We start from the raw sequence: 1,087,558 nt of genomic DNA, 5'->3' as shown, positions 1-1,087,558 counted from the left end.
TTATCCACAGGAGTTGCCATTAATGTCTACGAAAGTGTTGCAAATAAATGATTTGGAAGGTTTTTATAACAGTATTGAATTATTTGGAAAGCGTACTAAATCGAATCCATGCTACCAGCCTGTTTTAATAAAGTATGTGCTCATTTTGCATTTGACAGTTCTACATAAGTAACCTCTGTTCTTGCTATACTCTTATCATGCATATATACTTATAAATATACACTGTGTAAAACTGGAAGTGTGCCCACTGGGGAGAGGATAGGCCATTACAATATTGCACCTAATAGTGTAATCCAGAGATTGCTCTGTGCTGCTTGATATACTAATATACAATTATTATAAGATCTTCTTTATAAATTCCCCATGCAATGCAAAAGCTGACATAGCATTGAAAAACCTTCCCCACTAAGAGAGCTCAGTCATCTGTCACAGGGCAGGGCAGTTTTTTTTTTTTGTTTTTTTTTTTTATGGATTTTTAATTTATATAGATTTCAATTTGCCCTTTTTGGGGGGCTGAAGTAAAGAAGAATTAGAAGAAAGAAGATTCGACGTCACACGCCACCGCGAGCTAGTTTGAATGCAGGGGCGGAGCCGAGCCACGAAGCGGAGAAGTCGCATGGGGCTGAAGCTCCCGCGAAAATAGCAAATCTTTGGCAACTACAGCCCACTAAATCACCCCCAACTTACCCCAAGTGACAGCAAGAGACGGCAGAACCGACATGGGGCGTAAAACAAAAAACGCGAAACCCGACCAGCCGAGACAGAGCCAAGACATTGGGGCCATGTGGAGACAGGCCCGAGAAGCAGCAGGGCCCAAAATGGCCGACCACGCTGACACATACTCTGACTACTCGGACGACTTCTACCAGGAGGATGACATGCCAATTACCACACGCCTTCCTAAACCGGGGACTGCACCTCCAGACCCGGACAACGCTCCGGTGACCACATCAGTGCTAAAAACCCTGCTGGCAGGCCTCCAGACCACGCTACAGGCGGACATGGCGGCCCTACGCACTGAGCTACAGGGCATAACTGGAAGGCTGGGAACCCTGGAAGACGCCTATGCGGCGAGAGATGCGCACATCACCGCAATGCAGGCGGAGATCACCAACCTACAGCGCAAAAACGAGGACTACGACCGACGGTTCGCCGCCGCAGAAGAAGAGCGCAGAGCTACTAATATAAAGGTACGGGGGCTGCCGGAAGATATACCGGCAGAGGAGCTGCCGCATTATGTCCGCAGACTCCTGTCGGAGATTCTCACGCCGAAACAGTCCAAAGCTATCCTCATCGAATCCATATTCAGGGTTCCGAAAGCGGCTAGAGCCCCGACCACCGCAACCCGTGACCTTATAGTCCGCTTCCAACAACGCAAAGACAAGGCCACACTCCAGGCAGCGCTTAAAAATAGAACCCAGGTCACATTCGAAGGACACTCCTTAACTTTCTTTGCTGACTTAACAGGCGGCACGCTAGCATGGCGGGGGTCGCTAAAACCCTTCACTGCCCTCCTCAGGCAAAGGGACATTAAGTACAGATGGCGCCTTGATCGATCGCTCCTGGTACTGAAGGGCGAGAACAAATATGTGGTCCACTCGCTTCAAAGTGCAAGAGACCTGCAACACGTCCTAGGAATACCCCAAGATGCCATACCTGGACCGGCACCCCATGAGAACCCAACCCAGCAACACAGATGGGACCCAGAGCGCACCAAAACATTTGTACCACGACGACCTAGACAGGTCCCCTCTGGGGAAATGGGCACTTGAGAAGGCCATGGGGACCCTCCAAATGTAGTCCACACTGACCGGGACTGTATGACACTCAGCCACGGCACCGTGGCAATATGATCTACTGCCTCACAGATGATCTGATTAATGTTTTATTATTGTTTTATTGTTGTTTCCAATATCGTTTTTATTGCTGTTCTCCAATTTACTAACGCGAGCGCACACACCGGCACCTCCCCTGCCCCAACACACGCTCAAACACGCCTGGAAATACATAGGGCTCCTTCTCCCCCCCCACCCCCCCCACCCCGGCCTTGGGTAGCCACGGAGGAGTGGGCGACGAAGCAGCGACCAGGTACAACATACCCAAACACTGCAGTCAGACACGCACCTAAATATTCCAGAATACACTCTACAATTTATAAGCTCACAACATATATTGCCCTACCGTATAGTCACATATGTCTTATGCTGCACACGCTAGCTATTACACACAATCTCTTAGCACCTGCTCTCCGCGACTAGGCACCTCTATGGGACATATACATTACGGTTCCAGACAGAGAGAGCACCTGCAGCAATGATTAGCCCACTACGTGGGATGTTTACATGCTTAATCCATGCTATTGCCTTATCACCACTTGTTATCGCTTTATAAAACCAAAAATGTGCAAATGTTTTTACCATGCCCTACTGCAATTATTGTATGATACTTTAGCGAAAGGACTGCCTTTGGGGCACCGCTCGCATACCTGTTACGCATATCTGCACAGAAAAATAAAGAATTTAAAAAAAAAAAAAAAAAAAAGAAGAAAGAAGATTCAATATGGTAAGTATAATATATTTTACAGGTATTAGTTTTACTGCTTCTCCTTACTAATATTAGGATGGGGGGGGGGAGAGGAGGGGATGTAAGGTTATTTATTTATATAAGGGGCATAAATAAGGGACTTACTACTTTATTTTACTCACACAGGGCCATTGAAGGGGCTGAAGGGTCCCGAGCGCGCAGCCCATTTATCTGACGCAAGAGTCGACATTCTGGAATATACCTGACCCGGACCGGTTAAAGACTCACCCAAAACTTACCAAGAACTTACCAAGTATCGACTAAATTCATCATCACCAAGTAACAGCAACAGAGGGGAACAGTGTGCAATCAATAACGAGGACAGTCATATTTGGGACTGGATGTTTTCCTTTTTTCAGCAGAACATACTGGTGAGATCGATCCATATGCAATAGTGTGTACACACTGGTGACTGTATATACATTTTTTCAAACTTTTTTTCACTTATTTTTCTCTCTTTTTTCATTTTTTCTCATTTTTTCAATTTTTTCATTTTTTTCATTTTTTTCTATTTTCTTTTATCTTTTGCCATTATTGTATATATTGTATATACTGTATATACTTACCTGTCCATATTGGTCTATATCCCAGCTTGAGAATTTTTCACACCATTACAACGTCTATTATAACTATATGAATTTAACTTTTGAATACCGATATGAATTCAAACTCTTGTAAGGATATTGTGTTTTTTTACATGACATTACATTGGTTGCCATAGGATACTTGTCATATATAGTATCCATCTTTTTTCATCTTTTTTGTGTATATATATGAAATTGTCTCATTATCTATGATTAAATACGTACTAATTTTTGCCTTATTTTGAGTGCAGTATCATTTTTTGTATTATATTATTTGAAGGCTAAGGGGCCACCTTGATATTTTGCACCAATACAGATATAAGAGTGCCTGTACATTGAGATTTTTTGTATATAGACGCCCTTTTGTACAGAGCACCACTATCTATATTCATTTTTGAATTACAAACAGATATTAGAAAATTATTTCTTCGTTAAGAGATTATATAATAATAAAGTGATAACTTTTTCTATGGCAACCTTTGCGTATACAGAAGGGGATATCAGTCGAATTACTTCCGCTTTAAAAGGAACTAGAGATTTTTTGACAACCGATAATGAGAGGAATATAGCCTTTAAACTTGAAAAGGAATTAAAAAAGAAAACAAGTTGGGAATTACATGTTAACACCTTGGGGGAATATCTTAGACAGAAACGCATTCCAAGAGGTTTAAGAGTACGATTACACCCGACTCTTGGGAAAGACAACCCTGACCATTGTGAGATCTGGTATAAGATACTAAATAAGTGTTCAGTTGATCTTATGGTGTTAACTATAGACACATTACAGAAGGAATTAGTTAAACTTATTAAGGAGATAGCAACTTTGGAAAGAGAATTGGAATTATCTACAACCCAGACAGAATTGGAGAAATTGAAAAAAGATATCGAAGATAAATTAGTCCAATACCAGAAAGACACAGAGGAATATAAGAAAAGGAAATTTCAGAGGGACACAAACGATTATCAGAAGGAACAAGTATATACTTGGTATCAACAAAATTACAGACAATATAGACCCAATAGGGGTAGGCCAAACACAAAATGGCAACGGGATTCAGATGCACCTTCCACATCCTCTTCTGCCTCCTCTTCCTTTGGGGCTGCTTTTTTAGAGACCACCACAGACCACCGAGACCAGTCAGGAGGGGGGGTTACCACAAGAGGTTCACAGGACAAAAGGAGAGGGAAACCCCCGGCCAACAGGAGGAGAAACTGATATACAATTTATCAGGTAGGCCACTGACCATACAGGAAGAACAGGTACTCAGTAAAGGTCTTTCCTTTGTCCCCACCCCCACACCACAATGGTATGAATATGATGTTGCCCTATATAAATTTTTAAGACAACTGAAACTAAAAGCCTATTTTTTTACTCCAGACACAGACAGGGGGCGCATGAACCCTACGACGACGACTATGGCGAATATTAGTATGACCTCTACATTCCATGGTAGTGTCCAGGGACAGGAGGAAACATCAGCAGTTACACAACATCTGGTACCCACTATGAGTGATCCTTCACTTCGACTTGATACAGGTTTGAAACCTAATAGCACATTCACACCATATACCTTTAACCAATCTATAGACATATTCTCTAATTTGGTGAAAAGGGATATCAAGAAATTGAGGAAAAAGAAACAGAGAAAAAGTAGTCATTACCAACCAAGACCCAATTTCACTAAGAAAGAATGGCAAATCCTGAACAACCTTAGAGAGGATAATTCAATTATCATTAAACCCGCCGACAAAGGCGGTGCGTTGGTGATAATGGATCGTGACTACTACGTCAAGGAAATTAGGTCACAACTGAATGATGTATCTAGTTACCAACTGATAGATGGGAACCCCGTACATAGGCTACAAACCATTTTACAGAGCTTAAACAAGGAAGCTCTTGACAAGGGCATCATCACAGAGGGAGAATATAAATACATGTACAAAAAATATCCAACTATTCCTGTATTTTATACTCTCCCTAAGATACACAAAAATCTACAGGCACCACCTGGCAGGCCCATAGTAAGTGGCACAGATTCCATTTTACAACCCCCAGCAGTAATTTTGGATAAGTTTCTGATTAAATATGTACCCAGACAGAGGTCGTATATTAAGGACACGAATGACTTTTTGAAAATCATCGAAACTATCAATATTGGACAATACACTGAGGTCTGGCTAGTAACCCTGGACGTACAATCACTATATACAGCCATAGACCACGTGGGGGGCCTTGAAGCAGTAGAGTGGACAATGGACCAGGACTTGACTACAACTATACACCCAGACACTAAGACATATGTTTTGAACCTACTGAGATTTGTCTTAACAGAGAATTATTTTCTCTTTGAAGATAAATATTACCAACAGGTCAAAGGAACTGCAATGGGTTCGAATGTAGCGCCCACCTATGCCAACATCTACATGAATAGATTAGAAGAGGTACACATATACACCGCCCCATTGTTTAAGAAGACCCTTGTGTGGAAGAGATTTATAGACGACATATTTATGTGTTGGGAGGGCACGAAAGCACAGTTGGACACATTTTTTGACCAGCTGAACTCCTTGGACTCCAACATTAAATTTACAATGACATGCGATAAAACAACTGTTCCCTTCCTAGACACTCAAGTATATTTGTCTGCAGGTAAACTATACACGAACATTTATACTAAACCAACAGACAGAAACAATCTCTTAGAGTACACAAGTTATCACCCGCAACATCTCAAGGATGGCCTCCCATACAGCCAACTTTTGAGGGTTAAACGAATAATCTCACAAGAAGATCAGGTCAATCTAGGGATGGAATTTATGTGTAATAAGTTTATACATAGAGGTTACCCACAGGGATTAGTTGAACAACATAAAAATAAAGTCTTAGAAATGGATAGAGACTTAGCACTTAATCCTACTGGCACTAGAAATGCGATAGATAGAATTCCTTTCATCTCGCCATTTACACCGTATAGCCATGATATTAAAAAAATTATCATGAAGCATTGGAACATATTTGAGGGTGATGTCAACTTACCAAACGAATTTAAAAATCCTCCTTTATTCTCCTATCAGAGAGCGCAGAATCTGAGAGACAAATTGGTACACTCTGATATAGGGACCAGTCGCAAGCATAAAAGATTTTTTTCAGAACCCAAGAGGGGCACACACCCATGTCTAAATTGCATACATTGCAACAGCATAATCAAGGGTGAATGCTTTGTTCACCCACGATCGGGTAAGTTATATAAGATACTTGATTACTACACATGCAACTCCGATTATGTGGTATACATTTTGAAGTGTCCATGTGGATTTCTCTATGTTGGAGAAACAATTAGACCAGTAAAAGAACGCATTGGAGAGCATAAGAGGGATATCAGAGCAGCTATTCAGAGAGGGACCGGTGAGAAACCTGTACCGAGGCATTTCTTGCAACAAGGACATAATGTCAACCAGTTACGTTTCCAAGTTATAGATGGTATTAAGCCCCTACGGAGAGGGGGAGATAGACAAAAAGCACTATTACGCAAGGAAACAAGATGGATTAGCATCTTGGAGACACTATACCCGGATGGTCTGAATGAGGACTATGACCTCAAACACTTTTTGTGAAGTTATCCACGGGGAGTGTATATCTTCAAGTACATTTGTTCCTGTCCACTAGACTAAATATTATATTTTTACTCTATCCTACAGTATGCACTGTGGTTTATACCTGGCACGCTGGTCTTGATTATCCCTTAAGAATCTCCATAACAGTTGACCAAGTTTGGTCCGCAACCCGTCAGAAAGCGGGGTCCAACATTAGAGAACCCATGGGCATTCTTCACACGCTACACTGCTGGTGAGTATGCCTTTTTGCCAAAATATATCTTTTCCTTTTTTTCCCTTTTTTTAGAATTTTTTTTTTACAAATGTATTTACTTATGTTAATCATTGACCTCTTTGATTATCTGTTGCAATATTACATCCTCTAAATATAAAAACACGTTTAGACATGGGTACAGGGTTGTTTCAATAGATTTAATCTTTTATAAGTGCCTTTGCTATTATATATAAATTCCTCTCATATTCAAAGAAATACCCCTCTATATATCCTGCAAAATATTTGCAGGTTTTGTCATGTATTCTTTCTGTGTTTTTTATAAATATATTAAGAGTATGTATTTGTGTCCATAGTCCCCTCAGTTTACACTTTTTTGTATATATTATTTTTTGTATATATTATATTTTGTTTAATATCTTGTTATTTCTGTACAATAACCAACACCATGATCCTGGTATCATATACTCTGTTTGGAGTAATCTACCTGTGGTAGACCGCAGTCAGCGGGAAGACGCATGCGCAGGCGAAAATTATACACGCATGCGCACACGGAGGGGAGCACGTAATGACGTCATGTGCGTCATTACGTCATTCGGACGCGACCCGCGCGAACAAGCGGGCGCGCCGAATAAGGGGCTTAAATAAGGGACTTACTACTTTATTTTACTCACACAGGGCCATTGAAGGGGCTGAAGGGTCCCGAGCGCGCAGCCCATTTATCTGACGCAAGAGTCGACATTCTGGAATATACCTGACCCGGACCGGTTAAAGACTCACCCAAAACTTACCAAGAACTTACCAAGTATCGACTAAATTCATCATCACCAAGTAACAGCAACAGAGGGGAACAGTGTGCAATCAATAACGAGGACAGTCATATTTGGGACTGGATGTTTTCCTTTTTTCAGCAGAACATACTGGTGAGATCGATCCATATGCAATAGTGTGTACACACTGGTGACTGTATATACATTTTTTCAAACTTTTTTTCACTTATTTTTCTCTCTTTTTTCATTTTTTCTCATTTTTTCAATTTTTTCATTTTTTTCACTTTTTTCTATTTTCTTTTATCTTTTGCCATTATTGTATATATTGTATATACTGTATATACTTACCTGTCCATATTGGTCTATATCCCAGATTGAGAATTTTTCACACCATTACAACGTCTATTATAACTATATGAATTTAACTTTTGAATACCGATATGAATTCAAACTCTTGTAAGGATATTGTGTTTTTTTACATGACATTACATTGGTTGCCATAGGATACTTGTCATATATAGTATCCATCTTTTTTCATCTTTTTTGTGTATATATATGAAATTGTCTCATTATCTATGATTAAATACGTACTAATTTTTGCCTTATTTTGAGTGCAGTATCATTTTTTGTATTATTTATGTTTAATGGCTAGGGGAAAGGGAACTCCTATCTAGCCAGAGTGAGAAGAGGGGGGCATTCAACTATTTGTGGGGGTGGACAATGACTTTTTAATTTTTAGTGTCCTCACTAGACTATGAATGTACTGAAATTACTATTATAGTAATGTTGGGGGATTATTGACCCATAGGGATTTTATTTTATTAAGACTTTGTCAGCTGCCACATAACACCCGTGCAACACAGATGATTTTAACTATTTGCCGCTGGCCAGTGGAGGCTCATCTATAGGGGCCCTTGGGTTAATGCTCCATGAGTTTTCTTTTTTCTTTAAGGGTGGTAAACCCAAAAAATATGGGGAAATATTAGTGTCTCTTTAATTCTGTAATAGGTTTCAGTTCTGCAGGGACTCCCTGTTTACTGTCAGATTGCTTTTTGCCATTTGGTACTGGGCTATTCGAACATGAGTAACCGCGACAGTGACTGTCCCCTCGCTATCAATCATCTATTATTCCCATCAGTCAATTCTTTTTTTAAATTGAATTACTAACCTGCCCTGAATATGTTTTATATTGCACACTTCATTTAGTCCGGAATTTGGGTATATTTCTGTTTGTAATTTGGGAATTCGGCCAAATTCTGCAAAGATTGCAGTTCTTCGGATGCTTTTATGACACCTATAAATAATTATCTAGTGATTCTACATGATACTAGAGCAGAGCCATTATATCATGGCTATAATGATGCTTGTCATTTTTAACTTACCACTGCAATTACAAAACTTTTACAGGATATTTATATCAGATTAAAGGGCTTGAACCATAAGTACACATAGTATATTATCTTAGGGATATTGCTTTGCCATTCTTGCCAGTCATCGTATAATTTAGTGTTGACTGTGAACCTTTATTTGGTTAACTGTAATAATTGGATATTGTCCGTAGGTTAATTATAAGAATGTCACACCGTGTGTTTCAATAGATTGTCTATGATTAAGCACTGCATGTGAATTTTATAAAGCGGCTACTTTGATCTCATTTGAAGATGTCTATGATTTTACATGTTATTTATGATCATACACATTTTTTTGTTTTATAAATTAAGATTTTTCTGCAATAAGACATAATATTTCGATAAATGGGCTTCTCAGAAACATATGAAAGGGATCTCGGTGAGTTATTGGACAAAGAGAGGGGGTTTTGATAGAAACATTAAATACAGAAAGTGAATCAACACAGTAAAGGAGGAGACTATATTTAAAAGAAGAAAAACTACCACAACAAGAGGACATAGTCTTAAATTAGAGGGGCAAAGGTTTAAAAATAATATCAGGAAGTATTACTTTACTGAGAGGGTAGTGGATGCATGGAATAGCCTTCCAGCTGAAGTGGTAGAGGTTAACACAGTAAAGGAGTTTAAGCAAGCGTGGGATAGGCATAAGGCTATCCTAGCTATAATATAAGGCCAGGGACTAATGAAAGTATTTAGAATATTGGGCTGACTAGATGGGCCGAATAGTTCTTATCTGCCGTCACATTCTATGTTTCTATGTTTCTAAGAGACATGGATGAAAATTTTTGTGACCTCCTACTGTTTACCCATATAAACCACTATACAACACAATGGTAATAAGTGTGGTTTAAAGCTGGTACTTAAAGTCAATCAGACCGGGTCATTCTTACCCAGGTGTCTCTCTATTGTGCTATAGGGTATGTGTTATCACTTTTTTGTTTCTTTTTTCCTTCTCTCCTATCTTTTTTTCACTTCCTTCTTTCTTTTCTCTCTTCTTGATGTTTTGACACCTTTTACATTTATTACTCTGTTAGTATTTTTATCTTGTCTTGTCGGTATGTCTCGAATGATTGTTTTTCTTTCCTTCGTTCTCCCCTTCTCATCCTACCCACCAAAATTATTGATGTGAAGTAATAGGTTAGAAATGTAAACCTCCCAAAGAGGGCCGGACATCTGAATTTTATCATGTATACTTATAGCAATTGCTCACAAAATATGGTATATATTTTATACATATATTCTTGGTGAACTGTTATTTCATGCATAAATATGTATTTATACATAAAAATTTATTTATTTTTTTCATAATTATATTACTTCTGGCATTCGTGTATAACTCATCTCTTTCTTAATACAAACTATGTAAAAAGCAGAATATATACAATATATATTTTAATATATTTTCTTAAGTTCACTTTCAGGATGTACATGCAGGAAGATGGTGATATATGAAGCCTTGAATTAGTGCTTTACTGGGTTTCTATTTTAGAAACTTTCATGTCTAATTCTAAAAGACAATTAAAAAGGATAATTCATGAAGACAAATATTCTAGGAGTATTTGAATATGCTCACTACCAAAATTCCAGATTCATCTTTAAAGTTTGCACCTTATGTGATCAGAGGAACAATGGGAGTTGTTCCCAGTGCAGTTGTGCTGATAGAGGCAAGTCAATTATCTGAGGTTTGTGCACCTTCTGTGGTCTCAATGTTACATAGGCTGAAAAGAGACATGCAACTGAACAAGGAATGGAGCAGTGCTAAACAAACTAAGAACACTAGGATGGGAGGCAGCACACCTGATAATAGTGGAATCCCTCCAACCCCCAAGAAAACTAGAACAAGTCAAACAACAATGATGCAGGTAGCGCCAAGAGAAATACTCCAAACACAATAGTATATAATAATAAGGACAATAAACGGCACACGGCACAGTCTCAAAGGTGGCAATAGATCTTCTAGCCCTGGTATTGGACTTTCTTGGTATCTTCGCTTAATAGCAGAATATGGAAAGAGAGCAAAAACAGAGGCAAACCAATAGTGTAATATGGTAGTACGTGATAGGACAAACGACACTGTGGCAAACCTAGCCACTTCTGGATTGTAGTTACTAAAGGTTGTCCGTAGGCTGAATATATGCTGTGTATGTTAAACTGTATATGTACCGTATTATGGCCGTTCGCATGCTGGCAGCCATACGCTACCAGCATACAAACCCCTTTCGTTTGACGAAACACGGTTATCCAGGCCGTTCGCCATACGAATGCGGGCTCCCCAGGTAGACCACCCACTCACCAGTCGTGTGGCACCAATTAACCGATTGCAACAATGTTGCAATCGGTAATTAAGGGCTCTCCTAGGTGGCCGTCGTTCGGCTACCGACCATGCGGCGGTCGGCCATCTTGGATCCTTTGTCTCTGCAGCGGTGTTCGGTCCTCGAGAGCCTGGAACTGAAAACGGCTACTCAATGATCCGAACACCGCTGGACTTCCAGAGCGTTCGGGAGTTCCGCGTTCGGCACATTCTGTTCCCATAGATGTTCGGTACTTTTAAACCGAACTCAATATTTTAATGTATTTTGTGCGGCGTTCGGTTAGTTTAGCTGGGATCGGAGCGGTATTCTCACTAAATGTGCCCGCCAACCCCAGCTATCTACCGAACGGTCATTCGTCTAAAAGCGAGTAAAATTGTATAAAATATGGATTTCTATATAAATTGTCGGTTTTGCTACACGAGGGGATAATCCACTTAATCGTCCATTTTGGTGGGAGTATCCCTCTCGTGCAGCAATGCCTGTTGGGATAATTACAATGCCTGATGGGAGAAATCCCCTGTAAAATCTGTAAGGAAACCCCTTGCATGGGGAACTGCATAAATATGGAAGTCTGTGAATAAAGCAAGTTAGTTGACTCCCAGACTGTGTTTCGTCCGGTTATTGGGAGGATTGGGGAACTTGTCTTACTTTTCAGCGCTGACTGTGGATGTACCTGTGTAACCAGCGGATATCGGGGATTTTACTATTGCCCTCCGCTACAGACACTTAGATAAGATGTCAACTCACATATGGTAGAGCTATAACCAGCTCTGTAAATTGTTGTTTGAAAAGAGACATGCGCCCATCAAGTTCAGCCTTTTCACATCTACTTTTGCTGTTTATCCAAAAGAAAACAAAAAAACACAGTTTGAAGCAATTTTACAAACTAGGAAAAAGTATCTTCTTGACCCCAGAATGGAAGTCAGATTTCTCATTGGATCAAGTAACTGTTAGCCCAACATATCAAGTATTTATCCAGTTGCTGTTTAAACATCTGTATAGACACTGGTAAAAACACCTCTTCAGACAGAGAATTCCACATCCTTATTGTTGCTAAAAAAAAAAATAAGAAGAGGGGAAAAAATGTAGAAGATGCAGATTAGTACCGTAGTATAAAAACTTTTTATTATTATGGAAATGATTTGTATTTTTATGATCTTCTTTGATTTTAGAATTGTTCCTTCAGATATAAGATTTTTTACAACAATGTTTTTTAAGTTAATTTACATAAAAGAAAGGCTTGATATTTACCCTTAAAATGGAAATATTCCCCTATTCTATTGATGATTTTAATCTATTTATGAGAAGATATCTTATATTTTTACAATTTAACCCTTAAGTATATAATTAGGAAAGTTTGTCATTTTTTTATATGAATGACTTTTCTTATGTTAATGGACTGTTTACATGCATACATTATTTATAAATTATTCCTATTGTAGTTGATAATATGTTGTCCAATTCACATATCATTATATTTTCTCTGTTAGTATCATTGTGTATAGACAAGTATGTAAACACAGACTACAAAAGATTCTGCACTTTCTCAAGTTTAAAGTTCGGACATGTAGCGGTTTACATTGTCAATAAAGTCACTTTGTGTTTCAGCTTGGTTGTCCGTGCATGCACAAAGGAGCCGCACCGCACGTCATGACGTATGTCGCCATGTCTGGCGTAATTCACGCTTGCGCAGTCACCTAACAAGACGCACAGACCGGCGGATTTAAAAGACGAAAGACCAGGAATGAAGATATAAGCTCCTGAGGAAGTCGGATCGACGAAACGCGTAGAGCCCTATTAAAAAAAGACCCTGATATTTGGTATAAGCGGCACTACCTCTTACTTGAATAACTTTGCACTTTACAAACTGTGTACTGTGGAATTTGTGCTGTGAAGGTAGTTGGTGTCAGCTGCTACCCAATAAAGCTCTTAACCTTTTTAGGTTGTTTGCGCACTCCACCCATCCACCTATATTTGTTTTGTTTTTTTATATGGTTTGTATTGACCATGAATATATTTGTATTATGCAGTCATATCCTCTCTGACAGACCATTTTTCTAAACTAAACTGATCTAAATCTCTTAACCTTTCTTCATAACTAAATGTTCCATATGTTTTAATAATTTTGTAGCGCACCTTAGCACTTTTCCTTGTGCCATGTAATCCTTCTTTAGAACAGGTGCCCATAATTGCACAGCATATTCAAAGTGTGGTCTTACCATTGATTTATAAAATTATATTTTCATCCAGAGAATGTCAAAACCCTACTGGCCTTTGCAACTGCTGATTGACATAGCACATGGTTGCTAGTTTGCTGGCTATAACAATTCCCAAAGCGTGTTGGTATCCCTAATTCTCTACCTTATGCATTCTTTACCCCAAAGTGCATCGCTTTACATTTATCTTCATTAAACTTTAGGCCATTTGAGTGCCCAGTCCCCAATCTATCTAAATCCCTCCAAAGTTAAGTAATATCCTGCTCACATTGTATTACTTAAAATAGTTTTGTGTCATCTACAAACAGTGAAACATGACTTTCAATGCTGTCTTTAAGATCATTTATAGATATGTTGAACAGAAGACGCCTCAGTATAGAAACCAATGATTTTAAAGCATTAGCTTACTGGCTGATAGCACTGCCAGCAGGCAAATCATTTGTCGTTTTTAAAGTCTGGGCGCAGAGTTGAATTCTTTGAGCCTGGGTTTGGTTTAGTTTTCAGCCTTCCAGGAGAGATTAGGCATTTGAAATTTGGCGCGTTTGAGGCTTGAATGACAAAATCCAGACGTTGATGAATTTCATCAACAATATCCAAATTTTAAATTCTGAATTGATCTATATGTAGCCAGATGGTTTTGCCCAATTTGGCCCATGGCCATTCAAATGTTAGTGGATAACCCTGATAGTTCTTTTTTTTTTTTTTTAAATGCTTTCAAATTGGTGAATTATATTATTAATGGTGGGGCACTGGTGGATTTCTACCATTTACATTGTTTTCAGAGTATCCCTTTCAGGGGCGGACTGACCGGTCGGGCACTTCGGACATGGTCCGAGGGCCCGGCCGGGAGGGGGGCCCGCCATCAGGGGGCCCGGCCGCCCCTTTAAATGCTGCAGCCGCCTGAGCGCTCAGGCGGCTGCAGCTTCTCACCTCCCCTCCCCGTAGCGTGGCCGAGCTGCTCTGCGTCCGCGGTGCCGGCCGGAGTTATAGGAAGGTGCACACACACTGAGTGTGCACCTTCCTGTCAGTCCGGCCGGGTACAGGAAACAGAAACTCCTGTTCCGCGCGGAACAGGAGTTTCTGTTTCCTGTACCCGGCCGGACTGACAGGAAGGTGCACACTCAGTGTGTGTGCACCTTCCTATCAATCCGGTCGGCACCGCGGACGCAGAGCCTCTCGGCCACGCTACGGGGAGGGGGTAAAAAGAGAGAGGGAGGGAGGGAGGGGGGGGAGTTAAAAGAGAGAGGGGGGGGAGTTAAAAGAGAGAGGGGGGGAGTTAAAAGAGAGAGGGGGGGAGTTAAAAGAGAGAGGGGGGGAGTTAAAAGAGAGAGGGAGGGGGGGTTAAAAGAGAGAGGGAGGGGGGGGGGTTAAAAGAGAGAGGGGGGGGTTAAAAGAGAGAGGGAGGGGGGGTTAAAAGAGAGAGGGAGGGGGGTAAAAAGAGAGAGGGAGGGGGTTAAAAGAGAGAGGGAGAGGGGTTAAAAGAGAGAGGGAGGGGGGTTAAAAGAGAGAGGGAGGGGGGGGTTAAAAGAGAGAGGGAGGGGGGTTAAAAGAGAGAGGGAGGGGGGGTTAAAAGAGAGAGGGAGGGGGGGTAAAAAGAGAGAGGGAGGGGTGTTAAAAGAGAGAGGGAGGGGGGGTTAAAAGAGAGAGGGAGGGGGGTAAAAAGAGAGAGGGAGGGGGGTAAAAAGAGAGAGGGAGGGGGGGTTAAAAGGGAGGGGGGGTTAAGAGAGGGGGGGTTGTTAAAAGAGATGGGTTAAAAGAGAGAGTGAGGGGGGTTTAAAAGAGGGAGGGGGGTTAAAAGAGGGAGGGGGGGTTAAAAGAGAGAGGAGGGGTTAAAAGAGAGAGGGAGGGGAGGTTAAAAGAGAGAGGGGAGGTTAAAAGAGAGAGGGGGGGTTAAAAGAGAGAGGGAGGGGGGGGTAAAAAGAGAGAGGGAGGGGGGTAAAAAGAGAGAGGGAGGGGGGTAAAAAGAGAGAGGGAGGGGGGTAAAAAGAGAGAGGGAGGGGGGTAAAAAGAGAGAGGGAGGGGGGTAAGAAGAGAGAGGGAGGGGGTAAGAAGAGAGGGGGGTAAGAAGAGGGAGGGGGGGTAAGAAGAGGGAGGGGGTAAGAAGAGAGAGAGGGGGTAAGAAGGGAGGGGGGAGTAAGAAGAGGGGGAGGGGGAGTAAAAGAGGAAGGGGGAGTAAGACGAGGGGGAGGGGAGAGTAAGAAGAGGGGGGAGGGAGTAAGAAGAGGGGAGATTAAGAAGAGAGGGGGGGAGTAAAGGGGGTAAGAAGAGGGGAGGGGGGAGTAAAAAGAGGAAGGGGGAGTAAGAAGAGGGGTGAGGGGGGTATGAAGAGGGGGGAGGGGGTAAGAAGAGGGAGGAGTAAGAAGAGGTGGGAGTAAGAAGAGGGGGAGGGGGAGTAAGAAGATGGGGAGAGTAAGAAGGGGGAGTAAGGAGAGGGGGAGGGGGGAGTAAGAAGAGGGGAGAGTAAGAATGGGGGTAAGAAGGGGGTAAGAAGAGGGGGAGGGGGGAGTAAGAGGAGGGCAATTGCCCCCTCCCCTGTCCGCAGGCACCGTGCGGGCAGCCGGCAGGGGAGGGAGGAAGAGAGGACCCGGGAGCTCAGCCTGCAGCTCCTCTGGGTCCTTCTTGCGCGAGCACAGATCGTTGCCGCGGTTACCACGGCAACGTTACGGCTCTTGCAAGAGTAAACTCTAGCCCTGGAGCTACGGGCTAGAGTTCACTCTCAACACTGTGACCACCAGGTATTCCTGGTGGTCGCAGTGGTGAGAGTGAACTTTAGCCCCATAAACACACTGCCCCCACACCATACACATTAACACACTGCCCCCCATACACACACACTGCCCCCACACACACCATACACACACACTGCCCCCACACACACCATACACATTTACACACATTGCCTCACACACACACACATACACTGCCCACCCATACACACACAGCCCCCCATACTAACATTGCCACACACATACACAGCCCCCTCGTACACACATTGCCCCACACACCCTACACATTCACACACTACACCCCCTCACACACACTGAACCTTTCACACAGACTGCACCCCTTACACATTGCACCACTGCTCCTATACCCTACTACAGCCTCATATCCCAGCAGACCCCAGGTAAGTTGTCAAACTGTTCTTAAACGGTTTGACTACTTACTCTGGGAGGGGGGCCCGGCCCTCCTGGCACCATAACGACTACACAGAGTAGTAGTGGTTATTGTGCATGGATTATTTCTTTAAATAATCTACGAGTGCCCCAGTAGCCAGCAAGCCAGCCAACCCACAGGCCAGCCAGCCCACAGGCTGGCCAGTAGACAGCCAGCCAGCCTACAGGCCACCAGTTAGGCTTAAAGCCAGCAACCCCACAGCCTGCCAACCGCAGCCAGCAAGCCACAGCCTGCCAGCCAGCAAGCCACAGCCTGCCAGCCGCAGCCAGCAAGCCCACAGCCTGCCAGCCGCAGCCAGCAAGCCCACAGCCTGCCGGCAGTAGCCAGTAAGCCCACAGCCTGCCAGCAAGCCCACAGCCTGCCAGCCGCAGCCAGTAAGCCCACAGCCTTCCAGCAAGCCCACAGCCTGCCAGCCGCAGCCAGCAAGCCCACAGCCTGCCGGCAGTAGCCAGCAAGCCCACAGCCTGCCAGCAAGCCCACAGCCTGCCAGCCGCAGCCAGTAAGCCCACAGCCTTCCAGCAAGCCCACAGACTGCCAGCCAGCAACAGTAATTAAGGTAAGAGGAGCCAACTTGGCCTAGGTATTAGCTATGTTGTGTTGCTATATTGTGAATAGGAACCAGAGTGTTGGAGAGACCCCCCTCCAGGCCCCATAAGACTCCATTGTAGTCTCTAATGGGACCTGGAGGAAATTCTTTCTAACACACTCTCTAAAGGACACTGAGATAGCCTCTGCTAGAATGCTCCCCCCCTCCATGGCCCATTAGCCCTCAATTGTAGTCTCTACTGGGGCCTGGAGGCGACTGTTTCCAGCAGGGACACTGAGATGGCCTCTGTTAGAAAGACCCCCTTCCAAGCCTGTTAGACTCCATTGTAGTCTCTAATAGGGCCTGGAGGGGATTCTTTCTAACACACTCTCTAAAGGACACTGAGATAGCCTCTGCTAGAAAGACCCCCCTCCATGGCCCATTAGCCCTCAATTGTAGTCTCTACTGGGGCCTTGAAGGGATTATTGCACTTTTGTTCCTTGTGTCTAAAGATTGTGTAGGGTGTGGCTGGAGGCGGTGCATGGAGGCGGGACATGGGTGGCGCTTGCTGCGGAGTATGGGTGGGGCCTGTAAGGGGGCCCTTGATTTATTTTGCCCGGGGGCCCTGAGGGTTCTCAGTCCGCCCCTGATCCCTTTTGACTTTTACATCTTTATGTACTGTTAAAAAAAAATCATGTTTATACCACACCATCATATGTTTGTGTGGTTAATAGTCTTTGAAACAGAAAAAGAAGAGAGGGAGTGTGACCCAGGACGATTCCCATTTCTTAGCTTCGTTTTTCTAAAGTATAAGTGTTGTTACACTTGATTATTTAAAGAAAGCTTTTAGACTGCTTTCAATCCCTTCTGGAATCTTTATTACATGGTTGCCGATATGCACAAAGCTTTTCTTAAAGGAATTGTTTATATCAATTTCTCTTTTTCAATACAATTTTTACAACATAAAAAAGCCTTTTTATGACTGTTAAGAGGAACTATATTTTTTTTATTTTGATGCTTTGTTTTATAGTATATTCAACTAATAACCATATATGAGTCATATTTTCAATAGACAAATAAATAGTATTTGTAAAGTTTGATGAGGTTCTCTAAATGTATTAATGAAATGAATGTTGCCTTGTTGTCTTGGAACAGAGCACGTACAGAGCAATCTCCAATCAATCTCTTTATATTGGCAAATAAGGACCTGTAATCAATCTACTTCTCTTCTTTCTTAGAGAAATAGGGTAACTGGAAGTTTCAAGGAGCCCTTGGTAAGACATTCAAAGAGTCCTATCTATAGTACAATACAGAGACTTTTATATTGTGCAATGCAAAGCTAACCTAGTTAAGATAAGCATTTTACTGATTTATCACCTTTAAAGCTCCTTTATGTTTAGGGCGTGGTCTGCGGTAGGAGCGAGCTGGACGCATCCATGTGAAGCTCCGCCGGAACCGCCGGACCAACAGCTGATAAAAGCAGCAAATCGAAATTAAATTGATAAATACCTGCGGGGGAACCTGAGATGAATAAAAGTGCCCCAAAAAAGCAGGTGAAAAAACAACCGAAACAGGGTGCAACGGTGTCGGATCTCTTCGCGGCCTCCCGCGCTATGAGAAACACCACCCAAGATGGCGGACGGGAGAGCACTGGAGGGCCTCGATTTCCCTCTAGCCTGGGATCTAGCGTTACACCTGGACCCCAAGAGACGGACGCCAAGCAGATACTGGCGACCTTGGCGGAGGTGAGATCTTACCTGGCAACGGAAATAGCCAGGAATACCGCTGAAGTCAAGGCGGAGATACATGCGTTGGGGACCAGAACGGCGGTCCTCGAACAATGAGTGGAGTCCACAGTGGAAGCCCATAACGCGGCCGCTGCACAAATTAACCTATTAGCGTCCAGGTTAGCGGCGGCTAAATCTGCGTTGGATGACCTGGGCAACCTCTAACGACGGAACAACATAAGGCTGCGGGGTCTGCTAGAACAGGAGGGGGAAGGCTCCCTGATCGAGGTGGTCCCCTCCATATTTAAACTACTCCTCCCAAACATACCAGAGAGCCACTGGCACATTGAGAGAGCACACCGGGCGCTACGGGCCTGACGGGCAAATGATAACAGGCCCAGAGATGTCATCATCAAGTTTAAATTTTTCCAAACGAAGGAAGCATTGATGCGGCACGGAGGTTTGGGCCCAATCATGTACAGAGGAACTGAACTAGCCTTGTATCAGGACCTAACCCCGGACACCCTGCGGCAGCGGCGGGAATGGCGACCTATAACGGAACTGCTTCAGCGACACTCCATTAAGTATGCGTGGGGCCATCCTGTCCGGCTAATGGCCTTTATGGAAGGGCGCTCTTGGATCCTGCAACCAGGCGGCAATCCTACACGAGCTAGGGGTGCAGGACACGGGAGAGCTAGCGGTTCCAGATGCTGTGACAGCGACGGTACACCCCCTTCCCCGAGATTGGTACACAGTGGACGAGTGAGTACAGCAGGGAGGTTTCTTCTATTTAGGGGCCAGTTCCTTGAGAGGGAAGCCACCATGCGGGCCGGCTGGGGGAGGACATGCTTCCGGATATTGGGAGTTTTTTTTTCCTCAGGGCACGTTTTTTTTATTTTATTATAGGGGTTCTTAAGCCCGCTCCGGCCGGGACTTCCTTGATCGGCCCGGGGTTTTTATTCGGGGGGGGGGGCTCCGTTTCTTATGGGGAGGGTTAGGGCTTGCGACTCCTCGAGAGGAGGTGTCAGGTATCCTATCTATTTTTGGAGCTCCATTGGGGGCACGTTCTTAATACCTGCACCCAGATTATGGCCGACGCACGGTATCAATACAGGCCCACAGGTGGATGCTTGGAATTCAATATAGGGTCTGGATTTGAGACTCACAAAATGGCCAGGGAGCGGCGGGCGGCGGGGGGATTGCGGTGTGCGGCGGGGAGGAATGCAGCGGGGAGATAAATTGTCTCTTTCAAAACGTTTGTTTGATTTGATGTATTATTTTTTTTTTTCCTATTTTTTTTCATGGTTTAGCAACCTCGGTGTATGCTGTGGTTAGCTGTTGCGTTACATGGTGGTGGGTTACTAAGGAGCACCAACGACTATCTGTAGTTATTGTAAGGGACACTTATGCCGCCTAGAAGAGCTATCGATTAGAGGGCTCCCCAAGCATGGTACAATGCGCGGGATCCGCGATTCGGGGGGAGGGGTGGTCATCTGAGTTTCTGCCGTTACATTTCCCGCCTCCGACTCAGGGGAACACCCCATGCTCTGCTGGTGTCGAAATGTTTACGGGGTCATAGATGGTGATATACCGGACGCACTATGGATTTACAGGTTAGGCTAACATAGGCATATATAAATCTGATGACATCTTTGTAACACCTATCATGGAACTATTGAGCTTCTTGGGGGATCGGGGAGGCGAAGGGAACTGTGGGACAGGCAAGTTGATGGGAGAGAGTGGAAGCCTGGGAAGGCGACAACGTTTGATAACCCTTGGCAGATTGTGGTAGGTTGACTCTACTAGGCAAATGTACTGGAAACTGGGGCTCAAGATAATTTATATTCGGATGCTGTCACAATAAAACTTGGGTTGGTCTGGGTCCCTGGTCCTGTGGAACCTCTAAGGAGTGCTGGAGGTACAGGGACTTACACCCCACATAGGCCTGGCTATCGGCAAGACCAGGCACAAGATGTACATAATCTGTTTTTCAATTTTTTTCTTCTTTTCTTCTACTTTATTTCTACCCCTTTTCCTCTCCCTACCTTCCCCTGGAGGGGGGCGTGGAGGCAGCGCCTTTAAGGAACAGCCGGAGAAAACAGAAGCCCACCTGGCGGATGAATGAGTACAGTCAAGGAGAGAGGGCAGGATGGCCGGTTAGAGTAAAATGTTAGGCGTCACGCGCACTAAGCAAGCTATATCGCGCTGGCAAAGAATACTCCTTCCACCCGCAAGAAAGGAAAAGTACGACTGCTTAGAGCGCAGGCTTAACAATACACCTTATCACAGCGACACCCACAGGGCAGGACCATGCCTGTGAAAATATTGTCATTAAATGTTAAAGGCCTTAATGCATCCAAAAAAAGGCGCCTCATGTTTAGGGACCTCAAAAGATTGAACCCCGATATAGCCTTCCTGCAGGAGACACACATACAGGCATTGGCGAAATATGCGCTTAGGGACCATGCGTACCGCACCACGTATGAATCTAGAGCTCTCAATAGGAGGAATGGGGTGGCTATTTTGATACACCGTAGGTGCCCACTCAATGTTTCTAGGGTACTCACAGACTCGGGAGGCCGTTTTGTACTCCTGTCAGGAACGCTGTACTCCCATAGTATACATATTCTCAACCTTTATGGCCCGAATGACCCATCTAGGGAGTTATGGGCAGAATTGACTCAGGAAATCAACAAATTATCACATGGTATGGTAATAGTGGGGGGGCGATTTTTAATGCCGCTCCATGCCCAGCGAGAGCTTCAATGTATGGACTGGGGGCAGTTCTAAGCAAAGTTGGGGAGGATGACGGAGAGCACCCTGTTGTGTACCTCAGCAGGAAATTGCTGCCCAGGGAAGTGAGTTAATTTGAAGTTTGAAAATAATGTTTTACCCTGGTGTGGATATTAAAAAAGCTGACTCCCTACTTTTACGGACAAGAATTCACTTTGATCACTGACCACAACCTGTTGGTGTGCCTTAACCGGGTCACAGAAGACAATGGACGATTGCTGCGGTGGAGTTTGGTGTTACAACCATACAGCTTCACCATCCACTACCGACCAGGTAAGTAGAACATGAATGCAGATGGGTTGTCAAGGAAAAACCGAGCTAAGTTCCAAGTCCGGACATCCCCAAGTTGACCTGAAAAGGGTCCAGCCGTGTTTGCTGGAGTATCCTACAAGGGGGGAGCAGTGTGACAGACAGCAGTTGCTTCCGGCAACCGAACAAAACCATGTAATATCCAGACCACCCATATGCTTGTTAACCTCCATCACCCCTGTTAACACTCCAATAATAGTTCACACCTCAGTGTTCTAAATGGTCGGCTGAGTGGACACTGTTCGTATGTACGAACACGGGGTGGCGGCCATCTTGTTCTTGCGAATGCAGGCAACAGTGTTTGGTCATCAAGTGCATGGAACTAAAATCGGACATTCAACCGGTCAAACACCGCTGAACTTCCATCCCCGCCTGCGTTTGTTCGAGTTGCCACTGGGAGGAGGTAGTGAAAGAGAAAACTGATACAGTAGCAATTTATCAAAACGAAGGTTATGTCTGTAGCTGGGCACTTATGCAGTGTTGGGGGTTTGAAGGATCAGCTTCGTCCATCGTTGCAAGTACATTGACTGCATCATAAGCAGAACAGCTTAAAGCCACTATTAAAAGTGACAGTAAATTTCAAGGGTATTTTTTAAAGATAATATTGGATATAATTATTGAGTCATCCATTCAGAGTTGGATAATGGAATGGCAGGAACACAGCAATAAAATATCTGCCAGAAGGTGATTCCATTGAAGTGTTAAATTGCTTATTTTAACTGGAAAAGCAGCTCGTGGAAGTCGTACAGTCGAGCTACCTAATCTACCTCAAATGACACTTCATCCAGCAGCTTTCCAGACTGTTTATAATTAATCACAGATATCTTCTTTCAAAAAACGTTCCATGTTTTGACAGCTGAAGTTATTTTCTATAACAGTTAGGTTAAATGCAGAATTAATTTACATATAATAAATCTGGAATTGTGGAATTACACATACTTTAAAAACTTTAATTTTGTTTGCTTTTTACATTTGTGTTAATGTTTTTATGGGTAAGACTTTTATGCTGTGATCTGTTTTTTTCTTTTTCAGATTTTGTTTTTGTAGATGGAGAAGGGAAAATGAACTTACATATACATGGGAGTGTTGAAAGGATAGTACCTGCCTTCAGTTTTCTGTCCTATAACTTTATTATTTTACAAGGCTTTAATACAGGATTGTAAATCCTTATGTTATGCTGTACAGACAATATATGTAATCATTAAAAACAAAATAGATTTTCATTAAAAGGGACACTATAGTCACCAAAGCAAAATTAGCTTAATTAAGCAGTTTTAGTGTAAAGATTATGCTTTTGATGTCTCACTACTGAGTTATCTGCCATTTAGTAATTAAATCACTTTGTTTATTAAGCCCTAGTCACACCTCCCTGCATGTAACGTACAAAGTCTTCCTAAACACTTCCTACAAAGAGTCATCTAATGTTTACACTCCCTTTATTGCAAATTCTGTATAATTTATCTCCAGTTCTTTTAATAGCTTGCTGCTAGACCCCACAGGAGCCTTCTGTGTGTAATTAAACTTTGATTTCCAGAGCAGGGTTTCTACAGCCCCCATTCCATGTTTCTTATACTGGCAAATATTCTTTATTCTTTTCTTTTTTTAACCAGTACAAATACGTTCCAGGCAACCGCTATAAATTGAATATTGCTGTATAGCAAATCACAGGTTTTTCTCTTCCATTTGCTAATCCATATAAATGTCTTAAACATGTTTACACTATCATACATTTTACTATATGTGTATTAAGTGTGCAAAACTGCTACACAGTTAAAATAATTAATAAAAGAATGCTACCACTACGTATATAACTAACATGAAAACATTGCAGAGAGTGGATATTCATCATCTGAATATAACTTAAAAGCGTGGCACTAGCAGAGTGCTGGAAAGTGCCGTAGGTATTACTCTGTATGTACTAGAGGAGGCGAGAAAAAAAAAAGAAAATATATTTTTTGTTGTCTTGATTTTTCCTATTCTTTAGAATATATTCCTCTTAGAGTATACCTTGCTACCTGATCCCAGTATAAAGTTATTTAAGAAAAATAATTAGTTTTGTTGTTTGTGAAGTTTCTTAAAGTCCTGCCAGGTTACTCAGAGTTGAATTCCCACTTGACTTTATAGAAGACTAACTTCTGCGGTCACAAATTGTATTTATTTTTCAATGTCAGAAACCTTTAAGAGTATCCCTACACCTAGAGTAATTAAACAAGCCATGTGTCTCCTTGTCTAACCTTACCAGAGCTCCTATCAGTCATTTTTAAACATACAAAATAAAGCCCTGTGTTCGAACTGTCACTACTCCTGGACGGCAGCAATGGCTATAGTTCACATCAGTAAAAATACGTACAATAAAATAATAGAGGAAAAAAGTTACCTGCGCACAAGTTTTTTTCTTTTTTTTTGTTCATTAAAATTTCATGTTATGTACCCCAAAAAAAAAAAATTCTGAAATTCAAATAGTATACAAATTTAAGGAAAGCGCAAAAGTAAACACTGGACTAAAATGACTGATAAAAACAAAAAGAAAAAAGTTACTTGTGCACTATCCCAAATCCCTTTGCTCATTAAATCGCTGGAGGTTTTTTATTATCATACCAATGGCCATTGAAGTGTAAGCTCACCTGCCACGTCAAGGCTATACCTCTTAGGTGAGTCCTACACTAACAATTAATTTTGCTTATTTCAGCTGAAAGGTAAAATCTCTAAAGATCTAAAGACAGAGAGGGGTATTATCCTTTAATGGCCATTGGAGTGATGCAGAAAACCCTCTAGTTATTAAAATGTGCATAGAGATCGAGAATAGTGTGTAAGTTACTTTTTTCTTTTTTTTTTTTGGTATCATTCATTTTAGTTCACTTTTAGAAATTACCATAAATTGATGCACTTTTTTTAATTTCAGAATGTATTTCATTTAATATTGCATCTTCCATTATTATGGATACATATCAACAGGAAACTTTTATTTAAAAAAAATATTTAAAAAAAAAAGAGGAAAAATTCTGAAAAGGGACACTATAGTAACCCAGACCACTTTATTTCAATGGGTGCAGTGGCCTTTCGTTTTTTCAAAACTGCAAAGTTTACATCGGAGAATTAAGTCCAGCTCTAGTGGCTGCCATACTGACAACCACAAGAGGAGCTTGTGCTACAATGACCGTGTAAAACCCAGCCATGTGATGCAGAAGCCTCCATTGGAAAGCATTGAATACAATGCTTTCCTACACGGAAGTATGATTGCTCTAATAGGAGCATTGGCTTGGACCATTGTAGATAAGGCGAAGCCTCCTCTGTGATGTCACAAGAGATGGAGAGCTCAGTAATGCTCTCTCGGAACTGCAAAAAGGTAAGTAGAAACTTTTAATTTTGTAATTTGTATGGAAAACTGGGTAGAATGGAGACCTTAATACCACTAGGGACGGTACAGCATTAGAATTAAAAGTTTAATGTGCTAAGTACAGAAAAGCATTAAAATGTTGTACATTTTTTTTTGTTTTTTAATTATTATGATTTTTTTTGCTAGGTTAACTTAATAATGCACTTTAAATATAGGGATATATATATATATATATATATATATATATATATATATATATATATATATGCTTTTGCACTAAACATAAAACTTTAATAGGTTGTTTTGCCCTAAAGTTGGTAAATTACCCCAACCTACGTTACAGCCATTTATCATTATGTGTCCTTTTAGACATGTCATCTATAAATCCTCGCGTATCAGTGTATATACAGGTATCCTTCTCTTCTGCACATATAGCTACAACAACTATGCCTCAACAATATGTTGACGTACATAAATGTATTAATTTTTTAGCCAATGTAAATTGTGTTATGAAAATGTGTTATGAAAATGTATATATATATTTTTTTTTACACGGACATTTAAGTCCGAGACTCTCATTGTATCAATCAATGAACTTTAATTACACTAATGTGAATGCAGAACGGCTGGAGGTACATTGACTTGTCTAACTGTTAAATCAAATCATATTACTACAGGGAAATTGAGCCGTGAGATCAATCGTGTGTTTTAAACAGGTCAATTTTTACAGGGGCATTTATTTACATTGAAATCGGAAATCATTTTCGGAGCACTGTTTGGATGCCTTAAACATAAAGTGAGATGTGATTCATTAAACAAGAAAGATCTAAGGAAGGCAAGGTATAACAAAAATAGCAAAACAACCCAGAGTCCACTCCAGATACTTTTAGAAAGAAACATCACAACAGTGCTCGTGCAAAATTAGATAAATTCTAAGAATGATAATGTGGCATTTAAAATACACCAAATACACCAAAGATATATAAGAACAAAAACACATAGAAAGGCATGTACTAACCAGCGACAACAGAAATAAGATAATTGTAAAAATAAATAACGTGTAAAAAAAGCTCAGTAATGTCTGCTTTAATGTATTTTTTTTAGTTGTGTGTTAATCTTCAGAAATAAAAAATAGTGAATAAATGCACTACTTTTAAAAATAGTGACGAAAAAGAAATGACATGTGTAAGAAATAACATGAAAAAAGAAGACACTACCAGTGGCGGCTGGGGAAGTTTTAAGATTGTGGGTAGCCAGACGCCTCCCCCAGAATTGTACTCCGCCTTATACAGTACAGAGATACTTAATACAATGTATTATACAAAGATGCATATACAATAAAACAAACTGAACACAACATAAAGATCTATAAAATACATAGAGTTATGTACAATACAGACATAAACGTACCACAAACAGAGCTGCAAAAAATAGCTGGGCACGCACATTACAAAGATCAAAAAAGAAAGGTGAAGCGCTACATACAATACTCAATTTAGTCCACACTTTTAGGAGTATTCCCTTCCCAAAAGGTCGTAGGGTAGATGAAAATTGATACCCAAATGTTCTGAAAAACAAATTAAATCTTCATAGTGCAACTCTGTGATTCAGTGTATAGATTGTAAACTTATATATAGAACCACTCACATTTAGTTGAGCTTATAGCCAAGCTCAGGAGTACACGCTTTCAGGTCCGTAAAGGCGACCTTTACCCTTCTTCAGTCCTTTTTTTCGGATGTGGCTAGAGCTCAAGCGAGAAAATATATAGTACAATATCGTCTATAATCAGTATTCAGTATAAAATGAATATAGGGATTATACTCACAAGTCGAGAGCCAACTTTTAGGCTCAATTGATGCACAATGTGTAGTTAAGGACTACACTCCTTTAAGAGCAGGAACCAGTAGCCCAGATGGTTTTAAAAAATATATTTATTATGTAGTATTAAGATCTAAAATTGTAATGGCCAATTACAATATATAAGAACCAATATACTTAAACAGGTAAATAACATAAAATAACTGTGTATACAAATACACTGGGCATAAAGGTGATGCTATTTTGCAATTTCCCAGGACGCGTTTCGCCAACACAATGTCGGCTTCCTCAGCTAGGTGCAAAAGTTTTCCAAGTGTTCCTCCTACTATCAGGAGTCCTGCTCTTATACCTTTGTGTTCAATCTTCAATCCGGCGTTCAGCTGTTTTCTGGCGCGCTCCTCTTCCCGCCTCTCCGACTGCCTCTGCATGCGTCTCAAGCCTCGTTCTCATTTCCGTTCACTTCCGCATGTGACGGCATGCGTCTCAAGCCTCGTTCTCATTTCCATTCACTTCCACATGTGACGGCATACCGGTGGAAAGTTGTTAGTGGTACTGTTAACCCTGTAGGTACCGAGAGCTGCACACTCTCTCTTCAGATGTCCTTAATACTTATACATGGCGTTCGTAACGAGAGAATGTATTTAAGTGAAATAGACATATATACACATATCGGAATCCTGATTACTATATAGGAAGCTATCATTATATAAGTCCTAATAGTGTAACATATACACAATATCTTCAAGATATATATTCTGAATCTAGTATTATAAAAATGCTCTAAAAACTTTAGATCATAGAAAATCTCCCCTTCTAAAAAAGGGGGGACACAAATGTTAAAACAGTCTTATAACTATTCTAGTAAGGTAAACATATCACTTATACCTATGCATATCAGAAAAAACGAGAATAGCAAAAAAAAAAAAAATAAACCAAGGGAGTCTTAACATAAGAATAAAGGGTAGAATGCATCAAGAAGGCATACAGATATCCTAAAAAATATATATATATATTCTCCAGCACAAAATCTAAAATCTAAAATAAATCCTTAAAAATAAATAAATTAATCTAAAAAATGACAAATTTCGAATTCTGAATTCAAGCCGTAGGGGATGAGGGTATTCAGTTCGAAGATCCACTTCATTTCTTCCTTGCTGAGTTTCTTATTAAAATCCCCCCCCCTCCAATCTTTCCCCACTCTATTTAACCCCAAAAAGTTACTACCTAACGGTGATTGGTTGTGATATTTCTTATAATGGAGAGGTACACTGTGGTTCTCTGCCCCCTTCATTATATTTCTACTATGCTCCTCTATCCTAATATGTAGTGGTCGACTGGTTTTGCCCACATAATTCAAGCCACAAGGGCATTGCATAACATAAATCACATTGTTCGTGTGACATGTGATAACTTCCCTGATCTCGTATTTCTGTTTTTTATTCTCAAATTGTGTGATTCTTCTTTTCTTATTACCAGTTCTTCTGCATGCCAAGCACTGGCCACAGCCAAAAAAACCCTTTTCCTGTTCCAAAAAGGTGTCTTTCTTTTTTCTTTCCTTAATAAAACTTGATGTCAGGATATTGCGAAAGTTCTTAACTCCTCTATGGATGAATTTGGGTTGAGGTGGTAGTATCTTCTCTAGTACTGGGTCCTGGCGAAGGATAGGCCAGAATCTTCTAACAATATTCCTAATTTTAAAATTGTCTGTACTGTAGTTACAAATGAAAGGTACCCCTTCCATATTCTGTTGGGTCCGATCTTTATACTTTAAAAGGTTATGCCGTTCTATCTCTTTCACCTGTACTCTTGCTTCTTCTAGTTTACAATCTTCATACCCTTTCTTTAAAAAGTCCTCTTTAATCCTTATTGACTGATTATTATAATTCTCCAAATCTGTACAATTTCGTCTGATACGCAAGAATTGCCCTTTAGGGGCATTCTCTAGCCACGGAGAAAAGTGGCAACTTGCTCTTTCTATAAAACTGTTGGCATCTACTGCCTTAAAAAAAATTTTTGTTTTAATTTTGCCATCTTCTATAAAGATGGTAAGGTCTAAAAAGGATATTTCCTTCTCACTCCAGCTGCTAGTTAGGCTAATCCCCCATGTGTTATTATTGAGAAATGCCAAAAAATCTTCCAAAAGCGGGACTCCTCCTCTCCAAATAAAGAAAATATCATCAATGTAACGGCCATAGGTGACCAAGCTCCCCCCCCAGCCATGCCCTTCATATATAAAATGTTGTTCCCAATATGACATGAAAAGATTGGCATAGCTGGGGGCGAACTTGGTCCCCATGGCCGTCCCATTAGTCTGCAGAAAAAAATCCCCCCCATACCAAAAATAGTTATTCTCTAGGATTAACTTAATCCCATCCATAATAAACTCTATTTGAGTTCCCAAAAAATCTGAAGTGTTCTGTAAAAAGTGCTCTACTGCTCTACATCCGTACTCATGGGGAATATTGCTGTATAGCGATGCCACATCGCATGTTACCAATAGGAAGTTTTCTTCCCATATACAGTTGTTTAATATATTTAATATCGCTATGGTATCCTTTATATATGATCTCGTTTTTTGTACCATAGGTTGGAGTTGTAGATCTATATAATGTGAAAGCCTACTAGATATGGCGTCTATTCCCGCCACTATGGGTCTCCCTGGGGGGTGTGTGACGCTCTTATGCACTTTCGGTAAAAAATAAAAGACTGGGACTTTTGGGTGTAAAATACAAAGATACCTATACAATACACATACAAAGATACCTATACAATACACATACAAAGATACCTATACAATACACAGAGCTAGGTAGGCTACAGAAATACCCATGCAACAGGAAGAGCCAAGTAAAATACAGAAGTAACACACATTGCTGGCACAAAAAGGAGATAACATAACTATCCTACACAGCCAGGATCACTGTGATGGATTGCACATAGTTGCAATATAGAGATCCCCACTCAGTACATGTCTATGTATAATGTTCCATCTCTCTCTGACTATGTTACTAGATCTCTCTTAGCTCTCCCTCTCATGATCTCATCTTCAGTAGTTCTCCTACTATAATAACGTTAGCTTTCTATTAAATATTGCTGTTGTTATGAAACATGTCAGATGCTCCATTAGCTCTCAGCACACAGTGTACACAGGGTTAAAGCAGCAGGATACTGATAGACTCCTTAATACGTTTTGCAGCTGGCAATTTAACTAATCTGCATTGGTAATATGGAGCCAAGAAGTAGCTGACATGGTTACAAGAAGCAACAATCATTACAGATTAAAACACATTGAAATCAAGATCAGTTTAGTCCTCAGAGTCACAGCCCTAGTCCTGCAGTTTGAAGCTTCACAACTTTTTAACTAGCCACAGCATGAGGGTCTCAGGTCTCAGCTGCAGAGTGTCTTAACAACTTAAATAAGACAATGGGTATGTGCAGAAGAAGCTATTAAAACTATTAGTGGCAGGCAGCACAGTGCACTGTGTCAGAAATATCCCCCTCTCCTTGTCACCCGTGGGCTTCCCTGACTTTATGTATTAATTATATATTTTGGTAAATTCCTTTGCTTAATCCTCCCCCAGGCAGTCACTAGGGCTATTGGTGAAAATAAAAATGGGGCCAGGTGCTGCAGCTGCTGTGCTCTCTCTGTGCTGCTTTCAAGATGGCTTCCAGATTCTCTCTCCTGTGGGCACTGTAACCTTACCTCCTGGTGCTATCAGCCAATGATGGGCCCCAGAACAGAGAAGCCAATAGCCTCCACTCATGGGCAGCTGGCTCTGCTGCCCAAATGACAACAATGGACATTCCTTAAATCCCTGCTTAGAGAACACTGGGCATGCTTAAAATCTGCTGAAAAAGGACAAATTTCAAACCAGACAGATTTCAAAGGACAGATTTGACATGCCAAGATTCTCTCAAGTAAGCTTCTGCGTGACAATGGGAGGTGGAGGGGGGGTATACAGGACTGAAACCTATAACAGAACTAAAAAAAAAAAAAAAAACCTTCCCTCCAGAAAAATAATCTTAGTGTTTCTGAACTACTGAAAATATTCCCCCCCCCCCCACATGTTGCTGAATCATAAAAGCAAACAAATAGCGCACCAAATGAAATGTTCATTTTGATGTGTGATTCGAAGTTCTACCCATGATACCAAAAAAAAAAAAAGAGATGAACGATGGTAATAAGATGATTGATGGCTAGGGGACAGCTACTAAATGTTGAATATATTCACAGATCTAGTGAGAAATGACAAAAAGAAGGGAAAAAAAGAGGAGGCCTATATAAATATAGATACTTTCTTACTGCTCCTCCTCTTTTTCACTCTGTGGCTTAATTTTCCTCACTTGATATGTGAACCAAGTGGTGGGAACATGCGCCGGTGCACTGCAAAATAAATACACAATCTATATATATATATATATACCGTATATTACTTACATATTTTGTAGCACACTGAATGGTCATTTTTGTTGCACCTTTTTTTTTCATCTGGTTTGTTTTCCTAAATCTATCAAAATTCACATGAGCTGAACTGCCATATGGCCGAAATTTGGCCTTCCTGAATTTTTTTTTATTAATGGACAAAGTGGTTTGCTCAAAACAAATGTACCCATGTTCCCATATACTCAAATCTAAAATATACTAGTTTGCATTAATAACAGGTTGATCAACGTTGTCATTTACTGGCATGTGTAGACTCTTTGTTTTACCTCATACAAAGAGGTTTCACATTTTCTAGATATAACTTTTTACTGAACAGTGATCTTGGTTTAGTTTCAATGCGTCATTTTTACTTATTACTGTAACTGTACAAGTACAGTCAAAGCATACCATAAACTTGCTCTTCTCCCTTGTATAGACATTTTTTCTTAATATAAATCTGTAAGTGGCTTCTCTTCTCAACATTATTTAGCTAATCCCTCGATGGTAGAATTAGATGCCACCTTTGAGACTTTTGGTTCCCTATTGACATAATTGGTGGTCCTTTGGAAAATAAATCTCCACAACTCATTTCACCACTAATGTCCTTACTCAGCTTATTATGTCGATTTTTGCTTTTTGTTTGACTCCTACTGTCCGTGGTCTAGCCCCCATCCAGGTTAATGAGACATTCATCCACTGCAGAACAGCGTTTGACTCTGGGCCCTCCACCTGTGTGTCCTTTATTGATGCTGACACTAACAATGCTGTGTGACATATGGTGCCTCCCAGTTTAATAGTTCTCATTTTATTGACCTCAGTTGGATAAATCATTGAGTTGTGCTGGTCAAATATTAAACCTATGAATCAGACGCTGCAGATGGAGCATTCATTATTGAAGTATCATTTTGCTAGATGGAACTCATATCGTGTGTGTGTTGTCCTGATGAAAGTGTTTTCTAATTTTCTAAGAAATGTTATATAAATGGATTATTTTGCAAATCTGGTCGTACTGAAGATATTTTGTTTGTATCTCTAAGTCATGTATTTATCCCATTGAACAGTTGTTTGAAAAAGAGTTCTAAATGCCTACTCTATCGGTGAATCCTTTGAAAAAAGTATGGAACTGCACTGACTCCCATCAGTCAGAGCTAGGGTGCTTTCTGTGACCGGAACCAAACACCAGATTCCCAGGATCAATGAAATAAAATAAAGGGGGTCCAGGCACTACTTGGTTCAATACAGGCACTTTATTGGAACCACAGCAACATCAGGTTCCATAGTGCCAAATAGTGCAAAATATTTTTCTTTTTAAGGCAAAATAGTACAAATTATAAATAAGCAAGATATCAAGGGAAGGTGCAACAAAATTCCAAGGTTTTTCAAGTCAATCCTTTGAAAAAAAAAGTATGGAACTGCTGTATTGGCTGTGGTTCCAATAAAGTGCCTGTATTGAACCAAGGAGTGCCTGGACACCCTTTATTTTATTGCTCTCTGGGTGAAATGCGTTAATTGAGCATAAAGTTTTCAAATAGACTTTCGCTTAGATGTCAAAGCTCTTGACAATTTGAGACAGATTAACAAGCAGAAACCAAATACAAAGATACATTTTTGTTTTTTTTGGGTTAGTAAACATATTTTATATACTAATTTGAAAAACTGTGCAATACATATATTATGATTATGACAAAATTCTCAAGATTAAACAAAAAATATATTAAAAAAAAATTAAAACACAAAAAAAAGATGTGAATATAAAATGTGACTATGATTCCCTTCTGGTTTGAATTAGCAAATATTCAGTACTTCAAATACGAGTACATTTTTATAAAAATGAGTTTGTATTGTTTTAGAGTTGTCTTTTCAGCGGGATTGTGTAACTTATACCATGAGTGCAATTTTTCCTCACCAGCTCAATATCATACTATGGTTCACCCATCCAGTGTAAGCTACCCTGTCTCCATAAAGGTCCCAAGAGTACAGGATCGCCCAAATATAGGATATAATGGAAAGGAGGACCATTATTGTGGTGTCATACTAAACCTAATACAGCCACGTATGTGTCTAATGCAATGTATTTTATTTTACAATGGAAACTGCCTTATATTTTCTGCCTCTGTTTGTGACATACTATTGTATATACCCCCTCCTCCCTCCTTTCTGTACTCTACCACCCTTGAAACATTTTTTCAATAAATTACAAATTGAAAAAAAAAAGATGAGTTAGTTCCAACCTGCAATGTCCCTTTAAGAACACGCTAATTATAAGGTTTTGAGAAACTGCAAAACAGATTCCAGCCAGTTACATTTTATATAGAATGTGTCAAATGTATCATAATTCTCAGTTATGTGTGTTATGTTTTGTACTTGCTTTTGTTATCTGTTTTTACTACATCCCATTATTTGCTACACTTAGTTCTACACATACTTATATGAACCTAGATTCAGTTTAGACTCTATACTAAACGGCTGGCCGAGAGTTGTAGGGGTTGGTGGCCACTTTGAATTATGGTCATATATGACCTTATATAGCAGCCAGCCAGGAGTGCCATATGCTGGTCTGTGGATCGGAAACATATATATCGTATTTATGTGGGTGATTGCCTGATAGTCCTAGGACTGGTAGTTCTTATATTTGTGTTCCATTAAGTGGTTATTATTGTCAGACCTTTCAAGATACGGAAGGGGGCGTGGTACACATCCATACACTACCTGTCGATCAAAGGAGCCCCATGGGATGCTGAACCAATCATATGAGCCCTTAATCACACCAATCGGCTCCGTCGAGGTAGCGGTCACATGACACCCCATCCGGCATGGAATGCCGAAAACCAGTGGCTATTTCGAGGTAATTCTGTAACACCTGAGGGGTTTCCTCCCCGACCGGCCAATTGGCCAATACTTGGGCGCATTGCATATTTAAGGGAGGTCAGTGACCACAAACTTTTGGTCCCTGACGAAGGTGCATGACATAGGCACCGAAACGCGCGTTGGGCGTTTTTTAGCATTAATTTTTTGTGTTTCTCACATGGGCACTGACTAAACACTCTGGGTGTGGAGCATGTTGATTATGCTCTGAATCACCATTTTTTGATTTATTTTTTTTCTCTTTCTCTACTATGTCTATCTAGCTAGCTGAAAAGGGAGAGAGGCTTTATAAAGTATTTGTCAGTACATTTAGTACTGACCTCTTATTCTATCCTACGCTTCTCCCTCCCTATATTGCTTTATTACCTGCTTGCATCACCTCTGTGATACAGTTCAATGATTTTTTGATTAGTTTTGTTTAAATTCAACTGTATCTGTACCTGAGAGCTGAGGACCTATACCATATCACTACGAATTGGGTCTAAAGCCCTAATTTGGAGCAGGCAATGGTTATATACACATGGCTGGGTAAGCACTAGGGGCAGGGATATGGATATATTTATTGATTAGTAACATTAAAGGATTTTTTATTTTTGTCCCTCTATCCCATAATAGTCCTCTGTCTTTTGACTATATCCCAGATCCATTAGACAGTAGAGATTGGTTGTATATACTTTATTTAATTTGATTTAGTTATCTATTTATTTCTTTTGTAGCACTGTCCTCCCTGGCTGGGGGGATCCAGTTTTCAGTATCTGTGTATATCTTTTATTTTATTTTTCCAAATTCTATACGTATATCCAGGCATGCCTAGGGTCTCATTACTTTCTCAAGTTTGAGTCCTTTAGCATTTGTTTCTGTCTGTTCTGCATTCATATAGTTTAGGGGTTAAGCCCCTGGAGACCCCTGGAGTCTCCCTGCGGTACAATAGGATAAGCGGGGCCAGACTGTGACTGTCCCATTTGGTTCAGTACTTGTGACTGTTCCATCTGGTTTAGCTACTTGGTCTGTTACCCGCTACCTATTTCTTTGTTCTGTCTTTTGTTTACATATTTGGTTTCAATACCAGAGTACCGCCAAGTGGTGTATGATGGCAAGTTTTTTGTTCGATAAATCCAAAAGGGATACATGGTGTAGGGATACCGATCAAGTATTCTCAGATCAAGAATTAAGCTATACTTCCACTATTGACGACATCCTTTCATCTTTCAGTAGATTAACAAATTTGTTTCAACAACAAATTAAAACAGGCTGGGAGATAGCATCCCTAGAGAACTATCTTAAAAAACAACTGATCCCTAGGGGTCTGAGGGTACAGAATATCCCAGCGTCACATATTGAGGAAGAAGAGTTCATTAAAGAGTGGGAGGAGGCAGCGGGTATTTGTTCAAATAGATTTATGGAAATCCTTTGTAAATTCGAATCAAAAAGGCTAGTTACCATTAACAAAGAGGTTGATGAACAAATTGATAAGATTGAAAAATTTAAGACGGAATCCAATTTTGAACTCTTAGAAACAAAACGTAAAAATAACCTTGATAAATACCAACAAAATATAAAGATCCGTAAACATTCCAAATTTCTAAGGGACAACCAGGATTTTAAAAATGGTAATGTGCACAGGAGAAATAAAAGAATGAGGAGAAGTTTCTCTGAACCTATCTCGACCTCAGAATACGAAACAAGTGGTTCCGATTCTGAGTCGAGCAAGGGAAGCACACAGGCAACCCACGAATATAACACCAGAAGCATCTTAAAAAGGGGGGTTACTTTTTTAGGGAACCCTTACATGGAGGACAACACGACCCCCCAAACACGGGGCCGAGGCAGACCTCCCCAAAGGTTCAGAAGAAAACGCTACTAACCAATACTCCCATAGCCAACCAGATTATTAACCTTTCCTCATATACGCCTACTAGTCCAGAATTACAACTCTTACAACGTGGCTTATCCTTCGTTCCAGTGTCCAAATTTGATAAATTCAACTGGACGAAGGATATACACCTCTTTGCGAGGAAACTGGCCCTACACAAATTTCATCGCCTTCGCGATGAAAAAAGAGCCAAAAATCTGGGCCATCAAGCCTCGGACATTGATCTGTTAAATACTCTGGTTGACTTGCTTACCTGTAATGAAACACATACCGATTTACAATCCCCACTGACCCAACTTAGGAAGAAAAGTCTGTTTACCCCACATCTAGCTGAGTTCAAGTATATGGACTTATTTGTTGAACTGACATGTGGGGAAATAGACAAAGTCAAGTTTAAAGAATTCCAAGTCCAACCCGCCAGTAACATTTCTCCACAGGAACAGAGTTCACTTAAACATCTGCAGACTTTGGACAAGGTGATCTTTAAACCGTCAGATAAAGGGGGTAATACGGTTATCTTGAACAAAATTGATTATGTGTCAATGGTACATGATCTTATTCAGGACAAAGACACATATGAAACACTCCCCTGCGATCCCACAAAAAAGTATCTTATGGAACTCAAAAATATTCTTGATACGGCCCTAGCATCAGAGCTAATTTATAAAGACGAATTTGATTTAATTTTGACTAAAAAAACCATAACAGCGACTTTTTATGCCCTCCCAAAAATACACAAACAAAAACCCAAACTAAGTGGGAGACCTATTGTCTCGGGGAGGGGTAATCTAACCCAGAACACAAGCCTATATGTAGACCAGATTCTACGTAAACTAGTCATTAAACTCCCATCTTATTTAAGGGATACTAAACATACCTTGAATACCATTGGGGGAATGACAATAACAGGGGATGCCATCCTATGTAGCCTCGATGTGGAGAACCTATACAGTTCTATACCACACGGAGTGGGCCTTAAACACATCCAGGCCTTCCTGGATGAACAACCAGGAGCTTCGTTACCTCATAATCGCCTGGTACATGATTTAATGCAATTCATCTTGACGCATAATTTTTTCATATTCCAGGGCAAATATTACCACCAGCTCAGAGGGACGGCTATGGGGACGGCATGTGCCCCCTCATATGCCAATCTCTACCTAGGGTGGTGGGAAAGAACTATGGTTTTCAACACCCAGATGCAGAAATATACCCAACACATCAAAGTTTGGAAGAGATACATTGATGACGTCCTGCTGATTTGGACGGACACCATTGACCTCTTCCATGACTTTGTGAGGACCTTGAACCTAAATGATATCAACTTGAAACTAACAAGTGAAGTAGGGGGCAAAAAAATCAATTTTCTGGATATCACTATTACAATGACAGAAGATGGTCATCTTATTTCTACGCTATTCAGAAAACCCACAGCTACCAATAACCTACTCAATTGGGAGAGCTATCATCCCCCACCTCTTAAAAGAGGTATACCAATTGGACAATACTTACGTTTTCGACGGAACTGCTCCAACTTGGAGGATTTCAAGCTTAAGGCCAAGACCCTTCGGAGTCAGTTCAAACAGAAAGGGTACCCGAATAAATGCATCAAGTATGCGTATAAACGGGCTCTACTGGTAGATCGAAACAATCTCCTTTCAGAGGACAGCAGTTGTAAAACATCTCAGGATGTGATTAGGTGCATTGGGAGCTATGATGCGGGTTGGAACCAAATCATAAAGATCCTGGAAAGATATTGGCCCCTCCTGCACCAAGATCCCCATATACATAAAGTAATCACTCCCCATGCTTCTGTTACTGCAAGAAGAGGACAAAACCTCAAAGATTTACTAGTCCCTAGCCACCTTAAAAGTACCCCTCAGAATCCCACCTGGCTAAAGTCCTCAGTGGTAGGCACCTACCAGTGTGGGAGGTGCAAGGCTTGTCACTTTATACGTCGTCCATCTAAAACCTTTACGGACTCTTCCAACTCTCAGGAGTTTAAGGTGAATACTTTTTTCAACTGTCAGACAAAAGGTGTTGTCTACCTTCTTACATGCTCCTGTAAAAAACTTTACGTAGGCAAAACTTCTCGGATGCTTAAATTAAGAATAAGAGAACATGTGAATTCAGTGAACCCAAGGAGACTGATAGACACACCAGTCTCCAAACACCTCAAACTACATCATAAGGGATCCTCAGATGGGATCAGGTTCTGTGGCTTGGAAAAGGTCACGTTGGGACCAAGGGGTGGAGATCTGGATAAAAAACTCTTACAAAGAGAGAGTTTCTGGATCTATAAACTCAAGACACTCTCACCCCTTGGTCTCAACGAGGGTTTCTCATACACCTCATTTATCGCAGACTAATACTCTTAGCCCCTTTTGTAAATAATGTAATTATGTAAATATTTAAGGTACGCCTCATACACACTTCACATTTCTGTATAGTTTCTTTTTGGATTTTTTTATTTTTATTATTATTTGATTTGATGCTGTTGACCCCCTCTATAGCCCATACCCTTATTTTACATCATAAACCCCAAGATACTGTATACTGTATGGCTTAATAACCTCTGCTTTCCTCTACCATCCTACCTTCCATCAAGATACTGTCCCTTTAAATACAGCGGAACCGCAGACACATACAAGAGAATGCACTATAGAGTATGTCATAATTGCTTCCCAGGTAAGATTGCTCCTCCAATATACTAGACGCCCAATTGGAGGTCCATCTACCCTGGGAAGCCCTTATATATATATGAGATACACTCCATCCATACCCCGGACTCGGGGAATGTCCACTTAGCCAATGCGGTTTATATGTATATATGTGACTAGAGCCTATCAGGGATCATTGTACCCCAGTGCTTCATCCACTACCACTTATATAGTGGGAGTCTCACTGATACATTCTACACATACTTATATGAACCTAGATTCAGTTTAGACTCTATACTAAACGGCTGGCCAAGAGTTGTAGGGGTTGGTGGCCACTTTGAATTATGGTCATATATGACCTTATATAGCAGCCAGCCAGGAGTGCCATATGCTGGTCTGTGGATCGGAAACATATATATCGTATTTATGTGGGTGATTGCCTGATAGTCCTAGGACTGGTAGTTCTTCTATTTGTGTTCCATTAAGTGGTTATTATTGTCAGACCTTTCAAGATACGGAAGGGGGCGTGGTACACATCCATACACTACCTGTCGATCAAAGGAGCCCCATGGGATGCTGAACCAATCATATGAGCCCTTAATCACACCAATCGGCTCCGTCGAGGTAGCGGTCACATGACACCCCATCCGGCATGGAATGCCGAAAACCAGTGGCTATTTCGAGGTAATTCTGTAACACCTGAGGGGTTTCCTCCCCGACCGGCCAATTGGCCAATACTTGGGCGCATTGCATATTTAAGGGAGGTCAGTGACCACAAACTTTTGGTCCCTGACGAAGGTGCATGACATAGGCACCGAAACGCGCGTTGGGCGTTTTTTAGCATTACTTTTTTTGTTTCTCACATGGGCACTGACTAAACACTCTGGGTGTGGAGCATGTTGATTATGCTCTGAATCACCATTTTTTGATTTATTTTTTTTCTCTTTCTCTACTATGTCTATCTAGCTAGCTGAAAAGGGAGAGAGGCTTTATAAAGTATTTGTCAGTACATTTAGTACTGACCTCTTATTCTATCCTACGCTTCTCCCTCCCTATATTGCTTTATTACCTGCTTGCATCACCTCTGTGATACAGTTCGATGATTTTTTGATTAGTTTTGTTTAAATTCAACTGTATCTGTACCTGAGAGCTGAGGACCTATACCATATCACTACGAATTGGGTCTAAAGCCCTAATTTGGAGCAGGCAATGGTTATATACACATGGCTGGGTAAGCACTAGGGGCAGGGATATGGATATATTTATTGATTAGTAACATTAAAGGATTTTTTATTTATTTATTTATTTTTTTTGTCAATCTTTCTTTTATTGAGGCAGGAGTTGAATGGGGTACAGAATCGAGAAGAGGGGATGCACAGTATTTGTACAGAGTGGGATCACTTTAACACAGTAGTACATCTCCTTCGAATGGCAGCCTAATTTTATATTTTATATTAAGCAAGCTTTCAAAAAGTTAATAACACGCATAAAGTAGCAGTTATGAAGGTAGTTTGAACTAAACGATTATATTAAACATGCTTTCCAGAGAATTAATAACACATATAATAATATTTGTCGCTAATCTATAGGTTTAAAGTACAAGTCATGAATCAAACTTAGGGAATATGCGACATTAGGCTATTGGTCAAGTAGAGTTTAAATGTTAGGCAGGCTAAACCATTGCCTCTTGGTCACCGAGAGGCGCATAGTATTGATACTAAAACATAAAAAGTACAGTGGAATCGCTAAGGCAAGCTTGTCATGTAGTATACAGCTATCTGGCAGGCAGCAGTCGTATATCAGTTAGGGCATGTTGACTGGCCTGTCAATCTAAGATAAGATCTGTCTAGTGGCATATGCTAGATCATAGTTAATCTATGTATTCAGGCCAGGAAATATGTCCAACGCATATGTGAGTGCATGTTTGTGGGTGCCATGCGAACTTCGAGTATATAAGGTTATAATATAAAGCAAGATTTGAAATAAAACAACATTCCATATATTAGCTATTCGCTCAGTGTGCTACCAGGCATGCATGTTTGCAAATTGTCATAGTCATAGGTATATTTACAGTTGAAGTACCTAGCGAGGCTACACATAGATCAATTGAGGGACTGAATTATATTCATTCGGTTACGCTGTTATTCATTTATGTATGTCAACTTAGTGTATGGATGAGCGTACTACGTTTGCAGGTACATGCAATAAGCTGTGTGCCTCAAGATTGTAACAAGAAATGAAATGCATAAGGCTAGCCTATATTTAAACCTTCACACGTGTTTAGCTGTATCTCACATAGCTGAGTAGTGATGTCAGGCTGAGGCATACTAGGTTATCGTGGAGAGACAGATTAATTACTGAACATATAAAGAGGCAAAACAAAAGTATAACATAGTCATGCATTGTGCAGGATGGGTCCCCTGAGAGGCATCGAACTGCCTAAAGGTATAACGTGGTCAAGTCCTCCTGTATCGGCAACCCGCATGTGCACTGCCGTGGGGTATGTACTCTGGTGTTTGAGGGCTGCAGGTTAAACGTGTGGGGGCCTGCGCATCCAGGGAGCATCTGACTTTATTACGGCAGTTTAACGACCGATGTTTAGGTCCAGGAACAGGTGCTAGGAGGTCTCTCCGGTGATCTGGTTGGAGCGTCTTGTCCCCCCGTTATCAGCTTAGCAGGGCAGCTGCCGCGGACGGTAGTTTGCTGGAGTTAGGAGTGAGAGTGATCTTTAGGTAGGTATCGTGTCAGTTCTCTGCTGCCCGGCATGTGCAGGGGGGGAGGTTCACGGCCTTGGGGTCGGTCAGCCAATACCTCTGCTGGGCATTGCTCGAGACAGCATCCGAGGGTATCGGTGAGTGGCACGGGTGTACGGGTGGTGTATAGCCTCTCCCCCGCTCCAGGCCTTAATAATGGTCGGCACTGTTGGGCCACAGACTCGGGAGCTCTGAAAGGCCGGGTCTTTTCCTTGGCGGACGCTACAGAGGGGCCCGATGTTTTTCCACCGCCTGCTGTGTGTGGCCCCCCGGCGGTGTGGCTTGTGCCCAAGAGGCGTGAGCCTCATGACCTTCGGCCTAGATGGGCCCTTGCCTTTGCGTGCAATTTTCGTTGCTGCGCCCGGGGAGGGGTTGGTCCGGCCCACTCTCCCGCTCTCCCTCACCTTCTTTCTGGAGGCAGGCGACGGTTGAGGCGTCCGCCGCTCCAGCATCTCCCAGAAGCGCTGGAATAATGCGTCTATCCGCTCATGTAGTGGCTGGTAGGGCGTCATTTTAGGCGCGTGTTCCTCCCCCTCCATCTTGCGGTCGGGGAGTATGCCTCTTTGGGTCGTCGGGATATATTGCGACTTGTGAGCCATTGCTGTGCGGACCGGGATAACCCCCGCCGGTCCATAGGGGGGGGAACGTGGGCTCTGCATAGTTTCCGTAGATTGTGATGGCGGTGGGGGAGCGGCCGTCTCCCCTGCGCCAGTCGTTTGTGTAGGCCGCAGGAGCCAGGATGGAGATTCCGTCCGGGTGTGCTTCATGAGTGATGTCCCCAGGTGAGTCCCCGTTTCATGTGTCTTGTTAGGGTCAGTTTTGTGACTTTTCTCCGTTGGAGTAGGCAATATTTTAGGCTTATTTAGTCGTTTGGTGCGGAGCCCCAGGGAGACACGACCATTCGGCTCTGCGGTCAGGCCCCGCCCCCGGATTTTTTATTTTAATTTTTGTCCCTCTATCCCATAATAGTCCTCTGTCTTTTGACTATATCCCAGATCCATTAGACAGTAGAGATTGGTTGTATATACTTTATTTAATTTGATTTAGTTATCTATTTATTTCTTTTGTAGCACTGTCCTCCCTGGCTGGGGGGATCCAGTTTTCAGTATCTGTGTATATCTTTTATTTTATTTTTCCAAATTCTATACGTATATCCAGGCATGCCTAGGGTCTCATTACTTTCTCAAGTTTGAGTCCTTTAGCATTTGTTTCTGTCTGTTCTGCATTCATATAGTTTAGGGGTTAAGCCCCTGGAGACCCCTGGAGTCTCCCTGCGGTACAATAGGATAAGCGGGGCCAGACTGTGACTGTCCCATTTGGTTCAGTACTTGTGACTGTTCCATCTGGTTTAGCTACTTGGTCTGTTACCCGCTACCTATTTCTTTGTTCTGTCTTTTGTTTACACTGAGTTCTCCCCTAGTTATTTCAAATTCTCCCTCTAGCAGCATAAAGAGAGCACTAGCAGATGATGTGATGATCTCTAGATGACAAATCTACCTTACTAGAAGGACATTTACTTAAAAATGTTTGTATATTTTTGCAAACCTGACATCAGTGGTGAAGCTGGCTTTCATTAAACCTGTACACGGCAAAACATTTTGGTTCTTCCCAACTGATTTTGTGCTGATTTTGAAAATGTCAAGGTTCAAAATTTTTTTGGTATGGTTTGGAAAAACTTAGTTTGATTAAAATATTGGAATCCCTAAAAAGTTGGAAAAACAGCACCTATAGTATCCCTATAATAATAATAATAATAATAATAATAATAATAATAATAATAATGAAAAAAATGAAAAAAACTCAAACTGTAAATTAGTGATTCAAAGTTGATTTTAAGTGGCAGTAGCTACTTCAGCAATCAGAATTAAATAAAACAGCCCCGCTATCACACTATTCGGCTTATTTGGAATTCAGATTTGAAAATTCTACCCAACACGCAATCATCCCAAATTCAGCCACATTTCAATTCTAGACAAAACCGAATCTCCAAGTCTAGAATCCATCAAATCGACAGACATGATGACAGCAGTGTATAAGAGAACAACGGGGCTTTGCCATAGGAGCAGGCTGTACAATCTGAATTACAAGTAAGCGATTCAAGCACACTCACTTGGTTGGATCAATAGAGAGAAACTGTGCTTGGCTTGTGGCTTGTCCTAGTTTTAAACATATTAACCAGAGCCAAGGGTCAGCACACTGAACATTGTTACAATGCAGACAAGGACTCTGAACAAAAAAATTACCTGGATGTTTTATAAATTGAGCTGACGCCTCTGTACCAAATTTAGACAAGTAGGTAGTATTGGAAAGAAACTTCATTGTGACCTTTCAGTCAAACATTGCCCATTGTTTTTGGGAAAAAGACATGAGAACAATAAAAAAATAACTTGGTGGACATTAGACACTATGGTGTTTGGGTACAAAAATAAAATACTGTTCAGAAAGCAGTATAAACCATTATTTTACTAAAACAAAAATACTTAAAACCATAAAGTAGGGTATAGTGAAATATTAATGTTGGAAGATGAGAAAACTAGATGGCTTGATACATTTCCAGGTTCGACCCAGGACTTTCTCTGCCCATCGGCTTTCTTTATGATCCTGGTCCACCAGCTTATTTTCTGGACCATTCCATCTCTGCCCTCACATGACATGGAAGATACATTAACTAAAGCAGACTATCTTGATTCCAGATGTCACCACTGGACCCCTTGTCAAATTGCCAGTTAACCTTTCCGTTATTAATTATTTATAGTCTAATTACTATGCAGAGATACACGTTCTGACCTTAATTCTCATTAGAGTTCCAGAGAAGACCTAGCAGTTATTTTCTTGAGCCGGTGTTCTCAGTTGTCAGGAACACAAGCACCAAATTTCAGATCCAAAAGATTACCCTCTCCTGTCACTTAAATATATAGGAAATGACTTGAATACCTTGTTTTAAAAAAAAGGTGCTGCAGTTTGTGTATATGCTCACATTTTGAAATGAATTCATTATCTTACTCTGCTGTCAGGAATGATGGCTAATGTATATGATGCGAGGCCAAGGTTACAGGCATTTTTGCTTGTTTCTGCTTTCAGATTCGCTGAGCCGATTATTTCCTTTCAATAGGCCCCCGTCTGAATTTTTGTGGAAGTAATAGCCAGTATTAAATCCAAATTCTTTGTTGCAGCATCGCTAAGTTACACAGAGCATCTGGTTCGTCATGTGAGCTTCTGCAAAGAACTCGAGCGTCAGGGGTATCTTCAGCTGATTCAACACTATTAGGATTGTAATGCTTGCTTGTCTTCTAATATTCTTTACTTCTGTTTTCCAAATGTTCCCATTTAACAAAGAACATTACTTTTTTTTGCTTAATGTTGTTTTGTTTTCACATTTTTAACTTTAACCCTTAGAAGATATACTATTCCTTCATATATAAGGTCAAAGGTCATCGTGAGGCAGTTACCATAGAAACCAACGAATATTTCTGCTATCTTCACCAACTTTTAGTATTTCTCCAGTGTTGCCTTGATAAATACAGCCCAAAATGTTAGACTCAATAAATTAGGAAATTCTCTAGTAGTAATGTGAAGACACTGTTGTGATTTATTGAGGATGCAATTATGTAACTTATCTACTGAGTGCTGGTGGAGAGTTATACAAAAAAAGCCCTCCTACCCCCACCTCACAAAATTATAAAGTATCACATTCACTATATAGCCAAAGAAAAATGATGTCTAAATTCCTATTCCTTATGTTACTTGCTCTTGCAAATGATGTGGAGTCTAACCCTGGTCCCCCAGTTAATTCTAGTCCTAATCTCCCCACTCAAAAAGGCCTCTCTTTTGTGCACTGCAACATCCGTAGCTTGCTCCCTAAACTGGATGCACTGCAAGCCTGGTGTTCATATTACAAACCAAAAATCATTGTGCTCTCAGAATCATGGTTAACGACTAAAATACCAGACTCCGCCATTGCAATACAGGGTTATTCGTGTTTTAGAAATGACAGAGCAAAGAGAGGAGGATGCATTGTTATTTATGTTGACAATTCCATAAAATGTACTCCTTTAAAAATCTATAACTCCCCTTCTACCTTTGATTTCCTTTCTGGCACTATTGAGATCCCTTTCACTAACATTATCACTGTTGCTGGAATCTACCGCCCACCTTACTCTCCGGTGCATTCCCTTTCTGACATAGCCCCTCTGCGTAAAGTGCGACTAAAAGGGACACGCCTGCCCTGGGTTACAGCTGACCTCATTCAAATGTACCAGTTTAGAGATTCATTGTGGTCAAAGTTCAAGGGTACTGGCTCCATGAACGATCACTGTACTTACAGACAATGGCGAAATGCATGCACAAAACAAACAAAAATGGCAAAGGCCCAATATTTCAGTGAAAATTTGAACAACCTATCAAACCCAAGAATCTTCTGGAAAATCATAAATAGCATACAAATAGCATACAAACCCCCACAATCCACTCCCAACCCTCCACTGTCAAAATGGACAAGCAAACACTGCAACACCCCCTAGATGTAGCAAATGCCTTTAATAATTATTCTGTTTGATGTGCTACCACCCTGGTTGCTAACATTTTCAGACCGCAAATAAAGATCAGGCTCTGCCAAATCTTCAAAATCCTCATATAGAGAAATTAAATTTTTAGACTCGTGCCTGTTAGTGTTGTTAATAAACATCTTAATAATTTAAAAATTAAAAACCAGTGTGGACCAGATCAAATCCCAGCAATGTTGCTGAAGCTCAGTGCGCCATCAATTGCTAAACCTGTCACTACCCTTATCAATGAATCCCTGGTGTCAGGATACATACCCAAACTTTGGAAGACTGCAAAAGTTGTAACTATCCATAAAAGTGGTGACAATACTTTGGTATTTAACTATCGCCCAATATCATTGCTCCCAGTATTGTCAAAAATCTTGGAAAAATGTGTCCACACGCAACTATGTGAATACTATCAACGATCAAACTATCTGACCCCTGATCAATTAGGCTTTCATCCAAATCACGCAAATTCGACTGCCATCTTAAAAGTTTACAATGACATCCACACTGGCATAGAACAAGGAGACTTAACTAGGCCTGTTTTCCTTGATTTTCCCAAGGCTTTAGACACAGTAGACCATGGCATTCTTTTGCAAAACTCAGGCATTGGTGATCGTCCGCTAACCTGGTTTCGATCGTATGTTTCAGACCAATTGCAATATGTGGCCATTTCTGATAGCGCTTCCCTCCCTCTTCCAGTCATGTGTGGTGTTCCCCAAGGCTCCATACTTGGCCCCCTTCTATTCACATTATTTATAAATGATTTGCCTAACGTCTGCAAATCCTCAACTGTACACATGTATGCAGGCAACACTGTTATCTACGCTAGTAAACCCAAGCTAACGCAGCTTGAGGCTGTGATCCAAAACCAATTCACAGAGGTCGAAAAGTGGATAGCAGATAACAAACTCTTCCTAAACACTGATAAAACTGTTACAATGATCTTTGGAACTGTACCTAAATTACGTAAACTACAAAATCAACAACTGTGTATCAGAACAAATTCAAATAGCACACTGACAGCAGTCTGTTCTTTTAAATATCTAGGTATGTTGCTAGACCCTAATCTATCCTTTGGCCTTAACATTGAAAAAAACCTCTTAAAAACTTTACCCCAAACTAGGTGCCCTGTACAGAAACAAATCCTGCCTAAGCCCTACAGTAAGGAAACAGCACCTGCACCGCAAACCCACCTTAATAAACTTAATATGTTATATAATTCATTCTGCCGCTTTGTACTAGAATGTAATTACTTTACCCACCACTGTGACATGTTAAAAGAGCTAAACTGGCTGTCACTGGAATCCTGATGCACTCTTCATCTTTTCCAGCATATTATATATATATATATGGTTTGTACATTGTATTTTTTGTATTATTGTAACAATGCAATGTTTTGTGGACCCAGGACATACTTGAAAACGAGAGAAATCTCAATGTATCCAGCCTGGTAAAATATTTTATAAATAAATAAATAATTTTGGGGGGCTAATGCTCTTTGAAAAACAAAGTGATTTTTCATGAGCTGAAAACCAAGAAAATCATTGCTCCAACTTGGTAATTCTGGCACAACCATAAAAACTCATCTGTCAACTCACTAACTCAATATTTTGTTAATTATTCCCATAATCCTATCTCGCATTTTCTGTTTCATATTTACTACTAATTTCAGGACACTTTACTAAGATTAACATATATAGGAGGTTTAGAGTAACGGAACACTCAGTATTAACTCCAGTGTTAACTCCGAGTGCTTCCTGTGTTCACAGACCAGTATACATCCCGGCTTCCCCCAGCCTGCAGGAACCACAGTGCTCTGCTCAGGGGATGGGGTTACAGTAAACCCCATTCCCTGAGCAGGTAATCGGCTGCAGAGGGAGCCCAGCAGCTGAATGGCTGCGCTGGGGGGTGGCTAAGGAGTCGCTCACCCAGCACAGCATCCCCAGACAGCAGCAGGGCAGCCCATCGGGAAACCACCCAGTGGGTGCCCCCCAGAGGCTGGCGCCCTAGGCGAATGCCTTATTCGCCTTAATGGTAGTGCCGGCCCTGGGTGAAGTCCCTGGATACCTTCGTACCTTACGGTATTAAACTTGTTTTATACTTCCTGTTAATCGCAATGGGTGCATCATCTGACATGCCTCATCACAGGTATGAATGTTTTGGCCTCCCTTCCCTATTATTAGGGTGACGGGCGTGAGTGGAAGCATTTATTACTAATGATAGGTGGGTAGGGCATTGGGGAATGAAAGAGAGGAAAGAGAGCGATATTCGACATGCCTCTATGTTGGGGTAAGATAGACAATAGCATATCTACAGCCTTGTTGTTTAATTTATGAGGATCTCCACCCACTGGGGCTGTGGGGGACAATAGGTCCTCCCCCCTGAATATTCATATTAGGGCTTCAACCTGCTGTGAATGGGTGGGGCTGGATGGAACAATAGGTTACACTCATTACATTATAATAGCTCTCAACTACTCACCACAGTTGGAGACGAGAGCACAAGTATGCGGCATACTGTATAACCCACGGTTATTTTTTTAAACAGCCTCCTTCTGCTGCCATGGGTGGGGCAAAGGTGGGTGACAGTGATCTGTCCACCCCCAAATACTTGTTTTACAGCAACCTACCTGATACCTAAGGGTAAGGGCACGGGGTGATTATGTCTACCCCAGTTATGATTGCCCAATCACTCGGTTATGGATGCACAGTTGCTAGTTTTATACTTTTAGTAGACATGCCTAGGCATAGGAAGATGTTAAAGCTCCTTTGTAGTAAGATAGGGATTATTTATTTACTTCTGGAATAAAACTGAATCATGACATGTCACACGTCATGTGTCCTTAAGGGGCTAATGTTTTAACTTTTAAAATGTGGTAGCTGGCTTGCAAGCTCTGGCCAGCCTCCGCATGGTTAAAAGGACACTATAGTCACCAGAACAACTACAGCTTATTGAATTTGTTCTGGTGAGTAGAATCATTATCTTCAGTCTTTTTGCTGTAAACACGGTCTTTTCAGAGAAAATGCAGTATTTACGTTACAGCCTAATGATAACTTCACTGGCCACTCCTCAGATGGCTGTTAGAGATCCTTCCTGGGTCATGGCTGCCTAAAATGCATCCAAACATTCAGTATCTCCTCCCTCAGCATGCAGACACTGAACTTTCCTCATAGAGATTCATTGATTCAATTCATCTCTATGAGGAGATACTGATTGGCCAAGACTGTGTTTGAATCATGCTGGCTCTGCCCCTGATCTGCCTCTTTGACAGTCTCAGACAATCCTATGGGGAAGCATTGTGATTGGATCAGGCTATCACTTCTGATGATGTCAGCACACTGCATGCTGTTTGCCTCAGAAAAACAAGCAGAGTTACAGCTTCAGGCTTGAATACAGTAAGATTTTGCAATATCTATGAAGGCATTTGGGGCCCAGGGGGGCTAGATGGTGGTTTTAACACTATAGGGTAAGGAATACATGTTTGTGCATTGCCGAGGGTTAATTGACTATTTGCCCACTGCTTAAAATGATCATTCGCTTGCATGAAAGCAAATTATGATAATTTAAGAATGTGCATCCTCTTTTCAGTTTAAAATTGGTGCTTTGTGAACTATCCAAATCCTATATATTTTTAAATATACAGATATGAAAGCACCACTTTTAACCTGAATGTCTCCAAGTCGATTGCTGCAGATTTTCTTGGGCCGATTGGATTCCAACTGTATTTGACTTTAGTAAATATGAGAAATTGCAATCAGAATTTGGTCATTTTTACCAGAATCTCGTCCATCCAGTGACATTTTGACATAACCTTGAATAATATTTTGAATAACCTTGAAAATCTTACGGTGCAACTCAAATACCCAAACTAAATATATTAAATATTGTACATCAAGGCTAAACAAATACTGTGTGTCAGCCATATAATTAAGCTAAGCAAATGCTGTGTATTTCTCTTGAGAACGGACCTTCTGTGGAAGTAATGATATATATAGATTTTTGGTTTTCATTTGCTAGAAGCTCGAGTCAAATGATGGATTTGGAATAATATACCCACAGACACAGGAAACAATTTGGTCCTATTTAATCTTCGCATCTGTCAGAAAAGAGTGATCAATTCCCCTGTCTTTTTCCATGACAATGCACATTGGTCTTCTGTGCAACATCGATAAACGAGGGAAGTCACTTGGCTTCTAAGTTGCCTTATTGCAGTGGTGTGAGCTGTAGACGTGTGTGGGGTTTGTGATGGAATATTCAAATTCCCCACCTAACAGGGGAAAGTCTGCAATTTTCAAGTTCAGAAATCTCATGTAAGATATAATTCACCTGATTTAAAAATATAAAACACTTGATTTTATAAGCACTATGTGGCTAAAACAAACTAAAAAGCAAATATCCTTTAAAAAAATCTAAAGATATAAAATGTTAAAAAAAAATACAGGTAAAATATTTTATATATAAATACATACATAAATAAATAATATATATATATATATATATATATATATATATATATATCTATACAGGGAGTGCAGAATTATTAGGCAAATGAGTATTTTGACCACATCATCATCTTTATGCATGTTGTCTTACTCCAAGCTGTATAGGCTCGAAAGCCTACTACCAATTAAGCATATTAGGTGATGTGCATCTCTGTAATGAGAAGGGGTGTGGTCTAATGACATCAACACCATATATCAGGTGTGCATAATTATTAGGCAACTTCCTTTCCTTTGGCAAAATGGGTCAAAAGAAGGACTTGACAGGCTCAGAAAAGTAAAAAATAGTGAGATATCTTGCAGAGGGATGCAGCACTCTTAAAATTGCAAAGCTTCTGAAGCGTGATCATCGAACAATCAAGCGTTTCATTCAAAATAGTCAACAGGGTCGCAAGAAGCGTGTGGAGAAACCAAGGCGCAAAATAACTGCCCATGAACTGAGAAAAGTCAAGCGTGCAGCTGCCAAGATGCCACTTGCCACCAGTTTGGCCATATTTCAGAGCTGCAACATCACTGGAGTGCCCAAAAGCACAAGGTGTGCAATACTCAGAGACATGGCCAAGGTAAGAAAGGCTGAAAGACGACCACCACTGAACAAGACACACAAGCTGAAACGTCAAGACTGGGCCAAGAAATATCTCAAGACTGATTTTTCTAAGGTTTTATGGACTGATGAAATGAGAGTGAGTCTTGATGGGCCAGATGGATGGATTGGTAAAGGGCAGAGTGCTCCAGTCCGACTCAGACGCCAGCAAGGTGGAGGTGGAGTACTGGTTTGGGCTGGTATCATCAAAGATGAGCTTGTGGGGCCTTTTCGGGGTTGAGGATGGAGTCAAGCTCAACTCCCAGTCCTACTGCCAGTTTCTGGAAGACACCTTCTTCAAGCAGTGGTACAGGAAGAAGTCTGCATCCTTCAAGAAAAACATGATTTTCATGCAGGGCAATGCTCCATCACACACGTCCAAGTACTCCACAGCATGGCTGGCAAGAAAGGGTATAAAAGAAGAAAATCTAATGACATGGCCTCCTTGTTCACCTGATCTGAACCCCATTGAGAACCTGTGGTCCATCATCAAATGTGAGATTTACAAGGAGGGAAAACAGTACACCTCTCTGAACAGTGTCTGGGAGGCTGTGGTTGCTGATGCACGCAATGTTGATTGTGAACAGATCAAAACACTGACAGAATCCATGGATGGCAGGCTTTTGAGTGTCCTTGCAAAGAAAGGTGGCTATATTGGTCACTGATTTGTTTTTGTTTTGTTTTTGAATGTCAGAAATGTATATTTGTGAATGTTGAGATGTTATATTGGTTTCACTGGTAAAAATAAATAATTGAAATGGGTATATATTTGTTTTTTGTTAAGTTGCCTAATAATTATTCACAGTAATAGTCACCTGCACACACAGATATCCCCCTAAAATAGCTATAACTAAAAACAAACTAAAAACTACTTCCAAAAATATTCAGCTTTGATATTAATGAGTTTTTTGGGTTCATTGAGAACATGGTTGTTGTTCAATAATAAAATTAATCCTCAAAAATACAACTTGCCTAATAATTCTGCACTCCCTGTATAGTGTGTATGTGTTTAAAGATAATAAAGGAATAATAAACACCACCAGTACTATGTTTGTATCCTGGGATAGTCTTCACAGTAAGGGCAGTGAGTGATACCAGACTTAATACCCAATAAAGTGTAATGGGCTGTAAAGCTCGGAACAACTCATGGGATGAAAAAAAATCAAAGGAACTATTGGATGCTATATTAAGATCCAGAGTAGGGAATATTATAAAAGTCAATGTTATCATACGTAGGCATTTTGCCTAATATAATTTAAAGGGGCAGTCTGTGCTCTATAAATACTACAGCACAGAATAAAGGTTATGGTACCTAGAGGACATTTAAAAAGTGTGTGATACCTTACTGTGAGATGGTGCAATACCTTACAGTGAGATGGTGTGATACCTTACAGCGAGATGGTGTTATACCTTAGTGTGAGATGGTGTGATACCTTACAGTGAGATGGTGTGATACCTTACAGTGAGATGGTGTAATACTGTGGTGGAATCTCTGTAAAAATAAATTTAGTAGGCCGAGATTGCCACGTGGTATGTGCACGTGCATATGCTGATGTGTCGGTCGGCTGGTTGCACGTGGCAACGATACAATCAGTAGTGTACGGAGCATGTGCAGGAATACAGGATATACGAGTATTCCCCTCCTCCATTGTGCTGGGCAAGCCATGTGGTCAAACAGGAATTTAGTCTCTATTCTGTTGATTGGGTAAGAGTACGTGTAGCTGGAACTGATTATAGGAGGAGCTATATGTCTATATAAGGTGCCTACACTGTACGATCAGGGCTCAGATTTGAGCTGTTTTTGGTGACATTAGTCCCTCTGAGTCCCGGTCGGTGAATCGAATAAAGATCTATTACTTCCTGAAGAAACCTGTGTCCATCTCTCTGTGCTTGGCTTCCGTCAGTTTCTCCGGTATCATTTGGTGCATTGGCCGGGAATCTCATCGTTCAACGGTAGCTGAGAGCAGAGGCGTGAGGCGTCTATCTTTGCCCACGCTCCCTACGGCTGCACCCCTGAACTTTTGCGTGGACCTCCCTTCGTCTCGGCGCCACTGGTCTGTTGTCCAGGAGATCATCGGCCTCTACGTAGTAGGTGCTGGGGTGCCCCCCGTCGATGAGTGTGAACTCAGGTTAAGGAACGAGGAGGTAAGACGACTAATGTTTAAGACGGTGGACCCACTAGGGGTATTGGATACCGATTGTGCGGTAGGCCCATAAGGGGTTTGTATTGTGTATGGAATTGGCCCCCTCAGTAGAGGGAAGGAGCGAAGGCGCACCGCTTGTAATTAAACGCCCTGTAGTCAGCCCATTTAATCTTGGTTTGGAGTCAGGCTGGGTCCTGTGTAAATAGCCCAAGCCGGACACTGGTGTCTTATCTAGACTAGCGTATCTAGGGTGTATATATTGTTCGCTAGGTCGGAGGGACCGGGAGACTAAGCGGAGTCTGTTGTATATTCTGTCCGCTAGATCTAAACCTATCTTGGCTAAGTGGGAAGGCGTGTAAATTTGGAACCCACTAGACTATTGATAGAGTAGATAGACTAAGAGGGCTCTGTTTAAATTCCACCCTCTAGTTCGCTATATGTGGTGCTTGGGCAGCGACGGCTAACCAAAACGGATGTAAATTGTTTTAGGTAGTCCCTCGAGGTACTGGCCAATAGATTAGTTGGGAAACTGTAAATGTGTTAAAAATTATTGTAGTAGAGTGTATATCTTGCTAGATAGCGTGAGCTCGGCCGTCTAGCGAGAGTGTGAATAGTGTGTAACTGTATCATAGCGCACGATACCATAACCATGTATTATAATTACTGATACTGTAAATAACCACTAATAACTGTCGTTTATGTTGTATGTTTAACATCATAACCACTACTAACTGAACTGTGACTTTAAAATTGTACTTTAACCAATGCTAACTGTACTATAACTACTGTTTGTAAAGACGATGTTACTAGGGTGTGTTATAGACGGGTAATTTAAATATTGAGAATTATAACGTGGGTGATTGTATAGTTTCGCCAAAAGGTACAGTACTAGTTATTTAGTGACTGGTGTAACAGCTGTGTGTGTACGGGAATTCCCTGTATGTTTTGTTGTGTGCGTTTGGCCTAGTAACCGTACCATGTGGTGCTGTTGCCAAGGGGAACGAGTGTGACTGTTGGAAGTGTGTTTGTTCCCTTAGAATGCATGTTAAAGAACTTTAAAAAGGGATACAATGTATATGATTTTGGAGTAAAGATGTCCCCAACACGCCTGACTACTTTATGTAGTAGGGAATGGCATGCCTTGGTGGCTGCATGGCCTCCACATGGTAGTCTTGATCCTAATCTGGTGCAGCGCGTACACGTGGCTGTATCGGGTAGACCTGAAATTTACGGCCAGTATATCGATTGTTGGAAGCGGGCCGTAAATGACTTGCCAAAATGGATCAGGGTATGCCACGAGGAGCAGTCTCGCCTCATGTTGGCCAGAACTCGATTGTCCATCAAGGCCGTGATTACGCCCATTCTGGACACGCCCCCTGAGTCAGAGATCCTATGTAGGGGGAACAGTCTCTATTCTGCTCTTTGTCAGTGTGTATCAGGGGCTTTGAGGACAGGTGTCAATCCATATCTGCCAAGTGACCCTGTGTAGGGGGAACAGTCCCTATTCTGCTCTGTGTTAGTGTGTATCAGGGGCTTTGAGGACAGGTGTCAATCCATACCTGCCAAGTGACCCTATGTAGGGGGAACAGTCCCTATTCTGCTCTGTGTGAGGAGGAGGAATGGGAAATGAGTAGCTCGGCATCCAACCTTGTGCAAATGGGGTCTTTCATGCTGTCGTGCCTGTTGAGGGACCCTCGTATAAAAAGGCTGAAGGAGAACGACCTGTGCTGGGTGTCCACGCTACTAGACCCCCGGTATAAGCAGACAGTGGCGGAAATGTTACTGAATTACAAGTCGGAAAGGATGCAGCATTTGAAAAATAAATTAAAAAGTATGCTTTACACAGCGTATAAGAGTGATGTCACAGCACAACGGGAATCTAACAGGGGAAGAGGTGAAAGTCATCCTCCTCCTCTCACGACCACGCCATATCTGCCAAGTGACCCTATGTAGGGGTAACAGTCTCTATTCTGCTCTGTGTCAGTGTGTATCATGGTCTCTGAGGACGGGGAACAGTCTCTATTCTGCTCTGTGTCAGTGTGTATCAGGGGCTTTGAGGACAGGTGTCAATCCATATCTGCCAAGGGACCCTATGTAGGGGGAACAGTCTCTATTCTGCTCTTTGTCAGTGTGTATCAGGGGCTTTGAGGACAGGTGTCAATCCATACCTGCCAAGTGACCCTATGTAGGGGGAACAGTCCCTATTCTGTTCTGTGTGAGGAGGAGGAACGGGAAATGAGTAGCTCGGCATCCAACCTTGTGCAAATGGGGTCTTTCATGCTGTCGTGCCTGTTGAGGGACCCTCGTATAAAAAGGCTGAAGGAAAACGACCTGTGCTGGGTGTCCACGCTACTAGACCCCCGGTATAAGCAGACAGTGGCGGAAATGTTACTGAGTTACAAGTCGGAAAGGATGCAGCATTTGCAAAATAAATTAAAAAGTATGCTTTACACAGCGTATAAGAGTGATGTCACAGCACAACGGGAATCTAACAGGGGAAGAGGTGAAAGTCATCCTCCTCCTCCCACGACCACACCATATCTGCCAAGTGACCCTATGTAGGGGTAACAGTCTCTATTCTGCTCTGTGTCAGTGTGTATCATGGTCTCTGAGGACGGGGAACAGTCTCTATTCTGCTCTGTGTCAGTGTGTATCAGGGGCTTTGAGGACAGGTGTCAATCCATATCTGCCAAGTGACCCTATGTAGGGGGAACAGTCTCTATACTGCTCTTTGTCAGTGTGTATCAGGGGCTTTGAGGATGGGGAACAGTCTCTATTCTGCTCTTTGTCAGTGTGTATCAGGGGCTTTGAGGACAGGTGTCAATCCATATCTGCCAAGTGACCCTATGTAGGGGGAACAGTTCCTCTTCTGCTCTGCGTCAGTGTGTATCAAGGATCATTAGGATAGGTGTCAATCCATATCTGCCAAGTGACCCTATGTAGGGGGAACAGTCCCTATTCTGCTCTGTGTCAGTGTGTATCAGGGTCCCTGAGGACAGGTGTCAATCCATATCTGCCAAGTGACCCTATGTAGGGGGAACAGTCCCTATTCTGCTCTGTGTCAGTGTGTATCAGGGTCTCTGAGGACAGGTGTCAATCCATATGTCAGGTGTCAATCCATATCCATTGCGATTTAGGAATGTTAGGTGATTTATGCCCTTTATGGATTAAAACCAGACTCTTTATCAACTGTGTAATTTTCCATGGGAGTTTTGCCATTGATCCCCCTCCGGCATGCCACAGTCAAGGTGTTAGTCCCCTTGAAACAACTTTTCCATCACTTTTGTGGCCAGAAACAGTCCCTGTGGGTTTTAAAATTCGCCTGCCCATTGAAGTCAATGGCGGTTCGCCCGGTTTCGCCAGTTCGCGAACGTTTGCGGAAGTTCGCATTCGCCATTCGCGAACCGAAAATTTCGTGTTCGCGACATCACTATTGAAGTTTAATTACATACAGGAGGCTCATGCAGGGTCTATTCAGCTATTAACAGTGCAGGAGATAAGAAATTCTAAATTAAACATTATTTGCAATAAAGGAAGTGTAAACATTAGATGACTACAGGAAATGCTTAGTAAGGCAATGTAAGTTACATGCAGGGAGGTGTGACTAGGGATGCATAAACAAAGTGGCACAATATTGAGCAGTGAAGCGGCAGAGGCCTGATCTATACATCAAAACAGCTTCATTAAGCTAAAGCTGTTTTGGTGACTATAGTGTCCATTTAATTGACAGGACCACTGAACTTAGGTCAATTCATTGAATTGAAGTGGCTTGGGTGACTTCCATGGTCCTCTAATGTTCTTCAACAAGTATTGTTGGAATTATTTATGTATTTTTATATATTCAGCAATATTACCTCAGTACAGATGTTGTTAATCCTTAGCTTTGTTATGGCTCAATGAAAAAGATAATGAGACATCTAACGTTGCTTTTGTGTACACATCCTCTATTGGTCATGATAAGATATACATTAAATCTGCACAGGGTGAGGCAGACTTAAACACTCAGTATGTTCCGTTCATTTTGAACTCCACTGTTCATACATACATTTTGAAGACATTTTATTATGTAAACAGCAGAGTCTTATAAGGTAGACACACAGTTTTATGTGTATTCTTCACGGAGTTGGCAGATTATGTCCTCAGCACCAAAACTAGTAAATGCAAGCTCATTATAACTAATGTAGAAAAGTTGCAATTTCACAGTGGGATAATTGGAAGGTTTTGGGCTATATAAAAGTAGCCATAGCATAATTACTGCTAATTATTCAGTTCCATTAACTGAGGAAATGACCTGCTAGCTCAAAGTAAGAAGGGGAGACTAAGTATTTTTTCAGATTTCTAAATACACAAATTTCTCTATATTTTTATTCTAAGTTTACTTACTAAAATGCATTTCTAAGTGGGACTCCAGAAACAAGCTATCAATCAGTTACTTTATCATGTGACTCATGCGTGACTTTTCTTATAAAACTCAACTTATAATTTTGATTTGTTTATATTGGTCCGTTAAGAGATTGTTTGTTTGTATTAACCTTAAAATAATGATCTATTCATCCTTGTGTCAAATGTGCTATAGATGGTTAGATAAATAGAACACTAAGAAACTGAGTAACACTTTTTAAATACACTGATCAGCCACAACATTAAAACTACCTGCCCAATATCGTGTAAGTCCCCCATGTGCTGCCAAGATATCTCTGATGTATTGAGACACAAGACCTCTGAATGTGTATCTGGCACCAATACATTAGCTACCGATCCTTTAAGACCTGCAAGTGGCACGGTCCCATGGTAATTATACAATCAATGTTAAACCTTTCACTTGTCAGTGGTTTTAATGTTGTGGCTGATCAGTGTATATCCTTTCACTTATGGAACATGCAATTTCTGTATTTTCTTAATCACACAATAATACATTTTCTTTTTTTTTTCAATTTGACCATTTTTATTTTACAAAAGTATGGGGTACAGAAGAAATAAGGATGGGAAAAGTAAAAACAGGGTTTACATGATTTACATCATAGTCAATAACGTCATATCATCAATGTAATGTTTAGTATTACTCATAGGTGGTAGGGTGGTGGTGGTTGGGGGGGGGAGGGGGAAGAGGGTTGGGGTTGCCATCAGTAACGTACCATTAGGTAAAGGTTATTCAACTGCTTTGAGCTGTGACACTTTGTCTGACCCTTGACTTGGTTCTTGTTGGTTGTTAGCCTCTGATTTACTGGGTTGTGACTAAGTCTTAGCTAGTCCTCTGCTTTTAACTAGTGGTTTAGGACTTTGTTCCTCCCCTTCATCTCCTCTATTCTTTGAGACTTTATGCGTGGATGAGTGCCGTCATTTGCTGTACCTTGTGTACATGTGTTTGTCCTGTATTCGTTGGGCGTCGGTAAAGTTTCATACTATTGTGGCACCTGTCGTGTGTGTACCTGTGTCCAATGGGGTATCAGGGAAGATGTGTGGGAGATTGGAGGGATGTCATCGGCTTTTGTTTACCTCCCAATATTCTTTCCACATCAAGTTGGCTTTTGCCATTGACTTGTTCAGGTCTCTTTGGTGTGCAAGCATCGTTTCATATTGCCAGTTAGTGTTGATTTGGTTGAGGAGGGTATGGAAGTTTGGTGTTGTAGGTGATTTCCATAACCTGGCTATCACCATCGCAGCTGATATTAATATATGGTAGATAACTGCCCATTGGGCCCTAGATATGTTTTCTGAAGGGATATATAAGAGGCACATCTCTACTGTGGGTTCTATTTTGGTGTTCGTGGTTTGTTGAATGAGATGCGCAACCTTGCGCCAGAAAGGTTGTAAGATATCACAGGTCCACCACGTGTGCAACATCATTCCCACCTTATCCTTGCACCTCCAGCATTGATTTGTGGAGGATTGTGGCCATATTTTGTGTATTCTGTCTGGCACCAGGTACCAGCGATATAGTATTTTTCTTTGGAGTTCTAAGTGGTTAGTGCATGATGTGATGCCTCTGTGTGATGAGTACGCTTTCGCCCAGCGTTCCTCACGTATTGTTTGGTTTAATTCTTTGTGCCAAGCCTATTTATATGTAAGTTTTACTTTAGTCTGTGAGTCAGAGCTTTATAACACAGTGATATCACCTTTTTGGGGGGCAGTGCGTTCGTTCAGATTTTCTCAAATGTAGAAAGCTTCTGGAGTGATTCAGTGTTTAGTGCTTGGGGTCGGGTGTGCGCCAGATATGACTTAAGCTGTGGGTACGGAAACAGCATTCGGTTCGGGAGATTGTACATGGTTTGCAATACCGGAAACTGCATGAGCTCCCTTCTGTCATATAGCTGTTCAATATATTTGATATCATGCTCCAACCACCTTTTTTGATCCAATGTGGGTATTATCCTAGACATTACTTCCATTGGGGTCGCTAGGGGTATTGGTTGGTAGGCCGTTATGCTGTTTTTCACTGAGTCCCATATTTCGAGTAATAAATGGGATGTGGGGAGCAAGTGGTGTGTTGGGGGTCTGCATTGTTTTGGGGTACAGAGGTATGAGTAGATTGTGGAGTCGTGAGCCCAGTGGGATTCTATCTGGAGCCATTGTGGTTGGTCGGGTTGTGGTTTCAGTTGTGAGATTGTATGGAGTATTGCTGCTTTGTAATAAGTTTGTATGTCGGGGAACCCTAGACCGCCTGTGATGACATCTCTCTGTATGACCTTTGTGGCTATTCTTACTTTTTTGTTTTGCCACACGAATCTGAGGAGTAAGTTTTGGGTCGTGAGAAAGAAGCTGTTAGGCAGTGGTATTTGTAAGGTTCTATACAGATATTGGAGTTTAGGGAGGAGTGTCATTTTAACCGCTGTTATGCGGCCCACCCAAGATATGTACTTCCCTTCCCAGGTGAGTTTTAGAGTGTCTTTAAAGTTTGATAGAATGCTTAGGTAGTTAAGTTTGAATAGGGCTGTCGGGTTTTTTGCGATTTTCAGGCCTAGGAAGTTTAGGAAGGCTGTGCACCAATCTAGGGAAAATTTCTCTTTTAGTATTTCCATTTGTTGTTTGTGTATATTAATCCCCATAGCCTGTGTTTTGGTTAAGTTGAGTTTATAATAGGAGTATTTCCCATATTGCTCTATGTGTTTCATGAGGTTAGGCAGTGAGATGTACGGCTCTGTTAGTGTAAGAAAGATGTCGTCCGCAAATAGGCTTAGTTTGTATTCTTTAGTGCCCAGCTTGACCCGTTTTATGGAGATTTCGTCCCTAATTTTGGCTGCTAGTGGCTCTAATGCTAAGACGTATAGCAGGGGTGACAGCAAGCAGCCCTGTCTCGTCCCATTTGAGATCTGAAAGGTGTCTGAGCAGAACCCAGCTGTCACTACTTTGGCTGTTGGATGGTTGTATAAGGCTCTGATCACATTAGTAAATTGCTGTGGGAATGGAAATTTGTGTAGTACAGCCTGCAGGAAGAACCAACTGAGACGATCGAAGGCCTTCTCAGCGTCTAGGGACACCAGGAGGCCTCCGGCTCCCCCCTCCTCACACTATGCACCAGGTCCAGTACCTTGCGTGTGTTATCTGATCCCTGCCTCCCAGCCACAAAGCCCACTTGATCTGTATGTATCAGGTGAGGTAGTATACTACTCAATCTTTGTGAGCAATGCCTTCGCCTCCTACTATGGAGGGCTATATACCCTAGAGAACGCAACCCACTTAAAACAAAGAGATGAAGACATACACTCATACCTAGAAACCACTCAACTACCGACACTATCACCCACCCAGATATCAGAACTAACGGCTCCCGTGACAACACAAGAGGTAACAGCCGCAATCAGGGCATTACCGAAAAACAAAGCACCAGGCCCTGACGACTTCACTAACCTATACTATCAAACATTCCAACACATCTTATCACCTTACCTCACGCAGCTATTTAACCGAGCCACGCAAACAGGTACACTCCCAGAGAAATTACTAATGGCACATATTATCACCCTCCCTAAGCCAGGCAAACTCACTGCCCCAACTTCCGACCAATATCGCTCCTCAACACCGATGCCAAATTGTACGCCACAGACAGCCACTAGAGGAGGACTTAACCCTGCTAGGCAATTAGTGCAGTTTATGAAAAACTGCACTAATTACACTTGCAGGGTTAAGGATAGTGGGAGTTGGCACCCAGACCACTCCAATGGGCAGAAGTGGTCTGGGTGCCTGGAGTGTCCCTTTAACATTTATACAAAAAAAAAGGAGTGTTTTCTTACTTTTGATCTCTCAGTTCTTTCGTAGATAAGTCCTCAATTTAGTATTCTTAATTAGGGCAATCCAAAGTAAGGATACCAAATTAGTGAGCTATCTATTAAACAGCTGAAATGGCATAATTAAGAAATAAGCTAATTTAATAACAATTACTTTGCTAATAGATAAGTCCCCAATTTGCTATGCTTCTTAAAATGAATGGATCCAAAATAATTTGTTTTGATTCAATACAAATTATTTTTCAGTTCATTTCCATTTTAAAAAGAATTTGTATATTTGGAAGCTTCTGAATTGTACATAATTTGGGCAAATTTGTATTTGAAATTAAACAAATTGCTGATGTCTACTAGTTGGGGTTACTGGCCCTTCTGAGTCCTAACACAATGTAAAGCTATTGAAGATGTTGGAATCTCTGTAACTCGCTCAGCCTTCTGTTATATGTATGTGATGTTTGCTCAGAGTTGCTGACCCTTTGCTGAGAGGCTGGATTGGTTGTTCAATAATCTCTTAAATAAACATCAGCATCGATAACCCCATGATGCATCCCATCTAATGAAATCTATGAATACTCTTTAAAGACCTACCCAGTCTTTGTCTCAGATGGGAATAAGATATCTCAGATGCCATTGGATGGCTTACTCTAAGTGATCAGTATCCACCAAACCAGCCACAGTCGGTGCAATGATCCAATCCTACAAACCTGCAACAACAACCGATGCACAACTCATCTGTAAGTTGATTAAAAGTCCTCTACTAATAATCTCTTTAAACAGAATAGAGAAAGCACTTCTCCTTTTGTTTCAGTGTGTCTAATTATTTAATCTCTGTTTGTATAATAACCAATCTTATGTATGCTTACATTGTAAAGCACCCTAGCTAAGAGTGCTGTATGATAACCGTAAAAAATGAATAAATAAAAGATCTTTAAAACACCTTAAAGATGCGTGCAGAATAGCAAGTGTAAAGACACTCGAAAGCTAAAGACAGTTGTTGCCATTAAAACTTTCAGGTAAAACTGATAAGTACAAAAAAAAGGAGATGGAGCAGCGCTAGATAACAAACGACAGAGCAGCAACCCAAAATAAAGGAAATTCTCTCCAAAACCCTAATACAATAGAACAAGAAAAAAAAGAAGGAAGGGTGTGCCAAGGATGAGTCAGATAGGGTATTATACAATAGAAACAGGTACAAATGCAAATAATAAAATACTTATAGAAAAACACAATCGACAATAAAACAGGTACCCAAAGGGAAGTTAGCAGCAGTCCCAAAATGTAAAAGTCTAGAAGACAAATGGGGGTTCTTCATGGTATCTTCCTTCTTGGGCTAGTTGGTCACCAGGGACACTCAAGATTCATAAAAAGGAAAAATAAAATAAAAACTCCAATACTGTAATAACTCCACAACAAATTAAAAGAGAGTGAAATAATTCCATTCTACTCACATATCCTAGAGCTTTATACAGCTCTGGTGTGCTGCGCATGCAGTGGTATTGATCCCCCACTTATTGGATATTTTGGAAGGTAGAGGTTGTTTTCACCAGATGAATACGGGACCAAAAACAGAAATAAAAAGGCAACAATAGTGCTTACTGTGTACATTAAAAGTACCAGGAGTAATACTAGGTAAAACGTACTCACATGTACCTGAGCAGGTAACACTGCTCAGTTAATACCCCACCTGGGATTCTTGGTGAGATCCTCACTGGAGAAATGAAAACAGGATGCCAGGTTTTAGAAAATTATGATAAAAATAAATAAAAAAGGTTTATGGCACAATGTAGAGTTTAAATAGCCAATATACCTTTATTATAAACCATTAAAACAAGCAAAAAGCAGGACTTTATCAACCATGTGAGGACATGTGAGTAGACTAGAATTATTTTACTCTCTTTTAAGATTTTTGTGGACTTATTACACTATTGGAGTTTTTCTTTATTTTTTCCTTTATGAATGTGTTCCTGGTGACCAACTAGCCCAAGAAGGAAGATACGATTAAGAACCCCCATTTGTCCTCTAGACTTACAATTTGGGACTGCTGCTAACTTCCCTTTGGGTACCTGTTTTATTGTGGTTTTTTTTTTACAAGTATTTTATTCTTTACATTTTTACCTGTTTCTATTGTATAATACCCCATATAACCGATAAATACAGTCAGGTCCATAAATATTGGGTCATCGACACAATTCTAATCTTTTTGGCTCTATACACCACCACAATGGATTTGAAATATGTGCTTTAACTGCAGACGTTCAGCTTTAATTTGAGGGTATTTACATCCAAATCAGGTGAACGGTGTAGGAATTACAACAGTTTGTATATGTGCCTCCCACTTTTCAAGGGACCGAAAGTAATGGGACAATTGGCTACTCAGCTGTTCCATGGCCAGGTGTGTGTTATTCCCTCATTATCCCATTTACAAGGAGCTAATAAAAGGTTAATTTCAAGTGTGCTATTTGCAATTGGAATCTGTTGCTGTCAACTCTCAATATGAGATCCAAAGAGCTGTCACTATCAGTGAAGCAAGCCATCATTAGGCTGAAAAAACAAAACAAACCCATCAGAGAGATAGCAAAAACATTAGGTGTGGCCAAATCAACTGTTTGGAACATCCTTAAAAAGAAAGAACGCACCGGTGAGCTCAGCAACCCCAAAAGACCCGGAAGACCATGGAAAACAACTGTGGTGGATGACCGAAGAATTCTTTCCCTGGTGAAGAAAACACCCTTCACAACAGTTGGCCAGACCAAGAACACTCTCCAGGAGTCAGGTGTATGTGTGTCAAAGTCAACAATCAAGAGAAGACTTCACCAGAGTGAATACAGAGGGTTCACCACAAGATGTAAACCATTGGTGAGCCTCAAAAACAGGAAGGCCAGATTAGAGTTTGCCAAACAACATCTAAAAAAGCCTTCACAGTTCTGGAACAACATCCTATGGACATATGAGACCAAGATCAGCTTGTACCAGAGTGATGGGAAGAGAAGAGTATGGAGAAGGAAAGGAACTGTTCATGATCCAAATCATACCACCTCATCAGTGAAGCATGGTGGTGGTAGTGTCATGGCGTGGGCAAGTGTAGCTGACAATGGAACTGGTTCTCTTGTGTTTATTGATGATGTGACTGCTGACAAAAGCAGCAGGATGAATTCTGAAGTGTTTCGGGCAATATTATCTGCTTATATTCAGCCAAATGCTTCAGAACTCATTGGACGGCGCTTCACAGTGCAGATGGACAATGACCCAAAGCATACTGCAAAAGCAACCAAATAGTTTTTAAGGGAAAGAAGTGAAATGTTATGCAATGGCCAAGTCAATCACCTGACCTGAATCCGATTGAGCATGCATTTCACTTGATGAAGACAAAACTGAAGGGAAAATGCCCCAAGAACAAGCAGGAACTGAGGACAATTGCAGTAGAGGCCTGGCAGAGCATCACCAGGGATGAAACCCAGCGTCTGGTGATGTCTATGCGTTCCAGACTTCAGGCTGTAATTGACTGCAAAGGATTTGCAACCATGTATTAAAAAGTGAAAGTTTGATTTATGACTGTTAATCTGTCCCATTACTTTTGGTCCCTTAAAAAGTGGGAGGCACATATACAAACTGTTGTAATTCCTACACCGTTCACCTGATTTGGATGTAAATACCCTCAAATTAAAGCTGAAAGTCTGCAGTTAAAGCACATCTTGTTTGTTTCATTTCAACCCCATTGTGTTGGTGTATAGAGCCAAAAAGATTAGAATTGTGTTGATGTCCCAATATTTATGGACCTGACTGTACGTGTGTTTTTAGGCTAATCCCACCACACTTCGCAATTCACAGTGTTGTGTTGCACTATAGGCTACAATTTTTACAACGTACTTGAAACCATGATATAAAATAATAGGCAGCTCCTATAATATGACATAAACAATTACATGTTTTTTGGCAGACTTCCATATCTTCCTATCTGATGGTATGTCCAACAGTCCATCATCTGTTTGACTACATGCCTTCATAATGATGAGATGCAGATGACAGTCCATCCGAAGACTGTAATGTTGATTGCCCATTGTGTGTTACGAAAAAACATAATAAACTTAGCAGAGCCTGAATGTGTTCACATAGTTGAAAGGAAGAGGGAGATGAATGTTTACCAGATCAAACAATAACGAGTCTGACATAATGGTGATGGGTCTTTCTTGCATATGCTGAAAAAGAGGCACAATAATACAATATATTTTAGGTCATAATCCGTTATACTAATTAAAAGTATAAATGTGAATTATGGGATATGATGACATTAAATAGATAAATCTAAGAGAAAAGAGCATGCCTTGGAAAATAAGGATTGTCCTCATATATCTTAGTCTCATTATTTTAGAAATATTTGATATAAGTGTGTGATTTCATATTAGATGTAATAAGGATAACATTTACTATTTAAGAAGTAGACTTTAATTTCAGAAATCCATATTTCACATTTATTATATAAGCATCCAACAATTCTGTAATAGTCCAATATATTATAAATAGCGATACAATGTAAAAAATAATTAGTGTCGAAAAATAACAAGCTGACATTAAATAATCAAACCTGTATACATTTTGAATTAATAATTATTATATATTCTAAGTTTAATTTGTATTCATGAAATCTATGTTTGCGTTACGTTGCGTTGCAGATTGCTAAATGACTAGTCATAGGATTACTGGTTGATTATGCAATTGTTTCATAATGGTCTGAACCCCTTTTTTAATCATCTACGAATGAAAAATTGGTCTAATGTTCAAAGTAATCTGTGTATTGAAATGCCTTAACTTGAATTAATAGTACATTTAAAAATTGTGCGAAAGACGCTCATTTAGATAACAATATATTCTTGCTCTATACGTGCAGGGCCGGTGCTTCCTATAGGCGACTTAGCTAGTCTCCGCCAGGAGCGCCGGCCCTCTTCATGCTGCAGCTGCCTGAGCGCTCTATAGAGCCTGGGGGCGCAAGGTATGAGGGATCAGCAGGAAGGAAGCGCGCAGTGCTCCCTCCTGCCAGTCCCTCAGTGTAGCGTGGCCAAGCTCCGATCCACGGTACAGGAACATCCATTTCCTGTACCCTGCCGGACTGACAGGAAGTGGCCCTCAGTGCACAGTACCCTTTTCTGTGGAGTGAATAGGTGTTTTTACTCACCTTTTCTCCCATGCCGTGCCATTCTCGCCGCAGCTGATTCTGGATGACTCCGTGGCTCAGATTATCAGTTTTGATGATCTCAGCCATTTCAAAGCATTGGGAGGCAATTGCGCATGCACGGCAAAACTCTGCACTGCGCGATGCACTCATTGAGATGTATTGAATCACGCAGAGCATGGAGACACTGAATACTAGTGTTGGACACTATGCAGCACAGACACAGGAAGACTCTAGTGGCTGTCTGAGTGACTGCTACTAGAGGTGTTACTAGGCAGCAATGTGAACACTGCCTTTTCTCTGAAGGCACTGATGACCTTTATAAGGTACTTTATAAGGCAATTAACTTATTTAAGGCTGAATTAATTTTTACGGCAGTATGCCGGGTTCCTGCACATGGAGTAATCTAAGCAAGGATTGTAGGCAGTGCTGTTTATACATGGTTCGTTGGCAGTGCAGAATCTGCGTTAAACTAATAACAGGTTTTGTAGACAATCATGCCTTATTGCTCAATAAATGACACTTGCAAAAAAGCAGCAGATCTGGATAGTCTGGTTGATGCGCAGATGAGAAACAGGTGCAGAAACAGGTGATTTAAACAGCCATGGGATGATCTGACTGGAGACCAGCAAAAAGTTAATGTATGTGCGCTGTCCAATTATCAAACTGCCAGCACTGGCAAAACCCCTGGCTGAGACAAAAAGCTACAAGATATCATCCAAGTAGGTGTAATACAACATCATTTCAATGTAACAATATATTACAGACAGTCACGTGTAAAATCCCAGCTGATAACATTGTCGCAATAACATGAAGCGTGCTGAGGAGAAACCGTCTCTTTTATTGATCATATTAGAATCCAATGTTTTGTATAAATTCTGTGTATTCATAGATTTTATAAGTAAACTGTTTGAAGAGACATACTTGAATGCAATTCATATATCTCCAGAATTCAATAAACTTGTTGGCGAAAAAATATAAAAGTCTTATCAACTATTTTTTTTCCCCAACAATAGTTTGCCAGTGATATCATTTTGAAGCCACCAGGAAGCTGAACCGCCAAAGGCAGATATTGTTTTGTTTAATTCTGTATAAAATGCAGTTGGAGCAGTAGAGCATTGCCTGAAAAGAACTCATTAGTACACACTAATGATCGTCGCAGAAAACGTCACCTGGGGATTCACATCTGGGTAGCACGCATCAATTTTATCCACAGAATGCATTCCACACTTTCTGGGCCGTATTGTAACAATTCTTTTCGCATTTAGTAATTCTCTGAAAACTAAAATTGTTTGCATTTATAAATTTAGACTTTTGTTGTGCCTAAAATTAACATAAGTATTATAAAATAAGTTTTAATCCAATTGCATTCATTTTTTACTGAGCTATTTACAGGTTTTTCGCAAATCCGATTTCTACTTCTAATGGAGAATGCCAACACGAATGTTTATTAAAAGAACTCTATAGGCACTCAGACTACTTTATCTTAACGAAGTGGTCTGGGGTTCATGTCACTCTTGTGAAAACCTTTCAAGTGAAAACATTTGCCGTGGTGCAGAAATGCCTCTAGTGGTTGTCTCACTGACACTCAAAATGAACCCAATAAAAGTCACCTATTTCAATCATATGATCTGATAAAGCGTTTTGACGTGTTTTTCCTGTGGGTAATCATTGGATTTGCTGAGATCATCAATATTAGGATAAAAGATAAATAAATGTACATTTTAACCCGTGCAGTGAAGGGCAGTCACCTAAACGGTGACCAGGATACTATAATGTATTGTTTATTCCTAAGGCTATAGTGTTCCTTTAGTACCTGTATAGCTGTTATAAACATGTGATTTGCAAATAAATGCTGCTTGTATTACCTTGGGTTCTCCTATAGAGAAGCTAACAAGTGGTGTTAGAGTGAATGACTAATCTCTAGTGGCACAGAAGTACAAAATGATTAAGCGAAAGAATTAGATTTGTGCACAGGAGAAAAGATCGAGTCAACCGAATAATAATTTGTACCAATAACTGAAACTTTTTAAGGGATGTCTGAAGCTCGTTCATGTGATGGTTCAATTCGGCCAAATATCATCCACAGAAATATATTTGGGGAAATATTTGGACAAACCAAAAGGGTTGGAAATGGGCCAAGCAGTGTACTTAATAAATAATGACAGTAAGTAGATAGAATTTCCTACCATTTGGTTCACAGATCACGAGAAAAATAAACCAATCAAGGGAAAAAGGAGGCAAAGAAAAAAATAAATCTATATTTATATATTAGTTATTTACAATATATAAATATCAATTTTTTTACTTCTCCTCGTTTTCCCCCTGCTATTGCTCACTTCACACTTGATCTAATAATAAAATAATTTACTAGCTGTTTTTTTCCTATCGATCATTTCTACTCGATATATATACATCGGACATATGGAATTCGGACATATGGACAGCTGATCGGCCCAAATTTATGCAAATTGCAATTTGGCCGAATGCACAAGTCTAAAAAGAATAGAAACTCTAACCAGATTTACTTTTATGATTTTTATCATCATCCTAATGGTCAGAACACTACAAAACAATTCATCAACTGGCCATGAAAATTATGAATTCTTTTGCCAATTAATTATGAATAAATGCAGAGATATTTATGTGGTTGTTGACTTTGGTGATGTATAAAACGTATGTAAATGTATTTGAAATTCCTAGATTTTACTAGTAGCATGACGTAAAGTCATGATTTTATTAATGACACGGAGGCGAGTATTATGCTTCTCTTTCTTTTATTTTCCCTCAGCAGCGAAGAGAGAAATGAGTGAAAAAGAGAAAAACATATCATTAACATATATACATATTCAACATATTCCACAGTGCTACATTGGGGAACCTCCCCCTTTTAGTATATAAGGTGTAGCACTCTCTTCCTCTTCCTCTTTCGTCGCGATCCGAAGACCCGTAAACCGAACTAGAACTCGAATTTGAACTTTAAACTCGGGAAGCTGAACATATCTTCCTGGAAATGCGGAGTCAACTGCGAAGCTCCTGTTAGTTCCATAAGTAATTGGAATCACGCTAAAATGAGAGAGGGGAGAAATATGGTAAAATCTCAACTTGCAACTGGGTGTAATATTTTCCACTTTATATATAGTAATCTTGCCTTCTGAAAAGGAATAAATGACATATTAACTAGACATAACATAAAGTGCGATGATCATGATCAATTAAAGTTAAAGTAAACTAAGCCAAACGACAGAGAGCGTAAAATCTATACAGCAAAAATAAATAGACTATGGGCCAGGAAGACCCGTCCTAAAGGAGTAAGTCGTGATATAGTCCAGAAAGGATAGGATGCAATAGAAAACCATATCACCACCTCCAACCCAGGGAGGGAGGGAGGGAATAATACTCGCCTCCGTGTCATTAATAAAATCATGACTTTACGTCATGCTACTAGTAAAATCTAGGAATTTTATTAAAGACACGGAGGCTCCTATTATGCTTGTTTAAAGCTGAGCAATGACTTTATCTGAAAAATGTTGTATCGGTCTAAAGTAAAAGTTCCTGAATGTGGATTCCGTAGACCAATCTGCAGCCTTCAGAATGTCTTCCAAGCGGCAACCGGCCGCCGAAGCTTTAGAGGCCATGGCGCCTCTAACAGAGTGAGATGAGAAAACAGAGACGTCTATTCCGGCCGTAGCTAGTATCCATTTAATCCATCGTGCCAGCGTCGGTGTGGATACCGGCAGATGGGGTTTTTTCAGGGAGATGAACAGAGGCCCGTCATTGGACGGGCGCAGTGTAGAGGTGCGAGATTCGTATTCTTTTAGGCACGCTATTGGGCATAAGTTAGGTAAACCCGGTATCCGTGGATAGCAGACCTGTTTGGTGGCCGACTTCGTTCTTCGTGAAATATCGAATGACACCCCCTCCGGGGTGAATGAACGTGCTCGCCAGTCCAAGGCTCTCACGTCTGATACCCGTTTGCAGGATAGAAGGCAAAGCAGCATCAGTAGTTTTGCTGACAATTGTTTAAGAGAAAGATCTACGTTAGTGGGCCAGCCATCCAGGGCCGTCTTTAATATGATTAGGACCCTGGGCAATGCATTTTCTTGGGCCCCCTGGGCCCTGCCCGTCCTATCCCTCCCCCCAATTACGCCCAATGTGCAATCACACTGACAGACATACTGGCACATACAGACATTAAAACATTCACAGATACACACTGACACACAAATATATACTGGCAGACATACTGACACACACACACAGACGTATTGACACACACACACACAGGCATACTGACACACACACAGGCATACTGACATACACATAGGCAGACGTACTGGCACATACACACAGACAGACAGTAAAACATTCACAGATACATACTGACACACACATACACTGACACACAAATATATACTGGCAGACATACTGACACACAGACATACATACATACACACACAGGCACATACACTGACAGATATACTGACACACACAGGCACATACACTGACAGATGTATTGACACACACACACACACACACACACACAGACATACATACACACACAGACACATACACTGACAGATATACTGACACACACAGACACATACACTGACAGACGTATTGACACACACACACACAGACATACACACACAGACACATACACTGACAGATATACTGACACACAGACACATACACTGACAGACGTATTGACACACACAGACATACATACACACACACAGACACATACACTGACAGATATACTGACACACAGACAAACACATACACTGACAGATATACTGACACACACAGACACATACACTGACACACACAGACACATACACTGACAGAAGTATTGACACGCAGGCATACTGACATACACACAGACAGACATACTGACACACACAAACATACTTACACACAAGCATACATTTAGCCACCCTCCAGGTTCTTACCTTTTCCTGGAGGGTGGTTTCCCTGGGGTCCAGTGGCAGGCTGAGGCAGATGGGAGTTTTCCTCTGGAACTCCCCTCCCTGCCATTCTCCACCCGCGCGGCTGTGTTCTCCGTCTGGGAGGAAGTGACGTCACTTCCTCCCAGCCGGTACAGGAAGGGGCCTGGTCGCACTGTTTAAGCGTCACAGCGCCAGACCGGGCCCCTGCTCACACATGCTCTCCGGGTGGCCCTTAGTGCATGAGCCATCCGGGGAGCCTCCTCAGCGTGCGGGCCGGTGCGGCACCGCCGGGTCCAAGGGGGGCTGCGCAAATCGCGGGGCCCACGGGGCAGCTGCTCTGGGCCCCCCAGGAGCAACTGGGCCCGGGGCAACTGCCCCGTTTGCCCCGCGTTAAAGACGGCCCTGCAGCCATCTATGAGTCTGAACACACAGGTGACGTCCCAGAAGGACCCGTATCTGGATGTGGGGGGACGTGAGAAACGAACTCCCTTGAGCAAACGACAAATCAGAGGATTCTGACCCAGTGGGAGGCCGTCCACCTGGTCGTGCCCGGCTGAGATGGCCGAGCGGAAAACATTGACCGTGCGGAAGGCTTTGCCTGATTCGAACAGGTGCGTAAGGAAATCTAGTACCGATTTCACAGGGGCTGATATCGGATCCAATGATCGTCCCAAGCACCAATTGGCCCACTGTCTCCATGCTGCAGCATAGGCTTGTCGTGTACCAGGTGCCCATGCGTTTGCCAGGAGCCGCACAGTCGTGTTCGAAACCTCCGTGATCTCCCAGGGTCCCCGGAAAGGAGCCACGCCATGAGGCGGAGAAGGCCCTGTTCCACCAGGGGGTGGTTCTCCCCATCTGGGTTGGTCAATAGCGATGGATGGTCCGGCAGTAGCCGTGGGTGGTCTATCGCCATCTCCAGCAGATGTGGGAACCAAGGTTGAGATCTCCAGCACGGGGTTATCAGTACCAATGAGCTCTTGAAGCGCCGGAGGTGCGCCAGGCAACGAGCTATCAGGTTGAACGGAGGGAAGGCGTAAGCCCTGCCCTCGGACCAATCTTGGAGGAAAGCGTCTGTCGCTACTGCCTCCGGGTCTGGTCTCCAGCTGCAGAACTTCGGTAGTTGTGTGTTGAGTCTGGATGCGAACAGATCCATGCTCAAAGGTCCCCACAGGGACGAGATTCTGCGGAATAATTTCGGTAGCAGTTTCCAATCTCCCGAGTCCCTCAGGTAGCGGGAGTTCCAGTCCGCGGTGTAGTTGTCTAGGCCCGGGATGTGTTCCGCGGTAACGGACACGCTGTTTTGTAAGCAGTAGTTCCAGAAGTCTCTGGCCAAAACCGCTAGGATGCGAGACCTGGTTCCCCCTAGATGGTTTATGTATCTTACGGCTGAGACATTGTCCAGCTTGAGGAGGATCGAGCATGAGATGCCTCTGGGAGACAGACTGCGAATGGCGAACGAGGCCGCCAGCAGTTCCAGAGAGTTTATGTGTAAGAAGGACTCCTCCGTGGACCACCTGCCTCCTGTGGATATATTGCCGCAGCGCGCGCCCCAGCCATGTAAGCTGGCGTCCGATTCGATCACCAGGTCTGGAGTGGACCCGAAGATCGCTCGGCCGTTCCAAGCTTCCATGTGGGTTAGCCACCAGTTCAGTTCCTCCCTCGACTCTGTGTCCAGGGAAATGTGAGATTCGTACGAGTGGCCACTTCTCAGGCAGGCCGCTTTCAGCCGTTGTAAGGCTCTGTAGTGTAGCGGGCCTGGGAAAATCGCCTGGATAGAGGCCGCTAACAGGCCGATTACCCGCGCCAGTTGGCGTAGGGATATGTCCGGCCTTTGCATCAGTTTCTTTATTTCCCTCTTGATGTTGGACATCTTCTCTGTTGGGAGGCAGAGAACCTGTAGTACGGAGTCGATACGGAATCCGAGGAATTCCATTTGTTGAGAGGGGATCAGAACCGACTTCTTCCAATTTACAAGGAAGCCTAGGTTCTGTATGAGGTGTAGGGCCCACCCTAAGTGTTCTAGTAAGAGGGATCGAGTCCCGGAGAGTATTAGGATGTCGTCCAGGTAAATGATAAGGCGGACTCCGTGTAACCTGAGGAAGGTCACCACTGGTTTTAGGACCTTCGTGAAACACCACGGGGCGGAGGACAGGCCGAAAGGTAGGCATGTGAAACGCCACTTCTTGCCTTCCCAGCAGAACTGGAGTAGGTTCCTGTGAATCGAGGCTACTGGGATCGTTAGGTAAGCATCTTGTAAATCTAATTTGACCATCCAGTCTCCGGGTAGGAGTAGGTCTCTGAGGCAGTGAATGCCCTCCATCTTGAAGTGCCTGTATTGTATGAAGGCATTTAGGGGCCGCAGGTTGATAACCGGGCGTACCCCGCCTCCCTTTTTGGGCACTAGAAAAAGGTTGCTTACGAAACCCGGTGTGTCTAGAGGGATCTCTTCTATGGCCTTCTTGGCCTGTAATTCCCTGATCTCCGTAGAGATGAGATCTAAGTGTGCAGATGGCATGTGAATCGCCCTTGGGGGAGAGGGCTGAATGGGGGGAGCGGTTAGTTCTAGTTGGTAACCCCTTATTGCCTGTAACACCCAACTGTCTGACGTGACAAGTGACCATGCCCGGGCGAACCGGGTCAGTCTGCCTCCTACCTGTATATGGGAAGAAAGGGGAAACATGGTACTCACCATAAGGGCGTTTTGCCGTGGGTGCTCCTCGACTGCCGCGGGTATGCCAAGCCCGTCCTCGCGAGGGGAAAAATGGGGTGAAGGACCGTTCCTGGGTCGGTCTCTGTTGGTTGAAGGAGCCTCTGCCCGGTCTTGAGAAACCCCGGGGGTTGCGGCCGGGTAGACGGCTCCTACCTCTACCGGCCCCGCCAAAAACCTTTGGGCTAAAAACCCTCTTAATGGAGGATTGGGCCTTGTCCAAGGCCGTGAATGTCTTTACGTAAGACCCTAGGTCCTTTACAAAGGATTCTCCAAATAGAAGGCCGTTTGCGGAGGCACCGGGCTCGTTAGAGGCCATGCTTGCGAGCTTGGGCTCAATCTTAAGCAGGATGGCTTTCCTGCGCTCTGTTGACATGGCCGTATTGGCGTTGCCTATCATGCAAATCAGGCGCTGGAGCCAGCCGAACGCCACCTCAAAGTCTACTGGAGCCCCAGTCGACTGAGCCGTCTCTAGCAGCTCATACAATTTGGTGACCGGGCCCAGGGTGTCAAGGAACTTATCCTGGCAGTTCCGCATGGAGTAGTCCAGGCCTTTTTTGGGTTTCCAACCCGACTTGCCCAGAAACTGCACAATCTGGGGGTCTACCTCAGGGGTCTTGGCTACCGCATCGGGTATGATCGGGCGTGGGCATTCTGCCCTCAGCTTGTTCCGGCCCTCCTGTGAGAGGGATTTCCGTACCCTAAGGGCCAGGTATCGGGCTATATGGGTCGCGGGCTCCCATTCCGCGGAGCGAGGGTGCCTGAGGTTGTCCGGGTCAAAGACCAGGGCATCTTTCTCGTCAGAGGTTAGCTCTGCATCATGGGCCCCTGAAGGGGTTTTGGCCTTGGTTTGCCTGGAAGGGAATTGTGACCCTGGTAGGTCATCGTCCCCTGAAACCTCGTCCCCGTAGGGATCTGAGAATTGGTTGTCTGACTCCTCGTCCCCATCCTCGTCCGAATCGGACAATAAATCATGGGCACGTGCCCGTTTCCATTCCCTGGCCGCCGTAGCCCGGCCAGTAGCTCTACTGCGCGGTTGTTGCGCGCCATCATCGACAGCCTGAGGCGTGTCATTCAAACCAGGCTGTACCTGGGTGTGGGGAGGGTCAGCGGTGTGTTTGCGCTTGGCAGGCGCCTTGCGCCCTGGGCTAATCTCATCAAGGGAGTTGGGAGAGGGCCCTGTGCCCGACTGGGTGGGAAGGGCCTGTCTAAGGGCCTGAGAGATAGATAGGGAGATACTAGATGACATAGCTCCCATGGCCGAGGAGATGGCCTTGTTAATAGAGGTGGACATAGTAGTGTCCAAGAGGGATTGGAATTCCTCAGAACCTATAAGGTTGGAGTCGGCCTGGGAATCAGATGCTGTGGTACCCTTAAGTGGGACAGGGTGGGGATTCAAATCACCACAGGCAGACTGCATGGTAACAAGCTAGCAGTTAATGTAAGGCTAAAGGACAGAGGTGCTGGATTGCTTAACCCACGCACAAAGGACAGAGCAGGAGAGAAAAAATACCCGGTAAGTGATAAATATTTTTATGAACTTTAAATGTACTCAATGTGTTTTAGGAATGTAGAAATATTATAAGTTATTATTCTAAGCATATCCAGACATTAAGGGGTCATACATAGGCATATATATTACAAACATACTGTAATTTATACACATATGGCTCTAGTCAAGAATGATGGATGGAGACTTGTGGACCCTGTTGATAATAACCTTTGACCTAGCCTTGAAAGCCTGAATTCCTTTGAAGACTCACATTTCTACAGGCAATTATTCATTACATCATGTATATAGAAGTCTTTGTGTGTGTAATTTACCAAAATAATATAACGTATGGCTTTAATCAGAGATTTGGGTTACCACCTTTCTTTCTCAGATAACCAATTATTTTAAAGAAGGCAAAACTTATGTCTTTGTGTATACGCCCTATGTAACTGAATTTAAACATATAAAAAACCTTTTGCAGATAGAATTTTTACCAATACTTTTACCATCAAGCTTGGATAAGATCTAGAAGTGAATATACATTGTTTATTGGTCCATATGATTTTAAAAACAGACTGTTGTTATTTTCCGGATGAAATGTATATTGGAATAAATATACGGTTTTAACTGCAAGATACTCTGATTCGATTTCTTCAGAAACTGGTGTGAAAAACAAAGATCTCACGGAATGCCAATTTCCTACATTTAATGGTGGAGAATGCGGGCAACAACACCAACAACAACAACAACTTTGATTTAAGTCTGAATTATTACTGACTTAATATTTAGGTGTTCTGCTACAAGCTACAAGAAGACAAGAAGATAAGAAAATCACTGAAGAAAAGCTGAAATTGTAACTTGAAGAAAAAGCTGTACTACCCGGCTTGAAACAGGAAGAAATACAAGTGATTGAAACAGCAGGAGGGCATCCCAAAGACTTTTTTAAACATCCCAGATCTGATGCGAAGACAGAGGTGAAGCAGGGGAGAAGACGTTCGAACGCGGCTAATGTGTATTTCCAGCGCTGGAGGAAAATAAATATATATATATATATATATATATATATATATGAAGATAAATAATTGAGATGGACAATTTGGATCCTTTTTATCCACACTTTATTAAGTAATTTGTGACGACTTGCAGATCGAAGATTGCATTTCGGAGGATTCTCAAGAAATAACTACATACTCCAGAAAGTATTTTTCTATCAGAAAGTGGCCATATCTGTGGAGCCGAAATACTTAATGGGTATGTGTCTGTTTTAAATCATATGTAAAAAGTGCTCTCACATATATATTGTTTTGTTAAACAAATAGTTTTAACTGTTTAAGTTAATTATGGAGTGGTTGCAAAAGATTGCTGCCAAGTCTAATAGTGATCTTTCTGTAAAAGGGGTTAATCCTGAAAATATTTGGGATGATTGTTTATTGAAATTGTTAGACGGATTAAGTGAGATTGAGCACAGCAATGTATTTAAGAAGGAAAGTCAAAAAGTTGCATTACTGGCAAAGAGCTTTTTGGAAACTAATGATGCAATGAATGAATGGTGTCAACTTAAAAAGACCAGTAATTGTTATGTGTGTAGTACAACAAAACAAAAAAGAGATGTTTTGTTAAAACAACTGAAAAATGTATGTGTTGTCACAAGGACTAGTTATTTCCCTAGCCCCCCCAGCAAAACTGTGAAATCTCCTCAAAAGCTGTTAACAGAAGGGAGATTGCCCCCAAGGCTTTCTTTTGATAGTGACTTAGACTCCACGTTAACTGAAGCAAAAACTCAAATAGAAGATTCTCGGCGATTGTTGAAAAAATTTAGTGAGGATGAAGTAAGTGAAGATATTACTATAATGAAAGAGATGCTTAGGAATCAGACTGATCTGTTAGATAGAACTCACAAAACCCTGTCTCACATGTCTAAAGAGTTAGACATAAATGTTACTAATTTTGACAAATTGCAGAGACAAATTACTAATCTGGGGAATGCTACAGATATTTTGTGGAAAGCTACAAATCAGAAAGATTTGGATTTTACTTTGAAAGAGGAAAGTGAAAATGAAATAGCTCAAAGGTTAAGTTGTGAAAACGGGCAGGCGAGAAGTGAAATAGAAAATAAATTGGGAAATGTACAAGGAAAGGGTCAGTTGGATATTCTCAAATTAGCTAAATTGATTAAGGATTTGCCTAAATATGAGGAGAAGAGAGGACCTTTTTACAATATGAGTGTTTTTGAAGGTGAAATGAATAAAAGACAATTTGATGATGTGGTAGCCACAAGAGGTCTTTTGATCTGGCTGCCAACCTCATTAAGTGAATGGGTTAAAGTTAAACTCATTGATATGTTGGAAGGGAAGTCAAGTGAAAAGCCCCGAGTTGAATTGGAAGAATTGTTTCCAAATAATACACAAAGATTGCTAATGGTGGTACAGTGTGCAACTGGTGTGGAGAATTTTCAATTTTCTACTCTTGATTCATTTAAAATGGAGAAAAATGATGATATACGTGTTTGTGCTAATTTGTGGAATAAGGCATGGAATTTAATTACTGATACAGAACCGTCTGCTATGTCTAAAGAACAACATAAGCAGAGTGTTACTGAATTTGTCTCTAGAATAGCAGGGTTGCCAAATGAGATAAAATTAAGAGCTTTTGATTCACCCACAGTTGATTTTGCTGCTACTGAAATAATGAAATCTTTGCAATTGTTGCAAAAGAAAAACACAGAAACAGCTAAGATTTTTGCTTTCACAGACACACTCTTCTCTAGGGATACTTCAGCAGGTCTGGCCCCTATTAACTATGTGTCTCGTGAAGAAGGTAGAGGAAGATATGAAAATGATAATAGGAATGGTAATTTTAGAGGGAGGTCTATGAGTAAACCACAAAATTACCAAGGTACTAGAAATTATTCGGCCCCATCCCATGATAGATACTATAGGGTTAATCAGAGTAATCCTATGGTATGCTATAAATGTAACCAAGAAGGTCATGTTAGGAGATATTGTCCTAAAAATGAAGAAAAATCTTACCCAGTGAAAGGTAGAGAAAATGGCATTGTGCCAGGCTATAAGAATCAACTGAGAGTGGCAGCTGTAGAACCCGAAAATACATCTTCAAAACCCCCTCATATAGCAAATCCATATGAAGAGTGTAGACGGATGTTAAATGCCATTGAAAAGAAGGTGGAAGCAGTTACAAGTCCAGAAGTGAATTCTGCTTACCACACCTATAAATAGGGATGTGTAACCCCTAGTTGTTCTCTGGTCTATCTTACTGATATTACTCTGGGTGAAGATGGACGGCCATATATTTATGGAACACTAGAGGGGAATATAACAGAGTTTTTAGTAGACACAGGAGCTGCAGTGTCTCTAACCAACAAAAGCTTGCCTTTAAAAATTGAAGCACCAACAATTTCCCTTCTAAGCTTTAATGGAGCTCAAGCACACGCAATTCTATCCATTGATAATGACATTGAATTTGAAGGAGGTAAAATAAATTGTGACTTATGGGTCGACCTCTCCTCCCACTGTACTATTATGGGAATGGATGTTATCAATGAAAAAAAGTTGTATGTGGATTTATTGAATTTGGTTTTGTGGCAAGCTCCAGGTGAGAGCAAATCAGGTGGAGTTGTTAAACCTAATGATTTAGGATGGTATAGTCATGTCATGGCTGTAAAACAGAGTGAAGTGCCACCTTCTATACAACAAGATGATGAGTTTGTAACCTATCTTAAAGAAAAATACCCCACAGTGTGGTCTAAGTCTAAACAAGATTGTGGGAGAATGAATTTACAAGTTGTCATTGAAGGTCCAGACCCCCCTGCAGTAAAACAATATAAAATTCCAAAAGAATCAGAAGAAGGTGTGAGTCAGGTGATAGAGGCATTGGTTTCTCAAGGAGTTCTGAGAGTGGGTAATTCCAAATGTAATTCCCCCATTTGGCCAATAATCAAGCCAGATGGCTCTTATCATTTAATTGTGGACATGCGAGTGGTGAATAAGTATACCCCACCAGCAGCCCATATAGTGGCCTCCTCACCAGATATCATGGCACAAGTAGACGGCAATGCTAAGTATTTTTCTGTCCTGGATATAGCCAATGGGTTTTTCTCAATACCAGTACACCCAGATAGTCAGTATCGTTTTGCTTTTACCTTTAAAAATCATCAATATCTGTTCCAGGTGCTGCCACAGGGCTTCCACTCCTCGCCAGCTTATTTTCATAAAGCATTGGCTCAAGTATTGGAACCCCTGGGGTATGGGAGCAAGATTTTGCAATATGTTGATGATTTATTGGTTCAAACAGTTACAAGGAAAGAGCATGAGAAGATACTGTGTGATATCTGTCAAGCACTGGCAGATAATGGGTTAAAACTGAACACATTTAAAGTGCAGATCTTGAAAGAAAGTGTTGCTTTCCTAGGAGTAAATATAGATCCAGAAGGTAAAACCCCACGAACAGCAAGGGTTAAAGCGTTACAGCAATTGCCAAGGCCAATGACAGTGTCTGACCTAAGGAAATTTTTAGGTTTGGTAAATTTTAGCAGAGAATTCATCTATGATATGGCAGGGATAGCAAAACCCTTGTACAATATGCTAAAAGATAGTGCCAATACAGATAAGCTACTCTGGACAGAGGAAGCTGAAAAGAGTTGGAATCTGTTAAAAGATGCTCTTACACAAGCGCCTGTGCTAGCTGCTCCCATTGAAACAGTACCATATATTGTTCAATGTTACGCAGGTGTCTCTTCATTAATAGCAGTTTTGATGCAAAGGCAACATGGCTCCTTACGAATACTGGGATATTTTTCTAAAATCATGTCTCCAGTGGAAAGGGGAATGTTTTCCTGTGTAAAACAGATCATGGCTGTATTTTGGGCTTTAGAAGCCACACAACACATTGTAGGATTTGGACAGATAATTTTACAAACCCCCCATACGCCTTTAAAACTGTTACAAAATTGTCCAGATTTAGGAGTACATAGCCAGAGAGTAGCTCATTGGATATTGAAGTTACAAGATAAACCACTCAGAGTAGAAAGCAGTAAAAGATATGTTATTCCTGAATTGATAGAAATACATGGAACGCCACATGATTGTCAGAAGGAATTGGAAATTGAATCCAAATCTCCTTTTGAGAAACAAGCTATACAAGGGGCTCCTTGTTTGTATGTGGATGGTACGAGATTTTATGCTGATGGATCACATCACACAGGTTATGCCATATATGACGATCAAACAAAAGAAATGCAAAGATTTAAATTGCCAGGCCATATGTCTGCTCAGAGAGCTGAGTTAGAGGCTGTAAGGAAAGCTCTTGAAATAACAGTATATGACCCAGTGAATATAATCAGTGACAGCAGCTATGTAGTTAAAGCTTTAACACTTCATCTCCCAATATGGAGAAAACGGGGGATGGTAGATTCTCAAGACAAAGCTTTAAAACATGCAGGTATTTTGACAGAACTGTTTGACTATGCAGAAAAAAAAGGTTTAACTTGTGCTATTTTGAAAGTTCAAGCACATCAAAACAGGAAAAATGGGGATGAAATGGCAGAAGGAAACAGACTTGTAGATCAGGGAGCAAAGGAAGCTGCTTTAATAGGAACGTTGCAATATTCAGAAAATATAATGATTGCAACTGTGAGTAAAAGACCAATAGCAGATCCCTTACAAGATCTGAAAGAAAATCAGAGTAAAGATGTAGCTTTCAGTAGAGAAACAATGGATTTAGATACTGAAACTGGCTTGTACGGGGTTAAACATGAGGAAACACAAACTTTTGTACCATTTGTACCGAGTGATTTATTGCAGGAGTTGATTGTATTCAATCATCGTACACTGGGGCATTTGGGTACAGAAAAACTGTTTAAGGTCCTGCAAAATAAATTTTATCATCCTAATTTGAAAAAATGGTGTATAAATATAGTGCAGGAATGTCTCATATGTGCTCAATTTAATCCCAGACCTAAAGGTCAGAAACCAAAATTGCAGAGAGTGCCTTTGGCAAAAGGACCATGGGACTCTATACAAATTGATTTTATTGGACCATTACCTATAGCTCCAGGAGGTCTAAAGTACGGATTGGTAATTGTTGATATATTCTCCAAATGGGTAGATTGTATAGCACTTACCAATTGTACGGCGTTATCAACAAGTAAAGCGCTGTGGAAATAGGTATTTTCTGTATGGGGTTTTCCCAGAATCATTGAATCTGACAATGGTCCACACTTCATTGGAGAAGTACTTAAAGAAACGTGTAGATTGTTGGGGATCCAACAAAGATTTCATGTCCCATATCATCCACAGTCGGCTGGCATAGTGGAAAGAATGAATAGGACATTGAAATCTAGATTGAAAAAAATGCTTGAGGATAAAGGGAGTAGTTGGGTAACACACTTACCAGGAGTTTTAATGTCTATTCGTGCAACTCCAAACTCTAAAACGCAAGTGTCACCTCATGAGTTAATGACAGGCAGAACCATGCCAATTACTTTCCCCAATGAACCTTTTGTTCCAAGTACTTTCAAAGTTGCTGCAGAACATGCTGAATGGTTGAAAGTATTACAAGAACAGCTGCAGTCAGTTTTGAAGTTTGCTGCTTTGAATATGGCCCCTTCTGGCAAACAATGGGTTAAAGATGTAACTCAGGGGAATTATGCAGATAAATTTAAACCAGGATACAAGGTGATGGTAAAATCATTTAGAACACCAGGTCCCTGGAAAGCAGGTTGGGAAGGTCCTTATGTTATTCTAAAGAAATTAGGACAAACTGTGTTACAGGTTCAAAGAGCAAAAGTTGGTAGGAAATGTAATAAAGCAATTCTTGTGCATATTGATCAATGTAAACTCACAAATGTATAAGAATAGTAAACTGCCATCTGTTTTTCATTACAGAACCAATAATGTTTGTTCATGGACAAAGACTGTTTAATTTTAAAAAGGACAAACTGTGTGGACTTTTAAAAGACACTATGGACAAAAAGACTGCTCTCATTGATGCGATTGGAGAAGACATTACTTCATGGACTAAATCAAACCGATTGGGGTTTCTTGTAAATGTAATACTGTTATTAATCATGATAATGTTAGGTACAATCAATGCCCAAGATACAGGTACTCCAGACTGTGAAAGCAGAGATACCTTTACTAAATGTACAGCATTTCCATATGATTGTAAAGTGAGATATTGTAAGACTCCTGATGTTGATTATTGTGGATGCATTAATGCAGACACATCTGAGGATGCAATATCTGGTATGCTCATGTTTCATGATAACCAGGAACCATGTATGACATATCTATCAGTTGACGGACGAATTGATTTAATCATTAATATTACCAAGGATCGGACATATATAAGGCAAAATAATACTGAGAGTAGGTGTGTGGTACCTACTGGTATAGACAACACCCTTACCCTTACTATGTTTAATGTGAGAAGTATTAATGATGATGGGTTAAATTGCTACATGTACTTAATAGATACACTTGTTAATCCTTACACAAACGCTAAAGTAAAAGTACTCGAACAAACACAAGACAGCTCATTTACTTATCAAAACCCAGCTAAATGTGCAGGCCAAATCACAATGTGGCCTTGGCATCCAAAATCTAGAAAACCTACATGGTTATGGACACCTATTTTTGTTATGAGACATACAATAAATAGGAATGGACACACTGTTTCGCTGTCATATGCATTCACGATCATGACATTTCATGATAATTGGGCTCCAGAACAAAGAATAACAGATGATTGTAATATTGTAGAACAGGAAGGGAAAGATCCCATTAGAATATACAAAGATGATGACCACAAAGTATTATTTGGAGCTTCATTTAGTATATACACATATTCATTGAACATGTCAGAATGGGACATTACACGTACATTCCCACAATGTCAGGAATATACAGTAGGAATACAGCAAGATTTCTATTATTGGTTAAAACAAGACACCACTTTCTCGAGACCAGTGAATACACGAAGAAAACGTGAGTGGTATAACACAGTATTAGGTGGTTTAGGTGTAGGAGCAAGTATGTTAAATGGAGTAAATATAGAATCGTTAGCAGCTAGAATGAGTACACTAGCAGCTGCAGGTAGCAAATCGCAGGATGCTTCATTGTTATTATCTAAGATACAGATGCAAACAGTTGTCAACAACTACAGAACAGATATTTCCATTATTAAGAATCTCATTAATAAGAAGTATAATATCAGTGTAGGAATGGAAAAGATTGCAACGGATACCTCTTTAGCTTTAGGCTGTATAGCTTTACAAATGGACATCAATACAAATGCAAAAATATTCTTGCAAGCTCTTTTTAACCATCAATGGCCTTATGAAGTCCCACTTGAAGTGCCTAAATTAAGTTTTTACTACAGAGCTTTTTGGCATACACAATGGTTAGGATGTCTGGAAGACACAATAGAAAATTGTGCTTTTGCTATTTTTCTCCCTACTAGAGGATTTAATTACAACAGATTTAAATATATTGATTTGGGTAAAATAGTGAATTCCAAATGGATAAAAATGGATAATAAGCAAAATGATAAAATCCTAGTGGGAGTAAAAACTGTAGAGTACATGCTTAATATAGAAAATTGTTTGCTAAATGATGGTGATTATGTCTGCCCTTATGGTGTTAATGTTCTAGAAGAGGTATCATGGTGCTGGGAAAATAATGACACATGTCAAATGAAATTAAATAAAATACCAATTCAGCCTGCATAGACATACAATAAAGGCATGGTATGTTGGCATCAAATAGAAGGAAAAACAGAAATACATGAGAAAAATTGTTCTGAGACAGTAAGCTTAGCACCGGGAAGTTACTGTACAAAGAGACCTGCTTTGTCAGTAACTACCAAGGATATAAGGGGTAAATATTATGATATAATACCGCCCATACTAAAAAGGACTGATTCTATTATGAGGTATGATCAACGAACTTTGTATAATGTAAGCATAGGTTACGGAGCTGATTTCTATAAGCAGTTAAAGAACAATGAAGAGTTAATACAAGTTATTGATAAAGCTGCGACTGGAGTACATAACACTTTAGTACAAATACATACAGTGCAAGGTATGATTAAAAGCATTAAACAAGACTATATTGAAGAAACCACATCCTGGTGGCAACGGTGGTTTGGGGGACAAAAGACAGGATTAGTTATGGGTATGACACACTTCATAACTCATCCTTTGGTAATATTGATAATTATCATTATGGTTTTATTCTTATTTAGTTGTTATATGTCTAAAAGAATTAATCATATGCGATCTCAACTGATGGATGTTGAATACAGATGTAAATTTCTGACCACAAAATTAAAGTCTTACAAGGAATTGGAGTAAATTATGATGCATTATATGTACATAAAGCATCAAAGGGGATCTTGATAAATATTTTTATGAACTTTAAATGTACTCAATGTGTTTTAGGAATGTAGAAATATTATAAGTTATTATTCTAAGCATATCCAGACATTAAGGGGTCATACATAGGCATATATATTACAAACATACTGTAATTTATACACATATGGCTCTAGTCAAGAATGATGGATGGAGACTTGTGGACCCTGTTGATAATAACCTTTGACCTAGCCTTGAAAGCCTGAATTCCTTTGAAGACTCACATTTCTACAGGCAATTATTCATTACATCATGTATATAGAAGTCTTTGTGTGTGTAATTTACCAAAATAATATAACGTATGGCTTTAATCAGAGATTTGGGTTACCACCTTTCTTTCTCAGATAACCAATTATTTTAAAGAAGGCAAAACTTATGTCTTTGTGTATACGCCCTATGTAACTGAATTTAAACATATAAAAAACCTTTTGCAGATAGAATTTTTACCAATACTTTTACCATCAAGCTTGGATAAGATCTAGAAGTGAATATACATTGTTTATTGGTCCATATGATTTTAAAAACAGACTGTTGTTATTTTCCGGATGAAATGTATATTGGAATAAATATACGGTTTTAACTGCAAGATACTCTGATTCGATTTCTTCAGAAACTGGTGTGAAAAACAAAGATCTCACGGAATGCCAATTTCCTACAGTAAGAGCAGGAGCGGGGTCAAGCAGCCTCCTCGGAGCAAAAACACGCCGAGTAATGAGGCTTAAAATGGCCGCCGGCACTATCGGCGACGGGAAACCAAGAAAATGGCCGCCGCGAGTGTCCGCGCATGCGCAGAACGCGCCCGCGGCGGAACCGAGAAGGTGTGAAAGACCGCCGTGGAGTAAGGAAGGCGGGATATAACGGTTGCCGAAAACGACAAGGGTGGGGTGGGGGGATAGTCAGGGGCACAGAGGAGCCCAGGGACCCGGGTGAAAAACGGGTCGGGTCAAAACCCGGTCAGGGTGAAGAGGGGCAAGAGCCCACCCCAAAGGAAAGAAAAAAAACAGTATAAGGAATGAATAAAACTTAGAACCAAACCCTGCAGATAAAACTGCAGGCAGAGTAGGTATAGATGACAGTATAATGATATAGTCAATAAATGTACTTAGCTGGTCTGAGGGAGCAGCGAAGAAAGAGGAAGAGGAAGAGAGTGCTACACCTTATATACTAAAAGGGGGAGGTTCCCCAATGTAGCACTGTGGAATATGTTGAATATGTATATATGTTAATGATATGTTTTTCTCTTTTTCACTCATTTCTCTCTTCGCTGCTGAGGGAAAATAAAAGAAAGAGAAGCATAATAGGAGCCTCCGTGTCTTTAATAAAATTCATTATTTTGCCAGAAAAACAAAGGCAGCATATTAGAATCCCTTGGAAAATGTTCTCCCATTTCGATTTGCGAACTCATGTCAGCAGATAAATATGCGACAGAGAGATTACTATCTATGTAACCTATTAATGCCACTGAATATTGTATCTAGGTAGATGCATGGAATGGATATTGATCCTGACAACGGCGTGCTGACACGTCGAAATGCACGTAGAGCTTTTTGTTATTTTCATCGAACTTCACTTGCTGGCACTAATATGCACTAGCTTAGTTGTTTCATTTTTTATTTTTATACTAGGAAGGGAGAGTGGTTCAGGTAGGCATTAGTGCCTAGGCCACAGTACCAAGGTAATACAGGGTCAGACTCCTGTGAGTTTTTGTTATGGTGTTTTTCTTGGGGCTTGGCTCCTCCACTTTACCCTAGTACTTTTTTATCTTTGGACATACCTGTTTTTTGTATACTTGCAGGGATAGTTCTCAGTTGAGGTTGAGACCTATTGAGTAACTTTGTTTTCTGGAACCTATTTATACTTAGCCAACCTAGCAGTATATTTCTGTCTCTCCCTTACCTTTTTAAGTAATCCGTTTATCCTTTGAATTATTAAAGGTGCCCTACCCCTTCCTATTTTCTGTTACTCTCCCCATTAGGACTTTCAGTCCTCCTCTGTTTAGATGCATGGAATAGCCTTCCAGCTGAAGTGGTAGAGGTTAACACAGTAAAGGAGTTTAAGCATGCGTGGGATAGGCATAAGGCTATCCTAACTATAAGATAAGGCCAGGGACTAATGAAAGTATTTAGAAAACTGGGCAGACTAGATGGGCCGAATGGTTCTGATCTGCCGTCACATTCTATGTTTCTATGTTTCTATTAACATGATCCTATCCATGGCTGCTATTAAAATGATCATGTTAAACAAAAACACAGCTAAATGCTGTAATTGTTTCAAAACAAAATTTAGGTTAATTTTTCATTGTTATTGCAAACTATATGCTCATAATAAAATTGGCATTTTTTTTAAATCTGAGATAGAAACTGGACAGAATCAATTCTATTATTTATTTTCAGAATTTGTTGTATTTGTTGAATTTTAATATTTGTTGCCAGAATTATTTATCATAGCCGATTCTTATTTAATAGAAAAACAATTCATGACATGAAAAATTAGAGTGGAGACTATGGGCCACTTTACTTTTTCACTTTATTCAGATGACAAGTTGTGACTGCTATAGTTTAATCTGAGTAACCAAAAAAAAGGGACAATTTTGAAAAAGCATTCTTCAAAATCAAGCCAGAAGAGATCTACTCCGGACAAATCAAGTCCTTTGCTATTTGGATATTTTCATTAATATCACTAAATGGAAAATGTCAAAAGTTTGTGTGGCCATCAGAGACTATCTATGAAACACTGGTCAAACATGTAGTCACATAACTGAGATTTTACATTTTTTCCTACTATGATGTGTTGAACAAAGTAACGTCTTTTGCTAAGCAAGACTAAGGATGACGATACGGCCGTGTAGATTAGCCTCACTCTCAAAATTAACAAATCCTTACAGTTCTGCAGTTACTGCGCAATAATAAAACTGATTAACAACCTCAGTTGTCCTCATCCATCTTAGAACACAAATACTGTAAATTGGCTTTTGCTTGCTGAAAGGATCAGCCTATGCTTATCTCATTAAGAACACAATGCTAATTAGCTTTGTTCCAATGATGATCTTGACATCTGACTAATGGCTTTTTCTACAGTCTACCTTTCCATTGCAGCTATGGTTGAAATGTATTTGTACCTAGTATAGTCATCATTCATTGGGAAAACATATGGACTCAAATAAGACTTTATTAAACATTATAATACATTTTCACGTGGGTTTAAAAAAAATGTTGCCACTGTATAACAGATGAAGAAAAGGACTGTTCATTATTAAACAATATAGTCGCGGTCAGGCCTACAAATATTGTAAGTCTGAAGTTCATTTCATAGAAAGTCCAAGTCCACAAGTCCAGAACTAAATACCACAGTAACGAGGTAGCAGAGGACTGAAAACATTTCTGTGCAGATTCCAGAGGAACCTCTACGTGTGAATATGGCTTTTGAAAGAACTACAGCAGGATTCGAATAAAGTCAGGGCTTAAATGTTACTGGTAAAAATATGCATTGTATTGGCCACACAACTAGAAACATAGAAACATAGAATGTGACGGCAGATAAGAACCATTCGGCCCATCTAGTCTGCCCAGTTTTCTAAATACTTTCATTAGTCCCTGGCATTATCTTATAGTTAGGATAGCCTTATGCCTATCCCACGCATGCTTAAACTCCTTTACTGTGTTAACCTCTACCACTTCAGCTGGAAGGCTATTCCATGCATCCACTACCCTCTCAGTAAAGTAATACTTCCTGATATTATTTTTAAACCTTTGTCCCTCTAATTTAAGACTATGTCCTCTGGTTGTGGTAGTTTTTCTTCTTTTAAATATAGTCTCCTCCTTTACTGTGTTGATTCCCTTTATGTATTTAAATGTTTCTATCATATCCCCCCTGTCTCGTCTTTCCTCCAAGCTATACATTACTCCCACCTCTACAGGCGCAGCCTCTGGATGCCCTATTTCCTGGTTTAGCAGGGTACTGTGCATGGAAAGACTGAAGAAGATCAGGAGCATGAATATTGAACTACAAGTTACCAGTTTTAAAATTGAGAATCATAAGAAAACAGCACTATTTAATAACTATGTTTTGCTCTATTTTATTATTTTCAATTTTATTTTACGGATGTTGCTAGGATATTTATTGACGATAGACACTCATGGGATAATTCATGAAACAATAATACCGCAACAAAGACTGTTGGAAATCTGGGAACCAGTAAAAGAAAAATGCCGTGCAATCTTAAAGAAACTGATAATGCTAGTTCCAAGAGGAAAACTTTGTGGTGGTAGGACACTTTCAGCATTCCCACACTAAGATATGTACCTGCAATACCATCCAGACTCTGCCATCGCTGGTGATCCAACCTGGAAGGTAGGGAAACGTCTCTACTCCCTGCTTTTCTGTTGCTAAAGAGTAGAGTGGCCAAATTAGCTGCTTTGACAGTAACTCTGGCAAAGACTCATGTGAAACATGCTCCCTCACATGGAAAAACAAAAACAAGGGGCTGAAGAGGGTTCAGTGCCCGGCTGCAGCTCCGTCACCCTAATGTTATGCCACCAACATGCATGTTGCATCAGCCACATCATTTATATGACAAGTGCAAAGAATTTAGGCTTTGATTTAATAGGTTTGTATAAGGTTTTGAAATGATTTGTATATTTTTGGCTAAACTTTGAAAATGGTTATTTTCAAAATATCAAGATATCAAAAATATATGATTTATATATAAAATATGTCAAAATATAAAATTATTTTTCAAAATCTTAACTTAAGTCGAAAATATATGCAAAAATAAGAAATAATTTGAAAAGCTTTTTCAAAAATATGAAATATGAAGGCCTTATTCAGATATAGCTGCAATGTCAGTGAGTGCAAAACCTATAGTTACATATGTGAAAGGTGAAAGAGTCACGGTCAAGCCAAACTAAGTAAAAATTCAGAAGATAAAAAATTATCCCTGGATTCCATTAGAAATATCCCTTTATCATGCCCTTGCGTTAGGCAGTATTTCTACTTTATTTGACAAAGACCCTAATAGGGCTAAAAGCTTACCTGGTATAACTTCGCAAAAAAGGAACATGTCCTCGGAGAAGGCAAGCACTGTTTGAGCTGCTATATTTTTTATTTCTTCAGAATTACAGAATGGGCAGAATATAGTAATCCTTACAATTACAGCAAAAGGATTTTATTACAAGCTAGAGGCTCATATTCGGAAGAAACGTCTGTTACTTATTGCCTTAGCAGCAAAGTTAGACAAAACTCGAAATAAGCTCTTTGAAAGAGAAAAAACAACACAAAAAACGCTGACGGAAACAAATTTGTACTAAAATAAAAATGCATATTTATACAAGTTCATATATATTATTTTATTGCCTAAGATTGGACTATACTTCTCTAAGTTTTTAATGGTTATTTTTGTCTTCTTAGATTTTTCATGGTGTTTTTTTTTTTCTTTTGTCTTTTTTTTTCTTACTAGGCCGGAGTAGCTAAACTAAAAGCATAGCTGACTTATATTATTATTACTATTATTATAATTCAGATATGTTGACTAGTGTTGTCGCGAACCCGAAATTTTCGGTTCGCGAACGGCGAACGCGAACTTCCGCAAATGTTCGCGAACCGGCGAACCGCGCAAACCGCCATTGACTTCAATGGGCAGGCGAATTTTAAAACCAACAGGGACTCTTTCTGGCCACAAAAGTGATGGAAAAGTTGTTTCAAGGGGACTAACACCTGGACTGTGGCATGCCAGAGGGGGATCCATGGCAAAACTCCCATGGAAAATTACACAGTTGATGCAGAGTCTGCTTTTAATCCATAAAGGGCAGAAATCACCTAACATTGACACCTGTCCTCAAAGCCCCTGATACACTGACACAGAGCAGAATAGAGACTGTTCCCCGTCCTCAGAGACCATAATACACACTGACACAGAGCAGAATAGAGACCGGGGGTCTAGTAGCGTGGACACCCAGCACAGGTCGTTCTCCTTCAGCCTTTTTATACGAGGGTCCCTCAACAGGCACGACAGCATGAAAGACCCCATTTGCACAAGGTTGGATGCCGAGCTACTCATTTCCCATTCCTCTTTCTCACACAGAGCAGAATAGGGACTGTTCCCCCTACATAGGGTCACTTGGCAGATATGGATTGACACCTGTCCTCAAAACCCCTGATACACACTGACACAGAGCAGAATAGAGACTGTTCCCCGTCAACAGAGACCATGATACACACTGACACAGAGCAGAATAGAGACTGTTACCCCTACATAGGGTCATTTGGCAGGTATGGATTGATTTGACACCTGTCCTCAAAACCCCTGATACACACTGACACAGAGCATAAAAGGGACTGTTCCCCCTACATAGGGTCACTTGGCAGATATGGATTGACACCTGTCCTCAAAACCCCTGATACACACTGACACAGAGCAGAATAGAGACTGTTCCCCGTCCTCAGAGACCATGATACACACTGACACAGAGCAGAATAGAGACCGGGGGTCTAGTAGCGTGGACACCCAGCACAGGTCGTTCTCCTTCAGCCTTTTTATACGAGGGTCCCTCAATAGGCAGGACAGCATGAAAGACCCCATTTGCACAAGGTTGGATGCCGAGCTACTCATTTCCCGTTCCTTCTCCTCACTGATGTCATTGAAGGTATGTTCTTCCCCCCAGCCACGTACAACACCACGGGTACCAGATAGGTGACAACGAGCACCCTGGGATGCCTGTTGTGTTTGGTCTTGCTCCTCCTCCTCCTCCTCAAAGCTACATTCCTCCTCTGACTCCTCTTCCTCACAATCCTCTTCCAGCGTTGCCGCAGGTCCAGCAAGCGATGCTAATAAGGCTGTTTCTGGTGGTGATGGTGACCACAACTCTTCCTCTTCACGCTCATCTACGGCCTGATCCAGCACTCTTCGCAGGGCACGCTCCAGGAAGAAAACAAATGGTATGATGTCGCTGATGGTGCTTTCGTTGCGACTGACTAGGTTTGTCACCTCCTCAAAAGGACGCATGAGCCTACAGGCATTGCGCATGAGCGTCCAGTAACGTGGCAAAAAAATTCCCAGCTCCCCAGAGGCTGTCCTAGCACCCCGGTCATACAAATATTCATTAACAGCTTTTTCTTGTTGGAGCAGGCGGTCGAACATTAGGAGTGTTGAATTCCAACGTGTAGGGCTGTCGCAAATCAAGCGCCTCACTGGCATGTTGTTTCGCCGCTGGATATCGGCAAAGTGAGCCATGGCCGTGTAGGAACGCCTGAAATGGCCACACACCTTCCTGGCCTGCTTCAGGACGTCCTGTAAGCCTGTGTACTTATGCACAAAGCGTTGTACGATCAGATTACACACATGTGCCATGCACGGCACATGTGTCAACTTGCCCAACTTCAATGCCGCTATCAAATTTTTTCTGTTGTCACACACCACTTTGCCGATATCCAGTTGCTGCAGAGTCAGCCACTTTTCCACCTGTGCGTTCAGGGCGGACTGGAGTGCTTGTCCGGTGTGACTCTCTGCTTTCAAGCAAGTCAAACCCAAGACACTGCCGTATCCGGGATGTGGAATAGCACCTGGGGAGCTGGGGGGTGCCGTTGATGTGGAGTGTCAGGGTACCTGTTGTCTCTACCTCTGTGGAGGTGAGACACTTGGACGTTCTTCCTCGCAAAAGGGTTGAATCACTCGTTCCTCGCGGTCCCCTCGGTCGTTTACACGCCGGCCGCGAGGGATCCACTTCCTTTTATGACGCGGCGTTCAGTAGCCGACGTCATGACGACAACCCAACCCGATCTGTCAATCAAGCCCCAAGCACGAATGAGGATTCGTCGGGGGCGTGATTACCTGTTTGGAACCAGGGTATAAAATAGGGCTTTCTACATTTGTTCATTGCCCTGTCGTGGTTCTAGCTTGTCTAGTCACTCAGTGCTCTTGTATTCTGTTAGTTTCTTTGGTTTTGACCCGGCTCGTCTGTTCTACCTTGTTTACCTCTATTACCCTTTGACTCGGCTTGTCTCTCGCTTACCTGCTCTCTCGTTCCCTCGACCTCGGCTTGTCTCTAGACCATTCTTTACTTACTACTTACGTTAGCCCGGCCATTCTAAGGTCCGGTATACGTACCCTGTACCTGTTTGTACTCTGCGTGTTGGATCCCTGTCCCGATCCTGACATTACGACAGGGCCAATGGATCCTGCAGGTACAAACACTCAGGTTGGTTCTTCCGATTCTAGATTTGATGCCATGGATCACAGAATGGACCAGATGGCTCTAGCGCTGCAAGCTTTATTATCTCGATCTAGTAATCCACCGGAAGAGATGCGAGCCACATCCATCTCCTCTGTAAGTTCAGGTCTAGAAGTAGCCACTGTAGGTGCTTCTTCCCGTATTACACCTCCTGTACGTTATGGTGGTTCTCCGGAGAAGTGCCGTGGTTTCTTAAACCAAATTGGTATTCATTTTGAATTACAACCTCGCTCCTACCCTACAGATAGGGCAAAGGTTGGATTCATTATCACACTCCTCATTGATAAGGCTCTGAGATGGGCCAATCCTCTGTGGGAGAATGTTAACCCGTTAGTCTATAATTATAATGCCTTTGTCGCTGCTTTTAGAAGAACTTTTGACCCTCCAGGTAGAAAGGTCAATGCAGCTAGATTACTATTGCGCCTTAGACAAGAGAACCAAACCCTTGTGGATCATGCACTAGAGTTCAGGTCTTTGGCGGCAGAAGTTAAGTGGAATGAACAGGCCTATATAGACGTATTTGTAAACGGATTATCTGATGTAATTCTAGACGAGGTGGCAACTAGAGAGCTTCCTGAAAATTTGGAGGATTTAATTTCTTTTTTTTCTCGTATTGACGAACGTTTAAGAGAGAGACAGAACACTCGAGATAATATTCGTAGACCTTCCTTTAAACTAGCTCCTTTATTTCAAAGTCCTCAAACCACTATCCCAGTTTTTTCTGAACCTATGCAGATAGGCAATACTCGCCTCTCAGAAGAAGAGAGACAGTACAGGAGAAAGGAGGGGTTGTGTATGTATTGTGGAGTAAGAGGGCACCTTCGCCTAAATTGTCCTAATCGTCCGGGAAACGCTCGCACCTAAGTTTCTCTAGAGGACAGGCCTTGGGTGTTTCTATTTTGTCCTCTATACACAATTATAAAGATCACAGGCTTCTGCTACCTGTTTCTTTAGCATGGGAGAAGGGAGTAATAAAGACTATGGCTTTGATAGACTCCGGAGCTGCTGAGAGCTTTATTGACCAAGTTTTTGTTTCTAAACACTCTATCCCATCTCAGCTAAGAGACACCCCCTTGGCCGTTGAGGCCATAGATGGTAGACCATTATCTGAACCTGTGATTTCTCATGAGACTATACCTGTTATTTTGACTGTTGGTATCTTACACGAGGAGGGTATATCCCTTATGCTTATCTCGTTCCCTTCTGTTCCTATAGTTCTGGGGTATCCATGGCTAAAGACACATAACCCTATTATTGATTGGGAGCTAGGGGAGATAACTTCATGGGGTCAGGGTTGCCAGGACAGGTGTTTACAGAAAGTCTCACCACTTTGCGTAGGGAATACACCGGTTAACTCCACCCAGTCTACAGACTTACAAATACCGTCTCGGTATATAGATTTAAAGGCAGTCTTTGACAAGAAGAATGCTGATACTTTACCTCCACACAGGTCCTTTGATTGCAAGATTAATCTCCTACCTGGTACTATGCCTCCGAGGGGCAATGTATATCCTTTATCCACTAAGGAGAACTTAGTCTTAGAGGAGTATATCCGTGAGAATCTAGACAAGGGATTCATTAGGAGATCTTCCTCGCCTGCTGGGGCCGGTTTTTTTTTTTGTGAATAAGAAGGATGGTACGTTAAGGCCTTGCATTGATTACCGAGGTTTGAATAAAATAACTATCAGAAATGCATACCCAATTCCTTTGATTACTGAGCTCTTTGATCGTTTAAAGGGTTCCAAGATTTTCACCAAGTTAGATCTCAGAGGGGCGTATAACTTGGTGAGAATTCAGCAGGGAGACGAGTGGAAAACAGCGTTCAATACTCGATATGGGCACTATGAGTACACGGTGATGCCTTTTGGGCTCTGTAATGCACCGGCAGTATTTCAGGATCTGATCAATGAAGTTCTTAGGGAATTTCAACAGGATTGTGTTATTGTATATTTGGATGATATACTAATACACTCTAGAGAAATTGAGACCCAACACAGACAAGTCAGAAGGGTATTGCGCAAACTCCTACAACATGGGTTGTACTGCAAATTGGAGAAATGTAGTTTTGACCAATCTCAGATAAACTTTCTTGGTTACGTGATTTCTGGGGAAGGCTTTAAAATGGATCCGGATAAACTCCAGTCTATTTTAGATTGGCCATTACCCAGGGGTCTCAAGGCCATTCAGAGGTTTATTGGATTCTCCAATTATTATAGGCGCTTCATTAAAGGATACTCTTCCATTATTGCTCCTATTACCAATATGACCAGACAGGGGGCCGACACTAAGACTTGGTCTACTGAAGCTCTCGTTGCCTTCAAGACACTTAAAGAACTTTTTGCTTCTGCACCAATTTTAGTTCACCCCGATACAACCTTACCTTTCCTACTCGAGGTAGACGCCTCAGAGACAGGTATAGGTGCCATCTTGTCTCAAAGGTTAGGCGTGGATAAACCATTACATCCATGTGTTTTTTTTTCCAAGAAACTATCTGGGACTGAAAGCAGATATGATATTGGTGACAGGGAACTACTAGCTGTTATCATGGCTTTAAAGGAGTGGAGACATTTATTGGAGGGGACCTTGCATCCTGTTACTATTCTGACGGATCACAAGAACTTGTCTTATATTGGGGAGGCCAAGCGCTTATCCGCCAGACAAGCTCGTTGGTCCTTGTTCCTCACCCATTTCAATTACGTGCTCACTTATAGACCTGGTTCTAAGAACTCTAAGGCCGATGCTTTGTCTCGCCAACATGAACCTTCTACTATATCTGAGACGGTTTTGTCTTCTATAGTTCCCAAGTGCAATATTATCGCCAACACTAGCCTCAGGATTCATTCTCCATTGCTTGCCGAGATTATGAAGCTACAACATCTGGCTCCTAGACAGAGTCCTGAGTCACGGTATTTTGTTCCTGCTGAACTCCAACTAGAACTGCTACAATGCTTTCACAATAGTAAGGTGGCTGGGCATCCTGGCATTCGTAAGACATGCTCCGTAATAGCCAAAGATTTCTGGTGGCCCTCCTTACGTAAAGATATTAGGGATTTCGTCGAAGCATGTGAGGTCTGTATGAAGACTAAACGACCTCAGGCGCTTCCATGTGGGCTTTTGCATCCCTTGGAAATTCCCGAGAAACCATGGACCTGTTTAGCTATGGACTTCATTGTCGATTTACCTGTTTCTAAAAAACAGACTGTGATTCTCACGGTGGTTGACAGGTTTACTAAGATGGCTCATTTCATGCCCTTACCTAAACTTCCATCTTCTCCTGAATTGGCTGAGATATTCGCTAAAGAGATATTTCGTTTACATGGGATACCTTCCGAAATTGTTTCTGATAGAGGTTCCCAATTTGTTTCCCGTTTTTGGAAGTCATTCTGCTCTCAAATGGGTATCAAATTGAATTTCTCTTCTGCCTATCATCCCCAGTCTAACGGAGCTGCTGAACGCACTAATCAAAAGATCGAACAATATTTGCGTTGTTTCGTCTCCGAACACCAGGACGATTGGGTTGGTCTGATTCCTTGGGCAGAGTTCGCACACAATAATCTTGTTTGTGATTCTACTCGTTCTAGTCCCTTTTTCATGAATTATGGCTTTCATCCCTCCATTCTTCCCTCGGTTTCTCCTTCCTAAGGAGTACCGTCGGTTGATGTTCATGTTGCCAATTTGAGGAAGTTGTGGGATCAGACTCGACAAATTCTTCTGCATAATTCCATGTTGTTCAAGAAACACGCTGATAAACATAGGAGGGCGGCTCCAGTCTTTGTTCCAGGGGACAGGGTATGGTTGAGTACCAAAAACATTCGCTTGAAGGTCCCTTCTATGAAATTCGCTCCTCGTTACATTGGACCTTACAAGGTCCTGACTCGAATTAACCCAGTTGCTTATCGTCTGGCTCTTCCATCTGCCTTACGCATTCCTAACTCCTTTCACGTTTCCTTGTTAAAACCCCTAATATGTAACAAGTTTTCCTCCACTGCATCCTCTCCTCGATCTGTTCAGGTTGAGGGACAAGAGGAGTATGAAATCAATTCCATCATCGATTCTCGTATCTCCCGGGGGAAGTTACAATATCTGGTTGATTGGAAGGGATGTGGTCCTGAGGAGAGGTCTTGGATACCTCAGGAGGATGTGCATGCGCCTCGCCTCCGCAGGGCTTTTCACTCCCGTTTTCCATCTCGTCCCGGTTCCTTCCGCCCGGTGGGCGTTTCTGAGGGGGGGGTACTGTCAGGGTACCTGTTGTCTCTACCTCTGTGGAGGTGAGACACTTGGCCGTTCTTCCTCGCAAAAGGGTTGAATCACTCGTTCCTCGCGGTCCCCTCGGTCATTTACACGCCGGCCGCGAGGGATCCACTTCCTTTTATGACGCGGCGTTCAGTAGCCGACGTCATGACGACAACCCAACCCGATCTGTCAATCAAGCCCCAAGCACGAATGAGGATTCGTCGGGGGCGTGATTACCTGTTTGGAACCAGGGTATAAAATAGGGCTTTCTACATTTGTTCATTGCCCTGTCGTGGTTCTAGCTTGTCTAGTCACTCAGTGCTCTTGTATTCTGTTAGTTTCTTTGGTTTTGACCCGGCTCGTCTGTTCTACCTTGTTTACCTCTATTACCCTTTGACTCGGCTTGTCTCTCGCTTACCTGCTCTCTCGTTCCCTCGACCTCGGCTTGTCTCTAGACCATTCTTTACTTACTACTTCCGTTAGCCCGGCCATTCTAAGGTCCGGTATACGTACCCTGTACCTGTTTGTACTCTGCGTGTTGGATCCCTGTCCCGATCCTGACATGGAGCAAGACGCAGCAGCACAAGAGGACTCAGCCGAGGAGGTTATGGAAGAGGATGGAGTAGGAGGAGTAGAGGAGGTGGCAGCAGGACTGCCTGCAAGTCGTGGCGGTGTCACCAACTCCTCTGCAATGCCACGCATTCCTTGCTTGTCAGCCGTCAGCAGGTTTACCCAATGCGCAGTGTAGGTGATATACCTGCCCTGACCATGCTTTGCAGACCAGGTATCAGTGGTCAGATGGACCCTTGCCCCAACACTGTGTGCCAGACATGCCATGACTTCCTTTTGCACAATCGAGTACAGGTTGGGGATTGCCTTTTGTGAAAAGAAATTCCGGCCGGGTACCTTCCACTGCGGTGTCCCAATAGCTACAAATTTTTTGAACGCCTCAGACTCAACCAGATTGTATGGTAAAAGCTGGCGGGCTAATAGTTCGGACAAGCCAGCTGTCAGACGCTGGGCAAGGGGGTGACTTGGTGACATTGGCTTCTTACACTCAAACATGTCCTTGACAGACACATGACTGTGGGCAGATGAGCGGGAACTGCTCAAGGCGGGAGACGGAGTGGCAGATGGTTGAGAGGGGGCAAGCAGGACAGCAGTGGTTGACGTGGCTGAAGATGCTGGACCAGGAGGAGGATGGCGGCTTAGAGTAGGCGTGCTGATTGTACTCATGTGTTGATCCCATAGGCGTTTGTGATGTGAGATCATGTGCCTACGCAAAGCAGTTGTACCTAGGTGGGTGTTGGACCTCCCACGACTCAGTTTCCTTTGGCACAGGTTGCAAATGGCATCGCTGTTGTCAGAGGCAGACACACAAAAAAAATGCCACACTGCTGAGCTCTGCAATGACGGCATTCTGGTGGTGGACACAGCATGCGTTGATTGGCGTGCTGTCAGGCTGACCCCGGGTGCCGATGCATGCTGTCTGACTGTGCCACTAGCTCCTTGCGACGACCCCCCCTGCTTCCAACTCGTCTCCTCCTCCTGTCTGTCTCCCCATCTGAACTTTCGTCCTGTTCTTCTTCTTGCCGAGCGGGCACCCACGTGACATCCATGGGCACATCGTCATCATCAACCGCTTCGCTTGTATCTGACAACTCAGAAAAGGAAGCAGCAGCGGGTACAACATCATCATCATCACACCGTACCTCCATGTGTTTAATGCTGCCTGCCTGAGACATATCCCTGTTATCTACATCCTCTAGCAATAATGGTTGCGCATCACTCATTTCTTCAAACGGGTGTGTGAATAACTCCTCTGACATACCAAGTAAAGCGGCTGTGGTGCTAGTTTTGGTGGTGGCGGCAGGTGGGTGAGTGGTATCTTGAGAGGTGCCTGAAGCTAAGCTGGAGGAGGATGGTGCGTCAAGGTTCCGAGCGGAGGCTGTACAAGATTGGGTGTCCTGTGTTAGCCAGTCAACTATGTCCTCAGAACTTTTCAAGTTCAGGGTACGTGGCTTCTGAAAACTGGGCATTATTCTAGGGCAAAAGGGAATCACAGCACCACGACCACGACGGCCCCTGCGGGGTGGCCTGCCTCTGCCTGTCATTTTTTGGGGGATTAGTGGTACTATGCGTGCAAGCTACTGTGAGACCAGATATGATTGGCAATGTGAACTGTAACAGTTCTGCAGAGCACACACTGTAGGCCTGACACACCCGCTTGAAGACAAGTAACTGCTATTCAATCTATAACAGTGAAAAACAAATTTTGGTTTTAAAAGCACGCTATAGAGACACCAGATATGATTGGCAATGTGCTCTTGAACAGTTCTGGAGAGCACACACTGTAGGCCTGACAGAGCCGCTTGAAGGACACTGACTGGCTGCTATTAGCTTACACTGGAAACCTTTTTTCTTTGTTAAAGCACGCTAAAGAGACACCAGATATGATTGGCAACTGTCAAAGTACGCTGGCACAGGTCTGCAGAGCAGACACTGAAGGAGGCCTGACACCCAGACGCTTGCAGACAACTAACTGCTCTTCTATTACAGTGAAAAAAAAATATTTATTTTAAATCTAAAGCTTAAGCTATTGTAAAAACAGATATGAGTGGTGGCACTGGGCAAGAGGGCACAGTATCCACTGTGAACTTCACACAGAAGCTGGCAGGCAGGCAGGCAACTGCTCTTCTATTACAGTGGAAACAAAATTTTGGTTTTAAAAGCACGCTATAGAGACACCAGATATGATTGGCAATGTGCACTTGAACAGTTCTGGAGAGCACACACTGTAGGCCTGACAGAGCCGCTTGAAGGACACTGACTGGCTGCTATTAGCTTACACTGGAAACCTTTTTTCTTTGTAAAAGCACGCTAAAGAGACACCAGATATGATTGGCAACTGTCAAAGTACGCTGGCACAGGTCTGCAGAGCAGACACTGAAGGAGGCCTGACACCCAGACGCTTGCAGACAACTAACTGCTCTTCTATTACAGTGAATTTTTTTTATTTATTTTAAATCTAAAGCTTAAGCTATTGTAAAAACAGATATGAGTGGTGGCACTGACTGTGCAAATGGGCAAGGCATCCAGCCTGACACAGAAGCTGGCAGGCAGGCAACTGCTCTTCTATTACAGTGAAAAAATATATTTTTTTTTAATCTAAAGCTTAAGCTATTGTAAAAACAGATATGAGTGGTGGCACTGGGCAAGTGGGCACATTATCCAATGTGAACCTCACACAGAAGCTGGCAGGAAGGCAACTGCTCTTCTATTAGAGTGAAAAAAAAATATTTTTTTTTAATCTAAAGCTTAAGCTATTGTAAAAACAGATATGAGTGGTGGCACTGGGCAAGTGGGCACAGTATCCAATGTGAACCTCACACAGAAGCTGGCAGGCAGGCAACTGCTCTTCTATTACAGTGAAAAAATATATATATTTTTTTAATCTAAAGCTTAAGCTATTGTAAAAACAGATATGAGTGGTGGCACTGGGCAAGTGGGCACAGTATCCAATGTGAACATCACACAGAAGCTGGCAGGCAGGCAACTGCTCTTCTATTACAGTGAAAAAAAATATTTTTTTTAATCTAAAGCTTAAGCTATTGTAAAAACCGATATGAGTGGTGGCACTGGGCAAGTGGGCACAGTATCCAATGTGAACCTCACACAGAAGCTGGAGGGCAGGCAGGCAACTGCTCTTCTATTACAGTGAAAAAAAATATATTTTTTTAATCTAAAGCTTAAGCTATTGTAAAAAACAGATATGAGTGGTGGCACTGGGCAAGTGGGCACAGTATCCAATGTGAACCTCACACAGAAGCTGGCAGGCAGGCAACTGCTCTTCTATTACAGTGAAAAAATATATATTTTTTTAATCTAAAGCTTAAGCTATTGTAAAAACAGATATGAGTGGTGGCACTGGGCAAGTGGGCACAGTATCCAATGTGAACCTCACACAGAAGCTGGCAGGCAGGCAACTGCTCTTCTATTACAGTGAAAAAAATATTTTTTTTAATCTAAAGCTTAAGCTATTGTAAAAACAGATATGAGTGGTGGCACTGGGCAAGTGGGCACAGTATCCAATGTGAACCTCACACAGAAGCTGGCAGGCAGGCAACTGCTCTTCTATTACAGTGAAAAAATATATATATTTTTTTAATCTAAAGCTTAAGCTATTGTAAAAACAGATATGAGTGGTGGCACTGGGCAAGTGGGCACAGTATCCAATGTGAACCTCACACAGAAGCTGGCAGGCAGGTAACTGCTCTTCTATTACAGTGAAAAAAAATATTTTTTTTAATCTAAAGCTTAAGCTATTGTAAAAACAGATATGAGTGGTGGCACTGGACAAGTGGGCACAGTATCCAATGTGAACCTCACACAGAAGCTGGCAGGCAGGCAACTGCTCTTCTATTACAGTGAAAAAAAATATATTTTTTTTAATCTAAAGCTTAAGCTATTGTTAAAACAGATATGAGTGGTGTCACTGGGCAAGTGGGCACAGTATCCAATGTGAACCTCACACAGAAGCTGGCAGGCAGGCAACTGCTCTTCTATTACAGTGAAAAAAATATTTTTTTTAATCTAAAGCTTAAGCTATTGTAAAAACAGATATGAGTGGTGGCACTGGGCAAGTGGGCACAGTATCCAATGTGAACCTCACACAGAAGCTGGCAGGCAGGCAACTGCTCTTCTATTACAGTGAAAAAAATATATTTTTTTTTAATCTAAAGCTTAAGCTATTGTAAAAACAGATATGAGTGGTGGCACTGGGCAAGTGGGCACAGTATCCAATGTGAACTTCACACAGAAGCTGGCAGGCAGGCAACTGCTCTTCTATTACAGTGAAAAAAAATATTTTTTTAAATCTAAAGCTTAAGCTATTGTAAAAACCGATATGAGTGGTGGCACTGGGCAAGGGGGCACAGTATCCAATGTGAACCTCACACAGAAGCTGGCAGGCAGGCAACTGCTCTTCTATTACAGTGAAAAAAAAATATATATTTTTTAATCGAAAGCTTAAGCTATTGTAAAAACAGATATGAGTGGTGGCACTGGACAAGTGGGCACAGTATCCAATGTGAACCTCACACAGAAGCTGGCAGGCAGGCAACTGCTCTTCTATTACAGTGAAAAAAATATATATTTTTTTTTAATCTAAAGCTAAGCTATTGTAAAAACAGATATGAGTGGTGGCACTGGGCAAGTGGGCACAGTATCCAATGTGAACCTCACACAGAAGCTGGCAGGCAGGCAACTGCTCTTCTATTACAGTGAAAAAAATATTTTTTTTAATCTAAAGCTTAAGCTATTGTAAAAACAGATATGAGTGGTGGCACTGGGCAAGTGGGCACAGTATCCAATGTGAACCTCACACAGAAGCTGGCAGGCAGGCAACTGCTCTTCTATTACAGTGAAAAAAAAATATTTTTTTTTAATATAAATCTTAAGCTATTGTAAAAACAGATATGAGTGGTGGCACTGGGCAAGTGGGCACAGTATCCAATGTGAACCTCACACGGAAGCTGGCAGGCAGGCAACTGCTCTTCTATTACAGTGAAAAAAATATTTCTTTTAAATCTAAAGCTTAAGCTGTTGTAAAAACAGATATGAGTGGTGGCACTGGGCAAGTGGGCACAGTATCCAATGTGAACCTCACACAGAAGCTGGCAGGCAGGCAACTGCTCTTCTATTACAGTGAAAAAAAACATATTTCTTTTAAATCTAAAGCTTAACCTATTGTAAAAACAGATATGAGTGGTGGCACTGGGCAAGTGGGCACAGTATCCAATGTGAACCTCACACAGAAGCTGGCAGGCAGGCAACTGCTCTTCTATTACAGTGAAAAAAAATATTTCTTTTAAATCTAAAGCTTAACCTATTGTAAAAACAGATATGAGTGGTGGCACTGGGCAAGTGGGCACGGTATCCAATGTGAACCTCACACAGAAGCTGGCAGGCAGGCAACTGCTCTTCTATTACAGTGAAAAAACATTATTTCTTTTAAATCTAAAACTTAACCTATTGTAAAAACAGATATGAGTGGTGGCACTGACTGTGCAAATAGGCAAGGCATCCAACCTGACACAGAAGCTGGCAGGCAGGCAACTGCTCTTCTATTACAGTGAAAACAAATTATTTCTTTTAAATCTAAAGCTTAACCTATTGTAAAAACAGATATGAGTGGTGGCACTGGGCAAGTGGGCACAGTATCCAATGTGAACCTCACACAGAAGCTGGCAGGCAGGCATCTGCTCTTCTATTACAGTGAAAAAAAATATATTTTTTTAAATCTAAAGCTTAAGCTATTGTAAAAACAGATATGAGTGGTGGCACTGGACAAGTGGGCACAGTATCCAATGTGAACCTCACACAGAAGCTGGCAGGCAGGCAACTGCTCTTCTATTACAGTGAAAAAAAATATATTTTTTTTAATCTAAAGCTTAAGCTATTGTAAAAACAGATATGAGTGGTGGCACTGGGCACAGTATCCAATGTGAACCTCACACAGAAGCTGGCAGGCAGGCAACTGCTCTTCTATTACAGTGAAAAAAATATTTTTTTTAATCTAAAGCTTAAGCTATTGTAAAAACAGATATGAGTGGTGGCACTGGGCAAGTGGGCACAGTATCCAATGTGAACCTCACACAGAAGCTGGCAGGCAGGCAACTGCTCTTCTATTACAGTGAAAAAAAATATATTTTTTTTTAATCTAAAGCTTAAGCTATTGTAAAAACAGATATGAGTGGTGGCACTGGGCAAGTGGGCACAGTATCCAATGTGAACTTCACACAGAAGCTGGCAGGCAGGCAACTGCTCTTCTATTACAGTGAAAAAAAATATTTTTTTAAATCTAAAGCTTAAGCTATTGTAAAAACCGATATGAGTGGTGGCACTGGGCAAGGGGGCACAGTATCCAATGTGAACCTCACACAGAAGCTGGCAGGCAGGCAACTGCTCTTCTATTACAGTGAAAAAAAATATATATTTTTTAATCGAAAGCTTAAGCTATTGTAAAAACAGATATGAGTGGTGGCACTGGACAAGTGGGCACAGTATCCAATGTGAACCTCACACAGAAGCTGGCAGGCAGGCAACTGCTCTTCTATTACAGTGAAAAAAATATATATTTTTTTTTAATCTAAAGCTAAGCTATTGTAAAAACAGATATGAGTGGTGGCACTGGGCAAGTGGGCACAGTATCCAATGTGAACCTCACACAGAAGCTGGCAGGCAGGCAACTGCTCTTCTATTACAGTGAAAAAAATATTTTTTTTAATCTAAAGCTTAAGCTATTGTAAAAACAGATATGAGTGGTGGCACTGGGCAAGTGGGCACAGTATCCAATGTGAACCTCACACAGAAGCTGGCAGGCAGGCAACTGCTCTTCTATTACAGTGAAAAAAAAATATTTTTTTTTAATATAAATCTTAAGCTATTGTAAAAACAGATATGAGTGGTGGCACTGGGCAAGTGGGCACAGTATCCAATGTGAACCTCACACGGAAGCTGGCAGGCAGGCAACTGCTCTTCTATTACAGTGAAAAAAATATTTCTTTTAAATCTAAAGCTTAAGCTGTTGTAAAAACAGATATGAGTGGTGGCACTGGGCAAGTGGGCACAGTATCCAATGTGAACCTCACACAGAAGCTGGCAGGCAGGCAACTGCTCTTCTATTACAGTGAAAAAAAACATATTTCTTTTAAATCTAAAGCTTAACCTATTGTAAAAACAGATATGAGTGGTGGCACTGGGCAAGTGGGCACAGTATCCAATGTGAACCTCACACAGAAGCTGGCAGGCAGGCAACTGCTCTTCTATTACAGTGAAAAAAAATATTTCTTTTAAATCTAAAGCTTAACCTATTGTAAAAACAGATATGAGTGGTGGCACTGGGCAAGTGGGCACGGTATCCAATGTGAACCTCACACAGAAGCTGGCAGGCAGGCAACTGCTCTTCTATTACAGTGAAAAAACATTATTTCTTTTAAATCTAAAACTTAACCTATTGTAAAAACAGATATGAGTGGTGGCACTGACTGTGCAAATAGGCAAGGCATCCAACCTGACACAGAAGCTGGCAGGCAGGCAACTGCTCTTCTATTACAGTGAAAACAAATTATTTCTTTTAAATCTAAAGCTTAACCTATTGTAAAAACAGATATGAGTGGTGGCACTGGGCAAGTGGGCACAGTATCCAATGTGAACCTCACACAGAAGCTGGCAGGCAGGCATCTGCTCTTCTATTACAGTGAAAAAAAATATATTTTTTTAAATCTAAAGCTTAAGCTATTGTAAAAACAGATATGAGTGGTGGCACTGGACAAGTGGGCACAGTATCCAATGTGAACCTCACACAGAAGCTGGCAGGCAGGCAACTGCTCTTCTATTACAGTGAAAAAAAATATATTTTTTTTAATCTAAAGCTTAAGCTATTGTAAAAACAGATATGAGTGGTGGCACTGGGCACAGTATCCAATGTGAACCTCACACAGAAGCTGGCAGGCAGGCAACTGCTCTTCTATTACAGTGAAAAAAATATTTTTTTTAATCTAAAGCTTAAGCTATTGTAAAAACAGATATGAGTGGTGGCACTGGGCAAGTGGGCACAGTATCCAATGTGAACCTCACACAGAAGCTGGCAGGCAGGCAACTGCTCTTCTATTGCAGTGAAAAAAAATATATTTTTTTTTAATCTAAAGCTTAAGCTATTGTAAAAACAGATATGAGTGGTGGCACTGGGCAAGTGGGCACAGTATCCAATGTGAACTTCACACAGAAGCTGGCAGGCAGGCAACTGCTCTTCTATTACAGTGAAAAAAAATATTTTTTTAAATCTAAAGCTTAAGCTATTGTAAAAACCGATATGAGTGGTGGCACTGGGCAAGGGGGCACAGTATCCAATGTGAACCTCACACAGAAGCTGGCAGGCAGGCAACTGCTCTTCTATTACAGTGAAAAAAAATATATATTTTTTAATCGAAAGCTTAAGCTATTGTAAAAACAGATATGAGTGGTGGCACTGGACAAGTGGGCACAGTATCCAATGTGAACCTCACACAGAAGCTGGCAGGCAGGCAACTGCTCTTCTATTACAGTGAAAAAAATATATATATTTTTTTAATCTAAAGCTAACCTATTGTAAAAACAGATATGAGTGGTGGCACTGGGCAAGTGGGCACAGTATCCAATGTGAACCTCACACAGAAGCTGGCAGGCAGGCAACTGCTCTTCTATAACAGTGAAAAAAAATATTTTTTTTAATCTAAAGCTTAAGCTATTGTAAAAACAGATATGAGTGGTGGCACTGGGCAAGTGGGCACAGTATCCAATGTGAACCTCACACAGAAGCTGGCAGGCAGGCAACTGCTCTTCTATTACAGTGAAAAAAATATTTTTTTTAATCTAAAGCTTAAGCTATTGTAAAAACAGATATGAGTGGTGGCACTGGGCAAGTGGGCACAGTATCCAATGTGAACCTCACACAGAAGCTGGCAGGCAGGCAACTGCTCTTCTATTACAGTGAAAAAAAATATATTTTTTTTTAATCTAAAGCTTAAGCTATTGTAAAAACAGATATGAGTGGTGGCACTGGGCAAGTGGGCACAGTATCCAATGTGAACTTCACACAGAAGCTGGCAGGCAGGCAACTGCTCTTCTATTACAGTGAAAAAAAATATTTTTTTAAATCTAAAGCTTAAGCTATTGTAAAAAACGATATGAGTGGTGGCACTGGGCAAGGGGGCACAGTATCCAATGTGAACCTCACACAGAAGCTGGCAGGCAGGCAACTGCTCTTCTATTACAGTGAAAAAAAATATATATTTTTTAATCGAAAGCTTAAGCTATTGTAAAAACAGATATGAGTGGTGGCACTGGACAAGTGGGCACAGTATCCAATGTGAACCTCACACAGAAGCTGGCAGGCAGGCAACTGCTCTTCTATTACAGTGAAAAAAAATATTTTTTTTAATCTAAAGCTTAAGCTATTGTAAAAACAGATATGAGTGGTGGCACTGGGCAAGTGGGCACAGTATCCAATGTGAACCTCACACAGAAGCTGGCAGGCAGGCAACTGCTCTTCTATTACAGTGAAAAAATATATATTTTTTTAATATAAATCTTAAGCTATTGTAAAAACAGATATGAGTGGTGGCACTGGGCAAGTGGGCACAGTATCCAATGTGAACCTCACACGGAAGCTGGCAGGCAGGCAACTGCTCTTCTATTACAGTGAAAAAAATATTTCTTTTAAATCTAAAGCTTAAGCTGTTGTAAAAACAGATATGAGTGGTGGCACTGGGCAAGTGGGCACAGTATCCAATGTGAACCTCACACAGAAGCTGGCAGGCAGGCAACTGCTCTTTTATTACAGTGAAAAAAAACATATTTCTTTTTAATCTAAAGCTTAAGCTATTGTAAAAACAGATATGAGTGGTGGCACTGGGCAAGTGGGCACAGTATCCAATGTGAACCTCACACAGAAGCTGGCAGGCAGGCAACTGCTCTTCTATTACAGTGAAAAAACATTATTTCTTTTAAATCTAAAGCTTAACCTATTGTAAAAACAGATATGAGTGGTGGCACTGACTGTGCAAATGGGCAAGGCATCCAACCTGACACAGAAGCTGGCAGGCAGGCAACTGCTCTTCTATTACAGTGAAAACAAATTATTTATTTAAAATCTAAAGCTTAACCAATTGTTAAAACAGATATGAGTGGTGGCACTGACTGTGCAAATGGGCAAGGCATCCAACCTGACACAGAAGCTGTCAGGCAGGCAACTGCTCTTCTATTTCAGTGAAAACAAATTATTTATTTTAAATCTAAAGCTTAACCAATTGTTAAAACAGATATGAGTGGTGGCACTGGGCAAGTGGGCACAGTATCCAATGTGAACCTCACACAGAAGCTGGCAGGCAGGCAACTGCTCTTCTATTACAGTGAAAAAAAATAATTTATTTTAAATGTAAAGCTTAACCTATTGTTAAAACAGATATGCGTGGTGGCACTGGGCAAGTAGGCACAGTATCCAATGTGAACCTCACACAGAAGCTGGCAGGCAGGCAACTGCTCTTCTATTACAGTGAAAAAAATATTTCTTTTAAATCTAAAGCTTAAGCTGTTGTAAAAACAGATATGAGTGGTGGCACTGGGCAAGTGGGCACAGTATCCAATGTGAACCTCACACAGAAGCTGGCAGGCAGGCAACTGCTCTTCTATTACAGTGAAAAAAAACATATTTCTTTTTAATCTAAAGCTTAAGCTATTGTAAAAACAGATATGAGTGGTGGCACTGGGCAAGTGGGCACAGTATCCAATGTGAACCTCACACAGAAGCTGGCAGGCAGGCAACTGCTCTTCTATTACAGTGAAAAAACATTATTTCTTTTAAATCTAAAGCTTAACCTATTGTAAAAACAGATATGAGTGGTGGCACTGACTGTGCAAATGGGCAAGGCATCCAACCTGACACAGAAGCTGGCAGGCAGGCAACTGCTCTTCTATTACAGTGAAAACAAATTATTTATTTAAAATCTAAAGCTTAACCAATTGTTAAAACAGATATGAGTGGTGGCACTGACTGTGCAAATGGGCAAGGCATCCAACCTGACACAGAAGCTGTCAGGCAGGCAACTGCTCTTCTATTTCAGTGAAAACAAATTATTTATTTTAAATCTAAAGCTTAACCAATTGTTAAAACAGATATGAGTGGTGGCACTGGGCAAGTGGGCACAGTATCCAATGTGAACCTCACACAGAAGCTGGCAGGCAGGCAACTGCTCTTCTATTACAGTGAAAAAAAATAATTTATTTTAAATGTAAAGCTTAACCTATTGTTAAAACAGATATGCGTGGTGGCACTGGGCAAGTAGGCACAGTATCCAATGTGAACCTCACACAGAAGCTGGCAGGCAGGCACCTGGAATTACATTACACAGGAAAAAAAAAAAACAGCCTGATGTTATAGCCCTAAAAAGGGCTTTTTGGGGTGCTGTCCTTACAGCAGAGATCAGATGAGTCCTTCAGGATTGTAGTGGACACTGAATACCCTAGCCTAGCTATCAATTTCCCTATCTAATCATCAGCAGCTAAACTTTCCCTCCTCTCACTAAGCATGCAGCTTCAGAATGAATCGAAAATGGATGCTGGGAGGGAGGTTGGAGGGTGTGGAAGGGAGGGAGTGCTGCTGATTGGCTGGAATGTGTCTGCTGACCGAGAGGCACAGGGTCAAAGTTTGCCCAATGATGACTAATAGGGGGCGGATCGAACTGCGCATGTGTCCGCCCGCCGTGGCGAACGCGAACACGCTACGTTCGCGGGGAACTGTTTGCCGGCGGACAGTTCGGCACATCACTGATGTTGACCTGACACTTGAGATTCGCTTTCAGAGCTTTTTACCAAAGTGAGAATTTAATGTGAATTTCAGCATTGGTACATAGTAGTAGTTGCTATTTAATGATAGGTTTCCATCATTGTTGCTCTTTTTTTTACCAACTGGGTATTAGTAACGTCTTCTCGCAAAGATCGAAACCACTCATAGATTAGCTGCTCAGTAATAAAGTACAGAAACATACACTGTGTAAATTGTTACCATAGCAACTGCACTTTGCTGGTAAAAAAAAAGCATGTGTACTAATGATTGGACTTCGTAGTAGATGCTTACAGTGTATACAAACAGTTAAGCTGTGATTTTGTGCAATCGTGGTTTTTTTTTTTTTTTCAATATAATATAAAGGAATTTAGCTGTTGTTACATTCTTTTTAACAGGACAACTATTAGACATACGTTTCTTTGAAGGCCGGTCGCTAAGTAGAGATTAACAACTCCCATAGAGAGTAATTGATACCGGAGAAACTGACGGAAGCCAAGCACAGAGAGATGGACACAGGTTTCTTCAGGAAGGAAGAGATTCTTTATTGGATCACCGATCGGGACTCAGAGGGACTAATGTCACCAAAATACAGCAAGTTCTGAGCCCCGGACAATAGTGCAGGCTCCTTATATAGGCACATGACTCCTCCCATATTAAGCTCCACCCGCACATTCTCTTGACCAATCAATACAAATAAGAATTAACTTCCTGCTTGACCGCATGGCCTGTCCAGCACAATGGAGGAGGGGAATACTATATCCTGTATTCTTGCACATGCTCCGTACACTACTGATCGTATCTTGCCTCGTGCAACCAACTGATCGATACGTCAGCATATGCACGTACACATGCCACGTGGTAATCTCGGCCTACTACATTTATTTTTACCGAGATTCAACCACATTCCCCCCTTTGATGCCTCTTGATATTTCACAATTACTTGAGGCATCACTTAACCTTGGTTTGCATACACCGCAAGTTACCTTGAACCAGACCAGACTTATCTTATGATGTGAATCTTCAACACTCATCTTCCTGCATTGGTTCTCCCTGATCTAGAGCCTTATATTTATAAATTGCCATTATCTGTGCAGCAGCCTTCCTCTCTGCTATATTTTCTATCAGGCTTTGCACAGACCTAACTACTAAGGGTATAAGACATGGCAGGAGTAGACACAACATTAAAATTAGTAGGACTCCACCTACCACTGCCTTAAGCCCTCCAAACCACTCATACCAGCTACCAAACCAACTACTTGGATTATACCCTTTCCATACCTGTGTAGGCACATGCGCTAGTTTAACCATATGGCTAGTAAGCTCGGCTATTGCTTGCCCTTCGTCATCTATTTGAAGACAGCAATTGCTCAGGTTAAACTTCCCACATACACCTCCCTCTACTGACAAAAGGTAATCCAAGGCTAATCTATTTTGGTATACTGCTGTCCTCATCCTAGTATTGTGCTTCGCTAGAAGATTGAGCGCTTGTGGTGTCTCGTTAGTAATGATCTCAACCACTGCCTGTAATCTTATAATACGGTTGAGCATGTAAATTGGGGTTCTATAACCAAAGGTACCATCCTCTGCCCACGTGGCTGGCCCATAGTAATCTATAATACGCTGGGGAGGCCATTCATTATCTTCCCAGGCGCCTATCTCTATGGGTCCCCTTTTCTTCCTATGATTCACATCATACACTTTAACACCTAAAGTCTCACCTGTTTCGATAGGTAACAAGAAGAAGGATGGTTTGAGCATACCCAACACACATGCCCCTTCCCAGTCCTGTGGCAACTCCGAATAGGCTTTCTTACCACAGATCCAGTACAAATTTGCTGGGGCTCTCTAGTTAGATGTGATGGATAAATCAAACCATACATCCTTTAAATTGGCGTATCTAGCAAACGGGTTAGATGGTTCTGAGACATTTGAAGCCGACCACCAAGTTGTATTCTTTGTATCATCATCATAAGCCCTAGACAAGTTATTTCTCCTACAGAAGTATTATACATCATTCCTTTCCTTGCTATGCAAACACAGAAGTATTATACATCATTCCTTTCCTTGCTATGCAAACATAACCTATGATGGAAGTCTTTAATCTCCACTCAGATTTACCTCTAACACTCATATGATAATCGGCTTGTGTAGATATTAATTGGTCAACTGCCTCAGAACCGGACATTACCTCCTTTGCTTCCCAAGGCCATTGGTCTCCCATGTTAGTACCTCCACACACATAGCAGTTGGTAACATTAAGACTACCGGAAATACTTTCAGCTAAATCAATAAACAGGTTTTTAGCATTATGGGGGATCTTATTATCTATGCTCAACTCTTCATAAAAGGAATGGTATACTTGATGAGTCTGGGAGGATACCGTATCAGTCTCTATCCCTATAAACAATACTGTCCCAGGATCTAAACCCGTCCCATATATTTGAAACCCAAATAAATTACCATATTTATCTAAGAACTTGTCGGGGTTATTTATAAGTATATGGACTGGATTGCATTCCATAGACTTACAATATGGACTGGTAGGCAACTTAGTCACAATCATGTCCTTGTCTACTGTCTGTCCCCAAGTTGCCCACCCCACACAAGACCAATATGAGCAAAAGTTATAATCTCTATTTGGGCATCTAGGGCTCACATACTTATTTTTACTACTGGGACAAATATATTTATCGTTAGACCCATACGTCCTCTCCCCACATACATTCCACGGCTTTCTACCACTTGATATCGCCTTACACGCATCAAATAGCAGAACACCCGAAGAATGTATGGATTCTAACACTGTTTTATTAATTAGGGTCCCCTGAGGATCTCCATTCCTGAGAGTCAACCAAATTGTACGGGGTTGATACTCTGGACTGAAGCACTTAGGTTCTCCTACTCCTAAATGGCACACACTATATTCTGTATTTAAGTATCTACATCTTGATACATCTCCTTTACACTTATATTGCGAATGCCAAATTAGGGTTTGGGAAATATGGTTACCTGTTCTTGTAGTCTTAATGCATGCCTCACAGCTAGGAGTGTCAGTACCTCTACCTTCCTGAATATAAAAATACACATATAAAAACATTATTAAGAATACATCTTTCGTCGTCATCCTCAGTCTTCGTCCGTGCGAAGGCACCTCAGCTTCCAGGATGTAAGGGCTGCAGGGAATGGAGTTCTGCTCGTCTTCACAGGGGTCTCTTCGAGACTTGTCCTGGCTTTTAATTCACTCGTTGGTGAGCGGACAGGCTTTATTATGGCCTTCTCACTCACTTACCAATCTCTGAAACAATAAAATTTGTAATCCACAAGGTTCCTCGTCACTCCGACTGAGTCGTGCGCTTTAACCGGATCTTGCAGGGATTCTCTGGATCTGATGTAGCTTGCCAAGAATCGACTGCTGCTGGTTTAACCCTGGAGTGATGTATCCACGGAGTCACTTCGGCTACTTTTATCGCTGTAGGGGTAGACAAAAGAACAACATAAGGACCTCTCCACTTGGGCCCTAACGGTACATTATTCCACTCTTTAATCCACACTTGGTCTCCTGGGTGGTAACTATGAACTGGGGGATAAATATTCACAGGTAATCTTGTCAGGGTACCTGTGGTCTCTACCTCTGAAAGAGGCAGAGACTTAGCTGTTCCTCCATCCAGACGGCCTGATGGCTCCCTTCCCCAAGGTCTATCCGGTCATGCAAGGCCGGCCGCGAGGGAGTGACTGCCTTTTACAGCATCTAGGCAGGAAGTTGTCATCAGGACACTCCTCCGGAACGACCTGTCACTCAATTGCTGCAGGACCAATCAGGACGCCTCGGAGGTGTGGTTACTGCTCTGAACAGGGTATTTAACAGAGCTTCTTTCATTAGCTCATTGCCCTGTCATGGTTCTAGTTTGTTCTAGTCACTCAGTGCTTGTGTATTCTATTATCCCTTTTGGTTTTGACCCGGCTTGTTTACCTTACTCTGCTTATCTCTGTTACCCTTGATTCGGCTTGTCTCTCGCTTACATATCTTCTGTTACCCTCGACCTCGGCTTGTCTTTGACCATTCTATACTGTACTACTTACGTTAGTCCGGCCATTCTAAGGTCCGGTATACGTATCTGGCTACTGTTTGTACTCTGCGTGTTGGATCCCTGTCCCGATCCTGACATTACGACAGGGCCAATGGATCCTGCAAGTACAAACAGTCAGCTGGCTTCTCCTGATCCTAGGTTTGAAGCCATGGATCACAGAATGGATCAGATGGCGCTTGCGCTACAGGCTCTATTATCTCGTGCCAATAACCCACCAGAGGAGATACGTAATACCCCTGTTTCTCCTGTCGGTTCAGGTCTAGAGGTAGCCACAGTGGGTGCTTCTTCTCGCATTACCCCCCCAGTACGCTATGGTGGGGCTCCTGAGAAGTGTTGTGGTTTCTTAAACCAAATTAGTATCCACTTTGAATTGCAACCTCGCTCTTATCCTACAGATAGGGCAAAGGTAGGATTTATTATCACCCTACTTATTGAGAAAGCTCTGAGATGGGCCAACCCATTATGGGAGAACGATAACCCATTAGTTTATAACTATAACGCCTTTGTAGCTGCTTTTAGAAGAACATTTGACCCTCCAGGTAGAAAGGTTAATGCAGCCAGATTACTGTTGCGTCTGAAACAGGAGAACCGAACACTGGTGGATTATGCACTAGAGTTCAGGTCTCTGGCGTCAGAGGTCAAGTGGAATGAGCAGGCGTATATGGATGTATTTTTGAATGGCTTATCTGAAGTAATTCTTGATGAGGTTGCTACCAGAGAACTCCCTGAGAATTTAGAGGATTTAATTTCGTTCATCTCTCGTATAGATGAACGTTTAAGAGAAAGACAGAACACTCGAGAGAGGAACCGGAGACCTTCTTTTAGGTTAGCCCCCGCTTTTCCAAGTCCTGACTCCACGGTATCTTTGCTTCCTGAACCTATGCAGATAGGGTATACCCGCCTCTCTGCGGAGGAAAGACAGTACAGGAGAAGAGAGGGTTTGTGTATGTATTGTGGAGCTAAGGGTCATTTACTCTCGAACTGTTCTAACCGCCCGGGAAACGCTCGCACCTAAGTCTCTCTAGAGGACAGGCCTTGGGTGTTTCTATTTTGTCCTCTACTCCTAATTATAAAGATCACAGGCTTCTGCTACCAGTTTCCTTAACTTGCGGGAGGGAAGTAGTAAGGGCTATGGCTTTGATAGATTCCGGTGCTGCTGAGAATTTTATCGACCAAGCCTTTGCTAGTAAAAACAATTTCCCATCCCAGCTAAGGGAGACACCCTTGGCCGTTGAGGCCATAGATGGTAGACCACTACTAGACCCTGTTATCTTTCGTGAGACCATACCCATTGATTTAAATGTTGGTATCCTACACGTGGAGAATTTATCTCTTCTGCTCATTTCGTCTCCTTCCGTTCCCATAGTTCTGGGGTACCCATGGTTGAGAGAACATAACCCTATTATCGATTGGGAGTTAGGGGAGATACTCTCGTGGGGCCAGGGCTGCCAGGATCGGTGTTTGTGCAAGGTTTCTCCATTAGCTAGTATTAACATACAGGAGAATCCTACTCAGTCCACAGAAAGACAAATACCAGACCTTTACCTAGACTTAAGGGCAGTGTTTGACAAGAAGAATGCCGATTCTTTGCCGCCACACAGGTCATTTGACTGTAAAATTAAGCTTCTACCCGGGACTATGCCTCCGAGGGGCCATGTATATCCTTTGTCTGTTCAGGAAAACTCGGTTCTAGAGGAGTATATTCAGGAGAATTTAGAAAAGGGATTCATCAGGAGGTCTTCTTCTCCGGCCGGGGCGGGGTTCTTTTTCATTAAGAAGAAGGATGGCACGCTGAGACCTTGTATCGATTACCGAGGCTTGAATAAAATAACTGTCAGAAATGCCTATCCTATCCCACTGATTACCGAGTTATTTGATCGTCTTAAGGGCTCCAAAATCTTCGCCAAGTTAGATCTCAGAGGGGCTTACAATTTTGTGAGAATCCAGCAAGGTCACGAGTGGATGACGGCATTCAATACCCGGTATGGCCATTACGAATACACTGTTATGCCATTTGGACTATGCAGTGCTCCTGCAGTATTTCAAGATTTGATTAATGAGGTACTTAGGGAGTTTCAGCATGATTGTGTTATTGTTTACCTGGACGACATACTAATACACTCTAAGGAGATTGAGACTCACCATAGACAGGTCAGAAAGGTGTTACACAAACTTCTGCAACATGGCCTATACTGCAAATTGGAGAAGTGCAGTTTTGATCAGTCTCAGGTAGACTTTCTAGGGTACGTGATCTCTGGGGAAGGTTTTAAAATGGATCCTGGTAAACTCCAATCTATTTTAGATTGGCCTTTGCCCAAAGGACTCAAGGCTATCCAAAGGTTTATTGGTTTTTCCAACTACTATAGGCGCTTCATTAAGGGTTACTCCTCTATCATTGCGCCTATTACCAATATGACCAAACAAGGGGCTGATACTAAGTTCTGGTCTGAGGAAGCTCTTGGTGCTTTTAAGACTCTCAAGGAACTTTTTGCCTCAGCTCCCATTCTAGTTCATCCTGATACGACTCTGCCTTTCTTGCTCGAGGTCGATGCTTCTGAGACAGGAGTTGGGGCTGTTCTGTCTCAAAGGTTAGGGGTGGATAAACCGTTACACCCTTGTGGTTTCTTCTCTAAAAAATTTTCTGGGCCTGAGAGCAGATATGACATCGGGGAGAGGGAACTGTTAGCGGTCATTAAGGCTTTAAAGGAGTGGAGACATTTACTGGAAGGGACACTACACCCTGTTACTATTCTTACGGATCATAAGAACTTGTCTTATATTGGGGAGGCTAAGCGCTTGTCCGCCAGGCAGGCTCGCTGGGCCTTGTTCCTCACTCACTTTAATTATGTACTTACGTATAGACCTGGTTCTAAGAACTCTAAAGCCGATGCTTTGTCTCGTCAATATGAACCATCCACTATAACTGAACCACTTCTGTCCTCCATAGTTCCTAAGGGGAATATCATCGCGAACACGAATCTCAGGATTCACTCTCCATTGCTTTCTGAGATCATGAATGTAGCGGAGAGCTGATTTCTCGCAGCTATTCTCCACTTAAGATCCAAGGGAGGCTCAGGAACAAGTCATTAGTAAATCCACAGCAGAGTTTCCAGCAGGTAAAAGGTACAGCAAAATCCCCACAGCACTCCCAATAACTGGACGACACACAGTTTCAGGAGTAGAACTGACAATCGTTTATTCCAAGGTTTCTTATAAAGCCTGCTCCCATGCAAGGGAGGGAACTACAGTAATTATGACAGTAACCAATGCAGTGCTTGTTACCTCCCACACATCTCCTCCCCTCAGAGTGAGTCATAATCCCCTTAACTTGTACAGTACTTTACCCCAAACTTGGATGTACCCCTAAACCATCACATATCCTTAATATTAGGGTACCGCTAGGTAGCCCTGATCTGGGTGAATATAATATCCAAAATTCACCCAGATCGGACCAGTGGTTCGGCAGTTACAGGAAGGTGAAGTTTGACCGACCGCACACGAGTTGGTATCCGAAAAGGGTTCCATGAGAATGGGCCCTGCGGTCGGTCTCCGTTCGGCAGTTAAAACAGACACTTCTAATTGCCATCCATACTTTAATTCACCTAGATAGCGATTCCCTCATTCGGTACTTTGTAACTACCGAATGGGGATTTGTTAGGTCTCTCCGTTCGGCAGTTACGGAGCACTGGAGGTCTCAGCGGTGTTTGGTTGTTTGAGTGTCCGATTTGAGTTCCAGACACTCGACGACAAAACACCGCTGAGATTTTCATGCGTAAGATGGCCGCCGCCACGTGTACGCATGCCGAATGGCGGCCACCCAGACATAATGTTAATGAGCCGGTTAACTTGCGGGTTGGAAAGAATGTGAACCTTAATTGCTGGCACACTTCTCTCCGGGGTGGTCTCTCCGTTCGGTAGTTTCCATAAGTATATAGTACGGATGGAAACTACCGAATAACATACAATTCACATATTAAATAGACGAATAGCAATTTCAACATAGGTAAAAATATAACGAATACAGTCACACAGGCATTTTGTAGGACAGGCTTACTGCGTTCCGCTACACTGCTCCCCCTTGCCCACAAGCCGGCATACACAGTCTGATCCCACACGGATCGGCTTGGGGATGACCGGGGTGCTCACGGATTATTTCTCCAGATCAGTTTGTCGTGACAACCCGTCGGCGTTTCCATTTTGCTTACCCGGGCGGTATTGAATGTTAAAGTCAAAGGGCTGCAGCGCCAAACTCCAGTGCAGCAGCCTGGCATTGTCCCCAGCCACCCGGTTCAGCCAGACCAACGGGTTGTGATCCGTGAGCAAAGAAAAAGCCTGTCCATACAAATAGGGTTGTAATTTCTTCAAGGCCCACACCACAGCCAGGCATTCCTTCTCGATGGCGGCGTAGCTTACTTCCCGGGGTAAAAGTTTGCGACTGATGTAAGCCACTGGATGTTCTCCGCCATCGGCCCCGACTTGGCTCAATACTGCCCCCAATCCAAACATAGAAGCGTCTGTGTGAACAAGAAAACGTTTAGTTGGATTGGGAGCGGCCAAGACAGGGGCATTAACAAGTGCATCTTTCAAGTGTTGGAATGCCTGCTCACACTCCGGGGTCCAGGTTACTTGGCGGGGAAGGTTTTTACGGGTCAGGTCAGTGAGGGGTTTGGCCAGGGCACTATAATTGGGCACAAACTTCCGGTAATACCCTGCTGTCCCTAGGAAGGCTAACACCTGGGTTTTAGTTTTCGGGGTAGGCCACTGTGATACCGCCTCTACTTTGGCTGGTTCCGGCTTTTGTTTACCGCAGCCTACTCTGTGGCCCAGGTACTGTACCTCGGCCATCCCAATGCTACATTTCGCTGGTTTTAGGGTCAAACCAGCCTCCCTGATCCTGTCTAGAACCGCTCCTATATGGGCCAAGTGTTCCTGCCAGGTATCGCTAAATATGGCAATATCATCGAGATATGCGCAGGTATAGTCTTGGAACCCATCTAGGAGGCGGTCCACCATCCGCTGGAAGGTAGCCGGCGCGTTTTTCATCCCAAACGGCATGACCTTAAATTGGTACAGGCCGAATGGGGTGACAAAGGCGGACTTAGGGATGGCGTCCGGGGCCAAGGGAATCTGCCAATACCCTTTACACAAATCAATAGTGGTCAGGTATTGACCCCTGGCCATCCGGTCCAGCAACTCATCTATCCTAGGCATCGGGTATGCGTCGGATACGGTCTTCTCATTCAATCTCCTGTAGTCCACGCAAAAGCAGGTCGTGCCATCCCGCTTTGGTACGAGGACTACTGGAGAGGCCCAGGGGCTATCTGAGGGCTCAATGACTCCTAACTGTATCATCTCTTCAATCTCTTTGCGCATATTCTCCCGTACCGCTTCAGGGATGCGGTACGGAGTCTGGCGCATGGGAAGTTGACCAGGGGTTTCTACTCGGTGGGTAGCCAGAGGGGTGTATCCAGGTACATTAGAAAAGGTCTCCTGCTTTTCTTGCAGTAGTTGTTGTACCTCTATACGCTCCTGTGGGCTCAACCGATCCCCCAGTACAACTGCTCCTAAATCCCCAGCCAGCTGTCCGTCTTCTAACAGATCGGGGAGGGGTAGGCTGTCGCCTTCTTCAGAGGTGGGGGCGCAGATAGCTGTCACCTCCTCTGATCGTTCTTGGTAAGGCTTCAGCATGTTCACATGGATCATGCGTCGCCCCCCATTCCCTGCGCAGTGGCCAATTATATAAGTGGTGTCACATCGTTGTTCTACCACTCTATAAGGGCCTTGCCAGGCGGCCTGGAGCTTATCATGTCGGACAGGTTTTAAATTTAAAACTTTCTGTCCGACCTGAAAACTGCGGTCCCTGGTGCCTCTATCATACCAGGTGCGCTGACGCGTCTGAGCTGCCTGTAGGTTTTCCTTTACCGTCTTTGTGAGTGCTTCCAGGCGATCTCGGAGGGCCAACACATATGGTACAATAGGGGTGCCGTCAGCGCTACGGTCTCCCTCCCAGTGTTCTCTAATCAAGTCCAGGGGCCCCCTTACTCTCCTCCCGAATAGCAGTTCAAAGGGGGAAAATCCCGTAGATTCCTGCGGCACCTCCCGGTAAGCAAACAGTAAGTGCGGCAGGAATTTTTCCCAGTCTCGGTGAGTCTCTGCGAAGGTTCGGAGCATCTGTTTTAAGGTGCCATTGAACCGTTCGCAGAGCCCATTAGTCTGGGGGTGGTACGGAGCACTAATTATGGGCTTAATTTTACAGAACTTCCAGAGCTGTTGGGTGACCTCTGCCGTGAACTGAGTGCCCTGATCCGAGATGATCTCCCTGGGTAACCCCATCCGGGAGAAAATCTGCATCAGCGCCTCAGCCACGGTCTCAGCATGTATATTAGTTAAGGCTACTGCCTCGGGGTAGCGAGTGGCGTAGTCCACTACGGTCAAAATGTACCGTTTGCCTGATGGGCTAGGCTTCCGGAAGGGGCCTACAATGTCTACTGCAACCCTATGAAAGGGTTCCTCAATTATGGGTAGGGGGTGCAGCTTCGCCTTACGCTTATCCCCCCTCTTTCCTACCCTCTGGCACGTATCGCAGGTATTACAATACCTGCGCACCTCCTGGCTAATCCCTGGCCAGAAGAAACTTTGGGTCAGCCGATATCTGGTACGGCTGACCCCCAAATGTCCGGATAGCGGAATATCGTGTGCTATCCGGAGTAATTCGGTTCGGTACCTCTGCGGTACCACCAGCTGTCTTGCAGTAATGGGGTCTGACCCAGCTATCTCTTTACTCGTTTCCCGGTATAATAACTGCCTGTCCCATACAAATCTTTCCCCCTCCGCCCCCGGTTGGATAGAGGTGACCTTGTCTCGGTATACTTGTAAGGTAGGGTCAGTGATCACCTCGGCTACAAACTCGTCAGGAGGGGCCCAAGGGATACAGTCTAGGGAAGGGGAGGAATCTCTTACCTGGACCTCCGGCAGTGCGTTGTTGTGTTGGGTGTGGGCCTGTTGCCTGGTGACTACTGGGTGTGCTTCCTCAGTAGTTTGTGGTTCAAATGCGGAGGTGAGTTTGCCCAGATCATTCCCTAGGACCACCTCAGCAGGTAATTGCGGCATTAGTCCCACTTCCACATTCCCAAACCCTGCACCCCAATGCAAGTGTACCCTGGCTGTGTCTATGTGTCTAGCCGATACACGGCTCCCCCTGCAACCCTGACAGCCACAGTCTTATTCAGTTTGGCTTTGTCCGAAACCAAATGACTTTGCACCAGGGTGATGGTGGCTCCCGAGCCTCTGAGCCCCTGCATAGGCTTCCCTTCCAGATACACGGTCTGCCTATGGTGCTGTCGATTATCCGCCTGTGCTTGTAAGGGGTTGGCCTCATGCAGCACTTCCCACTGTTCCACAGTCGTGACTGGAACGGCAGAGCTGTAGGGAAGTGGTACCTCGTCCTGGTAGTGATGCGCTGCTGCTCTCGGTGGTGGTGGTGGAGGCCCTGGTCGGATCCAGGTGGTGCGGTCTCTAGACTGCGGACAATCTCGTTGGAAATGTCCCCACTTCTGGCATCGGTGGCATTGCACAGAAGCAGGTGTGCGGTATCTCTGCTGCGCTGCTGCTGGTGCTGGTGGGGGGAGTTGTCTTGGTGGGGGTTGAGGGTTAGGAGAGAAGGAATTCCCCCCTAGTGGCCGCATGGCAAGTTTGGTACTCACTGCCTTGGTTTGTCTGCGAGCGTCCATAAAATCATCTGCCTTTTTGGCAGCCTCGGTGAGGGTGGTGGGGTTACGATCCCTCACCCATTCCTGTAGTTCTGAGGATATCCCCTCATAAAACTGCTCCAACAGCAGCATTTGTAACAAGTCCTCCATGGACCGCGCTTTACTCGACTGCATCCACCCAAGAGCTGCCCTTTCTAGTCGGCAAGCCCACTCTGCGTGCGAATCTTTGTCCGCCTTTTTCAATTCCCTGAAGCGCCTCCGGTATGCCTCTGGTGTTATTGCATACCGGGCCAGGATAATTTCTTTTACCCGGCTATAGTTCCTAATTTCAATATCAGGCACAGTGCGGTAAGCTTCAGCTGCCCTTTCTGACAGCCGTCCTGCTAATATGGGTACCCACTCTTCCCTTGGTATGTTATGCAGCGTACACAGTCTCTCAAAGTCTTGGAGGAAGGCATCTATATCCTCCTCTGCTTCCACATACGTTTTAAAAGCTTGATAGGGAATTTTAGGCTTACCCTCTTGTGTCACAGCTCCTGCTGCACTTCTTTCCGGTGTTTGTGGTCTCCTGTTTCTCATCACAAACTCCTGCACCTCTGTCATTGTTTTAGAGATGATCTCTGTTGGTGGGTTTTCCCCATAAAAGGCCAGTCTGAATTGTAAATGCCTTTGGAACTCCTCCTGTTCTGTTTCAGGTCTTTGTTCCGTGGCCTGGACCTCTTCTGCTCTGTACTCTGCCATTACTTCGGTGATAAGCGTTGCTTTGGATTTGCTGCTGGCAGAAACACCTTTCGCTTCCAGAAGGTCTTTCTCTTTAGCGTAGAAAGGTCAATCTCCATTAATCCTTGTTCCTCTGTGAGTCTGGATCCCACCGCTGCCACCAATGTAGCGGAGAGCTGATTTCTCGCAGCTATTCTCCACTTTAGATCCAAGGGAGGCTCAGGAACAAGTCATTAGTAAATCCACAGCAGAGTTTCCAGCAGGTAAAAGGTACAGCAAAATCCCCACAGCACTCCCAATAACTGGACGACACACAGTTTCAGGAGTAGAACTGACAATCGTTTATTCCAAGGTTTCTTATAAAGCCTGCTCCCATGCAAGGGAGGGAACTACAGTAATTATGACAGTAACCAATGCAGTGCTTGTTACCTCCCACACATCTCCTCCCCTCAGAGTGAGTCATAATCCCCTTAACTTGTACAGTACTTTACCCCAAACTTGGATGTACCCCTAAACCATCACATATCCTTAATATTAGGGTACCGCTAGGTAGCCCTGATCTGGGTGAATATAATATCCAAAATTCACCCAGATCGGACCAGTGGTTCGGCAGTTACAGGAAGGTGAAGTTTGACCGACCGCACACGAGTTGGTATCCGAAAAGGGTTCCATGAGAATGGGCCCTGCGGTCGGTCTCCGTTCGGCAGTTAAAACAGACACTTCTAATTGCCATCCATACTTTAATTCACCTAGATAGCGATTCCCTCATTCGGTACTTTGTAACTACCGAATGGGGATTCGTTGGGTCTCTCCGTTCGGCAGTTACGGAGCTCTGGAGGTCTCAGCGGTGTTTGGTTGTTTGAGTGTCCGATTTGAGTTCCAGACACTCGACGACAAAACACCGCTGAGATTTTCATGCGTAAGATGGCCGCTGCCACGTGTACGCATGCCGAATGGCGGCCACCCAGACATAATGTTAATGAGCCGGTTAACTTGCGGGTTGGAAAGAATGTGAACCTTAATTGCTGGCACACTTCTCTCCGGGGTGGTCTCTCCGTTCGGTAGTTTCCATAAGTATATAGTACGGATGGAAACTACCGAATAATATACAATTCACATATTAAATAGACGAATAGCAATTTCAACATAGGTAAAAATATAACGAATACAGTCACACAGGCATTTTGTAGGACAGGCTTACTGCGTTCCGCTACAATGAAGTTTCAGCATTTGGCACCCAAACAGACTCCTGGGGATCGACACTTCGTTCCCGCCGCTCTCCAACTGGAGGTGCTACGCTGTCTCCATAACAGCAAGGTGGCTGGGCATCCTGGCATCCGCAAGACTTATGCGCTGGTCTCTAAAGATTTTTGGTGGCCTGACTTACGCAAGGATATTAAAGAATTCATCAGGGCATGTGAAGTTTGTACCAAGACCAAGCTACCCCATTCGCTTCCATGCGGATTTCTGCACCCTTTAGAGGTTCCTGAAAAGCCTTGGTCCTGCCTGGCAATGGACTTCATTGTTGATTTGCCTATCTCTAAAAAGCAGACTGTCATCCTCACTGTGGTAGACAGATTTACTAAAATGGCTCACTTCATTCCCTTACCTAAACTCCCATCTTCGCCCGAATTAGCGGAGATATTCGCCAGGGAGATTTTCCGTTTGCATGGGATACCTTCCCAAATTGTCTCTGACAGAGGCTCCCAATTTGTTTCCCGTTTTTGGAAATCATTCTGCTCCCAACTAGGCATCAAATTGAATTTCTCCTCTGCCTATCATCCTCAGTCCAATGGAGCTGTTGAACGCACTAACCAAAAAGTTGAACAATATTTACGTTGTTTCGTTTCAGAACACCAGGACGATTGGGTCGGTTTGATTCCTTGGGCGGAGTTTGCACATAACAATCTCATTTGTGATTCTACGCATTCTAGCCCTTTTTTCTTGAATTATGGCTTTCATCCTTCCATCCTTCCTTCGGAGTCTTCTTCTCAAGGGATACCGTCGGTGGATGTTCATGTTGCCAATTTAAGAAAGTTGTGGGATCAAACTCGACAAATCCTTCTGCACAATTCTACGCTGGTTAAAAAATACGCTGACAAACGTAGAAGGGCAGCACCGGTGTTTGTTCCAGGCGATAGAGTATGGTTAAGTACTAGAAACATTCGGTTAAAAGTGCCGTCCATGAAGTTTGCTCCTCGATATATTGGACCTTACAGGGTACTGTCTCAAATTAACCCAGTTGCGTATCGTTTGGCGTTGCCTAATGCCTTACGCATTCCTAATTCATTTCATGTTTCCTTGCTAAAACCATTAATATGTAACAGGTTTTCCTCCACGATCGCCCCTCCCCGCTCAGTTAAGGTGGAGGGTCAGGAGGAGTATGAGGTCAATTCCATCGTTGATTCTCGAATCTCCCGGGGGAAACTGCAATATCTGGTCGATTGGAAGGGTTATGGTCCTGAGGAGAGAAGTTGGGTACCTCAGGAGGAGGTGCATGCTCCCCGTCTCCGCAGGGCGTTTCACTCTCGATTCCCTTCTCGCCCTGGTGTATTCCGCCCGGTGGGCGTATCTGAGAGGGGGGGTACTGTCAGGGTACCTGTGGTCTCTACCTCTGAAAGAGGCAGAGACTTAGCTGTTCCTCCATCCAGACGGCCTGATGGCTCCCTTCCCCAAGGTCTATCCGGTCATGCAAGGCCGGCCGCGAGGGAGTGACTGCCTTTTACAGCATCTAGGCAGGAAGTTGTCATCAGGACACTCCTCCGGAATGACCTGTCACTCAATTGCTGCAGGACCAATCAGGACGCCTCGGAGGCGTGGTTACTGCTCTGAACAGGGTATTTAACAGAGCTTCTTTCATTAGCTCATTGCCCTGTCGTGGTTCTAGTTTGTTCTAGTCACTCAGTGCTTGTGTATTCTATTATCCCTTTTGGTTTTGACCCGGCTTGTTTACCTTACTCTGCTTATCTCTGTTACCCTTGATTCGGCTTGTCTCTCGCTTACCTGTCTTCTGTTACCCTCGACCTCGGCTTGTCTTTGACCATTCTATACTGTACTACTTACGTTAGTCCGGCCATTCTAAGGTCCGGTATACGTATCTGGCTACTGTTTGTACTCTGCGTGTTGGATCCCTGTCCCGATCCTGACAAATCTATCTTGTACCCATTTCTGTACCTCCTCCATAGTCTTACCCAACTCTACAACCTGCTGCCGGGTAATTCCTTCTCCCAACTGACTCAAATCCCCCCTTAAGTTACCAAGTACGGGAGGTGGTCGCCCATACATGATTTCAAAAGGAGAGAGGCCCATCCTTCTGGTAGGTGTACTGCGGATTCGCAATAGAGCTATGGGCAAGAGAACGTTCCACTTAAGTTGGGTTTCCTGACACATTTTAGCCAACTGATTCTTAATAGTTCTATTCATTCTCTCTACCTTACCAGAACTCTGGGGTCTATATGCCGTATGAAGCCTCCACTTTATACCAAGCATATGAGTCAGTTGTTGTAGGCACTGATGAACAAAAGCTGGACCATTGTCCGATCCTATAGAGCAGGGTAGTCCATATCGGGGTATTATTTCTCGTAGCAGGAATCTCACAACTTCTCCTGCTTTCTCCGTACGATAGGACATGCTTCTACCCAGCCTGAATAGGTGCACACAACTACCAGTAGGTAGCGATGTCCACCAGATTTAGGCATTACTGTATAGTCAATTTGTAAATCGGACATGGGGAGTCCCCCCATAAACTGGACTCCTGGTGGCTTTACTGGTCCTTGCCTTGCATTATTCTTAGCACACGTTACACATCTTCGTACAATGGCCTGAGTCAAGTTGGACAATCTTGGTATGTAGAAATGTTGTCTGAGAGATTCTTCTGTACTGTCTCTCCCAGAATGTGTCCCGTTGTGATAGTTTTGGACAATTTCTACCGCTAGTGATGCTGGAATGACTATTCTTCCATCTTCTAACTGATACCATTTGTTCTCCAAATACTTTCCAGGTTCAGTCTTAAACCACTCCTCTTCTTGAGCTGTATAAACTGGAGTCCATTGAGACAGTGGAGTTGGTATAAGAGCAGCTATATGCCCCACATACTCTTGTCCCGATTCAGCGGCACGCTTAGCTGCACTATCTGCCATCCGATTTCCTTTGGTTACATCACCATCTCCTCTCAGATGCGCTCGACAATGTATAATACCGACTTCTTTCGGCTCCGACACTGCTTCCAATAGTTGTAGGATTTCAGCTGCGTACTTGATTTCTTTGCCTTCTGAATTCAATAGTCCTCTTTCTTTATACAAAGCTCCGTGGGCATGAGTGGTTAAAAACGCATACTTGGAGTCCGTGTAGATGTTCACTCTTAAACCTTCAGCCAATTGTAACGCTCGTGTCAGTGCTATCAATTCTGCCTTTTGTGCTGATGTTCCTTTTGCCAGTGGTCGAGCTTCTATCACCTTGTCTATTGTTGTTACTGCATATCCTGCATAGCGGATCCCTTCTTTCACATAACTACTGCCGTCGGTGTAATATTGAACATCGGGGTTCTGGATGGGAGAATCACGAAGATCTGGTCTACTTGAAAATACTTCATCCATTACTTCCAAACAATCATGTTGACTTTCAGTAGGTTGTGGCAAAAGGGTAGCTGGATTTAAGGTATTTACAGTCTCTAAATGCACTCTTGGGTTTTCACACAACATTGCTTGATACTTGGTCATACGGCTGTTACTAAACCAATGATTTCCTTTGTAATCCAGCAACGTCTGTACTGCATGTGGGACTCGTACATAAAGTTCTTGACCCAGAGTGAGTTTATCGGCTTCAGCTACTAGCAGGGCGGCTGCAGCTACGGCTCTTAGACAAGGTGGAAGTCCGCTGGCCACTGCATCCAGTTGTTTAGACATGTAGGCAACAGGTCTTTGCCATGATCCCAAGTACTGTGTCAATACTACCACAGCCATTCTTCTTTGCTCATGTACATACAGGTAGAATGGTCGTGTGTGATCAGGTAGACCTAATGCTGGGGCACTCATCAAAGCCTTCTTCACATCTTCAAATGCCGTTTGCTGTTCTTGAGTCCATAAGAAGGGGTCGTGCTCTGTACCTTTGATAGCTGCATACAGAGGTTTTGCCAGTATCGCGTAGCTGGGAATCCATATCCTACAGAAGCCTGCTGCCCCCAAGAATTCTCGCACTTGTCTTCTATTCTTGGGTGTCGGTATTTGGCACACAGCTTCTTTTCTCTCTGGCCCCATAATTCTTTGACCTTCAGAGATATGGAATCCCAGATATTTGACAGTTGGCAAACACAACTGAGCCTTCTTTCTAGACACCTTGTATCCTGCCTTCCAGAGAATGTGTAGTAGATCGTGCGTTGCTTGCTGACATATTTCCTTTGTAACTGCTGCTATCAACAAGTCATCTACATATTGTAACAATACACACTCTCCTGGGATGGACTCGAAATCCAATAAATCTTGACTTAGAGCTGAACCAAATAGGGTAGGTGAATTTTTAAACCCTTGGGGCAGTCTTGTCCAGGTCATTTGGCGTTTTGAGCCCGTCACAGCGTTTTCCCATTGGAAAGCGAAGATACATTGACTTTCTGCGGCAATTCGGAGGCAAAAGAAGGCATCTTTGAGGTCTAGGACTGTAAAGTAAGTAGCCCCGCCCGGAATTAAAGCAAGCAGGTTATATGGATTGGGCACAACTGGATGTATACTAACAACCGCATCATTGACTGCTCTCAAGTCCTGTACAGGTCGATACTCATCTGTACCGGGCTTTTGAACAGGCAGCAATGGGGTGTTCCAGGGGGAAGTACAGAATTTTAGGATACCATACCGTATGAACTTATCCAGATAAGATTGGATGTTCTTCTTAGCCTTCTGCGGGATGTGATATTGTCTTAGGCTCACTGGATAAACCCCAAGTTTTAGTTCGATTTTAATAGGTGGAATATTGCGGGCCAGTCCTGGTGGGTTGTTCTCTGCCCAAACTCCTGGTATGTTGAATAAGGATTCATCACTTCTAGGGTTTTGGCTAGTCAACGCTGTATAAAGTCGCCACTCTTCTTCCTTTGGTACGGATAATGTCATAATACCTGAAGGTCCATTAAACTTTAAGGATGTTGTTCCATTTGGTAGGAACGTAATCTGCGCTTGTAACTTAGATAGCATATCACGTCCCAGCAATTGGACTGGACATTCAGGCATATAAAGGAATTGATGTTTTTCTACGTGGCCTCCCAATGTACAGAGTCGACTTTTAAGAACCGGTTTTGCAGCACTTCTTCCAGTTGCTCCTATTACAGTAATAGTTCTTCCAGATGGAGGAGCAACTAGGTCAGTCACCACCGAATGTTCAGCACCAGTGTCGATCATGAACGCACTCCTTTTTCCCCCTATTGATACATCGACCATAGGCTCCGCTCGACCAAGGGGGATGGAGCCCGGTCGGTATCAATAGTCATCCATGACCGTGTCAGCCAATCCTACAAAGTCCCTACCTTCTCTATCGCGGGACCTTTGCACTGCTGGATAGTACCTATCTTCCCTTACACTTCCTCTGTTCCCATTACTTCCTCTATTACCATTGCTCCCTCCGGGGCCTCCTCTACCTCTCGCTCTGCCTCTAAAATTTCCGTAACCTGCCCTGGGTGGGTCTCTCTCGTACTGCTCTCTTTGCGGACACTCGTTTCTCCAATGCCCTTCTTCCTTGCAATACGCGCACTGATTCCTACTCAAAGGCTCCCTATTCCATCTACTATCGCCTCTATCTGGGCCCCGTCTATCTACGCCTGCGATCGCTACCGCTAGCATATAAGCCTTTTTACGCATCTTGCGCTCTTCCTCTTTCTTTGTCTCTGTTTCCCTGTTCATGTACACTTTATTCGCTACCTCCATTAGTTGGGTGATAGACACTCACTATTACCCAATTATCGGTTTTAAGAAAAGGACTTAAATTTGCCCCAACTAATCCTTTTAAACCCTTTGAAGCTTTTATTGATGTCAACAAATTCGTTAGGAAGGCTACCCTAAAACGATTTTTCAGTGAAAAGACTGCAAACATTCCTACCTCATGCCCTTCCCCCTCTCAAGACAATCATATCATCAACACACATTTTAAAGAAAAATCTAAATTTTATCCTGCTTTTATGAAATCAGCACCACTCACAGTATTTGAAAAAATGGTCACTAAAGATCTTGACAAAATACAAACAAATAAATTTAACACACACAATTTGACAAATGCAGAGAAAAAAGCACTTAAAGAATTACAAGACGACAATGATATTGTAATAAAGCCAGCAGACAAAGGAGGTGGCCTGGTTATTTTATCAAGCACTATGTATATAGAAGAAGCGCATAGACAACTTAATGACACTGCTGTCTATGAAAAACTCACATCAGACCCTACTACGACTATCAAAAATATTTTATGTGATTTTTTAAATAGAGGACAGGCTCAAGACATCATAACTAAGCATGAGTTCAATTTTTTAAACAAAAAATTTCCAATTATCTCAGTTATTTATTTTCTCCCCAAAATACATAAAAACATAAATAAACCCCCAGGGAGACCAATAGTATCGGGTATAGGTTCTGTCCTTTGCAATCTTTCTCAATACATAGATACTCTCCTTCAACCTGCTGTTAAACAAATGAAATCCTATTTGCAAGATTCTATGTCTCTTTTAAACTTTTTAAGTCATTTTAAATGGGACCCTAATTTTATTTTAGCCACTTGTGATGTGCAATCGTTATATACAATCATACCACACAATATAGGATGTCAAGCGATAAAAAACATTCTAACAAAAGAAAAAAGGATCTCTGAAATACAAATAGATTTTATACTAGATGGTATAAATATTATTTTAAAAAACAACTATTTTTGGTTCCTCGATTCGTTTTATCTCCAAAAAAGAGGGACAGCTATGGGTACCAGGTTTGCCCCTAGCTATGCCAATTTATTTATGGCAGACTGGGAGTCCACAGCTATATACGATGGAGACAAGCTAAGGGCAAACCTGGTCTCATATTTTAGATATATTGATGACCTTTTTTTTATTTGGAATGGATCCGAAGATAGTCTTATTTCTTTTATTCATGATCTTAACAAAAACGATAGAGGCATAATTTTATCTCATGAATTTAGCAAAGTACAAATTAACTTTTTAGATTTAAATATATTTGTTAAAAACGGGCAGATCCATACGAAAACTTTTTTCAAAAAAGTCTGTGTAAATACAGCAATTGATAGAAACAGCTGCCATTACAAACCCTGGCTTGACAGTGCTCCTAGAAGCCAATTTTTACGGCTACGTAGAAACTGTACTGAATTAGATGATTTTAATGAGCAAGCAAATATTTTAAAAGACAAATTTATCGAAAAAATTACTCAGAGACCGATTTATTAGAAAATATTAATATGATCAAACACAAAAACAGGAGTGAACTTTTAACATATAAAACAAAAAATACAAACGAATCTATATCCCTCCCTATAACTTTTAACTACAATAACAAAAGCAGTGAAGTTAAAAAAATCATTAAAAAACACTGGCATATTTTGAAACAAGACGACAAACTTAACAAAATTATTCCCGATAAACCAAATATAGTTTTTAGAGGAGCTCCTAATTTTAGATCGATTTTAACTACAAATTTTACCAAAACTATTGCACATAAAAATCCTGTATCTTTCTTTCCGCAAACTAAAGGGTTCTACAAATGTAAAACATGCATTGTATGCAAAACCACAGATTCCACATTTGCATCTAAGGTGACTCAATTTGTTTCTAATAGGACTAACACTGTGTATAATATCAAAGAGTTTATTACCTGTAATACCAAAAATGTAATTTATTTGCTCGAATGCCCATGTGGCTTCCAGTACGTTGGAATGACCACAAGGTGTCTAAAAATCAGGTTGAGCGAACATTGTAGAAACATTAAAAATGGATACTTAAATCATACAGTATCCAAACATTTTATCAACCATAACAAAGACCCTAAATTGTTAAAATGTATGGGTATAAAAAAATGCACTTTACCCTGGAGAGGGGGAGATATTAAAAATGTCCTAGGAAGAACAGAAATGGAGTGGGTCTATAAGTTACACACCCTCTCACCTCATGGTCTAAATGCAGACTTTGATCTGCATAATTTTTTATGAAAATGATTATACTGTTTTACTATTATTATTATTATCCCCACTATTTTTAATAACAGTTGGTCATATTATTATTATTTTTATCATTCATTTTATTAATATTATTATTATTTTTATTATTCTCACCATAAGTTTTATTATTTTCACCATAAGTTTTATAATCATGTTATTTATGTCTATATTCATGGTATTATGTGCTTTTCATAAACTCACTGACAATGTTTATATGTCCTCTTTAGTGAGGCAATAACTCTTTCTCCCCTTGCCTCACTATATTCCCACTCTGACGGCTATTTTCGCCGTCAAGTATTTTGATCCTCATGGGCAACCGTACTGTGCCCTTGTGGGAGCAGCTCGCTGTTAATACCCTAAGCGAGCTGCTTCCCGGTCTCCGCCCCCCCGTGCGTGCGCACACCTGACCGGCACTACTACAAGCCCCATGGGGCTTAGCTTCCCAGCAACGCCGGCGGGGTGAAGTTTCACGGGGAGGGGCTTATACCTCTCTCAGCCCGCGCACCGCGCCCACGTACTACATTTCCCTTCTCGTCCTGGTGTATTCCGCCCGGTGGGCGTATCTGAGAGGGGGGGTACTGTCAGGGTACCTGTGGTCTCTACCTCTGAAAGAGGCAGAGACTTAGCTGTTCCTCCATCCAGACGGCCTGATGGCTCCCTTCCCCAAGGTCTATCCGGTCATGCAAGGCCGGCCGCGAGGGAGTGACTGCCTTTTACAGCATCTAGGCAGGAAGTTGTCATCAGGACACTCCTCCGGAATGACCTGTCACTCAATTGCTGCAGGACCAATCAGGACGCCTCGGAGGCGTGGTTACTGCTCTGAACAGGGTATTTAACAGAGCTTCTTTCATTAGCTCATTGCCCTGTCGTGGTTCTAGTTTGTTCTAGTCACTCAGTGCTTGTGTATTCTATTATCCCTTTTGGTTTTGACCCGGCTTGTTTACCTTACTCTGCTTATCTCTGTTACCCTTGATTCGGCTTGTCTCTCGCTTACCTGTCTTCTGTTACCCTCGACCTCGGCTTGTCTTTGACCATTCTATACTGTACTACTTACGTTAGTCCGGCCATTCTAAGGTCCGGTATACGTATCTGGCTACTGTTTGTACTCTGCGTGTTGGATCCCTGTCCCGATCCTGACAAATCTATCTTGTACCCATTTCTGTACCTCCTCCATAGTCTTACCCAACTCTACAACCTGCTGCCGGGTAATTCCTTCTCCCAACTGACTCAAATCCCCCCTTAAGTTACCAAGTACGGGAGGTGGTCGCCCATACATGATTTCAAAAGGAGAGAGGCCCATCCTTCTGGTAGGTGTACTGCGGATTCGCAATAGAGCTATGGGCAAGAGAACGTTCCACTTAAGTTGGGTTTCCTGACACATTTTAGCCAACTGATTCTTAATAGTTCTATTCATTCTCTCTACCTTACCAGAACTCTGGGGTCTATATGCCGTATGAAGCCTCCACTTTATACCAAGCATATGAGTCAGTTGTTGTAGGCACTGATGAACAAAAGCTGGACCATTGTCCGATCCTATAGAGCAGGGTAGTCCATATCGGGGTATTATTTCTCGTAGCAGGAATCTCACAACTTCTCCTGCTTTCTCCGTACGATAGGACATGCTTCTACCCAGCCTGAATAGGTGCACACAACTACCAGTAGGTAGCGATGTCCACCAGATTTAGGCATTACTGTATAGTCAATTTGTAAATCGGACATGGGGAGTCCCCCCATAAACTGGACTCCTGGTGGCTTTACTGGTCCTTGCCTTGCATTATTCTTAGCACACGTTACACATCTTCGTACAATGGCCTGAGTCAAGTTGGACAATCTTGGTATGTAGAAATGTTGTCTGAGAGATTCTTCTGTACTGTCTCTCCCAGAATGTGTCCCGTTGTGATAGTTTTGGACAATTTCTACCGCTAGTGATGCTGGAATGACTATTCTTCCATCTTCTAACTGATACCATTTGTTCTCCAAATACTTTCCAGGTTCAGTCTTAAACCACTCCTCTTCTTGAGCTGTATAAACTGGAGTCCATTGAGACAGTGGAGTTGGTATAAGAGCAGCTATATGCCCCACATACTCTTGTCCCGATTCAGCGGCACGCTTAGCTGCACTATCTGCCATCTGATTTCCTTTGGTTACATCACCATCTCCTCTCAGATGCGCTCGACAATGTATAATACCGACTTCTTTCGGCTCTCACACTGCTTCCAATAGTTGTAGGATTTCAGCTGCGTACTTGATTTCTTTGCCTTCTGAATTCAATAGTCCTCTTTCTTTATACAAAGCTCCGTGGGCATGAGTGGTTAAAAACGCATACTTGGAGTCCGTGTAGATGTTCACTCTTAAACCTTCAGCCAATTGTAACGCTTGTGTCAGTGCTATCAATTCTGCCTTTTGTGCTGATGTTCCTTTTGCCAGTGGTCGAGCTTCTATCACCTTGTCTATTGTTGTTACTGCATATCCTGCATAGCGGATCCCTTCTTTCACATAACTACTGCCGTCCGTGTAATATTGAACATCGGGGTTCTGGATGGGAGAATCACGAAGATCTGGTCTACTTGAAAATACTTCATCCATTACTTCCAAACAATCATGTTGACTTTCAGTAGGTTGTGGCAAAAGGGTAGCTGGATTTAAGGTATTTACAGTCTCTAAATGCACTCTTGGGTTTTCACACAACATTGCTTGATACTTGGTCATACGGCTGTTACTAAACCAATGATTTCCTTTGTAATCCAGCAACGTCTGTACTGCATGTGGGACTCGTACATAAAGTTCTTGACCCAGAGTGAGTTTATCGGCTTCAGCTACTAGCAGGGCGGCTGCAGCTACGGCTCTTAGACAAGGTGGAAGTCCGCTGGCCACTGCATCCAGTTGTTTAGACATGTAGGCAACAGGTCTTTGCCATGATCCCAAGTACTGTGTCAATACTCCCACAGCCATTCTTCTTTTCTCATGTACATACAGGTAGAATGGTCGTGTGTGATCAGGTAGACCTAATGCTGGGGCACTCATCAAAGCCTTCTTCACATCTTCAAATGCCGTTTGCTGTTCTTGAGTCCATAAGAAGGGGTCGTGCTCTGTACCTTTGATAGCTGCATACAGAGGTTTTGCCAGTATCGCGTAGCTGGGAATCCATATCCTACAGAAGCCTGCTGCCCCCAAGAATTCTCGCACTTGTCTTCTATTCTTGGGTGTCGGTATTTGGCACACAGCTTCTTTTCTCTCTGGCCCCATAATTCTTTGACCTTCAGAGATATGGAATCCCAGATATTTGACAGTTGGCAAACACAACTGAGCCTTCTTTCTAGACACCTTGTATCCTGCCTTCCAGAGAATGTGTAGTAGATCGTGCGTTGCTTGCTGACATATTTCCTTTGTAACTGCTGCTATCAACAAGTCATCTACATATTGTAACAATACACACTCTCCTGGGATGGACTCGAAATCCAATAAATCTTGACTTAGAGCTGAACCAAATAGGGTAGGTGAATTTTTAAACCCTTGGGGCAGTCTTGTCCAGGTCATTTGGCGTTTTGAGCCCGTCACAGCGTTTTCCCATTGGAAAGCGAAGATACATTGACTTTCTGCGGCAATTCGGAGGCAAAAGAAGGCATCTTTGAGGTCTAGGACTGTAAAGTAAGTAGCCCCGCACGGAATTAAAGCAAGCAGGTTATATGGATTGGGCACAACTGGATGTATACTAACAACCGCATCATTGACTGCTCTCAAGTCCTGTACAGGTCGATACTCATCTGTACCGGGCTTTTGAACAGGCAGCAATGGGGTGTTCCAGGGGGAAGTACAGAATTTTAGGATACCATACCGTATGAACTTATCCAGATAAGATTGGATGTTCTTCTTAGCCTTCTGCGGGATGTGATATTGTCTTAGGCTCACTGGATAAACCCCAAGTTTTAGTTCGATTTTAATAGGTGGAATATTGCGGGCCAGTCCTGGTGGGTTGTTCTCTGCCCAAACTCCTGGTATGTTGAATAAGGATTCATCACTCCTAGGGTTTTGGCTAGTCAACGCTGTATAAAGTCGCCACTCTTCTTCCTTTGGTACGGATAATGTCATAATACCTGAAGGTCCATTAAACTTTAAGGATGTTGTTCCATTTGGTAGGAACGTAATCTGCGCTTGTAACTTATATAGCATATCACGTCCCAGCAATTGGACTGGACATTCAGGCATATAAAGGAATTGATGTTTTACTACGTGGCCTCCCAATGTACAGAATCGACTTTTAAGAACCGGTTTTGCAGCACTTCTTCCAGTTGCTCCTATTACAGTAATAGTTCTTCCAGATGGAGGAGCAACTAGGTCAGTCACCACCGAATGTTCAGCACCAGTGTCGATCATGAACGCACTCCTTTTTCCCCCTATTGATACATCGACCATAGGCTCCGCTCGACCAAGGGGGATAGAGCCCGGTCGGTATCAATAGTCCTCCATGACCGTGTCAGCCAATCCTACAAAGTCCCTACCTTCTCTATCGCGGGACCTTTGCGCTGCTGGATAGTACCTATCTTCCCTTACACTTCCTCTGTTCCCATTACTTCCTCTATTACCATTGCTCCCTCCGGGGCCTCCTCTACCTCTCGCTCTGCCTCTAAAATTTCCGTAACCTGCCCTGGGTGGGTCTCTCTCGTACTGCTCTCTTTGGGGACACTCGTTTCTCCAATGCCCTTCTTCCTTGCAATACGCGCACTGATTCCTACTCAAAGGCTCCCTATTCCATCTACTATCGCCTCTATCTGGGCCCCGTCTATCTACGCCTGCGATCGCTACCGCTAGCATATCAGCCTTTTTACGCATCTTGCGCTCTTCCTCTTTCTTTGTCTCTGTTTCCCTGTTCATGTACACTTTATTCGCTACCTCCATTAGTTGGGTGATAGACACTCACTATTACCCAATTATCGGTTTTAAGAAAAGGACTTAAATTTGCCCCAACTAATCCTTTTAAACCCTTTGAAGCTTTTATTGATGTCAACAAATTCGTTAGGAAGGCTACCCTAAAACGATTTTTCAGTGAAAAGACTGCAAACATTCCTACCTCATGCCCTTCCCCCTCTCAAGACAATCATATCATCAACACACATTTTAAAGAAAAATCTAAATTTTATCCTGCTTTTATGAAATCAGCACCACTCACAGTATTTGAAAAAAATGGTCACTAAAGATCTTGACAAAATACAAACAAATAAATTTAACACACACAATTTGACAAATGCAGAGAAAAAAGCACTTAAAGAATTACAAGACGACAATGATATTGTAATAAAGCCAGCAGACAAAGGAGGTGGCCTGGTTATTTTATCAAGCACTATGTATATAGAAGAAGCGCATAGACAACTTAATGACACTGCTGTCTATGAAAAACTCACATCAGACCCTACTACGACTATCAAAAATATTTTATGTGATTTTTTAAATAGAGGACAGGCTCAAGACATCATAACTAAGCATGAGTTCAATTTTTTAAACAAAAAATTTCCAATTATCCCAGTTATTTATTTTCTCCCCAAAATACATAAAAACATAAATAAACCCCCAGGGAGACCAATAGTATCGGGTATAGGTTCTGTCCTTTGCAATCTTTCTCAATACATAGATACTCTCTTTCAACCTGCTGTTAAACAAATGAAATCCTATTTGCAAGATTCTATGTCTCTTTTAAACTTTTTAAGTCATTTTAAATGGGACCCTAATTTTATTTTAGCCACTTGTGATGTGCAATCGTTATATACAATCATACCACACAATATAGGATGTCAAGCGATAAAAAACATTCTAACAAAAGAAAAAAGGATCTCTGAAATACAAATAGATTTTATACTAGATGGTATAAATATTATTTTAAAAAACAACTATTTTTGGTTCCTCGATTCGTTTTATCTCCAAAAAAGAGGGACCGCTATGGGTACCAGGTTTGCCCCTAGCTATGCCAATTTATTTATGGCAGACTGGGAGTCCACAGCTATATACGATGGAGACAAGCTAAGGGCAAACCTGGTCTCATATTTTAGATATATTGATGACCTTTTTTTTATTTGGAATGGATCCGAAGATAGTCTTATTTCTTTTATTCATGATCTTAACAAAAACGATAGAGGCATAATTTTATCTCATGAATTTAGCAAAGTACAAATTAACTTTTTAGATTTAAATATATTTGTTAAAAACGGGCAGATCCATACGAAAACTTTTTTCAAAAAAGTCTGTGTAAATACAGCAATTGATAGAAACAGCTGCCATTACAAACCCTGGCTTGACAGTGCTCCTAGAAGCCAATTTTTACGGCTACGTAGAAACTGTACTGAATTAGATGATTTTAATGAGCAAGCAAATATTTTAAAAGACAAATTTATCGAAAAAAATTACTCAGAGACCGATTTATTAGAAAATATTAATATGATCAAACACAAAAACAGGAGTGAACTTTTAACATATAAAACAAAAAATACAAACGAATCTATATCCCTCCCTATAACTTTTAACTACAATAACAAAAGCAGTGAAGTTAAAAAAATCATTAAAAAACACTGGCATATTTTGAAACAAGACGACAAACTTAACAAAATTATTCCCGATAAACCAAATATAGTTTTTAGAGGAGCTCCTAATTTTAGATCGATTTTAACTACAAATTTTACCAAAACTATTGCACATAAAAATCCTGTATCTTTCTTTCCGCAAACTAAAGGGTTCTACAAATGTAAAACATGCATTGTATGCAAAACCACAGATTCCACATTTGCATCTAAGGTGACTCAATTTGTTTCTAATAGGACTAACACTGTGTATAATATCAAAGAGTTTATTACCTGTAATACCAAAAATGTAATTTATTTGCTCGAATGCCCATGTGGCTTCCAGTACGTTGGAATGACCACAAGGTGTCTAAAAATCAGGTTGAGCGAACATTGTAGAAACATTAAAAATGGATACTTAAATCATACAGTATCCAAACATTTTATCAACCATAACAAAGACCCTAAATTGTTAAAATGTATGGGTATAAAAAAATGCACTTTACCCTGGAGAGGGGGAGATATTAAAAATGTCCTAGGAAGAACAGAAATGGAGTGGGTCTATAAGTTACACACCCTCTCACCTCATGGTCTAAATGCAGACTTTGATCTGCATAATTTTTTATGAAAATGATTATACTGTTTTACTATTATTATTATTATCCCCACTATTTTTAATAACAGTTGGTCATATTATTATTATTTTTATCATTCATTTTATTAATATTATTATTATTTTTATTATTCTCACCATAAGTTTTATTATTTTCACCATAAGTTTTATAATCATGTTATTTATGTCTATATTCATGGTATTATGTGCTCTTCATAAACTCACTGACAATGTTTATATGTCCTCTTTAGTGAGGCAATAACTCTTTCTCCCCTTGCCTCACTATATTCCCACTCTGACGGCTATTTTCGCCGTCAAGTATTTTGATCCTCATGGGCAACCGTACTGTGCCCTTGGGGGAGCAGCTCGCTGTTAATACCCTAAGCGAGCTGCTTCCCGGTCTCCGCCCCCCCGTGCGTGCGCACACCTGACCGGCACTACTACAAGCCCCATGGGGCTTAGCTTCCCAGCAACGCCGGCGGGGTGAAGTTTCACGGGGAGGGGCTTATACCTCTCTCAGCCCGCGCACCGCGCCCACGTACTACATTTCCCAGACACCCAAAGTCCGGTCATGTGACATAAGTTCAGCAATTTCATTATGTGTTATAAGTTTCGTTTTTTACATTATTGTGTTCCAATGTGTCTATAACATTAATAACCATTCATATGTACTTTTGGTTTCAACTTATTAAGTGTGTAACAGTGTTTTAATTCAAGTGTTTTTTTGATTGGTTAATCATTTTTTGGCGCCAATTTTAAACATTTACATTGTCCTATATATATTGTATCTTGCCAGGTATAATGCTATATTACCATTTTGATAAAGCCTGTTTAGGTGAAACGCGTCAATGGTTTTACATTGTGTATTTTAAAAATAAAAGTGATTTTGGTTACCCTTTTTATAGGACCAACTCCTACTTTATTTTATCTGATATACTATTTTATTATTCCTGGCATTTTTATATATATTTTTTATATATATTTCTTATATTTTATATATATTTTTTATCATTTATATTTCCTTTTTTATTTTATTTTATCTTATTATTTTTTACCTTTCACACTCGGATCCTGAGCCAAAGAAATCCTAGGTGGGGATTATTCCACCAGCGCCTTACTAATAGAGCAGTATTTCCTGCTCTATACTTGTAAGTATATTTTATTTATTGTTATTCTACATACTTTTCCTACTGAGAGCACTATTGTTGTTTTCCATACATTTCGGAGTACCAAGGTTGGATTGACAGACGATTCCTCCAGTCTATCCTGGTAGCGGGGATCATACCGCTGCAACGCCCATAAGTCTAGAGCTGGTCCAAAGCTCCTACAAATGTGAGTGTATTATCCTATTATTTTTTCATTTTATCCTTGGAGCCGCAATACTTCACTATTGGCAGTTTGTCGTGTCTCCTATTTTGTCTCCACATATACGGATTATCCTACTACCCGGACGGATCAACTCCTGAGGACTGTACAGATATCCCACCAAGTTATACCAGTGAGACTTTTTTTTTTTTTATTTTTTTTTTTCATTGTATTTTTTATCATCTACAAAGACTCTTTTTAAAGATATTTTTTCCACTTGTTTCTAGAGACTTACGCTTACCATTACTATCGGATTGTGACCATTTGGTCTGGTTTATACTGTATTATTACTCTGTAGCGCAGCCCTTCCCCCCCTCTTTTTATCTCCTGGGTGATAGACATACCTGCAAACCCTTCTAACTTCTGCAGCTTGCGCTTAATATCTCCGTAAGCTTGGCTGACAAAGGCGGAGTTTACCATTCGGGAATTATCAGCGTCTTCCGGATTAAAGGGGGTATACAAGCGGTATGCCTCCAATAATCGGTCATAAAAGACACTGGGCGCTTCATCACTTTTCTGAATCACCTCAACTGTCTTCGACATATTAATAGCTTTCTTCCCTCCGGCTTTCATGCCAGCAATTATAGCGTCTCTATAGGCTTTGAGTTGAACCATATCTGCGCCATTAACATTCCAATCGGGATCGGTATTAGGGTAATGTGTTGCGGCCCATGCTGCCGGATTGGCTTGATTTAAAGCACGGGCTCTATCCTCTAGCGCTTTAATGGCCGCTTGGTTAATCCTTGTCCTTTCCTCATTATTAAACAATGTCATTAATAACTGCTGGCAATCAACCCATGTCGGATTATGTGTCTGAACTATCGAGGTGAACAGATCATAGCTTGTGGTTTCTCAGTGTACGAGGAATTGTGGGTCTTCCAATTCAAGAGATTGGTAGTCGTGAACGGGACATATACGAAGACTGGGTCAGCATGTGCCATTTGACCTGCGGCATCGAGATAGGCTGACCCAGGATTCAGACGAAGAGGCATCTGATAATGTTTGAGTTGTTGGGTACCGGTCAGTTGTCTGGTTAGTATAGGGCTACGTGAAGGGGCGTCAGTTATGGGTTCTAGTCGGGGGGAAATAAGGCATGAGGATGTGGGAGCTTGATTTTGGGAAAAGCTAGTAAATAGAATACTCCCAGCCGAGCTAGAAGAAGCTTGACCGGAAGTTTGAAGTGGCGCCAAATCAGGATATTCAGATCTAACGGGGGTTGGTTCTGGTTCCGGAAGGGGAGGTTTAATACGAGGGGGGGTGGATTCTGTACTGGAGGAGGAAGCGGAAGTGGATGAGGGCAATGAGGGGAGGGGTATAGAACTTCCTGCACTCGCGTCACCTCTTCCTATAGGGAAGTAAGGGGGCGGCAAAGGGATCTCGGACTCAGGGGGCATGTCCAAAATGGGCCTAACCACAGTCCTAGTGGACAAACAAGTCCTGGCCACCATGAGGCGACATTGCTCCTCGTGGCATATCTGAATCCATTTTGGCGAGTCGTTTACGGCCTGTCTCCAACAATCAATATATGGAAACTGTCCGTAAAGTTCAGGCCTACCTGACACAGCCACGTGTACACGCTGTATCAGGGTTGGATCCAAACTACCACGTGGCGGCCATGCCGCAACCAAAATAGGCCACTCCCTAGTGCACAAAGTGACCAAATGTACAGGAGACATTTTAACCCCAAAATCACATGTTTTAAATCCCTTTTTAAAATGCTTTACCATACAACCTAAGGGATCCAAAATCGTTGACTCCGACGCGCCCATACTTATCAATGGAACGTCGTTGACAACGAATACTATGCACGCGTTCTATTCAACAGTCACACCCGTTTCCTCTGGCAACAGCACCACGTGGTACGGTTACCAAGTGAAACGTACACAATAACACAATAAACACTCAGGGAATTCCAGTACACACACACAGCTGTTACACCAGTCACTAAATAATCAATATTATGCCCTTTGGCGAAACTATACAGTCACCCACGCTATAATTCTCTATATATGAATTACCCGTCTATAACACACCCCAGTAACATCGTCTTTTACAAACAGCGGTTACAGTACGGTTAGCATAGGTCAAAGCACAATTTAAGGTCACAATACAATTATAAGTGGTTATGGTGTTAAACATGCAATAGACGACAATGATTAGTACTTATATACAGTGTCAGTAAATATACAGGGTTATGGTACCGTGCACTATGATACAGCAACACACTATTAACACTCTCGCTAGACGGCTGAGCTCGCGCTATCTAACAAGATATACACTTTACTAACAATCTTTAACACATTTACAATCCCAACTAAACTATTGGCCAGTACCTTGAATGGACTACCTAAAACTATGTACACCCGTTTTGGTTTGCCACACTGCCCAAGCACCACATATAGCAAACTAGAGGGCGGAATTTACAACAGAACCCTCTTAGTCTATTTACTCTATCAAAAATCTAGTGGGTTCCAAATTTACACGCCTTCCCACTTAGCCAAGATAGGTTGAGATCTAGAGAACCGAATTTACACAGACGCCGCTTAGTCTCCCGGTCCCTCCGACCTAGCGAACAAAATATACACCCTAGAACGCTAGTCTAGACAAGACACCGGTGTCCGGCTAGGGCTATTTACACAGGACCCCGCCTGACTCCAAACCAAATCAAACGGTCTTACTAAAGAGCGTTCGATTGAGCGGTGCGCCTTCGCTCCTTCCCTCCGACAGAGGGGGCAGATTCCATACACAGATTTAAACCCCTTTTGGGCCTACCGCACAATCGGTATACCCCTAGTGGGTCTGCCGTCTAAAACAGCAGTTGTCTTACCTCCTCATTCCTGAACCTGAGTTCACACTCATCGACGGGAAACCCCAGCACTTCTTACGTAGAGGCCGATGATCTCCTGGACAACAGACCAGTGGCGCAGAGACGAAGGGAGGTCCACGCAGAAGTTCAGGGGTGCAGCCGTAGAGAACGTGGGCAAAGATAGACCGTCTCACGCCTCTGCCTCTCAGCTACCGTTGAACGATGAGCTTCCCGGCCAATGCACCAAATGATACCGGAGAAACTGACGGAAGCCAAGCACAGAGAGATGGACACAGGTTTCTTCAGGAAGGAAGAGATTCTTTATTGGATCACCGATCGGGACTCAGAGGGACTAATGTCACCAAAATACAGCAAGTTCTGAGCCCCGGACAATAGTGCAGGCTCCTTATATAGGCACATAACTCCTCCCATATTAAGCTCCACCCGCACATTCTCTTGACCAATCAATACAAATAAGAATTAACTTCCTGCTTGACCGCATGGCCTGTCCAGCACAATGGAGGAGGGGAATACTATATCCTGTATTCTTGCACATGCTCCGTACACTACTGATCGTATCTTGCCTCGTGCAACCAACTGATCGATACGTCAGCATATGCACGTACACATGCCACGTGGTAATCTCGGCCTACTAAATTTATTTTTACCGAGATTCCACCACATAATTAATATTTTATTATATATGTAGCACCATCAGATTCCGTAGCTCTGTACAATGGGTAATGGGAGTCATTGGTAGCGGTTGGTAAATGTCTGGCGCAACTTCTGAAATTCTTCAGTAGTTAAACAGCTTCTGCGTACTATCAGCAGCAACAGGCAATTTATTAGAAACAATCTCACATAGGGCTATTTACTGAAGTGAGTAGTGATAGAATTCAATGTGAATTTAAAAATAAAAGGTCAAAATAGTCATGTCAGCTATTCAGTCAATGATACTTTCAGATCGTCTACTTTGGCCTTAGATGTGAAATCTACATTCAATTCACTTTGAATCTCTAACTAGTAATTAAACTTGTCTGTGTCACAGCTACAGGTACATTTGAGTAAACACTACTAAATTATTTGATACGTCAAAGAAAACTCTCAGAAATAATAACTGTATTTCCTGGCTAATCATGGCAGCATATACACATGGGTTAGCTCCTCCCCTTACAGCCGATAGGACAGGATTAAACAAATTCTTATATAAAAGGAGGATCCAGAGAAGAGACCCTCAGTCTTTTTCCTGTCCTTACAGCCTTTAGGAAGGGAGCTCTTTAGCTCCCTCTATAATTTTTAGGTATTCTACTTATTTTCTAGATCCTTTACTGTGGGCATATAAAGTGCACACATGTATAGACTTATTCCCACTTTCTCCTTCTTATTCTTCCCCTTTTATCCGAGTTTGAGATCTCCTGTTCAATCCTGGGCTGCCTGAGATTTGTAGGAGTCTTCCTTCTCATATCTGGGGTCCCTGGCTTTCCGTCCTCGGTTCTCCCAGGTCGGGAGCTCGGAGAGGACGCCCGCGCATGCGCAATGCGCTCGCTTCGCTTGGCACCAGAATGCAGTCTGGGTAAGGTCACGGAGGTCGCGACGGCCATCTTTACTGTGGGCAAAACCGAAAATTACAGGTAATTTGCAGAAGAACGCCAGAAACAGGTTAGTGAATAAGCAGATTCTATTTAAAAGTGCCCGGAACTCGAAGGAGGTTGTTGTGGAGTCAGTTATTAGACAACTTGCATTGAATTATCTAGGAGAAAATGTAAGACTATGGGATCTTTCTATTCTTTGCCACAGGTTTGTGTATTTCTGATAAATATTTATCCCTTTATTGTGACAGTTACTTGTATATTCTAAGAGAATTATTTTAAATTCTTTATTGTAGTTAGCCCATTATGAGCTCTACTAGTAGGATCCCTTTACCCTGTTCAGGAGAATCATGGTGAGTAGGATTCCATATATATTTTATATATATTGATACGTTAAAGGGGTATTAACTCTCCATTTACTAACAGTTCCATATATTACTTTTAGTAATGGAGAACAGTCTATCTCATCTCCCCCACGAAAGAGGAGACAGAAGTCAGACCCCTGTGCAGGATGTGATGGGAAGGCGTTGGAAGGCAAACAGCTGTGCTTAGACTGTTTGCAGAAAGTGGCCACTCCAGCAGCTTTAACACCCACTCAGTCACCAGATATCCTGACCTTGATCAGACAGGAGGTGGCTCAGGGCATCTCAGAGGCCATGGAGGCAAGTAAGCGGTCCGTGAAAAGACCAAGACAGAGACTGATATCCAAAGATTCATCTGGCTCAGAATACCAGGATTCAGTTGAAGAGTTTCAGGTTCTTGATCAGATTTATTCTAGTGAGAACGAGGAAGAGGTCTTGTCGGAATATCTAGATGCCAAGACAGTGGATACGCTCATCCTAAAGGTAAGAAAAACCCTTGAACTACCAGAGGATCTGCCTCAACCTAAAGTTTCTGCTAAACATTTTGCGGATCTTAAGAAGCAGAAGCCTTCCTTCCCTCTTCATAAAGCCATTAAGGAGGTGGTGACCGCTGAATGGGAAAAACCTGATAAAAAGGTTCCGTTTCAGGGCAGGCTATCCAGGCTTTACCCTTTGGAGGAGAAAACTTCAAAGAAATGGACAACACCTCCAAAAGTTGATGCGACCATTTCTAGAGTTGCTAGGAGAACTAGTCTACCACTGGATAGTTCAGCCTCCCTGCGGGAGCCAATGGATAAGAAATTGGATTCCGATCTTTCCAAGATAATTTATGTTCCATACCTTTTGAAGGCGAGCTTTTATTCGGAAAGACCCTAGAAGAATCCATTAAAAAAGCAGCTGAAGGGCGTAAGGTCTTTTTACCCCAAGAGAAAAGAACCAGGTGTCACGATACTGGGGAACCCAACACGCTAACACACACACAGACACACAGACAGAAAGTGTGCAGTACCGGTCCTTAGAGTGGCCGGGCTAAGCACACACAGAATAGTCAGGAGACAAGCCGAGTAAGGGGAACCAGAAAACAGAATAACGAGAAACAAGCCGAGGTCAAAGGGTAGGAGAAAATCACAAAGTCAGTATAACAAGCCAGAGAGTACGTAACCAGAAAGCACACGTTCAGAATCAATACTATAAAGCAAAGACCACAACAGGGCACAGATAGACAGGAAAGGTAAGTATTTAAATCCTAGCCTGAATCCTGATTGGCTAACCACCAATCAGTATTAACAAACACACGTGGGGGATATCTATACCCCCCACTGTGTTGGTTGCACTGTAGCTTTAACGCCGGGTCACGTGAGTGACCCCGGCGCTTAGATAATAGTGCCGGCTCCCAGGGTGCAGCGTTAGACATGCTGCCGCTGGGAGGAGGAGAGGAGGACGCGAGCGGCGTGTCAAGAGGAGAGGACGCCGCTCGCTTATCGGTAAGGGGAGAGGGGACCGAGGGTGAGTGCTGCGAGAGGATTGCAGCCTCCCCTCACCGCTGCCCGCGGAGCCCTGACACCAGGAAACCAGGCTCCTCTTGGTCAGATAAGCGACCTCAGAGGGATCACTTTTTTCGGGATACTCGTAGCTACTGACCAGGTAGAGAGTTTAACAGGAGTAGTAATTGGCGTGGGGGCCAATCATATGCTTCCCATTCCTCCCGAGGTATAATCCCTTCCTTTCGGGGAGGCAAGAACTTCTGAGGTCAGAGGTCGGTGCTCGACTTACCCTCTTCTGGAAGATTTGGGCACAGGACATACACGATGCCTGGGTCAGAGCTATAATTCAAAGAGGTTACAGATTGGAATTCCTCAGAAGACCCAGAGGCAACTTCTTCATTCCCACAGGTATGCCCAAAGACTAGGGCAGAAGCAGAGCTCTGGGAGATTATGTTCAGAACCTCATGTTCCAAAGGGTCATCATTCCAGTGCCAAAAGAGGAACGATTCCAGGGTCACTATTCACCTCTGTTCTTGGTCCAGAAAGACAAGGACAAGTGGTGGCCTATCCTGGACATGCGGAGGATCAACAGGAGACTTCTAATCAGATCCTTCAAAATGGAGTCCATAAGATCCATCTCCCCAGTTATCCGGAAGGCAGATTGGCTCATATCCATTGACCTACGGGACGCCTATTATCACATCCCGATAGCCAAGGAACATCATCGTTTTCTACGATTTTCTATAAGAGAGGACCACTTCCAATTCAGAGCACTTCCATTTGGCATGAGCACAGCACCCAGGACCTTTTCAAAGGTGTTGGTCGTGCTTATAGAGAGATTGAGGATTCAGGGAATCTCTCTGTTCCATTACCTGGACGACCTTCTGTTGGTAGCACCAAACGTCCAGATGGCGCTTCTACACAGAGAATTTGTGCTATCAGAACTTAATCGATTCGGCTGTTTGGTGAATCTACAAAAGAGCAGCCTTATTCCTTCTCAGAAGATTACGTTTCTGGGGGCGAACTTCGACACACTCCAGAACTCTATTTCCCTTTCACAAGAAAGGATACAGAGGATTTTGATCTTTGTGTACAAGATTCTGCACCTTCAGGTAATAACAGCAAGAACATACTCGCAACTTCTGGGCAATCTGACCTCTTCTATAGGACTAGTTAGGTGGGCCCAGCGGCATCTCAGAGTTCCTCAGAGGTCGTTCCTGAACCAGTTCAACCGGCGGGTTATAGATTGGTATCAACCCTTGAAGATCTCTTCTGTAGTGAAAATGGACCATGTCTGGTGGCTAAGAAGGGTGAATTTGGAAAGAGGTTTTCCTTTGATAGAGCCCGATTGGGTCCTATTAACAACAGATTCCAGCGCACATGGTTAGGGTGCCCACTGTCAGGACTAAATGACTCAAGGTTGATGGAACAGACAGGAGTCGGTTCTTCTGGGGAATGTTTTGGAATTACGGGCCATCCACAGAGCTCTCATACACTTCAGGGGGATCCTGAAGAACAAGTGGATACGAGTCCAGTCCGACAACCAGGCAGCTGTGGCCTATGTATCTCATCAAGGCGGTACTCGCAGCCAACTGTTGATGAAGGAACTACGGCCTATCATGAGTTGGTGCCAGAAAAATATTCAAGGTATTTCTGCAGTACACCTTCCGGGGATTCAGAATACCATGGCGGACTACCTAAGCCGCGTGACCATAGACAAGAATGAGTGGCATCTAAGCCCCGAAGTTTTTCAGGAGCTGTCTTTGATCTGGGGAACCCCAGAGATAGACCTCATGGCAAAGGCCCAGAATACCCAGGTCGAAGCCTACTATTGGAGACTGTTCGATCACAGAGCCAGGGGGCAGGATGCTCTATCCCTACCTTGGAGGTTCACTCTGGCCTATGCTGTCCCTCCTATGCCTCTCATATACCCAACTGTGAAGAAGATTCAGAAGGAGAAGGTAGAGGTCAAAGCCATCCTCCCATTCTGGCCCCGGCGGCCCTGGTTCCCTATGGCGAGACGGATGAGTCGGGAACCTCCGAGGGAACTCCCGTTCCAGGCGGATTTACTATCCCAGGGACCACTGCTACACCCAAACCCCCTAACCCTCAAGTCATGGGCTTGGAGATTGAGCGGGAAGCTCTGATGAATGCTGGTATGCCTGACACTGGCCTGGATAAAGGCCTTAGCTATAATACTCTAAAGCTCCAGGTATCCGCTCTATCCACTTTATCAGGTACCCGATGGGCACTGGAACCATTGGTCATCAGTTTCCTTAAAGTGGCAATTAAGATCCGGCCTCCTCTAAAGGTATTTCTGCCGGCATGGGACCTACCTCTGGTCTTGAAGGCCATGACTAGTGCTCCCTTTGAACCACTTGACCAAGCTCCTTTGATGGTACTCACTCAAAATATACTCTTATTGGTAGCAGTTACTTCCGCACGAAGGATATGTGAAATCCAGGCATTGTCCTGCGAAACACCTTACACAAGGATTCTTCAGGACAGCTTAGTTCTCAGACCAGTTCTCAGAATTTTTACCTAAAGTGATATCTAAGTTCCACTTGAACCAGGAAATTGTTCTACCATCCTTCTATCCTAATCCCTCTACTCCTGAAGAAGAAGTTTGGCATACTCTGGATGTGGTTCGAGCATTATCTATCTACCTAGAGAAGACCAGCCCCTTCCGTAGATCGCCCAGACTATTTGTATTACCTTTTGGCCACAGGCGGGGTGAAGCTGCCTCTACCTCTACATTGAGACAGTGGGTGGTATCGGCCATCTCATGTTCTTACAAATACTTATCACTACCGGTTCCTACTGGCGTTCAAGCTCATTCTACTCAGGCTATCGCTGCATTTTGGGCTTCTGTGGCAAATGCTTCTCCTGATGAGATTTGTAAGGCTGGCACTTGGTCTTCGGTGAACACTTTCATCCGCCATTATAAGCTGGATGTTAGAGCTACAGTGGACTCTCATTTTGGTCATCAAGTCCTTAATTCAGTCCGCTCCTCTCGACGCTCGTAATATGTATATTTATATTTATCGGCATTAATAAAATATTCTTTTTTGCATTCATTATGTCTCTTGTTTCCCTCCCTATGAGCTTGGGTAATCCCATGTGTATATGCTGCCATGATTAGCCAGGAAAGTGGAAAATGTATTCATACTTACCGTAATTTTCTTTTCCTGGCTATTATTCATGGCAGCATATACAACCCACCCTTATGGGTCTAATTCTTCTGTAAGTGCTTGTTACTGACTGAGGGTCTCTTCTCTGGATCCTCCTTTTATATAAGAATTTGTTTAATCCTGTCCTATTGGCTGTAAGGGGAGGAGCTAACCCATGTGTATATGCTGCCATGAATAATAGCCAGGAAAAGAAAATTACGGTAAGTATGAATACATTTTCCACTATGTCACAAGTGAACAAACTATATCGGAAAAGAACCATGCAGTGGAGGCTCATTCATGAGGGCAGCTGAGACAGTGCCCCACTTGTTTTTGTTGCAATTAAAAAAAAATGCAAAAATTAAACTACAGAACATTTTTTTTTTTTTCAAACATGTGTTTTGTACATCCTTTTAATTATTAGTACTGCATTTTCCTTCCCCCTTTATTATTCCCCTCAATTGCTGCTAGGGAGAGTAAATAAAAACAGAACTTTGCTTTGAATCCCACCTTCCCTCACACTCTCCTTCCTGACAGCTCTTCACTGCATTCTTATCTAGGCAGGAACTGAAAGCACTGTTCTCTAGCTAGGTAGGGCTTTCTCTGATACTCCGTATATAGAAATTCTGTCTTACCTTTAGCACTGCAGTTCTTGCTTACTACATTGTCCATGAGATTCAGCCAGCCATACGGCTAACTAAGTGTCTTGAAAAATATAATGTACTGGAGCGGTATTGGTACTGCATAAGCATAATAAAATAATTGTTTAATAAAATTGTAAAATATCTAAAAAAAATATATAAAACAAAAACAAATTGGCTTCTAGGTGTAAATAATTCTGTTAATATATTATTGTGAGAATATTGGTATTAGTACATTAAATGGATATTATAGTCACCAAACCAACTTTAGCTTAATGAAGCAGTTTTGGTATACCAACTATGCCCCTGTAGTCTCATATCTCAACTCCCTGCCACTTTGTTTATGCAACCCTTACCAGTGACTTACACAGTCTCCCTAAGCACTTGTGTAAAGAGATATTGAATGTTTAACTTTCTTTTATTGCACAGTCTGCTTAAAGCAACACTATAGTCACCTAAATTACTTTAGCTAAATTTCGCTGCTCAATTCACTGTCATTTAGGAGTTAAATCACTTTGTTTCTGTTTATGCAGCCCTAGCCACACCTCCCCTGGCTATGACTGACAGAGCCTGCATGAAAAAAAAAAACTGGTTTCACTTTCAAACAGATGTAATTTACCTTAAATAATTGTATCTCAATCTCTAAATTGAACTCTAAACGCATACAGGAGGCTCTTGCAGGGTCTAGCAAGCTATTAACATAGCAGGGGATAAGAAAATCTTAATTAAACAGAACTTGCAATAAAGAAAGCCTAAATAGGGCTCTCTTTACAGGAAGTGTTTATGGAAGGCTGTGCAAGTCACATGCAGGGAGGTGTGACTAGGGTTCATAAACAAAGGGATTTAACTTCGTAATGGCATAGGATTGAGCAGTGAGGCTGCAGGGGCATGTTCTATACACCAAAATTGCTTTATTAAGCAAAAGTTGTTCAGGTGACTATAGTGTCCCTTTAATTTAAAATGTCTTATCTCCTCTTTGGTGATAGCCTACTATCCAGAGGAGGTGTGACTAGGGCTGCAAACACAGAAACAAAAGTGATTTAACTCTTAAATGGCAGGTAATAAAGCAGTGATACTGCTGGGACGTGATCTATGCACCAAGAGAGCTTCCTTAAACTAAAGTTGTTTTTGTGCCTCTAGTATCCCTTTAAGTGGAGAAATTCCTACAGGTTAGGGGCAAAGATTACAAAGTGATCAAATTACAAGGGCAGAGCCTAGCGCCCCACCATCTGAAAATTCAGTTACCAATGGAACCGTGGAGCCAAAACCCCAAGCTGGCACTCAACAACAGAGATAGATGAACATTTCCTCAAATATTAATGTAGAAATTAGGTAAAACCTCCGTCACAAAGCATGGAGACACTGCGCAGCACTGCCCCAAGAAGCACCTCCAGTGGCCATCTGAAGAGTGGCCACTGGAGGTGTCCCTAGGGGGCTATGTAAGCACTGCTTTTTCTCTGAAAAGGCAGTGTTTACATGAACATGACTGCAGGGAATAATTATACTCACGAGAACAATTTCATTCAACTGCAGTTGTTCTAATGACTATATAGTGTCCCTATAACGGTCAAAGACACCCGGCCTTTTGTAAGGAGTACACTGTAAAAGCAACTTTAACTGCTTTGTACAGTTGAAAGGCAGAAAAAGCTTGTGTTAGGACTAAAAGGCTTATTCACTAAAGTGAGAATTTAAAGTAAATTTCAAATTTAAAGTCAAAATAGCCAAACTTGAAATCTGACCTTAAATTTCAGATGTACTTTGAATTCGCTTTGAATTCTAACTTTAGTAAATAAACCTGTAAGTTCAGAACAGAGAGCAGATTAATATGTTTTGCATTAAATGGCAAAAAAAAGAGTTAACTCTATGCCCTAGAACTGTGAAACGTTCCTGGCACTCCACAGGTTAACCGCTAAGCCTTAACAATGTAACTCTACTCTCCATACTGGATTTCAAACCAGCTGAGGAAGGCTCACGCATAGTTTCATAGACAAGATTTAAACTTAAGCTGAAACCAGCTATTGTTGTCCTCGTCCGGGTAAGCTCCTTCGGTGAGGAATTAAGTTTGCTGAACTGTTGAGGCTGTGAGAGATACCTTCAATGTAATTTAGGTTACACAGGGAATAAATAACCAGGACTGCTGAGCAGTGTTTAATGTCTGCATTTCAAATCACCGCGTGGCGTGTGCCGTGCAACAAACAGGAGCTGTTCTGTCCTGGAGAAATTCACTCTAAAGAGGATTATTCTCTCTCTTTGGTTTTTTAGTATGTAAAAACTGCAATTCCCAATCTCATCTTTTCAGGACGGTTCAGACAATTTAAATGTCAAAATATGAAGCATTGCAGATTTCCATTACAGATTCGTTGTAGGAATGCCAAAAGAATCTTAGCATCAAGTGTTATACTAAACATAAGACAGCTTAGGATTGTATTTTTATGTCTTTTTTTTTTTAAATTAAATCTTTTTTTTTTTTTACTTGTTACAACAATGATATTAGTTTGCTTTATGGCCATTTCTATTGCATGCTATTAAACTCACTGGTATTTGTAACCATCAAACACCTTAGTTCATTTGACTAGATTTCCTGCTGGTGTCCCTTGTCTAGATTTTAAGGTTTAAAGGGAAACTATCATAACGAGGTCTTTATTCAGGAAATAACAAGAAATAGGTATCAATTCAGACTTATAGATAGATGTGCATAAAAAAAATGCTTATCGTTCTAATGCTTATCAGCCCATATAATATAATTATATTATGGTACAAAAATACAAAATATACAAAAAGTAGGTATATTAATGAATATGTATATATGTAAAAAGTAAATAAATAAAATACAAGTATAGAAAAAATATATATTATAAAAAATGATACAAATCAAAGTCTGCATTGAGACCATATGGATGTAAAGTGTTAAGAAAATAGACCCATTCCATATCTTTTTCATTTATATATAGCACCAACTGCAGAGATATAGTGCAGAGACAAGATATAGTATAGACGAGCTACAAAATTGATAAAAGGAATAGAGCGTTTTAGTTACAAAGAAAGGTAAAAAAAAAATGTAAATCTCTTTAGTTAGGAAAAATGGTGCCTCAGAGGGGATATAATAACATTATACAAATATATCCGGGGCCAATACAAACCATTATCTGGAAATCTATTCATAATCAGGGCTATACATAGGACACGAGTTCACGCATTTAGGCTGGAAGAAAGGAGATTTCATCTAAGGCAAAGAAAAGGTTTTTTTTTACAGTAAGAGCAATAAGGAATTCTCTGCCTGAAGAGGTAGTTTTATCAGAGTCCATACAGATGTTTAAACTGCAATTGGATAAATACTTACAAAAACATAACATACAGGGATATAATTTCTAATTAGTGGGGTAATAGCTGCTTGATCCAAGGATACATCTGACTGCTATTTTGGGGTCAAGAAGGATTTTATTCCTAGTTTGTTGCAAAATTGGAAGCGCTTCAGACTGGGTTTCTGGCCTTCTTTTGGATCCACAGCAAAAACATATGTGAGGAAGGCTGAACTTGATGGATCTTTTCAGCTATGTAACTATGTAACATATTCCACAGTGCTGTACAATAGGCATACAAGAAATACAGTGGATTCTAACAAATCACAATTGACATATTGGAACAGGAGATGAAGAGCTTACTATCTAAAGGTTTACTGTCAAAAACATGACAATCCAGTTCAATCCACAACAGCCAGGCCACTCATTGCATTAGAGAAAAATCAAAACCTTTAAGGTTTAGGAGAGCTGTATGCCTGGAGTAACCGACTACCCTTAAAGTCTCAGTAGATACTACAGCTGGTAGTAGCTCCGGTAAATGTGAGTGAACTTCTATATCACAATGTTTTACACATTGCATATCTCAGTATCAGCGTGATACTCAATGTTCATTTAACACTAATACTATTTAATTTGTCTCCCACATTAAAATTAGTGTAGGACCAACGGATATTGGGGTACCGTGAAATAGTGGTGGGCTTAACAAGATATGGCCATATGGTGAAACTGAATCCCCATATTTAATTATGTTGTTCTGTTTCAAATATTCTGTTATCTTAATCCTTTGTTCACTTCTCTTTGTTTCAACAAAACAATATTTTTTAAATCATTCACAAAGAGTTGCCAATATTCATTTATATTTACTTTCCAACTAATTTTTCCGCTACTCTCAATAAAGATCGCTTTTCTGAGACACATAAGCTGCTTTCACGTTTTTTCTTTCTGTACGTGTTTTTTCTATTTATATATCTCATTTATCTCTTTTTGTGAATAAAATCAATCACAAAATTGTCAGTTAAACAAGGAGTGAAAAATAAAAAAAATATGAATAAATAGTGACTCATAGATTATTTTGTGTCATTTTTTACATGATGTGTTTCAGTGTTTTAAGCCGTATAAATATTTGTAAAGATTTATATGTGAACAAATATATACAACACATCAGACATGTCACCTCAGTCGTGGTAGAGAAGGGAAAACTGTTCAGTAGAACTACTTGGGTCTCTCTTGAAACAACTACAACAAACGATTAATGCATGACTGACTGTCACTGTACTTATATATTTTATGATAGAACATGAAATATCTTTATTTATGCAACAAGGTATATTAGATAAAAAAATAATACCGTGGCAGTATGGTTGTTTATTATTTGTGTCAATATTATTATGAGGAAGAGGCCAGTAAGGATAAAATAACCTCCCCATACAGTGACTGATTTTGAATTTCTCTACAACTGCTGTCAAACAAGGGTAATGTTCATGTCTGTAGAACAGTAATGGCTGACCATGGTACCACAGATGTTTATGAACTACATGTCCCATGATGCTTGGCATGCTTGAGTTACAAAAAAAAACAAAAACAAATAACTGACCTCAAACATGGTGATTTACTTAAGTGTCAATTGTCAGGCATTCAAAGTCAATTTAAAATTTTAAGCCAAATTAGTAGACTTGATAAAGCTATTTTTACCTGAAATGTGGACTTGGCATTGCATCATGGGAAAGGCTCATTAGTTAAAGGAATACAAAGATACAAATAAAATATGTATTCCTCACACAAAAGTGTCCCCTTGTCCCTGTGGCATTCCCTCCTTCCAATCAGTGAAAGAGTTATAAAAGAGTTAAAAAAAAAACAAAAACTTTCTGTCACTTACCTATAAAAAAATTTCAAAACCGTAAATGATTTTAAAAGTTTATCCAAAAACATGAATCACATCAACTCTGTATCATGTCACTTGATCAAGGCAGCCCTGGTCCATCATTTGTCACAAAGGTGTTGAACTGACAGTTTTTGAACAACATGGGTGAAAGTAATGCCTATGACCAAATATGCATGAAATGTGTTAGTACATATCTTAGCATTAATTAATCCACAGTCTTAAATTCAAAGTCATTGTCGAATCGATATCTGTCTTTGTTATTGATCTGTTATTGGCATTTAAAGTGTTCCTGTTCTAGCAACTAAAATTATAGAACTCGAAAACTCATCTATACATTGTGCGAATGCTAACAAAATGTTGGTTCAAATAAAGTGTTGCTATCTAGTATATTTAAAAAATTAGCAGTATATAAATATCAATATAATGCTGCTTTAACCCATAAGTGACCGCAGACGTACAGGATATGTCAGCCAAAAAACGGTTGTTAACCCTGTATGTCAAATGATAAATATACAAACACGATGAAAGAGAATCTAACACAGAGTCCGTGATGGTTTTGGGGTAATTAGGGTATAACCCAACATAGAAATCAATAAGAAGATTAGTACAGACTAGTAAGAAACAAGCCAATAGCACTCCTATTACCCTTATTAAAGTACTAGTCCAACATTGGAATGAGAAAACCTTAAAAATGTATAATTCATAACGTTATTAAATCCCTATAAGAATGATACAAAAACACACACAAAAATACAATGCCAGAAAAATGTGATAAAGTAAAAAAAATAGAAAATAAATAAAATTGAACAAGCAGATGGATCCTATATAGATAGTCAGAATGATCTCCCAACTTGAAAATTGACTAGAAAGCAGGTGAACGCAGGTGAACGCATGTTGCAAAAATGCCTACAAACTAAGTCTTATGAGCTGCTGGGGGGCTAGGAGGCGGACGAAGGAGGTTTTGAAATCTTATAAACCATCCCATAGCACTACCCAAATAGTAAACCTGTCATGTCGTACCATCTTGAATCAAATGTTTTACAAAGGAAACTTACTCAAATACTACAAATTCCAGACAAAGAGAAGGGCCAGAGATCTAGGCTATGATTGTCTAATTACTCTTGTGTCTCTACTAGAAGAAAACGATGAAACTACTACTCATGGACACACCGATTTGGAACCTATGAGCCGTTTCACCCCAAATATAGGCAGCTTCCGAAATATTGAGCTATTTCTCAAGGCAGTAAAATTTGAAATTGAGAACATTAAACTAACCAAACATGAAAACAAAGCTCTGTAGTCCCTCAAAAAAATACAACGGAAATATTATAAAACCTGCCAATAAGGGGGCAACATTGTTGTCATGAATTCAGCAAACTATGTTGAGATGGCTCATAAGATTCTTGAGGACAGAGATACATACCATATTTTAAAAACTGATCCCACTAATGGATTCTTAAATGAAAACAAACAAATTCTAGATATGGGCCGCAGCAGAGGGTTGCTATCTAAAGATGAATTTGAATTCATCTTAAATCGTAATCCAAGGATAGCAAGATTCTACTGCTTGCCCAAGATACATAGGGATCTACAAAATCCCCCCGGATGCCCCATAGAATCCGGAGTTGATAACCTTACGCAAAAGGGGAGTTTCTATATCGATAGAATCTTAAGACCGTATGTAGAACCCCTACCCTCTCATCCAAGACACTAAACAGACCCTGGTTCTTCGCTTTGATCTGAGTGTGCCCGACTGCACTTTGCAGTCTGGATGTGGAATCTCTGTATTCCTCAATGCCTCATGAAGGAGGTATCCAACATGTTCAATTCTACCTAAAAAAAAAGGGGGACAGACCACCAATCACAGTCGAGTGATCATTCATTTTGAAGCTCCTCAAGTTTATACTTTCACACAACTATTTCCTCTTCAACAGCAAATGTTACCACCAGGTACGGGGCAATGTGATGGGGACAGCTTGTGTCCCATCGGATGTCAACCTGCACCTAGGTTGGTGGGAAGAGGTGGTCATTAAGTCAGACAAATTTTCATCATACATTCCCATGATACACCTCTGGGTCAGATATATAGATGATATTCTGGTTGTGTGGAAGAGTACTCTCGAAGATTTTAATTTGTTTGTAACATTTCTCAATATCAACGATTTAAACTTGAGATTCACTTCTGAATTTGGAGGTTCAACTTTGGAGGTGGAGGTTTGGAGGTTCAACTTCAATAATAAGTCAAGGAACTATTCATACTACCCTTTTCAAAAAGCCCACAGCCTCCTATACTGGAATAGTTTTCATCCTAGGCCCCTGAGGCAGGGCATACCCACTGGCCAATACCTCAGGGTCTGTAGAAATTGCAGCACTATTGAGGACTTCAAAAATAAAGCTAGGGTCCTAAGGCAGCAATTTAAGGATAAGGGCTACCCCAACCAATGCCTCAAGAAAGCTTATAGGCTTATAGGAAAGCCATTGTGCAGGGGTGTGGGCCGGGGGGATGACAGTAGGTCCCCCCCTAATTATTTTTATGGCCCCCACCCATCGCACAGGGGTGGGGGCAGGGGGAGGACAGTAGGTCCCCCCCTCATTATTTTTATGGCCCCCACGCACCACGCAGGGGTGGGGGCGGGGGGAGGACAGTAGGTCTCCCCGCCAGTGTGTATCAGGGTCCCTGAGGAGAGGTGTCAATCCATATCTTCCAAGTGACCCTATGTAGGGGGAACAGTCCCTTTTCTGCTCTGTGTCAGTGTGTATCAGGGATCCTTAGAATAGGTGTCAATCCATATCTGCCAAGTGACCCTATGTAGGGGGAACAGTCCCTATTCTGCTCTGTGTCGGTGTGTATCAGGGTCTCTGAGGACAGGTGTCAATTCATATCTGCCAAGTGACCCTATGTAGGGGGAACAGTCCCTATTCTGCTCTGTATTAGTGTGTATCAGGGATCCTTAGGATAGGTGTCAATCCATATCTGCCAAGTGACCCTATGTAGGGGGAACAGTCCCTATTCTGCTCTGTGTCAATGTGTATCAGGGATCCTTAGGATAGGTGTCAATCCATATCTGCCAAGTGACCCTATGTAGGGGGAACAGCCCCTATTCTGCTCTGTGTCAGTGTGTATCAGGGATCCTTATGATAGGTGTCAATCCATATCTGCCAAGTGACCCTATGTAGGGGGAACAGCCCCTATTCTGCTCTGTGTCAGTGTGTATCAGGGATCCTTAGGATAGGTGTCAATCCATATCTGCCAAGTGACCCTATGTAGGGGGAACAGTCCCTATTCTGCTCTGTATCAGTGTGTATCAGGGATCCTTAAGATAGGTGTCAATCCATATCTGCCAAGTGACCCTATGTAGGGGGAACAGTCCCTATTCTGCTCTGTGTCAGTGTGTATCAGGAATCCTTAGGATAGGCGTCAATCCATATCTGCCAAGTGACCCTATGTAGGGGGAACAGTCCCTATTCTGCTCTGTGTCAGTGTGTATCAGGGATCCTTAGGATAGGTGTCAATCCATATCTGCCAAGTGACCCTATGTAGGGGGAACAGTCCCTATTCTGCTCTGTGTCAGTGTGTATCAGGGATCCTTAGGATAGGTGTCAATCCATATCTGCCAAGTGACCCTATGTAGGAGGAACAGTCCCTATTCTGCTCTGTGTCAGTGTGTATCAGGGTCTCTGAGGACAGGTGTCAATCCATATGTCAAGGTGTCAACATGTCATATGTCAGGTGTCCATATCCATTGTGTCATATGTCCAATCCATATCCATTGTGATTTAGGAATGTTAGGTGATTTATGCCCTTTATGGATTAAAACCAGACTCTGCATCAACTGTGTATTTTTCCATGGGAGTTTTGCCATGGATCCCCCTCTGGCATGCCACAGTCCAGGTGTTAGTCCACTTGAAACAACTTTTCCATCACTATTGTGGCCAGAAAGAGTCCCTGTGGGTTTTAAAATTTGCCTGCCCATTGAAGTCTATGGCGGTTCGCCGGTTCGTGAACATTTGCGGAAGTTCGCGTTCGCCGTTCGCGAACCGAAAATTTTGTGTTCGCGACATCACTAATATTGGGGTGTTCTTTGTCAGTAGCACATAACAGGAACTAAGAATCCATCCCTAAAGTACAATGTGAGAGAAAAATAACACAAGAAAAACGACTATCCAAAAGTTTGACAAAGGCTTGTGGTAGAATTAGTGCAAGGAAAGTGTTAAAATACTACCATGTGAAATACCCTAGGGTGTCTACTTTACAAAAATATATGGTTTGATGGGGGTAAATTACATTCACCACAGCGTGGACATTATGGATTCTTCTCATTTATCCTTGTTTTATTCATTATTTTTTTATTTCTATTTTAGTTTATTTCTATTTTCCTTTTTGTGGTCTCTCCTCCCTTTTGGCACATAGGGGTAAGTTATGGATTACCTAAATTGGTGGAGCTGTATATTATGCATGATTTATACTGTTTTGTATTTATTAATTTGTGTTAATGATTTGCACTTAAGTGAATTATTGTTTATTTTTTTGTGGTATTTTTGCTATATATGCACTAATGCTTGGTTTGTGGTGTTAGCTTGACAAAGACCTCTATGAGGGTTGAAACGTTGCTGCTCTTTTTGCTCCAATAAATTCTGCCTGCGGCATTCATGCCTGGAAAACTTCTTTTTTATATTTGACTTGTTGGGATTGCTGGTCCTGCTCCAGAGCACCGGTGGCTGCTAAAGGGATTGAGTGCGGTTCCTACAACTATCTTTAAAATACAATGTGTGTGAAAAATAACACAAAACAATTACTACCCAAAAGGTTGAGAAAGACTGGTGGTAGAATAAGTGCATGAAATGTGCTAAAATACCACCATTAGAAATACCCTAGGGTGTCTACTTTTCAAAAATATATGGTTTGATGGGGGTAAATTACATTGGCCGGCTTCAAAAATGTCCCAAATAGGACATGGGTACATGATGACCAGCTGTGAAAATTCCAAGTTGGAAAACTGTAATGCGCACCCTCCAAATAAGGTCTTTAGCCCCCAGAGAACCCGACACACCTATGCATGGGTGGTATCACTGTACTCAGGAGATGTTGCTGAACACATATTGGGGTGATCTTTGGCAGTAACCCTTAAAGTTCTCCGTACATATATTCTTAAATTGCTATGTGTGTCAAAAAAAATCACAAATTATTATTATTTTTTTTTATTTATTTGGCATAGATTGGTGGTAAAATGGTTGCATGGAAAGAGTCAAAATACCCCAAGTTTAATATCTTAGTTTGTCTTAAGGTATGAAAACCTTAAGGTATAAAAAATATATACATGTGAATGTTTTTTCAGGGATTCCTGACATATGTTAGTGTTACAATGTAATTTTGTGTTTATTTTGAAAAAAATGTGTTAATTTTGAAACCAAATGGTTTGGAAATAGCAAAGTGCTACTTGTACTTATTGCCCTATAACTTTCCAAAAAAAGCTAAGAACATGTTAACATTGTTTTTTTCTAAAGGACAAAATGTAGAAACTATTTAGCATGCATGTTTTTTGGCGTTAGTAGATGCTTAACAGATTTTGGGGATCAAAGTTTGAAAAAGTGTGGGTTTTTTTTAAAACAATTTCATCATATTTTATAATTTTTTTATAGTAAATTATATATGATATGATGAAAATAATGGCATTGTTAGAAAGAACATTTAATGGCGAGAAAAACGGTATATAATATGTGTGGGTACAGTAAATGAGCAAGAGGAAAATTACAGCTAAACACAAACACCGCAGAAATTTAAAAAGAGCTCTGGTCCCAAACGGTAAGAAAATTGAAAAGTGGTCTGGTCACTAAGAGGTTAATAAAAGTTGAAATGCTTTTTCCTCACTTTCAATTACTGCATGACATGACCTGTTTCCTGGTTTTCTTTTGGATACTTCAGTCTTACCAGATCTTCAACTTCAAGCAAATATAGCTGATGTTCTACAGTGCCACAATTGTAAAACATTCACATAAACACAAACAAGTGTAAAACCTTTCCTTTTATTTGAAGTCAAAGTAGTTTGATGAGGACTTTATGACATTTTCCAAGGGGTTACATCAACCTAAAAGATCATTATCTCTTTTAGTTGTCGAGGAAGTTTAAACAACATCAGAGGGCAATTTATCCAGCTCTGTTTTTTTTTTGTTTTGTTTTTTTACTTTAGATAAGATCAACACTGAATTTAGTTACTATGTTATTGTGAATTGCATTGCCTGCTGTGATAATGACCAACATTTTTATTGTATAACATGGAAAGGTAATTCATTCTGTAAATTTAGGAAACGTTTTCATATACCACGAAGCATATTGAGAACATTGGACAGATGTAGAGATAGATTTAAAAAATGCATAATTGCGAACACTAAATATAAGTTACATTTTGACTCCCCCTTGGTTCTGTAGGAAATGATATATATTTTTTGATAAAGGAGAATTAAACATTCACAGTGGATATTCTCAAATTTTAGCAGTTCTTTTGTTGCTCATAGAGTATGAACACACAAAAATGATAGCTTTAGAAATAAGTCAGTTGGTTAATCCACCACCTGCGGAACCTTTTCAAACCAAGTCTTTCAGAGCTGGTTAAATGAGTAAGACCGAGTTTGATAATGATATCATCTAGTCCTCAGGAATAAAGTAATTAAATCTCAATGTAATTCTTCCTAGTTAAATACTTTAAGGAACACTCTGGCCACCATAACAACGTAAGCTGAATTAAGTTGTTATGGTACCAGGAGGCCCCCGGGCACACTCTTACATTGAGACGTTAATCCGTTCTTGAACTGTTTAACCCCAAAGGTTGCCTCAAGCAATGATCACAAGCTCCTCCAGGTGTCATTCAGCTTCTGAATCTTAGTTACAGGTAGTGCGGAGTGCTACTGGGCAGGGGCGCTGCTGATTGGCTGGAGGTTAGCTGACACCATAGACCAATCAGTAGCTTCTCCATTTATAAAAAGGCTTACTCAGATCACCGCAAAAGTAAGGTGTTCAAATAATTCGCATATAATGAATAAGAGAATTGAGAGTCCCGCGCCATCCTTTAGGTGGCAGAAATGGGTTTGCACATGTAAGCCCACCAACTACATTACCACAATAATAGCACCTTGCTAAACATAGGTACTTGTTACATGGTCCCTTTTGTTTTTTAAAAGTATTGAGTATAACATTTAACGAATGTATTCTAATAATCTCATCACCATATTTCATGGCATAGGGGAAAGAGAAGAACAATTGTAAGATCATCTGGCATCAATCACACATATAGCCTCACCACACACTTCCCCATTAGAAGGAAGACTCCACTCTCCATCTCTTGCACGACTGGTGAAGGAGTGGGATTTGACAAGGGCATTTGTCTGTTTCTGCTGGTTTCTCAAAATCCCTGCTGAAATCTTGAATCCCATCACTTCTTGCACATTGGGTAAGATACGGACAGGGTACCTGCTTCTACTGTATATACTCGGAACCATTTTAATTGTTGAAATATTCACTAAAATGTGAACACTTATTTATTTGTAATACTTATATTTATAAATAATATAATGTTCACTATTTTAGTTTTGTGTATTCCCTCATTTCTCATTGTGTGAAATTGAATACAGTGAACCAAGCCAACAATAAGGGACACCTGGAGCCAGATTCTAAATGTCCTTATGATTGTATTAAGAAATATAACATCTGACCTTATGACAACATGCAGTTAATGATTTTACCTTCATCTATCATTGCAGTTCTACCAGGTATTATTGTTTACCAAGCTATGCATCGTTACACTATTTTATCTTCTGTGTTTTTCTCATTTCATTCTCCTACTTTACCTCCTTTCGGCTATGAAAATACATACGATCTTTAGAAAAAAATATGTGGACAATATTCAACCCCAAACTACACACTGTGTCAGATTTTACATTACAGATTTAGTGCCTATTTTTCCAACATTGTTGCTTGTCTTTTACTTGTATGAGTCAGGCTCCGTCACTTCTTTGAGTCTTTGTATATTTTGCAAAGATTCCCGATGGTGACTTTTTGGGGCCCCTGCAACCCATCAATCTGCTAATACCTCCCCCCCATCATTCAGTGAGAGACCTGGCAGCATACCTCTCACTGCCACTCTGCCAGGTCTCCTCTAGCTCTGCCTGCTCAGTGCTCCGGGAGGGGGGCAGGAAGTGACATCACCCGCTGCTTCCCTCTCACACGGAGCACTCACAGCATGGATGGAGGGTGAGAAGAGCAGCCTGGCCTGACAAGTGCTGCTTCAGGAGATGGAGGGAGAAAACATCAGATTTTACAGGTAAGCAGGCCCACACTGCCCCCCCCCCCCCATACACACACTGCCCCCCCCTACACACACTGCCCCCCCATACACACACTGCCCCCCCCATACACACACTGCCCCCCCATACACACACTGCCCCCCCATACACACACTGCCCCCCCATACACACACTGCCCCCCCATACACACATGCCCCCCCCCATACACACACTGCCCCCCCATACACACACTGCCCCCCCCCCATACACACACTGCCCCCCATACACACACTGCCCCCCCCCATACACACACTGCCCCCCCATACACACACTGCCCCCCCATACACACACTGCCCCCCCCATACACACACTGCCCCCCCATACACACACTGCCCCCCCATACACACACTGCCCCCCCATACACACACTGCCCCCCCCCATACACACACTGCCCCCCCATACACACACTGCCCCCATACACACACTGCCCCCCCATACACACACTGCCCCCCCATACACACACTGCCCCCCCATACACACACTGCCCCCCCCCATACACACACTGCCCCCCCCCATACACACACTGCCCCCCCCCCCATACACACACTCCCCCCCATACACACACGGCCCCCCCATACACATACACTGCCCACCCATATACACACACTGCCCACCCATATATACATATATACTGCCCACCCATGTGCATACACTGCCCACCCATATATACACACTGCCCACCCATATATACATATACACTGCCCACCCATATATATATATATATATATATATATATATATATATACACTGCCCATCCATATACACACACTGCCCCCCCATACACACACTGCCCCCCCATACACACACTGCCCCCCCATACACACACTGCCCCCCCATACACACCCTGCCCCCCCCATACACACACTGCCCCCCCCATACACACACTGCCCCCCCATACACACACTGCCCCCCATACACATACACTGCCCACCCATACACATACACTGCCCACCCATATACACACACTGCCCACCCATATACACACACTGCCCACCCATATATACATATACTGCCCACCCATGTGCATACACTGCCCACCCATATATACACACTGCCCACCCATATACATATACACTGCCCACCCATATATATATATTAGGGATCGACCGATTATCGGTTTTACCGATATAATCGGCCGATATTCGGTATTTTCGGCAATATCGGTATCGGCCAATAGGGATACCGATATTGCCGATAATACCTCCCAGGACCGCCAAGCTCATTACAAGCCCGGCGGTCCTGGGGGGGGGCGGGCAGCAAGCGTTTACTCACCTCCCAGCAGCTCCTCCAGCTCCCCAGTGTAAATCTCGCGAGACCCGCGGCCAGCTCTGACGGCCGCGGGTCTCGCGAGATTTACACTGGGGAGCTGGAGGAGCTGCTGGGAGGTGAGTAAACGCTTGCTGCCCCCCCTCCCACAGCTAAGCCAATGCCACTGGACCACCAGGGATTAACATATCCCCCCTCCCTGGCAAGGCAACAAGCAGGGAGGGGGACAACAAAAAACTAATAATAATACTGAAATATATATATAAAAAAAAAAATTAATATAAAAATAAAAAAAATAATTTAATAAAAAATGCCCCCTCACACATACACTCTTATTATACACATGCACTACACAAACACACTGTGTATATAATTCAGTGTGTTTGTATAGTGTGTGTATAATAATGTAGTGTGTGTGTATATATAATTCAGTGTGTTTGTATAGTGTGTGTGTATAATAATGCAGTGTGTGTTTGTATACTGTGTGTGTATAATGCACACTACACAAACACACTGCATTATAAACACACACACACGATACAAACGCACTGCATTAGATACACACACACACTATACAAACACACTGCATTATATACACGCACACACTATACAAACACACACTGCATTATACACACACACACACTATACAAACACGCTGCATTATATACACACACACACTATACAAACACGCGCTGCATTATATACACACACACACTATACAAACACACGCTGCATTATATACACACACACACACTATACAAACACACACTATACAAACACACACTGCATTATATACACACACACACTACAAACACACTGCATTATATACACACACATTATACAAACACACTGCATTATACACACACTATACAAACACTGCATTATATACACAGTGTGTTTGTGTAGTGTGTTTATATAATTCAGTGTCTTTGTGTAGTGTGTTTATATAATTCAGTGTGTGTTTGTGTAGTGTGTTTATATAATGCACACTACACACACACTCTGCATTATATACATACACTACACACACACACACTCTGCATTATATAAACACACTACATTCACTATACACACACACTACACAAATACACACACTCTGCATTCCTTATATACACACACTACACAAACACGCACACTTTGCATTTAGTATATACAGCATTCACTTTACGCACACACACTGCATTCACTTTACGCACACTACCTACACACTACACAAACACTCTGCTTTCATTATATACACACTAGACAAATACACAATACACACTGAATCCACTACACACACTACACAAATACACACTGTATCCACTACACAAACACACACTGCATCCACTACACACACACTACACAAACACTACATCCACTACACACACACTACACAAACATACACAGCTCCCCTGTCTAAACACACTGCATCGACTACACGTGGCATGTATATTTTGTGCATTTACCTTTAGAAATTGTTTTTATTTTCCAAAACTGGTAAATGTACAGAATATCGGCAAATTATATCGGCTATCGGCCTAAAAGTTCACAGAATATCGGTATCGGTATCGGCTCTAAAAAATCAATATCGGTCGATCCCTAATATATATATATATATATATATATATATATATATACACTGCCCACCTATATATACACTGCCCACCCATATATATATATATATATATATATATATATATATATATACACTGCCCACCTATATATACACTGCCCATCCATATACATACACTGCCCACACATATATATATATATATATATATATATATATATATATACACACACACACTGCCCAACCATATATACGCATACACTGCCCACGCATATATACACGCACACACTGTCCACCCATATATATACACACACACACTGCAGACACTGCCCACCCATTGATATACACACACTACATACACTGCCCACCAATATATACACACACACACACACACACTACATACACTGCCCACCGTTATATACACACCGACTGCATACGCTGCCCACACATATACACACACTGCATACACTACCCACCCATATATACACATACACTGCCCACCCATATATACACATACACTGCCCACCCATATACACACACACACACTGCCCAACCATATATACACACACACACTGCCCAACCATATATACACACACACACTGCATACACTGCCCACCTATATATACACCTTACACACACAGCCTGCCCACACATACACTGCCCCCACACACACCATACACATACATACATTGCCCTAACACACTGCCCTCCCCATGCACACACTGCCCCCACACCATACACATTCACACACTGCCCCCCATACACACATACACTGCCAAAACACACACACACCCTACACATTCACTCACTACACCCCCCCCCCCCACACACACACACACTGAACCTTTCACACACACACTGCACCACTCACACACAACACTGCTCCTATGCCCTACTACAGCCTCATGTCCCAGCAGACCCCAGGTAAGTTGTCAAACTGTTCTCAAACGGTTTGACTACTTACTTTAAAATTCTTTTTAACATTTACTTAGTCCTTAAAGGACCACTATAGGCACCCAGACCACTTCAGCTCAATGAAGTGGTCTGGGTGCCAGGTTCCTCTAGTTTTAACCCTGCAGCTGAAAACATAGCAGATTCAGAGAAACTACTATGTTTCACTAAGGGTTAATCCAGCTTCTAGTGGCGGTCTCACTGACAGTTCGTTAGAGGCGCTTCCGCGATTCTCACTGTGAAAATCACAGGCTGGACGTCCATAGGAAAGCATTTAGTAATGCTTTCCTATGGGCGGTTTGAATGCGTGCGCGGCTCTTGCCGCGAATGCGCATTCGAATCTGACGTCGGCAGAGGAAGGAGAATTCCCCAGAGCCGAGGGAGCCCGGCTCTACTCTAATATTATAGTGCTGCTTTAATATTTTGTCTTCGAAGGGCCCTGGACCTAATTTTGTCCGGGGGCCCAGAAGGCTGTCAGTCCACCCCTGCTTTGTAGCATGCCGTGAGGTGGATCGGGGGTGCAAGGAAAGGTAAGTTTTATTTATCTTGAGGTGTCCATCACGGCCACCACAATGTCAACACAGTGGGTCTCTATGGCTCTTGGAACTTCATCTTCAGTAGCCCACGTCATTGCAGCACTCTTGCGCATGTGCGAGAATACAGCACTGATGTCTGTGGAGGATCTTGCGAGATTGCAGTAGCCTCCAAAGACAATGCCTTTTTACTCACAGCCATCATTAGTAATGGCTGGGGGAAATCACAAAGCTTGATGGCAATAGTTATGGCTGTTATCACGTTTTGACAGACACACCTGACAAAAGGACCTTGTCCTTACTTTGTCTTTCTATATATTTTAACTGCATTGGAATTTCAGAGAAATTATTCGTATTTAATAAAGATTTTATCCTTATAAAATAAAAAAAATTTCTAATGGAGGGGGGCTCACAGGGAAGGGGGTGACAGAGTCTCTTTAACCCCTTAAGGACCAAACATCTGGAATAAAAGGGAATCATGACATGTCATACATGTCATGTGTGCTTACGGGGTTAAACTACAGCTATTCCCCTCACCCTTGTGTTATCTTTGGAGGCACATAGTTATAGATTTTAAAGTTTACCATCTACTGTTTAGTACATTCTCTGTTTTTAACCAAAAATTAATTATTTTCTAAGCAATCTTCCAACGAGGTAGCACAGTGTATATTGGATACCATCTACTGTTTAGTACCTTCTCTGTTTTTAACCAAAAATGAATTATTTTCTAAGCAATCTTCCAACGAGGTAGCAAAGTGTATATTGGATAGAAATGCTCACGCTGCTGTGTTAAAGTTAGATGAGAAGTGGTCAGCTATCTCTAAATTAAGAAGTCTCTCTTATTGATTTGAACATCAATCGTTTGTGACTTGCGGAAATCATTATAATCACTACTCTCAAGTGCCAGGATGTGATCCATAGCTGTTCCTTCGAGGTTTATCAATATCCTTCGTGTAATATAATGATTTTTTTAAATGAAAATGTTAATGAATTAAACTCGTATATCTGTAGTGTATATTTTAAAAAGGACTTCTGTGTTTTGCTGTTTATGCTGCATGTACAGGACACGTCTATATGTGTGCATGTATATACACACAGTACATGCTGTGTATAGTTTAAATATATCCTATTTTATCTAGGCATTTGTTCAATGTTTTATTGCAAAATATTTCTTAATGCATTGTCTAAAATGCATAGCCATACACTAAAGTGAGAATTCAAAGTGGATTTCAAATTCAAGACCAAAGTAGATGACTTGAAAGGATAACTAATTTCGAGAATTTATCCAGTTCGGTTATCGTGGTCTTAAATTTGAAATTCATGTTGAATTATCACTTTAGATCAGGTTTCCCCAAACTCCGGCCCTCCAGATGTTGCTGAACTACAACTCGCATGATTCTATGAATGAAATAAATAGGTTCAGAATCATGGGAGTTGTAGTTCAGCAACATATGGAGGGCCGGAGTTTGGGGAAGCCTGCTTAGTGTATAACCCTATAAGTGTGGATGAGACAACGTACATAACTAATACAAAATATGCTGATTAACCCCTTAAGGACAGAGCTTCAGAAGCTTGTCTTTCACTTAATGACACAAGCATTTTTTTGCATTTTTTGCTGTTTGCGTTCAACTGCAATTTGCATTTTACTAATTTATTGCACCGACGCATATTATATACCGTTTTTTAAAGGACAGAAAGGGCTTTAATTTGATGTAACATATATTTACATAAATGCTTATTTATTATTAAAAAAATACAGAAAAATGCAAAAAAAATGAAAAATCTTGATTTTTTTACAGTTTTTGCAATAATAATGTGTGCACAATTAGTGCAGGTTGCGGAAAGTAATTAAAAATAAATTCATTTAGTTGTTCTGATTTACAGAATATATAATGTGTCTGGGATTTAAAGTTTTTTTTGGTAGTTACAGGTCACAAAGCACAAGGAGTAAAATAAACTTTTAATGTGGAGCGATTTTAGAATTTGGTATGTTTGTCTTGTAAGCTTAATAACCATGAAAGAAAACAAAATTGCCACACAAAAGTATATATTTATATAAAGTATACACCACAGGCTTTTTACCTAAGGTTGTTTTGACACTTTCTACGTAGCCATTTTACCGCCAACCTCTGCTAAATATTGGAGTAAAATTGTGTTTTTTGGGGGTTTTCGCACACAAACTTATAACAAAGAACTTCTCATGTGTATTTTGTAAAGTTGGTGTGTGCTATTCCTGTACAAAGTTTTATTATGTGTTCAGTTACTTCTGCTGAGTACAACGGTACCCCCATTGTATGTCGTTGGCACTATTTTGTGAAGCTACAGTGCCATATAGGAGACCTGTCCTTTTCAGTATTCACAGTAGAATTTTGAGAGACGGATTTAATGAGCCTATGCTTCCATTTGGGGTATTATAACAGTTTGACTGTTCAAAAAAAAACCACAAAGGCCTACCATTTGTAAAAGTAGACACTCCAGGGTATGTCATAAGGTGCATATTGTGCCTTAACATGCCCCCAGTTTTTTACCATTACATGCCAAAGTATGTGGTAAAAAAAAATTTTGTGCATTTTTTACATACGGATTGCATTTTTGCTGGGTATTTTGTATATTTCATATGCGCCACTAAGTTCAAACCCCCCAAATTATGCTCAGCTAAGTCTTCTGAGTAAAAGGACACCCCCATTGTATGTCTATGCCACTATTTCGTGAAGCTACAGTGCCATACAGGAGACCTGTCCTTTTCAGTATTAACAGTAGAATTTTGAGAGACGGATTTAATGAGCCTATGCTTCCATTTGGGGTATTATAACAGTTTGACTGTTCAAAAAAAAACCACCAAGGCCTACCATTTGTAAAAGTAGACACTCCAGGGTATCTCATAAGGTGCATATTGTGCCTTAACATGCCCCCATTTTTTTACCATTACATGCCAAAGTATGTGGTAAAAAAAATTTTTGTGCATTTTTTACATACGGATTGCATTTTTGCTGGGTATTTTGTATATTTCATATGCGCCACTAAGTTCAAACCCCCCAAATTATGCTCAGCTAAGTCTTCTGAGTAAAAGGACACCCCCATTGTATGTCTATGCCACTATTTCGTGAAGCTACAGTGCCATACAGGAGACCTGTCCTTTTCAGTATTAACAGTAGAATTTTGAGAGACGGATTTAATGAGCCTATGCTTCCATTTGGGGTATTATAACAGTTTGACTGTTCAAAAAAACCCCACAAAGGCCTACCATTTGTAAAAGTAGACACTCCAGGGTATATCATAAGGTGCATATTGTGCCTTAGCATGCCCCCATTTTTTCACCAATATATGTCAAAGTATGTGGTAAAAAATTATTTGGGGCATTTTTTTACATACGGATTGCATTTTTGCTGGGCATTTTGTATATTTCATATGTGCCACTAAGTTCAAAACCTCCAAATTATGCTCAGCTAAGTCTTCTGAGTAAAAGGACACCCCCATTGTATGTCTATGCCACTATTTCGTGAAGCTACAGTGCCATACAGGAGACCTGTCCTTTTCAGTATTAACAGTAGAATTTTGAGAGACGGATTTAATGAGCCTATGCTTCCATTTGGGGCATTATAACAGTTTGACTGTTCAAAAAAACCCCACAAAGGCCTACCATTTGTAAAAGTAGACACTCCAGGGTATATCATAAGATGCATATTGTGCCTTAGCATGCCCCCATTTTTTCACCAATATATGTCAAAGTATGTGGTAAAAAATTATTTGGGGCATTTTTTTACATACGGATTGCATTTTTGCTGGGCGTTTTGTATATTTCATATGTGCCACTAAGTTCAAAACCTCCAAATTATGCTCAGCTAAGTCTTCTGAGTAAAAAGACATCCCCAATGAATGTCTTTGGCACTATTTTGTGAAGCTACAGGGCCATATTGGAGACCAAGCCATATCAGCTTTTACAGAACTTTGAATTTTGACGCTGGGCCTATGTGCAATTTCCAAGGATCTTCGCAGGTTTTAAATTCAAACTACCCCACAAAGGCCTACCATTTCTAAAAGTAGACACCCCAGGGTATTTCAAAAGGCATATTTTGAACCTTGGCGTGGGATAATTTTTCCGCTAGCTTGTACCAGGTGTAGTGGTAATAAGCGTTTTTTCTGCCTCTTTGACACACAAAGTGAGTTTGCACAGTATATTTTGCAAACCTTATGTGTACCACCACTCTATAATACTTTATATGTTGCTCAGCTATGTCGGCTGAGTACAAAAATACCCCCGTATGTACCTTTGCCAGGTATATGTGGACATCGGAGGGGCACATTTGGGACACAGCCATTCCATTTTTTCCAAACTTTTAATTTTTACGCTGTGCCCATGTCCCATTTTAGAGTATTTTACCAGGCTATATAATCCAAATACCCCATAAAGCCATACCATTTCTTAAAGAAGACATCCCAGGGTATTTCAAAAGGCATATTTTGAACCTTAGCGTGGGATCATTTTTCCGCTAGCTTGTACCAGGTGTAGTGGTAATGAGCGTTATTAAATGTATTTTTAAACTTTTTAAAACTTTTTTTACTTTTTAAAACTATTTTTTAAACTTTTGTTTTGCTTATTAATTTTTTTTAAGTTTCCTAAACTTTCATAAAACGTTTTTTTACAGATTTAACATTTTTCTAAGCTTTTTCTTTTACCGTTAACCCCTAACTAGCAGTAAGCAGCACTAACAGTAAATTCCCCATTTTCCCATAACTCCCACCAACCCCAGCTAGCAAAATATTTAATTATACAATATTTAAATTGGTTAATTAAATAAATTTAACCCCTGAGGGTTAAAAAATAAATAAAAGTTCATCGTCAGGGGTTAAAAAAAATTAGATCACAGTACAATACTGTGATCTGTATTTTGATCACTGTAGGCAGTGATAGACTGGCAGGGAAGGGGTTAATTTTTATTTGGACTGGGTAAAATGTTTATTTATTTTTAATTTTGAACTTAAACGTTATTAAAACTTTTTTTTACTTTTTTTTTAACTTTTTAAAGCTTATTTTAAAACTTTTTTTAACGTTAACCCCTAGTTAGCCTAACACTGAATCCCCCAATTCCCCACTAACTTCCACCCTCCCCAGCTAGCTAAATTTATAATTTTTAAATATTTAAATTAATTAATAAAATAAATTTAACCCCTGAGGGATAAAAAAAAAAAGAATTAACCCTCAGGGGTTAAAAAAAAAAAATCAGATCATATTAAAATGTAATCCCTGCCAATTGATCACTGTAGTCAGTGATCAATTGGCAGGGAAGCGGTTAATTTTTTATTAAAATGGGTAAAGGGGGGTGGGATTTTAATTTTACTTTTTTTTTTTACAGCAGGGGGCAGGATCATCACTGATCCGTCTCCCTGCACTTCACACTGAACCCGGAAGTGCAGGGAGGCGGAGGTAAGTATACAGAGCACATGTGCTCGCTCTGACATGCTGTCAGAGCGGGCACATGAGCTGGGACAGCCCGATCCGGTGCTTCCGGTCTGCCTCTAATGCAGAGGCAGACCGGAGCACCATTAACCCCGCGATTGCGGCGATCTGGGGTTAATTTTACCGCGTGACGGACGAGGTCCGTCACCCGTCATTAAGGGTATCCCCTGGATGACGGACCTCGTCCGTCACCCGTCCTGAAGGGATTAAATAAGATTTTTGTAAATAATAGTTTGCAACGTATTGTTTCGTTTTTTCGTATCACTAACATATTAAATAGCAACAAAAGGTATAAAGTAAATAATACATAATGATGTACTGTATATATATATATATATACACAAAATACAATGACTTTTTAGAATTGCACAATTCTTCTTTCAATACAGGTCAGCACTATTTATATATTCGCTCTGTTGTCATTCGATGTCGTTATGTGGGCAGACTTAGCTCTGTAAAACGTTGTAAAGTTGTACCATTTATAGATACTTGTTAGATGCTTTAGACTTTTAGGAAGACGCACACCGAATAAACTGTTGGTTGAATGTAACTTGTTTCAGCTATGCAGGTTTTTCTGTATTCCTATCGTAAAATAAAAAAAAATTAGTGTTTCTATTTCAATCTGCTCAGTTCCAGTACTCTCACACTATTGTACTTACCTCTTCTGTTAAAGCACTGTCGCAGGACTCCTTTAGGAACTAAACCTATCTGTTCTGTTATAGTATTTATATAATTCATAATATCAATACCTATGCTATTACACTATTCTAGTTTGACAATTAAAGAGACACTATTATCACCAAAGAAACTTTAGCTTAAAGGAACACTATAGTCACCTAAATTACTTATAATAATAAAGCAGTTTCAGTGTATTGATCATTCCCCTGATTTTCACTGCTCAATTCACTGTCATTTAGGAGTTAAATCACTTTGTTTCTGTTTATGCAGCCCTAGCCACACCTCCCCTGGCTATGATTGACAGAGCCTGCATAAAAAAAAAAAAACTGGTTTCACTTTCAAACAGATGTAATTTACCTTAAATAATTGTATCTCAATCTCTAAATTGAACCTTAATCACATACAGGAGGCTCTTGCAGGGTCTAGCAAGCTATTAACATAGCAGGGGATAAGAAAATCTTAATTAAACAGAACTTGCAATAAAGAAAGCCTAAATAGGGCTCTCTTTACAGGAAGTGTTTATGGAAGGCTGTGCAAGTCACATGCAGGGAGGGTGTGACTAGGGTTCATAAACAAAGGGATTTAACTCCTAAATGGCAGGGGATTGAGCAGTGAGGCTGCAGGGGCATGTTCTATACACCAAAACTGCTTCATTAAGCTAAAGTTGTTCAGGTGACTATAGTGTCCCTTTAACCCCTTAAGGACACATCACATGTGTGACATGTCATGATTCCCTTTTATTCCAGAAGTTTGGTCCTTAAGGGGTTAATGAAGCAGTTTTGTTGTATAGATCATGCCCATGCAGTCTCACTGCTCAATTCTCTGCCATTTAGGAGTTAAATCACTTTGTTTATACAGCCCTTGTCACACCTCCCTGCGTGTGACTTGCACAGCCTTCCTAAACAGTTCCTGTAAAGAGACATCTAATGTTTAAACTTTCTTTATTGCACAGTCTGTTTAAGTTAGAATTTCTTGTCTCATGCTCTTTTAATAGCATTATAGACACTGCTGGAGACCCTTGTGTGTGTTTAAATTTCAATTTACAGAGCAGAAGATAAAAACTTTTAAAGTAAGTTAACATCTAATTGAAAATGAAACACAGCCAGGGAAGGTGTGGCTTGAGCTGCACAGACACAAATAAAATATTTTAACTCTTAAATGGCACAGCATTGAGCAGTGGGACTGCAGGAGCACGATCTATACATCAAAATTTTGATGACTATGGTGTCTGTTTAACTGAATATACTGACCTAATATTATACTGACCTGTTCTGTCACTTTATCCCAGTCCAAGTCTTACTTGAATTGCAGTTATATTAATGATTCTTGTCATTGCTCACCACTTATATCTGAGACATGGAAGCAATAAGCTTGTACTCCAGAGACTTATAAATAGACGTATAGACTTTGCAATTGCTGTGTCTAAAATCTGATCCTACATATATATCCTAAATATTATCCAAAATTTCACTATGTGATAACTATAATCATCCACCAGGCAGTTTAAAATATGGTCAGCCCCAAATGAATATTTCCAAAGATTAGATTATAGTCTAAATAGCTGAGTTGAGAACATTGTTGAGCTGTTATTTAATCAATAACCTGAACCTCCCCTTGCTCACCTCTAAGACGTATATAGTCTGAGTTGCAAAAGTAGAAAACTCTCAATTCACTTAAGACATGGTGATTAGCTGAACCAAGGGGCAGCACAAGAGCTTTGATGGAGACTGCATTGGAAGTCGAAACGTTGCGTGTTCCACATGTTCTTATAAAGGTGCCTGAAGACATTGGAGTGCCTGGACCCTTTTTCTAATACTGGTATATAGTTTGAAGGAACAACAACGAGAATAAGCATCTGTGGTATGAAACACAGCGCAGTACATACAGTTACATTTTATCAACCATGAGATTTTTAATCAGTAAATGAAATGCACAGAAATAAAGTCAAGACACAGGTTGCAAGTGAGAATTTTTTAATTAATAACTTAATTAATTGGAAAACTGAGGCAAAGATGGGTGAGAAGATGGGTGAGAATGAGTTAATAGTGAATCATTGAATTGATGATACATTCTGTAAGCAAAACAGCCTCCCACACAACCTACCCCATCTAATACCTAATTTCCATCACACAGTGAAAGTCAGTAAGAAAATTAAAAATTCCGATAAATTCAAGGGAAATGATGGCTGTCAATCATGTTTTTTTTTTTTTTTTTTTTACAATAAATTTCTATATTTAAAAGAAAATATATAAGCATATAGTGCATAGTGATATTTAACCCTTTCAGCACCAGAGTAAGGGAGAGGGAGATAATGCACGTCCTTCCTTTCGGCCTTGAAAGGGTTAAAACCATGTATATGTATATTTACAAATTTTGAAGCACTTCTTCCAGAGTGCATCAGTACAGTGAAAACATCAAAACTTTTCTTTATCCAAACGTGTATAAAATTACATGTTTTTTTCAGAGTAAAAAAGAAAATTTCAATTGCTTAAATACAGGAAAAAAAACTATCTATAATAATGTAGGAAGTTAGAAATGATTTAAACCAGAGCAAAAAATCAACAAAAACGACAACACACAAAAACACTTTTTTTGAAGGGAAACACTGCTTTTTCCACTTTTGGTATATTTAACTTCAGGAAGATACAAAATATGTTTACGTTCTAGCAAAGTTCTTGGCTTTTACCAAGGGCTGCACAATGCCAATGGTTGCCAGACACAGTTAAAACAGTAGTACTTCTTTTTTTAGTTTTAGGCAGTTTTCCTTTTTTTTTTTATCTCTTTCGTAATGTTTGTCCGATAAGTTACCTAAACATAACAAGACATCTGTTAACCAAACAAATCTAAATACCCACCGAAACTAAGAATCAGAATTCAAAGAGAAAACTACACCTACAACCATGTACTTCGCAGTGTGTTCTGTACAAAATCCACAGTATAGATACGCTGGGTCAGATTTTATTTCGAGAAATATGGCTTAACAATGATAACTGAATACAGGTTCTCCAATTGTTTTCTAGTGGAAATACTCACGGAACTACCAGAGATATGCTTATCACTTACAATAGACTCTAGCACTTAGAGGCAAATCTTTCTCTGGTTTATCAACAGTTTGAGACAGTTTATATATACAATCTTGAGATTATTGAATAGGAAGGACAATTTTGTTCAATTTTTGAGTATATACCAATATGGTAAATCTGAACGGTATTGCTCTTAGGACATTTCGCTTGAAGAGGATCTTATGCTATGATGAGGGTTTGGCCATATTATCTTTAAGCTAAAGGGCAGGACACATGGCAAGGTAGAAGTTGTGCTAGGACAATGCATGGTGCACTGCATCACATAATGGCATGCTGGAGAAGGTGGATAGAAATTCAAAAGTTGGAGCCATAAGTGCTTATCAACAGAAAAATGAGATTGACAGACTCTGCAAAGACCATGCATAGTACATGTAAGTTTATATTATAGGACACATGTAGGCAAGGAGGATGGCAGGACCGTTGAACAGGTAAGTTGAAGGAGGACCTTAAAAATTATAGGATATAACAGGTTTTTTTCACTTATTTTCTGTTAAATTCCCTATTCTCAACTCAGTACTTTATCTAAAACAAATAATCAGATTTTTAGAAAGCAGTTCCATATTGCCCCTCGCACCCTTAATCAAGGCAGAATATTCTATACGTCATATCAAAATATCCTATAGATCATATTGAATACTGAATAGACTTTAAATCTTACTCAACCATGGCTTCCTCGGAGAAGCCACAATACCCCTCTGATTTACCAGAATTCCAAACATTAATTAGAGATAATTAGCTAATCTTGAAATGGCATGGGTGCTCTTAATTTTAGCTGGTTTTCCGACAGGGCCAAAGGCATATTAATTTGGACAAATGGAAAGAGAAGCTCTGCGTGGTCCAACGTTAGTCTGGTAACCAATGATTTACACGCTGGGGAGAAAATGACTGAAATGTTCGTACAATAAAATGGAAATTTTGTTCCACAGCTCTCTTTGGATACATTGTACTTAAGGGTGCAACATTATTTCTACCTTCTCAGCGGGCACAGAGACACAGTGTTTTTCACTAATAAAATGCTTTAGCATTTGCAATGTAAAAAAATGAATGAGCAAAACATGGAACTTCAAAAAATAAATAACATTCAGAAGAACAAAATGTGTATGTGAATATATGTGTATAAATTGTGTTTTAGGATATGTGCAGAATAATTCAAGAAGAACAGCTTGGGAATTTAACTGGTCACGCCACATGGTTTCGTGGGATTAAAGAGACGCATAGGTAAAAATAAAACTGACTTTTTATGGACATTGTGCAACACTTGTATGTCCTGCAAAGTAAATGGCATTTGTTTAAAAGCAAATCCTTCTCTTCTTAAGATAACAGAAAGCAAATGTGAACAGGTCACTGGTTGCAGGTATATTACATGCAAATAATATATCTGGTTAATTGGATAAAAACATTGGTTTAATGATTTGGCAGTTTTTAGAAACTGATTTTTAGTGCAGTGAATGTATTTTAAGACTGGATTTTCACTACATAATTTTTGTATGACAAGACCATAGTGAATATAAAGACATTATGCCAATACACACATTAATAATCTTAGGGAAGGTGTTTAACGTTTTGTCTGGCTCTGAACCAGTTAGAACCAAATATCTTTAAATAGTTGGAATGTTTATTTCCTAAACATTTGATTTATTTTAGATTTTTCTACGTGTTTGTTTATTGAAAGATGCGTACATATGATTTTAACATACGATCTGCAGAAACACAGCATAAAATATAAGTCATCAGCGCTAGAGAGGTGGCATATTAAATTCGTTTGGAATATGGCCATATCTTCAGATTAGCATTTTATTACACATTTTTATGAAACCGTTCAAACGCTATGTGGATTTCTCGCCATTTCGAGATTTTCTATGAGAATTTACACAGACTGGCCTCGTTCTAACGCAATATACAAATCAGAAAATAAAGAGTTACAAAAATATACTTCATTAAATGAAGCCCCCAGTCAGAAAAGTTTAGACCTTAGCATAGCACTCATTAAAAGAATATATATAAGAGCACATACATTGCAGTATTTCATTATTTGTTGTGGCAACTGATGTCCAGTTGCAGTACTCACAGGCTATTTGAGGCGTCATTGGTATATCCTTACACAAACATCCAGTGTATATTGAGATGACCAATTTATTTAAATATGATCAATCTAGCATTTTAAAATGGTGTGTGTAAATGGGGGCGGGGGGGATGGGGGGTCGCATGTTTAATTGTATTAACAACATCACCAAAGTAAAAATGTATGCAAAATACAACTTCAATATAAACAGACGTCACTTGGAAATATTGCTCATCATAATGAAAAAGCCTTTATTTAAAATATCTATATTGCTTAAGGCATTATCCCATCCACCAATCAGCATGCTTGTTTTAGGGGTTAAGATAATCTCCATCACAACCATACATGTCATTTTTGACATTAAATAATTGTGAGTGATCAAACTATCTCCAGGAAATAAAAAAAAAAAATATATTCTAAATGAAAGTTGTCTCATTTAGTTGAGAAATATTTGAAGATTTTTTTTTATCACAAAGAAAAAAAAAATATTTGCGATTTTTTTTCCAGTACCGTAACGAGTATTAAAACCAAAGTAAATAAGTTAAGAAATTACCAGGCCTTTTATTTTTTTACCTCTCATATAAGACTAAGGAGAACATTGAAACCCCAAATTAACTGCACGCTCTAAATTCATATGAACAGTCAACATTGTATGTAATTCCTTAACCTTTTTTTTTTTAAACAAACTATACTGCTGTTGATTTTACTTAATTACCAAAAAAGGGAAAATGCCTTAAACAATACCAATATTAAATTGTTTGTAGATTTAAGAAAAATATTTAAAAGCGATGAGATTCCTCTGCTTACTGAGAGTTTTAACTACTACTTAAATACCTTCTTTAAATACATTCGTCTACTAAATGAGGGGTAAAGGATACCATAAACCATTTTATTTATTTATAATTTTTTTGCAGTTATATAAGCCCTTTTTGATATCAAATGTCAGCAGAAAGTCACGGCCTGATTATTAGTCTTGTGCAAAAGTTTGTCTTGACTGGTTCATCTAAATCAAAATCCTTTTCACCCACTCCCGAACGAATTTATTAGTCTAGGTTTTACCTTCGGGCCTTATTCACAGAATAAGCAAATCCCAGACATATCAATTCATTCGAGTGTGGATTAAAAGCATTTTGATTTGGACAATCCGGCCAAAACAAATTTTTGCACAAGTCTAATGTTTTTTTTTGTTAATTATAGGAATCCCTTAATGCTTCCAAAACAGAATGGTTCTAGAGGGCACTTGAGATCACAAATAATATATATTTTTTTTAACAGTGACAACTTTAAACATATTTAACAGAATTGACAATGTTGAAGACTGAAGGGAAAAAGTTTGTGTAAGGGCTAAAAGGAAACTTCTTGCATGTAGTCATCTTCGCATGGGCAATGCATTTTGCTGCTCTATAAATCAGGCTCTTCATAATTACATCAGTATCATAATTTAATCTGTTGACACATATCTTTTAAATCTTGTGTACCTCGGTCAGTCACAGAAATGATGGGACATTATTTTTTTCTTCTTGCGCTATATACATTTCATTGAAAATAAATTTGCATTGTCCTTAAACATTTTTTTTTTACTTAATATAAACTTTTGTGATTTAATTCAATGGAAATTCACATAATACACAACACATTATGTACTGCAATTCTTTGTGTATTTATTACATGTAGCAAGCTGATAATTTTCTTAAATAATGACATATTATAATTTAAACGGCATAGCCAAAGAAGCAAAGCATCTTAAAAAGAAATATATGTGCTAATGTTCAATAACAATGACATCATATTGATAAATCGAAGGGAGATTTATCAATTCAAAGCAGGTGCTATTCTGGGTTCAAATAGCTATGGACAATCTGTTGGTTTCCATGGTGATCACTCTTTATCTACACTTTGCCTTCAAATTTCACCTATTTTTGCCTTAATTATTCTACCACTTCCACCACCTCGTGTTTATGTTAAGATAACACATTAACACCTTAGACTCACTATATAGCCAGGATATTGGCAGCATATGATCAACTGATTGGCTCATTCAACCAGGAAGTAGTTGAGAGATCACAACAAATCATTAGACCCCAAATAAAACCAGTAATAGAACCACTTCACACATTGCCAGTGTTTATTCAATAGCAATGAATAGTCTGTTCATATAGAAAAGCTGCATAGGCTGAAAAGCTGCACATTCACAGTAATGTAAAAACCAATGTATGCCCACTACCATTACATCAACAATACAAATCTATCGGTCAAGAGGGGAACATGACAAGGGCTTGTCATACATTTTACATACATGTATGCAGGGCCGGCGCGTCCATAAGGCGGCACAGGCGGCCTCTGGGCTCTGGGGGCGCAAGATTTCAGTGACCGGCAGGAGGGAAGCTCTCCCTCCTGCCGGGCCACCATCTCGGCCCCCGGTGCTGCGTGCGGCTGTGCTGTAATCAGACGCGGCGAGGGAGCTCTAACCTCTCTGCTCTGCTCCCTCGCGCGCTGTCTGCTGATACCGCGGGAGCCGGAATATGACGTCATATTCCGGCTCCCGCGGTATCAGCAGACAGGCAGCGCGCGAGGGAGCAGAGCAGAGAGGTTAGAGCTCCCTCGCCGCGTCTGATTACAGCACAGCCGCACGCAGCACCGGGGGCCCCACTGGACCCCAGGGAAGGATTCATCATCCACACCAGCTCTCCAGGTAGGGAGGCTGGGTGGAAAATATTTATTTATAAAATAAATAGTGAGTGTATGTGTGTGAGTGTATGTGTGTTAGTGTGTGTGAGTGTATGTGTGTGTGTGAGTGTATGTGTGTGAGTGTATGTGTCTGTGTGTGAGTGTATGTGTCTGTGAGTGACAGTGTGTGTCTGTGAGTGACAGTGTGTGTCTGAGTGACAGTGTGTGTCTGTGAGTGACAGTGTGTGTCTGTGAGTGACAGAGTGTGTGTCTGTGAGTGACAGAGTGTGCGTCTGTGAGTGACAGTGTGCGTCTGTGAGCGACAGAGTGTGTGCTTCTGTGAGTGACAGCGTGTGCGTCTGTGAGTGACAGCGTGTGCGTCTGTGAGTGACAGCGTGTGCGTCTGTGAGTGACAGTGTGTGTGCGTCTGTGAGTGACAGAGTGTGCGCGTCTTTGAGTGACAGAGTGTGTGCGTCTGTGAGTGACAGTGTGTGCGTCTGTGAGTGACAGAGTGTGTGTCTGTGAGTGACAGTATGTGTCTGTGAGTGACAGAGTGTGTGCGTCTGTGAGTGACAGCGTGTGTGTGAGTGCGTCTGTGTGTGTGCATGTGAGTGTATGAGTGTGTCTGTCAGTGTATGATGAGTGTGTTTGTCAGTGTTTGAGTGTGTGTCTGTCAAATCAGTGAGAGTATGTTTGTCATTGAGTCTGTGTGTGACTATCAGTGTGTCTGTCAATGATGTCAATCAGTGTGGGTCTGTCAGTGTCAATGAATGAGTGTGTGTCAGATCAATGAGTCTGTGTCTGTCAGTGACGTCTGTGTGTTTGTCATTGAGTGTGTGACTGTCAGTGTGTACAGAGTGTAGCGGAGCGCGGTACAGGAGCTTCTGTTTCCTGTACCTGGCCAGACTGACAGGAGGTGCTCACAGAGAGAGCACTCCCTGTCAGTTCGGCCGGGTACAGAAAACTGAAGCTCCTGTACCGCGCTCCACTCCGCTACACTCTGTACACACTGACACACCAGGAAGGGGAGTGTGACCACTAAAGGGGTGTGGGGTGCACCAAGAGACAGGGAGGGAATGGGAGAGAAACACCAAGAGACAGGGAAAAGAGGGGGTAGGGGAGAAGAACACTAAGGGACAGAGAAAGGGACCATTAATGGTCAGGGAGGGGAGAGGGGCTGGTTAAGAGGCACATAGGTGAAGATGTTTTTTTTTGGGGGGGGGGGGGGGCGGAAAAATGCATCTTCGCCTATGTACCTAAAAATCCAAGCACCGGCCCTGCATGTATGCAGTTCCTCTTTTATTTATTTTTAGTTCCACTTGTTTGCCCATTTAACTAGAAAGATAACATATTTACTATATGTTTCAGGGTTCTCGATATGTTGCACCCTTTACAATGTGATGTCTGCAATGTGCCAAATTAACTCGTATTACTCAGTTCCCTTACTTTCTGATTGAAATTAGTACTTTTCATTTATATGTTGATTATTTTGGCTCCAGTGAAGAGATAAACATGAGAACAAATATTCATAACCTAGAACAGGGAAAGGCAACCTTCGGCTCTGCAGATGTTTTGGACTACACCTCCCATGATGCTTTGCCAGCATTATGTGTGTAAGAGCATTATGGGGGATGTAGTCCACAACATCTGGAGAGCCGAAGGTTGCCTATCCCTGACCTAGAACATCATTCAAGCAGCCTTCAACATGGAAAGCCTTTATAAGGTGAGTGATTAACAAAGGGTATGTTTATTCTTATCAATGCATCCTGTAAGTTCCCTTCGGCAAAACCCCTACCAGATACATGACACTTATGTTTTCTGTTGATAATTTTCTTTAATTAGGTCCATTATAATTGTCAGCATCAGGCACAATGGGCTTTTTTTTTTTTTCTGGTCCTGACAGTGCACCAGTCCTGACAGTGCACCATTTACACAAAAAACGTTGGTGTTTATTTACTTAACTCTGAATTGTACTTAAATGAAAACTAAATTGCAGTGGTGGCTGGTAAAGTTTAAAGACGGTGGGGTGCTGCCCCCAACTAGTTTTGCTGTACCCAGGGTTACCAGGTTGACTAGGGTTACCAGATCCACCATGTTTTTAGGGAAATAGCAACCTTTCCTCATATTTATGAAAACACATGAAAGTATGCACAATGCATGTTCTGCAGGATTCTTCATTGCCTAATTACTTAATCTTATACACCTTCTTCTGAATTTTTATACTATAGGGCAACCCTTTTCATGTGGATACATGATAAGTGTCCCTAAAAACATGATGGATATGGTAACCCTACACATGAGACACCATGCCGTGTTCAAGTCCAGCTGGCTCTCCAGTCATCAAAAGGGAAAAATGGAACCTGGTGATATAATATTGACAGACGTATGGTTTTCTAACACACGCTTACCAGGAGTTCTTACAATGCCAATAGATTTGTTGGCAACAAAAACTAGCAGGACTCTGCCCCACCTGCGCCTATGCAGCACTATCCAAAGTGGAATTGTAACATTTAAGCAATAGTAGCTAACTAGAAATTAAACTCTCCATATCAGCTATAGTCACTCTATGGCTACTTTTGCTCACGTTTTGCAACTCGGCTTTCAAAAAGATAATTCTGTTAAAAGAGTATTAAAAGTAAAAAAAACAAACAAACAGAAAGGCACATTGCTTTACTACTGCGGAAAAAATTAAGAATGTATTCGGTCCCTCCAGTGCAATAATAAGTACCTTTTGCTTCCTATATGGAACCCAAAGAGAATTTGAAAAGCTTTTTGGTCTATGTTTGATATTCAAAATTCCAAGTGGTTTTAACAAAATGTGTGCTTATCCAGACATGGTGTTTCACTGCTCGGCCAATTTTTTCAAATAATGCTTTTAAGAAAATTTAATATGGCCTCTGATTATGCTTAATTAATTATTTACCATGCGTGTTTGCAAAGTACCTGCAGGGAAAGATTTATTTTTTTCTTTCCAAATTACGTTTAGATGTTTGTTTGTTATTGTGCATTTATTGAGGTTTCTTTTATTGCACTGGTGACTCTTACATTTATTTTGCAGAATTTCTAGACTGCATTAATTTTTTTACCAGAGTAAATGTTAAGTGTTTCCCAGTTAAACCATATTCAAAGTAATTATTCTATTATTTATTTGTAATTGCCTTTGTGAAATATTTATCCCTTCCAGATGCTGAAAAAAGAAATGCTCTAATTACTTTTAATATGAACGTCAATAAAGTGAGGTATTCAACAGCATCCATCTATTAGAATTTTTTAGGCAACATTACAATATGTAATGAAAAATGGAACATATAATCTGCATAGATTGTATCTACAACCAATATTTTTGAGATATAAAAAAAAGATAACTAATTTAATTGCATTTAACCTGCACAGCAATGTTATTATTAGCAGATTATATTGAAGTAGTATTTTATACAGCTCTGTATTCTGCATTTGTTTTAGAATATCTTTTGAGATAATTATACATAATATGTAGCAAATATCCTAAAGTAACAACATTTAAATTTGGAGCACAGGCAAATGTATCACACAATAGCACAATTTTAAAGGAATACTAAAAACATGTATTCCTAATGCCATTGTTTTGTAGTGACTATTTAGATACCTGGGCACCTCCTAAATGACAGAAAGAGAATTACTTAGCTTTCAGCCCTTGCCACACATTTCTCACCACAACTGCCCCATCTCCTTCACTGAGATCATCAACCATAATCATCTCAGCCAATCCATTGCTTCCTCAAAGAGAAGCATTGGGAGCCTATTACGCATGTACGGCAAATGGCCGTGCTGTCCAATCATCATCTTCTCGTAGAGAAGCACTGAATCACTGCATCTCTATGAGGAGCATCCAGTGTCTCCATACTGAGAATTAAAATTCTGTACGGAGGTCCTACAAAGATTGCACAATCTCACTTAGGAAGTCCCTCTGGTGCTTTTCAGAGTGGCAGCAACTAGAGGTGGACCTAGGCAGCAGTGAAAACACTGCCTTTTTTTTTCCAGAAAACGTAGGATTTACACTGTTGACCTTGCAGACACACTCTATATGCCCCTGAACTACTACATTAATCTGTAGTGGTTCTGAAGACTACAGTGTCCCTTTAAGTGTTACATAGAAAATTAGTCACTCTTTGGCTCCTTATGACATTTTAAATGCACTTTTCTAACACTAAAGCTGTATCCTTGCTTATTATTGTCTCAAATCTCCATCTCTGGCTGCCATATGTCATCCCCTTCCCACAGATATCATATGGGGAACTCTAGCAACCTCACTGGGCTATTTATACAGCATGATCATGCTTAAACAGCTCACAGTATTCAAGTCAGTCTCTTAAACATATAGAATCTGTTCTGTGAGTATGTACGCATAATCTCCTGCCAGTCTAGTGTGATGAGTGTGCTATTGCTGGATGTAGGACCTCGTGGGGCCTGTAGCTGAATATGTTGATGGGTCTAATGATAGAAGTTGAATTTATATTTCCATTGTGACAGTAGCAGCTACAGACCTTAGTAACCTACTACTGAATTCTCTATTTTCTGGGACTCATCACAGATCTGACTCTAAGGCTGAACACGCAACAGTTAGGACCGTATTAATAAATAAAAAAAGCAGTTCTGATACTTAATGAGTGGAGTGTCTCTGAAGTGGCAACAATCTAATTTGTAATGAATAACTGAAAAAGAAAACAACTAAACATTTACATTGTGCTTGTTGTGGGCCTATTCCAGAGCATAGGCCTGGAGCAGTTGCTCCAACAGCCCCTTTGACAATATGACCATAGAGCAGGCTCACTCTGCCCACCAGGTTGGATGACTAAACTTCCCTATATGATGTCAGTGGTGTGGGGTGGAACAGAAATTGTAGGTTTCAAGGACACCTTTGCAGTGCCAGAGCCACTACAACAAGCAGTGTTGGCTGTGGTGCTTGGATTGTCTTTTTAGCATAACTTTTCTTTCTTTAAATGATAATAAATAAAGCATCTGATAACACGTAACGTTTTACATAACGCCACAGCTAAGAAGAATGACCATTGAAGTAGAGGGAATTTGAAATCATTGGCACACAACCAGTGTTTTTATGTATTTCTTGGAACAATATTAGTTAGTGACATTCAAGCCCTTCTTCATTGCAGACACAATGTTTGTGTACAGGGATGATGAATTTTCCATTGAATTAGAAAGCAGAAATTAAAACTCATACAGAGCAAAACGGTGAATAGCCATGGGTTTTCTTTTTAAATCAGAGCCCTTGTCACCTCATTGATAGCCCTTAATGACATTTCATTTCTAATCTCAAACAAAAACAAATGCTGTGAATTTCACCTACTAAAATGTATTATTTCAATTACTTGTTAGATAAGAATAATTAATTGAGTTTTAAACGTATTTTGGTTTAAACTGTGAATGCCAGGGAGGTGAGCAGTGCACTAGATACACATTTATATGTCATTTTATCTATGTGCAATGGATTGCTTCCCATTTGGCGCTGAAAGGTTAAAGCCTTGTTACAGTGCATATTTTAGCTAATATAACAAAACACAAAGAAACAAAAAAAAAACATAACTGAGCCAGCAAATCAAGGCAGGCATCACAGCAGAAGGCAAAAGACCCTTTATTTTGCAGACAAAATGCAGTATGTCATCAATGTAACTTAAATAATAATTAAAAAAAAGATTAAAAAAAACAACAAATCTATGTCCTGTGATAGCACTCTTTCTATGTAACAAAAAAAATATAGGACTCAAAATTATTGATAAAAAATGTGCAGAGGAAACTAAAAGACGTTCTCCATGTAACTGCCATTTTACATCCACTGGAGTGACAACGATTCCACTGCAATTGCACTCCTTGGCGGAGTATGTTGGAATCTTCAAGTAATATGTTCTCATGCACCGTTATGTAGAAAATTGTTACAAATGTGGCAGAAAGAAAAAACAATCCTTCGAAGAGTTTGACATCCCGGAAGGTGATTTTTACATAGTTGAACAAAAGAAAAAAAAAAGTGGAGAGTCTTTGCACTGTCTGTAAATTCCTCTTTTAAATGTTTTGGCAATCCTTTTTTTTTTATTTAAATTATAAATGTTGGAATTTCAGTAGAAAAAGGTAGCATTGATTTGCATTTTTGTTTATTTGTTAGTATTTAAAACCTTTTTGTTATACCAGGGTGTATGATTTTGTGTAGGGATTGTTTCCTTTTAAATGACCCCGGGAGTCCAGCAGTGATTCTTGAGAACTGCTTATTTTAGCTGCCTGTCCTAGCTCAGTACCCTCTCGTGGAGGTAATGGTGCTGCCGCACTGGGCTGCCATGACTGTACTTCTCGTGCTGATGGATTTTCCATGGGTATGGGTTCCATAACTGTGGGTCGCTTCAGGGTTCGACTTTTCTGAGGTTCCAAGCAAGCCTGCCCTAAACCCAGGTCTCTGCTAGTTCCTGAAGCACCTCGATTTAATAAAAAGTCCATTCTAAGATATGGTGGCAAGTTCATCACATCACCTTGAGAAGAAAATTGGAAAGAACACACAAAATGATTAGGTTTTTTTTTTTTTAAAAAAGAACATAAACATTAATTCAAGCCCATTAAAAAAAATGTTAATTAGAATCTGTTACTTATAAATTTCATGTTATAACATTTTGGCCTGTGTTCATTCATTTATTACGAAAATTAGCAAAGTCTTTAACACTTTGGGTTTCAAACCGATATTCATGAACTACTAACTCCCTGTAAGACTATAGATTATATCATAAAACGGACGATATAAATTAGTTAACTTAGAGCAGTGATAGCCTGCTTGGACTAAGGTGTTGTAAATGGACAACACTTGGACTACATTACCCACTAGAGTCAGCCATCTAGAAATTATGGGTAGTGAATTCCAACTACAGTGGGGGCAAAGTTGGCCACTCCTGACCCCTAAAGGCAGTTCATATCCATATACAACCTCTTACAAATTATTTTTCACCTTAAAAGTTTCTTTGGGCAGTAGTTAGCGCTTGCTTCTTACTGTTGTTACCCATTATATTTAAGATTTTGTAACACTTATCTGTGAACTGTAAATTCAATTAAAGGGTTACTCCAGACATTGTGACCACTTAAGTGATCTGAAGTGGCTACGGTGCCTGAAGTCTGTATGTGCAACATTTGCATATTAAACACTGCACATAGAGAGATTAACCCGTCGCGGCCGCAGGTGTAACTCCTCCTTGGGCAGTATCACTGCAGAGCCATTATCCAGCCCATTAAGAGCGTTCCAGGTCACTAATGTGAATTCTGTTCGATTTTGACATCTGATGCTAGTACGCAAAGCATGTCCCCCTTTATGCCGCCAATGTCACCCAAACAGCCTGCTTTCCATGACATAAGATCCCCTCTGGTGATGAGGAGTGATGTCAGGAGTGGCATATTGGGCTACAGGGAGAACGTGAGCATAGCTCTGGAGCAGAAGGTAAGTTTTAGCTATTTGTTCTTTTCTTTTTTGTTTTATTTTGGGTGGTGGGTGCGTGGATCATATAGGAAGGGTATCTCTGACCATTTATTAAAATGCTGTTTTTTGGTCGGAGTAACCCTTTAACTGGAGTACAGAAGTTGTGTTTTTTTTTTCTTGTATACTTTCTATCCCATAACAAAATGACTTAAATGGCAGCTGTGTTAACATAAGGTAACAGTCTAGTCGGCATCCTTCAGCTATCTGGATGCGAGCAGTCACAAGGTATGCGGGTAGACATCTTATTGTGCCTAGCATTGATCTTCAAGTTTAGATTTGGAGAGACAATGCAAACCACAACTTTGATAATCATGCATTTCTTTTACATCTCTTATATACAACAAATTCTGTAGTGTTTTAAACAAGGTAACTGCAATCATATTAACAGAATATGATATGATCTTGATGAAAATGTGTAAGATCAAAGTCTTCAACTATTGTTATTTCAGTAAAGAACATGGCTCTATAGCTACAACGTAATCAGGATCAACATTAATAAACTACATTAATAAAAGTGTTAAAAAGACTTGGAAAGAGATTACTTATTCATAAAATTCCATTTAATAGAAAACCATATTACACTATGATACTTGCATATAAAATGGCGCGCACATATGATTAGACTGGGGAACAGCATAAATCGAGAGAACTTGTGACTTCAATAGAGGTTTACAACCAAATTAAAGTAATTCTGTTAGAATTATATATATATATATATATATATATATATATATAGATATATGTATACACTTCGAAAGTTTTTTGTTTCTTTACTTCTCTCGCAATTACTCTTAGATTTAAGAGACAACGGGGAGGAGTTAATGTGTTTCAAAACAAAAGCTACACATTGGCAACATGATGATATTTTTGGAATATAGCGCCAAAATCTGCAAGTTATTAAAAATTTTGCAGCTCACTAGTAAAAAAAAAAAATCTGCCAACTCAAATAATCAAAACCCTGGTATTATTGGATATAGACATTTGAGGAAATAGAAAAGTTGACGTGTATGGAGACAGATTATTTAGTTAATCTATGTGTCTTCATGCTATGTGAAATGTTGTCCAGTAGGTACGTAGGGGCTTTATGAAATAAGTTTAGAGAGGTACAGATTCCTACATAAGAAATAAGAGCCATTTCTTCTTATTCACATCTCGCTTGCCAGTAATGTCACCACCACTACGGATAAAACAAAAAGGAGCAGAAAATCTGTTATTTATACCATGTTCATACAAAAAAAAAAAAAAAATTACATTTTCTTACTTTTGCTACCTATTTTTTTCGATGTAATATTTGTCAGATGCTTTTTAAAGTATTCCATTAATATTTCATTGTAATATTAATATATTAAAATTTGAAGTCAAATTTTAGTAATATTCTGCAAATAATCCCAAAAAAGTAATTTTATCATTTAAATTTTTTATTTTTTTTATTTTTTATTGTGGTGTAAAAAATGTGAATGTTCTAGAACGGAAACGTATATACATAAATGAAAATGCTACAATGAAATCCACCTATACATGAGAAATATTGCTTTATTGTTAGTTGCTGTAAAAGAGACCTGATGGGCAAGAAACCCGGCAAAGTAGCCATACAACCAACACATGCTTTTTAATGGTTTCGATCCAAAACCTTTGCTGAAGATTCATGCGAAAATGTGTCAGTACGTCAGCCTAAATTATTTTACTAGACATCAAGAACAGTTCTGCTTTAAAACAACAGTGTACTTACTATAGGTCATTTTAAGGATATGGACATGTGTATCAATGTCTGTAATATGTAGGATACGACATTCCAAAATAAAAAGGAATTAAAAACTAAAGCAGTGCATCAGTAAGTTATTCAGAAGACAAATCCTTTCATGCGAATAGAATATGTTAAATGTATAGATATTGGCTTTGAACAATAAGGGTGTTACATTTAACAATGCTAGAATTAATACTGTCACAATGCAGCTGATTTTAAAAATAAAAAAATAAAATAATAATAATAATAATAATAATGTTACTAATTTGGGGCGCAAAGACTATAGAGTTTTTGTTTTAAGGTGTAGGAGACTTGCTACCAAAAAAAAAAAAACAAAGCAAAAGCACTTTGCAGTAATTTCCTTTGTCAACAATATAATAAATAAATATGTTATGGTTTATTGCAAATTTCTTTTGGTTGCAGGATCAAAAGACAGATAGACAGACAGACAGATAGATAGATTATAGATAAATAGATAGATTATATATAGACAGACAGATAGATAGATAGACGGAAGAATGGATGGACATAAAGCCAGATAATCTAATCATACTCCATCCATCATGTTTTGTTATAGCAGGATATTAACAATGGAATACCAGAGCAATCATTGTGATATAAATACATTTATAAAAATGTTCCATAATAAACTGAGCTTACGTTGTCTCATCCGGTTACCAATTAGTTAACGTACAGCGAGCGAAGTTGAGTGATTGTGCTTTTCAGACTGGTTTATTAAGTTTGTAGTATGGTTCATTGGCCTAGAGCTCTAATTACGTTTGTTTAGCATTGCAGACATCCTATTATCAGACGGAGTAAACCTTTCAACAGCCTAAATTCTGCAGAAGAGCAACTTTCAATAATTCATGAGTTAAAAACTAATTAGCAACAAAAAAAAGAAGACAAAGGAATGATCATGTTCTGCTACTCCACTGCCTTTATAACAAAGAACAGTAAAGGGGAACAGAACAAGAAAGAGCAGATAGCCTTGAGTTGTCAGCCAGCGACCAGCAGTGCCGTCTGTTTAGTTGTATGGGTTATTGAAACAAACATTGTATAAAATATGACGCCATTGACATAAGTGCGTGGAATGCTTATATAACATTTAAGAGTGAGAAAAAAAGAAAATAGCATAAAACTGACCAGGTACCACAATACTGCGAGACTTGGGTACATTATAATAAACGTATATCAACTACAATTATCACAAATTAAAAACTGTATATAGGTATAGAAAAACTGTACGTATATATATCCATACACACACCGGTTGGGGGTCATGACTAGGGTGTTTATCAATATATTAATTTGTTGCAAAGACCATGATTGGTCCTCCATTGTAAAGATTCCCAAAATAAGGGGCCAGGAAACGGACAGCTCTTGAAAAAGTCTGGTACACAGACAAAACGCGTTGAGCAGATGGATTTGCACACAGAGACTCTTGGACAAGCCTCAAGTAAAGGAGTTCTTCCCCTTAAGGAACATTTCAAGCAGTTTCTGTTTGGATCTATACTGATAGGGAGTCTTGCCATCACAGGACCTATAGAGACTTCAAGAGTGCATCTTCCTGGAGATAAGTGGCCCAACAAGGGGTAAGGCTTTTAGTGCACAAAAATATTTTGTGCCATTTTATACTGTGAGTGTCAGTTTGTGCTGTGTGGGTGCACATTATAACACTGATTGGTTTTGCGCCTAAGACACAGTATATCATATATACATTTTCTGCACGTATTATATATAGAGCCGAAAGAGGTGGTTGGGTCTTTTAGGCTGCACTAAGATACCATTTATTCAGGATTGCACTTCTTTTTTTATACAAAGCTCCCAAAATAGTCTTCATACTACCCCTCCCCACACCCCCCACCCTGTAGTTATGACTTTACCAGTATTTATGTAAGAGAAGAAAGTATAAATTCCTAAATATGATAGTGTGTATGGAATGATTAAGGAACAAGTGCTCTAGGTTAGACTGGGGGTTTTGAAGGAATGAAGGAATGACTATGTGTTTGATAAAGTGAAAAATAAGCCATAGGTTTCTCATTTTCTACCGGTTTATTATCTGAAACTGTTTCTTACTACTGTGGAATTCTAAAAAATAGATGCAGCAATAAATCTTAGTAAATCTTTGATAATAATAATTCTAATTATTATTTGCAGGATGAAACTTCAAGGCTCTTTTTTTGTGAAATTTATCACTAAATATGTGATTTTTATTCTTTTTGCTGATATTACAAAACAGATTATTTCAACATTTCAGCTGTGATTCCTTGTCTGCACATATTAGTGTGGTCGTCTCAGATTCTCATTTTTCACTGTATTCCGCCCTAGGAATCAATGTTTATTTGGCACACTAGGCCATGTTATTAAAGTGAAACAAAGACGGTTGATGAATAAAAAGATTGTTCTCTCTCTGCAAAGAAAAAAACGCCATGTTCTTTTTTTTTTGTTAGAATTGTCATTCTAGAATTGTTCTAAATGTACCCTGTATCTGTTGTATCCTATTAAAATGGTATTTCTGCTTATCCGCAGGTGTGTTCAAATAAATACATACACAGAATGGTGCATATACTTAACGTGTACAATGTGGCCTGTTATAGAACAGTAACGTGGGTCTGTCCTGGACACCACAAAATAAGTATAAATACCCAGAGGTCATGTAGATTGCATTAAGATGGCCTCAGCCTATCGCCCATTGTGAATAACAATATATACTTAGCACCAGCTGCCAAGACGAAACCTTCCTGATTTTTTTTTTGTATTATTATTTTTTTTTTTTTTAGACAGAAGTGTGTTATATTTGAGCATGCTAGGCTGAACGTGCGTATACCATGGCTAGTTGCACTGAGGGTATGAGTATATAGCAGTACATTGTTGTGAAAGATGGCTGTCATGTTTAGGGTGTAGCTCGCACGTTATCAACTGTGTATTTATATCAGCAGCTCCACCATTAGTTATAAATCAAGTGTGAGTCGCCCCATGAGATGAGACTAGTGACTAACATAATACATGAACGGTTAAGGTAAAGGCACGTAAGGAACTACGACAATAAACTCTTTAGGAGGTGAAATAATGACATGTTTAAACGCTTGCTACTTTACGATTAGTTCATGTGCAGAGAGCAGTTCATGTGATCAAAGGCATGGTGTGGAGGATCGGCTATAGTGGGACATGCTTGGCAGACTGCTGTTTACTGCTTGTGCTCATCCGATCCCTTCTGGGCGCCAGGTGCAGACCCTGGGAGTCCCTGATACCTGGAACAACAAAGGCAAGTCTCTGGCTGAGTGCCGGGTTCGCGGCTTGAGGTGGTGGAAGCTTGTTTTGTCGGGTGGTCGGATCTGTCCCGGTGGTGCTTCACGTCCGGTGCGGGATTGTGGTGGCTTAAGGTGGAGGCGAGTGCTTGACGTGGGGCAGGCTCTGAATTTCTGTTTGTGTCTCCGGTCCCATCTTTGACGCCTTTTGCGTTGGTGGATTTTAATGGGGACTGCTTCGCTTAGCTGTGGTGGAGCTTATTGGGGCTGTGGTGGAGCTTGTTGGGGCTTCCTGCTTGTTATTTGCTTCCAAAATTGATTAAAGAGTCTGTCCAGCTTAGACTCAATATCCTGCCATGCTTTGCTGTTACTAGGAGAACACGCGGCTGCCGCCATATTGGGAGAGTCGCAGATGAGTATGTCAGCCTGGGCGGCTGTGCTCTGTGCGTCCATCAGCTCCAGACAGCCTCTCAGGGGTGGACCGGGATAACCCCTACCGGTCCGAGGGGGGGGGGGGAAGGAAATCCTGCCGGGAAGTAGCTGCTCCTGGGCATCCCAGGATCGGGAGATCGTCCGCCTCTCCTGCCCGGTGAGCACCAGGCCACACTTGCCACGTGGAGGTAAGTAAGACTCTGTCGAGTTGCTGACCGCTATTAAGCATGTCAGGTAGGAGCAACATTGCTGGGTCATCCCCTTCTGGGGTGAAATTAGCTTGTTGATAGCTGTTTAAAGTGAGATATTGAGGGAGCTCACACGAAGTGCGTCTTTCCTCCATGACAACTAGGCCCCGCCCCCCGGAAGCTGCATTCTTAGTGAGAGGAGGGACAGTGTAGTTGCTGCTGATTTAATAGGGAAATTGATAGCTAGGCTAGTGTATTCAGTGTCCACTACAGTCCTGAAGGACTCATCTGATCTCTGCTGTAAGGACATCACCCCAAAAAGCCCTTTTTAGGGCTAGAACATCAGTCTGCTTTTTTTTTTTCCCTGTGTAATCTAATTGCAGTTGCCTGCCTGCCAGCATGTGTGTCAGGCTCACATCGTATACTGTGCCCACTTGCCCAGTGCCACCACTCATATCTGGTGTCACATTAGCTTGCATTTAAAAAAAACAAAAAACTTTTTTGACTGTAATATAATAGCAGTCAGTTTCCTTCACACGTGTGCGTTTCAGGGCCTGCCAGGGCACAGTGTCACACCAGTGCAACTCATATCTGTCGTAACAGTAGTGTACATAAAAAAAACAAAAAAACTAGAAATTTGACTGTGAAACAATAGCAGTGAGTTTCCTTCACACGTGTGCATTTCAGGGCCTGCCAGGGCACAGTGTCACACTAGTGCAACTCATATCTGGTGTAACAGTAGTGTACATTTAAAAAAAAAAAAAAAAATTTTGACTGTAATAGATTGAATAGCAGTTAGTTGTCTGCAAGCGTGTGTGTCAGGCCTACAGTGTCTACTCTGCCAACTTCTGCCAGTGCACAGTGCGACTCATATCTGTTGTCACAGTAGCTTGCACGCATAGTACCACTAATCGAAAAAAAAAATGACAGGCAGAGGCAGGCCACCCCGCAGGGGCCGTCATGGTCGTGGTGCTGTGATTCCCTTTGGCCCTAGAATAATGCCCAGTGTTCAGAGGCCACGTACCCTGAACTCGAAAAGTTCTGAGGACATAGTTGACTGGCTAGACACCCAATCTTCTACAGCTTCCGCTCGGAAACTTGACGCACCATCATGCTCCAGCTTAACTTCGGGCAACTCTCAAGTTACCACTCGCCCGCCTGCCGCCACCACCAACACTAGCACCACAGCCGCTTCACTTGATCTGTCAGAGGAGTTATTTACATATTAGTTGGAAGAAATGAGTGATGCGCAACCATTATTGCCAGAGGATGTAGATAACAGGGATATGTCTCAGTCAGGCAGCATTACACACATGGACGTACGGTGTGATGATGATGATGTTGTACCCACTGCTGCTTCCTTTGCTGAGTTGTCAGAACAAGTGAAGCGGTTGATGATGACGATGCGTCCGTGGATGTCACGTGGGTGCCCGCTAGAAGAGAAGAAGAACAGGGGGAAAGTTCAGATGGGGATACAGAGAGGAGGAGGAGACGAGTTGGAAGCAGGGGGAGGTCGTCGCAAGGAGCTAGTGGCACAGTCAGACAGCATGCATCGGCACCCGGGGTCAGCAGACAGCATGCCAATCAACGTTGCCACCACCAGAATGCCGTCATTGCAGAGCTCAGCAGTGTGGCATTTTTTTGGTGTGTCTGCCTCTGACAACAGTTTGCGGTGTTTGCGGTGCGTTAAACGGGGAGTTTGGTCTGTCACTGTGAAGCGGGCGTAACCCTTACACTACCTGATCGATACAACATCATACCTGATGTTTTAAAGCACGTTATTCCAAACAATTTAGGAATGTTAGGTGATTTATGCCCTTTATGGATTAAAACCAGACTCTGCATCAACTATGTAATTTTCCATGGGAGTTTTGCCCTCCGGCATGCCACAGTCCAGGTGTTAGTCCCCTTGAAACAACTTTTCCATCACTATTGTGGCCAGAAAGAGTCCCTGTGGGTTTTAAAATTCGCCTGCCCATTGAAGTCTATGGCGGTTCGCCCGTTCGCGAACATTTGCGGAAATTCGCGTTCGCCTTTCGCGAACGGAAAATTTTATGTTTGCGACATCTCTAGTACTCAATGATTGACAGACTCAAAACCCCTTAACTGACATTTATTTAAAAAGAGGAAAGCCTGTTAAACTAAAGTCCAAGTAATTATGCTCCTAATATAGGTTAAGTTACACTGAGTCAGCTTCCGTGAATTCATGCATAGAATCAGCACTGTCAGAGGACATGGGAAGTAAAGTGCTCTGGCAGCATTCTGAAGAGTTAGGAAATAGAGAATTAAATTATAATTTGGTTCCATTGTACAAAAAAAAAAATAAAGGATATTATTATATATTTAGCCATTATGGATACTGATGCTTTGCAGCAATTTTGCTTTGTTCCTGCAGTCAGATATCTTCAACCATAATATTGCGATACAAAGAACATATTATAGTTGTTGTTATAATGTTTTGTTAAGGAAACATCTGCTGTTTCTAAATTTGGTATCCAGTACCTTTGCGGTTGCTTATTTCTTAATGTTGATGTTAGCATGTTTAAAGTTTCTCTAAGTTTACATCATATAAAAGGTTTTATTCTAAACTCATTCTCCGTTAACCAGAACATGCTTTGGATAAGCCAGAGAGAGAGAGAGAAGCTACTTGGCTGTTTTAGAAGGACCATTTTCTCTAAAGCTGAAAAGATTAAACAGAAGTCTTTTTGTCATACGGTTTGATTTTGTAATTGCGTCTTTTATGACAGGTTGGTTGACATTACACTCCTTCTCGGTTATCATTTAGACCCAGAGCAAAATACCAGAAGAGGCCAGGATTAAGAAATGCAAATGCTATTCAACCTGTTTTACAATACACAGATACAAATACAAATATGTTTCCTCCTGTACTTTAAACTAAAAATAGGACTTCCAAAATTATTCAAACATGCAAACATTTATTCTATCACAATTATTCCAGAGTATTATCCTTTTGGGTACAAACACACATAATGTGCAGACATAGCCCCGCTTGGTATATAGGTCACTTGCCTATAAAACAACATTGATATCTTGATATCCCTCACCTTATGTCCATCCATTTGGATTTAGAAATCCATTCCATTCTAATACCTTAACGAAAGACATCGGTGGAACCTCGGAGTAAGACATTTGCACAGAATAATATACTGTGTAATTGAGAAAAATCTGGGAATAATCTTTTTCACCAATAGAAGCTTGACTTTTTGTTCTCTTTGCCCATACCTTCTGCTCGTCCTTGTCTCTGAAGCAGTTACTTTAATAGGAGAAACATTGCTTCTCTGCCATTGCTGCCCTGCTTCAAATAATGTTAATTAATTCAAAGGTATGACATCATCCAAATGAATTACAAGATGTGAAATCATGAAGTGTCTGGATAACAGCAATGTTTGAAACTTCATGATCAATGGTTTTATCATCAAGCTCGTAGAATAAAATGAATAAAACTAAAAAACCTTTATGTTTACACATAGACATTATCAATATCAATACATACATATAATAGGTATTTAACAACACTTCATCAAGTTCTAAAAATGGAAGAAAGATACATTTGATTTATGTACTTTCACAACACTAAGCAATCATTTTATATTAAGGAAGGGAGAAATTTGATAGAGGAACCGAGGAATAAATAATGTATTTTATGATTAGTTAGAGTCTTGGATCAATGTGTCAGTTGGGCATAGAAACTAGCAAGTAATAAAAAACAATGAATTGTTACAACTGACCAGCAGTTATTCCATATGGAGAACTTCCAGAATTGCTGGCCGGAAACTAAAATACCAACAGTTGTTTGTGTCGAGAGAGTAACTCAGATGTAATGGAGTGTGCATATCTACAGGAAACGCAATATGTTACATTGTAGCTGTTAAAGCAGATCTGTATTTTTTTCACTTAGTTCTATGGTTTTTTTTTTTTTTTATATATATATATATATATATTTTCAAGTTAATGTGTCAATGTTGGCGTTATTTTACCCTTACTGATTTTATGGGTCTATCATATTCTTATAATGAAAAAAAAAAAAAAACACATTTTCACAAACTTTCAATTAGAAGTAATAAAAAAAAAAAAATCGGGTCCTTACATTTGCCGATAATCTCTAAACTGTAAATCTTCGGCAGTGAACTCTTACTAAACCAGGAAGCGACACAGCCAATCAAAATGCTCACTGCTCAGCTCAACTGCCGAGCTTACCCTATGAGAAGTCCTTTACTGGCATAGCAAGGGGTTCTACACAGAAACTCAACTGTCCAGGTCTACTGGATACCTACGTTTTATCACCATGTACATAAGTATTTGTGAACCAAAAACAGGGCAGAAGAAAGAGGCATAAAAATGATTATTAATAATAATAAAAAAATTGTTAAACCCCCCCCCCCAAAAAAAAAAAAACACTAAGCGTGTGTATGGGTGCAAAGTATAGGAGCATCAAGTACTCTTCACGTTTGCTTTTCCTGCTTTGTAACTTTAGCCCTGGAAGTTAATCTTTACTAGGCCTTAGCTTCAAAAAGTAGGCATTAGGTAAAAGTTAACTATGAAACAAATGTGCAGATACAATAGGGTTACCTGCTACAGTTCAATATTTCTGTCATGCATAGTTCAATGGTTGAATTTCTTAAAATTAAAAATCAACAGACTAAATGCCAACTTGTAATTCAGTGAGATGAGAGAAATGATAAATAGTAAATTATTTGCCCTAATTATTTTTCCCATTAATGCACTATTATACAATTGTACTTTCCTTTCTATCCTTAAAACCACATGTATATTTTTTTCTTCTAAACTCTTTTATGTCTGAACTGAAACCCAGATCCCATTAGCAGACTCGTATGCACAAAAGCCTCACTATATGTCATTTTATTAGTATCCCCATTACATTGAATAATGTTGTAGAAAATCTTAGTCCTTAAAATTGGAGTAAATTGCAATTGACTGAGTATGGCGGGGGTGGGGGGGGTGGAGAACGAGAACTGAAATTGAAAAGGCATGTTTTTATTATAGCAACGATAGGTTTAATGGTACTTTAAATGCCACACTTCATAATCAATATTTCATAGCACATTGTAATTTTAATGAAGAATAATATCCAGTTAGTAAGAGATAAGGCACTCATCAAGAATGTCCATTAGTAAGTCCATGTGCACACACTTGGTCCTCTCTGAATACGTGTTCTAAAAAAATGATCAAGATGTCGAGTTGAAGTATAAGAACTGTCATCTCCGTAAGTTAATGATATGTGAACAGCTCAACAAAGATACTCTACAAAATCCCAAAAAGCAATACAGAATGAATTTCAATCTGCACTTCAACAACAAAACATGGGACGTTTTTGAATTAATAATAACAGAGTAATGACAATAAGGACTTAGTTTGGTGTTTGGTTTCCACCCTTAGATCATCTTCATATATTTTTAAATACAAGAGACAGTGATCCTTTTACTAACCAGTGAATTATGAAAACCGAACATGACCACTTGAGTACTAAAGTTACGCACCATCTCACCCAATACCAATGTTCCTGACCTTTAAAAAAAAAAAAAAAAAAAAAAAAGGTAGATTGCAATCATTCTCTATTTCAATGCTTGTTTAAAAATGTCCCAGTTGCCCTAAGACCCTGCTATGATCTTTGACAAACTTACTTAAAACTACTATGAAAAAACAATCCTGAAAAGAACTCCCAATCAAGTTGGACACAGTGGAACTTTAGTTAAAATATATATTTATACATAACCAGAATGCAAATATTTATCTCTCTATATTCTGGACCAATAACCTTGTCCAGTTCCGTGGCAAACATATATTAAACTTTCCCAAGAAGTTTATCTTGAATGTACTTGGTTCTTTCCAACCTCTTTTTGAGCTACAGAGTTGGGTCTCCACTGGAGCTACTGTAGACAATAAAATCAACTATCATTACTAGCAAACCAATCTAGCACTTTCACCCATGTGTGTTAAGTGCAAAAAGGCATGAAATGCTTAAGGCTCGAAGGTTGATACTCTATGTTCTATCTGCCAAGGCTCACTATACATTTCTAATGTTACTTTCATAAAGAATATATTTAGGAGTGCACCTGGACTTCTTTTTTCTTTTTTAGAGTATCTCTTCTTTTCTGGAATCAACATATAGAAACTTAACAATTGCTTTGCTCGTTGGTCTTGAATTAAATACCCGAGCAAAATATTCTGTTTCAGACATGCATAAAGAAAATGATTCAGTCTCCATATGCCAATGTTTACATATCAACATACATTCTGTTCGAATTAGGAGAGTCTCATTCATATCATTCATACGTTAAAGATTGTGATTACTCTAATTAGCTGACAGTGTTGGTAATACAATATTTTATCTCAGAGGTCACGGTGTATGAATACAAACTTCACTTGAAATTAAATAGACTTTAACCCCTTAAGGACACAACTTCAGAAATAAAAGGGAATCATGGCTGAATATTTCCGTCATGTGTCCTTAACCCCTTAAGGACACATGACGTGTGTGACATGTCATGATTCCCTTTTATTCCAGAAGTTTGGTCCTTAAGGGGTTAAGGGGTTAATCTAAAAAATGAGCTGAAATACACATCTGAGTTAATGTGCATGTCATTATAGGATTAGGACAAGAAAATACAGTACTTTTTTTTAACCTAGTTTTTCATGTTTTTGACTTGGTCTCATGTAGTCTACACCTAATGACATTCAAGCATACAGCCGGGATTTTTTTTTTTTTTTTTACAACACACTGTGAACTGTAAATCAAAGCGGTAGTGGGTACTTTTAAAAAAGGAGCATTCGTTTTTACTGAGCATTGAGAAGTTATGTTAGTGAGCCCCAATGCTTCTCTCCGTGATGCATCAGAATGGACATGAGTCAGTAGTGAGGACGTCATAGGATAATGATTGGAGCTTCAATGAGGAGACTCTCACAGCACTGGTATAATCGTAAATATGGTTAATTTTAACACTTTTTTTTGCAGACATCGAAGAGGTGCAGTAATCCATCCTGATAGATTTTCAGCATGTGGAAGTTCACTTAACCAGAGACTGGACTCTGATGCCATTTTAATGGTGCAATATGTACATTATTTTTTCAAAGATTATGTGTATTAAATTAGCTTCCTTACAGAGTATTTAACATATTCTAAAAGCACTGGAACAATGTGTTAACTTACTGCTCGTACCACAACTAGAGTCAAACATTATTTAAATAAATAAAGATATGTTCATAATCTGGCACAAAGGTTTCTGCAACTTTAAGAATCTTTAAATATTAAACAAAATAATTTGAATGAAGCAAGTACAACGTATAAACCTTAGCCAGGCATACGGAATGAGAACAAGCGTACTTATACTGAAAATATAGTGGAGCCTGCCAAGTGCTTTTGTAGGCAGAAATCTATTGTCTTTCTCTCTGGGTTCTGAATTTATGCCATTTTCATCACGTAGCAACATGTTCTTTTATGAAAAATACAAGAAAAGAAGGAATTGGCATTTTTGGATATTACATTTGTATAGTTAGGAAATGGTAAAATAATAGAAAATTGTATTTACGATTTTAAGCAAAAATGTTTTACAATGTTTGTGACCAGATCCGAATGTTTCTTTCGAAATGGTTCTCTTTTACAGATTTTAACTGTAAGAAGGCCAGGCGGTTGAGCAATAAATGTCCTGTTTATGTTACAGGCATCGATTCTAGCAATGGTTTTGTGAGAAGTACAACATTGGATGAAAATTAGGACAGAATTGAATATAGTGACAAAAAGTGAGTATTGTCGAAAAGGGGCATTCATGCCTGAAGATAGGCATAGCTTTTCCTCACATGGGCTGACACTGCAAACTTGCTCCTTTTACATACGCGATCAAAGTGGTAATTTTGACAAAAAGTCACCCTGTTTTTGTGAGACATGGGTCTTTTACGCAAGGACGCTTGCACAAGATTGTGGAGTGATTCTGTGGGAATTATTGCCCATTCATCCAGTAGAGCACTTGTGACATCAGGCATTGATGTTGGATGAGAAGGCCTGGCTCGCAATCTTCGCTTCAGTTCATTCCAAAGGTGTTCGATTGGGTTGAGTTCAGGACTCTGTGCAGGCCAGTGAAGTTCTTCCAAACCAAACTTATCCAACCATGTCTTTATGGAACTTGCTTTGTTCACTGGGGCACAGTCATGCTGGAATAGAAAAGAACCTTCCCCAAACAGTTCCAACAAAGTTAGAATTTACCTTTAAGATTTACCTTCACTGGAAGTAAGGGGCCTACCCCAACCCATGAAAAACAGTCCCATACCATTATCTCTTCTATACCACACTTTACAGTTGGGTAATGTGCTCCTGGCATCTGCCACACCCAGATTCCCCCATCAGATTGCCAAACAGAAAAGCATGATTCATCACTCCACAGAACATGTTTTCACTGCTCCAGAATCCAGTGTCGGCGTGCTTTACACCACTCGATCTGACTCTTAAATTACACTTAACTTATGCATTGTACTTTGTGGTGTAAGGCTTGCATGGAGCTGTTCAAGAATGGAAACCCATTACATGAACTCTTCAGCAATGCAATCAGCAGAGCCCTGGCAACCTTTATGCACCCTGCACCTTAGCACTCTGTGACCCGCTCTTTTACGCACCATGCGCCTTGCGTTTTTCATTCAGCTTCATTTATATGTTCTTCTGTTTTGCCTTCGAAATTCCTGTTAACAGCATTATACAAGGCTCTAATGGCCCAGGGAAGAAGATATTTAACCAAGTACTTTCCCGTCCCCTTAGCCACATGGGGTGGACACGGTCACCTTAGCTACATCATATCTTTGGCCATTATTAGGGAAGTGAGAACATTGATTTCACCAGTGGAAGTATGATTTTTGTGCCTTAGTATGTTGGAGGAGGACTGATTTAGCACACATATCTTTGTTTTGCTGGAACAGTTGCATTCATGTGAGACAAGCTATCGATATATATAGATCTAAACATTAAAGTAATTTTATTTTAAAGATTTCTAGTAAAAATAAGGTCAGGATTCAAAAACTAAAACACTAGCATACAATTTATACATAAACATACAGTATATAGCAGCGGTTCCAAACTGTGTGCCACGGCGCCCCCGGGGTATGATTATAGCACCGTGGGAAACATTACTGCTCAAAAGTGACCCTGTCGAGTGCCGCGGTCCTTTAAGACCACGACCAGGCCCCTGTAATGTCGGCTGCCTGGGAGGAAGTGACAGCCTGTCACTTCCTCCCAGCGTCCTGTAGGGAGAAAGCGCAGGAGGGAGAAGGGCAGCTGCAGCATTAGGGGAGAGGAGCATGAAGAGCTCCAGAACCCTTACTCCCACAGGAGCAGGACTCCAAGTCACCCTCCTGGCACATAAGGCAAGCTAACAGAAGGGTGGCTGGAGATATAAAAAGTGTGAGTGTGTGTATGTGGGTGAGTGTGTATGTGTGTGTGGTGTGTGTATGTGTGTGTTTGTGTGTGTATGTGTGTGAGTGTGTGTGTGTATGTGTGTGAGTGTGTGTATGTGTGTGAGTGTGTATGTGAGTTTGAGTGTATGAGTATGAGTGTGCGTACAAGTATGAGTGTGAGTGTATGTGTATGAGTGTTTGTATGTTTGTGAGTATAAGTATGTGTGTGAGTGTGTGTATGTGTACGGGTGTGTGTATGAGTTTGAGTGTGTGAGAGTGTGTGTGTGAGTGTGAGCATGAGTGTGTATGTGTATAAGTTTGAGTGTGTGTATGTGTGTGTGTGTGAGTGTGTGTATGTGTGTGTATGTGTGTGAGTGTGTGTGTGTCAGGGTGTACATCTTGGTGTACATCAGGGTGTGTATATATAACTACTGGTATACAGACTTGTAAATGCTATATATATATATATATATATATTTAATGTACGCAATTATTGCAGATCTTTGTAATTCCTTTAATTCTGGATATAACAGTATAATATGAAACTTTGCCTGTATGTCTTGAACCTCCTTGTTCCACAACAAGATATTTCATTAAATCAAATATATTGGTTTGTAACTTATCAACGATTAAGATTTATACCTGTGGTTAATTTGTCATCAGCATTTGTGAAACAAATGGACCTCCCGAAACAAACTATTGTGCTGTGAACTGATGGGATCAATAATATACATGTTAGACCTATTATTGATCTATTTATGCCAATATAGATGTGCAATAATTAGACCTTGACTTAGAAAGAAATCCATTGCATTATAATTGGAGAATTATTTATGTAAATGTATAATTAATTAGATGTGTTGTGTTAATATATTTCAAGAAAAAGGTGCATTAAACAATATATTTTTATTCCCAAAATGAGAATGTACTGCCTGTTATGGGTTGCCTGGCTGTGAAAGTCACTTAGGGACTTAAATTATAGACTCTCTGTATCACCTATAATTTTCATAGTATGCCTCTGGCTGATCAACACAGAAAATAACTGAATACAAGACAAAAATACAGCACAATGTATGCCTCTGGTCGCACACACAAACAAATTATCTTCTGCATCACCTGCTTATCTCAAGTTGGAATTTGAGGGTTCTTCTTGGTCATAGGAACTCAAAAAAACATGTTTCTACAACAATTCCAGATCCCAGCTTGGTATGCAAATTAGCACAGACAGGAATTGTGTTTGAGACTTCATACTGCATTTCTGTAGATGCCCTTAGCAATGGACCCTGTCTTAAACACAGGTTTTTTAAAGCCAAAGCAAAAGCATAGACTTGTAACTAAAAGGATCAGTGACCAGAAACCAGCCATGAATTGTAGTTTTGACCTTGTTGGTCTCAACAGCATGGCTCCGGTTCTGGTCTGGAAGTTGAAGTTTCTCTGAGAGTACCAAAAAGATTGTGGCGAGACCAAGCATTATTCAACTCCTCACAGTGCGAATAATTTAGCATTTATTTTTTTAATTTGCACTGTGCGGAGTTCCATAGTGTTTGACCTCACTACAATCTGTTTGGTACCCAGCTATATGATCTCATAGAGACGTCATCTTCTCTTGGGGCCAAGAAAACAAAAAAACAGATCCTGCCTCCCATGCTGCCAAGTGCCCGGTCACCGCATTTTAGACTGAAACATATTTTCTGATATTTGTCTATGACAGGGAAAATATGTTGAAACAGTAATAAATTAAAGAATTAAAATCTGAACAAATCTGGTCCAGAAACTATTTGAAATCAGGGGCAGGGGTAGCTGCTGTTAGAGACTTGATGGATATCATATCTCCGCCATATCCTTCTACAAATTTGCTTTCTGCCCTTAGTTTTTTTGTGTTCCAATTTTACTGGAAATTTAAGTACATGGGAAGAAAGCCTCCCTGTATGCTTGCATGTATTTATTCTCGGGGAAGAGGAACTGCAAGAAACCTGCATAAGGCACCAGCTTCACCCAACTCACTGTTCAGTGTATAATCTCGCATACTTTATTTAATACAAGTTACATTTACCCACTATCGTTTACTATATTTATAATTTCAACATAATCTCCACATAACCATCGTACTATTACGAATAATAACAGTAACAATTACAATGAATTATTTCCTTATATAGATATCGCTCAGTAAAAACGGTGCAAATCTAATTTGTTTGTTTGCTTTTATTACTTTATGATGGCTAAATGAAAACTTGCCAATCTGTGGGATTCCTTAATACTGATGAGGAAAATGACTGTAGGCATCTGGCGTATTTTAGAAAGCATAGCAGTTTGTAGCAAGCAGTATCCTTACTTGCCTCCTGTTCACACCAGACAGCAAACACCGTTACAGACGCTGCACCCACAGACGGATTCACTGAACCAACAAGCACAGAGAAGTTTCAGACAATGCATCTACCGTAACGTATGCTACAGGTACAATAAACAGCTAGAATGTTACATAATTATGCAATGAAAGGGATCAACGGGGCTAGACATCTAAAAATAATGGGATACTCTTCTTATATTTACTGTAAATGAGCTCTCCTTGTCTGCTCAAATGAGTTAACTATTTGATACCATGGCTTCTAATGGTACTATTCCAGATTAAAGAAATACTATAGTGTCAGGAATAAAACAAATGTTCTTAAAGCTATAGTGTTCCAATACCTATGTAGGTTCCCCCACAAAGTAACATTTACTTATTTTATATTCTGCTGCGCGCTGGTTTCAGTGCCAAACCTTCGCCTCCTTGGAAAAGATAATCAAGATTATTGGTCTCGGCCAATCCAATATTTCAACATAGTGAAACATTGAGATGCTTGTGTGCATGTGAAGTGGTTTAGGTACCTAAACAGTTCCTTTAAGCACTAACTGAACTTCATGGGAAAGGCTGCTGATAGACAGGGCAATGCAGTGTTAGCCTCATGGGAAACATCACTCGCTAGCACTGTAATGCTAATGTCCACTACATTACCCTGAACTCTCAGAGGAATTTTAAGGTGACCCCATAACCTACCAACTGCCATTAATATAGCTGGATAGTATATTTAACAGCAATTAATTATTGTATGTATATAATCTCATTTCGTTACTGCAGTTTAAAAACACAACAGTCATGAATATCACTGCTGAGCTGTGCTATACATTTACACACACAAACAATGATGCGTATAAGAATTCCTGAAAAGGACGCAGGATAAAAAATATTGAACTTCAGTTAAAAATAGGGACTGTTACTCACAAAGCAAGACACTTGGTTGGTATTCGTGTCCTTTAATGTAAATTTAAGCATCTATGCAATATATTCCTCGCGGAGTGAGGCTAAACGGCACTTTTTCATTAAATTACAGCACTCTGTTCTTTAAAAGAATCCTTGATGAAAAGGTACATGTTGCGGTGTGTGTATTCATGAAGGAAGGTAATAGGAATTCCTAGTAGACTCTGGGTCACTTCCTTTTCAAAATTCAAAGCATTTGAAAATAGGATTTTCTATAGTCTGCAATAATGAACTGCAATGAACTGTCTGAAGTGATTTATAAATCTCTTATCTGTGCTGAATACACCTAACCTACATTTTTATTTCCTTCTCAAATCATGTCCTATTTATTTTATCCTTCAGATAAATCCTGGATAGTGATATACTGAATGATAGTGATATACTGAATGCCCATGAAGACCAAACGTGATATATTTCTGTAAATAAGATTTATATGGGTGTATAACCCGTGTGTCTCATACAGCTGCATTTGGAGCTTAACGGTTAACTAAAGATACAATTTAGTTTATTCGCAATTTTTGGAGCATTGGCAACAACAATTTAAGAGATTTATCTCATTATTAATAAGACATATTATTTGTTTACACCCATAAAAATGTACAGACTGCATTAGGCATGTTGCTTACACATCCTTTAACACTTCAAAGTGGCTCTATTATTTTTGATTAAATTAAAGGGATTCTACAGTGTAAGGAATACAAAGTTGTTTTCCTTACACCAGGGATCGGCAACCTTTGAAACTACAGATGTTGCAGACTACATCTCCCATGATGTTTTGCCAGTCTTGTGGCTGTAGGAGCACTATGAGAGATGTTGTCCAAAACATCTGGAGTGCAAAATGTTGCTTATGCCTGCCTTCACTATAGAGCCGCCGCCTCCTCCAATGTCATCAGACGAGGGGCGGGATAATGCGCGGCGAGCGCTGCGTGCACATTAGACTCTTTTACTGAAGTTTAAGTCCTCATGCAGAGTTTTAGAACGTCCATCATTAGTTAGGCGACCAAAACCTGGTTAGTCACCAGGAAGTGCCTCTATTGGCCGTCTGATTGACAGTTACTAGAGGCAGTCTTAGTCATGCAATGTAATTATTGCAGTTTTTTTTTAAAAAACTGCAACAGTTTACATTGCTGGACTAAGTGGGACTGGGACAATGACGTCAATGAGATGAAGTGGCCTCGGTGACTTTAGTGTCCCTTTAATCCTTTCTGGCACTCTTTTTCACAATGCTTTTATTTTTAAAAAATTCACCTTTTTTAGTTAAATCTTTTAGTAAGACAAAAGAAAAACCTGGGAATACCTTTTCATTTTTTAGATCCAGTGCAAGGAAGAAAAGATAATACATGTAAATAAAGGTAAGTAGTAAAGAGGTTATTGTATAATCATTAAGATACAAGGGGCGTAAAGAAAATAAAACAAAAATAAAGTAAAACATGACAGCGCTGCTTTAAAACATTTCCGTTGCATGCACAACAGAAAACTTCTCTTTAAATAACCGTTTCTGATTGGCTGCTAACATCACGTCACATTTAGCCATGAGGGTTTTATAGCTTTTCATGTCCAAAATGTCTGTCTATACCAGGGGTAGGCAACCTTCAGCTCTACAGATGTTGTGGACTACATCTCCCTTGATGCTTTGCCAGCAATATGGCTGTAAAAGCATTATGGGAGATGTAGTCCAAAACATCTGTAGAGCCGAAGGTTGCCTACCCCTGGTCTATACTCTGAAAGACTCTCAGATCTTCAAGATGTAAATACCATAGCTTACATAGATGGATGTAGCATTGATGAGGTGGGATTCTTGTTTTAGGTTAATTTATGGATATAAATTTACTGTTACGACATCATTTTCAAATCGGTTCATTAATACAGTTTACAATAAATGTAAACCATTTGGACTTTCTTTACCTACACCACAGTAGAACCTCAAAATTTGCGGCCCTGAGATTGTGTCTGACTCACAAATATGATGAAAGTGGCAACATGACAGCAGTTGAAAAGCTACTGGTCAAGGTTGTCTTCAGACAAGGACATCTATTTTAAGCATCAACAATTTATCTCTCTGAGTACTGAAATACGTCAGATTTAGAATGATCGTTTAATTTGTATTTGCAGTTTATAATTAACTTGACAGTATTTGAATGTCTTCAAACTAACTGTTCAATTGCAAACAAATGGACAAGCTACATATTTGGTTTTCTATTTCATCTTTTCTTGCTGAAAAAGGTTTACTCAAGACCTTACAAATTAAATAACATACTTGCATTGTGAACATGATACTATCTACCTGATGCCTTTGTCAGTTTGACAACATCTGTTCTATGATGTTCTGCTAGGAGTCAGCTCTGTTCTTTGTGAAGGCAAGATGAAGGCTATCATTAAGGTTTGTGTCTAATAGAAGTATATTGTTATTTCTAGCAATAGAAAAATTCAAATAAGGCAGTAATACAATTAACCACAATAGAGATTAACAGGTGTATGCAGAGGTAACAATCAGATTTTATAATGTGAGTAAAAATCCCTAAACACGCATATACACAGAATTGCAACAATGCAAAAAAATCATCAACAAGAGAATATATTACATCTATTCAAAAAGAGAAGATAAGATAGCCCCCTCCAAGAGCCAGGTATTTTAACCTCAGTAACTTAAAGGAACCACCTACTTTGCTATGGAAATGGCCATCTTCTCAACCCCTACCGGGAGCATCATTGAGGAGGGTCCCATTTGTTTGCAATAACGCCAGAGTCTGAGTCTATAGGAGTCTGCATAATGCAGAATAAAAATTAGAGTGTACCCCAGAGTGAGTCAAAAGGAACAATATAACAGAGGATAGGGTTTCTTAAAACAGCGAAGAGAGGGGAGACAGCATCTCCATAGATCACTGGTAAATGAAAGTAATGAGAGAAGGTAGTTCGGAGATCCTCCTCCCACCTGAGAACACATGTTGGTACCAACAGATACTTATTCTCCACCAACTTACCAAAGGCCACTACTCCATACTAATTCTTCTTGACCTCTCTGTGGCCTTTGACACCGTTAATCATGTTCTCTTTCTTCAAACTCTTCAATCACTTGGTCTCTGTGACTCTGTCCTCTCGTGGTTTTCCTCTTATTTCTCCCAAGGCTCATTCAGTGTCTCCTTTTCTAATGATACCTCCTCCCCTCGTCCTGTCTCGGTTGGAGTCCCCCAAGGCTCTGTCCTTGGTTCCCTTCTATTTTCTCTTTATACTGCCTCTCTTGGCAAACTTATTACCTCTTTTGGATTCCACTACCACCTGTACGCTGATGACACCCAGTTATATCTCTCCTCCCCAGACCTCTACTGATCCTCCTCTTTCGCTCTCCCTTCAAGTTTGTGGTACCCACATCAGTCCATCCTTGCAAGCACGCTGACTTGGCGTCATACTTGATTCTGGCCTCACCTTTGAGCCTCACATCCAGAATGTTGCCAAATCCTGTAGATTCCATCTTAAAAACATAGCCTGCATCCACCCCTTTCTTACGCAAGCTGCTACCAAGGAGCTTGTCCATGCTCCAGTAATTTCCCGCATGGATTATTGTAACCCTCTCTTGATTGGTCTTCCCAAACACGGTACTGCCCCGCTACAGTCCATAATGAACGTTGCTGCCAGACTGATTTTCCTCTCTAGTCGGTTCTCACACCTCACCCCTCTGCCAGTCCTTACATTGGCTTCCTGTATGCTATTGGAGTCAATTCAAGGTACTAATTCACACCTATAAAGCACTGAACAACTCAAGACCCTCTTATATCTCTTCACAGATCCATAGGTAAGTCCCTTCTTGGTCTCTTCCCTCTGCCCGTGACCACCTCCTGTCCTTTGTGCGCACCCGTACAGCCAACTCACGCTTGCAGGACATCTCATGGGCGGCTCCCTTCCTATGGAATAGCCTGCCTACTGCCATCAGACTCTCCCCTTGTCTTGCATCTTTAAAGAAGTGCCTTAAAACCCATCTCTTTAGGAAAGCTTATGGCCTCCAATACTAACCTCTACCTCACATACCTGTCTCTTGCTCTCCCCTAAAGGGCAGCCCACCTCATTTGACTGCAAATTTCTGTCCTAATGTGTTTTACACTCCACCTGCTATAGAATGTAAGCTCGATTGAGCAGGGTCCTCTTCAACCTATTGTTCCCGTAAGCTTTATGTAATTGTCCTAATTATAGTTAAATCGACCTCTCATAAAATTGTAAAGCGCTATGGAATCTGTTGGCATTATATACATGGCAATAATAATAATAATAATAGATCAAGGAGATATCTGTGGTGCAGGGGATTCAAATGAGATCAGGGATCTCATAAGACATGGTTTCTCTAGAATGGAACTGACATAGTTTGTTAATTGTGTTTGGTTTGTATTATTGAGTGTATGAATGTGTGAGCTCTGTTGGGGAGAGCATCGCCTTGCTTTGGATACATGGTAATGCCCGCAGATCTGCCATGATGCTATCTGTCTTCAACACATACCAGGCCCCAACCCCAGCCTCCAATTCACCCACCACCGAGCAAATTAAAAAGGTATGTACTGCTACAAATGCATTTAGCTAAGTGCAATATTAAAAAAAAAAAAACAGGGATTCTTGGTAATGGCAATCTGGAGGTAATGGGAAAGGGACAGGCAAAAGACAGAAGGGGGCAAGGCTGGGGGGAGCGTGTATGGAATTTGGGCATCAGAGGAAACACCCACATGGTGGTGTAACAGAGGAACCTGACCACTGTCCAGTGGCTCAAATCATCTGGCTGTTTCAGTCCAAGACAGCACTACCTTCTGCTCATTCTTTAGGTTCGGATGTTGAGGGATGTTAAATTCTGGGACCTAATTGTGCTCCCTATCTTGGCAGTTAATTCAGGAGCGGTTGTGGGCCTGGCAACAAGTGAAGCAATCATGGGGACAATTTTGTACCTGAACCTTAGGGAGATCCAAAGACTGTGTAAACTCTGGAATATCTGAGGGCTATCGGATCATGCAGGATACTGAGCCTTGATGAGCAGAGAGGGTTGGCTGCCTGGAGCGCCAATTTGACAGGTCAGAGGGCACTCCTGGCCTACAGTAAAAATCTGGATAAGTACTGAAAGACTTGTATGCTCTGGCCATCCATAGTGACAATTCCCCTCCATCTGTCCACTTGCAGAATTCCCTCCTTGAGGGTGAAGCTTTTAAGGCGGCATATTATATCCAGTGGGTTGTGTAACTGGTTGCCATGGAGGCCTCAGGGCTCTGGATCAGACCAATGTGTTAGTCTCAGGGGCTGCCAAGAATATGGGAAAAGATGAATTGGAGGATTTTGGGGACATTTTCAATTACTCTCTGCTTTTGGTTCTCCCATACAGAGGTTCAGCCTGTGGCCTCTATTATCCAGATCGTCAACCTATGTGTTGAGATGGGCCAAAAATGTGCCATGGATGGCCATGATGTCTTTTGTCAAGGTTGGTGTAGTATGTAGCTCCTGGACCTTGGACTCTGCCTGAATAATTCGAGAATCAAGTGAGGAAAAGTCAGTGCATATCAGGGTGATCTCCTTGCTGAGATTTTCCGAGATGTCCACCATAGTAAGGAGTGTGGGCAAGATGGTTCGCCAGTATTGGTTCAAGTCCTGCCCGCCATCGGGGAAAGAGTAGATCTCAGGGAGAATTCTGTCAGGGTTAAAGTTGTAGAGTCCTGGCTAGAGATCATGTCCCTTTCTAACCAAGTACGCCCTGATGCAGTGGTCTATGCCGTTCCCCGAGGGTCTTAGTGTGCCAGGGGATCAGAATGTCACTATGTTCAGCCCATAGTAGGAAAACATTCTAATGGAAACACCAAAATATTCATCCTTTCATTCAGGAAAACACTAATAACCTGCATTTTTGGATGAGATGTAATGACTAACAATATCAGTAATGTCTAAGCGAAAATCAAATCAATTTGTTGTGAAGAATTTTTCCGTGTTCAGTCAGACATTGTCAGAAGACATGGAAGATGCCAGAAAATTAAAATTACAGCAGCAATTAAAATTCGGATGCTTTTCATATAATGTTAAAAATAAAATAGAGAATATGTTATAGATATTAAGGATGCTACAAGTCAAAAAATACAAGGTGCGTTAGCTTTCAGACAGGTCAGAAAATATGAACACATCACTTTGTCTTATAAAACCCTTTTTTTGGAAATCCTCCAGTAGAACAATGAAAATCTGTGGAAATAAATAAAAACCAAACATGCACAATGAGGGAGATTTATTAAAGTGTTCCTACACTTTTCCATCTAATTGCCAGTACATTTGTAAGTTGTGCCATTTCTCGTCCAACGCATTGGATTTTTTCCTAATATTTAACTTTTCAGAACACCCCCATTTTGTATAAAAAACATACTAGTTAACCTGTCATCAGATACTAGGCAACATTGTAAATTGAAAAACGTATAATGGTTTCCTATAAAAGGGATCCATGAGACTGTTGTGTATTAAGTACCCCTTCAAGCTGGGACATAACCCAATGAAATATTTAGGGACTACTCTTTCTCAAGAGAAGTGTGATCTTTGTCAATTTTTGGCAATGAGTGGAGCTTAAGGAAAGTTCCATTACAGATGTTAAGCTAATTTACCTACAATTCATCAGTCATCAGAATCCTACTGATGGGCAAACTGCAGACTTTATGGACAGAGAAGAACAAAATGGAGAAAAAAATAAAGGCAACTGGCAAATAGCGGAGTATAATCATTGAGATACAAAGGAAAGGAAAACTGAAAGAAAATAAATCATGACAGATCTTCATTAATGATGCTATGGATTCCAGGCAATACATGAGATTGTATTGTAGGCCATTCTACATTGTCCATGTCTCCTATAATCTGAACCTCAAAGGAATTACTGACCTATTGTTTCATAAGTTGATCTGAGTTTATAAAAGTTCATCAAGTCGTCCAAACATTTCAAACATAGTATTATAATTATGGACTAAGCTGCAGCAATCCTTTTTGAAGATTACTTAGTTACATAGGCTGAAAAGAGACATGAGTCCACCAAGTTCATCCTTTTGATGAGAAACAAACAAAAAATTGATTTTGGGCTCCCATATAAAACATAAAGACTCCCGTTCTTTCACAGGTTGAATAAATAATCAATAAAGGGAAATATATAGGGAATACAAATAGGAATATTTGTTTGTAGTTGTTATTTGTACATTGCAGCAGAATAGATTAAATCATTCACATTATGTTAGCTTGGCAGATCTCAAGCAAGAGATTCAAGCATCATAGATTTGTCCTTCTCTCAGTCTTGTTCTATTGCTACAGATATTTGTGTATATTGTACTATTATTTTACAGCAACTGGAGCAACATGCATTGTTTGTTTTTCTGTTTGTTTTTAATAGACACCATTCAAACCAATACCAACAACATCAGCATTAGTAATTCAGAAAGAAAAATTCTGCAAATTATAGCAATGAATGTGCATTTATTCCTAGCATAAAAAATGATAAAAAAAATATATGTCAGAAATGTTTGAATCCTGAAGTCATAATAAGATCATTTGAAAACGTATCTTCACCAAATCGTTTGTTTACTTAAGTCACAACCCAAAATGGATGCCTGTGGATACAGATGCTGAGAGGGTTCCTGGTATAAACTATTTTCAGGAGAAAAGATGTTCATTGTAGGTAGAAATAGACATATTCATGTTCTTACCTGGCCGATGTGCCTTTGGAGCCGCCATGTTTTGCACTTTTCCTCCATCGAGAGGTTTTGGGGGTGACGCAGTAAATCTGCAAATCCCCGACTCTGACGGAGTGCTGGAGGTCAAACTGTCTGTGTACTCATTAGTCCCTGCTGTAAGCTGTTCTGATGATGTGTCTGATATGAAACACTCTGTGATGGTGAATTTGGCATGCCTCAGCTGTTCCTCCATCTTGGCGTGCTCGTACGCTCTTGCCAGTTCTTCATACGTAGAGGAGGCACTTTCGGTGGAGACCATGCTGCTCCTTGCTCTGTCTAAGAAAAGAAAAAGGGAGATAAGTCACAGTCAGTACCTCCATAACAAATAACATTGGTGTGGCCAACTCTCCAGATCTCAAAGGACTGAGAAATAATATGTCACTATGATAGGAATTGCCAGTGGTCCCAATCACAATGCATTTAATAGCCTGGTTTTACAGAGATCTGAGCAGTTCCATATAAAGCACTGCTACATTCACTGAGTGGGCTCGGTCACGGAGGATGCATGTATGCACAGAATGTCCATGAGTCAGTCTTGGACATGAATGATCACCTAGTGCTAACTCTGTGACATCTGGGAAAAGGACTCGACTGAAACATTGCCTCGTCTGTACTTAATGCGTCCTTTGTCAAAAAAAAATGCCATGACATTAATAAAACGACATAATAAATTACAATATAGAGTTTCTCTAATCTTTTAATGATATTTTTCAATCTGCCTGAACAAAACTGTGACTGAGCAATGCAGCCGCTCCTTCCTCCCATATTTACGGGACAGAATGGTAACATACAGGCATATTTTGGCAGAATGCATCGAACACTTCTTTTAATGCACTTTTATCATGTGCATTTGTTTTCAGAGCTGCCTAGAGCTGTGATTAGGCACTTTCTGATGTGGTACTGAAAGGTTAAATAATCTGGGATGCAACCATAATGATGGTTGAGGATTGTTTTACAAGATGTGTATTTTGTATTTTGTTTTGTAGCGTAGGTTAGCACAGACTTGTTTTTAGCAGAGCCATGTACTCTGAGATTGGAAAAAGATTTTTAGATTAAACAGTTGGTGTTTTTTTTTGTTTTCTTCTTAGGAGTACCTTTGATGGATGCATTAAATTAAAAAACTCTAATTAATGGAACTGTGGGATAAACCACATATTTTATAAACTCCTGACCAACAGGGTGCTTATGTAACAATAAAAAAAAAAAATAAACACGGACCAGAAAGAGAGGCTACTGATTGGTGATGTCTCTCCTCAGTATAAATGGGTTCTGCCTAGCCTACATTGTTTAAGGATCTATAAAGCTATTTTTTATTTTTATTTTAATACTTTGCCTTATTTTTTCCTAAAAATATCTAATTGAAAGCACGGGTGTCAATTCCTGTCGATTTTGTGTTTTTAAGGGTCTTTGACCCACCAGATCAAACTATGCCGTTTTTATAACAGTTCTATTTTCCAGTTTTTGGTCATTAAATTTGCAGTGTCCCCTAAAAGGTTAATGTTTAACTTCAATGGACGCCACATAATAAATTGTATTACGAAGTCTATGCCGATACAAGTGTAATTCCATTTCAAATTTAGAACATCATCCCCACTTACTAAAATAATGTCATATAAATGCTATTTTTAGACTGCAGCGTTACTGAATATAAAATGCAGTGGACGAAGCAATTCAGATACATACATATAATCTCATATCTCCCAGTAATAGACTTTCTAATCTACTTTTGTTACAGAACTTGATAAATTAAGTTACCATAGGAACTGCATAAAAAGTGGATTTATGTGGTTTGGAATGAAAGATTGGCTTTTTTTCTTAAACAATCTCTCTGACTTTCTATCTGTAGATGAAGAGTCCTTTCTTTTAGATAGGATCATATAGCAGATACAACGTGCACGGTAAGGTCAGAGTGCCATATAATGCATGGGTAGCTTGAACTTCAAGGATCATTCAAATTCCGGCAGACAAAGGATTCCACTTAAACCATTTTAAATGAAGATGCTTTTATAAGAGACTATTCTAGAGTTCTCATCAATACAGTAGAGTAGTCTAGCATGTTTCCTTATTATATAAATCAGCCAGGGCTACTATCATACCTGACACACATACCTGACTATAAATGCATATTCACAGACAAACACACTGACACAGACAATTACACACACTAACTACCAGACAAGGAGCTTAAATGTGGGACTCTACCTTTCATTAGTTAACTGACAATGCATTTATCTGTGTTCAGACCCAATATGAATGTATATATATATATATATATAGATAGACATACCTGTATCCTGTGAAGGGCTCACACTGTAGCTATCGCTTTCCTTGTCTACAGACCCTGCAGCACGAGGAGTTGGAAGTCTCCAGTCTGTTGTTAATGTATGTGCAGATATGGTTGGATGAGGCCTATTTAGAGTCCACTGACTGGCATATCGATTTCGGGCTGCGGGTCCTGCCTTTGCGTTTTTTCTTGTGGTCGGATCTGTTTTGACGACAGCGAGGACAAAATGAACTTTCTAGATCAAAAATATTCATTTGACTCAAATGACCCAATATTAGAGTCAGTTAGAAAGACAGTTTTTTAATAGCCCAATAGGAGATCTACCTAGACTATAACATGCTGGTGTACCATGCATTTCCTCTCTTATCTTGCTATTCCCTGACAGCCCTCATAATTGTTTGCGGACAATCTAAGGATGAGGCATTATTAAGCTAACTATAGGATGCCCTATATGTAAAAACAATGGCCAACCTAAAAGAAAAACCTTCAGATAGTCCAAATCGTATTCACTACTAGACATCTGAAGGTCACACCATACAATCTTCACCACTGTGTTTTTTATCTCATCCTCTTTGAATTTATTTGTCACATAGATGATATATAAAGTCCACTTTTGAGGCAATGTTCTAATTATGGAGCATTGGTTCCTAGGATGATTGCTGCTCTTTTAGCTCGTTGACCCACAATTGCTGTTTATAATAAACCTCACTAAACCTTGTTATTAGTGACATCTATCTGGATCTGTAGAAATGATTGGCATTATTAAAGAATATTTACTCATTGTATTACTTTTCATTTTTAGATGGTTTGTAACTCTTTGCATTGCAAAAGAACTAGATCTCAGAAGGGTCAAAGCCTTAATGAGTATTCTGGGTGCCTTGCATCTATAACCTTAACCAACCTAAACGCTCTATAGCCAAGTACTTATCTCTTATTGATTTCTCCCCTTCTGTGAAATCATAAAACCTCAATTTATAATGTGTTAACAATCTTCCTATCTAGGAAATACACTCACTCTTCTAGAACATTTCATGTAGTTAGTAACAGGCTTAGCAAAAGAACACATTGGTTTTAGAAACAAATTCTGATTTACCGTCACAGAGATTTTTTCACCTGATATATTTATCCCAAAAGGCGTACCAACGTACTCCAGTATGCCTTTAATGCATCTTATTGAATTTGTTATCAACAAGCAGCATGTGGAATTGAGAAAGAGAATAAAATAACCGTTGCTAGATTTGATAGAACATTATTTTTGAGGTAAAATGTACCAAATCGTGACCAGGAAAAGAACCATTCATTGTTATGTAGTCACAGAGCCAAGTAACACTATAATGACTCTAAATTACACATTAAAAGAACGCTATAGTGTTAGGAATACAAAACTGTATTTAATCAATGTTTCCTGTGGGAATTTTGAAGACTCTTGACATCCTCAGGGAAAGTGTGAAGATGGCCAGCGTTGTTTCACAACGTTATATTCCATGTAAATCCAGAAAGCACCTTTAGAGGCAGTCTTAAGCTTGCAATGTAAACACTGTATTTTCTCTAAAACTGCAAGGTTAAGGGGGGCAGGGACACTGCACCCCGACCACTTCAATGAGATGAAGAGGACTTGGGACTTTAACATCCCAATCAACAACCTCAACTGCCCTAATGCCTTCCGTCTGCTCTCTGTAACCTCCTCCTCAGGCCTCACACAGTGGTCTACTTCAACAACTCTTGATCTCATCTTCACCAATCTCTGTACTACCTCAAATCTCTCCAATGCTCCATTTCCTTTATCTAACCACCATCCGCTGACCTTTGACATCAGCATACCCCATAGCTAAATTTCACCACCCTCAATGCTTCAATCTCGCAGAAACCTCCATTGCCTTGATCTCCAGCATCTCTCCACCAGACTCCAAACTCTATTTACCCATCTCACATCTCACTTGCTCTAACTCTGGAACCTCACTCTACAACTCCACTCTCTCCTCTCAACTAGACATCATGGCACCTCCTACATTTAAACAGAGCAAGTGTTCCCAATTACAACCCTGGCACACCAAGCTGACCTGATATCTCAAAAAATGTTCCAGAACTGCTGAATGCTGTTGGAGAAAGTCTTACTCTGCACCGGACTTCCTCCACTATAAATTTATGCTGCGCTCCTACACTCTGGCTCTTTCCTCTGCAAAAGTAAATTACTTCAACACCCTCATAAGCACACTGTCCCGCCAACCCAAATGCCTATTTTACACTTTTAATGCTCTCCTTTGCCCTGTTGCTCCCCCCTCCCCTACCACCCACCACCCTGTCTGCCTCAAACTTTGCAACTCACTTCACTGAGAAGATTTCTACAACCAGGGAAGATATGTCTATTTCTGCTGCCTTTGACACTGTTTATCATCAACAGCTTCTTCTCTGTAATATTGGTCTATGAGATAATGCTCTCTCCTGGTTTTCCTCCTACCTCTCCCAGTGCTTTTTCAATGTTTCTTTCTCTAGCACTGGCTTTTCTCCCCAACCCCTCTCAATAGCGTTCCCCAAGGTTCTGTCCTTGGTCCCCTATTGTTCTCAGTCTACACTGCCTCCCTTGGTAAACTCACCAGCTCCTTTGACTTCCATTATCATTTATATGCAGATGACGCAAATCTACGTGTCCTCTCCTGATCTCTCTCCGCCCATCTTGACTCGTGTCTCTGACTGCCTCTCCACGATTTCCAACTGGATGGCTACTCACTTCTTTAAACTCAACCTGTCCAAAACAGAACTTCTGGTCTTTCCTCCCTCAAGTGTTGTTACTCCAATGTCTGTCTCCCTCCAAGTCAATGGCGCCACCATCACCTCTACCTTGCAGGCTCGCTGCCTAGGTGTTCTCTTTGACTCAGACCTCTCCTTCACACCTCATGTACAGTCGAACGGCAAATCCTGTTGCTTCCATCTTAAAAACATAGCTCGCAACCGCCCCTAATTAACACCAGACGCAGCTAAGGTGCTGGTCCATGCCGTTTTTCTTTCTCGCCTTGACTACTGCAATCCCCTTCTCAGTGGTCTTACGTGTTCCCAGATTGCATCGCTGCAATCTATAATGAATGTGGCGGCGAGGCTCATTTTCCTGTCCACCCGCACCTCCCACGCCTCCCCTCTCTGTCAGTGCCTACATTTGCTTCCAGTTAAATATAGGGCTCTATTAAGATTCTGGAGCTTGCTTACAAATCCCTACATAATGCTGCTCCAACGTACCTATCCTCCCTAATACACAAGTATGTCCCGTCGAGGCCCCTACGCTCTGCCAAAGACCTACGTCTATCCTCTGTCCGTACTCCCACATCTGATGCTCGCCTCCAAGACTTCTTCAGGGCTGCACCTTTTCCTTGGAACTCCCTTCCCTTTTCGTTAGACTTTCACCCTGTCTCCACTCCTTCCAAAAATCTTTGAAAACACACTTCTTCAATAAAGCATATTATTTAAACTGTTAGCGAGTTTTCATTCCCTGTCTTCCCCCCAGGACTCCCCTCCTGCAACTGTCAAAAAGTTCTCAGTGAATTCTTTTCTAGCAACCTATTTCATTACGCCTAATTATACCCTTTGTGTCACTCTACCCCACTCCCTCTAGAATGAAAGCTCATTGAGCAGGGCCCTCCACCCCTCTGTTCCTGTGCATCAATTTGTCTGGTTACAATTACGTGTCTGTTAGTCCACCCATTGTACAACGCTACGAAATAATAGTAATAATAATAATGAAGTGATCTGGGTGCCTATAGTGTCCCTTTAACACAAAATATCCATTGTTTTAAGCAGAATCAGAGCTATGTTTGACAATGTTTTTTTTTTTTTTTACAAATGTGAAAATAATAGCAATTTTGTCTCATAACTAAGAATCATACAAGAAATGTTTTGTGTGCAAAGAGGAATACACTAAGGTGAAGATTTTTTTCACATCACGTTCTAGTTATAATTTTTTCACACTGCAAAATCTGTTAGCAGATTTACAGTGATATTAGTTATTTGCATCAAAACAATATGTCCTTTGGCTAAGAAACCTGTTAGCACAATGGTTACAGTGATGTACACAGACAGTATGTGGTTGGCAAGAGGCAAGTTGGATATCCTATCTTCCTTTACATCTTGGGAATAGATGAGATGTCCCAACCAATCCTGTTACTACCATGGTTTTCTACAGCAAAATATGGTTGGCTACCTAGGGATTTATGGGAAACATATAGCTGTGCATGTCTTGGTAGATAGTTCCTCTGTTTCTCTGCAATGCATTTAGTGACAATGTTCAGGAAAAGAAATATAATAAACAGATCTGTTTTTCTTTCTCCATGTATTTAATATTTTATGAAACAGCATCTTTAATCTATATATTTGACGTTGATTTCACTAGAACAATATATAGAAATCAATGTTTAATATCTGCCTGAAGCTGACCTTTTCCACCACAGAGTCTGGAGATAAAAGGTCCACTTTAAGTAAGAAAAATTATTTTTATAGGTAAAGCAAAGATGTGGCCATCAAATAACAAATCCATGCTTCAGTTAAGATATTTCTACAAAATAATGGTATCTATATAGGAAAATCCCTAACCCAGTCATGACGGAAACTACAGATATTCAGTTCCAAAGTATCTGTGAGGTCACCAAGACACCCCTGGCATATTGTTTGTAGTCTAAAGTAAGATGAGATGTAGAGTAGATACTTTCTAAAATCCCTTTGCACGGCTTAGCTGTAACCTCATCCCCTTTGTTTGGACCAAGCTCCAACCACATTTGGCTGACCCTTACTTTTAAATATTTTTCTTGCATGCTTGTCTACTTGCCACTTACAAAGCCTTTTCATTGACATTGTTTATACATTTTGTTAAGGTTGTAAAAAACAAGTCATCATTGAGGCTCTTGGAGCATTACTATATCCCTATCTTCTTGGGATAACCAACAAAGTTATTAACACACAGATGTTCTATATCGCAATATTTATATACATAATATCTAATTTTCTATGATGGATAATATTTGAGAGTTGGTATCACGTGCAGGAGCATTTATGTTATATATTTTTTAGTTTACATCAATGTATTTCTTTTATCACTTGGCACAAGGTTAAACATTTTGTTAGCTTCAAAAATAGGACTTCTGCACCATCAACATTTCTGTCCAGAATGGCTTCTAGGTTCAATACATTAATGTCACCATGCACTGTCTGATGTATGAGTATTTCTTTGGTGGGTTCTCTACAGTGCATCCTTTTCATCATTTATCAATCTTTCAGTGTTTTGCTTCCTATAGTATTCTCTGTCTTGATTTTGAGAAATCCCTTAAGTTTGAAAATGTCAGAGAGCTGCTATAGAGACGGGATATTTTTAGTCTGGCTAGACAGAGCTTCTTTAACAAAAGAAATATGTCTTTTAACCCCATAATACCGAAGCATAAACCCTTCCAAAGTCTTTAAAATTGTATTATGTTGTCTCACTCCCTGCTGTATCGTTTCTTGAAAAATCCGAGCAGGCATACCACTGCCTTATTATGGCCTGGAGGATGTGAGCGTGCCCGGAATCAAACATTGTCTACTTAAACAGTTGTGTGCTAAATTTCAAGCTGATGCCTCGGAGGAAAGGTTCACTTTTTTCTTTTTACAAATAATTTATTGTATTGCAGCCAATTTCTTCAGCTTGCTGACAAATCTCACGTTCTTGTTTTTGCTTATATATTTGGAACCTTACCTAAGTTATAGGATAGCAGTGACAAAATTAAAGATTGATGTTAGAGAAGATGGTGGCTTTATTGAGACAACTAAAAAAAATAAAAAATAAATAGGAACTCTAATTTGAAAACAGTGGTGTTATTTGTTTAGGCACCCCTAAAAAATTTTTTTAGAAACAACTTATATATTTTAAAAGTTGCAATGATTTCTTGGGCTCTGAATACATGCATGCCTGTTGAGGTCTTTGTGAGCTCCTCCAATTCATTGCTTCTTATAGAGTAGCAGTGGATGCGAGGTACAAATCCAAGGCCAAATGTCATGCTCCTCCAATCAAATGCTGCTATAAGATGTATGTAAGTATGAGAGCATCACGTGTACCGGATCAAGTTCCACTTGGTCTGGAGGAGGGAATGCTTCTAGTGGTTGTCAGGAAGACAGCCACAAGAGGTGGATTCAACACTGCAATGTCTTACATTGCAGGGCTAAAACAAAATGAACGCTGCACCAAAATAAGACATTTTAGGGACTGCTCAAGAAATGACACACATATAACATAGAAAATGCCCAATTGGTACAGGTTTTCCAAAGCAGATAGTGAGCCATTCCCTAGGAAATTCAAATCAATACATGAACCCAGGTCTGAGGATTCCACCGTGTCCCCAGGAAACAACTAGAGAATGATCTATTCATGTAGTGCAAACTGATCTATCAATACTTAAAATGTTACAGTTGCTCTTCATTAATTTACCTTATTTAGTGCGGTATATTAAGTAGACATGTTTAATTTGTTTCGGGACGAATATGAATTCGGACGAATTTCGGGCAATTCGGACATTTGGGTACTTCCAGACATACTGTCTGAATTGCCGAAGTGCCGAATTTCCGAGGTCCCGAAGTTCCGAAATTACCGAATTTCAGAAGTATCGAAGTGCCGAAGTTCCGAAGTGCCGAAGTGCCGAAGTTGCCGAAGTTCCGAAGTCATTGAAGCACAGTATTGCCTAAGTACTAATATACTTACCCAGTGGAAGAAGAAGAATGTTACACTGTATACAATTTTAAATAAAAAGTATACAAACATAGCCAGGATTCAGCTGTAACTATTTGCAACACTTACAACAATCAAGTAACACACATTCATATAAAATGTAAGTTACTTGGCCAGTCAGTGTAATGACAGGAATGAATATGTAGATAACTCCCTAATTCCCACGATATTAGGGAGCTATCTACTAAAAGGCTGAAAGACCTAAATTGGTCTTTTAGCCAAATTTACTAATACTAAGTAAAGATTACTTAGTATTAGTAAATTATGCCCCTACTCGCTATACCGTGAGTAGAGGCATGTCTATTAAGCCTGTGGCTGCTCACTGTAAAAAAAAACAAAAAAAACACGTAATCCCTCCCCCTCCTAACCTGTAGGGGGGACCTATTGCCCCGTCCCCCCGTCCCCCACCCCTGAACGGCGGGTGGGGGCCTTAAAGTAAAATAAGGGGGGGCTATTATCCTCTCCCCAGCCCCATCCATGAGCGGTGGGTGGGGGCCCTAAATTAAAGTAATGGGGGGAACTATTGTCCTCCCCCTGGCCCCCACCCCTGAGTGGTGGGTGGGGGCCCTAAACTAGAATGAGGGGGGACCTAATGTCCTCCCCCCTGGCCCCCACCCCTGAGTGGTGGGTGGGGCCCTAAATACTAATTAGGGGGGAAACCTAATGTCCTCCCCCCCAGCCCCCGCCCCTGAGCGGTGGGTGGGGGTCCTAAATACTAATTGGGGTGCCTTATATCCTCCACCCTGGCCCCCACCTCTGAGTGGTGGGTTGGGGCCCTAAATACTAATTGGGGGGAGACCTAATGTCCTCCCCCCTGGCCCCCACCCCTGAGCGGTGGATGGGGGCCCTAAATTAGAATGAGGGGAGAGGACCTAATGTCCTCCCCCCTGGCCCCCACCCTGAGTGGTGGGTGGGGGCCCTAAAATACTAATTAGGGGGGACCTAATGTCCTCCCCCCTGGCCCCCACCCCTGAGCGGCAGATGGGGGCCCCTAAATACAAATTAAGGGGGCCTAATATCCTCCCCCGTGGCCCCCACCCCTGGGTGGGGGCCCTAAATACTAATTGGGGGGACCTAATGTCCTCCCCCTGGGCCCCACCCCTGAGCGATGGGTGGGGCCCTAAAATACTTATTAGGGGGGGCCTAATGTCCTCCCCTGAGCGGTGGGTGGGGGCCCTAAATACTAATTGGGGGGACACCTAATGTCCTCCCCCCTGGCCCCCACCCCTGAGCAGTGGGTGGGGGCCCTAAATTAGAATGAGTGGGGAGGACCTAATGTCCTCCCCCCTGGTCCCCACCCCTGAGTTGTGGGTGGGGGCGCTAAAATACTAATATGGGGGGGGACCTAATGTCCTCCCCCTGGCCCCTACCCCTGAGCGGCGGGTGGGGGTCCTGAATAAAAAAAATAACCCCCCCCTCCCCCGGGTGACTAGGGGTCCCTAACCCCCTAGTCACCCCCCCTCCCCAAAAAACTTACCCTTACCTACCCCCTCACCCTAAAAATAATGAGGGGGGACCATTTAACTAAGTACCTGAAAAAAAAGAAAAAACTTACCATTTGATGTTTTCTTTCTTCTAAAATCTTCTTTTTTCAGTCCCAAAAAAGGGCAAATAAAAACCCATAATAACCGACGCATTTAAAAAAAATAATAATAATAATAATACATCTTCACCCGGCGAGGGCTCCGCACAGACTGGGCTCTGCAGGGCGGGGGAATGCTTATAAAGCCTTGCCCCACCCTGCAATTAGGCTCAGAGCACTCTGATTGGTGGGTTTAAGCCATCCAATCAGAGTGCTCTGACAGTTAAATTAAGAGACTGACAGTTTTTGTTTTTGTTTTTTTTAACAGTGAGCAGCCACTGGCTGCTCACTGTTTAATAGACATGCCCCTACCCGCGGTATAGCGAGTAGGGGCACAATTTACTAATACTAAGTAATTTTTACTTAGTATTAGTTAATTTGGCTGAAAGACCAATTCATGTCTTTCAGCCTTTTGGTAGATAACTCCCTAATACCGTGGGAATTAGGGAGTTATCTACCAAGCGGCTGCAAGAGAAGTTCCGAAATTCCGAAGTGCTGAAGTGCCAAAGTGCCGAAGTTCCGAAGTGTCGAAGTGCTGAATTGCCGAAGTGCCGAGGTCCCAAAGTTCTGAAATTACCGAAGTTCCGAAGTGTCGAAGTCGCCGAAGTTCCGAAGTGTCGAATTGCCGAAGCCACGAATTTCAGAATGCCGAACCGAACCGAACCATGTTCCTATGCACATGCCTAATATTAAGGGTTATTCATTAAGGTGTGAAATGTCAGGAATTCAAAGCAAATTTAACATTTTAGGCTACAATAGGACAGAAGTGCTGACCATCCTAATGTCCCTCCATTTTTATATTAACTTACTATTGATATGTCTACCCCCATTATTTCACTATTTTAAAGTCCTTGACCCTATGCCCAGAGGGAGGGTGAGGGGGGAGGCAATGCTGACAAGTTGCTAGTTTTTAATGTTCATTAGCTATGCCCTAACCTGGTTATTGTTAACCTATGTGGAGCCAAGGGTTATATTATTTACTAGGTGGCAGATCTATAAAGAGTAACGGTTGAACAAAATTTGGTATTCAACTAAATCAAAGGATGTGATTGGGTGACAGTATGTAACAAGTTGGAAGTATCGGAGTGAGACACGGTGAATTCATGTTACAGCCATGCCCTTAATAAGCTAGAAGTTGCTCTACAGGAGTAACACACAGAAAAGACCGCCTTCAAAGGTGTAGCTTTTAGGTACATTAACCCCTGCGCACGACCACTACCCAATAGGTCTGAATGAAAGAGATTGAGGGATTGAGAGATTGATCTTAATTTAAATAACATTTTTCAGGTTTAAACAACACAAAGAGATATATATGTCAAGATAATTCTGGAGTAACGTTCTAAGCATGATGCAATGCTCTTGGAAACCAATGAAATGTTCTTGCTGACTGCTGACTGCTCCACTTTCAGAATGTTTACTCAGAACTGTCATTCATACATTAATCCCACTGATCTATATATACTGTCCAAAGCGGATTTATACAGAACTGTTAAAAGTTGTTTCTCTCTGATGGCTTTGGTAGTATGATGACTGTTAAACATTCCTAGCTTTAAAAACAAAACTGTGTCTACATGTTTCACATAATTCCGAATAGGCAGGAAAACCAGTTGTACACATTGATGAATGGACCCAGCGTGACATAAAGTCTCTGAAAATAACAACTCTTAAAGACTAATGTGAGGGGTCTGTCCAGCTGGGCATTGATGAATGGTGATCAATGGCTTGCATTTAGAAAGATCCAATAAGGGATGTCAATGTATCATTTAACTTCATTAGTATTTAAGAGGAAGAAGAAAAATAAATTAAATTAATTAGAAAATACTACTTTGACTTAAAGTTGTGTGGCACAAGGATCAACATATTACATAGAATTTAATTTTCTTTTCTAACAGCTCTTGAAATATCGATAAGGTATTAGGTCAATGTTCCCATCACAGAAACATGGTGTTCTATTCCAAAAACTTTATTTAGGGTCCATGAGCAGAACAGAACAGTCCCTTTACTTTCATTGTTTAATGGGTACCATTCAGTACAGTACTTTCCTCTGTGACTCTGCAAATACTGCTGGTGCCAAAATGGTAATTTACTTATTTTACATAAATATGTTACTTGTTGTGAATAATTTAAAGATACACTTTACTAAAACCATTGATTTAAGTGAAAACACTAAGAGTAGCACAGAAGGACCCCATAACTGCTTATTTTTTAACAGTGTATCATTCTGTGACAGAAAAAAACTTCGGAAAATAAATATGACTTTATTGCAGTGATATCACTCACATATATTATATATACTGCCACTAAATTAGATTGTGTTAAATACAGAAAATCTATACACATAAGGTCATGAATTAAGTAATTTTAACCAATGTTTTATTACATATATTATATACAAATAAAAGCATATTGAACTTACTTGTTCCCGGACGAGCGTCTGAAACATCCACTAAGGGGCCTGTTGCCTGCGATACAGATTGGTAATGGACCGTGTGAGTAACGGTTAATGATTTCTGTTTTGATGACTCTCCAAAATCAGCATCCGTCAATAGCACCGTAGATCTGTCATCTAGCAGCAAAGGGAGATTTAATGTTGTGAAGATTTAGATGGTATTTACGCAGTGTGAAAGTTTAATGCTAACATAGCAGAAAATGGGACATGGAATGGTCAGATCATGGGAGAGAAACATTAAGAATGTACAAAGAACATTAAACTCAAAACCAATGCAGTTCCAGTCAAGGGTGCATGGAATATGCATTGGTCACATATTAGGTATAAGTAGGTGAAGTATAGTCTTAAATGGTAAGGTCCAACAATGATTTGCCTATAAGAGCTTGTTGACTCTGTCCAGCTATAGTTAATTTACTAAAATGTAAAATGACAAGTGGAGGCATATTCTAGGCAAAAATAAAATGGAAAAAAACTCTTAAAAAGAGTGCATTCAGATGGAGTTAATGCTTGTGGGCACATCTTCGGCTTTTATTTGCATATTAATTAGACAAAATACATTAATATCAATCCCAAGCTAACCCCGTGCGAGGCAACTTGAACCACCATTAAGTGGGCTTGTTATGTGTCAATCAGAACATATCGTAGAAACAAATACCAAAAAATAACTGAAAACCAGGATTACAGGAACAAGGCATATCTTCTATGGCTCAAAACACAATACAATACAGCCTCAAAACACAATAGATGTCATTTTCATTAAACACAGAGAACCAAGTTATACAAATTCAGTCTAAAATAGTCATACTGTGTCTATAGGTGAAATGGAGAATTTTTCAAATCAAGAGATTTCCAATTTTGCGATTCAGTTTTCAATTCAATACAATTTGGTGTTTAGTGGATAAACTCCAATAGTTTATAAATTATGGGACTGCAAATGTTATCCACATATCTTACTATGCTCAGCTAGCATACATATTCTTTAAGCATCATGATAAAATATCAAACAACTAAAGTAGCTAAATTAGCAATTGTTGGTTTACGGGATACGTGTCAGAGTATTCTCTGATCAATGGATAACACAGAGCGCGTTAAGCAAAGGGAGATTTCACATACAGCAGCCTGGGAAAGAAAAACCCCAAAATGACATGGGATATGAATTTACAACTTTATTTAAACAATATAAGTGAGATTGCTTATGCTAGAGACTGGAAACCTTCCTCTTAACCATTAGCTCTCAGATTTGACAACCAGGCTTCGCAAGGAATAAAAAAAAAGCTGCACACATATTGTTTAAATTTTTTGCCCAAACAAGGCAGCATTCAGAATGCACTAGAAAGCTGTTCTTTAAAGCCCCGCAGGTTATGAGACTGAAATTTTGCCAAACGAGACATATGAAATGCTTTGCAAAATCACAGAGATCCATTAACCTCATAGCTGCAGCATATATATTGAGGTGATTACATAAACAGGTTGAATGTGTAGCATAGTTCCATCGTTTATTAGAATGAAAGAAGACAAGTGGTTTGTTTATTCACTAAGCAATTATTTCTGGATGACTTAAAAAACACAAACCACAAAGGGAAACTCTCTGATGTGACTACACAAAAAAAAAAAAATCCAATTCAGGTGAGCTGGAGATTTTGTTTCCCAATTTCCCAATTTTTGGTCTAAATCATTCGAGCAATTATTCAGTCACTGTTTAGTAAAAAGACCTCGAAGTTTAACTTTTTCAAAGTACTTGTATTTGCCTATCATAAAAAAGGCGAATTCTCTAATTATATTTCAACAAAATTTCAAATTTTGTCTTTAAGTGTTTTTTTTTTTTTTTTAATAATTTTGACTTCAAAGTCATCAGATTTTTTTTTAATGATCAAAAAATGTATAATAATTGACATTTTTGCTGTGAACATATTTGCAAAAAAATAAAGCTGGATTTGCGCCTTCTCAGTTTTTGTGGTTACAAACATATATTTTATAGATGAATGGCGTTCTGTTACAGGAGAACATTAAGCACTGGGTAAGATAAGAGGAAAACTGAAGTTACATCAAATAAAGCTGCAGATTAAGTACATAGTTTGTGTGATCAGTGATTCTTTGGCTCAAGATTCCTGAACCGCGTACTTTTTTTTTTTATAATAAAAATTTAATAATTTTGCCCTGCGAGAGATCTTCAAAGTCTGTTTCCAAAACAAAAATTACCATGGCAACAGATCAACTTAATTATTACAAAATAATCTGCTTTTTGTGCCAAAAAGCGGATCCTGCCAAAATATCAGCTACAAGTAAAGGTATAAAAATGGCTTTGTGGCTCCAATACAATCAGAATGTCAGTTTAATAAATAAAGGATTGTTTTTGTATTTTTTTTTCCTTTTTTTATTCTTTTCAAAATAGGTATAAAACGGGAGTTGTTCTCCATCATAGCTCACATTTTGCTCACATCAAATATTTAAATACAACTATTATTACCAATTACAAAAGAAAAAACAAAGCTGAACCAACAACTAAAACTGCTTTTGAATAGGAAAAAAATCCATATATTTATTTAAAGAATTCTTAGTGCCTTTATTGGAGCTATCACAAGGGACCTGTCAACATTTCAACCCTCTCGACTTTTTGTCAAGCAGCTTTTTGACTTTCATTCAAATCGTTCTAGATTATTAAATGCCATGCTGTTAGCATCTGAGCAGGCGTAGCAAGGTCATGATGTGACTGATAGAAAGCCCGTTGTTTGCACAACCAATGCCCCTAAGGATATTTAATAATAATAATAAATGTCTAGAGCCCATTCATTTTAATAATAAAATATCTGTTCTAGATGAGTAGGCTAATACACTAAAGCAGTCTAACTAATAACTAAAAAGTTAAGTGAGGTGAATTGTTAAGGAAATTGCAATATCTAAGCCATGGTAGCGTACTGCTGAATGCAACTAGTTTGTGGGGCATATGGGGCAGCATTTTGGGGAAGGGGGCATTGCTGTAGGGCCATAGAGTCAGTGGGGGGTTTTCTGTGAGAGGATAGGGGCAGCATTGTGGGGGTAGAGGCTTTAGTGTGGAGGAATGGGGGCAGCATTGTTAAGCATAATAGGTTAGACAAAAATAAATGTATTTCCCCCTCCCTCTTGCTTACCTCGGCCCCAGAAAAAGGGATAAGATGATCCCTAGTGACCCAGTAGTCAGTGGGCAGAGTATTGTATCTGCTCTTCTGGTAGTTGCAGACCACATATAAGACTCACTCAGGCCAGTGGTTAGTAAGGAATCAGACCATTGCTGTGGTAATCCATGGCAATGCTTTGATCCACTATAGGGTGCGATTAACACAGTCTGCTGCACCTTCTAAAGGTGCAGATTGCAAGCTGCCTAGGCCATCAATTTGCCCAATAGGCAGCCAATAGGCTGGCATCAGAGACAGAATGTGGTGACCTTGCTATGCCTCTGTCTGAATGAAAAGAACTATAAATACTATCCAAATGTGACTTGACAACCATTATCTAGATCAGGGGTAGGCAACCTACGGCACTAGTGCCATGCACGGCACTCGAGGTGTCTTTCCACGGCACTCAAGGCTGCTAGAGCCAAACAGGCTCTGGCCTATCAGGATTCTCAGTGAAACTTCAGATATCTGCTAATACGAAGAGGTAGCGAAGGACAATACTCAATTTATGCATTGCAGAACGTATGGGAAGTGATCTCAGATCAGTTCCTCCAAGCACTTGTGCATGGGAATCCACACTGTAGTAGAGCAGCCTGCAGCTGCTGTTGCAACTCCTGTCCTTGACCTGTACCTGGCCAGCCTGGTCCCTACTGGAACCCAGGGAAGCCACCCACACTGCTAGATATACACAGACCTGCAGAGTAAGCCTCCCCTCATACAAATAATACGAACAGCCCACACACAAACATACGCACAATCACCACAAACGCAACGCCACTAACAATCCACATACATGCACACAATCCCACATTCAGCCTCTCACATGCAATACCCCAAACAGCCCCCACACATACACACACACACAACCAAACACGCAATGTGACATATCCATCCACACACAATTCCACGAGCAGCCCTCATACACAGCCCACATTCATAAGTATCATACACAATACCATAAACTACTAATGAACATATACAATATAATAGCCAGTGGCGTACTAAGGGGGGGGGGGTGGAGGGGACGGTCCGCCCTGGGTGCCACTGGGTGGGTGTGGGGGCTGTTTGAGCTGTGGCCGCACAGTGCCCCATGGTAGTTAGGGTGCCGGGCGGCCAGAACAGCTCACACATGCAAGGAGCAGCTGAACTGGCCACACAGAAGGAAAGTGGGGGCGGAGCTAAGCAGAATCGGGGGCAGAGTCAAATTGGCAGTGGGGCGGGGCTTAATAGGCCCTTACCCGCTGCTGTTACTGCTGCACATGGAGGTGCAGCAAGAAGGAATCCCTGCTTCTCCACCTAACAGATTTCAGGAGAACTCCAGTGAATCCACTCCTCCTCCAGCTCCTGTCTGTAAGTAATAGTGTGTGTGTGACTGTGTCTGTAAAACTGTCTTCCTGTAACTGTGTTTGTGTGTGTGTGTCTGCATGCCTGTAACTGTGTTTGTGTGTGCGTGTCTGCATGCCTGTAACTGTGTTTGTGTGTGTGTGTCTGCATGCCTGTAACTGTGTTTGTGTGTGCATGTCTGCATGCCTGTAACTGTGTTTGTGTGTGTGTGTGACTGCATGCCTGTAACTGTATGTGTGTGTGTTTGTCTGCCTGTAACTGTGTGTGTGTGTGTGTGTGTGTCAGTGTGTGTGTGTGCCTGCATGCCTGTAACTGTGTCTGTGTGTGTCTGCATTCCTGTAAATGTGTATGTGTGTGTCTGTCAGCATGCCTGTAACTGTGTAGGTGTGTGTGTGTGTGTGTTTGCATGCCTGTAACTGTGTATGTGTGTGTGTGTGTCTGCAGGCCTGTAAATGTGTTTGCGTGTGTGTGTCTGCATGCCTGTAACTGTGTATGTGTGTGTGACTGCATGCCTGTAACTGTGTATGTGTGTGTGTGACTGCATGCCTGTAACTGTGTTTGTGTGTGTGTGTCTGCATGCCTGTAACTGTATTTGTGTGTATGTGTCTGCATGTCTGTAACTGTGTTTGTGTGTGACTGCATGCCTGTAACTGTGTATGTGTGTGTGACTGCATGCCTGTAACTGTGTTTGTGTGTGTCTGCATGCCTGTAAATGTGTATGTGTGTGTCTGTCAGCATGCCTGTAACTGTGTAGGTGTGTGTGTGTGTGTGTCTGCATGCCTGTAACTGTGTTTGTGTGTGCGTGTCTGCATGCCTGTAACTGTGTTTGTGTGTGTGTGTGACTGCATGCCTGTAACTGTATGTGTGTGTGTTTGCCTGTAACTGTGTGTGTGTGTGTGTCAGTGTGTGTGTGTGCCTGCATGCCTGTAACTGTGTCTGTGTGTGTCTGCATGCCTGTAAATGTGTATGTGTGTGTCTGTCAGCATGCCTGTAACTGTGTATGTGTGTGTGTGTGTGTGTGTGTGTGTTTGCATGCCTGTAACTGTGTATGTGTGTGTGTGTGTGTCTGCAGGCCTGTAAATGTGTTTGCGTGTGTGTTTGCCTGTAACTGTGTGTGTGTGTGTGTCAGTGTGTGTGTGTGCCTGCATGCCTGTAACTGTGTCTGTGTGTGTCTGCATGCCTGTAAATGTGTATGTGTGTGTCTGTCAGCATGCCTGTAACTGTGTATGTGTGTGTGTGTGTGTGTGTGTGTGTTTGCATGCCTGTAACTGTGTATGTGTGTGTGACTGCATGCATGTAACTGTGTGTGTGTGACTGTCTGCCTGTAATTGTGTATGTGTGTGTGTGTGTGTGTGTGTGTGTGACTGCATGCCTGTAACTGTGTGTGTGTGACTGCATACCTGTAACTGTGTGTGTGTGTGTGTGTCTGTCTGCCTGTAACTGTGTATGTGTGTGTGTGTGTCTGTGTGTGTGACTGCATGCCTGTAACTGTGTGTGTGTGACTGCATGCCTATAACTGTGTTTGTGTGTGTGTGTGTCTGTGTGTGTGACTGCATGCCTGTAACTGTGTGTGTGTGACTGCATGCCTATAACTGTGTGTGTGTGACTGCATGCCTGTGTGTGTGTGTGTGACTGTCTGCCTGTAACTGTGTATGTGTGTGACTGTCTGCCTGTAACTGTATGTGTGTGTGTGTGTGTGTGACTGCATGCCTGTAACTGTGTGTGTGTGTGTGTGTCTGTCTGCCTGTAACGGTGTGTGTATGTGTCTGCCTGTGATTGTGTGATGTTGCCTGTAACGGTGTGTGTGACTGTAACTGTGTATGTGTGTGTGACTCTCTGCCTGTGACTGTGTGTGTGTGCCAAGCCCAGGATCCGCCCTGGGTGCCAAATACTCTAGGTACACCCCTGATAATAGCTCATATACGCACAAATTCAACGATACAAAGCAATTACAGTATAAATAACACAAGCAGAATACGGCAGCATACACACCTCAATTTAAAAAAATAGGAGCGGCACGCTACAGGACATCACAATCCTATATCGGCACAGTACTACTAAAAGGTTGCCTACCCCTGATCTAGATCAAGGACTTAGAGCTTAAACTAGCTCTCCATCCTAGATCTTATCAGTATCCTCTTCTGCATTTTGTCTCAGCAATGTCCACATTTTACGCATGGTCAACAGGTCTGACATAATGACCAAATGTCTGTCATATTTAAAAAAAAAAAATGAATTCATTCTGAGTGAAAACAATTGATATATTGTGTTGGTGGCTAAAAATATATTGCAGCATTTACCTCTGGTTGCAACCTTAATATGCTCTCAGATGCTGTAACCATTTGGCAAGTGCCTGCGTAGATTGGTCAAAAATCACCCATTGGGCTAATCATAGTATGAGCTGTGCCAAAACGGTTTTGGGTATAGCAAAATCTGGACAGCTTCTTTGGTTGAAAATAACTCACTTGTCCCTAGACACGTAATTAGCCAGTTTATACCCCATTCCTGACAATTCTTACAGGGAATCTTCTTACTCATCTCTACTCTAATATCTTCTGTCGAGTTTGAAAATATGAAAGTTTTCAGATGTCAGAAGCACATCGCTGTGGGACTGTTCCTTGTCAAGATTCAGAACATATTTTTAGAAAACACAACGTATACACAGAACTGTATTATTTTTTCAAGCTTAAAACCTTACATATTATAACAAATAAAAGTGTATTTTACTGGAGAAACAGTGCAAATGGCTGAATTGTGTCCAGCATAAAAAATATTGCAAAACAAGGTTACAGTTCATCAGTTTTAGTTTGATTAATTATGAGTCACATTTTAAGGCTTGAATATAATATATGTTTAGGTAATGTTTGCTCATACAAAAGCAAGGGTGTCCAGCCTTGACCCCAGCAGAGAATTCTGGAAAAATCTTATCCAACAGACTGAGGGCCATGGGAGAAAATAAATTTATGGACATTTAGATATGGAATCCCTACCTATTGTCTCCATTGTATCCCGTTCTTCAATAAGCAGCTGTGCCCGGGGTATATCTATGTGCATCCTTAGAGTTTGCTGCTTGTTCAATGTGTCTGACGTCCGGGTATTTTTACTAAAAAGACAAAACAATTAAATAAAAACCTAGACAAATACATCCTGCACATTACAATATATCCTTGTGTTAAGATTAATTTAAAAAAAAATTTAGGTTTGGAAACATCATCAAGAACCCACTACCGAATTCAAATTTAATTTTGACCTAAAAGAAGTCTCAACCATATTGAACATATTTTAGTAAAAAAAATATTTTTATACAAACATTTATTTTTTAAATTCTTAGAGATCTAAGGCTTTTAAATGTTTAAACTGGGTATGTGCAAAATGGTACGTATGTGCATCACTAATAAAGTCTTTGTAAAAAGAGAATCAACCTTTAGTTCTTAGAAGAAATACTTAATGGGAAACATTAATATGGTTCTTGAGAACAAGTAATTCATTAAAAAGGCAGTTTAATGTAAGGAGATAATTATTGCTCTGTACATCATTGTGCTAATTACTAGGATCCAAAACAATGGCTTTAGAATTCAGTATCTTTTGTTGGAGTTTATGACTATGCAGTATACGTTCAATAAAAGTTCAATGAGTTGCTCCAGAATTCAATAATGTCTATTATCCCCAGAAGAGTAGTTTTGGGATACTGTTGAGTGCTATTTCTAAATAGGTCCTACAGAATAAGAAGATTCCGCTAGAACCTTACAACCTTGTTTTATGTGCAGACAAAAGACTAATGAGACTAATTCAAACTATAGATGAATAAATGCCTAAAGATGGGTCACTATTTAAAAACAATTGTTCAAAATGATTTGCCTGTGTTTTCTTCCAACAAAGAACCGTATTTACACAATGCTTAATTAGAAATTAAATCCCACAAACAGGCCGTGTGTAAACTATGAGAATTTTTTAAAAGGCTTAGTATGCTGTAGAGAAGTTACATCCTGAGATCATTGTACGATCTTCAAATATTGAGACACTACCTGCCGGAGGGACTACAAGATCATCAATAATTAAATCAAAGACAAGAGAAGAACCTGACGTTATTCTGTTTATCACCTTTGTTTAAAAATGTTACATTAACAACTACTGTAATATAGTAATTATGAAACAACAGTGAATTATAACTTATTTATTTATTGTTTTATGTTTTCTGATGCTGTAAGTGAAAATGTGTATATGTGAAAATTTAAATAAATCAGTGGGAAGATTTTCTCAGTTTTTACTTACTATAGCTTTACTAAGGTTTAGATTGAGGATATCGGAGAGATGTCTTGGGTGTAACGGAGAGATGTCTTGGGTGTAACGGAATTAGTTTATTTATTGGCATAAAAACTGAAAACAATATAGTGCTGATTGCTTATTTACATATTCTGTATGGTATTTTGGGAGAGTTGTTGGAATATTATCTTTCAGAGCCTTCTATTTCCCCTCAACTGTCCTGGGACCTGGTGGGACAGTCACTTTTTTGGGGGTCTTTGTCTATTAGCCCATGGTTAGTTTTCTAGGATGCTGCATCTAGGTTAAGTGTCAGAACATAATTAGTTGGTCTCATGCTACGCAAACATTGCTGCCCAGACACAGCTGCCTCTTCAATAGTTCTCTGCAAATGGTCACCCCGAGGGAAGCAACAGAACCAAACAGTCAGCCTGGTGTGCATGCATGCAAGGATGGCACATGCCCTTATTGGTCAACAGAAACATTGAATCCATCACTGAAACTCCCATTCCACTCCCACTCCTTCCTGTCCTGTACACACTCAGTATTTTATCCATGGTCTTTATAATATTGTCAGGGTTATTTACTTAGTAAGAATTCAAAGTGGATTTTAAATTTAAAACCAGAGTACCTGAACTGAAAGCAACCATTTTTCCAGTTCAACTATGTCTGATTTAAGTTTGAAATTCACTTTGAATTCCCCTTGAATTCTCGTTTTAGTGAATAACTCTGTAAGTGTGTGGCCAGCACACTATTCCCTCTTTTTGCACCTTAGGCATTGACTTGTCTCTTTTAAAACTATTTTTAAATTAGCTGGATATTCTTTTAATCATTGGGAAAATCTCACTGTTGTATAAATGAATTATTCTTATAAATATTCTTATATAACCCATGCTCTTTTATATATATATATGCTGAAACTAATATATATATATATAATAACTTCCCTCTAATTGTGGTCAGGATCTGGATTTGAAGAATGATTTCCAAAATATGTCAATGCAACATGCATAATTGTTAAAGCTTTTAATTTTAATGGTCTCCAGATAAAACGCCCGCTAAAACAATAATTTGGTAAATGCCAAATGAAAAGAACGTATCGCCCACCTTTCTCCTTCACTGCAGGAGAAGTACCCTTGGGCACATGATGAGAAGGTCAATGATAATGAGCCTTCAAAACCATAATTTTATACAGCATTTGTTGCCTATATCCCAGGCTTTATGCTATACAAAAGATTAGATAGCTTGATATTTTGTTACTAATTTGCTGCTTGAATTCTTCAGATTTTTATTATAAAACAATTGCTTTTATTAACACAACACTGTGTGATAAGAGCCTGCAAATCAAAATATCATTACAATTGTGAGGAACTGAGCTGTGGGGGAAGGTGAACTAAGATCTGCAGAGAGATTAATTAAGACATGTAAAACGTGAATGATGTTATGTGTGTCAGGATCGGGACAGGGATCCAACACGCAGAGTACAAACAGTAGCCAGATACGTATACCGGACCTTAGAATGGCCGGACTAACGTAAGTAGTACAGTATAGAATGGTCAAAGACAAGCCGAGGTCGAGGGTAACAGAAGACAGGTAAGCGAGAGACAAGCCGAATCAAGGGTAACAGAGATAAGCAGAGTAAGGTAAACAAGCCGGGTCAAAACCAAAAGGGATAATAGAATACACAAGCACTGAGTGACTAGAACAAGCTAGAACCACGACAGGGCAATGAGCTAATGAAAGAAGCTCTGTTAAATACCCTGTTCAGAGCAGTAACCACGCCTCCAAGGCGTCCTGATTGGTCCTGCAGCAATTGAGTGACAGGTCGTTCCGGAGGAGTGTCCTGATGACAACTTCCTGCCTAGATGCTGTAAAAGGCAGTCACTCCCTCGCGGCCGGCCTTGCATGACCGGATAGACCGTGGGGAAGGGAGCCATCAGGCCGTCTGGATGGAGGAACAGCTAAGTCTCTACCTCTTTCGGAGGTAGAAACCACAGGTACCCTGACAGTACCCCCCCTCTCAGATACGCCCACCGGGCGGAATACACCAGGGCGAGAAGGGAATCTAGAGTGAAACGCCCTGCGGAGACGGGGAGCATGCACCTCCTCCTGAGGTACCCAACTTCTCTCCTCAGGACCATAACCCTTCCAATCGACCAGATATTGCAGTCTCCCCCGGAAGATTCGAGAATCAACGATGGAATTGACCTCATACTCCTCCTGACCCTCCACCTGAACTGAGCGGGGAGGGGCGATCGTGGAGGAGAACCTGTTACATATTAATGGTTTTAGCAAGGAAACATGAAATGAATTAGGAATGCGTAAGGCATTAGGCAACGCTAAACGATACGCAACTGGGTTAATTTGAGACAGTACCCTGTAAGGTCCAATATATCGAGGAGCAAACTTCATAGACGGCACTTTTAACCGAATGTTTCTAGTACTTAACCATACTCTATCGCCTGGAACAAACACCGGTGCTGCCCTTCTACGTTTGTCAGCGTGTCTTTTAACCAGCGTAGAATTGTGCAGAAGGATTTGTCGAGTTTGATCCCACAACTTTCTTAAATTGGCAACATGAACATCCACCGACGGTATCCCTTGAGAAGAAGACTCCGAAGGAAGGATGGAAGGATGAAAGCCATAATTCAAGAAAAAAGGGCTAGAATGCGTAGAATCACTAATGAGATTGTTATGTGCAAACTCCGCCCAAGGAATCAAACTGACCCAATCGTCCTGGTGTTCTGAAACGAAACAACGTAAATATTGCTCAACTTTTTGGTTAGTGCGTTCAGCAACTCCATTGGACTGAGGATGATAGGCAGAGGAGAAATTCAATTTGATGCCTAGTTGGGAGCAGAATGATCTCCAAAAACGGGAAACAAATTGGGAGCCTCTGTCAGAGACAATTTGGGAAGGTATCCCATGCAAACGGAAAATCTCCCTGGCGAATATCTCCGCTAATTCGGGCGAAGAGGGGAGTTTAGGTAAGGGAATGAAGTGAGCCATTTTAGTAAATCTGTCTACCACAGTGAGGATGACAGTCTGCTTTTTAGAAATAGGCAAATCAACAATGAAGTCCATTGCCAGGCAGGACCAAGGCTTTTCAGGAACCTCTAAAGGGTGCAGAAATCCGCATGGAAGCGAATGGGGTAGCTTGGTCTTGGTACAAACTTCACATGCCCAGATGAATTCTTTAATATCCTTGCGTAAGTCAGGCCACCAAAAATCTTTAGAGACCAGCGCATAAGTCTTGCGGATGCCAGGATGCCCAGCCACCTTGCTGTTATGGAGACAGCGTAGCACCTCCAGTTGGAGAGCGGCAGGAACGAAGTGTCGATCCCCAGGAGTCTGTTTGGGTGCCAAATGCTGAAACTTCATGATCTCAGAAAGCAATGGAGAGTGAATCCTGAGATTCGTGTTCGCGATGATATTCCCCTTAGGAACTATGGAGGACAGAAGTGGTTCAGTTATAGTGGATGGTTCATATTGACGAGACAAAGCATCGGCTTTAGAGTTCTTAGAACCAGGTCTATACGTAAGAACATAATTAAAGTGAGTGAGGAACAAAGCCCAGCGAGCCTGCCTGGCGGACAAGCGCTTAGCCTCCCCAATATAAGACAAGTTCTTATGATCCGTTAGAATAGTAACAGGGTGTAGTGTCCCTTCCAGTAAATGTCTCCACTCCTTTAAAGCCTTAATGACCGCTAACAGTTCCCTCTCCCCGATGTCATATCTGCTCTCAGGCCCAGAAAATTTTTTAGAGAAGAAACCACAAGGGTGTAACGGTTTATCCACCCCTAACCTTTGAGACAGAACAGCCCCAACTCCGGTCTCAGAAGCATCGACCTCGAGCAAGAAAGGCAGAGTCGTATCAGGATGAACTAGAATGGGAGCTGAGGCAAAAAGTTCCTTGAGAGTCTTAAAAGCAACAAGAGCTTCCTCAGACCAGAACTTAGTGTCAGCCCCTTGTTTGGTCATATTGGTAATAGGCGCAATGATAGAGGAGTAACCCTTAATGAAGCGCCTATAGTAGTTGTAAAAACCAATAAACCTTTGGATAGCCTTGAGTCCTTTGGGCAAAGGCCAGTCTAAAATAGATTGGAGTTTACCAGGATCCATTTTAAAACCTTCCCCAGAAATCACGTACCCAAGAAAGTCTACCTGAGACTGATCAAAACTGCACTTCTCCAATTTGCAGTATAGACCATGTTGCAGAAGTTTGTGTAACACCTTTCTGACCTGTCTATGGTGAGTCTCAATCTCCTTAGAGTGTATTAGTATGTCGTCCAGGTAAACAATAACACAATCATGCTGAAACTCCCTAAGTACCTCATTAATCAACTCTTGAAATACTGCAGGAGCATTGCATAGTCCAAATGGCATAACAGTGTATTCGTAATGGCCATACCGGGTATTGAATGCCGTCATCCACTCGTGACCTTGCTGGATTCTCACCAAATTGTAAGCCCCTCTGAGATCTAACTTGGTGAAGATTTTGGAGCCCTTAAGACGATCAAATAACTCGGTAATCAGTGGGATAGGATAGGCATTTCTGACAGTTATTTTATTCAAGCCTCGGTAATCGATACACGGTCTCAGCGTACCATCCTTCTTCTTAATGAAAAAGAACCCCGCCCCGGCCGGAGAAGAAGACCTCCTGATGAATCCCTTTTCTAAATTCTCCTGAATATACTCCTCTAGAACCGAGTTTTCCTGAACAGACAAAGGATATACATGGCCCCTCGGAGGCATAGTCCCGGGTAGAATCTTAATTTTACAGTCAAATGACCTGTGTGGCGGCAAAGAATCGGCATTCTTCTTGTCAAACACTGCCCTTAAGTCTAGGTAAAGGTCTGGTATTTGTCTTTCTGTGGCCTGAGTAGGGTTCTCCTGTATGTTAATATTAGCTAATGGAGAAACCTTGTACAAACACCGATCCTGGCAGCCCTGGCCCCACGAGAGTATCTCCCCTAATTCCCAATCGATAATAGGGTTATGTTCTTTCAACCATGGGTACCCCAGAACTATGGGAACGGAAGGAGACGAAATGAGCAGAAGAGATAAATTCTCCACGTGTAGGATACCAACATTTAACTCAATGGGTATGGTCTCACGAAAGATAACAGGGTCTAGTAGTGGTCTACCATCTATGGCCTCAACGGCCAAGGGTGTCTCCCTTAGCTGGGATGGGAAATTGTTTTTACTAGCAAAGGCTTGGTCGATAAAATTCTCAGCAGCACCAGAATCTATCAAAGCCATAGCCCTTACTACTTCCCCCCCGCAAGTTAAGGAAACTGGTAGCAGAAGCCTGTGATCTTTATAATTAGGAGTAGAGGACAAAATAGAAACACCCAAGGCCTGTCCTCTAGAGAGACTTAGGTGCGAGCGTTTCCCGGGCGGTTAGAACAGTTCGAGAGTAAATGACCCTTAACTTCACAATACATACACAAACTCTCTCTTCTCCTGTACTGTTTTTCCTCCTCAGAGAGGCGGGTATACCCTATCTGCATAGGTTCAGGAAGCAAAGATACCGTGGAGTCAGGACTTGGAAAAGCGGGAGCTAACCTAAAAGAAGGTCTCCGGTTCCTCTCTCGAGTGTTCTGTCTCTCTCTTAAACGTTCATCTATACGAGAGATGAACGAAATTAAATCCTCTAAATTCTCAGGGAGTTCTCTGGTAGCAACCTCATCAAGGATTACTTCAGATAAGCCATTCAAAAAGACATCCATATACGCCTGCTCATTCCACTTGACCTCTGACGCCAGAGACCTGAACTCTAGTGCATAATCCACCAGTGTTTGGTTCTCCTGTCTCAGACGCAACAGTAATCTGGCTGCATTAACCTTTCTACCTGGAGGGTCAAATGTTCTTCTAAAAGCAGCTACAAAGGCGTTATAGTTATAAACTAATGGGTTATCGTTCTCCCATAATGGGTTGGCCCATCTCAGAGCTTTCTCAATAAGTAGGGTGATAATAAATCCTACCTTTGCCCTATCTGTAGGATAAGAGCGAGGTTGCAATTCAAAGTGGATACTAATTTGGTTTAAGAAACCACGACACTTCTCAGGAGACCCACCATAGCGTACTGGGGGGGTAATGCGAGAAGAAGCACCCACTGTGGCTACCTCTAGACCTGAACCGACAGGAGAAACAGGGGTATTACGTATCTCCTCTGGTAGGTTATTGGCACGAGATAATAGAGCCTGTAGCGCAAGCGCCATCTGATCCATTCTGTGATCCATGGCTTCAAACCTAGGATCAGGAGAAGCCAGCTGACTGTTTGTACTTGCAGGATCCATTGGCCCTGTCGTAATGTCAGGATCGGGACAGGGATCCAACACGCAGAGTACAAACAGTAGCCAGATACGTATACCGGACCTTAGAATGGCCGGACTAACGTAAGTAGTACAGTATAGAATGGTCAAAGACAAGCCGAGGTCGAGGGTAACAGAAGACAGGTAAGCGAGAGACAAGCCGAATCAAGGGTAACAGAGATAAGCAGAGTAAGGTAAACAAGCCGGGTCAAAATACACAAGCACTGAGTGACTAGAACAAGCTAGAACCACGACAGGGCAATGAGCTAATGAAAGAAGCTCTGTTAAATACCCTGTTCAGAGCAGTAACCACGCCTCCAAGGCGTCCTGATTGGTCCTGCAGCAATTGAGTGACAGGTCGTTCCGGAGGAGTGTCCTGATGACAACTTCCTGCCTAGATGCTGTAAAAGGCAGTCACTCCCTCGCGGCCGGCCTTGCATGACCGGATAGACCGTGGGGAAGGGAGCCATCAGGCCGTCTGGATGGAGGAACAGCTAAGTCTCTACCTCTTTCGGAGGTAGAAACCACAGGTACCCTGACAATGTGGAGGTGAACTACGTCTAAAGGGGCTCCACCTATCGTGGAAATTTAAAAAGGAAATTATTATTCGAAGCTAAAACAACAACCTGGGAGACTTGTTTAACTTGGGGTTTGATTTAATATTGTTGGATAAGCTTTCTTCAGCAATATTTTTGTAAAAATCATATATAATTTTTTTAAATATTTAAAAAAAATATATATTAAAAAAATTATAATATTAAAAAGTTGGAAAAATATTAAATCTTTGGAAAGCTTACCATCAATATAGTTACATTGTTACATAGGCTAAAAAGAGACATGTGTCCATCAAGTTCAGCCTTCCTCACAGTTTTTTGCTGTTGTTCCAAAAGAAGGCAAAAAAGCCCAGTTTGAAGCCCTTTAATTTTGCAACAAGCTAGGGAAAAAAATCATTCTTGACCCCAGAATGACAGTCAGATGAATCCTTGATCAATGAGCTATTACCCTACTGTTGAAAAATGATATCATTGAATATTCTGTTTTTGCAAGTATGTATCTAGTTGCTGTTTAAACATCTGTACAGACTCTGATAAAACCACTTCTTCAGGCAGTGAATTCCACATCCTTATAGTTCCTACTGTAAAAACCTTTCCTTTGCCTTAGACTAAATCTTCTTTATTCCACTCTAAACACATGACCTTGTGTCCTATGTATAGACCTGTTTGTGAATATTAAATCAAGGTCTTGGACATTTTCTGCTTAGTTGCTTTTGGATATAATTTACTGTGGATAATTTTATAATTCTCAGTGTAATGAAAAGCTTTAATTGTGTGCATTCAGTGTTATTCACTAAAATGAGAATTGAAAGTGAGTTTCAAATTTAAGGCAAAAGTAGCCAAATTGAAAGCATATATAGCTTAGCGAATGTTTCCAGTACTGCTCTTTTAAAATTCAATTTGAAATTCACTTTACATTTTTAACTTTAGTAAATAATCCTGATAGTCCAAACATCCATTTACTACGTTACATATTTGTGTTTAATCACCAATAGTTAATTAATGTTGATACTCTAAAAACTACCCAAAAAATCAAGTGTAATGCAATGTGCAGGTAAATCATGACCAATTATAGAACAAACTTTGAAAAGTAGAAAAATTATCTGGATAAAAACTTTAGAACCTTTCTTCAAAATAACTCTTTTTAAAAAAATGATTCCCAAGGAAGTCAGTAACACACTAGGCTAACCCAGTATGGGTGATACAATAAACTTTATTTCAATCACTGAATAATTAATGACACGATTGATTAAAGCATTTACTCAGAGTGACACGAGGAAGAAATTATTTTGTATAAATCCTAAAAACTACAACCACCAGATTTTCTGATGTTAAAGGGCATGGAATTAAATTATACTCGTAGATCATCGTTATGTCAATAAAGTCAAAACAACATGATGGCTGGTTCTGTCTGTACAAGTCTCAGTCTCTCTTTCGGTACATGCTTGAGGGGAAAGTATAATCATTTTAACAAAGACATTCATTTAGATTTCATTGTGTCGAACAGCAGGAAAATATGTGTTGGGCACAATGTGTTTATTAAGAAAAAAACTAGGACAGAAGATAAAACCCAATATATTTTCCCCAGAGAGCTTCAGATTTGAGAATGTAAAATGAGAATATCTTACCTCATTAGCATTTCTGCTAAGCTTTTTGCATCTGAAATAAAAAAAGGGAAAACATAAACACTATAAGTAGAAAAAATAGTACAATTATTTTACAGATAAAATAAACAACTACAGTATAATTAGAGAAATAACTGGATATTCAACTGTCAAATACATTTTAAGGTATTTATAGTTCATAAAACATCACCTATGCACTAGGTTAGCTAAAAAGACCAATGGTGGATGTTTTGGAACATTGACCTACGTTCGCTGCTAGGATATAATCTCCATCATTATAGCTACAGTTCTGAGTAACGTGCAAAGTGAAAGGGGTATTCTAAGAATCATAACTACTGCATACTACGTTGTCTTCTTGATTTCTGTCAAATCATTTTGGATCAATTTACCAAGAAAATTAGAGTGTTTGATATTTAAAACTAAGCTTCCTATAATTTACTTCCACTTATCCCTGATCCAAACCCATCCCTATTTAAATGGCAATGATATGATCATCTAAACGCAGGCTTCCCCAAACTCAGGCCCTCCAGATGTTGTTAAACTACAACTTCCATGATTCTCAGCCTATCTATTTCATTCATACAATTATGCGAGTTGTAGTTCAGCAACATCTGGAGGGCCAGAGATTGGAGAAGCCTGATCTAAAGTATCCAAGAGGCTGCATGGAGGCCATGCATGTGGTGGGAGAGAACCCTGTTTTCTGTCCAATCACTCTAAAGTAGTTGGAAAGAAAGTTGGGAGATGGCAACTAAAGGCACTTGCACCTTAAACACTACAATAAGCTCTACAGGTCATGTTGCATTCAATGAACAATGAAGAATTAAATGCAGAATTAAACAATAAAGAATTAAATGCTCTCGCATTGAATTATTGGTCCACCAATGTGCTGGCTACTGGTTTCCATAAACCTTGTTTATTTTTCTTACTTCGACTACATTCTTTAGCCCAGGCAGTTCTGACAAAAATAATCTGAAGGCAAACATTAATAGCAAATAACATACAAGGAGACCAGACTGAACCCAGAGCAAATGTTCCAAAAGCACCACAGATCGATTGGTAGGATTAAACAGGGATTTCTCATAGTGAGAGTGCTTTTTAGTAGCTATGGTTCCATAACTTTTACTGCATTTTCAATAGAAGGAAGCAGAGGGGAATGTTTTTATATAAAGCACTCTGGTGATTAATCAAGAATAGCACTATTTATGTACACTGGTAGCTAATTGAATTAAGGTTATTTTTAACATGACATTGAAAGCAAAATGTATTTTAAGGACATTGTGACAAATTAATTGAAATCCAAAAGCACAGAACTATATCATTATTTGTATATTTTTTGCAACCAAGACAGAGAATATGAAAATTCTGAGAGAATAGAGAGACTCTGTAGCTTGCTCAGGTCTCAAAAATATGTTGCTCACTTATGCAATTACAAAGAGAACCTATGCCACTTGCATATCAGATAGATCCCATAAATTAAGGTATAAGCTCTCTTAGTAATGGCATAAGACCTCAGAACATGTCCAGTTTTATCTGGCACCAAGACATTAGCAGCAGATCCTTTAAATGCTACAGGTTGCAAGGTCAGGCCTCTATTGACCTTATTTGCTGTCCCAGCATTGGAATTTGGGGTATTTAGAGGCCCAAGCAACACCTTAAACTCTTTGTCATGTTCCACAAAGCATTCCTGAACAATCTATGCAGTGTGGCAGGTTGTATTATCCTGCTGAAAGAGACCACTGCCATCAGGGAACTAGTAAACAACACTGTTGGGTGACACTCTTACATTCATCACCTTTTACTTTCAGTTATTGTTAAAGGGTTACGCCAACTGTTAGAACAACTACAACTGTTATAACAACCATTGTAACAACTACAGGAGTACCCTGACCAAATATCCAGGTAATGGGCCAAGCCATATTGCAACGGTTTGTGTCCTCTTACCTGGGACCCAGCAACCTCATGTTCTGCTCTGAAGGCAGGTTTATAACAGAATCCTGAGGCAGATGCTGCCTGCTTATTTATTGGCTGAGAGCATCAGCTGACCACTCTCAGCCAATGAATATAATTCTGTGCACAGAGCTGCATAGAAATGATATTGGTCTTTGCCAGAACTCTGGTTCTAGACTGGCTAATGACACCCCAATGATGCTGACGCTGGTGGAGTTACACCTCTGGGTGAACAGTCAGAAGCACATACTTGGTCTCCCTGGTGTTTTGATATCCCTGTGAGCCCTCACAATTTTTTTTCATTTTTTATATATTTTATTTTAACTGAACACCCACAGGGCAATCTGACAATTTAATTAGTGTTTAGTTGTTCTTTCCACTATCTCAGAGGACGCCAAATGGAAATTTCTGTCGAAACCTGTGGACTATTCATTGCAAACTTGGGGATTATTTAATAGATTATTTAATAAGATGATAAATATACAAACACGATGAAAGAGAATCTAAGACGGAGTCTGTGATAGTTTTGGGGTAATTAGGGCATAACCCAACATAGAAATCAATAAGAAGATTAGTACAGACTAGTGAGAAACAAGCCAATAGCACTCCTATAACCCTTATTAAAGTACTAGTCCAACATTGGAATGAGAGAACCTTAAAAATGTATAATTCACAACTTTATTAAATCCCTATAAGGATGATTCGATGACACAAAAACACACACAAAAAAATGCCAGAAAAATGTGATAAAGTGAAAAAATAGAAAATAAATAAAATTGGCCAAGCAGTTGGATCCTATATAGATAGTCAGAGTGATCTCCCAGCTTGGAAATTGACTAGAAAGCAGGTGAACGTAACCTGATACCATGTTGCAAAAATGCCTACAAATTGAAAGCACCCAGCTAAGTCTTATAAGCGGCTGGGGGCTAGGAAAGCCTGGTATAGTATCTAATATATAACAATAAATGTACATAAAGAATAGCAGACTGATCCTAAGGCAGTGTAATGGATCATAGGCAGAAATTGTAGAGTAAAGAAGGCTCTGTATGGTGTTAACCAGTGACTCTGTCTTATTAATCAGCTTAACTTATCATTAAGAAACCATAGAAAGAAAAGAAAATTGGAATATATTGGGTAATCCAAAGCAGTAAACCCCAAGCTGAGAAACTATAACAACCGGGCAACCAACAATTGAATATAATAGTTTATTATCCCTTATGGTCAAGTGCTCAGAGCCAATATAATAATATATAGATGATAGACAAGTATGCAGACCTAAATTGGTCCGCTCAAAAGTAAAGGAACAAGTAGTCCCATACAGGATACACCTTGAAGATACAGAGATTAGCCAATAGAGAGATAGCTAAGATAGCTAAACAATCTGTAAATAACTGCTTCAGGATAACCCCTCATAGACTAGATATTGCCAGTGTGAAACAAGCTAAACACTGCTGCTTCAAGGCAGCGCATCATCGACCTAAAGTAGCCAATACTAACTCATCTATTACTGCCTAAAAATAAAAACTGCCTATTTGCCCAGGGAGATTGTTAAGATTTAATAAAGTTGTGAATTATACATTTTTAAGGTTCATTCCAATGTTGGACTAGTACTTGAATAAGGGTAATAGGATTGCTATTGGCCTTGTTCCTCACTAGTCTGTACTAATCTTTTTATTCAATAAATGTTTAGCCAAATTGGAAGAATAGCTGACTTAGAAATGTGTTTTTTAGTTTGGCTATTGATACCTTAAATTTGAAATTCACTTTGAATTTACATTGAATTCTCCCTTTAGTGAGAATTTCACTTAGAATTCTTCCTTTAGTGAATAACAGTGTTGCAGATTTTTATTCTAATTCAGATGTCCTGGTTCTGAAATGGACAATCTGTACTTTGAGTGCAAATAGGGACATTCTTGCAGGGCAACAGATATAAGTGTCCAAGGATCTGTCAAAATAGGTCATGCTGTGGCTCATATGGGAGATTGGGGATATGTTATGTAGCTGCCTCTTTGTAAAAATGCTTAGAATACATTCTTATGAAGGCTAAATTTATATACATGGTTGCTAGATGTTTTACCTAACTTAATGTTACTTGTATTATTGACTTCAGAAGGATGAGAGTCTAAGTTACCCTTGTTGGGAATTGAATGTGAGACTATGAATCACTTTGTTTTATTTTCTATCCACTGTACTTTCTCACTCAAACGTGGTATGTAAAGTTGTAATAAATTAGTTTGTAATAAATACATGCATCAATCTAGTAGAGTCAATTTTTTTCAATCTAACTCAGAAGAAAAAAATATATATTTATATTATATATAAATTGGAGCCAAACCCTGATTTTGTCAACATTATTTTGTTTGTCAATGACCTGCTGGTTTATATCCCCAACGTAACATTGTAAAGCGATACAGAATATGTTGGCACTTTATGAAAAATAATAACCTTAATAATAATATTAATATTACTTAAAATTAAAACACATATAATGAAAAATAGAGGTATCAATTATAGTTTTTTTTTTTTACATAAGAATTGTTTAAGAGCAAAAAGGAGAAAGAAAGCCCTTCGAGGTAAAATACTCATAGGGTTTAGTCATTGACTTCTTGCTCAGTATAACAGATCCTACTCTTTCTAGATTTTTGGCCCAGACTTTGTGTTTCTAACTAATGGTCAATGATATAAGACCTGTCTGGAAATAATTCAGAGGAAAAACGAGTGATTTTGCACAATGCAGCCATTAGCAGCGAAGAATAAAGGATTAAAGAGATGCTGGATAAGAGATAAAGTACAGTAGGTTCATTTTACCATCATGTAAATAATACATGTAGGAACCGAGCTCTAGAAAGGAACCTTTAAATGTATTTTCCTGCCATCAGTGCCCTTTGTGAGGTATACGGTGACACTTGTAGCTATACACAGCAAGTTGCATAATTAAAATCCTTCACACTTGGCACAATGCAGCGTGCTATTCAGTAATTTAAGTAACACTTAAGGAGTCATCCCCTAGCCCAGACGCTCATCCTGTATTATTGTAATTCCTAGCCAAAAAAACAAGAAGAAATCGGTCAGCTCTTTTCTTCCTTTTTCTTCTTTGAGCTAGTCAATATTTTCAATGTAAAAAACACTATTTCACAAAAAAAAAAATTGTTTTACATTTCATCGAACCAAATATTAAAGGGATTGATGTAGTCTTTGGGCACAGTACCTTTGGATTTTGTCAGTACATTTAAATGCAAACTTTGAGTTCCAAGGTCATTTTAGCCCTACCGTTCCAGCTATCAAAAAAATGTTTATCAAAAAACAAAACAAAAAAAAAAAAAAAAACTGAAGAACTGCACCTTGCATCATGACAACTAGCTGTAGTAATTATGGTGCCTATAAAAAGAAGAAAACAACACATTTAGCTTCACTAAGACAAATCTGAAAATGAGAGATATCTCAACAGACAATTCTTGGTAAAGTATTTTGCAAGTCACTAAAAGTTTACCTTTAGATACATATGTTATTTAATTCTGAGACGAGTGTCTCGAGTTCCCCATGTTTCAATATGAATCATGCAGTCTTCCCTGATCGTTGACAGACTCTCAGTGATACATGATAAATTTATACAGTGGATCCATCCTAACTAGATGTTGTGTACTGATTTCATTTCTCTGAGATAATGAGAGGACATTATCACTTGATCGGAGGATAGTCAGAAGCTGCAGCTGATTGACTAGAAATGATATTTGTCCTTCTTCTGTCTGTGTTAAAAGTTCAATAGAGTCCTTGTAATGCTCCATGCATTAGACCAGGCAGCAGGTATCCTGGTTAGGTATCATGTGTGCAGATGGTGAGGCATGTTCCATGAGGGCTTGGAACAAGTTTGGTGTTTGCATCCAGTGGTGGCTGGTGAAGTTTCAAGATGGTGGGGCGCCAGACTCCTCCCCCCGAATTTTACTTCCCCCTATACAGTACAGAGATACTCATGCAATGCAGAGAGCTGATTCCAATACAGATATGCTCATGCTCATACAATAAAACAAACTGGGTACAGCATTAAGATATCTATAAAATGCAAAGAGCTGAGCACAATACAGAGATAACCATGCCACAAACAGAGCTGAGAAGAATTAGAGATATAAAACAGGGTTGGGCACTATACAGAGATACCTATACAATACACAGAGCTGGATAGATTACCGAGATATCCATACAACAAGTTGAGCTGAGTAACATACAGAAATAATAATCAGAGCTGGGCACAGTAAGGAGATACCATAACTATTCCACATAGCCAGGATCACCCACTCGGTATATGCTCTATCTCTCTGTCTATTACTCACTATTAGCTCTAAGAACACAGTGTACACAGAGTGAAAGCAGCTGGATACTAGTGATGTCGTGAACATCAAATTTTCCATTCGCAAATGGCGAACGCGAACTTCCGCAGGAATGTTCAGGAACGGGCGAACCTGGCGAACCGCCATAGACTTCAATAGGCAGGCAAATTTTAAAACCCACAGGGACTCTTTCTGGCCACAATAGTGATGGAAAAGTTGTTTCAAGGGGAATAACACCTGGACTGTGGCTTGCCGGAGAGGGATCCATGGCAAAACTCCCATGGAAAATTACATAGTTGATGCAGAGTCTGGTTTTAATTCATAAAGGGCATAAATCACCTAACATTCCTAAATTGTTTGGAATAACGTGCTTTAAAACATCAGGTATGATGTTGTATCGATCAGGTAGTGTAAGGGTTATGCCCGCTTCACAGTGACAGACCAAACTCCCCGTTTAACGCACCGCAAACAACCGCAAACAGTCCATTTGCACAACCGCAAACTCCCCATTTGCACAAGGTTGGATACCAAGCTAGCCATGTCCCGTTCCTTGTCCTCACTGATGTCATTGAAGGTCTCTTCCGCCACCCAGCCACGTTTAACACCAAGGGTCCCTGAAAGGTGACAACAAGCCCCCTGTATTTTTTTTTTTTAAATGTACACTACTGTTACACCAGATATGAGTTGCACTGGTGTGACACTGTGCCCTGGCAGGCCCTGAAACGCACACAGGTGAAGGAAACTGACTGCTATTATTTCACAGTCAAATTTCTAGGTTTTTTTTAATGTACACTACTGTTACACCAGATATGAGTTGCACTGGTGTGACACTGTGCCCTGGCAGGCCCTGAAACGCACACGTGTGAAGGAAACTGACTGCTGTTATATTACAGTCAAAAAAGTTTTAGTTTTCTTAAATGCAAGCTATTGTGACACTAGATATGAGTGGTGGCACTGGGACCACCAGGGCCGGTGCAAGGATTTTTGCCGCCCTAGGCAAAAAAAAATTGCCGCCCCCCCATATGTCCAGCCCACCATGTGACATCACAATGCCCCGCCCATATGCTCTGCCATATGGGCCAACGCCAGTCTTCACAAAGTGTCTTATCTGAAAAGACAGTGTGTTTACATTAGAAAGCCTACAGGCACAGGCTATAGACACCAGAACCACTACATTATGCTGTAGTGCTTCTGGTGACTATAGTATCCATTTAATGTGAGGTAAATTAGAGATTAGTGCCACTAATAATATATTGGATTGCCTACTTACCACCAGATGAGGACAAGAGGCTGATGATGGGCTCAGTCTGGCTCCACAGGTCTGGTGTAGAAGAGGCTCTCTAGAGACTGTTTTTAACAGTGCTCACAACAATTAACGAACAGGAAGCAGCTCCATTTTTTAGGGCCCCTTACACAGCTCAAGGTCTGGGCCCCCAGGGGGCATACGCCTACAATGCCCACCCATAAATACACCTACATGGCCCATCCGTGAGTTGGGGATGTTTTATGTGTGCAATTTGTGTAAGGGATGTAGTGTGTTTATAGGGGATGTAGTGTGTTTTTGCTTGTAAGGAATGCATTGTATGTTTCTGTGTGTGTGTGTGTGTGTGTGTGTGTAAGGGGTGCAAGGTTTGTTTCTGTGTATGTAATTGAATGCAGTGTGTGTCTGTAAGGGGTGCATTAATTATGTAAGAGAACGTAAGGGATGAATTGTGTGTTTCGGGTGTGTCTGTGTGTGAGTAGGAATGCATTGTTTGTTTCAGTGTGTGGGGGGGGATGCATTGTGTATGTGTGTAGTGTAAAAGAGAGGGTTTGTGGGGTAGGATAGGGTCCTTATCCCCCCCTCCCTCCTATAGTGCTCCTTATCCCCCCCTCCCATAGTGCTCCTTATCCCCCCTCCCATAGTGCTCCTTATCCCCCTCCTCCCATAGTGCTCCTTATCCCCCCCCCTCCCCTAGTGGTCCTTATCCCAACCATCCCTCCCCTAGTGGTCCTTATACCCCCCCATCCCTCCCCTAGTGGTCCTTATACCCCCCCATCCCTCCCCTAGTGGTCCTTATAACCCCCTCCCCTAGTGGTCCTTATACCCCCCCCTAGTGGTCCTTATACCCCCCCTCCCCTAGTGGTCCTTATACCCCCCCCCTCCCCTAGTGGTCCTTATACCCCCCCTCCCTTAGTGGTCCTTATACCCCCCCCTCCCTTAGTGGTCCTTATACCCCCCCTCCCTTAGTGGTCCTTATACCCCGCCCCTTAGTGGTCCTTATACCCCCCCTCCCTTAGTGGTCCTTATACCCCCCTCCCTTAGTGGTCCTTATACCCTCCCCCCCTCCCTTAGTGGTCCTTATACACTCCCCCCCCCTCCCTTAGTGGTCCTTATACCCTCCCCCCCTCCCTTAGTGGTCCTTATACCCCCTCCCTCCCTTAGTGGTCCTTATACCCTCCCCCAGTGGTCCTTATACCCCCCTCCCCTAGTGGTCCTTATACCCCCCCTCCCTTAGTGGTCCTTATACCCCCCCCCCTCCCTTAGTGGTCCTTATACCCCCCTCCCTTAGTGGTCCTTATACCCCCCCTCCCTTAGTGGTCCTTATACCCTCCCCCCCTCCCTTAGTGGTCCTTATACCCCCCTCCCTTAGTGGTCCTTATACCCCCCCCACTTAGTGGTCCTTATACCCTCCCCCCCTCCCTTAGTGGTCCTTATACCCCCCCCTCCCTTAGTGGTCCTTATACCCCCCTCCCTTAGTGGTCCTTAACATCCCCCCCCTTAGTAGTCCTTAACACCCCCCCCCCTTAGTGGTCCTTACCCTCCCCTCCTGCCCATGTAGCGTGGCCGGGCGGCGCGGAACGCGGGACAGGAACCATTGTTTCCTGTACCCGGCCGCCGGCGGAATGAAAGGAAATGCTCACTGAGTGAGCACTTCCTGTCATTCCGCCGGCGGCCGGGTACAGGAAACAAAGGTTCCTGTCCCCGTTCCGCGCTGCCCGGCCACGCTACATGGAGACCGGCAGGAGGGAGCGCTCTGCGCTTCCCTCCTGCCGGTCACTCAAACCCGGCCGCCCTCACACAGCAGTGCTGCGCCGCCTGGGGCTTGCTAAAGCGCTCAGGCGGCGCAGCATGAGGAGGCGCACCGGGGACAGGGATCCGGCGCCCCCTAGTAAGTTGCGCCCTAGGCGGCTGCCTAGGTCGCCTTACAGGTGGCGCCGGCCCTGGGGACCACCTTAAAAATATTGGATATCGCTAAAAATCATGATCACTATATACTTTCTCTACAAATCTCTAAAACGAACCAAACTACTCATCCATCCACTATACCACTTTATCCCACCTAGAACTAGTGCCCAGTTAAAATACTTGACTCTTACTTCCCCACACTCAGTCATGCCACACACATTTCACCACGACTCTCACTGAATCCCTCTGACTACGGCTAAATTCATCTTCTACATCAGAATACTACTCCTAAGATTGGGTTGTATCCATGTCTCGGGTATTTCATTTAGAATAGGGGCAGCTTCGTTCTCCTTCAACACTGACACTCCAGTGCATATTATTAAAGGATTGGGCAGATGGAAATCCTCAGTCTACAACCGATATATTCCTCATCTCGAGAAAGAAATGAGGAAAGCTTTTAAAAGTTTGGCTTTGTAAATTTGATGCAATAAGTGTGTTTTTCTTTAATACCTTTTCACCCTCTTTGCATGAACCCGATTTACATATATTACTAATATGTTTCTGAACATATATATTATATTATTCACTCACTCACTCACTCTCTGGGCCGGCCTAAGACATCATGCTGCTTAGGTCCAACGATAAATGACTATGGGGGATAATGTATAATAAACAGAGGTTACTGGCTATGGGAGGGATGATGTATAATAAACACAGGTTACTGGCTATGGGAGGATAATGTATAATAAGCACAGGTTACTGACTATGGGGGGATAATGTATAATAAACACAGGTTACTGGCTGTGGGAGGATAATGTATAATAAACACAGGTTACTGGCTATGGGGGATAATGTATAATAAACACAGGTTACTGGCTATGGGGGGATAATGTATAATAAACACAGGTTACTGGCTATGGGAGGATAATGTATAATAAACACAGGTTACTGGCTATGGGGGGATAATGTATAATAAACACAGGTTACTGGCTATGGGGGGATAATGTATAATAAGCACAGGTTACTGGCTATAGGGAGGATAATGTATAATAAACACAGGTTACTGGCTATGGGGGGATAATGTATAATAAACACAGGTTACGGGCTATGGGAGGATAATGTAAAATAAACACAGGTTACTGGAAATGGGAGGATAATATATAATAAACACAGGTTACTGGCTATGGGGAGGATAATGTATAATAAACACAGGTTACTGACTATGGGGGATAATGTATAATAAACACGTTACTGGCTATGGGAGGGATAATGTATAATAAACACAGGTTACTGGCTATGGGAGGATAATGTATAATAAACACAGGTTACACTGGCTATGGGAGGATAATGTATAATAAGCACAGGTTACTGGCTATGGGGAGGATAATGTATAATAAGCACATGTTACTGGATATGGGGAGGATAATGTATAATAAACACAGGTTACTGTATATGGGGGGTAATGCATAATAAACACAGGTTACTGGCTATGGGAGGATAATGTATAATAAGCACAGGTTACTGGTTGTGGGGGGATAATGTATAATAAACACAGGTTACTGGCTATGGGGGGATAATGTATAATAAACACAGGTTACTGGCTATGGGGGGATAATGTATAATACACACAGGTTACTGGCTATGGGGAGGATGATGTATAATATACACAGGTTACTGGCTATGGGGAGGATAATGTATAATAAATACAGGTTACTGGCTATGGGGGGATAATGTATAATAAGCACAGGTTACTGGTTGTGGGGGGATAATGTATAATAAGCACAGGTTACTGGCTATGGGGAGGATGATGTATAATATAAACAGGTTACTGGCTATGGGGAGGATAATGTATAATAAATACAGGTTACTGTCTATGGGGAGGATAATGTATAATAAACACAGGTTACTGGCTATGGGAGGATGATGTATAATAAACACAGGTTACTGGCTATGGGGGGATAATGTATAATAAGCACAGGTTACTGGTTGTGGGGGGATAATGTATAATAAGCACAGGTTACTGGCTATAGGTGGGATAATGTATAATAAGCACAGGTTACTGGCTATGGGAGGATAACGTATAATACACACAGGTTACTGGCTATGGGAGGGATAATGTATAATAAACACAGGTTACTGACTATGGGGGGATAATGTATAATAAACACAGGTTACTGGCTATGGAGGGATAATGTATAATAAGCACAGGTTACTGGCTATGGGGAGGATAATGTATAATAAGCACATGTTACTGGATATGGGGAGGATAATGTATAATAAACACAGGTTAAGGGCTATGGGAGGGATAATGTATAATAAACACAGGTTACTGGTTGTGGGGGGATAATGTATAATAAACACAGGTTACTGGTTGTGGGGGATAATGTATAATAAACACAGGTTACTGGCTATGGGGAGGATAATGTATAATAAGCACATGTTACTGGATATGGGGAGGATAATGTATAATAAACACAGGTTAAGGGCTCAGGGAGGGATAATGTATAATAAACACAGGTTACTCGCTATGGGAGGATAATGTATAATAAGCACAGGTTACTGGCTATGGGGAGGATAATGTATAATAAACACAGGTTACTGGCTATGGGAGGATAATGTATAATAAACACAGGTTACTGGCTATGGGAGGATAATGTATAATAAGCACAGGTTACTGGCTATGGGGAGGATAATGTATAATAAACACAGGTTAAGGGCTATGGGAGGGATAATGTATAATTAACACAGGTTACTGGTTGTGGGGGGATAATGTATAATAAACACAGGTTACTGGCTATGGCAGGATAATGTATAATAAGCACATGTTACTGGATATGGGGAGGATAATGTATAATAAACACACAGGTTAAGGGCTATGGGAGGGATAATGTATAATAAACACAGGTTACTGGTTGTGGGGGGATAATGTATAATAAACACAGGTTACTGGTTGTGGGGGATAATGTATAATAAACACAGGTTACTGGCTTTGGGAGGATAATGTATAATAAACACAGGTTACTGGCTATGGGAGGATAATGTGTAATAAACACAGGTTACTGGCTATGGGGAGGATAATGTATAATAAACACAGGTTACTGGCTATGGGAGGATAATGTATAATAAACACAGGTTACTGGTTGTGGGGGGATAATGTATAATAAACACAGGTTACTGGCTATGGGGGGGATAATGTATAATAAACACAGGTTACTGGCTATGGGGGGATAATGTATAATACACACAGGTTACAAGCTATGGGGGGATAATGTATAATAAATACAGGTTACTGGCTATGGGGGGGATAATGTATAATAAGCACAGGTTACTGGTTGTGGGGGGATAATGTATAATAAGCACAGGTTACTGTCTATGGGGAGGATAATGTATAATAAACACAGGTTACTGGCGATGGGAGGATGATGTATAATAAACACAGGTTACTGGCTATGGGGGGATAATGTATAATAAACACAGGTTACTGGCTATGGGGGGATAATGTATAATAAGCACAGGTTACTGGTTGTGGGGGGATAATGTATAATAAGCACAGGTTACTGGCTATGGGTGGGATAATGTATAATAAGCACAGGTTACTGGCTATGGGAGGATAATGTATAATACACACAGGTTACTGGCTATGGGGGGATAATGTATAATAAGCACAGGTTACTGGTTGTGGGGGGATAATGTATAATAAGCACAGGTTACTGGCTATGGGAGGATAATGTATAATACACACAGGTTACTGGCTATGGGAGGGATAATGTATAATAAACACAGGTTACTGACTATGGGGGGATAATGTATAATAAACACAGGTTACTGGCTATGGAGGGATAATGTATAATAAACACAGGTTACTGGCTATGGGGAGGATAATGTATAATAAACACAGGTTACTGGCTATGGGAGGATAATGTATAATAAACACAGGTTACTGGTTGTGGGGGGATAATGTATAATAAACACAGGTTACTGGCTATGGGGGGATAATGTATAATAAACACAGGTTACTGGCTATGGGGGGATAATGTATAATACACACAGGTTACTGGCTATGGGGAGGATGATGTATAATATACACAGGTTACTGGCTATGGGGAGGATAATGTATAATAAGCACAGGTTACTGGTTGTGGGGGGATAATGTATAATAAACACAGGTTACTGGCTATGGGGGGATAATGTATAATAAACACAGGTTACTGGCTATGGGGGGATAATGTATAATACACACAGGTTACTGGCTATGGGGGGATAATGTATAATAAGCACAGGTTACTGGTTGTGGGGGGATAATGTATAATAAGCACAGGTTACTGGCTATGGGTGGGATAATGTATAATAAGCACAGGTTACTGGCTATGGGAGGATAATGTATAATACACACAGGTTACTGGCTATGGGGGGATAATGTATAATAAGCACAGGTTACTGGTTGTGGGGGGATAATGTATAATAAGCACAGGTTACTGGCTATGGGAGGATAATGTATAATACACACAGGTTACTGGCTATGGGAGGGATAATGTATAATAAACACAGGTTACTGACTATGGGGGGATAATGTATAATAAACACAGGTTACTGGCTATGGAGGGATAATGTATAATAAACACAGGTTACTGGCTATGGGGAGGATAATGTATAATAAACACAGGTTACTGGCTATGGGAGGATAATGTATAATAAACACAGGTTACTGGTTGTGGGGGGATAATGTATAATAAACACAGGTTACTGGCTATGGGGGGATAATGTATAATAAACACAGGTTACTGGCTATGGGGGGATAATGTATAATACACACAGGTTACTGGCTATGGGGAGGATGATGTATAATATACACAGGTTACTGGCTATGGGGAGGATAATGTATAATAAGCACAGGTTACTGGTTGTGGGGGGATAATGTATAATAAACACAGGTTACTGGCTATGGGGGGATAATGTATAATAAACACAGGTTACTGGCTATGGGGGGATAATGTATAATACACACAGGTTACTGGCTATGGGGAGGATGATGTATAATATACACAGGTTACTGGCTATGGGGAGGATAATGTATAATAAATACAGGTTACTGGCTATGGGGGGATAATGTATAATAAGCACAGGTTACTGGTTGTGGGGGGATAATGTATAATAAGCACAGGTTACTGGCTATGGAGAGGATGATGTATAATATAAACAGGTTACTGGCTATGGGGAGGATAATGTATAATAAATACAGGTTACTGTCTATGGGGAGGATAATGTATAATAAACACAGGTTACTGGCTATGGGAGGATAATGTATAATAAACACAGGTTACTTGCTATGGGAGGATAATGTATAATAAACACAGGTTACTGGTTGTGGGGGGATAATGTATAATAAACACAGGTTACTGGCTATGGGGGGATAATGTATAATAAACACAGGTTACTGGCTATGGGGGGATAATGTATAATACACACAGGTTACTGGCTATGGGGAGGATGATGTATAATATACACAGGTTACTGGCTATGGGGAGGATAATGTATAATAAGCACATGTTACTGGATATGGGGAGGATAATGTATAATAAACACACAGGTTAAGGGCTATGGGAGGGATAATGTATAATAAACACAGGTTACTGGTTGTGGGGGGATAATGTATAATAAACACAGGTTACTGGTTGTGGGGGATAATGTATAATAAACACAGGTTACTGGCTTTGGGAGGATAATGTATAATAAACACAGGTTACTGGCTATGGGAGGATAATGTGTAATAAACACAGGTTACTGGCTATGGGGAGGATAATGTATAATAAACACAGGTTACTGGCTATGGGAGGATAATGTATAATAAACACAGGTTACTGGTTGTGGGGGGATAATGTATAATAAACACAGGTTACTGGCTATGGGGGGGATAATGTATAATAAACACAGGTTACTGGCTATGGGGGGATAATGTATAATACACACAGGTTACAAGCTATGGGGGGATAATGTATAATAAATACAGGTTACTGGCTATGGGGGGGATAATGTATAATAAGCACAGGTTACTGGTTGTGGGGGGATAATGTATAATAAGCACAGGTTACTGTCTATGGGGAGGATAATGTATAATAAACACAGGTTACTGGCGATGGGAGGATGATGTATAATAAACACAGGTTACTGGCTATGGGGGGATAATGTATAATAAACACAGGTTACTGGCTATGGGGGGATAATGTATAATAAGCACAGGTTACTGGTTGTGGGGGGATAATGTATAATAAGCACAGGTTACTGGCTATGGGTGGGATAATGTATAATAAGCACAGGTTACTGGCTATGGGAGGATAATGTATAATACACACAGGTTACTGGCTATGGGGGGATAATGTATAATAAGCACAGGTTACTGGTTGTGGGGGGATAATGTATAATAAGCACAGGTTACTGGCTATGGGAGGATAATGTATAATACACACAGGTTACTGGCTATGGGAGGGATAATGTATAATAAACACAGGTTACTGACTATGGGGGGATAATGTATAATAAACACAGGTTACTGGCTATGGAGGGATAATGTATAATAAACACAGGTTACTGGCTATGGGGAGGATAATGTATAATAAACACAGGTTACTGGCTATGGGAGGATAATGTATAATAAACACAGGTTACTGGTTGTGGGGGGATAATGTATAATAAACACAGGTTACTGGCTATGGGGGGATAATGTATAATAAACACAGGTTACTGGCTATGGGGGGATAATGTATAATACACACAGGTTACTGGCTATGGGGAGGATGATGTATAATATACACAGGTTACTGGCTATGGGGAGGATAATGTATAATAAGCACAGGTTACTGGTTGTGGGGGGATAATGTATAATAAACACAGGTTACTGGCTATGGGGGGATAATGTATAATAAACACAGGTTACTGGCTATGGGGGGATAATGTATAATACACACAGGTTACTGGCTATGGGGGGATAATGTATAATAAGCACAGGTTACTGGTTGTGGGGGGATAATGTATAATAAGCACAGGTTACTGGCTATGGGTGGGATAATGTATAATAAGCACAGGTTACTGGCTATGGGAGGATAATGTATAATACACACAGGTTACTGGCTATGGGGGGATAATGTATAATAAGCACAGGTTACTGGTTGTGGGGGGATAATGTATAATAAGCACAGGTTACTGGCTATGGGAGGATAATGTATAATACACACAGGTTACTGGCTATGGGAGGGATAATGTATAATAAACACAGGTTACTGACTATGGGGGGATAATGTATAATAAACACAGGTTACTGGCTATGGAGGGATAATGTATAATAAACACAGGTTACTGGCTATGGGGAGGATAATGTATAATAAACACAGGTTACTGGCTATGGGAGGATAATGTATAATAAACACAGGTTACTGGTTGTGGGGGGATAATGTATAATAAACACAGGTTACTGGCTATGGGGGGATAATGTATAATAAACACAGGTTACTGGCTATGGGGGGATAATGTATAATACACACAGGTTACTGGCTATGGGGAGGATGATGTATAATATACACAGGTTACTGGCTATGGGGAGGATAATGTATAATAAGCACAGGTTACTGGTTGTGGGGGGATAATGTATAATAAACACAGGTTACTGGCTATGGGGGGATAATGTATAATAAACACAGGTTACTGGCTATGGGGGGATAATGTATAATACACACAGGTTACTGGCTATGGGGAGGATGATGTATAATATACACAGGTTACTGGCTATGGGGAGGATAATGTATAATAAATACAGGTTACTGGCTATGGGGGGATAATGTATAATAAGCACAGGTTACTGGTTGTGGGGGGATAATGTATAATAAGCACAGGTTACTGGCTATGGAGAGGATGATGTATAATATAAACAGGTTACTGGCTATGGGGAGGATAATGTATAATAAATACAGGTTACTGTCTATGGGGAGGATAATGTATAATAAACACAGGTTACTGGCTATGGGAGGATAATGTATAATAAACACAGGTTACTTGCTATGGGAGGATAATGTATAATAAACACAGGTTACTGGTTGTGGGGGGATAATGTATAATAAACACAGGTTACTGGCTATGGGGGGATAATGTATAATAAACACAGGTTACTGGCTATGGGGGGATAATGTATAATACACACAGGTTACTGGCTATGGGGAGGATGATGTATAATATACACAGGTTACTGGCTATGGGGAGGATAATGTATAATAAGCACATGTTACTGGATATGGGGAGGATAATGTATAATAAACACACAGGTTAAGGGCTATGGGAGGGATAATGTATAATAAACACAGGTTACTGGTTGTGGGGGGATAATGTATAATAAACACAGGTTACTGGTTGTGGGGGATAATGTATAATAAACACAGGTTACTGGCTTTGGGAGGATAATGTATAATAAACACAGGTTACTGGCTATGGGAGGATAATGTGTAATAAACACAGGTTACTGGCTATGGGGAGGATAATGTATAATAAACACAGGTTACTGGCTATGGGAGGATAATGTATAATAAACACAGGTTACTGGTTGTGGGGGGATAATGTATAATAAACACAGGTTACTGGCTATGGGGGGGATAATGTATAATAAACACAGGTTACTGGCTATGGGGGGATAATGTATAATACACACAGGTTACAAGCTATGGGGGGATAATGTATAATAAATACAGGTTACTGGCTATGGGGGGGATAATGTATAATAAGCACAGGTTACTGGTTGTGGGGGGATAATGTATAATAAGCACAGGTTACTGTCTATGGGGAGGATAATGTATAATAAACACAGGTTACTGGCGATGGGAGGATGATGTATAATAAACACAGGTTACTGGCTATGGGGGGATAATGTATAATAAACACAGGTTACTGGCTATGGGGGGATAATGTATAATAAGCACAGGTTACTGGTTGTGGGGGGATAATGTATAATAAGCACAGGTTACTGGCTATGGGTGGGATAATGTATAATAAGCACAGGTTACTGGCTATGGGAGGATAATGTATAATACACACAGGTTACTGGCTATGGGGGGATAATGTATAATAAGCACAGGTTACTGGTTGTGGGGGGATAATGTATAATAAGCACAGGTTACTGGCTATGGGAGGATAATGTATAATACACACAGGTTACTGGCTATGGGAGGGATAATGTATAATAAACACAGGTTACTGACTATGGGGGGATAATGTATAATAAACACAGGTTACTGGCTATGGAGGGATAATGTATAATAAACACAGGTTACTGGCTATGGGGAGGATAATGTATAATAAACACAGGTTACTGGCTATGGGAGGATAATGTATAATAAACACAGGTTACTGGTTGTGGGGGGATAATGTATAATAAACACAGGTTACTGGCTATGGGGGGATAATGTATAATAAACACAGGTTACTGGCTATGGGGGGATAATGTATAATACACACAGGTTACTGGCTATGGGGAGGATGATGTATAATATACACAGGTTACTGGCTATGGGGAGGATAATGTATAATAAGCACAGGTTACTGGTTGTGGGGGGATAATGTATAATAAACACAGGTTACTGGCTATGGGGGGATAATGTATAATAAACACAGGTTACTGGCTATGGGGGGATAATGTATAATACACACAGGTTACTGGCTATGGGGGGATAATGTATAATAAGCACAGGTTACTGGTTGTGGGGGGATAATGTATAATAAGCACAGGTTACTGGCTATGGGTGGGATAATGTATAATAAGCACAGGTTACTGGCTATGGGAGGATAATGTATAATACACACAGGTTACTGGCTATGGGGGGATAATGTATAATAAGCACAGGTTACTGGTTGTGGGGGGATAATGTATAATAAGCACAGGTTACTGGCTATGGGAGGATAATGTATAATACACACAGGTTACTGGCTATGGGAGGGATAATGTATAATAAACACAGGTTACTGACTATGGGGGGATAATGTATAATAAACACAGGTTACTGGCTATGGAGGGATAATGTATAATAAACACAGGTTACTGGCTATGGGGAGGATAATGTATAATAAACACAGGTTACTGGCTATGGGAGGATAATGTATAATAAACACAGGTTACTGGTTGTGGGGGGATAATGTATAATAAACACAGGTTACTGGCTATGGGGGGATAATGTATAATAAACACAGGTTACTGGCTATGGGGGGATAATGTATAATACACACAGGTTACTGGCTATGGGGAGGATGATGTATAATATACACAGGTTACTGGCTATGGGGAGGATAATGTATAATAAGCACAGGTTACTGGTTGTGGGGGGATAATGTATAATAAACACAGGTTACTGGCTATGGGGGGATAATGTATAATAAACACAGGTTACTGGCTATGGGGGGATAATGTATAATACACACAGGTTACTGGCTATGGGGAGGATGATGTATAATATACACAGGTTACTGGCTATGGGGAGGATAATGTATAATAAATACAGGTTACTGGCTATGGGGGGATAATGTATAATAAGCACAGGTTACTGGTTGTGGGGGGATAATGTATAATAAGCACAGGTTACTGGCTATGGGGAGGATGATGTATAATATAAACAGGTTACTGGCTATGGGGAGGATAATGTATAATAAATACAGGTTACTGTCTATGGGGAGGATAATGTATAATAAACACAGGTTACTGGCTATGGGAGGATAATGTATAATAAACACAGGTTACTTGCTATGGGAGGATAATGTATAATAAACACAGGTTACTGGTTGTGGGGGGATAATGTATAATAAACACAGGTTACTGGCTATGGGGGGATAATGTATAATAAACACAGGTTACTGGCTATGGGGGGATAATGTATAATACACACAGGTTACTGGCTATGGGGAGGATGATGTATAATATACACAGGTTACTGGCTATGGGGAGGATAATGTATAATAAGCACAGGTTACTGGTTGTGGGGGGATAATGTATAATAAACACAGGTTACTGGCTATGGGGGGATAATGTATAATAAACACAGGTTACTGGCTATGGGGGGATAATGTATAATACACACAGGTTACTGGCTATGGGGAGGATGATGTATAATATACACAGGTTACTGGCTATGGGGAGGATAATGTATAATAAATACAGGTTACTGGCTATGGGGGGATAATGTATAATAAGCACAGGTTACTGGTTGTGGGGGGATAATGTATAATAAGCACAGGTTACTGGCTATGGGGAGGATGATGTATAATATAAACAGGTTACTGGCTATGGGGAGGATAATGTATAATAAATACAGGTTATTGTCTATGGGGAGGATAATGTATAATAAACACAGGTTACTGGCTATGGGAGGATGATGTATAATAAACACAGGTTACTGGCTATGGGGGGATAATGTATAATAAGCACAGGTTACTGGTTGTGGGGGGATAATGTATAATAAGCACAGGTTACTGGCTATAGGTGGGATAATGTATAATAAGCACAGGTTACTGGCTATGGGAGGATAACGTATAATACACACAGGTTACTGGCTATGGGAGGGATAATGTATAATAAACACAGGTTACTGACTATGGGGGGATAATGTATAATAAACACAGGTTACTGGCTATGGAGGGATAATGTATAATAAGCACAGGTTACTGGCTATGGGGAGGATAATGTATAATAAGCACATGTTACTGGATATGGGGAGGATAATGTATAATAAACACAGGTTAAGGGCTATGGGAGGGATAATGTATAATAAACACAGGTTACTGGTTGTGGGGGGATAATGCATAATAAACACAGGTTACTGGTTGTGGGGGATAATGTATAATAAACACAGGTTACTGGCTATGGGGAGGATAATGTATAATAAGCACATGTTACTGGATATGGGGAGGATAATGTATAATAAACACAGGTTAAGGGCTATGGGAGGGATAATGTATAATAAACACAGGTTACTCGCTATGGGAGGATAATGTATAATAAGCACAGGTTACTGGCTATGGGGAGGATAATGTATAATAAACACAGGTTACTGGCTATGGGAGGATAATGTATAATAAACACAGGTTACTGGCTATGGGAGGATAATGTATAATAAGCACAGGTTACTGGCTATGGGGAAGATAATGTATAATAAACACAGGTTAAGGGCTATGGGAGGGATAATGTATAATTAACACAGGTTACTGGTTGTGGGGGGATAATGTATAATAAACACAGGTTACTGGCTATGGGAGGATAATGTATAATAAGCACATGTTACTGGATATGGGGAGGATAATGTATAATAAACACACAGGTTAAGGGCTATGGGAGGGATAATGTATAATAAACACAGGTTACTGGTTGTGGGGGATAATGTATAATAAACACAGGTTACTGGTTGTGGGGGATAATGTATAATAAACACAGGTTACTGGCTTTGGGAGGATAATGTATAATAAACACAGGTTACTGGCTATGGGAGGATAATGTGTAATAAACACAGGTTACTGGCTATGGGGAGGATAATGTATAATAAACACAGGTTACTGGCTATGGGAGGATAATGTATAATAACCACAGGTTACTGGTTGTGGGGGGATAATGTATAATAAACACAGGTTACTGGCTATGGGGGGATAATGTATAATAAACACAGGTTACTGGCTATGGGGGGATAATGTATAATACACACAGGTTACAAGCTATGGGGGGATAATGTATAATAAATACAGGTTACTGGCTATGGGGGGGATAATGTATAATAAGCACAGGTTACTGTCTATGGGGAGGATAATGGATAATAAACACAGGTTACTGGCGATGGGAGGATGATGTATAATAAACACAGGTTACTGGCTATGGGAGGATAATGTATAATAAACACAGGTTACTGGCTATGGGGGGATAATGTATAATAAGCACAGGTTACTGGTTGTGGGGGGATAATGTATAATAAGCACAGGTTACTGGCTATGGGTGGGATAATGTATAATAAGCACAGGTTACTGGCTATGGGAGGATAATGTATAATACACACAGGTTACTGGCTATGGGGGGATAATGTATAATAAGCACAGGTTACTGGTTGTGGGGGGATAATGTATAATAAGCACAGGTTACTGGCTATGGGTGGGATAATGTATAATAAGCACAGGTTACTGGCTATGGGAGGATAATGTATAATACACACAGGTTACTGGCTATGGGAGGGATTATGTATAATAAACACAGGTTACTGACTATGGGGGGATAATGTATAATAAACACAGGTTACTGGCTATGGAGGGATAATGTATAATAAACACAGGTTACTGGCTATGGGAAGGATAATGTATAATAAACACAGGTTACTGGCTATGGGAGGATAATGTATAATAAACACAGGTTACTGGTTGTGGGGGGATAATGTATAATAAACACAGGTTACTGGCTATGGGGGGATGATGTATAATAAACACAGGTTACTGGCTATGGGGGGATAATGTATAATACACACAGGTTACTGGCTATGGGGAGGATGATGTATAATATACACAGGTTACTGGCTATGGGGAGGATAATGTATAATAAGCACAGGTTACTGGTTGTGGGGGGATAATGTATAATAAACACAGGTTACTGGCTATGGGGGGATAATGTATAATAAACACAGGTTACTGGCTATGGGGGGATAATGTATAATACACACAGGTTACTGGCTATGGGGAGGATGATGTATAATATACACAGGTTACTGGCTATGGGGAGGATAATGTATAATAAATACAGGTTACTGGCTATGGGGGGATAATGTATAATAAGCACAGGTTACTGGTTGTGGGGGGATAATGTATAATAAGCACAGGTTACTGGCTATGGGGAGGATAATGTATAATAAATACAGGTTACTGTCTATGGGGAGGATAATGTATAATAAACACAGGTTACTGGCTATGGGAGGATGATGTATAATAAACACAGGTTACTGGCTATGGGGGGATAATGTATAATAAGCACAGGTTACTGGTTGTGGGGGGATAATGTATAATAAGCACAGGTTACTGGCTATGGGTGGGATAATGTATAATAAGCACAGGTTACTGGCTATGGGAGGATAACGTATAATACACACAGGTTGCTGGCTATGGGAGGGATAATGTATAATAAACACAGGTTACTGACTATGGGGGGATAATGTATAATAAACACAGGTTACTGGCTATGGAGGGATAATGTATAATAAACACAGGTTACTGGCTATGGGAGGATAATGCATAATAAACACAGGTTACTGGCTATGGGGGGATAATGTATAATAAACACTGGGTAATGTATAATAAACACTGGTTACTATGGGGGATAATGTATAATAAATACAGGTTACTGGTTGTGGGGGGATAATGTATAATAAACACAGGTTACTGGCTATTGGGGAGATAATGTATAATAAGCACAGGTTACTGGTTGTGGGGGGATAATGTATAATAAACACAGGTTACTGGCTATTGGGGAGATAATGTATAATAAGCACAGGTTACTGGCTATGGGGGGATAATGTATAATAAACACAGGTTACTGGCTATGGGAGGATAATGTATAATAAACACAGGGTACTGGCTATGGGGGATAATGTATAATAAACACAGGTTACTGGCTATGGAGGATAATGTATAATAAACACAAACACACAAAAAAATTATACAAAGAAAAAAAAATGAATGCAGCTTCAGAATTATTCTAAATTGTATGCTGTCTAGGAGGTGGGAGGGCCTGGGAGGGAGGGTCTGCTGCTGATTGGCTGGAATGTGTCTGCTGACTGTGAGGTACAGGGTCAAAGTTTACTCAATGATGACGAATAGGGGGCGGACCGAACATCGCATATGTTCGCCATCCGCGGCGAACGCGAACAAGTTATGTTCGCCAGGAACTATTCGCCAGCGAACCGTTCGGGACATCACTACTGGATACTGATAGATTCCTTTATTATCTTTGCAGCTGGCAATATAATTAATCTGCAGTGGTAATAAGCAGCCAATAAGTAGCTGACATGGTTAACAGAAGCAACAATCATTACAGATTCAAACAGATTGAAATCAGAATCAGATCAGTCCTCAGAGTCACAGCCCCAGTCCTGCAGTTTGAAACTTAACAACTTTTCAACACAGCATAAGTGTATCAGGTCTTAGCTGTAGAGTCACTGAACACTTTAAAGAAGATTGTGGGTAAGTGCAGTATGAGTTATTAAAACTATTTTGGCAGGCAGCATAGGGCTCTTTGTCAAAAATGTATCCCTCCCCATGTCACCCGTGAGGTCCCTGGCTTTATATATTTGTTTTACATTATTTATTTTGGAGCGCAGTGGTGGGTACATATTTAAGATATTACAAATGGCAGGTGACATAACATATATCAGCAGAGATATGCATAGATGATCAATATGTGCAGTGCTTTTTTTTAAAAAAAAAAAAAGAAACATAGATACAGGCTTAGTAAACAGGTCTGGTCAGACATAAGTGTACATGCCTTCAAAATTATAAACTTCCCAGATTAGTAAATGATAAACATAGTTATGTCGCTTACTCAACAGTAATATTTAGCATGCTAGAGAACATCAGGGTATCATGGACAAAAACATTAATGTGTAGGCAAAACTAGAGGATGCCACAGAGAGTAACAGGCTGAACTGACATGTCTAACCATAGGGCAACAGTTAAGCTTGCAATGTGATATATCAGGTTAAACATGTAGATAGAGACTAGATAATAGTGCTACGCAAGCTAGGGTTTCAAAATGATGTTGCCACTGGGCCTAGGCTTTCTGATAGGCTACTGCAATGTGAGACAGAAAAAGTAAGAAAAGCTAAAAATAAAAGAAAGAAAATCACGGCAGGTAGCAGAGTCCAGCATCAGCCGATGCTCACAGTCATGAATGCAGGATGGACAGCTAGTAAAGTGGCAAGGCAGGAGTGCGTTGTGAGACCCCTCCAGCCCCAGGCCGGTATGAAGGTCATCATCCCTGGTCCACGGACTCAGGTACCCATAGCTGAGTTCAAGTCCAGCCCTTTCTGGCACTGGCAGAAGCGCCTGGTGGTCCGTCACTGCAAGCTGCGCTGGGTCTTCTGTCTCCATTGTGGATGCGACGGGACTGTGTCCCTTGTGGCCTTCAGCCCAGGTAGGCTGGTGTCAGGAGGCTCATGTGCTTGAAGGTGCATTTTGCCCGCAGTGGGTCCGTTCACTCCTAGCTCTTCAATGTTCTCACTCTCTGTGTCCACGTTGTGTGCTGCTGCGAGGTGCGCTTCTTGTTTTGCCTATAATCTAGCAAACAGCTGATCAAGTCGCTCCAGTATGTGCTCAGATGCACATTGTGGGGTCCCATTGGGGAATGTTGGCTTGTGTCCATGAGGAGGTAGCACATCCGCCATCTTGGGGCAATGGGCTGTGAGGAGTACTTGTGCCGAGTGGGCTGCTTTATGTCTGCAGAGGTAGGTGTAACAGGTCAAGCCGTGGAGACCGGGATTTTGGTCCAAAGGGGGAGATTGAGGGAACAGCAGGATATAGAGTCTCAGCAGTCGGCTAAGGAGTGTGGAGAGCGGCAGCCTCTCCTTTGCTCCAACACGAGTAAGCCTCAGACCTTGAGTCAGGAGATTCCGTGTTGGGGAAGCTCGCAAGAGGGATCCCCTTAATCAGCAAAGTCCCCTGAACTTGTGGATAACATGCAACGTTCCAGGAAGCAGTTGGTCCGGGATTAATCTGTGTTTGTCGGTACCTGCTGTGCTCTTTCTATACTACTTCCAAGATGGCTTCTTGCTTCTCTCTCCTGTGGGCACTGTAATCCCACCTCCTTGTACGAGTCAATGATGGACCCTGAATAGAGAGCCAGATAGCATGCCTCCACTCATGGGCAGCTGACTCTGCTGTCCAAATTGCAACTAAATAAAAATTCCTGAAACGCCTTTTTAAATGAGACTTGGCAAATAAATGAGACTTGGCATGTGCAAAATTTTTGTACATGCCAAGATGCTCTCAAATAGGCTTCTTCAAGCAGCTGACAATGGGGGGTGAGGGGTCCAGGACTGAAACTTATTACAGAATGAAAGAGGCACTCATTTTTTTCCCAGATGTTTTTGGCTTACCACCGTACCCTCCAGAAAAAGAATCTTAGGATTTCGAAACTACCACAAATAATTTTTTTTCCCCACATAAAAACTGGTGGGGAACATAAACACCTGTGCCCCTATTGATGAGCCACCACTGTGTGCATCCTCCATGCAGAATAATACAAATTCTGAGGTATGGTGTGATTTAGCAACAGGACCTTTGTGACTGGTGGAGCAGCATCGAGGGTATAGCTCACAGATGGAAGCTCAGTCATCACTTGTAAAGAACAGCAACATCTTTATGAATCCTACTTATTCCTTCAATAACTTACACTTTTTCATCAAGAATTCTGCTTTAGAAACTTGTGTAAGATCAGCTCAAATATTAAGCACATTGACTGTCATCCAGGAAGTAGCACGTAACCATGTCGTGTTTTGTAAAACAAACACAGTGGGTCAATCACCAAAGTGAGAATTCAATGTGATCTCAAAGTGAATTTCACATTTTAGGTCAAAGTAGCCAAACTAGAAGCATGCAAGACTAAGAGAATGTTTTTTTGAAATAAAATTCTCTTAAATACTCACAATACTAATCCTGTAAAATCACTTAATGTGTAAGCCCAGGCCCAACAGACTATTGTCTCTCAAGTTTAACTTTATAGTTTGAGACTGTTAGTGTTCTACAACAGCACCTACAACAGCTACGTAACTTGTAAGTCCTTCCTGCAAAATGAAGAAATGGGCCCCCTTGTGTAGTTTGTTAGTTTTTATCAAAGGGACACTACACTGCCCAAACTCAAAAAAGACAACAGAAACACTGATTAGTAGATTTACCCCATAGAAAACATGCATGCATGTAATATGCATGTTTTCACTGGGGGTATATCTAAAAGCAGCTTGTAAAATCTGCAGATCTCTTGTCTGAAGCCTTTGCAAGCCCTCCTCTTCTAACCCCACCCAGACTTTCTGTGGCTGTCCAATCACAGACATCCTAATGCAGCTCACTGAGAAGTCGTTGCAAGGTAGGTGCTCTTGGCAGTTGCTGCTTTTTGAGTTTGGTTCTACTGAAGTATAGAAACTAGGAAATAACAAGACTGGTTGTCTGATTGACAGCCAAGGGTGTGTAGCAAGGTTAATTTATAAAAGTACCAATTTCTATTGAAAGCACACAATCTTCACACATAAAGCACTTCAACAAGCTAAAGTATTCTAGGGGTCTGGAGTGACCCTTTAAAGGAATGATTTTCCTTAAAATTGAAATAAGCAAGTGGTCAGCTTTAGAAGACTTGTTGCAAATCACCAGCAAGCTTACCTCTTAGCCGTTTCAATCTTTGCTCACGCCGTCGCCGTCTAACAATCAGGAGGAGTACAAAAAGCAGCAGGAGTCCAATTAAGATACAGGAGATAGTCACCAACATCTTTATCCCTCGGTTGGTAGACATCCCTTCCTCGTTGGTCACAGTGGATTTTAGTAATGGTGGGATTGTACCTGTAAACCGTAACATGTACAGACTCTTAAAACATGTCATTATGATATGGGATACAAACATACAAAATGGATTATGTTAATTAACATTGCATTACATTGGGTTAATGGGTCCCTACACAGAATCCCAGTGGTAAAGGGAGGCATTCAAATATCAGAGAAATAGACATTTCAGCTTGCTTGCATAAGACATACATTTAATTTATTGCTAGAGTGGTTCTGTTTAAAATGGATGTTAAGTGGAATTTTAAAGTTTTGACTGGTTGAATTTTGGTGAAGGCCCGAATGCAGGGATTTTGACGAAGTTAGAAAAGCAAGAAAAAAGTTACCATTTTGTTTGAGTTGAGAATGCAGTGGAATGGGATAAATTCCAGTTAATGTGAACCTGTAAACAATTTCTTCGTAATAATGTCATGGCTTCATTGGCAGTGCCATGACATTATTACCAGTGTTACTCCACTCCATTGATATATTCCTCTATAGAGCATGGTATCCTTACCAGAAGAACATCTAAGCAACTCCAATCTTCATAACACTGCTCACATCTACCTATCCTCACTATGCATTGAATACCTGGCTATGCAGAATAGGCTTGTTTTTGCCTATATTTTCACTGCGTTGTCAGACAATATCCGCAGCAAGCTGTCCATGAGAAGAATGGAGAAGAATGGGGATATGGTATGACATGCACCCATCTCTCTGTTAATTTAGAAGTTACCAAGTTTTGCCCAGGAGCCTCAAAATTCCCCTGCAACCCCTAGCAATTCCTTAGTTTTCATCATGAATACTGTGCACCATCAGTCTACCCCTTTAAATAGTCCATGAATGTAGAGGAGCAAAATAACTCCAGGTATCGAAATTGTTTACAATATACATTTACTGGGATTTTTGCCAGCACCATATATTAACATAGTTGACCTGAAGGTGAACTTGACATCTACATCATTTGTGGTTGACATGTTCTTTAAAGAGCAAATATAACATGGTTTCAGTGTGGAGAGCACAATATTTCACCTTTCATCTTTAATACAGATGACATTTCTTATTTTGCTGTATGTTATAACTTACCTGGAGTAAATTGTGTCACTTTTTCATTCTATACATGCCAAACTGACTTTAAATTTTAACTACACACCGTCACAAATGATATAAATATGGTGACAGTTCTGCATTATACTATACATCTGCTACTCTGCAGTGTAATCACGGAATAGCCGCTGGTTAGAAGAAAGGTGGAAAATGTTCCATCAGTGATGATAAATTGTACAATAAAGACATGTCTGCTTTAAATAGTGTTTCTATATACACAGCTGCTGGAACGCTGTGCAGCACGTTCGTAGATAAGTCTAGAATCCATTTATGTTTTAAGGGCTCGTTGTTTAGTGATAGAATCTAATATTTCATTGAAATATTGAAGTAAGTTAAGTGGAAGAAAGTTTTCTTTCCCTGAGTTAATGAACTATGCAGACTATTTTCGCACGTAAAAATATGTCATGTGAAAACACATACAGGGATATTCTCTAGACTAGAGTGAGAAGACAAGATGAATTCAAAGTGATTTTTAAAGTTTAGGTCAAAATAGTCAAGTTGAACACGTCCACTTAGCTGTGCTGTTCAGCTACTTTGGCCATACGTGTCAGGGTACCTGAAGTCTCTACCTCCGAGAGAGGTAGAGACTTAGACGTTCATCCGTCCGGACGCCATGTTTCCTCTGTTCCTCGCGGTCGACCCGGTCACACAAACGCCGGCCGCGAGGGAGTCTCTTCCTTTTGTAGCATGGTGCCCGGAGGCCGACGTCATCACGCCAATCCGGAACGACCTGTCACTCAGTCCGAGACAGACTAATCAGGTTTCGTCGGAGGCGTGTCTATCCTCTCTAGCCAGGGTATTTAAACATACTTCGCCCTGTTGCTCATTGCCCTGTCGTGGTTCTAGCCTGTCTAGTCACACAGTGCTCTGGTGTTTCTCAGTTATCCTTTTGGTTTCGACCCGGCTTGTTTCCTTACTCTGTTTACCTCCGTTATCCTTGACCCGGCTTGTTCCTCGCTTACCTGTCTTCTCGTTCCCTCGACCTCGGCTTGTCTCTGACCATTCTCTATACTCTCTGTACGTTAGCCCGGCCATTCTAAGGACCGGTATACGTACCCTGTACCTGTTTGTACTTTGCGTGTTGGATCCCTGTCCCGATCCTGACATTACGACAGGGCCAATGGATCCTGCAGGTACAAACAGTCAGGTTGGTTCCTCTGATTCCAGGTTTGACGCCATGGAACACAGAATGGACCAAATGGCCTTAGCACTACAGGCATTGTTGTCTCGTGCTAATAATCCTCCAGAGGAGACGCGTCCTACTCCTATTTCCTCTGTAGGTTCAGGCCTAGAGGTAGCTACTGTAGGTGCCTCTTCCAGTGTTACTCCACCTGTACGTTATGGTGGGTCACCTGAGAAGTGTCGTGGTTTTTTAAACCAGATCAGCATTCACTTTGAATTGCAACCTCGCTCCTATCCTACCGATAGGGCAAAGGTTGGGTTTATTATCACCTTACTCATTGAGAAAGCTCTGAGATGGGCTAACCCATTATGGGAGAACGATAACCCGTTGGTATACAATTATACTGCCTTTGTAGCTGCTTTTAGAAGAACTTTTGACCCCCCTGGTAGAAAGGTCAATGCAGCCAGATTACTGTTGCGCCTGAGACAGGAGAACCGAACATTAGTGGATTATGCACTAGAGTTCAGGTCTCTGGCGTCAGAAGTTAAGTGGAATGAACAGGCTTATATGGATGTATTCTTGAACGGGTTATCAGATGTTATCCTTGACGAAATTGCTACTAGGGAGCTACCAGAGAATTTAGAGGACTTAATTTCGTTCATTTCTCGTATTGATGAACGTATAAGAGAAAGACAGAACACTCGAGAGAGGAACCTAAGACCTGCCTTTAAATTAGCACCTGCATTTCTAAGTCCTGAGTCCAATACCTCACTAATTCCTGAACCTATGCAGATAGGCAATACTCATCTCTCAGAAGAGGAGAGACTGTACAGGAGAAGGGAGGGATTGTGTATGTATTGTGGAGTCAGAGGTCATTTACGCCTGAATTGTCCTGTTCGCTCGGGAAACGCCCGCACCTAAGTTTCTCTAGAGGACAGGCCTTGGGTGTTTCTATTTTGTCCTCTACGCATAATTACAAAAATCACAGGCTTTTACTACCAGTTTCTTTAACATGGAAGAAGGAAGTACTTAAGACTGTGGCATTGATAGATTCCGGCGCTGCTGAGAATTTTATCGATCAAGCCTTTGCCACTAAGCACACTATTCCTTCCCAGTTAAGAGAGACCCCCTTGGCCGTTGAGGCCATTGATGGTAGACCACTACTCGAGCCTGTTATTACTCGTGAGACTATATCCATGAGCCTGTTTGTTGGTATCTTACACGAGGAGAGTATATCTCTTATGCTTATTTCGTCCCCTTCCGTTCCCATAGTCCTGGGGTATCCATGGTTAAAGAGACATAACCCTACTATCGATTGGGAGTTAGGGGAGATACTCTCGTGGGGTCAGGGTTGTCAGGAGAGGTGTTTACAGAAGGTATCCCCTTTGGCTGTAATTTACACACCTGACACTACTACCCAGCCTAAAGAGAGACAGATACCTCCTTTGTACATGGACTTAAAGGCAGTATTCGATAAAAAGAACGCTGATACTCTACCTCCACACAGGTCCTTTGATTGTAAAATTAACCTATTACCTGGTACCATGCCTCCTAGGGGCAATGTATACCCTCTATCCACTAAAGAGAATGCTGTTTTAGAGGAGTATATTCAGGAGAATTTAGACAAGGGATTTATCAGGAGATCCTCATCTCCTGCCGGGGCTGGGTTCTTTTTTGTTAAGAAGAAGGATGGGTCACTCAGACCTTGTATCGATTATCGAGGGTTGAATAAAATAACCATCAGGAATGCCTATCCTATCCCCTTGATTACAGAACTCTTTGATCGGTTAAAGGGCTCTAAGATTTTCACCAAGTTGGACCTCAGAGGGGCGTACAACTTGGTGAGAATTCAGCAAGGCCATGAGTGGAAGACAGCGTTTAATACCCGCTATGGTCATTATGAGTATACGGTCATGCCTTTTGGTCTCTGTAACGCACCTGCAGTTTTCCAAGATTTGATTAACGAAGTTCTTAGGGAATTTCAACATGATTGTGTTATTGTCTACCTGGATGACATACTCATACACTCTAAAGAGATTGAGACCCACCATCGACAAGTCAGACAGGTATTACACAAACTTTTACAACATGGTTTGTACTGTAAACTTGAGAAATGCAGTTTTGACCAGACCCAGATAGACTTTCTTGGATACGTGATTTCTGGGGAGGGCTTTAAGATGGATCCTGACAAACTCCAGTCTATTTTAGATTGGCCATTGCCTCAGGGACTCAAAGCTATTCAGAGATTTATTGGCTTCTCTAATTATTATAGACGCTTCATTAAGGGCTACTCGTCTATTATTGCGCCCATCACCAATATGACCAAACAAGGGGCGGATACTAAGACATGGTCTACTGATGCTCTAGCTGCTTTCAAGAGTCTCAAAGAACTTTTTGCTTCTGCTCCAATACTAGTCCATCCGGATACGACCTTACCGTTCCTGCTCGAGGTCGATGCCTCTGAGACAGGAGTAGGGGCGGTTCTGTCACAAAGATTGGGGGTAGATAAACCATTGCACCCATGTGGTTTTTTTTCTAAGAAACTTTCGGGCCCTGAGAGCAGATATGACATCGGCGACAGAGAACTCTTAGCAGTCATTAAAGCCTTAAAGGAATGGAGACATTTATTAGAGGGAACCTTACACCCTATTACTATCCTGACGGACCACAAGAACTTGTCCTACATTGGGGAGGCTAAGCGCCTGTCCTCTAGGCAGGCTCGTTGGTCCTTATTCCTGACTCACTTCAACTATGTGCTGACTTATAGACCTGGTTCAAAAAATTCTAAAGCCGATGCCTTATCTCGCCAGTATGAACCTTCTACTGTACCTGAGCCGGTCCTTTCCTCTATAGTTCCGAAATGCAATATTGTTGCTAATACGAATCTCAGGATTCATTCTCCGTTACTGGCCGAGATCGTTAAGCTACAACATTTAGCACCTAGACAGACTCCTGTGGGTCGACATTTCGTTCCTCCTGCTCTTCAACTGGAACTGTTGCAGTGTTTCCATAACAGCAAGATGGCGGGACATCCTGGTATTCGCAAGACTTTTGCGTTGATCTCTAAGGATTTCTGGTGGCCTGCTTTACGTAGGGATACTAAAGATTTCATCGCTGCATGTGAGGTTTGTACTAAGACCAAACAACCTCATACGCTTCCTTGTGGATTCCTGCACCCCTTAGAAGTTCCAGAGAAGCCGTGGTCCTGCTTGGCCATGGACTTTATTGTCGATCTACCTATCTCTAAAAAACAGACTGTTATCCTCACCGTGGTTGACAGATTCACTAAGATGGCACACTTCATTCCTCTGCCTAAACTTCCATCTTCTCCCGAATTGGCCGAGATATTCGCTAGGGAGATTTTTCGCCTACATGGGATACCCTCTCAAATTGTGTCTGACAGAGGTTCCCAATTTATTTCCCGTTTTTGGAGGTCCTTCTGTTCGCAACTTGGTATCAAATTGAACTTTTCTTCTGCCTATCACCCTCAGTCTAATGGAGCTGCTGAACGTACCAACCAGAAAATTGAACAATATTTGCGATGTTTTGTTTCCGAACACCAGGATGATTGGGTCGGTTTGATTCCTTGGGCAGAGTTTGCACACAACAATCTCGTTTGCGATTCTACTCATTCAAGCCCCTTCTTCATGAATTATGGCTTTCACCCGTCTATTCTTCCTTCGGCTTCTCCTTCCCAGGGGGTGCCGTCGGTTGATGTTCATGTTGCTAATTTGAGGAAGTTGTGGGATCAAACTCGGCAAATCCTTACGCACAATTCTATGCTGGTTAAGAAACATGCTGATAAACGTCGAAGGGCGGCTCCGCTCTTTGTTCCGGGTGATAGGGTATGGTTGAGCACGAGGAACATCCGTTTAAAGGTGCCCTCCATGAGGTTCGCTCCCCGTTATATTGGACCTTACAGGGTGTTGTCTCGTATCAATCCAGTTGCGTATCGTCTAGCTCTTCCTGATACCTTACGCATCCCTAACTCGTTTCATGTGTCGTTGCTGAAACCTCTTATTTGTAACAGGTTCTCCTCCACAACAGCCCCTCCTTGTCCTGTTCAGGTGGAGGGTCAGGAGGAGTATGAGGTTAACTCTATTATTGATTCTCGTATCTCCCGGGGGAAAGTACAATATCTGGTCGATTGGAAGGGATACGGTCCTGAGGAGAGGAGTTGGGTACCTCAGGAGGATGTTCATGCTCCTCGTCTCCGCAGGGCGTATCACTCTCGCTTTCCATCTCGTCCCGGTTCTTTCCGCCCGGTGGGCGTATCTGAGGGGGGGGGTACTGTCAGGGTACCTGAAGTCTCTACCTCCGAGAGAGGTAGAGACTTAGACGTTCATCCGTCCGGACGCCATGTTTCCTCTGTTCCTCGCGGTCGACCCGGTCACACAAACGCCGGCCGCGAGGGAGTCTCTTCCTTTTGTAGCATGGTGCCCGGAGGCCGACGTCATCACGCCAATCCGGAACGACCTGTCACTCAGTCCGAGACAGACTAATCAGGTTTCGTCGGAGGCGTGTCTATCCTCTCTAGCCAGGGTATTTAAACATACTTCGCCCTGTTGCTCATTGCCCTGTCGTGGTTCTAGCCTGTCTAGTCACACAGTGCTCTGGTGTTTCTCAGTTATCCTTTTGGTTTCGACCCGGCTTGTTTCCTTACTCTGTTTACCTCCGTTATCCTTGACCCGGCTTGTTCCTCGCTTACCTGTCTTCTCGTTCCCTCGACCTCGGCTTGTCTCTGACCATTCTCTATACTCTCTGTACGTTAGCCCGGCCATTCTAAGGACCGGTATACGTACCCTGTACCTGTTTGTACTTTGCGTGTTGGATCCCTGTCCCGATCCTGACAATACGTTTGAAATGCACTTTAAAGGACCACTCTAGTGCCAGGAAAACATACTCGTTTTCCTGGCACTATAGTGCCCTGAGGGTGCCCCCACCCTCAGGGACCCACTCCCGCCCAGCTCTGGAAAGGGGAAAATGGGTAAAACTTACCTATTTCCAGCGCTGGGCGGGGAGCTCTCTGCCTCCGATCCTCCTCCGTTCCGCCCCGTCGGCTGAATGCGCACTCGCGGCAAGAGCTGCGCGCACATTCAGCCGGTCGCATAGGAAAGCATTTACAATGCTTTCCTATGGACACTTGCGTGCTCTCACTGTGATTTTCACAGTGAGAATCACGCAAGCGCCGCTAGCGGCTGTCAGTGAGACAGCCACTAGAGGATTAGGGGGAAGGCTTAACCCATTAATAAACATAGCAGTTTCTCTGAAACTGCTATGTTTATAAAAAAAATGGGTTAACCCTAGCTGGACCTGGCACCCAGACCACTTCATTAAGCTGAAGTGATCTGGGTGCCTAGAGTGGTCCTTTAAATTCTCACTTTAGTAATTAACCTTGCCAGCGCAACACATATAATATTTAGACTTTGAAAGTTAACAGAAATAACCAGCTTTATTTAAATGTTTCTGGCTGCTACCATTTAGAAGATAAAACAGTTTCATTAACGATACATTTTGCACTAAAGACAGTTGAGTGACATGAAGTCTGTTTTATTTTATAAGAATCTGATCAATAATTTCCTTTGAAGTACAAATACATTAACCTAAATAAACCTGATATTTGATAATGATAATATACTGTACAATAGATGTATCATATAAAGTGGAATATTGATGTAGAATTCATTTTAAAACTACCTTCTTTAGTTTAAAAGCGGTGGACTTTTTCAAGGAACGTTCACATTATGACCCAAGATAAAGAACTGGTGAGATTGAAAGTACCAAATAATCTTTAAGTATTAAAGACAACAAAATAAAATAAATAAATAAATAAAATGACCAATGTTATTTCTAATCTATAAACCGGGAGCCAGAAACATTTGTTAAGTATCACCCACCCCAAACTAACACATTTATATTATCTTACATGTTACAATGTATCCCACACCTATCATCCATCCATTTAGTTTATCTGATATTTCTGTGTATCCTCTTGTGAATGTTTGAGAGTCAGTTCTTTTATTGTTTTCTTCTTTGCTTGAAATTTAAAAGTAGAATAATTCCCTTTAGGCTTTTTGTAGTAAACACTGTCTTTTCACTACAGCCTAGGGATACCTCCACTGGCCACTCCTCAGATGACTACTAGAGGTGCTTCCTGGGGCAATGCTGCATTCTGTGCAGTACTAACATTCAGTGTCTCTCTGCATGGAGACATTCAACTTTCCCCATAAGATTCAATGCATCTCTATGAGGAGATGCTGTTTGGCCAGGGCTGTGTTTGGCTTGTGCTGGCTCTGCTACTAATCTGCCTCCTTGACAATATCAGCCAATCCAATGGTGTGTCGGCAGTTTAAATCTGCTTCTTTTATTTTTGCCAAATATATCTTATAATGTTCCGAATGAACTCTTTTAAAAATTAATAAGGGATATGTAATGGAATAGTGCGAATAAGGTACAGCATTTTTGGAAAAAATACTCATTTTAAAAGCACCTGTCCTACCTAGGCAAGATAGTTCAAATTTTCCCAATCTATAGATTTAATTTCTAAGCTCTTACCCCTCCTCTCTTACCCTTCTCTTTTTCTTTCCCTTGTAAACTACTGAATCATATAAGAAATAGGTCTTTTTTTTTCTTTTCACTTCAAATAGATTAATTGTTAACTATACATGTAATAACGATATAATGTAGCAATTGTATTGTAGTTACTATAAACTATTTTTGATTTGTCTTTACTCTTTTTGTATACGTGATGTATGTACCTCCATATACAATTTGTCATATATGTATTCATTCTAAAAGTATGGCATATATTGATGCAAAAATATAAAACCTTTAATAAAAAAAATTTGAAAAGAAAAACTGACTCTGCTGTTACTTGTTGTCCATTGATCACCGTGAATGAGGTTCTCTGATTGCCAGACACTTTTTCTGGCCCTCTATTAATTTTTCTTTCTAACCCTATTTAACCTCCTCACCTCCAAACATCATATTACTAGTAGATACTGATCACCATTACAATCGCCTTGATCGCTACTCATTCTTTTGGCATTTCTTAATGTTAGCATAACTGTATATTTACTGATCTAAGTAAAGTTCTCTGGTGAGAAATGCTTCATAAGAGAAATAAAATTATAAAAAATAGTATATATAAATTATGTTAATATGTGTCTTTGGAAATCTACAGCTATGGAGCACCTAAATGAGTTGACGAGTTGGTATTTCCCCTTTCTGCTTTAGTTCAGTAGATTCCCTAAATAGATATACTGTTGAACTAAAGGTGAATACTCCTTAGCACCCTTCGTACAACCACAGAGGAATCGTGTGAATGTATAAGGTTTGAATGAACATCTCTTTATTTGTGAATGAAACAAACTATCTCGCACATAGATAACTATTCAATTGTTTTCTGGCACACAATTGTGCACTTAACTGGCATTACGAAGTTTCTACTGCTGTACTTCAATTAAACACAAACATGACCTTTTAAAGAACTATATAGACAATTCCGCACTAGCACCCAAAACATTATTCGTCTATACACACTGACCTATTTGAATGCTCTGTTTTCAGGACACATTGTCAAGAGTACTTTATGGCAATGAAGAACTGTGCTTGCACACCGGGGAAACCCACGGTTCAGTAGTTGGCATTATCTGTATTTTGTTGACGCCAACATGGAAAAAATTGAAATCAGCAGAAAATTGGCACCACACAAAAGGCCCCAGGAGCACATACACTACGCTAATTAGTTTATTGGATAAAATCTGCCCTAAAGCCAGCTGTAAATGTGTCAGGCATCCAACATTGGAAACTGTTTTCCGATAAGGAACTCAAATATATAAACACACAGTTTCAGCAAAACTTTATCTTATAGAAGACTGCAGGTTTTGATCACCAGAAATACATACACATTAAGTTAAGAAAACTCAAGAGTTCTCTGTAGGATAGGAAATAAGATGGTGTCACAGAAAATTACTTTCCCCAGTCAAGAATCTGAGTTAAAGTTTCCATTCAGAAACAAAATTGTATAAAAAGCATTGCTCTATGAAAAGGCCCAGCATGTGCTGAAATATACATTTTGGCAATCCAGTCAATGTAATATCTATGATGGCTGAGATCAAAGGAGCATAATTCAAAAAGTATGGATGTCCATTAAATTAATGAGCATTTATTATTAAAGAAACAGGCTTTATGAAGAATTATGAAAGTTGTTTTTGTTTTTTTAAAATTATGTTGAGGATAACTGTCTCTTTAATATGCTCTAAAATTATATTTGTGTAAACTGAAAAGTTAAATGTTGCCAAAGCTTGAATGCTTAAATGAAATGCATTTTAGAAATCGACTGTCTTTTAAAACAATATAGACTGTTGGCTTCATTTTGCAATTTGCGTTCATTACAATGGACAGTGTCAACGTTATCTATGAGGCAATTAACTGGTCATTAGTAACGTCATGGTCGCCAATGAATAAACCATTTCTAGTCTGCATTTGAAATAGCTTTGTCAGAGTCCTCGGATAATACTAATTACAATTTCCTGAATTCATTCTGTATATCTCTTACAGACAAGCATATACAGTTATCTCTACTTGAAGACAGGTGAGTTAATCAACGGACCAAGACTCTTCTCAAAGTGACTGTTTCATTGTCCCATGGTGGGTAATTCACATTTTTTAGTAATTATGTGATATATTTTTTTTTTGTGCAGATGGAAGTTAACAAATTATTAGTATTTTATGGCATTGATACGCACCATAACTAACCTGTCATTCGGACAAAATAAGAATCTGTCCAAAGCCTGAACGCAATTAAGGTAAACTGAGGCAAAAGGTAGTTTTGCATTTGCAGGTATCTATTATAGAATTCTTAGAATGTTGTTGATCCCCCTCCAAGTTGTATTCTACCTATTATTTTAATTACAGGTCTGTGAAACTTTAAATGGACACTGTAGCCACGATAACTGATCCATCTCACTGAACTGAAGAGTGTCTTGAGTCCCCTGATGTGGAGTCCACTGTTTAGTGTTTAACAGCTTTTAATAATTAAAGGCAAAACGAGAGTTTCCAGCAATCCATCCCCTCTGTGCTGTTTGGATTAAAGATGACGCATTAGCTTGACCAGGAATGGGTGGGATTGACTGGCTGAGATTGCCAGCATATCATTCAGCAGATCCCAGTGCCATTACTGATATGAATTGGTGAGGCTACAAGGAATTGTATCAACATCTCCAGTGGGGTTAGGCTATGGGAAGTCAGGGCCCCTCATTCAATGTTCAACATCTCAAAAATAGATTAGCAAAGAATAGAGGGACAGTGCCTAGGGACAATGAGATGAACTGGTTATAATGCCTACTGTGTCCCTTTAATTATAATTCATATACAATAATAAGAATTCAATAAAATCAATAGCATACATGGATTTAAAGTTAAATGATCAAAATTATGATGCTAATGTATATAATGTCTCTCTCACACATGAATCAATTTATACTTTATCATAAGTATCAAAAGGATTAGGTTTCATAGGGATGGGAGATCTATGTTGACAGGAACTGTTTAGTTTGTTTTTTTCAGGAAAATCACATTGGATGTGTTTTTTTACCTTTTTGTTTGTTTCAGGTAAAGCAGTACCCCTTGCTAAAGAGGATAGTTCCAAATTTGTATCTGTGCTGACCCCTCTGCTATATTCAAAGTTTTTGGGATAATGTTAATCCAGAGCTGAGCTTCTCAATCAGTTATCACTCATCCGACCACCTTGGTTTTAGGTGGCTACACACATCCCTGTCTATGATTAAGTCTCTTATCTAGAACAAACATGTAAGATGAGATTACTTTTCACACGGATTCATCTTTACTAAAGTTGGCTTGCAAAGCCTAAACCTTCATCCATTACTTAAAGTTTGTGCTGTTTTTAACGTAGATTCCCATAAACAAGCTTTTCTTCATCCGTATTGTAGTAAAACTACTATATTGTCTTACTGTCATTGCACCAAGGTGTATTTTATAGTACATATAAATATTTCCGATCGCAGAAGGCGAACGCGAATTTCCGCAAATGTTCGCGAACGGGCGAACCGGGCAAACCGCCATAGACTTCAATAGGCAGGCAAATTTTAAAACCCACAGGGACTCTTTCTGGCCACAATAGTGATGGAAAAGTTGTTTCAAGGGGATTAACACCTGGACTGTGGCATGCCGGAGGGGGATCCATGGCAAAACTCCCATGGAAAATTACATAGTTGGAATAACGTGCTTTAAAACATCAGGTATGATGTTGTATCGATCAGGTAGTGTAAGGGTTACGCCCGCTTCACAGTGACAGACCAAACTCCCCGTTTAACGCACCGCAAACAACCGCAAACAGTCCATTTGCACAACCGCAAACTTCCCATTTGCACAAGGTTGGATACCAAGCTAGCCATGTCCCGTTCCTTGTCCTCACTGATGTCATTGAAGGTCTCTTCCTCCACCCAGCCACGTAAAACACCAAGGGTCCCTGAAAGGTGACAACAAGCCCCCTGGGACGCCTGCTGTGTTTGGTCTTCCACCTCCTCTGACTCCTCTTCTTCAAACTCCTCTCTCTGCGTTGCCTCTCTCTGTGTTATTATAAGGTGTGTTAAGTAGTACTATTCCTATCAGTTTAATCCCTGTTACGTCCCTTATCAGGGGACGTGTAAAAGGCATCGATTTTAGGAACCGGGAGATGGAAAAAGATGCTTGGTCGGTCCTCCTACTTCAAATTTGGGGCACTGCGCGCGCAATCTAATGTACCACTAGATAGGTGTGGTGTGTTAAGTAGTACTATTCTTATCAGTTTAATCCCTGTTACGTCCCCCTCATCAGGCCTTTTTTAGTCGAATGTATCGCCCACTGTCAGTCCCTTCGGGATCCATCCCTCATTCATCTTAATAAACGTGAGGTAATCTAGACTTTTTTGACCTAGGCGACTTCTCAGTGACAATACCTCCTGCTGCACTGAAGGTCCTTTCTGACAGGACACTTGAAGCGGGGCAAGCCAGAAGTTCTATCGCAAATTGGGATAGCTCAGACCACAGGTCAAGCCTGCACACCGAGTAGTCAAGGGGTTCATCGCTCCTCAGAGTGTCGATATCTGCAGTTAAGGCGAGGTAGTCTGCTACCTGTCGGTCGAGTCGTTCTCTGAGGGTGGACCCCGAAGGTCTGTGGCAATGCGTAGGACTTAAAAAGCTCTGCATGTCCTCCATCAACAACACATCTGTAAAGTGTCCTGTCCTTGCCGGCGTGGTCGTGGGAGGAGGAGGATTACTTTCACCTCTTCCCCTGTTAGATTCCCGTTGTGCTGTGACAACACCCTTATACGCTGTGTAAAGCATACTTTTTAATTTATTTTGGAACTGCTGCATCCTTTCCGACTTGCGGTAATTCGGTAACATTTCGTGCACTTTCTGCCTATACCGGGGGTCTAGTAGCGTGGACACCCAGTACAGGTCGTTCTCCTTCAGCCTTTTTATACGAGGGTCCCTCAACAGGCACGACAGCATGAAAGACCCCATTTGCACACGGTTGGATGCCGAGCTACTCATGTCCCGTTCCTCATCCTCAGTGATCTCATTGAAGGTATGTTCTTCCCCCCAGCCACGTACAACACCACGGGTACCAGATAGGTGACAACAAGCACCCTGGGATGCCTGTTGTGGTTAGTCTTCCTCCTCCTCCTCAAAGCCACATTGCTCCTCTGACTCCTCTTCCTCACAATCCTCTTCCAGCGTTGCCGCAGGTCCAGCAAGCGATGATGATAAGGCTGTTTCTGGTGGTGATGGTGACCACAACTCTTCCTCTTCCTCTTCACGCTCATCTACGGCCTGATCCAGCACTCTTCGCAGGGCACCCTCCAGGAAGAAAACAAATGGTATGATGTCGCTGATGGTGCCTTCGGTGCGACTAACTAGGTTTGTCACCTCCTCAAAAGGACGCATGAGCCTACAGGCATTGCGCATGAGCGTCCAGTAACGTGGCAAAAAAATTCCCAGCTCCGCAGAGGCTGTCCTAGCACCCCGGTCATACAAATAGTCGTTAACGGCTTTTTCTTGTTGGAGCAGGCGGTCGAACATTAGGAGTGTTGAATTCCAACGTGTCGGGCTGTCGCAAATCAAGCGCCTCACTGGCATGTTGTTTCGCCGCTGTATATCTGAAAAGTGCGCCATGGCCGTGTAGGAACGCCTGAAATGGCCACACACCTTCCTGGCCTGCTTCAGGACGTCCTGTAAGCCTGTGTAGTTATGAACAAAGCGTTGTACGATCAGATTACACACATGTGCCATGCATGGCACATGTGTCAACTTGCCCAAATTCAATGCCGCCAACAAATTTTTTCCATTGTCACAAACCACTTTGCCGATCTCCAGTTGGTGCGGAGTCAGCCACTGATCCACCTGTGCATTCAGGGTGGACAGGAGTGCTGGTCCGGTGTGACTCTCTGCTTTCAGACAAGTCAACCCCAAGACGGCGTGACACTGCCGTATACGGGATGTGGAATAGTATCTGGGGAGCTGGGGGGTGCCGTTGATGTGGAGCAAGACGCAGCAGCAGAAGAGGACTCAGACGAGGAGGTTATGGAAGGGTATGGAGTAGGAGGAGTAGAGGAGGTGGCAGCAGGCCTGCCTGCAAGTCGTGGCGGGGTCACCAACTCCCCTGCAGAGCCACGCATTCCATGCTTGGCAGCCGTCAGCAGGTTTACCCAATGCGCAGTGTAGGTGATATACCTGCCCTTACCATGCTTTGAAGACCAGGTATCAGTGGTCAGATGGACCCTTGCCCCAACACTGTGTGCCAGACATGCCATTACTTTCTTTTGCACAATCAAGTACAGGTTGGGGATTGCCTTTTGTGCAAAGAAATTTCGGCCGGGTACCTTCCACTGCGGTGTCCCAATAGCTACAAATTTGTGGAAAGCCTCAGACTCCACCAGCTTGTATGGTAAAAGCTGGCGGGCTAAGAGTTCAGACAAGCCAGCTGTCAGATGCCGGGCAAGGGGGTGACTTTGTGACATTGGCTTCTTACGCTCAAACATGTCCTTGACAGACACCTGACTGTGGGCAGATGAGCAGCAACTGCTCAAAGCAAGAGACGGAGTGGCAGATGGTTGAGAGGGGGCAAGGAGGACAGCAGTGGTTGACGTGGCTGAAGATGCTGGACCAGGAGGAGGATTGCTGCTTTCAGTTTGTGTGCTGCTTGTACTCATGTGTTGATCCCATAGGTGTTGTGATGTGCGATCATGTGCCTTCGCAAAGCAGTTGTACCTAGGTGGGTGTTGGACTTCCCACGACTCAGTTTCTTTTGGCACAGGTTGCAAATGGCATCGCTGTTGTCAGAGGCAGACACACAAAAACATGCCACACTGCTGAGCTCTGCAATGACAGCATTCTGGTGGTGGCAACAGCATGCGTTGATTGGCGTGCTGTCTGGCTGACCCCGAGTGCCGATGCTGTCTGACTGTGCCACTAGCTCCTTGCGACGACCTCCCCCTGCTTCCAACTCGTCTCCTCCTCCTCTCTGTCTCCCCATCTGAACTTTCCCCCTGTTCTTCTTCTCTTCTTGCGGGCACCCACGTGACATCCACGGACGCATCGTCATCATCAACCGCTTCACTTGTATCATACAACTCAGCAAAGGAAGCAGCAGCGGGTACAACATCATCATCATCACACCGTACGTCCATGTGTGTAATGCTGCCTGACTGAGACATATCCCTGTTATCTACATCCTCTGGCAATAATGGTTGCACATCACTCTTTTCTTCCAACTGATGTGTAAATAACTCCTCTGACAGATCAAGTGAAGCGGCTGTGGTGCTAGTGTTGGTGGTGGCGGCAGGCGGGCGAGTGGTAACTTGAGAGGTGCCCGAAGCTAAGTTGGAGGAGGATGGTGAGTCAAGGTTCCTAGCAGAAGCTGTAGAAGATTGGGTGTCCTGTGTTAGCCAGTCAACTATGTCCTCAGAACTTTTCGAGTTCAGGGTACGTGGACTCTGAACACTGGGCATTATTCTAGGGCCAAAGGGAATCACAGCACCACGACGACGACGGCCCCTGCGGGGTGGCCTGCCTCTGCCTGTCATTTTTTTTTTTCGATTAGTGGTACTATGCATGCAAGCTACTGTGACAACAGATATGAGTGGCACTGTGCAATGGCAGAAGTTGGCAGAGTAGACGCTGTAGGCCTGACACACATGCTTGCAAACAACAAACTGCTATTCAATCTATTACAGTCAAAATTGTATTTTTTTGTTAAATGTACACTACTGTTACACCAGATATGAGTTGCACTGGTGTGACAATGTGCCCTGGCAGGCCCTGAAATGCACACGTGTGAAGGAAACTGACTGCTATTATTTCACAGTCAAATTTCTAGGTTTTTTTTAATGTACACTACTGTTACACCAGATAAGAGTTGCACTGGTGTGACACTGTGCCCTGGCAGGCCCTGAAACGCACACGTGTGAAGGAAACTGACTGCTAGTGTTGTCGCGAACCCGAAATTTTCGGTTCGCGAACGGCGAACGCGAACTTCCGCAAATGTTGGCGAACCGCGCGAACCGCCATTGACTTCAATGGGCAGGCGAATTTTAAAACCAACAGGGACTCTTTCTGGCCACAAAAGTGATGGAAAAGTTGTTTCAAGGGGACTAACACCTGGACTGTGGCATGCCGGAGGGGGATCCATGGCAAAACTCCCATGGAAAATTGCACAGTTGATGCAGAGTCTGCTTTTAATCCATAGAGGGCAGAAATCACCTAACATTGACACCTGTCCTCTTTAAAATCTAAAGCTTAAGCTATTGTTAAAACAGATATGAGTGGTGGAACTGACTGTGCAAATGGGCAAGGCATCCAACCTGACACAGAAGCTGGCAGGCAGGCAACTGCTCTTCTATTACAGTGAAAAAAAATGATTTCTTTAAAATCTAAAGCTTAAGCTATTGTTAAAACAGATATGAGTGGTGGCACTGACTGTGCAAATGGGCAAGGCACCCAACCTGACACAGAAGCTGGCAGGCAGGCAACTGCTCTTCTATTACAGTGAAAACAAATTATTTATTTTAAATCTAAAGCTTAACCAATTGTTAAAACAGATATGAGTGGTGGCACTGGGCAAGTGGGCACAGTATACGCTGTGAGCCTGACACACACGCTGGCAGGCAGGCAACTGCAATTAGATTACACAGGAAAACAAAAAAAAGCAGCCTGATGTTATAGCCCTAAAAAGGGCTTTTTGGGGTGCTGTCCTTACAGCAGAGATCAGATGAGTCCTTCAGGATTGTAGTGGACACTGAATACCCTAGCCTAGCTATCAATTTCCCTATCTAATCAGCAGCAGCTAAACTTTCCCTCCTCTCACTAAGCATGCAGCTTCAGAATGAATCGAAAATGGATGCTGGGAGGGAGGTTGGAGGGTGTGGAAGGGAGGGAGTGCTGCTGATTGGCTGGAATGTGTCTGCTGACCGAGAGGCACAGGGTCAAAGTTTGCTCAATGATGACGAATAGGGGGCGGATCGAACTGCGCATGTGTCGGCCCGCCGTGGCGAACGCGAACACGCTCAGTTCGCCGGGAACTGTTCGCCGGCGGACAGTTCAGTACATCACTACTGACTGCTATTATTTCACAGTCAAATTTCTAGGTTTTTTTTAAATGTACACTACTGTTACACCAGATATGAGTTGCACTGGTGTGACACTGTGCCCTGGCAGGCCCTGAATTGCACACATGTGAAGGAAACTGACTGCTATTATTTCACAGTCAAATTTTTTTATTTTTTTTAAATGCAAACTATTGTGACACCAGATATGAGTGGTGGCACTGGGCAAGTGGGCACAGTATACGCTGTGAGCCTGACACACACGCTGGCAGGCAGGCAACTGCAATTAGATTACACAGGAAAACAAAAAAAAGCAGACTGATGTTCTAGCCCTAAAAAGGGCTTTTTGGGGTGCTGTCCTTACAGCAGAGATCAGATGAGTCCTTCAGGACTGTAGTGGACACTGAATACACTAGCCTAGCTATTGATTTCCCTATTAAATCAGCAGCAGCTACACTGTCCCTCCTCTCACTAAGAATGCAGCTTCCGGGGAGCGGGCCCTAGCTGTTATGGAGGAAAGACGCACTTCGTGTGAGCTCCCTCAATATCTCACTTTAAGCAGCTATCAACAAGCGAATTTCACCCCAGAAGGGGATGACCCAGCAATGTTGCTCCTACCTGACCGACCCGACATGCTTAATAGTGGTCAGCAACTCGACAGAGTCTTACTTACCTCCGCGTGGCAAGTGTGGCCTGGTGCTCACCGGGCGGGAGAGGTGGTCGATCTCCCGATCCTGGCATGCCCAGGATCAGCTACTTCCCGGCAGGAGCTTCGTTACCCCCCCTTGGACCGGTGGGGGATATCCCGGTCCACCCCTGAGAGGCTGTATGGAGATAATGGATGCACAGAGCACAGCCGCCCAGGCTGACATACTCATCTGCGACTCTCCCAATATGGCGGCAGCCGCGTGTCCTCCTGGTGCCAGCAAAGCATGGCAGGATATTGAGTCTAAGCTGGACAGACTCTTTAATCAATTTTAGAAGCAAATAACAAGCAGGAAGCCCCAACAAGCTCCACCACGGCCCCAACAAGCTCCACCACAGCTAAGCGAAGCAGTCCCCATTAAAATCCACCAACGCAAAAGGCGTCGAAGACAGGGACCGGAGACACAAACAGAAATGCAGAGCCTGCCCCACGTCAAGCACTCGCCTCCACCTTAAGCTACCACAATCCCGCACCGGACATGAAGGAAGCACCACCGGGACAGATCCGACCACCCAACAAAACAAGCTTCCACCACCTCAAGCAGCGAACCCGGCACTCAGCCAGAGACTTGCCTTTGTTGTTCCAGGTATCAGGGACTCCCAGGGTCTGCACCTGGCTCCCAGAAGGGATCGGATGAGCACAAGCAGTAAACAGCAGCCTGCCAAGCATGTCCCACTATAGCCGATCCTCCACACCATGCCTTTGATCGCATGAACTGCTCTCTGCACATTAACTAATCATAAAGTAGCAAGCGTTTAAACATATCATTATTTCACCTCCTAAAGAGTTTACATGCCTTTACCGTAACCGTTAATGTATTATGTTATTCACTAGTCTCATCTCATGGGGTGACTTACACTTGATTTATAACTAGTGGTGGAGCTGCTGATATAAATACACAGTTGATAACGTGCAAGCTACACCCTAAACATGTCAGCCATCTTTCACAACAATGTACTGCTATATACTCATACCCTCAGTGCAACTAGCCATGATATACGCACGTTCAGCCTAGCATGCTCAAATATAACACACTTCTGTCAAAAAAAAAAAAGAATGCAGCTTCCGAATGAATCTAAAATGGATGCTGTCCAGGAGGTGGGAGGGTCTGGGAGGGAGGGTCTGCTGCTGATTGGCTGGAATGTGTCTGCTGACTGTGAGGTACAGGGTCAAAGTTTACTCAATGATGACGAATAGGGGGCGGACCAAACATCGCATATGTTCGCCCGTCGTGGCGAACGCGAACAAGCCATGTTCGCCAGGAACTATTAGCCGGCGAACTATTCGGGACATCTCTACATATAAATAGTCTGTATTGGCTAGTGCTAAATTCTCTTTATTTGTTTTTTTTTAGATATGATGCAGATAACCTTTAAGAGCCAATTTAGGACAATGCCATTATAACACATTCCCTTAGAGATGTATTTCTAAAATGGAATTATCCTCTCAATTAACACATCTATGCCCGCAGGGAGCTGTCAAACCTAACAGGAAACGTACAAACCATTGCAACATATGGTCTTTAATTTTGATGCTGGCAAAGTATAACATTTGGTCTTCAAGGAGGTTAATTCCCAAAGAATAACAAAGAACAAGTAAACCCTATAGCAAAACATTCAAGAATTTTATTAAGCCACTACTTCTTGCTGAGCTTAAATGGAATATTGTTATTAAGCTATAAAACAATAACTCCAACACATCTTCAGTCATGTCACTTTGCCCTATCAATTTGACACAATATGGTTCAATCTGTATGCTTATTGTTCTAGAAGCCCAGGTCCGCCACTCCATTTACATTCTTTGTTTGGTGTGCATTCTTGTGTTTCTGGTGAATCTATTTGTATAAGTTTCATGACTTCTAATTTTCCTTTGCATCTGTTAGATAAATTATATTCTAGGATTTATCTCAAACTGTCGACTTGCATTTTGTTCTACAAGTATCACATACCTTATTATCTATCTTCTCTAAATATAAGACCATGTGATATGACCATCATAAGTCATGGCTAAAGTATTCATGGAGGCTAGTTTCACCTTGGTGGTTGGTCAAATTCAAGTCCTCTAAAACCATTCTCTTCACCCTGTTCTTTGTAATATTTCTACAAACAACCTCCTGGCCTCACTGGAATCCAACGTGTCCAAAAAAGTATTACAATGTGCACTGCTTGTACTTTCTGGAATGAAGAGGTAGCATAGCATATTCTTCCTCCCAAAAACTGCAAAATGTAGTATTTAAAAAGAAATATACATTAATCTGTTTTTCCTGGCTAATCATGGCAGCATCACTTATGGGTAGCTCTGCCCCTAACTAGATCAGGACAGGATCAACCAATAAAAAAGAGAGAAAGAGAGACTGAATGCATAAAACGTCCCTCCTCCTTTCATACCTCAGTCTTTTTTCCTGTCCATAACTGTACAGACAGGTATAATTTTGCAACCTCTATTTTATTTTGTTTGGCCACCTTCCAATGTGTACCATGGGTCTCCCAGGCTCAGTTCAGTGCCTGATGACCCAGTAAACAGTCTGCATGAGTACGACTAACTGGGTCAGATTCAAAATGAGTTGTTTAAATCTTTCTATGTCATAATATTCAATTCTGTGGTCAAGGCTCCATAGAAATATCAGAAGCCTTCTATTTCCCCCAACAGAACCTAGAAGCAATCTGGGAGATAGACTATTCACTCTATTTCATTCTGGAGTTTTTTCTATTCTCCTTTTTTCCAATCTTTCGTGTACTAACTGGTTAGGTGAATTTCACATTCAAGAGTTTTGAACATGTCTTCTCTTCCCAAAAGATATATTTTGATGGGGAAAGAATTTCCTTTTGTGTTTTTTTCATAACTTTTACTCTATTCTTTTTTATAGATGTCTTCTCCCTCTGCCTCCCGCCGTTCAGGTTCAAAGATACATAGGTGAGCCAAAGTTGGTGTATATGTAAGGGGAATAAAAGAGTGCCAAATGGGCTCCATAGTTACTTACAAGGCCTTTTTGATTTTGCAGCCCATACATGAGCCGGGATAGATCCACACAAAATGTCAAAGAACTGAATCATCTTCTCCATCATCTGAGTCTGAGCTTGAATTCTTGGAGGATATCACTGATGAAGAGGAGGAGGATATGGAGTATGGCCCAAAATCCTTAGACTTCAAATCAGTAGAGAAAAGTATCTACCTAATAAGAAATACTCTAAAATTACATGAGGAAAAGCCAGAATCCTTAGAATCTGACAAATTCTTTGATGATCTAAGATCATCAAAACCCTCATTTCCGATGCATCTAACTATAAAGGAAATGATCCTTAATGAGTGGGCAAAACCAGAGAAAAAAAAGTAACGCTCAAAAACAAAAATCCTAGAATCTATCCCTTCGCCTCCAAAGATTGCAAGACTTGGACTGCAATTCCAAAAATTGATGCTGCAGTTATTAAAATAGCCAAACGTACCACTCTCCCCATTGACTCCATGGCCTGTTTAAGAGAGTCTATAGAGAAAAGACTGGATGCTAACCTAATAAAAGCTTATTTGGCACTTGGCTCAGCTTTACACCCAGCCATCGCCTTTACCACCTTATCCAGAGCTATTAAAGTTTGGATAGACAACCTAGAAGAAGATATCCAAAGGGGAGTGAGAAGAGAACACATTCTTGACAAGCTAAAGGATTTTAGGCATGCAGCAGACTTCAGCTCTGAAGCATATCTGGATATCTCCAAGATGATTGCCAAAAACATGGCATTATCTGTCTCAGCCAGAAGGGCTCTGTGGTTACATTCTTGGGGAGCTAACTATTCTTCAAAATCCTCCCTTTGTTCTCTTTCTTTCCAGGTCCATCTCCTTTTTAGGAAAATCCTCAATGAAGCTATCCAAAAAGCAGCAGACAGAAAAAAAAGTATTTCTGCCTCAAGTGACGAGAACCCCATTCACACCCTCCTGGAAAGACTAGAGGTTTTGAGACAGGTCTTACCGATCAGGGAAGGAATAGAGCAGAAATGCATTTTAGAGAAACTACCAGGCTTCATCATCATCAGCTAAAACCAATAGAGTTTAGATGCAGACATAAATGGAGAATACATAGAGAACAAATAATAGTGTAACACTGTAAAGATATATATAAATGTTCCCTTTTTATCCTTGCTCCTGGATGCCTTCTCATCTGTGAACATTTTACTAGTTATATTAATAGTGGAGATTCTGTCCACTAAAGCGCTGAGGAGTGAGTAATATCTAAAGATTGCTCAATAAAATGTAAGTAACATTCTTTTCTTCCACTGCACGATTTTGTCTACAAAGAGCATAATATTTCATGTTTTATTTTTACATGAAACTGCTGACTACCCTTGATTGAAATCTACGAAAGTGGGGAGTATACCACTATTGGCTGATTTATTGGAGCCACTCAGGGCTCTATTACATGTGTGCACTATCTGTATAGTTACATTATTATTCAAAACCTGACTAATATACTACACCATATTGTGTTCCTATACTCTGCTCTTTGTTCCATATCTTGGCAAGGACCAACATACAGCACAAGGAGATAGCTCGCCTATCCTTAGGTGGGAATTGTTCTGCCCAGGTCCAATATCTCAGAGCTGGTGTGAAGCTCCACCTAATGTAAGTGGCACTACACACTTATTCCTGTCCTGAAAAGAGAGACATATTCCACCATTAGACCTTTTTTGTTCTTTTTTGTTCCATTTCTCTAGCCAGGAGGAGAGACCTTTGTCAGGAATGTTGCAGATACACACCAACGGAACTGTTTTCGTGCTTGTTCTTCTGTTTGTATCAATCTGTTTTTGACTACATTTCCCTAAACCCCAAGTAACCAAATGTCCACACAACACACATTTGAAATTTTTAGCTCAAAAACTAAATCATTTTTGTGCTTCTGCATTGTATTATAGCTACAATTACATTATAATTCTTTTGCATGTCAAGTTTATATATAATATTGATGAAAAAATCTCAGGCACTCACTGTAATTGCTTCCGGGCAGATTTATTGCAACGTTTCGACCTGTAACCAGGTCTTTATCAAGCTTGGTTACAGGTCGAAACGTTGCAATAAATCTGCCTGGAAGCAATCACAGTGAGTGCCTGAGATTTCTTCATTGATACAGATTCCTTGGGGTTTCCTGACCCATACTCAATAGCACCCTGTGTTGGTAAATTGTGATGGAGTGCGACCCTCCCTTTCTTCTACTATATATAATATTGAAGCATTTTTTTATTCCCATACTTTATATTATAACCCCTACCAGATCAATGTTTCAACAGGCCTGATTTAAAAGTAAAAATATAGCAGATGTGAAGGTTAGAGAAAAAGGTACTGGAGTTGTTCGAGGCTGTGCTTTCACCCATTATTGTCTCTTGCTAAATGGAACCTGTCTCTTTAAATAGCATTTGATTTACAACACACAAGAACCCAGTATCAGTCTAAAGTAAGAATAACAGTCTTTAATTCCCCAACAAACACTGAATAAATACTTGGACACCGAAAGGCAAGACTTTTCCGCAAGATATTCCCAACCTCGGCCGCTGTACAGTATCAGAGACATAGATCTCCATTAGCGCAGCAAAAGCATCAAACAGTGTAATCATGATCATAAATCTTACTGTTCTGCTTGACTTTGGGAGAATTTCAAGGCTGTCAGAATCAAAGCCAAACAGAATTTAAGCAAAGCACATTTTTACGATTTCTTATTATTGGTGGAGTCTCCGCAATAATTCGAGAGCCATCTGAGGTTGCAGAAAATAATTTTCCCCACCCGAGACACTTAAATTGTATTGAGAAAATATAATTACGTGCTATGATTGATGGACACGAGAAAGCAGAAACTAAACTTGGCCTATTTCCGTTTTGAGTTGAAATAAATATTTCGATCAGTGGACTTTTTGGTGTCAATGAAAGTGAAATATAGATGTAATCTCTTGAAAGCTATATTGTTTAGTCTTTTTAAAATGTTACCAAAATAAAAACCAAAAGAGAAAGCACTATACATTATAAACAAAGCACAGAAAACTGCCTTACAGGTTTGTTTTACATTTTTGTTTGTGAGTTTTTTTTTTTACTTTTCTGTGTATGTTTACATTGACATGTACTTTATTTATATTTTATCATGTGATTGACCTTTCAGAAGGGGTCGATATTCCAATTTAAAATATAGATTATTCTGACAAAACTGCCACTAAGTAGGTATATATATATTAAAGATATATCTGCCTTCTCCTTGACTGTTGTCACAGATAGATATGAACAGCTAACCTATTAAGTGAGATTTTAACACAGATACTAAGGAAGACTCTTCAACATCTAGGGTTGTGATTGAAGGCAAACTGAGCTTATATCTGTTAATGTGTTGCTGAGTTTTGATTTCAGCTACACCTTGTTTAGATAATAATAAAATTAATGTAAAAAAATGCATTTCGCCTGAAATGAACAGCTGATTAATAAATGCCACTTTAACTCATTGTAATGGCATTTGCTTTATTAGCCTTCGAAAAATGAAAGACTGAGTCTACCATATTAGGACACCAAACGTGTATATATTTACAGCTAGTGAATTAACCAACTGAACTATTTCTAAAATGTTTACATAGATTGAAAAAAGATACAAAATAGAAAATAAGAAGTTGATTCGGGGCATGCTGGGGAACAGTATTTTTATGTTGGTGTAAGAGGCATTTTTTTATTGTTTCAAGATTCCCCCAACCCCCAAAAAATAAAATATATTGGTTCTTTGTATATTTTCTTTGTTGTTAAAATTGAGGGAGATTTATCCAAGTGTTTTGAAAAAAAAAATTTTTTGGGAGGTACACTGTATTGGTTATGGTGTTTAGAGTGTTTTAAAAGTAGTGTGAAAAAAATGTATTTTTTGTATATTCTGAAAGTCTTTTTGCACATTCACAAATATATACTACTGATGCAAAACACTGAGAATGATTGAAGAATATGCTGCCTTGCTTTCTGTGCAAAAATAACAATGGTGCAAGAAAACACCAGATAACAGATGCTTCTTCAGTTCAAAAATAAATGGAATGCACTATTCAAAAATTAAACAAAGCAAAAAAAAACCACTAGAAAAGTAAAACAGGCCGTTAGAGTTGATAATTTATAATAAGGTCACCAAAAGATCACAGATTATTCTGTAAGGCTTTGATAATTCTCACGCACTATTTTAAAATGAAAAATTCTAAACATCAAGATTCATGAATTTTTGTTACAAGAAAATTATAGTACTCAGCAAATGTTTTTTTTTTTCTGGATTCAAAAATATATGCATTAAAATAAGCAATGATATAGTACTTACCTCCATCATAGTTCAATGTGGCAAAATTGGCTTGCTTTTCAGCACACCCAGCGCTGTTGCACACTCTCATTTGTAGCTCGTACCACATGGCCTCCTGAAGGTCATAGAGTGTGTAAGATTTGGATAGTGAAGTCCTCTGTGCTAGTGTCCACACTGTGGTACCAAAAGGCCTGTATTCCAGGTTAAATGACGTGATTGGACATCCGCCATCATTCCAGCCAATCAGATTCAACCTCACACGGGTAGTGTTAATACTGGCAAACAAGTCTTGCTCTTTTGAAAATTGTGGTTCTATAGGGATACATCAAATGTTGCAGAAAACTCATTAAAGGTAACACCGACAGGCAAATTTGATTACTTATTTATAAAATATCAAACACTAGTCACATAAAAGGATTCCCTTTATATTTTAAGAGATGATCGAAAAGCTAGTATTTTCTTCTCATTGGTTAGTACAAAATAATTGCTATTTTAAATAACATTAAAGCGAAAAAAAATGTTGTGCAGTGGGCACTATACTGCTATACAATATATATATATATATATATACAATGCATGAACTGCATAGAAAATAGGGGTGATTAAAGATATTTGGTGGTTTATAATTTACAAATTATAAGCTAAGTAAATATCTAAAAAATCTAACTCATGTAAAATAAAAAAAAATAAAAACAACTGGCATATCCCTAATATTAGGAATAATTACAGTACGAGTCATTAAAATAGAGGAGATTATCGCCATGGAAATGGTGAAAATTCTTACCCCAGTGGAACCCTAGCACTGATTAAACGTCACAGAACATCCATTGTCCTGTGTCATGCAATCAATGTTATACTGTGCATTAGGCACATGTAGTCTTTCAGATGCTTTGGAATTAAATGCCCATCACGCTCACACAGCAAAATTGAAGATTTCTAATCTAACAGAAGATACAGAACATTGGGATGTCTATGTGCAGGTTGACGTCCAAGGGGAGGTGGGCTGCTGGTACACTGATCTTTAATGACTCCCAATTGACAGATTAAATAAAATTCTGATTGTTACAAAGCAAGCTAAACATTCTACTCCACAATTTTCTATTTCCTTAAAGGGATAGTACATATATTTTATTTAAGAACTAGCTCATTTCCCTCTCCTTTGCAGACACATGTTCTGATATAATATAGTTTTGAGGTGAAGCCTCACTAATGGTTAGATTTAAACATGTTTTTTCATTTAAACATTTGTTTTTCAGTTAAAAGAAACCATCCCAACTTTGCAAACAAAGTATATTTCCCAGTAAGTAAATCATCTTGTTTAATGACCCCTGTGTTTTAACAGGCAGGTGTCTGATATTTATAGCATCTGCTGATTCTCAGGAAGAAATGTATCATGCTTCATTACTTGGTATATCAAAGCTTCAGTAGGTTACCAAAATCCTTCTGTTGGTGTTATGTTACAGGAATAGATAATACTGTATTTTATTTGTTTTTCTTCAGATTATCCTGGGTCTGTATCTCTAAGTCGGTGATCCTAAAACTCTGCTCTGTCGACCTTGGGTGCAAACGGTTTTCGGTGCAATAGTATAGTGAGTGTCATGGTCAGTGTTTTAGGGAACATTTGATGATGGCATGTGGTGGAATCCTGTCTAAACAAACAATGTGAGTTTTATGTTTAGTTTAAACTTACTTATGTCAGAGACATTAAACTCCAGAACTCAGATGTAGTGAGACTATAAGTCCCATTGTCCAGCAGAATGTGCCCAATCATGCTTTTAGGAGGGCTTTGGTGTACACCAGCATAAAGACACTAGGCATAGTGGTGCTGGTGGTGATTAGTGCTGGGCACATAACAATTATACTAGAGTGAAGAGTGCTGCACAGCTTAAACCACACTAGGAGAGGAGAGCTGCGCAAGTGTATAATCACACTAGGGGTAGGAGTTCAGCACAAGTGTATAATCCAGGGCTCGACAATTCCTAGGCCCCAGGTCGCCATGGCGACTAGGAATTCCGCCATGGCACCTGGGATGTCAGCCCTTTAATTAAGAAGGCCATACGAGGGAGCATTAAAGCCGGCTGCGGTGGGGAACACTGGAGCCGGCTGCCCTGGTGAGCATGGAGGCGGCCGTCTCACAGGTTACATTGGCCATATTCTTAATACTGCTGAAGCAGCGTGGGGGCCGCCTGCCCGCGGAAGCGTGGGGGATGCACGTCAGCAGGAGCATTGTAGGCGGAGTGCGAGGGAGCAGTAGTCTAATCTACCTGCTGCTCCCTGTCGTGCTGTTTAATTATGCCGGGAGCCGGAATATGATGTCACTTCGGCCCTGGCATCACTACAGAGAGCGCAAGGGAGAAAGAGGAGCTGCAGGAAGATTACTGCTCCCTCGCACGCAAGAAGAGAGTAGCCCCACTGGAGCCCAGCGAAAAATCCATTCAGCTCTCCCATATGTAGGGAGGCTGGGTGGATTTCAGTTAAAATAAAAATGTCAGTTTGTGAGTGTGTGAGAAAGTTTGTATGTGTGTTTGTCTGTCAGTGTGTGTATGTGTTTGTGCCTGACAGTGTGTATGTGTGTCTGTCAGTATTTGTATGTGTGCGCGCCTGTCAGAGAGTGTGTGTGTGTGCACGCCTGTCAGAGAGAGAGCGTGTGTGTGTGTGTGCGCACCCCTGTCAGAGGGTGTGTGGGGGTTTGTGCCCCCCTGTCAGAGAGTGTGTGTGTGTGTGTGTGTGTGTGTAGGTACCTGCCCCCCTCCAATCGCACGACAAAGGTGTTTTTACTCACCTTTTATCGGACACCATGCCGAATTCTCCATGGCTGGTCCTGCTTCAATGGCTGAGATCATCTATCTTTATGATCTCAGCTAAGCCAATACTTTCCTATGGAAAAGTATTTGAGAGGATATTGTGCATGCGCAGCAAAACTGTGCCAATCAGCATCTCCTCATAGAGATATTTGCAATCAATTATCTCCATGGGGAACATTCAACGCCTCCATGCAGAACGTGGAGATGCTGAACGTAGATGCTGCACACAGTTTACATTAAAAGATCTGCAGGTGCAGGCTATAGGCACCAGACTAACCACATTAAGCTGTAGTGGTTCTGGTGTCTATAGTGTACCTTAAGAATTGCATTTTTCTCATTGAAAACTAAACTTAAAATTAGATCTTAAAAAAACAGTTCCACACAAGTTAGTGTTTGTTAAGTGTTATTCAAAAAACTCCTTGGTGGACGGTGATGAAGATATTACTTACAATGAACATGCAGTGTCTCTGGTTGCTTGTTATAACACTGTTCAAATGCATGACATGTTACTTGGCTTTTGCACAAGCCACTATGCTAATGATCTATCACTATGTCTGCCAAGATGGAAAATGAAAGAATATAAAAAAAAAAAAAAAAACAGTTCCTAACTTTTTTAGCTGGCTCCTAGATTCCAAACAAATTTGTCAAGCCCTAGTATAATCACACAAGGGGAGGAATACTGCACATGTGGAATCACACTAGGGGGTGGAGTACTGCACAAATAGAATCACACTAAGGGGAATAGTGCTGCACACGTGGAATCACATTAGTGCTGATTAAATACTCATAATACTAAAGGGACAGGTGCTGCAGAAGGGCATAAGTATACGTGTGCAATAACACAATAGGAAGGGGAAACAATATTGGTACCCATAAATACTTTCACATTTAGGATGAGTGATGCCTGTTAAATAAGGAAAAACGAGGCGATATCTCTACTACCAAAAGCACAGACATCCTCCATGCTCCATTCCATGCTACATAGAGAACATTGAGCCAACGGAGCAGAGCAACCTATCACCAACCTATCGCTGTATTGATGGTTGAGGATCTCTGTTCTGGGGAAACACAATCTCAGCTATGGATATAAATGCCGATTTGTATTGAATAAGATATCTACATGTTCAGAAGAACCTTTTATATTGGAAATAAGACACAGTTGATGTCTCCACAAAGAGCACGTTAATGACCTTGGCTCGTTTTTACAAGACATTGAATGCTTGGAATATAGATAAAATGAACTCTGGGTAACTGACATACAGTATGGTGATTTAATTAAACGAACGCTATCACCTCTTTACCCTCTGGTGCAATACACTTGTTTAGAGATATCAATCACGTAGTCCTTGAATTTTAACATCTACTGAGGAGCGGAGGGGAGAGGTGGAACAAAACTACCTTATTAACTAAAAGTGAAACGCTTGGAGAGTTCAATTTTCTTTTGAAAGGATCCCTGCTATGAAGTCTTGTAACTTGTGAGCGGGTCATTTGTTTTCCCACACAAAAAAAAAGTATCACATACTGAGAGCAGGTAGACAATATGTCAAAAGATTGCCATAATATGGGATATTGATGTTTCTGCTCAGTTGCATAAATGCAATAAGAAGCCAAGCAGGTCAGAATTAACCATGTAGCTGACTCGCTCCGATCAGTCTACATGTTGTGCATATGTACGGTTACTCATTACTCATGTAGCAGTTTTCCCGTTTCTAACACTATTCTATTTTAATCAAATATCAAATTAAGATAAAACAGGAGATAAAGCTGAAACCTTTAGATGTTTGGATATCTGGAGACCAAAATGAACAGCAATTCAAGACTAGTTAACCAGAATAAAAATGCTGCCTTTAATGAATATTTAATCTAATTGTGCAGTACCCTAAAATTACTACAAACCATTATGAAAGTTGTTAATGATGTCCGAGGTAGGTACATCATTCCCAATCTCCTGCGTAGTGTACAAACATGAGTTGTCCCTTTGTAAATATCTAATGAGCTCATTGCACACACATAAAAAAACAGTATCACAAAGTAATGTAATAACTATGGGAACAAATGGAATATTTCAGTTCTGGATATTCAGTCTACCTGACAGTGAGGTTGAGACCACAAACCACATATGAAATCATGAAGGACATTTTTGCAAAGTCAGTTTTTTCCACATTGGAAATGTAAGGTCCCCTTATTTAAAGGAACACTCCAACCCCCATGGCACATTAATTGTAATTCATTACATAAAGATGATATCTTAATTATAGGGCAGGAGTGTCAGAGGGCTGTCTTGCTTTTAGGGGTTAAACAGTTTACCCTGAAGTCCGTCACCTTGGGGCCCAACATCTCTGTCTTCTCTCTTATTCCCTTCAACTGGCAGTGCGTGATAGGCTAGTATCATCAGCTGACATTCTCAACCTACCACTGGCCACCCATTGAGAGCCAAATGATTTCTTCTCAGTTATATGACTGTACCCACAATGACTATTGGAAGCCTGCCTATCTCCACCTCAACTGAGTGAAAGTATACATTGTTTTTACTGGTTGATATATAGGTAGGGCGTAGGTGAGTTGTGACTCACACAGTAACTCTATACACATCCTGAAACAGGGTCACTTTTTTTAGCTTATCTTACAACACAGTGTGTTTAATTTAGAAGTTCTTATCTTCTGATCTGTGAATTGCTTGCTAGAGCAGACGTGATTCAGCAAATCACTAAAGTAGTCATGGTGCTTGGAGTAACTCCTAAATGACAGAGAATTGAACAATAACACTGCAGGGGAATGAATGATATATACACCAAAACCACTTAATTTGGCTAAATTTGTTTTGATAATTAAAGTATCTATTTAATAGTATTAAAGTATCTATTTAATAGTAAAATTGAAATATTCCTAGTTGATCCATCATAGATATTCTATGAACTTAGCACCAGGTAAAGGCTGTGACATCACCAATGTTATGAGGTTTTACTATCCCTTTTGTAGGTGAAACTTTTATTCAAATGAAAATATCTCATGATTCTTTTGTGACTTGGAAAACCTGGAAATACTAACATAACTTCTGTTTTTTGTGCCATGATAAAGCTAATGCCAACTTTTTCATTTTGCAAACACTATTGGGGCTGTGTGTTATCAGCTCAGTTATTTATCTTAAATAATGCCTTTTCTTTGGGATACCTCTCCAACAGATTATTTAGTGAGAGAATTGCAAATCGGAACCATAAGTAGTTCAATCTGGGGCAACATGGGTCCAGGATGATTCCTTGACTTAAGCTCTAAAATGACTAAGAAGCACTCCAAGATCTGCTTGGAGAATATTGTATTGGCCAATCATGATGATGTATCTGTGGGACATTTTGAATAGCCTACTACTTTTCGATTGTTAATGGTTTTATCGACATACTTCTAATCTTCCAAAAAATGTATTAATACTTTCAGATATTCATAGCCCTGCGTACACCTCAATCATGAGTGGGTGAGAACAGATACAGTATAATCAATTTCAACATATCAACACAAATAGTAATTGGCATTAAAAAAATAAATAAGTAACTTGATAACTTATAATTACTTCCTGCTTTAGATGGGCAGGACAAGACTCCAGTACCTTTCCCAAGGGTTTTAGCCTCTATGATCTCACTGATGCGACCTGGTCCTACGCCATTCTGGGCAGTCAGAGTAAACTTGTACCAAGTTCCACATTTTAGGTTCTCCAGTCGGTAAGAGCGCTCACTGGGACTAATTGGAAAACTGCCCCATTGTTCACTATTGTCTTCTGAGTACTGCAAAATATAGCCTGCAACAACAACAAGATTTCATTAATATAAGGCTGCGGACAACTGCTAGTGTGGATTTCTACAAACAGTAAGAGTTGGGATGAAATATATCTTAGAACTATTTCTTAGAACTATTCTAATATCTTAGAAATACTTTCTTGGTACTATTGTTATAGTGAATTTGCTACAGTGTATCTGGCAGCCTCTGGTCAAGCTGAGCCCAATTAAGGTATTACCATCTGTGCCTATAAATCAGGAAAGAAGAAACAAATGCCTACACAGCAGAGAAAGCAGATCTCGAGGATTTCAAATGCTCATTAATAATTACTTAGCTCTATTTTACAATTCACGTACAATAAAGTGTTATAAATACAGCACACTATGACAATATAAAATTATTTACCCACATATTGTACATTTAACCCATACCAATAACTAAGTATATTATTACTGAATGGTAACTTAAAGGATTACTCAAGCCCTTTCCGTTACCATTTAGTAATAATATACTTAGTAATTGGTGTCTGTATGCGCAGTATTTCTCTTTCATACTAACACACATATTGGAAAGCAAGAAGGATGAGAGAAATAGAGTAAGGGGCAGTTGCCAATGCTAGGTAGATTACAAGCATTATTTTTTTTCAGAAAGCAGAAATGATAAAGTGCAAATGTTTTACTTAATTGAAAAGGTATTAGAATGTTAATAAAATGTTAATAAAATGTAACCACAATTTGAATGCGCCGACTAATTCTCCTAAGTAATAAGATCACTTCATTCACATATCACACAATGGAGGATTGTTTTGTCTCTTTCTGCAAGAGACTATAGCAAAAATATTGAAGAAGCCTAAAGAAACAATGGAAATCATGGCTCTGTTGATGTTTGTGTTATTATTTATTGTTAAAATGAACCTGTCATGATGGAATCTGATGGCAGATAAGAACCATTCGGCCCATCTAGTCTGCCCAATTTTCTAAATACTTTCATTAGTCCCTGGCCTTATATTATAGTTAGGATAGCCTTATGCCTATCCCACGCATGCTTAAACTCCTTTACTGTGTTAACCTCTACCACTTCAGCTGGAAGGCTATTCCATGCATTCACTACCCTCTCAGTAAAGTAATACTTCCTGAAATTATTTTTAAACCTTTGTCCCTCTAATTTAAGACTATGTCCTCTTGTTGTGGTAGTTTTTCTTCTTTTAAATATAGTCTCCTCCTTTACTGTGTTGATTCCCTTTATGTATTTAAATGTTTCTATCATATCCCCCCTGTCTCGTCTTTCCTCCAAGCTATACATGTTAAGATCCTTTAACCTTTCCTGGTAAGTTTTATCCTGCAATCCATGAACTAGTTTTGTAGCCCTTCTCTGAACTCTCTCTAAAGTATCAATATCCTTCTGAAGATATGGTCTCCAGTACTGCGTACAATACTCCAAGTGAGGTCTCACCAGTGTTCTGTACAATGGCATGAGCACTTCCCTCTTTCTACTGCTAATTAGAGATGTCGCGAACATAAAATTTTCCATTCGCGAATGGCGAACGCGAACTTCCGCAAATGTTTGCGAACGGGCGAACCGCCATAGACTTCAATAGGCAGGCAAATTTTAAAACCCACAGGGACTCTTTCTGGCCACAATAGTGATGGAAAAGTTGTTTCAAGGGGACTAACACCTGGACTGTGGCATGCCGGAGGGGGATCCATGGCAAAACTCCCATGGAAAATTACATAGTTGATGCAGAGTTTTAATCCATAAAGGGCATAAATCACCTAACATTCCTAAATTGTTTGGAATAACGTGCTTTAAAACATCAGGTATGGGGGGCGGGGCCTGGCCGCAGAGCAGTGAAGACGTGTGACTCCAGAGCTCCTGCATTAAGCTACACCTAACCTATAAATCCACGGATTTAAAAGCGACTAATCGGGCCACGAAGGCCAGCAATAGAACGGGGACATAAAGCGGAACAAAATGATGCCCCACAAGCGCCATTACTGGCAGCACTCACAGATCTGGCGTCCGAGGCCTACTCACATGGCGAGCGCGGGAGAGACGGCCGCTCTCCTGCCGCCACAACCAACTACCTCGGCGACCAGGAGCCCACATCCCCCCCCCTATGGACCGGCGGGGGTCATCCCGGTCCAATCCCTACAGGGCCACGGGTTCCAACAAGCCTCCGTGGTAGCTAGCAACTCACAGCCGGAGGCCAAGATGGCGAATGCCGACCAGGCCCTAGGGCTACAACCCGCCCAGACTCAACAACTGCAGCTGACTAACACGGACAACATAGCAGCTGCCTTCGACCGTTTCTGGACGAGATGGCTGGCCTTAACGACACAGCCCCGAACAGCAATACAGGCCGCCCAAATGTCCGCCAACCTACCTGCACATGGCCCGGCGCTAAAACGCACAGCCAAGCCACCAACCAGAGTGCGACAGCAGGGGGCAAAGAGGGCTCAGTCCGGACCTCAAAGCCGCACATCGCTTACCCGACATCATCAGCCCGAGCACCGCCAGGTTCGGAGATCACCTCCCCACAGCACGCTACTACAAAGGAAACACACCCGACGGACCTATACACGGCCGTCGGCAGAAGTCGCAAGGAAGGCATATCGGCGCATCACCCGCTTATGGCACTACTCAGCCGTAACCAGCCTCCAGAAGGACTTTGCCTCCACGTTCAATGGCGACTCCGAGACACTGATCCGCACAACAGCTAGGGGAGCAGGAACGCTGACACGCCGCCGACGGCATCCCCCCGTCACCCGAGGCACTCACAGGAGTCTGGGAAGCAATGGTGGAGACCACCCACAGCTCTTGACCCGCGGCATTGGAGACCTGGACTGTACCCAACACCCGATGGGTATTGGCTGAACTGCTATGGGCACCCGGCAGGCATAACAGTTTTGTATGCCTGATATGTTGCTTCACGGAGCCCTGCTTTGCTTAATCACTGTCCCATTGCAGCAGTTTTATATATGCGTTGCCAGGCCATTAGAGAGGGGAATGCATTTTATTTATATTATTAACTCGACAAACCAGTGTACTACCACGTTTATATTTATTTTATTATCAGTTTGTCCTTATCCCTCATGTGCTTAACTTTGTTTTGCCTCCTTGTATCTGGATAACTAGCAGGTACAGCACCCACTCAGCCGCAGCACAGATAGCTTGCAACTCATTAATCTCATGAAGACATACCAGCTAGTCAAACAACCACTGGTCTTGTTAATAGTTAAGAGTACACATATGACTCACACCAACGAGCTTCAAGCCACACACCAGCATACCCACTCGGGTCTATATAACACACATTAACCATGTTTTAAGTTCAACAGCATAAATGTGTTCCCGCACGCCTCTCCATGTTTCATTAGTCGTAAGCTCCCGCAGTGTAAGTGAACAGTCTGTGCTCTAGTTTCCTGCTCATAGTCTAGACGGCGACACTCACACACTGCTTACTTAATTTTGTACGAAATGTCGGCACGGAGATATAGCTCAGCTTACGAGTTTATATAAAATGTGCGTAGTAAGGAAAACAGCCTAGAACTTAGACATGTTTATCTGTTTAGAACTTTATTGATACATAGCACTTGAGGGCTTTAACAGACGGATAGCAGGCTATAACTTTTTATTATTTACTTTACTTAAGCAATGTATTATGATAGCTGTAGTATAGCGTGTACCTAACTTGTAAAGTTAACTTAATTTTTTTTTAAGGGGCCTACTGTGTGATACCCAGCGAGTACGTAAACAGGATTGACACGAATATTCACAGTTGAACCCTGCCCAGCATATAACTTAATTTTAATATTAACTTAAGTAACCATACCATTAGCGATGTTTCGCCTAGTTAAAGCGACAAATGTTTAAAGCGACAAATGTTAAAAGCGACAATTGTTTAAAGCGACAAATGTTTAAAGCGACAATGTTAAAGGCGACAAATGTTGAAAGCGACAAATGTTGAAAGCGACAAATGTCAAAAGCGACAAATGTTAAAAGTGAAAACATTTTGAAGCGACAAATGTTTAAAGCGACAAATGTTTAAAGCGATAAATGTTTAAAGCGACCAATGCTTAAGACTAGTTTAAACAATACTCAGGCATACTCACAGTTTAAGATTACTTTTATTAACTGAATACATGAGTAAATAATTATATAAAAATGTGCCTGATAATTAATTGCCCCGCATGTTTTGCGGAGAAAATGCCTGAGGACTGCTTTTTGGGGCACCTCATGCTTGCTTGTAACCCTTTATGCGCACTATAAAAAATAAAGAATTAAAAAAAAAAAAAAAAAAAAACATCAGGTATGACAGACCAAACTCCCCGTTTAACGCACCGCAAACAACCGCAAACAGTCCATTTGCATAACCAAAAACTCCCCATTTGCACAAGGTTGGATACCAAGCTAGCCATGTCCCGTTCCTTGTCCTCACTGATGTCATTGAAGGTCTCTTCCTCCACCCAGTCACGTACAACACCAAGGGTCCCCGAAAGGTGACAACAAGCCCCCTGGGACGCCTGCTGTGTTTGGTCTTCCACCTCCTCAAAGCCACCTTCCTCCTCTGACTCCTCTTCTTCAGACTCCTCTCTCTGCATTGCCTCTCTCTGCGTTATTATAAGGTGTGTTAAGTAGTACTATTCCTATAATATATAATTATAATATATAATATTATATTCGTATAAACTGATCAAATGTTCCAATGAGCAGCCAGCCACTACTCCATGAGTGCAGCCCGCGAGCCCTGCGCATATAAACAACTCACTTGAGGGGCTAACGCACACCACTAAAGTGCTTATGTTGTTTTGACTTTCCATGAGACGCTACAGTGTGCTACCAAAGTGTTTAATACATCTCAACAAGAACTGCCTTCATGTCTCCCCAGAGTGCCTACACTAATTTTAATTGAGTCGCTAATATGTACTATAGATGTGTTTACTGGAACCATGTATCAACCGCTAACGTACGCTACCACTGGGCATAACCTAAACTCACAAGAGTTACTAACAATGTGTATATCCTATCACCACAGGAGTAACCAGGGAGCATTCCCACTGTGCTCTACTTTTAACTCCACATGAGTTACCAGAGAGCATTGTCACTGTGCTTCACCTTTAACTTCACATGAGTTACCAGAGAGCATTATCACTGTGCTTTACTTTTAACCCCACATGAGTTACCAGAGAGCATTGTCACTGTGTTCTACTTTTAACCCCACATGAGTTACCAGAGAGCATTATTACTGTGCTTCACCTTTAACTTCACATGAGTTACCAGAGAGCATTATCACTGTGCTTCACCTTTAACTTCACATGAGTTACCAGAGAGCATTATCACTGTGCTTTACTTTTAACTTCACATGAGTTACCAGAGAGCATTATCACTGTGCGTTTTCCTGGCACTGGAGGGTCTGTTTTCCTGGCACTGGAGGGTCCCTCTCCCTCCCATCCACCAATCCCCAGTTACTGAAGGGGTGAAGACAGCCACTAGAGGTGGAGTTAACCCTGCAAGGTAATTATTGCAGTTTATAAAAAAACTGCAATAATTACACTTACAGGGTTAGGAGTAGTGGGAGTTGGCACCCAGACCGCTCCAATGAGCAGAAGTGGTCTGGGTGCCTGGAGTGTCCCTTTAACATCACATTAGTTACCAGAGAGCATTATCACTGTGCCTTACCTTTAACTTTACATGAGTTACCAGAGTGATATATCTTACTGTTTGTTCCCTACACCCGCATAGGCAACTAGCGAGCTAAACTGTACTGTCTGTCTTATGCCGTACGGGACACTAGCTGGTTAATCTTACGCCCTCATGGGCTGCTAGAGTGCGGCACCAGATAACAAAGCAAATATAGATATAAATGCTGTGAGTACCCACTATACCATGTTATGTTTGTAATGCCTGTCAAAGAAATGCTTGCAACAGCTGTCGGCGCTGTGCAAGCCCAGTGTTATTTTATGCACAACCAAAAGAAAAATAAAGAATTGAAAAAAAAAAGATACAAAAAAAAAAGATTAAAAAAAAAAGAATGCAGCTTCCGAATGAATCTAAAATGGATGCTTTCCAGGAGGTGGAAGGGGCTTGGAGGGAGGGTCTGCTGCTGATTGGCTGAAATGTGTCTGCTGACTGTGAGGTACAGGGTCAAAGTTTACTCAATGATAACTAATAGGGGGCAAACCGAACATATGTTCGCTACCCGTGGCGAACGAGAACAAGCTATGTTTGCCAGGAACTATTCGCTAGCGAACCGTTCGGGACATCTCTACTGCTAATACCTCTCCTTATACAACCAAGCATTCTGCTAGCATTTCCTGCTGCTCTATTACATTGTCTGCCTACCTTCAAGTCATCAGAAATAATCACCCCTAAATCCCTTTCCTCAGATGTTGAAGTTAGGACTCTATCAAATATTCTGTACTCTGCCCTTGGGTTTTTACGTCCAAGATGCATTATCTTGCACTTATCCACATTAAATGTCAGTTGCCACAACTCTGACCATTTTTCTAGTTTACCTAAATCGTTTGCCATTTGGCTTATCTCTCCTGTAACATCAACCCTGTTACATATCTTAATATTATCAGCAAAAAGACATACCTTACCATGATAGATATAGTTTTGCAATATTCTATCTTACTTGACTCGTGTTATACAATTAAAGAAACATGTATTCCTAATGCTATAGAGTCCTAGTCACCTAAACGGTGACTAGGGTCCCGTTCCAAGGCGAATAAATGGTAAATCAACCATTTTTCTGCTTACCTTAATCCAGCACCATGTGACTTCTCCTCCATCTACGTCAGCTCCCAAGTGGAGTCGAATTCACATGCGAGGTGCGCACGCGCATTCAAACCCGCCCATAGGAAAACATTACTCAATGCTTTCCTATGGGGATCCTTTTTGATGCTGGAGGTCTGTGAGGACGTCCAGCGTCAAATAAGTGTGATTTACTCAGTGTAAATCACGGAAGCGCCTCTAGAGGCTGGATTAACCCTGCAGTATAAACATAGGGTTAAAACTAGGGGGACCTGGCACCCAGACCACTTCATTAAGCTGAAGTGGTCTGGGTGCCTATAGTGGTCCTTTAACCCCTTAAGGACCAAACTTCTGGAATAAAAGGGAATCATGACATGTCACACATGTCATGTGTCCTTAAGGGGTTAAGTGTTTCTTACCTTAATACTTTTAAAAGCTCATAGTTTGATGTATTTCCATTGCTCCTGTCTCCTGTTGAGAACATCAATCATGTTTTCAGTGGGTGTTACACTTGCTATAAGACGCACATCTCCTGCATACCCCTGTTTGGGAAACACATACTTGTAGAACATTTTATGTTGGCTTTGTGTAAATAAAATGTATCTCTTCTCTCTCCACATTCTCAGATTGCCTGTCCAAAACTACTGCAATAAATCCTTCTGGCTATTTCTCTCAGTGCTGTTGCAGCTCTCACACAGAGCCTGCCCCTCTACACTACTTTCCAATGCAGACATTGCTTTGTATGAGGCTAAATTCAAACAGGAGAGACAAGGGTTTCCCTGATAACAGAGAGACAAAGTACAGCTATCGCTTTTCTCTGTGTTGAGTGGCACAGACTAAACACTTGGGTAAGGTCTGTCTTTATACATCTGAGTTTAAAGAAATCTAGACATTTGTATTAATTAAGCTCTGTTGTGCTTCTTCGATTAGCAGCTGGCCAATATAATAAGCTGAAGTACTAGCAAGGGCTAGGGTTTTAGCTCTAATGTCACTGTCACAATACCTTACCTTACTTATCTCCAGCTGCCGACTCCTCCGATCACGCCCCCTTTTATGACATGAGGCATGTGCGCATATTCTAAATATCCAACGCCCCCTGACTACGGTCATAGTTTTAATACAACAGACGTTCCCCTATAAAGAACGCCTTTTTCTTTGATTCTATTTCTTATCGTTATCCTGATCTCTGGTTTTCCTAGATTTTGGCTATTCCTTGTCTATTCTCTTGCTATCCACATTAAACACCAGTAATTCTAAGGTCTGGTAATAAGTTTTATCTATTTAGGGTTGCATTTTGCATGTTGGGTTCACTTTGTCGTGACAGTCACCTTCTAACAATGCCTTTGTTCTTCACACCGTAACACCACCACCATCAGACTAAACCACTGACAAAAGCCAGGTTGGATCGATGGTGTTTCCACCACATTCTTACACCATCATTTGTATTTTACAAAAAACAATTGTAAGCAAGCAAAATTTATCCAATCGTTTACTGTCCAGTTTTGCTCCACCAATCCTCACTAAATTCTCTTGTTCCTAGTTTTAACTAATGGAAGTTGAACATAGTTTGTTATTCTGCTGCTGTAGGCTACACTTCTAGATTCAACACACAGTGCATTTGGAGATGTTCTTCTGCATTGCATTGTTGTAATGTTCTGCTGCATTGCACCGTTTGCATGCTATCACATGCCTGGCTGAGTAGGTGTGTGTATTATGACGCAGATGTACTGGTTTGCCTGATAAAATAGTCAACGATTGCACATTAAATACAACAAGAATGAGGGCGGAGCCAACTGTGGAACAGAGCAGACGTGTTTCCCCGATCTACGAGCCTGGCTCTCTCAAATAGCCATGGAAAAGGGCACCTGCCAGAGCCAACATCCCTTCACCAGTGGTGGGAAGAGGGAATGGGAAGGAAGAACAAAAAACCCAAGGCTGATATTGGCGAACTACTGCGGGGATCCTAAAGAGCTGCATAGGATAAGATTTTGCTGGGAGGGTCCTCTTACTCCTTGGAAGATATCCCCTTTGACATGGGAGAGGGGATGTCACTTGTTCCACCCATGAGACCCACTGGCAAGACCCACTGGTTTACCTCTGCCGAACCTGTCACAGCTGCCTAGCTGAAAGACATGCTTGCTGAGCTCAAGGTGAATATAGCGGCAGACATGGCCTTCTTCAAAATGACCATTGAAAGCACTGCCTAGGATCACGCTCCTGGAGGCTACTACGAGCACCCAAGACAGGCTAACCTTTGTGGAAAACAAAATTGCAGAAATCCAACTACAACTGACTACCAATGACAGAGTGGATACCAAGGAGGACCAGAAAAGGCACTACAACCTTAAAATCCGAGGAGTCCTAGCCACGATTGGTCTCACCAACTTACCTCATTATGTCCGAAGACTATTCAACACACTGCTGCTGCCCAAACAAGCCAAAGTGGTGAGGTTGGATGGCCTGTTCCGCCTGCCAAAGCCACCCACAGTGCCCACAGCTGCTTACGTTGATCTTATCATCCGATTCCAATCACTGTCTGACAAGGCCCTTCTGCTCACGGCTGCTTGGGGGAAGACCCCTTTACATTTGAGGGCTCATCTCTGAAGCTTTTCCCTGATCTTACCCGCAAAACCATCGAATAACGCAGGTCACTGCAACCGCTACTACAGCTCCTTCAGGCAAACTAAATCTTGTACTGATGGGGAATACCTATTTACCCACATGGGCACCACCTACAGAGCACGGAGCTATGCGGAATTGGAAGCCCACCTACACAAGATGGGCTTCAAGGGGCCGCAGAGTGTGGCCGACTCAGAACTGGCACACCAAGACCCCTCTGTCATTGAAGAATTCACCCCCCGCACGGCACTGCGCCCAGCACGAGCGAGAGTGACCTGAGGGCTACGCTCCGACAAGCCACCTTCCTTCCACCTGGTGAACCACCAGGCTCTCTCCATCTCCACCACCGAAGAACACTGATTTATGAGCTTCAGTTCTGGTTTCAATTTTTCTCTGTTCCCAGGACAGTTTATAACTTTTTTCTATGCTATTTTTAATACTCAGCCCTACTAGGCTATTCTATGTGAAGGGGTTAATCCCTCTGACAGGCTTACCACTACGAAAACACATATACGGGCAAGTGTACTATGTGAACCCACCCTCCTGTCCCCGATAACCCAGAGATGCAAGGCTCGAGGCTTACTATCGGTATTGGGAGGAAGGTAATTCCCGACTGGGACGCAATCGACTTACTGACTCGACATCACTTATGTACCACTCACGTACCCTTGGGATAACACCAGTCAAACTCTAATCTCAACCTGTTATTTTATTACCTATTTTGTTTTAAAATCGTATGCCTAACTTATACAGCTACACAAGCCTAGCCACTGCACTAAGCATCTGTGTTGCAAACCCTCCCATCCAGCCACCTAACATACTTGACAGTGACTGGAAATGTTAAGACATGCAGGCCAGGACTTAAATATAATCTGTTTATTTATATGTTTACTTTACTTTAAAAAAAAAAAAAAAAAAAAACAGTGTAGTATGCTTTGACTTAATATGCAATCTATGAAGTTTTATTATAGATATATCTCTGTAGGATTCAGAGGACTAACATTACAGCTGACTGAAGAAGCTCTATTTGAGAGTGAAACGCGTATTGGCCATTTTTAAAGGACTTTTATTTGAGGACTTTTATCATCTTTGTTTTTATGTTTATTTTAAAACAATAAATTCACCATTTTTCATTCAAAACCTCATCCAAGTCCTTTTTGGAGCCTCCAAGGAATCCTCACAGGGGAAGTGCCATCCCCATTCAAATTGGCACAAAACCTACACACCTAGAGCCGGGATTCGTAGGCTCAGGACCAGGTGAGCACCCCATTTATTGAACACATACCTGTGTCATTTATCACCATAAGTCTACACATTGGTCTGCTTTCTTCCCTTTTTTCGTGTTCCTGAGAAATTCTTCAAGCCGAAGTAGGAGGGTGGTGCTACCATAACAGCACACAAGCCTTTATACGGAGCCAGTGTTTTCTATATACAGGCTCCTTGAAATGTGAGTGTAATATTCAGCACGATATCATTATTATCCCTGTGAAGCCATTTTTCAGTACCATCTACACTATATAGTATTTTCTGTATTTTACTTTGACATGTACCCCATATTTTACCATTGAATGAGACTACGTTTTGGTAAGATTTATCTGTGTTTGAGCGCTCCACTTATAGGTGTAGGTCCTTGTCACTTACACCGCACCAATATCTACTAAATTTATTCAGTGGAATAGAGGATATTTCCACACTAGTGTATTGAGCTGCCTGTGAATCACTTTCTGACTTTTTTGAGCACTTTTGTTATACACACTCCTCTGTAAAAAGAGGCAGCCTTTGATTGGTATTCATATCTCTGTATATACCACTACCAAACTGTATAATCACTACTGCACTGTCAAAAATAAAGAATAAAAAAAATAAAAATACTACCAGAATGGCATCACACCGCAGACATTACTGTCAGTATATCAGATATGCACATTAGAATAAAGGCGATACAGAGAGTACATTAGGTACACCTGTAATACACTGAGTGCAGTAAATACAAGGAAGGAGATATAAAGACCTTAAAAAGATGGAGGACCATTGTCATCAATCTTATCTCTGCTTTACTTGTTGTTGTTCAGTTATCCAGGTCCAGTCTCCCAATTTGTATCCCAAGTATTCACATCATTGAGTTAGGTACCCTGTCCACTTCTCTTATCTTACTTTAACGGTTACATTTTATACCATAGCGGTAGAGGAACAGTAGAGTAATATTTTGTGTTTCTAACTTTGGCTTCAATTTAATATTTTTGGATAGGCTATTTCTAATTATTTCATTAAAAAAAAAAGCTTTTACATTTTCTGTTTTCAAAATATTAAGATATACAAAAAAAAATATTTTTTAAAAAAAAATATTGAAATATTAAAATATTTTCCAAAATATGAAATCATTTGCAAAGCTTATCCAAAAATATTAAATCAATGCCTTTGTTCCATAGTGTCTGGTTTCAAGCCTGACCTATGTGATCTTGTTTCTCTGTGTACGACTTAAACACTGCTTTTTTTTGTTCACTTGACTTTGGATCTGGTTTGTTTTAATCTTCTCGATGATGAAAAAGGTCATGAATATTTTGTTGATACACAGCTATTACAAATTCCCTACACCATACCAATTGTATAAACGCATTCTAGTCTGAATACATGGGAAATTAATAAAACAACAAATAATAAACAAATATTGGACACAGAAAGAACCTACTGAGGAATAAAACTAGTAAAAAACAAACTAGTAAAACAGTGTACTTATAATGACATCTTCAAAAATGGATAAAATTAATAGAACACTTTTGATCAAATTAAAAGAATACTTTAGTGTTAGGAATACAAAGCTGTTCCTAACACTACAGTGCCCCCACCACAATGAAAGGGTTAGATATCCTTTTACTACTTACCTTGTTCCAGCGCCATCAGCACTGGCTCTGTCTCTGAGGGCTGAAGAGGAAACCTAATGAGCACATGCGGTGAGCGCCGCGCACGCTTTGGACGCATTGAATTAATGTATTCTTCCGGGACATTTGAAGACACTGGATGTCCTCATGCAAAGCTGCTATTGTTTAACATAGCAGGGTTAAGGTTCACCCAGACAACTTCAATGAGATGTTTGGGTGCCTATAGTGTCCCTTTATATAAAGTGATTTCGAAAAATGCCAAATATATTATCAATGGGAGTTAACACTAAACAAATATCTACTGCAAACTCCGTCCAATATTCTCCTTTATTCAGTTGAGTCATTTTGTTTGATGAGTAACATTAATATAGGCAGATATTAGACTTGCACAGTTCCGAGTTCAGCCCGCACTCCAAACAGTTCCACCTGTACTGCACCCAATTCAGAGTTCGATTTGTGTTGTGCAATCAATGTGATGCCTTCAACAAATTGCAAAAGTAGTTGAAAGAATAACACATTTTTCGTTTCCCCTCGTCCCTTATATTTAGAAACATAAGATGACAGAATCAGGTTAACACATCCTGACATTTTCATATGAAGACATAGGATCAAAAGATATCTCTGATTTGTATGATTCCAGTCACACAATTTTTTTTTTCTTTTTCGTTGAGTCTTCGATCATGACCACGAAAACAAAGCTAACTTTCATGTCCAGACAGCATATCAAGGTTAAAAAAAAATCTGTTATTTTTCCCCCCCTTGTTTTAGAAGCCGATTCCCTTTCATGTTAGCTGTAACTGTTGAAAATATATCCATATAGAACAGAAAAAATATGGCATAGCATCACTCTAAAAATAAACAAAATTATCTTGGGAACAACAAACAGAAAAATGGTTATGTCTAATTCATTCACTCTAATTATTTATGACAGCTAAATATCCCCTTTCCTGTCATAGATCAAACATCAACATGCTTTATGCATTTATGTTTAACACCTGTGCACCTTGGGACCATCACATCCATTCCTTTTACACAAAAAAAGAATACTCACCTAACTTTGTTTTCTGGAGCCAGAGCTAGCACACACCAAGTGATCGTTCTCATATTCAAATCTCTCATCTTGACTGAACCCGAAGGACTCAATACCCCAAATAACCGCCAGATATTTTACACCGACAACAAATTTATTGTATGGTATACAGTGACGGTGCAACGTTGTCAGATATCTGTCAGATAAACCAGTAGGTATATAACTTTGTAGACTTGTTTTGATTTACATAGCAGAGCAGCTGTTTTAAATATCAGTAAATATCGATGTCAGAAGACACATTCTGTGAGGGATTGTTATTATAGGGTTATTGCAGTCAGTAGTGGTTATGATGTGAGGAGGACCTGGCCCTGTGTCCTGATAATGTGGAAAACTGTCTTACCTGGTCCTGCGGGGCACCTGGTTTCCTTTAAGGATAGCTATGATGTCGATCCTGCTGGACATTCATTGGCTAAAAGTGTCAGCTGACCACTCTCAGTCAATGATGGCAATTTCGTCCATAGGAATATCCACAAATTGACATTAGTCATGCCGGAACTCTAGTTTTAAGCTTGCCGATGACACTCCAGTGACGATGACGAAGATGGAAATTTAGCGAAATGCTGCATTTACAGTCTCCAGAAATCATGACCACTTCAAATCACTGAAGTGGTCATGGTGCTTGGAGTAACCCGTTTATAGTTCATACAATGCTCTTCTAAATACAATGATAAACTTGGAAGAAAATTATTGATTTATTTAACCAGGTTTTTGTTTTTTTTGCTTCATATGCACACTTCATCTCCAATTTGCAGCTTTTTCTTATTCCTTGCAAAGTCACAGGTGCACATGCTGTAATCATAAAGTAATGCTGTCATACAAGGTCAGATGAAAAGAGCAGACATGACCCATATTTTATATTTTGTGCTAACGTTAAAATTTTTCACTCAAATCCAGCTTTATTTTATGATGAGACTGACTTTTACTGATCCATCTGCTAGAGCATCAAAACAGCTTCCAAACATCATTTGAACATACCGAATTCTTTAAAGAAAGAGAGAGAATCCAGAGTGGCTCCCTCTGAGAACCCAAACCATAGGTAAAGAAAGGACTTGACTTAATGTGTTTGGATCAGCTTTTCAAACGATCACAATCTGTTAGAAAAACTCATCAGATGTTTTATCGACAACAATTCCCAAAGACTTTAATGGTGACTTCTGTAGATAAATCAGCGTCAATGTTCACAATCTCAGTCAATACAAAGCTTCCTCACATGGAAGCATTAGGAGGCTACTGTGCATGCGCAGCAAATCACCGCACAGCATCAATCAAATGTTCTCACTGAGAGTCTATTCAGCTATATCTGAGTTTAACTGTGAATTTTTTCAGAACACTTTAATAAATATCCCCATATCTTTTCAAAACGGACTAATCACCATAGCAACCAATACTATCTTCAAACATAACCTCCATAGTGTCATCAGAAGCTGGTTACTAAAAAAATAATAATAAAAAAAAAAATATATATATATATATATATATATATATATATATATATACCTCATATATGTACACACAGTTACATAACAAAGATGGGCAGACAGAAATAAAGAAATAAACAAAGATAGATTGATATACATTTAACTGCCACAATAATTGAAAAGCTTTAATGATATATAACATGTTTATTTAAGTGATGGACTCCCTTTATTTTATAGCATTGAGCAGGAACAGTCTTACATATCAGGAAACTTTCTGGATAATTCCACAGGTGCTCTAGCTTATAAAACAAATCACATCCTGGATGTGCAGGTTACAGAGAGAAGAAGAGAGGCACAGACTGAGAAGTACGTGAAGCAGGGACAGCACTTTCTACAGCTACAATTCACAAACCCACACTGGGTACTGCATGGCATTCGAAAAAAATTAGCTGAAGACCATGCAAATCCCTAAATAAATGAACAATTGCATAAAAGATGTGGATCTGAACTGTGGCTCCTTAGGACTAAGCACGCTAGAATACATTTTCTATTTAGTGTGCTAAAGGTTACTAAATGTGTTTAGGTCAACAAACGTTACCTCTGATAGAACTTCCTCCGTTGTCTCCCGGGATCCAGGACAAGGTTATGGATGAGGAAGTGGTCTTGGACACGGTTAGTCTAGGCTGGTCAGGAGGTACTAGATTAGGAATTAAATAGTAAATATATACATGTAGAAAGATTATATATTTTAACATCACATTAGACAATTCTAATCATGTATATTGAATATAATGTTATCATGAACCAATAAAACACGGACAAGATGAAAGGTTTGGCAAAATAAAAATTAATAAAAAAAGATCGGACAGGATGAAAATCTAATTATTTATTAAATAAGATCAAAATAATCTTCAATATGAACTTTATATTCAACAAAGAACTTTGCCTGGGACGGTTCATTTGGGACATACAGATCTCAGCAGAAGACCCAAGCTCTACGCAGCTGTATCACCACCTGTTGTGTTTGTTATCAAAGGGAATGTATTTAGTATGTTCTATAAAGTAATTTTTTTATGAAAAACTGTAAAAACATTATTACAAGCAGAAGAGAATGCTGCCAGGTTGATTTTTGTAGTTATGTTCTGTTATTTATTATTAGTGTCCAAAGATCACATGTAAGTGGTGACCCTTTCCACCATGACTTTTTGTGAAGTAGAACTCAATCGTAGGTTATGGTGATTATAGTTTATTAGACAATGCCAGGTTGCTATATGCCATTATCTATACTTCCTGATCACCACTGTCTATAATGTACTCTCCTAGGGTCTCTTCATAATGGTGTGAATTATGATAAATTGATAACTGGAAGGCAATATTAAGGGCAAAAAAACCCAAACTGGAAACTATTTTAGAATTTGATTCTCAATTTACTAGAACTCATGAAAAAATCCTCCTCTTGCCTAACCAACCAAATCTATCCACTGGATGCACATAAAATCTTTTTTTCAAACCCGGAATAATTGCCATGTACATTAATATTTCAAGTCACTAAAAGAACATTCTGGGGAGTTTGTGAAGCATACCGTTTTACAAATGACAAATTAGCATCTTTTTTTAATTATAGGGTTTTACATATTTATTTACAATAAGGACTATTGGCAGATTCAAATCATATATATTTCTAACATTAAATACATTTGAAGTAACGTTTACACATGGAAACATCTGATGCCCTTTATGCTAATTCACTGTATTCCCAACTCTTTTCACTCTTTCCAGACCTATCGGTCAAACTGGATCCAACCAAAGGGTCGGAATAAATTAGCTAGGTGATTACGTTTTCCCAGTCGGGCAAAGATGGAGGTTTCCTTTTTACTATATGTTAACTGATGTCAGGAGACAGCACTGCTTGTATTGTTTTTACAACCCACTAAAAATGTTTTAAAATTAGTGGAGATGAAACGCATTACAATAATAATCCAAAATTCAAAAATCATGAGAATTCACACAATACATTAAATTACGATACGTTATGCATCAGAGGGGATATGATAGCATTATATAAAAATATTCAGGACCAATACAAACCATTGTCTGGATATCTATTTATACATAGGACTATACATAGGACACAAGATAGCTCATTTAGAATGGAAGAAAGGAGATTTATTCTAAGGCAAAGGAAAGGATTTTATTTACAGTAATAACAATAAGGATGTGGAATTCTCTGTCTGAAGAGTTGGTTTTATCAGAGTCTGTACAGATATTTAAACAGCAATTGGATGGTTTCTTGCAAAAGCATACTATTGAGGGATATAATATTTAATATTTGGGGTAACAGCTTCCACGGAGAGTCCTGACTGTCTATCTGGACGGAAGATAGGGATTATTTCCTAGTTTAAAAATAAATAAATTCAAAATACAAAATACACATATCTGCTTTAGTGATAAGGTCTATATGTAGATATTGTTTTCAAGAACTTTATAAGGGAACACAAGCTCAAGCTAAATTACTCACGGAGACCAAAACAGGGCACAGGGAGGACATTTTAGCCTGCATTATGGTGTGCAGGCTAACATGGCACACTCCCTGAGCAGACATATGTCTAGCTCATTGAGTTAGTCACAGTGTTAAGGGGTTAAATTATTCAAAACAGTCAAGTTCTTTAACAATGTCTTACCTTGGACTTGCAGATTTAATACTATTTCATCTGATCCCCAGCTGTTGGTGGCAATACAGCTATAATACCCAGAATCCTCCGCTTTCACTGTTCGGATAATAAAACTTCCATTGCTGTAGATGCTTCTTCGCCCATCAATCATCACTAGACTGGGTGTCCCGTTACTACCTCACAGGAAACAAAATTCATAAATTAAAGGAATTACAATCAAAATCAGTCAAGAATGAGGAGACACTTAAAATCTCTTTATATAACATGCTTGTGCATTAATACCATTATAGAAATATCCCTTGAAGCACAATACTCAACTATGAGTTAATGCATAATATAATGTACCACTTTCTAATTGTTACTGCTGTGCATTAAGCTGTGCATTCTAAAAACTCAAATAAATAAGGATGACTATGTAAATAGGTCCAAAGATGGAAAGATTCTATCAAAAAACCTAACTTAACCCCTTAAGGACCAAACTTCTGGAATAAAAGAAAATCATGACATGTCAGACATGTCAAGTGTCCTTAAGGGGTTAAAGGACCACTATAGGCACCCAGACCACTTCAGCTTAATGAAGTGGTCTGGGTGCCAGGTCCAGCTAGGATTAACCCTTTTTTCTATCAACATAGCAGTTTCAGAGAAACTGCTATGTTTATAATAGGGTTAATCTAGCCTCTAGTAGCTGTCTCATTGAAAGCCGCTAGAGGCGCTTCCGCGCTTCTCACTGTGATTTTCACAGTGAGAAGATGCCAGCGTCCATAGGAAAGAATTGATAATGCTTTACTATGGACTGGCTGAATGCGCGCGCGGCTCGTGCCGCGCATGCGCATTCAGCCGAGGAGGAGGAGAGGAGGAGGAGGAGAGGAGGAGGAGAGTCCCCTGCCCGGCGCTGGAGAAAAAGGTCAATTTAACCCCTTCCTCACCCTAGAGCCCAGCGGGAGGGGAACTCTGAGGGTGAGGGCACCCTCAGGGCACTATAGTGCCAGGAAAACGAGTATGTTTTCCTGGCACTATAGTGGTCCTTTAAGAACCAAATCATTGTTGCCAGTTTTGCCATTTTCTTAATAGTTATATATTTTCCTTTTTACCTGCTATAATTTACTAAAACTGTTGTTTTTATAAACTTTATAAGGCTTAACCCCTTTATAAAGTTTAACACCTTGAGGACCGATATTTCAAATGACGCTTCAGGACCGTCATCTGAAACATCCCCTTTAGGACCGTTGACGGTGCTAAACCATCATAACGGAAATATTTACTTACCCGATCACTGCCGTTCCCCCCCACCGGGGATGAGCATTGCTCCCAGTCAGCCCAGACAGTCCCCCCTTGGCGAATAAGGCTCCCACGGCCCTGTGATTGCTCCAACAGAGCCGCAATAGGCGTCCGTGAATCTGGCCGCAGGGGCACTGGTGTACATACGCAGGGGTCGCAGCTGCGACCGGGCCCGTGCCGCCCTGCAGACCCCTGCGACCGGCCCACCCGCCTCCATCTTTTGCGGCCCCCGCGGGAAACCGCCAGGGCCGCCGTCCAAGGTGTTCATCGGGTGGCCCATGCTGTCAGGGCCACCTGATGGATATGGATTGTCAGGGGGGTCCGGTCAGCGCTGGGCGCTTTAACAGCGCGACCGGGCCACCTGTGATGCCATCACACGCTGGGAGCAAGTGACTGCATGTCACTCCTCCCAGCTAACACACAGAGCCCGTGCGGGAGGAAGCAGAGGGAGTCAGAGTGGGAACCTGAGCACCACTGAGCACCACTGAGCTCCACCTGAGCCACCACTGGACCCCAGGGAAAGCCACCTTCCTGCACCTAAAAGGTAGGAAACAGGAGGGTGACTTAAACATTGTGTGTGTGTTTGTTTGTATATGTGTGTATGTATGTGTCTGTCTGTATGTGTGCCTGTCTGTTTGTATGTATGTGTCTTTGTATGTGTGTTTTGTGTGTGTGTGTGTGTGTGTGTGTGTGTCTGTATGTGTGCCTGTCTGTTTGTATGTATGTATGTGTCTTTGTATGTATGTGTGTCTTGTGTGTGTGTGTGTGTGTGTCTGTATGTATGTGTGCCTGTCTGTTTGTATGTATGTGTCTTTGTATGTGTGTGTGTCTGTTTGTGTCTGTGTGTGTGTCGGTCTGTATGTATGTCTCTGTTTGTGTCTGTCTGTATGTATGTGTGCCTGTCTGTTTGTTTGTATGTATGTGTGTCTTATGTGTGTATGTGTCTGTATGGATCTGTCTGTATGTGTGTGTGTGTGTGTTTGTCTCTATGTGTGTGTGTGTGTGTCTGTCAGGGAGAGGGATTGGGGGGGGGCCACTGATCAGTTTTGCACTGGGGCCCCATTGATTTTGTGTACGCCACTATGCAGGGGGACGGCCTGAACTGACAGGCAGTCCCTCTACTAGTAAAAAAAAAAAAGGTTAAAAAAAGGATTTTAACATTCACATTTTCCAGGTTGGTTATGTTGCCAGCGTATGGTAAACCAGGAATGAGAATTACCCCCATGATGGCATGCCATTTGCAAAAGAAGACAACCCAATGTATTGCAAATGGGGTACGTTCAGTCTTTTTTAGTAGCCACTAACACAAACAGAAAGTTAGCGTTCATAATAGGTTTTTTGCATTTTAACACACAGACAAATATTAATGCTAACTTTGGCAGGTGTTTGTGACTAAGTGGCTACTAAAAAAGACTGGACATACCCCATATTGAATTGGGTTGTCTACTTTAAAAAAAATATGTACAGGTGATTTGTGAATCAGAGATTTATGACAGATAACAGTATTACAATGTCACTATTGATACATTTTAAGAATATATACGGTATCTTAAAACAGCAATCTCCTACTTGTACTTATAGCCCTATGACTTGCAAAAAAAGCAAAAAAGCATGTAAACACTTTTTTTTTTAACCCCTTAAGGACGCAGCTTCAAAAACTGGACTTTCCTTCATGGACACAAGACATTTTTGCATTTTTTGCTGTTTGTGTTCAAACGCAATTTGTATCTTTGTCATTTATTGCACCAGCACACATATTTTATACTGTTTTTTTAGAGGGTAAAACAGGCTTTCATTTGATTTGACATATACATACATGAATTCTCATTAATTATAAAACAAATGCCAAAAAATGCTTAGTAAAAGTAATTCAAAATAATTTCATTTATGTGTCTTGATTTATAGAGCACATAATATATATAGGATTTCAGCATATTTCGAAAGTTACAGGTCACAAAATACAAGGACTAAAATACAATTTCGAAGTGAAGCAATTTTAGAAGTTGGTATGTTTGTCTTGTAGGTTTGGTAGTCATCACAGAAAACAAAATTGCTACACAAAAGTATATATTTATTTAAAGTAGACATCACAGACTCTTTACTAAAGGTTATTTTGACACTTTTTACGTAGCCATTTCATCGCCAATCTGCTATATATTGGAGTAAAATTTAGTTTTTTTCTCTATTTTGGCATATACACATATAACAAGGTTTTTGAATTGTGCATTTCATAAAACTGGTGTTTGCTATTCCTGTACAGAATTGTGTTCAGCTACATCTGCTGAGTACAACGATACCCCCATTGTATGCCTTTGGCACTTTTCTGTGAAGCTACAATGCCTTTTAAGAGACAAGTTCATGTTTCATTTTGGATTAATTTAGCTCGTTGGTTATTCAAACTTCCCCACAAACACATACTATTTATTAAAGAAAACACCCCGGAATAATTCAAAAGGCACATTTTGAACCAAAGCGTGTGATCATGTTTTCGCTAGTTTGTTCCAGGTGTAGTAGTAATGAGCATTTTTTTAATGTATTTTTTTTTACTTATTAAAATTTTTTTTACTTTTTAAAACTTGTTTTTATAATTTTTTGTTTACTTATTATTTTTTTTTACTTTTTAAAACTTTCTTGAAACTTTTTTAACACTTTTAAATTTTTTATAAACTTTTTTTTTACCATCATCCCTTAACTAGCAGTAGGCAGCACTAACAGTAAATTCCCCAATTTCCCATAGCTCCCACCCACCCCAGCTAGCAAAATATATAATTTTAAATATTGAAATTAATTAGTTAAATAAATTGAACCTCTGGGGGGTTTAAAAAAACTAAGTTAACCCTCAGGGGTTAAAAAAAATCAGATCACATTATAATACTGTGATCTGTATTGTGATCACTGTAGGCAGTGATCAAATGGCAGGGAAGGGGTTCATTTTTATTAGGACTGGGTAAGGGGGGGAGGTTTACTTTTTTAAACGTTATTAAAAACTTTTAAAAAACTTAAAAAAAAACTTTTTTAATGTTAACCCCTAGCTAGCCTAACACCAAATTCCACAATTCCCCACTAACTTCCACACACCCTAGCTAGCTAAATATATCATTTTAAAATAGTTAAATTAATTAATAAACAAATTTAACCCCTGAGGGTTAAAAAAAATAAAACTTAACCCTCAGGGGTTAAAAAGAAAAAATCAGATCACAGTAAAATGTAGTCCCAATTGATCACTATAGTCAGTGATCAATTGGCAAGGAAGCGGTTAATTTTATTAAAGCAGGGGAAAGGGGGTGGGATTTAATTTTTACTTTATTTTTTTAAGACAGGGAGAAGATCAGCAGCACTGATCCGTCTCTCTGCACTTCACACTGACCACGGTAGCACAGGGAGGCAGATCAGAAGTCCCTGCAGCACATGTGCTTGCTCTCACAGCCTGTCAGCGCGATCAAATACCGAGACAGACCGGAGGACAGTGGCGTCTCTAGGATTCATTTTTAGGGGGGGCACATGGTGGGCCAGGGACAAAAGTAGGGGGGCACATTTAACCCCGCCCTCACTGCAGTTTGACCCCGCCCCGACACAATTTTTTTTTTTATAATCCCTGGTGGAGAATTCATTATTTTCCACCAAGGATTATTAAAAAACAAACACATTTCCCTTGATACAGTCCATACACACACACACACACAGACTGCTGAGTCCTTACACACACAGAGAGACAGACTGCTGACCATACACACACACACACACACAGACACACAGACTGCTGAGTCCATACACACATGCAGACTGCTGAGTCCATACATACACACACACTGCATACACACACACTGCTGAGTCCATACACACACACACACACACACACACACCGACTGCTGAGTCCATACACACACACACAGACTGCTGAGTCCATACACACACACACAGACTGCTGAGTCCATACACACACACAGACTGCTGAGTCCATACACACACACAGACTGTTAAGTCCATACACACACACACACAGACTGCTAAGTCCATACACACACACACAGACTGCTAAGTCCATACACACACACACACACAGACTGCTGAGTCCATACACACACACACACACACACAGCCAAGCAGTGGCGGATCCAGAACCAAATCTCGGGAGGGGCACTGGTGGTGGGCTAGAGCGTGGTGAAAAGGGCTGCAGCAGAGGAATAGGGGACTCTTGTTTAGGGGATAGGAGGCTGTACACATGTGCGGCCACACACAGTGATATGAAAACACAATAACACACTGGCACATACACACAGAGAAAAACATATATCTTCACACACATACACTGGCACACCCACAGATACAAACCTATACCTACACATTCACACACAGATAACTACATACACAGATACACATACCCACACACATACCTACACATACACACACATCCCTAAAAATACACAAAATGACACACATACCTTCACATACACACACACACACACAGGTACAAGGCAATAGAATATACAGACAAAACTCCAGGTACTGAAGATATATTTATTGGAGTATAGAACACCTTAAAAGTGCAAACGTGCAACATTTCGGCCCTAGGGGGCCTTAATCATGTTTAAGTCCGTCTAGGGCTGAAAAGTTGCACTTTTATGTGGTGTTCTACCCTTCAATAAATACACCTTCAGTACCCGGAGTGTTGCCTGTATATTCTATTACCTTGTATTGTTGGACGGATTAGCAGTGTCTTTCTAATGCAGAACACCTCTGAGGCTGTGGGCCAGAGTGAAAAGCGGAACCTGAGTGCAGTGGTATACACAGATACACACTAACACACAAACATACTCACAGATACACACTGAAACTCACAGATGCACACTGAAACTCACAGATGCACACTGAAACTCACAGATGCACATCGACACTCAATGATGCACACTGAGACTCACAGATACACACACATACACACTGACACTCAAAGATACACACTGACACTCACAGATACACACACATACACACTGACACTCACAGATACACACTGGCACTCACAGATACACACTGACACTCACAGATACACACACATACACACTGACACTCGCAGATACAGATACACACTGACACTCACACATACACACTGACACTCACATACACACTGACACTCACACATACACACACTGACACATTGACACCCACAGTTACAGAAACACACTGACACTCACAGATACACACACATACACACTGACACTCACAGATACACTCAGATACACACTGACACTCACAGATACAGATACAGATACACACAGACACTCACAGATACACACTGACACTCACAGATACAGATACACACAGACACTCACAGATACACACTGACACTCACAGATACACACACTGACACACTGACACTCACAGATACAGAAACACACTGACACTCACAGATACACACACATACACACTGACACTCACAGATACACTCACAGATACACACTGACACTCACATATACAGATACACACAGACACACACACACATACACACTGACACTCACAGATACAGATACACACAGACACTCACAGATACACACACTGACACACTGACACTCACAGATACAGAAACACACTGACACTCACAGATACACACACATACACACTGACACTCACAGATACACTCACAGATACACACTGACACTCACATATACAGATACACACAGACACACACATACACACTGACACTCACAGATACAGATACACACAGACACACACACATACACACTGACACTCACAGATACAGATACACACATACACACTGACACTCACAGATACAGACACTCACAGATACACACACATACACACTGACACTCACAGACACACACACACTGACACTCACAGATACAGATACACATAGACACACACACATACACACTGACACTCACAGATACAGATACACACAGACACTCACAGATACACACTGACACTCACAGATACACACTGACACTCACAGATACACACACTGACACACTGACACTCACAGATACAGATACACACTGACACTCACAGATACCGATACACACAGACACTCACAGACACACACACACATACACACTGACACTCACAGACACACACACACACACTGACACTCACAGATACAGATACACACTGACACTCACAGATACCGATACACACAGACACTCACAGACACACACACACATACACACTGACACTCACAGACACACACACACACACACTGACACTCACAGATACAGATACACACAGACACACACACATACACACTGACACTCACAGATACAGATACACACAGACACTCACAGATACACACTGACACTCACAGATACACACACTGACACACTGACACTCACAGATACAGAAATACACTGACACTCACAGTTACACACACATACACAATGACACTGACACTGACACTCACAGATACACTCACAGATACACACTGACACTCACAGATACAGATACACACAGACACACATACACACTGACACTCACAGATACAGTAACACAGACACACAAACACAGGGCCGCCATCAGGGGGTGACAACCGTGACAGTTGTCACGGGCCCGGCGGCCCTGGGGGGCCCGGACTGCTCTGGCAGTCCTGGGCCCCACTTTCCCTCTCTGCACACATAGATAGCGAATATCGCTATCTATGTGTGCAGCCCCGGGCCCCCGGCTTCCCAGTTACCGCAGAGGGGGCCCAGGCAGCACACAGCTTCTCTTCTTCTCGTTTCTGCTAATAACTCTCGCGAGACCCGGTTGCCATGGCAACGCTCCGCGGGTCTCGCGAGAGTTATTGGAGGAGAGAGGAGGCTGTGTGCTGCCTGGGCCCCCTCTGCAGTAACTGGGAAGCCGGGGGGCCCCACCATGCCACCGGACCACCAGGGATGGAATCTCCCCCCTCCCTAGACACAGGTAAGCAGGGAGGGGGGAGAAACAATTTAATTTTTTTTTTTTTTTAATTATGTTAAAATGCCCCCCCCTCCCCCACACCCCAGCACATTTACACACACACACTGCATACACTGACACAACACACACACACACACACACTGCATACACTGACACAACACACACACACACACACACATTGCATACACTGACACAACACACACACACTGCATACACTGACACAACACACACACACTGCATACACTGACACAACACACACACATTGCATACACTGACACAACACACACACACACTGCATACACTGACACAACACACACACACACTGCATACACTGACACAACACACACACACTGCATACACTGACACAACACACACACACACTGCATACACTGACACAAGACACACACACTGCATACACTGACACAACACACACACACACACACACTGCATACACTGACACAACACACACACACACACACACACTGCATACACTGACACAACACACACACACACACTGCATACACTGACAACACACACACACACACTACATACACTGACACAGCACACACACTGCATACACTGACACAACACACACACACACACACACTACATACATTGACACAGCACACACACACTACATACACTGACACAACACACACACATTGCATACACTGACACAACACACACACACACACATTGCATACACTGACACAACACACACACACACTGCATACACTGACACAACACACACACACACACTACATACACTGACACAGCACACACACTGCATACACTGACACAACACACACACACACACTATATACAATAACACAACACACACACACTACATACACTAACACAACACACACACTCTGCATACACTGACACATCACAATCTGCATAGACTAACACAACACACACTGCATGCACTAACACAACACACTATGCATACACCAACACAACACACTATGCATACACCAACACACTCTCCATACACCAACACAACACACTCTGCATACACTGACACAACACACTCTGCATACACTGACACAACACACACTGCATACACTAATACAACACACACTGCATACACTAACACACACACTGCATACACTAACACACACACTGCATACACTAACACAACATACATACTGCATACACTAACACAACATACATACTGCATACACTAACACAACAAACACACTGCATACACTAATACAATACACACACTGCATTCACTAATACAACATGCACTCTGCATACACTACACACTAACACACTCACTGCATCCACTATACTGACACACACTCTGCATTCGCTACACATTAACACACTCTGTATTCACTACACTAACACACACTCTGCATCCGCTACACACTAACACACTCTCTGCATTCACTACACATTAACACTCTGCATTCACTACACTAACACACACTCTGCATCCGCTACACACTAGCACACTCCCTGCATTCACTACACTAACACAAACTCTGCATCCGCTACACACTAACACACTCTCTGCATTCACTACACATTAACACACTCTCTGCATTCACTACACTAACACACTTTCTGCATTCACTACACTAACACACTCTCTGCATTCGCTACACATTAACACACTCTGCATTCACTGACACAACACACACACACACACACACATTGCATACACTGACACAACACACACACACTGCATACACTGACACAACACACACACACTGCATACACTGACACAACACACACACATTGCATACACTGACACAACACACACACACTGCATACACTGACACAACACACACACACACTGCATACACTGACACAACACACACACACTGCATACACTGACACAACACACACACACACTGCATACACTGACACAACACACACACACTGCATACACTGACACAACACACACACACACACACTGCATACACTGACACAACACACACACACACACACACACACACTGCATACACTGACACAACACACACACACACACTGCATACACTGACAACACACACACACACACTACATACACTGACACAGCACACACACTGCATACACTGACACAACACACACACACACACACACTACATACATTGACACAGCACACACACACTACATACACTGACACAACACACACACATTGCATACACTGACACAACACACACACATTGCATACACTGACACAACACACCCACACACTGCATACACTGACACAACACACACACACACACACTACATACACTGACACAGCACACACACTGCATACACTGACACAACACACACACACACACTATATACAATAACACAACACACACACACTACATACACTAACACAACACACACACTCTGCATACACTGACACATCACAATCTGCATAGACTAACACAACACACACTGCATGCACTAACACAACACACTATGCATACACCAACACAACACACTATGCATACACCAACACACTCTCCATACACCAACACAACACACTCTGCATACACTGACACAACACACTCTGCATACACTGACACAACACACACACACACACTACATACACTGACACAGCACACACACTGCATACACTGACACAACACACACACACACACTATATACAATAACACAACACACACACACTACATACACTAACACAACACACACACTCTGCATACACTGACACATCACAATCTGCATAGACTAACACAACACACACTGCATGCACTAACACAACACACTATGCATACACCAACACAACACACTATGCATACACCAACACACTCTCCATACACCAACACAACACACTCTGCATACACTGACACAACACACTCTGCATACACTGACACAACACACACTGCATACACTAATACAACACACACTGCATACACTAACACACACACTGCATACACTAACACACACACTGCATACACTAACACAACATACATACTGCATACACTAACACAACATACATACTGCATACACTAACACAACAAACACACTGCATACACTAATACAATACACACACTGCATTCACTAATACAACATGCACTCTGCATACACTACACACTAACACACTCACTGCATCCACTATACTGACACACACTCTGCATTCGCTACACATTAACACACTCTGTATTCACTACACTAACACACACTCTGCATCCGCTACACACTAACACACTCTCTGCATTCACTACACATTAACACTCTGCATTCACTACACTAACACACACTCTGCATCCGCTACACACTAGCACACTCCCTGCATTCACTACACTAACACAAACTCTGCATCCGCTACACACTAACACACTCTCTGCATTCACTACACATTAACACACTCTCTGCATTCACTACACTAACACACTTTCTGCATTCACTACACTAACACACTCTCTGCATTCGCTACACATTAACACACTCTGCATTCACTACACTAACACACACTCTGCATCCGCTACACACTAACACACTCTCTGCATTCACTACACATTAACACTCTGCATCCGCTACACACTAACACACTCTCTGTATTCACTACACATTAACACACTCTCTGCATTCACTACACTAACACACTTTCTGCATTCACTACACTAACACACTCTCTGCATTCACTACGCATTAACACACTCTCTGCATTCACTACACATTAACACACTCTCTGCATTCACTACACATTAACACACACTCTGCATTCACTACAAATTTACACACACACTACATTCATTACAATGACACACTCTGCATTCACTACACCCTAACACACACTCTGCATTTATTACACACTAACACACACTCTGCATTCACTAAACTATGCACACACTCTGCATTCACTACACTAACATACACTCTGCATCAACTGTGCACACAGCATCCACTACACAAACATCCTGTATTCACAGTACACACACTACATCCACCACAAATTGAAACACTCTGCATTCACTATACACAGACACTGTGTCTAATACACACACTACATCCACTACAGACACTGCATCCACTAAACACATTTCATCTAGTACATACAAACACTACATTCACTACACAAACACACACTACATCACTGTACACACACTACATCCACTACTCAAACACTCTCTGCATTCACTACACATTAACACTCTGCATTCACTACACTAACACACACTCTGCATCCGCTACACACTAACACACACTCTGTATCCGCTACACACTAACACACACTCTGCATTCCCTACACATTAACACACACTCTGCATTCCCTACACATTAACACACACTCTGCATTCCCTACACATTAACACACACTCTGCATTCCCTACACATTAACACACACTCTGCATTCCCTACACATTAACACATACTCTGCATTCCCTACACATTAACACACACTCTGCATTCACTACACATTAACACACACTCTGCATTCACTACACATTAACACACACTCTGCATCCCCTACACATTAACACACACTCTGCATTCACTACACATTAACACACACTCTGCATTCACTACACATTAACACACTCTGCATTCACTACACATTAACACACTCTGCATTCACTACACATTAACACACTCTGCATTTACTACACATTTACACACACTCTGCATTCACTGCACTAACACACACACTACATTCATTACACTGACACACTGCATTCACTACACACTAACACACACTCTGCAATCATTACACACTAACACACACTCTGCATTCACTAAACTATGCACACACTCTGGATTCACTATACTGACACACACTCTGCATTAACTGTACACACAGCATCCACTACACAAACATCCTGTATTCACAGTACACACACTACATCCACCACAAATTGAAACACTCTGCATTCACTATACACAGACACTGCATGTCTAATACACACACTACATCCACTACAGACACTGCATCCACTAAACACATTTCATCTAGTACATACAAACACTACATCCACTACACAAACACACACTACATCACTGTACACACACTACATCCACTACTCAAACACACTCTGCGTTCACTATACACACTGCATCCGCTACACAAACACACACTCTGCATTCACTGCACAAACAGTATCTAATACACACAAACACTACATCCATTACACACATTCTAATTCACTTCCACTATACACACCACATTCAGTCCCGCATCATTGTCAGCAGACTAGGTAGGGCGTGGGCGGGCCCGGGAGGGAGGGGCGGGGGAGGGGGGGCCCAGACCTTGTGCTTTGTTAGGGGCCCCAAAATTTCTGATGGCAGCCCTGCACACACATACACACTGACACTCACAGATACAGATACACACAGACACACATACACACTGACACTCACAGATACAGATACACACAGACACTCACAGATACACACAGATGTACACATACCTAAACATACACACTGGCACACACAATTTGCAGCTTACATAATGTTAACCACCCACCCTGCCCCTTCCATACCTTTTGGTTGCAGGGAGGTGACTTTCTGGGGCTGGCTGATCCTGGTGGGAGTTTGAAGCTGCAGAGCTCTCTCTCTTCCTTCCTCCTTCTCTCTCAGCTGCTGCCTCCTCCTTCTCTCTCAGCTGCCTGCATCCGCGCGGTCTGTAAGCTGGGAGGAAGTAACAGTCACTTCCTCCCAGCACTCCCTGCAACTTTAAAGGGGCCCGGTCTGTCAAAGGGCTGCAGCACCCAACCGAGCCCCTAATGAGGTAGGTCCACAGATGGCAGCTGCACTATTTTCGGGGGGAGGGGCACGTTGCTGGCATTTGGGGGGGCCCAAGGGGGGGCACAGCATGATGTAGGGGGGGCCATGGCCCCCTCTGCCCCCCCCCTAGCGACGCCACTGCCGGAGGAGCGTTAACCCTGCTCCTCCGATCTGGGGTTATTTTTAGCACATGACGGACCAAGTCCGTCATCCGGTGTTAAGTGCTTCCCCAGCATGATGGACCCAGTCCATCATCCGGCGTTAAGGGGTTAAACTCAGGACAAAATTTTGAATCTAGTTAGCAGTTTTTTTCATTAGCTTTTGTAGATAAGTAAAATATTTTTCAAGTAAAAGTAAAAAGTCATGTTGATTTTAATTTTTCACCATATTTTATTATTTTTCTTAAAGTAAATTAAATGACATGACACAAATAATGGTATGTAAAGAAAGCCCTTCTTGTCCTGAGAAAAAAATATATATATATATAACTTGTATGGGAACAGTAAATGAGACAGAGGAAAATTACAGCTAAACACAAACACCACAAAAGTGTTAACAGCCCTGGTCCTTAACGTACAACTTGGCCAAAACAGTCCGGTCCTGAAGGGGTTAAAAGTAGTGTAGAAAAGAGTGCTGTATAAATTAGTCCTAGCAGATTAGTCCTATGCGTTTCTGTTAGCCTTAACCTGTATTAACATGAATTTTGCATTTTTGTTAAGCACCCTTCGATTTGTATCTCTGCTCGGCTATGTCTCAATGAGCTATGTCTGCTACGTCAGTAAATTTAAGATTATGCTGACACACGGTCATGTTTCTGTTTCCTTGTCATTCTGACAGAAGTTAGAACAAAAATTAAAATTTCAAAATAAATTTCCAATCCTCTCACTTGACAATGCCCATATTTTTACAGTATGATACCACTGTAATAAAACGGTTAATTTTGTAAACGGAGAAATAGACAAATGCTCCCAGAAACATGTTTCATTTGATCAATATGATGCTATTTATAAAAAAAAAATATATAAATATTTTAAAGATCTGTGAATATTTAAACTCTACTTTCTGTTATTGAGAATCACATTATATAAACTTGTGGCCTACAAAGTTCTGTAGATTCATGACTGTGCATAACCCTTCTCTGCGTGGCAGATTATACAATAAGTGATCCAGTTAATTAAGCAGTTGGATTGGATATCTGCCATATGCAGTACATCCATCATTTCTGCTAATGCATTTTCCAGTAGCAGTGTACCACTGGAACAGATGAATCGCCCCATCTGTCCCTGTGTACCAGCTGATTTAAAGAAGACATACATTAAAATAACGGACTTTTTAGATTATTCACAAACATTACTTCACACCCAAAATAAAAAAATATATAAAATAAAAAACTGAAAAGCACTGTTTAGTAGCTATACCCCCAATAAAAACATGCGTGCATTTGGTTATGCATTTTTACCTTTGGAGTTATATATAAAAACCTCTTGCAAAACTTGCAGACATGCAGCTTCTGCAAGCCCTCTCCTATTGAGACCGCTCTTATCAAAGTGACTAATGACCTAATCTCCGCTAAATCCAAAGGTCACTACTCCATATTAATTCTCCTTGACCTCTCTGCTGCCTTTGACACAGTTGATCATTCTCTCCTCCTTCAAACTCTTCAATCACTCGGTCTCTGTGACTCTGTCCTCTCTTGGTTTTCCTCCTATCTCTCCCAACGCTCATTTAGTGTCTCCTTTTCCAAGGATACCTCCTCCCCTCGCCCTGTCTCGGTTGGAGTTCCCCAAGGCTCTGTCCTTGGTCCCCTTCTATTTTCTCTTTATACTGCCTCTCTTGGAAAACTTATTGCCTCTTTTGGATTCAACTACCACCTGTACGCTGATGACACTCAGATATACCTCTCCTCACCGGACCTCTCCCCGGCCGTCCTGCAACGTGTCACTGCTTGCCTCTCTTCCATCTCTGACTGGATGTCGTCACGCTTTCTCAAACTTAACCTCTCTAAAACTGAACTCCTTGTCTTTCCTCCTCCTAATACTGATCCTCCTCTCTCACTCTCCCTTCAAGTCAGTGATATCCACATAAGTCCATCCCTACAAGCGCGCTGTCTTGGCGTCATACTTGACTCTGGTCTCACCTTTGAGTCTCACATCCAGTTTGTTGCCAAGTCCTGTAGGTTCCAACTCAAAAACATAGCCCGCATCCGCCCCTTTCTTACGCAAGATGCTACCAAGGAGCTTGTCCATGCTCTAGTAATTTCCCGCATGGATTACTGTAACCCTCTCCTGATTGGTCTCCCCAAAAGCCGTACTGCCCCGCTACAGTCTGTAATGAATGCTGCAGCTAGACTGATTTTCCTATCCAGTCGGTCCTCTCACACCTCGCCCCTCTGCCAGTCCTTACATTGGCTCCCTGTATCCTATAGGAGTCAATTCAAAGTGCTAACCCATACATTTAAAGCACTGAACAATTCCAGCCCCTCTTATATCTCTTCACTGATCCAGAGGTATGCCCCTCCTCGTACCCTCCGCTCTGCCCGCGACCACCTCCTGACCGCTGCTCGCACCCGTACGGCCAACTCACGCTTGCAGGACTTCTCACGGGCGGCTCCTCTCCTATGGAATAACTTGCCTACTGCCATCAGACTCTCCCCTAGTCTTCAATCATTTAAGAAGGGCCTTAAATCCCATCTCTTCAGGAAAGCGTATGGCCTCCCAGAGTAATCTCTCCCTTACATACCTGTCCCTATGGGATAGTGCTTTGCTCTCTCCTCCAGCTCTGCTTCACTCCTACTTGATATTTCCTATCCTAATGTTTCTAATACCCCACTTCCTATAGACTGTAAGCTCATTTGAGCAGGGTCCTCTTCAACCTATTATTCCTGTAAGTTTTCTTGTAATTGTCTTATTTATTGTTACATCCCCCCCCTCTCAAAATATTGTAAAGCGCTACGGAATCTGTTGGCGCTATATAAATGGCAATAATAATAATAATAATAATAATATTGACCCCGTCCAGACTTTCTACAGCTATCTGACTTCCCAATGCAGCTCAATGAGAAGACTTTGCAAGGCAGTTGCTCTGGGCAATTGCTGCCTCTTGAGTTTAGTTGCACTGAGCTAAACAACCAGGAAGTAACAGGACGGATTGTCTGATTGACAGCCGAGGGGGTGTAACGTGGTTAATTTATAAAGGTGAACATTTCTATTGGAATCTGCACTTTTCATAAAATAAAAAAATTGAGGACACTGTTCACACATAAAGCCCTTCAGCATGCTAATTAGGTCCTCTGTATAGTTCCTCTGTGATACAAGCTATGACTGCCTGTGATGTAATCTCTTGTGCAATGGAAGAGTTTATTTTATATAATAATAACAATAATACTGATAATAATAATAATAATTATATAGAACCAACATATTCCACAGCAGTTTACAATTTTAATAGATGGATACAGGAGCAAAATACGATAAAGAGAGTAAGTGTAGCTTCACCAATCTAGAGGAGGTGACATATGAAACCAAAATGAAGAGCAACATTGGCGAAAAGATAAACAAGGCAGTGAGTGAAAAAGAAACAAGACAGTGCGTGAAAAAGCAGTGGTTATGTCACATATATATGCATTTAATAGATGGTCTGCCTGATATTTTAATGGGCAGATGGTGTGTATGCATGGATAGTGATATCATTCCCTGTAAAAAAAAAAGGGTAACTGTGCATGGACACCTCACAGTCTGGGCGCGATAATCTAAGCCAGAACCAGAGCATGCATGGCCTCCTCTGTCCGAGATTAGTGGGAGTCACCCATTTCTAAAACATCAACCTTTGGTCTCGTGGTTTGTTATGATGTTTTTAGGACTCCTCGGTGGCAATGCGTGTGCGTACATAGCTGTGACAGTAAAATCAGATTATCTTATATCCGTTTATCTTAGATCACAATCTCTAGTCTTGAGAACAGCGTAGTTCAAAATGAATATCCCTCCGAGGCAATATAAATAATTCCAGTGTTATATTGTGCGGTTAATAGAATGACTGATAAATTGACAGAATTAAATGAATTGTGGTAAAACAAAACATCTCATTCCTTCAAGACTTCTTAGACACGTAAAAGTGGAGTTCAAATAATAACCTTTAACATTTTAAGTTCTGTGACAGGGCAACTTGCAGAGCGGGGCAGTGGGGAGTAGCGCCAAATACATAATGGATTGAAGATTGAATGTCAAATCTAACATTTATCACATGGACACCGAGAGATCCCACTGTCTTGTGTGATAGTTCCCAACCATCAAACAAAGCATTTAAAGAGAGATCCAGATTTTACTGGGTAAAGCTTTCATTAATTAATAATGCAATTTCTATAACAAAGACATAGAGATGCAACGGTCACTGTATAAAATGCTCTTTAAAATACACACTGCAATGACAGAGATCCTGCTATCACTGTATAAAGCCTCCAATAAAGGGTATCTATAATGCCAAATCCAAATCCAAATTTGGTGGCACTTTATAAGGAATACAATTTGATCAATACACAATGGCCAGATTGCAATATCTAACAGCCAACACTACAGAACAGAAGAAGCAAACAGCCTGCTACCCCACATTACAAAATAGAAATTCCAGTTACTAGCTATTTAACACTGTGCAGCAGAGAATCCAACTTCCAGCCATGACAGACAGATAGGAGATATTTTAAATCCCTGGCGTCATCAACATTATCAATGTGTAAAACAACACATATCCATATATTCTTCCTGGTAAAACACTACATACATCCCTCAGCCAACTATCTCATAGTCTTTAATATGAACATAGAAACATAGAATGTGACGGCAGATAAGAACCATTCGGCCCATCTAGTCTGCCCAGTAAACAAAAAATAAATCTGATTTCAAGATTCTAAATATTCTACTTAGTTAAAATAGAGTTAGCTAAACAGCTCATTAGGCAGCGTCTGTAGCACCGCAGGCATAATTACGGAGAAAGTCTCTGGCTGTGTGAGACGCACGTGTGATGGAGCTCCGATGGAAATATCTACACTTAATTAATTACCATTTTTGGAGGTCAACTTTGCAATAAGGGAAAATGGGGACACTATTAATGTATGAATGTGGAAACTGAGCACATTCTTTGTTTGATTTTCTTTTTTCTTTTGGTGCATTTTTAATACATTGTCTACATAATACCTTAAAATCGCGTGGGGTCATTTCATCTCTATCACGCCCCTTCAACAGTTCTTAAGGCTACTATAACAGTTAAGATGCCACTCTTGTTACATGATAGAACAACAGGATCTAGACCAGTGATGGCAAACCTATGGCACGTGTGCCACAGGTGGCACGCCGGGCCCTCTATGTGGGCACGCGGCCATAGGTTCACCATCAATGCAGAGTAGGCACCTGCCTGCCTGTTTTGGGCAGGCGCCTACTCTGCTTCCGTGTCGGGAGGCAGGGGGAGGGATCTGTGAAGCAGCTCCCCTGTCCTCCCGCACGATGCTGTGTGGAGCGTTACCATGGCAATGCTCCACACAGCATCGCGGGAGGACAGGGGTGCTGCTTCACAGATCCCTCCCCCTGCAGTGCTTACCACCACCGGACCACCAGGGATGGCTCTCCCCCCCCCCACTTCATTAAAGGTAAGAAGGAGGGGGGGGTACTGACACACAGCACCCCTACCCCCCCCAGAAGTACCCTTACCCCGCCAGAAGTACCCCTACCCCCCCAGCAGTACCCCTACCCCCCACACACAGCACCCCTACCCCGCACAGCAGTTCCCCTACCCCCCCAGCAGTACCCCTACCCCCCACAGCACCCCTACCCCCCCACAGCAGTAACCCTACCCCCCACAGCACCCCTACCCTACCCCAACCCTACCCCCACACAGCACAGCACCCCTCTCACACACACATTACCCCTCATACACACACACACACACACACATACAGCACCCCTCACACACACAGCACCCCCCCCCACACACACAGCACCCCCCACACACACACACACAGCACTCCACACACACACACACACACAGCACCCCCCACACACACATAGCACCCCTCATACACACACACAGCACCCCTCATACACACACAAAGCACCCCTCACATACAACGCCCACACCCCCCCACATACCCACACACGCACCCCCCACACACAGCACCTCACACCCATTGCAGTATGTGTGTGTATTCAGCAGTCTGTGTGTGTGTGCGTGTATTCAGCAGTCTGTGTGTGTGCGTGTATTCAGCAGTCTGTGTGTGTGTATTCAGCGGACTGTGTGTGTATTCAGCGGACTGTTTGTGTGTACTCCGCAGTCTGTGTGTGTGTACTCAGCAGTCTGTCTGTATGTGCATTCAGCAGACCGTGTGTGTGTATTCCTCAGTCTCTGTATTCAGCAGTCTTGTGTGTGTGTGTATTCAGCAGACTGTGTGTATGTATTCAGCAGTCTGTGTGTGTATGTATTATATTTGTTGGAGATACTAATAAATATAAGCTTAATTTTATCTATTTATATCATTATTTAAAATTTGTATCATTGAACTCTCTGTGTTCTTTTAAAACAAAAGTTATTAGTTCGGACAACAGTACGAGTTGTGTTTTCTAAACTTAAACCTCAGTATTTGGGTTTAATTGCCGTGTTGGCACTTTAAGGAAAAAAAAGTTGGCATGTATTGCGGTTTGGGCACTCGGGCTCAAAAAGGTTCGCCATCACTGATCTAGACCATGACTAAACGGATTGTTCATATGTATCCACCATTAATAAATTGTTAAGTTGGATTTGGCCCTTGCTCAAAAGGGAGGGGTAAATCAGAAGAGTTGTGACCTTCAGACATCTTAATATTACCTTGGGTTACACAGCCTGCAAACTGAAAAGTTAATCACAGCTACATTCAATTCTAAATCATATACTTTAACTCAGACAAAATGGTCTAAGTGGATGGTCAGATCAGCCTACATTGTCTAACAACTCCCTATTGGTGGATAAATTAAAAAAAGAGATTTCACCAATACCTCAATTCGACAGAGCCTACAAAAACACTGTACACGGTTAAGAACAGATCCGCCATTAAATAAAGTGAAAAAAAACTACTGTGAGATATGTGTCATGACTCATAAAAACAAAAAAGTGGCCAAGGCACGTTTCAGTGCTGTTCAAAGTATCTTCGTCAGGGACCGATCATAATCTGAGATGTCTATGTCTATATACTCCTTAATCTAATATTTTAAATATTTGGCCAATCCGAATTTTTCCACTGTGCACAAGTCTTTTTATCATATAATCCTTTGTTGTCTTAAAATTGATTGTCTAGGCTCTGGAGGCAGGTCTCGCATTGTCTGCATAACTAACCAGTTCATAACACAACTTATTACTTCCACAAAAATATAGATACGGTAAGTTTTAAATATATACATTGGTTGTTGAGAGCTCTGCACACTATTACATCAGTATATACACACTATTACATCAGTACATACACATTATTACATCAATACATTTACTACACTAAACCACATGTTGTGAGAAGGTTATTATGTCAGTTTAAGCGTTAAAAGTCTCAGAATAATTAAATTACTAACAAAGCAGGAAACACATCTGCTGCTTACTTGATTTAGCACTGTTTTAACCCCTAAAGGACACATGACGGAGATATTCTGTCATTATTCCCTTTTATTCCAGAAGTTGTGTCCTTAAGTGGTTAATATGTATCACAAGGTTAGTGTGGTTACATGATAGTACCAAATTGTTTTTTAACCTTTTATTCCAGAAGTTTGGTCCTTAAGGGGTTAAAGGGCATAGTGAGCATTCAACAGAAAACAGTCAAAATCTTAAACAAACTACCCAAGGTGTGCATTTAGTTGCTGGTTACCTTTCCTTCATCCATTTCACTGTAGGAGATGGGTCGCCCACAGCCTTGCATGGCAGGACAATATCTCTCATCCACGGCGTGGTCACCGTGCCACTGAAAGTCAGAATTCGAGCAGGAGCTGTTAGGGAGAGATCACATTATTAAATTAAGAATGTATTTTAATTTGTTTATCGGAATATACAGCTTTTGGAACGGTTTACACAGATTAGCTAGGCACATTTCTAGAAACTGCAAAAATAAATAAATATATATCAAAAAACTTTCAAAAGTAATAGTTGTTTGTCTAACAGGTACATCTGGTTGAGGGAAAAGAAATGGTTAAATCCCATCCTATGTAAACAAAATAATTGTAACTACAGCTTGGGAAAGGGCAATTAAAATCTGAAAGGCAAGTTGATTTCATTTTTTCCCAAAACCATCTCAGGCATATTATTAAGCTATTTATCTCAACCGAAATTTGCTTTTATTACCCACAGGGTGATTTTCTCTGCAAGGACGTCCTTGAGGGCAGGAACAAGGAAACCAAATGCTTGTAATTTCAGTCCAGAGCACAGCTGTACTGTAATTGTCAAAGAAAAAACAAACTTCACTTGATCTTTGGCAAAATGTTCCGAATTGGAAAGCCCAAAGATTTAAAAAAAGAAAAGAACACCATGAATTATTAACAGGGCCCCCATCTCTCCACAGATGTCCTTTTATGATTTTGAAGGTGGCTCTAGTACACAGTCAGGGTTCATTTGCAGTGCTATACGTATCCAACAAGGAGATTTAGAACAAGCTGAGACTGCAAAGTGGGCCAAATATTTTAGTTCCACAGGTGATCATAAACTCAACCTGGTCATTCATAATGTTTAGCTATACACATGACTAAGAAAAAAACACTGTCCAGATAAAGGAAGTATCCGGATACTTAAATGAAACATGAATTTGCGCTCAGTGGTGGTAAAAAGTTACTGGGGAGAAAAAATTTAGTTTATTAGTGAACATGGCAAAAGCAAAAGTAGAGGTGGCTAGGTAGTTGTAAGAAAACATTTAAAGGAACACTATAGTGTTAGAAATACAAATCTGTTTTCCTAACATTATAGTGCCTTAGTCAAATTTTAGGTGACTGGGCCAAGGCTGTCGGGGTTATAAAAGGTAGTTATCTCACATTTTTTTCCGTGTCATGCCTCAATCACCGATTCTTTCCATCTCTGACTTGATGTCCTCCCGCTTTCTGAAACTCAATCTCTCTAAAACTGACTGCCTTTCCTCCTCCTAAAACTAATCCTCCTCTTTCGCTCTCCCTTCAAGTTAGTGGTATCCACATAAGTCCATCCTTGCAAGTACGCTGTCGTGGTGTCATACTTGACCCTGGCCTCACCTTTGAGTCTCACATCCAATATGTTGTCAAATCCTGTAGATTCCATCTTAAAAGCATAGCCCGCATCCACCTCTTATTTATGCAAGTTGCTACCAAGGAGCTTGTCCATGCTCTAGTAATTTTCCGCATGGATTATTGTAACCCTCTCTTAATTGGTCTTCCCAAAAGCGTATCCACTACAGTCTGTAATGAAAGCTCCCACCAGACTGATTTTCCTCTCTAGTCGATCCTCTCACACCTCAGCCCTCTGTCAGTCCTTACATTGGCTTTCTGTATCCTATAGGAGTCAATTCAAAGTGCTAACCCATACCCATAAAGCACTGAATAATAGACATGTGCAATTCGTTTCGGGCAGAATTAAAATTCGGACGAATTTTGGCAATTCAGACATTCGGATGCTTCCGAATGTCTGAAGTGCCGAATTTCCAAAGTGCCGAACCAAACCAAATTTCGGAAGTCCCGAATATCGGAAGTCCCAAATTTCGGAAGTCCCGAATTTCAGAAGTGCCGATCAGAACCAAATAGGGTTAGTGTTATGGGTAGGGCTAGGGTTATGGCTAGGATTGGCTAGGATTAGGGGTAGGGTAAGGGTTAGGGGTAGAGGTAAGGGTTAGGGGTAAGGTTAGGGGTAGGGGTAGAGCTAGGGTTAGGGCTAGGGGTAGAGGTAGGTTTATGGGTAGAGGTAGGGGTAGTGTTAGGGGTAGGGTAAGGGTTAGGTGTAGGGTTAGGGTTAGGATTAGGGGTAGGGCAAGGGTTATGGGTTAGGGATAGGGTTTGGGGTAGGGTTAGGGGTAGAGGTAGGGTTAGGTGTAGGGATTGGGTTAGGGGTTGTCAGGGTACCTGTAGTCTCTACCTCTGATAAGAGGAGAGACTTAGACGTTTTCCCGTTCAGAAGGGCTGTTTCCTCCGTTCCTCGCGGTTCCTCCGGTCGGTTACACGCCGGCCGCGAGGGATCCACGCCCTTTTATGACGTGACGCCCAGTAGCCGACGTCATGACGCCAAGCCTGCTCGACATGTCACTCAAACCCTGAACACGAACCAGGACTCGTCGGGGGTGTGATTACCTCCTAGAACCGGGGTATTTAATAGAGCTTCCCGCATTTGCTCATTGCCCTGTCGTGGTTCTAGCCAGTCTAGTCACTCAGTGCTCTTGTATGTCTATTGTCTCTTTGGTTCTGACCCGGCTTGTTTGTATTACTCTGCTTGTCTCTGTTATCCTTTGACCCGGCTTGTCTCTCGCTTACCTGTCTTCTCGTTCCCTCGACCTCGGCTTGTCTCTGACCATTCTCTACTTACTCCTTACGTTAAGTCCGGCCATTCTAAGGTCCGGTATACGTACCTACTACGCTTTGTACTCTGCGTGTTGGATCCCTGTCCCGATCCTGACAGGGGTAGAGGTAGGGTTAGGGGTAGGGTTAGGGAATTTCCAAATTCCCAAAGTGCCAAAGTCCCAAATTGCTGAATTCCTTAATTTCGGAAGCGCCGAACCTAACTGAAGTGCCTAAGTGCCGAATTCCCAAATTTCGGAAGTGTCGAACCGAACCGAAGTGCCAAATTGCCGAAGTCCCGAATTTGGAAGTGCCGAACGGAACTTTTTGCCCATTCACATCCCTACTGAATAATTCTAGCCCCTCTTATTTCTTCACAGATCCATAGGTATGCCTCTTCTCGATCTCTCTGCTCTCTCCCATAGGTATGCCTGCTCTCGGTCTTCTCCTGTCTGCTGCTCGCCCCCATTCACGCTTGCAGGTCTTCTCATGGGTGGTTCCCTTCCTATGGAATAGCCTGCCTTCCGCCATCAGACTCTCCCCTAGTCTTCAATTGTTTAAGAAGTGCCTTAAAACCCATCTCTTTAGGAAAGCTTATGGCCTCCCAGAATAACCTCTACCTCACATACCTGTCTCTGGCTCTCTCCTAAAGGGCAGCACTCTACTCTCTTCTACAGCTCTGCTTCACTCCCACCTTATTTGATTGATATTTCCTGTCCTATTGTATTTTACATCCCACCTCATAGAAACATAGAATGTGACGGCAGATAAGAACCATTCGGCCCATCTAGTCTGCCCCGTTTTCTAAATACTTTCATTAGTCCCTGGCCTTATCTTATAATTAGGATAGCCTTATGCCTATCCCACGCATGCTTAAACTCCTTTACTGTGTTAACCTCTAACACTTCAGCTGGTAGGCTATTCCATGCATCCACTATCCTCTCAGTAAAGTAATACTTCCTGATATTATTTTTAAACCTTTGTCCCTCTAATTTAAGACTGTGTCGTCTTGTTGTGGTAGTTTTTCTTCTTTTAAATATAGTCTCCTCATTTACTGTGTTGATCCCCTTTATTTATTTAAATGTTTCTATCATATCCCCCCTGTCTCGTCTTTCCTCCAAGTTATACATGTTAAGATCCTTTAACCTTTCCTGGTAAGTTTTATCCTGCAATCCATGAACCAGTTTATTAGCCCTTCTTTGAACTCTCTCTAAGGTATCAATATCCTTCTGAAGATATGGTCTCCAGTACTGTGTACAGTACTCCAAGTGAGGTCTCACCAGTGTTCTGTACAATGGCATGAGCACTTCCCTCTTTCTACTGCTAATACCTCTCCCTATACAACCAAGCATTCTGCTAGCATTTCTTATGGCTCTATTGTCTGCCTACCTTTAAGTCATCAGAAATAATCACCCCTAAATCCCTTTCCTCAGATGTTGAGGTTAGGACTCTATCAAATATTCTGTACTCTGCCCATGGGTTTTTACGTCCAAGATGCATTATCTTGCACTTATCCACATTAAATGTCAGTTGCCACAACTCTGACCATTTTTCTAGTTTACCTAAATCATTTGCCATTTGGCTTATCCCTCCTGGAACATCAACCCTGTTACATATCTTAGTATCATCCGCAAAAAGACACACCTTACCATCAAGACCTTCTGCAATATCACTAATAAAAATATTAAAGAGAATGGGTCCAAGTACAGATCCCTGAGGTACCCCACTGGTGACAAGCCCAAGCTTTGAATATACTCCATTGACTACAACCCTCTGTTGCCTGTCACTCAGCCACTGCCTTACCTATTCAACAATATTGGAATCCAAACTCAAAGATTGCAGTTTATTGATAAGCCTTCTATGTGCAACAGTGTCAAAAGCCTTACTGAAATCTAGGTAAGCAATGTCTACTGCACCACCCTGATCTATAATTTTAGTTACCCAATCAAAAAAAATCAATAAGATTAGTTTGGCATGATCTCCCTGAAGTAAACCCATGTTGTCTCTGATCTTGAAATCCATGTGTTTTTAGATGTTCAACAATCCTATCCTTTAACATGGTTTCCATCACTTTCCCCACCACTGAAGTAAGGCTTACTGGCCTATAGTTGCCCGACTCCTCCCTATTACCTTTCTTGTGAATGGGCACAACATTCGCTAACTTCCAATCTTCTGGGACTACTCCTGTTAACAATGATTGGTTAAATAAATCTGTTAATGGTTTTGCTAGTACACCACTAAGCTCTTTTAATAGCTTTGGGTGTATTCCATCAGGTCCCATTGACGTATTTGTCTTTACTTTTGACAGTTGAAATAGAACCTCTTTATCCTTTTTCTTAACGGAGGTCCCTTTCCTTCATTTTCAGCTGTAAATACCGAACAAAAATATTCATTGAGGCAGTCAGCTAGACCTTTATCCTCATCTACATACCTTCCTTCTTTTGTTTTTAATCTAACTAATCCTTGTTTTACTTTTCTTTTCTCATTTATGTATCTAAAAAAAGTTTTGTCCCCCTTTTTTACTGACTGTGCTATTTTCTCTTCTGTGTGTGATTTGGAAGCTCTTATAACTTGCTTAGCTTCTTTCTGCCTAATCTTATAGGTCATTCTGTCTTCCTCATTCTGGTTTTTTTTTTATAATTACTAAATGCTAACTTTTAGTTTTTTTATTACTATTTTGGCCACATCTGCGGAGTACCACAGTGGTTTCTTGAATTTTTTGCTTTTACTGACAAGCCTAATGCAATTTTCTGTTGCCTTCAGTAGTGCAGCTTTTAAATAATCCCATTTCTTTTGGACTCCATTTAAGTTGCTCCAGTCTGATAATGACTCCTTTACACATATTCTAATTTTAGAAAAGTCTGTTTTTCTAAAGTCTAAAACTTTTGTTTTTGTGTGGTGTGACTCAGTCACTGTTCTTATATTAAACCACACTGACTGATGATCACTGGATCCTAAACTTTCACCTACAGTAATATCTGATACCAAATCTCCATTTGTTAACACTAAATCTAGTATGGCCTCTTTACGAGTTGGCTCCTCAACGACTTGTTTTAGAGACAATCCCAGTAGGGAGTTTAGAATATGTGTGCTCCTGCCACAAGTAGCTATTTTTGTTTTCCAATTCACATCAGGAAGATTAAAGTCACCCATGATGATAACTTCCCCCTTCATTGTCATTTTAGCTATTTCTTCAACTAGTAGATTATCTAACTCTTCAATTTGTCCTGGGGGCCTATAAATAACACCTACACGAATTACTGTGTGATTACCAAATTCTAACGTAACCCAAACGGACTCTATGTTCGTCTCACTAACCTTTATTAGGCTAGATTTTATGCTATCCTTCACATACAGGGCCACCTCTCCCCCTTTCTTGCCTTCCCTGTCTTTTCTATATAAAGAGTACCCTGGTATCTCTATGTCCCAGTCATTTTTCTCATTATACCATGTCTCAGTAACAGCAACTAAATCTACACTATCAGTTGTCATTATTGCCACAAGTTCATGGATCTTATTCCCTAAACTGCGAGCATTTGTAGACATGACTCTAAGCTTATCATTTTTTTTTTTTTTTTTTTTTTTTTCCAAACTATTTTCTATTTATTGCTTTGCCTGCCAGTGCCAGTCTGGCAGTGCCATTTTTTTTTATTAATTCTTTATTTTTATTGTGCATTGTGATAAATACAAATAGGCTCACAGTGCCCCAATAGTAATCCTCAAGCGTTTTACAAGCATAACAGTAGGAGCAATCAGTTAATAGGCACATTTTTTGTAAAATAACTATAGCATGCCCTTCAAATTCGTTAAAACTTCGCTTTGGTGTGAATAGTAGTTTAGTAGTACTCGTTAACATTGCAACTGGTTATATTTTAAGAAAACATCTAGATATCACGTTTGCTCTGTGTTGTATGTTATAAACATTACGTTTGATTACTCCTAACCATGTCGTGGTAGTTTAGTAGACCTGCGCTACCCAGTCCAGCAATTGCACTGCCAAACAACAGCAGATGGCATGGGAGGGTGCGCAATAAATGCGGCAAGAAGAGAAATAAAAAAGAAAAAGGAAAAAGAAAAAACCTGTTGGACTAAGTGGAGAGACCAATAATTAATAAGTAACCTAGACGTTTAGAAAAGTATATACATGAGCGGGTTGAGATATTTCCGCACTAATGGGGCTAGTTAGGCAGGTTGGTAAAAAGATATACTATGAGGACATGCCTTACTGTGCAAGTACTGTCTAGCCTATACTTCGTTATGATCCACCTTTGAGCTGTGATATTTTAGGCCTGACAGGCTCTAGCTAGCTTTTAACTTTCCTATTTCCTATTAACCAACAGTTCACCTGCCACAACAGCTGGTGTTTAAGCATTCAACAACATTAGCTCATATAATTGTATGTGAGAAGTGAAACGTCGTGAGGGTAAGTGTTACTAGTCGCGTCTGTCCCGGTGTGGTGGGTCCTATGAAATACCTGATAGTGTGTCAGGTTAATGTGTGTGGAGTCAGTCGTTTGGCTATTATTGTGTTGTGGTCTAGTTCGAGGGGGGGTGATTCCTCCGGGTCTCGGTGGGTCGTGTGACCGTGTGATCTAATGGGGACTGTAGAGCCCCTTGCTGGTCGGGTAAATGCTCAGTAGTGTATATTGTGTGGGGGGGGTCATTCGGTTAGTAGACAGTTGGGGTCCAGTCTGGGTCTTGGCTTGCCTGTCCGTGATTATGTGCTGACATGTGGGGAGCTTGTGTACCAGGTCTTCAGAAAGTTTTTAGAGTCCCTCAGGGTGAGATGGATTGGTGATGCGTGGGGCAATGTCCCAAGAGTCTTTTGGTGGTCTTCGGGTCTGGTTCAGGTCGTAGCCGCTGCGTATTGTTCCGCTTGAGACCTCCTCGGCACGAACTCCGGTGCGTCAACTGCATCCTGTCCAAGGGGGCATGTGGTTCTTGCCGCTGGACCTGCTGGTAGAAGGGCATTCTGGGGGAGACCCAGCTTACCCAGGGCCTTCGCGGCTTCCTGCATGTTGCTCACAGTGTGGGGTGTGTCTCCTTTCATGATGTGTAGGATGTGAGTTGGGCCCCATCGGTACCTGATTTGGTTGGCTCGTAGCACTGCAGTAAATTGTTGTAAGGATCTTCGCCATGCTAATGTTCCGCTGGAGAGGTCTGGGAAGAATGACAAGGTCATATTTTCGAAGAGGTATGCCGGTTGCTCTCTGGTGGCCGTAAGGACTGCATTCTTGTCCCGCAGGGTTTGAAATTGGAGCACTATGTCCCTAGGGGCGCTGGGCGGTGCCTTGACCGGTCTCGGCAGGCGAAATATGCTGTCTAGCGTAATCGCCCTGGCGGATTTTGGGGTCAGAAGTGCGGTCATGAGCCGCCTGGCAAAGTGTGGGAGCTCTGCATCGGGGACTGAGTCAGCCACCCCCCTAACCTTCAGGTGTTTGTAGCGCCTTTTATCTTCTTGTAAAGAGAATCGCTGGTCATATAGTTGGTTCTGCCTTTGCAGTGCACTGATTGCAACTTGTAACTCAGTTATTTGAGAGGTATGTGTTGTGGAGATCCCCTCCACTGCCTGGAGTCGACCTGTCAGTTGTTTCAGATCATTTCTTATCATAGCCACATCGGCCGCAATTTTCCTATGGTGCTCAGCCATGAGGTCTCCTATGGCTTCCATAGTTACCGGTTTGGGGTCTGCCGTGAGTGGCTGGGATCGTGTCTGAACCGGCTGTTTCACTGCTGGGGCTGGTAGTGGGTCTCCCTCCGTGTCGTCCGAGGACCCCTCGTAGAAGTCTGAACAGCCGCCATGCAGGGACGCCATCTTGGATCCCGCTGCCTCACGTGCTTGCCGCCAGAGGTTCCCGATATCCATGCCGGGTCGGGGCTTGTCCGGCTTTTGTTTTTTAGTTTTCCTCCCCATCTGGTCCGGGAGGTTCTGGGCTCACCTTGCGGTGGATTCCGTTGGTGTCTGGGTGTGAAAAGGGTGAGTTTTTTCCCAGGTTTGTCCGGAGCTCCTCCGGCATGCGTCCGTCTCAGCTTATCATTTTTTAACACACTTGCTACAGGCACCTTCTGTCCTTGTTTAGGGGGACAATTGGATTGATGTTTTATCACCCTTTTGTTTAAATACATCCTAGCAAAACCTCTGAAATGCTCACTGAGAATATTTGTTCCCTTTTGAGAAAGATGCAAACCATCTTTTTGTACAGTTTATTTCCATTCCAAACAGAGCTACCATGAGCAATAAAGCCAAATCCCTAATACGCATCCACCTGCCATTCTGAGTGTTATGCACAGGCAGAACTTCAGAGAATGACAGTGTGGAAGCAACCTGCCGTATATCATTGGCAAAAACACTAAAAACTTCCTTAACCTCTGAAACCTCATTGCAAGCCAAGTCATTTGTCCCTAAATGGACAAGTACATCCAATTACCCTTCCTGCTTTGCTTGCTTAACAATATTACAGTCTCCTGTCTCTGTGAGCAGTAGCTCCGGGAAGACACCTCACAAGACCACCATTGTCCATCTCCACACCTCTTATGATGGAATCCCCCAACAACAACTGCTTTCCTATAGACTGTAAGCTCGTTTGAGCAGGGTCCTCTTCAACCTATTGTTCCTGTAAGTTTTCTTGTAATTGTCCTACTTATAGTTAAATCCCCCCTCTCATAATACTGTAAAGCGCTACAGAATCTATTGGCGCTATATAAATGGCAATAATAATAATAAAAATCATCAAGCCTCCCAATCTCCTAGGAAAACATTTGGCTAGTGGGCATGCACTGCAAAAAGATGAGCTGAGCTCATAGAGACCATCTGACTAGAGTTTACAGAACCAACTCTAGTGATTGTCAGTATGTTCCTGCAGAATGGGAATGTTTTCATCTGCAGAGTTAAAACGAGGGGCACGTGGCACATAGATCACTTCATTTGTCTAAGTGGTCTGGGTGTTTGTAGTGACCCTGTCACGGGGAGCAAACTTAATTAGAGGTGACAATGGAAAGTTTTTGTAAGGATAAGGAGCCAGCAAACAAACTGCTCCCAATCCTCTGATTACACATCACTGACCATGAAGTGCTGGTTGGGGAAGATGATTACTGGACTACAGATATATGTAGACTAACTCCCCCCCAAGAAAAACAAAAATAACTATAGTATGGTGTCAGGAGGTTCCTGGCACTGGCTTTCCTTCAGGGGTTTAACTGAGAATAAATGGTTTAATCTTAAAGTGTTGAATCCAGCGATGGACAGCTCCTTGAATCAGGACGCCCCGGACAGCTCCACAGAGGATAGGCTAAGAGTTAAGAGTATCAGCTTATGCTCGCAGCCTATCAGTAACTCCCCATTCACAAAATGGCTTGAGACATTTACAGATTTTTCTTAAGCTGTTTTGTGAATGTCTAGCTACTGAGAGCATTAGCTGATGCTCTTAGCCTATCAGCTCCCCCGTCTGCGGCTTCCTGATCCACGCCTCGGACACAAGCTGAAGGAGATGGACAGAGCTGACCCATGCTGGATTCAACTTTGAGGTTATACAGTTCATTAATGGGCTAAACCCTGAAAATAACCTGGTGCTTTTGACACCACAAGTACTCATTTTATTGTAGATACACCTAAAGTGCAAGTTGACTACTTCATGTCCTTGATGTAGTTGTCTCGTGCACACAAAGTAGATTGAATGCGCAAATTAATATATAGTCAGTACGAGTAATTAAACGTGTCATGAGCTCAAATGTTTTAACGATTTTGTGCGCATGTTCTATTCCGTGGGCACAACCTACTAAACTGTGTCCACAATGTTAAAAACAATTCTGGCACCTCTGCGGCTCTGGAGTGCTCTCAACTTGGGCACAAACATTTAATTGATCCTCGGTAGAGAATAATGCTTACCTAACCAAAGATCAGTCTGCTTTTTCTGGGAGAAGATTCTAAGAAGCAAACAGCGTGTGCGTGCAGAGGGGTCTTTGGTTGGGTAAATGCTGCGGATTACCTAAACAGCAGCTCTCTGTGAGGGAACACCAGCTTCTAAAATACCCTTTTCCTATTTCATGTATTTAAAACAAAACTACAAAACTCCATCAGGAAAAAAAGAATGGCAAATTCCTTGCTATCAAGGACAGTCTTGGCAGGTATTTTGACCTGAAGTGGTTAATTACAAATCCACAATCAAATTATTGAAATAGGTTAATGCACTGTGTGCGAAAGCATAAATCATGCCTGTGAGCACACTTAAAAGATTTTCAACTTTTATTCTGCCGATGTCACTCTCTCTTTTAGTTTTTCTGGCAAAATAATGAGGGTAATAATGAGATTTTGATGCTTCTGAAAGCCTCCCTGCGGTGAATCCCTGCCTCAGTCATTCATTACCGCAGCTAAATGTAGCAGCTCAAGTTTAGAACTCAGAAGCGAGACAGCAAAGCACAGGGAGCCCAATAAAATAGAAAAATGAAACTCTCTAGATTTTATTATTATTATTATTATTTTTTTTTAGCCTTTAGGTTCTGGTAGTAGATACAAAATATATAAAGATATTAAAAAATGATTTTCTTTTTTTATTTATTGCGGCAACAGATTTTTCTTTAATATCCTTCTGGAAAGGGTTTCAGGTCACACTGCGTACTTAAGAGCCGAACATTCTAATTGTATTTTACTTGTGAGCATGCCCAAGAGAGAGCAAGCCTTAGCAGAAGCTGTTAATAAATAAGGCTTAAAGGCAAGAAACGGATTGGAACCTGACCCGTAAAAATCAAGGACTGGGAAATAAACACTATGCATAAAAGCATCCAGGCAAAACCATTTTAATGTAAAACTAACAATTTTGTTCACGGCACATTACTTGGCACTGAGATAAGTATATCTTTGAGTTCCATTTCAGAGTGCGGGCCATGCTGAAAGGGACGTTACTCGACTTTCTTTACCAGTAAACAAACAGTGTTTTCATTGAAGATGTGAGCCTGAAATTAATAATTGCAATAATTTACTGACTATATTGGGGTGTTTAAAAGTTACTAATTGACATTAAAGGGAAAGCGTCACTTTTCTGCAAAAAACACCATTAAATGAGACATATAAAATCAACAATAATGTGTGCAAACCTGTGTTCTTTTAAATTGGTATTAAATAAACACTCTGGAATTTTTTTTAGAATATATATACAATTAGATATGTTCTTTATTATATTTAGAGTATTGAGTCACCTTGTTTTATTTTTTTTTAATGATTAAAATCCCCCATGCATTGCAAAATCACCATTACATCACCATTGTTTACAGCATGTTACCACTCCTACTTTTGTGCAATCGGATACTTCTCACAGAGAAGCTCTGAGGACACACAGATTAGGCATGTCAATTGCCGCAATCCACCAATCTATTGTTTTCATACAAAGGCATTGGATGCATGCAGAATCTGGCATCAGTATACTTAAATAAATTAAAAAAGAACGTGGTCTTGCATGTCTCCAAGATGGCTGCATAACACACTGGCTCCTCATACTGAGATCTACCACGGCGATCGGCAAAGAGTTATTAACCCACATAATGTTGAAAAGAAAAGCTTATGCACCCCTATATTATGGCATCACAATCCTCCAATAAGCAGAAGCAAAAACAAATGGTATGTTTCAGCACTGATACAGCGGCATCGGCATGCACACGCCTTGTGCTCTGACAAAAGTGATAGAATGTGTATCATCCTACCTGCCCCTGCACCAGCTACTGGCTCTTCAGTCCACATAATGCTACAAGACCTAAAAAATCTGTACTTCAAGGGGAATCCTCCAAAACTAGCTCGAGATATAAAAGCTGAAATTCATGCTATAGGCGAGAGAACTGTGCACCTAGAAGGGGAAATGGAGGAACTAATCTCTCTGGTGGATGCCTATACATAGTGGCAGACCACAAGTATAGGGAGAGGCAAAGTAATGTCCTTCTCCGCAATTTACCGGAGGATATTAAACCACAAGAGCTCCAGAATTATGAAGTAGACTTTGGGGTTTGCCAGCAACTACTTGGAAACAAACTGCATGACCCACAAAGGCTCATCTGATAGATAGAATTAACCAATAGTGTATATATGAGCGTGTGTCTACATCCCCATCAGACCATAAGTTTACCACTGACATGTGGAAACTGTAGGCAGATCTGAACTCCAACCTGTAATATAGCCACGCAATACAAAAAATATATATTTTTAAAATTAATTTATTGCTATTAATGCAGTGCATAGTCAAGAGGCGGTAACTTCAACACAATTCCTCACAATCCCAAGTTCCTCATGAGTCATACTCCCAGCACTTCGAAGAGTGGTCTAGTACCACTGCTACGATGATCAACTATTGAATATTGTGTTTAGCACCTTTGTTAACTTGCCCCTCTCCTTTCCCCCTTTCCTTCCTGTACATACCCATACCCCCTGATTTAAAAAACCCCCACAGAGTTAAGTTCTGTGTTGTATATTTTTTAAGCATGGTATTACATATGATATTATTGTTGTATACTCTGCGCTATGTGTGATTATGTTGACTATTGTCTACACTCATGTATGTCTTTCACATGGTGGTCAACTTACAATGTCTGTTATGTCCTCTTCTTAAAATCAATAAAAAAATTATATATATATATTGAATGAAAATTATTTTCCAAAAATACTATAGGAACATCGTTTCAGAGTTCCAATATCTAGTTCAGAAAACAAACAAACAGAATAATCCCTAAAAATTTAATTGTTGTTTAATGTTACTAAAGGAATAGTGGATTCACAGGAAATATATACATTTAATTTAACTAGATAAAGAAAAAGGGCTAAAATGGCACAGATTGTTGTAAATTCTCAACCGCCTTCAAATGACATTCAGAATCTACAAGGAAATAATTTTGCAGGGAGACATATGTCTTTGTCATTCTGTTTCAGGTGTGTCTTTGTCGTTCTATAATGAGGTTATGTATACATTTTCCTGCAGAATGATATCCAATTCTAACGTGAGAGATAGATGAAGGTAAGACTTGAAGCAATATATCTGTGATCTGTAAGTGATCGGTGTTGCAGACAAAGACAGTTATCATTGCTAGTGATATATTTGTGAACTGTGTGACAAGCATGGGACAAAAACATGGATTTTGCTCACTGCAGTAATACAATACAGTAATCCTGTAAGACTGGGCACAATACATTGAATTGTCTGGCAAATAAAGGGGTCAACAACAAGTCCACCTTGTATAAAGTGTAAAGGCAGTGAGAACATGCTTGGCTATTGTGACGAAAGCACCTTAGTCACTGGGTTTTGGAGAGGCCTGCTTGCCAGCCTCTTGCCCTGTGACTATGGCCCCTGCCATAGTTACAGCTATGATTACTAAGGCATGCCTATGGCACACTTTCTGGGCACAGCGGCATAAGAATTGGAGTCTCTTGTGAAAAAAATCAGTCAAGAGGATGGTTGTGTAGTGTAGGGCAGTGAGAATTGGGGTTTCCGGTAAATAATCATTGGCTTTTACACCAGATGAGTGGCAGGTAATTGAATGTTGAATTTTCACTACTTTTGAACATTTTGTTGTACTCACAAAACTCAAGAAATATGAGCAAAATAGGATGAAGAAATCATTCTCGCATTATTTAAAGGTATTGTGCCGCATTGAATAAAAAACGATTAAATATAAATATTAATTACAATTTGATTCCAAAAAACATGAATTCAACTTTTGCATATCCAAACGTTTTGTGATCAATTCTCAGTTGGGTGTTAATGGTTTTGTGCTTGCTTCTATCCAGACATTTTAGAATATTGTATTTGAGTTGGATTCCTGCCTCTGCGGTATATTTAGAAAAATCGACTTGTAAGATTTTTATTAAAGCTATCAGTTCTAACTGGACTATCTACTACGTCTTGTTGCAGTTCTTTATTATTTTGTTAACTGTTTTGCTTGGAAAATGAATTTTAGCCACTTTATTTAACACAGGCTGTTTTCATTGAATTTTAAGCCTAAAAGTGAAAGTGCACGACAGCTGATGAGGCTGCAGGTGGTAGCACATTGCTATATTATTGAATGCATGAACCCTAGTTCAGCAGGTGATATTATAATATATATCTTTAAATGGATATGTAGTATTATAGACATGTAGTATTATATTCTTTTTTTTTGTAGACCCAGTAAATTCACAGTTCTGCATTTCCATTAGTAACACTAAGTAGTAGCAATATACTATTACTATTTATTAAACACCTTCAACTTTCAAGTGGTCTAAAGTGGCCAAAGTAGAAAGTAAGAAAGAACTTTTCCCGTTCAACTATTTTGACATTAAAGGGAGCTCGTTGCTCATTGAAGTGTCACTTTCCCCTTAACTCTGCAATACTAATTATTACAGAATGCTTTCCTATGGGGAGGGCCTATGGGGAGGGACATTGGAGAGGGCAGAGTGGCGACCCAACACCGAAGGAGATATGCAACTTTGTATTCCTAGCACTATTAGTATCCCTTTACATTTGAAAATCGGTTTAAATTCACCTTGAATTCTTAGTTTAGTGAATAACCCTGTATATATGGCATACTCCACTCACCCAGTATAGTAACACCTGTAAACGCATAAACATGCATGTTCCTCTTTTCATTTTGTCTGGAAAGCTGCCATGACGGTAAAAGTGTATAGTAGCTGCACATTGTTTGAAATGAATAGGAGCTGATTGTTTAATGTGAATACACCCACAGTTTCCAACTATTTATCCCAGTGGATGGAATCACTGGAATGGAATGGAATTCATTTAATTTAAATGAGGGAAAACACTACACCTTTGCTTATAAACAGTATTTCCCCCACTGCTTCAAACAGCAGGTCAGGGGCTAGCTGAGAGAATTCAACATGTGACATGTTTTAACTATCTTTATCATATTATGATATATAGAAAATTGACTTTCTCACCCCTCTCAGTCTTTATATTCTCTGTTAGTAATGTCCCGAACGGTTCGCTGGCGAACATCGCATGTAACCTGTGTTTATTATACATTATCCCTCCATAGCCAGTAACCTGTGTTTATTATACATTATCCCTCCCATAGCCAGTAACCTGTGTTTATTATACATTATCCCTCCATAGCCAGTAACCTGTGTTTATACATTATCCCCCCCGATAGCCAGTAACCTGTGTTTATTATACATTATCCTCCCATAGCCAGTAACCTGTGTTTATAATACATTATCCTCCCCATAGCCAGTAACCTGTGTTTATTATACATTATCCCTCCATAGCCAGTAACCTGTGTTTATTATACATTATCCCTCCATAGCCAGTAACCTGTGTTTATTATACATTATCCCTCCCATAGCCAGTAACCTGTGTTTATTATACATTATCCCTCCATAGCCAGTAACCTGTGTTTATACATTATCCCCCCCGATAGCCAGTAACCTGTGTTTATTATACATTATCCTCCCATAGCCAGTAACCTGTGTTTATAATACATTATCCTCCCATAGCCAGTAACCTGTGTTTATTATACATTATCCCTCATAGCCAGTAACCTGTGTTTATTATACATTATCCCCCCATAGCCAGTAACCTGTGTTTATTATACATTATCCCTCATAGCCAGTAACCTGTGTTTATTATACATTATCCCTCATAACCAGTGACCTGTGTTTATTATACATTATCCCCCTATAGCCAGTAACCTGTGTTTATTATACATTACCCCCCCATAGCCAGTAACCTGTGTTTATTATACATTATCCCCCCCATAGCAAGTAACCTGTGTTTATTATACATTATCCCCCCATAGCCAGTAACCTGTGTTTATTATACATTATCCCCCCCCCATAGCCAGTAACCTGTGTTTATTATACATTATCCCTCATAGCCAGTAACCTGTGTTTATAAATTATTATACATTATCCCTCATAGCCAGTAACCTGTGTTTATTATACATTACCCCCCCATAGCCAGTAACCTGTGTTTATTATACATTATCCCCCCATATCCAGTAACCTGTGTTTATTATACATTATCCCTCATAGCCAGTAACCTGTGTTTATTATACATTATCCCCCCATAGCAAGTAACCTGTGTTTATTATACATTATCCCTCCCATAGCCAGTAACCTGTGTTTATTATACATTATCCCTCCCTTAGCCAGTAACCTGTGTTTATTATACATTATCCTCCCATAGCCAGTAACCTGTGTTTATTATACATTATCCCTCCCATAGCCAGTAACCTGTGTTTATTATACATTATCCCCCCATAGCCAGTAACCTGTGTTTATTATACATTATCCCCCCATAGCCAGTAACCTGTGTTTATAATACATTATCCCCCCCATAGCCAGTAACCTGTGTTTATTATACATTATCCCTCATAGCCAGTAACCTGTGTTTATAAATTATTATACATTATCCCTCATAGCCAGTAACCTGTGTTTATTATACATTACCCCCCCATAGCCAGTAACCTGTGTTTATTATACATTATCCCCCCATAGCCAGTAACCTGTGTTTATTATACATTATCCCTCATAGCCAGTAACCTGTGTTTATTATACATTATCCCCCCATAGCAAGTAACCTGTGTTTATTATACATTATCCCTCCCATAGCCAGTAACCTGTGTTTATTATACATTATCCCTCCCTTAGCCAGTAACCTGTGTTTATTATACATTATCCTCCCATAGCCAGTAACCTGTGTTTATTATACATTATCCCTCCATAGCCAGTAACCTGTGTTTATTATACATTATCCCTCCATAGCCACTAACCTGTGTTTATTATACATTATCCTCCCATAGCCAGTAACCTGTGTTTATTATACATTATCCTCCCATAGCCAGTAACCTGTGTTTATTATACATTATCCCCCCCATAGCCAGTAACCTGTGCTTATTATACATTATCCCTCCATAGCCAGTAACCTGTGTTTATTATACATTATGCCCCCACAACCAGTAACCTGTGTTTGTTATACATTACCCCCCCCATAGCCAGTAACCTGTGTTTATTATACATTATCCTCCCCATAGCCAGTAACCTGTGTTTATTATACAGTATCCCCCCATATCCAGTAACCTGTGTTTATTATACATTATCCTCCCATAGCCAGTAACCTGTGTTTATTATACATTACCCCCCATAGACAGTAACCTGTGCTTATTATACATTATCTCCCCATAGCCAGTAACCTGTGTTTATTATACATTATCCCCCCACAACCAGTAACCTGTGTTTATTATACATTACCCCCCCACAACCAGTAACCTGTGTTTATTATACATTACCCCCCCACAACCACTAACCTGTGTTTATTATACATTATCCCCCATAGCCAGTAACCTGTGTTTATTATACATTATCCCCCCCATAGCCAGTAACCTGTGCTTATTATACATTATCCCTCCATAGCCAGTAACCTGTGTTTATTATACATTATGCCCCCACAACCAGTAACCTGTGTTTGTTATACATTATCCCCCCCATAGCCAGTAACCTGTGTTTATTATACATTATCCTCCCCATAGCCAGTAACCTGTGTTTATTATACATTATCCCCCCATATCCAGTAACCTGTGTTTATTATACATTATCCTCCCATAGCCAGTAACCTGTGTTTATTATACATTACCCCCCATAGACAGTAACCTGTGTTTATTATACATTATCCCCCCCATAGCCAGTAACCTGTGTTTATTATACATTATCCCTCATAGCCAGTAACCTGTGTTTATAAATTATTATACATTATCCCTCATAGCCAGTAACCTGTGTTTATTATACATTATCCCCCCATAGCCAGTAACCTGTGTTTATATATACATTATCCCCCCATATCCAGTAACCTGTGTTTATTATACATTATCCCCCCATAGCCAGTAACCTGTGTTTATTATACATTATCCCTCATAGCCAGTAACCTGTGTTTATTATACATTATCCCTCCCATAGCCAGTAACCTGTGTTTATTATACATTATCCCTCCCTTAGCCAGTAACCTGTGTTTATTATACATTATCCTCCCATAGCCAGTAACCTGTGTTTATTATACATTATCCCTCCCATAGCCAGTAACCTGTGCTTATTATACATTATCCCCCCATAGCCAGTAACCTGTGTTTATTATACATTATCCTCCCATAGCCAGTAACCTGTGTTTATTATACTTTATCCCTCCCATAGCCACTAACCTGTGTTTATTATACATTATCCTCCCATAGCCAGTAACCCGTGTTTATTATACATTATCCTCCCATAGCCAGTAACCAGGACCGGTGCTAGGATTTTTAGTTACACAGGCGAAGATGCATTTTGGTGCCCCCCACCCTCGTTCAAAATAAGGTTCATACAAACACAGAAATAATCATACAGACATACAGACACAGACAGAGACATACATGCAGGCATATAGACATACATACAGAGGCATACTGTCATACAGACACATACATACATACATACATACATAGACATACTGAAACATACATACAGAGACATCCAGGCATACAGACACATACATACATACAGGCATACAAAGACAGACACATACATATATACAGGTATACAGAGACATACAGGCATACAGACACATACGTACAAAGACATACAGGCATACAGACACATACATGTGTACATACAGAGACATACAGGCATACGGACACATACATTTGTACATACAGAGACATACAGGCATACAGAGACCTACATACATACATACATACATACATACATACAGAGACATACACAATTACATACTTACATCAGTTCAATCTTGTCCCCTGGATGCATGCTGTCTGGCTCCTTGGAGTCCTGTCCTGCAGCCCAGCGCCATCACAGGGCGCCAGCTGCGCTGTGTGGTACACAGGGAGCAGGGATATGATGTCATTCATATCCTCGCCCCCTCCACACAGCCTGCGGCAGACACCAGGGTAGGTGCAGTGGCGTACACATGACCCATGGGGCCCCAGTGCGCAAATTGATCCGTGCCCCCCCCCCATCGCGCTTACTCTGCGCGGGCCGGAACTCATGGCGGCGGGCACCTGGTCGCAGGGATGTGACCCCTGCGACCGCGGTATGTACGCCAGTGCATGCAGATGCACACACAATTAAAGGACCACTACAGACACCCAGATCACATCAGCTCAATGAAGTGGTCTGGGTGTCAGGTCCCTCTAGTTTTAACCCTGCAGCTGAAAACATAGCAGTTTCAGAGAAACTGCTATGTTTCACCGAGGGTTAATCCAGCCTCTAGTGGATGTCTCACTGACAGCCGCTAGAGGAGCTTCCGCTATTATAAAACACTGAACGTCCATAGGAATCATTGATTAATGCTTTCCTATGGGCGGTTTGAATGCATGCGCGGCAAGAGCATTCGGAGCTGAGAGGCGGAGGGATCCCCAGCGCCAAGGGAGTCTGGCGCTAGAGAAAGGTAAGTGCTGAAGACACACACACACTCTCACGAACAGATGCATACACACCAGCTAACAGACACACACATTTACTGACAGACACACTCAGCGACAGACATACATGCACACTCACTTAGAAAACATACACTCTCACTGACAAACACACACTCACTAACAGACATCAAACAGACTCACTAATACACACACAAACACACTCAGTAAGAGACACACAGTAACACACTTACTGACACTCACTAGCAGACACACTCACTGACACTCACTAGCAGACACACTCACTGATACTCACTAGCAGACACACTCACTGACACTCACTAGCAGACACACTAGCAGACACACACTGACACTCACTAGCAGACACACACTGACACTCACTAGCAGACACACACTGACACTCACTAGCAGACACACACTGACACTAGCAGACACACTCACTGACACTAGCAGACACACTCACTGACACTAGCAGACACACTCACTGACACTAGCAGACACACTCACTGACACTAGCAGACACACACACTGACACTCACTAGCAGACACTCATTGACACTCACTAGCAGACACACACACTGACACTCACTAGCAGACACACTCACTAGCAGACACACACACTGACACTCACTAGCAGACACTCATTGACACTCACTGACACTCACTAGCAGACACACACACTGACACTCACTAGCAGACACTCATTGACACTCACTAGCAGACACACACACTGACACTCACTAGCAGACACACTCACTAGCAGACACACACACTGACACTCACTAGCAGACACACTAACACTAACACATGTTTTTTTTTTTTATTTAATCCCCCAGCCTCCTTACCTTGTTGGAGTGCTGAAGGGATTCCCTGGGGTCCAGTGGTGCTGCTGGGCTCCTGGGCTCCCTGGCTCCCTGGCTGGCAGTCTCCCTGGGTGAGGTGGCTGTCTCCCTGGGTGGCTGGCTGGCTGGCTGGCTGGCTGTCTCCCTGGCTGGCTGTCTCCCGGGCTGACGGGCGGGCGTGAGGGAGCACTCTCCCATGTGTGCTTCCTCTTCAGCTCCCTCACGCACCGCGTAGGGATGCCGGCGCCGGAAGATGACGTCATCTTCCGGCTCCGGTATCAGTATGCGGCGCGCGAGGGAGCTGAAGAGGAAGCACACATGGGAGAGTGCTCCCTCGCGCGCCCGCAGAACCGAGCGCTAGGCCACACTAAAATAGGTCGTCGGCTGGAGGGGAGCGCAGTGCGCTTCCCTCCTTCCGGTCAGCCTGATTTTGCGCCCCCAGGGCCGGTGCGCCCTGAGGCGGCCGCCTGGGCCGCCTTATGGTAGCGCCGGCCCTGCCAGTAACCTGTGTTTATTATACATTATCCCTCCATAGCCAGTAACCTGTGTTTATTATACATTATGCCCCCACAACCAGTAACCTGTGTTTGTTATACATTATCCCCCCCATAGCCAGTAACCTGTGTTTATTATACATTATCCTCCCCATAGCCAGTAACCTGTGTTTATTATACATTATCCCCCCATATCCAGTAACCTGTGTTTATTATACATTATCCTCCCATAGCCAGTAACCTGTGTTTATTATGCATTACCCCCCATATACAGTAACCTGTGCTTATTATACATTATCTCCCCCATAGCCAGTAACCTGTGTTTATTATACATTATCCCCCCATAGCCAGTAACCTGTGTTTACTATACATTATCCTCCCATAGCCAGTAACCTGTGTTTATTATACATTATCCCTCCCATAGCCAGTAACCTGTGATTATTATACATTATCCCTCCATAGCCAGTAACCTGTGTTTATTATACATTATGCCCCCACAACCAGTAACCTGTGTTTGTTATACATTATCCCCCCCATAGCCAGTAACCTGTGTTTACTATACATTATCCTCCCATAGCCAGTAACCTGTGTTTATTATACATTATCCCTCCCATAGCCAGTAACCTGTGTTTATTATACATTATCCCTCCATAGCCAGTAACCTGTGTTTATTATACATTATCCCCCCATAGCCAGTAACCTGTGTTTATTATACATTATCCCCCCATAGCCAGTAACCTGTGTTTATTATACATTATCCCTAATAGCCAGTAACCTGTGTTTATTATACATTATCCCCCCATAGCCAGTAACCTGTGTTTATTATACATTATCCCTCCCATAGCCAGTAACCTGTGTTTATTATACATTATCCCTCCATAGCCAGTAACCTGTGTTTATTATACATTATGCCCCCACAACCAGTAACCTGTGTTTGTTATACATTATCCCCCCCATAGCCAGTAACCTGTGTTTATTATACATTATCCTCCCCATAGCCAGTAACCTGTGTTTATTATACATTATCCCCCCATATCCAGTAACCTGTGTTTATTATACATTATCCTCCCATAGCCAGTAACCTGTGTTTATTATGCATTACCCCCCATATACAGTAACCTGTGCTTATTATACATTATCTCCCCCATAGCCAGTAACCTGTGTTTATTATACATTATCCCCCCATAGCCAGTAACCTGTGTTTACTATACATTATCCTCCCATAGCCAGTAACCTGTGTTTATTATACATTATCCCTCCCATAGCCAGTAACCTGTGATTATTATACATTATCCCTCCATAGCCAGTAACCTGTGTTTATTATACATTATGCCCCCACAACCAGTAACCTGTGTTTGTTATACATTATCCCCCCATAGCCAGTAACCTGTGTTTACTATACATTATCCTCCCATAGCCAGTAACCTGTGTTTATTATACATTATCCCTCCCATAGCCAGTAACCTGTGTTTATTATACATTATCCCTCCATAGCCAGTAACCTGTGTTTATTATACATTATCCCCCCATAGCCAGTAACCTGTGTTTATTATACATTATCCCCCCATAGCCAGTAACCTGTGTTTATTATACATTATCCCTCATAGCCAGTAACCTGTGTTTATTATACATTATCCCCCCATAGCCAGTAACCTGTGTTTATTATACATTATCCCTCCCATAGCCAGTAACCTGTGTTTATTATACATTATCCCTCCCTTAGCCAGTAACCTGTGTTTATTATACATTATCCTCCCATAGCCAGTAACCTGTGTTTATTATACATTATCCCCCCATAGCCAGTAACATGTGTTTATTATACATTATCCCTCCCATAGCCAGTAACCTGTGTTTATTATACATTATCCCCCCATAGCCAGTAACCTGTGTTTATTATACATTATCCCTCCCATAGCCACTAACCTGTGTTTATTATACATTATCCTCCCATAGCCAGTAACCTGTGTTTATTATACATTATCCCCCCCATAGCCAGTAACCTGTGTTTATTATACATTATCCTCCCCATAGCCAGTAACCTGTGTTTATTATACATTATCCCCCCATATCCAGTAACCTGTGTTTATTATACATTATCCTCCCATAGCCAGTAACCTGTGTTTATTATACATTACCCCCCATAGCCAGTAACCTGTGTTTATTATACATTATCCCTCCCATAGCCACTAACCTGTGTTTATTATACATTATCCTCCCATAGCCAGTAACCTGTGTTTATTATACATTATCCCCCCCATAGCCAGTAACCTGTGTTTATTATACATTATCCCCCCATAGCCAGTAACCTGTGTTTATTATACATTATCCTCACATAGCCAGTAACCTGTGTTTATTATACATTACCCCCCACAGACAATAACCTGTGCTTATTATACATTATCTCCCCCATAGCCAGTAACCTGTGTTTATTATACATTATCCTCCCATAGCCAGTAACCTGTGTTTATTATACATTATCCCCCCCATAGCCAGTAACCTGTGTTTATTATACATTATCCTCCCCATAGCCAGTAACCTGTGTTTATTATACATTATCCCCCCCATATCCAGTAACCTGTGTTTATTATACATTATCCTCCCATAGCCAGTAACCTGTGTTTATTATACATTACCCCCCATAGCCAGTAACCTGTGTTTATTATACATTATCCCTCCCATAGCCACTAACCTGTGTTTATTATACATTATCCTCCCATAGCCAGTAACCTGTGTTTATTATACATTATCCCCCCCATAGCCAGTAACCTGTGTTTATTATACATTATCCCCCATGGCCAGTAACCTGTGTTTATTATACATTATCCTCACATAGCCAGTGACCTGTGTTTATTATACATTACCCCCATAGACAATAACCTGTGCTTATTATACATTATCTCCCCCATAGCCAGTAACCTGTGTTTATTATACATTATCCCCCCACAACCAGTAACCTGTGTTTATTATACATTATCACCCCACAACCAGTAACCTGTGTTTATTATACATTATCCCCCCATAGCCAGTAACCTGTGTTTACTATACATTATCCTCCCATAGCCAGTAACCTGTGTTTATTATACATTATCCCCCCATAGCCAGTAACAAGTGTTTATTATACATTATCCCCCCATAGCCAGTAACCTGTGTTTATTATACATTATCCCCCCATAGCCAGTAACTTGTGCTTATTATACATTATCCTCCCATAGCCAGTAACCTGTGCTTATTATACATTATCCCTCCCATAGCCAGTAACCTGTGTTTATTATACATTATCCCCCCCATAGTCATTTATCGTTGGACCTAGGCAGCATGATGTCTTAGGCCGGCCCAGAGAGTGAGTGAGTGAATAATATAATATACCGTATTTATCGGCGTATAACACGCACTTTTTTCCCCTGAAAATAGGGGAAAAATCGTGGGTGCGTGTTATACGCCGATATCCCATAATTACTTACCTGTCCTGAAGCGTGGGCCGGCTTCACAGCGCGCACCGCGGTACAGGAACTTTAATTTAAGGTTCCGGTTTCCGGCGGGACTGAAAGGAAGTGTGCACACTATTGTGCACACTTCCTTTCAGTCCCGCCGGAAACCGGAACCTTAAATTAAAGTTCCTGTACCGCGGTGCGCGCTGTGAAGCCGGCCCACGCTTCAGGGCAGGTAAGTAATTATGGGAGGGGAGGGGGAGGAAAGTACACTATGGGAGGGGAGGGTGAGGAAAGTACACTATGGGAGGGGAGGGGGAGGAAAGTACACTATGGGAGGGGAGGGGGAGGAAAGTACACTATGGGAGGGTAATGGGGGAAGTACACTATGGGAGGGGGAGGAAAGTACACTATGGGAGGGGAGGGGGGGAAAGTACACTATGGGAGGGGAGGGGGGGGAAGTACACTATGGGAGGGGAGGAGGGGGAAATACTATGGGAGGGGAGGGGGGGAGAATACTATGGGAGGGGAGGGGGGGAGAATACTATGGGAGGGGAGGGGGGGAGAATACTATGGGAGGGGAGGGGGGAGAATACTATGGGAGGGGGGGAGAATACTATGGGAGGGGGGGAGAATACTATGGGAGGGGGGAGAATACTATGGGAGGAGGGGGGAGAATACTATGGGAGGAGGGGGGAGAATACTATGGGAGGAGGGGGGGAATACTATGGGAGGAGGGGGGAATACTATGGGAGGAGGGGGGGAATACTATGGGAGGAGGGGGGAATACTATGGGAGGGGGGGGAGAATACTATGGAAAGGGGGGGGGACACTATGGGATGAGGGGGGAATACTATGGCATGAGGGGGGGGAATACTATGGCATGAGGGGGGAAATTTCCTGGAATTTCTTTCTAAAAATGAGGTGCGTGTTATACGCCTGTGCGTGTTATACGCCGATAAATACGGTATATGTTCAGAAACATATTAGTAATATATGTAAATCGGGTTCATGCAAAGAGGGTGAAAAGGTGTTAAAGAAAAACACACTTATTGCATCAAATTTACAAAGTCAAACTTTTAAAAGCTTTTAAAAGCTTTCCTCATTTCTTTCTCGGGATGAGGTATATATCGGTTGTAGACTGAGGATTTCCATCTGCCCAATCTTTTAATAATATGCACTGGAGTGTCAGTGTTGAAGGAGACCAAAGCTGCCCCTATTCTAAATGAAAGACCCGAGACATGGATACAACCCAATCTTAGGAGTAGTGTTCTGATGTAGAAGATGAATTTAGCCGTAGTCAGAGGGATTCAATGAGAGTAGTGGTGAAATGTGTGTGGCATGACTGAGTGTGGGCAAGTAAGAGTCAAGTATTTTAACTGGGCACTAGTTCTAGGTGGGATAAAGTGGTATAGCGGATGGATGAGTAGTTTGGTTCGTTTTAGAGGTTTGTAGAGAAAGTACCGTATTTATCAGCGTATAACACGCACGGGCGTATAACACGCACCTCATTTTCAGAAGGAAATTCCAGGAAATTTCCCCCCCTCTCATAGTATTCCCCCCCCCCTCATCCCATAGTGTCCCCCCCCTTTCCATAGTATTTCCCCCCCCCCATAGTGCCCCCCCCCTTTCCATAGTATTCTTCCCCCCCATAGTGTTCCCCCCCATTCCATAGTATTCTTCCCCCCCATAGTATTCTCCACCCCCTCCCATAGTGTTCCCCCCCATCCCATAGTGTCCCCCCCTCCCATAGTATTCTTCCCCCCCTCCCATAGTGTCCGTCCCCCCTCCCATAGTGTCCCCTAGTGCACTTTCCCTCTTGTCCCATAATTACTTATGTGTCTTGAAGCGTGGGCCGGCTTCACAGCGCGCACCGCGGTACTGGAACTTCAATTTCAGGTTCCGGTTTCCGGCGGAACTGAAAGGAAGTGTGCACACTATTGTGTGCACACTTCCTTTCAGTCCCGCCGGTACTGGAACTTCAATTTCAGGTTCCGGTTTCCGGCGGGACTGAAAGGAAGTGTGCACACTATTGTGTGCACACTTCCTTTCAGTCCCGCCGGAAACCGGAACCTGAAATTATAGTTCCAGTACCGCGGTGCGCGCTGTGAAGCCGGCCCATGCTTCAAGACAGGTAAGTAATTATGGGATATCGGCGTATAACACGCACCCATGATTTTCCCCCTATTTTCAGGGAGAAAAGGTGCGTGTTATACGCCGATAAATACGGTATATAGTGATCATGATTTTTAGCGATATCCAATATTTTTAAGGTGGTCTCAAACAAACATAAAATGCTATATAAAATTTGTGGGAATATCGAATAGTCGTGTACGGTAAATCAGAGAGGGCTCAGAATGTCGAACCATCGATCAGTATCCAACCTTGTGCAAATGGGGAGTTTGCGGTTGTGCAAATGGACTGTTTGCGGTTGTTTGTTGGTGCGTTAAACGGGGAGTTTGGTCTGTCACTGTGAAGCGGGCGTAACCCTTACACTACCTGATCGATACAACATCATACCTGATGTTTTAAAGCACGTTATTCCAAACAATTTAGGAATGTTAGGTGATTTAAGCCCTTTATGGATTAAAACCAGACTCTGCATCAACTATGTACTTTTCCATGGGAGTTTTGCCATGGATCCCCCTCCGGCATGCCACAGTCCAGGTGTTAGTCCCCTGGAAACAACTTTTCCATCACTATTGTGGCCAGAAAGAGTCCCTGTGGGTTTTAAAATTTGCCTGCCTATTGAAGTCTTGTTCATGTTCGCGACATCACTATTCTCTGTTCCTCATTCTTGAGTCCTCTACCAGAGGCCTGAGATTTCAAAGTTCTGCACATTATCTTAGCTACACTCTTCTGGACAGCAATCTCAGATGTCATACCTGGAATCTGTAGAAGCCACTCTCTCAACTTGAGGGTCACAGACCAGAGTCCTTTTATCACAACTGGGACTACTACTGCCTTCACTTTCCACATCCATTCTAGCTTCTCATTTAGTCCTTTGTTATTTGTCCAACTTGTAAAGTTCCTTATTCTTGATGCTATAATGACTAGGTATTGCCACATCCACCACCACTGCAGTCCTCTGTTTCCTGTCTACCTCTACGATGTTGGGTTGTTCGTCCAGTATGTTCTTGTCTGACTGAATTTGGAAGTCCCACAGCATCATAGCTCTGGGACTACCCTTTTTGTTTTCTCCCATTTGGTTTTAGGTGGGTCAAGCCTATATTCTGTGCAGATGTTTCGGTACTCAATCCCAGTAACTTGGTTGTGCTTCTCAGTGTATGCTGTTCCTACTAACATCTTACACTCTGCTACAATGTGCTGGATTGTCTCAGAGGCCTTTTTCTCAAAGTCTGCACCTAGTGTTGGCACCAGATCAGTAGAAACAAGTAGATTCCTGCTTCTACTGATCTGGTGCTAAGTGCCAACATTTCAACATAGTAGAGACGTATTGGATGCCGCACTCACCAAGTAACCCAGGTGCTCTGAAACCAAGGCTGGCCAGGCCTCCCTTCCAAGATATGCAGAAAAAAGTTCAGGCACTCCGGGAGCCTTATCAAGCTTGATAAAGACCCAGTAGGGTCAAAACCTTGCTGTTTTTGCACCAATAAAGCTGCTATTTTATTTTTATTTATTAATTCTTTATTTTTCTGTGCATTTAGGTTGAACATACATGCTTGTGGTACCCCAAAGGCATTCCACTCGCTTATACCAGTAACATTTGTGACAATGGGGCATTTAGAGGCTTTTGCACGTTTTTATATTTAAAATGAAAACAAGTTAAAACATAGGTAGTATTGAATCTTAACCCCTTAAGACAATTACGTCCTTTTTAAAGCGGCTCTAAACGCCGCCGGGCGTAATTGTACGCCCTCCGTTTTTTTTTTTTACTTACCCGGTCGCCGGCGATCCCGCGCCGACGATCGCGGTTGGGGGGACTCCCAGGGAGCCCCCCGCGGCACGTCTGCCCTCTTCAACCCCCCAGGGCCATGTGAGAGTGAGGTCCTTGCGAGGACCTCACAATCCCATGGCTGGGATAGCTGGCTGCAGCAATGCCAGCAGGGGGACTAACTGTAATGACAGGTAGTCCCCCTGCTGGCTGAAATCAAATTAAAATAAATTAAATAAGTGTAAAAAAAATATATATATACTTAGATCATATATATATTATATATATATGATCTAAGTATATATATATATATACACATATACATACACACACATACACCGTCTAGGTGTATTTTACTATTAATATATATATAATTATATATATATATTAATATCAAATTACACGTAGACTGATACTGATTAAATATATATATAATTATTGCTATATATATATTTATATATAATATAAAAAATATATATAAGTAAGTAAAAAAAGAAATAAAAGAAATAATTAAAAATAAATAATAAAAAAATATATAGATGTGTGTTATTTCGCTCTAACTGTATTGTGATATTAATATATATATTTATATCAAAATACATGTAGAACAAAATAATATATATCTACATACATAAATATATACGTATATATCACTATATATATACCTATATATAAATACATATATTAATTCTACACATATATTTATGTAATATTTTTACATAATTAGGTATCCTAATTAATTACAATTAGCGGGACCTGCCTGACAACCCATGCCGAAAGTATAGGGAATTTAATTTGCTAGCACTATATTTAACCCTATAACTTTCCAAGACACCATAAACCTGTACATGGGGGTACTGTTTTACTCAGGAGACTTCGCTGAACACAAATATTAGTGTTTCAAAACAGTAAAATGTATTACAACGATGATTTCGCCAGTAAAAGTGATGTTTTTTGCATTTTTCACGCACAAACAGCACTTACACGGATGATATTATTGCTGCGATACTTTTTACTGTTTTGAAACACAAATATTTGTGTTCAGCGAAGTCTCCCGAGTACAACAGTACCCCTCATGTACAGGTTTTATGGTGTTTTCAAATGTTACAGCGTCAAATATAAGGCTTGTGTTTCATTTTTTTCACATTAAAATTCGCCAGATTGCTTACGTTGCCTTTGTGACCCTATGGTAGCCCCAAGAATGAAAATTACCCCTATGATGGCATCCATTTGCAATAGTAGACAACCCAAGGTATTGCAACTGGGGTATGTCCAGTCTTTTTCAGTAGCCACTTAGTCACAAACACTGGACATACTCCATTTGCAATACCTTGAGTTCTCTACTATTGCAAATGGTATGCCATTATGGGTGTAAATTTAATTCCTGGGCTACTATACAGTCTCAAAGGCAACGTTACCAATCTGGCGAATTTCCATTTCAAATGTAATGTGCTATATTTGACCCTGTAACTTCCCAAAACACCATAAAACCTGTACATAGGGGGTACTGTTTTACACGTGAGACTTTGCTTAATGCAAATATGTGTATTTTATTGCAGTAAAAGCTAACAGTATTATGACATTGACAGTTAAAATGTCACGTAGAACTAAAAAAATAACAAAATGTCTTATTTTCTCCCATTTTTTCATATTAAATTATGTTTCATAGCTAAATATTTGATATTAAATGAAAGCCCTGTTTCCCCTGAATAAAATGATATATAATAAGTGGGGGTGCATTTAATATGAAAGAGGTGAATTACGGTTGGACAGACATATAGCGCAAATGCCAGGTTTTGTTTACGTTTTGTTTTGTTCACAACTTGTACATTTGGCTCAGTCCTTAAGGGGTTAAGTAAGAAAAGTACATTAAGAATAACAATGCTGCAACTGCTAAAATACATGTTTATCATTTTGATCAACCTTGTCTATGCAGTGAATAATGTGTTATCAGGGTAGATATGCATATATGATTATAATGTTGAGTTGCAAGCTATTGCCGAGCTGTGAACACGTGTAGTGAGTATTAAAGGCGGTAGGCCTCTCGCTAGTGTCGGCTGTCGCCTAGTGTATAGATGTGACCCCAGGCATTAGGCTGCTAGGTATAAGGTGGTAGCACGTCTAAATAAACAAATTATAACAATGTAAGTTTTTTCTTGGGACTGGAGTGTCCGCCAATGCCCCTTACGGTAATACCAGTTCCAGTCCTGGATCAGCCGACCCCGCACATGGGCCACTTGGGATAGACAGTCTCTGCGACTGGGGAGGGCAAGGGTCCCTCTCTGGCTTGATTGTTTTCGGCAGTAAGCTGTGCTGTGGCTTGGTAGGTTGCTGTATACCATGATTGCAGAGTATAGGCTTGCTGGTCTAAGGTGCTGTATCCAGGTGCTTTTCTGGGGCTTTGTGGCTGCCTGGCTGTCCCGCTCTTATTTGTATGTGAGTGGTTGCATGCACCCAGTTTGCTCCGGACCTTCGCCCGCCGCCGTTGTTGCTGGTGCTTTTTGGGCTGCTTGTCCACCCCGAAGGCCCGCAGTGGAACTCCGTAGTGGCGTCGGCGGGTCTCAGGACGGATCCATGAGGACACCATCTGAGCCAGTAGAAGGTAAAACACTCCCGTCACATAGTGTCGCGTATAAACTCGAGCAAGTCGGTCCAGGGCTTCCAGGTGTTGCGAGTGTGGGTAGCTGTCTGCGTGCTCCCTCTTTGGCCCTTCCTGGGCGGGCATTTTAGGCATGCTTCGACACACTTGTGTCTCAGCCGACTGTTTAGCCGCGTTTCTCTGCTTCAAACTCTGTCCGCTTATCTGGCAGGGACCGGGATGACCCCCACCGGTCCAGAGGGGGGGGGAGAGGTGTAGGAGATCTTTATTGATTCTGGGGGTTCCGGCGTCGAGGAGAGTGGCCGCCTCTCCCCGACATCTACTCCCGCAGGACGCAAGTTGTGTGTCGGGCCTCCGGCTCCGACAGGCTCCAGAAAGGGTTCCTCCGATTCTGTGGTGCACTCCCATCTCGGGTGGCGCACCCCGATGGGTTTTTGAGCTTCATGGCCGCCGGTAACGGCTTTATTTCTGCCCCGCCCGGCGGGAGCTCTTTCCCCACACGTCTGTGCTGCTTGGCGGTCAGACTCCGCCCCGAAAGCTGATATTTTTTGTTATCCCGGAGTGCCTGAACATTTATTTATTCAACATTTCAACATAGTCAAGAAGAAACTAGTGTCACTAGCTGGATATATATTAATTTAACTCTTTGGGTGCCTGCACTTCTTTGCATTCCTTGTGTGAGCTATACTGATTGAATATGTAATACACTACTCTGTATGGATAGAACCGAGTCCACGTTAAAATGTTTGTGTGACTTCTCAGCTGGATAAGATCAAGTGACTGCCTCATTCAGAGTGACAAAATTATGCATTGCACATCATAGAAATGTTTGAATATGAGTATCTTTTTTCATTACTTTAGATTTAGGAAACATCGTTCAGACAAATTATTGTTCTTCTCACATGGGAAATCCGACATCGTGATCTTCATTAAAAATTTCATATACCACGGTTACGGTCGCTGTGTGCTCATGTTATCTTGTCACACGGACTGCAAGCTACTTTATGCAGCTGTCAAAAGAAGTGCAATTCTATGATGTATTGTTTAATATTGCCACGCAGGGTTCCAAATTCTAATATCATTTCATGAAATACTGCATAATAGTTTAATAACACTGATTAGAATTTTTCCGGAAAAAAAAAAAAGTGTCAAAAGCTAAAAATGTTCCGAATGCTAGTAATTATAAAAAAAAAAGTTTGCAGAATTTTTTTTGACAACTGATTATATTCAAGGAGAATCATAAAATGTGTTACCTTTAGCGACTGGCTCAACGGTGATGATGTCACTACTGTTTCCCCTCCCTGCTGCTGTCACCGCTACCACCCAAACACTGTACTGTCGATTTCGGCTAAGATTTGGTATTCTGTAAAAGAAGGAGTCGGGCGCAGCCTCAAATTCACTGATCACCTGTAAAACATGAACAGAAAAAACAAGTGTAATTAAAATAATGATATAGATAGAAAATGTCAATACATTGTGAACATGTTCTTGCTATGTTTCATTCGAAGGCTTTTATTCTAGGGATTTCATATCAATGATTTTATGAACACAACTAATAATTGCCCTGTAGAATGTAAAAGTAAAACCAAACTTCTAATTAAGGCAGTGTTTTGGTGTCACTTTCTAATTCATTAATTTATTCCCTTCTTGTAGTAAATTAATTCTACAGAGAAGCCCCTAGCTACTAACGCAGCGCCAAATTATCCAACCTTTTTCCTGTTGGGGTCTTTCTTTTTTTTTTTTATTCTGAAGATCCCACTCCTAGGTACATGTAACATTACTTCTGAAATCTCAACGTACTCCTTACGTATGGTGAGCCCTTCACCTGCGGAATATAGCAGGTTTAGGCAACTTCTAGCACTCTAGATGTTTTGGACTAAATCTCCCTTGATGATTTGCCAGCATTGTGGCTGTAAGCGCCTTTATGGGAGATGTGGTTCACATCATCTGGTGTGCCGAACATTGTCTACCCCTGGAATATAGGATATGGTATTTTTCAACACAAATATATTGTAACTTTTCCACAATGCCTATAAGAACAAGTCTGACCACCTTGATGATGGTTAAACGTAACAATCAGCCATCATCATTTATGCGTATGAGTACTAGACAGCTGAGTGATGAATTTAAATATATAGTCAACCCTCTTCAGTGATTAGAAGTTCTACTGAGCCCATTTCAATTATAGAAACATAGAATGTGACGGCAGGTAAGAACCGTTCAGCCCATCTAGTCTGCCCAATTTTCTAAATACTTTCATTAGTCCCTGGCTTTATCTTATAGTTAGGATAGCCTTATGCCTATCCCACGCATGCTTAAACTCCTTCACTGTGTTAACCTCTACCACTTCAGCTGGAAGGCTATTCCATGCATCCACTACCCTCTCAGTAAAGTAATACTTCCTGATATTATTTTTAAACCTTTGCCCCTCTAATTTAAGACTATGTCCTCTTGCTGTGGTAGTTTTTCTTCTTTTAAATTTCTTTATGCCTCCTCAGGTCTCCTCAATGTATTTTACTTGCTGCCTGCTTCAACCATGCCTACAAGAGCGAGTCAGTGACTCTAGTCAACAAATTACTATTAGACCCAACTCAATGATGAACATAAGAAGTGGCCAGTCTTCCTCGCCAGTCTATAAGTACTGTACCAGCCATCTTCAGCAATAATTATGAGTTCAAGTAAAACGTGAGTATTTGCAGCAGATGCAGTGATGTCAAACACAGGTATTTACATTTATTATCTTTCATGTGTCGTTTTTACAACTTTGTAAAGCGTATTCTAAAATAAGCCAAGTTGAAGTGGATCCATCCTTTTTAACATACTATATAGATAATTAATTACAATGTATAATGTATGCAAATACAATACATTAAAAATAATAAATAAAAATACCTGTGTTTTCTAGACAAGCAGGGCTTCATCCACAAAAGAAGGTCTTCATTCGAAGTAGCAGTGTCTCAAACACTGCTCCATTGAATGAAGGCCTTTTTTGTGGATGAAGCCCTACTTGTCTAGAAAACACAGGTATTTAATTCCAGACTTGAGGGGCTTCATCCAGAGAAGCAGGGCATGACCCAGACTAACAGGGCTTCTTCCATAAGAGCAAAGCTTTATCTAGACTAACAGAGCTTCATCTAGAGAAGCAGAGCTTGGTCCAGACTAACAGGGTTTCATCCTGAAAAGTTGTTTTATCCAGAGGAGGCCTGCCTAAATCCAAGTCAATCAGCACTTAATCCAGAGGGCTCAGATTTCAAACTAAACTACCTAAAGTATTAGGTAATGGTTGTGCTTTTTTTATTTATTTTTTTATTCTTTATAGATTACAGTTGTTTTAATTTACCGGCACACCTGCCATTAAAAATTCAAATTATTCAACCCCTACACTTCCTTATGAATGACACTAATGGACAAACCACATGTGTCTAGCATTTCTCTGTAGAAGCCCAAACACATAGGAACCCAACCCAGTTACCATGGGATGACTCTTGTCATCTTGTGCAATGGAGGAAGGCGATTTTTTTCACTTACCTCTGATGCTTTATTCAGCTCAGTAAATGTTCACTTTAGTGAAACAGCAAGGAGCGATCACTTCTCGGAAGTGAAAGTGTCTCTTATAGGTAATAATTTTAAACTCTGTTGCTAACAAATATTCAGCTTCCAGACTGCATTACTCCTGATTAGTATCCCTAGGGATATATTCATGTATCTGTCATAGGGCAGAGGGGCTGTAACTTTGAGGAGCTGAAAGCTAATTAAATTGTTGAAAATTGGTCACAGGTGTTATATATAACCTGCATCTTTGTTAATTGGAAATCCCATTGAGTCATCTTTCTTTACAGTTGACTCTTGGATTTGAAGTCAATATCAGTCCTTTCCAGCAAACACACATTGCTATTATTTTTTTAGATCATCCAGTTAATCTGGCCTGGCTAACATTAATTTAACCATCTGAGATCTGGAGGAATGCCAGACACATAAAGTTAAACAGCATGATACATTCAAATGATACTAAATTCGAATCCACACATTCTTCACTTATCTAAATCATTTTGGGCATGTATGAAATGGAACAAGAATGCATATGTAAACATTCACACTGCAACATTTTGCAGAACAGGCACCGAACAAGCCTGAATTTGGACCAGATTTCAGTCACACCGAACGCTGCCAGACATCTAGAATCTGGACCTGGATGGTTAAAAATCCAAACTATTTGCACCAGGTTCTCCCTGTTATTTTGCAGAACCCATTCCCATGGCTAGATTTTAATTGCGTGGAGCAGTCACCAGCTGCTCCCGAAGTCAGTCTGCTCCCGAAGTCAGTCTCTGCAAAGGACTCCCATAACAAGCCAGGACCATAGTGGATACAAATAATGGAGGTTTAAAATGTAGTTTTACATATGTAGTTGTACTTGGCATGTGTGGATTGATAGCATAGTTTCTGAGAATTAGCATTGACTAGAAATACATAAGACCCACATATTTGTCCTGGAAAAATGCATGGGCATTGTAAATGAATAGAATTTCTCTTTTTTTATAGTGTTCCTTTAAGAATAGATGGAGAGAAGAAAAGAGAAGATGGGCCAGCAAGAGGCTAATTGGAATGAAAATACCTAAGACGCATCTCCATTGAAGTAGAATATGTTCCATCAATGCACAGGAAAACTGTCAGTAGAAAGATAGTTTTTTAACCCCTTAAGGACCAAACTTCTGGAATAAAAGGGAATCATGACATGTCACACATGTCATGTGTCCTTAAGGGGTTAAAGAAAGAGATTTAAAAAGCTACTTTAAAATTTCAAAAACAAACAAAAAAAAATTGTGTTATAGGAAACAGTCATTCCGTTGGAAACAGAAAAGAGGCAATTTATGACACATTCCAGTCCCTTTTGAATGTTTCAATAATTTAACGTATACAGAAAAATAAAAACAAAAAACACACCCTCGGTTCCTTATCCTTTTCGAGCATTTTAGGATACCATTATCTTATTTCTACTGAGATTGGCATGCTGGGGCTTAGTGGCCGCCATATAGAATGCACGCATCATTAGAAGAGAACCGCCACAAACTGCGCATCGGACGTGATGTCATAGAAGATCACATATGAGATTCAAATTTGATTGTGCAGATTTTGAAATATCGTTTTCAAATCTACCTCCCTCAAGTGCCAGTCCTGTTCACCAGACACATTGAATGAACACGATTTGACAAACAAAAATGTTATGCTATCAAAAAATATGAATTTAATTTGTTTTTGTCAGCACTTATTTCTCCCGACCTTTTACCATGATTTAATTCTTGGAGTGGCAAAGATAAGCGCGATACAATGCTCTGCGACCCAGCCATCCAATGGTTAAAAGATAAACCATGCAGAACCCACACTTTTGCAAGAACGCATATGCTTTGGCAAATTGTATTTAGATTGTGCAGCTGTGCAATGTTTTTAATTTGATTCTTCTATTAGATTAGTTTCTTTATATTTAAACAGGACGGGTGGCTCTTGCAATTAAGAGATGAAGCTGACGATTGCGAAAGGATCAATTAAACTACAAACACAGATGTATTGTACTGGCTTGTTTTTATGAAAATAGATGATCGCAGGTGTTCTTTCAAAGCTACCAGTTTAAAAATAAGTGTGGATTGAGAAGGTTGCATTAGACTATTGGTAAGAGTACAGGAAAGAGACGTTTTGTCTAATTTTGTATTTGGCAATTATATATTACTTAGTTTGTTCCTTAAACAGAAATTATCTGATCATTAAATTGCCAGGAAAGTGAGTGAGACGTCTCATCACCATTTCTGGAAACATATTTTATGAATTAATTACGGCAGATGTATTTTTTTTAACATTGTAAAATGAATTCTCCTTAATTTTGCCTGTTTTCCGTTTTCTTTCTTTAATATCAAAGTTATTTTTGAGAGAATATTCAGCTTCTTTTACTTTTATATTTGAATGTGTTGAAAATTTATTTTAGAAGTTTATCCAAAAATATTAAATAATTATTGAAGTGTATCCAACAATATGAAATCAAGGCCAAAGTTAGAATGTTAAAATATCTCAGTCCACAAAACGTACATATTTCTCCTAATGTTTCCTCTTCTCTTCCTCTTTCAGAATCTGTTCTTCTTTTCTTCGTTTCTGATCAATTTAATTTTAAAACGTATGACAAAGTACAAACTACTTTATCTTGAAGATAATCCTACACTTGACAATTGTGAGAAAGAGGTACAGTATGGTTGCCCAAAAGATAGATCCCCATATGTTGTAGAACTACAACTGGGGGATGCTTTCATGCTTTGCATGCATTTAGAATGACAAAGAATCATGGAAGTTGTAGTTTTAAAACATCTGGGGATCTAACTTTTGGGCACCCATGGGGTAGAATTTAGGGCAAGCTCTACTACCTTTGTCAAGTTAACAAAAGATGAACCTTGCCTTAAGATCCACCCTTTGTTAAGATTGCCAAGTCAAGAAAAAATATATAAGACAACGTAGTCCCTACTTAGTCTTATTTTAAAGTTATCTAATATATACATTAGATATAGTCTAGCAAATAAAATAAGACAAACGTTTCATATGAAAAAACAACAAAAAAGACCAGACTTCAACACTACAGTCGGTAAAATCAGAAATACTACCTTTCATTCCTAAGAGAGCATGGAAAAACGGTATGAAGAGAAACAATTCAGGCATTTCATGTGAGTTATTTCTCAACTTGATTCCTTTCCATAGTTTATTCACACAAAATTTTGAGAAATCAATTTCATCCTTCATTTGTAACTCATCCAGTGATAAGCATTAATTATAGGGCACTAGCAAAATCTGCATTTTATTTTGCTTTGGGTGAAAAGTTAAACAACAACATGTTTACGTATAAAGACCAAAGCTATAGTTTTCTGATTTCAACATCTCACGAGAAGTCTAGGTTACGTTATTAACCATTAAGTTGCCTATATATTATGTGTCAGTTTTATCAAGTCTCTCAGATTAAGTACACTTCGAAAATGTAACATTAATGTCCTTAGCCATTGTGGCAAACCTAGCCACTTCAGACTATGGAAATCGTTCCCTAAAGGTTGTCCTACAAACTGCTAATACATTGTAATTGCATGTACTTTGTATTCTGCCTGTAAATGTCTGGTTGCATGTATGTCCATGGTATTCCTATGCTAGCAGCCGAAAGCCGCTAGCATTTGAATGGTCGTTTCACGAACAGCAACTTTACCGGCTGTTCGTGAAACGAATTAGGTACCGAACGCAAGCCCACACACTTAGAAGCGTGAGGCACCAATTACTCGATTGCAACATTGTTGCAATCGGTAATTAAGTTGATTCTTAGGTGGCCGCCGTTCGGCTACCGACCACGCGGCGGTCGGCCATCTTGAATCCTTTGTCTCCCCCAGCGGTGTTTGGTCGTCGAGTGCATGGAACCAAAAACGGCTACTCGATGGCACGAACACCGCTGTACTTCCAGGCGGTTCGGGAGCTCCGGTCTTCTTCTATTGGGAGACCCATTGACGTTCGGTTCTTTTTATACGAACTAAATAGATAAGTATATTTCATATGGCGTTCAGTTAGTTTAGCTGGGATCTGAGCGGTATTCCCACGAAACGTACCCGCAGACCCCAGCTATTTACCGAACGTCTGTTCGTGCCAAACAGACGAATATTGTCCAAGTTACAGATTTTAATGTAAAATGCCGGTTCTGCTGCACAAGGAGATAATCCACTTAACAGTATATTTCAGTGGGAGTATCCCTCTCGTGCAGCGGTGCCTGATGGGAGAAATGTACCAAATGTTAAGTCCCCCATGTAGTCCCTTACTGTATCACCCCTGCTTTGTCAGTAAGGAAACCCCTTGCATGGGGACTTGCATAAATACTGGAAGTTCTGAATAAAGCTGCTAGTTGACTCCCAGACTGGGTTTCGTCTGGTTATTGGGAGGATTGGGGATATTGCCTTCCTTTTCAGCGCTGACTGTGGATTTACCTGTTATACCAGCGGAGATCGTGGATTCTACTACTGCACTCTGCTACAGCCATAATCCTAGATAAGTCACCAGGACTAAAATTAGAATTTGAAATAATGAACAATAGATATTTAATCTCAACACATGACATGTTGTAATACTAACAGGGTTATTTACTAAAGAAAAAAATCAAAGTGAATTTCAAATTGTAGGCCAAAGTAGCTGAATTGAAAGCAAAGCTAACTTTGGCTTCTTGAGAAATAAATTAGAAATTCTATTTGAAAACACTTTGAATTCTCACTCTAGTGAATAACCCTGTAACGTTCCAGGACTTCTTTAAAATATTTTCTTGCTTTTTCATAAGCCAAGGAAAAGCCGTATCGACAGAGTTTAAAAACACACTCTGTTAGGCACCTAAAAATGTAGAATTATGCATGTGCTCCTGTGTGAATTACAGTCTTGAACCAGCAGGTATAGGCAAGTGTATATGTCTGATGAAGAAATGTGCTCAGAGAAGGACATATCTTTTAGGAAAAATATAACAAACTTTAACAAACTTATTTTTGTATAGTACAGACAGACTCTTTTTAGGATGTACATTGAATACTGTGAGTCTCAACTGCCGAATATTAAAGGGAAACTCAGGATATCAATAGAACTTTAGTACATGTGATAGATTTTGGCCTCATTAATGTTTTTGGGATGCTCAAATCATTGTAGATTTTTCACACAAAAAAATATTTTGCAGAATTCTGCACCATATGCCTGCCTCCTTAACTATGCCGCTCATACCTGAAAGACTTCCTAATCAAATGCATGCACACAGTCTCAGCCTCAACCTCACTGAGTGAGCGGTTTTCAATTTACAACCCGGTGGCAGAAAGTGAGAGAAATTATAAACAGATAATGATCTGCTTACAATATTACTCCATGGGTGTTTACTTCTTCTTATGCAGGTTTTTTTGTCAATCAGATCATTCAGTGCTGCAGTGTACATACATTTGATAAGGAAGTCTTTTTTTGTGGAGTGAGGGGGTGTGGCTAAGGAGGCAGGCTTATAACATTGCATTCCACAAAGAATATGAGCATGCACAAATTAAACCAAATGCATTAATGTTTTGTTGGTGTCCAGAGTGTTCCTTTAAATATATTTAGTAGAAATGTGAAAGAGACAGAAGCATTTCTTTCCACTACATTGTAATGTTCTCTATATTGATATTTTCTGCAGAAAACTTCATAAAGTTACATTGTAACCCAACTACAAGGATGAGATGCGACACCAGCAACATATTCTATAAGTCTATATCACCTAGGTAGGTGAGTAAGTGGAGTATCTATCGAGATACCCTCATATACCCATGTGTCTACTGTATTTTAGGGTGAAAAAAAAATCTTACAATTCCTTCTATAGTATGGAAAGATGTTTCACATAAAACATTTCCTGTTAACCCCTCTGTCGGTGTCATCCTGTCTAAATTTACATGTAATATTTTTGAGCCCTCCTGGTAAACAGCACACAATGTAACGTCTACTTTCATCCAAATAAGAAGAGTAGAAAAAAACGGGTCGCAAGAGTATTCTGAGAACGGACAGCAGCTGAAATAGCCTGCCCTTCAGTGGGTCCCCGCTCAGAACTCAAGCTGGTTTTAGCTCATCTTGTGCCATTACAGAGAGAACATATCTGAAGCATATCAGACTGGTCCCACCCATACGGGCAGTCCAGATCCGAAATGCCAGCAAGTTCTCTCTGCACGAGAGACACAGCAAACCCAGACGATCGTTTCAGCCTTGTTAGGCATCATCAGTGAGGCATAGCTGATATCTCTCTAGGCACCGTGAGCAAGGGGTCCACGTCCACAAGTTTAAAGGGATAATCCAGACGTGGACCCCTTGCTCACGGTGTCTAGGGAGATATCAGCTATGCCTCACTGATGATGCCTAACAAGGCTGAAACGATCGTCTGGGGTTGCTGTGTCTCTCGTGCAGAGGGAACTTGCTGGCATTTCGGATCTGGACTGCCCGTATGGGTGGGACCAGTCTGATATGCTTCAGATATGTTCTCTCTGTAATGGCACAAGATGAGCAAAAAACAGCTTGAGAACTGAGCGGGGACCCACCGAAGGGCAGGCTATTTCAGCTGCTGCCCGTTCTCAGTATTCTCTTGCGACCCATTTTTTACTCTAAATAAGAAGAGTAATTCAATATATAATCATTACCCCAGTAAAATATATAACAATATTCTAGATTTTTCTTTTTAATACTTTTGCTTTTTTCTTTTTAATACTTTTTGCATATAGCTGTGCCGCTATACCTCGAACGCCTAGAGGTAAACTTGGATCAGCCAGTAAACTAATAAAACTATTCAATGTGTTTACTGTTAACACACTATTATTGTTCATTAGATTAGCCTGTAAAATCTTTTAATCTACCTAAATCATAAGTAATTCATGCAGAAGCCAAAGGAACCATGAATTTTTAATTATTTGTCTGCCTGGCAGACACAGGTTTGTTGGAACAATATTGGAGGTTAAAATTCTATATATTTTTTAACTGCTGTAGTATCTGCCTTTTAAGGATACATTCAGATTACTCCTCACTAATGGGCTAGTAATTAATAAGCATGGATTTAAACTCTTTCAAGTGCAGCCAGTCTGTAGCAGCTTTGTGGGACAGTCCTCTGTGTAAGGACTCACACGTCTACCCACAGAAAGATTTCACGGCACAGCACATATAGTGTCCTCCGCTCTAATGTCTTCTTCTGTATAGTAGACATCATCCCTTCTGCTCACCTTTATCAACCTGCTTCTGACTTTACTAACATATTAAATCTCTCTACCAGGCAGATCCTTTGGCATTGCCACAATTACCTTGACCCAAAAAAACTCATGGTTTGGTATAAGGTCTAGCCTTTTTTTTTTTTTTTAAACAAAATAATGATTACAGTTAAATTACATAATAATGATTACACAAGTTAGGGATCACATGTAAAATAAAACACATAACAGATCAGGCAAGATCAGTGGTGGCTAGTAAAGTTTAACAATAGCACCACGTTAGACTCTATCCCTGGGATTTGAACTTTTTGGGCTCTATCCACTTTATCCCTTTACTCAACCCCTAACGCAAGCCATGCCCTATTCAGTACCATAAACCTATGAATAAATGAATTTGGAAATGGTGTTTGATTTAAAGAAGTCTGACTCCACCCACTGATGCCATTACCCAATGACATCTCTACAGCAGAGGACAATAGGCAAGCCTGTTTTTAGGGCTAGGATGTGATTGCCCAAGGTAAAGCCAGTAGGTGAGATGTCAGAAATCTTGCTGAAGCAGACTAAGCAAGTCTGGGGGTCCGAACATACCCCCATGGACCACCCTCAATGGTCAAGACAATGTTTCTTTCCCTTATAGAATAGGAAATAATTAGGACCACCCACACAACGAGGCAGGATAATACAGACAACAGTCAATTACGTTGTCAGTACATAAAAGGAACATTTGCATTTGGTCTGTTTCCTGAGATTATTACACTCTATAGGAGGTTTACAGTTGGTGTATCATATAATATGGCATCAAAACATGTATCTAAGATGTTCATAAATAATACCAGATACCAATGTGCCACCAGAAAGCTTTTACAACATTACATTTTATATTAACAATAAGTGCAGCGAGCATGTAACACACAGATGCTATATCCAACCCTCTCTGTTTTCATTTATTTTAAAGATTTTGCAAATGACATCATCGTCCAGCTTAGACAAGGTAAAGTCAGAATGAAGATTCCAAACAAGGAGGAGGGATAGAAACCTTGTTTTATTTCTCCTCTTCTCTATATGCCTCCTCTGTGCTAAATGGCAGGTACAAAGATCAGAGCTCATAACAATGATTGACAGGGAGTCAATATGTGCAGATGCAGGATAAAGAGGTGTCATTTCCACATTTAACTCTTTTTTTTTTTTTTTAAACCTCACAAATACATGTTTTTTTTAAATGCGGGGATTAAGAAAATATCATAATAAAAATCTTGAAAAGTGACAGTGTAAATACATCCCTTAAAAATTGATGAGACATGTATTTTTGTATTTGCAATTGATTAAGAGAAAAAAATCTAAAGTATTTTTCTGATCCTACACTGTGTAACACTTAATATGTATCATCAGGAGGCAAAGCCTTAGACTTTTCTGCATCCCTTTGGAGAAACTTTACAAAATTCTAGAATCCTAGCGATACATTAAAAGGACACTATAGGCACTCATACCACTTCATCTCATTGAAGTGGTCTTAGTGCAGTGTCCCTTCCCCTTTTGTCCAGCAATGTTTATATTGCATTAAGACTGCCTCTAGTGGCTGTCTACCAGACTTAGTGAAATGATGCTGGAGGTCCTCACTCTATGCATAAGGACCTCCAGCTTCTCAAAATCCCCATAGGAAAGCATTTATTCAATGCTTTCCTATGGGAAGGCCTAATTCACGAGTGGCACTCATTGTGTGTGTGTGTACATTTCTGTACTGGACTCTTTACTAGAATTGCTCAGGGCGAGAAAATTTGGCTCGGGCAAACCATTTTTTCCAAAAATAAAATATTTACTTAGGTCATCCGATTTTTGGCCAGACATTGGCCAGACAGTGACAGTGGGCCGATCAGTGTGCAGCAAAATATATACACAATATACTATGTATATATTTTGCAGTACACTGATAGGAGCATTTTCCTGCCATTTGGTTCACAAGTCAAATGAGAAAAAGTAACACAGAGGAAAAAGAGGAGTATCAGTTAAAATATATATATACTATAAATATTGTGGCAGCACCACTGCTTATTCGTATGTTTTCCCCTTATATTGTTTGTTTTCCCCTGTATTTTGTGTGCTGTGCCTTGTTCTCCCTCCTTGTTCGGGAGCGTACATACGAACAGAACCTATTCGTCTCCCAAACGTGGACCACCCCCGGTGCCACATTAGAATGTTCACCCCAATTAATTAGAACGTTCACACCAGTAACAGAAGTGTGAAACCACAAGGCAAGTAATTAATGAGTGCTCCCCTCACGAACGGAGACTGGTCGAGGACATGTACTTATGTGGGTGGTCCTAAGGTTGGTGGGGACACTTTTGGGGCACTGGCTACTTAGGCATGCTTTCTGTACCTGGGAGACAAAGAGGCTAGGTCCCTTTTCCCGCGCCTTGGCTCCCAGGTACAGAGGATCCTGGCATGGAAACACCTGTTTGTTTGTGTGGAAGACCCCTTGCAAGGGGTTATGCATAAAAGCCGTCTGTGACACAATAAAATTCAGTTGTACTCCCTGAGCTGTGTCTCGTCCAGTTACCGGGGGGAATAGAGGTCTGGTTAATTTGATGGTTCCAGAGTGGCTGAATAAAGGAATAAGCGGAGCTAACCAGTTGGGTTACCCGTGGTCCACAACAGATATAAACATAGATTTTTTTTTTTAATGCTCCTGCTTTTTTTCACCCTGTTGCTCACTTCTCACATGGTCTGTATAAAATATAGATTAATTTGATAATTCAGTGGCTGTTATCTAACCATCACTAATCTTTTTTTCCCTACAATCATCTATTTTTCTTGTTGACACGGGCAAAATCCAGAAGCACAACCATGAAATCCATGATTGGGTTACATTTCGGCTTAGAGTTCGGGAATTCAGCCAGTCACCCAATTGACCCAAGTTTGGTGGAATTGTGCTCCAAGTCTATTGTTCACCTTAGATGGTGAATACTGCTTAGAATACCTCCTCCTGGTATTGCATATAAATGTATGTTGACTGCTTGTTGTGAAATTCACAAGTTTGAAGAAATGCTGAAACTCATGTTTGACACTCTTTGCAATTTCTTGATAGAATTTAAGACTACAACCTTGGAATTTGTATTTTCACCCCTGGGTAGAAGAAAAGAAAGTACTAAAAAGAAAGCAATGAATGAACAAAACCATATGATGTAAGATCTCTGTTAAAATAAAGCATGTGCAAACACTTTTATGAAATATTTATGTCTGAGGAATATTTTACTAAATAAAAAATGTGATTTATTTTTTTAAATGTGCCAAAAAATGGCTTAAAGATCAGGTAAACAGCACATTGCATATTAAAGCACAATCCAGGGTAATGTCCCTTGAGAAAATAAAGCAGGAATTGGTGAAACAAAGATTTAAAAAAAAAAAAAAAAACCTGTTTGCAAGTGCATCCAGGTCAATTTATAATATTATAAATTAAAGTGGATATGTCCTTTGTAGAGCTATGATTATAAATTATAAGATATTATGTTCTAGAGATGTAAAATAAGCGGCCTGTATACTTTTACAGAAATAACAAAACAAACACAGGGGTTTTCAAAATATCAGACGTACAGCCAGCTATTATTGATCTAGAAAGCATATGAACCGACACTCGCTGCTTGCATTCCTCTTGCCTGGTACAGGTTAATGGGAGTTGCAGTCCTTTAACATCTGCGGAAATTACTGGTAAAAAAAAAAACCCTGCTGTAAACTAACCTATGACAGATTTTAAAATGTGTGAATGTTGGCCAAAGCCAGATTTGCGTTTCCGAAAGGTATCCTGGAGTCATGTTGAGTCGAGAGTGCCGCTTAACCTGTTAATGGCATCACCCTATCAGTGAGTGAGCCGCTCGAAGTTTGATGTAAAAGGGCAGGGTAATTAACAGATCTCAGTATACAAGGTGGATCTGGAGTCAGAAACACGAAAATGTCGGTAAGATTCTAAATGTCCGGTAATGATGAGATTAATCATTTAGTAGTTTAATGAATTATGTTTTTTTTTGCATAACTCGGTATTATAGGGGAAAGGACACGATGGTGAGAGAAAAGTGTATTCTTTGAACTCAGAATCTATGGGCCACTTCAATCATGTCCTTTATTTTAATAGGGCTTAAAGGGATACTACACAAAATAATTTTTAAGAAGATTTACCCCAATGAAAGTATGCATTTGTTTTTTATTGGGATATATCTAAAACAGCTTGCAAAAGCTGCAGATCTCGTCTTAATATAAACACTGTTAATTACTCTGTAAATACAAACGGTTCCTTTTTCTGAATGTAGTATGATTTTCAATGCTTGTATCCCACTAAATCATCATAAAGAGAGTCCTATAGAGTTCAGTCTACAGGTGACAATGGTGACCATTCTTTTTACTTTGTGACTTCGCGATAACTTCCAACAGAGAGCATGGTAGCGTCCTAGACTTTCTATAACCATTAGCCTCTAGAAGCGATATCTGGGGACCCTGATATACATTATATTGTAAAACACATGCAATTATTACTTCTGACAATATTGCAACACCCATCAGTTGGTGTAAGTATGCCAATCCAAGGGCTATGCTGTCACTTTAAATGTCAGCCATTCAAGTCTGAAATCCCAGGATGCTACAGTTTAAGAGGATGGTATTACACAGTCTGATTCATTTAACGGTTTTGAAAAATTTCACCACCGACATAATGTATACATCTGGGCAACTTGAAATAACTAGGATTTCATGATGACAATTGTAATGAGACGCACCGTTCTGAATGACAGTCTCAATGACTGGCAAAAGGTAAACATGTCAGAAAATGTATTGAAGCAGGTGCAGCATATAGGAATGGATACTGTGTATACCAGAATCGCACACAAAGAGTTACAGAACAAGGGAGCCGAATGCGTAGGTGTAAGTTGTGTTTACAGTGAAGTAGCCGAGAATGGAACCATACTGCCACCTGGTGTTAGATTTTCATAATAGCATGATATTGTTTCACATTTGGATTATACATTTGTTTTCTAGGTTTTTTTTTTTTTTTTTCTGGAATTTTGTTATGGTTCGCTGTTTTTACCCTCAGTACATGCTACTCCAGCAGTCAGTTTAATGTATTAAACATTTTAAAATTAAGCCAATTATTAGTGGATAAATAAAAGGCGCTACCAAATGCTAATTAAATATAAGGAACTAGAAAAAAACAACTCTTCGTGTCCATCATGCAATTCCCTAAACAAGTGATAATTAACCAATCAAACAATGATAATACTTATCTTTAGATATATTGTTATATATTCTTATCTCTTATACCATGATACCATGTTTATGCAAATAATAGCATAGCGTGCCAAGCAAATAAAAAACACTCTTGGTGCATAAAAACTGAAAACCCAACACATATAAATGTAAAGAGTCGCTCTGTTTAAATGCCATTGATATGCCAGACAATGAAGCCCCAATCAGCTCCAGCAGAACCAAGAGAGCGATTCCAGTCGATAGTGTAAAGATAGCAACCTGCCGATATGGATCCCTGTGCAGGCTCCCAAATATATGGAGAAGAGGAAATCAAATATTGGTAATAAAACTAAAATAAATAATAAAAAAAAAATTCATACATTCAAGCTTCCATAAACAGCAACGGTATTTGCTAAACAAAAGTATTGTCAGCTGTCCCAATTTACCAATTTGGTGTTATTTAGTGTATAAATATATATAGTGTTCAAGTAGAGATTGTAGCTGTATTAGTCCAGTGATGTAGATGTAAAAAACAGATAAAATTTGTATCTTGTAATACCTTTTTTGTTGGACTAACAGAATTTTTTAATGACAAGCTTTCGGGAGAACCTTCCTTTCTCAAGTCTGAAGCATTTTTGAGCAAGACGACACATAGAACTCAAAGTTGAGTTGTGATACAGCGGTTAAAGCGACTTGAGTGCAGATAAGACACAGGTTTTGTAGAAAATAGACAACATTCTTGCAGAGGCCATCACGGCCGTCTTTAAAGCGGGGCAAACGGGGCAGCTGCCCCAGGCCCACTTACTCCTGGGGGGCCCAAAGCAGCTACACCGTGGGCCCCTCTGTCTGCAATTTTTTAAAAATATTATTTGTCTCATGGGCCCGCCGGTGCTGCAGCTGCACCTGGAGCCCACACACTAAGAGGGCCCGGTTGGGTGCTGTGGCCCTTAAACAGAGTGACAGGGCCCCCTTGTTTTACTGCAGCAGGCTGGGAGGAAGTGAATGCCATGAGTCACTTCCTCCCAGATAGAGTGAAGCCGCGCAGGATGGAGGAGGAGGAGGCCGTCAGGAGGGGGCTGGAGTGCCAGAGCCTCACACTCCCAACTACCTCAGCCTGCCACTGGACCCCAGGGAACCCATAAGGTAGGGCTAGTGGGTGGCTTTATAAATGTAAACTTTGCATGTGAGTCCGTATGTCTGTGTGTGTCTTAGTATGTGTGTATGTGGGTGAGTATATCTGTTAGGGTTTCTGTGTGTATGTCTGTGTGTGTGTGTGTGTGTGTGTGACAGTATGTCTGTTAGAGTGTCAGTATGTCTGTCAGGGTGTCTGTGTGTGTCAGTATGTATGTGTGTGTCTTAGTATGTGTGTATGAGTGTGAGTATGTCTGTCAAGGTGTGTGTGTGTCACCATTTATGTGTGTGTGTGTGTGTGTGTGTGTCAGGGTGTCTGTGTGTGTCTTAGTATGTGTGGGAGTATGTCTGTCAGGTTGTATGTGTGTGTCAGTATGTCTGTCAGGGTGTCTGTGTGTGTCAGTATGTCTGTGTGTGTCTTAGTATGTGTGTATGTGTGTGAGTATGTCGGTCAAGGTGTCTGTGTGTGTGTCACCATTTTTGTGTGTATGTCTGTGTGTGTCTTAGTATGCCTGTCTGTGTGTGTCAGTGTATCTGTGTGTGTCTTATTATGTGTGTGGGTATGTCAGTCAGGGTGTCTGTGTGTGTGTCAGTATGTCTGTCAGTATGTGTGTCTTATGTCTGTGTGTGTCAGTATGTCTGTCAGGGTGTCTCTGTGTGTGTGTGTGTGTGTGTCACTATGTCTGTGTGTCAGTATGTCTCTGTGTGTGTCAGTATGTCTGCCAGGGCGTATGTGTGTGTGTGTGTCAGTATTTCTCTGTGTGTGTCAGTATGTCTGTGTGTGTGTCGGTATGTCTGCCAAGGCATATGTGTGTGTGTCAGTATGTCTCTGTGTGTGTCAGTATGTCTCTGTGTGTGTCAGTATGTTTGTCTGTGCATGTCAGTTTGTCTGTCAATGTGCATGTTAGTTTGTCTGTCAGTGTGTCAGTATGTCTGTCAGTGTGTAAAAATGGAAACTTTGCATGTGTGTCAGTATGTGTGTGTCAGTATTTGTGTGCTTCAGTATGTCTGTCTGTGTCTTAGTATGTCTGTATGTGGCTTAGTATGTGTGAGTATGTCTGTCAGGGTGTCCGTGTGTGTGTGTATCAGTATGTCTGTCAGTGTGTATCTGTGTTGTCAGTATGTATATCTGTGTTTGTATATCTCTGTATCTGTATTTAGTATATCCATGTTTCTCTATGTGGTCTGTGTGTATCTGCATGTGTGTCAGGTTGTGTATATGTGTGTCTGTATGTGTATGTTATCATTGTATGTATTTGTGTATCTGTATGTTGTCAGTGTGTGTACCTGTGTGTGTATATCTGTGTGTGCAGCTGTATATAGTCAGTGTGTATCTGCATGTGTGTCATTATATGCATCAGTGTGTCTGAGTATCCATATGTGTCAGTGTTTGTATATATGTCTCTGTATGTGTGTCTGTGTGTCTGTATGTGTTAGTGTGTGTATCTGTGTCAGTCTGTATCTGCATGTGTGTGTGAGTGTCAGTGTTTATATCTAGTGTTATATAGTGTGAGTGTCAGTGTTTATATCTGTGTATCTGCATGTATTTCAGTATGTGTATGTGTATCACAGTGTATGTGTACATGTGCATACATCGCATCATTCAAATCGACAACACTACACACAAGTACACCCCTGCCTTCAACCTTCAACACTACATACAAACACAGTCCTGCATTGTAACCAACAATACATACAAACACATCTTTGTGTTAAAAACCCAAAATATATATAAACACACCCCAGCATTAAAAAAACTACACATAGATGCATGCTTGCATTCAAACACCAACACCACCTACAAACACACCCCTACATTTACACAAACATACTAAATACAAAAACATGCTTCCATTCAAACACACAAACACAGCTCAGTGCTTAATACAACTCTGCAAACTTGGTAAAATGGTTCCGCTACTGCGTTGGGAAGTGGAGAGCGTGATTGCATGTCAGGGAGTGGGGGTCAGGGGACCCCATCAAATGCTTGCCCAGGGCCCAATCAATATTAAAGACGGCCCTGGAGGTCATATATATCTTTCTGAAGAGCAGAGTGAGGGGGGAGAGGGATAAAAAAACAAGCAGACTGTGCAGAAGATGGTACACTTTATGCATGAAATTATGTATTTATACCTTTCGTTGTTGGGTGAAGACAACTTCTCTCAAATCTACCATTAGAAATCAATTTTAAGGGGGGTGGGGCCTGACCACTGAGCTGAGAGGACGCTTGCCTCACCAGCTCCTGCTATTTGGGGCAAAAAAAAAGCGGATTTCAGACACCAAAACGACATTGAAATGCCACACAAAGGCCATCAAGTGACAGGAGATACCAGGGCGCACGCACAAACACCACCCAAGTGACAAAGTAACAAAGGCGCACCCGAAATCACGGTGAGGCCTACCAACATGGCATGCGCAGGGAAGACGACCACTTTCCTGCTGCTTCGACGAGCCAGGTACACGTCTCTGGGCCTTCGTCCCCCTCCTGGACCGGCGGGGGGTTATCCTGGTCTACCCTCACTCGATCCCCCAGCTAGGTGGCGAGACAGCAACTCAGACATGACGTCCTGTGGATCCTGGTGAGGAATATAAACTGTCGGAGGCCTCCCACACCGCAACAGAAACAGAGCTCCAACTAGCCACAATTTTCAGCTCCTTCTGGGAGAAGCTTGAGGCCTGTATGACTTGGAACGGGCCCCGTAAGAGCACAGCGCCATCAAATCGTGTATGGAGATGGCGAGGCGCGAGGCCCAAAATGGCGGGTCAGACCAGCAATGAGGCCCACAACCATGACATGGGGCACTTTCAGAATTGACACACATGACGAGGACTCTGCATACCTCATTAAATATGCTTCCTCTCCGCACTGGGATTAACAGAAACAGAATCCTGCCGAGGCGACACACCAGCCCTTATTCCCGGCGCATCTGTTGTCAGGTCTCCAGGACCGGCATTGGCTGAACAGTAAGGAAGGTGTTGGGGACTAGTTCTGGTCCAGACCACCTACAAGAGGATAGTCCGCACAGCCGACAATCAGTTTAACTCATCTATAGGCCTTACTGAATCCCCACTTCACTGACTCCGGCTAGAGTAACGGTCCCACTATGGCCCCTTTAGTAACCAAAGCCTCACAAACTGCTCTAGTGATACCAGTGCAGACTCCAAACCTGTCTACCCAGACCCGGGAACCAGCTGACTGTGAACAGATCATTGTAAAGCTCCCCTTAAACTGAAGTCCCCACTTTGCATGCTCATAATGCCTTAGCACCTTGTTTTTAATGTATTATTTTCTTTGTGCCTGTTGTCTATACGACCCTGCAATGGGCACCTCTTGTTCTTACTCCAATTAACAGAAAGTGCTGATTATATGTACATGATTGCTTACGACAGGCTTTTAGATGATCATAATGTACCTTCGAAAAGCAGTTACCTAGATTGTTAACCTTACGTTTAGCTATGCTTTTTCTTCTTTGTTTTTGTTTTTTAAAACTCCTAAACGAAAGATAAGCCTTAAATAAGCTTGTGACCCTCTAATTATACAAAAAAGTCTGTATGTTAATCCAAATTAGTATTTTGTCTGCCTTATCTTATAACTGACATGTCGATCCAATTCTCAATGATTCTACAATATAATAAAAAATGTGATTCGATGTTTAGATATGCCAAGCAAATGTCTTTCAATGCTGCCTTAAATGCAAGCAATAGCTGTTGTGGCATTGCCTGCCTATTTGTATTGTTCGTGCATGATAAAGAATAAATTATAAAAAATTATAAGAATTATAAAAAAAAAAAAAATATGTAAGTTATATTTTCAGGCAAAACTGACAAATTGTGTGGCAAAATGATGCAAAGGGAACAGTTGTCAAAGGCTCCAGTATAACGTGTCGCTAGCTGGTACTACATGTATAATATTGTCCCAGAATGTCTCCAGGTTTCCCTGCTAAAACACAAATAGCTATTTTCTCCAACTGTAGAGCAATATAATCTATCTATATAATATATCTAATATATCTCAGTACAGCCCCGTCACTAGCCACACCTCCAATCACACCCTTAAAATTACAGTGTCCCTCTTGATCCATTTAAAATGTTGGAAGGTGTGTCAATGGCAGAGTGCTTTTAGGATTGAATCAGACTTTATTTGTGTCCTTGTTGTATAATAGTAGCATGTTTTCATTGTTAAACATACTAATGTAACTATATAATGCTTTATCAATCTACCCCAATAAATTAGGGCTGCAAATGTAGAATAATTCTTTAACCCCTTAAGGACACATGACATGTGTGACATGTCATGATTCCCTTTTATTCCAGAAGTTCGGTCCTTAAGGTGTTAAGGGACATTGACAGTTTACATCATAATCACAAACTGTTCTTTAAAGTTTTCATTTTTACTCCTGCCGGCCTGTGAAAAATGGTATGATTCACTCATTTGGAAGCAACAGGGAAGGATATTTTACTAATCATTAGTTTGGTTACCGGACTAACTGAACTACCATCAGACCTGGGATAACGAGTGGCTAGTCCTCCATCCGTGATAGGCATATTATTCCAATAAAGAAGTATAGTGAAATGGGTTGACTAATGCAACTCAATATCATTTTTAGTTTATTTTAATTAAACCTGTAACTTGTAAATTCGTAGACTTCTCAACATACAAATTAAAACTAAAAAGAGAAATCATAGGAAACAAAGTATATTGTATCGGAGATCGTTGCAGTTTGCAAAAAGGTAAGAGCAGGAATATGCTCATTACAACAACTTATAATTCAGACAGTGGGTTGAATATGTAGAGTACATACGCCTTTATATCTTATGCATGGACATCTATATGAGGATAATGTACTGGTAAAAATAGAGAACTTTTGAGACTTGTTTTTGGTAAGAAAATTGAAGCCAGGTCTTCATATAGTGATGGTAGAAATTGCAAGACCTTGGACTGACAGAGCTAGCAGGGTCCCAATGAGTATATATGTATATATATTTCTATATCACATATTATAGAGAGTTTTGATATTCCCCATTATATGATTTACAGGTGAAGACCTTCAAGAATGATAATACTTTTCTTTCTCTGAAAGTACTGAGACTGAGCATCATATGTTAAACTTGTGCATTCAGTTTCAAATGAATCACAATTCGTCCAAATGTTGCCAGTCATCAGAATTCTGTAACTCCGAAATGCCACATGAATGTATCAAAAAACAAACAAATCTATATATATTTGACAGGTGTAGGTTGCTGGAGTGACAATGTTTGCACCATCATATATCCCTGCAACCTTAAACAGTATGCCCTGCACAGTATGAAGGAACATTTACAGATATCTGAGCATTTCTAGGAGAAAAGACTATTTCCCGCTGACTCTATATCTTCCAACGATCACTGTCTCTTCTCAAACTGTGGTCACAGGCAAACTGCTCCAGGAACATCATGCATACTCAGTATAGCCTGGTAGTCAACCTCAGATACTACAGTCCATCAGGAAAAATCTTATTGGGTAATCTAAGCCTGGAGAGATCATGGAGACCACCAGTCCCTATAAAAGTCCATATAGTACTGGGCAACTCCTGCAGAACTGTGAAACAGAGATCCCAACACAACTATCACTATTTAAATTTACAGAAGAATGGATTGAGGTTGCAGCCCACCACCCCCTGCCATGCCAGTGGCTCAGGGGGTATTTCCCGATGCCCCAGACCATAAATGAGAGTAATGGTTAACGGTGACATTTCAAATGTGTGTGGAGGCTATTTCCCACGAAACCAGTTGTTCTTCTTCGTCTGTTTCATATTAGAGACAAACAAAGGCTGGTGGGTTCTTCTGTTTTAACTCTAAAGTTTTATAAAAAAAACAGTACAGACCAAAATAATTTTTTCAGTAAACACCAAAGAAAAAAAGTCGCCTACGCTCTTCTCAAATGCCTCTGCACATTTACAAAGATGGAGGTTATTTATTTACTCTAATGGCCATTAGTGAAGCTTTTCGACCTGTTACTTACTGTAGGGTAGGGGTGAGAGCAGAACACAGTGTATTTCCGGATAATTCCATTTAACTTCAGTGGAGGAAGCCATGAGACGTACACTATCGAAGCAGAAGCAGCAGCAGCCTTTACACCAGCAGTGGGACCTGGAACTAAAACACCCAAAAAGATATTAAGTGATCAATACAACAAAAGGAGAATGATAATGGATGTTGGGATGAAATGTTCACTCTTTTTTTCTAAATATCCTATAAGACTCATTTGTTTGTCTGTTTTACTTTGTATTTTAAAATATGATTCAAATTGTACTGCAGAAAAAAAAAAAATATATATATATAAAAATATATGAGTTGTGTTTCAAAGCTGTTGTATACGGCATACACAAACTCCAAGGATTCAACGTATAAAGTGGAATTATGAGGCAAAAATGTTTTGTTGAGCTCATTTGCATATGTCTACCCAGAATCCCTTGCAGTTGTGAGAGCACTGTTAAATTGAGATTTCTGTGGGGAAAGCAAGCCTTATGGCTTGACTGGTGTGTGTATTTGTGTTAAGCAATGTATTAACCATCTGCTTGCTTCAGGTGGAAGGGGTTTTCAGCCACACGTTTTCCCCCACCGCAATATGTACTTTATGTGTATATACAGTATGTATGTAGCTACCTCTAGTGGTTTATTTCAGTAATGTTAAACTCAAGTTTATGCTTATGCAGATATATGTATGCTTTTAACTAAATCACTCTAGAATCTAGCAAACCAATAAATATAAAGAAAGCACATAATAGAATACTCATATAATTACTATTAAATGATGGTCTGTAAATATGGATATCCAAATAAATGCTGCACCAGGCTTTAGAATTCTGGCCTAGATACAAATTACATGGAGTTTTATGGAGACACTGGAAGAGTTATACTGGAGCTACTGCTACCATGAACATTATTCTGTTTAACAGTGTAAAAGGTGAGCCAGTGCCAGGAACCCCCTGGCACCTTAACAACCAGGTGCTCGACGACTCCTGAGAAATTCTTGCATTAGTGCAAGAATATTGCACAATAAAATAACCCTTCTGGCACCATAACAACTTCATTAAAATTAGTTTCTGGCACTGGCTCACCTTTAGCCTTTCTCCTGAGAAATTCTTGCCGTGGTGCTAAAACCCTTACCAATAAACAAAAAAACACAACGGAGAGCACTTACAAGGTTTAGTGGTAGAGATAATGATGCTTTATTGAAGCAGATTAAATACAGTTACAACACGGTCAACATTTAAGTCCTATGATGGACTTTTATCAAGATAGTATGTACATGTGCATGGTGTCCTTATATAGGAAGCTAAATTGCTGAATGTTTATGAGAAAGAGGCAGAGGGAGGGGGTGAGAAATGCCCAGAAAGAGTGTGCTGGAGCGATAGGAACCTTGAAGAGTCAGTTATTGCTTTGAATGGCTTCTTAGCAAGACATTAGCCTTAATGTTGCTACCCCATGCATGGTCCAGTATCTGTAAGGCCTCTATCAATTTGTGGATGCTGTATGTAGGGTGGTGGGGTGAATATTATCAGCACCCTATATTACTACAATAGAAGGTTGGGGTAAATTGGATGTTTTTTTAAATTATTATTATTTTACCTTAGACTTAAAACATCCAGTGTAAAATACACAGCTATTCGGTACAGGACTGGATTTGTTTTTTGTTGTGTGCTTGGGCCCTATGTGCTTGCTAAAACTTTGAACACTTTGTTCTTTGTTATTGTATCTATTTGTTTCTGTTACTATTATGTTACGCCAGTTATAGAGTGATACTGTTTTCCTAGTACACCTCTAGCATATCGCTGAATGCCTTTGTTCATTATGATGATTATTTAATATAATTTTTTTTTGTTTAAAATGTTTAATTTGTCACTTTCTTAATAATTATGTTTGCTCTTTCTAAGTATAAACTGAATTTAACTGCTGATTCTGTCTTGCTATTTGGCAGATTCACATGCTAATACAGAGGTGCTTTTCTCTTCTCCATTTCGGAGTGTTCTGTACTCAGCTAGTCTGCCTGACTAGTTGGTTTGGCATCTTCGTCGCCCTAGAGGCCTAGTTTGCACTTCAGATTCACAAGGTGTTCAGTACTTTAATTCTCTTTGCAATGCAATTAATTTGTTCGGCATATTCTGGGTGAATGGCATTCGGTGCAGGTGAACCTTTGCTTTTAATTTCACTCCTCATTCGGACTTTTTGCTTTGATTTACTGGAGCTCGTATTTGGACTCGGTTTCCTAGCAACCGCTGTAGACCATACTGACTTTTCACCATGCATTGGTGATTATGTGTCAGTGTGCTTTTGTGGGTTACTGTGTGAGTGACAGTGTCTGTGCCAGTGTGTGTCCATCATAGGACTTAAATGATCCTGCTGTAATTGTATTTAGTCTGCTTAAATAAAGCATCATTATCTACTAAGCCATGTGAGTGCTCTCTCCATTTTGTTATATATATATAATGTTTTACTACTTTATATTATTGTCATACCTCTGTTGTGGCATTTGATTATTATTTTTATACCATAAAATGTTGAATCGTCCTCTCTTAGAGAAAGCCATAATTAGACTATTTTTAGATGTCTAAAGTGCCCATTTCCATAGCAACAAGTCAAGCAATGTATCTTTAAAAGCCCAGTACATTAAAGATATATAACAATGTATGGTCTACTTTAATAAAACTTACTTTATTAACACATTTTTTAACTTACAGCTCAAAAGTTGTGCTAAAAAAATTGCATTCCCTTGGAGAATTGGTAATATATGTATATATATATATACATTATGTATATATGTTTTCTTATAAGATAATTTGATATAAGAAAACATGAGCAAGAATTTCTTATGGAATTCATATTCAACTGTAGGTTATAACAGAATGGCGCAATCATAAAACAAAACATAGCAACAAAGAAACAATGAAATGACCCCTGTTCAGCAAACCCTTAGTTCTTAATAATGTGTATTCCCCTCTTTAGCATCAATGACAGCATGCAGTCTTTTGTAATAGTTTTCTATGAGGCCCCTAATTCTTGCAGGTGGTATAGCCAGGGCCGCCATCAATGGGTGACAACCATAACGTGTGGGGCATATCGGGTGGCCCACACACTGAGGGCCACCCGATGGGCCCCCTCCTTCAGGGGCCCGGTCAGCGCTATGACCGGTATAGCGCAACCGGGCCCCTTTAAAAAAAAAAAAAGCAGCCGCAAGTGCTGCTGGGAGGAAGTGGTCACTTCCTCCCAGCTCACTCCGCGCGCCAGTGAAGAGGGAGCTGCGCCGACTCCCATCATCCCCAGCCACCCTCCTGCAAAGGTAAGAGACAGGAGGGTGGCTGGAAAATGAGCATTCTACGTGTGTCTGTATGCATGTATGTGTATGTATGTCTGTCTGTATGCATGTATGTGTGTATGTCTGTCTGTATGCATGTATGTGTATGTATGTCTGTGTGTCTGTCTGTGTATGTATGTATGCCTGTGTATGTATGTCTGTCTGTGTATGTATGTATGTCTGTGTGTCTGTCTGTGTATGTATGTATGTATGTATGTCTATGTATGTATGTATGTGTATGTCTGTCTGTATGTATGTGTATGTATGTCTGTCTGTATGTATGTGTATGTATGTCTATGTATGTATGTCTGTATGTATGCATGCATGTATGTCTGTCTGTGTATGTATGTATGCATGTGTGTCTGTCTGTCTGTATGCATGTATGTGTATGTATATCTGTATGTCTGTATGTCTGTCTGTGTATGTATGTCTGTCTGTCTGTGTATGTATGTATATCTGTGTGTCTGTCTGTATGTATGTCTATGTATGTATGTATGTATGTGTATGTCTGTCTGTATGTCTGTATGTATGCATGCATATCTGTCTGTATGTCTGTCTGTATGTCTGTATGCATGCATGTATGTCTATGTATGTCTGTCTGTATGTATGTATGTCTGTCTGTATGTCTATGTATATATGTCTGTATGTATGTGTATGTCTGTATGCATGTATGTATGTATGTATGTATGTATGCATGTATGTCTATGTATGTATGTCTATGTATGTCTATGTATGTCTATGTATGTCTGTCTGGATGCATGCATGTCTGTGTGTATGTTTGTATGTCTGTGTGTATGTATGTATGTATGTATGTATGTCTGTATGCATGTATGTGTATGTATGTCTGTATGTCTGTCTGTGTATGTATGTATGTATGTATGCATGTGTGTCTGTCTGTATGCATGTATGTGTATGTATGTATGTATGTATGTGTGTCTGTATGCATGTATGTCTGTATGTCTGTCTGTGTATGTATGTATGTCTGTGTGTCTGTATGTATGTCTATGTATGTATGTCTGTATGTCTATGTATGTATGTATGTCTGTATGTATGTGTATGTCTGTATGCATGCATGTATGTCTATGTATGTCTGTCTGTATGTCTATGTATGTATGTATGTCTGTATGTATGTGTATGTCTGTATGCATGTATGTCTGTCTGTATGTCTGTATGCATGTATGTCTATGTATGTATGTATGTCTATGTATGTCTGTCTGGATGCATGCATGTCTGTGTTTATGTCTGTATGTGTGTATGTATGTGTGTATGTCTATGTATGTCTGTCTGTCTGACTGCATGCATGTATGTCTATGTATGTATGTCTGTCTGTCTGTATGTATGTATGTCTGTCTGTATGTCTATGTATGTTTATATGTATGTATGTATGTCATTATATATGTATATATGTATGTCTGCATATCATTATGAACGTATGGCTATGTGTATGTGTGTATGGATGTCTGTATGCATGTATGTCTGTCAGTATGTCTGTATATATGCATGTATGTCAGTCTGTATGTATGTATGTATGTATGTATGCCATTATGAATGTATGTCTGTGTATGTCTGTATGCCATTATGAATATATGTGTGTAAGGATGTCAGTGTCTGAATGAATGTATGTGTGTATGTATGTGTGTGTGTATGTATGTATGTCGGTGTCTGTATGTATGTATGTGTCTTTAAGTCCTCATGGATGTGTGTCTGTATGTATGTTAGTATGTGTCTGTCTGTCATTATGTATGCCTGTGTGTATGTCTCAATATGTGTGTGTCAGTATGTATGCCTGTATGTGTGTATGTCTGTTTCAGTATGTGTGTCTGTTAGTATGTATCTGTGTCCTTTTGTATCAGTGTGTATGTTTGTGTCTGTGTGTGTATTCCTGTGGGCGGTATTTGGAGGCGGACCCAGTGGGCGGTATTTGGAGGTGGGCCCCAGGGGGCCCAGACCCTGAGCTGAGTTATTGGCCCCAAAATTTCTGGTGGCGGCCCTGGGTATAGCTTCCCATTTGTCTTGGCAAAATGCCTCCAGGCATTGAACTGCACGTTTGAGATCTTCCCAGATTGGTTCAAGGATATTAAGGTCAGGAGACTGTGATGGCCACTCCCGAACCTTTACTTTTTTTCTGCTGTCACCACTGGATGGCCAACTTGGCCTTGTGCTCTGGGTCATTGTCATGCTGGAAAGTCCAAGAGTGTCCCATGCGCTGCCTTTGTGCAGAAGAATGTAAATTGTCTGCCAGTATTTTCTGATAACTTGCTGCATTCATCTTGCTATCTATTTTTACAAGATTCCCAGTGACATACTCACACCACCACCCCCCTCCCCACCCTCCCTAAAACATCAGTAAGCTTTACAGTGTGGATGGTATTCTTTTCACTATAGGCCTTGTTAACCCCTCTCCAAACATTGCGCTCATGGTTGTGACCATAAAGCTGCATTTTGGTCTCGTCACTCCAAATTAAAGTGTGTCAGAAGCTGTGAGGAGTGTCTAGGTGTTGTCGGGCATATTGTAACTGGCCTTTTTTTGGGCATTGGCACAGTAAAGGCTTCTTTCTGGGAACTCGACCATGCAGCTCATTTTTGTTCAAGTATCGTCGTATTGTGCTCCTTGAAACAACCACACCGTATTTTTCCAGAGCAGCCTGCATTTCTCCTGAGGTTACCTGTGGGGTTTTCTTTGTATCACACACAATTCTTCTGGCAGTTGTGGCTGAAATCTTTCTTGGTCTACCTGACCTTGGCTTGGTATCAAGAGATCCCTGAATTTCCACTTCTTTATTAGTGATTGAACAGTACTGACTGGCATTTTAAAGGCTTTTGATATCTTTTTTATATCCTTTTCCATCTTTTTAAAGTTCCATTACCTTGTTGTGCAGGTCTTTTGACAGTTCTTTTCTGCTCCACATGGCTCAGTATCTAGCCTGCTCAGTGCATCCATGTGAGAGCTAACAAACTCATCGACTATTTAAAAAAAACAAAGAACTGGACTGCCCAGTGACCTTAGGAGAGATAAAATATAACTTTTAATTAATTCTCGATGTAAAATTAATAAACTTTTAATGTATAGATAAAATGAGAGCTGAAAAGATATCAGACTCTAGACGGACATAACATAAAGAGGAAGAAAAAACGTTGATAAACGTATATATGTCCCTACTAGAATAGTAAGTTTATCAGACTGCAAGTGCAGACTAATACTGAGTGTTAATACTGAGAGATAATTGTTGGTCTCTATGTTAGTAGGGGCAAGGTGGAAATGATGTGTACAATGGTATATACACAAATAAATAGTCAGACATATACAGCCAGAGATATATTTATTATGTCTTAGTCCCAAACAATGGGAGATTTTTGGATATTTTGATAGATATCAGGTCTGGACCTGATAGATAGCCCAGAGCAGGTAAATCATGCCACTACTCTGGATTGGCTGATGCTGACTTATAATAGTGTAGCTTAGGTCGGCTAAAGGTCCCTGCCTTTGCCAGACAACATGTGGTAATGTGGACAAGTGATGTAAAAAGCATAGATATCCCCAAAATAGAAGTATAGGTAAGGAGAGCTGAACGAGGTGTCTGTCTGAGAGAATCAGATATTATAATACTGTATTTCTGATTCCTGCTAAATTGGCGAGTCTGCAATACCTGAGGGTCTAGAGAGTCACTGGTGTATACTGCGTTAATTCACAGGGGTTTCAACAGATATACTCAATTAAGAGTCAAGTAATAAGGCTGGCATCCCAGCAGGTCACTAGGGTTTTAGTCGGCCAGTGGACTTAGTTATTCTACACGGCTTGTCAGTGTGTGATCGTAGACAGCCGCTGGAAAGATGCACAGCCTAGGTTAAATGATTCTTATGGGTAGACGTCAGTGGACCCTCTAGTATGGATTGCAGAGATAACTGGAAATCACTTTAGACTGTTGGAGCTTTCTAAAGATGAGCTCACTTTATCTGGCTTCTGGTCCAGTACGACTGCATAGAACAAAACTCATTTACTTAATAGTCTAGTCTTGTTTAGTCAAAGTGTAAGCGGCTTGTTGACACCTGACCATAAGAGACCGCTAGTCGGGTTGCTGATACTGACTAGATAACGTATCGTCAATTAGTCGGAGTCCGAAGACCCCCTAGTAAATGCTGCAGAGATTTGCTAAGAGTCTGTTTAACCAGGTTCGTTAGATAACAATTCAAAGATAGCTAAAGATAAATATAACGATAACTTTCGATTGCCAGCATAGAACAAAACTCATTTACTTAATAGGAGGGTCTTGTTTGGTCAAAGTGTGAGCGGCTTAATGACACCTGACTGTGAGAGACCACTAGTCGAGTTGCTGATACTGGCTGGATAGCGTCTCGTCAATTCGTCGGAGTCCGAAGACCCCCTAGTTAATACTGCAGAGATTGCTAAGAGTCTGTATAGCCAGGTTCGTTAGATAACACTTTAGAGATAGCTAAAGATAACTTTCGATTACCAAAAATTTCCTAAGATACCAAGGTTCACTCAAGTTCAGCTCTAATGATCTAGTTCTAGATATAGAATATAAACAGCTTGTCCAAGTTAGCTACACGAAGAGGAACAAAAGCCCCGACGCGCGTTTCGCCTGTGAGCGGCTTTTCAAGGGGTAAGTGAAAATCTCGTGTGTCCGATTTTAAATAGGGCGCCATGCGTCCTGATTGGTTGGTGGGAGGGGCTATGAAAAATAGGTCCAGTTAACTCCTGCCCTGCTGGATAAGATGAAAGTCAAAACAGTATATAGCATTCATGTTCTGGAAACAACTGAATGCTGACCATATAGATACACAGTGAAAATGTGATGATGTGTATTCATACCCTATGGGATATGGACTCCCCGGGTATGTTGGTGTATGGTTATACCCAAAGGGACTTGGTGAGAGTTTTGATAGATTACTGTTTGATCGCTACTTGCAGGGTATACAGGATTGCCGGGCTGTAAACTGGATCCTATGAAAAGGAAAACATAGTTGCAAAATTATAGTTTGCAACATGGTAACATTTGCAGAATGGTGCGTGCAGGGGTATAGTGTTATAACTTGTCACGAGCCTGCTGAGTAGTGCTAGGCTGTTACTGTGTTTGTGTACAAGGTAGAGTGGCACACCCATTTTTTCGGTTTCCAGATTCATAGTGAATGCTTACCATAAGGATTATAATCCAGCATGGTGCAAACTGGCAAAAATATAGTTTTACCAGGGATAGAAATAATTGCCATGTTGTTCAATCATTGAGGGGTACTGTACAGAATATCGTGACAGCGCCCAGTATGGCAAATAGGGGAAAGTATGAGGATCCCACCAAGGATTGCTAAAAAATTATAATAGTTGAAGTACAAAGAGAAATAGTGGGTGAAATACCCTGTGATTACACGGTCAAATATAGAGTTTAAAGGTAATAAGGGATAAACCCTGTATAGAGAAGTGCCATCAGTGAATGGACTGACATTATTTATGAATGAAGGGAGTATAGTTGTATTCTTCATTCAAGCCACAAGGAGTTAGTGTTTTAAATTTAAAGATCCATTGTGACTCCTTTTGTAATAAAAGTTGATTTAGATTCCCTTTTCTTGGGTGAGGAAGAAGCTTTTCGATTGCCTGAAATTTCAAGCAATCTGTATTGCCGTGGTGAAAATTCTGGATGTGTCTGGCAATTGGGGTAGGGGTGATATTGTTTTTGACGGAACCGATGTGTTGCAGGATTCTACGTCTAAACTGCTGGTAAGTTTTGCCGATGTACTGTAGCCCACAGTCACAAGTTATCAAATAAATGATATTGGTGGTGCTACAGTTAACAAGGGCATTGGTATATACTGTGATTTTAGAGCAGTTAGACTGGGTAGATTTGGATGGAAAAATGTGTTTGCATGCTTTGCAGTGTCCGCACCTATATGTCCCTTTGGTTTGAGTAAGCCAGTTTGAAGTGGCCTGAGGGGATGCCAGGTGACTATGGACAAGCATGTCCTGTAGATTAACCGCTCTCCGGGCAGTTAATTGTGGATGTTCTGGTAGTAGTTTGTTGAGTACAGGGTTGTGGCGTAAGATTGGCCAGTTTTTGGATAGTATATTGGACATGGTGGCCCATCCACTGTCAAAGGTCGCTATACACCTTGGAGTAGAGTCGGAGGTCTTAGTGCGAGTTGACCTAAGGCTAGTTAGTCTATCGGTTTGGCTTGCACGTTGAAATGCCTTCTTCAAGACCCTATTGGGATACCCCAATGTCTTGAAGCGTGTTCTTAAGGTTTGGCATTCTTGATAAAAGGAATTATCCTCGGAGCAGTTCCTTCTAGCACGGAGGTACTGACTGTAGGGGATAGAGGCCCTCAGATTGTATGGGTGATGGCTATCCCAATGTAGGAGGCTATTCGTTGCGGTTGATTTCCTATATAGCTCTGTTTGTATAGTCCCGTCCTCAAGTAATATAATTCTCAAATCCAGGAAGATTAGTTCGTGTACATCAATGACAGAGGTAAGTTTAAGGTTGATGTCATTGACATTGAGTGCACCAACGAAATCCTCAAAAGCCCCACAGGAGCCAGTCCAAAGGAGCAGCATGTCATCAATATATCTATACCACTTCAAGATATATCCATGGTATAGGTGATATAGTGGAGAATTGATGACATGCTGCTCCCACCAACCCAGAAACAAATTCGCATATGTTGGGGCACAAGCCGTGCCCATGGCAGTGCCAGTCAGTTGTAAATAGTACCTGCCATTAAACATAAAGTAGTTGTGCATCAAAACAAACTTCAACAATTTAAGTATGAAGTTCTTTTTTGAGGGGTCGATATTCGACTTGTTCAGAAAAAATTCACATGCGAAAATCCCTTTATCATGTGGAATGTTGGAATATAGGGAGACCACATCGAGACTGGCCAAAAGAGTGTAAGGAGGAACCTGTAGACCCTCCAGGGTCAAGAGGGTAGACTTAGTATCCTGTAAGTATGACGGTAGAGTAATGACCATAGGTCGTAGAACTTTGTCAATAAATCTACTGGATCTTTCGGTTAGGCAATTGTTGCCCGAGACTATGGGTCTGCCAGGTGGATTTAGCGGGTTTTTGTGAATTTTGGGCAGACAATAAAATGTTGCAATGGTCGGATTCTTATGAGGTAGGAGATATTTGCATTCTTGAGAGGTAATGATATGTGATGATTCAGCTTCCGTTAGTATAGTGTCCAGTTCCTTCACAAAGTTCGAGGTTGGATCACTCGGTAATGGTTGGTAACATTCCTTATCATTCAAATGTGTCATACATATTTCAATGTATTTGTCTCGGTTAAGGAGGACAATATTGCCCCCTTTGTCGGCCGGTTTGATGATGGTATTGGTAGATTGTTTTAGCTCTTTTAAACCCTTAAATTCCATAGCTGTCAGATTCTTAGGTGGTGTGGGGATGTCTGATTTTTCGAATTCACTGGTTGACATTTGAACAAATAAATCAACATGTGGTAATTCCTTAAAGTTTGGAGTATACCAGCTTTCTGGCTTAAAATCCGTCAATGGTTTGTTAGGATTTTGTTCCTCCAGAAGATCAGTTAAATTCTGTGCTAGACGAAAATCCTCTAAGGTCAGCCCAAGATCGTTGGCTGTTTGTGTGTCTTTTTTAGTGTGAATAATATTAAGGGCAATTTTCCTACCAAATAGATTAATATCCTTCGTCCAGTCGAAGGTATTGCATTGGGGAGTGGGTACGAATGAAAGGCCTTTGTTAAGGAGAGAGATGTGTCTGGGTAACAGAATGAAATCTGAGAGATTTATAATCCTGTTTGGATTTGACTCTTTGTCCGATTCTGTTTGTATCCCCACCTGTCCCTGTCCCGGAGTCTCCCCCTTTGATGACGGTAGGGGCCTTGTTCTAAAAAAGGAACTGACTGAGATGCAGTGGGAGAGTTGTTGGTGTCAACAGAGATGGGGATGTCGAGAAAGGACACTATTTTGTCTGTCTCTTTAAGAATGCTCTTAGGAGGTGGGGCTGTAGCTAGAGGTGCTTTGTTTCTATCTCTGCTAGTGTTCCTGAAGTTACCCCTTTGTTGTTTATAGGGGGCACTGTCCGTGTCAGACCAGGAAGTTTCCCCAGAAGAGATGGAATTGGAATTGGTGTTATTCCGTCTCTGATTTCTAGATTTTCGCCTGAAGATTTGTCCCTCTTTAAAGTCGCGAAAGTCACGTTGGAATTTCGTGTGTTTTTTAACTTTGAGATGGTGTTTGAAGTTATCTATATTTTGTTGCAATTTGATTTCCATCTGTGGGTACAGATTCTCAGTTTTGAAATCCTTAATTCGACTGATTTCATTGGTTAGTTTAAGGTTAATATCTTCAAAATTGGATGTTTCTAATTTGATAAGAAAGCCCATTAGACGGTAAGAGCAATCCAGCAGAATGGAGTTCCACTCTTTGAGTTGGTCCTCAGATTGTACTTTATCAGGCAGAAGAACTTCTGGACGTAGTCCTCTCGGGACCAGTTTCTGTTCAATATATTGTTTAAGGCTTGTTAACTCCCAGAACGACCGAATTTGTTGTTGGTATGACTTCTGGATGTTAAAGAAAGCCTGATTAATATCATTGTTAATGCTAGAAGGTTGAGACAGTGGATTGGTGGAGAAAACATTAATTATTTCTTCCTGACCCAGATTAGGATCTAATAGTTTGTCTAAAAGATCAGTCATTCGGAGGTGGCACTAGTGGAATCAATTAAATAGAGTGAGCTTCTGAAAGAAGTGGGTATTAAAACCCTAGAACTAATAAACGTAAAGGATAGAATGAAGCTGCTAGATAGAGTAGCTGGACAGTGAATGAAGGGGTTAACCCATAGAACTGTATGAAAAAAACAAAGAACTGGACTGCCCAGTGACCTTAGGAGAGATAAAATATAACTTTTAATTAATTCTCGATGTAAAATTAATAAACTTTTAATGTATAGATAAAATGAGAGCTGAAAAGATATCAGACTCTAGACGGACATAACATAAAGAGGAAGAAAAAACGTTGATAAACGTATATATGTCCCTACTAGAATAGTAAGTTTATCAGACTGCAAGTGCAGACTAATACTGAGTGTTAATACTGAGAGATAATTGTTGGTCTCTATGTTAGTAGGGGCAAGGTGGAAATGATGTGTACAATGGTATATACACAAATAAATAGTCAGACATATACAGCCAGAGATATATTTATTATGTCTTAGTCCCAAACAATGGGAGATTTTTGGATATTTTGATAGATATCAGGTCTGGACCTGATAGATAGCCCAGAGCAGGTAAATCATGCCACTACTCTGGATTGGCTGATGCTGACTTATAATAGTGTAGCTTAGGTCGGCTAAAGGTCCCTGCCTTTGCCAGACAACATGTGGTAATGTGGACAAGTGATGTAAAAAGCATAGATATCCCCAAAATAGAAGTATAGGTAAGGAGAGCTGAACGAGGTGTCTGTCTGAGAGAATCAGATATTATAATACTGTATTTCTGATTCCTGCTAAATTGGCGAGTCTGCAATACCTGAGGGTCTAGAGAGTCACTGGTGTATACTGCGTTAATTCACAGGGGTTTCAACAGATATACTCAATTAAGAGTCAAGTAATAAGGCTGGCATCCCAGCAGGTCACTAGGGTTTTAGTCGGCCAGTGGACTTAGTTATTCTACACGGCTTGTCAGTGTGTGATCGTAGACAGCCGCTGGAAAGATGCACAGCCTAGGTTAAATGATTCTTATGGGTAGACGTCAGTGGACCCTCTAGTATGGATTGCAGAGATAACTGGAAATCACTTTAGACTGTTGGAGCTTTCTAAAGATGAGCTCACTTTATCTGGCTTCTGGTCCAGTACGACTGCATAGAACAAAACTCATTTACTTAATAGTCTAGTCTTGTTTAGTCAAAGTGTAAGCGGCTTGTTGACACCTGACCATAAGAGACCGCTAGTCGGGTTGCTGATACTGACTAGATAACGTATCGTCAATTAGTCGGAGTCCGAAGACCCCCTAGTAAATGCTGCAGAGATTTGCTAAGAGTCTGTTTAACCAGGTTCGTTAGATAACAATTCAAAGATAGCTAAAGATAAATATAACGATAACTTTCGATTGCCAGCATAGAACAAAACTCATTTACTTAATAGGAGGGTCTTGTTTGGTCAAAGTGTGAGCGGCTTAATGACACCTGACTGTGAGAGACCACTAGTCGAGTTGCTGATACTGGCTGGATAGCGTCTCGTCAATTCGTCGGAGTCCGAAGACCCCCTAGTTAATACTGCAGAGATTGCTAAGAGTCTGTATAGCCAGGTTCGTTAGATAACACTTTAGAGATAGCTAAAGATAACTTTCGATTACCAAAAATTTCCTAAGATACCAAGGTTCACTCAAGTTCAGCTCTAATGATCTAGTTCTAGATATAGAATATAAACAGCTTGTCCAAGTTAGCTACACGAAGAGGAACAAAAGCCCCGACGCGCGTTTCGCCTGTGAGCGGCTTTTCAAGGGGTAAGTGAAAATCTCGTGTGTCCGATTTTAAATAGGGCGCCATGCGTCCTGATTGGTTGGTGGGAGGGGCTATGAAAAATAGGTCCAGTTAACTCCTGCCCTGCTGGATAAGATGAAAGTCAAAACAGTATATAGCATTCATGTTCTGGAAACAACTGAATGCTGACCATATAGATACACAGTGAAAATGTGATGATGTGTATTCATACCCTATGGGATATGGACTCCCCGGGTATGTTGGTGTATGGTTATACCCAAAGGGACTTGGTGAGAGTTTTGATAGATTACTGTTTGATCGCTACTTGCAGGGTATACAGGATTGCCAGGCTGTAAACTGGATCCTATGAAAAGGAAAACATAGTTGCAAAATTATAGTTTGCAACATGGTAACATTTGCGGAATGGTGCGTGCAGGGGTATAGTGTTATAACTTGTCACGAGCCTGCTGAGTAGTGCTAGGCTGTTACTGTGTTTGTGTACAAGGTAGAGTGGCACACCCATTTTTTCGGTTTCCAGATTCATAGTGAATGCTTACCATAAGGATTATAATCCAGCATGGTGCAAACTGGCAAAAATATAGTTTTACCAGGGATACAAATAATTGCCATGTTGTTCAATCATTGAGGGGTACTGTACAGAATATCGTGACAGCGCCCAGTATGGCAAATAGGGGAAAGTATGAGGATCCCACCAAGGATTGCTAAAAAATTATAATAGTTGAAGTACAAAGAGAAATAGTGGGTGGAATACCCTGTGATTACACGGTCAAATATAGAGTTTAAAGGTAATAAGGGATAAACCCTGTATAGAGAAGTGCCATCAGTGAATGGACTGACATTATTTATGAATGAAGGGAGTATAGTTGTATTCTTCATTCAAGCCACAAGGAGTTAGTGTTTTAAATTTAAAGATCCATTGTGACTCCTTTTGTAATAAAAGTTGATTTAGATTCCCTTTTCTTGGGTGAGGAAGAAGCTTTTCGATTGCCTGAAATTTCAAGCAATCTGTATTGCCGTGGTGAAAATTCTGGATGTGTCTGGCAATTGGGGTAGGGGTGATATTGTTTTTGACGGAACCGATGTGTTGCAGGATTCTACGTCTAAACTGCTGGTAAGTTTTGCCGATGTGCTGTAGCCCACAGTCACAAGTTATCAAATAAATGATATTGGTGGTGCTACAGTTAACAAGGGCATTGGTATATACTGTGATTTTAGAGCAGTTAGACTGGGTAGATTTGGATGGAAAAATGTGTTTGCATGCTTTGCAGTGTCCGCACCTATATGTCCCTTTGGTTTGAGTAAGCCAGTTTGAAGTGGCCTGAGGGGATGCCAGGTGACTATGGACAAGCATGTCCTGTAGATTAACCGCTCTCCGGGCAGTTAATTGTGGATGTTCTGGTAGTAGTTTGTTGAGTACAGGGTTGTGGCGTAAGATTGGCCAGTTTTTGGATAGTATATTGGACATGGTGGCCCATCCACTGTCAAAGGTCGCTATACACCTTGGAGTAGAGTCGGAGGTCTTAGTGCGAGTTGACCTAAGGCTAGTTAGTCTATCGGTTTGGCTTGCACGTTGAAATGCCTTCTTCAAGACCCTATTGGGATACCCCAATGTCTTGAAGCGTGTTCTTAAGGTTTGGCATTCTTGATAAAAGGAATTATCCTCGGAGCAGTTCCTTCTAGCACGGAGGTACTGACTGTAGGGGATAGAGGCCCTCAGATTGTATGGGTGATGGCTATCCCAATGTAGGAGGCTATTCGTTGCGGTTGATTTCCTATATAGCTCTGTTTGTATAGTCCCGTCCTCAAGTAATATAATTCTCAAATCCAGGAAGATTAGTTCGTGTACATCAATGACAGAGGTAAGTTTAAGGTTGATGTCATTGACATTGAGTGCACCAACGAAATCCTCAAAAGCCCCACAGGAGCCAGTCCAAAGGAGCAGCATGTCATCAATATATCTATACCACTTCAAGATATATCCATGGTATAGGTGATATAGTGGAGAATTGATGACATGCTGCTCCCACCAACCCAGAAACAAATTCGCATATGTTGGGGCACAAGCCGTGCCCATGGCAGTGCCAGTCAGTTGTAAATAGTACCTGCCATTAAACATAAAGTAGTTGTGCATCAAAACAAACTTCAACAATTTAAGTATGAAGTTCTTTTTTGAGGGGTCGATATTCGACTTGTTCAGAAAAAATTCACATGCGAAAATCCCTTTATCATGTGGAATGTTGGAATATAGGGAGACCACATCGAGACTGGCCAAAAGAGTGTAAGGAGGAACCTGTAGACCCTCCAGGGTCAAGAGGGTAGACTTAGTATCCTGTAAGTATGACGGTAGAGTAATGACCATAGGTCGTAGAACTTTGTCAATAAATCTACTGGATCTTTCGGTTAGGCAATTGTTGCCCGAGACTATGGGTCTGCCAGGTGGATTTAGCGGGTTTTTGTGAATTTTGGGCAGACAATAAAATGTTGCAATGGTCGGATTCTTATGAGGTAGGAGATATTTGCATTCTTGAGAGGTAATGATATGTGATGATTCAGCTTCCGTTAGTATAGTGTCCAGTTCCTTCACAAAGTTCGAGGTTGGATCACTCGGTAATGGTTGGTAACATTCCTTATCATTCAAATGTGTCATACATATTTCAATGTATTTGTCTCGGTTAAGGAGGACAATATTGCCCCCTTTGTCGGCCGGTTTGATGATGGTATTGGTAGATTGTTTTAGCTCTTTTAAACCCTTAAATTCCATAGCTGTCAGATTCTTAGGTGGTGTGGGGATGTCTGATTTTTCGAATTCACTGGTTGACATTTGAACAAATAAATCAACATGTGGTAATTCCTTAAAGTTTGGAGTATACCAGCTTTCTGGCTTAAAATCCGTCAATGGTTTGTTAGGATTTTGTTCCTCCAGAAGATCAGTTAAATTCTGTGCTAGACGAAAATCCTCTAAGGTCAGCCCAAGATCGTTGGCTGTTTGTGTGTCTTTTTTAGTGTGAATAATATTAAGGGCAATTTTCCTACCAAATAGATTAATATCCTTCGTCCAGTCGAAGGTATTGCATTGGGGAGTGGGTACGAATGAAAGGCCTTTGTTAAGGAGAGAGATGTGTCTGGGTAACAGAATGAAATCTGAGAGATTTATAATCCTGTTTGGATTTGACTCTTTGTCCGATTCTGTTTGTATCCCCACCTGTCCCTGTCCCGGAGTCTCCCCCTTTGATGACGGTAGGGGCCTTGTTCTAAAAAAGGAACTGACTGAGATGCAGTGGGAGAGTTGTTGGTGTCAACAGAGATGGGGATGTCGAGAAAGGACACTATTTTGTCTGTCTCTTTAAGAATGCTCTTAGGAGGTGGGGCTGTAGCTAGAGGTGCTTTGTTTCTATCTCTGCTAGTGTTCCTGAAGTTACCCCTTTGTTGTTTATAGGGGGCACTGTCCGTGTCAGACCAGGAAGTTTCCCCAGAAGAGATGGAATTGGAATTGGTGTTATTCCGTCTCTGATTTCTAGATTTTCGCCTGAAGATTTGTCCCTCTTTAAAGTCGCGAAAGTCACGTTGGAATTTCGTGTGTTTTTTAACTTTGAGATGGTGTTTGAAGTTATCTATATTTTGTTGCAATTTGATTTCCATCTGTGGGTACAGATTCTCAGTTTTGAAATCCTTAATTCGACTGATTTCATTGGTTAGTTTAAGGTTAATATCTTCAAAATTGGATGTTTCTAATTTGATAAGAAAGCCCATTAGACGGTAAGAGCAATCCAGCAGAATGGAGTTCCACTCTTTGAGTTGGTCCTCAGATTGTACTTTATCAGGCAGAAGAACTTCTGGACGTAGTCCTCTCGGGACCAGTTTCTGTTCAATATATTGTTTAAGGCTTGTTAACTCCCAGAACGACCGAATTTGTTGTTGGTATGACTTCTGGATGTTAAAGAAAGCCTGATTAATATCATTGTTAATGCTAGAAGGTTGAGACAGTGGATTGGTGGAGAAAACATTAATTATTTCTTCCTGACCCAGATTAGGATCTAATAGTTTGTCTAAAAGATCAGTCATTCGGAGGTGGCACTAGTGGAATCAATTAAATAGAGTGAGCTTCTGAAAGAAGTGGGTATTAAAACCCTAGAACTAATAAACGTAAAGGATAGAATGAAGCTGCTAGATAGAGTAGCTGGACAGTGAATGAAGGGGTTAACCCATAGAACTGTATGAAAAAAACAAAGAACTGGACTGCCCAGTGACCTTAGGAGAGATAAAATATAACTTTTAATTAATTCTCGATGTAAAATTAATAAACTTTTAATGTATAGATAAAATGAGAGCTGAAAAGATATCAGACTCTAGACGGACATAACATAAAGAGGAAGAAAAAACGTTGATAAACGTATATATGTCCCTACTAGAATAGTAAGTTTATCAGACTGCAAGTGCAGACTAATACTGAGTGTTAATACTGAGAGATAATTGTTGGTCTCTATGTTAGTAGGGGCAAGGTGGAAATGATGTGTACAATGGTATATACACAAATAAATAGTCAGACATATACAGCCAGAGATATATTTATTATGTCTTAGTCCCAAACAATGGGAGATTTTTGGATATTTTGATAGATATCAGGTCTGGACCTGATAGATAGCCCAGAGCAGGTAAATCATGCCACTACTCTGGATTGGCTGATGCTGACTTATAATAGTGTAGCTTAGGTCGGCTAAAGGTCCCTGCCTTTGCCAGACAACATGTGGTAATGTGGACAAGTGATGTAAAAAGCATAGATATCCCCAAAATAGAAGTATAGGTAAGGAGAGCTGAACGAGGTGTCTGTCTGAGAGAATCAGATATTATAATACTGTATTTCTGATTCCTGCTAAATTGGCGAGTCTGCAATACCTGAGGGTCTAGAGAGTCACTGGTGTATACTGCGTTAATTCACAGGGGTTTCAACAGATATACTCAATTAAGAGTCAAGTAATAAGGCTGGCATCCCAGCAGGTCACTAGGGTTTTAGTCGGCCAGTGGACTTAGTTATTCTACACGGCTTGTCAGTGTGTGATCGTAGACAGCCGCTGGAAAGATGCACAGCCTAGGTTAAATGATTCTTATGGGTAGACGTCAGTGGACCCTCTAGTATGGATTGCAGAGATAACTGGAAATCACTTTAGACTGTTGGAGCTTTCTAAAGATGAGCTCACTTTATCTGGCTTCTGGTCCAGTACGACTGCATAGAACAAAACTCATTTACTTAATAGTCTAGTCTTGTTTAGTCAAAGTGTAAGCGGCTTGTTGACACCTGACCATAAGAGACCGCTAGTCGGGTTGCTGATACTGACTAGATAACGTATCGTCAATTAGTCGGAGTCCGAAGACCCCCTAGTAAATGCTGCAGAGATTTGCTAAGAGTCTGTTTAACCAGGTTCGTTAGATAACAATTCAAAGATAGCTAAAGATAAATATAACGATAACTTTCGATTGCCAGCATAGAACAAAACTCATTTACTTAATAGGAGGGTCTTGTTTGGTCAAAGTGTGAGCGGCTTAATGACACCTGACTGTGAGAGACCACTAGTCGAGTTGCTGATACTGGCTGGATAGCGTCTCGTCAATTCGTCGGAGTCCGAAGACCCCCTAGTTAATACTGCAGAGATTGCTAAGAGTCTGTATAGCCAGGTTCGTTAGATAACACTTTAGAGATAGCTAAAGATAACTTTCGATTACCAAAAATTTCCTAAGATACCAAGGTTCACTCAAGTTCAGCTCTAATGATCTAGTTCTAGATATAGAATATAAACAGCTTGTCCAAGTTAGCTACACGAAGAGGAACAAAAGCCCCGACGCGCGTTTCGCCTGTGAGCGGCTTTTCAAGGGGTAAGTGAAAATCTCGTGTGTCCGATTTTAAATAGGGCGCCATGCGTCCTGATTGGTTGGTGGGAGGGGCTATGAAAAATAGGTCCAGTTAACTCCTGCCCTGCTGGATAAGATGAAAGTCAAAACAGTATATAGCATTCATGTTCTGGAAACAACTGAATGCTGACCATATAGATACACAGTGAAAATGTGATGATGTGTATTCATACCCTATGGGATATGGACTCCCCGGGTATGTTGGTGTATGGTTATACCCAAAGGGACTTGGTGAGAGTTTTGATAGATTACTGTTTGATCGCTACTTGCAGGGTATACAGGATTGCCGGGCTGTAAACTGGATCCTATGAAAAGGAAAACATAGTTGCAAAATTATAGTTTGCAACATGGTAACATTTGCAGAATGGTGCGTGCAGGGGTATAGTGTTATAACTTGTCACGAGCCTGCTGAGTAGTGCTAGGCTGTTACTGTGTTTGTGTACAAGGTAGAGTGGCACACCCATTTTTTCGGTTTCCAGATTCATAGTGAATGCTTACCATAAGGATTATAATCCAGCATGGTGCAAACTGGCAAAAATATAGTTTTACCAGGGATACAAATAATTGCCATGTTGTTCAATCATTGAGGGGTACTGTACAGAATATCGTGACAGCGCCCAGTATGGCAAATAGGGGAAAGTATGAGGATCCCACCAAGGATTGCTAAAAAATTATAATAGTTGAAGTACAAAGAGAAATAGTGGGTGAAATACCCTGTGATTACACGGTCAAATATAGAGTTTAAAGGTAATAAGGGATAAACCCTGTATAGAGAAGTGCCATCAGTGAATGGACTGACATTATTTATGAATGAAGGGAGTATAGTTGTATTCTTCATTCAAGCCACAAGGAGTTAGTGTTTTAAATTTAAAGATCCATTGTGACTCCTTTTGTAATAAAAGTTGATTTAGATTCCCTTTTCTTGGGTGAGGAAGAAGCTTTTCGATTGCCTGAAATTTCAAGCAATCTGTATTGCCGTGGTGAAAATTCTGGATGTGTCTGGCAATTGGGGTAGGGGTGATATTGTTTTTGACGGAACCGATGTGTTGCAGGATTCTACGTCTAAACTGCTGGTAAGTTTTGCCGATGTACTGTAGCCCACAGTCACAAGTTATCAAATAAATGATATTGGTGGTGCTACAGTTAACAAGGGCATTGGTATATACTGTGATTTTAGAGCAGTTAGACTGGGTAGATTTGGATGGAAAAATGTGTTTGCATGCTTTGCAGTGTCCGCACCTATATGTCCCTTTGGTTTGAGTAAGCCAGTTTGAAGTGGCCTGAGGGGATGCCAGGTGACTATGGACAAGCATGTCCTGTAGATTAACCGCTCTCCGGGCAGTTAATTGTGGATGTTCTGGTAGTAGTTTGTTGAGTACAGGGTTGTGGCGTAAGATTGGCCAGTTTTTGGATAGTATATTGGACATGGTGGCCCATCCACTGTCAAAGGTCGCTATACACCTTGGAGTAGAGTCGGAGGTCTTAGTGCGAGTTGACCTAAGGCTAGTTAGTCTATCGGTTTGGCTTGCACGTTGAAATGCCTTCTTCAAGACCCTATTGGGATACCCCAATGTCTTGAAGCGTGTTCTTAAGGTTTGGCATTCTTGATAAAAGGAATTATCCTCGGAGCAGTTCCTTCTAGCACGGAGGTACTGACTGTAGGGGATAGAGGCCCTCAGATTGTATGGGTGATGGCTATCCCAATGTAGGAGGCTATTCGTTGCGGTTGATTTCCTATATAGCTCTGTTTGTATAGTCCCGTCCTCAAGTAATATAATTCTCAAATCCAGGAAGATTAGTTCGTGTACATCAATGACAGAGGTAAGTTTAAGGTTGATGTCATTGACATTGAGTGCACCAACGAAATCCTCAAAAGCCCCACAGGAGCCAGTCCAAAGGAGCAGCATGTCATCAATATATCTATACCACTTCAAGATATATCCATGGTATAGGTGATATAGTGGAGAATTGATGACATGCTGCTCCCACCAACCCAGAAACAAATTCGCATATGTTGGGGCACAAGCCGTGCCCATGGCAGTGCCAGTCAGTTGTAAATAGTACCTGCCATTAAACATAAAGTAGTTGTGCATCAAAACAAACTTCAACAATTTAAGTATGAAGTTCTTTTTTGAGGGGTCGATATTCGACTTGTTCAGAAAAAATTCACATGCGAAAATCCCTTTATCATGTGGAATGTTGGAATATAGGGAGACCACATCGAGACTGGCCAAAAGAGTGTAAGGAGGAACCTGTAGACCCTCCAGGGTCAAGAGGGTAGACTTAGTATCCTGTAAGTATGACGGTAGAGTAATGACCATAGGTCGTAGAACTTTGTCAATAAATCTACTGGATCTTTCGGTTAGGCAATTGTTGCCCGAGACTATGGGTCTGCCAGGTGGATTTAGCGGGTTTTTGTGAATTTTGGGCAGACAATAAAATGTTGCAATGGTCGGATTCTTATGAGGTAGGAGATATTTGCATTCTTGAGAGGTAATGATATGTGATGATTCAGCTTCCGTTAGTATAGTGTCCAGTTCCTTCACAAAGTTCGAGGTTGGATCACTCGGTAATGGTTGGTAACATTCCTTATCATTCAAATGTGTCATACATATTTCAATGTATTTGTCTCGGTTAAGGAGGACAATATTGCCCCCTTTGTCGGCCGGTTTGATGATGGTATTGGTAGATTGTTTTAGCTCTTTTAAACCCTTAAATTCCATAGCTGTCAGATTCTTAGGTGGTGTGGGGATGTCTGATTTTTCGAATTCACTGGTTGACATTTGAACAAATAAATCAACATGTGGTAATTCCTTAAAGTTTGGAGTATACCAGCTTTCTGGCTTAAAATCCGTCAATGGTTTGTTAGGATTTTGTTCCTCCAGAAGATCAGTTAAATTCTGTGCTAGACGAAAATCCTCTAAGGTCAGCCCAAGATCGTTGGCTGTTTGTGTGTCTTTTTTAGTGTGAATAATATTAAGGGCAATTTTCCTACCAAATAGATTAATATCCTTCGTCCTAAGAGCATTCTTAAAGAGACAGACAAAATAGTGTCCTTTCTCGACATCCCCATCTCTGTTGACACCAACAACTCTCCCACTGCATCTCAGTCAGTTCCTTTTTTAGAACAAGGCCCCTACCGTCATCAAAGGGGGAGACTCCGGGACAGGGACAGGTGGGGATACAAACAGAATCGGACAAAGAGTCAAATCCAAACAGGATTATAAATCTCTCAGATTTCATTCTGTTACCCAGACACATCTCTCTCCTTAACAAAGGCCTTTCATTCGTACCCACTCCCCAATGCAATACCTTCGACTGGACGAAGGATATTAATCTATTTGGTAGGAAAATTGCCCTTAATATTATTCACACTAAAAAAGACACACAAACAGCCAACGATCTTGGGCTGACCTTAGAGGATTTTCGTCTAGCACAGAATTTAACTGATCTTCTGGAGGAACAAAATCCTAACAAACCATTGACGGATTTTAAGCCAGAAAGCTGGTATACTCCAAACTTTAAGGAATTACCACATGTTGATTTATTTGTTCAAATGTCAACCAGTGAATTCGAAAAATCAGACATCCCCACACCACCTAAGAATCTGACAGCTATGGAATTTAAGGGTTTAAAAGAGCTAAAACAATCTACCAATACCATCATCAAACCGGCCGACAAAGGGGGCAATATTGTCCTCCTTAACCGAGACAAATACATTGAAATATGTATGACACATTTGAATGATAAGGAATGTTACCAACCATTACCGAGTGATCCAACCTCGAACTTTGTGAAGGAACTGGACACTATACTAACGGAAGCTGAATCATCACATATCATTACCTCTCAAGAATGCAAATATCTCCTACCTCATAAGAATCCGACCATTGCAACATTTTATTGTCTGCCCAAAATTCACAAAAACCCGCTAAATCCACCTGGCAGACCCATAGTCTCGGGCAACAATTGCCTAACCGAAAGATCCAGTAGATTTATTGACAAAGTTCTACGACCTATGGTCATTACTCTACCGTCATACTTACAGGATACTAAGTCTACCCTCTTGACCCTGGAGGGTCTACAGGTTCCTCCTTACACTCTTTTGGCCAGTCTCGATGTGGTCTCCCTATATTCCAACATTCCACATGATAAAGGGATTTTCGCATGTGAATTTTTTCTGAACAAGTCGAATATCGACCCCTCAAAAAAGAACTTCATACTTAAATTGTTGAAGTTTGTTTTGATGCACAACTACTTTATGTTTAATGGCAGGTACTATTTACAACTGACTGGCACTGCCATGGGCACGGCTTGTGCCCCAACATATGCGAATTTGTTTCTGGGTTGGTGGGAGCAGCATGTCATCAATTCTCCACTATATCACCTATACCATGGATATATCTTGAAGTGGTATAGATATATTGATGACATGCTGCTCCTTTGGACTGGCTCCTGTGGGGCTTTTGAGGATTTCGTTGGTGCACTCAATGTCAATGACATCAACCTTAAACTTACCTCTGTCATTGATGTACACGAACTAATCTTCCTGGATTTGAGAATTATATTACTTGAGGACGGGACTATACAAACAGAGCTATATAGGAAATCAACCGCAACGAATAGCCTCCTACATTGGGATAGCCATCACCCATACAATCTGAGGGCCTCTATCCCCTACAGTCAGTACCTCCGTGCTAGAAGGAACTGCTCCGAGGATAATTCCTTTTATCAAGAATGCCAAACCTTAAGAACACGCTTCAAGACATTGGGGTATCCCAATAGGGTCTTGAAGAAGGCATTTCAACGTGCAAGCCAAACCGATAGACTAACTAGCCTTAGGTCAACTCGCACTAAGACCTCCGACTCTACTCCAAGGTGTATAGCGACCTTTGACAGTGGATGGGCCACCATGTCCAATATACTATCCAAAAACTGGCCAATCTTACGCCACAACCCTGTACTCAACAAACTACTACCAGAACATCCACAATTAACTGCCCGGAGAGCGGTTAATCTACAGGACATGCTTGTCCATAGTCACCTGGCATCCCCTCAGGCCACTTCAAACTGGCTTACTCAAACCAAAGGGACATATAGGTGCGGACACTGCAAAGCATGCAAACACATTTTTCCATCCAAATCTACCCAGTCTAACTGCTCTAAAATCACAGTATATACCAATGCCCTTGTTAACTGTAGCACCACCAATATCATTTATTTGATAACTTGTGACTGTGGGCTACAGTACATCGGCAAAACTTACCAGCAGTTTAGACGTAGAATCCTGCAACACATCGGTTCCGTCAAAAACAATATCACCCCTACCCCAATTGCCAGACACATCCAGAATTTTCACCACGGCAATACAGATTGCTTGAAATTTCAGGCAATCGAAAAGCTTCTTCCTCACCCAAGAAAAGGGAATCTAAATCAACTTTTATTACAAAAGGAGTCACAATGGATCTTTAAATTTAAAACACTAACTCCTTGTGGCTTGAATGAAGAATACAACTATACTCCCTTCATTCATAAATAATGTCAGTCCATTCACTGATGGCACTTCTCTATACAGGGTTTATCCCTTATTACCTTTAAACTCTATATTTGACCGTGTAATCACAGGGTATTTCACCCACTATTTCTCTTTGTACTTCAACTATTATAATTTTTTAGCAATCCTTGGTGGGATCCTCATACTTTCCCCTATTTGCCATACTGGGCGCTGTCACGATATTCTGTACAGTACCCCTCAATGATTGAACAACATGGCAATTATTTGTATCCCTGGTAAAACTATATTTTTGCCAGTTTGCACCATGCTGGATTATAATCCTTATGGTAAGCATTCACTATGAATCTGGAAACCGAAAAAATGGGTGTGCCACTCTACCTTGTACACAAACACAGTAACAGCCTAGCACCACTCAGCAGGCTCGTGACAAGTTATAACACTATACCCCTGCACGCACCATTCTGCAAATGTTACCATGTTGCAAACTATAATTTTGCAACTATGTTTTCCTTTTCATAGGATCCAGTTTACAGCCCGGCAATCCTGTATACCCTGCAAGTAGCGATCAAACAGTAATCTATCAAAACTCTCACCAAGTCCCTTTGGGTATAACCATACACCAACATACCCGGGGAGTCCATATCCCATAGGGTATGAATACACATCATCACATTTTCACTGTGTATCTATATGGTCAGCATTCAGTTGTTTCCAGAACATGAATGCTATATACTGTTTTGACTTTCATCTTATCCAGCAGGGCAGGAGTTAACTGGACCTATTTTTCATAGCCCCTCCCACCAACCAATCAGGACGCATGGCGCCCTATTTAAAATCGGACACACGAGATTTTCACTTACCCCTTGAAAAGCCGCTCACAGGCGAAACGCGCGTCGGGGCTTTTGTTCCTCTTCGTGTAGCTAACTTGGACAAGCTGTTTATATTCTATATCTAGAACTAGATCATTAGAGCTGAACTTGAGTGAACCTTGGTATCTTAGGAAATTTTTGGTAATCGAAAGTTATCTTTAGCTATCTCTAAAGTGTTATCTAACGAACCTGGCTATACAGACTCTTAGCAATCTCTGCAGTATTAACTAGGGGGTCTTCGGACTCCGACGAATTGACGAGACGCTATCCAGCCAGTATCAGCAACTCGACTAGTGGTCTCTCACAGTCAGGTGTCATTAAGCCGCTCACACTTTGACCAAACAAGACCCTCCTATTAAGTAAATGAGTTTTGTTCTATGCTGGCAATCGAAAGTTATCGTTATATTTATCTTTAGCTATCTTTGAATTGTTATCTAACGAACCTGGTTAAACAGACTCTTAGCAAATCTCTGCAGCATTTACTAGGGGGTCTTCGGACTCCGACTAATTGACGATACGTTATCTAGTCAGTATCAGCAACCCGACTAGCGGTCTCTTATGGTCAGGTGTCAACAAGCCGCTTACACTTTGACTAAACAAGACTAGACTATTAAGTAAATGAGTTTTGTTCTATGCAGTCGTACTGGACCAGAAGCCAGATAAAGTGAGCTCATCTTTAGAAAGCTCCAACAGTCTAAAGTGATTTCCAGTTATCTCTGCAATCCATACTAGAGGGTCCACTGACGTCTACCCATAAGAATCATTTAACCTAGGCTGTGCATCTTTCCAGCGGCTGTCTACGATCACACACTGACAAGCCGTGTAGAATAACTAAGTCCACTGGCCGACTAAAACCCTAGTGACCTGCTGGGATGCCAGCCTTATTACTTGACTCTTAATTGAGTATATCTGTTGAAACCCCTGTGAATTAACGCAGTATACACCAGTGACTCTCTAGACCCTCAGGTATTGCAGACTCGCCAATTTAGCAGGAATCAGAAATACAGTATTATAATATCTGATTCTCTCAGACAGACACCTCGTTCAGCTCTCCTTACCTATACTTCTATTTTGGGGATATCTATGCTTTTTACATCACTTGTCCACATTACCACATGTTGTCTGGCAAAGGCAGGGACCTTTAGCCGACCTAAGCTACACTATTATAAGTCAGCATCAGCCAATCCAGAGTAGTGGCATGATTTACCTGCTCTGGGCTATCTATCAGGTCCAGACCTGATATCTATCAAAATATCCAAAAATCTCCCATTGTTTGGGACTAAGACATAATAAATATATCTCTGGCTGTATATGTCTGACTATTTATTTGTGTATATACCATTGTACACATCATTTCCACCTTGCCCCTACTAACATAGAGACCAACAATTATCTCTCAGTATTAACACTCAGTATTAGTCTGCACTTGCAGTCTGATAAACTTACTATTCTAGTAGGGACATATATACGTTTATCAACGTTTTTTCTTCCTCTTTATGTTATGTCCGTCTAGAGTCTGATATCTTTTCAGCTCTCATTTTATCTATACATTAAAAGTTTATTAATTTTACATCGAGAATTAATTAAAAGTTATATTTTATCTCTCCTAAGGTCACTGGGCAGTCCAGTTCTTTGTTTTTTTCATACAGTTCTATGGGTTAACCCCTTCATTCACTGTCCAGCTACTCTATCTAGCAGCTTCATTCTATCCTTTACGTTCATCGACTATTTATACACAGAAACTAACAGCAATTTAAAAATCTACAGGTATGGGAAATTAACCTTTAACCCCTTAAGGACCAAACTTCTGGAATAAAATGGAATAATGACGTGTCACACACGTCATGTGTCCTTAAGGGGTTAATTACCATTTTAACCTGTGTGTGTCACCTTGCGTGTCTGTAACAAGGCTAAACATTCAAGGGTATGTAAACTTTTGATCAGTCATTTGGGTGCTTTCTGTTATCATTATGATTTAAAATGGAGCCAAACAAATATGTGATAATAAATGGCTTTATACGATCACTATCCTTCAACTATTTTGTTTGCATAATCAGTCATATTTTTAAAATCAATGCCAACATTTCACAATTTCTGCCAGGGTATTCAATTTTTTTAGCACAGCAGTAAATAGTAGACTTTATTACCATCTTCTTTGGTTCTGGTGAAGATCTGCTCGCTGCGCACACCATCCCCTGCCCGGGTGAACGCCAGCACCTGGATGCTATAGTTTGTGTACTTCTCAAGCCCATCCAGCTCAAGTAAGGGTTGTGTAGTGGTGACATTTTTTATTTCACCAAGCTCTGGAAAGAAAAAATGAATAGGGAATGAATGGAACATAGGACATTTTTAAACAAAAATTAGTTGCTCCTTTTGGAGTTTAGGATGAAATATGCTGTTCACTTTCTATCCAGAATGCTAATACCAGTTCGATTGGTGAAGATATGCCCCATACCACACAATCAGTGGCCTCATGCCCTACTGGCCAAAGTTTAGTATGAATTAAATGCCTAGGAAGCAACTGTCATTTACAGCTACCTGCATTCACTTAGTACCTCTTCTATTAGTGATATTTGATATGCGGGAGGAGGAGCTGGGGAGAAAGAAACCAGGTGATTCTCTCTTTTCTTCCAATATATGTGAAAAATATTTTTATATTTGACCCATACCTCCATCCATCAGGTTTGCCCAGAATATCACTCGGAAGCCCTGGAGGATGCCATTGAGGGCCTCTTTGGAAGGTGTAGACCAGGAGATTGAGATAGTCTCAGGTGAGGTTGCAGTTGCCTGGACATTCTCAGGTGGTCGACTGGGAACTGAAATAAGAAAACATTTTCATATAATTTATTTCTATCTGTGAGTCAGTTTCTGATGACTAAAGCTTCAAAAAAATAATCATTACATTTTTTTGTTAAATGTAAACATGTCACAAGTGGAATGTTCCATCAACCTTGCAGAGCCTACGCACAGCTAACAAGTGGATGGAACACATTGGGAATTTTGCTAGCTCCATAGAGAATCTTTCTGCAGCTTATACCGGTTCAAGAATTAATGAGTTAACCCAGCTGAACATATTAGTAAAGCCTGACGTATTTTATTCGCTTGATTTAATACAGCCATATTTAGGTTATCAAAAGCTTTGCACAATAACACTCAATGCTTGTAATATAAGGCTCTATAAAAAAGACAATAATATATAAAATTATCTATTCTTACTGAGATATTCAGTCATTTTCATGTGTGATGCAGTTATATGTATTACCTCTAGATGGTGCACTAATAAAGCTTATGTAGCAGTGTAGCAGTAACCATTTAAAAAGCCTCACACCTACTTTTCACTTAAATCTTCACAGTTGTTGTATACAATATTACAAGTAGCTATGTGCTAGTCTGTACTATCTCCATAGGTAAACTACTGGAGGTAAGTATGTTTCTATACTTAGGTTAAGTATTCCACCCACTAAGTAATACTCTCTTGTTCAAATACTTTGCTTTTGGATAATTTTTTCATCACTTTTACATAATCTGTTAAAGAACATTTAGACAATATATTTTAAAACACACAAAAAAACTATCTTGGGCAAAGAGCTAAATAGAAAGCAATTGCCCCAGAAACTAATAAATAGACTTTGTCTGGGAACTGGTGTTGTTTTTCCTTGATAAATATAGTCCGTTTGCTGTTTATCCCAACACTACAAGAATTACAGGGTTTTCACTAAAGGTGTATATCAAATTTATGGCCAAAGTAAGCGAGCTGAGAGCATAACTCACAATTTTTAAAGCTATTTTAACCTTACTTTTGAAATGCATCTTGAACTCAAAATCCACACATAGGAAGTAATGTTTATTTGCTTCTAGGCTCCCCTTACAGCAAAAATATTGGGTAGTGGACTCAATGTTTGGCACACTACTGCTAGATGGAAACCAGAACTCTCAACGTTGCTAGATCAATCAGCAGAGGGTCCTTACTTGGGTATTTAACAAGAGGTGGGACAATGTAAAAATCAATCTCAGAAAAATAAGCCAAAAACACATTGTGGAGCTAACTTACCATCCTCTAGTGTAGTGGTTATAATTTCCTGAGAAGATGGCCCTGTTCCAGCCCGATTACAAGCCTGCACCACCACTCCGTACTGAGTGAATTTTTTAAGGTTATCAAGAGTGTAAACTTCACTGTCCCCTGTAGTGTCCACTGTGATAATATTGAATTGATAATTTCCACCTGTGCTGTATTCTCGGAAGCCAATCTGGTAACCACGAATGATGCCATTCTGAAGATGTTTCTTTGGGGCCTGAGCAAAAAGAGCAAATATTTGTTAAATACGGTTTCTAGGTAATACTTGCATTACCTACACATCTCTTTACCAAAGTGGCACAACATATTCAATGCCCATTACAAACATACATGACTCTGTATGCCAAGATTTTGCTAAATCCAGATAATTTTTTCCAACCTTGCCCAAGCCGCATTGTTGGGTTGTGCTTTATAATGGAGTAAACTGTACTGCATCACCCTTAAATGATGATCTTCCATGAAGAATGACCAAACTAATATTAATTATTTTTGTTAATTGTATTCATGAAATGTCAACATATTTTGCATAGCTGTAAATGGTTAATCAAAATATAGAAGAAGATAAACAAGAGCTTCGAAGGGCATTACTTAATCTAGACCAGCGAGGTAGAGGAAGTGGGGTATACAGGGAGTGCAGAATTATTAGGCAAGTTGTATTTTTGAGGATTAATTTTATTATTGAACAACAACCATGTTCTCAATGAACCCAAAAAACTCATTAATATCAAAGCTGAATATTTTTGGAAGTAGTTTTTAGTTTGTTTTTAGTTTTAGCTATTTTAGGGGGATATCTGTGTGTGCAGGTGACTATTACTGTGCATAATTATTAAGCAACTTAACAAAAAACAAATACATACCCATTTCAATTATTTATTTTTACCAGTGAAACCAATATAACATCTCAACATTCACAAATATACATTTCTGACATTCAAAAACATAACAAAAACAAATCAGTGACCAATATAGCCACCTTTCTTTGCAAGGACACTCAAAAGCCTGCCATCCATGGATTCTGTCAGTGTTTTGATCTGTTCACCATCAACATTGCGTGCAGCAGCAACCACAGCCTCCCAGACACTGTTCAGAGAGGTGTACTGTTTTCCCTCCTTGTAAATCTCACATTTGATGATGGACCACAGGTTCTCAATGGGGTTCAGATCAGGTGAACAAGGAGGCCATGTCATTAGATTTTCTTCTTTTATACCCTTTCTTGCCAGCCACGCTGGGGAGTACTTGGACGCGTGTGATGGAGCATTGTCCTGCATGAAAATCATGTTTTTCTTGAAGGATGCAGACTTCTTCCTGTACCACTGCTTGAAGAAGGTGTCTTCCAGAAACTGGCAGTAGGACTGGGAGTTGAGCTTGACTCCATCCTCAACCCGAAAAGGCCCCACAAGCTCATCTTTGATGATACCAGCCCAAACCAGTACTCCACCTCCACCTTGCTGGCGTCTGAGTCGGACTGGAGCTCTCTGCCCTTTACCAATCCAGCCACGGGCCCATCCATCTGGCCCATCAAGACTCACTCTCATTTCATCAGTCCATAAAACCTTAGAAAAATCAGTCTTGAGATATTTCTTGGCCCAGTCTTGACTTTCAGCTTGTGTGTCTTGTTCAGTGGTGGTCGTCTTTCAGCCTTTCTTACCTTGGCCATGTCTCTGAGTATTGCACACCTTGTGCTTTTGGGCACTCCAGTGATGTTGCAGCTCTGAAATATGGCCAAACTGGTGGCAAGTGGCATCTTGGCAGCTGCACGCTTGACTTTTCTCAGTTCATGGGCAGTTATTTTGCGCCTTGGTTTTTCCACACGCTTCTTGCGACCCTGTTGACTATTTTGAATGAAACGCTTGATTGTTCGATGATCACGCTTCAGAAGCTTTGCAATTTTAAGAGTGCTGCATCCCTCTGCAAGATATCTCACTATTTTTGACTTTTCTGAGCCTGTCAAGTCCTTCTTTTGACCCATTTTGCCAAAGGAAAGGAAGTTGCCTAATAATTATGCACACCTGATATAGGGTGTTGATGTCAGACCACACCCCTTCTCATTACAGAGATGCACATGACCTAATATGCTTAATTGGTAGTAGGCTTTCGAGCCTATACAGCTTGGAGTAAGACAACATGCATAAAGAGGATGATGTGGTCAAAATACTCATTTGCCTAATAATTCTGCACTCCCTGTAATGAATGAAAATGTACAGAAGAAAGAAGAATTACCAGGAGTAAAATATGTAACTAACTGTATATACAATGTCTAAATACGATGTGATGTATGCTGTAGCAAGAAGATGGACTGTGGTGGAGAGGACAATTTGGTGATACAAGAAAATGGCACAGGCCTGTAACCAGATAAATGCACTGTTCTAAAGAAGCCGTATTAAGGATTGTATTAAGAAAAATAAAATGATAAATATTATGAAAATAGGAACAATATGTATTACAAGGAGTTTAAATTCACATATAATAGTTTCCTCTGCTTTACCTTCCACGTCACCCTGATACTTTGTGAAGAAATGGGGTCAAGTTGAACTTCTTGAGGTGGGCCATCAGGAGCTGAAACACATAGGGAATACATTAAATTACTTTCTTGTTAAATGTTACAATCATTTACAATCATTCGTGCTATGATGCGAAGAAATGACCTAACAAAGTGCAAAATAACCTAAATTTTTATATTTTTATATTTTTTTTTTGTTTAGCACTAACATTAATTTGTTGTTAGTCAACTCCATAACTGCTCAAATATTATTATTATTATTATTATTATTATTATTTATAAAGTGCCAACACATTCCACAGCGCTGTACAATGGGTGGAGTAACAAAAAGGGAATTGGAAATGGTTGGGCATACAGTAACAGAAGGAGCTTTCATTCTAAGGGGAGTGGGGTAAAATGATTTAGGATTTAATGATAGGATGTATTTCATGTGATGGAATAGTAGATTGCTAGAAAAGTTTACAATGAAGGTTTAGTTTTTTTATATGACACAGTTGTAAGGAAGCAGAGGTGTGGGGAGGGACAACTGTTGACAGGTTATTTCATAGGCCTTCCCTGAAGAAATTGCTTTTCAGTGTTTTTTGAAGGAATGGAGATTGACTTAAAGTCTAATGTAGCAAGGAAGAGACTTCCATAGAAACTGTGCAGCCTAGGAGAAGTCTTGAAAGTGAGAGCCACTAGTACAGAAAGAGGAGAGAAACAGATCTGTGGCAGAGTTTAGAGGACTGGAGGGGACATACATGTGTATTAGTGAGGGTAGGTAGATAGGACAGTGCTATGAAGAGATGTGTAAGCAAGGACTGTTTTTTTTATATATTAAACCCTATATCTCACGGGAAGCCAATGTAAGGACTGACAGAGAGGCTAGTGGGAAGGACATGAAGATAAGCCTTGTTGAAGCATTCTTATTATATTCACAAAGTATTCTAGCATAGATTATTTTATGCTAAATATACACCAATGCATTATTGTAACGTGCTCTTTACTGATAGTTTATTTTGCAGGAGCATTTTATCACTTTTTATTTCAGTTGGTAAATTATACTCACTATATTGATTTTTGTTTATATTGGTTTTTGGTGCAAAAAGCAAATTAAGTATAACAATAATTTTGCATGTTTTCACAGATATTAATGAGGATGGGCGGCTGCATTGTAACAAGGCTGAGTGATAAAAAAAATGGATACAAATGCAGAAAGATTAGTCCTGCGCTCACTCCCATCACTACTGGGCGGCAGCAAAGACTACAGTACACATCCGCCCCAATATATTGTCAAAACCAAAGAAAAACAAGTTACCTGCGCTCTCCTTAATCCCTATGTAATAATATATAGGGGTGTATATATAAAAAATACCCCTTTCTGTCTCACTTCTTTGCCAGAAGTTCAAGGAAGCAAGGTGAATGGTTAGAGTTAGGACCCACCTGGGGGTGTCTGCCTTGACGTTGGCAGGTGAGCTTATCCTCTCATGGCCATTAGAGGTAACTAAAAAACCTCCATTTATTTTAAAATATATAGGGATTAAGGAGAGAGTGCAGGTAACTTGTTTTTCTTTGGTTTTTACTATATATTGGGGCTGATGTGTACTGTAGTCATTGCAGCCGCCCAGTAGTGATGGGAGTGAGCGCAGGACTTATCTTTCTGCATTTGTATCCATTTTTTGTATCACTCAGCCTTGTTACAATGCAGCCGCCCATCCCATGTGTTCCCTATTAAGGGTTAATAATGTACAGGGGTGTATATAAAAGAATACCCCTTTCTGTCTCAGTAGAGATTTTTGCCAAAGGCTCAAGGAAGCAAGGTGAATGGTTAGAGTTAGGACCCACCTAGGGGGGTCTGCCTTGATGTGGCAGGTGGGCTCAATCCTCTCATGGCCATTGGAGGTAACTAAAATACCTCCATTTGTTTTAAAAATACATAGGGATAAAGGATAGAGCGCAAGTAACATGTTTTTCTTTGGTTTTTACTATGTATTGGGGCTGATGTGTACTGTAGTCATTGCAGCCGCCCAGTAGTGATGGGAGTGAGCGCAGGACTTATCTTTCTGCATTTGTATCCATTTTTTGTATCACTCAGCCTTGTTACAATGCCCATCCCATGTGTTCCCTATTAAGGGTTAATAATGTATAGGGTTATATATAAAAAATACCCCTTTCTGTCTCAGTAGAGATTTTTGCCAGAGGCTCAAGGAAGCAAGGTGAATGGTTAGAGTTAGGACCCACCTAGGGGGCTTTGCCTTGACGTTGGCAGGTGGGCTTATCCTCTCATGGCCATTGGAGGTAACTAAAAAAAACTCAATTTGTTTAAAAATACATAGGGATTAAGGAGAGAGCGCAGGTAACTTGTTTTTCTTTGGTTTTCACAGATATTGTTCATGTGATATTTTATGAATTTGGTATGCAAATATTCATAGAAAAGACCTGTTTTATCAATGCGGTGTTACACTACAGGTACAGGATCACGATAGTATATATTTATATATTTTCATAAACAAAATGGTCTTTAAAGTAAAATAATTGATGAAAATTCGGATGAATATGTCACTTATTCACAATTATTTTACTTACTTGAATCTTTTGTTATTGATTTATTTATATATATATATCTGGTACAAAGAGCAACAGACAATTATTAATATTTTAATTTTCTGTTTATTATTATGTTTAATGTAAGCCGATTTGTAACAGTGATTATTTCCACTATTGCCGATTATTCCTACTATTCCTGTGCGTCCATCTTGTCTGGTTTCAACTACTTCTATCAGTCCACCCATTGTACAGCGCTGGGGAATCTATTGGGCTTTATAAATAATAATAATAATTCTCTTATTTAGCTATATAACTAAGCTAATCTGTACATTTACATAGCCTCTAGTTTAGTCCTAATCTTATGACATCAAACATACTAAAATAGCCTAACCATTTCCTCTAATGTGTAACAATTCCTTCTTTGCATCATCAACTTTTAAATATCCTGTTGTTGATTTTCAAAATGTGATATGCTGGCATATCATAGGCCCAAAGGCTGTCACTGCATTGGTGATGTCTATGCATCTTATTTTGATTGGGCTGATAAAACATAACTTGAATTTACTTCAATGAAGAATATAATTTGGTTTTCCTGACACATATTTCAAGACAAATTGTGTACACATAACGCATATTCTGAAGTCATTGAGCCAGACTAGAAGGGAAAGTGTCGGAAGTTTGCTTGTCTTCCCAGTCCGAATAAGTTTGCTTGGGATTTCTGTGCTAGATATTCCTTGTGGTTTCACACTGTTTATCCTCATAATAATGTGAATGAGTTAGAGATGGCTACACCCCATAGCTCTTTTCCATTTCTGGTCCTCTCTCTGTAAATTATCTTGGTCTACCTAGAAATAAAGAAAAGACCCACATTGGATTCTTTGATCATGTTTTGTCTATCATGGTCCTCAGAACCTTACTGAGTAGCAAACAAGGAAAATCAATACCTAGAACCTTGTTTTGAAAGCACAGTATCAACAAAGATGAGATTTGTGTTATGCTACGGACTCGGTGTGTATTTTGATTGAATGCTCTTGTATATGCCTCTGCCTCATGTTCCAGAAATACATTTGGAGCTGTCTAACACATGTGCACAAATTAGCCGTTTCTTGTTGCAATTTGAAAATATAATAATTAAGCTGATAATATTAGTAATACTATGAAACCATGTATTGTCAATAACAGATGGGCTGCTGCAATTTATTTTCCCAGAAACACAGCAGCTTGCTATTCCTGGAGTGATTAGGAGTCAAATTAATTAATTAATTAATTAATGAGAAACTAACAGAAATATTATGCAAAAAGACAAACCAGATTGCTGCTCATTGCAAGTATCAAGGTAAACATGTTCTTACAGTGGCAACGCTGTGAGGATTAAGTATCAGTAATTATATAAACGTTGGATTTACTTTGGGGAACATATGTGCAAAATGGTTATTTCCAGGGGAAAAAAAAGACTGTAGTGCTGGATCTATGCTCATAATATCTAAATATATATATATTTTTAAAAAATATATCTAAACAATTATACAGGTTTTTAAAAATGTTTTTGTAACATTCATCATCATTATCCTCACCTGCCCCACTTCTCTGTTATAAAACACTTTATTTTTGCTAGTCGATGAGGCCGCTTTCTTTATGTCCCTCCCTTCTAACTTGCCGTGCCCAATAACACAATTGCACATATCGTAGGAAACGCAGCAAAGCTTTCTGGGAATTCCAGTTCAGCTCAGGACCTTGATAACCAAAAACTAAATTTCCCAGAAACCCCTGTTCAAAGCAAAACTGAAATGTAAACAGAAAGCTTTGAGACCTGCTCTACAGCCCATATGTCCAACAGTCCAGACTCCAGAAAACAGAAGCAGCAAAAAATTCCACAGTGATGTTAGTGTTGCTATCAGGTTCTCCCAACTAATGATCGATGGGGATCTATGATGTTTTACCCTTATCCTATAGTAACATTGGCTCCCAATATCAAAGGCTCATGAATGCAATAACTTTTTTTATTTTTTTTATTTTCAACAATAGGATTTACAATGCACACAAGTAGGTACAATTGGGAAGGAGAATATAAATTGAGATACATTTTATATACGATCTTAGACATTTTGGTACTCACTACACCATTTTTGTGGTAGTAAACTGGGTGCAGGAGAGTGTGGGTCAATGAATGCGTCAACACCTTTTATTTAGGGTTGTATGTAGTGGACCACGTCCTCCGTAGTGGATGTGGCATGTTAAAACACGTATAGTGAGCAGGTCATTGTGCAGTATACATTGGCTATTAAGAGTATAGAATCGTACTAGTGGGCCAGGTGCATGCGTTACAAGAAGAATCGTGTACCTCTTATGTTAAGTTAAACGTTAAGTGGTAACATCCTCCCCGTCAGGGTGGGAATAAGTTGACACATAAAATACATTGCATCGTAATTCACAAAGGGATATACATAATATAACAGGTGGGGGAAGCTGTGCAGGATGGAACGCCCATAGGGGGATAATTTTGTATATGTAAAGTTAAACTGAAACAGAAGACTTTTGGAAATTTCTTAAAATATAACCTTATGCTCAGTGGGAGTTGGTTTGGAGAAATATCCTCCAGGGTTCCCAGGTTGATGCAAAGTGATGGTATTTTTTTCAAAGAGAGTGGGTTATTTCTTCCATTTGCCTAATACTTTCCATTTTTTTGGATCCATTCCTGTATGGGTGGTGTGTTTTTGTTTTTCCAACACATTGGGATTGTTTGATTTGCTGTTGTCAGGAAATGCTTGACCAATGAGGTTTTGAATTTGGTAAGAGAGCTTGGGATAATCATGGGCGGATTAACATAGGGGCTGATGGAGCTGCAGCTCCAGGTCTATGCACATAGGAGAGGCCCATTGATTTAAAATAAATATATATATATATATATATATTTACTTTTCTTCACATGCTCTTGCTTAAGTATGGAAACTTAAGAGGGATGTAGGGGAACACAAATAATATACAAACAACCCAAGAATATAAACCAAATGGCAAATAAAGAATGTTTCTTTCCAAAGGAGGCCAACAAACCCACTGAATGTAATTTGTGAATTTAAGCACCTTTTTGTCTAATACAGGGTTATTCACATTTAAGGCCTAATGAAAACAGAATTGACTTGGGGAATTTTTCTAAAGTAACAATTTTTGCCCTAACTTTTGAAATTCACTTTGAATTCACAACAATTCTCACTTTATTGAATAACTCTGATAGGAGACCATGCTGTAACTTTGAACTTTCTAAGTTTTGTATTTTCTTTTTGCGATACACTAGACTCTGCCTCTGCTAATTCGTTTGGCTTTTGGGTTTCCATTACACCAGCACTCACTGGACAGCTGAATGCATTAATATATGAATCAAAATATACAGGATCTGTAAAAGAAGTGTATATCTAATAAAATACTGCAACTGAGATGGAAGAAGACATCTTTTAGACAACTTATAAATATGTGCAAGCAGGTTATATGACCATTTATCTACTGTATGTGAGAAAATTGTGATTTTGCATTTATATTAACATTTCAAACCTTCTGTGAAATATCGCAAGATAAAGGACACTGAATGCTGTTTATAGCTTTTTATTGCCTAAAAATGTGTATAAAGAACAATATAAGAAATATAATCTGATATTTACTTCTCTCAACTTTTTCTAGCCTACAAAGGCTTTTCATAAATTGTAATATGCTGCTTTCAATAAACTAAACTTTAAATAAAAAATAAAAAAACAACTATCAAACATTAAATTTTTGGAGTGCAAGTGGGGGTTGTAGCATGGGGCAGGGCTGTTCTGAGAAATATTTAGATTACTTCCTTATAACAATTTTTATAAATACAATGCTATATAGAACAAAACCAATGTATCCCTCTCCATCCTATGCCCCTCCTAGCCATAAATACCTTCATATAACTGTTGTATCTGCATTCCTGTTCCCTTTACATTTTACTAGTAGCTTCAACTATACCTTTATTTACTTTGGCCATCACTTCCAAATTACCCATGCTACCTCTTGTCTCAAATCCCCATTATGTCCTTTAGATTATAAACCCATGGGGCTATCTAACTAAGCACTTTGCATAAAAGAGCTTATATGGCTATATCTCAGCTCACGGACAGGGCCCTCTTTACCTTTTGTACTGGTATGTGTAGATTGCATGTCCTACCCTTATTGTACAGCGCTGCAGAAAATGTTGGTGATTTCTAAATGCAAGCAATAAATAAATAAATCTAATTTACACAGACTGATTTCTAAACACATTTATTGTAGTTTAACCCCTTAAAGACCAAACTTCTGGAATAAAAGGGAATCATGTCATGTGTCCTTAAGGGGTTAAAGACACATTACTGGGAGTACTATTGCTGTGGAGCTCTGTTATACACTCAGACACATTACTGGGAGTATTATTGCTGTGGAGCTCTGTTATACACTCAGACCCATTACTGGGAGTATTATTGCTGTGGAGCTCTGTTATACAATCAGACCCATTACTGGGAGTATTAATGCTGTGGAGCTCCGTTACGCACTCAGACACATTACTGGGAGTATTATTGCTGTGGAGCTCTGTTATACACTCAGACACATTACTGGGAGTATTATTGCTGTGGAGCTCTGTTATACACTCAGACACATTACTGGGAGTATTATTGCTGTGGAGCTCTGTTAATCACTCAGACACATTACTGGGAGCATTATTGCTGTGGAGCTCTGTTATACGCTCAGACACATTACTGGGAGTATTACTGCTGTGGAGCTCTGTAATACACCCAGACACATTACTGGGAGTATTATTGCTATGGAGCTCTGTAATACACTCACATTACTGGGAGTATTATTGCTGTGGAGCTCTGTTATACGCTCAGACACATTACTGGGAGTATTACTGCTGTGGAGCTCTGTAATACACTCAGACACATTACTGGGAGTACTATTGCTGTGGAGCTCTGTAATACACTCAGACACACCAACAAAATTGAGCTCCTAGAAAATAGAAAAGACACTTGGGACGTGCATTAAAATTCTGCATATAGGAATGATACAGTTGAAAGTTCCAAAAAAGAGAAATAACTAGTATAAGGTTCTGAAGGTTATAGAAAAGGGGTAAAACCAGTGGTGTATCCTGGTTTTGTGCTGCCCTAGGCAGGACAAAACTCAGGCGCCCCCCACCCAACCCTTCTCCCCGCCCCGCCTTCTAAATACACACACACACACACACACACACACACACACACACACACACACACACACACACACACACACACACATGAATTGACAGATAAGCATACATTATCTAACAGACAGACACACACTCACTAACAGACACACTCACTAACAGACATACACACACTCACAGACACACTCACACTCACTAACAGACACACTCACACCCACTAACAGACACACACACACTAACAGACACACTCACTGACATACATACACACACACTCACACACTAACAGACACACTCACACTCACTGACATACATACACACACTCACACACTAACAGACACACTCACACTCACTAACAGACATACACACACACACACACTAACAGACACACTCACTGACATGCATACACACACTAACAGACACACTCACTGACATACACACACTAACAAACACATCCACACTCACTGACATACATACACTCACACACTAACAGACACACTCACACTCACTAACAGACATACACACACACACTCACTAACAGACATACACACACACACACTCACTAACAGACATACACACACACACACTAACATACACACTCACACACATACATACACACACTCACACACTAACAGACACAATCACTAACAGACAGACACACACTCACACACTAACAGACTGACACACACACACACTGACACACTCACACTCACTGACATACATACACACACTCACACACTAACAGGCTGACACACACTAACAGACATACATACATACACACTCACATTAACATATGTGTATATATTTTCTTTTAATTTACCCCCCCCCACAAGCCTCCTTACCTTTGGGAATGCTGGGGGGGTTCTCTAACTCCCTGGGGTCTAGTGGGGCTGCCGGTCGGGCTGCTAGGCTGTCTGCTGGGCGGGCGGCGAGGGAGCACTTCCTCTGAGCTGTCTGCTCAGCTCCCTCGCGCGCCGCAGAGTGAGGCTGGGAGCCGGAATATGACGTCAGTGCCGCCCGACCTCCCAGCAGCCTGCCTTGTCAGTTAGCCGCAAGGCTAACAAGGCATTTGCCCTGGGCATTTTGGGCATTTGGGGGCGGCTTTTTTTGCCGCCCCCTGGAAAATGCCGCCTAAGGCAAATGCCTTGTTTGCCTCGCGGCTAATACGCCCCTGGGTAAAACAAGGGTTTGTGGGTGTAATTGTGCATATACAGATAAGAACGGGGCATATATTATTGAATTATTGTTTCATTTATATTCTTAAAGCGGCACTGTCATGCCGAACTTACCTTTCCTCAATCTCTTCCTCTTCTCCCCCTCTCTCAGGATCTGTTCTTCTTTTCTTCCTGTCTTCTTTAGTTTTCTTTAAAATCATAAGACAAAGTAGGGACTCTTTGCCTTATGGAGGATTCCTCCGCTTGACCAGCTCTGACCAGCGGAGGAGCAAAGTGTGCTTCATTTCCGCTGGTCAGAGCAATTTTCCCATAATCCTTACCTTTCCTCCCTGTTCCCACAATGCTTCCTGTCAGTATTGCCGAACGTCCTGTCACTTAGACAGAACGCCGGCAAAACTGCCGAATTGCATCCTAACAGAATGAAAAGAGTTTCTCCATTGGTGTTAGGATGCAATTCGGTACTTTGATCGTATCGGAATTTCATTCTAATGAATGAAACTCCGATCCTATTCATTGCCGCGGCTGCATCTTGCAGCCGCTTAGTAGATAACTCCCTAATTCCCACGGTATTAGGGAGCTATCTACTAAAAGGCTGAAAGACCTAAATTGGTCTTTCAGCCAACTTTACTAACACTAAGTAAAGATTACTTAGTATTAGTAAATAATATGCCCCTACTCGCAATATCACGAGTAGGGGCATGTCTAGTAAGCAGTGAGCAGCCTGTGGCTGCTCACTGTAAAAAAAATAAAAAAAGAATATTGCCCCCCACCCCTAAACGACGGGTGGGGGCCCTAAAGTAAAATAAGGGAGGGAGACCTATTGTCCCCCCCCGGCCCCCACCCTTGAGCGGCGGGTGGGGGCCATAATGGTAATAAAGGGGGGGGGACCTACTGTCCTCCCCCCCCGCAGCCCCCACCCCTGGGCGGCGGGTGGGGGCCATAATGGTAGTGGGGGGGACCTACTGTCCTCCCCCCCCGGCCCCCACCCCTGGGCGGCGGGTGGGGGCCATAATAGTAGTGGGGGGGACCTACTGTCCTCCCCCGCCGGCCCCCACCACTGGGCGGCGGGTGGGGGCCATAATGGTAATAAGGGGGGGGGACCTACTGTCCCCCCCCGGCCCCCACCCCTGGGCGGCGGGTGGGGGCCATCATAGTAATAAGGGGGGGACCTACTGCCCTCCCCCAGCCCCCACCCCTGGGCGGCGGGTGGGGGCCATAATGGTAATAAGGGGGGGGGGACCTACTGTCCTCCCCCCCGGCCCCCACCCCTTGGCGGCGGGTGGGGGCCATCATAGTAATAAGGGGGGGGGACCTACTGTCCTCCCCCCCGGCCCCCACCCCTGGGCGGCGGGTGGGGGCCATAACGATAATGGGGGGGACCTACTGTCCTCCCCCCGCCCCCACCCCTGGGCGGCGGGTGGGGGCACTAAGTAAATTCCCACCCCCCCCATCAAGGTGACTAGGGGTTCCCAAGCCCCTAGTCACCCACCCCCCACCCAAATAAAAACGCCCCTACCTACCCCCCTCACCCTAAAAAATAGTGAGGGGGGAATAAAATTGCTAACCTGTAAAGTAAAATTAAACTTACCATTCGACGTCTTTTTTTTTCTAAAATCCACAGGCTGCTCACTGTTTAGTGGACATGCCCCTACTCGCGGTATAGCGAGTAGGGGCATTGGGCAGATTTGAATCTCCCTTATGCTATTATGGTGGTTATATTGACCCCCATAGAGTGAGGGGGGACCTGGGGGGCTTATGAAGTGGTGGGGAGCACAGCTCCCTGCCGCTTCTATAGTTACATATTACAAGGAGGGAGTTGCACGCCGGTAGCTCCCTCCTTGTAATAAACTGAACGAACAAACGAACACTGATACTCAGTGTTAGTTTGTTCATCTGATTTTTTCTATTCATTCATTCGTCTGTCTGATGAATGAATGAATAGATGAAATTCACGTTCGCATGTCCAGGTGTTTCACTGGGCATGTGCAGGAATCTTACAGTCTGTGTAGTGTGGGTAGATGACGTGTCCCACAGGGACTTCACCTACCCACACAAAGATGGCGGCGCCCTGAATATAGATCGGGGCAGAAAATAAAGAATAAAAAATAGGTAATCTGGGGGGCTTAGGGGCCTTTGGGGGTGACTAGAGGGTCGATTGGATGTAGTGGAGGCGGGAGGGGGGTTAAAAAAAAAAACGGGATTCGGCATGACAGTGCCGCTTTAACAATACCAATGGCCTTAGATAGAATGTGATCATTCCAGAGATATTTTCAGAATTGAAACACATATACCAAATCCTTTAAACAACTAATAAGCATGTTTGAAGGAGGGGGTGTTAGCAGCACACTGTGAGTTACGAACTTGCCTTTTCATTTATAAAAAGCATTTCCCACTGATCCCATTGACAATAATGCTTACTATGCATTGGGCCAATCAGAGTCGATGGTATGGAAAGAGTTCTACTCAATGATGTCTCCATGAAGATACGCTCTCTGATCCCCTCCCTCTTGCTCACCCATTAGCGTTGGCAGTCCCGGCACGATTTATGCTTGCGCATGAATGGCTGATAAAAGCTAAAAGAATTGATCCTGCAGTTTCTGGCAGACAGCACTTAAGAATGCCTTCAATAGTGTTTTATAACTGCTCTATTTTGGAGTCACACTGCTTTTTTTCTCACAATTAATGCTGCTTTATAAATCATCTAAAAATAGATCTGCACTCTGAAGAATTGCAAATTATAGCATTTCATTTAAAGTAATATGAGCTGATTTTAGAATGTATCAATATAAATCATGGATTTAAAATACATTTGCTTTTCTTCACAATATAAAATCTATACGGGGCATCAATGAAAATTTGTAGTTAATTTGAAGATTCTTTAAAAGTATAAAAAACATCGTCACAGTTTGGCATTTTTACTCCTTTACCACCTACCTCTAACTCTCTCAAGCAATGTTACCTCTAAATTAATGTTGCCATCAGTCCAGCATTACAATAGTTATTAAAGGACCACCACTTGCAGTTGGCATGGTATAGTTTCTTTCTTAATGGGCTCAAAGCTGGCTATGAGCAAAAATTATGTTAAAATTAACAATTAGCTCACTTACATGCACTGGGACTGAGACCTACGTAGATTGTCTGTGAAGTAGTCATATGATCTAACCAAACAAATAAAGTGGATCTGACAGGTTTTTTTTTGTTTTTTTTTTAAATATTATTAAATAAATCCCAACAATAAGTTGGTGATAGCCTATGGACTATCCTTTGTTCCATTTTTTTAATTTTTATTTTTTGCATGTATACTGTTTATAGAGATTTTAGCAGGGGGTTTGTTGTATTTTACAGGTAATATTGCCCTCCATCCCGTCCTCTCTTTTCAATCCTTCCTGGTTAAAGTCAAGGTCACACCATGTCTCTTGACAAAGTAATTTACTCAGTCATGTGATGATGTAGCCCATCTGAATGATCAAAACCACTTAAAATAATATATTCAAATACATAACAAGTTACTAGTTTTTTAAAGACACTTTCGGCATTTATCCCGGGAATTGTTAAATGAGTAGGAGTTCAACTATGCGTAACCAGACAGGCGAAACTCAGTTATTTGCCCAGTACAGCAGCTATCACGGTCTCATACCTGCTTCCTCGGTTGTGATTGTAAGTTCATTGCTGGCTTCGCTTTTGCCGATGCGATTTTTGGCATACATCCGGATGTTGTATGTAGAAGATGGGTGGAGGTCAATGATGGTTGCCTGGTTTAGCTGAGGAGAAACATCTTTGGTTCTTTGAACTGAATCCCAAGAATCTTAAAAAAAAAAAAAAAAAACTCACAACAAGTTCTGCAAATTATTTACTTATTTTTAATCTGCATTCTTCCAAACAAAGATAACAGACACATATGTTTCCCAGGTCCCTGCAGTACATATCCTATAACTAAGAATTTAAAATGGCAACTGAAGAGTCGAGGTTGAACTGCTTTGACCTTGAAATACTTCACAAAGTTTGACGATAATAAGCCTTAATACAAGGGAGGTATTTAGTCACGTGTGTGGGTGTGCAAGATAAATAAATGGAAAAGCCGTGTGAGCTGCAAGTGTGTTTAATAATGTTAATCACTGGGGTATATTCACTAAACTGCAATATTGGATATTTGAAATGTATATATTTGAGAATTCTCAATTGAAATTCTGAACTGAAAATCCAGAATTTCAACATTAAAGATAAGATATATCTCCAAATATATTCCTATGCAGAATCCACTGTCATATATTACATGAGTGCATTAGTGTTTGTGCTTTTGTGTCTTGCTGGTATATATTTATACAAATAATTCCTTGAACTTTCTGGAATTTGGTTTTTGTCAACATCTACAAAGACTCTTCGACATGTATGGAGGATTCCACATAAACCCCTTATTGATCCTTATAATGTAGGTATTTCTATGTTTTGCTTAAACGGGCCACTTCAGACACCAATACAACTTTAATGCATTTGGTTTCACTCATATGGTGTATTTTTTGCATGCTCAAATCTTTATAGTTTTTGCACAAAAAAAAAATGTCTGCAGAATGCTACTTCATAAGCCGGCCTCTTTAGCCACACCCCCTCATGCCAGAAACACTTCCTTATCTAAGGTATGTACACAGCTCAGCTCCACCAGCACTGAGTGAGCTGCGTTTAATATCCTTACTATATGTCTCCCTGGGTGTCTTCTCCTTTTAATATAGGTTACTTTGTGTTCAGATCATTTTGTATTGTCAGTGGCTTAGCTGTGTGCAAACATTTGATAATGCAATGTTCAAAAACCATAAATGTTTGAGCATGCAAAAACATACAGCATATTAATGAGGCCAAAACCTATCACATGCATTAAAATTGTGTTGTTGCCGAAGAGTCCCTGTTAAGTTCTGCTTATTTTCTGGAATTGTTCCTCTATTGCCTTCTTTTGTTTTTGTATTTCTCTTTTATTTTATTGACTGATTGCATAATTCCTCTACCTACCCCAGTCTGCCCTGTCTCTCCCTACATAATGTGAGTGTACATTATTGTATATGTTCATTTAAATGTTGGCACTAAATAAATAATATTAATGCAATGAACATGGTAAAAATTATACCTGATTTGTTTTTGCATTCGATATCATAGCCTGTGATCGGACTGTTGCCATCAAATCCCATTGTCCACCGTAGTGCTATGCTCCGCGCTCGTACTTCTCGTATCTCAATTTCTGGAGGATCCGGAGGTTCTGATTTATTCAGTTAAAAAGCATAAGTAAAATTACAAAACAGCCAACATGAGGGCAGCAAATTGGCAGTTTGCAAATGCTATGGATAAAACATATTGTATGTGGGTAGATGCATTAATTACGTTGTTAATTTAGCTTTGGGAACACGCTTACCTAATTATTATTCCATTTAGAGATATGGGTTGTGTGTATTTTGCAGTTCTGCATGTACAGAGCTCTGAACCAGCCATGCACACATACACACATGTATATATTACCGTATATACTCGAGTATAAGCCGACCCGAATATAAGCCGAGGCCCCTAATTTTATCCCAAAAAACTGGGAAAACTTATTGACTCGAGTATAAGACTAGGGTGGGAAATGCAGCAGCTACTGGTAAATTTCTAAATAAAATTAGATCCTAAAAAAAAATATATTAATTGAATATTTATTTACAGTGTGTGTATAATGAATGCAGTGTGTGCGTATGTGTGTGTGTATGAGTGCAGCGTGTGTGTATGAGTGCAGTGTGTGTATGAGTGCAGTGTGTGTATGAGTGCAGTGTGTGTATGAGTGCAGTGTGTGTATGAGTGCAGTGTGTGTGTGCATGAATGCAGTGTGTGTGTGTATGAATGCAGTGTGTGCAGGGCCGGTGCAAGGATATTTGCCGCCGTAGGCAAAAAACATTTTGCCGCCCCCTCCCCCCCCCCATATGTCCTGACTTCCCCTCCTCCTCCCTCAGTGGTCCTTACCTCCCCACCCCCGTGTTCCTTCACCCCCCCCCCCAGTGGTCCTGACTCACCCCTCCCCTAGTGGTCCTTACCCTCCCCTCCCCTAGTGGTCCTTATCCCACCCCCTCCCTCTCATAGTGGTCCTTATCCCCCTTCTCCCTCCCATAGTGTTCCTTATCCCCCCCCATCCCTCCCATAGTGGTCCATATACCACCCCCTCCCTCCCATAGTGGTCCTTATACCCCCCCTCCCTCCCATAGTGGTCCTTATACCCCCCTCCCTCCCATAGTGGTCCTTATACCCCCCTCCCTCCCATAGTGGTCCTTATCCCACCCCCTCCCTCCCATAGTGGTCCTTATACCCCCCTCCCTCCCATAGTGGTCCTTATACCCCCCTCCCTCCCATAGTGGTCCTTATACCCCCCTCCCTCCCATAGTGGTCCTTATACCCCCCCTCCCTCCCATAGTGGTCCTTATACCCCCCTCCCTCCCATAGTGGTCCATATACCACCCCCTCCCTCCCATAGTGGTCCTTATACCCCCCCTCCCTCCCATAGTGGTCCTTATACCCCCTCCCTCCCATAGTGGTCCTTATACCCCCCTCCCTCCCATAGTGGTCCTTATCCCACCCCCTCCCATAGTGGTCCTTATACCCCCCCCTCCCTCCCATAGTGGTCCTTATACCCCCCTCCCTCCAATAGTGGTCCTTATCCCCCCTCCCTCCCATAGTGGTCCTTATCCCCCCCCTCCCTCCCATAGCGGTCCTTATACCCCCCTCCCTCCCATAGTGGTCCTTATCCCCCCCTCCCTCCCATAGTGGTCCTTATCCCCCCCTCCCTCCAATAGCGGTCCTTATACCCCCTCCCTCCCATAGTGGTCCTTATACCCCCCCCTCCCATAGTGGTCCTTATACCCCTTTTTTTTGTTATTATTAATTTTTATTTTATTATTATTATTTTTTTTATTATTTCTTATTTTATTTATATATTTTTTTTCGTCCCCCCTCCCTGCTTGATATATGGCAGGGAGGGGGGCTCTCCTTCCCTGGTGGTCCAGTGGCAGTTCAGTGGGGGGGAGAGGGGGGCTGGCAGAGCTGTAACTTACCTGTCCTGCAGCTCCTGTCAGCTCTCTCCTCCTCCTCTGCGCCGTCCGTTCTGCTCTTCTGTCAGCTTACACTGTAAGTCTCGCGAGAGCCGCGGCTTTCGCGAGATTTACACTGGGAGCTGACCGAGGTGCTGAACGGACGGCGCGGAGGAGGAGGAAGCTGACAGGAGCTGCAGGACAGGTAAGTTACAGCTCTGCCAGCCCCCCTCTCCCCCTGTCTGTATTATGGCAATGCAAATTGCCATAATACAGACCTTGACTCGAGTATAAGCAGAGTTGGGGTTTTTCAGCCCAAAAAATGGGCTGAAAAACTCGGCTTATACTCGAGTATATACGGTATATATAATACATTCCACAACAGGATGTACTCCTAGGTGTCAATTATAAACCTGGTCCTGTTAGCCAGCAGTTTAGGTACAAATTGCCAAAGGATGGTCAGCCCTCTTTAGTTATTTTATTTTGGTATTATTAAGCTGTTGTTGCTTGATATAGAGGAGAGAAGGGTATGACATTATAGGAGATAGGGTAACCATTTATGGGATCCTGGTTATTCAACGGGGCAAAGAAATGACTTGCATACGGTAAACATGGGATCGGATACGTAATATTGCTAAATGTTGAGACAGCTACATGTGATTTGATGCATAGATGATGAGGAGGCAAATTGTAATATTATGTGATATTTTACTATGCTGGGATATTCCATATCACTGAGCATCCTGGTTGCCATTACAGCCATTGTAGCCGAGGCATGGATGCAGATGGCCCGTCTGGGAATGAGCTGCTCGCTCCTTCACTTTGACATGTGCTTAAAACGGTGCTCAGGAGGATCGGTATTATGTTACATGTATATATGGGAATGTTTTTAGTTGATGTTTGTCCTGATGAAAGTTTATATTTTTAAACTGAAATGTTGACTATGACTTGAAATAAAACTTGGCCTCAGAAACCCAAGAAATCATGAGTTCTATCCCAGACTTCCCAACTGAACATGCAAATGAGCACAGACAGGTATTGTGTTTCAGACTTTTTGAACCCCTTAAGGACACATGACGGAAATATTCTGCCATGATTCCCTTTTATTCCAGAAGTTGTGTCCTTAAGGGATTAAACCACGTCATGGACTATGACCCAAAAGGACCTGTGACCAGAAACCAGCCATAGGCTGTGTAGATTTGATCTTGTGCCAGCTATATGCTCTCGAAGAGACTTCAGCTTCCAGATCAGAACCAGTGCCATCATAGGCGTGCGCACGGGGTGTGCCGGGTGTGCCTGGGCACACCCTAATCCCCGCGGCACGCCTATGCATTGAGACCGGCAGGGGAGATCTCAGGATCTCCCCTGTCGGCTCATGCAGAGCCGGCGCTATCCGAGCGCCGGCTCTGCTCTCATCCTCCCCTCACCGGCTCACAGGCAGTGAGGGAGGCAGGAGAGGACCCGGGGAGCTATTGCCAGCAGCTCCGCCGGGTTCCTCTCGCGAGATCTGATCAGATCTCGCGTGAGTGAACTCTAGCCCTGCGGGGCTAGAGTTCACTCTCCTCTGGACCACCAGGGATGGCAGCAGCAGCAGGATCCCCCCTCCCAGGCATAAGGTAAGAAGGGAGGGGGGATAACTAATCTGCCTCCACCTCCACTGGACCACCAGGGACAAGGAACAAGAATCCCCCCTCCCCACATAAAGTAAGAAGGGAGGGGGGATATTTAGTAATGTACCCCCACAATCACCCACACACATACACACATACACAGCACCCACAGACATACACAGCACCCACAGACATACACAGCACCCACAGACATACACAGCACCCACACACAGCACCCACAGACATACACAGCACCCACACACAGCACCCACAGACATACACAGCACCCACACACAGCACCCACAGACATACACAGCACCCACAGACATACACAGCACCCACAGACATACACAGCACCCACACACAGCACCCACAGACATACACAGCACCCACAGACATACACAGCACCCACACACATACACATACACAGCACACCCACAGACATACACAGCACACCCACAGACATACACAGCACCCACACACAGCACCCACACACATACACAGCACACACATACACATACACAGCACCCACACACATACACATACACAGCACACCCACAGACATACACAGCACACCCACAGACATACACAGCACCCACAGACATACACAGCACCTACACACATACAGCACCCACACACATACAGCACCCACACACATACAGCACCGACACACACATACAGCACCCACACACACATACAGCACCCACATACAGCACCCACACACACAGCACCCTCACAAACACACACACACACAAAACACTACCAGTACCCTCACACACAAACAGCACCCTGACACACAGTACATTTACAGCACCCTCACAAGCACGCACACACAAACACCCTCACCCACATAGTACACTACCAGCACACACACATCACACTAACAGCACCCTCACACAGCACACACACAGCTTTGTGTGTGTGTGTATATATGTGTATATATATACACGCCGCGTGTGCTTGTGCTTGAGGGTGCACACCCTAATGCAATAGGCTGCGCACGCCTATGAGTGCCATGCTGATGTGACGCACACAATCACATACATCGTGGATGTGACTTTACAAACAGATAGGGGGCAGTTGTTGAAACCTGCCCTTAAGATTAACTACTGCACTAAAACAAGCAATGAAAGCTAAGTGAAACTATTGGAACATTACTGAAGACCAGTGAAGAGACTTAAACTTCTAAAATATGAACAAAATCTAGCTCACTAAATGCAAACACATCTACATCTTTCTTTTAAAATAAACAAGACAACAGATAATATCTCGAGTATAGATCTCCTGATATATAGCTAAAATTCTGAAGAAGGGATTTGCTTTTTACGTTTCACGTTTGACCTACCTTGGACTGTTAGCTGAATGATTCCCCTGTCCTCCCCAAATGAATTGATTGCATGGCAAGAAAAAAAGCCTGAATCTTCACGAACAGTGGGTAAAATCTACAAAACAAATTGAGAATTTTTTAATTTTTTTTTTATCTGGTTTTTAATAGTAAGCTAAGTACTCTAAACTAGTAAGCGAGGCATTCAAGATAACTTCTACAAAAGATTAATGTGATACTAAAAATATTATGAAGAACGTCAAAAAAGCAATCAAATAAATTAACAAAATATGTACTAAACGAGTAAAACAATATAATCCATTGTCAACAATGAAATTGAAATAATGCAGAATTTATAAAATATGGCCTGCAGTAAACATTTTATTGGATAAATAAACCACAATTTACTGCCAGTTATTATATATTCACTGCATTTTTATTTTAATTAGCTACAGACAGCCCTATGCAGATGTTTTACTTTATTTTCTTCTGTTTTTATTGCATTGGAAGAAAGTAGAAACAAAAACAGACAATTAAAACAGTAAACACTCAAGGAAGCACCAGAGATTGTGACATGCATTGCATGTCAATGCTTTTAGAGAGTGACTCCATGCACCATAACCACTTCATTTGAAGTGGTCATGGTGCCTGGAGTTTGTACGGGCATGGTTTCACGATGAGAAGCTGCACATATGGATGTTAGTCCCTCTAATCTCTACCTCCTCATTTGGGAGTCATCAATCACTAATGTCGATTCTGTGCATATTTCAATGCATCGAATTGCAACTATTGGCTGAGAGTGGTCAGCTGATGCTCTCAACCGATGAATGGCTGGCCTGATCGACATGCAGCTCTACAGCTCTGCAGAAGCTGGATGCATGTCACAGCAAGCCATAGATGAAACCCACCATCTGGCATGATCAGGTAGGAAGCCAAAAAAATTGCAAAATAGTTTGCCCCATTACCGGTGCTGTAGTGGTTATCATGCTTAGAGTGACCTTTTAAGTTGTTCTGTAACACACTGTGGCAACATTATATGCTAGCAGGACTTTTTAAATTCATAATGAATACATTCTTTACATTTCTATCTCTTTTAAGTCTGCACCTGAAGCTGGAACACTTTGGTTGACAAAGGTAAGTGGATTTCCTAACTATTCTTAGCATTTTTGTAATTTTAAGAAATCTACCTGTAGACAAATCTACCCTTCCAAAAAGGACTTTTTAATATCTTTGGAAAACTGGAAGAGGGTAAATTCACTTCGTTATGTAATTTTTTTTTCACCTTGTGACACTTGTTTCATGTTTTGTTCATGTATTGTTCATGTTTGCTTGTTTGATTAATTTTCACATTGTTTACCTTTGGCTGTCACAGTAAACCAGAATTATAATAATTGCATGTTTATGAATACACAAATAAAAAAACCCCACCAGATAATCCTTCTTGGGGAAAAAAGCGGGTAATGATTGGATTATTTAATTACATGAATGCACCTGAACTTCATTTGTGATACCCTTAAAATATGGCTTATCAATGTGCCAATGATAAGTCAACAGTGGAATATCATTCTCCTGGAGATTTACATCTTATTTACAGCTCACATATATCTGAGCTAGGATAAAGCACACGAACAAAGCTCCCCCGGAGATTTACGTCTTATTTACAGCTCACATATATCTGAGCTAAGATAAAGCACACGAACAAAGCTATCAGACATCTATGTCTTGGATATACAAAATATCTGTCATTTACTGTACCTGAAGGGTAGAGATTACTTCCTCCCCAACATCCTTCGTAGACACCAAGTAACGGGACATTTCAGGAACATTAATCATTCGATCCTCTTTTTCCCAGCGCACTATGATTGGTTTTTCACCATGGGCTGTGCAACTCATTTCCTTCTTCTGACCTTGTGTCGCCAGCGTTGTGTTTGGGTAAGAAGTTATCATTGCTGGAACTGCAATCAAAAACAATATAATGGTTAGGTTAGGAAGTATTTTATGGAGGCACTCAGTATAACGACAAACCTGTTAGTACTGTAAAATCACCTAAGATAAGTTCAGAATTGTGTAACGGATAAGAAGAAGAGTCTCACTTACCAAAGCTAATTAAAATACTTTTTAAAATGGCGCCTCTTTTCAAAAGCTTATATATTATTTACTAAGTATATTTAGCAATTTCTTATTAAAATTTGATGTTAAACTTTGTAATACATGATCAATATCCAGTTGGATCTATTCATCAATTTCTGCTGACTAACACCTCAAGTGATGCAGCCACACTGTCATTCACTTAGAAACCAAGATTATGCAGCATTTATAAACTACCCAACACCTCTTCCACAGTCTTTAAAAAGCTGATTATCTAATGTTCTCCTTCTTACTCTTTTCCCTTTCTATTTTTTCTCTTTGTCAAAAAGTACACCTTTTCTTACACCCACCACTGCCATGTAACTCAATATGTTCCTCTAAAACCCAACATCCAACACATACATTCTGGCTATCTTTTTGCTTTTAGCAGATAGTGGCTCTGTTTCTTAATCCTGCCTCACCTGCTTACCATCCTACTCACAGCTCCACCAAAGCAAATAAAAACCTCTTATATAGGCAGCCCTGCCGTTCAGCTTCCTCTAATCTACTGAAATTGCCCTTACCAAAATGATGAACAACTTAAACATTCTCCTCAATCTCTCTGCTGCCTTTTATACTGTTGACGACTCTCTTCTCCATATCCTCCTCAACCTTTGACTCAGTGAAACCGTGCTTTCCTGGTTTTCATCCCATCTTTCTGAACGCTCATTTAGTGTCTCTTTCACTGGTGCTACCTGCTCCCTCTGCCTTTCTCAGTTGGTGTTCACCAAGGCACAATTATTTATTTTTTTCTTCTACACTGCCTCTCTAGGTAACCTTATTAACTCCTTTGTATTTCAGTACCAACTATATGCTGACAATGCACAAGTTTACATCTTTTTGAACCAGACCATTCTTCTGCTCTTCTTGAGTGCATCACAGACTGCCTCTCTTCAATCTATACCTGGATGTCTTCCTATTTTCTAAAACGTAGTCTTCCTAAAACTGAACTCCTTATCTTTCCCTCCTCAATTAGTCTTCATTCATCAATCTCTCAGCAAGTCAATGGGACACCTATTACCTCACCCCCTCATGCTTGTTGCCTTGGTGTTACTTTTGACTCAGGTCTTACCTTTACCCTTTACCAATTCATGATTCAACTAAGGCACTTGTTCATGCACTCATCATTTCCCAAATTGACTGTTGCAACTCACTACTCATTGGCCCTCCAAATACCTGCTTTGCCCCTCTTCAGTCTGTAATGAATTCTGCAGCCAGGCATATCTACCTTACTGACCGCTACTACCACACCTCACCCCTATGCCAGTCATCCCATTAGTGTACTGAAACCTTCAGGATCCAATCCAAATTGCTAACACTAACTTACAAAGCCCTTTCTATCTCCACTTCTCATTACATTTCCTTTTTATTTAACAAACATAACCCCTTTCATACCCATCACTCTACAAATGACCTTCTCCTGACATCTGCTCAATCCCGCATTGCCAACTCTCATTTGCAAGATGTTTCCAGTGCTTCCCCGTTCCTTTGGAATTCATAACCCCATGTCATCAGACTCTCCTCTAGCATCCAGTCCTTTAAAAAGTCTGAAATCACACCTCTTTCGGAAAGCTTTCCACCTTCCCGGGTGATGCTTCTATCATTTCATTGCACTCGTCAGTCCCCCCACCTCCATAGCTCAGCTCTGTCTGTCGCCACTGTTCATTTCTTCCACTCACCACTTTTACTGGCTTATTTCAACACAGGCGCATCTTATCCATCAACCCCAACCCCCTTTAAACATGCTGTTATTTCTCATGCTTGTCTATACCCATTCCTTATAGATTGCTCCTTTGGGCAGGGCCTTCTTCACCTATTGTCTCTGTTATATTCTGTACATAAATTACTGGTTGTCAAATATCCCCATTTTATAATTGTAAAACACTGCGGAATATGTTGGCTCTATATAAATGATAATAATAATTTATACAACAATTTATATAACAACATTATCTAGGGAACAATGCCAATATATATTAGTAGACCTGTTACTTTTCAGGCTATTGTCTAGTATGCATGTTGTTTCTCTTTACTTAGGGCTGCATACTCTAGAATCCATAAAGGGACTTGCAAAGTGTTAGGACTATATACTGTAAATACAATATAGCAACATTGTGTAACTATTGTATGCCGGCAAAGAGACGCTGCTGATTGAAATAATACATAGATTTAAATAAAATACCTTTAAGTTATAATAATAATCTAGACAATAATGCGTTTCCACTCATTTCCACAGAGTAACCCTTAAACCAATTTAATGTTACAAATGGAAATTGACACAAGTGAATGTTAATATATAGTGACGTAACCTTTTCATATTCAAGAAGAAAAACTCACAGGCACTCCAATTTTCAAGCCGCAGGCAGATTTATTGTGACAGAATGCAACGCAACGTTTCGACCGGAAAAGTCTTTTTCAAGCTTGAAAAAGACCTTTCCGGTCGAAACGTTGCGTTGCATTCTGTCACAATAAATCTGCCTGCGGCTTGAAAATTGGAGTGCCTGTGAGTTTTTCTTCTTGGATTATTGTTCTGGGATTGCTGGTCCTGCTCTGGAGCACCCTTGGCCGTTGGGATTGAGTGCAGTTCTCACCATTTACTCTGCGTAACCTTTTCATATGTCAAAACTGCTGAGTCTGGAACATGATAGGCTGTCAATGTGTAAACAATACCCAAGGAACTGATTAACAAAGGGAAGAAGTGATGTGTTGGGAACATCGGTTAATTGCTATAAAATAACTGAATATATACAGATTTATTAATTGATGCGCCTATAGGGATTTATTAACAGTACATATAGAATGTGCGGTCTTGTTGCAGGAGCCCATGTAGAATGCAATAAAGTGTGTTTTAAGGGTGTAGCAACTCATACGGACACTTTTTGTCAAATATTGTCGTATATATCGGCAGAAATTAAATTTTATATATATTTAATGTCTGTCTGGAAAGTATCCAGCCATGTAACATGAAAAGAAGAGACATTTATTGAAGAATATACAAGAAGCATTGTACATGGGTAGAGATGTTGCGAACATAAAAATTTTTGTTCGCGAATGGCGAACGCGAATTTCCGCAAATGTTCGCGAATGGGCGAACCGGGCAAACCGCCATAGACTTCAATGGGCAGGCAAATTTTAAAACCCACAGGGACTCTTTATGGCCACAATACTGATGGAAAAGTTGTTTCAAGGGGAGTAACACCTGGACTGTGGCATGCCGGAGGGGGATCCATGGCAAAACTCCCATGGAAAATTACATAGTTGATGCAGAGTCTGGTTTTAATCCATAAAGGGCATAAATCACCTATAATTCCTAAATTGTTTGGAATAACGTGCTTTAAAACATCAGGTATGATGTTGTATCGATCAGGTAGTGTAAGGGTTACGCCCGCTTCACAGTGACAGACCAAACTCCCAGTTTAACGCACCGCAAACACCGCAGACACACCAAAAAAATGCCACACTGCTGAGCTCTGCAATGACAGCATTCTGGTGGTGGCAACAGCATGCGTTGATTGGCGTGCTGTCTGGCTGACCCCGGGTGCCGATGCATGCTGTCTGACTGTGCCACTAGCTCCTTGCGACGACCTCCCCCTGCTTCCAACTCGTCTCCTCCTCCTCTCTGTCTCCCCATCTGAACTTTCCCCCTGTTCTTCTTCTCTTCTAGCGGGCACCCACGTGACATCCACGGACGCATCGTCATCATCAACTGCTTCACTTGTATCTGACAACTCAGCAAAGGAAGCAGCAGCGGGTACAACATCATCATCATCACACCGTATGTCCATGTGTGTAATGCTGCCTGACTGAGTCATATCCCTGTTATCTACATCCTCTGGCAATAATGGTTGCACATCACTCATTTCTTCCAACTGATGTGTAAATAACTCCTCTGACAGATCAAGTGAAGCGGCTGTGGTGCTAGTGTTGGTGGTGGCGGCAGGCGGGCGAGTGGTAACTTGAGAGGTGCTCAAAGCTAAGCTGGAGGAGGATGGTGCGTCAAGGTTCCAAGCGGAAGCTGTAGAAGATTGGGTGTCCTGTGTTAGCCAGTCAACTATGTCCTCAGAACCTTTCGAGTTCAGGGTACGTGGCCTCTGAACACTGGGCATTAGTTGGCATAGTAGACGCTGTAGGCCTGACACACACACGCTTGCAGACAATTAACTGCTATTCAATCTATTACAGTCAAAATTGTATTTTTTTTTTTTTAAATGTACACTACTGTTACACCAGATATGAGTTGCCCTGTAGTGACACGGTGCCCTGGCAGGCCCTGAAATGCACACGTGTGAAGGAAACTGACTGCTATTATTTCACAGTCAAATTTCTATTTTATTTTTTTTTTTAAGATATGAGTTGCACTGGTGTGACACTGTGCCCTGGCAGACCCTGAAACGCACACGTGTGAAGGAAACTGACTGCTATTATATTACAGTCAAAAAAGTTTTTTGTTTTTTTTAAATGCAAGCTATTGTGACACCAGATATGAGTGGTGGCACTGGGCCAGTGGGCACAGTATACGCTGTGAGCCTGACACACACGCTGGCAGGCAGGCAACTGCAATTAGATTACACAGAAAAAAGCAGACTGATGTTCTAGCCCTAAAAAGGAGCTCCATTAACCCCCCCCCCCCTTCGGACCGGTGGGGGTTTAATCCCGGTCCACCCCTGAGCGGCTGTCTGGAGCTAATGGATGCACAGAGCACAGCCACCCAGGCTGACATACTCATCTGCGACTCTCCCAATATGGCGGCAGCCGCGTGTCCTCCTGGTACCAGCAAAGCATGGCAGGATATTGAGTCTAAGCTGGACAGACTCTTTAATCAATTTTGGAAGCAAATAACAAGCAGGAAGCCCCAACAAGCTCCACCACAGCCCCAACAAGCTCCACCACAGCTAAGCGAAGCAGTCCCCATTAAAATCCACCAACGCAAAAGGCGTCGAAGACGGGACCGGAGGCACAAACAGAAATGCAGAGCCTGCCCCACGTCAAGCACTCGCCTCCACCTTAAGCCACCACAATACCGCACCGGACGTGAAGCACCACCGGGACAGATCCGACCACCCGACAAAACAAGCTTCCACCACCTCAAGCCGCGAACCCGGCACTCAGCCAGAGACTTGCCTTTGTTGTTCCAGGTATCAGGGACTCCCAGGGTCTGCACCTGGCGCCCAGAAGGGATCGGATGAGCACAAGCAGTAAACAGCAGCCTGCCAAGCATGTCCCACTATAGACGATCCTCCACATCATGCCTTTGATCACATGAACTGCTCTCTGCACATTAACTAACCGTAAAGTAGCAAGCGTTTAAACATGTCATTATTTCACCTCCTAAATAGTTTATTGTCGTAGTTCCTTACATGCCTTTACCTTAACCGTTCATGTATTATGTTATTCACTAGTCTCATCTCATGGGGCGACTCACACTTGATTTATAACTAGTGGTGGAGCTTCTGATATAAATACACAGTTGATAACGTGCAAGCTACACCCTAAACATGACAGCCATCTTTCACAACAATGTACTGCTATATACTCATACCCTCAGTGCAACTAGCCATGATATACGCACGTTCAGCCTAGCATGCTCAAATATAACACACCTCTGTCTAAAAAAAAATGCAGCTTCCGAATGAATCTAAAATGGATGCTGTCCAGGAGGTGGGAGGGTCTGGGAGGGAGGGTCTGCTGCTGATTTGCTGGCATGTGTCTGCTGACTGTGAGGTACAGGGTCAAAGTTTACTCAATGATGATGAATAGGGGGCGGATCGAACATCGCATATGTTCGCCATCCGTGGCAAACGCGAACAAGCTATGTTCGCCAGGAACTATTCGCCAGCGAACTATTCGGGACATCTCTATACATGGGACAATGATGCCTCACTCCCCTTCAAAGTAGGATCACTTTCAACAGTTTCTCACCCATTGTTAAAGCATTTCTGCCAAACTTTTATTTGCTCTGCACTCATTGTATCCTCCCCGAAAGCCTTCTGAATCATCCGTATAGTTTTCACAGAGAAATGTTCAAGCTTAACGCAAAATTTTATACAGACTCATTGCTCTATTTGCTCAGTCATTTTGAATGTGACGGTCGCACAGTACATATGCTCACTCAACGGCGTCTAGCTCCCCCACTGACTAGAACAGTTAAGTCGCCATTGTTCACTCATTGTGCACATTCCAGTCCAAGCTCCTTGGCTGCCAGATTACGTCGATGTCGCGCAAACCATTCTAGTTATATTAACAATGACTGGACTTTTTCCACTGGACCAAGTATATATATACACTGTTTAAAAAAATAAAGGGAACACAAAAATAACACATCCTAGATCTGAATGAATTAAATATTCTTCTGAAGTACTTACATAGTTGAATGTGCTGACACCTGTGGACGTCGGGCCCTCATACCACCCTCATGGAGTCTGTTTCTGACCGTTTGAGCAGATACATGCACATTTGTGACCTGCTGGAGATCATTTTGCAGGGCTCTGGCAGTGCTCCTCCTGTTCCTCCTTGCACAAAGGCGGAGGTAGCGGTCCTGCTGGTGGGTTGTTGCCCTCCTACGGTCTCCTCCACGTCTCCTGATGTACTGGCCTGTCTCCTGGTAGCGCCTCTATGCTCTGGACACTACGCTGACAGACACAGCAAACCTTCTTGCCACAGCTTGCATTGATGTGCCATCCTGGATGAGCTGAGCTGCACTACCTGAGCCACTTGTGTGGGTTGTAGACTCCGTCTCATGCTACCACGAGAGTGAAAGCACCGCCAGCATTCAAAAGTGACCAAAACATCAGCCAGGAAGCATAGGAACTAAGAAGTTGTCTGTGGTCACCACCTGCAGAACCACTCCTTTATTGGGGGTGTCTTGCTAATTGCCTATAATTTCCACCTGTTGTCTATCCCATTTGCACAACAGCATGTGAAATTGATTGTCACTCAGTGTTGCTTCCAAAGTGGACAGTTTGATTTCACATAAGTGTGATTGTCTTGGAGTTACATTGTGTTGTTTAAGTGTTCCCTTTATTTTTTTGAGCAGAGTATATACTTTACCTGTGATTAAGTGATTCAAGCAATCACAAAACACGCGTAAAGCAGTAATAACTCACCTTTCACTGACAAGGGCAAAAGGTGGAACGCACAGCATCTCCCAGTGGAACGCACGAGAAGAAATTCCAGTGGCAAACACAGTATTTTGATCCCCCACTCTCTCCCAGAACCGGCAAGGAGGTAAAAGCAACTAAGGGACTTAAAGACTGATACTTATTCCCCACTAGGCGATGTGCTAACCAGACCTGTATCTTATGTGAGTGTGTTTTAACTTTTACTTTAATAAAGTTTTCACAGAGAGAACTATGTCTCTTATTTTAGATATACCCCACCGTGGGATCCTGACACTCATATCATTATCTGGAATATACAAACATCTCAAAACATAAAGACCTGTCAAGCTGTATTAGTGCTTATGGTACATATTGGACTACAGCCTAATACTATAACAAATCCGTCTATTTAGGAAGTCCACAGACTTTTCACCATAGTAGGCGTAACTTACTATTACGCTATCATTTTATCAAGCTGATACATTGTTCCAACACAGAGACGGTAATTAATTGACTCTCTCGTGAACTACCTCAGAGTGGAGAACTTTGGACATTTTGATACTGTTCCTAACTAATGCCAATCTATTTTTCCTACTATTCAGTGATTTTTATGATTTGTTAAATCACTATTGCACTTTGAACATACAGACATTTAGTAGATATTCCCCTTTTTTTCTTTCTAAACGGTCTTCATTCTATTATACCACCTATCTCCTATTCCTGGTTGCTTCAATAGCAGAGTTCTTTTTTCTATTGTATTCATATATACTTACGCATATGCATATATAAAGTAATTATGGGCTCAGGTATTCTAATGCAAACCCATAAGTAAATATGTTAGCCCATGTATTAAATGTTGCTGTTACCATGGTTACTGGGTTGCCTGTCCACCTATCTATATACTGCTGTTGCTATTTACTTTTGAAGAAACAGACAAATGAACAGCAAGACAGAAACACAGACACTTCGCACAAAACACAATTCTTGTCATTTCCCAACACGTCACCACCTCGTCATTATTTAATTTACACATTTAACTAGCAAATGTCACAAAATGCTCTATCATACAGTGAAAACAATTATGTTAGCAAAGATTCCTTTCATTCTTAATCCGCCATGACCTACTCAGGGACGGAAAAGTTTAATTACTCGGTGAATACAGAGCAGGCGATGTAGAGTCTGCAATCGGGCTCACTGTTACATTATTTGAGTCTATACACTTGAGACCTTATGTACTTGAAAAGAGTGAAATTCTAACTGCTTAGAAAATGGTGTTCCCAATATGATAAAATGTCTTCAGTGTTTTTGGCTCGCCACGGTCATACAAATGAAGTTACTTTGATTCTAAGCATTAATCACACGTGTGTTTGCATGCTAGATCGGGACTTATTTGATCTAAAGCCTTAATAGCAATGACAGCTTCTCGAGAGCTTGTCGACGCAGCCAAGGCATCCTGATCTGATTGAATATGTCAGGGTAAAGGCTGGGAGCATTTAGGGTTTATATCTTATTCCCTTTGAAAAATTCTCTGGTCATATAGTATGCGGAAGCTGGATGATTTACATAGTACGGTAAACATGAATTTTAACCAGGATTCTTTTTTTTTCTTGTAAGGAGATTTATGTTCTCCTAGAATTTATAACAAATAAGGATTTTTCAAACTGAGGTGTTAAAAGATTTAAATTGTATAATCCAGAGTCTGCTAACGACACACCAGAGACAGGCTTTTCCAGAACCTTCTTTCATGTTCTCGAGATGGTGTTTGGAAAGAGACGACCCAGTAGGATTGCTTAATTTTAAATGTTCTATTCCTTCTTTACAAAATACTCTACTGGGAAGCAAACTGCATTAAAAATCAAAAAGGACAAGCCACCTATGTCTGGATGGAAATCTTTGCTAGGGCCATTTTTTCCATTTTGGACACTCTGATATGTAAGTGGACCTTATTTGAATGGCATTGATAAGCTGGGCAAATCAGAACCAGGTGACAATGCCTGCTGCTCAAAATAAGCACTACAATATACCTAAAGACTATGGTGTGTAGACTGCATCAACAAAGCAGCCACTGAATAGATATTTGTGTACGTACGCATGTGTGTATTCACACACAAACCATACATATTATGGGTCTTTTCCCTAACTGTACGTTGTGCACCGGCAACATTGCTAAAATGACGACTATTTATAGCTGATAATAGAGATGTTAAAATGGTTTAAATTTGGCACCATAGTGCATTTCTGTGCCTTATGAATAGGCACCATAAAATCAGCTACTGATTGCGTAAACCATTTTACAGGGCTAGCGTGCACCGACAGCCCTTCTATAGCCCACTCAGGAGAGCTAAAGCTTCATGGCTCATTAGGGATGTAATTAGCTGGAACCCATCCTCAGCTTGATGACTTATTCTAATTAAATGTGTTCCTTCCATGATAACATCTTCAACCATCATTTACAAGTTATCGCTACAGACGTCCATATGTTGAATACGTACAGCAGCTCCTGGCATCTACAATGTTAATGCAGCAATTCCACATACCTCCTAAGTGTCCCTATTTAGGAGGGGCAGTCCCTACTTGGTGCCCAAATCCCTCTGCCCCTCTTTTCTATCCTAATGACCTTCTTTTCTAGGAGCTCCATATTTTTGGTGCATCTGAGTGTATAACAGAGCTCCACGGCATTAATACTTACAGTAATCTGTATTTATACTACAATAAATGTATTTGGAAATCAGTCAATGTAAATACGATACTTTGACCTTGTTACACTTCTTAAATTTTTCTTCTACACATTAATATCTGATTAATCAGAGAAAGACATTGTGCCTCATGGAGAGCAACCACGCAAGGGATGTGTGTTACCAAAACCAAAAACTGATATTAGTGACGAGCCATACTCAGGTAGGTTGACTTGACTAGGGCCAGGGGCGGATACAGCTGGGGGCCCCAGAAGCCAGCCTATATGCACAGTTAAATATTTTATTTGCTGGTGCTGTGATAGATAATGTACTATCTGTCACAACAACTGTGTTTTTTTCAGCTTGGGTAGCTGCTGCCCACATTACCTCTTCCCTCAGACCTTCTCCTCTACGTCTATAAAACATTGCGGGTTTAATGCCCTAGAGCCAAGTGCCCACTTCTCCCAGTTTTGGTGTAAAGATCATTAAATCACTTTGTTTATGCAGCCTTAGCCATACCTCCCTGCATGTGACTTACATAGCCTTCCTAAACATTTCCTCTAAAGAGAGATCTAATGTTTAAACGTCCTTTATTGCACAGTCTGTTTAATTTAGAAAGTTCTATCTTTTGCTCTGTTAATAGCATTCTAGACCATGCAAGAGTCTGTGATTGAAGTTCAATTTATAGAGCAGGATATAAAACTTCTAAAGTATGTTAACATCTGATTTAAAATGAAAATGAAAACACGTTTTTCACACAGGCTGTGTGAGTCACTGCCAGGGAAGGTGTGGCCAGGGATGCATGGACAGAAAGAACATCATTTAAGTTCTAAATTGCAGAGTATTGAACAGTGAGACTGCATGGGCATGATCTATACACCAAAACTGCTTCATTGAGCTAAAACGGTTTCATATCTACAGTATGCCTTTCACCATTTGAGTGCCAGCATTGTTTTATTTTTCTTTGTACCCACTTACGGATTGATACATTTACTCCTGTGCACCTTCTAAAACCAGGATCTCAATTCTGCAATGAGAAGATTAAGCTATTTTACAGTCCTCCCACTTCAAAGTGCCTTTGTTGTGTTAAGCAAAACAGCTTGCTATCGAGTACAGTCAGTTAAGTTAAACTCTCTTTAAATATTTCATATGAAAGATGTGTGACCTTGCTTAGATTTCAGACTGCGCTCCTCTGTATTCACACAGGAATACATCCGCTGATTTATTCGAAGAAAGAATTGCCGTACGGGGAAACACAGATTTTCTCCTTCCTGTTTGCACAAGGACAGAAATTCCATTTATTTATTTATTTATTTTAACCATATATTAAATATTACAGCAAAGTATACTGGAGAATTAATATGGGAATTCCTTAATTTAAGCCAAGGCAGCCAGGCGTTAAACACGCTGAGATGGAGAATTATTTTGATTCATCTGTTTTGACCTAAAATCAGAAAAATTCTCCACAATTCCAGCTTAGCGAATAAACCATCGGAGACATATAAGAGTCCTAAGTAACACTTAGAGCTTGCAATCTAATTCATTTTAGTGTCTTAATTAATCAAGGTAAGATTTTTACCCTTGGAGCAAATACGCCTCTCTATTTATATCCTGAGCTGGTGAAGGCTAGCTTTGGAACAGCAGATCTCGGCAGACTAAAGATGGGTGAAACATTGTTGCAGGAATTTTTACCCATCTGTTGACCTCTTGGAATCCAAGCTCTTACTGCCAAAACCTTACCCTATTTTCCGCAGAATTGTGAGTTATATCCCTGCCTAATTAACACATTTCTAATACCATAGACGACAGGGGATAAAAAGTTAGAGAGCAACTGTCATAGCAACTGGAGATAATGGGACATTCCAACAGCTAACTAAACAAAAGCTACTAAGAGTAGAGACATCGAACGAGCAATAAACATGATCAAGATATACAGTACCATGTAAAAGCCTGAACCTTTTGCACTGTTAATGTAGAAAAAAGCTTTTCTACAATTTTAGTATGTAATTAGTATACTAATATACAGTTATATCTTACATAATAACTAATGTATTTATTTTGTTTCCATTTGCTTGTAATTCCATAGGAAGCCGCAAGGGGCCTCTAGACTAAGAAAAAGACAGCTACTGATCTTTTCTGCAGGTCAATACTACCTAGCATTTTATCTTTTTCCCTGTGCAGTCCTTTTCTGTCGTTTTGTCTAATTTTATTTCAGAAAGACCAGAAATGACACATAATGAACAAGATTATGATCTTTAAAGGGTTACTCCATGCACCATCACCACTTCAGCAATTTGAAGTGGTCATGGTGCCTGGGGTCTGTATGTGCAGTATTTTGCTTAGAAACACTGCATATACAGCGTTTAGCCCCTTTTCTGCCGCGGACGTTACTCCACTACTGACAGCGTCATTGGGGCATCATCCGGGATCTAAGGGTCGGGGCTAGATAATGTCAATTCTGTGCATATTCCTGAATTGTATTCATTGGTCAGCTGAACATCATCCAACTTGTACAGCTGATCCAACAAAAGGCAGACAGGAAAATGGGCACACCATTGCTAAACAGCGGACTGTAGTGGTTATGATGCTTGAAGTAACCCTTTAATGTAAAATACACTACTAGGGCAGCGGTAGGCAACCTTCGGCACTCCAGATGTTGTGAACTACATCTTCCTTAATGCTTTGTATGTATTATGGCTGTAAGAAAATGATGGAAGTTGTAGGCCACAACATCTGGAGTGCCAAAGGTTGCACTAGGGCAGGCATAGGCAACCTTCGGCACTCCAGATGTTTTGGACTACACCTTCCATGATGCTTTGCCAGCCTTATGGGTGTAAGAGCATTATGGGGGATGTAGTCCACGACATCTGGAGTGCCGAAGGTTGCCTATCCCTGCACTAGGGCAACCATCGCTAATCCAAGCACTATATATGTTTCTGGATAATGGGAAAGCCTCATGGGGGTTGTAGCTCATAAACATTTGCAAAACCAGAGCTAGCTATTGATATATTAGGATTTGAGTGGTCAAAATGTAACTCATAGTTGTTGCAGTGGTTGCACAAATGCTGGGGCTACCTTTCAACCTCACCTGCAAATGAGTCTTTTTTTAATGAAAAGTCAGTTCTTGTGTTTTTTTCTATAATCCCTTTGATTTAAATATTTTAAAGTCAAGTACGTTACGCAGTCAGGTTTTTTTAATTTTGGTTATTTTTTTTCACTGAAATCTGCCAGAAAGCAGACAGAGAGGGTGACCTTGCAGAGTGCTATAAACGCTTTGTGTAGGATCAATTAATGGTGACCAGAGGGAACTTCACTGTTGGAAATCTGCATGCTTCTCAGCTAGCTGTGTCAGAGGAGCCTAGAACTCTATCAGGATTGTCTAGCAAGGCAAAGGCGATTATAAAAAGATAAGGCAAGAGTAAGTGCGGATCTGTTTGTTTGGACATTATCCCTGCACAAAGACAAGGAGATTTATTCACTACAGAGTAAATTGCGGTGAATTAAAGACGGAACTGTAAAAACTGGGCTAAAATAGTCAAATTGTAAGAAAAACGAAATTTGAGAATTTGCATAACTCAGCTACTTTGGAGAATATATTTAAATTTAATTTTCAATTCATCACAGTTCATTTTTCTCTAGATAAATTCCAAATAATGGTAGTTTCGGTGTATTTGTTTATATATTTTTTTCCCCAACAGAAATTGCATTATGGAGATTTTAAAATAATCCAGGGACTCTTTTAGCATATCAGCGCTGTGAAAACAGCTTTGTGTTGTAGGATGACAGCAATCGAGGTCTACGAATTGTACCGCCGCATTCCAACTGCACAGACAGAAACATTCTGCATTCTTTTACATAATGAGATTCTGAAGCTGTCCTCCTGTTTAAAGGCGACCTGTGTTTAATACATTGTGTATTAGATCCTCAAAGAATGATCTTTTTTTGCGTTGTATCTTTTTATAAATTGAACTTAATACGTTGTGATATTCAGTAAATATTTGTGCAATTACTCAATAAAAAATTAATTAAACAAATAATTAAATTCATGTTTATATTTTAGTAATAGTTCACACTCTACCAATCTCCTTTGATTTGAATAAAATTGGCCTAAAATTTATTTCAAACATGGGATGCATCACCAGAGTATAAATATAGTATACATATGTAATGTATAATTTGCAGATCACAAATACCTTAAAAAAAATAAAATATGTAAAATTCATAATTTTAACTTCAATTATTTTTTTAACCTTTACGTAAATATTGGTGGAGGTGAAACATTTTAGAGATGATATGGTATCCAATACATGTATCGGACAATATCTTAAATACATAGAAAAGTATTGTATTTTGTCACTTATAATAGATGTGATATTATGGATAAATAAAAATGTCGAAATACCATTATTATGTAATTTGTAGGGATTTTGAATGTATTACCAGGATTGCAGCTTCCTAAAATAACACCAGAATGTAATTGTATTTTTCTGTATTTAGGCATAATACCAAAATGCCGTAATTACAGTTACACCAAGCATTTGTACAATTCAGGGCATTGCAGGAGATACTCCATTGACCCACAGGCATAAACACCCTCCTTTCCCCTCAATGGTTGCCTAAACAAAGCCATGAAGTTTGACCTACAAAACCTGCAGAGTATGTGAGTGGACCACCATTTACAGTCTCTTTGTAGATATTACAATACCTGCTCTGTACAGCTTTGCTACATTTCAACAATAAAAAACACAGTTTGTTGAGAGTCAGTATCACAAGTAGTTGCTGGCTTGCAGCTTTAGTTATTAATTGTGTCAATCTCTCCTTGTTTTGAGCATGGGTCTGGGGACAAAGAGAGACACACAATGTTTCAATCCAGTACCCCATAAACCTATTAGTAAGATGAAGGGTACAGATTTAATGGTGGCAGAGCATGGAAGGGTTCCCCAACAAGTGCGTATGTCTGAGCTGAGCTGCCTTTGGTAATTCTGAGGGCACCTTTCAAAAGCATGTGCTCACAAAAGACACGGAATAATATATCCCAAATTCTTTTTTTAACTTCTCCATCTAAATTTGTTGCAATTAAAAAAATCAGTGAAGGTGCCAACCTGCCCACCTGCTTTGCTACAAATTGATTACCTGGACATCAAGAAGTAAATATTTTTAATTCTTACTTTTAACCGTGAGATACATGGACTTGCTGACGTCTGCTCCTACATCATTGCTGACCTTGCAGAGGTAGTATCCACTATCTTCCTCCAGAACGTGCTTAATCAGTAACGAGCCATTACCAAGAAGCTGTATACGGCCATTCAGCGCTATTGGTTGGAACTGGGGTACTCCCGCACCTGCAACATAAGACAATGTTAGTTCTATATGCACCATTTCCAGGATTCTGTTAATGAATATAATTTCAGAACTCATTTTAAGAATATCATCCAGGATTTATTTATAAAATTATCCACCGATTTTATTTGTGACCAGTATCCCAGGATTGTATTAATAAAATTAGCCACGGATTCTATTTGTAAGCATTATCCCAGGATTTGATTTTTGTCCATTATCCAGGGATTCGATTTATGGTCATTATCCCAGGATTGTATTTATAAACATTATCCCAAGATTTTATTTGTGACCATTATCCCAGGATTCTATTTTTATACGTTATCCCAGTATTATATTTGTGACCATTATCCCAGGATTCTATTTGTGACCATTATCCCAGGATTCTATTTATGTCCATTATCCCAGGATTCGATTTATGACCATTATCCCAGGATTGTATTTATGTCCATTATCCCAGGATTCTATTTGTGACCATTATCCCAGGATTCGATTTATGTCCATTATCCCAGGATTCGATTTATGACCATTATCCCAGGATTTGATTTATGTCCATTATCCCCGGATTCTATTTATGTCCATTATCCCAGGATTCGATTTATGACCATTATCCCAGGATTGTATTTATGTCCATTATCCCAGGATTCTATTTGTGACCATTATCCCAGGATTCGATTTATGTCCATTATCCCAGGATTCGATTTATGACCATTATCCCAGGATTTGATTTATGTCCATTATCCCCGGATTCTATTTATGTCCATTATCCCAGGATTCGATTTATGACCATTATCCCAGGATTGTATTTATAAACATTATTCCAAGATTGTATTTGTATACGTTATCCCAGAATTCTATTTATGTCCATTATCCCAGGATTCGATTTATGACCATTATCCCAGGATTGTATTTATAAACATTATCCCAAGATTGTATTTGTATACGTTATCCCAGGATTCTATTTGTGACTATTATCCCAGGATTCTATTTAGAAACGTTATCCCAGGATTCTATTTTTTTACGTTATCCATGGATTCTATTTTTATATGTTATCCCAGGATCCTATTTGTGACTAATATCCCAGGATTTTATTTATAAACATTATCACAGGATTCTATTTGAGAATATCACCTCAGGATTGTATTAATGAATATTATTCCAGGAGTCAGTTTATCGATATTCTATTTATGAAAATGACTCCAGAATTCTATAAATGTATAAAAATAGTACTATAGAATTCTATTATACATTTTATTCCATGATTCTATTTATAAATATTATTCCAGGATTCTATTGAGGAACATCATTCACAGTTTCTGATCATCAAGTTTAGGATTTAGCTAAACCTTAACTTTTAAGTACGCCTAAATAAGCAGCAATTAGAACTTGTATAATTAAAAACAATTACATTAAACAATCAAATTATGACAATCATAAACTTGATGAAGAGGAGTTACTCACTCTTTAACAGGGACGTCGCAGACTACAATACCTCAAAGAACTTGAAAAGGACTCAAAAACACTTCTCTAAGAATTAATCAATAACCCAAGAATACTGCAGATTTTAATTTGTTTGCGCTTGAGCAGAACAGATGCTACAAACACCTCTGCTGACCTGATGTGTACAAGCAACATTAATTAATGATTCCTTGTTACAATCTACTACAACAATTAGAGTAAAAATAATAAGCAACAAAACTAAATATAATATGGCAAACATAATAATATAGTAAACACATCTTCACAATACCCGGAAAGTCAGTTAAAAGGTATGTTAAGGAAACACACACTGCAAAGGCCATATAGACTATAACAGGTTAATAACACACTTATAACCTTTTTGCATCATCAACGCACTTGGCCACCTGTATTCCTCAAACTGTGATGTAACTGAAAAGCCAGGTTTTTGTTTGTTTGTTTGTTTGTTTGTTTTTTTGGTGATATTGATTTATTGAGTTTGATATTAACAATAATATTAACAATGAAATTCTGGATTGGGCCCAGTTTTAAGATAACAACAATTTCTGACATCACACACCACTACTGGCTGGAAAACGTAACGTGGATTGTGATCACTTTGATAACGATCACCAAATACAAGGCAGAAGTCAGAAAACAAATATAAATGCCAGATTACAATGGTTTATAAATTGGTCATGATTCGTTTTTAACATTTTGTATAACACTATGAACATTAATGATACCTGACTTGTATCTTGATTTATAGATAGAATATAAATCTGCACTAACATTTTACCATTAATGTGTTTTAACTCACAAATCTGTAAGCATGTTATATGTTTGGACATAAAATCCATTTGGACCGTTTTAACACGAGAGCTTTGTCCAAAATGCTCCCTAGCAATGTGTTTGGCACACCATTGACATTCAATGGGTTAAACTGATATAACTTTCCATTCTTGATAATCTAATCTACTTAAATAGAAGAAAGACTCACTGCTGCCTTCTAGTGGGCTTCTGCTTCCTTAAAACACGACACACCAATTACTGAATTCCTTATAGCGGTGGACATATTCTCCTTTTGGAAATTTGCCAGAAGGACACATTATAATGTAGTCTGTAGTCTGCTGTTTTGGTGGAAAAAGGAGGACCCTAGCTTACCGCATGAGGATAAACTGAATGATAGATATGGATAGAAATCTCCTAAATATTGGACAACACATAGCCAAAACAATTCCAGATTCTTCTCCAGGCTAAAGATATTTATAGCAAAAAAGAACATAGCTAGGTTTTGAAAGAGAGCACACTGACGTAAGCGTGGTGACGAAGAATGCTCAACTGTGGTCTAGACTCTAGAGCAATAAAAAAAACTTAATTGGCACTTAAAAGGCAGGCATAATGAACCAAATATTCAATGCATTTCTGACCCTATAAGAGCTATGAGTAAGGACTGTTTGGTCCAAAACGCATAAGGCTTTTGGTTTTGTTCTCCATGTGAAGCGACTCATTTTGCCTGTCTTGTAAGTACCAATACAGATTTTTTTATCACTCTAGATCACGCTAACTTCGGCATGCTTTCTTTCAAAGCATGCCACAGTTTATTAGTTTATTCACTTGCTGTCATTCAGGAGTCTTTGGTAAGCTACCCGTTTTATTTTACATTATTATGGTCCATGCTGCTAGCAAGGTCGATAGCTTTACTTTTTGTTCAAATATTTATGCACCTATAGGATGTATTGGACATGGGATATGCTTAGAAAATTTATTAGAGCATATACCCATCTAAATAATGCTCTTTCAAGTCCTCCTCTTATTTTCCCTTTTCTCCCTCAGTATCAAAATCTTTCCTTACACCTATTTTTCTCAACCTCCCAACAACCTCTAGATTAACCCCTCTATGCTGCACTCCCCCCTTATTTTATCTCATGCCCTTTTCTCTATTCTCTCCATCCTTCTCCCATTTGATCTCATCCCAGACTCCATCCATATAAAAGACATTCACACCTTCTGTCTCTATCTCTCCTACTGCTGCTAGCAGCTGGTGATGTCTCTCCTAACCCAGGGCCCGTCATCTTCTCAACCAGGAACCACACAAACCTCATCCCAATACCATGCCGTCTATCCCCATCTACCAATATTCAATGTGCACTCTGGAACGCCTGCTCCATCTGCAGCAATATAAAATCAACAGCCATACACGACCTCCATCTCAAATTCCTGTTTGTCCCCCTCTGATACTGCTACTCTTGCTTCCTTATGTTATGGTGGACTACAATTCTCCCACACTCCTAGACCAAACAACTGTAAAGGAGGTGGTGTAGGATTCCTTCTCTCCCCTCAATGTACTTTTCAACCTATCCTCTCTGCCCCTGCCCTATCATTTACTTCCTTTGCAGTTCACACTGTCCGTCTATTTAAACCCACTCCTCTAAGAATTGCCATAATTTATCAGCCTCCCCATCCCCCACCGGTAGTCCTAGGTTAATAACTGAAAACTTTTCTTTCTGGCTACTCCATTTCCTCTCTTCTAGCACTACTGCCTTCATTCTTGAGGATTTTAAAATCCCAATCAACTACCCTAACTGCCCTGATGCCACTCGCCTGCTCTCTATAACCTCCTCCTTTGGATTTACACAGTGGTCTAATTCATCAACTTTTGTCCCTGGCCCCTTATGTGCCCCCCCTAAGTATGACGCTCGTCACTCTGTTGAAAGAGCTGTGACCAAAGTATACAATGATCTTATCACTGCTAAATCCCATGGCCACTACTCTATCCTAATTCTCTTCGTCCTTTCCGCAGCTTTTGACACTGTTGATCATCAACAGCTTCTTCTCGTCCTCAGTAATCTCAGTCTACGAGATACAGCTCTCTCCTGGTGCTCTTCCTACCTCTCCCAGTGCTCATTCAGTTTTTCTTTCTATGGCTGTGCCTCTTCTCCCCAGTCCCCCTTTGTTGGTGTTCCTCAAGGGTCTGTCTTTGATCCCCTATTGTTCTCAATCTACACTGCCTCCCTTGGTAAACTCATCAGTTCCTTCGGCTTCCAGTATCATTTCTATGCGGATGAAATGCAAATTAATCTATCCTCCCCTGATTTCTCACAATCCCTCTTGACTCATGTCTCTGACTGCCTCTCTGCTATTTCCAACTGGAAGGCTGCTCATTTCCTTAAACTGAACCTGTCCAAAACAGAACTTCTGTTTTTCCCTCCCTCAACTGTTGCTACTCCCTTGTCTGTTTCCCTCCAAGTCAATTGTGCTACCATCTGCTTTACCTCTAAGGCTCGCAGCCTAGATGTTCTCTTTGACTCTGACCTCTCCTTCACCCATCATGTCCAATCAATCCCCAAATCCTGCTGCTTCCATCTCAAAAACATTGTGCGCATCCAACCCTATTTAACGCCTGATATAGCAAAGGTGCTTGTCCATGCCACTGTTCTCTCTCGCCTTGACTACTGTAATATGCTTCTCAGTGGTCTTACGTTTTCCCAACTTGTCTGTTACAGTGTATAATGAATGCGGCGGTGAGGCTCATCTTCCTCTCCACCCACACCTCCCACCCCTCCCCGCTTTGTCAGTCCCTACATTGGCTTCCCGTAAGATATAGGACTCAATTTAAGATTCTGATACTTGCTTACAAATCTTTACATAATGCTGCTCCAACCTACGTATCCTCACTAAGACACAAATCTGTCCCATCTAGGCCCCTACGCTCTGCCAGAGACCTAAGCCTTTTAGGCTCTTTTTAAGGATTCTATTGTCTTTGTAATTTTTTGTGTGCATTTCCATTGTCGTTTTGCTTATAACTATAACTTATAATAAAATTGTGTACCTATTTTAGTTATTCTATCTCTTTAAGGGACCTTTTGTGTCCTTTGGACCTTTAAGTCCATTGGACGTTAATGTGTTTGTTTGTATGTAAATTCTAAATTAAACACATTGTGCAATAAAGGAAGTTTAAACATTAGATCTTGCTTTACATGGAGCGTGTACAGAGGCTGAATAAAGAAAGTTAATTAATTTCTAAACATCAGAGAATTGAGCAGTGAGACTGCAGGGGCATGATCTACACACCAAAACCACTTCATTAAGCTAAACTTGTTTGTTGCTTAACTTGATTAGCAGATATTAATTAATTTATGTTAAACATCAAGTCTTTAGTTGTTAATAATCATAATAATTATTTATCATAACGTATCTGTTTCAGTTCAGAATTATTACGGGCCTTTGCTTTTCTTTCAGCAAAGGAAGGGATTATAGTCAAAGAGGAATTTTCCATTAACACCGGGGACCTGATTAAAGCATCTTTTAGGAGTGATGCAGGAGGAAAATTGTAGAGGTTCAATGTTTACAATTTAGCCAAACCTGTCTTTACCCATGTCCTCCTTCAACATTCACAGGTTTAAACAGCTATGCATTCACAGCATTGTATAACATATGATGTAAAATTACCCTTGGAGTACTTCCATACAATAGTAGGCACAGGGTAACCTTCCGCGGAGCAGTTCAGGATCACAGCTTTTCCGTAAATGCCATCTTGGTCAGAAGGCTGGACCACAAACCTAGGAGGAACTTGAAAAGATTTCAGGATTTTAGTTTTCATTTTCAACAAGAGGTAATTTTAAATTTAAACTCTCTCCAAATAAGAATAAAAAGTGAATGTAAGTTTAAAGCCAGAGTAGCCATACTGGAAGCACAGTTGATTTCGTGTTTTTCTTTTTTCCAGTTCGGCTATATTAACAATAAATATAAAATTTACTTTGAATTCACCTTGAATTTTCTGTTCAGTGATTAGCTGTGTAAGCATTTAATTAACTTGTTAACCACTAACATTTCTGGCTGGTCTACGCCGTACAAAATACTGAACGATCTATACACTAAAACTGCTTTATTTAGCTAATGTAATTTAGGTGACTATAGTGTTCCTTTAAATATGCATAGGGATTTGGGCTAGTGCACAGGTAACTCTTTTTTCTTAAGATATATTATTCTTTGTGTGCAGGTTTAAATTATTATTATTAAAATTATTATTATATTTATATAGCGCCAACAAATTCCGTAGTGCCTTACAATGGGTGGACTAACAAACATGTAATTGTAACCAGACAGGTTTGATGTACAGAAACAGAGGGGTTGAGGGCCCTGCTCAAATAAATATATATGATCGACTCTTGTTATATAATATTATTATCTTTTTGTTTAATATTATTAAAACACAAATCCTCGGAGGCAATGTTGTGCTCTGTTGATGAATCATAATTATGAGCGTGATCACTTTCATCATAAGGTTCATTTTGTGATGGAACTGTCCTTGTCAACATAGCTAATAACTAGATTTAGCACATACTAAGCCCCATGCGGACTCAGTACTGGCATCCTGCTGAACATGAATGCAAAATCTCCCAATCACGAATAATGTCATTGGCTATTGTTGGTCTCCCTGTGTGAAATGCCGCAGTAAATGTGCAGCCTGTAAGGTTGGACCACATGTCTGCAAGCATTAACAGACACACTTGGAATATGCCCTGTTTTCTACCTGGTCAACATGTATGCGGAAAACTGCAACAATCCAGTCATTGGTTTTGCTGTAAAATTATTGCTTTAATTTTTATTTATTTCGTACATTAGTTACGGCAAAAGCCCCTGTGACGGTTTTCCCCGCGAGGCTTGTTAAATAATGGATAACTATAACCAATGCAGAGATTACAAACGATGTAGACATTGACTAATTACTGCAATGTCTGCTCTTCAGTAAAACATAATCCTCAAGGGTTATTTACTAAGCAAAACCATAAATCCGAGAGAGAAAAAAAATCTCCAACGTGACTATTTTAGTTAAATGTATCAATGAATACAGAGCCAAGTGTCTTTCTTTACATACACACATACAATCAGAGAGATAAATAGAGAGACAGACACGTTTAATAGTAAACAGACAGGCATATAGGCAATCGGGGTAGCAGGAAATCCGCATGATAAGATAAGTCTTGGAATATTACAGGACAGTATATTGTTATATTTAAACTGTTTCACTGTACAGAAGACACAAACTAGATTTTGCAGCATTAAAACTACCCTGAACTACCCGGGAAATATGAAAGTAATAAATGCATCTGGTTTTAGAATAGTTAGGAATATTTTTTTATACTGGCATGTTCGACATGTTTTAATTGTAGGTTTTTTTTTTTCCCCCTTGACATGATCTACAGCAGTAACTGCAGCCACCGTCCGCACGGGGCCCACAGAATGCCATGTTGATCTGTTGCATGATATTCATCGTCTAGGGTAATGCTTATCACTGATTCCTGCTAACTGGCTGCATGGCGAGAAAACAGTGAGATTTATTGAGATGCTCTGCACACTGCAGAGTTTTTCTCTGCTAGAGCATACAGTCAGGGCGAGTCGGCTGCGAAGGGGAAAAATATGCCAGGGAAGGTTGGCTGTCTCTAAGCAACCGCGATCCTTTCCATGATGGCTTGCCATTCCTTAGGGTGTACCAGTGACCTCTGCATACCCTCTGGCAGAAAACCGAGCGAAGGCAAAAATATATAATTAAAGTGAAAGTATTTATGGGGAGAGAAATTAATGCGTGGCATTTCATTGTGATGCCTAGTCAGGTTAATAATGCGGGTTCCTTCTCATGGAATGAATTGGATTTTCATGATATTTGTCTGTACAGAGTCTATAAACCATAATACGGACTGACCTTTCTACAAAATCCAGTTTGAAGGAACAATGCGTTATAAGAACGAGAAACTTTTTGATATATATTTTTTTTTATTTCGTTCTGGATGCTGCTTTCTCCTTATGTGAAAGGAAAGGTGTTCAAAGAATACAAAGACTAGGATTTCCTTCTTAATAAATAGAAAAAGGAAAAAAAAAAAAAAGCGCATCACTGCAGCAATCAAATACAAAGACTACAAAATAGTTTGGTCTAAAATCTAAAACTACTTAGATCTTTGGGAATTGTCCGTAACACTCAGCCATCACTGCGATAAGGGAATCTATGTGTCAACAAAAACATCATGTGTGACCTGGAGGGCAATCGCAATGTAGCTCAGGGGAAGGCAACCTTCAGCACTCTAGATGTTGTGGACTTCATTTCCCATAATGCGCTAACAGTCATAATCCTGGCAAAGCATCATGGGAGACGTAGTGCACAAAATCCAGAGTGCTGAATGTTGTGCTTTATTGGGGGTAAAACTGTGTCATGGATAGTAAGATTTTTTATTTTTTTTTTAAGAGGACCTGGTTTTCTTCATTACATAAAGATTGCACACTCCTACTCGTGGGTCCTTATTAGGTTTGTCTATTAGAATTTGCCTGTGTATTGTAGAGGGCAGTAATGACAATGTAAAATCCTTTCATTCCTGACACAGGCTGTGCCTAGAGTGAGCATAACGAGGATTAAATGAGTCAGCAGGAATTGTTATGAATTGTTAGTAGCGTGACGCAGTGACTGTTGCTAGGCAGACTGGGATTGGCCTCTCCTTTATTTAAATGAACACTCTGTAGAGCATGCATGCATGTCTACATTCCTTGCATGATGCCCTGTATGCCCCGTCAGTTACAAGTTATCAGCATGGACTTTGTCTCTTTTTATTTTACTTTTAACTTTTTTGGACCTTATTTCAGTTTTCTTGACGTAGGTATAATTATTTTTTTAGTTAGTAGATCTGTCATTTTTTTATTTACATTTTAATGCTGGCATGTTCCAAATCTCCTCTCTTAGTTTTTTTTTTTAATTTTTTTTTTAAATTACGCTTTTTTGAAAAGCTATTGATAAGGAATAGCAGGGATGGACTGCTATTCGTTATGTAAAACTTGAAGATTTACAAAAGTTGACAATGGATGGTGCTTTATTCATGGTCCACGACCTTTGTCCACCTTGTCATTAGCTTTACTCACAACCTTCCAGTGTTACACCTTTTCCGAAAGCACCGTGTCATTGATACTCTGCGTTGACGCGATTACGAGTGTCAGAACAGGTGCAATGGGAGGCCTTGGTAGCGTGCGCCATTTGGAGTGCACATCAAAGGAGGGGCAGAGTTTGGAATTCCCAGTGGACCATCAAATAATGAGAACTCTCCTTTAATGAAGGGAGGCTTTAACCCCATAGCTTGCCAAAATTACTATCAGTGGTTAAAGAAAAGAATAGCATTTATTTCAAAACAAGCATCATATTTCAGAAAAAGTCCTGATTGCTCACATTTAATGCTCTACTAAAATCCATTAAAGAATAACAGTTTCCTAATGCATTCCTCAAAAATCAACCTATGTTTAAGGAGTCATTTTTAAAGAGATAAATAGTGTAAATAACTCCGTCTATCACCCCTTCCAATTCTAGACAAGGATGACCATAAAACAAGATCAAACTGTAGGTTTTAGCAGTGTGGAAGCAGACAAAGACCGTATATCAGTTACTTTTAAACAAACTTACCTTTTCACATCACTGAACTATTTGATTTTTTTTAGATGCCCAATGGGCATTAATTTTGTATTAACATTATATAAAAAAAGGTTTATATTTACACAAGCTTACCTCTCACAATTAATTGGCTCTGGTGCTGTACAGCTGCTGCATCATTCCTGGCTATACACGTGTAATTACCATTGTGCATCAGTGACAGATTAGAGATCCTTAACGAGCTAGTAAAGTCAATATTATCGATAGTAACACCAAGGCTGGCTGGGATTGGCCGCCCGTCCTTCTGCCAGGTGATTGTAATAGGAAGGTCCCCTGACACTACTACACAAGGGATAAACACCCTTTGCCCGATGGAAAACCTCTGAGATTCAAAAGGCTGGATAAACGGGGGAACTGGAAAAAAAATACACAAATATTTAGTAACTGTAAGGCAATAAATGAGTTAAATAAGCAGCAAATCTAGAAGTCATTGAAACATGTATTTGGTTTTCTATTAGAAGTAAGAAGGAAGATGCAAATAGACTCTGCATAAAAATGTATAAGAGTTAAATTCAGAAATATGTTCAAATGTTGTAATAACATGAGAAATGAAAATGTTGTAACCTTTTTTTTGCCACTAGGGGGATCACTTTTCCTCTCCACTTAATGTTTGTGCAAATTATGAGCTGGAAGCAGACATTCTCAGCACTCCAAGCAGCGATCCCTATAAGGCCTTATTGCACCAACATAGATGCACAATATTTCAGCTGCTATATGACCGTTTTAAAGCCAGGCTTGCCATGGTGAATAAAGGCTCCATATTATTCTGTACATGGAGTATTTCGAATCTGCCGTTTGGGGTTTGGTAATTGGATAAATAGAATCTTGAAAGTAACAAACACTGTCAAGTCTAGTGAAACTGGGCACAACAAACAAAACAAAGTATGTACACCATTTTCCACGCTCACATGTGTACTTTAACAAAATATTCCTATTTCTCCAGCTCAATTGAGGAGTGAGTGTAATCAATAATAATCAGTAGAGACCTCTCGCACAGAATCTCTTGGTTTTATTATCACTTTGGCCACTGAGATAAACCAACAGAGGTACTGTTGTGAAATGCACGAGATTGTTTTTGAAAAAAACTTCACAAGAACCGCATGTCTTCAAGAAAAATAGAGAGTTTACACAAGTATATAGAATTTCCCTCCACATGTATCTTATCAACAGAGAACCAAGAGCTGGATTACATGTATACACAGGTATAAATATAAGATAGAGGCAGCTGAGTGATAACCTGACTGAGTTTATTTTATCTCTAACAGATAATTCACCTAAATTTGGGATCCTTAACAGACCAAGTGAAAGTTCACTTCAATTGTGAGATCATATTAGAGAAAAAAAAAAAAAACCAGGGAACATCATCATACTACTATAAAATAAAAGGAACCCCTGACAAATGATTGCTGAAGAGATATATAAAAGAGAAAAAAAACAGGCTAATACATTGGCTACACAACGTTGTAGCCTACTTTACCCCCATTAAATGGAGGGCAGCTATAATCGCATTAAATAGAAAAAAGGGGAATGAACAGAGACATTCCTACTATTAACATCTCTAAGGTTAAATAAAGTTGTTAAAATCAGTTAATTGGCCTACATAATATCAGAGGTTTATAAAAAGAGACCTAAAGTAGTACTGGGTATAGAAGCCTGATACACTAGAATGATTAAGACCTTGGTACATACTTTGTAAATACTCTGTTTATTTTGTTATTGTATCCTGTACCACACCATTTTTACTAGGCGTAGCTGTATTTGTTACTTTTGTGGCGCTATATCAACATGTACCAGTGTTTACCATTCTAAGGTTAAGCCCTTCTCCAGTCGTAGGCCTACAGTTCAGACCTCACTCACTTCAGTCTTGCGGTCCAGGCTCATTCCTATCCGGCCGGCAAGAGAGTGATACGAACATCCCTGGACCCTCAGTCTGCGAACCTGGTATTCTCTGCTTTCTCATTTGGGACATTTTAATCTATTTGTCTTTTATATATTTGTGTGATGTGTTGACAGTTTTTATGTACTAATAAATCTTTTAAATATTACTCTGTCTACTACACTATATAATTGACATACTAATAAGGATTTTAACCCCTTGTGGGACATATACAATTATATTTGAATTTATTGTATTAAGTATATAATGTGTATCGGTTCTTTCAGTTTTTAAGTCAAAGAACCCCTACTAGATTAATATTTCAGCAATTTTAGAGGTAATGATCTGACCAGCTGATACATTTATATCAAAAGGCTAATTGAGTATATCTTTACCATTTTTACTCAATCTTTATTTCCATTTCCACTGAGTCCTGTATTTACTATTGATTTATTTCAATAGACACCCTTTATTTTCACACTTTTCAACCCTAGGTGGCGGTTAATTTTTACAGTGATACAGTGGTTATGGTAGTTACATTTGGTCTCATAAGTTAACTGAAGAAGGTTGCTTTACCATTTCTGCGGTGTTTACCTATCGTCCAGCTGTTTATTTATTGTAGTCCTGCAGTTGACTGCATATAGTTTGATAGTTTGATTTTATACCTGGTTAACTATCTTTATTCACTGGGGTTTACTGAATCTCCATTTCAAGGAATTTGTAACACAATTTTGGGAAACAGAGAGGAAACCATTTCCCATTAAGTAAGCAGCCTTCAGCAAGAACAGGATGTTTTGTACTCAAAGGAAAGCCGCTAATCTGTTGTCATAGGAAATTCAATAATTCTGTTTTAAGGAAATGTATGAAATGAACTCAAAGGGACACTATAGTCACCTGAACAACTTTAGCTTAATGAAGCAGTTTCGGTGTATAGAACATGCCCCTGCAGCCTCACTGCTCAATCCTCTGCCATTTAGGAGTTAAATGCCTTTGTTCATGAACCCCAGTCACACCCTCCCTGCATGTGACTTGCACAGCCTTCCATAAACACTTCCTGTAAAGAGAGCCCTATTTAGGCTTTCTTTATTGCAAGTTATGTTTAATTAAGATTTTCTTATCCCCTGCTATGTTAATAGCTTGCTAGACCCTGCAAGAGCCTCCTGTATGTGATTAAAGTTCAATTTAGAGATTGAGATACAATTATCTAAGGTAAATTACATCTGTTTGAAAGTGAAACCAGTTTTTTTTTCATGCAGGCTCTGTCAATCATAGCCAGGGGAGGTGTGGCTAGGGCTGCATAAACAGAAACAAAGTGATTGAACTCCTAAATGACAGTGAATTGAGCAGTGAAATTGCAGGGGAATGATCTATACACTAAAACTGCTTTATTTAGCTAAAGTAATTTAAGTGACTATAGTGTTCTGAAAGTCTCTTTTTTTTTTTTTATAAATGTATATCATATATCCTATCAGTAATACAAATGTACAGTTATGTTGTGTATAGGATAGAGTTCCACAGCAATGCACCTTACAGTAATGTGCAGTGTGTGAATGTGTCAGAGCTCCACAGCAATACAACTCACAGTAATGTGCAGTGTGTGTGAGTGTACCACAAAATGCCACAGACGTACTACTCACAGTAACATGCAGCGTGTGTGAGCGTATCACAGAGCTCCTAAGCAACACAACTCACAGTAATGTGCAGTGTGTGAATGTGTCAGAGCTCCACAGCAATACAACTCACAGTAATGTGCAGTGTGTGAATGTGTCAGAGCTCCACAGCAATACAACTCACAGTAATGTGCAGTGTGTGAATGTGTCAGAGCTCCACAGCAATACAACTCACAGTAACATGCAGCGTGTGTGAGTGTATCACAGAGCTCCTAAGCAACACAACTCACAGTAATGTGCAGTGTATGAATGTGTCCATATAGCAATAAAGCTCACAGTGATGTGAGTTGTATTAGTATACTGTAGAAATCCAAAGCAATACAACTCACAGTAATGTGCAGTGGTTGTTTGTATCATGAATCCCACAGTAAATTTTATTATTAATGAATACATATTATTATTCCTTAGTTTGTATCAGTAGAACTTTATTTTTTATTCCAGCCAAACCTCCAGTATATATATATATATATATATATATATATATATATATATATATATATATATATATATACACATATATAAAAATATCTCTCAATTTACAGTGTTGACCTGTGTTTTTATACATGCTATGTGTTTTATAAGATTGGAATTATATTGACTTTGATTAATGCAGACAAAGTAACAATAATGATTTACCTTTCACAGTTACATGTACACTTTGACTGGTGGATAATTGCGGCTGAACGAGCACATTACACATGTATTCGCCTTCATCGACTTCCTTTTGGACATCTGAGAGTTTTAAAGTCCCATTATTCTCGAACGCAACCTGGCGATGGTTAAAAGGAAGGAGATTGGAGTTCTTGTACCATTTTATGGAGTAGTAAGGATAGCCAATCACACGACAATGAATATAAGTGTCGCGTCCAGCGATCGCAGTGATGTTTTTCATGGGACGAATGCTCGCAGGGCCTATAAAAAGCACAGGTAAGCACTATATAATTCTAGCATAATTGTGTGATCAGTAAATATACATTTAGACTATAACTGAAAGTAAACACTGAAATAAACAGGCTAACTCTTTAGAGAAAATATATGTGATGTTATGCATAGAAACATGTAAAATGGTTTATAGAAAAGAGTCTTACATAACGCTATTCTGCTCAGGCTCTTCTTACTTTGATGTATTTGATAATACAAATTATTTATATAGAATGTTTCTGACTAAGGGCACTTAAAGGGGAACTTTAGCTCATTGAAGTGGTCTGGGTGCTAACCAGGGCCGGCGCTACCTGTAAGGCGGACTAGGCAGCCGCCTAGGGTGCCCCTTGGGAAGGGGCGCCGCCAGGAGCACCGTCCCCCCTCATGCTGCAGCCGCCCGAGCGCTCTGCAGAGAGCCTCAGGCGGCTGCAGCTTTGCCCGGGCTGGTGCGTCCATTAGGGCGCACCGCCCGGGCGCAGCTAGAGGAGAGGGGCTGACAGGAGGGAAGCGTTCAGCACTCCCTCCTGTCACTCCCTCACTGTAGCATGGCCGAGCGCTGTATGGTCCGCTGAGTGTTCACTTCCTTTTAGTCCGGCCGGGTACAGGACACAAAAGCTCCCTGTACCCGCGGACCATACAGAGCTCGGCCACGCTACAATAGAGGTAGGGGGGGGGGGGGGGGAAGAAAGAAACAGGGAGGGAGGGGGGAATTGAAAGGGGGGAGTGGAATTGAAAAGGGAGGGGGGATAAATTGAAAGGGGAGGGATAAATTGAAAGGGGGGAAGAATTGAAAGAGGGGGAGAATTGAAGGGGGGATAAATTGAAAGGGAGGGGGGAATTGAAAGGGGGGGAATAAATTGACAGGGAGGGTGGGGGGATAAATTGAAAGGGAGGGGGGATAAATTGAAAGGGAGGGGGGGATAAATTGAAAGGGGAGGGAATAAAATGAAAGGGAGGGGGGAAATAAATTGACAGGGAGGGGAATTGATGGGGGAGGGAGGGGGAATGAGAGTGGGGAGGGGAGAAGAGAGTGACAAGGGAGGGCTGAGAAGAGAGGGACAAGGTAGGGGGGGAGAAGAGGGGGGAGAAGATAGTGACAAAGGAGGGGGTTGAAGAGAGGGACAATGGAAGGAGAGGGGGGAGAAGATAGTGACAAGGGAGGGGGGAGAGATTGACACCCATCACACACACACACACACAATGCACCCCTTACACACAGAAAAACACACAATGCATTACACACACAGACACATACACACACGCAATGCAACCCTTACACACAATGCATCCCTTGCACACACAGAAACACACAATGCATTCCTTACACACACTCAATGCACCCCTTACAGACGCACACTGCATCCCGTACATACACAGAAACATACCTTGCAGCCCTTACACATACAAACACAGATTCACACAATGCATTCCTTACACACATATCAGGACATCCCCTATACACTCAACCCCCTGTAAACAAACTCATTGGTGGAACATGAAGGTGGACCCTGGGACCCAGACCTTGAGCTGTGTAAAGGGCCCCCCAAAAATGGAGCTGCTTCCTGTTCTCCCAGAACATTAATTTTTGTGACCACAGTTACAAACAGCCTCCAGAGAGCCTGTTCTACACCAGACCAGTGGAGCCAGACTGCAGTTAGAGCCCATCATCATCCTCATCTGGTTGTAAGTAGACAATCTAGTATATTATTCGTGGCACTAATTTCTAATTTACCTCACATTAAAGAAACACTATAGTCCCCAGAACCACTTCAGCTTAATGTAGTGGTTCTGGTGTCTATAGCCTGTCCCTGCAGGCCTTTTAATGTAAACACGGCGGCACTGCAGCACTGGCGTTAGTTAACATGGCAGATCATATGGGTGGGGCATTGTGATGTCACATGGGGGGGCTGTCAGGGACCAGGAACCAGACAGAGACAGAAGTAGATGCAAACACACCTTTATTAATAAATAACAAATAATAAACAAAAGCAAAGTCCAGGAATCAAGCAGGGGTCAGTCACCAGAGCGGGTAGTCAGACAAGCCAGGATCAGGAGCACGGAGAGCAGCGGAGTCAGGAACAAGGCCGGAGTCAGGAACCAGGATCAAACAGGAAACACAGGAACAAGGAGACTTCTGGGAAACAGGAAACCACGCAAGGGCAAGGAGGTTCTGGGCTTAGCTGCTTAAATAGGCAGAACTGATTAGCAGCAGGGTTGATTACTACTCACAGGCAGGGCCGGATTAACATAGGGGCTGATGGAGCTGCAGCTCCAGGCCCAGGCCCATGGAATAGGCCCATTTAAAAAATAAAAAAAAAATGTTGTACTTTTTTTTTTTTTTTTTTTTTTTTTTTTTACACACTACTCTTAGGTTTTCCTCCTGACTGGTATTTTAAGGCACAGCCTGTATTTGAGGCTGCCTGGCCGTGCTGGTATTGCAGTATTACCGGCAATACAAATGCAAATATGTTTCTCAGTATAAACTGAGATTACTCTGCAATACCAGCAACGGCCAGTAGGTGTCACTGTGTATGGAGAAAGGCAGGGATAGGAAGTTACAGCATATCCCTCCATGCCTCACTCTACTCACTGATCCACAGGGGAGCAGCTACACAGCACAGTCAGAGAGTTCAGACAACAGCTCCCAGCCTGCAGAGACAGACTACAGCTCAAGGATGTGAGGGATGAGGGGAAAGGCATCAGGGAGACATGGGGACACTGAGACACTGGGAGACATGGGGACACTGAGACACTAGGGGACACTGTGAGACATGGAGACATAGACACATGGGGACGCTGTGAGACATAGGTAGACACATTGGGACACATGTCTCCCAGTGTCCCCATGCCTCCCAGCCAGTGTCCCTAGTGTCTCAGTGTCCCCATGCCTCCCAGCTAGTATCCCCATGCCTCCCAGCTAGTATCCCCATGCCTCCCAGCCAGTGTCCCCATGCCTCCCATTGTCCCCATATGTCTGTGTCCACATGTCTCCCAGCCAGTGTCTGTGTCCCCATGTCTCCCAGTGTCCCTATGTCTCCCAGTCAGTGTCCCTAGTGTCTCAGTGTCCCCATGTCTCCCAGTGTCTGTCCCCATATCTCTGTGTCCCTAGTGTCTGAGACCCCATTTCTCAGTGTCCCCAAATGTCTGTGTCCCCATGTCTCTCAGTGTCCCCATGTCTGTATCCACAAGTGCCCCCATGTCTCCCAGTGTCCCCAAGTGTCTCAGTGCCCCCATGTCTCCAAGTGTCCCCGTGTCTCTGTGTCCCCATGTATCCTAGTGACACGGGACACACTGAGACATTGGGACACTGGGAGAAATGGGGACATAGACACTGGGAGACTAGGGGACTGGGTGACATGGGGACACTGACACTGTGATGCATAGGGACACTGATGCCAGGCTGGCCTTCTAATTTTTTGGACAGACATACCCCCTTTTTGGGCATGTTTGCCCCTTCTGGCAGTTCTGTTCATGTGATTTGCATCAGTGGCCTACTCTTTTACCCCGCCCATTGGCTTCCTGCTTCACTGAACACTGCTGTTGGTATGGATTTACTTGAAAGATGAAAGCATAAATTAGATAAAGAGATTAGCCATGGGTATGTGTTTTCTTATAGCTGCATCCTTTGAGTTTCCCTCCAACACCAACTCCATCAGATACATGATGCTTAGGAGGTATGACTGTTTTAGTGTTTTTCGTCGATAAGATTCTGTAATTAAGCCCCATCATAATTGTCAGCACCAGGCCCACTGGGCTCTTAATCCGGCCCTGCTCACAGGTGAGTAACCGTGGCAACAAGCAGAAGCAGCTCAAGTAATAGCAGCTGCAAACTCAATCACTGAAACAGAAAGGTTTTGCTGTTTAAAACAGCAAAGAAACCCTGACAGTACCTCCCCCTCAACGATTCCCCCCATCTCTGTTGGTGGGTCCGGGCTTCATGGGGAAGCGGGCGTGATAGGAACGAAGGAGGGATGGTGCATGGACATCAGAGGCTGGAACCCAGGAGCGTTCCTCTGGACCGTATCCTTTCCAGTGCACCAAGTATTGGATCTGTCCTCTGAAGACCCGTGAGTCAATGATGCTGCGTATTTCATATTCCTCATGATTGTCAATCAGAACAGGACGTGGACGTGACACTGAGTTGGTGTAGCGATTACAAACCAACGGTTTCAAAAGGGAAACATGGAAAACATTTGAGATGCGCAGGAAGGTCAAGTGCGTAAGCTACAGGGTTAACCCTTCGAAGTATACGAAATGGCCCAACGTATCGGGGTGCCAGTTTTTGTGAGGGAACACGGAGGCGTAGGTTGCGGGAAGACAGCCAGACCCTCTCTCCGACCTGATAGGCAGGTGCAGGAAGGCGTCTGCGGTCGGCCTGGAGTTTGTAGTTCTGCATTGCGCGTTGCAAAGAACTCTGAACCTGCACCCAAGTGGAACGGAGTTCCCTGAGATGTCCCTCCAATGCCGGTATCTCCTGTGGCAAGAACGTATCAGGCAACATGGACGGTTGAAACCCATAGTTTGCCAGGAACGGGGATAGCCGGGAGGAGGCATTAATCGCACTATTGTGGGCAAACTCCGCCCAGGGTAGCAGATCAGACCAGTTGTTCTGGTGGTCAGAAATGTAGCAACGCAGAAACTGTTCCAGTGTTTGGTTAGCTCGTTCCGCTGCACCATTGGATTGTGGGTGGTAGGCCGAGGAGAAGGAAAGCTGAATTCCCATTTGCGTACAAAAAGCTCTCCAAAATCTGGACACGAACTGGCTACCCCTATCTGAGACTATCACTTTGGGTAACCCATGCAAACGAAAGATCTCCCGACCAAAAATTGTTGCAAGTTCCTGGGAAGTTGGTAGTTTTTTCAAGGGAATGCAATGCGACATCTTCGAGAATCGGTCAACAACCATGAGAACGACTGTATTGCCACGAGAGACCGGAAGATCTACGATAAAATCCATGGACAAGTGGGTCCAGGGTCATTCACCATTAGGTATGGTTTGCAGGAGACCCACTGGAGGGCGTCGTGGGGTTTTGTTTTGAGCGCACACAGGACAGGCAGCTACAAAAGCGGTGACATCCGAACGGAGACTAGGCCACCAAAATTGCCGGGATACGGACCAGATTAACTGCTTTTTGCCTGGATGTCCAGCTGCTTTGGAGTCATGGTATGTACTCAATAGTTTCGTACGGAGGTTAATAGGTACAAAACAACGGCCATTAGGTTTCTCTGGAGGAGCATTACTTTGTGCAGCCAGAATCTCCTCGCCTAGGGGTGAGGTGAGGTTAGTACGGATGGTTGCCAGTATATGGTCCGGAGGAATCACAGGAGTAGGGGTTATCTCCTCTCTGTAACGAGTATATACCCCTACACGCAGGATCCAGCCTAACAGAAGACAGTACAGAGGAGAGATACGTCTACCGGACCTTAGAGTGGCCGGACTCTACGTAATAGGATAAGACAGAGTCAGGAACGATCCGAGGTCAAGGGCACAAAGAGACAGCGTAAACGAAAACTAGCCGGGGACTGGTACACAGGAATCAGCAAGCCGGCAAACAGTACAGAAAAGGATAAAGCGAAAACGAAGTCAGAATACAAAGCCAAGGTCAAATACGGAGAAACACAACTGAACACAACAAGCACTAAAGGGAACTGTAGCAGAAACCACGATAGGGCAAGGAACTAAGGGAAAAGGGTAAGTATAAGTAGCCTTCAAACTAATGTGATTGGCTCCTGTCACTTCCACTCCCCCAACAGGTAAGTGTATGGGGTGATTGGCATGACAGGAGCCAATGGGAGCCTTTTTGCAATTTAGGCTCCCACTGTCTCTTTAAGAGCGCGCCCGAGATTCGCGGCGCGCTCTTAGCTGCAGGCGGGACACGTGACCGCTTCTCGCGGTCACTGCCCGCCTTCCTGTCAGAACAGTCGGACGAGCCGCGCGCGGCTCGTGCAGCCGCAGGACCGCGCGCGGCTTGAAGAGAGGACCGCGTCCGGCCCCCGGATAAGGTAAGTACCGCTACAGTACCCCCCCCTGAGGACACGCCCTCCGGGCGGGCAGGACCAGGCCTGGCAGGAAAACGCGAATGGAAAGAACGTACAAGGCGGGGAGCATGAACAGCATCCGCAGAAATCCAACTGCGCTCCTCAGGCCCATAACCCTTCCAATGTACCAAGTACTGAAGCCGACCCCTAAGAAAACGAGAGTCAATAACAGCAGATACTTCGAACTCCTCATGACCCTCCACAGAGACAGGAGGGGGAGGGGGAGTATGCCGGGTATAGCGGTTGTGTACGTAAGGCTTCAACAAAGAGGTGTGAAATACATTGGGTATACGCAGATTCTTAGGCAGACCCAAGGCATAAGAAACGGGATTAACCTTATGTATAATGCGATAAGGACCAATGAAGCGGGGAGCCAATTTCATAGAAGGCACCCGGAGGCGAATATTCCGTGTGGAAAGCAAAACCCTGTCCCCCACAACATAGGAAGGAGCCGCTCTGCGATGCTTGTCAGCCTGAGCCTTCTGGCGGGCAGCAGAGTCCACCAAAGAACGCTGAACCTGCTCCCAAGTATTACGCAAACCAGCCAAATGCTCATCCAGAACTGGCATGCCCTGAGAGGAGAATGCAGCCGGAAGAACAACGGGATGCTGGCCATAGACAACGTAAAAAGGGCTTTTGCCGGAAGAATCATGAGTGGCATTATTCCGAGCAAATTCAGCCCAAGGAAGCAGGTCAGACCAATTGTCCTGATGGTGAGACACAAAACAACGGAGGTACTGCTCTAGAGACTGGTTGGCACGTTCAGCAGCTCCATTAGACTGGGGGTGGTAAGCGGAAGAAAATGAGAGGGAAATACCCATCTCCGAACAAAAGGCTTTCCAGAACCTGGAAATAAATTGGCTACCCCTATCGGATACAATAGATAAGGGAATACCATGTAATCGAAACACTTCTCTAGCGAAGATAAGAGCCAATTCCTTGGAAGTGGGCAACTTGCGAAGAGACACAAAGTGAGCCATTTTGGAAAACCGATCTACTATCATTAGGATGACTGTGTTACCATTCGAAGGGGGTAATTCAACAATAAAATCCATTGATAGATTAGACCAAGGTCTCTCGGGAACGGGCAACGGATGCAACAGCCCACAAGGAACTCTACGAGAGGTTTTCATACATGCACAAGTAGTACAAGCACTTATATAGTCAGTAACATCCTTACGTAAGGTATCCCACCAGAAATACCGAGAAACGGCTGACACTGTTTTGGAAATACCAGGATGTCCAGCAGTCTTAGTATCGTGATAAAGTGACAGAATATCCCGTCTCTCGGGAATGTCAACGAACAATTTATCATTAGGCCTCTCGCTGGGTGCCATGCCTTGTTTCGCTTGTATGGCCTGCAAGAGGGACGAGGAAATAGACAATATAGTAGTTGCTATTATCCTGTCTGGGGGAATGACAGGAGTGACATCAATCTCCTGTTTGTCAATAGTCTCGAATTGTCTGGACAGGGCGTCCGCTTTAGTGTTCCGGTCACCTGGCCTATAGGTGATTATATAATTAAAATGAGACAAGAACAGTGACCACCTAGCCTGCCTTGAAGACAATCTTTTAGCTTCGCTAAGGTAGGATAGGTTCTTATGATCTGTAAATATGAGAATAGGATCCTTAGTTCCTTCTAGCAAATGTCTCCATTCTTTGAGTGCTAAAATGATAGCAAGGAGTTCGCGATTACCCACATCATAATTCCTCTCTGCCTTGGACATTTGTTTAGAAAAGAAGCCACAAGGATGCAATGGCTTGTCAGGAGACTCTCTTTGGGATAAGACAGCACCTACCCCTATATCGGAAGCATCAACCTCAAGTATATATGGCAATGAGGGGAGAGGTGATGACCTGGAACCGAATGGTTTCATAGTGTAGAACCCCTGTGTACATGTGTAGCGGTGCAGTCTCGTGAGTAACAACAGGAGATATCAATGGTCTACCATCTATGGCCTCAACGGCCAAGGGTATCTCCTTCTCTCTGATGGGAATATTGTTTCTCTTTACAAAACCAGAGTCTATAAAGTTCTCGGCTGCCCCAGAATCAACCAGGGCGTCTATGTTTTCAACTATACAACTCTCTCCCATATGTAAAGAAACAGGGAGAAGCAGTCGGTTAGGAGGCAAAGTAGGAGACTTAGAAATCACACCCAAGGCCAGTCCCCTATAAGGTCTTAGGTGCGAGAGTTTTCCGGGAGCAGAGGACACTCCTTTACCATATGGTCTCTCTTACCACAATATAGGCAGAGTCCCTCCCTTCTCCTATGTAATTTCTCAGTATCTGAGAGTTTGGCAACCCCTAATTGCATAGGTTCCTCTTCAGGTACTTTAACACTCTCCGGTATATTAACTCTGGGTTGAATAGGTGTAACAAAACGTCTATTCCTGTTCTTAGTATAGATCCTGTCACGAATCCTATTATCTATATCGATGAGGTAGTCAATAAGGTCCTCTAAGGCAATAGGAAGCTCCTTAGCTGCTACCTCATCCAATATAGAGTCTGATAAACCTTCCATGAAGGCCGTAGTTAACCCATTATTGGTCCAATCGACCTGTGAGGCAAGGGTACGAAACTGTATAGCGTAATCAGCCACAGACCTAGAACCCTGTTTAACCCTCATTAACCCCTTAAGGACACATGACATGTGTGACATGTCATGATTCCCTTTTATTCCAGAAGTTTGGTCCTTAAGGGGTTAATGCTCTAGCGGCATTCTTAGACCTTTTCATAGTATCAAAAGTTCTGCGAAAAGCTGTTAGGAAACTGTGAAAGTTATGCACCATAGGTCCATTAGCCTCCCAAATAGGGTTTGCCCATTCAAGTGCTTTGTCGGTAAGTTGGTGCATAAAGAACCCAACTTTAGACCTCTCTGTGGGAAATGAACGTGGATACATTTCAAAATGAAACTCTATTTGGTTAATGAACCCTCTGCATGTCTTAGAATCCCCTCCATACCTAGGAGGAGGCGTTAAATGTGCTGTAGCGTTAGGCATAGTCGATACTTCAGGAAGCAGGGGTGCAGGAGGGTTAGGTGCGGTTGCTGGAATGGTTCTAGCTAAGAGCGTCTGGAGAGCCTGAGCTATTTGATCCATACGGTGATCCTGCTCTACAAATCTAGCCTCATGGGTCGCCATCTGTTGAGCTAAATCTGCGGGGTCCATGGCCCTATCGTAATGTAACGAGTATATACCCCTACACGCAGGATCCAGCCTAACAGAAGACAGTACAGAGGAGAGATACGTCTACCGGACCTTAGAGTGGCCGGACTCGACGTAATAGGATAAGACAGAGTCAGGAACGATCCGAGGTCAAGGGCACAAAGAGACAGCGTAAACGAAAACTAGCCGGGGACTGGTACACAGGAATCAGCAAGCCGGCAAACAGTACAGAAAAGGATAAAGCGAAAACGAAGTCAGAATACAAAGCCAAGGTCAAATACGGAGAAACACAACTGAACACAACAAGCACTAAAGGGAACTGTAGCAGAAACCACGATAGGGCAAGGAACTAAGGGAAAAGGGTAAGTATAAGTAGCCTTCAAACTAATGTGATTGGCTCCTGTCACTTCCACTCCCCCAACAGGTAAGTGTATGGGGTGATTGGCATGACAGGAGCCAATGGGAGCCTTTTTGCAATTTAGGCTCCCACTGTCTCTTTAAGAGCGCGCCCGAGATTCGCGGCGCGCTCTTAGCTGCAGGCGGGACACGTGACCGCTTCTCGCGGTCACTGCCCGCCTTCCTGTCAGAACAGTCGGACGAGCCGCGCGCGGCTCGTGCAGCCGCAGGACCGCGCGCGGCTTGAAGAGAGGACCGCGTCCGGCCCCCGGATAAGGTAAGTACCGCTACACTCTCTAGATGGAGGGGAGAACTGTCGAGACAAGGCATCAGCCTGGATGTTTTTTGTACCGGGCAAGTAAGAAACCACATAATTGAATCTTGATAGGAAGAGAGCCCATCTAGCTTGCCGGGGGGAAAGTCGCTTAGCTTCAGAAAGATATGTTAGATTCTTGTGGTCTGTGAGTATGAGGATTGGCACTGAAGTACCCTCAAGAAGGTGCCTCCATTCTTTGAGAGCTAAAATTATGGCTAGAAGTTCTCTATCACCAATCTGGTAGTTGCATTCCGCCGGGTTCAATTTCCTCGAGAAATACCCGCACGGATGCCTGGAACTCTCTGGGTTAGGACGTTGAGACAGGAGGGCGCCCACTCCTGTCTCAGACGCATCGACCTCAAGAATGAATGGTAAGGCAGGGTTAGGGTGTGCCAGTATAGGGGCAGCAGCAAAGGCGACTTTGAGAGACTCAAAGGCAGTAATGGCTTCCTGTGACCAATGCTGTGGATCAGCATCTCTCCTGGTCATGTCCGTGAGAGGTTTAACCAAGGAAGAAAAGTTGCGTATGAACTTCCGATAATAATTGGCGAAGCCCAGAAACCGTTGTATAGAGCGAAGACCCGTAGGTCGAGGCCATTTAAGTACAGCCGAAAGTTTCTCCGGATCCATAGAGAATCCAGTATCTGAGATAACATATCCCAAGAATGTAACCTGTTTGCAGTGAAACTCACATTTCTCCAATTTGCAGAACAGACTATTTTCTCTAAGTCTCTGTAGAACACGAGAAACGTCTGCGTGATGGTTCTCGAGAGATGTGGAATGGATCAGAATATCATCAAGATAAACCACCACACATTGCTGCAGCATATCTCGCAGGACGTCATTTATAAATTCTTGGAAAACCGCCGGAGCATTGCAAAGACCAAAGGGCATTACTAGGTATTCGTAATGGCCGCTCCTGGTGTTAAATGCGGTTTTCCATTCGTGGTCCTCTTTTATCCGGACGAGATTATATGCCCCTCTCAGATCAAGTTTGGTGAAGACCGTTGCTCCCTTGAGGCGGTCAAATAATTCCGTGATTAATGGAATGGGGTAGGCATTCTTAATAGTAATGCGATTGAGACCCCTATAGTCGATACAGGGTCTCAACTCGCCATCTTTTTTCTTTACAAAGAAAAAGCCGGCCCCGGCAGGAGAAGATGACTTCCGAATAAAACCCTTAGACAGTGCATCGGTAACATACTCCTCCATGGCTCGATTTTCTGCTACAGACAGTGGGTAAATCCGGCCCCGGGGAGGATTGGTACCCGGTTGGAGTTCGATACCACAGTCATACGGACGGTGTGGTGGCAGAACGCTGGCTTGACCCTTGTCAAATACATCTTGGAATTCTTGGTACTCAGCGGGTAAGGAAGAGGCAGAACATGCGCCCAAAACTTTGACCGGTTTCTGGAGACAGGACAATGTGCATTGCTGGGACCATGATAATATCTCAGCTTTGCGCCAATCAATTGTGGGGTTATGCTTCTGTAACCAAGGGTATCCCAAAACAACCTGGTAATATGGAGAGGAAATGACCTGGAATTGGGTCGTCTCATGATGTAGAGCCCCTACAGCCAGAGATATGGGCACGGTTTCTTGGGTCACGTGGGTTGGCTGTATTGGTCTGCCATCGATGGCTTCGAAGGCTAGTGGGGAGTTGCGAGACTGTAAGGGTATAGAGTGCTTTGCTGCAAATGCACAATCTATAAACAAGCCTGCGGCCCCAGAATCAAGTAACGCCCGGGTTTCAATGGATGAATCAGACCAGGAGAGGATAACGGGCACCAAGGGTTTGTGCACACATATCTCTGGGTCTGCAGAAAGACCACCCAAGATCTGCCCCTGACAGTATCTTGGGTACGGACCCTTTGCCGGACGGATCGGGCAAAACTTTAACATGTGACCGTGGTGTCCGCAGTATAGGCACAGGCCCTCCCTCCTCCTAAAGGCTCTCTCCTCGGCCGAGAGGCGTGAGAAGCCTAACCGCCTTGGCTCCACACAGACAGAGGACTCAGGACCAGGAGGCAAGGGAGGTGAGGGAGGTTTGGGTGGGCAAGAAAAGCTCGGTGTCAAATTTACAAGAGGCCTCCGCAGGCGCTCCTTGGATGAGGATCTCTCTCGGAGTCTGATGTCAATGAGGGTGACAAATGATATCAGTTCCTCGAGATCTTTAGGTAATTCTCTGGCTGCAATCTCATTTTTAAACACATCGGAGAGACCTTGTGCAAAGGCAGCCACAAGAGTCTCGTTGTTCCAGCCACCCTCTGCTGCCATGGTACGGAATTCACTGGCATACTCGACAATAGTTTTTGTGCCCTGAGAATTAGACATGAGTAGTTCGGCAGTAGGGGTGGAGCGAGCTGGAATATCAAAAACCCTATTGAAGGATGCAACAAATTCAGGGTAATTGTAAATAATAGGCTTCTCCGCCTCCCAGAGAGGTTTTGCCCAAGCTAGGGCCTTTTCAGACAGCAAAGAAATCATGAAGTGAACTTTGTCACTGTCTGTAGGAAATGCCTGGGGCAGGGTTTCAAGGTATCCTTTAACCTGATTTATAAATTCTCTGCACTGTGCTGGGTCGCCCCCAAAATGCTGAGGGAGCGGGACAGACCCAGTCATTTCTCTAGCCGCTACAGGTTTGGAGGTTACAACCGGTGCTAGAACAGGAAGTGAGGCAGAGGCGGCCGCAATCGCAGGCTGGCCGAGTACTGGATCCAGATGGGCATACTGGTCCAAATGGTGGTTCTGCTGGTCCCACTGGGTAAGCAGGTTAGGTATAGGTGTCTTGCCTGTACCATCTGTATTCATGGCCCTTGCGTAATGTCAGGGACCAGGAACCAGACAGAGACAGAAGTAGATGCAAACACACCTTTATTAATAAATAACAAATAATAAACAAAAGCAAAGTCCAGGAATCAAGCAGGGGTCAGTCACCAGAGCGGGTAGTCAGACAAGCCAGGATCAGGAGCACGGAGAGCAGCGGAGTCAGGAACAAGGCCGGAGTCAGGAACCAGGATCAAACAGGAAACACAGGAACAAGGAGACTTCTGGGAAACAGGAAACCACGCAAGGGCAAGGAGGTTCTGGGCTTAGCTGCTTAAATAGGCAGAACTGATTAGCAGCAGGGTTGATTACTACTCACAGGTGAGTAACCGTGGCAACAAGCAGAAGCAGCTCAAGTAATAGCAGCTGCAAACTCAATCACTGAAACAGAAAGGTTTTGCTGTTTAAAACAGCAAAGAAACCCTGACAGGGGCAAAGTTTTCTTTTGCCTAGGGCGTAAAAAATCCTTGCACTGGCCCTGGTGCTAACTGACTAACTAACAGTCTGAGAAACTGTAATGTTTACATTGCAGTGCTAAGACAGCCACTAGAGGCGCTTCTGGGAGTTTACTAGACTCTTGGTCGCCTAAATGATGCTGGGTGTCCTCACGCTCTGCATGAGGACATCAAGCATCAGTGAAAACCCCACGGGAAGGCATTGACTCAATGCTATCCTATGGGGAGGGCCTAATGCGCTCTCAGGAGGAGGCGAAACGACGACCCAGTGCAGAGAGAGATCGCACTGGAATCGATAAGTAAATAAAGGATTTTTTAAGCCTTTATGTACTGCAATGCGGGGTTGCGAGGGAGGGGGGGACCAGAGGACACTACAGTGTTAAGAATACAAATTTGTATTCCTAACATTATTGAATCCATTTAAACCGGTTAGCACATCCTATCAGCAGTAAAGGTGGTTTATTTTCCAAGGATTTTTTATATTATGTTTACTTTTTTCCTATATTATACAAATATGTGTTTGTGAGATCTGCAAAAGTAAATTAAATGTAGAAATCTAGATTGCTCATTGTGTCTGCTTCCTGCTCACACTGCCTTTTTCACCCAGCAGTCAGAAGAGAGAAAACAATGGACACACAAATAATGTTTCCGTGTCGTCTCCTCCATTACAACGTGTGCCAGGCTGTGCCAGGACTGAACTGGATTCAGACGTCAGTAGCTAATTCTTTTATATACATTTTAAGGGAAAACTGCAGATTTTCTGCAATTGACACCACTGAATAAAACAATTAAAAAAAACACCTAACACTTGTGTTAACTTTTTTATTCACGAGATGCTCAGTTCTCTTTTAAATTTATAGTAAAGAATTAGCATATTACATAATAACCCAGCACAGACAAAGCAAAGCCAGTACAAACACTACAAACAAAAAGATAGCAACATTGTTTAATTTCTCCTTTTCTCTTTATGCTTTCTCTAAATTGACACCACAAGCTAAGGACAGAGTTTATAACAATGATTGAATGGGAGCAAAGATGGAGGCATCCAGTTGCAGGATAAAGAGGTGTGAATTTCTACATTTAATTAATATTTTTCACACCTCACAAACACATATTTGTTAAATATAGGGACGCATAAACATAACAGTTAAAAGACCTGGGAAGCGACTGTTCCCACTAGAAAAAAAGTGGAGTAGCGTTTGAAAAAACCCAACAAATATTGTTGATTTTTTTTTTTAATGGTGTAATCTGTACAGAATTGACAGTCTCTATTTATCTGAATTAGAAGCTGAAACGCAGTTCATATTATCAACCAAATTAATACAAATTGACTAACCTTTAAAATCATTGACCTTGAATTAATCTTGCTATTTGAAAATATTTTACAATCGCTTCACCTGCCTGAGCTATCTCTCTATCTTTCAATAGAACTGTTTTTTAGGAACACTCTAACATTAGGAATACACGTGTCCCTAAAGTCAGTGTTGTACTGCCCAGATTGTTTTCACCCCTCCCCATTCCAGAAGTCAGAATATAAACTATGTTACTTACGTTATATCGCCCAGCGTGCCGGTCTCACCGCAGCTGGTGCTCCTCTTCTGGTTAAGATTATCGGTACTCAACCAACCCAATGAGTCCCCATTGGTAATTATTGGGAGGCTAGTGCGAATACATGGCAATTACCATCTCACAGGGAGGAATTCAGTCAATGCATCTTTATGGGAAGCATTCAGCATCTCCATGTAGAGAGTGGAGACACTGAACATCAGTCCTGCAATCTTTGCAGGACCGAACTCAGGAAGTCCCTCAAGTGGCTACCAGAGTGAAAGACACTAGAAGTGTTTATAAGGAGCAATATAAACACAAGATTGTAGTTCTTTTTCTGCCAATTCTTTTTAATTTATCTTGCTTTCCCACCTAATAAGTCAGCCTTACAGTAAAAGCCAAACATTTGAAATTTGTAGTAGATATGATTTCAATAACTTACTTATTTCACTGCAATCCAACACATGGCCCCTAGACTTTCTAGTATAATATAACATGATAATGCATTTCTACTGTGGTTTACACCTCCCGATGCTCCTTCTTTATTTATTTGTCTGGTAATATTTTTGATAAATTATAGTGTTGATTAGATTTTGGATTCAATCTCAATGTCCGGTGTGGGTTGATAAATGATGTACTAATGCTTCTCTTTTAATAATTTATATTTGTAGATGTGGGTTGATATCAAAACACCATAACCAAAATAAAGGCTGCATTCAAGAGTTAAGCAATATATATATATACCGGTATATATATATAATATCTTTCTGAACTGTATGTGCTGAAATAAACTCAACTTTATGGTTTGTCTTTTTTCTATCTTCAAATCTTTACTTTAAAAATCCCTTTTAGTGCCTTTTCTAGCAAATGCATCATTCTTCACTCACCTGTCCTGAGCTCACCTCCCTTTTGTATCTCTTCCCTCTGAAGCTGCCAGGAAATGTCAGCTTCTACTATATGGGCGGGATGAGTTAAATAAGAGGAATAATCAGGAAAATCAAGAATAGATGGCTGCATATAGCAAAGTGAGCAGCAACTGTGTCCTAGCAAAGAACAAATGCTGGGAATACACGAATATGCATAAGAATTCCATTCAACAAAAAATCTTTATCTTAACATTCTCTATCGTGATCAAATAAAGAGATGGTGACTGCAACAAATGCAGCATGCACTGGACTATTCAAGCACTAATCAACTATTTTATAACACACACTTTGTTGGATTCATATGTAGGGTTATCAGCAAGTCTTTCAGATGCTTCTCAATAAATAATCCCTACCTACCAGACCTACCTACCATGGCTCTGTACTTGTAACACCTCTCCATAGATCATTCCTTATTAACCAACCATCTGAATGATTCCTTATAAAAAAAAAAAAAACATGTATTGTTCCATTATGAAACCTTTGACTAATGACCCCTTACCAAAAACTCTCCACTAATAATCTCTTATCCACAAACGATTCCTTCCTGGCAACCATTCATAAATTATTCCATACCAATACCCCTCAAACAATGATTCCTTCCTCACAAATCAAGACAATTTCTTACCAATATGCATCAATTCATAATTCTTTCCCTACAAATCCATAAATGATTCCTTATTGATAATCATACATGGATGATCCTTCACCAGAAACCCTCAGTGGATGATACCTTATCAACAATGCATTATGGATGAGCGCCCACCAACATCTTTCTATGGATAATCTATCCTGGATGCCTTGTCGGTAACCTAAAGGATAATTCCTTACTTATAGCCTTCATGAAGGATCTCCTATTGACAACCCTTTATGGATCATCTCCTACTGACATCTTTTTATGAATAATACCTTCCTGCCAGCTATCCATAGAGGTTCACCTATTGCCAGCCCTTAGAAGATAATTCTTTATTGACAACCTTCTAGACAGCAGATGATACTACAAGTTAAATTAGAAATGACTGCACTGCAAGCTGAGCAATTTATATATTTACAATGTTTACATAAGACTGTCTCTCTTGAACGTTTCAATAATATATCATTAGAAAAGTTAATTTAGACAGGTTTCCACAAAGTGAGACCTACACTATCTTGACACAAGACTCTTGTCTAGGAACATTTTTTTTAAATATGTGATAAAAGGCAGAGCTTCAAACAGCTTATGCCAGCTGCAACTTTCTAGGTCTCATCAGCAGTCAAACAACGCAATGGTGGATGGGTACAGAGACCTTTTCATGTGATGCACAATAGATGTCTATTGATCTCACTGCAGATGTGCATGAAGATCTATAGAGGATCTCCACGATCCTCATTTTGTACACAACACTACACCACTGAAGGAGGTTTTAAACATTTCCTGGGTAGTTTTCACCAAACCGATGTATTTACTAGTAAATGGTAACATCACTCGCATCAAACAATAAATATACAAAAAAATGAGTATTCCATAAATATTGTAAGGAAGCTATGAGCAAGAACATTGCGAGACTATACCAAAAAGTAACTAAAAAATTAAAGAAATGGTTTAATGTTGAAGTAAATAAAATCATAAAATGAAAGTCTTGAATGAATGTTCCTATATGACAGAAATATCTGTAGAAATTATTAAATGCACCCTATGAATATATATTACTCAAACACAGTATTGCTATTCAAATTATTATATGAGGTAAAAAAAAGAAATATAACTGAATGTATTGAAAAAAGAAGCACATGCTAAAATACAATAATTCTTGGGTTAAATAAAGAAACGAGTAATATTGGAAATAAAAATTGCCTTATATGGTGTCATAATAATGTTATGTTAAATCTATAACTTTCTAAATCAAGACAAAAACAATGATCTATATAACAAGTTATGTAATTTTATTATTAGTATATTTTTTTTTCGAGGAGCTGATTTGACAAGCACCTCTTACGTTTATTCGAGCCTGGTACAGGACGACTCCCGCAGAATTATTGGCTGTACAACGGTAGACGCCACCGTCCCGGACCTGAGTGTTGGTTATATTCAGGTAACTGAGAACGTTGCCTTCTGAGGTGATAATTTGACTTATCCGATGGTTGCCATTCTTTATAACTTGGTCGTCGTCCAGAGTCCAGGTGATTGTAGGTAGTGGGGTGCCCTTCACATTACACATAAGCGATACAGGCTCTCCAGGACTCACCACTTTCTCACTAAAAGCAGAATTTATTTTGGGAGTTCCATCTGAAACAAAAAGAGCAATCATGAAGAAGTCTGATCACCTCAATACATAAAATTGCATTCACGTAACCTAGTAACCATATAATAAATATGCCCTAGAATAATCCAGATTGTCTCTGTTGAGGTGACCTATTCATTTAAATAGAAAAAAAAAATCTAGTATCTTAAGTTCTATTTTGTTCATATTAAATTTCCATCCAACTTTCATGACCTTGTTCTTTAGAAACATTCATCCTCCAAATCACCCTTTTTTTAGACTTTTCCTAAATCCCAGCTGCTTACCACACTAACCCCAAGATATTCAGTGCCATCACACAATCTTATATATGTGCTAGGCAGAACTGCTATTACATTGAAGAACAACCACTGAGAAAGGCAAAATTAGTTTTTGTTATTTTATTTGTTTTATTATATATGGAATCAAGCCTGTTGATATGTAAAGCCTGTTGCATATGTCCTAGAGTTCCTGAAAATGGTAAACAGTTGGTGTGGACTCATGCGCACATTGCAATTCATTAGAGCCAAATAGGAAGGCTCCACCTCATGTGAGTGTATTAGTTTATTCATTTTTTTCTCATTCAGTGAATAGTATAATGCCATGACTTTTCTTCTGCTCTTTTGAGCTACATGAAGTAGAAATTGGAATCAAGCTCCTTGTAAGGGGAGTGGCAGCCTTTTTGTGCCCATAGGCCTCTTAAAGTGTGAGCTAAACTCATTAGCTCTAACCAATGTGAGTGTTCCATATCTATTGTGTCACATTTATCAACTTGAAACTACATAAATTATATGAAGTGAATTAAGACAAGTGATTGATATGTGTGTGGTAATGGCTCATTGTGTTCTGACACACATTGGTTTTTAATGTGTCCTGAAAATGTGGAGAGAAGACAAAAAAGACAAAAAAAAAAGAAGTGATCCTCTTAGAGGAGAGAACTTGGGAGGCATTGAGTCATTCCAGAGCAGAGGTGCCCAAAATGTAGATCCCTAGATGTTGTAGAGCCACAACTTCCTTGATGCTTTGCATACCTTTAGAATGATTTTAGAATGGCAAAGCATCATGTAGTTTTAGGACAATTAGGGATCTATCTTTTGGGCACTAGAGTTCTAGTTCTAGAGTATACAGCAATTCATTGGACAAGTAAAAATTTGCACCGAATTACACAACTCATTAAGGTATGTTTCTTCTGACAGTCTGATAGGAAAAGCAACAGTTGGCAAAGCTATTTAATAAATACACACAGTGTTAGAGCTGGAAGTATTGTGTAAATCTGCATATTTTTGTCTTTTTTCACGCTCTGTTGCACATTAATCAGAGGAGAGTTGTAGCTAGCAGTTGGCATTTTATGTTCAGAGCTTGATTTGGTTACATGATCACATTTGTTACTGACATAGACCTTGTCTTATTTCCGTTGGGAAAAGCTATTCAGAGGAGCTAATTTAAGACATGCTTGTCATCTCCTTGCTCTCACCTGAAAGGAATCTATCCGTACCTCTCCTGAGCCAAGGCTTCACACGCTGGTTTCATCTCACATTTTACACATTTATCGAAATGAAATCTGCCTAGAACTTCTAATGTACAATTTCAGGGGAATCGTCCATATTTAATAAGTTGTGATACAAATCTACCCATGCCTAAAAAGACAGGAGAAATGCCTCTCCTGGCAATGTAAATTTGACAGCGGGAATCTAAGATGTCTGTGCATCCTCTCCCTGTAATATAACACCTATAATATATCACCAGACAGATTATTCAGAAGTGAAATATTCAAACTTTCAATATATAGTGTATTTTCTTTTTTATAATTATCAAGAACATGTTTAACCCTTCCACAAGTTCATAAATTAAAATAGCTTACCAAGTTAAAGGCATTATTACAAATTCTAAAGACATTGTCCTCTTCCTACAGAATTGACTTCTTCTGCAATATCTTGTATTGTTAAATATATATATATATATATATTTGTGTACGGCACATTTAGAGTATATTGATATTATGTAAATTAATAAGAACAGAAGTCGATTGAGGTGTGCCGAAAACGACTGGAAGGTTAGACCTGTAAAAAGAGGGCCCACCTAGATAATATGAAATAATAAAGGGTGAGGTGGGAGGAGAACTTCCGAGATCGCCGACGACAGGTAAGCAGGTGCTCACTGGGTTTAAATAGGACTAATAGTCCCTCTCACAATTTCAGGCCAAGCCTTCTATTTGTGTACGGCACATTTAGAGGAGCATATGGTTATGATATGTAAATTAATAAGAACAAAAGTCAGTTGAGGTGTGCCTAAACTGACGTGAGGTTAGACCTGTAGAAAGAGGGCAAAATTAAGAAAACAATTTCTTTTGCCAGACGGTGACTATTTTTTTTGGCCGTTAGTGTATATATACACATCATATACCAGGGGTAGGCAACATTTTAGTAGTACTGTGCCCAAACAAGGTCTTGAAGTCCTTTGGCGTGCCTGTCCTATTTGTTTTAATTTGAGGTGTGTATGTTGTCATATTCTGCTTGTGTTTTTATTGGAGCTGCAGTTGCTTTGCAGAGTTGTATTTGTGCGTATGTGGGCTGTTATATTGTATGTCACATGGTGTGTTTGGTGGTGTGTGTATGTATGGGGCTGCTTGTGGAATTGTGTTTGTGGATAATATGTCACGTGGTGTGTTTGGTGGGGTGTGTATGAATGGGTGCTGCTTGTGAAATTGTGTGTGTGTGTGTGTATGTGGATTGTCAGTGGTGTTGTGCTTGAGGGGACTGTGTGTGTGTTTGTGTGTGGGCTATTTGTATTATTTGTATGAGGCTTATTCTGCAGTTCTGTGTACATCTAGCATTGTGGGTGATTTCCCTGGGGTCCAGTTGGGGCCAGGCTGGTTAGGTACAAGTCAAGGGCAGGAATTACAATAGTAACTACGGGCAGGTCTACTACAGTGTGGATTAATGTTCACAAGTGCTGGGAGGAAGTGATCTGAGATCACTTCCTGTAAGTGCTGCAATGCATAAATTGCCTGCAATTACCGCTCGGTTTGCGCTAGCAGATATCTGAAGACCCACTGGGACTCCAGATAGGCCAAATCTTGTTTTTTTCTGACAGCCTTGAGTGCCGTGGAAAAGCAACTTGAGTTCCATGCATGGCACACGTGCCATAGGTTGCTGACCCCTGCCATTTACCAGTGTACTCAGCACTTGACAGGTTATATTACAGAAGAGGGAGGTACAGTAAGTGCAGTACAATGTATGTATAAAATATAGCACTAACAGATGTACTCAGCACTTGACAGGTTACATTACAGTAGAAGGAGGTAAAGTAAGTGCAGTAGGTATACAGGGTATGTATACTTTATTTAAAAAGCGCTAATAGGTGTACTCAGCACTTTACAGGTTACATTACAGAAATGGACAGGATGTACAATTACAATGGTTATATGGAAATTATAAATAGGATGTATTAGGCATACAGGGAGGTACAATAAGTGCAGTAGGTATACAGGGTATGTATATTATACTTATATAGCACTAGCAGGTGTACTCAGCACTTTACAGGTTACATTACAGTAGAAGGAGGCAGGGCTGCCATCAGAAATTTTGGGGCCCCTGACACAGCTCAAGGTCTGGGCCCCCTGGCGCCTGCACCCGAGTCCCCCCCTCCCCCAGTCCGCCCACAGGGATGCAGTGTCTGCAGGGCCGGTGCAAGGATTTTTGCCGCCCTAGGCAAAAGTAAAGTTTGCCGCCCCCCCCATGTGACATCACAGTGCCCCACCCATATGATCTGCCATGTTAACTAACACAGTGCTGCAGTGCCGCCGTGTTTACAATAAAAGGCCTGCAGGGACAGGCTATAGACACCAGAACCACTACATTAAGCTGCAGTGGTTCTGGGGACTATAGTGTCCCTTTAATGTGAGGTAAATTAAAGATTAGTGCCACGAATAATATACTAGATTGCCTACTTACAACCAGATGAGGATGATGATGGGCTTCAGCTGCCGTCTGGCTCCACTGGTCTGGTGTAGAACAGGCTCTCTAGAGGCGGTTTGTAACTGTGGTCACAAAAATCAATGTTCTGGGAGAACGGGAAGCAGCTCCATTTTTTGAGGGCCCTTTACACAGCTCAAGGTCTGGGTCCCAGGGTCCACCTTCATGTTCCACGAATGAGTTTGTTCACAGGGGTGTGTGTGGGGGGTGTGTGTGGGGGGATGTCCTGATGTGTGTAAGGAATGCATTGTGTGAATCTGTGTTTGTATGTGTAAGGGCTGCAAGGTGAGTTTGCGTATGTAAGGGATGCAGTGTGTGTGTCTGTAAGGGATGCACTGAGTGTGTGGAAGGGGTGCATTGTGTGTTGCTGTGTGTAAGGGATGCATTGCTTGTGTATGTGTCTGTGTGTAATGCATTGTGTGTTTTTCTGTGTGCAAGGGGTGCATTGTGTGTGTGTGTGATGGATGTCAATCTCTCCCCCTACCCCCGTCAATTTCCTTCTTCTCCCCCTCCCTCTCATTGCCTTCTCCCCCCTCCAATTTCCTGCCTTCTCCCCCCCTCCAATTTCCTGCCTTCTCCCCCTCCAATTTCCTGCCTTCTCCCCCCCTCCAATTTCCTGCCTTCTCCCCCTCCAATTTCCTTCCTCTCCCCCCTCCAATTTCCTTCCTCCCTCCCCCCTCAAATTTCCTTCCTCTCCCCCTCCCTCAAATTTCCTTCCTCTCCCCCTCCCTCAAATTTCCTTCCTCTCCCCCTCCCTCAAATTTCCTTCCTCTCCCCCTCCCTCAAATTTCCTTCCTCTCCCCCTCCCTCAAATTTCCTTCCTCTCCCCCCTCCCTCAAATTTCCTTCCTCTCCCCCTCCCTCAAATTTCCTTCCTCCCCCCTCAAATGTCCTCCCTTCCTCTCCCCCCCCCTCAAATGTCCTCCCTTCCTCTCCCCCCCCCTCAAATGTCCTCCCTTCCTCTCCCCTCCCTCAAATTTCCTTCCTTCCTCTCCCCCCCTCAAATTTCCTCCCTTCCTCTCCCCCCTCAAATTCCTACCTCTCCCTCCCCTCCCTCAAATTTCCTTCCTTCCTCTCCCCCCCAAATTTCCTACCTTCCTCTCCCCCCCAATTTCCTTCCTCTCCCCCCTCTAATGTCCTCCCTTCCTCTCCCCCTCCCTCAAATTTCCTCCCTACCTCTCCCTCCCCCCTCAAATTTCCTTCCTCCCTCCCCCCTCAAATTTCCTTCCTCTCCCCCTCCCTCAAATTTCCTTCCTCTCCCCCTCCCTCAAATTTCCTTCCTCTCCCCCTCCCTCATATTTCCTCCCTCCCCCCTCCCTCAAATTTCCTCCCTTCCCTCTCCCCCCACTCATTCAAATTCCCCCCCACCCCCACTCCCTCAAATTTCCTCCCTTCCCTCCCTCTCCCTCCCCACTCATTCAAATCCCCCCCACTCCCTCAAATTTCCTCCCTTCCCTCCCTCTCCCCCCCACTCATTCATATTTCCTCCCTCCCCCCTCCCTCAAATTTCCTCCCTTCCCTCTCTCCCCCACTCATTCAAATCCCCCCCCCACCCCCACTCCCTCAAATTTCCTCCCTTCCCTCCCTCTCCCCCCGACTCATTCATATTTCCCCCCTCCCCCCCATCCCTCAAATTTCCTCCCTTCCCTCTCCCCCCCACCCCCACTCACTCAAATTTCCTGACACCCGGCGGGCGCGCGAGGGAGCACTCTCCTCTGAGTGCTTCCTCTTCAGCTCCCTCGCGCGCCGCGTACTGATGCCGGAGCCGGAAGATGACGTCATCTTCCGGCTCCGGCATCAGTACGGTGCGCGAGGGAGCTGAAGAGGAAGCACTCAGAGGAGAGTGCTCCCTCGCGCGCCCGCCGGGTGTCAGCAGGGCCAGCCTCTGGGGGGCCCTGAGGTGACCGGCTGCTGGGCCCCCCAGGAGAAGAGGCTGGCCCAGTGGGAACATACCGGGGTCGCAGGGCCCCCTGCGACCCGGTATGTTCCCACTGAATGTGGGGCCCGGACGACCTGAGCAGTCCGGGCCCCCCAGGACCGCCGGGCCCATGACAACCGTTGCGGTTGTCATGCCCTGATGGCGGCCCTGGAAGGAGGTACCGTAAGTGCAGTAGGTATACAGTGTATGTGTATTTTATTAATAGAGCACTAACAGGTGTACTCAGCACTTTACCGGTTAAATTACAGTAGAGGGAGGTACAGTAAGTGCAGTAGGTATACAGTATATGTGTATTTTATGTATATAGCACTAACAGGTGTACTCAGCACTTTACATGTTACATTACAGTAGAGTGAGGTACAGTAAGTGCAGTAGGTATACAGTGTATGTATATTTTATGTACATAGCACTAACAGGTGTACTCATCACTTACAGGTTACATTACAGTAGAAGGAGGTACAGTAAGTGCAGTAGGTATACAGTGTATGTATATTTTATGTATATAGCACTAACAGGTGTACTCATCACTTACAGGTTACATTATTACAATGGTTATATGGAAATTATAAATAGGATGTATTAGGCATATATTCATTAAGATAAAATTCCCCTGCCTGATGGATCAAGCATATTGTTTAATTCCATTAAGAACGAAGAGTTATCTAAATCCCTTTTCATTGGGACTAGCTGACATACTATTAGTGTTGAAGGGGTTAATGACTACATGTTTCTGCAGATTTTCGCCACTAGAGGGACCAACTGATATCAGAGACCACATTGTACATTTATAAATCTTAAACCAGATCTAAGAGGTCTCGGGATTTATTTCGTAGAGGTTCTACACTGCGTGCAGAATTATTAGGCAAATGAGTATTTTGACCACATCATCCTCTTTATGCATGTTGTCTTACTCCAAGCTGTACTACCAATTAAGCATATTAGGTGATGTGCATCTCTGTAATGAGAAGGGGTGTGGTCTAATGACATCAACACCCTATATCAGGTGTGCATAATTATTAGGCAACTTCCTTTCCTTTGGCAAAATGGGTCAAAAGAAGGACTTGACAGGCTCAGAAAAGTAAAAAATAGTGAGATATCTTGCAGAGGGATGCAGCACTCTTAAAATTGCAAAGCTTCTGAAGCGTGATCATCAAACAATCAAGCGTTTCATTCAAAATAGTCAACAGGGTCGCAAGAAGCGTGTGGAGAAACCAAGGCGCAAAATAACTGCCTATGAACTGAGAAAAGTCAAGCGTGCAGCTGCCAAGATGCCACTTGCCACCAGTTTGGCCATATTTCAGAGCTGCAACATCACTGGAGTGCCCGAAAGCACAAGGTGTGCAATACTCAGAGACATGGCCAAGGTAAGAAAGGCTGAAAGACGACCACCACTGACAGTGACTTGGCGAGGCCTTAGGCGAAATTCATACATGAGGCCCCCACTAACACCATTATTGGAAAAAAATTGCAGTTGACTTGTGTGTGTATAAGAAGCTGTAGATATATTGAAGGGGAAGCTTGCAGTACTGGATATAGAGAACTAGTCTTTGTATACATTGTTGCATTGTCTACCTGTGTGTGCCTGAGAGTGTGTGTCTGGCAGTGAGTATCTTTGTATATGTATGTATGTTTCCCTGAGCATGTGTATGTTTGTGTACTGCCTGTGGCCTTTGGCATTAAGTTCATGGCGACGCTATGTTTTATGACAGTGTGTAGAATGATTGCCTTTAGGGGTTACAGGGTGAGTAAAGGAGTAACTGTGGCAGGGTGAGTGTAAAAGAGCAGGAGGGTGCCAGAGTGCGCAGAGTGGTGCCCGTGTGTTTAGAGGGAGCGATAGTGTGTATGGAGGTAGGTGACAGAGTGTGTGTAGAGAGGTGACAGAGTGTGTGGAGAGAGGTGACATAGTGTAGGGAGGTGGCATAGTGTGAGGGGGTGACAGAGTAAGAAGGGGGTGGCATTAGTGTGAGTGTTGCATTCGTGTAAGGGGTGTAACATAGTAAGAGGGGAGAGACAGAGGGGGGTGACAGCGTGAGAGGGAGGGTGACAGCATGAGAGGGGGCGACAGAGAGAGAGGGGGCGACAGGGTGAGAGGGGGCGACAGGGTGAGAGGAGGGTGAGAGGGGGGAGACCTAATGTGTGAGGGGGGAGACCTAATGTGTGAGGGGGAAACCTAGTGTGACGGGGAAACCTAGTGTGAGGGGGGTGACATAGTGTTGGGGGGGTGACATAGTGTTGGGGGGGGTGACATAGTGTTAGAGGGGGTGACATAGTGTTAGAGGGGGGGTGACGGTGTGAGGTGGGGTGACAGGGTAAGGTGACAGAGTGTGGGGGGTCACAGGGTGGGTGACAGAGTAAGAGGTGGGGTGACAGGTGAGGTGGCAGAGTGAGGTGGTGTGACAGGTGAGGTGGCAGAGTGAGAGGGGGTGACGGGTGAGGTGGCAGGGTGAGAGGGGGTGACAGGTGGGGTGGCAGGGTGAGTGACAGGGTCAGATGTGGGGTGAGAGAGGGTGACAGTGTGAGGTGGGGTGACGGTGTGTGGGGAGTGACAGGGTAAGGTTACAGAGTAAGGTGGGTGACATAGTGTGGGGGGTCACAGGGTGGGTGACAGAGTAAGAGGTGGGGTGACAGGTGAGGTGGCAGAGTGAGAGGGGGTGACGGGTGAGGTGGCAGGGTGAGAGGGGGTGACAGGTGGGGTGGCAGGGTGAGTGACAGGGTCAGATGTGGGGTGAGAGAGGGTGACAGTGTGAGGGGGGGTGACGGTGTGTGGGGAGTGACAGGGTAAGGTGACAGAGTAAAGTGGGTGACATAGTGTGGGGGTCACAGGGTGGGTGACAGAGTAAGAGGTGGGGTGACAGGTGAGGTGGCAGAGTGAGAGGGAGTGACAGGTGGGGTGGCAGGGTGAGAGGGGGTAACCGGGTGAGAGGGGGCGACAGTATTAGGGGGTGACAGGTGGGGTGGCAGGGTGACAGGTGGGGTGGCAGGGTGACAGGTGGGGTGGCAGGGTGACAGGTGAGGTGAGAGGGGAGGAAGGGTGAGGGGGGTGACAGGTGGGGTGGCAGGGTGAGAGGGGGTGACAGGGTGAGAGGGGGTGACAGTATGAGGTGGGGTGACAGTGTGTGGGGAGTGACAGGGTGGGTGACAGAGTAAGAGGTGGGGTGACAGGGTGAGAGGTGGGGTGGCAGGGTGAGATATGGGGTGAGAGGGGGATGACAGGTGGGGTGGCAGGGTGAGATGGGGGTGACAGGTGGGGTGGCAGGGTGACAGGTGGGGTAGCAGTGTGAGAGAGGGGTGACAGGGTGAAGTGGCAGGGTGAGGGGGTGACAGGGTGAAGTGGCAGGGTGAGGGGGTGACAGGTGGGGTGGCAGGGTGAGGGGGTGACAGGTGGGGTGGCAGGGTGAGGGGGTGGTGACAGGTGGGGTGGCAGGGTGAGGGGGGGTGACAGCGTGAGGGGGGGTGACAGCATGAGGGGGGGTGACAGCGTGAGGGGGGGTGAGGGGGGCGACAGGGTGAGATGGGGTGAGGGGGGGTGACAGGGTGAGGGGGGGTGACAGGGTGAGAGGGGGTGACAGGGGGTGACAGGGTGAGGGGGGGTGACAGGGTGAGATGGGGTGAGGGGGGGTGACAGGGTGAGGGGGGGTGACAGGGTGAGATGGGGTGAGGGGGGGTGACAGGGTGAGATAGGGTGAGGGGGTTGACAGGGTGAGATGGGGTGAGGGGGTGACAGGGTGAGATGGGGTGAGGGGGGGTGACAGGGTGAGACGGGGTGAGGGGGTGACAGGGTGAGATGGGGTGACAGGGTGATATGGGGTGACAGGGTGAGATGGGGTGAGGGGGGGTCAAAATGTACCTTTTTCCCTGGTGGTCCGGTGGGGTCAATCTGTCTGGATGGCTCCCTGGTGGTCCAGTGGGCTTTCCGGTCTGCAGCTCCGCCGGATGCAGAGCTGCAGACCACATGGGCAAAGTCTCGCGATCTCTATTCAGAGCGTTGCCGTGGTAACCCGCGGCAACGCTCTGATTGGCTGGAGATCGCGAGACCTCAGTCTACAGCTCACACCCGGCGGAGCTGCAGACTGAGGCTGGCTCTCTCCCCGGGCGGACTGACAGGAGGGGCCTCGCACCCGGCGGCATACCGGGCAAGCTGCCGGGCCCCCTCCTGTGTCGGGTCCTCGGTCATAGACCGAGAACCCGACATGTCAGTCTGCCCTCAGGCGATTTACGCCTAAATCGCCTAATTAGAGAGCCGCCTCTGACCACTGAACAAGACACACAAGCTGAAACGTCAAGACTGGGCCAAGAAATATCTCAAGACTGATTTTTCTAAGGTTTTATGGACTGATGAAATGAGAGTGAGTCTTGATGGGTCAGATGGATGGATTGGTAAAGGGCAGAGAGCTCCAGTCCGACTCAGACGCCAGCAAGGTGGAGGTGGAGTACTGGTTTGGGCTGGTATCATCAAAGATGAGCTTGTGGGGCCTTTTCGGGTTGAGGATGGAGTCAAGCTCAACTCCCAGTTTCTGGAAGACACCTTCTTCAAGCAGTGGTACAGGAAGAAGTCTGCATCCTTCAAGAAAAACATGATTTTCATGCAGGACAATGCTCCATCACACGCGTCCAAGTACTCCACAGCGTGGCTGGCAAGAAAGGGTATAAAAGAAGAAAATCTAATGACATGGCCTCCTTGTTCACCTGATCTGAACCCCATTGAGAACCTGTGGTCCATCATCAAATGTGAGATTTACAAGGAGGGAAAACAGTACACCTCTCTGAACAGTGTCTGGGAGGCTGTGGTTGCTGCTGCACGCAATGTTGATGGTGAACAGATCAAAACACTGACAGAATCCATGGATGGCAGGCTTTTGAGTGTCCTTGCAAAGAAAGGTGGCTATATTGGTCACTGATTTGTTTTTGTTATGTTTTTGAATGTCAGAAATGTATATTTGTGAATGTTGAGATGTTATATTGGTTTCACTGGTAAAAATAAATAATTGAAATGGGTATATATTTGTTTTTTGTTAAGTTGCCTAATAATTATGCACAGTAATAGTCACCTGCACACACAGATATCCCCCTAAAATAGCTAAAACTAAAAACAAACTAAAAACTACTTCCAAAAATATTCAGCTTTGATATTAATGAGTTTTTTGGGTTCATTGAGAACATGGTTGTTGTTCAATAATAAAATTAATCCTCAAAAATACAACTTGCCTAATAATTCTGCACTCCCTGTATTTTTATTTGTTAGAATTAATAACTCTGAAACCCAGATCATTACCATACTGTCTATTTTGCTGTGAAATGTGACATTCTGGTATATGTTTTATTATATGAATCTGATGCATGCTAGCCATGTCCACAGCTCTCTGATAAGCCGACCTCTCTCATCGCCCATGCAGGTTATCAATATGCTCCTCAGTCACAAGAGATAAGTTGCCACGGTAACTAGGTCCAAGCAGGTAATCTCTATACAGAATCAGGTTAAAAATAGTGAACATTCTGGAAACATACCAGTTAAATCAACATATCACTGCTGTTATTTACCTGAAAATAAGGATCAATGTGTTAAACTGAATTTTATTTTCAGTAGGAAACCAAGAATATTCACAATTCTGATATTAACACATTCAGGTTCTATTATTATAAGTATTGCATATGGAATACGCAGGAAAATAAATTATTGCAGATTTGTTTAACTCGTTTTGAATAGCACCAAAATTGTCCCGAGCCCTGCTGGTGAGTCCCTGTATTCCAAAGAGAATTGGACAATAACAGACAAGTTTTTAAAGGGGCACTCTGCTGCCTAAATAATAATAATAATAAAACATTTAAAAAAAAATTTTTTTTAAATCACTGTTTAGTAAATTTATCCCAAATGAAAACGTATGCTTTTAGAATGCATTTTTTTTCATTGGGGTATATTTGAAAAATAGCTTGCAAAAGTGGCAGTTCTCTCTGGTCTGCAGCCTTTGAAAGCCCGTTCTGGCCTAAATGCTTTCCCATGGGGATTTCACTAATTCTGGATGTCCTGGAGGCAGTCTTAGTCTTGCAAAGTAATAATTGCAGTTTCTCAAAAAGTGCAATGTTTTACATTGCAGAACTAAGGGGGACAGTGCACCCAGACCACTTCAATGAGAAGCCTATAGTGTCCTTTTAAGCTCCACTGAGCTAAACAACTAGGACTTAATAGGATCTGTTGTCTGACTGACAGGGTGTAACAAGATTCTTTTTAAAACAGTCAATTTCTATTGAAATCTGCACTTTTTTGTAAAATCTAAAAGAAGCACACACTCTACAGACATAAAGAATTTCAGCCTGGGGGGTGTGGCCTACCGCAAAGCTGAATGGACGTGCACTAGTTCAGCTCCTCACAACTCGATCTAAAATCCACTCTAATCGGAGACTTTACTCAAGTATGGGGAACCCCAAGAGACAAGATACTTCCCACAGTTCATCAGGGAGAACACCCGCAGCAAAATCAAGCTCTCTAACTCGATAATTTCGTGATACTACAGACCATGAGGCAGAGGCCGCAGGAAACAAAATGGCGCAGACTGAAAACCAAACGGACTCCTCTCCACCTAGTCCAGCGCCATCTGAAGGCTCTTATAAATCGCAGATGTCCCAAGACTCTGATATCAGGGAGCTGATAAGTCGTCGAAAGCGGATTTAGCAAACATGCTTGAGAAGCTGGAGGTCAACTTTCAAACAAAACTGGAAGCAATGGGCTCTGACATTCAACAAGTAAGTCGCAAAGTCACTGACCTAGAAGAAGACCGGGATGTATTGCAGTCCCAAGTCCAGCACCTCTTGTCTACGCTAGACACCCACTTCCAGTATATGTCCTCAATCCAACGCCAGATGGATGATTTAGACAACAAAGGCCGAAGAAATAATCTCAGGGTGGTCGGCCTACCAGAAACCCAGGGTTAAGACGTAATGGCGACCCTTACAGAGCTATTCAACCTCATACTGGGGGAGGTGGGTGACAATCCAATTGTACTGAACAGAGCCACTGCACTGGTCACTGGGACCGAGAGGATAAGCCACAGATATGCCAAGGGATGTCATATGTCTAGTAGGGATGTCATATGTCGAGCCCTGAGGGACACCTCGCCACCCCTCTTGTTCCATGGTAACCCGGTACAAGTGTACCCGGACCTTTCATGACTCACGCTACAGGCCAGAAGGGTGCTTAAACCTGATACTGAACACCTACAAAATCATAATATAAAATATTGATTCGGCTTTCCCTTTGCCCTCATAGTAAATCATAAGGGTGCCACCCACTCAATTTCCTCACACCTGGATGTTAAACCCTTCTTAAGGGATCTGGAGTTACCTGATGCTCAGGTGATGGATTGGTACCTGCCTCAACAGACCCAGGACACACTTAGCCTATCGCACTGCCAGAGATCGAACACACCAAGCAAAAAACGGAGAACGGATCCACGCCTCACCTCACCATACAGACGACAACAGCAAGCTCCAGGAGGGAATACCCATTGATTTTGAGAAATTTACTCCCACACAAGTAACTAACTAAGCGGCTCCCTTCACAGACCATGAGTTTCGGAACACTTTTACAAATTGACCACGAGAAAAGTCATAACAAATTGCACAACATTATGCAGGTCGTATAGATACTGGTCAACTCGTAACTATTGTTTCTTATGGTTAATAGTCTACTTAAGTTTATTAATCTATGGTTAGCCGCAGCTTCAGATGAGCCCACACACAGAGTATTAAGCTACTTGCCTGGTCTCACAACCCCCCCTCCCCCCTTCCCCCGCTATACACTATGCAAGTCTAGTATATCTGGGTTAACTCGTACTATGGTTATAGTTTAATTAAGGTTATTAATCTGCAGTTACCTACAGTTTACACAAGCCCACAGAGTACTGACCTACCTGGTCCCCCTGCCCACCCTCGTATTCATCAGGACATGATTATCCTCTAAGTCTCCCAAAAATAACATGCACTCAGTGTGGATTACTTTGAATCGAGTGCTTTATATGTCATGCGACTAACTAACTTTGTTCTGTCTCCTGCACAGAGATAGAATAGTATCACCCATTGGATATTAACAATCATATATAATTTATTCTACACACACACCCTATAGCTGGAGATAGGGTTTTATTAAAATTGTAGATGAGCACCTAAGCTCTGAAATAAGGAGCATGCTTGTCACTAACAGTACAATAAAGCACTTGTTCAGAGAATTGCAAATTGTTTGTGGTTTCTATTAATCTGTGTTTCTTCTGTCATTTTGTTATTTTGTATTACGTGTATACGATTTAAATTGGTTATAATTTACATTGACAACCAGAGTCAGACAGACAGGAATTACCCTCCATTTACTGACAGGGAACACCCAAGACATGGCCTCAATTCGCATCCTTTTGCAAAATGCCAGAGGGCTCAACACCCCCGAAAAGAGGTCTATGGCTTTAACAATTTTCCATAGACATAAGGCGGAGATTGTCTATGTACAGGAAATTCACTTTCACAAGGACTTTTCTCTGACACTGCAAAATCGTAGATACCCAACCGGCTATTTCTGCCAAGGGAGTGGGGATATTGATAGGTTGATAGGTTGCCAAGTTCCCTTTAAGTTTAGCAAGCAATAGGTCGACGAAGCTGGCCATTATATATTTGTTAATGGGACAACAGGAAACACACAGGTCACACTTGCCAATATTTATCTCCCAAACAAGAAACAATGTCAAGCCCTAAGAAAAATCTTAAACAAACTGTCCACATTTCAAGAGGGTATACTTATTGTTGGGGAGACCTGAACATTACATTAGAAGGTGACTTAGACATGACATTACCCTCCAGTGACTACCTTATAACAGCACGGAAAGGGTTACGCAATATCTTAAAAGATGCGCAACTATATGATTGTTGGAGAACCTTGCATCCCAATAGCAAGGATTATTCTTACTTCTCTCCACCCACAGGTACTTACACACGTATAGACATGGTGTTTTTACAACACAGATTCCTCCATCTAATCAAATCCTCCAGGTATGGAGCAATCACATGGTCAGACCATGCACCCTCGTTCTTAGAAATTTCCATACATTCCCTACCACTTACTCCCCCTCAATGGAAACTAAATGACCTTCAACTTAACAATGATGACACCATTAAAAAGTTGGAGGAGACTGCCCAGAGATATTTCGAGGAAAACACACATCTACACACGATAATTAAAACAGCCTTGATCCTGAAACATAAGAGAGATTCACACATCCAATAGCTAACTCAAGACATTAGGACACTTTAGGACCTACATAGTAGTAATAAATCCTTAGCAACTTGCAAAACTTTGACGGACAAAAGATCAGAACTAACAACGCTGCCACAACTACACACAAAACACAAAACACAAACTGAAAAGTGGATGCCTGCTAGCCCAATCCCTACGGCAAGAAAAACAGACAACCTTCCATTAAATTCCCTGATGGCTCCCAGACCTGTCTAATGCCAGATATCATGAAAGCCTTCCAACACTACACTAAGCTATACAACCTGAGGGACAAGCCACCCTCGTTGGAGGAAGTCCAGGATTTTCTTTGGATGAGAATAAAAAACACTATACCACGTAACATGATGGACTTTCTAGATAGTCTCATATCACCCTCTCTCTGCCCACATCAGTGTTAGAAGCAACCATAGCCTTAATTCCAAAACTGGGCAAAGATCTCACAAATTGTGGCAGTTACAGGCCGATTTCGCTCATTAATGTAGATATCCAAATATTTACAAAGATCTCGACCACTAGATTGAAACTTCTACTCCCTGTGCTTATCCACCCTGACTAGTTAGGGTTCCTGCCATGGAGGGAAGCAAAGAACAATACCACCAAAATAATAAACCTAATGTATTGGGCGCGCACAAATGAGAAGGCAAACGCCCTGTTGGCCATTGACACCGAAAAGGTATTCAGTAGGGTAGACTGGTCCTTAACGACAGAAACGATACGACACTTGGGCTTTGAGTTGCGGCGGCTTGTTTGGTTGGGAGCTGTCTACTCGTCTCCCACCACCCAACTGCGTATCAATGGCCAACTCTCCAACCCGGTTAGGATAACAAATGGCATGCAGGGATGTCCTCTGTGCCACCTTATATTCATTCTGGTCCTCGAACCGTTCCGACAGGGACTTAGGGACAATCAGCTGATCCAAGTCTTTAAAATCAAAGGGGAGGAATACAAAATATCTGCATTTGCAGATGATCTCCTTTTCACGGTATCTGACCCACTCCACACTCTCCCTCACATCCTGGAAGAAATGGAAATCTATGGAAGGTTATCCAACTTTTGGGCCAATCTCACAAAGTGCGAGTTGCTTCCCTTGCACACAACAACAGCCATAGATGCACAACTGTAGCATAATTTTCACTTCACCTGAGCCGCCACCTCTATTAGATATTTAGGTATACACCTCCCGCATATGACTAATCAATTATATGATCTGAACTTTCCCGCACTACTAGCAGCCATATCTAAGGATATGAAAACTTGGCATAAACCATGTTATGGCTGGTTTTTTTTTTTGTTTTTTTTTTATTCTTTATTTTTGATGTGCGTAAGAGTAACATGCATTCTTGCTATGCCACAACAGCAAAAGCAAATTAGGAGTGAACAATGAGGTTAACAGAGTGGGCATATTGGCATTACTGTGCACATTTTTGTTAAGAAATAAAACATAAAATAACATTTTGCTTGGTCATGTAGTTAGCGTAAATCAGTTCGACAGTAGTTGCTTATTCTATAAGTAAACAGATGGATGCTAGTAACTAAGAGAAGCAGACAAGATTGTTATTCCTATTTACATGCCATTAATTTTGCTAATTTGGAACGCTTCATACCTGAAACGGGGTATGTTGGGTACATTAAGACAAGTTATAGTAGGTATATGGAAGGTTAACGTGCAAGTTTAGGTCGTTGGTAATAAGCCACATTGCAGTAGCATTAGGCAGCGTGAGGGCAGGTATCAGCTATGAGAAGTAATTAGTTTATAACAAACAAAAAAAATTAAAAAAATTAAATAAAAGTGTAACATGCAGGGCTTGGTGTCCTTATAGTGGCAGCCTATGGTTACGCATTTTAGGATTATGATATGTCCCAGGGGGCTTACATTCCTACCAAGGTAGGCAATAGTAGTACAGGCTGTATGCTTTTTAAGAGTAGATCTGACCGTTTAGAACCCTCTGCAAGCGATAACTAGCTATCCTAAAGAAATAACTGCAAGGTTAAACAGGATTTACAAGAAATAGACTGTTTCAAGCCTGCAGCTATGTATAGACATATCAACCAATATTATAGTTTAAACTGATAACGTAAATGCATCAAATACCACAAGTAATAGAGTTACCAAAGGAGATTACTGATACCTGTGCATATCTGCTGGGCGTCTCAGATTATGCACATATTAGCATTCAAATGTGTGATACAGGTTAGTTCTAGGTACTCTGCATTAGGTTGCTAGTCAACTGCAAGTTATTACTTTAAAAAGGTGTGTAGCGTAGGTGGGCAACGAGTTTAAACTTAAAAAAAAAAAAAAAAAAAAAGTATATTATTTATATTATTTGCCGTTGAAGCGCTGGTCAGCATTCTGTAGTCAAAGTCCCTGGTCGGGGCCTGTCTTGGCCAGCAGCTATCTCTCTCAGTGTCAGCCGATTCCCTGAGTGGGCTTCTGTAGTACATATGTGCATAGTCCATTATGCTTGGGCTTTGTTCTCCAGGTATGTTGCTTAGGCTTTGCCCAGTTGCGAGACAGTAGTATGACATTCCTCTGTGCGCGGTGGTTGTCGCAGGAAGTCTGGCCGAGAGCGGAGCCGGCGGTTCGGACGGAGCGAGGTAAGTCCATTCCCCCGTCCCGGGCCAGTAGCAGGGTCGACATCTTAGGTCCTCGGTCTTGGCTTTCGCAGGGGCCAGATCTCTCTCCCGTTGGGAGTGGCTGGGGGTGCGGGTAGTGCGCTGAGTGCGGCGGCGGGCCCTCCACCAGTGTGGGCGATGTCTCAGGGTTGCGCCCAGCTTTGCCTTCAACCTGGGTGGGCCAAGAGTGGAGGGGACAGGTTTTTGTGAGATCTCTGGGCCTGAGGGGGACCTCTGTGCCATCCGGCTCTCACCTCTCCGGTCCGCCCCCAGTGGTCGTGCTGCTTTGATTATGCGGCTGTGTTTCAGGGCTCCCCTGCTCTGCGGTGGTGCTAGTGGGCATAGTTTGCTTCTCAGTTGCCGCCAGAATTCTAGAAAGTGTTTGTTCAGCCTGGCGAGTATGTCTCCGGAATGTGGGAGCCATGCCTTCTCTGCCCTTTTGACTTGGTCGCGTGTCTGCAGGACTGCTCTTACGGCTTGCCCTCTTGGTTGCGTTTGGGTCTCTTCTCCCAGCAGGGACCGGGATGAAGTTTCCGACCCGGTAGACTTGTGCTTCGTTTGCCGTGCCGATTTACAAGCTTCCGCATTTTGGAGGCCCCCACCCCCGCTCTGCTTGAAGAGGTCGCAGGCTTAGTCGGAGGGTACCGGGCGTGGGGTTCCCCATCTGGCGGGGACTGGGATAACCCCCACCGGTCCATCAGGGGGGGGGGGGAGAGAGTGTTCCAGGCGTACCAGTGGCTGCGTGCGATTGGCGGGAAAACTGCCGCTTTTCTCCGCCGTCTCCCGTGGTAGGCCCCATTCTGCCGATGCGGAGTCCGGTTATCATGGGTGCCAGTTTCGGTGTCTCAGGGTTCAGGCCGGTCTCCCCAGTCCAATGGGCCCACCTGCAGGAGGGTGAGAGCACTTTAGGCCGTTTAAACCTCCGATTTTGTGCCTGTATTGCAGGAGCTGATGCAGAGCACGTCTGCTCTGCTCGCTGGTCAGGCTCCGCCCCCCGTTATGGCTGGTTTTGTTGACCTAACATCCTAAAAATGGATTTTATATCCTAAAAATGCATTTTCTATGCATTGCAAACGATCCCCATAGTCAGGGGCGGGCTTGGAAGGGGGACCGGGAGGCAATTGCCCCCCAGGCTGCTCCATCCAGCAAAAAAAGGAAAAATCTGAATCCCCTGCCACTGGCTCCGGCCCTGCCTCTGGCTGAGGACTCGGATTTTTCAACTTACCTCACTCTCCCCGCAGTCAGTGAAGTCGGTCTCTCCTGCTGATGTCAAGAGGAGGAGACGTGACTTCCCCTGCTCTTCTCACAGGACCGCTGGGGAGTCTGGGAGAAGAGCAGAGGAAGTCACGCCCCCTACTCCTGACATCATCAGGAGAGGCCGAGTTCACTGACTGCTGGCTGCTGCTCCTGCCCCTGCTCCTGCTGGCTGCTGCCCACTGCCCATCCCTCCCTGACCTAAGGTAAGACTCAGGGAGGGGGGAAATACACTTTAGTTTTTATTCCACTCCTCAGCCCCTGTCCCCTTAGTCAGCCCCTGTCCCCCCTCCTCAGCCCCTGTCCCCTTAGTCAGCCCCTGTCCCCTCCCCTCCTCAGCCCCTGTCCCCTCAGTCAGCCCCTGTCCCCTCAGTCAGCCCCTGTCCCCTTCGTCAGCCCCTGTCCCCTCAGTCAGCCCCTGTCCCCTCAGTCAGCCCCTGTACCCCTTCTTCAGCCCTGTCCCCTCCTCAGCCCCTGTCCCACGCAACACCTCTACTATACACGGATAGCTCACTTTATCAGGTAAGTAATCACAAACGGCTCACTCGCTGGCACTACACCTCAGCGAAAATACACAAAATAAATGAGGACACCACAGATGCGTGCTGGAGATGCCAACAACCTGATGCACACTCCACACACATCTGGTGACAATGCCCTAAAATCACTTAATACTGAAAACTGATTCACACTGGTACAGACAATCATGGCAACACAGTTTCCATTTTCCCCGGAACACCTCCTCTTTCTCCTACCTCCCCCCCCCCCCCCCCCCAACAGCAAAGACAGGGGACAGCCCTGGCTACCCACTTGCTTATGGCAGCAAACCAACTAATTCCAGTCCATTGGAAACACATAGAACCCCTGTCCATTAGTGAATTAATCAAAAGGGTAGAGGGCATAAAATACATGGAGGAAGTCGCTTACGCCAAGTCCAAAAATTACACTAAATTCACACACATTTTGGCACCATGGAATACTTTTATACTAGCCTGAATGGCAGACATTTCCAGACCGCATGCACTATCGCTCAAATGTAGATGATAAAGGCGAGAGAGCCAACTCTCGAATATTACACATCTCGGGTACTCTGACAGCACCACACACTTGGGTAGAAAATACCTCTATTGATACGACATAATCCATACCGGTGACCATAACACACTCCTGCGATGACTCGACATTCCTCATTGTAATGAACTACACATACACCAAAAAGTACGATGCCGAATATACACTATGATGTTCTCATCCTTATCTTTGAACCCCAAATGTTGCACTGCTAACACAAATATGTTTTAGTGACGAAACTGTATACATATTTTTTATTACGAAAGACTTTGTCAAATGTGGACTTTGATACTATAGAATCACACTAACACCATTTGTGAGACTCTGTTATTTTGTAAAATTGTCATTTGAGAACTTTTGTTATATTGAACAGACTGTTATTATATATGTGAACACTTTGGAAAACCAAATAAAAATATAAAAAAAAAAAAAAGTAAAAAAAGAAAAAAAGAATTTCAGCAAGCTAAAGTATCTTAGAGGTCCTGAGTGTCCCTTTAACAATATGCATGTCAGCACAGATTAGCCGATATGCTGTACATCTGCAACTTATTATTGCCTGGCTGGCACACATTTCTGGGGACTCACCAGTTAACATGAGACTGGCAGGCAGCAGGTGTCACTCCGTAGAAGAAAATAAATCATCTCTAAATGTAAGTTAAAAAATACATTTACTAATAAAAACCCTCTTTGATATTATTATTGTCATCTATATAGTTGCAATTCAAGGAATTCAGACTAGTTATATAATAAGTCGTATGTTGGAACCTCTGTCCTTGGTGATACCCAGAATTCCATGCCATGGTCTTAAAGTTCTATCCAGCCAGTACCACACCGTTGGATTTTGGGGACACTCAATGACAGACCATACAAAGGAATCAGTTTAGAAAAAGTCTGATGTTTATTAAACAGAACAAAACTTTTAAGGCAAACACAATAAGGGGAGTCTAGAGCAGCTTCATGTATTACCAATCAAATATTGACAACAATTACAAATGCATGAAAAGGCTTGTACGGACAGCATGGTAAAGGCATGCAGCCATTCATAACTCATTTAATTTATTTAGAGGGCATTACTAGGGGGGGACTTCCTAATAAAGGGGGTGTAAGGAAAGGTTAATGTGCAAAACTAAGTACTTGACATCCTTGCAATGTACAAGGTTGTTAGCTTATATAATTCATCTTTACAGAATTAAACCCTTTCTTCGTAGATTATAAAACGAATGAAACATTGGTGGTCTATAGGACATGCAGAGTAAGTACAGAACTGGATTGTAAGGACATAGAGATTAAGAGCCTTTCAAAACTATTGCTTTTATTTCATATTTAAATGTAAATCAATATTTTCCTTATGATTAAAAGTTTCAATTTAAAAAAAAATAATAGTTAATGAGCATATTTCTTGTAGAAGAGCAGAATAATCCAATCAAATTGCACAGAAACATAGAATGACCCTCTACAGGCATTTGTTTATTTTGATCATATTGATCATATGTAGTATTTTCTAGCTAGGCAATCCTTATTCATATCACCATTTAATCTCTCCTCTTCATTTTACCTCCAATCTAGCAGAGTACACTGTTTCTCTCATGGGCTCCCAGGGAGGATTACAGCCTTAAAACACATATAGATGCTTTATAATTATACCAAGAAAAACAGCATCAGCTGTCTGCCTTTAAGGCATCCCATTAGCTGTAATTGCTGTGTGATAATAATAAAGCTATTCGCTACATTGCATCAGAGTGTATGTGTTTTTGTTGGTATTTTAATATATACTTATACATACTGATTAAATTAAATTAGAACAATCAACTCTATATCTGGTCGAGGTCCTGATCGCAATCTAGCATTTAATACGTTCCAACACGGTGATAGCTGCCGATGAGCCATTTATTTAATTATAATCACACCAAACTGATACTTTTCAATACCACTTTAGGGATCATTAGTACAGCAAAAAAAAAAAAGGCCTTATGTTAAGCAGGCGATATTAAGAGATCATAATAACTCCAGATAAGATATTGACCCATTTACATTAAAAAAAAATTATGTTACTGAATTCAACAGTCACGTGGACTTGATAAACCCGAATAATTAATCGTTAGCTGAAATATTAGCAATTTTTTGGGGGGGAGGAGGGGCATGTAAACAGTTCAAGCAACACAACACACCTCCTCCTGACAGTGTGTTAGCAAAATTGCTTTTTTACACGATTAGCAACTGTCATTTTTTGATCAAGCCCTATTCATGATTCTCCATCCTTTAATGGACTTTAATTAGGATATCAGACATAAGATTTTTACAGTTTTTTTGAGACAGAAAACCTAAACGTGCTAATGTTTCCAGTACGCGCTAAAGCCACCTGCAAACACTAGCAGACATAAAATACACTACAGTATAAAATACTACCCATTCATATTAAAAAGTTACATAGTTACAAAGTTGAATGTAGCATCACGTCCATCAAATGCCGTTTTTTCACTAATCTCACAATCTGACGTTGACTCAGAAGAAGCTCAAAAATAAAAAAAATTAAGCTTTCCAATTATTCCGGAAAAAAGGCAAACACAAAATATTTGAACTGGTTGACTTGTCTTTGGCTGAGTAAGCTGTCATTACCGTATTACCTGATATCCTGAATCCATTCTTTTAAAATATATCTGCTGAATGTGATAAAACACTTTTCGAGGCAGAACATTTTGAGAAATGTTAGCTTGAATTTGGCATTTCTAGAAGAGAATTCAAGTCTATCTGCCTAAAAAGAAGCTTACCTTCCAGCACCACTTGCACGTAATCCTGGGCAGACATCTTATCCTTGCGTACAAAACATTGGTAGGCTCCACTGTCACTTTTTGCCATCCCATCCATAATAAGTGTTTCCCGATAGACACCTGTGAGTCTCACGTTGTTTCCAGGACTCAAGATTTCCCCATTCCTGTACCAGGAGAGTTCCGGGTCATCAGTTCCAGTTACGCTACACGACAATGAAACCTGGCTACCAACGCTAGTTTTTACTTTCCGTGGGCTAATGGTGACTTTCAACGGTTCTGGAAGATGAGAGAAAAGCGTTTATTGAGCATCTTGATATTCTGCTATCACTTCCTGCTATTTCTTTGATTTCTAGAACATTCAATGGGCGTAAAATGTATTATTATTATACTTATTATTGACATTTCTTTAGTGCCAACAAATCTGACAGTGCTTTATAATGCGATGTAGAGATATAACGTATATAATAAAATACTACAAATGTTAACAAGAACCAAGAGACTATTGAGGACCCATCTCAAAGGACCTTAGTGCTTCTACGAGACAAACTGTGTAACTGCAATCTACATTTATGTATAAAAAGACTAATGCCATTTAAAGTTAACAGTATACCAGCTGTGTCCAAACACAAAAGTAATCAAACTATTATTTATGACTTTTGTTGCATACATTGGCACAAAATGGTCCCTGTTTTGGTGACTTTATGTAATTCTCCGCCATCCTGTACATAATGTTATCTGCACATTAGCGAAAATAAAAGTTGCAAAATTAAAAAAATTTCAAAAAGCAGTTTCACCATCTTTTATTCTCACATCTTTTTAAATGGCACAGAGAAAAACCAAATAGATGTCACTTAAGGTTACAAATTGTTGCATTACATGGGTCAGTTGTATAGGTCAAATAATAAGGACAGAATCTCCGGAGTAGCCTATAGCATACAAACCAAATGGGTGGACTAAATAAAAATCCATGTAAAATCTATAGACTATTTTATTTTCATAGTGAGCAAGGCTTCCAACACAACACCATTACAGAATCATCGATAGCTCTGCATTCTAGAACTATTTGAACTGTGATGTTTTCACTGCATAATGATTTGGTGTAATGAAAATATATGTATCTTATTTTGTATCCAGATATTGCATGAAATTCAGAAGAAGCAGAAGAAAACTAAATGCAGAAAAAAAAAAAATTGTGCACAATATATTAATTTCACTTACGTTTTACATACAGAGATCCTATGACTTCAGCATTACCATAGTTATTCCACACTTCACACACGTAGCTGCCAGAATCAGACGGTCTTGTGTTTTCAATGAGTAAGCCAATGACGGTTTGCTGAAATCTGCTGTCTGGTTCAAGGAGGACATTATCCTTTAGCCAGCGGTACTTTGGTATTGGGTGGCCGGATGCTTTGCACGGAAGCTCTACTCTTTGACCTGCCATGGCTTTACGATGCTCAAACCCATCTAGGATTGCCGGAGCTGAATTAACTGGATCTATAAATATAATAAAATAAATAAAATGATCATAAGACTCACACCATATATTGTTTACATATTTTATATTTTGTTTTTTAGCTTAATAAAATTCTTTATCACAATTTGAACGCATTGTGTTTTAAGTATTTATTTATTTATTTATTTATTTACAATAAATAAACAAATAAACAGGCAAATTATGGCCAGAGTGTGTCAGAGTGTTAATTAGTAAACTAGTACAACACCATTACCTTAAACATTAACATCATCAACTTCATCTGATATTAGTGATTTTGGGATCAGATGCCGCCTCTGAAGTCTTGAAAATAAAACCAGTGCCATTTTTGGGAAACATCACAGTTTACATTTTGCAATTTCCACACCAACTAGATCCTGTCATTCAGATTTAATTATAAAATATATTTGATGTCCACAGTCAGCACGCAGGTTAGTTTGATTGATATGATTGATTGATATGTTGTAAAAATAGCGAGGGCTGAAGTCCTAAAGAAAATGTGATGACCCTCCCCCAAAACAGGCATGTATTGGCATGGAGATTGCACGGGTGTGTTCGGGGATGCAGTTGTGTTTCTGTGACACATGTGTGTGAATGTAGGGGAATGTATGTATGGTATGTCATGTCTATGTGTGGATAAAGTTGACATGTGTGTGTGTCTGCGCAGTGTTCAGAAGTGTATATTTCTGCTGGCAATAGTATGAATTTTTGTGGATGCAGAGTGTGTTAGTATGCAGGGCCCATGTTCATATGTAAGTCTAAAAGCTTTTTTTTTTTTTTTTTTGGCTTTCCTGGCGTCCTTGTCCCCCACTTATTTCTTTCCTCAGCTGTTTTATGACTTAGACACCATTTACCCAACCTGCCCTTATGTCAAATGCCCTCTATAACCTTTATATATTTTGTTCTCTAGTCCTTTTGACTTTGGGTTCACCTTACCCTTGTCCTGTGTTTTCCAATCTTGTTACCTCCCTAAAGGCACTATAGCCTTGACTGGAGTTTACCAGCTGGCTGACATGCATGCTGGCTTGACCATGCAGGTGTATGTGGGGCTGCCCCTCTGTCTGGGCTCCTCATTCAGTGCCCACTGCTAGTGAATCTCTCAATTTAGTTAGAGCGTTGGGAACATGACCCAGCTCAGCCTTATATTCCTGCTATATAAAATATATACATTGGTCAGAAATGAGCTCCAAATCCCTACACCAGGTAGTGAGGTCTGTGGTTAAAGAACTCCACACTCAGAACTTTAAGACTACCGTCCCCTAAGGGGTGCATGATGCAAAGTATGCTGTCACATGTTTGACAATCAGCATATCCTCATAGAGATGCATATTGTCATGACATGCACATCGTCGCCATATGGGCTGGTGGAATGAACAGCTCCCCTTATTTCCTAACCAAATAAAACACGAACAGTGATGTTATATGGGTCAAATAAGTCCACGGCTTTTTTAAAAATATATATATAATACTTATAAATTAAAATGAAACATATATTAATTATAAATTAACATGAAACATAAAATAAATAAAGTCATTGCCCTCAACCCAACCCTATAACATAACATATTCCTCAAGTCACAAAAGGCAATGAGCCATATTTATAGGCAATAAACATTAAAGGAACACTATAGTCACCTAAATTACTTTAGCTAAATAAAGCAGTTTTAGTGTATAGATCATTCCCCTGCAATTTCACTGCTCAATTCACTGTCATTTAGGAGTTAAATCATTTTGTTTCTGTTTATGCAGCCCTAGCCACACCTCCTCTGGCTATGATTGACAGAGCCTGCATGAAAAAAAAACTTGTTTCACTTTCAAACAGATTTAATTTACCTTAAATAATTAGGGATTATTCTAGCCTCGGTGAGGGAATAATCTAAATTTTATTAAAGACAGGAGGTGAATATTTGCTTTACCTTCTTTACTGAAACCTCCAGCAGCAAAGAAACAGTTAACAGAACTTTTCAAAACAACCAATCAGAACAAAGCAACAGTAGTATAAAACCCCTAAATTTACCTTAAATAATTGTATCTCAATCTCTAAATTGAACTTTAATCACATACAGGAGGCTTGCAGTGTCTAGCAAGCTATTAACATAGCAGGGGATAAGAAAATCTTAATTAAACAGAACTTGCATTAAAGAAAGTCTAAACAGGGCTCTCTTTACAGGAAGTGTTATGGAAGGCTGTGCAAGTCAAATGCAGGGAGGTGTAACTAGGGTTCATAAACAAAGGGATTTAACTCCTAAATGGCAGAGGATTGAGCAGTGAGGCTGCAGGGGCATGTTCTATACACCAAAACTGCTTCATTAAGCTAAAGTTGTTCAGGTGACTATAGTGTCCCTTTAACCTATAACAAACAATCAACATTTTAACCCTAATACATAAAGTGCCATTTTACTTCAATATTCATGGTAGGGGTATACCTGGATACCCCTACCCCACCAGGTACTGAGCTACTGACGAGCTTGAAACCTATGAAATTTAACATGAACTGTCTTAAAATCCCTTCTTAATCAGCTGAATAACTACCTTTCACACACCTTTCACCTAAGCCCACCTCCTAGCTCTGTCAAGGCCCTATTCCCTAAGCTGCACTTGTTACCTGGGGCTACAATGAATCTCTATGTGACAGCCACTAGAGGTGTCCTTGGGCAGCAGTATACATTTTTTCTCAGCAAAGGCATTATTTACACTGCTGATCATTAGGGGGCAGGATATTTGCCCAGAACCACTACAACCACTAAGCTGTAGTGGTTCTGGTGCCTACAGTGTCCACCTTAAGCCATCAAAGTACACAATAGGAGCAGTGAATTAACCTAATTATAACTTTGCATCATTAATATAATTTATTAAACGTTATAGTACAGTTTATATAATGTTAATCCTGCATTTAAAATATTATGATACAATTATAAAATATGATAGAATGATAGAAAAATGAGAGACACCCTACAAATACTGCTTAAAATGTTCAAAACAATCTTTGTAGTGGGAACTTCACGATGACATTGAAATAAAATAGGTTGTGGGGTATCAATAACTTAGAGACAAGATACGTATGGAATATAAATATTATCATGTATCAATTGGACAAATATTATCTCAACCTCAGAATCTCGTGACAGCAAGACAAAGTACACCGAGCAAGAAAAACGATCAGGCATAGCAGGATATAAAGAAAAAAAACAGTTAGGCTCCAAACTAATGAAGTGTATAAATCTTTCTCATCAGTTTTTCTTTCTGGCTTTTCTCAACGAGATCATACTTGTAACGCTAAAAGAGATACATCACTGAACCAGAACTCCTTTCATATTTTAATGGTGCATTTAATGTAAAAATGCATGACAGTGCACGAGACAAAAATTAAATTACGGTGCATTTCCACATGAAGAATTCAGGATTAATGGCTCCCAATTTATGCTAGTTATTTAATCAGTTCGCTATCTCCACCATAACCACCATACGGCTATACAGCACAGACTTGTCATTATTGTCACACCGTATCAACTCTATATGAATATGCATTTCATGAATCTTGTAGAGCATATTGTTTGCACACATTGAAAAAGAAGGCTTGGAGTGTAGAATTGGATTATAGTGTACAAAGTGAGGTTATTCTGGGGCACAGGATAATCACCCGTACAATGACATCCAGTACATTTCTACATCGATCACTTTGGGAAAAGAAACTACAGTTCCTATAAGAATAATCTGAATAGTTTAAAGGGTTACTCCAAGCTCCATGACAACTTTATGGCAGGAGGTCTAAAATTAACCTCTACCACGAGTTCAAGACTGGCTAATATCAATTCTGTGCATCTTTTAAGCTCTACAGTCAACAAAGCTTTAGGGAGGCTCAGTGCCTTGTGGGGACCCAGGAAAGAGGGCAAACCATTTTAAACAGTTTGTCCCATTGCCAAGAAATGGGGCCAGTGGACTGTAGTGGTTATGAAGCTTGAAGTAACCTTTTAAGCATGCTTGATCTAGTCAAGTTCATGCAGATGTTAAATTATTCTGAATGCTTTGTGCAATTGTAAAGGAATACGGGATGAGTGTGACACGGACCATGCTTAGAAAGGAATGATTGTTCTGTGCTCAATAATGTAAACTTCCCTGATCCTGTATTTCTGCAGGAGAACTAGTAGAATGTTTCTACCTTCTCTAACGTCACTTCCTGTAAATTTGACCCAAAGGATTGCTGACCTGAGATAAAACATGTGGACATTGGTTTCTTCTAGGTCAGACTGATTTTGGTCATGAAAATTGTGGAGTCATTGTTGCATGTCCTGTATGAGCTATCAGGAGTACAATTAATGTTAAAGGTGTATATAAACTCCACCATAGAAACATAGAATGTGACGGCAGATAAGAACCATTCAGCCCATCTAGTCTGCCCAATTTTCTAAATACTTTCATTAGTCCCTGGCCTTATCTTATAGCTAGGATAGCCTTATGCCTATCCCACGCATGCTTAAGAAAATGATAGTCAAGTCAACTTCTAAAGTCAAATTTTTAAAGTGGGCACCAGGATCTGAACCCGAGACCTCTTGAACTGCAGTCAAATGCTCTACCACTAAACTATACCCCCCATACATATGCAAACTGCTAGATAACAAAGGGCTGGCAAGGTAAAAGAAGGGAGATAGTTGCATAAATAAAGTGGGAGCTGTGCACTCTAGACATATATCTCCCAGGAGATTGGGTAGAATGATCGGATAAAGGGGAGGCTAATGCTAGTCTTGAGACAAAGAAGTGGAGGTCAGGCTTTTTGGGAGGCCAGTGTAAAAGAAAAATGCAATGCATGTCAGTTGATTTAAATATGCTAATATATGTCAGTTATATAATGTAAAGTATCCATGCCCAAACAGACGTTGTCTTGTTTTTTTAATATGACGGATCCCTGCTATGCCCCAAATCGCATGTTTTCACATGACATCAATAATAATACCTAACAATATCGGAACATGGGGGTAAACATAGTCTTGGCATAAAATTACCAAGTGATTATCATATGATGATAATTTAAAGACCTTGCTGGTACTATATAACAATTAAAAATAATGATACGTTATATAATGGTTTATTCAGTTTAAAGGGTTACTCCATTCAGTGATGTGAAGAGGTCCTGGTACTTTAAGTCTCTATTGCAGCATTTACTTCTTTGTAACTGAAGAAATAATATGTTGATGACCGCGGGGGACACAGCATCAGGTAAGTATAACTAACCATAGCAGCACCGCACAAGCAATCACACACCATCGATAGCATCATTAGGGGTCTTTGCAAAATTTGTAAAGGCCCCAGGAGGTGACAGGGCAACTTTAAAAAAAAAGTTGTAACTGGTAAGTACTGTTCCTGTTTCTGTTAAAATCACTTTTTTCTGTCTGTCAGTGACATGTTATTAGACAGATCCTTTTGACAGGCAGTAAAAATATATATGTCTAAAATACTGCCCCATGCCAACTCTAAGGGGCATTGTTCATTAAAGTGGAAATTCTGGAGAATTGACAACAGAAATAGTAATATTAAGGCCAGCATTGCTGAGCTAGAAAGACTGTCAGATTGAAAAAAAAATCCCAGTTCATTATTATTTTGACCTAAAATTTGCAATTTACTTGAAGGTTTTCTATCATTGCTATTTTAGTGCCAAGACATTATAATGGATCTACTACCTGATACGGTCAGACGCGCACTGTTACTTTGCCGCGTTTCTCCGGTGTATTTGTGCCGTATGGTGCATCGATAATTGTTTAATCCATCTTCATTCTGTACATCTGTAATATACAAGGCTCCAGTGGATGTAATGATAAATCTAGATCCTGAAAGACAATGGAAAACACATGTATTAGTCAAATTGCTCGAGAATTGCTCTAGAATTGTCCAAAGAAACTATTGTCTAACTATTATAATAGAATAAAGATAGGTTACATTGACGTTAATACCAAATAAAAGAAGATGCGTACTCCGATGTAATTACAATTACAAATATTTATATAGAGTCAACATATTATTCAGCAGTGCTAAACACATAAAACTTCTGTAAGGCAAGGTCAGCTTCTGATCTTATTTAAAGTATTAGTTTGCATTGTGTTAGCCGAGCCCCAAGATGTATAGATACAATATATGTATATTGTATCTATACATACAATTCAAGGCTGTAGTCGTAGTACAATGATGCTCGGATAGGTTTAAATGCTTTTCCTCAGCTGGAAACATCATAATGAACATAATGAAAGAAAAGTATTATGTTTGTAGTTTCCATATATTTAAATATTTTTTGCATCATTTTTTTTTTCTTTTCTGATATTTTTGCACAGAAAGTGAAAATACAATATGAATATTTTCACTCTGTTTTTAGTTAATGGTACATAATCGTGGAGGTATACATTTTGACCTCCCACTCAGTGATGTTAGTCACCATCACTGGGAGCATAAGACTGACACTTCTTGTAGGTCCTTGGATGACTCTTATGTTTAAGTTACTCTGTGCCCGTTATAGGTGCAGGGTGTGTATTCTAAGATTTTTTGAGGGACATCTTGCATAGTCTCCTGTCTGGCTGTGAGGCCTGTGCTGTGCCATATGCTAGTTGTAACTGAGTCTGCAACAGTTACGTGCAGCTCCATCTGTTGATTGCAAAAGTTATGTGCATTAACTGTAAAGCAAGACTCATTAATTTGCATATTGAGGCTTATGCATGCAAAATACATATTCTCATGTGTGCTTGTCTTTCCAAACTTTTGTATGAGAATTTTACATAATTATTAGAATTGTTATATTGGTCAATTTATGTAATCTCAAGTTATCTCAACTTTGTAAAACATATTATTTATTTGTGTATTTCACCACATGTTTAAGTCCAAGTCACCAAAGTCCAGTCCTTGTCCATAATACAGTGTTGAGTGGGAACTGTGTTCTGTCTGGTTTGTTCAGGGAACCCAGGAGCAGAATATTCAGGCCTGCTTGCTGGGTGCACAATTCTCTGGTCCCAGGGATGTAAAAGAAAGAGCTAGGCTTGAGAGCCTCAAATTACTTTGTATAGGCAGTACTTGCAAGCAGGACAAGCAGAGGGGCCAATACCTGCCTGGGAGAAATGTAGGGGCATCGCCTGGCAGAAGAAGCACGGGCAGATGGTTCATCACCTGCCTTGGAGAAGCTGGATGGGCAGAGGGGTCAATACCTGCCTGGGAAGACTAGCCCTTCCAGAGACCTGCCAAGATGGAGTAGCTGTAGCCGTTGGCTTCCCCCTGTCTCAGTAGCAATCTTTGCTGGCAGAGGTACATCACTAGTGGCGTACTGTCACACCCTCACAACACAATTTTTAGAACATTTTGTTTAATACCCCCTAATATGTACATTTCTATCAATGTATCATTCTATATGAGCACAAGACAAATTATTTACAGCTCATATTTGTCTGATAGAATTGTGAAAATTATATATTTTTGGCTGTATTAACCAACCATGTCAACTTTTTCTCCAAAATCAGAAAATCGATCTCTTTGCCACCATTACGCTTTCTTGAAAGTGCCTCTAACAACAGATACTTTTCTTTATTCATGAAATGAACCTAGTTTGTGGGACCTGAGCACCCAATCAGAACAATACTTTCATTTTAAATGGGTCAGATGCCTTTTTTCTCTTCTTCTTCATTCAGCCTTTCACTAAAATGAAATGCTCCATTCATCAGTGAAATGCGTATATGCTATAACATTTGTAAACATGTTAAAATTTGTCCCATTGAGCTATTTGTTATAAAACATATTCTTAGCCTGGCATTGCTGTTCCTTTAACGTACCAAAAAGAAATGATTTAGCAATATCCCAGCAATTTGTGTAATTCAGAGAAAAATTGTCAACCACTTGTCACTGGTCCAAGAATATTAACTTAGGGTGGATCCATAGTGTGACGGACCGCCTGCACCCCAACTGGGTGCCTCCGCCAATCGTTGCTTCCTTAGTGCTTAGTGCTTAGTACCACAAGCACCGCACCAGACACCATCAGCACTGTAGTCCCCACTTCAAGCGTTACAGCTTGGTTGGGGTCATTAGTCCATGCGAACGGCCGCCAGGAATGCGCATGAATGGAAAGTGCCGAACCAGGGGGAATAAAAAATGGGTCTTTACAGTCACTGACCTGGTCCATAGTCGGTGGGCTAGAGGCTGGCTAGCAGGCCCTTCCAAGAACCCATGACGAGGTTCAATTCGTCACACATACCAACTATTCTTCCAGCTGAAAGCACATCAGTTTGATTTGACAGCCGTGCAAATGTGGCTTTCAATAATTAATTGTAATTGGTTGGTTGAAACTAGAAACCCAACTTTATTCTACTGAAGCAAAACCGTCCTTCATTCTTCAGAAGCTGATTCAAGCCATTTATTACAGCCATTTATTACAGCCATTTATTACAGCATCATAACCCATGCAATGTAAGGCAAAATATACCATTCATACCTAACGGGTCCATAGAGAAATGGAAACACTAAAGTAAAGTCGGGTCAGCAGGGGTCAAATATCATAAACTCATTATGATTTTACTTGAGGATTGTATATTAATGATTGTAGCGGCCAGCTGCTATCACACAGGCTAAATCTGCTGTAGATCCCAGTAGGGCTCAGGAACAAGCAATAATCCCAGGCACAGTACCCACAGTGAGAGAATAATCCAGCAGCATAACAAACACAATCAGCAGTAAAATCCAAATAGTTTCCCATCACCTTTCCCAATAACTGCACGACACACAGTATCAGGAGCAGAACTGAAGTTTAATCACACGACCCCTGCTTTTATGCAATGCTCTCGTGCAAGGTAGACACCCACAATAATTAGTACAGTAACCAATAATATTACAGTAACCACCCACAATTCTCCTCCCCTCAGATAAGCATTTAACATAATTAACTAGGGTACAAATACCTAGGGTACATCCTTAAATCTGGTATCTCCTAAGAGCCCTGATCTGGGTGAGCAACATATTCAAAAATCACCCATATCGGACAAGGGGTTCGGGAGTTATTGAGGTTTAAAGTTTTGACCGACCGCACAGGCAACAGTAGCCGAAAATAGTTCCATAAGATTTGGCCTTGCGGTCGGTCTCTTCATGTTTTAAAAGTCCCAAAATACATGCCCTCCAGGGTTGATCTTGAATTTGCATAAATCCCTTAGTGTGAGAGAGTCTTTCTACCGAACCGCGGGCCGTTTGGTTGTTTTAGCACAAATCTATGGGAGTCTGGAGGTGTAAACGGTGTTTGGTTAGTCGAGTGTCCGATTTTAGTCGAGTGACCCAAGGATGGGAATAGAAAAACCTTACACTGAAACATGGAGAGCAATGACCCAAAAGTGGGAGAAGAGTGCCCTTACACTGATACATGGAGAGCAATGACCCAACAGTTGGAGAAGAGTAACCTTACACTGATACATGGAGAGCAATGACCCAATAGTGGGAGAAGAGCAACCTTATACTGATACATGGAGAGCAATGACCCAACAGTGGGAGAAGAGTAACCTTACACTGATACATGGAGAGCAATGACCCAATAGTGGGAGAAGAGTAACCTTACACTGATACATGGAGAGCAATGACCCAATAGTGGAAGAAGAGCAACCTTATACTGATACATGGAGAGCAATGACCCAACAGTGGGAGAAGAGTAACCTTACACTGATACATGGAGAGCAATGACCCAATAGTGGGAGAAGAGTAACCTTACACTGATACATGGAGAGCAATGACCCAACAGTGGGAGAAAAGTAACCTTACACTGATACATGGAGAGCAATGACCCAACAGTGGGAGAAGAGTAACCTTACACTGATACATGGAGAGCAATGACCCAACAGTGGGAGAAGAGTAACCTTACACTGATACATGGAGAGCAATGACCCAATAGTGGGAGAAGAGCAACCTTATACTGATACATGGAGAGCAATGACCCAACAGTGGGAGAAGAGTAACCTTACACTGATACATGGAGAGCAATGACCCAACAGTTGGAGAAGAGTAACCTTACACTGATACATGGAGAGCAATGACCCAATAGTGGGAGAAGAGCAACCTTATACTGATACATGGAGAGCAATGACCCAACAGTGGGAGAAGAGTAACCTTACACTGATACATGGAGAGCAATGACCCAATAGTGGGAGAAAAGTAACCTTACACTGATACATGGAGAGCAATGACCCAATAGTGGGAGAAGAGTAACCTTACACTGATACATGGAGAGCAATGACCCAACAGTGGGAGAAAAGTAACCTTACACTGATACATGGAGAGCAATGACCCAACAGTGGGAGAAGAGTAACCTTACACTGATACATGGAGAGCAAGGACCCAACAGTGGGAGAAGAGTAACCTTACACTGATACATGGAGAGCAAAGACCCAATAGTGGGAGAAGAGCAACCTTACACTGAATACATGGAGAGCAATGACCCAACAGTGGGAGAAGAGTAACCTTACACTGATACATGGAGAGCAATGACCCAACAGTGGGAGAAAAGTAACCTTACACTGATACATGGAGAGCAATGACCCAACAGTGGGAGAAGAGTAACCTTACACTGATACATGGAGAGCAATGACCCAACAGTGGGAGAAGAGTAACCTTACACTGATACATGGAGAGCAATGACCCAACAGTGGGAGAAAAGTAACCTTACACTGATACATGGAGAGCAATGACCCAATAGTGGGAGAAGAGTAACCTTACACTGATACATGGAGAGCAATGACCCAACAGTGGGAGAAAAGTAACCTTACACTGATACATGGAGAGCAATGACCCAACAGTGGGAGAAGAGTAACCTTACACTGATACATGGAGAGCAATGACCCAACAGTGGGAGAAGAGTAACCTTACACTGATACATGGAGAGCAATGACCCAATAGTGGGAGAAGAGCAACCTTACACTGATACATGGAGAGCAATGACCCAACAGTGGGAGAAGAGTAACCTTACACTGATACATGGAGAGCAATGACCCAACAGTGGGAGAAAAGTAACCTTACACTGATACATGGAGAGCAATGACCCAACAGTGGGAGAAGAGTAACCTTACACTGATACATGGAGAGCAATGACCCAACAGTGGGAGAAGAGTAACCTTACACTGATACATGGAGAGCAATGACCCAACAGTGGGAGAAAAGTAACCTTACACTGATACATGGAGAGCAATGACCCAATAGTGGGAGAAGAGTAACCTTACACTGATACATGGAGAGCAATGACCCAACAGTGGGAGAAAAGTAACCTTACACTGATACATGGAGAGCAATGACCCAACAGTGGGAGAAGAGTAACCTTACACTGATACATGGAGAGCAATGACCCAACAGTGGGAGAAGAGTAACCTTACACTGATACATGGAGAGCAATGACCCAATAGTGGGAGAAGAGCAACCTTACACTGATACATGGAGAGCAATGACCCAACAGTGGGAGAAGAGTAACCTTACACTGATACATGGACAGCAATGACCCAACAGTGGGAGAAAAGTAGCCTTACACTGATACATGGAGAGCAATGACCCAACAGTGGGAGAAGAGTAACCTTACACTGATACATGGAGAGCAATGACCCAACAGTGGGAGAAGAGTAACCTTACACTGATACATGGAGAGCAATGACCCAACAGTGGGAGAAAAGTAACCTTACACTGATATATGGAGAGCAATGACCCAACAGTTGGAGAAGAGTAACCTTACACTGATACATGGAGAGCAATGACCCAATAGTGGGAGAAAAGTAACCTTACACTGATACATGGAGAGCAATGACCCAACAGTGGGAGAAGAGTAACCTTACACTGATACATGGAGAGCAATGACCCAACAGTGGGAGAAGAGTAACCTTACACTGATACATGGAGAGCAATGACCCAACAGTTGGAGAAGAGTAACCTTACACTGATACATGGAGAGCAATGACCCAACAGTGGGAGAAGAGTAACCTTACACTGATACATGGAGAGCAATGACCCAACAGTGGGAGAAAAGTAACCTTACACTGATACATGGAGAGCAATGACCCAACAGTGGGAGAAGAGTAACCTTACACTGATACATGGAGAGCAATGACCTAACAGTGGTAGAAGAGTAACCTTACACTGATACATGGAGAGCAATGACCCAACAGTGGGAGAAGAGTAACCTTACACTGATACATGGAGAGCAATGACCCAACAGTGGGAGAAGAGTAACCTTACACTGATACATGGAGAGCAATGACCCAACAGTGGGAGAATAGTAACCTTACACTGATACATGGAGAGCAATGACCCAACAGTGGGAGAAGAGTAACCTTACACTGATACATGGAGAGCAATGACCTAACAGTGGGAGAAGAGTAACCTTACACTGATACATGGAGAGCAATGACCCAACAGTGGGAAAATAGTAACCTTACACTGATACATGGAGAGCAATGACCCAACAGTGGGAGAAGAGTAACCTTACACTGATACATGGAGAGCAATGACCTAACAGTGGGAGAAAAGTAACCTTACACTGATACATGGAGAGCAATGACCCAACAGTGGGAGAAAAGTAACCTTACACTGATACATGGAGAGCAATGACCCAACAGTGGGAGAAGAGTAACCATATCAATTAAATATGCCCAATCATAGAGACCCACATATTAATAATAGAAGGCTCTGACGCAGTTATAAAGGTCTTCCATACATTGGAGTAGCCGACATTTGCTGTCACTTTATCCAATACTATTTGAAGTGACGAATATATACCCTTGATGTGAATCACATTGGGCTGGGTTACATTGATTGATGTTTTATACAATATCTCTTATTCCCTTCATAACCAGCAGTCTAGTGGTAAAAAGAGAGGTGTTGCAAGCTCATGCTAGGACTCTACATAGCTCATTCATGGCAATACCAACACTTCATGGCACACATTATTCTCAACATGGCTGAAATCTAAGGAATGTGCCACCCACTACTCTCTGATTGCCAAACTAATCCCTCCTGTCACTTGACAGTCTCTAAACAAGTTCACATTTAAGACATATTTTGTAAAGGCAGCGAAAAAACAGGTCACTTTTATGTGGCCAGCACTCAACCACAGGTCACTGTGATTAAGTGCTGAGCACATGCATTCTTTGTTTATTATGAGTGAGTCTGCTCTGAATTTAATTATAGAAGGTCTTCAGAGACCAAATTTGTGTTGATATTAACCACAAGATACAATCACTGATCTCTACATTACAGCTAAATAATTTGACGCATCCTCTAATGCACTGGTTTCCAAACCAGTTCTCAGGGCGCGCCTACTACTCCAGGATTTAGGGATAACCCAGTTGTGTCTAAGGTGTTTTTAGAAAAAATAACAACAACATCTTGACACAATTGGGTAATCCGTAAATCCTGGACTGGTAGGCGTGCCTTGAGGACTGGTTTGGAAACCACTTCTCTAATGGCTTAATGAGCCAAAGTTCCCCATTATCAGGCCATGTAAAATAAAACAGACATTTTTAACAATCTATCCAGTAACGGGAAACGCAAAACAAACAAGGTCAATAACAATACAAATTTGCCCAATAGTCAAAACCAGATATAGCCAAACTCTGGTACTTCTAATCTCCCATGATGCCTTTTCAGCTGAAAACATCATCTGGACTATCATCGAGTGTCTGCCATCAGCTGTACAGAGACACAAATAACGAGCAGGGCATTGCATGTGGAAGCCATGCATACTGACAGTGTACACAGCTTTAAATCATATTCTCTTGACATTTAACCTCCCAACAGCTCTGAAATCAAACCGTTAAATATCAGTAGGCTTTAATAAGAATCAAACATGATCCCGCTTTTTTCAGTGCCTTTCTATATTTACATATTTAATTTACATGGTATTTAGACATCCTCAGGCGAGCAGATTTTACTTTTATCCTGTAAAGGCAGTGCAGCCTAATTTACAGAATAGTCCTGGTGGGTGCATTGAGTGTTAAGTGTCTTTAGAATTGTGTGTACTATAAAAGCTCTGTCTCTGTTGCTTAGCAACAGTCACCTTTGAAATCGCCAATGCATATTGCTCTATTGCTCTCTTAATTGAGGCTGCCAGCTGATTGGTTACGGGGGGGACGGATGTCAGACAGTGCTACAAGGTTGCGTATGTATTAGTCAGAACAAAACAAGCATTGAGAGCTGCATGTCTGCTCTATGAATTACTGACAATTAAACTTGCATCTTCAGGATAAATTAAGACTTTGGAGAATCTGGGGTTTGAATTTTAATATTTCATCTGACCTTAAAAAAATATTATCTCCGTATTTAGGACACGAAACCTGTTACCATTTTAAAAATAAATGTCAGTCATCAGAAAAAAAAGAAGAAATATCTTTCTCTTCTTCCTAATGCTTTTTCTTACAGCTCTGCGGTAAATCATATTTTGTATGTATAGTTTTTAGGGTTTTAGGAAATGTAGTTCCTCAAGTTGGGTTGAGCTACAGGTATTACAGCTCAGGTAAATCAGAAAGACCAGGTAAATCATGCCAGTGTCATAACTCAGAAGCATTCACTCATACCTGCAGAAGGTTTATTTAGAGAAGGCATATTCAATCACAACTATTAACTGCACAATCATCGATCACTGATTCATAGGTGATCATCCTCACACATAATGTAGTCCAGGGGTAGGCACTCCAGATGTTGTGAACTAAATCTCGCATGATGCTGTTAAAACCGTAATGCTGGCAAAGCATCAAGGGATATGTAGTCCAGAACATTTGTGGGCCAGCCAGGTACTAAGAGAAAGATCTGAACCAACACAGGCACACATCTCCATATATCCTCAAACGAGACAGAAATAGTCCTGGATTCATTCACTCACACATTCATACTATTTTAACAGCACCTTTATTTAAAAAAACATCCCTATCCCTGTATTTGAACTTTTTTTTGTTACTAGTAAATACGTTTTCCTTTGCATAATGTATATTGTGTATAGGACCAGATTGTAATGAATACTCATTGAATGCCTATATGGCCAGCTGGGGGTGCACACTTGACATAACAGTACACATTTCTCAGTATATTTATTCACAACTTATAGTGATTAGAAAGGTTGTTTTTTTTCAAATTGTAGCTACATATTGGATTCAAACAGTATGTAAGGAATAGATCCTTGCCTATATTTGGGAAATATCCACACAATTGTTAAAGTTCTAAATGACTTGTCTAATTATAGCACCGTTGCCACTTTTGGTAAAATTAGGATTAGCTAAAATCACTGTAGGAGATAATGGCTAGCTTTAAATGATCATTAAATGCACACAGACCCCATCACCTGAAGTGTTCTGGGTGCAGTGCCAGTGTCTGTTCAAACCTACAATGTAAAACAATGCCGTTCTGTATGCTTCCATTGCAGGATTCCTGACAGCCACTAGAGGTGCTTGTTTCTGCTATAACCAAGTCAAACTCAGTTATAGATCAAATGTTGCTCCTAGAGCAACATGTGATTGCCATAGTGCTGAGTTTTGCCACACACGCATTAGAACTTTTATGGGAAGCTTTGGATTAACGTTAAAGGACCACTCTAGGCACCCAGACCACTTCAGCTTAATGAGGTGGTCTGGGTGCCAGGTCCCTCTAGGATTAACCCCTTTTTTTTTTCAGAGAAACTGCTATGTTTATACTGAGGGTTAATCCAGCCTCCAGAGCCTCTAGTGGCTGTCTCATTGACAGCCGCTAGAGGCGCTTGCGTGCTTATCACTGTGAAAATCACAGTGAGAAGACGCCAGCATCCAAAGGAAAGCATTGTAAATGCTTTCCTATGCGACCGGCTGAATGTGCGCGCGGCTCCTTCCGCGCATGCGCATTCAGCCGATGATGTCGCGAGGAAGGAGGAGAGGAGGAGGAAAGCTCCCCTCCCGGCGCTGGAGAAAGGTAAATGTTTAACCCCTTCCTCTCTCCAGAGCCCGGCGGGAAGAGGACCCTGAGGGTGGGGGCACCCTCAGGGCACTATAGTGCCAGGAAAACGAGTATGCTTTCCTGGCACTAGAGTGGTCCTTTAACATTGATGACCTCAACCGAGGAAGAAAAGTAGCAGCGAGGAAAAAGCACAACAAGGGCTAAAGGGTAAGTAGTACAGCATGTACATTAGGAATACATATTTGCATTCCTTATGCTACAGTGTTCCTTTAAGAATGTCCCTCACTAGGTTACTCATATGAAGAAATGGTGGATGTAACATTAGTTCAGCAAATAACACCAATACTATGCTTGTTGTAATAGGCAGATAATGAGCCTTGCAGAGCGTGAGTCTTGTTCCAATTTTAAAGACAGACTTAATAGCTGATTTTGGCTATTTTCTGCAATGTACTGGAAAAGTAGGACATCAGAAAGACAACTGGGACAGAGGTAGTTAGCTCCTAAATGAGGACAGCCTGTCTGAATGCAAGTCATTTGGGAGATCTGGAATTACTAATCATTAAATTGTGATGTGGTGGGGGATGGAGCATCGGTCCAAGGGAGTCCATTTTATATATAGGACCCTTAACCCTATATAGTTAAAAGAGTGAGAGAACTCAACTAATGCTACATTTTCCTTTTTATTATTTGAAACGTTACTCAAGTCTCCAAAAAGAATACATAACAGAGATAATTACAACCAAGGTGGTGGGTAACAAGAGAACAATGAGCGATACACAATATGGAGAAAGGCTCACAATCCCAGTTTTTGACCCAAAGGTAAAACATGTACCCTTTGTTCACAGTAGTACATAAAACCATAATATCCATCATATTAATGGTTCACAAGCTCAAATAAACCAATATTTATTTATTTATAAAATATTTTACCAAGAAAGACATATTGAGATTTCTCTCGTTTCCAAGTACGTCCTGGATACACAAAACATTGCATTGTTACAATAGGTTACAATAAAATACAAAAACAATATTAATACACAATATATACAGAATTGAACATAGAACAGGTAGGAAATATATAATCAACCATGACGTGCATTCTGTTTTGAGGTATGTAGAGAGGGATCTCTTAAAGGACTTTAGGCTTGGGGACGATTTGAAAGTGTGCGGAAGGTCGTTCCATAATTGTGGTGCTCTGTAGGAGAAGGAGGATCGGGCTGCTTTATTTTTGTATTGAGGTAGACTAAATAAAGTGCTGTTACTGGATCGGAGGTTATAGGAGGTGGGAACAGCCAGGGAGAGCATTCTGCGCAAGTAGGGAGGAAGCTTCCCAGAAAAGCTCATATATATATATATTGATATGTGAAGGAATTTACTTAGTAAGGAATCCATCATGCCATATGCTTTGCTGAAGGCCTTACCATTATCAGATTGGTTCACAGGACGTGCTATGTAAAGCTGAGATGTGATGATGTCAGCTGCAATCAACCACCATGTATGGAACATAGGGGGTGACTACTTAAAAAACCTCCATCATATATCAAGCTGAATTTACGCATGTAGAAAGACATTTGCCTCATTGACATTTGCCTCATAGGTTACAGATGACGAGAACAAGATATGAGGCTCTTTATATTTTCAGACTTCAATCAAGGGATTCCATATATGGTAAGTTCCGTGTCCATTTCCTAAGCCTCTGCAAAAGTGAGATCTCTCTTCTTTTAAGAACTGGTAACTTTCCAAATGGGGAGTAACCCCACCTATACCTTTTCAACATTCAACAGAATAACATCTGTTTTGGATATGATATATTTTCACTTTAACTTAGCTCCATGAGAGTGTCTTTGTATATAGGAATACAGCACTTTATACATAGATCGTAATTACAAGTGGAGATTGTTCTTCCAAGATTGGTGCACCACGTGCATAATCTTATTTTTAATATGCCTCGTTCTATCTCCATTTGTTGAATGTGGTTGGCTGGGCTGGTGTTCATATTCTTCAAGCTTTGTTTCTACATGCACCTTCTGAGGTCCAGGGCTTACTGATTTTGTAAGTGTTTGTCAGACATTATGTCCAGAAATGTTTGTATGATCATAGATTGGACAGTTAACGCCTCTTCCATAGACCTCTTTCCTGGATGAGATTCAAGATCACTGTGGCCTCCATCGTGCTGATCACTGTTGCCATCTTGGAATGCATCTTCCTCCATAGAAACACTTGCCAATAGCCATAAAAATTGAGCTTCCCCTTTTCTATATCTTTACATTTGTGCTCAGACGTATCTCCACTAGCATTTAGTTTATGTGCAAAAACAAATTAGTGATTGAGGTTTTTTATTATGTTTTGCGGTATTCATTGTCCATCATTGATCTGTTGTACATAGTCTTAGTTTAAGGTTTTGTATGAGGTATGAAAATAAGATCAGAGGATTCAAAAATGTTTTGTTTTTTTTAAACCGTCAGTCACGTTACTATGATATATTAATAACAGAGACAGAGAAAAGTGTTTTCTTTTTTACTTTTATTTTCTAAAATCAGACAGGTTCGGTGGACGCGTCATCAAGAATTCACTATCCACGTCACTGGAAGTATTGATAACGTTCACAACACACATCAGTATGGAACCTAAATATATTTGCACTTTGACTGATTTAATACCAGGAGCTAATTAAATCCACATATTGTAGGGCAGAACCTTCAAGCACTACTTAATAGATTGAATCATGTTTATGTATCACAAACATATACGTATCTAGTTGGCAACTCTAGTTGGGGGTGTAGTGGACTTTAAATCATTTATGTTGTAATGTGAAACATATTTAATATATGTTAATATTATATACTTTAATGTCTTTTTTTAAGAATCAATTTTTTTTGTTGAAATATATATTTTTAAATATAGATATTTTTTTATCTTTTTTGTGCAAACACATTTCTGCTCTGATTTGATTGTTTTTTGTTTTGTTTGAGTTGTTTTATTTCGTACTAAACAAAATCTATGATTATAACCGTGTACTATATGGGAATGGTGGTGGTAGGGGGTGGGGGGTCAGCAATTGGAACCCCCATTGTACTCAATACAAAAGAAGCAAATACTTGTATACCACTTTACTTATGAGTCATTCACTTCCTCTACGCAGACTGTGAAATTCGTATCAGTCAATAGCAGCAGTGCAAGATGGATACATTCCTTTTGGAACACTCTCCAATCTACCCCTGGTTTGCATTAATTGAAGATCAATAGCAACTTAACATGCATTTTGTTTCTCTTTACCTTTAACACTGAAAGTAGCAATTTTATAACAAGACACGGAGGCTCATATTGCATATCCCTTTCTTTACTGTTGACAAATAGCAGCAAAGGAAACATACAGAATGAAAAAAAAAAAGAATGAACATGTGATAACCTAGGCCCCTCCCCCTCAGGTCCCAGTATAACAGGCAGCACTTCCCTTCCATTTCCCTCTTTCTTTGCTGCTCTGACACAAAGATAAGTACATGCCATATTTTCTCTTATATACTATTCATTGATAATTTAATGGATTTTTATTTAATTTGTATTTATTTAGTCTTTTATTTCTGAGGTTAGTAATTGTGTCGTTATACACTAGCCTCAGGGCCCAGACCTCCACTGCTTATGTAACCTTGTCTGTTTCTTCTGCTCGAGCGCCTCTCTGCGCACTTCTTCTTGTTTCATTATTCCTCCGCGTAGCTTGCGGGTGCCGCGAATCCCACGAGATTCCCGGCGGCCATTTTCTGTCATTCTGTCCCTACCTCTTAGTGTGTCGCTGGTCTGGGCCCTGGTGAGAGCGTTTTTTCCTTTGCTTAGTTTGTTTGGGTGACTAACCCATACGTCCTTGATCATGCCTAAACCCAGACTATCTACTGGGTCCGCTCACTCTGGGGAGTCGGATTCCCCAGTAATCAGAACTGAGGTCCCTGTCACCTCAGATATTTCGCCTTCTATGGCGGATGGGACTACCCAACCCGGTGGACCACAGTTTCTGGCGCTACAGCGCTCAGTGACAGACGCCATTATGGCTGCTATGGGGTCTATGTCCTCCACCCTCTCCCACACCATTTCACAAGCCCTCTTGCCCCGTCCTTCAGACGAGCAACTCTCGGGCACCTCGACACCCCAGGGAGAGGTATCTAAAGGGGACTTCAAAAAGGCTGCCCGTAAATCTAAACACTCCTCTGCCTCCAGAAACACCATGACTGGCGTACCTTCGGTCGCCCCAGAAAGCGTGTCCCATCCACGCAAAAGAGCCTTTCCGCGCCAGGCAGAACGGGCGCGGCTTTGGAAATGTGCTAGAGCACAGATTGAGAGCGGCACCGACTCAGAAATCGGGTCAAATGAGGAGGCTATGAACGAGTCAGATTCCGACTCTGATGCGGATTCCGCCGATGGCGCTCTCGACCTCCTTTCCTCTGCTCAGGCAGAGATGCCCGGAGGCGAGACGGGGACCAGGAACCCTGCGGCTGCGGGGCCATCCCTCGTGGATCCTTCGGGGGTCCCACTCTTCGACCCGGATGACCTTCATCATCCGAGATCGGCGGAGTGGCTCCCAGCCGACCACGTTGCCACATATCTGGAAAATTGGGTCAGAAAACCCTTAAGCAAGGCGGCCCGCAACAAATTGAGGGCGGAGTGTCCTAGGCCTCTGGTGCCCAACAAGGTGTGTGACACCCCAGAGGTTGATCCAAAAATGACCCAGTTCCTCACTAAACTGGGCTGGAACCCCCGTAAAGGACTAGAGTCCGCTTTGAAGTCCTGCCAGGACAAGCACCTGGACATATTCGGGCCTTTGGCCAAATTATTTGACTTGGCGGAAGACGCCAGAGCGGAGAACCGCATGGTCGACCCTGAAGACCTTAGAGGTTGGGTCCAGAGAGCAATTTGTATTGCTGGGAGCGTAAATACCTCCCTGTCTATTGAAAGGCGTAAAGCCATATTGTTCAAAATTGAGCCAAAACTAGCCAACCTCGCCCTTACGGAGGCGGGCAAAGACGCCCAAGGACTCCTCTTCGGAGACTCCTTCATCAAAGACTTGGGGCGTTTTGTGGGGGCATTCACGGCTCTAGACAAGGCCCAGGCCTCCATGAGGCGAGTATTCCAGGGGCGGGTCTCTACCAGGGCCGGCAGAAGCAGGAGCCGTCTGTCCGGCCGCAACTATCCCCAATCCCGTGGCACGGGAAGAGGCTCCTTTCAACAGTATCACCAATACCAGGAGACCTCCCGCCCCATGTTTTTTCCATCCCGTGGACGTCAATGGCGATCCAGAGGCCTTCGGAGTAACCCAAACTCCAGACGACCATACGGTGAGTTGCCTTCTACCACACATTTCTTCTCCGGGTTACATAGGGGGCAGACTCCAACATTTTTTCCCAGCCTGGTCACAAATCACTTCAGATCCCTGGGTACTGGCCACTATTCAGGGCTTCCATATAGAACTCACCTGCCGCCCTACACACATTCCCCCTCCTCGACCGATCCGCTTTTCCATCCAGGATCGCGGTCGGATCGACGAAGAACTTTCATCCCTCCAGTTCAAAGGGGCTATCGAACTAGCACCCCCCAGCCCTGCGGGCGTAATAAGCAATATCTTCCTAGTGGAAAAGAAAGGCGGCCAATCGAGGCCAGTCATAAATTTGCGCCCCCTCAATGCCGTAGTCAGGTACCGCCATTTCAAGATGGAGGGTATTCACCTGCTAAGGGATCTCCTCCTCCACGGAGACTGGCTAGCGAAACTAGACCTAAAAGACGCGTACCTGACAGTGCCAATAGCGGAGGCCTCTCGGGACCTCCTACGCTTTTACTGGCGACACGAAATATGGCGATTCACCTGTCTGCCCTTTGGCCTATCCTCAGCCCCGTGGTGTTTCACAAAACTTCTACGGCCCGTTATGGCCTGGCTACGCAGTCGAGGAGTTCGGCTAATCGTCTACCTAGACGATATTCTACTCATGGCTCAGGAGCGCTCCACCCTCCTCTCACACCTACGACTAGCCATAAACCTCTTGTCACGCTTAGGTTTCATAATCAACTGGGAGAAGTCATGCCTGACCCCCGCCACCCGCTTGGAATTCCTAGGTTTCCAAGTGGATTCGGGGGCAGCGACGCTGAGTCTCCCGATATCCAAGATTCGTTCCATCCGCAAAGAATTGCGCAGGGCCCTTATCCGACCCCAGCTCACCTTACGCCAATTGGCACGCCTCATAGGCCTACTGGCCTCTTCAATCCAGGCCGTGTTCCCAGGCCCACTCCACTACCGAGCGCTACAGCGCCTAAAAATCGCTCACCTAAGAGCCGGGGCATCCTACGCAGACCTAGTCTCCCTGGACAACGAGACGAAAGACGAGTTGCGATGGTGGATTCTCAACCTGTCTGCGTGGAATGGCAAAGCCATCTTCGGCTTAACGCCGGAATTCACGATCGACTCGGATGCGAGTCTACACGGTTGGGGAGCCCACTGCGAGGGCATCTCAACTGGGGGCCGGTGGTCGGAGTCCGAAGCCCGACTACATATCAATGCCCTGGAGCTCCTGGCAGGCTCCTTCGCCATCCGCAGCTTCGCCAAGGACCGTGCCCTATCATGTATTCGGCTCCGCATGGACAATGTTTCGGCGGTGAGATATGTCAACCACCTGGGTGGTACACAGTCGGCGGTCCTGGCCAGGTTGGCGAAAGATTTTTGGGAATTCTGCCTGGAACGGAACCTGATGGTCTACGCAGAGTACTTACCTGGCCTGCACAACGTCCAAGCGGACTGGGGTTCACGTTATCTTTCAGACACCAGCGACTGGAGATTAGCCAGGAAGGTGTTCTCCAACATATCATCTCTTTGGGGACCATTTACCATAGACCTTTTCGCCTCCCGGCTCAATACTCAACTCCCACGCTTCTTCAGCTGGAGGCCGGACCCAATGGCGGAGGCAGTGGATGCCTTCCTACAAGAGTGGAAGGGAGGCCTCCTCTATGCCTTTCCCCCATTTTCCATGATCCCTCGCTCACTCCTGCAGACCCGCAAACACCGGGCGGAGCTAGTCATGGTCACCCCATTCTGGGAGACGCAGTCTTGGTTTCCCCAAATGCTCGAGATGACGTTGGACTATCCTCGACTCCTGCCGGGTCGCCACGACCTGCTACAAGACCCGACGGGTCGCTATCATCCCCTCCGGCTGGAGGGCTCTCTCCCACTTCTGGCGTGGCGAATCTCCGGGGACCCTGGGAAATCCAAGGAGTTTCGGACGCAACTAGACTCTTATTGGCTGCAGCATGGGCTCCCGGCACTAGACGGGCATATGGGTCAGCTTGGCGAGCTTGGGCTAGCTGGTGCATGGCTCGGAACGAGGATCCCGTTTCGGCCCCTGTAACAACGATCCTGCAGTTCCTGACGTCTCTCTTCGAAGCCGGTAAGGCTTACAGGACCATTAACCTTTACCGCTCCGCTATCTCGGCGATTCACCAGGGCTTCGAGGGCCGCCCCGCGGGACAACACCCTCTAGTGTGCCGACTCGTCAAGGGCTCTAGATTTTCAAGGCCACCCAGGCCCCGCTACTCCACGACCTGGGATGTTTCAGTTGTATTGGCTTTCCTCTCATCCTGGCCCGCTAACGCAGGACTCTCCCTCAAACAGCTGTCGGCCAAATTGGTGTGCCTGCTCTGTCTCATCTCATGCAAGAGAGTCTCGGATGTCAGTGCACTGGATGTCGATGCCAAGTCATACACCCCGGACGGGGTAACTTTTAACATCAGCAGACGCACTAAGACTTCCATCAAGGCGGTATCCTACCCTAGTTTCCCTGCCTCTCCTTCGCTATGCCCAGTGACCTGCCTTCGTGAATACGAATCTCGCACCGAACCACACCGATCTACTGCCTCCCGTCAGTTGTTCTTATCTTTCCGCCCCCCTTTTCACCCAGTTTCCAGCACTACCTTATCACGCTGGGTGAAATGGCTGCTGGCCCAAGCGGGCATTGACACTACAGTGTTCGGCGCCCACTCAGTACGAGGGGCTTCGGCCTCTTCTATGATGTCTGCGGGCGCCCGCCTAGAAGACATTATGAGAACAGCTGATTGGTCTAGGGAATCTACCTTCCGAGAATTCTACTTTCGGCCGGCCCCACACACATTCGCTGTAATAATGGATCAGCTTTAAACTTGCAATATGAGCCTCCGTGTCTTGTTATAAAATTGCATGATTTTGCTATTACATGACGAAAAGTCATGATTTTATTAAAGACACGGAGGCGAGTATTGCCCCACCCTTTTTTGTTACTCTCACGCTGGTAAGTATATATCTCCCCACCCATATTACTCATACCACGATACACCACATGTTATAGTTTGGGACGGTAAGTGGGGCCGTCCTTATACTTGTTGTTTTCAATATTACTGGATATGTTAACATTGATTGTTTTGTGGGATTGTATATACAAGGGTCTTTGTTCCCACTGGTGTAACCTTGTACTAGTTACAAGTATCGACTTTAACCTGTTGGCTCCTGTCCTTTATGTCTCCACAGCTTAATCTGGCAAGACGTCTAGCAAGGGTCCGCTTTATTGGTCTCCTCCCGCTGTCCTCCATCGGTCCTATGGATTCTACGGCCACACTTCCCAGTTTGTGATGTTATACCTCCTCGGTTTTTTCTGTTATTACCTTGGGACTTTATTCTCGCATTACTCTAGTTATGGACATTGTTCTTTGGTCGCATCTGCAGAAAGAGGGAAATGGAAGGGAAGTGCTGCCTGTTATACTGGGACCTGAGGGGGAGGGGCCTAGGTTATCACATGTTCATTCTTTTTTTTTTTCATTCTGTATGTTTCCTTTGCTGCTATTTGTCAACAGTAAAGAAAGGGATATGCAATACTCGCCTCCGTGTCTTTAATAAAATCATGACTTTTCGTCATGTAATAGCAAAATCATGCAATTTTCCTTGATACAATGCTACCTTTTCCAGCAGGTAGAAAATTGAACTCTGATGAGCATGACATTATGGGGCCTTTCTTAGAATACAATAATCAAGAAATCTCAATGAGAATGGAGTCGGAGACACAAAGGCTCATCTCAGCAGCATAGTTTGTGTCTAATTGCAAGTACTCTGCTTTGATATAAACCAGGGATGGGGTGGAAAATTAAACTGGTATTTAATACCATTCTCTCATATCCCGTATGTTTTGATGAACTAAAGATGTTTGTTGTGTATGTACTCGAAGCAAAACATGTTACTAAACCATGGAACATTGCAAATTCACTAGAAAATCTCAAATTTATTGTTCAGATAGCCAATCTTGAAACAGCTGACTTACTGAATATTTTCGGTTATTGCATTCAGTTATTTTGACCTGAAATGTTCTAATCCCTGATACATTCTAGACAATTCACGGTTTAGTGAATAGCCTTTAGATGATCCAGGCGGACATGTGTCACCGATTGCATTAGCTGATTTTGCTCTGTGAGGAAATGTATCAATTCATTCTGAAATGTTTTCAATAGGTGGTACACATTTTATCTCCATGATAGTATGGTCATGGGTAGACCGAGAATGCTTTGCTCTGTAATCGATACAAGGGTAAACTCCTGAGTCACATATCACTAAACAGTACGAGAAAAGAATAGTTACAGATAAAGACCCTCCCTGGACTGACAAGGAAGGGGAGACATCACTGATGCTAAGCTAAGGGGTCATGATCGGAGCTAAGCTAAAGGGAGGGGGATATAGTGAAACAATGTTGCAAATGGTCAACAAGTTATAAGGACAGTGAGGGGAGGGGACTTACCAGTCAGCGTTGAGAAAGTGCACTGATCCTGACTTTCCCTCCCTCCCTCCCTATGACTTTTCGTGTACATATGGAATTGTTGGTCTGTTTCTGGTGCTTGTTGTTGGTTTTCTGTTTCTTGTTTTGTCACAGCATGTGGGAGTCCTGGCCAGCACAGGCAGAAGTGGAAGAAGGTGCCCAGGAGGCTTGGGGAGTCGCAGCCTGGTGGGAGCTAATGGTGGAGGCGGACTGCTCTGGACTCTTGGTTTAACAGGATAGACCTGTCTGTTGGTAAATCACCCCAACAGCTGACAGTAAAGACTTGCTGGCATGTTTAATTCAATAAAGCTGTGGCTGTTGTTCTTACCCAACTTATCGAGGTCTCATGTGAGTTATTGGGGCAACGGGTTGTGGGACACTTTACCTAGTCAGCAGTCATGTATCTGGATGCATGCTACTGCATGGGATATGAAAGAAACACATTTAATATATTTTATTTACATAGCAAAAACATATTGAACTGACTGTTCACTTGCTGCCTAATATATCCCACACCATGGCAGGTGCCATTGTAATGGTATTCACTCTACCTGTCAGCAGTTTTAATGTTGTGTAATGTTCAAGTGACCCCACCCACCACTTCCTCTACTAACTTATTATCACATTATCCCTGGTGGGCCCTCTTTATACAGGCCTACCCGTACGTTGGTTTCGGCACAACACTACTAACTTTCTCCCTCTCCTCTATTTCCATATATGAATTTAAGTTCCGACCACAAATATATATATATATATATATATATGGGTGTAGAAACAATCGCACTCCTGGGACTTGGTTGGGACTTCAACCAAGTCCCAGGAGTGCGATTGTTTCTACACCCATATCTACCTTTGCCACAACCAGCACCGGGCACTACAAAAGTCTTCTTGGAGTGCAAGCTACTACAATGTATATATATATATATATATATATATATATATATATATATATATATATATAGGAAACATGGGGGGATGGTTGCACTCACCTAAACATGCTTAAGTGGGGGTGCTGCTGGGGGCCATATTATACAATAAATACACAAGATCCAGCGCACTCTCCTATCTACTAAACAGCAACTTCAATGTTGACAGATTTTATTAGTTTGTAAAAGTTTTTTTTTAAAACACCTAATCTAGGCAAAAAAATGGGGATTTAGTTACATTATATGATCATACATTGCATAAGCCTGCCACAACGTCAATGTACCCCATCTTTGGCAGGTCCTACTCTCACAGTCTAATGTCTGCTCTTATGAGATTAACCACTTACTTGGGAAAAAAATCCATCTGAGGCTCTCTGCAGTACAAGGCTAAATAGGGACCTGAGATGAGGCACCTGTAACAGGGAGGGGTGCAAAACCAAGGAGTTGGCTTGAAGTTGCTGTTTAGTAGATAGGAGAGTGCGCTGGATCTTGTGTATTTATTATATATATATATATATATATATATATATATATATATATATATATATGCAATGTGTAAAAAAGAAAAAAGCCATAGAAGTGGTGATTATCACATTTAATTCCCCCACTATTGTCATTGCACATGCTATGACTGCCAATTTATAAAGATTTCTCGGACAACTCTCTAATAAACATTGTAGTCTCCTGTTTTGCAATAGAATAACTTCCTTTGTGTAACAGGGACACAATCTGCTAGAACACACATTGAGTAAAACATGGGTACAGAGGATTTATTGACTCATACAATCAGTCATCTTAGGTCACGCTAACCCACTAATGGGTTTAGAAGCAGGAGTACCCAATAAAAATGCTTATTTAAGGCTTCTTTTGTAACAGTGCTTACCAATCATGTAAAACTCTCATTTATACTATAAGTACTGACATGAGAAACTTCTGGGGCAAGCGGATAATGTCGGCACATACGGGAAAGGTTTGATGCCAAATTAAATCAATTGGAAAAGTTCTCCCTGTTAAAAAATAACAGCTATTTGTATTCAGTTCAATTCACTGTTTTGTGAATAATCTCCTGAATGGATTAATTAGATTTGATTAAAGATTTTAAACAATATATTTTCACTTTGCTGAGAATGTAATGTCCAGATGTAATAAGCAAAAAATTGCTCATTAAGTTAAAAACGACATTATAAATTAAACTTAATTACATATTTACACTCAGATATTGATGGATACAACACACCTAAACCTCTCAGTAAAGATTAACTTTAAAAGCTCACTATCACTAAAAGCTAGAAATACATCATTATAGCCCAGCTGAGAGTCACAGGAGTTACAGTCCACCATAACTCTTTCAACCGATAGTTCAAGTTAGATCCAACACTCCCCTATGCATCTGTAAAGCTGCAATCCCCCTATATCTTAACTACCTTCTTTCAAATTCCAAACAGACTTTTACTCTAATATTATCTTCTGGCTAGCAGTGTAGTTGTAAGCATCACTGTTGTTAAAGCTAATGTCACTGCAGTCTTATCTGAGTATAGCAACATTACTGCATTGCTATGAGTAACATTAAAGGATCACTATAGGGTCAGGAACACAAACATGTATTCTTGACTCTATAGTGTTTAACCCACCATAAAGGAGGCTTGCCACCCCCAAGCCCCTCTATAAAAGTTTAAAACTCACCTTATTTCCAAAGCCACGCAGGTCCGACGGCGCTGGCTCCGCCCCCTTTGAAACATCATCAAAATGGCTGATTTTTAGCCAATCCAATGCCAATCCAATTATTTTTAGCCGGCCAAATGCCGTTTTAGCCAATCAGGACCTCCTCATAGAGATACATTGAATCAATGCATCTCTATGAAGAAAATTCAGCGTCTCTATGCAGAGACTGCATAGTGCAGCCCTGAGCTAGGAAGCCCCTCCAGTGACCATCTGAGGAGTGGCCACTTGGAGGTGTCCCTAGGGGCAATGTAAACACTGCCTTTTCTCTAAAAATAAGATTTTTTTAAAAATTTTCTTAGTTATACGTGACATTCTAACTCTGAATGTCAAAATACTGTTTGCTTATTGCAATAAAATACACATATTTGTATTCAGCGATGTCTCACGTGTAAAACAGTACCCCCTATGTACAGGTTTTATGGTGTTTTGGGAAGTTACAGGGTCAAATATAGCGTGTTACATTTTTCATTTTTTTCTCATTGAAATTCCCCAGATTGGTTACGTTGTTTTTGAGACCATATGGTAGCCCAGGAATAAGAATTATCCCCATGATGGCATACCATTTACAAAATTAGACAACCCAAGGTATTGCAAATGGGGTATGTCCAGTCACTGTCAATGTCACTGTCACTGACGATATCGTCGTTGTAATACATTTTACTGTTTTGAAACACTAATATTTGTGTTCAGCGAAGTCTTCTGAGTAAAACAGTACCTCCCATGTACAGGTTTTATGGTGTCTTGGAAAGTTACAGGGTTAAATATAGTGCTAGCAAATTAAATTCCCTAAACTTTTGGCCTCTGTTGTCAGGCAGGTCCTGCAAATTGTAATTAATAAAATGACCTAATTATGTAAAATTATTACATAAATATATACGTAGAATTATTATACATATATACATGTATATATATATATATATATATGTATATATATATATATATGTGTATATATGTATATGTATAGAATTGTTTTCAATGATTTTTATTTATATATAGGTATATATAGTGATATATATGTATATACTTATGTATATAGATATATATATATATATATTATTTCGTTCTACATGTATTTTGATATCAATATATATATATATATATATACATTTTAAAATACAGTTAGAACGAAATTACACATGTATATATATATATATTTTATTTATTTATTTTTTATTATTTTTTTAATTTTATTTTTTACCGTATTTACATATTTATTTATTTTTAATTATATATTAATATATATATATATAATGAAAATTATATATACATTTAATCAATATCATTGTACGTGTATTTTGATATTAATATATATATAATTATGTATATATTAATATTAAAATACACGTAGACAGTGTATGTATATTTATGTGTATGTGTGTATATGTGTATATATATATATACTTAGATCATATAAATAATAAGTATATACATGATCTAAGTATATATATTTTAATTTTCAATTGTTTTATTTTTTTTCAGACAGCAGGGGAGTACCTGTCATTACATGGACTCCCCCTGCTGGCAATGCCTTGGACGGCTATGCCGTCCATGTGATCACGAGGTCTTCGCAAGGACCTCGCGATCACATGGCCCAGGGGGGCCGAAGAGAATGGAGGGGGACTCCCTGTGCTCCCAGGTGAGTCTCCATTCCGCGACCGGGTAAGTACATAAGATCGCAGGGACGTTCTATGCCACCCTGCGGCTTTTAGAGCCACCAAAATAAGGACGGCATAGAACGCCCTGCGGTCTTAAGGGGTTAAGCTGTAGTTGTTCTGGTGACTATAGTGTCCCTTTAACTGTTAAAACTCACTGACAACATTTTAAATATATATGTTAAGTTAGATGTTCAAACAGCAACTAGATGCATCAATAGAGAGAGAACTATATCAGGGCTGCGCCAAATGAAGGAGAATAGTGCAGTAAAATATTATGGTTATTTACTCCTGTATTTTATGTGTATTTTAGAACAATAAAAGTTTTTTGTTACCTCACCGTACCAATCCTCTTTTTATTGCACTCTCTATGCACTTTCAACTTTTTTACTTATTCCTGGCATTTTAAACGTTCCTGGTTACTTTTACTTCCACTGGCAATTTTACTGTTCCAGTACTCCAAGAAATCCCAAGTGGGGATCATACCACCAACGCTTATCTATAGAGCAGTACCTCTGCTCTACCTTTGTGAGTATTATTTTATCTTTATTTTACTCTCTTATCCCATCACAATTAAGAGAGCACTATCTGTTGCTTTTTACCCTTCTCTTTTGGAGCCTTGGACTACAAGACGGTGCTGACGGACACATTGCCGCTACATATCCCATAAGCAGGGATTATACCGCTGTACGCTATCCACACCAGAGCTGGCCAAAGCTCCCTCAAATGTGAGTCTTTTACCTTCTCTACTTACTGCACATTGAACCCCATCACAATTGAGAGCACTATTGTTGCTTTCTATTCCTTTTTCCGAGCTTTGGACTACCAGACGGTGTTGACGGAGACCCCTCCCCTACATATCCCATAAGCAGGGATTATACCGCTGTACGCAATTCACACCAGAGCTGGCCATAGCTCTACTGAATGTGAGTTCTCTCTTTCTGTTATTTATTGCACTTTGTATTTTACATACTACACCATTGGTCGCCTCTACCTCTCTTGTATTTCCATATACTGAACAGTCAACACCAGACGTAACTACCTCTATCAAGAAATGTTATCAAGTATTCACGACTACCCATCGGTATCCTAGTGATATTTTACTGGACTATTCTCCTTCATTTGGCACAGCCCTCATATATTTCTCTCTCTATCTGTGTTTATCTACTGAAGGACCTGAGTGGCTTTCCTTCATTTGGGTTGCTGCCTACCCCTACTAATTGTGGGTTAATTAGTGCTGAATTCTTTATCTTTTTCGAGGAACTAGATGCATACTTGCAAAAACAGAATCTTCAAGGATATAATTTTTCAATGTAGGGCAACACATCAAAAAGAATTCCATGTTTCTGCCTACAGCCTTTCATGACCCCAGACATACCTGGATTTCCTTATAACACTATGCTTATTGTTCTACAGTGCTAACTGGTTACGTGTTAATTATAGAAACCCGCCCATGAGGAGCAAGCTTCATAACAGTTTATTTTTTCCCATATCCACCAGGGATTTTTTTACAGCACATGGACTTGCTGATGGGCAGTACACATGAAACTATTTCTGTTGATTTTTATTTGAATGTCATTATCTGGAATGAATCTATAATTTGTAATATTCAACCCCTGAACTTGAGCCATACAAAATTAATAATGCATTCTGTTAGCTAAACGTCTAGCAAAAGCATAGAAATGTTTTGTGCTTTTATTGCCGTATTTACTTTATAGAATATTTTGTCTTTAGAATTTACAAATTATAGCTGCCAACCCAAAAGCATCCATTATCTCTCAAAATTGTACCGTGACATTCCGTAATAATATATATAATATACTATTTTAGCTGACCTGATATGCTAAAGCTTGTTTGGATGTTGGTCTTCCAAAAACAAAGCCGGATTTTGTGGTCTCTCATTGAACATTTTACTCAACATGCCATTCCAAATGCTTTACCATAATGAGAAAGTGCCAGTGTTTAGCCATCACTGCGTAAGGGATGCTTTATGCACCATAACCACTGCACCTTGCTATAGTAGTTATGGTACAAGGAGATTTTGTACGTCATCCATTTTCTGTCAATAGCTTTTACTGAATAGAAACTAAATTGATTTGTTTTCGTCCAACATGGATGTTTTGGACCACATTCCTCCACTTTGAATTATTACTAAATGAACCCCCAGCAGTATTTGGTGAACAATAGTAACATCAGTTATTCTAGATCTACACAAATAAATATTTTCAAATAAAAAGGATTTCTACATAATAACATTCTTTTTTTTTTTTCTTACAAGAACATACAAGAAACACAGTTTCCTGGATCAAATGATCTATTTTTTCCCCATTTTTGTTTTTAAATTGATGGCTTACGATAGCACCTGTGCCGATTCCATGGGTCGTTTGCTGCCATGGTTTCTAAATGTTAACATAACTGCCGGAGGCCTGTAGGCGTAAATCAGTAAGCAAACAAGCAAGCTGAGAACACTGCTTTCCTTTGACAGATGTGCGCTTAAAAAAGAGGTGATAATAGGTAAAACGATATTAAGAATCCTAATGACATACAATAACACGCTCGCGTGGCTGTAAAGATTTGATTACGGGAAACACTGCGATGATGCCTTCAAAGACAATAACATCTGTCTACATCTGTCTGTGTTCCATATTACTGTGTGGAAGAAAGCTGTGCTTGACAGGGAATCCCTGATAGACGTACGCAATTAGTTTATTTTAATGCACTAACCATAGTAGCTGTTCCAACTTCAGTATAACAGGTTCTGTTCCTGTCAATGCCAGCTCACTCTTACGTACATCCACAGTCAATAAAGAGTCAGGAAATACTAACAGCTCATCCATGGGACATAGAGGAAGAATAACAATGTATCGTTCCTCGAAGTATACTTTATTATCATTATTGATACTTAGAAATGTGGGTTGCAATGGTTAGAAACATAGAAACATAGAATGTGACGGCAGATAAGAACCATTCAGCCCATCTAGTCTGCCCAGTTTTCTAAATACTTTCATTAGTCCCTGGCCTTATCTTATAGTGAGGATAGCCTTATGCCTATCCCACGCATGCTTAAACTCCCTCACTGTGTTAACCTCTACCACTTCAGCTGGAAGGCTATCCCATGCATCCACTACCATCTCAGTAAAGTAATACTTCCTGATGGTTATAGAAGTTGCCATTGGCAGGGAAGCACAAACTCCATTGTCAGTGAGGTCTCCTATAGAATAATGTTCTTGATGACCACCTGTCAGTCTGGTACGTTTAAAGATAGCTCTGCCTATCATGCTCAGAGCACGACAGTAGTGCGATGTCCTGCTTTGTCCTGCTTTGTCCTGCTTTGATTGAGTGTGTTTAAAGGGGCATTGGAAGCCCCATAAATGTCAAATCACCAAAAACTGCCAGACAGAAAAAAAGGAAGATGGCGCTTATAGACTTATAGAATCATAACCACTAGAATCAGCTGTAGTTGTTGTAGACCTCAGAGGGTTCCTTTAAGGGCACATTTGAGATGCTCTTTTTGCACTTTTTTCTAAACATCCAGAAGTGGAAATCAAAAGGAAAAAACAGGTATGGGGGAACAGGACTGGCCTGTCAGATCTGGTTCATGTTGGGACACGTGCATTTTGTCCCTAGGCTAGTGAAGATTAATATGAAATTTGGGACAGACACATAAAGGAGCCAATAGTCACCATAACCCGCTAAACAGCACAGTAGCCGAGGAACATATAAACTGAAATTATCCAACACCCAATAAGATTCTTCCCCAAGTATTCATATTGTGTGTAAATTTCTCTTTTATAAATTATCTTTCTTTTTTTTTTTTTGGTTGACATATGCAAAACAAATGTTGAACATAAACAGAACAATGATGTTGAATAATTTCCACATCAATAAAATGAAAATCTGTTTCAAGTAAATTCCGCGGCGCAGTGATTGTGTTGTGACAGATGGGAAATTCTTGTGTTATGTTCCATCTCTCAGTTGCAAGCCTGCATCCTTGACTTCACAAAATGCTATTCAAGCGGAAGATACTTTCGCTGCACCAGACGACCTCCTTTCCAGCCCTCGGGGGAAGCAAGCCTGCTACTGATGGCGCGAGGTGCAATGAGGAGACAAATTTCTGTGTTTTCTCATTGCTCTCAATTACATCTTAAGTACTTGAAGTCATTTAGGCTCCTTGCCAAATGGGTTACCAGAAGCATTAAATTGCCATGAAAATGACGGGGTTGCCAAAAGTAAACTGCGCAGACTGACAAACAAAACTATATCTTGTCGGTGGGACTTGTAAGGCTCCGATATTTAACAGCACCAGTACGCACTGGGATCTATTTTAGGGCTTACCTCAGGTTGCCTCTGATCCTAATGACATCACATTTGTACAATATTAAAATGTCTTTGAGTGTATAATCTTTTCCCAGCAATCCTCTAGTCTGCCGCCTGTACTTTATAGATAAGACTAAAAGTAACAATCAAACTGGTACACTTAATTATACAGTGCGGTTTTAAGATGACATTAATGATGGTTGGGTGGTACAGGGAGTAGCTATTTTTCCGGAAGACATTTTTTTAGTCTGTTAGAAAATATATTTAAAAAAATAGCCTCTGGGTAGATAAATGCTTGTATATAGTGTAAAATAATTTGAATTGTTATATAACAGGTGTACTCAGCACTTTACAGGTTATATTACAGAAGAGGGAGGTACAGAAAGTGCAGTAGGTATACAGTGTATGTGTATTTTATTTATATAGCACTAACAGGTGTACTCAGCACTTTACAGGTAACATTACAGTAGAGGGAGGTACAGCAAGCGCGGTAGGTATACAGTGTATGTGTATTTTATTTATATAGCACTAACAGGTGTACTCAGCACTTTACAGGTTACATTACAGAAGATGGAGGTACAGTAAGTGCAGTAGGTATACAGTGTATGTGTATTTTATTTATATAGCACTAACAGGTGTACTCAGCACTTTACAGGTAACATTACAGTAGAGGGAGGTACAGCAAGCGCGGTAGGTATACAGTGTATGTGTATTTTATTTATATAGCACTAACAGGTGTACTCAGCACTTTACAGGTTACATTACAGAAGATGGAGGTACAGTAAGTGCAGTAGGTATACAGTGTATGTGTATTTTATTTATATAGCACTAACAGGTGTACTCAGCACTTTACAGGTTACATTACAGAAGAGGGAGGTACAGTAAGTGCAGTAGGTATACAGTGTATGTGTATTTTATTTATATAGCACTAACAGGTGTACTCAGCACTTTACAGGTTACATTACAGAAGAGGGAGGTACAGTAAGTGCAGTAGGTATACAGTGTATGTGTATTTTTATTTATATAGCACTAACAGGTGTACTCAGCACTTTACAGGTTACATTACAGTAGTGGGAGGTACAGTAAGTGCAGTAGGTATACAGTGTATGTATATTTTATTTATATAGCACTAACAGGTGTACTCAGCACTTTACAGGTTACATTACAGAAGAGGGAGGTACAGTAAGTGCAGTAGGTATACAGTGTATGTGTATTTTATTTATATAGCACTAACAGGTGTACTCAGCACTTTACAGGTTACATTACAGAAGAGGGAGGTACAGTAAGTGCAGTAGGTATACAGTGTATGTGTATTTTATTTATATAGCACTAACAGGTGTACTCAGCACTTTACAGGTTACATTACAGAAGAGGGAGGTACAGTAAGTGCAGTAGGTATACAGTGTATGTGTATTTTATTTATATAGCACTAACAGGTGTACTCAGCACTTTACAGGTTACATTACAGAAGAGGGAGGTACAGTAAGTGCAGTAGGTATACAGTGTATGTGTATTTTATTTATATAGCGCTAACAGGTGTACTCAGCACTTTACAGGTTACATTACAGTAGAGAGAGGTACAGTAAGTGCAGTAGGTATACAGTGTATGTGTATTTTATTTATATAGCACTAACAGGTGTACTCAGCACTTTACAGGTTACATTACAGTAGAGGGAGGTACAGTAAGTGTGGTAGGTATACAGTGTATGTGTATTTTATTTATATAGCGCTAACAGGTGTACTCAGCACTTTACAGGTTACATTACAGTAGAGAGAGGTACAGTAAGTGCAGTAGGTATACAGTGTATGTGTATTTTATTTATATAGCGCTAACAGGTGTACTCAGCACTTTACAGGTTATATTACAGAAGAGGGAGGTACAGAAAGTGCAGTAGGTATACAGTGTATGTGTATTTTATTTATATAGCACTAACAGGTGTACTCAGCACTTTACAGGTTACATTACAGTAGTGGGAGGTACAATAAGTGCAGTAGGTATACAGTGTATGTATATTTTATTTATATAGCACTAACAGGTGTACTCAGCACTTTACAGGTTACATTACAGAAGAGGGAGGTACAGCAAGCGCGGTAGGTATACAGTGTATGTGTATTTTATTTATATAGCACTAACAGGTGTACTCAGAACTTTACAGGTTACATTACAGAAGAGGGAGGTACAACAAGTGCGGTAGGTATACAGTGTATGTGTATTTTATTTATATAGCACTAACAGGTGCACTCAGCACTTTACATGTCACATTACAATTGAGGGAGGTACAGTAAGTGTGGTAGGTATACAGTGTATGTGTATTTTATTTATGTAGCACTAACAGGTGTACTCAGCACTTTACAGGCTACATTACAGAAGAGGGAGGTACAGCAAGCGCGGTAGGTATACAGTGTATGTGTATTTTATTTATATAGCACTAACAGGTGTACTCAGCACTTTACAGGTTACATTACAGTAGAGAGAGGTACAGTAGGTGCGGTGGGTATACAGTGTATGTGTTCTATTTTATTGATATAGCACTAACAGGTGCACTCAGCACTTTACATGTCACATTACAATAGAGGGAGGTACAGTAAGTGTGGTAGGTATACAGTGTATGTGTATTTTATTTATATAGCACTAACAGGTGTACTTAGCACTTTACAGGTTACATTACAGAAGAGGGAGGTACAGTAAGCACAGTAGATAAACAGTGTATGTATAATGTATTTATAAATAGTGCTAATAGGTATACTCAGCACTTTACAGGTTACATTACAGAAGAGGGAGGTACAGTAAGTGTGGTAGGTATACAGTGTATGTATATTATATTTATATAGCGCTAACAGGTGTACTTAGCACTTTACAGGTTACATTACAGAAGAGGGAGGTACAGTAAGCACAGTAGATAAACAGTGTATGTATAATGTATTTATAAATAGTGCCAATAGGTATACTCAGCACTTTACAGGTTACATTACAGCAGAGAGAGGTACAGTAAGTGCAATAGCACCAACAGGTGTACTCAGCACTTTACAAGTTATATTACAGTAGAGGGAGGTACAGTAAATGCGGTAGTTATACAGTGTATGTTTAATGTATTTATAAATAGTGCTAATAGGTATACTCAGCACTTTACAGGTTACATTACAGTAGAGAGAGGTACTGTAAGTGCACCAGTGAGAGTCACCCCTTTCAAGGCTTACTTTATCTATAGATTGATTCTGTATTATTTGTTGTTTGAATGTAGGCACATTTTTACTTTATGAGTAGGGTAAATTTCTTTGCCTGCAAAAATAAATAAATAAAATAAATCCCAGTTGTTGTGTAAGCCAGGTCGTTTGGGTGCACCACCAACACCATTAACATCCTTTGTATTACTAACAGGCCCTCTCCGTCTTACCTTCATACTTTGCAGTGTTGCCAGGGATACAACAAATCTAGCACTGAAATGTTACATAATTCTGCAGGATTGTGGTCCTATTCTCATCAAAGTAGGTTTAGTGTGCAGCGACTAAAACAGATTTTCGTTATTGGTTTTCATTATTTTGGTATGAATTTTGACCCTAAAGCATTTCTGAATATTACCCAGCCTGCCAGTTAATATCAATCCTGGTTCCCCCTTCCCCAGCAATGTCCTAATTAGTGTCAAACCACAGGTAGACAAAATACACCTGAATCTGCCAAGGCTTCTAGATTATCTGTTTTCTTCCAATTACTTCTAAATTCTAGGAGTTACTTAAATAGATCACCAAACTACTCGATGACAGGAGACACATCGTATACAGGACTGTTCCATATTTCGGTGCATCAGATTTCTTTCACTCAAGAGACTTATAAAGCCTATTTTGTCACTCACATCAGCATTTCAGAAGCATATTACTTAACGATAACATAATGCAATATCTGGTATTATATTACTAAAGTTTAGCAATGACTGTCCACCGTTACAAGTCAGGAAGGCAAATGTTTCCAAAAGACGCCATTTTTTAGACTTAATCTTTTTTAAAGTTAAATTGTTACATATGCGAAATGGAAACATTTTGTTATACGTTTTAATATATACAATGCCTAGGCAGATTTAACACATTCTCCTGGCACTATAGATATCTAATGTCCCCCCCCCCCTCCCTCGCACCCCTCCTCCCTTTGCGCTGAAGGGGATAAAAATCCATCAGCCACTTACCTGAATTCAGCGCCGATGTCACTCGGCGCTGGCTCAGGCTTGATCCATGCGCTTCCCCTGCCGACGTCAGGGGAAAATCTGACGCTGGAGGTCCTCATGCAGAGCGTGAGGACGTCCAGCGTCAGATAACTAACTAAAGGTCCGTTTCGATTCCGGAAGTCCCTCTAGTGGCTGTTAGACAGCCACTGAGGGCCTTTTTCGCTCTCAGTGACCGACCGCGCCATGATAGACGTGGAACATTTAACATCTCCAGACACACTAAGACAGCTATTCGATCTGTTTCGTATCCGAGTTTTCCAGTTAACGTTATGTCCAGTGACCTGTTTGCAGGAATATGAGCTTCGGACGAGTGCATATCGTTCAGTTTCGTCCCCTCAGCTTTTTCTCTCGGTTCGTCAACCCTTTGAACCTGTGTCCAGTACTACCTTGGCTCGTTGGGTGAAATGGGTGATGTCACTGGCTGGTGTGGATACATCCATCTTTAGCGTCAACTCTTCGCGGGGGGCATCAGCCACGTCTATGGTGGCTTCGGGGACGCGACTGAAAGACCTGATGAGGATGGCGGACTGGTCCCGTGAATCCACTTTTCGCTTTAAACTTGCAATATGAGCCTCCGTGTCTTGACATAAAATTACATGATTTTGCTATTTCATGACTAAAATTCATGATTTTATGAAAGACACGGAGGCGAGTATTGTCCCACCCTTCTACGTTTCTTTCACTTTATTATCCCCCCCTGTTGTTTTTCTCTCTATGGTATGTTTCCAGGGGATTGTAGGTAATTGTGATGCACTCTGTGTTATATTACCTCTTATGTGCATCTACTGTTAATGTTAATGTTTTGTCTGGTGGGTTTGTCTTACGCTATGGGCACTGTTTTGTTTCAGTTTATCAATACATTATGTCTTGGCACACGCAATTGGTTTAAGTACCGATTTAACCATTTGGCTCCTGTTTTTATGTTTTCACAGGTTGATTCTGTGCTTATTTTGTGCTGTTTGGGAGATCTTCACTACTTCCCACAAGGCTTCACCACGTTGGCTGGAGGTCTATGGATCATGCTGTGATGTGCTCCTCACTGTTGGCGTTCCTCTATTCGTTGATGGATTGGTCCCAGTTTGCTTGTGGTTCCTGATCGGTGTCCGGCTGGATTTCGGGACGGTTGTTCTGCTGTGGTTTGGACTGATTCATTGTTTTCTGTTTGCTGGTTATTGTGTTGCATCTTCAAAGACAGAGGAAATATGTGGGGAGGTGCTGACTATTATACTGGGACTTAGTATGTGTGTGGCCTATCACTATGGTTACCATTTTTTTCTTACTGTTTGTATTCTTTGCTGCTATTGGTGGACAGTAAGGAAAGGGTTAAGCAATACTCGCCTCCGTGTCTTTCATAAAATCATGACTTTTCGTCATGAAATAGCAAAATCGTGTAATTAGCCTGGTTCCCAATTGAATATACCAGTGGCGTACTAAGGGGTCACTAGAGGTCACTTCCTGGGTTCTAGCACAGGTTTCCTGTGCTAGAGCGTCGCTGGACGTCCTCACGCTGTGTGAGGACCTCCAGCGTCGCTCAAAACCCCATAGGAAAGCATTGAAATGATTTTTCAATGCTTTCCTATGGGGAGACGTAATGCGCATGCGCGGAATTTCCGCGCATGCGCATTAGGTCTCCTCGGCCGGTGAGCGAGATTAGTCTCGCCCACCGGCCGACGTAAACACTAGGAGGAGCGTCGCGGAGGCGGAGACAGCGGCGAGGGACATCGCCGCTGTCCCAGGTGGTATCAACCATTTTGATCGCATGCAATTTGGTCGCATGCATTTTGGTCGTGACAAATTGGTCGAATTACACTGTTTGTGCATTTTGATCGCATGCAATTTGGTCGCCATTCATTTTGGCCGCATTTTGATATAAGGTGTCATTTGGGTAATATAAGGTGTCAATATCTTAGGGTAAGGGTTAGGGTTAGAGGGTTAGGGTTAGGGTTAGAGGGTTAGGGTTAGGGTTAGGGTTAGGGGTAGTGGGTTACGGGTTACAATTGTGCGCTCATTCTGTGTAACTTTGGTAGACCGAAATCAGTGACAAAAAAACGTAATCTCACCCAAATATTTAATAAATATATATCAAAACCAATAAAAAAAAATATTTTTTGTTATGGTAAAAATGGCGACAAAAATCCATGCAATCACAATGCCATGCGACCAAAATGCATGGCGACCAGATTGTCTCGACCAAAATGCATGCGACCAAAATGCATGCGACCAAAATGCCCTAAACCGTCCCAGGTAAGTCACTGAAGGGGTTTTCACCCCTTCAGTAACCGGGGATTGGTGGGTGGGAGGGAGAGGGACCCTCCAGTGCCAGAAAAACGGATCGTTTTTCTGGCACTGGAGTTTCCCTTTAAGGGGGGTGTGGATTAGTTAAAGGGGGCTGTGGATTAAAGAATTAAAGGGGGAGGTTTAAATAATGGGGCTGCAGGTTTTTTTTTTATTAACCCCTTAAGGACCAAACTTCTGGAATAAAAGGGAATCATGACATGTCTCACACGTCATGTGTCCTTAAGGGGTTAAGGGGGTTGCAGTATTCTATTTATTAAGGGAGGATGTGCACTGCAGATTTTTGTTTTTTTGTTAAGGGGGTGTGCAGGGTTTTTATAAGGGGGGTGTGCAGGGTTTTTGTTATTAACCCCTTAACGACGAGTGACGGACGAGGTCCGTCACTCAGGGGAATGCGTTAATGACGAGTGACGGACCTCGTCCGTCACCCGTTAAAATTAACCCCAGATCGCCGCAATCGCGGCGATCGTGGGGTTAATGGTGCTCCGGTCTGCCTCTGCATTAGAGGCAGACCGGGAGCACCGGATCGGGCTGCCCCAGTACATGTGCCCGCTCTGACAGCATGTCTGAGCGGGCACATGTGCTCTCTATACTCACCTCCACCTCCCTGCACTTCCTGGTTCTGTGTGAAGTGCAGGGAGACGGATCTTCAGTGATCCTGCCCCCTGGTGGAAAAAAAAAAATTGTAAAATTAAAATCCCACCCCCCTTTACCCGCCCTTTACCCATTTTAATAAAAAATTAACCCCTTCCCTGCCAATTGATCACTGACTACAGTGATCAATTGGCAGGGATTACATTTTACTAAGATCTGATTTTTTTTTAACCCCTGAGGGTTAATTCTTTTTTTTTTAACCCTCAGGGGTTCAATTTATTTTATTAATTAATTTCAATATTTTAAAATTATAAATTTAGCTAGCTGGGGAGGGTGGAAGTTAGTGGGGAATTGGGGGATTTAGTATTACGCTAACTAGGGGTTAACGTTAAAAAAAGTTTAAAAATAAGCTTTAAAAAGTTAAAAAATTAAGTTAAAAAAAAGTTTTAATAACGTTTAAGTAAAACATTTAAAAAAATAAACCCTTTACCCAGTCCAAATAAAAATTAACCCCTTCCCTGCCAGTCGATCACTGCCTACAGTGATCAAAATACAGATCACAGTATTATACTGTTCTAATTTTTTTTTAACCCCTGACGATTAACTTTTATTTATTTTTTAACCCTCAGGGGTTAAATTAATTTAATTAACTAATTTAAATATTGTATAATTAAATATTTTTCTAGCTGGGGTGGGTGGGAGTTATGGGAAAATGGGGAATTTACTGTTAGTGCTGCTTACTGCTAGTTAGGGGTTAACGTTAAAAAAAAAAGCTTAGAAAAATGTTAAATCTGTAAAAAAAAGTTTTACGAAAGTTTAGGAAACTTTAAAAAAATGAATAATCAAAACAAAGTTGAAAAAATAGTTTTAAAAAGTAAAAAAAGTTTTAAAAAGTAAAAGAAATACATTTAATAACGCTCATTACCACTACACCTGGTACAAGCTAGCGGAAAAATGATCCCACGCTAAGGTTCAAAATATGCCTTTTGAAATACCCTGGGATGTCTTCTTTAAGAAATGGTATGGCTTTATGGGGTATTTGGTTTATATAGCCTGGTAAAATACTCTAAAATGGGACATGGGCACAGCGTAAAAATGTTAAGTTTGAAAAAAATGGAATGGCTGTGTCCCAAATGTGCCCCTCCGATGTCCACATATACCTGGCAAAGGTACATACGGGGGTATTTTTGTACTCAGCAGACATAGCTGAGCAACATATGAAGTATTATACAGTGGTAGTACACATAAGGTTTGCAAAATATACTGTGCAAACTCACTTTGTGTGTCAAAAAGGCAGAAAAAACGCTTATTACCACTACACCTGGTACAAGCTAGCGGAAAAATGATCCCACGCTAAGGTTCAAAATATGCCTTTTTAAATACCCTGGGATGTCTTCTTTAAGAAATGGTATGGCTTTATGGGGTATTTGGATTATATAGCCTGGTAAAATACTCTAAAATGGGACATGGGTACAGCGTAAAAATTCAAAATGTGAAAAAAAATGGAATGGCTGTGTCCCAAATGTGCCCCTCCGATGTCCACATATACCTGGCAAAGGTACATACTGGGGTATTTTTGTACTCAGCAGACATAGCTGAGCAAAATATGAAGTATTATACAGTGGTAGTACACATATGGTTTGCAAAATATACTGTGCAAACTCACTTTGTGTGTCAAAAAGGCAGAAAAAAACGCTTATAACCACTACACCTGGTACACGCTAGCGGAAAAATGATCCCACCCTAAGGTTCAAAATATGCCTTTTGAAATACCCTGGGGTGTCTACTTTAAGAAATGGTAGGCCTTTGTGGGGTAATTTGAATGTAAAACCTGCAAAGATGCTTGGAAATTGCACATAGGCCCGGCGTCAAAATTCAAAGTTCGGTCAAAACTGATATGGCTTGGTCTCCTATATGGCACTGTAGCTTCACAAAATAGTGCCATAGACATACAATGGGGGTGTCCTTTTACTCAGAAGACTTAGCTGAGCATAATTTGGGGGGTTTGAACTTAGTGGCACACATGAAATATACAAAATGCCCAGCAAAAATGCAATCCGTATGTAAAAAATGCACAAAATTATTTTTTACCACATACTTTGGCATGTAATGGTAAAAAAATGGGGGCATGTTAAGGCACAATATGCACCTTATGAGATACCCTGGAGTGTCTTCTTTTACAAATGGTAGGCCTTTGTGGGGTGTTTTTGAACAGTCAAACTGTTATAATACCCCAAATGGAAGCATAGGCTCATTAAATCCGTCTCTCAAAATTCTACTGTGAATACTGAAAAGGACAGGTCTCCTGTATGGCACTGTAGCTTCACGAAATAGTGCCATAGACATACAATGGGGGTGTCCTTTTACTCATAAGACTTAGCTGAGCATAATTTGGGGGGTTTGAACTTAGTGGCACACATGAAATATACAAAATGCCCAGCAAAAATGCAATCCGTATGTAAAAAATGCACAAAATTATTTTTTACCACATACTTTGGCATGTAATGGTAAAAAAATGGGGGCATATTAAGGCACAATATGCACCTTATGAGATACCCTGGAGTGTCTTCTTTTACAAATGGTAGGCCTTTGTGGGGTGTTTTTGAACAGTCAAACTGTTATAATACCCCAAATGGAAGCATAGGCTCATTAAATCCGTCTCTCAAAATTCTACTGTGAATACTGAAAAGGACAGGTCTCCTATATGGCACTGTAGCTTCACGAAATAGTGCCAAAGACATACAATGGGGGTACCGTTGTACTCAGCAGAAGTAACTGAACACATAATAAAACTTTGTACAGGAATAGCACACACCAACTTTACAAAATACACATGAGAAGTTCTTTGTTATAAGTTTGTGTGCGAAAACCCCCCAAAAACACAATTTTACTCCAATATTTAGCAGAGGTTGGCGGTAAAATGGCTACGTAGAAAGTGTCAAAACAACCTTAGGTAAATAGCCTGTGGTGTCTACTTTATATAAATATATACTTTTGTGTGGCAATTTTGTTTTCTTTTATGGCTATTAGGCTTACAAGACAAACATACCAAATTATAAAATCGCTCCACATAAAAAGTTTATTTTACTCCTTGTGCTTTGTGACCTGTAACTACCCAAAAAAAACTTAAAATCCCAGACACATTATATATTCTGCAAATCAGAACAACTAAATGAATTTATTTTTAATTACTTTCCTTAACCTGCACTAATTATGTACACATTATTATTGCAAAAACTGTAAAAAAAAACACACAAAAATTCATTTTTTTTTGCATATTTCTGTATTTTTTTTTATAATAAATAAGAATTTATATATATATATATGTGTTACATCAAATTAAAGCCCTTTCTGTCCTTTAAAAAACGGTATATAATATGTGTCGGTGCAATAAATTAGTAAAATGCAAATTGCAGTTGAACGCAAATAGCAAAAAATGCAAAAAATGCCGTTGTCATTAAGTGAAAGACAAGCTTCTGAAGCTCTGTCCTTAAGGGGTTAAGAGGGGTTGTGCCCGTTTTTGTTTTTTATTAAGGGGGTGTGCAGGGTTTTTTATTAAGGGGGTGTGCAGGATTTTTATGTGTAGGGAGTGAATGAAATTTATGTGATCGGGGTGCAGGGTTTTTATGTGTAGGGAGTGTATGAAATTTATGTGATCGGGGTGCAGGGTTTTTATGTGTAGGGAGTGTATGAAATTTATGTGATCGGGGTGCAGGGTTTTTATATGAAGGGCGAGACAAGGGGCTTTGTAGAAAGGAGCAGGGCAGGAGTTTTCTAGAAGGTTCTCACCAGCCCCTTTCTACAAAAGCACTGGTCTTCCCCCTTCTACAAAACTGGCGCATTTTACAAATGTTACAAGCAGTTTACAAATTTGTGCAATAAATTGTCATGCCTTAACCCCGGTATCCTCTTACTTCCGGGTTCCACGGAGCTTAGCCACACCCCCTTATGACGCGGTCTCCTTACTTAATGCGACCGCACCAGCTGATAGACGCTGGATTATTGAACTACGTACCGCACTCACGAACCGGCTACAAACTTCTCTGTGAAAGCCATCTGTTACCGGACCGGACTGGAAGACTACTCACGTCCCCTTCACCTCTCCTCATCCTCGACTAAAGCCTGAACTCTCTACACACATATCATTGGATATAACCGCCTCTGAGGAGAACTTGGGAACCTGTTTTCTATTTACCGGAAGCTAAGTAACATTAAACCTCTGTGATAAGAGTTACATATCTAAAGCCTTTATTGCCTGTTACCAAAGTCTTATTATCAAACAACCCAGCTACAGCTATCTTCAACCTATCCACTATTCGAGTTTAGCTGCACCTGTCTTGCTTCAGATAATTGCTAATGGAACAAACTATTGTAATTGCTTATCACCTAACTTGTTAACTCAACTAACAGACTCTAAATGATTCAGAACCTGCTAATTGCAACCGTTTATTATTTAAAGCTACAGTGCCTGTAATTTTGGACTTAAGCAACCGTTTATTATTTAAAGCTACATTGCCTGTAATTCTGGACTTAAGCAACCGTTTATTATTTAAAGCTACATTGCCTGTAATTCTGGACTTAAGCAACCGTTTATTATTTAAAGCTACATTGCCTGTAATTCTGGACTTAAGCAACCGTTTATTATTTAAAGCTACAGTGCCTGTAATTCTGGACTTAAAGTCACAATATCTTCTAATTGTTCTAATAAATATTCAAGCTCTAAGAAATGACCCTGAAGTGTCTCCACGAAGCTGCCTGCACCCCTGAGTGCAATCTCTCAGCTACGGTTTTCTTCATGGAGTTAAAGGTCTTATTGCTGTGCTGACTCCCAGCACTGCATTGAGCTCATCGGTCAGGCTGGGGCCACTGAGACCCAGATATTCATTGATACCAGAGGTTAGTGGTGTGACAAAGGATTTAACCCTTCTGACACCGCAATCTTTTTAATAGACATTTAAATGCCTGTTTAAAGGGCCACTTAAGGTACAGAGCAAGAAGCAGCTCATCAAAAACATCTAGGGCAACTAAAAATGGTCCCAGCAGACAGAGTGGACCCCCATGTATACATTGATACCTAGGGATTCCTGGTGTGAAAAGGGGTTTAACCCTGCACACACCAAATATGGAAGGAATAATATGCCGCCTTACAAGCTTTAAAGCCAATTTATGTCTGGCGGCATAGAACAGCCTAATGGCATTAAGTGGTTAAACATCACTATTGCATTTACCGTGTATCTATGTTGTTATATACGTTGCATAACCATTTAATCAAACTCACTTTGGTATAGTGCGTGGATTCCCTTACACTGTCCTTGCATTCAGTGTTAAACTATTTAAAATCAGTTTGACACTGAAATTAGCCATAGCAATATTGCCATTAGTCATGCCAATTCATGCAATTAAAAGGTGGCTGTAATAGACTGAAAGTTGTTACCTGACACTCTCAGCCAATCACCACCATCCATTCCTGCTCAGGCTAATGCTTCCATATTCGCTCAAGCAGCACTGAAGGGATGGCATGGAGGAGAATCATTTATCAATAAAACATTAAAAACAATTAAACATTGTACTGACGGACGGCACCAGGGGACTCCAGACACTATAAGCACTTACATGAGATGAAGTGCTTACAGTGCCTACAGTGTCCCTTTATTCCCAAACTAACTCTAGGACAATTTTGGTCTGCAGACCCCTGTAGTTACCACCCCGATAGATAGAGAAATGGACAGATTACCAGGCAAGCGATAAAATGGTAACGGACTGAAATATCTTATTAGATAAGTACAGTATTTATAATACGACAAGTTCTCCTCCTAATAAGTGATACATATGTATCTGTCCTTTCAAATCACAAGAAAAAGAAAGTATTCTATTCTGTTCTTGACTATGCTGCAGTAATCAGCACGTGTGACTGAGCACAGTCAAATTCCCTTAACTTTACATTGTGCACAGGCTTACTTACCAGGTGTAGACATATAAAGTGTTTATTTCAACCTTAAATGAAATGGAGTTCATACATTATCCCAGTAAGAAGCCTAGTACAGTATACAAATAAACAGGAGGGTAGGATCCTAAGCTGGAGAGTGAAAGGGTTAATGGGAGCATATGACACTTTATAGCAACAGTAGTTGATGCCTTGAATGGCATTCCAGTGGTATGAACCCATGTTGACAGGGTAAAGCACTAATTCTTGACTTCTTCTAGGGTTCTCACAAACAAGTAAACAGGTCTAAGATTGTATTAGGACAGGCCTGCCCAAAAGATCTTCAGATGTAGAACTACAACACCCATGATGCTTTGCATGCCTTTAGAATGAAGCTGTGGTTTTAAAACATCCGGGGATCTACCTTTTGGGCATTTCTGTATTAGGAAGAGATTAGTACGTGTAATTGATTTATTTTCTGCTATCGGGATTTCAAAGGTTTTCCTTAAAAAAAGAGCAATTGTGTATTTTTAATGACGTACTCTATAATGGCACACAGGTAAGATGTGTATACAATTATGATCTATAGATTGTGCTAGCAATAGTGAATGCAATTTCACAACAGAAACACTATTTAAATGTTTTTTTCTTCCCATAAAACCCATAATAAACCACATTTGTCCATTTTAGCTATTTTGCAAATTGGTTTTTAATAAAGCAGTTTTTTAAAATTGTAATTCTACATTTGGCCACATGAGGCCTCTGGCACAAGATGTAGCTTGTTCTTACAAAGTGTATTTTATGTGCTCTTTGCCATGCTGTCCATTTCAATAAATGCAATGTTGATGTTTTCCTTTAATTGGAATTGTGGCAAATTGAAGACTAAATTGCACATTTTGGTCCAAAGGAGCACAGCTGGAGAAAGGGGTTCGTTGAAGATGTTCTAGTTTGGATAATATAGAGAAATATCTTGCCAAGACTCTAAACAATTTAAATCAGTAGACAGTAACAGAAAAAGACAAGCGGACAGACAGATCGATATATATAGAAAGCACAACATACCAGAGAAAGGTATACATAGAGAATTATAGGTCATAACAGGGAGGAGTCAGACAGACAGACAGAGAGAGATTTTCTACAAGTTGATGTTTACATTTTGTAATGTATTGTGTTTGAATCTGTGGGTATACTGAGTATATGCAGCTGTGCAAATGCATGCAGGGTCAAAGATAATGTTTATAGGAAACTAGGATAGGGTTTGTTTACATTTTTTTTATATATATATATATACCTGCCTAGCATACACCTGCAAAGCAATTTTAATATTAATTTTATAATGTAGCTTTAAGGGCATCTATTTTGGTTTTTCAAAAATATTCCCTAGTTATCATCATGCAAATTGCGTTCATAGTTAGAATCGCTTTTACTGCTCCCTTGAAGTCATAGAAATGTGGCAGACCACAAGTGGAATTACAGCTCGCAATACTTTGCTTTTATTGATTGTGGTGCCACAGATATTGATGTTGTGGCTATGCAGACCAGCACTGAAGCAGTTAAGGGATCTCTATCCCTATCTATCTAAACAGAGTTTACAAAGTATCTAATAAGCAAAGAACTATCTCTACACTGTGAGTAAACATGTAAATCAAGAGTGAATTAGGTTTTAACATTGTGCTCACTGTATGAAAATTAAATTCTACTATGATATAAAAGTGGCACTCAGGGCCGGACTGGGGTTACAAAGCAGCCTTGGAAAAAAATGTGTGCCAGCCCCATAAGTCATTGTGACATGTAGTGTGAGTGTATTGTGTGTGTATGTGTATGTGTATGTATATATATATTGATAGATAGATAGATAGATATTATTGGTATGTGTATTTTTCTAATTCAAAACATTGGTTCTGTCAGTGTAAAAAAAATAATTATACAGTAAGCATACTCACATGCAGACAGACAATCTCACTGACACAAGCACACAGACTCATTGATACACAGCTTCACAGACCGACAATCTCATTGATACATATAAGCTCATTGACATAAAAACACAAGCTCACTGATACACATTTATAGGCTCACTGACAGACAATCTCACTGACACACACAGACAAGGTTGCTGGTACACACACACACACACTTAGTACAAACTGACACTCACACGGTTACTACAGACAAACTCATTGGTATACAAACACAAACTTACTACAGACAAGCCTACTGTCACACACACACAAATGCTCACTACAGACAAGCTCACTGACACACACATGCTCACTACAGAAAAGCTCGCTGTTACACATGCTCACTACAGAAATGCTCTCTGACACACACATGCTCACTACAGACAAGCTCACTGACATACATGCTCACTACAGAAAAGCTCACTAACAGACATATACATGCTCACTACAGAAATGCTCACTGACACACACATACATGCTCACTACAGAAACGCTCACTGACACACATGTCCACTACAGACAAACTCACTGACACACACACATGCTCACTACAGAAAAACTCACAGACACACACAAGCTTACTTACAGACAAGCTCACTGTAGTGGGGGGGGGTTAGGGCCAGTAGTGCGGTGGGTCTGGGTCTGTAGTAGGGGGGTCATGACCTGTAGTGTGGGTTTAAAGGCTGAAATTGGGGTGCAGGGGATCAATAGGAAGGGTGAGGGGAAAGGGGGGATCAGGACCTGTGGTGAAAGGTGAGGGGTTGTAAGGGGGTCAGGACCTGTGATGAGGGTCAGGACCTGTAGTGCAGGGGTCAGGATTTGTAGTGGGGGATCATAGGCAATAAAAGGGGATTAGGGGCTGAAGTGGGTGCGTAGTGGCAATAGTGATGGGTAAGGGGCTGTAGAGGGTGCTTAGTGGCAATAGTGTGGTCTTAGGACCAGGTGAGAGAGCCCTGGACTGTGGCTCTGCCTCAAACTGAACATAGCCTGGTTCACTAAACAGTGAACTGGGCTATGTGAAACTGATAGCTGCTGTGGTACTATCTGTGCTGTAAATATATTTACAGAATGTGAGTATTTACCCCACACACCTGTCTTTGTCACCACTTACTTTCTCACTACACTACACTACACCCCCCAGCTGTACCTCTGCCTCCATTAATCATGTATTAATCTCTTCCTTCTCAAGGCCCCACTTTTATTTGTTTTAACTTACCTATTATGTGAGTCTCTTCTCTACACCAGTCCTTGAGCAGCATGCCTCTGCAGTAATCCTGCCCACAGGGTTTCCTCCTGCAAGCAGCTCCTCCTACACGTGCTGGGAGCACACAGCATGCTGCAGAAGGAGGAGGGGATGTCACTCCCTGTCTCCTCCTCGTATTCAGCTCTCAGCTCTCCTCCCTGCACACAGAGAGCAAGACCTGGCAGGGAGATTTCCCATAATGTCGGCCGCTGGGGAAGCTCTTCTGGCGGCCGCTGGGGGCCTCGCGCACTAGAAAGAGACCGGGGCCGGAATATGACGTCATATTCCGGCCCCGGTCTCATTAAGCTGCGCGTGAGGGAGGGGGAGCAGAGACAGAACAGCCTGCTCCCCCAGCGGCCGTCAGAAGAGCTTCCTCAGCGGCCGCCATTCAACTTCTCCCTGCGGCCGCAGGTCACCCCGGCCCCAGGTGCCGACGGCCCACCGGGAAATTTCCCGGTATCCCGGTGGGCCAGTCCGGCCCTGGTGGCACTGCCACCATCTAAGGGGCTTTGCTAAATTCGCAAAGACCCTACACGTTGACTTTGCAGCTGGCTTTCATGTGGCTGGAGGGGGCAGGTAAAGTTGAGATTTAATTACCTGCACCTGTCCCTCGTTGGTGCAGCCATCTTGTTCTGGCGGGTCCGATTCGTCACTGCTGTACTCTCACACATGATTGATTTATAAGTAAATATATATAATTTAGGCCAGGGGTAGGCATTCTAGATGTTGTGGACTACTTTTTCCATAATGCTGCTGCAGCCATAATGCTGGCAAAGCATCAGGGGAGATGTAGTCCAAAACATCTGGAATGCCGGGGGTTGCCTACCCCTGGTTTAGGTCATAATAGTCAACCTTGAGAATGTTTCAGATATTCAGATATTTTGGCATAATATGTTTAAATTACTTTGAATTCCCATGAAAAGTGTCAGCGCTTAGTAGATCTGTCCCTTATGAGATATTCTCTGGGATAGCACAGTATGTAAAGTCCGAGATCCAATATAGTGTGGATAGTCTAGACGGTAAAATAACCCAAAACTATCGAGGATCCAATACTGCTTGAAATGTGTCCACTTCTGAATCGGTTCCCGGTGTAACCTTAAAAATTACAAGAAAACAGCAACACAGAAACATGTCAAATTGATTGGAACCCTCTTATTTCCCCCACTTTTACTAGAAACAGTTATGGTGCATGTTTCCAAGTAACCACTAAAAAGCATGGGGTACATTCAAACCGGTGATCCAGTCAAGATGTTACCAATACTGTCACAGGAGGATTCAGGAAGCTCGGTGCACTGGAATTTAATTTCTTAACTTATTGTCACAAAAAAAGGAATGATGTCAGTAAGTTAAAATATCTGATTTGTGCTGTCATTTGAATTTTCTATGTTGTATATACATTTTATCCTGGCTTTTATTCTGTACCTTTAAGAAACCCTGTGCTTCCATTTCAGAAGCAGGGTACAAAGAAATTGAGAATTGGCAGTGGCACCTATCTTGAGAAAGTCCCCAATAAATTGGGGAAACGCGTAGATAGTGCCAGACCAGTTTGTGAACGCCCTTGTTTTTGTTCACGCGGGTCATCTCCAAGCAGGAAGGGAGGTTGGCGTCATTCCAGATCAAGAACACTGAAAGTTGGCTCGAGTGCACCGAGCAGTCTGACCCTTTTTACGCTGACACTTTTTACGTAAATATTATTTGCTGGGAAAGTTTTTATGTGTTTTAGCTGCTTATATTTAGCTTACCTTATTGTATTATGCTATATTGTTATTTTGTTTAGCGCTCTCTTATGGTTATTATAATTTACTTAGAATTCCCAACAATTGATATTTCAGTGAATAACTCTGGATGAATACATTTGTAAAGTAACACAATATAAACACTATGTGAGGTCATATCATGAGGTCACAAGCCAGTTTGTGTTGCGGATTGCTATTATTAGATGAATGGTAACAAATTCTGGCTTTCTATGGTTGAGAATTTTCCAACCTGTTTCCGAATTAATTGCTTGTTTATTCCTTCATTACAGCTGAAAGATTCAGATAATTCATTTTCATAAATAATTCAAGTTCTGTTTTGCGGCCAGCAGTCCGATGAGACAGGATTCTCAGGTTCATTGCCAGGAAGAGCAGAGCTCATCGTTTAACATACCAAAAAAAAAAAAACTAAAATCCCAGCCTATCCTTGGTGCCCTGTTATGAAGTTGCGTATCCATTGAAGCTGTCAGATCACTCAAGCATGCTGTCATTCAGCATTGTGTTCATGTGCTATTCAATAATTGCACCATTTTAGAGGTGAACGGCGCTGATTAAGTGCTTTATTTATTAGAGGGTTTGTGCTGAAGATAACATGTACTGCAACTTCCATCATCCCCAGCCAGACAGCAAACTTTAGAAAGATGTTTACAAATACAGTGCTAACCTATATCTTGAGTATCCACCAGGACTAAGGATTATATGACTTTATTTTTATTTTATGATTTAATTTGAACAGTGCAAGGAAATCACCCAGCAATGTAAATAGAGGAATATACACCCCCGCTGCTCTCCAGGTGATGGCAGCAAGGATAACGTCAGTGAAACGGTGGCTCCAGCAATCCATGTGAAACTGCACGTGTAGTGTGTGTGTAAGTGTGAGAGAGGGACTGCATGTGTAGTGTGTGTGTGTGTGTGTGTGTGTAAGTGTGAGAGAGGGGCTGCATGTGTAGTGTGTGTGTGTGTGTGTGTGTGTGTGTGTGTAAGTGTGAGAGAGGGGCTGCATGTGTAGTGTGTGTGTGTGTGTGTGTGTAAGTGTGAGAGAGGGGCTGCATGTGTAGTGTGTGCATGTGTGAGAGAGGGGCTGCATGTGCAGTGTGTGTGTAAGTGTGAAAGAGGGGCTGCATGTGTAGTGTGTGTGTGTGTGTGTAAGTGTGAGAGAGGGGTTGCATGTGTAGTGTGTGTAAGTGTGAGAGAGGGGCTGCATGTGTAGTGTGTGTGTGTAAGTGTAAGAGAGGGACTGCATGTGTAGTGTGTGTGTAAGTGTAAGTGAGGGGCTGTCAGGGTACCTGAGGTCTCTACCTCCGAGAGAGGTAGAGACTTAGACGTTTATCTGTCCGGACGCCATGTTTCTCCTGTTCCTCGCGGTCGACCCGTTCACATAAACGCCGGCCGCGAGGGAGTTACTTCCTTATGTAGCATGGTGCCCGGAGACCGACGTCATGACGCCAATCCGAACGACCTGTCACTCAATCCGTTGGAGACCAATCAGGACTCGTCGGAGGCGTGTCTATCCTCTCTAGCCAGGGTATTTAAACATACTTCGCCCTGTTGCTCATTGCCCTGTCGTGGTTCTAGCCTGTCTAGTCACACAGTGCTCTGGTGTTTTTCAGTTATCCTTTTGGTTAAGACCCGGCTTGTTTGACTTACTCTGTTTACCTCTGTTATCCTTTACCCGGCTTGTTACTCGCTTACCTGTCCTCTCGTTCCCTCGACCTCGGCTTGTCTCTGACCATTCTCTATACTCTCTGTACGTTAGTCCGGCCATTCTAAGGTCCGGTATACGTACCCTGTACCTGTTTGTACTTTGCGTGTTGGATCCCTGACCCGATCCTGACATTACGACAGGGCCAATGGATCCTGCAGGTACAAACAGTCAGGTTTGTCCCTCTGATTCCAGGTTTGATGCCATGGAACACAGAATGGACCAAATGGCCTTAGCACTACAGGCGTTATTATCTCGTGCTAATAACCCACCAGAGGAGACGCGTACTACTCCAATTTCCTCTGTAAATTCAGGCCTAGAGGTAGCCACTGTAGGTGCCTCTTCCCGTATTACGCCACCAGTACGTTATGGTGGTTCACCGGAGAAGTGTCGTGGTTTTTTAAACCAGATCAGTATTCATTTTGAATTGCAACCTCGCTCCTATCCTACCGATAAGGCAAAGGTTGGATTTATTATCACCTTACTCATTGAGAAAGCTCTGAGATGGGCCAACCCATTATGGGAGAACGATAACCCGTTGGTATATAATTATAATGCCTTTGTAGCTGCCTTTAGAAGAACTTTTGACCCGCCTGGTAGGAAGGTCAATGCAGCCAGATTACTGTTGCGCCTGAGACAGGAGAACCGAACACTTGTGGATTATGCACTAGAGTTCAGGTCTCTGGTGGCAGAAGTCAAGTGGAATGAGCAGGCTTATATAGATGTATTTTTGAACGGGTTATCAGATGTTATCCTTGACGAAGTTGCTACTAGGGAGCTGCCTGAGAATTTAGAGGACTTAATTTCGTTCATTTCTCGCATTGATGAGCGTTTAAGAGAGAGACAGAACACTCGAGAGAGGAATCTTAGACCTACCTTTAAGTTAGCACCCGCATTTCAAAGTCCTGATTCCAATACCTCACTGTTTCCTGAACCTATGCAGATAGGCAATACTCGCCTTTCAGAGGAGGAGAAACAGTACAGGAGAAGGGAGGGATTATGTATGTATTGTGGAGTCAGAGGTCACTTGCGCCTGAATTGTCCTATTCGCTCGGGAAACGCCCGCACCTAAGTTTCTCTAGAGGACAGGCCTTGGGTGTTTCTATTTTGTCCTCTACTCATGATTATAAAAATCACAGGTTGCTGTTACCAGTTTCTTTAACGTGGGAGAAGGGAGTGCTAAAGACCATGGCCTTGATAGATTCCGGTGCTGCTGAGAATTTTATCGACCAAGCCTTTGCTACTAAACACACTATCCCATCCCAGTTAAGAAAGATACCTTTGGCCGTTGAGGCCATAGATGGTAGACCACTACTCGAGCCTGTTATCTCGCGTGAGACTATACCTATTAACTTAACTGTTGGTATCTTACACGAGGAGAACTTATCACTTATGCTCATTTCGTCTCCTTCTGTTCCCATAGTTCTGGGGTACCCATGGTTAAGGAGACATAATCCTATTATCGATTGGGAGTTAGGGGAAATACTCTCATGGGGTCAGGGTTGTCAGGAGAGGTGTTTACGCAGGGTATCCCCATTGGCTGTAATTAACACACCAGACAGTTCTACCCAGTCTAAGGGGATACAGATACCTCCTCTATACCTGGATTTAAAAGCAGTGTTCGACAAGAAGAACGCTGATACGCTACCCCCACACAGGACATTTGATTGTAAAATTAATCTATTGCCTGGTACCATGCCGCCCAGGGGTCATGTATACCCTCTATCCACTAAAGAGAATGCTGTTTTAGAGGAGTATATTCAGGAGAATTTAGACAAGGGATTCATTAGGAGATCTTCCTCTCCTGCCGGGGCTGGATTTTTTTTTGTTAAAAAGAAGGATGGTTCACTCAGACCTTGCATCGATTACCGAGGTTTGAATAAAATAACCATCAGAAATGCCTATCCTATTCCCCTGATTACCGAGCTCTTTGACCGGCTAAAGGATTCTAAAATTTTCACCAAGTTGGATCTCAGAGGGGCATATAACTTGGTGAGAATTCAGCAAGGCCACGAGTGGAAGACAGCGTTTAATACCCGCTATGGTCATTATGAGTACACGGTCATGCCCTTTGGTCTTTGCAACGCACCTGCAGTTTTTCAAGATTTGATTAACGAAGTTCTTAGGGAATTCCAACATGATTGTGTTATTGTCTACCTGGATGACATACTCATACACTCTAGAGAGATTGAGACTCACCATAGACAAGTCAGAAAGGTGTTACACAAACTTCTGCAACACGGTTTATACTGTAAGTTGGAGAAATGCAGTTTTGACCAGACCCAGATAGACTTTCTGGGATACGTGATTTCTGGGGAAGGATTTAAGATGGATCCTGACAAACTCCAGTCTATTCTAGATTGGCCATTGCCTAGGGGACTCAAGGCTATTCAGAGGTTTATTGGGTTCTCCAATTATTATAGGCGCTTCATTAAGGGTTACTCGTCTATTATTGCGCCCATTACCAATATGACCAAACAGGGGGCGGATACTAAGACGTGGTCTACTGAAGCTCTCGTTGCTTTCAAGAATCTCAAAGAACTTTTTGCCTCTGCTCCAATTTTAGTCCATCCTGATACGACTTTGCCGTTTCTACTCGAGGTCGATGCCTCTGAGACAGGAGTAGGTGCGGTTCTGTCACAAAGGTTAGGGGTGGATAAACCACTACACCCGTGTGGTTTTTTTTCCAAGAAACTTTCTGGGCCTGAGAGCAGATATGACATCGGAGACAGGGAACTGTTAGCGGTCATTAAAGCCTTAAAGGAGTGGAGACATTTATTGGAGGGGACCTTACACCCTATTACTATTTTGACGGACCACAAAAACTTGTCCTATATTGGGGAGGCCAAGCGTCTGTCTTCTAGGCAAGCGCGTTGGTCCTTATTCCTGACTCACTTCAATTATGTGCTGACTTACAGACCTGGTTCTAAGAACTCTAAAGCCGATGCTTTATCTCGCCAATATGAACCTTCTACTATACCGGAACCGGTTCTTTCTTCTATAGTTCCGAAATGCAATATTGTTGTTAATACGAATCTCAGGATTCACTCCCCGTTACTGGCCAAGATCATTAAGCTGCAACATCTAGCACCTAAACAGACTCCTGCGGGTCGACATTTCGTTCCTCCTGCTCTTCAACTGGAACTGTTGCAGTGTCTCCATAACAGCAAGATGGCGGGACATCCTGGTATTCGCAAAACGTTTGCTTTGATCTCCAAAGACTTCTGGTGGCCTGCTTTACGTAAAGATACTAAAGATTTCATCGCTGCTTGTGAGGTTTGTACTAAAACCAAACAACCCCATACACTCCCTTGTGGATTCCTGCATCCCTTAGAGGTTCCAGAGAAACCATGGTCCTGTTTGGCCATGGACTTTATTGTCGATCTACCTATCTCTAAAAAACAGACTGTGATTCTCACCGTGGTTGACAGATTCACTAAGATGGCTCACTTCATTCCTCTGCCTAAACTACCGTCTTCTCCCGAATTGGCAGAGATATTCGCTAGGGAGATTTTTCGTCTACATGGGATACCCTCCCAAATTGTATCTGACAGAGGCTCTCAATTTATTTCCCGATTTTGGAGGGCCTTCTGTTCACAACTAGGTATCAAGTTGAACTTTTCTTCTGCCTATCATCCTCAGTCTAACGGAGCTGCTGAACGTACCAACCAGAAAATTGAACAATATTTACGATGTTTTGTTTCCGAACACCAGGACGATTGGGTCGGTTTGATTCCTTGGGCGGAGTTTGCACACAACAATCTCGTCTGCGATTCTACTCATTCAAGCCCCTTCTTCATGAATTATGGCTTTCATCCGTCTATTCTTCCTTCGGCTTCTCCTTCCCAGGGGGTGCCGTCGGTTGATGTTCATGTGGCCAATTTGAGGAAGTTGTGGGACCAAACTCGACAAATCCTTATGCACAACTCTATGCTGGTTAAGAAACACGCTGATAAACGTAGAAGGGCGGCTCCGGTCTTTGTTCCAGGTGATAGGGTATGGCTGAGCACAAGGAACATCCGTTTAAAAGTGCCCTCCATGAAGTTCGCTCCCCGTTATATTGGTCCTTACAGGGTACTGACTCGAATCAAACCGTGTTGCGTACCGTCTAGCTCTTCCTACTACCTTACGCATCCCTAACTCGTTTCATGTTTCATTGCTGAAACCACTTATATGCAACAGATTTTCCTCCACAACAGCCCCTCCTCGCTCTGTTCAGGTGGAGGGTCAGGAGGAGTATGAGGTTAACTCTATTATTGATTCTCGAATCTCACGGGGGAAGGTTCAATATCTGGTCGATTGGAAGGGTTATGGTCCTGAAGAGAGGAGTTGGGTACCTCAAGAGGATGTTCATGCTCCTCGTCTCCGCAGGGCGTATCACTCCCGCTTCCCATCTCGTCCCGGTTCCTTCCGCCCGGTGGGCGTATCTGAGAGGGGGGGTACTGTCAGGGTACCTGAGGTCTCTACCGCCGAGAGAGGTAGAGACTTAGACGTTTATCCGTCCGGACGCCATGTTTCTCCTGTTCCTCGCGGTCGACCCGTTCACATAAACGCCGGCCGCGAGGGAGTTACTTCCTTATGTAGCATGGTGCCGGAGACCGACGTCATGACGCCAATCCGGAACGACCTGTCACTCAATCCATTGGAGACCAATCAGGACTCGTCGGAGGCGTGTCTATCCTCTCTAGCCAGGGTATTTAAACATACTTCGCCCTGTTGCTCATTGCCCTGTCGTGGTTCTAGCCTGTCTAGTCACACAGTGCTCTGGTGTTTTTCAGTTATCCTTTTGGTTACGACCCGGCTTGTTTGACTTACTCTGTTTACCTCTGTTATCCTTTACCCAGCTTGTTACTCGCTTACCTGTCCTCTCGTTCCCTCGACCTCGGCTTGTCTCTGACCATTCTCTATACTCTCTGTACGTTAGTCCGGCCATTCTAAGGTCCGGTATACGTACCCTGTACCTGTTTGTACTTTGCGTGTTGGATCCCTGACCCGATCCTGACAGGGGCTGCATGTGTAGTGTGTGTGTAATTGTCAGAGAGGGGCTGCATGCAGAGAGAAGTGTAAATGCAGTGTGTGTGTGTGTGTGAAATGGACTGTGCAAGAATATTTGTCAACATTTAAAGAAATGTTATTTTGCAGCAGAAAAATTAAGTTATCAGTTTGAGTGTTGCCCATAGACAGTAATGATAGCCAATAAGCTATTTAGCACCTGCTGCCGGTAACTTTAAGTACCTGCTGCCGGTAACTCTCTGTCTCTACTGGTGAAAGTGTGTAGCCTATAAACAGCCATTACTTACTAAAATTAGTGACAGCCACTTAAAGGGACACTATAGTCACCAGAACAACTACGGTTTAATATAGTTGTTCATGTGAGTATAGTCTGTCCCTGGAGGCTCAACATTTCCACGCTTCAATTCAATGATTCAATGAATCTCTGTGAGGAGATTCTGATTGGCATAGAGCTGCATTTTGCTGCGTGTGTATATGTGTCTCCCAATGCGTCCCTATGGGAAAGCACTGGATTGGCTGAGATTGCCAATTCTGATAATCTCAGCCAGGCAGGACAAATGGGGCCAGCGCCGGCGGCTGGTATAAAGGTGAGTTTGAACTCTATTTAAGGAGAGAAAGGGGGGGACTGGCCATGTAAATAGTTTTTTAACACTGTAGGTTAAGGAATACACATTTGTATTCATAACCCTATAGTGTTCTTTTAATCGAGCAGCTACTAGTTGGTAAAACGTAGCAAAAATATTGGAAATAAGCCACAAGATTCTATTGCTATAGGAAAATTGTATATTGACATATGTCCAAATAGTTTTTTCATATTTACTATTTAAATGGGAGACAGAGCTCCCGACAGTGGGACAGGCCCCTGAAATTGGGACTGAAGCATGCACTCCAAACACATAACATGTCAAGTGATTGTGTATATTACATGTACAATTTATACATGCACTACCTTTTCAGTCAAATTTCCATTTTGATATTACACAAACATTCACATGCACCCATCGTGCATAAATATTTCACCCACACATATGCAGCGTATTATAGGGAGTGTGTTTTGAAAAATCTTTTTGGGGGAGGGTGCACATATTTGGCTGGTTATATGGCAGCGACGATTGTGATGTCAATTGCTACAACTTTATTTTAAATATGAAATGAAACAACAGCAAACGCGATTTTTTTTCTAGAGAAGTGATGATTACGATTTAAAAGACACGTTTGTTCCTAAATAAAAATAACACATATCAAAAAAAAGAGAGTAGCACTGATTAATAATTGTGGGGGGAAATGTTTTATTCGTGAACAAATATAATTGCACTCAAGTGATGTGGTGTCCATCTGCACTCTCAGTAATGCATTTTTCACACATAAACTACTTGTTTTTTTTTTTTTTTATATATATTTTTAAACAAAGACCAAACTACCAACCTTATTTTTTTTTTTTATTAATTCTTTATTTTATTTGTGCATAGGTTAGATATACAAGGATGCACTGCCACAACAGCTGGTGCATGCACAACATCAAATAGAGTATAGTAGTTCCAACCTCATTTTTTTAAAGCTATATATATATATTTATATATATATAATACAAACATTTACACCATGAAATCCAGTTCAGACGAGAGTAAAAAATTTGCACCAGTTCAAAGCAAACAGACTGTGACATCTCCGAGCACAAAAGGAATTGTCTCAAAGCTCCACGTTGGAGCCATTTCTGTCATCAGCCGGCCTACTTTACCAAAGAAACCTCATTAACATAAATTGTGACAAGAGGGGAACGCGTCTTCTGTCACTGACATGAAACAGTAGAATAAGCAAGTGCGCACATGCTAATTCTCAGGCAGGCCTGTCAGGACTCAGCCTCCCAGCCCCTGTGTTTCCTATATACCGTACCTGTCATGTTGCTCTCTGAGCGAAATAACAAAGGACAGTTTACCATCAACAATAAAAGCAGCAAACATGCTTAAAAATAGACCCGAAAGCACTTTTATCAATAGGGGCACAAAAGGAAAATATTTTTCTCAAAAATTGATATTTAAGTAGCCGTTTAAAAAAATAAATAAATCTATCTTCGATGTGAGTTAAAGTACACTGCAGCAATTCATTATTTGTATTCTTTGTAAAAACAGTCATTACGTTTTATTTTATTCACTAAACACTGAATCACTAAATTACACACGTGGTCATTGGGAACTGAATTGAAATGACTATATAATGACGTGGAACTATTTTCAAATTAACTATTGTATCATGTATTTGTCCCATGGTGAAAGTGTCATGGACTGTCTAAACTGGACAGTCTTGGCTAGTAGCTTGGCTAGTAGCGTAGGACTTGAAATGGTGGGCCCTAATTACCTTTTTGTGATCACCAATGTATTGTGGGTACTGGTTAATGCATGCATTCATGACTTTATCTACCTCGGATTGGCTATTTGCCATTGAAGTAGGCCAGCCTACCAAGGGCGATCCATGCGAGAAGCACTGTTTCTATAGTAAAAATTGTTGCTATGGTGCAAGGACTCTGTGGGTGCAGTCACATCATATCCATTTGCTTAGGATGTCATATAAGGAAATTTCACAAAAAATGTGGATGCATAATGAGGAAGTCAAAACTTTGACATATGGTAGAGTTCAAAGCTGCCAATCCATGGACTCCTAGTGAGGACATGGCCTAGGCTCACTGATACCTGAGTGCAGAATTATTTTTTTTGGCTCCCTAGGTGGTCATATTACAAAACTCCTCTCCCTTACAAATGTCCATAAATGCAACAACTCCACCACTCCATCTGTAAGCCCCACCCCTTTTTGTAATCAGACACACACTCTCTGACAGTCACACACTCTCACTTAGAAACACTCACTCTCACTAACAGACACACACTCACATATTTGACAGACACGCTCACTGACACTCTCAATGACAGACACACTCTCACTGATTTGAAATATATTCACTGACAGACACTCACAGACACACTCTCACTGATGTGAAATATACTCACTGACAGGCACACTCACTGATACACACACACACACACACTGACAGACAAAGACACAGTGACAGACACAATCACACGTTTACCAATTATTGAACACCACTGACAAAGTAGTTTAACTATTGTGGTTTTTAGTTTATTTTATTAGGCTCATCCAGCCTCCCTACCTTTAGGAAAGCTGGTGTAGGTCTTCTCCCTGGGGTCCAGTGGGATCTTCTTCCTGGGGTCCAGTGGTATCTTCTCCCTGGAGTCCAGTAGTTCCTGTAATCTTCCTGCTCTTCATCACTGCTCCCTTGCACACTTTTTAGTGATGACAGGGCTGGAGTGACTCCATATTTCAGCTCCAGGCATCATTGCAGGGCACAAGGCAACAGTGAGGAACTGAAAGAGCAAGAACATCAGATGTCTTTCCTGCCTCCTCTTTCACAAACAGTATATTTTGGCAGACTAGGCACCTGACATCCAGGTAAGCAAAGTAAATAGGTGCCTCTTGGGTGGGCCCTAAGGGGGCCTCCTGGCTCCCAGTGACAGCCGGAACTCAGAGGCCTTGACTCCTATAGTTCCACCATTGCCTTTGCTCCTCTTGTCGCCCCCTCTTTTCTACCACTGCTCCTGGCACATGGGCACGGTGCACCCTGTTCACCTGCCCACGATCGATGATATTAAAACACATACAATAAGCTACAGTAGTTATAGTGTCCCTCTAAAAATTGGTATACTTTACAGATTGCGTGTCATATACTGCCTTCTGTCATAAACACCCAGACTATTATATTATTGAATTATTTTAAATTGTATCATTACACTGTTTACATAGCTTTTCATAGTCTGTATTATGGGAGCAGTTTAGTTTGTTTTAGACGATGTAAACAAAAATTCCTAGAATATTTATAACAAATCCCCACTTTGGAAACATTTACATATTATAAATAGATACAATTTACGTTTTACTCTCCAAGACTAACAGCGAGTGTTCATACCAGCCAATCAGAGTAGACGGCATAATACACTGTGTAGTGGGTGATTCTACCTGTCAAGGGAGTGATGCTTCTTGGCAAAGAGGCATGCTTATCTGTGAAGAGGTTGGCCAGGATGATAGACAACCCCCTCCTCAGACAGACGATGCATGATCTGCTGCTGAAGTGCTCTATGTGTGGTCCTAGTGCCCAGCCCCTTGCTGCATTGTTAAATCTACTGTCAGAAATGCAGGATAGGTCTAAGGGCCTGTCATTGCTGGGACAGTACCCCAAAATGCAGGACTGTCCTGGTAAATTTGGGACTGTTGTCACTTATGAGTGTTAAAGATATGATCGTGACTCCAGTGGATAGACACCAACTCAATAACAGCAGGACAATAATAATGATATAACATGCAATTAGCCCTGACATCTGACAACTCATTAAGAATGCATATACTGACTAATTAAAACCATGAATTGTTTAGTGCAGCCCTAATTTTATATGCATACAGCTTCATTAACCACAACCTAGTGGACCTATTTGTGTTGATTATACTGACCATAGCAATTATAACACACACACACACCTTTTACTGTAATAATTAGGAGGTTGTCTACCCTGTCCTATTGTATCTAATGTTTTAAATTCCGTATTCCTGACACTATAGTGCCCTCTGCTCTCCCCTTTCCTTGCACCTACCCCCCTATGCAGCATATAAAAACCCCTTTAATCACTTACCCGAACTGGCACTTCGCCTCCTTTGACATCATCCGACGGGGGACCTAATGCGCATTCACGGTGTCTGCGTGAGACACCCCCCTTTAGGGATGCATTGACTCAATGCTTTCCTACGGGGATTTCACTGATGCTGGATGTCCTCATGCAGAGGGTAAGGACATCCAGCATCATTTAGGCAACCCAGAATCTGGTAACCTCCCGGAAGAGCCTTTATTAGCTGTCTAGTAGACAGTTACTAGAGGCTGTCTTAATACTGCAATGTTTTACATTGCAGGATTAAGTGGAACAGGACACTGCACACAGACCACTTCAATGAGCCTGAGTGCCTATAGTGTACATCTAATTATTATAGGTTTACATAAAATTAAATTATTTTCATATTTTTCAACATTTGAATGATGGAATGGGTGGGCCTTTGAGGGGGCCTTGCCATTGACACACCTTGTATCACTGGTGGCATCCATAATGGGCAGACCGGTCTGTGAAGTGCGCATGTCTGTCCACTGAAGTGGTGTGTTTGATATCAAGCATGCCAGGTGGAAAGATAGCTTCCAGGACGGCCCCTAATCTACAGGAACATGCAGAGAGTGCTGCGGAAGCTAGATGTAGTGTGTGTGTGAGTACTTTTAATGATGCGCTTGTACTGTGCTAAACCAGGACAGGTCCCAAAAATCAGGACTGTCCTTCCAAAAGCAGGGAGCTCTGTATTTTGCTAGTTATATGTCTGATGTCTACAATAAAAATCATGTCAATCATGATAAACTTCAGAATTTTATGTAAGAACAGCATACAATATCTGTATATTTTACTAGAAAACTAGGCACGATTTAAGTTCCTTTAAACGAGGATGCGTGCTTTCATTAGTTAACGACTAATGCCCCTACAGATATCACTGGAAACGCACATCTTCCAGCAGTATTTATACTGTTTACATCTGCAATCATGTCTCCAAACTATAAATATTATACATAATGTAACACCTTAACGAACATATTCCTTTGTATCGTATCATACCAAGTTCTTGATGTATTCCATAAAACACAGACAACATTGGTCGGTAATTGTTAGGTCATTATTTTACAACTAGGTTTTATCCATAGAAGTTTATAAACATTTTGTTTTCCACTCTGTTCTGTGGTTAATGTGTCAAACAGGAAAATGGTCTGGGATTGTTGCACCTTTCCATTCTCACCTTGTACATCAAGGCCTCGGATCGGAAGGACGGCTGTTACTTTACCTGTAGAGCAGAATTGTTTGGTTTCAAAAAAACAAAAGCCTGGCATTATCCAACATATGTCGGTATTTACTGAAGACATAAAAACCAACCAGCTTGCACTGATGCATATTTTAATGCCCGATGGTAATATCTAATGGTGTGAACGAGCTGGAAAACGCTTGATAACAGTTTAAATGGCACAACTGTTTTGCTTTATCGCCCATGGAAATAATATGCATTACTATCCATTGCGAATGGGCTTGTAAAATGTTTCCACACACCCCCCTCTGATAGATGCTTTGTAAATGCAATGCAGTGAAATGAGAGACTTTGGCTGATTCAATATGCAGGCGTTTATGCTCTCGTCAAACGCTATATCTATGAAGTTGTTGCAAATCCTCTAGTCTACACAACATGGAAAGCAAGCAGCAGGGCCGGTGCAAGGACTTTTGCCGCACTAGGCAAACAAAAAATTTTGAGGCAGTGCTCACAAAAACAATAAACAGGAAGCAGCTCAATTTTTAGGGGCCCCTTACACAGATCAAGGTCTGGGCAGTGTGTGTGTGTATGTAAGGGATGCATTGTGTGCTTCTGTGTATGTGTGCAAGGGCTGCCTTGTGTGTGTGGGTAATGGAGGCATTGTGTGTGTAAGGGAAGAATTGTGTGTTTCTGTGTGAGTGTAGGATGCATTGTATGTTTCAGTGTGTGTGTGTGTGTGTGTGTGTGTGAGTAAGGATGCATTGTGTATGTGTGTAGTGTGAAAGAGAGGGTTTGTGGGGTAGTATAGGGGCTGAGAGGGGAGCAGCTCTTTATTTTTATTTTTATATTTATTTTGGTAACATAATTTTTTTGTATATTTTTTCTTTGTTTTGTGTCTTACACTCCCCTTTAGTGTATCTCTTACAAACCCCTTGTGTGTCTCTTATCCCCCAGCTTTGTATGTCTCCTACATCCTCCCAACCCCTTTGTGTGTCTTTCTCTCCCAAATCCCTTTGTGTTTTACTCTTCCCAGCTGCTTGGTGTGTCTCTTTTCCCCCCAGGCCCATCTGTGTCTCTCACTCACAAGGGACTCTGTGTGTCTCTCTCCTGAGCCTCTCTGTGTGTTTCTGTCTCCCCTACCAGCCCGTCTGTGCTTCTCTTTCACCCCTTCCTCGGCCTTTCTGTGTGTCTTACACTCCCCCTCCCCTTAATGATCTCTTACACTTCCCCTGTCCCTTAGTGGTCTCAACTCCCCTTCTCCCCCGTCCCTTAGAACTCTCCCGTCCTGTGCATTAGTGTTCTCCCCTCCCCTCCTGTCCCTTAGTGTTGCCCCCTTCCCTCCTGTCTCCTAGTGTTCTCCTATCCTTTAGTGATCTCAGATCCCTTAGTGATCTCCCATCCCCACCTGTCTCTTAGTGATCTCCCCTGCCCTCCTGTCCCTTAGTGATCTCCCCCCCTTCTGTCCCTTAGTGTTCCCCCCTCCCCCATATTTCCCTTAGTGGTCTCTCCTCCCACCCCCATATTTCCCTTAGTGATCTCACCCCCGTGCCCTTTAGTGGTCTCTCCTCCTCTTGCTCCCCCCAGTGTCCCTTAGTGGTCTCTCCTCCCCCCCACATATTTCCCTTAGTTGCCCCCCCCAATCTTTCCCTTAGTGGTATATCCTCCCCTCCCCCAGTGTCCCTTAGTGCCCCCCAGCTTTCCCTTAGTGGTCTCTCCTCACCCCCCCCCCAGTGTCCCTTAGTGGTCTCTCCACCCCCCCCCCCCACACTTCATTCCTTAAGTGGTCTCTCCCCTCCCCCAATATTTCCCTTAGTGGTCTCTCATCCCCTCCAGTGTCCAATAGTGGTCTCTCCTCCCCGCCCCCCCCCCCCCCGTGTCCCTTAGTGGGCTCTCCTCCTCTCCTCCCCCGCAGTGTTCTTTAGTTGTCTCTCCTCCTCTCCCTCCCCCCAGTGTCCCATAGTGGTCTCCCCCCAGTGTCCCTTAGTGGTCTCTCCTCCTCTCCCGCCCCTCCAGTGTCCCTTAGTGGTCTCTACTCTCCCCCAAGTGTCCCTTAGTGGTCTCTCCTCCTCTCTCCCCCCCCCCCCCCCAGTGTCCCTTAGTGGTCTCTCCTCCCCCTCCACCCAGTGTCCCTTAGTTGTCTCTCCTCCTATCCCTCCCCCAAGTGTCCCTTAGTGGTCTCTCCTCCTCTCCCTCCCCCCCAGTATCCCTTAGTGGTCTCTCCTCCTCCACCTCCACCCCCCCCCCAGTGTCCCTTAGTGATCTCTCCTCCCCCTCCCCCCAGTGCCTCTAAGAGCCATCTCCCACCCCTTCCCTGTTTTGCCTGCTACATATGTGTCGGGTGGCTGGGCAGTGCAGACCGCGGTAAAGGAGCTTCTGTTTCATGGGTAATTTATTCCTTGTACTCCGTCATTAGCTTATCATCTGCCTCATCAATCAAACGTTTAATGAACAGACCCATAGACCCTTAATAATTTATGTTAAGGTTTTGTTTTTTGTGTTTGTTTTTTAAATCCTTCCCTCTCCCCGCCAACTCCCCCATTTTTGAAGGGAGAAGCTGTCGGGGAGTAGAAATCGCGAAGACAAGCTTGTTTAGTGTCAATAAGATAAAATATTCTTGACCCAGATGAAATTTTCCTTTTTGGTGCTATCTTGGTTGTTTTGCACTCTGAATTCTGTATTGTTGTATAAATATGTGGTGTTGTTTTTTTTTTGGTTTTTTTTTTGTGTGTGTGTGTGTGTGTTTCATTATTCCAAGAATAGCAATTATTGTATGGCCAAACCATTAAAAAAGAATCTAAAATAAAAAATTTAAAAAACGACCCTTAATAATTTATGTTAGTCATTCATTTCATCATATGTATCATTTTGTAAATCTGCGCACTAACACATTGTCTTTTAATGATAAGCGTGTGTGTTTTTTAACATACATTAAGTCACACAGGTGTACACCTGCAGTGCTTATTGTACAGATAAATACATTTTCGGTATCCAAACACAGACTTCATAGCTGTGGTTTTCAAAACAAAACTACAATTTTATAAAAAAACACATTCGCAATTCCCAAGGCTTGTTAAATATTATGCAATCCATCATCAAGTATTTTGTATGAATGATTAATCTTCCTTTAGAATCAAGGCTCTGCCTTTCCAAATGGCTTCTGGGAGACTATGCAGCAGGAGCAGTAGCAGCAGCGTCCGCCTTCGGCCAAAAATAGCTTGCGTGTCACAGAGAGAGCCTTCAAGAGAGCTCATTTAGTCTGCAGCCTCTCTGGCAGTGAATGCACCTGCAGAATGCCAATTGATATTGCTATGGAAACAGGATAACTCTTCGTCCTGATCTGTCATAATATATATAAACACATACATACAGAGCGATGGTTGTTGCTACTGTCCTGAGAAGGAGCAGAGGCAGGGCAGGGAAAATATCGAAAGGATGAACCATTAAAATGTAGGAATTCTTAGGATATAATTACATTGTTTGGGTTAACCCTTTCAGTTAGAGACGAGTGACCTCACAATGCAGGATGTTTTGAGAATTTATTTCTGAATTTCCATTCATCATTATTTACATGACATAATACAAATTGCGGGGAAAGAAAGGGAATTATGTACGATAGCCCAGATAAACATATCTGACTACTGATGCTTGAAAGATAGAAACATGGAAGGTGACGGCAGATAAGACCCATTCGGCCAGGGCCAGATTGAGAGCCCAGTGGGCCTGGTGCTGACAAGTATGAGGGGCCCAAGTACTGAATCGTATTCACCAAAAACACTAAAACAGTCATAGCTCTCAAGCGTTATGTATCTGGTGGAGATGTTGCCAAAGGGAAACACGTAGGATGCAGCTATAAGAAAACTCAGATTCTCTTAAATTATGCTAATCTCTCTCTAATTCATGCTTTCATCTCTCAAGGAAATCCATCCTCCCTAACAGCAGTGTCCAGTGAAGCAGGAAGTCAATGGGCGGTGTAAAAGGGTGGGCCACTGACGCGGATCATGTAACCAGAATTCCCGAAAGGGATTAACATGCTTAAAAAAGAATTGGAAGGCTAGCCTGGCATGAATGCATGTCGGCTGCTTGCCAATCATGCATACTGGCCAACAGCATCCTGAGCTTGGCATAAATGCGTCTAATGATGTGCTCCCTCCATGCTTTCTAAGGACTGTCCCCTAGCACTCACTTGTCTCCTTACCTGCTTACTAGCAAGCAGAAGCTCCTGGTATACAGTCTAAGACAGAGAAAAGGTGGATGTAGTGAGTGTAGAAGAAAGGGGACACGCCACAGTGTTAAAGAGACAAAAGTCAGCATTACCTTAACTAATTTCATTTCAGCTAGTCCACATGCCCCTCTTAAGTTTCCATACTTAAGCAAGAGTATGTAAAGAGTAGTTAGGGTTACTAATTTGCATAACTAATTATGTATGCGTTACATCACATGATGTAAATCACAAGGAGTGACAAAAGAGAAAATTCTGTAAAATCACCAAAAAACTACTTACAGTTTCCTTGGGCCTGGGCCTGGGCCTGGGCCTGGAGCTGTTAATCCAGCCCTGCATTTTGCCCATCTAGTCTGCCCAATTTTCAAAATACTTTCATTAGTCCCTAGCCTTATCTTATACCTAGGATAGCTTTATGCCTATCCCATACACTTCAGCTGGAAGGCTATTCCATGCGTCCACTACCCTCTCAGTAAAGTAATAATTCCTGATAATATTTTTAATTTAAGACTATGTCCTCTTGTTGTGGTAGTTTTTCTTCTTTTAAATATAGTCTCCTCCTTTACTGTGTTGATTCCTTTATATTTTTAAATGTTTCTATCATATCCCCCCTGTCTCGTCTTTCCACCAAGCTATACATGTTAAGATCCTTTAACCTTTCCTGGTAAGTTTTATCCTGCAATCCATGAACCAGTTTAGTAGCATTTCTTTGAACTCTCTAGTTTATTTGTAAGAGAAACACACAAAATACATATAACGTTTCAGCCTATTGGCTTTAATCATGTATAAGCCAGGCGGAAAAATTGTAATTCTTCCTATTACAAATAAATTGGACTTCATGTTCCCCATTCCGTGGAGCCTGTGAATTATTTTAGGTGAATCTAATTTTCACTTTCATTTGAAGAATACAATTTAACTGATTCGACTTTTCCATTTGATAGTTTTGCTAAAATTGTCTGAATTCTAGTAACTCTGGAAAGTTAGCGCCTCTGTGAGAGCAGTGTGCGAAACCATCTGGCCACTACATAAAATCTATAGAATGGGCTGTCAATGTATGGGTAATGTAAAACAAAATTCAGTCCATAAAGCCCCATTTACGTACACCATTGCTCCAGTCTTGGCCTTTACCCTGCAGAGACACAACGTTCTCCGCCAGGCTCCTTTTCACTTCTCTGTATGTTGCCTGAGTGCAACAACTGCCTCATCGCTCCTCCCAGACTACAACAACCTTTGTAGGTAAACAAACACAGAGTACACGACTGTGATCTTTGCAGGATCTGACTTTATGTAAAATAGATTCATAGTCATGGTGCAGTGGCATCCTGCAAAGTCCTGCAGTGTACAGAGGATTTACATAAATAAACTTACAGTACATGGGGACAGCAACTCACTGAAAGGTGCACTCCTGGACAGGTGACGGCTGGGAGAGGGGTGCATGTAACATACCCTACCCGCATTGTTATTTATTGAAGTATGGCTGAGTAGGACCACAGGAACATTCAGAGCCTCTGCTACCAAATAATCCAGGTAGGAGAGTGGCATCAGATGGAGTTAGAGGGATTGGAGTGATGAAGATTGGGAGAGAGACACAAAGGGTTGAGGGGGATCCGAAGATACACACAATGGTGTAAAGACGGTCAAGGAGATACATGGGGGTGTAGAAGTTGGAACATTATGATGGATGCCATCCTGTTTCTTATGGGCCCCTCAAGCTCTTGTTTATTTAGTAGCTAATGTTGGGTTCCTACGCTTTTTATTCGTCTTTCCTCTCCTATCCTTCACCTGCACTTACCTAGCACCACAATCAACATTTAGTTACTTTTTTTGTAATGCAAACAACACGCAGTTTTATTGAATGCCATGGTGATGTTTATTTTGGTATTTATACTTAAGCTTGTCCCAGCTGTGGTGCTACGAGCAGTTGAGCTTGTCCCAGCTGTGGTGCTACGGGGGAAGGTTCAATATCTGGTCGATTGGAAGGGTTATGGTCCTGAAGAGAGGAGTTGGGTACCTCAAGAGGATGTTCATGCTCCTCGTCTCCGCAGGGCGTATCACTCCCGCTTCCCATCTCGTCCCGGTTCCTTCCGCCCGGTGGGCGTATCTGAGAGGGGGGGTACTGTCAGGGTACCTGAGGTCTCTACCGCCGAGAGAGGTAGAGACTTAGACGTTTATCCGTCCGGACGCCATGTTTCTCCTGTTCCTCGCGGTCGACCCGTTCACATAAACGCCGGCCGCGAGGGAGTTACTTCCTTATGTAGCATGGTGCCGGAGACCGACGTCATGACGCCAATCCGGAACGACCTGTCACTCAATCCATTGGAGACCAATCAGGACTCGTCGGAGGCGTGTCTATCCTCTCTAGCCAGGGTATTTAAACATACTTCGCCCTGTTGCTCATTGCCCTGTCGTGGTTCTAGCCTGTCTAGTCACACAGTGCTCTGGTGTTTTTCAGTTATCCTTTTGGTTACGACCCGGCTTGTTTGACTTACTCTGTTTACCTCTGTTATCCTTTACCCAGCTTGTTACTCGCTTACCTGTCCTCTCGTTCCCTCGACCTCGGCTTGTCTCTGACCATTCTCTATACTCTCTGTACGTTAGTCCGGCCATTCTAAGGTCCGGTATACGTACCCTGTACCTGTTTGTACTTTGCGTGTTGGATCCCTGACCCGATCCTGACAGGGGCTGCATGTGTAGTGTGTGTGTAATTGTCAGAGAGGGGCTGCATGCAGAGAGAAGTGTAAATGCAGTGTGTGTGTGTGTGTGAAATGGACTGTGCAAGAATATTTGTCAACATTTAAAGAAATGTTATTTTGCAGCAGAAAAATTAAGTTATCAGTTTGAGTGTTGCCCATAGACAGTAATGATAGCCAATAAGCTATTTAGCACCTGCTGCCGGTAACTTTAAGTACCTGCTGCCGGTAACTCTCTGTCTCTACTGGTGAAAGTGTGTAGCCTATAAACAGCCATTACTTACTAAAATTAGTGACAGCCACTTAAAGGGACACTATAGTCACCAGAACAACTACGGTTTAATATAGTTGTTCATGTGAGTATAGTCTGTCCCTGGAGGCTCAACATTTCCACGCTTCAATTCAATGATTCAATGAATCTCTGTGAGGAGATTCTGATTGGCATAGAGCTGCATTTTGCTGCGTGTGTATATGTGTCTCCCAATGCGTCCCTATGGGAAAGCACTGGATTGGCTGAGATTGCCAATTCTGATAATCTCAGCCAGGCAGGACAAATGGGGCCAGCGCCGGCGGCTGGTATAAAGGTGAGTTTGAACTCTATTTAAGGAGAGAAAGGGGGGGACTGGCCATGTAAATAGTTTTTTAACACTGTAGGTTAAGGAATACACATTTGTATTCATAACCCTATAGTGTTCTTTTAATCGAGCAGCTACTAGTTGGTAAAACGTAGCAAAAATATTGGAAATAAGCCACAAGATTCTATTGCTATAGGAAAATTGTATATTGACATATGTCCAAATAGTTTTTTCATATTTACTATTTAAATGGGAGACAGAGCTCCCGACAGTGGGACAGGCCCCTGAAATTGGGACTGAAGCATGCACTCCAAACACATAACATGTCAAGTGATTGTGTATATTACATGTACAATTTATACATGCACTACCTTTTCAGTCAAATTTCCATTTTGATATTACACAAACATTCACATGCACCCATCGTGCATAAATATTTCACCCACACATATGCAGCGTATTATAGGGAGTGTGTTTTGAAAAATCTTTTTGGGGGAGGGTGCACATATTTGGCTGGTTATATGGCAGCGACGATTGTGATGTCAATTGCTACAACTTTATTTTAAATATGAAATGAAACAACAGCAAACGCGATTTTTTTTCTAGAGAAGTGATGATTACGATTTAAAAGACACGTTTGTTCCTAAATAAAAATAACACATATCAAAAAAAAGAGAGTAGCACTGATTAATAATTGTGGGGGGAAATGTTTTATTCGTGAACAAATATAATTGCACTCAAGTGATGTGGTGTCCATCTGCACTCTCAGTAATGCATTTTTCACACATAAACTACTTGTTTTTTTTTTTTTTTTATATATATTTTTAAACAAAGACCAAACTACCAACCTTATTTTTTTTTTTTATTAATTCTTTATTTTATTTGTGCATAGGTTAGATATACAAGGATGCAATGCCACAACAGCTGGTGCATGCACAACATCAAATAGAGTATAGTAGTTCCAACCTCATTTTTTTAAAGCTATATATATATATTTATATATATATAATACAAACATTTACACCATGAAATCCAGTTCAGACGAGAGTAAAAAATTTGCACCAGTTCAAAGCAAACAGACTGTGACATCTCCGAGCACAAAAGGAATTGTCTCAAAGCTCCACGTTGGAGCCATTTCTGTCATCAGCCGGCCTACTTTACCAAAGAAACCTCATTAACATAAATTGTGACAAGAGGGGAACGCGTCTTCTGTCACTGACATGAAACAGTAGAATAAGCAAGTGCGCACATGCTAATTCTCAGGCAGGCCTGTCAGGACTCAGCCTCCCAGCCCCTGTGTTTCCTATATACCGTACCTGTCATGTTGCTCTCTGAGCGAAATAACAAAGGACAGTTTACCATCAACAATAAAAGCAGCAAACATGCTTAAAAATAGACCCGAAAGCACTTTTATCAATAGGGGCACAAAAGGAAAATATTTTTCTCAAAAATTGATATTTAAGTAGCCGTTTAAAAAAATAAATAAATCTATCTTCGATGTGAGTTAAAGTACACTGCAGCAATTCATTATTTGTATTCTTTGTAAAAACAGTCATTACGTTTTATTTTATTCACTAAACACTGAATCACTAAATTACACACGTGGTCATTGGGAACTGAATTGAAATGACTATATAATGACGTGGAACTATTTTCAAATTAACTATTGTATCATGTATTTGTCCCATGGTGAAAGTGTCATGGACTGTCTAAACTGGACAGTCTTGGCTAGTAGCTTGGCTAGTAGCGTAGGACTTGAAATGGTGGGCCCTAATTACCTTTTTGTGATCACCAATGTATTGTGGGTACTGGTTAATGCATGCATTCATGACTTTATCTACCTCGGATTGGCTATTTGCCATTGAAGTAGGCCAGCCTACCAAGGGCGATCCATGCGAGAAGCACTGTTTCTATAGTAAAAATTGTTGCTATGGTGCAAGGACTCTGTGGGTGCAGTCACATCATATCCATTTGCTTAGGATGTCATATAAGGAAATTTCACAAAAAATGTGGATGCATAATGAGGAAGTCAAAACTTTGACATATGGTAGAGTTCAAAGCTGCCAATCCATGGACTCCTAGTGAGGACATGGCCTAGGCTCACTGATACCTGAGTGCAGAATTATTTTTTTTGGCTCCCTAGGTGGTCATATTACAAAACTCCTCTCCCTTACAAATGTCCATAAATGCAACAACTCCACCACTCCATCTGTAAGCCCCACCCCTTTTTGTAATCAGACACACACTCTCTGACAGTCACACACTCTCACTTAGAAACACTCACTCTCACTAACAGACACACACTCACATATTTGACAGACACGCTCACTGACACTCTCAATGACAGACACACTCTCACTGATTTGAAATATATTCACTGACAGACACTCACAGACACACTCTCACTGATGTGAAATATACTCACTGACAGGCACACTCACTGATACACACACACACACACACTGACAGACAAAGACACAGTGACAGACACAATCACACGTTTACCAATTATTGAACACCACTGACAAAGTAGTTTAACTATTGTGGTTTTTAGTTTATTTTATTAGGCTCATCCAGCCTCCCTACCTTTAGGAAAGCTGGTGTAGGTCTTCTCCCTGGGGTCCAGTGGGATCTTCTTCCTGGGGTCCAGTGGTATCTTCTCCCTGGAGTCCAGTAGTTCCTGTAATCTTCCTGCTCTTCATCACTGCTCCCTTGCACACTTTTTAGTGATGACAGGGCTGGAGTGACTCCATATTTCAGCTCCAGGCATCATTGCAGGGCACAAGGCAACAGTGAGGAACTGAAAGAGCAAGAACATCAGATGTCTTTCCTGCCTCCTCTTTCACAAACAGTATATTTTGGCAGACTAGGCACCTGACATCCAGGTAAGCAAAGTAAATAGGTGCCTCTTGGGTGGGCCCTAAGGGGGCCTCCTGGCTCCCAGTGACAGCCGGAACTCAGAGGCCTTGACTCCTATAGTTCCACCATTGCCTTTGCTCCTCTTGTCGCCCCCTCTTTTCTACCACTGCTCCTGGCACATGGGCACGGTGCACCCTGTTCACCTGCCCACGATCGATGATATTAAAACACATACAATAAGCTACAGTAGTTATAGTGTCCCTCTAAAAATTGGTATACTTTACAGATTGCGTGTCATATACTGCCTTCTGTCATAAACACCCAGACTATTATATTATTGAATTATTTTAAATTGTATCATTACACTGTTTACATAGCTTTTCATAGTCTGTATTATGGGAGCAGTTTAGTTTGTTTTAGACGATGTAAACAAAAATTCCTAGAATATTTATAACAAATCCCCACTTTGGAAACATTTACATATTATAAATAGATACAATTTACGTTTTACTCTCCAAGACTAACAGCGAGTGTTCATACCAGCCAATCAGAGTAGACGGCATAATACACTGTGTAGTGGGTGATTCTACCTGTCAAGGGAGTGATGCTTCTTGGCAAAGAGGCATGCTTATCTGTGAAGAGGTTGGCCAGGATGATAGACAACCCCCTCCTCAGACAGACGATGCATGATCTGCTGCTGAAGTGCTCTATGTGTGGTCCTAGTGCCCAGCCCCTTGCTGCATTGTTAAATCTACTGTCAGAAATGCAGGATAGGTCTAAGGGCCTGTCATTGCTGGGACAGTACCCCAAAATGCAGGACTGTCCTGGTAAATTTGGGACTGTTGTCACTTATGAGTGTTAAAGATATGATCGTGACTCCAGTGGATAGACACCAACTCAATAACAGCAGGACAATAATAATGATATAACATGCAATTAGCCCTGACATCTGACAACTCATTAAGAATGCATATACTGACTAATTAAAACCATGAATTGTTTAGTGCAGCCCTAATTTTATATGCATACAGCTTCATTAACCACAACCTAGTGGACCTATTTGTGTTGATTATACTGACCATAGCAATTATAACACACACACACACCTTTTACTGTAATAATTAGGAGGTTGTCTACCCTGTCCTATTGTATCTAATGTTTTAAATTCCGTATTCCTGACACTATAGTGCCCTCTGCTCTCCCCTTTCCTTGCACCTACCCCCCTATGCAGCATATAAAAACCCCTTTAATCACTTACCCGAACTGGCACTTCGCCTCCTTTGACATCATCCGACGGGGGACCTAATGCGCATTCACGGTGTCTGCGTGAGACACCCCCCTTTAGGGATGCATTGACTCAATGCTTTCCTACGGGGATTTCACTGATGCTGGATGTCCTCATGCAGAGGGTAAGGACATCCAGCATCATTTAGGCAACCCAGAATCTGGTAACCTCCCGGAAGAGCCTTTATTAGCTGTCTAGTAGACAGTTACTAGAGGCTGTCTTAATACTGCAATGTTTTACATTGCAGGATTAAGTGGAACAGGACACTGCACACAGACCACTTCAATGAGCCTGAGTGCCTATAGTGTACATCTAATTATTATAGGTTTACATAAAATTAAATTATTTTCATATTTTTCAACATTTGAATGATGGAATGGGTGGGCCTTTGAGGGGGCCTTGCCATTGACACACCTTGTATCACTGGTGGCATCCATAATGGGCAGACCGGTCTGTGAAGTGCGCATGTCTGTCCACTGAAGTGGTGTGTTTGATATCAAGCATGCCAGGTGGAAAGATAGCTTCCAGGACGGCCCCTAATCTACAGGAACATGCAGAGAGTGCTGCGGAAGCTAGATGTAGTGTGTGTGTGAGTACTTTTAATGATGCGCTTGTACTGTGCTAAACCAGGACAGGTCCCAAAAATCAGGACTGTCCTTCCAAAAGCAGGGAGCTCTGTATTTTGCTAGTTATATGTCTGATGTCTACAATAAAAATCATGTCAATCATGATAAACTTCAGAATTTTATGTAAGAACAGCATACAATATCTGTATATTTTACTAGAAAACTAGGCACGATTTAAGTTCCTTTAAACGAGGATGCGTGCTTTCATTAGTTAACGACTAATGCCCCTACAGATATCACTGGAAACGCACATCTTCCAGCAGTATTTATACTGTTTACATCTGCAATCATGTCTCCAAACTATAAATATTATACATAATGTAACACCTTAACGAACATATTCCTTTGTATCGTATCATACCAAGTTCTTGATGTATTCCATAAAACACAGACAACATTGGTCGGTAATTGTTAGGTCATTATTTTACAACTAGGTTTTATCCATAGAAGTTTATAAACATTTTGTTTTCCACTCTGTTCTGTGGTTAATGTGTCAAACAGGAAAATGGTCTGGGATTGTTGCACCTTTCCATTCTCACCTTGTACATCAAGGCCTCGGATCGGAAGGACGGCTGTTACTTTACCTGTAGAGCAGAATTGTTTGGTTTCAAAAAAACAAAAGCCTGGCATTATCCAACATATGTCGGTATTTACTGAAGACATAAAAACCAACCAGCTTGCACTGATGCATATTTTAATGCCCGATGGTAATATCTAATGGTGTGAACGAGCTGGAAAACGCTTGATAACAGTTTAAATGGCACAACTGTTTTGCTTTATCGCCCATGGAAATAATATGCATTACTATCCATTGCGAATGGGCTTGTAAAATGTTCCCACACACCCCCCTCTGATAGATGCTTTGTAAATGCAATGCAGTGAAATGAGAGACTTTGGCTGATTCAATATGCAGGCGTTTATGCTCTCGTCAAACGCTATATCTATGAAGTTGTTGCAAATCCTCTAGTCTACACAACATGGAAAGCAAGCAGCAGGGCCGGTGCAAGGACTTTTGCCGCACTAGGCAAACAAAAAATTTTGAGGCAGTGCTCACAAAAACAATAAACAGGAAGCAGCTCAATTTTTAGGGGCCCCTTACACAGATCAAGGTCTGGGCAGTGTGTGTGTGTATGTAAGGGATGCATTGTGTGCTTCTGTGTATGTGTGCAAGGGCTACATTGTGTGTGTGGGTAATGGAGGCATTGTGTGTGTAAGGGAAGAATTGTGTGTTTCTGTGTGAGTGTAGGATGCATTGTATGTTTCAGTGTGTGTGTGTGTGTGTGTGTGTGTGAGTAAGGATGCATTGTGTATGTGTGTAGTGTGAAAGAGAGGGTTTGTGGGGTAGTATAGGGGCTGAGAGGGGAGCAGCTCTTTATTTTTATTTTTATATTTATTTTGGTAACATATTTTTTTTGTATATTTTTTCTTTGTTTTGTGTCTTACACTCCCCTTTAGTGTATCTCTTACAAACCCCTTGTGTGTCTCTTATCCCCCAGCTTTGTATGTCTCCTACATCCTCCCAACCCCTTTGTGTGTCTTTCTCTCCCAAATCCCTTTGTGTTTTACTCTTCCCAGCTGCTTGGTGTGTCTCTTTTCCCCCCAGGCCCCTCTGTGTCTCTCACTCACAAGGGACTCTGTGTGTCTCTCTCCTGAGCCTCTCTGTGTGTTTCTGTCTCCCCTACCAGCCCGTCTGTGCTTCTCTTTCACCCCTTCCTCGGCCTTTCTGTGTGTCTTACACTCCCCCTCCCCTTAATGATCTCTTACACTTCCCCTGTCCCTTAGTGGTCTCAACTCCCCTTCTCCCCCGTCCCTTAGAACTCTCCCGTCCTGTGCATTAGTGTTCTCCCCTCCCCTCCTGTCCCTTAGTGTTGCCCCCTTCCCTCCTGTCTCCTAGTGTTCTCCTATCCTTTAGTGATCTCAGATCCCTTAGTGATCTCCCATCCCCACCTGTCTCTTAGTGATCTCCCCTGCCCTCCTGTCCCTTAGTGATCTCCCCCCCTTCTGTCCCTTAGTGTTCCCCCCTCCCCCATATTTCCCTTAGTGGTCTCTCCTCCCACCCCCATATTTCCCTTAGTGATCTCACCCCCGTGCCCTTTAGTGGTCTCTCCTCCTCTTGCTCCCCCCAGTGTCCCTTAGTGGTCTCTCCTCCCCCCCACATATTTCCCTTAGTTGCCCCCCCCAATCTTTCCCTTAGTGGTATATCCTCCCCTCCCCCAGTGTCCCTTAGTGCCCCCCAGCTTTCCCTTAGTGGTCTCTCCTCACCCCCCCCCCCAGTGTCCCTTAGTGGTCTCTCCACCCCCCCCCCCCACTTCATTCCTTAAGTGGTCTCTCCCCTCCCCCAATATTTCCCTTAGTGGTCTCTCATCCCCTCCAGTGTCCAATAGTGGTCTCTCCTCCCCGCCCCCCCCCCCCCCGTGCCCCTTAGTGGGCTCTCCTCCTCTCCTCCCCCGCAGTGTTCTTTAGTTGTCTCTCCTCCTCTCCCTCCCCCCAGTGTCCCATAGTGGTCTCCCCCCAGTGTCCCTTAGTGGTCTCTCCTCCTCTCCCGCCCCTCCAGTGTCCCTTAGTGGTCTCTACTCTCCCCCAAGTGTCCCTTAGTGGTCTCTCCTCCTCTCTCCCCCCCCCCCAGTGTCCCTTAGTGGTCTCTCCTCCCCCTCCACCCAGTGTCCCTTAGTTGTCTCTCCTCCTATCCCTCCCCCAAGTGTCCCTTAGTGGTCTCTCCTCCTCTCCCTCCCCCCCAGTATCCCTTAGTGGTCTCTCCTCCTCCACCTCCACCCCCCCCCCCAGTGTCCCTTAGTGATCTCTCCTCCCCCTCCCCCCAGTGCCTCTAAGAGCCATCTCCCACCCCTTCCCTGTTTTGCCTGCTACATATGTGTCGGGTGGCTGGGCAGTGCAGACCGCGGTAAAGGAGCTTCTGTTTCATGGGTAATTTATTCCTTGTACTCCGTCATTAGCTTATCATCTGCCTCATCAATCAAACGTTTAATGAACAGACCCATAGACCCTTAATAATTTATGTTAAGGTTTTGTTTTTTGTGTTTGTTTTTTAAATCCTTCCCTCTCCCCGCCAACTCCCCCATTTTTGAAGGGAGAAGCTGTCGGGGAGTAGAAATCGCGAAGACAAGCTTGTTTAGTGTCAATAAGATAAAATATTCTTGACCCAGATGAAATTTTCCTTTTTGGTGCTATCTTGGTTGTTTTGCACTCTGAATTCTGTATTGTTGTATAAATATGTGGTGTTGTTTTTTTTTTGGTTTTTTTTTTGTGTGTGTGTGTGTGTGTTTCATTATTCCAAGAATAGCAATTATTGTATGGCCAAACCATTAAAAAAGAATCTAAAATAAAAAATTTAAAAAACGACCCTTAATAATTTATGTTAGTCATTCATTTCATCATATGTATCATTTTGTAAATCTGCGCACTAACACATTGTCTTTTAATGATAAGCGTGTGTGTTTTTTAACATACATTAAGTCACACAGGTGTACACCTGCAGTGCTTATTGTACAGATAAATACATTTTCGGTATCCAAACACAGACTTCATAGCTGTGGTTTTCAAAACAAAACTACAATTTTATAAAAAAACACATTCGCAATTCCCAAGGCTTGTTAAATATTATGCAATCCATCATCAAGTATTTTGTATGAATGATTAATCTTCCTTTAGAATCAAGGCTCTGCCTTTCCAAATGGCTTCTGGGAGACTATGCAGCAGGAGCAGTAGCAGCAGCGTCCGCCTTCGGCCAAAAATAGCTTGCGTGTCACAGAGAGAGCCTTCAAGAGAGCTCATTTAGTCTGCAGCCTCTCTGGCAGTGAATGCACCTGCAGAATGCCAATTGATATTGCTATGGAAACAGGATAACTCTTCGTCCTGATCTGTCATAATATATATAAACACATACATACAGAGCGATGGTTGTTGCTACTGTCCTGAGAAGGAGCAGAGGCAGGGCAGGGAAAATATCGAAAGGATGAACCATTAAAATGTAGGAATTCTTAGGATATAATTACATTGTTTGGGTTAACCCTTTCAGTTAGAGACGAGTGACCTCACAATGCAGGATGTTTTGAGAATTTATTTCTGAATTTCCATTCATCATTATTTACATGACATAATACAAATTGCGGGGAAAGAAAGGGAATTATGTACGATAGCCCAGATAAACATATCTGACTACTGATGCTTGAAAGATAGAAACATGGAAGGTGACGGCAGATAAGACCCATTCGGCCAGGGCCAGATTGAGAGCCCAGTGGGCCTGGTGCTGACAAGTATGAGGGGCCCAAGTACTGAATCGTATTCACCAAAAACACTAAAACAGTCATAGCTCTCAAGCGTTATGTATCTGGTGGAGATGTTGCCAAAGGGAAACACGTAGGATGCAGCTATAAGAAAACTCAGATTCTCTTAAATTATGCTAATCTCTCTCTAATTCATGCTTTCATCTCTCAAGGAAATCCATCCTCCCTAACAGCAGTGTCCAGTGAAGCAGGAAGTCAATGGGCGGTGTAAAAGGGTGGGCCACTGACGCGGATCATGTAACCAGAATTCCCGAAAGGGATTAACATGCTTAAAAAAGAATTGGAAGGCTAGCCTGGCATGAATGCATGTCGGCTGCTTGCCAATCATGCATACTGGCCAACAGCATCCTGAGCTTGGCATAAATGCGTCTAATGATGTGCTCCCTCCATGCTTTCTAAGGACTGTCCCCTAGCACTCACTTGTCTCCTTACCTGCTTACTAGCAAGCAGAAGCTCCTGGTATACAGTCTAAGACAGAGAAAAGGTGGATGTAGTGAGTGTAGAAGAAAGGGGACACGCCACAGTGTTAAAGAGACAAAAGTCAGCATTACCTTAACTAATTTCATTTCAGCTAGTCCACATGCCCCTCTTAAGTTTCCATACTTAAGCAAGAGTATGTAAAGAGTAGTTAGGGTTACTAATTTGCATAACTAATTATGTATGCGTTACATCACATGATGTAAATCACAAGGAGTGACAAAAGAGAAAATTCTGTAAAATCACCAAAAAACTACTTACAGTTTCCTTGGGCCTGGGCCTGGGCCTGGGCCTGGAGCTGTTAATCCAGCCCTGCATTTTGCCCATCTAGTCTGCCCAATTTTCAAAATACTTTCATTAGTCCCTAGCCTTATCTTATACCTAGGATAGCTTTATGCCTATCCCATACACTTCAGCTGGAAGGCTATTCCATGCGTCCACTACCCTCTCAGTAAAGTAATAATTCCTGATAATATTTTTAATTTAAGACTATGTCCTCTTGTTGTGGTAGTTTTTCTTCTTTTAAATATAGTCTCCTCCTTTACTGTGTTGATTCCTTTATATTTTTAAATGTTTCTATCATATCCCCCCTGTCTCGTCTTTCCACCAAGCTATACATGTTAAGATCCTTTAACCTTTCCTGGTAAGTTTTATCCTGCAATCCATGAACCAGTTTAGTAGCATTTCTTTGAACTCTCTAGTTTATTTGTAAGAGAAACACACAAAATACATATAACGTTTCAGCCTATTGGCTTTAATCATGTATAAGCCAGGCGGAAAAATTGTAATTCTTCCTATTACAAATAAATTGGACTTCATGTTCCCCATTCCGTGGAGCCTGTGAATTATTTTAGGTGAATCTAATTTTCACTTTCATTTGAAGAATACAATTTAACTGATTCGACTTTTCCATTTGATAGTTTTGCTAAAATTGTCTGAATTCTAGTAACTCTGGAAAGTTAGCGCCTCTGTGAGAGCAGTGTGCGAAACCATCTGGCCACTACATAAAATCTATAGAATGGGCTGTCAATGTATGGGTAATGTAAAACAAAATTCAGTCCATAAAGCCCCATTTACGTACACCATTGCTCCAGTCTTGGCCTTTACCCTGCAGAGACACAACGTTCTCCGCCAGGCTCCTTTTCACTTCTCTGTATGTTGCCTGAGTGCAACAACTGCCTCATCGCTCCTCCCAGACTACAACAACCTTTGTAGGTAAACAAACACAGAGTACACGACTGTGATCTTTGCAGGATCTGACTTTATGTAAAATAGATTCATAGTCATGGTGCAGTGGCATCCTGCAAAGTCCTGCAGTGTACAGAGGATTTACATAAATAAACTTACAGTACATGGGGACAGCAACTCACTGAAAGGTGCACTCCTGGACAGGTGACGGCTGGGAGAGGGGTGCATGTAACATACCCTACCCGCATTGTTATTTATTGAAGTATGGCTGAGTAGGACCACAGGAACATTCAGAGCCTCTGCTACCAAATAATCCAGGTAGGAGAGTGGCATCAGATGGAGTTAGAGGGATTGGAGTGATGAAGATTGGGAGAGAGACACAAAGGGTTGAGGGGGATCCGAAGATACACACAATGGTGTAAAGACGGTCAAGGAGATACATGGGGGTGTAGAAGTTGGAACATTATGATGGATGCCATCCTGTTTCTTATGGGCCCCTCAAGCTCTTGTTTATTTAGTAGCTAATGTTGGGTTCCTACGCTTTTTATTCGTCTTTCCTCTCCTATCCTTCACCTGCACTTACCTAGCACCACAATCAACATTTAGTTACTTTTTTTGTAATGCAAACAACACGCAGTTTTATTGAATGCCATGGTGATGTTTATTTTGGTATTTATACTTAAGCTTGTCCCAGCTGTGGTGCTACGAGCAGTTGAGCTTGTCCCAGCTGTGGTGCTACGAGGGGTTATGGCTGCAGACATGGGATCTGCAGCTTTTACAAGCTGTTCTCAATGGAAAAAATGCATAATTAAATGCATGTATGCTTTCACTTGGGGTATATCTATTAAACATATTTTTTCTGAATGTATTTTTCTTTTTGGGCAGTGGAATATTCCTCTGAATCAGTGGTTCCAGTGTAAGAATTCCTAATGTGATTGTAGTCAAACTAGCACTTAATCATACTCTCAAACGTCAATAATAACCTACAGATAACATCTCCCGGAATTCTCTTACAATAAGGTCCTCGGGAGAGACAGGTGTTCTCTGCATACACACACACACACACACGTTACATCACATAAACAGGCCAGCCACGGAAATCCTTCTAAAAACATAATAATCTCAGAATAAATCACCATTACTATTAGACATAGATGCTCTTTTTATGTGAAGGAGACCGGAGCCAAAAAAAAAGGGAAAATATATTGTTACCGCTTCTAGCTTTGCCTCAGAGGAAATAAAATCTGCTGTAGTGGCATATCCATCCTATGGCCATGCGTGCTGTTCCCTGCCTGCCGCAATATGGTGCTCAGACAGCAGAGAGAGGCACAGAAGCTTAATTATTAAAAAAGCATATATTTTCAATTTTAGTTTTATTCATTGACTATTCATATCAGTATAGATATAACCATACACACATCTATATGTGGTGAGTTTATCTAAATATATATAAGAAATGTCATTCTTTAACAACTGCAGAACCTTTATTTGTTGGAGGCACAGCCATTTCATACGTGGTAAGACAAATAACAGCATTGCCAAATAACAAAACATACTTATTTTCTCTATTGGACAAATGACTGTGATTGTGACAGTGTGTAAATGTATCCAGGTGAGAGGGATGTGATGGAGACAAAGGAAGTATGGTAGGTGGTGTGCATGTGGTATAACAGATGCTTAGCGCTGCAGTACCGTATATACTCGAGTATAAGCCGAGTTTTTCAGCACATTTTTTGTGCTGAAAAACCCCAACTCGACTTATACCCGAGTCACTGTCTGTATTATGGCAATTTAGATTGCCATAATACAGACAATGGGGCTGTGTAGGAGGGGGGCTGGCAGGAAGCATTTACTTACCTCTCCTGCAGCTCCTGTCAGCTCCCTCCTCCTTCGCGCCGGTCCGGTCAGCTCCCCTGTCAGCTCCCAGTGTAAGTCTTGCGACAGCCGTGGGGCCATAGCGCGGCCGCGAGACTTACACTGGGACTTGCATAGGGAGCTGACCGGACCGGCGCGGAGGAGAAGGGAACTGACAGGAGCTGCAGGAGAGGTAAGTAAGAGCTTCCTGCCAGCCCCCCTCCTACACAGTGCACACCACTGGACCACCAGGGAGTGAGAGCCCCCCTCCCTGGCCAGCTAACAAGCAGGGAGGGGGGGCGAAAAAATAAATACAAATTTAAATGAAATATTAATAATAATAAAAAAATAAAAAAAATATTAATATAACAAAAAAATTATATTAAAATTATAATCATTAAAAAATAATAATAAAAATGCCCAGCCCCCACCAAGGCTCTGCATCACACACACACACACTGCACTCATACACACACTGCATTCACACACACACACTGCATTCATACACACACACACACTTCATACACACACTGCACTCATACACACACTGCATTCATACACACACACTGCATTCATACACACACTGCATTCATACACACACACTTCATACGCACACACACTTCATACACACACTGCACTCATACACACACTGCATTCATACACACACACACACACTGCATTCATACACACACTGCACTCATACACACACTGCATTCATACACACATTGCATTCATACACACATTGCACTCATACACACACACACTGCACCCATACACACACTGCATTCATACACACACACTGCATTCATACACACACACACACACTGCATTCATACACACACTGCATTCATACACACACACTGCATTCATACACACACACACTGCATTCATACACACACTGCATTCATACACACACACTGCATTCATACACACACTGCATTCATACACACACTGCATTCATACACATACACTGCATTCATACACACACTGCATTCATACACACACTGCATTCATACACACACACTGCATTCATTATATACACACACTGTAAATAAATATTCAATTAATATAATTTTTTTAGGATCTAATTTTATTTAGAAATGTACCAGTAGCTGCTGCATTTCCAACCCTAGTTTTCCCATTTTTGGGGGTAAAATTAGGGGCCTCGGCTTATATTCGGGTCGGCTTATACTCGAGTATATACGGTAAGTGGTTATCCTTAATATCTAATAATGTGTTATTGCAGTAATTATATTCTTATATGGTGCTGACAAGAGAGAAATGCTAGACCGTCCCTTAAAACTACAAACTAGTCATTCCCATTGGATCGATATATCTCATTCACCAGGGATTCATATTTACCAAAGGAGTCAGGATACCTAATTCATAAAATATTTAATCTATTCCATTGGGTTGGGATATCAAATCCAGTAAAGATTTTGGCTTTCATAACAGGTTGGGATACCTTATTCACTAAATTAGACTCTTGCATTGGGTTGGGATACTTAATTCACTAAATAATGACACTTTCTAATTGGATTGGACTACCCCATTCCCTAATTAATTAGGCTTTCCTATAGGATCAGGATACCCCATTCATTTTAGAATTAAACTTTCTCATTTTCAATTCTATTCTGACAGAGGGCCTGTAATTGAAAAGACATTGATTGGTAACTTTCTCTCCTGATGAAACTGGGCCTAAACCAAAAGAGTCATTTGTGCATTTCCCAAAATTTGTGAATTTTGGAAGAGTGATAACATCATATTATGATTATGATCCCGTATCATTCCTGGGTGCTCCGAAACTCGTGGTAGCAGTAAAGCAGTGTGGAATAGAAGTGTAAACCAAAAAACGTCACACACCTCCTACGGCACTCCCAGATTACCATGGCAAGAAAGCACATTCCCTCATGATTGTTACACTGTAGTTCTGCTCAGTGATGGCATAAATAATATTTTCTTAAATTTAGACTATTAATGCAAGAATGAGCATGTTAATAGGTTCTAAATGGGACTATGAGTAGAAATACACAACACGGATACCCAAACAGATCAGATGATAACTATTCACCTAATATCAAAACTACTCCATTGTCACTCTAGCCATCTGATTTTTACACTTTCTAATAGAAACTGGTCAACTCCACTGTAAAACACACAAGCTAATCATAGCAAGTATTCCAATGCACACATTCAATTTTATAACATTTGTGTGTTTTCAGGGGCAAAACTACCGCTGGTGCAGTCGGTGCAGCAATGACCTGAATTCACTTCTTCCCAACTAACAGAGCATGGCATGGGTTTGGGTGAAGCACAGAGAGGAGCGGTAGATGAAAGAGGGAGTCTGCACCAGCCCCAGCCTTCCATCAGAGTCAGATAGCAGCCAGATCTACAGGACCCCATGGAAGCCACTCTCCTGCACACAAACATTCTGGAAACAGGAGGGAAGCTAAGAATATGACAATTCTAACTTCTATATGTGTGTGTCAGTGGGCTTGTGTATCTGTGTGTCAGTGTGTATATGTATGTGTATATATGTTTTTGTATGTATGTACATAAGTGTGTGTGTCAGTATGTGTGTATCTATGTGTGTCAGTACGTGCATGCTTCCGTGTTTGTCATGCAGTGTATGTGTGTGTGTATACATGGGTGTCTCTCTGTGATTGTGTGTCAGTGTATGTGTATCAGTATGCATGTATGTTTTTCTGTGTTTGTGTGATAGTGTGTGTGCAATTTAATTGCAGTGGCGTATTTGTATACACAGATTCATATACACTGATAGTGTGTGTGGCAGTGTATATGAATCTGTGTATACAAATACACCACTGCAATTAAATTGCAACACTATATAGAAATAAGACCCCTGCACCCAAACACCAAACCTGCATACAAACCCAAACTGCATTCAAACACCAACAAAACACACACATGCTCACCTATATTGACACACCTACTACATACAAAAACATGCAAACACAGACACTGCTCACACATACAGCCCGACAAAGATGGGCAAAATATAGATCCAGCTGGCACTATCCTTGCACTATAGGGGTTCTCGAAAAAATAATTTGCACTAGTACCCTCTATATTAGTACTCCACTGTGTGTATCTGTGTGTATTATAACTAAATATACATATATAGGTACATGCACAGACACACACACACGCATTTTGCATATTTATGTACTCTGAAGAAAATGTACGTTTAGAAAAAACAATACATTTATAGTTCTTTTATAACAAACATATACTATCCTTGGAGAGCGCTTTTTTATTAGTGCAATGCTTATTATCGGGTTGGAGTTATTTCCTACTTTTCTGCCAGATTAGAATTTCATGAAGTGCTTCTCATGTGCGAAATAATGAAGCAGTTTGTTTTTAAAATACCTGTTTCCAAAAGACGAATGATGGTAATTTTGCTGTCTAAAAGTCAGCGGGCAATTATTGGGAGTATTCAGTAAACACAATGGGAGCAGACAGTCAGGATTTCACACCCGGCAAATAAACTCTTCAAATTGGGAACATCACCCAATTAAAGGCATTGCCGTGTTTATCTTGTTAAAACTGTTAATTATGTTTTGATCTCCACTTGGGTTTTTTAAGGTTGCCTTGTACGGCAGACTTTCTGGGGTCCTTTATGGGAAGCTGTGGAGAAGTCATTAAGTGTTTCTGTCGTTTATCAGTTTTTTATAGAATAGAATAAATAAAATTTGAGAAATCTTCCCTGTTTTACTCATCGCACAGAGCCAGGGCCGGACTGGGATAAAAATTTGGCCCAGGCATTTTTTAATCACAGCGGCCCTCTGCACAGCACAAACAAATTTAATAACATGCTTGCGCTGTGTTTGCTTGAAACTTGTCTCTGGTGTCTCCATAAATGGGATACCAGGAGACAAAAATGCCAGGAAAGCATATTGTGCATTTGGTTGGAGCCCACTTGTGGGATAGCCTGTGTATAGAGTTAGCTGATTTTGGTGTGGTATTGTGTAAATAGGTTGGTTTCAGTCGTGTTGTGTTTGCGGTGTAATGTGTGTCTAGGTGCTGTAGAGAGTGTGTATATAGGGGGCATAGTGTGTATAGGAGATGTAGCGAGTGTGTGCAAACTAGCTGTAGTGTGCGTGTATAGGTGATGTAGTGTGTAAGGGTTATAGAGAGTGTGTGTTTAGAAAATGTAGTATGTGTTTGCTTACAAGGACTCTAGTATGTGCATAAGGGATCCAGAGTGTGTATGTCAGGAATGTAGTGTGTGTGTAGGTTGTGCAGTGTGTATATGTAGGGGATCTAGCGTGTGTTTGAAGGACCCAGAGTGTGTATAGGAGATCTAGTGAGTGTGTATGTGTGTGTGTGTTTGTAGATGATTCAGAGTGTATAGGGAGCTAGTGTGTGTATGTGTGTGTGTACATGATCCAGAGTTTGGTAAGGGATCTAGTGTGTGTCTGGAATGTAATGTGTTTAAGGGTGCAGTATGTGTGTGAGGGTGCAGTGAGCGTGTGGGGGTTATGTAGTATATATACTTATATGTTTGGAATGTATTGTGTGTGTGTGTGTGTTAGTGGTGCAGTGTGTTGGGGGTGCTGTGTGTATGTGTGAGGGGTGCAGTGTGTGTAAAGGGTGTAATAGGTGTGTGTGAGGGGTACAGTGTGTGTGTGTGTGTGAGGGGTGCAGTGTGTGTGAGGGCTGAGTGTCTGTTTATGAGGGGTGTGCTGTGTGTGTGAGTGGTGCACTGTGTGTCTGTGAAGGATGCTCTGTGTGAGTGTGGAGGTGTTATATGTGTGAAAGGGGTGAAGTGAGGGTGCTGTGTGCGTGTGAGGGGTGATATGTGTGAGGGTGCTGTGTGAGTGGTGCAGTGTTTGAGTGAGGGTGCTGTGGCTGTGTGTGAGGGTGCTGTGTGTGTGAGTGGTGCAGTGTTTGAGTGAGGGTGCTGTGTATGAGGGTGATGTGTGTGAGGGTGATGTATGTAAAGGTGCTGTGTGTGTGTGAGAGTGCTGTGTTTGTGATATGTTTGGAGGGATTGTGTGCAGGGGGAGGCAGATGTATGTTTTAATTTTTTTTTTAATTAAAAACAAACAAACAAACATTTTATCCCCCCTCCCTTCTTACCTGGGAGGAGGGACCGTGCTGTAATCCCTTGTGGCCCTCGTGGGAGTGAACTCTAGCCTGCGGCAACGCTCCTACCTCGCGAGAGAAACCCAGAGGAGCTCTATCTTCCAGTTCCCTTGCTTCTCTTGCAGTTCCCTCTCTCTCCTTCCCCCGCCGGCGGTTGTGTTTTACTGCCTGTGGGCCGAGAGGGAGATCTTTGATTTCCCCACCAGCCCGTCATGGAATGCAGCAGGGCCGGCGCTCACCTCCCCTGCCAGCCTCACCCATTGGCAGTCCGGGCTTGCACAGAGCACACAGGTAACTCGAAACCTATCAACTATATCTGCCAGAGATTGAAGAGGTTTAAATGGAAGCCAAGAAGGGGGTACACTTGAGAAGTATATTTGTTAAATAGATAATGAAGAATTTTTATTTTTGTTCTGTTTTTTGCAGTCTTTCCATCTTCAAATTTACATATGGCAGAAGAGGAAGAATGTGGAGATCTCTTGATCGATGCCAGCATTCCATGCTAACAGAGTGCACACGTGATATTCATGCATACAGATTGAACCCCATGCTGTACAGTACAGTCAATGAACCATAAGCCTTAAAGGATCACCATAGGGTCAGGAACACAAACATGTATTCCTGACTCGATTGTGTTAAAACCACCATCTAGCCCCCCTTGGCCCCTCATGCCTCCATAAATATAGTAAAACTCTTACTGTATCCAAGCCAGAAGCTGTAGATCTGCATGCTTTTTGCCTAAAAAAAAAACCAAGCAGTCTCCTGACATCATCAGAAGTGGTAGCCTGATCCAATCACAATGCTTCCCCATAGGATTGGCTGAGACTGACAAGGAGGCAGATCAGGGGCAGAGCCAGCATGATTCAAACACAGCCCTGGCCAATCAGCATCTCCTCATAGAGATTAATTGAATCAATGAATCTCTATGAGCAAAGTTCAGTGTCTGCATGCAGAGGGAGGAGACACTGAATGTTTGGATGCATTTTAGGCAGCCATGACCCAGGAAGGATCTCTAACAGCCATCTGAGGAGTGGCCAGTGAAGTTATCACTAGGCTGTAATGTAAACACTGCATTTTCTCTGAAAAGACAGTGTTTACTGCAAAAAGCCTGAAGGTAATGGTTCTACTCACCAGAACAAAATCTATAAGCTGTAGTTGTTCTGGTGACTATAGTGTCCCTTTAATGTAGGGGCAAGCACACCAGGCATTATTACTTCTGTATTGTACTGAAAAAATATATATAGAACACAATGCATAAATGTTTTTAAAACTATTTTTTTCATTGACCATCAACAAACTTTGATATCTTACGACAAGAATGGATTGTATGGGAGGAAAAATATAATACACATCGTATAATATAATCTTACTTCCTGATTTAGGCCTGACCGGGTGAATATAGACATATTGTAAATGTAGAGTTATATACAGCAATATAATGATATTTCTTTGTTTGTACATCATTGCACGATTACATTTGTAAAATAAATCGCTGTTTTATTTATTTATTTATGTTTTATTTTACTTTTTTTATTGATTATTATTACTCGTATTATTGTACTCTATGCTATTAATTTATGTATTGTTATTTAAAAAATTTCAATAAAATATTTGAAAAAGAATTAGGTACACATACTACTCTACAGCTGCAAATGGAGGCTTTTTCACAACATTATCTGCAGATTCCAAGACAGCATTTCACGAGGGTAAATAGGCTGTTGCCCCAATGAATAATTCAACTATTTAATTCTTGTGTTTGTTTGCAAATTATATGCTTGGATTATGGACTTAATGAAGCATTTAGCATGCTATGGGCACAGTTAATATCCTATTGATTTCACGATTAATTTCCGATGTAAGAAGAGATTCCTTCTTTGCAAAATGTGCTGCCACACTTGGATGTCATTTGCGATTATATACATCCATGGCTGTTGTTGGAGAAGATAAAAGCTGTGTTTAAAATCCTTGTTGAAAAGTCCCTTTCTTTGCGAATTAGCACTACTGTCATTGAACGATACAACGGAAGAGAAAAAAAAACCACAATCAAGAAAAGACAAAAAAAAAGGTTACACTCGGTGTAAGCAAGTCTAAAGTATAGCTGTTGGATTTTACTATTTACTAATCTGCCCATTTTGTCAAAGACAGTGCAGATCTTACACAACATCCCAAAGTCATAAAACTCAAAACAGCGCACAGTGTGTAGAAATGTATCACAGAGCTCCACAGCAAGAAAACCCGCAGTAAGGCATACTGTGCATACGTGTATCACCAATTTATTATATCAAATAAAACTCAATACCCAAAAAACTTGGAAAGATAACAAATATAAATCCTTCCTCTCTTCCCGTTTTCCACGTATTAATTTTGATGATTCCAGCCTGGAATACAAATCCTACCACGTGTAAACTCTGCACATGCAAGCGGGCATATGGCGTCTGGAATTTCTCAGTGACAAGTAGCATGTTATCAGAGCAGCAGAGTAGCAAAAGAAAAAAGCCGTTTTACTAATCACTCCCTGCTGCCCGGGCCCTCAGGCAGAATCATATTGCTTTATGGAGATGAGCTCATAACAGTTTCTTCAATTTACTTATTCCAGGAGAAATCATGCCAGTTACTGATGCTGTGTCAACAGACACCCGAGGGCTTACCACTTTACATCGCGAGCGTATAACTATTTAAAGATGAGCATTTAGCTAAACATCAGTGCTTGCCTTCCAAGTTTAATTACCGAACCCCCCCCCCCATCCCCCAAGGGGGTTTGACAAGATTCGTCTTCCGAAGGGGGTTTAGCACGGTGGTGATCCTTAACTAAGTAACTAAATGCCAAGCAAGCACTTCAGAGCATCTTAGATTGTTTGCATCCACGAAAGCGGTAGAAGGCATCTGATACACAACACGCTGGCAGATGCTGAACGCTCAATTATCCCATTCAAGCTCAAATCACTGGTAATCCGTATATAATGTCAATTAAAATACACTTAAAATTAGAATCTTCTGTGATTCTCTAGATATGGGAATAATGTGCCGAGTGTCTCCAAAAAATGAGACAAAAACATTGTGGTTATGATAGGGCTCATGCTGAAATAGACTGAGATAGCAATCTGGACCTTTGGGCTAATTGAGACCCTAAGCTCCATAAAGTTCATTTGTTTTCTTTTAATATTAAAAGACAGTCTTATCCGATCAGGGACATTTAGTCAATGTATTGCCTGTGGTCATTGGCAGTCTAACCCTGGTGGAAGGTTCTTAGTCCATGATAGATTGTCCAGTTGATTGTGCTTCCCCTGAACCCATTCTGCTGTTCACACTCTTGCCCTTAAGGCTCCTAATCTGTATATATAACACAGGGATTGACATTAACTTCAGGCTCCTAGAGTCTATATATACATTATAAAAACAAAAAGTAAATAAACCCATAATATATGAATTTTTCATCCGTTTCTTCTTTTTAAAGGCATCAATTAGTACATTTATAATACAATCACAGGATACAAATGCCCCTGGACGAGTATACGAAAAAAAGTATCAAATCATATAAATCCAGGAATGTGTAAGACCGGGTACTTGTAATTAGTGGGCACATTGATTTTACAGTCATTTAAGGCTCCATAGAATAGAGAATATTATACAAACATTAAAGGAAATATTACGACCAATTATTAAGAAAGACTCATATTGCCACTAGGAGAAGGACGGGTGAGGTTGCTGAGTATACTGATGGGTAGTAACGGGTAATTGGAGGAGAAAGTTCAATTGAGTTTGAGTGAGAGAGATTGGTAAGAGGATTGAATGACGGAGGGTCATGGAAGGCCAACTGGATGAGAGGTGGGAGTCTCTTCCAGTAACATGGGATGATTAATGGACGAGGAGATGGGGGCTGCACTAATCATGCTTGGTAATTAGGAGGGACACGATAAGGAGAAATAGATGTGCGGTGGATATTCTGGATATTAAAGAAGTGAAAATGTTCACTGGATTAAACAGAGATAGAAGGCGAGGTGAAGGGGCATCTTGGGTAAAGTGAAAAGATGAGTTCGCTGGTGTGGAACAACAGAGGCTGCTCTTTTGTTTAATAAAAAATGCATGAATACTGTTTTAGTAGGTTAAAGCCAACGCAAACTTCCACATGGTAAGTTGTGTTACTCTCTATAAGACACTATTGAATATTTAGGGGATATAGTCATATCCAAGGGGTGTACCCGGTGTGCACAGATACACAGCAGAACTAGATCTATTCGGCTCGACTAACCTTTCTTTCATGCACCTTGTTTAAGTTTATGTTAGCTTGCTATCAAACGGAAGACAACAATCATTTAAAAAAACAATTTAACATTGTGTACACCTGGTTACTACTTGAGCAAAACATTTTATGAAAATTCTAAATATACTCCCTCTTTTATTCACACCCTAATGAATTGTGGTGCACAGGTACATGCTTATGGTGTGTGAAGTCATATAAGCACATTGTTTAATCTATTGTCTTATTTTTAACCAACGCACATATTTGATGTCTCTATTTGAATAGTAGTGTGCACTGCATTTTTACTAAAACTCCAAAGTATTGGCTATGGATCTGACACCATGGCTATATTTCCTCTTGGAGATCCAACTGTTCAATTGAAAGAGTCATTAGTAAGGATGTCTGGAGATGCACTGCAGTAGTTACGCACTCATTGCTCGTGAGCTTTCAAAGCTGGAAGGCCACAGGCACATCACACGAACCACACTGCTAAACTGTGTTGTGCATCGGGGTTCCAAATATACGAGCTACAAACACCATATGGTTTAATCATATGGTCCTGCAAAGGTGTAAACATCACACTGACTAAATTATGAAAGATGATTTGGTTTTAGGGAACGGTAGTTTTAAATGCACACAAAAAACACACAGAAACCAGCCTGTCCAGAACTATTAATTTATTTGTTTGTTTGTTTTCATTTTGGTGCAATAGCAACAAAATATTTGATCTATGAATTTGATCTTTTCTGTTTTGGCAAAAATAATTAAACTGTGGTTTTAGATGATTTTGAAAATAGCTCATTTAAGAAATTCATTATGAGTTCAGTTCGAAATTCTGACAATCCTTGCGTTAGTACATATCCCCTGTGAAGTGTAAATTATTGGGAACCTACCAATAATTCCAAATGAATTTCAAATTTGAGAAAACAAATGTGTGAATTCCAAATTTATTTCAAATTTGAGAAAACATTTTAGAAAAAAACAAAAGTTTTGTTTTCCCCCCAATCTCACTATTTTAACCTAAATGCTGTGATATAGACCACCTCTTAGGACCATATTGGAAAAGAATTGTATGCAGCAAAACACACGTCACTCAGGGTTATTCAATAATGTGAGAATTCAAGTGAATTCAAATTTAAGGTCAAAATAGCCGAAATGGAATAATTCTCTGCTTTCAGTTTGGCTACTCTTGCCTTAAATTTTTAATTCTCTTTGAACTCACTTTGAATTCTCACTTTAGAAAATAACCCATTGATATATGTTTCTGTCATGACGTTATTACATGATGCTTATATCTGATATCAATCCGTAAGTGGTGCGCAAAACCCTTTCACATCGTATACACACACCATTCAAATATATTTAGTAAACATTTTTTTTATTTTCTTCTTCAATATAATTTCAATCTGTAAACTCCATGTGTCAAAAACCCATTGGACCATGATAACAGGATATAAAAAAAAAAGACATTTAAAGTATAGCACTCGTTATAAAATAAGCTTTAAAAATAAATGACAAGGTTAGTTATTTCAGGTGATGAAATGTTTGGCTTTTAAACCCACTGTATGCTTTGTTGGATTTTTGAGGGAAACTGCTTACATTGCAGAGTTAAGACAATCTCTAGTGACTGTCTCCCAGACAGCCACTAGAGGCGCTTCCTGCATTCTAACAGAGTTTAGCTCCGGGAAACAATGTTGGATGTCTTCACGCTTTGTATGAGGACATCCAGCGTCTTCAAAACCAGTTCTAAAAAGTTCTAATGTGTGCACTCACCGCACAAGCACATTAGGAGGAGAACAATCAAGGGACCTGGGCGCTAGAACCAGGTAAGTGTTAAAAGGGTTTTTGATTCTTCATTTGCTGGAGGGGTGCAGGTATGGGACACTATACAGTGTTGTATTTCTAACGATATAGTGTTCTTTTAAGGTTACATGTTAAGGATTTACATACAGGTGATATAGTTACATAGTTACATAGCTGAAAAGAGACTTGCGTCCATCAAGTTCAGCCTTCCTCACATATGTTTTGTGCTGTTGATCCAAAGGAAGGCAAAAAAGCAGTTCCAATTTTGCATCGAACTAGGAAAAAAGTTCCTTCTTGACCCCAGAATGGCAGTCAGATTTATCCTTGGATCAAGATGCATTTACCCTACATTGAAAAATTATATCCTTGAATATTCTGTTTTTGCAAGTATGTATCTAGTTGCTGTTTAAACATCTGTAGGGATTCTGATAAAAGCACTTCTTCAGGCAGAGAATTCCACATCCTTATTGTTCTTACAGTAAAAAAACATTTTCCTTTGCCTTAGTCTGTCGTTTTTCTTCCAGTCTAAATGCATGACCTCGTGTATATTCTCATCCCGAGAATGAATGCCCTTTTTCATGCATTACAATACCTTACTGGCCTTAGCCTCTGCTGATTAGCATTGCACATTGTTGCACAGATTGTTGTCTATTACAATTCCAAGTTCTTCTCGTGTGTGGTTGCTTCCATTAAGGGTATAAGTTGCTTGTGCATTCTTGACGCCGAAGTGCGTAGCTTTGCATTTTTTACATTAAATTTCATCTGCCATATGAGTGCCCAGTCAGTGGCGTACACACAACCCATGGGGCCCCGGTGCGAAAACTGATCCGTGGGCCAACCCCCCTCGCGGGCCGGGGCCTGAACACAACCCTTAATAAGTCAGTGCATGCAGATACACAGACACTTAAAGGACCACTACAGACACCCAGATCACATCAACTCAATGAAGTGGTCTGGGTGCCAGGTCCCTCTAGTTTTAACCCCGTAGCAGAAAAGATAGCAGTTTCACAGAAACTGCTATTTTTCACTGAGGGTTAGTCCAGCCTCTAGTGGCTGTCTCATTGACAGCCTCTAGAGGAGCTTCCGCGATTCTCACTGTGAAAATCACAGTGAGAGGACGCTGGACGTCCATAAGAAAGCATTGAGTAATGCTTTCCTATGGGCGGTTTGAATGCGCGCGCGGCTCTTGCCGTGCATGCGCATTCGGAGCTGAGAAGCGGATCGGGGCGGAGGGATCCCCAGCGCCAAGGGAGTCCGGCGCTGGAGAAAGGTAAGTGCTGAAGACACACACACTCTCACGAACAGACGTATACACACTAGCTAACAGACACACACATTTACTGACATACACACACTCAGTGACAGACATACATACACACTCACTGACAGACAGACACATACACACTCACTTACAAAACACACACTCACTAACTGACTCCAGACTCACTAACAGATGCACACAAACTAACACACTCAGTAACACACACACAGTAACACACACTAACACACACACACACTGACACAAAAACTAACACTAACACACACACACTCTAACACTAACACACACACACTAACACACACACACTCTAACACACACAATCTAACACTAACACACACTCTAACACTAACACACACTCTAACACACATACAAACTCTAACACACACACACACACACACTAACACAAAAACTAACACAAAAACTAACACTAACACACACACACACACTAACATAAAACTAACACTAACACACACACACAAAAACTAACACTAACACACACACACAAAAACTAACACTAACACACACACTAACATAAAAACTAACACTAACACACACACACAAAAACTAACACACACAAAACCTAACACTAACACACACTAACAAACACACACTAACACTACCTTAGGGAGTGCTGAGGGGATTCCCTGGGGTCCAGTGGGGCTGCCCGACGGCCGGTCAGCGGGCAAGCTGGCGGGCGCGCGAGGGAGCACTCTCCCCTGAGTGATTCTTCTTCAGCTCCCTCGCACGCCACGTACTGATGCAGGAGCCGGCGCGCCCGCCGCCAGGTGACACCACCAGGGCCAGCCTCGGGGGGGCCCTGAGGTGGCCGTTCCTGGGCCCCCCAGGAGCAGAGGCTGGCCACAGTGGATACATACCGTGTCTCAGGGCAGCCAGGCCCTCTGGTGGGCCGGGCCCGGTCACAGCCGCGACCCCTGCGAACCCGGTATGTACGCCACCGCCCCCAGTCTATCTAAATCCCTCTACAGCAAAGTACTATCTCACATTGTATTACTTTACAGACATTTTATATGGATTCATTTTGTGAGTTAACCAATTCCCGACATTTGGGCGTGCTGTGCTGTCCTACAAAAGTATGGATTTAATGCCAATAGGGCATCATAGCACACCCTAACAATTGGGCGCTCCCTGGAACCTCTGTACATACCCTCATTGCTGGAACAACCAGCATTATGTGCAATAATATGCTTTTATTAATGATATCCTGGGGGATCTGCCTGACAACCCAGGCAATCCCCCTGCAGCCAACTCCACAATCACATGACTCAGAACGACCAGATTGCAAGATTGCGTACAGGGGGTCTGCCTGGTTTGTCAGACAGATCCCCAAACTTATAATTAATAAAAGCACGTAATAACGTAAAAAAAAAAAGACATAAATATGCGATTATGATGAAATTTTATATACATATAATTTCATTTTATGAGTATATTTATGTATTCTTTATGCATAATTCTATGATTCTATTAATTACAATTTGAGGGACCTGCCTAACAACCCAGGCAGAAAGTCCAGAGAATTTAATTTGCAAGTCCTATACTTGACCCAATAACTTTCCAAAACACTATAAAACCTGGAGAAGGGGGTACTGATGTACTCGTGAGACATTGATGAACATAAATATGAGTGTTTTAGAGCATCCAAACATATAATGGTGATGATATCATCAGTGAAATGGCAGTTTTTGTGTGAAAAAATAAACAAATAGGTATGAACACTAATTTTGGCCAGGGTTTGTGATTGGATACTAAAAATTACTGGACATACCCCATTTTAAATACCCTTAGTTGTCTACTTTTGCAAATGGTATGTCAAGAGGGGGTTAATTCTCATTCCTGTGCCTCTGATTGCTTGCTTTTCAAATTGAAAGCAACCAATTACAGTGTTATGAGTCAAATTACACAGCATGGGAAAATTCCAAAGAACTAAAATGACACAGAGCACTCGGATTTCAAGCCAACCAATCAGAGTGCTGTGAGAGGTAAATGTAGAGATTTACCTGTCAGTCTCTTCATTTACCTGTCAGAGCACTCTGATTGGTTGGCTCATGGGTGGGGACCAGGGGGGACATTAGGTTCCCCCTTCAATTAATTAGGGTTAATTAGGGTCCCCACCCACCCGCCGCTTATAGGTGGGGATCTGGGGGGGACATTAGGCCCCTCCATTTATACTATTTAGCCCCCACGCGTGACACTAGTTATTTTTTTTTTAGTTTTAGTTATATTCTGTTCCCCACCAGGTCCCCCCTTATTTCACTAGTGACTGGGCAGCAATAGTGACCCCCATAGGTTTTAATGCAGGGGGGCATAGCAATAGTTTTTTTATTACAAGGAGGGAGCTGGTAGCTCTGCCGGCTCCCTCCTTGGTTTTGTTTGTCGTGCATGTGCATATTAGTTTTCCTGGCACTGCAGGACCCTGCAGTGCCCCTCTCCCTCCCACCCCCCATCCCAAGTTGCTGAAGGGGTTAAAACCCCTTCAGTGACTTACCGGAGTCAATCGCCGATGTCTCTCGGCGATGGGTCAGGCTCCGCCTACGCTCCTCCCAGCCGATGTCAGCTGGCGGGGGAGACCTAATGTGCATCCGCTCATGCGCATTAGACCTCCCCATAGGAAAGCATTATTCAATGCTTTCCTATGCTTATTCAATGCTTTCCTATGGGGATTTTGGCGATGCTGGAGGTCCTCACATAGCGTGAGGACGTCCAGCGTCGCTTAAAACACTTTTCCTGTTCTAAGAACATGATAGACAGCCACTATAGGAGGACTTAAAGGGAAACTCCAGTGCCAGAAAAACGGATCGTTTTTCTGGCACTGGAGGGTCCCTCTCCCTCCCACCCACCAATCCCCGGTTACTGAAGGGGTAAAAACCCCTTCAGTCACTTACCTGGGACAGCGGCGATGTCCCTCGCCGCTGTCTCCGCCTCCGCGACGCTCCTCCTAGTGCTTACGTCGGCCGGTGGGCGAGACTAATCTCGCTCACCGGCCGAGGAGACCTAATGCGCATGCGCGGAAATGCCGCGCATGCGCATTACGTCTCCCCATAGGAAAGCATTGAAAAATCATTTCAATGCTTTCCTATGGGGTTTTGAGCGACGCTGGAGGTCCTCACACAGCGTGAGGACGTCCAGCGACGCTCTAGCACAGGAAACCTGTGCTAGAAACAAGGAAGTGACCTCTAGTGGCTGTCTAATAGACAGCCACTAGAGGTGGAGTTAACCCTGCAATGTAAATATTGCAGTTTATGAAAAACTGCAATAATTACAGTTGCAGGGTTAAGGGTAGTGGGAGTTGGCACCCAGACCACTCGAATGAGCAGAAGTGGTCTGGGTGCCTGGAGTGTCCCTTTAACACTGCAAGGTAATTATTGCAGTTTATAAAAAACTGCAATAATTACACTTGCAGGTTTAAAGGTAGTGGGAGTTGGCACCCAGACCACTCCAATGGGCAGAAGTGGTCTGGGTGCCTGGAGTGTCCCTTTAAATGAACAAAACAAAATGAAAAGGCGATGCATTCGGCATGTGCCCTTTCGTTTCGGTTATATTTCGTTTGTAGGGCTTTTGTTTACGTTTTAGCAAACGAATACGAAAAAATTTAATTTTCGGACGAAATTGTATCCGTACGAAAACGAATGCACATGTCTAATAGGCCCCGTAAACAAATCTGGCAAGTTTCAATGTGTAAAAACTAAAATGGGCAATCCCTATATTTGGCATTGTAACTTTCCAAAAGCCCATGAAACCTGTGCATAGGGAGTCCTGTTGTACTTGTGAGACATTGCTAAACACAGATAAGTGTATTTTATTTGTGCAGTAAAAACTAGCAGTATTATGACATTCACAGTTACAATTCAATGCAGAACTTGGAAAATAACATTTATTAATTTCTCATACTTTTTTAGATTTTATTAATTTTAAATTATGTTTCAAAAATAAATATTTAATGTCAAATGAAATCCCTATTGCTCCTGAACAAAATAATATACATATTACGTGTGTGTACTTAATATGAAAGAGGTAAATTATGGTGGAACAGGCATATGATTCCAATTCAAGGTTTTGATTTATTTCCTAAATTCCCTTTGTCCTTAAGGGGATAACAATATTATGGTATTTGGGGATACAATGTTAAATTCCCTTTAAATTAAATTACTCACAATTAACATTTTAGAGAATAGCCCCGTGAGTTAAATTTGTATAAAAAATATTCAATGATCGTGCAAATGAAATTTCAGAAAACAATGCAAACATTTAAATCACTGATTTTTGTACATTCTATATCATGTACAATTATGTTCAAAAAGAAAAATACAGCGGGAAGTGTGTTTCAAAATTTTAGGCTATGCTTGCTATATTGTTTTTAAAAAGAATACTAACAAATGAAACATTACTCGCCACAACATCACAACTGAAAAAAATTGTAACACTAAAAAAAAACCTGAATTTGTACGTTTTATTTTTTTATGATTTATTAATGAATACATAACACGATCAAGCAGGGTTATTCAATTAAGTGAGACTTTAACCCCTTAAGGACACGACATGTGTGACATGTCATGATTCCCTTTTATTCCAGAAGTTTGGTCCTTAAGGGGTTAAAGGGAATTCAAAGTGTATTTCAAATTTAAGGTCGTAGTAGCCGAATTGACAGCATAGCTGATTTAGAGAATGTTTTCAAGTTCGGTTCTTTCGACCCTAACTTTGAAATTTACTTTGAATTCAGTTTGGATTTTTTAATCGTGAATTTCTAAACATATTTATTGAAGCTAACAGTTTGTTGCTGCGTAGCTCTGTATATTCATACACACAGAAACATAGGACAGAAAAGATTGAAAAATTGATTCAGGTTGAAAATATTGACCGTCTTTTGACCGAATGTTGACCGAAAATGAGAAAGAGGCTTGGAAGGTACACGCAGCAACATTAAAATCTAGATTCTGGTGATCGCTTTATCCTGACACTTGTTTTTGGAGGTGAATGGGTTAACTGCTGTTTTAAAAGGCACAGCAGTGAGCCAAAGCATGCAGCGTTATTATGAAATGTAAATGATAAGATATACTTATAACAAGTATTATTTTATAGAAAGACAGATTGCAAACATATTGAAGCGATTACAGCGAGAGCGCATTAAACTGGAGATGAAACAGATTTCAAATGCTTTGGGCACGGATTACACATACACACACAAAAAAAAATCCTACCCGGAAATTGAAGAAGAACTAAGCATTTCTGTTTATCTGAATTACCGCTCCAAACCATCTGCACTTAATTGTAAGACAACCAATTGTGTGCAATCAGTGTGGATTAAAAGACAAATCTCCTTTAGAACCGTTTATATTGGTCAAATTTCAAGAAGGCAGATGATATTGAATCCCAGCTGTTTCTCTTCTGCCAATAATGCGTGTTTGGTTTGGAAAATGACAGTAACTTCTCAATAAATTATAATATAAGCAATCTGTTTAACATCATTATGGGAATTCATGGAGATTATATCTATAGACAGAGAGCTCTGGAGGGCCAGCTGCCTCAATCGGAGGGATTTGTTCACCAAACAGGTAATGGAGGTGTACGGATTCGAGGTGTCAAGAGTTGAGGTGCAAAATAAATAAGGCATACGTTCTGTTATTCTCATGTTATTATTTCATCAGTTAGGGATTGATTCACTAAACAAGGAATGTTAGTGAATTCCAGTTATAGAATTTCATTTGAAAAAAAAAAAAAAAAAAACCTGATGTGGAAAAATCAGTAATGAGACATCTCCAATCATGACCCCCAATCATGATCAGAAATTAAAGGGACACTATAGGCATCCAGACCACTTTAAATTGTTAGGAATACAAATTTGTATAGAATCCCTTTAAAATGAATTATTGGCATTGGACAAAGGCTCCCAGTTATTTTCAACATAATATATCTTTAATCACAAGAACATGACTGTAGACATGGTAGGTTCACCATGGAGTGTATTCAATAAGCTGCAAATTTTGAATCACCTAGGGAATTGCAAATGTAGGATACAACTGCAATGTTGTGTTTAGACTGCAGAGTTGGTATTATTAGAACATAAATAAATGATGCGAGTTTACACAATTTATATGTTTTATCCATGTATTTATTTTTTAGAAATACTGGAGAGATAAACAGTTGTATAGGTTATATGGTAGTCAGTATATGTCACACTAGGTCAAAAACACGACAGCAGAATCATTTTTGTCATATACACCTAATTGCAATTTTGTGAATAAAGCTTTAAGGGACACTCCAAGCACCTTGAAGTGCTTTATCTGTGAAACACACGTCTCTTAATTCATTTTACAAAAAAAAAAAAAAAACAGATTCCAATAGAAATTGGCACATTTATAAATTCTCCTTGTTACATCCCCATGGCTGTCAATCAGGCAACAAACCCAGCTACGTCTTGATAGTTTAGCTAAACTCAAGAGGTAGCAATTACCCAGAGCACCTGCCTTGCAAGGAGTTCTCATTGAGCTGCATTGGTTAGTCTGTGATTGTATAGCCACAGAAAGTCTGTGCCGTGCTAGAAGGGGAGCGTTTGCAAAGACTGCAGATACAAGTTTTTTTTAGATATACTACAAATGAAAAAAATGCATAATTGAATGCATATATGTTTTCATTAGGGGGGAGAATTCCACTAAATGGTGCTTTTATTTAATTTTTGTTTTTGAGCAGTGTAGTGTCCTAATAAAATGTAACTAAAAAGGAAACATAGTATCTATATAGTAGCATGTAGGTGAAGTTTGACCTACAACAATTGCTGCAGAGTATGGAAGGATGAAGTGGGGCATTTACAGTTAGACAGACAGAATGTGACTCTGGCAGAGAAGTCTACTTTACTGCTGTGTAACCCATCAGAGGAGCAAAAGGGGAAGCAACATTTTTTGAAAATGCAAAACAAAAGGTTATGATTATGACGTGTATTCATATTACCAGAAGGGACAATATGCCACTTGGAGAATCCTACACATTTTTCATGACACTATAAAGCTAGCATGGATGGATAATTGTGTACCACATAAAAGATTAAATCTACGTATTAAGCTTTTTTCTATATATTATCATATTTCACAAGTATAGTGAAATGCTCAACTCTTTTAGCAGTTTGGGAGCAGAAGGACACTCTTTTTGTTGCAATACATTGGCTAAAAAGGTTATCTAGATATGGACCCTGTGCTCACTGTGCCTAGAGGGGTATCAGCTACACCTCGCTGACGAGGCCCAAAGAAGGCAGAAACAATTGTCTTGGGTTGCTGAATCTCTCATGCAGAGAGAGCTTGACAGCATTTCGGTTCTGGACTGCCCTTATGGGTGGGATCAGACTGATCTGCAAATGGTTTTGGTTCTCTTAGTAATGGCACAAATGAGTAAAAATGTTTGAGACCTGAGCGGGGACCAAAGGGCAAGCTATGGAGTTTCTCTAGGCTTTTGCCAATTCTCATATTATCTGTTTTTGCTACAATTTCAAGCTAGCCCACCACCTCTCCCAAGGTATTTGATTGTCAGGATAGCTGTACCCCAACACGGTAACCAAGATCATGACAAGGCAAGGAGTAGGTAGTGGCTAGATTACTCTTATATAGCCATAGACTTGTTCCTATAGACTATGTCAAAATGTATGCCAAAACGTGCACTATCCATGATGCTGTATTGAATTGGACCTACACAGTGTCAAAGAATAGCACAAACAATAAATAGGAGCGGGTCACATCAAAACAATGCACACGTCAATACACGTGTCAGTGTCCATAAGACACCCACAACATGGCAGTGATTTATCACTTATTAAAGCATTTATCCAGAAAAGGTATTTGCAACTTGCTAATTTTCAGTTACATCCTGGGTTTTAGATGTTATTATAATGTTCCAACTTTTTTTCCAACCTTGGAATGTTTAACGTCGGATTGCCCATGCAGATGGCTTCTTTAACACCCATGTAGAAAGAACAACAGATGTTGTACATATGTAAGCTCATTTGAGCAGGGTCCTCTTCAACCTATCGTTCCTGTAAGTTTTTTGTATTTGTCCTATTTATAGTTAAATCCCCCATCTCATAATATAGTAAAGTGCTACGGAATCTGTTGGCGCTATATAAATGGCAATAATAATAATAATAATACATATACATCATCTGAGAATGCCTTATTAAAAAGAAAGGTATAAAGGAAGGTGGGGGTTGGAGCCTGACGGCCAACCTGTGAGGTCGCATGCTGCTTCAGCTCCATGTAACATCTAAATTTGATCTATTTAGTGGGCTACTCAACACTGATTTTTAAGCTTGAAAGCACAGAATGACTCTCAACACCTACAGGAGCAGCTTTACCCACGTGAATAAAGGAGTATCTGCGGTGAAGGCTCTGGATGCCTAATTGCGGACTTCCTGGTGATGGAGACACTGAGACGTGACCAATGTCTCAGTCTCAACGTTTGACAAAGACCGTTCAGGTTAAAATGTTGTGATTGGCGGTAGGTTCAATAAATTGCCTTCTTTGAATTCTGGAGTGCCTGGACCTCTTTCTATTTGTTTGCCTTAGCTACCTTAACTAATCACATAAGTATGAAATGAGTTTAATCTACTTGTATAATCCGTATCATACTCCAAGTTGATAGTCATGTTTTCTTTGTTTTTGTTTAGATTCTTGCATGTGAGATGGTTTCGTAGACAGTTTATATATTATTTTAAAACTGAGGCTGGTTTAACTAGGAGTTTATTTCATTGTAATTTTGACAATTCTGCTATAAATGTGTATAACTTACGTAACAGCAACCTTCGGCACCTGATTCATGGCCAGCATTATGACTGTAAGAGCATTATGTGACATGTAGTCCACAATATCTGGAGTGAAGCCCAACCCCTGTTCTAGAATATCAGATAATTTCCTATCACACAGGCCCGTTATATTTGTCTAGCAAAGTGGTTACATTGTAACTCTTATATAAAGTCAATCATTCTCTTACATTGTAATCACATAAGTATAACACCCTTAAGGATACATCCCCTGCAGCTAACACTGTAAACCTAGATACATTCAGAAACCGGCAGTAAGTGGCCCTAATTGGTTGCACACAGTAACAAAGAGGCATCACAACCTTTTGCATTCCCTCAGATAGGCAAGTGTGTGACTTGACGCTGATCCCTTCAAGGTAAGATAGTAACCTTCCCTTACTGCAAAGTCAGAGCAAATCCAGGACTCAATCTGCATCCTCATCAAGAAGGGAGATTAGTGAAGCTTTGTCAGTAGAAGGCTTGTAAATGAGGCATTAACATTCAATGACCAGGTTTATTATGGAAACCCAGGATAGCTGCTAAAGGTTTGCTGGGCATCATGGGAAACAGTTCATAAACATCTGTGGTGAGAAGGTTATAACGAAGCTGAGGTGGCCTTCTTGTTACGTGTATGCTAATTATCTGTATTACAGTCATGATGTGCCACTTCAAGGCTCATCCATTCAACACTCATTTTATTATTTACGTATTTTAAGCTGATAACATGTCAAAAATAGCAAAGCTTGAAAAATAAATGACTAAATTGAAGAATTTTACAACATCGGATATTTTGACCTACATATTTCCTAAAATTATATATGTGACATTTTCTAAAAAAAAAAAAAAAAAATAATAATATTTTACATCATTTAAGAAAAAGGTATTAAATGTAATAAACTTTTAAAAAGTGAAAAGTGAAAATTTGATGTAATTTAAAATCAATAACAAGTCTATGTAATGCAGGATAGCACACATGTTCCCCTCATTTTCCCTCCCTCCCTATTTATTGGGTGTAAAATAAACCCATTTTAGCAAAACACCTACAGTTATTCACTAGAGTAAAAACTCAATTTGAAGACAATTTCGAATATGAGGCTAAAATAGCAAAATGATAAACTCCAAATCAGCTTTGGTTTCGGTTAAGCTATTTTGGACAAAAAATGTAAAATTTGCATTTTAATGTCACTTAACTGTGAATATTACTGTTTAAAGTTTGCGGATCTCACGATACTTATTCGGCTGTATGTCCCTAAAAGCAAAGTCTCAATACAAATATATTTTTATTAGAGATAATATATAATTAGTGATGTACCGAACTGTTCGCCGGCGAATAGTTCCCGGCGAACATAGCATGTTCGCGTCCGCCACCGCGGGCGAGCACATGCGGTGTTCGGTCCGCCCCCTATTCGTCATAATTGAGTAAACTTTGACCCTGTACCTCACAGTCAGCAGACACATTACAGCCAATCAGCAGCACACCCTCCCTAGCAGACCCTCCCACCTACTGGACAGCATCCATTTTAGATTAATTCGGAAGCTGCAACCATTTTTTATTTTTTTTTCAATTTATTATTTTTTTTTTTTTAGTGCATATAAATGTTACAAGTAGATACTACCCCCAGACACTCTGTGTTACTGCAGATACTCCCTCCAGACACCCTGTGTTACTGCAGATACTCCCCCCAGACACTCTGTGTTACTGCAGATACTCCCTCCAGACACTGACACAGAGCAGAATAGGGACTGTTGCCCCTACATAGGGTCACTTGGCAGATATGGATTGACACCTATCCTAAGGATCCCTGATAAACACTGACACGGAGCCCTCCATGGGTGAAGATGGATTAATTTTCTTTTGTGCTCGGGTTTTGTATTTTATTTTTAAGTTCGACGGGTATGATGGCTTTTTATTTGGCCTTTTTTGGGGCTAAAAAAATGAAGATTTTAGAAGAAGAAGACGTTGAATAGTAAGTTGAATTTTACTTTACAGGGTAGTAATTTTATTCCCCCTTCACTATTTTTTAGGGTGAGGGGGGTAGGTAGGGGCTTTTTTATTTGGTTGTGTGACTAGGGGCTTGGGGACACACACTGCATACACACTATACACACACTGCACACACTATACACACACTACACACAATATACACACACTATACACACAATATACACACACTGTACACACTATACACACACTGTACACACTATGCACACACACACACTACACACACTGCATACACACACTACACACACTGCATACACACTGCACACACTATACACACTATACACACACTGCACACTCTATACACACACTATACACACACTGCATACACTAGACACACTCTACACACACTGCATACACACTGCACACACTGCATACACTATACACACACTGCATACACACTATACACACACTGCATACACACTATACACACACTGCACACACTATACACACTATACACACACTACACACACTACACACACACACTGTACACACTATGCACACACTGCATACACTATGCACACACTATACACACACACACTACATACACACTGCGCACACTGCACACATTATACACACACTACACACACTATACACACAATATACACACACACTGTACACACTATGCACACACTGCACACACTACATACACTATGCACACACTACACACACACACTACACACACTCTATACACACACTGCACACACTATACACATTATACACACACACTATACACACTCACTATACACACAATATACACACACTGTACACACTATACACACTCACTATACACACAATATACACACACTTTACACACTATACACACACTGCATAAACATACATTTAAAAAAAAATGCAGCTGTTTTTTACATTTCAAAGTTGGGGAGGGGGGTGCCAAATAAAGGATCCGCCCCGGGTGCCAAATGCTCCAGGTACGCCCCTGTATAGAGGGGAGCCATGTTACTCTGTATATAGAGAGGAGCCATGTTTACACTGTATATAGAGGGGAGCCATGTTACTCTGTATATAGAGGGGAGCCATGTTACACTATATACAGTGGAAACATGGCTCCCTCTATATACAGAGTAACATGGCTCCCTCTATATACAGAGGGGAGCCATGTTTACAAGGTATATAGAGGGAAGCCATGTTATTCTGTATATAGAGGGAGCCATGTTTACACGGTATATAGAGGGAAGCCATGTTACTCTGTATATAGAGAGGAGCCATGTTTACACTGTATATAGAGGGGAGCCATGTTACACTGTATATAGAGGGAGCCATGTTACTCTGTATATAGAGGGAGCCATGTTTACACTGTATATAGAGGGGAGCCATGTTTACACAGTATACAGAGGGAGCCATGTTACTCTGTATATAGAGGGAGCCATGTTTACTCTGTATATAGAGGACTGTTTGCGGTGCGTTAAACGGGGAGTTTGGTCTGTCACTGTGAAGCGGGCGTAACCCTTACACTACCTGATCGATACAACATCATACCTGATATTTTAAAGCACGTTATTCCAAACAATTTAGGAATGTTAGGTGATTTCTGCCCTTTATGGATTAAAACCAGACTCTGCATCAACTATGTAATTTTCCATTGGAGTTTTGACATGGATCCCCCTCCGGCATGCCACAGTCCAGGTGTTAGTCCCCTTGAAACAACTTTTCCATCACTATTGTGGCCAGAAAGAGTCCCTGTGTGTTTTAAAATTCGCCTGTCCATTGAAGTCTATGGCGGTTCGCACGGTTCGCCTGTTCGCGAACATTTGTGGAAGTTCCCGTCCGCCGTTCGCGAACCGAAAATTTTGTGTTCGCGACATCACTATATATAATATACAATTCAGAGAGTTGGTGAAATGCAAATCTTAATCTTACTCCATGCAGTCCTAAAGGATTACAAACTAATGCCGACTGTGTAGCTATCAGCACTGGTTGTGTTTTATGGACAATGTTAGTTTGTGAACACTCAACACTTTAACGCTAGTTTTAAAACACAGTAAAACTCTCAAGGGTTCCTTTACTAAGTGAGAATTTAAAGCAAATTTCAAATATTAGGTTAAAATAGCTGAATTGAAAAAATGTAAGTTATGTTTCCAAATTTGAATTCTCATGTTGGTAAATAAGTCCTTCAATAACGCATAGTTACATGATTGTAGATGAAACACGAATACACAAGAGTTTTCTGTAGTTTTATGACTTTAAAGGGAACCTATACATCTCAAAATAGGACTACAATCAGGACTACAGGTTCCCTACTATCCATCCCCATTTGGATTAAAAAAAATAAGGGACACTCCACTGCCCAATTTAACAAATAAATAAAAAAAAAAAATCACTTGTTTAGTAGATTTACCCAAATTAAAACACACATGCATTTAATCATGTATTTTTTGTCAGGGGTATCTAAAACTTGCAAAATGTGCAGCTCTCCTGTCTGAAGCCTTCTAACCCCTCCCAGGCATTCTGTGGCTGGCCAAATGCCGTGCTCCTCCAATCAAATACTTGGACTGGATTAGTAAGTGACTCTAGTGGCTGTCAGGAAGGCAGGATTTAACCCTACAGTGTAAACATTGCAGTGTCTAAAATAACTGAATGGTTTTACATTGCAGGGTTAAAATGAAAGGACCACAGCACCCAGGCCATTTCATTGAGATGATGTGGTCTGGTGACTCTAGGGTTCCTTTAAAGCTCCTTTGCACTTCCATGTTAATTCAAGATTTTGTGATTTATTTTTTTTTGAGTGGGGTCTCTCTTTTCTTTGTTGCTTTTTTCTTTTCATTTCAACTTATTTGTTTGAATGTATTGATATGTTTCATTTCTGTGTTTATCCAATGTATGGGACACGCTAATTCTCCATAAATAATTGATAAGATATTAGAATTGATTATGCCCATGTGGTCCTTAGTGTAAATTCATTTCTGCAGATTCAAGTTAAATGTTTTAAAGAGAATTTTCCATCTGTCCATCTGCTCTTATTAAAAATTGTCTGTGCTACAATTTATTACTGAGACTCTCCCAATTTCTGATTGGCTGTGCTACAATTTATTACTGAGACTCTCCCAATGTAGCACATACACAGGCACATTGTATCAGTAAGCGCAGTTATTATAAGCTATGAAATACAGCCAGACAATGAAGATAAAGGCTGAATGTTGGTTCTTAAAATCCCTCTTTCTGAATCACATTGAAACTCAGTAACCATGGTATTTTCAAATCATGAATAGAGCGTTATCAGTCGACAGCAGGCTCTGACCCACACTAGGCTGTCTATTGCGTAGAAGGGTCAGCTGTATCCTGGCCCATTACCGAGGACAATGAATTGGCCTAAGCAGCACCAGCACAGGGATGCGGCAGGAGAAAAGAGGCTTTAGCAGTAATACCAACTGGCAGAATTAGACTCTGCGCCCACTGGATGGCTACATAATGCTGCGTCTTTATCAGAAAGGCAAAGTCCTTCTTAGTATCCAAAGCTCTGACAGAGTGGGGCAAGCTGAGAGCCATTATGCTAGAGGCTAGTTGCTGTGGCTTCTCTTGATGAGAGTAGCTGCAACCACTAAACTCCTTTGAAAACACGTTGGCATGCGTGAAAGAAAATGAGGAGGGGAAACGAAACCATTTCAGTATCAGAAAGTACTACCTTATGAGTAGATTCCCGGATGGATGATAAACCACTTTTTTGGACCTAGGTTTGGGTTTTTATTACTTTGTGATGATTTTTGTCTTTTTTCTCCTTTCCCCGTCCCCATTTTATCTCTTTTCCTCCCTTTAATCTGCTTGCTTTTTCCTCTATCCTGGTATCACTTGGAGTGGATTGTACTTAACTTTATGAATCTCCAATGTCCTCTGGCAAACACGTTGACATACTTATTTGCTCCCTTTTGTATCATGTAGTATTGTGCTTTGTCCTTCTTTGAACCTTCTCACTATTGACTACTTATATCATTGTCTTGAAATCTTGCATAAATAAAGATTGTAAACAAAAGAAAAAAGTATCAGAAGGGTTTACTAACCAACAAAGCCAGGTGGAATCTGGACCTTGCTGAGGGTCTCTCCCTATCATATTACTTTACACAATATGCAGACTTGTCATGGGTGCAGGAGAACAGAATTGTTTTTTGGATATTTGGCCATATTTCTAAAGATACATTTTGGGCTGATGTTCTATCGGTGATTTTATCAGCAGGAACATTCCATCGTTTTCATGACAATTGCTGAATATTTACCACTTTACACTACAATGGCTGTGTCTAGATTAAAACACATTACTTAGCAATGTTTAGACTGGCTTTTGTAAATGTGTTTTATGTATTAAGGAAGTGGTAATTTATATATTCATGCACACAAAATTTTGGTTCTGCCGAATAGTTTTTTTTCCCGAAAACCTGAAATTTAGTCGAATGTTGGTTCGGAGTGTCCAAATGTCGATTCTGGAACCGAATCAGTAGAACAAACCAAATCAAATCAAATTTGCTAATCAGTGTATTGACCAAAATATATACATATTATAACCATTTGGTTCATGGTTTTATTAGTCTGAAATATTTCTAATTGAAACTTGTCCGAACACTCAATTCATCTGAATTGCAATGCATGAGGTCTGTACCAAATCTCCAAATCTAGTGATGTGTGTGATTATGATGGCAGCAGATGCTATTGACTTGGACAAGTTTTGATGCTTGGTAAGTGATGGATGTCTGATCCAGAGTTTTTTTTATGGGGTTCTTTTCAGCTGTAGGGGAGATTCTACTTTGCTTTTAGTTTTTATAAAAGTTTGGATAAAGCATCCAAACTTTTTATTCAAAATAAAAATAAAAAACTAGCACGAAATTATAGAAAATATATATATAATTTAATATAATAATATAATTTCGTGCTAGTTTTTTATTTTTATTTTGAATAAAGTATTTTACTTTTAACCTATCCTGGTTCCTGATTGTATCCAGACGAAATTTGATGTCCGTTTCTGGTGGGACCTATCTGCACAGAACACTTTACTGAGAATATTCTATGTGTCTTCACAGTAGAGAGCCGACTTATATGGCTCTCTAAAGTGTGAGTGCTTCAAGTTATTTTTTATTACAATTGGGATTTGACATATTGTCCTATGATAGCTGTTTATATTACAGATCATATTATACGTCCAGCGTGTGCGCACAGCCTCCTTTTCTTTTGTCCAATTTCGTATATGGAAGTGTTTTTAGGTGACTGAAACACTGGTTTGGACGCACTGGGATTTTATGTGCATATTGTTTAGTGCCATTTCACCCATTTTCTGTGTGTGTAATTAAACCATGGTGTCTGATGTCTGTAAAAAAAACTCAGAAGGCTTCTAAATGTCTTTCATTGATGCTCATCAAATCAAGTCCCTCCTGGGCACAGATACCACTGACCGAAAACAAATTAATTTGGAAATGAAAAAATAAACAACAGAACACCTAGGACAGAAATGTGATTATCATTATCCAAAAATCATTTATTGAAGTTTAATAAACTCCACTGAGCCCTATTGTTCCAAAGCCCACTGTGTGCTGTTTGTTCCAGATAATTCCAGCTATACATAACACATCACTCAGAGCAGATTTTATTTCCCCATTGTCTTCCTCTCCATTAATTCCCTCGTTCCATATGCTGCTTAGATTAGTGCCATCCCAGTAAAATCTGTCTTGAGTGAGGTACAGAGGTAATTACTTGTGATAGCTGTCATTCCGTGGTTTTGGATTAAATCCCAGGATATTGATTTTTGACAACTCACTGTAGGAGATGGGTGTTTGGTGTATAACGTTCCAGGGAGGGGAGAACGGGCAGCATAGCTAAGTTGAAACTCAAGCCATCGGCAAGCTCTATAAATCAATACATGCTAATGTATGTTGATGAACAGCTTAATGTTTGATTAAGGAATTTCATGTTATACAGCCGCAGTGAACACCAATTACCCCAAATAAAACACAACATTCTATAAGCAGTGAAAGGACGGATAATAACTAGTTGGTAAGGGACACGAACAGCTATCCTTGGCACTCTGGATGTTAGTGGACTACATGTCCCACGATGCACAGCCAGACACTTTTTTTCAAACATAGCTGGGTGTCTTGGCATTATATATTTCCTACTTTGTGGGGAATATGAAGGCAAGTAACTATTTTTCCCATACAGGTTTAACAGCAAAAACAGGTTTCCATTATTTGTGGGGAATTTTTTTTTTTATTATTGTAATTTAAAAATATTTTTTTATGTTTTTTAATGTGCTTTTTTATGTTTTATAAAATCTGATGTAGTTATTTAAGGACATGTGTCTGCGTGTTTTTAAGTGCCTATTTTTCTTCTGAATGAAATTAAAGAATGTCTAAGCACCATAACCACTACAGCATACTGTAGTGGTTATGGTGCTAGGAGTATTCCTTTAAATACAGCAGTAGATATGTGTGTCACATATCATTAATGTGCGGCTGTCTTAACAGATATAAAAAAAAAAAATGAAGACTCTCATATATCAATAAGTATTAGTCAGGGCTGGACTGGCCCACCGGTATACTGGGAAATTTCCTGGTGGGACGACACACTGTCGGGCCGGTGCGCATCCCCTCCTGCCGGTCACAGAATGTAACGTGGCCGAGCAGGAAGTGAGAGCACATGACTGCTTCCTGTCAGGGGACTAATGGGACACATGGGGGTTGGGGGTGAACTAATGGGACACCTGGGGAGGAGACTAATGGGACACATTGGGGCTGAGGGGGGACTAATGGTACACCTGGGGGTTGGGGGGGATTAATGGGACACCTGGGGGCTGGGAGGGAAACTAATGGTGGAGTGGTGGGCTAATGGGACACATGTAAGGCTGGAGGGGGTGGAATGAGACACATGGAGGGCTGTGAGGGGGGGCTAAATGGACACATGGGGGGCTAATGAGACACATGGAGGGCTGGAGGTCTTATAAGACATTTGGAGGGGGCTAATAAGACACATGGAGTAGCTGAGGGAGCTAATGAGACACATGGATGTCTAGGGGGTTGGATTTAGAAGCATGGAGGGGTGGCAGTGGTAATGATACACATGTAAGACTGGAGAGGGTGGAATGAGACACATAGAGGGGCAGGGCAGTAAAAATACACATGGAGAGACTGGGGAGAAAAAAGACAAGGAGGGGTCTGGAGAGAAAGAGACAGAGAGGCTGGGAAAGGGGAACAAGAGACACACAGCGGCTGGAGAAGGGGAGAAGGAGAAACACAGTGGAGCTGTGGGGAAAGAGACACACAGAAGTGCTGTGGCTTGGAAAAGAGACTAACAGAAACATAGAAACATAGAATGTGACGGCAGATAAGAACCATTCGCCCCATCTAGTCTGCCCAATATTTCAAAATACTTTTAATTAGTCCCTGGCCTAATCTCAAGTCTAGGATAGCCTAGATAGGTAGTTTTTCTTCTTTTAAATATAGTCTCCTACTTTACTGTGTTGATTCCCTTTATGTATTTAAATGCTTCTATCATATCCCTCCAGAAGGGCTGGGGAAGGGGAGAAAGAGACAAAGGAGCTAAGAGACACATGAAAGGTGCTTGGGGGAGAAAGACACAAGCAAAGTGCATCTTCACTTGTGTCTCCTGCTCTCCCTGTAACTCAAAGTCAGCTGATGAGAGAAAGACGTGATATTAAAGTGACACTATAGTCACCAGAACTACTATAGTTTATTGTAGTGGTTCTGGTGTCTATAGCCTGTCCCTGTATGCTGAGCACTGTAAATGCTACCTTTTCAGAGAAAAGGCAGTGTTTACATTGCTGCCTAGGAACATCTCTAATGACAGTCACTCAGACGGCCACTAGAGCTACTTCTTATTCTAGTGCTTGAAAATAATTCCATGTTTTGTTTTACTTATTTATTTATTTATTCAAAACAGGAAACTACGCAATTCCATGATTTGAAGCCCATGGAGAAAGCGCAGTTTGGAGAATAGGACCCTGATGGAGCTAAGAGGCGGGCTAGGGGCAGGAGCAATATTGGGATTGGTGGGATAGTGTTTAGGGGTTGGCCGATATAAATGGTCAGCCATTGTAGGATTCCTCATACTAATCTCTTACCTTGCTGAATTGGTCCCTCCCTCCCTGTTGTAGGTTTTTCCCTGTTTGATCACAGCAGCAGGGTGGGGTAGGCGGGGTGGAGTAAGAAAGAATAAGGGAAAAACTGGTCTTCTTCGTTAATATAGGAGTAAGGGCAGTTGGTTGATTGGTTAAAAGGGTACACTGTTTGTACAAGTTTTGGTAGGTTTCAAGCCCGTCGGTGGCTCAGAACCTCGGTGGTGTAGCCGTCTCCGGGTATACCCTTACCAGGAGTAAACAAAAGAATGTTGGAACTTTACATGTTCATGTTTATGTGGCTGTTATATATTGTTAAGTTATGTTATGTTGTGGGTCATTGCCTTTGATTTAAACATGGTTGAGATGGTATAATATTGGGGGAGTGGCGGGTAATGATCTTTATATATTTGTACATGATAAGTTATTATCTTTATTATTATTATTAAAGCTGAAGACATTTTTTGACCCATACCTAAGAGTGTCGGTGTCTTATTGGGTGGGTTTGGGTTCAGGTTCATAGATCCCTCCCCTGCCCATATGGCGACAATGCACCTGTCATTTCAGGCTTTCAGTTAACAATGTCCGTATTTAAAATCCATATAACTTCAACAACCCATTACAAAGAGTATTAGGCATCAATAAAGGATTAATGATTATAATTATTTTTTTTTAAATCTAATTACACTGTCATATAAAAACAAATGCATGTTCATGTGTCATGACATGTGTTCACAGTGTTGTGTCAAACCATTTTGAATCAAACCAATTCAGTGTTTTGAAGTTTGCATCCTTACTGTCACCTAGTTAACATCTAATTGTCAGGCAGAAAAGATCCACCGCCCTTTAAGTCCCCCATTTAAATTAAGCAAGTCATTTAAATCCAACATGTTTTGAAGGTGTGAAATTCAGGATAGCTTATTGTCAACTTGCATTATACGCGCAGATTGCAAAATGTTTTAATACTGGTAAAAGAACACTGTAATATAATATACTGATGAATTCAGTACACTGGATGCCAATGGTCATTAAGCACCAACAACTGAATAAATATAAGGTTCTTAGACAAAATAGTGACTGTCCTTCCTAATGAGGAAACCTTGGAAGGTATGTGCATACAATCTATATTAATTGCGGGCCTGTTCGGAATAAGATAGATCTCAAATATCTTTTTTGGTAACATATTTCATAAATAAATGAAAAGATAAACAAGCAAATAAATAATTTGAATTAGATGTGAAGCTCAATTAATGCCAACTTACTGCAAAATACCTACCTATACCACAACGGGGGCAAATACTGACTTATAAAAGAGATTTATGATCCAAACAGAAGCTCTGAAATAGTCCATATGGTTACTTTGATATTTGGGTTTGGAACCCAGGGCAGAAATGTTTATTGGCATTTCCTCTGCGAACACATACAATCACATTTATATATATACACTCACACACACACACTCACATTCATAAACACATACTCCAATTCATATACACATATTCACACACACACACACACACAAAAACATCAATAGTGTCCAATGGTTTTCTACATTAGTAGAGGACGATGAGGGAGCTGTGCAGGCCACAGGGAGCTGACACCTGCAAGGTACCTTGTTGTTTAGCAACCCCCCCCAGTAGTGTTATGCATCCACTGCATAACCACTCGCCACCCCAGATTAGTACACAACTGGTTTAAAAAAAGAACAGTCATTAAATCTGATATGCAAGGCACTGGATGAACTATATAGTCTGTTTAACCAAGAAAGTTTAACTTAGTTGCAAATTATGGAATAAACTAATATCATTAAAAACATTTCTCCGGCTATTTTCCTTCAATTTTAATATGATGAAGGAATGTGAGTTCTGGAATCGTTTTTCTATTCTGAAAAGAAATAGAGAAAAAATAACAACTGGCAATAAAATATTACAAGCTTATCATTTAAAAAAGCAGGGGCATTACTAAGTTGCAAAGTGGTATTTGGAGCTCCAGCACCCAGTCACCCAAGGCCCCCACCCCCGCCTTCACCCACTCAGAATGTTGCAAGGTACTAATGTGATATAGACATTCCACCATGCACAAACTCATTTAAACAGCTACACACACTGGCACAATCACTCAGATACACACACTGACACACAGATACACACACTGAGATATACACTCAGATGCACACACTGACACTCATATACATACATTGACACATACACACAGATAAACATACTGACATACACACACAGACATACACACAGATACACACACTGGCAATCATACACACCCTTAGATACACACACTGACAAACAGCTACACACACTGGCACAATCACTCAGATACACACACTGACACACAGATACACACACTGAGATATACACTCAGATGCACACACTGACACTCATATACACACATTGACACATACACACAGATAATCATACTGACATCCACACACAGACATACACACAGATAAACACACTGACACATACACACACAAATACATACACTGTCACATACACAGATATACACACACACACACACACACATACACAATCTGACATACATAAACATATACATGTTTAATAATTTTGATATTTGCAGCCACCCACCTGTTAGCTTACCTATTGGGTTCGGGAGGGTGACTTTCCTCTAGCCTCTTCCGTTCCACCTGCGCAGCATTAGGAGGAAGTGATCTGCTGTAATTTTCTCCCAGCGTAATAAAGAAACCTTACCTATCGAGTGGCCTCAAACCATATACATAATCTTGGAAATCACACACACAACATGACATACATTGTATAGTGTGTGTGTGATTTCTGGGATATTGCATATGGGAGGGAGACTCCCGGAACCTCCAGAAGAGTTGGGTTGTCTGGAGATTTATACATTGAAATAATAATATAAGCATCAGAAATACATTCCAATGTTTGAAACTAGAGTTTATATATGTTATATGGAGCTTATTACCACAACAACTGCATTGAAATCACCACAAATAGCAGTGACGTGTCCTGTGGTGGGTCAGGAAGTTTTCTGATGAAGGGAATTCAAACATCTATAGTTCAAAAAGTAAAATTGAATTAGCAATTTTACACTTATTAAATCTAAAGGTTATGTAAAATTACATTTGTCTGTCAAGACAAGCAAATAATATAAAATAAAAACAATTAGAACTACTTAGGGATGGGATCTGTAGAATGTTCTTGTCTTCCTTTCACACATTCTTTCGTAACCTGATACCAACATTTGCAACCTGCTTTTAAGATTTATCCTCTAAACGAGGGGTGGGCAATCTGCGGCCCTCCAGATGTTTTGGACTACATCTCCCAAAATGCTCTCTGGGCCATAATGCTAGCAAAGCATCAAGGGAGATGTAGTCCATAACATCTTTAGGGCCGAAGTTTGCCCACCCATGCTCTAAACCGACTGCAACGATTGTGCAATTTGTGTAAAAAAAATATTTTGATATTTTTTTGGTTTAAGGTTTAGTCTGTATTTCTGTTCCGCGTTAGGTGTCTGCAAAATGCGGCCGCCATTTCCTTTTTGCTGTTTGCTGACATCTTGCAGTCAGTAGAGACGGATTACTTGCAAAATGCAGATTTCCTGTAGGGTACCAAAAAAAAAACACGAGGGACTGTGCTACAATTGGATGACTGTGACATCTATTCCTCTGTGTAACAGAACTATTTTATGTTCATTCATTGTTGCTGCATTTACACATTACACTCTGCAGCCTTGCTGACTGCTTCCTTTGTGAGAATTCAAAGCATTGTTCCCAGCAGTGTACCATGTTTTGCAAATTATGGGGATAGCTCATTCTCACTGCCTTTACAAATTACTCTAGGCACTAACTTTTTCATTTGCAAGAGTAATTCATTTCTGTACCTGCCACATTAAAATGCACCAAATAAAGGGAATTGGGGGGCACAACCAGAACTTGGATTGCTCAGTAAGGTTAATTAGCTAATCTAGTTGATTTGAAGTAGTCTTGTAAAACGGAATCTGTATTTTTTTTTTTTTTGCGTGTGTTGTTCCTTAATCTGTATTGTGTATATTTTTTGGTATCTACATCAGCACCGCTACTAAGTAATGCATGTTCTATGTGTGCCTCCCCCCCTTTTCTGTATAGATTTGGAATCCAGACCAGGTTCCTTTCAGGTTAAACACTATAGGAGCCCCTTTGGAGGTGACCACAAGAAAGAAAACATTTGAGCAGAGTCTCTTTGAGCAATTTCAGCAGTCAGTATTGCAGTTAGCTATGTTCATCTCCCATGTTAAAATTATCATTGGACCTACTGACATTGAGGTATTGTGACATTGGTGGGCTTATTTGTTTGCAAAGATTGGTAGTGTTAAATAACCATGTAAAATTTAAAGCTGTATTTTTGCTTGCTTGTTCTGCTCCCTCATCTGAATGACTACATTGTCTTAAATTTTGGTGGTTGGTAAACTTGGGTGTATGCTTTCAATGACTCACTATTTAGTAGATAAATGCCAGTGGTATGCTAATCTCTTGTTGTCAAGGAACTGTAATTTATTCTAAATTATGTGATCTTTTCTAAATAAAGCAATTAGCACTAATTAAGTATTTAGACACTTCACCCACTAGTTTTGTTTTTCCGTGGCATGTGTATATAATATAGATTTAAATTTATTTTTTCCCTTTTAGCTTCAATCTGTTCGTTCCGCAATAATACAGAGATTAAGTTTTCAATCCACCTGCACTCGGGGTCTGGTTTACTTTTTCTTCTGCACGATGAATCACACTGTGGTATTTTCAGTTTCAGAAATCTATTTCAGATTCTAAAGCATATGATATTTGCATGACAGAAGCCAGTATCCAGCAAACACATTATTTGTAATAAACAATACAAGCATCATTTTCAAATTATCAATCTAAATTCCAATAATTTATAAATAACCACATTCAGTCCTGACAAATTATTCTATGGGTTCCTGACTTACAGCTCAAGCAAGCAAAGGGGTGTTCTTTATGGTGGGTTGAAAAAGATCACTAGGGTTCTTGAGCAGAACTACACCCCAAGTAAAACTCTGCAGCAGAAAATCTGTTATCAAGCAGGGACATGGTGTGAAGCTACACCTGGCTGTGTCTCCTGAAAGTCTAAACTCATCAAGGATTCATTGTATTGAGTCAACGTTCATGGTATATGTATATGTCCTGTTTCATGGGCACCTCTGTATTGAACCTACTCAACATACACTTTGATGTGTTGCTCTTGGTTAAGTGCCTATCAACAAATACATACATAAACAAATAATAATGCAAAAATGGATATCTATCAGGGTTATAAACTAAACAAAATCTGGTGAAAATGACTGAATTCCAACCACAATAGCGATTGCTATATTTACCAAAGCTAAATATGGTCAGAATTCGCTCGGCTCGACAGAATCTACAGCAATCGCCCGAATGCATTTACTGCCCGGACTAAAATCAGTGCTTCCGTATCCAAATTCTATACAAAGTATATGATTCGGAATATTCACAGACCACCGGTTTAACAAAAATTTGGGATCCGATGCAACTGGCAGGATTCACATTTGCAAGTAATGGTTCATTTGCTTTTTCAAATTTTAAGTACTATCTGCAGCCAGCACGAAAAAGTAAAAATAAAAAAAAACCTTGGCAGTGTAATGGTTAATAATGTGGTGGCTACCAGCTGCTTTCTTTTTTATTTTTTTGCCTTTGTTTAGCCATGACTAATCTTTTTTTCACTATCGTCATAAGTATGCTATTTGTAATTTTTAAAAGTAAACATTTTTTTTTTTTAAATTAAAACGCTGCCTTTGTAGCATGTGGTGAAAACACAAAAAAAGTCACAGAAGTATATTTTAAAGATAAAATGTAGTCGCTCAAGGTTGCTGACAGTTGGTGGCGATTACTCTTTTACTTTCATTAGTAAAAAACAACTGAACAGTTTAATGGGGTGCGGAGAGCAGCAGTGACAAATAAGCCACACTCACGTCTGCAGCATGTCATGGCTGCCACCGTCACACAAGTCCTGCCAGAATTTCCCTGCCAGCACTCAGCCCACACATTATCAGTATCAATCAATTCAGTATGAATATTGCAATTTGGTTTTCACGTCTCTCCACTGCAATTTATTGTTTACTGAATAAACTCCAATGGATGGCCTCTATTTGTATAGATATAAAAATCTTTAAATGGAATCATTCTAATACTAAAATGGGTACAGTGAGAGTTAATCTGTACAAATGCCAGCTGCCATTAAATGTTTTTCCTGTCTTTGAAGTGCAAGGCGGCTTAAAGGAAATGAAATACAAAATAAGTAACTCTTTAAGGTTTTGCCAAGGTTTAGACTTATTGAATATAATGCTGCTACCTAGAGGGATGCCTATGTTTGAGGGAAGAAAATGAATACCTGCACAAATGAAATTGTTACACAAGAATAACTATGTGACAATAAAATAAAATAAGTACATGGGCTCATTTAACAACGTGCATAAACAATCAAACAGACAGAGATTTAATCTGCATACCTATCACCAAATATATACCTTGATTTTAAGGGACACTATAGTCACCTGAACAACGTTAGCTTAATGAAGTAGTTTTGGTGTATAGAACATGCCCCTGCAGCCTCACTGCTCAATCCTCTGCCATTTAGGAGTTAAATCCCTTTGTTTATGAACCCTAGTCACACCTCCCTGCATGTGACTTGCACAGCCTTCCATAAACACTTCCTGTAAAGAGAGCCCTATTTAGGCTTTCTTTATTGCAAGTTCTGTTTAATTAAGATTTTCTTATCCCCTGCTATGTTAATAGCTTGCTAGACCCTGCAAGAGCCTCCTGTATGTGATTAAAGTTCAATTTAGAGATTGAGATACAATTATTTAAAGTAAATTACATCTGTATGAAAGTGAAACCAGTTTTTTTTTTTCATGCAGGCTCTGTCAATCATAGCCAGGGGAGGTGTGGCTAGGGCTGCATAAACAGAAACAAAATGATTTAACTCCTAAATGACAGTGAATTGAGCAGTGAAATTGCAGGGAAATGATCTATACACTAAAACTGCTTTATTTAGCTAAAGTAATTTAGGTGACTATAGTGTTCCTTTAACCCCTTAAGGACACATGACGTGTGACATGTCATGATTCCTTTTTATTCCAGAAGTTTGGTCCTTAACCCCTTAAGACCAGAGGGCATACAATTACGTACAAACCCTATAACTTTCCAAGACACCATAAAACCTGTACATGGGGGGTACTGTTTTACTCTGGAGACTTCGCTGAACACAAATATTAGTGTTTCAAAACAGTAAAATGTATTACAACGATGATGTCGCCAGTAAAAGTGACGTTTTTTGCATTTTTCACGCACAAACAGCACTTACACGGACGATATTATTGCTGCAATACTTTTTACTGTTTTGAAACACAAATATTTGTGTTCATTGAAGTCTCCCGAGTACAACAGTACCCCTCATGTACAGGTTATATGGTGTTTTCAAAAGTTACAGCGTCAAATATAAGGCTTGTGTTTAATTTTTTTCACATTAAGATTCGCCAGATTGCTTACGTTGCCTTTGTGACCCTATGGTAGCCCAAGAATGAAAATTACCCCTATGAATGCACACCATTTGCAATAGTAGACAACCCAAGGTATTGCAAATGGGGTATGTCCAGTCTTTTTTAGTAGCCACTTAGTCACAAACACTGGCCAAAATTGGCGTTTTTTGCATTTTTCCCACACAAACAAATACTAACGCTAACTTTGGCCAGTGTTTGTGACCAAATGGCTACTAAAAAAGACTGGACATACCCCATTTGCAATACCTTGGGTTGTCTTCTATTGCAAATGGTATGCCATTATGGGTGTAAATTTATTTCCTGGGCTACTATACAGTCTCAAAGGCAACGTAACCAATCTGGCGAATTTCAATTTCAAATATAACAGGCTATATTTGACCCTGTAACTTCCCAAAACACCATAAAACCTGTACATAGGGGGTACTGTTTTACACGTGAGACTTTGCTGAATACAAATATGTGTATTTTATTGCAGTAAAAGCAAACAGTATTATGACAGTTAAAATGTCATGTAGAACTAAGAAAATTAAAAATTTCTTATTTTCTCCCATCATTTTTATATTAAATTATGTTTCATAGCTAAATATTTGATATTAAATGAAAGCCCTATTTCCCCTGAATAAAATGATATATAATAAGCGGGGTGCATTTAATATGAAAGAGGTGAATTATGGTTGGACAGACATATAGCGCAAATGCCAGGTTTTGTTTACGTTTTGTTCTGTTCACAACTTGTACATTTGGCTCAGTCCTTAAGGGGTTAAGGGGTTAAAGGACCAGTTTGGGAGCCATAACAACTTCATCAACATGTGTTTAATATGTTCAGTACGTACCTTTTTTATGAACTGGAAGATCGTGATTGGTTTAGAACATCAGTCAGTCACTCTAAGCCAATCAGCAGAGCCCCCGCCCTATGCTACCCTAACCTTCTCTTATCTAGGATTTGGGAAAGCGTAAGGACAGAGGGACAGAGCAATCCAACGCTGGAACACAGACAATTGTTTATGAACAGTTTAACCTCTAAAGGTGAGCCAGCGCCAGGAGCCTCCTGCCGCCATGACAACCTCATTTTAAAGCAGTTGTTATGGTGCCCAAACTTGACTTTTAAGCCACATCGATGGAAAGTGATTTACAAAAAGCAATCTTTGTGGATTTAGGCAATGTTGGCTAATCCCAGACTCACCCAGATTTTTCAGAAACACATTGATGCTCATCCATCAGCATTTCAGTTGTACATGGAATTTAAAGTGAATTAGAAAATTAAAAGCCAAAATAACTGAAATGGAAAAATTCTCGACGCCAGTTTGGCTACATTGAACTTAAATTTGAATTCCATTTTGAAGTCACTTTAAATTTTGACTTTAGTAAATGAATTATTGTTATTAATTCACGTTTAGTCTTCAATGGATTAGGGTTTTACAAGCGAAATTGGCATTAGTATACAAAGCCATATTCTGGGCATTACTAATATAAAAACATTAGAATTTTTTTACAAAAGATTACTACAAGTTAGGAAATAATAGCCAAAAATTGGTATTTGAAGCATTCATTGAAGACTGTTGCCCAGAATGTTTTCCTGTGTTTATCCAAGTATTAAAAGAAACATGTTTTCTGATGCTGCACCTTGGATTTGCATTGTTTGATGAGTTTACATTTACTCACCTGCTATTTGCAAACATACAGAGCGAGTATCACTCCATTAAGATATGTAACGTGTCATTGTGTATTGTCCGAGAACCACCTGCTCGCTCTCATAAAGCAGACCGATTATCATCTGAGCGTAACCAGAAAACTATTGTAACTTTTTAGCCAGAATTAGGTCTGTTTAAGAAACTCCCTTGTACATTTAATAAGATTGACAGTTAGGATAGGCCTCCCCAAGTGGTTTAAAGTGGGTAGGTGTTTTTGTGTTTGGTTTTGTGTATTTTATCTATTTTATTTTGTCACAGCAGTGGTGCCCATTTCCAGCTCATTCTTCCAGGAGGTAAAATTCTACCTACAGTGACTTGGGAAGTTGTGATCTGCAGAGACGCTGATGGCCAATTGTAGACTGTTCAGAATTCAGGAAGAAATTAGACATTAAACTGTCTTTCGGCTCTCACCCGGCAGCTACAACCAAAAAAAGTAAAAGCGCACACACACACCAAAAAGGAGTGATTACCTGAGTTACCCTTTAGCGCCACCTCTATACTGTTTTTTGTTATCTGCTCACCCGGCAGCTGTCATGTATTAGTTATTGGTTGGCAATAAACAATAAATCTGTGGCCAATGCCCAACTTAAGTGTTGTCAATCTCTTTGTGGTGGATTAGGGCAGTTTTTGGATTCTAATATGTGTGGTTTCGGACCATGTTATTTAACTTATGGGTCAGCAGTCAAGTGAGAATTCTTGTGAATTCAAAATGAATTTAAAAAATAAGGCCAATATAGCCAAACCGAAACAGAATTGACTTGGAGACATTTTTCTTATTTGGTTTCTTCAATCTAAATTATAAAATGTGCTTGGAATTCACTTTTGAGTTCCCAGCTATTCTCATTTTAGTGAATAACCGAGTTAGAAATTAAAAGAAGATAATTTGCATTCAGTGCTGCATGGTGATAGCTCTGACGGTTAGTCCCTCTGTGTGATAATAGCCGATATTACTGGATACTAATAGATTTATTAAATGAAGGCAAGTGACTTGCCATGCTAAACATGGAATTTAATGGTGGCAACTGTTGTCATTTATGTATACCCTGCTCGTAAAAAATCCATGCAATTATAGTCCAAAAATAATTGTAAGGCAAAGAGTAGACACTGACGATATATGTAATCAAACCTTTCAATGTTAGAATAAAATTTAACAAGCACATAGCCACGCCTGAAGTGTGCGCCTAAGGGCACCTCTTATCCAAATTCAGTCCTGGACTCACCCCTTCAGAATACTATATAGTTAACTCTATACAATCTCAGTGAATATACAATAATAAGGGGTTATATATTATTGACAGTCAGCCGTATGTGAAATGCCTAATAAATCTACGTACCCAGCACGAGAAGTATATGATAGAGTGGCCCCTTGATTGTGATTAGGATATAAAATGTATTCTTGGCGGAGTTTCATGTGTAATTTTCTTAGCAATTCTCATTTCTTGTAAATTCTTGAAGTGAGCTTACAAAGCCAGCTCCTCTGGCCAATCACAACCCTTTTATCGTCCTCAGCCTGTTTGATCAAGCTAGCCTTTGTTCTGCTTACTTTGATCACTGGCTTCACACCTCCTGTACTTTCATTACCCTGGCTTTGCTATACTACAAAGTACAGAACAGACACAGCACTCACAGCAAAAGCACAAAAAGAGAAACCTAGAATTAGCAATATAAAGAAACCCCATCTACTGAGCTTGGCAGTGGTGGCTAAACCTGGCCCCCAAGATGTTTCTTAATTCGATTAGGCAAAATGCTAGCAAGGTCCAAATGCCACCCCGTTGCCCATTTAATATAAAAAAATGTTCCTGAAGTCTGCCAAACCGAGGTCACACACTTCCCAACTGTTTTAGACCAGTGGGGTAATTCAGATAAATGATGTCAAATATCACCAAATGGGTGACATCATTTAGCAGGGCAGGATGGTCACTAGAATCCTGGTGCAGATGTAAACATGGCCCATCTCATTCTCAGGTAATGTGATATTTTTAATATATGTATACTGGTTACTTTAATCTTTAAACACCATTACTTAAAGTTATTATCTACAACACATCGGGTAAAAAGGTGCAGTTTAAAATCCGAGTAAACAATGGCCTTAGAATATCAAAAAAGTTAAATATGCACTTTAAACTCAACAAATGACATAATAGTGGACTTTGGCTCAAATAGCAAGAAATGTATTAATAAAAATTGAATTTACTTTTTTGAGTCCACGGTATATGATAGCATAGTTGACTGAGGAAGTATAGTATTGCAAAGATACAGTATTGTACAGGGGGACAATTCTGGGCACAGCTCTAAATGTGGAGCAATCTCCATAGAAACCAATGGAATGTTGCTGCAGATTACTCTTTTAGAATTGAGTTCAGAACTGTTATTTATACAAAACCCACATATTCCTTATACAATATTCAGCATTTTAATGTGTCAGTTCTTTAAATCATCCCACTATTGAACTCTCTGTTACCCCATTTCAGCTCCAATATGTCGCAATATGTTCAATACATTAGCGAGTCAGTTCTATGGGAAATCGTATAAATGGCAAATTGCGAAAAATAAATTAATCTACAAAACGAGAAAGGAGAGAAGGAATGTTTAAGGTCATATTTAAAAGAAGATTTGTTCTCTTCATGTTATGTTAAGCAGATTTAAAGGAATTGGGTAAGTCTGGCAAGATTATGCAAATAATAATTTGATTTTAGTAGCTCTCTGTTAACGTATCCCCACATGCGAGAGGCTCTGAATCTCCAATATTTCCCTATCTGTCCTGTGCAGCTGGCAAGCGGCACCAAAGGATTATTCACATGAATATGGCCTTGAAAAAACAACAACTGAATTTAGATCTGAAAAGAATTGGGGCTTCTGCTGTCCTCGAGGCAAAGTCGATGCCTATGAGGAAGGTTTTGTTTCAAATAAGAACTTAAATACTTCATGTAATTAATAATGTGGAGTTCGACATGTTTATGGAATTCTAAAGCAAGATGTGCAGTCCAGATTATTGCATAATTACCTCTCCCATCTTTACCCCTCTACTGTTCTTAATCATCAAATTATATATAAACTGGTCATTTGTGAAACAGAAACTCGTCTAGCCTCCCACCAAAAATAATTGTACACAGAACAAGAGGAAATGTTGAGTACAGTTGACATTTATATAACCTCAGATCCAATATGAGAATATTTACAATTCCCTCAGCCAGTAGCCCAATCTCTGAGACCACTGTCATTAGAAGGCATTACGTGCATTCATGGCCCGAGCCTTGGACATTGTGTCATGGGCATTCCATCTTGCTCAGCATACAAAGAAGGGCATAGGAATTCTGTGCAATCTCAAAAACACTGATAAAGACACCTTTAGCCAAAAAAATCAGAGTGACCCTGAGATAGCAGTATTTGGGAGCTCCATACCTAATACAGAGACCCATTTTGGTAGAAATACAACCTGTGGGACCAGACCTGAACACTCTGGCAGTAGCTGTGCAAGGAGGGGTACACCAAGCACTGGGAAGACAAAGATGGACTGTTTAGGCACTTTGCACAGAGGGCACAAGCTGGAAGGGAGTCTCACCAATGTAACTAATCCAAAATCTAGTCAGACACTCACTAAGCAAAGTGAGACGAATGTTCATCCAGGCGAATTTCATTTGTACCTAAAAACGTTTGTTCTTTGGAAATAAAATTCAAGCAGAACTGAAATTTATGACAGACATACTTTTTGCATAGGACTGATACAAAAATAGAGTTCTGGGCTGCTTAAGTCACACGTACCTGGGGTTGTAACTAGCTCCCGGCACAAAACTGCCAATATCTCTGAATGAGCTGTGTTCTATACAGAAGAAATGCACGTACACCATGGCCACTTCTAAAAGCAACATCTTTTAAATTTTACATTGTGTCTACACAATTCCCAATTCCAAAGGGTGCAAAATATTGTAGTGCAATAAAATTATTTTAAAAATGCAGATACTTGATACTACTTTTTCCTATGGTGCGGTTTAATAAAAACATATATCTCTATTAGATTTGGATTCAGCACGCATGCAAGATTGCAGAATCCACAGGAAGGCAGCTGAATCGAATTGCCCATGTACAAAGTCCTGCTGAAGCAGAAATGATCATCAGTACCCAAGAGCAGCCTTCATCATAGATATGTTAATGCAAAATTGTAAAAAGCCTAAATGTCAGCCAATAGCCATTTCCACAAAATGTATAGATGTCTATTGCTGGAGAATTGGTTATGACTGGATGGTAAACTTTAACAATATAGGGTCAGGAACACAATCATGTATCCCTGACCCTATAGTGTTAAAAACACCATCTAGTCCCCCTGGTCAACACTTGCCCTCCTAAATATAGTGGAATCTTAACCTTCATTCCAGTCTTCCGGCGCTGGCTACGCCCTTATCTGCCTCCTTGGCCGACATCATCAGAAGTGCTAGAAAAGCATTGGATTGTTTAAAATCGTCAATTCTAATAATCTCAGTCAAGGAGGCAGGCCGACGCCTGGCTAGTCGGCATCTCCTCATAGACACGCATTGTATCAATGCATATTTATGAGGAAAGTTCAGTCGCCATGCAGAGGGGGGAGACACTGAATATCAGTCACACTGTGCAGCACTGCCCCAGGAAGCACCTCTAGCAGTCATCTGTGGAATGGCCATTTTCTTTGTGCAATGTTTACTGAAAAAAAAAACCTGAACGTTATGATTCTACTCACCAGAACAAATACAATAAGCTGTAGTTGTTCTGGTGACGAAAGTGTCCCTTTAACAATCAGTCCAAATTCATTACTGATGTTTTGTAACGTGTGGATCAGCTGCCATATTTTCTACGTAGGAGTGGGTGATTTAGCACTGTGCCTGCTATCTTATTTGCATACAATAAAAAATGATATTTACGGTTGTCAAAAGTTATTACATCAATTGGATAACAGTAAATAAGGTCTCAACAAAGTCAATCTTGTGTAACCAGAGATAATTTGTAATGAGTCAGAGAAAGAACATTAGTTCCGATAAATAGTTCTATATAAGTATGTATCTGTATGAATCTAGAAACATTATAATATCACACTAAGACCAAAGTTCATGTGTTTTATAAATATCTCCAAAACCCCGAGAAGACGTTATTTTCTTCTAAGAAGCACGCCAGTGTTATGTACTATTTATAGTTATAATACGTGAATATTTTAGGCTAGGGTTAGTGTGTTGGGGTTAGAGTTAGTGTTAAAGCTTGTGTGAAGGTTATAGCCGGGTTAGTGAGTTAGGGTAGTGGAAGTGCTAAGGGTAATGTTTAGTGTAAATGTTGGTGGAGTGTAGGGGTTACTTTTTATTATAAGTACAAGTTCCCAGTTGGTAATTTAATAACGAGTTTAACTATGTCTTTGCTCTCGTTCCAGGCTTCCTAATGATGCTGATGGAGGTGGAGTTATGGGCGATAACGCAAAATGTGCAGAGTTTCAAACTGAAATTCTGCACTTCTGGACTCCAAGCATCTTGACCTCTTCAAATCACTGAAGTGGTCATGGTGGCTGGAGTCATCATTTAACCCTTTAAGGCAGGGGTTCCCAACCAAGTCCTTAAGTAACCCTTACCAGTCCAGGATTTAGGGATTACCCTTTTGTATTTAAAGTGGTTTTTTTTCTTTCTAAAACACCTTAGACACAACAGGGTAATCCCTAAATCCTGGACTGATCGGGGATGCTTGAGGACTGGGTTGGGGACCCCTGCTTTAAGGGATTAATTTATGATGTAATTTGTGCAATGCTATTTACTCCTACTAGTTGTTGGAAAGCATGAGAGGTGCTATGTTAGTACTATCCCTACTCGCTATTGAGAATATACAGTGTCTGCAATTGCTGTGCATTCACTCAATATGCAGCACTGAGCTGTTTTTTTAATAGCCAATAACATACAGCAGGTGGCTTGCAAAGACACATGGGAGTTGTAGTCCACTAGGATGGAGACATTGGTTTTCACTACCAGCTATTCTAGTAACAGTAGCATCTAACCATTAAACAGCGAACTGAAAACCTAATTGCGAAAGACACAGTTTGATTATTTTAGCCTGAAGTTTGCAATGTTAGAGAATTTTTCTAAATTGACAATTTTAGCCTACATTTTTGTTTTTCAATTTACTACAATTCACTGCTTAGTGAATTATCCCCACTGTGTCCTCCATCTTTCCACAGCGCCCGAGTAGAGAGTTGAGAAATTAATAAAATAATGTGATAGTGTTTCCATTTAAGTTTAAATATGAGGAATGCGGCCTTTACTTTTCAGAAATCATCAGACTGTAACTGCTGAGTAGAAGTGACAGTCCAATAGACTGCAATGAATTCAGACAGGATTTTATTGCTAAACCTAACCAGGGGCATCATGGGAATACTATACAAATCTTCATATTCATGAGACTTAATTAGAACAAAATTGCAAGTCAGTAAAATGCAGCAAAGGCTTCTATCAGGCATATATAATGAAAGTAGCAAGCTGTGCCCGCCCTGAGGGGTTTCCGCCAGTCTAGTAAAATGGCAAGAGAAAATACAAACGTTGGATTTAGGGAGCAAATATCCACCACCTGGGCCATTGTATCCGCCTATCGCCTATCTGCGAATTTCAACTGTGCCCACTTATTTAATATCTTACTGAGGGTCCTTGGTGTTTTAAAAGGACACTCTAGGCCAGGGATAGGCAACCTTCGGCTCTCCAGATGTTGTGGACTACATCCCCCATAATGCTCTTACACACATAATGCTGGCAAAGCATCATGGGAGGTGTAGTCCAAAACATCTGCAGAGCCGAAGGTTGCCTATGCCTGCTCTAGGCTATAGATGACCCCTATTGTTAGCTCATTACAAAGAAAAGGTGATCGGTAAGAGCAAATTGCTAGTGAGTGACACAATGATTGTAGAAAGCAGACACCAGAGGGAAAAAAAACCAAAGCAAAACAAAACTGCAATTTTGGTGAAAAAAAACTCAAATAAGGACTGTTGTATAAAATATTGGTCTTTTGGGAGCTATCTGTTCAATATAACCTGTTAAGAAGCCGAACTGGGTGTAAATGTATGCCCTAGAAAATTTGGCCCCTCAATTATCCCTATATACCTAGAGCAAAATCTGCTATTGTTAAACATACGTGGGCAACAAAAAAAAAATATATATATATTAACGGTATATATGCAGTGTGTTTGACTTGTTTGTTTTGGCGATGTATATATTTTAAAATAGCTTGTGTAATGTCTAACCCATGAATAGAAAAATAAAATAAAAAGAAAGACAAAGAAACACAGTCCGGCAATACGCTCTTGTTTGTGAAGAATCAAATGAACTAGAAAGGGAGGGAAGGTAAGGAAACCTGCGTATAGCAACACAATTAAGGCACACTATAATAACCCTGAAAAAGACTATTCCCAGTGGGGTATCCACTGAATAAATATACAATGGAAAGAGCTAAAGCGTGTTCTAGAATCTTGCCCTCACGTGAGCCCTTATTGCTAGTGTCATATAAATTATGCACAAACTTCTGTTGGGGGTTGGTAAAATCTCATTTTTGCTTGCTTTAAAAATAATTTTCTGACATACGGTGGTGTGCTGGATAGTGTCTTAAAGGGATGCTTATACCAATATTTGGAGTTTGATTTACCAAGTCAATTAACCAATCCTCAGTGTGTAAACTTTTAGTTGTGCATTAAACCTTTTTTGAATATGAGTTGTGGTGAAAAGAGGGACTGGTGTATAGCTGGGAGACATCTTGTATAATTACTACCAATGATAAGTGGTGTTACATACTATTTGCTGCTTTCCACATACAAGAAGTGACATCACTATATCAGGCGGGGAACACGTGGCTGACAATATCACCCATAAAGTGCATTTCAGTCATGATGTTGGGTTTAGAAATAGGTTTGTAAATGGCAGGCATCTGCTTTCCACTCTCATTTCTATATGGCTAATAAAATAAATGTATCCAAAGACAAACAATGAGCAGCTCAAAAATGGGATAAATAGTATACATTTTTTTAAATTATGTCAATAGATACAAGAATATTTTCTAATTAAAGTTTTAAATTCTCACCCAATAAATGCATATCAAAGTTAGCCTAAACTGAACAGCCATTTTGGTTATTCAACTAAACCCATAAAAACCATTTTGTTTTTTTATTCTAAAATGTATGTTCGAACAGCAAATGTATGACATGTATCCCTGATATACGGATCATTCACTTCTAGATCTATAGATACTCAATTCTAGAAATAAAGTCAGGGGACATGAGCCATTTTTGGTCACCTTATGACCTATTAAGAGTCAATTGTTAAACTAAAAACAAGAGAAAACAGAATTACAATATTTATGTGAACACTATACTTTAAAGACATTTATTACAGTTTAAAATTTTATTAGCGATGGTATTATTGCTTCCACAGTTTACACACACATATGAAACTAAAATAATAGGTTAGTATAGACATATAGTTGGAGGATGTGCAGAAGCCACATTATATCACATGCCATCATTGCACTTGGATACTGTCTATATATGGGCCATTGGCAATTTTTATTTAAATCATACCCACTAAGATTAGTGCTCCATTGAGCAGGATCCCAGTAGATGGGGTAAAATAGGGCAGGTCAGTGGTGCAAATCATATCACTTGCAGCGTCCAGGGACAAGGCAGATCCGCCCAAACTATTGGCAGTTCAGCCTGGCATGCATGCAGTCGAGGCTGCTTGCCAATCAAGCTGACCTACTCATTAAGAGTGAACCATGCACAGATCACTGTTTAAGGATTCCATGCATGGTCCTAGTGTTCTGAGTGTAGTGCGAGTGCCTCTAATGATGCACTCACTCTATGCTTTTTAGGGACACTTTGCAGGACCCGGACTGTTGTGCTGAAATCGGGTCTGTTGGGTGGCCTGTTTTATCCACTGACAATTGCTGTTTGGCTCCCTGGAAAGCGCTGTGTGCATGCTGAATGATCTGAAAATTCCTACAGACAGTAAACATCTGCACAATCATTTTATTTCTATTTGAACCTTTTATTCACCCTGTTTTGCTAAGTATGCAAATGCAGGATTTGTTGAACTTCCACAGGGAATTATGCTGTTAGCGCTAACATGCCGTTTAAAAAGAAGTGATTAATAATTAATTTGCAAAATGAAATTCATAAAGCAAGCTATAAACACATCAATTTACAGAGAGAAATAAAAACATAAACAAGTGCATTTCGCTTTGTTCCCGACTAGTGTTAAGTTGTAATATTATGTTAAAGAGAGTGTATTGTGCATTAACCCCTTGCTAAACGTGTAAACCAAGCTTGGATTTTCTTAGGCCTCAAGCAACCACAATACATTGGGGAAATAGATAACACTGTCTTATAGCACTTCAAAATCATTTTCCCTGGAGAAAATCCAATTATCTGTGTGTATTCTCCAATGCAAAGATTAATGATATCTGCAGTTAGCCCGCACTATGCATGAATTGGCATCAGGAATACAGCAATGAATCCTGGATTGCTTCACAATCTTTACATATTTAATAAGTGGCAAACACGCGTAGTGTAAAACCGTCCCGGAATCTTAAATTTATTAAATTGGGAAATACGAGGAAATGCCAAGTCATTTTCAGCATTCTCTAATTCAGCAATTCTTTCCAATTTGGCTAATATATTTTTACAGTCTTGTCTGGCCAGATCAAGCTATCAGTAGACATGTTACTTAGTTATGAAATAAATAAGGTTGGTGATAATATAGTATACTGCTGTGATATTGAGTAAAGGTGTAAATGGTGAGCACAGGTAACTAAAATAGAGATTGTTCAATCCTGTAGGAGTGATCTATTGTTTGAAAGCATACTGGTTAAACAACGTCAAGCAGACTGGGTAACAGTCAATGTATAGGACGACATCTTTATATTCATCAGTCATCTTTTTGTTGGTGCCACAGGCGAAATTCAGAAGTACAGTTCTGAAGCGAACATGTTCGGCATTGTGCAGTTTGGTTGGTCCATAATTTGGGTATATTTTATGTCAGATCGGGCAAATTGCAGTCCAGCCCAAAATGAATCTCCAAGAAATGGCAATAGCAACCAATGGTCATATTAGACCTTACATGTCTCTAAATTTCACAGAATCAGTCACTAAACTGAGAATTTTCAAGGATCAACCAGTGAATTTAAAAGAATAAATACATTGTGTCCCACAAAAACCCTCCCGCATAGATAATCCAATATATAAATGTAAAAATACACATCATTGTGCTTTTTAGATTTCAAAATAGCACTTTGGATATAACAATGACATTAAGCTATTAGAGATATTCTAGGTAGAAAGAAAAAAATACTTTAAAAAAGGAATTTATGTTTAAAAATATATATATACAGACAGCTTGCAGCAGTTCATCCGTGTTTTGACACAATTGGGGCAGTTTCCGGATTAATTCAAGTCAAACCCCTTAAGTGCTATTTCTCTCAACAACATAAAAAGAGAATTCATAGATTATTTCAGAAAAACAAAGGATTGAAAGAATTCTCGTCTTGTTCTTAGAACCATGATGGCTAACCTTGATATTACCCCGCTCCCTCTAGCATGTAAGCTCATTGAGCAGGGCCCTCAACCCCTCTGTTCCTGTGTGTCCAACTTGTCTGGTTACAATTACTTGTCTGTTAGTCCACCTATTGTACCGCGCCATGGAAATTGATGGCGCTATATAAATAATAAAATAATAATAATAATAATATTGCAGATGTTTGTAACCTACATTTCCAGTGAGACATAGTCAGCCTGACTTATCGTTAATGCCCTGAAAAAGACAGCTTTTAGTAATTGGGCACAATATAAATGAGAATTTATTGAGATTACGCCATGCCCTTTATCTTTATATTAAAACGAAATGCACAATTTCTACAGCTGACCCCTCCCCCAGCGACATCTTCCTGAAGCTGTCACTTCCTGGCTTCTTGTCCAATTCAATGCTTGTAATAAGGAACGTCAAGTTTGTCCAATCAAATGCTTTGAGTCTAATGCTTTCCTATGAGTGGCATTTGATGACGTTCAATGTGCCCATGCAATGCACAAATCGAACATCGTACAAAACTAGTCAAGCTCAGTTATACATGTGGAAGCACCTCTAGTGGCTGTCAGGAAGACAGCAACTAGAGGCGTGCTTTACCTTTCAATCATAACATTGCCGTATCTACCAAATGGCAATGTTTTAGATTGAAGGGCTGAAATGTTAAAAGCACTGCACCCAGACCGTTTCGTTGAGACAAATTGGTTATGCAAATGACACAGTAGCACACTGGGAACAAGATGGAACGTTCAGACTAATCAAAGTACTAGTAAATGTTACCTCTACATGTCAAAATGCTGTTAAGATATGACATTCTAAATGAAACAGGATTTGCAATAAGTGTAAACATTAGATTAATCTTCACAGGAAGTGTTTAGAAAGGCTGTGCAAGTCACATGCAGGGGGGTGTGCCTGTGTCTGCATAAACAGAGTGAATAAACTCCTAAATGGCAGAGAATTGTACAGTGAGACTGCAGGGGCATAATCTATACCCCATAAAAGCTTGTTCACAATTACCAGGTTATTTCCTGATGACACCATCTACAGAGAATAAAACCAGCATATGTCACACCTGGTTACAAATAATCAGCTACTGTAGAAACATGATAAATATGCATCTGTAAAATTTTGCAGATAATCCCACTCTAGTGTCCCTCCTGGCAGCAGATCTGTTAATTAATATACACACGTTTCATTTTTTTGGCAGTTGAAGTTTTCGCCTTATTAGTATTGGGCAGCGGCACTGGGCAAACGATTTGAGCTGGACTCTAACCAACAATGATTAGAATCCAAGACTTCTCTGCAAAGCAATGTGTAGTGCCTCAAGAGCAGGGCTGGCATGTCCTATAGGCAACTTAGGCAGTCACCTAGGGTGCACCGGCCCAGGGGGGGGGGGGGGGCGCAAAATTCAAGTGACCCGGCACTGTGCTCCCTCCTGCCAGTCACTCAGTGTAGCGTGGCTGGGCGGTGTGGGCCACGGTACAGGAGCTTCCTGTACCCAGCCAGACTGAAAGGAAGTGCTCTCTCAGTGAGCACTTCCTGTCAGTCTGGCCGAGTACAGAAAACTGAAGCTTCTGTACCGCCGTCCGTGCCGCCCGGCCACGCTACAAAGCTAGGTAGGAGGCACAACAGGGAAGGGATGGGGGGTGGCACTAAGGGACTCTGAGGGCGGAAAAGAGACCACTAAGGGACATTTGGGGGGAGGAGAGACCACTAAGGGACACTGGGGGGTGGGAGAGACCACTAAGTGACACTGGGTGGGGTGGGAGAGACCCTGGTGACTATAGCCTGTCCCTGTAGGCCTTTTAATCTGAGCACACTGCCTTTTCAGAGATGGCAGATGATATGGGTGGGGCATTGTGATTGGGGGGGGGGGGAAGGGCGGCATATTGTTGTTTGCCCAGGGCGGCAAAAATCCTTGCACCGGCCCTGCCCAAGAGTTTATAGTTATTGATTATTTAACCCAGCATGTACCAGGTGGGCAGGGCCATTTCTGGAGCAGCAACAAGACCATTTTAACACCAAGATGGGCTGCTGGGTAAACACTTTCAGTCCTGGTGGGAGACATAAAAAAACTTACGGTGGAGAATTAAAACATCTGGATAACGCCAACACCTGGCTTGGAACCTGCCAGTGTCAGGACAGGATCAACAGAGGAATTAACCTCTTCTGCCCATCTAGTCTGCCCATTTTTCTAAATACTTTCATGAGTCCCTGGCCTTATCTAATATCTAGCATAGCGTTATGCCTATCCCCCACATGGGCTTAAACTCCCTCATTGTGGAAAAACATTAACACAAGATAATTTCCTGGGTCGATAAATTGTCATTTTGCATAAAAAAATTTATGTAAGATCTGCAAATAACAGAGCTGTAAAATAAGAAGTTTTTTGTTATCTACAAGACGATGCAAAACTAGAACCACAACAGAAAAGTGCCACCTTAGCAAGCAGGAGATTACAAGCTTGAATTGCGAATGGTTTCTATGGACACACACACCTAGTCGCTTTATTCAAGCACCCATAATTCTCCTTGGCAGTAGCATGATTAATTCAAAGATTTATTGATTTTCCTGCTCGCTCAATCTTGCTGACCTGCTTTAGCTGACAGGTCTGTGAAGCTAACACTCTCCCTCCATCAAGTGAACACGTAGTACCCGGCCAGTCCCTGCGGTTTATATTAAGGCATTAAAAGTGCAGTGTTTATGAAGCGGCAGAGATCCCCCCAGCTCATGTGTGAAGTTTTACATGTATCTATGGCGTGTGAAGTGTTCATAGGGGAGCATAATTGTCCCCCTTTGTTTTTGTTTCAAACTGCAATGAAAAAATAAAAAATTCTGTTCTATTCATAGTACTATCTGTCGAGAAAAGGTTGTAAGATGCGAGTACGTCTATTTATACAAAAAAATATAATATATGATACTGACTCGGGCTGCCGACCAGTTCTTTCTATCTCTGAGTAATAAATGGTTTATAAAGCTTTCTTTCAGAATTATGTTTAAGCTTGCTAATATTCTAAACTTTATAATGGATTTATAATGAAAAAGCCTTTAAGATAGAATAATATAGAATAATATATATATATATAATATATATATTATATATAAAACAAAATTAGAAAATTATTATTATATAATATATATAACAAAATTAGAAGTAACCTTGCACTCTTGCCAAATAACTGTGCCGGCTGCTAGATAGTAGCCTTTAAATACATATATTTGTCCTGAAGAAAATCCAGAACAAGGACTGAAACATTGCTATTTATTCACTGGGATGTTTAATTTTAATATGAAGAAATAAAGCAAAATGTTAATAAGACCGTGAGTGCTGATTTACATATCTACAACAAATAAATAATAATTTTAAAAAATAATATATATATATTTTATAATGCATATCCATTTTCTTGTTGTGTCCATGCTGATGTTCGTGCCCATTTGCTATTGATGTGTAAGAAACTAAATCAGATTATTCTGCTACTTTTAAAAAGGTTTCCAGCTATTTTCTCTGGCTGTATCACATCTGGCTGACAAAGCAGTGTATTTATTTCATTAGTAATAGAGATTGCAGCTGGGGTAGCGTGTTTACAGTCTGTTCCAACTGCAGATGTGTGCTTTTTTCTGATTGGCTGCGTTCGAACCGGCCAATAAACAGCCCCGGCCAATGCCATGCCTAAATGGGCCATTTACTTCATTATTATTTAAGGCAATTACTGAAAATAAAATAAAAAAGCACTTTCATTCTCTTTATCCTTGCCACGTTTGTTACTTAATTCAGCACCTTAACTGATGTATAATGGCAGTACACACACATACATTCATTTTACTTTAATCACTTATTAACCCCTTTATTAGTGGTGCGACAAATCCTTTAATAAAATCCTTTAATAATGTGGCAAGCAACCCATCTCTCATGAAAAGAGTTTTAAAAAATCCAATAATATATTGCATTCACAGAAACATACATACACTGCACTATGGTAGTGAGGGTTATTTTTATATATAGTATCTAAGAATTAATATTATTGTTATTATGAATGTAAATTATATAGCGCCAACATATTCAGGAGAGCATCACAATTATAGAATGCAATAATACATCAATGAGCTAATTTAATCAATCAAAGAATGTAGTAAAATACATGGTGTAGACCAGGGGTGCCCAAAAGGTGGATTCACCAGATGTTGTAGGGATCTACCTTTTGGGCACCTCTGGTGTAGACGATACATAAAGCAGACCTACAGTACATGTAAATAATAAGCACGCATACCCAGAAATGTCAGCACCTGGACACAGAAAGTGCTGTGAAGTGCCTCCATGTTACACTTCATCACAGTAAATGTAACGGAAAGAGGAACTGTCACTTTAAGAAGAATAAATGTTCCTTGTTAAAGGGACACTCTAGGCACCATAACAACTTCCTCTAATTGAAATGGTTAAGTTACCCGAAGTCCCTTACACCATCTATGTTCAGTATTAAACCATTTTTAATCAGTTTGGCAATTAATGAAGGTCCCTAGGTAGCTGCACCCTGGCCCCCACTGGAGGTATGGCTAAAGCAGAGGGTCCCTCCACATTAGCCATCACAACAACTCATACCAACGGTGAGAGGCTATGATAGGAGGCATTGGTCTGAACAGTAGAGAGAAGCCAGGCTGCAGGCACATGGGGACTCTCATTTAATGTCAAACCATTCGAAAGCAGTGGGAAGAAGTCAGATATCCAATGAGAGAAAGTGGTTATAGTGCCGAGAGTATGTCTTTAAATAATTGAGCAACAATGAGAAATAATCCATATTCACATTAATTGATTAGACGATTAAACTATGGAAGTCAAGGCATTCCTTGGATACTGATTACAAAATACATTCTATTTAATTGGCATTTTTAGAGGAAATGACCCTGTCCCTCTCTATATGAGCAGAGCAGAAAATGGCTAAAGTAGCGAATGCTTAAAGGATCTATTGTATCACTTTCTGATTCCTGCGTGCTTTTGATGTAAGCCTGATACTAAAACATTCCATTTTAATACAGAACAATAAACATGTGGGATATTTTATGGCAAACCTAAAATAAAACAAATCGGCAGAAACACAACACCAGTTCGCCATTACCAAGGATATCAATGGCCCCCAGAGACAGAACCAAATTAAAGAAATGGTAAAACATGAATCAGGAAATCCAGCAAGGATGGAAAAATAAAATACAGCAAATTGTAAACCATGGATCTTCAAAAGGTTTTTATTTTAATTTGCAGGATTGGAGAAATAAGCAGCCACTTACCTGAGACAAGTGAGACTGTGTCTTTCTCCCATGAGACGTACGCCTCCACTGGGGAGGAAATAATGCACTTAAACACTACTGCATTGCCTCTCATGGCTTTCTGATCTTCCACTCGGACCGTATAAGCTTCCCGTAAAACTAGGAAAAACACAGATATGTATTAATCCTTGGGGAACGGTGGTCGTGAAGATTCATCAAATTATCGAATGAAAGACAATCAGGGTTATTTACTAACGTGAAAATTCGAAGTGAAATTAAAATACAAATTCAAATTCTCAATTTAGTAATTAAACCTGCAAGTATTTAGTGGGCTTCTAGAGGATCCAGAAATGCTGAACATTCACGTTTTTTTTGGAGTCCCAGGGAAGGTCCTGGTGGACACCAACCTTCAATATATCCAAGCATTGGAAAACAGACAAATAATGCACAGTATATGCTTGTTTGATAACTGTGTGCTGATTGGTCAAAACTGCTGCCTTGGAATTAGATAGGCTGGTGATTTACCATAACAACAGTATGCAGAGATAAAATGTTCTTCCACAAATGAATGGATTGACCAGCTATGTCGATGACTAGCTCTCCCACCCAATTTAGAGTTGATCGGCCACCATATACGATGACAGGCAAAAGATTGATAAACTGTGGCAGTAAACAGAGGTCTGTGCAGAGTCCAGTTGAAGGTTGAAACTCTTCCCAAGGATCACAAATTAAAAGACAATTACAAAAATACAATTCTGCAAATAATTGTCAACATAAATTTAAAAAATAAATTATCATTACGTAGTTAAACGCATTAACAAAATGATGGAACTCAATACTGGCATTTTCAAAGGGTTAGTCATTAACAAAAGGTGAGAATTCAAAGTGCAAAGTGAATTTCAAGTTAGGGGTTAGTCAAGGGGTTAGGGGCTTCGCTGTTCCCACTACATCATCTTGAGCATTGTTACCTGGCACTTAAGATTTAACACCTCTACTATTCCGGCACGGCACTTTTACCTGCTTTATTGGCGATAAGACTATTAAGGATACCTCTAGTTATTCAACTACAGGGGTGGTTGGGGTGACGAGCATTAGCTCAACAGGATAGGGATTGTTTTAGGGGTAAGGGGTGCCCACGAAGGCACCATAGAGAAAGCAATTTTATTTTATTTCCCCATATTCCCTTCTTCCCTTGTCCCTGGTGCCCTTTGAGCACGAAAGGGCAAGCAATTAAACCCTTATTTTACTTCCATCTTCCTTACCCACTACTTTTTCCACCTTATAAAGTATCTGATATTACTATGCATCAGATCTGTCCCCTTACTAACCAGTAGGAGATCTAGCTACATTCCTTGTATAATGTGTATAATTTAGCAAACAGCAACATTTACATATAGCCATTTCTGCCATTGATACAATTATACCAATTACTGCAAGTGTGCTGAGTATTAATTCTATATCCAATACTCAGTGTAATTTACCAAATAATAATTCACTGAGACTAATTAGGACCACTGTGCTGGCGGTAATGTGATTTCACACTATTACCATTACAGGTAATGTGCCTTAGTTTTTCAAGGTACAACGGCATATCTTAAGCAACTCCACATTAAGAACTGAGTGTATGTCTACTAAACAACAATTTGTAGAAATGTGACCCTGTATGGTCACTATAACAGGCTATTGAATTAAGTATACCAATCACTACATTATATTCCCCTAGAACGCATCTGTGGTATTCATTATACCATTGTTATCAGTGGGACAGCTTTAGTTGTTTTTAATCATTGATGTTTTGTATTTTTTGTTATTATTTTTGTCTATAGTACTATCTGTCCAGTTGTGTAGGTCGCTCTTGGAACAGTCCCATTTTTGGACTTTTTAATTCTATTTATTAAAAGTTAAGTCTTATTATAGGTACTATATCACCCTCTTAGTATTCCATTTTTTTACCCCAGTTGTTGCATCCTCCTTTTTGTTTCTTGTTTGTTTATTGAATTTCAAGTTTATTTCAAATTCAAGGTAAATATAGCTGCAATGAAAAAATGAAATGCAAACTTTCTCGAACTCAGTTATGCTTCAAGTTCAGCTACTTTGAAATCACCTTGGATTGTCACTTCAGTGAATAACTGTCAGTCTGCATGACAGTGAAATAGCCAACACTTCTCAAAGCTTATATTGTTTGCCTTTCTAAACCGTCTTTTTTTAACCTATAAAAATTGTATTAGTTCAAACCCCTCCCCACAGAGCAAAGGGAAATCCTATATAGAGCGGAGAGGCTAGTAAAACAGCACATGGGAATTATAATTAAAGCTGTGCGTGAATATATGGGAAAAGGGAACGTTTTTATTATTTCATTATCCAGGAGAATAATTATAGACACATTCTACTTAGGAAAACAGTATGGGGAAATGTGTAGGAATAGGGGGAGATGGGAGGAGTATGAGCTTGAAGACATAAAATAGCAAAAGTAGCAGGTGTCGATTATTTGAGGAGGATCTAGAATACTTTGATGTACACAATACTCTGTATTCTTTTTAACATGAATGACCTTGCGTTTCATTTGTCTACCCGTCCCAGCTTTGAATTACAGCTCTTATTCTTGTGTTATATTTTTTTTATTATCAATGACTCCACAATACATCCCTGTCCAACTATCGTCCAATTCTGTCATTAATACAATTTCTGCTCTGCACAAAATAAATTCTCTCTTACTTGAAGTTTTCTAATTTTATCACTGAGATTTGAAGAAGACATCTTGAGCAGTACCATACCTACAGAAACTCCAGTCATATAAACTCCACAGCAATCCTTTTCTGTTAACGCTTCCTCAAAACCCATCAAAGAGCCCAAAATATTTAACCTGCTAACCCCCAACTACCATACGTTCATGTTATATTCACTCTACGCAACACAGTTCTCTTTTTTTCAACAAAGGTTCTAGTCTTCTTTCAATAGACCATTCTCTCTTCTTGTGTTTCGCCTAATCGTTCTAATCCAAGCCTGCTATATCATTTGTCTCTGCCAAATTCTATACGTGTGTTAAACATAAATGCATTGGTTTTATTTGTATCAAGCTGAAATGGCGTTGAGGATTGTATAACAACTATTTTTGGATTACATGTATTTTTTGTTTTATACATAGCAACATCTGCACCATCATAAATACAAGACATAAATATGAACTCCTAAGGAAAAAATAAAACCTATAACAAGTTTTAAAATAAAGAAATAATGTTTTTTTTTTTCCCCAATATGGAAATTATAGTTAATTTCTAAGTGAATAAATAACAAAAAGGGGGGGGGGGGGGGACCATTCATGCCACAAATGTAGCTGGATCAGAAGATTTATTTTCCAATTCAGCTACTGTGTCCTCTATTCTCTGCTCAGTTCCTGAAAATTCCTTGTTTAATGAATAACTATGACAGTATTGCTTGTCAGCAAGAGGGAAAAAAATCCCCAAATTCCATTCGATAATAAAGAAATTTCTCCAAGGTAACAATAAAATAATCTGAATATACTTTTTTTGAGTGCTATCCTCCACTACTTTACCAGTAGTAAACTGTTTTATTGTTGACATAGGAGCTCCCCTTTAAAAGATGGCTACGATTTTCACAATATAACCAACTCATCGTGATTTACTATTTATAACATTTTGAGTCATGCTTACCGGCCTTGATGTGGACATCTTGACTCCTGATTTTCCCTGAAGGGTTTTCAGCTGTGCAATAGTAAGTATTGTCATGGATTAAGTTATTAAAGCTTGAAGGAGGGAAGGGGAAAATTTGGAGAGTGCCATTGGGGTGGACGTGGCGGATCCCAGGGACATCGTAGATCTCCTCGCCCGTTGCTAGATACCATCTGAGCGTCACAGGGGGGATGCCTCCTGCCGGACAGGGCACCAATGTCCCTGTGGTGCTTGCAAATACTACCTCTTGCAGAGATGCATTGATAAAATACAGGCTGGCATGTAGATCTTCACTGGAAACTGGAAACAGAAAAAGAGAGGACATTGTTAAGCATGATATAAATTCATAAAGTGCTAAACATCATCTAGGCCCTGTCAAACTACAGCTCACATAACCCAAGTTTGAAAGTAACCTTGAGTTCAGCTATGACCAGATACAATATTGTTAAAGATCTCACAAGTCCTTTTTTTCTCACCATTACATTAGATAACACAGAGCACCAATAGCATCCTAGTATATTATATCCCACTTATCACACAATTGCAACCGAAGTTGTGCCTCAGTTTGAATGGTGTTGTTGCTTTTCGGCCTATTGACTGAGGTTGACATGTTTATATCCTGATTCCCAATGCAACTGAGGCCATTGACTCAAAAAGGAAGAAGACAGATCTGTGATTAGGGCCCAGAGAGTAAAAAAATATGAAAAGCTGACTTGGCCAATAAAGGCACATAATTGCAATATACTGTATTATTCCATAGAAAATAGCTTTAAACATGATAATACCATCAGAATCCTAGAACAGGAGTAGGCACCCTTTGGCACTCCAGATGTTGTAGACTATATATCCCATTAAGCTTGTAAACCATCAGGGCAGATGTGAAGGTTGCCTACCCTCTGTCTATAGAAAAGCAATGATTATTTTATTCTTGATGGCTCACGGTTCGTAAAACAGAATATGATTAGTCTTATAACCAACAAAGTTCTTGGTTGTTGGAGTGGGGGGGTTAGAGATGATGATATGGCCGAGAAAAATGCCTTAATTAAAGAACAAGGCTATCTTTATCAAAGACCAAGCAAGCTCCATGCTTTCCTGTGCAGTTGCAATTAGACGATGAGCCGAGCATTGTACAATCAGCCGAGCCTTTGCAGTGACAGCAGACTTGTTGCCATGACAGGTCAGAAGCTGAGACAGATGTAGAAAAACACACAGCATGGTTTCCTACAAGCAACTATGAAACTATTAACATTGACACAGAAACATACCCTGATCCTGGGTATATTTACATATTGTATAATATGTTTTTAAACCAATTGGTAAGAAACAAACACTGTATTTCCATTCTAATTCTAGTGAATCCTCATTGGTTGGAACAAACTGGTATAAATCAGGCCTCCAGGCATTGGCTATCTATCTATCTATCTATCTATATCTATCTATCTTTCTATGTCTGTTGTGCGTCACCTGCATAGCACAAGTTGGACTCTGGAAAGTCCCCCTTTCCCAGAATTCAAAGTTTGACATGCAAATGAGCACAGGCATTGTGATTCATATTTCTCTATTTATTTCTGCAGGTACCCTTAGCAATGGTTTTGTTTTAAACACATCTTTTCTTTTTTTTTTTAATTGAAAGGACTAGTGATTAGAAACCAAGCATGGGCTGTATGATTGATCGAAGTACAAAATTTCAGCCACAGTAATTTAAAGAGCTGTGTTCAGTGCTCATAAAGATGAATATGTCATCCCAGGCCACGTGCAAACCATGTTGAAAGTCTACCTTGTAAGGTATGAAACTGTCAAGGACAAGCACAAATACCCCAGTACACAGAGTAAAACCTTAGTACTAAAATGTGTTACCGAGCCATAGAGAGCCCGCACTTCATGATAAACAAACAGACAGGTAGAATAGTTAAGGATTAACCAGAGTCAAGGAAAACCAGATAGACAATAAGACTAAAGCAGGTACCAGGATACAGAATAGTCAAAAGAAAAGCCAAGTCAATAACAGTATTTCAAAATAGTATAAACACACTACTGGGTCAAGGAGAAACCGCAACAGGGCCTTGTTCACTTGAGCTTTTGTTTTATAGGCTGAGAGGTACGATAGACATAACCACACTACCAAATTGTCACAGAGTGTTATTTAGGCCTTAGTAATGTCACAATATTGGTGCATGTGTGCCATGTCTTAAAAAGGGGTATTTGCGTAGCGTCTGGCACCATTGATGCTGCGCAAGAGTGCAGGGGCTGGAACTATTGTGGTCCACCAGATCGGCACTTCCCACGACCGGTAAGGTACTTGCTAAATGCCTGACCCAAACAAGGTCATGTGCAAAATACTCCTGTAGCACAGTACTCTGGAATCACACATCACATACAGAAAATGGATTAGTGAGACAGAGGTCAAAAATCAACACTTCCCCACAGATTTGGGACAATTGCCACCAGACTGCTCTACATCAGCTACCTCATGCATGCACACACCATAAATGCTATAAACACAAACAGCCACACCATATAGACACACGCAATAAACATATACTAACTATGTATTTAATCATAAAAAATAAAACATACTTTTTTGGGGGGGATCCATGGAGTCATATAACCTAGATAAGAATCGGTATTCTTCTTATCTTGCTTTGAGCAGAACACACAAATAAAAAGATGATTATTAGACAATAAAATACCTAATTCTTGATATGATAGCTTTATAGCTATCATCGCTTGCTAGGTTAGCTTTGCTAAGCTAGATAATTCTAAATTAGATATTTATTTTAAAGAGGAAGTTTATCAAGCTGCAAATAATATATTACTATCTTTTTGTAAAATTTTGGGTATCGGAACCCCAGCATGTCAAGTCTTATCTCCAACGAAAGAGGCAGAAACAACACTCGATCTAGAAGTAGACCAAGAGGTAACTATGAAATAAAATATAATAATAGGACGCCAAGCTCGACAAAACACAGACAAAATACTCAATACCATACACAACCCATAGGGAATCAGGAAAGAACACGCTCCCCGAGACCACTAGCATTACATCAACAAAGGAGAGGCCAGGGCAGAAGGCAATCACCCGTTAAGACCTACTCTAGATATAAGAGTTATAGTGAGGCAGTTCAATATAATTCACCCAGGAAAGGGGGAAAAGGTATCAGAAGCACAGCACAGAATCAATATGGATCTGATATGAGGGGAATAAGAAGATCTCCCATTATTTGTAGGAACAGGTTTGAGGGACTAGAGGAAGAACCCCAAACATCGAATTTAGATTCGTTTTTTCGGAAGGACCCAACTACAGAGAGACTAAAACAACCGCAATCTGTGCACACATGGGAATCCCCAGGAAAACGCAGGAGATCGATATCAGAAGAAAGGGAAATAGAGGAAGAAGGAATAAGAAACAGAGAGAAGAGAGGAAAGAAGTGAACACCGAAGGGATTTTTAACCTAACTGGGAAACAATTACCCATTGGCGAAGTAGAAGTTTTAAAAAAGGGTTTAAAATTTGCCCCCACTGCAGATTTGAACAAATTTGATTTTTTTGTAGATATTAATAAATTTATTAGGCATCTTTGCTTAAAGAAATTTTTTCATAATAGAGAGGACGCTACAAGTGAAGAACAAGAATCACAATTCATTCATACAGATTTAAAACTAAAATCCAATTTCTTTCCGAAGCATCTCATCTCGGATGAAATTAAAACATTCGAGATGATGGTGATGAAAGACATAAAAAGAATTAAACCCCTTAATAAACATCAACAGAATATGTCACTTAGGGAGAAAAAAGCGGTAAAAGAAATTAAAGAAAATAAAGAAGTTATCATTAAACCGGCGGACAAAGGGGGGGGAGTAGTAGTCCTGCAAAGGGATAATTATATACAAGAAGCTGAGAGGATACTCTCAGACCAACTGACATACCTGAAATTAGATTCGAACCCGATTGAAGGTATAAAAAAGAAATTTGAGGAATATATTAATAAAGGTTTTAAAAAAGAAATTTTAACAGAAAAAGAAGCCAAATACTTATCCACCCCGCACCCAAGGACACCGGTATACTACCATCTCCCCAAGATACATAAAGATAAAGAAAATCCACCGGGAAGGCCGATTATTTCAGGCATAGACTCGATCTCAGCTAAAGTGTCTGAATACTTAGACAATCTATTACAACCAGTGGTAATACGTAACCCGGCTTATCTAAAAGATACCATACATATTTTAAGACTTTTAGGAGACATTGTATGGACGGAGGGTAATTTTCTAGTCACTTGTGATGTGACATCACTTTACAGTATTATCCCCCATGAAATTGGGTTGAAAGCAGTCCGACATTTTTTAACGAAATCAAATTTTAAAAGTGAGCAAATTGAGTATATCTTAGAAGGAATTCATCTGATTTTAACGAACAACTTTTTTTGGTTCCAGAACACATTTTATTTGCAGATTAGGGGCACGGCGATGGGCACCAAGTTCGCTCCGAGCTATGCCAATCTGTTTATGGCATACTGGGAAGAATTGTGTGTTTTTCAGGGACACCCATGGGGAGCGAACTTGGTGTCCTATCGCCGCTTCATCGATGACATATTTTTTATTTGGACAGGGACAGAGCAAGATCTAGACCTTTTTTTAAACTACCTCAACAGTAACGAATGGAATATTGTTCTATCCGCACAAAAAAGTTTAGAGGAAATTAATTTCCTTGATCTAGAAATCTATGGTAAAGAATCACGCATTGGCACTAGGAATCACTTTAAGGAGGTGGATGCCAATGGGTATATTAAGAAAGAGAGCTGCCACCACCAACCGTGGCTGAACAATGCCCCCAGAGGACAATTTCTGCGCATTAGACGGAACTGTTCAGATGATCAAGACTACCTCAATCAAGCAAACCGAATAAAGACCAATTTTTTGGAGAAGGGATATGAAGAAGGAAAGCTACAGTCCGTCTTGGAAGAAGTCCTCTCTATCCCCAGAGGGAATCTTCTTACCTACCACCAGAATAAGAAGGAAAAATGGAACAAAAATGACATCCCTTTTATTTGTAGTTTCAATGGTAATAACAGGAAAGTACACAAAATTATAGCAAAATATTGGCACATCTTACAAGATGACCCAATCCTGAAAGCAATTTTACCAACAAAACCGAAAATAATTTATCGGGGAGCGTGCAATCTAAAGAGAACTCTTACACAGAGTAGTCTAAGGAATATAACCCCTGTTAATAGTTTTCTAAACCAAAGTAAAGGCTTCTTTGGTTGCGGAACCTGTTTGGCATGTAGAGGGACAAAAAGTAGAAAAAGGCACATACTAGACCTAGAACCCTACACCAACAAAAAATTTGAAATCAAGGACCACTTATCATGCCACACTAAGGGAGTGATATATTTACTTAAATGCCCCTGTAATCTCCTATACATAGGAAGAACAATCCGCTGTCTTCATATAAGAATAGCAGAACATGTGAGGAACATCAGAAAAGGATTGGAGTCACACAGTGTCTCCAAGCATTACAAATCAGCCCATGATCAGAATCCAGAGGGACTCTTTTTTTGTGCAATCAAGCTTGTTAAAAAGGATTGGAGAGGAGGAAATTACACCAAAAAAATTGGAATGGAAGAGATGAAGTGTATATTCAATTTTAATACATTGGTCCCCCACGGTTTAAACCAAGATTTTGAGTTGTGCCATTTTATAAACTGATACCAGATTTTAATCAATTTATACCAATTTCCCCTTCTGAGATCATACAGCCTTATATCTTTTATTAAGTTTATCTATTATATTTTAGAATTATCTAAATAGAAACCACCAATCTACTTTTAAATTTAGCTTATTGCACTTTAGGACACATGTGTCCCTTTTTTCGATGAAATGCCCAAAAATTGGTTTTTGAAGTTTTTTAAGTTAATGCACCTTGCAGGCTTCCATTTTTATGCTATTTGCACTTATGCACTTTTAAAGTTTAATACTACGGCAGAATTAAACATAATATGTGTGTATTCAATATCTTAATACAATTAATAATCCCTGAGAGCTAATTAATATAAATAAAACATATCACTATTTCTATGAAATATTGTAAATAGCAGAGCTTTCGTTTCGTTTATTCATATCTTTAGTATTGATTGAACAAAGAAATAAATCACACAGTCTGAGAATAAAGGGTAATAAGTAAACAAATCACACAGTCTGTGAATAAATGACAACCTCTTACTGGTAGACATATGAATGTATATTGAAGCGATTTTATAAGACATGATGTGTGTTTTTACACTAACCAATAAAGTTATCCTATTCCATATGGTTGGAACGCAAACCGGAAGCGGAAGAGTACAAACGCTTGATGGTGGAACGCACGTTTGCGTTCCAACAGTTCACACTGTCGAAACCCGGAAGTGAACAAATACCGGAAACGGAAATTCCGGAACCCGGAACTAAAAAGCGAGTGACTTATTTAAAGAACAGAAGACAAGGAGAAGACACACAGCCAACTGAGGAAGCCCATTTAAGGGCGAAACGCGTTTTGGACATTTATGTGGACTATTTAGTCATCCAGAGACATTTGTATCCGGTATTTATATTTATTTTACTTGCATCAAGTTTTTTGCATTAAGTTTTTTAATATTGCATTTTTAGTGTATATTTATTGTGGATCACCAATAAAAGCAAATTGTTTTTGAAAACTTTGCTGTGGCATCCTATATACACATATAATATAATACCAAATACTGGGGATATTGAACAACCATCACCACTCCATAAAACAAAAGGAACCAGGTTTCCAGCAAAGTCAACACAAGAAAGGATTGGACATCCTTAAAGAGTCCACAAGCGCTTACCATCCGAGTCATATGTGGTTTATGACTCCTGACTTGTGAGTGACATCATATACGTCTCTTTATAGATCATTTCTATTTCTGCAATATTGCACTATTTGTGTTTTGTATTTATATTATTACAGATACATATTTGAACAACTTGTACAAGAAGCTCCACCTTATGTATGTATGTTTTTTTATCTCCAATGCTATTAGAGCATGAGATGCAGGTCATGGATTGTACATTCAATACCTGATTTTATAGATTCTGATAAAATTTTTGAAGAAATGAAATCCCAGTGGAGTTTATCCATTAAATCAGAAATTGTGAAATTGTCAGGTCCAAACATACAAGTTCCCAAAACGATGACTTGAAGAATTTTCATAAATAGCTAGTGTAAGGAAAAGCTTGCTTTTAACCCCACAATCCACCAATATTTACCTGAAATTCCATCCCTTTTTGAAAATGGAACTACTCATTTTGCAAACAAGACTTTTAATTAATTATCCTGCCGTTATTTTTCCTGGAACTTCAGTCTTACTTGCCCTGAAGTTGGGGGGTATATGTAACAATGTGCGAAACTATTTATTTTGCACCATATCAATCCATAGATTTAGAGATCACTTTGTAGGAGTTGCCATCGTATCAGCTATTTTTGCAGGATATTGTTATGTTCACCAATACTCTACCCCATTCCATACCTCCATTTTGCTGTTTTGCCAAGATTTACAGATACACTTACCAATTCCCCACTGTTCATATTCTGGTAAGTGAGGGCTACAATATTTACTTTGTAAAGAAAACGTATGCTATTGTATTGTATTTCAAGATTGCTCTAGTCATGGTAAATATGTTATGGATCGTCATTGAACTGCAATTTGTAATCAATAGTCAATCATCTCACTAATAAAACACGGATTTCACATTGCTTATCCTTGGACACTCGGAAGTGCTAAGGGAAAATACACCTTAAATTCCAGGAATTAACCATTTGGTATGTAATGTTTACACACTAATGTATGCAAGTCTGGTAAACCGCATTCATATATTATCTTTGTATTTTGGCAAAGCACTATAATAAGTACATTAATTAATGTGCTGTGTGTATGAGCATCACAGAGCTCCACAACAATAAAACTTACAGTAATGTGTAGTTATTTGGCCATCATAGAGCTCCTCAGCATTACATTTTACACATAAACTGATCCAGGGTTTTATTGTATTAAGAGTGTGATTGACATTACAATCAGTATTTTTCACTGTACATTGGGTAATTGTTATCACCATCAACTCTCCTCCCTCCCCCATTACTCCCTTCTTTTCACCACCCTGACTTTGTCTTTCCTTCCCCCATCGCAAGTGATGGCTGATGGGATTCTCAACCTGCCCTATTTACCAATTTCGTAGCCATACAGAAGACAAACCAGTCCCTTAGGTATGTACTTTGACTTTGGGTAAAAAAAAAGAAAGAAAAATAAATCGCAGGTCAACTTTAAAAGTAACACAGCTATAACTCCATCCAGAATGAATACAAAGAAAACTAGACATTATAGAATATTTCAGTTTTATGATTTAAGGACTAATTATGGCAAAGGTCTCGTATTTGGTTAAATTCAATTTCTCCACTGTCTCAATCAATGTCAAACAAAAACACAGCATACATGTCAGTAATTTTAGCGCACTTTCAAAAATGAAAAGTTCACGCTACCTTTCACATGACTGTCATGTGTCACATTGATATGTAATGTAGAAAGAGCCAAAAAGATCGATCTTGGGCTCCTAATGCATCAAACACAGCTGGTTTCTCTGGAATGATCTGCTTTTAGCATAGAAACACAAGCAATGGAAAGCTATATATACCTTGACCTGTAAGCCAACCCAAGTATGTGCTAGGTCTATGTTTGATGCAATTCTTTGTGGCATGTTTCTCTCCAGAACACAACCAGGAGCACGCAATCCTAAAACGCATCCAAGGGATATCTAGGATGCATTATATTATTTCAATTATTAATTTTACACTCATCACTGCCATTCAGGATTCTTGACAAATGAATAGACGAAGACATGTAAAAGTCTAATGTGCAAGCTGAGATAAATCATACCACAAGCCGAACATAGAATGATTGTTTATGGTGGCCCGGTGAAATCATTGCAGGAAATAAAACCAGGGCAGTGGGTCACAGGTCCCAAATTAGGAATGTCCAGTTTGATCTGGGATGGTTGAAGGGGTCTAGACTGCACAAGGACTGTAGGAGACACGTCGTATATGTTTTATAGTCAGTGTGAACATGGCCACACATGTATGTTCTAGCACAATGTACATAAACCGAGGTATTCAGGAGGATAAATAAAAAGTTAAGGTTTGTTTGATTTAAATTATTCACCTCATTGGAATGGCAGACTTAGTTCAGTGTAATAGTTGCTTTGCATTTGTTTCACGTTCCACTTTTTGGAGGTTTGGTTGTTGTCTAATCTGTAGACAGTTCTCTATTTTGCGGCAGGAGATTGTATTTTTGAAGTCTGAGATTTGTAAATTATCTGGTAAACAAACTCAGGCTGGAACTGCTGCAAAGCCACTGCCGCAGAGACATACTAGGAATGGCAGATGGATTACTGTAGGATCTGGTAGACTTGGAGTTGTGGATAAAAGGCATATTGCACAGTCTGTTGCTCTACATAATTCATTTTCTGCACTTTCAGAGTGTAGTGGTGTCGTGGAGAGAGGCACTGAGGCTAGTGGTGTTGTGCAGAGAGGCACTGAGGCTAGTGGTGTTGTGCAGAGAGGCACTGAGGCTAGTGGTGTTGTGCAGAGAGGCACTGAGGCTAGTGGTGTTGTGCAGAGAGGCACTGAGGCTAGTGGTGTTGTGCAGAGAGGCACTGAGGCCAGTGGTGTTGTGCAGAGAGGCACTGAGGCTAGTGGTGTTGTGCAGAGAGGCACTGAGGCTAGTGGTGTTGTGCAGAGAGGCACTGAGGCTAGTGGTGTTGTGCAGAGAGGCACTGAGGCTAGTGGTGTTGTGCAGAGAGGCACTGAGGCTAGTGGTGTTGTGCAGAGAGGCACTGAGGCTAGTGGTGTTGTGCAGAGAGGCACTGAGGCTAGTGGTGTTGTGCAGAGAGGCACTGAGGCTAGTGGTGTTGTGAAGAGAGGCACTGAGGCTAGTGGTGTTGTGAAGAGAGGCACTGAGGCTAGTGGTGTTGTGAAGAGAGGCATTGAGGCTAGTGGTGTTGTGCAGAGAGGCACTGAGGCTAGTGGTGTTGTGCAGAGAGGCTTGGTGAGGCCTAATAGAAAGCAGTTGTTGGTGGGGGATTCCATCATAAGAGGTGTGGAGATGGACAATGGTGGTCTTGTGAGGTGTCTTCCCGGAGCTACTGCTCACAGAGACAGGAGACGTATCGGTAATATTGTTAAGCAAGCAAAGCAGGAAGGGGAATTGGATGTACTTGTCCATTTAGGGACAAATGACTTGGCTTGCAATGAAGTTTCAGAGGTTAAGGAAGTTTTTAGTGTTTTTGCCAATGATATACGGCAGGTTGCTTCCACATTGTCATTCTCTGAAGTTCTGCCTGTGCATAACACTCAGAATGACAGGCGGATGCGTATTAGGGACTTTAACTTGTGGCTTGGTGAATGGTGTCGGGAGCAAGGATTTGGCTTTATTGCTCATGGTAGCTCTGTTTGGAATGGAAATAAACTGTACAAAAAAGATGGTTTGCATCTTTCTCAAAAGGGAACAAATGTTCTCAGTGAGCAGTTCAGAGGTTTTGCTAGGATGTATTTAAACTAGGAGGGGGGGGGCAAAAGGGTGATAAAACATCAATCCAATTGTCCCCCAAAACAAGGACAGAAGGTGCCTGTAGCAAGTGTGTTAAAAAATGATAAGCTTAGAGTCATGTCTACAAATGCTCGCAGTTTAGGGAATAAGATCCATGAACTTGTGGCAATAATGGCAACTGATAGTGTAGATTTAGTCGCTGTTACTGAGACATGGTATAATGAGAAAAATGACTGGGACATAGCAATACCAGGGTACTCTTTATATAGAAAAGACAGGGAAGGCAAGAAAGGGGGAGGGGTGGCCCTGTATGTAAAGAATAGCATAAAATCTAGCCTAATAAAGGTTAGTGAGGCGAACATAGAGTCAGTTTGGGTTACGTTAGAATTTGGTAATCACACAGTAACTCGTGTAGGTGTGATTTATAGGCCCCCAGGACAAATTGAAGAGTTAGATAATCTACTAGTTGAAGAAATAGCTAAAATGACAATGAAGGGGGAAGTTATCATCATGGGTGACTTTAATCTTCCTGATATAAATTGGAAAACAAAAATAGCTACTTGTGCCAGGAGCACACATATTCTAAACTCCCTACTGGGATTGTCTCTAAAACAAGTCGTTGAGGAGCCAACTCGTAAAGAGGCCATACTAGATTTAGTGTTAACAAATGGAGATTTGGTATCAGATATTACTGTAGGTGAAAGTTTAGGATCCAGTGATCATCAGTCAGTGTGGTTTAATATAAGAACAGTGACTGAGTCACACCACACAAAAACAAAAGTTTTAGACTTTAGAAAAACAGACTTTTCCAAAATTAGAATATCTGTAAAGGAGTCAATATCAGACTGGAGCAATTTAAATGGAGTCCAAAAGAAATGGGATTATTTAAAAGTTGCACTACTGAAGGCAACAGAAAATTGCATTAGGCTTGTCAGTAAAAGCAAAAAATTCAAGAAACCACTGTGGTACTCCACAGATGTAGCCAAAATAGTAAAAAACAAAAAGTTAGCATTTAGTAATTATAAAAAAACCCAGAGTGAGGAAGACAGAATGACCTATAAGATTAGGCAGAAAGAGGCTAAGCAAGTTATAAGAGCTTCCAAATCACACACAGAAGAGAAAATAGCACAGTCAGTAAAAAAGGGGGACAAAACCTTTTTTAGATACATAAATGAGAAAAGAAAAGTAAAACAAGGATTAGTTAGATTAAAAACAAAAGAAGGAAGGTATGTAGATGAGGATAAAGGTCTAGCTGACTGCCTCAATGAATATTTTTGTTCGGTATTTACAGATGAAAATGAAGGAAAGGGACCTCAGTTAAGAAAAAGGATAAATGAGTCATTTATTACACGTGAGTTTACAGAGGAAGAGGTTCTATTTCAACTGTCAAAAGTAAAGACAAATAAGTCAATGGGACCTGATGGAATACACCCAAAGCTATTAAAAGAGCTTAGTGGTGTACTAGCAAAACCATTAACAGATTTATTTAACCAATCATTGATAACAGGAGTAGTCCCAGAAGATTGGAAGTTAGCGAATGTTGTGCCCATTCACAAGAAAGGTAATAGGGAGGAGTCGGGCAACTATAGGCCAGTAAGCCTAACTTCAGTAGTGGGGAAAGTGATGGAAACCATGTTAAAGGATAGGATTGTTGAACATCTAAAAACACATGGATTTCAAGATCAGAGACAACATGGGTTTACTTCAGGGAGATCATGCCAAACTAATCTTATTGATTTTTTTGATTGGGTAACTAAAATTATAGATCAGGGTGGTGCAGTAGACATTGCTTACCTCGATTTCAGTAAGGCTTTTGACACTGTTGCACATAGAAGGCTTATCAACAAACTACAATCTTTGAGTTTGGATTCCAATATTGTTGAATGGGTAAGGCAGTGGCTGAGTGACAGGCAACAGAGGGTTGTAGTCAATGGAGTATATTCGAAGCTTGGGCTTGTCACCAGTGGGGTACCTCAGGGATCTGTACTTGGACCCATTCTCTTTAATATTTTTATTAGTGATATTGCAGAAGGTCTTGATGGTAAGGTGTGTCTTTTTGCGGATGATACTAAGATATGTAACAGGGTTGATGTTCCAGGAGGGATAAGCCAAATGGAAAATGATTTAGGTAGACTAGAAAAATGGACAGAGTTGTGGCAACTGACATTTAATGTGGATAAGTGCAAGATAATGCATCTTGGACGTAAAAACCCAAGGGCAGAGTACAGAATATTTGATAGAGTCCTAACCTCAACATCTGAGGAAAGGGATTTAGGGGTGATTATTTCTGATGACTTAAAGGTAGGCAGACAATGTAATAGAGCAGCAGGAAATGCTAGCAGAATGCTTGGTTGTATAGGGAGAGGTATTAGCAGTAGAAAGAGGGAAGTGCTCATGCCATTGTACAGAACACTGGTGAGACCTCACTTGGAGTACTGTACACAGTACTGGAGACCCTATCTTCAGAAGGATATTGATACCTTAGAGAGAGTTCAAAGAAGGGCTACTAAACTGGTTCATGGATTGCAGGATAAAACTTACCAGGAAAGGTTAAAGGATCTTAACATGTATAGCATGGAGGAAAGACGAGACAGGGGGGATATGATAGAAACATTTAAATACATAAAGGGAATCAACACAGTAAAGGAGGAGACTATATTTAAAAGAAGAAAAACTACCACAACAAGAGGACATAGTCTTAAATTAGAGGGACAAAGGTTTAAAAATAATATCAGGAAGTATTACTTTACTGAGAGGGTAGTGGATGCATGGAATAGCCTTCCAGCTGAAGTGGTAGAGGTTAACACAGTAAAGGAGTTTAAGCATGCGTGGGATAGGCATAAGGCTATCCTAACTATAAGATAAGGCCAGGGACTAATGAAAGTATTTAGAAAACTGGGCAGACTAGATGGGCCGAATGGTTCTTATCTGCCGTCACATTCTATGTTTCTATGTTTCTATGTTAAACCAAATGTCATGTTTAAATTAGACAGTAAAGACTAAGCAGTTTAAATACGAGTAGTGAGAGTTAACAATGGACTTGAAAGTGAATATTTCTTCCAACTCTTTTATTTCTAATTTTGCAAGTTAGATATAAACTCTAATTTTGACATTTAATCAATAGGATTATTTATACCATTTTGAGTTTCTGCTTAGGATGTTCAACAGCTATAGTAAGGTATTCATGGACTAAGAGAAAGCATTAAAGCTTTCAGCCAAACTTTAAATTGTCTTTATCTTTAATGAGAGAGTGAGCATATCCCATGAACCTCTGCCCAGCATGGACACTTGGGTGTGCTTTCCTGACAATGCTGAGCACTACATGGCCACAGCATTTAAACCACCTGACTAATATTGTGTAAGTTATGCTGCCAAAACAACTCTGCAAGTTCTGCAAGTTGTGTTCCAGCGCGTCCCACAGATCCCAATCAAATTTAGATGGGGAATTTGGAGGCCAAGGCAACACCTTAGTTCAATTTATAGTGTGCATAATCCCGCTAAAATAGGTCACTGCCATCAGGGAACACTATTGCCATGAAGGGGTGTATGTGGTCTGCAACAATCTCTAGGTAGGTGGTAAGTGTCAATGTAACATCCACATGAATGCCAGAGCCGAAGGTTCCCGAGCAAGTGAATTCTGCTGCCATCTCTTGCACAGGTAAATAAAGCGCACACACCTGGCCATCCACCTGACCTAAAAGAAAATGTGATTTATCTAATGCTTCATTGTGCAATTTTAACACTTAAGTCCCTATTGAGGCACTTTCAGTGGTGAACAGGGGTCATCATGGGCACTCAGACCTATCGGCAAACTGTGATGCACTGTGTGCTCTAACACCTTTCTATCTAGGGCAACATTCAATTTTTCGGCAATTTGATCTTCTGTGTGATCGGATCAGATGGGCTAGCCTCCGCTCCCCACATGTATCAGAGACCCTTGGGCATCCATGACCCTGATGCTGCTTCACCAGTTGTCCTTCCTTGCACCACTTTTGACAGGTACTAAGCACTGCATACTGGGAACACCCCACAAGAAGTACCGTTTTGAGATGCTCTGACCTAGTCATCTAGCCATCATTAATTGGCTGTTGCCAAAGTCACTCAGATCTTTTAGTTTGCTGATTTTTCTCCTAAAATGCATGAATGACTGTTCACTTGCTGCCCATTAACAGATGCCCTTGTAATAATATAATGTGTTATTCACTTCACCTATCAGTGGTTGTAATGTTGTGGCTGGTCAGTGTAAAAGATACTCCATCTGTGGCTTGTGTAAATATCTGTGAGTTTACATTTACTCTGTAAGGCTTACGATACAATACACAATAAATGCTCCGAGCAGTGTGACCTATTCCATTATATTTTTACTTGGAGTACCGCAATTAGAATAAATATTTGTATCCAGACACTACAGTATAAGCACATCATTTTGAATATCATTATCCTACAGCTATTATTAGATTTGTCCAGGAGGTCAGCTGTCCCTGTCAAATAGGACTGTGAGATCAATCTGACAGCAAGCTTCCCCCTCAGTAGAATGAGGTTACCAAGCATCGTAAAAGCCTTCATCGTTCATCCTCAATTAACTTCCTCTTTGCAAGCGCTGTCCTGTCTATCACAAGACTGTATTGATGGTGTGACACGATGGCTTCACAGAGATCCTGCCATTCAAAAATAACACAGAGTAGACAATCTCAGCTACTTCATTTGCTAGCAAATGTATACGTAGCTATAATAAAGGAATAGTCGTCATGGATGGTAACAACTTCACAATCTCACGGGCAGCATAGCAGGATGCCTAGTATACAGTTTTACATAAGCAATGCCAGAAGCTGTATAAATTCATAGCTCTGTATTTGAAAATACAGAAAGACAGATTTACAGTTAATTAGACCAGGCATTTATTTTTTATCAAGGTCAGCCTTTCAAATATCTGGCTTGCTGTTGTTGATCCAAAAAAAAAAAAAAAGGAGAAAAAATCCTTAATGATTCCAAATCTGGTGGTAAGATTTCTTCTTGGATCAACAAGCTGTAACTCCATATCTTAAAGGGGCAATATAAGCATCAAAACAACTTTAGCTTAACCCCTTAAGACCGCAGCCAAATGTACAAGTTGTGATCCGAAAAAAACGTAAATAAACCTGGCATTTGCGCTATATGTCTGTCCAACCGTAATTCACCTCTTTCATATTAAATGCACCCACACTTATTATATATCATTTTATTCAGGGGAAACAGGGCTTTCGTTTAACATCAAATATTTAGGTACGGAACATAATTTAATATGAAAAAAATATAACAAAATGGGAGAAAATAAGAATTTTTTTAATTGTTTTAGTTCTACGTGACATTTTAACTGTGAATGTCATAATACGGTTTGCTTTTACTGAAATAAAATACACATATTTGTATTCAGCGATGTCTCACGTGTAAAACAGTACCCCCTATGTACAGGTTTTATGGTGTTTTGGGAAGTTACAGGGTCAAATATAGCATGTTACATATTTCAGTTTTTTCACATTGAAATTCGCCAGATTGGTTACGTTGCCTTTGAGACCATATGGTAGCCCAGGAAAAAAAATGACCCCCATGATGGCATACCATTTGCAAAAGTAGACAACCCAAGGTATTGCAAATGGAGTATGTCCAGTATTTTTTAGTAGCCACTTGGTCACAAACACTGGCCAAAGTTAGTGTTAATATTTGAAAATGCAAAAAACGAATTTGAACGCAAATTTTGGCCAGTGATTGTGACTAAGTGGCTACTAAAAAAAACTGAACATACCCTATTTGCAATACCCTGGGTTGTCTACTATTGCAAATTGTATGCCATCATGGGGATAATTTTCATTCCTGGGCTACCATACGGTCTCATAGGCAACCTGGCGAATTTTAATGTGAAAAAACTGAAACTCAAACCTTATATTTGACTCTGTAACTTTTGAAAACACCATAAAACCAGTACATGAGGGGTACTGTTATACTCAAGAGACTTCACTGAACACAAATATTAGTGTTTCAAAACAGTAAAACGTATCACAACAATTATATTGTCAGTGTAAGTGCCATTTGTGTGTGAAAAATGCAAAAAATGTCATTGTCACTGACGATATCGTCGTTGTAATATATTTTACTGTTTTGAAACACTAATATTTGTGTTCAGCGAAGTCTTCCGAGTAAAACAGTACCCCCCATGTACAGGTTTTATGGTGTCTTGGAAAGTTACAGGGTTAAATATAGTGCTAGAAAATTTAATTCCCTGAACTTTCGGCCTGGGTTGTCAGGCAGGTCCTGCAAATTGTAATTAATAAAATGACCTAATTATGTAAAATTATTACATAAATATATATGTAGAATTATTATATATATATGTGTGTGTATATATATATATATATGTGTATATATATGTATATACATTTTTTTATTATTTTTATTTATATATAGGTATATATAAAGTGATATATACGTATATACTTATGTATATAGATATATATATTATTTCGTTCAATATATATATTAATTTTAAAATACAGTTAGAATGAAATTACGCATGTTTATATATTTTTTATCTATTTATTTTTTATTATTTTTGTAATGATTTTTTTTTACATATTTATATATTTTTTTTATTTTTTATTATATATAAATATATATAATGAAAATTATATATATATTTAATCAATATCATTGTACGTCTATTTTGACATTAATATATATATAATTATGTATATATTAATATTAAAATACACGTAGACAATGTATGTATATTTATGTGTATATGTGTATATGTGTATATATATACTTAGATCATATATGTAATAAATATACATATGATCTAAGTATATATAATCTTATTTTTACACTGTTTTAACTTTTTTTATTTTTTTCAGACAGCAGGGGGAGTACCTGTCATTACAGGCACTCCCCCTGCTGGCATTGACATGAACGGCTATGCCGTCCATGTGATCGCGGGGTCCTCGCAAGGACCTCGCGATCACATGGCCTTGGGGGGCCGAAGAGGACAGAGGGGGACTCCCTGGGCTCCCAGGTAAGTCCCCCATACCGCGATCGCTGGCGTGGGATTGCCGGCAACGGGGTAAGTACAAAAGATCGCAGGACGTTCTATGCCGTCCTGCGGCGTTTAGAGACACCAAAATAAGGACGGCATAGAACGTCCTCCGGTCTTAAGGGGTTAATGCCCCTGCAGTCTTAATGCTCAATATTCTGCTATTTAGGAGTTAAATCCCTCTGGTTTTTGTTTATACAGCCCTAGCCACACCTCATCTGGCTGTGACTCACACAGTCTGCATAAGAAAATGGTTTAATTTTCAATCAGATGACAACTTGCTTTAGATGTTTTTTATCTCTAGCTCCGCAAATTAAACTTGAATCACACGCAGAATGCTCCTGAAGGCTTTAGGAGGCTATTAAAAGAGAATGAGTTAGGCAATGCTAGATTAAACAGACTGTGCAATAAAGTATCTAGTAAGGCTGTGTAAGTCACATGCAGGGAGGTGTGACTAGTGCTGCATAAACAAAGTGATTTATTTCCTAAGTGAGCAGTGAGGCTGTGGGGGCATGATCTACAAACCAAAACGGTTTCATTAAGCTTACGTTGCTTTGGTGCCTGTAGTGTCCCTTTAACTATTATAGTGCTAAATATGTTTTTACAAAAAAAGACATTTACGACCTTGTTCAAAAGTCTGTACACTATCTGATAATACAACCTCTTTAGGGAAGAGAAATAAAGAACCATTTCCTCTTCTTTAGGTGAAATCTCCTCTCTTCAAGTATAAATGCAGGGTTATTTACTAAGGGGGCCAGTAGTCCGTAATTCTGAACTGCCAAATAACCAAATTACAAATAAATGATTTTATTCATGATTCAGAGTTTCACCCACGGCACCAAGAAAAAAAAAGATGATTGACAGAAAAAAAGATGATTGATGCTTGGGAGACAGCAATACATGTTGATTTGATTCAAGTTTTAAGTAAGAACTGATGACCAACGGGTGTTCATGTTCCTCGTCTTTTTTTCCTCTATTGGTTACTTCTTCTCTTGATCTGTGAACAAAATGATAAAATATATACATGTTGCTATTTTGCTGTCCGCTGATTGGTATATTTTCATGCCATTTTCGTTTTTCCCCAACAGTTTTTTTCTGAATTGTTTGAGTGGCTGAAATTCGGATGAGCCAAATGAAATGTATATTTTCAGATAAAGTGATTTCGCTAAAGCAAATATTTACGCCAAGTCTAATGAGTAGCTCATGAACACTGGTCTGAGAAGCACCAGCCTGGAGAAACCTTTTTTGATACATTTTATCCTATACATATATGTTACACATATTCATGCTCCTACTCTGCCCAGACACCATCAGCAGTATCCATAATTATTATTATTATTACTAAGACAGTAAATAGCCAATATTATTTTTACTATGGAAGTATGGAAATGATGTATCACTCTGTACCATTCATACAGTAAATGTTATCAATTATCACCCCCAGGATGTAGTCAGGAGATCATTAGCACTAGGGTACCTCTCTATAATAACTGTCACATATTGCTTTATATTGTGTTTAATAAAATTGTGCAGTGGCATCCCTAACCTCGGGTAAAACTGAGTGGGAATTCACCACATTATTGCCAATTATCTTTACATCAATCCAACACATTGTAGCTAGACATGCAAAGAAATGAAAGAAGCATTAGAACGCGGTTTATAATAACAGACATCGCTGTGGAGTTGAGTACCTTGCTGACCCACCTGCTGCCTTCTAAACATTGCTATTGTTCATTATTGCAATGTTATGAACCCAGTGACCTAATGGTTTCACTATAGTGATATTGACATTTAAAACTTGGCTTGTGATGTTCTATACATATCTAAGAAAAAGCTGCCTACAGAAAGGGTAGCTGAGACCTGCAACTACAGCAATCTAGAGACAGAATGGATGGCAGATAAACAGTATCATTGTAACAGAATTGTAGAACGCCTGTGATGTGCATAACACCTTCCTGGAGAATAACTAGACTTTTTATTGTGAGCTTTCTAATAGGTGATCACTTTACACTTTTACGGGTTTTTTGGGGGGGTTTGATCTGATTTTTGAAAATTCTTTTTTCAATACTTGCAACGTGACCTTATGGATTTCTATTTGGACTTTTTTTGGGACTGAAGTAAAGAAAATGGAAGAAAAAAATAAGGCATCTAGTAGTAAGTATGACATTTTGAATTATTGTGCCCTCTCTCTATTATTAGGGTGGGGGCAAGTAGCATATTTTTTGGGGGAGGGGTGGGGGGGGGTGACTAGGGGTCTGGGAATTAATGTATTTATATATATTCTTATTAGCAACCACCCGCTACCAAAGAATAGGGGGTTTGGTGGGTCAGTACGCCCCCCCCCCCCCATAGTTATATTTAGAGCCCCCACCCATTACTAATGATTGGGGTATGCGGGATTCCTCCATTCATTATATTTTAATCTCTCCTACCTTCAGGTCACGGGTAATGGCACGGTGGCAATCAATATGTCCCCCCCTACTATTTTTTTAAAATAAGAGATATTAAAAAATATTGTGCACTCCAGGTCAATTCAACTAATTATTCCCCGTTTAAACTGCTCTTTAGGTTAAAAAAACAAATTGAAACTGTGACAATACAGCGACCGTTTGCTAAGATGGTTTTGCTAATTTAGCAAAGCGCGAAGACATTCCTGTAGCATTGTGAAATCCCATTAGCAAACTGTTAATACATTAGAATGTTTCTGTGATCTCATATTAGCGGCTGTTAACCTGGGAGTGTTTCAGATACAGTGTTTCCACTCTGAGAAGTCGTCCGATCTTCTAATGTAAGCAAGTGTTGCGTTTCCCTGTCTCAGTGAATTTCCACTAGGAATACACTTGGTGTTGTAGATAATGTGACCCTAACAAAACGTTATTTGGAACATCACACTGCAGATTGATTGTAACTGTGCTCTTACATCTTTCATTAGTAAAACTAAGTCATAGAAGGGTGTGGTTGCATGGATCTCAGCAACTTTACATCTGGATTCTGCAAAAGAGTTGATTTGGTCCTAAATATGAATATTTAAATATGAATATTTAGGACCAAATATGAACTGAAATACTAAAGAACAGTTAACCATGTGAAGCACTCCATAGGTCAATAGCTTCCATTTTGACAATAACAATAATATTAAAGGAATACTTTAGCATTAGTAATACAAACCTGCATCACTAGCGCTGTAGTGTCCCATCCCTAACTTAATAGGTCCCACCACCTCCATTGATTACATGGTTAAAAACCCTCTTTTCATTTACCAGTCGGCGCTGGTTAGGTGTTCTTCTGCTGCAACATCACGTTGATGGTGGGACCTAATGTGTAAGTGTGATATTGCCCCAGCGCGTTAAAGCTTTCCCGTAGGCAATCAATGCCTTCCTGTAAGGAACTTTGAAGACAAAATACATCCTCATGCAAAGCCAACATTGTTAAATGGAGTAAAACTCCAACAGGGATCAGGAAGACAGCCACTAGAGGTGGAGTAAACCGTGCAAAGTAATCATTGCTCAAGAAACTGAAAGTTTTACATTGCAGGGTTAAACAGACAGGAGCACTGCACCCAGACCATGTCAATGAGATGAAGTGGTTGGGTGTCTATAGTGTCCCTTTAAATGAGTTTGACTAGTTTTAAAGGGACACTATAGTCACCAGAACAACTACAGCTTATTGAATTTGTTCGGGTGAGTAGAACCATTACCTTCAGGCTTTCTGCTGTAAACTCTGTCTTTTCAGAGAAAATGCAGTGTTTACATTACAGCCTAGTGATAACTTCACTGGTCACTTCTCAGATGGCTGTAAGAGATCCTTCCTGGGTCATGGCTGCCTAAAATGCATCCAAACATTCAATATCTCCTCCCTCTGCATGCAGACACTGAACTTTCCTCAAAGAGATTCATTGATTCAATTAATCTCTATGAGGAGATGCTGATTGGCCAGGGCTGTGTTTGAATCATGCTGGCTCTGCCCCTGATCTGCCTCTTTGTCAGTCTCAGCCAATCCTATGGGGAAGCACTGTGATTGGATCAGGCTACCACTTCTGATTATGTCAGCAGACTGCTTATTTTGTTTTTTTAGGCAAACAGCATGCAGAGTTACAGCTTCTGGCTTGAATACAGTAAGATTTTGCTATATTTATGGAGGCATGAGGGGCCCAGGGGGGCTAGATGGTAGTTTTAACGCTATAGGGTCAGGAATACATGTTTGTGTTCCTGACCCTATAGTGATCCTTTAAGTATGTCCTGGGATATTTATATTATTGTCTAGCTTAATGGTACTCATTTTATAGACTTCAGAGTGGCTGAAGTCAAGTGAAATAGTAGATCCTGATTTAATATTTTTGGATAAATGTTTTTTTTAAAAAAAAAAAAATTTTTTATACTTTGTGATATATTGAATGTGACATTATAATTGTTGTGCAGCATGTCTTCAACGTACTAATTACCCACCAGGCTTCCTCTTGACAAGTTCACTGAACCGGTTATAGACAAGTGGATAACACCCATAGGTCGAGCTTCTAATCTGCATCCACAACGTGTGCCTCATGATTTCTAATTTAGGATTATTTGTATATTTTTACATCTTCCTAATTCTAAAGAACAACTCAGAAACTGTCCACTTGCTCACTGCACCTATACAGATATCACCTGTGTCTAATTGATGAGTTTAATTAGATGCCAATTGTTTTCATCTCTCCTGCCAAGTAGACCTGCCTGGCTTTTTAGTTGTCAACAGTCCATGTAGGTAGGACTGATCTGATATGCCAAAACAGTAAGTGTCTTTTAAAACTGTACAAGAGAGATAAAACTTGTTTGAATCCCTCAATGGGATGCCCAAATTTTGTTCTTTTTTAAACGAAGAGAGTCTATTACATTTTGCTGTTTATTGAGTGGATTTAGCAAAACAGGACAAAAGTCTGGTCATTGAGTGAGTGCACTGAACATGATACATGGGTTAGGACATTTATTCAAGCAGACCACAATCAGAACTCATGATGTGAAAGCCAGATAAGGTTGCAGAGGATGTACAAAGTGCTCCCATAGTTCCATGTGATACTCAGCAAACCATGAAAATTCATCACAACAGCATTTTGATGAATTTATTACAAAAATATCCCTCAACTGTGCACGCTCACTCAGGGCTCAGCAAGCTTTGCTTGGCTTTCCCCTGTGACATTATATTATGATCATATAGATACAGCAATTTATATGGAATTAGGGAACTAATTGCATCAAAACGTATGCAAGTAGAACATGTCATTATGGCACTTGGAGTGTCTTTGTAACTAGCTAAAGTGTGTGATTATTAGTACTATTTTCACATAACTTGTCAAAATCATTATTGCACCCAAGTCTAATTTAAGTACATTTTGAGGAATATCCAATATAATAACTTCATTATATTAGTGTTTTTTCCCCCCAAGAATGATTATAAATCAGTTGTACATGGAAAAAGTGCATACCCACTAATCAGAAATGAACTTTTAGAATTATCAATTGGCAAATATAACGCAAATTCTAAGCCAAAAAAAGCAATTCCAATGTCCAAGTTCTCTACATTCTCTTGTTTAGTAAAGAGCCCTGATTGTGTTTTTTTTTTGTTTTGTTTGTTTTTGCTTACACAGGACTACTTGTGTATCCCAATAGAAGAATAATTCATGAAATATACAATTGATGCTCTGTTGTGTCAATAAGTCTATCCCGCCGGTCCATTCTCCAGTCTCCATGTCCCCTTCCTGCAGGTGCAGAAAGTGCATGTGTGGATTTTCATTAAAAGAAGGATCCCGTCAAAGTGTCAATGAGCCTGTTTGAGAAGGCTACACCAGGCTAACTGTCCTAATTAGTTTTTTCCCTTGAACACGTGCGTCTAATAAAACACACAAAAAGAATGAAACAAAAAAACAAAAACCATGAAGAAGATCTTTGTAAACACCCAGTGATCAAGTAAATACTTATTTAAGAAAAAAAAAGTCCAACGTCACAAAATACAATAAACACAAACAGAAAACAAGTAACGATTGTTAAAACTATTCATTGAATAATCAATTGATTAGTCGTGAACTTAGTGCCAGTGAAGTCTCATTATGTTTTGTCTCTGATTTGTAAGTGTGTTTGTTTATTATTAAATCTTAACTGGTCTTAATCTTTCAAACAGATTTTCTGGAGACAAGTATATAACATGGGAAGTGGGGTGCACTTTATCTTGCATTGCTCACGAGTTTGAAATCTATACATTAACGTTTCAATCCTGCCCAGATATTTATCAAGATGATATGGATTTGGGTATGTTTGAAGCATTGACGGATTAACCCAAATGAATAAATCAAGCTTCATATATGAAGACCTGTGAGCAGCACTTTCTGTATAATATACATTTGGTACAGAAGTAGCATCCATTTGAGTAGAAAATCATTAAGGGACAGTGCTACACATGCAATAGTGAAACCCAAAATCCAAATCTATATTCCGATACATAAAACATGACAGACAGTCAGACCAGGGTCGGATTAACATAGGGGCTGAAGGAGCTACAGCTCCAGGCCCCCACCCCCCCCTATGAAATAGGTCCATTATTTTTGTTTGTTTTTAACTACTCTTCACACATGCTCTTGCTTAAGTATAGCAACTTAAGAGGGATGTAGGGGAATTAAACATGTGTGGGCAGGATGACAAATTATATTAGTGAGGGTAAAGCTGACTTTGCAAATGCACTTGCTGCTTCAGTCTCTCTAATACTGTGGCATGTTCCCCTTCTTCTACACTCCCTACATACACCCTTTCTCTGTCCCAGACTGTATAACAGGAACTTCTGCCTGCTGGTAACAAGTTTAGGAGAGGAGTGGACCAGCGAGTGCTAGGAAGCGTTGAGAAAGCGTATCATTAGACGCATTTATGCCAAGCCATTTATGCCAAGCTCAGGGTGCTGTCTGCATAGTGTGCCCTTGGTTGGTCATCCTGCATGATTGGCAGGCAGCCTCACGTGCATTCACGCCAGTCTGACTATCCAATTCTTCATTCAGACATGACTCTTTTTGGGAAATGTTTGTCAAATTGGGCGGTTCAGATTACTTATCCTTTTACCATGCCCACTGAAATCTTGCTTCACCAGACACTGCTGTTAGTGGGTATGGGTTTAGTTGAAAGATGAAAGCATAGGATATGTGTTTTCTGATAGCTATATCCAGTGAGTTTCCCTCCAGCATCACCTCTACCAGATCCATGACGCTTGGTAGGTGTGACTGTTTTAGTGTTTTCGATAAGATTCTGTAATTAGGCACATCATAATTGTCAGCACCAGGCCCAATGGGCTCTTAATCTGGCCCTGAGTAAGACAGATTGCAAAATAGCCAGCGATAGATAGACATAATGAATAAAAGAATGAATGAATGAAATAACATCGTAGCATTTGTGCATAGATAAGTTAGAGTTGTGTGATTTTCAGATATCGGTATGGCTCAGAGATAGCTGGAATGAGAATAAAGCTTTATACAATACTGGGATGTTTTTGACACGGATGCAATGAAGAATTTTAGATCTCTGCTGACTGTTTATCAGACAATACATCTCCTGGTGGAAATGAATAGATATTCACTGCCAATAGAGCAACACAAATAAACATTATTCTGATTAGCACATTTTGAACATCCCTCTTATAAAAGCTTTTGGAACCCTTAAGCCCTTCAATGGAAATGTCATAACAAATATTACAGTCAATTTCTTTTTTTCTGCTTAAATGATACCATGTAAACATACAGATATTTAAGATTACAGTTAGGTTCCCAAAACACCCCATAATAAAGAAAAATCAAAATACTAAATATATCTACATAGAATGCTGTCTTTGGAATGCTGGAAAGATGTGTATCAGAATTCTGGAACCCCTCAGAAAACCACTGCCTGTACCCCCAGAAACATGGGATTCATCAGTGCAGTTCACTTAATGGACCATTCCATCTGAGATCTCCAACACAGGCCTTGAGTACATTCCTCCCAGTCATGTTCATCTGCAGTTTTTTGACTCCCAATAAGCTATTTAACTGTTCTGATTGAGCTAATTACAGCAGCTAAAGGTTTATTAAGTTTGAAGCCTATATTTTACACAGGGATTCAATCCCATTTAACGGACGCATAGCAACTGTTATATTGGTCTGGCGGATTTGACAGCTAAAAGTGTTTGAAAAATGCTTTCTGACTATTTGCCTGCTGACAACACTTGCATTCAATAGCTAAAAAATAAAATGGGGTTAATATGACCCCAACATTAGAATACGGGAGGTTTGTCAACTTCCCACATTGGCATTGATTGGGTGCATTGGTTGGGGGTGGAGAAGTCACTGTCTACTCACCATGCCCTCATCACAACAGGGTTAGTCATTAAAAAGGTAATAAATGTGCTTATGAAACATATTTATCTGCAGTGTCACTTCAAATCGTTGACCTATCTATCAGTTTTGTTCTATGTCTATGCTCCAGCTATTTTTTCACATATCAAATAAATCATCATGATAAAGGAAGAACTTCTTGGATTTTGGATATTGTTTATTGTTGAGTTTGGAAAATGAAAAGCCTAATTGCTGGGTTATTTTAGCTTAATCCCTGTCCACTGGACTCTTGCTGTTATGCTTGGGGAATGAATCAGGAATGCAACTGCAGAGTTAGAATATTATTTTCCTTTAATAGTAAGTATTCTACTTAAGTAGCAACATGTCCTGATAGCAGAAGAATTACTGTAGCTTTAAATATTATCTCCAGAAAGGATATAGAAGGCTTCTGCACTAGCAAAGCATGAATTCAGCTGAGGAGTAATGCAGAATAGCAGTAGTAATAGCAGGCAAACGATAGTAAACGCAGGAAGTTCAGATCCAATAGAAAGCACTGCAAACGTTAGGTAAATAGTATTGTAGTATACTTAAGTTTAGATGAGAAGGGTCCTTTAACAAGCCGGGTCTCTTGGGATTGGGAAATACAGCTTTAACTGTGGATCAGTCCGGATCCTTAGGATTGGAGAGAGAGGCAAAAACGTTTTTTTTAGTCCGAGATCAAGGTCAGGAGAAGGCAGCAGAATCCGTTTGACAGTCCAGAAGGTCGGTACACAAAAGCAATTACGAGAGGAGCTTAGCCAGCCCAAGGAACACGCGAGTAACCTTACAAATTAACTAAGTGAATACAAATACAAAAAAACAAGTCCTGTGCATTTTTTTTGTATTTGTATATACTTTGTATCACACAGCCTGGTTACAATGCTGCCGCCCATCCCATGTGTTTCCTATTAAGGGTTAATAAGTATATAGGGGTGTTTATAAAAAAAACACCCCTCTCTGTCTCATTAGAGCTATCTTTGCCAGAAGTTCAAGGATGCAGGGTGAATGGTTAGTGTAGGACCCACCTAAGAGGTTTGCCTTGACATGGCAGGTGGGCATTTGCTTCTAATGGCCATTGGAGTAACTAACCTCCATTTGTTTAGATATACATAGGGATTTGGGAAGAGCGCAGGAAACTTTTTTCTTTGGCTTTTACCAAATTAACTAAGCACTTCAATTCGGGCGCGGCTTCCCGATAAGGCATGGGAAGATCACGTCATAGAGGCGTTCGGAGACTATTCTGCGTATACCTGGAAGTGTATAAAAAATGGTGCCACGGTAGGATCTGACACTAGCACATATTGTGCAGTGTTTTAAAATTCAGGATAAATAATGCAGTTAAAATGGGATTTCCCAGATTGCCACCTTGAATAAAGACTAGATGATTTGGCTTCTGCCCTAATTAATTTGAAGCTGACGTAATGATAGATCACAGCATGTTTTTTTTATCGGCCCTGGCACAGTAAACACTGGCACTATTCCTAGTGTGTGAATCATTGCTTTGTGGATTTGTGCTCTAATCTTAATCTGATTTGGAAATCAGAGCAAAAAAAAACACTTCTAACTAAATATTAACAGGCTGACATTTTTTGGCAACCGATGCTCCCCTGAAATGCCTGTAGGTGAATATTTACAGAATCCTGCAAATTGACTGGAATGGGGAAAGTTGTGACATTTTACATAAGCATGATTTAGATATTTTCACATTATGAATCTTATACTGAATATTAGGTGTCTTGAACATAGTTTTAGTATTTTAACTCATCAAAGCATATTCTATTAGATACACTGGGGGCTATATATTAAAGCAATATATGCTCTTATGTATAAAATATTTGTTTTTTGTTTTTTATAAATTTCATATTAATGCTTCAGCTGAGCTTATATAAAATAAAAACTCATCTAATTATTGTTTGGTTTTCTTTGACATAGATGCAAAATTGTATTGTTTCTTAAATCCCTTTGCATTTCGTGTGTTGTGTCAAAAGATTCATCAAATGTGTAAAGTTTATTAGGCACGAAGCTTCCACAGCAAAACTAATGCCATTCTTTACATATACACCACCATCCCACCATAACAGTGACCCTCATTTTAATAGCTTCGCTTTCCTGTTATTCCTTATAAATTAACACTACAGCGTTAGGGATACAAACCTGTAATCCTATCTACATGGTGTCCATGTCCCTCGTGTGCATTAAAATTAATCAAATAAAGTTGTCTTCCAATGCCCAGGCTCCCTTAGCGCTGTTGGCCTCTCCACATCCTGCAACATCACAGAGAGGAGGCATGGCCTCTTCCACAATGGTTAAATACGAGCATTGGAGACCTAATGTGCATACACAGTAAACACTGTGCACACATACAAACGTCCTCATAGTAAAGCACAATGCTTTACTATAGAGAGCTCTACATCAGTTAACTGAGCTGTATTTTACTTTGCAGGGCATTCCTATGGCAGTGAAGATGATTCTACAGTATATTTCTTATAAATTCCTGGCAGTGTTTAAAATAAAATATAGTTGTTATTATTATTACAGTGTTTAAAATACAATATATTTGAATCTATACAATTCTTAGCAATCTGGGCTAAGGAAATGCAAAGCTAAACCTGCATCTCTCATAGTGTTACTATGTAATAGTTCTATGGCGTGTATACTTAAATGGCAAAAACAATATAGAAGGATGCAGATCTTGAATTAAGACGATCCACACCCTTATCGTAAATGGAAAAGGGTGGATCAGCCAGGCACAGCTAGCTTACCAGGTGTGCTGTACATCTTTCCCATGGGCAAAAATCTCATGTGTTAACCTTGGGTTCAGAAAACACATTAGATGACAGACTAACAAAGCATTTTATGGGGACTTCTCTCAGGTGATATCAGAAGTGGAATACTAGAAAAATAATTTGGGATAGTGGGACGGTGCTCCAGAATTTGGGCTGTCCCATCAGGTAAGACTGTTGCGGACCGTGTATTTTTCAAACATTTCTGTAGCGATTTGTAAAATAAAATTGTGTGATTATTTCTCTAAATGGAGCTTATAATTGTCCAAGGAGAATATTACATCTCCAGATCAGATGTATGTAGAAACTAATATTACTAATAACCTATGCTCTGAGTTAACAAGGATCTCTATCACACCGATTTTACTGTTCCTTGGGTTAAATCTTTTAAAATTGAACAGGCTAAGGCACTCACACTCTCCTGATATGCGTGACAATATATCAAGTGAAGCATATTCACACTTCTAATGGTGATAGTCTTCCTCGTGAAGCACGGTTCATGGCACATGCACTAGAAGTGTTGAAAATGCATTTTGCAATTAATATGTTTTTAGTCATTTAATGGCAGGGAATATAATGCTTTCTAAGAACACTGGTTACGTAGAAAAAGCTTTCTAGGGCAAATATCTAGACATGGAGCAATCTAATCCATTGGTTTCCATGGTGACAACTCCACTTTCAGAACCTCAGAATTGCTCTTTGTACATAACACTTATTATACTACAAAAAACAACAACAACAACAACAACAACAACATTATGGTGGTATAAGAAATAAACCTTAAGGCATATATTTCTGTTTATTTCCATTACCTTTTGCAGCAGTTTCACTCATATAATTTCATGAATGTAATTGCAGATGAGTGTGGCTCTAAATATATCCCATAAAAGCATGCAGGGCAGAGCTCAATGATCACATAAAATATTATTACAGAGGCAGAGAACTTTTACATAGTTCTGTTTTGCAGCAAACAGAAAGAAACTGAAAGGGAATGTATTTATCATTTTTTTAACCAATATTATAGACAAAAATGTGATCAATTACAGGCTGAAATGTCCCTTTAAGCAATAATGTAATAAGACTTTGTAGCGTACTGCTGGTACTAAATTGATGCTGCAATCCTATTCATTAGTATCTCTGTAAAAAAAAATCACATGGAAACCTTAATCTACAACTTATTATTCTCTCCAGTAAATTTTCCCAGTGGTTAAGACGTCCCTGGTGCCTTGTTATATGTATTAATTATGCACCTGTCAAATCCACCTGCCCCCTAGCCTAGGATGATCACATTTCCCCATAAACCAAGGATGCTTACAAATTGCATCTTCAAGATATCAGTAGTTTTAAAGGTACACTGCTGGCACTAACTATAACCACCTGTCTTCCTTGTACAAGTTAAGGCACAATATTGTTTGCTGTCACTGCATCCCTGCACTCAGTCACTAATTTCTGCTGCAGTTTGTATTTACGATTTGATGTAACTACGCGCGGACTCCCTATAAGTCTACAGAGGGTCACTATCTCTAGTTAGTAACGCATATACAAAATTACTCAAAACTAAAGACATAAAGAGAGATATTTGCTTTTAAAGTACAAACTGAAAAAAGCATACTCAGGCCTCCCAAGCGTCCCAATTTTAAGGTCCTGTCTCTTTCCCTGATTTTGTTCCCTGCTGTCCCTAACAAGCATAATGTGATCACATCGTTAGTTGCACTCAGGCTATGCTTAGGGTATTTTGACCCAGCAGAATGCACTGAAACGATGCTCCCTTTAGGGTCTACCCTCAGTGGGAGGGCTTGGATGATGGACAGGCAGACTAGCGTGCATTCACGCCAGGCTGACCTGCCAATTCTTCAGGTCCGCCCCCTCTCTGGGCAATCACATCACTGGCCTGCCCTCTTTCCCCCATCCCACCGGCATCCTGATTTTCGAGACGCCATAGTTGGGAGGTATGCATCTTGTAGTGGCTATGCTGGCAGCAGTCATTGTAAGTGAACAAACCACTTTAGAACTCTTTGACATATTATCTTGGGGCACCGCTCTCTGCCTCCTCTCAGCTACCAGGAAAGCCAAAAGCTCCTCTCTTTAAGAGTTTCTGTTAGCTTTTCCGATCTAAGTCCTACTGTGCTGGGCTAGTTCATTGTCTGAGAGCATCAGCTGATCATGGCATCTGAGCAGTCAATGGCATATTATGGCAACCAATGCTCAATAGCTGCAACAGCTGCACATGTCTGTGAGTAAAACATTTTAGAAGTTTATTCAGTTCTTATTTAGTTTCACAGTTCCACACCTCTTCCTCCCCAGCTAACTCACAGTGCGAAGGCTTTGCAACCCCAGTAAGCAGATACAGGAATCTTAGAACAAAGAATCTATCAACTATATTAAAAAAAATGATGGTGCACCAAGAAGAGGTTAATTAGTGTTACAATTCTACAGTAAAGAAAAGTAGTTCATTATATTCTTCATGTAACAATGCGAGAAAGTTATAAGAAAGTCGTGGGTTATTTGTGGACTGCAGTTAGAAATGTAAAAGTAGCACAGGCCCATTGGGTAACTAAAGTATATTTAACCCACTTACAAATAAATTAAATAAAAAGAAGGAAAGAAGTGGAGCACACAATATACTAAACTTGTACATTTCTCACAAATAGCAATTTGTCTGAATTTTGGGCAATCGGCAACTCGCACAAATTTCCAAACGCTGAAATGGTATATGGACAAATCATGAAACCTAAAATGTAAAAGGTAGGCAGGTCAGCCAATCACGCAGGCCAGACCACTATGGGCGTACCATGCAGGTAGTACTGTTTCACCGCCCTCTGCATGGTCCCAGTCTAATGAAGCGCTATGCTTGGGATGGTGGGATGGGAAACTGAAATAGTGATGGTGTTCTCTAAACTGGGATAATTGGGAGTCCTGCTTCCAATGTTCATCTTGCCCTGTGCAATGGTGACGGCAAGTTTCCAACTTTTTTTTTTTTTATTGGTTTACGGGGAGGAGACCTCAATAAGTAAGCCTTCTTGGCTGACAACATCAGAAGTGGAAATCTGAGCCAATCATAATGCTTCCCCATAGAATTGGCTGAGAAAGATCTGGGGCAGAGCCAGCACAAGTCAAACACAGCCCTGGCTAATCAGCATCTCTTCATAGATATGCATTTTAATCAATGCATCTCTATGAGGAAAGTTCAGTGTCTCCATGCAGAGGGAGGAGACACTGAATGTCAGTCACATTGTGCAGCACTTCCCCAGGAAGCACCTCTAGTAGCCATCTGAGGAGTGGCCGCTGGAAGTATCCCTAGGCTGTAATATAAACACAGAATTTTCTCTGAAAAAACACTGCATTTCCTGCAAAAAGCCTGTAGGGAATGATTATTATTTACCAGACCAAATACAATAAGCTGTAGTTGTTTGGGTGACTATAGTGTCCCTTTAAATGATTGCATTTATTGCAGGGAAGATTTATCATCACAATAATTTAGATATTTTCCCTTATTGAATTCAACACTGAAAATTATTTCATAAAACACTGAAAGACAGCTCAACTAATTATAAAATAGTCGCAAATTGAGCGAACCTGACAATGTGCATGAGCAAAACAAACACAACATACGCCTCTCCATAACAAAACAAATAAAGTACAAATAAGAAATGTTACGCTTATGTAGCTTAGTAAAACTGGTAACACAAGAAATACACATGCTCATGTCTCTTTAAATTTGGTTAAAGAAACACAGATATCAACGTCAGTTTGGAACACGATACATTAATGCCACTCCGGTAAACTTTTACCCATTAACATTCTTAATTTGTGATCTTGGTATTTCTACTTTGAGATTATGTGATTAAGTGTCAAGTTTCTATAACAAAGGGAAAAAGTCATTGTGGTATTTACAGGATTACTGTCAGGATCATCATTGTGTTTTACACAATATTGTGTATTTGGGTCTAGCTGGGATCGAACCTGAGTTGCCTGCATCCCAGTCAGGATCCTTACATTGGTCTCCACGCATCTTTGACTGTTTCTAGATGTTCTTGGTATCCTGTAGTCTGAGCCTGTTTGCCTGGGATTTGCACACCTGTTCCTGGTTCCATGATCATTGCTTGAGACTCCCTATTTAAACCCCGCAAGTCTGGTCCTTGTTGTCAGATCGTGTTTCCTGTTCCGTTTGGTTTCACTGCTGTTTATCTGACTCCTGGTTTTGATCTCCTGCTCGTCTACTGTTTTCGCCTGATTGCCGCCAGCCCTGACTTCTGATTCTGTTACCGACTACTCTTCTGGATTTCCCTTGTCTGTACTGCGTTCCAGGAAGCACTGGTTATTTCAGCCCCAGTGCACTGTGTCACACCCTTGGGGATTTCTGTCCTGAGTCCCCTCGGTCTGTGCCGAATTGCAAAGGGTGCCTTAACTCTGCCTGCCGGACTCCCACTCCAGGTAAGATCCCTGACAATTACAGAGTTATCTGTTTATTTGCGTCTATTGCTTAAACCCATTCTAAAGGAATAGCTCTTCCGCTGATTAGTTTATCATAGCATGGTACAAGCACTATATGTGAACAGCAAGGCTCCCGGGAAAGAGGTTAAACTAAACCCACCTTAAATATTTGATAGGATGGAAAAAGTTAACAATGTAGATATAGCGTCTTTTACTTGTATTACTTATATTTTTACTATGTCTTTATGCAAACATAAACCATAATTGCTCCCACTTGCAATGCATTACATAGATAATGGTTTAGAAATAGGGGTTAAATTCCCGCTTAGAGTGTCCTATTATGTTTGTGTCTTTCACTAAGTAATTGGTTAAAATAGCTTTATCAATGTTTCTCTTCATAGTTTTGACTTTATCCGTGAAAGTGTTATTCTAAGGCAAGGGTAGGCATCTTCTGGCACTCCAGGTGGTGTGGACTACATCTCCCACAATGCTTTTACAGTGGTACTACTGGCAAAGCATCAGGGGAGATGCAGTCCACAACATCGGGAGTTGCAAAGGATGCCTTCCCCCGATTCTGTGATCTGATTTAAATACTTTTCTCACTGCCCTGGCTCCGAAAGGGTGTCATTCCTGGCAGCACTGGCTCTTGGCACCGATGTGCCATCCCTGTGTTTAAAATGCCATACATGATGGTCTGCTGTAGGATTGATTTTCTGCTCTATTTCTCATCTCTGAACGTATTCCCAAACCACAGGCATGAACCCAAAACCCATATGCTGTCAGTAAGATTCCACAGGGTTTACAGACAAATTGGCTGATAATTCTTGATGCAACTGATAGAATGCTGGCAAAGGGGGTGTCTATGAAGCAGCAATGAGCCAACGACACGGGAGGCTGAAAAAGTTTAGTTTTAGTTATTTCACCTAGACTGCAAGCTCACTAGTTCAGGCTGCCATTTCCATCTGAATAAATTTAGGCAGTAAATGTATGTGTTCCCATGCATTTATTGGCTAGCGTAATGAGACTTTTAACACTTTGTAAGTAAAAGATTATTATTATTATTATTATTATATAATTATTTTTACTATGTTAATATTTAGCTACAAGAATGAATAGCTCCTAAGTATCCTTTTTAGAAAGGGCAGTCCATTTTAGGCCATCTCTTGGTCTTTTCTATAATCTTCTAATGAATTAACTTTTCCATGACAAAAGGCCGAGGTAAACCACCTTAAAATACCATTCGCTTTACCGAGACACTCCCAAATGCTGAAACGCTAGCATTAATGAGTTGAATAGGTCACGGACATATTTTTTATATCAACTACTTTGTGAAAATTCAAGAAAGTGCAGTGCAAACATATAAACATATAAATATCATTTAAAGGGGCTCTCAGCCAACAGCTCCATTTGAATGCATTTGATATGTCTTGTCGTCGTTGGTGTGTTTTATTTTACTCTGCTCAAATCTTTGTGGTTTTTGATGTAGAGTTGTGTACTGTAAGTCGGCCTGCTTGGACATACCTCCTCCATTGCGAAGAAATGTTTTTATTATCATGGCAAGTGCACAGCTGAGACACTGCCACCACTGCCTGAGCAGAACTGATGGAAGTTAAGCAGCCAGCATTAGAAGAAGAGGACACCCTGACAGATACACAGTAAGTCTATTACTAGGATGTCTGTTTGTTGGTTCAATAGGCTGCTTGGTTGTAGAGTGAATGAAGTTGCTCCATTGGATATTACAAAGGAGTAGAGAAAAGCCGTCACATGGGCCAAAAATGGCACTTCAAGGTGGGGAGTTATGTGGAATGCAGATGGGGAGGAAATTCTGGGGGTTCTGCTGTTTGTCCTACTCATGTGTGGGATTTTTCTGTGCACAGTGCTATTGTCTGGCCTAGTGGCAGAAGAGCAGCCTTAAAGAAAAATATGCTTTTAAATATATATATTTTATTTAGCATTTCCTGCACTGTAACCTTTTGCCTTCTGATAAGTACCCGTTTCTGCTAGTCTCGTTACAGTGTACTAGGTAACATCTTATATCAATGTACCATTGGTCGTCTATCTGATCCATTTCCTACTTCAGTTATTTAGCAAAATGTCCAGGAAAAAAAATCATTATAAAAAAAGTGAGCAGAACTTTATACTGCAGAGTGTATTCAATTCAATAAATGGAAATTATAAGAAGCACTCAAACAAAAAAATCACCCAACAAAAGATCGTGCTTATGCACTTTTCAGTAGGGTTTGAAAACTGTGGTATACAGGGCAATTCATGTAAAGTGCTGGAAATTTAAAGTGAATTCTAGCATATTTAAAATTTTAAGCCATGGTGAATTAAAAACACAGCTAATTTTTCCATTATGGCTAATCTGGCCAAAAAACGAATAATTTCATATCTTAATATTTTCCTGACAATTCACATATTAGTGAATGACTCTGACAGCATTTTAATTTCAGGTCATTAACATGCATCACGTTTTATCAATGCGCACAACCCAAACAAAGATGTCTCTAGGTGAATTATAATTGTAAATCTAAAGAAAACTGGGTTTGCTTCCCTAATCGCGTGTGAATCTATTTAATTCCACAACATTTCCTTAAAACCTTGAAGACTAAACCATGCTGAAAATGTCTAATTGGTCTAATTTATTATGCTTTGAAGCAGTCAAGTGCAAATAAGTGATACCTTTAAATTATTTATTTGTCCTATTCATAATTAAGGAGGCCCTTGCTATGCCGTAGCCAGCCAGGTCTCATGCACGGAGACACCGTCCGTTCGAAGGTGGAGATCCTATATGTTCCAAGTTGGTGATTTTTGAAGATATACATTTCCAATTGTGACATTTAACTGACAGTTTATTAAACAAAATGACAATAATTCAGACACAATTTCCATGAGGGAAAAAGCATGATGATAAGAATTTTCCCCTAATGGATATAATGCAACGTTTATAGAAGGAGGTGGCTAAATTATTTTAATATGTGGCTTTTCAATGACTGTCAGAGCAAATGAGGTCCTTGAATATTCAACAGCCATATAAATAACTATAATGGTCTGTTTTGGTTAAATCTGTGCTAGCCAATGTTGCTATGGGCAGGAATGTTAATGCATAGAGTCTGAAAGGGGGGGGAGGGGGATAGCCTGGTACTACGATTTGAAATTCACTGAATTTTCTTTAAAATTTCCCACAGTTGGGGGGGCGTGGCCAACCGCCGAGCAACCTGGCAGCTTAGGAATTTGCTCCGGCACCCGGGCTCTCAAAATCCACTAACATCGCCTCCCAGAGCTACTGAAAACACCGAAAAACTCAAAATGGCAAGCACTAAAGGGAAGAAGAATATGCAGAAACATGAAAAACTTAACTTTTTCCACCAGAAAAGTGCAAATACTCAAGAAGATGACCGCGAGGTGATCCAAGATGGCGCCGCTACTCAAACGGCGGGAAGCGTCTCACCCGCGGACCCGCTACGCAATACCCAGGAATGTCTGACCAAAACACACCTCGATGAGGCAATGAACGCCATGGCAGACAAACTCATCAAAACGTGGCAATCTTCCATAGCACAACTCCAGAAAGAAATCCAGGACGTTGGCAACAGAACCGCGCACCTGGAAAACAAGCTAAGCGAATATGCCACAGCGCACAACGATATGGCTGACCATGTCGCGACGCTGGAGCAAAAAATTGAACAAATGGAAGCGCGGATGGCCGATGCCGAAGACCGCTCGAGAAGGAACAATATCAGACTCAGAGGAGTCCCAGAGAATATTCTACCGCAAGACCTGCAAGTATACGTACAGAGCCTGCTGCGGGCATACGCTCCAGATATACCCACTGATATGTTCCTGATAGATAGGGTACCAAAACCACGCAATCTGCCTGACTCCATCCCGCGAGATGTCCTGCTGAGGGCACACTACTACCACATAAAAGAAGCAGTAATGAAGGCAAGCAGAAACCGCACGACACAGCCTGAGGCCTACGCGAAAATCAAGATACTAGCAGACCTATCTGCTGCAACTCTCAAACGCAGAAGAGACTTCCACCCTGTAACAGAAGAACTACGCCGCGCAGGTATCAGATACCGCTGGGGATACCCTACGAAACTGCTGATAACAAAAAACAACGAGCTCAAAATCATCCAGACGACGGCACCCGCTTGTTGCGAGAATGGGGACTCCTCCAAGATCTCCCCGCGATTCAAGCAAGCCCAACCAGGCGACTGACTCCGGAATGGCGCCAGGCCTCAGCACAAGCTAAATCCCCTTGAGCCTAACGCTGGACTAGGCCGACACGGCCATAACCAGGGACACGTGAGATTTATCTACATTATACTTTCAGTAGTCAATCTATATCATAGTTGTGATTATACTTTTATAATGAGGTTAATTGCTTTGATTAGCACTATGCTCACAAACCTAATCAAACTGTTTCCCATCACGCGCTAGACGCGGGAGAGGGGGACACCCCCACCTAGCATATTAGTAAATATAAGGCGGTCTGGGCCGCCATGTTTGTAACACGGTTGCATAAGACCACATAGCAGAATGCGAAGTATGGTGATTTTATTTAGATAATACTGTAAATGTCTGTTCCACACAAGATTGTATTACTTAAACCATTGAATACTATCATACATGATGTGTACACTATTAGAGGGACGGGAGGGACACACATACAATTATATCACGTGCCCGCAAGAACAGATAATCACGGCCTACACGTGGGCCACAAGTTACACATAAAGGTGGCACCAGCAAGCACCATACCCCACTCCTTAGCATCACAGGAACCACTTACTACAAAGTACCCCAACTACCCAATAGACGCACGTTACCACACATATTATGTCTATAATACACATCGCTACACATGTCATGTCCGTAGCGTGCAGTGGGATAGCACGGAAGGTTCAAGTACGCTGAGGGCACTTCACAAATTTAATGTTGAATGTAATACCGGTTGTAAAATGCATGCACCATCACTGACTTACGGAAATAATGTGATAAACAATGTTACTGAATGCAAACAGATTATTGTATATAAGAGAATGTGGTGACGACACTATATGCCCAACTATTGTTTTACTCACAAGATAATTGCACGATGAGCTAGGCTCACCGGTCGGCACCATGACCGCACACACAATCCCCGTGTAACCACTGACTTATGGTTCTGGGAAGAAACGTGAAAAGTAAAATTAAGAGAGCCCACTGGCCACATCACTGAAGACGCTACTTGGGCGTCCATCCCCCATGGCACAACGCCACAGTGCCAAGACCCACGTTTGGGTCTACCTGTATATACTTTGTGTTCTCTTCCACTGTTCATCCTGTTTCCCTATCCCCCTTGATCCTATGACTCCCAGGCACAAAACCACATCAGGAATGTCGATGCATAAATTGCTCAGCAACCACACCGGCCCCACACTACAACACCATATAGTATGTGAAGAACCGATCCCAAACACCCTTTACCATTCTCCCATAATATGAGAATATACTCGCACAACTGTAGGGGACTAAACACCCCCCACAAGAGGCGTATGGTACTAGAGGAAGCCAAACGGAGTCGGGCAGACATTATATGTCTACAAGAGACCCATTTCGTTAATTCCAAAGTGCCCACACTAGGCGTACAACACTACCCGCACCAATTTCATGCAACGCACTCTTCCAAATCCAGGGGAGCCTCTATCCTATTGCACTCCTTACTAACGGTTGAAACATTACATGTCATTAGGGACAAACAGGGCAGATTTGTACTACTGCAATGTATTATAAATAACATGCCATATACCATTATAAGTTTTTATGCTCCTAACGTACACCAACGAAATTTTCTACATAAGGTACTCTCCAAACAGCCTCAACCCTATTATGTGGAGATTTAAACCACCCCCTTGATCCGCACATGGACACTACGCTACAGTCCACATCCCCAAGACACAAAACGCTCAAGACACAGAGCAAAGCCCTTAACAAACTACTAGGGGAACACGGCCTATACGACTCCTGGAGAACACTCCATTCAAGCGAGAAATCATTCTCTTTCTATTCAGCAGTACATAAATCCTACTCAAGGATCGATTTCATTTTCATGACCGGACCACTACTTACTAGGGTGACCCACAGTGAGATTGGGGATATCACATGGTCAGACCATGCCCCGACCACAGTAGAAATGACTGCGGACTATCAACATAGAGGCAGGCCGCCATGGCGGCTGGATGATTCCCTTTTACAGGACAAAACATTCTCCGACGAAACATCAGAAGCCTTAACGTCATACTTCCAAATTAACGATACACAAGAAGTGCTTCCAACTACTGTATGGCAAGCCCATAAAGCAGTCATTAGAGGACTTATGATCAGCAGGGCGTCCTATTTGAAAAAGAAAGCACAACAGGAACACCTAACCCTATTACGCACCTTAAGGGACACAACAGCAGCGAACATAACGAGCCCCTCAGCACATTTAACAAAACTAATACAGGACACCACAACAAGTATTAACAACCTAGCAATCTCTAAAACAGCACGCATATCACACAGGCTAAAACAAAAATTCTACTCACAAGGTAATAAAGCAGGCAAATACCTAGCAACTTTGCTGCGTCAGAAACTAGCCAACGCAAAAATCCCATACCTGTTAACACCCAAAGGCTCTAAAATACACAACCCACAAGATATCAATGACACAATGGCAGACTACTACCACACACTATATAACCTCAAAGACGACCCTACTCTACATCAACCTACACCCCAGGAAATACAAAGCTTCCTACAAATGACCGAATTACCAACACTGACGGAACAACAGAAAACTATACTGCAAAATCCCATTACACACGAAGAAATTCAAACAGCCATACACACACTCCCCCACGGCAAATCACCAGGACCCGACGGACTTACAAATTCTTACTATAAAAGGCTAGCTGCAATCCTTATTCCACACTTAGGAAAAACCTTTAATCATATCCTCACAACAGGACAAATGCCCCAAGACATGCTTATGGCGCATGTCGCTACGCTGCCAAAGCCAGGTAAACCCCCCACGAAATGCCAAAACCTAAGACCTATTTCACTTCTCAACACAGACATTAAGCTGCTGGCGAAGATCTTCTCCAACAGATTAACAAACATAATCCCGACCTTGATACACGAAGATCAGGTGGGATTTGTTAGTGGCAGGCAAGGGGCAGACGGGACCCGAAAGGTACTAGATCTACTACGGGGGGGCGCGGGGGGCGAACCCAGTGCATCATGTTATCACTAGATGCTGAAAAAGCATTTGATAGACTGCACTGGCCTTTCCTCCGCGCTGTCCTGCTTAAATACGGCTTTCCGGACACCTTCCTGAAATTAGTGGGAGCGCTATACTCTAAACCGACAGCAAAAGTCACAAATGGTGGATTTAGCTCGAAACAATTCCACATAACCAATGGATCACGACAAGGCTGCCCACTGTCACCTCTCCTCTATATCCTGTACCTGGAGCCACTCACTCAACTCATTAGAGATAACCCCAATATACATGGCATTACAAGACAAGGGAAAGAATATAAACTCACTCTTTGCAGACGACATACTCTTGACGCTAGAACAACCACATATCTCCTTACCTAATTTTCACGACACCCTCTCCCAATACAGCAGATGCTCCTTCTATAAACTGAACATGACTAAAACCCAAGCAATGGGTATCAATATCCCGTCTGATAACCTAGATAGACTACGCTCCTCCTTCAACTACGACTGGCGCAATGACCACCTAAAATTCCTAGGGATCCATATCACACCAACCTTAACAAACTTATACAAAACTAACTATCAGAAAACACTGAATGAAATAAAAAATGTCCTGCTGGGTTGGAAGGGGAAATTCATATCTTGGTCTGGGAAAATAGCCGCACTTAAAATGATTATTGTACCAAAACTGCAGTACCTGTTTAGAACACTACCTATAAAAGTTCCACCCAAATTCTTACAAGATGCACAACAAACACTACTAAACTTTATTTGGAACAAACGCAAAGCAAGAGTGGCAAAAAGCACGTTATACCTACCACGCAATAAAGGGGGCATGGGAGTACCAAATTTATCCAACTATTACAGAGCAGCCAACCTAGGCCCCCTACTAACAGCTTGCAACCGACAGAGCCCAACCCAATGGATGGACCTGGAGGCACAACATGCTAACAATATTCCCATTTCTATACTAGCATGGCTACCCCGACGCAACAGGCCCGCAAGGACCGAACTGCTACCTACCACGGCTCTCACCCTGTCCATCTGGGACCAATACTGCCGCACAGTGGGCTGGCTAGACAAAATATCACCAGCAATACCCATGAAAGCATTACACTACCTAATACCAAATTTCAACTACACGGTATGGCACAGACATGGAGTGACACATTTGCACCAATTACTTCAGGAACACACACTCCGAAGTTTCAAAGATTTAACAACCTCATACCACCTGACCCAAATAGCCTCATTCTCATATATGCAGTTAAGATCATGGTTACTCAAACAAACCTTGACAGGGTCTAATAATGTAAAAGGGCCACAGCTGACGGTAGTAGAGAAAATATGCACACGTCTCGCAACCCCTAAAAAACTCATTTCGGAACTATACAAAAATATGCAATCCCCTAAAACGCATGCCCAACGCTCATTTATTGCTGCGTGGGAAAAAGAGTTTAAATACCCTCTTGATGAACAACAATGGAACGAGATCCTCCACGCACATCATTCCCTCTCTAAATGCACCTCACACATGGAACTATCCAGGAAAATACTATACCGGTGGTACTTAGTACCCACACGCATAAAAGCTACCTACCCACATGCCTCCGACATATGTTGGAGATGCCAACAACACAAAGGCACAATGCTCCATATTTGGTGGGATTGCCCCTCCTTAACACAATACTGGGATGACATCACAGCCATCATATATGATAGCACCAAAACTTCTATACCCCGCAAGCCAGAGACACATCTGCTCCTACTCCTGCCGACACATGTACAGGGTAAGCAAAAATATCTAATCTACCATATACTTATAGCTGCGCTAACAACTATAAGCAGACACTGGAAATCCACCACCCTGCCCACAGCAACAGAATGTATAAAAACTATAGAAATGACCAAGCTCTATGAGCTTGCAGCCAGGCGCTCCAGCAGCTCCAAAAAAGATTGGTCACAAGCTTGGACTATATGGCAATCATATATGGAGCGTGCCGCCATACCCCCCACATGAGACGATCGAAGCAGAAACCTACAGACCGACAGCTGTGCCCTTCCTTGAACCAAATGTACATGTAATACAAAGTCGACTGACATATGTAACTATAAATTAACGTAACTACCACACAATGAAAATGGACACTCCATCCTTAGTAAAATCGCCAACTTAGGAAAACGACAACCTGACAGATGTACCCATTACTGACCAGGAACCTGGGAAAATCCTAAAACCCCACCCCCTTTTACTTCCCTTCTATCTGTCACTTCACCCCCCCAACTCCCCCACACAAGGGGTGCTCACGACATGGAGAAACGAAACAAATCAAGACAAAGAGGGGAACCTTGCAAGGTTCGACCTAAAACCCCCCCACAACGCTGGGAAGACCTGACATGTCAAACACACCTAATACGACACGCTAATTACGTATCAATATGTTGACCATAATATGTATGTATAATGCTTATCGCCTTTTAAGCAATGTATGCATGATACGTTACTAACAAATATTCCCCCCATCCCTATTTTCTTCTGTACCCCTATAAAACTTCAATAAAAATTGTTGATACATAAAAAAAAAATTCCCACAGTTATCCCTTTATTGAATAGACCTGAGTATGTTTAACTTGTTACACACTGAGGCAAGTTACACACTGTAGACAGTAATGATCTAATCAGGAGTGGGTATTTTATTAGCCTTACCGAAGCCTGAAATCAGGTAAATCTTTTAGTAGAAAGACATTACTTGGCAAATTCCTACTTACATCCCACAGTATTCTGTGAATGAACATCTCATGAGTGACCTGGGACCAATGATGTCAAAATCCACATAGTATTGCTAGTATTGTGACAAGAGAGACCACAGCAAAGCTTTATACATAATGCTTTGTCGTCATAGGACATAGAAGCAGTTTTTTTTCTTCTCTTTATACACTAAGTAAATTCACTGATAACCGAATGGATGGACATGTGGACAAACGGACAGGCGGACGGACAGACAGACAAAAGTAGGATCACACCTTGGGCTACACAAAAATACACATATTGTTATACACATGATTAGGTCCACTTGATACGAATGCACAAAGTACTTTGTTGGAAGTCCTAGAAGAAGACAGACAGGAATTATACGCACATGTATTTGTGTATGTATATGTATATTACATTGCTCCCTCATTCTAGCATACAAAGGGTTAAGAAAACAAATAAACTGTGTGTGTCCTTAATAGCTTCTACTCAGCTAAACAATCCAGCTATCGCATTACTATGTCCAGATCAGTTACACTAGTCATAAAGAGCTCCCAATCTGAACAGGTGGCTATACGTCATTTTGTTTTGTGAGGTAATTTGAAATCGTTGTGTAGATTTCTCTTAATTGTGTTCTATTGTCGGATCACTTGGCCAGATGCCCTACAATAACAACTGAGCCACTTGCAGCAGACCCTTTGTTTCTTCAACATATTAAATAAAATAAATACGCAGACAAAAAAACCTGACAAAATGAATCTTAATAGCCAAATATTTGGAAAGAGGAGAGGGGGTTAACAGTTGTTAATGGGATGAGTGTGATTATATATAACAATATAGGATGGAATTGGCAGTCCTCCATTTTGGGCTTAATACAGTAAACAAAAGGCAAAATGTGAGGCACAAGACTTAAATTACTGAAACCTTCACACAAAGAGTATTGCTTTTACAGACCAGACCAACTGGCGTGGAGAAAATGAATAATATCCAAATAGTCCTAGATTTCTGTCTGACTGGGTAAAATGTTAAAAGCAGTCCTTGTTATATGTAGGAATAAAATGGCACAAATCTAAGGAAAATAATATCCCTCGTCGTGTGACAATATACAGATATACTGTGTTGTTTTCATAAACATCTCATATGAATTGCATAATTATTGATAATATACTTCATCGCAAAAAATGAATTGAAGCTTTACCTTAAGGTCTTCTGTCATTACCCCCGATTTAAAAGGCTTTTCAAAGGATTCCAAAATCTTACTTAATAACATAATTATTTATCTCCAAACCTTCCCATAGTTCTTAATGACGATTTGTGTAGATAAATCATTAGGAAGGCTTTTCTAAGAGTATTGAATTATTTGGAAATCTTATTAAATCAAGTCCATTGTAAGCAATCTTAGCCAAAGATGGTAATTAGCTTAGAGTGCTTAAATCCTACCATTTTGATAAAGTCCATTGTAAACCTTGATCGATGACTAAGGATAGCCAACAATCAAGATATATAGCAGAAAAAGTCAAACGAGGTTTGGTAAGAATGACCAAAAAAAAAACCTGTCAATATAAACATGTGTTATACAGTGTAAGAGAGGCAGTTTAACAGTATCAATCTCTGTAAAGAATTGGACTGAACTCAACAGTTTCTTTGATATTCTATATATTGATGAATAAAGTCATTGATACACACAAGATCCATTTCATCAAACCAAGCAGAAAACATATTTTGTGTAAGTGGGAAATATAATCATAGCAGCATAGGACATATTTATTAAGACGTTAGAGGGACAATTCTGGGTTAAAATGCAAGATTTGGAGAGGACAGCAAACACATTCTATTGGTATCAAAATGTTTAGTGTTACAATCTAATACGTTTGACTATGACAAGATACTGTGAATATACATCTCTGATGTACTCTTCTATTAATATAATCTGTATGCGCAATTTCATGGGTACTTTTCAATTGTCACGTCTGAATAACTATTATGAATAATCTAGCCAATATTTGGCTAATGTTCGTATTTGTGCTTTTCATGTCAATTCAGGCAGTTTTTTGTTGTAACTAATGAACCTTTATTTGCTGTCGTTATCTAAGATCTGCCTGATTTGAAAAGTAAAGACTTGCTGCTTAAAATGTTAAAAACAATTGCCCGACTGCATCTGCTCTTACAGCTGCTTGGCCGGGTGGCTACTGAACCATTGTAAACTGGATCATGTTAAGCAGATCAAGAAGCAATGTCTTTTGTGCTTAGAAATATTCTTAAAAGCTATAACCAGCTGCAATTATATGTCATTCACTGAAAAAGGCGTGCACAGTCAAAGGGTGAACTGAGGTCTGTGGTTTGAGGTAGGTATCAAGAGTACAATTGGTGAAGATTGATCTCAGTGTATTAAACGCCAACATGTAGTGAACTGAAACTAAATAGCAACATTTAATTTAAAATAACAGATTTTGAGAAATTAGCAAATCAGCTATATTCATAGCTGGGTTTTAATTCAATCCAGTTCATTATTAAGTGAATAAATCCCTGTGTTCTAAACACTCTAATCTACAATTCTGTTACGATGGTTCCTCTCACGTCAAGTCACCATACTGCGCAATGTCTTATCTGATATAATTCTGGCACGGTTAATGAAGCAGGACACTATTCCTGTGCATTCATTTATAGATCACCATTCACGTGCACATTTTTAGAACTATAGTCTGATGTTATAATCTTGCAACTATGTATCTGAATTTTCTGACATATTCTGACATATTTACGATGATAGCCAGTAAGGCCTTTTCCATTACCTATTGAAAAACCTCACAGCAGACAGGTTATTGCCCGGCCTTGTTTTTCATTTTGGAATCTGTGAGTGAATTATTTGTGTATTTGATCTATTGGTATCTGACCCGGCTTGTCCTCAATTATAATGTCCTTTGCACTCCTTGTCTTGTTTTCTCATTTTCATGACTTTGTGTACCCTGCTAACCTTGGCTCATTCATTGTCACCTTCGAGGCACTGTGGTCAACCCCGGCCACTCTTCGTAATATACAATTATCCTGTCTCTTCTCTGTCTTTGTTAGACTTGACCTGACTTCTGCATGTTGGATCATATGCTATCCTGACATATCCCCATGATGCTCAACATGGCAGTGTTTGGCCTAGAGATGTGTGACGTCTACATAGGACCCATTATATATGGTAACGTATGCTGTATCATGGCAGTTTTGTGGTGCTGGCGATAAATCATTGTTTGTTGTTTTTTCTTGATTTTGCTATATTTGTGGAGTTGGAGATTGACATTTTATAAAATCCCATGTTAAGACTGAGCATCATAAACTGAAGGGAATAATGTGGCTATGACATAAATCTATTTAATAATGTTGGTTGGATCAAACCGCACACCTAAACTGAACAATGATTTTGATATTATTTATATAGTAAATCAGAGTATCATAATGCAGAGTAATAACCCAACCATTACCTAAACTTAAGGCAGACCCTATCCCTAAACTTAACTTTAACCTTCTAACTCGAACCCTGATAACTCTGATCGAAACCCATAAAACAAAACCAATGATGGAAATGTTTAAAATTACTGCAGTCATTGGGGTCAAAGTGACAATAATCTCATGCAAGCAACGGTTGAAATGACAATAGTTTGACACTAGTTATATTGACACTAATTTGATGTCACTGTTGAAATTATAAATTGTGACGCTCATTAAAACCAGAGTTTAGAATGTTTGTTTCATGATAAGTTATGATTATGACAGATGACAGTAAAAAATACTCTGTTCTAGAAGAGTAATTTGGGAGATTCCCTTTTTCTCTATAACATGTGTCGATATGCTTACACGGGTTGTTATTCAACAAACAACATCTGTATGGATCCCTGAAGATAGAAGTGAATTATATATTATACTTTAATTGGGAAATAATAGCATCTAGATCTCTAATCCAAAACTGTCTTTAGTATGAATTTTTTTAAAATTTAAAGTGAAACAGTCATCTATACAATATAGGCAGTACCATTTAACCCATACATTGAGCAGAGTAAACAAAACAAAAAATGACACACTCTGGGGCAAACCTTGATTCCGAGCTCCTATAATTGTCAGTTGAACAGAATGCGGGAGCGCTTTAAATATTAACCAAATGGGCTGTTTAAATTTGTTAGCCAAATATCAAGGATTAGGGAGAGCCTAATTGGTTAATTAAATATGACAGCCCATATCAGTGGCTCTGGGGATGAGATGCTTTCGAAATTAGATCAGAAAGTCAGACCGAAAGGCAGAACGTTCTCTTGAAATTCACATTGTTTTTTGTTTGTTTGCTTTGTTTTGTTTTTGGTTTAAGTCACATTCGTTTCCTATTTCGTAGAATTTGAAGAATTATTCAAAACGCTGAATTTACTGTGGTTTTTCTCCTAATAATACAAATTTGTTTCAGGTTCTTTGATTTCCCCCGGATGTTGCAGTAGATTATTCTCTGCCTGGATATTTATATCGGAGACGTTCCACGGAGCCTGTAGCGTAAAGTGACAAGACGCAGCGCACTAGTCTGTACAGCTTGGTTTCAGACATACACCAGTACAAGGCACAAACAAGGAACGACCGCTTCGGGCAACATTGCTATTCCGATGAAAAATTATTTCAGACACATAATTTAAAGCAATGTAAGAAAAACTATGTAGAAATCAGACACAAAGACAAGAGCATCCGAATAAAAACTAAAGAGGGGGTTGGTCAAACCAGTCTAATAATGCTGTCAAGGCTTTTTTCCAGGGTTAAATGGAAAACAATTAAAATGTGCATGGATGATCTGTTCGGTACAAATATTGTCATTACTGATAAAAAAAATATTTCTAATCACCATGTTAGCACGAACATGCATTTATCGAACATAACTGTATATAGATGAAATTTAGGAAATTAATCCAAGTAGCTCATTAGAGATGTCATTTACTCAGATGTAAAGTAAATCACTTGTCTATATATTACGTTGATCATTTTAAATGTGTTTAGACAAAAAAAGTCTTACTTATCTATGCCTGCTATGAGCATACTAGCTATTTAGCATCCTCACCAAACATTTCCTGCATAGGACGATGTTCTAAACTAATCTGTTCAACTGTGGGATTGAAATTTTCTGATTGGCTGAAGATATCGCAGACTGTCAGCAGAACCTTTCAGTGGAGTTTAATAATTGTATTAATTCGGAAACTGCCCCCACCACATTGAACAACCAACCCTACTAATATATGTTAATAATAGCTGGCTAATATAAACAAAAAGCAAAAAAAAAAAAAAAAAAGTTATTTTATTTATTTTTGAATAATAAAACATTGTCATTGCTTGACACAACCAGAAAATACCATGTAAACAAACATAGCGGAACATTATGTAACGTTACAAAGACAAACCTTTCTATTGTCATAATACAATACTAATATTATGCTACCTACCTCGTTAGATGCAGGGTCCCCGCATGTAATAAAACAATAGTTTTACTTACCTCTAGTCCCCACAGCACATCAGTCTCACTGCTGCGGTCCTTCATCTGTAATTCTTCCCCACAATGCTTTTTGGGCTAGTAGTGCACATGTGTGGCAATCGCCAAGCTGCACCAATCAGGATCTCCTTGGTACGGCAATATAACATATCTTTAAGATGAAATATGTGTGTACTGATCAGGTAAACGCCAGAAAGTAACTCCATCTGCTCCACTAACCGTCTTCCTGATTTACGGCTTTTTTTGTGTGTTTAAATCTTTTAAATCTTGTAACTAGTACCAAAATAAAGGAAATAAGTTGGGATAATAGCATTAACCGTTTGAAGTGCAGAAGGGATGAGCTGTGCTTAGTCTTAACGATCAGGGGAGATCGAAAGATAGTGTTTTTCTTTAAAAGAAATGCCATTTTCAGTGTATTTCTCGGCTTACCCTTATTTAGTGGGGCAAGCATCTTTAACCCCTTAAGGACACATGACGTGTGTGACACGTCATGATTCCCTTTTATTCCAAAAGTTTGGTCCTTAAGGGGTTAAAGGAACACACCAGACGTATAAAGCACTTCAACTTGCATTATGTGCCTGGGGTCTGTCATATGTGTGACAGTTTATAAAAGTGCCAAGTTTTTATAATTTGGGGGCATAACCCCCTCTCCCTCCTCCCTCCCCCGGGCTGTCAATATGCATCATACACTCAGTGATATTCACGTAACTTTTAATTACAGAAAGTGAAATTATGAATGATATCATTTAGGCCAAACTAGCTGATTTGGAAAAACTCTTGGTTGTTTTTGAGTAAAGTTTGCAATTCCATTTTCAGATTTTTTTAGTTTATGGAAGAACCCTGTCTGTTTTGCCGTCTTTCTTGCCCTTGTGTCAAACTATATCCAGCACAGAGTGCATTCATAGGATTTAAGAGTAAACCAAATAGCATCTTTACTTAAATCACACGTGCAATATATACAGATAGACAATGTTTGAATCTCATCACCAGAGTTTTGTTTGCAAGACGGCAAGGTCATGCGGCTGAAGCACTGACTGTAAGATGTTGCCTGTCTGCTAAGAAAAAAAAACAGCTCTTTTGTTTATTTTTATGTCATTTAAGTGTGTTTCTTCTCGTTGGTTAACTCTTTTTTTGTCTTATATTTTTCCCACCTGTATAATTGCATAATATACTGGCATAATGCATGATGATAATGATGTTGATATGAAAATATTATTAGGGACGTTTTTTATTTTCAATTCGGGTCTTACTGTGTGTATAGTGTCTGTGCATGTGATATTACTGTGTATGTACCTGATTGTGTTTGACTGTGTGTGTGTGTGACTGTGTATGTGTGTGTGACTGTATGCATATCATTGTGTATGTGACTGTGTGTGTGATTGTGTGCATGTTACTGACTGTGTTTACATTTCTGTGTCTTTGACTGTGAACGTTACTGTTATGGTGTGTATATTAGTGTTTGTGTATGTGACTGATACTGTGTGTGACTATATTTTAATTTTTATAGATAAGAATGTAAACATTTTTAATGCTGTGGCCAGGGGTGGGATGGTTCTAAAATATATTTGGTGACCTACTAATAACAATTTATGCAACTAATACTGCAATATAGAACAAGAACAATGTATCTTATTTGCACAGACTGATTCCTAAACACATTTATTGTAGTCAGAAGGCACCTTACTGTTATTGCTGTGGAGTTCTGGTATACACTTAGATAAACCAGCGAAAGAGGGGCATTAGGATAAAAAAGAGTAGCAGAAGGATTTGGGTCCACAATTGTGACTATCCCTCCTAAAAAGGGACACTTGGGATGTCTGTTGGTGTGACATTTATTCACTAGACTGGTAACTATGAATCATACATTTTAACATTCTCTAATTAAACTGCTTTTCCCAGTTTAAATGTTTTGGCCTAATATTTTAAATTCTCAAATCAATTATCCCCACCACTCGGTTTAGTGAAGAGACCCTTGTTTTTGACGTAACGTCCAATATAAGCAAATAAACATGTAACAGTTGGGGAGAGAAATAAAATGGGCCTGTAATAGGTTTCAGCTTGCAAGCAATATGCTTAAACAAGGGGCATCCAGGCAATGCAAAATGCATTCAAAGTGTTTAGCACAAAGGATTAATCGAATTATAATTTAATCATCTGATCAAACACTCATTAGCATAATCACTTGAGGGGAAAGCTACTGTGAGAACAAACGGCGAATCACCCTAGGCTGTGTGCCGACGTGGAAAATCACAAATTGCCTACACATATAGCGACATGAACACCCATTTATAGATAGTATGTAATCATATTAACCCCTGTATGTGCAAAGCTTAGTCAGGTACGGTTTCCCATTTAAAGTGAAAACGTCGTGCAAAAATAATAATGCATAAATAAATAACAGTGCACTTCTACACTGCATGAAAATGTGGAGATAATATTTTATTTTATCTAACAGAAATAGCGATCTTTTTCTGGAATTTACAGTTGAATAAAAAAACTGAAAGTCATCTATAACTTGTGTAAACCATTTTTTTGTTTTCTTTTAACTGTGTATTAATAATTTGGTAATTGACCTCACAATCCAGTTCAGTCCTGGCACACACAGGGCACACGTGCCATTGCCTCACTATGCTCTCTCTATACAGATTGCCATGGGCAAAAAATTAAGATGGGACCAAGATGGAGGCGCACAGTTGCAGGATAAATAGGTGTGAATTTCTACATTAAATTAAATTTCTCACACCTTGCATATACATATTTGTTAAATAGAGGCCATACGTCAACAATGTCAACATATTACAACTCTACGACCCACTGATGCGCATGCCCATATCCCCAAACTGCTCATAGCATTCTGGTATGCATGTTGAAGTAGACGCATTTCACTACTTGCTGGTTTCTCTAGAGTCTAACTCTAGAACAATTTATAGGAAACAATTTATAGGAAACACTTTTATTTATGCACATGGACAAAAAAGTTACATTAGATCATTAAATCAATAGTACATTAAAAAAAACTGTATGATGCTTTTAAGGATTTTTTTTTCTCTTGTTTTATTCATTTTATGTTAATCCTTAACCATCACCATGTACTGCACCTTAATAAACCTCTTTACCTAAACGAAAAAGAACAAACCAGACACTAAGGCCTTGACTCAATAGTTTTGGATAAGTTTTTTTTTTTTTTAATTATCACAATCTGTTTTCGTGATTTTTCTACAAAAACTCTCATAAACGTTAAGGGATCATTTGTGAAGTTTGTCTACAAATATTAAACGGAGGCGTGAATGTGAGAATTTAAATAGCTTATCCAAAAATATTACATTGAGGCCTAAGTCAGTTATCTATTGCCTAGATTACTGCCTTCATTGAGACAGAGTGATGCCAATTGTTATCTACCTGCCACGGAATGTACGGAGTTAGAAGCGTTTCAAAAGGTTTCACAAGATGGAAAGAGAGAATCTACTCAGCTTAGATGCATGCCGAGAAATGTCTCGGACAGGGAATGCTGCAAATCACATTCTGCTTTTGGTTTTCTTCTGAGAATATCTCTCATAGGCATGGGCAAGGGGGTTGTCTGACTTTGTACCAGAGCTCCACAGCACAAATACTCACAATAATGTGTCAGTTAACTACTATAAATGTATTAATAGATCACTTTGTTTCTATAAGATAGAACGATGGAGGTATCATGCCATACTTAAAAACATTAAAAACTTTATCCAAAAATGGCTTTTTTTATTTTCAAAACATGGGCCATCCTTGAACCCAGGACTATTAAAAACTCTGTACAGAGCCCATTTAAATGACCTTGTGGCCAACATTTATTACTAAAACCCCGTGAATTCATGATGTAATGCGTCACCATGTATTATACAAGATGGAAATTAGATAGACTATAAGTATAAAGCATTCCTAAATGTTTCCACAAATATTACAAATAGATACCTGCTTGAGGACCGGTGTCATCCACACATTAGAGTCTAATTAAAGGTAGATTGGAAATGCTCGGAAAAAAAATCAGGCAGTTAATTTTAATAGCAATTATACAGTTAGGCTATAATTTAGGCCTGGATGCACAATATGTTTTATTTAACAAGTGCTCTTAAATTTTAAGTACCCTACAGTACATGGCTAGGCATTCCTACTGTGTGGACTTACATTATTGTAATAAATCTCCATATGTGTGATATAGATAGACAGACAGACAGATAGACAGACAGACAGACAGAGTTTGCTATGTGCGTGATTTGGTCCACGTCATGCATAAATGCAAAAAGAAAATATTTTGCTGTAAATTTTAAATCCTACATTCTTTATCTTTTCATGATGACAATATGTTTTATTCCACAAATCTTTAGTTCTTCCACAACGTGGTTTAAATAAATTCATGTCTCTTGCCAACAGGATCGACGACAATGTCATTTATTTAAATACCCACAAACGATTATCCCCAGGTCAGAGGTTCATTCAGCACAATGTATTATTGTATTTAGATAATAAAAAAAAGAGAGTGCAATTAAAATAAATTGACAGCGTATATAAACATTCAGACAATAAATAAAGGACTATATTGAATATAGCATCAGGTATGACACAACATTAAACTTAGTTTTGATTTGCTTTATATTTTCAGTAATTACTAACTGAAGATCAGGAAGATTGGAGAAAGTTGATGGAAGGATGAGAAGTATATCAGGTGGAAGTTTAGAAAATAATGTATTTGGTATAAATATGTAATTATGAAACTTGATCAAAAAGTTGTCACAAGGTTTTGGGTCTTTGTAGATGTCTAGGTGAGGATATGAGGTGTTTTTTTTTTATTTTTGGTTTGTTAGACCTTGGATGGTGACATAAAAAAAATAGTTTTTTAATGATAGTGCACAATAGCCCGCTGTCACACTCACATCTTCTGAGGTGGCATTCTGCGTGTGCCTACAGGGTAGACATCAATCCTGTAGATAATTATGTGATAACAGGCCACATCAAGCCAAGCTCGCCAAAAGCAAGTCATATTCAGAGAGAGATAATCCGCTTCAATGGATGGCGCGAGGGAGATTATGAGTAGAGACTCCTTCATTGGTTGTGCGTTTCCTGCAGAAGATGGGTCAATCCAGTTCTTCAGTCTATCTGCAGTCTAACGTTCACAGGTGTAATGTTGTCATGAAGTAAAATTGCATTATATATGAATCCTGTTTACCTCTCCTTGGAAAACAGTCAACCGAGCATCCCTTGACCCCTGAGCAAAAATAACAGGTCTGCACAGATTTCACAGTCATTTGCTTTGAGTGCTATTTAATCTAACAGACATATCGTTATTAATTAGTGCACTTTCTAAATATAAGCTTTAAAATGAATTGGGCATGACAGGCTTCACTTACTGAGCTCCTAAAATGTGATCCATTAAGGTCTAAATTACGGCAAAAGACTATAAAGGAGCATCATAAACATTCAGCTATCGCATACCAATTAGCCAATCTTTTCCACTGCTATTTTAGAGTCATTTTTATTTAGATGTATTTTTTTTTATGCACATGAAAAATGAAAGAGTTGTGGCTTTTCACTATGCGAATGCCATCTTTTTAGTTTAAAAGGGCAACAGCTGGCATATTTACTGGCATGCGAAGATGCCACACGGGATACGCACTACTACATTTCCTTTCCAATTCACTTTCCAGTGAACATCAATCTGTAGCTGATTGGGAACATCCCCTGGGTACCTACCCTAGGAGCATGTAGCCAGAAGCTATATGAACTCAGAGTTTTATAGCAAGTGCTTCCAATGTTTTATTTGGGCATATGCACCAGGCCATCAAAAGCGTAAACAGCACAGCAAGCAGGACTGAAAAAGTGTAATAACAGAAAATCAAAGGAAAACAAAACTGACTGTTTATATGGTTTTCTTTTGATCACGGTGCACCTATTCTATTTATTTCCATGTGCATTGATCAAGGATTATGTGAAAAAGCATATCCTGATCAATGCACCTCGGAAAGAAACATATATTATTACCAAGTTCCAAAAATTGAGGTTTGATAAGTGGTGGAGTCAACAAGAAAATGACTGTTTTCCTGTCCCTTGGCCTATCCGCCTTAAGCAAGACTGCGTCTCTTTGTTGGGTTGATGCAACATTGCTTACCACATCCGTGAGCCGGCCGGGGTCTTCTGCTACTGTCTCCACCTGAGCCGCGTACGGCTCGATCACTTCTCTTGAAGAGTGGGCCTGGGTGCACTGACCATAATGAATGGTCGCACAGCCCAGCTTGTAAAATTAAGAGCACACTCTTAAAGGGAGCCCCAAGTAAATTCAGCATGTTTTGGGAGCGAAGGCATGATGTGGACCAATCAAATGTGACCTTATAGTACACTGTGCCCTATTTTGGTTTCTCTCCCAGTACCCTTTAGTGCATTACTTGTTCTCTTGTGGACCAATCAAATGTGACCAATATTCTGGTATTGACCATAGCTTTCTTCTGATTCTACTGGTATGGACGTAAATTAGAATTAGTAAAATGCCTATTTACTCATGCATACTCATATTCAATATATACTCAAAATGGCTACTAGAGGCAACCCCTCCCATCGACTAACTACCTCGTGTAACAAGATGGCGGTGGAATCCGGAGTAAAATCCCGTGATGACTGTTACATCACGCCTTGTAGAATGTGCATTAGATAAAACATTTAGCACCTAACCAATTATTGATGTATTTTCTCTGTTATCTATAATTTTGCATATGATGTATTCTTGCTTTATAAGGGGCATGCCGGCCCCCTGAATAAACATTGCTGAAGTTTTTTCATCAACCAGAAACTTGTGTCCGGTGTGAATTTACTTTAGGAGCGTGCACGCATTAAATATCAACAATTTGGCTAGGGGCAGATATTTAAATCATCAAACACTTGGTTTGGTCCACAACACTACGATTATCTTTAACCATTCCCTGTGTTGTTTGTCAATTACCATGTACCTGACTCGGGCTAGTTATCATCTTCGCTGTCTCTCTGTTACCCTGACCTCAGCTTCTTACTGACTACGCTGGTCTAAAGTTAAGTCCAGCCACTCTAAGGCCCATTTATACATTATTTCCATGTCTTAGTCCCTAGCTCTCCTGAACTCTGCGCGTTGGTGTATTACACCATGACAATTGAACAGTTGGAAGGGATGCATTCAAGTGATAGGGGGATAATGGGACACAGTATTTTTTATAAAAAATGTTTTATTTATAATATTATTATTATTTTATTATTTATATAGCGCCATCAGATTCCATAGCACTGTATAATCGGTAACTAACAGACATGTAATTGTAACCAGACAACTGGACGTACAGGAACAGAGAGGTGGAGGGCCCTGCTCAATAAGCTTACATTCTAGAGGGAGTGGGGTATAGTCATACAAAGGGTAAAAGTAGGGGTAAGAAGTAGGTTGTTAGAAAGGTATTCACTGCGGGCTTAGTAGGTAATTTTTGACAGCTGCAGGAGAGGAGTCATGGGGGGTGAGTGATAAAAAAACTGCTAACAGTTTAATTGATATACTTTCTTGAAGAAGTGCATTTTCAATTATGTTTTGAATGAGTAGAGACTGGGTGAAAGTCTTACGGAGAAAGGAAGGGAGTTTCGCAGAATAGGTGCAGCCGTGGAGAAATCTTGGAGGCGGGCATTAGAGGTGGGAGTACGAACAGAGGATATACGTAGGTCTTTGGCAGAGCGTAGGGGCCTCGATGGGACATACTTGTGTATTAGGCAGGATAGGTAGGTTGGAGCAGCATTATGTAGGGACTTGAAAGCAAGCACCAGAATCTTAAATTGATACCTATATCTAACTGGAAGCCAATGCAGAGACTGACAGAGCGGGGAGGCGTGGGAGGTGTGAGCGGACAGGAAAATTAACCTCACCGCCACATTCATTATAGATTGCAGCGGTGCAATCTGGGAACACGTAAGACCACTAAGAAGGGTATTGCAGTAGTCAAGAAGAGAGAGAACATAATACGTGTGTGTGTGTGTGTGTGTGTATGTGTGTGTGTATATATCTATATCATCCTGTATATATATCATATATACAAACACACACTTTTATTTCCTGTATATGTATAATATATTGTAATTAAAGCATGTTATAATATATTATACATGTATAATGCATATATATGATTTCATTAAAAGTGTATTTTGTGTATTCGTGTATATATGTATAATATCTTTATTTTATTATTATATTTTTTTACCATTTAGCAGCCTGGGGGACTGCCTGACAGCTCAAACAGTCCCCCTGCTTGCAGCTTCATAGACTCCTATTGCGGCGATGTGATCATGGTGATCACATGGCCCTGGAGGGCCGGGATGCCGGAGCTGCTGCAGGGGGACTGCTGGGGTCTCTGGCAGTCCTCCTGACCGCGATAACCGTGATCTCCAGGGCTCCGATTTGCCGTGCACGTACTGACACACCTGTACATGGTTGGCATCACTGTACTCAGGAGATGTTGCTGAACACATATTGGGGTGTTCTTTGGCAGTAACCCTTAAAGTTCTCTGTACGTGTATTCTTAAATTGCTACATGTGTCAAAAAAATCACCAATTATTATTATTTTTTTTTAAATTTGGCATAGATTGGTGGTAAAATGGTTGCATTAAAAGAGTCAAAATACCCCAAGTGTAATACCTTAGGTTGTCTTCTTTAAAAAATATATATCCATGTGTAGGGTTATTCAGGGATTCCTGACAGATATCAGTGTTACAATGTAACTTTAGTTAATTTTGAAAAAAAAAATGGTTTGGAAATAGCAAATTGCTACTTGTACTTATTGCCCTATAACTTGCAAAAAAAAAAAAAGCTAAGAACATGTTAACATTGGGTATTTCTAAACTCAGGACAAAATGTAGAAACTATTTAGCACAGGTGTTTTTTGGCGGTTGTAGATGCGTAACAGATTTTGAGGGTCAAAGTTAGAAAAAGTGTGTTTTTTTTTTTTTTAAATCATCATATTTTATAATTTTTTATAGTAAATCATATGATATGATGAAAATAATTGCATCTTTAGAAAGAGCATTTAATGTAGAGAAAAACGGTATATAATATGTGTGGGTACCATAAATAAGTAAGAGGAAAATTACAGCTAAACACAAGCACCACAGAAATGTAAAAAGAGCCTTGGTCCCAAACGGTAAGAAAATTGAAAAGCAGTCTGGTCACTAAGGGCTTAAAAGCTTGGTTCATGCACGTGTCTTGGATCATCATCATGAACGTAGCTGATTTCAGAGTGAATGTTTATATATAAACACACAATGGGAATGAAAGGCCCTGACCCGTATGGCTGTACCCCCTAATGGTGGCCCTGGCATTAAGTATTAGTAAAGGTAAATGATAACAAATTAAATTTTGAAGCAATTTGTTAGCAGCAAAGGGGTTAATCATCTTGCATGAAACAAAAAAATCCATCAATGTAAATTTCACTAATTGGACGAAAGGGAATGTGACAAGATATATTTACCGGATGGGAATAATTCTGCAATGTCACTTGTGTTACGCTGACCTTTAAAAGCCACATTTGAATGTAGGATGCAGAAATGATTGTTGCCAAGAGTTTAATTTGTGCCTCTTCCTGCAAAGAGTTAAATGACACACGAAAAACAGGAGCTAACGAAAAGCTTTCAGTAGGACCTCTTGCTAATGGCTTTTTCTCATACCCTGCAAACAGGCTTCTCTTCGTAGAACGTGTCATCCCCCGCAGGCGTTCAAACAGAAGATTTAAACAGCTATTAAGCAACATCAACTCAACGTGAGCTAAAAATATCAAGGAGAAAACATGCAATATTTGTGTCCGCGTTGACTCATCAAAAATGCGTCTCAATTAAAATTTGTCACGTTTTTGTTTGTGTTTTCTTATTCCAAGGTTAAGATGTGCCTGAAATAATGAATTTGTAGAGAGTGAACGTGGAAGGGTAGGCCTCAATCCTCGGAACATCATGTGCTATTACATTCAGACTGATATTCCGCTCCAACATCATTAGTACAGCTAATGTAGGCTCAGACGTGCGCATTAAGTAAAATGCTTGGCACGTCCACCGGCCTAGAACAAGATTTTATCAAAGCCTGCCCTTCACAGTGTTCATTCATTTTCACCTCAGCAGGTTGCTTGGAAAAAAAAATAAAGCATAATGGTGGTAAAATCTCATCTAGAATGGCAATGCTCACCCTTCACCAGGGCTGGATTTAGCCACCATGCTGCTACAAGGCCAGGCTCCTCAATGCAACCCGACACTATATATATATTATATATACATTAATGTAACTAGTCCGGGGTACATTGCATGGTGAATGTAACAAGATGGGTGGTTGGATTATAAGTGCTGGGAGAGGGTGTGTGTGTGTATGAGGTTGGCTGTTTGATGTGTTTCGTTTGCGAAGGAAGGCTATTTGTAGTGTTGCTTGTTTCTGGAGATGCTGCTTGTGGGGTTGTGTAAATGTGTGGAGATGCTGCTTGTGTAAATGTATATATATATATATATATATATATATATATGATTCTTGTTGGATTGCATGTGTGTGAGGGAGGCTGTTGTGGGGTTGTGTGTGTCGGTAGGTCTGTTTGCAGTGTAGTATTTGTGTATGAGTGTAAATAGAGGCTGTATGTAGATAGGGGCTGTAGTGTTGTTGAGCATATGTAGTAGTGTATGAAATAAGGGCTGTTGGTGGGTGGGATAGGTGCTTTAGTGTGGGGATAGTGGCAATAGTAAGAGGGAGTAGAAGCTATAGTGGTGGGTTTAGAGACTATAGTAGAGTTATAGAGGCTGCGGAGGGGGATAGGGGCTGTAGTGGGGATAGAGGCTATATTGGGGAATAGGAGTTGTAGTCAGGATGATATTTACTGTATTAGGGGAACAGGGGCTATAGTGGGGGAATAATGGCTATAGTGGTTGGGATAGAGGCTGTAGTAAGGGGCAATAGTGAGGGCTAGTGGCTGTAGTGGGGTATAGGGGTGATACAGAGGGGGGGGGGCAAAAACCATTTTTCTAAAAAAATTAAAAAAAAATAACCTGAAGAGTACTCCTGCTCTCTGAAGCTTACCTTTGGCCAGAGAGGGGGAATCCTGATTTCTGGTGTAAAATGTTGCTTCTGCACCCCCTGTAAAGACAGCTTATTCTGGCTGGCACCAGAAAATGTATCAGAGCGTTGCCACAGTAACCCATGGCAATGCTCTGATGTAATAGATCAGGGCCGGTGGGGGAGATCGAGAAGGGCCTTGAAGAGGAGAGTGGACTCGCCAGTGAGGGAACTTTTGATGTCCCCACCAGCTGTGCCGCCCCTCTTCTTCCTGCCACCCTAAGGCCGTGACCTCGGTGGCCTTCTGGCGAATCTTTCCCTGCCCTTCACCAGACATAGTGTACATTACACAAGACTGCTTCTAATGAATCAATTCTTATATAGAAATAATATGAATAATATATATATATAAAGAATATATATATATATATATATATATATATATATATATACATACATACATACATATATACATTAATACACACATACACACACACAAATACATTATCATATATACATACAAAAACATTAACACACACATACATACACACCCAAATCTACACTCCCACATAAACATATCTATGTTAACATTCACAAACACATAAATTTACACAAACATATGTACACAAAAATATTATAATCTAGTGATGCAGGTTATTATTTCAGTACATTGTAATACCTTACTCTATTTATAACTTGTGGTTGAAATGTGTAGTCCATGCATCCTTCCAAGAGTGATTAATGAGTTGTGATGGATGGATCAGACACAATTAAAATACCCTGTCTAATATTGTGTAGGTCCCCCTCATGCTGCCAAAAAAGCTCTGATGTGTCAAGACATGGACTCCACAAGACCTCTGAACGTGTCACCAAGACATTAGCAGCAGATCCCTTAAGCCCTGCAAGTTGCAAGGAGGATCCTCATAGATCTGATTTGTTATTTCAGTACATCCCACAGGTGCTCAGTCAGATTTAGATCTGGGGGATTTGGATATCAAGTCCACACCTTGAACTTGTTGTCATTATCCTCAAACTATTCCTGAACAATTTTTTGCAGTGTGGCAGGGTGCATTACGCTGCTGACAAAAGGGAACTGTCATCAGGAAACACTATTGCCATGGAGGGGTTTACGTGGTCTGCAACAATTTCTTGGTAAGTGGTACATGTCAAAGTAACATCTACATGAATGCCAGGAGCCAAGCTTTCCTAGAAGAACATTGCCCAGAGCATAACATTGCCTCTGGCAGCCTGCCTTCTTCCCATAGTGCATCCTGCCATATCTTTCCCATGTCAATTATGCACATGCACCAAACCATCCAACTGATGTTAAACAAAATGTGATTCACCAGACCAGGCAACCTTCTTCTATTGCTCCATGGTCCATATCTGATGCTCACATTCCCATTGAATATCTGGTGCTCACATCCCCACTGAAGGTGGACTTGATGAGTAGTTCACTGGTTGTCTTTCCTTGTAGCACTTCTGGTATTAACCACTGCATACCAGGAGCACCCCACAAAACGTGCTGTTTTGGAGATGCTCTGATCAAGTTGTCTAGTCATCACTATTTAGCACTTCTCAAAGTCACTCAGATATTTTTGCTTGCCTATATTTCCTGCTTCCAACATACGAAATTCAAGAACTTGCTGACTAATATATCCCACCTCTTGACGGCTGCAATTAAAATTATATAATCAATGTTATTCGTTTCACCTGTCAGTGGTTATTATGTTGTGGATGATCTGTGTATGTAACTATTTTACATTCTTTATTTAAAAAAATGCATTATGTGTAAGGGCATGCCATAGTAGCTCTGGCTGGCCTCGCCTGGCTCCGCCTACATGGTTGAGATCAGGCAGGGCTCACAATGTAAATGAGGAGGAGAAATTCGAAATTATGTCTAATTTCTCCTTTTAACTATATACTTTTTTATGTTGACCTCAAGGTGCAAGGGACATAAATTATAACAATTATTGACAGGAAGCTAAGCTAGAGGTGCTCCGTTATAGAAAAAAATGTAAATTTCTATCTTCAATTTTACTTTTCACATAAAACAAAATATATATTTGTTAAATGTAGTGCAGAAGTAACATTCTAATTCCTGACAATTTGTGGAGAATTTTGTGAATTCAAATTGAGTTGCAATATATCCAAAATATCCAGCATTGAGCATGTTTCCAAAGCAAATATGTTCGTCTAAGTTTAAAATGACCTTTGAATTTACTTTGAATTTGGACAGGCAAGGAAAAACAATGCTTCTTGCTGTGGTGATTTTTGAGGGTGGGCTTATAGATTTGTTGTTTTTGCACATCTCTGCAGTTCCACTTAAGTATATGCAGTTAGACAGGACAGTCTTTACATCATCATTATTATTGTTAGCATTTAAATATCGGCAAAATATTCCACAGCACTTTACAATTATTGAATGGAGACATTTACATACAGGATATAACAGAGACAAGAGATTAGGAAGAGACAAAGGGTGAAGACACAAACTGCGATGGACTGCGATATATATGCTCGAACAAGCTTACAATCTATGAATACGTTACTATCATAGTTCTGAAAGATTCCTTTTAAATTAAAAAAATAAAATGGCATTGTGGGTGTACTGGAACACAACTTCCATAAATAACTATTATATGTACTGGATTCATAAGTGTTCCTCTCAAATACAATTCCTCTTATAGAGAGTGAAGGTCTGTCAATTCAGATTTTCTTAATGAGCTAAGATTCTCCATCTTGGACCCTAACTCAAGGGGTTAAGAAGTGACCTGCAGAATAACGGGCGGAATGCTAGGTAGATTATTATGTAACCGTGTTCAAAATGAAAAGATTCCTTAATAGGGCAATGCAAATTTAGCTTGCAAGCAATTAGTGGAGTAATTATGCCCAGTACTTTAGGATTAGTGATTTGGAAAAGGAGTGTAGATGTGTAAATTGGTCCATTAAATGATACGGCTGTTATGAAGTTGTTTATAGTTTAATTGTGATTACTCATTAAAAGACCTGGAAAGCCGTGTAAATGTATGCTCTGCTGGTACGAATCATCTGTTACTTGGCACATGGAAAGCTACTAGAAGCAGATGTGAGTAGGTTTAGTGAAACTGGTGGGTTGTACATATGGCTCAGGTAAGGAATCTCTGGCCCACCTTTTGTTCTATTGGTTACATTGCTGCCGTTTAGAACACAGACATGTACATAAGGACTTTAAAACAGTTCATTGGTTTCCATGGAGATTGCTTAAAGGGATGGGGGCTGGTAAGAGAAATGAAACAAGGACACATTGAGAAGGAAAATCAGAAATTAGAAGTATGTGTTTATCGTATTATTTTGTTTTTAATTAAATATCACCTTTATTGGCACTTATATTAGATTATGTATTCAGACTAATAGTGATCATCAAGGAAAGTGCACGGAGATGTCAGGAAGATAGTTACATTGGTGGACATCTAGCAATAAGGGGGCATATTATGAGGTCACATGAGTTGGAATTGTGCGATTTGATAACAAAACTGGAATCAATGGGCGTACGGGGACAGTAAAGGTTTTTGGGACCATGTGGGTGTTATATTTTGCATAAAATTACCACTGAGGTGGCTGATTTGGATGAGTGCATTTGATTAAGGAGGACTGAGTAAAATAGATAATGAAAGCCGGAATAAGGGGGTAATGGGAGGATGGAGGTGACTAATCACATGCGTATGAGTGTAGAGCAAGGGTTTCCAACCCAATCCTCGAGTACCCCCTACCAGTACAGAATTTAGGAATTACCCTGTTGTGTCTATAGTGTTTTTTTTTCTTTTAAAAATACCTTAGACACAACTGGGTAATCCCTAAATCATGAACTGTTAGGGGGTACTTGAGGACTGGGTTGAGAACCACTGGTGTAGAGGAAAATGAAATTGATGATGGTGCGAGGTGACACAGGATTGTATGGGGACTGAGATCTAAATTAAGAAGGGGTACATTTAACTATCCACTGATGACACGTGAATCAATGCCAGAATGACCTCTTTCACAACACATCATATTTAGTGACATTTCACAATATACAGATAATAGAAAAGAATTGTAGCACTTATATAATAAATAAATGATCACCTTTTGGTTTAGTTAGGAGGAAGTTCCCACTTTTATCATCAATTTAGTGAATATCTATAAGAGACAACCAAATATAGTGTAGATAGTACAGGGTTAAATAATATGGAATTCTAAGATATATACACACTCACAAACAGAGAGCTGTGGACCCAGCTCTGGTGTAAATCACCTCTGGGTCCATATAGGCGACCCACCCCTACTCCAGACGAGTATCTTTTCCTGGAGAAACACAAATAGGCAAACGATTGCGCAGTATTGTCTAAAGTTATATGAGAAAGTACATAAAATTCCCAAGTGGGTGCTTACAAACAGAGAGTCTCTAATGACTCTATGTATATAGGCGCTGTGCAGTTTAGGGACTGCACTCCTCTGTTGAAATGGATGAGATTCGGAACCAGGATAAAGTGTCTCAAATAAAATAAAACGTATCAATACAATACAAAATAAAAATGGCTCAATGTCCAATAAGAAACCGGAACGCGTTTCACCACTGCAATGTGGCTTCTTCAACCGGATTATAAAATAGAATTCTATTTTATAATCCGGTTGAAGAAGCCACATTGCAGTGGCGAAACGCGTTCCGGTTTCTTATTGGACATTGAGCCATTTTTATTTTGTATTGTATTGATAAATTTTATATAAGCGCTACAATTCTTTTCTATTATCTGTAAATTTTGCTGGTGATATTGTAAGCAGTAACATGAATGTTTAGCTGCTCATTATATATGAAGATCCAACATATGTGTGTATACTAAACATCTATTTTATAAGCGCTAGTCCTTATCCACGTCTTGTACATTTCGCAATATACATCACATTTGAATTATTTCGTAAAATGTAAATAAACAATAACATAACAAGTATGCTTCCTTAACCATGCAGACAGATGCTAAAATTAAAATGGAGAATTTTTGTTATAGAAATAAATAAAATGTTCTATTTCAGGGGCAGTGAGGGATCATGAAACATGAAGCACTATCATGTATATACATCATATTTGGGGACAAAATAGTCATTACGAGAAGAATGTGCCGCCAGTTTGCCAGACGGAAAGTCAGAAACAAAAAAGAACACCAGATGTTTCATTCATTTAACAACAGTCTTTTTATGGTAACTAATTTAGTTTGTATTGTATATATTTTTTTTATCATTAGATAATTAGCCAATCTTACTTACACAGCTAAATCTATTTCTGAGACAACAAGGACACAATTGAAAATGTCAGGTTGTTCATTTATTTTTTGTTCTTCTCCGTGGAAACAGGATAATGTCTTCTACAAAAAGAATGTGGGTGATAATGTTCCCTTTAGTTGGTATACAAATATAAACCATGCATTGTGCTGAAGGACTTTTTAAAAATGAATGAATAGTTTAGAAATTATTCTTAAAGGAAGATTGCTGCTGTCCCTCGCAAGAAGGACATCTCTGTCAACGTAATGTTCATATGCATTTACATAAAAATAGTTTTGATTTGTTAAAGGACAATTTAAAAGCTAACTTTGATCTCACAGAACATCTGCAAACGTGTACTTTAATTCTTTGTTTGCAATGGTAAGGGGCTTCCAGTCCTTTAGTCTACGTGTTATCTCATGTCCCTCACTATGTCCATTGTGGTATATCAGCTTCTGTACATGCTTGTCACGTGTTCTAGTTCTCAACCATTTTATATGACAAAATATTGACCAAAATTGTTCTTTATTAAAACTGTTGCCACCCAATTAGTTTTTTTTTTTTTTTACTGCTCGGCTTTCTTCATGTTCTGACCAGCAATTTTCTGCATGGTTCCATTACATGTGTCTCTACCAAGGTCTGATCTGGTTTCTCCAATCCCTGTCTTGGATAGAACCCAACTAACCTACCATTTACTTCTGCATTGTGGGTTCTACTGGCATCCAGCCTGCCATCTCTTTTCCAGATTCATGGTCTGCCCTTTTCTGTTGATTAATTTGTGATGATTAATTTAAATCTGATGCAAATACAATATTAAGGGCTCAAACTGTGTTAGGTTGAATACCCCCTTCTAGGTGACAAGTTCTTCTTTACTTAATCATCACTGTTATCTAGATCAGTGCTCCTCAACCTTCTCCTGAAGGCACACCTACCAGTCCAGGATTTAGGGATTACCCATGTGTGTCTTAGTGTTTAGAAAAAGAAAAAATCCTTTAGAGTTTTTTTTGTTTTGTTTTTTATTCTAAACACCTTACACACACCTGGGTAATCCCTAAATCCTGGACTGTTAGGTGTGCCTTGAGGAGAGGGTTGAGGAGCACTGATCTAGATAACTGTCTTCTGACTATGTGATAGGTGCTATATGTGATTTGTATAAAGTAGAGGTGAAAGATGATTGCTTTATGAAACATGTACATAATATGCAAAATCTGGCAGTAAAATAGCTTTTGTTCTCATGCTATGTGTATCATGAAAGTAATAGATGTTTTCTATATAGTGTCTCTGCACGTGGCTGGTGGTTAGAATATGATATCAATATGGCTTCCATGGAGACGAAAGTCTGGTGAGGTCTGAGATATGAATGCATTGAAGGTTAGAGATGGGTAACATAAATTATATGGATATGGGTGCTATGGAGGAGAGGTTGCTAATACATATAATATTAAGGGAGACATGGAGAGAAAGATGGCTCATACATATAATCTAGGTGACCTTAGGAGATATTTGTACCATGGAGGCGTATAATGGATACTGTATCTGACGTAGATACAATAAAGGTGAAAGTGGTGGTATACATGTGATGTGGATACAGTATGGATGGCTGGTATATATTTATATCAAAACACATGAATACACGCAAATCAAGGTAACTGATTTTAATTAAATATATTTAACTGCTACAGGAGTAAAGTTCAGTAATTGTTTATTTTCCTTTTCTTTGGATGGTGATGGCTTTAATGCCCAAAGGCCACATTGCTATGAAGTTACCATTGCAGGGAGTTCCCTATACAATAATGTACAAATTGTCCTAATGCAGTAGTAGTTTTGAGAGCTACAGCTATCTGGCTCTTGTAGTCTGTAGGGTTCGGACCTGCCATCCTTACAAGGCACATTCCCTTTAATTCTTGCCATTTGGCTACCGCTGTCCAGAACATATTGTAAACACCGTATAACTGTGTGCTACGCAGCTGGTCTAGACAGTGCGTTACCAATGACACTCTAATTACTGTACGGTTGTCTGATCCTGTTTGATTGTAAATCCAATACCCTGTGCTCAGTGGAGCTGAGACTGTAATGGCACAGCTGCTGTTTTTGAGTGCTGCCCCCTAGCACCATTTGATTACATAGCATATTATATTCGTCTGGAACAATACTGGCTGGCAATGAAATCCAGCCACTATCATTATCATTGCAATAAAGCAGCAAGCTACACAAGTAGTGCATGCTTTGAAGTCCGCTGCTTAATGTCTTAATGTCTGTGTTTGTGCCTTATCTGCTACTATGTTAATTCCAAATTTAGTAAAACTCCGTATATACACATACCCAATGGTCATCTGCTTCGTACTTTAAATTCTTTAGTGCTGGGGGTGGGAGATTTAAAGCCCTTTAAGGACACATGACATGTGTGACATGTCATGATTCCCTTTTATTCCCGAAGTTTGGTCCTTAAGGGGTTAAAATGCATCATAAATACTGAAAGGGATCTATCGGTCTATGGATGTCCATACTGTATTGCAGAAGTGTTGGCAGGAACCGCACTCAATCGCTAATCAGCCAGCCGGTGCTCCGGAGCAGGACCAGCAATCCCACAACAGCAAAGCAAATAGAAGAAATATCTCCAGGCACTCAGGATGTTAAAGCCGCAGGCAGGTTTATTGAAGCAAAAAAGACAGCAACGTTTCGACCTAACAAGAGGTGGTGTTATCTTGACAAAGACCTCTTGTTAGGTCGAAACGTTGCTGTCTTTTTCGTTTCAATAAAACTGCCTGCAGCTTTAACATCCTGAGTGCCTGGATACATTTCTTCTATGGATGTTCGTAATCACAAACAGAGCAAACAACAATATTGTTTCTTAAATCAATACCTATGTGTAATAAACATACCTCCCAACATTCCAAATGGGCAAAGAGGGACACTTTCATTTTAGCGGCCAGAGACGGGGCTGCTCTGAGAACTTTTAGTTTACTTACTGATAACAACATAAGCAGCTAAAATGTATTTTAGAACGAGAACAATGTATTTTATTTACACAGACTGATTGCTAAACACATTTATTGTAGTTTAAAGATACATTACTGGGAGTTATTTTACTGTGGAGCTCTGGAATATAGTCAGAGACACCAACAACATGGAGCACCTAGAAAGGAGGGACATTCAAGGACCGAGGGATTTGGATCCAAAATAAGGTCTGTCCCACCTAAATGGGGACATCTGGGAGGTATGAATAAATTGCTGCTGCACTTTAGAATGCACTTTAGAATGTGCCACAATTCTGTGTATAATAGAGCCAACAGGGAATGAAGTTTAAACATCTCTAACACTAAAATTGGGTTATTTACTGTAAAGAAATCAGTCAGGAATTCAGATGAAAATTGTATTTTAGGCCAAGATAGCTACAATGCAACATAAGTGACTTTTGTTATATATTTTTTTTAAATAAAAAGCTATTTCTGACAATTCATTCACACTTTGATGAATAACCAGGACACGTTTATTAACTAACATGAAATGTCCGGAATTCAAATTAAATTTTAATTTTAGAATAAATATATAATATTATTTAAGTCAGTTACATTTTCTTTTAGTTTTAAATACATTTTCTCTGAAATGTTTAATACATTTTGAATTCACTTTATTCGCCAAGCACAAAATTGTAGCAAACGTTAGGCAAAAAGTGCTGATTTGTAAAAAAAAAAAAAAAAAAAAAAATCTCTAACCCAGCAACAGTCACAATTTGTCTATCTTGGTCTACGTTTTGCAATTCATTTATACGTCAATACACATTATTGTTTAGTGAATAAACTTCTTTGAATGTCTGACAACTCTCACTTTAGTAAATAACCGGGTCTAGGTCCTGAATCAGATCAGTAAACAGGTATTGAATCCCTTTTTATTTGATGGGATCAGTGACTTAAATTATGCTTCAGTGTGTGTGTGTGGAAGAGCCAGTGAGTGTGTGTGTGTGTGTGTGTGTGTGTGTAAGAGCAATTTAATGTGTGTTTGAGTCATTGTGTATGTGTGTGTAAGAGCCAGTGAGTGTGTGTGTGTGTTTGTGTGTGTGTAAGAGCCAGTGAATGTGTGTTTGAGTCATTGTGTATGTATGTATAAGAACCAGTGAGTGTGTGTGTGTGTGAGTTAGTATGTGTGTGTGTGTGTAAGAGCCTATGTGTATGTATGTGTAAGTGTGTGCATGTCTTAGTCAGTGTGTGTGTAAGAGCCAGTGAGAATGTGTGCAAGAGCCAGTGAGAGTGTGTGTGTGTGTGTGTGTGTGTGTGTGTGTGTGAGCCAGCGTGTAAGAGCCAGTGAGTGTGTGCCTGTTAGCCAGTATGTGTGTATATGTAAAAGAGTCATTGAATGTTTGTTTTTTAATCAGTCTCTGTATGTGTTCATTAGCCAGTGAGCCAGTGACTGGGTGTTTGTGTTTCAGCAAGTATGTGTAAGCCATTGTGTGTGTGTGTGTGTGTGTGTGTTTCTATATACCAATGTATTGGCACATGCCCATGTATGAGCATGTGTGTGGATAGTTTAGTAAAGTTTTGTCATTGAGAGTGAGTATGGGTCAGTGGGTGATGTGTTTCAGAGAATGGTCTCCCACCTATATATTGATTCCTATATATTGATTCCTACATATTGATTTAAAAAAGATTAGTGCGTGTGTTTGTATATAAACATATATACAGGGCCGCCATCAGGGTATGACAACACATTCCCTAAGTGCACTTATATATAGCGATTATCACTTTATATTTCTTAACTGCAGGCCCCCCGGCTACCTGTTTACGGCAGAGGGGGTCCAGCACATTCAGTTTTCACTGCCCAGCAGCTCTTCGGTCTGTAACTTTTCCGTCCAAGTGTTTTCCACAGGGGACCATTACAACGTGGCACGCAGGCCGCCTCGCGAGAGTCAGAAGAGATGCTGGAGGGTTAAGGGGCGTGTGCTGGGCCCCTCTGCCATGTGCTGAACATGGCTTGTTCCACCACGCCAGCGGACCACCAGGGAATGTATAGACCCCTCCCTTAAAGTTCTAAGATATTCTCTCTGCACACTCTGCATTCACTACACACACACTACATTCACTACACACTATGTATGCACCCCACACACACAATACATTTACTACACACACTCTGTATGCACTACACACACACATACTACATTCATTACACACATACTACATTCACTATACACACTCTGCATTTACTATACACACTCTGCATTCACTACACACACTCTGCAGTCACTATACACACGCTACATTCACTACACACACACTTATTTCACTATACACACTTTGCATTCACTACGCACACTTTGCATTAACTACACTCACTATACACACTTTGCATTCACTACAGTCACTATACACACTCTGCAGTCACTATACACACACTACATTCACTATACACACTCTTCAGTTACTATACACACACTACAATCTTACATAAAAACACAGTTTGCAGTCACTACACACACACTACATGCCTACATAAACACACACGCTACTTTCACTACACACAAGCTACATTCACTACACACTCTATGCATTCACTATGCACACACTACTTTACTCTGCAGTTACTATACACACTCTGCAGTCACTATACACACTCGGAATTCACTACACACTACATTGACTATACCCACGGTGCAGTCCCTACTCACACACTACACAAGCACACACTCTGAAGTCACTATACACATACTACATCCACTACACAAATACACAATCTGCATCTAATACACGCAAACACTACATACATTACACAAACATACAATCTGCATCCACTATACACAGTGCATATATGATACACACCGCATCCACTACACACAATCTGCATTCACTGTACACACACCACATTCAGTACACACAAATACGTCATCCTTGTGGGTGGACTCAGGATGAACCCTGTGGGTGGACTCGGGGGTAGGCCCCAGGGGCCAAGACCTTGATCTGTGTCAGGGGCCCAAAAATTTCTGATGGCAGCCCTGTATATATATATATATATATATATATATATTTACAGAGAGGAAGATGCACAAAAGGAGATCAGATGGGATAAGATGTCCAAAAGGGGTGTTAATAGACACACAGGTATAGACACATTTTGGAGGCGGCTGAATGCATCTTCCCCTGGGTAGACAAAAACCCTTGCATCGGCCCTGGTCATCACCATTCTCTCCTACTGCCATGGGTTTAGAGAATTAAACCACACTCAATCATGGAAGCCGACAATAAAGCAAAGCAAAGTTTAAGTTTGAGACCCTGTATATTATTAAAGCACAGAAAACAGCAGAGTAAGTAGCAATAAGACATGTCTCCTAGAAAACAGGCACACAAAAACACAATTAACACTTTATGAAAATATATATCTGAGCAATGCAGTCAACCTGTAGATAGACAGACAGACAGACAGACAGACAGACAGACAGACAGACAGATAGATAGATAGATAGATAGATAGATAGATAGATAGATAGATAGATAGATAGATAGATAGATAGATAGATAGATAGATAGATGGATGGATAGATAGATGATGGATAGATGATGGATGGATAGATGATGGATGGATGGATGGATGGATGGAATGATGGATTAATTGATGGATGGAAGGATAGATAGATAGATAGATAGATGGATGGATAGATAGATAGATAGATAGATAGATAGATAGATAGATAGATAGATGGATGGATGATTGGAAGGATGGATTGATAGATGGATGGATGGATGGATGGATTGATGGATGGATGAAAAGTTGGATGGATGGATGGATAGATGGATGGATGGAAGGATGGATTAATTGATGGATGGATAAATAGTTGGATGGATAGATGGAAGAATGGATTGATGGATGGATGGATGGATGAATGGATGGATTAATTGATGGATGGATGGATTGATAGATGGTTGGATGGATTGAGAGATGGATGGATGGGTCACATGAATAGATGTCAGTATTGCACAGGTTCTGTTCTAGAAGTTGAAGTCTCTCTATGAGCATATAGCTAGGTGCCAAATAATTTGTGTGGGTCCCTCTCTGGAATTTGTAGATTTCCCATGATACACCATTGTTTACCTGCCTTTCCGTTGGTAGGGATTTCTGTGTCTAAGAAAGAGCTACAGAGTCACATTAAATTTCCCCAAAACAAAGATTTTCTACATGAGAAGCATCAGTGACATCGCTATCACTCATTTATTTTCCAGTAACTGATCTATGGGTATATTACTCAGATTGCAGGAGATATGCTTCACAAGTTACAAAAACATTTCTGTTTTTTTTTTAGCTAAAAAACAAAAGGTGCCGAACGTTAAAAACAAATGATGAACAACAGATGCAGATCACATGGTTTCCCTTGCTAAATATACACTTGTTGATTACAGTATACACTATACCAACATTGGCCCTGATTTAATCTTTTTGGGTAAGATTTCCAAATGATTTAATATGTTTCGATAAACTTTTAAAATTATGTAATATTTTGAAAAATATATATTTTTTAAATGTATATGTTTTGATACATCGATATATAGTTTATATAGGATACATGTTTTGATACTTCAATATTTTGGGGAAAAAAATATTAAAGAGTGTATTCTAAAATATTAAATCATTTGAATGGCTTATAAAAAAAATATTCAATTAAGGCTATTATCGTAGAGACAGAATATATCGCAATGTGGCCATATGGTGACTAAATCCTGATAACTTTTATATGAGACAGATGCTTTTAAGTGGTCTTGTATTAATTGAAGTTCACAATTTGTGTGTCTTGTTCCCTGGGGTGCAAATTATGTTTCTCTATTCCGGTCTCTACATCGGCATCTCCATTAACCCCTTGGTTACTGACCAATTTCCGAGTTTCCTCCATCTTGTGATGGGGGCCTTTTTGTGCATTTTTGCTATTATTTTTAAGCTTAATGGTAATCTTTTGTTTGTTTGTTTGTTTGTTTTTTAGGCATCCATGTACTTATTATACGCGGGCATGTAATATGCATTACTAGGAGTATTATTGCAATGGCGCCCAGTTATACACTCAGATATATCAACAATTTGGAGCTCCTAGAAAAGAGGAACATTAAGATTGAAAAGGACAGATGTATTTGGCCCAATATAGGGACTTTCCTTCCAATACTGGGACACTTGGAGACTATAAACTACTATTAAGAGTTTGCACTCAATAAGATGCTCATAAGGTCACATTTATTTCAGATTTCAAGAGATTTTCTATATTTATGGTTATTTTAGACAAAGGTTGAGAAAGAAGTGAATATTAATATGTTTAGAACAAATACATAATAAAATAAATCATTCAAAATGGTGAGCTAACAAAGTGTCAGATGAAGGACCAGAGAATGACAAATTCATGCAGCTCGGCTGAATATTGTACATGTTTTCTGACCTATTTTCATTATCATTAAAACAGATCGATCCTTTCCTCCCCTTTTTTCCTTTCACTTTTTTTTTCTTTAATGTACTATGATCACTACTTGTTTGTTTTAAATTGTATTGCTATGTTTTAAAAATGTATGAATAAAAACTATTTGAAAATGAGAATAACAGAGGAAAGATGTTAAATGACCCAAACACAGTGCTTTCACATACAGGAAGATATAATAGTGAGACGGAAAGGGGTTATGTCCAAGCAGAAGACATGTAATTGACATGAGACATCCTGCTACGGGTCTCATGATCTCTTCAGTGTTTTGACGTGGCTGTGGTGCAAGGACACTGTACAACATTTCAGCATGAAACACTGAACATGCATTGATATTGTATGTTGCTGCTGAAGGTGCCAGCTTGGAACATGTGTTCTGGGCGGGCTAATGCTAATTTGGTGCATATTTTCTGCACAGCAGATGATTCACTTTTGCACAGCAGTTGATTTATTAGCTGATGTTCCCAACCAATAAATAAATAGCAGGATTGGCAACCGGCTTCCACAGCTCTGATGCAGAAATTTAGTTGGCAGGCAGATCTCTGCAAAACTGTTCGATCCTTCACGGTGAAATTTGCGCTACGGTGCTCCTGGCACTTTAACCACTAAGTCCGCTGAATAATGAAACATCTTACATTTACAGATAGGCCCTAAAATAGATTTGCTTTTGCAAGTTTTTTTTTTTGTTTTTTTTGTGAGATTTTTGTGGACAACTGAATAAAAAGTGGGAAACAGTTAGGACAGTATGCAATCAACCAGTTTACTGAATGGGAAGATTTATAAAAAAATAAAAATAAACTCAATTAGATTGATTGAAATGGCGGCAAGCTTATCATGCATACACTTTGCTACACGTGTCCCAAAATCAAACCAAAACAATGACATTTACTTAAAGTGATAATTCGTAAACTGTCACAGTTTGTAACAAAATATAACAGAAGTGTTTAACTGTAATCCTATGACATTAGCAGAGTTATTCAATAAATTGAGAATTTAAAGTGAATTCAAAGTAAATTTCTAATTTAAGGTCAAAATAGCGAAGCTGGAAAAATTCTCTAAGTCAGCTATGCTTCCGTTCGGCTACTCGTGCTTAAAATTTGAAATTCACTTTGAATTCTCACTTTACTACTCATTTTATACTTTATTACAGATCCAATATTATCCAAACAGTCTCTTCTGTGACACAGAGTAATACAAACAGACACATCATACACTACACAATTATTTTTACTATTTTCTATAAGGCACACTATCAGGGATTTAAAAAACAAAACACTTTTATTTGTCTAATAACTATACACCTCAATGAACTGTAGATTTATGGAATGGAATTTAATGTTACCCAACGCATTTCTTGGGGCAGTTTATACCAGACACTTTTCTTTTTGTTAAAAAAAAATCAATATTACAAATCTTAGTTTTTTTGTTGCTGAATAACTATGATTAAAGGATTAATAAATACAAAAGTTTAAGGAAGAAGTAAATATTGATGTGTGCGACCTTTTGTCAATACTTGGGAGAATTAGCCCAAAGACATGTCTTCTCACAATATAAATACATGTATTTCTGGACATGGTTGGCAGTGTAAAAGTGATCAACTAGGAGTTGAGTTGTGATGTTTGTATAGGATAAATAAAGGAGAACCTTAATGAAGATAACATGGTTATGACCCTGACTGGTGGTCAACTCTTAACATAAAACAAAAGTTGTGATAGATTTGGGTCTAACAATTCATGTCAGAGGACTAAAGTTGGGAGAGCTCGGTGGTTTACAGTCCATATCACATTTGTGGGCATGATCATGGTGATGAGTTGTTAATGGATGGTTGAATGGTTGTTAATTGAGTCTTATGGCCAATGCCACCAGTTCACGCATTGCATTATTCCAGGGGTAGGAAACCTTTGGCCTTCAGATGTTGAGGGCTACTTTTCCTCTGATGTTTTGCCAGTAATATGGCTGTAAGATAGTTTTGAGAGATGTCGTCCACAACATCTGGTGTGCCAAATGTTGCCTACCCCTGCTTTATTTGCTCACAGATATCGTGGGTCATAAGTATAATATTGTCTTTGACATTTGCTACTGGCTTTCTATCAACATAGAATCCCACAATAAACAATTGTCTGCCTTTGTAACAACAGTTATTATTTATAGCATGGACCCCTTTTAATACATATGTGTGCTGCATTTTTGTACAAATGTCAGCTAGTGTTACAGAAGCAGTCGGTAATGTCTCCCATGATTCATGTCACCTTGGCAACCACGAGATTCTGTTCTGATCCGGAACAACTGATTGTTGTGAATAAAATATAAACATCTATCTGATCATTACAAATGGCCACCACCAAAACAAGCTGTTTGTTTTATGCCTTTTCCTGAGTGCAAAAAGCATGTATCATTAAAAAAACACAGATTTACCATATTTTATAACATACTTTATACTTATTTTTCTAATGCTTTAATTATCAATTTGTTTTAAAATTATAATTTATAATTTTCGTTGACTAAGTCTTTTAATACATATTCTTATTTATTTACTGCTTAAAATGCAATAAAACAAAACAAAAAAACCTCTCACAAACAGTCAGAAATACAAAACGTGTCAAACACCAAGCAGAATTAAAAGATACAAAAAAACAACAACACACAAAGTAGTTGTAATAAGGCGACTGACTAAAAAAAAATATCACACTGAATTCAATTCCTCACAAAGGGATTTGTTCAATAAACACCATATTGTGAAGTGCAAACAGAAATCTGCGGGGGGAGGGGGGCGGGAATTAATAACAATAAAATATTAGTCTCTGACTCAACGATATACGTAAAACAAAATATTCTGGCCAGATTTTTGCAAATATGGTAATTAAATACTCACAATTCAAAGCATGTAAACAGCATTTATGCCAACACACTCTGCACGTGTCACACTGCTTATTCAAAGTGGGTTAAATACTGCATACTCAGACATTCAGAAAATCCTCCTACCCCTCAGCAATATGTAAAACAAGCTTGCTCACTAAGTGGTATTTTTAGCGTGCCAAGATAAGTGGTGCAATCCACAGAGGTAGTGGGTTTTATTTATTTATTTTCAAACTGCCATTATTGGTTCGAGCTTCCTATCCTTTGCATTTAGGCCCTCTTCTGATCTTCACAAATCTTTAAATCCTATTTATTTAGTATGCTTTGCTGTAAACATTTAAAAGCCTCATCTTCACTGATACGTTCTCTCCGCGATGTGATTAGCAATCAGGCCACATTGTAACTGAGCACACTGCCTGACAATAGCCACATTTCTGACCTTATCCATCGAAAATAAAATACATAAAAAGGGATTAAGTCAAGACATGCGCACTCTCTGATAGGTCCTCTCGTCTATGAAGGATCCACAAAACCCATTCAAGCCTCCTAAAATTATATATTCTGCAAGTGGTGCATGCAATACACGCTACAAACATTTTAGAGACATAAGGCTATATACACAGATACATTATTTTGTCTACGCCTATATCTAGATCATGACATTATCACACAAGTGAGAATTATTTTTTTCCACTGAAATTGAAAAGATTTCTGATATATATATTAATCAGAACATGAAAATTGGAGGCATGATGCAGTGTCGGGTGCAGTTATTTACATATTTTTACTTTTTTCGATATTGAATTAAGAAGCTTTGCAGCTGGATTGTGGGGTAATCTATCATTTTAATGATATTCCCGTCTATACAGGTGCCATTTGCTCTGAAGTCGCAGTGACGTAGATTGCCTTTTCTACCAGTCTGTGCTGGGCTCACGAGACATACCATGTCTCCCATAGCTCTGGGTACACAGCCATGTTCTAGTCATTTAGACCTATGTTTTATCATCAGTGCATCTCAACATTATATAGCACATACAGAGTCACTGGTGGTTTTAGAATGCTGAATATAGCTAGAATGAATCAATACAGTGTATGCACCCAGATGTCCAGACCCTTATAGTTAAAGATGAGCCATTCCATTAAATGTGCTGGTTAGACTGCTGCACATCCAATATAAACAAATAATAAAGCACCCAACATTAAGATGAATTAGTACATGAGCTACACCTACATAGCAGTATTCAGATTACTATGTGATAACTCCAATAACCAAAGTAATTTGCATTACTAAGTAAATATTTGTACACTGAAATCAAAACACATAAATATACCAGTTTACGTAGATTATATGTGGATTTTACTTGGCTTTTAAGCAATACCTCAATGAAAATGATGAATGTGATACGGAATATACACACTCAAATACACATGTGAACACACATACACATACTATAAACATTTGTATATCACTAAAACAATTAGTAGATATTTTAAATCTGTATCAGATTTTATTAAGCAGCTATTTTTTTTTTTGTATTCATTTTATGGATTATTACTATAAATTGAAAATATTTTTTTATGCCATTGTCAACATATGTGATTTGTTGATACAATTTGTAAGTATATTTCATAATATATATACACAGAGATATATAAAGACACACATGTGCATAAGCATAAACACTCACACTTAATACACACACACACACATACACATTAATATCCACACAAAGACACACAATCAGTTATATTTTTTTCAGAAACACAGAACCATCAGAGGAGACCAGTTTGTGTTAACAATTTACAACGTGAAGCAAACCTGTTGCTTTGCCATCCATAAATATGCCAACAATATAATATAGTAATAATTTGAACAATAATTGTTATCTTAAAAAAAAAAACAACATGGATACAGACGTGTATTTCTAATGTGTGATATTATCGTAAGACGAGAATACACAGCAGTGGTCTCGAACTGTCAGATAAAAACCTCACGCCCTCTAAGGCCCATCGCCTGCAATGCGTTATGGCACCTAAGGCTGCAGGTGACAGGACACTGGGTAAAAAAATGTTTAAAATAAGGCTCCTGGATGGAATGGAGGGCTTAGTATCCTTAACCCTTCACCTTCCTTATAACAGGCCATGCTGAGTGACACTGGGTTAATTTGTAGCTCTTACCGACGCGCTACATGCTCAAAATGTCACCGCATTTATCAAAGCAGGGTAGAGAAATGCACATAGAAATGTGATTATTTCAAATCTACACCTATTTGTGTCTTGGGAATATAATAATGTACATAGAATCTAAGCGTGTAACATTTTACGTGTTCACATTTGTACACCATCTAGCAGCACAGCCAGAATACAAAGTGCCTCGGACGCTCCTATGGAAAAGAAAAGCACAACCTCAACTGCAGTTTTTTTTGGGGGGTCATTTTGTAACTCGCACATTTTTCTGCAAGATCAGTTTTATTTTCACTAAATTTAGATAAAGAAAATATTTCCTATGAATTGTTTTTTTACCACAATTTACACATAGAATGAAAAATAAAGAAAAAAATACCCCGTATAATTTAAAAATACAAGAATCCGGGAGGTGGTCTCCAGAAAACCCTTTTATAATGCAGGTCATGATTGGCTATTTTATTCCCTGGAAACAAGTGTCATTCAATTAGAAATAAAAAATATCGACCTAATGGTCTTCTAAAAATATTAATATTAAAGGATAAAAAAATGTAAAACTCACAAATGGTATCCATTCACAACTGTACATGATTTAATAGGATTTGATTTATTTTACATTCACAACATGTAGCTATACAAACATACATTTTATATATATATATATATATATATACACACTCACACACACACAAACATGCACACATACATATATGCACACACACACACACACACACACACACAAACATGCACACATACATATATGCACACACACACACAAACATGCACACATACATATATGCACACACACCACACACATGCATAAACAAGCATGCCCACATATGCACACACACACATGTATACATACACACATATACACACAACATATGTGCATGCATATATATATATCAGTGCATACACACATATATACACACACACACACACACACACAGATATATATACAGATGTATACATACACACATACTTGTACACGTATATACAGAACCAACATGCAAAGTAAATATGCATGTGATTGTATATATATATATATATATATATATATATGTATATATATATGCATATATACACACAAACACACACACGCATGCATGTACACATATATACAAGCTATTATATGCATGCAGAGTATTATATACAATATTGACATACAGCACACTCCTCACACACTTGGTTAAGGGGAATATAGATTTATTGCCCATTAATGATAGCATGTTATTTACTCTTGTGGTTGAGCTCAGACGTTTAACCACAGACTATTTTCGTCTATGCATCAGGCATGCACTCAGCCAGCAGGCAATACACAGGGTCCCACCTGGTTGCTGCTTTCAATCCAACATTATATATCTTGACTAAAAAAAATATATCGAGTCACCCCAAAACCCACAGATATGAGGTGTAACAATCGTTAATCTGTGCAGGTTGGATATGCACATCGATTGCAAGAATGCCACTTTGCTGGGCGAGCTAGTTGAAATGATTACAGAGCGGTTTGCAGAGCACAGCAGTAATCACTGGTACCGTATGGGGGATTTCTTCCGTATACATCACTGAAGAGCTAATTAAGCTACAATGTTGCACAGTATCCCGTACCAATCAGGAGAAATGAATCGTCAGAAATTTTGCTGGATTGCTCACCATTTACGATGCTCTGGAACAAGAAGACGGCCAGTATCCACATGCCCTTGATCCTTTCAATCCTTCCAGCTATAGCTTTTGCTTCCCCAGCCTCTTCGTAGTGTAGAAATTATTTTCCTCCTTAGTTGTAAGCGGCAAGGTTAATGCTCTAAGCTGAAAGGCAGATCAGTCCAACCCTGCTGCCAGTAGCTATGTTTTTTTTTTTTTTCCTTTAGCTCGAAGAATGCGTCTGATTGTCCTTAAAGCAAATGATCAGTCTATCCTTCTCGTTTCTCTGTTCCGCTAACACCCGGCTGGCTATCTGTTTCAGAGATGCAGCTTGTGCAAAAAAAGACAGAGGCGGGTGCTTTAAAGCCCAGGTGAGATCTTAGCTAGGCAAAACATGCAGCAGCTTTCAAGAGTCAAGTCCTCAGGTGAAAAAATCCTTAAATGCAAATAGATGCGCATCCCTGTTGGTACCCAGTCCTTCCCAAAAAAAATAAAAATATAAATTCTGCACTGAATTAAGCTTTCTGCTGCAAAAACACACACAAGCAACCTTCAACCAGCAGATACAGGCAGCAGGGATGCAGGCAGACACATCTTTCAGCTTTAATCACATTGATCTTTCTGCTAACCTTCTCTGCCTCTCAGCAGAACACAGGAAAAGTATTAACCCTATCATAGGACTCTGTCAATCGCGGCGAGCAGTGACTCCCAGCCCATTCCAGGCATCCATAGCGACCCTAACAGCACCAGAAAAGAAATGTTTATAATTATATCGAAATATCGGTGCGATTCCTGAACTTTCAGCAAATGTCAACTGTGTTACTGTACCAATCCAATTGGTAAAAGGCGTTTATAATTTTTTTTTTTCTTTCTCCAACCCCCTGGTTCATTTTTATTGGTGCGACTCACTGCAGGTTTTTTTTTTTTTTTTTTTTTTAATCCTGGGATGGAGGTGATGGCAATTTCCATGGAAATTTCTTCCAAGAAATTTCCTAAAATGAAAGAATGGATGGCTTGTTTCTTCTATTAACATGACCACGTGTGAAAAATAATGGTGCATTCTATCAACATTCTAACATACAAACAACCGTGCCTATACGTGGATAGATAGATAGATAGAAATAGATAGATAGAAATAGATAGATAGATAGATAGATAGATAGAAATAGATATAAATAGATAGATATAAATAGATAGATATAAATAGATAGATAGATAGATAGATAGATAGAAATAGATAGATAGAGTGAGAGATAGATAGATAGATAGATAGATAGATAGAAATAGATAGATAGATAGATAGATAGAAATAGATAGAAATAGACAGATAGAAATAGATAGATATAGATAGATAGATAGATAGATATAGATATATATATAGATAGATAGATAGATAGATAGATAGAAATAAATATATAGATATATAGATAGATAGAAATAGATAGATAGATAGATAGATAGAAATAGATAGATAGATAGATAGAAATAGATAGATAGATAGATATAGATAGAAATAGATAGATAGATAGATATAGATAGATAGATAGATAGATATAGATAGATAGAAAGATAGATAGATAGATAGATAGAAATAGATAGATAGATAGATAGATAGAGATAGATAGATAGATAGAGATAGATAGATAGATAGATAGATAGAAATAGATAGATAGATAGATAGATAGATAGAGATGGAGAGAGGGGTAGATAGAAATAGATAGATAGATATAGATAGATAGATAGATAGATAGATAGATAGATAGATAGACTGTAAGCTCATTTGAGCAGGGTCCTCTTCAACCTATTGTTCCTGTAAGTTTTCTTGTAATTGTCCTATATATTGTTACATCCCTCCCTCTCAAAATATTGTAAAGCGCTACAGAATCTGTTGGCGCTATATAAATGGCAATAATAATAATAATAATAATAATAGATAGATAGAAATAGATAGATAGAAATAGATAGATAGATAGAAATAGATAGATAGATAGATGGATAGATAGATAATGGATGGATAGATAGATAGATAGATAGATAGATAGATAGATAGATAGATAGATAGATAGATAGATAGATAGATAGATAGATAGATAATGGATGGGTCTAGTGGTATATACCAAAGCAGCACTGGATACATAAAAATTATTTGGGCTCTATCGCAAAAGCATCCCAGAATTTTTCTTTTTTTTAATTTCTGCATTTAATTGACGCATTTAATAATATTTCATGTCAGCTGTCACAGAACATCACTGTATCTCTATGTTTGTGTTCATCTTCTGTCTTTTGGACTGGAATTTTGGGGATGGGCTAGTTTTAGATTTTTGGAGATTTTTTTCAAAATGCGTGCTGAAGGTTTGAGTTAGCTGCTATAGAATCTTGTAGGCTGGATTTTTTTTATTTTTTTATAATAAGCCTGTGTTCCCTACCCCACATGCACCCAGCAATTTGTGATAAGTGAAAAAAAAGATACGGGATTGCAGACGTGGGATCGTGTGGATCTATTTTTTGCTGATAGTAATAATAAATTTTAGCTTGTTTTCATGATAAAACATACCTGGGTAAATGAACAAATGCAAACAATGAATTCTAGTACATTTTAGTCCAATATTATTCAGAATACAATGCTTTATTATGACAATTTTTTTTTTAGTTCTACTGTGTTTGCCTACAATTTGTAATTTAGTTGTGAATGCAAAACAATTTGCAGCTTAGTGAATATACCCCAAAGAGGCTATGTATTACTGGTGTTGCTGCATTTTATTACCTTGTGTCCATCATGTAATGAAAAGCCGGCTTGTAAAACAGATATTGCAGGCCACTAAAAGCCTCTTGGCCTCTTTCCATTTTCTATACCTAAAACCACTAGTGCCATTCTTCATTTGGATTCTTGCTCAGTGTATTTATCCCGGGCTTATTTATCTATATCAACTATACTTGAAGTCTATTCCATGCATGTAATACTCTTCCTGCAAATATATATATATATATATATACGCATTTAAATGCTTGATTCCACAGTGAATGGCAAATCAGGAGTGTATTGTGTGTAATGTTAGTATTTGTGTGTAATGCTAGTATTTTAATGCAGGGATATATTTGTATGTAGTGTTGGTTCATGCATGCAAGTTTGTATTCACACAGACACATACAATGACACACACAGATGCAAACAAACGCTACCATGGACAGATACACACACACACACTGCCACACAAGCATGTACACACTGCCACACACAGTTGCACACAGACACACATGCAGATACACACAATGGCAGACGCAGATGCGACACAAACAGATACACTCAATGACACACTTAATGACACACACAGATAACACTGAGACACACACACACACACATACACTCAGTCCTAGCCTATCACCCACTCTGAGTCTTTTAGAGTCTTCCAGAAATGTGTTTATATATATTTTTTTTTCACACACCCTCATGTACAGCGGGGATCATTACAAAACTGATTTAATAGATGCAAGCGTGCTGAAAATGTCAGCTGCCCTTTTCCTCCAAATAGTAAAAGAAGTTTCAAATGATGACACCATTCCTACAGTCAGGGAGAAGTCGAAGTAACTTCACTCTCCCAATTTGCTGTTAGCATCACATTTGCTTTCAAGAGATTGATAACAATAGTGAATTTAATCTTATTTTTGAAATACATGATTTAACTGCATTCTCTGTGTGTGGGCATTATGCTCAAATTCAGAAATTTTAAATTCTTTGTCATTTTCAGTAAGCTGTTTTGCTAGTAATGCTATTGAGTCTTCACAAATACGTTCATTTCATATATATTTTAACACCTACAGCATATGAGGCAAAATGTATTCATACCAGCTATGCATCCCTTGGTTCAAATAAATGTTATGCTGATATTTCTCAAACAAAAAGTGCTTTGTAGTGAATTGGTTAAAAACATGGCTCTCACTGCCTTAAAATAGATTAACGCAACAGTTCAGCATGCGTATTTTCTAAAGCATCCTTAGTGAATAGCTACACCTGCCCCCATTACCATTGTAATCCTCGTACTCTAAGGTTTAATGAACATGAACTCTTGACAAGTTAGAATATATCAGCTTCATCAGTCTAACCTACCTGTCCAACCTGCATACCTGCCTGTAGCCAATCAGAGGGATATCAGCCATATTTAGAGCTGTGTGTGATGCATGTTAATAACACCCACCTTGTGCACAGTACAAACACATATACACATTGTGCACTTATTGTATACTAGACCAGGCCAAAGAGGAGCCACCACATTTGGGTGGTGCTGATTTCCAATCTCTTCAGCGCTCTCTTGTGGACAGAGGCTGTATACACTTAGTAAACTGACCTACTAGAATTAGCTGCTTGTACCTGCAACATACTTACACCCTAGAATGAATTACACATAGGAATTGGGGAGAATCGATAAGGGAATGAAAAAAAAAGAAAAGCATTCTATTCCATTCTGTGTTATTTACTAAATGCCGAAAAAGCTGCCAAAATGCCAACTGTTGTGGAAAATTCTACAATTTCCCCTGAAAATGCAATTTTGGTATTAATTTAGAACCAGAATTCGGTGTCTATTAGAAAAAAAAGCTCCATAAAAATGAAGAATCGATACAATGCACGCAATGTGTACACTGATCAAACTCTGAACTGACTACACGTTTATATGTTCTGAGGTAATACCAGATTTTTCTAACCCCCTATCTGCTGTCAAAATAGCATAAACTGAGAAGAATCCCTGATTGCTGCAGACGTAAAAGGTTAAAACCAAATAAGATAAAAAAATAAAAGATGAATATTATCTTGACCCATCGGTGTTAATGTCTTGACCCCTAGTAATCAGCTATTCCTCTCACTCAATATGCAGAAAATAAGGGATGAATAAAGATAACCCATAGGACATCCTTAGCTTATAAGTGATCCAACCGCATGGTTTAAAGCTCTCATTTAAAGATTCCATAACCTTGCTTCTTCTCAGTCTCCCAGCATATTACAGCTATACATGATGATTAAGGGTTGTATTTCTTAAACACTGAAATGTAGACAAATGGAACCTGAATTGCGAAATGTTGGCTATATGCATAATGAGGACGCATTCACTTGAGCAGCAAGGGACAGTTGTGATTGGCTGAGAGTGTCAAGTGACCAAATTCAGTCTATCACAGCGCCCATTGCTGGTATGAATTGGTATGGCAAGATTAATGAATGTAATCTTTTCCGTAGACATACCTCCAGTAGGATCTGGGCTGTGGGTGATCCCTGACTCTTATTTAGCGTTAAACTGCTTAAAAATGAAATAACATTGATTGATGTGACGGTGCCAAAGGACTCCAGATACTAAAGCCAAGTAATACAAAAAATACACAAATAGGACAGTTCTGGAGTGTCAACTGAGTATAGATATGATAGCAGGCAGTAAACATGAATATTAAGGGTTACTCTCAACCCCTTCCTGAAAGATATAGTGAAAACAATATACACAAAATATAGGTTGCGCCAATATAAAGTCCAATTACTCCACAATTGCTGGAGTCTGTTCTCAACTGCTAACTGTCCAGACTTCAAATGGTGGTAGAATCTGAAATAAAAGCAGAAAATAACCAGTGATTGTGCAGAGCGTATGGAACAAGGTGCAGGACATGCAACAATAATACATATGGTATATCACTCACATTTGAGAGAGCTATAAGACCAGCTCTGAGTTTAACAGCATTCTGCATTACAATACCTATGGATGGATATGTAGATCTGGGGGCTGGTCCCTCAGTGTGTGGTTTGAAGTAAACTTTCTCTAACCTCATATCATTTTACCATAATCCAAGGTCTATACTAAAAACATACAGTTTATTCTGATTATACTTTACATGCAAAAAATATACTACCCAGAATGCAAAAATGTAAACTTTTCATAAATGTATTAAACAGTAGTTGTACTGTTTTGTAATAACAGTTTACTTTACCTTTCCAAGACATTACATTATTATAGGATTTTAAAATGTTATCCCCAGATTACATAACTGTTTTTTGTTTTGTTATTTAAGCAGGACTACACTCAATTTGGTCACAGAAACCATGAATAGTACAGCTTGATAAAAGCATAGTTGGGTCGAAACGTTGCTGCTTCTGCCCCTTTTGCTACTACCCTGTGTGCCTGGACCCTTACTCATTTTGCAGAAACCACGAATGGCATATCAATAGTCTAGCAATATATACATTAGATTCATTTCTGATTATTAACTAAAGCAAATTATATATATATATATTTATAGATAAAAAAGGTTAGACTGTACCTTGCACTCAGGCTCCAACATTTGCCAAACCGGGTGCAGTACCAGGGCTTAAATATCGTATTCCTGATGAAAGTCCACAAGATGGACTGAAACGTTGATCTGTTTTAGAACCTGGAATAAAAGTTATATTTTAATGAAATTCCGAGAGTGCAACCAACTATTTTTCTATTTGTATATATATATATATATATAGCTCACATACTACATGTTATACATGTTATATATCAGATATCGTACTTCTAAAGACAACTAATGCAATCCATAAAAATATATTCCACAGCTTGTCACAAGCCCCAAACTGCAGCAAATTGCTAAAGGACAATTCTAGGCACCAAAATCACTTCATGTCTCTTGGCGTTTTACTGCTTCTAAATATGAAATTGTTTTTCAAGTCCCCGAAGCGACATCTCAGCTTTCTCTCCTCTGGCTGCTTGCAAATGAGGAAGTCCTTACATGATAAGAAGTGATAGGACGAGAGACACTCTAAGCCTACCACTGGCCCCTTAATAGCAAGTCATGCTTCAGAATAATACATATATTATATTTGATAGCCGGTCTGTTAGCTCAAGTTATATGTATGTATGTTTTTTTTAGACTACAAAGTGACATAAAAAAAAGATCTATTGTGCCTTTAATATGTTACTGTCCCTTTAACAGTAGTAATTTGCATTCAGCAACTATTCAGAATTACTCCCACAATAGTTCATTCATCAAATAACAAAGACCTTTGTTTCATAGGCCAAAATTCAACAAATGTGTAAAAACATGACAATGACATCAAAAGTATTAACGAGACTCATGCTCTTTGTTGCTTCCTTGGTTAAACTACCGATCAGTTTAATCACTAGAATCACTACTTCTTACAGCCCTAAGAGAATCTGTAATCATCTAACAGCATATACATAATTATGGGTGTCTGTCAGCCAGCTGTCAGCAATTGATAACACGAACAACAGAAAAAAATGACAAGAAAACAATTCAAATTAATTAAAAACAACTGGCTTTTCTGCTTGTAAAATGGGCTTGCCATAGTCTTTCTATATTTCTATAAGTTATACATTTGAGGGTGATTCTGGTTACTGCAATTGTATTATATTTATAGTACGTAATATGTATATGTAGACTTTAAAACACTGGACAGGTCCGAGAAGAAGAAAACTTACTATTTAGTGAAATGAATTCCGTGTTTAATTTTTGGACCAGTTTACGTTTCCACTTGATTTGTTACCGAACACAGAGGAGTGTTAGCATCCAGTCCAGATGATTTATTTTTGTTTATCTGACTGTAACGTTGACCTGTTTGACCATGGCTGTATAGATTAAAGAGATTAGAGATTAAAGACTATAGAAGAAATGCACTAAACTCTGAAAGTGGGCGCTGTCAGCAAAAATGTTGAAATTTAAGCATTTTCCAAGTCATTTTCCAAGCCAACTATGCTTTCAGGTCAGCTGTTTGGCCTTAAAGCGAATCTATGGTGTTAGGAAATCAAAGCTGTATTCCTAACACTATAGTTCCCTCTAGCCCACTACCTCCTCCTTGGCCAATAAAGGGTTTAAAAAAAAACTTTATTTATTCACCCAATTCCAGCACCAATGTCCCTGAGCTCTGGGTTGGCTCTTCACCTCCTACACCGTCATCCGACAAAGGGGCTGGCTAATGCGCATGCACAGGCCTTCCCCATAGGAAAGCATTGAATCAATGTTTTCCTTTGGGGTTTTCACTGATGTCCTCATGCAAAGTGTGAGGATGTCAAGCATTTGTTAGGTGACCTAAAGACCACTTAAAATCCAAAAGCGCCTTTAGTGGCTGGGACAGGGACAGTGTACCTAGACCACTTCACTGAGCTGAAGTGGCCTAGTTGCATATAGTGTCCCTTTCATTTTGAAATTTGGACATTTGGATCACGTTTAAGAAAACCCAAGAATATAAGGTAAGCCAAGAATGATCATCTCAGTACTGACAGAAGTCTTCCAAGCCCAGCTCTTGCCATTCAGAAACATAGAATGTGACAGCAGATAACAACCATTCGGCCTATCTAGTCTGCCAAATTCCCAAATATTAAGTCAAAATGCAGCAGAACAAAACAAAGCAAAATACAAGCATGTTCAATTGGTTTGTGATTCAGAATTCCACTCATGCCACTAAAAAAGAGAACATTGACGGGAAAAAAGAGGATCGACGGTTAAGGGAGAGATGTGACCTATAGAGTCAAGAAGAGGAGTAGTAAAAAAAAAAAATCTCTAGTTATATTTTTAAATATTATATATAATAAATATGTCATATATAAATAGAGATGTTTTTTGCAGTTCCCCCTCTTTTTCGATCTGTTAGTTACTTTTTCTCATTTGATCTGTGAGTTAAATGGTGGGAAAATGCACCTATCAGTGTAAAATCTGCCAAATCCTGACACCTGGATTTGATCATATGTTAAATCTGCTTAACCCCTTAAGGACCAAACTTCTGGAATAAAAGGGAATCGTGACATGTCAGACATGTCATGTGTCCTTAAGGGGTTAAGATGATAGATAATTCACAAAGTGCTTTTAACTAAACGTGCAGGTTGTCCAATATTTTTGTTATTTTGAAATCAATTAAAATGAAAAAAAAAATTGCCCCAAAACATTAAACCTGGTCTAGTTTGGATATTACACACAGCATTCTATCATTATTTGTATCCCATAGTTATTTTAAACAGTTGTGTACCAAATCCAATTAAATTTTCAAATTTATTAAATACATATTTATGCCCTGTGTTCATCAGGAGAATACGATGATTTCGAAAATCTTAGTCTAGTAGACGTGTTTACAAAACAAGGAATACTGAATGGTGAGTAATGATGTCTGTAAGAAAATAAATGTATATCTTTTTTTTTTATGTGTAGTAAAATATGGAATAACTGCAATACCTTCCTTTCTAATGATTTTCATTAATTCGTAATAAAATGACCTATTTACTTTTCGACACTTAACAAGCTGGACCAAAACAAGCACATCTTGGAGTGTTGCCAAATCCCCTTTTCCGTATGCTGTCTTCAGCTCCTCCAGCGATATTGGGAAAGAACTGATTTGAAATGGTGGAAGCTGTGAGCAGCAAAAATCCCCCTGACTATTAACGGTCATGTTATTTCCTCTATCTGCTCTCTTGAATATTCTAAGAACAAACAGAAAGTTGGTTACTGGGCTTGAATTTTGGAACGACCTAAGACAAATACCACTGGTGCTTTTAAAGCGAGTTGATTTTACTATGACTTTTTTCATTATTCACAATGTCTTATTGCCATCATTATTGTTTATCAATTAAGAATTTTCTTGGGTATATTGTTTGATAGTTTTCTAAAATGATAATAATGGTTTATGCTGCCACAACCCTAAAGGAATAGCGCTGATCACTTAAAGGAACACTATAGTCACCTAAATTACTTTAGCTAAATAAAGCAGTTTTAGTGTATAGATCAGTCCCCTGCAATTTCACTGCTCAATTCACTGTCATTTAGGAGTTAAATCACTTTGTTTCTGTTTATGCAGCCCTAGCCACACCTCCCCTGGCTATGATTGACAGAGCCTGCATGAAAAAAAAACTGGTTTCACTTTCAAACAGATGTAATTTACCTTAAATAATTGTATCTCAATCTCTAAATTGAATCACATACAGAAGGCTCTTGCAGGGTCTAGCAAGCTATTAACATAGCAGGGGATAAGAAAATCTTAATTAAACAGAATTTGCAATAAAGAAAGCCTAAATAGGGCTCTCTTTACAGGAAGTGTTTATGGGAGGCTGTGCAAGTCACATGCAGGGAGGTGTGACTAGGGTTCATAAACAAAGGGATTTAACTCCTAAATGGCAGAGGATTGAGCAGTGAGGCTGCAGGGGCATGTTCTATACACCAAAACTGCTTCATTAAGCTAAAGTTGTTCAGGTGACTATAGTGTCCCTTTAATTAGATACGATTCCAGCAGCACATGAATGCTACATTTTTTACATGCAACTCATGAAATTACTTTTTCCCCTCAAAATGATCATGCTCTAGCTATCTTAATGTTGGAAGAGTTGGCATACTGCCACAATAATGTATTAATCAATGTATTCATCTCATTTCTGAAGATATGTTTCGCTTGACATAGAGAACAAGGTTTGGTGGGCTCAGTTAAGCATAATATGAATTACCTACAGTTTTAACCACGAAAGCAAGTAATTTATAAATTGAGGCTGTTTTCAACTCTTTTTTTTCATTCTTCTGTCTTCCATTATACAAATGCGTAAAGTGAATTTGCATTCCTTTGAAAGATTAACTAAATGCAAAATATTAGCTTTTTTTTTACCCGTTCTGGAGATTTTTCTAAGAATGCAACATGCTGATATCTAAGAGCCCTATTGAGAGAAACACAAACGACTGCGTTATTGACAGAAAACTCGAAACCACCTTGCGTTCATGCTGTGTTTTTCCAACTATCGCCAGTAAAGAAGGGGAAAATAATAAGCTTTGATGTACATTTCTGAACAATATTGTTTTATAGAAATGGGATTTTTAATTTTTTTTGCAATTGATGTCCTGAGTTTTCGGCTTGCCAATAAAACGATTTAATAGAACACACTACTGATACCATCATGCGTCAAATGCTACAGGATGTATTAAGAGAATGCCATTTGAGTGATCTGTGCCTATTCTGATGGGAAGAACATGTTTCGGGAATATATATGGAAGTGTCTCTCTAAATTTAATGAATTAACTAGAAGGACAATATAGAGTTTTCAAACTCTAGTCCAGTGGTTTTCAAACCAGTCCTCGAAGCATGCCTACCAGTCCAGGATTTAGGATCCTTCTAAAAACACCTTAGACACAACTGGGCAATCCTTAAATTGTGCCTTGAGGACTGGTTTGGAAAACACTTCTCTAGTCGACTAGACATTGTTGAACTATAAATATATTTCTCTTGTTCCGCATCTATTGTATTCAAAGATGCCACATATAAGGTTTGTAGTTTGATGAACCTGCTCATGACTGCTCCTGTGAATGCTATATAGAGCTCTCCATGGTCCTGTCTGATTTTTATTGCTACAGCTGGCCTCTCTCCAAGGTTCTGAAGGAAACCAAATCATTTATTTTCTCAATCAGCAACTGGATATTTTACGACTGCACTCCTATATTAAAACTGATATTAAACCCAGATTATAAATATTATTCCAGCGTTAAAAAACAAATCCTGTTTTCTCCTGTATAATTTGAAAGAATCATTGTTGCAGTAAATGGGTGTCAGAAATTAAGCTGAATGTTTTAAGAAATGGTGCAGCCTATTAAGGATAAATAGGCATGTAACTTACAAGGTACACACCACTTTACGTTCCGATTAGGAGCAAAAGCATTAACCTTTTGTTAAATAATTAAATATTTTGCCTCATAAAACAATAAAAAACAAAAAATACACCCATGCCCTCGTCATGCTATGTTGCTCTGTTCACTGTGTTTTGGATTTCACTCTAGTATTTGGCTTAGCTGTCTTCTGCTGAATATTTAAATCTCTTCAATTTTAATGGGATACAATGCAGCATTTTATAAGAATTGTATAATAGGTTTAGGATCACAAATCTATCCGAGATCTTATAATATCCACATAATCCACATTTGAGGGTTTTATTTATATTACACATGGAAAATGACACACAAAAAAAATCTGGGTATCAGAGATTGGGAACACACAAAGTTTAATAGAACACTTTGAGCACAATAATGACATCTTAATGATACCTGAAGAAGGTGCCGCCTTACCTGGAGGGATCAAAACATTTATGAATGGTTTAACCTCAAAGTATTCTCAATGGCTTCAATCCTCCTGGAAGCCTTCCGTTGGCTTTTCAGCTAACATGCTCAGCTCATAACTGACATACGTTTTCATTCAAAAATATTTACAGTCATTCTTATTGAAGGGGGACATTTTACGAAAAGAACAAAGAGTAGTATTGCATTATATAAACAGAAGGGCAAGATTTATCTTTTGATAATTTACAATCATGTTCTGAGATCTAGACTATCATTACCCAACTTAATGTTAGTTAATCAAACTTTTCTGTAATTTTTTTTCTTTTGAGTTACACCATCCAAGTCCTTCTTGATGCTAATTAGCTGTCAATTAGTGATTCTTGACCAATTACTTGAAAGCATCATCAACATTAATAATTAAGATCTTTTCTTCTATATCACACTATATTTATAGAGCCAGTGGGGTGTCTTTCACAGCCTTACCTTCTAAGAAAACAAAAATATTGCATTCCAAAAGCTACAGCAATGGAATTTCATGTTGGGTTCCACTTTTCTCAGCTAAGCATAAGAATATAGGTCCAGAATCTATTAACGGAGTAGCTTTTAGTCTGCTTACGATTACACTAGCATTTCCTACATTGAAGACTATGGGAAAATGGTCATTCAGTAAGTAAAGTAAAGCCACTGTTTTTGAGCCTGGCCTCAGGTAAGAGAAAGTTCAATTTTATATTGAGTCCTTATTAACTTACCAGTGTGTTTCGGCAACCATCGGAGACCATCCTTCGTACCCAGATATCTACAGATAAACCTACCTTAATGCTCTACCAGTCCAAATTAGCATATGTGCTTTAATTGGATTGGGCGAGGGCCTCATAACGCAGTAAATTCAGGGTTTCTCAGTTATATAATTCTTGAGGACCCTATTTAGTCTCTACATTTTTAATAAGGCTCCTATTTGCTAAATCTTTTTTTTAGTTTACAGGCTGGTATTCACTTTGTATTGCAGCCAGGAAGGTATACTTGTTCAAAAAGTATAAGTAATATAGTAACTATACAACAATAGTTTTAAATTGTGAACATATAGCTAGATTCTGTATACTTAATATTGAAAAAATCAAAATCATGACAATGTTGCTTTAGAGTTATTCCAAGAATACTTGACAATGCATTGCAGCAGCTACAGAAATATATTACATAACGGCATGACTTGTTATTTAGTGTGTCTATGATATATTGATTTCCTAGCGTTTCTCTCATATTACATATTCATTTATGGAAATCTCTCTGCGAGTGAGCATTCCAATCAATCATTAATCAGTTTGAAAGATCAATACATGTGTTCCTGCAGTAGAATTTGGGCTGTATCCTAAAAGAACCTCCGAGATTTGACAAATGAAGGATTCTAACTTCTTTATATGACAGGTTTTCTGCTAATGCCACCTCAACTGTCTGCTTAATAGCATGCAGGTGGGAGGAAAATATGTCTTTGGACATAGCACATTTATTCGTGACAGTTATTGTATAGTTTATACCAATGGAGTGTAACATAAAAAAAAGATTCATTATGAGTGTTGAATTTTCTACCACCAATGGCCATGTATTATTTTACTTTCCAAAAAAATACTTTTTTTAGTTGCACATAATTTTATTACCTTTTCTAAAATTAAACATCTTTCACAAACCCCCTAATCACTATAATTTGATAAAAATGTAAGCTCACTCACTGCTTTCAAACAGTACAGGAATAGTGATGACCCGAACTGTTCGCTGGCGAATAGTTCCTAGCGAACATCGCTTGTTCGCGTTCGCCACGGATGGCGAACATATGCGCTGTTCGGTCCACCCCCTATTCGTCATCATTGAGTAAACTTTGACCCTGTACCTCACAGTCAGCAGACACATTCCAGTCAATCAGCAGCAGACCCTCCCTCCCAGACCCTCCCACCTCCTGGACAGCATCCATTTTACATTAATTGTGAAGCTGCATTCTTAGTGAGAGGAGGGACAATGTAGCTGCTGCTGATTTGATAGGGAAATTGATAGCTAGGCTAGTGTATTAAGTGTCCACTACAGTCCTGAAAGACTCATCTGATCTCTGCTGTAAGGACAGCACCCCAAAAAGCCCTTTTTATGGCTAGAACATCAGTCTGCTTTTTTTTTTTCTGTGTGATGTAATTGCAGTTGCCTGCCTGCCAGCCTGTGTGTCAGGCTCACAGCATATACTGTGCCCACTTGCCCAGTGCCACCACTCACTCACTGGTGTCACAATAGCTTGCATTTAAAAAAAACTAAACTTTTTTTACTGTAATATAATAGCAGTCAGTTTCCTTCATGCGTGTGCATTTCAGGGCCTGCCAGGGCACAGTGTCACACCAGTGCAACTCATATCTGGTGTTACAGTAGTGTACATTTTTAAAAAAAAATACAATTTTGACTGTAATAGATTGAATAGCAGTTAGTTGTCTGCCAGCGTGTGTGTCAGGCCTACAGCGTCCACTCTGCCAACTTCTGCCACTGCACAGTGCCACTCATATCTGTTGTCACAGTAGCTTGCACGCATAGTACCACTAATCGAAAAAAAAAAATGACAGGCAGAGGCAGGCCACCCCGCAGGGGCCGTCGTGGTCGTGGTGCTGTGATTCCCTTTGGCCCTAGAATAATGCCCAGTGTTCAGAGGCCACGAACCCTGAACTTGAAAAGTTCTGAGGACATAGTTGACTGGCTAACACAGGACACCCAATCTTCTACAGCTTCCGCTCGGAACCTTGACGCACCATCCTCCTCCAGCTTAGCTTCGGGCACCTCTCAAGTTACCACTCGCCCGCCTGCCTGCCGCCACCACCAACACTAGCACCACAGCCGCTTCACTTGATCTGTCAGAGGAGTTATTTACACATCAGTTGGAAGAAATGAAAACCATTATTGCCAGAGGATGTAGATAACAGGGATATGTCTCAGTCAGGCAGCATTACACACATGGACGTACGGTGTGATGATGATGATGTTGTACCCGCTGCTGCTTCCTTTTGCTGAGTTGTCAGATACAAGTGAAGCGGTTGATGATGACGATGAGTCTGTGGATGTCAAGTGGGTGCCCAAGAGAAGAAGAACAGGGGGAAAGTTCAGATGGGGAGACAGAGAGGAGGAGGAGGAGACGAGTTGGAAGCAGGGGGAGGTCGTCGCAAGGAGCTAGTGGCACAGTCAGACAGCATGCATCGGCACCCGGGGTCAGCCCGACAGCACGCCAATCAATGCATGCTGTTGCCACCACCAGAAAGCCGTCATTGCAGAGCTCAGCAGTGTGGCATTTATTTTGTGTGTCTGCCTCTGACAACAGCAATGCCATTTGCAACCTGTGCCAAAAGAAACTGAGTCGTGGGAAGTCCAACACCCACCTAGGTACAACTGCTTTGCGAAGGCACATGATCGCACATCACAAACGCCTATGGGATCAACACATGAGTACAAGCAGCACACAAACTCAAAGCCACCATCCTCCTCCTGGTCCAGCATCTTCAGCCACGTTAACCACTGCTTTCCTCCTTGCCCCCTCTCAACCATCCGCCCCTCCGTCTCTCGCCTTGAGCAGTTCCTGCGCATCTGCCCACAGTCAGGTGTCTGTCAAGGACACGTTTGAGCGTAAGAAGCCAATGTCACAAAGTCATCCCCTTGCCCAGCGTCTGACAGCTGGCTTGACTGAACTCTTAGCCCACCAGCTTTTACCATAAAAGCTGGTGGAGTCTGAGGCGTTCAAAAAATTTGTAGCTATTGGGACACCGCAGTGGAAGGTACCCGGCCAAAATTTCTTTGCACAAAAGGCAATCCCCAACCTGTACTCGATTGTGCAAAAGGAAGTAATGGCATGTCTGGCACAGTGTTGGGGCAAGGGTCCATCTGACCACTGATACCTGGTCTGCAAAGCATGGTCAGGGCAGGTATATCACCTACACTGCGCATTGGGTAAACCTGCTGATGGCTGCCAAGCATGGAATGCGTGGCTCTGCAGAGGAGTTGGTGACGCTGCCACCTCCTCTACTCCTCCTACTCCATCCTCTTCCATAACCTCCTCGGCTGAGTCCTCTTCTGCTGCTGAGTCTTGCTCCACATCAACGGCACCCCGCCCAGCTCCCCAGGTACTGTTCCACATCCCGGATACGGCAGTGTCACGCCGTCTTGGGGTTGATTTTCCTGAAAGCATAGAGTCACACCGGACCAGCACTCCTGTCCGCCCTGACACACAGGTGGATCAGTGGCTGACTCCGTACCAACTGGAGATCGGCAAAGTGGTTTGTGACAACGGAAGAAATTTGTTGGCAGCATTGCATTTGGGCAAGTTGACACATGTGCCGTGCATGGCACATGTGTGTAATCTGATCGTACAACGCTTTGTGCAAGGGTACCCAGGCTTACAGGACGTCCTTAAGCAGGCCAGGAAGGTGTGTGGCCATTTCAGGCATTCCTACACGGCCATGGTGCACTTTTCCGATATCCAGCGGCGAAACAACATGCCAGTCAGGCGCTTGATTTGCGACAGCCCGACACGTTGGAATTCAACACTCCTAATGTTCGACCGCCTGCTCCAACAAGAAAAAGCCTTTAACGAGTATTTGTATGACCGGGGTGCTAGGAAAGCCTGTGCGGAGCTGGGAAATTTTTTGCCACGTTACAGGACGGTCATGCGCAATGCCTGTAGGCTCATGCGTCCTTTTGAGGAGGTGACAAACCTAGTCAGTCGCACCGAAGGCACCATCAGCGACATCGTACCAGGTTTTATTCCTGGAGCGTGCCCTGCGAAGAGTGCTGGATCAGGCCGTAGATGAGCGTGAAGAGGAAGAGTTGTGGTCACCATCACCACCAGAAACAGCCTTATCAGCATCGCTTGCTGGACCTGCGGCAACGCTGGAAGAGGATTGTGAGGAAGAGGAGTCAGAGGAGGAATGTGGCTTTGAGGAGGAGGAGGAAGACCAACCACAACAGGGACTCTTTCTGGCTACAATAGTGATGGAAAAGTTGTTTCAAGGGGACTAACACCTGGACTGTGGCATGCCGGAGGGGGATCCATGGCAAAACTCCCATGGAAAATTATATAGCTGATGCAGAGTCTGGTTTTAATACATAAAGGGCATAAATAACCATTCCTAAATTGTTTGGAATAACGTGCTTTAAAACATCAGGTATGATGTTGTATCGATCAGGTAATGTAAGGGTTACGCCCGCTTCACAGTGACAGACCAAACTACCCGTTTAACGCACTGCAAACAACCGCAAACAGTCCATTTGCGCAACCGCAAACTCCCCATTTGCACAAGGTTGGATACCAAGCTAGCCATGTCCCGTTCCTTGTCCTCACTGATGTCATTGAAGGTCTCTTCCTCCACCCAGCCACGTACAACACCAAGGGTCCCCGAAAGGTGACAACAAGCCCCCTGTATTTTTTTTTTAAATGTACACTACTGTTACACCAGATATGAGTTGCACTGGTGTGACACTGTGCCCTGGCAATCCCTGAAACGCACACGTGTGAAGGAAACTGACTGCTATTATTTCACAGTCAAATTTCTAGTTTTTTTTTTTTTTTAATGTACACTACTGTTAGGAGGAAGGAAAACTGACTGCTATTATATTACAGTCAAAAAAGTTTTGTTTTTTTAAATGCAAGCTATTGTGACACCAGATATGAGTGGTGGCACTGGGCAAGTGGGCACAGTATACGCTGTGAGTCTGACACACACGCTGGACACAGGCAACTGCAATTAGATTACACAGAAAAAAAAAAGCAGACTAATGTTCTAGCCCTAAAAAGGGCTTTTTGGGGTGCTGTTCTTACAGCAGAGGTCAGATGAGTCCTTCAGGACTGTAGTGGACACTGAATACACTAGCCTAGCTATGGATTTCTCTATTAAATCAGCTGCAGCTACACTGTCCCTCCTCTCACTAAGAATGCAGCTTCCGGGGGGCGGTGCCTAGCTTTCATGGAGGAAAGATGCACTTCGTGTGAGTTCCCTCAATATCTCACTTTAAGCAGCTATCAACAAGCGAATTTCACCCCAGAAGGGGATGACCCAGCAATGTTGCTCCTACCTGACCGACCCAACATGCTTAATAGAGGTCAGGTAGATGGTAATCAGTCACACGGGCAAACAAGACAGGAAAAGGTTAAAGATAAATTCAGAGTCAAGAACAAAGCCATGGTCAATACCAAAATAAACAAAATAGATCAAGGAACGCACTAAAGGGTACTGACACAGAAACCAGGATAGGACAAAGTGGATAGGGCTAGGGAAGTTAAAATATCCTTTAACATTTGATTGGCCCACGTCATGCCTACACCCCCAAAACGTTTGTGTGTGGGGGTGCTGGAATGACGTGGGCCAATGGGAGCCTGAATCAACTTTTGACTCCCACTGCCCCTTTAAGAGCGAGCTTGTGACTCGAGCCGTGCTCCTAGTGCCAGTCGGGCCACGTGACCGATCACTGCGGTCAGTGCACGCGGCTAAGTCAGAAGAGGAGATCAAGCCGCATGCGGCTCGTGTGGAGGAAGGAGTGATCCAGCCATGTGCGGCTCAAGCTTAGGAGCCAGGTCGGTCCCAGGATAAGGTAAATACAGCCACAACCACTTATCCCAATCACACACCTTTCCTAACGTCCTATCCCATTAAAAGCATATTACCGCTTATTTAATAAAACAGATAGACCCCCTACTTCATCCAGGTTACCGATCGATGGTTCGATATTCTGAGCCCTCTCTGATTTACTGTACAAGAGTATTCGATATTCCCACAAATTTTATATAGCATTTTATGTTTGTTTGAGACCACCTTAAAAATAATGGATATTGCTAAAAATCATGATCACTATATACTTTCTCTACAAACCTCTAAAACGAACCAAACTACTCATCCATCCGCTATACCACTTTATCCCACCTAGAACTAGTGCCCAGTTAAAATACTTGACTCTTACTTACCCACACTCAGTCATGCCACACACATTTCACCATTACTCTCACTGAATCCCTCTGACTACGGCTAAATTCATCTTCTACATCAGAACACTACTCCTAAGATTGGGTTGTATCCATGTCTCGGGTCTTTCATTTAGAATAGGGGCAGCTTCGGTCTCCTTTAACACTGACACTCCAGGGCATATTATTAAAAGATTGGGCAGATGGAAATCCTCAGTCTACAACCGATATATTCCTCATCCCGAGAAAGAAATGAGGAAAGCTTTTAAAAGTTTGGCTTTGTAAATTTGATGCAATAAGTGTGTTTTTCTTTAATACCTTTTCACCCTCTTTGCATGAACCCGATTTGCATATATTACTAATATGTTTCTGAACATATATATTATATTATTCACTCACTCACTCACTCACTCTCTGGGCGGGCCTAAGACATCATGCTGTCTAGGTCCAACGATAAATGACTATGGGGGATAATGTATAATAAACACAGGTTACTGGCTATGGGGGGGATAATGTAAAATAAAAATAGGTTACTGGCTATGGGAGGGATAATGTATAACAAACACAGGTTACTGGCTATGGAGGGATAATGTATAATAAACACAGGTTACTGGCTATGGGGGGATAATGTATAATAAACACGTTACTGGCTATGGGGAGGGATAATGTATAATAAACACAGGTTACTGGCTATGGGAGGATAATGTATAATAAACACAGGTTACTGGCTATGGGGGGGATAATGTATAATAAACACAGGTTACTGGCTATGGGAGGGATAATGTATAATAAACACAGGTTACTGGCTATGGGGGGATAATGTATAATAAACACAGGTTACTGGCTATGGGAGGATAATGTATAATAAACAAAGGTTGCTGGCTATGGGGGGGATAATGTATAATAAACACAGGTTACTGGCTATGGGGGGATAATGTATAATAAACACAGGTTACTGGCTATGGGAGGATAATGTATATAATAAACACAGGTTACTGGCTATGGGGGATAATGTATAATAAACACAGGTTACTGGCTATGGGAGGGATAATGTATAATAAACACAGGTTACTGGCTATGGAGGATAATGTATAATAAACACAAACACGAATAGGGGGTGGACCGAACATCGCATATGTTCGCCATCCGTGGCGAACGCGAACAAGCGATGTTCGCCAGGAACTATTCGCCAGCGAACCGTTCGGGACATCACTAGAGTCCACTGAAATAATAGCCAGATCCAGAATATTAGTATATGTAATATTGAAGATATATGTCCTGGTCTGTCCAAGATTAGGGCCCCAAACTTCAAGGTGGGGATCTTTGCAATAGTATCCATTTCACCGTCCGTGCAGTCAGTGTGGGTTTAAGATAAATTATCTGTGTTGAAATAGCAGGCAGATTATGTAATATGGATATATATTTTGCATTCATACATGCATGGAAAATTTTGAAGTGTGCTGTATTTCTTGTTGATTTGAACTGGAGAAAGCCTTTCCTGTATAGAAGTGTCTGGCTTTTGTTGCTAAGGAAACTATTGTCCAACTGGCCTCGCAGTAAGTCTGTTACTGTCACAAACCTATTAATATTAGATGGCTTAAAGGGGCATTTTCCTATGCTCACCATAGAAAATCCACACTTTCTCAGAGCAATTATTTATCCACAGACTGATTTTCTTTGCCAGAAGATGCAATGAGCACACACAATCTAAATTTGTAGTGATTTAACCCATGTAAGACTGCTTTAACCAAACTACCAATGATCGTCAATATAATATACCATGATAATAGTATGATAAATAAGGATCCTGTTCTAAAATGGAATGTCACTCATCAGATATATAGGTGCCAAAGTTCAATAGGCAGGACCTTCTATGCTGAAAGAGGGTCTCATCAGCAACTGTCAGGTTTCAATGTTTTTCAAGGGACCTTAAATCGGTTTTGTGATTATGTAATATTTCAAGACTAAAACAAACCTTTCTGTTCAAAGATAAATATGTCTGTTTAAAATGATTGTGTCACTTTTGCAAACAATCTCTCACAAAGGCAAAGCTGATAATAATATGAACATAATGAACCAGGAAAGTTACATTTAACTTTTTACCAGGATCTAAGTTCATCCGAGAGATATTGTCTATTTGAATCTCAAACTCTGACAGGGTAATTCAGTAAAGTATCAAATAGGGCAAAACCATCCGGATGCCTACAGGGACATTCAAGACTGCAAAATCTGGACATTGTTCATGCTATGTAACAATTTCTGGATTTTATAATTCAGGCACCTGAAAAAAAAATATCGAAACTACTGGCCTGTTGGCAGGTCTAGCAGAAGTAGGCAAATAGCTAAAAAACAAAACAAAAAACTAGGTGGCACAAGGGTTAATTATGTACGGCTGGCCAGCACTTGTTAGCCAGCCTGCACATTAAAAAAATAAATAAATACAACTTCTATGGGTCAATAAGAACCCCCAAATTACAGTTAGTGAGGTCTAAAACCTCCTTGTGCCACCACCTGAAATGCAGACTGAGCTCTGCTATGATCTGTATTTTTGTTTTGTTTTGTTTTTATGTCAATCAATTTATTTGATTTTTTATTTATTTTTTGGAGCTCAAGATAAGAAGAATTTTGCCCTGAATTTTTTTCAAACCGGTGCTTTGTGAAATTTCCGAACCCTATACTTTGTGTAGGATTCAGATGTGAAAGGACTGTTTTTAATAAGGACAACAAATGCATCTGGGGCGATTGCTGCAATTTGCTTAGCCAACCGAATTCTGGTCATTTTCACAGGATTTTGTCCATTCAGGAAAAATCCAGTGTTTAGTGAATAACCGTGTGAGGCAATACAAGGGGAGATAATTCCATTCAGCTATCTCATGGCTATCTCATTAGCTACTAGTTGGTAACCGCAGCTGCAGCTGTTAGTAGTAATAGGCTATAAAACTTAGCAAGATATTTGGAAACGTGTTGCTGATAGAAGCTACTAGGCGTTTGTCACGAACTTACCTGTACCTGGCGCCGGCACTGCACCACGTGGCCGCATTACCGCAGTCTTCAGGCCGCGTGGCCCAAATGCTCCATGTGGCCGTGCTGCCTAAATAAATATTTTGTACTTTCTGTGCCGCGAACGGCTCCCTCTTCTGGTTCGTGGGACAAACTGCAGCCCCTATAAATAAAATATTTTGCCACGACATCATGACCTTAAAGGGACCACCTCATCTAGGCGAGCCAAGCCTGTTTGGGGACAGAGAGATGACGTGGGCCAATGGAAACTCTTTTGAGCCTACTTAAGGCTTGTTTAAGCCTCCATTCATTGCCCTATTGGGGTTTCTGTGTAGATCCTCGCTTTGTGCTCCTAGTGGTTCCCTAGTGATTTTCTGTGTTTGACCTTGGCTTCGTATTGATCTTGTGATTTCTGTAATCCTGACCTTGATTTATCTTGACCTTGGTTCTTGCTGTATTAATACATTAAGTCCGGCCATTCTAAGGCTCGGTAATGCGTCTTTCTGATCCACCTTTTGTCCTGTGACAGTGTTTTAATAGTGTTTGTTTGCGGCACCTGTTTACTAAGATAGTTGTAAACTTGCCCAAGCCTGAAGCTAAACCTCAGGTAACAAACAGAATCCAATCTCAATATGTCAGCAGTTATTCTCAGTTTCATCTGGTCCCCTTCTGTTCTACTTATTGATGAGAGATCTACTTCCTTCCTGTAATAATTGGGCAGGTATCAGGAGAAGACGCCATAAACTATATTAAGGCATTAAACACATCACCACTTGTGGCTATCTTACAACACAAAATCTGATAGATTAAAAGATGGGCCTCAGTAAACAGATTTAAAATTCTAACAAAAGTGTTTCAATTGCATTGATTCCAATTTTACTTAAGCAATCCTTGGCTTTAGCTAACGTCTTGAAATACCTGTCTGGATCATGATCTCTGGCTAGACCCTAAAATCTCATTTGGACATCATATTGATGAGTTATCATTGAAGCTTTATGAAAGAATGAATGCCCTCCTTTAAGAAATCCATAATAACGCATTGAAGAGAAGTTTATGAATCGCCCAATGGGTCTAGTGAGAAAATGCAAAATAACTGAGTATCACAATGTCGTAATATATTTTTATTGGAATTGCAATGGCTAGCTTTGAGAAGATCCTTCACTTATCAACTCTAACTAATTCTCAGTCTGGAAGTAGATTGATTACAGGAAAGTAAAATGTGCTTTGCCTAAACAAATTTTTCTCATTATATGCCACGCTCCATAAATAATTCTTACACTTTTTCCCCAAGCTATTATGGTGATTTGTTAAAAAAAAAAATAAAATGAATTTGCTAATGCTGGGACGTTTCACTATTTTTGTTTGTTTTATAACTATGAGGACTCAGCTATCCATGAGGTGTCTGACACCACCGGGACCTGGGTTACCTAATTTGACACTGATGCCAAAGACACAGCGCAACATTCAACCAATGATGCTGCAACAACTCCATGGCAGGTCTTTCAAATAATGTGCACCTCTTATTGCTTATATAAACCCAAAATAGAATTTCTCCTCACTATAGGATTGAGCTAGCTTCACAGACTACGCTGCATCGAGGTTGACTGTCTCACTAATTTTGATTTATGCATTCCTGACTTTGGCTTGTCTTAATTAATCTCTCTCTGTTGCCTTACCAACTGATAGGCTTGTTATTTTAAACTGATCTGACTTCTGGCCTCAACCTGTCCTTGTTTAAGCCGTATAGATACCCGGAACCAAGTGCCTACAAAGTGTGTGTATTTATATAAGCCTGACCACCCTAAGATGCTGTATACTTCTTTTCTATACCTTCTATGGTTTCTTTCATGGGGTTGGGGGTGATATTTAGCAACTATACTTTATTTTAATTTTATTTAATCTGCACCATGGTTTTTATTTCAATTCTGTTTATCAAGGTTATTTGGGAATTTCATCGTTTCACCTTACACTAACCTCCCACTAACAAGTTCTCTCCATTTGTGGCGTAAGCTCCCAGAATAAATGAAATCTGTCTTGTATCTCCAATCCCTCAATCAATATATATATATATATATAAATAAATCAATGAAAGTTAAATAATAATCTAATCATTTATTAAAGGGACACTGTAGGCACTGTATCTGTTTCATCACATTGAACTGATTACAGTTTCTGGAGTCCCCCGAAGCCTCCATTTCATTCAGCGTTAAACAGTATTTAATGCTTGTATGTTTTAATGCTAAACAAATCTCCCGGGCAGCCCATCCTCTCGTGCTGATTTGGCTAATGTATGAAAGCTGTCCTGATGAAAGGTCTGTGAGAGAAATGAAACGTCAACCTGGATTTCTTTTGATATAATAAAAGTAAGATTTTTTTTTTTAAAATGCTGGCATTTGGAATTTTGATGAATACAAGGGCTGCTGAGCACCAGGTAATATATGCTTTAAAAGTTGAAGTGCAAGGCAAATAAAAAAAATAAAAACATAAAATAAAAATATATATATATATATATATAATTTATGTTTTTTTTTTCAAAGATGATATTGTACCTTTGTAAAATGTGTTGATTCTATACATTTGAATTGCACATTTGATTTTATCAACTTTTAAATTACTGAGGTCAATAAAATAAGTACCATCAAGTCGTGTAATATTAACACTAAGTATCCAGGATGTAACTGAAACCCAAACGTACCCTTCCTGATACGAAGGTTGTTGTGTAGGTTGACTGCGAATGTCTATTTAATCTTATAATTGCCAGCAAGATAATACTCAAACTGCTGTCTTTGAAACCACAGTGTTATGATATATATATATAGCATATGGAGAAACGTTTGACAAGATGATCATTTATCAGCCTCATTTGTTTACCAGTGTCTGTGCAATGAAACTCGACGCGACTTTTAATTACATGATACCTTCATCTTTTTACAGCAGCACCTAATGTTAAATAAAGTCTTCCATTTAACACTTTGTAAGGATTGGCATAAACAATGTCATATTGAACATCCTGACTATCTTCCAAGCAATTAACATATGGTTCAGACAAGCGATGGATGTCTGATCCATTCCAAGACATCTGTTGGACCAGCTGTGGAGCAAATGTAAAACAAATCAGACGACACTCTGAAAAGAGATTCTGCAAATGATGTTAAATAAAAGTGTTTATCTGTACATATGTACAAAGGGAACTGGGAACTGGGCCTTGAGCAGGAGGCTCTTTAAGGGGTATTTAAAAGGTGATATAAAGGGGCATTTGTTGGCACATGTATAGCAGCCCTGGGGCTTTTCTCTATAGCCAGAGATAAGCTTTTCAATGATTCTTAGTTGCAATTTTCCTATAGACTAATCTCTGATTCTAGAATCTAGAAACATGGAAATTAAGAACCATTCGGCCCATCTAGTCTGCCCAGTTTTCTAAATACTTTCATTAGTCCCTGGCCTTATCTTATAGTTAGGATAGCCTTATGCCTATCCCACGCATGCTTAAACTCCTTTACTGTGTTAAACTCTACCACTTCAGCTGGAAGGCTATTCCATGCATCCACCACCCTCTCAGTAAAGTAATACTTCCTGATATTATTTTTAAACATTTGTCCCTCTAATTTAATTGTCCTTTTGTTGTGGTAGTTTTTCTTCTTTTAAACATAGTCTCCTCCTTTACTGTGTTGATTCCCTTTATAACCCCTGATGTAAAAATATGTCTATATTTTTTCTGATGGTTTGTTTATGACCATTGTGGCCCAGATCAAGGACTGACAGGGTTATTCACTAAATACCCGAGTTTGTCCAGATTTACAAATTCCAGTGAAAATTACTGACTTCCAAGTTGCAATCACCCAGATGCATTTGTTGGTTTTCCATCTAGACCCTTCATAAAGTGTCGGATTCGGAAGATTCACAATGCACTGGTATTAGTAGAAGGTTGGGCACAATGCATCCAGCAGGGTTTACATTTGCAAATGATTATTTACTTGCTTTTAGCAGTGATGGAGCTCTCAGAGACATTTCTCTCAATACCCACCCACTCAATAACCACTCTGAATTTGGCACATGAAAAGCAATAATCCTAAGTAAATGAGAAGCATAGTAATATTTTGTTAGGTCTAAAAGGCCAACACCACCCGTTTGTTTGGATAGCTCCCGGGCCCTTCTAAATAAATCTAATGGTAGCAGACATCAAAGTTGAGAAGAAGAAAGATTGAATGGTAGAGGGGAGCAGGGGTCTAGATAATGACTCAGGAATACATTTACAGGAATACTATAGTGTTCCTTTAGGGTTAGACAAGTGGCCACATTTACAGAAGAATTTCAGGATATTTGGCGATGAAATATGGGGTTTTGGCACCTTGTCAAATACCTTCTCAGCATTAGCAGTTAGGAAAAGGAAAGGATGCTGAAAATGACATGCATGGCATTAAGTAATCAAGTAGTGTTATCCTTCACCTCTCTACCAGGCAAAAATCCACTTGATCCAGGTGGATCACATCATGTAGATATTTCAAATCAGTGTTGAATAAAGAAATTTGGCAAAACCTGTGTTTGTATCTTATACAACACAGTCATAAGGCGATGAGAGTGTCTCTGTGAAAAATCCCATCGTGCAAGAGAGAATTTAGACCTTTGGCAAGTTTCAGTAAGAGAATGTCTCAAATTTTTTTATAATAGCGTAACGTAAAACCATCAGGTCCAAGAGCTTTCTTCAGTGGAGTAAGTTTCAGTGCACATTGGAGATCCACTACAGTCTCTTCCGAGGTTATAAAAACTGGAGAATGTACTGAAAAACAAATCGAACTAAAAAAATCTTACAAGTAATTTATCTACTGTACCAAACGACCATATAAAGCGTGACAGTAAACATACATCAAATAAATAGACTTATTTAACACCAAGCACACCGCAATTAATGCTAAATGTGTGAGGGGCAGTAGCACAACAAAAAGCTTCAAATGTAAAGGATAAGTGTGAAAACATATAGGACGTTACCACCATGAATTGGCGTATGTTTTCTATACCATAACCATAGCTATAATGTAAAAACAGCAAGAGTGTTAAAGACCAGGATGATGCATTTAAGAACCTAGATCCCTGCTTCAAGAATAGAGCAAACATTCAAACTGTTCAAACTACTGCTCCCCGAGAATGGCTAAAAGTCGGGGACAGACTCCCAAAAAGGACAAAATCAAATGAACATAAATGGGCATTCTGGAACTGGGCTCTGGACTCTGGAGAGACCAATGCATCAGATCTGACGAGGAGCTAAAAAATTGTGTGGCCAGGCCTTTCCAGCAGTTATGGGAGGACACAGAGAAAGGATCTTATGGTTACAAGTACAGAACGCCGAGGTTCAAACATAAAGACAGGAAAATAACTGAGCCCTAACTAGGACATGCTCTGTGGAGTTATAGGCTGGCTTAACATACAATGCAGGAACCCATGGCAGGTAAGCAGGGTAACCATTGTGTTTTCCTGTGACAATCAGTACTCTTTCATTATTTTGCAACAGATGCTTTCATCATGATTCCTGTACTTAGAATCTAAATACTTGATGTGCTTTGTGATGCCTTTCCACGCACCCGGAGCCCACAATGAAAGCCAAGAGTGAGCCAATGGGATACTGGTCATTGCCCCCACGATGCCAAGTTGTAATAACAATTTTGTGACAAATGACCTTAGCTGCAGGAATAGTCTATCACCTTAGCCATAAATAAATCTACCTCTAAAACTACAATCATTTCCTCTAAAAAGACTGCCACCCTTAGAGTGCTAGAAGGGGTAGACAAATCATTGTGATTGAATGATTAATGACATTAGTACAGCGTTATTCTCATTATTTAAATTAATCTCAACCAGCACTCTTATTTTATCTTAGGGATATGCCTCATTACAGCATTGTATGCATAGCTCTTTCCTTGGCTGTCAAGGTGCATCAAAGAGGAATGTCTGATGAACCTTGAATCATCTCATCAGGAAACAAGTTACTTCAATGGAAAGATTCTAAGCTTGTTTGAGCAGGGCCTTCTTCCAATCTGTAAATAGATTGTATGTAATTTGCTTATTGTCAATTCTCCCTATTCTCTAATCGTAAAGCGATGCGGAATATGTTGGCGCTATATAAATAGTGATAATAATAATTCATTGGAAGAGACAGTAGTGGCGGGATGTCTGCATTGGAACAGATGCCAAAAGATTAGTAAAAGTGTAGCAATTATTCATTATTTTTCATGAATGTTTCATTTGGGATATTTGTTCTTGAAATGGTGACGAAATTACAATTAAATATTTCATTATATTGACTATCGGCCTAAAATCACTTGTATTGATTTATGTAAGTTTTGTTTGAGAGATTTTTATTTTATTTTGTGTAATTTTACTTTGGTTACAGAGATTGTAGCAGGATGTAGCTTATTTTATCATTTGTATAATTCTAATGCATCAACACACAAATCAGTGTAATTTTGGAAAATACTAAAATTCCTATTTAGTATACAAATTGCAGTACAATCTAAACAAAAACCAAAACAGAATTTGGAGACTAAGCATATCATGTCATAAGAACAAGTTGTATTGCCTTTCTATATAGCTCTTGAGTTTCTGAGTATTGGATCATATTTTACAGGGTAAAACACTTTGGCGAAAAATAAATATATACATTTTTTGGGGCAAAATTAACATGCGTCATCAGTTCGGTTTTGTCAAAGTTTGATATAAAAAAAAAATCAGAAAGGGCAGAAAAGTATCAAAAAAGCATACTGTACTGGCATGCAAAAATGACTGTACAAAAATACAAAATGGCTACAATATTGCATGGTTTACTGGTTACACAATATCAGCTATTTCAATTTAGAGTTGCCACAAGTAGATTATTTTTTTATACCTAGATATAAAAAAAATTGATAGTGAGAGAATTTTTAGACTGATTGAATCTTTTGCCTTTTGCTATCTTGTATTAGTGAAAAACAGGGAGCAAGGAATCATTTCAAGTTCAAAATACGGGATTTACCCAAAACGGAAAGGAAAAAGTCATCAGGAAATTGACCCCCCTTTCTACTCTGACAAAAACAAAACATTCCACACGTCTGTATGTAGCATTAGTGGCTGTCCTTCAGTGTGGAATCAACACAGTGCTCTAGCAGCAGCATACGTCATTTAATTGGAATAAAAGGGGATTTTCCCTCTGAAGGACGGTCACTAACACTACATACGTATGTGTGGAAAGTTTTGTTCTTGTCAGTGTAGCAGGGTTCCTTAGAAAAATAAGTGCCCTATCAACTTCTCCTAACTGCGTCCATGGAGGTAACAGCAAAACTCTGTGGAGGTACAGCAAGACTCAGTCACGCAGGGCAATCCATGATGAAAGGCATTTGAAAAAAGGGGGAGCAGCAGCAGGAGTAATTTTTTTATTAGTAAAAGACTTCAAACACTCAGTGTGGGCAGGGTTCACCTGTGCAGTAAAGTGCAGCCACACACTGTGTTTATCACTGAGGGAAGGAGCTTGCAAGTTCCAAAGTACAAGCAGTGGCACAGAAACACACTGAATGACACTGGGTCTAAGTTGCACTGACAGTAGCAGCTAGACAGGAGATCATTTTTTTTTCCATGTATTTCCTTTTTTTTTTATGATGATGATGATGGCCTGACTGTTTCTGTCGATCCTGTCTCTGTCGAATACTGGCACTATGCCCACCTTGCTCTGTCTTAGGGTGGTGATGGTTGTTGTGAAGGAGGTAGATCTAGGTCATGACAACTGTGTACAATCACACACAGCATCAGTGGACCTGCTTCCTGCCCTAGGTATTTTTTTTTCTTGTTTTGCCTCTTCCCTCAGTAATACAGACTTGTGGTGTCTTTGCAGATCTTGCCTTATCCCAGGACTAGTGAAATTGCCATTCAATTGCCCCTTACTTACTACCTTGCTGCACAATTTGTACTTTGCAAGTCAGGCTGATGGGAGGTACTAAAAGTGACTTTGCTTAGTTCGTGCACGATATTAGCTCCCACCCTTTGCCAGGTGTCTGCTGAAGATACAGGTGGCCAAAAGTAGAATTGCTATGTCTGCAGTGTGAGAAACTGAATTCTCATCACACGATTCATCCACCAACATCAGACATTGGGGACACTACTTTGGTATTCCACAGTAAGTCCTCACTAAAGAGGGGTTCTGATGATACCCACAACATAGACTCTGCTGCCCTCTCCCCCTCTGCTGCTTCTTGGGAGGTCACAAGGAAGTATAACGCTTGAACAAGCTGTGTATGAAAGAGCTGCACTGTTGCATCGTGAAACGGATGGGGAAAAAACAACCAGGGTATTGAATCAGACGTAACGAACATGCTGCTTATCCCTCTATCCTGAAACTGGCTACTACTGATAGTGGAGGTGTTAGAGGCAGTCCATTAGTGATTCGTGGATTTAATGATTTATTTGACATTAAGAAACGATGCACAGCGCACACACACTTGGACAGCATACAGTGGAAAAACAATAAAATGGGGTTTTAGGCAAGGCGAAAGTATTTATTTCCTGACACCACAGTATCCAAAAGAAAAGTATTTTCTTCCTCCAAACAGTTAACAAAATTGAAAAAACAGCAAACTGTCAGGGTACCTGTGGTCTCTACCTCCGAAAGAGGTAGAGACTTAGCTGTTCCTCCATCCAGACGGTCTGATGGCTCCCTTCCCCGCGGTCTATCCGGTCATGCTAGGCCGGCCGCGAGGGAGTGACTGCCTTTTACAGCATCTAGGCAGGAAGTAGTCATCAGGACACTCCCCCGGAACAACCTGTCAGTCAATTGCTGCAGGACCAATCAAGACGCCTCGGAGGCGTGGTTACTGCTCTGAACAGGGTATTTAACAGAGCTTCTTTCATTAGCTCATTGCCCTGTCATGGTTCTAGCTTGTTCTAGTCACTCAGTGCTTGTGTATTCTATTATCCCTTTTGGTTTTGACCCGGCTTGTTTACCTTACTCTGCTTATCTCTGTTACTCTTGATTCGGCTTGTCTCTCGCTTACCTGTCTTCTGTTACCCTCGACCTCGGCTTGTCTTTGACCATTCTATACTGTACTACTTACGTTAGTCCGGCCATTCTAAGGTCCGGTATACGTATCTGGCTACTGTTTGTACTCTGCGTGTTGGATCCCTGTCCCGATCCTGACATTACGACAGGGCCAATGGATCCTGCAAGTACAAACAGTAAGCTGGCTGCGCCTGATCCTAGGTTTGAAGCCATGGATCACAGAATGGATCAGATGGCGCTTGCGCTACAGGCTCTATTAGCTTGTGCCAATAACCCACCAGAGGAGATACGTAATACCCCTGTTTCTCCTGTCGGTTCAGGTCTAGAGGTAGCCACAGTGGGTGCTTCTTCTCACATTACCCCCCCAGTACGCTATGGTGGGGCTCCTGAGAAGTGTCGTGGTTTTTTAAACCAAATTAGTATCCACTTTGAATTGCAACCTCGCTCTTATCCTACAGATAGGGCAAAAGTAGGATTTATTATCACCCTACTCATTGAGAAAGCTCTGAGATGGGCCAACCCACTATGGAAGAACGATAACCCATTAGTTTATAACTATAACGCATTTGTAGCTGCTTTTAGAAGAACATTTGACCCTCCAGGTAGAAAGGTTAATGCAGCCAGATTACTGTTGCGCCTGAGACAGGAGAACCGAACACTGGTGGATTATGCACTAGAGTTCAGGTCTCTGGCGTCAGAAGTCAAGTGGAATGAGCAGGCGTATATGGATGTATTTTTGAATGGCCTATCTGATGTAATCCTTGATGAGGTTGCTACCAGAGAACTCCCTGAGAATTTAGAGGATTTAATTTCGTTCATCTCTCGTATAGATGAACGTCTAAGAGAGAGACAGAACACTCGAGAGAGGAACCAGAGACCTTCTTTTAGGTTAGCTCCCGCTTTTCCAAGTCCTGACTCCACGATATCTTTGCTTACTGAACCTATGCAGAAAGGGTATACCCGCCTCTCTGAGGAGGAAAGACAGCACAGGAGAAGAGAGGGTTTGTGTATGTACTGTGGGGCCAAGGGTCATTTACTCTCGAACTGTTCTAACCGCCCGGGAAACGCTCGCACCTAAGTCTCTCTAGAGGACAGGCCTTGGTTGTTTCTATTTTGTCCTCTACTCCTAATTATAAAGATCACAGGCTTCTGCTACCAGTTTCCTTAACTTGGGGGAAGGAAGTAGTAAGGGCTATGGCATTGATAGATTCCGGTGCTGCTGAGAATTTTATCGACCAAGCCTTTGCTAGTAAGAACAATTTCCCATCCCAGCTAACGGAGACACCTTTGGCCGTTGAGGCCATAGATGGTAGACCACTACTAGACCCTGTTATCTTTCGTGAGACCATACCCATTGATTTAAATGTTGGTATCCTACACGTGGAGAATTTATCTCTTATGCTCATTTCGTCTCCTTCCGTTCCCATAGTTCTGGGGTACCCATGGTTGAAAAAACATAACCCTATTATCGATTGGGAGTTAGGAGAGATACTCTCGTGGGGCCAGGGCTGCCAGGATCGGTGTTTGTGCAAGGTTTCTCCATTAGCTAATATTAACATACCGGAGAATCCTACTCAGTCCACAGAAAGACAAATACCAGACCTTTACCTAGACTTAAGGGCAGTGTTTGACAAGAAGAATGCCGATTCTTTGCCTCCACACAGGTCATTTGACTGTAAGATTAAGCTTCTACCCGGCACTATGCCTCCGAGGGGCCATGTATATCCTTTATCTGTTCAGGAAAACTCGGTTCTAGAGGAGTATATTCAGGAGAATTTAGAAAAGGGATTCATCAGGAGGTCTTCTTCTCCGGCCGGGGCTGGGTTCTTTTTCATTAAGAAGAAGGATGGCACGCTGAGACCATGTATCGATTACCGAGGCTTGAATAAAATAACTGTCAGAAATGCCTATCCTATCCCACTGATTACCGAGTTATTTGATCGTATTAAGGGCTCCAAAATCTTCACCAAGTTAGATCTCAGAGGGGCTTACAATTTGGTGAGAATCCAGCAAGGTCACGAGTGGATGACGGCATTCAATACTCGGTATGGCCATTACGAATACACTGTTATGCCATTTGGACTATGCAATGCGCCTGCAGTATTTCAAGATTTGATTAATGAGGTACTTAGGGAGTTTCAGCATGATTGTGTTATTGTTTACCTGGACGACATACTAATACACTCTAAGGAGATTGAGACTCACCATAGACAGGTCAGAAAGGTATTACACAAGCTGCCGCAACATGGTCTATATTGCAAATTGGAGAAGTGCAGTTTTGATCAGTCTCAGGTAGACTTTCTTGGATACGTGATTTCTGGGGAAGGTTTTAAAATGGATCCTGTAAAACTCCAATCTATTTTAGACTGGCCCTTGCCCAAAGGACTCAAAGCTATCCAAAGGTTTATTGGTTTTTCCAACTACTATAGGCGCTTCATTAAAGGATACTCCTCTATCATTGCGCCTATTACCAATATGACCAAACAAGGGGCTGATACTAAGTTCTGGTCTAAGGAAGCTCTTGGTGCTTTCAAGACTCTCAAGGAACTTTTTGCCTCGGCTCCCATTCTAGTCCATCCTGATACGACTCTGCCTTTCTTGCTTGAGGTCGATGCCTCTGAGACAGCAGTTGGGGCTGTTCTGTCTCAAAGGTTAGGGGTGGATAAACCGTTACACCCTTGTGGTTTCTTCTCTAAGAAATTTTCTGGGCCTGAGAGCAGATATGACATCGGGGAAAGGGAACTGTTAGCAGTCATTAAAGCCTTAAAGGAGTGGAGACATTTGTTGGAGGGGACCCTACACCCTATTACGATTTTGACGGACCACAAAAACTTGTCCTATATTGGGGAGGCTAAGCGCTTATCCTCTAGACAAGCTCGTTGGTCCTTATTCCTGACTCACTTCAATTATGTACTGACTTACAGACCTGGTTCTAAAAACTCTAAAGCCGATGCATTATCTCGCCAATATGAACCTTCTACTGTACCTGAACCAGTTCTTTCTTCTATAGTTCCGAAATGCAATATCATTGCTAATACGAATCTCAGGATTCATTCTCCATTACTGGCCAAGATCATTAAGTTGCAACATCTAGCACCTAAACAGACTCCTGCGGGCCGTCATTTCATTCCTCCTGCTCTTCAACTGGAACTTTTACAGTGTTTACATAATAGCAAGATGGCGGGACATCCTGGTATTCGCAAAACTTACGCGTTGATCTCTAAGGACTTCTGGTGGCCTGCTTTACGGAGGGATATTGAGGAGTTCATCGCTGCATGTAAAGTTTGTACTAAAACCAAACAACCCCATACGCTTCCATGTGGATTCCTGCACCCCTTGGAGGTTCCAGAAAAACCATGGTCCTGTTTGGCCATGGACTTTATTGTCGATCTACCTATCTCTAAAAGACAGACTGTTATCCTCAGCGTGGTTGACAGGTTTACTAAGATGGCACACTTCATTCCCCTGCCTAAACTCCCGTCTTCTCCCGAATTGGCAGAGATATTCGCTAAGGAGATTTTTCGCCTACATGGGATACCCTCTCAAATTGTATCGGACAGAGGCTCCCAATTTGTTTCCCGCTTTTGGAGGTCCTTCTGCTCTCAACTTGGTATTAAATTAAACTTTTCTTCTGCCTATCATCCTCAGTCTAACGGAGCTGCTGAACGTACCAACCAGAAAGTTGAACAATATTTACGATGCTTTGTTTCTGAACACCAGGATGATTGGGTCAGTTTGATTCCTTGGGCGGAGTTTGCACACAACAATCTCGTTTGCGATTCTACTCATTCAAGCCCCTTCTTCATGAATTATGGTTTTCATCCGTCTATTCTTCCTTCGGATTCTCCTTCCCAGGGGGTGCCGTCGGTTGATGTTCATGTTGCCAATTTGAGGAAGTTGTGGGATCAAACTCGACAAATCCTTGTGCACAACTCTATGTTGGTTAAGAAACACGCTGATAAACGTAGAAGGGCGGCTCCGGTCTTTGTTCCAGGTGATAGGGTATGGCTGAGCACGAGGAACATCCATTTAAAAGTGCCATCCATGAAGTTCGCTCCTCGTTATATTGGACCCTACAGGGTGCTGACCCGTATCAATCCAGTTGCGTATCGTTTAGCTCTTCCTAATACCTTACGCATCCCGAACTCGTTTCACGTTTCATTGCTGAAACCACTCATATGTAACAGATTTTCCTCCACAATAGCCCCTCCTCGCTCCGTTCAGGTGGAGGGTCAGGAGGAGTATGAGGTTAACTCTATTATTGATTCCCAAATCTCCCGGGGGAGAGTACAATATCTGGTTGATTGGAAGGGATATGGTCCTGAGGAGAGGAGTTGGGTACCTCAGGAGGATGTTCATGCTCCCCGTCTCCGCAGGGCGTATCACTCTCGCTTCCCATCTCGTCCCGGTTCATTCCGCCCGGTGGGCGTATCTGAGAGGGGGGGTACTGTCAGGGTACCTGTGGTCTCTACCTCCGAAAGAGGTAGAGACTTAGCTGTTCCTCCATCCAGACGGTCTGATGGCTCCCTTCCCCGCGGTCTATCCGGTCATGCTAGGCCGGCCGCGAGGGAGTGACTGCCTTTTACAGCATCTAGGCAGGAAGTAGTCATCAGGACACTCCCCAGGAACGACCTGTCAGTCAATTGCTGCAGGACCAATCAAGACGCCTCGGAGGCGTGGTTACTGCTCTGAACAGGGTATTTAACAGAGCTTCTTTCATTAGCTCATTGCCCTGTCGTGGTTCTAGCTTGTTCTAGTCACTCAGTGCTTGTGTATTCTATTATCCCTTTTGGTTTTGACCCGGCTTGTTTACCTTACTCTGCTTATCTCTGTTACTCTTGATTCGGCTTGTCTCTCGCTTACCTGTCTTCTGTTACCCTCGACCTCGGCTTGTCTTTGACCATTCTATACTGTACTACTTACGTTAGTCCGGCCATTCTAAGGTCCGGTATACGTATCTGGCTACTGTTTGTACTCTGCGTGTTGGATCCCTGTCCCGATCCTGACACAAACAAACAATAACAGCAACAAACAATAACAACTGCATAAAGAAAAAAACAACAAACAATAACAACTGCATAAAGAAAATAACAATAACAATTGCATATTGGTGAAATAGTCTCACGCTAGGTTGACAAATCGTCTGCCAACCCAAGTGACACATTTTCTATCTCCCACCCAAAGTTCGATGTATTGTTCCTGGCTGTACTATCTGCTCGATACAGCTTAGAGCTAAATCTTGTCTTACACATTGACCAAGGCTAGTTCCCACTCCAACACGGGCATAGCAAGGGTAAACACACTGTATCACTGCTGGTCTGCCTCACTGATAGCTGAAGTCAGTGTCTAACACAATTCTGTTGGAAGTACAGATGTTTTATTACTCAACCTCTATTGTCCTCTATTGATCACTATTTGATCTATGAATGAAAAATTTAGAGGCTGTCCCCTAACCATCACCTTTTTTTGCTACCTCTTGATTGAGAGGAGATTCAGCCATTCAGCCAATGTGATTGGGCATCACATGGTTGCTTATTAGCCCTATTTCCAAAACAAAAGCTGCTTCTCCATTCCATCCCCCTGTTTTCCTGGTGCCAGAGTCAGTTCACCTAGGATTCTGCTACGGCGTGGTTTCAAATTTCCGAAATTCTTCCAATCACCAGATCAAACCGAATTCGGCCTAATTGCAGTTCAGTCCAAAACAACTCTCTTTAGTTTATATTCCCCAGTTTTGTTCTATGAATGGTAAGTTGACTGTTTCATTATCAAATATGTCAAGACTATTCCCCAACTGTCAATTGGACAATTCAAAAACAGAATTGAGAAGAACAATGAAAACGGACAAATATTTAGCTTAATCCCCACTCAGCGCTCATAGCGCTCTTTTAGCTCACTTTTGCCAATACAGAGGGAAACTATACAAGTTAAATATCAGACTGATCCTATCACAAGTGAAGTCAAGATCCGAAATGCAGGCAAGTTTCTTCTGCACGAGAGATACAGTAACACCATAAGATCATTTTAGGTCTCCAATGAATATAGTTGATACTATATTTTGAACATTTCCAGCGATATTCTACATCTAAACATTAATACACATAAACTTACACATTGATGTTGAGCACTCAAAGAAATGTCAGCGTGTAATAACTATACTATAAATATATAATACAGTGAGTTTATTCCTTGGTGGAGGAAAGCAGGTAGTCCTCTGTGCTCCGGTCTTACTGCACTGACATAATAGTGAAGCACCCGTTATTTTATGCATACAGTATGCGGATAGCTTGTACAGCCATCATTTATGTAAAAGCCTGGGTTAATAGTACAACAGTCCCTGGTAGGCATCTGCAAGTATTTTAATCGCTGGTATCAGGGGAAGCATACAGTCCTAGCAACCTTGTAACCATGGGAACAGGGCATTTAACTGCTTTAGGTTGCAACTATATATATATATGTGTAAAGGGTAAAGCAGAATGTATATGGAGACATTGTTTAATAAGAAATATTATTGTCTCTCTGAAAAAAAAATAACAACCCCATTCAATAGGACATTTAATGGTACGGGGAAAAGAAAAGCATGTCTGTTACAGCTGGGTTTTCCAGTTCTTTACAAAACTGATTTGCACGCAACAACGACAATTGGGTGACAGCAACCTCCAGTCAGAGTTGGAGTGGGTGAGGGGTGCACATTCTAGATCGCTTCTGACAAAGGCAGGTGTTACAATGTGTCACAAACAGCCCGCAGCTGTGATTTCACATTAAGGCAGGCAAATGATGGAAAAGTGTTCTAATAAAACAACTTTTACAGAGGGTCAGGGAGTTACATGGTGCTTATTATCCTTAAAGAAGGACTATCACAATTAAAGGAGATCTGTCATTTTGGTTTTTCTTTTTGATTTCCTTTCCATATGCCCCTTGTATCTTAATGATGATATTCCCCCTTGACAGTTGTCATTATTTATTCTCTCTTATTCCTTGTGCTGGATCTCAATATCTAGAGAAAGCCATTATCTCCTCCTCCCCCGATCATTTCTACTGTTTGCCTTCAGTGGGATTGCTTGTGCTGAAGGGCTGTAGGTAAATTGGATTGAAAACTGAACCGGAACCTTGCTTTAAGTACCGCCCTATTGCCAAGTTTTGTCAACTTGATTTCTAACAAGTAGTAAAACTTATCGCAAGTTGATTTCTTGCCAAGCTCCTTTTTAACCCCTTAAGGACACATGACATGTGTGACATGTCATGATTCCCTTTTATTCCAGAAGTTTGGTCCTTAAGGGGTTAAAGTTTACTTATTAGAAGGGTCCAAAATTAGTTCTGTTTGCAAACGTTTCTTGTGAATTGTTCATGGTGCAATTACCTTGAAACTATCTACATGAGCAGACTTTGGTATCCTTAAAAGTGCATTAATAGTCAGAAATATATTTTCTCCTCTAACTTAGAAAACAAGCATTTCCAATACATCGCCTCTGTTTACTTCCTGGAAAGTAGGTGATTATTGTCATCTTCTAAATGATCTGCTCTTAAGAAAAATGACTTTGCTGAAATATAGAAGGGTTGATGCCCAGCCTATGGAACCCTTTTAGTCATTAATAACATTGCTCTGTTTTCGGGAATGCGTTGTTTGATTTTAGTTTTGTTACCTGCCTACCTACCTACCTACCTACAGTTTATATAGCTAATGCCTTATTCTCCACTGAACTGCATATCATCTGAGGCCCAGAGAAGACTGAAATGATCATCCGGGGTCGCTGTATCTTTCATGCAGAGAGGACATGCCGGCATTTTGGTTCCAGACTGTGCTTAGATGGGATCAGTGTGCTATTCAAATGGTATCAGTTCTCTCTGTAATGGCACAAGTCAGCAAAAACTATTTTGGGGCCTGACCAGGGATTTACCGAAGGGCAAACTACCGAGTTTCTCTAAGCTTTTGCCCATTCTCAGAGTTCTTAAACTCCCTGTTCTTGTTTTATATATATATGTATATATATATATATATATGTATATACACTCTATATAGGCTACCTACTCTATGGAATTTCACTGCTCAGTTACCTTCACAACAAAGGAAAGCCTAAGGAGATTGCAATATTAACAATAGCAGTGCAGGTGATGCAAGGTGTGGGTTTTAGCAGTTGAGGTCCCAGAAGTGGGACTCCTGAGCCCTTTCTTTCTACAATTAGTGGAGGGGCAGGCGGATATTAGCGTTTGGTTTTCTTTTTTGATTTTACAAAAAGAAAGATAATTAGCATAGGGTTCTGGAATCCTACTAGACGGGAAGGGTGGTGCCTCCCAGGTGACAATTGGGAGCGGGTACTAGAGAACAGACCTTTGCCTTACTCTCCTCTATTTGTTAGGGAGCACTGCAGAATTTGACATAATTCCTGTCTGTGCAGTATGTACGTGTTTCTGGCTATAATTCCAATGAGATGTTGAAGAACATCAGCAACACATGGTTAGAATGCTTGTTTTCTCCAAGGTGCCTATATTTTTTTTTTGGTTGTGACACAAACACACAATCAATGTCACAAAACACAGTTCCAGGTCAAGGTGACTGTGGGACTGCCAACATCACAAAGATATCACACTACGTTTGTACAATGTACAGTGTTAATCAAGTACACCGTACAGTACTTTGCCTGTTCTTCTGTGGGTTAAACAATTTAAATTTTTCTTTGTACGCATAAAATGTAGAAATTAAACCGGTTGAGAGTAGAATCTCCTAAAGTTAATTCGGACATAGATACTCTGGAAAACAAAACATCACAAACTAACACAGCACAGAATGCTAAGCAATCCAGAAATAGACATTAATTATCTTTTGTTTTTCTATTTTGCTTGCTAATGGCGTTGACTTTATTATTTTTTCTGCCATTAGAAAAAGCTATTTATTATTAGCACCGTTGAGCATTGACTAATTTACTGCAGGAGAGCCGAGTAGCAGGAGTTCAGCAAATAACACTGCTCAGATTATATGTTTATGGGAAAAATATATATATAATTCCTTACAAAAGTGCAAAAAAAGCTTGTAATTACTGAGCTCTCAAGTGGAAGATAGAAGAATCATAAAATCAGCGGTAAGTTTTTATTGGAATTAGGCATGCAGGGATCTGAACATTTTGTATTAAATTTAGTAACTGAGGGAAGGAAAAGAAGTGTACTAGAACCTTTTATATTTGGATTATGTAAGGCTTCAAAAAGGGGTTTTATGTCTCAGATCTTGACAATCCAGTGACAGATACTAGGCATTGATGAAAGTTGAGGATTGGGTTTTATATCCTTTTTGAATTTCAGCCCCCGACTTGCACACCATCCATGATAATTCCTGTAGGTGTGGTGGGAAGGACTTCAATCATGAATTAAAGTAACACTTCAACTCCATAGCAACTTAATCTCGCGCAAGTTGTTATGGGGTTAGGAGTGTCTAGGCACCTTCTTATCTTAAGGTGTTAAACCTTTTGGTAACAGTTTAACTACAAAGTTGGGGATTCTGATCCCATACATTGTGGTTAAACAAAGTGCATCCCAGCTTCTGATCCTCTCTGCACCGCAGTATGGGTTGATCAAACATCCGCTTATAAGCTACTCTCAGCCCATCTATGAAAACCCTCCTGAGAAAAATAGTATATGATATTACCATTTGTATCATAACCGAGGTTCTGACACAAATGGTCATGAAGGATCGGGAGATCTAATTTCATCTTATGTCATTGCAAGTGCTTGGTGCTCGCTGGTTTCTTAGTTTTTTTGTTTTTTATAGTATGTATCCTCTGACTTTAGTGGGTGAATTTCTTTTTATCAATTAGTTTTTGAGAATTTAATCCAAAACACAATTGGTCAAGAATGGCGTTCAGGTTTGATGAGCAACATCTTGACCTTTTAAAAATATCAGGTTTTGCAAACATTTCAAACTATTTGAGGATATTGAATGTATATAATAAGAGCAGCTACACGTGAATGCTGGATAAAATGACTCAATTACAGTTGGAATCTCAAACATTCAACTTGAATGTATTTGCAGTAAAGGTAATTCTAGAAACATAATCAAATAACGAGTGTAGTGAAACCTGTGACGGAGCTTTCGTACTCTGGCTGATTACCTCCGTCCAGTCCGGTCCACCACTACCCAGCCACTATCTGTCTCTCTGTCTGTCTGTCTGTCCGACTGTCTACCTATCTGTCTGTTTGTTTGTCTATATGGTAAGAACATAAGATAACAAAATCAATTACAAGAGAAATACAGAACGAAACAGAAACGAGGAGATGATTTTGAAGTATGGCCCAATATTTAACCCTATCATAATAAGTGTTAAGCCAAACCTTACTATGGAGTATTCTGTCTGATAAACTAATCTAGTTGATGAAAGATGAAGAATTGTGACATAGCATGTTCCACTTAATCAATGGTGGGTTTCCAATGCAGAAGGAAAATGCTTTAGCTCTCGTTGCAGAGCAAGACTATAATCTCTGTAATAATCTACTATTCACATTTGGGTTAGCTCTCTGTAATCCTTTCTGAACATATGCTAAAGTCTCTTAAACAAATCTATAATCTATGCTCCAGTTTACAGCTGCAATATTGTTCCTGACCCATTGTCTTGATTAGAGGCTGAGCTCCAAGATTAGAATGTTGCGATTTCTATACCCTGAAGTCGCTGTAAGACATGGGGGTCGATTCGCTAAACAGCCTCTTGTGAAGACATGAAAACAAACTGGCAAAATCAATACCCAAATAGAAGAGCTGGTGAAAAAATATGCAGTACTGTGGATTGTTATTTTGTTTGGATATTCCTACCGAAGCTTCTATTTTAAGAGCCAGTATGTTTCTCTGTATAGAGCTAAGCACTTAAAGTCTCCAATATTAATACCCAATACGGAATTCACTTTTTTTGCAGATATTAAGTGCTGCATTATTCAATTTTAATATAAAGGATAAAAAATGCTGCATCATGTATTATGGGAAATAAACATAAAAATAAATATATTCTGTTTATATACACTTCAACATTATACATGCTTTATGTTAAATGATTGTTTAGGATTAGAGATAGGCTTCGTGCTTTGATTTGTGATAGGGTTGTAACTATGGTTAGATTTGTATAAAGGGAAACTACTGAGTTAGAAATACAAACATGTATTCCTGATGCTATAGTTACCTGCTAGCCGACACCATAGATCCCCCTTGTGGGGGATAAAAGAAGGTTTCTACTTACCTTTTAGCCTTCTCTGCATCGGTCTCTGCTCTGCTGGTCCCGCCTCCTTGGCTAAGATCATCAATCTTGATGATCTCAGCCAATCCAACGTTTCCCCACAGGGAAGTATTGGGAGGCTAGCACGCGTTCACGGAAAAACGCTGAGCTGTGCCAATCAAATTGCTCTTTATAAACTCACTAGGAGAAGTGCCTCTCTCACTCTACAGGAAGTGCCTCATGTGGCTGTCAGGAAAACAGCAACTAGAGGTGTGTTTAACAATGCAAACATAAAAATGTTGTATCTACTACTCAGCAGTGTTTTAGACTGTAGGGTTAAAACGAAAGGACCACTGCACCCGGACCACTTTATTGAGATGAAATTGCCATGGTGGCTTTAGTGGTCATTTAATCTTACTTACGTTACTGGAACAGATACTGTAGCGGACCCCAGAAACCCGACTGGTTACCTCCGCTAATTCCTTCTCTCGGCCAGACTGGAACCATTAGAGCATACAGACATCCATTCCCCCAGAAATCAGATGAAACATAGTTCTGGGAGTCAACTGATTTATTTGAGGCCACATACGGCTTATATGCACAGACCCCTACATGGGAACTCCAGCACAATAATACAGGGGTTCATTCTCAGGATCCTTTGTGCCTGTGATATAATTGCATGAGAGAAACCTATAATTCAATTATCTCTCAGGTACAAAAACATCTATACAAAATATACAGTACCCCGAAAGTACCACCACCATAATTAGAAACTTCACAAATGTTATCTCCCCGGATAGCCCTGATCTGAGTGTATAACATATTCAAATATTGAATATCAGATTGATTTGGTGAAATGCAATATATGATCATATAATATTTTTTGCCTATTTGAGGTGTTTTTAAATAAAACTATTACAATCTCTGAGATTCGAAAACATTGCTTAGTGAATAAGCGAGTGTGCTGGATTGTGTATTTTGTATATATATAGTAAATATGTATTGTAAAAATTATAGACTTTTTTTTAACTGATCCCCCTTTTATCTACTGGTTGCTCTTTCTCACTTCATCTATGACCCAAACAGTGAAAATGCTCATATCAGTTACTGCTTAAAATATATATGTATTTATAATATTATGTATCTATTTTGCAGTACACTGATTGGCTAATTTTTGCATCTTTTGCTTCATCGGATTTGTTCACCAAATCAGTTTTTCAGCACCGAAATTCTGCAAAGCCAAACCAGCATATGGCCACAATTCGGGTGTCCCGGATATTTTTCTATTTTTGGGGGAAATAGTTCAGCCGAGCCAAATTTTCTCACCTTGAACAAGTCCAATAGGGGTTTTTCTATATGGAACCAGAGAGTGATGACAGCTTACAGGGACAGTCACTTCCCTAGATTTTCAATATTATGTTCGCTTATCTCTATCTTTAACAAATATATACTTATGAGGTGTAAAAAATAAAATGAATATAGAAATCCACTCATCTTTATCCTGCAAATGGGTGACTCCATCTTATCTCCCTGCCAGTCAGCATATAAAATCAGCATATACAAAGTATACAGAGACCAGGAGAAATGAAACAACGTTTCCATTTCTCCCCTTCGTTTTCAATTGTTGCCCTGGCTTGGCTTTGTTAATTTTTTAATAGAAATTAAAAGAAAACAGAGCATCTCATGAAAGTGTTTAACACACACGATGGGTGATTTTCAATGTTTTTTTTACAATGGCGAAGTGACATTTCCTCTTTACATATCAGTGGTCCTTAAGAAGTTAGATCAGGGGTATAAAAGATTTTGACAAAAATGGTAATCAGTTAAACAGCATGAATTGGTAAATAAACAAAGAATTATTGGTAAAAAGTCAAAGGTCTCAGTAAATCCTTTAGGAAATCTTTAACCCATTAAGATTTTTAATTTACATAGTGGGTATTTATTGACCTTATGAAAGCCGGAAACTTGTGCTGATTACAGAAAAGAATTACATTTGATGTCCACCCAGTGGTGTAGCATGGTTTGCCAGCTCCCAGGGCAAGGCAAGTCTTGCGCCCCCTTACCAGTGGACTGTTAGTGGTCCGCGAGTCCCTTCCACCAGTCCAGTGTTGCTAAACTAGTGTTACTGGAAATTTAGAATAGAAAATAATTTTAAAAATTAATATCTGTTGGTGAAGAAGCATGGCCTTAAAATATTAACCTCGGGCATCATGTCCGTAGAGTATTGTGCACACACAGTAACTGCTGACTGAACTTTGGCACTCCAGTTTTTGTGGATCAAGCTAGCCATAATCCTCAGCAAACTGCTGAAGTACCAATGGCCACACAATGCTAGGGAATACACAGGTTATAATTCACCAACTAATATACTGACAAACCCTTAGTCATTTAAAGTACATAGAGGTCTCTCCACATACACTACATGTAGCTAATGACCACTTCCCATGTCCGACTTCCAGTTGGCCACCAGGAGCTGGTTGGGTTGCAACACAGGCTTTCTATGCCGTTGACTGAGAAGTTTGGCCACCTTGCAATGGAGAGTGCTAACTTGGGACGGCATGATTGCTCATTATGCATGTACATTTGTTTTATATATTTTATGTGTAATTTAATCATTTTAAAGATAGTCAAATTAGAAGAGTTCTTCTAATCAGCCAGCTATGTTTCCAGCTCAGATGTGTTAACTGTCATTGTTCCACCAGTATGTTGTGTGGACACCTGATGGGCCAAATGTTAAATGTAGTAAAAAAAATGTTTAACTACTAAACTGATATTTCTGGATATTGTTTAAACTGGATTTCAGAACAACCATTTAATTGTTGACTCCAACCATCCTATCGATCTCAAACCCACATTCTCAGTACATCACAAAAAAAAGTCTATATTGATTTAAGTAATGAAATGAAAATAATGACAGTAATGTAAGTAAGTAAGATGAGCTCCAGACAATTAAAAAAAAACCAAAAAAAAAAAAAACAGTTCAGTTTAAGAAGGAGGGCACGACTGGATTTAATGCTTAAACAAAATTAAAAAAAAAAATGTTGGGGCGGGGCCTGGCCGCCGGCCGGATCAGACATGCTTTGTCTGAGCTCCTGCCTTGGAGCTGGTAAATCGGAGCAAACTGCGGGCCAGGGGCACACACCAGCCTGAAAAAGCAAGCACAACATCACCCAAGCGATGGCGATTCCAGGGGTACCCGATAGGACCCCCAACGGCTCCAAAGTCACCCGATCGAGGCCTGAGGCCTACGGGCTTGAGCTCGGGTGGGATGGCCGCTCACCCAGTTCTCCGGCCGGCGGTCTGCCACCCCCCCTCCCCCTGGGCCGGGGGGGTCATCCCGGTCCCCACGGGCGACCACCACCGCACACAGCTACACTTCTACTCGGATCGAGCACTGTGCAGCGGAAGGCGCATACCAAGATGGCCGACCCCCAGCCATGCGGCATAACTACAAGCAGCGCACAAACGAGCCTATTACCTCGTGGCGGAGAACTGCTGCGGCTCCCTCACCAAGCCCCCCTAGTGCCATCCGAGCTAACGACCTCCCTGGGCATTCCTCATCAGGCAACGATGCAGGCACACAGGAGACTAATTTCCATCCACACAATCGGAAGCTATGACTCCACGCACCGCCAGTGGCCCCAAGGGGTCTCTAGCTGGACTTTCACTCTGCCCACACAAAGCAGCGGACACAGCACACAGGCAGTATTCTACACCCAAAGCTGAAGCTGGAAGACGCACAAACGCAAGTACAACCATGGCGGGCAAATCTCGAAGCAATCAAGCACCAAGCGGGAAATTATAAATGGACTTGATGATGCCCAGGACGCCATCCGAACCAGCGCAGCAGCAAGAGTCGCTAAACTGCTGTATATATGTAACTAGCATTCTAGCAGAGCACTGTCTATTAATTGAGTCTAGCAGACCCCTCTTATTATTATTATTTTCCTTGATTTTAATGCAATATTTAGTATCACTACTAACCTGCATAGATATTACCCAAAATTGCATGAAAGCGAAACCTGGCTAGCTCAGTGGCTCACTGCCACCTGGTGGTCAACCTTAAGCAGTGGAAAGAAACTTACACCTGACACAAATTTACACAAGCCTGTAACTTACTACTAGTAGCATACCTACTTAAATAAGCATGTATAGCTCAGCTATAAAGTTTTATCAACGTACGCCAAACCTGTTATATCTAAAAGCTAAATGAGCTGTTTACATTACCATACCTTTGTAAGACGCTATTGTTTAACCTTTTTCATCTAAAAAATGTATGCATACCCAACTTGTCACAATAATGATATCATATGTCTACAAAAATCGAGCCTGTCAATGCTGGTGTGGCGACACAGGCAATGTTGTAACTAACTGCATACCAAAAATAAAGATTTAAAAAAAAAAAAAAATGTTTAACTAGGAATTTATGAGCTACCCGAGCCATCACTGACTTCTGTTTGTTTCTATGGGATCATTTCTCAAGCAATTCCTCTGAGAAATATATAAGAAGAACATGCACACTCAGCTTAAACATTTAAAACATATCAATCAATTAAGAAATACTGTATGGATTACTTTTAATCAAATATCTCATTCAATCAAATAAAGAACTAATGAGCAGAGGCTTATGGGAAACCTATGGTTAAACCAGGTTCCTGAAGGGTTGAACTATGTTAGTTTTGCAGCAACCATTTTGTATCTTATTCTGTGCAAAAATAATAATAATTTTATATGTACATATTTTTGAATGACGCATTGTTTTTCTGATTATTGGTACGTCCTTTTAATCTACCTCCGGCTCTTAATGCATTACCGTTGGCTTCCAGAGGTGTCTGAACCTTGGAGCCAGTTAGGATTTATCGTGTGTGGGCGCAACTCCTCTCATAACGTATTCTAAGTGTTAAGTAGTAATAGCTTTCAGTTGCCTGGTAACAATGCTCCATTCATCTCCATTCATCTTTTCGAAGACCTTTCGAAATGTTAGGAGAAAGGTTTTGCAGTCCAGGCTACATGGAACACAAGAGCGGGGACGCAAACCAACAGCAACTAATCTGATTCAAAGTGTTTTTAACATATGTTTATCAAATAAAGTCAAATTCATCGGTTAAATATGTAATAAAATATGCCATTATCTGAATACATTGTAATTCAGCATATACACTCTTGTCTCTTAACAATCAAGATAAATAAAAAGCAAATTTTTTTAGAGGTGTGCTTGGAATTGTGGCCACAGGACATTTTTGAGACTCCACAATGTTTTGATAACCTGACATTAGTTAAAGGGACATGCCTCTGCCAAATCAAAATCACTATTTATTAGATATACCCCACATGAAAACATGCATGCATTTAATGGTGCTTTTTTCATTGAGGTTATATCTAAAAAGCTTTTAAAAGCTATAGCTCTCTTGCCTGCTAGCTTTGCATGTCTTTCCCTCTTTACCAGACAAGATTTGTTGTTCCTGTCCAATCACAGACATCCCAATGCAGTCTTTGCAAGGCATATGCTCTTGAGTTTAGCTCCACTGAGCTGTACAAACCAGGAAGTAAAAGGTCCTGTTGTCTGATTGACAGCCAGGGGGGGTGTAACACGGTTAATTTATAAATGTGCCAATTTCTTTTGCAATCTGTATTTATGTTAAAAAAAACACATATCACATATAAAGTAATACAGTAAGCTGAAGTGCTCACACAGATTAAATTAAGCGCAATTAATTAATTTTAAAGACATTAATGATGACCTTAGTCACAAGAAAAGAATTGTAGTAAATTTAAACATAAGTGCAAACTGCACTACCTCCCCAGTGCTCTGAGCCAGTTGAACTCTCCAATCAAATGCTTCGTTATGAGACAGGTCCGGTGATGTCAGACAGGGAGTGGAAATCCACACCGGGAGCACCGCCTGGTGCTGGATTCCAGGTAAGATTTAATTTAGTTTTATATTTAATTTCAAGTTAGGGGAGCTAATGAGTAATGCCTAACAGAGTATTATACCTAAAATAAACACATATTAAAAAAGAGTAGGAGTAACCCTTTAATATTAAAGCAGAGGGAGCGCTGAACAGTCCTGGCAGCTTAATACACGTCAGTTACAGCTGCAAACCTGGATGTCACTCCATGTCCTGGTGGCTTGAGGCAACTCAAAGAATGTGACATAAACAAGTTACAAAGTCGATATTGACTATCAAACACTGGATTGCTCACTGAAATGAGAATTGTGGAATGTTAACAATATGCATATTTCTGGGGGCTTCATTTTAGTAGTGGAAACATGAATAAAAAAATGAATCAAGTTTTGATACTTTGCCACAATAGTCCATGAGTTCTGTTTTAGTAAATAACCCTACGAGTAAACAAATGAATAAATTGGGTGAATTAGTCACTATAATCAGTAATTAACTAGAACATGAATTGCTAATTTTAGAATAAAATAGAAACCTGTAACTATAGCATTTTTAAAAAAAAAAATCTGTGTTTTATTTTGCCTTCATTTTTAAATGTGTTTTTCAATACACTGCAATAAAGTGTTTAGTGAAACCTCTGTGTATATTAGTATACCAGATTTATTACAATAATATTGTGCACATCATTTAATATATCTAAAACAGGGGTCGGCATTACGTAAATCCTGAACTGTCATAGGGAAACAAATCCGATGATGCTTTGCCAGCCTAAAGCTGAGATTTGCAGTTTACTATAGCTGCTGATAGTCTACCTTTTGTCCGTCCCTGAAATGAGACAATGAAATGTTAAACAGTTACAAACAAGCACGATATACAATGCTTTTGATGTACCGTTGATAAAAATCTTTCAATCTAGTATACCCTTCATATATATTAATGTAGTTGTATAAACTATTTAACAGACAGGACACATCCATCGTCATCCATCTGACCCTAAAGCATTCTCTTCTATAAAAGGACACAATTTCATGGTTGCCAAGGAAACCTCGGCTGGACCAGCAACCCACACAGATGCCCAGCCCTCGTGTTTGGGTCATTACATACACAGCCTCTGTGCACCTGATTTGTGCTCCGGCTACAGGAAGAAAACTCAACATGCTTTAGCCCACACGCTTGAAAATAAAATGCCCCTCAAAAAAAAGGGTGCAAGAAAGGAATAAAAAGGTTAATCTTTTTTTATGTCAGGGGAAAAAAAAGAGAACTGGGAAATTTTCCGAAAAGACAATTAGAAAATCTAAACAAAGGATAACATCTTACACTGCCCGTCATGTGTCATCCACCATACCAGGAACTATGGGGAATTTTAAAGAGAATCGAACATTTTGGGCCAAAATTAACTGACAAAAAAAGGTCAGAACAAGCTATTAACCCACTTCAGTGATTCTGGGCTAAAATTTGCAATTTTCTTCTCATTTTTGAAAATAAAGCCTTCTGATCTTTGGACTATGTGCTATGATTTGTAGAGAAAGGTGGTTTTATGGTCAAGGCTAATCATCAAATCTCCTGCAGGTACCTACTTTAGGGGATAAGATTATCAGTGTGTTACAGACAGTTTTGTTGGCTCTTTATGCTTTTTTTCAGAGTAATGTATTAAATCTGTTGAGGTTTTTTTATCTATTTTGTTTGTTTGCATCCTATCCATCATTTTTTATTGTTCCCCGTTTTGTCAGAGATGAGACTGATTTATCAATCTTTTCCCCCCCAGAATTTTTTCAGTTTTGCTTCTTTTTATAAAATATGGAGGTCTACTGTTCTAAAATAGTGTTTTCTGTAAAAAAAAAAATGGCAGCCTTTTATCACAGAAAAGCCAACATTCTACATTAACAGATGTGTATCACAGTACTGGTGCAAGTCTCTGCTCAGACCAGTCCAAACCATGCTTCCTGGATACACAGCAAAGGTGGTCCAATAATGCTCTCATAGTTTCCTGCAGTGGAAATCCTTAAGTTTTCTGATTAGCTGTGTCCTGTGTTAATTGGACTAATAGTATAGCACTTGTCTTCCCATTTAAACTTGAAACTCTACTCATTCCTTGTTCCTTAAATGGACAGCTCATAACATGATCCCTGCCAAATTCAAATCTAAGTATCTTCCACTAAATGTTGCCTCAGAGTAGTGGATGAACTACTGTACTGCAGGTGCAGCCGAGCAACTGCACCAGGGCCCGTACAGTGAGCACTCACGTACAATCATAATCATGATTGTCATGGGGCACAAGGAAGTGATATGTCTGTAGTGGCATGGGGTCCATTAGAGAAAAGAATCAAGGCAAAGTAAGTTATCCTAGAGGGGTCAGGCATGAATCGAGGTCTGAAGGACAGAAAAAAGGTACTAATGCCAGAATAATACAGGAAGCCAGGAGTCTAAAGCAATGCACTTAGAACAGTCACCCACTGTTAGGTGGCTGTTCTTGGATTAAGTAGGGTGAAAGAGTCACTTGACCACCACTGCCCCCCATAGGCAGGACACTGCAGGGTTATATAGTGCACTCAGCATCACTGTCCTTCCTCCATCTCTCTATCACGCCTACAGCCCTTCCATCCATTCCCAGGCATGCTTTGAATTTCTAGTGAATTTTTACCCAGGCAATTCAAACTGCCTATCAAATGCACAATTTTAGAGGTTGTCTCCTCTATGTGGACTGGGAGATCTTCTGGACATGAAATCCAGATTATCTAGGAGATAAGTGGCCCTTTTGGGGCAAAGCGATTTTAGCCAATTTATTTTGTGCATTTTACTTGTGAGTGCGTGTCTCATCCTTTGTTTTTTTTTCTCTCTTTTTCCCGATATCTGCATTAGTGGTTTTATCATTAAGGTAAATACATTTTGTAGTCGGGGACAAAAGCTGTATACATGATAAGTTAGATATATGAGCAAGTCGGTTGTGGTGTGCCGAAACCGACGTATCGGGTAGGCCTGTAATAAAAGAGGGCCCACCTGTAATAGTAATATGTATAAGGGGAGAGGTGGGAGGGATGAGCCAGGCAGCATCAGCCCTGTGGTGTAGGAGGCCTGAGTTTAAATAGCCGGGTAACCCCTCCCACAACTTCAGGCTACGCCTTCCAATTTGTAGTCGGGGACAAAAGCCGTATACATGATAAGTTAGATATATGAGCAAGTCGGTTGTGGTGTGCCGAAACCGACGTATCGGGTAGGCCTGTAATAAAAGAGGGCAAAAAGTTGAATAAGATACCTTATTACACATCGTTGCGTTGCAAAATTCATAACGGCTTTACCTACTCAACTCTAGCTCTGGTTGTGGTATGTATCTAGTATTATACTGTGGATTTCCAGCGTCCTAATGTTTATGGTGTGAGCAGGGACATTTTTCTGGAAGCAGCTGATGCTGCCCTGATTCTGGAGGAATGTCCCGAAAAGGCATTGGGGTTGAGTCCCCGCCTAGTTAAGAGGGTTCTGAGGTACATTATGAATTTAGCTGTAGTGAGTGGTTTGCCCTGCAGTTAAATAGGGGCATATTGAGATTTGGTCCTGTGAGTGATAACCTGTAAAGGTCTGACATTTTGACCGGCACCTTATTGCCCGTAGGATTGTCCCTACGTATTACATATGGCAAGAGGATGTGAACTGTTTGGTACTAGGATGGGCACTTAAGACATGGTGTAGCCAGCCAGGTAAGTTTTGTAGTGTTAAGAGAGATTTTATAAATTGTGTGGGCAAAAAGGAGAGGAGTGTCGCAATGGTGACTAGTGAACGAATATCGGTTTTATGGTAATCGGTGGTAAACTTGTTGTAAAGGTGAAATCTCTATTGTATGCTTGTGATGTATAATCAGAGAGGGCAGCTCAATCCAGAAATCTGCCAAATGCCATGAGGCGAGTGAGTGCAGTATTAAGCCATGGAATGTGGGTATAGCCAGCTGCTTTATTGTCAAAAAATCCCTTGACTGCCCCTATCCGATCATACCTCCCCAGGCCTTGTAGGCGGCCACTATGGGGCAGATTCCAAAGAAATGTTGACGAGGAATAGAATTTTTTTTTTTTTTTTTTTTTTTTTTTAGAGTCTCAACTGGCCAGGCAACTCAGAACCAAAAGTCACCAAATTGGCTGTGAAATCAGTGTGTGCGGACGCATTGGTCCATGTAACTGGGAAATGATGAGAAATGGCGGGAATAACCTGGCCCCCAATCCAATGTGGTATGAACCTGAGCCATATGTGTAGGTCTGCTTACAACTAGTGCCAGAATGCAACTGTCGGTGGGAAGAAGACTCAGCGGTCGGGAAATAAATGTGCAGAATAATTCTCATGGCAAACCTCAATGTGCCCAGTAGGACTGTAGATCCATTCTCCCCCCACCCTCCCCGCTTGTTCTTCAGAAGGAAAGGTTCCCAGGACTCCGACGCGCTGTACCTTCTCTGTAGGTGGACATGTTCTGTAGCTTATTAGTGTCAAGATGAATGCCTAAGAAGGTCAGTTTGTGAAAGTGGAACCCATAGTGAGGAAAAGTGCCATCGTCTTGTGAATACTAACCAGAGCGGAGTGAGGGCGTTCTATCGTGAGGAAGTTATCTAAGATAACCGGTGACTGCAGGACATTCGCTAATATTGAGTGTTAGTCAACATAGTGTGTAAGCAAATAAGATAAACAGCTTGGGGTTACTCTTTGCTCTAAAAGTTACACGTGTGGGAAATTCATGACAATCCCTCCATAAAATGCCATGAACATGCCCTTGGGATGGCTGAATAGGTAGAAGCTTGGAGGCATAAGAAATGTCTGTCTTGCCCACCCAAGCTCTGGTCAACCCCTTTGGCATAGTGCTGGGAGAATTCCTTAGAGGAAATCAATGAGTTGAGGCTAGGGGTGGGTAATTAATATGGTTGAATACCTTCTTAAGCAACGTGATTGTGTTGCGGGGTCTATTAATGCAGACAGAAGGTTCTGACACTAGTGAATACCAGACAGGAGTGTGACCAGACCTGTGTGGAACTAGTGTGTGGAAACCTTGATGTAGAAGTCGACTGAGTGACAGAAAGGTTGTGCTTAGAGGTAAAACTCCAGGTTGTCAATGCAAACCTTCTCTATGGTGAGGAGAAGTAGAGCCACTTACATCACAAAAGTCTGAAGGCTAGGATGAATTCTGGGATAGTGAGTTTCTGATTGAGTCTGGGATTCTGGTGTATAGAACGACGTACAGATCATCGTAGTAGTAAGACTTGTACTCTAAGACATCGTGGGAGGCAATCAGTAAGGAGACTAAATTAACCTTTCCAGATGTCTTTGCGTATGGTCAGGGACACAAAGTATGAGGGAGTAATAATGTAAACCGATGTGCTAAGGGAGGGATTTGAAAGGATAACATAACCATGAGAGGGATTTGGGAGTCCTGTGGCTGGGATGTGCATCAGTGCCTGTGGAGATTCCAGTCTCTGTAGTCCATCGTTGATGTTATGTATGGAGGCAAGTAGAGTGGATATCAACGGTTTGACTTCATGTGATTTGGACTAGTGGGCAGGGGCCACTGAAAGGTGTGGCAAGAACGTTGGCCTCTTAGGGACTGTAAAAAGAGTCAATATAAGAGGCCATGCTGGGTGAGGCCCTAACTCGTAACCTGGAGAGGTTGATGTGAGGCGTTAGCTATGTGTTGGGCCGAGGGGCGTGTACCTCCATATGCGGATGAAGATGGGTGTTGGCCTCACGGAACTGATAATGATGAGGCTAGTTACTGGCATAGCTGGGTACCAGGCCGATAGCTGACATAGCGGATCCGAGAATGGGACGGGTAATGGGTAGTAGCGAGGTGGGTAAACATACCTTGCTTTGGGTAGAATGTGGGTTCCTTGCCAGAGGAATGAGATATTGGAGAACCTAAAGGGAAATGATGGTGGGAGGCAAGTTGGAACTGGAATTGGGCTTGACTTACTGTGAACGAAATACGCCTGTATAATCGGGGTGGTTGTTCTTGAGGCTGGTCTATGAATAGGTAACCTGAGGACATAGTTGTTAGAATCCTGACCCTACGATGGTGGGTACAAGATTCATAGGACATAAATCAAATATCCCTATAAGTGAGTAGGGTGAGGATCCTAGGCCATTACCAGAGACCATGGGGAGTGTTTAACCAATACTGCGACAATAATGGGGGATAGGCAGAGTCATGAGTGACCGCTAATTGGTCCTGTGACTTCTTTAGCTAAAATACATATAGGGGGATATGGAATACCAAGCTATGATGGCAGTTTTGAGCTATCCCGGTAGGACTTAGAATATTTAATTATGGTCGTGCCAGCATGGGAAGGAGGGTGTATGTGTGGGGAATTAAGGATCCCCGGGCGTGGGCCTGTGTACGGCCTGGCAAAGGAATTGCGTGCCAGCGTTGGCTGATGTAACATAGAACAGTTAGAGTGGAGTTGCTGTAGGTTTAGTGATACAAGGGTCGGTTAGGATGATGAACTTGCTTGAGTAGAATATAGCAGCAATGAGTAAATAACCTTTAGTGCATAATACGTGATTATTTTGACGTAGAGTCAGGGGGAACATATGATGGTATGGTAAAGCCTGGTACACTAGGGTTTGTCCCAGGGAACATGACGATACATATGAACATAGGAGTGTGGCGTGTTACAAAAAAGGTTTAGCGAATAGGTGATCGTCCTCCAAATAAGTAATATACCTATCGTGGGAGCAAGTATACAAATTGGCCATAACACATGGTAACAAATGTGAACGTGATGACTGCCTCAGAACAGTACCAGGTCCATAAGTGATAGAATAAGACATATGCGATATATGATGGTAATGCTATATATGTAGTGAATATTAAATGCTTACCAGAGCTGAATTAGTAATGGGAAACTGACAATATCCATGCACAATCGTAAATAATAACAAGAAACATAGCAAATACAACAGAACTACAGGGGGGCATGTAAGGATAACTAGTAGCAGGCTAAAGAACCTGGACATTTCATGTATCAGGGAACAGTGTAAAACTAACGAATTGGTACTATGATTGTGGTGGCCGTTGATGGAAGCATGGAATGGAAGATGGAAGCATGTAATTGAGATAGACTGGAGACTAGTTCGGTAGAAATTTGACGAAAAGAAACTAGCGAATAGGAATGGAACAAAGAGCAGGCAGGAGTAGGTGAACTGACTTAAGTCCTGAACGGGAAAAAGTCCAGAATAGACGGTATGTAAAAACGTAAACGTGTGAACAATTGTGTGTTCATGGATTTGGCCCGTACAGGCAGACTCACGGTTCGTGGATTTGACTGGTACAGGAAACAAACGAGAGGTCAGCTATGTGGCTGGAAAGTACCCAGACTTGGTGGACACGGAGGTTTGGTCCAGGAAAAGGCCCGATAAGCCGGTAAGGGGTCTCATAGCGCCAGCGGGAACGAACAGCCAGTTCTGGAGAGGAGGTGAGTAGTCTCTGACTGCGTGTGGCTGGAACAGCGTGATGGGAGTTGTTGGAGCAGGGAAAACTTTGTCCGATCAGCGTGGGAGTCAATGACCGCATGTGGCTGGAACAGCGTGATGGGAGTTGTTGGAGCTGGGAGAACTTGGTCCGATCGGCGTGGGAGTCTGACCGTATGTGGCTGGAACAGCATGATGGGAGTTGTTGGAGCTGGGAGAACTTAGTCCGATCGGCGTGGGAGTCTGACCGCATGTGGCTGGAACAGCGTGATGGGAGTTGTTGGAGCAGGGAGAACTTGTCCAATCGGCTTGGGAGACTTTGACCGTATTGATACCGGAGAAACTGACGGAAGCCAAGCACAGAGAGATGGACACAGGTTTCTTCAGGAAGGAAGAGATTCTTTATTGGATCACCGATCGGGACTCAGAGGGACTAGCGTCACCAAAATACAGCAAAGTCTGAGTACTGAATACATAGAGTACATTCCTTATATAGCACTGTAGCTCCTCCCACAATTAACTACACCCACACATACCCTTAACCTATTTAATAAATAGAGTCTAAACTCATCCATCCGGTCTAACCACGTGGCTCATCTGATACAAAGGAGAGGGACGCGTAATTCCAGTTCTTACATTCCTGCACCTGGTCAGTACAGTGATAACAGTATCTTAGCTACGTGTAATTAACTAACTGATACTACAAACACATATACATACATATGCCTTGTGGCAATCTTAGCCTGCTAAACTTGTATTTTACTGGAATTACATCACATTCCCCCCTTTGATGCCTCTGATATTTCACAATTACTTGAGGCATCACTTAACCTTGGTTTGCATATACCTCAGGTTACCATGAACCAGACCAGACTTATCTTATGATGTGAATCTTTTAACACTCATCTTCCTGCATTGGTTCTCCTTGATCTAGAGCCTTATACTTATATATCGCCATTATCTGTGCAGCAGCCTTCCTCTCTGCTATACTTCCTATCAGGCTTTGCACAGACCTAACTACTAAGGGTATAAGACACGGTAGGAGTAGACACAACAGTAAAATCAGTAGGACTCCACCTACCACTGCCTTAAGCCCTCCAAACCACTCATACCAGCTACCAAACCAACTACTTGGATTGTACCCTTTCCATACCTGAGTAGGCACATGCACTAGTTTAACCATATGGCTAGTAAGCTCAGCTATTGCTTGCCCTTCGTCATCTATTTGAAGACAGCAATTGCTCAGGTTAAACTTCCCACATACACCTCCCTCTACTGCCAAAAGGTAATCCAAGGCTAATCTATTTTGGTACACTGCTGTCCTCATCCTGGTATTATGCTTCGCTAGAAGATTGAGTGCTTGTGAGGTCTCATTAGTAATAATCTCAACCACCGCCTGTAATCTTATAATACGGTTGAGCATATAAATTGGGGTTCTATAACCAAAGGTACCATCTTCTGCCCACGTGGCTGGCCCATAATAATCTATGATACGCTGGGGAGGCCATTCATTATCTTCCCAGGTGCCTATCTCTAAGGGTCCCCTTTTCTTCCTATGATTCACATCATACACTTTAACACCTAAAGTCTCACCTGTTTCAATCGGTAACAAGAAGAAGGATGGTTTGAGCATACCCAACACACATGCCCCTTCCCAGTCCTGTGGCAACTCCGAATAGGCTTTCTTACCACAGATCCAGTACAAATTTGCTGGGGCTCTCCAGGTAGATGTGATGGATAAATCAAACCACACATCCTTTAAACTGGCATATCTAGCAAACGGGTTAGATGGTTCTGAGACATTTGAAGCCGACCACCAAGTTGTATTTTTAGTATCATCATCATAAGCTTTTTGCCCTAGACAAGTTAATTCTCCTACAGAAGTATTATACATTATTCCTTTCCTTGCTATGCAAACATAACCTATGATGGAGGTCTTTAATCTCCACTCAGATTTACCTCTAACACTCAAATGATAATCGGCTTGTGTAGATATTAGTTGGTCAACTGCCTCAGAACCGGACATTACCTCCTTTGCTTCCCAAGGCCATTGGTCTCCCATGTTAGTACCTCCACACACATAGCAGTTGGTAACATTAAGACTACCGGCAATACTTTCAGCTAGGTCAATGAACAGGTTTTTAGCGTTATGGGGGATCTTATTATCTATACTCATCTCTTCATAAAAGGAATGGTATACTTGATGAGTCTGGGAGGATACCGTATCAGTCTCTATTCCTATAAACAATAATGTCCCAGGATCTAAACCCGTCCCGTATATCTGAAACCCAAATAAATTTCCATACTTATCTAGGAACTTGTCGGGGTTATTAATAAGTATATGGACTGGGTTGCATTCCATAGACTTACAATAAGGGCTAGTCGGCAACTTAGTCACTATCATGTCTTTATCTACTGTCTGTCCCCAAGTCGCCCACCCCACACAAGACCAATATGGACAAAAGTTATAGTCTTTATTTGGGCATCTAGGACTCACATATTTATTTTTACTACTGGGACAAATATATTTATCATTAGACCCATACGTCCTCTCCCATCTAAGATCCCCACATACATTCCACGGTTTTCTACCACTTGATATCGCCTTACATGCATCAAATAGCAGAACACCCGAAGAATGTACGGATTCTAACACCGTCTTATTAATTAGGGTCCCCTGAGGATCTCCATTCCTGAGAGTCAACCAAATTGTACGAGGTTGATACTCTGGACTGAAGCACTTAGGTTCTCCTACTCCTAAATGGCACACACTATAGTCTATATTTAGGTATCTACATCTTGATACCTCTCCTTTACATTCGTATTGTGAATGCCAAATTAGGGTTTGGGAAATATGGTTACCTGTTCTCGTAGTCTTAATGCATACCTCACAGCTAGGAGTGTCGGTACCTCTACCTTCCTGAATATAAAAACACATATAAATAAACACAATCAAAAGCACATCTTTCGCCGTCATCCTCAGTCTTCGTCCGTGCGATGGAACCTCAGCTTCCAGGATGTGAGGGCTGCAGGGAATGGAGTTCTGCTCGTCTTCACAGGTGTCCCTTCGAGACTTTCCTGGCTTATACACTATGTGTTGGTAAGCGGACAGGCTTTATTATGGCCTTCTCACTCACACCTGTAACAATAAAATTTGTAATCCACAATAATTCCTCGTTACTCCGACTCAGTAGTGCGTTTCAACCGGATCTTGCAGGGATTCTCTGGATCTGCTGTAATTTGCCAAGAATCGACTGCTGCTGGTTTAACCCTGGAGTGATGTATCCACGGAGTTACTTCGGCTACTTTTATCGCTGTAGGGGTAGACAAAAGAACAACATAAGGACCTCTCCACTTGGGCCCTAACGGTACATTATTCCACTCTTTAATCCACACTTGGTCTCCTGGATGATAACTATGAACAGGGGGATAAATATTCACAGGTAATCTATCTTGTACCCATTTCTGTACCTCCTCCATAGTCTTACCCAACTCTACAACCTGCTGCCGGGTAATTCCTTCTCCCAACTGACTCAAGTCCCCCCTTAAGTTACCAAGTACGGGAGGTGGTCGCCCATACATGATTTCAAAAGGAGAGAGGCCCATCCTTCTGGTAGGGGTACTGCGGATTCGCAATAAAGCTATGGGTAAGAGAACGTTCCACTTAAGTTGGGTTTCCTGACACATTTTAGCCAACTGGTTCTTTATAGTTCTATTCATTCTCTCTACCTTACCAGAACTCTGGGGTCTATATGCAGTATGAAGCCTCCACTTTATACCAAGCATATGAGTCAGTTGTTGTAGGCACTGATGAACAAAAGCTGGACCATTGTCCGATCCTATAGAACAGGGTAGTCCATATCGGGGTATTATTTCTCGTAGCAGGAATCTTACAACTTCTCCTGCTTTCTCTGTACGAGTAGGACATGCTTCTACCCAGCCTGAATAGGTGCACACAATTACCAACAGGTAACGATGTCCACCCGATTTAGGCATTACTGTAAAGTCTATTTGTAGATCGGACATGGGGAGTCCCCCCATAAACTGGACTCCTGGTGGCTTTACTGGTCCTTGTCTTGCATTATTCTTAGCACACGTTACACATCTGCGTACAATGGCCTGAGTCAAGTTGGACAATCTTGGTATGTAGAAATGTTTCCTGAGAGATTCTTCAGTACTGTCTCTCCCAGAATGTGTCCCGTTGTGATAATTTTGGACAATTTCTACCGCTAGTGATGCTGGTATGACTATTCTTCCATCTTCTAGCTGATACCACTTGTTCTCCAAATACTTTCCCGGTTCAGTCTTTAACCACTCCTCTTCTTGAGCTGTATAAACTGGAGTCCATTGGGACAGTGGAGTTGGTATAAGAGCAGCTATATGCCCCACATACTCCTGTCTTCCTGATTCAGCAGCACGCTTAGCTGCACTATCTGCCATCCGATTTCCCTTGGTTACATCACCATCTCCTCTCAGATGCGCTCGACAATGTATGATACCGACTTCTTTCGGCTCCCACACTGCTTCCAATAGTTGTAGGATTTCAGCTGCGTACTTGATTTCTTTGCCTTCTGAATTCAGTAGTCCTCTTTCTTTATACAAAGCTCCGTGGGCATGAGTGGTTAAAAACGCATACTTAGAGTCCGTATAGATATTTACTCTTAAACCTTCAGCCAATTGTAACGCTCGTGTTAGTGCTATTAATTCTGCCTTTTGTGCTGATGTTCCTTTCGCCAGTGGCCGAGCTTCTATCACCTTGTCTATTGTTGTCACTGCATATCCTGCATAGCGGATCCCTTCTTTCACATAACTACTGCCGTCGGTGTAATATTGAACATCGGGGTTCTGGATGGGAAAATCACGAAGATCTGGTCTACTTGAAAATACTTCATCCATTACTTCCAAACAATCATGTTGACTTTCAGTAGGTTGCGGCAAAAGGGTAGCTGGATTTAAGGTGTTTACAGTCTCTAAATGCACTCTTGGGTTTTCACACAACATTGCTTGATACTTGGTCATACGGCTGTTACTAAACCAATGATTTCCTTTGTAATCCAACAACGTCTGTACTGCATGTGGGACTCGTACATAAAGTTCTTGACCCAGAGTGAGTTTATCGGCTTCAGCTACTAGCAGGGCGGCTGCAGCTACGGCTCTTAGACAAGGTGGAAGTCCGCTGGCCACTGCATCCAGTTGCTTAGACATGTAGGCAACAGGTCTTTGCCATGATCCCAAGTACTGTGTCAATACTCCCACAGCCATTCTTCTTTGCTCGTGTACATATAAGTAGAATGGTCGTGTGTGATCAGGTAGACCTAATGCTGGGGCACTCATCAAAGCCTTCTTCACATCTTCAAATGCCGTTTGCTGTTCTTGGGTCCATAAGAAGGGGTCGTGCTCTGTACCTTTGATGGCTGCGTACAGAGGTTTTGCCAGTATCGCATAGCTGGGAATCCATATCCTACAGAAGCCTGCTGCCCCCAAGAATTCTCGCACTTGTCTTCTATTCTTGGGTATTGGTATTTGGCAGACAGCTTCTTTTCTCTCTGGCCCCATAATCCTTTGACCTTCAGAGATATGGAATCCCAGATACTTGACAGTTGGCAAACACAACTGAGCCTTCTTCCTGGACACCTTGTATCCTGCCTTCCAGAGAATATGTAGTAGATCGTGCGTTGCTTGCTGACATTTTTCTTTTGTAACTGCTGCTATCAACAAGTCATCTACATATTGTAACAATACACATTCTCCTGGGATAGACTCGAAATCCAGTAGATCTTGACTTAGAGCTGAACCAAATAGGGTAGGTGAATTTTTAAACCCTTGGGGCAGTCTTGTCCAAGTCATTTGGCGTTTTGAGCCCGTTACAGCGTTCTCCCATTGGAAAGCGAAAATACATTGGCTTTCTGCGGCAATTCGGAGGCAAAAGAAGGCATCTTTGAGATCTAAGACTGTGAAGTAAGTAGCCCCGCCCGGAATTAAAGCAAGCAGGTTATATGGATTGGGTACAACTGGATGTATGCTAACAACCGCATCATTGACTGCTCTTAAGTCCTGTACAGGTCGATACTCATCTGTACCGGGCTTTTGAACAGGCAGCAATGGGGTGTTCCAGGGGGAAGTACAGAATTTTAGGATACCATACCGTATGAACTTATCCAGATAGGATTGGATGTTCTTCTTAGCCTTCTGCGGAATGTGATATTGTCTTAGGCTCACTGGATAAACCCCATGTTTCAGTTCAATTTTTATTGGTGGAATATTGCGGGCCAGTCCTGGTGGGTTGTTCTCTGCTCAAACTCCTGGTATGTTAAACAATGTCTCATCACTCCTAGGGTTTTGGCTAGTCAACACTGTATAAAGTCGCCACTCTTCTTCCTTTGGTACGGATAAAGTCATAATACCTGAAGGTCCATTAAACTTTAAGGATGTTGTTCCATTTGGTAGGAACGTAATCTGCGCTTGTAATTTTGATAGCATATCACGTCCCAGCAATTGGACTGGACATTCAGGCATATAAAGGAATTGGTGTTTTACTACGTGGCCTCCCAATGTACAGAGTCGACTTTTAAGAACCGGTTTTTCAGCACTTCTTCCAGTTGCTCCTATCACAGTAATAGTCCTTCCAGATGGAGGAGCAACTAGATTAGTCACCACTGAATGTTCAGCACCAGTGTCGATCATGAACGCACTCCTTTTCCCCCCTATTGATACATCGACCATAGGCTCCGCTCGACCAAGGGGGATGGAGCCCGGTCGGTATCAATAGTCCTCCATGACAGTGTCAGCCAATCCTACAAAGTCCCTACCTTCTCTATCGCGGGACCTTTGCGCTGCTGGAATATACCTGTCTTCCCTAACACTTCCTCTGTTCCCATTACTCCCTCTATAACCATTACTCCCTCCGGGGCCTCCTCTACCTCTCGCTCTACCTCTAAAGTTTCCGTAGCCTGCCCTGGGTTGGTCTCTCTCGTACTGCTCTCTTTGCGGACATTCGTTCCTCCAATGCCCTTCTTCCTTGCAATACGCGCATTGATCCCTACTCAAAGGCTCCCTACTCCATCTATTATTGCCTCTATCTGGGCCCCGTTTATCTACGCCTGCGATCGCTACCGCTAGCATATCAGCCTTTTTACGCATCTTGCGCTCTTCCTCTTTCTTACTTTCTGTATCCCTGTTCATATAGACCTTATTTGCTACCTCCATTAGTTGGGTGATGGACATACCTGCAAACCCTTCTAACTTTTGTAGCTTGCGCTTAATATCTCCGTATGCTTGGCTGACAAAGGCGGAGTTAACCATTCGGGAATTGTCTGCGTCTTCCGGATTAAAGGGGGTATACAAGCGGTATGCCTCCAATAATCGGTCATAAAAGACACTGGGCGCTTCATCGCTTTTCTGGATCACCTCAACTGTCTTCGACATGTTAATGGCTTTCTTTCCTCCGGCTTTCATGCCAGCAATTATAGCGTCTCTATAGGCTCTGAGTTGAACCATATCAGCACCATTTACGTTCCAATCGGGATCGGTGTTGGGATAGTGTGTCGCGGCCCATGCTGCTGGATTGGCTTGGTTCAAAGCACGGGCTCTATCCTCTAATGCTTTAATGGCTGCTTGATTTATTCTTGTCCTTTCCTCATTGTTAAATAAAGTCATTAGTAACTGCTGGCAATCAGCCCATGTCGGATTATGCGTCTGTACTATTGAGGTGAACAGATCAGTCATAGCTTGTGGTTTCTCAGTATACGAGGAATTATGGGTCTTCCAGTTTAAAAGATCGGTTGTGGTAAATGGGACATATACGAAGACTGGGTCAGCGTGTGCCATTTGACCTGCGGCATCGATATAAGCTGACCCGGGATTCAGACGAAGAGGCATCTGATAGTGCTTTAATTGTTGGGCACCAGTCAACTGTCGGGTTTGGATGGGGCTACGTAGAGAGGCGTCAGTCATGGGTTCCAGTCGGGGAGAGATAGGGTATGGGGATGTGGGAGGTCGGTTTTGGGAAAAGGTCGTAAATAAAACACTTCGAGCCGAGCTAGATGAAGCTTGACCGGAAGTCTGAAGTGGCGCCAAATCAGGATATTCGTTTCTAATGGGGGTGGATTCTGGTTCCGGAAGGGGAGATTTAGTACGAGGGGGGGTGGATCCTGTACTGGAGGAGGAAGCGGAAGTGGATGAGGGTAATGAGGGGAGGGGTGCAGGACTTCCTGCGTTTGCGTCACTTCTTCTTAACGGAAAGTAAGGGGGCGGCAAAGGGATCTCGGACTCAGGGGGCGTGTCCAAAATGGGCCTAACACCAGTCCTAGTGGACGAGCAAGTCCTAGCTACCATGAGGCGACACTGCTCCTCGTGGCATGTCTGGAGCCATTTTGGCGAGTCATTTACGGCCTGTCTCCAACAGTCAATATAAGGAAACTGGCCGTAAAGTTCAGGCCTACCCGATACAGCCACGTGTAAGCGCTGTACCAGAGTTGGATCCAAACTGCCACGTGGCGGCCATGCCGCAACCAAAGTAGGCCACTCCCTAGTACACAAAGTGACCAAACGTACAGGAGACATCTTTACCCCAAAATCACAAACTTTGAATCCCTTTTTAAAATTCTTAACCATACATCCTAAGGGATCCGGAATCGTTGACTGCGACGCACCCATACTTAACAATGGAACGTCGTCGACAACGAATACTATACACGCGTACTATTCAACAGTCACACCCGTTTCCTCTGGCAACAGCACCACGTGGTACGGTCACCGAAACGTACACAATAACAATAAACACTCAGGGAATTCCCGTACACACACAGCTGTTACACCAGTCACTATATAATCAATATTATGCCCTTTGGCGTAACTATACAGTCACCCACGCTATAATTCTCTATATACGAATTACCCGTCTATAACACACCCCAGTAACATCGTCTTTTACAAATAGCGGTTACAGTACGGTTAGCATAGGTCAAAGCACAAGTTAAGGTCACAATACAATTATTAGTGGTTATGGTGTTAAACATGCAATGGACGACAATGATTAGTACTTATTATATAATGTCAGTAAATATACAGGGTTATGGTACCGTGCACTATAATACAGCAACACACTATTAACACTCTCGCTAGACGGCTGAGCTCGCGCTATCTAACAAGATATACACTTTACTAAAACAATTGTTAACACATTTACAATTCCCAACTAAACTATTGGCCAGTACCTTGAATGGACTACCTAAAACTATATACACCCGTTTTGGTTAGCCACACTGCCCAATCACCACATATATAGCGAGCTAGAGAACCGAATTTACACAGGCGCCTCTTAGTCGCACTATCAAAAGTCTAGTGGGTTCCAAATTTACACGCCTTCCCACTTAGCCCAGATAGGATGAGAACTAGCGAACCGAATTTACACAGGCGCCGCTTAGTCTCCCGGTCCCTCCGACCTAGCGAACGTAATATACACCCTAGAACGCTAGTCTAGACAAGACACCGGTGTCCGGCTAGGGCTATTTACACCAGGACCCCGCCTGACTAACCAAATCAAACGGTCTGACTAAAGAGCGTTCGATCGAGCGGTGCGCCTTCGCTCCTTCCCTCCGACAGAGGGGGCAGATACACAGATTCAAAACCCCTTTGGGCCTACCGCACAATCGGTATACCCCTAGTGGGTCCTGCCGTCTAAAACAGCAGTTGTCTTACCTCCTCGTTCCTGAACCTGAGTTCACACTCATCGACGGGGACACCCCAGCACTTCTCACGTAGAGGCCGATGATCTCCTGGACAACAGACCAGTGGCGCCGAGACGAAGGGAGGTCCACGCAGAAGTTCAGGGGTGCAGCCGTAGAGAACGTGGGCAAAGATAGACCGTCTCACGCCTCTGCCTCTCAGCTACCGTTGAACGATGAGCTTCCCGGCCAATGCACCAAATGATACCGGAGAAACTGACGGAAGCCAAGCACAGAGAGATGGACACAGGTTTCTTCAGGAAGGAAGAGATTCTTTATTGGATCACCGATCGGGACTCAGAGGGACTAGCGTCACCAAAATACAGCAAAGTCTGAGTACTGAATACATAGAGTACATTCCTTATATAGCACTGTAGCTCCTCCCACAATTAACTACACCCACACATACCCTTAACCTATTTAATAAATAGAGTCTAAACTCATCCATCCGGTCTAACCACGTGGCTCATCTGATACAAAGGAGAGGGACGCGTAATTCCAGTTCTTACATTCCTGCACCTGGTCAGTACAGTGATAACAGTATCTTAGCTACGTGTAATTAACTAACTGATACTACAAACACATATACATACATATGCCTTGTGGCAATCTTAGCCTGCTAAACTTGTATTTTACTGGAATTACATCACAGTATGTGGCTGGAACAGCGTGATGGGAGTTGTTGGACCAGGGAGAACTTGGTCCAATCATCGTGGGAGTCTCTTACTGCATGTGGCTGGAACAGCATGATGGGAGTTGTTGGAGCAGAGAGAACTTGGTCTGATCGTCCTGGGAGTCTCTGACCGCATGCGGCTGGAACAGCGTGATGGGAGTTGTTGGAGCAGGGAGAACTTGGACCAATCAGCGTGGGAGTCTCTGACCGCATGTGGCTGGAACAGCAGGATGGGAGTTGTTGGAGCAGGGAAAAACTTGGTCCGATCGGCATGGGAGCCACAGTAGGCCCAGACCAGCTTGTTTGGAGTTTTAGGCAGTCTGTGTTGATGACCTTTGAACCGGAAGTAGTCATGAACCAGGCAGCATCAGCCCTGTGGAGTAGGAGGCCTGAGTTTAAATAGCCGGGTAACCCCTCCCACAACTTCAGGCTACGCCTTCCAATATATGTTTGTACTTAAACTTTAGCGTGTTAACACGTGTCATCATTTGCATTTAAATTTGATTTTGCACCAGAGACACTTTCTTTGATAAATACTTAACTTACTACAGCCAAACACGGTTACCCAATTGAGGTAACAGGCTAAAACAAGAACAGTTGAATGCGGAGAGCCGAACTTGCGCTGATAAGGGGGACAGAGATATAACCAGAATAGACATGACATGCGCACAGTCGATTATTCGGCAGGTGCGCTGTTTACCCCAAACCCCCCAATAACTTACAGACACCGTATTTCTGTTGGAATAAAAAAGTCCACAGCTTTATTTATTATTATAAACAAGGTAACAAATTAGGGTCATTGCCACAAAAGTAAATATACCTCCACCCCCCACCGTACATAAATTACCCCCGGCAATGACCCCGCCAATAACAATAAATAACATTATAAATAACCAATAACACATAACATATGGCCTACCAAAGAGGCCCCATATCCATAACTTTTTAAACTGTAGGGGTGTACCGAGACCCCCCTACACCACCTGGTTCGGAGCCACCGATGAGCTCGAACCCACAAACCATTTCACACTCCAGTTTAATCCAGCCTAACCAATTTATACTCCTCCTACCTTCCAATTACCCAAGCCCTATCCCGCCGCTGTGACCAAACGGGAACTCCAAAACAACAGGGAGGGTGGGAGGGACAATTACCAGGTAAGTGTCAGTTTAGTTAAAATGTCCCTTAGTCATAAAATGGCCGCTTAATATACTCCTATAGTCCAACCCCCATTTACCAATAACCACACCCCTTTAACTGGTTACTCCCCTGCCTACTCCTGGCTCTGTCAAGGCCCACTCCCCTGACTGCGCTGTTCCATGGGCTACATGACATGCGCACAGTCGATTATTCGGCAGGTGCGCTGTTTACCCCAAACCCCCCAATAACTTACAGACACCGTATTTCTGTTGGAATAAAAAAGTCCACAGCTTTATTTATTATTATAAACAAGGTAACAAATTAGGGTCATTGCCACAAAAGTAAATATACCTCCACCCCCCACCGTACATAAATTACCCCCGGCAATGACCCCGCCAATAACAATAAATAACATTATAAATAACCAATAACACATAACATATGGCCTACCAAAGAGGCCCCATATCCATAACTTTTTAAACTGTAGGGGTGTACCGAGACCCCCCTACACCACCTGGTTCGGAGCCACCGATGAGCTCGAACCCACAAACCATTTCACACTCCAGTTTAATCCAGCCTAACCAATTTATACTCCTCCTACCTTCCAATTACCCAAGCCCTATCCCGCCATAGCAAGAGACTTGACCCCTTAATGTCTCGAGCGACCCCCACCACACATAAATAGGGCTTTGGAAATACCCTCCTGGAAACCTAAGTTTAATAGATCACACCCCACATCAGACAGGTGCACACCATCCCGCCTAAAATAACCGGGCAACCCGCCCTCCAATTCAAAGTGCCTCACTGGGACCCCCCCTATTCTCCTAATAAAGACAGACATGGCCTTATTTACTTTACCACGGCAACGTGCCACAGCCGCCGGGTCCCTGGCATGCCTCCAGTTCAACCGCGGCACCATTTCAGACCAAACTATTGTAACTCCTGGGACCAGAGCCCTCACCCTGTCCAGGTCCCTCTTCATTCTCCTGACCAATACCTTCTGGGGGACCAAACCTAAGTCATTGCCCCCACCGTGAATCAACAGTATATCCGGGGCAAACCCCCTGGACAACATCCCAAAAATTTCACCACTTATACTCTGCCAGCTGAAACCCCTAAAACCAAACCACCGAAGGTCCACTGTGTCCAGAAGAAAACCCAGTTGTGTGCCTTGTCTCCGAACTGCGGCCCTCTTCTCCGCCCAGTAGACAAACGAGTGACCCACCAGCCAAGCGACCAAGCCTGAAAGGAAACAAATTCAGTTAACCGGCAGAGCACCCTTTTCCCACATCCACAACATTCCATTCACACCAACCTTTCCGGCCTTACATATGCACGGAACCTGATGGATTCCCATCTCCCAATCTGCTTTATCCGCTCCTCCCCCAGCCCGAGACGCGCCGCCTCAGTCGCAGCCCCGATACGGAAGGAGTGCGTACCAAATTGTCCGGGCTGCAAGCCCAATCTTGTCAACCCCATGCGGAAGACTCGCAAGAACTGAAAGCGCGACAGCGCCTTCCCATCCTCGTGAATCAGGAAGCAACCACCAACCTGCGGGCGAACCCGTAAAAACACGTCCCCACACGCAACCGGGCACACCGGGGACCCTGGTAGTGAGGACAGGACAACATTCTTACCTTTTCCGAAGACGTCCGTCTTCGAGCGCCGGAGCCAAATCACGACCTTGTCCTGTTCTATAGCCACATCCTCATACCGGAGGCCCGATGCCCCCGACCTATTGGCGCTCACCAATTCGCCAATACGAAAAGCCCCAAAGAAAGCCCACACGAAAGCCACAGAAAACAAAGTTACTTCAAATGCCGAACTACACACTTCGTTCAACAACCCCACCAACCCTTGAAGGGTGGCAAAGGACACAGGCCTCCTCGTATCCACAGACCTCCTGCCCTTCTTGAAACCCTTCAAAGTTTGCTTTACCAAGAAATGTTTGGTCAGGTCTTCCCACCCGTTAAACTTGAACAGGAAGGCTAACGCAGACATGTAGCGCTCCACCCTAGAAGGGGATGACCCACCTGCCACCAACCTGCAAAGAAGCCACAACAGCGTGTCCAACCTACCAGCTGCAGAATCGCCTGCTCCCGCCTGGGACAACATTTCCTCCCATTCACACCAAACCTTAGTATAAGCGGTCCAAGTCCCCGGCGCCAGTGAGCTCCTTATGTATCGCCCAAGCACAACGTCCCGAGCCGCCACATCTCCTCCGGGCATGCCTGCCCTGTCGCTTGTGCGTCCGGCGCTGCTTCCCGGAACCGCACCCACTGTGAACGAGACAGAGCGTCAGCGACCACATTCAGCAGGCCCGGCACGTGCCGTGCCCGGAAGACAATGTTCCAAGACATACACAAGAGCACTAGCTGCCGCAACAACCTAACCACTGGCAGGGACGAAGCCGATAGACTGTTAATTACCTGTACCACTGCCATATTATCAGAGTGGAAGATAACTTTCTTGTCCCTGAGCTCCTCGCCCCATAGTGACACCGCTACCACAACTGGAAAAAGCTCCAAAAAGGCGAGGTTCCGAATCAAGGGGCTCTCGGACCAAGCCGCAGGCCAAACCTCGGCACACCACTTGCCCCCAAGGTAAGCCCCAAAGCCAACGCTCCCCGAGGCGTCCGTAAACAGCCCGGTTTCGCCAGATGCCTTCATTGCATCCCTGAAAAACACCCGTCCGTTAAACTCAGTGAGGAAGCGGTCCCATATGTCCAAGTCCTCTCTCATACCAACCGACACCCTGATGTAATGACTCGGCAGACGGACCCCACAGGTAGCCCTAGCCAGCAATCTACAAAAAACTCTTCCCATAGGGATCACCTTACAAGCGAAATTAAGGCTGCCGAGCAAGGACTGCAGTCCCCGCAGCGTAACTTTCCTAGCGCCCTTTATCGCGTGCACCTGCTGGCGGAGCACCCTCAACTTCTCCTCCGGCAGCCTACATTCCCCCACGACCGAGTCGATTTCCAGCCCTAAAAAACTCAGACACTCGGTCGGGCCCACTGTCTTGTCCTCAGCCAGAGGAATCCCAAACTGTTGGGCTAACCTCTGGAACACCCGCAGTATTTGGGCACATCTGTCGGACCCAGCCGGGCCCACACACAGAAAGTCGTCCAAGTAATGGACCACCGTACCCCCGCCCGATTCCCTGCGCACTACCCACTCCAGGAACGTGCTAAACTTTTCAAAATACGCACATGAAATGGAGCAACCCATGGGTAGGCACAGGTCCACGAAAAACTTACCCTCAAAAAGGCACCCTAACAAATGGTGACAGTCTGGGTGGATAGGAAGGAGCCGGAATGCTGCCTCCACATCCACCTTCGCCATCAAAGCCCCTCGCCCTGCTCTCCGAACTAACTCGACAGCATGGTCGAATGATGCATACGATACGGAGCACAGGGCCTCATCGATATCATCATTTACTGACGCCCCTTTCGGGAATGATAAATGATGAATCAACCTAAACTTACCCGCCTCCTTCTTGGGGACTACCCTCAGCGGGGATACCCTCAAGTCAGGCAGAGGCGGAGCCTCGAACGGCCCAGCCATCCTACCCAGTTGCACCTCCTTCAACAACTTGTCCCTCACCACTCCCGGGTGTTCACCCACCGACTTGAGGTTACTGCATAACCTCCCTACATCCCTACTCTGAAACGGTATTGAAAAACCCTCCGTAAAGCCGTGCCATAAGAATTCAGCGTCCTGACGGTTACCGTACTGTTTTAGCCACGGCAGCATCTCGCCTACTTTCACCGGGGTTGCCCCCCGCGGCAGCGGAGGGGGCCGACGCTCCAACGGCTCCCGCTCCTGGCGTAGACTTACCTCGCTTAAAACACCGGCTGGCTCCGTGTGCACCCCCACAACCTGAGCACTCGTGCTTAAACCGGCACGACGTACCCCACTTACATTGGCCCTCGTTAAAGAGCCAACAGAAGCCTTTCTTTTGCCCGGCCGATGCAGGTCCCCCAGGGGCCGCACCGGCCGTCCCTTGAAAGGGCGCAGCCTTTTGCGCCATCATGAGCCGCATCCAGAGGGGAAGGTCCATTTGATCCCACCGCATGCTGGGATTCGCCGCTAACCTCTGGCGAAACTGCTCGTCGTACCGCCACCAGGCGACCCCGCCATAGGTCCGGTACGCTTCCCCAATCCCATCTAGGTAGCAAAACAATTGGGAGCATTTATCCGGCGACTTTTCCCCTATCACGCTGGCCAGGATACAGAAGGCCCGCAGCCAGTTCCCAAACGTTTTAGGAATCTTCCGATACCTACGCTTTTTCTCCTCCTCCTCCTTCTTTGCGTCCTTCTTGTCCTCCTCCTTCATGTCTAAGAACTCCTCCAGCGGGAGCAAGGAAAAAACCTCCACAAACTCACCCTTCCAAATTTTCTCCTTGATGTCCATTTTCAGATGACAACCTAATGGGCCCGAAAAAGACACGTGCACGTTTTGCCGCGCAGCGTCGGTAATTTCGCCCCCAATACCTACCTTTTCCCCCGACTCCTTACTAGTTTCGGACACAGATAACCCCACTTCGCTATCCAGTGTTGGGCCCACGGCCCTACCTTGTAACCCCTGGCCTTTCTCACACGTCCACACTCTCCCAAACTGAGGTGAAGCCATTTCCCCACCCGCCCATGAATCTAAGAAAGATTTTAAGCAATTCAATAGTGTTCCTGCGTGTGGTGTAACAGTTGACTCACCGCCTGAGCTCGAAGCCGCAGAAGGCTGTGGGTTCGTTTCCCGTCCGTCCGCCATGCTTGGCTCCGGAGCATCCAATTGGCGCCGACTCCCGTCAGCCTGGCCCTGCCTCAGGACCGCGGGTGTAGTGCTGCGAGACCTGCAAGGAGAACGACACCTGGGTAGTGTGTCCACATGATCACATACCCGCCCAACCTCCTTATGTTCCTGCCTGTAGTTCCGCACCATGTCCCGTCTCCCTGCCTGGCCCTCCCGGCCGTAAGCACTGCGCCGCTGACCTGGCGAGCTCCTGCCTGATGACCCAGACGCACTGCGCCGCTGCCTCCACCTCCGGTCCCTTGAGGCCGATCTCCTTCTGCTAAACCTGCTTGCAGACCTGCTCCTCTCTCTACCCCTCCACCCGTCAGCCTGCCTCCTGTCATGCCTGGCACTGACGCCGTGCTGCTCCCTGCTGCGATGCGGCCTAGGGCTCCGCGAAGGACCCCTCGGTCCCCGGGAGCCGCCCCTGCGGCCCTCCCGCTCTCTCTCAGCCCGTCCTGTCTCCATGCCCTGAGCTGAGTCCTGGGAGCTATCCCGACCTGCAGAACCTGGCCCCTTTTGGGCCGCCTTGCGAACTGGGGATTCCGCCTGTCTATCCTGGCGTTTTCTGTCTGCTAAAGCCGTGGGCCCCGCCGGCCCCAATGTACCTGGCTGAGCGGACCCGCCGTCTGCGTCCCTTGCGCTGAACCTGGCCCCACTAGAGGCCGCCCCCGATGTGTCCCCTTGCCCAGGGGCTCCCCCTGCCATCAGGGGGACCGCCTGATCACTAGAGGCCTCCGCTCTGCCCCCCGCCCGCTGCCCAGCCCCAGCGCCATTCCCTGACTCACCGGGCCGCAACCGCTCACTGCTTCCACCATCCGATCTGCTCTGGGTCCTGGCTCCAGCCGCAACCGTCCCGCCTGCCGCCTCCCGGCGGGGCGCACACCGCGTGGTAGGCCTCGGCCTAGCTGCTGCCCGCGCCCGGCCAGCACCGCGTCGGACCGACGGTGCCGGCCGCGGTACATCCACTCCGCTGGGGCCCGCTACCTCATCCAGGGCCCCAACAGACTCCGCTGACGGGCTCCTCCGTCTGCCGACTTCGGGCTCCATGCCCGGGCTCAGCCGCTGGGGCGGTCTCGCCCTCCTCATGGAACGCCGAGCAGCCGCCGCAGGGGTTGTAGGGGGGGGACCCTGAGCCCCCAGTTGCTCGTGAAGCCAGGCCAGTCCTCTATCCCGCACAGCAGCTCTCACTCCCTCCAGGATTTCTTCCATTGATGCCATGATCTGAAAGACAAAGAAAAAACCAACCCAGACCTGCCAAAACAATTACCAGGTAAGTGTCAGTTTAGTTAAAATGTCCCTTAGTCATAAAATGGCCGCTTAATATACTCCTATAGTCCAACCCCCATTTACCAATAACCACACCCCTTTAACTGGTTACTCCCCTGCCTACTCCTGGCTCTGTCAAGGCCCACTCCCCTGACTGCGCTGTTCCATGGGCTACATAAATAAAACTACCACCTAATGAGGATTGGAGGGCATCCAAAGTTTATTAGCACTTTTCAGAAACCTGTCTTTGGTGGCACAAGGTTCATTCTTGACCCTGTTCACACCGGGCAGAGTCAGCAGTATAAAAATAGCCCACTTAGATATTTTTTATGCTTATTTATTTTCCTGCTTCAGATCTCACTGTCTGAATCTATACTATCATCGAGACCTTGTAACCTAGGGAACTGCCTGCCTGGTGTACAGAAACCCTAATATCCTCCACTGTGTTCATTTATTTCAGGTACGAAAATACAATGTTATATTTAAAATAATTTCTCATAGATTTGTTTTGTTGGATTTTTGAAGTGATACTTATTGTTGATCCTCTTTTTTTGCTTTAAACCTTTACACAGGTAATATATCAAAGTCAAATAAATAAATATTCGATGTCCAAATGTCCTGTACTAAATGGAGCAAAGCCATTTGTTTGTGTGGAGAACCATTCAGACTGGATATTTCTCAAACTATTTAACAATGTGCAGGTTTTGAGCCTTGTTTCATTCACAACAAAAGCTGCCAGATGGCTGGAATCAGGGCCTGGATACTTAATAGTATTATCTTGCTACCAGCACAAGCCGCTAGCAGGTAGATTGTTAAAAAAATAATAATAATAATAACTTTGACTGTGCAAGGGTTAAAGGACCACTATAGTGCCAGGAAAACAAACTCGTTTTCCTGGCACTATAGTGCACTGAGGGTGCCCCCACCCTCAGGGCCCCCCTCCCGCCGGGCTCTAGGGGGAGAAAGGGGTTAAATTTACCTCTTTTTCCAGCGCCGGGCAGGGGACTCTCCTCCTCTTCTCCTCCTCCTTCTCGTCGTCATCGGCTGAATGCACATGCGCGGCACAAGTCGCGCGCGCATTCAGCCAGTCCATAGGAAAGCATTCTCAATGCTTTCCTATGGACGCTGGCGTCTTCTCACTGTGAAAATCACAGTGAGAAGCGCGGAAGCGCCTCTAGCGGCTGTCAATGAGACAGCCGCTAGAGGCTGGATTAACCCTATTGTAAACATAGCAGTTTCTCTGAAACTGCTATGTTTATAGAAGAAAGGGTTAACCCTAGATGGACCTGGCACCCAGACCACTTCATTAAGCTGAAGTGGTCTGGGTGCCTATAGTTGTCCTTTAATCATATGGAAGCTACCCAGTACTTGCTGGTTAGTGTAAAACAAAAGGCTTATAGCGATCAGACAGATACACAGGAGAACTGTCACTGTTCCTCCACCCATACCCCAACCCATAGGCATCCAGTGGAGGCTCAAATTCTACAATGGGAATATTCAATATTCAATTCAATCATGGGAAAATTCCCACAAATTTCTCTTGACAAAAATAATTGGTTAGAACTCTCTGGTTGGCTTGGAAGCCACTATTTGCTGAATGAGTAGGCAGGATGTTTTTTTTTTTTATTGTGGAGGTGTGTTTAGGGGCTTTGGAACCACTGGGGGTCAATTGGTCCTAACTTTTCAATCCCCCATTTATTGTTGCAATACCCACTCCAATCCAAAGTCCATGGATTGGAGTAGTGATGTGAACCACGGCATGACCACTTATCTTCTTGATTTTAAAATAGTCCCCACACACTGCCAATAGGAGGGCGCTATGGAGGACAGTCAGATGTCCCCACATTTGCGTGTACAAAAGCTAGTGAGCGATAATTTGCAAGTGTGCACTGGATGTATTCAGACCTGGTTTTGTTTAAAATCAATCCTTTGTAAATATTCTGGATCCTATACTTTGTACAGAGTTTAGATGTGAAAATAAGTGATTTAAAACCAGACACCAAATGCATTCAGGTGATGGTTGCAAATTCTGCGGACTGACAGGATTCTGACCATAATGAGCTATCTGCTGGGAATTCTGTCAATTTCGCAACATTTTGTCCTTCCAGACAAAATCTAATGTTTAGTGAATAATCTCTAGGGTGCATCTTCTGCAGTGAGTTTCAACCAAAGCAGCAAAGTGAATGAAAAGTTACACTGGCAATTCCAGTGTGAATTTATGGGATTTGACAGTGAATTCAAAGTGGATTTAAAATTTTATTTTAACATAGTCAAACTTTAAAACATAGCAAAATCTGAGAGTTTTGGGCTAATTCAGGAAAAAAATTGAAATTCACTTTGGGTTTGAATTCCAGAAAATTCTCAACTGACAGGGATATTCAATAAAGGGAGAGTTTGCAGGGATTCAAGGTGATTTTTAAAGAGAGATAAAAAGAGTCAAAATGAAAGAAGAAATGACTAGGAATAATTCTTACTTTGGTAAATAACTGTGTCTGTAAACAGTTATACAGTTATCCCTACTGGGGTTGTCTCTAAAACAAGTCATTGTGGAGCCAACTCATAAAGAGGCCATACTAGATTTAGTGTTAACAAATGGAGATTTGGTATCAGATATTACTGTAGGTGAAATTTTAGGATCCAGTGATCATCAGTCAGTGTGGTTTAATATAAGAACACCACACAAAAACAAAAGTTTTAGACTTTATAAAAACAGACTTTTCTAAAATTAGAATATGCGTAAAGGAGTCATTATCAGACTGGAGCAGATTAAATGGAGTCCAGGAGAAATAGGATTATTTAAAAGTTGCACTGCTGAAGGCAACAGAAAATTGCATTAGGCTTGTCAGTAAAAGCAAACAATTTAAGAAACCACTGTGGTACTCCGCAGATTTGGCCAAAATAGTAAAAAAACGAATTTAGTAATTATAAAAAAAAAACAGAGTGAGGAAGACAGACAGATCTATAAGATTAAGCAGAAAGAGGCTAAATAAGTTATAAGAGCCTCCAAATGAGAAAAGGAAAGTAAAACAAGGATTAGTTTGATTAAAAACAAAAGGAGCAATGTATGTAGAAGAGGATAAAGGTCTAACTGACGGCCTCAATGAATATTCATTATTGTTCAGTATTTACAGATGAAAATTAAGGAAAGGGGCCTCAGTTAGAAAAAGAAGAAATTAGTCATTTGTTAAATGTAAGTTTACAGAGGAAGAGGTTCTATTTCAACTGTCAAAAGTAAGAACAAATAAGTTGATGGGGCCTGATGTGATACACCCAAAGTTATTAAAAGAACTTGTGTACTAGCAAAATCATTAACGGATTTATTTAACCAATCATTGTTACCAGGAGTAGTCCCAGAAGATTGGAAATTAGCTAATGTCATATCCATTCACAAGAAAGGTAATAGGGAGGAGCCGGGCATCTACAGGCCAGTAAGCCTTACTTCAGTAGTGGGGAAAGTGATGGAAACCATGTTAAAGGATAGGATTGTTGAACATCTAAAATCACATGGATTTCAATATTAGAGACAACATGGGTTTACTTCAGGGAGATCATTCCAAACTAATCTTATTTATTTTTTTGATTGGGTAACTAAAATAATAAATCAGGGTGGTGCAGTAGACATTGCCTATCTAGATTTAAGTAAGGCTTTTGACACTGTTCCACATAGAAGGCTCGTCAATAAACTGCAATCTTTAAGCTTGGATTCCAATATTGTTGAATGGGTTAGGCAGTGGCTAAATGACAGACAACAGAGGGTTGTTGTCAACGGAGTATATTCGAAGCAAGAGATCTGTACTTGGACCTATTCTCTTTAATATTTTTATTAGTGATATTGCAGAAGGTCTTGATTGTAAGGTAAGTCTTTTTGTTGATGAAACTAAAATATGTAACAGGGTTGATGTTACAGGAGGTATAATCCAAATGGCAAATGATTTACGTAAACTAGAAATATGGTCAGAGCTGTGGCAACTGACATTTAATGTGGATAAGTGCAAGATAATGCACCTTAGACGTAAAAACCCAAGGGCAGAGTATAGGATATTTGATACCCTACTAACCTCAACATCTGAGGAAAGGGATTTAGGAGTAACTATTTCAGATGACTTAAAGGTAGGAATAGAGCAGCTGGAAATGCTAGCAGAATGCTTGGTTGTATAGAGAGAGGTATTAGCAGTAGAAAGAGAGAAGTGCTCATGCCATTGTACAGACCACTGGTGAGACCTCACTTGGAGTATTGTCAGTGGTGCATTTTGGATTTGTGCTGCCCTAGGCACGACTACATTCGTGAGCCCCCAAAATCTAAATTTGCCCCACCAATTCATGTCAAGGCCACTTTATTGACTGACAGACACAGGCCCTCATTGATACATGCACTGACACACTCACTGACAGATACACAGTCATTGGCGCACACACTGTTTAACCAACACACACTTTCCTGACAGACACAAACTGACACACCCACTGACTGACATACACACACTCTAAGATACACTAAAAATGACACACACACACTGACACACACTCACAGACATACCCATCCTCGCTGATTTGACACACTCTGACAGACACACACACTTTCACTCACTCACAGACACACACTGACAGCTACACTCACTCACTCACAGACATACACACACTCACTGACAGACACACACACTCACAATGACAGACACACACTCACTGACAGACACAAACACACACACACTGACAGATCCAAACACACACTCACTGACAGACACACACAGACACACACATTCACTGACATACACACACTCTAAGATGCACATACAATGACAGACACACACTGACACACACTCACAGATATACACATCCTCACTGATTTGACACACTCTGACAGACACATACACTTTCACTCACTTACAGACACACACTGACAGCTACACTCACTCACAGACATACACACACTCACTGACAGAAACACACACTTACAATGACAGACATACACTCAATGACAGATCCAAACACACACTCACTAACACACACTCACTGACAGACACACACAGACACACACATTCACTGACAGACACACACACACACACACACTGACAGACATAAACACACTCACACACTGACAGACACAAACACACTCACTGACAGACACACACATACACACACAAATTTTCTCATACACTCACCAATTATAATTTTTTTTTTAAATTTAAATCCACCTAGCCTCTCTACCTTTCGAGTGGTCCCTGACAGCTACTGGGCTGGCTGGGTGGGCTTCATACTGGCTCTGCTGGTGCTGCTGGCTGGGCTGGCTCTGTTGGGTCTGTTGGCGCTTAATAAAGGCAGTGAGGAAACAAAGCTCTTCTTGCTCAGCAACATCACGCATGGGGTCCCAGCATCATAGAAGGGCGCGTGAGAGAGCAAGAAGAGCGGAGGACAGCGCTTCCTTGCCGCCCGGCTAGAGTATTAGTAGTTTAACACCTCGGGGGGCCCTAAGGTGGACAGCCCCAGGACAATGCCTTGTTTGCCCTGTGGTACATACAGCCCTGAGTATTGTACGCAGTACTGGAGACCGTATCTTCAGAAGGATATTAATACTCTAGAAAGAGTTCAGAGAAGGGCTACTAAACTGGTTCATGGATTGCAGGATAAAACTTGCCAGGAAAGGTTAAAGGATCTTAACATGTATAGCTTGGAGGATAGACGAGACATGGGGGATATGATAGAAACATTTAAATACATAAAGGGAATCAACACAGTAAAGATGGAGACTATATTTAAAAGAAGAAAAACTACCACAACAAGAGTCCATGGAGTCCATAGTCTTAAATAAGAGGGGCAAAGGTTTAAAAATAATATCAGTATTACTTTACTGAGAGGGTAGTGGATGCATGGAATAGCCTTCCAGCTGAAGTGGTAGAGGTTAACACAGTGAGGGAGTTTAAGCATGCGTGAGATAGGAATAAGGCTATCCTAGACTTGAGATAAGGCCAGGGACTAATTAAAAGTATTTCGAAATATTGGGCAGACTAGATGGGCTGAATGGTTCTTATCTGCCATCACATTCTATGTTTCTATAAATTAATTAATTAATTAAAGGAACACTCCAAACACATAAAAAACTTAAGCTTGTTAAAGTGTTTTAAGTGCAAAGAGTCTGTTCTCTATTTTTTATTTTATAAAACTACAGATTTCAATAGAAATTGGCACTTTTACATATTTACCTTGTTACACCCCCTTGGCTGTCTGTCAGACAAACGGTGCTGTTATTTCCTGGTTGTTTAGATCGGTGGAGTAAAACGGAAGAGGCAACAATTGCTCAGAGCACCTGCCTTGCATTGGGAAGTCTGTGATTGGACAGCAGCATAAAGTCTGGGCAGGGTTAGGAGGAGATGGCTTGCAGCAGCTGCAGATACTAGATTTGACTTCTGTTGCAAGCCACAATTTAATATATCACCAAAGGAAGCATGTGAAACAAGCTGCAGGCATTCTGTCTTTGGGGTATATCCACTTTTTTTTTTATTTATTTTTTTAAAGAATGTGCTGGTGCAGTTGTGTACAAACAGGATTAGAGTCCACCTTGGGTTATGGGTAAGCGGGGTGGGGGTTACACAGTGTCACCAACTGAATAGCAGCTTGGTCTGCAGTCTGACAAGCATCTGTGAGCAGCATCCAGGAGTACAGGGATCTGGGACTGAACATTATATCACCACCTCTCTTCTGTTATATAGCTATTTGGAGGTCCGTTCAAACCAAGCAGAGGGATGTAAATGTCCTATACAATGGTCCTATGCGATCATGCTACAATTCTGGTAGGTGACGGATAGCACTCCCTCTAGCATGTAAGCTCATTGAGCAGGGCCCTCAACCCCTCTGTTCCTGTGTGTACAACTTGTCTTGTTACAACTACATGTCTGTTCGTCCAGCCACTGTAAAGTGCTACGGAATTTGTTAGCACTATATAAATAATAACATAATAATAATAATAATAATAATAATAATAGCAGACGAGGTAGGAGACACACAAGAAGCAGGGGGGCAAGAAACATACAAAGTTATAAGACGAGGTCAGGAGGCACACAGGAGGGAGGACTCAGGAAATACACAAAAGTAGGGTTATGAGTGTGAAGGTGGGGTGAAGTCTGCAGGCGAATCGCATGTCAACTTGTGTTTCCAGAAGGAGGAAGAATATGGGAACAGTGACACCTTCCAGTGCGAACACAAATCCAACAGTACCCTACAAGTAGGAAATGAAACAGCTCCACATTCTTGTGTGGACACAAGTAACATTGCAGTCAACATGAACAGATAGATTTCTGGACATTTAACCATTTTTTGACCATAAAAAAAATCAAGATTGTCAACATTAACAAGAGAATTGCATAAAATCTGTTACATTAGGGGTTAGATGAGAAGTGAGGTTAATTGTTATTTCTATTCGTTTTTATTGTCATATGTATACTGCTCACACAATGTTACAGAAGACATGCAAACGGTAATATATTAAAAAAAAGAACATCCGTTCTAACACTTTGTTTATAATAAAGGTTGTCTTTTGAGGAGACAATAGAAGTGAAAACACACAATCTATATATATATATATATATATTACACTTGGGCGCAGCTGAAATTTTTTGTTCGTCTGAATACATTAGGACAAAAAAAAATGGCCATTATTTTCATTTTGGAATTTTATTTGGACAAATGAAATCCCAATCTGTGCAACACCGTTTGTTAGATAACTTCCTAAATTGTGGGATTACCATATTTAACCTGGAGTTATTTTAATGTGCATAGGGATTTGGGATAGTGCACAAGTATATATATATATTTTTTTTTATTGTATGTATTGGGGCTGATGTGTACTGTGGTCATTGCTGCCACCCAGGAGTAGTGGGAGTCTGAGCACAGGGCTTAATTTTGTATTTGCTTTTGTATTACACAGCTATGTTACACTGCTGTTGCCCACCACATGTGTTCCCTATTAAGGATTAATAAGTGTGTAGAAGTGTGTAAAAATACCCCTCTCTGACTTATTAGAGATATGCAGTGAGCTATGATCCGTCGCCTACCTGCGAGACTCACACGGCGATCCCAAGGGATTTTCCTGACCCACAAACAAGCTTGAGCAGGTCCAGAGAGCATGGAGCGCTGATCTAAAAAATAATTGTGCAGATCCTGGGGTCCGGCTTCTGAGATATTAGGAGTTTACTCAGGCAGCCACAGTACTTGGCACCTGCCAAGATGGCGCTGATCATCTGAAGATGAGAGTGTGCAGGAGGAGTAATCTCTTAGCATCAGGCAAGTCTCACAGCCATCGGCTTCACAGTCTTTGGGGCAGGAAGATAACACTCCCTCCACCAAGGCAGACACCAAAGCCCTTCTACAAGACATTAAAGCAATATTTCAAGCAGATATGGCTGTGAGAGAGGAGGTAACTACGCTGACAGGCCGCAACCAAGTTGTGGAAGAACCTTTGGGAGGCACACAAGTGGCGCAATGCTTAACACTCTGCAAAAGCAGTGTGGCGATTTGACTTTGATGCTGAAGAGCTGCCCCATTATGTCCCGCGACTGCTATTCTCATTGCTGTCACCAGAAAAAGCTAAGCAAGCTGCTACAGACCGCTGCTAAAAAGGCAGCAAAGGCACCCCCGGAGGCCTCTAGGGATGTGCTCGTGTAATTTCAGAGGGACAAGTCTGCAAGTCTGCAGTATTGGAGGCCACATGAGTATCCGCTCACTGGCTTTTGAGGGCTCACAGCTGTCATTCTACAAGGATCTCTCAAGATCAACCATGCAATGGCGACAATTGCTTCGTGCTACTACTAAGCTATTGAGAGAAGCTAAAATCCCATATAGATGGGGCCCACATAGCTTGATGGCAGAGAAGGACGGCAAGAAGCTCCCGCTCACACACCTGCACACATTGGGAATTCCAGCTAAAGCTCCTCCATCTCAGTACCAAAGGGACTGGTCAGTTAATGTGCTCACACCATTCTTCCTGGAAGGGTCATGATTGGTACGGCAGACCCTCCTGCTTGAAAACCGTCCAAACTTATATGTCTTTCTATATTATGCAAATAACCTTCCCCCCCATGTTTTTATATATTCTTTTTGCATTCCCATCTGACTCTGTAAGACTACCTGACTACCCCCCAATACCAGCCCTTCAGTGCCATATTCTACGCATAGATGCTTCAGATATATATGAAAAATACACAACATAATACACAGCATAGGCCCTCACAATGTTATCTGCTGGTGAATAGCTCATTTAAAACTGAGGCTAGTTTTGTTCCGTTATTTAAATTTTGTGGTTTATTTGGTTGGTTATTATGCACCTCTGTTTAAATTTACATGCCGATTGCTTTTCGTTGTGCCTGCACAAGGCTACCTGGTGCTCCTGTACTACTTCTTTATGGGATATGAGCAAAAACAAAGAATTAAAAAAGCATAGGGATTTGGGATAGTGTGCAAGAAACTTTTTTTTTTTTTTTGCCGTATTTAATGGTACCAAATTAGGGAGCAGTCTAGTAGATAGTTCCTTATTGGTAACCTTAAGACGTGTTTTTTCATTTTTTTTCGATCACTTCAATATTTTTTTATTTTAATAGTTTGACCCAACCTTTTTTATATGGCCTTTATGGGCCCTGAAAAAATATGGAAGAAAAAAAAGGAGAGGTACAGATATTTAGCTCCCCCCACCACACACACACACACACACACACACAGGTCCCCCATACACACAAACATACACTAACCCCCATACACACACACACTACCCCCCCATACACACACACACACACTGCCCCCCATACACACACACACACTGGCCCCATACACACACACTGCCCCCATACACACGCATTGTCCCCATACACACACACTGTACCCTTCACACACACACTGCACCCCACACACACACTGTACCCCCACACACACTGTACCCCCACACACAGACACTGTACCCCTCACACAACCTGCCCCCTCACCCCCCCCCCACACACACACACTGCCCCCATACGCACGCATTGTCCCCATACACACACACTGTACCCTTCACACACACACACTGCACCCCACACACACACTGTACCCCCACACACACTGTACCCCCACACACAGACACTGTACCCCTCACACAACCTGCCCCCTCACCCCCCCCACACACACACTGCACCCCCACACACACTGCACCCCACATACACACACACTGCACCCATCATACACACACAAACTACATCCTTCACAAACACAATGCACCCTTGTACACACACTGCACCCCTGTACACACACACACACACACACTACAGCCCCTTTCCCGGTATATCCCAAGTAAGTTAACTGTTGTTAAGCAGTTTAAATACTTACCCTGGGAGGGAACTGGCACCATAACCACTACAACGTAATGTAGTGGTTATTGGGCCTGGATTGTTTCTTTAAATAATCTACCAGTGCCACTCCCAAGGTTAAGGGCCCAATATATGCCACAGCGCTGTACATATATACAACCTAGAAACATTTTGGACGTGGGGTCCTTGGCAAATTATTGAAATATTAAGGGCGTCTTGAACCTAAAAAGTTTGGAAACTACTAGGTTAGCACATAATGGTTTGTGCCATGAGACTGGGCATTTCCTGAACCATTTTAGAGTGGTGTCATCACATTAAATTTAGTATTGGGCCTAGTCTGAAACTATAGCTATTAGGCGCACATAATGTATGAAAAAGAAGAGGTTGCTTGTTTAGCCAACATGAAACATTACTGCTTCCAGCTGTAACTTGCCACTTACACTGTGTTTCCACCCACTGTAGCACAAACTGTGCACTGCTGAGAGTAACTCATTTTTTTAGATGTCCATTTTTTCAGGGCTATTAAATTGACCTGGTTATGCATCTTGGAAATCAGTAGAAATAAACCGAAAGCGACAGACCAGGCTGATATGCAGAGAGGAAATTGGCCTTCATGTTTATAACCTTACTAGTACGTATTGTACATTTGTGCGGTTCCCCCCCAAAAAATCATCTGTATTGTAGAATTCCACTTTGGACTGTAGTCACAAAACAGTAATGGTGGAGAATTGGCAATTCATCTGATAAATATTATCCAAAATAGCAGAGTTGAAGCAATCTTGGTTTGTTACATTTTATTAATTTTGCTATTGTTGAACCCTCTTTTTTCAGAGGTTTTGGTTGTTGTTTTTTATCGCTTTACAATTAGGTGTATTTTCAGCTTGCGAAGATGTCTCTTTAAAATGAAAACACTCAGGTCAGGACATAAAATTAATAAATGAATCCTTAATTCCTGATTGTTCAGCTCCCCCTGCTGTAATTAGATGGCATATCCACCATCCTAGCATCTGTTCCTAATGGAAGCTAAGACACTGCATTCTGCATAGTAGCGTTTATGCAGCCAGATGATATACAGTCACCTTTTTTCTCGATGAATTCAAATTGAAGGGATGCTGACGTGCCAAATATGACAAACTTCTAATGATGACTTTTTCATTTTATAATTAATTGTGCTTGCCAAACCCTTAGATAAAGTAAAGATAACAAATTATTTAACATTACATGTTTGGTACAGTTGCATCCAACTATTTGGATTTTGCTAAGGCAGTTGTTACCTTTCCACGCAAAGTGTTACTATTGAAACTGAAATCTGATAGTTTATATGATAGAACACTGGCTTAAAGATAGAGTGCAAAGAGTTCGTTGTAAATTGAAAATGTTCAAATTGGACAAAAGTGGTAAATGGTGTGTCTCAGGGTTCTTTCCTGGGTCTACTTTTCTTTAATCTGTTTATAAATTGTCCTGGCATTGGTAAATGTGCTGAATGTTATATGTCTCCCAGCTTATATACACATAGCTCCCAGCTTATATACACATAGTCCTTCTTTGAGGTACACCCTCTCAAACAGCTACTACCACTATACTATCTGTGCCTCTATACTATGACCAAGACAGCACAGCACTAGTATTGGTTCATTAGGATTTTGTTTATTTGGTTGCCATAATACTATTAGGCTCAACATCACACAGCTTATACTGTTAATGGCGATGAAACCTGTTCCCAGTGGTTTAGTACAAAGTAAACCTAATTTTGTGTTTAAAATGAATAGCGATGTTACGCCACGTTCAGGTAGCACAGCAATGTTACCCTATGTGATATGCAAGATTCAGCAATGTTACCCTTTGTGATAGGCAAGATTCAGCAATGTTACCCTATGGGATAGGCAAGATTCAGCAATGTTACCCTATGTGATAGGCAAGATTCAGCAATGTTACCCTTTGTGATAGGCAAGATTCAGCAATGTTACCCTATGGGATAGGCAAGATTCAGCAATGTTACCCTATGTGATAGGCAAGATTCAGCAATGTTACCCTATGGGATAGGCAAGATTCAGCAATGTTACCCTATGGGATAGGCAAGATTCAGCAATGTTACCCTATGTGATAGGCAAGATTCAGCAATGTTACCCTATGTGATAGGCAAGATTCAGCAATGTTACCCTATGGGATAGGCAAGATTCAGCAATGTTACCCTATGGGATAGGCAAGATTCAGCAATGTTACCCTATGGGATAGGCAAGATTCAGCAATGTTACCCTAGGTGATAGGCAAGATTCAGCAATGTTACCCTAGGTGATAGGCAAGATTCAGCAATGTTACCCTAGGTGATAGGCAAGATTCAGCAATGTTACCCTAGGTGATAGGCAAGATTCAGCAATGTTACCCTAGGTGATAGGCAAGATTCAGCAATGTTACCCTATGTGATAGGCAAGATTCAGCAATGTTACCCTAGGTGATAGGCAAGATTCAGCAATGTTACCCTAGGTGATAGGCAAGATTCAGCAATGTTACCCTATGTGATATGCAAGATTCAGCAATGTTACCCTATGTGATAGGCAAGATTCAGCAATGTTACCCTAGGTGATAGGCAAGATTCAGCAATGTTACCCTAGGTGATAGGCAAGATTCAGCAATGTTACCCTATGTGATATGCAAGATTCAGCAATGTTACCCTATGGGATAGGCAAGATTCAGCAATGTTACCCTATGGGATAGGCAAGATTCAGCAATGTTACCCTATGTGATAGGCAAGATTCAGCAATGTTACCCTAGGTGATAGGCAAGATTCAGCAATGTTACCCTATGTGATATGCAAGATTCAGCAATGTTACCCTTTGTGATAGGCAAGATTCAGCAATGTTACCCTATGGGATAGGCAAGATTCAGCAATGTTACCCTAGGTGATAGGCAAGATTCAGCAATGTTACCCTATGGGATAGGCAAGATTCAGCAATGTTACCCTATGGGATAGGCAAGATTCAGCAATGTTACCCTATGTGATAGGCAAGATTCAGCAATGTTACCCTATGGGATAGGCAAGATTCAGCAATGTTACCCTAGGTGATAGGCAAGATTCAGCAATGTTACCCTAGGTGATAGGCAAGATTCAGCAATGTTACCCTATGGGATAGGCAAGATTCAGCAATGTTACCCTAGGTGATAGGCAAGATTCAGCAATGTTACCCTATGTGATATGCAAGATTCAGCAATGTATATTGATCTCATTAATCTAAAAATGTGCCTTGACAAATGAATGCCACGACTTGTACTGCAAATGTCTACCAATTTTTCTTGATGTCGCTGTTGTGGCGCACCAAGGCTTTCTGTTAATTTTGTGCACAACAAAAAAAAAAAAAAAATGTTGTGCATTTTGGAATAAGGACTCCATAAATTGAGTTAGGGATAAAATTAATTAGGGGTACAATTACTTGAAAACAATTAGAGATAACAAACTGGGCAACAGCAAGGGATACCGTTCTGCCATTGCAAAAGCTAGGTGCTTTTCGTGTATAAAAAGTAGTATTGATTCACGTGATCAACATTTTATTTTGCTTCTTTATCAATTAATGGTAAGAAACCAACTTGAGTATGTGGTGCAATTTGTGGCACCAGTTAAATAAGGATATTGTAAAACTAGAAAAATTGCAGATGGAAGCTCCAAAATTAGTAATGGGAATGGAAAACATTAGTTATAAAGAAAGTCTAGAAAAACTGCATTTGATTTCTTTAGCAAATAGATGCCTCAGATGGGATAAGATAGCACTTTATAAATATATACAGGGTCAGTTCAAACCGCTATGTGCTAACCTTCTTATTAGCAGGAACATACAGCAGACACGAGGTCACCCATTGAGACTGGAAGAAAGGTGTTTTAGATTACAGCAAAGCAAAGGTTCTTAATTAATAACATTAAATATGTGGAATGATGTGCTTAACCCCTTAAGGACCGGACTTTTTTTGCGATGTACATTTGCGACCAGGCATCTTTTTGACACTTTTGTGGTGTTTGTGTTTAGCAGTAATTTTCCGCTCTCTCATTTACTGTTCCCATACAAATTATACATTGTTTTTTTCAGGACAAAAAGGGCTTTCTTTACATACCATTATTTATATAAGCTCATGTAATTTAATTTAAAAAAAAATGAAAAAATATGATGAAAAATTGAAAAAAATACACGTTTTTTGAATTTTATGTGAAAAATATTTTACTCATCTACAAAAGCGAATGAAAAAAACTGCTAAATAGATTCAAAATGTTGTCCTGAGTTCAAAAATACCCAGTGTTTACATGCTTTTTGCTATTTTTTGCATGTTATAGGGCTATAAGTACAAGTAGGATATTGTGGTTTCAAAACATACATTTTTAAAATGTATCAATAGTGACATTGTAACACTATTATCTGTCATAAATCGCTGAATAACACCCCACATGTACATATTTTTTTAAAAGTAGACAACCCAGGGTATTCAATATGGGGTATGTCCAGACTTTTTTAGTAGCCACTTAGTCGCAAACACTGGCCAAAGTTAGCGTTCATATTTGTTTGTGTGTGAAAAAAGTAAAAAACTAAATTGAACGCTAATTTTGGCCAGTGTTTGTGACTAAGTGGTTACTAAAAAAGACTGGACATACCCCATTTGCAATACCTTGGGTTGTCTTCTTTTGCAAATGGTATGCCATCATGGGGGTAATTCTCATTCCTGGGCTACCATACGCTCTCAAAGGCAACGTAACCAACCTGGCCATTTTCAATGTAAAAATATTTGACCCATATATTTGACCCTGTAACTTTCAAAAACGCTATAAAACCTGTACATGGGGGGTCCTGTTCTACTCAGGAGACTTTGCTGAACACAAATATTAGTGTTTAAAAACTGGAAAATGTATCACAACAATTATATCATCAGTAAAAGTGCTGTTTGTGTGTGAAAAATGCAAAAAAAGTCACTTTCACTGACAATATCATCGCTGTGATATGTTTTACTGTTTTGAATCACTAATATTTGTGTTCAGCGAAGTCTCCCGAGTAAAACAGTACCCCCCATGTACAGGTTTTAGGGTGTCGTAGAACGTTACAGGGTAAAATACAGTGATAGCAAATTAAATTCTCTGTACTTTCGGCCTGGGTTGGCAGGCAGGTCCCTTAAATTGCAATCAATAAAATAACTTAATTATGTAAAAATATTACAAAAATACGCACGTAGAATTTAAATATATATGCATATTTATATATTTGAAGTCTACGTGTATATTTATATAATTATTTATGTAATTTTGTATATGGACATATGAATAGTTCGCATTCTTTTTATTTATTTATATATACATAGATATATATACAATTTCATTCTAAGTGTATTTTGATATAAATATATATATTAATATCAAAATACAGTTAGAATAAAATTTCGTATAGATATATAATTTTTTTTTTAATTTTTATTATTATTTTTATTTTTTTTAATTTTATTTAAATTATTTATTATTCGTATTTTATAATAATATATATATACAATATATATATAGTTATTATATATTATATATATACGTGTGTAAATTAATTATAAGTGTATTTTTATATTAATATATGTACATATTAATATAAAAATACACTTAGCATGACATTATATATATGATATATAGACATATATTATATAGGTATAATATATGTCTATATATCATATATATACACATATATAATATTTTTTTTTTTATTAACTATAACTTAAAAATTTTTATTTTACACTGATTTTACACTAGCAGGGAGACTGCATGTCAGCACAGACAGTCCCCCTGCAGGCAGAGACTAGGACACCTATTGTGACCATGTGGTCGCCCTGTTGGGCGATCACATGGCCACAGGGGTCCTAAACCGCCATGGGGAGACTGTCTGGGCTGCAGGCAGTCTCCCCACACCGGGAGCACCGCCGATCGCCGCCGGGGGAACGACGGCGATCGGGTAAGTACATTGGACTTGGACGGTTAGGACGGTCCTGAACCGTCCTCCGTCCTTAAGGGGTTAAAGAGGTCGTCTAGACATATTATATAGATGTGTTTTTAGATAGGCTTTGAGACTAATATTATATAACAAAATATTTAAGGAAAAAAATGATGTATATGTAAACAGGTTGTTGATCCAAGGAGAAATTGGGTTGCCATTTTAGAGTCAAGAAAGATTGTTTCCCCTTTTTGTGGCAACAATTGCTTATTTGTTGGTTTTCCACTTCTTTTGGATCAACAGCAAAACATAATAAGTTTCAAGGTTGAACTTGGTAGACTTTAGTCTTTTTTTCAGTCTAGACTACTATATCATTATGTAATGTAACTATATACTTACAGATACAGTTCTACGGTAGAAAATAACTATATCCAGATATGGCCGCTGGAGGAGGAGTCTCACAGCCACACACTAGTCCAGTGGTTCCCAAACCAGACCTCAAGGCACCCTCAGCAGTCCAGGATTTGGGATTACCCAGTTGTGTCTAAGGTGATGTTGATACACTATGTCAAAGGGTTCCATGGGAAAAATTAGATGGGAACCCCAGCTTTAAAGTATTGCTAGCGTGGTGTGTGTAAATAGCTCCTGACTTATAAGCGGAGTAGTTATCTGGCCTAGTTTAGAATAATAATGGGCAACTTATGTACTATTTTTGGATGGCCAGCATTTATGTTTCTGCCTTTTGGAATTTGTAGGTTAATTGATGATAGATCTGTGTTTCTAAAGTGTGTGTGTGTTCGCAGCGGATTTCATTACTGTTTGTATAGGGGACATTGTATGTGTATGGGAGGTACTGTGTGTGTATAAGGAATATATTGTGTGTGCTCATGATGCACTGTCAGTGTGAGTGCTATTGGATGTAGTGTGTGTTCTAGGGATGTAGTTTGTATGTATATTTGTGCTGGAGTTCAGTGTGTCTATGTTTGTGCTGGGGATGTAGTGTGTCTGTGTGCTGGAGATGTAGTGTGTCTGTGTTTGTGCTTGGGTTGTAGTGTGTCTGTGTGTGCTGTAGATGTAGTGTTTATGTGTGCTGGGGATATAGTGTGTATGTGTTCTGGAGATTTAGTGTGTCTGTGTATGTGCTGAAGATGAAGTGTGTATCTTTGTGTGTGCTGTGATCCAGTTTGTTTGTGTATGTGTGCTGCAGATGTAGTGTGCCTGTGTGCTGGAGATGTAGTGTGTCTGTGTGCTGGGGATGTAGGGTACCTCAGTGCCGAAGATGTAGTGTGTGCTGGGCACATAGTATTTCTGTGTGCTGGAGATGTAGTGTGTCTGTGTGTGATGGAGACGTAGTGTGTCTACCTGTGTGCTGGAGATGCAGTGTGTCTGTGTGCTGGGGATTGCCTTCCTATGTGAACCACACTGTGTGTTTACTGCAGCCAATCAATATCAAGATTACCCATGCATTAAGAGCTCGTACTACCCCAAAACATCAGTGAGCCACCACCATGCTTCACAGTGAGGATGGTATTCTTTTCACTATAGTCCTTGTGGACTCCTCTTCAAACATAGCGCTTATGGTTGTGACCATAAAGCTGTATTTTGGTCTCATCACTCCAACTTACAGTGTGCCAGAAACGGTGAGGAGTGTCAAGTTGTTGTTGGGCATATTGTAACTGGGCTTTTTTGAGGCATCGGTGCAGTAAAGGCTTCTTTCTGGCAGCTCGACCATGCAGCTCATTATTGTACAAGTATCGTCGTATTGTGCTCCTTGAAACAACCACACCATTATTTTCCAAAGCAGTCTGTATTTCTCCTGAGGTTACTTGTGGGTTTTTCTTTGTATCCCGAACAATTCTTCTGGCAGTTGTGGCTACAATCTTTCTTGGTCTACCTGACCTTGGCTTGGTAGCAAGAGATCCCCGAATTTTCCACTTCTTAATAAGTGATTGAACAGTACTGACTGGCATTTTCAAGGCTTTAGATGTCTTTTTATATCATTTCCATCTTTATAAAGTTCCATTTCCTTGTTCCGCAAGTTTTTTGACAGTTCTTTTCTGCTCCCCATGGCTCAGTATCTAGCCTGCTCAGTGCATCCACGTAGGAGCTAACAAACTCATTGACATTTATACACAGTCACTAATTGCTATTTAAAAAGCCACAGGTGTGGGAAACTAACCTTCAATTGACATTTTACCGTCTTAAGGACGGCGGGCGTGCTATGCCATCCTTGGGGACCCGGCTCTAAACGCCAGGGGGCGGCATAGCATGTCCTGCCGTCCTTTCAACTTACCCGGTCGCCGGCGATCCCACACCGGCGATCGTGGTGTGAGGACTCACCTGGGAGCCCAGGGAGTCCCCCTCCATCGGATTCGGCCCCCATGGTCCATGTGATCATGAGGTCCTTGTGAGGTCCTCGCGATCACATGGACGGCTTAGCATCCAAGGCAGTGCCAGCAGAGGGAGTGCCTGTAATGACAGGTACTCCCCCTGCTGCCTGTAAAAAAAAAAAAAAACTGTTTAAAACAGTTTAAAATTAAATTATATATACACAAACGGCACTTTCACTGATGATATAATTGTTGTGATACGTTTTGAAACACTAATATTTGTGTTTAGCAAAGTCTCCAGAGCATAACAGTACAGGTTTTATAGTGCTTTTGAAAGGTACAGGGTCAAATTTTTTACATTGAAAATTGGCAGGTTGGTTATGTTGCCTTTGAGAGCGTATGGTAGCCCAGGAATGAGACTTACCCCTATGATGACATACCATTTGCAAAAGACAACGCAAGGTATTGCAAATCGGGTATGTTCCGTCGTTTTTAGTAGTCACTTAATCAAAAACAGTAGCCAAAGTTAGCGTTCATAATTGTTTTTTGCATTTTTAACACAAAAACAAATATAAACTAACTTTGGCCAGTGTTTGTGACCAAGTGGCTGCTAAAAAGACTGGACGTACCCCATATTGAATACCATGGGTTGTCTAAAAAATATGTAAATATGTGAGGTGTGATTCAGAGATTTATGACAGATAACAGTGTTACAATGTCACTATTCATACATTTTAAAAATATATATTTTGAAACAGCAATTCCCTAATTGTATTTATTTCCCTATGACTTGCAAAAAAAAGAAAAAAAAGCATGTAAACACCGGGTGTTTTTAAACTCAGGACAAAATTTTTAATAGACCACTCATGAGTTACCATGGCAACACTCCGACAAAGCACATAGCCGGAACTTGGGAGTGGAGAGTACTCAGCCTGCAGCATGAGGAGCTGTAGGCCAGAGTCTCTTGACACACCGGACAACCTCCCTGGGCAAAGGGAAGGAAAAGGGAGGTGAGGGGATATAGGTTTTTTTTGTTTCACTTTTCTTTAATAAAAATATACTTGCTCCTTTCTCACCACCCCCCATATGATAGACTTTATACCACCAAACAAACTGCACCCCTCACAAACACATTCTGCACCACTCACACACACTCTGCATCCCTCTCCCACATACACACACATACTTCATCCCTCACGCACTCTGCATCCCTCTCCCACATACACACACATTCTTCATCCCTCACACACTCTACACCATTCACACACACTCTGCATCCCTCTCAAACATACACACACATTCTTCATCTTTCACACACTCTGCACCCCTCTCACACATACACATACATTCTTCATCCCTCACACACACTCTCTGCACCCCTCACACACACTGCACCTCTCACACCCACATTGCACCCCTCACACACACACACTCTGCATGCTTCAAACACACACACTCTGCATGCCTCAAACACACACACACTTTGTACCCCTCACATACACTGCACCCCTCACATACTCTGCACCTTTCACACACACATTGCACCCATCACACACACACACTCTGCAAGCCTCACACATTCTGCATGCCTCACCCACTCTGCACAACTCACACATATACACCCACATTCTTCATCCCTCACACACACACTCTGCACCCCTCACACACTGAACCCCTCACACACTCTGCACCTCTCACATACACATTGCACCCCTCTCACACAGACACAAACTCTGCACCCCTCACACACTCTGCACACCTCACACACTATGTACCCCTCACACACAATGCACCCCTCAAACACATATTACACTACTCACACAATCTGCATCACTGACACACACTGCACCCATACATACACTATATCCCCTGTAAACACTCTGGATCCCCTAAACACATTACTCCTTCTCCGCAAATACACACACTACATTCTCTAAACAGACACTCTCTACAGCCCTTACACACACTACATAACCTATACACACATAGACTACAGTCCCTATGAACACACTCACTGCATCCCTTACACACATATAATGCCCCCTATACACACACACACACTCCAGCCCCTAGCCACACACACTCCAGCCACTAACCGCACATATTACATCACAACACAACACATCTAAAACCGACCTATTTACACAAAACACCATACCTCAATCAGCTCACCCTCCACACACGCAATCACACAAGCAGCCTCCAAACACATGTATAATACGATTTCTTGGCCCTTTTGTCCTCTGGTATCCCATTTATGGAGACCACAAAGACATGTAACAAGCCAACACAGCGTAAGCATCGGGGCCGCTGTGATAAAAAAAAATTTGAGACATGGAAGAGGTGCTCAGGACTGTAATATAATCAGGAGTAATTCTTGCAGACTAAGAGCATAGGATCCAAAGTGCTTCTGGAACTATAGGATAGCTTAAAATCTCAGAACATCAGGAAGTAAAAAAGGTAAGAACACCTGGAATCAAAGAGGACCCATTGCAATCTGGTAATGAGTACATGAAAGATGTGAGAAAGGCGGCAGATTGTACTCAAAATAAAGTAAAAAAAAAAAAAAAATGGAAAAAAGCAAAGGTTAGAAAACATTCTTTTTGCATTAGGATGTTATAACCCATCAAAACACAGCTTAATTTCCAGTTTCTGTAATTGGATTTTTATTAATTCTACAACTGATGACATCACTTGCAATTTTATATTGTCTATAAACAAATGGGCTAAATTAGGCCATCTAACATTTGGCTGTTGTACGATAAAGACATGAACTAGAACAAGGTCTGTTGCTTATTGATGAGAGTTTAGTGGAGACACCTACTGGTGCAGGAAGAAATAAACCAGTTGGGAATTTGTTAGATAGGTTGGGTACAGGGACATTTTTTAATAACTTAAAGAAACAATCCAGCAAGTTGATATACCTACATTGAAAACATGCATGCATTTAACTTTTATTGGGGTATATCTAAAAACAGCTTGCAAAAAGCCAAGTCGGCCGGGGATTGGAGCTAAAGGCAGACTCTTACTGCTGGACACAGAGGGGAAGCAGTAAGGAGTCCCTGCTTGCCCAATTACTACACACTAGGGATTGCAGTGAAACAACTCCTCCTCCAGCCCATACTGTCAGTAAGTTAGAGAGAGTGTGAGCTGTGTGTAACTGTGATTGTGACTGTCTGTGACTGTGTGTGTGTGACTGTCTCTCTGTGGCTTTGTGTGTGTGTGTGTGTGTGTGACTGTCTGCCTTATAACTGTCTGTGTGACTGTATGTGACTGTGTGTATGTGTGACTGTCTGTGTGACTGTATGTGAGTGTCTGTTAGTGTGTGTGTGTGTGACTGTCTGTCTGTGTCTGTGTGTGACTTATGTGACTATATGTGTGTTTGTGTGTGTGTGTCTGTCTGTCTGCCTGTGACTACATGTGTGACTTGCTGTCTTTGAGTCTGTGTGTGTGATTGTTTGCCTGTGACTGCCTGTGTGAATGTCTACCTGTGACTGTCAACCTGTGACTGCCTGTGTGACTGACTGCCTTTGACTTCATCTATGACTGTCTGCCTGTAACTGTGTGTGATTGTGTGCGAGTGACTATGTGTGTGGGACTGTGTGCATCTGACTGTGTCTGACGGTCGTCGCCCTGCAGTGAGCCAGCAGCTGAGATATGATACCATCCTGGCATCGGCGTCATTACAGGGCACCCAAGGGACCTGTGCAGGAAGAGCACAGAGATCCCTGCAGCAACCACTGACCACCAGGGACTGAGGATCCACTCCACCCCTTCCAGAGCAAGGTAGGGAGGCTGGGTGGAACTTTTAATTATTACATGTGTGTATGTATGTGATGTTTGTGTGTGTCTAATTATGTGTGTATTTGATTGTGGGTCTGTGATTGTATGCGTGTGGGTCTGTGATTGTGTTTGTGTATATCTGTGATTATGTGTATCTCTGTGGTTAAGTGTGTGTGTTGTGATTATGTGTGATTGATTGTGTGTCTATGTCTGTGATTGTGTGTGTGGTTATGTGGGTTTATGTCTCTGATTGTGCGTGCATTTATATATATATATATATATACACACACACACACACACACACAGACATACATCTATTGTGTTATTGTGTGTGTGTGTGTGTGTGTGTATAAATGTGTATGTGTTTAGTAGATAGCTCCCTTATTTGGTGTCCTTAAATATTGCAATCCCACATAAGGATAACAAATAAGGGAGCTATCTACTAAACAACTGAAAGAATAAAATTACGAAAAAGGGATTTTAAAATTTTGATCTTTTAGCTGTTTAGTAGATAAGTCCCTAAATTGGAGCCCTATGTGAGATTTCCATATTTAAAGATATCAAATTAGTGTGCTGTTTAGCAGATATCTCCCTTATTCGGTGTCCTTAAATTTTGAAATCCCACATAAGGATAGCAAATATGTTGTCAGTCGCAGCACATTACCCCATTACCTAGTGCTTCTCCCCCCCCCTCCTCCCCACCCCCTGTTTTGACTGTGATATCTTAAGTGGCCATCCCCCATATATTGTTTCTATAGTCACCACTATGTCTGCATGTGTGTCAGTGTGTATCTGCGTGTGACTGTGTCTGTGTATCTGCATGTGTATATAAGCATCTGCATGTGTGTCAGTGTGTGTATGTGTGTGTATGTGTATATGTGCATACATCTCAAAATCTCGCCAACACTACACACAAATGCACTCATGCATTTCAACGTCAACACTACATACAAATCCCACCATTATATATAACCACACCACTGCATTCAAATACCACACTACACACAAATGCATGCTTGCATTAAAATGCCAACACTACATACAAACACACCCCTACATTCACTCACACATACTCCATACAAAACCATGCTTACATTCAAACACACAAACAGTGCTCAGTTCTATATACATAAAAAAAAATAGCAACTGAGAAACAAAGTAACTAGCAGCAATATTGTCCCATACAGGGTTATCCTATATACACCAGATTTTGCCCAAGTGGACAAAATGTGGTAAAAATGACTGAATCCCGTACACATTTGCAATTCGCAAATATACTAAAGAAATATAATGAACTTTTGGAAAATCATAAATAGCATACAAACTCCCACATTCCACTCCCAATCCTCCTCTGTCAAAATAGACAACAAAACACTGCAACACCCCCTAGCTGTAGCTAATGCCTTTAATAACTACTTTGTTGGATGTGCTGCCACCCTGGTTGCTAAAATAACCAATGGCGCTCATTTTCAGACCACAAATAAAGATCAGGCTCTGCCAAATCGTCTCAATCCTCATATAGAGAAATAACATTTTAGTCCTGTGCCTGTTAGTGTCGTTAATAAACATCTTAATAATTTAAAAATTAAAAACCTGTGTGGACCAGATCAAATCCCAGCAGTGTTGCTGAAGCTCAGTGCGCCAGCAATTGCTAAACATGTCACTACCCTTATCAATGAATCCCTGGTGTCAGGATACATACCCAAACTTTGGAAGACTGCAAAAGTTGTAACTATCCATAAAAGTGGTGACAATACTTTGGTATCTAACTATGGCCCGATATCATTGCTCCCGGTACTTTCAAAAATTTAGGAAAATGCATCCACATGCAACTATGCGAATATTATCAAACTATCTGACTCCTGATCAATCAGGCTTTAGTCCAAATCACTCAATTTCGACTGCCCTCTTAAAAGTTTGCAATGACATCCAAATTGGCATAGAACAAGAAGACTTAACTGGAGCTATTGTCCTTGATTTTGCCAAGGCTTTTGACACAGTAGACCATGGCATTCTTTTGCAAAAACTTAAAAACTCAGGCATTGGTGATCGTCCACTAACCTGGTTATGATCATATGTTTCAGACCGATTGCAATATGTGGCCATTTCTGATAGCGCTTCCCTCTTCCAGTCACGTGTGGTGTTCCCCAACGCTCCATACTCGCCTCCTGCTATTCACATTATTTATAAATGATATGCCTGATGTCTGCAAATCCTCAACTGAACACATGTATGCAGACGACACTGTAATCTATGCTAGTAAACTCTAATTTACTGCAGCTTAAAGGCTGTGCTCAAAAAACAATTCACAGAGGTAGAAAAGTGTATAGCGGTTAACACACTTTTCCTAAACACTGACAAAACAGTTACAATGCTCTTTGGAACTCTACCTAAATTACGTAAACTACAAAATCAACAACTATGTATTAGAACAAATTCAAATAGCACACTGACAGCAGTCTGTTCTTTCAAATAGCTAGGTATTTTGCTATACCCCAATGTATCCTTTGGCCTTCACATTGAAAAAAACTATACCCAAAACTAGGTGCCCTGTATAGAAACAAATCCTGCCTAAGCCCTACAGAAGCACAGTACAGAAAACACATAGTGCAACAAATGCTAATGCCGGTCATTGATTATAGGGATTTCGTGTATGTACCTGCATCGCAAACAACCTTAATAAACGTAATACGCTATATAATTCGTTCTGCCGCTTTGTACTAGAATGTAATTACTTTACCCACCATTGTGACATTTTAAAAGAGCTAAACTTGCTGTCGCTAGAATCCAGATGCACTCTTCATCTTTCCAGCCTTGTGCATAAGAGCTTTTCTGGGAAGCACCCACCCTACCTGAGTAGAATGCTCTCCCCAGCATTTCCCACCTCCTATAACCTCCGATCCAGTACTAGCACGATATTTAGCATACCGCAATACAAAAATAAAGTGGCCCGATCATCATTCTCCTACAGAGCACTGCAATTATGGAATAACCTCAGGGACACAGTCAAATCTTCATTCAATCTAAAATTGTTTAAGAGATCTATGGCAATATACTTCAGCACAGAATGCTTGAAAAGGGTTGAAAATATTTATCACCTGTTATGTGTTAAATATATATATTTACCGTATTTTTCGCTCCATAAGACGCACCTCACCATAAGACGCACCTAGTTTTTAGAGGAAGAAATCCAGAAAAAAAATATTCTGAACAAACTGTCCCATAGTGTTTCTTACTATGGGACAGTTTGTACAGAATATTTTTTTTCTCCCCTGTCCCATTGTGTCCCCCCCTCCCATAGTCTTCTCCTCTCTCCCATAGTCTTCACCCACCCCCTCCCCATAGACTTCACCCACCCCCTCCCCATAGACTTCACCCACCCCCTCCCCATAGACTTCACCCACCCCCTCCCCATAGACTTCATCCACCCCCTCCCCATAGACTTCATCCACCCCCTCCCCATAGACTTCATCCACCCCCTCCCCATAGACTTCATCCACCCCCTCCCCATAGTCTTCATCCACCCCCTCCCCATAGTCTTCATCCACCCCCTCCCCATAGACTTCATCCCCCCCTCCCCATAGTCTTCATCCACCCCCTCCCCATAGTCTTCATCCACCCCCTCCCCATAGACCTTATCTCCCCCCTCCCCATAGTCTTCATCCACCCCCTCCCCATAGTCTTCATCCACCCCCTCCCCATAGTCTTCATCCACCCCCTCCCCATAGTCTTCATCCACCCCCTCCCCATAGACTTCATCCACCCCCTCCCCATAGACTTCATCCCCCCCTCCCCATAGACTTCATCCCCCCCTCCCCATAGACTTCATCCCCCCCTCCCCATAGACTTCATCCCCCCCCCCTTACTGTCCCCCTCCCCTTACTGTCCCCCTCCCCTTGTCCCATAATTACTTACCTGTCTTGTAGCGTTGGCCGGCAGCACAGGGCGCACCGCGGTAGTGGAACTTGAATTTCATGTTCCTTTCCGGCGGGACTGAAAGGAAGTGCGCACTCAGCTTGTGCACACTTCCTTTCAGTCCTGCCGGAAACCGGAACATGAAATTCAAGTTCCACTACCGCGGTGCGCCCTGTGCTGCCGGCCAACGCTGCAAGACAGGTAAGTAAAGCTTCATATTCGCTCCATAAGACGCACAGACATTTCCCCTCACTTTTGAGGGGAAAAAAAGTGCGTCTTATGGAGCGAAAAATACGGTATATTTATATATATATATATATATATATATATATATATATATGTGAGTGTGTGTGTGTGAGTGCGTATGTATATTGTTTGTATATTCTATTTTTTGTAATATTGTATCCTATTGTAACAATGCAATATTTTGTAGACCCAGGACATACTTAAAAACAAGAGAAATCTCAATGTATCCATCCTGGTAAAATATTTTATAAATCAATAAATAAATGTGAACCAATATAGAGCACAGGAATCAGACAATGTTCACTGGGCGACTGAAGATCAGCCGAATAAATCCAGCAAGTGAATTAATAATGTGAGGAATTATAGCAGCTCTAGCCGTTAGAGGGCAAATAGTTAAACAAAACTCTGAAGCATGAGCAATAATTATATGGCAGTTGGACAGCGCTCAAAAGAAATTATAAAAAATAAAAATAATAAAACATTTCAACATATATAACTAGGAACTGAGCTGCCCTGTTGCTAGAAAAGGCCCAAACCCATAGGGATGGGGCCTGTGAAATAATGGGGGTGGGAGGTGGGATGTCCTACCTGTGCCCCCACTTGTGGGCATCAAGTGGGTGCTACTCTTATATTAATGGGGAGGACCTAGTGTTCCCCTCTGATCCACACTCAATCCACACTCAATGGCGAAGTGTGGGGGCCCTATTAATAGGGGAGACCATTGATCCACACCCGTGGGAATGGGCAAATTATACTTACCATCTAAAGTCTTCTTTCTTTTAATTCTTCTTATTTTTAGATTAAAAAAAAGCTAAATAATAGCCCAGAATATCCAACGCCACTAATTACAATAAGAAAATAAAATCATTCTGCCTGCAAACAAAGCACCCGGCCCAGACAGCTTAACAAACCTCTATTAAAAAACCTTCATGACCCAACTTTCACCTCATCTTACTAATCTCTTTAGTCCATGTTACGATAAGGGTGAGATGCTGGGGATATGCTAGTGGCCCACAAATAAAAAACGGGCAAACCACCAACACAGTGACAAAGTTTCCAGCCCATCTAAATAGCGATGTCAAATTGTATCCCAAACTCCTGACCCACGACTGGGCCCTGACCCCGACTGACCCACATACTCCCTAAACTAATCCACAATTGCAAGAACATTTTGAACATACTATAACACATGACTACTTTGACTACTTCAAAAAAAAAAAAGGTCTTCGATAGGTTCAATTGGAGCTTTAAGAAGCAGGATTTGATCACTTATGGATTCTCCAGACACAACAGCATGTGTCTCCAATGTCGAGTTTCTCTCCAAACCATTTAATATCACTAATGGATCCCGATATGGATGCCCGCTTTCCCCACTCCCTTTCATATTATCACTAGAACCCCTTACCAGCAAAATTAGACACTGCAATCAAATAACGAATATAAAGAGAGCAAGACCCAGTACAAACTATCCATGTTCGCTGATGACATATTTTTGTAATTGGGAAAACCATCTTTCTCGGTACCGGCATTTTTACATTTACCACAAGAATACGTGCTGTCTACAGGAGTTCAGAGACCCAATGATCTTCCAGAAACCCAAACAGCTAATACACTAATGATTTATAAATGCTCAAAGAAGATATGGTATAAAATATATACCAATTAGTGGAGCGCTATCTAAATATAAAATAGTGGAGGGGTTCATTTACCCCATCAATTGAGTGTAATAACACACTTGGGAATGTACATTTGGAAGCACATATAAAAAAGAAAAAACATAGAGATATATAGTGCAAATGGTCTTTGGCAGTGATGGATGGTAAAGTGAATAACTAGAACCACTCACATGGTCTGGGCTCCGTAAGATAAACCTTAAAGATCAGTATTACGCTCACCTTTTTAAGAGCCTTCAGCTACTGGCTCTAAGGATGTGCAGCGGTGTGCTAATTTCTTGGGATGGCACCCCCAATAAGGTTCCTAGAGGCTCCAAGTACTTGGTTTGGAATACCTGATAAATGTATTAGTTTACAAACAAAACCACAATATTCTATAAAAAATAAAAAAATGGAAATCCAATTTAAAAGTCCAAATAAAAGTCCAAAATCAGCCAAAATCTATTTCTCTCGCCTCTGAGCTTCCACAGTCAGCTGTGATGGAGCCTAAGGAATCCTTTGCTTTTTAAATGTTCAATACGTTTTGTGAGTCCTCCCCTTTAGAGTCAAATGGTGTTTCATTAACCAATCTTGAGTTCAGATTTTCTAGTATTTCTTGTGTAACCTAACTGCACCTGTGATTGGGTAGCCCCTATTGGGTAATTGGATCTGCCACCTTAATTAATTAATTTGTAATCAATCATGGGTGGTTCAGTAGTGTTGGACTGCAGTACGCAAACCGCAGTCTGTGGTTGGCGGAAGTGATGTGTCGGGCAATGCCGCTCATGAACTCTGCCCTCCACTCCCGGAAGTGAGCACACCGTCCAAGGTAATTTTTTTCAAGGATGTCGGTCATCTTATCCCTCACATGGCTGGCGGAAGTAACGTGACATATAAAACCGCACGTCACCCCCGCCAGTGCCTTTCTTGTTAGTGCTTGGGAGGAGGTGTTAGAAAACCCAACACACCTATACATGAGTGGTATCAATGTGTATCAATGTATTTAGGAGATGTTGTTGAAAACATATTGGGGTGTTCTTTGGCAGCAATACATAACAGAAGCTGAGAATCCATGCCTAAAGTACAATGTGTGTGGAAAATAACACAACAAAATTACTTCCCAAAAGGTTGACAAAGACTGGTGGTAGAATTAGTGGATGGAAAGTGTTAAAATACCACCGTCTGAAATACCCTAGAGTGTCTACTTTTCAAAAATATATGGTTTGATGGGGGTAAATTACATTGGCCGGCTTCAAAAGTGTCCCAAATAGGACATGACCAGCTGTGAAAATTGGAAAACTGGAAAAGTTGTCATCTGGAATGCACATCCTCCAAATAAGGTATTTTAGCCCACAGAGAACACAACACACCTATACATGGGTGGTATCACTGTACTCAGGAGATGTTGCTGAACACATATTGGGATGTTTTTTGGCAGTAACCCTTAAAAGTCTCCGTACATGTATTCTTAAATTGCTATATGCGTCCAAATAAATCACCAATTATTTTTATTTTTTTATTTGGCATAGATTGGTGGTAAAATGGTTGCATAAAAGAGTCAAAATACCCCAAGTTTATTACCTTAGGTTGTCTTCTTTTAAAAAATATATACATGTGAAGTGTTATATATAGGATTCTTGACAGATTTCAGTGTTACAATGTAACTTTCGTTAATTTTGAAAAACAAATAGTTTGGAAATAGCAAAGTGCTCCTTGTACTTATTGCCCTATAACTTGCAAAAAAAAAAGCTAAGAACATGTTAACATTGGGTATTTCTAAACTCAGGTCAAGATTTAGAAACTATTTAGAATGGGGTTTTTTGGAGGTTGTAGATGCGTAACAGATTTTGGGGGTCAAAGTTAGAAAAGGTGTCATTTTAAAAAAAAATGTCATCATATTTTATATAATTTTTTTATAGTAAATTATATGATGAAAATAATGGTATCTTTAGAAAGACCATTTAATGGCAAGAAAAACGGTATATAATATGTGTTGGTGCAGTAAAACACAAACACAGCAGAAATGTAAAAACAGCCCTGATCCTTAACGGTAAGGAAATTGAAAAACGGTATGGTCATTAAGGGTTTAAACATTCCATGATGTCTCATTGGATTATGGGTGGAGTGCATGGGATTCAGCAGACAAAGTCCCACACGTCAGGAAGTGGAATTTACAGTTATATGGATCGAGTCAAACTGCAATTCTAAGAACCCCACCATCTCAAAAGTTCACAAGCCACCAGCATTTCTAAAGTAGTTCTATCATTAGTTTATATTTAGAGGTTTTGTCAAATTCCATTCCCAATTGCCAATTTATGACTCCATTTTGAACAAATTTACTTCAGTTCGCTACATCATCCTACGTATGGGACCCAATAAGTGCACTCCCATTTTTCCACCAACCTTCCTTTCCCTGCTTTCTTACTGTCACAGGTGACGGTCTGAAGACCGGGATCCCTGTGTGACTGATGATGGTAGGAGTCACAGCATGGAAATGAACTATCAGGGTCTGGTACAGGGTAACCACACGCCCCCTGGTGTTGAGCACCAGAGTTTGTTTGGCCGCATACAAGGGCCCTGATGCAGCTTCTACGGATCCCAGTAGCTTGATATTATGCAGATATGTATCCAGTACTAGAAACAAGGTAATACTAGAACAGGCACTAAACAAGATAACAAGACAAGACTAGAAGAACCCAGAACCGGAGCAGGACAGAAAGCAGAACCCAGAACATGTACACAAGACATGAGGGATACAAGAACAGGACATGGACAGGGCCGGACAGGACTGTACATGAACTGCGAATACAAGACAAAATAATACAAGACAAGAGATACAAGGCAAAACAAGAGGAGAAATAACTAAGTACTATATATGTAATAAACATTGGAGATTTAGACATACAAAAATGACCAAGATGTATGCAGCCCACCACTGCGCCAAAGTACTCCAATTATGGTGGGTCCTAACTGCCTTGATATGCATGAAAAAAGTACAACAATAAAACACACACAGTACTTACCTGCAAGGAACTGAGCAGAGGAATGAGACCCCTGCTAGCAGGTAAAACTGAAACAAAAAGGATAAAGGACAAAGAAAAGGGTGTGGCAACAAAAAAACAAACATTTAAAGGAATCCAGGCGACTGGGAATCCCAGGAACCAAATAAAGGAATGAACCCAGAAAATCCAGCTTAAAAAAAAACAACAGACAAAGAAAAGAAAACGAAAAAAACAAGAAAAACTAAACAAGAATTGCAAAAATAGTACTGGAGATCAGAAGCCAAGGCCAGAAATGATCCGCAGACAGGAACAGGATGTGACACTTATTTTGTTCTCCACCCTACCTTCACAATCTACAGTCAGGTCCATGAATATTGGGACATCGACACAATTCTAATCTTTTTGGCTCTATACACCACAATGGATTTGAAATGAAATGAGCAAGATGTGTTTTAACTGCAGACTTTCAGCTTTAATTTGAGGGTATTTACATCCAAATCAGGTGAACAGTGTAGGAATTACAACAGTTTGCATATGTGCCTCCCACTTTTCAAGGGACCAAAAGTAATGGGACAATTGGCTGCTCAGCAGTTCCATGGCCAGGTGTGTGTTATTCCCTCATTATCCCATTTACAAGGAGCAGATAAAAGGTCCAGAGTAGTGATGTCGCGAACATGAAATTTTCCGTTCGCGAACGGGCGAACCCGGCGCACCGCCATAGACTTCAATAGGCAGGCGAATTTTAAAACCCACAGGGACTCTTTCTGGCTACAATAGTGATGGAAAAGTTGTTTCAAGGGGACTAACACCTGGACTGTGGCATGCCGGAGGGGGATCCATGGCAAAACCCCCATGGAAAATTACATAGTTGATGCAGAATCTGGTTTTAATACATAAAGGGCATAAATCACCTAACATTCCTAAATTGTTTGGAATAACGTGCTTTAAAACATCAGGTATGATGTTGTATCGATCAGGTAGTGTAAGGGTTACGCCCGCTTCACAGTGACAGACCAAATTCCCCGTTTAACGCACCGCAAACAACCGCAAACAGTCCATTTGCACAACCGCAAACTCCCCATTTGCACAAGGTTGGATACCAAGCTAGCCATGTCCCATTCCTTGTCCTCACTGATGTCATTGAAGGTCTCTTCCTCCACCCAGCCACGTACAACACCAAGGGTCCCCGAAAGGTGACAACAAGCCCCCTGTATTTTTTTTTTTTAAATGTACACTACTGTTACACCAGATATGAGTTGCACTGGTGTGACACTGTGCCCTGGCAGGCCCTGAAACGCACACGTGTGAAGGAAACTGACTGCTATTATTTCACAGTCAAATTTCTAGGTTTTTTTTTTTTTAATGTACACTACTGTTACACCAGATATGAGTTGCACTGGTGTGACACTGTGCCCTGGCAGGCCCTGAAACGCACACGTGTGAAGGAAACTGACTGCTATTATATTACAGTCAAAAAAGTTTGTTTGTTTTTTTAAATGCAAGCTATTGTGACACCAGATATGAGTGGTGGCACTGGGACCACCTTAAAAATATAGGATATCGCTAAAAATCATGATCACTATATACTTTCTCTACACACCTCTAAAACGAACCAAACTACTCATCCATCCGCTATACCACTTTATCCCACCTAGAACTAGTGCCCAGTTAAAATACTTGACTCTTACTTACCCACACTCAGTCATGCCACACACATTTCACCACTACTCTCACCGAATCCCTCTGACTACGGCTAAATTCATCTTCTACATCAGAATACTACTCCTAAGATTGGGTTGTATCCATGTCTCGGGTCTTTCATTTAGAATAGGGGCAGCTTCGGTCTCCTTCAACACTGACACTCCAGTGCATATTATTAACAGATTGGGCAGATGGAAATCCTCAGTCTACAACCGATATATTCCTCATCCCGAGAAAGAAATGAGGAAAGCTTTTAAAAGTTTGGCTTCGTAAATTTGATGCAATAAGTGTGTTTTTCTTTAATACCTTTTCACCCTCTTTGCATGAACCCGATTTACATATATTACTAATATGTTTCTGAACATATATATTATATTATTCACTCACTCACTCTCTGGGCTGGCCTAAGACATCATGCTGCCTAGGTCCAACGATAAATGACTATGGGGGATAATGTATAATAAACACAGGTTACTGGCTATGGGGAGGATAATGTATAATAAACACAGGTTACTGGCTATGGGATGATAATGTATAATAAACACAGGTTACTGGCTATTGGAGGATAATGTATAATAAACACAGGTTACTGGCTATGGGGGGGTAATGTATAATAAGCACAGGTTACTGGCTATGGGAGGATAATGTATAATAAACACAGGTTACTGGCTATGGAGGGATAATGTATAATAAACACAGGTTACTGGCTATGGGAGGGATAATGTATAATAAGCACAGGTTACTGGCTATGGGAGGATAATGTATAATAAACAAGTTACTGGCTATGGGAGGGATAATGTATAATAAACACAGGTTACTGGCTATGGGAGGATAATGTATAATAAACACAGGTTACTGGCTATGGAGGGATAATGTATAATAAACACAGGTTACTGGCTATGGGAGGGATAATGTATAATAAGCACAGGTTACTGGCTATGGGAGGATAATGTATAATAAACACAGGTTACTGGCTATGGAGGGATAATGTATAATAAACACAGGTTACTGGCTATGGGAGGGATAATGTATAATAAGCACAGGTTACTGGCTATGGGAGGATAATGTATAATAAACAAGTTACTGGCTATGGGAGGGATAATGTATAATAAACACAGGTTACTGGCTATGGGAGGATAATGTATAATAAACACAGGTTACTGGCTATGGGGGGGATAATGTATAATAAGCACAGGTTACTGGCTATGGGAGGATAATGTATAATAAACACAGGTTACTGGCTATGGAGGATAATGTATAATAAACACAAACACAAGAAAAAAATAATAAAAAAAAAAATCTAAATTGTATGCTGTCTAGGAGGTGGGAGGGTCTGGGAGGGAGGGTCTGCTGCTGATTGGCTGGAATGTGTCTGCTGACTGTGAGGTACAGGGTCAAGGTTTACTCAATGATGGCGAATAGGGGGCGGACCGAACATCGCATATGTTCGCCATCCGTGGCGAACGCAAACACACTATGTTCGTCGGGAACTATTCGCCAGCGAACCGTTCGGGACATCACTAGTCCAGAGTTCATTTCAAGTGTGCTATTTGCATTTGGAATCTGTTGCTGTCAACTCTCAATATGAGATCCAAAGAGCTGCCACTATCAGTGAAGCAAGCCATTATTAGGCTGAAAAAAAAAAAAAAAATCCATCAGAGATATAGCAAAAACATTAGGTGTGGCCAAATTAACTGTTTGGAACATCCTTAAAAAGAAAGAACGCACCGGTGAGCTCAGCAACACCAAAAGACCCGGAAGACCATGGAAAACAACTGTGGTGGATGACCAAATAATTATTTCCCTGGTGAAGAAAACACCCTTCACAACAGTTGGCCAGATCAAGAACACTCTCCAGGAGGTAGGTATATGTGTGTCAAAGTCAACAATCAAGAGAAGACTTCACCAGAGTGAATACAGAGGGTTCACCACAATATGTAAACCATTGGTGAGCCTCAAAAACAGGAGGGCCAGATTAGAGTTTGCCAAACAACATCTAAAAAAGCCTTCACAGTTCTGGAACAACATCCTATGGACAGATGAGACCAAGATCAACTTGTACCAGAGTGATGGGAAGAGAAGAGTATGGAGAAGGAAAGGAACTGCTCACGATCCAAAGCATACCACCTCATCAGTGAAGCATTGTGGTGGTAGTGTCTTGGCATGGGCATGTATGGCTGCCAATGGAACTGGTTCTCTTGTATTTATTGATGATGTGACTGCTGACAAAAGCAGCAGAATAAATTCTGAAGTGTTTTGGGCAATATTATCTGCTCATATTCAGCCACATGCTTCAGAACTCATTGGACGGCGCTTCACATTGAAGATGGACAATGACCCGAAGCATACTGCAAAAGCAACCAAAGAGTTTTTTTAAGGGAAAGAAGTGGAATGTTATGCAATGGCCAAGTCAATCACCTGACCTGAATCCGATTGAGCATGCATTTCACTTGATGAAGACAAAACTGAAGGGAAAATGCCCCAAGAACAAGCAGGAACTGAAGACAGTTGCAGTAGAGGCCTGGCAGAGCATCACCAGGGATGAAACCCAGTGTCTGGTGATGTCTGCGTTCCAGACTTCAGGCTGTAATTGACTGCAAAGGATTTGCAACCATGTATTAAAAAGTGAAAGTTTGATTTATGACTGTTAATCTGTCCCATTACTTTTGGTCCCTTAAAAAGTGGGAGGCACATTTACAAACTGTTGTAATTCCTACACCGTTCACCTGATTTGGATGTAAATACCCTCAAATTGAAGCTTAAAGTCTGCAGTTAAAGCACATCATGTTCATTTCATTTCAAATCCATTGTGGTGATGTATAGAGCCAAAAAGATTAGAATTGTGTCGATGTCCCAATATTTATGGACCTAAATGTACATGTCATTATACAACATTGGGTTCATTTGACATGAAAGTGTCTCAACAGAAAAGTAGGGCAAAGATCCAAAAATTGAGCAATCACTGTGGGAACCAGTAGAATCAGCACATTGACACAATATTATAATAGTTTGTTTCCATGGCAATTTCCTCATCTGCCCTATTTTTTATCTTTGCAACACTTTTATCATTATTAGCCGAGTTGGAAAATTCTGTTTTTTCAATTCCCAACTCAATGAATAAAACAAAATGTTCCTTAATTTCATAAATTTTGTCCCAGACGAGCAATTTTAAGCAAATTATAATTTGTCCTTATTTCATGTACTAGTTATGCATTCCGTGGTTTAAATAAATTAAGCAGAATATTTTTGATGACATGAGATTAGGCTTTAGACCGTTTTTTTTTTTTCTTTCTAATGTTAAATTTAAAATAGTAATGTTATGGTCACAAGAGAGATGTTTTGTACACTGGCAGCACTACTGCTGTCGCTACTGCGACCGGGGTGCCCGCCAGCATTTTGGTGAGTCCCTGACCGTGCAGAAAAAACGCCAGTGCTGCATTGAAGGAGTCCATCGGGTGGCCCATGCTCTTGGGGCCCCTCAATGGCAATGGATTTCCTGGGGTGTGATGATGTCAGAGCTGTGAGGAAACCCCAGGGCACTTTTGGCATGGGGGCCCTGTGGTTTCTAGCTACGCCTCTGGTTTTGCAGGCTCCTTCGTGGCCTTGATCAATCCACCTTTTGTGAAAATGCTAATGTGGATTTTCCTATTTCAACATTAATTATGTCAATTCCACCTGTATTTGGATGAAATTCATTTGCCGAGAGCATCAACTGAAATTTAGATGATGTTTATTTATTTTTTTACTACTTGACTTTCTCTTCTATTAAGCAACATTGGTTTCAATTTCTTATTTTTGTTGTGTTTATTTTTTTAGTTATATCCTTATAGTATTTTATTAGTGGAAACTGCCAACATTTTCACTCAAATTGGTATCTCTGCTGAGAATGACAGCATGATGACTGACCACACTCTTCCTCTCCCACAGCAACCACATCTCAGTAAACCATCCACTAGTTTCCCAAATGCTATCATGCACCACTCATGCACCACTAGATGTCTCCACTAAGCTGTGATCAGTAAGCAGCAAGCCCTTTTCAAGCTAATGTATATTTATTATATAGCAGCCTGATCAGAAAGAGAGCGGTTGCTTCACTTTTTGTGGGTACGTGGGCATAATAAGAGCGGAGGTCTACACACCATGACAAATACAGCCTACTGCAGATGTTATGGTGTCAGGAGTCCCCTCCATACTATGATATATAGTCACACTTTTTTCAAATGTTTTGACACTTGCTTGGCTCCCACTGCACATCTCTTGCCCACCCTTCTTTTGTGAAACCACTAATGCGAAGGTTACTACATTCATGTAGTTATCTCATTTCCACCTTTTTTTCTGATCATTGGCAGAGATCATCAACTGACACTCTCAGCCAATGAGATTTGTCCAAATATAAGTAAACGTCAGACATATCATATAGCATGCCTCACTGATGGGATGTGTAGATCCAGGTAGGTGTTAAATGGTTTGAATACTTACTGTGGAACAGCACCAAGGAACTGCTGGCACCATAACCACTACAGCATGTTGCTGTAAATACTGCTTGCTACAGAATTATCTTTTAAAGGGACACTCCGGTCACCAGCGGCTATTCAGTAACGGCCACCCAAAGGTTATGTATCCTCAGGTCAGCGCTGTGCCCCTTTAGTGATGTCAGCGCTGTGCACAGAAGGTTACCTCCTCCTAGCTATCACAGAGCCGCACAGCAGAGGCAGAGAGGATGGAGCGCGGCTCTGACTCCCAACTGCCTCATGCAGTCGACAAGACCTCAGAGAAGCCATTGGTCCTGCACCCTAAAGGTAGGAAACAGGAGGGTGACTAAAAATATAAATTTTTCATTGTGGCAAACTTGTCCTCGCCACGAGCTCCTGGAGAATCCTGTTTGCTAGCCTCCTGCCTCAGGACTATGGGCCCTGCTAAAAAGCATGTGGAAACACTTGGTTCGTGTGATTTCCCTGGTTTATTTTTGGGGTTCTTAAAAGTGTGGGATGTATAGTTATGCTTTGTGATCTGTAACTCTAGTGCTTGGGGGATGAATGGGGTTTGGCAAATGTCTCTTTTAGATATGGGGTTGGATCAAGGGTTTCCTGTTTCAAGAAGGCTTGTTCATTACCATACCAAACGACTTCCTATCTGAGAGGTAAGCAAAACATATGGCCTATATAAGCTCAGACTTCCAGGGACATGTATGTGTGACTTACCACACCCTCTGCTGGAGTCCAAGCTTCAAAGAGGAACTGTGGTTGTAAGCTAGGACATTCCATGCAATTAATTAACCCCTTTTAAAATTGGTAATATACTTTTGGGGTATTGTAAGAGTGTATGTTTTCTGTGCCCAGTGATAATTTGGATTAGTACAGTTCCTGATTCAATTATATCCCAGACATAATAGGGATTGTCCTATTTTGTATGGGAGTGTCCTGGACCTGAGAGCCAATGTAGTTGTGTGTATGTTTTTACTGTAGTCTACTGTCAGGTCCAGGGGGAGTGCCCCTTGCATGGGGACCTGCATATAAGGCCAGTTGTGGCTGCCAATAAATTATTTCCTGCTTACCCTCAACACTGAGCCACGTCTTGTGATTGTAGGGAACAGCTATACCAGCTATAATCCCTGCTCTTGTCATTGTTCTTTGGATTGCTATATTCACTAACTCTTGTAAGAGCTACACTGCTTTACCTGCTCTACTCTCTGGATTGGGAGATGTCTACCCACTGGAAGCTGGATTCTGGTCGTGGGTCCATTGTGGTGGAGGACAGCGAGTCCCCAAGCTGTAACGCTGGAAGTGTGGACTACAGTGCTGATGGTGTCTGGTGGAGTGCTTGGAGTACTTGGTGAGCACTAGGAAGCAGTGATTGGCGGAGGCACCTGGTCGGGATGCCAGGTGGTCTGTAACACACATGTGTGTTTGTTTGTTTGTGTGTGTGTGTGTCTGTGTATCTATCTGTGTGTCTGTAGGTGTGTCTGTGTATCTGCTAATTCAGAAATTTAGGTCCCCTCTCTCACACTTCGGAATCCAGGTGCTTATCAGGGCCAGGGTTGGCAAAACCCAGTTTAATAGATAAAATAAATTAGGTTCAGGTACTCAGGAATGCTGTAGGAAGGCAGGTTTATTGGAACAAGAACTGCAACATTTCAGCCTACACAGAATCCTTTATCAAGCTGCAGCCATCCTGAGTGCCTTCACCCAATTTATTGTGTCTGTATGTGTGCCTGTGTAACTATCTGCATGCTTATATGTATGTCTGTGTATCTATCTGTGTGTCTATATGCGTTTCTGTGTATCTATCTTTGTGCCTGTATGTGTATATGCGTGTATTTGTATCTGTATGTGTGTAATTCTGTTTATCTATGGGTCATTTTGTGTATCTGTATGTCATTCTGTGTTTCTGTGTATCTGCATGTGTGTTAGTGTGTGTCTGTGTGCATATTTGCATGGGCGGCAGTGTGTGTATCTGTGTATCTGTATGTGTTTATCTATATGTGTGTTAGTGTGTGTGTCTGTGTATTTGCATGGCCGTCGGTGTGTGAATCTGTGAGTCTTTCTATGTTTTACTAAAAACAGTACATAAAAACACAAAACACTAAACACAAATTCACTCCTACATTCACACATGCACACATGCACACATACTCCATTCAAACACATACTTACATTCCAACACACAAACAACTGCCCTCACTCCCATCAGCAGCAGGACTCCAAGCCATCCTCCCGGTGTGGTGGAATCTCGGTAAAAATAAATTTAGTAGGCCGAGATTACCACGTGGCATGTGTACGTGCATATACTGGTGTATCGGTCGGTTGGTTGCACGTGGTAAAGATACGATCAGTAGTGTACGGAGCATGTGCGAGAATACCGGATGTAGTATTGCCCTCCTCCATTGTGCTGGGCAAGCCATGTGGTCAAACAGGAAGTTAGTTCTTGTTCGATTGATTGGGTAAGAGTATGTGTGGGTGGAGCTTATTATGGGAGGAGTTACATGCCTATATAAGGAGCCTACACTATTGTCCGGGGCTCAGATCTTGTTGTATTTTGGTGACATTAGTCCCTCTGAGTCCCGGTGAATCGAATAAAGAATCTCTTCCTTCCTGAAGAAACCTGTGCCCATCTCTCTGTGCTTGGCTTCCGTCAGTTTCTCCAGTATCATTTGGTGCATTGGCCGGGAAGCTCATCGTTCAACGGTAGCTGAGAAGCAGAGGCGTGAGACGGTCTATCTTTGCCCACTCTCTCTACGGCTGCACCCCTGAACTTCTGCGTGGACCTCCCTTCGTCTCGGCGCCACTGGTTTGTTGTCCAGGAGATCATCGGCCTCTACGTAGTAAGTGCTGGGGTGTCCCCGTCGATGAGTGTGAACTCAGGTTCAGGAACGAGGAGGTAAGACGACCGCTGTTTTAGACGGCGGACCCACTAGGGGTATTGGATACCGATTGTGCGGTAGGCCCATGAGGGGTTATTTGGAATCTGCCCCCTCCAGTGGAGGGAAGGAGCGAAGGCGCACCGCTCAATTAAACGCCCTTTAGTAAGCCCGTTTAATTTTGGTTTGGAGTCAGGCGGGGTTCTGGTGTAAATAGCCCTAGCCGGACACTGGTGTCTTGTCTAGACTAGCGTTCTAGGGTGTATATTACGTTCTCTAGGTCGGAGGGACCGGGAGACTAAGCGGCGCCTGTGTAAATTCGGTTCGCTAGATCTCAACCTATCTTGGCTAAGTGGGAAGGCGTGTAAATTTGGAACCCACTAGACTATTGATAGAGTAGATAGACTAAGAGGGTACTGTTGTAAATTCCGCCCTCTAGTTCGCTATATGTGGTGCTTGGGCAGTGTAGCTAACCAAAACGGATGTAGATCGTTTTAGGTAGTCCATCAAGGTACTGGCCAATAGATTAGTTGGGAATTGTAAATGTGCTAAGGCTTGTTGTAGTAGCGTGTATATCTTGCTAGATAGCGTGAGCTCTGCCGTCTAGCGAGAGTGTGAATAGTGTGTAACTGTACTATAGCGCACGGTACCAGAACCATGTATAATTACTGACACTGTAAACAAGTACTAATAATTGTCGTCTATGTTGTATGTTTAACACCATAACCACTACTAATTGAACTGTGACTTTAAATTGTACTCTAACCAATGCTAACCGTACTATAACTACTGTTTGTAAAGACGATGTTACTGGGGTATGTTATAGACGGGTAATTCAGATATAGGGAATTATAGCGTGGGTGACTGTATAGTTTCGCCAAAGGGCACAGTATTAGTTATTTAGTGACTGGTGTAACAGCTGTGTGTGTACGGGAATTCCCTGAGTGTTTTGTTGTGTGCGTTTCGCTTAGTAACATTACCACGTGGTGCTGTTGCCGAGGGAACGGGTGTGACCGTTGGAAGAGTGTTTGTGTAGTTTCTGTTGGAGACGACGCTCCATTGTTAAGTATGGGCGCGTCAGATTCAACGATTTTGGATCCCTTAGGATGTATGATAAAAAACTTGAAAAAGGGATATACTGCATGTGATTTTGGGGTAAAGATGTCTCCAGCATGCCTGACTACTTTGTGTAGTAGGGAATGGCCTACTTTGGTTGCCGCATGGCCACCACGTGGCAGTTTGGATCCTAATCTGGTACAGCGTGTACACGTGGCTGTATCAGGTAGGCCTGAACTTTACGGCCAGTTTCCATATATTGATTGTTGGAGGCAGGCCGTAAATGACTCGCCAAAATGGATCCGAGTATGCCACGAGGAACAATGTCGCCTCATGGTGGCCAGGACTCGCTTGTCCACTAAGGCCGTAATCACGCCCATTTTGGACACGCTCCCTGAGTCTGAGATCCCCATGCCGCCCCCTTACTCCTCCTCCACCGGAAGAGGAAGAGGAGGTGCTGTTGGAAACGCTCCTCCCCTTGCCCCGTTGTCCCCACCTACTCCCTCCTCTAGCTCAGAGCCCAACCCCCTTGTTTTAAACCCTCCCCTTCCGATACCTACTTCCGTTAACTCCACTTACCCAGATTTGGCGCCATATCTAGTTTACGATCAGGCTCCTCCTAGCCCGGCCCGGAATATTCTACTCACTAACCTTCCCCTTAGTAAAGCGTCCCCATCCCCTTGTCTTACTACCCCTCGACCGGAACCCCTAACTGACGTATCTCAACGAAGCCCCATACTAACCCGACAAAAGACTGGTACCCTACAACCCCTACATTATCAAATGCCTCTCCGATTGACTCCTGGCCCGACACACATTAACGGTGACGGCCAGATACAATATGCTGATCCAGTCTTCGTCTATGTCCCTTTTACAACCACCGATCTCTTTAATTGGAAGACCCATAACTCCTCTTACACCGAAAAGCCTCAAGCCATGACGGATTTGTTTACCTCAATAGTCCAGACACACAATCCCACTTGGGCTGATTGCCAGCAATTATTAATGACATTGTTTAATAATGAGGAAAGGACTAGGATAAATCAAGCGGCAATTAAAGCGCTGGAAGAAGTGTCCCGTACACAAAATCAGGCCAACCCAGCAGCATGGGCTGCAGCCCATTATCCAAACACCGATCCAAATTGGAATGTCAATGGCGCAGACGTGGTCCATTTAAAAGCTTATAGGGACGCTATTATTGCTGGCATGAAAGCTGGAGGAAAGAAGGCGATTAACATGTCTAAGACGGCTGAGGTATTACAGAAATGTGATGAATCGCCCAGTGTCTTTTATGACTGATTATTGGAGGCATACCGTTTGTATACCCCCTTTAATCCGGAGGCTCCTGAGAATTCCCGGATGGTTAACTCTGCCTTTGTCAGCCAAGCCTACGGAGATATAAAGCGCAAGCTACAGAAGTTAGAAGGGTTCGTGGGGATGTCCATAACCCAACTAATGGAGGTAGCAAACAAGGTATACATGAATAGGGAAACAGAGACAAAGAAAGAGGAAGAGCGTAAGATGCGTAGAAAGGCAGATATGCTAGCGGTAGCGATCGCAGGCGTAGATAGAAGGGAAAAGGAAGTGTATAGGGGAATGGATAAAGGCGAGAGTAAATGGAATAGGGAACCCTTGAGTAGGAATCAATGTGCGTACTGTAGGGAAGAAGGGCATTGGAGAAGTGAGTGTCCACAAAGGGAACAGTATGAGAGAGACAGACCTAGGGCAGGATATGGTAATTATAGAGGCAGAGCGAGAGGTAGAGGAGGTCCTGGAGAGAATAGTGGTAACAATAGAGGAAGTGTTAGTGGAGATAGGTACTATCCAGCAGCGCAGAGACCCCGCGATAGAGAAGATAGGGACTTTGTGGGGTTGGCTGACACAGTCATGGAGGACTATTGATACCGACCGGGCTCCATCCCCCTTGGCCGAGCGGAGCCTATGGTCGATGTAGCAATAGGGGGAAAAAGGAGTGCTTTCATGATCGATACTGGTGCTGAACATTCGGTGGTGACTGACCTAGTTGCTCCTCCATCTGGAAGAACTATCACCGTAATAGGAGCAACTGGAAGGAGTGCTGCTAAACCGGTTCTTAAAAGTCGACTCTGTACATTGGGAGGCCACGTAGTGAAACATCAATTCCTTTATATGCCTGAATGTCCAGTCCAACTGCTAGGACGTGATTTGTTGTCAAAATTACAAGCACAGATAACGTTTCTACCTAATGGAACAACATCTTTAAAGTTCAATGGACCTTCAGGTATAATGACAATATCTGTACCAAAGGAAGAAGAGTGGCGGCTTTATACAGTGTTGACAAGCCAAAACCCTAAGAGTGATGAATCCTTGTTCAATATACCAGGAGTGTGGGCAGAGAACAACCCACCAGGACTTGCTCGCAATATTCCACCAATTCGAATTGAACTAAAACTTGGGGTTTATCCAGTGAGCTTAAGACAATATCATTTCCCACAAAAGGCCAAGAAGAACATACAATCATATTTGGATAAGTTCATAAGGTATGGTATCCTAAAATTCTGTACTTCCCCCTGGAACACCCCATTGTTGCCTGTTCAAAAGCCCGGTACAGATGAGTATCGCCCTGTGCAGGACTTGAGAGCAGTCAATGATGCGGTCGTAAGTATACACCCAGTTGTGCCCAATCCATATAACCTGCTTGCTTTCATTCCGGGCGGGGCTACCTATTTTACTGTCCTAGATCTCAAAGATGCCTTCTTTTGCCTTCGAATTGCTGCGGAAAGCCAGTGTATCTTCGCATTCCAATGGGAAAATGCGGTAACGGGCTCGAAACGCCAGATGACTTGGACAAGACTGCCCCAAGGGTTTAAAAATTCACCTACCCTATTTGGATCAGCTTTAAGTCAAGACTTACTGGATTTCTTTTTTTTTTTTTTTTTTTTTTTTTTAAATTCTTTATTTTGTTGTGCAGATGAACACAAAGCATAAACGTACGCCACAACAGCGTGCATGAATGGATAGACATTAGATTAACAGTGGCATGAGTAGTTTGCAAATTTTGTTTTAAGGAGAAAATAACAAGCTGTTCAACAACATTATGTAAGCTTACAATCGTTAGGCTAGGTACTCTAGTGTGTGGTTCAGTCACGTTGGAAGTTGAGTAAAATGTATAATAAACATAATAAATGAGGGTAATAAACAAAATATAATTAAACAATGGACAATCTTCATGAGAAACAAGGTTGTAGCAAGTACTGATGTTCGTAGCTTACAGGCTATATATATCCTAATCAGCCTCAGTGGTATGCAGTGTTAATGAGTGTGTAAGTACAGAGTATGAGATTTACGACTTTATAACCTGCTGGATATTAGAGATTGCATGCTTTAAGTGCTATAATAGACATCTAAGCTAAAGTGTGGCTAGGCAAGATCAGTTTGGCCGCTAGACTGGCTGTAAAGTTATTATTCACACACATAGGCTTATACTTTCCAGTCCTATTGATTTTTGTGTGGAATTGCCACACTGAGTGCAGTGTCCTAGAGCCTGCTGTGAAGCCCTGTTTCAGCCGATTCCGGTCGGGTAGGTGGTACCTGAGTCCGCCGATCGCCTTAGCCTGTGCGAGAGCAGTGCTATTGGGTAGGTTCTCAAGTCGCCTGCAAGCGAGGCACCGGCAGTGCGCAGAGGTAGTGTCCACAAGTCGGTGGTGCTTCTCCCGACTGGGGCCCTGGAGCAATGTCCTCTGGAGTGAGGGGGGTTTGGTGTGTAGTGGTGGTCTTGTCGCTTTGTTCGGGTGTTCCCGCCGTAGCTCCGCTTCCCGGGTCTCTGGCTCCGGGCCTTCGCGAGAGCCCTCGCCTTGGGTCCATGGAGCCTCCCAGTCACGGTGGTTGGCTCGGGGGCCCGCGGATTCTCCCTAACCCGGGTGTCCCCGCGGGTGTATGGACGGCATGGGGTACTCCCCCGGTGGGCTCCCAGCCCAGAAGGACGTCGGGCAGTCAGGACGGCAGCTTTGTACACCCGTTTGATGGGCGATGCTGGTTTGGGGCCGAATGTGGTCTGGACAGTGATTTTCTGCACATGTGCTGTTAGGCCCGCAGTGCGCCGCTTGGTATGTGGCTCAATGTCCCTCCCGGTAGCGCCGTGACATTTGCTTTGCCGTTGTGGGGCTTTCGGCTGCAGTATGGCCACCAGTTTGCGCCAGAGGTCGTTAAAGATTATTGCAAGTCTTTGCTGTGTCTCGTGCTGTGAGTCTGTAGGCTCTAGGGAACATGAGGTGTCCGCCATTTTGGGTGCATCCTCGTGTAGTATATTTCCCCTTGTACTCCCTCTCTGCTCTTTCGCCGGACTCGATACCTCTCTCAGGTGTGGACCGCGATCACCCCCGACGGTCCAGGGGGGGGGGGTAACAGGGTTCCTTCTTGCGTTGTGTCAGCCTCTTGTGGTACCGGACCGGGGGATCGGCCGCCTCTCCCGCTCTACGGTCACCAGGCCTCATGGCGCAAGTCGGTCTGCCAGCTGGTTCCAAGATGTTCGCAAGCTGCAAGCTTCGTTTAGTACCCTGTCATGGGTTGAGTGAAGCTGTTTGGGTTGCTTTTTTTGTTTAATTTTGGGCCAAAAAGCGGTATTTTGCCCTATTGTTGGAGGAGCTCTGCAGTGGCACGTCTATCAGCTTCGCCGGTCAGGCCCCGCCCCCCCGACTTACTGGATTTCAAGTCCATCCCAGGAGAGTGTGTACTATTGCAATACGTAGATGATTTGTTGATAGCGGCATTTACTAGAGAAATATGTCAGCAAGCAACACATGATTTACTACACATTCTCTGGAAGGCAGGATACAAGGTGTCCAGGAAGAAAGCTCAGTTGTGTTAGCCGACTGTCAAGTATCTGGGATTCCATATCTCTGAAGGTCAAAGAATAATGGGGCCAGAGAGAAAAGAAGCTGTATGCCAAATACCAATACCCAAGAATAGAAGACAAGTGCGGGAATTCTTGGGGGCAGCAGGCTTCTGTAGGATATGGATTCCCAGTTATGCGATATTGGCGAAAGCTCTTTATGCAGCTATAAAAGGTACAGAGCACGATCCCTTCCTGTGGACCCCTGAACAGCAAAAGGCATTTGAAGATGTGAAGAAGGCTTTGATGAGTGCCCCAGCATTAGGTCTACCTGATCGTACACGCCCATTCTACTTATATGTACACGAGCAAAGAAGAATGGCTGTGGGAGTATTGACACAGTACTTGGGATCATGGCAACGACCTGTTGCATATATGTCTAAACAACTGGATGCAGTGGCCAGTGGTCTTCCACCTTGTCTAAGAGCCGTAGCTGCTGCCGCCCTGCTGGTAGCCGAAGCTGATAAACTCACTCTGGGTCAGGAACTCTATGTGCGAGTCCCGCACGCAGTACAAACGTTGCTAGACTATAAAGGCAATCATTGGTTTAGTAACAGCCGCATGACTAAGTATCAAGCTATGTTGTGTGAGAACCCGAGAGTGCATCTAGAGACTGTTAACACCTTAAATCCAGCTACCCTTTTGCCACAACCTACTGAGAGTCAACATGATTGCCTGGAGGTGATGGATGAAGTGTTCTCAAGTAGACCAGACCTTCGTGACTTTCCCATTCAGAACCCTGATGTCCAGTACTATAAGGACGGCAGTAGTTATTTGAAAGAAGGGATTCGCTATGCAGGATATGCAGTAACAACCATAGACAAGGTGATAGAAGCTCGGCCATTGTCAAAAGGAACATCGGCACAGAAGGCAGAACTAATTGCACTAACACGAGCGTTACAATTGGCAGAAGGTTTAAGAGTGAACATCTACACGGACTCCAAGTATGCGTTTTTAACCACTCATGTTCACGGAGCTTTGTATAAAGAAAGAGGATTATTGAATTCAGAGGGTAAAGAAATCAAGTACGCAGCTGAGATATTACAACTACTGGAAGCCGTGTGGGAACCGAAAAAAGTTGGTATCATACATTGTCAGGCGCATCTGAAAGGAGATGGTGATGTAACCAAAGGAAATCGGATGGCAGATAATGCAGCTAAGCGTGCCGCTGAATCAGGAAGACAGGAGTATGTGGAACATATAGCTGCTCTTATACTGACTCCACTGTCTCAATGGACTCCAGTTTATACAGCTCAAGAAGAAGAGTGGTTAAAGACTGAAGCTGGAAAGTACCTGGAGAACAAATGGTATCAGTTAGAAGATGGAAGAATAGTTATTCCAGCATCACTAGCTGTAGAAATTGTCCAGAACTATCACAATGGGACACATTCTGGAAGAGATAGCATGGAAAAATCTCTCAGGAAACATTTCTATATACCAGGGTTGTCCAACTTGACTCAAGCCATTGTACGAAGATGTGTGATATGTGCCAAGAATAATGCAAGGCAAGGACCAGTGAAACCACCGGGAGTCCAGTATATGGGGGGACTCCCTATGTCTGATCTTCAAATAGACTATATGGTAATGCCTAAATCTGGTGGACATCACTACCTACTAGTAGTTGTGTGTACCTACTCAGGTTGGGTAGAAGCATGTCCTACTCGTACAGAGAAAGCAGGAGAAGTTGTGCGATTCCTGTTGCGAGAAATAATACCCCGATATGGATTACCATGCTCTATAAGATCGGATAATGGTCCAGCCTTTGTTCACCAGTACCTACAACAACTGACTCATATGCTTGGTATTAAGTGGAAGCTTCATACGGCATATAGACCTCAGAGCTCTGGTAAAGTAGAAAGGATGAACAGAACTATTAAGAACCAATTGGCAAAGATGTGTCAAGAGACTCAGCTTAAGTGGAATGTTCTTTTGCCCATAGCTCTGTTGCGTATTCATAGTACACCTACCAGAAGGATGGGTCTCTCACCTTTTGAAATCATGTGTGGGCGTCTACCTCCCGTACTTGGTAACTTAAGGGGGGATTTGAGTCAGTTGGGAGAAGGAATTACCCGGCAGCAGGTTGTAGAGTTGGGTAAAACTATGGAGGAGAAATGGGTACAAGATAGATTACCTGTGAATATTTATCCCCCTGTTCATAGTTATCATCCAGGAGATCAAGTATGGATGAAAGAGTGGAACAGTGTACCGTTAGGGCCTAAGTGGAGGGGTCCTTATGTTGTTCTTTTGTCTACCCCTACAGCTATAAAGGTGGCTGAAGTGACTCCGTGGATTCATCACTCCAGGGTTAAACCAGCATCAGTAGATTATTGGCAAGCTACACTAGATCCAGAGAATCCCTGCAAGATCCGGTTAAAGCGCACGACTAAAGCGCACGACTAAAGCGCACGACTAAAGTGACGAGGAGATATTGGGATTTCAAGTGTGTTTAAAGAGATCAGCAAGTGAGTGTTTTGACGGCCATAATAAAGCCTGACCACTTACCCACGTGTCATAGCCAGGGTGTCTTGAAGGGACCTCTGTGAAGGGAAGAGAGGACCTGCAGAACTCCATTCCTTGCAGCCCTTACATCCTGGAAGCTGAGGTGCCATCGCACGGACGAAGACTGAGGATGAAGACGTCGAAAGAAATGCTTTTGATAATGTATATATTTATGATTTGAATTATTCAGGAAGGTAGAGGTACCGACACGCCTAGCTGTGAGGTTTGCATTAAGACTACTATAACAGGTAATCATATATCCCAGACCCTTATTTGGCATTCACAATATGAGTGTAAAGGATATGTATCTAGGTGTAGATACCTAGGTATAGATTATAGTGTATGCCATTTAGGAGTAGGAGAACCAAAGTGCTTCAGTCCAGAGTATCAACCCCGTACAATTTGGTTGACCCTCCGGAATGGAGACCCACAGGGGACCCTATTAAATAAAACAGTATTAGAAACCGTACATTCTTCGGGTGTTCTGCTATTTGATGCATGTAAGGCGATATCAAGTGGTAGAAAACCGTGGAATGTATGCGGGGATCTTAAATGGGAAAGAACGTATGGGTCTAACGATAAGTATATTTGTCCCAGTAGTAAAAACAAGTACGTAAATCCAAAATGCCCAGATAGGGATTATAATTATTGTCCATATTGGTCTTGTGTGGGGTGGGCAACTTGGGGACAGACTGTAGATAAGGATATGATTGTTACTAAGTTGCCTACCAAACCATATTGTAAGTCTATGGAGTATAACCCAGTCCATATACTTATTAATAATCATGAACAATTTATAGATAGGTTCGGAAACTTATTTGGGTTCCAGATATATGGGACGGGTTTGGATCCTGGGACAATATTATTTATAGGGATAGAGACCGATACCGTAGCATCCCAAACTCATCAGGTTTTCCATTCTTTTTATGAAGAGATGAGTGTAGAAAATAAGATCCCCCATAATGCTAAAAACCTGTTTATTAATCTAGCTGAGAGTATTGCTGGTAGTCTTAATGTGACCAACTGCTATGTGTGTGGAGGTACTAACATGGGAGACCAATGGCCCTGGGAAGCAAAGGAGGTAATGTATTCTGGTTCTGAGACAATTGAACAAATAATATCTTCTCAAGCCGATTATCAAATGAGTGTTAGAGGTAAATCTGAGTGGCGATTAAAGACCTCCATTATAGGTTATGTTTGCATAGCAAGGAAAGGAATAATGTTTAATACATCTGTAGAAGAACTGACTTGTCTAGGGCAAAAAGCTTATGATGATAATACAAAGAATACAACCTGGTGGTCGGCTTCAAATGTCTCAGAACCACCTAACCCGTTTGCAAGTTATGCCAATTTAAAGGACGTGTGGTTTGATCTATCTATCACATCTAGTTGGAAAGCCCCAGCAAATTTGTACTGGATCTGTGGTAAGAAAGCCTATTCGGAGTTACCACAGGAATGGGAAGGGGCATGTGTGTTAGGTATGCTCAAACCATCTTTGCTCAAACCTTCTTCTTGTTGCCTATTGAAACAGGAGAGACTTTGGGAGTTAAAGTATATAATGTGAATCATAGGAAGAAAAGGGGGCCCCTAGAGATAGGTACCTGGGAAGATAATGAATGGCCTCCCCAGCGTATTATAGATTATTATGGGCCAGCTACATGGGCAGAGGATGGTACTTTTGGATATAGAACCCCAATATATATGCTCAACCTTATTATAAGGTTACAGGCGGTGGTTGAGATAATTACCAATGAGACATCACAAGCGCTCAATCTCCTAGCGAAGCATAATACTAGGATGAGGACAGCAGTTTACCAAAATAGATTAGCTTTGGATTACCTATTGGCAGTAGAGGGAGATGTATGTGGGAAGTTTAACCTAAGCAATTGCTGTCTTCAAATAGATGATGAAGGGCAAGCAATAGCTGAGCTTACTAGCCATATGGTTAAACTAGCGCATGTGCCTACTCAGGTATGGAAAGGGTATAATTGGTATGAGCAGTTTGGAGGACTTAAGGCATTGGTAGGTGGAGTCATGCTAATCTTAATGCTGTGTCTTCTCCTACCATGTCTTGTTCCTTTGGTAGTTAGGTCTGTGCAGGGCATTATAGAAAATATAGCAGAAAGAAAGGCCGCTGCACAGATAATGACCATATATAGATATGAGGCTCTAAATCAGGGAGAACCAGTGCAGGAAGAGGAATGTTGAGGGATTCATGTCATTAATCGCAAAGTCTGGTCTGGTTCATGGCAACCTGAGGTATATGCAAACTATGGTTAAGTGATGCCTCTGGAATTGTGAAAATATCAGAAGCATCAAAGGGGGGAATGTGGTGGAATCTCGGTAAAAATAAATTTAGTAGGCCGAGATTACCACGTGGCATGTGTAAGTGCATATACTGGTGTATCGGTCGGTTGGTTGCACGTGGCAAAGATACGATCAGTAGTGTACGGAGCATGTGCGAGAATACCGGATGTAGTATTCCCCTCCTCCATTGTGCTGGGCAAGCCATGTGGTCAAACAGGAAGTTAGTTCTTGTTCGATTGATTGGGTAAGAGTATGTGTGGGTGAAGCTTATTATGGGAGGAGTTACATGCCTATATAAGGAGCCTACACTATTGTCCGGGGCCCAGATCTTGTTGTATTTTGGTGACATTAGTCCCTCTGAGTCCCGTTCGGTGAATCGAATAAAGAATCTCTTCCTTCCTGAAGAAACCTGTGTCCATCTCTCTGTGCTTGGCTTCCGTCAGTTTCTCCGGTATCACCGGCACATAAGGTAAGCTGACAGGAGTGTGGCTGGAGATATATAAAAAAAAAAATCACTTGTATATGTGTGAGTAGTGATGTCGCGAACACAAAATTTTCGGTTCGCGAACGGGAACTTCCGCAAACGTTTGCGAACCGGCTAACCGGGCGAAGCCATTAACTTCAATGGGCAGGCGAATTTTAAAACCCACAGGGACTGTTTCTGTCCACAAAAGTGATGGAAAAGTTGTTTCAAGGGGACTAACACCTTGACTGTGGCATGCCAGAGGGGGATCCATGGCAAAACTCCCATGGAAAATTACATAGTTGATGCAGAGTCTGGTTTTAATCCATAAAGGGCAGAAATCACCTAACATTCCTAAATTGTTTGGAATAACGTGCTTTAAAACATCAGGTATGATGTTGTATCGATCAGGTAGTGTAAGGGTTACGCCCGCTTCACAGTGACAGACCAAACTCCCCGTTTAACGCACCGCAAACAACCGCAAACAGTACATTTACACAACCGCAAACTCCCCATTTGCACATGTTTTAGTGCAAACTAGTCTAACTACTAATATAGTTGAAACATGCTACTTTTATTCATGCCAGACAACCATGCAGGCCAGACTTACAAACATGCCAGGGCCAGTCATAGTTAACCACCTCAGATAGTAACATGGCTCCCTCTATATACAGAGTAAACATGGCTCCCTCTATATACAGAGTAACATGGCTCCCTCTATATACCGTGTAAACATGGCTCCCCTCTATATACAGTGTAAACATGGCTCCCTCTATATACAGAGTAACATGGCTCCCTCTATATACAGTGTAACATGGCTCCCCTCTATATACAGTGTAAACATGGCTCCTCTCTATATACAGAGTAACATGGCTCCCCTCTATATACAGTCTAAACACGGCTCCTCTCTATATACCGTGTAACATGGCTCCCCTCTATATACAGTGTAAACACGGCTCCTCTCTATGTACAGAGTAACATGGCTCCCTCTATATACAGAGTAACATGGCTTCCCTCTATATACCGTGTAAACATGGCTCCCTCTATATACAGAGTAACATGGCTTCCCTCTATATACAGTGTAAACATGGCTCCTCTCTATATACAGAGTAACATGGTTCCCTCTATATACAGTGTAAACCTCCTCTCTATATACAGAGTAACATGGCTCCCCTCTATATACAGTGTAAACCTCCTCTCTATATACAGAGTAACATGGCTTCCCTCTATATACCGTGTAAACATGGCTCCCTCTATATACAGAATAACATGGCTCCCTCTATATACAGAGTAACATGGCTTCCCTCTATATACCGTGTAAACATGGCTCCCTCTATATACAAAATAACATGGCTCCCTCTATATACAGTGTAAACATGGCTCCTCTCTATATACAGAGTAACATGGCTCCCCTCTATACAGGGGCGTGCCTGGATCATTTGGCACCCGGGGTGGATCCTTTATTTGGCACCCCCCTCCCCAACTTTGAAATGTAAAAAACAACTGCAATTTTTTTTAAATGTATATTTATGCAGTGTGTGTATAGTGTGTACAGTGTGTGTGTATAGTGTGTGTATAGTGTGTGCAGTGTGTGTATAGTGTGTGCAGTGTGTGTATAGAGTGTGCAGTGTGTGCATAGTGTATGCTGTGTGTGTATAGTGTGTGTGTATAGTGTGTATGCAGTGTGTGTAGTGCATGTAGTGTGTGCAGTGTGTGTATAGTGTGTGCAGTGTGTGTATAGTGTGTGTATATTGTGTGCAGTGTGTATGCAGTGTGTATAGTGTGTGTATAGTGTGTGCATAGTGTATGCAGTCTGTGCATAGTGTGTACAGTGTGTGTATAGTGTGTACAGTGTGTGTGTATAGTGTGTGGAGTGTGTGTATAGTGTGTGCAGTGTGTATAGTCTGTATGCAGTGTGTGTATAGTGTGTGCAGTGTGTATGCAGTGTGTGTATAGTGTGTATGCAGTGTGTGTATAGGGTGTATGCAGTGTGTGTATAGTGTGTGCAGTGTGTGTATAGTGTATGCAGTGTGTGCAGTGTGTGCAGTGTGTGTATAGAGTGTGCAGTGTGCAGTGTGTGCATAGTGTGTGCAGTGTGTGCATAGTGTGTGCAGTGTGTGTATAGTGTGTGCAGTGTATATGCAGTGTGTGTAGTGTGTGTATAGTGTGTATAGTGTATGCAGTGTGTACAGTGTGTACAGTGTGTGTGTGTATATTGTGTGTATAGTGTGTGTAGTGTGTGTATAGTGTGTGCAGTGTGTATAGTGTGTATGCAGTGTGTGTATAGTGTGTATGCAGTGTGTGTATAGGGTGTATGCAGTGTGTGTATAGTGTGTGCAGTGTGTGTATAGTGTATGCAGTGTGTGCAGTGTGTATGCAGTGTGTGTATAGAGTGTGCAGTGTGTGCATAGTGTGTGCAGTATGTGTATAGTGTGTGCAGTGTGTGTGTATAGTGTGTGCAGTGTATATAGTGTGTTTATATTGTGTGCAGTGTGTATGCAGTGTGTGTAGTGTGTGTATAGTGTGTGCATAGTGTATGCAGTGTGTGTAGTGTGTGTATAGTGTATGCAGTGTGTGCATAGTGTGTACAGTGTGTGTATAGTGTGTACAGTGTGTGTGTGTATATTGTGTGTATAGTGTGTGTAGTGTGTGTATAGTGTGTGCAGTGTGTGTATAGTGTGTATGCAGTGTGTTTATAGTGTGTGCAGTGTGTATAGTGTGTATGCAGTGTGTGTATAGTGTGTATGCAGTGTGTGTATAGGGTGTATGCAGTGTGTATGGAGTGTGTGTAGTGTGTGTATAGTGTGTGCATAGTGTATGCAGTGTGTGTAGTGTGTGTATAGTGTGTGCATAGTGTATGCAGTGTGTGCATAGTGTGTACAGTGTGTGTATAGTGTGTACAGTGTGTGTGTGTGTATATTGTGTGTATAGTGTGTGTAGTGTGTGTATAGTGTGTGCAGTGTGTGTATAGTGTGTATGCAGTGTGTTTATAGTGTGTGCAGTGTGTATAGTGTGTATGCAGTGTGTGTATAGTGTGTATGCAGTGTGTGTATAGGGTGTATGCAGTGTGTGTGCAGTGTGTGCAGTGTGTGCAGTGTGTGTATAGAGTGTGCAGTGTTTGCATAGTGTGTGCAATGTGTGTATAGTGTGTGCAGTGTGTGTATAGTGTGTGTATATTGTGTGCAGTGTGCATGCAGTGTGTGTAGTGGGTGTAGTGGGTGTATAGTGTGTGCATAGTGTGTGTATAGTGTGTACAGTGTGTGTATAGTGTGTACAGTGTGTGTGTATAGTGTGTGTATAGTGAATGTAGTGTGTGTATAGTGTGTGCAGTGTGTATAGTGTGTATGCAGTGTGTGTATAGTGTGTGCAGTGTGTATAGTGTGTATGCAGTGTGTGTATAGTGTGTATGCAGTGTGTGTATAGGGTGTATGCAGTGTGTGTAAAGTGTGTGCAGTGTGTGTATAGTGTATGCAGTGTGTGCAGTGTGTATGCAGTGTGTGTATAGAGTGTGAAGTGTGTGTATAGAGTGTGCAGTGTGTGCATAGTGTGTGCATATTGTGTGCAGTGTGTATGCAGTGTGTGTAGTGTGTGTTTATAGTGTGTGCATAGTGTATGCAGTGTGTGTATAGTGTGTGCATAGTGTATGCAGTGTGTGCATAGTGTGTGTATAGTGTGTACAGTGTGTGTGTGTATATTGTGTGTATAGTGTGTGTATAGTGTGTGTATAGTGTGTGCAGTGTGTGTATGCAGTGTGTGTATAGTGTGTGCAGTGTGTATAGTGTGTATATAGTGTGTATGCAGTGTGTGTGTGTATAGTGTGTATGCAGTGTGTGTATAGGGTGTATGCAGTGTGTGTATAGGGTGTGTGCAGTGTGTGTATAGTGTGTGCAGTGTGTGTATAGTGTATGATGTGTGTGCATAGTGTGTATGCAGTGTATGTAGTGTGTGCAGTGTGTGTATAGTGTGTGCAGTGTGTATAGTGTGTGTAGTGTGTGTGTAGTGTGTGCAGTGTGTATAGTGTGTGTATATTGTGTGCAGTGTGTATGCAGTGTGTGTAGTGTGTGTGTGTATAGTGTGTGCATAGTGTATGCAGTGTGTGCATAGTGTGTGTATAGTGTGTACAGTGTGTGTGTATATTGTGTGTATAGTGTGTGTATAGTGTGTGTAGTGTGTATGCAGTGTGTGTATAGGGTGTATGCAGTGTGTGTATAGTGTGTGCAGTGTGTATAGTGTATGCAGTGTGTGTGCAGTGTGTGCAGTGTGTGTGTATAGAGTGTGCAGTGTGTGCATAGTGTGTGCAGTGTGTGTATAGTGTGTGCAGTGTGTGTATAGTGTGTGCAGTGATTATAGTGTGTGTATAGTGTGTGAAGTGTGTATGCAGTGTGTGTAGTGTGTGTGTATAGTGTGTGCATAGTGTATGCAGTGTGTGCATAGTGTGTACAGTGTGTGTATAGTGTGTACAGTGTGTGTGTATATTGTGTTTATAGTGTGTGTATAGTGTGTGTAGTGTGTATAGTGTGTGCAGTGTGTGTATAGTGTGTATGCAGTGTGTGTATAGTGTGTGCAGTGTGTTTAGTGTGTGCAGTGTGTATAGTGTGTATATAGTGTGTATGCAGTGTGTGTATAGTGTGTATGCAGTGTGTGTATAGGGTGTATGCAGTGTGTGTATAGTGTGTGCAGTGTGTGTATAGTTAGTGCAGTGTGTGTATAGTGTATACAGTGTGTGCAGTGTGTATGCAGTGTGTGCAGAGTGTGTATAGTGTATGCAGTGTGTGTAGAGTGTGTGCAGTTTGTGTATAGTGTGTGCATAGTGTGTACAGTGTGTGTATAGTGTGTACAGTGTGTGTAGAGTGTGTGCAGTGTGTGCATAGTGTGTGTGCAGTGTTTGCAGTGTGTGTAGAGTGGATGCAGTGTCTGTAGAGTGTGTATAGTGTGTGTAGAGTGTGTATAGTGTGTGTAGAGCGGCGGGTGGGGGCCCTAAATGAAAATCCCCCCTCCCCCATCAAAGGTGACTAGGGGTCCCCAAGCCCCTAGTCACACAACCAAATAAAAAAGCCCCTACCTACCCCCCTCACCCTAAAAAATTGTGAGGGGGAATAAAATTACTACCCTGTAAAGTAAAATTCAACTTACTATTCAACGTCTTCTTTTTTCTAAAATCTTCATTTTTCAGCCCAAAAAAAGGCCAAATAAAAAGCCATCATACCCGTCGAACTTAAAAATAAAATAAAAAACCCGAGCACAAAAAAAATTAATCCATCTTCACCCATGGAGGGCTCCGTGTCAGTGTATCTGCCAAGTGACCCTATGTAGGGGGAACAGTCCCTATTCTGCTCTGTGTCAGTGTCTGGAGGGAGTATCTGCAATAACACAGAGTGTCTGGGTGGAGTATCTGCAGTAACACAGGGTGTCTGGAGGGAGTATCTGCAGTAACACAGGGTGTCTGGAGGGAGTATCTGCAGTAATACAGAGTGTCTGGGGGGAGTATCTGCTTGTAACATTTATATGCACTAAAAAGAAAAAAAAAATGGTCGCAGCTTCCGAATTAATCTAAAATGGATGCTGTCCAGTAGGTGGGAGGGTCTGCTAGGGCGGGTGTGCTGCTGATTGGCTGTAATGTGTCTGCTGACTGTGAGGTACAGGGTCAAAGTTTACTCAATGATGACGAATAGGGGGCGGACCGAACACCGCATGTGTTCGCCCGCGGTGGCGGACGCGAACATGCTATGTTCACCAGGAACTATTCGCCAGTGAACCGTTCGGGACATCACTATGTGTGAGTGTGTGTATGAGTTTGAGTGTGTGTGAGTATGAGAGTGTGTATGTGTGTGTATGTGTGTGAGTATGAGTCTGTGTGTGATTGTGTGTATGTGTGTGTGTGAGTGTGTGTATGAGTGAGTGTGTGTGTGTGTGTATGAGTGTTGGGGTGTGTGTGTGTGTGTGTGTGTGTGTGTGTGTGTGTGTGTGTGTGTGTGTGTGTGTGTGTGTGTGTGTGTGTGTGTAAGGTGTCAGGGTGTTTGTGAGTGTGTTTGTGTCAGGGTGTGCATCTGCATGTGTGTGTATATATATATATGTGTATATATATATATATATATATATATATATATATATATGTCAGCATGCTTCTGTGTCTGTGCACACATCTGTGTATGTGCGTCTGTGTGTTAGGGTGTGTGTTTTCATGTCAGTGTGTATCTGTGTCATGGTGTGGGCATGTATCAATATTTGTGTGTGTCAGGGTGCAAGTGTGTATAAGTCGGTGTGTATCTATGTGTGTATGTGTCCGTGTCTATATTAATTTGTGTGTATGTGTCGGTGTATTTATATGCATCTGTGTGTTAATGTACATGAATATCTGTGTAAGTATATATGTATGTATGTGGTAGTGCATGTGCATACATCCAAGCAGTCAAACACCAGTACAATATACAACCACACTCCTGCAATCTAACTCACATATTACATACAAACACCCCTGCATTCAAACTAAACAAAAAATTATATACAAACACACACCCTCACTCAAACACAAATACATAACAGAAATGTACATCCGCATTTAAAAGTGAACATTACATTCAGACACACCCCTGCAATCAAACGCAAACATTACAAACACACACCTGTATAAAACACAATTACTTATATATCCCTTCAAACACCAACACTGTACATATCACTATAGCGCCACTAAATGCCACAGCGTTGTACAGATAAACAACCTAGAAATTTTTACTTGAGGTGTCTTGGAGATATACTGAAATATTAAGGGTGCCTTGAACCTAAAAAGTTTGGGAACCACTGGGTTAAACCATTCGAGAAAGTGTGCCTCCAGTGCCCATCTACAGATCCCCGAGGTGGCTTATGAAATCTCAGGTTCAGGAAGCGCGGCATGCTGCTGGGCAGGGGCACCAATGATTGGCTTAGAGCTGTCAGCTGATGCTGTAAGCCCATCAGTAGCTCCCCATTGATAAAAAAGATATGCTAGATAATGTTTTAACCCCTTAAGGTAACAGTGCACCCAAGGGGCTCCTGGCACCATAACAATTTCATTTAGATTAAGTTGTTTTGGTTACCAAAGTGTCCCTTTAACTATGTGCCACGTGTTTTTTGTTCCAGTGTAATGCAAATTCAGCATTTTATGTTCGGAAAATAAATGCTCTGAAATTGGGAGCCACACTTAGGGTTCAGCTCAAAAGATGTGATTGGGCACGAATTCTACTATAATAATAATACTGTTTTTACCATTTAACACTAGTAGAAATGTATGAAACTAGTAAATGTCATCACTGCAAATACAAATGAATGTGTTCTAATGCAATGTTTTTGATGGTTAAGGAGCATATTAGGAAAACGTAGAAGGAACTTCCTTTATCTACAATCAGAGGCTTAGTGAGGGATAAAAGGGGGAGCAGAGGATGGACTAGTGCTATGAGGCTCAGATGTCCCTGGGGCACCACCAGGCAATCTGTTGAAATATACGAGCCTACTGGTGGGCCGTCCCAGACTACTCTATCCTGTGGCTGGTGAGGAGGAGCGCCAGATGTCAACTGTTCCCCACAATTCACAGAGATGACAGGATGCATCATGATGTCAACGTTCTGTGCAGGCTAGGGACAAGAGTCATCAGCTCTGATAAGGGAGAGCTTGAATGAGCTTTATGTTTCTGTATGTGCATGGGACAGTGTGTGTGTATTGGTTACTGTGTGTGTGCATATATATATATATATATATATATATCAGTATGTGTTAATGAGTGTATGTGAGTGTTTGTGGCAGTGTGTTAGTATGTGAATGTGCATTGGTGATTGTGTGTCGGTGTGTTTGTGTGGGTCACTGTGTGTGTCAGTGTGTTTGCAGGGGTCACTCTGTATGTCTGTGACAGTGTGTTAATGAGTATATGTGATTGTGTGTGAGTCACATTTATGATTGTGTGTCAGTGGTTTTATGGGTCACTGTGTGTGTTAGTGTGTTTGCATGGGTCACTGTGTATGCCTGTAACAATGTGTTAATGATTATATGTGAGTGTGTGAGTCGCATTTATAATTGTGTGTCAGTGGTTTTATGGGTCACTGTGTGTGTCAGTGTGTTTGCATGGGTCACTGTGTATGTCTGTAATAGTGTGTAAATAAGTATATGTGAGTGTGTGGGAGTCACATTGACAATTGTGTGTCAGCAGTTTTATGGGTCACTGTGTGTGTCAGTGTGTTTGCATGGGTCACTGTGTATGTCTGTGACAGTGTGTTAATGAATATATGTAAATGTGTGAGGCACATTGATAGATTGTGTGCCAGTAGTTTTATGGGTCATTCTGTGTGTCAGTGTGTTTGCTTGGGTCACTGTGTATGTCTGTGACAGTGTGTTAACTGTAATAATGTGAGTGCGTGTGAATCACATTGATGATTGTGTGTCAGTGGTTGGATGTGTCAGTGTGTGTGCAAGTGTGTTTGCATGGGTCACTGTGTATGTCTGTGACAGTGTATTAACTGTAATAATGGGAGTGCGTGTGAATCACATTGAGATTGTGTGTCAGTGGTTGGATGAGTCAGAGTGTGTGCAAGTGTGTTTGCATGGGTCACTGTGTATGTCTGTGACAGTGTATTAACTGTAATAATGTGAGTGCGTGTGAATCACATTGAGATTGTGTGTCAGTGGTTGGATGAGTCAGTGTGTGTGCAAGTGTGTTTGCATGGGTCACTGTGTATGTCTGTGACAGTGTGATAACTGTAATAATGTGAGTGCGTGTGAATCACATTGAGATTGTGTGTCAGTGGTTGGATGAGTCAGTGTGTGTGCAAGTGTGTTTGCATGGGTCACTGTGTATGTCTGTGACAGTGTGTTAACTGTAATAATGTGAGTGCGTGTGAATCACATTGTGATTGTGTGTCAGTGGTTTTATGGGTCACTTTGTTTGTCAGTGTGTTTGCATGGGTCACTGTGTATGTCTGTGAGAGTGTGTTAACTGTAATAATGTGAGTGCGTGTGAATCACATTGAGATTGTGTGTCAGTGGTTGGATAGGTCAGTGTGTGTGCCAATGTGTATACCAGTGTGTGTTAAATTAAAATACAAAGAATTTAGAACGTAGCAGCTGATTTGGAAAACATTCTTCAAAATAGCTGTAGTGATAGTTTGTCTAATTTAGCCAAATGTTTCTATTAAGAGTTCAGTCACTGAAATCCTTAGTTTAGTGAACATGGTTATTTCCTCAAGTGATAATTAAACGGAAATCCAAAGTGAATGTGAAATGTAATTGTGAAACTGAAAATATTCTCGAAGTCTGCTATACTTTCATTTCTGCTGCTTTGGTCAGACATTTTGAAATTCGCTTTGAATTCTCACTTTAGTTAATAACACTGTCATAGGATTTTAAAAATAAAAACAAAATAACGTCTTTATTATAATCAGGCGACAGGCGTGTAACGACATACAGTAAACAATTCAATCCCATTACTGGACAAGAAATTCACAAGAAATCTAGACAGTGGGACTGAAACACTGACTGTATGTTGTTGCTCAAATCTGTTTAAAATAAAAACAGTTATTATGTTTATTTTGAAGTCCTGAAAGTACTGTATCCATGTTAGAGTATTGTCAATTTTATTATATTACCTGTATTATGTAACTACACCCTGTGCTGGCATTATACATTATAGGCACTGCGCTTTGTGGGGGCAAAATTAGAGGACTTGGGAAACAAAGGGGGGGAAAAAGCACTCTGTATTAGGGGTTTGCCTGCTGGAATTAGAAAGAAACACTGTTATACCTTTAATAATATATAGTATATTACAGTGTTTGTTCAGTTAATTTATATTTGTTGTCATCATCATATTAGTGAATATGAGCAAAATCAACTGTAGGGTCTATTAACTTAACAGTGGTCTAAACACAAAGCTGTGAAATTTAGTGTAATATTTTTTTGCAATATATGAAGACATCAGAGCAGTGTGAACAAACATTCCCACTTACACAGTACAACAGCTCTTACAAACAACACAGGAACTGTCCTTCTCCCTCCTGGTATTTATATTGTTATTTTGTATCAGTTGTTTTGTAAACAGAATCGATCGTTCTTCTTCCTGCTGTTTCCTACGTTGTTACTTTGTATCCCTTTGTCCAGGCAGCCAGGAGAGGGCATGTTCTGCCTGTGTAGAGTCTATTCGCTCTTTTTCTTCCAGGACTTTGTTTCTTTAAGAGTTTTAGTAAAACTTTCTCCCAACCCCTCCCAGTCATATCCGTTTGTTTAGGCTTGGACAGTGCGAGTAGTTAGCAGTTCATTTAAGAGCTGTGCGATCCTTCTAGGGGGTTGGGACATGCTTTAGGTTACCCCCCACCCCTCTTGCTGCATGAGGACATGACTCTCCATGTGGACCCTCAATGGCTTTAGAAGGAGATATGTGGACTTTGGATCCCCCCTTCTTCTGATCTGTGTTCCTGGATAGCTGCACGATGAAGGGTCCCCTGCAGGCTCTCACCCTGCTCTTGCTGGGGGCTGCCTGCTTGGCTAAGAAGCTAACGTTCCCTCTAAGCATTTCTGCTGCCCAGGTGAAGAGCGTCGTGCCAGCCACTCAGAAACCCCAGGTTGAGGGTGATCCCATGGGACTGTCTTTTGCCTCGGATCCTGGCCAAATCGACTTCTTGGCAATGGTGGACAACTTAGAAGGGGACTCTGGCAGAGGGTATTACCTGGAGCTTTTGATCGGGACCCCTCCTCAGACGGTGAGTAGCATGTCTAACAATAAAGGGTACAAGCTGGAAGTGAGAGGCAGGATTGGGAGTCATATAGTAAATACTCTAGGGGACATTATGGCTGTTGTGGTTATCGTGAAAGTAAGTTAAAGAAGTTCTAGAGTGTTTAATAAGCTTTCCCAGAGGTTGGTGACTGTTACTATGATTGGTACACTGGTAATTACACCTAGGGGGTAAGCTGATGTCATGACACTTTAATATTTATACTAAGGGGTGGGTGGATGTCAGGTTCAGTTAAAAAATATTTGCCCTGGGAGGTGGGTAAAGTAAAGGGCTGATTAATGTTTACCCCAGGTGTTATTGGCAGTGTAATATTATCTCCTGGGTGATTTGATGTCACGCCAGTCAGTTGTCTCATGATGGGGCAGGTTGATGGTCTGGGCAGGCGGACAGTTGCCCCATTATGGAGGGTTGATGGCATGGCCAAACAGGCAATTGTTCCATGATGGGGAGGTTTGATGGCGTGGGAAGTTGTCCCGGGATGGGGTCGGTTTGTTGGCATGGCCAGGCGGACTGTCGTCCCCGGATGGGGTCGGTTTGTTGGCATGGCCAGGCGGACTGTCGTCCCGGGATGGGGTCGGTTTGTTGGCATGGCCAGGCGGACTGTCGTCCCGGGATGGGGTCGGTTTGTTGGCATGGCCAGGCGGACTGTCGTCCCGGGATGGGGTCGGTTTGTTGGCATGGCCAGGCGGACTGTCGTCCCGGGATGGGGTCGGTTTGTTGGCATGGCCAGGCGGACTGTCGTCCCGGGATGGGGTCGGTTTGTTGGCATGGCCAGGCGGACTGTCGTCCCGGGATGGGGTCGGTTTGTTGGCATGGCCAGGCGGACTGTCGTCCCGGGATGGGGTCGGTTTGTTGGCATGGCCAGGCGGACTGTTGTCCCGGGATGGGGTCGGTTTGTTGGCATGGCCAGGCGGACTGTCGTCCCGGGATGGGGTCGGTTTGTTGGCATGGCCAGGCGGACTGTCGCCCCGGGATGGGGTCGGTTTGTTGGCATGGCCAGGCGGACTGTTGCCCCGGGATGGGGTCGGTTTGTTGGCATGGCCAGGCGGACTGTTGCCCCAGGATGGAATGGGTTGATGGCTTGGCCAGGTGGACTGTTGCCCCAGGAAGTTAGCATGGAAGCATATAGATTATCTATTGTATCAATGATTATAAAAAAAAATGCCCCAGGATGAGGCACCACTTGACTGGTCACCTGCAGGCTAAGTCATCTCTCTAAGACCTGCAGAGTGTATGCGTCTTTAACTGTAATAATGCTGTTCATTCAGAGGCTTCTGGTGAACCCAAGAGCAAGATCTCCGAGAGCAAACGTAGAACAGCAGGACTTGGAATTCAAAATCATGACTCTCCTACAGAAGCAGGGACAGTTTGGAAGCATGGGGATTTTCCTTTTTGGCTACTTCAGACTATGACTTGCAACTTTTAGTGACTAACACTGCCAATCCCTATCACATAGTTATTTCCAATAAACCTTTTCACAATGTAGATAAACTGGTATTTTTATGAAACTTTTTCTTTGCATCCAAGACATTTTCTTGTGTGTGTTTTTTTTTTTTTTATAAACTTGAGTTAGTGTTGTGGGACGATGCTTATTCACTTGCGACCAGTTATTAAAGTTGTCATTTGTGGTTATAATTAGTAAATATAAACATTTCCAGGAATCTCTCCCTGTGTGAGCTGATTAAATGCCACTGCATTCTATACTCTCAGGCAGTTGCATGATGAAAATTATGTATATATTCAATACACTGTTGAACAAATATCTGCACACCAGTCAAGCCATACGACTTGCTTTTCCCAAAGAAATCACAAATTTGCAGTGATGTTACTACCGCAAAGGATTCTGGGCAAGATATTCCTGCCTTCGCAGTAACATCACAGCAGATTTGAGATTCCTGTGGGAAAAGCAAGTCGTATGGCTTAACTGGTGTGCAGATATTTGTTTAACATTGTATTGACTATCCACAGACTTCAGGTGGAATGGGGTTTTCAATCCCAATTTTTCCCCACCATAACATTTTTGAGCTAGATCTATATGTTTGTTTAATATAGACCGGCTGAAGCTGGTTGTGAGCTACCTACCAGGTTTTGGCCTCTGGGAATGGAGGAATGATAATCTCGCCTGCCTGCTTTGATTTCTTATCTGCTAATCTGTGTCTTTTCACATGCCTTTTTTATCAGGTGTTCCCTGTCTGTAATCCTTGGCTTTACCTCTTGCACAATCACTGTATTGGCCTCCAGGGGTGACCTCTCGCCTTGTGAAAATAACTGTGAAATGGCTCCTCCATTTGATTGCTAGATTAGTTACCTGTAGAATTAAAGTAAATCTGTAGGCAAACAGGGAGATAATGATGTATCTTCAAGCTAAACAATGTTTCCGTGTGTGAGTTTACCTAGCTGCCAGCTTGTAGAACAAGTTTAAACTCTGGAGAATGTTATTTATTAAACAGTGAATGGAAAACATGAACTGGGCAAATCTCCAACTTGTTAGGTATGTTAGCTATCATTTTATGAATATATATATATATAGTTTTTTTTTTTTTGTTTTTTTTTACTTTGTAGTTTATTTTGTTTAAAAAAAATTAAAAATACTCTGATACGAAAACCCAAGGGCAGAGTACAGAATATTTGATAGAGTCCTAACCTCAACATCTGAGGAAAGGGATTTAGGGGTGATTATTTCTGAGGACTTAAAAGTAGGCAGACAATGTAATAGAGCAGCAGGAAATGCTAGCAGAATGCTTGGTTGTAAAGGGAGAGGTATTTGCATTAGAAAGATGGAAGTGCTCTTGCCATTGTACAGAACACTGGTGAGACCTCACTTGGAGTACTGTACACAGTACTGTAGACCGTATCTTCTGAAGGATATCTTAGAGAGAGTTCAGAGAAGGGCTACTAAACTGGTTCATGGATTGCAGGATAAAACTTAAAAGGAAATGTTAAAGGAACTTAACATGTATAGCTTGGAGGAAAGACGGGGGGGGGGGGGGGGGATATAATAGAAACATTTAAATACATAAAGAGAATCAACACAGTAAAGGAGGAGACTATATTTGAAAGAAGGAAAAACTACCACAACAAGAGGACATAGCCTTAAATTAGAGGGGCAAAGGTTTGAAAAAATATCAGGAAGTATTATTTTACTGAGAGGGTAGTGGATGTATGGAATAGCCTTCCAGCTGAAGTGGTAGAGGTTAAAGGGACACTATAGTCACCCAGACCACTTCAGCTCAATGAAGTGGTCTGGGTGCCAGGTCCCCCGGGTTTTAACCCTTCAGATGTAAACCTAGCAGTTTCAGAGAAATTGCTATGTTTACATTGTAGGGTTAATCCAACCTCTAGTGGCGGTCTTCCTGACAGCCGCTAGAGGCGCTTCTGCGACGCTGAATGCGAAATTTGCATCCAGCGTGCAGAACGTCCATAGGAAAGCATTAAGAAATGCTTTCCTATGGACCGTTTGCATGCGCATTCTGCTCCACTCGGGAGCTGACATCGGTGGGGGAGGAGAGGTCACCAGCACCGAGGGAGCCCGGCACTGGATAAAGGTAAGTGGCTGAAAGGCTTTTAATCCCTTCAGCGCCAAGGGAGGGGGACCATGAGGGTAGGGGGATCCTAAGGATGATCTAGTGTCAGGAAAACAAGTTTGTTTTCCTGACACTATAGTGTTTTTTTTTTTTTTAACACAGTGAAGGAGTTTAGGCATAGAAGTTGACTTGACTATCATTTTCTTAAGCATGCGTGGGATAGGCATAAGGCTATCCTAGCTATAAGATAAGGCCAGGGACTAATGAAAGTATTTAGAAAACTGGGCAGACTAGATGGGCCGAATGGTTCTTATCTGCCGTCACATTCTATGTTTATAGCTCTGAGATCTATTGTGGTTGGAAGTAATGGTGGAGCACGGCCATGAAAATTAAGCCTTCCACATTGTGAGTGCTTTAGGGTAAATGTTCCAAATCTGTTTTTGTCCCAGGCTTTCTTTGAAATTTCAAGGCACACCGTTGCGTTGTTTTGTGTGTGTGTTTTTTGTTTTCTTTTTCCATGAGCAACTTATAAATATTAGACTTCCGCAGAATTCTTTCATCTGCGCTGAATGAATCAAATAAATGCCTGTCGATCTTTGGTCAAGCTAATCGATTTGTTTGTCCATAGATTGACAGGCATTTGATGAGTTTGGCACAGCTGGGAGAGATGTGTTCACAAATCGTAAAAAGACATAAAGAGAGAGACGCATGCTTCTATCCAAATCCACCTATTCATTTTACTTAATTGCGGGCTAGGAATCACATGTTGAATGCAGTCTTTAAAGTGTGCTTTTAACTCCTGACTTCTTCGTGGCGCACTTCGAGTTGGCTTGAGACCCGGCAGTACGCCACATACACTGGTTAAATCATCAGTTTAGGGAATAGAAGATGTTTGGTTATATAATCCTAAAATAAGTGGGGACTATGTTCTGCTGCAGAACGTCTTCCTCTCAAGGATAGCTGTTGGAGTCTTTGAATAAATCCTTTCTCAATAGAGTTGACATGACTTGCAAAGTTTAATACAAGTGGCTAATGGGGTAATACTGTTCATAAATTGTAATTCCTATGGATAGCATACAAACCATCTTCATTCGTGTCCAAGGTTAAGAATTTACCCATATTATTGGGAGGGGGGAATGCAAGTGCAAGCACATCTTGGCCATGTGGGAATTGCAAGGGAGAGCCTTCAGAAGGTCTGTGGCTTGTATGAGTTGATTAATGGTTTGGTCAAGTTAGTCCTGTCATGTTATGCATAGCTTTTGTTTTATTTCCTGCGGGTGCATTTATAAACCATGCATGCTCCGTAATTCACGGAAAGGAAGAAAGGGGGCCGTGTAGAAGAAGAAAAACCACTTGTGAATTATCACATACATTCGTATATTTAGTAATGATTCCAAAATGTTGGCCTTGCAATCTAAGTATCTTAAAATGAAACATGTCCTTGAAATCAGCTGTTTTGGTTAATGCTTAATTCTTGATCTTTATATTGTTTAAGTCAAACTACTGACAATTATAAGGATAAATATATATTTATGTAAAGTCTTTATAGCTAACCAGGTTATTGCCTAAATCGGAAATTGACTAGGGAACAACAAATATTGGTTCAAAAGAGCAGACTTGGGAAAATTCTACAATTGTGTTTCCGACTGTTTGTTTCTTTTGACTGGCCCATACTGTAAAGGAGTTTGTTTCAAGCAGTCTGCCATAAGCCACCTCCTAGTGTTTTAATACATCTGGCAGTTAATCATTAAAGGGACTCTATAGTCACCAGAAAAACTACAGCTTAATGTGGTTGTTCTGGTGAGTATAGTCAGTCCCTTCAGGCTTTTTGCTGTAAACGCTGTTTTCAGAGAAAAAGTGTTTACATTACAGCCTAGGAATACCTCCACTGTCCACTTCTCAGATGGCTGCAATAGGTGCTTTCTGGGGCAGTGCTGCACACTATGCAGTACTGACATTCAGTGTCTCACTCTCTGCTCTGCATTCACACCCTCTGTTTCAAAATGTTTTGACTGCGCTTTCACAGCACAGAGCTGATTTATCCAGTTTTATCATTGCATTTAAACTTTCATTATAATTGTTTCTTTATTAGTGCACGTTTTCATTTTGAAAACACAAACCTATTGGATTATTTACAATGGGGAATACAAAATGCTATCCTTTTGACACACACTTTCTTTAGTAATTAAATAATTAAAGATGCCAAAGGCATTTCATGTTTTTAAACCTCTCCTAATGTTTGTTGATTAATTTGCAGTGAAATCTATCATTGGAAATGTTTTATGATGTGTGTAGGTTTGCCAAGACGCTGCCTACTTTGCCATTAAAGCAGAGCGAATTTGCATTCCGTGCTGTAGGGCACATTTTTTTCAGGATAAGACATGTCATAAGATTTCAATAGAGCACGATGTACCGACAGACAAGCTGAATGTATTGAAGCCAGTTCAGACAATGTATTCCACGAGTGTTACATGAACACTGACAGCCTCATGTAAGTTCCGTTTACGATGACTTAAACATACAGGCAGAGCAGTTATGTCTTCATTTACTGTGGGGCTAGCTGTCCACCGCCATCCCCATGATGTATTTATTTTTAATTCTGTTAAAGGAACACTATAGTCATCAGAACTGCAGCTTAATGTATTTGTTCTGCTGAGTATAATCCATCCCTTCAGGCTTTTTGCAGTGAACACTGTGTTCAGAGAAAAGGCAGTGTTTACATTACAGCCAGGAACACATCTAGTGGCCACTCCTCAGATAGTCACTAGAGGTGCTTATTGGGACTATGCAGCACTGGCATTCAGTGTCTCCACACTCTGCATTGAGACGCTGAACTTTCCCCATCGAGATGCATTTCAATTCATCATTATAAGTAGATGCAGGTTGGCCAGGGTAGCATTTAGCATCGCCCCAACCTGCCTACTTGGTTGAAATCATCCTATGGGAAAGCATTGTGATTGGTTGAGATAATCACTTCTGATGTCAACCAAGGAGGCGGATCAGGGACAGACCAGCGCTGCGCTTGACATAAGGTAAGATTTTTATATATTTAAGGGGACAACACGTTTGTATTGCCAACCCTATAGTGTTCCTTTAAGCCATGCTATGATTTCTTTCTAATGCTATGGGTTCACTGTGTGCACACAAACATTTTCTATCTTTTCCAATGACTTGTAGGGTGCATGCACTTACCTTTAATGTGAGAGCCTGTCAGATCTCCTCATATGCTGTCATTTGCAAGATCGCCATAAACGCTTTAGGGAATACAAACAGGGCCGGATTAACATAGGGGTTGATGGAGCTGCAGCTCCAGGCCCATGGAATAGGCCCATTGATTTAAAAATAAAATAAATAATAATATTAATTATTTTTTACACACACTACTCTTAGGGTTGCCAGGTATTTCTCATGTATTTCTTATGGTTGCCAGGTATTTCTCAGAAGTATTTCTCAGGTATTTGAGGCTGCCTAGCCGGTGCCGATATTGCAGTAATACTGGCAATACAAATGTCTGTCTCAGTATAAACAGAGATTATTCTGCAATATCCGCGCCGGCCAGTAGGGGTCGCTGTTTGTGTGGAGAGAGGCAGGGATGAGAAGTTACAGCATCTCCCTCCCTGCCTCTCTCTACTCACTGATCCGCCGGGAGCAGCTCTGCACAGAGAGTCCAGACAGCAGCTCCGACACTGCGAGACATTGGGACACTGGGAGACATGGGGACACTGAGACACTAGGCCTTGTGTCTCCCAGAGACCCGGGACATTGGGAGACGTGGGGATACAAACACTAGGGGACACTGGGCGACATGGGGCACTCCCAGTGTCCCTAGAATTTCCGTATCCCCATGTCTCCCAGTGTCCCTGGTGTCTCTTAATGTCCGTAGTGTGCCAGTGTCCCTAGTGTCTCAGTGTTTTCTAGTCTCCCAGTGTCCCAATGTCTCCCAGTGTCCCCATGTCTCCTAGTGTCTGAGTGTCCCCTAGTATAAAAGAAAAAATATCAGGCACTCACTGTGATAGGTTTATTGGATGTGACAGGTTTATTGGACAACTCAACGTTTCGACCTGTACCCAGGTCTTTATCAAGTCTCCAGTGTCACCTATGTATCACAGTGTTCCCTATGTATCAGTGTCTCAGTGCCCCATGTCTCCCTGTATCCCTGGTGTCGATGTGTCCGTAGTGTCTCAGCATCCCCTAGTCTCACAGAATCCCCTAGTCTCTCAGTGTCCCCATGTCTCACAGTGCCCCCAAGTGTCTGTGTCCCCTAGTATAGAAGAAAATCTCAGGCACTCACTGTGATAGATTTAAGCAGGTTTATTGGACACCGCAACGTTTTGACCTGTACCCAGGTCTTTATCAAGTCTACAGTGTCCCCTATGTATCAGTGTCTCAATGCCCCATGTCCAGTGGCGGCTCTAGACTTTGTGAGGCCTTAGGCGAAACTCAAACATGAGGCCCCCACTAACATCTAAAGTTAAAAATAGGGTTTGCATTGTGTGTATAAGGTGCTGTTGCAGAGGGTGGTAGGGTGGCTGTCGCAGAGGGTGGTAGGGTGGCTGTCGCAGAGGGTGGTAGGGTGGCTGTCGCAGAGGGTGGTAGGGTGGCTGTCGCAGAGGGTGGTAGGGTGGCTGTCGCAGAGGGTGGTAGCGTGACTGGGGCAGAGGGTGGTAAGGTGGCTGGGGCAGAGGGTGGTAGGAGGACAGTGACAGGGTAGTGGGGTGGTAGGAGGGAAGAGGGTGGTAGGGTGGCTGGGGCAGAGGCTGGTAGGGTTTCTGGGGCAGAGGGTGGTAGGGTGGCTGGGGCGGTAGGGTGGCTGGGGTGGTAGCGTGGCTGGGGCAGAGGGTGGTAGCGTGGCTGGGGCAGAGGGTGGTAGCGTGGCTGGGGCAGAGGGTGGTAGCGTGGCTGGGGCAGAGGGTGGTAGCGTGGCTGGGGCAGAGGGTGGTAGGAGGACAGTGACAGGGTAGAGGGTGGTAGGAGGACAGTGACAGGGTAGTGGGTGGTAGGAGGGCAGAGGGTGGTAGGGTTTCTGGGGCAGAGGGTGGTAGGGTGGCTGGGGCAGTAGGGTGGCTGGGGCAGGAGGGTGGTAGGGTGGCTGGGTCAGAGGTGGCTGGGGCAGAGGTGGGGTGGCTGTGGGTGGCTGGGGCAGAGGTGGTGGGGTGGGTGGGGCAGAGGTGGTGGGGTGGCTGTGGGTGGTGGGGTGGCTGGGGCAGAGGGTGGTGGGGTGGCTGTGGGTGGTGGGGTGGCTGGGGCAGAGCGTGGTGTGGTGGCTGGGGCAGAGGGTGGTGGGGTGGCTGGTGGGGTGGCTGGGGCAGAGGGTGGTGGGGTGGCTGTGGGTGGTGGGGTGGCTGGGGCAGAGGGTGGTGGGGTGGTTGTGGGTGGTGGGGTGGCTGGGGCAGAGCGTGGTGGGGTGGCTGGTGGGGTGGCTGGGGCAGAGGGTGGTGGGGTGCCTGGGGCAGAGGGTGGTGGGGTGCCTGGGGCAGAGGGTGGTGGGGTGGCTGTGGGTGGTGGGGTGGCTGGTGGGGTGGCTGGGGCAGAGGGTGCCTGGGGCAGAGGGTGGGGTGCCTGGGGCAGAGGGTAGGGTGGCTGGGGCAGAGGGTGGTGGGGTGGCTGTGGGGTGGCTGGGGCAGAGGGTGGTGGGGTGGCTGGGGCAGAGGTGGGGTGGCTGGGGTGGCTGTGGGTGTGGGGTGGCTAGTGGGGTGGCTGGGGCAGAGGTGGGGTGGCTGGGGTGGCTGTGGGTGTGGGGTGGCTAGTGGGGTGGCTGGGGCAGAGGGTGGTGGGGTGGCTGGGGCAGAGGGTGGCTGTGGGTGGTGGGGTGGCTACGGGCAGAGGGTGGTGGGTGGCTGGGGCAGAGCGTGGTGGGGTGGCTGTGGGTGGTGGGGTGGCTGGGGCAGAGGGTGGTGGGTGGCTGGGGCAGAGCGTGGTGGGGTGGCTGTGGGTGGTGGGGTGGCTGGGGCAGAGGGTGGTGGGGTGGCTGGGGCAGAGGGTGGTGGGGTGGTGGGGTGGCTGGGGCAGAGGTGGGGTGGCTGGGGCAGAGGGTGGTGGGGTGGGTAGTGGGGTGGCTGGGGCAGAGGGTGGTGGGGTGGCTGTGGGTGGTGGGGTGGCTAGTGGGGTGGCTGGGGCAGAGGGTGGTGGGGTGGCTGTGGGTGGTGGGGTGGCTAGTGGTTTGGCTGGGGCAGAGGGTGGTGGGGTGGCTGTGGGTGGTGGGGTGGCTGGGGCAGAGGGTGGTGGGGTGGCTGGGGCAGAGGGTGGTGGGGTGGCTGGGGCAGAGGGTGGTGGGGTGGCTGGGGCAGAGGGTGGTGGGGTGGCTGTGGGTGGTGGGGTGGCTGGGGCAGAGGGTGGTGGGGTGGCATAAATACCTTATGTTTCCCTGGTGGTCCAGTGGGCGGCCAGACTGTTTCCCTGGTGGTCCAGTGGGCGGCCAGGCTGTTTCCCTGGTGGTCCAGTGGGCGGCCAGGCTGTTTCCCTGGTGGTCCGGTGGGCTCCCTTTACAGTCTGCAGCTCCGCCGGGTGCAGAGCTGCAGACCACGTGGTAAGTTTAGTCTCGCGATCTCAGTCAGTCAGAGCGTTGCTGTGGTAACCCGCGGCAACGCTCTGATTGGGTGAGATCGCGAGACCCACTCAGTCTGCAGTTCTGCACTCGGCGGAGCTGCAGACAGGCTGGCTCTCTCCCGGGCAGGCATAGGAGGGGCCTCGCACCCGGCGGCATTAAGGGCAAGCCGCCGGGCCCCCTCCTGTGTCGGGTCCTCGGTCTCTGACCGAGGACCCGATCTGTCACACTGCCCTAAGGCGATTTAGGCGGCCGCGAGGCCCCCATCAGCGCGAGGCCTTAGGCGGCCGCCTAAATCGCCTAATTAGAGAGCCGCCTCTGTATGGGTGTGCTGTTCCTGCATTTTCCATCACTCCAACTAGACTGGGACGGGTTGCCATAGATAGTTCCTGAGAGGGGTGCCTGGGGCAGAGGGTGGTGGGGTGCCTGGGGCAGAGGGTGGTGGGGTGCCTGGGGCAGAGGGTGGTGGGGTGGCTGTGGGTGGTGGGGTGGCTGGGGCAGAGGGTGGGGTGCCTGGGGCAGAGGGTGGGGTGCCTGGGGCAGAGGGTAGGGTGGCTGGGGCAGAGGGTGGTGGGGTGGCTGGGGCAGAGGGTGGTGGGGTGGCTGGGGCAGAGGGTGGTGGGGTGGCTGGGGCAGAGGGTGGTGGGGTGGCTGGGGCAGAGGGTGGTGGGGTGGCTGGGGCAGAGGTGGGGTGGCTGGGGTGGCTGGGGGTGGTGGGGTGGCTGGGGCAGAGGGTGGTGGGGTGGCTACGGGCAGAGGGTGGTGGGGTGGCTGGGGCAGAGGGTGGTGGGGTGGCTGGGGCAGAGCGTGGTGGGGTGGCTGTGGGTGGTGGGGTGGCTGGGGCAGAGGGTGGTAGGGTGGCTGGGGCAGAGGGTGGTGGGGTGGCTGTGGGTGGTGGGGTGGCTGGGGCAGAGGGTGGTGGGGTGCCTGGGGCAGAGGGTGGTGGGGTGGCTGGGGCAGAGGGTGGTGGGGTGGCTGGGGCAGAGGGTGGTGGGGTGGCTGGGGGTGGCTGGGGTGGCTGGGGGTGGTGGGGTGGCTGGGGCAGAGGGTGGTGGGGTGGCTACGGGCAGAGGGTGGTGGGGTGGCTGGGGCAGAGGGTGGTGGGGTGGCTGGGGCAGAGCGTGGTGGGGTGGCTGTGGGTGGTGGGGTGGCTGGGGCAGAGGGTGGTAGGGTGGCTGGGGCAGAGGGTGGTGGGGTGGCTGTGGGTGGTGGGGTGGCTGGGGCAGAGGGTGGTGGGGTGCCTGGGGCAGAGGGTGGTAGGGTGGCTGGGGCAGTAGGGTGGCTGGGGCGGTAGGGTGGCTGGGTCAGAGGTGGCTGGGGCAGAGGTGGGGTGGCTGTGGGTGGCTGGGGCAGAGGTGGGGTGGCTGTGGGTGGCTGGGGCAGAGGTGGTGGGGTGGGTGGGGCAGAGGTGGTGGGGTGGCTGTGGGTGGTGGGGTGGCTGGGGCAGAGGGTGGTGGGGTGGCTGTGGGTGGTGGGGTGGCTGGGGCAGAGCGTGGTGTGGTGGCTGGGGCAGAGGGTGGTGGGGTGGCTGGTGGGGTGGCTGGGGCAGAGGGTGGTGGGGTGGCTGTGGGTGGTGGGGTGGCTGGGGCAGAGGGTGGTGGGGTGGTTGTGGGTGGTGGGGTGGCTGGGGCAGAGCGTGGTGGGGTGGCTGGTGGGGTGGCTGGGGCAGAGGGTGGTGGGGTGCCTGGGGCAGAGGGTAGTGGGGTGCCTGGGGCAGAGGGTGGTGGGGTGGCTGTGGATGGTGGGGTGGCAGGTGGGGTGGCTGGTGGGGTGGCTGGGGCAGAGGGTGCCTGGGGCAGAGGGTGGGGTGCCTGGGGCAGAGGGTGGGGTGCCTGGGGCAGAGGGTAGGGTGGCTGGGGCAGAGGGTGGTGGGGTGGCTGGGGCAGAGGGTGGTGGGGTGGCTGGGGCAGAGGTGGGGTGGCTGGGGTGGCTGTGGGTGGTGGGGTGGCTGGGGCAGAGGGTGGTGGGGTGGCTGTGGGTGGTGGGGTGGCTACGGGCAGAGGGTGGTGGGGTGGGTGGTGGGGTGGCTGGGGCAGAGGGTGGTGGGTGGCTGGGGCAGAGCGTGATGGGGTGGCTGTGGGTGGTGGGGTGGCTGGGGCAGAGGGTGGTGGGGTGGCTGTGGGTGGTGGGGTGGCTGGGGCAGAGGTGGGGTGGCTGGGGCAGAGGGTGGTGGGGTGGGTAGTGGGGTGGCTGGGGCAGAGGTGGGGTGGCTGGGGCAGAGGGTGGTGGGGTGGGTAGTGGGGTGGCTGGGGCAGAGGGTGGTGGGGTGGCTGTGGGTGGTGGGGTGGCTAGTGGGGTGGCTGGGGCAGAGGGTGGTGGGGTAGCTAGTGGTTTGGCTGGGGCAGAGGGTGGTGGGGTGGCTGTGGGTGGTGGGGTGGCTGGGGCAGAGGGTGTTGGGGTGGCTGGGGCAGAGGGTGTTGGGGTGGCTGGGGCAGAGGGTGTTGGGGTGGCTGGGGCAGAGGGTGGTGGGGTGGCTGGGGCAGAGGGTGGTGGGGTGGCTGGGGCAGAGGGTGGTGGGGTGGCTAGTGGGGTGGCTGGGGCAGAGGGTGGTGGGGTGGCTGTGGGTGGTGGGGTGGCTGGGGCAGAGGGTGGTGGGGTGGCATAAATACCTTATGTTTCCCTGGTGGTCCAGTGGGCGGCCAGACTGTTTCCCTGGTGGTCCAGTGGGCGGCCAGGCTGTTTCCCTGGTGGTCCAGTGGGCGGCCAGGCTGTTTCCCTGGTGGTCCGGTGGGCTCCCTTTACAGTCTGCAGCTCCGCCAGGTGCAGAGCTGCAGACCACGTGGTAAGTTTAGTCTCGCGATCTCAGTCAGTCAGAGCGTTGCTGTGGTAACCTGCGGCAACGCTCTGATTGGGTGAGATCGCGAGACCCACTCAGTCTGCAGCTCTGCACTCAGCGGAGCTGCAGACAGGCTGGCTCTCTCCCGGGCAGGCATAGGAGGGGCCTCGCACCCGGCGGCATTAAGGGCAAGCCGCCGGGCCCCCTCCTGTGTCGGGTCCTCGGTCTCTGACCGAGGACCCGATCTGTCACACTGCCCTAAGGCGATTTAGGCGGCCGCGAGGCCCCCATCAGCGCGAGGCCTTAGGCGGCCGCCTAAATCGCCTAATTAGAGAGCCGCCTCTGTATGGGTGTGCTGTTCCTGCATTTTCCATCACTCCAACTAGACTGGGACGGGTTGCCATAGATAGTTCCTGAGAGGGGTGCCTGGGGCAGAGGGTGGTGGGGTGCCTGGGGCAGAGGGTGGTGGGGTGCCTGGGGCAGAGGGTGGTGGGGTGCCTGGGGCAGAGGGTGGTGGGGTGCCTGGGGCAGAGGGTGGTGGGGTGCCTGGGGCAGAGGGTGGTGGGGTGCCTGGGGCAGAGGGTGGTGGGGTGCCTGGGGCAGAGGGTGGTGGGGTGCCTGGGGCAGAGGGTGGTGGGGTGCCTGGGGCAGAGGGTGGTGGGGTGGCTGGGGCAGAGGGTGGGGTGGCTGGGGCAGAGGGTGGGGTGGCTGGGGCAGAGGGTGGTGGGGTGGCTGGGGCAGAGGGTGGTGGGGTGGCTGGGGCAGAGGTGGGGTGGCTGTGGGTGGTGGGGTGGCTGGGGCAGAGGGTGGTGGGGTGGCTACGGGCAGAGGGTGGTGGGGTGGCTGGGGCAGAGCGTGGTGGGGTGGCTGTGGGTGGTGGGGTGGCTGGGGCAGAGGGTGGTGGGGTGGCTGTGGGTTGGTGGGGTGGCTGTGGCAGAGGGTGGTGGGGTGGCTGTGGGTGGTGGGGTGGCTGGGGCAGAGGTGGGGTGGCTGGGGCAGAGGGTGGTGGGGTGGGTAGGGGGGTGGCTGGGGCAGAGGGTGGTGGGGTGGCTGGGGCAGAGGGTGGTGGGGTGGCTGTGGGTGGTGGGGGGGCAGAGGGTGTTGGGGTGGCTGTGGGTGGTGGGGTGGCTAGTGGGGTGGCTGGGGCAGAGGGTGGTGGGGTGGCTGGGGCAGAGGGTGGTGGGGTGGGTAGTGGGGTGGCTGGGGCAGAGGGTGGTGGGGTGGCTGTGGGTGGTGGGGTGGCTAGTGGGGTGGCTGGGGCAGAGGGTGGTGGGGTGGCTGTGGGTGGTGGGGTGGCTGGGGCAGAGGGTGGTGGGGTGGCTGTGGGTGGTGGGGTGGCTAGTGGTTTGGCTGGGGCAGAGGGTGGTGGGGTGGCTGTGGGTGGTGGGGTGGCATAAATACCTTATGTTTCCCTGGTGGTCCAGTGGGCAGCCAGGCTGTTTCCCTGGTGGTCCAGTGGGCGGCCAGGCTGTTTCCCTGGTGGTCCAGTGGGCGGCCAGGCTGTTTCCCTGGTGGTCCGGTGGGCTCCCTTTACAGTCTGCAGCTCCGCCGGGTGCAGAGCTGCAGACCACGTGGTAAGTTTAGTCTCGCGATCTCAGTCAGTCAAAGCGTTGCCGTGGTAACCCGCGGCAACGCTCTGATTGGGTGAGATCGCGAGACCCACTCAGTCTGCAGTTCTGCACTCGGCGGAGCTGCAGACAGGCTGGCTCTCTCCCGGGCAGGCATAGGAGGGGCCTCGCACCCGGCGGCATTAAGGGCAAGCCGCCGGGCCCCCTCCTGTGTCGGGTCCTCGGTCTCTGACCGAGGACCCGATCTGTCACACTGCCCTAAGGCGATTTAGGCGGCCGCGAGGCCCCCATCAGCGCGAGGCCTTAGGCGGCCGCCTAAATCGCCTAATTAGAGAGCCGCCTCTGCCCATGTCTCCCGTGTCCCAAAGTCATCCAGTGTCCCCAGCTCTCTCACTGTTCCCTAGTATCTGTGTCCCAATGTCTCTCAATGTCCATTAGTGTCCTAGTGACATGGGGACACTGGGAGACATGGGGACACAGACACTAAGGGACTGGGAGACATGGGGACACAGACATGCCCCCTTTTTGTGTATGTTCGCCCCTTTCGGCAGATTTGTGTCAGTGGCCCACCCCTTTACCCCATCCATAGACTTTCTGCTTTACTGGACACTGCTGTTAGGGGGTATGGGTTTACTTGAAGCTGAAAGCATGAGATTAGCATAGTGTATGTGTTTTCTCATAGCTGCATCATATGAGTTTCCCTCCAGCACCATCTACATCAGATACATGACGCTTTGGAGGTAGGACTGTTTCAGTGTTTTTGGTAAATAAGATTTTGTAATTAGGCCCATCATAATTGTCAGCACCGGGCCCACTGGGCTCTTAATCTGGCACTGAATACAAACCGGTATTTCTAACTCTCTTTAATGTACCTGTCCCTTTTAAAAAAAACATGTCACCCCCCTTGTTTAAAATAATAAAATTATCTTTTCTTGAATACCTTTTTTCAGCACCAAGCCCCTCTGCTTGCCACCTGCGATGCTGCTCAGAGATGGTCCAAACCACTGCTCCTCAGAGGCATGTTGGGGACACTATGTGCATGCACGGCAAGCTTTCCTGTGGGAGCATCCACTTCTCGTCAGTTTTACTTGTTCTGTGCTGTGGAAGCCCCTCTAATGGCAGTCAATATCCCCTCCTTGAATTATAGAGTGGGGGACATTTAACAAGTAATTGACATACACGATCATGCCCAAATTAGCTTACAATCTACATAGTTACATAGGCTGAAAAGAGACATGTGTCCATCAAGTTCAGCCTTCCTCACATTTGTTTTGGCTGTTGATCCAAAAGAAGGCAAAACAAAATCCAGTTTGATGCACTTCCAAATTTGCAACAAACTAGGAATAAAATTCCCTCTTAACCCCAGAATGGCAGTCAGATTTATCCTTGGATCAAGGAATTGTCCATATACACATTGTCACACCATGCAGCAGTGTAACTGTGACTAATCTTGAGTTTATTGAGACATGTATTTTGCGTGATTGAGATTAGTGGTCCTTGCATTGCACAGTTAATATCCCATTGACTTGGAAAATAAAAGATCATGTCATATGTGGGAATATTACACGTACCGCAGTAAATACCTTTTTATATCTGAGAAATACTACATTACGTGCAGCAAAAGATCAGGAGATCTGAAGAGGCATTTGACACGCGTGTGAGGACTTAACAAGGCCAACTTGTGAACCTGAACTAGTCACAATATGGTGACATTTTTGAAGTGGGTGTGAAATGTCGGATGATGTTAGTATTTATTTTTGATCTTTGACTCTTTGTTTTTAAATTTTTTGTGTGTCCATAGAATTCTTCCTTTTTATCTGTCACGGGATTCCTTGTGACTGCCCAGAATCCCTCTGTGGTCTGTCAGCTGATTGGTAGTTAATAAAGAACTGTGTGTGAACCCTAAACCTTTCAGTAGGGATCTATGATTAATTAGCCACGGGTATAGAAAATCTGCTTTCAAAATCTGCATCATGTGGATTGCTCTTTACATCCGACTGCCACCTGACATTCTAATAATGGATTTATTTGCCATTATTGTGGTCTCTCTCTCTCCACTCCACTCCACTCCACTCCACTCCCTCTCTCTCTCTCTCTCTCTCTCTCTCTCTGTCTCGCTTCTCAAAGAGCTGTGTACATTTGTAACTTGTTCTAGATCCTGTAAGTCTGAAAAAAATCTGTACTTTGTTAGTGAAATCTAAAGAAATACACGATGACGCTTTTATGTAATTCACAGACTTAGCTGTAACAAAGTGTAAGGATGTACAAAGCTCATTAATCTAACAGGGAAACAGACGGCACATATGTTGTTTATTCCTCCTTTACTATCCAATTTTATTTTAGTTTTTATCCTCCATGGGCTCAGGTGTGGGCTTTAGCAAACATTTGGCAGAAAGATTACGTAATATGACTTCAACATACCTCCCAAGTGTCCCTTTTTAGGGCCCAAATCCCAAACAGCAATAATAGTCCCCACAATGTGTCTTAACTACAATAAATGTTTTTAGAAATCAGTCTGTAAATAATACATTGTTGATCTGTAGAATGTTGGGCAGTATGCTTCAATGCTTAAAGGGACTATAGGTACCCAAACCAAAGTCGCAGTGTCCCTGTCATTTAAGCCCTATAGCTGCAAACCTTGCCGTTTTCGAGAAGCTGCGATGTTTATGAATATTTTATTTATATAGCGCCGTCAGATTCCTTAGCGCTGTACAATGGGATTTACATTGCAGGGTTAAGACTGCCTCTAGTGGCTTTCTACTAGACAGCCACCTGCAGTTTCACATGATTTAAAGGAACATTATAGTCACCAGTTCCTTTTAACTCTATGAAATGACGCATGATGTCCTCACGCTTTGAATGAGGACATCAAGCATCTTTAAATCCACCACAGAAAAGCATTGAGTGAATGTTTTCCTATACAAAAGGCTTAACGTGCATGCGGTGACCACTACACACACGCATTGTGTTCCCCTTATTGGCTGACAGTGGAAGAGCCTGACCCAGTGCTGAGGGACCTCCGCGTTGGAATCGGTGAGTGACTAGAAGGGTTTTTAACCCTTTCATGGTTGGGGGGAGGGGAGAGCGGGGGCAGAAGAAGCAAGTGAGAACACTCATTAGCCAAGGGTCTGAAAGTACATCTCACATGCGAGACCTGGCCACTTGGCTTCACTTAGGCAAATGTAATCACTGGTGTACCTTAAGTAAACTTTCCTTCCTGACATAGAACCCTGAATAGTGCGATTTACACTTCTTTCCTTACTACTTTATATGTCCATATGCTGGATGTATTGAATAATAATCTCTCATTTCACTGTTTATATGTATGTGGCACTGTGTAAATGGTCTGTTCTGAAGATGTGAGCCTAGTTAAAAAGTCACTCTTCAAGTTCTGTCAGTTATTCTGTACTTTCCAAATTAAGACAGTAACAGGCTTTCTAGTTTGGTTTTATGATCAAAGAAGAACTCACTTTAGAGTTAATGGAATATCCTAATAAAAAAAATGCTGCTCTTATTATGCTAAACGTGTTTTTTTTTTGTTCTTTAAGTAACATTTGGATCTGTTAAATTATAAGGCATTTCTGGCATCCAAGGTAAATCTTAACATCCCACCATTACCTGGACACCAAGGAAACATAGAAATGTGGACACATTCTATCTCAGAAAGACGGTGGTAGTGATTACGTGGAAGTGAAATGAGTAGGAAAAGAGAACTACAAGTGTGATAATGAATAATGGTGAAAAACGAAATACAGGAGAGGTTTCTGTCTGCTGAGGTCGAACATATTTGTTTAAAAAACCCTTATCTTATAAAGTTTTGAGTCGGCATGGTGAAGAGCGAATGGCAGCTAGGAAACTGTAAAAACATATTCATGGCAGTAGATAGCAGTTACTGTGTCATGCAGTCCCCAGGTGTCACCTGAAATACATGTTGAAGGTACTGAGACCATATTTGGCATTGGGTTTGAAGACTAGATAAACAACTACTTGTAGGAGTTCTATCCTGTAGAACAGTGGTTCCCAAACCAGTCCTCATGGCTCACCAACACACCCGGCTTTTTCAGTATCTAGATTAGTATAAAAAAGGGAAATGCATAAATCCTGGATTGTTGACGGGTCATGAGGACTTGTTTGGGAACCTCTGATCTAGATTGTAAGCTCATTTGAGCAGGGCCCTCAACACTCTCTGTAACTGCACATCCAGCTCATCTTGTTACATATACATGTCTGTTAGTCCATCTATAGTATAGCGCTACGGAATTTGGCACTTTATAAATACCATAAATCCATTCTTGGTGAGTGGAAGGTTCACAATAGGCCAACGTGGAATAGGGGGTGGAGTAGAGATATAGTGGCATTCACTAATCTGAGAAACCATTGCATGTAGCAATGTATATGCAAGATGGTTTAAAAATATAGCTGGGTAAATGGTGGTGGGCAGTCTTTTTTTGAGTAGATATTCTACGAATATGATAACATCACTGAGTAACACCAGATCTAAGCTAAATTGAGCAGGGTCCTCTTCAACCTATTGTTCCCATAAGTTCTTTGTAATTGTCCTATTTATAGTTAAATCCCCCTCTCATAATATTGTAAAGCGCTACGGAATCTGTTGGCGCTATATAAATGGGAATAATAACAATCTGTCCAGCTGTGCCAACCATAGTCCCGCATTTAAAGCACAAGTCTTCTACATTAGAGACAAATGTTGTAGGAACCCACTGGGTGAGTAGTTTCTATGCAGATCCTTAATTTGCTGTCGAAATAGATCAATGCAGATTTATTTTTCTCTGTGCAGGGTTGAGGGTAAGACTAAAGATAAAACCATATACAGACCATAAACACTTGGGATACAGCTGATGTGGTCCCAACTGTATTCCAAGTATTTTTTTTTTTTTGTCTTTATATTGTTTCATCTATAAAAGATCACCGCCTGGGAGGTGATCTGTGGGAAGCTGCACATAATTTGAAGATAAGTCATGTTTTTACATTTTTGTTCTTGCATTCTATCAGTGGTGCAGGTTATACAAATCTAAGACTAAAGATAAACTGTCGTTTCCTGAGAACTATCAGTTCCTCATTCCTTTACCTCCGTGAACAATATACCAGCATTTAAGAATAAAACTGTGTAAAACGTGTGTGTGTGTGTGTGCGCACACTTGGACACCTACTGAAGAAATTCTTTTTGCTCTGTAAATGCTTGCCCTGTGTATAATACAGGGAGTGCAGAATTATTAGGCAAATGAGTATTTTGACCACATCATCCTCTTTATGCATGTTGTCTTACTCCAAGCTGTATAGGCTCGAAAGCCTACTACCAATTAAGCATATTAGGTGATGTGCATCTCTGTAATGAGAAGGGGTGTGGTCTAATGACATCAACACCCTATATCAGGTGTGCATAATTATTAGGCAACTTCCTTTCCTTTGGCAAAATGGGTCAAAAGAAGGACTTGACAGGCTCAGAAAAGTCAAAAATAGTGAGATATCTTGCAGAGGGATGTAGCACTCTTAAAATTGCAAAGCTTCTGAAGCGTGATCATCAAACAATCAAGCGTTTAATTCAAAATAGTCAACAGGGTCGCAAGAAGCGTGTGGAAAAACCAAGGCGCAAAATAACTGCCCATGAACTGAGAAAAGTCAAGCGTGCAACTGCCAAGATGCCACTTGCCACCAGTTTGGCCATATTTCAGAGCTGCAACATCACTGGAGTGCCAAAAAGCACAAGGTGTGCAATACTCCGAGACATGGCCAAGGTAAGAAAGGCTGAAAGACGACCACCACTGAACAAGACACACAAGCTGAAACGTCAAGACTGGGCCAAGAAATATCTCAAGACTGATTTTTCTAAGGTTTTATGGACTGATGAAATGAGAGTGAGTCTTGATGGGCCAGATGGATGGATTGGTAAAGGGCAGAGAGCTCCAGTCCGACTCAGACGCCAGCAAGGTGGAGGTGGAGTACTGGTTTGGGCTGGTATCATCAAAGATGAGTTTGTGGGGCCTTTTCAGGTTGAGGATGGAGTCAAGCTCAACTCCCAGTCCTACTGCCAGTTTCTGGAAGACACCTTCTTCAAGCAGTGGTACAGGAAGAAGTCTGCATCCTTCAGGAAACATGATTTTCATGCAGGACAATGCTCCATCACACGCGTCCAAGTACTCCACAGCGTGGCTGGCAAGAAAGGGTATAAAAGAAGAAAATCTAATGACATGGCCTCCTTGTTCACCTGATCTGAACCCCATTGAGAACCTGTGGTCCATCATCAAATGTGAGATTTACAAGGAGGGAAAACAGTACACCTCTCCGAACAGTGTCTGGGAGGCTGTGGTTGCTGCTGCACGCAATGTTGATAGTGAACAGATCAAAACACTGGCAGAATCCATATTGGTCACTGATTTGTTTTTGTTATGTTTTTGAATGTCAGAAATGTATATTTGTGAATGTTGAGATGTTATATTGGTTTCACTGGTAAAAATAAATAATTGAAATGGGTATATATTTGTTTTTTGTTAAGTTGCCTAATAATTATGCACAGTAATAGTCACCTGCACACACAGATATCCCCCTAAAATAACTATAACTAAAAACAAACTAAAAACTACTTCCAAAAATATTCAGCTTTGATATTAATGAGTTTTTTGGGTTCATTGAGAACATGGTTGTTGTTCAATAATAAAATTAATCCTCAAAAATACAACTTGCCTAATAATTCTGCACTCCCTGTAGTGCATATACTATTCACATTAGTCAGGGATGTCAGGATTGAGCATAAGTAACAGATGGATCAATACGTCACATGTCTTTCTTTGTCTGAGAACTCTGGAATGTGGCTGCATATAAAGCGGGTTTTCATACTTGTTCTTATATGGCCAGAGTTTAAGCTCAAATGTGTGACGTTATTACGGTCATATCTATATAGAACAGTGGACAAAGGACCACAAGGTTTGTTGTCTGTCTGTTCTCTGACTTTAAAGATTCCATCTCTCCCTTCCCAAGTCCAGCAATTAATATTTGTTGTTGAATATCCATCATCCTGTAACATTCTTTAATTTATTAGACATTAGTAATTTGTAAGAAGAATAAACCACAACAACCATTTGATACCTTTTTAGTTGGTAGCTACACTATTTTATTTTCCCCCTGGTTATAAAGTCTGTGCAGAGAATGTCTTACATCTCAGAATAGTTTCTAGACACTCATGGGTTTTCACCAAAGTGAATTTAAAATGTAAGGTCAAATTAGCCAAACGGGGAAAATTCTTGAAGTCTGCTCTTTTTTCAGTGTGGCTATGCAGGCTTTACATCTGAAATTCCCTTTGAATTCTCACTTTAGTAAAAAAAAATCCTGCCCATATTCCAATTCAGCACCTGCTGTATAGACTTGTTCAATGTCGAGCCTTTCTTTCAAGAAGAAGCTGCCTTTTCATAATGAAAGTGTTGAAGGAATGAATATGGAGTGTTTGTGGACTGAAGAGTGAGAACTGTGGAAAGCACCATTGTGCATTAGGTGTATAACTCTAACACTGGAAACACATCTCCCAACATTGGGAAATATGAAGTCTGAAGGCGAATGGGCCTTCAAAAGGTGCTAGCAGTGCCACAACTTGTGTTGTCCATAAAGGGCAGAGTTTCTTGAAATTGGGCATGTCTGCCCACTTGAGGGTCTAGCTTGCCAAGCTGACCGCCTTATGGTTGTCTGGCTCCTATCCTGCAGGACCACTGAGGGAGTGGTGCTAGAGCACTCTTTGCATGGTCCTAATGCCTACTGCATGGTGTCTGCATGTCTAAATATGCACTCATGCAGTGATGTCCGGGAAAGTTCCTTGGCGTCCTCAGATGCAAGATGCCAGGGAATAAAATCAGGATGGGGAGACCGGACCGCAAAACTGTGATTCTCCTGCCAAAAGCATTACAGTTGGGAGACATGTAAACATTTTATGATATTCTTAAAGAGACACCCCAGGCACCCAGACTACTTCTGCCCATTGGAGTGGTCTGGATTCCAACTCCCTCTACCCTTAACCCTGCAACTGTAATTATTGCAGTTTTTATAAACTGCAATAATTACCTTGCAGGGTTCACTCCTCCTCTAGTGGCTGTCTACTAGACAGCCACTAGAGGGCACTTCCTGGTCTATAGCACTCTGTGCTATAACGTCGCTGGACGTCCTCACGCTGTGTGAGGACCTCCAGCGTCGCTTAAATCCCCATCGGAAAGCATTGAAAGCATTTTCAATGCTTTCCTATGGAGAGATCTAGTGTGCGGCATTGCCGCGCATGCGCATTAGGCCTCCCCCGCCGGCGGTTTTAACCCCTTCAGCAACTGGGGATTGGGAGGTGGGAGGGAGAGGGGACCTGCAGTGCCAGAAAAACAACCTGGCACTGGAGTGTCCCTTTAAGATAGTGGGGTAGAGCTTGGCAAAGATGTTTCAATTGTTGAGTTCCATTATCACATGGTAGTTGGTTTAGTCAAGTGTGGAGGTGTTTGCAGTGAATACTGAGTTTGTGACATCCATTGTGGACCGTACAACGAGCATGGAACTACTTCTAAAAGTTTATGTAGGTCCACTGTTTCTTGGGTGGATAGTATGCATATTAGGACTGTCACCAATTCTGCTTAATTTTGTGGGTAAAATGATAAAGGGAATATTTTAATGAAAGCAGGTTTAGAACCCATGAAATAAATATCTCTGTTCAGAGCAATAAGGTCTAGGGAAAATGAATAGGGAGGAATTGCAACATATACTTGATATGGGCCAACATGTTAATCTTCAGAATGTCCACACGTCCCACCTAGGTTGTGTGGAAGATTATATATATATATATATATATATATATATATATATATATATATATATATATATATATATATATATATATATATAAATAATTATTTTTTTATGTTTATTAAAGGGACACTATAGTCACCTGAACAACTTTAGCTTAATGAAGCAGTTTTGGTGTATAGAACATGCCCCTGCAGCCTCACTGCTCAATCCTCTGCCATTTAGGAGTTAAATCCCTTTGTTTATGAACCCTAGTCACACCTCCCTGCATGTGACTTGCACAGCCTTCTATAAACACTTCCTGTAAAGAGAGCCCTATTTAGGCTTTCTTTATTGCAAGTTCTGTTTAATTAAGATTTTCTTATCCCCTGCTATGTTAATAGCTTGCTAGACCCTGCACGATCCTCCTGTATGTGATTAAAGTTCAATTTAGAGATTGAGATCCAATTATTTAATGTAAATTGCATCTGTTTGAAAGTGAAACCAGTTTTTTTTTTCATGCAGGCTCTGTCAATCATAGCCAGGGGAGGTGTGGCTAGGGCTGCATAAACAGAAACAAAGTGATTGAACTCCTAAATGGCAGTGAATTGAGCAGTGAAATTGCAGGGGAATGATCTATACACTAAAACTGCTTTATTTAGCTAAAGTAATTTAGGTGACTATAGTGTTCCTTTAAGAGCTCCTGTAAAATAGGCTTACAATTAGCGGTGTAGACTTGTGTGAGAGGTAAGGTCTTGGGACCTTACCCCCAATGTATTTCATTTTAGAGGCTTGCCATTAGTAAGGGTATGATGGTTTTGAGCAGTGGGTAGGTTTAAGGCCAACGGTTTAAGGTTATACTCGATTGCAAACAACGCAGGTGTCTTCATTTTTGTGAAGGCCGTGAAACGTCCTGCTTTCTGTCTACGTAATAGTTTGAATGCTGTCTTATACTAGGATAATAGTATGAGAGAGTCTGCGTTTCGTCTCTGTGATGGCTCCTAGCTGCATTCGTTTACAATATTGCAAAACTTTAGAGCTCTCCAATGACGCATTAGTAACTGTAACTTCAGAGCATATTAGACAAATGAATGTCTGTGCACAGAAACCCTGTATGCTCCAAGCCTCCAAATTGATGTTACCTTGGACACAGGAGCTTTTGTTAATACAGTAGCTAACCGTAATTTAGACACAGCCAGAACCCTGCTAACTTTGCAAATATTTTGGGTAAATAATGAGAAAATGTCCTCATTACCATGTTGGCAGCAGAAAGGATAGTCTTCTAATGCTGGGGAGTCCTCAGGATTTGTTGAACCATCTAAATGGTTTGACGAAAGCTGAAGCATATGCACCCATTGCATCTTTAGAGCATAATCACTGCTGCTCTAACACTAGGCAATAGAGCCATTTCATCCTTGCTGCTGAGCGCAACTAATTTTTAAACCCATTTATTATCGTTTAAAGACCATTACTGGGAGTATTATTGCTGTGGAGCTCTGTTATACACTCAGACACATCAACAATATGAAACTCCTGGGAAAGAGGGACATTTGGATAGAAAATGGGTACAGCACAATTTGGGCTCAATATAGGGACTGTCCCTCCTAAATAGGGACACTTGGGAGGTACGTGTTAGTGCAGTATGATTTTTGGACGCACCTGAAAATCCAGTACTATGCTCACTAATGCAGCAAGCTAAACCATTCTTCAGGAAAGTTAACTTTTCTAAAGACTCATTCTAATAACTTCCTCCTCCCCCAAAAACGTAAAAAAAATACAATGACTTTCATCTTTGGACTTTGGCAGCAACCTAAAGGTGAACTGTGCAAAACAGGACAGATCTACATCATCAATTTAGGGCCATCTATCTTATAATGCAATGACAAGCATCAAACACAAGGGCAATATTTTTCTTTTGATGTGCATTTGTATTTGGACATAGAAACTATATTTTATACTATGTTGAGTTTTCAGTTTCCAACTATAATTATTTTTTTTTATTATTATTATTTTAAGAGAATCCTGAGAATGGGAAAACTGCTGAAATAGCTTGCATTTTTTGTTTTTAATCTAGTATTGGCCCATTCCAGAAAGCACATAGACCATTTACATATCAGACTGATCTACCCTAAAGGGCTGTCCAGATCTGAAATGTGGGTAGGTTCGCTCTACACAAGCAGCCCCGGATGATCGTTTCGGGCTTGTTGACGGTTGCTGGCTGTTGTTATGTTTATAAATTGCCTTGAGTCCACATTAGCTTGAAAAGTGTAATCCAGATGTGGACCCCTTGCTCACTCTGCCTAGAGCAGGGATAGGCAACATTCGGCACCCCAGATGTTGTGGACTACATTCCTCATAATGCTCTTACACCCATATTGCTGGCAAAGCATCATGGGAGGTGTAGTCCGAAACATCTGGAGTGCCGAAGGTTGCCTATTCCTGGCCTAGAGGGTTGTCAGCCCTATCTTACTGTCAAGACAACCTAAGTGATTTGCATAGGATTAGGATTAGCTTGATACTGGAGTTGGGTTCCCCAAAGGTCAAACTACTGTTGGTATTGTCTTGTGCTTTGTTTTGAAGTTTGTATTCTTTTTACTTCTATCATTATATACACTGAATCGCTTCTACTCATTCATAAAAAAAATCCATAAAAAAAGATTATAGGGACACTATCATCTGCAAAACAACTTTAGCTGAATGAAACCGTTTTGATGTATAGATCAGTGTTTCCCAACCCAGTCCTCAAGGCACACCTACCAGTCCAGGATTTAAGGATTACCCAGTTTTGTCTAAGGTGTTTTTTCTTTTTTTTTTCTAAAAGCACCTTAGACAAAACTGGGTAATCCTTAAATCCTGGACTGGTAGGTGTGCCTTGAGGACTGGGTTGGGAAACACTGGTATAGATCATGTCCCTGCAGTCTCATGGTTCAATTTTCTGCCATTTCCGAGTTATCACTTTTGCTTATGTTGGTGGTGTTTGTGTTTGTGTGTGTGTGTGTGTCCGCATCTGGCTGTGCAGCATGTGCTTGTGTCTGGCTCTGCTTTCATTAGGATTCTGGAGAGAATCTGGAGCATATTGTTCGTGATCGAGGGGACAGGCCGTGACCTAAAAGGCTGGGAAACGTCATGTCATATCTTCACCTCCCTGTTAGTGTCTGAATCATTCAGTTTTTCCTTTGTGCTAAAGCCTCAGGTGTTTCTGTGCTAGCCAAATAGCCAATACCCTCTGAAAAAGCCTTTTCCAATAACCAGTCAGCGGTCGGAGTAGTGCAAATACTTTATTGCAATAGAGAGAGAAGCCGTGAAAAACTGATTTCTGATTTACAGAGCTTGAAATTTAATATATATATATATATATATATATATATATATATATATATATATATATATATATATATAATTTCATTTAGTATATATATATATATTCACTTACAAACAAAGGAATGTGAGCTAACCCCCCCCCTTTTAATATAATACACATGCCCTTTATTAGCGCTTATCTAGCAATATACAAACAGCGATATGTGGCAAATTATACGAGCAATTTAAACTGTTTGTTTATTAACCCTTCTATTACCAGACCACCAACATATCCAATATATCAGTTGGATTATACTGGTTTGCATTTTAGCGCTACATAACTATACGGCTATTTCCCGCATCTGGAAACTAGCAACGCCTCTGCCATCAGGTCATAGTTACATAGCTGAAAAGAGACTTGCGTCCATCAAGTTCAGCCTTCCTCACATATGTTGTTGCTGTTGATCCAAAAGAAGGCAAAAAACCCAGTCTGAAGCACTTCCAATTTTGCAACAAACTAGGAAAAAATTCCTTCTTGACCCCAAAATAGCAGTCAGATGTCTCCTTGGATCAAGCAGCTATTACCCCACTAATCAGAAATTATATCCCTGTATGTTATGTTTTTGTAAGTATTTATTTATCCAATTGCAGTTTAAACATCTGTAGTGACTCTGACAAAACCACCTCTTCAGGCAGCTAATTCCATATCCTTATTGCTCTTACTGTATAAACACCTTTTCTTTGCCTTAGATGAAATCTCCTTTCTTCCAGCCTAAATGTGTGACCTCGTGTCCTATGTATAGTCCTGATTTATGAATAGATTTCCAGATAAAGGTCTGTACTGGCCCTGAATATATTTGTATAATGTTATCATATCCCCTCTCAGGCGCCATTTTTCCAAACTAAACAGATTTAAATGTTTTAACCTTTCTTCATAACTAAAATGCTCCATTCCTTTTATCAATTTTGTAGCTCGTCTCTGGACTTTTTCTAGTGCCATGATATCTTTCTTTAGAACAGGCGCCCAAAATTGCACAGCATATTCAAGGTGTGGTCTCACCAGCGATTTATAAAGAGGCAAAGTTATATTTTCATCCCGAGAATTTATACCCCTATTTATACATGACAAAACATTACTGGCCTTAGCAACTGCAGATCGACATTGCATATTGCTGCCTAATTTGTTGTCTATAACAATTCCCAAATCCTTCTTGTGTGTGGTTATCCCTAATTCACTACCATTTAGTGTGTAAGTTGCTTGTGCATTCTTAACCCCGAAGTGCATAACTTTGCATTTCTCTACGTTAAATTTCATCTGCCATTTTAGTGCCCAGTCCCCCAATCTATCCAAATCCCTCTGCAGCAAAGCAATATCCTGCTCACATTTTATTCCTTTACAAAGTTTTGTGTCATCTGCAAACACTGATACATGGCTTTCAATGCCTATTTCAAGATCGTTTATAAAAATGTTAAATAGAAGTGGTCCCAAAACAGAACCCTGAGGGACACCACTTACCACTTTTGTCCAGCCTGAAAATTTACCATTAATAACAACTCGTTGTACTCTATCCTTAAGCCAATGTTCTACCCAAGAACAAGAATATTCATCTAGACCAATTTCTTTTAGTTTGAAGACTAACCTATTGTGAGGAACCGTATCAAATGCCTTGGCAAAATCCAAGTAGATCACATCCACTGCAACACCCTGATCTATACTTCTACTTACTTCTTCGTAAAACTCATCTCATTGCTGTTCAAGATGCATTGGCTTTATTTACTCACATTATTTGTTCAATGTTACACACCCTTTCTGCCGTCAGTTTGTGTAAAGGTGAGAGCAATATGTCTTAACCCCTTAAGGACACATGACGTGTGACATGTCATGATTCCCTTTTATTCCAGAAGTTTGGTCCTTAAGGGGTTAATGACACGTTGGATCTTTTGTATTTCTTTTGTTGTATCTCGTTGTCTCCTGACAAAAATGTATGTCATGTCTTTGTTTGTTGCGCTAACTTTTTTGAATGTGAGCAAAGTGCCCCATATAAATAAAATGATCAATTTCTTTGGCATTAAATACATCTTAACATTCCACGTGCTATCAAAGCCTGCTGTTCTGTTCTGTTTTGATGAATATTGTTTCTCCGGAGATCTAACTAACTAGAACAAGATGAGATGCTCGATGTGGAAATCTTGCTTTTCTGAGTATTCCGATGGATAAATACAGATGGCGCTGTCTCTAGTGGAGAAGTAATGCATGACAACTTACCCTGCCAGCTCCTTTCAAGAAAACATATGTTTAAACAGATGAAATACTTTACAAAAAAAGTGCCAAAAAAAATGTGATTTAACAAAATGAGCACCAGTAATAACATGTAATAATTGCATGCAAGCCCAACTGAGCGAGGCCAGAAAAGATTTAGTGTGCGGTGGCTGCAAGCCGCTTGTAGCAGATGGGCTTGTAATGTAATTAGGAATCTTTGTGTTAAATGAGGCATTAGTTAAATTGGCTGCTAATTTTCCCATCTATTAACCTGCTGAAAAATATAGCGGAAGACTTGTCTGGAGTGATTTTTCCAGAACTTGAGAAGCAGAGAAATGTATATGGGGTTTGTTTGTTTGTTTGTTTGTTTGTTGTTGTTGTTTTTTTGTAGACTAAAATTGGATATTGTTTCTATAATTCACATTTGTTTTCATTCTATTCTTGAGTGATTCTATATCTATATCTATATTATATATTTTAGGTTAGATTTGTGCTTTTCAAACTTATGTTTCACTTCCAATGATTAGGCATAAGTGCAGAGATTGTTTGTTTTCTTTCCAACGATTGGATGTTCTAATGCTTTAAGTTACCTAAACATTTGTAACCGTGCATAGTTCAATGGAGGAGCCAGGACTGACTGAGAAGCCTTAGCAGCTTCCCTGTTCCAGGAGGTATACAGCCAGTAAGGTATATTCAATCTGTCAGCGCTGGTGACCTTTCTTCCCCGGCCAACGTCAGCGTAGCCGAATGCACATGCGCGGCAAGTGCCGCGCGCGCATTCAAAGTGTCCATAGGAAAGCATTTCTCAGTGCTTTCCTATGGACGCTCTGCGCGATGGAGGCATAGTATGCCTCCAGTGTCGCAGATGCGCCTCTAGTGGCTGTCCGGAAGACTGCCACTAGAGGCTGGCTTAACCCCAAATGTAAACATGTAAACATAACAGTTTCTCTGAACTGAAGTGGTCTGGGTGACTATAGTGTCCCTTTAAGTTAATTACCGGCACAGCCAGGGTACACATTGTTTAATTTCTCCTTATGCTGTCTCTATGGTGACTGCCAGGTATAAATGACAGAAACCCAATTGTTGGATAAACAGATGTAGATTTCTACAGTTACATTTTTTCCCCATACCTTACAACTACATGTTTATAAAATATAGGGGATTAATCATATACTTTTAGAATCATGAGCGTTCCTATTGGATACATTAGCTCATCATTATCTACGCAATGCATGAAAAGGTAGAGAGATGAAACCTTATCCAACTTGATTTTATCTTAAGGGAGCGAGAGTGGTTTTCAGTCACTGTTTAGTGAATATTTCCCAGTCTTTGACATCCTCCGCACTAATGTAAAATTGTGGGTTGCGTGTTTATTTTTTTAAACTTTCTAATTACCTAAAGGTTCTTTACAAATGGGTAATTTGCCAGGAATTCAAAGTAAATTTCAAAATTAAAGTGAAAATAGCTGAATTTGATACATTTCTGTTTTCAGTTTGTCTTTTTTGGTGTTAAAGGGAAACTTCGCTTTTCAAAGTTAAAAAAACAAACAAATACAAATCACTGTTTAGTAAATATATCCCCTCCCCTTGTCCCCCCCAAGGAAAACATGCATTTTTTAATTGGGTGTTTGAAAAAAAAAAAATGCTTGCAAAAGCTACAGATCTTTTATCTGAAGCCTTTGGGCTAGGTTAGAAGGGGAATATTTGCAGAGTTTCTTTGGCTGTCCAATCACAGACTTCCTAAAGTAGCTCAATGATAAGTATTTAAAAGGCAGGCGATCCGGGTAATTGCTGCCTCTTGAGTTTATCTCCACTGAGCTAACCAGACCAGGAAGTAACAGGACCTGTTGTCTGACAGGGGGTGGGTGTAAAAAGGGAAATAAAAGTGGTAATTTCTTTTGAAATGTTCACTTTTTGTAAAGCGGAAAAAAAGGACACGTTCTTCCAGCAAGTTTGAGTGTCCCATTAAAATTAAAATGAACTTTGATTTTCTGACCATTCTTACTTGATTGCATAACGCTGCCAGTTGTTGATATACATTTTATAAATGTTTTAGGCATTCCAATAATCCACTGCTCAAAGAATCCATGTAACAGCCTGAATGCCTCTAAACTGCTCTATACTGCAAAGCTCTTTTTTAAAAAGAGGAACTATCAGCATCATGTTGGTGATGTGTGATTGGGATGGGAGGACGCAGGACATTGCAGGGAGCAAGTCAGTTTGACTTGTAAAACTGTCTGTGACTTCAAAGAGTGACATGTGGCCATTAAAGTATGACCATATTCCGAGGTGTGCATTGAGCAACTGTGAATGCTGTTTAGATAGCTTCTACAAGGCCGAATCCAACATGGCTGAAAAATGTATGCTTGGTCTTTGTTGAACTATTCAACAGAATTTCCTTCCCACTCCTTTGTTGTAATGCAAAGGATGCATTGATCAGACTCCATACTGCTTGGCCGTCCTCTCGTACAATTCCCATGTCCTGACTAGACCGTCCGTCTATTAACACACAGACACATTATACCCGTAACAATGCCACCAGTGACTTGCCACCCCGCATTGCAGTAGACTTGCATGCATTGTTTACATACAAATGTATAAACTGGTTTCTTCAGACTGTTAAAGGGCATTCTACAGGCACACAGAGAATTCCAAGAATACTTTATTTTTAAAAAAAAATTTTTTAATCAGTTGCAAGTTAGCTCCACTATATTGAATACCATTTGTGGAAGGTAATAGACGTCTGCTTTGCAAACGGAGTTGAACAGATCCTGTTTTTCAACATTTATTACATATTAACTTTTTTGTTTGTTTTGTTTTTGCTCCCTAGTTTGTGCTGTATAAGTGCTTTTGAAAATGAGCCAAATCCATTTTAAATTGTAGTTCTTTCCATGTGTTTAGAATATGTCTGATCTAGGGGGGGGGGGAAGACATCTTGTCTGAAGTGTTATTTTAGACCGGCTATTTGACTTTTTAATAGCTTGATGCAGTTCAAGATCTTTTCATGTATTAATAATGTGCAGAGCTGGGTTTGCGACATTTATCCATTTTTCTGAAACAAAACACTAATTGTATTTTATTCCTTTTTTTTATATAGTTTAATATCTTGGTGGATACTGGAAGCAGTAATTTTGCGGTTGCTGGCTCGCTAAATCCAGATATAACAACGTTCTTCAATTCTTCGCGGTTAGTAAATATGTTTCGTGTGGATAAAGAATATGTATATACTGTTTAATTGTCTTTTTTCTTTTTTCTTTTTGTGTAAAAAATTGTAATTCAAACCATTATTTAAAAAAAAAAAAAACTTTATGTGGTGGTACCTTTTTTTATGTTTTATCGTATTATCTTGGGGACATATAGCAGGAAGTAACCGACCAATCAACAGAAATCGACCGGTGCAATGTTAATCAGAGTTCATGCTGAAATATGTTGACAATCTAGCAGAAAATGTACCTCAATTTAATTATCTAGATTGTAAGTTCACATGGGAATAAGGCCCTCAAAGGGACACTCTAAGCACTTTAACAACTTAATCTTATTGAAGTTGCTATGGTTCCAGTAGTCCTACTACCAAAACCCAATATTAAAGTAAATTGAAGGCTTGGAAGCCCAGGTCACATGGGCCCAAGAACTATTAATTTACTGGCCCCATAAACTATCCCTAAGTGAAGAATGAAGGGAAAGGTCTAAACTGGTTATTTGTTAGGGCCTTGTGGGATCTGAATCCTCCTCTGCCCATCTGCACACTACACATGAGACAGAAGCATAACACATCTCCTCACCCACTGCTGGTCTCAATATTGCTTGTCACCCACTGCTAGTCTCAATATTACATACTTACTGACTCACTGCACAGTTTGTACAGCTGTATATCTGGTTGTTTTGTGACAGATTTATGCCTCTTAGTCCAGATATGATGAATAAGATCCAGGAAGAGTGAAACTGTGTCCCTGTATATCTATCTATACTAAGGTATAACATTAAAGGAACACTATTGGGTCAGGAAAACAAGCCTGTATTCCTGACCCTATAGTGTTAAAAACACTAGCCCCTGATGGCCTCCATTACTTCCCTTAATATAGTACGAATCTTACTTGTATTCCAGCCTGCTGTTGCTGGCTCTGCCCCTGATCTACCTGCTTGGCTGACATTATCAGAAGTAAATCTCTCAGCCAATCACAATGCTTACACATAGGAAAGCTTTGGATTGGCTGAGACTGTCAAGGAGGCAGATCAGGGGAGGAGCCAGCACAAGCCAAATACAACACAGGCCAATACGCACCTCCTCATAGAGATGCATTGAATCGGTCTCTGAAGAAAGTTCAGTGTCTCCATGCAGAGGGTGGAGACACTGAATGTCTGTATCTGTGTGCAGCACTGACCCAGGAAGCACCTCTAGTAGCCATCCCAAGGCTGCAATGTAAACACTACCTTGTCTCTGAAAAACAGTGTTTACTGTAAAAAGCCTGAAGGGAATTATTCTAGTCACCAGAACAAATACAATAAGCTGTATTTGTCCCAGTGACTTTAGTGTCCCTTTTAATACGAAATAAGTAAAAAAAAAAAAAATAGTTTTAAAAAGAAAAACTGTTATCAGTTTGCTCTCTTTCCTTTATCTTAGAATCTAAAAGTTGTTATCGAGATAGTGGAGAATGTGATATTGTGGGTATACTGTTGATACAGAGTGTAATTAAAAACATAGCCTGCATCCGCCCCTTTCTTACACAAGATGCTACTAAGGAGCTTGTCCATGCTCTGGTAATCTCTCACATAGGTTATTGTAACTATCTCATAATTGGTCTTCCCACAAGTCGTATTGCCCCACTACAGTCTGTAATGAATGCTGCAGCCAGACTGATTTTCCTCTCCTGTTGCTCCTCTCACACCTCTCCCCTATGTCAGTCCTTACATTGTCTTCCTGTATCCTGTAGGAGTCAATTCAAGGTGCTAATCCACACCTATAAAGCACTGACCAATTTCTTCAATGATCCGCAGGTATGCCCCTTCTCGGTCTCTCCGCTCTGCCCATGACCACTTCCTGTCCGCTGCTCGCACCCTTACGGCGAACTCATGCTTGCAGGCCTTCTCACGGGCGGCTCCTTTCCTATGGAATAGCCTGCCTACGATCATCAAGATCTCCCCAAGTCTTTAATAATTTAAAAAGTGCCTTAAAAGCCCATCTCTTTAAGAAAGCTTATGGCCTCCAAGAGTAACCTTTACCTCACATACCTGTCTCTTGCTCTCTCCTAAAGGGCAGCTCTCTATTCTCTATTCCAGCTCTGCTTCACTCCCACCTTATTTGATTGCTATTTCTTGTCCTGTTGGACACCTCCTTTAGACTGTAAGGTTGTTTGAGCAGGGCCTTCTTCAACGTATTGTTCCTGTAAGTTTTTGTAATTGTCTCATTTATTGTTAAATCTCCCCCTCTGATAATATTGTAAAGCGCTATGGAATATGCTGGCGCTATATAAATACCAATAAAATGAAACCTACTCACACAATTTTACAATCCTGATTTTCAGCCCCTTGGACTGCATTGGATGCAGGACACTAATTTTACAAAAAAAATACATAAATCCACCTTAAACATGTTCTGCCTGTTTTTGCGCTGTGTGCAAAGATGGGTGCATTTAAAGTATTGTCTCTGAAAATACTTACTGAATATATGTATATGCTTGTGCCGTAAGCTTTCCTCTGGCGCCATATTTCAGCAGAAGAACTGTTCTTTTCTTCAGAATAAGATTTTTGCTGGTGGATAAGAAATTGCATTATTGCAATATGATAGAACAATGCTACTCAGCAGGTAAAGATGTTAACTCCTCTAGCACGTAAGCTAATTGAGCAGGACTCTCAACCCCTCTGTTCCTGTGCGTCCATTTGTCTGGTTACAATTACGTGTCTGTTAGTCCACCCATTGTACAGCGCTGCTGAATTTGCTAGACTAACAGAGAGGCTTAGATGGTATCATCTCTAGTGGTGGAAGATGTTCCTTTATGGTTAGAGGTGGAATGTGTTCTCACATGGTTAAAGGGTTACTCCAACCAACATGACCATGTCTGCTTTTAGAAGACATTATGCAAGTGCTCAAAACTTCTCCTAGAAGACATGCACCTGTAGACAGGTGTGTTTTTACACATGCCTTAAGCATTTCAAACATCTTGTGATAAGCGTGAAAGAACATGCAATTAGGATTTATTCTTACACTTCATCAAGTAAATTATAATAATTGGTTATCCATTCCTCTAAAGCCTCTGCAAAGAGGCCATTTTTTTTTTTTTTTGCAACACATTATCTCTCAACATTGCAGGGCATAAAACCAGTCTTTCAGGAGAGCACAGGTAGTCGAACATGTGACACAGTGTGGTGGGGGATATTTATCAAGTTTGGAAGAGTGATGCAAAGAAAAGACTCCATAATATGGTTCCATTGTAATTGCCCCACTTTTAATATTCTGCACATTGGTGTTTTTTTGTTTTGTTTTTGTTTTGTTTTTTTGTGCTTTTATACGCAAGACATATAAAATGTTGCCCATTTGTCAGTTAGGTGTTTGTATGTTGTCTCTGGTACTGTTGGGACGTATGCTGAAACGTTCACGAATTATTCATGCAGATCCTTCCATGCAAGGAAGGTAACTGAACATATGTCCAGCAACACATCACATGTGTAAAAGAATAAAAAGAAATGCTGTATTGAAGGCGTCCTCCATACAAGTGATCTGAGAGACTGTGTTTTGCCCAAACTTTGCACCTTTCCCAAGTACGGTCACCTGTTATGGTACTTTTTAGCAGTAAACCAAAATGTTTAAATGTCTATCTGTTCCTGTCCAAATTAATAAAATAAATTGCGTATATACGCTGAAGTAATTAAGTCTGACACACAAGGTTCAGGTTAAAATAACTTCGAGAAAATTTATTGGCAAGTGATTAAAAAGCGGACGCGCAGGTCCTTTTAAGAGACATTTTACGTCATCATTGATTATTAGAATATCAGCAAATAAACATCATTAATTGGATTAATTGTTAAGTGTCGGGATTAGGGTCCTCCTATCAATATTATTAATTGGTTCGAAAACTTAAGTGGTTAGTCCCGTGTCCACCCACCAAGAGGTGGGATTGTTCTGGACACGGGTGGGGGACAAAGGGTCTTGAGCGTCATTTTACACGGTCGGTGATCTCAGGCCTCGTGGCCAGGTGCAAGGTCTCTTATGAATAGAACATTTCATTACTACTGTGTTCTCATGGCCTTCAAACTATACTATGTTGCAAATCTAAGGAAAAGTCAGCAATTCCTGTGTTAATCATGTCTTTATAGAAAATACAGTCTTTGTTCTATTGTATTAGATGTGCTGGGAAATTCTGTCATGTAAGGTAGTTTTAAAATGAACAAGTTAGGTTATGAGGACAAAATGGAGGATTGTAGAAGTCAGGTTAGGAGGACAAAATGGAGGATTGTCACAGTATAAAGTTAAAATGGAGTTAGTGCAATAATTGAATACAAGTACAATAAGGTTTTTTAAATAATCCCACATCAGTCCCCCCTATGAAATGTTAGATTCTAAGAGATAAAACTTTATTAAGTTAGTACCAGGAAGACGTGTTAACCCAAAGGCACAGAAACCCTGTGGCCGCTAGCTAGGTGTTAATGCAAAGTGCAAGGCTGTCCCTAGTTCTGACCCTAATAGGCTAACTCATCCGTCAGTATGGTTCTCGAACACTTCACACCCATGGGTATCCCATGGCAGCTAATCCACCACTTCTCCAACACGGGGTCTTTACCATTCACTGACAGATGCTATCCCTAAGTTAGTCCCTTCCTAGAATTCCTGCACTTTATCAACAAAAGGGATTGTTTGCAGCGGCAGACAGGGTGAGTTGATGTCTTGGAGCTCTTGGTCATCAACTTCGAGATGGGTGAAAGTGGGTGCCGCTTGGTCAACAGTCTTCAGGAGGGATTTTCTCAGACATGGGAGGATACAACAAAAGAGAAGAGCAAAGATAAAAAGAAAAATTAGTATAGCCATACCAATATGCATTAAAGCCTTTTGCCATCCTGTCATCCAACCAAACCATCTTTCCCAGGGATCTTGTATCCCAGAATTCCTTTTTAACTCTATAGACAGGTCATTTAATTTTTCTATGGCTAATGTAACTTTACCATTAGGGCCTGTGTTTTCTGGGATATAGGTACAACAGGTCAAGGTGTCAGGTAAAATTTTACAAACCCCTCCTTTTTCGGCTAAGATCATATCTAGGGCCATTCTATTCTGGAAAGCCATTTGGGATGTGGCCTGCAACTGTTCGGCCAACCCCTGGAGGGCGTCTCTGGTATAATTAACAAACCGCTGTTGGTTATAATAAATGTAATTGATCCAATTTAAATTCTTGTTTGTGGTAACTATGGCAAAAAGTGATTCAAATCCTGCAGCAACTTCATCTCTTGCTTTAAATTCATTGGGTACCCCCCTAGGCACCCCAATAGCATCAATATAAACATGAGGATCAAAACTTCCTTTCACTGGGGCGTCACGCTTAACCTTAGTGTGCCTGGACTCATGGGTGACGAGGTGTGTGTCAGAGATAATATGTATAGGCATAATAGCTTTAGCCAAAGTACACTCCCCCCACCACTCCTTGTCCATTCTGGATCTCAGCTGTAAATCCCCACACAACCAGTAGATGTCCCCTAATGACCTGGTGTGAAACTGCAACAAGTCCATAGAGACACTCCTGTAGGTAGCACAATACCCCTTAGAGAAGTTACCCAAGAATCTACCAATTCCATCATAATTAGCATAGCAAGTGTAATTACCTTTATACACGGTAATACCGTCTGGGGGTTTGACATCCTTGGTTAGGAGAGGATACTCCTTTGTCCATGCACTACATATGGACCTGTTAAAATCATAGTGATAGGCAAAAAGGCTTAAAACACATTCCTCTATATCTACTGGCAGGATTAGAGGTACGGTACCCAGGTGAGGCCGGGCACCACCACACACATAGCATGCAGTCTTATTATGCTTATTAGCATTATATTTCATCCATTCTAACCATAAATTTACATCATTAAAACCTGTTTCAGCGGCCATGGTATCTTCGAAGGTGGGGTTAGCAATGGCCATCATGTCTTGAAAGGTCTGGATATGAGGTTTTAATGGGTTAGGGACCATATGGGTGGCCCCTTGCCACTCGGAAGAGTTGCACATATCTTTTAGGAAGAAATGCCCTAATTTACGGTAGGAACCCTTTTTCCAATACATTCCCATCACATACTGGTCGGCATCCGTTGGGCTTGGATGCTCAATGTTAAGGATTAATTTCATTGGTGTACCTCCCCCAGGCTTTCTCAAAGTCATTCTCTGGAGAAGGGATCTACCTTGTTCATCTACTTTAGATAAGGCACTTTTTGGTTTGTAACCCCAGGCAGGCCCGGCATTCCATCCCGCCGCCCCCCAATGATTACAATTGTGCCCCCATTGTTTATCAACTACACAAACATATGGGTCTTTTGAATGAGGGATATCTCTGTAAATACTCTGGATTTGTGATGTGGGGAACGGGCATTCTACAATGTCACAATAGTCAAAGGTGTAAGTAGCCACATGGGTGCATGATGAATTGTACCAGAAGGTATACCCACTAATATCTTTGGTGATGGCTACTTGTTGGGCCTTTATAAGGCTGATTAAGGAGAAGGTGTACCAGAGGTACATGCTTGTGTGGTATCTGCTTCCTCAGGGGCTGGAGATTTCTTGCAGTGGGAAGCGTGGATCCAATTTGGCCTGCCGGCCAGTTTGACGGAGGTTGCGGTAATCAGGAGGACTTGGAATGGACCGTCAAATCTTGGTTCCAGGGTATTTTTCCGCACAAACTTCTTGACCAGAACCCAATCTCCGGGAAGCAGGTTATGGGTACCTGTATCCAAATCGGGATCTGGAATTGAAGAGAAAACTTGGGCATGTATTTTGTTCAAGGCACTTGCAAGTTCAGTTACATAATCTACTAAAACATCTGATTGGAGCTGTAACTGCTGCGGATAATAACAACCTAGTCTGGGTGCTGTCCCGAATAGAATTTCATATGGGGACAGTGAATGCTTCCCTCTAGGTGTGTGCCTAACACTAAATAAAGCTATTGACAGGCTTTCTGGCCAGGGCATCTTTGTTTCTTGCGACATTTTTAACATTCTGGCTTTTAGAGTGCCATTCATGCGCTCTACTTTACCACTACTTTGTGGGTGGTAAGGGGTGTGGAAGGCTAGGGTCACACCTAGAGCAGTCCAAATTTCTTTAGTCACTGTTGCTGTGAAGGCTGGGCCTTGATCACTTTCAATGACTTCTGGGAGTCCAAATCTACATACTATCTCTGTAAGTAGGCGTCTTGCGGTTGTCTTTGCAGTGATATTGGCCACTGGGTAGGCCTCTGGCCACCCTGAGAACATGTCCACTATGACTAGTGCATATTCATGGGGCCCACTCTTGGGCATTTGGATGTGGTCAATTTGAATTCGCTGGAAGGGGTACATGGGCTTTGCCAGGTGTTTTGCAGGCACCTTGATTGGTCTTCCTGGATTGCATTTTGCACAAATAACACAGGCCTTACAGAAGCTGCTGATCAATGTTGTGATTCCGGGTGCTTCATAGTACTTCTGTATGAGGGCGGCCATCAATTCTTTTGACAGGTGTGCAGGCCCATGTGCCCATTGGACAACTGCTGGATATAAATTTTTAGGAAGGCAAAATTTGAAGTTGTTGTAATATACTCCGTCCTTTTGGACAGCCCCTTTATTTTTCCATTTTTGGGTTTCTTCAGGAGTGACTGCAGCTTGCTGTTCTCGCAAAATTCGCAAATCAGTAGGAAGAGTTTGCAGAGCAAAAATAGGGACTTCTTCTTCTTCTTCTTCTTGTCCGGACACTTCTTCATCCACTTCCTGCAGATCCCTGGCTGCTAGCTTAGCAGCCTGATCAGCCAAATGGAGGCCCTTTGCTTCATCTGTATCCAATTTCCCATGGGCCTTTACCTTCAAAACGGCCACTTCTTCAGGGAGTAGGAGGGCATCCATTAGCTCCTTAATTGCAGTACTATGTTTGACTGGTGTACCGGCGGTGGTAAGAAATCCTCTTGTCTTCCAAATTAGGCCGAAGTCATGTGCCACACCCAGAGCATATCTTGAATCTGTATAGATGTTGGCACGTTTTCCTTCGGAAATTTTGCATGCTGAAGTCAGAGCCTGTAATTCAGCTTCTTGCGCAGACATTGCTGGCGGTAGAGATGATGATTTGATAACTTCGTCTGTTGTGGTTACGGCATATCCTGTATGATATCTTCCTTCTTCATCAGCATATCTTGAGCCGTCCACAAACAGGGTAAAATCTGGATCTTGTAATGGATTCTCATGCACAGTTGGTAGGTGCACTGTCTCCATTTTCATCTGTTCAAAACAGTCATGAGGTGTTTCGGGGTCATAATCATTCACTATGACCAGATCTTGAAATTCCTTTTCTAGGAAGTGGCGTGGCCATGCTTCCAGAAGGTCAGTTGTTGGGTATTTGACAATACCATTTTCCTGTAGCTGTTCTTCATCCATGGTGGCCCATAGCTTTGCCATGGGCCCAAGGTCATTCCATGACCTTGTCTTCAATTTGGTAACAGGAATATGTGGGATAGCAGTATCCCAATGGCGGTAGAGGTAGTTAAGTTGTTGAGGTAGTTGGATTAAGACCATGCTATTGCCTTCAGAGTCACAATAGAAATCTTGAGCAGTGAGCTTCACATCAGTCCAGTGGTAAAGCTCATCTTCATAGCAAGGTTCGGGAGCAATGTCTGGTTTGTACCACATGGTACAGAAGGCGTAATCTGGGCCTTCACAGAGAGGCTTCTCATCTTCATAAAATGTCAAACGTGGATGCATGACTTTCTTGATACATCCACAAAGCAGGTAAATGTAGGTTTCATCTGTGATAAATCCATAATAGATACCCCCCTCAGGGAGTGGAAGAAGAGTGGATGGATTAAGAACTTGACATCTTTGGATGGAAATATTGTCAGGTAGAAGAAGATGGCACTGGAGACGTAGGTGTCTGGCTGGAGACACGTGCTTAAGCTGGACTTGGTTGATGATGGCAGAGATGTCATGAGGGGCCAAAACAACCAGAGGGTGGCCAAGGACCAGGTCTGAGGTTCTTTCTATGAGCTCTCTTGCAGCAAAGACAGCCCTGAGACAGGAAGGAGTCCCTCTGGCCACAATGTCCAGTTGGCATGAGAAATATCCAATAGGCCTCTGGCGGCCTCTTAAGTCATTAGTTTGGGTGAGAACTCCTGTTGCGTGGCCTTGTCTTTCAGAGACAAATAATTTGAAAGGTTTGGAGTAGTCAGGTAGGCCCAAGGCAGGAGCAGAAGCAATGGCACGTTTGAGAGCATTGAAATTGTCCAGAGCCTCATTAGTTAAACAGAAAGGGTCAGACTTAAGTGCGTCATAGAGGGGTTGCATGAGCAGGGAGGCCTCTGGGATCCATGCTCTGCAGTAAGAAATGAGGCCTAGGAAGGCATGGAGAGATTTTGAAGTTCTTGGAGTTGGAATATCCAGTACGGCTCTTACCCGGTCCCGGGTAAGATGTCTGGAACCTTGAGATAGGCAATGTCCAAGGAAAATGACTGAGGGTTGGCAGAACTGTAGCTTGATGAGCGAAGCCTTGCATCCTTGTTCTGCCAAATAACAAAGCAGGCTAATTGAGCACTTTTCAGTAGTGGGCATATCATCTCCACAGAGCAGCAAATCATCCACATACTGAAGCAGAACAACTTCTGGGTGCTCGGCTTGCCATGGGTCAAGGATGGTGGCCATGGCCTTTGCAAATTGACTTGGAGAATTTTGTGCTCCCTGGGGCATGACAGTCCATGTATACTGTTGCATTTCATGGGTGAAAGCAAACAAGTATTGACAGGATGGATCCAGTGGAACACTGAAAAAGGCATTAGCCAGGTCAATGACTGTGAAGTACTTTGCAGATGGAGGGACTCCTGAGAGCAGAGTATGGGGGTTTGGTACAAGAGGGGTGTCCAGGACGGTAGCTTCATTAACAGCACGGAGATCCTGAACCATCCTGTACTTCTCTGGCTCACCTTTTGGAGTTTTCTTTTTCACAGGGAATAATGGGGTGTTGCATTCAGATTTACATTTCACCAGGGCACCCTTCTCCAAGAGTGCCTTGATGTGGGTAGAAATGGCAGCGGCCTGTGCTGGTTTTAATGGATATTGTGGTTTTCTTGGTAATTTAGCTCCTGGAATGAGCTTTACCACCACAGGGGGAACATTTAGGTGACCTATGTCCTCTGGGCCTGAGGACCATAACTTGGCGGGCACCTGTATCTTTAATGCCTCTGGGAAATTGGACCTTAATTCTGTTGCTTTCTCACGGGGCTTTTCTAAATGCAGCATTAGAGGCAAGGAGCACAAGGCTGAGGTGTCTGATTCAGATAGAGGTGTGGACATTTCTACCTGCCCATCCGGGGTAAAGGTGATGGATGCTTGCAGGCGTGAGAGAACATCAGCACCTAATAGGTTAATTGGGCATGTGGAGGATACCACAAAGCGAGCAAGCAGGCTAGAGCCAACTCGTAATGGAGTTGTTAAAGAGCTATGTCTTGGCTGGCCATCCACTCCAACACAAGAGACGTCAATATTTGACAGAAAGGATGGGTCTGGCAGGTCTTGTTCTCGCAGAACACTACGGGCTGCACCTGTGTCAACTAGAAATGTGGTAGGGTGGCCTTCAATAGGCAAAGTCACTGTGGCAAGTGGCCCCCCCTTGTCCCCTGTAGACACTGCCATGACAGGGGTTGCAGACACAGGCTTGCCAATTTCCTAATCATCTGGTTCCTCAATTATCGGAACCTGTTTGGTGGCTTTGGGAGCTGGGGCAGGTTTAGAGGGCTTTCTGGGCTCCCTTGGCTCCTTTTTAGGTTCTGGGCAGTCACTTCTAAAGTGCCCCTTGGCTCCACAATTAAAACAATGTCCCCCCTCCTCCGGTCTAGTACCTTTTGGGACTGGGGTGGAGCGGGATACCATGAGAGGCGCTGAAGTGGATCTTCTTGGGGTCTGGGCGGATTCCAAACCTCTAGCAACTAAAAGTAGGGTGTCCAGGGGAACAACCTTATATTCAGGGCGTGCAGCAATGATTCCCTTGCGTATAGAGTCCTTAACACCTTGGACAAACGCACCTGACAGCATTTGTGAATGAATCTTGTCAGTAAGATCAAACCCCAAATCTGTAAACATTTGATACAGTCGTGCATGAAACCTTTCCACTGATTCTCCTTTATCTTGAATAACATCAGTAAGGCCAGCAGCCTGATCTGCAAGTTTGTCCTTAGCCCATTCTTTTAATTGGGTGCAAAAAGTTACTCCAGAGGGGTAATCAACATCACTGTTGAGCTGATCTATACTGAGGTGTCGGGCCATACTTGGCCAATACGCATCCCCTGCTTTAATAGCACAAATGCTCAATAAATCACGCCATGCGGCTGAATAAGTCTTTTGAATTTGAACTATCCCTCGGTAGAAGGGCATAGGTTGCTTTTCTGGGTCCGGGAGTGATTTCATCAGAGCACTAGCTTGAGTGGGGTTAAAAGCTACATATTTAGGAGGGGCCTGTTCTCCCCGTCCCTTGTGGCCGAAGGGATCATCGATAGAACGATGAGATGGGGCTCCCGCAGCAAGTTCCGATGAGACATGGGACACCCTGTCCATCTCGTCATCATCGAATTCTATGATATTGACTCTTCTACGCGGTGCAGGTGCCGCGTGAGGTGAAAGGGTCGGTGGCTGGGAATGAGCCCCAGATGCAGGGGTGGCTAGCGAGTCGTAACCTGGGGACAGGTAGTCGCCGGGAATTACTGGCATCAGGGCTGAACTGGGAGCCGCCATATTGGAGGCGGGGAAAGGAGTTGCTTCAGGATTAAGGGAAGAAGCGGCGGCCATATTTGATATGGGCACTTCCGGGGCAGATTGGGCCGGACTGGGCATGACCGGGACCTGGGGAGTGGCTTGGGGAAAGGGAGGGTAACCGGGATAGGGCAGGGCCATGGGATATGGGAAGGGGTAGGGCCAGGCAGGGGAGGGCAAAAGAGTAGGGTGGGCAGGTACGGTTAAGGAGGTAGGATATTGGACTGGGGCGGAGCTGGTTATCGGAGGAGACAGGACAGGATTAGTAGGGATGGATGCAGAAAGAGGAGTCGTAGCATGGGAGGGAGGGGTAGTTAGCTGGACGGGTGCTGATGGAAGGGGATTAACCATAGAGAGGGATTGCAGGGAGGAGGCGGCAGATGAGATGTTAGGATTAGGCATGGAAGGAAGCGTGGGGATGGCTGAGGGTGATGGGACCGTTAGAGAAAGGGAAGGGGTAAAGAAAGATCCATCAGAATTCAGGACCGGGCAGACAGGGGAGGTGATGGGATGGGATTCGGGAGGAGCGGGGGTGGGGACAGCAACACAATTTTTATGATACACAAACAATTTTACACCTTTGTGATTTACTTCTTCCTCAACCCAACCTTCTAACTGAATAGCCTTCGCTACTCTGTACCATGCTTCAGCAGTCTTTAATAAACCATTATCTGTAAGCTTGCCTTTCATTTCTGCTAGTAACTTGCGCCAACTTTCTGGTTGCAATCTCCCACATGTCGGCACAGCAATTTTACATACTTTTGCAATCTTTTCAACACCTTTAACCATCTCTTCACCCTCTCTGTTTTCTACCAAATCACATGCTAACCAGCCCTTGCTGGGCTTATCTAAATCCTGTCCCATAATCCCTCTACCCCTATACCAGCGTCCTAAATATAGAGAGAGAGAAGGAAAATTGAACAAGAACGTCTACAATGCTCGACTGCCACCCGAGAATCGTGGGACTTTCTCAGGTGCGTCTTCCCAAAACGTAGACCAGTCACTGAATCCGCCTACCCGGGGTGGTAGACACAGATTGGAGCGAGGTGAGAAGTGTGTGACCAATCACTTCTCTTTTAAGAGGAATGGGAGTGGATAGTATAATAATATAGAAAGTGTAGAAAAGATGAAAGGCAAGGAAAAATCCTTAGAGACAGACACAGGAGTACATGAGACTCCTCATTAAACAAACAAGACAACAATACAGTTGAAATACAGTGTATGCATCACAGTTCAAATAAAATCAACAACCCCGTAGTGCCCCTATAGAACCCACTTATAAGTCTCACTACCACAAATGAACAGAAGAACTGGAATTCCACCAGCCCCAGCGCTCAGGGCGGTGGTTACCAAAAGAAAACTGGAATCCCCCCCGCCGAAGCTGAGGTTTACCAAAACTGGAATCCCCCCCGCCTCGGTACTCGGGACAGTGGTTACCAAACTTGGAATTCCACTAGCCCCAGTACTCGAAACTGTGGGTTACCACGCGCACACTGAGGCTAGCTAAGCTCTCAGAGTGCCACCAGAAGGATCACAGGAAATTATGAGTCTACACAAAATCCACAGTTCCAACAATCCCCTTTTTCCTTACAGCCACAGCCACGAGGCTCCTAAAAGAGGTAAACAGGCAAAGAAGACCCCCAGGAACGCATCCACAGGTCAACCCCCCTTTTTCCCTACAACCACAGCACCGTGGTTCCTAAAAGGAGTAAAACAGGTAACAGAAGGCCCAGGCAAATCCCCTCAGGTCCACCCCCCTTTATCCCAAAAGGGGCAAAATACAAACAGATAGACAGATATACAGAAGACCCAGGCAAATCCCCTTAGGTCCACCCCCCTTTATCCCAAAAAGGGGAAAACAAGCAAGACAGAACCCCAGGCAAATCCCCTGCAGGTCCACCCCCCCTTTATCTCAAAATGGGGAAACAGGCAAACAATTCAAACACACCCAGGCAACAGATAGACTAAAATGCAGGTAAACAAATGAGTAACGAGACACCGGGCAAGATATTACCTGTCTTTGATGTCCTCCCGGGAAGCAGTCACAGACACGTGGACGGGTCAATCAAAGGGGCCGGAACATACCGGTGGCTCTGCAGAAGTCTCTACCGTGTACCTGGAGGTGATCAATCTCCTTTCCTTCCCCCTGGATTCCTCCGTCCAACAGCGTCTTCCTTAGGACGGCTCACCGGCCAGACATAGCCCGGTGCCCCACGTTGGGCGCCAAGTTGTTATGGTACTTTTTAGCAGTAAACCAAAATGTTTAAATGTCTATCTGTTCCTGTCCAAATTAATAAAATAAATTGCGTATATACGCTGAAGTAATTAAGTCTGACACACAAGGTTCAGGTTAAAATAACTTCGAGAAAATTTATTGGCAAGTGATTAAAAAGCGGACGCGCAGGTCCTTTTAAGAGACATTTTACGTCATCATTGATTATTAGAATATCAGCAAATAAACATCATTAATTGGATTAATTGTTAAGTGTCGGGATTAGGGTCCTCCTATCAATATTATTAATTGGTTCGAAAACTTAAGTGGTTAGTCCCGTGTCCACCCACCAAGAGGTGGGATTGTTCTGGACACGGGTGGGGGACAAAGGGTCTTGAGCGTCATTTTACACGGTCGGTGATCTCAGGCCTCGTGGCCAGGTGCAAGGTCTCTTATGAATAGAACATTTCATTACTACTGTGTTCTCATGGCCTTCAAACTATACTATGTTGCAAATCTAAGGAAAAGTCAGCAATTCCTGTGTTAATCATGTCTTTATAGAAAATACAGTCTTTGTTCTATTGTATTAGATGTGCTGGGAAATTCTGTCATGTAAGGTAGTTTTAAAATGAACAAGTTAGGTTATGAGGACAAAATGGAGGATTGTAGAAGTCAGGTTAGGAGGACAAAATGGAGGATTGTCACAGTATAAAGTTAAAATGGAGTTAGTGCAATAATTGAATACAAGTACAATAAGGTTTTTTAAATAATCCCACATCACACCCAATGTAAAATGCACATGGTCCCAATGTATGAAGTTGCCTTTATTGCTGCTGGACTCCTAAATGTATCACTATGATTAAATAACTGCACCATAATTTCACAAGTCCCACGTTCTTTAAGCCAGAACTTTCAAGTATTTCCCAACACAATGCAGAGTACAATATGGCCATCTTTATGTAGAGCAACAATTGTTTTTTTCAGATCCTCAGAGCATTCTTTGCCATGAGGGCCCAATTTGGACATTTCCACTTAGGGGTGTACTCACTTTTGTTGCTAACGGTTTAGACATTAATGGCTGTGTGTTGAGTTGTTTTGAGGGGACAGCAAATTGACACTGTTATACAGGCTGTACACTTACTACTTTACATTGCAGCAGAGTGGCATTTCTTCAGTGTTGTCACATATAAAGATATATCAAAATATTTACAAAAATGTGAGGGGTGTGCGATACTGTATGTGGCAACCTGTCAACCCTATTCTCAAGCCTAACTGATGGTGTGATCAATCTGTATTTAAAAATGTTGTGTAAAAAAAACACACTTTAAAAAAAAATTTGTTTAATAGTCTTCCTTACCAGGTTGCACCTCCTCTGAGCAGATGACATACCCTACTCTTGAAGCCGTCACTATGCCTACTAAACCTACAAACATACTGAATACAAGATTATTACATCACGTTTTAACTGACATTCTCTTAACACCAGTATTGATTACTCTATAATTAGAGATTTCCTTTAGCTCTTTGATACCTTTTTGTAGTTTTGACCCAAAGTAAAAGAAAATCCTTTACTACTTCTCTAATCACCTGGCTTTAAGTTGCGTCCTTTGCTCCTGGTCAAAAAAGATCTGGGAATTTTTGTAAGAGCGATGCCATTGTTTACAATAACAAAGTTTATATAAAATGTGTATAATCTGATCAAAATGGGGAGGAAAATTAAACTAGGCAGCTCAGAAAATTGTAAATGTATATTGCGGCTAGTGATTATTAGGAAATTTAGGGAATCCCATTATATCTCAATGACACTTGCTGTCTGTCAAAAACGGGTTATGTAATTTATGTAAAGAAAGTCTCTCTACACTGTGAGTGTGTGCGTTTTGTCAGTTTTTAGTTTTTAGTTTTTTGATTTTTACAAGACACAAAACAGATAATGGGTTTGATGTGACAACATATCAATGTATAAAAAAGCACTATAGGGTCAGGAACACAAACACACATATTTCTGACTGTATAGTGTTAAAACCACCATCTAGCACTCTGGCACTCTCTTGCCTCCCTAAATATATTGAAATCTAACTTGTATTCAAGCCTGAAGCTGCTGGCTCTGCCCTGGTGTGCTTCAGAATAGCAAGCTGTCTGCTGACATCAGAAGTATTGTTCTGATCCAATCACAGTGCTTCCCCATAGGATTGGCTGTGACTGACAAGGAGGCAGATTAAGGGCAGAGCCAGCATGATTCAAACACAGCCCTGGCCAATCAGCATCTCCTCATAGAGATGAATTGAATCAATGAATCTCTATGAGGAAAGTTCAGTGTCTGCATGTAGAGGGTGGAGATACTGAATCTAAAATGTAAACACTGCATTATCTCTGAAAGACAGTGTTTACAGCGAAAGGTCTGAAGGGTATAATTCTACTCCCCAGAACAAATTCAACAATAAGCTGTAGTTTGTTCTGGTGACCATAGTGTCCCTATAAGCATTGTTATTTTATGAGTAGAAACTGAAACTGAAAATAGGATACATCGTTTGTGAAATAGATCACGGATGGCGCGTGCATATGCCAGTTAACTATAAAGGAGAGTATAGCTAAATAAGCATAAAACACCTGGTGTAAATAGTTAACCTGAAATCTTTAAGGCATATGTGATTTGGAAGGTAGAAACAAAAATGTCCATCACGACATGGCGATTTTATGTAAAAGGAGAGAAGAAGTCGAATGCAAGACCTCTTGGTACCCATGGTATGGGTAGTACAACAGCTGTACAGTGGTCACTGACGTCATAAGGATGTTGACCAAAATAAAAAAAATACATGTATACATTTCATTCACAGTAGGTTTAACTGTGAAAAAAACATTGAGTCTCAGGAAGAATGTCTAAAGTGATAGGAGAATGATCTAACCACATAATGAGACCAATTATGGTGTAAATAATCTTATCTAGGGTAGCCTTCTTAATGAGGTGTGTGTAGATATTTTATTAATTTACATGGGTATGGAAGAAATATTACTTTTCAGAAGAATGTATCCCGTTCCATGCATCGTAAACATTAGCAGAGACACCGTTCGAGTGACTTTTATAGCTGTTCCTCTTCTGTTAGTGTGAGGTCTACATAAGGCGTAGAATCCAATTAAATTAACAAATAAATAAAATAGCTGGCATCTTCACTAATAAAATGCCAAACTAATCTATTTTGACCTTGTTTATAAATATAGTCTGAAAGGGGAGTTGCTCTGCAGAAGTGCTACTGAGGGTAATGGGAGACTATATATGGTAACAGAGTAGAATGAGCCCTTCCCAATGGCCCTATATAGTAGACTCAGGGACAGCCTACACCTGTTTTAGTTGGATATAGAAATAAACCAATATTGTAAGTAGCATACTGGACACTGATCAAGCTTACAGCCATATTGATGGACAGATATATAGTTCTAGCCAGGTAATATAGCTTATAAAAAAAATTGTACATCTTGGTAATAAAAACAGTTAAAATAATGGTCCAGAAAAACCTAACATATTGATCTGTCTCTGAGTAAAGAGATCGTATCCCAATGTCAAGTAAGGAGTGCCCCAACATAAATGCATTAATAGAGGGATTTATTCGATTGAGTTGTTTAAATTTTGGATCTTGGCATTTACCTCGTGCCAGTTGTTTTAAACTGTTTTGGGGAGACCATGAGCATATTTTGCAGTCATTCTGTTTAGATAATGTTATGCTGCACTATTAAAGCAAGAAAATAAATAAAGAAACTTTAAAAAAAAAAAAAGCAAGATTTTCCCGTCACATTGATCTGAAGAATGATTTCCGTTTGAAAACCCCACCTAAGTTAGCATTGCGTGGGGTCAATGATATTAAGGTACTGAATTGTTGTGGATTGGGTTTAGGCCTTTGTGTGAATGGCTTATTGCTGACCTGGACACTTACCTAGTTTTATATTATCATTGTTTTATTATAGCAACACACACACAGTGCTGCATGTCTTGCTGTATATGTTAAATTGTGTCAAATGTCTACTTTTAACTCTTTGGGAAACATAAAATGACTACATTTGGCAGTAAGCAATGCAGCTTACTGCCTACAGGTCCGGTTTGATCTGAGTAACAACCCTAGCCCTATAACGGTGCTTTTTGTTTTTCCTTTTTATAATGCCACCTTCCTCAATTTAAATATTGGCGTACATTGTGCTGCCTTTTCCCAGCACCTCCTATGACGAGGCGTAAGATAAAGCAGGTAGAATTGCTTTTGGTTACTCTATTTCCCCTAATATGAATCCTGCTTCCCCCAGCCGCCACAATTGGTTTAATATTTGCCCTGACTTTGTGATATATTTTGCTCATCACAACTTCTTCTGTCTTCTAAGAGAAAGATTAAATAAATATTTACAATAAAAATAAATAAAAAATACCCCATGCGACTTGAAAAAGTGAGGTGGAAATTTTGTTGCCAACCAATGAGGTGCTACATCACACCCTTGTGATTCCCTGCAGGTGGAGCTCAGCTGAACTCAGGGAGGTGAGACGGTGAATAACCTGTAATGTAGTGGACTGGCTGCCTAAGAGTGATGGGATTGTTATTCCTGCCAGCACGTTCAGTTAATGCCAGACTTGTGTAGAAATTGTGTTGCTTTTTCAACATGTTAAGTGTGCAGAATATCGGCACTAGTTATTGGCAAACTGGCCAGTAAGACGAGATAAATCGCTATCGTACCGGCTCAGGAAAAATTATATTGGTCGCCCCCTAGTGTATGTGTCTAGATATATTGTCAAATCTCTTTGCTTGCTGACTAAGCAAGAAATGTGGGGTTCTTGTCATTTTTTGGGCAGAAAGCAGAACAGCAGATATCTCTGCGCTAACTCTGGAGCAATTCAATGTTTAATCAGTTTAGTTTTTCTTTGATTTCAATTAGGATTAGGTATTTGTTTTTTTGTTTGCGTTTACAGTTTCACATTTTTGTGACCGAGTTGAAATGTAACATTCTGATTAGTATAGTTATTTATTCCCCTGGCTCCTATTCCATCGGCTTTGAATAAGGCACTGCCTTGGGTACTTTGTACTCTGCTCACACAGAAGCCAAACAGGCCATTCTCTGCATTTCTTTGCATGCCAATAAAAGATATTTGGTTCTGCACCCAATAAAATATACCTATCTCTCAATGTCTCTCCTTGCTTATCTTGATAATAACCTCCTCCATTCTGATCATTGATCCCCACTGCACTTCTATTTGCAACGTGTCAACACATGCATACATATAATGATATTAAATCCTACAGAGATTAAGTTAAGCTAGAGCTGTAACATATCCCCAGAAAAAAAAGCTTTCACTGAACCATCAAACTGGCTTAACAGGGCTTTCAACAGCTTCCGTCCTTTAGATTACGTCCTCTCCTTTGCAGTTGTAGGCAGTGCAAAGAGGCACACACCTCCAGCAGTTTAAATGGCCAAAAAGTGACTAGCGCTTCGGCCAGTGTGTGGGTCTTTTCAGGTCATTAGAATGTAAGCTCATTGAGCAGGGCCCTCCACCACTGTTCATGTACGTCCAGTTTGTCTGGTTACAATTACATGTCTGTTAGTCCACCCATTGTACAGCGCTATGAAATCTGATGGCGCTATATAAATAATAAAGACTTCATAACCTACTGATAGCTACATAACTGAAAATATCATTTAGAAAAAGATCAGATTATTATATTTACGCAAGCTAATTGCTAAGCACATTGTCTTATTGTATGTTTCAGTGGGATTTTACAATTATACACTAAATATTTTTTGAGTCTCAAACAAATAAAAAAAATTTTTAAAAATGGACAATAGAAAATAAATTCTGGAAATGGCAAACTGGGCTCACAATGGTTAATGTTCTTCGATATTGGGATGCTTGGTAGAAAGGAGATTTTCCAAGCTTTTGTGTCTGTATACAAGTTAAGCCTGATGTCTTGAAATATTCATGTGACCAATCATCGAGGTCCATATCTTTTAAATTAGAGAAGTTCTGACTTGTGACAAAATTAAACGGTCAGGCCTTGCCTGGAGTGATTTATGACGATATATCCTGGGATCCCCTGATAGAGGAACACAAGGAACCAACCTGAAAAAAAAGTATAGGCTATAAAAGTGTAGAGAAGTGGCAGGGATATTCTCAATTTGTGGCCAAAATATAAGATGAAATAATGCTTTGTACTTTTTTTTGTTTTACTTTTTTTTTTTTTATGTAATATTTCTTTGATGTGACTGAATAGAATACATTCAAAATACATTTTGTAACATAACCGCCATATTAACACAAGTTTCCCTATCTTGAAACTATGCATCTAGAACCATAGAGGGCATTGTAACATGATTCTGTGTGCGCTGTTATGCATCTTACAAAGTGAGTGAGTATGTATGTTCGGTTTATCACTTTTTCAAAAAGGTCAGCATGCCAATATATTGCACTATATATCACTGTATGCTTTTTTTTTTTTTTTTAATAAGTATAGTGTCGTAAAATATATTAATTTTATACCACTGTATTGTTGTTTTATGAAATGTCCTTTAACTCTATTCCAGGTCTATTTCATACCAGCCGCTTGACATAGAGGTTACGGTTCGGTATACTCAGGGAAGTTGGACAGGTCTTCTTGGGAAAGATTTGATTTCTCTTCCACAGGGAGTGAATGGTTCCTACCTGGTCAACATTGCCTCTATTTATGCATCTGAGAACTTCTTCATGCCATCAATCAACTGGCAAGGGATTCTGGGACTTGCGTACAGCACACTGGCAAAGGTGGGATTATCTTCAGCAATTTACTCTCTAAACAGTGTTTTTGATTGTAATATTTAACAGTTACCAATTTTTAATACTTTTTGAGACACCTGAAATTCGAATGGATGTCAGGTCAGCCAAATGTCGTTTCTAGAGTCAAAGCAGAATAACTAACCAAAAGAGTTTGAAAGTGTACTGCAAAATCATATCAATTTTATTTATATATAATACTGATCGGAGCATTCTCCCACCATTTTTCGCTGCGCTTGGTTCACAGATCAATTGATAAAAAAAAAAAAATGTACAACAGAATATTCCAACATAGTCAGAATATTGATGACCTCCCCCCCAAAACATGTTTGACATTGAGTGGTTTGGTAGACCAAACAACCTACCGCCACAAATTTGGTCAGGTTGCAATCGGTCCGAAACTATTATTTAAGTCTCCCCCTCGGTCCCCCTTGTCCCCACTTATCCCAGCAGACCCCAGGTAAGTTGTCACACTGTTCTTAAATGGTTTGACTACTTACTCTGGGAGGGGATCCTGGCACCATAACCACTACACAGAGCTGTAGTGGTTATTGTGCATGGATTATTTATTTAAATAATCTACAAGTGCCCCTCCCGAGATCAGGCTCTGGATCTGCGACTGGGCCAGCCACAGCAAGACCAGCGCGACATGGCAAAAAAGATGAAAATACTTTTTTTTTACTGAATAGAGGTGGGCCCTAAGAAGCCACTTCAGCGCTATAGTATCAGAAATACGGGTTTGTATTGCTGACACTATTGTGTTTAGTTTTCTTTTAAAGAAAGTGTGAAGATGCAATAACAACAATACTGCCTTTTATGGGGTTATCTGACTATTGCACCTTTTATAAAGATGACTAGACTTTTTTTTTTTTTTTGGAAGGGGGGGGGGTTCTAATTTAGAAGAAACATTATAATTTGTATTTATTTTTGTCTGATTGGTTTATTTTTTATTTAGTTAAATATTTTGTCACGTGTATATGTAGAAGAAGAATACATTTTAATGAAGCTGTTGTGTGTGGTGTGGTTCTAGGAGCACCTTTCACATTATACTGTTGAACAGTTGTTTTCTTTTCTGGGTTTTTCTGTATAATGTTTTCTGTGTTTTTTGCCCTCGTAGCCCTCCAGCTCGGTGGAAACGTTTTTTGATTCCTTGGTGAGTCAAGCAGATATTTCAGATATCTTCTCCATGCAGATGTGTGGGGCAGGTCTGCCAATCACTGGAACTGGCAGAAATGTCGGCAGCCTGGTAAGGAGAAAATACCATACCGGTTTTAAATGTTTGTTGAATATTTGTTGTAGTGTATTCTTTATTGTTCTTCGTTTAAAAGTGCAATCTTGTTTTTATGTATGAACCATTTCCATAGAGTATGGTAATTTAGCAAAAAAATGAAGTATTTTAATAAACTAGAGAATTAACTGAGCTTAAATATAACTTAATTAAAAACTGGTCTAAGCATTTTAAAAATACAGCCTTGCTAAAGTAATTGGATTTTAAAGGGAACCCACCTGGAATAAAAATGTACTTATTGGATATTATTACCATTTCATTTCCAATCACACTTTTTTTTTTTTTTTTAAGCTGTCAAATATTTATTCTGTTACAAAGTAGGTGAACAAAAAATGATGGCAAAGGGTAGCCACAAATGTGTCTATGACCAGGTTCATAACAGACACCACATCTACAATGCTTAACATTTGATTGTCAACATTTAGGCAAAAATAGCCCATCTGGTTGCATATGTTTTCCAGATCAGCTTTTTTTGCAAAAACTTTGCCATTTAGATTTTAACTTTCTGCAATTTGAAGTTTAGCAAATGACCCTTGTGCCAAGAAACCTGCGTTTAGATAAAAAAACACACAAAAAAAACCTGACTTTATACTTAAAGGGTTATTTATAACCCCTTTATCCATAATAACTGTTTTTTTTTCTTTATTATGCTCTATTTGGTACTCCAAATATATAAAATTCCCCTCATATAACTAAAAAAAACAAAATAATAATAATCTTTAAACTTACCTTGAGTCCAGCACCGGGTGAGGTCCTCTTGGTTTATATCCATGCCCTGTCTGACATTACACTGCATCATCATAGTTCTAGTGAAATGCTTATCTACGATTGGACTGTTTTCCGTGGCTCAAAGTTGGACAGGGGAAGGAAGGCTTGCGTTTTTAAAGGGAACTTGCCACCACCTACCTTACTCTACACTCCATTGCCACGATTTACTTACAGAGGTGGCACTTCTCTAACACCCACCTACAGTCCACCCTCGCTCATTTTATGTCCATCAATGATTTGCTCTACATGGGACTGCTTCCCCAAACAGAGCAGATGTCATCCACGACACCCAATACTGGTTTCTCTGACAACATGCTAGCGTCTGAATAGAGTCATGTCACTTATTCTGTTCCTATACTCCCTGCCTAGCGCTTTGGACTGTCTAAGTCACGTGTGTTGGTGGGGCAACTAGATCCAGGCTCAAAAGAGCAGATTTCTCTGTATGCGCAGTGTTTCAAGTAGAAATGCTCCACATACAGATTGCTAGGACGGTGATCACTTCTAAAAGCAGAAATGGTCGTGTTTAGACTAATCTTTTAATATTTACCCATACGTTGTGGGTAGTCATGACTTGCATTGTAAGGTTGCAAGAATGCACTTCCATTCATGGTAGACACTGGTAATTGTGGTTCATATTTGTATGCTGAAAATGTAAGAAAATGATCTTCATGAAAAAATAAAATTGTATTTATACATTTACTAGCATAATGTATCAGTGGAATGCTTTGCTCTATAAAGCGTGTGCAGGTAGTCCCCATCGCTGGGACCGTAAAAACACCCTTCTCTCTGACAGCTTATTTTAGTATCTGATCCATTTTCCCCAGAGTTACTACACCTTGGGCTGTGATTATTTGTGACTGAGTTTTGCTGTTGAGTTATCGAACTGTCTGTTTTTTGTATCTGACACATTTTTTTTTTTTTTTTTACTAGTGTCTCTTATATCTAGGTCACCCTGTGTTCATAAATGGTGCAGGATGTGTATTCCTGTTAATTGTTAAATGGTTTGTGGGCTCTCTTGTCCCAAATATTTCTGTGGATCCTGTTCAGCGCCATCTGTTGGTTGTGAAGATCTTGAAATTGCTATATGCACTACCTGAATAGCAAGGCTGGTTAATTTGAATATTCCGTTAGATTTGCATATTATGAATTCTGCAGGCAGAAGAGTTACTGGTTGGTTCTTCTCCACCACTTTATAAATGTTATATATTTTTTTTGTCACTGTCAGTTTTATGTAATACACAAATGGGCTGGTCCGAAGTCAAATTAAAGTATTGTGTGTTAGCTGATTTTGGAACTGTGTGTCCTGGTTGATTTGTTCAGGGATCACAGTAACAGTCTTAAAACCTGCTAGATTGCTGCTTGGTCCCTGTAGCTTGGCACAAGTTTAAAAAAATAAATATATAAATAAAAAGCTAGAGCTGAAAGTGTTTTTGTAAAGTCAGGAGTTGATCAGAGTATAGGCAGAGGTGTGGATACCTGCCTAGACAATGGGAAAAGGCAGAGGGGACAATACTTGCCTAGAAGAAGAGGACTTCAGCCGGGTTCGGTGAAAGCGTTCCTGAGAAACCCCAGTCAAGCTTTGGCAACTTGGTCTGAAGTTGGCTCCAGAGTCCCCTGCAGCAGCGAAGAAGCGGACTTGGTGGAGTAACTCTGTCGGAGTATTGGAGCTCCGTCACAAAATGTACTATATTCATGTGAGCTGTCTGCTCTAAAACTCTGAAACATTGCAATATTGAATTGAGTCTTTGTGTGAAGATACAAATGTTTCAAGTAATTTTGGTGGTGTATTTGATTTCTGTGATCTATTCATTAACCGCCTCTAGGCTATGACCAGTCCAATATGTACATGATGTTGTGTTTTATAGCTGTTTTAATTTATTTTTAGGTCATGGGTGGAATAGAAGAGAGTTTATATGAAGGCGATATCTGGTACACACCAATCACGGAGGAGTGGTATTATCAGGTGGAAATTCTCAAGTTCGAAGTTGGTAATGTGATCCTGAACCTGAATTGTGTAGAGGTACATTTACATCCCTTATTGTTTTGATTTATTTTTGCAGATTATATGTTGTAACACACTGTGTGAGTGTGTGTGAGATCTTCACTTGCCACAAAGAAAGAAAGAAATGGATGTGTGGAAACTTGGCATAACTAGAGACCGGATAGTTTCTCACCAAATATACTTACAGTGCTGGAAATTGTCACTTGGTTTAGCCCATAGGGTTATTAACATCCTGAGATGGTCCACTATCCTGTTGACGGACTGCCTTATCCAGCATCACTTGACTTGATACCCTCTAAAATGGACTTAAAGAATAGACCAATTGGGGAAGGAGATCCTTCACGTACCTTCACTGCTGTGGATTTCCTGTTGATACTTACACAATTGAATTAGAATTGTTTGTTTTGTACAGGAGGGCTTTAAATCCAAACACTGATATTCCAAATTACCATACCTGTGCACAGTTTGATCAGTGAACCTTAAAGGTTAAGACCTCTTGTAGCCTTTGGACTCCTGCACAAAACAGAGTTAAAGAAACACTTTGGTGTTAGGAAACTGTTATTGTGGTCAGTAGATGTGTATACATTTGTTTAATTTTTTTTTTATCTGTAACACTGATTACTCAAGTTGTTCCCAATTTTATGGCATGTGTTAATAGTTCTCTTGTGTGGCCTTTACAGTACAACTCCGATAAAGCCATCGTGGACAGTGGGACAACTCTCCTTCGCCTCCCAGATAAGGTCTTCAGTGCTGTGGTGGAAGCCATAGTTCAAACTTCACTGGTGTGTATCCCTTGGCAAATACACTCATACACTGCAAACCATGCACAATGTGTCACTAAGTAGGTGCTATCACTAGTTACGAAGTGATCAGAAAGCTGTAGGTGTCCTCTATATGTAGAATAAATAAAGTGTAAATGTGTAGGTTGGTGTCAAAGCTCATAAAAAATGTTCACAATGTATAGCAGACAATACATTTTATTGAATTTGTGGTTTACTTTTATAAAACACTTTTCTTGTGAACCACTGTTTTGCTCTATAACCATGATAAGATAAAATGTATTTCCTTTGAGACATCTGGTTGCCCTTTCTTTGTGCTTATTATTTAGGCAATTCCTGCATTTTATTCTCCATTGTCAAGATTTGATTGTCTATGCCTCTGATACTGAATGTCTCATTATTCACTAATTTTACAATCCACTTGTTGATCACCTAGTTAAAGCAGCTCTGTCACCTTCTGGGGCTTTGCATATTTTGCCAAGACCCCAGTTAGTGGCTGCTCCGCTTGCAGTGCGGTGGATCAGAGATGCTGGCAAAGGTAGTTTTTACTTACCCGAACCTGTACCTCATGGCTGGCATCATCTACTGCCATATGATATCCTTAAGCACCTGGTGCTTCATCTGTCAGGAGCCATTGTTGGTGCTGAACTCTTGCGCGTGCACAAGTACGACAGAGCCAGATAGAAAATGTGCCTTCTCTTATAAATGATGGTAGGGGGCCAGGAGAAAGAAGCACGTTTTAAGAAAAAAATTACCTGATCTGTAAAGAAATAAGGAAGAATTTAGATTTAATACCATATTTTCACACATCAAGTGACCTTATAGAGGTTCCATCACATCCAAACTTACGTTGGCTCAATTGATTAGATTCTTCTTTTCTTCCTGTCTCTCAATCTGTTTTTCTTTTCTTCTTATCTCTTCTATTTTTTCTAAAAATACATAAAGCAAATGGGGACTGCTTTGCCTTATGTATTTTCCTCTGCTTGACAAAGGGTGGAGCTTAACCCCTTAAGGACCAAACTTCTGGAATAAAAGGGGATCATGACGTGTCACACATGTCATGTGTCCTTAAGGGGTTAAAGGGACACTATAGTCACCTGAACAACTTTAGCTTAATAAAGCAGTTTTGGTGTATAGAACATGCCCCTGCAGCCTCACTGCTCAATCCTCTGCCATTTAGGAGTTACATGGTTACATAGCTGAAAAGAGACTTGCGTCCATCAAGTTCAGCCTTCCTCACATTTGTTTTTTGCTGTTGATCCAAAAGAAGGCAAAAAACCCAGTTTGAAGCACAAATTTTCAACAAGCTAGAAAAAAAAATTCCTTCTTGACTCCAGAATGGCAGTCAGATTTATCCTTGGATCAAGCAGTTATTACCCTACATTGAAAGATTATATCCTTGAATATTCTGTTTTTGCAAGTATGCATCTAGTAGCTGTTTGAACATCTGTATGGACTCTGATAAAACCACTTATTCAGGCAGAGAATTCCACATCCTTATTGTTCTTACAGTAAAAAAACCTTTCCTTTGCCTTAGACGAAATCTTCTTTCTTCCAGTCTAAACGCATGGCCTCGTGTCCTATGTAAAGTCCGGTTTGTGAATAGATTTCCACACAATGGTTTGTATTTGCCCCGAATATATTTGTATAATGTTATATCCCCTCTCACGCAACGTTTTTCTAAACTAAATAGGTTTAAATTTGTTAACCTTTCTTCATAGCTGATATGTCCCATTCCTTTTATTACTTTTGTAGCACGCCTCTGCACTTTTTCTAGTGTCCTAATATCCTTCTAGAAAAAGTGCAGAGGCAGGCTACAAAATTAATAAAAGGAATGGAACATATCAGCTATGAAGAAAGGTTAACAAATTTAAACCTATTTAGTTTAGAAAAACGTCGCCTGAGAGGGGATATATTATTTAAATCCCTTTGTTTATGAACCCTAGTTACACCTCCCTGCATGTGACTTGCACAGCCTTCCATAAACACTTCCTGTAAAGAGAGCCCTATTTAGGCTTTCTTTATTGCAAGTTCTGTTTAATTAAGATTTTCTTATCCCCTGCTATGTTAATAGCTTGCTAGACCCTGCAAGAGCCTCCTGTATGTGATTAAAGTTCAATTTAGAGATTGAGATACAATTATTTAAGGTAAATTACATCGGTTTGAAAGAGAAACCAGTTTTTTTTTTCATGCAGGCTCTGTCAATCATAGCCAGGGGAGGTGTGGCTAGGGCTGCATAAACAGAAACAAAGTGATTTAACTCCTAAATGACAGTGAATTGAGCAGTGAAATTGCAGGGGAATGATCTATACACTAAAACTGCTTTATTTTGCTAAAGTAATTTAGGTGACTATAGTGTTCCTTTAAAGGGAATCTCCAGTGCCAGGAAAACAATCCTGGCACGTTTTCCTGGCACTGGAGGTACCCTCTCCCTCCCACTCCCCAATCCCCGGTTGCTGAAGGGGTGAAAACCCCTTCAGTTACTTACCTGAGGCAGCGACGATATCCCTCGTCGCTGTCTGCTCCTCCTACTGTCTCCGTCGGCCGGTGGCCGAGACTGATCCTGCCCACCGGCCGAGGAGACCTAATGCGCATGCGCGGCAATGCCGCGCATGCACATTAACGCTCCCCATAGGAAAGCATTGAAAAATATTTTCAATGCTTTCCTATGAGGAAATGAGTGACGCTGGAGGTCCTCACACAGCGTGAGGACGTCCAGCGACGCTCTATCAAAGAAAATCTTTGCTGTGATTCAGGAAGTGCCCTCTAGTGGCTGTCTAGTAGACAGCCACTAGAGGTGGGGTTAACCCTGCAAGGTAATTATTGCAGTTTATAAAAAACTGCAATAATTACACTTGCAGGGTTAAGGGTAGTGGGAGTGGGCACCCAGACCACTCCAATGAGCAGAAGTGGTCTGGGTGCCTGGAGTGTCCCTTTAAGACTTTGTCAAGTTTACTATGATGCTCACCTGTCCTCTACGTCCCCCAGCATTAAGCATTGTGAGTGTGGGCATGCTCAGTCCGCCCTGTGCCTATTCGATGTGCAAGGTGAACTGAGGATACACGAGAACTGACAAAGCGTAGACAAAGGCAGAAACCCAACATCACTGCCGGACATTAGAAGATGGCTGTTACTGGAATCAAAACCTGATGGTGAAAAAAAGTACAAAAATACAGGTAAAAAAGCAGAATCCTAATGAAGCAAAATACACTTTTAGAGTGGGGGAGTGGATTCAAAAAAAGAGCTGGTTTAACCTACTTATAAAAAAAAAAAAAAAAAGATATAGATATAGATATATATAATGTGCGTATATTAGTTGCTAAGCTGCAATGCAATTTGAAGCCAAAAAAAGAGGTCAGGTAATTTTATCAGACATTTTTTTGGTCAATGGAATGTTCGTGCTCCCACAATGCACTGTAGTGACACAATGGGTATATATTTTCTTTGGCAGAACCTGCTTAACACAGAATTCATATCAATAGCTACAACATGCAGAGCGGGAAACCAATATTATTTCACTTACAGATACCAAAGTATAAACACGTGTCGGTATTTTCCATCACTTTTTTTTATTTTTTTTTCCTTCTTCTAATCTTTGAAAAATATTTTTTTATCCTGTTGAGTCAGCATTTGCAATTTCCATGTAATTGTTTCGCTTGAAGGAATAACTGGGAGGGAAATATTTATTTTGTGAAAATGAGCTGTGTGTATGGCGCGCCTATTAACTGCGTCGACAAAACTCTCAATCTACGTGGCACGTTGATGAAATAATTAACAATAAGTTTATGTTTTTTGGCTTTTTTTGCTTTTAAATTAGATAATCTGGCATATTGGTTTCTGTGTTAAAGTTTTCTACTAGTGTGAGAGTTCAGGGCGTAAATTCAAAGTGAATTCATGCCAAATGTAAGGTCAAATTGTAAAAATTCTCAGTCTGCTATTCTTTCAGTTGAGGTATTCTGGCCTTAAATTCATACTTTAGTAATTAACCCTCTGAGGGTTTTTTTTTTTTGTTTTGTGTTTTTTTTTTTTAACATTAAACTTCATGAACAGCGTATTTGGCTTGTGCACTCATTTTGACAAGAAACGGGCAGCTTGACACTGCTGTTATATTGGGGACGAAGGTTTCACGTTTCCCATGACCACTTCACTTCTACAGGTTGAAAAGTGATGTACGGTGTGAACAACTGACGTAACGCGGGTGGGAAACCCATCCTTATCAATAAGGCAAATCCTTTAAGATTCCCACCATAATTATTGCAATTTATGCATATGCTAAATACTGCAGGGCATCACTTTTCATACAGAGCCAGGAACATGTAGGAGCAGTGGTTCCAAGAAAGCACAGTGAATCTGGCAAAGGCTTACTGGGGGTGCAAGCTCGTAGAATGAGCTGTAATGGGCATTTTAAGATTTTAAGCGAATTGATGATTTCAGGGTATGTGTAAACCATAAACCTTGTATTTTAAGACCTTAAAATAAAAAGGCTATTGGTTTAATGCCAAGAAGAGACTTTGAAAAGGAAGATGTCATTATAACATATTTTATTTTATTTCCGCTACATGTCTGAAGCCACGACTGGTCTTGTTTGCCTTCCACACTTGTTTAATAAGCTGATTAGGTTTCAGAGCTGGTATTTGTTTTGTATTTTTTACGAATCCTTTTACTCATTCTGCACAGTACACCTTTTTGTAATGCGTGTCTTGAATTGCAATCTTTGGAGCCAAGTAACTTTATTTTCTGTGTATAGTTTTGGCTGAAGGCCAAAAAAAAAAATCTGGTACAAATCTCTCAGACTTATAGGTTAACAGAAAAAAAAAAAACACGTTAACATAGACTAACAGCAAAATTAATGGTGATTTGGGCTGCCGAGGAAAAATGGTAAATGTACCTTTTAACCTTAAGGCGTTTTAGGGAATGCTATAGACCCCAGAATCACTACAGCTTCTGGTTGTAGTGGCTCTAGTGTCTTTAGCATGTCCCTGCAGGCTTTTCAATGTAAACACTGCCTTTTCAGAGGAACGCTCCCCAAATTCAATGCATCTCTGAGTAGATGCTCATTGGCACAGTGTTTTCCCACAGGTGCACAGTAGCCTCACAATGCTTTCCTATGGGAAAGCATTGGATCGGCTGAGATGGTCAAGATTGATCTCCGCACTGGAGGCAGACCCACCTGCGCCGAGCATGGCGATGGAGAAAAGGTAAGTTAAGCCTTTTTACTCGATTCTGAGTGTTACCACAGACCTAAACATTTACTCCAGTACTATAGTGTTGGGAATGAAAACGCCATAGTGTTCCTTTTAATACCATGATCAGAGCTTTCTCATTAAATCATTAATAATTAATGTATTGGCCTCTTTTCTAGCTGGTATCCCATTAGAAAGTTGCTTATTTTCTTTCTACGAAATGGAAACTAAATAACATTTGCCCAGCAGCCTTTCTTACTGTAGAGATTACAATACCCTAAACGTGTGCTCTATATTGGCAACATTTGAGGATCTGCCTTCTGGTTAAATGACGGAGTCTTTGTCTTTTGGTTTTCTTTTTAGATACAGAATTTCAATGACGATTTCTGGAATGGGTTGCAGCTTGCCTGCTGGGATTCAGGCGAAAATCCCTGGGCCTATTTTCCTGATATCTCCATATACCTTAGGGACATGAATGCCAGCAAATCCTTCCGCATTACTCTAAAACCACAGGTTGATTGATTTATTTATTTTATGTTTAACTTTCTTTTATGACAGTAGATACCTGCAAGTTATTTTAAGCAGACTATATATTGTGCAATGAATGACACGCATAATCATTAATGCATAAGAACATGTTTAAGGAGCCAGCATTTGATTTTTATAGAAGAAAGGTATGTTTTATATATAGGTAGTTTAAATAGTCTATATGGGTTTTATTTTTGTTCTTTGTAAACCATTTTACTAATGGGACACTATACTCACCAGAACGACTACAACTTCATGATGTTGTTCTGGTGAGTATAGTCAGTCCCGGCGGGAGGGGGACCCTAAGGGTGGGGGGGACCTAGAGACCCTATAGTGCCAGGAAAACAAATATGTTTGTTTTCCTGGCACTAGAGTGGTCCTTTTAAAGAGACCTCTGATGACTCTCTTCCTGACTTGCAGTAGAGGTGCTTCCTCCCCATGGACCAAATAAAACTCAGACTGGGAATTAAATACTGCTTCTAGTTCTACTTCTAATCCATTGCTTCCATATGAGAAGAAATGGATTGGAGCAGATTGTGGGTGATCTAGTTTTGGATGCTGACATCACTGAAGCTGGAAGCGTGGTGAGCAGAGTCGGCTCTAGACTTTGAGGCCCTAGACGAAATTCAAGCATGAGGACCTACTAACACCCAAAGTATAAAATAATAGGGTTGTGTTTTGTGTGTGTGTGTAAGGAGCATTCGCTATATTGAAAGGCGGGCTTGCAGCGCTGGATACAGAGAGTCAGTCTCTGCATTCATTGTTCAGAAGCTTGCATTGTCACGGCTTCCTGTGCCCCATGCATTGCGAGCTCTAGCTGTAGTTGTAGCATAATTTGCAAACAAAATTAATCCGCAATAAATAAATGTAATTTTCAATTATGCCAATCGTCTATACACAATTGTGGGGTATGGTTGCATAGCCTGGAAGTTGTGTATACATAAGTACTGGTGCAAAGGGGTTATTGAAAACAAGAGGCCCCAAACCGCACAAGGCCTTATTCGCCCTCCTAAACCGCCTAATTGGAGAACCTCTGATGGTGAGTTATGTTTAACTTCATTTTACATAGCAAATGGGATGGACAGAATGGTCCCGAAATAACTGATTGTTTTTGTGACTATATGTTCCCTTTAACAGAAATGTACTTTTAATGAACAAACCGAGAAATAACATACTCAAGTACAATGGTTTCAAATATAAGGAGAAGCACTACTGTGTCTGTTGAGAAATTAACCATAATACAAAAAATAATATTTTGAAGACTATGACTAAACTCTGATACAGTCATTCTAAATTCTATTAATACATTCTATGAAATTGAAGCTGTATGTGACTTTCTGAGGCACGAGAACATGTCGAGGTTGGTCTGTGTAACCTTTAACATTAATTTTGCAATAACCAAAGTCTGTCCCAGTTTAGAATTATATTTATTTTTTTTACATATTGGCAACTTGTACATCTCTGATCTCGAATTACTTTATCCTGTAGCTATACATTCAGCCAGCGGTGACAATCCGTGAGAGCCTCAACTGCTTCCGATTTGGAATCTCTCAATCCACCAACGCTTTGGTACTTGGAGCCATTGTCATGGAAGGTTTCTATGTCATCTTTGACCGAGCAGAGAAGAGAGTTGGCTTTGCTGTCAGCAGCTGTGCAGGTAGGAATTATGGTTCTAGTTAGCAATGTATTTATCGGAATACATGGTTTCCGTTAGCATAAGGTGTTTCTAATGTTTAATCTGTTATACCTTATCAGAGTCCAAGTTACTCAACTTTATTTTCTCCTTCCTTCTACAAACCTAGTGGAATGACAATGGCATGTCAAAATGTGTTATCTCTGGTTTATTCCAACACATTGTCCAGATCAATAGGTAAATGGTGGATCGCTGCTTAGATATTTTTCTGGTGATGGCAAAGTGACAGTCAGAGAACTTGTCCAAGAACATGCCAACAAAGTAATGCTTATAGGAAGCGTGGCTACCTACCACATGTGCAACACGAGGTCTGCTCAGCCTTTTCAGAGCTTAATTTACTCATAGCTTTATTACAGGTTACATACTGGGCAAAGAAGCAAGTCGACTTATTTAAATGTAAACCACGATGTGAATCTAAGTTACTGTCTCCACCTTCATAATTTGTCCTCCCAATGTTATCTCCTATGTTATACCTTCTTCTGCATTTTATATATGTTTATAGTAAGATATCTGGAAAGCTGTCTTAATTCCTGATTACAATACATTTAAAGGGAAAATATAGTGCTCAGAATACAAAGCTGTATTTCTAGCACTGTACTTGTTTTGCCCCGTCCCCTCTTGGTCCCACCACAGGGTAAGGGTTAATAAAACTTTGCCGTAATCACCTGATTCAAACTCTCTCTTAAAGGTATACTCTGAGTACCAACACATGTTTTTGTCTCATTCATGTGTATTTTTTTTTTTGTTTAACTTAAATATCTGAATTTCAGACTACAATCCATTAAAAAAAATGATGCTAAAACCAAATGAGTGTTGGTTCTTCGAGTGTCATTTTAAGACTGTTCAAACCTGAGCCTCAACACCTCTTTCCTCTTTATTTAAATTGTTACTTAATTTTTGTTACTTATTTGTATCTTTTATTTACTTACTGTACATTGCTCTGCAATATTTTTCCTCTTTGAAAAGACCTATATTTTGGGACGGAAGAACAAATCACCACGATGAGGTCAATGATTTCTTTAAAGGCTATCCAAATAAACAGGCTGGTTCTCATCTTTCAGCACAGTCAGTTTCTTTGTGGAAACAATGTGCATTATCTTTCCAGGATGAGAAAAGTAATGGCTCTAAACGGACAACGTCCCAATAAATTCTGTGAATTGACCGGAATACTTACAGAAATCTAAAACCGACAGTCCTCCTATACCAACATTCAAAAATTACATGGGTCATGGGTTATGGGTCAACTTATTTGCAATTTACACTAAATTCGGAAAGCATTTTTTCCTACCAGATCTTAGCTTCCCTTTCAGTCAAGCCCCTCTGCCCTTCGTGGTGCAGAAGGGGTTAAAAATTCCTTCTAACACTTACCTGAGTCCAGCGCCGATGTCCCTCCGCCGATGTCAGCTGGTAGGGGAGACCTAATGCGTATGTGCGGCAATGGCCACACTCGCATTAGGATTATCCCATAGGAATGCATTATTCAATGCTTTCCAATGGGGATTCCAGTGACCCTGGAAGTCCTCATGCATAGTGTGAGGATGTTGCGTCATTTAAGTGACCAGAACTCCCTCCAGTGGCAGTCTGCTAGACCGCCACTAGTGGAGTTAACCCTAGCAGTTAATTAATATAGTTTTTTATTAAAAACTGCAATAATTACATGCTCAGGGTTAATGGTGATGGGACACTGAACCCAAACCACTTCAATGAGCTGAAGTGGTCCGGGTGACTATAGTGTCCCTTTAAGTGAAACCAAGTGGACAAATGATTTTTATAGTACATGATATGTTTCATTTTTCTAATAAATCCCCAGCAGTATCTTACATCAACATTTTGGGGCATTTTCTTTGCAAATACTTTGACACTATGGTTAACTCCATCAGTGGCAGATGGAAAAGATTCATCACATTTTTAATGATGCATATCACTGTATTGCCTGCATGGGAGCAGCCATCTTTCCCACTGCAGCACACGGGCTGGAATAGTTGCTAACAGTCATTTCCGTGCATTAAGCACTTTTTTTTATAAAATAAACAGTGGGGACTCTAGCTTAGTACCTTGTAGCAATTATAAGTAGAAAATCAAGCTCTCTTGTTTGTTGTTGAGCCAACAGGCAAGTGTGAACCAGAGTGCATTTGTCTGACAGTTGTCCGTTAAATGAACACTCTGGGTGATTTGCAGTGGTTATAGTACCTGGAGTGTTATTTTAGTCAGTGGTTCCCAAACCAGTCCGTGTGGTCCAATTACAGTTCAGGATTTGTGCATTTCAATGTTCTATACTAATGGCGATACTGATCAATCATGGATTGGTTCTGGATCATGAGGACTGGTTTAGGAACCAGTATTTTAAGTGTTGTCTCTGTAATGAAACCTTCTGGTTTTACATCAGGCTAATTGAGAACCGTCACAAATTTTACAAAATGCACTGTTTAACCAATTCTTTGAAACTCCTCTATCTTGGCGCTTATCTGGCTGCTTGCAAATTCCATTATAAAAGTTCCACACTTCTGACCCTATTATGTTAAAACCACCACCCTGGCCCCTTCTTGCCTCCCTAAATATAGTGAAATATTACTTGTATTCAAGTCTGCAGCTGCTGGCTCTGCCTCTGAACTGACTGTCTGCTGACATCATCAGAAGTGGTGGTCTGAGCAAATTAGAATACCTCCCCATAGGATTGTCTGAGACTGTCAACTAGGCAGATCAGGGGCAGAGCCAGCACAAGTTCAATATAGCCCTGGCCGATCAGCATCTCCTCATAAAGACAAATTGAATCAATGCATCTCTATGAGGAAAGTTCAGTGTCTGCATGCAGAGGGTGGAGACACTGAATGGCAGTGCTGCACACCAGGCAGTACTGCCCCAAGAAGCACCTCTAGCAGCCATCTAAGGAGTGGCCAGTGGAGGTATTTTCTCTGAAAAGACAGTGTTTACTGCAAAAAGCCTGAATGGAATGATTCTACTTAACAGAACAAATACAATAAGCTGTAGTTTTTCTGGTGACTATAGTGTCCCTTTAAGTTTGGAAGCTTAAGAGGGATGTATGGGAACAAAACGTTTGTGGACTGGCTGACAATAAAATTAGTTTAGATAATGCAGACGTTGGTCACTGTGGCATGTCCCATTTCTTCAACACTCACTACATCCACCTGTTCTCTGTCTCACTATATACCAGGAACTTCTGCCTTCTAGTAAGAAGGTAAGTCAAGTGGACTAGCGAATGCTAGGGGACAGTCCTTAGAAAGCATGTAGTGAGCGCATCATTAGACGCATTTATGTCAAGCTCAGGTTGCTGCCTGCATAGTATGCCCTTAGTTGGGCAGCTTACATGCCAGGCTGTCCTTCAAATTCTTTGGACAGACATGCCCCCTTTTTGGGCATGTTCTCCCCTTTTGGCAGTTCTGGTCATGTGATTCGCGTCAGTGGCTGACCCTTTTACCCCGCCCATTGACTTCCTGCTTCACTGGACACTGCTGTTAGGGGGTATGGATTTACTTGAAAGATGAAAGCATAAATTAGATAAAGAGATTAGCATAGGAGTATGTGTTTTCATATTGCTGCATCCTTTGAGTTTCGCTCCAGCAACGTCTCCATCATATACATGACGCTAGAGAGGTATGACTGTTCTAGTGTTTTTGGTCGATAAGATTCTGTAATTAGGCCCATCATAACGGTCAGCACCAGGCCCACTGGGCTCTTAAGCCGGCCCTGCCTCTGGGTTATTGTTGCTGTCTCACTGAACCTGGGATTTAAGGGAGATATGCTTAAAGAAACAAAGGACGACAACAACCGCTGAATTTATAAACCGCTCCAAATATACTCACAGCTTGGCTTCTGTAGCCTAAATTATGTCATTTGGATTTTAGTTCACTGCAGTTCGGTGTTTAGTGAATGATTCCCAGGGCGTTCAAAACAGTTTTTTTGTTTTTGTTTTTTAAAGCGCACGCTTATCTATATTAGTGGGTTGGGCTGGTGTGCTTGATATTTTTCTTAAACGCCACTGGGCAAACACATTAAATAAAAATCAATTATAAAAAATAAATCCCGGTTTAGTAGCTATATATCCTCAATGAAAATATGCATGCATTTAATTATGTTTCATTGGGGGTATAAATAAAACATGTAAACGTTATAGCACTCTTGTCCGAAGCTTTGGCAAGCCCTCCCCTTCTAACACAGCCAAAACCTGCTGTAGCTATCAGTATAACCGCCACTAGATTCGTGTTTAAAGGACCACTCTAGTGCCAGGAAAGCATACTCGTTTTCCTGGCACTAGAGTGCCCTGAGGGTGCCCCCACCCTCAGGGACCCCCTCCCGCCCGGCTCTGGAAAGGGGAAAGGGGTTAAATCTTACCTTTTTCCAGCGCTGGGCGGAGAGATCTCCTCCTGCTCTCCTCCTCCGATCCTCCTCTTCTCCTCCCCGACGGCTGAATGCGCACGCGCGGCAAGAGCTGCGCGCGCATTCAGCCGGTCACATAGGAAAGCATTCATAATGCTTTCCTATGGACGCTGGCGTGCTCTCACTGTGAAAATCACAGTGAGAAGCACGCAAGCGCCTCTAGCGGCTGTCAATGAGACAGCCACTAGAGGACATAGGGGGAAGGCTTAACCCATTCATAAACATAGCAGTTTCTCTGAAACTGCTAGGTTTATGAAAAAATGGGTTAACCCTAGAAGGACCTGGCACCCAGACCACCTCATTAAGCTGAAGTGGTCTGGGTGCCTAGAGTGGTCCTTTAACCTAGAAAATTGCAATGTTTTACATTGAGGGGTTAGAATGACAGGCCACTGTACCCTGACCACATTATTGAGGTAATTTTGTCTGGGTGATTTCAATGGTCCTTTAAGGAACAAAACGTATTTACAAACTGTCACATTATATTTGTGCAGAATATAGAGTTGAAAATTGGCTTTATTTGGATATATACAAAATATACAAAAACATGTTAAAACTGGTGCTTGAAAATTTAAAACGTACAAAGTAATAGTTCCAGAAAAAACATATACTTGCAGAGCAACCAATCCCTGTACGGTGCTCAACACGCATAACATAGAAAAACAAAGCTGAAAACCATGAGAATTATTTAAAAAAAAAAAAAAAAAAGAGCAGAACAAGATATAAGGATTATAAAAGATGAAAACTGTGGTCAAGCGTATACTCTAAAATGATCATGTGAGTGTTTAGGTTACATTTCCCTTTCTAATTATGAATTCTTGTATAACTGTCCATTGATCTTAACCCTAAAATCTTATATTTGTTTCTTAAACCTGAAATTCTATTATTTAATGATCAATAGGGAACCCCAAGCCATAATTAATTTTTTTTTACCCCAAGTCTAAAATTAATAATCAGGATAGAGAAATAAAAACACAAAATGTGATCATGAGGTAACATGCTAAGTAAAACTATCCTTTCTATTAGGCTGCCATATAACACATAGCTTTTCTCACATATACGATCCCTCATACGAGCTCTGAAGGGGATCACAAGGGTAGAAATTACTTGGATGCATAGGGACTACGCATGGGCGTCCACAGGGGAGGGCAAGGGTGGGCGCTTGCCACCGCCCTGGAATTTGCACTTGTCCTTTAAAAACTGCGGACTGAAAAGGGGCCACCCGATGGCCATCGTTAGTCAGGAGCCTGGTCCGGCGCCGAGGCCATTAAACAGCGCGACCGGGCCCCTGCTCTATGTGATACCGCGGTGCTGGGAGGAAGGGAGTACAACGCACTTTCTCCCTGCTTACCAATGAGGTGTAGGAGGAAGAGCCTGGAGTCTGGACCCACCTCCCATCAGATTTAGCCAGATGACACTGGACCCCAGCAAAGCCACCCCTCTGCACCAAAAGGTATGGTAGCAGTGGGGTGGCTAAAAATGTGTGTGTTGTGTATTTGTTTGTGTAAGTGTTATATGTGTGTGTCTCATTTCTGTATCTGAGTGTAAACTACTGCCACCTGTTGGTCAATAGAAAGAAAACATTGGGCTGGGGAGTGTGTTTGTGTGTGCATGTGCTAGTTAAAGACATATAATACTTGCTACTCCTGGTCTATATAGGGGATTCTTTAGGGGGGCATCTTTGCACAGGGCCATATACTAAAGGTTTCCAAGGACGAGAGGCTGAATTCACTTGGGGTAGAGGGTAACACTCGAGTAAGCCAAAAAGAAAATTTATTAAAATTGTCTTTGTTCCTTTTCTGTCCCCATAGAACAGGTTTAGTAATTTTCTGACAGGGTTCGGTTGTGTTTTGAAAATCCCTCTGTTTCTTGAATTTTGAAGCCCTGTCAGTATACACATATATAAGCATATACATTAATAAATATTAAAAATAAGCCTCAGACAGGGGACTGCTGATTTATTAGCATCTCCCCATTCACATAAATGAGTGATAGGCTGACGCTCTCAGCCTATCAGCGGCACTCTTGTCTGAGACCTCCTGTTTGAAGCTTCGGACTGCGGCAGAGCAGACGAGCACCGGACAGAAGACTTTGGGTTTAAACTGTTCGTTAACAATTTAACCCCTGAAGGTAACTCTGTGCTAGGGTCCTCATGGCACCATGACAACATAATGTTGATGTTATTTTGGTGCCCAGATTGTTCCTTTAATGTTGTCAGATCTACATCACCAACTAAATACTTTATAGATTGTATGTGCAGATTGTATAATACAGATTAATGGCATTCTTCTCTCCTTTAAATTCCTGAGCATTGAGATAAACTAGTGTTTGGTGCCATCTAGTGGATGTTGCCAAAAGTACCAGAATGTGTTATTGTTTGTGTGTGTGTGTGTGTGTGTGTATGTTTGTATGTGTGTGTGTGTATGTAGATCTCACAATCTGTCTTAAATAACTGGGATCCTAAATAATCTAAGCACTTTAAATCTAAGGTTTAATAGATATAGTTAAAAAAGGTAAATTAACCTCAATCTCAGGGATACAAAGGATAGGGAAAATATATACAAGGGATAACGATATATACAAAGTGGTGAATGCCTTTCACAAAGCTAGTCAAACAGAAAGATACGCAGTCATGAAGTAATGACTAAAAGAAGTAACTATCTGAAAGTATCTAAAGCGATTGTAAGAAAGGTAACGATCTCTTCAGTTACAGAGATTAGAACATAGAGGGAGAAAGGAGAGGTCACCTAAATGTCTAGTTCAATGAAATTGAACTTGTAGTGAGTTCCTTTCTCAAACCTCTAGTTACAGATAAAAAAATAGTGCCTATAGTTATAGCATATGTTCTGTGGTATACACCTAGTGTGTTAAAGCTTAGAATTATGAGGGTTAGCAAGAGGAAATCGCTTGTGCTGATCAGTAAGCCATGCAGTGAAGCCCCAATCTGTTAATTGTAATGTCCAATGGTTAATTGTAATGTCCGCTTGATACTAGAAGTTTTGCATGAATATATGCCAATTTCTAACCGTTTAGCGAAAACCCTACAACTGTGCCTTCAAGGGCACCGAATACTAAACTGAGTTAAGAATTAACAAAAGTACCGGTAACGAAGATGCACATTGGTAATCCTGAAAAGTCAGCCCTAGTTCCATTGCTGAGACTGTACAGGTGATCCTTCTTTACATCAGAAAGGTCCCCCCTCTCTAGGTTTTGGTAACCCATTCGCTACACGGATATGAATAATAGAAAGCATTTTTTAATTGGAAATGCTTTGTCATTATGCCATGCGTACATACCTCCTGATTTGGTAACTGATTAAAACCTCCATATAAATAAACCACCATTCTTAATTTATGTAGGATTCCATCTTTGATGAAATCGGGTGTGCATTTGATATCAAACGCTGCAGATTTACCATTTGAAACTATAAAATATAAGGTGGTCATTTCCTTAAGTAATGCTCATGATCTACATCTGCTTTTTCTACTGCTTGTTCTATTCTCTCTTGACACACATAGACGTAAAATTTAATATTGTTTTGTAATTCTTTTTCTTCCAGAGGTTGATGGAATGATGGTGTCTTCAATTTCGGGACCGTTCACTACTCAGGATGTTTCAAGCAACTGTATCTCCAGAAACCCACTCAGGGAACCCATTATGTGGATCATATCATATGCCCTCATGACCTTTTGTGGCATTATACTCTTGGTACTCGTTATTTTGCTGCTTCTTCCAAACAGACGCAACAGAGATGACCCTGAAGTGGTCAATGACGAATCTTCTTTGGTGCGTCACCGCTGGAAATGATTTTCAGGGCTCGAAAATATGTGGGATGAACTAAAAAAAAACAGTCAACAAGGAGTATATAGACAACAAGGAGTATATAGACAACAAGGAGTATATAGACAATTAAGTATCCTTGCAATATGCTGTTTGGATATCCCATTTTTACATGTCAATGACCAAAGCCTTAAAGAAACAAACCATGTTGTGTTTACAATGTGTTCTATTTTCAGTAAACTTCCAAGGTGAACCTTCGACTGTGCCAACAGAACATAATACTACTGCACTATGCAGCCTTTCTTTATCTTGAAACTAAATGTGCCTTCCCTTTCACAAGCTTTTGAAAGCCATAAATGTTGGAACCACTTTCCTGTCTTGGTGGAGAAGCTGTAATAACATGAAGGACCATTAATTAACTACTATGTGCACTTAATGCGATTTTTGATTTCTTTTCATACTGTTGTCTTTCATAGTTTTCGTTCATGTACTACTCAACATTCCTAATCAGGGATACAACTTAATAAACAAAATATCACCAATTGGAATGTGCTGTATAATTTATATTAAAGAGAAAAAAAAAATCCTCTTGCAGTTAAGAAATTGGCGTCCATTTCTAAGGCATGCCTGTCAACTTCTTGGCCTTAGTAGATAGCTGGTATGATAGCATGGATTTTCCCTAAAAGAGAAAGGTGGTGATACAAAAAACAAACCAAAAAAAAAAAAAAAAAACCCCAAGTTATGAACTAAATAATTTTTTGCTGCCATATTTATTTATTTTGTAACGTGCTGAGTTGCAACCTTCAGGTATTTAGAACCAATATTGTCAATGGACGTTTCCTGGAAGAAGCAGTTTTTTGCTTTATTTGCGGATACCATTTTGGCTTATTTTCCATTAGGCATGAACCATCCCTGTGCTTTTATAATAACCTGCAAGATAAAGCCTAAAAATGGGTATATTTTTCTTCAAACCTAGAATTCCTTTACACCAATTTTCCAAAAAATATATCATGCGTGGTCTGATAGAAAATGGCAAAAAGACTGCCCTCTATAATCTGACTTTGGTAGGTTGGTCAAACTCCCTAGAAGATTACAGCTAAGTACATAAAGGATGATGGTAGAAAGGACCCATGTGTATTCTAAATCACTGCTTGTTAACATATAGTTTATTTCTATAAGGTAAAATAATGATAATGTAATACTAGAATTGTGTTGCACATCATTGTTTATTCCAGTTTTCATTTGCGTTTATAGGTCCCCAAAATAAATGTTTGAGGAATGTCCATAGCAAAGCAATCTGTATATGTTGGTACTAAAGAAAACTTGTTGGGTATTGTATAAAATGTGTGTTATAACTAATATACTAAATAGTTCTCTTCTATTCATTGCTGCGTTGTTTTTACTGTGGCTAGGTTTTTATTAACTATTTAATAATGGTTATTAATGGTTACACATGGAGAGGACTTAATATTTTTATTTTGATCCGAAGTGAGTCTGCAAACACACAAATCTTACGAATACCAATCGAACTTCAACAGCACATCCCTGAAAATGTTTACTTTTAATATTTTTCTATTTCTGAATATATTGTAAATCCGTTTGGAGACATTAAAATTTTCTTCTTTAATTCATGTTAAAGTGTCAAGTTTTTTTTTGTTTTTTTTTTCAACTTGGGTCAAATTTGTTTGCACTGTATTTCACAATTGGATATTGAACGTATATAGTAGAAAGGCAGATCCATAGTTGTGTGATCTATAAAAGAAAATAACCAGCCTTTATGTCATAAAAACATAGAGTGTGACGGCAGATAAGAACCATTCAGACCATCTAGTCTGCCCAATTTTCGAAATACTTTCATTAGTCCCTGGCCTTATCTTCTAGTTAGGACCTCTACCACTTCAGCTGGAAGGCTATTCCATGCATCCATTACCCTCTCAGTAAAGTAATGGTCCCTTGTATTAGTATATAAGCATTCATTTTCACAATCCACTTGATCCTACCCCCATCGTTATATATTTGGTTAATTGGAAAAAGATCCATGTGAGAATATATTCTGACTACGTACTTGTTAACAAACTATGAACATGCAATCGCTGCATTTTCTGTTCAGTCACACAATGCTCACAAGTTACAGTAATTACAACTCAATTTAATTTTGTAGGAAGCAGATCTTCTCAAGAGGCAAATCAGGGCGTTGCTAGGGAAGGGGCTAACAGGGGCTGGAGCCCCTAAGTATGGTCCAAATAAACCCCTGGACTAATTCTGGCAATATTTCAGTGATAGCCACAGATCTCCTATAATACTGACAAAGAAATCGCATCTACAATTAAATAATTTGTAACCGTGGCACTTTAACCTTATTGGAAGTTAAAGGGGTACTCAACACCCCTGAGGCACTTTGCTCTTCAGCTTTCTAAAGTGCTATGTGTGTGAAGAGTGTCCTGCTTTTGTGAAATGGAGAAGAAAAAAGTACAGATTTAAATCGAAATTGGCACTTTGTAAATTTACATTGCTAGACCCCCCCCCCCGGTTGTCAATCAACCAACTGGCCCTGTGACTTCCTGGTTTGTTTAAGTCACTGGAGCTAAACTCAAGGCTCAGGCAATTGTTGAGAGCACCTCCTTTCAAAGACTTCTCACTGAGATGCAGTAGGAAGTCTTTGATTGGGCAGTCACAGAAGGTATGGACTGGGTTAGAAGGGGAGGGCTTGGATAGGCTGCAGACAAGATATTCCGCTTTTGCAAGTTTGTTTTAGAAATACCCCAAATAAAAAATGCATACATGTTTTCGTTGGGGGTGTATTCGTTGGGGGTGTATCTACTAAAGACTTGTGCGGAGTGTAAAAATCCATGGAAGACCCAGGACCTTACAGGACTCCAGGCTCGTGGCCAGAAAGTACTAGCCCTCACACAGCTCCAAGGCCAGAGGTGCAGCCAACCTTCCAGACGCTGCATAGATCCCTCAAGTGGACCGAGCCCATACACTAGCAGTGGCACCCGCAAGGGAGTCAGGTGATCGCTCTACCTACCACATCAAGGGGCCTGCATGGAAGCCCGTGAACTGGGAAAACTAAGCACCACCATGGACACATTTTTGGAGTCAAGGGGCAGATGGCGTAGTTTTGAAGAAGTACCTACCTGGCACGTTCGCAGACCCAAAGTACCACTTAATGTACTTTACGACTTCATGACATTAATAACGACATAAGTGCATTGATGTGTGTATTTTACATGCTCCATTCATAGCCTCTATGCCTCTGATAATAACACTAGTCATGTCTAACGCTACCAAACCGTGCAAGCATTATCTGTGTAACAAAGCCCCTAATTTACACCTCTCTCTTTCCCATCTACCAGGGGAACTAATAGGGGACTCACTCTGATATGTTACTTGTTAAATTAGACATACCTAACTGATCTTACCTTATACTAAAATTTGAGGCTTGTTACACCTGTTTATTCTACAAACCGTAAAATTGTACGGCTCCATAGAATGCCATGACACTGTTTCTGCTGCAAGCACTGTGTGAGCTTAAATACACACTACCTAGCATAGCATGCCTGTATAACTACACGACCCACACAAGTCCACTGACTATTTTAAAATTGACTGTACATGTCATGTTTTCCCTCTTGGTCACTCCTCTGATAATTTTTCTCTTTGACATGTATTCCTTGCTAACTTACCTAAACTAAGAAGAAATCTAAACTGTTGAAACCTTGCTTCTACTAACTCAAAATGTGCCTGAATAGCGAATGTCACAACTTGTATTGTAAAATGAACGTCTATTTACCCTGACGACGCTGTTGTGGTGCACCAAGGATGTTTGTCAATTCTGTGTACAAAAAAAATAAATTCATTATATTAAGGGTTTTAGAGTCTAAACCTTAACTAAATCCCAAACGAGTGTTCCTATTACACTCTATACAAGTTTAGATGTTGGAAGAAGTATTCATAGATTAGATTATATCCTATTTAAAGTATAGAAAGAAAAGGTTTCCTACCTTTTTTTTTTAGCCTGTTTGTGGTGGGTCTATGAATGTTTAAGTAGACCAGCAGTTAAACTTGCTTATAAAGCATGTAGAGCAGAGGCATAACTAGAAACCATGGGTCCCTGGTTTGGGGCCATCTCCCCATATGTCTCAGCTCCTTACACCCTCCATGCGTCTCATTCACGCTCCACAGGGTTAGTGTGGCATGGTTGCATGGTTGGGGATTGAGTATGACAGAATTGGTGTGTGGCAGGGTGAAAGGGGTGAGTGTGACAAGATTGAGGGGGTGAGTGAGAGTGCGAGTGAGTGACAGAGAAGGTGAGTGTAATAGGGTGGATATGGCAGAGCGATGGGTGGTTATTATGGCATGGGTGAGTGACAGGATTGGTGGAGTTATTGTGATTGTGGAAGGGTGAAGGGGGTGACAGTTACACAGACACACCCGTGCATACACTGACAAACATGCAGATATTCAAACACACACACACACACACACACACTGACATACATTCATATAAACACCATATAACACGTACATATACATACATGGACACACATGCAGACACACAAACTAACAAAAATATACATATATACACGCAGACACACATGCAGATATACAAACACTTAAGGACATACATTCAAATACACAGAATGACACTCATACAGATACAAACAGTGACACACATACAGATACACAGGGCACACACTGACGTACATATAGGCAGACAAATAGATACACACACACACAGAGACATACATACAAACACACACACAGACACATACATACAGAGACATATACATACAGTGGTTTTAAGCTCCCACCATCTAATTTTGCATAACTAAAAAATCCTAATTGTCCTTCTTTATAATATAAACTCCTTTATTCTCCTTAGAGAATGCTCTCCCTTATATTCTTTACTTTCACTCTCACCTCTCTAATTAGCAAACTCTCTTTATCCTCTGCCCACCTGTCCCTACTGACACCATTTTCATTGCTCCCACTTTACTTCCCTCTCTTCTCTATTCATCCCATGCACTCTACTTATACCTATCCAACCCTTTCTAAAACCTCTAAATACAAACCCTCTCACAAAACCTTTAAATCCTACTCCCATCTTCTCTTACTCTCTATCCTTCTGCTCCTTGCAGCTTGTGATGTCTCTCCAAACCTCGGTCCCACGTCTGCAAACCTACCATATGCTAACTCTGGGAATCACAATAATCTCGTACCCATTTCATGTCACTCGTCCTTTAAATCCTCCTTCCACACTGCCCTCTGGAATGCACACTCTGTTTGTAGTGTTACTAAATCCACTGCTGTGCACGACCATTTCATCTCTCATTCCCTAGACTTAACAGAAACATGGCTCTCTCCCTTTGACACCGCTACCCCTGACTCTCTATCCTTTGGTGGTCTTCAATTTTCCCCCAACCCAAGACACTCTGAAAGCAAAGGTGGTGGTGTAGAGTTTCTGCTCTAACTTTACTGCTCCTTCAAACCTCTACCCACCCCCTATTCCCTCTCTATCTCCTCATTTGAATTTCATTCAGTTCGCCTTTTCAAACCTAACTCTGCTAACATTGCCATTATCTCTCGTCCCCCTGGTTCCCCTCTCCTCTTTCTTGACCACTTTGCTGCTTGGCGTCCCTACTTCCTCTCCTCTAATATTCCATTTCTAATTCTTGGGGACTTAAACATTCCCATTAACCTACCCTTGTCCTCAGTAGCCTAAAAACTACTTTCAATCACCTCCTCCCTTGGGCTATCACAGTGAGCTAAGTCCCCCACCCATGTAGCTGGCAATACCCTGTATGTACAATCTCTAATCTCTGCAACACTACATTTCCTCTCTCAGATAACCACATCTTATAATTTGCTCTCAATAGCTCCCTACCCCATCATCCTCAACCTAACCCGCCTCAACTAAGAAGAAATCTGAATTATATTGACCTCAAGGAGCTATCGGCTAGTATTGATTCCCAACTTCTATCCATCCCTACTTTCTCCTGTCTCTCACTGGCCATCTCCTCATATAACACTTCCCTCACCTCTGCCCTGGACGCTGCAGCCCCACTCCAAACATGCACCTTGAGGAGAACACGCCCCAAACCGTGGCACACGAAATCAACACACTACATTCAGAGATGCTCCCGTTCTGCTGAACACTGCTGGAGGAAGTCACGCACCCAGTCTGACTTCCTCCACTACAAATTCATGTTGCATTCATACTGCACAGACCTTGCCCTTGCCAAACAGTCATACTTTTTCTCCCTCGTTAGCTCATGCTCCCGCAATCCCAGGCGTCTTTTTTTAATACCTTTAGCTACCTTCTTTTCCCTGCTGTGGCCACCCCCCAAACTACCCTTACATACGATAGCTTTGCATGCTAATTTAACGACAAGACTGAACAGCTAAGGAAAGAATTCTCACCACCTTGCCCCTCTCTTTCTCAACCACAGCTGGATCATGCCTTTCCTACCCTTCAGACTTTCTCAGACACGAGGTGGCTGCGTTTCTCCTTTCCTCTTGCCCCACCACTTGCCCGCTTGATCCTGTCCCATCTCACCTTATCAGATCTTTCTCCTCTTGTCTTGTGCCTTCCTTAACACACATCTTCAACTTCTCTCTCTCTCTCTTCTGGTGTTATCCCTGCTGCCCTTAAACATGCTACTATAGTACCCATCTTTAAAAAAAAAAAAATTCCAACTCTCTCCTTGACCCACTTCAGTCTGGCTTCCGCCCCCTCCACTCTACTGAGACTGCTCTTATTAAAGTCACTAACAACCTGATCACAGCTAAATCCAAAGGGCACTACTCTATACTAATTCTTCTTGACCTCTCTCCTGCCTTTGACACTGTTGACCATGTTCTCCTTCTCCAAACTCTTCAATCACTCAGTCTCTGTGACACTGTCTTCTCTTGGTTTTCCTCCTATCTCTCCCAATGCTCATTCAGTGTCTCCTTTTCTAATGATACCTCCTCCCTTCGTCCTGTCTCTGGAGTCTCACAAGGCTCTGTACTTGGTCCCCTTCTATTTTCTCTTTATACTGCCTCTTTTGGCAAACTTATTACCTCATTTGGATTTCAATACCACCTGTACTCTGATGACACTCAGATATACCTCTCCTCCTCAGACCTCTCCCCTGTCGTCCTACAACGTGTCCCTTTAATAAGTGGACACTATAGTCACCAGATCAACTTTAGCTTATTTAAGCAGTTTTGATGTATGGATCATGCCTCTAACATTTCACTGCTCAATTCTCTGCTATTTAGGAGTTAAATCACTTTGTTTATGCAGCCCTAGGAACACCTCCCTCCCTGCCTGTGACCTACACACCCTTCCTAAACACTACCTGTAAATAATCATCTAATGTTTATATTTTTAACTTTAAACCAGTCAACATAAAATAATTATTTTTGACTTGAAATGTTTTCAGATAAAGTGTCACAAAAAAATCCACAAAAGTTCAGTATACAGAATGCTTTACAATAAAATGTAAGAATTGGATCTGAACACTATTGCAAGTCATTGTGTGCTTAACAAGGCGCTCACTGATTTGAAAATGTCATCTATTTAATTTTGCATTTATCAATAAAGGCCACAAATCTATAATAGGTTTACGCTTTGTACAGAGACTGGGAGAAATAACAGCAGATTATATGACTCAGACATTTAAAGTAATGCCTCGCCCAGCTGCTAACTACACATATATAAAGGGACGTGACATAGAAAGGAGCACTCCTTAACTATTAAATAGGAGTCCGCACATTATACAGAGTGCTATGGAATGTTTAAACTTTATTATTATGTTTTATTTATATTACCTCCTAACATTACTCTGCAGTGCTAGATATTGTTAGTGCATGAAATGTTAAACCATATAATATTGTTAAACTTATATAACTAAATATAGGAACTACTAGTGTTTAATTAAGGACACATGACATGTGTGACATGTCATGATTCCCTTTTATTCCAGAAGTTTGGTCCTTAAGGGGTTAAGGAGTGTCATATGAGCTAAAATAGGGTTACACCGAGTCTAGAAATTGATAGAATAGGAGTAGGAGAAATGAACAGATAATACTATTGGAAAAGTAAACAGATATTTATTTACTGCGTTCTCTGTTTTAAACTACTTAGGTCACAGTTTTTTTTTCCTGCTATTACACATATGGTCACAAGGAGACATCTCAAATGGAATGCAATGAGAGACTCGAGCAGCAATTTTTAAACCGTGACATTGGGTCATTTTAAATGTGTCTGTGTTAGTGCCAATGTGTGGAGGGGTCCGTGTGAAGGACAAAGGTTAATTAAAAAATGCAATAGTTTTACTTAACTTACAGGCTATCTGAAGGTATTATGCATATATATATATATATATATATATATATATTTATTAATATATGTGTATTATATTAATATTCACACAAATATATATTATAAGCATAATTTGAATAAGTATTATGCTTAAAACGTATGCACAATTAGCATTAATATACATGTATATATGCATAAAACAGTTGTGGTGAATAAAAATTCTAAATGACATTACTTAGTCCAGGAGTTAAAGTCATGAGGAGCTGGTCCCAAGCAGGGCCAGTGCAAATCTATGGCAACCCAGGAGGCTGCCACTGCCCGCACTTTGGGGTCTCACACTTGGCAGGTACCCACATATACTGGATTAATGGGCAGTGGGAGATATGTCCATACTGTGCTCATCCTGCACAGTTCCCTGGTGCACCCTGTATTGTGCCAGCAGTCAATATGTGAAGTCACCCCGGAATCAGCATCACTAGAAGGCGATGAGGGGAGCTACATAGGAAAAGCACAGTGAACCCAGCAGCCCTACTGAACCCCACTGAGAGGATCCACTACAGCTCTCCTAGGCACAGGGAGAGAGGCTGTGTATGTCTGTGATTATATGTGTGTATGGGCTTAATAAATAGCTTCCTAATTTGGTATCATTAAAAATGGCAATCCTTGTGGCAATGATGCCTCTGCCACGTGTTCCTGGGGGGGCCTGCTGGCTAGCCTCCTGCCTAAAGACTATGGGCCATGTGAAAAAGACATGTTAAAAGACTGTGTTCGTGGGATTTCCCTATTGTGTTCGGGAACAGAACAAATCCATGAACTAAAGACCACCCGGGATGCTTGTTAAACCTTATTGACACCTTGTAATGATTTTCACCTCAGTGTTCTAAGTGTTTGTCTGGGTGGCTGCCGGCATATGCACGAACACGTGGTGGTGGACATCTTGTTCGCACAAATGCAAGCAGTGGTGTTTGGTCGTCGAGTGCATGGAACTAAAATCGGACACTCGACCTCGCGAACACTGCTGAACTTCCATCCCAGCCTGCGTTCGGTTCTTTACATCCTAGAAGAGCACCGTTCGGTGGAATCGTTCGTATGGATTAGGGGAACAAGCTCCATGTTATGAATATGGACTATGTTAGGTAGTTTATTTGTTTTTGTACTCCTGAAAGAGACCGACCACTACCACTGATTCTATGGAACTATTTGGGCAGGAGCCTCATGTGCGATCGGTCAAAACTTTACCCCGGTTGCGTTTTGGCTGTATTTGTGGGATATGAGCCCTATATATATATATATATAATGTCTTACCCCCTTTAGTGTATCATATTTTTCCCTATTGTGCGTCTTACAACCCCCCCTTTTGTGTATCTTATCCCGCCTCTTTGTATGACTCTTACATCATCCCACATTTTGGGTGTCTTACTCCATCAGCCCCTTTGTGTGTCTCCTTCTCTCCTAGCCCCTTTGTGTCTTTTATGCTTCCCAGCTTCTTTGTGTGTGTCTCTTTTGCCCCCAGCCCATCTATCTCCCCCCCCAGTCCCTCTATGTGTCTTTTTCACATCCAGCCCTTCTGTGTGTCACCCCCAGGCCCTCTGTATCTTTTTCACCCCCAACCTCTCTGTGTATGCCCACAAAGGCACTTCTGTGTGTCTCTTTCTCCCCCTCACATTCCTCTGTGTGTCTTTTCCCCCCAACAGCCCCTTTGTGTGTCTCTTTCACCCTTCCCTGTTTCTTTGTGATCTCTTCCACTCTGCCCTTGTCCCTTAGTGGTTTTCCCTCCCTGTCCCTTAGTGATCTCCTCTCCCCTCCAGTCCCTTAGTAATCTCCTCTGTTCCCCCATGTCATCTTCTCCCTGTACCTTAGTGATCTCCCCTCCTCTCCCCTCTATTCTCTGTCCTTTAGTGTTCCTTTCCCTCCCCTGTCCCTTAATGTTTCTCTTCCCTCCCCGTTACTTAATGTTTCTCTCCCTTTTCCTCCCTCTCCCTTAGTGTCCCCCCACCGTCCCTTAATGTTTCTCTCCACTCCTCTCCCTGTCCCTTAGTGTTGCTCTCCTGTACATGCTCTCTCAATGAGCACATCCTGTCAGTCCAGCTGAGTACAGAAAACAGAAGCTGCTGCACCGCTCGGCCATGCTGCACTCAGTGGCTGGTAGGCGGGAGCACTGTCACTCGATTCTTGAGCCCCCAGAGCCCTGAGGCAGCCATCTGTGCCCCCTAATGGAGGGGCCAGCTCTGACCCAAGGATACTTGCTCTGACCCAAGGATACTTCATTAGACTGAGGCTAAAATAGACATTTGCTGACTGTGAATGTTGTAGGTAATTTTCGTACTCTGTAATTATCTTACAAGTGTGCAAATCTCTTTAAACTCATATATTCACGGATTTATCTCTATAATGATTGGTCTCAATTTTACCCTTTGGATTTAATTCACTAAGATTTGGAGTTTAGTGCATAACACTATGTTTAAGTGTGTGGGGTGAGAGGTGCATCAGACATAACACAAATGTAAATATTGAAGTACTCACTTACTTAGTGGTATGAGAAATTAAAAGACACCCCAGCTGGAGCGGGGCTTGACTGCTGTCTAATACAGTCGCATGTAGCTGGTGCTCCTTGGAGACAACCGGATCTTACCTTATTTTAACCTGCACCATGTGAAATCTCCACTTGAAACTCTGATATATACACAATTGATATACTTTGGATCACATAGTGCACCAGTTTCTGGGTTGATTGCCTTAGCAGCCTGCTAATACACTTGGGAAGGAGAAAGCAGTCAATCCTCTGCCCATAGCTATTCCTGTGTATTTCTGTGTCAGGTTTCCCACCTGGACCAGTGGGGGATATCCCGGTCCCCACTGGTATATTATACTGTTCTCTGCTGGGTGTTACTCGGCTCCCGCAATGCTGACAGCCTGAGGCCTAGCATCCAAGATGGCCACCGCTCAAAGGTGTGTACCTTTATATATATATGCCCACGCGAACCGGACATCATCCGAGACAAGGCTTACACAGGCCTTTTTGTCTATAATAAATTAAACAGTGCAGGGATTTGCACTGACCCTGACCTCACGATCAAGCCGAACTTTCCTGGCTCACCATTAGACCGGGGTCATTCCCCGTCGCACGCCTCACATCCTCTAGAGGTCCACAGCCTGTATGTGAGGCAACGCCCTGGGAGAGGCTCTGGAGATCCTGCACTGGTTGCTGGGTTTGGCTGGTGCTGTGAGCATGGCGTTTTGGATCACAGTGGAGTCTGGGGCTGGTGGAAAGATTAGCTGGGAACTTTGGGACTCTTACCATACGTACCATACTGCAGTAATATATCCTGTTTGGGTGGCATAGGCTGAGCCCCTACCTCGATGTTGCAAGATGGACTTATACATTGCATTTATTTACTTCTCAATTTACACCCTGTTTTCACATGCTCAGCTCCCAGTAGTTTTCTTACTCTAATCTTGCAGTATGCTCTTTTTTTTTTCCTTTCACTAAAGGAGACTTGAATCATCTCTACATCTTTACTTAGTTCAATACATATGCAGCCAGCAGGGCTGCCATCAGAAATTGTGGGGCCCCTAACACAGCTCAAGGTCTGGGCCCCAGTGTGCCTGCCTTCAAGCCTTGCCTCCAAATCCCGCCCACAGGAATACACACACAAACAGACACAAAAGGACACAGACACAGAAAGATACACACATACTAACAGACACACACACACATATAGACACATACACAGATACAGACACACACACACTGACGTATATACATACTCACATACTGACACACACATACATACATACATACATACTGACAAACAGACATACAAACAGACATACATACATACACATAAATACATAATGATATACATACATACAGACATACATACACACACACACACACACACACACAAACTGACGAATATACATACTCACATACTGACACACACATACATACATACAGACATACAAACAGACATACATACATACACATAAATACATAATGGCATACATACACATACATACTGACATACACACACACACATACAGATAGACACATACATACAGACATACTGACATACACATACAGACATACATGCATACTGACATACATACATACATACTTGCAGACACATACACAGACATACATACTGACAAAAGACATACATACAGACATATATAAATACTGACATACACACACACACACATACAGACATACTGACATACACTCACACTGACATACATGCATACTGACATTAAGACAATTAAGACTGTGTTAGCCATTGGGAGATGTTTTTACATTACCATATTGTATTGCATACTATGTTATACTGAATTTTCATTGATTATTGTCACGCATGTGACTTATTATTATTATTATTTAAATTGTCACAATAAATTGTATCTATTTTTATAACAAATTGTAATTTTATTTATATGGAATACATTTCACTTACACGATAACGATCTTTGGGATCTGAGAATTAAAATAGTGGGCAATTCTCAACTGTTTACTATTATTATCCCATAAATATCCCCACAACAGACATACATACACACATAGACATGCATACTGACATACATACATACTGACATACACACACACAGACATACATACATACTTGCAGACACATACAAACACACACACACCTCATTTATCAGCCACCCTCCTCTTACCTTTAAGTTGCAGGAGGGTGGCTGGGGATGATAGGAGCGAGCGGATGCCTCTCCTCTGCTCTCCCTCCGCTCTCCTGCCGCGCGCAGTAAGCTGGGAGGAAGTGACCGGCCGTCACTTCCTCCCAGCAGCCCTTGCGGTGTAGCCGCTATTTTTTTTTTAAAGGGGCCCACTCGCGCAATTACCAGCCCGCAGCGCTGACCGGGCCCCTGAAGATATTGAGCCCATCGGGTGGCCTGATGGGCCCTGGTGCAGAAGCACCTGCAGCAGTTTTGCTGCTCCACGTGGGGCCCAGGCCTGATGGCAGCCCTGCAGCCAGTGCTTCAGTCTAGCACTACACTCAGTTACTCACTTATAGCACTGTGCTCTCATAACTTGATTTTCTTTAATTTAAAATGAGGCCTCTATGATCAGTACATGGCATAACGTGTCTCCTCGTTTTGCTAGATACAACGTTTTACTTGTGTAATCATAGGTCAGTTCATGAATCATAATATAATGCTTGTCTACTCATTGCATGTCTGATTATAGTAATGTCACCACTGAACAATTCTGAGGTTCTTGATTGACAAATAAAAAAGACACACCAGCAACAGGAGTTAGGTGTTGTCATTTGATGTATGGTATCAAGAGTACACTTTAATTTTCCCCTTGGAGATGTAAAGGGACACTATAGGCACCTAGACCACTTCGGCTCATTGAAGTGGTTTGGGTGCAGTGCCCCTGTCCCTTTAACCCTGCAACTGTAATTATTGCAGTTACTAATTACAAGCCCAAACCAGTCCTCGTGACAAGGAAAGAATCCAGGTTAATGGAACACTCCCAAAATAAATAAATACATTATACATCTATTTAATTGGATGATTTTTTTTCTCTATCTAAATTACTAGACCCCGTCCCCCCCTGCTGTGTCCTTGATTTATAAACGTGCCAAATTCTCTTGAAATGGCTACGTAAACAAAACAAGCCAGAAGCGACAAGCAGTTAAGTTCTAATGCTTTAGAACAATGGTTCCCAACACACTCCTCAAGTACCCCTACCAGTCCAGGATTTAGGTATTACCCTGTTGTGTCTAAAGTGTTGTTGTTTTTTTCTTTTCTAAAAACACCTTAGACACTGTGGCGAAACCAACTTCGCCACTGTGAACTGGAGAAGCCTGGTTGCTAGCCTCCTGCCCTGCGACTATGGCCCCTGGACATATTGCACTGTAAAAACTATATTTGGGCATGTAATAGTTTATATTACTGCTACTGGGCCTTTAAGGGCCATCCGTGGACCTATTGGGACTTGTGGGATACTGTACCTTTAAGACTGTGGAGCATATTACAGTAATACTGCCTTTAGTCCTTTAATATCATGTATGCATTTATGTGTTCCGTTAACCTGGGTTATATGTATGCAGCATTCATCTGATTGTTCGGTAGAATCACTCCATTCAGTATATTGAGTGAAACTACCGAACAACCAGACCACCCAGGAATAAGTGTGCCTCCAATTACCGTTTGCAACAATGTTGCAAACGGGTAATTGGCAATCAGTGTAATGTATTCTTTGTCCTCTGGGTGGCCGCCATTCGGGAAACGAACACGTGGCGGCGGCCATCTTAAACTCCCGAACAGCGGTGTTTTGCCGTCGAGTGTCTGGAACTAAAATCGGACACTCGACTAGGCAAACACCGCTGAGACCTCCATACTTCCAGAAATTCGTATAAAAACTACCGAATGACCCGCCGTTCGGTAGAAAGAACCCCACAAACAAGGGAATTCATTCAAACCCTCTCCAGGCTCTATAACACAGGCAATTCGCCTGTTTTCATTCCCTTGTCTGTGACCGACCGCAGGGCCAAAATGCATGGAACTGTTTTCGGATACTTTACCCATGCGGTCGGTCAAATCTTTGGAACCCTATATCTCCCGAACCGTTTATCCGATTGAACTGATTTTTGGATATGTTGTCCCCCTGAATAAAGGTGTACCCCCTGTTTTTGGGGTACATCCAGAACTTGGTTAAAAATGTGTACTGTATAATTGGGTTTACTGTTATCTGAGGGGAGGGGATGTGTGGGCTGAACCATGTATGTGATTGGTTATTTTATGCCTCCCCCTGGGTGTGGCCTGTAAGTGTACAAGTGTAATAAAAGCCAGGCTGGATGAGCCAGTCCAGAGTTCCTGTTTAACCCTCAAAATGAAGTGTCGTCTCGTTCTTGGGGGGAATTGGATTGTAAGCTGACTGCCAGGAGTGTAAGCGGATTGTATGCTTTTCTTGTTCAGCTGTTCCAGTTCGGAGTGTTATCTTGTATCCAGTTCGGGAGTTTGGTGTTCTGCAGTAGCTGTGCCTGTCTCTCAAAAAGGGGATTATCGCCTAAACGGATTCTATTCCCTTTTATGCTGAAACGGTCCGTTACAATTGGTGGCAAGCGGCGGGATCATTTCCACAGCCCAGAAGGACAGCTACAGGGCAACACCATTCCGTGGATTACAAATTGAGGGCAACGCTAGTACCCGTACAGCGACCCTATCTACAAAAGCATCAACTTCAGCAGAGCAAGCATGGCATATGACTACACTCAGGAGGAGTTTGACAGAGAGGTTAATGAGGTGCTGTCTGGCTATGGACCCAACCCCCCGGAGAGAGCCGTGCAGCTCGCCAGGAAACTAGTAGGAGAGTACCTGCAATCCCTAGTAGATTTGGCCAAAAAGGAATCCCAGGGAGCTGAAGGTGTCGTCCTTCCTTCCCAGCGGCAGAGTAAGTCCCAGGGAGCTGAAGGTGCAGCCCTTCCTCCCCAGCGGCAGTGTGTACCCCAGGGAGCTGATGGTGTCGTCCGTCCTCCCCAGCGGCAGTTTGTGTCCAAGGGAGCTGAAGGTGCCGTCCTTCCTCCCCAGCGGCAGTGTGTACCCCAGGGAGCTGATGGTGTCGTCCATCCTCCCCAGCGGCAGTGTGTGTCCCAGGGAGCAGAAGGTGCAGTCCTTCCTCCCCAGCGGCAGTGTGTACCCCAGGGAGCTGATGGTGTCGTCCATCCTCCCCAGCGGCAGTGTGTAGCCCAGGGAGCAGAAGGTGCCGTCCTTCCTCCCCAGCGGCAGTGTGTGTCCCAGGGAGCAGAAGGTGCAGTCCTTCCTCCCCAGCGGCAGTGTGTACCCCAGGGAGCTGATGGTGTCGTCCATCCTCCCCAGCGGCAGTGTGTAACCCAGGGAGCAGAAGGTGCAGTCCTTCCTCCCCAGCGGCAGTGTGTACCCCAGGGAGCTGATGGTGTCGTCCATCCTCCCCAGCGGCAGTGTGTAACTCAGGGAGCTGATGGTGTCGTCCATCCTCCCCAGCAGCAGTGTGTAACCCAGGGTGCAGAAGGTGCCGTCCTTCCTCCCCAGCGGCAGTGTGTACCCCAGGGAGCGGATGGTGTCGTCCGTCCTCCCCAGCGGCAGGGTGTGACCCAGGGAGCAGAAGGTGCAGTCCTTCCTCCCCAGCGGCAGTGTGTCCTGCAGGGAGCAGAGATAGTCAGTCTCGCACCCCAGCAGCAGGACAAGAGAATGAAAGGGGAGACAGCTGGTCTCCCTTTCCACCAGCAGAGAGAATGGCAGGGAGAGGAGCCTGCTAACCCCTCTCCCCAGCGGCAGTTTACCGTCCAGAGAGAGGAGCTTGTTACACCCTCTCTCCAGCGGCAGCCTAACCCACCAAGGGGAGATGTTAAGCCCCACATCTGTGCAGATGGGACCGTAGTCTCTGCACTTACAGCACCAGGGGTAGGGACGGTCGGGCCTGTCCCCCAGCCACAGAGCGATATATCCAAAGGGGAGACAGTCGTTCTCCAGCAACCAGGCTCCCACCAGACTACTCCCGTGGTAGTGCTGGCAACAGGACAGAGTACCGCTGGTCTCTGCCCCCTCAGCAACCCACCAAGGCAGCCTACCAGTCCCCCACACAGCCGTGGTGAGGCACCTGAACCTGGACAAGATTCTCCCTCACCCAGGTGTAGTAACTGTTTATTGTGGGTGGGCTGCTCTGCTGTTTCTGTTTTGTGGGTGGGTTGCTGGACTAACCAGGGCACTGACCGGCAGGAGGTCAGGTACCCTGTTAGTCTGTTTGGTAAAGGGGAGAATTGTGGCGAAACCAACTTCGCCACTGTGAACTGGAGAAGCCTGGTTGCTAGCCTCCTGCCCTGCGACTATGGCCCCTGGACATATTGCACTGTAAAAACTATATTTGGGCATGTAATAGTTTATATTACTGCTACTGGGCCTTTAAGGGCCATCCGTGGACCTATTGGGACTTGTGGGATACTGTACCTTTAAGACTGTGGAGCATATTACAGTAATACTGCCTTTAGTCCTTTAATATCATGTATGCATTTATGTGTTCAGTTAACCTGGGTTATATGTATGCAGCATTCATCTGATTGTTCGGTAGAATCACTCCATTCAGTATATTGAGTGAAACTACCGAACAACCAGACCACCCAGGAATAAGTGTGCCTCCAATTACCGTTTGCAACAATGTTGCAAACGGGTAATTGGCAATCAGTGTAATGTATTCTTTGTCCTCTGGGTGGCCGCCATTCGGGAAACGAACACGTGGCGGCGGCCATCTTAAACTCCCGAACAGCGGTGTTTTGCCGTCGAGTGTCTGGAACTAAAATCGGACACTCGACTAGGCAAACACCGCTGAGACCTCCATACTTCCAGAAATTCGTATAAAAACTACCGAATGACCCGCCGTTCGGTAGAAAGAACCCCACAAACAAGGGAATTCATTCAAACCCTCTCCAGGCTCTATAACACAGGCAATTCGCCTGTTTTCATTCCCTTGTCTGTGACCGACCGCAGGGCCAAAATGCATGGAACTGTTTTCGGATACTTTACCCATGCGGTCGGTCAAATCTTTGGAACCCTATATCTCCCGAACCGTTTATCCGATTGAACTGATTTTTGGATATGTTGTCCCCCTGAATAAGGGCTATCCAGCGATGCTGGATTTAAAGGTGTACCCCCTGTTTTTGGGGTACATCCAGAACTTGGTTAAAAATGTGTACTGTATAATTGGGTTTACTGTTATCTGAGGGGAGGGGATGTGTGGGCTGAACCATGTATGTGATTGGTTATTTTATGCCTCCCCCTGGGTGTGGCCTGTAAGTGTACAAGTGTAATAAAAGCCAGGCTGGATGAGCCAGTCCAGAGTTCCTGTTTAATCCTCAAAATGAAGTGTCGTCTCGTTCTTGGGGGGAATTGGATTGTAAGCTGACTGCCAGGAGTGTAAGCGGATTGTATGCTTTTCTTGTTCAGCTGTTCCAGTTCGGAGTGTTATCTTGTATCCAGTTCGGGAGTTTGGTGTTCTGCAGTAGCTGTGCCTGTCTCTCAAAAAGGGGATTATCGCCTAAACGGATTTTATTCCCTTTTATGCTGAAACGGTCCGTTACAGACACAACTTAGTAATCCCTAGAATAGATGCTAGACTGTTAGGGGGTACCTGAGGACTGGCTTGGAAACCACTGCTTTATAAGACTGGAGTGTCCCTTTAAATGCATGTTTCTTGGAGTATACACTTCTCATTAAATCCATATACTTACAGATAATATAGACACACTTACCCCATGCAGAACTTTCATAACTGATGAGATTCGATATTCCATTTCCATATACTCACAAACAGTATCGTAGAGCATAAATTCATTCACATGTTATGTTCCAACTGCCATTACACACAAAGTAAATTACACTAACTGTGCCAAATTTTAAAAAATAAAATAGCCCCAGCCAGGGTTAATTTATAGCTAGCTAGTATGTAATGTATCAATCTGAGCCCTTCTGACTTTAGGAAAAACAACTAAACTTGGGGTCTGGTTGGTGTTTCCACCTTCCAGGCCTCTAGTTTGAGTGTAGCGCTGTATAGATCTGTTAGGAAATAAGTATATGTAGACTCACCCCTCTTATTTGCTTGTTAGGGGGTGTACATAAAAAATAAAAGAGATATACAGAATAATGGTGCAATATTGCATAAACCCAGTCAGTAAATATTTGTAGTTAATTCTAGTTTACTCACATTTTTTAGAGCCTTTTGAGATTTTAGGCTCTAAACTTCCAGGCTTCCGTGTCTTTAAGGTAGACAGCTTAACCCCTTTTGGTCCCCTCCTTCCTTTAGATTCTTGCTTCAAATGTGTCTCCACATTGTGGGTATGGAAAGGCAAAAGGAAAAAATAACGGGGACTCTAGGTGTAGTATTTTAAAAAACACTTTTTGGAAGTATATAGGTGTTTTAAAAGGGTGCTCACCTTTTTCAGAGGCTTTTGGTCACTGGCTCTAAGTTTGCAGGCTTAGTGTCAAAATGGGGTGACACCTCCCCTTACTGGAAGCAAGTGCAGGATACAGTAAAATATATATAAATGTATTTATTAATTAGTGCATTAAAATAACATTAAAAAGTAATACTGGAACTAGAAAATAAAAAATCAATATGTAGAATAATCAGTAGAAGTTCCGTTCCTTCTGCCAAGATGCGTTTCGCTGTAATTAGCTTCCTCAGTCGGCTGTACTCGTGTGCTGCTTGTTCCGGTTTTTAAATCTTCAAAAAAGCCCGCCTTTACTTTCATTGGTCGGTCCGTTTGTGCCTGCTTGATTGGTTGCGCGACGTCATATCCAGTCCGTGATATTGCGTAACGTCATTTCTGTTCCGGACCGGCGTTTCTGGGACTTCAAATCCCATGATTCTTCCTAGGCGTAATGTCATTTCCGGTTAATTTCGTCGATATATGGGGCGAAATGAAAGTCCTTTTAATGTCCTTTGTTGGTTTTTGCACTCAAAAGAAATCATTAAATGGAAGAGAAAAAGTGAATGTAATAGTAAGGATAGTATATCACATCCTTGTATAAATAGACAAATTTTACATCTACATATGACTTGGCTTTACATCCCAAACTTTTAATAAAAGTGCTTACAGTACATCTTCTAGTAGTTGATATATAATATATACAGAATGCTTGTGTGTATTTTTTATGCATAAATATTCAGGTTTAATGGAAAAAACATGTGCAGTTTTTCTATATTAAATACAGAGTGTGAAATATAAAATAAATCAATGAATATATATAGAGGTAGATATTGCTTTTTGTTTTAATTTGGTCCTGGTCTTACAGTGGGATATTGGGAGTACCCACAGAGTGTATATAGCAGCTAAAGAATACACTACATACATTATAAGAAGTGCCAACCACAACCACATCTATTTGTGTTTATAAGCCCTTCTGACTTTGCCTGGAGAGAATTGATCATAATATGGAAACTTACTGCGCGATCAATTTACCCCTATTTTAATACATTGTAGCAGACTTCCCAAGCATACCAGTCGTGAAATCAGGAAAGGGAACATGTGGGCAGGGGGGCTTTTATCAGTGGGCATTAAATGACAGAATGACATGCCAGTCTAAAATGGAGCACGTAGTGCGCGTGCATGTAAGGATTACAGGCTCAATGAAACGGTAACCAAAAGGTCATTAAAAGGTCATCAATGGCCATATGATAAGTTATGCTAAAGTTACTGCGTATGTACCTCAATACCTTGTATTTCATTTCAAGTGCAGATTGAGTGGGTTTAAATATGTGCTTGTACGGCACCTTACAACACTCCTCTCAACAGTGACACGGTAAAAGAGCCACTTTGTTGCTGTAACGTATTCATCCGCTTATAGAAATGTGGTTAATGACATTTACTGTGCACACAGGAAAAGTTGTGCCGAGCAGCAACCTAATCCACAGAAGGGTTAATGCTGAGCAGCAATTATGCAAATGAAACCTGGTGTCACGTATTCATCCGCTTGTAGAAATGTGGTTAATGACATTTACTGTCCACACAGGAAAAGTTGTGCTGAGCAGCAACCTAATCCACAGAAGGGTTAATGCTGAGCAGCAATTATGCAAATGAAACCTGGTAACTGACTTTGGGGTCAAAGGCCGGTTACAGCCTATCAGAACTAAAGGAGGGGTATTTAGGCCCAGTTCTCATCCTGCTCAGTGTCCTGTCGTGGTATCCCTTGTGGTTGTCCGAGAGCGCGTTCCTGTTTATAGTTTTCTACCTGGTTTTTGACTTTGTTTATTGACTTCTCTATATTCTGGTATCCTGACTCCTGGCTTTCCTCATCGCTGCGTCCCTTTCTGTGTTCCCTGACCTCGGCTAGTATTTTTTACTATTCTATGTACGTTAAATCCGGCCATTCTAAGGACCGGTAATACGTTACTTATTTGTCATCTGCAGTGGCGTCTCCAGCATTCGTATTTAGGGGGAGCACATGGGGGGCCAGGGACAGAAGTAGGGGGGGCAATTACAAAACGTGTGTGTGTGTGTACACACACATACACGTGGAGAACATTTAAAAGTTAACAAAATTCAGATTTCCAGCACCTTAATAAATATGCTAAAGTCTGCTTTAGATATGCAATTGTAACAATATCTCATGATGCTAGAATTGTTACAAAACTATTTTTTTTAAATATTTTTTTTTTTTATAATATACAACCAGCAATTTGAATGGAATTTAAATTAACACTTTTATATAAATATTTCACATACATAGAAAATGGTCACTTAACAGAGTATTCTCTACGCTACAGTTTAAGCATTTTAAAGTGACACAAAGTTGTATTTTGAAATGCTAACTCAAATGAATTTTTCCTGTAAGAAGAGCAGATTTAGCTCTACTTCCATGAACAATTAAAAATGGTTGGCACTAAAGTTTATGCCCTGACCTATAGTTGGTGAATACTATACCAACACAAACTAAAATGACTTGTTTCATTTTCATGCTCACAATATGGAATCCTGGGTACATACATATCATTTAGTCAAAAGCTGCAATATAAGTTCACGTTACTTACAGTAGTAGTGCCACTGTCTGGAGTGTCTGCTCCGCTCACTCAGTCCCTCTGCAAATTGCACTCTCAGGTAGGTAAGGTTTCACACCTTACGTGGGGCCGCACTGCAAACTGTTTGCAATCTCTGGTAAGTAAGGTGACACTGTCACAACACTGTCTGCAATCTCAGGAGTGCCACTGTCATACCACTCACTGTCTGCAATCAGGAGTAAGTAACCTTTGTCACACTCACACCACTCACTGTAATCAGTGCAATTAATTCACTTTTCTCAGAACCTAGATGTGGCAGAGGCCGCGGGCCACAATACCTGCTCCTCTCTGCTTGCTCTGTTCTGCCTCCTTTGCGCTGCTCCTCTTGGCTTGCTCTGCTCTGCCTCCTCTCTGTATGTTGTGCTTCTATTTGCATGCTCTGCTCCACTCCTCTCTGCTTGCTCTGCTCCACTCCTCTCTGCTTGCTCTGCTCCGCTACTCTCGACTTGCTCTGCTTCTCTCTGCTTGCTCAGCGGTGCTGCTCTCTACTTTGCCTCCTCTCTGCTTGCTCTGCTCTGCCTCTTCTCTGCATGCTGTGCTCCTTTTTGCATGGTCTGCTTTTACTCCTCTCTGCTTGCTCTGCTCCGCTACTCTCGACTTGCTCTGCTTTTCTCTACTTGCTCTGCTCCGCTCCTCTCTACTTGCTCTGCTCCTCTCTGCTTGCTCTGCCTCTCTCTGCTTGCTCTGCTCCGCTACTCTCGACTTGCTCTGCTTTTCTCTACTTACTCTGCTCTGCTCCTCTCTGCTTGCTCTGCCTATCTCTGCTTGCTCTGCTCTTGTCCTCTCTGCTCCTCTCTACTTGCTCTGCGCTGCCTCTTCTCTGCTTGTTCTGCTCCTCTCGGTTTGCTCTGCTCCTGCACACATATTGCCTAATACATACACACCCATACACACACACTGCCTAATACATCCATCCATACATTTATACACACATATTGCCTGATACATATACACACACACTGCCTAATACATCCATCCATCCATTTATACACACATATTGCCCAATACATAGACCCATTAACGCACACTGCCTAATACATGCTCACTGAATACTTACATCCATACACACATACTGCCTAATACATCCATCTGCACACACATATTGCACAATACATGTATTGCCTAATACATACACCCATACACGCACACTGCCTAATACATACATCAATACACACATACTGCCAAATACCAGACATCCCAAGTCTCCCGGTAGTTCAGGGAGACTCTCGCATGTTGAATGCGGTTCCCTGACACCCACAGATCATACACAATATCCCGGAAATCACACACACAATAAAATCTATAAAGTGTGACTTCTATGCATGTCAATATGTGTGTGTATCTTATGTGTGTTTCAGTGTGTGTATCTGAATGTATGTGCCAGTGTGCGTTTCAATGTGTGTATCTGTGTGTCAGTGTGTATGTGCCAGTACGCGTATCTGTGTGTTTGTGTGTGTTGGTGGAGGGGGGGAGAGTGAGCGCAAGCATGTCAGGGGGAGTTGGAGTGACCGCACATGTGCACGAGGGTGACGTAGTAACTTGTGAAGCCACCTCCCTGAAATGCATTTTTTTGCATGTTGGGATGTCTGTAATACATACATTTTACATGAAATATTTCATTTATAGCTGTGTTAATAAAATTTTCATTCATTTGGTGGTATTTTATTTATAATATTGTGGGATTTAATTTATGGTAATGGGTTTACGTTAATGTTACAGTGAACCTGTCTGACAGGTTCACTGTAAGAAACATTTTTTTTCATTATAATCTATCAAATGTATTATGAATATAATTGGTCGCATAGTCACTCGCACACAATGTCACTTACACACTCTAACATACACTCTTACTGAAGTATACACACGTCACACACTCTCACTAACACACATTTGTTAAGTATATACACAATGTCACTGACACACTCTCACTAACACACACTATTATTAAGTATACACACAATGTCACATACTAACACATGATTACGTATACACACAACGTCACTGACACACACTATTAAGTATACACACAATGTCACACACTCCCACTAACACTCACTATTATTAAGTATACACACAATGTGCCACAATCTCACTAACACACACTATTCAGTATACACACACACACACACACACAATGTCTCACTCTCACTAACACACACTATTCAGTACACACACACACACACACACACTGTCTCACACTCTCACTAACACACACTATTCGGTATACACACACACAATGTCTCACACTCACTAACACACACACAGACACTGTCTCACACTCTCACTAACACACACTATTCAGTATACACACACTGTCTCACACTCTCACTAACACACACTATTCAGTATACACACACACACACACACACACACACAATGTATCACACTCTCACTAACACACACTATTCAGTATAGACAAACACACAATGTCTCACACTCTCACTAACACACACTATTTAGTATACACACACACACACACACACACAGTGCCTCACACTCTCACTAACACACACTATTCAGTATAGACATACACAATGTCTCACACTCTCACTAACACACACTATTCAGTACACACACACACACACACACACACAATGTCTCACACTCTCACTAACACACACTAGTCAGTATACACACACACACACACACAATGTCTCACACTCTCACTAACACACACTATTCAGTATACACACACACAATGTCTCACACTCTCACTAACACACACTATTCAGTATACACACACACAATGTCTCACACTCTCACTAACACACACTATTCAGTATACACACACACAATGTCTCACACTCTCACTAACACACACTATTCAGTATACACACACAATGTCTCACACTCTCACTAACACACACTATTCAGTATACACACACACACACACACACAATGTCTCACACTCTCACTAACACACACTATTCAGTATACACACACAATGTCTCACACTCTCACTAACACACACTATTCAGTATACACACACACACAATGTCTCACACTCTCACTAACACACACTATTCAGTACACACACACACACACACACAATGTCACACACTCCCACTAACACTCACTATTATTAAGTATACACACAATGTGCCACAATCTCACTAACACACACTATTCAGTATACACACACAATGTCTCACACTCTCACTAACACACACTATTCAGTATACACACACACAATGTCTCACACTCTCACTAATACACACTATTCAGTACACACACACACACTGAACTATACACACACAATGTCACTCACACCAGTTTAGTCACACTTTATACACACACAAACATACACAAAATCAGCCCCCTTGGGCTCCATGAGGGCCATCCCTGTGCTTGTGCTGTGGAGGAGGGACCATTCTGTACTTACTGCTCGCTGGGCTCCCTCCATGTTACTGAGAGCCCAGCCTCTGAGCAGATCCTGCAGGCAGAGGAATTCCCCTGTACACACGGGCAGACACTGGAGGGAGGAGGGAGCATGAAGCAGGCTGTGCTCACTGAAAGGGAGACTTCTAGTGCTGTGGAGGAGGAACCATTCTCCAGCCTGCAGGAAGTCTCCCCTTTGTTTCTGCTGGGGGAGCAGGAGAGTGGTGCACAGTGAGCACAGCCTGCTCCCTGCTCCCTGCTCCCTGCTCCCTCCTCCCTCCTCCCTCCTCCCTCCTCCCTCCTCCCTCCTCCCTCCAGTGTCTCTCCGTGTTTACAGGTAGGAGGATTCCCCTGCCTGCAGGATCCATCTGCTCAGAGGCTGGGCTCTCAGTAACATGGAGGGAGCCCAGCGAGCAGTAACTTCACTTTCAATTGAAGGGGTGCACAGCCTGATCTGTGGTGACCAGGAAATGTCTGAACTCTTCCAGCCAAGCCTCGTAAAACCATAAACCATTTGGTCTATTGGACCTCTATATAACTCTGCACAGATCTCTATGAGAGAGCTGCATGTTTTCCCTGAACTCTTGGATTTTCCTCTAGGGGTGTAGCACTCCATCATTTTCTAGGAATTGGGGATCCCTAGTTATTAAGGTATCATTTTTGCACAAAATACATATCTAGCAAAATAATCAAAGCTTTCAAGTTAGAATATTTTTTATGAGAAATGCAGTTGTTAGAATTTATTAATAATGTTTAATACATTTCGTTTAGACAAGAGGAAGAAATTATATCCACTGGACTACTAGAGGAATTGATATTGTAAGAAAGAATTAACACAATTTTAATATTGAATATTTATAAAACAATTGGCATTCCATGACTCAATAGATTTTTATGCTATGCCCACTAAGTACAGAACTCTAGACTTATTTACCATCTTATAAAAGCGTGTGCTTGTGTCTGTGGTATTCTCATATTTTTGTAAAACAATCACCTGTCAGAAATGCATTCTTCATTATCACTGGTTGCTAATACCGGTCAATTAAAATAACTGTCAATGTCAAACGCTGTTGCCAGTTCCTGTCTGCTGCTGAATGCAAGCATTCCTGCTGAATGCTTGCACAAGTTTACTAAAAGTCTGTATGTTCAACTAAAGTTTACCAGCATTCTGAGTATCTTTATACGCCTTCTACAAGATCAAGCATAAAAACTGAGCTCCTCCCTTTTAAAGAGACCTTTGCATAAAGTTTGCTTCGTACATGATGTGTCACGTTGTGAGACACACTAAATTGTCATTGCAAGTAGAAATTAAAGGGCCACTATAGTCAGTAAACAACTTTAGCTTAATAAAGCAGTGTTGGTGTATAGATCCCGCCCCTGCAGTCTCAATGCTTAATTTTTTTGCCATTTGGGAGTTGAATCACTTTGTTTATGCCTCTCTAGTCACCTCTGCATGTGACTTACAGTCTTCCTAAATACTTCCTGTAAAGAGTCAACTATTGTTTATACTTCCTTTATTGGAAATTATGTTTCATTTATAATTTCTTATCTCCTGCTTTGTTAATAGCTTGCTAGACCCTGCAGAAGCCTCCTGTGTGTGAGCAAAGTTCAAATTACAGAGCAAAACTTTTAAAGTTAGTGACATATGATTGAATATTAAACCATTCTGTCTTTATGCAGGTAGTATCCGTCACAGGCAGTGAAGGTGTGGCTTGGGCTGCATAATGAGAAACAAAGGTACTTAAACTCAGTGACAGTAATTGATATACAGCAGCTAGCTTCCACACTGTAAGTCTCTGAAGTTCTTCCTGTGCATAACATTCAGAACATATTAGGGACTTTAACTTGTGGCTTGGTGAATGGTGTCGGGAGCAAGGATTTGGCTTTATTTCTCATGGTAGATCTATTAGGAATGGAAACAAAATGTACAAAAAAGATGGTTTGCATCTTTCTCAAAAGGGAAAATTATGGTCTCAGTTAGCAATTCAGAGGTTTTGCTAGGACATATTTAAACTAGGAGGGGGGCACAAAAGGGTGAAAAAACATCAATCCAATTACCCCCAAAACAAGGACAGAAAGTGCCTGTTGAACGTGTGTTAAAAAATGATAAGCTGGGGGCGGAGCTTCACTGCCATGCTGCCTGGACATGCTCGGGCCTTGCTTCAATTTATGGGGACTATTCCCTGTCCACTCACTCTTGCAGACCACAGCCCGCAACCTTCCTGCTCACGGGACGACGCTGCACCTAGGGATACCCGTTATAAGGGTCCCTCCTGCTGAATTTCCCGACTCGAGGCTTGCGGCCTACCCTTGCTCGAACTGAGGGGAGACGGCCGCTCTCCCAGTTCAAGGGCTGATGGTGTAGCCCCCACTTGAAGCTGTCCCCCCCCCTTTGGACCAGCGGGGGTTATCCCGGTCCCCACTGGCCCACCACGCAGACCCGAACAAACAGCAACCTGATAATAAGGCACGAGCACAGACCGCAGCAACCACACGTAAGATGTCGGCTGTGCAGGCCCAACACGAGTCCACGCTGTCGGCAACAACCCAGGGGAGCACACTGGATTCCCTAGCACAGCGCATAGACGCTGCCTTCGAGCGCTTCTGGGCCAAATTGTAGTGGAACAAGCCCAGGGCTGGAGTCGTGAGCAGAGCGGAGAGAGGCGGGGAAAGAGCGGGCCCCCTCTGGGCACAACTATCAAGCTTCAAAAAGCACTTACATTCAATGGCCCACCTGGCCAGAGAGCACACAGGGAGGCAATATACCGGCATCATCCACAGCAGCTGAAGCCCCAACGCCGCAGGCGGCAAAGAAACACCTGGAGCTCAAGCTATCCCCAACGTGGGAAGGATCCGGACTCCAACGTGAGCAACCGAATCCGTGGCAATGAGATGCAAGCTCTCCTCAGGGCATGGGGCTGGAGGGAAGCCGATCTCTACACCTGTCTCACAGCGCCCCATGCCTGCCTCAGCGGGCTCCCAAGCACTGGCGTCGGCTGAAGCTGGACTTAATCTGTAGGTCTGGTCCCCATCCACTTTTGGGCTGTTACCTAGTTGGTCTACACCGCCACCCTACGCTAATGTGCTATTTATAACCTAGCAAAGCACTAACTTGGACTTGAGTTCTTATCTTTCATTATTTTATTCTACAAGTCTAAACGTTGAAGGGCTTACCCTAAACTGCAACTCCAGTAGCGAATAGGTTAGTAGGGATACAGTGGTTTATATAGCTAGTATGTTTTGTTTTTTATTTTTACCCACTAGTGAAGAGCAGGATCTATTACAGACCCTAGCTTACCTAGTCCTATGCCCATATGCCTAAATATTCAAACCTAACTGCAGCACTAGTACAAATCTGACTTGTATGACTGAGATAGTTAGGGCAGGCTTGCTTTGCATCTAATAGTGGGGTATGTCAGTATAGCCAACAACCCCCCCGCCCCACCTCTCCAAAAAAAAAAAACCCAAAAAACACCTACAACATTTTTAAAATGTGTTATATTTTTTAAATTTTTTTAAAAATGTATTGAACAAATGTGTAAAGTTTTTAAAACCCCTGCCCCCTTCTACAAAATCCCTGCACCCCCTCACACACAGTTACAGGCAGACAGTCACACACAGTTACAAGCAGACAGTCACACGCACACAGTCACATGCAGACAGTCACACATATAGTCACAGGCAGTCATACACACAGTTACAGGTAGAGAGTTACACACACACACAGTCAGTTACAAGCAGTTACACACAGTCACTCACACTGTTACAGGCAGACAGTCATACACATAGTTACAGCCACACACACACAGTCAGTTACAGGCAGTCACGCACAAAGTTACATGCAGACAGTCTCCCACACACACACACACACAGTCACAGGCAAACAGTAACACACAGTTACAGGCAGTCACACACACAGAATTACAGGCATGCAGTCTCACACACACACACACAGTTACAGGTAGACAGTTACGCACACACACACAGTTACAGGCAGACCGTTACGCACGCACGCACACACACACACACACACAGTTACAGGTAGACAGTTATACAGGCGTACACACAGTTACAGGCAGATAGTTACACACACGCAAACTTTTTACAGGCAGACAGTTATACACACACACAGTTACAGACACACACACAAGACAGACAGTCACACACACACACACACAGTTGCAGACAGACAGTCACACACACACACACACACACAGTTACAGACACACACACACACAGTTACAGACAGACAGTCACACACACACACACACACACACACACACAGTTACAGGCAGACAGACACACACACAGTTACAGGCAGACAGGTCACACACACAGTTACAGGCAGACAGTCACACACACACACACACACACAGTTACAGGCAGACAGTTACACACACACACACACACACAAGACAGACAGTCTCACACACACACACACACACAGTTACAGACAGTTACACACACACACACACAGTTACAGGCAGTTACACACACCGTTACAGGCAGTTACACACACACAGTTACAGGCAGGCAGTTACACACACACACACAGTTACAGGCAGTTACAGACAGTTACACACACACACACAGTTACAGGCAGTTACACGCACACACACAGTTACAGGCATGCAGTTACACACACACACACAGTTACAGGCATGCAGTTACACACACACACACAGTTACAGGCAGACAGTTACACACACACACACACACATACACACAGTTACAGGCAGTTACACACACACACACAGTTACAGGCAATTACACACACACACACACACACGGTTACAGGCAGTTACACACACACACACATACTTACTTACAATGTGGGCTGGAGGAGTGGATTCATTGAAGTCCTTCCCTGGAGCCTGTTAGGTGGAGGAGCAGGGATTTCTTCTTGCTGCACCTCCATGTGCAGCAGGAACAGAAGTGGGTAAGGGCTGTGTTAAGCCCCGCCCCCGCTCGCAGATAGGCTCCACCCATAAATTGTCGTAGCTCCGCCCCCTTCTTCCTCCCGTGCAGCCAGTTTATCTTGCTGGTCTCCGTGTGAGTTGTGTGACACCCCAGCTGCCATGGGGCACAGCTCACACAGCCCCAAGATCAGGGTCAAGGCACCCCCCCTACCAGGTGGCACCCGGGGCGAACCGCCCCCTCCGCCCCCCCCTTAGTCCGCCACTGCGCGGCCCACTGGGAAATTTCCCGCTGTCACAGTGGGCCAGTCCGGCCCTGCTTGCAAAGGCTGTAGACAAGAGATCATCCGCTTTTGCAAGTTGTTATTAGACATACCCCAAATGAAAAAAAATCATAATTAAATGCATGCACGTTTTAACAGTGATTATTTATTTATAATATCGAGAATGCATGGCTGCAGCCCACCAACACTTTTCACATGAGACACTGGGCTCCAGAGCCTCCCTCAAAAAAGTGCCACCCGGACTGTCTCCTCTGCTACCCACCCGAACTACACCACTGCAGCAGACACATTATGTTCCTGAATTCTCCCTTTTGCATTTTTGCACCACTTTTTAGACGAGAACACTTTGATAAATATCTCCCAGATATTTTTTTCCTCCGTCTCATTTGCAGTTTGAACCCTGGCTGCGCCAGGAATGTCTGGATCTTTATGTCAGTTGTTAAATCGCATAATAATGATTATGTTATAGGCGATATTCCATGTATACTCATTGGCATAATTTCTAGAGAAATGATTTAAATTGCCAGAAGTGGGGCATTAATAATATGAACTATTTAATTGGATTTCAGAACTTGTATCTTGCTAGTTAGTCTCCATTTATTTATTTATCTTAATGTAATTATTTACATATTCATTTCCCCTTCCTTTTTGGCATAAAAAATCTCTGTCACTGTCTATGAAATAAATTTTGCTTTGTGCAGCCAAGTCTAACAGACAAAAAGACTATACAAAACAAGGTTGTAGATACTACGCAACATTTACTAAATGCCAAATGTGATGACTGCTTTATTAACCCCTTAAGGACACATGACATGTGTGACATGTTATCCCTTTACCCCTTAAGGACCAAACTTCTGGAATAAAAGGGAATCATGACATGTCACACATGTCATGTGTCCTTAAGGGGTTAAAGGGACACGCCAATGTCCAAATATTTTTTTTAAATAACTAATTAGTACATAGACCATCAATTACAACACACAAGAATTTAATTCTGCTTTTTTTTTTCATTGTGTATGTGGCAGCAGCAGCCATCTTTAAAACTGTATTTTCGTTAATATGTATGTACCACTTTAAGAACCAAGGGTATGCGTGTGTAATGTATTGCAGGTCTATGGCGTCTTGCTATTACTGCATTGCAGAACATTTAAAAGTTGACAGTTGACAGTTGGCAGTTAACTCCTGGAGCCGTGAATAAAAATTGTCAGTTGACCTCCAAGCTATGTGTCGTCTAGTTCTTGGAGGGAAGGGATTGTAACTACGCTACCTGTCTTGTACCTGTCTTGGATTGCCTTTCCTGTCTACCAGCGGAGATACCTTGGATAATACCTCTACTCCGCTACAGTTGGTGGCAAGCGACGGGATCTTAACTACACAGCAAGAAGCGTTCGGCAGGAATTTAAACTAACTGAAAGGAAGAAGCAATAATCCGTGAGTTAAACCATTCGGATGAAACCGGAGTTCGGGAATACAGAGAAACACACGAACAGCCGGTGAATGGAAACGGATTATACCCTTTTGAAACGGAACACATTAAAGGAATTACTGGAAGTGAGAGGGAGAATAGCAAGCAACAAAGCAAAGGCTGTTCTAATCACAGAGCTCATGGATGGAGACAGAGCCGCAGCTGCTGCAGCACCTCCAAGGGAGGAGGAGCAAACCGAATTTGCTAAGGAATATAGGAGCAGGATGGCTTTATTCCCACCAGCCCTAGCTGAACAGATGGCTGACAGGGTTTATACAGATGTGCAGGACTACATCATGCTTTGAAGGTCGCAGATGAACCAGCAAGCGGGGGAGGGAGTCACAACGCCTGTCCCTACCCTGCCAGGGAAAGCAAAGATTCCATACCAAGCGTTTAAAGCCTTTACGGATACAGAGGGCAACATTGATGGCTATTTGCAGGACTTTGAACAGTTATGCAAGCTGCATGCGATCAGCCCTCAAGATCAAGTACCCTTGCTAGCTGGTAACCTATCAGGCCGCGCAGCAGAAGCGTACCGAGCCGTGCCTGAAGAGGACAGCAGGGACTATCAGAAGGTAAAACTAGCCCTTCTAGCACGATATGCCATTACACCTGAGGCATACCGACTGCAGTTCCTGGAACTGAAAAAACAGGAGAAGGACTCACACGCTGAGTTTGCATACCGTCTACAGCGAGCAGCCACCGGGTGGATTGAGGCCGCAAAAGCCACCACTCAGCAGGATATCATGCAGTTATTGCTACTGGAACAGTTCTACACAAGCTTATTACCAGAACTACAGAACTGGGTAAGGGATCGTAAACCTTGTACCTTACAAGAAGCCGCTAAACTAGCTGATGAGCACCAGGACACCAGGCGGGAACAGCGCTCATCACATAAAGTATCTTCTCAGCCAATCCTTCCCCGACCTACCCTGGTCGATCCTCCCCGGCCAGGAGGGACCTACCATCAGCAGCCTCCCAGATACAACAACCGGGCACATATCCGATGCCATACCTGCAACCAGCTGGGACATGTACAAAGGGATTGTCCCCGAAACAGGGCCCGACCATCCTGGCCCCATCAAAGACAACCACCTGTCCCTCGAGCAGCAGTACACTGCTATCAGACAGGAGCATTTGTCCAGCCTTCCACCCCCACCCAGATGGAAGAACCACTAGGCACCCTCCACGAAGTGAACCTGGTGCAAGCGGCCTCTGACAACCGCCAAGGTCCATATCGAAGGAAAGTGGATGGAAGGGTTGAGAGATTCCGGGGCCACCATCACTTTGGTCCAGAACCACCTAGTGGCAAAGGAACATCTCACGGGCGACTGTATAGCAGTACGGGTGGCAGGGGGAGCCATTTACAAGGTCCCCACTGCCAAACTACATTTGAATTGGGTAGCTGGGGCAGGGCAAGTGGAAGTGGGGATGATGCAGGACTTGCCTGCGGATGTTATTTTGGGGAATGACTTGGGGGAGCTAACCTGCGCTTTTGTTACACGACCAACCCCACAGGAGGCTTACCCAGTCGTCACCCGTCAACAGGCTCACACCACGGCACCACCCACCGACTCTGAGGCTCAGCTAGAAAGAAGAATCGAGGAGCTGAATAAAGAACTCAGCAATTCGAGAGAGAGACTTATGGCCCAGGATACAGCTGCCAAAAATGCCATCCAGCAGCTGCACAAGGAGATGGCATTTAGAACAGAGCAGGCAAATAAAAAATGTGAGGAAGCACGGCAAGAGAAAGAAGCCATGGTAATGAAATATGTCCGAGGTGAGAAGGAATCTCTGGATCTGCGCAAAGAAAAAGAAATGATTGAACGCAAGTTGCGAGACGCTAACAAGGAGATTGAGAAGAACAATGCAAGAATCAAACTTCTTACTCAGGAAAAGGGGCGGCTGCACCAGCTTTGTGAGACAAAGGAAACTGAAACAAGTCGTCAGAGTCGAGAAATTGAAAAACTTAAAGAGGAAGTCAATTCTTACGCCATCAAAGTGAAGTGGGCTCACAACAAACTCAAAACTGAGCTGGATACACACAAGGATACCAAAGACCGTCTTCGTGAAACGACCACAAAGCTAAATCAGGCCAAAGAGGAAACAGAACAAATACGACGAAATTGCCAGGCTGTTGCGCTGGAGTTTAGCGCTGCAGCCATTTGATTTTACCATCCAGTATCGCCCGGGAAAGCTAAATGGAAATGCCAACGGGTTATCCCGACAAACGGAACTGGACAAGTGATCTGTGGGTACTCCTCCGGACATCCCCAAGCCGATCCGTTGGGATCAGACTGTGTATGCCGGCTTGGTTCTTGGGGAGCATTGTGGCAGCAGCAGCCATCTTTAAAACTGTATTTTCATTAATATGTATGTACAACTTTAAGAACCAAGAGTATGCATGTGTAATGTATTGCAGGTCTATGGCGTCTTGCTATTACTGCATTGCAGAACATTTAAAAGTTGACAGTTGACAATTGGCAGTTAACTCCTGGAGCCGTGAATAAAAATTGTCAGTTGACCTCCAAGCTATGTGTCGTCTAGTTCTTGGAGGGAAGGGATTGTAACTACGCTACCTGTCTTGTACCTGTCTTGGATTGCCTTTCCTGTCTACCAGCGGAGATACCTTGGATAATACCTCTACTCCGCTACAGTGTATATATAAGACAGCTTTTAAAAGCTGAATATCTCTGTCTTCTGCTTTCTAACTCTGTCCAGACTTTCATGGAAATTGCTGCCTCTTGAGTTTATCTCCACTGAGCAAAACCAAACCAGGAAGTATATACATATGCAAAGAAGTGGAAATCACCCAGAATACGTATAGATATAGTATATAGTAGAATGACCTGGATTTAAGTAGACTCTCCAGGCATATGCTCTGTGTAAATAAATCAAATAGCTAACATAGCGTAAAATAGTATATTATAAAGATGTGAATAAATGTGATATGAATGCACTCACAAACGGATGAGATAATCAGGCCTTTCACCCACTCAGGGGTACTGTGATGAATATGAGATGTAATATCTTCCAACCAGATATGTAAAATAAGAAAATCAGACATAGTAAAGTACGTTTAAAATAGTATATAACAAATTTATTGGTCACACTTACACTTGAGTAGTATAAAAACAGCATATCTCCAAGTAACTGTGGACTCCTGGGTGGATGTTTCCTCCAAAGTAACCACATCAGAAGTTTGGGAGCAGCAATAAGTAATAGCAGAACATAAAATGTAAACACACATAAAACAACCTATATTTATACATACTTCCTTAAAACCTAAATCCAACTTTTTCCCTTGGGCAGCTAAAAGTACATTTTTAGAAGTATTTAACGATCTAGTCCAAGAGGATCTAAATAAAATTGCTGACCACAAATTCAAACCAAATCTCACACGCAGAGAAAAAGCAGCATTGAAATCTTTAACAGAAAACCACAATCTAGTTATAAAGGAGGCTGATAAGGGAGGTGGAGTTGTGATCATGAATAAAACGTATTATTTACAGGAGGCCTACAATATCTTAAATGACACAAATACATATCAAATTTTGCAAAGAAATCCTACTTGTGAATTTTTGGTAGAATTAAAAGCATTATTAATAACTGGTTTGGAAAAACAGGTGATCAATCCAGATGAATTTAAATTCATTTACAACCCTAACTGTAAAGTGGCAGTCTTTTATTTCTTACCAAAGATCCACAAGAACATAGAACAACCCCCCGGCCGTCCCATTATCAGTGGAATTAACTCCCTATCCTGCAACTTATCTGAATATGTGGATTTTTTCTTACAGCCGTATGTGCCTCTACAAAGTACCTTCATTAAGGACACGAAACATATTTTACAGGAGTTACAATAAATACAATGGAAGTCTTCTTATATTCTAGCTACTTTGTACTCAAATATCCCGCATCTGAAAGGCATTGCCTGTATTCAAGACATACTTAAGCTGCAACAAGATTTACAGGACACCCAGATCCATTTTTTGATTGATTGTATTCAATTTGTTCTTACCAGGAATTTTTTCTGGTTCAATTAACAATTTTTTCTTCAGAGATGCGGCGTCGCCATGGGTACTAAATTTGCCCCCAGTTTTGCAAATCTGTATGTGTCCCACTGGGAACAGCAGTACATAAAATTGGGCCACCAAAACGGGGGCAGTTTGGTCCTATGGCGACGCTACATCGATGACGTGTTAATCATTTGGGATGGCACCAAAAAAGATCTAGATTCATTCTTGACTCAGGTCAATAATAACGATTATAACCATAAATTCACCCATGAGTCTAACATTTCCACCATAAACTTCCTGGATTTAACCATATACGTAGAACAAAATCAGTTAAAAACAAAAACTTATTTTAAACCCACCGACTGTAATACGGCCATAGAATATTCAAGCAGTCACCCCCGTCCTTGGCTCTCAAACATTCCCAAAAGCCAGCTAACTAGGCTCAGACGAAATTGCACAGACAACCAGGTTTTCTTGGAACAATCCACAATTATAAAACAAAGATATGCAGATAAGGGCTATGATATTAAAAAATATGGAAAAGTCAGAAATTGAGATACTAAACACTGATAGAGCAGTGTTTCTGAAGGACAAAAATAAAAAGGAAGATCATCATACAACAGTTCAACAACACAAAATTAAAAATAAATTTACGCACAACAATAAAAATAAAAATAAAAGTAAAGATATGAATAATAGATTTGAATTTGCCTTCATAACCCAATTCAACTCTCAAGCAAAGCAGATAGAAAAAGTACTCAAAAGACATTGGTACATCTTGAAAAGAGATGATATCTTAAAACACATGCTACCTGATTTTCCAATGGTCATCTATAAAAAATCCACTAATCTAAAAAATAAATTGGCACCCAGTTTATTACCTAGCACACCTCCCTGTAATCAATTTTTAAAAATCCCGATACAGGGCTTTTACAGCTGTGGCCGGTGTTCAACTTGTAGACACCAAAAAAGGAAAATTAAGGATTTTGTGGGTACTTATACTAAAAAAACTTATACCATTAAAAAACATATTCATTGCTCTTCTTCCTTTGTTATTTACTTGCTGCAATGTGGCTGTGGGGCCCAATATGTGGGCCGAACATCCAGAAAACTGCACACCAGAATCCTGGAACATTTCAACAATATAAAGAAAAATAGGCTTGATCACAGTGTACCTCAACACTGCAATTCATGCCCTTTGTTTTGTTGGAATACTTTCCAGGCTTTTGGAATCGACTCTGTGCATTTAGGATGGAGGGGAGGAGACAAAATGCAGGAACTAGCTAGAAAGGAAGCTTCGTGGATTTTTAATCTCAAAACTTTGGATTTGGGATTAAATCAAGAAATTGACCTATTAGGTCTCATTTAAGTAACTCTGTTTTCTTTGTGTTTCTCATAATGAGTTATGTGTGTATATTTACGTTTGTATAACAAATCATGTTCATTTGAATATGTTGAGCCCTAAGGGTTACCACTTTTTTAGTGTGTGGTTGGGTAATCATATTCTATATATAAAAAAATCAATGGATATGTATAGCCACATAATATACAGTTTTTTGGGATGATACATGTTACAAATGGCTATTTGTAACTGGCCCTTTAAATGAAAAATTGCCCTGCTTCCCTGGATTGTGGAGAAGCCTATTTGCCAGCCTCCTGCCTCATGACTATGGCCCCTGGAAGATTGTGCCCCTGAAAATGTATTAACTTTTATTGGGTGTGTATGGCCCTTTAAGAACCGTCTGGGGACATATTGTGACTTTGCTGAACAATGCCCCTTTAAGACTATGTCCCCAGACCTGTAAAATATCTTGTTCCTGGCTTTCCCCCACTTGGTTCAGTAAATAGGGCTTACTGAACCAAGTACCACACAGGCGGACCACCCAGAAGTTAAAGTGTGCAGGCAATTTACCTCCCAGGCTGTGAGGTTACTGCCGGTTAATTGCCGAGCGCTGGGTGGCCGCCATTCGGCAGCCGAACACGTGGTGGCGGCCATTTTAGTCATTCGAATGCGGTCAGCGGTGTATGCTAAAGATTCTGTGGAACTAAAATCGGCTACACATTGTGCCAAACACCGCTGACCCTTACCTTCTCCCATACGGAACTTGCAGCTCCAGAGACTAAGTCCCGTTCGAAATGGGACTTAGTCGTTTTTCGGCATGAAATTGACCGACCGCACAGCCCAAATCTATGGAACTGTTTTGGGCAGGAAATTGTGCTTGCGGTCGGTCATAAAGGACTTCCAGCTAACTTTTGATCCACTGGAGGGATTTGGCTGATTTTTGGAAGTGTTTATGTTTGATGTATGCTGAGTCTGAATATGCAACTTTTATTGAAATTGAATGTATGGTTTTAAAGTTACAGTGTGTGTGTGTGTAAAAACTGTATTCTTATTGTATGTAATAATTGGTTTAACTGTTTATCTGAGGGGAGGGAATGTGTGGGCTGCACCAGATGTGTGATTGGTGATTTTATGCCTCCCCCTGGGAGTGTCCTATTTGCATGTAACCTCAATAAAAGCCAGGCTGGGTGTTCCAGCATCTGAGACCTCTTCTGACCCTCTAACTTGTAGCCGTGACTCATGTTTGTAGGGGACAGCTATAATCACTACAGGGATTGCTATGCTCTTCATACTCCCTTAGCTACTGAGCTCTTGTAAGAGCTCTTGTTCCTGATCCTGCTTCGCTCTACAGAAGGAAGAGGTTCGTCTATTGGAACCTGGAGCCTGGTTGTAGGTCCAGGGCGCAGAGCAGACGGCGAGATACCAGCCCAGCAGCGGTGGTTCGTGGAGTTCACAGTGCTTATGGTGGCTACGGTGCTGATGGTCCTTTGGCGAGCGCTAGGAGCATCCTTTCTACGGTCCAACTTCCAGCCAGCCTGGAGGCAACCGTAACAATACATTAAACCACTATATGTATAATGAATGAATGAGTCTTTTTTTACTATATCTTTATTTTATCTATTAATTATTGGAATAGATTTTGTACTATTTTTATTTAGCCATTTAGTAGCTTTGCCCTGTAATTATATCCATATATATATACAGACTACTTTTTTATATATATATTTATTTCCTATATCTTCACCCTTTAATATACATTGGTGGTTCTAGTGTTATCAAACCAATTTGGAATTTTTTAACCGAACAGACATTCAGGCGCTTTCGCCATACACTTTGTGTCCCTCGCAGGTTGCGGTACTCTTTACTCACGCATGCGCGCGATACGCGCATGCGCTCACAAAATCCGGAACTACGAACTAAGAATCCCGGATATTCTGCACCTTTTTTGCGTTCCACGAATGGAACGCACACGGATTCATCAGCTGTCCGGATGATCTGAAAGATTACATCAGCTATAAAAACTCACAAGGACGAACCCCGAAACATCCCTGAAGAAGTCCAGCATCTCACCGGACGAAACGCGTTGGATTTATTCCGTGTGAACTTTTTTTATGTGTGTTTATTTTATGTTCTGCTATTACTTATTGCTGCTCCCAAACTTCTGCTGTGGTTACTTTGGAGGAAACATCCACCCAGGAGTCCACAGTTACTTGGAGATACGTTGTTTTTATACTACTCAAGTGTAAGTGCGACCAATACATTTGTTATATACTATTTTAAACGTACTTCACTATATCTGATTTTCTTATTTTACATATCTGGTTGGAAGATATTACATCTCATATTCACACAGTACCCCTGAGTGGGTGAAAGGCCTAATTATCTCATCCGTTTTTGAGTGCATTCATATCACATTTATTCACATCTTTATAATATACTATTTTACGCTATGTTAGCTATTTGATTTATTTACACAGAGCATATGCCTGGAGAGTCTACTTAAATACAGGTCATTCTACTATATACTATATCTATACGTATTCTGGGTGATTTCCACTGTGGTGGAATCTCGGTAAAAATAAATTTAGTAGGCCGAGATTACCACGTGGCATGTGTACGTGCATATGCTGACGTATCGATCAGTTGGTTGCACGAGGCAAGATACGATCAGTAGTGTACGGAGCATGTGCAAGAATACAGGATGTAGTATTCCCCCTCCTCCATTGTGCTGGACAAGCCATGCGGTCAAGCAGGAAGTTCATTCTTATTTGTATTGATTGGTCAAGAGAATGTGCGGGTGGAGCTTAATATGGGAGGAGTTATGTGCCTATATAAGGAGCCTGCACTATTGTCCGGGGCTCAGAACTTGTTGTATTTTGGTGACATTAGTCCCTCTGAGTCCCGATCGGTGATCCAATAAAGAATCTCTTCCTTCCTGAAGAAACCTGTGTCCATCTCTCTGTGCTTCGCTTCCGTCAGTTTCTCCGGTATCATTTGGTGCATTGGCCGGGAAGCTCATCGTTCAACGGTAGCTGAGAGGCAGAGGCGTGAGACGGTCTATCTTTGCCCACGTTCTCTACGGCTGCACCCCTGAACTTCTGCGTGGACCTCCCTTCGTCTCGGCGCCACTGGTCTGTTGTCCAGGAGATCATCGGCCTCTACGTGAGAAGTGCTGGGGTGTCCCCGTCGATGAGTGTGAACTCAGGTTCAGGAACGAGGAGGTAAGACAACTGCTGTTTTAGACGGCAGACCCACTAGGGGTATACCGATTGTGCGGTAGGCCCATAAGGGGTTATTTGTGTATGGAATCTGCCCCCTCTGTCGGAGGGAAGGAGCGAAGGCGCACCGCTCGATCGAACGCTCTTTAGTCAGACCGTTTGATTTTGTTAGTCAGGCGGGGCTCTGGTGTAAATAGCCCTAGCCGGACACCGGTGTCTTGTCTAGACTAGCGTTCTAGGGTGTATATTTTGTTCGCTAGGTCGGAGGGACCGGGAGACTAAGCGGCGTCTGTGTAAATTCGGTTCGCTAGCTCTCATCCTATCTGGGCTAAGTGGGAAGGCGTGTAAATTTGGAACCCACTAGACTTTTGATAGTTATCGACTAAGAGGCGTCTGTGTAAATTCGGTCCTCTAGCTCGCTATATGTGGTGCTTGGGCAGTGTGGCTAACCAAAACGTATGTAGATTGTTTTTAGGTAGTCCATTCAAGGTAAGATAGCGCGAGCTCAGCCGTCTAGCGAGAGTGTTAATAGTGTGTTGCTGTATTATAGTGCACGGTACCATAACCCTGTATATTTACTGACACTGTATATAAATACTAATCATTGTCGTCTATTGCATGTTTAACACCATAACCACTAATAATTGTATTGTGACCTTAACTTGTGCTTTGACCTATGCTAACCGTACTGTAACCGCTATTTGTAAAAGACGATGTTACTGGGGTGTGTTATAGACGGGTAATTCGTATATAGAGAATTATAGCGTGGGTGACTGTATAGTTTCGCCAAAGGGCATAATATTGATAATCTAGTGACTGGTGTAACAGCTGTGTGTGTACGGGAATTCCCTGAGTGTTTATTGTGTTATTGTATACGTTTCACTTGGTAACTGTACCACGTGGTGCTGTTGCCAGAGGAAACGGGTGTGACTGTTGAATAGTACGCGTGCATAGTATTCGTTGTCAGCGACGTTCCATTGATAAGTATGGGCGCGTCGCAGTCAACGATTCCGGATCCCTTAGGTTGTATGGTGAAGAATTTTAAAAAGGGATTCAAAACTTGTGATTTTGGGGTTAAAATGTCTCCTGTACGTTTGGTCACTCTGTGTACTAGGGAGTGGCCTACTTTGGTTGCGGCATGGCCGCCACGTGGCAGTTTGGATCCAACTCTGGTACAGCGCTTACACGTGGCTGTATCAGGTAGGCCTGAACTTTACGGCCAGTTTCCTTATATTGATTGTTGGAGACAGGCCGTAAATGACTCGCCAAAATGGCTTCAGACGTGCCACGAGGAGCAATGTCGCCTCATGGTGGCTAGGACTTGTTTGTCCACTAGGACTGGTGTTAGGCCCATTTTGGACACGCCCCCTGAGTCCGAGATCCCTTTGCCGCCCCCTTACTTTCCGTTAAGAGGAAGTGACGCAAATGCAGGAAGTCCTGCAACCCTTCCCTCATTGCCCTCATCCACTTCCGCTTCCTCCTCCAGTACAGAATCCACCCCCTCTCGTATTAAATCTCCCCTTCCGGAATCAGAACCAAGCCCCATTAAATCCGAATATCCTGATTTGGCGCCACTTCAGACTTCCGGTCAAGCTTCATCTAGCTCGACTCGAAGTGTTTTATTTACAACCTTTTCCCAAAACCAAGCTCCCACATCCCCATACCCTATTTCTCCCCGACTGGAACCTATGACTGACGCCCCTCCACGTAGCCCCATACAGACCCGACAACTGACCGGTGCCCAACAATTAAAACACTATCAGATGCCTCTTCGTCTGAATCCTGGGTCAGCCTATATCGATGCCGCAGGCCAAATGGCACATGCTGACCCAGTCTTCGTATATGTCCCGTTCACGACAACCGATCTCTTAAATTGGAAGACCCACAATTCCTCGTATACTGAGAAACCACAAGCTATGACTGATCTGTTCACCTCAATAGTACAGACACATAACCCGACATGGGCTGATTGCCAGCAGTTATTAATGACTTTATTCAACAATGAGGAAAGGACAAGAATTAATCAAGCGGCCATTAAAGCACTAGAGGATAAAGCCCGTACTTTAAACCAAGCCAATCCATCAGCATGGGCCGCAACACATTATCCCAACACCGATCCCGATTGGAATGTAAATGGTGCTGATATGGTTCAACTCAGAGCCTATAGAGACGCTATAATTGCTGGCATGAAAGCAGGAGGAAAGAAAGCCATTAATATGTCGAAGACAGTTGAGGTGATTCAGAAAAGTGATGAAGCGCCCAGTGTCTTTTATGACCGATTATTGGAGGCATACCGCTTGTATACCCCCTTTAATCCGGAAGACGCAGATAATTCCCGAATGGTGAACTCCGCCTTTGTCAGCCAAGCTTACGGAGATATTAAGCGCAAGCTACAGAAGTTAGAAGGGTTTTCAGGTATGTCCATCACCCAACTAATGGAGGTAGCGAATAAGGTATACATGAATAGGGAAACAGAAAGTAAGAAAGAGGAAGAGCGCAAGATGCGTAGAAAGGCAGACATGCTAGCGGTAGCGATCGCAGGCGTAGATAGACGGGGCCCAGATAGAGGCGATAGTAGATGGAATGAGGAACCTCTAAGTAGAAATCAGTGCGCATACTGTAAGGAAGAAGGGCATTGGAGAAATGAGTGTCCTCGAAGAGAACAGTGTGAGAGAGACAGACCTAGGACAGGTTATGGAAACTTTAGAGGCAGAGTGAGAGGTAGAGGAGGCCCCGGAGGGAGCAATGGGAACAGAGGAAGTGTTAGGGAAGATAGGTATTTCCCAGCAGCGCAAAGGTCCCGCGATAGGGAAGGCAGGGACTTTGTAGGATTGGCTGACACGGTCATGAAGGACTATTGATACCGACCGGGCTCCATCCCCCTTGGTCGAGCGGAGCCTATGGTCGATGTATCAATAGGGGGGAAAAGGAGTGCGTTCATGATCGACACTGGTGCTGAACATTCAGTGGTGACTAATCTAGTTGCTCCTCCATCTGGAAGGACTATTACTGTAATAGGAGCAACTGGAAGGAGTGCTGAAAAACCGGTTCTTAAAAGTCGACTCTGTACATTGGGAGGCCACGTAGTAAAACATCAATTCCTTTATATGCCTGAATGTCCAGTCCAATTGCTGGGACGTGATATGCTATCAAGCGCAGATTACGTTCCTACCAAATGGAACAACATCCTTAAAGTTTAATGGACCTTCAGGTATTATGACATTATCTGTACCAAAGGAAGAAGAGTGGCGACTTTATACAGCGTTGACTAGCCAAAACCCTAGGAGTGATGAGTCATTATTCAACATACCAGGAGTTTGGGCAGAGAACAACCCACCAGGACTGGCCCGCAATATTCCACCTATTAAAATTGAACTAAAACTTGGGGTTTATCCAGTGAGCCTAAGACAATACCACATCCCGCAGAAGGCTAAGAAGAACATCCAATCTTATCTGGATAAGTTCATACGGTATGGTATCCTAAAATTCTGTACTTCCCCCTGGAACACCCCATTGCTGCCTGTTCAAAAGCCCGGTACAGATGAGTATCGACCTGTGCAGGACTTGAGAGCAGTCAATGATGCGGTTGTTAGTATACATCCAGTTGTACCCAATCCATATAACCTGCTTGCTTTAATTCCGGGCGGGGCTACTTACTTTACAGTCTTAGACCTCAAAGACGCCTTCTTTTGCCTCCGAATTGCCGCAGAAAGTCAATGTATTTTCGCTTTCCAATGGGAGAACGCTGTAACGGGCTCAAAACGCCAAATGACTTGGACAAGACTGCCCCAAGGGTTTAAAAATTCACCTACCCTATTTGGTTCAGCTTTAAGTCAAGATCTATTGGATTTCGAGTCCATCCCAGGAGAGTGTGTATTGTTTCAGTATGTAGATGACTTGTTGATAGCAGCAGTTACAAAAGAAATCTGTCAGCAAGCAACGCACGATCTACTACACATTCTCTGGAAGGCAGGATACAAGGTGTCTAGAAAGAAGGCTCAGTTGTGTTTGCCAACTGTCAAATATCTGGGATTCCATATCTCTGAAGGTCAAAGAATTATGGGGCCAGAGAGAAAAGAAGCTGTGTGCCAAATACCGATACCCAAGAATAGAAGACAAGTGCGAGAATTCTTGGGGGCAGCAGGCTTCTGTAGGATATGGATTCCCAGCTACGCGATACTGGCAAAACCTCTGTATGCAGCTATCAAAGGTACAGAGCACGACCCCTTCTTATGGACTCAAGAACAGCAAACGGCATTTGAAGATGTGAAGAAGGCTTTGATGAGTGCCCCAGCATTAGGTCTACCTGATCACACACGACCATTCTACCTGTATGTACATGAGCAAAGAAGAATGGCTGTGGGAGTATTGACACAGTACTTGGGATCATGGCAAAGACCTGTTGCCTATATGTCTAAGCAATTGGATGCAGTGGCCAGCGGACTTCCACCTTGTCTAAGAGCCGTAGCTGCAGCCGCCCTGCTAGTAGCTGAAGCCGATAAACTCACTCTGGGTCAAGAACTTTATGTACGAGTCCCACATGCAGTACAGACGTTGTTGGATTACAAAGGAAATCATTGGTTTAGTAACAGCCGTATGACCAAGTATCAAGCAATGTTGTGTGAAAACCCAAGAGTGCATTTAGAGACTGTAAACACCTTAAATCCAGCTACCCTTTTGCCACAACCTACTGAAAGTCAACATGATTGTTTGGAAGTAATGGATGAAGTATTCTCAAGTAGACCAGATCTTCGTGATTTTCCCATCCAGAACCCCGATGTTCAATATTATACCGACGGCAGTAGTTATGTGAAAGAAGGGATCCGCTATGCAGGATATACAGTGACAACAATAGACAAGGTGATAGAAGCTCGGCCACTGGCGAAAGGAACATCAGCACAAAAGGCAGAATTGATAGCACTGACACGAGCGTTACAATTGGCTGAAGGTTTAAGAGTGAACATCTACACGGACTCCAAGTATGCGTTTTTAACCACTCATGCCCATGGAGCTTTGTATAAAGAAAGAGGACTACTGAATTCAGAAGGTAAAGAAATCAAGTACGCAGCTGAAATCCTACAACTATTGGAAGCAGTGTGGGAGCCGAAAGAAGTCGGTATCATACATTGTCGAGCGCATCTGAGAGGAGATGGTGATGTAACCAAGGGAAATCGGATGGCAGATAGTGCAGCTAAGCGTGCTGCTGAATCAGTAAGACAGGAATATGTGGGGCATATAGCTGCTCTTATACCAACTCCACTGTCCCAATGGACTCCAGTTTATACAGCTCAAGAAGAGGAGTGGTTAAAGACTGAACCAGGAAAGTATTTGGAGAACAAGTGGTATCAGCTAGAAGATGGAAGAATAGTCATACCAGCATCACTAGCGGTAGAAATTGTCCAAAATTATCACAACGGGACACATTCTGGGAGAGACAGCACAGAAGAATCTCTCAGAAAACATTTCTACATACCAAGATTGTCCAACTTGACTCAGGCCATTGTACGAAGATGTGTAACGTGTGCTAAAAATAATGCAAGACAAGGACCAGTAAAGCCACCAGGAGTCCAGTTTATGGGGGGACTCCCCATGTCCGATTTACAAATTGACTTTACAGTGATGCCTAAGTCGGGTGGACATCGTTACCTGCTGGTAATTGTGTGCACCTATTCAGGCTGGGTAGAAGCATGTCCTACTCGTACAGAGAAAGCAGGAGAAGTTGTGAGATTCCTGCTACGAGAAATAATACCCCGATATGGACTACCCTGTTCTATAGGATCGGACAATGGTCCAGCTTTTGTTCATCAGTGCCTACAACAACTGACTCATATGCTTGGTATAAAGTGGAGGCTTCATACAGCATATAGACCCCAGAGTTCTGGTAAGGTAGAGAGAATGAATAGAACTATTAAGAATCAGTTGGCTAAAATGTGTCAGGAAACCCAACTTAAGTGGAACGTTCTCTTACCCATAGCTTTATTGCGAATCCGCAGTACCCCTACCAGAAGGATGGGCCTCTCTCCTTTTGAAATCATGTATGGGCGACCACCTCCCGTACTTGGTAACTTAAGGGGGGACTTGAGTCAGTTGGGAGAAGGAATTACCCGGCAGCAGGTTGTAGAGTTGGGTAAGACTATGGAGGAGGTACAGAAATGGGAACAAGATAGATTACCTGTGAATATTTATCTCAGAACCATCTAACCCGTTTGCTAGATACGCCAATTTAAAGGATGTGTGGTTTGATTTATCCATCACATCTACCTGGAGAGCCCCAGCAAATTTGTACTGGATCTGTGGTAAGAAAGCCTATTCGGAGTTGCCACAGGACTGGGAAGGGGCATGTGTGTTGGGTATGCTCAAACCATCCTTCTTCTTGTTACCGATTGAAACAGGTGAGACTTTAGGTGTTAAAGTGTATGATGTGAATCATGGGAAGAAAAGGGGACCCATAGAGATAGGCGCCTGGGAAGATGATGAATGGCCTCCCCAGCGTATCATAGATTATTATGGGCCAGCCACATGGGCAGAAGATGGTACCTTTGGTTATAGAACCCCTATTTATATGCTCAACCGTATTATAAGATTACAGGCGGTGGTTGAGATTATTACTAACGAGACATCACAAGCGCTCAATCTTCTAGCGAAGCATAATACCAGGATGAGGACAGCAGTCTACCAAAATAGATTAGCCTTGGATTACCTTTTGGCAGTAGAGGGAGGTGTATGTGGGAAGTTTAACCTGAGCAATTGCTGTCTTCAAATAGATGACGAAGGGCAAGCAATAGCTGAGCTTACTAGCCATATGGTTAAACTAGCGCATGTGCCTACTCAGGTATGGAAAGGGTATAATCCAAGTAGTTGGTTTGGTAGCTGGTATGAGTGGTTTGGAGGGCTTAAGGCAGTGGTAGGTGGAGTCCTACTGATTTTAATGTTGTGTCTACTCCTGCCGTGTCTTATACCCTTAGTAGTTAGGTCTGTGCAAAGCCTGATAGAAAATATAGCAGAGAGGAAGGCTGCTGCACAGATAATGGCAATTTATAAATATAAGGCTCTAGATCAAGGAGAACCAATGCAGGAAGATGAGTGTTGAAGATTCACATCATAAGTTAAGTCTGGTCTGGTTCAAGGTAACTTGCGGTGTATGCAAACCAAGGTTAAGTGATGCCTCAAGTAATTGTGAAATATCAAGAGGCATCAAAGGGGGGAATGTGGTGGAATCTCGGTAAAAATAAATTTAGTAGGCCGAGATTACCACGTGGCATGTGTACGTGCATATGCTGACGTATCGATTAGTTGGTTGCACGAGGCAAGATACGATCAGTAGTGTACGGAGCATGTGCAAGAATACAGGATGTAGTATTCCCCCTCCTCCATTGTGCTGGACAAGCCATGCGGTCAAGCAGGAAGTTAATTCTTATTTGTATTGATTGGTCAAGAGAATGTGTGGGTGGAGCTTAATATGGGAGGAGTTATGTGCCTATATAAGGAGCCTGCACTATTGTCCGGGGCTCAGAACTTGTTGTATTTTGGTGACATTAGTCCCTCTGAGTCCCGATCGGTGATCCAATAAAGAATCTCTTCCTTCCTGAAGAAACCTGTGTCCATCTCTCTGTGCTTCGCTTCCGTCAGTTTCTCCGGTATCACCACTTCTTTGCATATGTATATATTTTCTTAGGTGGCTGTGAAGTACACCTGGGATCACTTCCAGTTATATGTTTTCTTCACCTTTAGTGTATATACTTTTTTTCTTGGTTTTACAAACCAGGAAGTAACAGGACTGTCTGATTGACAGCCAAGGGGGTGTTAACAAGGTTAGTTTATAAAAGTGCAAATTTATATTGAAATCTGCCCTTTTAGTTAAATAAAAAAATGGGGCACAGTCTTCTCATATAAAGCACTTCAGCAAGCTACAGTGTTTTGGGGGTGTAGAGTGTCCCTTTACATTTATGATTTGTTTTTCAATTCACTACAATATGCTGATTAAGTAAATAACCCCATCGAAACCAAGAAAGGCTCTTTACATTGCTTTAATTGCATTAATCTCCATGATAATGTGGGTGTGTACCTTTTGGTAACTGGTGACTTTATGTTACAGTTTATTTATGTATGGCATGTTGCCCTTTTTTCTATTGTTTAAACAGATCCAGGCCACATATCTTTCAACATGCATCTCGATGGAACTAGTTTTATGCCTGCTTTGGCTTAGTCAGGAGTTCTCCATGCTCTGGGATAATAATAAGTGTCACTATTTTGGGCCTAAATCCCTCTGCCCATAAAACTCCCAGTAATGTTTCTTTAAACCAGGGGTTCCCAATTAATTCCCTCCCCCCCATTAAATAAATAAATTGCGCCATCTTTTAAATGTGCCAGTGTGTTTATCTGTGTGTCAATGTGTATCTGTGTGTGTGTATGCATCTGACACAGATACACACACTGGCACATAGTGGCACACAGATACACACTGACACAGATACACACACCTTGACACACAGTGTGTATCTGTGTGTGTGTGTGTGTGTATCTGTGTGTCAAGGTGTGTGTATCTATGTGTTAAAGTGTGTGTTTGTATGTGCCGGTGTGTGTTAAGGTGTTTATCTGTGTTTGTATGTGCCAATGTTTGTATCTGTGTGTCAGTGTGTATCTGTGTGTGTGTGTGTGTGTGTATGTATCTGAAACACAGATACACACACACACTGGCACATAGTGGCACACAGATACACACTGACACAGACACACACCTTGACACACAGATACACACACTCAGATACACATACACACACTGAGATGCACACAGTGACACATACCTTAACTCACAAATACACATACATTCAGAAACACACATTGACACATACACACAGTGTCATATACACACACTGACACTCAGATACACACACACTGACATAGACACACACACATAGGCACATACAAACACACTGATATACACTGGCACATACACACACACACACACTCAGATACACAGTGTCAGGGCTCTCCCCTTACCGGTCAGCGAGCGACATCCTCTCCCATTGACACGCCGCTCGCGTCCTCCTCTCCTCCTCCCAGCGGCAGCATGTCTAACGCTGCACGCTGGGAGCCGGCACTGATATCAGAACGCCGGGGTCACTCACGTGACCCGGCGTTAAAGCTACAGCGCAACAATCACAGTGGGGGGTATAGCTATCCCCCACGTGTGATTGTTAATTCTGATTGGAAGTTATCCAATCAGAATTAAGATAAGGATGTATATACTTACCTTTTCTGTCTCTCAGTGCCCTGTTGTGGTCTTTGCTTACTAGTATTGATACTGAACTTGTGTTTTCTGGTTACGTACTCTCTGGCTTGTTAATCTGACTTTGTGACTTTCTCCTACCCTTTAACCTTGGCTTGTTTCTCGTTATTCTGTCTTCTGGTTCCCCTTACTCGGCTTGTCTCCTGACTATTCTGTGTGTGCTTAGCCCGGCCACTGATCGTGTTAAAGGTTCTAGATATTTTACTAAACTAGACCTCAGGGGGGCTTATAACCTTGTTCGTATAAAGGAGAATGATGGTGGAAAACGGCGTTCAATACACGTAGTGGGCATTACGAGTATGTAGTCATGCCTTTTGGATTGTGTAATGCTCCTGCCGTATTTCAGGATCTCATAAACAATGTCCTTAGAGATCTACTGCATGTCTGTGCCGTAGTCTACCTTGATGACATACTTGTATATTCTCCGGATTTGAAGACACACCATACTCATGTTAGGATAATGCTTAAGAGGTTGTTGCAGAACGGTATTGTAAATTAGAAAAATGCTTATTCGACCAAACTTCTGTACAATTCCTGGGGTATGTCATTTCTGAACAAGGATTCAGCATGGATCCTTCTAAATTGGAAGCTATACTGTCCTGGCCCCTTCCCCAAGGACTTAAGGCAATACAGCGATGTATAGGAAATTTGTTAAAAACTTTTCATCCATCATTTCCCCTATCACTAAACTGACTAAAAAAAGGTTTACACCCCAGGGTTTGGACTCCTAAAGCTATTGTGGCCTTCGAGACTCTTACAAAGGCATTTGCCACTGCCTCTGTGTTACACCATCCTGATCCTTCTCTTCCCTTTGTACTGGAAGTAGACGCTTCTGAATCAGGTATAGGAGCAGTGTTGTCACAAAGACAATCGTATGACGAACCCCTCCTTCCCTGTTGTTACTTTTCTAAATGCTTGTCTGAGTCTGAAAAAAATTACGATGTCGGGAACAGGGAATTATTAGCTATAGTGATGGCTTTTAAAGAATGGAGGTACTTATTAGAAGGAGCCAGACACAAAATTCTGGTTATAACCGATCATAAAAATCTATCCTATATCGCAGACGCTAAAAGGCTATGCTCTCGTCAGGCTAGATGGTCTTTATTTCTCTCACGTTTTCAGTACATCATCACTTACAGGCCTGGATATCGCAATGTCAAGGCTGATGCTATCTCCCGCCAGTACGAACCTGTAGATTCAATTGCCTCTACTCCTGAGCCCATTGTACCTACATCTAATATAATAGCTGCTACCCGTTTGGTTATTTTGTCTCTTTTTCTTGATGGTATCAAGACATACCAATCCCAAGCACCCTCTGAGACTCCTGTTGGCAAGCTATACATAAAAGTGAAAGACAGAAATAAGTTATTAGCTTTATTTCACACAGCCAAAACTGCTGGTCATCCAGGGGTTACCAAGACTTACAACGGTCTCCTCCAACAGTTTTGGTGGCCCTCACTTAAAAAGATGTGGCAGATTATGTGCAGGCTTGCCGTGTCTGCACACAGTGTAAGTCCCCTAATGTTAAACCCCTGGGACTCCTTATGCCCCTACCTGTACCCAAGAAACCATGGACACACTTATTCATGGACTTTATTGTGGATCTTCCTTCATCTGATGGACAGACAGTAATTTTGACTGTAACTGATAGGTTCTCCAAAATGGCGCACTTCATTCCGCTTAAGAAGCTACCTTCTGCGGTTCAGTTGGCTCAGGTGTTTGCCAAAGAAGTGTTCCGCTTGCATGGTATACCACAAGATATCATATCTGACAGGGGCCCTCAGTTTGTCTCTCGGTTTTGGAGGGGCTTTTGTGCTGAGATGGGGGTCTCCTTATCGTTTACTTCCTCCTATCATCCGCAATCTAATGGAGCTGCCGAACAGGCAAATCAGTCTGTGGAATTGTATTTACGCTCTTTCACGAATGCACACCAGGACAACTGGTCCCATCTCCTTCCCTGAGCTGAGTTTGCCAGGAACACTGTGTCTCACTCTTCTACTGGCGTAAGTCCTTTTATGGTGGCTTATGGGTTCCAACCCTCTGTCCTTCCCGGTGTGTTCTCCGACAAGGGAATGCCCGCTTTGGACGAGCACCTCGCCTCCTTATGGAAGATGTGGGTTCAGGTCCATGCTGCTCTTTGTCGTGCGGCTGCTGCTCAGAAGAGATTTGCTGATCGCCGTAGGCGGCTCCTTCTTATGCTCCGGGTGATAGGGTTTGGTTGTCCTCTTGGAATCTCCGCCTTAGGGTTCCCTCGATGAAGTTCGCGCCCAAGTTCCTTGGTCCCTATAAGGTATTGCGTAGGGTAAATCCTGTGTCCTACTCCCTGGCCTTGCCTCCTTCCATGCGTATACCTAACACCTTTCACACCTCCCTTTTGAAGCCCTTGCTCTGTAATCGGTTCTCTGGGTCTCTCAGGCGTTCCGATGCCCTCCGCGCGGTCTCTAGTGACGTGTACGAGGTGGCTGCTCTCCTTGATTCTCGTTTCTCTCGAGGTCGGTTGCAGTATCTAGTTGATTGGAAGGGTTACGGCCACGAGGAGCGGTCGTGGGTTTCTGTCTCTGATTTGGACGCGCCCTCTTTGATCCGCTCCTTTCATGCGCGGTTTCCTTTGACGGGCGGTCCTCGAGGGGGGGGGTTATGTCAGGGCTCCGCGGGCAGCTGTGAGGGGAGGCTGCAATCCTCTCGCAGCACTCACCCTCGGTCCGTCACCGCCCGCGGTCCCCTCTCCGGTAGGTCTGCGAGTGGCGCCCTCTCCCCTTGATACGCCGCTCGCATCCTCCTCTCCTCCTCCCAGGGGCAGCATGTCTAATGCTGCACGCTGGGAGCCGGCACTGATATCAGAACGCCGGGGTCACTCACGTGACCCGGCGTTAAAGCTACAGCGCAACAATCACAGTGGGGGGTATAGCTAGCCCCCACGTGTGATTGTTAATTCTGATTGGAAGTTATCCAATCAGAATTAAGATAAGGATATATATACTTACCTTTTCTGTCTCTCAGTGCCCTGTTGTGGCGTTTGCTTACTAGTATTGATACTGAACTTGTGTTTTCTGGTTACGTACTCTCTGGCTTGTTAATCTGACTTTGTGACTTTCTCCTACCCTTTGACCTCGGCTTGTTTCTCGTTATTCTGTCTTCTGGTTCCCCTTACTCGGCTTGTCTCCTGACTATTCTGTGTGTGCTTAGCCCGGCCACTCTAAGGTCCGGTACTGCACCTTTTCTGTGTGTGTGTGTGTGTGTGTTAGCGTGTTGGGGATTATATAAGTTTTTGTTTGGGAAACAGGAACATAAAACAAGCAATGAGGGATACAGAACAGAAAAGGCGTGTACATACAGTAAAACATTGTTACGAGGTAACTGTTATTTGCCCCTATACTTCGAAACACTGTTTGAATTTGAGACCAGAAATATTGATGTTGTGATATTTCCACCAGATGTACAGCAATGTATTCAGGTCTGAAATTGCGCTTCCGGGGTCCAAAGACAGTTTTCCTCCTCCCCCCCCCCCACAACCGGCTGATGTTGGTGGGGGAGGAGCGTGGGTGGAACCTGACCAGGTAAGTGACTGAAGGTGTTTTAACCCCTTCAGCACCACGGGAGGGGGGCACTGCAGGAGCCTATAGTGTCAGGAGAAAACGGGTTTGTTTTCCTGGCGCTATAGAATCCCTTTAACTACATCCCTCATTTGTACATACCCCCAAACATTTCAAATGGGCAAAGAGAACATTTTAATTTTAGGGGTGTGACCTACTAATAGCAATTAATACAACTAAAATTTTGAACAAGAACTGTGGTGGAATCTCGGTAAAAATAAATTTAGTAGGCCGAGATTACCACGTGGCATGTGTACGTGCATATGCTGACGTATCGATCAGTTGGTTGCACGAGGCAAGATACGATCAGTAGTGTACGGAGCATGTGCAAGAATACAGGATGTAGTATTCCCCCTCCTCCATTGTGCTGGACAAGCCATGCGGTCAAGCAGGAAGTTAATTCTTATTTGTATTGATTGGTCAAGAGAATGTGCGGGTGGAGCTTAATATGGGAGGAGTTATGTGCCTATATAAGGAGCCTGCACTATTGTCCGGGACTCAGAACTTGTGGTATTTTGGTGACGCTAGTCCCTCTGAGTCCCGATCGGTGATCCAATAAAGAATCTCTTCCTTCCTGAAGAAACCTGTGTCCATCTCTCTGTGCTTTGCTTCCGTCAGTTTCTCCGGTATCATTTGGTGCATTGGCCGGGAAGCTCATCGTTCAACGGTAGCTGAGAGGCAGAGGCGTGAGACGGTCTATCTTTGCCCACGTTCTCTACGGCTGCACCCCTGAACTTCTGCGTGGACCTCCCTTCGTCTCGGCGCCACTGGTCTGTTGTCCAGGAGATCATCGGCCTCTACGTGAGAAGTGCTGGGGTGTCCCCGTCGATGAGTGTGAACTCAGGTTCAGGAACGAGGAGGTAAGACAACTGCTGTTTTAGACGGCAGAACCCACTAGGGGTATACCGATTGTGCGGTAGGCCCAAAGGGGTTTAAATCTGTGTATCTGCCCCCTCTGTCGGAGGGAAGGAGCGAAGGCGCACCGCTCGATCGAACGCTCTTTAGTCAGACCGTTTGATTTTGTTAGTCAGGCGGGGCTCTGGTGTAAATAGCCCTAGCTGGACACCGGTGTCTTGTCTAGACTAGCGTTCTAGGGTGTATATTTTGTTCGCTAGGTCGGAGGGACCGGGAGACTAAGCGGCGTCTGTGTAAATTCGGTTCGCTAGCTCTCATCCTATCTGGGCTAAGTGGGAAGGCGTGTAAATTTGGAACCCACTAGACTTTTGATAGTTATCGACTAAGAGGCGTCTGTGTAAATTCGGTCCTCTAGCTCGCTATATGTGGTGCTTGGGCAGTGTGGCTAACCAAAACGTATGTAGATTGTTTTTAGGTAGTCCATTCAAGGTACTGGCCAATAGTTTAGTTGGGAACTGTAAATGTGTTAACGATTGTTTAGTAAAGTGTATATCTTGTTAGATAGCGCGAGCTCAGCCGTCTAGCGAGAGTGTTAATAGTGTGTTGCTGTATTATAGTGCACGGTACCATAACCCTGTATATTTACTGACACTGTATATAAGTACTAATAATTGTCGTCTATTGCATGTCTAACACCATAACCACTAATAATTGTATTGTGACCTTAACTTGTGCTTTGACCTATGCTAACCGTACTGTAACCGCTATTTGTAAAAGACGATGTTACTGGGGTGTGTTATAGACGGGTAATTCGTATATAGAGAATTATAGCGTGGGTGACTGTATAGTTACGCCAAAGGGCATAATATTGATTATCTAGTGACTGGTGTAACAGCTGTGTGTGTACGGGAATTCCCTGAGTGTTTATTGTGTTATTGTGTACGTTTCACTTGGTAACTGTACCACGTGGTGCTGTTGCCAGAGGAAACGGGTGTGACTGTTGAATAAGTACGCGTGTATAGTATTCGTTGTCGACGACGTTCCATTGTTAAGTATGGGTGCGTCGCAGTCAACGATTCCGGATCCCTTAGGTTGTATGGTGAAGAATTTTAAAAAGGGATTCAAAACTTGTGATTTTGGGGTTAAAATGTCTCCTGTACGTTTGGTCACTTTGTGTACTAGGGAGTGGCCTACTTTGGTTGCGGCATGGCCGCCACGTGGCAGTTTGGATCCAACTCTGGTACAGCGCGTACACGTGGCTGTATCAGGTAGGCCTGAACTTTACGGCCAGTTTCCTTATATTGATTGTTGGAGACAGGCCGTAAATGACTCGCCAAAATGGCTCCAGACATGCCACGAGGAGCAATGTCGCCTCATGGTAGCTAGGACTTGTTCGTCCACTAGGACTGGTGTTAGGCCCATTTTGGACACGCCCCCTGAGTCCGAGATCCCTTTGCCGCCCCCTTACTTTCCGTTAAGAGGAAGTGACGCAAATGCAGGAAGTCCTGCAACCCTCCCCTCATTACCCTCATCCACTTCCGCTTCCTCCTCCAGTACAGGATCCACCCCCCCTCGTACTAAATCTCCCCTTCCGGAATCAGAACCAACCCCCATTAAAAACGAATATCCTGATTTGGCGCCACTTCAGACTTCCGGTCAAGCTTCATCTAGCTCGGCTCGAAGTGTTTTATTTACAACCTTTTCCCAAAACCAAGCTCCCACATCCCCATACCCTATTTCTCCCCGACTGGAACCTATGACTGACGCCCCTCCACGTAGCCCCATACAGACCCGACAGTTGACCGGTGCCCAACAATTAAAACACTATCAGATGCCTCTTCGTCTGAATCCTGGGCCAGCCTATATCGATGCCGCAGGCCAAATGGCACATGCTGACCCAGTCTTTGTATATGTCCCATTCACGACAACCGATCTCTTAAATTGGAAGACCCACAATTCCTCGTATACTGAGAAACCACAAGCTATGACTGATCTGTTCACCTCAATAGTACAGACACATAACCCGACATGGGCTGATTGCCAGCAGTTATTAATGACTTTATTCAACAATGAGGAAAGGACAAGAATTAATCAAGCGGCCATTAAAGCACTAGAGGATAAAGCCCGTACTTTAAACCAAGCCAATCCATCAGCATGGGCCGCAACACATTATCCCAACACCGATCCCGATTGGAATGTAAATGGTGCTGATATGGTTCAACTCAGAGCCTATAGAGACGCTATAATTGCTGGCATGAAAGCCGGAGGAAAGAAAGCCATTAACATGTCGAAGACAGTTGAGGTGATTCAGAAAAGTGATGAAGCGCCCAGTGTCTTTTATGACCGATTATTGGAGGCATACCGCTTGTATACCCCCTTTAATCCGGAAGACGCAGACAATTCCCGAATGGTGAACTCCGCCTTTGTCAGCCAAGCTTATGGAGATATTAAGCGCAAGCTACAAAAGTTAGAAGGGTTTGCAGGTATGTCCATCACCCAACTAATGGAGGTAGCGAATAAGGTATACATGAACAGGGAAACAGAAAGTAAGAAAGAGGAAGAGCGCAAGATGCGTAGAAAGGCAGACATGCTAGCGGTAGCGATCGCAGGCGTAGATAGACGGGGCCCAGATAGAGGCGATAGTAGATGGAATGAGGAACCTCTAAGTAGAAATCAGTGCGCATACTGTAGGGAAGAAGGGCATTGGAGAAATGAGTGTCCTCGAAGAGAACAGTGTGAGAAAGACAGACCTAGGATAGGTTATGGAAACTTTAGAGGCAGAGCGAGAGGTAGAGGAGGCCCCGGAGGGAGTAATGGTAATAGAGGGAGCAATGGGAACAGAGGAAGTGTTAGGGAAGATAGATATATCCCAGCAGCGCAAAGGTCCCGCGATAGAGAAGGCAGGGACTTTGTAGGATTGGCTGACACGGTCATGGAGGACTATTGATACCGACCGGGCTCCATCCCCCTTGGTCGAGCGGAGCCTATGGTCGATGTATCAATAGGGGGAAAAAGGAGTGCGTTCATGATCGACACTGGTGCTGAACATTCAGTGGTGACTAATCTAGTTGCTCCTCCATCTGGAAGGACTATTACTGTAATAGGAGCAACTGGAAGAAGTGCTGAAAAACCGGTTCTTAAAAGTCGACTCTGTACATTGGGAGGCCACGTAGTAAAACATCAATTCCTTTATATGCCTGAATGTCCAGTCCAATTGCTGGGACGTGATATGCTATCAAAATTACAAGCGCAGATTACGTTCCTACCAAATGGAACAACATCCTTAAAGTTTAATGGACCTACAGGTATCATGACATTATCCGTACCAAAGGAAGAAGAGTGGCGACTTTATACAGCGTTGACTAGCCAAAACCCTAGGAGTGATGAGACATTATTCAACATACCAGGAGTTTGGGCAGAGAACAACCCACCAGGACTGGCCCGCAATATTCCACCTATAAAAATTGAACTAAAACTTGGGGTTTATCCAGTGAGCCTAAGACAATACCACATCCCGCAGAAGGCTAAGAAGAACATCCAATCCTATCTGGATAAGTTCATACGGTATGGTATCCTAAAATTCTGTACTTCCCCCTGGAACACCCCATTGCTGCCTGTTCAAAAGCCCGGTACAGATGAGTATCTACCTGTGCAGGACTTGAGAGCAGTCAATGATGCGGTTGTTAGTATACATCCAGTTGTACCCAATCCATATAACCTGCTTGCTTTAATTCCGGGCGGGGCTACTTACTTTACAGTCTCAAAGATGCCTTCTTTTGCCTCCGAATTGCCGCAGAAAGTCAATGTATTTTCGCTTTCCAATGGGAGAACGCTGTAACGGGCTCAAAACGCCAAATGACTTGGACAAGACTGCCCCAAGGGTTTAAAAATTCACCTACCCTATTTGGTTCAGCCCTAAGTCAAGATCTACTGGATTTCGAGTCCATCCCAGGAGAGTGTGTATTGTTACAATATGTAGATGACTTGTTGATAGCAGCAGTTACAAAAGAAATCTGTCAGCGAGCAACGCACGATCTACTACACATTCTCTGGAAGGCAGGATACAAGGTGTCTAGAAAGAAGGCTCAGTTGTGTTTGCCAACTGTCAAATGTCTGGGATTCCATATCTCTGAAGGTCAAAGAATTATAGGGCCAGAGAGAAAAGAAGCTGTGTGCCAAATACCGATACCCAAGAATAGAAGACAAGTGCGAGAATTCTTGGGGGCAGCAGGCTTCTGTAGGATATGGATTCCCAGCTATGCGATACTGGCAAAACCTCTGTACGCAGCTATCAAAGGTACAGAGCACGACCCCTTCTTATGGACCCAAGAACAGCAAACGGCATTTGAAGATGTGAAGAAGGCTTTGATGAGTGCCCCAGCATTAGGTCTACCTGATCACACACGACCATTCTACTTATATGTACACGAGCAAAGAAGAATGGCTGTGGGAGTATTGACACAGTACTTGGGATCATGGCAAAGACCTGTTGCCTACATGTCTAAGCAATTGGATGCAGTGGCCAGCGGACTTCCACCTTGTCTTAGAGCCGTAGCTGCAGCCGCCCTGCTAGTAGCTGAAGCCGATAAACTCACTCTGGGTCAAGAACTTTATGTACGAGTCCCACATGCAGTACAGACGTTGTTGGATTACAAAGGAAATCATTGGTTTAGTAACAGCCGTATGACCAAGTATCAAGCAATGTTGTGTGAAAACCCCAGAGTGCATTTAGAGACTGTAAACACCTTAAATCCAGCTACCCTTTTGCCACAACCTACTGAAAGTCAACATGATTGTTTGGAAGTAATGGATGAAGTATTCTCAAGTAGACCAGATCTTCGTGATTTTCCCATCCAGAACCCCGATATTCAATATTATACCGACGGCAGTAGTTATGTGAAAGAAGGGATCCGCTATGCAGGATATGCAGTGACAACAATAGACAAGGTGATAGAAGCTCGGCCACTGGCGAAAGGAACATCAGCACAAAAGGCAGAATTGATAGCACTGACACGAGCGTTACAATTGGCTGAAGGTTTAAGAGTGAACATCTACACGGACTCCAAATATGCGTTTTTAACCACTCATGCCCACGGAGCTTTGTATAAAGAAAGAGGACTACTGAATTCAGAAGGAAAAGAAATCAAGTATGCAGCTGAAATCCTACAACTATTGGAAGCAGTGTGGGAGCCGAAAGAAGTCGGTATCATACATTGTCGAGCGCATCTGAGAGGAGATGGTGATGTAACCAAGGGAAATCGGATGGCAGATAGTGCAGCTAAGCGTGCTGCTGAATCAGGAAGACAGGAGTATGTGGGGCATATAGCTGCTCTTATACCAACTCCACTGTCCCAATGGACTCCAGTTTATACAGCTCAAGAAGAGGAGTGGTTAAAGACTGAACCAGGAAAGTATTTGGAGAACAAGTGGTATCAGCTAGAAGATGGAAGAATAGTCATACCAGCATCACTAGCGGTAGAAATTGTCCAAAATTATCACAACGGGACACATTCTGGGAGAGACAGTACTGAAGAATCTCTCAGAAAACATTTCTACATACCAAGATTGTCCAACTTGACTCAGGCCATTGTACGAAGATGTGTAACGTGTGCTAAAAATAATGCAAGACAAGGACCAGTAAAGCCACCAGGAGTCCAGTTTATGGGGGGACTCCCCATGTCCGATTTACAAATTGACTTTACAGTGATGCCTAAATCGGGTGGACATCGTTACCTGCTGGTAATTGTGTGCACCTATTCAGGCTGGGTAGAAGCATGTCCTACTCGTACAGAGAAAGCAGGAGAAGTTGTGAGATTCCTGCTACGAGAAATAATACCCCGATATGGACTACCCTGTTCTATAGGATCGGACAATGGTCCAGCTTTTGTTCATCAGTGCCTACAACAACTGACTCATATGCTTGGTATAAAGTGGAGGCTTCATACAGCATATAGACCCCAGAGTTCTGGTAAGGTAGAGAGAATGAATAGAACTATTAAGAATCAGTTGGCTAAAATGTGTCAGGAAACCCAACTTAAGTGGAACGTTCTCTTACCCATAGCTCTATTGCGAATCCGCAGTACCCCTACCAGAAGGATGGGCCTCTCTCCTTTTGAAATCATGTATGGGCGACCAGCGCCCGTACTTGGTAACTTAAGGGGGGACTTGAGTCAGTTGGGAGAAGGAATTACCCGGCAGCAGGTTGTAGAGTTGGGTAAGACTATGGAGGAGGTACAGAAATGGGTACAAGATAGATTACCTGTGAATATTTATCCCCCTGTTCATAGTTATCATCCAGGAGATCAAGTGTGGATTAAAGAGTGGAAGAATGTACCGTTAGGGCCCAAGTGGAGAGGTCCTTATGTTGTTCTTTTGTCTACCCCTACAGCGATAAAAGTAGCTGAAGTGACTCCGTGGATACATCACTCCAGGGTTAAACCAGCAGCAGTCGATTCTTGGCAAGTTACAGCAGATCCAGAGAATCCCTGCAAGATCCGGTTAAAACGCACTACTCAGTCGGAGTAACGAGGAACTATTGTGGATTACAAATTTTATTGTTACAGGGATTTGGTGAAGTGAGTGTTTTTAGACGGCCATAATAAAGCCTGTCCGCTTACCGACATATAGTGTATAAGCCAGGGAAAGTCTCGAAGGGACTCCTGTGAAGACGAGCAGAACTCCATTCCCTGCAGCCCTTACATCCTGGAAGCTGAGGTGCCTTCGCACGGACGAAGACTGAGGATGACGGCGAAAGATGTGTTGATGATAGTGTTTATTTATGTGTATTTTTATATTCAGGAAGGTAGAGGTACCGACACTCCTAGCTGTGAGGTATGCATTAAGACTACAAGAACAGGTAACCATATTTCCCAAACCCTAATTTGGCATTCACAATACGAGTGTAAAGGAGATGTATCGAGATGTAGATATCTAAATATAGATTATAGTGTGTGCCATTTAGGAGTAGGAGAACCTAAGTGCTTCAGTCCGGAGTATCAACCCCGTACAATTTGGTTGACTCTCAGGAATGGAGATCCTCAGGGGACCCTAATTAATAAGACGGTGTTAGAATCCGTACATTCTTCGGGTGTTCTGCTATTTGATGCGTGTAAAGCGATATCGAGTGGTAGAAAGCCGTGGAATGTATGTGGGGATCTTAGATGGGAGAGGACGTATGGGTCTAATGATAAATATATTTGTCCCAGTAGTAAAAATAAATATGTTAGTCCTAGATGCCCGAATAAAGACTATAACTTTTGCCCATATTGGTCTTGTGTGGGGTGGGCGACTTGGGGACAGACAGTAGACAAAGACATGATAGTGACTAAGTTGCCTACCAGCCCATATTGTAAGTCTATGGAATGTAATCCCATCCATATACTTATAAATAACCCCGATAAGTTCTTAGACAAATATGGCAATTTATTTGGGTTTCAGATATACGGGACGGGTTTAGATCCTGGGACAGTATTGTTTATAGGGATAGAGACTGATACGGTATCCTCCCAAACTCATCAAGTATACTATTCCTTTTATGAAGAGATGAGCATAGATAATAAGATCCCCCATAATGCTAAAAACCTGTTCATTGACTTAGCTGAAAGTATTGCCGGTAGTCTTAATGCTACCAACTGCTATGTGTGTGGAGGTACTAACATGGGAGACCAATGGCCTTGGGAAGCAAAGGAGGTAATGTCCGGTTCTGAGGCAGTTGACCAACTAATATCTACACAAGCCGATTATCATATGAGTGTTAGAGGTAAATCTGAGTGGAGATTAACCCCTTAAGGACACATGACGTGTGTGACACGTCATGATTCCATTTTATTCCAGAAGTTTGGTCCTTAAGGGGTTAAAGACCTCCATCATAGGTTATGTTTGCATAGCAAGGAAAGGAATAATGTATAATACTTCTGTAGGAGAATTAACTTGTCTAGGGCAAAAAGCTTATGATGATGATACAAAGAATACAACTTGGTGGTCGGCTTCAAATGTCTCAGAACCATCTAACCCGTTTGCTAGATACGCCAATTTAAAGGATGTGTGGTTTGATTTATCCATCACATCTACCTGGAGAGCCCCAGCAAATTTGTACTGGATCTGTGGTAAGAAAGCCTATTCGGAGTTGCCACAGGACTGGGAAGGGGCATGTGTGTTGGGTATGCTCAAACCATCCTTCTTCTTGTTACCGATTGAAACAGGTGAGACTTTAGGTGTTAAAGTGTATGATGTGAATCATGGGAAGAAAAGGGGACCCATAGAGATAGGCGCCTGGGAAGATGATGAATGGCCTCCCCAGCGTATCATAGATTATTATGGGCCAGCCACGTGGGCAGAGGATGGTACCTTTGGTTATAGAACCCCTATTTATATGCTCAACCGTATTATAAGATTACAGGCGGTGGTTGAGATTATTACTAACGAAACATCACAAGCGCTCAATCTTCTAGCGAAGCATAACACCAGGATGAGGACGGCAGTCTACCAAAATAGATTAGCCTTGGATTACCTTTTGGCAGTAGAGGGAGGTGTATGTGGGAAGTTTAACCTGAGCAATTGCTGTCTTCAAATAGATGACGAAGGGCAAGCAATAGCTGAGCTTACTAGCCATATGGTTAAACTAGCGCATGTGCCTACTCAGGTATGGAAAGGGTACAATCCAAGTAGTTGGTTTGGTAGCTGGTATGAGTGGTTTGGAGGGCTTAAGGCAGTGGTAGGTGGAGTCCTACTGATTTTAATGTTGTGTCTACTCCTGCCGTGTCTTATACCCTTAGTAGTTAGGTCTGTGCAAAGCCTGATAGAAAATATAGCAGAGAGGAAGGCTGCTGCACAGATAATGGCGATTTATAAGTATAAGGCTCTAGATCAGGGAGAACCAATGCAGGAAGATGAGTGTTGAAGATTCACATCATAAGATAAGTCTGGTCTGGTTCAAGGTAACTTGCGGTGTATGCAAACCAAGGTTAAGTGATGCCTCAAGTAATTGTGAAATATCAAGAGGCATCAAAGGGGGGAATGTGGTGGAATCTCGGTAAAAATAAATTTAGTAGGCCGAGATTACCACGTGGCATGTGTACGTGCATATGCTGACGTATCGATCAGTTGGTTGCACGAGGCAAGATACGATCAGTAGTGTACGGAGCATGTGCAAGAATACAGGATGTAGTATTCCCCCTCCTCCATTGTGCTGGACAAGCCTTGCGGTCAAGCAGGAAGTTAATTCTTATTTGTATTGATTGGTCAAGAGAATGTGCGGGTGGAGCTTAATATGGGAGGAGTTATGTGCCTATATAAGGAGCCTGCACTATTGTCCGGGACTCAGAACTTGTGGTATTTTGGTGACGCTAGTCCCTCTGAGTCCCGATCCGTGATCCAATAAAGAATCTCTTCCTTCCTGAAGAAACCTGTGTCCATCTCTCTGTGCTTTGCTTCCGTCAGTTTCTCCGGTATCATCTGCATCATAATGCATCTTATTTACACAGACTGATTTCTGAACACATTTATTGTAGTTTAAAGACACATTACTGGGAGTATTATTGCTGTGGAGCTCTGTTTTACAATCAGACACACCAACAATATGGAGCCCCTAGAAAAGGCCGACAGATGGATTTGAGCCCAAAATAGGGACTGCACCTCCTAAATAGGACACTCGGCAGATACGTGAGAAGATGATTGGGCAGTTACAAATGATCGCTTAATGGGTAAATTCCCACTGTTTTTTTTGTGAATAGAAAGCTCTGGTATCCGCCTGATTACCCATAAAATGTCATAGGCGACCACCTAGCGCCAGGGCTCAGACAGAGGCCTAGTGCTCCTCCTGACAGGGCTGGACTGGTCCACCGTAATGGATCCCTTCAGAATCCAGCTGTGGTCATATGGGCGGTGGTGGGTCACTCGCATGTGATGGAGGGAAAAAGCTGCAGACCTACCTAAACAGGAGGTGTAATTGGCACAGCCCCAGGACACAGAGCCCCCAGGCCTTTACACTTTACTGCTGCTGGACATAAGCTGCAGCCAGGAACACAGAGAATACACAATGTATTATGATTAATAGACCTTATCCCTCCTGGGGGTTAAAGTTACTTTGACCCCTCTGTAAAACTGTTACAGAGATTATCCCTCTCCTGGCTGCAGGAGTAAAATGATTAACCAGTTGTGTTCCAGCAGCATCCCTATTCAATGTATAATCCCTGCATCATGTGGCTCATAAACTGCATATGCTTATCAGTTTTAGTACTGGTTTATTGACCTGCTACATTTTACTCCAACAGCCCTGATTAACCTTCTGCATTCCAGCGGTTAACCCCTTCAGTGTCTGCGTGTTTATATGCATGTCTACGTGCATTGGGGAGTTTGCATATTTGTTTTTGTATCCCTGTGTTAGTGTGTCTATGTTTTTTATATATGTTTGTCTATATATTAATGACTTTATATGTGTTCCTATCTGTATATAAGTGCATGGGTGTGTTTATATTTCTCTGAAGTGTTAAGTGTGAAAATGTCTTTATGTTGCCATTTAGAATTTGTTATAAACAGTAATATGAAATTTTCTTTTTTAGATTTTCCTCATCGCTCTAGGACAGGAGCAATGGACATTCAGAACCTATGAGGTGTTTTCAAAATTATTAGATTAAAGGAATATAATTTGTTGCATCCTTGATCAACCCATGTCCAAAGTGTCAAATACAAAATGTTTATTTATTTATCAATGGCAGTTCTATTTAGCCTTAAAAACAATATATAATTGTTGTCAGTTTGTGAGAACACTAAACCTGTAACATCAATATTAGCAAACACTTCCTAGTCTGACACAGTGATTGCTTTTTAACATGTAGGCGAATTGCAAATCAGATCCTAATCTCAACGCTTGGCAGTTAACAGTAAGATAATTAGCAACAAAAGGTCACGGAACCAAACCTGTTTGGCTTGTGTTTTTTTTTTTTTTTTTAGGATTCACCTTTCTTATATTAAAAATAACCTCACAAGAATAGGAGTGTCCCAAACTGGATCCACCGCTTAATTCACAACCAGAATGACAACTTCTCCCTGACAGCTGACCCCAGTCTATTGTCACCAAATGCATGTGTAAAAAAAGCAGTCAGACCTGTCACTCTGGGTGTGCGAAGCGAAACCTAGTAACAGATTCTTTGAGCATGCGTTCAGCATTCAGTAACAAGTTTCCATAGCATTCTGTGCTCTGTGCCTTGCACACCTGCTACTTCCCTACTCCTTTCCACTACGCTACGCTTGATGTCCCGGAGGAACTAACCATCCAACAATCTATTTGGATCTGACCATCTCTAACCAGGAGAGGACAACTGTAATCATGGTGAACTACAGGTTTCTGTCCAGCAGTAAGTCCTCCTTTATTATTATTATTATTATTATTATTACTGGTATTTATATAGCGCCAGCATATTCCGTAGCGCTTTGCAATATTATCAAAGGGGGAGATTTAACACTAAATGAGACAATTACAAAAACTTACAGGAGCAATAGATTGAAAAGGGGACTGCTCAAACGAGTTTACAGTCTATAAAAAATCTATATAAACTGCTTTCTACCGAGGGATTAGTAATAACTCTTTGCAGCTTCATGTATGGAGTTGTGTTTACTGTTGGGACTTGGGTGATCCAAAATGTAACTTTTAATCCATTAATGATCAAATGTTGCACTTTGCCGTTATCACATGTTTGTACCCTAAAGACGCAAGGCCAACATTAAATGATCTGCCGATTTAACATCTGCAGCTCTGTCCTGCCCTGTTTTTGCAAATGATTGTGTCATTTCATTTTAGAATATATTTCTTAAAAAAAAATTGTTATGGCGACATAGTCTTTTTTTTGTTTTTTTTTTATCTGTAATACTTGCATTGAATACGACTTTAAGTGCACTACTTTTAGTCTTTGGTAAATTCTTGGGAGGGGTTTTACAATGACCCTGGCGATTCTCTACTTTTAAAAATGAAAGATAGTAAAAGTGCTAAACAGGCATTCAAAAGGAGAAAAAAAAAATGGGTAAAACTGTCTCCTTAAGGAATAAATATGCAGGTATGTATGATATATTTATAAACACAATATTGTACAAATATATTCGATGATGAAGCTACACACTTAAGTGCTAGGGCCCCCAAAGCTGATCAGCACAAATAGATCGAGAATGCAAATAGAAGCTATAAGTGGAGCGCATAAGTGGATCATAATCACAAACCCATGGTGCAAATAAAGTGAACATATAAAAAGAAATATTAAATGTTGCTTGGATAGGGTTGCATGTAGAGTCCTATAGAAAAAAAAAAATAATAGTGTAGTATGTATAGCAAATGTACAAATATTTAAAAGATATGTAATAACAATTTTATATTCCAAAGAAAAATAAAAAAACAAATAGAAGGAACAACTGTACATCTGCTTACAGCAAGCATGTCCAACTTGCGGTCCGCGGGCCGCATGCGGCCCACAAGGGACATCTTGGCGGCCCGGCGATCCGCGAGTGCATGCTTAGTGTTAAAGCAGTGTCAGCGAGTGTGTGTGTGTGTCAGTGAGTGAGTTTGTGTCTGTCTGTCAGTGAGTGTGGGTCTGTATGTGTGTGTCTGTGTGTGTGTGTCAGTCAGTGAGTTAGTGTGTGTGTTGGTCAGTGTTGCATTGACTGTGACAGGATAGTGGAGTACCTGGAGGTACATGGAGGCAGGCAACGCCACGTCACATTCTGACATGACATCGACGTGCTCAACCCTCACCAGGTTTCAAGAAGTAGCAGAAGGATCCGATTTGGCACAGGGTGCGGACGGTGCAATTTGGGGTATACCAGAGGCCAGACTCCGGAGTCGCATACCGGCAGCGGCAATGTGAGTGGAGTCTGCTTGTTGGCTAAAGGGGGGTACTGGGATTTAGTAGAGGGGAGGACTGGGACTTAGTAGAGGGGGGTGCTGTGGTTTAGTAGAGGTTAATGCTGGAGTTTTTTTTCTGTACTTTTCAAAATAAACCTACGTTTCTATGAAATTTTAAGGTTTTGTTTTTTTTGCGGCCCACATAAACTCAAACCTTCTTTATGTGGCCCATGTTAGACTTTGAGCTTGACATGCTTGGCTTACAGGATGAAAGAAAGTGAGCATATGTGTGCCCTCTCTGCTCCTCGGTCAGCAAGCAGCTTAATTTGATAACAAACTCCCAGTGGAAGGTTTGCGGGATTCAAGCTCCGCCCACAGCGTGACGTCAGTGCGTTGTGTGTCTACGCGTTTCACCTTCCAGCTCCGTCGGTGAGTATCGGACACACACACATACACACCATGACACACAGACACACACCCACCATGACACAGACAGACACACACACATACACACCATGACACAGATAGACACATACCATGATGCACACAGACCATGCCACATACACACACAATGACACACAGACACACACCCACCATGACACAGACACATACCATGACACACACCCTGACAGACAGACACACACACACCATGCCACAGACACACACACACCATGACACAGACAGACACATACCATGACACACACACACACTGACAGCATAACACATATTACCTGTGGGTGACCGGCCAGGTCATGCAAGGCAGAGAGCTGGGTGTGATGGCGGCCGCTGGAGGAGCAGAGATGCAGTGGCGGATCCAGAGCCTGACCTCGGGAGGGGCACTTGCAGATTATTTAGAGAAATAATCCAGACACAATACCCACTACAGCTCAGTGTAGTGGTTATGGTGCCAGTACCCCCTCCCAGAGTAAGTAGTCAAACCGTTTAAGAACATTTTGACAACTTACATGAGGTCTGCTTGGAAATGGGGCTGTAGTAGGGAATAGGAGCAGGGGTGCAGTGTGTGTGTGTGTTTGTGTAAGAAGGACTGTGTGAGCAGTGTGTGTGTGTGTGTGTGTGTGTGTGAAAGTTGCAGTGTGTACGTGAGGACGGCAGTGTGTGTTAGGGGGGCAGTGTGTGTGTGTGTGTGCGTTGCAGTGTGAGTGGGGGCAATGTGTGTATGGGGGGAAGTTTGTGTGTATGAGGCGCCAATGTGTGTGTAGGGTGTGTGTGTGTATTGGGGGCAGTGTATGTGGGCAATGTATGTGTATGGGGGAAGTGTATGTGGGCAGTGTATGTGTGTGGGATCAGTAGTGTATGTGTATGGTGGGCAATGTGTGTATGGGGGCAGTGTATGTATGTGGGGCAATGTGTGTGTATGGGGGCAGTGTATGTATGTGTTTGTAGGGTGTGTGATAAGGATGTGGGGCTTTTTTTTAATGTTTTTTTTTAATTTGATAAAATGTTTTTTTTTTTTTTTAATATACATAATGTCCCCCCTCCCTTCTTACCTTTGTTTAGGGAGGAGGGGGACATTTCTCGATCCCTGGTGGTCCGGTGGGGAATTCCTGGTGGTCCATGTGGTGAGAGTGAACTCTAGCCCTGGTCTCCAGGGCTAGAGTTCACTCTCACGAGATCCGGAGCGTTGCCATGGCAACGCTCCATGGTCGCGAGAGAAGGACCTGGAGGAGCTGCAGACTGAGCTCCTCCAGGTCCTCTCTTTCTCCCTCCCCTGCCGGGGAGGGATGGCGGCCGCTGGAGGAGCAGGGATGGCGGCCACTGGAGGAGCAGGGATGGCGGCCGCTGGAGGAGCAGGGATGGCGGCCGCTGGAGGAACTTTTCTGGCGGCCGCAGGGGAAGCTGTGCTGTGTCTGCTCCCCCGCCCTCACGCGCTACTGAATGAGACCGGGGCCGGAATATGACATCATATTCCGGCCCCGGTCTCATTCAGTAGCGCGCTGGAGTGCAGACACAGCACAGCTTCCCCTGCGGCCGCCAGAAAAGTTCCTCCAGCGGCCGCCAGCATACCCACGTGTCTGCCCGGCCCCAGGTGCCGACGGCCCACCGGGAAATTTCCCGGTATCCCGGTGGGCCAGTCCGGCCCTGTCACTGAGGGAGCCTAAGACAATGCCATTTAGATGATACATTTTTGACCTGAAGGCCCACATGAGATGAAAGCTCTGTGAGCTGCTCTGGAGGAGGGGTACACCAAGCAAGATCCACCAGCAGAACAAGATGGACAGGGCTATTCACTAACGTGAGAATTCAAGGTGAATTCAAAGTGAACTTAAGGCCACCATTGCCAAGCTGAGAACATGTTGAATTAGATAATTTTTCAGTTTTGGTTATTTTTACCTGAAATTTTAGTAAATAACCCTGGGAATATTACAAAGCCAGGGTTAGAGGGTACCAGATTGCAAACACCCACTAAATACAGTGTCCACCAGCTGGAAACAGCAGTCTCTAGGCACAAATCCTTCTACACTCCACAAGCACGCAGAGAGGGCATGCAGTGTGACACAGGAGAATCGTATCTGAGACACACTTTCTTTTCTACTCTGCTAAATATAATTCATTTTTGTAAAGATGTTTTAGTAGAAACAATCAATAGGTGTGTGTTTTGCTTGTGTGTGTGTGTGTGTGTGTGTTTGTTTGTGTGTCCTTACCAAACACAATAAAACAGGATTAACTCTGAAACACAATGCCAGTCTGTGGTGATTTGCATGTCAAGCAGGGAACTCTGAGATAGTTGTGGAAACATGATTTCTAAAGTTTTCGTGCTGGAGGTTTTTTTTTTTTCCAAAGTCCAAGTTGAGATATGCACCTGATGCACGATGGTAATTTATATATGTATGACCAAAACTGGTATTGTGTAAAACTATTTTAGGACTGCAGCATGTGATATCATTTACTTTAACCCCTTAAGGACAGAGCTTCAGAAGCTTGTCTTTCACTTAATGACAACGGCATTTTTCGCATTTTTTGCTGTTTGTGTTCAACTGCAATTCGCATTTTACTAATTTATTGCACCGACGCATATTATATACCGTTCTTTAAAGGACAGAAAGGGCTTTAATTTGATGTAACATATATATACATAAATGCTTATTTATTATATAAAATACAGAAAAATGCAAAAAAAAAAAGAAAACGTTTGAGTTTTTTTTACAGTTTTTGCAATAATAATGTGTGCACAATTAGTGCAGGTTAAGGAAAGCAATTAAAAATAAATTCATTTAGTTGTTCTGATTTACAGAATATATAATGTGACTGGGATTTTAAGTTTTTTTTGGGTAGTTACAGGTCACAAAGCACAAGGAGTAAAATAAACTTTTAATGTGGAGCGATTTTAGAATTTGGTATGTTTGTCTTGTAAGCTTAATAGCCATAAAAGAAAACAAAAGTATATATTTATATAAAGTAGACACCACAGGCTATTTACCTAAGGCTGTTTTGACACTTTCTACGTAGCCATTTCACCGCCAACCTCTGCTAAATATTGGAGTAAAATGGTATTTTTGGGAGGTTTTGGCACACAAACTTATAACAAAGAACTTCTCATGTGTATTTTGTAAAGTTGGTGTGTGCTATTCCTGTACAAAGTTTTATTTTGTATTCAGTTACATCTTCTGAGTAAAATGACACCCCCATTGTATGTCTTTGGCACTATTTCGTGAAGCTACAGTGCCATATAGGAGACCTGTCAGTATTCACAGTCGAATTTTGAGAGACGGATTTAATGAGCCTATGCTTCCATTTGGGGTATTATAGTAGTTTGACTGTTAAAAAAAAACCCACAAAGGCCTACCATTTGTAAAAGTAGACACTCCAGAGTATCTCATAAGGTGCATATTGTGCCTTAACATACCCCCATTATTTCACCAATATATGACAAAGTATGTGGTAAAAAAATAATTTTGTGCATTTTTTACATACGGATTGCATTTTGGGCATTTTGTATATTTTATATGTGCCACTAAGTTCAAAACCCCCAAATTATGCTCAGCTAAGTCTTCTGAGTAAAAAGACACCCCCAATGAATGTCTTTGGCACTATTTTGTGAAGCTACAGTGCCATATAGGAGACCAAGCCATATCAGTTTTTACCGAACTTTGAATTTTGACGCTGGGCCTATGTGCAATTTCCAAGCATCTACGCAGGTTTTAAATTCAAACTACCCACAAAGGCCTACCATTTCTTAAAGAAGACACCCCAGGGTATTTCAAAAGGCATATTTAGAACCTTAGCGTGGGATAATTTTTCCGCTAGCGTGTACCAAGTGTAGTGGTAATAAGCGTTTTTTTTTGCCTTTTTGACACACAAAGTGAGTTTGCACAGTATATTTAGCAAACCTTATGTGTGCTACCACTGTATAATACTTCATATGTTGGTCAGCTATGTGGTCTGAGTACAGCAATACCCCCGTATGTACCTTTGTCAGGTATATGTGGATGTTGAAGGGGCACATTTGAGACGCAGCCATTCAGTTTTTTTTTTCTAACTTTGAAGTTTTATGCTGTGTCCATGTTCCAATTTGGAGTAGTTTAGATGGTTGGTTATTGAAACTTCCCCACAAACACATACTATTTATTAAAGAATACACCCTGGGGTAATTCAAAAGGCATATTTTGAACCTTGGCGTGGGATAATTTTTTCTCTAGTTTGTTCCAGGTGTAGTGGTAATGAGCGTTTTTAAATGTATTTTTTAAATTTTTAAAACTTTTTTTTACTTTTTAAAACTATTTTTTAAACTTTTGTTTTGCTTATTAATTTTTTAAAAGTTTCCTAAACTTTCGTAACATTTTTTTTACAGATTTAACATTTTTCTAAGCTGTGCTTTACTAGCAGTAAGCATCACTAACAGTAAATTCCCAATTTTCCCATAACTCCCACCTACCCCTTTTAGCAAAATATTTAATTATACAATATTTAAATTAGTTAATTAAATAAATTTAACCCCTGAGGGTTAAAAAATAAATAAAAGTTAATCGTCAGGGGTTAAAAAAAACTAGATCACAGTATAATGCTGTGATCTGTATTTTGATCACTGTAGGCAGTGATCGACTGGCAGAGAAGGGGTTAATTTTTATTTGTACTGGGTAAAGGGTTTATTTATTAAAAATTTTTTACTTAAACGTTATTAAAACTTTTTTTAACTTAATTTTTTTACTTTTTAAAGCTTATTTTAAAACTTTTTTTAACGTTAATGTTAACCCCTAGTTAACACTAAATCCCCCAATTCCCCAATAACTTCCACCCTCCCCAGCTAGCTAAATTTATAATTTTAAAATATTTAAATGAATAAAATACATTTAACCCCTGAGGGTTAAAAAAAAAAAATTAACCCTCAGGGGTTAAAAAAAAATCAGATCATAGTAAAATGTAATCCCTGCCAATTGATCACTGTAGTCAGTGATCAATTGGCAGGGAAGGGGTTAATGTTTTATTAAAATGGGTAAAGGGGGGTGGTATTTTAATTTAACTTTATTTTTTTTTTGACAGGGGGCAGGATCACTGATGATCCGTCTCCCTGCACTTCACAGTGAACCCGGAAGTGCAGGGAGGCGGAAGGTGAGTATACACAGCACATGTGCTCGCTCTGACATGCTGTCTAATACAGAGGCAGACCGGAGCACCATTAACCCCACGATCGCCGCGATTTTGGCGATCTGGGGTTAATTTTAACGGTCCGTCACTTGTCATTAAGGCAATCCCCTTGTCCGTCACTCGTCATTAAGGGGTTAAGACTTTAATGAATGTTATCTTTCATTCACGTGTAGAAAGGCAGGAAGTCAGTACAGCTTCCCCGGTTCGAGAACTTGTTCAATAATCTATACTAAACCTGTCATCAACGAGGAGATTTCCACCACAGACTATTTCACCAGTGTTGTCCTCATTGCAGTAAATTCAGTTACATGATCATATAACAAAATGAATACATTTAATTTGCTATATGTTTTGGCAACTTCAAGCTAAACACCGACATTTGTAAACTTAAGCTATTCCTTAATATTTGACATCATTACAATTAACGATGGACAAGTTTGATAATGTAATCACTTCAACCACAAAACCTCCCATTTTATCTTATCTATCTTATTAAACACATTATTTCGACTCACCCTTCCCTGTCTCTTGCCACCTACAAGCGTAACTAAAGAATAAAAGAGCAAAGTTCATCAAGTAATATAAATATATATAAAGCATCTCTACTAAATCGTGCATACAGATGGGCTTCCCTTGAGGTCTCTTCTTAGCAAACCCTCTGCTCTACATACATTCTCCTTTAATGCATTCAAACTCTTGCACGGTGTATTCAAACTTTTACAAATACACTGTCAGTCTCAATCCCCCACAGTGGCATGCCCCCTTCTCTGCCCCTTCACTATGTTTTAAGGTTCCTTCTTTCTAAACAGTTTTATCTCCTGCAAACCTCTTCTTGCACCTTGAACTCAGTTCTTTCACAATGCCTTTATCACAATTCAAAAGTCCAGCGGTAATCCTTGTAAAAACAAGCATCTAATGTAGATTAATCAAATTTGTAAAATGGCAAATAAACCTATTGATAAAATATAGACTAATTGCAACAAAATAGATGACAGTAAATTTATAACCAATAAGCGAGCGCAAAAACAATAATAGACCTAGAAAACAATCAATAAAAAAGAATATAACGTGATAAAGCAACTATACACAAAGAAAACTCCTCCAAATCAAAAATCAGTGTAAGCACTTAGTAGATAAGCCTATAATAACAATCATCAACGGTGCCTTAAAAATATGCATCAAAAGTCAAAGATAAAGTTCTGATTTAAAATCACTTAAATATAAAGTGTCCGTGGGGTGCTCGGTAATGAGGGTGGTCTGCTACAGTCCTGATTCAGTGTCACAAAATATCCATTTTCTCCAGTAACTGAAACTTTTGCCAAGTACCATAAAAGATACATAGGAATCCCTCTATAGTATAACACTGCTATTTATTCAGTATGCCCCCTTCTCTGTTAGGAAACCTTACATTAAAATATTGTGCTGCTTGTCTCCAAGGACATGATAAAATATATGTGAACAGTAGCTGGGTAGTGTTACCACTCTGTTCCCTCATATTGTGGGACCGGCTTGTGGCTTTGGCTGTCTTCCGGGCGTTGAGCCTCTTGATTCTGGCAGATTTGAAGTCCTATGCCACTAGCCAGGCCTTAAAAGTTACTTGCCACTGCAAGCCATATTATGCTCTCCTGGGGTGAATTTCTACTCACCAGGGATAACATTTTCACTTGCCATTGGGAATTGTAAACCTAGAAGTCGAGTAAAGTAAAAGTTATAGTTTACACAGGGCCACTATATGATAGAGATTTCTGTGGTCCACAGAGGGCAGTTAGTGGTCATTCTATACAGGTCAGGAAGGTGGCTTCTTAAAGCTTTCTTATACTGTATATGATACACAAATTTCCTATTTGGACAAGCAATCCTTGTTACAGATGCCAGCTTATAGATACATTACTTTTTTGTTAGACTTTTTTGTTAGACAAAATATGTTAAAAAATGTCAGCGCTACATACAAAACATATATATTTTACACATCCTTTATAGGCTGCCTTATTGTAAGGCTACCATATGTAGCGCTGACATTTTTTAACATATTTTTTCTAACGATATTCAGGGCAAGATCTTTAAGGAATTTTGCTTTATGTCTAGCTGCTTGGTTATATATTGTTAATATATTTTTATTTATTTATATTTATATTTACTTTTTAAGATTGCGCTCTCCTGTTTTTCAAAGCGTATTACTTTTTTGTATTGATTTCTGAACAGAACCAGTATGTTCTTTGTTGGCCGCCCTCCGAGGTTTTCTGTCGTGTACTCATGAATGTATACCTGAAATAAGAGATGCAAATATATTTCCAATAATTATGAAAATTACAATATTTCTGAATAAGATTTTGCTGTACTCTGAGGAGATTGGAAGGTTAACTTGTGACACTTTCAATAAATGCTTGCCGGTGAGGTATGCTTGGACACAATTTTATGTTTGGACTGGGCAACCTGGTCAGCAACTCAGTTGTGTCTCCATTAGTCATGGGGAGCGGGGCGTTTCTTTCTTTGTTACTCCATTAGTTGTTCCTTTTTTCTATATATTTTTTTCTCCTTCTAAACTGTTACACCCATATTATTTTTAGCTATGTTGTGGGTCTATGCCTAATCCACTTTTTTTACATTGCTGTTGATGATTTGAGATTATGGATTGTCATCTAATACTAGTGTGTTTAGATTTTCCTTTTTCTTCATGTATATACTGTCTTTCAGATCTGTTAAAAATGTAAAATTAAAGGTTCAGCCCTAATCAATTTGCGGGATGGACCAAGGTTTATGCTCTGTGCAAGGGTTATAGTTACTCTTAAAACTTAAAATATGTTTCAAGCTATAATCCCAGCATATTACTTTAATTGCCATGAATCACTTATTGCAGCGTTTCCCAAACCAGTCCTCAAGATCCACCAACAGTGCAGGTTTTGTTAGTATCTCCATTGGAATAAAACAGGGAAATACATAAATCCTGGACTGTTGGTGGGCCATGAGGACTTATTACATTTATAATAGATGGCCAAAAGAATGTTCATACCTCATAAGTGTATTTTCAACCATGCTTGTTACTTACATGTACACAAACCAAAGCACACGGGCATGTAATTTCGCAGCCCATAATAATGTGTATGTACAAAGTGAAGTACATACATAGAAGTTTTGTTAAGATTGGGGTGGTAGAATTCACATGAGCTGTTTGGAATCCTGACTGCAAATCCATGAAACACTTTTAGTGTCAATGTGGACTTTGAGTGAGGCCTCATCACCAATCATCGGTGTCTGCCATATATTAATGTAGCTACATCTAGTGGAGTTCCTTCCTAGAAGACTGGAGGCAGTTGTGGCATTAGAATGGAGGAGGGACATTAATGTCCATGATTTTGAAAAGTGGTAATCAGCATAATTTTGGCCTTGTGGTTTAGCTGTTATTAAATGAAAACAAATTCAGTGCTATATTAGAATATTTTTTTCTGTCATTCTTTGTTATTAGAGGCATTATCTAAGCACAAGAGTCATATTGAGAGTATTATTATTATTATTATTATTATTTCCACTTATATACAAACCGATTCTGTAGCGCTTTACAATATTATAAGAGGGGGGATTTAACTATAAATAGGACCATTACAAAAAACCTACAAGAACGATAAGTTGAAGATGATCCTGCTCAAACGAGCTTACAGTCTATAGGAGGTGGGGTATAAAACACAACAGGACATAGTGTACACATGCCTAGTGGAACATAAGTGAAAAAGGAGAGCATTTTTGGTTTGGTAGCCATATGAAAATAGACTCCTAAGAGAATCTGCTTCATATACTTTTTTAAGAAATAAGGAACATGCTGGATAACATATGCTAGCTATGCTGACCGGTCTAGTCAAAGGATAAAAGTTAAACTGTGATGCCAAAGGTGATTATCTAGCCATAAGAAACATTAGTAAGTAATGCTTCATGGCACACTAGGTAGCAAGAACTACTTATGTCATATAAGTGAGACACATGGTGATACAATGAGCTCTAGACCTGATGATTACCATAAAAATATAGTTGCTTGATATCATGCTAGCTGAAATTGCTTGAATTGTATCATCTGTAATGTGATAAAGCATTCTAAAACCCTACCACAGTAATAAAGGAAGACACTAATAGGACAAAAAAATAAAATGAGTTGGCAGATAGTTTTACAAAGAAAATGTTTTAAAGGGACTCTATAGTCTACATATAAAAGCAAGAAAGACAGGTCCCCCAGCCTTCCTTCTTGCTTTTATATGAACTTACATTTAATTAAAAAAAAATTTGAGGTGTTTTTATATTAAAAACTTACCTCCGTTCCAGCGCCGAGCTCCCAGCCAGGCCGCGCCCCCTTTTTCGTCAAAATGACGAAATTGCGGGGCTCAATAGGACGCTTCTCTGAGAGAAGCGTCAGGGCGATGTGGTGCGCATGCGCGGCTTCGCGCTGCACCAATCGCGTTCTTCATAGAGCGGCATTGACAGCCGCCCTATGAAGAACCTGAGCGCTTTACCGCGCATGTGCGCGGAATGCGCGTTCGCGAGCTGAGCTGTCTGACTGACAGCTCAGCTCGCTTTCTAAAACTATATCAATAAGGGGGGACCTACTGTCCCCCCCCGGCCCCCACCCCTGAGCGGCGGGTGGGGGCCCTAAAATTATCAATAAGGGGGGGGACCTACTGTCCCCCCCCGGCCCCCACCCCTGTGCGGCGGGTGGGGGCCCTAAAATAAAAAATAAGGGGGGGACCTACTGTCCCCCCCCCCGGCCCCCACCCCTGAGCGGTGGGTGGGGGCCCTAAAATTCACAATAGGGGGGGGACCTACTGTCCCCCCCGGCCCCCACCCCTGTGCGGCGGGTTGGGGCCCTAAAATAAAAAATAAGGGGGGGACCTACTGTCCCCCCCCCGGCCCCCACCCCTGAGCGGTGGGTGGGGGCCCTAAAATTCACAATAGGGAGGGGACCTACTGTCCCCCCCCCGGCCCCCACCCCTGTGCGGCGGGTTGGGGCCCTAAAATAAAAAATAAGGGGGGGACCTACTGTCCCCCCCCCGGCCCCCACCCCTGAGCGGTGGGTGGGGGCCCTAAAATTCACAATAGGGAGGGGACCTACTGTCCCCCCCCCGGCCCCCACCCCTGTGCGGCTGGTGGGGGCCCTAAAATTCACAATAGGGAGGGGACCTACTGTCCCCCCCCCGGCCCCCACCCCTGTCCCCCCACCCACCGCTCAGGGGTGGGGGCCTGGGGGGACAATAGGTCCCCCCCTTATTGATAATTTTAGGGCCCCCACCCGCCGCACAGGGGTGGGGGCCGGGGGGGGCAGTATGTCCCCCCCCCCTTATTTATTATTTTAGGGCCCCCACCCGCCGCACAGGGGTGGGGGCCGGGGGGGACAATAGGTCCCCCCTTATTGATAATTTTAGGGCCCCCACCCGCCGCACAGGGGTGGGGGCCGGGGGGGGGCAGTATGTCCCCACCTTATTTTTATTTTAAGGCCCCCACCCACCGCACAGGGGTGGGGGCCGGGGGGGGACAATAGGTCCCCCCTTATTGATAATTTTAGGGCCCCCACCCGCCGCACAGGGGTGGGGGCCGGGGGGGGGGCAGTATGTCCCCCCCTTATTTTTTATTTTAAGGCCCCCACCCACCGCACAGGGGTGGGGGCCGGGGGGGGACAATAGGTCCCCCCTTATTGATAATTTTAGGGCCCCCACCCGCCGCACAGGGGTGGGGGCCGGGGGGGCAGTATGTGCCCCCCTTATTTTTAGGGCCCCCACCCACCGCTCAGGGGTGGGGGCCGGGGGGGGAGGAGAGTAGGTCCCCCCCCCCCCCCCTTCAACCACTATTGTGGCCAGACAGCATCCCTGTGGGTTCGGGCTTCAGCTGTTAGCTGAAGCCACGCCCACAGCAGTGCTGACAGGCTGTCAGCACACAAAGCGCGTTCACAGTGCTTTGTGTGCTGATAGCCCGTCTGATGCATTCACCCAGAATGCATCGGACGAGAGGCCTTTTTAGGGCCTCTGAACTCGGAAGTCCCTCTGGTGGCCGTCTGATTGACTGCAACAAGAGGTGTTCCAAGCTTCCAATGTAAACACTGCATTTTCTCAGAAAATACAGTGCTTACAAGAAAAAGGCTCCGGGTAGCTGTAGCACTCACCTAAACAACCTCATTAAGCTGAAGTTGTTCAGGTGACTATAGTGTCCCTTTAATAAGCTTTCATAGAGTAAAATATGGACTCAAACGACAGTCCTCTCAGCATGTTTAGCTGATTCCCACAAGCGGCAATGCTGTTTCATGTCCAGGGAATGCCCCCCAATCCCAGGCCTGTGCGAGAGCCAGCATGGATGCCCAACAGACTCGAACACTTCTAGTGGCTAAGTTTATCCTCATCTGGGGGAGGACAGAGGGTTTAAATGGCAGTAGTCGCTGCTTCGGGTAATCTTCTATCCGTGTGGGTGATGCGAAGAGACCAAGCCTCCGGTGGCTCTCGGCCTATGCAGGCATGAAGGTGGAGGTTGCGTCTTCTTAATATTTTCACCCTGTCGGGGCCTTATCATTACTGGCTGTATGTCTCCCTGGTTTCCCTTTCACCATGTAGGCTGGTGCAACATATGGAATCGCATTGCAATTGCATATTTTGCACCAGAAGCGCTGCAGAACCCCATCAAGTCATGACAGGAAGGAAGCAGTGGAGCTGTGACTAGACCTCCGAGACCTCTGAGTGAAACGTGAAGTTGCAGGAAGGGCATCCGTCATTGTGGAGTTTCAATAAGCAGGTCAGTAGTAGGGTAAACCTTCCGGAGAGATGTCATATGACTTGTCCAGGAATCCTTGACCTGAGATGCATGCAGGATACAATGTGGTAGCAAGATGGCTTGGATAGACACCAAGTATTCAGCCAAATATGCAGGAGCTCAAGCACCATGTGTCTGAACAGGTTGAAGGTCATGCTCTGCCCCCCTTAGCATTTACTTATTATATTGAAATCTTCTTTAAACTAAAGTGTGTAAGCCTTGTCCCTCAAGTAAAGTTATTATGGCACATATGTCCCAACAACATTTTTAATGAAAAAAGAGGGACAATTTAATTTGGGTGTGTATCAGGCTGATTTCTAAACATATTTATTATAGTTAAAGACACATCACTGTGAGTATATTTTTTTGCTGTGGAGCTCTGTTATTTACTCAGACACACCAAAAATATGGAGCACCTAGAAAAGCGGTAGTGAAGGATAGTGAAGAGGGACAGAGGGATTTCAGCCGAAAATAGGGTCTGTCCCTCCGAAATAGGGATTATTGGGAGGTATATGGTAGAACTAAAGGTTGCATTAGAATTTCAAATTCCTTTTCATAATATTCACCATAATGAGTTACCCTATTTAAATGGACTTCCAGTCTTCTAGGAAGGCACTCCACTAAATGTAGCTACATTAATATATGGCAGACACAGATGACACTAACCAATAACATAAACTGATTTTTTCAAATTGTCTCTTTTAAAAACATTAGGAACCATATTAGCTTCATATAATACCAAACAGAGTGTAAAGTTTTTCTTTCATTTGAATTTCATACTTTTCTTTCAAATTATATTTACCGCATTTTTCCTGTAAAACCCTACTGTGGCGAAACCGACCTCGCCACGTGTTCTTGGAGGGGGCTGCTTGCCTGCCTCTTGCCTTTAGACTGTTCTTTTTCCCTGCAGAAAGGCTGGTTTGTGCCTTTCTGCGGACTGTTGAAGCCATGCTACCCCAGATAGCTATGCCATGGAGCCCAGCCGTATACTGAAAGACTGTATGAAAGACTTTGGCTCCATGGCGATTGAACTGTATGTATGGGATCTGAGCGCCATCCGGTAATAAAGTGCGCTCAGATCTAAGCTATCTGGGGATAGGTAGAATGTCTGTATTTTATGTAATAAATGTAACCTTGTGTATTTTATTGTATTTCTATGTCTTTTATTTTCCTTTATCTGCCATGTGGCTAATGGAGTTTTGCCTCTGTCCTTGGACATAATTGGATTACTTCTCAATTATCTCCAGGATAGAAGACTCTGTGGAACTGGTTTTGGGCAGAAAAGCCATGCTTCATTTGGTCACAACGGACTTTGATCTATCTTTTGAACCAATGGACCAATTTGGATGATTTTGACATATGTTTGTATTTGGAGTATGCTGCTTATGAAAATTTATGTTTTATGTTTGTGACATGTATATTTTAGAAGTTATAAATATTGTGTAAAAACTGTATTCCTCTGCCTGTAATAATGAGATTACCAATTGTGTTCAGTAATCATATCACAGGCAGAGGGGAGGATTTTGTGTGGGAGTGTCTGTGTGTATTGTACGGATTGATTGGTTGTTCTGTAATACCCTGTGGGCTGTACTGTGGTTGTGGATTGGGAATAAAAGAGACTGTATGTGCCAGGACAGTCAGATTCTGCTTAACCCTCAAAACGAAGTGTCGTCTCGTTATTGGGGGAATTGGATTGTATGCTGACTGCCAGGAGTATAACCCTTTTGCATGGTTTTCCTATTCGGCCGTTTCCAGGATTCGTAGAGTTTGCAGTTCAGGAGATTGGTGCTTACAGTTGCTGCCTGTGCATCTGGAAAGGGGAATATCGCCTAAACGGTTTTTAACCTTGGGTGAGCGAAACGGTCCGTTACACCTACCTTCTCTGAATATTATATGCGTTCCAGCTCCCCACACCCCTCTGTAACCTCAGGTCTACTTCTACCATTATAATTATAACATCTACTACAATACAATACAATAAGGAAAGACATTACAAGATGTTTTATAAGCAAACATCCATTTAACACCTGTCAATGATTAACACAATTGTTTTGCATATCCTTTTTATATGTAACAATGTAACTCCATTATGTGTGATAATGTTTCTTATGAGTTGCTTTTTTTGGGTCATTCTAAGTATCATAACTTTGCATGATTGTAGAGCTAGTATTTAATAGCTGTACATTACTTATGTCTGCTTCCACTGGTGCTGACCACCATTAAATGTTAACTGTTCAACAAACTAGACCTTATGTAAAAAATAAGGTGAGCTTTTTTGCTTATATTATCACTAAATTGGCAACTGAATAGTTTTGTTTAGCGACCTTCTACGACTTTGGTAGTTACCTACCTGACCCTGATCTAGCCTCAACTTACTTTTAGCAGCTTTTACCTGGATTTCCAGATTAATTCACTGAGCTCTTATTTCCGGACAGTGTGGCCTGGTGTGCGCTGTGATTAGGAAAAGTGACCAATCTCCTGTCCACTCTGGACTGTTGGAGGTTATCCCAGAGGGCCTGTATTAGAGACATCTGTTCAGGATGGCTGCTGACCATGTGCCCTTGTGGACTGCAGAGGAACAGTCCTCTTAGCAGAGGAATTTAACTTTCTTGGAGGCATATTACACTGTGCCTACAATTCAGAGACCCTCTTCACCAGTGCAAGAGCTCCTTCACATTACCTACTGTTGTAGCAACTACGTTCAGCAGTGTCTCCTTCCTGGGCCTCAAAGGACCACTCTAGGCACCCAGACCACTTCAGCTTAATGAAGTGGTCTGGGTGCCAGGTCCAGCTAGGGTTAACCCATTTTTTTTTATAAACATACCGGTAGCAGTTTCAGAGAAACTGCTATGTTTATTAATGGGTTAAGCCTTCCCCCAAATCCTCTAGTGGCTGTCTCATTGACAGCCGCTAGAGGCGCTTGCGTGATTCTCACTGTGAAAATCAAAGTGAGAGCACGCAAGCGTCCATAGGAAAGCATTGTAAATGCTTTCCTATGCAACCGGCTGAATGCGCGCGCAGCTCTTGCCGCGCGTGCGCATTCAGCTGACGGGGCGGAACGGAGGAGGATCGGAGGCAGAGAGCTCCCCGCCCAGCGCTGGAAAAAGGTAAGTTTTACCCCTTTTCCCCTTTCCAGAGCCGGGCGGGAGGGGGACCCTGAGGGTGGGGGCACCCTCAGGGCACTATAGTGCCAGGAAAACGAGTATGTTTTCCTGGCACTAGAGTGGTCCTTTAAGCCATGAGGGTTCGTTGTTCCCTGCTGTCACCAACACCTATGTCAAATGGGTGGGGTGTCAAATAACCTTCCTGAAAACATTGACTTGTGCACAGCAGTGGTTAGGGACTGTGAGTCAAAACTTTAGCCAAAGCTCCCTCAGTAATGGTGTAGGAGGGCCTCATTGTGACTCTCTGGTTCAACATTCTCTGCATACCTATATTATTATACTATAAACCACCTTTGTTGGATGCTTTCCTCAAACTAGGAATTGGCTAAGGTTAGCTTCATCCTACCTTGGATCAAGCTTTCCTGTCTGAAGACTTTAATATTTGATGTTCAGACTTTGCTGTATTTCACTAGCTTCCCTGGTGGTCTTACCTGTGATTGTTATCACTGTGAATAGTGATGATTGTTTCCTTATGTTTTGTAACAGAAATAAAGTTAGTGACTATGAAAAGACGCAAAACAATAATTCAAATACAGATTCTTTTTTTGTGTCCCCTCACATTAACACTGAAAAAACATATAACATATAAAACCCCCCAAAAAGTGATGTGATATAAAAAACCACCTCCTACTTAAATGTGAATCACTTATCATATAAAATATAATGGCAGGGAAATAACCTGCTTACACATACAGGCTATGAATATCTACTGGGTATATTATTTATGTTTTGTGTTCCACGCACTGTTTATTTCACCTGTTTATTTTATTATTATTATTTGTATTTTTTTTAAATGAGCAGATTTCTTATTCTTTACCTGTTGTAAGCATATACGTATGCATATATTGAACAGAACCATACATACATATATCTGCCCAATTCCCACCAGATATAAGACACTCAAGAGGTATGGCCGTTATAGCTTTCTATCAAAAAGACTCTGTAATTAGGCCCATCATAATCTTTAGCACCAGGCCCAATAAGCTCTTAGTATTGCCATAGTCCTTACTTGCCAGATTCCACGGGGAATTATTGTAAACTGCATATATAATACCTATAGAAATAGTTTATTTATTAGATGTATCTAAATGTAGAATACTAATACCATATATATAGATATAGGATGTTTTCATTGGTTAACGTTGTAACGGATCGCCTGGCACCCCGACCGGGTACCTCCGTTAATGGATGCTCCTAGTGCTTCCTGAGGACTCCAAGCACTCTGGCAGACACCATAATCACCGAATCCGAGAAACCTTTAAATTCTCCCAAGCGTATTAATGCTGTAGACCATTGAATAGGAACCATACGAATAGGCTTGTACTCCTAGCAGTCAACTGGAACAGCATGCAATAAATCCTTCCCCCAATAATGAGACGACACATCACTTTGAGGGTAAAACAGGAACTCTGGACTGGCTCATCCAGCCTGGCTTTTATTTCCAACTCACACATACAGGCCACACCCAGGGGGAGGCATAAAAGAACCAATGACATAGATGTTACCTCCCACACATCCCCTCCCCTTAGTGTGACACATAATCCCATTATGCATACAGTGTAAAATATACTTTTACACAACTTTCATAACTTTAAAACCATACATCACATTCACATAAAAATACATATCCACAATCAATCCATTCAGGGGAACAACATATTAAAAAATGGCATGAATCCGACCAGGGGTTCAAAAGTTACTAAAAGTATCTTTTGTTCCTTTCTGGCTGGCAGAAAAACATCCCCACAATGCACCCTGGTTTCCTCCCTTCTGCCCTGGAGTTAATTGGAGAAGTAATCCAATTACCCAGGACTAAAGGCAGACTCCATTAACCACATGGTTGCAAAACAACATAAAACACTTTAAAATACATAAAGTCACATTTACACATAACACACAGACATTTCACCTATCCCCAGATAGCTGGGATCTGCACGCACAAAACTACCGAATAGCGCACAGATCCTACTCACACAGTACAATTGCCATGGAGCTAAAGTCTTTCCCATAGTCTTTCATTATATGAATAGGCTCCATGGTATGGCTATCTGGGGTATCACATTCCCATAAAGTCTGGTCCATAGTCCAAAGGCAAGAGGCGGGCAATCAGCCCCCTCCAAGGACACGTGGCGAGGTCGGTTTCGCCACACTTCTCCCCTTTACCCCCCAGACTAACAGGGTACTTGACCTCCTGCCGGTCAGTGCCCTTGTTAGTCCAGCAGCCCACCCACAAGACAGAAACAGCAGAGCAGCCCACCCACAATAAACAGTTACTACACCTGGGTGAGGGAGAATCTTGTCCAGGTTCAGGTGCCTCACCACGGCTGTGTGGGGGACTGGTAGGCTGCCTTGGTAGGTTGCTGAGGGGGCAGAGACCAGCGGTACTCTGTCCTGTTGCCAGCACTACCACGGGAGTAGTCTTGTTGGAGCCTGGTTGCTGGAGACCGACTGTCTCCCCTTTAAATACACCGCTCTGCTGCTGGAGACCGACTGTCTCCCCTTGAGTTACACCGCTCTGCTGCTGGAGACCGACTGTCTCCCCTTGAGTTACACAGCTCTGCTGCTGGAGACCGACTGTCTCCCCTTTAGTTACACAGCTCTGCTGCTGGAGACAGACTGTCTCCCCTTTAAATACACCGCTCTGCTGCTGGAGACCGACTGTCTCCCCTTGAGTTACACCGCTCTGCTGCTGGAGACCGACTGTCTCCCCTTGAGTTACACCGCTCTGCTGCTGGAGACCGACTGTCTCCCCTTGAGTTACACCGCTCTGCTGCTGGAGACCGACTGTCTCCCCTTTAGTTACACAGCTCTGCTGCTGGAGACAGACTGTCTCCCCTTTGGCTAAACAGCCCTGTTGTGGGGGGGCAGGACCGACCGTCCCTACCCCCTGTGCTGGAAGTGCAGAGACCACGGTCCCATCTGCACAGGTGTGGGGCTTACAGTCTCCCCCTGGTACATTAAGCTGCTGCTGGGGAGAGGTGGTAACCAGCTCCTCTCCCATTAGAACACTCTGCCGCTGGGGAATGGAGACTGAGCTCTCTATTCCCTGTACATTAATGATCCGCCGCTGGGGAGAGGTGGTAACAATCTCCTCTCCCATACATACTTCCCGTCTCTGCGGAGGGAGACCGACTGTCTCTCCTCCCAGCACAGAGTCCTGCTGTGGGGAAAAGGGGGCTGGGCTCTCCATTCCCTGCTGGATACTCTGCCGCTGGGGAATGGAGACTGGGCTCCCAATCCCCAACAAATCACACTGCCGCTGGGGAGGGAGGACGGCCCCTTCAGCTCCCTGTAGCTTGGGCGCAGAGACCACGGTCCCATCTGCGCTGGTGTGGGGCTTACTGTCTCCCCTTGGTGTGCTAAGCTGCTGCTGGGGAGAGGGGGTAACAAACTCCTCTCCCTTACACACTTTCAGCCGCTGGGGAGCAGGGCTGACCCTCTGTACTCCCTGTAGGCAGGGCGCAGAGACCACGGTCCCATCTGCGCTGGTGAGGGGCTTACTGTCTCCCCTTGGTGAGCTGTGCTGCCGCTGGGGAGAGGGAATAACAAACTCCTCTCCCTTACACACCTTCAACCGCTGGGGAGAGGGGATAACAGGCTCCTCTCCCTGCACCGTAGACTGCCGCTGGGGAGCCAGAACGGCACCTTCAGCTCCCTGTAACGCACACTGCCGCTGGGGATCTGGGCCGACTGCCCAGCATCCCTGTAGGGCCGGTAGAGAGACCGCAGTCCCATCTCCACCTGCCATTGGTGGGTCTTCCCAGGACCAATCCGTGAGGCCCCTCAACATTTGTGAGTAAGGGCCACCTGCTTCCCCACCTGGCAACTCTGGTTGCTGCTGGGGATCTGGGCCGGCTGCCCAGCATCCCGGTGGAGTGACCTTGGTCCCATCTCTACCTGCCTGTTGTGGTTCCTCACAGGACCAGTCTATGAGGACCCCCACTTCGGGTTCCTCCCGCCGCCTCAGGGAAAGACGGCTAACCTCCTCGGATGCAGCCTCTACCCGGCTGCTGTAACGCTCCTGCTGCTGAGCATACTTCCTCTCTTTTGCCAACCGGAATTCTCGGTCCAGCCTTGTGTTTCGCTCGGCCATGACCTGGTTCCAGATCACCCGGCGTGTCTCCATGGGTATATCATCCCCATACTCAGCCACTCGCTGCCTCACCTCGGCCAGCCAATCATCTCCAGAGCCAGAACCTTCCATACTTGTCTGCTCCCAGGGGCGCTGCACGACTGCTAGCGTTGCCCTCAATTGTAAATCCAAACGCACTGTGTCTCCGAGCTGCTTTACCTCGCACTAGGACGCCATCCCACCGCTTGCCACCAATGTAACGGATCGCCTGGCACCCCGACCGGGTACCTCCGTTAATGGATGCTCCTAGTGCTTCCTGAGGACTCCAAGCACTCTGGCAGACACCATAATCACCGAATCCGAGAAACCTTTAAATTCTCCCAAGCGTATTAATGCTGTAGACCATTGAATAGGAACCATACGAATAGGCTTGTACTCCTAGCAGTCAACTGGAACAGCATGCAATAAATCCTTCCCCCAATAATGAGACGACACATCACTTTGAGGGTAAAACAGGAACTCTGGACTGGCTCATCCAGCCTGGCTTTTATTTCCAACTCACACATACAGGCCACACCCAGGGGGAGGCATAAAAGAACCAATGACATAGATGTTACCTCCCACACATCCCCTCCCCTTAGTGTGACACATAATCCCATTATGCATACAGTGTAAAATATACTTTTACACAACTTTCATAACTTTAAAACCATACATCACATTCACATAAAAATACATATCCACAATCAATCCATTCAGGGGAACAACATATTAAAAAATGGCATGAATCCGACCAGGGGTTCAAAAGTTACTAAAAGTATCTTTTGTTCCTTTCTGGCTGGCAGAAAAACATCCCCACAATGCACCCTGGTTTCCTCCCTTCTGCCCTGGAGTTAATTGGAGAAGTAATCCAATTACCCAGGACTAAAGGCAGACTCCATTAACCACATGGTTGCAAAACAACATAAAACACTTTAAAATACATAAAGTCACATTTACACATAACACACAGACATTTCACCTATCCCCAGATAGCTGGGATCTGCACGCACAAAACTACCGAATAGCGCACAGATCCTACTCACACAGTACAATTGCCATGGAGCTAAAGTCTTTCCCATAGTCTTTCATTATATGAATAGGCTCCATGGTATGGCTATCTGGGGTATCACATTCCCATAAAGTCTGGTCCATAGTCCAAAGGCAAGAGGCGGGCAATCAGCCCCCTCCAAGGACACGTGGCGAGGTCGGTTTCGCCACAAACGTCTCATTTCCTCTTTGTACTTAGATGAAGTAGGTGTAACAGGTGCTGTAGTTTGCCATTTAATTAATCCCTGTGGGATATGTTAGAGAAACAGCCTTTTATAACCAGCCTATAAACATTCCAATTTGTATCATGGCAGCTGCTGATAATTGTTAATGATAGTTACTAGCATTTTAGGGATTACAGATGATGCTAAATTAAGGTAAATAAATGCTAAGAGCATGGGAAATTTACTGGGTAGAGGGGATCACCTTCTACTATAACCTTGACAAGGAAATGTTAACTCACATGGTAGTGTCCCTTTGATAAAAACCTTGCAAATGTTGTGATGCAAGGAGTTCCTACAACAGGGCCTCTCATTCATAATAGCTGTAGTGATTTCCTGAAAAGCTCAATAGCTTTCTTATTTTTAATTCAACAGCAGGATAGAACATAATGGAAGACTTCTAATATTAAACATTATCTGCAAGCTAAACATGGTACTGGCAATCTCAATGTCGTAACTGCCAAAGATTGATCTTTAAAAGTATGACACCTAAATGGCAGCAATATACATACACTATATGGACAAAAATATTAGAATCCTTAATTATTGAATTCAGGTGTTTCAAAAAGACCTGTTTTCACAGTGGTAAAAAAAATCAAGCACCTAGCCATCCAGTCTGCATTTACAAATATTTGTGAAAAGATGGGTTGTTGCTCAGTGAATTAAAGCATGATACTGTGATAGGATACAATCTTTGCAATAAGTCAATTTATGAAATGTTATCCCTACTAGATATTCAAAGGTCAACTGTAAGTGGCATTATTGGAAAGTGGAAGTGTTTTGGAACAGCAGCAACTCAGCCACGTAGCGGAAGACCACATAAAGTCACAGAGAGGGGTCACTCAGTGTTGAGGTGCATGGTGCATAAAAGTCACCAACACTCTGCTGATTCCATAGCTAAAGAGTTCCAAATTTCCATTGGCATTAATAACAGGACAAAAACCATGCTGTGTCAGTTTTGTGGAATGGGTTTCCATGGCTGAGGAGCTCCATGCAAGCCTCCCATCACCAAGTATAATGCCAAGTGTTGGATCGAGTGGTGTAATATACGCCACCACTGGACTCTGGAACAGTGTAAACATGTTCTGTGGAGTGACAAATCATCCTTCTCTGTTTGGCAGTCTGATGGGTGAGTCTGGCGCCGGCCAGGAGGATTTTACCTGCCTGACTGCATTGTGCCAACTCTAAAGTTTGGTGGAGGAGGGATAATGGTATGGGGCTGTTTTTCATGGTTTGAGCTTGTCTCTTTACTTCCAGACAACACTATGCTTCCAATTTTGTGGGAATAGTTTGGGGAAGGTTTTTTTCTATTCCACCATGACTGTGCCCTAGTGAACAAAGCAAGGTCCTTAACCCCTTAAGGACCAAACTTATGGAATAAAAGGGAATCATGACATGTCACGCATGTCATGTGTCCTTAAGGAGTTTTAAAGACATGGTTGGATGAATTTGGTGTGAAAGAACTCAACTGACCCACACAGAGCCCTGCCCTCAATCATATTGAACACCTTTGGGATGAACTTAAATGGAGATTGCAAGCCAGGCCTTCTTGTCCAATATCAATGCCTGACCACACAAATGCTCTACTGAGCGAATGGGCAAAACTGTGGTGGGGGGGTAAGTACATATTATTATCCATGTATCTATATTGTATTATCATAAAAATCTCTGTTGGTGTAATGGTCAGGTGTCCCGACACTTTTGCCCATGTAGTAGCACCTTAGACCATGTCTATATAAAGTACAAGTTAATGGTGTTAAAATTATTGATGCATTTAGCGAGATTAAACATCATATTACAATGGAAAATATTGCAGTAACTCACACGCCACATTCATACCATTTTCATAGAAAGTATAACTATTGTCTGATCACTTCAATGACGGGCACAAGATTCTAGCTTACAAGAGCTGGCATAGTACAGACTGTCATGCCTTGCTCTTGGACTTTGTATGCATCTGTGTGTGTACTGGATACAGCTGGTATTTAAACTAGAAAGTCCGGATTAACTTCCTTCTTGGATTCAGTCCACTTATATTGTTCTCATTCTAGAAATTGGTCTTAGTATTGCATGAGTGCTCATCTGGAAAGTTGAGAACACTACCTAATTTTTTTTAGAGAGGTGACCCTTGGCTGTTCAACATATGACCAAAGGCAGATCCCCATTTGTTGTAGAACTACATCTGCCATAATGATATTCCAGTCTTAAAGGAACAAACTGAAGTCTGGTTTTGGACTCAAATTCATGCTTTATTTTTCTCCCTGTTCAAATTTATTAAGTTTTGTTTAAAAATAAAGTTTTTTTTTTTTACTTCGTCATAACTCCACCCCTTTAGCCACGCCTCCTCTTTTCCTAAATCTGTTCCTGATTGTAATGAATGCCTTGTAGCTCAGCCAGTGAGAGATCAGTGTGAACTAAGTTGCTAACTTGGCCCGCCTCACAGTCAACCACTGCCCTTATCAGTACAATATTTTACTAAGGAGAAAGGTGGTAGATAATAGACAGACAGTGATTGGCTGTGGGGAGGAGTCATGTCAGTAGCTCATTTCACACTGACCTCTCATTGGACTCCTTTGACGTTGGGCAAGCTCTCTTCAGTAGGGGGTTATACTGGGTCATTAAGATTCATCTCTATTTACTGTATATACATGGGTATATTTCTTTGATATAGGAGCATCTCCAAACATCTGTAGCTTCTGGTCCTTTAAATGAAATTCTATGTGCACTGGTTTGTGCGACTTTGCATCTTGTAGTGCTGCCTTCATTTCTTTCACTATTTGGCACATGGTTTATCCTGTTATGAGGAGCTGGGTGAAAGGTTAGCAGCACAGTAAATTGGTAATTATGGTTTTATTATTAAGTACTGCAGTGACCCCACCTCCGTCTTTATGTTGTCTAGCCGGTTGAGCTATGTGCAAAAGAGGAGTGGTGGCTAAAAGGGTAATCTTATGCTGCAGAATCCACCAGTACAACCATTAAAATATTTTTGTTTTATATAATGCTTACTACATGGCTAAGATATTCACCTCAGCAGCTGTATTACTTGGGGGTTTAATGTGTAATTAACAACATTATTACAACTGTTATCAGGGCCAGATTAAGAGCCCATTGGGCCTGGTGCTGACAATTATGATGGGCCTAATTACAGAATCTCATCGACAGAAAACACTAAAACAGTTAAACCTTGCAAGCGTCATGTTTATGGTAGAGATGGTGCTGGATGGAAACACAGGATATAGCGATCAGAAAACACATACCATATGCCAACATCTCTCTTTTTATCTTTCAAGTAAATCCATAAACCTTAACATTGTCCGGTAAAGTAGGATTTCAGTGGGCGTGGTAAAAGGGTGGGCCACTGATGTGAATCACGTAACCAGAACCACCCAAAGGGACAAAACATGCCCAACATGGGGGCGTGTCTGCATGACGAATTAGATGGTCAGCCTGGCGTGAATGCACGTCAGGCTGCCTGCCAATCATTCAGGATGACCAACCAAGGGCATACTATGCAGACAGCATAAATGCATCTAATGATGAGCTAGCTCTACGCTTTCTAAGGACTATCCCCTAGCACTCCTCTCCTAAACTTGTTATTAGCAGGCAGAAGTTCTGTTAAACAGTTTGGGACAGAGAAAAAGTGTATTAAGTGAGTGGAGAAGACAGGGAACATGCCATAGAGTTAGAGAGACTGAAGCAGCAAAAACATTTGCATAGTGCGTAAAGTCAGTTTTACCCTAACTCATTTAATTGTCAGCCAGTCCACACAAGTTTTGTTCCCCTACATCCCTCTTAAGTTTCCATACTTAAAAAAGAGCAGAAGAATAGTGGAAATCCCCCCCCCCCTCCCCCTTTATTTTTCTTTCAAAATAACTGGGCATATTCCATAGGCATGGGCCTGGAGCTGCAGCTCCATCAGCCCCTATGTTAATTTGCCCTGACTGTTATGCTACAGAGTGTACCAAGTACCCTGTACCAGGGCCGGACTGGGAGTAAAACAAGGCCCAGTAATTTCATGGCGCATTGCTTTTGCTAAAGTTGGATCCAGTGGCGGCTCTAGACTTTGCTAGAGCTGCCCCCCACTAACACCCATAGTAAAAAAAAACAGAGGTTGCATTACGTGTGTATAAAGAGCTGTAGTTAGATTGGAGGGTGGCCTTCAGTGCTGCATACAAAGAGCTTGCAGCAGTGCCGGACTGGCAAAAAAATTGGGCCCGGGCAAAGTGTTTCATTAATCCATTTGTGCTGCGTTGTATTTGTTCTGAGCAGCACAAGAGGGTTAAGGACACACTTGCGCTGTGTTTGCTTGTGACTTGTCTCTAGTGTCTCAATAAGTGGGATTTCAGAGGACAAAAGGGCCAGGAAAAAGTATAGTGCGTATGTTTGGAGGTTTCTATTGGGATTGCATGTGTGTAGAGTAAGCTGATTGTAGTGTATTTGTGTAAATACGTCAGTTTCAGTTGTTTTGTGTTTGTGGTGTAATGTGTGTGACTAGGGGTTGTAGTGTAGTGTGTTTTACTAGGGGCTGTATGGGTTCTGTAGTGTGTGCATAGGGGATGCAGCAATTGTGTGCATAGGGGCTGTAGTGTATGTGTGTAGGTGACATATGATGTGTGTAGAAGCTGTAGAGTCCGTGTTTAGGAAACTTAGTGTGTGTTTTTGCATATAAGGAATCTAATGTGTGCATCTAGAGTGTTTATAGCAGATGCAGAATGTGTGCATAAGAGATGTAGTGTCTGAAGGGCATGCAGTGTGTATGAGGCATGCAGTGGGTATGAAGGTTGCAGTGTTTGTATGTGGATCACAGGATGTGTAGGGGTGCAGTCTGTGTAAGGACTGCAGTGTGTGTAAGGGGTGCAGTGTGAGTGTTTGGGGTGCAATGTGTTTGTGAAAGGTACTGTGTGTGTTTGTGAGAGGTGCAGTGTATGTGGAAGGTGTGTAGTGTGTGGGTTGCAGTGTTGTGTCTGAGGGATGCAGTGTGTGTGAGGAGTGTAGTGTATGTGTGTGGGGTGCAGTGTCTGAAGAATGCAGTGTTTGCGTGTGAGGTGTGATGTGTGTGTGTGTGTGTGTGTGTGTGAGGGGAGCAGTGTTTGTAAGGGAGGAATGCAGTGTGTGTGTGAGGAGTGCATTGTGTGTGTGAGGGGCAGAGTGTGTGTGGGGTGCAGTGTTGTGTCTGAGGGGTGCAGTGTGTGAGGGATGTAGTGTGTGTGTGTGTGTGGAGGGGGTGCAGTGTTGTCTCTGAGGGGTGCAGTGTTTGAGGAGTGTAGTGTGTGTGAGGAGTGTAATGTTTGTGTGTGTGTGTGTGTGTGTGTGTGTGGCGCAGTGTGCGCATGTGACATACAGACATACATACATATACATACACACATACATACATAGAGAGACAAACACAGACACATACATACAGAGACACAGACAGACAGACACATACACACATACACAAGACACACATACATACAAAGACATACAGACAGACACACACATACATACAAACAGACAGGCACACATACTTACAGATAGACACATACAGACAGACAAACACACATACAGGCACATACACACATACATACAGAGACACACACATACATACACACAGACACACACAGACAGACACATACACACACACATACAGACAGACACATACATAAATAGACACACATATACACATAGTCACACACACATATACAGAGACACACACATACACACACAGACCCATACACACACATACACACATACATAGAAACAAAACCACATATATACAAAATGTTTAAGTCACCCTCCTGTTTCCTGCCTTTTAGGTGCAGGAGGGTGACTTTCCCTGGCGTCCAGTGGTGGCTCTCTCTGATAGCTGTGAGGAGTGACGGGCAGTCACTTCCTCCCAGCTTTGATGTAATCACAGGGGGCCTTGATCGCGCTGTTAAAACACTGCAGCACTGACCAGGCCCCCTAGAAATTCATCGCCATCGGGTGGCCCCCTTGAACGTGCGGCCCCGGTGGTTCGCAGGGAGGCCAGGCCCCCTGGAGTGACAGGCCCGGTCGCAGTGACCCCTGCCACCACGGTATGTATGCCACTGACACAAATGTATACTCACAGATAAAAGCATAGATATATATGCACTCACAGATAAAAATAAAATACACACTCACAGACACATATATAAAGACATACATGCCCTGGTACACACCTTCATAGATACAAGCATAAAGGCACACACATTGACAAGTACACACATACACATAAATAGCAAAACCTTTCGAGTAATGGCAAAATACTAATGGACATTGGGCAATATCTGTTCACCTGTATTTGCATTTCTGTAAAAGGCGGTCGTGTATTACCATTGTTTCAACTTACTCTTAAAACCTTGCATTCCTTTGCATAATAGTAAACAAAGCATTTGTTATAATGATCATAATCATATAAGTTCATGTATTGTCTCTCCATGGTCATGTGGTTGCATGTTGACTCCTGTAGCAAGGGCATGCACGTCAAAAAACGGCTGGGTTTACATGCCAGGTGAATTCTAAAGTGTCCCCTTCTTCCCCCCCCCCCCCCCCCCCCCACCCCCACTCCCCCCCCACCCCCCACCTAAAAATTAAACATACAAACAAACAAAAAACACAGATAAAGTAAGTGTAATGGATTTATTAACTGGACATTAAAAAAAAAATAATAATCTAAAAAATGTATTAAAATTTGACAACCGAATTTGAAAATATGTATGTATTTAGTGCATAGTTCTGTTTGTAATGTATTGTGTTTGCAAATGTGAATATAGTGAATGTATGCAGCTGTGTAGATTCACGCAGCGTTAAAGCTGTTTATGGTTAAGGTCAAGGAGGGGTTAATTTTAGGTTAGAAAAGTGAGCTCTACGATGCAGGCTTTTTAAGGGAATAACACTTGGTAGTAAGTGTTTTCTTTAATTTACAACATTGCCTACAGATATATACCAATGAAAATAAAACGAAAATGAAATGAAATGTAAAACTTGTTTTTTATTATTATATTTAAAAGAAAGATATATCTATAAGTATCACACAGTGAGAAAAAGGTACTAGCGTGCTAATTGTATATAAATTGATAGACCCTATGGGCAGGGGTGTATCTTGGTTTTGTGCTGCCCTAGGCAGGACAAAACTCAGGCGCCCCCCTCACCCCCACCCCCCCCCCAACCCTTCCCCCGCCTTCTAAATACACACACACTGACAGATACGCATCCATTAGCTAACTGTTAGCTAATGGATGCGTATCTGTCAGTGTGTGTGTGTGAGTGTATGAGTGTGTCTGTTAGTGAGTGTGAGTGTGTCTGTTAGTGAGTGTGTCTGTTAGTGAGTGTGTGAGTGTGTCTGTTAGCTGCTAACAGACACACTCACACACTCACTAACAGACACACTCACACACACTGACATACACACACTAACAGACACACACAGTCAGACACACACACACTCTAACAGACACACTCTCACACACACACACTCTAACAGACAAACAGACACACTCACACTCACTAACAGACACACACTAACAGACACACTCACACACACTAACAGACACACTCACACACACTAACAGACACACACACACACACACACTAACAGACACACTCACACACTAACAGACACACACAGTCAGACACACACACACACACACACACACACTAACAGACACACTCACACACTAACAGACACACACACACACACACACACACACTAACAGACACACTCACTCACATTAACTCGTTTTTTTTTTTTTTAATTTACCCCCCCAGCCTCCTTACCTTTGGGAATGCTGGGGGGGGTTCTCCCTCTCCCTGGGGTCTAGTGGGGCTGCCGGTCGGGCTGCTGGGCTGGTTGCTGGCGAGGGAGCACTTCCTCTGAGCTATCTGCTCAGCTCCCTCGCGCGCCGCAGAGTGAGGCTGGGAGGCGGAGCCGGAATATGACGTCATATTCCGGCTCCCAGCCTCACTCTGCGGCGCGCGAGGGAGCTGAGCAGACAGCTCAGAGGAAGTGCTCCCTCGCCAGCCGCCCGCCCGCCCAGCAGCCACCAGCCCAGGGTGTCTGTTAGCCGCAAGGCTAACAAGGCATTTGCCCTGGGCGTTTGGGGGCGGCTTTTTTTGCCGCCCCCTGGAAAATGCCGCCCAAGGCAAATGCCTTGTTTGCCTCGCGGCAAATACACCCCTGCCTATGGGAAAAAGAAAAGAAAAAAAGAGAGAAATATATATATGTTTCTAGATTCTAGTTTACTTCAGTTGTGTGGTCAATCAGCTAAACTAATGGTAAAGGTTAGCAATAAATGTATCTCGTACTTGCTACTGTAACTGGTTAAACTAGAGTATCAGCAGCAAAAACATATACTGTATTAGATAGTCTGTAATGTATTAACCTGAATGCTATGGAACTCTCAAGGTTTAGCTTGATAATTGATACAGGTATACTAAACTATGCCTTTGTGGGCACCTAATTAATAGCAGGTAAGCTTAATGATTATTACTGGAGTACTAAACGGTGCCTTCGTGGGCATCTAATTTGTAGCAGGTACTGGCTGTGCAGCCCATGTGAATATCTATGTTGTGCCTTCAAGGGCACCTATTATCTGTAGTTATAAGTATCTCAGACCCAGTACAGTTTATGCTATCCTAAGCTCGAACTGCATACCTAACTGCATACCTAACTGCATACCTAAAAACAAGATAGCTTGAGTTGTAGCTTGGTAATTGTAACGAGAGTGCTAAACTGTGCCTTCGAGGGCACCTAATTTGTAGCAAGTACTGACTGACAAGCCTTAGTATCAAGCTGTTTAAGAGTAAAAGAGTACCTATGCTGTGCCTTCAGGGGCACCTATTAGGTATAATTATAGGTATAGTACACTTTCTGCTATCCTAGGATGAGACTTAGCAGCTAGAGACACCGGGCGCACAATTCCGCCAACCATTAAACCACCAATGGAATTTGAAATCATAGGATGACCTCCCCATTCACCAATCAAAATAAGGGAAATACAGGTGATTATAATTCTATGTGGGACTAAGAACTAAGGACACAAAGGATTGGTTAATTAGAAAATTGAACTCCAAATGTGAACTCAAGGGAAGATCCAAGAGACATTTAAAAGGCAGAAGGTACAGAGGATCAAGCTACAGCTGACTGAGGAAGCTCCAGGAGGAATGAAACGCGTATTGGCTATCAGGACTTCAGATTTTAAATACTGTATGTATTAATAAACTAGATTTTATACTAAGTCAATTGAAGCCTCAGGTACCTTCATTGGGGGAAGTGCCACCCCCCCTAGAGTGGCACAAAGCATACCACCCTCAGAGCCCTTAAGGCTCTGAAAATGGTGAGCTCATTACCTTTTCATATTTATCTATAATACCTCTACAACTATACTACACATTGGATGTCTTGATTGTTTTTATCTTTCTGGAGGAAAAGTTCCAGCAAGAAACAGTGGTGGCATGCTGCCCTAAAAGCATACCAGTCTTATTTACAGAGCCAAAAATATAGGCTCATTAAAATGTGAGTGACCCATTCTTTACCTCACTTAATCCACAGTGTTTGACAATCTGCACTATATTGTGCATTTTTTTTATATCTTTCATATCTGTACTTGACGTATACGATTCAAGCAAGATTTTATAAAACAATCCCTCAACACACAGAGCACTCCACTTAAGGTATATGTTAACTATATACCAAACCCACCTTCTGTATTAATTGCATGTGGAATAATGGGTAATCCACATCAGTGTTTAGAGCTGCTATACACCGATTTCACCACAAATTCCTTTTATGTAACACACACTCTCCGGAGAGGAGATTTTTGTTCTATTCTTGGGATATGTAATTACCCCTGGGCAAATACAAATGGATCCTAGTAAGATCACTGCCGTATTGGAATGGCCAATACCCAAAGACAAGAAATCCGTACAGCGATTCATGGGATTCGCCAACTTTTATAGGCGTTTCATTAGAGTTTTTTTCCAGGTATGTGCTCCCATAACAGCCTTAAACAAAAAACAGGAACGGTTTACCTGGACCACTCAAGCCCAAGAGGCTTTAAAAAAATGTAAATAACTTTTTACCCAAGCTTCTATCCTCATACAATCCAATATCATAAAGGCATTTTTTCTTGAGGTTGACGCCTCCGATATTGCTATTGGTGGAGTCCTATCCAAAAGAAACGAGAAACGATTACATCCCGTGGCCTTTTACTCTAGTAAACTATCACCTGCAGAACAAAACTACGATGTAGGTGAGCGAGAACTTCTTGCTGTCAAGAAAACTTTAAAAGAATGGAGCCACCTACTTGAGGGAGCTCCTCTAACCATCACGGTATATACAGACCATTGTAATCTAGAATATCTTCGTGCTGCCAAAAGATTATGTCCCCACCAAGCCCGCTGGGCCTTATTCTTCTCCAGATCCAATCTACAAATTATTTAATGCAATGGATCAAAGAATAAAAAGGCTGATGCCCTATCACCCATATACGAAAAGACGGATTCAACAAACCCAAACCAAGACACCATTCTGTCTCCACATCAATTTCTTGCTATACAAGTCTCACTCCCAGACCGCATACCAAACCTAGCGGTCCAACCACCCATGACAACTCCTCCCCTAATTCAGAAACAAGGACTATGGTACCACGACGAACAGTTGTATGTACCACCCTCACTCCAGTCCGAGGTCATTAGCCAATTCCATGACACCCTCTCGGCTGGCCACAGAGAAGTTTTTCAGACACTCTAAAACATTAGCCGTTGTTATTGGTGGCCTTCTATTAAGACAGACATCAGGGACTATGTCCTCTCATGCAATATATGTGCCCAATCAAAGATTCCAAAAGGAAAACCAGAGGGTCTATTACAACCTCCTGCAGTTCCTCAAAGGCCATGGATCAACATAGCTATGGATTTTATTGTGGATCTAACTCTATCACACAAACACAATACCATCATGGTGGTAGTGGATAGATTTACAAAAATGGTGCACCTTATTCCCTCCATCGGAACTCCATCTGCTTCCAAGACGGCTTCCTTATTCCTGCAAAATGTATTTCGTCCACATGGATTGCCTCAAACCATCATCACTGACCGAGGTTTTTTAATTCACCTCCCGCTTCTGGTCCCATTTCTGTCATCACCTAAGAATTCAACCCTGTTTATCCTCAGCTTTCCACCCTCAAACCAATGGCTAAACAGAACGCACCAACCAAACTTTAGAACAATATCTTTGCTGCTTTACTACACATGTCCAGGATGATTGGCTATCTCTACTACCCACTGCTGAATTCTCCTATAACAACCATATACATCACTCCATCAAGATGACACCGTTTTATGCCAACAATGGGGTTCATCCATGTGCCTTTCCTAAACTCCCTTGTCCCAACACCGTGCCTAATGTAGCCTCACGTCTGAACAAACTCAGAGACGTATGTTGCAACAAACCCTGAAAGTAGCACAACAACGCTACAAAGGATATGCAGACAGAAGAAGGTCACCAGCACCCACCTATGTGCCAGGGGACAAAGTCTGGTTATCCACACAACATATGCATTTGTACTGTCCTTCACGGAAACTTGGACCATGCTACATAGGCCCTTTCACTATCAGTGAAATCATATCTCCTGTAGCTGTCCGTTTAGGTCTCCCTTCCACCTACCAGTTACATCCAGTTTTCCATGTATCCCTCCTAAAACCATGGAAACCCGACTGATTCTCTTCCCGTAACATTACTCTACCCATTCCAGTGGTTGTTGATGGCTCTGAGGAATTTGAGGTCCGGTAGATCCTCGACTCCAGATGTCGTAGGGGTGTCTTGGAGTATCGCATCCACTGGAAAGGGTATGGCCCAGAGGAACGATCTTGGGAGCAGGCCAGGAGTGTCCATGCACCTGCCAAGATTAAAGCTTTCCACAGAAGACACCCTGGTCGGCCAACTCTATTTCGCGCCCTAAGGTCACGCCTATGGAGGGGGCTCTGTCACGGCACTCCCATGGGCGCCCGCAACGACCTCGCAACAGAGTCGCGGTACTCGCGCGCTCCTGCAGACCCCTCACCCGGCGTTCTGCACAAAGAGGAAGAGGAGAGCTGCAGATCCATGAGGGAGGAACAGGTCAGGGATTATGGAGTAAAGCAAGATGGCACCGAGTCCCTGACTTCTTTATATAGATCCTGTGTGCTCCACCTACTGGTGGGAGGTGGCCGGTCATGTGATCCCTGCCACCAATTTAAACCAAGCACACCTTCCAGTAAGTTCTTGGCTATTTTGCTTGTCTCTATATACCTGCCTATTGATTATCAGCCAATGTGCCTGGTTACTGATCCTTGATTCTCCGGTTGATTATTCCTGCCTGCTTCCTGACCTGACTCCAGGTTAATCGGCTACTTCTATCTGCTGCCTAACTGCAGTGTTCTTTCTACATCCCCTGCTCCTGTTTCCTTGGATTCTTCATTTTGCTTCTTCCCATTAAAGGCCTCCACGCCACCACAGGCCCTTTGGGACCCTGTCTCCACTTCCAGGTGCTCCTGAGGGTCGTTATAGTAAGGGAGTGCTGTTCCACTGCAACTGGGTTCCATCATCTCTGCAAATTCCCCAGGTGGGTGTGACACTTTATTGGTTAACTGTTTATTATTTTCTACAATATTTTTACTTTGTAGTGTGTACGGGTCTATTTTTATTACGGCAAAGTTCAGTTGCAGTTTTAAAGCACATCCCACATCTCCTTTTATTTGATTTTTTCTACCAGTCTGTATTGGCCCGTGTACCCCGATTATTATGGATGTTATGTTTGGTTTACATGCAACTAACTCTATAGTTTATTCTCTATTGCACGTATTTCCTGTTGGGGTGTGTACTTCCTTTCTGTATCTCCTGAAACATGGCTGCTATACACTAATAGCTTGCAGCGTCTTTATTTATATCTCCTGAAACATGGTGTAAGAAGTGGGATACCTACACGTCCTTGGCAGATTGTCAGTATGGATTTATTCAACTATGCTGGAAAAGAGTACCTGTTCTTAGTTGATTTTTACTCAGACTTCTGGGAAATTGAACTGCTTCCTGATCTGTCCACTGAAACTACAATTAAGCGATGCAAGGCGCAATTTGCACGTCATGGCCAACCAACTAAAGTGATTTCTGATAATAGTCCTCGGTTTGCAAGCTTATAGTTCAGGAAATTTGCTACTGAATGGGAGTTTGAGCAAGTGACTTCTTCACCACACCATTCACAAGCTAATGGCAAAGCTGAATCCGCTGTGAAAATAGTGAATAATTTATACAAAAAAGTGATGGTAAAGACCCATGGAAAGCCATCCAACAGAGAAACACTCCAACAGAGGGTATGGATAGTAGTCCGGCACAGAGACTGATGTCAAGGAGATTAAAGACCTACTTACCAGTAGCCAACAAGCTACTGTGATACAAGGTGTACCAGAAAAGTTACGACTTAAGAGGCAAGTGTTCAAGGCTAGATATGACTCATCTGCTAGGGATTTACCTGAACTGAATATTGGTGAACAAATCCATATGAAACCTTCTGGGAGATCGAAACAAGTCGCTGGAGAATGGGAAACTGTCTGCAAAAACTTGCACCACGCTCTTACCTTGTGGATATCGAAGGAACTCTCTACCGACGCAATCGTGTGGATCTGCGAGTGGTCGAGAAGCCCGATTCTCAATATCCAGTTGACAAGCCAGACACACCTGGTATTCCGAGGACACACTCACATGTCGGCAGTAAAGAGTGTACAGAAGTGATACCACAGACTAGTACTAATGACAGCACTGAACAAGCAGGACCTGACAGCAGTCAAGTTCAAAGCATACTAGTAAGTGGTGGGAAGAGTCCAGTAACCTCAGAGAGGGCTAAAAGACTATTTGCACAACCTGGACCAGTCTTCACTCGTAGTGGCAGACATTCACAACCACCTGAGAGACTTAACCTCTAGAATGTTATTACAAGGACAATGTTTCAAAATGTTGATTTATTAATACTAAAAGAGGGAGATGTTATGGATGTTATGTTTGGTTTACATGCAACTAACTCTATGGTTTATTCTCTATTGCACATGTTTCCTGTTGCGGTGTGTACTTCCTTCCTGTATCTCCTGAAACATGGATGTTATACACTAATACCTGGCAGTGTCTTTATTTATATCTCCTGAAACACCGATCCCCAACACCATTTTGATTTGTCAGATTTTTGTCTCCAGGTCTCTTAGTTCTTCTCTCTGCCAGACTCTCTTCTCCCTTTCTAGCCAGGTTTTTCCATCCGACATCCATCATTCATCCACTTCAGTTCACCAACCTCCGTTCCTCTCTTTCCACTTGTATATCCTTTGTCTCTTCACCGGTCTCTGTTACCTACCTCGAAGATGTGTGACAAAGGTTGTGTGTATGAATGTGTGGCAGTTTTCGTGTTATTGTCATAGCTCAGAGTTAAGGCACTGCATGTGTGTGATGGGCATTGTGTGTGGTGTTAACTGCATACATGATGGTTATTGCGTGCATGACTTCATCTGAGTTATGGTAGTTGTGTGTGAGAGGCTGCTTGTGTGTATAACAAAGGTTGTATCATGGTAGGCTGTTTGTACAAGGAAGCACAATGTTTCCACAATTTTTAAATAAGTACCCAAGCCTTATTTGCATGCTAGCAAATGTGTAAGAGTAGCAAAACAGGTTTTTCTCTTATTTTTTCCTCTGCCTCTGTCCCGTCTGATATAACCTGCCTTGTTAGATACCATCTTGTATATGTCACTTTGTTTAGCAAATATTATTATTTTAGTAAATAATATTTCGAAGTAGTGAAAGGGCGTCTTCTTGAGCTTTTTTGATTTCTTACTATCTCGACATTATGAGAAATATTTTTCTTATAATCCAAGAGAGATACAGTAGCGGATATTACCTGGCAAAATATTAATGTGATTATTTGTGTCTTTAAATATGATATAAATTAGTTATTTAACTCTCTTGGCAATATTATTTCTAAGCCTCTATTACATAGTAATATTTGTATCTACCTGATTCATGATCGTTGTGCGTTGTAGTGCTTTATGCTGTATTATATTTTTGCTGCCTGACAAAGTCAATAGAGCGCTCTAGAATAAACATTTAATTGGAATAAATGTTCAAAGGTCAAAATCGGTACTTTTATCAGCATCTGGAAGTGACATTACTTCCTGCTGTCTGATGATAAAATGCACACCTTATGTCCAATAAAAGCACATAGCAAGCCCATTTTTTCCTTGTGTGTACAGTGACCAGACTCGTGAAATATGCCTGCTTGTTTGCATGTTGTTATTTATTAAACTGGGACTTGTGGATAGATAATAATGTAATTTGAAATTTTACATCAAACTTGTTGAGATGGAAAAATAGCTGACTTGGAGAGTTATCCCGGTTTGGTTATTTTGTTCTGAAATTTGCAAAGAGTTATTGAACTCCACAGTTCTAAGTTTAGTGAGTAACGCTGTTGCTAAAGTGTGGATTCAAAGTGAATTTTAAATTTAAGGCCAAAGTAGCTGAGTGCAAAGCACTGCTAACTTAGATCATTTTTCCAGTTCTGCTATTTTGATCTTAAATAGGAATTCTCTTTGAATTCTCCCTTTAGTGAATAACCCAACGTGTTCTTGTGACATAAATGTAAAAGAATTATGAGATGTGGTCTTTGCAGGCTCACACTAGCTAAGCATTTGGCTATGTCTCAAGCATTAGTTTTGCACCATGACTATAGCAGGATTACTTTGTAAGAGTCACACTCTGTCATCGGTCGGAGAGTAATATTAATTTAATCTGATCGTGTCATGGTTTGGTTGCAGGGTTTTCCACTCACATGTTAAATGATAACCAATGTTATAAACAGGAAAGTAAGTGCATTTTTCTCTTTTTTTTTTTTTACTCCTCTTTACAGACACTGTAAAACTAGTAGGTCTTTTGTGTGCTTCCGTGTGTGCCTGGTATTTGGGATATCTGTTTGCAGAGATATTGCCAGAGGACTCTATTCAGACTGCTATTGGAAGTATGCAGCAAGTAGGAATGCGGCCAGTAATAAAAGGTAAGTGTTCGTTGATCGATGGCTTAAATAATGTTGCTGTATGGACACAGATTCAAACCCAAACTTTCTAACTTCTAACTTGAATCCAATTTACTAAATGAATAATAAGCCCCAAATGTCAATTTCATCCCTAATCTTTAATTCTAAATCTACTCGTAAATACTAATCACTAAAGTCACCGAGACCAATTAATCTCAATGACGTGGTCTGGGTGCAGTGGTTTAAGAAAGAGGGAATAGGCGCTCACTATAGAAATGAAATTAAAGTGGTGTTGGGCAGCAGTAACCAATACAAGGATTCCCAGCGTTGTGGGAGTTAGAGTATAGAAAAAAAGAAGGAGGAGGAGACGGCGCCCCAAGCAGTAAAAATAAAAAAATGTATACGTACACAAGTCTTTTTCAGGGTTATATATACAATTTACCTCAAAAACAAAAGAACATAGGGAGATAATAGTGCAATATGCTATATTCAGTGAGTGAGTGTGCAAGTGCTTTTATATGGTTTCACTCTCATTTGCCAGAGCTAACTCAGAGCTCAGCTGATAGGCATGGACGGAACAATCCCCGTCTAAGGATATGTATAGAAGTTGGCGTCTTTGGTAGTCTCAGGCAAAGTGCAATATGCAGGTCTTATAAAAAGACATGGAGAAATAATCCAATAGTGAAGCAAGTACATATAGGTGTTAAATAGAAGTAAATAAAGTAATGTACTCACATTTACTGGAGCAGAACTTGCTCTAGTGTATACAACATGGGTGGTATAATCCCCACCTAGGAATATGATGGTAACCAGGAAATAAAAGTCGAAGGTATAGAGTAAATTTAAGAAAAATTCAAAATGTACCATTTATTGACAAAAACAATAAAAATCTGTGTAGAATGTCTTTAAAAGAGTCCCACTTTACGCTTTTCACCTGTGGAGGCTTCTTCAGAAGTGTGGGTTGAGTCCTGGTTCCATTAGTTTATATAGGCAGTCTATTAATGGTGATTTTATCCTGGTGTGTACAGGTATCATTTCCTGTTTTCTGTAACCACTATTGGAACCCACGCATCACACCGGAAGTTTAATGGAGTGGTAATCTATGCGTTCCACTGTGGAACGCAAGCGGAGCCAAAATGGTGTCGCTGCGTGCCGCTCGGCAAATGCCGATATCGGGTAGTGGAAAAAGGTTTTAAGTCCATTAACCCCTTAAGGACACATGACATGTGTGACATGTCATGATTCCCTTTTATTCCAGAAGTTTGGTCCTTAAGGGGTTCATCAAGCGATCATTAAATGTGTATACAGTAAATCAGTCCGAACATCCGGTGGAAGTAAAATATCACTTAATTTCTTCTGTGTCAACAGTAGTTTTCTGCCATGTTATAAGAGGGCAAAGTGTGGGGAAATAGAGGGATGGAGCTTAGTAGTTGCAATAGTATATAATTTTGACGACCTATGTTATTTAAATTCCAACATGAGATTAGTTATAATTGGTATAGTTGGTTAATTAAACAGACATTAATGTGAATACATCTATGGATATAAATTTAAATAAATAGTAAATGAAATTTGGGTCTCAAATTAATAAAAAGTTAGTAAAGAATTGGAATTTAAAAAGCCCAGATAGTATATACAGTATTTCTGTGCATATGGTGACATACAGCATACAGTGGTTGTATCATTTTTAACCCAGCAAAATATTGCTGGTTTGTAGAAACGTTTACATTGCTGGCTAAACACACCTCTAGTGGCTGTCTTCCTGACAGCCGATAGCGACATTTCCTCCTCCAGAACTGAGTGAAACTTGGTCCTGGAATCATCATCAGCATTGATTGGAGGAGTGCGGTGCTGTGCCGCGCATGCATTCTCCAATCCATTGCTTCTGTATGAGAAGTAATTTGTTGAATTGCTTCTATGAGAAGCAATGAGTTGGACAATGACGCGTTTAGGTGCTGACATCCAGAGAGGCAGTGGAGGAGGCTTGTCGCTAGAAACTAGGTAAGTTATCTTTAATTAACTCCGCATTTACTGAGCAAAGGGTGGGTGGACAGTGATCACATGACTGCAAAGGAACCTATATTCTCAATATAATGATTGAAGTTTTTTAAGGAATATAGGTTCCCTCAATATTATCTCTAATATTAAATTGTAACCCTAACCCGAAATGCTATTACTAATAGATTTATAATTCTAATAGACTTCTGTTTTTCGAAGCGAAAATATTTTTTCCCATAATAAGTAGTCAGGCTGTTTTGAACGGTTGGATTTCTTAGGCCTCCATCTGTGAGATATCTTTAGTGGACGATACTCATCCAAAATATAATAATCAGTTCCATTTTATATTGAGAGATACAAACACGCTTATAATCTATAAAATGAATTGGCTGAGATTGCGAGCGGATGAATTCCATCCAAACATGGGTAGAATTGGTGTCACTAATGTGAAAGTAGGACATTATATCAAACATGGAGGCCATGCGAAAATGGTTTGGCTACTTACCATTGGCCTTGACTCTGGAGTGGTTGTAGTGGAGCCTAGACTGCCCCTTTATGAAGAAAAATGACGTGATGTTTGAAACTGGTTACATCTCTATGACCGGAGATTCGTTTTCTGTTCATTGTTGCTTTTATAAAAAAAAAAAAATGTTTATAAGAAAACATGATGTGTATATAAAAATGTGTATAAGAAACATGATCAGGGTTATTCAAACGAATTTCAAAAGTTAGGCTAAAGTTGCCAAACTGGAAAAATTCCACTAGTCAGCTATGTTTTCATTTCACTACTGTGTCACTTGGAATTTCTATTGACTTCCTGACAGAATATACTTTGTGAATAAAAAGCAAAAAGAGGTTTTGTCTCTATATCCAAACTTGTTGGATTAGAGACAGAGGTCAGTATGGTGGTATCAGCTCCACCTATGGGCTTGGACCGTGAAAATGTCTTTTAGTCTTTTGATACATGTGGCAGTATTTGAGCTGTGGGGCATTAGACCTCCAACACATTAGAATTATCCTGAAGGAAGCTATTTAGCTGTTAAAGCTGTCAGAGAAACTGCTATGTTTATAAATGGGTTAATCCAGCCCTCAAAGCCTCTAGTGGCTGTCTCACTGACAGCCGCTAGAGGCGCTTGCGTGATTCTCACTGTGAAAATCACAGTGAGAGCACGCAAGCGTCCATAGGAAAGCATTGATAATGCTTTCCTATGAGACCGGCTGAATGCGCGCGCAGCTCTTGCCGCGCGTGCGCATTCAGCCGAATGGGAGGAGAGGAGGAGGATCGGAGGAGAAGAGCTCCCTGCCCGGCGCTGGAGAAAGGTAAGTTTTAACCCCTTTCCTCTCCCCAGAGCCCGGCGGGAGGGGGTCCCTGAAGGTGGGGGCACCCTCAGGGCACTATAGTGCCAGGAAAACTAGTATGTTTTCCTGGCACTATAGTGGTCCTTTAAGTATTTTACTGTTCTATTTATGTATTTATATCAGCATTGAGTCTCCCCCTTGGGGCTACTCTCCCTCTCTGTCTACCAAATTACTTTGTGATTAACCCTGAATGAACACTATTGATTGAGGGTGCCATTGTCATTCTCCTTGTATTCTGACTGTAAGCCCAAGTTACTTGCTGATAGAAGTGGCATGAATCCGCATAGGGGCAATAGGTGCAATGATAGTTAGCGGTAACCTACTTTAATAGGGGCTTTTTGCCATTGAAACAACCTAATCAGTTCTCGCAAGTTGCACGGCATCATGTTACAATATTGTTTTGTTTTTTTTGCACAGCTCCAGCCCCTAAGAAACAGAAGTGTGGAGTATGGACTCCTTGTCCGAACGATGAGCTGCCCTATCTTATGCGAAGCGGAGGTGGAAAAGATGTGAGACCCATAATCTGCCTGGACGATGAATAGTAAGCACACAGCAATATAGGGGGAAAATGGCATTTGGAGAATTTCCTTCTCTTTTTTTTTTTTGCTGGATTTTTTTTTTTTTTTTTTATACATTCTATTAAAAAATGCATGAATATCAAAATGAAAAATAACTACATCCTTTTAGGCAGATGAAAAAAAATCTTCATTAACTGATCCAGAAGAATGCAAAAAACTTGAATACACCAGAAAATTTCCCTTGTGACCCTGAAAAGGCTATCAGCTATAAATCAGAATTTATATGTAGAAATAAGAAAACCTATTGTAAAATTAAACAGAACCCTTCACCATTTACTAGGAAAAAGATTAAGATGAAATATTTCTCTGTCTCTTTCTGATTTTACTTGTGTTCACTCTCTCCCTAAACGTTCTCAAATCTTTCTTTCTAACTCTCTCTTTCTTTCTATTCTTGCTCTTTAATCTCTTTCTCTCTAATCTGGCTGTTTCTCTCTAAACTTGCTCACTCTCTCTGTCTCCTTTAATCTCACTCTCTCTCTTGCTCTCAATCTAGCCCTCTCTCTATAATCTAGCTCGCTAATCGATTTATCTATACGTCTTGTGATCTCTTTCTAACTCACATTCTCTAATCTTGTTCTTTCTAACGCAATTTGTGTGCATTTTAGCTACCTAGGTGGATCAAAACAAAACGGTGACCGAGGAATAAACATTGTTGTCATTAACCGTAAGTGAAACACTTTTGCTCTTATTTACTAACTTGCTTTTTTAACTTAAACTTATTTTTCTATTTATAGTAATGTTAATCCAATGTATAACAATTTAAATTAATGTATAGCAATATAAATTCTATTCATAGTAATGTAATTGTTATTTTTGGTAATGTCAGTGCTGTATTATACCATTTATTCATATTAGTCGCAATCTTTAGTTAGTATATATTTAGGGGTAATGTAATAATGGTTTAGACCCAGTGGTGGGCAACCTTCGGCACTCCAGATCTTGTGGACTACGTCTTCCCTGATGCTTTGCTAGCATTAAGGCTGTAAAAGCATTTTGGGTGATGTAGTCCACAACATCTGGAATGCCAAATGTTGCCTACCCCTAGGGGCTTATGGCTGGGGGGTGGAGGTGGGGTGGGTTGTAGAGTTAGAGCAGTCGGGTTAAGAGGACCTTGCACTGTACTGTCAATCACTCTACGACAAACTGAGAACCATAGACCTTACACTCCAGCACATCTTGCTGTAAGCATGTCAACATTTATGTATACAAAATGCGTTGGAAAATTTACATTATTCTGTCTCGCCATATTTATGTTTGTTTAAGTTATCCATAATTTGTACTTCCAGCTGTCTGAATGGCTAGAACCTAAATACAGTTTAAGACATTACTATTTTGTGTGTAGTTGCCATATAATCAGTTGATATATATATATATATTTTTTACCATTCTTTATTGTAGATGATACTTGGAAAGCTACAGATACAAAAACGTTCGATATGTATGAGGGAGGTGAGTACTCTGCAGGGCTCCAACTTGGGGGTGTCCACAAGTTAGAACCCAAGTTGTTCTAAAACTACAGTTCCCTTGAGCCATTGCTAACTCTAGGTCTGATAACAGATCACGGCAGTTTTTCTATCGGAGCTGGTAGTTTTCCTTTTAGCTACCCGTGTTCTAGATGTCCTTCTTGCTATTTATGGAAATGCAAGTAAAACTTGAACAATTGCCCCAAATTTGTTCAGTTTCAGATAATTTCCAGTCTTTTTTTTTTTAATTCCATGTTTAATAAATAAAAGTAAAATATAAATTAATATTATATAATAAATATATGAACATAGGAAAAAAAATCTAATATGGACCATAGTTCAGGTTCTTGGAAATCTATAAAATTGTATCATGTTTAATACACGCTTCATGGCTACATGTGAAAATGCATGAAAAAGTTAAAAAAAGGTAGTGTGCTAATCTGTTCAAATTTATCAAACTGTGTATTATTGTTAATTTATATATATATATATAGAAGGTAAGTGAATGGAGCACTCCTGAGGAATTTTTCCAATCGTGTGTTTATTCAATAATCAAATAATCAACGCTTCGACCCTCCAGGGTCTTTATCAAGATTAAGGGTAACCAACAAATCGTGACAGAATATATAGCAAACAATAAATGAATGACTTACCAACAGATGTGCAGTGTAACTCGACCGTGCTCGCTGAACCCGGAAGTGGTAGGGTGTGTGCGCATGCGCATAGCAGTGCTCAGCTAATGAGCATGATACAAAAAGCCAGCAGATCGGAATACGTTACTTCACGCCAACAGCTTTCATTCTCCATCACTTAAAAAAATCCTTACCCATCTCCCAATTTCTTAGGGTATTCAGATATAACTCTGATAAAGAAAAACAACAAATTCAAATACAGGATATGTTCAAATCCTTCTTGGAAAGAGTATATCGAAAACAGATCTTACAGAAGGCATTGACAAAGGCCCGGGAAATTTCTGATAAGGAGGATCACACAATAGATAAAGAGCCTACTCAAATTACCATCCCCATGACATACCACTCGGTTAGCTACAATATCTCTAGAAATATTAGGCAACGATGGGAGATATTATCGGCAGACCGATCCCTCAGCAGTATTTTCAGAAAACCTCCTAGAATTGCATGCAAAAGAAACAAAAACCCTCAAAGATTGTCTCATGAAAACTTATTCCACTGAAGACTGGGAAAAAGGGTTGCTTTAGATGCACAGGTTGCGTCACTTGTGGACACATGCTGGCGGGTACCACATTTGCTCACCCACACACGGGCAAATGATACAAGATCAATCATTACATTACGTGCCAATCTGATTTTGTAGTGTATCTTATTTCCTGCCCTTGCGGCCTGTTTTATGTGGGGAAGACAGACTTAACATTAAGGGATAGAATTCGAGGACATAGATCGGCTATCACTACAGCTTACAGAGATGGAAGAACTGACAAGCCTGTGGCTAAACATTTTCTGCAGCTTCAGCACCACTTGCCTACATTGAAGTTTACGGGAATTGATAGAATACCCACACTACCCAGGGGGGAGATCGGTCGAGACTACTTCTCCAGTAAGAAACATATTAGACGCGCCAACTGGACACCATTCATCCCAGAGGGTTGAACAAATATATTTCCCTCAGTTCATTTTTGGATGTCAGATAAGAGGCTTACGATGGACATTCCATGCGTTTTTCATCTTTTTTTATTTTTTATTCTTAGTTATTTTGTAGTTTTTATTTTTCATTTATTTTACATTTTAAAAATTTTTATATTTATAATTTTTTATGTTTATTTTTATATTTTTATTTTTGTATTTGTATATTCTTTATTTTTTATATTTTTATATTGTATATGTTCTTTCATTTTTTATATTTTTTCATTTATGTTCATTGGTTTTTCCTGATTATTAGTATACATATGATTTTATATGCATTCGTCAGTTTTGTTATCATTTTATTTTATGCTATGTTCTAAGCTCTGGTTTCTTGTTTCAATACTCTGATAATTTGAGATGGATTATCTTTTGCTTATGGGGTTCTTAGATTGCTTTCTTTTCCTATAAATATACCATGTAGTGATCACCCTGGATTAGAGATGTCGCGAACATAAAATTTTCCGTTCACAGACGGCGAACGCGAATTTCCGCAAATGTTCGCGAATGGGCGAACCGGGCGAACCGCCATAGACTTCAATAGGCAGGCGAATTTTAAAACCCACAGGGACTCTTTCTGGCCACAATAGTGATGGAAAAGTTGTTTCAAGTGGACTAACACCTGGACTGTGGTATGCTGGAGGGGGATCCATGGCAAAACTCCCATGGAAAATTACATAGTTGATGCAGAGTCTGGTTTTAATCCATAAAGGGCATAAATCACCTAACATTCCTAAATTGTTTGGAATAACATGCTTTAAAACATCAGGTATGATGTTGTATCGATCAGGTAGTGTAAGGGTTACGCCCGCTTCACAGTGACAGACCAAACTCCCCGTTTAACGCACCGCAAACAACTGCAAACAGTCCATTTGCACAACCGCAAACTCCCCATTTGCACAAGGTTGGATACCAAGCTAGCCATGTCCCGTTCCTTGTCCTCACTGATGTCATTGAAGGTCTCTTCCTCCACCCAGCCACGTACAACACCAAGGGTCCCCGGGGATGCCTGCTGTGTTTGGTCTTCCACCTCCTCAAAGCCACCTTCCTCCTCTGACTCCTCTTCTTCAGACTCCTCTCTCTGCATTGCCTCTCTCTGCATTATTATAAGGTGTGTTAAGTAGTACTATTCCTATCAGTTTAATCCCTGTTACGTCCCCTATAAGGGGACGTGGATATGGCATCGATTTTAGGAACCGGGAGATTGAAAAAGATGCTAGGTCGGTCCTCCTACTTCAAATTTGGGGCACTGCGCGTGCAATCTAATGTGCCACCAGATAGGAGTGGTGTGTTAAGTAGTACTATTCTTATCAGTTTAATCCCTGTTACGTCAGCCTCATCAGGCCTTTTTTAGTCGAATGTATCGCCCACTGTCAGTCCCTTCGGGATCCATCCCTCATTAATCTTAATAAAGGTGAGGTAATCTAGACTTTTTTGACCTAGGCGACTTCTCTTCTCAGTGACAATACCTCCTGCTGCACTGAAGGTCCTTTCTGACAGGACACTTGAAGCGGGGCAGGCCAGAAGTTCTATCGCAAATTGGGATAGCTCAGGCCACAGGTCAAGCCTGCACACCCACTAGTCAAGGGGTTCATCGCTCCTCAGAGTGTCGATATCTGCAGTTAAGGCGAGGTAGTCTGCTACCTGTTGGTCGAGTCGTTCTCTGAGGGTGGACCCCGAAGGGCTGTGGCGATGCGTAGGACTTAAAAATCTCTGCATGTCCTCCATCAACAACACGTCTGTAAAGCGTCCTGTCCTTGCCGGCGTGGTCGTGGGAGGAGGAGGATTACTTTCACCTCTTCCCCTGTTAGATTCCCGTTGTGCTGTGACATCATCCTTATACACTGTGTAAAACATACTTTTTAATTGATTTTGGAACTGCTGCATCCTTTCCGGCTTGCCGTAATTCGGTAACATTTCAGGCACTTTCTGCTTATACCGGGGGTCTAGTAGCATGGACACCCAGTACAGGTCGTTCTCCTTCAGCCTTTTTATACGAGGGTCCCTCAACAGGCACGACAGCATGAAAGACCCCATTTGCACAAGGTTGGATGCCGAGCTACTTATGTCCTGTTCCTCGTCCTCAGTGATCTCTCTGAAGGTATGTTCTTCCCCCCAGCCACGTACAACACCACGGGTACCAGATAGGTGACAACGAGCACCCTGGGATGCCTGTTGTGGTTGGTCTTCCTCCTCCTCCTCAAAGCCACATTCCTCCTCTGACTCCTCTTCCTCACAATCCTCTTCCAGCGTTGCCGCAGGTCCAGCAAGCGATGCTGGTAAGGCTGTTTCTGGTGGTGATGTCTTCCTCTTCCTCTTCACGCTCATCTACGGCATGATCCAGCACTCTTTGCAGGGCACGCTCCAGGAAGAAAACAAATGGTATGATGTCGCTGATGGTGCCTTTGGTGCGACTGACTAGGTTTGTCACCTCCTCAAAAGGACGCATGAGCCTACAGGCATTGCGCATGAGCGTCCAGTCCCTTCGGGGTGGCCTGCCTCTGCCTGTGATTTTTTTTTCGATTAGTGGTACTATGCGTGCAAGCTACTGTGACAACAGATATGAGTGTCACTGTGCACTGGCAGAAGTTGGCAGAGTAGACGCTGTAGGCCTGACACACACGCTTGCAGACAACTAACTGCTGTTCAATCTATTACAGTCAAAATTGTATTTTTTTTTTAAATGTACACTACTGTTACACCAGATATGAGTTGCACTGGTGTGACACTGTGCCCTGGCAGGCCCTGAAACGCACACGTGTGAAGGAAACTGACTGCTATTATATTACAGTCAAAATTTTTTTTTTTTTTTTAAATGCAAGCTATTGTGACACCAGATATGAGTGGTGGCACTGGGCAAGTGGGCACAGTATACACTGTGAGCCTGACACACACGCTGGCAGGCAGCCAACTGCAATTAGATTACACAGGAAAAAAAAAAGCAGACTGATGTTCTAGCCCTGCACACAATCTCGGCAGTTTACTCATTTCAGTACTTAATAGAATAAATATGGTCTCGATCCGATCTCCTACCACCTAGGAACTGTTTGCAATATTACAGCTCCATCTATAGTATGCTCTCTGGTTTTCTCCATTATGTTGGTTTTAACTTGCACTATTTCTTGGGAGTCCGATATTATATCTCACTGCACACTGTCATTATAGGTGTATTAACTTTCAGCATGACATAATCACACACGTTAGCCGAGCACTGCTATGCACATGCGCACGCACTCTATCACTTTCGGATTCGGCGAGCACGGTCGAGGTACACTGCACATCTGTTGGTAAGTCATTCATTTATTGTTTGCTATATATTCTGTCACGATTTGTTGGTTACCCTTAATCTTGATAAAGACCATGGAGGGTCAAAACGTTGATTCTTTGATTATTGAATAAACACACGATTGGAAAATTTCCTCAGGAGTGCTCCATTCACTTACCTTCTATGTTTGGCGCTGGAAGCACCCAGGTATTGCTGACTATATTTATTCATTTATGGTGAGTGCCAGAGGCAGGACTATATATATGTGTGTATATATATATATATATATATATATATATATATATATATATATATATTTATAAATGGAAATAATTAGAACCAAAAAAAAGTATAGTACAGTATAGATGCACTTAGAGTTGTGTGTTTCTTAATGAGCAATAAATATATCACTTTGCCATTGGACAACTATGTTATCGACTGCTGGCTCAGTAGTTCTACTGCTATCTATTAGCCTATAATAAAACCCTTTACATTTCTCGTTCTGTTTCCACTCATAGAGTTCTCAGGACCAATGGTTGAATTTATTAAGAACATTCCTGAGAAATCTCTTATCATGATTTCCAGCCATGACGATGCCTTTACAAAGTAAGTCTGTGCTAACAATGGTTTTACGTATGATGTCCAGCTTTTCTGTAGCTTGTGTTCATTGATATCAGGTGTGGAGCTTGGACCATATGCTGGCAACCTATAGTGATTGGAAACCTTTTATGGCCCTTTGTTGTTATTGTTATTTAAGGATCACTCCAAACACCATAACCACTACAGCACGCTGTAGTGGTTATGGTTCCAGGAGTGCACTGGTGCCGACCCACTCTACGTAGTGAAGGAGGTTTACAACATTTTTACTTTTTGTCTGGTATACACTTCCTCTTAACTTCCAGGAGAGCCGGAAACTCCTACCTAGGAGCTTCTGTTAACTTTTCTGATTGAAGCGTTGCAGTTCATGGTTAGCTAACTATCTGAGAGTATCAACTGATCACTCTCAGTCAATGAGTTAAACCCTTCACAACCAGGCTTAACTCAGTTAACTGAGTCTAGTGGAGTTGGGGAAAGGTGCCTCAAGTAAGAAGTTAAACTACTCTAAAGCACTAGAACCAGGATACTTTTGGCACCATGACTACTATAGCACACTTAAAATTTAGTGATTTGGGCACTTGGAATGTTCCTTTAAGAGAAATTGGGATCTTATCTGTTCTTAGAAATTTTCTGCATATAATTTAGGCCTAATTTTCTGGACTTCCTGAATAGAAGCAAGTCTGAAAACATAATTCCATAGAAATATTTGTCCAAGTCCCTCAAGCTTTCACACTTCTGTCAATGCTTTTTCTGCTAATCAAAAGAATGTGAAAACCCCAGTCAGAAGCGATTGCCATTTCAGCCACAACAAGGGCAAAGTCCACTTAACATCATTATGATAATTAGATTTCTCTTTGGATCAACAAGTTGTTCCCACACAAATGAACTGTTATATCCGACATAAACACAAAAGTACAGTACTAGAATGAAGGACTTTGAAATACGGTAACTTTACGGAGCTTGGGTTCCGTTTTTGTGATGCCAAATTAGCATACAGTGCTGTATTGTCAAGTTTGTCATTTCTTTTTGATACCTTATTACTTCAATGACTGTATAGTATAATACACTACGGAAACGTTCTATATAGGTCACCCTGGACATAAAGCAACACAAACATAATTAGAGGTTTAAAACATGTTAAAATATGTAAAGGCTATATTAGTCCAACTATATTCCATTTTTTATTTCTCTTTTCTGGTTAACTGAGGAGTCTTGGTCATTAGATATGCAGGTCTTCTTTTCACACCTGACCCATCAGTCACCAGTGTCACCAGTTCTAAGTTTGACTAGACTTCTATTATTATAAAACCGTATATAAACATTTAGCAATGTATTTACGTATGGTGGCAAATGAATCCACGAATACAAACCCAGTTTGGTTGTTTCAGACTTCTTAAGAGGTGATGCAATATCGTGATTAACGTGTTACAATGTCTAGTGTGTAGCAGATGGCAATCGCAAGACTATTTATTTTATATTATAATATGGACAGTCTGGGAAACGATGTACAGGGGAAAATGAAATAGTTTTTAGACTGTATTTTTAACGATTATGTATCAGATGACTATGCAATGCACCACCCTACTTATATGACGGATCCCTGGTTTCAGGTTATCTGATGATGCAAAGAAAGCATTTGAAGCTCTTGGGAGTAAAGAAGTACGGAATATTAGGTTCAGGTCAGCCTGGGTATTTCTCGCAGTTAAAGGTGCAAAGTTACCGGAGTATTTGGAAAAAGAAAAGGTAAGAATTCTTAATTATTTTGTCCTTTTTTAGATTAACGCATAGTTTGATTATTTTTACCTGTCTCCTCTTTCCTTCCATCTTCCTATACCATGATCTCAACCACCCAGATATTGTCCGTGTGATAACGGGGCTGAAATCCCTTACTTTTGGCAGGCAGGAATGCAAAACTTTCTATCATTCTAAAACAGTGTGGCCTTCAACCAAGTTCTCAGAGTCCACGAACAGTCCAGGATTTAGACATTTTGCAATTCTGTCCCTTTACTGGACAATTAAACAGACATTCTAAGTAACATGTGCATCACAGCTTGGTGCCATCCCCCCGTTTTATGTATGAACAATTAAAAGTTTTTTTTCCCCTCTATCCGCTACTTCCTCTCACTTGATCTATGAACCAAAAATGGGCCTATCAGTGTACTGTAAAATATATATACGTAATAATATTTATGTTATGTATATATTTTGCAGTACACTGATCGTGAACTCTTTGCTTTGACTCATCCATTTTCCTGAAATATTTTTCAAATTTGGCTGAGCCAAACCAACATTTGACTAAAATTCAGACTTACCAAAATTTTTATAGTTGGCCAAAACAAATTGTTTTACAAGTCTGATGGAGAGTGCCCTTCTTATAGGCATTGATACACTTCATAATTACGAACTTCAGTTCTGTCCAGCCAATCACCTTCATCCTTCATTCAGAATTACTGGGGTAAATGATAAAATGAGAAGTGCCATCAATTCTAAGGGAGTTCAAATTGAATTTAAAATTTAAGACCAAAGTAGTTGACTTTTACTTTGAATTCCTGACAATTCTCACTTTAATAACTAACTCTGTCTATCTTAAGTCCTCATTATAAATGTGGCAGAGATGGGATTGTTTGCGGGATCCAGAGAAAGCTTATTTTTTGGATTGCTTAATATAAAGCCGGAGGGTGACACCAACTGGCGTACATACCGCGGTCACAGGGGTCGCAGCTGTATGCCAGTGTGGCCAACCTCTTCTCCTGGAGGGTCCAGGAGCTGGCAGTGGCGTTACCGGGCGCGCGTGCGAGCATTCTCCCCTGAGCGCTCTCTGCCCAGCTCCCTCGCGCGCACCGCACTGATGCTGGAGCCAGAATATGACATCATTCCGGCTTCGGCATCAGTAACCGGCGCACAAGGGAGCTGAACAGGAGGATCTCAGTGCTCCCTCGCCGTCTGCAGGACCAGCCGTCGGGCAGCCCCACTGGACCCCAGGGAATACCCTCAGCACTCCCAAAGGTAGGGAGGCTGGGGGATTAAATTAAAAAAAATATATATATGAGTGTGTGTGTATATGTGTGTTAGTGTGTGTGTGTGTTATTTTTTGTCAGTGTGTGTTACTGAGTGTGTTAGTTTTTGTGTGTGTTACTGTGTGTGTGTGTGTGTGTCACTGAGTGAGTTAGTTTTGTGTGTGTGTTACTGTGTGTTTGTGTCTGTTACTGAGTGTGTTAGTTGTGTGTTTTTGTGTGTCTGTTATTGAGTGTGTGTCTGCTACTGTGTCAGTGAGTGTGTTAGTTTTTCTGTGTGTGTTAATGTGTGTGTGTCTGTTATTGAGTGTGTTAGTTGTGTGTTTGTGTGTGTCTGTTATTGAGTGTGAGTGTGTTAGTTTTTTTGTGTGTGTGTGTGTACTGTGTGTGTTAGTTTGTGTGTGTCTGTTATTGATTGTTTGTCTGCTAGTGAGGGTTAGTGTGTGTGTGTTAGTGTGTGTATCAGTGAGTGTGCATTCAAACCGCCCATAGGAAAGCATTACTCAATGCTTTCCTATGGACGTCCATCGTCTTCTCACTTTGTTTTCACAGTGAGAATCGCGGAAGCGCCTGTAGCGGCTGTCAGTTAGACAGCTACTAGAGGCTGGATTAACCCTCAGTGAAACATAACAGTTTCTCTGAAACTGCTATGTTTTCAGCTGCAGGGTTAAAACTAGAGGGACCTGGCACCCAGACCACTTCATTGAGCTGAAGTGATCTGAGTGCCTATAGTGGTCCTTTAAGTGTATGTATCTGCATGCAGTGGTATACATACCGCAGACCAGGTGCCTGCCGCCATGTGTTAAGGCCCCGGCCCACGCACAGTAAGTGCGCGGGGGGTGGGGAGGGCACGGATCAATTTTCGCACCGGGACCCCAGGGATCGTGTGTATGCCACTGATGACACCTGGGCACTTTTGGCTACATACCTATTATATCAAGCTCTAAATCTTATGTTGCTCAGAGTTTGGAAGCTACCTTTATTTCATTGAAGCGGTCTGGGTGCAGTGTCCCTGTTCCCTTAACACTGTAATGTAAAAACATTGCTGCTTTAGAGAAACTGCAATAATAACATTGGAGTGTTAAGACTGCCTCTAGTGGCTGTTTAGGTGCATCCCGCAGTTTCACAGAGTTTGACCAAGTGAAACAATGCTGGACAACTTCACACTTTGCATGAAGAGACCAGCTTGTTGAAAAACCCCATAGGAATGCATTTAGTGAATGCTTACCTATGGGAAAGGCGTAGTGCGCAAGCAGTGCTCGCCACACATGCGCATTAGGTTCCCCCATCAGCTGACATTGACGAAGAAGGAGCCCGACCTAGTGACATTGGCACTGGAATCAGCTAAGTGTTTACAGGGCTTTTTATTTATCTGGTGCCATTTTCCTAAAAGCTAATATTTCTATATAAGGATGCAGCTATCCCTGTAATGGTATTAAACCCTGCCTGTCCTATATTTTGTATTTCCCAGCATGTGTAATGTGACACATATTGCTGTATATTTGTTCATACATCAAACACTGCCACCTAGTGGCCAATTGATGTCGTTGATTGTTCTCTCTCTTTGCTAATCATTTTTCTATTACTTCCATTCAACTCAGGAAAGGCTGCCACATGTATAAGATTATCTTTGAACAGATATCAGACAGAAGGTGTATACTGTAAATATGATGACAATCAATATTCCGATGGATCTTAGGAGTTCTTAAACAATAAAAAAACCTCAATTTATTACTTGACTGGACAGTTAACCTAGTAACATTGCCAGAAAATCACCCATAGCGTTCTCTAGACAATGGACTTCACTCCTGTTTTTCTAGCATGTCCTTCTTGACCTTCATTTTTTGATTCCCCCTCTTCAAGGCCACAGACCTGTCTCTTTCTCAGTCGCGTGTTCATACCTCCCATCTGTCCCTGTTTAGGAGGGACAGTCCCTATGCCCAAAACCCTCTGTCCCTTTTTCCCTTTTTTCTATCCTAAAGCACCTTTTCCTAGAAGCTCCATATTGTTGGTGTGTCTGAGTGTGTCACAGAGCTCCACAGCAATAATACTCCTAGTTATGTGTCTGAGTGTGTCACAGAGCTCCACAGCAATAATACTCCCAGTAATGTGTCTGAGTGTATAACAGAGCTCCACAGCAATAATACTCACAGTAATGTGTCTGAGTGTATAACAGAGCTGCACAGCAATAATACTCCCAGTAATGTGTCTGAGTGTGTCACAGAGCTCCACAGCAATAATACTCCTAGTTATGTGTCTGAGTGTGTCACAGAGCTCCACAGCAATAATACTCCCAATAATGTGTCTGAGTGTATAACAGAGCTGCACAGCAATAATACTCCCAGTAATGTGCCTGAGTGTGTCACAGAGCTCCACAGCAATAATATTCCCAGTTATGTGTCTGAGTGTGTCACAGAGCTCCACAGCAATAATACTCCCAGTAATGTCTCTGAGTGTATAACAGAGCTCCACAGCAATAATACTCCCAGTAATGTGAGTGTATAACAGAGCTCTGCAGCAATAATACTCCCAGTAATGTGTCTGAGTGTGTAACAGAGCTTCACAGCAATAATACTCCCAGTAATGTGTCTGAGTGTATAACAGAGCTCCACAGCAATAATATTCCCAGCAATGTGTCTGAGTGTACAACAGAGCTCTGCAGCAATAATAGTACCAGTGATGTGTCTGAGTGTATAACAGAGCTCCACAGCAATAACACTCCCAGTAATGTGTCTGAGTGTATAGCAGAGCTCCGCAGCAATAATACTCCCAGTAATGTGTCTGAGTGTATAACAGAGCTCCACAGCAATAATACTCCCAGTAATGTGTCTGAGTGTATATCAGAGCTCCACTGCAATAATACTCCCAGTAATGTGTCTGAGTGTATAACAGAGCTCCACAGCAATAATACTCCCAGTAATGTGTCTGAGTGTATAACAGAGCTCCACAGCAATAATACTCCCAGTAATGTGTCTGAGTGTATAACAGAGCTCCGCAGTAATAATACTCCCAGTAATGTGTCTGAGTGTATAACATAGCCCCACAGCAATAATACTCCCAGTAATGTGTCTGAGTGTATAACAGAGCTCCACGGCAATAATACTCCCAGTAATGTGTCTGAGTGTATAACAGAGCTCTGCAGTAATAATACTCCCAGTAATGTGTCTGAGTGTATAACAGAGCTCCGCAGTAATAATACTCCCAGTAATGTGTCTGAGTGTATAACAGAGCTCCGCAGTAATAATACTCCCAGTAATGTGTCTTTAAACCTCAATACATGTAACTACAAATCAGTCTGTGTAAATACATTGTTCTTGTTCCAAATTACATTTTAGTTGCATAAATTGCATTAGTTGGTCACCTAATCCCCTGAAATTAAAGTGTTCCTCTTTGTCCATTTGAAACATTGGAGAGCAGGTGTGTCTGTCAGTGTGATCTAGGAATCGTTAGATCTCTGATTCTGTTAGGCCTCTAGTCTACCTCTTATTTCTTGATTGTTTGTCTTACGGAACTTCATCAAGTTTGACCTGTAACATTATTTGCTACTGAAGTTAGAAGTCTATATAGCACATCCTAAACTTTCCTCTTTCTATGCAGGGATGATCAAATGGAAGGGGGGGGGGGGAGGGGGAGCATGGGGTGCAGTGCGTCCAGACATCTGTGTATCTGCACGTGTGTCAGTGTGTGCATCTGTGTGCAGGGCTGGACTAGGAAAAAAATTCGGCCGGGACATTTTTCAATCATAGCGGCCCCCTAAAGGGGCGAGGCCAGAGAGGGTTTGTTTTGCGCAAAGCCCCGCTGAAGAGCTCTAGCATGAGAAAACGGCCCTGTAATTGTTCTGCGCAGCGCAAGCAAATGTAATTACATGCTTGCGCTGTGTTTGCTTTTTATTTGTCTCTGGTGTCTCCATAAGTGGGATACCAGAGGACAAAAGGTCCAGGAAAGCGTATGGTGCATGTGTTTGGAGCCTGCTTTTGGGATTGTGAATGTGTAGTGAGCTGATTGTGGTGTGGTATTGTGTAAATAGGGTGATTTAATTCGTGTTTGTGGTGTAATATGTGTGGCTAGAAGCTGTAGAGAGTGTGTGTGTATAGGGGGCATAGTGTGTATAGGGGATGTAGCAAGTGTTTGCATATGGGCTGTAGTGTGTGTGTATAGGTGACGTCGTGTGTGCAGAGGTTGTAGAGAGTGTGTGTTTAGAGAATGTGGTATGTGTTTGCTTACAAGGAATGTAGTGTGTGCATAGGGGATCCAGAGTTTGTATGTCAGGAATGTAGTGTGTGTAGGTGGTGCAGTGTGTGTGTAAGGGGTCTAGTGTATAAAGGACCCAAAGTGTGTAAAGGAAATGGTGTGTGTGTGTGTGTGTGTAGGATTCAGAGTGTACTCAGGGTAAGGGATCTAGCGTGTATCTAGAGCGTAATGTGTGTAGTGGTGCAGTGTGAGGGGTGCTGTAGTGTGTGTATATATATATATATGTTTGGATGTATTGTATGTGTGAGGGGCGCAGTGTGTTAGGTGTGCTGTGTGTATGTGTGAAGGGTGCAGCATGTGTGTGAGGAGTGCAGTATGTGTGTAAGAGGGGTGCAGTGTGTGTGTGTAAGAGGGGTGCTGTGTGTGTGTGTGTGAGGGTGTTCTTGTCTACTGTCACATTCTATGTTTCTAATTTTCTTTGTCTGTTAACTCACTGAGGGTTATTTTATATGTTATACATATGTGTGTGTGTGTGTGCTGTATATGTGTGAGAGTGTGCTATGTGTGATAGTGTGTTGTGTGTGTGTGAGGATGCTGTGTGTCTGAGTGTGCCATCTGTGTGTGAGGGTGCTGTGTGAGGGAGGGTGCTGTGTGTGTCTAAAGGGTGCTGTGCGAGTCTGAGGGTGCTGTGTGTGAGGATGCTGTGTGTGTGTGTGTGTGTGTGAGGGTGCTGTGTGTGTGTGTGAGGGTGATGTCTGTGTCTGAGGGTGCTGTCTGTGTGAGGGTGCTGTCTGTGTCTGAGGGTGCTGTCTGTGTCTGAGGGTGCTGTCTGTGTCTGAGGGTGCTGTCTGTGTCTGAGGGTGCTGTCTGTGTCTGAGGGTGCTGTATGTGTGATGTTGCTGTGTGTGCGAGGATGCTGTGTGTGTGAGGGTGCTGTGTATGTCTGATGGTGCTGTGCAGAGGCGGCTCTCTAATTAGGCGGTTTAGGAGGCTGCCTAAGGCCTTGCGCTGGCTGGGGCCTATCGGCCGTCTAAACCGCCTGTGGGCAGACTGTGTCAGGTCCTCAGTCACTGACCGAGGACCTGACACCAGGAGGGGGCCCGGCGGCTTGCCCGGTATGCCGCCGGGTGTGAGGCCCCTCCTGGCTGCCCGGCCAGCCACCGCAGACACCGGTCTGCAGCTCCGCAGTGAGCAGAGCTGCAGACCATGTGTCTCGCGAAAACCGGCCAATCAGAGCGTTGCCGCGGGTTACCACAGCAACGCTCTGATGGTCTCGCGAAATTACATGGTCTGCAGCTCTGCGGAGCTGCAGACCGGGAGCAGTGGCCCCCGGACCACCAGGGAGCCCACTGGACCACCATGGACTAAAGGTAGGCTCTCTCACCCCCCACCACACTTAGCCTCCCTACCACCCTCCCCACCACCCTCAGCCTCATCACCCTCCTACCACCCTCAGCCAGCCTCACCACCCTCCCCACCACCCTCAGCCTCACCACCCTCAGCCTCATCACCCTCCCTACCACCCTCAGCCTCACCACCCTCCCCACCACCCTCAGCCTCCCTACCACCCTCCCCACCACCCTCAGCCTCACCACCCTCAGACTCACCACCCTCCCCAATACCCTCAGCCTCAGCACCCCCCACCACCCTAAGCCTCAGCACCCTCAGCCTCACCACCACCCTCAGCCTCACCACCCCCACCACCCTCAGCCTCACCACCCACACCACCCTCAGCCTCACCACCCCACCACCCTCAGCATCACCCTCCCTTACCACCGTCAGCATCACCCTCCCTCACCACCTTCAGCATCACCACCCTCAGCATAACCCCCCTCACCATCCTCACCACCCTCAGCATCACCCCCCACCCCAACCACCCGCAGCATCACCCCTTCACCATCCTCAGCATCACCCCCCACCCCCCTCAGCCTCACCCCTCACCACCCTCAGCCTCACCCCCACCCCCTCAGCTTCACCCCCCTCAGCCTCACCCCTCACCCCTCACCACCCTCACCATCAACCCCCCTCCTTCTCACATCACCCCCTCCTTCTCACATCACATCACCCCCCCCTCACTCTCACATCACCCCCCTCACTCTCACATCACCCCCCTCACTCTCACATCACCCCCCCTCACTCTCACATCAACCCCCCTTCACTCTCACATCAACCCCCCTTCACTCTCACATCACCCCCCCTCAATCTCACATCAACCCCCCCTCCTTCTCACATCACCCCCCTCACTCTCACATCACCCCCCTCACTCGCACATCACCCCCCTCACTCTCACATCACCCCCCCTCACTCTCACATCAACCCCCTCACTCTCACATCAACCCCCTCACTCTCACATCAACCCCCCCTCACTCTCACATCAACCCCCTCACTCTCACATCAACCCCCCCTCCTTCTCACATCACCCCCCTTTACTCTCACATCAACCCCCCTCACTCTCACATCACCCCCCCTCACTCTCACATCAACCCCCCTTCACTCTCACATCAACCCCCCTTCACTCTCACATCAACCCCCCTTTACTCTCACATCAACCCCCCTCACTCTCACATCACCCCCCCTCACTCTCACATCAACCCCCTCACTCTCACATCAACCCCCCCTCACTCTCACATCAACCCCCCCTCACTCTCACATCAACCCCCTCACTCTCACATCAACCCCCCTCACTCTCACATCAACCCCCCCTCACTCTCACATCAACCCCCCTCCTTCTCACATCACCCCCCTCACTCTCACATCACCCCCATCACTCTCACATCACCCCCCCTCACTCTCACATCAACCCCCCTTCACTCTCACATCAACCCCCCTTCACTCTCACATCAACCCCCCTTCACTCTCACATCAACCCCCCTTTACTCTCACATCAACCCCCCTCACTCTCACATCAACCCCCCTCACTCTCACATCACCCCCCTCACTCTCACATCAACCCCCACTCCTTCTCACATCAACCCCCTCCTTCTCACATCACCCCCGCTCACTCTCACCATCACCCCGCTCTCCCTCTCACCATCACCCCCCTTTCCCTCTCACCATCACCCCCCTCACACCATCACCCGCCATACACACAACACACTTCAGTCTCAGACAAAAACGCAAACATGCTCACAGAGACATACATTCTCACACACAAGGATACTCTCTGTCAGACACACTCTCAGGCACATACACAGGTAAACTGTGCATCAATGTGTATATGTGACACTTTTTTGTTAGTGGGGCCTCATGTTTGAGTTTCGCCTAAGGCCTCATAAAGTCTAGAGCCGCCTCTGGTGCTGTGTATGTCTGAGGGTGATGTGTGTGTCTGAGGGTGATGTGTGTGTCTGAGGGTAATGTGTGTGTCTGAGGGTAATGTGTGTGTCTGAGGGTGCTGTGTGAGTGTGCTGTGTGTGACTGTGCAAGTGTGCTGTTAGTGTAAATATATTTTTTAAAATATGTATTTTTTTTTTATAAAAAAAACCCAAAAAACTTTATATCCCCCCCCTCCCTTCTTACCTTTAGCCTGAGGGGGGAGCCGTGTTGCCATGGAGGGGGGTTCTGTGCTGTCTTCCCTGGTGGTCTCAGTGGTGAGAGTGAACTCTAGCCTGCAGGGCTAGAGTTCACTCTTGCGAGATCTGAGCGTTGCAGTGGTTACCGTGGCAATGCTCAGACCTCGGGAGTGGAACCCGGAGGAACTGCTGGCTAGAGCTCCCCAGGTCCTCTCCTGCCTCCTTCCCTTCCCAGCCGGCGGCTGCATATCAATGCCTCTGGGCCGGTGAGGAAGATCTTTGATCTCCCCACCGGCCCACGAAGGCACACAGCAGGGCCGGCGCTCGTATAGTGCTGGCCCTGCATGGGCCAGCCAGGGAGATCATGGGATCTCCCCTGCCGGCCTCGCACCACGGCCATCGCGGCCCACCGGGTATTTGCCCAGAATGCCCAATGGCCAGTCCGGGCCTGTTCACAGTTAATCTTTAAGAAATAAAGTGGTATAAGGAAAAAAAGAGGAGAACAAAAGTGCATCAGCTGCTAAAACTGCTGATAAGTTATCAGTTAATATTATTTAATATCCCAGGATTAAACATCATGCTCATATATTCCAGTCACTATATTTTACTGGAATATATGAGCATAAGGATTAGGTAAGTCTGGAAATACTCATCATGCTACTGGCTCTATACACCCTCTGGGTGGATTTTAAGACTAACCAGGTTTACTGATGATTCCTGCCATGTTTCCTGAATGAGGACCTTGCTCTGCAGATCACACTGGGACCGGTCCAAGATGGAGGCCCGGCGGCTCATTAGCGCCAATAGGAAGTAGCGGTCGATGCGGCATCGCTGTCTAGGTATTATATGTCTATGGGGCCAGGAAGTGGTGGGCAGGAGCCAGGAGCAGCAGCCATCAGTCAGTGAATTCTGCCTCTCCTGATGATGTCCTCTGCTCTTCTCCCAGACTCCACAGCGGTCCTGGGAGAAGATCAGGAGAGGCCGGCTGACACCACTGACTGCAGGGAGAGAGGTGAGTTGAAAAATCTGAGTCCTGGATGCGGCGGCCCTGGGTTTAGGGCGGCCTGGTGGGCAGGTATCCCTTAAATGTTTTAAAAACCCACCTAACATAACTGTGACCTAACCTGTGCAATGCACCTAACAGTGTGTCTTTAGAGCTGGTTTGAAAACTGGTTTTATTGTATTTTAACTTTTTCATTTTGTTTCACAGATCAACCATTCTGAGAACAACAAGAATCGGTACGGCGGCTGGCCATCAGAAATACAGATTGATGGCTGTATCCCCAAAAACTAAACACCCCAGTTCTGCTCGGGTCCTCGATTTTATACCTACTTCAATTACATGAAGAGAGGGAAATCAATGGAATAAAACTAGACTGACATCATGAATGAAAATCTTCTGATTTCAAAGGCTTTAACACTACAAGAACATATTGCTCTTCGGCAAAATATTTACAAAAACTCATTTTCCATTGAACATGGTTAAGGAGAAAAACTATTTTTATTCTGTTGTCGGAGGAGCATTACCTGAGTTTTGGTTGTATAGCATGCTGTATACTGCAGGAGGTGTGAGGGTGATATTTTATTCACTATTGCCCATTCCACGTAAATTAATATATTTTTTAACAGGTTTTATTTCTGATACTAAGTGCAAATGTCTAGCATGGTGCAAAAATGGAATACATGAATAATGTTTGATATGTGCATGTGTACACTAATCTCACGTATCTAATGTTACACACAGATTGGAGTATTTTCTATATTGGAACTTATCCACTGCAAATCCCACAATCCCAAATACGTTAAAATACTTTAGGTGAAACTTTGTATCTGCTTCTAAAACTACGTGCTTTGATTTGGGGCGAGGTGGGTGATTTGAAATGTTCATTTGCCAGACTGGTTTATTTTGTTTGGAAACTGAAATAGATAGCCCCAACGCGAGACTAACCCATCGGAAAACCGGAGCAGTGGGTTGTCTAAGCTTGGTCTGGGTCTGGTGACAGGATGAGTACAGATATAGCCAGTTGTTGTCCAAAATCAGCAACACCAGCCCACTACGAGCACTACCCAACTCATACAGCAGGGCTCTAGCATTGGAGTTAAATAAGTCTTGGGGATTACTCTGTGCACCCGTTCCTCTTTATTATTTACCCCTGTCCCTTGTTATCCTTCCCAATCATCTCTCTTAGCACTGTTCCCAGTCCTCCCTCTCTCCCTCTCTCTCCCCACCTCTCCCTCTCTCTTAGCACTGTTCCCAGTCCTCACTCTCTCCCTCTCTCTCCCCACCTCTCCCTCTCTCTTAGCACTGTTCCCAGTCCTCCCTCTCTCCCACACTCTCTCCCTCTCTCTCCCCACCTCTCCCTCTCTCTTAGCACTGTTCCCAGCCCT

The 1,087,558-nt window shown here is 41.5% G+C and overlaps 3 protein-coding genes across 4 annotated transcripts; 2 read left to right on the top strand and 1 right to left on the bottom strand.

The window, feature by feature from the left end:
* Positions 1–188,263: 188,263 nt before the first annotated feature.
* Positions 188,264–751,913, bottom strand: DSCAM (DS cell adhesion molecule). 2 transcript variants are annotated; one of them, XM_063447089.1, is made up of 33 exons: positions 751,113–751,913; positions 670,901–671,218; positions 667,251–667,388; positions 531,556–531,702; positions 525,604–525,882; positions 524,386–524,661; positions 501,208–501,504; positions 483,289–483,564; positions 479,182–479,460; positions 475,092–475,211; positions 469,013–469,186; positions 453,701–453,900; positions 451,967–452,063; positions 447,091–447,219; positions 445,612–445,779; positions 433,074–433,144; positions 430,565–430,805; positions 429,183–429,329; positions 428,661–428,816; positions 400,407–400,540; positions 378,560–378,713; positions 346,030–346,147; positions 324,294–324,457; positions 322,211–322,309; positions 306,648–306,872; positions 300,300–300,590; positions 274,295–274,471; positions 246,446–246,476; positions 236,677–236,789; positions 229,158–229,307; positions 218,427–218,624; positions 216,113–216,415; positions 188,264–189,108 (listed from the first exon to the last, which is right to left on the bottom strand). In XM_063447089.1, the coding sequence occupies exons 1-33, from the start codon at positions 751,153–751,155 to the stop codon at positions 188,768–188,770; spliced, it is 6,054 nt and encodes a 2,017-aa protein (XP_063303159.1). In that variant the 5' UTR covers positions 751,156–751,913; the 3' UTR covers positions 188,264–188,767. The 2 variants fall into 2 exon arrangements, with proteins under 2 accessions (XP_063303159.1, XP_063303167.1); XM_063447097.1 differs by having other exon boundaries at positions 306,684–306,872.
* Positions 751,914–885,913: 134,000 nt separating this feature from the next.
* On the top strand, positions 885,914–961,151 carry BACE2 (beta-secretase 2). The gene is made up of 10 exons (XM_063447076.1): positions 885,914–886,410; positions 918,275–918,363; positions 938,882–939,098; positions 940,225–940,353; positions 943,049–943,183; positions 943,846–943,947; positions 949,491–949,640; positions 951,144–951,312; positions 959,300–959,601; positions 959,636–961,151. Exons 1-9 carry the CDS (start codon positions 886,141–886,143, stop codon positions 959,545–959,547), a joined length of 1,509 nt encoding a protein of 502 aa, XP_063303146.1. The 5' UTR covers positions 885,914–886,140; the 3' UTR covers positions 959,548–959,601; positions 959,636–961,151.
* Positions 961,152–1,024,886: 63,735 nt separating this feature from the next.
* Positions 1,024,887–1,086,776, top strand: FAM3B (FAM3 metabolism regulating signaling molecule B). The gene is made up of 8 exons (XM_063442440.1): positions 1,024,887–1,025,093; positions 1,063,416–1,063,559; positions 1,067,313–1,067,436; positions 1,068,079–1,068,137; positions 1,068,872–1,068,922; positions 1,074,378–1,074,465; positions 1,076,067–1,076,199; positions 1,086,381–1,086,776. The coding sequence occupies exons 1-8, from the start codon at positions 1,025,066–1,025,068 to the stop codon at positions 1,086,462–1,086,464; spliced, it is 711 nt and encodes a 236-aa protein (XP_063298510.1). The 5' UTR covers positions 1,024,887–1,025,065; the 3' UTR covers positions 1,086,465–1,086,776.
* The last annotated feature ends 782 nt before the right edge of the window (positions 1,086,777–1,087,558 follow it).

The sequence above is a fragment of the Pelobates fuscus genome, chromosome 1 (assembly GCF_036172605.1).
Source record: "Pelobates fuscus isolate aPelFus1 chromosome 1, aPelFus1.pri, whole genome shotgun sequence".
In the NCBI taxonomy this organism is placed as follows: Eukaryota; Metazoa; Chordata; class Amphibia; order Anura; family Pelobatidae; genus Pelobates; species Pelobates fuscus.
This window is presented reverse-complemented; position numbering and strand designations above follow the sequence as displayed.

Bases quoted from the DNA above. Each gene is read 5' to 3' on its own strand.
- DSCAM (XM_063447089.1), bottom strand. From the start codon at position 751,155: ATGTGGATACTGGCCGTCTTCTTGTTCCAGAGCATCGTAAATG. The intron at 667,389-670,900 runs GTAAGCATGACT...TGTTTTTCCTAG, and splicing joins AGATGTCCACATCAAGGCCG to TTTTACGGGAAGCTTATACG. The intron at 428,817-429,182 runs GTATGGGTCAAA...TTTTCTTTCCAG, and splicing joins GGCAAACCTGATGGATGGAG to AGCTTGGTGAAATAAAAAAT.
- BACE2 (XM_063447076.1), top strand. From the start codon at position 886,141: ATGAAGGGTCCCCTGCAGGCTCTCACCCTGCTCTTGCTGGGGGCTGCC. The intron at 943,184-943,845 runs GTACATTTACAT...TGGCCTTTACAG, and splicing joins TGAACCTGAATTGTGTAGAG to TACAACTCCGATAAAGCCAT. The intron at 943,948-949,490 runs GTGTGTATCCCT...TTTTCTTTTTAG, and splicing joins CCATAGTTCAAACTTCACTG to ATACAGAATTTCAATGACGA.
- FAM3B (XM_063442440.1), top strand. From the start codon at position 1,025,066: ATGGTGAACTACAGGTTTCTGTCCAGCA. The intron at 1,063,560-1,067,312 runs GTAAGTGTTCGT...TTTTTTGCACAG, and splicing joins AATGCGGCCAGTAATAAAAG to CTCCAGCCCCTAAGAAACAG. The intron at 1,076,200-1,086,380 runs GTAAGAATTCTT...TTTGTTTCACAG, and splicing joins AGTATTTGGAAAAAGAAAAG to ATCAACCATTCTGAGAACAA.